General features: G+C 37.5%; 3 protein-coding genes across 5 annotated transcripts; 1 reads left to right on the top strand and 2 right to left on the bottom strand.

Moving 5' to 3' along the window:
- The first annotated feature begins 198,117 nt into the window (after positions 1–198,117).
- Positions 198,118–1,133,446, top strand: NAALADL2 (N-acetylated alpha-linked acidic dipeptidase like 2). 3 transcript variants are annotated; one of them, XM_036349786.1, is made up of 14 exons: positions 198,118–198,223; positions 499,373–499,874; positions 617,427–617,700; positions 631,503–631,622; positions 682,479–682,629; positions 805,260–805,403; positions 820,443–820,535; positions 823,277–823,482; positions 826,515–826,634; positions 914,495–914,641; positions 977,569–977,664; positions 1,076,716–1,076,809; positions 1,090,968–1,091,166; positions 1,126,539–1,133,446. In XM_036349786.1, exons 2-14 carry the CDS (start codon positions 499,381–499,383, stop codon positions 1,126,735–1,126,737), a joined length of 2,337 nt encoding a protein of 778 aa, XP_036205679.1. In that variant the 5' UTR covers positions 198,118–198,223; positions 499,373–499,380; the 3' UTR covers positions 1,126,738–1,133,446. The 3 variants fall into 3 exon arrangements, with proteins under 3 accessions (XP_036205679.1, XP_036205678.1, XP_036205680.1); XM_036349785.1 differs by lacking the exon at positions 198,118–198,223 and adding an exon at positions 307,055–307,550; XM_036349787.1 differs by lacking the exons at positions 198,118–198,223; positions 1,126,539–1,133,446 and adding exons at positions 307,055–307,550; positions 1,121,364–1,121,944.
- LOC118676221 lies at positions 293,155–298,251 on the bottom strand (the record flags this gene model as incomplete). Its single annotated transcript, XM_036349784.1, is given in 1 exon segment — positions 293,155–298,251. A coding segment is annotated over 1 exon segment (5,097 nt), but the record flags the coding sequence as incomplete, so codon positions are not given.
- On the bottom strand, positions 552,545–552,865 carry LOC118676223 (small ubiquitin-related modifier 1-like). The gene has a single exon (XM_036349788.1). It carries the CDS (start codon positions 552,848–552,850, stop codon positions 552,545–552,547), a length of 306 nt encoding a protein of 101 aa, XP_036205681.1. The 5' UTR covers positions 552,851–552,865.
- Positions 1,133,447–1,153,433: the final 19,987 nt, after the last annotated feature.

Genomic DNA, 1,153,433 nt, shown 5'->3' with positions numbered 1-1,153,433 from the left:
GCAGAAGGACACTATTTAGTAAGCCCGTAAGTAGTATTTTTGTACAAAACAAATTCCCAGTTTCCTAGAATTTTAGTCTGATAATTAAAAATAAATTCATCATAGATTGTGTTTTATATAAACACTAGAGGCCCAGTGCACAAATATGTGCCCGGGTGAGGTGGATTGGTGCCATCTTGCATAGTCCTGATCAGGGTTGTCTTACCCTGATCAGGGCCAGCCAGAATTTTTATACCAGATACTGTATTGACTGCGGGAGGTTGGCCGGCCACGGGAGGTTGGCCGGCCACGGGAGGTTGGCTGTGGGAGCACACTGATCACCTGCTGGCAGCTCCTGCATTGAGTGTCTGCCCCCTGGTGGTCAGTGTGAGTCATAGCGATCAGTCGACCAGTTGAGCGGTCAACCAGTTGTAACTGTCGCTTAGGCTATTTCATCTAGCAACTTGCCATAGACATCTTTCTATATCAGTAATTACTGGTTTACATTCTCATATGTAATGGCTTTAGATTGCACCCATAGAATCTGATATTGATGAACATTTAGAATAGTTTTTTACCATATAAATAGTTCTGAAATAAATAAAGCTTCCTAAATCAGATTATAAAATAAATTGAAAAGTAAAGATGAGTGAAATGTATATCCGACGGTGAAGAATGTAATTTACTAAAGCATAGGGGATGGTTTGATCACAGTAAAGGCAAAGGATGGCTCTTTTCTATTGGGCTTATACTTATCCTTCTTTTACAACCTGTGACCATTAAAAATGTAGATTTGAAGTCAAATATTGCTTCAAATTCTGTTCCACCACATACTGGCTCTGTGTCCTTGAACAAGCTTTGTTGTTCTCATCTTTAAAAAATGGCAGCCAATTTAACCTATCTGAGGATAAAATGAAATGATGCATCTAAACTAAAGTCTTTTGCCAGAGCTTGGCAAATAGTAATCACTAAGTTAATTACATTTTAACTCTTAGCATGTGTTTGCATTATGAACAGTACTTAGCATATTTTACAGTGCTTATTTGCCACTGTGGCAGGCTGTCATTCTTTGAAAGGGCAGTTTTTATATCAGGTACTGTATTGACAAATATTATAGGTATGTAACCATTTTTAAAACAAATAATTATTTGTCCAAAGTAGAAGAACCTTTAGGAGAAGTAGCTGGTTGAAGTCAGAGAAGAGATAGAGGAAAATGTTGAAGGCTTATAAGTAGGGAGAAGTAGCATCACCAAGATGGTGACAAAGGTCATTCCTGACTGTGCTGCCCATCACAGAAAGAACAACTAATGACTATTCATGAACAAGCCACCACTGAGAGAATCTTAGTACATGGAAGTGAGGTTGAAGCACCCTTATGCACCACAGAGACCAAAACAAGCTGCATTAGAAGGGTAGGAGGAAAGGCTGCACGCTAGCCCCATTGCTGTTCCCCAAGGCTGGTGTGGCACCGCGCTGAGTGGTCTACCCCAAATCTCTGGTTTCTCAGGTTGAGAGAGCCCGGGGGTGGCATCCAGCACCCTCTTCCCAGCATTGTGGTTTGCTTCACAAGAGCCATACTCTGGTTTAACTCTATAGGGACCACAGGGGTATTTGTGGAGCCCAACCACTGGGAATCTTACTGTGACAGAAGTGGGGAGAGGCCTGCCAAAACCAGCACTTGGGTCTTATCCTAGGATGAGACCTTTGCTTATCTGTAGAACCAAGTTGGTGGCAGTCTTACCAGGGAACTCAGTAGGATGCCGTTCTATCTAACTTGGGTCCCCAAATTAGTTTTGCTGGCTCTGGAGCCTAGTGTGTTCACACCCAGGCAAAAGGGCCTAGTCATAGCCCCACCCGCTGCTGATTATGGCATCCAGCCCCTTAGGACCAGAACATTTTCTCAGGAAAAATTGGGATTTTTCTTGAAGTGGGTTCCCCCAGTCCAGCCCAGGCAGGAGCCTGAGTCAGCCCCTCCTGCTTAGAGGTGTGGCCCTAGCATCATCTGACAAGAGAGGCTGGTAAGAACACCTAGAAGCTGCAAAACCCATCATCTCTTAAGAGGCAGGCAGACCGAGCTGATTACCCCCAGATCAAAGCCAGTGGCCGTATTTGTCAAGTGAATTCGGGACACAGGTCAGCATTCGTGAGCTTGGAGTTGCTTCTCCCACTGTGCCCAGGCAGGAACATTAATTCATAGTTCCACTTATTGCTGAATATAACCTCAGCTCCCCCAACCAAATAATCCTACCAGAGCACAGAGGAAGCATGTAGCCCATCCCACTTACATATGAACAAAGAATACTCCTTGTGGCTTTCCATACCTGCTGAGCAAACTGACGGCTTCACCCTGACCAGGATGTTGAGTGCACACATTCTTGCCTGATTAGGGTTCCCTAACAACATCTCATGCAGGTCTTGGGTCTCATCTTGCTGCTCCACCAGGATAAATTCATAGCCCACCCACTGCTGACTATAGTGTAGTACCCAGTCCTGATTATCTAGAAAGCCTGACCGGAGTATCCAAGCAACCATGAAGTTCATATTACAGCCATACCTGGGCAGGGAATCAAGCCAGCAGTCATATTCAGCTATTCTCAGACAGTGGCACGACCCCACCACAAACCTCAGTGCTTGATCTGTCACATCACCCCAAAATAGATTCTAATAGCAGTCCCCACATGCCCAAGGAGGGGGGCAGCAGACACATCCAGCAACCCAAATGAGTTGACTGGTGAAAATTTTATCTGCCAAAGTAAATCTGCAAAGTCTGGAAGAGGAGACAATTTAAGGAATCAAGCATAAAGAGAAATCAGGTAAATATCCTGACAAAGGAAACTAATAGAGCTGTAATAACTGATCTTAAAGAATGGAGATTTATTAACTGTCAGGTAGAGTGTTCAGTTCAGAATAACCCACTTAAATAAGTTTTTTAACTATAAGAACAGAAAGAAACCTAAACAAAACTAGGAAAACAATACATGAGCAAAATGAAAAGTGTGACACAGAATTGGAACTAGCAACCACCTCCCAGAAATCCTAGGGCCCAAAAATATATTAACTCAACCAAATAATTCGACACAGAAGAAAGAATAAGTTACATGGAAAATAAGACATTAGAAATTATTCAGGCAGAGGAAGAAAAAGAAAAAAATGAATAATATTTATATTATAGGAGTTCTAGAAGGAGAATGGAAAGACACAGACACAAAGTATACTGAAACCCATAATGGCTGAAAACATCCCAAACCTTGGGAGAGAGATTGACATCCAGACCCAAGGACCCCAATTAGTAGATCCTAAATAGGGCTAGAGAGACACGTTGCAATTGTCAAAAGTCAACGATAAAGTAAGAATTTTTTAAATATATTTTTCTTTATTTCAGAGAGGAAGGAAGAGGGAGAGAGAGACAGAAACATAAATGATGAGAGAGAATCATTGATTGGCTGCCTCCTGCATGCCCAACACTGGGGGTCAAGCCTGCAAGCTGGGCATGTGGCATGAGTGAGAATTGATTCTTGACCTCCCAGTTCACAGTTCGACACTCAACCACTGAGCCATACCGGGTGGACAAAGAAAGAATATTAAAAATAGCAAGAGAAAAGAGAGAAGTTATATACAAGGGAACCCACGGAATATTATGGTAGATTTTCAACAGAAACCTTTCAGGTCAGAAGAGAATTAAATGCCATATTCAAAATATTGAAAGAAAATTAGTGTCAACCAAGAACACTCTACCTGGTGAAGCTGTTTTCAGAAATGAAGGAGTGATACTTTCCAGAAGAAATTAAATTTAAAGGGATTCATCACCACTAGACCTGCCTTATAAGAAATGCTAAATACTCAAGGCAGTTCTTTGAATGAAAATAGAAGGATGGTAATTAATAACCTAATAACCTAAAAGGCAGTGTAAAAATCACCTATAATTGAAATTATGTTATAAAAGTCAGATTTTGTAATATGGTAATGGTTGAGCATTATTCATATACAATTCTAAGAGTTAATAAACAATTGTAGTAAAAATAAATATAACTATTGTAATCAGTTATTAGTTACATAAAATAAAAATGTAAATTTTAATTAGCATCAATAACCTAAACTGTGAGAAAGAAGTAAAAGTGTAAAGCTTAGGAATTCTATTGAAGTTTAACTGTTATTAGTTTATAATCAGGTGCTATAATTTTAAGCTATCTTTGTAAGCCTCATGGTACCACAATGGAAAATCCTATAGTAATTACACAAAAGATATGTATGATAAGGAAGCCAGCACACTGATGCCACAAGACAACAAAACACCAAAATAGCAGAATAAGAAACAAGAAACAATGGACCTACAAAACAACCAGGAAACAATCAACAAAAGGGAAATAGTTAAATCCTTATTTATTAATAACTAGGGGCCTGGTGCACAAAATTCATGCACAGAGGAGGGTCCCCTCAGCCCAGCCTGCACCCTCTCCAATCCAGGACCCCTCAGGGGATGTCCAATTTCTGGTTTCGGCCCGATCCCAAGGATCAGGTCTAAACCGGCAGTTGGACATCCCTCTCACAATCTGGGACTGCTGGCTCCTAACCACTCACCTGCCTGCCTGCTTGATCACCCCTAATGACTTCTGCCTGCCTGCCTGATTGCTCCTAACTTCCCCCTCTACCAGCCTGATCACCCCTAACTGCCTCTGCCTGCAGGCCTGATCAACCATAACTGCCCCCCCCCCCCTGCTGTCCTGATCACCCCTAACTGCCCCCCACTGCCAGCCTGGTCACCCCTCACTGTCCTCCTCTGCTGGCCTGGTCGCCCCTCACTTCCCCCCCGCCCCCCACTGGCCTGGTTGCCCCATGCAGACTGCTGTTTGGTTGTTGCGTGAGGGTGTCCCGACCAATTTGCATATTACCCTTTTATGAATATATATTACTTTAAGCATATGGATTAAATTCTGTAATCAGAAGACAGAGTAATGTAAAGAAGAAAAAATAACAAGGTTCAATCATTTGCTGCTTACAAGAGACTCACTTTAGCCTTAAAGAAACACAGAGACTGGAGGAACGGAAAATATGTTCAATAAATGTTAATTAAAAAAAAAAAAAACATACACAAAAAACCACACACAAAAAAACCCAAAGATAGATATATCACCTATTAATAGGCTTTTAACCCGAGATGTTAAGAAAGAGACAAAGAAGTTCATTGTAAAATGATTAAAAAGGCTAAGATGTCAAGAAGATATAACAATTGTTAATATGCACTCAATTTTGTAATACCTAAATACATAAAACTAGCAGGACTAAACGGAGAAATAAGACACAGTTCATTAATAATTGGGGGCTTTAATACTCCATTGTCAACAATGGATAAATCATCCAGACAGAGAATCAATATGGGAATAGTGAATTTCTATAAGACTAGAGATCAAATGGACCTAACATACATATGCAAAACATTCTCTCTGAGAATAGGGGGAATACACATTCTTTGCAAGTGCACATGGAATTTCTAGGATAGATTATAGGCCACAAAGGAAGTATTAACAAATTGAAGAATATTGAAATCATACCAAATATCTTCTCTGATTACAATGGTATGAAACTACAAATCAATATCAAGAAGAAAATTTGAAGATGCATCAATATATGGAAATTAAAACTCATCTGAACAAGCAATAAATCAAAGATCATAAAAGGAAAAAGTTTTAAGAGAAAAATGTATAGCAATAAATGCCTATGTTAAGAAGCAAAAATATCTCAAATAACAACTTTATGCCATAAGGAACTAGAGAAAGAACAAACAGCTCAAAGTTAGCAAAAGGAAGAATATAGCAAAAATTAGAGCAGAAGTAAGTGAAATAGAGAACAGGAAAACAATAGGAAAGATTAACTAAACTAAGAGTTGGTTCTTTGAGAAACTTTTAGCCAGACTAAGGAAAAAAGAGGACCCAGATCAACAAAATTATAAATGAAAACGGAGACATTAAACTGATACCACATAACTAAAAAGAATCATAACATGCTACTATGAAAAAGTATATACCATCAAACTGAAGATATGGAAAAATTCTTAGAAACATACAAACTACCAATAATGAGTAAAGAGAAAATAGAAAGTCTGAAGAGACCAATTACTAGCAATGACATTTAATCAGTAATCAAAACTTTCCCCAAGAAGAAAAGCTTGGGGCCAAATGGTTTCACTGTTGAATATTATCATCAAGAATTAACATCAATATTTCTCGAACTTTCTCACAACTGTAAACCTACTTTTGCCACACCTTGTGCATGAAAGAGAGTAAATCCTAAGAGTTTCTATTACAAGGAAAAATAAATATTTTTGTTTCCTGTTTCTATTGTGTCTATATGAGATGCTAATTAAAGTTATTGCAGTAATCATTTCAGGTTTACAATTGTGAGTACATGAAACACAGAGTTTATTCTTGCATTATAACTTATTAAGTATTGTATTATTTTCCATGTGAACAACTGTAATCCTACCTTATATATGTAAATAAAGCCATTATGCTGTACATCTTAAATTTATTCAGAGATGTATGTCAATTGAATCTCAAAAAAATTGGAAAAATAAGGGTGAAAGAACAGAATTTAGATTGCATAGAATTTTGATTATTGATGGAATTATGCTTGGGAAGCATCCTTGGCAGCAGTGGGTTAAGGTTGTCTGAGAATAGTTTGTAAACTGTCCAAATATGATGACTTAGAAAGAGGGAAGAACTCTCTTTAGATATGTTCTAATATTATCCTCTGACAACAATACATATTTAGCATGGACCAAAGAGATAAGAAGAAAGATGTAGAGTAGGAGAAGAGAGTAAAAAAAATAGGTTAAAATGTGTATATAGAGAAAAATGTAAGGTTGACCCAAGTATAATTTTTGATACCAGAATGCTTACAACATCAGCAAACAGTAACACATTTCGGTGATTTATGGGCTCTATACTGTATCTCTTTGTTTTCTCTTAGCGGAGCTGTAAATGTTGCATTCCAGGAGCAAGTACCTCTAAAATGTTGACCTATCCCCCATACCCTTCCCCTGTGGCAACCATTCCTTTGGTCTCTGTTTCTATGAGCCTGTTTTTATTTTGTTTTTAAAAATATATTTTTATTAATTTTAGAGAGGAAGGAAGAGGTAGGGAGAGAGGGAAACATAAACCATGAAAAAGAACCATTGATTGGCACACCTCCTACTGGGGATGGAGCCCGCAACCCGGGCAAGTGCCCTGACTGTGAATTGAACCATAACCTCCTGATTCTTGGGTAGATGCTCAACCACTGAGCCATTCCTGCTGGGAGAGTCTGTTTTTGTTTAGTTTTGTTTTTCATTTGCTTTGTTTTGTTAGATTCCTTATGTAAGTGAAAACATATATTTTTCTTTGTCTGATTTACTTCATTTAGCATAATACCTTCTAAGTCCATCATGTTGTAGCAAATGGAAAGATTTTAATCTTTGTTATTGCTGCATAATATTTCAGGGTGTGTGTGTGTGTGTGTGTGTGTGTGTGTGTGTGTACACACCACATCTTTTTCCCATTCACTTATCAATAGACAACTGGATTACTGCTATGTCTTGGGTTTGTAAATAATGCTGTGAGAACATAGGGGCACATGTATCTTATTTAATTACAGTTTTTATTTTCTTCAGATAAATACCCAGAAGTGGATATATAAAGTCCTGAAACCATAAAACTCCTAAAAGAAAACATAGGAAGTAAACTATTTGACATCAGTCTAAATAATATTATTTTGGATATGTCTTCTCAAGCGAGGCAAACAAAAGCAAAATAAACAAATGAGATTTAATCAAACTAAAAACTTCTGCACAGTGAAGGAAACCAACAAAACAAAAAGACAATCTACTAAATGAGTGAATATATTTGCAAATTATATATCTGATAAGTGGTTGATATCCAAAATATATAAAAAATGCATACAACTAGATACAAAAATATAAACTATCCAATCAAAATATAGGCAGAAGACATAGAAATGACTACTTTGATATCAGTCCATAGTAGCTCACTTCTCTTTGCAAACATTTAAATTCTACCTGATAATTTTACTTTATTAACCAAGACTTATTTTTGAAAGTGCACACAGGCCCTTTAAGAATTCCCTGGGGAACTGAAAACTCCTTTCTCATAGCTGCCTTAGGAAAACCTCCTCACTGAATATATATCTTAGCATAATTCATTTGGATAATTTGAAAAGCTATCTATGAAATTATTCATTGAACAAAGATGATAAAAATGTATACCATCCTATCTAATAATAGACAAACAGGGTAATTGACCATACCTTCGCTACGCCTCCCATGGGCTAATCAGCACAATATGCAAATAAACCAACAAAGGTGGCGGTTAATTTGCATACATAGGCTCCAAGCGGCAGAGCAAAGACTGAAGGCGAGCCTGAGCAGCGAAGACAGAAGATGGAAGGCAGCTCCGGTTGGGGCCGCGAAGACGGAGGACAGAGGCGGCTCCGGCCGGGGCCGCGAAGATGGAGGACGGAAGGCAGATCTGGCCTGGGCTGTGAAGACTGAGGACGGAAGGCAGCTCTGGCTGGGGCCGCAAAGATGGAAGACGGAAGGCGGCTCCAGCCAGAGTGAAGGCCTGGGTCCCGGGTGCCAGAGGAAAACTGGTGCCCCCAGCCAGGAGAAGGGAAGGCCTATTGCATGAATCTCTTCATGCAACAGGCCTCTGGTTGTCTAATAAAAAGTGGTTTATTTTTATATTATCTTTGTTTAAAACCATGGGAATGATTAGCTTGAAACAAGCTCTATGATATATATAGCTACATTTTTGTAAAACTTCTATTAATTTTTATTCAATGAAAGAAAGTTAAGAAATGCATGTTTTTGTTTGCTTAATGGGAGCAGTTGTCAAACTGAAGTCATTTTTAAATGCTGTTTATACACCCAAAAATAGTAATTTCTTTGTGAAATTTGAAACTAAGTCACAAAATTTGAATAAGGAAAAAATCAAGAAGTGTATAAATTTGAAAGCCTATTATATGAGAACCAGAGGCCTGGTGCATGAAAAATCATGCACTGGAGGAGGGGTCCCTCAGCCCGTCCTGCCCCCTCTCACAGTCCAGGAGCCCTCAGGGGCGGGAGGCGACCCAGTGATCAGGGGAAGGCGACGCCCCATCACACCTCTGCTGCTGCCACTGCTGGAAGCGCCAGCCTCAGCCGGCCCTGGTTACCTGAGCCTTGGGCGGCGGGGCGCTGAGGGGACTGGGTGCCACCACCTTGTGGCTGTAGGTGCCGCCATCTTTAAGGGCAGGGCAGTCAATTAGCATATCCCTTCCTTATTGGCTGTAGGAGCCTCCATCTTTGTGACAGCATGAGGGTCAATTAGCATATTCCCGCTTTATTAGATAGGATACTAGGGGCCCAGTGCACGAATTTGTGCATGGGTGGGGTCTGGCTGGCTCAACCCCAATTGGCAGATCGGAGCCGTGCCTGTTGGGAGGAGGAGATGGCAGGAGGTTGGCCAGTCAGCCCCACCTGCAATTGGTGTTGGGGGGGGGGGGCGATTGGGGGTAGAGCTGGCTGGAGGGAGGGGCTGTCGGTCGATCTGGGTGGTGGGGGCTAATCAGATGTGGGGTCAGCTGTGGGGAGGGGCTTTGTGTGGTGGGCCAGCTGGCCCCACCCCCGAATGGGGTAGGGGGCGATCTGGGGCCAGCGGCCTTGGGGAGGGGCCATGGGTGGTTGGCTGGCCAGCTCTGCCCCTGATTAGAGTGTGTGGGGGGGAGTCAGGAGCAGCGCTGCCTATGGGGAGGGGCCATGGGCTGATAGGGGTGGTTGGGGCCCCTTAGGTGTAGGGCTGACTGGGAGGAGGGGCTGCAGAAGGTTGGTCAGCCAGCCCCACCCCCTATTGAGGTGGGGGGGCACTCAGGGGCGGAGCTGGCTGGGGGAAGGGGCTGCAGGCTGATCAGGGTGGTGGGGGCCCATCTGGGGTGGGCCAGCCATGGGGGAGGGACTGCAGGAGGTTGGCTGGCCACCCCACTCTCGATCAGGGTGGGAGAGGCCTATTAGAGGTGGGGCCTGCTCCGGGAAGGGACCGTGGGAGGTTGGCCAGCCAGCCCCACCCCCTGATTGGCTGGTTTTCTGGCTGCAGTGGGCGTCATAGCAACCAGTCTTCCAGTTGTTAAGGCATTCCGGTCACTGGCTTTTTATATATATAGATTATTGCAACTCTTATATCATTTCTTGGGTAGTAAGACTATATTTTTAAAAATGTATGTACTAACTAGAAATTGTAGAACCTCTTTATTATAGTGACTTTTAAGATTAAGTTTTTAATGAATATGGTTTTCCTGTAGTAAAATACATGTTCTTTCAATGTAAATTGTGATGTGATTTTTTTTTTCAATGTGAAGAGTATTTTTTATTTTATTTTCTGTATTCTTATTAGAGAAAATATAGTTTTATACTCTAATGAAGACTTGGATTTATTGTTTTCTTAGAGGGTGACATTATAGCTATTTACCTATCATCTACTGATTATCAGATATTACATAGGGATTTTGTGCTAGTAAAACATTCTTTTGCCAAAAAAAAAGTATTTTTGTCTTTAATTGTAGTGCTTCTAAATTAATATCTTAGCAGTTTCTTTTTTCATTTTTGGAATTATATTTACTTGTTAGATTTAATTGAAAATGGTGTTGATACATATATTAGGACATTTTTATGATAATGTATATACATTTACAAGTGTTTCTGCTGTTACCTTGGGTATTATTTTTTTTTCTTAATCAATTCTGAAAAAAAATAATATCTGAAGAAAAGCTAGATGAAACATTTAGCTTATTTTGGGTAAGTTTTGAAAAATTTGAAAGTCAAGATTAACATTTAAAACTTTTCTGTTTTAGGGAGCATTTGAAATCTTGCTCCCTGGCACATGTCATTAGTTTGTCTCAAATAGACATAAAAATAAAATTAAAAAGCTTCTTTTTTGAAGAGAAAACATTAGGCTTAGTTATAAGACCAACATGGCACCAAGAGATATATGGTGCAAAGCTAAATGCACTGGCATTACACCTTAATTGGTGGCACAGTAGATTATTATTCTATTAACTTGCTCATATCCTTGTTCATGTTTTTATCAGAACTCCCAGGTGTTATGTTTTTTGTCACTCAGTAATTTCCTCCTGAAACCAAAATGTCATTTAAAAAATGATTGAAATGCAAATGTCTATAGAAACCATGTTGGTAAAATGGATAAGTGAAGTGTAAAGGTGATCTCTGGTAGCTAAACACAAGGCCTCTATGCTGGAGAAAAAGTAGGGGGTTACTCTCTAGAAAACTGGAGTACCTACTCTAACAAGCTTCAGCCAATCTTTACTGAGTGAGTGTTATGGGCCAGAGTTGCTAGATATTCCAGTTACATAGAGAAGTTAAAAATCTGTGTGTCTGTATTATAGAATTGTATGCTTCAAACATATAATTTTATTAATGAACTAGAGGCCTGATGCACGAAATTCTTGCAAGAGTAGGCCTTCCCTCACTCGGCTGCTAGCACCTGCTTCCCTCTGGCACCTGGGACCCGGGGTTCCCTTGCAGTCCCGGCTTTTTCAGGAAGGTCATCAGAAGCACATCTGGTCTAATTAGCATATTATGCTTTTATTATTATTGATATCACCCCAGTTAAGTCAATACATTTTTTTTTAATCCTCACCTGAGGATATGTTTTTATTGATTTTTGAGAGAGAGAGAGACAGAGAGAGAGAGAGAGAGAGAGAGAGAGAGAGAGAGAGAGAGAGAGAGAGAGAGAGAGAAAGAGAGAAACATCAGTTGGTTGCCTCCAAGTATGCACCCCAGCCAGGGATCAAACTGCAGCCTAAGTATTTGGCCTGACCCGAGAGTGAACCTGCAACCTTTCGGTATTTGGCAGGATGCTCCAACCAACTGAGCCATGTGTCCAGGGTGAGCCTGGTAAGCTTTTTAAGGAAGTAGAGATAGAAACTCCTAGCAGCTCTGTAGTCTGGGCTTTTTTTATTAAAATTTTTAAAAATTGATTTTAGAGAGGAAGGGAGAGGGAGAGAGAGATTGAAACATCAATGATGAGAATCATTGAATGGTTGCCTCTTGCACACCCCCTTACTGAGGATCACACCTACAACCCAGGCATGTGCTCTGAATGGAAATCCAACTGTGACCTCCTGGTTCATACTAGTAGGTCAATGCTCAACCAGTGAGCAACACCAGCCAGGCTGGACTTGTTTTAAGGCAAAGGCTCAGTTATTTGAATTTTCCAGAGTAGGAAAAGCTCTGACATTATAAAGATAATTTCTGTGAGTCAGCAAGGTATCTCTCTCCTTTCCCCCTTTGTATCTCTCTGTTCATCTTTCGGTTTCTTTTACACACACACTCACGCACACTCACAAACACACATCCTATCTACAAGACATCACAGCAAACCAAAATATTAATGATTGTTTTATTAGTGGTAATAATCATGGCTCAAAACACCACTTGGAGAGTGTTCAATATACAGATTTTATATTCTTAAACATGGGGATAGCATTTTCAAAGGAAATAATTTTATCATAGTTGGGTATTTTTTGAAATGCAAATAATTCAAAATCTTCAACATTAAGACCAAGGTTAGCCCTCAGCAAAGTTCTTGAAATGAGTGAATGAATGAAAGGCTTTGTTTTTTTGGGAGGGTGGGAGGTATGTATTTTCTGTCTTTCTTTCATTGCCCTTTTCTTACTCTTCTGTTTTCAATATTCCTTAAAAAAAATCCACATACAATGGCATTCTATACATCCCACAGAGGACACTGGAATCATTATTTTATGTGTCCTCTACTTTGTTCTAGGATTAATCTGGTTGAATGGACTATTTTTTGCCTTCATGTCACATTACCCTGAACTTTGAGACAACTAACTTTATTAGGTGATAATACTGCTGTTTAACAAACTCTCATTTGTTTTATTAAAATGCTTAGACAAAGGAATCCCAATTGAAATCCATGTAGAGTATCCCATGAGGAAAACACATCATTTGTGTACATAAATTCAGGTTATATCTAATAAATTCAAATTTTTATTTTCATAACTCATATTCTGTCATTTCAAACTAATTTTGGTTTAATTCACACAAAAAATAATCTCTGTAGAAACAGATCAATGATGGTAACCTAATGAAGAATTCTGAAATGTCTTTTACAAATGTTTCCTTTAAGCTTTCCTATAACAAAATATGTAATAGGTTGGTCTAAGTTTGAAAACAGAACTTAAAATAGGATGACAACAATGGAGTGACACAAAAATAGCTGCTTATTACCAGCTGAATGAATTGAAAACAGATGAAAGATAAGTTCTATCTCATAGAATTGCACTGCCTGCTGGGACTAATCCCATTTATTTTAACCCACCCAAGGCTTTATACTGCTTCTTTATCTCATCTGTGGGAAATGTCTTTCCTTATTTATGCCTTTGGTACTCTTATATTGCTAGGTCATTGCCAAATAGTGCGTAAACATCACTATATAATTATGTCATATTATTTTATTCATTATAATCCTATGATTTTGTAACATTATTTTGCTTTTTTATTCTTTATAAAATTCAGATTGTGAACAGAAGTACAATAGGTACGTCTCTCTCTTTTCATTGAGTAACTAGAGGCCCAGTGTACAAAATTTGTGCCTGTGCCCTCTCATAGTCTGGGAGCCCTCGGGGGATGTCCGACTGCTGTGGAGGTGGGAGAGGCTCCTGCCACCGCTGCTGCATTCACCGGCCATAAGCTTGGCTTCTGGCTGAGCGGCACTCCCCCTGTGTGAGCGCACTGACCACCGGGGGCAGCTCCTGCATTGAGCTCCTGCCCCCAGTGGTCATTGCACGTCATAGCGACCAGTCGTTTCACTGTCGGGCCAAAACTGGCTCTCCAATGTCCCCTGAGGGGCCCTAGATTGTGAGAGGGTGCAGGCCAGGCCAAGGGACCCCACTGGTGTCCTATTGGGGCCATGGAGGGACTCAGGAGGTTGGCCAGCCAGGAAGCGACCACAGGAGGGCTCCAGGGCATGTCTGGCCCATCTCACTCAGTCCTGATCTGCCAGACCCCAGCAGCAAGCTAACCTACCGGTCAGAGCGTCTATCCCCTGATGGTCAGTGCACATCATAGTGACTGGTTGACCAGTTGACTGTCTGCCCCCTGGTGGTCAGTGCATGTCATAGCAAGCAGTTGATCATCCTTAGCATATCATTAGCATATTATGCTTTGATTGGTTGAACAGCCAACCGGACGACCGGACACACTTAGCATATTAGGCTCTTTTTTATATAGGATAATTGCTCTAACATTACATATTTCATATATATGATGTAATGATTCAATGTGTGTATATATTGCAAAATGATTATCACAATAAATCCAGTTAACATTCGTCACCAGAGTTACAACTTTGTTTTTTCATGTGATGAGATCTTTAAGATCCACTTTCCTAGCTTCTTTCAAATATGTGATAAAGTATTATTTACTACTAGAGGCCCGGTGCACAAAAAATTGTGCACTCGGGGAGGAGGGTCCCCTCAGCCTGGCCTGTGCCCTCTCGCAGTCTGGGACCCCTTGGGGGATGGCCGCCTGCTGGCTTAGGCCTGCTCCCTGTGGGATTAGGCCTAAGCTGGCAACCAGACATCCCTCTGGCAGCCTGGCAGCCCTCAGGGGATGTCCACGTGCCAGCAGGGAGCAGACCTATGCTGCAGTCGGACATTGTTAGCACTGCTGAGGAGGCAGGAGAGGCTCCCACTACCAGCACTGTACTGACAGCCATCAGCCTGGCTTGTGGCTGAGCAGAGCTCCCCCATGTGAGAGTGACCTGACCACCAGAGGGCAGCTCCTGCATTGAGTGTCTGCCCCCTGGTGGTCAGTGTGTGTCATAGTGACCAGTCATTCCCAGTCTTTCTGCTGTTAGGGTCAGTTTGCATATTACCCTTTTACTATATAGGATAGAGGCCTGGTGCACGGGTGGGGGCTGGCTGGTTTGCCCTGAAGGGTGTCCCAGATCAGGGTAGGAGTCCCGCTTGGGTGCCTGGCCAGCCTGGGTGAGGGGCTGATGGCTGTTTGCAGCTGGTCACAACCCCTTCAGGGTGGGGGTCCCCACTGGGGTGCCTGGCCAGCCTGGATGAGGGGCTGAGGGCCGTTTTCAGGCTGGCCTGCGACTGGAGCTCACAGCCTCTCCTCTTTTCTTTTTTTTAATTCTGGGATTTATTTACCTTCTATAATTGAAACTCTGTTGCTGTCACTGGCGCTCCCAGCTCTGAGGCTGCGGCTGGCTGAAAGCAGGTATCTGGGGTTTGTTTAGCTTCTATAATTGAAACTTTGTTGCTTTTGGAGCTGTTGCTTTCGGAGCTCAGAGCCCGGCCGTGGCAGGCGGGGAACTTTGACTTCCTCCATCACTGGAGCAAGCAAACCTCCTGCTCACTTCAGCTGCGTGGCTGCTGGCTGCCATCTTTGTTGGCAGTTAATTTGCATATCTCGCCGATTAGTGAATGGGAAGCATAGCGGAGGTATGGTTAATTACCCTTTTGTCTTTTATTAGATAGGATTGTCATCATGCTATACTACATTCCCATGACCTAGTCATTAATAAGTGGAAATTTATACTTTTAACCTCTTTCACCCATGTCACTTACCCCTTCCTCAGGCAACCACCAGTCTTTTCTCTGTATTTATGAGCTCAGTTTTGTTTTTGTTTTTAGATTCCACACATAACTGAGATCATATGGTATTTACCTTTTTAAAAACATGTTTTTTTTTTATTGATTTCAGAGAGGAAAGAGGAGGGAGAGAGAGATAGAAATATCAATGATGAGAGAGAATCATTGATCAGCTGCCTCCTGCATGCCCCACACTGAGGATCGAGCCTGCAACCCGGGGAGTGTGACCTGACCAGGAATCGAACTGTGACTTCCTGGTTCATAGGTTGACTTTCAACCACTGAGCCATGCCAGCTGGACTGGTATTTGTCTTTTTCTGTCTGATTTATTTCACTTGGCACACTTCCCCCAAGGTTCATCCGTGTTGTTGCAAATGATAAGATATAATTCTTTTTTGTGGCTGATTAATATTCCATTTATGTAACCATTGATGGATATTTAGGTCATTTTCATGTCTTGACTATCCTATATAATAAAAGTGTAATATGCTAAGTGTCTGACTGATTGGTCAACCATTTGGTCAACCACTCAACCAGTCATTATGCCATGCACTGACCACTAGGGGGCAGATGCTCTGACCTGTAGGTTAGTTTGATGCTGGGGCCTGGCTGATCAGGACTGGGAAAGAGGGCCAGACACACCCTGGAGCCCTCCTGTGGTCCCTCCCTGGTCGGCCGGCCCCCATCAGCCCCAATTGGGACTGGGTGAGATGGCCCCAATCGGCCCTGATCACCCGCCAGGCCAAGGGACCCCACCCATGCATGAATTCGTGCACCAGGCCGCTATTTGTAAATAATATTTCTATGAAATGAACATTGTTATGCATATATCTTTTCAAATTAGTGTTTTTGTTTTTTTATCCTTTTTTTTTGGGGGGTGGGTAATTACCTAGAAGTGGAATCACTGAATCATATGGTAGTTCTATTTTTAAAATTTGAGGAGCCTATTTACTGTTATCTATAATGGATGCACCAATTTACATTCCCACCAACAGTGCACAGTAGTTCCCTTTTCCCCACATCTTTACTAACACTTGTTATCTCTTGTTTTTTTAGGTTATAGCTATTGAAACAGGTGTGAGGTGATATCTCATTATGGTTTTGATTTGCATTTCCCTGATGACTTGTAATGGTGTTGAACATCTTTTCATGTACCTCTTGGTCTTTTGTACTAGTATATCTTCTTTGGGAGATGTTTATTCAGACAATCAGAAAAAAAAATCTCTATTTAGACTATACTTTTAAGAGAAAATTGCAAAAAAAAAAAAAATTAATTCATGAGTATGAAGTTCTCTCTTTTTCCCCCCATATCTATTTTTTTCTATATAACCTTTCTCCTTTTTTTCATAAGAGAACATTTATCGGGTAAATTACAGAGGTAGATAATTTAATTTCTAGAAGAAATGGTCTTAGGAAACAAGTTATGGACTTAAAGGTAAGGCTCTTGGAGCTTAGGAGTGAGGAAGCTAATGGTAATGTGCCTGGGGCAGGGGAAGGGAGAGAGAAGGGAAAGGGAAAGGCAGCTCATTTTTCTCTTTTGAATTAAAAAATCTCCTTGTAATATGATCTGCTTCTTTATGATTATGCCCAATGTTATATGTTTAATATAATCACATATTAACATTCTACTGGAGTATGACATGAAAATATGATTGTCACTTCCTCCTTATTTAATGATGAATGTATCAGATGTATTCAGTAGTACAATTCTTTTCTATCTTTGGTGTATCAAGGCATGCTAGGACAGTGATGAAAGACTATTTCTATGGTATATTGTGGAAAATGGATGAAGGAAACTGCTTTAAACTTTAAGTGAGCAGATTAGGATGGAAGGGGGTGTTTAGCCTATCTCAGGCCACAGGTAAGGGGATTACCGAGGGCTGAAGGGATTGTCATAGAATACTATAGCCAGAGACAAGGTAGGAAGCTCTGTAAATTGAAATGGCTTAATAGTTGTATACATATCTCTTCAGATGAAAGTGAAAAAAATCAATGAATCTTCTAGAGAGTTTGTCTTTTTGACTGATTGAAATTCTTTTCCCCCCAAATGTTGTTTCTAACACATGATGAATAATCAGAAAAATTCAAGAAGCCCAAAGTTACATAGACAAGACATTCAAATGATTGGATATTTTTTCAATTTTTATCCAGAAATCTGGCATCTTTTAACTTGTTGCCATAGCCACTATTTACCACTTCTATAATTAAAAATAAAAATACAAAACCCTGAATAATAATAGCAGCTACCACTTGGGGGAACCCAATATTTATCAGGCCCACACAAGCTCATTTTATCCTCGTAACATCCCTACAAAATGACCCTGGTTGTTTTCCTTAATTTATATTAGAGGAGTCTGAGCTTCATACATTTTAAGTAATCAAAAAACTACCTTCTAAATAGTGGATCTAGGATTTTTAAAAGGCCCACATGATTCCACAGCCTGAAATAAATGTGTTTGCCATGTCTCTAAGGAAGATTACTGACCTGCAGCATTTTTTGAATAACTAGTTTTTGGATTCCCAGTTTTAAGCTTTCAGGAGTTTCCCTCTCTTTCTCCATCTTCCACTTTTGACTTGTACTTTCTGCATTCACCTCCAGCTCCTGTTTCCTGATCCTTTTTGCCAGCGATGTCTTATCCAGACAAAGTGTAGGGCATACTGGCTGTGTCAGCAGGCTGGTAGTTCTGTGCAGACACTAAATCATGGTCTTAGCCTAACTAGCATTTAGAACCTAGAAAACCTGCTTTTAAATCCCAGCTTTGCTGCTTAGTAACCCTATGACTTGGACAAGCATCTGTCTGAGGCACAGTGTCTTCATCATTATACAATGAAGGTAATAATAGTGCCTGCATTACATAGGGTTGCTTTGAATATTAAATGACATTTAATTAATTAATAGTTATTAGCTATTATTATTAACTAGAGGCCTGGTGCACGGATTGATGCACTGGTGGGGTCCCTCAGCCTGGCCTGCACCTTCTTGCAATCTGGGGATGTCAACTGCCCGTTTCTCCCTGATCCCCACAGGTCAAGGGACCCCACCAGTGCACAAATCCATGTACCAGGCCTCAAGTATGCACATAAGATCTTTGGTTAATCTCTTCCTGCCCTCCCCCTACCCCCTTCCCTCTGAGATTCATCAGTCTGTTCCATGTTTCCATGACTGTGCACTGAGCGTCTGCTCCCTGGTGGTCAGTGCACCTCATAGCTACTGGTCGGAAGGTTGAATGGTCGAATGGTCACTTAGGCTTTTATATATATAGATGCTAACATCATGATCACTTTTATAACTTTTCTATAGGAAACGATTACTTAAGAAAAGAAGTGTTAATAAGCTGAATTTTAACATTTTGTAACAGTGAAATTTTTATTAGTGGTTTATCACTGAAATAATTGAGAGCCATATTACAATTACTAACATTTTCTATTCAGAATTTTGAATGTGTTGTCTTATATTACATGATGGAGGGTAGAGTTCAAGGAGAAAGTTGTCATGATGCTTAAGGTTACTTGTAGTAATTTTGTTTTGTTCTACTTTCTCATGTAGTGAAATATTTGGATTTATAGGAAAGAGGTACAACATTGAAGCACATCTCAGTGATAGATAAAGGTCTTTTATTTTAATTTAAAAAATGTAATTAAGCTTTTAATTGTCAAAATTTGATGTGTATACTATTTTATCAAAGCTATCTTAAGTGCCAAGGAAATTCAATGACAGCAAACTTAGGAAGAGCTTTGCTTAGTTGGCAGATTTTAAATAATCTCAATGGAGAGAGGAATTTGCTTGGGTAATATAAAACAATAGCCAATAAAAACATCCATCACATTTTATTGAATTGTATTCAAATGTAAGTGTTTCTGGAGATCTGGGATTTCAGAGTATATCTATAAAAATTCCACTTGGCCTCAGTTCATTTCTTGCTCTCAGTTTCATATTGAAAATGGGATGCATTACTTCTCAAAATGATACACTGGACTGGGGACTGTCAAGTGATGTTCCTCCATGCCACATTTGTTCCTCACTCTATTTCCATAATCAAAGTTTTATTGGAATACACACCACTACGCTCAGTTGTTTACATATTGTCGATGGCTGCTTCACACTGTAACAGCAAACGGCATAGTTGTAACAGAGACTGTAGGGATAGCAGAGCCAAAAACATTTACTATCTGGACCTTTACAGGAAAAAAAAAAGTTTGCTAGTCCTGCAGTAAACAGATTTAAATACACATATGAGTGCTCATTTCAGCTTGATGCTTCATACTTTCTCTGCAGGGGAAATTAATTTTCCTCATAAGATTTTACTATGCATATTGATTAGAAACACTATTGTTTCATGTGTGCTGGTCTTTTCCTTTTCATTTAGATGATAAACTCCCAGAGGGTGATTAGCATTGTAGAAATATCCTTATAGAAAATATAAAAGATTGCAAACAAAAAGTAGGAAATGTGACTATGAAGATATTAAATGGGATGACAGATCCATCTTTTATATGATCACATTATTTTGTGAATCTCTTAACTAATTTGGTAAAGCAATTTATTGAGGTAAAAAATAGCACATTGACTTAATAGTTCATATGACTTGGAAAAAGGTATAAAATTATGGGTATCACAAAGCATTAAAGCAAGGTTTTTATGAGCATCATCTAGTTATTTCCCATTAGCATTATTAAACATAACCCTGTTTATTGATGTTTGAGTTCATTTAGCCCTGTTTTTGTATATATAGTGTGTTTCTCCTCAGCATTTTGTGCCAATATTCACATTTTCTTTCACTTTTGCTCATTTAGTTCTATCTTGGCTAGGTATTATTTTCATAACCTTCTACATATTTTATTGTATTCTATAAGTTCTCTCTTAGTTTGGAGTCCAGAATTGAGTGCACTCAGCTAGCGCTCTCAACAGTGCAAAAGTGATAGTGGGATTGGCCCCCAACCCCTGTCATCTTGTGAGTGGTATTATGCATCATAATCATCAACAAATAAAATCCATGTAAAAGCCATCTCCCTAAAGTCTCCTTTCTTTCTTTCTCTCTCTCTCTCTCTCTCTCTCTCTCTCTCTCTCTCCCTCTCTCTCTCTCTCTCTCTCCATTTGAATGAACACTGGGAGTGGACTTTACTAGAAGCAGAATCCAGTGAGAGTGAGCCCTCTGGAAGTATTTCAGCTCTTCCAGTAGTTCATTTGCACATAAGTATAGTTTACCTGCTCTCGGAGATGATGCTGATTATTTAAAAATCAGAGATGAAAAAAGAAACCCCAAAGCAAGGTGATTTATTTGCTTTCTGGCAAACTTGAGTCTGTTTTGTAACCTTTGAAACGGGTTTTATGAGTGATACTATTAAAATGTATACTCTAGAGTGTATTGTTAATCATTATTGCTCCACTGGGCCTCAGGATTACCTGTCTGCATTGTAATGCAACTTTTCTTAATATTTGCATTTGAAATACCAATGGATCTTAAGTCATCTCATATGTTTCTATGTATCAAATGGGATCCACAAGGAGTAAGGGCTTGCCTCTGAAATAAAAATATTAAATTCCTCTTAAATAGGTGTACAACTTTCACCCTGACCAGTAGCACAATGGTTAGAGCATTGACCCAAGCACTGAGGGGCCCTGGGTTGACTCTGGGTCAAGGGTACCTACCTGGGTTGCAGGTTTGATCCCGGGCCCCAGTGAGGGTATGTGCAAGAGGCAACCAATTCTTGTGTCTCTCACATCGAAGTTTCTCTCTCTCCCCCTTCCTCCTTCCCTTCCACACTCTCTAAAAAAAATTCAAAGGAAAAAATGTCCTCAGGTGAGGATTAACAACAATAATGAACAATATGTAGAATTTTTAAAATCAGTGTTGTTTTTGTACTTCTGAAATAAACTATGTGACCCTAATAGTTGTGTTTAAATGCTCTCCAGGGTAGATGAAATCCTTTTTCAAAGATAGTTCTACTATAAGTAGAAACAGAGTAAACAATTGGTACTTCATTTATAATATAGTTCAACGCACCAGCCATTTATTGTCTACTTTGTGAAATTCCCGTTCAGATTGTAGGGAATGCAGTGATGATGCCAGATCTCCGTGTGTGGATGAAGAGGATTGAAGACAGACATGAGCACATACAACTTTTAGAGTGTGTAGATCCATTACTATGACTTAAGCTCCCATCTTTCAAAGAATGAAAACAATACCAGAAACGGAACTTGAAGTTCCAGATGAACGCACCAACATTTAATTGTTATAACAAATACAAGCCACATTTTCCAGTAACCTAATATTTGTATGGAAATATCAGCAAATACAACTTAAGCTAATCTTTTAAAAATATATTTAAACAAACTCTGTAGATAAATAAGAACCTAGGGACTTCCTTACTTTATGGAGTTCTATAATCAGGTCATTTCTCTGGGATCTAGAATTTGAGCCCATAATGCTATGGTTGTGTTGGCATATAAAATGGCCAAAACGCATGTTCTTTTTATTTGCTATGCACACATTTTATTTTATGCAGTGTCCCAGTTCAGCAAATACCTATGACTAATAGGTGATAGGTACTGGGCTAGGTCTTAGATTGGACTGCATTTTCACTGAACATTATACTTTATGTGTGTTCTTTTTTCAGAAGTGGGTTTACAGTTGCTTTGCTACTGCACCAAGCACTTAGCATATGATCAAAGAACAATAGCATGAATAAATAAAGTGAAATATTTAGACTGCTTAATTTGGGATTTCTCAAGTTACAAAGTCTAGTGAAATTTTATCTTGCTGATAATTTCATTTTTCCTTGGGAATTTAAAATATCAAAGTCTTTTAAGATTAATTTAAATTGTGTTTGCTGATATTTCCATACAAATACTGAGTTACTGGACAGTGTGTCTTGAATCGGTCAGTCACACTCCATATTGCTGTTTTTAATAAACAGTGCTCTTTTAATAAAAAAAAGGTAATTGGTTTGTAAGGCTGACATTTATTTAGACACCTGCTTTAGAATGTTTTCTTTTAATTGAAAGACAAGAGGAAAATAAATTGGGCAATGACTATTGAGGACGGGCTATTTTAGTTTTTCATAGAGATCACCTTTTTTAAATTACTGAGTTATGATATTGAAAATGAAGGGCAAACTCCTTGTTGGGGGAAAGTGTTAGAGTAGCCCTAATGCAAAATCTTATTAAGCAACTGTCAGGATTCCTCTATTTTACCCTCCCCTCCCCTATTCTGTAAGAAGCAACTGTCGTTTTGAGTGAGTGTACTGCCAAAGAGACATTTACAAATAAATGAAAAATGTCACAATTGATTTCACTCCTTCCAGAATACCGTGTGTCAGCTTTGTCACGAACCATCTTTTTTACTCTCTGTTTTAGATCTTCCAGCTGGACACTGGAAATAGCTTTTGATGGTTTAGGGACTCTCTCACTTGACCCCAGGTAAGCCCTCTGTTGGTGACCTTTTACAAATGTTTGTAAAACCACCCACCAATTTGAGAATATAAAAACTTTATTTCCTACTTCTTTCTGTAACTGAAGTTTTTGTCAAAAAGCATTCAGATATTCATATCATTTACTTACATTTTGGACATTGGGAAAAATTATTTCATGCATTATAAAACATTGTCAAAGTATACAATTTTATTTCACATTATCTTTCCCAGTACAATGTTGTTGTTTTTTTTAAATTATCATCATGCTTAATCTAATAATAAAACTAGCAACAATGTTACTTATAAAGAGGATATCTAGGTATGCTTTTACTATATTTTCAAAGAACTCTATAGATGTCTAAATTTTTATCACTCTTTCAAAAATAACTTTATCTTGACTATATAAATCTGTCATACAATTTACATAAAAGATCATTGATTATTCATTCATTATTGCCATCACCTTAAATCAGTCTACCAGCAAAAGTGCTATCATGCTGACATTATTGAGGTCATTTACCATGTTAAGCAATTATATGAATTAGCTTATGTAAATGTTTCACAGTGGTATTTGAATTCTCAGTTAATATGGATTTGGAAAAAAACAAATTAGAAATTGCTAGCAGTAGTTTTTATTATGGATATTACATTAAAGGAAAGTAAATCTTCACATAAATATATTTTAAGAGATTTAAATCAATATAATTAGTTATAGATCATGCTATCATTTGAGATCATTTAGCTCTCTACTTGAAAGATCATGGAATGAACTAATTAGCTATATTCTGTTCCTCTTGGAAAATAGAAGTTGAAGTAATCACTCTTTGATTCAACTAATATTTATTGAGCATTCATTCAGTGCAGCTACTTTACATGAATGACATGATGGTGAAGAACCTGCATCTGCTTCTCAAGAGTTTGCAGATTAGTGCGAGTCAGTCAAGACAATCGGCAAGTACAACTTAGTGTGATGATTGAAAACAATAAGGATAAGCATGGGAAATGAGGTGAGCAGCTAGCCAGGCTGGGATAGATGTTCAGGGAGTGAGGTGGTAATGGAAGGTTAAAGAATATTTAGTTACAAAGTAGATTATGACAACTGAAGTATAGTATTTAAGGTAGAGAGATATGTCGAATTAAGGAAGGGACAGTTCATGAGCGTTCCCATGAGCTGTATTTAGGAATTCAGTTATAGTGTGAACAGTGGAAGTTAAACTGGAAAGACTTCATCTGGTATTGGACATTCCAAATCCAGTTGGCTGAATTCTCATAGTACCACTTGCTATATATAATAACCAGGAAGATGGGACAGTCTTCTTTATTTAAATTTTTTTTTAAGATGTTTTAATTGATTTTAAAGAGAGAGAAAGGGAGAGGGAGAGAGAGAGATAAACATCGATGAGAGAGAAACATCGACTGGCTGTCTCTGCACGTCCTCTACTGGGGATCAAGCTGGTAACCCAGGCATGTGCCCTGATCAGGAACTGAACCAGTGACCTCTTGGTGCATAGAATGACACTCAATCTACAGAAACTCACCGGCCAGGGCAGTCTTCCTCTTTTTCATCTATATAAAAAGAATATATTTCCTAGAATGTAAGGTCTTTGTGAGCAAGCACCTGGGCTAATTTGCTTTGTTTTCCCAAGATCTATTGCAGTACTTTGCACACAGCAGTCTCTCAATATTTATAGTGTGGGATTACAGAATGGAAAAATCTGGAAAATTGAGTAGATTGACTTTACAGAGGCTCCCCCCAAAGACTGAATATTTATGGTCATATATTCTTTGCCCTGATCAGTTGTCACAAATGACAAAATTCTTTTTGTAACATTTCCTCTTTACTGTTATATTCACAATAAGAGGTCTCATCAAAGAATATCAATATGAAATACCATTTTTTAAATAAACAGTGTGTCGATTGAAAAATAACAATTACATGTCAATACGTTCTCTTTAAACAACCTAAAACTAGTTGAGAGGAAACTAAGAATAGGTGAAGTAAATAATTTAGCAAAATATAAAATAGCCAAAATGTTAAATTTTTAGTTAACTATAGAAATATGTAGTCAAAATACATTATACATGTTTTATTTTGTAATGAGATAGAGATGAAATAATAAAAATCATTAAATTAATCTGATATTATAAGATAATGTATTTAATTTAATGAGGAGCCTTTAAAAATATGGTGGTTTATAAATTACCAAATTACTTTTATCTGCATATATAAAACCCTAATATGCAAATAGACCAAACGGCAGAACAACTGAACAACTGAACAACCGGTCACTATGACATTCACTGACCACCAGGGGGCATGTGTGGAGCATGGCAGGCGTCAGCTGCGGCAGGATGGCGAGGCACAGGTCACTGTCATGGGGCGAGCCTCTAGTGGTTACTGAAAATTCTTTGTTCCCATGCACCGTGGTCCCACCGGCACTCACACTTGCTGTCGGTGCTGGAGCCACTGCTCACAACCACTGACAGTGCTTGGCGCCAGCCCTGATTGCTCGGCACCATCGGTCAGCAGGTGCGAGCGGTGGCTGCTGGCCCTCAGCACCCCTTAGGGTTTCTCTACCTCCCCCTGCTCCTGAGGGGCGATCAGGGTCGGCAGCTACCTCTCGCATCTGCTGCTGGTTATGGCCCTGCTCGCACCCATTGCTGGTGCCGGGCCCGCTTGCACCCACAGCTGGTGCCGGAGCTGCTGCTCACACTCGCTGACGGCACCAGCCCTGCTCACACCTGCTGCTGGCACCAGCCCCAATCGCTCCACGCTGTCAGCGGGTGTGAGCGGAGCTGGCAACATCAGCACGTGGGAGCGGCGGTGGCAGGAGCAGGGCTGCCAGCAGACAGGGGACCAGGGTCCGTGGCAGGAGGGGCCGATACCTGCCCTCGTGCCCACCGCAGCGTCGCAGCTCCCAGTTCCTTCCAAGGTGCATGAATTTGTACACTGGGCCCCTAGTAATATATATTATTTTATAGTGTGGACATTTTGTATTTAGTTATAAAAGTAGATTTTGTGTTTCTTACCATTTTAAGGTTCTCCATTCTAGAGACTTTTCTTTGATTGGCCTTTCTGAGATTATTACTTTAAAATATGCTGTCAGTCACCTTGCTGCCCGATTATCTTTGAGACCAGTGGAGCATTTCTGTGACTTTTTTTGGTGTTACCACATGAAGTTCTACAAGGACTATAAAGATTCACCCAAGACTGCACAGAATAGGATATAAAAATATAAAACCTAACTATATATAATATTCAAGCATTCAAGAAAATATGAACAAGAATGTCAAGTTGCACACAGAATCAGTCCACCTTGTTGTCCATAGTCTAATGTTATCATTTTGCAAAATGAAGAGGAGTCAGTTCTCAAAGAAATGATTCCTGGTATTTTGGAAGAATTGGCATTTATCTGGGTTGCTATCAGTCAAAATGAAGGTCAAGAAAACTTGGCATGTTATGAAGGGGATCTGGATATGCCACCCCAAAATATGCCTCTTTGGAGTAAGACTTATTGGAGCTGAAGGCTGTTGCCTTATTTTCCTAAAAGCCGAAACTCCCAAAAGAATCCAGAAGTCATTACATCCTCTTCTGGGTAGCAACTCTAATCTCACTATGTTACAGGGTAGGAGCTCATCTCCCCCTGTTGCCAAAAGGGGAGGAGTTCTTGTGATATCCCAAGAAAAGGAATTATGCAAAACGCCATCTCTGTCCCCAGGTGTGATTGACAGACAAGTACCTTCCCTATGTCACCCCAACTTTACTGGGGATGTGTCTGTCTTCCCTTTGTTGGGTCTCTGGTGAGTGTGAAAATGCAGCTTTCTGGTGAAGCTGTCCAAATGACTTGCTTATAATATCTGGCCTTCCCCCTTTGCTCCTTTCCTATTATTGATAACTAGATAATTACAACAGTATCAACTAAACCCAGGCTTTGTCACAAGGCTATGCTATTCCCCATCTATTCTCCTAAGGGCCCTTTTATCTATATATATGAAAGTATAAGTGGCCTAATGACTGAATGACCAAATGACTTGTCGACCAGTCGCTACGACACACTGACCACCAGAGGGCAGACACTCAATGCAGGAGCTGCTCCCTGGTGGTCAGTAAGCTCCCACAGGCAACTTCCTGTGGCTGGCTAACCTCCCGTGGTCCCTCCCTCTGGCCAGCCAACCTCCCATGTCTGCTCCCCATGGTTGGCTGGCCCCAATGGCCCCAATTGGGCCAGCCAGCCAACTTCCTATGGCCCCTCCCCCAGGCTGCCCAACCTCCTGCCACCCCAAAATATGCCTCTTTGGAGTAAGACCTATTTGAGCTGATTGACCCAGATCTCCGGCCTGGCTGAGGGATCCCCCCCATGCATAAATTCATGCACCAGGCCTCTAGTCTTTCCTTAAAGTAATTTGCTTTTCTATAACTGCCCTTTCCCCCCCTTCTCTTCCCCTAATAAGTTAGGTGATAATAGTATGAGGTACAGGCTGTCTTGTCTGTTGGTTTTCTTCGTTTGCTTCTACCTCTGACTGTGACAGCAGCACCTCTTCTATACCATTACCTTGGCAGGCAGCCTTACCATTTGTCTTTAACAAATTTTCTTCTTAAGTTACCTAAGGCAATTAATTGTTAAAAACAAACAAATGAATGAACAAACAAGTACAAACAACAAAAAATCTTTCAGAGCAAGTGGGATAAGACCAAACAGCTTTCTATGAAAGCAATTATACTACTTTCAGAAGACGTCTTGTGAAATTTTACCCCCAGCATTAGAAGCTGGCTTCTTGACAAGGAAAACTTCCATTGTCTTGACAAAGGAGGGTAAATCTTCTCCATTCCATTACTATTGATTGAAAGACTGTTCATGCTAACGTGCTCCATGTGGCTTTTCTTTTTCTTTAATGTACCTATACCATTTCCAGGAACTGAGACAAAAAAGCAGTTCATTTACATTAGTTTAAAGCCTTTTCCCAGCAATACAGTGTGGCTCATGACAACTTGTTGCCTGGAGATGAGGGAATTTACAATTGGCTTTTTGTAATAATATGTATTTTGAATTCTTCTATAGAAATTTTCATAAAATTCTCTTCTCTTAGTAGTTGCCACCCACCCAAGTATATTTTGCCTTAAGGAAATGAAACGGGAGAATTAAAACATCCCTCAAAACTGGAATAACAGTTTTGGACATAATTGTCCTGCTGAAAATAAGGTTTTGCGTGTAGAACCACAACACTTCTCACATTTCTTTCTCTTACTACATTGCTTGCCTTTAACTCCAAATTCTTACTAGATATTTATTAAAATCCAGGTAACATGAATTTCCAAGGAAACTTTTCAGAAATTCTTTCATTTCTCTCAGTATCCATTACGTCACTGCATCTTACATTCCATTTTAATTAAAATTAACTTAATTTTAATTTGAAATGAAATAAGATAAAAATATGAAGATAATTTTATGAAGAATCCTGATAGAAATTATTTTTGATCACCATATAGCTGAATAATTGTTTGTAAAATTTTTACATACTGGTTTATTGTCTTCTAAAGTAGAAAATTGGAATGTGTGACAACATAGCTTGATATGTGCTAAATCACAAATTAAGGTCAGAAAGCTAAAAAGTTAAATTTAAAAAAAGGGTGTTTATGTAGATATTTGATGTATGTGAAAGTACAGTATGTTTACTTAGTAAATTTAAAGTGGGTTGAACAATCAACCATTCAGTGTATCCTGAATTGTGGCATGTGCATGAAAATGCACTGGATGCTATGAAACATTTTTTAAAACATTCAAGATGCATTAGTGGGCTCCATTTATGATTTTCATTATTATGAAGGTTCAGAGGAGTTCAGTGTGTTATCTGCTACAAAATTAATTACCATTATTGGAAAACAAAATAGACAGTGACAAAAATAGAGAATAGGAGTATATTTAAGTAGATGCTTTTTATGAGGTGAAGACATTAGTGAGAGTTATTAGAAAAGGGTTAGCTCTAGCTGGTTTGGCTCAGTGAATAGAGTGTAGGCCTGCGACTGAAGGGTCCTGGGTTCGATTCCGGTCAAGGGCACATGCCCGGGTTGTGGGCTCAATTCCCAGTAGGGGACATGCAGGAGGCAGTCGATCAATGATTCTCTCTCATCATTGCTGTTTCCATTTCTCTCTCCCTCACCCTTCCTCTCTCAAATCAATATATATATTGATTTCATATATATATATATATATATATATATATATATATATATATATATGAGAAAAGGGTTAAATCTGTTTTTTGTAGAATTTTCGGAAAAGGCATTTTAGACCACATGGCTTGAGCTATGTGTACTATGATAAATGGGGAGAATTTGGGTTGATGAGATAGGTAAATAGAAAAATTTATATTATTTTCCCCTTGGGTGACCAGACAGCATGAACCATAAAGGCAATGGTTTAGGAGGTTCTGAGGAGCAGAATGGCAGTGTAAGAAGGAGACGTTAATGACTGGAACAAAGGATTTGTCCTGGGAAGTTACTGAATGTGAGGAGCCAGGCAGAGTAGTTTAAATCTGGGCAAAGAACTGCTGTAAGAGCTTGAGCTGAGGTTGACATTATGAAGACAGGGTCTTCTGTGAAATGAACATGAGCTGGATTAGAGACAGCCTGGCGGGCTGGGAGGGACATCTATCTATGAACAGAGGAGTAAATTGAATTAGAGTACTGATGGGGGGAGTGAATGAAGCAATGCACTGTAAGCAATTAAGCTATATTTTACTGATACTTATTTCTTATTTACAAATTTAACACATTCCAGAGACAGTAATTAGCAATCAGGTTAAATTATTTTGATTACCTCTTTTACATTTAATGAAAAACATCTTTAAAAACTACTTTCTAAAATGTTTATTAGTCTACTCTTTCCATCATTTCTCTTTCCCTGTTGCTTCTTTCTCCCTCTTCCTCCCTTGGTCCTTTTTCTGTGTCCTTTCCTTTCCACTTTCTCATCTAAAAAGCAAACATTTAGGGTGGCTTTATTAAATTTCTAGTGGCCTGGTGCAAAAAATTCATGTACATTAAAAGGAAATTAATTAGAGGAAATATTTTAATATTGCTATTTGCCCTTTCTCTATAATAGAAGTGTTAGAGATGAAAAATTAGTAAAATGCATATTAAAATCCTCCTCCTGTCCGAGTCTAGGGTGCACCACAGGACCCAGAGTCAAGTGCCCACCCACCTGCACCTGCCTCAAAATCACACAAGACCCAGACCTGGCCGGCCCACCCCCATTAGCGAGATTCAGACCTGGCCGGCCCCAGCCCTGTCAAGCCCCACCAGGCAGGGGGTGCAGCCTCAGGTCCCCTGGCTTGGTGCCAGGTGGGGGTTGCAACCTCAGGCCCCCCAGTGCACACCGGGAAGGGGGGTTGCAGCCTCAGGTCCCCTGGCACACCCTCAGGTCCCCTGGACTGGCACCAGGGTGGGGGGCGTGGCTTGAGGTCCCCCAGGCTATCACCTGAGCCTGGGGATGCGGCCTCAGGTCCCCCCAGTCTGGGATGAAGGGCACCCCTTGAGGTCCCCTGTCAAGCCCTGCTGGGCAGGGGGCATGACCTGAGATCCCCCATTCCGGCACCATGGCAGGGTGTATGGCCTGAGGTTCTCTGGCCCAGTGCCAGGGTGGGGGGCGTGGCCTCAGGTCCCCAGCCCAGGGAGAAGGGCATGGCCTTAGGTCCCCCGCCTGGCCTGGTGCCACGCGACCTCAGGTCCCTGCTGATTGCTTGTTATGGGAACCCCGCCTCTGCTGTGGGCACAGCCATCTTGTCTTACGGGAACCTTGCATCTGCAGTGGGCACAGTCATCTTGTGACAGCGTGATGGCGTGAGGGTTAATTTTCATATTACTTCTTTATTATATAGGATTTATAGTAATCATTCATCATTTAACATATGTATTATCTAAACATTTTAAAATCATAGACTTAAAATGAAAGCATAGCAACCTTGTTATATATCTCCCCAGTTCTGCTCCTAAAAGACAACCATTTTCAACTGTTCTAATTTTTTCTTCTGCTAGCTGTATGCTTTTATAGTTATTTCTTAATTTATAAATTATTGATGTTATCATTGACTTCTTGTTTTTTTGGTGAGAATGCTTTTTAAGATCTCATACCCACTGATCCCAAATATCCTCTCTTCATTTTAATTAAAAAATTATATCACACTTTGTGAAATTAATGGTTTTCACATATATAATTACTAAATGAATATTTTTTACTTCTAAATTAGGGCATGTTCTATGAATGTTTCTCATATATTTTAAAACTTTTCTGAAATTAACATTTTCCATTCTTGTTTGCTTAGTTTTCTTTATATCTGTTCCTATTTGTTCCCCAAACGTTCTAGGATAGCAAATGACTATCAATAACATTTTAAAATGATTTTTGTTGTCATTGTTCTCAGAAAAATGACCTTCGTCACCTTTATTGTTAAAGACAGAAGTACAAGTAAAGTTCTTAGTCCTAATCTTAGGGAATGAAGAAAACAAAAGACTCCAAGATAAACTAGTAAAAGTGTTCTTCTGAAAACCAACAAGATAAAGTCCTCTTGAATTTGATGTGGGGATAAAGATTATGAAGAAGAAGGGAATGGATCCAGACAAAATAATCCATTAGCAATATTAAACATTTTTATGTTTATCCTGGAGATATGCTGTTGTGTCCCTTCATCCTCCTGTGTAAGTTTTAACTGTTGTTTCTAAACCTGGTACATCGGCCATTCTGGAACATCTCTGTTTTTTGTATTAGGATCCATGTTACCTGCATCTCATTTTTTCTCTCCAATGGCTTTCTAAGAAGGGGTGCCTGGGAAAGTTTTCTGACTCTTTAAGAGCTTGAAAGTCTTTATTTTACTCTCATGCTTAATAGGTAGCTTGCGTGAGCATAGGCAGCTTCCTCTCAGAATTTTGAGGCTTCTGTTATCTTGTAGTTCTTGTGCTGAGAAGCCTGAGGACACTGTGGTGGTTGATGCTTCTTTTATCAGGAAATTTTATGATCTCTTTGTTGAACAGCTGTGTGTCTTGCAAACTGCTCTTTCGGTTTCATAATGTTCCTGCTATCATTATTGTTATTGTTGTTATTATATTTTTATCGTGATTTTCTTATGATTTTGCTCTTTATTTCTGCAGCTCCTACTATAAAAAATGCTGGCTATCCTGGATTAATTTTTTGATTTTTTTTCTCTCTCCCCGCCCCCCCCCCCCCCACCTACTTCTCATTTCTTTTGTTTCTGGTGATTTCCTGATTTAATCTTTTATTATTATTTTTCTAATTTATAGGAACTTTTAATTCTGGGATTGTTCTTATTTTATGGTGTCCTGTCCTTGATTGGTACAGTGTAGTAACTATATTTTGTTGAAGTCTTTCTCATTTTGCATAGTCTTTTCCTCCTGGTTCCTTTTTTCTTGTTTGTTTGTTTGTTTTACTCTTTTTGTGTGTATGTGTGTTGGAAGCATTCCTCATATATTTACTAATTCTTAAATGCTTATTTAAAAAATGAAACAATAAAAGCTGGTAACTTATGTAGGATTTGTTTTCTGGTGAGCTGTACTACAGAGTGAGCCTTTTCATTTTAAGTACCTGATGGTATAGATATAACTGGAAGTTTTATAATAACTCAGAATAGATATTTCTCCCATTTTAGTGCTGAAGAAACAGGGTCAAATTGAAGTTACGTACTTTTTTTCAAAGTTATACATCTCATTAGGTGCAATACTCTGTTTTTCCATTAGCTCTAAATGACTCAAAGTTTACATTCCTCATAAGAAATAATTTATTTTTTCCTTTTGGAGATGCAGTTCTGAGTCGTGGCATTATGGTAAAGTTTGGTGAAAGAGTCACAGCTCTTTAAATTGAAAAGTAAAGGTAACTGAACATCATTACACATACATTGGCAATGCTGTCTGAAGACTTTCAGTTTGTGGGCTGGTGGGGTGGTTCAGTTGATTGGAGCCATCCTATATACCGAAAGGTTGCCGGTGCCATCCCAGGTCAGGAGACAACCAATTTCTCTCTCTCTCCTCTTCCTCGCTCTCTCTCTCCAAATCAGTAAAGCGATATCCTTGCTTAGGATTTAAAAAAAGATTACAGCATTTAAACTAAAGGTTGGAATAGTTAATTACAAAATAATTGAAAATGCTTCACCAGTTTCTCCTTTGCCGAGTCACCACATTCTTGCATAAAACTAGAAGTAGAAAAGGAAGCACCTTCATAAACTTGGTAATAAAATATCAATTTAAATGCAATCTTTTGAAGAGCAATTTGGTAATATACATCAACAGCCTTTAGAAGTTCATACCTATGACCTACATATTTACTTTTAGAAATGACTTCTAAAGAAGGAAGTCACAGGTATAAATAAAACTATGAATAAATCTTCAAAACTATGATGTTCATGATTAAATATGCAAACACAAAATTAGAAACAATCTGAATTCCTAAAATGGAAATATTTGAAAATAAGTTGTAGTAAAGCTATTATGATGAAGTATTCTGCAGCTCTTAGGCATGCTGTTTTTAAAGGGAACTTAAAATATCATAAGGACATGTCTGCTATGTAAAGTGAAAAAGCAGAATGCTAAATTGCACTCAGTACAGTGCAAAGTAGGTTAAAATTCATGTACATGTGCATAGAAAAGAAACTAGAAGAAAATACAGCAAATTGCAAATAGCACTTGTTTCTAGATTTTTGAATTATAGGAAGTTTAAGTATTCTCACTGATGCTATTCTTTAATTTCCAGATTTCCTAAAATAACTATATATTACTTTAATACTGAGAAAAGTCTTTTTAAATATATTTTTATTGATTTCAGAGAGGACGGGAGAGGGAGAGATAGAAACATCAATGATGAAAGAGAATCATTGATCGGCTGCTCAAGCCAGCAACCTAGGGATGTGCCCTTGACCGGAATCGAACCTGGGACCCTTCAGTCTGCAGGCCGACACTCTATCCACTAAGCCAAACCAGCTAGGTCGAGAAAAGTCTTTAAAAGCACTTAAAAGGAAAACAGAAAGTGTCTCACCAGTCTTTTCTACATCATATTCCCATGTAGGGATAGTGCTAATGGGACAGAGTTGGGCTCTTTCCTGCACTGGATTGTTATTAAGAATGTTCTAATTTAGGAAAAGGTGCGGACTCCAGTCATCTTTATTGCCCCCTTTCTTCCATTCCCTAACTCCATTGTCTCATTTTATCTACCTTAATTAACACTCATCATTGGATTGTCATAAATATGGTTTAGGTTGCTAATGTATATTTTAAATTTATTGTACACATTTATTTATAATGCAACTATAAATATGATTTACCAATTAGAACTGGTTTCTGAAATATTTTGTGAATATCTACCAAATTTTCTAGTGACAAATATTATATATAAGAGAAGTTAAAGATGTATAACTGGGTTTTATGAATAAAAAGTCAGGGGAAAAATGATCATGATTATCTGTACCTAATACTGGTCTAGCTTTTAGACATTTTTGCTATGTAAAGTCATTTTATGTAATTTAATTACCAATTACAGTGATTTTTAAACACCTGGGTTTCTTTTGCAAGCTCTATAAAAATCTTTAGGAAATAAGAATTAATGAATGCATGATCGTGAAATGAAGTGAAATGGATGGGAATATAGATACTACTTACACTTATATGAATCTCAGCTATACTGAATTCTTCTGGAATAGAAATTACATAAGCAAGCATTGCCAGAACTGTGGAAATAGTTTTAATGACAGAATGTTTTTTGAAATAGTATTTTAATATGTATGTATTATAAAATTCAAAGCATAATTAATTTGGTCAAATTAAATATTTAATTCATATATGGAAGGGCAGAATGTGTTCTTGAATATTTAAGAGAGATTGAAATGTGGGTTTTCTCTCTGATCAATGTGCAAACATTTATTTAGCATCCACGAACTGAAGCCCTGCTCACTTCATTGAAAATGGAATTATAAAACATACTGGCTGGTACTTTATATTACTATAATAAAATTTTGGCAGATTGCTGTTATTAAAGCAGAAACATAAAAACAGTGCTTAAGGTCAGAGGGAAAGAGCATTTTCAACACAGTTTCATTTACGAAATATGGTAAATTAAAAGACACAGATACTTCTAATTTTGACACCTCCTCCTGTAGGTTGAAGAATCTTATATTTGGCCTAACCGAATTCACAATTGATTATAAATTTGTTAGCTTACAAGTTTGGAAAGATGCTTTTTACTTTAATATTCTAGGTTTGATTTAGACAACTTGGCATTTTCATCCACCAAACTGAGGTGGACCAAATAAGTGGCCTTACTGGGGTGGTATATGGCTTTCTTAATTGGAGCTTCCAGTTGGCCTCAAAATTGTCACACACTGCAGGTCCTCCTGGCACAAGTCCTACATTCCACTCTATTTCCCCAGGTGACGACCTTCTCAAAGTTCTGCTCCTGCTCCCAGGTTCACTTGATTTACATTATCAAAAAAACATTCTAATGACCTCATTCTGCAATGCAGTTTAAAGAAAGACTTAAATTAAAGGCACTGACTTATTTTCCGTTGGCTACAATATTAAACACTTAGTGAAGCATGCAAACCCCGCCACCCCCTTTTTTAACACTGAAAGTACAGCTTCATTTATGAAATATGGTAAATTATGACCATTGATGTGTGTTATCCAGGATAAAGTCAGAGATTCAACTAAGTCTTTAATTCTGAGGTATAAGAAGTGTTTAGGGTATGCTTGTGATGTGTCCAATTAAAGTATTTTGTTTCAAAAAGTTTTACTTTGTTGTTCATCTTTCTGGGGCAGACATTCACTTTTTCCCTTATGTTAGCAGAGAATCCAATACAGATTTCACAATATTTTAAATAATAATAAAACATATGTGAAAAATAAATGTTTAGTTCTCTATATTTTTATTAATTAAATATGAATTGCCTATAAAAAACTGTAGCTTGAGTGATTTTAAAGCTTGGGGGTTGGGGGAGTAACAAAAGTGAATTTAAATGACCCTGTGGAAAGGGTAATATCCAAGTGTTATAATAATTGAGACCAGTGTGCTAGGACATAGAAGAAAACAAGACAAATCTGGATTGTGTATTTAGTCAGTGAAACTCCTAAAAGGTGTTATGATTTATGTGAAAAAAAAAAAAGAACTAAAAGTGGCCATTGTTTTCTTAGAGTCTAAAGTTTGTAGGAGTTTCATTTAGTAATTATCGTCTGTGCTAAAAACAGTTTGCCAAAATAATGCTTGGTATGAATTAATCCGGAGTGTTCAAATACTTCACTACAAGCTTTACACAATGTGCAGCTCATGGAAACATTAAAACTAGACTGTTCTAGATAGAGTTTGCTAGTAGCATTTACAAATGACAAACTACACTTTTGTTCTAAAGGGATTATGGACTTAATGAGAGCACTCTACAATGTGCCAAAATTTATGATAAGGAAAAAATAATTAAGCAAGACAATGTGTAACTACCTATTGATGCTTAATAGAAATGCTTATGTATTCATTAAGTTTAGAAGGTGGAAAACTGAGTTCCATGTCTTAACTCATTCCACTTATGTTTAGGTGGGAATTAGGTTTAATGAGTTTTAATAATATCCTTGAATTTGATGTATTTATCTTCATCTAGGACACTTAGCCCCAAACTACTTTAAATAGTACAGTAAGAAGAAGATAAATTCTTCCTTTGCTTTCATCTGTTCCTGAAAAAAATCATTGAGTATATAGGGTTTGGAATTAGCGTCATTTTCCATTTCTTGTTATTAATTCAGAAAATGGAACCTTCTTTTCAGTAATGGGTGGTTTCTCTTTCTTTCTTTCTTTCTTTCTTTCTTTCTTTCTTTCTTTCTTTCTTTCTTTCTTTTTCTTTCTTTCTTGTGTGTGCTTAGGTTGAACATGGGATAGCACTTTAGCACTCTATTTAGGGGCCAGTTTATTTTTTAAAATTATTTTTTAATTTAAATTCTTTATTGTTTAAAGTATTATATAAGTCTCCTTTTTCTCCCATTGACCTCTCCCCAGCCACCCCCACCTCCCAGCACAGGCCCTCACTTCCCTACTGTCTGTGTCCATTGGTTATGCTCATTTGCATGCATACAAGTCCTTTAGTTGATCTCTTACCCTCTTCCCCGCCAGCCCCCCCTCCCCACGAACCCTGCTGCCTTCCCCCATAGATTGGACACTCTGTTCTATGCTTCTATAACTCTGGTTCTATTTCTGATCATCAGTTTATGTTGTTCATTATATCCCACATATGAGTGAGATCATGTGATATATATCTTTCTCTGACTGGCTTATTTTGCTTAGCATAATGCTCTCCAGTTCCATCCATGCTGTTGTAAATGGTAAGAATTCCTTCTTTTTTACAACAGTGTAGTATTCCATTGTGTAGATGTACCCCAGTTTTTTAATCCACTCATCTGCTGATGGGCACTTAGGCTGTTCCCAAATCTTAGCTATGGTAAATTGTGCCACTATGAACATAGGGGTGCATATATCCTTTCTGATTGGTGTTTCTGTTTTCTTGGTATATATTTCTAAAAGTGGGAATCACTGGGTCTAATGGAAGTTCCATTTTTAATTTTTTGAGGAATCTCCAAACTGTTCTCCACAGTGGCTGCACCAGTCTGCATTTCCACTAGCAGTGCATGAGGGTTCCTCTTTCTCTGCATCCTCACCAGAGCTTGTCGTTTGTTGATTTTTGATGATAGCCATTTTGACAGGTGTGAGATGGTACCTCATTGTTGTTTTGATTTGTATCTCTCAGATGATTAGTGACTTTGAGCATGTTTCCATATGCCTCTTGGCCTTCTGTATGTCCTCATTTGAAAAGTGTCTATTTAGGTCCTTTGCCCATCTTTTGATTTCATTGTTTATCTTCCTTTTTTTTTAAGTTGTATGAGTTCCCTATAAATTTTGGAGATTAAACTCTTATCGGAGATAACATCGGCAAATATGTTCTTTCATGCCATGGGCTTTCTTGTTGTTTTATTGATGGTTTCTTTTGCTGTGCAGAAGCTTTTTATTTTAATGTACTCCCATTTGTTTAATAAATGGGTGGTTTCTAAATGGTCTTGCTATCAGATGAGTGTTAGGTAATTCTATGCTGTTAAATACAATAAATACTGTCTGCAGAATTTGCTCATTTTTTGACATAGTTTGTGAAGTTTTACAGTTGGATGGAGCTATCACATATTTTACAAATATATTTTTAAAAAATGATTATAGAGAAAGAGAAGAAGGGAGAGAGAGGAAGAAACATCCATTTGCTGTTCTACTCAACCATGCATTCCTGATTCCTTCTTGATTGTGCCCTGATCAAAGATTGAACCCACAACCTTGGAATATGGGGACGACTATCTAACTGAGCTACTAGGTCAGGGAAAAATATCCTTTAAAATATTTATGTTTTCTAGGAAACAAAAGAAAAACTAAATAAAAATTATACATTCTTCCATCACTCTTTATGCTTATTTCGCTTTTATCTCTACAAATATAAAAGCCTAAGCAACCGAACAACCAGTCTATTGGTTGCTGTGATGCACACTGGCCACCAGGGGGCAGATGCTCAACTCAGGAACTGCACACTGGTGGTCAGTGCGCTCCCACAGTGGGAGATGGCTCAGCTGACCAATGGGAGCCAGAAGCCGGGCTTATGGCTGGCAAGTGCAACTGTGGCAGCTCAAGCCTCTCCTGCTTCCATGGCAGTGCTAGTGGGCAGCAGCAGCAGGCGCAGCAGGACCAGGATTTGCAGGGGTAGTGCGGCACCTGACCCAGGCTCAGGCTCCTCCCTGGCTGCCTGCCACTTCATGCACTACTACATCCCTTGGGAGATGTCGGGCTGCCAGCCTGCGGGGAGTGGGCTGAAACTGGCTATCCAACATCCCCCAAGCGGTCCCGGATTGCGAGAGGGCACAGGCCTGGCTGAGGGACCTCACCAGTGCACGAATCCGTGCACAAGGCCTCTAGTCTATAAATAAAATGGTATCAGATATTTCATGGCTTTCTAAGGTGTCATTTTTAGGTAATATATTTTGAATATCTTTTAATATTATTAAATATTCTTCTACAACATAATATAATGGCTGCAATTTAATAGATATAGTATAGAACGGTGGTCACCAACCTTTCATTGGTTGGTGACTGCTGCTCCAAAGGTTTCCTTAAACCAGCAGTCGCCAACCTTTCAGACCTCATGGACCACCTGTGGTCCGCGGACCACAGGGTAGCGACCACTCCTATAGAATAAATTCTACCACAATTTATTTATCAAATATATTGTTCAACATTGAAGTAACTTACTCATTCCCTTCCTCCCTACCTTCCTCCCTCCCTCCCTCCCTGCCTTCCTTCCTTAAGACTACTGATGTGAGAATGTTAGTTAACTGAAGGCACATGGTTTACTATGTTCCAGCTAAGTGTTTTATAACATTAACTTATTTAACATCACCTATGGTTTAGATACTACAACCATTATCCTGTTTTACAGATAAAAAAAACTGAGACTTAGGGCAGTCTTTAAAGTCTCTATGGCTTTAAAGTTTATAATCTTAAGCAGTAGGCATACTGCCTGTCTTTAAAAAAAAAATAGAGCTATGCTGATTGAATGCTATGATTAGTATGGTTGAATAAGAGGTTTCTTGAGGAAGATAGTGACTTTGATGATTAATGAAGAAGCTCAAGAAGTAAAAAAGGAATCAGAGTTCCTGTCTTGGCTTACTTAAGCTCAAGCTACTGCAGGTTCCTACAATACACTATATAACTTCTTTCTCTGGCTCTCTCATTTCTTACTTTAATTCTAATAGTTTAACTTCTCTGTCATTAGGTAACCATAGTTCAATAAGGTTTTCCTTAATAAAATACAGATTTAAGATGGTAGGTAATTGCATCATGAAATTGTGAACAATTTTAGTGTAGGTGTCAGGAAAAGGAATACCTGTAGCAATTAAAGTTAAAGGGTCCACAGAACAAAGTGGAATGATTCACCACCTAAATGAGTCTTCTATCTGCTATGTTTTTATCCTTATATGAAAAAGATTTAGAATATTTTGGGCAACTGATGCTGAATTTTCTTATAATTTGAGCAGGTATACATCACAAGTGTGTTATTTTTCTTTACAGGTCAGTATTAAAATTTCTTATTTGAATATTTAATGTGATTGGAAAAACTAAATAACATTCTTCTTTCATTTGTCCCTTTTCACTGTAAAAAATATTTTCCTGTTTCTTAATTAAAAAATACATTTTCTTCTTTTTTAAAAAAAGCAATTTTAGAAAATATTGACCAGGTTTTCAAATCTGGTAGTTGTCTTTCTTAATATTTAATAAAACACTTATAGAATTGTTCAATTTTTTCTCAGTAAATAATTTATAATAAGGAGAGCATGATATCTGTGAAGCTCACTTTTTTAGAATGTGTTTTTGAAAAACAAAGATTCATATATTGAATGAAATTATAAAATTTATAGTGCATTTTTACAAAAATACATTTGGTTTCAATAACATTATAAAATTAAACTTTGAGGTCATATATATATTCATTTTGTTAAAATATTAATAATGATGTCCAAAACATGTTACAAATTACATTTTGTTTGGGCCTTTTTATCCTCCTGAAAAAAACTTAAGTTTCTTATTCATTGGCCAAAATGAGATTATAGACCAACAAGCATCACAAATTTGTGAATTGATTTTAAAAAAATACAACTTCACTTTTAGACTACTATGAATATTACTATTGTGAATATAAGAAATTTAACTTTCTTAGGAATTTAATCTCATGTATTATCTCTTGAGAAAGTTTAAAAAAAATATCTCAAGGGCCTGTTATACTGTTCCTGTGTTTGATTAACATCATAAGTAAGACTTTTCTGTGTTAAAATGTGAAGTCTTTAAAATTCAGGGGATCATTTCCTTGTGTGTGTGTGTGTTTTTTTTCACACTGTAATTTTTTAATTATAGAGGAATCCTTTAAGAGTTACTTCTTCATTAGGTTCTCAGTAAATATGCCCAGGAATTTTTCACATGTGCTCTTGGAGAAATGTTTTCATCTACTCGCTAGCCAGTTTCTAACATCATGGGGTAGGAATCTGGAAGGAGCCTGTACTACTGGTTGGTGGAGAGCTGGTATATAAAAAGTTGAACCATTTTTGTATTTCTTTTAAAAGTATCTCTTTCTCGGGAGAACCCCAATATCACCCCAAGTTTTATTGACTCACCAGGAGCACTCACAAGACTCAGCATTACAGTCATGGCAATGACCTATTACAGACAAAGGAGCGGGTGCACCCAGAGATATCTGGGAGGAACCAAGCACTAGCTTCCAGAGGCCCCTTCCAGTGCAGTCACACAGGAAGCCCTTGATTCCTACAGCATTGAGTTGAAACAGGCATGGAATGTTGCCAACCAAGGAACTTTCGTAGATGCTCAACTACCAGAGTTTTATAGGGTGATGGTCATGCAGACTCCTTCTGCCTGACCCATACAAAGTTATAGAAACCGGAAGAAAAGCAGGTGTTCAGCATAAACTAGATTATTTATACACAGAGTATAGGCACAGTGAGCCTTTCAACTGATTTGGAAATGGTGGAAACCCTCCTGAAATTCATGGTCTCTACCACAAACATATTATGTTTTTGAGAAAATCATTTTTACATTTTTCAAATCTAAATTTTCTTCTCTCTTAAGTAACAAGATATGTAGATAATATTATAAATAATTTCTGATTCTCTATAATTGAAATCTAAGTTTTATATAGATTTGTTTCTTGGTCTATGTAGGTTTTTAATTACTTTTTGCTCTAGCTCCCAATGGTGGCTTAATATGGGTGAGGATTAGAGGCTTCTATTGCACTTAAGTTATTCCTGTTTTGCTTTTTCCTACTTTAATAATTTTCATATCCATATACAAAGTATTTATCTTATCTTATATTTATCTTATATATATAAGTATTTATCTATATATTAAAAATCCAAATGGAGAAGTTACATTATTGACTGCATAGTCTTAAAGACAATAGGGCCCAGCCACTGTGGCTCAGGGGTTGAGTATCAACCTATGAACCAGGAGGTCACAGTTTGATTCCTACCTAGACAGGGCACATGCCTGGGTTGAAGGCTCGATCCCCAATGGGTGTATGCAGAAGGCAGCCAATCAATGATGCTATATTACCATTGACGTTTCTATCTCTCTCCCCCTCTCCCTTCTCTGAAAGCAATAAAAGTACATAAAAAAATAAAGACAATAGATATGAAAGGTGACAAGGCAAGTATTTAATTCCTATTTAACACAGGAGAGCGCAGTAACTTAGAATAATTAACTTGCAAATGTCTGCACAGGTAATACATCACACAGCCTAAATAGAATGTAGTTCTAACTAACTACCTGACAGTGCATTCTTAGAGACTTTTTTTTCATGTTGTGCTTTCAGTGACTGGGGCATAAGTGTGTCTCAATAAGTGTTAGATGGATAATAGTTGTATGAACTTGGAACAATTTATTCATTCATTCAACAAAACTTTTTGAGAACACAGTTACCAAAAAAATTCTTCATTCTAATATTCTGCTATGATCTGATTGATGATTTTTGTAATTACCTTTGGTGTTTTCAATTCTTCTTGGACCTGGCTTTTGCTGTTAGAAACTTCATCCCTTCTCCTTAGAACATTAATTGTGTGCCTTTTTCTACATTTCTCATTTATTCGCCTCACTTCTCCAAGGGAACTGGGGGGCTACCTGGTAAATTATAAATTTTATTTGGTCTCCTGGCTCACTTTTATGTACCTTTCTAGTTTAGAACAGAGATATCTTTCACTTTGTCCCTGCTCAAGCCATCTTTGAGATAGAAGCTCCCAAAAGCACCATTTCAAAGAAAACCCTATGATAGAATAAAAGAAAGCAATTTACCATTTTCAAATCAGTGGCCACTCTGGTGGAAAATGTGTTCAAGGGTTCTTGTAAGTGAAAGAGAATTATGGTGCTACTGTATTATTTCTTACAACACTTTAAATGTCCTGTACTGCCATTCCCCTTTTTAGCTGGACTTAAAAAAAAAAAAAGCTTTTCAGGTACAGTTAGGGAATTTTATTTTGCTTAAAAGTTCTTTGACAATATAGGAATAATTCTATTTTGAAAATATTTTTTGGAGTTACAAGGTAAATAATCACTGTAACTGATTTTTTTTATAATAAAATGTATCTATTAAGTTATTTCAAAAGATGCATATAATCTATATATATAAAGAGGTAATATGCTAATTGGTCCTAACGGTGTCCCAGTCACAACCAGTCAAGCGCACAGGAGGAGCTGGTGGGCGGGGATGGGGACAGGGACTTCAGCCCCCAGCGCTAACATCACGCTGCCTGTGTGCGTCCCTGCCCAGCTCTGAGGTGAAGCTGCCTGCCTGAGTCCCTGGCCAGGGACGTGACACTGCCTGCTGTGTGGTGGTACTGTTTTACCCACAGTGTCTACAGGAATTGCTGCACATTTACTTCTCGGTGGAAGCACCTTTCATTCCCAATATAAATTACTGATTCCATTAAATGAAACTTCAATTTCTAGACGATATAAACAGTGAAGTTGCTAAAACCATTAAAAAGCCAAACTTCTCATTATTGACAAATGCACCATGGCATCTAGTCATGCTAAAATGCCATAGACACATTACTAAGAGAAATTATGAATTTCACTGTTGCGTTTGGTGGGAAAGTTCTCCTTCTAGGAGGGGATTTTCCACAATGTCTCAGTATTGTACCTCATGCTATGGGATCAGCCATAGTACAAACCAGTTAAAAGTACTGTAATGTTTGGGGATGTTTCAGAAAGTTGTCTCTTAAAACAAATATGAGATCAGAGGATTCTGTTTATAGTGAATGGTTAGTAAAACTTGGAGATGGCAAACTTGATAGCAGTTTTCATTTAGGAATGGATATTATTGAAATCCCCTGTGAAATGATTTGTAATGGATCTATTATTGAAGCTACCTTTAGAAATAGTATATTTGTAGATAATATTACAAATATATCTAAATGTGCAATTTTTTGTCCAAAAATGAGCACATTCAAAAATTAAATGAAGAAATTTTGGATAAACTCGATGGAGATTTTCACACATATTTGAGTAATGATTCCATTGATTCAACAGATGATAGTGAAAAGGAAAATTTTCCCATCGAATTTCTTAATAGTATTACTCCTCAGGAATGCCGTGTCATAAATTAAAATTGAAAGTAGGTGAAATCATCATGCTATTGAGAAATCTTAATAGTAAATGGGGTCTTTGTAATGGTACTAGATTTATTATCAACATATTACGACCTAACATTATTGAATCTGAAGTATTAATGGGATCTGCAGAAGGAGTTTGTTCTGATTCCAAGAATTGATTTGCCCCCATAAGACACTGGCCTCCTATTTAAATTAATTAAACGACAGTTTCCCGTGATGCCAGCATTTGTGATGACTATTAATAAATCACAAAGACAGACTCTGGACAGAGTAGGAATATTCGTACCTGAACCCGTTTTCAGACATGGCCAGTTATATGTTGCTTTCTCTTGAGTTCAAAGAGCATGTGACGTTAAAGTTGTAAATACTTCATCACAAGGGAAATTAGTCAAGCACTCTTAAAGTGATTTCACTCTTAATGTGGTGTACAGGGAGATATTAGAATAAGTTTAATCACTTTATCAGTCATTGTTTGCATCACTATTGTTTTCATATCATGTTTTTGTTGTTTTTATGTCATGTCTTTGTTCTTGTTATATCATTTTGTTATTGTTTATTTATTAATAAATTTATATATTATTTTCATATACATTTTACTAATTTCCTTTAATCTCTGACACTTCTGTTATAAAGGGCAAATAGCAATATTAAAATATTTCCTCTAAGTCCCCTTTAACATGCACAAAATTCATGCACCAGACCACTAGTTGAATATAAAAAGTAATCCCAACATGAAAATATTATATGTTGACATCAAGAGTCTGTTTTGGAATTGTATCTTGTAATTTTAGTACCATATTTAACAAAGCAAATTTATAGTTCTGTACTTAACTATTAGGCATCATATGAAGGAGATATTTTTAAACATCAGTACTTTGAAGTTTTATTATTAAATACATTCATACAAATTCTATGCTTTGAGATGTTTTGCTCTCTCATTGATGTTTCTATCTTTCTCTCCCTCTCACTTCCATTCTCTCTAAAATCAATAAAACATATTTTTTTAAAATAGCGTTGCATAGTATGTGGTCCCCACCATTTTCCCAAGAAATGAAACTTGTGATGAATTTATTATTATTATTAATAGATACTTGCAAGTATTTTCATCCTTTGAATATTTTTCTTTGAAGTTACATAAACTTTACTACAAATGTGAAACCTAAAATAAAAATTACCTCTGCTGTGTTTGTTCAATATTATTTCTGTGTGTTTGGAGTGTTTATAGCTACAAAATAAATAAATAAATAAATCCATATAAAATTGAAATTATTGGGTAGGTAGTATCAACCTGTGAATGCATTTTAAATGTTCATGTCATTTTTGAGCTATGTCCTCTTTTGAAAAACAAACAGGTTCATTGATACAGTGTTCACAAATACACTAATCTCTGCTTTTTCTGTCCTCTGGTTTTGGTACAACAGGTTAATAATTTAATTATTGATATTCATGACTTAATATTGATTATATGTGTACTCTGTAAAGATCGCTGCCCAGGTCTTATGAATGATTCTAAGACTTTACTTTCGGAGGTACAGGGAAGTTTTATTAGTACAATAGCACAGATTAGAACTCAGTTTCTCTGAATCAGTTACATAGAATTTTGTTTTGCCACAGCACCCTTCTTTGCCATAAAACATGTTCTCTGACCTGAAGTTTCATACACATGTGAAAAGTTCACATGTAGTGAGTGATTGAGTGATTTAGTAACAGTTCAAAACAAAGGAGATAAGTGAAAAGGACTTATCCATTTAACAAGGCAATGCATGATTAAATGTCAAATTGTGCTTAGCAATGCAGAAGACACTATGACGTGTTTTGTGATTTTTATTAGCACTGTCATATGTTTATATCTCTGGGACATGTCTGCTTTGCGATGTCTTATTTCCTCATTTAGACTGTAAGCTCATGTTGGTAGGATTTTGGGGCTCTTGTCCCAGCATCAAGAAGCCTTCAGGAATCTGGAGAAGGCTGTGCGTAGATTAATTTTGAAAGGCATTTGGGGGTCAGAGGAGCCTAGTTTAAAGGAAACTAAGATCTAAGTTCTAAGGGCTAAGGTCTAAGGTCTCCTCATCCCAGGACCCCATGCTTTTTATTAACACAACTTGTCCTGAGGTGAGACAGAGATATACACTTCAAAGGGTATACACAAGCATTGTCAGAATGGGGGAATTAGCTTACGGCTGTTCAGGTGTTTGGCCAGTAGGAGGCAATAACACGTAGATTAAGATGCCTTTTAGCTGTCTGGCAGCAAAGCAATGATTTTAATGTATCCTATTCAGGTTTGGGAAAATGCCAGCAGCAATTCCCAGATTCAGCCCTGCTATCATGCTGGAATTGGTCTCCGGCAGTAGGAACTATTATTTTTAGTTTTTTTTATCCCCATGAGATATGACATAAGGCACAATTATTGAAAATTCTTGTGGATTAGTCCTTATTATCATTATCCCTTTTTTATAAAAAGTAAGCTATTTTCTAATATATAGTTGAATTAGTCTTTATACAGGATACTCTTTAAATTATACTATAATTAAATCTATATCGAAGTGTTTTCAACATCTTACATAAAAAGGAAGTCACCTCATTCATGCTATACCTTCTCAGCCAAAAAATATGCCACCAGTAATTGATAATATTATAACTTTAATGAATGTTATTATGTTAAAATGTAATATTTTCAAACAAAAATTGCAGAAGAAAGCATATTGCATGCACATTATATTTGTGAAAATCAGCCTTATTTGTATTTTGTATAAGAAATACCCCTTTCAATAAGGAAAAACTATTGATCCAAGCAGAACTCAAATGTGTAAAATTAATAATGTTGTAAGTGTAACATAGAAGTTAAAAATAGTGACATTTAAAAGAAATCCAACTATTTGAAGAATAATTTACATATAAAAACACTCATTCTAATTGTGAAGTTCAATGAATTTTGACAAATATAAAAAATCTTGTTACTGAACAAACTACTACGAGAACCCCTGTGCAGCTTCCTAGTGCTCTTACTCCATGTAGCTTTGTCAACTGTAATATCAGCCCTGCAAATTCCAGCTTCCCCATCATTCCCAAACACTAATGTCTGTTTCCTCAATTCAGTGATACATTTACTTTCTTGTTTCCTACATTATTGTGCTATAGTCTAGAAAGTGCTTTTGTAACATTTGTTGATTTCCATGGTGGGAATCATCCAGCCATTCTCAGTTGGTTAATTTCAAGCTCTCAGTATGACATTATTGACACAGGGTTGGGGAGAAAGTCACACAATCAGTTCTTTTGAGCAGTGCAAGCTGGCTCCAATATACCTCTAAGCTTAGAATTTATGACAGTTAAGTCCATTTTGAAATAAAGTGCCTCTTTAAAGAATGCATAATTACCTATGGATTTTAAATAATTTTTAGGTTTGCTCAGTAGTTTTTTTTTTTTTTTTTACAAAATATATATTCATCTTCTAACTAAATTGGACCAGTTGACATAGTTTTCTGACTTACATTAGATACCTGCTTAAAAGCTTTTTTTTTAAAAAAAAAATCCAAGAAGAGGCAAGTTTTAAATAATTTTATATAAATTTGATAAAAGTTTCCTTATATCCATAATGTTACATAAAATTTTATCTTACACAGTTCTTCCTATGAATTGTATTTTTTGAGCCTGTCTTGTAATGATGATTTTAACGTTGCTTCAGCTATCCTCTCTGGAAAATGATTAGATAGTTCCGTTTCTTTATGGCAGAGTGAGTAGTAATGAATGCTTTTTCTTTTCTATGTATAATGCAGATAAAAAGTATGTTACAAGTATTATCTTAAGCATTATAGTTTAGAATTGAATGTCATGATAAGAAAATCTGATCACAAAATAATAGTGTTCTATTATGCAATTATCTAAATAATGTTTTTTAATTTAGGTATAATTTATATGCAGTGCAGTATTCAGACATTAGGTATACCCATCAATCAGATTTGATGAATGCATATCAAGTTTATGAATATTTCCATCACTTCATTAAGTTTCCTTGCATCCCTTTCTAGTCAGCTATTTCCACAAAAGCAAATATCTTTCACAGGTTAGGTGGGCCTTGTATAGAATTTCAGATAAATGTACCCTTGGCAACTTTCACTCAGCATATATTTGAGGTCCATCTATGATGTACTAGTAGATTGCTTCATTTTATTTCCTAATATTTATGAAAGCAAAAAAAGTTTATTTAGCCATTCTCCTCTCGATGAATATCCAGGTTATTTCCAGTTGTGGGCTATTATGAATGAAGATTCTATAAACATGTAAGGGATTTCTTTGGACATATATTTTCATTTATTTTGGACAATTAATTAGGAATATAATTATTGTGTCCAAAGGTAGATGTATATTCAGTTTTTTAAGAAACTGACAAATGGTTTTCCAAATTGGTCATTCAATTTTAGTTAAGGCCTGGGGTGGGGGATGGTTGGAAGGGGTCAATGAAGAAAAAATGGGACATATGTAATACTTTCCACAATAAAGATTTAAAAAAAGATAACTTCTCTAAAAATGTTACTTAAGTAACTTAGTATTAGAAGTACTCACAGTTTTCTCAGTCAAATCCCAGACTTTAAAACATAATGAATAAATGAGATTTAAGTAGTATTTTATAGATAATTTGATATGAATTAAAAATACAACAATATTATATCATTGGAAAAATTATGAAAACTGTAAACACTGAAAGATTTCTACCTAAAATATACATATCTGGCTTTCTCCTTTCACTTCTACTTCTTCAGTGCCTTTGGGACCTTGTGGAAAATTCTTTGAATTATGCTATGTGACTATAGGTTTAAGTAAAGCCTAAGGTTTTTCTAATTAGGGGTAGATTTGCTTATCAGTGATTATTAGAAATATGTGATTTCTTGGTCTGATTTTTGATATCTTAACTTCATGAATATTGTAACCAGATGTTTAAACTGGTAATTTTGTGCAAAAATGGCCAGAAATTCCAGAGACGAATATGGTTAAATATCTTAAGAAAAGTGTATATGGTGAAACCTGTAAGTTTCGTGAAAGTATCTTACATATACTTTGTATAATCAAATTATTGTAGTAATTTCTATGTTTGTTTTGCAGATGGAATGAGCAAATATTTTTCATGTAAGCATTCACCCATCTATTCATCCACTTATTCAATTCATATTTATTAAATGGTTATAATGTGACAGACACTGTGCTACACAGTGGATATATTGTGCTGAATAAACTACATATAACCACTGAATTCTAGAAGGTTATTGTTTAGTAGAGTAGATGCAAATTAAAGAAACAGACATATATAGTGGGGATAAATGGTGATGGAAGGAAACTCAACATCGGGAGGTCAACACACAATACAGATGATGTGTTGGAAATTGTGCACCTGAAACCTGTATAATTTTGTTAACCAGTGTCACCCCAATAAACTCAATAAAAAGGAAAAAAAATAAAGAAGCAGATGCACAAAAATATAAAAACTTGAAATAAGTACTATAAAGGGAAATTATGTGAGAATACTGTGTGCAGAGATACTCTTGATTTTATGGTATATGTTCACCCGTGGGTTCGATCACTGCCTGGAGAGTGTGGAGTTATTTCCTTCACATCTGTACAACATCTGTGCTCTTCTAAATGATATAATTCTTCTGAGTTTCAAAAATTGAAAGAAGAGCAGATTCTCAGTAATCTACAAACAATATTGTGGGTCTAATGTATGTTTCTTTCTTGACACGAAAAACATTTAAGCATTTCTATTTAGATATTAACTATACACACAGTTTCAGATAGTTTTGTATTTATATATACTTATGGTTGAATGCTTAACAGGCTAAGAGTTCTTTACTTCATTGCATTATATTTCTTTAGTATTTTTACCCAATTCTAAACTTAAACATACTCTCAGGGAATATGGCCACTCTGTTTTGGCTGATCCCTTGATAGCTTGGCGGCCATCCTTTCTAGAGAACTTGTGAGATTTAACACATCTATTATAAGGTTTAAATGAAAGCTTGCCCCATATCCTAAGAAAAGTGCAAGTACTTCTGTTCTTATTTCGTTGGCATGCCAATGCCTTCCCTATGACAGTCAAAGCATTCTGCAGTGTAAACAGAATGAAATATGGTGCTTTTATTCTGAAGAGACAGGTATATTTTTTCAACTGGAGATATCTGAAATGCCTGTAATAAAGAAACTGTAAAAACACTTGAGCAGATATTAAACATTATTATACAGAGAGCTTGAGGATAAATGTCTAAATTTCTCTTGGTGACTCCTGCATAAATTAGCTCATGATTAGATAATCAGCTGTCCAGATTCAAAACAAAACAAAACAACAAATGTTAGAATTTTATTGATAGTGATATAAATGATCATTTACTAACCTGCCAGTAGATATCAAATATAAATAAAAGCAAGTATTGGAAAGACTGGATTAAAAGTTGGTAGAAAATAAAGGGGATACTTACATTTATAGAATTGGTCACTCAAGGGTATTTGTCAGTTTACCTCAGGCAAAGTGACTGGAATCTATGAAAATATTTGTCTGTGAATTCTGCCAAATCCTTGACCTCTCGACTATACATAGTATGCTGTGGTCCAGAGCTCTGACAGGAAGGAACAGCTAGAAGATTAAAGGGCTTTGCAGAGGATTCAGATGCTGACCAATGCAAGGAAGGTAAGAGTTTCCCATTCTAACGAAGTTAAGTATCTGCCAGCTAGAATATAAATCAACCTTTTTTAGAGAATAATTCTAGGCTTATGTTAGACATTAAAATTTTACTAGATATGTGAAGAAACAGGAAAATATTAGTCATAATCAAGAAAAACTAGAAATAGACACTAAGATGAACCAGATGTTGAAATTATCTGACAAGAGTTTTAAAGCAGCACTTACACTTATTCGTGTAAGGACTTAAACAGGCCCAGTGAGTGAAGACATGGAGAATCATAACAAATAAATAGAAACTGTATTTTTAAAATAGACATTTTAAAATTAGAAAGTACCATATATAAAATAAATAATTCATTGAGTTGGCCCAAAAGCAGTTACCAATGCAGAAGAATTGTGAAGATAATTAATGGATTATCTAATCTGAAGGACAGATAGTAAAAGATTAAATAAATAACATATTCTTGGTAATCTATAAACAATATTGAGGGCTTAATGTATGTGTATTTTACTGAGAAAAGAAGAAATAACTAATGTGGACTAATATGTATATGAAGATATACTGGCCAAAAAAGTCTCTGTTTTTGTGAAATTAATTTATATACATCCAAGTTCAGGGAACTGAAACAGTATAAATACAAGGTATATTACACATAGTTAACTCCAGAAAAACAAGTACAAAAAGAAAATATAGAAATTAGCTGTAGAAAAACAACAAATTACATACAGGGGAAATGTAACATAAGTTTTTGCTAACTTTTCTTGAGGAACAAAGGAGAACAGCAGATAGGAAAACAACTTACAATGCTAAAAGAAAAGAAAAACAACACAAAACTAACAAATTCAATTTTATATCTTATGAATATATTCCTCAACATGAAGATGAAACAAAGATATGTTCACTGAAAAAATTGAATGGATTTGTTAAGAGCATATCTGCACTCAACAAATTCTTCAGGATGTGGAATAATAGACTGTAACTTTGATATATAGGAAGAAATTAAGAGTAGCAGATGTAATTAATTCTGTAAATGAGATTTCAGCAAAAATAAAACTTTTGGTTATCTGTGACTCCATTTAAAAAGGAGGTACTAAGTAAGCATAATAAACTTGGTGAAATAATTTACAAAATATATATTTGACAAAGGACTTGTCATGAAACTAAAAAAAATAATTAAAATTAAAGAAAAGATTTGAACATATACTTCCTAAAGAAAAAATTTGCACATATAAGTAAATAAAATCTGTGATCTATAAGGGAAATACACACTCAAATCACAGCAATGAAAAGCAATAAAGACATTTGAAAAACAAAAAGAATGTTAAACAGCCTTCTAGATATGGCATAGGTAAAGTGTAATCCCTATAAAAAATCATCAGGATGACTGGGTATGAGTATTTTTAACACATTTGTATATTGGATGGTAGTCATAGCCGAGATCCTTGGATGCATGGCGTATTCTTATGTAGACATGATGTCTGTTGTGTGTGTGGCCTACAAAAACTATGTACCTTATTCTAATTTTTGATAATATATCCACTGAGAGGAAAAAAAACAAGTAATTCCTTTTTTCTCTTAAAGATAATCATCTGTTATTCTCAGACATTTTAAAGTCATTTTGTTTCAAAATACACATGTGTTCATCCCAAGTTGTAAATTAGCAGTCCCTCTGCTCACTTAACTTAAAAGGAACCAGTAAGATAGGCCAGCTTTGTGTGTCTTAGTAACGTCAGTGGGCCTGAGGACTGAGGACTGAGCACTGAAGAAGATGTTATTTATAAGTTGTCTCTGATTCCCACGTGGAGTTGCTGAAGTAGTTTAAGGAGCTAACCTGTGTGGAAGTCAATTTGCAAATCATACTAACTCTTAAAAAAACCACAAGTCAATTTACTTCACAACTAGCACCTGATTTAACCAATTTTCAGTGTTACTGCTGTGTTAATTTGAGACTAGAGTCATGCGTCAGAATTGCTTAGAAAATTAAGGTGATATAGCACCCGTTAATGTCTGTATTGGTGTTTGTTCTACAGACATATGTTACAATTAAAAACAAAACAAAACAAAACATGTTTTTATTGATTTCAGATACGGAAGGGAGAGGGAGAGAGAGAGAGAAATATCGATGATGAAAAAGAAACATTGATCGGCTCCCTTATGCACACCCTCTACTGGGGATCGTGTCTGCAGCCCGGGCATGGGCCCTGACCAGGAATTGATTTGTGACCTCCTGGTTCATGGGTGGACGCTCAACCACTGAGCCACCCGGGACGGGCCATACATTACAATTTTTACCTTAACCCAGGTTTTCTAATTGCATCTATAAAATTTGAAACATTAAAATGGTTACTTTTAAGTACATTTTACTCTTTTAGTATGCTAATGCCAAACTCTCAATAATTCAAATTAACTTTGATTTTACCATAGTAGTGATGCTCACTTTCTATTTTGATAAACATGATTAGTATGTTTATTTTTAGTTGCAAGGCACATTACCATTAAAAGATATTTCATTTTGGAGGGTGATTCTGACACAATAATTTATATATATATATATATATATATATATATATATATATATTTATATATATAATTTCCTCTTAAGCAAACAAAATTTAAAGATTCAAAAGTTAGATATTAAATATTAAATCTGCTGTTTGAACAAATTATTTCTTTATTTTTTCTGAAATAATGAATTATTTAGTTAGTACTAAATAAGACTTAACTTGTATATCACTGGACTTAATTTTTTTGTTTATTTTTAATCATTGATGGATCTTTAACATTATTTTATCTGCAAAATGAAATATGTGTTTTGTTTGTCCATTTATTTTGTTCATTAGATTTCACATATAAGTGAGATCATATTGTACTTATCTTTTTCTGACTGGCTTATTTCACTTACCATAATAATCTCCAGGTCCCTCCATGCTGTCACAAAAGTAAGATTTCCTTCTTTTTTATGGCGGCATAATATTCCATTGTGTAAATGTACCACAGCTTTTATAGCCGCTCATCTACTGATGGGCACTGGGGCTGTTTACAGATCTTGGCTATTGTACATAGAAACAGAGGCATGGATACATGGAACGGACTAACAGATGGCAGAGGGGAGACTGGATGGAAGAAGGTGAAGGAATGAGCCAAAGAACACATATGCATAACCTCTAGATACAGGCAGCAGTGTGGTAGTGGCCAGAGGAAAGGGGGCGGGGGCTGGACGGGTGGAGGTGGGCAAACAGGAAAATGAAGACATCTTTAACAGTGTCAACAATAAAAGAAGAGTTAAATAATATGTAAGGATATAAACACAAGTATCTGATCTTACAGAAATGTATAACAAAATAACCATTTAATTAAAAACATTCTGTGGAGCTACCACAGAATGTGAGAGTAGTCAGTCATGGTAACATAAGGTTACATTTGTTTTAAACATTTGTATATTTTATCATGTGGAAAGGCTTTTAGTTCTTAACAATTCCTGTATTCCTCTCAGAGTTCTGTCTAAAATATCTCCTAGATGAGAAACAAACGTAAGGCTTATTTTAATGGTTACATTAGAAAATCTACTTAACATTTTAAAAACAGATTTGTTTAAAAAAACAGAGTTACACAGGAATATTTAATATATAGTACAATACAGATAAAAAGTGTATAATTTATGAAATTTTGGCTCATGTATATACATGTGAGATCATCACTGCACTGAAGTTAATAAATCTGCCCATAATTCCTTTTAATCTTTCTCTCTCACTACTCCCTGCCCAATATTTGTCCTAGGCAGCCACTCATCTGCTTTATGTCACTATATTATTCCCATTCTCTCCTCTTTCCATCTCTCTCTCTCTCTCTCTCTCTCTCTCTCTCTCTCTCTCTCTCATATCTCTCTCTCTCCCCCACATAATTATTTTGATATTCATCCATGTTTTACTGTATTTGAGACTTCATTTCTGTTTATTTCTGAATACTATTACATGATGTGCATATTCTAAAATTTGTTTATCTATTTACATATTTAAGGATTTTGGGTTGTTTTCTAATTTGATCTGTGAACATTTGAGTACAAGATTTGTATGGGTAATATGCTTTCATTTCTCTTGGGGGAAAAGCTAATAGTGGAATGGTTGGATTTTATTGTAGGTATATTTGACTTTTAAAGAAACTGCCAATTCCAATCAGCAATGTATGTAAGTTCCATTTCCTTTATATCCTCACAACAGTGTTTTTAATTTTGTCTATTCTAATAGTGGCAGTGGTGTCTTGTAGCTTTAATTTGCATTATCCTAATGGTAATGTGGTCAAGCATCTCTCCATATGCTTATTTTCCACCTGTATATTTTCTTTGGTGAAGTCTGTATATAATTGTGTTCATTTTAAAATTATGTTGTTTTCTAATTATTGATCTTTGAGGATTCTTATATTCCGGATATAGGTTCTTTATCAGCAGTATGCTGTGCAAGTATTTTATGCTGGCCTGTGGCTTGTCTTTCTCATTCTCTTAGCAGTATTTATCAAAGACCATAAATCTTGTATTTTTTTTAATCATTTTTCTTCTCACTTTGAATCAGTCTTTTGAGGTACTATCTAGACAGTCTTTGCTGAACCCAAAAATAGCAAAGGTTTTTCTTTTGTGTTAAATTTAGTTCAAGGTCCCATTGTGAATTAATTTTGTATTTAGTGTAAGTTATAGATCAAAGTTCATTTGGGGGGATATCTATATATACCCATACATCCATATGATAAAATACACATTGCTCCAATGAATTGACATTACGTCTTTTTTCAAATTAAACATTAAATCCACTCATCTGCTGATGGGCACTTAGGCTGTTTCCAGATCTTAGCTATGGTGAATTGTGCCGCTATGAACATAGGGGTGCATATATCCTTTCTGATTGGTGTTTCTAGTTTCTTTGGATAAATTTCCAGAAGTGGGATCACTGGGTCAAATGGGAGTTCCATTTTTAGTTTTTTGAGGAAACTCCATACTGTTCTACACAGTGGCTGCACCAGTCTGCATTCCCACCAGCAGTTCACGAGTTTTCCTTTTTCTCCACATCCTCACTAGTACTTGTCCTTTGTTGACTTGTTGATGATAGCCATTCTGACAGGTGTGAGGTGGTACCTCATTGTCCTTTTGATTTTTATTTCTCGGTGACTAGTGACTTTGAGCATGTTTTCATGTGTCTTTTGGTCTTCCTTCAGTCTTCTTTCGAAAAGTATCTATTTAGGTCCTTTGCCCATTTTTTTGATTGGGTTGTCTATCTTCCTTTTGTTAAGTTGTATGAGTTCCCTGTAAATGTTGGAGATTAAACCCTTATCTGTGATAACATTGGCAAATATGTTCTCCCATACAGTGGGCTTTCTTGTTGTTTTGTTGATGGTTTCTTTTGCTGTACCAAAGCTTTTTATTTTGATGTAGTCCCATTTGTTTATTTTCTCTTTAGTTTCCATTGCCCTAGGAGCTGTATTGGTGAAGGAATTGCTTCGGCATATGTCTGAGATTTTACTGCCTCTGGATTCCTCTAGTATTTTTATGGTTTCCTATCTTATATTGAAGTCCTTTACCCATTTTGATTTTATTTTTGTGTATAGGGTAAGTTGGTGGTCTAGTTTCATTTTTTTGCATGTATCTGTCCAATTTTCCCAGCACCATTTATTGAAGAGACTGTCTTGACTCCATTGTATGTTCTTGCCTCCTTTGTCAAATATTAATTGAGCATATTGGTTCGGGCCGATTTCTGGGTTCTCTGTTCTGTTCCATTGGTCTATATGTCTGTTCTTGTGCCAGTACCAGGCAGTTTTTAGAACAGTGGCTTTGTAATACAGCTTGATATCTGGTATTGAGATCCCACCTACTTTGTTCTTCTTTCTCAGGATTGCTGCAGCTATTCGAGGTCTTTTTTTATTCCAGATGAATTTTTGCAGAGTTCGTTCTAGGTCTGTGAGATATGCTATTGTTATTTTAATGAGGAGTTGAATCTATAGATTGCTTTGGGTAGTATGGACATTTTAATGATGTTGATTCTACCAATCCATGAACACCATATGTTCTTTTATCTATTTATATCTCCCTCTATCTTTTTTTTCAATGACCTATAGTTTTCCAAGTACAGATCTTTTACCTCCTTAGTTAAGTTTATTCCTAGGTATCTTAATTTTTTTTGTATGATGGCCAATGGGATTGTTTTTAGTCTCTCTTTCTGTAAGTTCACTATTGGTATATAGAAATGCCATAGATTTATTTGGCATTAATTTTGTATCTTGCTACATTTCCGAATTCATTTATTAAGTCTACTAATTTTTTGATGGAGTCTTTAGGCTTTTCTATGTACAGTATCATGTCATCTGCGAATAAGGACAGCGGTACATCTACACAATGCAATACTACACTGTGGTAAAAAAGAAGGAATTCTTACTATTTGCAACAGCATGGATGGAACTGGAGAGCATTATGCTAAGAGAAATAAGCCAGTCAGAGAAAGATAAATATCACATAATCTCACTCATTTATGGAGTATAATGAACAACATAAACTGATGAACAAAAAGAGATCCAGAGAAAGAGAAGCATCAATCAGACAGTCAGACCTCAAAGGGAAGGTAGGGGAGGGTGGGGCTAAGGGGGAGAGATCAACCAAAGGACTTGTATGCATGCATATAAGCCTAACCAATGAACACAGACAACAGGGGGGTGAGGGCATGAGAGGGCGTTTTGGGGGGGCAATGGGGCAATAAGGACATATATGTAATACCTTAATTAATAAAGAAAAATCATTATAGAAAAAAATAAATGAACAAAAAAAACCAAAATAACAAATTAAATGTTCATATAATTGTGGGTTAACTTCTTACTCTTTATTCTCTTCTACGTATTTTTCAATCTTGATGCCATTACACAGCATATTGTGACTGTTTTTTGTACAATTTGTTTAAAAAACTTTAAAAGTTTACTGAATTTTAAAGTGATTACAGATATCATTTATATCTTTACTGTTTCTTAAAAATTGAACCTTATATTTTAGGAGGAAAATGGAATTGTTTTCACCTGAAGTAGATATATTTCAAATAAAAATTTTTTCTTCCCAGTAAGAAAATTTTACAATGTTCATAGAAGTTAATCTTATTTAAGTTGGGAATATTTTAATGAAAAATCAAGAATTAAAATTTAATTATGTATTGATCTTGATAGCACTATTTAGCTGGACATATAATAGGTAAGAACTACATATAGAAAAGTACAACAAATTATAATGCTTCTTATTTATTGCCATTTTTGTGTTTTTGAGATATTTTTGTTTGTATGTTGACTGTTTCACTCCCATTTTAGAGAATTGAGGGAAAGAGTGTTCATAGTTAAGAAGGCTTTTAGAATAGTGACTAACACGATTACCAAATAATAGGTGGTTTTCATCTCCACCTCTAGATCACATTTCTTTTTATATCATGCATAGATATTTGGGAATTGAGACAATGAGTAATAGCACAGCAAAATAAAGTAGACAAAGATAGATAGATAATAAAATATAAATAAAATTATAACCTCTTGTAATTTGGAATAATAAGAAAGTATTTATTATCTTTATTATGTTTGAGAATACATTTTAATACCCAAATTATTCATAAGAAATTATTTTTTTGTGGTAATTGCTAATTCTCTTTGGAAAATCTATGATTAAGTGACTTTTTATGGGAATTATGATGATCATAAATATGGGGTGTCTTGCCTTGGGTATGTGATATAAGTAAAAACTAAAGTTATATTCCACAATCTTTATCCTCTACTATTCAGCATAGGTGGGTAAATGAGCTAGATCAAATGCTATTTTAGTGGTGAAGGAGTGGTAGTAAAAATATGCTAATATAGCTGAGGGTCAAATCTTAAGGCACATGTTTATTCAGTTAAATGTAAGAAGTATAATAAATAAATCTTATATGAACTTAGTGTGGGCTTTGGATGGAAAAGATAATTTTGTTGCTTGATATGTTGAAAATGTTTATAATTTCTTCTACCAGTAAAGATACTAAACAATTTTATTATTATTTAACACTGTTAATTTTCCAATTAAACAGGACATTTACTAAAATGAAAAGTGAAATTTTGAAGTGATATAACTTTCCTCATTTTCATTTAACTTCATCTTTTATTAGAATTCCAAAGAGCCTAATTAATTTTCTTAGCTTTTCTCAACTTTTACCACAATGCTCTTTAGAAGGAATGCAGGCTTATTGTGGAAGCTCAGGCTTTTAAAATTCTGTTTATTGTTTTTCCTTCTTTCATTTATATCTGTTTTCTTAGATTTACAGACATACACAGAATAAGAGAGAGAGAGAGAGAGAGAGAGAGAGAGAGAGAGAGAGAGAGAGAGAGAGAGAGAGAGAAAGAGAGAGATTTAAGCAATTCTGTTTATACTAGGTGGACTCCATATATTTTAAGATACTAAAGGAAGAGTGCTTAAACAAAACAAACACAAAAATGGGAAATATTTTTAAGGGTGAAAGTATTAGTCATTTTAGGAAAAACTAGAACTTATTTGGACTTTACACAGTCAAATATTTTTTTTATGTTGAGTTATGTATGGAGAAGGCAGCCTATTCAGCTGATTGCTTAGGTGGGGGAGAAGATACCAGCCTTCCCCCCACTGTGGGGGACCAGATGGTTTGAGCAGCTTTCTGGCCCTTTTTCATGTTGGTAGATCATGGTGGTGTCCTCATGCATCAAAGCCAGGAGATAAGAGGGGAAGAATGCTTATGAAATGTTTGTTTTCCACACTGCTCTTATCCAAACATCTCATGTGTTAGAAGTCAAGGCTTTTCTTGCTAATTATTATGGGTCATTTATTTCTACCTTTTCTCTTCCACTAACTGATACTTAATAGTTTCCAAAGCTAAACTAATGCAATAGTAGTCCTCCCACTATATACATACATATTGCACAATAGTTTATAGCACTTACTGACATGTATTTGTAGTCTATTATGAACTCTGATGAATGCAAGGCAACTGAAGAGTAAAGAAATGGTGCTTCTAAGGCAAACATAAATAATTAAAACACTCCTCTGTGCCTGCAACTGAACACATTTATTAAACATGTTATTAAGCACATTTATTAAGTTATGTGCTAGGGACCATGCAAGGTGACATGAAACATTTACCAGTGCTAAATTAATCTCTCTGTCCCATAATCGTCCAGTTAATTACAGTCTTTGTCTCCAACCTTTCTCAGTCATACATATGTCCCTAGGGATTTGCATTCACCAATTAATTGGCCTTCCCTCATTTTACCTCATTTATCATGCATTTAACTTTTGTAAATATTAAAGTTTATGTTTTAAAAATTATTATATACCAATTAATACCCAAACAGATGTTTGCCGGGGCTGACTAGCAGACCCTGAGTGACAGATGAATGATTATTCTGACACATGTTTCAGTGAAAGAGAAGACTAAGGGACTGCCTGGCTAAAGGAACCAGGCTGCCCCATTTGCCTGCCTCCTTAGGCTTTTATTGTAGCAACAGCTTGAACTAAAGTTAACCTCTAGATCAGTGGTTCTCAACCTTCCTAATGCCGCGACCCTTTAATACAGTTCCTCATGTTGTGGTGACCCCCAACCATAAAATTATTTTCATTGCTACTTCATAACTGTAATTTTGCTACTGTTATGAATTGTAATGTAAATATCTGATATGCAGGATGTATTTTCATTGTTACAAATTGAACATAATTGAAGCATAGTGATTAATCACAAAAACAATATGTAATTATGTATGTGTTTTCCGATGGTCTTAGGCAACCCCTGTGAAAGGGTCGTTTGACCCCCAAAGGGGTTGCAACCCACAGGTTGAGAACCGCTGCTCTAGATACTATCAGCAGGATAAGTATCCTTGAGAAAGCACATGCTTCTATGAGGTTGGATGTAAAGACTAAACAGAGATTCCAGTAAAATACCCAGGGGCTCGGATTTGTTTGGAAAAGTCAAGGCAGGGGCTGCCACCTTTGGCAAGGTCCCCTAGACGCCCCCGAATATTCAGAGAATCCTTACAGACTTTCCAACCAAGTCCCGTGCTCCCCAATAGATATTGAGTATGCAAGAGTTTTCACCATCTTCAAGAGGAAAGACGGTGAAAACTCTTGCATACTCAATATCTATTGAGTATGCAAGAGTTTTCACCGTCTTTCCTCTTGAAGATGGTGAACTCTAAGTGATCAGCTAACCAATGTTTTGTAATGGGTCCGGCAATGTATTCCTTACAGTATAGAAGAAAAATGTCCTCTCTCTCATTGACGCCTATATTTTCTTCTGTTTGTCTTTGCACCATTTTCCTGCTCCTTGACTTTTCCCTCAGTGTCTGAAATTCAGGGAGAATGATTTCTAGGCGTCATTTCTCATGTGCAGTTTTTGGTATCACCCACATCACAGCTGCCCACTAAATGAATGTGATTTTCCCTGGCTCTGAAATGAAGCGCGGTTGTTTTCCAACATCTTGTTTGTCAGACGTTAAGACTGCTCACAGATGTGGCGCTCTTCCAGGCAGGGACTTTACAGGGATGGAATTAATAACTGAGTAGGTCATTAACAGGAGAGCACTCGTCCGATCAGTTTCTATTCATGATCTGTGAAATCTCTATGTCAGTCATGGACATTAAAGTCAATATATCTATTTGATTTTCACCATTTTTTCTTTATGTAAATACAGAAAAATGCATATGCATAATCTTTTCCATATTTATATACAAAAGGTTACATACTAGAGACTATTTCTTATATTTTTCTTTTAACAATAGATCTTGAAAATATTTTCATATTATCAATTATAAAGGTTCCTTTTTTCTTGAGGTATAATTTATAAACATTACATGTTTTGGGTGTACAGAATAAAGATTTGATATGTGTATATATTGCAGAATGATCACACAATAATTCTAGTTAACATCCGTTACTATACGTAGTTACAATTTTTTTTTTCTGGTGATAAGGACTTTTAAGATTCATTCCATTAGCAATGTTCAAATATGGGATATAATATTATTTACTATAGTCATCATGTTGTACATTACATTACCATAACTTATTTATTTCATAACCAGAAGTTGGTTCATTGAAAAATACATATTTTTATTGATTTTTAGAGACAGAGAAAGGGAGCGAGAGAGAGAAAGAGAAACATCCATGTGAGAGCAGCTGCCTCCTGCACACCCCCTACTGGTGTTGGAACCTGCAACCCAGGCATGTGCCCTGACCAAGAATTGGACCAGCAACCTTTTGGTGCAAGGGATGATGCTCAAACAACCGAGTCACACCAGCCAGGGAGTGTCCTCATGCATCCTCATGAAGTTGGTACATTTTGATTCCCTTCACCCATTTTTCCCACCCTCCACCTCCTGCCTCTGGCAATCACCATCTGTTCTCTATCTATGAGCTTGTTTTGTTTTGAATCTACACATATAAATGAGGTAATATAATATCTGTCTTTCTCTGTCTGACTTATTTTTCTTAGTATAATGCCCTCATTGTCCATCCTTGTTATGACAAATGGCAAGATTTTATTCTTTTCATGGCTGAATAAAATTCCATTGCATATATACACCACATCTTATTTATCCACTCATCTGTTGATGGACACTTAGGTTGTTTTTATATCTTGGCAGTTGAAAGTTATGCTCCAGTGAACATGAGGGTGCACATATATTTTTGAGTTAGTATTCTTATTTTCCTTCAGTGAATATTCAGACCACATGGTAGTTCTATTTTGAATTTTTTGAGAAAATGCCATACTGTTTTCTATAGTGGCTGCACCAATTTATATTCCAGTCAATCCAACAAGGATTCCTTTTCCTCCACACTCTTGCTGATAATTGTTATTTCTTTTATTTTTGATACTAGACAGTCTAACAAGTGTGAGCTGATATCTCATTGCCTTTGATTTGCATTTTATTGATGATTAGTGATGTTGAACTTTTTTATGAACCTGTTGGCCATCTGTATGTCTTCTTTGGAAAAAAAAATGTTTGTTCAAATTCTCTGTACATGTTTAAATAGGATTGTTTATTTTTTGCTTTTGAGTTCTATGAGTTATTCATATATTTCAGCTATTAACTAATTTTCAGAAATATAATTTGCAAATATTTTTTTCCCATTCAGTAGGTTGCCTTTTAATTTTGCTGATGGTTTCCTTTGTTGCACAAAAATGTTTTAATGTGATGTAGTCCCACTTATTAATTTTGCTTTTGTTGCCTTTGCTTTTGGTTTTTAAAAAATATCATTGTCAAGACCTGTGTGAAGGAGCTTATTGCTATATGTTCTAGAAGTTTTATGGCTTCAGGTCTTACATTCAAGTCTTTAATTCATTTCTAGTTAGTTGTTTTATATGGTGTAAGATAGTGGTTCAGTTTCATTCACTTGCAGGTGGCTCTCTACTTCCCCAGTATCGTTGTTGAAGAGATTCCCCTTTCCTAATTATATATTGTTGGCTCCTTTATCATAAGATAATGGGCCATGTATGTGTGGGTTTATTTCTGGGCCGTCTGTTCTGTTCCATTGATTTGTATGTCTGTCTTTATACCAAAACCATACTGTTTAAACATATATACACATACACATATTCTCTATCCATATGTATCTATATCTAATAGTTAATTTGATCAGTACCTCTAACTGGGGCATTTGCATTGTTTCTAACTTTTGTTATTACAAACTATATTGCAATTTTTTATATAATTTAGCACATGTCAATTAAATCAGTAACATAAATTCCCAGAGGATTGCTGCGCCACAGTATGTTACAGCTTTGAAAAAAAGTCACCTTACTGTCTCTCTGTGGTTGTTTCAGTTTATACTATTCCAAATAATACATGGGACTTTCATTTTCCCTTTTGCCAAACCATTAAAGTGTATTGCCAATTTTATACTTTTTCCAATCAGTGGATATGAAAACAATGTGTTAGTGTCTATTTCAACTGAATTTCTCTAAGTGAGCTTGAAGACCTTCTCATATGTTTTAGAGGCATTTGCCTCTCATTAAATTCTTTGGTAGAAAGTTTTATGGATATGGGTATTTCATACAGATTGAATGAGGCCTTGAAGAATCAGACAACTGAACAGACCTCTTCAGAAACATAAATATATTTTTTTCTAAGGACTTATTTTTATTTTCATTAGACAATGTTTGATATACATTCTTACCTCTGAGTCTTTGAACTTCTCACCTTTATGCTGTAGAGTAGCTGACTCTACATCTTTATGTTCACACTTAGTTTTCTTCAAACAGGGGCCAGTAGAAGATGTCCACTTTCTAGATTTAAATCCGGTTGATGTATCCAAGTGTCTTGTTCATTTTTCTTTCTTTCTAAATTCCTCGATGCTAATTTCATCATTATGTCTGGATTTTACTAGTTTTAATTCTGAAAGAGCAAATTCATTTTCTTAAATCTGAGGTATTGACAGAAAAGGGAACACTTCACTATTGTTCCCTCTACTGCCATTTTCATATTTAGATATAATATTATTCTTTAGTCTTTTAGATTTGATTAAGTTAGTTGTTTTTTATGTTTTTTTAAACTTTTTGTTTAACAACATATAGTAAAATAAAATGATACGTTTTGACTTCCATTATAATTACTAAGATCTTTTCTTTCCATCTTTCTCCTGATTTATTCCACTCATCTAACTGTCCTTGGATTAATCAACCAAGATCGAGAAAATGCCATGTAAAATTATCTTTAATGACTTCTTTATTATTTTTCCAGTTCCATGATCTGGCCAATAAATTGTGATGCTTGTCATCTGTGGACTTAAGCCTTAAAAGCTGATGCAAAATTTCTAGAGCTCTCTTTCCTTTTGGCCCAATGTTAGGCAGTACTAAGCATCATGGATACACCATTGCTTTGTTCTTTGAGTGACTACTATGAACAGTCTCCTGCCAACTCACAATAGAAGCAGGGTGCAAGTCACAAATATCCAGTGTGTTAAGCCATGGTGATTTGAAAGTTGTTTTTGAGCATGATTAAGTCTATTTTGACTGAGCAGGGTATGCTTTTTAAGATAGTAGGATGGTAGACTCAACAGGATTTATTAAAAGTACCAAGTGAAAAGGAGAAAGAGAAATATAAGCTAATGAGTTGTACAAAATAGTATCTATTGGTTTTAATAAGTTGCCGTTTGTGATCTTTAAGAGGATAGTTTTGATGATATGATGAGGAAGGAAAGTATACCAATGGACTACAGAGTAAATGGGGACATGGAAGTAGAGACAACTAGTATTGAAATAAACATCATGAATTACAGTACTAGACTAGCTAACTATGAAATATCTGAATGTGCAAAATAGAAACATATTTGCTTCAATTTTAAGAAAAATTTTCAAGCTATATTATCAGAAAGTGAAGTTAATCCTATATAATAAAAGGCTAATATGCAAATGGACCAAACAGCAGAACAACCAAACAACCAGTCACTATGACATGCGCTGACCACCAAGGGTCGCATGCAGAACATGGTGGGTGTTGGCAGCAGGCGGCAGAATATGGAACATGGCGGGTATCAGCCATCGGGGCGGTGGAGCAGGTGAGTGGGGGTGCCAGTCCAAGGTGGAGTGCCAGTCGCTGTCATTGGGGCAAGCCTCTGGTGGTTACTGAAAATTCTTTGCTCCTATGCAACCCGGTTCCAACTGCTGATGCCAGAGCTGCTGTTCACACCCACTGTGGGCGCTTGTGCCGGCCCCAATCACTCTCCGCTATCAGCAGGTGAGAGCGGGGCTGCTAGCAGACAGGGGACCAGGGGCCGTGGTGGGAGGAGCCAGGCGGGGGTGCAGAGGTTGGGCCAAGACCCACCCCTGTGCCCACTGCAGCCTCACAGCCCACAGTTCCTTTCAAGGTGCATGAATTCGTGCACTGGACCCCTAGTGTAGCATAAAAAACAAAACAAAAAAATTCTATGACTACATTTAATAGAATATACAAACAACCTCAGGAAATAAAATATTCTCATTGGATAATAGGACTAAAGCCATTTTTGCTTTCTTCTTAAAATTCTATCTGCAATTTATATGACAAATATGTGAAAACATTTATCATTTATTTCTAACACTTCAGTTCTTATTTGACTGCTTTTGAAAACATTAATTTTAGGTTTCTAAATTTGATATTTGAAGAAATGAAACAAGCAACATCTAGGTCTACTTAGCTAACAATTCAAATCTAATTTAAACTGTGAGGTAGACACATTGTCCATTGTGGTTGTTCTGCAAATGCAAGTAAAGCCAAATTTACAACTTTTTTCATTGTCACCTGTAAATGAAACATAATGACTTAATACAAGTTTATTAAATAGTAAGCAGCCAAGATAACACTAATGCAAAGTGATGGCAAAGTTCAGCTCAAATCTATAATATGTTAAGTGCTGCCAATTATATAATTTCATTCTGAGTTGTATATAATTTATTGAACAGTTAACACTTTTGAACATGCTGCTCCATGAAAAATTTTTTCTATTAAGTTTTTCAAATCTTGATTACTCACCAAAGTACCAGGCCATTCTTTAATACATATAGTATATGTATAATATTAATGCAGATACTGGAAAGTAATACACAATTGCAAGGAGAAAGCAAGATATATCAGATAACAAAAAAAGTAACATGGTATGATTCAATATGGCTTATTTATTAAATATATAGTGACAGTTGTCAAAATAGCTATTGTAGACTTGTATTAATATAGAATCTATTCCAGGTTGAGCATTTACAGTGTTTCCTTACAGCAAGTCCTGCATTATATTCCTTAGGGTCAAATTGCAGGCATTTAATTTCAGCAATTGCTATAATAGAGGCATTATGATAATGTCTCAGCCTCTTGGGCACACATTGAGGTTGGATGCTATTATATTTTTTTCTTTTCCTCTCTTTTAAAGCTTTTGTCTATAATCCACACATTACTTAGAAAAGTAAGGATTTATATCCTTCTTTACTTGAATGTTGGAACTTAGTTTTAAAGGTTGAAATGAACTTAGTCTAAAAGAAAAAAAATAATGCCATATCACAGAAAAGGGAATGATTTTCCAAATGTTTTAGATCTTTGAATCTGAGGGACTCATCACAAGGACCACATCTATTGTTTCAGAGTTCCACCTTCAAAATTAATGAGCAGCACAATATTTTATATTTCCCATAAATAAGTTTAAACCTAGTTATTCTGTCATACTTTTTTGTTCATTGATTTGTTATTATTTTAAAGGAGCATAATTTAATGAGGTGGTTGTCTTTTATCAACTAAGATATTAGGCATAATTACTGTCAGCAGGATTCTTACAGTCTAAGACATAAAGTAGAATTTAAGGATTTGGTATTTCTTGGTAGTTTCATGGAACTGTTTTAAATCATTTACTTACTGAAGTTACAGCAAGAGGAATGTGAATCTATTCTTTTCTTCACTCAGATATCTGGGAAATATGCAATCTTGCCAAATTCTTACAAATTTCACTCATCCAAGAAGATATTTTGATTTCATTATTTTGTATGTGTGTGAGAATCTGTAGTATCTGGCTCAGTCAGTAGATATATTATGGTTTGGGCGCTAGTTTGAATTTATTTGTTTGTTTGTTACATAGTTTGCATTTTAAAATAGTAATTGAACCCATGTACAGTAGTTGACCTGTGTTCTTAGTTATCTTTCATTTTGAAGGCTGGAAATTTAAAAATTTAAAGATATGTTCAAGAGGAATATCAGTTATATTTTGTCAGAGTGTATGTTAGATCACTCTAGTTTCAGGAAAAGAGCATTGGAATTTTATCATTCTCACCTTGTTTATATTTTTTAAAATTTTTCCTTAAATTAAGTATTTAATTAGACGCACAGTATAAGAAAAGGCATGATGAAGCCATTAATATAATTAAAAACCAAAATGGATCAAAGTTTTTATTTGTCATAAGTAATTTTATTATTATAGTTTGGAACAGTATAATTGAACAGGGACCTGGCTATTCTTATTCCTATTTTTTTTTTATTATTGCTTAAAGTAATACAAAGGGTATTACATATGTGTCATTTTTTCCCCCCCCCGCCCTAGACAGTCCCCTATCTTATTCCTATTTAAGTTTTCTGAAGGTTATCTATATACAATCTTTTGAAAATAAACAAATTTGAGTACTTTCCTGGACACAGTAATTAGTATGACACATGAATTGGAGGTGTTTCCCTGACTGCCTAGTTTTTGGTTACTTTTAGAAGGTATGCAATCTAAGATCATACATGTGTCATCTGTGTTCCTTAATTTACCTGTGCCCGAGGGTAATGGCAGCTTCTCGCCTCTGATCTTAGTAAAGTGTGAGCAAGTGGGATAATCTTTGGAGGCCTATTGCCTGTGCTGATCCCCAATGAAAACAATATCTATAAGGCATATATGACATCATCTGTGATTATTTATGATTAGTGAACCTAGACTGAGAGAGAAAAATGTGTGAGGATAGGGGACCTGTAGTCGTGGCCAGGTCTGCTTCTTGAGATAGTCTGGGTTTCACTGCAAAAATATACAAGTCAGTATAGGGCAGCAAATGGGAATTCATTCATTCATTCATTCATTCATTCATTCATTCATCCATCAAATATTTACTGAGAGCCTGCAATATTCCAGGCACTCTTCTCAGTACCAGGGGTGCTATGGTAAACAGGAAAGAGAGCAAGGTCCATACTTTCATGAATCATAATAGGAGGTGGGATATAGAAACAACAAAAATAGAAAAGTAACAGATAATAATGAGTAATATGCAGGGCATCAAAATGGGAGTGATATAATAATCAGCGACTTGAGAGATTCTATAGATTAAGTCATCAAGCGGAGCCTCTCTGAAGAGGTGACATGTATGGTTATCTAAAACATACATGAAGGATCCAATGGTATCATGAAGTCTCTGTGGGTGTGCCCATTAAAAAAACACACCTCTGCTATGGTCTATACTAATTCCCAATGTCATGCTTTTAGGAGGTAAGGCCATTGTGAGGTGATTAGGTCACAGTGCAGCCCTCCTAATTGGGATTGGTGCTCTTATAAAAGAGATCCCACATAGTTCCTAGCCCCTTCCACCATGTTAGATAGAATGGGAAGTCTGTGACCTGGAAGAGGGCCCTCACCTTACTGTGCTGGCACCCTCACCTTGGACTTTGGCCTCAAAAACTGTGATAAATATATTTCTGTTGTTTATAAGCTGGTCAGTAGCTGCTATTTTGTTGTGGCAGCCTGAATGGATTAAGACACCCCTTTTTATGCTGGTTTCTGAACAAATTGAAACATAAAATAGAATTAAATATGGAAATAGCACATTTTTCTAATGGGGGCGAGGTTGGAGGAGATAGCTTACTGTGACAGCTAAGTTTGCCAGACTCACACGCCTAGAATCTGACAGTTTCTTCAGGTGGGGAAGGCTTTACTACAGCGCATGCACTGTGCTCTACAGAGAGAGCTCATGTGCTCGGTGGGCAGGAGCGCTGCCCAGGGGAAGGCAGGTAGAGTGAAGCAGAGCATATCCGGGTATTCTTCTGAAACTTAAAAATCAGAAGAGAGAAAAGGGCTGATGAGGGACAAAACGCGCCATAGTAGTGGAGGTCACTTCACCTGTTCAGAAACATTAGGAAAGAGAAAGAAGCACTATCCTCCTCCTATACCCCCACCCCTGCAACCCTGCAATATTATATGAAGGTTGCCAAGAAGAGTGTGGAGACACAAACTTGGAAATGTATTTGGGATGTTTTTAAAATGGAAAGAAGGTCACTAGAAGACTGTAGTGAATAAGGGCAGAATAGAAGAAGAGGAGGTTTGGCAGGAGCAGGATTGTGTAGAGCTGTAGGCCAGACTTAGGTACTTCGATTTTTATTTTATCTGAAAGTGGAAATTATAAGAGGGTTTTAAACAGGCAAGTAAGATGGTCCGATTTACAGTTAAAAAATATCTCACCAGTTGTTTCAATAATATATTGTTAGAAGAGGAAGTGTAAGTCAGAAGACCATTGCAAACATCTAGTTTAGTGGAAATAGGGCTTGGAAAATTCTGAGTGATAGTAGTGAAGAGGTAGAAAGGTAGATGGGTTCTGGATTTAATGATAGGTTAAATTTGGGAGATGGGGGAAATCAAGGAATCAACTGTAGCATTTACATTTTTGTTTGTAAAATCTGGGTTCCATTTGCTGATGAGACAACTTGTAGAAGAATACATTGCATTGTGGGGGAAGGGATTATGAGTTGTAAGCTGAGAAGCCTATTAGATATACAGATAGAGCTGCCATGAGCACAGATGAGTCAGGGTTTTCTGGGAGAGTCCAGGGCTAGTGGCAAAAAGTTTGCTATCTTCTGCATATAGGTGGTATTTACCAGTAAAACCATGGTATTGAATGAGGTCATCCCCAACGAGTTTATAGATCAATAAGACTTCCATTTTTGTACTCTCTGAGAAAGAACAGCTGGTGAAGTAGTTGGAACACCAGGCTACAGATGCAAAAGAAGGATATGTTCAAGAAAAAGGCAATCAAGACAATTTTACTTTAACCCTGAACTAATGCCTAAGTGAAAGAAAGTAAACACACACACACACACACACACACACACACACACACACACACACCTATTAGAGCTGGGAATAGGGTGAAGAACAAATACGTGAGGATATTGTGTCTGTGTGTTTTAAAGATTTTGTATATAGTTCAACTTCCTACAAATCTACTCATAAAATTACTTTTAAGTTTTGTTATTGGTACTTTAAATATATTTTTGTTTTTATCTTTACTGGTTCAAAATGTGATGGTCAACTACTCTAGCATAGTTTTAAGTTCAAATTTGCATCCTGCATGATGTTTAAGTATCCTGGGGAAGAATATCATTAATTTTTATTTTGCACCACTCTCAGGTATTTGTTCTTGCTGCTCTGCATGTTGTTGGTCTTTTTTGAATTGTCAGTATATCTTAGACATCACTGTGTGCATATTAATGCTGTATTATTTATCTAGCCAACATGATTTCACTTAGAACTGTCTCAGTTGATCAACGAGTCTGAGATTATTCACTGGAAATGCGCTAACTTGGTCAACTTCAGAAATCCCTTTCTCCTGGTTTTCAGTTTTACATTTATACTTACTCTCACACTCTTTAATAAATTCTACATTTTAATCAGATATATTGATTTATATTTAATGAACAATTCTTCTATTCATATTTATTTTCCCATTCTAAGAGAAAATGTAAAGCTTTTTATTATTTGAACACATAACAATATGCATAATAACACATATTCTGAAATTGGCTGTTAGTTTCATTTGCTAATATTATGATTCTGACAACTAAAGTACCATAAATGGATTGATAAGTTATGCTATAACACATATTCTGGAGAAACTCTCAACCCAGGCTCTGCATCAGAATCACTTGTGGAGTTTTAAAAAAAATACAGTAGCTAGGGTCAAGAAGCACTATATGAGGCTATATTTTAAGAGTACCAGCTGAGCTCACTATATCACAGAAATATCTTAAAATATTGATTTCAATCTTCTGCCAGTGAAAGGCAGAGGACAGAAACATAAAAACTTTGTGCTAGTCTTAAAGAAGAAAATAGACACCAGGAACATGACTTTGAATGGGCAAGAGCAAGAGAACAACTTTGATGGATTAGGACAATATTGCTCTTCTACCCTATAAGATATCAAGGTTCAGAAGAAGTCATTGCCCAGATTCCTTGTAAATTCAGAGACATCTAAAGATGTAGAGTCCTGGGATATCAGAACTCCTACCTTGCGGCTGTGTTAGCTGTTCTCAGTCATAAGACCTCACAGTGTTCTTATCTCTAGCTCATTCTCATTCTGCAATCAAAAATTTTTTTTTCACTTAAAAAAGAATGACACAATGATTCACCGTTATTATAAAAATAATGATAATAATCTGATAAGCAGAAATAACCACTTTCACATTATTCAGACTTTTCAATAGATATAGTAGAATATTATATGAGGCAAGTATATTTTCTGGTTAAGAGCACAGACTCGAGCTAGATTTACTAGCTTTGAATCTTTGTCTTGTCACTGACTTAGCTCTAAGACTTTGGGCAAGGTACTTACTTTGCTTATGCTTCTGTTTTTTTTGTTTGTTTGTTTTTAGTCTATAGAGTGGGAATAATGATATTATTGTCTCTCATTGGGATGTTATGAAGAGTGAGTGCATTACTATATGTAAGGCATTTAGAATAGTGCCTCACCCATAACAAGGACTCTGGATGTGTTAACTATATTGTTAAATGTGTAAAAAAGAATTAACAAAGATTGGATAAGGCCATGTTGAGCAGCTTTGTCTAAAATTGCAAATCTCCTTGAATATTTATCTATAGATTAAGTAATTATTTATTGAGCACTGACTGTGTGCCAGGCAGTGTCCATCTAAGTTAACTTCTTTAGCAGTATTCTATTGTATAGATCAGTGGTCGGCAAACTGAGGCTCGCGAGCCACATGCGGCTCTTTGACCCCTTGATTGTGGCTCTTCCTAAGCCTTAGGAGTACCCTAATTAAGTTAATAACAATGTACCTACCTATATAGTTTAAGTTTAAAAATTTTGGCTCTCAAAAGGCATTTCAATTGTTGTACTGTTGATATTTGGCTCTGTTGACTAATGAGTTTGCTGACCGCTGGTATAGATCGTACTGCATTTTATTTATTCAGCTCCCTAGTAGTATTCATTAGAAATTATTTTAATTTTTAAATATTGCAAATACAACCATATTCCTTGTAACTAATTATGTGCACACATCCATGATGAATTTCTAGAAATTTCTGTGGCTAAAGATATGCAGATTTCAAAAGCTTTTGTTATTTTTTGACAAATTATAATTCAGGGAATTCTCACACCAGTGAATGAGAATCGAAGGCAAAGATCGTGAGCAAATGTAGTTGACTGAGGCATAAATCATTTCAGGAGGATAATTTGAGAATATCAAACCAACATGAGACATTAGAAATGTAGGAAGCTATTAAGAAAGCAATCAATAAATCAAAACAGTTTTGAAAATTTTTGTTAATCACTTTGGTAAACCTGAAGCAAGTGGAATACTATATTATTAAATATTAGGGTCCAAGATGTTTTTAAATCTTTGTATTGCCTGTTAGGATACTTTTAGAAGCTAAGCAATTATTTAAATATTAGTACTAGAGTCCCAGTGCACAAAATTTGGGCCCGGGTAGGGTCCCTAGCGGCTGATGGCTGACGGCTGCCAGCCGGGATCTCCCTTCCCCAGCTGCTGGCTGCCAGCCAGAGCCTTCCTTCATTCCACGCCACCCCCTGGTGGTCAGCACACATCATAGCAAGCAATCAAGCTTCCAGTCAAACTCCCAAGGGGACACTTTGAATATTAGGCTTTTATATATATAGATTTGAAAATGCCACAAATAAAAAAAAAATCCCTTTATTTCTTTCACATAGAAGTTATGGAATTATTTATATCTGTTTATATTAGTTGATAAGGCCCAAAACATCTTGTTACTTGGGGTTTGTGCTAAATATTCCCACTATGCCCCAAAGAGTAGCATTAGAAAAACAAAGAATAAAATTTCTTTCTTGGAATTTTCTTGGAAACTAGGCTTATTTCCTAAAGCTCCCTCCTGTCTACAAGAGTGATTCTATCTACTTCTCTCTTTGGATCCTTCTTAATCAATTAATGAGAGCCATAGACTTTTCTCCATGGAGATATGCAAATCTTTTAAAGGGTTGTCTTGATAATCAATCCGACTTGATCTTTTTTGTTTTATGTTGAATATGATAAAACAATGTAGTTAACTCATTATTTGCTCCATGTTGAAGTACATAGTTACAACATATTTACAACTCCAACTTTAAACCTGGTATTTAAAATTACTTAATATTTAGCAACTCTCTGGTAGGTAAGATTTAAAGGTTACTATATACTACTTTTATTGCTTGGATTTTAAAAATTGAAATAAAATTATGAATTGCTTATAGATATAAATTATCCAAATGTTTTAAAAGTCATTTTGAAAGAGAATTAAGTTTTATATTTTACTCATTGTGTCCATCTCAGTATTAAAAACAAACAAACAAACAAACAGACTAAAAAAAAGGAGTCTGGCTTATTGAATTTCAACAAAATAAAACGGACAATTACATAAATGAACAGAGCAGTAAGTATTTCCTTTTCAGTACGGATAACATACTTGTTAAGTTATTAGGTTCTGGTTTTAGTCTTCTGGGTGCATATTTGAACACCACTATTTCCTTGGATTAGTTGTATAACCCCTCTAAACCTTAATGACTTAATATGTAAAATGGACATAGTAACAGGACTGTTTTCATAGTTCTTTCGTTTTTTTGGTGGTGGAGTAGGGATTAATTGAGATAGTGCATGGGAACATTTAACACTATTTGGCAGGAAATAGATACATGCTAGCTATAGCCGTTTCAGTGAAATGCAAGGAAAAAACTTTAACAACAGGTTTCCATTAGTATCACATGTTTCCTTTCTCCACAGTTGCTGCTGGTACGGAAACCAGAGAGGTGAACAGATTTCCTCTTCCTAATAATACAACCACAGCAACAGCAGCTGTGACTGAGGAGAAGGGAGACCTAACATCTCTTCAAGAGGGAGCCCCTGATTCCACAGACATTGTTCATTATCTGAAGGCTATGAAAGAGGTTGATAGACTAAGAACCTTGGCTGGGCCTCTGGGGATAGAGAAACTGAAAGATACCCAAGAATCACTTTTCTTTTTAATTTTGAGATGGATAAGACACCATCAGCCTTCCAGAGTTCTTTTGAGAATAGGGCCACAAACTACGTTATTTTTCAACCTGCCCCTCTGGATGTATTTCTTAAGTCCCTAAGAGGTAGAAGGTGAAATAGGGAATTGCATTTATATTAGCTGGACAAGTAAAAAAGAACAGTCCAGGATAAGTAAGATCACAACAGATTATGAAATATTTCCTAATTCATAGTTCTATAGCAGTGTGTTAGTGTAAATATTCAGTATTAATCTGCCATAGTATAGTGGTTTCAGAGGATGCCTCTGTTGTATCAGGTGAGAGAAAACTTGCCATTGGAAGTTGGTAGTAAACCTGGTGGATGGAGCATGGAAATGAAAACTTCCTCTCATTTTTTCTACAGGGCACCTGATGCTGAGATGAGTAAATGGATTAAGACACGAGTGCAAACTTCACACACACACTTAAAGACCTTAGAACAGTTTTGGTTATTATCTCAGGATTGCTGTAGTAGAACACATTTTGTACTGTTTTTCCTCTTTCAGAAAGTTTAGTCTTTTTATAGTCATGAGTTTCAAATTCTTATGTTAGAATGCAATGTTAGAATAGAATATACAGACATCTTCAAAGAGCATATCTCTAGTTTTTTTATTTGTTTAGTTGGTGTATGAGTTTTGGTGTGAGTTTTTTTTTTTTTTTTGGGGGGGGGGGAGGTAAATTTGTTTTTCTTGGCCATAATATACCACTAAATAAGTCTGTACACTACTCAACAATTACCAAAATTTTTGTTCTCTCAGATGAAATGGTTTTTAAACATTGTACTGTTGCTTTAATACTATTCTTAAGGAAATGCCTTAAGTATTAAATAAGTGATATACCCACGTGAGTTATTTTTTAAAAGTGAGATTCAGCATAAAATAGGTATAGTAGTGAGTCATGTTCAAATTTTCATGGTATAAATTGCCTGATTGACAGGTGTTATTCAGCAATTTCTTTATGAAGAAAGATGGCCTAGAGTTTTATAAGATGTTTTATAGGCTAATGGCATTTTAATTTTGGAATGGCATATTTCTTTTTTAAAGATAGGGTAGTAGGCTATATTTTTAGGCTTTCCTGAGGGAGCAATCCAGGAGAAGTTAATTAGAATCAGCACTTAGGTAAGGATCTGGACCAGTGACCAGTGATGATCTACATAATTCTGATATCAGGGGATCTGCTCTTAGAGCCTTTTTCATCTATAGGTGATTAATCAGATATTTAAAGTTAATACATTTACTTGATCTCATCTAGAGAATGTATAAAATATAAGAAATTATTGCAGAATTGCGAAGTTTTCTAATGTGGCTCTTCACTAAAAGAGATCTTTGCTTCTGATAAATTCTTGTTCCTATTATTTATCTGGACAACAATGACCCTAAATAACAGTTTTCATAAGCTCTGAGAGTTAGGTCTAAATTCTTCCTGTAGGATCTAGTATGGCAAAATGTTTTTCTTGCTTTTCAAATTATTTAGCTAAAGATTTGAATTTGATGTGCTGAAATGTGTCTCCATTTGTTGTGTGTGTGAGGTGGTGTGTGTGTGTGTGTGTGTGTGTGTGTGTGTGTGTGTGTGTGTGTGTGTGAGAGAGAGAGAGAGAGAGAGAGAGAGAGAGAGAGAGAGAGAGAGAAATTTTAGCTTTCCCAGCTATTAGTTCCCCAGCTATTAGTTCCAACTAACCAAGTAAGATGGTTAGTAATTACAAATGATTAATAAGACTGACAGGAGCCCGACCAGTGTAGCTCAGTGGTTGAGTATTGGGCCATGGTTCAATTCTTGGTCAGGGCACATGCCTGGGTTGTGGGCTCAATCCCCAGTGTGGGGTGTGCAGGAGTGCAGGAGGCAGCCAATCAATGATTCTCTCTCATCATTGATGTGTTTTTTTTTTCTCTCCTTTCCTCTCTCTAAAACCAATAAAACTATATATTTTTTAAAAAGACTGACAGGAATATTTTTTCTTTAGCTACTTTAGAGTGTAGCTTAAAGGGAGAAAAAAGACTTGATTAGTTTTAGTATCTGTGTCAAATACAATACTTTGACATAATCATTGCCAGTATTGGTATTTGTTTTCTAAAACTGTAATCTATCAAAGGATAGAAAGGCAAACTGGCAAAGTGGCTGGAACATGGGACAATCCAGTTGTTTAAATTCTGTCTATCATTTTCCCCTGATGAGACCCTAAGCCAATTTCTTATTTCCACCCAAGTCGTTTCCTCCACTGTAAAATAGAAATTATTACATGGGCAATGTTGGGAGTATTTGCAAGGTCCTGATCATTGACGAAAGGATAATGCTGAGAATGGTCCTGAGTCTCTGCAACTTCTCTCTGACTTTTATAGGCCATTCCTATTTCATGTTACCAAAAACTATAATATATATTACTATATAGTATCAAGTTTTTATTCTTGAATTGCACTTATCTCTGGGTCTTCTTACACTAGTGATCCAGACTAGTAAACCAAAGAAGGGCCTGTGGAAACAGTGTGACCTGCTCTAGTATTTTCCAGATTTGCCTGCTGATAAGAATTATGTAGATTATATAGATTTCTATGTCCTTTCTTTAGAGATTCTGATTTACTAGCCCTGAAGTGAGACACAGGATATATACACCAATGAAACCAATCTTGACAATAAAACTGCCATGACGATATATGATAGATAGATAGATAGATAGATAGATAGATAGATAGATGATAGATAGATGATAGATAGATAGATAAATAGATAGATAGATAATAGATAGATATTAACCAGAGATCAAAATGATTTTGATGAACAAAAACAGATCCAGAGACAGACAATCATTGATCAGAACGTCAAACCTCAGAGGGAAGGAAGGGGAAGGTGGGGGTTAGAGGGAGAGAGCAACCAAAGGACTTGTATGCATGCATATAAGCCTAACCAATGGACACAGACAACAGGGGGCTGAGGGCATGAGTGGGGAGGGCAATGGAGGGATAAGGACACATATGTAATACCTTAATCAATAAAGAAATTAAAAAATGATTTTGATAAGGCAAGTATGGAAAACATAGGAATAAGTTAAAGAGTTCATAAATCCCTGTGCAACTGCACAGTGCTAAAAATACTTTCTGAGACCTAGTTTTTAGGTGCCTTATATGGGTGTTAGTTCTTCTTTTCTTAATTTTGCTGATGGAAGCCAGAGTAAGTAAACATTAATCAGCTAATTCCTTGCCTCATTGCTCTGCCACCTCTTAGCACTTCCTAGTGGTGTGCTGGTAACTTTTAACCACCGGCCCTCCAGAAAGGAAGCATTGATAAGAGAGGTACTTGTTCTGCCTTGGTGAGCTGGATGGAACTGTTTCAGCACCAGTCTCACATTTATCAGTTTTTCTCTCCTTGCTTTCCATCCCCTCCCCTTCTAATCCCCTCCCCCCCCCCCCCCCTCTCTCTCTCTCTCTCTCTCTCATCTCAGGGGAATGACTTATATCATTTCTTCATTATTTTATTTTACTTCTTGTTATACGGAACACAATATGAGATCTACCCTCTTAACTAATTTTTCTTTTATGCGATATTTATTGACTCTACTGTATTAGGTGCCAGGAACCATAATAAATTATTACAATTCAATCTATGCTTTATATCTGCCCAACCTGGAAGGAAAAATCATGCAATTTGGGAAAAACATATGGCTATGCTGTGAATGAGTGGTTTACACTTTACTTGAACTCCCCAGCACTTCCTGTTATTCCTCTCTTCACTTCACCTGTGTACATATTCTTTTTTGTGTATGTCCTGTACATTGCTCTACTGGTTACCTATTTTCTTTCCTCTATGTATTCTTAGCTTCTTTCTCTTTGTTGCTGTGACCACGTTTCTCATACCTTAAACATCAATGAAACCCATGTTGACAACAAAAACTACCATGATTGCATCAGATTACTATCCAATCCTGGTCTTTTAAACTTAAAATTTTTGAAAGAGAAGTAGGTTCTCTGTTTATCTCCTTATCTTCCATTCTTTTTTCTTCACCCTCTGTCATTTGATTTTGGCCCCTACCACTGTAGTGAGAGTATTCTTTGTAAAGCCACATTGCCAAGTGCAATGAGAACATCAGTGTCCCTGTCTTACTGGGCTTTTCTATTGCCATTGACATGGCTAATTCATCCCTTGGCTTCTTCTCTTATCCACTATTATGCACATTGTTGGCCTGGTTCTCTTCAGCTACCCAGCTGTTTATCTCGACTCTGACTTACCAGATTTCTACCCACTATTTCTGTGGTTCTGAAATGATAGCATGTCTCATAACCATCTGGAAGGTTTGTGACATCACAGATGACTGGGCCCAAGTTCTCTTATTCTGTAGGTCTTGGTGATGCATAAAAAATGCATATTTTAAATAATTTTCCAGGTGATGCGGATCCTATTGGTCTAGGAACCACACTTCAAAAATAACTGCTCTAATGCTATCTTGGGTTCCTTTTTTATTTCCTGCCCCTAAATGTTAATACGATCTGTGATTTAGATATTGGCTTACTCTTCTCACTTAAAAAATTATCTCTAGGTGGACTTTTACCTTTACATGGGCTCAATACTTATAATGTCTGATTGCAGAAATGTTAGTTTCTTACAGATCTCATGGCTAGCTTCAGGTTAGGACATCCAACTGTGTGCCAGACACCTATATATGTTCCGAAGGAAAACATGCCTTGCCCATGGCTAGTCAGTGGTGGAACTGAAATTTGCAGCTAAATCTGTTTGGATCAAATGCTCCTGCTTTTAGCCACTTTTATGAAATTCTTGTCCCTTTTATGATTGCATTAGTTCAGACCTCCTTCATCTCTGAGAAGATGAAGCCTTCTGTTTCAGGGTCCTCAAGACCATCCTCAAGTCTGAAGTTTATCTAGGAGGATTCACAACCTCACCATATAGGTACATTGATGGCCATGATTTATTACAGTGAAAAGATAGCAAACAAAATCAATAAAGGTGGAAGCATTGGCTAGACTCTGGAGGAAACCAAACACAGGATTCCAAGAGTCCTTCTCCAATGGAGTCACATTGGACATGTTTAAGTCCTCCAGCAATGAGTTGTAACAACATGGGTAAAATGTTGACCATGAGGGAAGCTCATTGGAGACTTAGTGCCCAGGGGTTTTGTTGGAGAGTGACCACACTGACACCTGCCTAAACGCATACCAAGATTCTCGTCTCCCAGAAGGAAATCAGGTGTTCAGCATAAACTTTACTGTTTGTGCAGTTTATACAGTTAGCTATTCTTACCAGAGAATGATGGGAACTATCCTGAAATCGAAATTCACAGACGCCAGCTAAGGGCCCACCTTGCAAACAGGCCCTTGTAAGGATAGTCGTCTCTGGCATGTTACATTAACCCTTCTCTGTACCTTCTAATGGGCCTTTCTGTATACAGTGTTGTTCTCTGTCATTTCCATCTCCACACTGCCTCAGAGAGGGCCATTTGAAACGCAAATATGATCTTATCCTTCCTTGGCTTAAAACTCTTTGCAGTGTATCTCCTATATCTCAATAAATGGGCAAAAGGGTATTCACTGGGAGACATCTTTGGGATCATAATTATTATCGAAATTAATGTGTTCAGATTTTGTAATATGAGCTATCCATTCACTTATTTTAACTTTAGGACTCATAAGAGGTTCCCAATGAATGCTGTGGTTAGGGATTCCCATTATGACCACTGCCCATTTTCTGGACAGAGTTGATCTCTCTTTGCTTTGAGTTGCCTTAACAATTTAAGTTTTCCTCTCATGGCACATCACTTTTTCTTCTATATTATATTTGTCTTAGTGTAGGTTTCTCCTCCATATGATAAGCTCTTTGAGGAAATGATGCATGTCTCTCTTTATTACTCAAATTAATCCTCATAGCTAAATATGTAGCACTTAGCTTTTAGTAAATATGTTGGAGGAGTGAATAAATGACTAAAAATTAAAAGTAATGGTCTGTATGTTATCCTGACTAGTTATTTATCTATTTTTATGGGTGGTCATTTGTAAATACTTTTCAGATTAAAATCCTAATAAACTAAAAGGAGATTAGTAATATATTTAATTGGAAATTAATTACAAGTCTCTAATTTTAAAAGATCTACTCATAGACTTTGATTTTTGTGAAACTATATTTAAGTGCATATTTTTTTTTCTCTGCGTCAATTTTTAAGTAGTTAGATGCTTTTATTTTCATTTTCTCCCTCTAAAACCACATTCCAGTGGAATTGTTATTTCATTAGAGCTTTGCTAAATTATATACACAGAACATATTTTTAAGATTAAGTGAAAATGTGAATTTTTACTCAGCTAGAAAACTATGTTATTTCTTCATATCAGAAACCTAATTAGTTCTCTCAAGTGACATTTTTATATATTTTAATCAGTTAGTGTCCTAATAAAGAGAAAAATCCTATCTAATAAAGAGGGAATATGCTAATTGAACCTCATGCCATCACAAAGATGGTGGCACCCACAGCCAATAATGAGGGAATATGCTAATTACTGCCCCACCCTCAAAGATGGCAGTGCCCACAGCCAATAAGGAGGGAATATGCTAATTGACTGCCATGCCCTCAAAAATGGTGGCGCCCACAGTACAAGATGGCCGGCAGGGGAGTGCAGTTGGGGGCTATTGGGCCAGCTGGGGAGCAGTTAGGTGTTGATCAGGCTGGCAGGGAAGTGGCAATCAGGCAGGTAGGCAGGCGAGCGGTTGGGAGCCAGCAGTCCCCACAGGGTGATCCAAGGTATTTAGGCGGTTGGGCCTAAACCGTCAGTCGGACATCGCCCGAGGGGTCCCAAATTGGAGAGGGTGCAGGCTGGGCTAAGGGAGACCTCCCCAGTGCACAAATTTTGTGCATGATGCCTCTAGTGCACTGATGGCGAACCTATGACACGCATGTCAGAGGTGACACGCGAACTCATTTTTTTGGTTGATTTTTCTTTGTTAAATGGCATTTAAATATATAAAATAAATATCAAAAATATAAGTCTTTGTTTTACTTTGGTTGCAAATATCAAAAAATTTCTGTATGTGACATGGCACCAGAGTTAAGTTAGGGTTTTTCAAAATGCTGACATGCCAAGCTCAAAAGGTTCGCCATCACTGCTCTAGTGAGACTATATAATTTGTTCATGCTAAACAATTTTTAATGTTTATCAGGTCTTCAGGAGTAACTTGTATAAATGTTCTTAGTAGTAAAATTAAGAGCACTTAGATTTGGATAGCAAAAGTTAACCAAAGAGAAGTCGACTCAGTGTGTATATATGCATATATAATTTCTCTATATAAATATAAAATAAATATATGGATTGTTAAGCAAATGTACATACTTAGAATGATATTATCAAGACTGTGTGCTGCTGTCTTTTTCGAAATGCTACAGGCAAAATGTTAAATTCTCTTATCTATTATGTGATAAAATATCTTTTGAGGACATGCCATTGTTATATGTCCGTGGCAACCATGAGCATGTTGTTCTGGCTTCAGTATGGAGACGTATGGTGGCAGACCCACGTGCCATTCTAATGGTGCCTTATCTAGTCTACTGTGACAAATAATTCTACTCAGCTTGTCAGTGGTGACAGCTGAGACTTTTTGCTTAGATGCCTTGACAGTGCTTGTATTAAACAGCGAGAGCCATACAGTCCATTAAGTTTTTGTAAAATGAACTGCCTGCTCCTTGCTGTTTTGCTGATAGTGGCAGCAGTTGTAAGCTAATCCTCTCCAGTTGTGGATTGCTCGACTGAGTGCCTTCACTCATCGACAGGTAGTAGATCTCTTAGTTTTAGTAGAGTGAGTACAAGGTTGATAGCTATGATAGGCTTGGCATAATTTATGTCATAACAGATTTTCTAGCAATCGTTTACTTTAAATTAGGCTGCAGATATGTTCCTAAATAGGGGAGCACTGACTTTCTTGATGGTGAAGTGGTTGATAGTTTTTTCTTCAAGATATAATTATTTATAATCTCTTGGTGTAAATGGCATAAGCATGAGAGGGACATGTCTCTACTAACTATATCTACATTTAAGTGTATGTGTGCATTAGTGAAAGCTAGATGTAGAGAACATGTGTTTAAATTTCAAGGAAAGTAAAAAAAAAAAGATTCTATATTTAGGCAAAATCAGATCATTGGAAATACGAATACCTGATTGTTTTCAAATATATGGGGAAAATATAATTATTTTTTTCTCCTTTAAATGGATAGGAATTCCTTTAAGCTGTTTCTTCATCTATTTATGTGTGTTAGGTGACATTGACTCAGCTCCAGATCCTGGTGACTCTATGAATGAGTGACGTTCACAATGTCCTGTCCTCACCAGCCCTGCTCAGCTGCTGTAACTCATGCCCATGGTTTCTTTTATGGAGTGAATCCATCTCATATTTGGTCTTTCTCTTTCCTGCTGCCTTTTACTTTTCCCCAGCATTATTTTTTTTTCCAAAGAACTCTGTTCTTATGATATGCCAGGAACAGGACAGCTTTAGTTTTGCCACTTTTGCCTCCAGCAATATAGGAGGCTTAATTTGCTTCTAGGATCCACTTATTCATCTTTCTGGTGATCCAAGGTATTTGTAGAGTGCTCCTCCAACACTGTATTTCAAATGAAGCCTTCCACATCATCCATATAGTTGCATTCATATAGTAACTGGGAATTCAAGGGTGTGGGTGACCTTAGCCATGGACTGCAATGACACATCTTTGCTCTTGGTAATCTTTCCTAATTCTATAGCCGCCCTCTGAGTCTCAGACTCCTTTGAATTTCTTGGTTGCAGTATCCACTTGAATTGATGACTGAGCCAAATAAGCAAAAACTTTAATAATTTCAGTGTCTTCATGGTCTACCTTCAAGTTATGTCTTCTGTAGTCATTAATTTTGTCTTCTCTGTGTTCAAATACAGTCCTGCTTTGGCACTTTCTTCTTTCATTTTCATCAAAACTTGTTTGAAAAAAGTTTCATTTCAATATTCTGCCAGTAAGATGGGATCATCTGCATATACCTTACATTATTGATATTTTAAAATAATTTTTACCCCTATTTCCTCTGAGACTGGCTCAGTTTATTTTTTACTGTTTTATTTCTTTCTTTTTTTTTTGGTATAATTTTTGGTGTACAGATTAAACAAATAGTAAGAAAAAAATGCACCTTTGTCTGACACGTTGGCCTATAGGAAACCATTTTGTTTTTCCGCATTATATCTCGACAGTGACTTCCTGTCCACAACACAGGTTACACATCAGAACAGTTAAGTGTTGAGTAAGCCACACCCATTTCTTTCAGGGTAACCCATGGGTTTTTTCATGATCCATGCAGCCAAAGGCTTTACCGTAGTCTGTAATACATAGACTAACCTTTTTTCTAAAAGTGTTTGGAGCACTCCAGTATCCAACCAATGCTTGCAATTAGGTCTGGAGTGCCCCTTATTTTTCTGAATCTAGTTTGAACATTTGGCCTTTCTTGCTCTGTATAAGGTAGACAACTCCATTGCATCACCCTTAGTGTCACTTTGTGTGGGAAATTAGAGCAATAGTCCTATAGTTACTACACTCCTTGGCATCTCCTTTCTTTTTCTTTTTTAATATATTTTATTGAATTTTTACAGAGAGGAAGGGAGAGAGAGAGTTAGAAACATCGATGAGAGAGAAACATCGATCAGCTGCCTCCTGCACATCTCCTACTGGGGATATGCCCGCAACCCAGGTACATGCCCTTGACCGGAATCGAACCTGGGACCTTTCAGTCCGCAGGCCGATGCTCTATCCACTGAGCCAAACCGGTTTCAGCAACATCTCCTTTCTTGAAGATCAGGATGTTTACCGAATGTTTCCAGTCTTCAGGTTACTGTTTTGTTTTCCATATTTATTGGCTTGTTCTTATTAGGATTTTGACAAATTCAGTCTCTGTGACTTGAAATATTTCTATTAGTATCCCATCTACTCCTTGTGATTTACTGCTTCCCAGCACTTTCAGGGCATCTTGCACTTTACTTTCTGGAATTATAGGTTCTTCCTTATAGAAATTGTCTTCAAAGGTATCTGTCATCCTTTAGACTCTTCTCTTTAGATTTTCACCTTCCCTTTATTTTCTCCTGGTCAGCTATTATGCTTCTTTGTTGGATGTTCAGCATTTGTACTCTAGGTTTGAATTTCCCTTTTATGTCTTGAATTTTGTCAAAGAGATCTCTTGTTGTTCCTTTTTGTTCCCTTCTGTCTCCTTACATTAACTATTGTAATAGTTCTCTTTATTTGTATGTTTTAGTCATTGTAAAGCTGTGTTCAGGTTTCTAAACTTGCTTTTTATCACCTTTAACTCTCATCTCTCACCTGTTTTTAACAATTTTTAGTGTTCTTCTATTATTCATCTCAATTTTTCTTGCCTTTTTACTTCTGGCATTGTCTTTTCACATTCTTCCCCAATACTATTTTTAATTTCAGTCCACAGTGATGCTTCTCAGTCAATTAAATTTACCAGTGCAAATCTGTTTTTTATGGAGTCGTTAAATCCATTAAGGATGCGATTTACATTACAGTTTGGCACTACAAATATTTTAGTGCCCTTCTTCAGCTTTACTCTAATGTTTGATATTAACAGTTCATGGTCAGTACTACAATCTGCTCCTGCTCTTGTTTTGGCAGCTTCTCCATCTCCTGCTTCCATTTACACAGCCTATATGATTTCTATATTGGCCATCTGGTGACGTCCATGTGTACCGTCATCTGTTCAGTTGTTTGAAGCATGTGTTCGTGATGGACAAGTTGTTGGCTTTGCAGAAACACACGAGGCAATTGACTGCTTAATTTCTGACCCTTAGTCCAAATTTCCCGACAACATTTGATTCTGCTTTATTTTCTACTTTTGCAGTTTAGTCACCTGTTTTTACCAGCATGTCTTGTTTTGGTGTGTGATTCATTTCTTAGATACTTGCATAAAAGCTCTCAACTTCATCTTTTTCAGTCTCTGTAGTTAGAGCATGGAGTTGAATAGTATTGTTAATAGGTTTTCCTAGAGGTCTAATTGATGTTATTTAGTCAGTCCTTGTGTTACAGTTTCTAATTGCCTGTACAATGCCTTGCCTCAGTATTAAAGCCTCTTTGTTTCTTCCAAGTTTGTCATTTCTAGAGTAGAACACTTTGAAATTGTCTGACTAGAAATGTTCGATTCCAGTCTGTGTTAGTTTTTTAACACCAAGCACTGCAATGCTTGGACATTCCATTTTTTTGCAGTTGACCTTGGTCTGTGCATCTTCCATTCCAAGATCTGATTGTGTGTGTTGTCTGGCATTGTACTTGCCTTTCACTGTGTGCACATCGGCTCGTCACTGTCCTTCCTGCTTTGTTCATTTTGTTGTTAGCGACAATGCTGTTCATACTTGTTCTTTGCACTTTCCCAGTAACTGTTTGAGTGCTTTCTGACCTGGGGGTTGCATGTTTCAGCACTAGCTTATATATATTTTGGACTGTCTCATCATAGAGTTTTCAAGGTAAAACATACAAACAAACAAACAAACAAACAAAAAGAATAAGAAAACATAGCAGTGGTTTACCATTAGCTTCTGCTGTTCAGTGTGTGAGTCCAAACCTTATGTTCTCAGGTCCATAGTATCTCAATCACCAAACACCTACACAATGTAAGGACCCCTGCAGAATAGCACTCATGCATTGTATTAAACTGTATTATGCTCTCATGTTCCTCTATTTTTTTTTAAATATATTTTATTGATTTTTTACAGAGAGGAAGGGAGAGAGATAGAGAGTTAGAAACATCGATGAGAGAGAAACATCGATCAGCTGCTTCCTGCACATCTCCTACTGGGGATGTGCCCGCAACCCAGGTACATGCCCTTGACCGGAATCGAACCTGGGACCTTTCAGTCCGCAGGCCGACGCTCTATCCACTGAGCCAAACCGGTTTCGGCTATTTTTTTTCCTTCACAGAAAGATGTGTGATAATTATTCTCTAGGTGTTGCAAATACCACTTTTCTAAACATATACCTTAAATTTGTCTTGAAAAGCCAATAAAAGCTGTGGTACTCCAAGTATAGGCAGTTTTAATATCCTACCTGGGCTCACTGGACATTAGAGTGATGGAAAGATAAGTTGTTTACAAGTTTGAAAATTAATTTTGATTGAAGTTTAGAAATCGAATTCTTTAAAGAAATTGCATATGGGGATAGCATATTCATTATAGTTTTCAGGTTATTTTTCAAAAAAAGTTAATGTAAGTTCTTATAATATACTGGTATAATATAATAACCCCTTATAATGCCTCATTGGGTATATTATGCATAACAGCACTTCGGTGAAATAGGAAAGTTTTGGTTTGGTTTTGAAACACACTTTTGCAGATGTTAGTAATTATATAGATTTAGAAATTAAGTTGCACCCTTGTCCCAAAGCTTTTCAATCTCTAGAATAGGATAAAATACATTTTGGTTGTATATGAGAAATTCTTAGAATATTGTTATTTTTGTTCCAGATTACATATATTCTTTCAGTTAATGTTCTAAAGATGGGGAAGAATTTTATTCAGCTGGGTGGGGGAGATTTTATGCTATAATAAAACTGTTCTACAGAATGGAATTAATTAACTCTTCAATGACATAACCAGCAATTAGAGACCTAAAAGCAGTAACCTTACAAATAACTTAGTGTTCTCTAATAGTGCATTTACCCCGGGCAGGTAACTATATCCTGCTGTAGCCCGTTTTGCAAGCAAGGTTTTCCTAGGGCAAGAAAAATAACTTTATTATTGTAGGAGAAGTGAATGTTTCTGTTGAATGAGAAAGTGACCCAGAAAAGGCTCACCCACAGGTCCACCTGCGTGTTAATTGGGAAGACGCTGTTAGGTGACTTTAAAGAATAAAATGTTTGCCCTTTCTTTTAAGAGAGACTGGAACTGTCCTCCTGTCAGTGACTAGAAAGCCATCTTCTAGTGAAGGGCAAGGCCACATCCCACAATCTTCCTGTCTCAGCCTTTTCTGCCGATGGTTCACTTGAAATGTTAGCGTGCCAGCAATTGACAGAGGTGCCTTTTCTCTCTCCACTCCTTCCATTAACAAAAATAGATTGGAAGACACAGGGAATTCAGGAAACAGTCGCAAAGAAGTAGTCCCACCACGGAAAGGATTTAGAAGAATGCCCTCTGGGGTATTAAAGAATAATTTTTTAACTTCGTATGAGCCCAAGGAAAAACTGTGGGAGGATTTGGTTTGCTCTTCTTGGGGATCTATATCACTGATTATATTAGCAAAGCTTGTGCCACTTATAACTGACATTTGACCTCAGTTTCTCTCTCCCATCCCTTCGTGACTCCTCCTGTCTCTCTTCCCCTCGAACTCTCTTTGTCTCTCTCTCCTACAATTAACCACGTCTGGGATCTGTGCTAGGATATTAAATAGACATTTGAAAGTAAGATTTATATCTAAAGTGTAGGAGGCACTTAAAATTGCTAGATAACTAAAATTGCTAGAGGCACTTAAAATTGCTAGAACACATGGAAGCATAATCTTATATAGTACATTGAAAATGTTCTGTGGAAGCTTAACCCCAAAGCACAGAAATAAATTGAAACGATATATGTTGCACTTATGTCAGTTGTTTAAGAAAATCATGTAAATCACATATTAGTACAAAGGAACTAGTTTCCACTCAAAGAGTACCTAATTTCACCTCCAGTGCACAGATGTGAGTCTCAGAGTATTTACAGAATGTCCTCAGGGTACATAACATAGTATTTGAGATTGCAAATGTAGGGAGCACATGTTTGTTAACCACATAATAAATCAGATGGGAAACCTGAAATGATCATTAACTTTAACACTGTTTTTTATTGAGGGATTTAACCCAATACTTTAGATTACACTTAAGAAAGCAACAGAATATATAAATATTTAAATATACAGTGGTTTAAAGTGAAGTTGGGAGTCGAGTGAAGATTGTAACATTGTACTTTATTGTTTTTAAATTAAGAATAGCAATGCCATTATTTACACAGGCTCTGAGTGATGGCTGATTGTTTATATATCACCTCAGAGTATTTCTGTGGAGTTTTGGGACAATTCATTCAGAGCCATGCTGAATTGAAGCTGGGAATTGCAATTACTGGTACCAAGGGGTGTGTGTAGACTCCCTCATAGTATGAAATAGGAAACTATCTCCTGTTCATGTCAGTCTCCACAGTTCACACTGGTTGGTTATTAAATCTGATGTCAGAAATAACACAAATTCCCTTCTCCACCGTTTAGCTGTTTGGGAACTGCCACAAAAGTAGTTACTGGCAAGTCTCCCCCTAGGAAAGCCTGTGAAGTCAGTGCCAGCTGCTCCTACGATGGAAAAGTGGATCCCAGGGACAGTCAGATGTTCCCCAGGATAGAAACATACCTGGCTTCTACTCTTGGTGTCTCGGCATTCTTGATTACTTATATAGAAAGTTAATATTCCAATATACACACATTTAGATTTTTGTGTGTTTAATTGTATATACTTATATCATATGCGATATAGTCTTAGTGTTCATTAAATATTAATACTCATTGTGAAAAAAGTAAGCATTAGTGGCCTCAATATCAAGGGTAAATGACTAAAATAATAAAATTTGAAGTTGTTACTTGACTTTAGACATTTAACTTCTTTGGGGGTACCAGACGTCCTGCAAAAACTGAGGATTACAAAGATAGTTTTTGCATTAAAGCAATAAATCTAATGGGGATGACTTTTAGTCAACCATTTAAACTCACGGAGAGGGTCAGCTTGGTTGACAAAATGTGGCCCACTTTTTCTTATCTAAATCATAATATTTTGGGATACTTATAAAATAATTTAGCATTTAAAAATAAATTATGTCTGCTAGGTGTCCAGCTCTGTGCTACTGTGTATCTTACAAGAAACACTAAAAACAAAAATAAATCATACATTTAGTCATTTAAACATTAAGTATTGTTTGAATTAAGGTTTTGTATGTAGATAGAAACATTTGGACATTTGCGTCGTACAATTCAATCTAAGAAATTGTGTAGTAGTAAAAATTCTTCTTTAATCCTCATGTGAGGATTATTTTTTCCACTGATTTTCTAGAGAGAGTGGAAGGGAGGAAGAGAGAGGGCGAGAGAGAGAAATATCTATGAGAGAGATGCATCAGTTGGTTGACTCCAGTATGTGTCCCCACTGGGGCCAGGGATAAAACCTGCAACCCAGGTATGTGCCCTTCATCAGGAATTGAACCCACAATCCTTTGGTGCCTGGGGCCTATGATCTAACCACTGACAGACACCAGCCAGGGCTGGAAAATACGTTTTAGCACAGGATTATTTGACCCTCAATCTGCCTTTGGGAAGTAATAAAAACAAACTGTACATAAATAATCAGAATCCAAAAGAGATCATCCTGACATTTTTAACTAGATCTACATCTACCCAGTAATTTTTCCTTCTGTGATAGATATCAATGAAGCCTGATGTTCCCTGGAAGGTTAGATGAAACAGGCACCTGAGATTCTGCATAAAAAGCTACTATTTAGCAGTTACAAGAATCTAGGCTGATTATCCAAGGAAAATTTATTAACTGGGCGGGGAATGGACCTATATTCTTTTTAATACAATTTAAATATCTGTTAGTGTAACTATGTTTATACACTTTAAATCTTGATGTAGCCTATAGAATATCTAAGAAGGAAGTTATCACATGTGAACTTGTCTTTTAAAATGGATCATAATGAGCTATTTTCCCTCTCCACTGAAGTTACGAGGAAAGCATCTTAAATTGTAGAGGAAGACACTTGTTTACTAGTTTAGACACAAAGAAGGAATCCTTGATAGCATTAAATCCAGAACTGGCTGGCTATCAAAGAGGTTTTACGTTTTTCTTTCTTTGTGCCTTTTAAGGATGCAATAGGTAGTAACTCAACATGGATGGTTTAGGTGTAGTCATTTCTTGAAGGGTATATACAAATGATTTCCTAAGGTCAGTACTGCTCCATAATTCTGTGCTTTCATTACCCGTTTTAAAATTTGTTCCATAAATTGCTTGTCCACTTTTAGTAAATAGCTATATTTCCTAGAGAGAAGGTTGAATGAAGGTTCTTATAAATTCAGTGATGCTATTGAATCACTGAAAGAGATGTGAGCTGAGTATCAAATTATTAAATTCTATGAACGCTCTATGATCTCCATCCATTGGGGCTTTATAAATTTTTATTCTCTCTGTTTAATTAGGTATCCTAGACATAAATTAGATTTTTGTTTACTATAACACAGCAGTACCCAAAGGGAAAGGGTTATGAGTTAAAGCAGTTATTTCCTGCCCTAAGGACTATATGAACCAACAATCTTAAGACTCAGCCTTGAGTTGATGTACTGAGAGATATCAAGAAACACATGGAAATTTTTGCAATATTATAGTCCAAAACAAACCCTTAATATCCCTTAATATCTTTCCATTTTTTATTGAGCCAAATATTTTTTTAATTTTTTAAAAAAAATATTGATTTGAGAGAGAGGGAAAGAGAGAGAGAGGGAGGGAGAGAGAGAGAGAGAGAGAGAGAGAGAGAGAGAGAGAGATTTGTTGTTCTACTTATTTATGCATTAGCTGATTGATTTTTGTATGTGCCCTGACTGGGGTTGAACCCACAACCTTGGTGTATCCACATGGTGTTCCAACCAACTGAGCTACCCTACCAGAGCCATGAGGAAAATCTTATCAAGTTTTTTAACAGCTTCCATTTTATTTGGTGATCACAACAGAATATAAATTCAAAAAAACCTTAAATGTTTTCATATAAATCTATAAAAATAGTGTTTATGTTCTAATCTACATTAAGACCTAATCCTTATAAGTGTTATCTCAGTTATCAGAACAACTGTTAAAAGAAAACTATACCTTGCTTTATGTAATTGTCACAACCTCTAGTACTAACTTCAGTTTCTAAAGCTAACAATTGTTAGTAAAACTAGTCACAGCAAAGGATATTTGAGAAACTAAAACAGTACCTTTGCCATTCAGTGCGTACCCCAGAACACTTACAAATAAATAATGGTGCCTTACTCTATTTAAAAAAAGTAATGCAGAGATGCTTCAAAACAAGAACAATTGCTACCTTTTCTGACACTCTGGCCAAGGTTGAAGCAGAAGCGGTCCCTCATAGATATTAAAATTAAATTTATGCCAGTGTTTACTAATGGGACACGGATGGGTAAATCACATTACATCTACCCTTTTGTTACAGATGTTTGGACATATTGTTTAAATTCAAATATGTATTTTCTCTTTAAGTGCTCTGAGCAGGATGTTCATTTATACATTATATTTGAAATTAGCTTGAATACGCTTTCCAATACCAGCCACCTGAGTTTTCTTGACTTTTCAATGTTGCCTTTCTATCTCTCTGTATTTACAGTTGAAAAGTTGATGCCAAATTTTTATAAAACCTGTTCTCCTCCATGCTGTGATCCTCTGTGCCAACAATCTCCCTGGAGCGGGTGCTTTTTAGTAATAAGCCCTGAAAATGGGAACCGATAATGGAAATACTGGCAGCCCCTGATACAAAGGGGTGCTAGCCTGTGTTTCTGTAATTAGGAATGTGATTAGAAATAAGAGATGCTTTTGGTCTTCAATTCCAGGCCATGAAATGAAGGGCTTTGAGTTTGTCTCCGTTTTGGCAGGCAGTGAATTTCAGTCACACTGCAGCTTTCTAAGTCTAGTCACAAAGCGCCTGCACTTTGAATTTGTTTTCCAAACAAATAATAACTGTGCTTTCTTATTCTGATTGTAACCAGAGCTTCATTTTTAAATATAGTTATTTCCCTGCTTGTCTTCTTCATGTTTGCAGCCTTTCTTCTCTAATCTCTCCCCACCATTTCCAGAGTAGAATTGTTTTTCCATCTATAAGTACAAAATGACAAAATAATAACAATAATATTTACCAAAATACTTATTGTATACTGTGTACTATACTTGGTGAATTACACGTATTTCTCATTTAATTCTCGTGTGAGTCTGATGACGTTCTTACTGCCATCATCCCCATTTTTATAAATGATGGAAGGAAACTTACATACTGAAAGAGTATTCTAGTTCATACTCTCTATCGCTGTGCTCTGTCACCACCCTTTATTACAAAGTGCCCATCTAAGGATAACTGTTTTAATTAACCCAACATTAGTCCCCTTTGTCATTCATCCATATTCTTCCTCTTTCTTTTGACAAATATTGACGCCTACTATGTGCTAGATATCCTGTTAAGTCTCTCAGGATGCAAACATGCGTGAGTCCAGTCCCTGCCCTTGAAATGCTTACAGATCAATGAAATAAATGTCAATAGTGCCTAAGACAGTGGATACCAACCTGTGCACCAGGTCATTCCAAGTGCTGCAGCAAATGCACAGGGTGCTGCAAAATATTACAATTCTTATGTCAAACACAGCAACATTTATTGTATATTACCATGAACTACTTTCAATGTATGTGCTTTTTTCAAATGGCTACTAAATTAACAAATACTTCTTGAGGTATTTAGAGATGACCTTTAAAAAATTAGAACTATTCAATATATTTCTTTTGGCTAGAATACTATGAAAAAAAAGAATGACGAAGAACACCAGGGACAGCGAGCGTTTGGGAATCTCTGGCCCAAGGAAAGCAGTTTGATATTTCCATCAGAAAAATATAAAGAGTCCAATAAACAAAACCGAACTAGGGAACAATTATAGAACCTTAAGATTCAGAAGAACAAACTGGGACTGTGAAATTGATTTTGAAAGTGATATCAAAATGGGTACACAGAAATACTTGTATGTTGTTATCACAAAGATATTTAAATACATCTAATTTAAATGAACTTGAGTGGCTTCTGGATAATAGTTAATGGGAAATCAAATTGTAAAAGTTTTTAAGACATAGGACAAAATGCTTTTCTTTTAGGGAGCTAATTATATGATTTGGCTTATGTCTAAATAATAAAAACATAATGGGCCATCAATCTTATTAATTTGAAGATGACATAGATGACATTTTTTGATGCTTTATTCCATTGCTTTTAACCTTAGGCAAACTGAATGTACTGAAAAGGAAGAGCATATTATGCTGTCAGTTTAAGAATATATGATTATAGCATCTCCGGGATGGGTAGACATCTCGTAGAAAAATAACTGTAAATCTGAGGGAGGGATGTGTTTGACAGTTCAATGTCTACACTCATCTAGTCTTCTATGGTTCAGAATTGCTGCAAGCTTCTCTAGTCATTTGAGGTCTGGAGCATGCTGAAATTGCTAGCAACGTTCCCCTTGTTACTTTTTTCATGAAAAGATGATTATGTGATGCTAAGAGGATTTGTTGACAAGAGGGAGAACTTTTATTGTGCAAGTTTGCTTTCAAGGAAAAAAATTAAAAGAATCAATGAAAAATAGCAGTTGGATCATTTTCTGGAAGATTAGAGAGATTACCACTGGGACTTGCTCCCATTATCTCAGAGCTAAGACTTAACTATACTTTTCATTTCACCATGTGAGGGAGTGAAGCATGGGAAAATATGAGTAATCCATTAAGTAGAACTGAGATAGGAGAAAATAATATTTATAAAATGTATGATTGCACACAGGGTGGCATTATAAACAGGCTGCTCTGATTAACCAAAGATCTGGACTCAAACATTGTTTCTGCCATTTATTTAGAAATATGACCTTTAGCTTAGTGCTTAACCTTTTGGGGCCTCAGTTTCCATACTATAAAACAACATTGTAGGATGGAGTAAATGAGACAACATAGGTAAAACATTTACAACAAAGCCTTGTATATAATAAACTTATCAGTCACATTTGAATGCTAGTAAAAGAGTGACTGATGAGATATACAAGTTATTTTTTTCTTGCATTATAAAAAAAAAAATACAGGAAGGTTGCAGTGCTTATCTGGTAAGGTAGCTTCATAATTTCATTAGCATTTTGCTTTCTGCTTCACTATCATTGACATAGAAATGTTAAGATCTCGTCCTGGCTCAAGATTGTACAGAAGGAGGGGAAAAGAAAAAAAAAAAAAACACAAACAACAACAACAACAAAAAACAACAGAAAAAAACATGTGACAGCTGTCTTTGCTCCTTTAGATGAAATTTTCTGGGATTTGGGGTCAAAAGCTAAAGTGAACTTTAAGTTTGTACCTACTACACAGTCTTCCAGGAAATGGCACCAACTGTGTATGATTTCTTTTATACCTTCAACAGTTTTGAATGTTATAATTGATTTCACCTTTATCTGCCTGATATGGAAACCATTATTCTAAGTTCCATTCTTTGGATATAATGAGATGAAGCTACATTCTATTAATTGACCAGCATTTTTATCAGTTACCTGTGTATAATTATATCTTTTGCCTGATTTTCTGTTAGTATGCTATGGTTTTATGGTTTGTAAAAGTTATTTGTGTATTATATCCTTTCTATCAATATTTCCTCCCTTTTTAGTTTTAAAGCCTTATTTGTACTAACCATTTTCCACACATCATAATGATTTTTTAAAAAATATGTTTTTATTAATTTTTAGAGAGAAAGGAAGGGAGAGGGATAGACAGATAGAAACATCTATGAGAGAGAGAAACATCAACAATGAGAGAGAATCATTAACCAGCAGCCTGCTGCACACCCCCTACTGGGGACCCAGCCTTCAACCTAGACATGTGCCCTGGCTAGGAATGGAACCAGCAACCTCTTGACTCATGGATTGATGCTCAGCCACTGAGCCCCAGCAGTTGGGCATTGGGATTTTTAAAAGTAGTTAAATATGTTATGGTTAAATATATCATAATAGTTAATACTTTCATGGTCGTGGAACAAGTTTAGAGGGGTCTATATCACCAAAGAGTATACAAAATATTTGCTAGCTTATTCTAGCATTTTAAGTTTGAATACCTCCAATGATATTTTTTATCTTCCTGGAATTTGTTTTGCTGAAATCAGTAAAGAAAGAAATGATAAGTGCCACTTTTGCTTTCATTTTTTCAACTAGAGACCTTGTGCACAAAATTCATGCATGTGTGTGTGTGTGTGTGTGTGTGTGTGTGTATGTGTTTGTGTGTTCCTCAACCTAGGCTGTGTCCTCTCCAGTCTGGGACCCCTCGAGGGATGTCTGACTGCCTGTTTAGGCCTGATCCCGGTGGGACTGGGCCTAAACGGGCAGTCAGACATCCCTCTCACAATTCAGGACTGCTGGCTCCCAACCACTCGCCTGCCTGCCTGATTGCCCCTAACCACTCCCCTGCCAGCCTAATTGATGCCTATCTGCTCTCCTGCCAGCTCGATCACCCCTAACTGCTCCCCTGATGGCCTGCTTGCCAAATCTGCCCTCCCCTGCAGGCCTGGGTCCCCCCAACTTTCCTCCCCTGCAGGCCTGATCTCCCCCAAATGCCCCCTCCCTTTCAGGCCTGGTCCCTCCCAACAGCCCTCCCCTGCCAGCCATCTTGTGTCCACATGGGGGTGGCCATCTTGTGTGTTGGAGTGATGGTCAATTTGCACATTGCCTCTTTATTAGATAGGATAAACATTCAGAATTCTTAATACTAATTTCTGAATAATGGTCTTATTCCAGATGATTTGAAGGACACATTTTATCAAATATAATTTACCTCTATACTTGATAAATAAAATAAATGCAGACTGTTAAAATGTGGATAATGGACAAAAGAGATTCATTCATTCACAGAACTATTAATCTCCCTCTTCTTTTACGCATTCTTTCATGAGTGCAGTGCTGATTTATTAAGAGCTGCTCAGTAATAGACAGTTATGGTTCAGGATCTCTGACCCCAGAAATCTCAAAATTGAGGCCACTTATATTTATATGCAAATTAAAAAATATAAATCTATTAGAGATCTATATTGTGATAGAATATTAGAATAATGAAGTGATGAATAAATTATTTCAAGAAGTTTGTAAAGAGAAGTTTTGTTCTTACATTCTTGTTAAAAAGAGACTTTCATTCCTCAAGTATTTAAATATACAGGTCATTGAGTATTGGTGTTAAAAATTATATTAACTCCAACACTTATTTTACATATCAGAAAACTGTGATACACAGAAATTAAATGGCTTAATCAAGGTCACATCTTGAGTTCACATTAAAACCTGGATTACCAAATGGTCCTTCCATTTAGGCTTATCAAGTTATTTCCATAATATGAAAAAAGATTCATGACACTAGAACTATTTTTGCTTCTTCATCTTCTAACATTTTGTAGCAAGATTACATTATTTTGAGAGCTTACCATGTTAAATGTGCATTATAGAACTCTCTGTTCTCCCATCTCCCATCTCTCTCCATTCTCATTAAAGGATTTTTCTTCATGTTTATCATTTCTCTTCACTGTCAGATTCTGCCTTTTATATACACTGATTATAGACTTTCTGTAGGGAAACCAATAGGGAGAGAAGAATCATTTTTTTTCTTTCTATGTGCATTTGTAAGAGTTCTGAAAGTTAGTCTTAAAATATCTGCATGGTTGATGTTGAAAAACAGAGACAAGACAGACAAGATTATAAGCGTAATAGTTTTAAAACATGTATTAAATCCTACTAAATAAAAATTAAAAAAACTCAATCACTAGTATCTTTCTTTAGTCAATCACTAGTATCTACTGCACTGCACACCATTATCCTTATCACAGAAATAAATGAACATGCAGATGAAGCTATAATGTTATGTTTATATTTAATAAGTTGGCCTTCTTTGTTGTGTTAACAAAGATTGGAAAAAGGGAAGCATTATTATTAAGGTCCTAAATGAGTCTGTAGTTGATTAATTAGTGAAGTAAGACTTTTAGTTGCCATGCCCTTAAGATGAGGGCCAAACCAGCACTAAGAGCCGTTTATCTCTTGAAGACAGCACCAGTGTTTCAGAATAGAGAAAAACAAATAGCTTGATCATTGACTTAAACATTTGACTTTTAAGGTTTATTCTATTTAATTCTGCTCAGTAATTCTTTAGTGACATTGACAAGCGCTCTTTTAATCCGCACATAATGTATAAAGAGTGTAAAACTGAATTTTATGATCAGAATACTCTTGAACTTAAATTTTATGCTGTGCTATATTCATAATACAATTTTAATAAAGGGTAGATTCTGAAAAAAAACAAAAAACCCAATAATCTTTCAGGAAGGTATATTCTCTTAGATCCTAAATCTGACACCATTCTGCCTTTTTGTATTCCATAGGGTACCTCTCTCTAGGGACTGTCCCTCATGTCCCTGTGGGCTGCTGCCCATGGGATTAGCATTCCCTTCTTATGCATTTATATATGCATATGTTATGGAGACTATGTGAATCCTGTGCACGTGAAGCCAAAGTTCACATAAGCATGTAGTTCTTGATAAGTGGGCAAGAAAATGAGCAATTTCACCCTGGACCACAAGTGACTGATTAGCTCTGGAATTCCGAACTTGAAAGGATAGTTATTAGCATAATGCTATGCATAATAAGTGTGGTGGATGTCACTCTACAACTTTCAATATGATATGCCATTTGGGGCACTTTTGAATATATTATGGTATAGTGGTTAGTTTTTAATTAGATTTTCCTATCGTATAAATGAAAAGTAATGCATTATGTGTATAATGCTTACTCATTTAAAAACCAAACTACATATTTCTGAAACACAAATATTATTGTAATTTTTCATTTTGTTGGTTAAAATAAAATATTATATAAAGCACCATTAAAGTATGACTTTCATTATTAATCATTTAGTGACTTGCCCTGAAGTCACTGCTTAGGAATTTAGTAGGTATTTTGCCTTTTCAGGAAGACATAAAGGATTGCTCTTTTATTAAAGTACATAACAGCTCTTGGATTATCCTTTTTGGAGAAAACCTGATACATATTTTACCATCACTCATAAAATGTTAAAATAAATTTTACAAAAATTGTGTCCCAAATTTCTAACTCATTTAAAAGCTAATATAATTCTGCATAAATCTGTAATACATGATGCTTATACAATTTATCCTCACTTTTCCTGATATTTTTCAAGTTCAAAACAACAGGAATGGAAGAAAATATTCAAACATTTTGATCATATTCACTTTCCTTTTCCAGCCTTTCTCTTTAATATTCTTCACCACTACCATTAGCAAGATTTTGACATATTCCAAATTTGGTGTAAAAGAAATAGATCAGTGGGAGGAGAGGAGGATAGACAAACATGATTACATTAATTTCTTCAGTGGCTCTGTCTGTTTACTAAATAATTTATTAACTGAAAATTGGAGGTGAATTGAAACCAATATTAGAAGCTGTAGCTTATCTCTAGAATAGTCTTATGTTGCCTGTTTTACAATCAGGTCCCTTGGACTTTAGGTGGGATGTACCAACTCATAAAGCTAAATGAGTCTTCCTAGAAGAACTTCTTTGGACTCAGTTATGTAATTTTCAGTTTTTCTGGGTAAAGACTCAGTTCATTCCACTTTTTTTCTTCTTCTTTTTTTTTTCCACTTTCATGAGGTTTGGGTTTATTTTGGCTCTGTTGTACACCCCCCGCCCCCACTCCAGAAGAGTTTACCTGACATGATAGTCTTTTGTGTGACTAATAAATTCTAGGGAGTAACCGTTCTCAGTTCCCAAAGATTCTCTACATATTGTTAACATCCTTTATTGGACAGATTCTTTGTTTCTCTTGGTTACATATTCTTTACTATATCTGGTCAATCTTCTACTTTATTTAATAGTGTCATAAAGAGTACAAGATGCATTTAGATACAAAAGAATAGACTGAATGGTTCAGGAAAACTCTTCCTAAAAAGTTGTTCAACTGTATTTTCTATAAAATTCTAGTTTTAAAGTCCCCACGAATGTTACCATAACTTTGTCACTCTAGTCCAGGGGAGTTATGAGAAGAAAACAGTCAGTAGGAAAAGTAGGAGCCTCTGGGTGATTATTGATTCTTTCACCCTCCTTTCGGCTAAAAGCTTTTCTTTGAAGTAGATCCTTTCTGAACTTAACCATCTCTCCCTGTTCTGGCAATGGCAAAATACGTTCTCCTCCTCAATTCCTCAAGTGCTGATTAGACATGTGGCTTTGATTGTTGTTTGAAAGCAGGACGGAGGGTGGGAGGGGAGAATAGCAGATATATATGTGCTGTGTGTCATGGGAAATTGAAATACTTGATTTTATTTTTAAAATGGGCCAGAGGTAGATCAATAAATAAAAAATAAAGGAAGTAAGACTTAGAGAATGAATGGGTGTGATATTAAGTCTGTATGATATGGAGTTTGAAGACTTAAAATAGTGGTTGTTTTTCAGTAGTTTTTCTTTTCAAATAAAGTCCTTACATAAGCTTAAATATTGTGTATAACTTACTTTCTTGTGTCAGCAATGTTTCATGACATTCAGGTTACTGGCTATGAGGGAAACTGGCTGCGACATCTGTCGGCAAGTTGATTCCCAGGGTTGACGCAGATGGTCTGCGCTGGTCCCTGGTCTCCCTCCCCACTCCGCTTGTGTCCCTTCCAAAGCTGCCTGACCTTCTAAAAGAAAACCAGTTGTGAAGGGTATTTAAAAGGTGTATTCGCCTGATATAATTTCTATATGGTCACAACTTACTCAAAGATATCTAAGTTTATAGAATAAATAGACAAACTTGGGTGGTGGGATGGCTCCTTTTCCACAAGTACAGTGAGTAGAGAGGATTGAACTTGAGTTCACAAACCTGCCTCAGTAGTGACTTATCATATGACTCAGTAAGTTACTTTATCTTTTCAGCCTTAGCTTCCCCCTCCCCAACAAAATGGGCTAATTAATATTAAAGTCACAAAGCCATTGTTTTGTAAAGACTAAACACCTACATTAAACTGATATTTTGGGGCCAGGCACTATTATAGGCATTGAGCCTACCCTACTGAAGAAAACAGGTATAAATAAATCATAAATTATCCATGCTCTTATGGTGATTACATTCAAGTTTGGAGAGATAGGCAATAAAAAAATATATCATTAAAATGCATTCTATGTATGATAGTGATAAATGCTTTGGAAAAAAATAAAAGCATTTTATAAAAATATACAACTCTGTATTCACTTGATGGTGTTAATCCTTCTTCAAGTACCCAAGGAAAGGTACTGGAAAAGAGAGGGTTCTAATTTCAAGTAAAGTGATAAGGAAAAGCTTAATTAAGGAGATGATTTTAAACAAAGACTTAAGGAGGTGAGAGAGAGGCACTAGATATCATGGGGAAGAACTATCACATTAAATGTGATAATTTATGTAAAAATAGTCTTAGTACAGTTGCTGGTTCAAAGTATAGTAAGTGTTGAATAAGTGCTAGCAAGTATTGTTATAAATAAATTAATTATTTTGTTATTAAGAAAAGAATTTTGATGTGAAATTTGTGGTTCCACTTTGTGATCATAGAAACAGTATGCCACTGAGTTGATAGTATCCGTGTTTCATTGATTCTTTCCTTGTTCTGTGAAAACATAATACAAAGACTAAGTTAGACTCAAATCTTGTCAGAAAGACATTTTTTACAGATATTTTTCCCCAAAAAACTTTAAAAAACTTAAAATATTATAATAAAAACTATTATTTTTAAAAATCCAAACAGAAACTGATCAAGCCAAGTTTTTTACTTGTTTGTTTTCTTACTAGAAGAGTCTTTTGACACAGTTAAAGCTTGTTTTTAGCTTATTATAGAAAGAAAGCATAAAATAGCTGAGCCTGAAACATTGACTTTTATCCATCTTGAATTTCATGGAGCATCCAGAATGATGCATCTTTCCTTTCAAATATTTATCCATCAATTCCAGACAAGTAGTGTATGAGGCTATAAATAACAGACAGCTAGAACAGGAGAAAACAGTTTTTCTATTGCCTTGTGCTTAAACTGTCACTATAGCAGGAAATAATAACTGAATGCTGCATTATTTAAGGCAAGGTAATAGACTACTTCCTTTTGGAAACAAATTGAGGATCAGCTGCCTTACCCTCAGAAACCAGAGTTTCCTCAGTGAAAGACCACAGTTATGAGTTTGATGTGAGGTGATTGCCCACTAGTTTTGTACACCAGCGAATGACTTCCAATGAGGATTCTGGTCATCATTCATCATTAAACAAAAGTGTTGCCAAGTGCATGCTTTTCCATATGGTAGGCAATGGGGCGCATTATAAAGCCTAGACTTGGAGCTAGAACAATCTCCATTTGACTCTACTACTTCTGAGTATGATTCTGGATAAATTACCTAATGTCCTGAGATTCATTTTTTTTTTTTGGCCTGTAAAATGCAAATAGTAACACTAACTTAACTGAGTTGCTGAGAAGATTAGGTTAAATCTATATACATAAAAGCTAATATGCAAAGTGTACCCTTGGGAGTTCGACCTGGCAATCAGGAGTTTGATCACTTGCTATGACGTGTGCTGACCACCAGGGGGTGGCGCACAATGAAGGAAGGCCCGGCCAGCAGCCAGGGAAGGAAGGCCCCAGTCGGCAGCCAGAAGACCCTACCCATGCATGAATTTCATGCATCAGGCCTCTAGTAATGTTTATAAAGATATGGACCTTATTTTTTAGTGTCAATAAGTAAGTACTACTTATGGATGATTTAAAGATCTCAAGTTACACAATAAATACATATGTGTTTAGTTGTCGAGTTTGAAGAACAAGTGTTGCAATTTCTATAACCTGTTGTAGAAGGTGCCAAGGAAATATTAGTGCTCTTTCCCCTTCCATCTCTTCCTCTGATTTTTTTTTTTTAACTCATAGTTTGTTGACCCAGAAGATCATGTCCTATTTGAAGGCTCTACATTAAGCCACAGCCTACACAACTCTTGTGTCTCAAATGTCTGTCTATTTTTAATAAATCATGTGGTAAATGTAAGACAGCAGAGCTGTAGACTAACAAGAGTGTGCACAGTAATAGTGCTGGTTGGCAGTATTTGGAGTTATTTGAGTGCCAGTGTATTTAAAATGCAACTTCTATTCAATTAAATCATTATAATCTAATATTCAGAAGTTCGCTATTGAATATGCCCTGTTCTCAAATACACTTATTTATAATATTGTTCATGATTTACTTGCTTTTGGATGGTAGCCAGGACAGTTTCCCCATCATAACTGCAAAATATAAGTCTCTCATCTTCCCTTCCTGGCAGCAGTCATTACTTTGGTCTGTAGGATAATAAGTGAAGGTGGGCCAATAAATAGAAAATGAAGTCCATTGCTGCGCTCTTCACTTTTAATCTTCTTTATTGTGGATAGATTAAGTTTTATAGGTGATTGAGTTTTACTTTTTTCAATTTTTACTCCATATTAAAATATTGTTATCACTTTCCTTGAGGTGCTGTGAACTTAAATATATAATAGTGTATTTATACTAGTGTTTTATATTGTTACAGGATCATACAGTATTATTTTTAATATTTACTTGGGATCTTAATCACTCTTCAAGTTCTAAATGGTCAGGGTTTTATAAAATTAAATTGTATTTGATTTCTCATTAACACTATTTTGACATTTTAAAAACTATTGACAAAAATATGGCAGTGCTATAAATTATTTGATATACATTTTTAAACTTTATTAATCTTTGAACATGTGAACATTTAAAAACTCCATATTATTATTAACGTACCATGGTCTCTGATTTTATGTTCAGTGACTGTTTCATTCCATGACAATCTATTTTGAAGATCAGCTGTAACATAATTGGTATCATGTGGAGATTGGGCTGCACTGCTCCTGTGCCAAGAAAATTAGCAGTTAGTTACCTAGATTGCAAGTGCGAAAAAGCAAGGTTCGTACTTGTTGCTTATATGTGGCCTTGACAGTGCCTAGTATTAAAATGCTTTTTGGTGCTATCTACTTATTTACTTTTATAATTCATTAGCTATTAATTAGCATTATTTTAAAGTAAGTAGGTATTTCCAAAATTAAGCAGTTTATTTGGAGCATTGTTATGTTTTGATGTTCACATTGCTATTGTTTATCAAGGAACATTACATTTTGCAATCTCTTTAGGATGTCTTTACCTGTTGATGACATTTTTACATGCGATCTGAAAGGATGAATATTCATATTCAGAATGATCTAATATAATGTCCTGAGAAACCTATTACTATTAAGTTTCTGTGATTTAACCGAAAAATTTTCAAATCATTCCATTTACCATCCACAAAATAAATACCATCAATAAAAACAGTCATCAAAATATTAATATGCAAGTGTTATTATTTTCATGTTGAAGGTACTTTGCTTTTACTTTAAAAAAAAATCTGAAAAAAAAATGCCCAAATGGTTATAAAAAGGAAAACCAGTTTCTCTTAGCCAGGTAATCAGAAATATATATAATGTTCACTGAAGAATATTTATATTTGTGAGGAGTAGCCAAGTATAAGGACAGTTAAATAATTTGTAGCATATATGTAGATTAGATATTATACAGCTTTTAAGACTATTTTATGATTAGTTTATGACAGAGGAAATGTTCACCAAAGAAAGCTATGTTAAAAATATACAACTGTATATTCACTTTGATCTCAGTTTTAATTTATAGAAATATGCACGTGCACACATACTTTCATATATATGCATATATTTCAGGGTTTAATAAAGCTGAATATCACTTAATTTCTTCTGATAATGTTATTTTTACTTTTTCAAATCATTATTAAAAATAATATGGCCTTGAAAATTACCTTATGTACATTCCCATAGAACAGTAATCTTTTGAATATATGGATGTTTGATCTTGGTGATTCTTTTATGAGTGCTGTTTCTGAAATAATCAAAGTGTGTAGTTTATTCTTAAAATTATAAACATTAAAAATGCTCATTTTTATGTAAAATAAAGAAATATATATCAATAAACACAATAATAGTCGTGTTTTTAAATAAAATTGCAGTAACAGGGTGATTATTGCATTTTACCCCTTCAAATAAGGCTTCCTTTTACTGCTATTTAGATGAAATATAAATAAAAATAATTGCTGTTGTTTTGGTTATTTAGATGCATAACACAAGTGTATTGTGTTATTTTTAAAATAATGGCAAGATTTTAGGGCTTTTCTGTATGGCCTTCATACAGTACTTAATTATGGCATGTCTAGATTGTATCAGGCTCTTTGGTAGATGTTAGGCTATTTGGTAGGTCCGGGAGAGAATAAAAGGAATAAGAAATGGGTTTTCTATTGTTCTTAAAGAAGAATTTACTGAAGAGCAATTTCACTAATATATTAGAAGTACATATCGGGAGTTATGGGACAAAGAAACCTAACTCTGGCTGCAGTTATTAAGGAAGGCTATAGTGATACATCTCACCCTGTTTGGAAACAGGTGTCAAGAATGAAGGAAGAGGGTGAAGGGCGTTTTCACGTGCAAGACCATATGAGCAGAAATATATCCATGACACTAGGAGAAATTACAGAGGGAAGATTATGCTATTGAGAGAAACTGATAATATTATGTTAACAGTATGAGCATAATCAATTAAGGAAACTGTATATGACTCTCATATTACAGTCATAAAAATGTAGGTATAAAATATGCTTCTGCATATTAACACCATATTCAGAAATAGTGAAGGAATTGTTCCACGTGAATGAATTTTCCAATAAATGTTTACGGAGGGACACTTTATTCATTCTTGAAAAATATATGTATTGCACTACTTTTTGCTTCATTAAACAAACATGTTTTTCCCCTGTGCCTGTTTTGCTTCTTTTGGAGTTTTTGGAGTTTATAAATAGTTGTGTCTTCCCAGACTATTTATTTGGATAGCTAGAACTATTTGTCCTTTGTTTAATGGCTTTATTTTTGTCATTCTCATGATTGCTCTTTTTACTCATCTTTCTTCTGGTAAGAAGCCCTGAACCTATTTCTACTAGTCCTTCTACGACTTATCTCCTTTGTCTTAATCAACTTTGGAGTTTATGATAACTCCTTTGTCTAGTTAAAAATCTTTGTCACTTATTTTCTGGGTTGCTAAATTCTAATGTAGAGGCTCAGTGCACGAAATTCGTGCAAGAGTAGGCCTTCCTTCCTCCAGCTGACGTCATCAGCTTCCCTCTGGTACCCGGGACCCGGGGTTCCCTGCAGCCCCAGCTTCATCAGGAAGGTTGTCCAGAAGGACATCGGGTCTAATTAGCATATTATGTTTTTATTATTATAGATAGATGATTCTAATGTTTTTTAAAACATTGTTCATATGCATTGTACAATAAGTTATATGTTATTGAGTTCTTTCATATGATGGAGCTTTTCATATCATGTAAAAAAAAAAAAGGAAAATTAAACAACCCAGGGGTTCTCCTAAAAGAATTTTGAAAATTATGTATCTTCTTGCATATTTTAAAAATACATATTGAGACTTTTCACTAGTTTTATTGTTGCAAAAGATGAAATTTCTTGTTAATATTGCCATTAATTGTATCCAGTGGAATCTAAGTATCATAATAATTTGACACCTATCATCATCTATGTAACAATACTTGAGCAAGCTCTTTGTTAACTAGAAAATATACGTAATTTATTTTTCCTCTTGAAATCATGGTAAGCAGCTGGTGTTTAGAAGTCCTGAAGCATGTGTATTTAACTTCCCTCCATTACCTCTCACACTATCCTTTTGTAACCTCTTGCCAGGGTTGGCTTGTTACTTGTAAATCTTTAAACATAGGTCTGGGGGCCCAGCCGGTGTAGCTAAGTGGTTGAGTGTTGAGCCAGGAACCAAGAGGCCACAGGTTTGATTCCCCATTAGGGCACATGCCCAGATTGTGGGCTAAATCCCCTGTGGGGTTCATGCAGGAGGCAGCTGATGATGTTTCTCTCTCATTGATGTTTCTATCTTTCTATCCCTCTCCTTTTCTCTCTAAAAAATGAATACAAATATTTTTTTTTAAATGGGTCAGGGGGAGGAGAGGTTGGCATACAATCTGATGTAGTCTAGAAATGCCAAAGATCCTGAAGGCTTCTTAATCACTGTTGCCCATCTGAATCACCTGAGCAGCAATTGGCTCCCAAACCCTGTTCTTAGTTCCTGTCCTTAACTGCCTTTCATGTGCCCTGACAAATGTGCTCTGCAAAGTGCCCAGTCAAAAAAGAGAGAACTGGTTCTCCTTTAGCCTTTCTTCACAGGAGATCTCCAGCCCTTGAAGGCCGTGTATCCCAGGAAGCCCTGGCAGATCGTGTCTGGGGAACTAGTTATTGGCTGTCTGAGATTTCTTTAAACAGACTAAGCACCCACGTCATTTTCATAAAGGCCTGACCAGAATGTGGGGAGAGGAAAGAGGAGGTCGGCCTCCACCCAGAGAAGCCTTGTTAGGTGGACCTCTGCTCTCCCTTCTCTCCTGAGCCTTGACAATGGGGATCAGCCAGCCAAGCCAGCAGGGGTGCTGGCCCCAGGGCTCCATTCAGGCCCATGAACTCTGGAGAGCAGGGCAAGAGTCCATGTAGCCAGAGTGTCTTGCCCTCAAGGCACCTGTTGCCTTTAGCATTCCTGATCTCAGGGCCAGGCTTGTGCCAGGCATAGGAAAGTCAATTAAGGTATTGGCCTTGCTTGTTGCCAGAGGGAGACTAAAGGCTTGGGTGATTCAGTGAATAGGGGAAGCCATTCAACTTTTGACAGCTTGATTCAAATTCTGGGGGGGAAATCACCTAAGGAAAAGCTGTTAAGAAATGTATGCTGACACATCCAGCCCACAAACTAAACTCCCTGAGTCAGGATCACCTGCAGTGTATACTCTAAGCTCCTTCTGATGCCGCCTCCCCATCTTTGGGTTAGGAACCATTGTCAGATTGCTTGTCATCTGGATGGCTTGTTTCCATTAAAAATTATATCCAGAATAAAAATATCATTTCATTGTATTGAAAATAAAATTCTAAGAATGCGAAGTGTTAATTAATGATACTATGCCCTCGTTCAAGATTTATGAAATGGTTCTTGTAATGACAGACACTGTTAAAGCCCAGGGAGTAGATTCCCTTTTCTCCTAAATATTATATTCTAGTGGCAATTGGGATGGCTGGGACAATATACAAGTAAACAAATAGGTAAATAAGATAATCATAGATACTGAAGTGACTTAAAGGGAAAACAGAATGCCCACAACATGTTGACCTTGGAACATTAGAAATTTCTATATGATGATTTAGTTTCCTTGCAGTAGTATCTGCTTTTGGAGATACTACTATTGTCGAGTGTGCATAGTCAAAATAAGAAGCCTATTTCAAGTGCTTGGTATCTAAGGGTTGCAATATCATATTGCTATTTAGATACAACAGTGAAGTCACAGAAGCCTGAATGATTGCTGACCTTGAACTTAACGGTAGTTAAAGCAAGCAGAATACATAATAAAGAATATACATGGAGCCCTAGCGGGTTTGGCTCAGTGGATAGAGCATCAGCTTGCAGACTGAAGGGTCCCAGGTTCGATTCTGGCCAAGCGCACATGCCCTGGTTGTGGCTCAATCCCCAGTGAGGGGCAAGGAGGCAGCTGATCAATGATTCTCTCTCGCTGATATTCCTCTCTCCCTCCCTTCCTCTCTGAAATCAACAAAGAAATATATATATATATATATATATATATTTTTTTTTAAAAAGAATACATGGAAAGAGGACAGGATGGAGGTTGAAAAGATTCTGTATTTCTTTTTTTCTGTTACAGACAGTAGAGATTTCCCTTTAGCTCAATTCATGAAAATGTATCAAATTTAAGGTTGCCGCCAAATTAGCTCATGATATAGTTTTGTTGTGTTTTTAATCAAAGAGATCCACTTAAAATGATCTTCATGAGAATAAGCTCCTTTGGTGGTAAATCATTTACTCATAATTATTTATTTATTGACTGAAATTATCAATGAAATATTAGTAAGGGCTGAACAAAGATAAATGATAGATTTCTGATTTTAGTAAGTTGATGGTCTGACAAAGGATATTCAAATTATATTCACATTTCTTTGATGCAAGAATATATTTATATGGTTTAAAGGGGGCATAAATAAAAAGAGATGAAATTCAAAATGAGGGAATTTATTTTCAGTAGAAAGGGCAAAGGAAAGTACCATGAATGGGAATGACGGAGGAAAACCTTAAAGGAGGGATGTATCACAAAGTGGGGAAAGCAATGAAGGGTGTCCAGGTAGGAAATGTAGAGTAAGTGTAAGCATGTACATAGGAAGGAATAATTATATGTTGATTTGAGAGTGAGAGAGAGGAAGGGAGAGGAAGAGAGAGACAGGAAGAGAGAGACAGAAACATTTATGAGGGAGAAACATTGATTGGCTGCTTCATGCACACCCCTACCGGGTACCAAGTCTGCAACCTGGGCATGGGTCCTGACCAGGATTCAAACTGGCGACCTCTTCTCAACCAACTGAGCCACACAGGCCGGGCAGGAAGGTATAAGATTGTTTAAGAAACATAGACCACAATTATTGGTGCTCAAGAGGAATGATATAAACAACTTTGGGGAAGGTTAACCAATACTGTGGGAGATCTCAGGAATATCTCCTGAGTGGACCTTGAGACTCTCTATATATGATTTTTCTTTCTTGGGAGATGCAGGTAGGATTTGTAAAAGCTATGAGTATTAGCTGTTGTTTTTAAACAGGGTTTGCTAAGAGATGTGTGCCTCTTCTTAAAAAATAAGTTGCAAACAGTGGAACACATGTCATCTGTAAATCCCTTATTGAAAGTACTTTTTAAAAAAAATTATGCCCCTTTGAAAATTATGTTTACAGATTGCACTTCTAAAAGAGATGGCAGGAGACATGAGTTGTGACCGAGATCCATGATGGGGGCCCTTTCTCTGAAAAGTAATGGAAGGACGGGAATGCCTTTTCTTTCATTCTGCCAGCTTCTCAGGCCGGCAGGGTTCCTAAGCAAGGGCAGTTCCTGGTCACTCACTGATTCCAGAGAGAGTGGCTCCAGCTCTGGGCCGAGTTCACACATATGAAGAACCCTAACAGTAGGTAGCAGGAAGGAAGCGCACAGGATAAGTGGGGGCATTACTGGGTACTACATAAAGGAAGAATGAGTGAAGAATGGAATCCATCTCAGCCTCTTGGTGTCTTGTAATTTCAACTTCGTTGTGATAAATATTAAATGTATTGTGCCCATAACAGTCCCTAAATATTTGGAGTCAGATTTTAGTGAATTAAGTGCTAAAGAGTTTGGGCTTTGTTTTAACAGGTAAAGAACTAGAAAAATTGGAACTTTTTTGTTCATATTGTTTTAATTACAAGAATTCCTTGCTCAGAGTTGTGTATTAAAAGCATCTATTTGATGTTTATGTGAAAAAATGATTTGGAGGAGAAGAAACCAGAATCTATGCCCACGTAATTGGTAATATTTTCCCCTTAGAAACACAGTTTTCTAATGTACTGTAAAACTTCTAAAGATAACTTGTTTCTTATAAGGTTTTTTCCTTGTTTCTTATAAGGTTTCTATATATATATATTAGAAATCTTGGGTCGATTTAAACATATTTTCTGGCAAGGCCATTATACATTTTATAGGTGTATTTTCCAATATTAGCCTGACTAAGAGAATTTCAAACTTATATACTATGTCTGAAGAATATAATTCATGCATATATTAAAGGGAATTATAGTTTAGGGTGGACTCATAATGATATTGCCATCAAATTTTATGGATCAATGGAGAGTATTAGACTTTCTGGAACCATGCTGTTTTTATAAAGGCCTAGGTGTAGAATGAATATATTTCTTTTTGCTAGCCACAAGAGTCGGATGGAAAAATAATGCAAGCAAGCTTTCACATTATGTTAATCAGTATGAAAAGGAATCTTAGAAGTTTCCTTTGTTTCTAAATGTACTTATTTCCTAATGAGTGAATTAGAAAATGGTGTTTCAACAACCCTGAAAAACCAGTTTATCCACTGGCATTCAGCTGAGACTATGCACCAAATAAAACACTAAAGTGGTTTCCAGTGAGGTTTCATAATCAGAACTAGAGGCCTGGTGCACGAAATTTGTGAACAGGTGGGGTCCCTAGACCTGGTCTGCGATCACAGCTGATCTTCCACGGCTGCTGGCAGCCGGCCCCACCCCCCACCACCGCTGCTGGTCACCCTCCGTGTGTGGGGCGATCGGCGGGGCTATTGGGGCCCCAGCGCAGCCCACGTTCACTGCCACCCATCCCTGGTTCACCATTCACCAACAGGCGATCGGAGACTACTGGCCAGGGGGAAGGACCGAGGGGTTGGCCAGTGAATGGGGCTTGTGGTCCGGGGGCAGCTCCTGCTTTGAGCATCTGTCTTCTGTGGTCAGTGTGCATCATAGCCAAGCGTCGTTCCGCTGTCCGGTCAATTTGCATATTATGCTTTTATATTTATATATATATTTCTAGGGAGTTTAAAAACAATTATTAAGCAGGACCCTTCAAAAATTCTGATTCTGTAATTCTGGTGTGGCCTTGGACTATGTAATTTTTAAATAAGGTTAGTTTGAGAAACACTGCTATATTAGGTGATGGGATAGTATACTGTAGAAATACAATAGGAAATAGAAGATAGAGACTTCCTCTTTCACATTACTCTCTGGTTTGGCCAAAGGAACACATCAAAAACCAAGTGATACTTTTAAAGCTAGAGACTGATGAATAAAATCAATATACTAGTACGCAAACAAAAATTGATTAAAGAGTGGACTAAGTTATTTTTTATTTTATTTTTGTTTTAATTGTAGTAAAATATAAATAACAAATTTGCCATTTTAACCATGTTTAAATGTGCAGTTCAGTGGCATTAAACACATTGACATTGTGGGGCAACCATCACCACCATTTGTTTCCAGAACTTACTCACTTTCTTTCCAACACTGAAATTCTGTATCCGTTAAACCCCATAAGTCCCTATTTCCTTCCACATCTTCTGGCAACTACTGTTCTATTTCCTGTCTTTGTGAACTTGCTCTAGGCTCATTATATAAGTACAATTATATAATAGTTGTTCTTTTGTGTCTGGAATGTTTCACTTAGCAGGTGTCAGTATTTTATATTCCTATTAACATTGCACCTGGTGAAACAAGTTTTTTCCAATAACTTATCAATTCTTTGGCTGAAACTACCAACTGATTCTCTTGTATTCCCCCCCCCCCCCCCCCGCTTAAAGCCCTTCTGTGGTGTTTACTACACACCTCACATATCACAAAGGCTAAAAGCTAGCAAGCAGTTATTGTTTGCTTAATTTAACTCAGACTCAGGATATGTGGTTTAAACTCAAAGTATAATAATTTAGCTTGAGAAGTCAAATATGATTCTGTAACAAATAGAAGTGAATATAATCCATCACTGTTAAATTAGAGCATTTCTATCATTAACATTTTTGTGGCAGCATTTTTGTGTCAATGTTGACTGCCTCTCCTAATAACTTACAAACATTATCTATGTATCATTACATATTATGTGTGTATTAGTATGTTTTGTTGTACATCCTTAGTAATCTTAAAAAAATGTTGTAATGTTTAAACATTTATAGAAATCTGAGAAATATTTTCAATTATGATGAAAGCTGAAGAGATATTTGTGGATGCATATGAGTAGGTGTTATTGCCTTTCTTTTGTTCTGTTGGCTATCAGGGCTCAAAGAAAATTTTAATATTCAATCTCAGTAACTACTTCTTAATTTTAGCAACCTGATTGTATGGATGCCTATTAACATGAGAAATCTGGACTCACAAATAATTTTTTTTGGTGGCAAATAGAGTACAAAAAATGAATGAATCAATAAACAGATATACTAGTAAGTAAACTGAATCATAGGGATAGGTATTTCTAAACTCTATATTTTAGCTTGTTACCAATTTAGGATTAAACTGGAACATGTAGGACTAAAAGGAGAATGAAGACTTCATGACCAACCTTATATGCCAGGCTTTGGGGTTTGGATTAGAATTTGTCCTCTTACAAAAAGTATACTCCTTAAAAATGTTACTACTTTACACTTTTATGTTAACCTTATATAGCTCATAAAAAGTGATATTCAGATGTTTTGTCCTTGAGTGAAGTGTTATTCTTTCTTAATTCATGAATAAAGTGACATACAAAAATGCATCTAAGAACAAATATAGTAAAGTAAATGCCGGGAGCCGGTCCATCCTTGCTGTTTCAAGGGACCTGGCATATATGGCATACTGTTCTTAATATGCTTGCTCACCTTCTTGGCACTATGTGTTTTAACCAAGGTCTCTGAGAAAGGTTGTTTCCCCAGGTAGGGATTTTCCCCTGAAGTTAGGGAGGGAATAAAACCTCTTAACTAAGTGCCAGGCGGGTAATTAATCACTTTAACTATGAACAATCATGCTTAAGCTACATAATCTTTACTCCCTGGAATGGAGATAAGAAACGCCCTAACCTTTGGAATAGAGATTGATAGGATTGGAATCAACTGGTATAAATACAGTTGTAACAAGACAACAGCAGACAGAACTAAGAAGACAGAACTTAGAACACAGAACTTAGAACACAGAACTTAGAAGACAGACCAGGAGGCACAGAACCTACACAGAACGTTCTCTAGAGACAGAAGACCTTCGCTGGAGAGAACATGGCAAAAGATCCTGGGCAGAAACTGGCCTCAGAACCTAGAGACAGAACCTAGCGAGAGAACATGGCAAAAGATCCTGGACTGAACCTGACTACAGAAATTGGCAAGAGAACCTGACTAGAAACTGGTGACTGAACCTGGCTGGAGAACCTGGACAGAACCTGGCTGGAGAACCTAGCGAGGGAACATGGCTACAGAACCTGGCTGGAGAACCTGGAGAACCTAGCAAGAGAACATGGACACAGAACCTGGCTGGAGATCCAGAGCAGAACTTCGCTGGAGATCCAGACCAGAACTTGGCTGGAGATCCTGGCTAGAGATCCTGGCTAGGCTGCTGATCAACTGAACGCTGTCTCTGTGTCATTCCTTCTTCGCCGACTCTATCCACACCTTTGGGGACCCCTGGACCTGCTGGGGTTGGACCCTGGCAAGTAAATATAATTTTTGGATTTACTTTTCAAAATGAGATTATATTGTCACTACAAGCATGTCATTGGTGAAGAAAAAATAATTAGGCTATAAAATGTATCTCTTTATAATAAAATCACTCCTCCTTATTTTTTGAACTTACTCCTTTCTGTTTTGGATTAAATATATGAATTGAAAGAAATTTATACATTAGGTGGTAGGATATCTTGTAAAGAATGATAATGAAACAAGTGTCAATCATTGAATCCAGCTATTTTTATGGGTATTATCTCAACTCACATAATTTATGCTGCCTTCAAAATGGGCTCATAAAACTGCAAATATTTTTTTCAGCTCCTTCTATTTATATAAGGATTTCTCTCTGTCCACTGTCAGTTTTATGGAGTTTATTCACCCTAAAGATGGTGAATATAGCTTGAAATCATTTTGGGCTTTGCTTGGAAGCATCTTTTGGAAAGAATTCTGGGCTTTGGGACCTGAAAGACTGGTTGTAATCCTGTCTCTGGCATGGGCTTATGAACGGTGAGGCAGTGACCAAGTTACTAAACCTTTATTGAACTTCATTTTTCTCATTTGTAAACTAATGTGATAACATTTATCTCATAGGGTTAGGGCACGGATTCAGTGACTTACTGTGTAAATCCCCTGCTCAAGATAAGCACTCAGTACATGGTAATTACTATGGCCAATAAAGATAAAACTAACAATGAGCTCCTTGTATTCTAACATTCAATACTAGAGGCCTGGTGCATGGATTTGTACACCTGTGGGGTCCCTCGGTGTGGCTTGCAGGGATTGGGGATTGGGCCAAAACCAGCAGTCCAACGCCGCCTGCCACTCCTGCCTGCCGCCCCTGCTTATCCGGGCCTTGCTGTGCCTGTGGCTGCTGCTCGGTCGGCTTGCTGCTGCTCTGCTGTGGGCTCTGGGCTGCGGCGGCCAGCCTTAAGCCCTGCATCTGGCACTGGCCTGTCGGTCAGCTGAGTGACTCTCCTGCTGTAGGAGTGCACTGACCACCAGTGGGCAGCTCCTGTGTTGAGCATCTGCCCCCTGGTGGTCAGTGCACGTCATAGTGACTGATCGACTGGTTGAATGGTTGGTCAGTTGAATGGTCTCTTAGGCTATTATATATATAGATAGATTGTTAATGGTACATCAAATAGGAATATATCATAGTAAATTATGGAGAATGTGAAAAACACATGTTTTTTTTTAAAATATCTTTATTGATTTTTTACAGAGAGGAAGGGAGAGGGACAGAGAGTTAGAAACATCGATTTAGCTGCCTTCTGCACACTCCCCACTGGGGACGTGCCCGCAACCAAGGTACATGCCCATGACCGGAATTGAACCTTTAGTCTGCAGGCCGACGCTCTATCCACTGAGCCAAACCGGTTAGGGCAAACACGTTTTTGTACAGTCACATATTGTTGAAGGTATGATCATTTTTTGCCAAAACTCAGCAAGAATCCAGAGAAAAAAGTCTAAGAGATTTGTTGTTATATAAATCTAAAGAGTTCACTCTAGCAATAGGTTTTTATCAAGTTAATGAAATCCATTAAGTAAATGAGAACCCAGTGACATTTATGTATTCAGTAATAAAAAAAAAAGTGGCCAAAGGGAAATCTTTTTTTTTTTTTTTTTTTTGCTTAGAAATATATTACTACATGACAGCATAGCATTTTTTGTTTTTGCATAATGTGGATGGAAACACCCCTGCAATATCAAACATATGTAAGTACCAGATACTAAGGATTTAAAGTTGGATAACCACTGTAGACAAGAAAACAAAGTGAATGAAAGAAAATGTAGCACTATGAAGAAGGAAAGCACAAAACTGTAATGTTCACCTGTATGCCATGAATAGGAAATAAGTTTTGAAATTTGTTCAAAGAGAGGGGTACTGTTTTTAATACTGAATGCACACATACACCCATACTCATTCAAGACAGAATTTAATTGAAACAAAAAGAATAGTAATAAAGAGTACAATAATACATTTAAAATTAAGACAATCGCATAAAATTTTAAGTAACTGATATTTAGATTTTAATTCTATAATTCTTTATTGTAGAGTTTTTTAAGCATAGTTGCTTTTGACACCTTAACTTAAATGTGTTCAAAATTTATTATTATTACTCTTTTATACTGAAAGCAAATGTTTATTTTGTAGATCAGCTGAGAATAATTAATGAAATTATTTATATATTCTGCCTATTTGTATATTTTATTTTAATAATTGGTATTCTTTCTTAAATATCAGTACATTTGATTAAATTATCTATAGCAAAAATGGATTAGACAAAAATAACCCCGACTCTGCTTTTGTTTTTTTCTGCTTGCATTCCAGTTTTAAATAGTACATCAGAATCACTGTTAACATTTGTAGTTTCTTTCCCAAGCTTTTCACTTAAGGACTTTAAACTTTGTTTAGGAATATATTATACTTTAAATATGATCACGTTTTTACTTACTAGCACTTTAATAGCAAAAATAATAACAGTGTAGGTATACATGGCCTTTATAGTTCGCCAGTGCTTTCTATGTATATCCTCATTTGCTTCTCACAGCCTCTCTGTGATGTGGCAGAGGGTTACTTGCACAGCTCATAGGTGATGAAATTGAGACTCCCTGAGGATAAATTACTTGCTCAGGGTTGCATTTCTAGTAATTATCAAAATTAAGATTTGGACTCACCATGAGCGCTTGTATGTGCATAGCAGAGTTTACAGAGTCACATGCATGCAGGTGTGAAAGCAAATGGTGAAGCAGATGAAGCACAAGACACGGAGAGGGGGGTGATGTGATTATCTGGATACCCGAAGCCCTGTCTGAAAGGAGCAACAGCATTTTGGGTGTAACCGTGTTGCTTTGAGCAACCCTGGGAACAGACTTGCCAGACTTTTAATTTTTTCAGAGAACCTCACAATCCAAATTTTATGTGAAATGCGTCTTTTTAAATGTTGGCAATTAATTCAAAAATTGGAAAAAATAATGGCCTAGGGAAGACAAGTCTGAGGGCTGATGCTGCTGTCAACTTACAACTTGTGGTAGATCTTCAGGCTTCAGTGGAGTGTGTGGGGGGTGCCTGGTTATTCATATCGCTAGTGAGAGGTGGTGGAGATATCACCCCGAATACCATTCTGTGGGGTGGACGCAGCATTTGTAACTACAGAGTAGTATTTAGTGACGGTCTTTATCGGGTGATTTCCGTGATGGAGTGTTTATTCTTTCATTTGTTTAACCCAAATATATCGCATGCCAGTCATGTACCTGGCACTGTGAGGCAAAGAATAGTATGTACCATCTGCCCCAAACATTCTAGTGGCCAATGCATCTCCATAAACAGGAGTTGTTGCAAGCAAAATGGAAGCTTCACGGTGAAGGTAGCATTTGCAAATATATGTTTCCAGTGTAAAAACACATTCCCTTGGACACAGAAGTTAAACGGTGCTCTTTGTATGTGTATGTCCACATGTGTGAGAAAATAAAAATTTGCTGGAAACATGTATTTCATGGTTTCATGCTACTCTCCCCTACATAGGCAACCTTACGACAAACATCTTACCTTATTTAAAAAAAATAAGGTAAGATTCTAGTCTAGTACTATCTTGTTTCTGTGCAAGTAGAATGATATGAGGTGGAATATTTAATACTTAATCACAACCTGGATTTTCTGTATCTTTGCATTTTCTAGCCATACTTTTAATATTTTTTTTCTTTTTTGATGCCACAGAAGGCTTTCACCCATATACCTTTACCAAAGATATATTAGCTCTTTGAAAATATTAAAGTATGAAATACACAATAGATTAAAAATTAAAATTGTGTATATTTAACTCTTGCTTGGATATATCTGTAGAAGTAATACATAAGAGTTGGTGTGTTTGTGTGTGTGTGTAAGTTGAGATTTAGAGAGAGAAGGGGGAAGGGAGTTAGGGAGAGATGCAGGGAGGGAAAGAGAGAAAGTGAGAGGTATTTTATAGCATTTGATGATTGCACTGAGTCCAGTGATGAATAACTGTGACTGTATTTCTCTACATATTTTCTGCTCACGTGTTATCAATGCTTGTAATTAAGCTTCTTGGTAACCAACACACAATTGCTATTTAATGCCTGCTTTAGCGTTATCTAGGCCAGTGGTCGGCAAACTGCGACCCCTTGAGTGTGGCTCTTCCACAAAATACCACGTGCGGGCGCGCACCTACAGTGTGATTGAAACTTCGTGGCCACACTCAAGTGGCCAAAGAGCCACATGTGGCTTGCGAGCCGCAGTTTGCCAACCACTGATTTAGGCTATTGGCCTTTGTAAAGTTGTAATTGAGGAGACAACTCTGTTATGTCATCTGTCTTAGGGGCAAGTTAAACTCTTGGATGGATATAATCTGTGCAACCTGTAGTGAAGTCCATATTGCCTAGGAACAAAAGGAAGGGTCATTAAAAGAAAGTTTAAAAAGTATCTTTTGAGCATCTTATACTTTGCATTTATATAGCATTCTTTAAAATCTTATTACATGAATGCTTTCTCTTTCTCTGTGTTTTTTTTTTTTAATTAAAGCAATAAATTAAGCATTATTATTCCCATTGTTTGAAAGGAAAAAACTGGGACACTGATAATATTTAGCAATTTACTAAATATTATGTGGTTATAAAGGAACAGAGCTAAGACTGAAACATTTTTTCTAACCCCCTGTTTATGCTTTTTCTAAAGTTAGACTTTCATGTTCTTCAATTCATATGCAAAAAAGTATATTCTATTTTATAATCTCTGTCTATTTAATGTTTGAATTGGTGGCTTCTGCCTCCTTTATTTTTAAATGATATTTTAAAGTAAAATTATTTAATGAATCATAACACACATAAGCAAGCAGATCATAGATTTACAACTTAATTAAATTTCAAAAAATGAGCACAAACATGTAATTCACCACCGAAATCAAGGAATGATACATTACCAGCATCCCAGAAGCCCCTTTCATACCCATCCCAGTTACTGGCTTTTCCTTCCTAAAAATAACCACTATGTTAAAATCTAACATCATAGACTAGTTTTGGTATCTAATATCTCATACAGTACTGATGGAAGTTTAAATTCATAAGACCATTTTGGAAAACTGTCACTATTTACTACAGATGAATGTATACATATCTTAATTTCCAACATACATATTTGCTTCAAAAGTCATATACAAGAATGCCAATAGCAACATTGTTTAAAATAGCCCTAAACTGCAAACAATCCACATGTTCACCCAAGGTAGAATGGATCAATCAATGATGGTACATTCATTCATACAATAGAATACTGTAAGTAATTGAAATAAGCAAGTGCTCCTTTCATTTTTCAGACTGTTTATCACTTTTGGGCTCTTCTCCATTTTCATACTTTTGTTGTTGTTTAACCCCTAGAGTGCCAGGGAACGAGATCGCGCTCCTCCTGTCTTTCGCCAAAAGTGCCGGGAGTGCTATCAAAGCTTCGAAATGGCGTCCAGTTCTAAGTCTGCTTTTATTAGTGATGATGATATTGCTAAATATGTCAATGTAGTAAAGGTTTCCTTAAGTTTTTGAATATGTAACTTCATTTACTTGCGATTCATAATTTTTTTCCTAAACTGCTGTAAAATCAGCAAAAATGCCTTGGCAATTTTAGCATAGTTCCTAGGATATTGGTTGGCACTCAAAGGGTTAAGTTGGTAGAGCTAGTATTGGGGTAGAATAAATTCAGGAATTTCTGTCCTTTGAGTGTTTACAATTTCATAGAAAAGAAAAAAATGTGAAGGAAATACTTTTATGTAAATACTAGAAGCCCAGCACGTGAAATTGTGTGGCCCCACCCACGTGCACCTAGCACACCCACTCACTGCCCGGTCATGCTTGCAGCCCCACCCAACTGCACCAGTCTTTGGTCATTAAGGAGTTAGGGCCACCGGATTTTTATAATATAGATAATTTGTTAAGTGTTGAAAGAGAAGCTAAAAACTAGTACCTGTGATTTCAGTACAAGAAGTGATTTTCTTAGTGATGTCAATAGATTTAAAAAACTTAAAAATAATTTATTGATTTCAGAGAGGAAGGGAGAAGAGAGAGAGAAACATCAATGATGAGAGAGAATCATTGATTGGCTGCCTACTGCATGCCCCCTGCTGGGGACTGAGCCCTCAACCTGGCATGTGCCCTTGGCTGGGAATCTAACTGTGACCTCCTCTTTCATAGGTTGACACTCAACCACTGAGCCATGTAGGCAAGCCAATGTCAGTACATTGATTTATAGCTTTATAGTCTATCAATAAACTTCATGTTCTTTTCCTCTTTCTTCTACTTAATGTCAATGATGCTTTAGAATTCTGAGCTTCTATGAGTCTGAGAAGTTCATTGAACACATTTTTTTTTCATTCACTTATTTCCAGGAAAGCAATCGCAGATTATCTGAAGAGTTATTTTTTTTTCTAGCCTTCCTCTCCTGGTATATCATAATATTTAGTAGTGGATGGTTTGCTTATTGTGTGGTAGGCATGTGGTTTATATCATTTATGTCCTTGGCTAAATTCCTCTTGGTATACAAAAGAGGAGAAAATGGTTAAACCCTTTTGTTTCATTCTACTCTGCCATGCTTTTGATTAACTAAATTTTACTAAAACTCTGTCAGGGTTTACCATATTTTCTATAAAATTAGTGAAGTATACATGTGTTCCCAGTAAATATTATAATAGTAAGAGTTAGAAACTACCACTATTAGGAAAAAAGTATAAAGAGCATTTAACTTTTCAAAGCTGGTTTTTTTTTATTATATTTCTGATTTTTTAAACAAACTTAATCTGAGATTATGATAATTAAATCAATGGCCATCCTAAAATTAATGAAGAATCTTGTTGTATTAGTAGTGAATTGGAAAGGGCTAACTTGGTATTACTATAGTTTTCTTTTTCTCAAGTGCTATAACTATTCCTAAGAAAATAATTATCTGCAACCTGCTAGATATATGAGATCTGGCAAAAAAGAAAAGAAAGAAGTGATTTTGTTATTTCAGTAAAAAATAGCAAAAAAAATGTATCTATGTGTCAGAAAAAATGGACCTAAACAATGACTTCCCTTTGGAAAAAATCTCAAATTGAGAAACTGCTTTTATGTTGCACATCTTTTTGATTGAACCATACTCTCTTTTTCAAAAATGTATCTATATTGTTGAAAGTATTATAGATGTCCCCATTGACCACATCTCCACAACCCCCCACAGCCTATGAACCATATACTCTTTTGCATTGATTCCAGGACAAGCCTTGTAATAAAGTTACTTATTTTAGGATTTTATTTCACTTTACTTTTTACCGATACTAGTATTATATTGATTGACAACATGTACTTGTATTTTTAAACCAAAATTGATTGAATATAAAAGAAATTCACCTTATATGTAAAGTCATAAAATAATGTTAACAAAAAGTTAAGTTTTTGCATATCTATGTTAATATTTAGAACAGTAACAACAATCATTTAAATTGTTTTGTTGTTGTTAGAAAATCACTATAATATTTTCTTTAGAATGCCAACTTAGACTAGGAAAATCTCAATAGGTATCCTCTCAATGATGATTTTGCACTTGACTCATGATACTTCATATTTTATAAATATTAAATGTAAAGAGTTAATGATGAAGTGCTTTGAACAATAGCAAATAATCAATGAGTGTTAACAATTGAGTTATAAGTCTATGAATACCTTTTCAAATTAAACTATTAAAATTGCAATAATTTTAATGTAATTAACTACAACATAACCTTGATGTAAAGTGAAAAATAGGAAAATTAAACTTTAATATAAGATTTATTTTATTTTTTGTTATTTTTTAAATTGTGAAATCAGTCATTTATTCTGGTCAAAGGAAACAGGTATAGAATAAAGTATTATTGCAAATTCATGTTGGCTCATAAGATTTACTTTATATTGAAAGGTATTTTATATTTTTAGCTACTGAACTTATACTTTATATGTTTGGCTACTTAACTAATAAAGAGGATTTAAACTATTGTATTTTACCAGTTTTAAAATGCAAATACTTTGTTTTATTATTTTAAAAATTAAAAATATTTTTTTATTTATTTCAGAAAAGAAGGGAGAGGGAGAGAGAGAGATATAAACATCAATGATGAGAGAGAATCATGGATTGGCTGCATCCTGCACACCCTCTACTGAGGATCAAGCCCCAAACCTGAGCATGTGCCCTGACAGGGAATCAAAACATGACCTCTGGTTCATGGGTATATACTCAACCACTGAGCTACACTGGCTGGGCTCAAATGCAAATATTTTAAAACACATTTTTAGATCTCTGAAATCAGGTCTTGCCTTATTACCAAAGGTGCTTTAAAACTGCCAGCATCCAGGCTGAAGGTGTGCATACACACTACCACCTGTGCATGTATAAACTTGTCATAGCTGTTCATATTAACAGTCAACTGAGCAATGTGTATTAATAGCACTTCACACACATTGGGTTTAATTGCTATTTAAAATGTCTTCAGAAACATAACACTGTGATTTGACATTGAAATGAAAAGTCATTGTGTATACAGAAAGGCAAGGCAAAACAGTTGAACATATATTTTATATCAATGGAGCAAATACCTGTCATTGAAGGAAGAACTACTACCTTGTATTTTCTTAGAAAGAAACCATAAAGTACTTTACATGGATGAAAGGAAAATACCCTGAAGTAGATGAAGGTCTATTACATTTTGTTACTAAGATTTATGTAAAAGGATAGCCCATCAAGCACAGAGAAATGGAACTGAAGGAAGGAAAGAAATTGCCACATCTCTCCGAAAAGGTAAAAGAAATTTTAAAGCAGAGAGACTAGTATAGCTGATTCATGTATTGTGCAAGTTGTTGAATTAGCAAACTTTCTACTGACTTTGAAGAGAAGCTGCTTAACTTCCAGCTAGATAAGATTTAGTTGTGAAAAAAAGAAAATATAAGTGACTAGGGTAACATCATCACCAAAACACACAGAATTAGTGTTCACCACTGGGAATAAAACTCCAGAGAGAAAAATGGAGCATTATTTTAAGAAATACTATGTCACCATTACTTTTGATAGGACAGACCATAGTGTGGGAAATTAGGAACGTTTATAACTCTGTGTCAAAAAGAAATTCAGAATATTTGGGCTCTAAAAGTGAGGTTTAGGAATATTTTAACAAATTTATTTAGTTTATATTTTATTTTTTATATATAGACATGTAATTATAAAATTACTTCTAAATGTTACAATTTAATAAGTAAAATAAAAATATTCTAAGTGATAAGAAAGCATTTTGTATGGTTTCATTGGTAGTCAGTTTTCATTTGTGTATTGGTACGTAAGAAATGGTTCATCCACAATGGATGGCATTGATACAATATAATGTAAACAACAACACAAATTGTAAATGTAGTTTTATAACACCATCCTGTAGTAAGCTCCATTATTATCTATTAGTAATAGTATGCTTTCAATTGTCTGCGTTCCTTTGTGTTGAAATTGCAGTAATTAAAGATCTCCTTTTTTTCATTCCATCAAACTTCATTATGTGTACTTATTTGTATTGCTTTCTCAAAAACTATAGTTAAAGGCTGCAATGAATTCCAGTATATTGCTTCTTTATGTCCTTAATCAGTCAATGTACTTTCCTTGCCAAATTTTGTGTGCATTTTTATGGACAAAGTTTTTATAATTTTAATCATACTCTCAAAGGAATTTGCTATCTAAAAAATACTAAGAATTATTGTTATAGCCCTGGTTGGGTAGCTCAGTTGGTTAAAGCATTGTCCTGGTTTAACAAGTTGTTGGTTAGATCTCCAATCAGGGCACATACAAAAACCTTCCCAAAATATGTAAAAAACTCATACAACTTAAAAAAAAAAAGACAAACAATCCAACTTAAAAGTGAGCAAAGGACCTAAATAGATACTTCACCAAAGCAGATATACAGATGACCAAGAAACATGAAAAAATGCTTAAAGTCGCTAATCATCGGAGAGATGAAATTAAAACCAGAATGAGGAATCACCTCACACCTGTCAGAATGGCTACCATCAATAAATCAATAAATGACAAAAGTGCTGGCGAGGCTGGGGAGTAAAGACAACCCTAGTACACTGTTGGTAAGAATGCAGGCCGGTGCAGCCATGACATGTGCTGACCACCAGGGGGCACGCCCAGAACATGGCAGGCTTCGGTAGCAGGTGGCAGAGTGTGGAACATGGCGGACATCGGCTGCAGGGAGATTGGTGGAGCAGGTGAGCAGGAGCCCCACACCAAGGCGGGTTGCTGGTCACTGTCATTGGGGCAAGCCTCTAGTTGCTACTGAAAATTCTTTGCTCCCATGAGCCACGGTCCCAACGGGCTCTCACACCCGCTGTTGGCACCAGAGCTGCTGCTCACACCCACTGCTGGCATTGTCAGCGGGTGTGAGCGTCAGCTGCCAGCCCTGATCACCTCTCAGGGCTTCTCCAACTTCTGCTCCTGAGAGGCGAGTGGGGCCAGCAGCTGCCTCTCGCACCCACTGCCAGTGACAGCCCCGCTCGCATCAGCTGCCAGCGCTGGAGCCACCACTCTAACCCACTGCTGGCGCCCAGCACTGGTCCTGGTCATTCAGCACTGTCAGTGTATGTGAGTGGCGGCTGCAGGCCCCAATTGCCCCTGAGGGCTTCTCCACCTCACCCTGCTCCTAAGGGGTGATGGGGGCAGCAGCTGCCACTCGTACCCACTGCTGGCGCTGCCCCCAATCGCTCCATGCTGTCAGTGCATGGGAGAGGTGGCAGCGGGAGTGGGGCTGCTGGCAGACAGGGGGCCATGGTGGGAGGGGCCAGGCAGGGGCACAGAGAATGGGCCGAGACTCACCCCTGAGCCCACCACAGCCTCGTGGCCCACAGTTCCTTTCAAGGTGCACGAATTCGTGTACTGGGCCCCTAGTTTGGTTTATGTTATCTGAGACAGAATTTTGAAATGAATGCAAGAATCAGAATATATGGAATATAATAAATATTTCATTAAAAATGATAGGATGCCTGTCATGCATTGTAGGCCATTAGAAATGTTATATGTGGTTACTTTTCTAGAATATTTTCCAGTTTTATATTATATATATATATATATATATATATATATATATATATATATATATATATTTCTAATAGAATAACGTTTTTATTATTTAAAAAAGATTAATAGGAGATGTTTATTTAAATGATTACATTTTAAATTCAGTTAAGCTCTTTGTGGGATGTCTCAAATTCCTCAATGTTTTCTGCTATCCTTTTTGAATGACAGAATGCAATTTTTACTGAATAAGATTATTTAATTTGGTGTTAATGTATACTTTTTTTTCACTTAGAGAGTTTTAAGATACTCTATGATTGGTCATTTTACATTGGAAAGTTATTATTTATATTGATTAAATATAAAAATTGTCACCAAGATATAAAGTGATTCAAAATCATAATATTTATACATTTTAAAATCATAGAATGTATTAACATTTTAGGTTGTTTTTGAATATTGATATAAAAGACCTCTTTTCCATTTTATTATGATAACAACATGTTGCATCTCTGAGGACATGAAAGAATGATTTATTAAAAATGTCATATCCAATATTAGAAGTTAATTATTGGACACTTTTTCATCTATCTACCTTTATCATCTGAAACAAATAGTCATTTTCCTCTGCACAGTTCTATTAAGAAGAAAGCACATTGTAATTTTTTTAATAAACAAGAGGAACATAAATTTTGTCTTATTATTAAAGCTAGTAAAGTATCTTCATTTTTGGAACCAGCGCATTAATATTCTGTATTAAATGAAAAGCCATTGACCCAGAGACCTTTTTTTAAGTACAATTAGTTTAACTTAAAAGTAATATGTGTTTGAGCCTATAATTTCTTTCAGGTTATTAATAGAAAAGCATTATTTAAAACTGTCAGGAAAATCAATATTGAAATACTTATGAACAGGATGAAAATGGTATATCATTCCTGATTGTAATTTGATAGGGAAAAGTGTGGCCTCTGCACGTATAGAGGTCTTACTCTCAATTAAATATGCTTAAAAGAAAAGATTCAGCTTCATTAAAGTCTTTGGCACCTAAATTGTTCGTTCATTTGTGGTTGAAACATACCTATAACTATTTTCTGAGGAGAATCTTGGCCTTGTCCACAGTTATTGCCTCAGGTGGCATCTAGTCAGAGTGGGTTTAGATTAAAAGACTTTAGTGTCAACCCCAGAGTCCACTGATCTAATTTTAATCAATAACAGAACATTACATTCAATTCTTAGAAAATATTAGAATTGAACTTGCAACTTCCCAACTTTTGTGATTAGGTTATTTCTATAAGTAACATTAAAGGATTACTCGAAGGACATGCAGTTTATCAATTCTTCTGCATTATTGGTGTTGGCTAAAACTTTGTTCTTGACTGGTACATGTGAGGGAAAGGGCATTTTCCAATTAGTAGGTCTTTACTCTAGTGACTTAGAACCAGGAGGAACCCTACCTACACAGGACGTATCTAAATGTTGGGAGCATGTGGACTTCCTGCAACTTGCCCTGATGCCTCTTGGTGACATTTGTACTTCTTCCACAAGTTGAGCAGTGGTGGAGATGTAGGGTTTAGGATGACAAAGGCTATTGCTCAATTTCAGAACACCTCTAGGAGTTTTCACCTCTAGGAGTGTTAAAAATACAACAAAAAACAGTTATTTTTATATTTTAAGAAATTATCTAAAATTTCTAGCATAGTGCCTTATATATGGTAAACAGTCAGTATTTGCTATTAATTGTGATTGTTAATTTATAGTTAACTAGAGGCCCGGTGCATGAAATTCATGCATGGGTAGGGTCCCTAGGTTGGAGCCTTCTGGCTGCCGGCTGGGGCCTTCCTTCCCTGGCTGCTGGCCAGGCTTCCTTCATTCCACACCACTCCCTGGTAGTCAGTGCAAGTCATAGCAAGCAATCAAACTCCCGATCGCCAGGTTGAACTCCCAAGGGGACACTTTGCATATTAGACTTTTATATATATAGACTAGAGGCCAGGTGCACAAAATTCGTGCACTGGGAGGGGGTGTCCTTCAGCCCAGCCTTCACCCTCTCCAATCTGGGACCCTTTGGGGGATGTCCGACTGACAGTTTAGACCCGATCCCTAAACTGGCAGTCAGACATCCCTCTCAATATCCAGGACTACTGGCTCCCACCTGCTCGCCTGCCTGCCAGCCAGATAACCCCCTAACCACTCCCCTGCCAGCCTGATCGATGCCTAACTGCTCCCCTTCCAACCCGATCACCCCCAGCTGCCCTCCCCTGCTGGCCTGGTTGCCCCCAACTGCCCCCCCCTGCAGGCCTGGTCACCCCTAACTGCCCTCTCCTGCTGGCCTGATTGCCCACACTGCCCTCCCCTGCCAGCCATCTTGTGCCCACATGGGGGAGGTCATCTTGTGCAAGGGTGTGATGGTCAATTTGCATATTACCTCTTTATTATATAGGATGTTATTTTAAGCTTTAGCTCAGAAAAAGCTTTGTTCTTTTAAAAACACTTTTACTGAATTCCTTGAACTTCTATCTATCCCAGCTTGAAATGAAAAAATACAAGCAGTATGAAATTTATTCCTAGATTTATTATAAAACATTATTAAGGATGTCATCAAAATTATATTTCCTTTATGAGGATTCATAGGAGAAACTTTAGACAGATTTATCACAGAATTGCTTTCCTTGTTAATCAAAAAACTTGAAACAAATTCTAACCTTTCTAGCTGACTCATGGTTATTAACAGTTTCAGTCTTTTTGCAGAAATATGATTGTGTCCTAAGGCTTAATGAGTTGCAAAGAAATATTTGGCTCAACAGTGAGGCAAGATTACTTCTGAAGTTAATAAAAGCATGTCTGTTGCGAGGAAAGCTGGGAATAGATAAATGAAAAATTTATTATGATGTGATGATCTGTAGGAAAACAGTCAGAAAAATCCTAATATTGTGGTAAGTATGCAGAAATTATCTTCATAGGAAGTTTAGCTAGGCTGTGCTAGTCCAATTACATTTGAAATATTTGCTATGGCACTTATTTGGGGCCATTGCATATGGCAGGTAGGGTGTGCTCTGTACTGTTGTAGCTGGTCCATTTTTAGGAGCCAAGGAATAGGTAGTGTCCCTTAAAATTGTGCAGGACAGTCTTCTTGACCTTATATGTGGCCTTTCGTTTATAATTTACTGAAATCCGTGTGTTTTACAAGATTACTGTCATATAAGAAAGGAAGAAAAGTTTGTGATGTAAAGCCCAATTGCTATTATGTAGCTGCTTTTTCATAGCACATTTTAGTATTAAATAATAACAGTTGCTTACAAAGTAAATTTTCTATACAAATTACTGTTGTTTAAAAGTGCATTCCATTGCCCTTTAAAAGAGCTAACATAAATTTATACGAAAAAGTGAAAATTAAACGTCCATCTAAATATAGTAGTTTATCACTGGAGAAAAACCACATTTTTGCCTTGAAGTTATTGTAATTCCTTTTCCACAATGAGTGAAGTACAAATAGATAAATTGGCTTCAAATCTTGATAGATACATGTCTTTGGAAGACAATATATTGAGTTGTGAAAATGACACTGAAAAGTGATAGAGACTTTTGTTTGTCATAGTTACCATGTTTCTTGGTCACCTGCAATTCACCAATCCCTCTAAAATGTGACAAGCAAAAAGTAGTAGTTGTAATTAAATGGAAAAGTACATGTAGAATACAAGTTTAAAGTGATGAATAAAGTGGCCCTTGCTTCTTCATAACCTCTAAAATAATTTATTTCCCCCAAATCATAAATCATAGTTTTCCATTACATATTCCTATAGCCACTTGACATATTGCACATAAAATCGCCAGCTTGAGGTTAAGCAAATAGTCTCACATTGACTCTAACAGTTTATCAATGCATAAATCATGAACTATGAGAATCTTTGTATTGGCTTTTTTAACATAGAGTCTCATACTGATAAGCAATTAATGAGTTTTTAATGACTAGTTTTAAATACTAATATCAGTTGATGTCTTTGTGGAGGCATCAGTGAAATACTGTATATATTTTAAAATGTATATACCAATATACGTTTGCATGTTATTTATTCATTGTATCACGGTGGGCAGTTTACTGGTCTGAATGTTTAGTTTCTGATGCTTAGGTTGAATGACAATTCTGCTTGGAGCTCTTATCTCTGGCAGGTGCTATGCTTGTTTGATAGTGGCTTTGTCTCATAATTTAAGGGAATATTGATTTACTATCTCACTGGGTTGAATATATCTGGCGTTATGCACGCCAAATGATGCAAATTTTTCAGCTCCTGAAGTTACTTGATAGATCACTGGAACTGAAAAAGTCCCCCAGGTCTTTCTTCTGTCTTTCAGAGCTTACGATGGAAAGAATTTACAGCATACCAAGCCACTTGTGCCATAGTGGAACATTTAGTTACTGAGCCACAAGGCTAGCTCGCTATTTTTCACTCTCTAAATATCGGCAACATTTTTCATTTCAAGGTGGACTCTAAACTTAGTCTTGTGGAAATTGTGTCCATGTCTTGAACATTTATGCAGCACTTCTCAGCAGGCTTGGGAAGAAAGAGGAAATTCAAACTTGTTTATCCACAAATTAAGGGAAAGATATTTTCCTTCAATTATCATGATAAATATGTAGAAAATTTTCTGCCAACAATTATGAAAAAAAAGAGAAAGAAATAGCCCTGTTGTTAAGAATAGAAAATCCTGGATTTCCAAGGTAGAGGGAAATCACTGCCCATGAGGTCAGGTACCTAAGTTCTGGGCCTGACTCTGTATCTAGCTATTAATTAATTTTAGGAAATATAGCCCCTTTGGCTATTAGTTTCTTTCCTATAGTTTTCTTCTAGCCCCCACCCTTCAATTTGGGAGATAATTTCTATGGCTCCTTCAGGTTCTGATATTCTAAATTCCTTTTTCTTTTTTTTATATATTTTATTGATTTTTTACAGAGAGGAAGAGAGAGGGATAGAGAGTTAGAAACATCGATCAGCTGCCTCTTGCACACCTCCTACTGGGGATGTGCACGCAACCAAGGTACATGCCCTTAGCCGGAATCAAACCTGGGACCTTTCAGTCCGCAGGCTGACGGTCTATCCACTGAGCCAAACCGGTTAGGGCTATATTTCTTTTTTTTTTTTAATTGTTGACAATATTACAGGTGCCCCTATTTTCTCCAAACCCCGCTTTGCCCACCTCCACCCAAGCCCCCTTCCCACTGCTAATATTCTGTATTTCTTTTTTTTTTTTAATTTGTTTTAGAGATTTATTTTCAATCAATGTTAATTTTCTACAGATAATTTTAGTGTCATATCCATTTCTGGATAATGTCATATCAGCACATACTTTCTATTTGGAAGCACATTGTCATCTAGTTAAGTTTATTTCTTTTTTATTTAAATTCTTTATTGTTTAAAGTATTACATGTCTCCTTTTTCCCCCATAGATCTCTCCCTGGCCGTCCCCACCCCTCAGCACATGTCCTCACTCCACAATAGTGTGTGTCCATGGGTTATGCTTATATGCATGCATACAAGTCCTTTGGTTGATAACCTCTTGCCTCCTCCCCTGCTTTCCCTCTGAGGTTGGACAGTTTGTTCAATGCTTCTCTGTCTCTGGATCTATTTGGTTCATCAGTTTATGTTGTTCATTATATTCCACAAATGAGGGAGATCATGTCATATTTATCTTTCTTCAACTGGCTTATTTTGCTTAGCATGATGTTCTCCAGGTCCATCCATGCTGTTGCAAATGGTAAGGAAGCCTTCTTTTTTAAAGCAGCATAGTATTCCACTGTGTAGATGTACCACAGTTTTTTAATCCACTCATCTGCTGATGGGCACTTGGGCTGTTTCCAAATCTTAGCTATGGTAAATTGTGCTGCTATGAACATAGGGGTGCATATATCCTTTCTGATTGGTGATTCTGATTTCTTGGGATATAGTCCTAGAAGTGGGATTACTGTGTCTAATGGCAGTTCCATTTTTAGTTTTTTGAGGAAATGCCATACTGTTTTCCACAGTGGCTGCACCAGCCTGCATTCCCCCCAGTAGTGCAAAAGGGTTCCTTTTTCTCCACATTCTCGTCAGCACATGTCCTTGGTTGATTTGTTGATGATAGCCAATCTGACAGGTGTGCGATGGTAACTCATTGTTGTTTTGATTTGCATCTCTTAGATGATTAGTGGCTTTGAGCATGTTTTCATGTGTCTCTTGGCCTTCTGTGTGTTCTCTTTCAAAAAGTGTCTAGTTCCTTTGCCCATTTTTTTATTGGGTTGTTTATCTTCCTTTGTTAAGTTGTAGGAGTTCCCTATGAATTTTGGATATTGAAAGTCTTAGTCTATATAATAAAAGTCTAAGTGTCCTGTCATCCAGTCATCTGTTCAACCAATCAAAGTGTAATATGCTAATGATATGCTAAGGCTGCTCAACTGCTCACTATGACATGCACCGACCACCAGGGGGCAGACACTCCCACCAGTAGATTAGCTTGCTGCTGGGGTCTGGTCCATCAGAACTGAACGAGATGGGCCAGACACACCCTGGAGCCCTCCTGCGGTCCCTCCCCAACTGGCTAACCTCCTGTGTCCCGCCCCAGCCCCAATCGTGCACCAGTGGTGTCCCTCAGTCTGGCCGGTGCCCTCTCACAATCTGGGCTGTGGGACGCCCCCCATCTGAGTGCACAAATTTCGTGCACCAGGACTCTAGTTGGATATAACATTGGCAAATTCGTATGTTCTCCCATGCAGTGGGCTCTCTTGTTTTATTGATGGTTTCTTTTTCTGTGCAGAAGCTTTTTATTTTGATGTAGTCCCATTTGTTTATTTTCTCCTTAGTTCCATTGCCCTAGGAGCTGTATTGGTAAAGATATTGCTATGACTTACGTCTGATATTTTGCTGCCTATGGATTCTTCTAAGATTTTTGTGGTATCCAGTCTTACATTTAAGTCCTTTATCCATTGTGAGTTTGTTTTTGTGTATGATGTAAGTTGGTGGTCTAGTTTCATTTTTTTGCATGTATCTGTCCAATTTTCCCAACATCATTTATTGAAGAGACTGTCTTAACTCCATTGTATACTCTTGCCTCCTTTGTCAAATATTAATTGAGCATAGTGGCTTGGGTCGATTTCTGGGTTCTCTGTTCTGTTCCGTTGATCTATGTGTCTGTTCTTGTGCCAGTACCAGGCAGTTTTGAGAACAGTGGCTTTGATTTATAGCTTGATATCTGGTAAGCAACATTTTTCAAGGAATTTAAATGTCTTTCCTAAATTCTCTTGGGATTAGATGAGACATATAGAAATTCTTTTTTGGATTTCCACATATATTCTTCTCATTTAATAGACAGCAAATTAACTTTAAAAAATTAAATATTATATTGAAACATAACATATATTAAATGTGCCAATTAAATGTGTTAAGCTTAAATTATTTTTTAGAGTAAAAAATTATAACATGAATTCTTCACCCATTACAAACTAGAAAATTATAATTACTCCAGAAACTCTCTTTCCACTCAAAGTTAGCCATCATCCTAAATTTTATCACTGTGGATTAAATTTATCTTTTCTTTAACTTTATCATGTGAAATCATACAGTATGTGTTTTTGTATGTTGGACTTTTTTCATTCAAAATTACATTTCTGAGATTTACCCATATTGCTGGTGGGTCAGCAGTCCATTTGTTTTTATCCTATACAATAAAAGGGTAATATGCATATTGACCCTAATGGCGGAATGACCAGGAATGACTGGTCGCTATGATGTGTACTGACCACCGGAGTTCAAACGCTTAATGCAAGAGCTGCCCCCTGGTGGTCATTGCGCTCCCACAGGGACATCTCTGCTTAGCCACAAGCCGGGCTGATGGCTGCTAGCACAGCTGCGGTGGCAGCAGCATCTCCCGCTTCCTTAGCAGCACTAAGGATGTCCAACTGCGGCTTATGGGGAGTGGGCCTAACCCATCATTCAGACATCCCCCAAGGGCTCCTGGGCTGCCAGAGGGATGCCTGACTGCCAGCTTAGGCCCAATACCCTGAGGAGTGGGCCTAAGCTGGCAGGTGGACATCCCCTGAGGGCTCCCAGGCTGACAGAGGAATGTCTGACTGCCAGCTTAGGCCTGATCTCCTGGGGAGCGGGCCTAAGCCAGCAGGTGGACATTGCTCGAGGGGTCCTGGACTGTGAGAGGGCACATGCCAGACTGATGGACCTCCCCCTGAGTGCACAAATTTTCATGCACCAGGCCTCTAGTTAATATATATTATTCTATTGAATGAATATATCAGTTTATTTATCTTATTGACAGGCATTGATTATTTCTATGAATATTATTGCTCTGAATATTTAGATACAGATATTTTAGTAAATATATGAATTTACAGGAGATATATACTTAGAGTATAATTTTTAGGTTATGTTATATTCATATTTTCAGCTTTACTAGACTTCAGTGAGTTTTCCAAAATAAGTGTTCTAGTTTACATACCCAGCAGCAATATATTATAGTTCTAGTAATAATACTTGTTTATAAAGGCTTGATATTGCCAGAATGTTTAATATTAGCCATTGTGGTGGGTGAATGGTGTTTTGTATTTTTTGTTTTTTTCTGGATGGCTAAGTTTGTCAACTTTTTATACATTTATTAGACATATTTTTAAATGTAACTTGTGAGTCAGGGAAGCCAAATTTTATCAATGGATTTGCAGTGTAATGGTTGGCTCTATGAAAGTTTATATTACTACAAGATAGCTGTCAAATAAGTTTCATTGCTCTTATTTAAAATGTCATGAAATCATGTGACTCAAAAGTTTCCCTAGCCCAATCATTCAATGTCCTCAACAGATGATGATGTCTGTACTGTTTTTGAAGCAGCCCATTCAATTTTGGGAGAGCTCAGATTGTTATAAAGCAATTTCTTATTGATTCAAAATCGGCATTCATATAATTTTGGTCTGATGACCCAAATGTTTTTGAGCAACACAGAATAAATTGACGCTCTTTCCCATCTGTCAAACCTTTATGTATTTGAGCAGCATTATTTCTCTTGTGCCCTTAGGCTCTATGTCTGAAGGGTAAATCTACTTTTCACAACCATTTCACATTTGTCTTGCTCGCTAGACCATTCAATCTTCTATACATATTTCTATGGACATACTTGAATTTGTCATTGACTTTCTAAATCTGTGATGTCTAAAATTGCAATTAGTTTCCTATGTATCATCCTGAAATGCTGAATTGCAACCACTATGATCTATAAACAATTATTAATTTTCAAGGTTGAATAAGTACTATAATTAATGGGAAGCAGCTCTGCTATCAAGGGAAAGTATTCTATAGAAATGCAAGTCATGATTTAATAAAGAGCCAAGGACATAGCCCATTTTTATAAGAAACAATAAAGCATATAAGTGAGTAGCAAATGAAGGTGGTCATGGAAAACACAATTATGTATTGGTATTTGCAATCATTCATTTTGCATTAGACAGTTTGCAGTCTTAAAATATGTAGATATTGATTTTTAGGTAAATGACCTTTTTCTTTTCCTTGAGAAACTAGTTTTATATATATAACATGAAGAAAACATGAATTTGAATAAAAATACTGGCTCATTTGAGTGTAATGTATGTGACCTAGCTCTAATTTTAGGTGTTATTACTTTTATTTGTTGAACTCATCCTGTAGCAGGTTCTAGTCATTACATATTATTTCAGTTAATCTTTACAATGCAATTAATGCAGTATTATAGGAGAGAATGGATGTCAGAGAGGATAAGTAACTTGCTCAAAATCACATTGAAAGTAATCAACATAACAAAGTTTGAATTAAGGATTTTAAAATTCTAATACCCATGCTCCTTCATGCAAATTTTGTTCTCTGGCCCATGCACTATTTATGCATTGTATTACTTTTCTAGAGATGCCATACAAATAACAAAAAATGGATGGCTTAACACAAGAGACACTTATTTTTTTCATAATCTGGAGGCTGGAAGTCCAAAATCAAGGTGTTTAGAATGTTGATTCCTATAGAAAGTTCTGAGATAGATTTTGTTCCATGCTTCTCTTCTATCTTCTGGTGGCTGTTGTAAATCTTTTATATTCCTGGCTTGTAGATGCATCAGCCTGTTCTCTGAGTCTGTCTTTACATGGCATTCTGTCTGTGTCTAACTTTCTCTCTTCTTATAAGAATACTAGAGGCCTGATGCACAACATTCATGCAAGAGGCTTGACCCCTTTTGTGGTGGTGGCCACCTCTGCCTCGGCCCCCGCTGTCGCAGCTTTGTCCAGAAGGTCATCCGGAAGGATGTCTGGTCTGATTAGCATAGTACGCTTTTATTATTATAGATTAGTCATGGCATTTAGGGTCCACCTTGATCCATTATGACTTTGATTTAACTTGATTACTTCTGTAAAGACCCTTTTCCAAATAAGTTCACATACACAGGTTTCAGGAGTTAGAACATCAACAGATCTATTTAGGTGATACAATTTACTAGAGGCACGGTGCATGAAATTCATGCACTGGGGGGGGGAGGGCGGGTATCCCTCAGCCCAACCCGCACCCTCTCCAATCTGGGACACCTCAGGGGATGTCCCAATGCTGATTTTGGCGCATTCTGATCGGGCCTAAACCGGAAGTCAGACATCCCTCTCACAGTCCAGGACTGCTGGCTCCCAACCACTCGCCTGCCTGCCTGCCTGCCTGCCTGATTGCCCCTAACCGCTTCTACCTGCCAGCCTGATCACCCCCTAACCACTCCCCTGCCAGCCTGATCGACGCCTAACTGCTCCCCTGCTGGCCCGGTCACCCCCAACTGCCCTCCCCTGCAGGCCTGGTTGCTCCCAACTGCCCTCCCCTGCATATTCCCTCTTTCTTAGATACGGTTTTTTCTTTAACATATTGGACACTGTACCTGCCATGGTCTTGACAAACCAGTAAAAATGTAAACCCAAACTAAAAGTGTCAAAAAATAAACTCCTTAAACAGGAATTTCATGAGACCTTGGAAAGGTGATATCATGTGGTTATTTCCTCCTTTTATCCTTCTCTTTCTTTTTCTTGATGTTTCATCTTTTGTCCTTTCTTTCTTTTCTCCTTACATTCCTTTTCTGTCCTTTCTCTTAACTTTCCCATTGGTAGAATCATCAGTATTTGAATCTGTCTTGCTTCCAGAAGATGAAGAAGAGGGAAACACACCGTCATCTGAAGAAAAAGATGATCTATGTTGGGATCAGTGGTGTTTCTGGTTGTGCTCTTTTCCCGTGTGTTTGTTATTTCTGCCAGCCCCAGCATCTTCAGGACTTGTACGGGGGCACTTCTTATTCATGACTACAAAACCTGCCTGCCTTGGTGAAAACTTTAGGGGAAAAGGCCTTCCTGGATGGGCTCAAGCCCAGCCCGAGGTGCTGAGGAACCAGGGCAGGGAGTGCCTGCCACCACCGCTGCGGTGCCCAGCCTCCGGACCACGGGGTACCCTCTAGTAATGAAACTGCAATGTAGCAGTTTGCCTTCAAAAATTAGTTGTAAGTTACTTCCGATGTTAAACCCTACCTCAGACATTTCCTTTGCAGTTTGTAAAAATTTTAAACAAAAACCATTTACCTCCCTAACCAGGTCACAAGTTTCCACCCAATGGGAGAGTTTTGCTGGGCAGTGTCGCCCAGATACCCCCAGCCCCCCCCCCCCCAATCACTCAGCTATGGGTGAGGGAAGTTCCAAGGCTGCCTTCCTGAGGCTGCCGGTGGGTCAGGATCACTCGCCTGGGGTGCGGATGCTCCCGAGGCTGAGACCCTGAGGCTGCAGGTGTGTGTGTGGGATCACTCACCGGGGACATGCAAGGTTCCGAGGCTGAGACCCCGAGGCTGCCGCTGGGAGGGGATTGCTCCATGGGGGTGTGGGCGCTTCCGAGGCTGAGACCCTGAGGCTGCAGGTGTGTGTGGGGGGGATCACTCTGTGGGGAGTGAATTTGTTTTTGTTTTTTTATAAAGGGTCAGGAGGGCCTCTGGGCAGCATTCTTCCAGGCCGCTCACGCTGCCCGCTCTCAGCGGCCGACCCCCTGGGACTGGGGGATTCTGGTGGGGGTGAGAGGACTGGGCGCCACCATCTTTGTTGCAGAGTGATGGCTAATTTGCATATTACTCTTTTATTAGATAGGATTTCAGTGAAAGAAAAGAAGATATTTTAACATATGACAATTAGGCCAACAGAATGCTTTCTGCTGGAGGAATTTCAACACATATCAATCACCAAATACATTTTATAACTTTATGTTGGAATTATTCAAGGTGTTGGTGCTAATATGTAAATGAAGTCATCCTCCTTCAAGAAGCAATTTAACTCTAATACAAATTCAGTTTCATAATAGAAGAATAAATAGTATGGGGATTTGAAAGAAGGAACATTTAATTTAGGCTGTGGGGTCTGGGGTAGCTTCATAGCTGGGAATACATTTGACTTAAACCCAGAAAGTATAGTAGAACATTGGCAGATTAAAAAGATGGAAAGACAGGCATTTCAAACCAAGGCACAGAAATGCCTTATTATTGAAGATGCTTAAAATGCACAAATACTGTAATATTGAGCTTCCTTGTTTCAGGGGACAGTGTTCTACTTTTTTACCCAAATGCCCTCCCACCCTGCCCATATATATTTCCACATAAAGGATTTCAACATAATACTGAAAAGGCAAGTGTTTGGGTTGATGAAGGAAAAGGGTTTATTTTTATACTATCACTAGAGACCATGCGATTGAAATTCATGGCCATCAGGGCCGACCAGGTTCCCCACCTCCAAACCTCCCTGCCTCCTACTTCCCTCACTCCCTCAGCTCCCCGCCACCGCTGCAAGTCACCTGCCATGTTCCGCTTCACCCCCTGGTGGTCAGCACACATCATAGTGAGCGATCGAACTCCCGTTCTCCTTTTCAAACTCCCAAGGGGACACTTTGCATATTAGCCTTTTATATATATATATGAGAGAAAGAAAGATTTTTCTCTCCTCTCTACTTCCTATCTCGCTCCACTGTCTTTCTTTGTCTCTAATATTTTGTTTGACTCTTTCTCCTCTTACACTGGAATTCAATGCATAATGTGAATGCAATACGTAAGTGTCTGCTATTATTTATAACTGATTTTATCCTTTTTTTAAAAAAGGTAAGCATTTTACAAATTCTCTAATTTTTGTTTCCTCTGACTTAGCAAACCCAGACGGGACAAGTTTCTCAATTTAGTTATATTTTAGGTGATATGCATTATTGAATTATTGATACTTGGCTGAATGCAGTTTGTTTTTCAGATGTGATTTAACTTTTGGTCTACCCCTTTCTTGTTTTAATGATTTCTGCTATAAATTAGTAAAAATGCTGTAAATTTCCCCTACCTTTATTAAACAGTTCTTGAATGTGTAAAGTAAACCTCAAGGATTGGTTTGTTCATTTGATGACTTTTGAAATAGGATACTTATTTTTTAATGGATCATTTAGTGGGAAAGGTACCTAAAGAAGCTGTGAGGTTATTTCTAGTTCCAAAAAGAGACTGTTCAGGGATGACGTGCTGTACAAATGGGTTCATGTAGTTAACCTTCATCCGAATTGACATCCTCTACTTTATCCTATGAAATAACTGGTGAAGGAGAAAATGTTAATTAGGAAGCTTTTCAAGATTAATTTTTTTTTTCATTTATAGAAAGTGAAGTGTTCACCACTTTCCATGTTAAATAAGATTCCTTGCTTGGCAAGATAGGCTTTGCTACAGTAATTGTGTGCTCCCAGCAAATACTTGATGGTGGAGAAGACAAGTGCAAAACGCAATTTTTGTAACAGCCAACCAGAACAGCCTGTTCTGTTCCCAACAAATTAATGGATTTAACCTTGCAGCTTTAGCAGCGTTATTATGCAAATATTCTCTGAGTGTTATGAAAGCCAACTGATTCTCTATAAAGTTGTTTCTTTCTTCCTGAGAATTCTAAGTTACTAGATAATTGACACATTGTATAACCATGTTAAGTGAAGAAAAAAATATTTTTAGTAAGTGTACAATTTTATGTTCCAATGTTTTCAGCAATTCACAGAGGCTTTTATTTAGAACAGTATTATTTAGCACAGTAAATTCAAATGTCCACAGACAACCTCCTAGAAAAGAAAGAAATAAAAAAGTATTGTACGACTCTTTATTATGTTGATTTTAGTTCTGGAAGAAATAAAAATTTCCTTCAGTATTGTTCAAGTGTAGTGGTCTGATCATGCCAAATGTCTTCGAAGCAATATATTTGCTTTCTGATCCACGATGGATTAGAGAATCGTGCACTGATTATTTGATCAGCTTGATAGCCACTTTGGTTTTTAAAGCTGATCTTAGATTGATACAACATATAAAACACTTACAGTTGAAAGTTCACTCTTGGTAATTGACCAATTATGAAGATCACTCAAAGTGCTCTTCACTGGATTGAAGTTCCATGGCTAGGGAAGTCTTTGATGATTTAAAAATGTTGAAAAAGAGAGAAAGTATAAGAGTGGGAACATTGACAAATTCATTGTGGTAAGACTCTAGTCCGTCGATGGGGAAAATGATGGTCTTGGAAATTAGTTCAACCATTTTATATGAACAATTTGCATATATATTTTTTTTGGTTTTATTATACCCAGTATTCACCATATGTGAGCTTTATATTATTAGGATATATATATATATATATATATATATATATATATATATATATATTTCATTTATAAAAAGGTACTCCAAAGTGTTTGTAAAATATTATGGAGAGTATTACATATGTAATACTCTTTGTAATACCTTAAGCAAAAAAAACCAAAATTTAAATTAAAAAATATATTATGGAGATATACATATATTAGGGATTATAAGAACTGCGCCAATATAATTGAAAGACCATTAGATTTGGAACCTGAAGTCCTAGATTTTTGTACTTTAATTTTTAATAAAACCTCTTAAAAATCTTTTCTTAACGTATAAATAACAATGTCAGAGACCAGGTTTATATTGGGCTTTCTATGTAGAAGAACATAAACATTAAATCACAAGAAAAAAATTATTCTTTGATGATATTGGTCTATGTTTATGGTCTTTAAGTATCAGTAAATAAATTTACACACCATTTCAAGTTAATAATTCCAAACAAAATTTGCATTTTGAACAAAATATTTTTACATTTTTGTATCTTTTAGACTTTTTATTAAGTATTAAGTCACTATAGAAATATATTTACAAACACTAATAATGAATAAAATTTAATAAGTATAGCATCATCATTGCTTTATAAAAGCTCTGGTATATATATATATATATATATATATATATATATATATATTTACATATATATATATATTTGTCAAAATTCTTGATTCATGGTTCAGTCATCATTTGTCATGCATACCCTTTATGCCAGCTATCCATATACCATTCTTTCTTTTCTATATTTTTAAAATATCCTGATTGCTTTGTATACACTTTTATCTATGTAAATGCCTCTCCTCTGTTATATCTCTCTGTCTTCCCCTAGTCTGCAGTGACTATACTAAATTTGACACATATGCTTGTATCTGTAAATATATATTGTTTAGCATGCTTTTGGACTCTATAATCATATTAAATTTTCTCTCTTGGGACTTACTTTTTAATTTAACATTATATCCCTTTGTCATTCATGTTATGATAAAATGATCTTATACATATGTAAATTATGCTGTGCATATTAATTAATGTTAATTAGTTTTCACAGCTGTATTATATTTCAGCATATGAATATACCATTATTGACTTACTTTTTTTCTCCTGTCAGTAGCATTTGGTTTCTTGTATTTTTTTTTTAAATTATCATTATTGTTGAAAGTATTACAGACATATCCTTCCCCCCTTCCCCCGCCCCATTGACCTCCTCCACCCCACTCCTGCTCCCTTCTCAGGCCAAAGAACCAAAGAACTTATATGCATATATGTATGCATAACCCATGAACACAGACAATAGTGTGGTGAAGGCCTGGGGAGGGGTTTCTTATCTTTTGCATTTTCTTTGGCTTATTTTCTTTTGTATTTCAAATATAGACATTGCTTATTTACAGTCCATTCTTATTCACAGAAGTTATTTTTTAAAATATATTTTTATTGATTTTAGAGAGAGGAAGGGAGAGGGATAGAGAGATAGAAACATTGATGAGAGAGAAATATCTATCAGCTGCCTTCTGTACATCCCTTACTTGGGAGTGAGCCCACAACCCTGGCATGGACCCTGACCAGGAATTTAACCATAACCTCCTGGTTCATGGGCTGATGCTCAACCACTGAGCCACACTGGCCAGACCAGGGTAGTTATTTTTATAAAGTTGACTAGAACACTGACTTAACCAATATTAAACCATTGCCCCTAGGTTAGATACAGGGTTAGGTTCCTGGGAGCCTCAGGTCCCATGTTCCTCAATCAATCAATGCTTAAACTTGCTTGATGTGCGTTTCTGTTTAAAGACAACTTATGTAATGTTTATTGTTGATTCATTAATGTTGAACTCATGATCTACAGCATTATAACTCATGCCTGAAGCTTAGGTAACATATGAATTTTCTCCATAAATACACTACAGTTTATTGCATTTAGGAATACCAGACAGCACTCTGGGCCATTATAAATAGTAAAATCACAAACACACAAAAGCACAAAACTGCAAAAAAGGTGGCGCAAAAAGAAAACTTGTTTAAGTATGAGAGCCGAAACAAGAAACAGAACGTTTCTTTGTTCACCTCAGCTGGGAATGTGCGCATAGGATGGTGGATAATTTACATCACTCTGCACATGCATGCATCTTCAAATGACAATGGAAGCACAGCAAGTTACAAGTAAATTTCAGAGAGTGGTGACTTCACAAACATGGAATCCACAATTAACGCAGTTAGATTGTATGTCTTTTACTGAAGGGCTTCTCAAACTCTAGATTGGTAAATGTTAGATCCCTGGGTTCACCCCTGAGCTTTTTATTTTGTAGGCCTGGAGCAGATGCTGAGAATGTATGTGCATTTTTAACCAGTTCATTATTATAGCTAGATATGAAAATATTTACAATTATAATTGAGAGGGCTAAGACACGAAGGCATCCATCAATATTTTTATTCAGCATTGCTTTTAGGTTGTTGCTAACGCAATTACCACATATACACACAAAATATGTAATTTTAATAATGAGAAAGAAGAGACAGAATTGTTATTTGCAAATGATCTAATAACATGCATGGAAAACTAAAACTAGGCTAGAACTAATAAACAAGTGAAATAAATAGATTAAAGAAGAATATTAAAAAATGTATATCTTTACAATCATGAGCTTTTAAAAATGGACATGGAAAATAAAAATTTTATTTATAATAAAGAAAAAAGTTACAAAGCACTTAAAAACAAATTACAAGTGGCCCAGAATCACGAAATTTGCCATATAATATTGTTAAAGGCTAGAAAATAATGTGAATACTTATAGATACTTGACTGGTATGAAAACATTTAGATATGGAGTGAATTAAAATTAGTCCAACATTATTTTAGTGATATATGATCCTATTTTTTGGAGTTTACAAAAATCATTGGAGGATACAGTGGACTGTACATGTCCATTGTTTAAAGCTGGTGGAAGTAGAAGGGGCTGGGAAATGCTACTTATGCTTTAAACATCCCTGTATTGAGTTCTGTAACCTTTTCACTATTGTCCGAATATAGTGGGGTTTTCGTTGTTGTTGTTAAGTGTAACTTGCCCATGCTTATTCTTTACTAGGTGTACCAGTTAATAATGCGGGTTTTTTTCACTAGATGGAGTTACACATATGTTGATATATATGTGATTTGATGTGTATGCTATTTTGTTGTATTGACAGCAAGCTTCAAAACTTCATATGTCAAATTTTCTGAAGGTATTAATATCATAGATATTTTTATGCTTAAAAATATTGAATTTCATGCCAAAAAAACGGCATTTGCGGGAAGTTTTAATTCATTACGTTATTTTGAAGAAAAGTGATGCTGAAAGTTATCGCATACTTCGGGAAACTTATGGTGAACATGCTTCATCTCAAGATACTTGTGAACGCTGGTTTAAATGCTTTAAAAGTGATGATTGCGAAGTGAAAGACAAAGAATGCCCAGGTCAAGACAATTACAAGTATTATTGGATTAAGATGCATATCAAACTCAAAAACAACTTGCAGAAATATTAAACATTGCTCAGCAAACAATTTCCGATTGTTTACAGCAAAGGGAAAGATTTTAAAGGAAGGAAAATGGGTGCCACATTCAACTGAATGAAAGACAAATGAAAAACCGAAAAGTCATCAGTAAAATGTTGCTTCAACGGCATGAAAGAAAGTCTTTTTTTGCATGGAATTGTGACTGGCGAGGAAAAGTGGATTTATTTTGAGAATCCCAAATGCACAAAATCATGGGATGATCCAGATCAACCATCAACATCGACTACAAGGCCAAATCGCTTCAAAAGAAGACAATGCTCTGCGTTTGGTGGGATCAGGAAGGTGTGGTGTATTATGAGCTTCTAAAAGCAGGTGAAACCGTTAATACTGATCGCTACCGACAACAAATAATCAATTTGAACCATGCTTTGATCGTGAAACGACCAAAATGGGCCAGAAGACAAGACAAAGTAATTTTGCTTCATGATGACGCACCATCACACACTTCAAAAACAGTTAAAGACATGTTAAAAGATCTTGCCTGGGAAGTATTAATCCACTCGCCGTATTCACCACACCTTGCTCCTACAGATGACCACTTGTTCCAATCGATGGCACAAGCACTTTCTGAGCAGCACTTCAAAACATACGAAGAAGTGGAAAATTGGTTTGCCTCAAAACAAGAAACATTCTATTGGGATGGTATCCACAAATTACCTGAAAGATAGGGGAAATGTGTAGCTAGCGATGGACATTACTTTGAATAAAGCACTTTTGATGTTTCTCTTGAAATTATCATGTTTTCTTTGATTACAAAATCCGCCATTATTAACCGGTACACCTAATGTTTACTAGCTACATTTCCATGGGAAAGTCCCTTTACCTAGCTAAGCCTCAATTTCTGCATCTTTAAAATGGGAATAATAATGGTTATGACCTCTTATGGTTGATGTAAGGATTAAATAAGCTGTATGAAAATCTAAGGGCATGAATACTTTCGCAGAATGTGCACTCTTAGTAAGTGGAAGTCATTTTTTCTTGTATAAATGGGGCCTTATTCGGATAGTGCTTCTTATCCAAACTTTGTTTAGCAGTTTCCCCTAGGAAACCATGGTATAGGGGAAAATGTGTCGTGTTTTAAATGCATGGAGCACTGCCCTTAGTAAGTTTAAGTTTGTATATTTCTGCATAAGTAATAATATTTTTAAAAAGAGTTAATGACCCAGCTATTATTTAGCTAATTTTCTTAAATTTTTATTATAGGCAGCCTGGCAAGTTTATATCTGTAACCACTTAAAAAATACTTGTTAAACACTGCAGGCTGTGAGAGTTGAAATTTTGCTATTTCTTGACTTACATGAGGACCTGTAATATTCCTGGCATGACTAGACATTTATTTAGGGAAAAGATACAATCTTACTACCTCCTGGTTGTCCAAAATGTTTTGATGAAATATGTACTTGGATTATGATTCTCATCTTTGTAATGCATGAAGATGGAAAGGGCTCATTCTTGAGAGCACTGGCTGGCATATCGTTTTACTGATAATATGTTTTAGTTCCTTTCCGAAGTGTTTTATTCTTGAACCACAGTAAAAAGCTAGGAAAATAACCAGATATTTTCCATTGAGGGATAACATGAAAAAGTTTAGTGAATGATTAAAAACCACTTCATGGCAATTTTTTAATAATTTTGAAAGCATTATGAAACTCATTTTTATTTCTTCTTAGTAGGTTTAAAAACACTTTGATTAAATCATGGGTAATATATTTTTAGCCTTAAAGTTTATTTACTATTTGAAAGAATCCCAGCATTTGAAAGGAAACATCTTTCCTATTAAATTCAAGTTCCGAAATGCTAGGTCAACTCGTGGATATCCAGTGAAAGATGGCATCACCATTTATGAGAAACTTTTGCCCTCTGCTCTCACTATTCCATTCCCCAGGCATTTGGAGTCTCCCTCGTCACCATGGTATTTCCTCCCACTCAGAAGGGCATTACTTTAAGTATATTCATGTTTTAATTTAATGGTTTTGTTTGTTTTGACAGTTGTCTGAAAATGAATATTCCAGAAAAGACTCTCGATTTTACCCAGTACCATGGTTTTACAGTTTGCTTGACTGCCATCCTATGAAGAAATGTGTCATTATTATAGTTTGTCTAAATTTATTTTTAATTTGAAAGCTTAAACTAACCCAGCTCTTACTGCTTTTGGATATGTTGTACCATACCCCCAATACTTAAAATGAACACAGTGACTGGGAGAGTAATATGATAAAATTACATGAATTTTGGTCATGAGATTTTTTTTAAAGTGGTATAAGTAGATTATTCATTCTCGAAGAAACTTTTGTTTTTTAAAATGCCAAAACTAGGTGCTGTGATTACACTAGTGAGGATGGACAGACTTAGCACACACAGATCCACCTTTGTATCCCTTGCATTCTAATGTGACTACTAACATTGATCAGGTGAAATCACACAAAAAAAATAAAGGGAAGGGACAGGTATTCTGTGGTCCAAAGTGTGGGTAGGACTTAACTGAGAAGAATCGGAACGTGTGTTACAGTAAAAGGGAACAGAATACGTAGGAGGCACTGCGTGACTGAAGGGATGCTGGCCCTGAGAGACAGGGGAAGCTCAGAGAGACGAGGGAGGAAAGCAGGGGCCAGACAACCTTGCAGAAAGATAGAGGTCAAGGAGAACCTGTGTTTGAGACAAAGAACTAAATCACTGTTAGATTCCTTTTTGTTGCCAATAGCTGCCCATAATAAATCATTATCTGGGTATTGTTTTTTATGTGCAACACACACACATATATTGCCATATAAAAAATTTTGAAACAGACTGGCTGATGATTAAGAAGGGTATAATCACTTTATGAGGTGTAAATTGAGATGTCCCTTAATTCATTTATTTTTTTTCCTCAGAAATTTAGCAAGACTTTTAGCTAACTAGTTCAAGATGAACACAAAGCTTACTTTTATATTAAAATTTAGCTATCTCTCCATGGTATCAACAATAGGATTATACATATTTTGGCTATCATAGTAGAATATTAAATTTAATTTCCTCATTTTAAAATTCATGACTAATTTAATTTTAAAGATCATCTATAGTTAATTTTCATAGCTCATAAAGAAATGCTGGACGTGCAGCCAACTTGCATTTGAATTCTCTCTCCTGTTGCTGAGCACAGAATTCCAGACATATTAGGAGCAAGACTTAGCAGGTAATGGGGCTTCAGAATGCTTTCCATCTATCATGCAATGGTTCCTCAGTTCCTTCTAAAAATAGCTCCTCCCTGTTGTTCTTCTCTTTGTTATTAGATGTAGCCTATATGGAGGATGTTGCAGTTCTGAAATTGAAGACAATTATTATCTTGATAATTTGGTATACTCCTGTGTGAGGATGTATACCATTTAAACCTCTCAGCATCAGTTTATTGATTTTGTTCAGGGTCAAAGTTAGAAGCATCATCAATAATCTTAATACAACATAATGCTATGCATGGTATTAAGTTTAAAAATTTATTCACTGAGTTGAATCTTACACTGTCAAGGGGAAAGCACAGTTAATAGGATAATAAGTACCTTATGGCTATAATTAAAGCAGATTTAACAAGTAGACTCATGGTATTTACATGTCTTAATCATATTTTTTGTTTCTTTTATTATGAGTAAGCATGAGACATTTTTTTCTGTTTTATTTTCATATATTTTTATTGATTTCAGAGATGAAGGGAGGAGAGAGTGATAGAAACATCAACGACAAGAAACAATAATTGATTGGTTGCCTCCCACATGCCCCACACAGAGGATGGAGCCCACAACCCGGGAAATTGCCCTGACTGGAAATTGGCCATGCTCCTGTTTCATAGATTATCGCTCAAGCACTGAACCACACTGACACAGGCTATTTTTTTTTGTTTTAAATTCTTTATTTTATCATTGTAACAACACATATTATAAAACAAATATTAAATTTTGATATTTTGTATGTCTTACTTATTGTGGCATGCTTACTTGGTGTTAGATTCAGAAAGAAGCCCAAATGTCCACTTAACTAAAAAAAAAATTCAAGGTAGCTAGAAATTTAACCAGAGGTCAGAGTGCCAAAATAAAACCTATTATAACCACCTTTTTTTCCCTTTGGTTTTTGTATGCTTTTTAAAAATTGTATATAATACAAATGTCAAGATAAGAAGGAAACAAATAATTTAAAATTGCAAAAGAGTAGCAAGTACTATATAAACTTTAATTCCCTAATACAATTATGATTTCTATACAGGCTGGGGCAAAAGAAGATTTATAGTTGTGAGTAGATGAAACACAGAATTTATCCTTGCATTATTATTTATTAATTATTGTATTACTTTCCATACAAACAACTGTAGACCCACTTTTGCCCTACCCTGTATATTGATAAATGCATAGAGCTGGGATAGATAGATAGATATATATAAAGATGCTTGTGTATGCATGTAATTAAGTATATTTATTTTTAGCATTTTTCAGCCATTTGGTATTTCCTGAACTTTGCCTTGGTAATATAAAAGAGAATAATAGAAAAAACATAAGTAACTTTTACAAAAGAAATGGTAGATCAACTTGACAAATTTTAATCTAGCTTTAACACTAGAAACTAATATTCATCATACTGTGTGTGCAATTTAAAGTGAAAATGAGAATCCATTTTTTTGAGCTATAGAGTGTTCAAAGCTTGGGTTATTTAAAGTAGCTTAGGTTTTTAATGTTGTATTAGGGAAGAGATTTTAAAGAAATATTTGTATTCATGTCAAATTTTAATTTAATTTTTGTTAGGTTTCAATGCATTCCCTTAGGGAATATATAGGCTTTAATTTTCTCTCTCTTATATGCAGGTCCTTATTAACAGAGGTTTGCCATTTCAGCCAATATTTTTACATGTTAAAATAATATACTCTCCTTATACATAAGCTTCTTTGTACATACTAGATTCATATATTTCTCTCCAATAATATCTTGAAATTAAAAATGATATTACTGCCAAAACCAGTTTGGCTCGGTGGATAGAGCGTCAGCCTGCAGACTGAAGGGTCCCAGGTTCGATTCCAGTCAAGGGCATGTACCTGGGTTACGGGCATATCCCCAGTAGGAGATGTGCAGGAGGCAGCTGGTCGATGTTTCTCTCTCATCGATGTTTCTGACTCTCTGTCCCTCTCCCTTCTTCTCTGTAAAAAATCCATAAAAATGTATTTGAAAAAAAAAATGGTATTACTGCCCTGACTGGTTTGGCTCAGTGGATAGAGCGTCGGCCTGCTGACTGAAGGGTCCCAGGTTTGATTCTGGTCAAGGGCATGTACCTTGGTTGCGGGCACATCCTGAGTAGGGGGTGTGCAGGAGGCGGCTGATTATTGTTTCTCTCTCATCAATGTTTCTAACTCTCCCTCTCCCTTCCTCTCTGTAAAAAAATCAATAAAATAAAAAAAATGGTATTACTTATACAGTTATAGAATCCATATTCTTCATGCTTTCAGTATTCATGTACATTCAGTTGGATTAACTAATAAATATTACCTTTATTAGATCAACAGAAATTACAGATTAACTATTTAAACAGTTATTCAAAATTCTTAAAGGAATAATAAGTAAGCATAAACCCTTGCAAAATATGTTTTTCAAATATATAAATGCCATTCATAAATTAAGTTCATATCATCATTGACATTTTTCCTACTGTATCTATTAATCTTATCTTAAAATTGAATTCTTCAAGTTTTGTACTTTGGGTAACTGCATGTAATCATCTATATATAGAAAAGACTAAGCGACCTTTACCACTGAACGACCAGAACGACCTGTCAACCATTCACTGTGATGCACACTGACCACCAGGGGGGAAACGTTCAATGCAGGAGCTGCACCCTGGTGGTCAGTGCACTTTCAGAGCCAACCTCCCATGAGCCCTCCCCCTGGCCGGCCCGATCTGCCCTGTTCAGGACTGGGTGAGACGTCCCAATCGTCCCAATTGCCAGCCAAGCCTAGGGACCCCACCCTTGCATGATTTCATGCACCAGGCCTCTAGTAATGAATATAATTGAATTTCTTTAAACTATTCAGTCTTTGCAATTATTCTTAAATATCCTCACCTAGATTAATGAGTTTTTATGAATTATTAAAATAAGCTCTAATCAAATTAAACAGTGTTTCATTTTCTATACTTTTCTAAGACTGACAGGGCAGCTTACTGAGGAGAGACCATCTTTTGTAATTGTATTCTATAATTTATAGATGGTACCTGGGCCTATGGCAGCTATGCATTGGTTAAATGTGTAGTTCTTTTAAAATTCAATACACATTCCTATGCAAAACTGTTGGAAGACTCTGAATGGGAGTTTATTTCCTTAGCCTTGTAAGGAACCTGACTCAAACCAACAAGCTGTATCATATTTAACATTGAGACATTAGGTGAATTCAAAAGTCAGAAAAAGAAGACAAGCATTTTCTTGTCTCCTGACCACTTTGAAAAAGTAGATTTTACCAAAAAAATCCCACATACTTTGCTTCCAGATTGTTAATCTAAGTTCAAATGTGTTGTTTTCTTCTTAGTTTACAATGGTTACTGGAGACATTGTCTTGTGGGGCAAAAAAATATATAATTTTGGAGTTTGGATCCAGCACTGACTGGCTGTTGAATCATCTTATTCAAGACAATTAACTTGTTATCTTCAGAATCTAAGGATTTATAACATCAACAACAAAAATCTGTTATGAAGTTGTTACACGAACACCCTGAGGATAATAGATATGAAAACACTTTATAAGGGCAATTATAGATTTGGGATGATTATTAACATGAACAGTGAAAATATAAGCATATTATTTCTATTTTGTTACTTTTGAACTTTTTTCATTTCCCCCTCATGAACTTTACATTCTGCTCACCCATATCTTTTATTTTTTATTGTTTAAAGTATTACAAATAGTACTTATGTCTCCCTTTTCCCCCATTTCCCTCTCCCCCGGCCTCCCTTACCCGCCCCTGCACATGCCCTCACATCCCCGCCCCCAAAGTCTGTGTCCATTGGTTATCCTTATATGCATGCATACAAGTCCTTCTGTCTCTTAACCCGCCCCCAACCCGCCCCTGCCTTCCTGCTGTAGTTTGACAGTGTTTGATGCTTCTTTGTCTCTGTATCTCTTTTTGTTCATCAGTTTATGATGTTCATGATATTCCACAAATGAGTGAGATCATGTGATATTTATCTTTCTCTGACTGGCTTAATAGCTTTCAGTTCAGTATTCTCTCCAAACATGCTGCACCACCTGATATTTTTACTAGTCTTTTCCATGTGCCTGGATTGCCCCTTTTCCATGATCTCTGTTCAATAAAGTAGTTTTCATTCTTCCAGATAACAAGAACTAGTCTTTACATTTCACACTCCCATCCTTTTTTGTTGTTGTTGTTGTTGTTAATCCTCACCCAAGGATATTTTTCCATTGATTTTTAGAGAGGATTGATTAGAAGGGAGGGGGAGAGACAGAGAGACAGAAACATAGATGTGAGAGAGACACATCGGTTGCCTCCCCCACACACCCCAGGGCCAGGTGCCAGGGACTGAGCCTGCACCTGAGGTATGTGCCTTTGAATGGAATCAAACCTGGGACCCTTATGTCTGCTGCAGGCCAAGCCTTTATCCACTGAGCAAAGTCGGCTAGGGCCACTCCCACCTTCTTTACCTTCCTCACTAGTTGGAACAAGCATTTCTTTTCTTTTCTTTTCTTTTTTTTTTTTTTTTTTGCCTTTCATGAAGCTTCTTCCATTCTTCCTAATTATAGCATTCTGTGTCTGAATCCCCTGCATCTCCAGATCTCCAGAGCAGTCTGAGTCAGCATTATGGACATCACCAGGGAGCTTGTTGAGAAAGGCATTATACTAGGCACCTGTAAACCCAGATCTCTGGGTGATTCTCATGGTAATTACAGTGTGAGAAGCACGGCCCTAATTAATTTTAAGCAATTTAGGAGTGGAAAGAAGATGGAGTTAGAGCTTCTCTCTCTTGCCTTAGTGCCCTCCACAAGGCTTTGCATCATCCAATACTTTGCACATAAATAGGTGCTCAATAAATACTTGTAGGTGTTGAGTTGAATTGAATTTTATTTTAATATTTTGAAGAAAAATGTTGTTTTAGAAAACTCAGATATTAGAAAAAGCTGTTTTAAAGTTAGAGCAAGAAAAAAGCTGTTCATTATTGATGCTACTCATGTCAGCTAATCAATATATCTTGATCATCAACTACTACTGTACTTTCTCATGCGTAATATATTAGTATAGATCTTTGATCGTATAAAAAGAAGGTCTTTAGTCTAACCTTCACCTTCAAAGAGTTCATTTAGATAACTGAGTCAAAATGTGGTTGCTTTGTCATTCTTCTAAATATTTAATATATGCTATTAGAAGTCATGGCAGAACTTTAAGTCATTGTGCATCCAAGTATTACTGGTAAATATCAAGATGTGACTTCATTAAATTATTTAAACAGATCAGTTAATCATTTGTCGTCTGTGTGCATGTGTGTGTTTCATAAAATGTTGAATAAACCCAGAAGCAACACTTTTTCATTGATAATTAAAGTTAGATTATTTCATACTTTAAGATATTTATTGCAGTGTATGATATTAAATCAATTGTAGCATTTTCCCCTTACATACTTACCATTTTTGTGTGTGTGTAGAATTCCATAAAAAATGTAAAAGAACTAGGAGTACCATTCATTCGCCTTTACTTCTCTTTGAATGCTAGTTTTTGTGACTTTAAATGAAGCTCATCTCTTAATTGTGGGTGGTTTCTGTCCATTGCCTAGAAAGTTGCAAGTCTGCTTATCCCTGCGATCAGCTGATATGTGCTTAGGGAACAGAAACTAATTTTAACATTAGCCCAAGCAAAATGTAATTAGACCAACTAATCTGATAAAATATACCCCCGGCAAAAATCCTTTTTTTTTTTTCAATGTAATGCTATTTTAATGGAAATAGCCTTTTTATGAAATGCAAGTGACAAAGACTTGAATAATGCCTGTGAGCTTTTTATTTAATTTTGTGTTCACTAATTTGTTAATAAAGGGAGAATAGGGGTACTTCATTCTTACAATTTTAGATATGGAATCGATTTTTAAAGTGGATTATTATTTTTTTTGTTAATCCTCACCCAAAGACAATTTTTCCATTGTTTTTGAGAGAGAGTAGAAGGGAGGGGGAGAGACAGAGAGAGAAACATCAATGTGCGAGAGAAACATTGATTGGATGCCTCTCGTAGGTGCTGGTGTATTGAGCCAGCAACCCAGGTACATGCCCTTGATCAGAATCGAACGCAAGACCCATCAGTCTAAAGGCTGATGCTCTAATCACTGAGACAAACCAGCTTGGGCTAAAGTAGAATTTTTAATGTAAATGTTCACTTTTACTTAAAATAACATACCTAGATCCTAACTGATCCTCTAAAAGGGCTGTGTGTGTGTGTGTGTGTGTGTGTGTGTGTGTGTGTGTGTGTGATGACAACCATATGTAGAAGAGCTTTGGGAATTATATCATGTTTTTAATGTTTGTCCTCACTGTTCCTTCCCATTAAGCAGTTTTACTATATTCACAGATTTTTGCAACCGTCATCAAAATTGATTTTAGAAGATTTAATCACCCCCTCTCAAAAGAGAAGTGCCATAAACATTAGCAGTCCTTCATTTCCCCCAGCTTCCAGCCCCAGGCAATTATTAATCTACTTTCTGTCTCTATAGATTTACCTGTTCTGGACTTTCCATCTAAATGGAATCATGCAGTATGTGGTCTTTTATGATTATCTTGTGACCAACTTCTTTCATTTAGTATGGTGTTTGCCAGGTTTACCCATGTTGTAGCATGTATCTATTTCATTATTTTTATTACTGAATGATATTCTGTAGTCATTGGTTATATTTAATTTATCCATTCATCATTTGCTGGTCATTTGGGTATTTCCACTTTCTGGGTATTATGAATAAAGCTGCTATGAACATTTGTGTGCCAATTTTTTTGTGAACATGTTTTCTTTCCTGTTAAACTTTATTCTTTTGCATATGAATATCCAGTTTGCCAACATTTGTTGAAACAAATTTTCTTTCTCTAATTATCTTGGCTTCCTTGTTAAAGTCAATTGACTAAAACTGTGAAGGTTTATTTCTGTACTTTCAATTCTATTCCACTGATCTATGTACTTATCCTTATGCCAATACCATGTAGTCCTAATTTATAAAGTCTGCGGTTCTGTAGTAAGTTTTGAAATCAGAAAGTATGAAACTTTGTCTTTTCTTCAAGATTGTTTTAGTTATTCTGGGTCCCATAAATTTTCATATGAATTTAGGATCAACTTGTCATTTGAACAAAGAAGTCAGCTGGGATTTTCATGGGGATTATACTGAATCTTTAAATAATTTGAGGAGTAATAACATCTTAATAGTCTTAAAAGTTTCAATTTATAAATATGGGGTATCTTTCCATTTATTTAGATGTTAAATTTATTTTAATAATTTTTGTTGTTTTCATATAAAAAATTTGTACTAGTTTTGTTAAAAGTTGTTCCCAAGTGTTTTGTTATTGATTTTTAAAACATTTAATATATATGCTCCATCTTTGCTGAGCACATTTTTTACTTTTTTTTATTGTGGTAAGACAATTTAATATCAGATCTAGTCTCAACAAATTTTTAAGTATACAATCCAGTATTTTTAACTATAAGCATCATGTTGTGCAGATCTCCAGAACTTCATAATCTTGTGTAATTGAATCTTTATATACATTGAATAACAACTCACCATTTCTCCCTCATCCCAGCCCCTAGAATCCACCATTCTATTCTCTGCTGCTATGTGTTTGACTATCATAGATGACTCATGTAAGTAGAATCATGCAATATGTTCCTTTAGTGACTGGTTTATTTCACATAGCATGCTATCCTCAAGGTTCATCCATTTTGTAGCATGTGTTAGAATTTTCTTCCTTCTTAGGCTGAAAAATATTCCACTGTATATGTTCCAAAAAATATATATATACTATTTTTATCCATTCCTCTGTTGATTGGACATTTCAGTTATTTTCTTATCTTGGCTATTGTGAATAATGCTGCAATGAATATGGAAAAGCAAAAATTTCTTAGAGATCTTAATTTCCATTCTTCTGAACAAATACCCTGAAGTGGGATTGCTGGATCATGAGGTTATTTCTGCTTTTATCTCTTGAAATGCCTCTCTACAAGTTTTCATAGTGACTGATCCATTCCACACTCCCATCAACAGTACACGGTGGTTCCAGTTTCTCCGTGTCTTTGCCAGAACTTGTTATTCTTTAAAAAAATTTATGATAGCCATTTTGAAAGTGTGAGGTGATATCTCATTGTAGTTTTAATTTGTATTTCCATGATGATTAGTGGTATTGAAAAATCAATGTAATCCCTATAAAAATCCCCATGGCACTTTTTATAAAAGTAGAAAATTATAACTTATTACAGATTTTACTTATTTCAGTTAGAAAAAATACTGCTATAAGCTGTATTTTGTTTTGTTGTATTTTATGATATTGCGGTTAATATATAAGCATATATACATCCTACAAATCCAACAATAGATTGTTATAATTATTACTCTGTATAATTGTTAGCTTTTAGGGATAATGAAAGTATGTATGGTTTTGTTATATTAACTTTCTTATCTAACATTTCTTATTTGTATTATTTGTTTCTGTGGATTCAAGTCACCAATGATGTGATTTCCCTGAGATGATAATGACTTTAGCAGGGACCTCTTTGACTGTCTCTCTCACCAGTTACTATGTCTACCTAACACACAGCTCTTAGGCGCCAGTGATTGCAGGTATAGTTTTGAGGCTGGTCTCTGAGTTTATTCCTATTCTGAGAAAAACTTGTGTTTTGTTTTGTTTTTTGCATATTCCTTTGCCTTTATTCTTTTTTAAAATTTTTATTTTCTTTATGACTACGGTATTACATATGTGTCCTTATCCCTCACTTGCCCCCACCGCCCCGCTCATGCCCTCACCCCCCTGGTGTCTGTGTCCATTGGTTAGGCTTATATGCATGCACACAAGTCCTTTGGTTGATCTCTCCTCCTTAGCCCCACACTCGCCTACCTTCCCTCTGAGGTTTGACAGTCTGATCCATGCTTCTCTGTCTCTGGATCTGTTTTTATTCATCAGTTTATGTTGTTCATTATATTCCACAAATGAGGGAGATCATGTGATATTTATCTTTCTCCGACTGGCTTATTTCACTTAGCATAACCCTCTCCAGTTCCAACCATGCTGTTGCAAATGGTAGGAGTTCTTTCCTATTTATAGCAATGTAGTGTTCCATTGTGTAGATGTACCACAGTTTTTTAATCCACTCATCTGCTGATGGGTACTTAGGCTGTTTTCAAATCTTAGCTATGGTAAATTGTGCCACTATGAACATAGGGGTGCATCTTCAACCTTTCTGATTGGTGTTTCCAATTTCTTGGGTTATATTCCTAGAAGTGGGATCACTGGGTCTAATGGCAGTTCCATTTTTAGTTTCTTGAGGAAATGCCATACTGTTCTCCACAGTGGCTGCACCAGTCTGCATTCCCACCAGCAGTGCACGAGGGTTCCTTTTTCTTCACATCCTTGCCAGCACATCTCCTTTGTTGATTTGTTGATCATAGCCATTCTGACAGGTGTGAGATGGTACCTCATTGACATTTTGATTTGCATCTCTCAGATGACTGGTGACTTTGAGCATGTTTTCATATGTCTCTTGCTTTCTGTATGTCCTCTTTCGAAAAGTACCTATTTAGGTCCATTGCCCATTTTCTGATTGGGTTATTTATATTCCGTTTTTTAAGTTGTATGAGTTCCCTGTAAATGTTGGAGATTAAACCCTTATCAGAGATAGCATTGGCAAATATGTTCTCCCATGTAGTGGGCTTTCTTGTTGTTTTGTTGATGGTTTCTTTTGCTGTGCAGAAGCTTTTTTATTTTGATGTAGTCCCATTTTGTTTATTTTTTCTTTAGTTTCCATTGCCCTAGGAGCTGTATCAGTGAGGATATTGCTTTGGTATATGTCTGAGATTTTGCTGCCTGTGGATTCCTCTAAGATTGTTATGGATTCCCATCTTACATTTAAGTACTTTATCCATTTTGAATTTATTTTTGTGTATGGTGTATATTGGTGGTCTAGTTTCATTTTTTTTGCTTGCATCTGTCCAATAAATGTATTCATGAGACTGTCTTGACTCCATTGTATGCTCCTGCCTCTTTGTCAAATTGAGGATAGTGGTTTGGGTCGATTTCTGGGTTCTCTATTCTATTCCATTGCTGAGAATAGCTTTTAACTTTTGCTTTCCCTGGTTCTTTCTAATACATTATTTGGCCTATGGTTTAGTTTGTTCCTTGCCACTAAATGTTCATTGTTTTAAGAGCATCCATTAGGTTTGAAATTCCCCACACTCTGATCAAAACAAACTCAACTTCCTTGGCAAAACTTCAGATCTCTCTGAAACTATGGTCTACCACTCCCACCAGGCAAAATCTCAGAACAACTGCTCAAGAACTAGGAGCCAGCAAAGTGGCCTGCTCCTCTTGGTGTGTTGTTCCTGCTTTACAAACAGGGTGCTGTCTGGGATAGTAGCCTTTGATCTTGTCTTACCTTTGCCAGCATAGAACATCACCTTCCACATGAGCCGGATCAAGGGCAATTGGGTTACAGTGGTCTTGGCCTGTCATAAATACTCTGTGTTATGAATGGGGACTGGGTGGAGAAGGTGAATCCATGCCTTCTTAGCTATACTTGCCTGGAATTTAGTCTCTACAATGCAGACCAGGAGGATGGTGATGAATGCTGGTGACCTGGCCTTCCTGTAGACATATGACAGCCTTTGGATGAGAGAGGGCGAGGGAGCCTTGTCTGCTTGTCCCCATCCACTTTGAGTGGGGATTCCATCACACTGAGCCGGGGAGAGGGAAGGGAGAAAGTAGGTCGTTGCTCAAGTGCAACAGGCTCTTGCTGTCTGTACAGAGATTTAGTAGATTTTCCTTTAAATTTTTTGTTTATTTCTGTGTACCCTTAGTAACATTTTCATGAAGCTTTTAAATGATTGTGTTTTATAATTTTCACCTCCTGTGGCTGTCTTGCTGGAGTGAGGCTTGGAGAGCTCCTCATGCTGCCATTCTGGAAGTTTCCCGTTACCTATGTCTTCTAGCATAGGATGCCATATAAAAAGCACTGAGGTGCAAAGGGTATCATGAACAGAAAACGTTTGGGAGACTTTATACTAGCACAAATAACTAAATTTAACTGTGTCCCAAAATTTACATCTTCAAAATAGAGATAATAACATATACCTCAAACAATTGTTTTAGGATTAAATGAAATACATCTATAAACATTCCTGACACATAAGAAACCAATAACAAATTTGACTATTTTTTTACTTATATCTTACTAGAGACCCGGTACATGAAATTTGTGCATGGGGGGTCCCCTCAGCCCAGCCTGCACCCTCTCCAATCCAGAACCCCTCAGGGGATGTCTGACTGTCGGTTTATGCCCGATCCCGGAGATCGGGTGTAAACCGGCAGTCGGGCATCACTCTCACAACCTGGGACTGCTGGCTCCTAACTGCTCACCTGCCTGTCTGCCTGATTGCCCTAACTGCTCCCCCCCGGCCAGCCTGATCACCTCTAACTGCCTCTGCCTGCCGGCCCGATCACCCCTAACTTCCCCCCTGCCGGCCTGGTCGCCCCCAACTGCCCCCCCCCACCACCAGTCTGGTCGCCCCATGCAGCCTGCTGTTCAATTATTTGGTCATCCCTCACAAATCCTCCTGCTGGCCTTGTTGCCCCACGCAGCCTGCTGTTTGGTTGTTACTGTTACTGTGACGGCATCCTGGACAATTTGCATATTTCTCCATTATTAGTATAGATATGTTTCTTATAAGTATACTCTATTTTAAAATGATATGTAAAATACTGTAATTATTATTATAGCATATATATATATATATATATACCCATTTTGTTCCTTAATTCAATCTGATGGGAGTTACTGATATAGAGTATCCTGTTTCTAGAGAGACAAGTGAACTCATGCTTTTCATGAAATTTATCAAGTAGATTATAAGTAGAAACCAGTAAAATAGATGAAAACCATGAAAACCAATAGCTCTGAATCCCTTTAAGTCTGTAATCAAAGTAAGAGCCTCATTTTATGATATCTCTTGGGCATTAAGACCCCATAGGAAATAATGGCCCAGTATGGCCCTTGAGACCTTCGGGTCTTCACATCTGGTCATTCTCACCAGGATTTTCTTGGCCTTGATATTATTGCCTAATGTGGGTACATTTAGAACTGAAAGCCAAAACCCATGCAGCTTGAATATATGAAAGCTTGTTGATTTACTGCTTTTCAGCTTCTTAATTTAGGTCAAATTTTCAAATATTTTTACTTAGTAGAAGAAGTCTATAGGGTCCTGAGTCTTTCTTAAAATACATTTTGTCTGAAAGCTCCAAGAATATTTTCTTAAATATTCTTTAAAAATTAATTGTTCCTCTTTTAGTCCTTATTTCACTACTAAGATATGTTCCAACTCTAGTATTCAGAATTTATATCCAGAAAAACTAATGCAACTTATATTTCTTACTGGCAAAAGTATAGATAAACAATGCAATTGAGATTATGTTGGAAAGATAAATTTGACATGATGTCTTCGAATTGCCTTTTAGTACTATAAACATAAATAGTTCCTATTTAAAATTAGGGAGTGCAATTGAAGCAGTAAGATCTCCCTCTCCTAGTCAGGAATCATTTAGCTAAAGAAAGAGGAACCCACATCCACTCAAAGTAACTACACAAAAAGGGGCTCATTATAAGGGTCCTAAGAATAGCATAGAATCCACTTGCTAGTAACATCATTGGGCCTCATGGGGTCTGGAAAACTATAGTTTCTTCTCTCTGTCTTTAGGGACATGTATCTCTCTCTCTCTCTTTGCACATTTCTTCCATTAAGGTCTGCAAACTAGTTCTCTTTGCAGGGCCCTCAGTTTGTGTTTCCTTATAAATTTAGTCCATATATGGCTTTATATTTTCCAAGCGCCAGCTTGGAACCCCTTTTGCTGTACATTTTCCCATCTCTTCTCCATCACTCCTTGACTCAGAATAGGTGACCTAATTCCAAATTCCAGGTAGAGAAAATATAATTGACTGAATTTGTATAAGTTGTCTGCTCTTGGTCTAATTACTATGACTGAAAGGATGAAGTCTGTGTTATATTGGGCTGTTCTTATGCAAGTTACAGGTAGAACTGGTTCACTAAGAGAAGAAAAGGCATCTTTGCAGGTCAATTATGTGCTGTAGTAAACTCCTTAAGGGGAGATATCATGTCCTATTAATTTCTTTCCCCAGCAACTTGAACAGTTTTAAAATGAATATTGAATAAAATAATTTACTTCATTACAAGGTCAATTTGCATTTCTGCCTCAAGGAGACATTGATGTTGACACAAATTAAAATATCCCAGTCCCTTTGTCTCTGTGTGTGTGTATTATTAAGGTAATTTAGATATTTTCCATACCTGGGAATGGAGCAATAATGACAGTGCCTCCATACCTATCCATTCTTATAGACCAGTGATTTCCACACTAGTTTTACTAGTGCATGTATACTAAAGTGTTACATAAAACACAAATATATAAAAATGGAATGCATGGTTAAAGCAGGTGTGAAAAGTCAAGCTCAGTCAATTAACATTCCTGCTCTGTTCATTCTCCCAAAGGCTCTCTCCCAGCCCTAAGGGCACTCTTGTAGGGCCCCCAGGGACCCAGAGACTATGATTTTTAAACAACAGCTTTTAGATAAAAAGCAAGAAACTTTTATGTAACTGCTAAATTTTTTTAATAAATGTATACTTTTATTTATACACTAGTGGCCACATGTATGGATTCATGCACATTGAAAAGAAATTAATTAGAAGAAATATTTTAATATTGCTATTCGCCCTTTCTCTGTAATAGAAGTGCCAGAGACGAAAGAAAATTAGTAAAATGTATATGAAAATAATATATAATTGATTAATAAATAAACAATAACATGATATAACAACAAAAAAGACATTATATAAAAACAAGAAAAACATGATAGAAAGCAACATTGTTAAAAACAATGACTGATAAATTGATTAAACTTATTCTAACATCTCCCTGTACACCACATTAAGAGTAAAAACAGTTTCAGAGTGATTGACTAATTTCCTTTGTGATGAAGTATTTACAACTTTAACTATAATGTCACATGCTCTTCGAACTCGAGAGAAACATATAATTGACAATGTCTGCAAAAGGGTTCAGGTAGGAATATTCCTACTCTGTCTAGAGTTTGTCCTTGTTATTTATTGATAGTCATCACAAATGCTGGCATCACGGGAAACTGTCTTCGAATTAATTTAAATGCGAGGCCAGTGTCAGATGGGGACAAATAAATTTTTGGGATCAGAACAACCTCTCCTTCTTCAGATTCTGTTGATACTTCAACTTCGATTGTGTTAGGTCATAATCTTTTGATAATAAATCTAGTACCATTACAAAGACCCCATTTACTATTAAGATTTCTCAGTAGCATGATGACTGCATCTACTTTCAATTTTAATTGATGACACGACATTCCCAAAGGAGTAATACTATTAAGAAATTCGATGGGAAAATTTTCCTTTTTGTCATCATCTCTTGAATGGATGGAATCATCACTCAAATGGTACATTGTACCAATAATTGGTCTTTAGACATATTCTGTCGATGATTACGCTTTCTTTCAGCTTCAGAATGTCAACAAAAACAACCAAATTCGTGATCAATGTTTATTTTTAAATTGCCAGTGTGTGTCATATGTACCGGCCGGTTAGTCAGTCGGATGGTCGGATGTACGTGTGGTCGGGTCGGTCACTTAGCCTTTTATATATACAGATGAGAATGTTATGCAAAAAGTTTTATGAAGATATAGGTTTGAAACGGGTTGATTGTCATTATGTTCCCGTTGCTGCAAGTTTCTCAGAGGCAAAATTCAAGGGCAGAAATTCTTTTGTTCAATGAACTGTTCCTGAGCATATGCTACACTTTGTACTTGGCATAAAAATATGAATGAAGGAACCTCTGTTATCAAGACATAATTGTATCCAATGAGAACACTTTTTTTATTTCTTTGTACTTAAGATAAAATAGACAGCATACTTAGAACCATCAGTGGAAAGGAAGTAGCAAATATTTCAGTGCACAGAATAAGCACGGTAGTCCCGTTTTGCTTGTTTGTTTCACTCTCCTCTTTTGCCTGAACGGTGCACATAAGATCATTATTGGCATAGCCACTAGATCTTTTGGTTTGTGTGGTGATTTTTATTTCTCTGCCAATCCTCAATATGACTTGAAATATTGATTTCCCAAAATGACAAAATGTTTGAAAAATTTTTAATTTACATCACGAGGTTAGTGTAGCAGTGTTGTATTGAAATGAAAAAAAAATGCTTATATTGAAAAAGTATAGATTATTTTTTGCTTATGAGAATAAATGTTGAAATAGCAAACTTTTATAAGCAAATGAGTATGTCTAATCCTAATGTATCTTCAGAGAACTGTAGACATTAGAACTGAAAGGGAACTTATAATTTATTGCAGGCCCTGTGATTGACAAACAAGTATCCATCCCCAGGGTTCCTAATAAGAAACACTGGTTTAACAAATCCTTCTAATCATGTTGTCCTTTTTGTCAAATTACTCTTTTAAAAACGTATTTTTACTGATTTCAGAGAGGAAGAGAAAGATAGACACATCAATGATGAGAAAGAATTATTTATTGGCTGCCTCCTGCACACACCACACTGGGGATTGAGCCCACAACCTGGGTATGTGCCCTGACCAGAAATTGAACCATGACCTTCTGGTTCATAAGTTGACACTCAATCACTGAGCCATGATAGCTAGGCTGTCCAATCACTTTTAATTAATATAATGTGTGACCCAGTTCTGGATAGTGAGATGCAAGGAGGAGTATCCTAGAGGGAGAGTATGATGAGAGACTTCAGGGATATAATTTTTCTGTTATAAAATAGCCATATATGACTTGCTATTTACCTAAGCCTATGTAATTTTTGGAGCTGTGGCAACAATCTTGCAACAGAGAAGACAAAAAGCCACTCACTAACTTTTAAAGAGTAGACATCTGGGTGTCTGTTGATCTGCATGACATTTCCAGTTGTATGAGTACTAGACTTCTTATTATATGGGAGGGGGGAAATAAACCCTTGGTTAAGCTATTATTAGTTGGATGTGTTTTTTATACCTACAGCTGAAAACACTCATGACAGATACAGCTATCACTTAGCAGACACATGATCTTTGCCCCTCCTACAATCCCTTTATTTTATCTTTGAAAAAAAAATTGGGTCAGGCAGGTATAGTTTACCTGAAAAAAATTTCATAGTTACTTCATGGCAGGTTTGAAGTTCAAACATTTTTTTCTTCAGTACTAATCTGCATTTCTAAAAGTATGGTATGTGAGGTCCCCCTGCCCATTTTCTTGAGAAAGAAAGTTTATTGTATAATTGATTGCATTTGAAGTCTCCATATACCTGATGAAAATTAATAAACATACCACGCCATTAAGAATATTTTGAGTGTGTTTTAAAATTAAAACTTTTACAGGGTTCACCCCCTGACTTATGAGGCTAAGACAGTCTTTCTTAGCAAGTCTTGCTAAATTTTCCTTCAGCAGATACAACAGAATTCAAAGCAGCTGGCTTTCAGAAAAAATAAAAGTCTTCTAATAAAGCAGACTCTTACAAAATGAAAATTATAAAATATTTTGCAATGTAAAAGCAATGATCATTTGTCAGTTGTCTACCAGATACATAATTGAACAAAATTCTAAAATAGTTTGATGATTATCAACTTCTAGGTGATAAGAAAGCTATTATTTTACTATGTAATACTTAAAAATTTATCCTTCCAGAGCAGTCATTGGATCTGTGAGGAGATAGGACAAAGAGAAAAATCAGAATATAATCTTCTGTTAGAAAGATGAGTAAACAAGCAAGCACTTATATAGAGATTTTAACTGTGTGTGCAACATAGAAGATACAATCACTTAAAATCTTTTCTGTGCCTGGAATTCTGTTGAAAAGTAAAATATCATTTTTGCAGAAGTATAATATCCATTAGAAGATCTGATAGAGATGAATTTGAAGGCTTCTAATAAGTCACTTCATCAGATTCCTGAAAGGTTCAAGCATGCCTCTTTTTTCACACCCACTAAACAGAATTAATGACAGCAAATTATAAGAGTAAGTTGAAACTGACTAGGTAGTGAGTCTTTATATAACTAATTCAGAAAGGAAATCATGCAATTTTAGAACTATAGATGATATTAAGGATTATTTATCATATTTAAATAGGTTCAAGTACTTATTTATTTATTTATTTATTTATTTTTAAATATATTTTATTGATTTTTTACAGAGAGGAAGGGAGAGAGATAGAGAGTTAGAAACATTGATGAGAGAGAAACATTGATCAGCTGCCTCCTGCACATCCCCTACTGGGGATATGCGCGCAACCCAGGTACATGCCCTTGACCGGAATTGAACCCGGGACCCTTCAGTCCGCAGGCCGATGCTCTATCCACTGAGCCAAACCGGTTTCAGCGGTTCAAGTACTTATTTAAATACAAACAATATATCATGACCCCTGAGGTTCACTTACATTATTCTTACTAAAAATGACTTAAATATGTATAAACTTGAAATTATGTCTACATTTTTGTAAGCTTACAGCTTTTCTATAATCATAATAATAGAAACAGAAGTCTCAACAAATGTAAGCCAATAACATTAAAATTAAATTTATTTCACATGATGTATAATATTTCATGAAAAGAAATGATTAATATTGAATTTAACCCTAAAAAATAAAGTCTCAGAGAGGGTTCTTATTAAAATCTACTTTTATATATTTTATCTCAAACAGCTTTGTTTGTAATCACATATTGGTGGTAAACTTTCGTAGAGTTTATCTAACATAGCTTTAATTTTACCTTAATCTTGGAAGAGAATTTTACTGCTTTGGTGATTCTAGATAGGTCAACTTTTTCTCCCAGGATTTTAAAGGTATTATTCTACAGTCTGCAGACTTTCATAGTTCCCTTTGAGAAGTGTACTATCTAAAAATGGTACTACTGTATATCTGTGTTAATGTGTTAAAATTATTTTTTGACATTCTTTAATGTGTTAAAATTATTTTTTGACATTCTTTAGTTTTCTAATTGTGTCTCTAGACTTTTATTTTTTATCATGTTTAGTAGCCATGGTGATTCCTGTGCATATAAATTCATTTCCTTTTATCATTTTTGGAAAATTCAATGCTGAATAACTCATTAAATATTACCTTTCCTTCATAATCTTTCCCTGTGACCACACTTAGATGAATATTAGCTTTTACATGTGACCTTTAAAACAGCTGAAACTCTCTAAATTCTTCATTACCTTTACCCTCTTTGATTCATAATAGATTATTTATTATTGTCCTTTTCTAAACATTATATTCCGTCGAGCCTAAGCTAGCATTTAACCATATAATTCTAATTAGAACAATATTTAATTTCTAAGATATAATTTGATATGCTTCAACTCTTTCTGGTAATTTTTGAAAAGAAAGTGTTGATTTGTTCTTTTTTATGTTGCCATAAGATATTTCTGTAAATATGTCACACAGAGTTGTTCTATTGTGTCTAGCTGTGAATTCTAATTTATAATTTCCTTCCTAGTGTAAAAATTTTTTTTGTTGTTTCTGCCAAATATTGTTCATAGACATTTGTTTTTAGTGTGTTTGTGAGCTTCATTTATAAACTCAAATGTGACTAATCTATGGAAAAAGCGAGGCCGTAATTTGAAGATGCCTTTCTTTAACATAGATTACACTTGATTCTGTGAAGAATTTGGGGGAGTTGTTGACCTTAGGAAAACGGAAGTGTCCCCCGCCGTAGGGTCCCTAGTGGAATCTGGGGGTGTCAAGTAAATTCTTTCTCTTGAATAGTCATTGCTGATAGTACCCATTTCAATTCCCTCTTTTATCTTCCGGACTGCTCACTGTAACTGTTTACTTAGTTGTTGTTGTTGTTGTTTTGGCTATTTGAAGTTTCTGTGACTTCTACTGAAACTTTAAATGTGACAAAAAGTATACTTGGTGCAAGATCTAGTTGTTTGGTTGTGAAAATGCCTCAGGTTGTCTAGTCCAGATGTCTCAAAATGAAAGTTTCTTTGGTTAGAGCATTTTTGATACAGTTTCTTTTTTAGCAAACAAATAGATGACTATAGAAGTAAATTGGTAAAGACTTCAATCTTTGAAGATAGCACCACTTTGAAAATAACGACTAAAATTTGATTTATTACTTTATATTCCTCATGGAATATGTTGACATCCAGTTGTTGTAATCTTAGATTCAATATATTTAATGGCCAAAGCTATTATATTTTCTTTTTTAAATATATTTTACTGATTTTTTTACAGAGAGGAAGGGAGAGGGATAGAGAATTAGAAACATCGATGAGAGAGAAATATCGATCAGCTGCCTACTGGGCCCAATGTGCCCACAACAAAGGTACATGCCCTTGACTGGAATTGAATCTGGGACCCTTCAGTCCACAGGCCGATGCTCTATCCGCTGAGCCAGACCGCTCAGGGCCAAAGCTATTATCTTAACATATTTCCTAAGCTAACCACCTAAAATCAGTCCATTGGTTTCCATTGGACAGCCACGAGAAAGTAACCTACCTATTAGCCATCAGGCTCGTTTGCCACACAGAAAACATGCTAAGTAATGACCCTTCATTTATTTTTAAGATTTTTGTTGAATTCCTACCTATTTTTCAGACATGCCCTAAGTTCTAGGGTTACAAAGACTAACAAAACGAAGTCCATTGCCACAGTGTATTGACATTTTAGTGAAGACAGGACAAATAAAAAATAAGTGCAATGCAGAAAATGAAACAGAGTGATGTGATAAAAAATGACCGAGAAGGAGTTATAATTGACTGTTTGGATTGTATTATGGTGATGACTTGCCTAGGAGGTAGGAGTTATGATGAAGACCTGGGGTGAGTATTTGTAACAGAGGCCTCAGTGCAATGGCCCTGAGGGAGAATGGAGCTTGGCATGAATCTAATGGAGAGGAACACAAAGAATGTCAGTATGATTGCAGCAGGGTGATCCATTCTTAAAAGGAGGGTGCAGGAGGCAGCCGATCAATATTTCTCACAGCCATGGTTCTCTCTCTAAAATCAATAAAAACCTATTCAAAAAAGGAAAATATCAGCAAATGAATAATATGAAGAGATGAGATCAATGAAGAGCAGCAAAATTATTTACATTTCTAAAGACCAAAGGATATGCTGAGTTAATTGGGCTGACGAGGTTCCTGGGGATCATGAGAGTTCAGGATACATGGTGTTATCCTGACCACAGGCATCTGATACTAAGTGAACAGTTTTTGATAGTTAAATAAGATTCTTAATTATACAAGATTATCCTGTAGACTTTATAACCTCTTAAACTGTGGTGCTCAGCAAGAAAGTAAAGAAGACAGAGGCTAAATATCCCATGGAAAAGTTTATTTATGTTTTACTTTATGGACATCTTTAAAGTATATTCTACCCTGCTCTGGGAGTTTCATTTTTCATTTGCTTCATCCTGTAACAGCTAAAACAACATTATGAAATCCTGGGGAAGTGTGTTCTTTGGCCTCATAGGGTAGAATAATTTTTTTAAGTCTGTGCATGCTCTGTGCTAGTTTGAACACTAAGTGTTTTAAATTAGAAACTCTTTGGAAAAGGAGAACCTGCTTTATTTATCTATCAGTTCAAAAAGTCGAAGGACATGAGCTATGGAATACTGACAATACTTATTCTAATGCAATTGACTGGAAGATGTGGAAGCTTCAAACTGAAGGTCATTCACTCACTAATAAATAGCTCTTTTGTTGTTGTTGTTTGTGATATGATAAAGTGTTCTAGTATTATCCACTTACTACAAAAGTGGGACCTTGGAAGAACAAACTACAGAAATAAATAATTGCCTTTTCTGGACTCCTGTGTTTTACATATAGAGCCTTAAAATTATAGTCAGAGATTATTCTATAGTATTAATATGACAAGGGTATTCTGTTATAATTAAAGAATATCCACTTGAAGCAAAAGAGAAGTAATTATTAGAAGTTATTTTAATGTTTTTGATTAGTATAGACATTTTTTAAAATTATTAATTGTAAATCCATACAAAATAGATTTGTTTATAATACCAAAACCAACCAGCCAGAGGACAAATGATAAAAGGTTAAAGACACAGACACACACAAACACATATACACACATACACAAACACATACACATTGTGATGAAAAGCAAATACAAGCTTCAGGAGATAGGGGGGATATAATCAATTGATGCTCGCCCTATAGATTAACAGGATAATATTAGACCCATTTATTTCATAGTAGTTATCTTTTGAAGAGCATAATTTATTCTGTGGCATATGAATCTAAATATATTTCCATAAACAGGATGGTGTGTCTATCCCCAATTTCCTATGTCAAACCTGATTCCTAATGTAATGGTACTTGGAGGTGTGGCCTTCGGAAGGCGATCAGGTCATGGGGGCTACCCCCTCATGAATAAGATTAGTAAGTGCACTTACAGAGGAGGCCCAGAGAGCTCCCTCTATCCCTTCTGTCCTGTGAGAACACATAGAAAGGATTGCCATATATGAACCAGGAAGCAGGCTCTACAGACACAGAATCTGCTGGAAGCTTTATCTTGGACTTCTCAGTTGGTCTCAAGTACCGTGAGAAATAAACTCATGTTATTGATATGCCACCTAGTCTATGATATTTTGTTAGAGCAGCCTAAACCAACTAAGACAATAACTGATTGTTATAGGTTGTTAATATATTTCAGAATAAACTTCTCATGAAAGAATAATTCTTTTTAAAATTTCAGTTCTGGGTCCATTATCACAATGTTGGTTAAGATGAGAGGTATGTATGTGACCCAACTTGAAAGGCCATTATTTTTTTTACACTTCAGACAAGTGAAGTATGTCCCCCAGTTAATTTTTGCATATAGCTATTGGCAAAAACAAAACTATCCCTCAGGTCTCAAGGTTCCCAATTTGGCATATTTTCCATTACAATACTCTTCTCCCTAACACCGATTTAACCCCCACTTTTACTTTTATAATTCCTCTCCACTTGTTCAACAAATACATTCAATAACTTCTTGTTGGAACTCAGTTCCTTTATCCTGCTCCACTACCCTCTGCCAGGGACTTCCAAAGTGGGACCTTGGAAGAACAAACTACAGAAATAAATAATTGCCTTTTCTGGACTCCTGTGTTTTACATATAGAGCCTTAAAATTATAGTCAGAGATTATTCTATAGTATTAATATGACAAGGGTATTCTGCTATAATTAAAGAATATCCACTTGAAGCAAAAGAGAAGTAATTATTAGAAGTTATTTTAATGTTTTTGATTAGTATAGGCATTTTTTAAATGATTAATTGTAAATCCATACCAAATAGATTTGTTTATAATACCGAAACCAACTAGCCAGAGGATAAATGAGAAAAGGTTAAAGACACAGACACACAATGCACACACACAAACACATATACACACATATACAAACACATACACATTGTGATGAAAAACAAATACAAGCTTCAGGATGGAGAAGCCATGAGAAGTTGCGGGTATTCATCTGTGGAAGAACAATGAGAAGATATGGAGATGTTTAGATGAAGTGGCCACTGTTGTATCTCATACCCATGAGGCTTGTATACTGGGAATTGTTCCTTTCTATAATAAATCAGTGTTCTCACAAATTGAATGTGATTAACCACAGTTTGCTTGTCCCTTCTTTCAAGGGGTATACTAGTATTAGTCACAATGCTTTTGCTTATCAGAAACAAAACATGTGATTTGGACTGGAATAATATTAAAGTGAATTTATTTGTAAGCAAGTTCTGTGGTAGGTGGAATTCTATGAAGTTATCCCAAGATTCACAGTTCCTGGCATACTAGTACACTCTCTCAGTAATTTAGTTAAACATAAATATAGGTACTTCTGTGAAGGGATTTTTGCAAATATAACTAAAGGTCTCAACCAAGGTCTAAAATAACTTGACGTTTTAATTGAGAGATTATCTGGGTGGTTCTGAACTAATCATATGAACCTTTTAAAATTAGAGAATGCTTTCCTGACTGGATGAGGAAATTGGAGATTTGAGGCACAAAACAGATTTGAGTACCATTGCCTGCTTGAAGATGAAAGAGGCCATTTGGCACAAAATTCAGGCTGCCTCCTACAGCGGTTCTCAACCTGTGGGTCTCGACCCCTTTGTCGGTCGAACGACCCTTTCTCAGGGGTCGCCTAAGACCATCCTGCATATCAGATATTTACATTACGATTCATAACAGTAGCAACATTACAGTTATGAAGTAGCAACGAAAATAATTTTATGGTTGGGTCACAGCATGAGGAACTGTATTTAAAGGGCCAGATGGTTGAGAACCACTGCTAGAAGCTGATAGAAATTCCTCCTTAATAGTCAGCAAGGAAACAGGGACCTTCGTCCTACAATCTCAATGAGCTGAATCCTACTGACAACAAGAATGAACTCATTGTTGATGAAATGGATTTCCTGGTCAAGTTTCTGGGGAATAACTCAGTCTGGCCAGACAACAGAAAATTGTTTTTAGCCTTGCTGTACCCTGAGCATGATGTCTATGCTGAATGTCTGAAATACAACACAGTGGGCTAACAAATGGGTGTTGTTTTAAGCTGCTGTTTGTGGCAATTTGTTATTCAGCAATAAAAACTAGTGAAGCTACATCACTGAAATTTCCGGTGGTAGAGTAGTGAGGTCTTCAGATATGGTTTACAAGAGCTCTGGCTCCATTCCCCTGAAATTCTCATGGCTTTGTCCCATGTTTTCCTCTTAGGGAAAAACTGACTGCAGCAGCTTGAGTTTCAAATCCATATACTGCCACCTTCCAGAAACAAAGAGATAACCTCTTCACACACTTCAGCATATAGCATTCCCCAATCCACCCTGAGGATTCAGTTTTTTTCAATCAGTGGGAATCTGGAATTGGGTTGATGAGGCAACACTGGAAGCCACATTTCAAAAAGGCCACTTGATTGAGATTATGTCAAATTTTATACAAAATTTCTCATCCCTCTATCCCCTCCATGCAGATAAAAGTAGTTCTTATGAGAGGTTTTTTCCACTAACTCCATGACACCAGTAAAACTATGCTTCCCATTTATACCTTCTTATATATTATGGCTAATTAAGTAAAATACCCAGTTTTTCTCTTACAGGTAGGGGCAAGTATATTTCTAATATCTGGTTTTTGTCTCTTCCAACTTGTTTACCCAGTAGTTGTAAACTTCCAAATATACTTATTTCTGTTTAAAATCAAACTGCAGCCCCTTTCCTTTCCCCCACCAGATCACGGTTTATCATAAAATAATATAACTGAGGAACAACAGATGGAAGGGATGCATAGGGCAAGTTTTGGGGAAAGGGCAGGGAACTTCCGTGTCCTCTCCAGGTGCCACTCTCCCCCAAATCTCCATGTAGTCCATTCTGATTTCAATGACAAAAACTCATTTTTTTCCAAATTATAGACCATTTAGCTTACTAGCTATTCTACTTAGATGCTGCAAATATTTGTTCTAGCTTGGTAAATCGGAAATCTGGGCTTCTTAGGTCAAAATTTTGCACAAGGATGTTGTATCAGTCTATTTTATCACAATGTGTAGAACATTTCAGGGTAAACATGAAAATATTTTACAGATCTGATTGACTTTTTTTCTTACCTTTATCCCCAGGCATAAATTATTAGCTAGGTAGTAAGAGGTATTGATTCTCAGATAACCTTTAAACCACTTTGAAAACTGGATTGATCAGAATGGTCTGTTGATGAAGTGCTTAATAATTTCTAATGGTATAAACAAGTTCATCTTCTCCTTAACATCATAATAATATTATGCTAAAACTTTCAAATGAACTCTAATCATATGTTCACTCTTACTCCAACTCATTTGTAATCCATGTAAAAGAGAAAGCTATGCATTTAGCTTCCTACTGGTAACAACTTTTTAAGGTCAAAAGCTGGAAATGGCTATTATTAGTCAAATGATTCTATCTGTTTACTATCCAGAAAGAATGATTAAAAGATAAATGCATCTCAAATCCAAGTCAATTTCAGAAGCTGTTCTTCAATGTTTCACAGAATTAAACCCACAAAGGTTCTGCAGCAAGCCATTTATTCTAGACACTTAGACATGCATTTTGCAATATGTTTATCTTAAGGGCTTCATTAGAAGTTATGTTGCATAAAGTGAGAAATTTCCCTGGGTGCAATGTTGAGATTATTTTATATATTTGCTAATTGTATGGTCTTTAAATGTTTTCAACCAGATTATAGTTATCATTATAATTGTTGGAAAAAGCCCAGAATTCTTTAAGAAAATACTGGTGATATTCTCACATATTTTATTAACTCATCCTTGTGTTGGGAAACTTGATGTGTAAGTATGAGGATGCAGTCTCAAATGTTATGAAGGAATAGTTTCCTACTGTCAGTCTGGCTGACAGTAAAACATATTAGATCTGTCTATTATTTATATATAAGAATCATCAAAAGCCTACTTTGAAGAAATACTGTGTATAATTTAGGATTAGGCTAGATGGTTACAGAAAACATTCTTGCATTGTATTGTTTTGGCTCCCCAATTCTTTTCTTATGTCTGTGTTACAAGGCATTGTAAAGGAGACTAATAAAACATGTTACAGACCTTTCTTACCATTTGGGGTTTGTGGGGAGGGTGGAGTATTATGGGTAAGGCTTACCACATTGCAGCGTCCACTCTATGAAGACCTATTGAAGGTCTCCTACATTTCAGTTCCACGGAGATCTGAAACATTCCTAAGCAACTGGTTTGATATATTTTTGAGGTGAATATAAATGGCATAATTCATGTTTATTTTTTCCATTGATTGCTAAAATGCTCAAATTCAGACATTTAGTTCTCCACTCACTGACATGTATCTAACTCCAAATATTTTGTTCACCAGTTTAAGTCCTAGCATTTGACTTTTCCTACCTTTATTCTCCATTTGACCTTATTTCCTCATTCACATTTTTTCTCATCATCTAGAATATTCTTAATCAATAAATAGCCTCCTATTTGGAAAGATCATTGTCTCTGACGGAAGGTATAGCTCTAGGAGGACAACAGAGACAAGTGAGCATGAAAGAGATCTCTATTTAGCCACCCAGATCAGCTAGCTAACCCTGGTGGTGAATCACTGAGCAGATCTCTAAGATAGACTACTGTCATCTATTATTTATTGTATTTGTTTTTCCCCCCAAAGGGGGATAACTTCACACCTTTTAAGAACTGAGACCTTTACACAGAGTTCCCAATATGATGGTACAGTGAGAGACAGATGTTCTAAATGAATACAGTATATATCAGTAAAAGTGAACGCCACATTTGTGTTATAATTTCTAGATAAATATAATATAAACTTTAGTAATTAAACCACCATATAAGTGCATTTACTCTTCATTGCATCAAAGTAATGCAGACTATGTTAATGTTGTGATTCTATTTGGAGATAAAGAAAAATATGTCAGGGCAATATTAATCTAACAAGAAAAATAGATGCTTCTCCCAGGACCAAATAAGCAGAATCTCTATGATTTAGTATGTACTAGTATTATATTTTTATAGTATATTTAAATCTCCAAGGATGATTCTGATGTGCAGGTATGTTTGAGAATAACTGTGTTCATAATGTAAATGTTATTAAAAATCTAGCTCTAGAGAACAACTCCATCTCGGAATTGTTGAAGAAAACAAAAGAAATGCTGGTAGAAGGTATATATATATATGGATACAGATATCAATATTTGAGACAATTTACTATTCCCTAAGACACAAATGAAATGAGTGTGAGATTTTGGATTTGTTTTTTCAAAGACCTTATTTTGTATAGAAACAGAGAAGACCATAGTACATTTGGTTTTGCAACATAGGAGTTGAAAATTACTTTTCTTCCCTAGTGGTCTGAAAATCTAGGCTGTTTAAAATAGAGACCATCCTTAGAAGTGATGTTTTACTTCCTGAATAGTAATATGAGTTTAATGGTAAAAAGGGAGGAAAGAGCGCAAGACTTAAAGCAGCATCTTCCCCCATCTTGCTGGTGACTCCCATTTTTTTTAATTGTTCCAATTCCCAGAGAGACTCATTATAAAGCTGAGATTGAAGGAAGTAATTAATTCTGGAAGGTTGATATTGGGTTTGATGCACCAGAGACTCTCAGTTTGTCTGCTGAAGTGTGAAAATAATGCTGTGGACTGCAGACAGAAGGAGGCAAAAGGGACATGCCAGTCCTTTTGTACACATCTACCAATATACGGGTCTTAAGATACCTTCCATTTGGAAGAAAAGATCTTAATTAGAAGAAAGCTGGGAAAAGTTCAACCATTTAATCTTTCTGATTAGTCGGGCAAATATATCATTTTCAGAGACCTATGATAAAAGTTGCCTTAGGTTATTTTTTCCACAATTCTAAGATATATTCTCAGTGTAGTAATTACTTAAGGATCTATATTTCATGTATTATTAGTAACTGCGTCTTCCAACTAGTTCAAATTCGTATACTTCCGCATGGATTATTAAAGATGTAATAAATGATGCTTTAAAACATTTCTTAAGAAATTTGGAAATACTAGAGCACTTTTTCTTCATGGCCCATCGATACACATGCAATTCAGTTTAAAAATATATATATATATATATTTACAAAAACACTTTGTTTTTATATACTATTTTTTCAGTTTTTTTTAATTCAAGAAAAATGACTTTAAATATAATAATGTTACATACAATAAATATTAACATTTTAAGAAAAACTACCTTAAATATAATAACGTCACATATTGCACATATTGGTGCAATAAACACCAATTATTCAAGAAAAATGATCTTACATATAATAACATTACATGCAATAAACATTAATATTTCAAGAATAAAAGGCTTTTAAGTATAATACTATTACCAAAACTGTACTAACATAGTATGATATCACAAAAGTTGTAGGAAATTTCAAAATCTGAAAATAACAGGATTACTTCTATTTTATTCTAGAATATTTTTTCCCTCTCTGGCTCTATTTTTTTCATCAGTTTATGTTGTTCATTATATTCCACAAATGAGTGAGATCATATGATATTTATCTTTCTCCAACTTGCTTATTTCACTTAGCATGATGCATTTAAATTCTGTTTTGTTAGATATGAATATTGCTACTCCAGCTTTTTTTTCTTTTCCATTTGCATGGAAAAATTTTTCCATCCCCTCACTTTCATCCTGTGTGTGCCTTTTATTTTGAGGTGGGTCTCTTGTAGTCAGCATATAGTTGGGTCGTGTTTTTGTATCCATTCAGCTACCCTACCCCTTTTTATTGGAGCATTTATTCCATTTACACTTAGGGTTATTATTGAGAAGTACTTATTTACTAGTATAGTCATTCTAATTCTGTACAGCTAAGTTTCTCTGTTTCTTCTTCTCAGCAATTCCTTACAGCAATCCCTTTAGCATTTCTTGTAATGCTGGCTTGGTGATGATGAACTCCTGTAGCTTTTTTTTTTTTTTTTTTTTTTTTTTGTCTGAGAAGCTCTTTATTTGACCATCTATTTTGAATGATAGTCTTGCTGGATATAGTATTCTTGGTCTCAGAACCTTGTTTTCCATTACCTTGAGTACTTCATGCCATTCTCTTCTGGCCTGTAGAGTTTCTGATGAGAAATCAGGTGTCAGCCTTATGAGAATTCCTTTGTAGGTAACAGTTTTCTTTTCTTTTGCTGCCTTTAAGATTCTCTCTTTGTCTTTAATTTTTGGGATATTAATTATGGTGTTTCTGGGCATGGATATGTTTGGGTTCTTCTTGTTTGGGGTTCTCTGTGCCTCCTGAACTTGTGTGACTTTCCTTTACCAGATTAGGGAAGTTTTCTACCATTATTTCTTCAAACACCTTCTCTATTCCTTTCTCTCTTTCTGCCTCTTCTGACACACCAACTATTCTAATATTGTTATGTTTCACATTGCCCCATAGCCCCCTTAAGCTGTTCTCCTGATTTTTAATTGTGTTTTTTTTTTTCTTTTTGGTTCTCTAATTGAGTGATATTTTCAACTCTGTCTTCTAATTCACTGATTCAATCCTCAGCTTCCCCTAATCTGCTGTGTATTCCTTCCAATGTGTTATTTGTGTTATATCATTCTTTATCTCAGACTGTTCTTTTTTCAGTTACTATATCTTTTTTCATACTGTTGAGCATTTTTAACATCATTAATCTGAACTCTATTTCAGATAAATGTCTTATCTCTGCTTCATTTATCTCTTCTTCTGGAGAATTTGCTAGTTCTTTCATTTGGGGGTTGTTTCTTTGTTTCCTCATTTTGGTTATCTGTTTGGGTTTGTGACTATGTTTTTAGGTAGATCCCCTATACCTCTCAATCTCTAGTGCAGGACAGTGTTAAAGGCTGTTTCTGACTAATTGGATCAGGCAAAGACTCAAAACCTCCAGAGAATGCTTCTGTCTACAGACTAATAGGATTCCAACTTGAATTCAGGCAATCATTCTCAGGTGTGGTGAGAGTTTTTTCAACAGGGTGGGGCAGTTGCTTCTATCTGGAGGCTAATTGTTACTTTTAGTCTCTTAAGTGGCCTCAGGGCAAGGTGTTTTCCAATAGGATGTGTCCAATGTCTTCTCCTCCCCCCACCCCCAGGCAAGGTAGATGTCTATGTGGGAAAGATGTCCTCAGCGATGTGAGGGAATGACTCAGCCCAGGAAACTTGGGGTACCTGCCTTCTGAGCTCTATCCCCCAAGTCCCCAGTCCTGGGTTCTGCTCTCAAGCTCTCGTCCACTCCACCTTCCTTCTGCCAGAGCACAACGTGGGTGGCTACACAGGGAATTTTTATGTATTGGCCCTTTAAGAGGGTGCCTGAACTTTCAGCTGCCACTCCCTGGCAGACAGCACCTCACTGCTTTTCACAACTAGATGTTATGTGGGTACCCTCTTTAGTTTGGTGCTCTCTGCTGGGGAGCCCAACTTCAGGATTAGTTCCCAGAGAACACTTCTTCTTTAGCTATAAGATATGCTATTGAAAAATTCTGCAAGTAAGCATTTTTTTGGGGGGAGGGGTGGGATTTCTCATTGCCTAACTGGATTTGAGATCACATATTGTTTAAATGTTTACAATTCTTTCATTTTAGTAATTTATATTATTAAAACTTTAGTAATTTTTGTCATTAATCCTTATTTAAGGACATCCAGTCATTAGATTCTTTGGAGTTATTTATTAACTGAAATAAGAAGTTAAATCTCTACTTTATGCAATTCAAAATGAAATCATAGAAATTTAGATCCAAAGAGTCAGTACCCTCATTATTTAATTGGTATAGAGCCTGAGAATCAGTGTTTAAATGATGCCAGTAGAGCAGTTAATAACAAAACAAGGATGAGAAACCATCTTCCAAAAATAGAAGAAAAGGACCTGACTTTTGTTGCCCAATTTTTGCTCTGGAAGACATATACTGTAATCCCTACTTAACAAGATAAGGAAATGGAGGTCTAGAAGAGTTAAGCAATTTAACTAAGTCCCCAGGATGATGGATTTCAGAATTCAGATTAGATCCCCTGTCTAAATCCAGGTGTCTCTCTTCCCAAAGCCCCTGTAATAGCAGTTATCTTTCAATGGCAAAATCCCTGCAATCAGCTCTAGTAGAAGAAAATAAGGATATTTGTTTAAGCTATAGTATTTAAATAAGACAGCAGATGATAGTAGGAAGGTCTGTGAGAGCTGGAAGAAGTGATAGGAGGGAAAGACTTTTTAAAATGGAGTCTTCTATGATAATTCTATTCTTAATTAATTGAGAAACCTTCATACTGTTTTCAATGGTGGCTGTACTTATTTACATTCTCACCAACAGTGAGTGAGGGTTCCTTTTACTCTCCAACAACTTATTGTTACTTGTCTTATTGATGACAGCTTTTCTAGCAGGTGTGAAGTGGTGTCTCATTGTAGTTTTGTTTTGCATTTTTCTAATAGCTAGTGAAGTTGAGCATATTTTCATATATCTGTTGGCCATTTGTATGTCTTCTTGGGAAAAGTGTTTGTTCAGGTCCTCTGCCCATTTTGCTTTAATTGGATTGTCTCTTTTGTTGTTGTTGAGTTGTATGACTTATTTACATATTTTAGGTATTAACCCCTCATTGGGGGTGTTGTTTGCAAATATCTTCTCCTATTAAGTTGATTGCCTTTTTGTTTTCTTGACAGTTTCTTTTGCTATTCAGAAGCTTTTTAATTTAAGATAGTACCATTCATTTATTTTTTTCTTTTGCTTTTTTGTCTTTGAGGTCAAATTCATAAAATTTTCTCTAAGACCACAAGTTTAGTGTCTATGTTTTCTATGTAATTCATTCTTTCATACCTTATATTTAGTTCTTTGATCAATTTTAAGTTAAATTTTGTGTATGATGACAAATAGCATCTAGTTTTATTATTTTGCATGTGGCTTTCTAATTTTATCAGGACCATTTATTGAAGAAGCTTTATTATCTCCATTGCATATTTTTGGCTTCTTTGTCAAAGATTTTTTGCCCATATACATGTGGGAACTCAATTATGTTCCATTATTCTGTATAAGACATATATTAAATATTCAGGTTATTTTAGAAAGTACTATTTGTGCTATTTCTTATACCACTGACATTAAATAATATTAATAGGCCATGATGTACATCAAACTTCTCTTGAAAATCCCCAATCTCTTTACACATTTATGTTGGAAATAAAGAGGTCAAAATATACATAAATGGCACTATGCAGTTTTTTGTTTTTCCTGACGCTATAAGTTTATTAGCACTGTGATTTTAAAAGTGGTTGATTTTCTTGATATAAAAAATATATATAACTTTAATGTCTATGTGCTACATATTCATGAGTTCTTTTGTTTTCCATGTTTTCTAAGTGAAGAACTTAGCAATCAAGGAGGCAAAGTAACTAATCTAAACATTCATAACAAAATATAACTCAGGTATTACTCTTAATATTATCTTGCCGCTATCTTGAGAGATAAAGTGATAGAGAAGCAACAATATCCTTATGAATGTGCTTTGTTTAAAAAATATTACATTTAGACAGTGGAGCGGTGTGGTAATATATTCTGTCATTAAAGCTGACTGAATTTGACAGTAATCTTATTAAAAGTATCCAGAAATAATTTGCTTTATGAAAGACAGTGTAATTTTTATTTTACTTTAAACAAAAGATTCCAGAGGATTCATTTCTACATAAACTTTTATTAAAGTAACTTTTGAAGTATAACTTTAAATTTTTAAAGGAATAGCATTTGTTTATTATCTTTTTTGAGAAGTAGGTTTCATCCCAGCCAGTATGGTTCAGTGGTTGAGCATCAACCTATGAACCAGGAGGTCATAGTTTGCTTCCTGGTCAGGGCACATGCCTAGGTTTTGGCCTCAATCCCCAGAAGGGGGCGGGGGGAGGGTGTGCAGGAGGGAGCTGATCAATGATTCTCTCTCATCATTGATGTTTCTATCTCTCACCCTCTCTCTTCCTCTCTGAAATCAATAAAAGTATGTTTAAAATATAAAGCTTATAATCTAGATTATTATTAATTTAAATTTATGAAACACCATTTTTTGAAAGCTTGAGGCAAAATAAATGTTTTTTAATTAAAGAGATGGAACTAAGGTGTTGGAATTCAACCATGAGCTGTTTATCAGAAGTGTGATAAATGAAAAAAAAAATCGTCATTATAAAAGTGGGTGTTGGGAATACAGATGGGACAGCTGTTGTTCTGTAACTGTGACTAGATTAATAAAATGCAGTTTTACAAGCCATTTAAAACATCACTGGGGAATACATTTTAGTACCAATTTGGGTGTCTTTTGCCTAATAAATTTTTGCCTTTTGAGTGTAAGTATTTGGCTTCAAATCCCAGATACAAGTTTATTAAAAATTGTAATGGTTCTTAGAGACTATAAAATGCAATGAAGTGCACAAAATGTGTGTTCCCAGTGATTGACTTTAAAATGATTTTTTACATCACTAATTTCAATATTTTCAACTTAAGCAGACTGTTGTTGAATTTCAATGATTTTTAAATATTTAACCAGAGTGAGAATAAGAGAGAACTATGGAGAGTGAAGAAGGGGTGTGTGGTGAGTTGGGGGGAGGGGGGAGATATGCTTGTGTAGCGTATCATTTTTTAGTAAATTTTTTTCAATTTCTTGGTAGTTTTTTAATTAAAAAATGTGTGCCCTACACTAACATGTTGTGCTAGTAATTATCAAACCAGTGATATTTATGTGAAACAATGTAACTTTAGATATGAATGGTAATAAAGCATAGTTAGTGGAGTTAGATGTGTGGAATATTCTGTCAAAGGATTTTTAATTTATGAATTATATATATATATATATATATATATATATATATATATATATATATATATATATATATATATATTAAACCAAAGCATTTGGAATATGAAATTGAGTATTTCTACATTTAGCACAATTCTACTGAATGTTTTCCTTCTTCAAATAAACAGATAAGAGAGAATACTTAAAATCTATGTAAATGGACAGGTCTCCTACTGAAAATTCAGTGTTTACTGCTAGTGAGGTGAACATTATGAGGCAGCGAGACAAGACTACAGTGGGAAAAAGGCCCTGGATTCCATAATTTTGCATGAGGACTGCCCTATAAAGAACATGTAGCTTCTTACTGGCATTTTCCCATAATAGAATCATCTTTATGCCTGGCTAAAAGAAGTTTGATTTTGTGGAGCAGAGCTCGAAGCAGTAGAAATCTGACTGAAATAACTCTATAGCTAACAAATGAGCCTACCACAGTTCTTCAGATGCTGAAAGAAGACACAAGACTCCTGGGTCACCAGAAAAGCAGAAGACAACATAGTTTTGCTCAGAGTCTTACAGATCATTCAGAGCACCAGCTGGGGCCCGTAGAAGCAGTGGTGTGCCACCCATGAAGAAACCTGAGGGCACAGGGCCCGCCACTTTTGCAGCAATCAGTGAGCAGCACTGCTTTTTGACGAGAAGGAGACCAGGTGCATCTCCGCACTACCTGATGAGTTCCTGTGACGTCATCTCACTTCTCAGAATTCCGGGTTCATAAACAGTCCCCAGAGGAGGCCTGCAGGAAAGAACAGTCAAGGCCACGGCCTCAGCAAAACTGTAAGACCCCAGGAAGCTTGTTCTGGAGGATGTGGCTGGAATGAGGTTTGAAGCAGATATTGTTCTAGGTAAGAAATGGGGAGGAACGCTGGGTAACAAAAGGAGGGAAAAAGTGTAGGGAAGCAGTCTGGTTCAAATAAAAGAAGCTTGATGTAAAGTTTTAATTAATAGCTATTAATTATCAAGTAATCTTTCAGAAATTCAGCTTTCTCATAGTTGCTGGGCAAGGTTGTATTTTTCACAGTGTGCTCAATGATGACTATTTCTAATGATAGGCTGTATGCAGACTACGGCTTACATGTGTTTATATTTTAAAATAGACTATTACAAGCAATTGGTAATTCTAAGAAAAATCTTTAAAAACCCTGTAAGCCCTTTGAGTATTTTAGTAAATAAATATTGATGTGCTGATATGGTAATCCCATGTTCATATTTAAATGTATTTTACTTTTTAAGGAGAGTATTGCTATTTCCGGAATAGGCAAATAAGAGATTGGAAAATATTTGAGTTCTGAAGTATTAAAAAGGGATTGAGAAAAGTCATATTTAATGCTCCCTAGAGATAGGGAGGTTTTACAAAATACATTAAATTTATTTATTGCATTTATTGTAAACATTGAACAAATACCTATGATGCTATTTTACTTAAAATATTTATGGATCTAATGTACTTTGTTATAAGAAACTTTACAAAATTTATGTGCTATTTTAATGGAATGGTAGACCTATTTTGCAATACACTTCCACTATTAAATCATTCATGAATAAATGGTAGAGTGTATACTATAAATGATAGCATTTATATCATATTCAGTGCTTCTGACAGCTAGCCACTCGTGAGAATCACTTGGGAAAGTTGCTTAGAAATGCAGATTCTGGGCACCTCCCATTTAGATTCTCATTCTGATGGGACCAGAAATCCGACTTTTCACAAACCCAGAGCTGATCCAGGGAGTAGTTTCAGCATGCATTGAGAAGTACTATTTTCCAATAACTGAAAATAGAGTCATTTACCAAACTGTAACATTTATTTTTTTCTAAGGAACACATATTCTGTTCATTTTATCTTTTAGACCAGTGATGGCGAAACTATAACACATGTGTCAGAGGTGACACTTGAACTCATTTTTTTGGTTGATTTTTCTTTGTTAAATGGCATTTAAATATATAAAATAAATATCAAAAATATAAGTCTCTGTTTTACTATGGTTGCAAATATCAAAAAAATTTCTATATGTGACACGGCACCAGAGTTAAGTTAGGGTTTTTCAAAATGCTGACACGCCGAGCTCAAAAGGTTCACCATTACCAAGACATTTCCTTTATAAATGCTTTTCCAGTTCTGCAAGTGTCTTCTGTATTTTTTTTCATTTAACCATTGGTGCAAATTTGTCCTAGGAGGGAAGCTTTTGGTTTGGCAAAACTGTAATCTAATTAATCAGACTTTAGCCTTGAGAATACTACCACAAAACAATTAAAAATATAGATTTCTTCTTGAAGTGTTTAATTCTGTTTTAATTAGCAACCTTCCACTTTTATTTACTTAGTCCTCCCTAACCTGCATTAACATTGATATAGTTTTCAGTGGATCCTTATAAATATGTCTGCATTTGCATATTCATTCTGGAAAATTTGAAGGGTAAAGACATTATTAAGCTTCAAGGATCCTTCTATACCTGAGGTCACATTTATAAACCAATTTGGAATTTCCCCCATGAGATGCCTGTGAGTCTAAAAGGTTAAAAGTGAAGATTTATTACATGCTTCATACTAAATCTAAATATTATTGCAAAATTGCATTTTTTTAAGTAACAATAACCAGTTTTCAAGGAAACAATTCTTTATAGAAATTATTCCTAGGGTATGGTATGTTTAGAAGAAAGGTATATGAACATACATATTATCAGACTACTAGAGGCCTGGTGCGTGAAAATTCATGCACTGGAGTGGGGAGTCCCTCAGCCTGGCCTGCCCCCTCTCACAATCTGGGAGCCCTCAGGGGTGAGAGGCGACCCGGTGATCAGGGGAAGGCGACGCCCCCATCACACCTCTGCTGCTGCCACTGCCAGCAGCGCAAGCCTTGGCCGGCCCTGGTTACCTGAGCCTTGGGCCGGCCCTGGGCGGCTGGGTGGCTGAGGGCGGGTCCAGCTGCACTGTGCATCTGCTGCCCTTCCAGTTGGGCTGAAAGGACTGGGGGACTCTGGCAGGGCTGAAGGGACTGGGCACTGCCATCTTTGTGATGGTGTGATTTTTAATTTGCATATTCCATCTTTATTAGGTAGGATGGGTGGTGAACACACAATACAATATACAGCTGATGTATTATAGAATTGTACACCTGAAACCTATATAGTTTTGTTAACCAATGTCACCAAGATATTCAATAAAAATGGGGAAAAAAGCACTTCAGAAATATTCTATTTCAAACCATGGTGATTGACACAGAGCTTCAGGCATAAGTAATCAATGTAATGCCATAATGAAGATGGTTGTCTCTAAAGCAGCACAGTTGAAATGATTGATTTTTTGCTCATTTCTCTGTGTGTTTTTTTTTTAAACTATATTTTTACCTCCCTGAAACCAGATTTGGGTGGATCCCTTTGGGAGTAGTTTCAGTGTGGTAGTGAAGGGAGAGGCCAGATTGCAGCAGATCAAAGAGAAAACAGGCTGAAGGCAGAGCCAGAAATGGAGATGTTTGAGGACACAGAGGGCAGATAATTCTTGAGACAATACAACTGCTATAATGCTCTATCCACTGAGCTCAGGCCACTCTATCCACTGAGCCAAACCGGCTTCGGCCTTAATTAATTTTGTGCACAAGATGAGTATGGTACTCAACTCACCCTGCTCACAGTTGACCTCACCCTGAATCCCAGCCCTGCTCACATTACTTGATCGGTTGGTGCACTGGCTACTATTTTTTCCTGTCTCTCAAACCTGTCCCCTCTGAACTTCTGTGACATTGTTGTCTTGTGATGTCTTTCCTTTATCACCAAATATTGCTTCTTAGTATCTTTCCTGGGCCCTTCTCTTCCAGCCCTTGGATTTTAGTGTTCTCAGAGGCTCATCCTCATTGCTGAGCATGCTGTTGTTGACATTCTTCCTGCACTGTCATTTCCACTGCCATTGCTTTCTTCCACGTTCTCGTTATTTCACAGTTGAACAGTTCTACAGGCTGCTAACAAATTCCTCTAATCTCCTTGTTGGCCTCTTTCTGATCCACAATGCAGACAGAATTATTTCATCCAAAGTGAATACCTAATTCATTTATTTGTTAACGAAATATTTATTTAGTGCTTTTTGTACCCATGTACTGTTTTAGGTCATAGGAATAAATCAGTAAATAAAATATAAAGTTCATACTCTCCTGAAACTTGCATCTTTATTGTATTTGAATATTGCTAAGGTCTTATTCTAGAAGTTATATATAATCTTTATCTAAATATATGTTTGCATGATGGATTCAGGTGATAGGAATATTACCTTGGAGGAACTCTGTCAAAATAACAGTATCAAAATTACTTAGTTTCCTAAAACATTATATCAATGAACAGCTAGCAGCTCATTTTCCGTAACAGAAAAATCTAAAGGAAATTCGCATCCAGAAAAAAAAATCTTCAGGTCATCATTAACTCAAATGGAAATAAAATGTATTTCAAACACGGTACACAAAAATCCAGATATATGGTGTAGTGCACATTGAAAAATGATTTTTTTTTCATTTTATAGAATGAACTCACCATTGATTTCCTCCCCCCAGTGAATCTAAAATAAGTCCTGATTTATTTTTCCCCTTTAATTCTTTATTTACTGTATTACATATGTCTCCTTTTTCCCCCATTGACCTCTCCCTGGCACTTCCACCCCCCAGCATATGCCCTCACCCCGCTAGTGTCTGTGTCCATTGGTTATGCTTATATGCATGCATGCAAGTCCTTTGGTTGATTTCTTACCCCCCCACCACCACCACCTTCCCCTGCCTTCCCTCTGTGGTTTGACAGTCTGTTCAATGCTTCTCTGTCTCAGGATCTATTTTTGTTCACCAGTTTTTCATCCTGATTTCTTCTGTAAAGTTTCAGAAGCAGCTACTATTTGAAGTAGGCAGCTTAATTATAGAAATATATTAAACTATCTAGGAAAGAGTTAGAAACTGTCCAAGTAAATGATCTACAAATATCTCTTTCTACAGAAAATCATAAGGTGACCTTTTTAGCTCTTCTGAAGAAACTAGAAGATATCCTGTATTATAGCAACCTATACCTTAAACTTACATTCTTTCTTCTAAAATTTAATTTCAACCTGACACTTCTCTGAATACCTGTTATTTGCTTTTCCTGCCATATTGCATTAGCCAGCTCTTTTAGTGCAATGTTGAAAAGGAGTGGTGAGAATGGATGTCTTTTCCTTGTTCCTGATTATAGAGGGAAAGCAGTTAGTTTCTCAACAATGATATGATGTTAATTGTAGGATTTTTAAAATGTATATCAAGTTGGCAAAGTTTTTCTCTATCTCGAATTTTACGGAGAGATTTATCATGAATAGGTGTTGGGCGTTGATAAATACTTTTTGGCATCTGTTGATATGACCACAAGACTTTTCTTGTGTAGACTGTTGATGTGATGGATTGCACTAATTGGTTCTTGAATGTTGTACCAGCTGTATGTGTCTGGTATAAATCCCCCTTGGTATAATTATTTATATACACATTGTGGGTTTCTTTAAAAAGATGTTAAAACATTTAAAATTTTAGACATTTTCTAAATTTAATTTAAGCTTCTTTAAAGGGCTGACACCCTGAGCTTATCATCTCTCATGGCAACGTTCTGCTGGAGCTGATAGCTGTTGCTACAACCTACTTCGCCATAATCCCTGCAGCTCTATTAGTTTACTAGTATGTGTAGTTGCTTTGTACATTTGCATTGCCTGCCTCAAATGTCTCAAGCCTATTTCTGCCTTGGAGCCAGCGGACATTCTCTAAGCACTGTCATTATTTGACCTCTGTGTTATCTAAACTTATGTACATTGTTGAGACTATTGACCTCTTTGCACTGTGACCCTATTTTCTTCTAATATTCTTCCCGCTCCTTTTACTTGCCTCCTTCAATTATCATATTTTAAAAGCAGAAGTTCCTTAGAATCCTGCTATTTTTTTTTTCTCTGCCCACCCAGCATAGGTGATCATCCACTCTCAATGTTTTACAGATCTTAGAATCCCTGATATTCCCCTCTGCCCATACTACTGGCTTACATTAATATTATTCAGATAGTTATGAGGAATATGAATTGTGCCAAGTGTACCAAGAAGCTATGGAAAACATCAAGGGAACAATGATTTGTGACAGGCCTTCAAAGGGAAGAGTGAGTCACAGATTTGAAATGTCAGTGATAGTTAGAGGGGATGTGGGACAAAAGGATCTACATCATGAAACATATTGATTACCTAGAAATGTGTTCAGTTTATTCTCACCAGTATAGTGAAAATTTCAATTGACAGGTGAACAGATGAAGCACCAAAATCTCTTATTTATTTAACAACTAACGACTGTTCTAAAATCAAACATAATCTTAGAGACCAGCCTGGAAAGGAAATAACCTTAAGGTCTTTCATTTTTGAAGGATGATGCTATATAGATTTTAAAATAACAAGATTAGCCATAGAGTAGAATATTATTGTCAATTAAAAATGGAGTATTGATACATACTATGAAGTGATGAACCTCAAAAATATTAGGCTAGCCCTAACTGGTTTGGCTCAGTGGATAGAGCATCGGCCTGCGGACTCAAGGTCCCAGGTTCGATTCTGGTCAAGGGCATGTACCTTGGTTGTGGGCACATCCCCAGTAAGGAGTGTGCAGGAGGCAGCTGATCAATGTTTCTCTCTCATCGATATTTCTAACTCTCTATCCCTCTCCCTTCCTCTCTGTAAAAAATCAATAAAATATATTTTAAAAATATTAGGCTAAGTAACAGATATCAGAAATAAAGTCCATATATTGTACAATTACAATATCACATATCCAAAAATGACTAGTCTATAGATACAAAAAGCCAATTAGCAGCTGCCTGAGGCTGGGATTAGGAGTAGGGGTTGACTACAAAAGGGAATAGGTAGCTTTTCGGATGAAAACATATTCTAAAACTGGATTATGGTGATGGTTGCATTATTGTATAAATTTACTAAAACTTGTGTTATATACAATGGATGTATTGCATAAATTATATCCAAATAAAGCTATTAAAAATAGCAATCGCTAGCATTTTTCTATGTACTTGTGAGGCACAGTGAGGCTAAATAAGTTACTTGAGAACACACAGCTAATACATATCAGGACTAGAATTTGAATCTGACAGTCCTCCCTACAGGGCAATTGTAAGCATTTTTTTCATGAATTAACTGAAACTTTATCCTTTATATAATACTATGACATGATATAATTTGTATAATTCTCTCATTTTACAGATGAGAACATAAGCCTGAAGATTAAGTAACTTGAAGTCATGGCTTAGCTAGAATTGAAACCCAGAAAGATTGACTTATACCTTACATCTGTTATCATTTGTAGTTGCTTGACCAAGCCGCAGCTATCCCTAAAGCCACAGATGCAAGTTTTTATTTATGAACAGCTGCCAGAGATGGTGGCCTTGTAAGTGTGAAATCCAGACAACCAAGCAGCCTAGACTTTTATTAATAACTTGCCTTGCTGAGATCCAGAACTTGACATTCAGCACAAAGCCTAGGAGGCTAAGGCCAAGTAACTGTCCATGAACTGACAGGTGGTCTGGGAAGGAAAGAGCAGGCTTCTTTTAACTTGGCTGAGAATCCCCACTTATTTCCATAATCAATCTTATGAAGGGACTGACTGATTTTTAGAAGTGCATTAGTAAATAGGTCATGTACTAAGAATCTGTGGCTTGTCACTCCAACTTTCTACCATTTTCTAATTTCCTAAAATCCTACCTTATTGACTACCATACATACTAGTAGCAGTTATTAATGATAGCTCACCATTACTGAGTGTTTATTATCTAACAGGTTTTCTGCTCTAATGCTTCTGGCTCATTAGTACTTAGAAAAACTCTAGGAGGCAGCTAGTATATTATAATCCCTCCTTATTTTTCAGATGAGAGAACCCGGGCATAGGAATGCTGAGTAACTTGCTCAAGGACACACAGTAGCAAAGCCAGCATTTGAGCCAGGCTGTCTGTCTTGAGTCTCAGTCTTAATGACTGTCTGTAGTCTTAATGACTACAATAAACCTGTATCTCAAGGATGTCAACCCCAGAGGGGAGATGTTCACTTATTCATTCATTTAGTGTTTATTGATTACCAACTCCGTGTTATGCATCATACTGGGACATTGCTGGTAATTAAATATGGTACTAACTAGGCAAATTTTATAAATTAAGGTGCTATCTTCTAATATATTTTTTCCTTGAATTTAATAATGAGTGGACTATTCAAGAGTAGTTTTTATCTCTTAATTATTTTTATCTCATTCATCTTCCTCTTGTTTTGAAAAAAATATATCTCTATACTAATAATAGGGTAATATGCAGATGGTCGGGATGCCCTCACGCATAACAACCAATCAGCTGGAGCGTGCGTGTGTAGCAGGCGTGGGTGGGTGGGTACTTGCAGCTTTGGGGATGATGGCAGGGCACAGTGGAGGCCTCTCCACGCGCCTGCGCTGGAGGTCTGCAGGCCTCCCCAGCTCTGGCCTACCTCTTTAAGGTAATCCATCAAGGAGTCCTGGATGGGTGGGCAGGGCCTACCTCTTTGGGGCGATGGATCGCAGGGCTCCCGCACCGTGACAGGGCGTAGGCCAGGCTGGGGGACACCCCCGTGAGTGCACAAATTTCATGCACCAGGCCACTAGTGTATATATGAATTGATGTGGCATAGTAATAGTATGAATAACCTCCAGAGCATTTGCACTTCTCACTACTTTTTTAAGGTGTGTGAAATCATGGCAGCTGGATATGTAAAAGATGAGTAAAAAAAATCATTCATTTTGTACATCTCACTAGTCCTTCCCTTGAATAATTCCCTATGGTATTTTGGCAAAGTCAGGTTCTTGTCTAATTTTAAATGACTCAATTGAAGAAGCTTCAGCTGGGGTTGATTCTAGAGGTGAATGGACTTGCTGTGAAAGGTTTTTAACATTTGGCCCGATTTTCCGCTTCTTAAAATGGTAGAGAATTACTCCTAATTACTTTCTCTAACACCCTCAGCTTCTGTTTCTTCCTGTTTTATGTCATTTGTGACTCACGGTCCTTCTAGATAAGTATCATATATCCTGTGAATGATTTCTGAATGCAGCATAGTTTTCATTTTTCCATGGGATGGTAGTTCTTATAAAGAGAGTTCATTGTATATTTTTTCTCTGGGGGGGGGAGGCATAATTTATTTCAGAGAGGAAGGAAGAGGGATAGAGAGATAGAAATATCAATGATGAAAGAGAATCATTGATTGGCTGCCTCCTGTATGCCCCAGTCCAGAACCCAGGCATTAAACCATGACCTCTGGTTCTTAGGTCAGTGCTCAACCACTGAGCCACTTCCTCTTTGAATGTGGGCTACGTTATGAATAAGAGTATCAAATATATATTCATTAATCTTTGATTTAAAGTTTAAAAATTTAATTCTGAATCAGAATTCAAACAAATCATCTGAACAGTAGTCAATCATTTACTAAATTCATAAGTGTGAAACCCAGGCCCATATTTCCCAGTTTTCTATCACACAGCATATATAAATACTTTTCCTATTTTCCACAGAGATATGTTAATATGAAAGCACTCATAAATGGATATTGAATAAAATGTTTATATACCTTTTAGGCATATTGAATCTATGTGCCATTTTCAAAAGGGAAATAATGGTTATACTGTTGGGTGGAAGCATTACGATTTTTTATGAGTAGGAAATAATGTGAACTTTCTAGAGGTTGCCAGTCAATAGTTTATTCTTATTGATTGACATATGTTTCTTTTAACCTTTACGTAGAGACTCTTCAATAGGTTAAATAATTTTACTGTTGTTTCCTGATACAGCTGCCTAGCTTTCAGTATTAAATATAATACACTGAGGCAAGGGTCTTTTCAGAAGAACTTTATCACATTTGTCTTTATATCAATACCTTGCAATATTGTTTTGTATATTCTAACTCTTTCATATCATACCTAGAGCTTCTGGTGATAGTCTGTATTTTAGAGAGAAACAATGAAGAAGCTAGATTTATTGTAAATTTTAAACATGTCAGTTTGTGAAAATTATCTATATTATATAATGTAATTATATATATATATATATATATACTAGAGGCACGGTGCACAAAAATTTGTGCACTCGGGGGGGCGGGGGGGGGGGTCCCGCAGCCCGGCCTGTGCTCTCTCGCAGTCTGGGAGATAACAACCTGCTGGCTTAGGCCTGCTCCCAGGTGGCAGAGGGCAGGCCTAATCCCTAGGTACAGCCCCTGGTTGGGCTCAGAGCAGGGCCGATTGGGGAGTTGGGGCGCCGCCCCCTGTCATGCACAGAGCAGGGCGGATTGGGAGGTTGCGATGCCACCCTCAGTCACGCTCAGGGTAGTGCCGATTGGGGGGTTGGGGCACTGCCCCCTGTCACACTCAAGGCAGAGTCGATGGGGAGGTTGTGGCGCCACCCCCTGTCACGCACAGAGCAGGGCCAATCGGGGTTGGGGCACTGCCCCCTGTCACTCACAGAGTAGGGCCGATAGGGGAGTTGGCACACCGCCCCCTGTCACCCACAGAGCAGGGCGGGTCAGGGGGTTGGGGCGCCACCACTGTCACACTCAGGGAAGGGCCGATGGGGAGGTTATGGCTCTACCCCATCACACACAGAGCAGGGCCCGTGGGGGGGGGTGGGGGTTGGGGTGCCGCCCTCTATCACCCACAGAGCAGGGCCGATCAGGGAGTTGGGGCGCCTTCACCTGTCACGAACAGAGCAGGGCCGATAGGGAGGTTGTGGCCCCGCCCCCTGTCACACACAGAGCCACAGGGCAATCAGGGGGTTTGGGCGCTGCCCCCTGTCACGCTGATCCCGGTGCCGGGAGGCCTCTCAAGCTCCACTGATCTGTGCCGGGAGGCATATTACCCTTTTACTATATAGAATAGAGGCCTGGTGCACAGGTGGGGGCCGGCTGGTTTGCCCTGAAGGGTGTCCTGGATCAGGGTGGGGGTCCCCACTATGGTGCCTGGTCAGCCTGGATGAGGGGATGGTGGCTGTTTGCAGCTGGTCACACAACCTTCAGGGTGGGGGTCCCCACTGGGGTGCCTGGCCAGTCTGGGTGAGGGGCTGAGGGCTGTTTTCAGGCTGGGACTGAAGCTCCCAACTGCTCCTTTTTTTCTTTTTTCTTTTTTGATTCTGGGCCAGCTTTAGCTCTGAGGCTCCAGCTCTTAGGCCTCCGCTCCTGAAAGCAGTTATCTGGTTTGTTTCGGTTCTTGAAACTCTGTATCAACTCCAGCTCTGGGATCCCAGCGGCTGAAAGCTGGTTTCTGGGGTTTTGTTTAGCGTCTATATTTGTTACAGTGTTTGAAACTGCAGGCTCAGAGGCCTGCAGCGGCCGGCAGGGAACATTGGTTTCCTCCATCACTGAAGCAAGCAAGCCTTATGTTAGTTTCAAGCTGCCTGGCTGCCAGCCGCCATCTTGGCTGACAGTTAATTTGCATATCTCGCTGATTAGCCAATGGGAAGGGTAGCGGTCATACGCCAATTACCATGTTTCTCTTTTATTAGTATATATATATATATATATATATATATATATATATATATATACTATTTTTTCCCCCACAAAGCTTTGTGGTGATTATTCCTTATTTCTACCCACACACTATCATAGAAAGTGCTACTTGGCCACATTGGAGACTTGGGGATGGAATATGCGTGTTGGAACAAATTCTTGATTAGCAGAGTCCCATACTGAGTGGCAGTTCACTTCACCCAGTCCCTGCTGAGAACCATTGTTCAAAGATTTGTCCTGACAGGCAGTCCTATAGCAGAGATGGCTTTGATATTTCAATCTATTTTTGATAGATTTTACACTTTGGTACTTGTTATGTTGTCTTTCTTTGGGATAGACAGCTGGTGGCTGTATTAGCATTTACTAAGAGTGTTACAGCAATTCTCACATCATAGTAATCCTGTTTCTTAGTGTACACCCAAGGCGTTACATTTCAGGGCAGGTAAAATATAATTGATATATTTTAATCATTTAAATTCTCTATACATACTAGTAGCAGTTGGAAAAACTGGATCTCCCTCACCCAGGCTAAATCATTATGGTCTAAGTCAGAAGTTCTTAGATTTTAGTGTAAATGAGAATCATTTGGAGAGTTGGGGGAAAAAAACAACAACACACCAACAGATTACTGGTTCCTATCTACAGAGTTTATGATCTGTAGTCTGGGATGGGGGCGCTGATACTTTGCATTTCTAACAACTTCCCAGATGATGCTGGTACTGTCCTTCCAGGTCCACATTTTAAGAACAACTTGATTATGGAGTATTGTCCAACCACAGTGTTTAAGGATGTGAATGGGTCAAATCTCATCTGAAGCCCACACTGGAGAACCACCGATCTAATATAGTGATACACAAACTTATTATGTAATGGACCTGATAATAAATGGTATAGGCTTGTGGGCCAGACAGTCTCTGTCATAACTGTTCAGCTTTGCTGTTATAGCAGGAAAGCAGCCATAGGCAATGCATAAACAAATGGACATGGCTGTGTTCCAGTAAAGTTTTATTTATCAAAACAGACAGCAGGCTGAATTTGGTCCATGGCCCATAGTTTGCCAATTCCTTATCTAAATCATCAAAAAGGGATGTGCATCTTTCCCTAGCTCACCAATCACCTGTATCCTCTATAGTAGCCAGCACCAATGTGTCCGATTTTGAGTTAGGAGCTGTGGGGGGTATATAAGAAGTATGACTATGATATTTCTACTCTTTGTCCTGAGATTAGAGTTAAGTAAATGGCTAGGGTCAAATAGATTTCATGATATAAGTGAATCTTGGAAAATAAGTAGAAATTAGACAAAAGAGCAGAATGAATGCATTATCTATGAAGACCAACTAGAGAAAAGGAATGGAGGAAACATTCAGTATGTTCTTCCAATGAGCAACGAGATCTGTGATAGGGAAAGGATTGGAAATGCTGAGTCACAGATGCCCTTTAACTCACATTTATGGAGCATACTCTAAATTTTGGCACAGTGATATGAGGACACCACAAACCAAGACACAGTCATTGCCTTCAAAAAATCCTAGAGGTAGATCAAGATATTAAAGAACCCCCAAAGCCATATATAATTATTTGGAGTTGATATGCTTAGCTCATGGTGGGCTTTCAATGGATGTTAAACTGAAAATGACACTTCTGTGATTGACAACAGGAAATTTTTGTTAGTTCTTGATCAGTAGAGTGGTGTCAAGAAAAACTGTTTTAAGAGAAATCATTCTCTATATGATAGAAAAATGGCAGTCATACAAAAGAATGTTTGTTAATAATATTACATTAACCCCATAGAAACTTTGCTAAATTGAAATATGTTATGTGTTGGGTTGTTCTTTTGCTTGTATGTCACTTTTTGTTTGTTTATTTGTTTGTTTGTTTTAAGATACTCTGCTTAAGAAAATTCAATCCTACTTGATCGTGATGTATTATTTTTTGGATGGATGTACTGTTGTATTGGATTAGCTAGTATTTTGTTGAGGATTTTTGCATCTGTATTCATCAGGGATATTGGTCTTTAGTTTTCTTTTTGTGTGTGTTATCTTTGCCAGGTTTTGGTATCAGGCTTATATTGACATCATAGAATGTGTTAGGAAGTATTGCCTCTTCTTCAACTTTTTGGAAGAGTTTGAAAAGAATAGGCTTTAATTCTTCCTTGAACGTTTGGTAGAATTCACTGGTGAAGCCATCTGATCCTGGACTTCTGTTCACGATCAAGTAGGATTCATTTCAGGGGCACAAGGATGGTTCAACATTCGCAAATCGATCAACATAATACACCACATTAACAAAAGACAGAATAAAAATAATATGACTTTGTCAATAGATGAAGAAAAAAGCATTTGATAAAATACAACATCCATTTATGATTAAAATGCTTAATAAAATAGTAATAGAAGGAAAGTACCTCAGCATAATAAAGGCCATCTATGATAAACCCTCAGCCAATAACATACTCAATGGTGAAAAGCTGAAGACTTTTCCCCTAAGATCAGGAATAAGACAAGGACGACCACGCTCACCACTCTTAATCAACATAGTACTGGGAGTACTAGCCAGAGCAATAAGGCAAGAGAAAGAAATAAAAGGTATCCAAATAGGTAAGAAGTCAAACTGTCACTTTTTGCAGATGGCATGATGCTGTATATAGAAAACCATAAAGACTCTACCAAAAAACTACTGGAAACAATAAACAAATACAGTCAAGTTGCAGATACAAAATCAACGTACAAAAATCCATTGCCTTCCTGTATACCAACAACAAAACTTCAGAAAAAGAAATGGAGAAAACAATTCATTTTGCAATTACAACCAAAAGAATAAAATAACTAGGAATAAACAAAGAATGTGAAAGACCTATATACTGAAAATTATAAAACATTATTAAAAGAGATTGAAAGACACAACAAAATGGAAAAAATATCCCGTGTTCATGAGTTGGAAGAATTAACATAGTTAAAATGGACATTTTACCCAAAGCAATATACAGATTTAATGCAATTCCCATCAAAATCCCGTCATTTTTTTTAAAGAAATAGAACGAGAAATCATCAGATTTGTATAGAACCACAAAATATCCAGAGTAGCCAAAGCAATCCTGAAAAAAAAAGAATAATGCTGGAGGTATCACACTACCTGATTTTAAAATATACGACAGAGCTACGATAATCAAAACAACATGGTATTGTCAAAGAAACAGATACACAGATCAATGGAACAGAATAGAGAGCCCAACTATAAAATCACATGTATATGGACAGCTAATTTCAACAAAGGAGCCAGAAATGCACATTGGAGTAAAGATAGTCTCTTTAATAAATGGTACTGGGAAAACTGGAAAGCCACATGCAAACGAATGAAACTGGATTGCAGTTTGTCCCCATGCACAAAAATTAATTTAAAATGGATCAAAGACTTAAACATAAGACCTGAAACTGTAAGTCACATAGAAAAAAACATAGGTACCAAGCTTATGGACCGGGGTGGTAGAGAACATTTTATGGACTTGACCCCAAAGGCAAGGGAGGTAAAGGCAAAAGTAAATGAATAGGACTACATCTAACTGAAGAGCTTCTGCGCAGCAAAAGAAATGGACAACAAAACAAACAGGCAGCCAACCAGATGGGAGATGATATTTGCAAACAGTAGCTCTGACAAAGGTTTAATCTCCAAAATACATAAAGAACTCATAAAACTCAACACCAAACAAAGAAATAATCCAATAAAAAAGTGAGCAGAGGACTTGAAAGTACACCTCTCCCAAGAAGACATACAAACAGCCAATGGATATATGAAAAGATGTTCAACCTCACTGGCAATCCAGGGAAGTGCAAATGAAAACTACGAGATACCACCTTATTCCAATTAGAGTGATACCAACAAGACAAGCAACAGCAAGTGTTGGGGAGGTTGTGGTGAAAAAAGGAACATCATTCACTGCTGGTGGGAGTGTAGACTGGTACACCACTATGGAAAGCAGTCTGGCGATTTCTCAAAAAATTAAAAATAGAGCTACCATACAACCCAACAACCCCACTCCTGGGTATATACCCAAAAAACTCAAAATCATTTATACGCAAAGATATATGCACCCCTATGTTCATTGCAGCATTATTCACGGTGGCCAAGAGTTGGAAATAGCCAAAGTGCCCTATGATAGAGGATTGGATAAAAAAAATGTGGTATATATACACCATGGAGTACTACATGGCCATAAGAAAGGCTGAAATAGTGTCATTTACAACAACATGGATGGACCTTGAGAACATTATTCGAAGTGAAATGAGTCAAACAGAAAAAGCTAAGAACTATATGATTTCACTTATATGTGGAATATAAAACTACCTTACGAACACAAAAAGCAGTGTGGTGGTTGCCAGAGGGAGGGGAGTTGGGGAAGAAAGGGGCCCTGATATGAGGTGATAGGAGAAGATTTGACTTTGGGTGGTGGGCACATGGTTCTATATACAGACTTTTTAAATTAGTAATCCACACATGAAACCTATATGTTCATGTTGACTAATGTCACCCCAATAAAATTTAAAAAATAAAATTCAAAATTTTTGTTTTAAGATGTTTGTATCAAGCCATCATCAGAACTAAAGACAATTTCCAAAGAGTTGTATGTACCATTTTGTCTTTCTGATACAAGTGTATACCACTTAAAAGACTGTATAGAGAATAATTCTCTAGACAAGTAGGGCTTTTCATTTCTGATATTTTATCCCTAGAATATTGGCTATAGGGCCTGGCTGAAATCTATTATCAACTAAAACAGTTAGTGGGATATCATGATAGAGAATTGTGTATTTGAAGGAGATAATCTCTAAGCTTCATTCTAGCTCTAGTATTCTGACTAGGTAATACCTGAATGGTCCATAAGAAACTCATTCAAGAAACTTTTTCTAAGAACCTGAAAAAAAAATCATATCCTGAATAATGTATCTCAATACTTGAAACTAGAGTTCATTTCATTTAGTAGATAGAATTTTGAATTAGGGGTTAGAATAGGTAAGGATTAATCAAAGGCACTTTGTTAGACAAACTGACATGTGACTTTTCAGCTCTCTAACCCAATCAATACAGTTTGGGTAGTTTTGGGGGGACTGGCTGGTGCTTCCTTTCAGTTTGATTTTTAATCATATATAGGATGCATATGGAAACATGCCATTTTTATCCAGTTAAAAGAGCAGGATTAGGATAAAAGTCCCATGTAACTTAAATTTCCATGTAACTTGATTTGTAGCTTGAAGACTTAAAAATCTTTGTGAGCATGCCTATAACCATTTTTGTTACAGTTCTCATTTTCAATGTTGAGGGAGAGGAGAAGCCTATATTTGTACTGAGACAGTAATTGATTTATTGAACAACCTTGTCCATAAATAGAATCTTGAGGCCCTTTTAAATAAAAGATGAAGATTGGGTCATGAACTTCAACCCTCCCCATTTCATATTGTTTTTATCCTCCACAAATGAAACATTTTAAAGTGTCCTGAACTGTGTGTATGGGTGCACATGTATATGTATCTATACTAATGATGTAATGTCAACAATCTTGAACGGAGGACTTTTACTTCATAATAGGTTAGTCCAGAAAGCTTATAATTCACATATTAACCAAATTAGGTTACTCTTACCAAGAAACACCGAAATTCATGAGGAAAGAAAGAAGAGTTGTTTGGGACTTCCAAACTGGATGAACCTACAGGATCTAACAGACATTCGTTTTCCTAAAAGCAGAAGAATTTAAGATTAAAATTCAGAAATATTATTTTATTATATATTTTGGTGGTTGATTACTCTATGACATATTATTATTTCTATTATATAAAGCTTAAGGAAGCCCGGACAGCATGGCTCAGTGGTTGAGCATCGACCTATGAACTAGGAGGTCACAGTTTGATTCCTGGTCATGGCATATGCCCGGGTTGCAGGCTCAATCCCCAGTGTGGGGCACAGTGTGGGGCATGCAGGAGGCAGCCAATCAATGATTCTCTCTCATCATTGATGTTTTTTTTTTTCTCTCTCTCTCCCCCTCTCTCTTCCACTCTGAAATCAATAACAATATATTTTAAAACTAAAGCTTAAGGAAGATGGGAAATTTTGAAATGTGGGAGAAAAAAATATAAATGCAAAGAAAAAAGAAGGCCAAGAATTCCACCCCCACCCCAATCACAAGCATGTGAAATACTGCATTATTGCTTATCACAGCCCACAAATGTGAAATATTGAATAACCAATCTTGGTACAGAGGATATAAAACAATAGGGGAAGATTGTCAATGTCCTAAAATACTATGTAATAATATCAATCAATTATTGAGTGCTTAGTACATGTTGGGCAATGAGCTAGGCACATTATATGCAATGTCTCTAATCACAATAGTTTAAACTAATTTTTATCTGTTAAACTGAAGAAATTTATATTTGAAGAGTTGCAGAAATTACTCAAGGTCACACAGTGTTCAACAGAATTGCCAAGTTCTGTCCCACAAGTGCTCTTTCTACTAAGCATCTCTTCCTTTGGTTGGCCCATTCTCCCCAAAGAGAAAATAAACTTTGTGTTCAGCTATGTGTCTTCTGCTTTACATTTTATTGTGTTAGTTGTGCATGTCACAAAGTATGTGTGCCATTTAGGCTAGCTAAATTAAAGTATATATGTACATATGTAGACATATGTACAAGTGAGAGCAAGAGAAGAAAGTATTTGTGTGTCTGTGTATACGTTTGTCCTCAGAATAAAATGCTGTGCTTAAAAAAAACAAAGTGTATTTATACATTCTTGACTTCTAAAAAAGAAAGAAGAAATAGAGATGCCAACAATAGAAAATAACTGATAAGGTAACTCTGAAAAGCATTAACTAAAGAATAAATTCAGGAGCCAACTTTAAATTAGCTAATATAGCTTCCAGTTTAAATTAATCATCTCTGTGTTCTTTATTTGTTTGTTTGTTTTGTTTTGTTTTTGTTTTTATGAACAGGAAATGGGCTTTGACTATTAGGCACCTGGATGAAGAGCCTTGGGTTCAGCTTGTCAGAGACCTGTAACCTGCAAAGACCCTCTGGTTGCCCTAGGATCTTTCAATTGAGGTAAGACCTAATTACTTTAATTAGAATGTTAGACTCTTACTCTTGAATGAACTTTTAATAAGGTAAGTTAGCATATCTCTATATTGTGCCAATAGCTGCTCATTTTGAAAAAAAAAAAAAAAAGGAAAATGCAAGCATTATTCTGTTGCAAAGGCTTATGTATTCCAAATTCTACTCAGCTTGTACTTCATGGATTTGAGCCCAGTCTCTTTGTAGAATATTATCTAAATATTTAAATTTTTGTGTGGCTGTTGCAGTTGGTAAAATTTCCTTGCTTTTGTGGTATCAATTTACTTTTATACAATTGTAAATTGTACTATACATGATCAAATTTGTCTCACTTTTTGGTTTAAGTTGTGCCAGTGATTTTACTTAAAAATGTCAACACCGTTGCTGTTTGTGCTATGATATACCATGACTTTGCATTGCTTATTTATTCCAAGTGAATACGGATTTGTTAACCTTTTGTAATATCTGTTTCTCTATGCCCACAGATAGACTGTGAACTTCCCTTTAGGCATTAGATTTTGAAGACGTGTTCTGAAAGGAGTTTATAACTCCTTGGAGCACCCAGCTTGGAGGGAGGGGGGTTAATGCCAATATGTGATTAGAGAATTCTATTCTGTGGCACCCTAGCTGCTGTCAATATTCAAATGCTGGTTCAGGCTTACTATGTATAACACTTTACCTGGCATGGATGATGCAAAGGCCCCGATGCAGCATGGAACCAGGATCTGAGATCTGAGCAGACCCAGCATGGCCACCCACACACGTTGGGAACTTGGGTGTACCATTTAACCTTCAGAGTTTTCCCTTGATTTTGAATTGAGGAGTTAGATTAAATCGTGGAAAGCTGACAAATGCATGTGAAGATCAGGTTGATAATTCAAATCTATGAAGTGGCTGGGAGTGTATGGTGGGCCTGTGTGCTCTGTCTGAAACCATTCAGATTCAAGCATTTTCAACCTGGATGAAAAAAGTAAATCATGTGGAGTGGGGGGTTGAACTTGGCCATTGGATTGAATGAATTCTAAGGTCATTTCCAATTCAGTAAATGGTTATAAAATTTTATAACTATGTAAAATACAATATTTCTTAGCATCTGTTGAGCTCCTGTGTCTTATCATGCTTATGTAATTAAAAATAAGTAAAATAAAAGTAAACTGTTTGCTTTGGGTTTCCCTTGGAATTATAAAATAGAATTAAGGGAAAAGTGATTTTTTTAGCGTAAAACAATTAGTTCATCTGTTTAATATTTTGTGAGTTCCTAAAAATTTTATTCTTTTATTAATTCACCTAGAATAAAAACTTTGAATCTAATACTATATTCCAAGAATAAAACCTATCGTGTAAATTACTGGTTGTTAGCAGTTTCTTAGTTTTTTTAAATTAATATTTTAACTAACAGTTTAATACAAATGTTATTTTATGTAGACAGAAATGAAAGTGGTAGTTTAAATAAGTATATTCTCTAACAGTTTTTAGCTCTATTCACTTTTGTTCTTTCTTTGTTTTTAATTTATAGTGATGACATATACATATCTCTTTTTTAAACAGATAGTTTAGCTGAGAAAATAAATGCATTTTATCAGAGGCTAATGGCAATTAGGCAACAAGCCTAGTAGAAGATGGGAAGTGGGCCAAGCCAATATACTCTAGGGGTCTTATCTATTCTCTTTGGCTCAATTTAAATCAGAATTTATGTCTACTAGAAAATTGAACTCATGACTGTAGAAAGCCCTGTGTGTTATCCAGTGGTAAACGGAAAATTAGAAGGACCCAGAATTTGCATACCTTTAGTTGGGCCCTTCCATTAGCTTCGTTCTTTATTACCTCTATAGGTTTTCACTTCATGATTATATGAAATTATAGACAAATTCAAGTTACTTCAGGTATGATAAATTTTGAGAATGAATGTATTGTATGATGCATGCTTTATTTATATCATTCAGGGAATTTTTCCATGTGTTAGTACAAACTGTTACTGCCTTAAGATGTATAATCAGACAAAATGTTTTAAGAGGCTTTTGCATTAGACTTCATAGTCCAGCCTTTTTGTAATGATTTTAAGTACTTTCTGTCTACTTCTTTGATAGCCAAGTTAGAAAAAATACTTGGCTGTTAATGCTCAAACTGACTAGACCCAGTTAGATCTGTTGTATTTTGTGTGTGTGTGTGTGTGTGTGTGTGTGTGTGTGTGTGTGTGTGTGTTTTAATTTACCCACAATATCTGACATTAACAACATGTCTCGGCTCTTTTTTTTTTTCCAAACAAAAAAAGTGATAATGTTAGAAGATATAATTTAAGTTAAACCAGACATGGAGGCTCTGTAATGATGCTTTTTATGTTTTATTGCCTTGTTTTACCAGTGTGAATAAGCATTTTTTAATTCTCTAGTCATATGCTTTGGTAACACACAATATATGGACAAAGTAGACATTTATACAATAAACTCAATTACTTATTATTTTTCTAGGCTTAGAGAATTAATGACAGGAATGTCTAATCCATTGCGTAGCTCACATTCCCAACATGAAAATAAGTAATGCAAGTTTCTAAATTGAGGTAGTTAATTGCCACCTTGCTTGTAAATACACCTCATAAGCAGTTCTGAAACTGAGAACTCTCAGACTTAAATTCCTTTTATTCTACAAAAGATGCTCTGATATGCACTTAACATAAAATCACCTTTAGCATTTGACATTTATTAGTCATGGCTTTCAAATGAAGTGTTTAATTGAAATCAAAGTGCCATTGTTTTTAATAACCCAGAAAGAATGTGTATGAATATTTTAAGAAGATATGACAGTGGAGTTAAGAATACTGTAGCTCCTACTTAAATATTGCAGTTGTTTGAACAATTCTATAAAATAGTCTTATTATCAAAATCTAATTTAAGGTTTAATGATGCAGTAAAGTGGGATGTTCACAAAGAAACCAGAATAATAACAGTAAAAATTTAGCCACAGCTTAGTACATTCTAACCAAAATTTTCTGGTCAATTAGATGTGACTGTGTTAAACAGAGACAAACTGCAAAAGTAATTAGAAATCACGTATCAGTGAATGGCTCGATGCTGGAGCCTGTTGAAGGCATTTTGTGCTGCCTAAGATTTGCTACCCCTTCCTGGGTCTCTTTAAACCAAAGTAAATGCAATTATTACAAATTTTATTTTTCTGGATGAAGTTCTCACTAAACTGTTTAACAAATGTGATTTGTCCCAGAATTTACTCTTCACAATTTTATTTTTCTTAAGCCTTCGCTTTGAGTACATGATTAATTTTTTTAAAGGCAGTTAAATGATCTAATAGCAGCAATTCAATGGAAAAATAAAACCTACTATCATAAACATCCTAGAGCACTCAGGAACTGTGCATTTCTCATTCACTGGATTACAGTAGAGTCTTGCTGATATTGTAAATCCCATGCAAGAAAAAATAGGGAAGAATACTGATGGCAAAATCAGTGAGGTACTTTTTGTCTGTCCTTACTTACCCCCGTACCCAGTGTAATGCCATCTAAACCAGTGGTTCTCAACCTTGGCTGCACATTAGAATCACCTGGGAATCTTTTTAAAATCCTGATTTCTCATCAGGCCCAGAAATCAGGATTTTAAAAAAATTCCCAGGTGATTCTAATGTGCAGCCAAGGTTGAGAACCACTGATCTAAACAATGATTTGTTTAGTTAGTATACTCAGCAAGACATTAGCTTTATTGATTCAATCTACAAGCATACCTTGTTTTATTGTGCCTTTAAGATATTGTAGCAACCCTGAGTCAAACAAGTCTATTGGAGTCATTTTCCAATAGTATTTGTCCACTTCAGATCTCTGTGTCACATTTTGATGATTCTCTCAATATTTCCAACTTTTCCATTATTATTATACTAGAGGCCCAGTGTATGGATTTGTGCATAGGTGGCGTCCCTGGCCGTGATTGGGGCTGATCTGGGCCAGCTGGCCACAGGGAGGGACCGCAGGAGGTTGGCTGTGGGAGCACACTGACCACCAGGGGGAAGTTCCTGCATTGAGCACCTGCCTCCTGGTGGTCAATACACATCATAGCCACCAGTTGACCTGTCGACGGGCTGTTCGGTTGTTCGGTTATTCGGTCGCTTAGATTTGTTATAGTGATCTTTGATGATAGTAGGGCAAGACCCTCCACCAGCAAACACATTACACTTCCTTGAAGGCTCAGAGCATGATTAGTACCTTTTAACAATAAAGTTTGTACATTATTTAGAAATAATGATATTGCATTTAAAAGACTATGGTAGACATAACTTTTGAATACATACATAATACATCTCTATATATAAAGAGCTAGGGGCCATCACATCCGAAAAAACCTAATGGATAACTGAACAGGCTGAGTGGGGTGACAAGGCCAGCAGGGGGCTTAGTGAGGGATGACCAAATGACTGAGCAGCAGGCTGCGTGGGGCGACCAGGCCAGCAGGGGTGGTTAGTGAGAGACGACCAAACAACTGAGTATCGGGCTGCATGGGGTGAATAGGCCGGCAGGGGGGCAGTGAGGGGCGACCAGGCTGGCAGAGGAAGCAGTGAGGGGCGACCAGGCTGGCAGAGGAAGCAGTGAGGGGCGACCAGGCTGGCATGGGTGGCAGTTGGGGACTACTAGGCCAGCAGGAGAGGGAGTTGGGGGTGACCCGGCTGGCAGGGGGGCCAGTGAGGGGCATCCAGGCCAGCAGGGGGGGCCATTAGGGGCAACCATGCTGGCCGGGGGGCAATTATGGGTGACCAGGTGAGCAGGGGGTGACCAGGTCGGCAGGGGGCAACCAGGTTGGCAGGGGGGAGCAATTAGGGGCAATCAGGTCGGCAGGCAGAGGCAGTTAGGGGTGATCAGGCTGGCAGGTGGGGGAAGTTAGGGGCGACCAGGTAGGCAGGCATGTGAGCAGTTAGGAGTCAGTGGTCCTGGATTATGAGAGGGATCCCGGATTGGAGAGGGTGCAGGCTGGGCTGAGGGGACCCCCCTCCCATGCACAAATTTCATGCACTGGGCCTCTAGTACATACATAACATACAGCGTAATTTTATATGCACTGGGAAACATTTGCAACTTGCTTTATTGTGATTTGGCTCTGTTGCAGTGGTCTTGAACTGAGCCCACAATATCTCCAGGGTATTTCTGTATTTTATTAAAATAAATTTTAATTAAATCATTGCCTTATTTTTTGGTTTGTACTATATCATGCAATTAACTAATAGAAAAATCCATAAAAAGAATTTAAATAGAATAAATATTTAAATTGTATTGTACTATTTCTGGTAGAAATGGTGATTTTTGTATCATTAGGATCTATCCTTGAAACTGAAATTATTTAAATTAGTTTTTATCTATTTTTAAGAATGTTTTAATTTAGTAGATACCTTGAAACAGTTTTCTTTTTAAGAAACAAAAGAAAATTATTTATGTAGGGAATTAAGAAAGTAATTAAGAGCTAAATAATATTTTAAAGGGAAAGAATTTGGAGTCATCAATGTTTTAACTTTTATAAATGCAAATTATTAGACATCTCCTGCATAATTTTATAGTTTTTTTTAAAGATTTTTAACCATAGTTTTTGATATAAATTTCAAATATATCAACTTTCAACCATATTAATCAGTTTGGCAACAATTTATTCAGAACTTTATGCTGAAAATTATCTTTACACAAGTGGCTTTATTTCCTTATACAACTGAAATAAATCTATAACATTTCCTTGCAAATTTGACATATGGTCCTTTGTTAACCTTACATGCTATGAATTTCATGCTTGTGTATTTATGAAGTGCTGTGTTGTCCTTGAAACATCTTTTTATATTTGTCTTTTCAAGATAACTATTTCTAAAATTGATTTTTTTCTAGCTGAATGTTCACCTTTTAAATCAAAGGTTTGCCTCTGCAAAACCCATTCTCCTATTGTTCTTTCTCTTTCATATATACAATATTCCCACCATATGCAGCATGTTAATATTTTTAAATGCTCTTTAAAATTTTGTAAAGACAATTTCATACATATATTTATGGTGAGCATATTATATGCCAGATACTATGTTAAGTGCTGGAGAAACAAAAGTAATTATGGAAGAGTTCCTTTCCTCAGGATGCTCACTGTATAGTGGGGATACAAATCATTACAATACAGTGTGACGTTGTAGTGTGAGCATTTAAAAAGTAGCACAAAGATGTATATGAATTTTTTAAACTCCCAAATACTTATCTTCAGCCCAGATCAATCTCTTTCACTTCACATCCAAATACTAGGGTGACCTGCTTTTAGAGAGCTAACCTAAAACATAGATCACAACAGCCCATAGAAATCAATGACATAATATCTTCTATAATAATAAAAGCATAATATGCAAATTGACCAAATGACTGAACAGCGGAACGACCATCCAGACGACCATGCTATGACACCCATTGGCACCAGGCCAGCCAAGGCGGGTGTGATGCAATTGGTCAGGGCCTGGCCATCACCCCATGATCGCCCTGCAGAGGGAGGCCCAGGCCACCAGCCGGCAGGGCGATCGATCAATCAGGGGGCTCCACAATCACCCCAAAGAGGGAGGCCCAGGCTATCTGGCAGTGCTGTGGCAGGTGGACGGGGCCTACCTTTTTGGGGCAATTGATCACAGAGCTCCCAGACTCTGAGAGAGCACAGGCTGAGCTGAGGGACCCCCTGCCCTGAGTGCACGAATTTTGTGCACCGGGACTGTAGTCCTATGTAATAAAGGACTGATATGCAAATCAACCGAATGGTGGAACGACCAGTCACTATGGTGCACACTGACCACCAGGGGGCAGACACTCAATGCAGGTGCTGCCCCCTGATAGTCAGTGCACTCCCACAGGGGAGCACCACTCAGCCAGAAGCCCTGAGCCAGGCTCCTGGCTGGTGAATGCAGCAGTGATGGTGGGAGCCTCTGTTGCATCTGCAGCAGCACTAAGGATGTCTGACTACAGGCTTAGCCCCGCTCACCCCGGGGATCCCTTGAGGGCTCCTGGACTGCAACAGGGCACAGGCCAGGCTGAGGGACCCCCCACGAGTACACAAATTTTGTGCACTGGGCCTCTAATAGTGTATAATTATTATATGCATGTGTGTTATTAATTTACATTACAGTATGAAAAATATGTCAAATTTATTTGAAGTTATATATTTCTTATTTATTTTTCTGTTACATTATTGCTATCCTTTAAATAAAATAGCAGTAGAGCAGTTAAAGGTAGCAATTAGTAGTAATTAACAAGACCAATTAAATAAGTAATATGTGTAAAACTATAATATTGTTATAACGCTTCTTTGTTCCGTTTTATCCTCTGATACATAACCTATTTCACCAATTTTTTGAACTTTTATTGCACATTTAAATTTTGTAAACTATGCACATTATTATGAATTTTTCAGATAAATGAATTTGAGATTATAAATGGAGAATTTAAATGCTAACGAACTAACTAAACTATATTTAATACAAATGACAATGGCGTATTTCTTCCTGTCCCATAATGCAGTAAGCTATTTGTATTCTTCATCCTTTTCAATAACACTTATTTGAACTGCATGCAGCCTTTGGGTCATCCTCCTTTTCTTTTAATAGTAAAAATGAATATAGTCACATGTAAAATTTCAAGTTCTGCTCTTATCAAGCTCCAATTACACTAATTCTTGGTAGTGCAATATGATAACATCAAGCTAAATATCCTCTCAACAAAAATATCTGCTTACTTATGACTTTACTTCTTAGGAGTCACAGGTGTTTAAATATCTGAGAATTCGATTCTAGGTCTGTCTATCCATTTTGTATCTACAGCCTTGTTTTGGTAGACCCGCTAATGTTATAGGCCCTTCTCTCCAACACCAGGGAGGTGTTACTGGACAGGACAGCCCCCATGTAAATTAATTAATACAAGAGACTTTGATTGCATTGTGAAAAGCCAATGTATTAAAGCATGCACCTTTATTGAAAAAAAAAAACAAGCAAACCTATACACCTGACTTCTGAAGCACAGATGGGCTCTCAGAGCTGTTTGTCAACCAGCTCTGTTACATTTATACATTTAACATATAGGCCATTCCTGTCTAATATGTCTATCATTTTTGGATACTTCAGTGTGCATTGCATGACATTATAGTTGAACCTCTACTCCCTAGGGATAATGGTTTTAAAATACAGGGATTTGAACTTATAAAAACAAATTGGATTCCAAATACATTGTGGTCTTAGGAAAGAATAGAGAAAGTCCTTTTAACTTGGCTTCCCTTTTCTGCTGATATGTATTGGAGTTTTGAAGTAGTGTGAGTTTTTCTCAACCTAAACATCAAACATCTCTGGTGCAGTCACTTCACTTTTTTTTAGATTCCTTAAGGCCACTCAGAGTTCATCAAACCGACTTAGAGAAACAGCACATAAATGTCTATTTTATTTTAATTTTTTCCTTCTCCTCTTCAATGTATTTCCAAATTAGAGAAGAACATTATTCTTGCCCCATACTTAGAAAAAAATAGGCACTTGTCTAACGAGGATATATTTTTCCATGTCTCTGAAGTCCCAAATCTCATTAAGTCCTTCTGCACTTTTTGAGAAAAAAAAATAAAAATGATCAATAGCTTTTATTATGAAATTCTCAATATCACCGGTGGGAAAAGTATGCTCTCTTTAGCAGTATCATATACAAGGTGTGCTGAGCATTTAGTGGGTAATATCTTTGCATTTTCTTTGGTCACAAGTTCACAGGCTGAGGGGGTCTGTCAAAATTTATATTCACATTGTCTGCTAGATATGCAGGTAGATGAGTATGGTAGGCAGACTAGCAGCCTCAGTAAATGTTCAAGACCTCATCCCTGAAATGTGTGAATATGCTATGTTACATGACAAAGGGGGGTTAAGGCAGCAGATAAAATCAAGGTTGACCATAAACTGACTATAAGATTAGAAAAATGCCCTTGTGATGACAAAAGCCCTTAAGTGTGGAAGGGAGAGGCAGAGGAGTCAGTGATAGGGTGATGTGTTGTATGAGAGTCAACCAGTCATTTGTTGCTTTGAAGATGAGAGTAGGCCTCCAGGGAAGGAATGGAGGTGACCTCCTAGAAGGGGAAAATCAAAACATTTTTCCCTAGAGCCTCCAAAAAGGAACTCAGTCTTGCCAGCACTCTGATTTTTAGCCTTTGCAACTTAATTTTTACCCATTCAGACCCTTTTCAGAATTTTGACTTCCAAAACTGTAAGATAATAGATTTGTGTTGTTTTAAGCCACTTTTTGTGGTAATCTGTTACAGCAGTAATAGGGAATTACTACAGTTGTCAAAGTCTAGTGTTTTTTTTGGACAAAAAGTCTGTGTTCCTTGTTTTATGTTTTCTGCAGTTTTGTAATATCCTCATTAAAATACCCTGGGGTGGGGCGGGGACTGGGTGGAGGGGGGCAGGGAGGGGACATCTGTAATACTCTCAGTAATAAATATTTTAAAAAATAAAATAAAATCTATAAGATGATTTGAAACTCCATTTTTTAAATAAAAATGCCCAAGAACTAAAGGAAACATTTTTTACGTTGTTGGCTCGATTCCATGCATCACTTGAGTTAAGGTGAAAACATGATTGTTGATAAGGTCTGACTAGATCAGGTCTTCACTGTAATAGAACAACACATGTATTTTAAAATTTTATATTTTCTGTTTGCCTACATGGTTGCAACCTTTGAGTCAGGAAATATAACTGTATTCATTTTTATAGCATAATCAAGTAGTGGTAGGAAACATGGTAATTCTTGTGGTGCGCCCACCAACTAATACAGTGACTATTTTCACTAAGCATTGCTGTCTTTTGAAGAGATGAAAAAGCATTTGGCAGATTTAGAAGTACTTGCCTGTTTCATCTAGGACTTGTAAAGTTTGACTTCTTATGGACTTTCATATTCCCTTTTCTACCATGCCCAATCCAAAATTCCTTTCTGCCGATTGAGTAGAGTGTTCTGTTTTGGTTAGTTACCTCCCCAATCCAATTGTATGTGTCCTGCTATCTGTCGTTAACATAATACAGCTGTCTGGTTTATGCTGACATTGATATTCTAATCATTCTCTGAACTCAGTGTTAAAATGAAATGAGCATTACTTCAATATAAAGCACATAGGTAAGCCACAGGCAAAATCAAAGACAGTTATTAATGCTCCTGATTACAATGAACTTTGGTTGCACACATAAGTCACATCACTCAGATTAATGCAACAATGGATGTTCCATTATTAGGAACTGAAAATCCTGCTTGCCAATGTCAGTGGTTGGGGAAAACACAGTGATAGAAACTTCCAAAAGTAGATAATCTATGCCACATCAATCCTATACAATAAAAGCCTAATATACTAAGTGTCCGGTCGTTCAACCAAACAAAGCGTAATATGCTAATAATATGCTAAAGCCGTTGAACTGCTTGCTATGACATACACTGACCACCAGCAGGCAGACAGTCGACTGGTCGACCAGTCGCTATGATGTGCACTGACCACCAGGGGGCAGTTGCTCCGACCAGTAGGTTAGCTTGCTGCTGGGGCCTGACAGTTCAGGACTGAATGAGATGGGCCGGACATGCCCTGGAGCCCTCCTGTGGTCCCTCCCAGGCTGGCCAAGCTCCCGTGTCCCTCCTGGGCCCCAATTGTGCACCTGTGGGGTCCCTCAGCCAGGCTTGCATCCTCTCACAATCCGGGACCCCTGAGGGGATGTCAGAGAGCCAGTTTCGGCCTGATCCTGCAGGCCAGGCTGAGGGACCTCACTGGTGCACGAAATCGTCATGATACCTCTAGCATGAATATAAATTGAGTGTTTTAGTCTCAGTTTTTTGGGCTATATGGGTTTTGTATTTTCCCTATAACCTTCTGTACCCATTGATGAAAATTGGGATGTTTTGCATCCCTAGGAAGGGTTTCTGGGATGTAGGAATTTTAAGGCTTAAACTTGAATAGTGCCAGGCAAATCTGAATTGTTTATTACCTTAAGACCAATGATAGCTTTTTATATAATTGGTAATCACATACCTAAAACAGTCTTATGTCCCATACATGCTTATATTTTCTAACTTGGTGTATTGCACTAAATTTATCAAACCAGAAACAAAGGAAGCATCATATTTAATATCCTTTTCTTAACCCCTTTTCTAGTAATTCACTAAGTCCTGATATTTTTTTTCCATAGTATTTGCCAACTATAGAATGTCTTCCCATGCTTACAAAAATGATAAGTACAAAAAGATGCACACAGAAAAATCTATGTCCTTTCTAACTTGTCCCCAGTCTTTCTAGTTTTCACCTAGGCTAAAGCAGTACTCACTTATTAGTTTCATATGCATCTTTATGAATGTAAATGCAAATGCAGATACAATGTTTTATTGTCTCATTCTGCAACAATCACTACAATTTGAAAAAAAGAAGAATGATTTACATATGGCAGTCAGAGGTCCTTAGCAATTCTGAAATGCACTAGGGTATATATTGTAGGCTGCTACCTGAGGGTAAAATAATAATCTTGAATTAAATCTTGGTTTTGCTCTTAGGATAAAGTTCCCCAGTCTTTGTGCTCCATGGATTTAGGCTGTATCTCTGGAAGGATCTTTTGTTTTTTTATCCTCCTTAGTTATAATGAGAGTATTGGAAAATTGGAAGCTTAAAGGTCTTTTAGATGTCTCATATAGTTACACTTTCTTTGTAAACACAACTCTCACAAAACCATTTTTTCCCTCAGTAAATCTGATGCTAGTCAAAAGCCACTTGACTTTCTTAGATATTCTACACATACTGATATATTTTTATGTTGACTGAAGTTAGTAGTGTCTTTAAATTAAATTATAATGTAATTTCCTTATTTAATTATTTTGGCTGGTATCTCTAGTAAAGTGTTAAATAATACTTTTGCTTCTCACTTAGTTGATAATGCTTCTAGTGTTGCCCCATTAAGCACAATAGTGGCTTTAGGTCTAAGCTCAATATAGCATATAGGAAATTGCCATCTAGTTTTATTTTACTGAGTATTTGAATCCAAAATGATTATTGAATTTTGACAATGGCTTTTTAGCATCAACAAAGAGAATAAAATATTTTCTAAGATATATCAATATTATTAGAAAAACATATTAATAGATATTCTAATATTGAAAATTCTTAAATTTTTGAAATAAACCTCACTTGGTTATGATGTTTAATTACTTTTGTGTACACCTGGTTTATATCTGATTTAGTATTTTTGCTTTGATATTTATAAATAATATTTACTTGAGTGTGCATGTGTGTGTGTGTGTGTGCAATTTTTGTGGACCAAGAAGTTTTCTTCTTTATAACTCTATAGACATTTTAGAACATTGAAATTGTCCATATTTTAAAGATTAAAAATAAATTTCCCTGTGAAACCATCTGAGACTGATACTTTTGAAAGTATCTAGTGATAAATTTTTCTATTTCTTCAATGTAAATCTGCTTTTAGGCTTTCTATTTCCTCTGAGGTCAGTTTTGTAAATTATATTTTCTTAGAAAATTATCAATTATATCTAGATTTCAAATTTATTTGCATACTGTTTAGCTATATAGTCTATTATGGTTATTTTACATATATTATAACTGCAGTTATTTTTCTTTTGTCATTTATAATTATCTTTGTGATTTCTATTTTATTCCTTTTTAATCAATATTAATTAAGCTTACCAGAGATTTTTTTCTTTTTAAATTTGTTTATTCTACTGTGTTTTCAGTTTTATTTTCTTTTTCTTTATTAATTTGTTCTTTTTTGCTTCAATATCATTTGCCACTCTTTTTCTAACTCTGGAAGTAGATTCTTAATTTACTTTTGTTGATTTTTTTATAGATAAACTACTTAAGAAGAATAATTACCTCATGAATAATGTGTTTAACTTTTATGAACTACATTTTCCAGGAAGAATGGGAGTTACATAGTTTATACACACAAACAGTATTTATACAGAGAGGCAGGAAACAGCATGCATATTTTGCTGAAGCAAAGCATTTGAGTGTGGTACTAAATTGAGCCAGATCAATTAAATATTACAGATTTAATAATGTGCATCTTGATATTGACTTTTCCAGGCATATAAGGTTTGTGGTGATGTGTAATTAATTTATGTATGTAATTAACTTATGTATGTAACTTATGTATGTTTTGTTTATATGTTAATCTCTACTATGTCTACAAATTTACTTTCTTATTGATTTCCTTTTTTCCTGGGATTTTATTATAAAATTAGTGGGGAGACTTAAATTACTACATAAGTTTGTAATTCCCCTCTCTTTATAATCTTTAAATTTATTTTCAAAATTTAGACTTATAGTTTTAATTCTTTTATTTATGGGGGGAGAGGCAAATATTGTATCTTAAGAGAATACTTTTTTTTTATAAGTAGCAGTTCTCTGAGGGAATGAATAGCTATGCAACTCCTGACAAATTAAGAACCCTCAGAAGGAATGTATGGCAGGATTGAAAGGTGTGTGTGTGTGTGTGTGTGTGTGTGTGTGTGTGTGTGTGTGAATGTTTAGAGCTGTTTGCATCCCCTAGCCATTGGTTATATTTTTTCTGTTCCAGCAAAGTGATCACTATGGACTGAATTGTGTTCCTCTAAAATCCATACATTGAAGCCTTTACTCTCAATTTAAGGCTATTTGGAGATGGGGCTTTGGGAAGATAATTAGGTTTAGATGAGGCCATGAGGGTGGGACCTTCATGATGGAATTAGTGTCCTCATAAGAAGAGACACTAGAAACTTGCTTCCTTTTTTTCTCTCTTTTTCTGTCTATACCCACATGCACCAAGGGAATGCTACGTGAGGACACAGCAAGGATATGGTCACCTGCAAATCAAGGAGAAAGCTCTAACCAAAGAGACCTGATTTCCAGAACAGTGAGGAGTAAGTTCTGTTTAAGCCACTTAGTCTGTGGTACTTTGTATGTCAGCCTGAGCTGAGTTAGGCAATGTCACTCCATTTCTTTTGTGGAAGCCTCTGCTAACTATTGTGTCTTTTTTTAAAAAAAATTGTATTATGGCTTTTTCAAAGTAGTAAAACTTTTTTTTACCATAGTAGTTATTATAATGGGGAATTGGAAATATTTGGAAAATGAAGGGTTTTTTTTTGAAATTTTCTTTAAAGATACATATATGTTTTTTTAAATGCGTGTGAAGCAGAATATACAGAGGTATAATAAAAATGTGTTTTTATTATGTATAATGAAAGTATTTTAAATTTCTAATTCTGAAAGTATTACTTATGCTTAAGTAAATTCTTAGAAATTCATGATTCCTGCATGAATGAAGATTGATAAAGTATGAAATGAGGACAGTATATTTCCACATATGCAAAATTACAGAACTATTTTTTTGTTGATGTTAATCCTTACCAGAGGGTATTTTTTCCATTGAATTTTAGAGAGACTGTAAGGAAGGGGGAAAGAGAGGTATAGAAACACTGATGTGAGAAACACATAGATTGGTTGTCTCCTGCACTCACCCCAGCTGGGCCAGAGATTGATCCTGCAACAGAGGTGCGTGCCCTTGACCAGAATCGAACCCATGCCCCTTCAGTCCACAGGCTGATGCTCTAATCACAGAGCCAAACTAGCTAGGACACAGCACTATTTTTTAAATGTATCTTTATTGTTGAAAGTATTATAGATGTCTCCTTTTGCCCCCATTGATTCCCTCCAACCCACACTCACCCCTATTGTTTTATTTTAAATATATTTTATTGATTTCTTTATAGAGAGGAAGGGAGAGGGATAGAGAGTTACAAGCATCAATGAGAGAGAAACATTGATCAGCTGCCTCCTACACACCTACTACTGGGGATGTGCCCGCAACCAAGGTACATGCCCTTGACCGGAATTGAACCTGGGACCTTTCAGTCCGCAGGCCAACGCTCTATCTACTGAGCCAAACCAGTTAGGGCCACCCCCTATTGTTTTAAGATTAGAAATTAAGATGTGCTTTAAAATGAAGTGGGTTAGATATGAATATCATTTCATCGAAGTGCTTGCTTTGGGATTCACTTACAACTGTGATTTTTAATCTTTCTTTCAGTCCTGGCCCATTCAATGAGTCTAACATTTTCATTAATAATGGGAGTTAAGGAAGCTTTTTATACATTACTAGAGGCCTGGTGCACGAAATTTGTGCATAAGTAGTGTGCTGGGCTGCATATCTGGCGCTTTGGCCAGATGGGTCATGCTATGCTGTCTGTTCCTAAAACACATAGATAGGAAGGTACTGACATCAGGCCAGGCCTTGAGATATGGTCTCATGGCCCTTTCCCAGCATGCAGGCCTTCTTTCTCAGAAGGCCCTGAAGTCTCATTCCAAATTTGGGAGACAAAGGACTGGAAAAAGTATAAATAAAGAAAAAAGTATAAATAAAAGTATAAAAAAAGTATAAATAAAGTTTCCTCCATATTGGGGGCCCAGAATTTGAAAGACACATTTTTCTATGGGCCTCCACAGAATTTAATAATAAAATGTAACTCTTGCAGTCAGCGCTGCAGTTCAGCCTCTGCTTCGGCAGGGTGCTGTAACTGTAGTCACTGGCCATGGAAGTTGGCACTGCAGTTCAGCCTCTGCTTTGACAGGGTGCTGTAACTGTAGTCAGTTGGCCAGCTTAATAAAGGCTCTTAAATTTAAATTCTGAGTCAGTGGTCTATCTCGCTGAGTGAACCCATAACAGTAGGATCCCTAAGCCTGGTTGGCAATCAGGGCTGATCTTCGGGAAACTGGTGGGGCGATCAGGGGGCCCACGCTGGCACCCGCCTTGGCTGGCCTGGGGCCTGCAGGCTGGGGCCAGCTCTTGCATTGACCATCTGTGCCCTGGTGGTCAGTGCATGTCATAGTGACCGGTCATTGTGGATTTGCATTTTAGGCTTTAATTATATAGGATATCACTTAGTTCTCACTACCATTCTTTGTGAAAGGTTTTGTTATTTTCATTGTACAATAAAGAGAGATTATATAAATCGATTGTGGCAAATCTAAGGTTTAAATTAAGTCATGCTCTTAACCATTGAATTATTTTCTTTCTTTCTAATACATTTTTTGTTGATTTTGGAGAGGAAGGGATAGGGAGAGGTAGGAACATCAGTGATGAGAGAGAATCATTGATTGGCTGCATTCACAACCTGGGCATGTGCCCTGACTGGGAATTGAATTGTGATCTCCAGGTTCATAGGTCAATGCACTGAGCCACGCTGGTGGAGCAGAATTAATTTTTTTTGAAAATGTAGCTAACGAGTGCCTCTATTAGATAAAAATTCTGCTCAAGTTAAATTCCAAAAAGTTTTTTTTTTTTCCTACTGATGATCACTTAGATACCTTTCAGTGAAATACCAAATATAATCTTTTTATAAAATTTTTAAATATATTTTATTGATCTTTTTACAGAGAGGTACGGAGAGGGATAGAGAGTTAGAAACACTGATGAGAGAGAAACATCAACCAGCTGCTTCCTTCACAGCCCCTACTGAGGATGTGCCCACAACCAAGGTACATGCCCTTGACCAGAATCGAACCTGGGACCCTTCAGTCCACAGACCAATGCTCTATCCACTGAGCCAAACTGGTTAGGGCCCAAATATAATCTTTAATAAAAAAAAATTTAGTGTTTCTACTTTGCTTGTGTCCTGAATACACACATAGTCTACCTTTGATTCATCCAATTCTACCAAAGAGTTTAACAGAACAAGACCCATGGTAGGCTCTTGAGAGAAACAGGACACATTTTCTATTTCTAATTACTATCAGAAATTATTTCCTTATCAAACTTATTTTATAAAACCATAAATTATATAGTTCATCCACAACTTCCATAATTCTTAAGGAATTTCATCAGATATAAGACATTTACCTGACATATAATCGTTAGAAGGTCTAATCAAAGTATCTGCTTTTCCACTGTTATTTTTAATGCCTGTAATTCCACTTACTGATATGTTCCCAAATATGATTCTGCATGGCCTACTCTCTATTTTCACAATTTCCAGAAAGTAACTTTTTCATAGCTCCATTGTGTAGGCAGAGATTTTAAGCCTGTAGCCTGTTGCGTTTATTCATCTATTTCTTAATTCCATATCAGGCAATCATGAATGGTCTAGGAGGGAAGAAACACATATTGCATCAGTGGGAGGTTGAAGTAGCCATGCATGTAGAGGCTCCACTAAGAATTTCAGCCTCATCTGTGTTACACAGAATGATTGACAAGCACCCCAGTGGGACTTTAAAACAAGCATTAAAGCTTCCTCATTCTAAAATATGAATGTTTCTTTAAAGAATTATTTTGATATTTGCCTAAGGTTGTTTTCCCTTCACTTTGAATAGGATGTGAAATTGTCTAAGTCCAAATTAGGTGATTAGCCAAGCAGCACACAGCAATGTGCAGTTGTTGCTCTCCAATACGCTTGTTCCATTTCACAGCTCTACTTAGTGTCTGGGCTTCTGCTGTGTGTTCTGGGCCAGGCAACGTGCAGCTCTTCTGATGTCACCTCTGCTCCATCTCCTGGAATAATGATTTTGACGACAACGTACACTCTTTAGCAAAATCACTATTTCTATAATGGCTTTTAAAGACAGTTTGTCCTAAGCATGGTGCCAGAGGGCATTAAAGTTACTTAGTTAAATTGAGAAAGCTCTGAGCAGAATTAAGATAAAACTATTAAATGGATCCTACTCAGCTGTGCTTGCATACATGCAGCCAACACTGTCTCTGTCATGAGGAGGTAGAGCACAGCTTTGCACTGAGGGAGGGGCTGGTGCAAGAGGGCAGGTGAATTTTGAAATGAAGCCACAGTGTTCGATTTGCTCCGATTGCTCATCTCACAGCCACCATGAGTTATTTGTTCTCAGACATGCCCTGACCTCTCATCTCTCTTTGCCTTTGTCCTTGCTCTTCTTTCCTCTTAGAGCCCCCTTTCCAACCTTGCTTACTTAGAAACTCCTATCTCCTATTTTCAAGTACCCTGACAGTTCCTTTTATGTGTTTCCTGATACTCCTAGCTAAAAGAAGAAGAAGAAGAAAAAAAAAGAGCTCTCGTCTCTATGTCCCTATGGTACCGCCAATGAATTTCTGTTTTAGCATTATTTTTCCACAAAATAATTGTCTCTGTACATACCCATCTTTCTTCATTAAACTCTGGACTCCTTTAAGGTAACAGAATGTTATTTTTATTATTTTTTAAGATCAGCTGCTTTTGCTAAGGAGGGGAAGTCCCAATACTTTGAGCCACTTTGCTTGCAAAATGCTGAGATTTAAGTACTCAAGTCCAGAGAAGTTATGGCAGAGCACCTTTGTTCTGCATAAAAATACCTGCAAGGTTTGGGGTAGGTGGTGGCAGGGAGACCACATGCAGGGACGCCATTGCTGGGGCAGCTGATGAGCAAGGCTGGACTTAATGGATGGGCGGGTCATGGTGAAGAGTATTCTGGTTAGATGCTTAAGCAGAGAGGCTTTGGCACATAGCATGCCTTAAGACAGCCGTGGGCAAACTACGGCCCGCGGGCTGGATCCAGCCCGTTTGAAATGAATAAAACTAAAAAAAAAAAAAAAAAAAAAAAAAAAGACCGTACCCTTTTATGTAATGATGTTTACTTTGAATTTATATTAGTTCACACAAACACTCTATCCATGCTTTTGTTCCGGCCCTCCAGTCCAATTTAAGAACCCATTGTGGCCCTCGAGTCAAAAAGTTTGCCCACCCCTGCCTTAGGAGCATTTTGGAAGTGGGAGTCTATGGCATGTGAGACGTTTACGTTCGTCTCTGACTTTTCTACAAAATATTTACTCTCTGTTTTTCACCAGTGGTTTTGCTGCTAGAGGTTATTTTGAGGAAATAAAAGTGATGCTATCATTTTCTCTCAAGGTTGGCCTGCGGTGAAACAGGGAACTCATCTGGGAATAGACATGTTAGTCGTTAGTCTGCTTCTAGTGAAAGCCTCAGTTGCAGCAGTATTCCTGGGGCATGATGGTCCTCAATGAAAGAATTAATAAAAGGATGAATAATTAATTCTTGGCAAAATGCAGGCAGAGCCAGTAAAGTAATTGATTCTAACTTTTTCTTTTCAGAAATTGAAACTTTTTAAAAATTAGCAAAGGAGGGCAAAGGCACATAGTGACCTGAAGAGATACTACCATTACTCTTTGCAGCTGCAGAAAGCAGAGGTCTACAGGTTGGAACTGAGGGTGTCAGCCACTTGCCTTAAGATCTCAACAACTCACAGTAGGGACCAGCAGGGGCCTCCTGTGTGGGCTCCTTTCAGTTCTCAAAAAGTAAGCCTACCCAACTGGCGTGGCTCAGTCATTGAGCATTGACCTATGATTCAGGAGGTCACAGTTCAATTCCTGATTAGGGCACAGGTCCAGGTTGCAGGCTTGATTCCCAGTGGGGGGCGTGCAGGAGGCAGCCAATCAATGATTCTCTGTCACCATTGATGTTTCTCTCTCTCTCTCCCTAACTCTCTGAAATCAATAAAAAATATATTTTAAAAATAAGGGAAAACCACATTGCCTCAGTTCCACATTTCAGAATCTTTCCTTTTTGTTGAAATACAAATCTCCTTAGGGCAGTGGTCGGCAAACTGTGGCTCACGAGCCAGATACGGCTATTTGGCCTGTTGAGTGTGGCCACACAAAGTTTCAATCGCACTGTACATGCACGCCTGCATGTGGTATTTTGTATAAGAGCCACACTCAAGGGGCTGCAGTTTGCTGACCACTGCCCTAGGGTGTATATAATGTATTTTATCTTTTCATGGAGGCAACATGGTTTAATGAAAGATGATGGAGGTCATATGTTTGAATCCTTGTGCTAACATTTTTCCGCCTTTATTAATTGCCTTCAGAGTAATCCTATCTAATAAAAGAGAAACATGCAAATTGACCATAACTCTGCTACACCTACCAGTCATGACCACCAGCCAATCAGGAGTGAATATGCAAATTAACCCAACTAAGATGGCCACGGCCATGGAGCTAGAACGAGCAGGAGGCTTGGGTTGCCCCCAGCAATGGAGGAAGCCAAGCTTCTCACCTGCCCTGCCGGCCCTGAGCTCCGCTCAAGGCTACGAAGTTTCAATTATAGAAGATAAATAAATCCCAGGTACCTGCTTCCAGCCGCAGTGGTCTCCACTCAAGGAGGGCCTGGGAGCCTGAGTTGCCAGGGGGCAACCCAGGCTTCAAGCCCAACCAAGGCTACAAAGTTTTGATTGTAGAAGATAAGTAAATCCCAGATACCTGCTTCCATCCCGTGGCCGTGGCCAGCCTGAAAACAGTCATCAGCTTCTTACCTAGGCTGGCCACACCCCCATAGGGTGAGGATCCCCACTGGGGAGCTTGACCAGCCTGCAATCAGCCATCAGCCCCTCACCCAGGCTGGCCAGGCACCCCAGCAGGGACCCCCACTCTGAAGGCAGATTCTCAATGCAGGAGCTGTCCCCTAGTGGTCAATGCACTCCCACAGGGGGAGCTCTGCTCAGCCACAAGCCAGGCTGCCAGCTGCCAGCACAGCAGTGATGGCGGGAGCTTCTCCTGCCTCCTCAGCAGCGCTAAGGATGTCCGACTGCAGCTTCGGCCTGCTCCCCACTGGCAAGTGGACATCTCTTGAGGGCTCCAGGGTGGCCAGAGGGATGTCTGACTGCCAGCTTAGGCCCATTCCCCCAGGGAGCGGGCCTAAGTCAGCCGGTGGACATCCCCCGAGGGGTCCCAGACTGTAAGAGGGCACAGGCTGGGCTGAGGGACCCCCCTGAGTGCATACATTTTTGTGCACCGGGCCTCTAGTTAATGGAATAGTAACATATGAAACTGAAACAGAGCAAAGACATATAGGAGGTGCTCAATGATATTCCTCTCTCCTCCCCCATATTCATCCAATACCCTTGAAATAAGAAGTCATCAGCAATATCCAAGGGTAAATATTGACAATATAGGTGAAGTGCATGTAGTAGGAGCACCTGAGGGTAGAATCCTGGACATAGAACGAGTACCCCAAAAAGAGAGCCTCAGACCCAGAAGACAAAAATTCCCCCTTTTTAAATTTTGTCTAAGGCTTGCCTTTAGGGTAGCCTTTTGCCTTATAATCAGCTGCTTGGTAGTAGAAGGAACCTATCCAGAAACAGCTTCATGCTCACCTAGATCGTGCCTAAACTATGGAGAAGGCTATGTAGTTTTAATGTTTGTGTCCTCCTAAAATTCATGTGTTGATATTCTAACCCCCAAGGTGATGGGGGTGGGGCCCATGGGTGTTGACTACATCAAGAGGGTAGAACCCACGTGACTGGGATTAGTGCTCTTAAAGAAGAGATCCCAGCAAGCTAGGTCACCCTTTCTGCCATGTGAAAGAACAGAGAAAAGTGCTGTCTGTGAACCGGAAAGAAACCAGACCCTGAATCTGCCTTGATCTTGAATGCCCAGCCCCTAGAACTACGAAAAACTTCTGTTGCCACCCAATCTGTGTTATTTTATTATAACAACCTGAACAGACTAAGGCAGAGATGTTTCCAGTGTATGGAATGGCTTAATGGCCTTGTAATATAGATGAACATACAGTCCGTTTAGGATAAACCTAACAACTTATTTTCATTTAGATCATGAAAAAGCAGATACTTTTTCATACTGCTGGATCTCATAGTCTAAAGAAAAAACATTTGAACAACATTTTGCAATGAGATTAATTATTTGTTTCTTACTAGGCCCTGTATAAACTGTTTTCTTTATAAAATGCTTATTTCTAAAATTCATAATGGACTTTAGAAAAATATGTGCATGAAAATAATTATGCCCAGCAAACATTCTCTCTAGTTACAACGGAAGTAGTTTCATCCACATTTTTTTTCTTTTGTTAGTAGAAAAAATAAGATTTGTTTCTCAAGATATTCAGAATTAACTAGAAAATCTGTTTTTCATTTACACTAACAAAATTATTTGTGTATTTGGCAGCTGGCATTAATCTATTTGTATTATTTTATAATGGCTATAATTCAAGGCTCTGGTGCTATTTTGTATTCAGTCAGTTTATCGGGAATGATTCAGATGTTTAAAATGTATCTGTTTTTAGATAAGGAATAAAAAGATCATTTTTCCTTTTAACAATTTGCTTGAAAGATCCAGATGCAAATTTGTTTGCCTGTGCAAGTCTTGCCATGCTTTTTAGGAGATGAAATTCTCGTTTTCCACACAGATTGATTTGAACATGGTGTGTTGCCTTATTAATTGGTGAAGATATAATTATAAAGATGCTGGTGTTTCCTGCTTAATGCTTTTTGTTAACTTTTGGAAAAGAGGAGTATATAAAAGGTAGAAGCAGGAATTGTATGTATTGCACACTTTGAAGCTTAGATGTTCATTGAGGATTACTTTTCAATTAAAGTACATTTTTATCATCAATGAACAGATCTGTTAGTAGAACTTTAGAAATAGGGCCAGACTAAACCTGGTAACATTTCTTCTGCTATACACTAATATAACTTTTATTTGACTAATGCTTTATGGTCTCCAAAACAGTTCAAGTGCATCTTATTTAGATCTCCAATCCCCTATACAGTAGATAGAATAGGCAATAATCTTCTACCCATTTTACACTCAAAGAATGTGATTCTCTGAAGAGTGAAGCTGCAGGAAAAAGTGGAAGGCCTGCAATTCGTCCTTCTCATCCTGATGTCTCAGAACATCCCCATGTTGGTGCAGCCTACGCCTGGCACCATATGGCCAGTGCGTTCCCAAAGAGGCCTTCCCACCCAGGAGCTGCACCAGGGTTTCTGCAGTAAATTATAAAGAGACGGTTGCATTTTCTAAGCTACTGGGAAACACATTGGCTAGCTTCAGTCTCACAGAGACATCATTCACTCATTAAGGTAGGGATTGTGTGTGACACAGATAAGTGAGCCCCAGTTTTAGTGTGATCCTTGATTCTTTTTTATTTTACTTTATTCATTTTTAGTGGAGAATTTAATTACTCAGTTGTGTATAGCATCACCAAGAGAGGTTACGGGGCATTGTCAGGAGACAGCTACATGTTTACCATGTGGACAGGCACTGGATGGTCTCTGCCAGGCTCTTGCTGTCGTTGCTGCTTCCTAGGTATGCAGCCATTTAGAGTGGATTTTTGGCTACAACTCAAAATTGGCTTTCATTCCTGTTTGATAAGAAACTCTCTCTTGTCATAGCTAGTTGATTTGACTTCTATTCAGTGTTTTATCTTTTAAAATGTATTTTAATTTGTGTGTGTTTTTATGATTGTTTGAGTCTAATAAACAGAGGTCAAAGAGAAAAGAAATGATTCCTTTCAGGGCAAACGTAGCATGTCATCATCTGTTATTTCCTAATGACTCCCATAAAGCTGATACAGTACCCAAGGGTCCTTCATGGGCCCTTTAAATATAATCTTCCCTTTCTAACCTCAGATCTGGAATTCTTTCCACAATAGTGTGCACTGAAGTCTGACACTCTAGTCTCGCATGTCAGATTGTCTTATATCCCTTCTGTTTGAAGGAAATAATTGTTCCAAGAGAATGGTGCTGTCCCAGAATTCATTTTCAAGAGGTTTGCCATATCTACCTAATAATGATAATTGAATTTGATTATTCTGATTGGAAAAATTTAATGGGGTCCCTGTTGATGATTATTTTATAAAAGCTCTTTGATATTTTTACATTGATAATAGTTGGAAAAACTAACACACCTGCAAGTTTTAATTGTAACCAAAAGCCAGTAGGCTCCTATTTTAAAATAAAACTTCCTAAATGTTCAGTAAAATGTATTTTTAATGTCTTATAATAGAAAAATAGCAAATAAAAACTTACTACATGATATGTAAAATGTATTATTCATATTGTTCTAGAAACAGCAATTCAATGGAAAGATAGATTGTGTGTGAATGGTTATAGTTATTATGATTTATCTAACAGAGAGACTATAAATCATTTAAAAATTCAATTGTATTTGAATTCTCTGTTCTATGTTACTCTTTTCAGGTAAACATTATGTTTCCTATTTTGGGAAGTTTCACATCACTGAGTCTGTGTGTTCAATGTTACACGTTCCAAATGTATAGACACATATCTAATGTATTTTTTAAACCAACCCCTATTGAATTTTTCTTATTTTTCAAATGAAGGAAAATAATGTATCTGGGGAAATAATCTTTCCATGAACACATCTTCTAATTAACGTGGGACCTCTTTGAAGATACTTGTTGAGTAATTTAGAGTGACTTTGATGTTATTTTGTTACATAAAAAGCATTTTTTATTTAAAAGTTTGAAATTAACATTTAGTAGTTTGGAAATAAATGATCTATAATGATACTGAGAAAGATAATTGGCTGGTACACATTTTCTAAAGAAAAAATTTTGTGTTTCTGTATATTGTGAAAATGTATCCTTGTGCCTTCCCCCTCCCTATTTTGTGGGAGATGGGAAATGAAGGAGAGGGTCATAAATTGGGAAGACAGAGGATAAGACTGACCAGTTGAAACAATCTTAAATTCGCCACGAATATAAAATGCCCTGCTAAAAGACATTAGGAGTGAAGTCATATTTTACCGGGGTCCAACCCCAGCAGGTCCAGGGGTTCCCAAAGGCGTAGACAGAGTCGGCGAAGAAGGAAGGTCACAGAGACAGTGTTCAGTTGATCAGCAGCCTAGCCAGGATCTCCAGCCAAATTCTGGTCTGGATCTCCAGAGAGGTTCTGCTGTTTATTGTCTTGTTACATCTGTATTTATACCAGTTGATTTTAATCCTGTCAATTTCTATTACAAAGGTTAGGGCGTTTCTTATCTCCATTCCAGGGAGTAAAGATTATGTAGCTTAAGCATGATTGTTTGTAGTTAAAGTGATTAACTACCCGCCTGGCACTTAGTTAAGGAGTTTCATCCCCTCCCTAACTTCAGGGAAAAATCCCTACCTGGGGAAACAACCTTTCTCGGAGGTGACCTTGGTTAAAACACACAGCGCTAAGGGGAGCAAACATATTAAGAACAGTATGCTATATACGCCAGGTCCCTTGAAACAGCAAGGATGGACCGGCTCCCGGCAATATTTCTCTCTTTTTTTAAAAAGAAAAAATTTTGCCCAGTATTTAGGTGCTGACAGAGGTCATTATTATGTGTTTGTAGTAATATTACCAGGGTAGTCTTTTTTTTTCCATTCAAATCTTAAAATGACTATTCCATTTTGTGTATTTTCATGGACAGATTATTGCCACTTGTCTTGTCTAGATGACCTGACAAAGTACAGTTTAAGCTTTTGATATTTGGCAAAATAAGACATTTGGCTTTTGTTCTTTTTTATAAACACCTGGAGAGTACAATTGAAAGATATTTTGAGATCTTTACATTACTTCACATAGCATATCACAGTCACTAAGTTATTTATGCTCTATTTACTTATGGTTGTAAACAAAGCATCATATGGCTGTGAGTCAGTTTGTCTTCCTGAACTTTTCAGCCAAATTTCTAAAGCGTGGCATGAAGTACACTTGAAATAAACATCACTTACATGTGCAAATCGGATAATTGCTCACACAGCTACCTACCAATTAGTCACTTATTAATGCAATTAGTTAGATTACCAGTAATTTTGGGTAAGGAAAAAAAATATGTCAGTTCAAAGTGAGGACAGCCTACAATCTTGCTTAGTGGTTAGTTCCACTTAGAATAAGAAATTCTTATTCTTTGGCAAATATTGGAGTTTGAGCATAATTTTAGGCATCAAGGGTCATGCACAAAAATATGGTCATTTGTACTGGCTGCACATAGCAGTATTCATGTCCCAGCTCTTGGAAGGAATGATTGCTTTGAGGAAATATGGGTCATTTTTATGCTGCCTCTCCCTCCCCCATTTAATTTATTTATGTGTGTTTATTTGTTTTTACTTACATCTATTGATAGGTGGTTACACATAAAATAGTAAGATGTTGAAAGTGTACATAGATGATTTGATTTACATTGTGAATCAATGTGATTTGATTCCCACATTAGTGAATTAATACATCTGTTACTTTATTTATTTTTTCATTCATTTATTCAGTCATTCATTTATTCTGGTGAGAACATTAATGCTCTGCTTTCTTAGCAAAAGTCAATCATATAATACAGTGTTATCAACCATGTTTTAATTAGAGCCTCAGAACTTATTTATCTCATAGTTGAAAGTTTGTACCCTTTTATCAACCTTTCTATTTCCTTAATACCCAGCCCCTGGCAACTACTTTTCTACTTTCTGTTTCTGAGTTGAACTCTATCGTTTTTTAGATTCCACATATAACTGATACCCTGCGGTACTGCTATATGTCTTGCTGTGTTTGGAATTATGCCCTCAAGTTTCATCCATGTTGTCTAAATGGCAAAATTTCCTTCTTTCTCATGGCAGCCTAGTGTTTTGTTGTGAAAATATATCTTTCTCACATCTTCTTTATCCTTTCACCTGTTGAACTTAGGTTGTTTCCATATCTTGACTTTTTATGTAAGGCTGCAAGAAACATGAAAGTTCAAATGATACTCTTCAGTATATTCCTTTGGATATATATCCAAAAGTGGAATTGCTGGATCATATTACTTTCCATAGTGGCTGCACCAATTTACTGCCATGAACAGTACACAAAGGTTCCCTTTTCTCCACATCCTCTCCAACACTTTTTATTTGTTGCCCTTTTATGATAGCAATATTAACAGGTGGGACCTAAGAACTCACTGTGATTCTGATTCACATTTCCCTGATGATTAGTGATATTGAACACCTTTTCATGTTCCTGTTGGCCATTTGAATATCTCCTTAGTAAAATGTCTACTAGTCAGTTTCTCTGAACAGTTTTTAGATGCATTGTTTGTTTTGGTATGGAGTTGTAGGACTTCTTTTTATATATTGGATATTAACCCCTTGTCAGATATATGACTTGCAATTAGTTTATCCCATTCTGTAAGTTGCTTTTTTATTTTGCTGATTATTTCTTTTGCTGTACAAAAGCTTCTTAGTTTGATGTAATCCCATTTATTTATTTATTTATTTATTTATTTATTTATTGCCTTTGCTTTTTTGTTTCAAATTAAAAAAAAATATTGCCAAGACCAATGTCAAGAAGCTGACCTCCTATGTTTTCATCTAGTGGTCATAGGGTTTTATGTAGATTAGTTTTAAAAATTCTTTACATGTTTGGTAGAATTTACCAGTGAAAACATTTGGTTTTTGACATCTTTGTTGGGAGGTTTTTTATTACTGTGAAGTTAGATTGCTTATTTGAGTTATTTCTTTGTTCTTAATGTAGCTGTTTATTGCTATAACCTTCCCTCTTCGAACTGCTTCTGCTGCATACCATAAGTTTTTGTATGTTGTATTTCCACTTCCATTTGTCTTCAGATTTCTTTCTCTTTTGGGTTCCTCTTTGAGCCATTGGTTGTTCAGTGGCATGTCATTTAAACACTACATTTTCTGAACTTTCTAATTATTGATTTCTAGTTTCATGCCACTGTAGTTAGCAAAACTGCTTGGTATTATTTCGATCTTCTTAAATTTATTAAGGCTTGATTTGTGGCCTAACATATGATCTATCCTAGGAAATGTTCCATGTACACTTCAGAAGAATATGAATTCTCCCACTTTTGTATGGAGTGCTCTGAATATATCTGTTAAGTGCATCTGGTTTAATATGTCATTGAAGTTCAAAGTTTCTTTATTGATATTCTGTTTGCATTATCTATCCAGTGTTGAAAATGGGGTACTAAAATGCCTACTATTTCTATTTTACTGTCTATTTCTCCCTCCAGTTCTATTAATATTTGCTTTACATAGGTGTTCCTATATTAGATACATAAATATTTTAAAATATTATAACCTTTGTTAGATTGACCCCTTCTTCTCTTACTTTCTACCTCCTTTGTTTTTATTTTTTTAAAAAATATATTTTATTGATTTTTTATAGAAAGGAAGGGAGAGAGATAGAGAGTTAGAAACATTGATGAGAGAGAAACATCGATCAGCTGCCTCCTGCACACCCCCTACTGAGGATGTGCCTGCAATCAAGGTACACACCCTTGACTGGAATCGAACCTGGGACCCTTCAGTCCACAGGCTGACGCTCTATCCACCGAGCCAAACCAGCTAGAGCTACCTTCTTTGTTTTTCTACCTTCTTTACAGTCCTTGGCTTAATGTCTATTTTGTCTGAAGTAAATACAGCTGTTCTAGCTTTCTTTTGGTTTCCATTTCCCTGGGATATCTTTTCCCATTCCTTCACTTTCAGTATATATGGGTCCTTACATCTGCAATGAGTCTCTTGTAGATAGCATATAGCTGATATGTTCTTATCCATTTTGTCACAGTGTCTTTTAATTGGAGAATGTAGTCTATTTACAAAGTAATCATTGTTAGGTATTGACTTACTATTGCCATTTTAGTAAATGATTTTGACTTTTATAATTCCTTTGTTTCTTTCTTCTCTTATTTTCTACTTTAGTGATCTGATGATTTTCTGTAGTGGTATGCTTCGGTTCCTTTCTCTTTTCTTTTGTGTATCTACTATTCGTTTTTGGTTGTAGTTATCATGAGGTTTACATAAAATATCTTATATAACAGTCTATTTTAATCTTACCCCTGTATCATTTCTGGTAAGGACATTTTAGTGGTGACAAATTCTTTTAGCTTTTGCTTGTCTGGAAAATGCTTTGTATCTCCTTCAATTATGGGTAGCTTTGCTGAGTAGAGTATACTTATTTGACTTTTTTTTTTCCTTTAAGCACTTTGAATATATAATGCCACACTCTTCTGAACTGTGCTGAAATTTCTGCTTATAGCCTTGTGGGGGTTGTCTTGTAAGAAACAAGCTGTTTTTTTATTTGCTGTGTTTAAGAGTCTCTCATTGTCTTTAATTACTGACAATTCATAATGTGTCATGGTGAGTATCTTCTTGAATTCTTTTTATTTGGAACTCTCTAAGCTTCCTGAATCTAGATGCCTGTTTATTCTCCCAAGTTAGGGAAGTTTTTAATCATTATTTCTTTGAATAAACTTTCTACCCTTTACTTCCTCTCTTCTCTTTTTGGAACCCTTATAATGCCATTATTGATCTACCTGATGGTATCCCATAAGTCCCATAAGCTATCTTTACTATTTGTCTTTCTTTTTTCCCCTTTGATTGGATGAATTTCACTGCCTTGTCTTTAAGTCCTTTGATTCTTTCCTCTATTTGATCTAGTCTGATGATAAACCCATCTAGTGTATTTTTTTAGTAGAGTTATTGTATTCTTCAGCTCTGTGATTTCTGTTTGGTACTTTCTTATATTTTCTTTCTCTTTTTTGTTTATTGGAATTTTCACTTGGTTCATGCATTGTTTTTCTGACCTAAGTGAGCATATTTATGACCATTATTTTGAACACTTTAGCAGGTAAATCACTATCTCCATTTCTTTAACTTATATTTCTGTATTTTTATTTTGCTCTTTTGTTTGAAACACAAAACACTTGTTTCTTCATTTTTCTTGACTGTCTGTAGTTTCTGTGCATTAGAAAAAGCAGCCACCTCTCATAGTCTCAATGGAGTAGTTTTATCTAGAACAGCGATTCTCAACCTGTGGGTTGCGACCCCTTTGGGGGTCGAATGACCCTTTCACAGGGGTTGCCTATGACCATCGGAAAACACATATATAATTACATATTGTTTTTGTGATTAATCACTATGCTTTAATTATGTTCAATTTGTAACAATGAAATTGGGGGTTGCCACAACATGAGGAACTGTATTAAAGGGTCGCGGCATTAGGAAGGTTGAGAACCACCTATTTAGAAGGTGACTATTATTGTTCATCCCTAGCTCTTTATTGTCCCTCAAATCTTTGTGATTGTCCAAACCACCTTTTTTATTCTTAGTGGCTCCCAGTAGGTAATGGTTTGTCAAAATCTATTTTGATATGGGCATTTTCTTACTTGTCCAATGTGTTTCTGGACTTTTTCCAGATGGAATTGCTTCATGTGTAGCTGTAGATTAGATGTGTCAATGGGAGGAGATGAATTCAGGAGCCTTCTATGTTGCCCTCTTGGGCCAGAATTGTATACTTTGCCTCAGAAGTTCTCAATAGTTTATAGCCAGTTTCTAGCTATGAAGCTTCATAAAATATGAAACTACATGTTCTAACAAGCCCCTGTGACCCAACTGTGCTTTTATGCTGCCTCGTAAGTTTTAATAAAAATTACATAAAATTTTGTACCTTCTTTCCTTATCTTTAAAAGAAAGACTCACAAAAAATTATTAAGAAATAACAGGCCAACTGAAGCATATAGTTATCATAATGGTAACTGTCATTTACTGACCTGATTACTGAGTTCTAGATACTTCACTAAGTAAATAGGGTGTGTTATCTCATTTTCATTATCTCTATAAACCTTTGGAAATATACTGCTTTGTTTCCATTTTATAGATTATAAGCTCATAGTTTATCTAATTTGCCTAAGATCATGCAGAGGTAGAAGTCAGATTTAACTCAAGGTTAGCCAACTCCTGAACTCAACATTTTTAACAGATACCTTCTACTATGTCACATTCTAAACTAGAAGTTAACACTAAAGAGCTGACTTCATTAAATATTAAGTGAGTAAAAGGAGGAACAAAAGAAACTTACAGAAATTTTTGAATTTCAAATTGTTATCAGTTAGAATTAGGGCCACCTGGTTGCTAGACGTTGCCATGAAAGTCATCCTGGGGCAGTCTTGCAGCATCATTCTTACAGCATCATTCTGTAACATACTAAAGCTTATTTAAAAAATCAGATTGACATATGCTGCTCATTAGAGACCAAATGTAGTAACTTTCAAATTTGCAATAATAAAATTCCATTAATAGAAACATATCTGCTGAATATTATAGTTTCAAAACCATTAATAATTTTAAAACATTATTTATTAATTATTGAGCTGTATTATTATAATATAGAATTTATAATAAATATGTGTCATTTACAGTGTAAGAGTTGAGACTCTGTCATATAAGAGGGAGATTCCAACTAATGATTGTGAATAAAGAGACATAGCCACAATTTCAGGAGAAATTACACAATAAACAGTTACTTTGTCCCTAAATGTGTTTCCAATTTTTAAAGTACAATATTTGATTTTATTATTAATAGTGCAGTAAAACACTGGATTGACCTCATTTTATTATTTTAAATGTTCTACATTAATTTATAAATTTGACTTTAACTTGAAAATGTACTGTGAATTTAAACTTCCAATTCTGTCCAGAGGAATATATGAATATAATAATTAATATAATTAAATCTTAGGATTTTGTGCACTAAAGCAGATTATTAGAAAAAAAATTGACATGTATCACAGGCTCATTCTTTGACTGTAGCAGAGCAGGTTCAATGAATTTGCAGTGTATTAAGTGTTAATGGGGTAAAAAATGAAATCTACCTATGAAAGTAGTTAAGTTGATGAAAATTGTAAGGTGAAAAATAATTTGAAGTTGGATTTTTTTAAAAATATATTTTTATTGATTTCAGAGAGGAATGGAGAGGGAGAGAGAGATAAAATCATCAATAATGAGAGAGAATCATTGATCAGCTGCCTCCTGTGCTGGGGATTGAGCCTGCAACCAGGGCACATACCTTAACTGGGAATTGAACTGTGACCTCCTGGCTCATAGGTCTACGCTCAACCACTGAGCCATGCTGGCCAGCCTGAAATTTGATTTTTAAAAGGCCTATACATCAGTTTTCTTATTTTCCCTTTTTGTTGGAAAACACACACACACAAACACACACACACACATGCGCACACACACACACAAAGATTAAAGTCCCAAACTGTTTTAGACCCATAACATTTTAGATATGATTGCGACTAAAGTTAATCAATCAACTTGTCCTCTCTCCTGATTTTAAATAAGAGGCTTAGAAAGAGAAAATTGAATAATAGTTTTTAAAGAAGAGACCTAGAAAACCATAAAATCTTATGTGCTCTTTGTGATCCAAAGAGATTGAAAATGTCCCCGGAACACAACGGTAATTACCGCCAGAGCCAGGGTTATCCACTGACCCCCTTCTTTCTATTATCTACTATTTTTAACAAAGTTTTTATTAAACATCATTATTCACTTACTGGATGAGTTCTAACTAGAATTCCCAAATAGTAATTATTGTGATTATATGTACTGTAGTTCATAACCTTTTGCTTTAATCCACAGATTTAATCTAGGCAACTTTTTTTTTTAATTTTTTTTAAATATATTTTATTGATTTTTTACAGAGAGGAAGGGAGAAAGATACAGAGCTAGAAACATCGATGAGAGAGAAACACCGATTAGCTGCCTCCTGCACATCCCCCACTGGGAATGTGCCCGCAACCCAGGTACATGCCCTTGACCAGAATCGAACCTGGGACCCCTCAGTCCACAGGCCGACACTCTATCCACTGAGCCAAACCGGTTTCGGCTAATCTAGGCAACTTTTGTGTACCATATGTGCAATTCCATTTCTTGAGACTTAGAAATAGAAAAAAAATAAAAACACATATAATAATGCTATTAGATCAAGGCCTATGGTTAGTTTTTAAGGACAAATTTGCAGAAACTTTGATCATTAATAAAATTAGTTACCAGTAACTTTTGGGATAGATAAGGGTAAAGGCTATGTACTCTGGCAGTAGTCCTGGGAATGGAGAGATGAGAAAAAATAAGACCAGTGATTAAAGCACTAGAAGTAGATGTGGTAATCTTTCCACAGTGTGAGTCTTGTAACTAGGAGCAATCAAGGGGAACTTATTTTTATGCTAAAGGATAACCTGAAGCAAATGTAGACCAAAATTGTTATGGAGATTTTGGAAGTTATACTTGTAAAATTACTTTCTACCTGCCTTTGTTTCTTTTCTGTTTCTGTGACAGCATGAAAAGAACACAAAGAAGCATTAAATGGCCAGGAAAATAAAAGTAAATCAAGTGACTTGATTTGGACTGGAGACACATGCACCGATGCGTGCACATGTGAACACACACATACATACACACACACACAAGGTTTGTCTATTCAAATTCCATATATTAAATACTAGTGGCCCGGTACACAAAATTCATGCACAGAGGAGGGGTTCCCTCAGCCCAGCCTGCACCCTCTCCAACTGGGGACCCCTTGGGGGATGCCTGAAAGGCAGTCGGGCATACCTTTCGCAATCTGGGAACACTGGCTCCTCACCGCTCACCTGCCTGTCTGCCTGATTGCCCCTAACCCCTCTGCCTGCCTGCCTGATAGCCCCTAACTGCCTCTGCCTGCCTGATCACCCCTAACTGCCCTTCCCTGCTGGCCTTATCTCACCCCCATCTGCCCTCCCCTGCTGGCCAATTTGGTTCTGATTGGTCGGTTTGTATACTAGTCAGTGTCAAAAGCTCCACCCTCTAGGCAGCCATTGGCACCTCACTGGGTCAAATGGGAGTTCTATTTTTAGTTTTTTGAAGAAACTCCATACTGTTCTCCACAGTGGCTGCACCAGTCTGCATTCCCACCAGCAGTGCAGGAGGGTTCCTTTTTCTCTGCATCCTTGCTAGCACTTGTCGTTTGTTAATTTGTTGGTGATAGCCATTCTGACACGTGTGAGATGGTACCTCATTGTCGTTTTGATGTGCATCTCTCGCATGATTAGTAACTTTGAACATGTTTTCATATGTCTCTTGGCCTTTCTTCTGTCTTCTTTTGAAAAGTATCTATTTAGGTCCGTTGCCCATTTTTTGATTGGATTGTTTATCTTCCTTTTGTTAAGTTGTATGAGTTCCCTATAAATTTTGGAGATTAAACCCTTATCAGAGATAACATTGGCAAATATGTTCCCCTCTGCAGTGGGCTTTCTTGTTGTTTTGTTGATGATTTCCTTTGCTGTGAAAAAGCTTTTTATTTTGATATAGTCCCATTTGTTTATTTTTTCTTTAGTTTCCATTGTCCTAGGAGCTGTATCAGTGAAGATATTGCTTTGGTATATGTCTGAGATTTTGCTGCCTGTGGATTCCTCTAAGATTGTTATGGTTTCCCATTACCTTTTGCCATTAAATAATATTGTGTTTTTCCTTAATATCACACTCCTCTCCCTCACTGTTCTCACTTCCCTGTACTTTGCCTTATATTAAAAGGTGAACAATTTCCTCTGGCTTTGAAACTTTGATAAACTTAACTGTTTTTTATTATAGAACCTAAAGGAGTGGGGTAGCAATGAATACCAGTCATATGTATTTTTTAGGTAAATTGACAACAATGTTGTTTGAGGTGAAGATTCTTGTGGGCGAATTCTTATTTATTTTTGAATGCAGGCTATAGGACAGTTTTGCAGATGACATAGGTTTTTATATTATTCAGAAGAATGCCATTTTTTGACAAAATAACAAGAAAAATTGTTTCTATTATTTTCTGTCACTTGAGTTTTCGCACCATACAAGACCTGCCTGCCAAAATGAATGTGATATCCTCACCTATCAGTGTGACAGTGACAGGAGAGATCAGAGGAGAGAGAGAGCCTTCCTGGTACTGTGCACCCATCTAAATGAGCAAATTACTGTTGCCACTTTGAATGATACTCACACAAGACACTTGAGGACAGCAACCTTACTTCCACTGCAGGGTCTCCTTCAGGATCATTACAGATAAGCATCCTTCAGTAGTTTTAATGGTTTGGGCATTTTGTCCTCAGTTTGTTACAGTGCTGATGTTATTTCAGAGGCAGCTTGAAAGCAAAGAGACTTCTGATTTCTCTGGGGAATGCGCCTTTATACCACCCTCTTTTCTCTTACCCTATTGGGCTGTTACTGTGCAAAGCTTACATTCAGTTTTGATATCATGGTACCTTTCTTGGCTCAGTTTTGTTTTCTAGAAGTTAATCACTATTCACTCCTTAGGTGTGGCTATTGGCCCACAAGGCCTGGATTTTGAGGAGCCATTCTGAAGCTATGGTTTTAATGTATCCTCAAAGCACTGGTATTGTTGATTTCACTTAATCTCTCACTGAATCCCTGAGGGCTGATGCTTTTTAAAATCTCTCCAGTTTATTCAGGCTCTCATAAGATGTGAGTCAGAAAGGTAAGGGATGGGTAAGGGTATCTTGTGTGCACAGGTCAATAAGCAAAGCTATGAACTTCAGTAGTTTCTTTTTTTATATAATACTAATAGCCCGGTGCACAAAATTTGTGCACAGGTGGAGGGGGGGAAGAGGGTGTGTCCCTCAGCCCAACCTTCACCCTCTCCAATCTGGGACCCCTCTCACAATTCAGGACTGCTGGTTCCCAACTGCTCGCCTGCCTGCCAGCCTGATCAGCCCCTAACCACTCCCCTGCCTGCCCAATCAATGCCTAACTGCTCCCCTGCAGGCCTGGTCACCCCCAACGGCCCTCCTCTGCCAATCATCTTGTGTCCACACTAGAGAAGCCATCTTTGACCATACGGGGGCGGCCATCTTGTGTGTTGGAGTGATGGTCAATTTGCATATAACCTCTTTATTATATAGGATATTCTTTTTAAAGATATATTTTATTGATTTTTTTACAGAGAGGAAGAGAGAAGGATAGAGAGTTAGAAACATCGATGAGAGAGAAACATTGATCAGCTGCCTCCTGCACACCCCCTACTGGGGATGTGCCCTCAATCAAGGTACATGCCCTTGACTGGAATCGAACCCAGGACCCTTATATCCACTGAGCCAAACCAGTTAAGGCCAGTAGTTTCTTTTTCAAGCAAAATTAAAAGGCACCCTCTTCAAAGAGCCTCAGCAAATGTCTATACCACTACAGCCACTATCATAGTTCCTTTATCATTATGATTTCTTTCTAGCATTATCATTATTTAGACACTAGCTGAATCTTTTTTACTTGTTCTAGATTTATACTCCTCCTTTAACTGATTCACTTAACAAGTATTGGCAATAGGCAATGTCCCAGGTACTTGTCATAGCATATCAGGAATGGAAAAGGGACAAAAAAATCCCTGCCCTCTGGGAGCTTACATCTAGCAGGGATTAGAGAACATAAAGTCCTATATTAAGGACAGAATGGGCTGAAATTACTTACTGTCTACGGATCTTAAGAGAGCCAGCACACACAACTTTGAATTTTGTACAATAGGCAACTCCTGAGAGGGCCACTCCCCTAACTGTGTATGTGAAAGATGCTCCCTGGAATTGTGTAGCACACATCCTACACATCCTGGTTCACAGCCCTACTGCTGGGCCAGACCTAGTTAGAGCAGCCGTGGGCAAACTACAGCCTGCGGGCCGGATCCGACCCGTTTGAAATGAATAAAACTAAAAAAAAAAAAAAAAGACCGTACCCTTTTATGTAATGATGTTTACTTTGAATTTATATTAGTTCACACAAACACTCCATCCATGCTTTTGTTTCGGCCCTCCGGTCCAGTTTAAGAACCCATTGTGGCCCTCGAGTCAAAAAGTTTGCCCACCCCTGAGTTAGAGGCAACAGCTTTTGGTTTAGTCCCACCTGTTCTCTTGAGAGAAGATAGGGCTGTGTTTTTTGAAGGAGTGGTTTTAAAGCTTGGTGAAAATAAGCACAAATTAGCCTTTAATGGCTGCAATTGATAGAAATTAGAATTGACTGCAATTAAACAGAAAGAATTGATTCAGTAGCAAAGGAAATCAGAGGACATCAGACTTTTCAAATCTTCCCAAACTCCAGAGAGAGACATGGTCAAGTTGTATCCAGGCTAATCTTCCTGTCTAGTGTGAGATCTTTCTAGTTGCTCACTAAACATATCGTTTGAAAGTTTAGCATAATTATCTTAAACTGCAAACAGTGCCTTTTGCAGGCCATTCCATGTGGATGTCACAATGTTCAAGTTCTGAGTACAACTCTTCATTGCCTATCACATGCCATCATGATACATTGCCCCAAAGTCACATGGTGTCAACTAGACACCATGCCAGTCACTGTCCACTGCTGGTGTAATGCTCAGAGGCAGACCACGCTCTGGCTTAAATACACCGGAAGGGCCAAGCCTGGCTGTCTTTGCCAGCTCTTACCCCACTTACCCTCAAGAGACAGCTCCTGACTCTGAAACAGGTTTATATAAGTGTCCAGAGGTTGACTCTCTCTTGGAGCTATTATTTTCTGAATCCTCCAAAAATAGATTATCAAGAATATCCTAACTAAGCGTAACTTCCTTATTCTCTTTTGCATACACATTTTTTTTTTTTCCCTGTGAAGTTCCTGATGTAGAGCTGAGTGAACGAGCAAAGAATGCATTGGCAATGAAGTGCAAAGGTTTTGGCTTTGATCAAATTGCAAAGTTTGTGTTTTTAATCTGGGCCAACAAATAAAATAGCTGCCAATAGAACAGAAATATAAAAGTACAGAGACATATTAGAAACCATTACCTAGACTCTAGTCTGGAATATTTTGCTATAGGTTTTGTAATGGTTCTCAGAGAAGCAAGTCACCTAAACAAGCTGGTGGAAGTGGAGGAAAGAGAAGTATCAGAATCTACAGAAAACCTTTCTGGTAAGTTACTGTTTAGTTAGCAGTTTCATTTTGCTTTCCTTGAGTCAGAAGATGATACATTTATTTGGAGAGGCTGTGTTTTTCCTGGCAGTTCATTCAGTGAGGAAATCATGGGATTCTTTTATAAGTACCCATAATTAGATAATATAATAAGGAAATAATAATGTGGTAGCTGGGAGGTAGTATAATTTAGTGGTTAGGAAAAAGAACTTTTGAGTGAGCTAGAACTAGGATTATGTTTTAGCCCTGCTAGTTACTGATGATGACCTTAGCATGTAATATTAACTCTGAACCCAGCCTCTTCGTTTAAAAGAGGAAATCATAACACTAACATAGGGATGTTGTGTGGATTAAATCAGATAATATAAAAAAAAAACCTTCTCTGGTGCTTGATTCAAACAAAGTACTTAACCAAATGTTCCTATTACCATTATTTAAATATTTGGAGATATATTTAGTAGTTTATGTTGTTGTTGCTTTTTATTTTTATTTTTTTTAAGAATCCTAATCATCTCATAGAATAAATTAGGGGGGTTACTACATTTTTGTCTATGACTTGAACATAGTATAGAATATGGTTAAAATGTTTTGTTGCTTAGTCCAAAAAGTCCTGCTTTCTATGGTGGAAAGAATTAATGTAATCTTAATTATTACATTATGCTATGATCAAAAATTATACATTTGATTGAAGTCATTTGTGTTATTGTCAGATAATTAAACTTTAAAAATGTTTTGGTTATTAAACCCCATTTTCATTTTTAATTTTGCTGGAATATTTTTTCTAAAAACTTTATTATTTACAATGTAATGATACCAATTTTTGAATGCAATTATATAGTATGCCTTTAATTTCATTAATTTATCCTACAGGTTGTTTGGTTTTATATATTGAAATTTGGGGTTGATGAACTAAAATGGGTTTATTTTATGTTTATTTTAAAATATAAGCAACCAAAGCTAGGAAATAGCATCTAACTACTATTTTGGCTCCTTGGATAAGTGTTCGGAAGATATTGTTTTAATAATCATTTTTTTCCTAAGTATTTTATATTATTTCTTCAGTGGCTTTTTGTGGTTGTTGTGTTTTGTTTTGTTTTTCTTTTTTTGTGGGGGGAGGGAGCCCCATGCCTTTATTGTTATTGTCATTGATATTTTGTTATTTCAATAAATTGTAAATTGTAGTTTTATTATACCGTTTTTGGAAAATGTTATTTATAACATTATTCATATATGTATATGTTTCATCTCCTTGGTGCGATAAAGTAGCCTTTATCTTGTAAATGTTTTAATATACTGGCGAAATAATTTCCTGCCACTACTGTTCAAGTGAAGTATGCATTAGTCAGGGTTCTCCAGAGAAACAAACCAATGGGATATATAGAAATATGTAGAAAGAGATTCATTATGAGAGATTGGCTCACAGAATTATGGAGGCTGATAAATCCTATAATCTGTCTGTGAACTGGAGGCCCAGGAAAGCCATGGTGTAGTTCTAGTCCAAACCCGAAGGCCCGAGAACGAGAGGAGCCATATAAGTCCCAGTCCAACGCTGCAGGCCTGAATACCTAAGGGCCAATGGTCTAAGTCCTCGTCAAAGTCCAAAGGTCAGAGGACCTAGAGCATTTATGTTCAAAGGCAGGAGATAGATGTTCCTCCTCCTCTTGCCTCTGCTTTTGTGTTCCATTTGGGTTTTAAAGGGACTAGGTGATGCCTTAGTGAAGAGGATCTTCCTTCCTCAGCCTTCCTTTCAAATGCTAATCTGTTCAAGAAACATCTTCACAGACACATCCAGAATAATGTTTTACCAGGTATCTGGGCATCCCTTCACTAAGTCTAGTTGACACACAAAATTAATCATCACATACACCTGAAAGTAATATAATATTATCTGTCAACTGTAATTGAAAATTTTAAAAGAAATTAAAAAACATTAACCATCACAAGCCATGAGTCCAATTACATATGTAAGCTTCTTTCTTTTATAGCGTATGCACTTAAGTATATTATTAGTATATCTATTCATTTATTTTCTTTAATATTCTGAATATTTTGAAGTGGGATCAAAGGTGGACTGTTAGCATATTCCAAATTATTTTTCTTTCCTTGTAATTATATCTTTCATTTTTACATTTTGCAAGATTTAGGCTCAACCATGAAGATACAGCAAGGAAAAGCACAGAAAGTGCAAATTGGATGATTTTGTATTACCAGTTTCTCTAGGACCTATTTTTCCCGTCTATGGAAGTCTTCATTTTACTCTTTTAAAAACAAGTGTAATTTCCCTCTGATATATTTTCTTAAATTTTATTTTATTTATTTCCTTGAAAAAATTATTTTAAAATTGCTAAAATCTTTATTTCAGATTTGACCCTATTGTCTATCTTCTCTTACAATTGAAATAAAAAATATTTTGCTTTTCCAATAACCAAATTTTAAGAAGTAGATGCCTCCACATTTTTTCCATAAGGCAAAAATTATGTATATTTTAAAATAAAAATTGCAATAAAAATATTAGATACCCATCTTTAGAAACTGCATGTCAGCAAAAACATTTTTTATTAATTCACATATAGGGCAGGAAGTAATCTGTTATGCTATAGCTATATGGACACTCAGCAAAATCACAGTGAATGTGTAACACATACTTATGCATGCAATAATTCACAAACTTGCCTCTGATAAATGATATCACTGAGTTCAAAGAAAGGAAAAGAAACTTAGATTTTATCTGTACTCACTGTGTCTGCCAGTTTGGAATAGGATCCAATATATGATGAAAGAATGATGTGTAATCATTAGTTGTGATCAGAGTTAACAAATGTTACACTATTGAGCTGGTAAAACAGCACTACATTGGAGGTCTGAAAGCCTGGAATTGAATTCTGTGTGAACCTGAGTGATTCCATTATTTCTCACCTGTGAATAGCAAAGGTTGTTTATATTTTATAAATTAATGGATTACATGTATTAGTGAAAAATCAATTCTAAATACTAGTTAATGTAATTCAGTAGACTATTTTCATTAAAGAATATATAAATTGTAATAGGAAATAAATAGGAGATTTTGCTGCCTATGGTTTCTTCTAGGATTTTTATGGCCTCACATTTAAGTCTTTTATCCATTTTGAATTTAATCTTGTCTATGGTGTAAGTTGGTGGTCTAGTTTCATTTTCTTGCACGTACCTGTCCAGTTTTCCCAGCACCATTTATTGAAGAGACTATCTTTACTCCATTGTATGCTCTTGCCTCCTTTGTCAAAAATTAATTGAACATAATGGCTTTCTATGTGGGCTTTGTCTAAACCAACATGAGTTTAGAACTTATATACTCTAAATTATTAAATTTATTTTGTTATTTAAATACTAGAGGCCCAGTGTATGAAATTTGTGCATGGGAGGTGGGGGAATCTCTCCTCAACCTGACCTGCACCCTTTCCAATTTAGGAGCCCACAGGGGATGTCCTACTGACAGCTTAGGCCTGCTCCCTGTGATTCTCTGCTCTCTGTGGAGCCTGCCTGTTTCACACCATGGAGATGGGCAAGCAAGCCCTGCTGGGTGCTGTATGCAGGTGCGCTTGCCTGCTCGTGGGTCGCTGTGGCGATGGCCAAGCAGGCCCTGCTGGGTGCTGCCTGTGGGCCGTGCTTGCCTGCTCCCGGGTTGTTGGGTGCTGCCTGCTGGGCTTGCATTGCCGGGGCGATGCCTCTGGGGCAATGCTGCCAATGTTCCACCCCAGCAGCTATGGGTGCTGCCATCTTTGTCGCAGAGTGACAGTTAATTTGCATATTACTCTTTTATTAGATAGGATATGTGTGGCTATTTGTATCACTTTGATGATTCATTCATTGTGTGTGTTTTGTTTTTTAAGTAATTGCATTTTACAAGCCCAGAAGTCCGTTGGGTATTAGGGATGTAGGTGAGAGGCAAAGCCTATGATTTCTAGTGAAAGATATATAAATATACACAAATAATTGAAATACAAAAATTAAAGTAAACCGAAGTATAATAAGAACACCTCTACCTCTGTCTGAGGAAGCTGTGTAAGGCTTAAGACAAAGGTAACATCAGAGATGTGTATTGATATAAAATAACAAATTACAACATAAGGTTCTACCCCAGTGGTTGGCAAACTGTGGCCCCTTGAGTATGGCTCTTCTACAAAATACCACGTGCGGGCAGGCACGTACAGTGCGATTGAAACTTCGTGGCCACACTCAAGGGGCCAAAGAGCCGCATGTGGCTCGCAAGCCGCAGTTTGCCGACCACTGTTCTACCCAACACCCAGTGTAGTACTAGGAACATGATTGTCACTTAATGAAGAAAAGATGGGGAGGGTACTATGCTGATGTACAATAGCCTGGATACAATAGCTAGCATGGCTACTTAGGGTGTAGGGAGACTCTGGGTATTGCATAGGTGCATGTGACTTGTTGACAGAATGACCAGAAATAGACATGAAGAAGTAACTTGGAGACTGATCCTAAGGGCTGTATATGTTTTACTAATATGTTTACTAAGATGTTTACATCTTACACACAAACCTGGGTCATTTGAGAGTCAGCAGTAGGAGAGTGATATCTATGGCTTGTTACTTAGATGGGTTCCTGCAATGATAGTACAAGATAAAACAAAACAAAACAACAAAAGTAAAACAATCAAACAAACAAAAAACTACTGGAGAGATTGTTGTAAGAACATAAGAGAGAACAGTTGTTGGAATTTTGGAGGGAGTTTTAATAGAAGTGGAAATCTCCAGAGCAATTTCTAGGGTAAAACTGACAACATTTCATGACTGACTGAGTTTAGAGAGTGAAGGAGAAATAAGGAAAAGATTAGTCAATCGTGAACACAATCGACCTTCCATCTACACTCTCATTAACTCTGCATGATTAGACATTGGTTTAGGTAGGGGGACACAGGCATGTATTGCATACAATTTTTGCCTTTATAAAGCTCATTGCTTGGCATTTCTCCTAGTGAGATTTCAGTTTTCATGATCATGATAATAATTTATGAATGCTCTTTGACATAGAATAAGAGTAAACTTTCCAAAAATATAAAAATTGATCAGTGGGTGAGGTCTGATTACTTTCTTGAAATCTTCAATCTTTTGTCTTCAATATTTTATTGTCCCTGAGCTGGTATGTTATGCTGTTTCTTTCTAAATGACTTAGATAATAAAAATGAAACTATGTGTGCAAGGCTTTTAAAAAATAATTTATTACTGCATTAGAGACAAATAGAAATGTATTACCCCCTAGATTTTCATTGCAGTTTTCTTTTGAATATTTGCAGATTCAAAATGAGTAGAGAGGATGCTAATTAGTGTGCAGATTTTTTAATTGTCTATAATAGGTAGCTAATTGGTGTTTTCCTTAAAGAATGAATTTAAGGAAATGTGATTTGAAACATGTAGTGTTGTTAGTCACACTGATCCAAGTAGTAGAGACTATTGACTGAGTGAAATAAACAGTTTTTATTGTTTAGCTGCAGATTTCATTCTGAGAAAAAAAACTCACAGAATGAAAGGTTGGTAATAATTTCAAAACTTAATACATAATAACTCTAACTGAACTCTGGGTGTACTTTTATAAAGAGTAACTCATTAATTTACATGCCTGGATGATGCATTCTGCCCCTTGATCATCTATCTACTGCACCCTTTCCGCTGTCCCACCTCCCTGTTCCCAACACTGTTCATCTAAACCACAGCTGCTTTTAGGTGGAATCCCTTTGCCCTGCATGTGGCCCTCTTTTATGGAATGCAACAATAAGAGTAAACAATAAGAATAAGAGTAAACAATAAGAATATACTTTCCAAAAATATAAAAATTCAACAGTGGGCGAGGTCTGATTACTTTCTTGAAATCTTCAATCTTTTGTCTTCAATATTTTATTGTTCCTGGGCTGGTATGCTACTCTGTTTCTTCCTAAATGGTTCAACTCTACCTACCTTCTGTGGCATCCATGTGGTCCATCAGAAATGCATATATCTTTGTCATGCTAAATGGTAGAAATATTGGCTAACCCACAGGTAGGACCTATCTTAGCTCTACTATCTCTCTCCAATGTCTTTTTTCCCACTGCTTAGGTAGGCTTTTAGATAGGTCTACTTCTTAGTTGCCCAAACAGACACCCAATCAGGACATGTAATGCCTGAATTCCTTGTTTTCAAGGGACCCCATAGAGTCCCTCAGCACTGCCTCCACGTCCTACTCTTGGCTTCAGGAAGAGACAGCAACTTCTCATTATGAGCATGGATTCCTCACAAGACAGAGTGTGTTGATGATAGCCCTGTTCTTTCACAGTTTCTACAGAGGAGATGACATGATGGTTAATGATAATCGGGACAGTTTTGCCTCCTTATAGTAAGCTCATGTCTTGCCCCTACTTTAGATGTCTCATAGACTGTTCTCTTTTAAAATTGTAGTATTTAGCATATTTGAAAAGTTCTCACATAGCATCTTGTTGCAAGTACATACTTATTACATACTACATACAAGTGGATTCTGGATACACTTTGCTATCCTAGCCACAAAAGTGATAGAAAGGTAAACTTCTAAAGGAGAGAACACTCTCTGAGAGAGCCTTGTGTTTCACTTTGTCCAAACTCAGGTTAAAACTTTTAAATTATATGCATATTTAGTTTAATGATTTTACAAATTTTGTTGTTTGCTTTTCATTTCAGTTCTTCCAAGTGGATGTCACTTAGGTAGGCCGCTCTATGTTCATGCATTGGGAAGTGACAAATGTCAGTAAAGAATAGACACACGCCCCCTCACAGTCCCCTGGTGCCACTGTTATGATTATGGACTTTTCAAGAAAACAGGCCCTGGCCGGTGTGGCTCAGTTGGTTGGAGCTTAGTCCCCTACATCAAAGGGTGGCAGGTTCGATTCCCAGTCAAGGCACATACCCACGATGCGGGTTTGATCCCCTGTTGAGGAATGTGCTGGAAGCAACTGATAGATATTTTGTTCTCACATAGATGTTCCTCTCTCTCTCTCTCTCTCTCTCTCTCTCTCTCTCTCTCTCTCTCTCTCTCTCTCCCTCTCCCTTACTTAATCACTAATAATAACAAATATTCCTTATAGCATATTCTTAAAAAATACACAGGAAAGCATATAATAATATTTTAATAGCATTATTGAGATCATTCATTAACATAAAGTTCATTTAACTAAAGTATACAGTTCAGTAGCTTTTACTGTATTCACATAGTTGTACAACCATTACCACACTCAATTTTAGGGTGGTTTTCAACCATCCAGAGTATCCCCATACCCATTCTCAGTCACCTTACACCTCCTCATCTTCCCAGCCCCTGTCATTACTAAATGACTATCTACTTCTACAGATTTGCCTATTTTGGACAAATAGTATGTGGGTCTTTTGTGACTGGCTTGTTTCATTTAACATCATGTTTCCAAGGTTATGCATGTGCATCATGTATCAGTATCTCATTCACTTTTTTTATTGCAGAATAAAATGATAAGCACATTAGAAAAACTCTCTGTTGCAAGTCAGGTTCTCCGGGAGAACCTTAGAGATGGAATTAGACGTGCAAAAGGCTTATTGGTGAGTAATACCTGTGAAAGGACATGAGCAGGAGCAAGAGTGTATGGGGGGCTGTCAGACCATGAGGCACGTTTCCCGACAGGGTCTGCATTAGAGGAAATGGCCAGGTTCTTGTACCACTGCCTTGTGTGGTGATTGGCCAGGAGCTGTCCTGAGAATAAGTGGAGATGCTGAGGCAAAGCCACAGCCTCTAGCTGTTGGCTAACCACACTCCTTGCAACTGGGCCGCAAGTTCTTCCTTTTTTTAAATTTTTATCCTCACCCAGAAATACATTTTAACTCAATTTAGAAAAATAGGAAGAGAGAGAAAGAGAGAGAGAAAGAGAGAGAGAGAGAGAGAGAGAGAGAGAGAGAGAGAGAGACATAGACATGAGAGAGAAATAGCTATTGGCTGCCTCCGGCAGGACCCCCAAATCAGGGATACAACCAGAAACTTGTTGGTACATGGAAGGACACTCCAACTAACTTAGCCACCTGGTTAGTTCAGCAAGTCTTTTCTTAAAGAGCAATCTGAGTGTCACATCTCCGTAGCTATTATGGCTAAAACAAACATCTGTTGAAAAGAAGTGCTTCATTATCTAGATGTGCACTCTGAAAGTGATGAATTAAAAATAAGCCTCTTGTCTGGCCAGCATGGCTCAGTGGTTGAGTGTCAATCTGTGAACGAGGAGGTCACAATTCGAATTGAACCCTGTCAGGGCACATGCCCTAGTTTAGGCTGGATCTCCAGCAGGGGGCGCGAAGGAGGCAGCCAATCAATGATTCTCACCATTAATGTTTCTCTCTCTCTCCCTCTCCCCTCCTCTCTGAAATCAATAAAAATATATTTTAAAAAATAAACACCCAAATCAGATTCATTTATTTCCTCCCCCCAGCAGTTGGAAGGCAGAAGCTCTCACCTTCTTCCTCTTTGAGTCAGCTTTCTTCAAGTAAGAATATTTACACACTGTGGCAGCTCAATAAATGCTGTTGATTGACAGACCTGGACAAGTAAGACAAAGTCTCTTTTTCTGTTAACACTGCAACTCCACAGCTCGGGAGCCCCTTGTTACTGAAACCTTCTTATGAATGACATTGAACCATATGCTCCATCCAGTCCTGAGGTGCCGGAAATCTTCCTGAATTCCTCAGACCTCATTGTGAACTGGGAAACTCATCTGTACACTCTGAGCTATGAAATTTGCCACTCAGAAAACTACATATGCATCATCTGAGAACCTGTAATGATGCACGGGAACTGACAGATGATCTAATCTCTAGGTGCATATTGCTTTTGATTTTACTTATTGAAGATGGGAGAGATTTTCCCCATTTCTATGATGGATCATTATATACTTCCTATGAATCATGGTGGCAGTGTCATAAAATTAAGAAATTCCACTGATTCAGTTATAAAGGGCTTCATTGCTCACCGCGCATGATAAACCTGCATTATTGTTTGCACACAATATACATATTTAAGGACATAATTCCTTTTAGAGTACACAGCACACTGTGTGATCATAGAAAAAGCCTTTAAAAAATTTTTCCTTCAGTTTCTTTGCTGCAAAAGCAATGGGGACAGCTTTGGAAAATAGTGGAAAGCCATGCATCATGGTGAATTAATTAACCAAAATTTATTGCTTCATCCACTTTAACTTCAATTACAGTAATAATAAGTAAAGTGATTATGTGCCTTTGTAAACTATCATAATCTTTTCAAGGGAGAGAATACTGCAGCCTCCTCTTTGATACCTTGGACATAAGCCCAGAAACCACTTTCTTATCTCTTTGTAAGGGATCTCTCTCTCTCTCTCTCTCTCTCTCTCTCTCTCTTTCTCTCTCTCTCACACTTTCTCTCTGAAATATACATTAATTTAAAGAATATTTTGATCACAACATACATGTATTTCATAGTTTATTTTAGCTAAAATATAGGTGGTACATAGAAAATCATGATCAAACCCTTTACCATCAACTGTCTTCCTTCCTTTATTCTGACACAAGGATGTGGTGGAAATAAATAAAACTGGAATTGAAGTCCCTAAAATGATTAAAGAGTTTGAAAATATTGAAAAAATATATTTTATACTTTAAAAATTGTCAATGTTAGAGGTATGAAAACAAAAGTACATTTCCTGGAGATGATGAAAGGGAAATGTACCTCATAATAGCTAATGTCGACCTGAGCAACACTATGTTCTCTTGGGAGAAAACAATAACTTAGCTGTTACATTGCGTTATTCTTTCTGTCTTGATGAGAGATTTGATTTCCTGAAAGATGGAAGGTTAAAGGAATGAAAAATAGAGCACAGTATCTCAATGCTAAACGTGCTCCATTGTGGAGCTTGGTCCATCTACTGTTCCTGCAATTTGAATCTCTCCCTTCCATACATGCAGGCATATGCACATCATTCTTCATTTTCTCTTCATGGTTCCACAGTTTTCATCTTCAATTTTCTTGTGAAATGTTGGCAACAGCTATAAGGGAAATCAAGGTGGTCATTTGAATGTCAGAAAGTGATCTTAAAAAAATGCACATGGACTACAGTATTTCTAGGAATGAATACATGTATCTTTCAGGGCTGCTATGGTACTGGCTGTCCAAGTCTGTGCCAATCACATAAACAGATTTTCAACCTGTATGGAGTAACACTTACTATTGGCATATTGGCACAGTGCTGGGTATTATACTGTGTCCCAGGTGGGGAGACAATTCATACTGCCTAGCATTCAGAGGAATATTGAACTCTATTCTCAACACCATAGACCAAGGTTTTTTGTTTTGGTTTTTTTTTTTTTGGCCCTAAGAAGAGAGGACCTAGAAATGATCTTAGATGATGAATGAGGAAATCCAACATGGTCACGATGAACCTCCTCATCATATAATCTGGCTTGAAGCATGTGATTTCTGTTGTGTATAGAAGCAGGCAGAACCTTAAAGTGATTGTCATGAGGTAAAATGACAGAGAGCCACATTTTAGCAAAGTGGGAGGAAGGACTGGTGTAAAGTTAGGGTTGTTCAATTTCAAAATAAAGTATTTTTATTCACTCAACAGACATTTATTGGGGCAGCACTGCACAAAGTTCTGTTCAGTATATTTATATTTAATGAAGAAAATGTGCACTTCCCATCCTTGGAAGCAGGAGGGAAGTGGGAGCTAAGTAAGTCCAGATGAGTGTCTGCTAGTGGTGTGGAGATTGTCCTGCACTGGTTAGCCTTTGGATCAGAAGTCCCCTGTAGTCCCTCCACGTGCTAAGTTTCAGTGACCCCCTATTATATAGACACCAGTTAGCAAGGCGGTATGTGGTAAGTGCCCGTAGATGATGTGTAAAAATAAGTTCTATAGGAGTTAACATAGGGGGGAGTACTTTTCTAGTCTTAGAAGGCTCTGTAGCAATAAACAGGAGATATGAAGTAAGTCTTAATGGGTGAATAAGATTTTGTGCAAAAGGAAATAAATGGTCTAGAAAGGGGAACAAAATGAGTGAAGTGTTGGAGACAAGTATTCACACTGTTCAGGAGGGATAGTGTTGAGCATCCCGGCCACAGTCATGATTTTTGTAGAGGAATTACTGGGATTTACGCTTGAGAAATAGGTGGGGAGGGGAGTCTTTTCATGGTGGAGAGTAAATGCTGCTCCTCTTCTTTCCTAATGGAACAACAGAAGAATACTCCATGATTTCATTTGTTACTGAATGCAAGTTATTAATGCCCTAGGAGACAGATCAGGGCCGCTATTTTCTTTCACAAACATCATTGAAAGTTTAGATATATCCCTGAGTCTTTTCTCCTTGGAGGGAAGTGTAAGAATAGATACACTTGTTTTTTAACTCTCAGCTGCTGTTTTTGGTTCTCTGCTGAGATAACAGTTGTTTTCTCTCCTTCCAGCTTTTAAATACTAGATCAAAAAATAGGGTTTAAATAGCAAATTGATGATCCAGAGAACAGCATTGCTCCTGAGTACAACATTACACTGCAACCAAGGGTATTCTCTAAGTGAAGCAGAGTTCAAATAGAAGCTAGAGAAGGAACTAGTACAGAAGTAGTGTGTCTCTCGCTAGTGGGTATGTTTCATAGATCACTTCTCTTGATTTTCAGTGGTACTTTTACTGCTCGGCTGGCTTTTACACAGTTGCCTAATATGCAAACATAATTCCAATGTTTGCAATGACAAAAGAAGATAATTTAGAAATCTCTGTGTTTATAATGTGCGTGTGTTAAATGCTTATGTGGTTAGTTTTTGTGAACTCCTCACCCAACTGAGCAATAATGAGGCTAAATTAAGCAATGACATAAACGCTTTCTGTCACATTGAAAGTGAAGATGCTGGTGTCCCATGACTGGTTTTCCTCTGTTTTATAGATTCCATCATGTTGTGTTTCCACGTAAAGATGAGCGGAACATATAGACGGCCAAAACCTTTTGTAATGGAGTCAGCATTTTCTTTTGCATCCATATTCTAAAAACAATTTTCATTATTTTAAACACATATGCCTTTTGCAACTTCCATATTTAAGTGTAAAATGGAAAATGTCATTTTTGTAATTTCTCATTTGAGGGTTTCGACTGGGTAGAGGTATTTGCCAGCCTTTATCTACTGGCTATAGTCTCCTTTCCTTTCCTGTCTTATCCCTTTCAGGCTTCTCTGAATTTCTGCTACAATTATATACCTGATAAACAGGAGAATTACTTCTTAGCATGAGCAGCCCAATGATGCTTCCCAGAGGTATTCTCTCTGCACTGAGAGGTATGGCTACATCCCGGCCAATGCTGACCCTTTGCAGAGCTCCTCACTAGGATTAAAGTCCTCTGCACTTGGTGCAATCAAATAGTGCATTTTGCCGCCGTGGCAAACTGCCATTCTCAAGGCCAAATCCAGCCCTCGGATGTTATTTTACATCTCCACGGGGCTTTGATATTTTTTATTTGGAATACCTTAATGAGTGCCACAACTCCAATGATTTTTAAAAAATCTTTACGGTTGTCCTCTTTTCCCCACTAACCCCTTCCAACCCATACCTGCCCCCGGCCCCAGGCTGCTTAATTGTGGGCATCAGCTTTATCTTTCTGGCTCTGAAAACATTGGTGTTTCAGTTTTCTGCAGTGGCAAAAGAAGGCTGTGGAAGTGACAACAGATCCTCAGTCCTAACCTCAAATTTCTATATTGGACATTTCAGAGGGTTTTCAGGGTATCTGTCTTTAAAAAAAATACTCCCTTGTGATTCTAATGTACAGGCAGGGGTGAAACCATTATGAGAGGACTTCCCTGGCTAAAAGGAGTCTGCCTCCCTAGATATATTAACTCAGTGGTTCTCAACCTCCCTAATGCCGCGACCCTTTAATACAGTTCCTCATGTTGTGGGGACCCCCAATTTCATTGTTACAAATTGAACATAATTAAAGCAGAGTGATTAATCACAGAAACAATATGTAATTATATATGTGTTTTCCAATGGTCTTAGGTGACCCTGTGAAAGGGTCGTTCTACCCCCAAAGGGGTCAGGACCCACAGGTTGAGCACCGCTGTAACTAGACAAACATACAGTAATTCAAGGTTTCGGCAGCTACAATAGTTATCAAGGAAAAAACAACCTTTAAAGATAAACAAAACCACAACCCCTCTATTGAATGGTTACTGTGTGCTGAGCATTCCATGGATGTTCTGCTATTGAGTCTTCACACTAATGGAGCCTTCCCTTGTTCTCCCCTTCTTGGTTTCTCCATCTTGAACTCTGTTATAGCCCTCTCCCAGCTGCACAGGCCACAGCCCTCCCTCTTTGTCTGCTTACCTGGTCTATTTACTTCATAGTCGTTTGTTTTTCAGCTGAAATTATTTTACTTGTTCCTTTTTTTTGTTGCCTTTCTCCTCTTCTGGAATGTAAGATCCTTGAAGGCAGGTCTTTATTTTGCTCATTTCTATATTCGATGAACCTAGAATAGTGGTTACTTTATCATCAGAACTAAGTAGATATTTCTATATTAATGAACTAGAGGCCCAGTGCATGACATTTGTGCACTCTGGGCGGGGGTGGGGGGTGGGGGAGGGAGTCTCTCAGTCTGGCCTGTACCCTTTCACAGTCTGGGAGCCCTTGGGGGATGGATGTCTGTCAGTCAGACATCCTTAGTGCTGCTGCGGAGGGGAGCCACTACACTCACCAGCTGTCAGCCCTGCTTGTGGCTGAGCAGTGCTCCCCCAGTGGGAGCGCACTGACCATCAGGAGGCAGCTCCTGTGTGGGGCATCTTTCCCCTGGTGGTCAGTGCACATCATAGCGACCTGTCTTCTGCTGTTCAGTCGATTTGTATATTAGCCTTTTATTATATAGGATGTCTACATAGTTATTGTTCTCTTTAACTTCCTATCTTCTTTGTGTCTCCTCTGTTTCCTTTCCTTTTGATTAGAAAATTTGAAGATTTTATCGAAGGCAGTTTTTTTTTTTTGTGTGTGTGTGTGTATGTTTTTAAAGAAAAAAAAATAAAACACCTGTATAATATCTTTATATTTCCAAAATAGTATCTCAGTATTACTGTAGATCTTATCACCCAACCTAGATTATCCTGCTGTATAGGTTGATTTTTAGGAAGAGTAAAATGCACAATAACATTTGTTCTTTGTTTTTAAACTTTAAACTTACCTAATGGTGGCTTTAAATACCTCACAGAGGTATTGTTATACTAGTAATTAATGTCTTTTTAGTGATTTCAAAATAGTAAGTCACCCTGAACCCCTAAGGGGGAAATAGTTTTATAAGCGTACATAATTAGCATTATACTTTTCTCATTTGTGGACCACAGAGAGAAAATATGTATTCACATTCACAAGGGTATTATTAGGATTAATTAATTAATGTTTACAAAGTAGTCGTGATACAGGGGAAAACACATTTTCTTTGTTATTTAAAGTGCATTTTAAAGGTGAAGAGACACATTGTATTTGCACTTTAGAGTTATTTACTTATTTATCTTGAATGTTCAGATAAATTGCTGGTTTTGCACATGTCTTCTTCAATCTCATATCAGATCCTAGCACCCTTTTCACTTCTGTCCTTGGGCAGATCCTATAGCCCTTTAATTTTTATCTCTATAATGTAAAAGTAAATGGTCAATGCATAATATATTATTTCTCCTTTCCAAAGCCAGCTCATTCTGAAAGACATAAAGGTTATTTTAGTCTTGTTTTATTTTTCCTTTGTCGACATGGTAGGCTTTATTTGGTCCTTTGAATATGACTTTATGCAAATCTACTGATTCTTGACATTTTCTACCCAGACAGATATGGATTTGATGCTATTGTTCAGGTCCTCTGCTGGGACTGTTACCCATGACTTCCTATTGCTGCATTTCAACTAAGTGGATATTAATATGTTGTCTCTAGAGAATAAGAAACAGATGGCAGTCATGTTCTCTTCCTGCTATCTCATTTATTTATTTTTTTCCTATGCTGTTTGAACTTTTTAAAATTAAAACTGAGTGTTTCTGATTTTTTAAATGAGTTCCACATGTGAATTTTGGCTCTAAAACTTGGCAGAGTCCTCTGCTTCCCTATTAAGCTTGCCTCCTCATTACCTCCTTTACCACCGTGTTTCCAGTGGGTTATGGCGGGCTCTTCTCAGCTGATATTGATGCTTTTCTCCAGCGATTGTGTAAAGGCACAGGGATTACACGATTAGCTGTGGTATCTTTATACTAATGTCTAGTTAGTTAACTGGTACCAAAAGGCCAGGGCACAGCCAGGAGCTCTAGTGAAATTAGCATCAAGCTGCCATTTTGCATGATCCCTTGCTTGGGTAAAAAATTTTATAGTAAAAAGTAAAATGATGCTTGTTATTCTTGTATAGAAGAATTATTAGTCCATTGTGTATTTCCCTCCCACACCTTTATTTAGTTCTCCTTCTATGACAAGTAGATGTAATAATTTTTTAAAAAAATGTTTTTATTGATTTTAGAGAGAGAGGAAGGGAGAGGGAGAGAGAAAGAGAGAAAGAGAAACATTAATGTGAGAGAGAAACATGGATGGGCCGCCTCCTACAAACACCCCAACCTGGGATCAAGTCCACAAGCAGGGCATGAGACCTGACCAGAAATCAAACTGGCGATCTTTCAATGCAGGGGATGATGCTCAACCAACTGAGCCATACTCGCCAGGGCCCTACGATTTTTTGTTGTTGCTGTTTTTATCTTTTGTTTAGGGAAATTTTGTTGCTAATATTGCATAGGAAATTTAGGGAAAGATACGCCATGTTGATGAGGAAAAAAAGATCAGGTATACAACTGAATTGTAAAGTTATATAAAGGGCATAGGTCCTTGGTGACTTGAGGTAAACAGGGTTTGTTTGAAGGTTAGATAAGGTTATGCCCTGCTATAGTAATACGTACTGAGGGACCATAACTCAGCTTCTCCCCTACCCTCAAGGTACAAAAGCTAGCATGCTTCTTGTTTCTTCTCTAGTGCATTATCGAATAACTATCGATATTCTGATATGAACTAGAACATCTGGCTAACCATCACAATGTGATAGCTACACATCGTATAAAATAATTTTACAAATCAGAAAAATAATACAGTTAAACTTTAATTAACTGGTTAATATAGTTGTCTCTATTCTGCTTTAAAGACTAATGAGGAGAGGAGATGACATCTTTGGGTTTAGAGTTGGATTTGAATTCTTTAGAATTGATGAAGTTTTTAGGTTTTTTATTCCTCTCTTCAAACTGACAAAATATTTCACAAGTGTAATGAAAACACCATACCCAAGACCGCATAAATGCATCTTGTTTTATTTACATTTCTGGGCTTTGCAAAGCTAAATTATTGAATTTCATTGTTGTTTTGACAGATCCATGCTAAATTAACTTAATGATTCTTTTAAGGTGCTTTTGACTTGAGCTTCAAAGACTAGAGAATTGAAATGTGCCTCATTTAACACGGGGTTTGCCAGGAGTGTGCTTTGCTCTCTTGACCTCAGGATTTATTAAATATTAGTTAATTTGTTATTTTTCACTTTTAAAATAGTTCAACATAAGATGAAAATACACCATGTAGATTTGGGTCCAATAGTTAAATCACTATGAGGCTATTGTCTTGTTGTGTGGCATACACAGTTATTTGCTTCGTTAGTTGGCGTGCGTGTAAAATAATATTGCCCACTTCTATTATTGTTCTATAATAAAAGGTTCTCTGCCTTAAATCAGATGGTGACTTTTTAAAAGTGTAAGATAGAAAAAGGTGTACCTATGAATATGAGCTTTGATGATGCTATCAGAGGGACTAGTGTATTTCTCTAAACAGCTCCCGTCATCTTCAATATATGAAGATGAGTCTTTGCAGTACAGCTCAACCTTTGGTTGAAGAGCCTATGTCAGCTTTTACTTTTTGTGTCACAAACCATATTAACTTAGAGTCACCTATAATCTGATTATTAGAGCCTGTGCACCCCAGTAGTTAGCACAGTACTAGATGAACTAAGGTAAGTATTTTTGAATAAATTAATTAAATATGTGATAGTAAATGTTGGAGGTTTTCTGGGAAGAAACCATGAATATTAATGTCATTGAGCAATTTTAGCAAATGTTCACAGGTTCAGTGTATTGAAGATTTCATAATATAGAATCATAAATTTCATTGAAATCTCTTTATTAACTGGACAAAATGTGATAAATTCTTTGTGCCCAGGCAGAAATTTCTCTATTCAACTTGGAGAATAATCCTTTGACTCAGAATTGCTAAATAATTAGTCTCTTGTTTACCATGAATCTTTTTGTCTATACCCCTTGTTCAAGCAATTAATCATGCACTACCTTGCAATGTTTCTTCTTGGGTTGTTGCCTTGTGTAGTATTTAACTCTTCTATTGTTTATGGGCTCAGGGATAGCGTATCTACAAGTTATTGAGCCAGGACACAAGGCATTCCTGTATTCGTGTGTGTGTGTGTGTGTGTGTGTGTGTGTGTGTGTGTGATGGTGTACTCTCAACTCAGTAAGCATTAAGAAATATTACCAATTTGATAGTATTTTGAAGAATTCCAGAAGGCCAAGTACTATGGATAAGGTAGGACTATATAATCTATAATAATAAAAGTGTAATATGCTAATTAGACTGGACATCCTTCCAGACAACCTTCCAGATGAAGCCGGGGCTGCGAAGCAAGCCCAGGTCTGGGGTGCCAGAGGGAAGCCAGTGCCGGAGGAAGCCAAGGGAAGGAAGGCCTATTTTTGCACGAATTTTGTGCATCTGGCCTCTAGTATCCAATGAAAGAGTGGCTATTGTATAATTATAAGAAAGGACATAGCAGATAAGAGTTGATCCCCACCCCTCACTTCCCTAAATAAAGGAACTGAAAACATGAAGGGAACCAAAAGTCAGTGAATATTGACCAGGAATGGGAGAGGGGTGTGGAGAGGGGTAGCTCAGTAATTTAAAGGACGTAATGACAGTGCATTGTATGCTAAATACCTAAAGTTTTCAAAGCCTTGGAATATATTAGCATATTAAGTAAGTCTGCTTATCTAGGCTTATCTATGATCAATCTGATTTCCTTCAACTGTTAAATTGACTTAGAGAAATGTGTATTATTTATAGTGATAAGTGAAGAATGGGTAAAATAAACAATACAGCAGGGGCATATTGCAATTGCAGATTTAAGAATAATTAAATTTAGCTTTAGACAACAACATAGAGAAAGGTGACTTATCATAGATTTCCATGAGCAAAAGTGTCTGGGAAGCCTCAAAAACAAAGGAAGTCAATGTACACATTAATGGGAGAAAATGGTTGCTATAGTAACAGATCTGTAGCATTGGAGGCAAACTCATACTGTGCATTAAAAGATGATCATTATGAATGAATTGAGAAGTTATATTAGAAAATCAGCAAAGACTAAATAATTTAAGAATTTGCCTCTTCTCAGCTCAGGTAATTCAGAAGTAGCTCACTGAGCAAAATTAAAGGCTAAGAATTGTTGGACAAGTGTAGTTGTTAATGTCCATTTATTTTTTAAATATGGCCTGGACATAGATTTATTAATAATAAGTAAGGAATGAATATTTATAGTGATGCTTTTTTTTTTCTTTTTACAAAATCAATGGTCAAATTTTTCTTATATAAGCTAAAATTTCATATGCTTTCTAATAACTTTTGCGTATTTTTCTGAAGAATTTGAAAAGAAGTTCAAAAATAGTTTAAAATCAGTTTTAGAGTTATTGTGATATGAAGATTAGATAATAGGTAAATAGATAGGTACCTATAGATAAACATTCCTGCTGCTCTCTAGGGTCAACTGAAAAAGAGGGACTTACATCTTTTGCTAAGTTCTTTGATATGAGTTCAGGCCCTCTCATGAAAAGCTGATAGGCTCTTTTTCTTCCTGGGGGAGAGAAAACAATTAGAGCTCCTAAAACTTTAACTTTAGCCGGAGGAGTCTCACTGAAATTTGGAATTTTAGATCCAGCAAAATACAGAAACAGGGCACCATGGATGGTAATATTATCGGGTGATATTGATGACCCAAATCTATTTTAGCAGAGGAAAGAAAAAGGCATGGGAATAAGGAAAAGGAGGCTGGAGAATCCTTACATTTTCAACACTAACACATGGAGGTGAACCAGATATAGAGTTCTATGAAGCTGAACAGAAGGCTGAAGGGAGACAAACCTGCATAGGCATCACTCCTGGTTACCTAGATTATAGGTTCCCCACCTCCAGCTCATTAATGTTTAATTAATGCAAAAAATCAAAAACAAAACAAACAACAGTAATTAGATAAAAAGAAACCAGGCTTTTGTTAAGCCCACCTCGGGGAGGAGTTAAAGAGTTTTGTGTTATAAGGAACAGAAAGGATCATAAAAAACAAACAAACAAAAAAAAAACCTAGGTCTTAAATAGAAAGATTGTAATGAGTCTCCTGAGATTTGGATCTCCTTGGGTCCTGGAGAATTATTGTATCTTCTGCCACTGAGATCACGGTCATTGTAAGAACACTCTATCATTAACCCATATGGCTTCATTTCTTCTGTCTGGTGGCCAATCATACATGAACAGAGCCCCGAGCCTGGAAGAGAGCACAGATTACAGTAACTGTGTGGTAGCTTCTAGGCATGTCTGCAATTGCTACCTGTTGTGGCAGATTGTATTATTTCATTTACTTGGTCTGCATTCAGCTGCCACCCAAGAATGTTAAATCACGGGAAGGGGTTGCATAAAGAGGGAAGGGAAGATCAACAGACCCTACAAAGTATTACTGAGTCAGTCAGCCCAATTGTGACTTGAGAATGATTGTCAGAAATGTATTTTAAAATGCAGTTACTTGAAAAAGTTGTGAAACATCCTAACTACATCTTTAACCCTCATCGGGGATCAAACCCATAACCCAGGTATGTGGGAATCAAACCCTGACAGGGAATCAAACCCACATGAGGCATCACTGCAAACAACTGAGCCACCCCGCCAGGGCTACAGTGGCTTTTAATTTTTAAAAATAGAAGCCAGTTAGATAATAGTCATGGTAAATAACAGCTAGGAAAAATTAGGTTACTTCAGATTATTTAACATGTGTTTATAGTATATTCTATGGTTGATTATTTTATTCATTTTAATTCAGAAAACAGTTATTTCCTGGGTAATAATATAGGGTATACACTTTTTAAAATATAATTTTATTGTGTTCAAAGAGGAAGGGAGGAGAGAGAGCTAGAAACATTAATGATGAGAGAGAATCATTTATCAGCTGCCTCCTACATGCCCCCTACTAGGGGCAGAGCCCATAACTTGGTTTATAGGTCAACACTCAATCACTGAGCCATCCCGGCAGGTTAGGGTATACATCTTGATAGGACGTTGAGAAATTCTGTAAATAAGATGCAATTACCACCAAAGCTATGGTCAAATTATTTGCCATTGGTAATTCTGGGTGTTTCTGGGTGAAGTCATCCAGAATCATTGGCTGTTTTGCATATTATTTTACCAATATGTGTAGATAGTTCTTTCTCCTAATTACAAAACAAAACAAAATACATAAAATCTAACTACTGTTGAAAATCGGTTATTTTATAAAGAACGTATTTATATGGCTAGTTCTCTCATAAAGAGAGCATGATTTAAATAATTATATAAACTAAGACTTTAGTTGTTTTGAAAAGGATTTTTATTAGTCCTGAGGTTTTTTTTTCAGATCTTAACACATAAGACACAAAAACACATAATATAACTGGGTGCTTTTATATCTGCATAGACGTGATTTGAGTTGTGCCAGTGCAAAGATACTCTTGAGCTCATTCAGATTCAAAACGCTGCTGCCTTTATCCTCAAAGAAATTATTTGGCTTAACAATAACTTTTTATATAAAAAAGAATAATAAAGCTCGGAAGCATCTAATGTCTAATATAAGTGATCTAATACAATTATAGTTGCTGAGCAACTAGAGAGAATGTGAGAAGTCCAAGTTTCAGAATAATAAAAAGACCCATTCATTTTTACTGTAGTTTCACATTCATTTTCATCATTTCCAAAGTGAAGTATATGGGAAAAGTTGATTTTGTGAAACTTTTAAATATATTTGATGAAAAACAGGTTAGAAACAGAGAGTGAAAACCCTCTACCATATGTGATTGCTCTAATATTTACTCAATAAGTCATGTCAATGACATTATTTAATTTATTTTTTTCTTTTGTTTTAGAAGTACTAGATGAACTTTTGGTTTTACAAAACAAATTAGTTGATTATGTATAACCAATATATGATTATAATCTTCTACCATATTTATCCTCTATTTTGTGGTCCCATTAAAGAAGAATAAGGGATGGAACATAATAGGGAAAATATAAGAATGAAATAAAATAAAAATGAGTAGTTTTCTACATCCATTGTTTTTAATTACTAGAGGCTGGTAACCATTCTCTTCCACAGTCATTGATTGGTTGCCAACCCACGGTATTTTTTTTTTTTTGTAGTGTTAGGTTTAACCATCACAGAAAAACATCCTTTGCATAGAGGCTAGCAAATGTTAGTATGGTCCTTCCCATGTGGAGCTTACCATCCAATTTAAAATTTTTATTTTAAAAGACTTTTATTTTTCATTACTTTTATTAACACATTAAATGCATATTTCTGTTGTTGAGAAATAAATTACTGTGAATATTTGAGAGAATTATAATTAATATATTACTGATCCTTTAATATTTTTTCACTCTTAATATGGAGATTTTTACTTATTTATTTATTTATTTATTTATTTATTTATTTATTTATTTTTATTTATTTTTTTATTGCTTAAAGTATTACAAAGGGTATTACATATGTGTCCCTTTTTTTCCCCTGCCCTTGACAGTCCCCTGGCCGCCCCTACCCCCCCAGTGTCTTATGTCCATTGGTTATGCTTATATGCATGCATACAAGTCCTTTGGTTGAATATTTTTTTTCACTCTTGATATGGAGATTTTTACTTTTTTAAAACCAAAATTAGGATTTATAAAAAAAACCTACAGTTCTCATGAGAAAATTTGCATCATGTAAAATCTAAACAATGGATTTATAATAAAGTGAATAACCAATTTTTCACAACATTGGGGAAAAACTTAATCTTATCATTTAATTTAAAAGTTGAAATTACTAGCCCAGCATTTATTAATATAATTATTCCAATGTGCTCTAATAGGGAGGCTAATTGTTTGAGTATAAGTGTATAATTTTCTTAAGTATTTTTATATGCTGCAAATAGTCTAATGCTAAAATTGGCATTTTTCCAATTTTTAATGGGGGAAAAACAACCATTCATGGGTAATCTGTGAGATGATTTCACTGCTTTCTCTCATTCTCTCTTTTAGGTTTTGGGTGTGTTATCTCACAAAAGTAATGGTAGAATGATTATAAAATATGGGACTAAGTGAAAGTGTTGAACAGTTATGGAGAAGCTTGCATTTCTAGATCTCAATTCTTGTCTAGACATAGTTCTTTAAGCAATTATTCTATTAATTAAATATTATGTGTTCAGTTTGGGAAGCAGGTAATGACTTGTAGAGATCCACTCAATTATGAGATTTTGTGGTGTCTTTGAACTAAAATTGTTTGCAGAAAAGAGACCAAGACTTATTGTATTAATTTTTGCTATTGATATATTTGTAGTTACTTAATATTTATAAAATAAGGAATAGAATTTGCTTTAGGAAATAGGAGAGTCCTTTAAGTCAAAATTTGAGAACAAAATAAAGACCAGTGGCTCTCCAGATGTTCTGTAATGCCATTATAAAAATGGACTGACAGTCTGAAAATAATTGCGTTATTAAGTGATTAATCCTTCAAATAAAATGTAAATATCTTAGAAATAGCATTAAGTAAGAGATATTCACTTAACATTTGAAAAACAATTAAATTACCTTAGCTGAAGAAATGTTTTTCCCGCACTTGTTTCACACACATTTTAAAAAATATTTGGTATTTCTTTATAAGTAGGCTAATAATTATGATTGAAAAGCCACATAGATATGTAGAAAATGATTTAATATAAATAAAAATATATTACCTAGCTTTATTACAGTGCTAGCATCCCGGTGCATGGATTTGTGCACATTGAAAGGAAATTAATTAGGAGAAATATTTTAATATCGCTATTCGTGTCTTACTAATGAAAATAAAATAGGATTCTATGGGGTCTCCTATCTACCTACTCCAGGACTTCTGTGAGATGAGGTACAGGAAAATGCTTCACAGACATTTGGTTAAAGTGTAACAGGTTTGCACTTGGCTATAACGCAAGTAATGTACCTGGGCTAAAGAAACTCCAAGGAGGCTAGTTGCTGGAGTTACTATGTGATTTCATTACCCATTGCCCACAGCGACCATTTCCGGGCTGCGCTGGGCTGTAGGCCGCATTTTGCACCATGGGGTCTTGGCAGCATTGGCTGCATTTGGTTGGGTATCACTCCAGGGTGGTGTCACTTGGGGGAAGCCGATTGTTGGTTTATTGGCGCCAGGTCCGTGGTGCCATTTATTTTTAAATGGCCAGTGCACATCATGGCAGCTCCTGCGTTGAGCGCCTGCCCCCTGGTGGTCAGTGCGCATCATAGCTACCGGTCGGTTGAATGGACACAGCGTTTTTTATATATAGATAGTTCACATATTATACATTTATCATGTGATGTGTGTAATTTAATGTTTTTTAGTACCTTCACTGAATTGTTCAACCATCTCCACAATCTAATTTAGCATATTAATCCTCCCTCAAAGAAATCCCTCAACTATTACTAACTGCTTCCCATTCTACCTCTCTCTGCATGTCCCCTACCCAGACCTAGTCCATTAATCTACTTTCTTTTTCTGTACATTTCACTTAAATGCTACCAAATAATGTTATTTTTTGTGACTGTTTTTTTTTTTTTTAACTTAGCATTGTACTTTCAAAGTTCATTCATGTGGCAGCATATATCAGTATTTCATTATTTTTTATTATTGATAAATATTACAGTTGTACCACATTTTATTTATCTATTCAGCAGAAGACATATATTTGGAAGGTTTCCTCTGTTTGGCTATCATGAACATTTAGGTACAGATTTTTGCATGGACATATGAACATTTGTGTATAGATTTTTGGTCAGACATATAATGTATTCTTTTTAAGTATATATCTAGCAGTGGACTTATTGGGTCCTATAATAATTTCTAAGTTTAATGTTTCAAGGAACTACCAAATCATTTTCAAAAGTGGTTGTACTATCTTTTATTCCTATTAGCAATATATGAGTTTCAATTTCTCGACATCCTCACTGACACTTATTGTATATCTTGTTTATTATAGTATCCTAGTGAGTATGAAGTGATATCTCATAGTGATTTTGATTTGCATTTTTTCAATAACTAAGGGTGTTGAGCTTTATTTTTTGTATGTTTATTGATATTTTGTATATCTTCTTTGGATAAATTCCCATTAAAATAATTTGCCTATTTTTTATAATTGGGTTCCATTTTTATTATTTAGCTGTAAGAGTTCTTTATGTATTCTGCATACATGTTCTTTGAGAAGGACTGAATTGTTTCCCCTCTAAAATGAATGTGTTGATCATGTAACCCACAATATTTCTCAAATAGGGTCTTTCTGAATCAGATGGGTGGGCCCTAATCCTGTGACTAATGTCTGTAAAAAAATGCTTGCCTCTTTTTATTCTCTTCACCTCTCCACTGTCATGCAACAAGGAAAGGTCATATGAGGACACAGAAAGAGGGTAGAAAGGCCATGGAAAGAGACCTAGGGAAAAAACAACCATGTTAGCACCTTCATTGGACTTCTAGCCTCCAGAACTGTGAGAAATAACTTTCTGTTTTTAAGCCAACAGTCTGTGGTATTTTGTTATAGCAAACCTAGCAGACTAATACATCTGCTATCAGATATATACTTTCCAATTTTTCTCCCCATTTTGTAAGTTTTATTTTAACTAGCCCCATTATGTTATTGTTTACAGCACATAAAGGTTTTACTTTCGAAATAACAAAATTTTTGTTCTTTCTTTTTTTTTTTTTGCCCCGTGTGCTTTTCGTGTTATATCTAAAACAAACAAACAGACAAAAATAAAACCACATTGCCTAATCCAAGATCATAAACATTTATTCTCATATTTCCTTCTAAGAGTTTTACAGTTTATCTCCGACAGTTAGGTCTGTAATCCATAATGAGCTAATTTTTGTATATATTGTGAGGTAGAGAGCCAACTTCATTCTTTTGCATTTGGATATCCAGTTGTCCCAGCATAATTTGTTGAAATGACTGTTTTTCCCTTATTGAATTATCTTGGCATCCCTAAATGGTCAGGGGTATGTGGGTGCAGCATAGGAAATTTAGTTTTGGTGGCTATGTTTGGTGCAGGTGGGTACCTGAGATATCAGAGATAATACTTTGTAAGGCGTATGCTTGTCTAGCCACTGTTCTGTTCACCTGAAACTAGTATAAAATAATACTGAATATAAACTGGAATTGAAGTGTTTTTATTTAAAAAAAGCAGTTAACCATAAATGTATAGGATTATTTCTGGACTTTCAATTCCTTTCCATTGATCCATATATCCTTATGTCAGTTCCAGTCAGTCTTGATTACTGTAGCTTTATAGTAAGTTTTGAAATTGGGAATTGTGAGTCTTACTAAATGTTTCCTACCACTCAAAATTCTTTTGTCTATTCTGAGTTTGTTGAATTTCCATATAAATTTTAGGATCATATAGTGGATTTCTGCAAAAATGACAACAGACATTTTGATAGGGGTTGCTTAGAACCTTTAGATAAATTTGGAGAGCGTTGTCTTAGCAATATTAAGATTTCCAATCAAAGAACATGGCATATATTTCTATTTATTTATAGTTCTTTAGCATTTTGTAGTTTTCAGTGTATAACACTTTTATTTCTTTTTTAAAAAAATATTCCTAAGGCTTTTATACTTTTGATACTATTTTAAATGGAACAATTTTTTAATTTTATTTTCAGTTACTTGTTAGTGCATTAAGATATAATTAAATTGTACATTTGATCCTGTATCCTGCCATCTTGGTGAGCTTGGTTAGTAGTTCTAACAGTTCTTTAGTGGATTCTTTAGCATTTTTTTGTAAAGAGAATTAGTTTTACTTCTACCTTCCCTAGATGGACACATTTTTTTTAATTGTCTAATTGCTATGGCTAGAACATCTACTAGAATGTTGAGTGCAAGTAGAAAGAGTAGACATCTTGTCTTGTTTCAGATTTTTTTTTGGGGGGGCATTAAGTTTATTTACCATTAATTATTATATTAGCTGTGTTTTAGTCATAAATGCCCTTTACCACATTAAGAAATTCCTTTGCATTCATTCCTAGTATTTTGAACAGTTTTCTATGAAAGTGTGCCAGATTCTGTTAAATACTTTTCCTATGTCTATTTAAATTATCATATAATTTTGTTTGCTTAAATTTCGTTTACATAGTATATTACATTAATTTATTTTTAAATTGTTATCATTTTTGAAGTAAATTTTAATGAGTTTTTTATCAAGGTGATTTAAGGGGCTCTCCAAAGAACTCATCTATACTATGGCATCTTTATTTTGGTTAATGAATTGTGACTGGTGTTACAGAAATTAATGCTGAAATTAATTTTATAAATTCCTATCTTTGCTACCAATTAATAATTTAGTCTGAAAACATTTTAACCACATTTACAATTATTTCAATTGGCATTTTCAAAGATGAGATCATACTTTTGTTAAAATTTTCTCTTGTGAGTTTTCAATATCAAAGTCTATATAGTATATATTCTTTTAAATTCATCATCATTATATTGATCTTTATCATGTATAAAGTGAATTCTCTATTATTATGGAGTGGGTTTTAACTGGCTTATGATGTAAACACCCTCCTTTCTTACTTTTACTCATACATTCAACAATAAGTATCATTCCTCTACTTGGTACAATTCCATACCAAATGTTAAGGAAACACTATAAACAAAATTAGCAGTATTTGTGCTTTTATGAAGTTTACAGTATAGAGCAGAGACAAACATTGAACAGATGGCACAAAACTGAATGTGAAATTACTGATTGTGATATGTGCTATAAATAAAACGTAAGATAGGAAACTGAAATTAAATATTATTGAATATGGGAGAGGGAGTGAAAATTGCTTATATCCATGACTACCCTTGAAAATCTCTTAGTGGTCTATAAATTATGGTATACATAAACTTCCTTATATAAGGCCCTACAGAAATTTTATGACATGGACTCTCAATTATAGTAAAGAATGAATTGGACATTTATATGATGATAGTTAAAGAAATAACTACAATTCATAGGATAAAATGAGAATAGAGAATTCTAAAATATCCTGTCTTCCTGAAAGATTTATTCTTTTTTCATTTGATTTTATTACTAAATCATGATAACATATTTAATTGATTTATGTATTGGGAAGACAACAAGATGCTATGCTCATCTAATTTGGTTTAGTTTTTAAAGTATCTAATCATATAAAAAGAGGTTCATTTGTGCAATTAATAAATCTTTCTATTTTTTTTTCTTTCCATAAAAAGGCAATAATCAGAGTTCCTTCCCAATAATTTATTTGTTAGGATTAAAAGTGAGTTAGTCCAAACAGATAATTAGTGTAGCATCTGACACTTATTAAGACTCAATAAATGTTAGTTACTTCTACCACTAATTAGTTTGTGAAATCTTTTGGCCATAAAAATGGGAAAATTTAGAAATGTAAAAACAAGTGTGATTGCTTCCTACCCCATTAATTAATCTTGTATTGGACAAAATGAGATCTAAGGAATGTCATGTATTTTATAGATTAGCATTCTTTCTGTGTTTAGTATCTTGGATATTGGTAAGAAAAATTATATATCTCAATGGTTCATTTATTGCTCTAAAATTATAGTGATGAACTGTTTTTTTGTTTGCTTATTTGCTTTGGTATGGCACTCCTAAATATTACTTGTTGATTGCTGTCCAGCATTGCCTAAAACAACTTAGCACAAAACCATAAAGTTTTAGTGCTATTTATGATATCTTATTAATAAATAATACCTATCGAGTCTGTTCTTGTTTTGGTAGTAAGACGTCATGTTAATGTTTCAGGAATTATTATATCTCAGCTTGAGTCTATTTTGTGAAGTCTCCATTGTGACATTTGTTAAATCTTTACTCACTAATCTGGCTTAGGCATTTTCTTACAAAATCATAATCGACTCACTGTGAAATAGAAACCACTGTCTAAAGGAGACCATTGGATAACCCAAATAATGATTTCATCAAAGTTTGACATCTTAGATTATATTCACAATTGAAAACAGATGAAAATGTGAGACATTCCATAACTAGCAAAGAAAAAAATTCTGCTTCAGTTATGTAGGCATTTTATATGAAAATATCTTTTGACCTAAAGTATCCATGTGAAAGCCCTAGTTCTCTATAATTATTCTATGAATCATCAAAGTACTTAAATTAACTTTGTTTCTGATCATATACCTGGACTTCTTTGCTTCTGTATCATTGATAATTATTAACCACTTGGTTTATAGTTTAAAATAATTGTTTTAGGCTAACCATAGTTACTTATTGAATAGTGAATTTGTTATAAGACTCTATGTACTATCACTAATCTCTTGTCACAGGTAAGCCTTCTCTCATAGTTGGAGCTAGCTACAGAATGGTTTGTACAAGTGCCCTTAGGATCAACATCTGTGGAAGGAAGGAAAGGAAAAGGTAGTGGGCCAAAGGAGAAGTCACACTTCTCCCCAGTCCCAGTGAAACCCTTAGCTAACACTAGTAAGATATGGCGCTAGGATGGTCCTTTAGAGTTATCCTACCTTTGGCCTAGAAGGACACAACTTTTAATTTCCATGTAAGTTAGTCATTCCAGGTGGAACACTCTGCCTATGTTTTTGTGTACCTGACTAACATTTGAAGGGACTGAAAGCTAAATCCTGACTTCTAACAGCTCTCCTAGGAATGGAGGCAGTAAGTCCTCTTTTGAGAAGGAATCAGAGATTTAACAATCTACAAATTCTGAATGGAAAATACAATTATCCCCATTTTACATAGAGAAAAACTGAGACTAGTCCAGCTGCATAGATAATTACCTGAAATGGGATTCAAACTAGGATTGCCTAACTACAGAACCCTGTACTTTATAATGTAATTCATTGTTTTTTCAGATTTTTGTATGGTGATAAAATTTTCAGAAAGACACCAGTTTTGTTTTGGTTTTCTGATGCTCATGAATGCCTAAATATCTTCCTACTGATGTGACTGTAACTAATGTACATAGCCCTTTTATTCTGCATTACATTTTATAGTACATTTTCTCTGACATAATATGATCAGATAAGGTTCTTACAGCCATTTGGTAAACAAGACAGGATAAGCATCATTATTTCCAATTATAGATTAGGGGGTAGACACAAAAGCGATTATGTAATTTTACTCAGTCACAAGGTAAATAAGAAAACTTGAAATTGAACCTGAGTTTTCTAAGTCCAGAGTACAGATACAGTACTCTTCATTAAGAATTCATTCATTGGGAAGGTACTTGTGTACTTTAGTGTTTCAGCTTTGAGACTTTGAAATTTTATTAGCTCTCAGGCCAGGTCTTTATGAAGTCCTACTTTAATTGATTGAGAATATATATCTTACATCAGCATTTTTACTACCTTACATTTTTTTTTTCTCACGAATACCATAATAGTCATCCTTTGTCATATTTAACTTCTGCTTCTAGTTAACAAAAATTTATACAGAAATTTCACAATGAAGTAAAAAAAACAAAACAAAAAACAGTTAACTCTACTGGAGAGTACTTCTATTTGTTATGAATAGGTTCTGGTTCTTGCCCATACAACACACTCAACTGTGTCTCAATTGAAGCATAAGGGCAATAGCCACCCCATGTTATTAGTTATGGAATTCACTGGATGCAGATTTAATTTGTGCCACAATATTCTTTTCTGTTTTGCTTTTTCCCTGAACATATTTTTCTTTTGTAATTGGCTCATTTGACATGTGGCCATGCTGCTAGCTTCACTAAGTCTTCTTTTTTATGAATTTGTGATTTTAAAGTATATTTAAGTAGTCCAAGTACTCGGAGTAGAAATGAGCAGAACAGACTTTAACAAGAAAAATCTTTATTTCTTTCTCTCATTCTTTTTGTATATTATTTTTAATATTGGGCCTTATCTTTTGGTTCCTTTTTAGCTGGATTATAGGTAATTGCTAAGATTTAAAACATTCACATAAAGATAACTTCAATTTAAAAGAAATCTAAAAAGAAAGGAGAGTTATATTTCTATATAACCTTAATATAAAAAATAAACTTTTGTTATGACTTCTATTTCCATTGTTTTATATATATTCCAAACTAAGTTACTATGTGGTCTTCTTTAAGGCATAGTATTATATTTTGTTCACTAAAGATACCTGGCCTTTGGGTTTTTATATTGTTGTATTATCCTTTAAAAAAAAAAAAGATTTACTTGAAACTTGCCTGGTGTTTTTAGAATTATAGAAACATTATTAATGGCAAATGGATAATTTGGTATTCTGACTCTCTTAATAACAAACATACAGATATCATTTGATATAACAAACTATGAAGAATTAATACTTATTACATAACATCTATTATGAATTTATTCCTTACAATACATATAATAAAGGTAAAATGATCAATAAACAAGGCCTGTCTATATCTGATTAATGCTGCCTCACATAGTGTCATATGATATTCAGGTCTATTAATGCAATATGCCCAGATGCAAAGGGTCAAATTAAACAAAACTGAAAAATAAGGCAAACACTGGGGAGTCTACTTTCTAGTGGAATTTAAAGAATTCTAGAATACCCACACTTATGAAAATATGCAAGCTATAAATTGTATTTAATATACATTTCATCACAGATTAGAGAAAATGTTGCAAAAGGGTCAGTAGAACTACCCTTATTAAACAGGCTTAATTAATAGTTGAGCTTGCTGAAATTCCCATCCTTCCAGGAACCTGGCCATCACTTTAATATCTTTATCATTACACATTTATGCTTGGTGAATTATTTTCTCCTACAGAGGAAGCTCCTCTGATTATTTAATGGAAGATGATGAAAAAACAGGATTTGCTTTAGAGAAAGCTTTAATAATCTACTTAATGGAACAATCAAAGGCCATTTCCTGAAGTGACATCAAAAGATGCTAGACATTAATATTGATTCCAGAACTCCCAGGACTGTACAGTTAATGTAAAATTCCCTGAGAGGGCATTACAGATACTTCAGTTGGAACCTCTATTTATCTTGCTTTCTCCTTGGAGCCTTGATTTAGATTGGGTGGCAATTCCAGCTTCATTTTGGGTTATAATATGAATGCTATTAAGATAACAGTATTTTCTTCTTCCGTAAATCAGTGAAAGATATGTGTCCTCCTTTACTCTGATGATATCGTGTGTGTGTGTGTGTGTGTGTGTGTGTGTGTGTGTGTGTGTGTAGGAGTTACCCTAATAATAATGTCCAGTTTAATTTTGTCCAGAAATATTTTTTTTTTTTTAAGATTTACTACTTGGAAACAAACGTTATGTTTGGCAGACATCTTCTAAAATGTAGCCGGCCAACTCTGTTCATTACTTAAAAGTATATTTTGCAATTAATTTATCCTGGAACTTTGACTGCAGAGTTGCTTCTCAGAAAGAGGTGGTCTGAGGGCACATTTTTCAAACACTTTTTAGCCTTAGATAAATGTCTGGTAAATCCAGCTTGATAAATGTCTGGGCCAAAACAATGCCACGCTTACCCTATGACATTTCATAACATATATGTCCATCACATGTTGGATATGCTTCATATAATTTGTTATTAATAGATTAAAAACAAAGAATTGAGTTTTTCTTTGCTTGTGCTGTAGGGGGACCAAGTTATTTTAAGAGTCCTGGCCCTAGTTTTACAACATTTTTGAGTTCACCTCTTTATAGAAGTGGCCATCCATGCAGCAGAGATGTCAATTTAGACAATGTATTAATTTGCTAGGGCTGCTATCACAAAATACCACAGATTTCATGGCTTAAACAACTGAACATTGTTTTCTCATGTTCTGTAGACTGGGAAGTCCAAGACCAACCTGATGCAGGGTTGGTTCCTGCTGAGGCCTGTTCCAGTTTCCGGCTTGTAGTCTGCCTTCATCGAATTGTGTCTTCACATTAGTCTTGCCTGTTTTTCCTCTTTTTATATGAATACCAGTCATATTGGATTAAAGTCCACCCCAATAATTCCAGTTTATCATCTCCGAAAATACCCTGTTTTCAAATAAGGTCACATTCTGAGATACTGGGAGTTGGGGCTTCAACATGAATTGTTTAGGATTCAGACCCAAAAACCCATGATCACTCATCTGAAAAAAGTTGTGGTATGGTTATATTTTTCAGTCTTTTCAGAACCTTTCTAAATAACAAAAAAGATTTTTCAGACTATTTTTCTATTACCTTTAAAACACTGTATAGAAATCCCTAAGGTCTCTAAAAGTGGTTTTGAAACCCAATCGCTTCATCAAAGTTAACACTGGAGCTGAAAAAAGGAATAAGTGATTGATGTCATCCTGGCTCAGCCATTAACCATTGAATATGCCCTGGGCACAGTATTTAAATAATATGAACAGTTCTTCATCTAAAAAGGGGACTCTGTGTCCAAATTTACTCTTCTTATAAGGACATCAATTATATTAGATTAGGGCCCACATTAATGACCTTATTTTAACTTAATTACCTCATAAAGACTCCATCTCCAAGTGTGTTCACATTCTGAGATAATGAGTGTTAGACTTTTAATATATGATTTGGGGGGAAGATATAATTGAACTTTAAACTTTTACAGAAATTTAGACCCCTACATTATTTAAAAAATCTAAACAAACATTAGGCCTATTAATTACCTCATCCATTGTCAAAATATATGCCCATAGATTATTATTATATATGCCTTTAAATTGTATATCATACTATATGTACCTCAGTGATATATAGATAAATTGTAGAGATAATTACATTGTCATCCTCTCCCCTCCACACACACAAGCATATACTCTCAATCGTTCTTTTGGTGGCCTGAAATATGATGTTACCAACAAGGACATTGAAGCTTAGGTTGAAGAATTAGCCTAAGATTACCCTGTGGTAACCCAAGCAGCAGAATTTGATTTCTAACTCATGTATGTTATTCCCCAAACTCTTGCTTTTAACCACTATTTATTAGAATCTTCATTTTTTTCTTATTTGAGCTGCTTTTCCCCTAGCCCTGACAGTTTTTTGCTTACATTTTATAGTATACTAGAGGCCTCATGCACGAAATTTGTGTGGCGGGGGGGGGGGGGGTGTCCCTTAGCCAGGCGTGCACCCTCTCCAATCTTGGACCCCTCAGGAGATATCTGACTGCCGGACATCCCTCTCACAATCCAGGCCCGCTGGCTCCTAACTGCTTGCCTGCCTGCCTGCCTGCCTGATGGCCCCTAACTTCCTCTGCCTGCTGGCCTGATCACCCCCAAATGCCATCTCCTGCTGGCCTGATCATCCCCAACTGCCTTCCCCTGCTGGCCTAATTGCCCCCAATTGCCCTCCCCTGCCAGCCTGATCTCACCCCCAACTGCCCTCCCTTGCCGACCTGATCACTCCTAACTGCATGCTCCCCTGCTGGCCTGAATGCCCCTAAACACCTCTGCCTCAGCCCCACCACCGTGGCTTTGTCTGGAAGGAAGTCGGACATCCGGAAGATGTTGTGTTGACCTGGTCTAATTAGCATATTACCCTTTATTAGTATAGATGTCTTGCAGGCCAGCACCAGAATTTCTGAAGCCAGCTCAGTGACTAGGAGTCATTGGCATGCTTAAGCCACAGTCCTTGTGACATTAACTGGCCTGGTAGCAAACCATACAGTGGAATATCCCAAAGTCTTGCATGTACTTGAGGAGAAAACCATACTTAAAGCTGAAGATGTAACTTCAGCTCTTTTTTTAGTTATCTTGGTGGCAGGGTTACAGATAGCAAACAGCTATCCAGAATAAAAGGAAACAAGTTGAGTGATTAGATAATCCACAGGAATCAAATAAAATGACAAAATCACCTGCAATCTTAATAATAAGTCTTAGAATTACATACCGAGTTGTTTATTTTGTTATAAAGTACTCGGCAAAATATCCTGGCAAACATCTTATATGAAAATATGAGAATGTGATTCTTATCAGAAGTTCCTTAAAGTAGAAAATGATAAAAATGCATAGTAACAAAAAAACACACAAATACTTTCCAAAGAAGATTAGAAATATTCTATCACCCTCTTTAGAGTAATGCACTTAGGATTTTAATTTTATAAGCATAGCTATTAGCATCTTATAAACCCTCACTTTGCCTTCATTATCAATCAGCATTTTAGAATTACTTTCTAGCTTTGATTCAGTTTATCTTTTTAAAATCGTCTTATCAGGAAACTTGTGCTCTTCAGATTGTGGATAGCTACATGCTCACTGCCAATAACAAAACCAGTTCTGAATATTTCTATAATAACTTTATTCCACAGAAAATTCGTGATTGCATTTTGCTCTTCAAAACTCAACTCCCTGGGCTTCCTTCATCTGATAACCATTCGAGATTAGTCATTGATTTGTCTCTGTTGTCGGTATCAGGTTGCAGGTTCCTAAAGGACACAGACTGTGCGCTCTGTTATACATCTTTACCCCGTAGCATTCTTTGAAATGCCAAGAACTCTGAAGTCGTTTAATAAAAATCACTTGGATTGATTTTTATCTTTGCAGCCAAGTAGGGGAGACAGGTGCCATTTCCTCTGACTTTTAGATGGTCAAACACTCTTGGAGCAGAGATTAGGAGTCATATCTCCAACTTCCAAACCAATTCTGAACCTATTAGCCTGATGCAGGGCTTCTCTTTGAAATACTCCTAACTGCAGACATCAATGAAGAACATATCTGTGTTCAGGGCCTGGGGTCCTAACAGCCACTATCTATAGCTAGCTAGAATTTGCTTTGAAATTATGTATTTGATCTTTAAAAAAAATCATTGCATTTGTTATTGAATTTATTTGAATATAACAATGTTGCATGTACTTAAAGTAAAACAGGCATACCAGGAAGCTATGTGGCCTTTATCTTGCAGGTCTTCCTGTAACTGTCACCGGGAATATTCAGGCCTCAGATTAAGAAACCCTCATGAGATATTTCACAAAAGTCTTTTTGCTTTAAGGTTTACTATAACAATGTTTCAGATGCAGAAATTCACATGGATAGTACAAATTCATGAGGAGGCCCTCAGTCTGTGGGATGGAACTTCGAACATTTATTTTCATGGGACCCTGAATTCTGTTGAAGTGTAGGAGGGTTACTGCAGGGTGAGGGGGAAGGAGCGGAGCAAAGACAGGCTTCTAGTCTTTGAACCTTTACTTCAAACTGAGCAGCCCCATTCTCATCTGGTTTGCTTTTAGCATTTTATTTTGTAAAAAGTTTTCTTTTTCTATCCTTTAAAAAAGAGACACTAAGTCAAATGAAAAATTGCAATTCAACATAGAAATTTGAATGTCTTTGAATAACTTAATTTCTTCATTCTATTATACATTTATTTTTATATTAGAAGCCCGATGCATGAAGATTTGTGCAAGAATAGGCCTTCCTCCCCGTGGCTGCCAACACACGGTGGGTTGGCTCCTGCAGCCTTTGCAGCAGCAGTGGAGGCAGGGAGGACTGGAGAGGTTGGGTACACTAGTGCGTTTCACTTTCCCATTGTGAAAGTGGGATGCAACTGGCCTCCTTCCTCATCCTCTTCCTCCTCCGCCCTCTGCCTCCTGCCCGCTCGCCCTCCCTCCATGCCAGTCGCCCCTCCCCTCTTGATTTGGCGATAGGGAGGAAGGAGATCTGATAATTTGGGTTAATGTATAGGTGGCCTCTTACATCTATTCAAAACAAAGCTGAGCCGCCTGCTGCTGCCGCCACGGCTGCTACCATTGCCCCTTGGCTGGCCCAGGGCTCCCGGGGCACACTAACTGTGCACCGAGTGAGCTCCCAAGCGTGTCCGTGCTTGGGTTTTGTTTACCAGAGCAGCAGGGCAGGGGTGGGGTAGAGGGAGACACCAGACCCCGGGAGCTATGACCTCAGGCACCAGAAGGTTGCCTCTGAGCCCATGGGCTGGGCCAAAGGGAGGCCACAAGGACAGTTGACAGGTGTGGAGCACGGCAGGGAGCCCCTGAGGGGCCAGGGTGGGCAATTCCATCTTTGTTGGCTTAATTTGCATACTCATTCCTGATTGGCTGTGGTCATTGCAAAGTGATGGTCAATTTACATATTTCTATTTTATTAGATAAGATTGACTTTCTTATTTTCAACCAGTATTCTTATAAACAACCAGAAAAAAAGGAATGAATATGTCAAAACTAAGCATCAAAATGACTTAGAGGTATTAAGTGTCATGCATGTATTGTATGCCTAATATTCAGAACCCTATCCTTTCCAGATGTTATAGAGTTTGTCTTTTCAACTACTTTCAGTAATGGGAGTTTGCAACTTTTTATGCAGCCCATTATATTGTTGGACATCTCTCTTTGCTGGTAAGTTCTTTTTTTAAGATAATCTTTATTTTATTGATGAGAGAGAGAGAGAGAGAGAGAGAGAGAGAGAGAGTCTTCAATTTTGTTGTTTCATGTATCTATGCATTCATTGGTTGCTTTTTGTTTGTGCCTTGATCATAAATCGAACCTGCAGTAGGGGGCATGAAAGAGGCATCTCATTGATGGTTCTCCCCCCTCTCCCTTCCTCTCTCTTTCATATCAATAAAAACATACTTTAAATAGATAAATAAATTTATTTTTTACTCTAAATATATTCACTTTAATAACTCATTTTTCACTTGTAATTGTCTATCTATTTTTATTAAAAGCTCCTCTTGAATGAACCTTAAGCCATCAAACAACTGATTCATCCTACAAATATTCAGAAACACCGGTTAGGTCTTTTGTCTTCTGTTTCCCAGGTAAAAATCCTCAGGTGCTTTCCAGTATGATTATGCTTTCCAGACTTGTCATCAACCACTGATTCATGACCCATTTGCTCATTAGCTAAGGCCCCACTCCTCTAAGAAGACTGGGAATGAGTAGACTTGAAAGCTTAGGAGAAGGCGAAGTATAGCTTAGTATAAAATAAGTACATGCTTGGCATCAAACTTAGATAAGCTTACAGCCTAAAATTTCAAGTTATTAATTCCATTACATTAGGAAATACCTCTCACCTTTCTTTTATAATGCAGATCCCTCATCTATAAAAATGGATGACAATACCTAGCTCAAGTTTGAGCAGTATGATGAAAATATATGTCTAAATCACCTACTTCATTACTTGGCATGTAGTAGATGATCAGATAATATTTGCTATTATTTTTATTAATGTTTAAACAGAAACCCATACTTTTTTCTGTACTTTTCACAGAGACTGGGCAAAGTTTGATTATTGTTGTTGTTTTTTTAAAAAAAGAAACACATAATGTTTCTCATTTTACAAGTAATGAAAAGCCTGTTTTCTCCTGGTGAGCTATCAGACAGATTGAGCAAATGAACCACTAGTCACTGCAATCAAGCCTAGCTAGGCCTGGAGGAGTTTCAGGCAATTACACAGAATTCTGACTCCCCTGAGGACCTGCAGTTGTCAGCTGATTCCGGAAGCTTATGGTAGAACTTCTGGTGCTTCTCTGGGCCGTCTGTGCTCAGTGCTGGGCAGGAAGCCAATCATCTGGAAGGGAAGTAAGAACATGGGGCATTGTTTAAACTAATATCTCTCTTTACGGATCAGTTATCCAGATTGAGAATCATCAATAGCTTTACCTTCTGACTGCCTCCCTTATGGTCATTACATGTTCAACACATTAAATTTTTAGAAAGAACATTTGAGGAAAGGGTTGATACGATAAGTAGGTATTTTTTGTAGCATTGGAAATGAATTTGAAGTGAGGGAATGAAGTTGTGGTTAAAATTAACTGAAATAAAAAAGATAACGGTAGTGATAAATGATGTGTGCATTTAAATTATCTGTGGTGTTCATGTTTCCACAGCCTAGAGGTCTCAGAGTCACATAACACACAGGCTAGAATGACAAAAATAATTGAGATGATTGAGAGAAAATAATTGAGCTAAGTAGAGAGAAATAGTTCATGTGATAAAAATGTGTGTGTGCACGCACACACACACACACACACACACACACACACACACTGCAAATAGTAAACTACATAACAGCTGACAGACCTGGAATGGGGAGACAAGAGGCAGGGTTTTGAGACTGATCGCTCCTGCCTGTGCATGAGAGCTGTACTGATCCAAAGAATTTTGCCCTGTGAAAATGTGGCAGATTTTTTGTTCTTCCCCAGCAAAGCTGGAAATCTGGAATTTTATGGCAAATTATGTAATATAAAAATATTGGACTAATTTAAAATGAAAAAAATACCTTCTGGGCCAAATATAAAGTTACTCATGGCTTATCTGACTCCTGCATAGATATTTGTAACCTCTGCCCACAAATGAGCTGCAGAACTGTTATAGGAACATATAGCCCCACACAGGGCTGTGATCAGGGACAAGGGTGGATGCTAGAGAGAGTCAGCTCAGAGGGCTGACGTATGGCCTGAAATAGGTCTTGAATGTTATGTGGTATCCTATATAATAAAGAAGTAATATGCAAATTGACAGTCATGCCCTCACAAGATGGTGGCGCCCACAGCAGCAGAGCTGGGCTGGCTGCTCCGCATGCCTGATGTTGGAGTTCCCTCAGCCTTGCTAGGGGCCTTGGGTCCTCCTGCACCCCCCACTGATTGAGGCTCAGGCAAGCAGGGCCAGCTGAGGTGCAGGCAAGTCTTGTATGGCAGCTTCCCAGCCACGCAGGGTCAGCCAGAGGCTCAGGTAATCAGGGCCAAACAAGGCTTGCAATGCTGGCAGTGGCAGCAGTAGGGGTGTGATCGGGGCATGGCCTTCCCCTTATTGCTGGGTCGCCTCCCACACCTGAGGGCTCCTGGATGTGAGAGGGGGCAGGCCGGGCTGAGGGACCCCCCTCCAGTGCATGAATTTTCATGCACCGGGCCTCTAGTATTATATATTGGAGGATATATTCATCTGTGGTGTATATGTGCATCTTTGGTACAGGAAAATGTATGTGAAAAGGCAGGGACATGGGACATGTGAATGGTGTGTCTTGTTCTCAGATGCTCAACCAAGATGTCACTGTGGGCATTTTTGAGTATCTAGGGCAGGGGTGGGCAAACTTTTTGACTCGAGGGCCACAATGGGTTCTTAAACTGGACCAGAGGGCCGGAACAAAAGCATGGATGGAGTGTTTGTGTGAACTAATATAAATTCAAAGTAAACATCATTACATAAAAGGGTATGGCCTTTTTTTTCAATAGTTTTATTCATTTCAAACGGGCTGGATCCGGCCCACGGGCCGTAGTTTGCCCACAGCTGGTCTAGGGCCTGCTTTGTTGGAGAATGTACAATGCGCACCCTTATTTTGTTTTGCCTTATACTGGCAATTTAATGTTAGTCTCTGTCTCTCTATCAAAGGAGTTAACTTTTTATTATATCAAGAAATATATTTATAGACTTGATATATTTATAGACTTTTCCTCAAATAAATAGGACAAAAAAAGAAAGTGAGAAACAAACAATTCCCATGTCCCTGTCTTTCCACATAACTATAATATTTAGATATACCATATGAAAGTAATTTATGCTAAAGCTATGAAGAGGATATAAAAGATGTAAGTAGTTTATATCTTTATACATGCGTGCTTTGGGAAAAAAATTTACTGCCATCAAAGTAGATATAACACCAGGTTTGCTCTTCTTCCCAAGTGTCTCTGTTTTTTTGTTTTGTTTTGTTTTGTCTCTTTTTATTTTTTTATAGACAGAGAAAATACAACTTCTTTCCTTTTAAAAAATATCTTTGTAATTTTTCTCATTGAGAGAGCCTAATTAAAATGTTCCATTCGAAGGATTTTTTTGCCAACACAAATTCTCATTAAGCAAGTGCTTTCTATTCCTTGCTGGAGTATAAGGCTGTAGTATTCCTAGAGGGCAACTTTGCAGCAACCAAAATATATAGCAACATATATTATTCCAATATCTTAAAACAGACTGTACCAGACATTTTTAATAGGAATGTATTGGTCAACAGATTTTATACTTACTGTTTTGGAAAAGTGAAATGATACTTTAACATCATCTTTAACAAAGAGTATGCCCATATAGTAGATATAAAAACAATCTCAGTCTCACATGCCTCTACTCTTCTTTGTCATAAGGGAAAGAAAATGTAAGAGATTTGCTCTTTAACACTAATTATTTTGTTTTGCAATATTACTTTATGATTTGCCTTTTTAGTGTTTTTATATTTTTAATCCCAGAGGATGCCAACAAATTTCAGTGATTTCTGTATAAAATAAACTTAAAGTTGTTTAAAAATATATCAATTCTGTAAGTCATTAATTTTTCCAAGTTTAACACTTCCTATTATTCTTGGGAAATGGAGTTAGAGGGGAATAATCTTTATGGAGTATGAGTCATAAACTAATTATGCATTACTCTTTTTTATTATTATAATTGCATATAATTTTGTTTAATAATTTAATTTATTTATAATATCTGTCACATTGAAATTATAACTAAACCATAGTTCGTATATATTGTTCAATATTTTAATGTATTAATCATTAGTAATTATAAGTATTTTATTTTATTTTTAAATAATTTAAGCAAGAAGACATTCTGAACGTGTACCCCTGTTAACAAAAGAATATTAATGTTAATTCATTCTTTTTCACACAATTTCTGATCAACATTCTGATTTTGACTATGAAATTAAGTACTAGGTTTAAACATAACTAAATAAGGCAAGTTTCTGAATTATGCAGTATATCTCATAATTGATTTTACTTATAACCAAAAATGAAAATATAAAGTTAATTTAGTTCATTTACCATGAGCTAAAACTGACCTGATAATCAGTAATTAGGAGTGAATTGACAGCATGAACTGCCTGGATGTAATTTATGCCGCAGAAGCCGTTGGTCCTGCACCTGGAATAGCTGCTGTTCAGTAGTGTTGTGCCTCGGTCCCGATTGGAAGCAAATGACAATGCTTCTAATATAGATGAAGAGAAGGGGCCAAAATGATTTATTTTATTAGAAATATATAATTCGCCCTAACCGGTTGGCTCAGTGGATAGAGCATCAGCCTGTGGACTGAAAGGTCCCAGGTTCGATTTCGGTCAAGGGCATGTACCTTGGTTGTGGGCACATCCCCACTAGGGGGTGTGCAGGAGGCAACTGACCCATGTTTCTCTCTCATCAATGTTTCTAACTCTCTATCCCTCCCCCTGCCTCTCTGTAAAAAATCAGTAAAATATATTAAAAAAAGAAATATATAATTCATTTTGAAAATGGGATTTAAAATTAATTCTTATTAATACTTTGAGAAAATGTTGTTTCAAGTGATAAAAAAAAACATTATAAAACCAATATTAAATCTGTCCATTTATTGCTGCAATTCTCATGGTTTAATCCTATTTAGCCAAACCTTTGCTTCAGGCATACTGATTTTTCTTCAATTGAAAGAAAGTACCAACTTGTTATCTACTTCTAGGCTTCTTCTCATGCTTCTCAGTATGCACCCCTCAGTACCTCTTGAATGTTTTATTCCTTACTAGAGGCCTGGTGCATGAAAATTCATGCACTGGAGTGGGGATCCCTCAGCCTGGCCTGCCCCCTCTCACAGTCTGGGAGCCCTTAGGGGTGTGAGGCAACCTGGCGATCAGGGGAAGGCGATGCCCCATCACACCTCTGCTGCTGCCACTGCTGGCAGTGCAAGCCTCGGCTGGCCCTGGTTACTTGAGCTTCGGGCGGCCCTGGGTGGCTGGGGGGCAGTGGGGAGTGGGGTCTCTGGAGGCAGGCACATGGAGCAGCCAGGCCCGCCTTGGGGAGGGCCTGGACTTTCCGCGCGCCTGCCACCCCAGAGAGGCTGAGGGGACTGGGCGCCACAATCTTGTTGCTGTTGGCACCGCCATCTTTGAGGGCAGGGCAGTCAAGTAGCATATTCCCTCCTTATTGGCTGTGGGCACCAACATCTTTGAGGTTGAGGCAGTAAGTTAGCATATTCCCTCCTTATTGGCTGTGGGCACCACCATCTTTGAGGGAGGGGCAGTCAATTGGCATATTCCCTCCTTATTGCCTGTGGGTGCCACCATCTTTGTTACAGCATGAGGTTCAATTAGCATATTCCTTCTTTATTAGATAGGATGGTTGGCTATTCAAATTTTATCTCTATGTTTTAAATGTTTCTTCCATAGAGTTATTTTGACATCTTGTAATCTTTTTATATCACATCCTGCTCTATTTTACATAACTCACTGACAATTAGCATTTATTTTATTTATTTGCTTTGTTATCATCTGGTTCTCCAACTATAATGAGAACAGAGACTATACAGCGTGTCCCCAAAAAATGTATACGCACTTTAACAGCTGATAGCTCAATTTTGAAAATGAAATGTATTTTAATAAACACTGCCTTTATAATTATTCAAAGTGTGTGTATACATTTTGGGGAACAACCCTATATTTGTCTATCAGCACCTAGGAAAAACAGCAATAGAGATAAGAACCAAAAGAACCACACTATCTGGTTTGAATTTTGGCTCTGTCACTTACAAGGCCTCAGGCAAGTTTCTTTTTTTTTTTTTTAATATATTTTATTGATTTTTTACAGAGAGGAAGGGAGAGAGATAGAGAGTTAGAAACATCGATGGGAGAGAAACATCGATCAGCCGCCTCCTGCACATCTCCCACTGGGGATGTGCCCGCAACCCAGGTACATGCCCTTGACCGGAATCGAACCTGGGACCCCTCAGTACGCAGGCCGACGCTCTATCCGCTGAGCCAAACCGGTTTCGGCCTCAGGCAAGTTTCTTATCCTTCTGTGTGTCATCTATAAAATGGATAATAATACAAGGATTACATGAATTAACATATGTAAATTATGTGGCATATAATGAGGCCTTATTTTACATAGTAAGTAATCAATAAACTGAATGAATAAATGAATGTCTGCATGCATGAATGAATGTTGTAATAGAGCTTTGTTGTCAGAAAGATCAGGATCTGATGCAAGTTCCATTATGACCTTGGCAAAGTTATTTAACTTTTTGAACCTTAGTTTCTCAGTATATAATATTGTATTGACATTCTTGAGGTTTTTGTAGGATTGAAATGAAGTGGTCTTTATAGCATATTTTATGACTTACTTTTGTTTGAAAAAAATTAGAAGCCCTAGATATTTTTCTCACTCTGGAACTAGGGAGTGTCCAACAGCCCTGCCTGACACCATATTTACCTGTCCTTGGGATGATTATCTCTAACAGTTCTAGTAATTAAAATCGTTTGGTTATAAATAACAAAAACAATTCAAGCTAACTTTAGCCTAAATGAATTAAGAAGTTAATGAAAGCACATTTATTTTAACAGATTGAACAAGAATCATCCATAACATGTTCATACCCTAATTTTATTGTTTTCCATTGACCTTTTAAACTGTCTGGATTCAGTCTTCCCCTTTCCTGGATGAAAACCCTAGCAATATCATTACTTTTTTTTTTAATTACTATGGAATAGAACAGTCTTACAGTCATTTTAAATTACAAACATAATTTCAATTCAGTATTTAGAACATACTAGTTTATTAGTTTTCTATTGTTGCTATAACAAATTAACACACACAATGGCTTAAAACAAAACAAAGTCATTGCTTAATAGTTCTAGAGATCAGCAGTCTAACATGGGTAAGATCAAGGGATCTACAAAACTGTGTCTCTTTCTAGAAACCTGGGAAGAATCTATTTTTTCCAGCCTCAAGAGCCTACTTGCAGTCATTGGGTTATGCCCTTTCTTCCATCTTTAAACAAACAGTAGCAGATCAAATCTTTTTTGCATCACATCTTTCTTTCTATTCCTCTTCCCCTTTTAAGGACTTGTGATATTATATCATTAAAATAATTCAGGGTCATCTCTCCATGGTTGCAACCTTAATTCCCTTTGTCATCCTATATAATAAAACCCTAATATGCAAATCGACTTAACAGCGGAATGACCAGTGGAACAACCGGTCACTATGACATGCACTGACAACCAGGAGGCAGATGCTCAATGCAGGAGCTGCCCCCTACTGGTCAGTTCTGGGCGAGTGAAGTGGCGGGGGCCTTTCCTGCCTCTGCTGCAGGTGATCGGTAAGAAGTGAGGGATCTCCAACTGTGAGAGTCCCGAACTGCGAGAGGGATGTCTGACTACCAGCTTAGACCCGATCCCCCTGCCAGGCGGACATCCCCTGAAGGGTCCCAGACTGCAAGAGGGCATAGGCTGGGCTGAGGGACCCCACCCCCCTGAGTGCATGAATTTCATGCACCGGGCCTCTAGTGTAACATAATAGATATATAGGTTTAAGAGATTAGGACATAGACATCTTTGGGGTCCATTATACTGTCTACCATATCTGGCCAAATATTAGTTAAGTCCTGACTTGTAGATTGGGATTTTTCTGTAGATTCAGCTTTATAAGGCATGGACCAAGACACTTCCTTTTTACTTTCTGGTGGTAGCAAACACATTTTTCATTCCAAAGCTTGTCATGTGGTTCCCCTGAAGTCCCTCTACTCTGGCTAATGACTCAAAGTTGCTACTCTCCCAGTTCCTTCCCCCATCCCTAAAAAATGAATTAGTCTCATGACACAGCAATTGATATCTACAAAGTAAGTTGTTCATCAATTCCTTCATCAAACTTTCTCTTATAATTTCTCAGGTCAATATAATATCTTTAGTCAGGCAAAGAGGTCTTGGGGTAACAGAAAAGGTTCTTGTAATAATTTTCTTGTTAATTCAGTTGGTGTAGGGTCAAAGAGGTGTTTTTCTCATATTCATGAAGATGAGAATGGTACCTAAAGTTGAACCACTGTACCATGAAATTCAAAGGCCAGGTCTTAGGAAAGACTAAAACTAATGAAAAAGCCATGAGTAATTCAAACTAATTTCTTATCTCTGTTTCTCGATACCAATGAGCTGTATTAATCTCCCTCATGAATAGCTGTTCTATGGTCCCCCGTCTCACATGGGTAAACATGGCTATGCATTTATCTCCTGATTTTGCATGTAACAAACCTGATTTTAATTCTCTTTCAGTCCCAAATTAAAATTCAAGGCGGCAAAATCTCTGATCTCCCTAGTTGGAATTTTATGTACATACTGATTCAATCAACATTAACCTATAGAATGAGCTATAGTACATAGAACAAAATGATTCATACCTGTGGGTTTGGAAAATACATAAGAGAGAATCATTGTGACTTGGCAAGAATTCCAAAAACTATGTATCATATTAATTTGTAAATCTTATAATAACAATAAAACAGAAATAATAATCATTATTATTCCATAAGTTTGTTAAGAGCTTATTATGATGAGGCCCTAAATTATTATATGGAACTATCACCTCCACCCTTTGTAGAAGTTCAGATGTTTTCTTTATTTTAATAAAATAAAATTGAAGCTCAGAGAAGTGAAATAATCTGTTTGAGATCACACTGGGAGTAAGTAGTGGCCATGACCTAAATCCACATTTCTCTGATTCCAAGGTCCATCAAAACTATGTCAACAGAATGATATCGACTGTATAATTTTAACCAAAAAACCTGTTTCAAAATGTGCACATTATTAGAATTTATATATCTATGCACGTCTATAACTGTGGCTCTATCTCTACATCTATATCATATTTATACCTATTTACCCTTATGCTTCCCCTTCCCTCTCTTTGTCCCTAAGAAATATATTTAAAAGCTAATACTGGCTAGCTCTGAGAATAGAATCATTTGTTATTAAATTCGATATTTTGGTTAATGATCCTATAGTGTTAATAATCCTATGAAGACAGTTTCATTTGTTTTATAAAGAACAAGAAATGTTGAGCTTATTTTTTATTTTATTTTGCTATGTTCCTGGAGAGTGAACGTGTTCCCTTAGGTGGCTTCTTGTCTGCTTTCTTCTAGAGCTCAGACAGAATTGTCCTGCTGTTTCCTTTTTCTAACATAAATCTTCCCAAACAACATGGTGGCTAAGACACTTGCATTACTTTCTGTGAAAGTATGGGTTTGTAAGAAACAAGCTGTGAAGTATTTGCTGAGTGACATTTATCTTCTCTCCATCCCCAAATGGTGTTGTAGGTTTTAAATTATCCTATAGGTTTCCCTCCTAGAATTTCCTATTAAAGTTTACAAAAATATATTTCCTTATCAACTAAATTCATTAAGTACTTACTGAATACCTCTTTATACACATACAATTATTTCTTTATATTAGCTATTTAATAAAACTAACAAGCTTAAGATTCCATATAGGAACATCAGAGACATAAATTATAGATAAATCGTGTGAATACCCTTGGCATTTTTTTGAAAGCACAGTTTAGATCCTCTTGTTTTTTTTATCTTGCTAACTTAATAGAAATAACAGTCAAGAAACATAAATAAGGCTTAATTTGTTTCTCAAAATAGTAAACAAATCTTTATTTTGATTCTAAAGTAATACATAACTTGCTTTAAATTGTCAAAACTTGAGAAAGATGCAAGTAAAAATTAGACAACAACCAATAATCCTATAATGTAGAAATAATTGTTTTTATCTTTTATCATATGTCATATGTCTTGATGAAACATAACACACATGTTGAACATTTTGCAGGTCAATAAATAGTTCTGCATTAATAGTTGCAGGTTATTCTTTTATTCTATCTATCGATCTATCATCTATCTATCTATCTATCTATCATCTATCTATCTATCTATCATCTATCATCTATCATCTATCTATGACTAATCTGCAAAATGTCCCCACGGGAGTTTGACTGGGAAACCAGAAATTAACCAGAAATTTGATCGCTCTCTATGATGAGTGCTGACCACCAGGTGGCGGTGTGGAACAAAGGAAGGCCCTGGCCAGCAGCCAGAAGGCCCCAATAGGTCCTGACTGCCTGCCAGGCCTAGGGACTGTACCCATGCACGGATTTCATGCACTGGGCCTCTAATTTATAATTGATTTTTTAAATCTCTTTTTGTTAGCATTTAATTGCCTATTTTTTTATGTTGTAAACAATACCAATGAATGTTGCATAACCTCATTTTCAGACTTCTGATTATTGTCTTGGAAAATCTTCTAGTTGTGAAATTTCAAATGGTATGACTTTTACTTAGTATTTTAGATATATTTGCTAAATTGTCCTCCAGAAAAGTTACATCATTTCTGCTCTGCCTATGGAGAAATAAATTCTATTTGACTTGCCTTCTGACATAAAGCTAGTATATAGGACAGAATATCTAAACAATTGTTTTCAGACATTAGAAATTGGGATCTCAGTTCTGTGATTCCTGAGAAAGGGGAATTAAATAAGGTGAGCCTTATAATTAGCCTGGCTTCTACTCAGAGGCAATTTAAAAATTATGATGATGGGAAAATACCCTGAGTTGAAGAGGTATAGATCAAACTTTGGGGAGAATGAGCCACCTGTTCTGTGTATATGGATATAATTTTAGAAAAAAAGAAAACTGCACAAAGTAAGAGCTTTAGACATCTACAAAGAACTTCAAAGTCTTTAACTTAATTAGTGGGAAATATGAAACTTCATGGTGTTGAACAAAGAACAACTGTTAAGAAAGAAGAATGACCAGAGAGCTCGAAATTGAACAATTCCAGAACTCACACTGGCTAGAAAGTATTCATGTTTCCACCAACGAGGGTGGAGAGACCTGTTGACTGGACAGATGCTCCAAAAGTATCATCCACCTTAATGGTAAAGCCTTTATCATTAAGGCTACTCTAGGCTTTCACTAAAAAATTACAAAAACAATTATCAAAATGATCAGGCTGCTCTACAAATACATCCTGCCCAAAGAAAGTATATCATCTGTAAAGGAATATTAAAACATTCATCACTCAAACAACACAAGTCATGGTGTTAAAATGTTCTGTGTCCAATCAGAAATTATCAGACATGCAATGAAGCAGAAAATTGAAACTCAGAATCAGGAGAAAATTAATTAACAGGAATATACCCATAATGATTAAATTAGCCCACAATTTTAAAGATACTATTATAAATATGTGCAATGATGTAAAGGCAAACTAAGACCTAGTGAGGAGAAAATAGAAGACATAAAGCAACTGTTCTCAAAACTGTTGGTACTGGCAAAGAACAGACATATAGACCAGTGGAATAGAAGAGAGAACCCAGAAATCAATCCAAGCCATTATGCTCAATTAATATTTGACAAAGGACGCAAGAGCATACAATGGAGTCAACACAGTCTCTTTAATAAATGGTGTTGGGAAAATTGGACAGATACATGCAAAATAATGAAACTAGACCACCAACTTACACCATACACAAAAATAAACTCAAAATGGATAAGGAGTTAAATATAAGATGGGAAACCATAAAAATCTTACAAGAATCCATAGGCAGCAAAATAGAAGACATATGCCATAGCAATATCTTTACCAATACAGCTCTTAGGACAATGGAAACTAAAGAGAAAATAAACAAATGGGGCTACATCAAAATAAAAAGCTTCTGCAAGGCAAAAGAAACCATCAACAAAACAACAAAAGAGCCCACTGCATGGGAGAACATATTTGCCAATGTTATCTCTGATAAGCGTTTAAGCTTCAAAATTTATAGGGAACTCATACAACTTAACAAAAGGAAAATAAAAAATCCGATAAAAAAGGGCCAAGCACTTTTGGAAAGAGGACTTACAGAAGGCAAGAGACATATGAAAACATGCTTAAAGTCACTAATCATCTGAGAGATGCAAATCAAAACGACAATGAGGTACCATCTCACACCTGTCAGAATGGCTATCATCAACAAATCATCAAAGGACAAGTGCTGGAGAGGATGTGGAGAAAAAGGAACCCTCCTTCACTGCTGGTGGGAATGCAGACTGGTGCAGCCACTGTGGAGAACAGTATGGTGTTTCCTCAAATAATTAAAAATGGAACTTCCATTTGACCCAGTAATCTTACTTCTAGGAATATATCCCAAGAAACCAGAAACACCAATCAGAAAAGATATATGCACCCCTATGTTCATAGCAGCACAATTTACAATAGCTAAAGTTTGGAAACAACCGAGTGCCCATCAGCAGATGAATGGATTAGCAAACTGTGGTACATCTACACAATGGAATACTAAGCAGCTGTAAAAAAGAAAGAATTCTTACCATTCACAACAGCATGGATGGACATGGAGAGCATTATATGAAGGGAAATAAGCTAGTCAGAGAAATATAAATATCACATGATCTCACTCATTTGTGGAATATAATGAACAACATAAACTGATGAACAAAATAGAACCAGAGACATAGAAGTGTCGACCAGACTGTGCAACCTAGGGAAGGTGGGGGGTGATGGGGTAAGAGATCAACCAAAGGACTTGTATGCATGCCTATGAGCATAACCAATGGACAAAAGAGACTCATGTAATACTTTAAACAATAAAGAATTTAAATTAATAAAAAAAATTTAGAATGTTAAAAATATTAGAAGTTCCAAATAGAACTTCTAGTAATGAAAAATAAAAAGTTAGAAATGAAAATTTTACTGGGTGAGATTTACATTAAAACAGATACTGCAGAACAAACCATTGGCTAACTGAAAGACATAGAAAGAAAAAATATACAACATAAAAGGGATTAAAAAAATTAACAGCTTTGGTGATCTGAATATATCTATATCTATATCTATATATCTATATCTAATCCATATCTATCTATATAATCATCTATATCTATCATATATCTCCATGAATATTTATGACATAAATGTAGAGTGCCAGAAGGAAAGAAGAGTGAAGGAAGGAGATACAAAAAATTTGAAGATAACAATTAATGGCAAATTGATTGTGTGTTTTTTTAGAATTTGGTGAATATTATAAACTGACAGATCCAAGAAATTCAACAAACGCCAAGCATAATAAACACAAACAATGTCACATAATAATCAAATTGATTAAATATGTGTTACCAATAGAATAAATAAAAACAGCAAGAGACAAAAGACACATGGCATATAGAAGATAAGGGATAAGAAAAGATATAATTTTCATGAGAGGTGACAAGAGAAAATATACTTAAAATGATGAAAGAGAAAGAAACACATTGACCTAATATTCTATGTATAAAAAAATATCTTTCGAGAATAAAAGCTAAATAAAGACTATTTCAAACAAAAAAATGAGGGAATTTATTGTTAGGAGACAAGAACCACAATGAAATGTTCAAGGGCACTTTTTAGTCCCTAGAAAAATTAAACTTGAATCTACACAAAGGTACAAAGAGCAAAAATGGTAAATGTGTAGGTTAATATAAGAAAGTATTTTTCATATTTAGTATAATTGAAAATGATTCATTGCTTAAAGCAAAAACAATAGCACTGTATTGTAATTTATAACATCCTATATAATAAAAGTGTAAGATGCTAAGTGTCTGGTCAGCCATTCGACCAATCAAAGCGTAATATGCTAATGATATGCTAAGGCCACTCCACCACTCACTATGACGTACACTGACCACCAGAGGGGAGATAGTCGACCGGTCAACCAGTCGCTATTATGTGCACTGACCAGCAGGGGACAGATGCTCCAACTGGTAGGTTAGCTTGCTGCTGGGGTATGGCTGATTGGGACTGAATAAGACAGGCTGGACACACCCTGGAGCCCTCCTGCAGTCCCCCCCTGGCCAATTGTGCTTCAGTGGGGTCCCTTGACTTAGCCTGCACCCTCTCGCAATCTGGGCTGAGGGACCCCCCCCCTCCCCAGTGCACAAATTTCATGCACCGGGCCTCTAGTGTGTAATAATAAATGTATGGTATCAGCATTACAAAGGACTGGAAGGAGGAAAGGTAGTATGCTGTTATAAATTTCTTATATGTGAAATTATATATTTGAAAGTACAGAGGATAAAGAAACTTTTTTCTTTACTCTCCTGGGTTCAGTAGCTGAGGATCCTGAGTATTAAACTGACAAAAGACAGTATAACAAGAGGAAAAAATACATTTGGATGTGTATACCTACATACATATGTCCATACAAAGGACTGTGCTTCCAGGAAGAAGTTAGAATTTGAGGCTTATATACCATCTTGGGCTGGACAAAGAAAAAGGGGTTTGAGATTTCAGGGGGGAGGGATGTAAATTATGGTAAGATGAGAGGACTCTATAATAAGAGTAATAAGCTAATTAGACCGGACAGCTGAACGTCCTTCTGGACATCCTTTCAGATGACCTTCCAGACAAAGCCGGGGCTGTGGGGACTGAGCCCCTTGCACAAATTTTGTGCAGTGGGCCATTATAAATTAAGGGTTACTTAGCATGTTCTTTATTCAGATATGTCATGTCAGGTACTAAGAGTTGTCTTTAAAGCTTTTTTTTTTTCCCTACTAAGGAAGAAGTAGACACTAGTACAAATGTTAACATGTCCTGCTTTTAAGCAGAAAGTGGAAAGGCATAGAACTAATTGCCTTCAGCTCAAAACAATCCTTTTATAGATTTCTCCCCATTCAGCTTATTATTCTGGCCTCTTCAGAGAAAGCAGGAATACTAGAAACATTCTAAATTAATAAGGTCCTGTATGCTCTTTAGTAATTTATTTTAAAGATTTTAGGAGAAAGATAAAGTATAAATATGTTATGTTTTTAATTAATCAGTCATCAAGTATTTATTAAACTAGAGGTCCGGTGCACAAAAATTCATGCACTTTGGGCGGGGGTCCCTCAGCCTGGCCTGCACCCTCTCGCAGTCCGGGACCCCGTGGGAGATGTCCACCTGTCTGCTTAGATCTGCTCCACAGGGGATCGGGTCTAAGCTCGCAGTCAGACATCCCTCTGGCAGCCTGGGAGCCCTCAGGGGATGTCTGACTGAAGGCTTAGCTTAAGCCACAGTCAGACATCCTTAGCACTGCTGAGGAAGTGGGAAAGGCTCTGGACACCGCCGCTGCGCTTGCAGCCATCAGCCCTGCTTCTGGCTGAGCAGTGCTCCCCATTTGGGAGTGCACTGACCACCAGGGGGCAGCTCCTGCATTAAGCGTCTGCCCCCTGGTGGTCAGTGCATGCCATAGCGACTGGTTGTTCCTGGTTGTTCCGCTGTTAGGGTCAATTTGCATATTACCCTTTTATTATATAGAATTCTATGAATCTGGCAGACCTGAAAGCAACACATGCTCTAAATGTGTGCCTCGAGAGTTGGAAGACAGGGCCATGTTTGCCTAGCATATTTCTTAAAATATTAAGGAAATATTAATCATATGTTAGTATTTAAGAAGACTAAAGGTTTTAGAAGAGAGGTGAGGGAAAAAATGAAATAAGTACTCAAAGGTAATTTTAGCAATGAATATCTATTTCAATTTTTATGTTTATTCATCCTTAAAATTGCTCACATATTTTGAGCCTTTCATTGCTTCAGATACCATATTTTCCAGTGTTACCCTGGGATTTTTAAAAATTATTTGTAATATGTTTTATTTATTATTTTAGAGAGAGAGGAAGAGAGAGACATAAACATTGATGAGAGAAGAATATCAATCTGCTGCCACCTACACTGCCCCTACAGGGGATTGAGCCTGCAACCCAGGCATGTGCCCTGACCAGGAATCAAACTGGTGGCCTCTTGGTTCATGGGTTGATGCTCAACCACTGAGCCACATCGGACTGGAATCCTGTTTGTTTGTTTGCTTTTTTCTTTCTTTCCTTATTTTCTACATTTCTCCCCATTAAGCTTATTATTTTGTAAAATCCATCCAGAAAAGTTTATCTAACTTCATTTGTTCTGTTTTTCCCCTTATTTTTGTAACTATAGAAAGAGAGCAGCTGTTCGTTTTAGAGAAAGTCTATTTTAGGTACTAGCTTCTTGTAGGGGAAGGTTGGAGACTTTAATCCTTTATCTCCTTCTCTGTAACAATGCTAGCCTAGGCAGGTAGTCAGCTGTGGAAGCAGAAGCGGAGCTTTCGGAAAGAAAACATTCTCAGTAGAAAGTAGTGACCCATTATGATGTTGAACAAAAGTAGTTTTCCTGGAATCATTTTTCTAGGAAACCATGTTATGCCATATTTTGACTTTATTTAAAGATGAAGAAGGAGGACAAAGAGGAAGAAGAGGAGGAGAAAGAGAAGGAGGAGGAAAGAGAAGAACAAGAAGGGAAATAAGGAAAGTTAAAGAATAAAGTGCATAGAAGAAATGAAAGAAAAATAAAAAGAACTACAAAATTAAAGATAGCAATGTGATATACTTCCTAAGTTGACCAAGGCACTCTGTTAATTTTAATAAGTGATCATTATAGTTACTGTGTTTATTTTGGATACATTCATCTATTATTAATGTTTTAAGATAAGTGAGAGGAATTGAATGTTTCTAAATACCATGAGAAACCTGCTCTTTTATCTCAGCTTCACCTTAGAAGAGAAAGCTTTTACCCCCTGAATAGCTGTTGATTGTTTTTTGTTTAGTGTTCAACAAGTTCCTGCAGCACATTTGGTGTTATTTATTTATTTATTTATTTATTTATTTATTTATTTATTTATTTATTTAATTTATTTATTTATTGAGTCTATAGTGAAGAGGCTGAATGACTGGGTTGTACTAGCAAAATATTATCAAATCTGTTTCTGTTTTAGATCATTCTTTGTCATGGAGATGAAACTTCTGTATCCTGAATTGGTCATTTCAGGGTGTTTGGAGGGAAAACATGTATCTCCAGGCTAATAATATCATGTAAGCATTTTCACTGCATTTTAAAAAGATGACATTCTATTATTATTCTGTTGTCTTCTTTCTATTAAACTTTGGTGTTCTTGAGTTTTAACTGTAGGTTTTTTTCCCAGCTTTATTGTACATTGTTAAATTGTCTTAAAATTCTCAAATGGAGGAGTTCACCATTCTATTATATATCAAGCTGTTAGCATGCATATTCCTTATATTCCTTTCCTTTAATGATGTCCTTAGGGTTTTTCTTGAGGGAGTTTTGCCAGAGTTTGTTGAACAATGGATTGCTATATGTAAATTAGTCAAGTGTATGTGTGTGTATATATGTGTGTATGTGTGTGTACACAGGCTCTTCATTTTATAGTTTCATGATGATGCCTGTGATAATAGGGTTCTTCCACTGAGTCTCAAGAAAAGCATTTTGGGGTCCCATGTATGGAAGGATGAGGTATAATCGCAAGATTTATTAGTGCGAAAACAAAGGACCACCCCCAGGTGCCTGCTGTCTCATCCAGGACCAGGTGGCTCAGTTCCATCTCTCTGTGGAAGGATTCCAGCTCCTGGGGCCTCAGACCTGCACTTGTTCTCATTAAGCCCAGAAGAAGGGCCAGGCCCCAGAGATGCTGGACATCAGAAGTTTCTACAGTTTAGTTCAGTCCATGCCAAAGTTTAGCCCACTCTCTGCCCACTGCCAGCTAGATTAGTCTCTGCTCCTGGCTATGCCCTGGCTGAGCTGCCAAACCCAGGCCCATACTTGACCCCCAGGGCTGATGCAGAGAGTGTCTATGAATAACGGGCAAATGAACGAACTAACCTGGAGCTTTTTGCTAAGCTTTTATTATATTGTTATCAGTGGAAGTGGGGGATCCTTTTCCCCACTAAGTTCTGAGGGTTGAGTCCTTATGATATCTTGAAAAAATTAATTTTCAAAGGCTCACACAGGAGAAAGTGATCTTTATTTGTGTGGAATTGCATCCCTTGATTTGTAAAGTCCCATTTCTCTTAATCTCATTCTGGAAGTTGTGCACTTGAGGTTCCAGCAGAGAAAAGCAAAGCCAGCTTGTAAAGTTTCCGTCCGATGGTGGAGTTGAGTCCTAAGTAGTGTTGGGCCCTAAGACCCCCGGAGAGTCCAGCAGAGGAGGCGACGACCCCAAGTCAAACGCAGAGACCGGGGCTTGATGCAAGAGCAAGAGGATTTTTATTACAAGCGCAGCGCAGGGGCTCTCAGGCAGGCAGGCAACAACACAAAGGAAGTGCTGCTGACTGGAGCCCCGAGCAATTGCAGAACACGGGTTTATAAAGGCAAAAACCACACGCAGGTGGCCGGAAAACAGGGAACTGGGTTACCAGTTAACTCATAACTCATCTTTTACAGGGACAGGTCTTTGTTATTAGTTGACTCATTTCCTAAGGGGCCAGGGTGGTCTGGTATGCGCAGGCCGATCCCGAGGAGTGATAAGATAACTATGCTATGACCAGATCAGGGTGCCAGAGCTTTACGGGAAAGGTCAGGAGGGGGAAGTTCTCTTTAATCTTTACATTAACCAGAGCTTACTGGAAAAGCTGGTCCAGGGGGAAGGGGGGGTTTTCAGCGGCCTTACATTCCCCCCTTTTCTTGTGGGAAGTTCCAATCATGGAACTACAGGCTAATGTCTGAGGGTACAGGCTGATACCGCTGTTGGAGGACCATTACCTGAACTGCACTAATCCGGTCCCGGATGAAGGCGATTAAGCGGTTTACTATGCATGGCCCGAATGTCAAAAGGAGGAGTAAAATGATCAGGGGTCCCACGAGAGAGGATATCAGGGTTGTGAACCACGGTGAGCTGTTAAACCAACTTTCAAACCAGCCTTGCTTGGCCTCTCGCTCTCTTTTGCGAGTTTCCAATCTCTCCCTAAGTTTTGACATGGAATCCTTTATCACCCCTGAATGATCAGCGTAGAAACAGCATTGTTCCCTGAGAGCTGCACACAGCCCTCCCTCCTTTAAGAATAGGAGATCTAGTCCTCTCCTATTTTGTAGGACTACTTCAGACAAAGAGGTTAGAGACTCCTCAAGTTTAGTTATGGAGTGCTCTATATGTTTGAGGTCTTCATCTATAGCAGCTCTGAGCTCCTCAGTATAGGTGGGGCCTTTAATGAGGGCTGTTGTCCCTGTTCCTACTCCTGCCGCGACCCCTAGACCTAGGAGAGCAGCCAAGGTCAGTGAAACAAGTTCCCGTTTATCCCGATGGGAAGGAGAATAGGAGTCAAATTCTTTTTCAAATGCATTAGCTTGATAATACATGATCCTGGGGACTAGTTGGACAAGGATACAATAATCTTGAGAACGGTTAAAGGCCTGGGCTGCTAAACATGGAGTAAGTCCCGTACTACAGGCCCACCATCCCCCTGTTGGGGGCACTAAGTAATAGCTTGCAGAGGAGGGATATGCCAGGTTCTCCTTGCAGAGATGCTGGCGGTCCTTTGGCACTTGTCCTATACATGTGCCTTGCCCTGAGACCTCAGTAAGGGTCAACTTCCCCTGCTGTCCCCACGAACAGTGGTCATGGCTGGTGGTGTTGGTATAGTTTCCCTGGAAGGCTATGCCCTCATAGTAGGGGGGCCCTGTAGTTAGGCAGAGCCAGCAAGACTCAGTTAGGTTAGACTTGGACATGTTTAAAGAACTAAAGGCCCCCTCTACCAAGCCTAATAGCCTCTGACCTGAGTTTGTCTCTAGTTCTATGGGGTTGGCCTGTTCCTCCCTGGAGGCTGGGCTAGTTCCTGCCACGGTGGTGGTGGCAAGAGGCCTTTCTTTCGTGGGGAGCTGCCGGCTGGACAAGACGGTGTTGGGTCCTACTGCAACTGGTGGCCTGTAATCCTGTACATCTAATCTTATCTTAAAAAGGAGGCCATCATCATGTTGGTCCTTATACAGCCGGATCCCCCATGTCACTCCCCAGCGCCACTTGTTTAGGTCGTATGACCGCCCAGCTGAGGTGAAGGAGATATTCAGGGCGTTAACCCAACCCCTATGTCCGGAGGTTTGGCTCTCATTTCTCCGAACCTGGATGAGGTCCCACTCGGGGGGCCCTCTGATCCAATATCCAGTACCAGTTGTCTCACATCCCCATTCTGCACAGAAATACTCTCGTTCAGATCCACAATTCTTTCTATGTCCCTGCCTGTCTTTGGGGCATACATAGAATTGGGTCATCGTAAGACGCTCACGGGCCCCCAGATAACTACAGTGAACTCCAAATTGCAAATCTCTTCCTTTTCCTATGTAAGCTCGGGTCTCTATACCTGCTTTAGTCTCTTCTACTGTTCTCTCGGGGAGGTCCCATAGTCTGTATCCTGCTGCCATAGCGCAGAGGTCTGGCGTTAAGTCTGGCCACCATGTCCCTTTAGGTGCTATATTGGTGACCGACCAGGCCGTCTGTCCGGTGTGGGGGGACATTACCCTCCAAGTTAGTCTCTTTGGGGCATGGGGGTTGCTACTTATCAGCGGCAGGCTCAGCAGGAAGAGGGCGGCGGCAAATCCGTAGCTTGAGAGGGTTGTCTGTCTTCTCCACAGTCCATCCATGATCGGTGTCGTCTGATGGGGGTGCCCGCTTGACGTGGGAGGCGTGGATCCAAGCAGCTACACCGTCTACCTTGACCGCTGTTGGGGTTGTCAGCAATACCAGGTGGGGTCCCTTCCACCTCGGCTCGAGATTAGCGGCCCGATGGCGTCTGATGTACACAAAGTCTCCGACCTGGAACTGGTGGGGGACTTGCAGTTCTCCTGGTTGGTAGAGGGCGGCCAGGGGAGTCCACACCTCCTTCTGGACAGTCTCGAGGGCCTTCAGCCTGGCAAGCAGGGATTGAGGGGTGTGAGTGTCTGTGGGCACGGACCAAGGGTCAGCGGCTAGGGGCGGAGGGGCCCCAAACAAAACCTCGAACGGTGTCACCCCCAAGGGGCCTGGGGTGTTTCGCGCGCGGAAAAGGGCAAAGGGAAGGAGGACCGTCCAGTCTGCCACGCCAGTCTCTAAGGACAATTTAGTCATAGCCTCTTTTAATGTTCTATTCATTCTTTCTACCTGACCTGAACTCTGGGGCCTGTAAGCACAATGCAATTTCCAATCCGCCCCTAGTATCTTGGCCATTCCCTGACTTACCTGGGCAACAAAAGCTGGACCGTTGTCTGATCCAATTACCTTAGGAATTCCAAACCGTGGAAAGATGTCTTCTAAGATCTTCTTGGCGACCACAGTTGCAGTTTCTCTTTTGGTAGGGAAGGCTTCTACCCAACCTGAGAAGGTATCTATGAAAACTAAAAGATATTTATAACCGTATCGGGCGGGCTTCACTTCTGTAAAATCCACCTCCCAGTAACTCCCGGGCCGGTCTCCCCTGAGCCTGTGTCCGGTCCCGACCTGGGATGAATGTACATTTACCAGCTGACACGCCTTGCATTGCTTAACTACTTCTTCTGAAAGGCGATCGAGTCCTTTGACATAGTGTCCCGTTGCCCGGCTGGTGGAGCTGAGGTGTTTGGCCCCCAGGTGGGTAAGGCGGTGCAGTTGTTGGAGGTAGGCAGTGGCTGCCGCCCTTGGTACTACCATTTTTTCCCCTGCAGTCCTCCACACTCCTAGTTTGTCCTTATGGTATTTTTCTGGCCTTTTAAGCAGGTCTTTTTCCTCCTCTAGGGTGTAGTGGAGGGTCTCTGGCTGTGGTGCTGCGGGGCCAACAGCGAGGGCGAGTAGCCGGGGCCCTAGAGCGGCCTGCCTTGCCTCGGCATCCGCTTTCCTGTTTCCTATAGCTGTTTCCGAGGTCCCTTTCTGGTGGCCGGGACAATGGATAATAGCTACCTCTTGGGGGGCATGAATGGCTTCTAGGAGGTCGAGGATTTCCTTTTTATTTTTAATTTCCTTTCCTGCTGAGGTGAGGAGACCTCTCTGACGGTATATAGCCCCGTGCACATGAGCAGTGGCAAAAGCATAACGACTGTCAGTATAAATATTAGCCCGGCTGTTCTCTGCCAGCCTGAGAGCCTGTGTCAGAGCAATTAATTCAGCCTTCTGGGCCGAAGTCCCTTCGGGCAAGCTACTAGCCCAGATAGTCCGGTCTTTGCTGACCACAGCCGCTCCCGCCACCCTCTTACCTTCATAGAGGTAGCTGCTTCCATCCGTGTACCAGGTGAGTTGAGGCTCTGGCAAGGGGGAATCTTTGAGGTCTCTCCTCGGCCCTGTTTCCTCTGCCAGAATGTCACGGCATGAGTGTAGGACTTCTTTGCTCTCAGGATTTACTTCCGGTAGTAAGGTTGCTGGGTTGAGAGCTACCGGAGCCCCGAAGCGGATTCGATCTTCACTTAGCAGGAGACTCTGGTAGTGAGTCATCCGGGCGTTGGATAGCCACCGGTCCGGTGGCTGCCGGATAACACTCTCGAGAGTGTGTGGGGCCACCACAGTTAGTTTCTGCCCCAAGGTAAGTTTGTCCGCATCTCTTACAAGCAGGGCAGTAGCTGCAATTGCTCTTAGACAGCCTGGCCACCCCCTAGCCACTGGGTCTAGTCTCTTGGATAAATAGGCTACCGGCCTCTTCCAGGGGCCTAAGGTTTGAGTTAGGACCCCCCTGGCTACTCCCTTTCTTTCATCTATGAACAGAGTGAAGGGCTTGGCCACATCTGGTAAGGCCAATGCTGGCGCCGAGAGAAGAGCCTTTTTAATGTCGTCAAAGGCTTTCTGATGAGTCTCCCCCCACTCGAAGGGGTTCCCTTGTTTTGTCAGCGGGTATAGGGGCTCCGCTAGGGTTGCAAAACCTGGAATCCAGAGGCGGCAGAATCCAGCTGTTCCCAGGAACTCGCGTACCTGCCGGGGGGTCTGTGGTCTGGGAATCTGGGTGACTGTGCTTTTTCGGGCTTCAGTGAGCCACCTCTTTCCCCCTTCTAGTGCGTATCCTAAATAGGTCACTCTCCGCTGACATATCTGGGCCTTCTTGGCCGAGACCCGGTATCCTAGGCGGGAGAGCTCTAAAAGCAAGGCCCCGGTACCTGTTTCACAGTCCTCCTTAGTAGCTCCGGCGAGGAGAAGGTCATCCACGTACTGGAGAAGGGTGACTTGCGGGTGGTCAGCACGGAAAGCAGCCAGGTCTTGATGAAGAGCCTCATCGAAGATAGTGGGGGAATTTTTGAATCCTTGCGGAAGTCGGGTCCAAGTCAGCTGCCCCGTTATTCCCGAATCTGGGTCTCTCCACTCGAAGGCGAAAATATTCTGGCTGGCAGGATGCAGTCTTAAGCAGAAGAAGGCATCTTTTAAGTCTAGGACTGAATACCACACATGGGACGGAGGGATAGAGCTTAAGAGATTGTAAGGATTGGGGACCGTGGGATGAATATCCTGTACCCTCTTGTTGACTTCTCTTAAATCCTGCACCGGTCGGTAGTCATCAGTTCCGGGCTTTTTTACCGGGAGGAGTGGGGTGTTCCACGGGGAGTGGCACTTAACGAGGACTCCAAGGCGTAGGAGGCGTTGGACATGAACCTTGATCCCCCTCCAGGCTTCTTTTGCCATGGGGTACTGTCGTACTGCAATCGGGGTTGCAGTGGACTTAAGCTCTACTATCACGGGGGGCCGTTCGGTAGCTAAGCCCATCCCCGCGGTTTCAGCCCAAGCTTTGGGGTATTGCTGTAACCATCCCGCTATCCTCTCGTCCTTTCGGACATTACTCTCAAACAGCCGATGCTCGTCTTCGAGCTGGAGTGTCAAGAGAGTAATTGGCTCTCCATGTTGGGTCAGGGTCGGCCCCCGTGGGGTGAAAGTGATCTGAGCCCCCATTTTAGTTAGCAAGTCTCTTCCCAGAAGGGGGGCTGGACACTCGGGTATTACTAAGAAGGAATGAGTCACTCTTCCCGTGCCTAGATCAACTGTCCGGGTGGTGGTCCAGGAATATTGCTCATTTCCCGTTGCCCCTATCACCCAGGAGGTCTTCTGGGAGACTGGTCCTAGTGGTTTCTTAAGAACTGAATATTGGGCCCCTGTGTCTACCAGAAAGTTAACAGGCTTCCCCTCCACCTTAAGAGTTACCCTAGGCTCGGGGAGGGGATCCGAGCCCCGACTTCTTCAATCACTATCTTCCTGGAGTGCCAGCGCCTTCTTTGCTAGTCTCTTTGGGCACTCCCGCTTCCAATGTCCTTCTTCCTTGCAATAAGCACATTGATTCTTCCTTAACGGTGGCCTGTTGCCCAGGGCCCCTATCTGTCTTCCTTTTCCTCTCTCCTGTGGCTTACTCCCTTCTATTGCTGCGGCCAAGATACGGGTTAGTCTCTGCTCTTCCCTTTTTTCCTTTTTCTCCTCCTTCTCCTCTCTCTCTCTCTCCTTCCGCTGCTCCTTTTCCTCCTCGGTCTCCCTCTTATGGTACACTTTCTCTGCTTCCTTAACTAAATCTTGGAGGGTAAAGTCCTGCAATCCCTCAAGTCTCTGCAGCTTTTTCTTAATATCTAATGCTGACTGCCCTATGAAAGCCATAGCTACTGAGGCCCTTTGCCCCTCCGAGGTGGGGTCAAACGGGGTGTACCGTCTGAACGCCTCCATTAATCGCTCGAGAAAAACAGAAGGCGGTTCAGTGGGCCCCTGTATGACCTCTCTTACCTTAGCCAAATTCGTGGGGCGCCGAGCTGCCCCTCTGAGGCCGGCCACTAGTGTCTGGCGGTAGACCTTCAGGTGCTCCCTACCTTCTGCCGTGTTGAAGTCCCAGTCCGGCCTGGCCAGAGGAAAGGCCGCATCCACCAAATGAGGGAGTAGAGTCGGCCGGCCGTCGGGGCCAGGGGCGTTCTTCCGGGCCTCCAAGAGGATCCGCTCCCTTTCCTCTGTAGTAAAGAGAGTCTGAAGAAGCTGTTGACAATCGTCCCAAGTGGGCTGGTGAGAGAACATAAGGGACTCAACCAGCCCCGTTAGACGCTGGGGATCCTCTGAAAAGGGAGGGTGGTTAGTTTTCCAGTTATAGAGGTCTGCCGAGGAGAAGGGCCAGTATTGGAGTGGCTGGAGCGGAGCCGTTTCATTATCGTCTCCGCGGGGGGGTGGAGGCCCGTATGGTCGGAGAGGGCAGGCTACGGTCGAATCTGGAGACGCGGGATGTCTCCTCTGACTCCGGGTTCCCTGGGCCGGTCCCTCTGTTGGAGGGGCGGGAGGAGGTGCTGAAGGCTCCGGTCTCCCCGGCGGCTCTGGCTGGAGAGGAGAGGGGTAAGGGGGTGGAGAGTCCAAGAGGAGAAGATCGGTTTGAGAATCTGCCAGGGGACGTTTCGTCTGATCTGCGGCGGGAGGGGCCTGGGCCACGAGAACCCGGGAGGTTCCGGATGGCAGCCAGGGTTTCAGCCAAGAGGGAGGGTTCTGGACCAGGTCCTGCCAGACGACAATATACGGCTGCTGGTCTGGATGGCCCGCCGGGCCTGATTGGAACACCTTATTCTTTACTGCAAAAATAATAGACAGGTCAAAAGTCCCGTCCGCTGGCCATCCCACGCCTAGGGCTGGCCAGTCGGATGAACAGAAAGTCTGCCAAGGACCCTTCTTGACACTGACGGAAAGATTGAGTCCCCGACTCCGGACGTCCGTCCAGTGTGCTACTGTAAGAGAAAGAGGGGTGCTGCTTCCGTGGCCCATGTTACCTGGATGGGAGAAGAGGAGTAAAAGACAAAAACAAAGAACAAACAATGACGCGACAAGACACCGGATCCACAAGAATTTACCCAGATACAGAACGGCCGCTGAGGGATGATATCCCTCCCTAATGCTAGTCCGGCCGGACACGCGAGTGCCCGTTGCCGGACAGCCAGAACCTGAAGTGACCAAGACCTCTTGGTCACCGCCCGATCCTGGGGCGTCCCCCAGGGTGACAGTTTTTCTGGCCGAAGCCCCTACGACCAGAGGAGCCGACTCCTTACGGAGCCGACACCCTGTCTTCCTGAAAAACCGAAACTAAGAACGAACAAAGGACAAGACAAACACTGAATGACTCCGGAGTCTGCTTACCTCCAAGACCGATCCCAGCGCTTGAAGGGGGTCGCCTCATCCCGGACGAGCCCCCAAATGTTGGGCCCTAAGACCCCCGGAGAGTCCAGCAGAGGAGGCGACGACCCCAAGTCAAACGCAGAGACCGGGGCTTGATGCAAGAGCAAGAGGATTTTTATTACAAGCGCAGCGCAGGGGCTCTCAGGCAGGCAGGCAACAACACAAAGGAAGTGCTGCTGACTGGAGCCCCGAGCAATTGCAGAACACGGGTTTATAAAGGCAAAAACCACACGCAGGTGGCCGGAAAACAGGGAACTGGGTTACCAGTTAACTCATAACTCATCTTTTACAGGGACAGGTCTTTGTTATTAGTTGACTCATTTCCTAAGGGGCCAGGGTGGTCTGGTATGCGCAGGCCGATCCCGAGGAGTGATAAGATAACTATGCTATGACCAGATCAGGGTGCCAGAGCTTTACGGGAAAGGTCAGGAGGGGGAAGTTCTCTTTAATCTTTACATTAACCAGAGCTTACTGGAAAAGCTGGTCCAGGGGGAAGGGGGGGTTTTCAGCGGCCTTACAGTAGCATCAGGCCAGTCGTAGTCCATTAGTTCATTGTGTGGGATCCACGTGGCTATGGGCCATGTGGGTAAATGCAGAGGAGCCAGGAGAGGAAGCTCCCTACAATCACAGTCCCAAGAGTCCCACAAACCAAGAGAAGGAGCTCCTTTGTTTAGTAATTTATGCATCTCAAATCTTCCACGCCTCGCAGTGGCCATGCCTACTTTGGCCAATGACCTGTTCCCAGGTATGACAGACAAATACCTTCCCTATGTTACCCAGATTTTCCTGGGCATGCATCTTTTCTTCCTCTGTCCAGTCCCTTCCCTGAGCTGGGGAGAGACTGGTGGTACCCAGGGGAGTGTTCAATTGCAGCTTCCTGGCTGCACAGATGTCATGTCTATAAATGCGGCCTTCCCTTTGCTCCTTTCCAGTTGTTAATAACTGGGTTCATTACAATGGTATCAATATTATGTTGGATTTGTGAAAGAATAGGCTTTCTTTCAAACTATCCAATCTCTTTCCTGGCTCTTTGTGGGCTTGCATTGGTCCCTCCCCGCTGCGCCAGCTTGGCTTCTACTGTGTATGTGCCCAGCAAAGGACTTTCCCTTTTGTTCCTTCTTCCTCCCCCTATAATCTGGGGAAATGGCCAGTTGTTCCCTGTGGAGATTGGAAAGCTAGTTCTTTCTTTCTCCTGGGGATTAGAGTCCCTTTGTCAAAGGAGGGGCTTTCCTCTGGGGTGTCTGAAAGCTCTAGCTTCCTAGTTAATTTGGCTTAATGAGATGTCTGCTCTCTTTTGCTAATATCTAACTAGCTGCCTCTGCCTACAATAATACTATTAAATATACATTTAAATTTTAACTACTTTTTCTTTTTCAAATTATACTTAGCTATCACAACTAATCTTTCCACTGTCAGTAGACTCACATTGATGAGGCTGAGTTTGCTAACAAGAGTTTATCAATTTGAAACGTTTTGGCATTTAAGCCAAGATTTCATGGGATCCTCATAAAAGTGCATAAGTCACTATATACTATGATTACAAGCTTGTATTTAATGTTTTGATACACAGCTCTGACACAATCTTAAATGGTATTGTTCCCAGCAGCAAATTAGAGTGCTTTAGTGGAAATAGGGGAGGAAACATTTTTCCTTCTAGGTTCTTTGCCTTTCCTAATATAAATTGACATAAGACAGATTAACAGGAGGAAATGAACTTAATTACAAGAGCCCCATAAGAATATGAGGCCTGAAGGGCAGCCAGGTAAGTGAGGCTTAGATAGCATCCTGAGCTATAAAAGGATGTAAGGGAATACAAAGGGGAAGAAGGTCATTTACAGGAGAACTAAGGAGGTGTGTGGGAAACAAAGGTTGCCCTGTAATGCAGATAAGTTTATTTGGTTAAAAGTTATCTCTGGTAATAGCTCTCTTTGTGGTACAAGCCCTCTTTCCAATATGAATTTCAGTTGTTGGGGGATGGGGGTGGGCGGGGGGAGGTGAAGAGCTTTTTCTGAATCTTCTGGGTTTTGATTGCATTTAGCTCAAAATAATCCTCATGACAAAGCAACACATTTTGGATAGCCTGTTCTGAACCCTATCAGTAGTATCACTCCTATCTGACTTCCAATTTGGCACCTCTGTGTCTGTTTTTAGATGAGTCATTGTCTATCTTAATTATGTGAAAGAATAACCCACAAAGCATCAGTAATTGTTAAGCAACTCTGCTGTGTGTGTATGTGTGTTAACATATAATTAAATAGTTTCTTGGCTTCTTTATTTAATAAAACTGCAGTGGAAAGATCATTAAAATGATAATACTCTTCCTACCATTAATTATGACTTATCTTTTTTTCCTTGTTAATGGATGCTTGTTACTACTGAAAGTTACTTTCTCCATCAATATTGACTTTCAAAAGATTCTGTATGCAATTTTATTGGGGGGGGGAGAGAGAGAATTAAAAGTTTAGTTAGTAGGATTGGAAGGATATTTTTGCCTTTCAATCAGTCAATCCTAATACAAAGCACTGAGTAGGCCTTAATTTTTTTATCCAAGTTTTTCTAGTATATTCACATGTATAGAAGAGTAAATACGATTATGTGCATTTTGGATTCAACTATTAGAATTATAATATCAATTGTGTTTGGGGATGTCAGAGAAGCTTGAGTAATTGAACTAGATGTTATTAGAGGATTAAGAGTCAGTGGGATGGAAAATTTGTGGTGATAGAGTAGTGACATTATTGAGTAGGTTGTGGAACAATGAACACAGGTGAGCATAGAAATAGTATGACTATGTTTTAGAAAGATCATGCTGGAAGATTTAGAGAGGATGGATTAGAGGAAAGAAACAATTCATTTACGGAGTTACTGTCTTGGCAACGGAGGATAATTGCCTCACCTATAGGAAATGGAAAGTTAAGGAGGTGGATTTCAATGACATTGATAGGACCTAGTGACTATTTGGGGAATGTGTGAGGGCATATTCAAGAATAAGTTTCTGTGTAAGGCAACTGGGTGGACAATAATACTCAGATCCAGAAGAGGGGGGATAGAATATTTTGGACCAGCATTTCCAAGCATGAGAGAATCTTCTTTAATTTAACCCTAACCATTCTTCTTGTGCAATGCATTTCCCCCTCTTTCCTAGCTAACCTAGCTATCTTGTTTAGCAGCCATAGGAACCAGAAAACCCCAGCCTAGGAATTCTGTCTATAGCCAACCAACAGTGAAGGATAATTAAAGGTTGTCTTTCACCAGGTGAGTTTCTCAGGTGATAAGAGGTGCCTTCAGGAATAATTATCTTCCTTGTAAGAAGACACTTTTCCCCCCCATTTTATTTATTTATTTATTTATTTATTTAATTAATTATTTAATCTTTATTGTTAAAAATATTAGAGATATCCCCTTTTCCCCCCATTGGCCCCCTCCATCAAGCTCCCACACCTTCTCTAGGACTTCACCACAATAGTTTCTGCCCATGGGTTATGCATATATACATCTAAGTTCTTTGGTTAATTTCTTCCCATACCCCAACCCCTGCCTTGACTCTTAAATTCCTTGGTCTGTTCCATGCTTCCATGTCTCTGGATCTATTTTGTTTGTCAGTTTATTTTGTTGATTAGATTACACATATTAGTGAGATCATGTGATACTTGTCTTTTTCTACCTGGCTTATTTCATTTAGCATAATACTCTCCAGGTCCCTCCAGGATGTCTCAAAGGGTAAGAGATCCTTCGATTTTACCGCTGCATAATATTCCATGGTGTAAATGTGCCAGAGCTTTTTTTATCCACTCATCTATTGATGAACACTTGGGCTGTTTCCAGAACTTAGCTATTGTAAATAGAGCTGCTATGAACATGGGGGTGCATATATTCTTTCTGATTGGTGTTTCAGGATTCTTAGGATATATTCCTGGAAGTAGGAAAGATATACTTTTAAATGGAAATTTCCTGTATGCATGTAAGTTTTCTTTACAAAAGGAGACATTTACATTTTACTTTTAGGCAGTAAAGTGGGGTAAGGAGAACCAGGTTCTCAATTACTCAAAATAATCCACATGTCCTAGAGGTATATTTTAGGGTGACATATTCTGGTACCCTTCAGGCACATCTACCTAATTCTTCAAACTATAATCAAAGATCCATCCTGGGTCCCAGAGTCTCATCTATATATATAAAACCCTAAGCGACTGGTTGACCATTCGACCAGATGACCGTTTGGTTGCTATGACATGCACTGACCACCAGGGGGCAGATGCTCAACACGGGAGCTGCCCCCTAGTGGTCAGTGCACTCCCACAGCGGGAGCACCACTCAGTTGACGGGCTCCAGACACCTGGCTCACGGCTGGCAAGTGCAGCTGCAGTGGCATGAGCCTCTCCTGCCTCCGCGGCAGCGCTACCCTGTGGCGGCGGCGGGCACAGCAGGGCCGAAAATGAGCGGGAGCGGTATGGTGCCTAGCCTGGGCTCGGGCTCCTCACCAGCAGCCTGCGGCATCACAACTACTACATCCTCCGAGAGTTATTAGATTGCGAGAGGGCGCAGGCCAGGCTGAGGGACCCCACCACTGCATGAATCTGTGCACCGGGCCTCTAGTGTTCTATAATCTATAATGCCAACATTCAGAATTTTAAATTATTACTCTTTTTTTTCAAATTTTCACATATATCTTTACTTCAAAATCAACTAAACATTTCAATAGCTACCCACAAGTTTAAACTGCAATACTGGTTTCTTCCTCTTGTGCAGTTTCGGTAGAACCCGCAAACTGAATGATAAAGGATGCATCTGGAACATCTTCCTTTGCCCACACTCTTCCTGGAGTTTGCTTTAGAAATAGAAGGTTGGAAACACAATAGGTGATGTGGTTAAACACTTTTTATTTTGTCATCTAAGTTGTTTTTAAAAAATATGCTCAGACTCGGCTGGCGTGGCTCAGTGGTTGAGCATAGACTTATGAACCAGGAGTTCACGGTTCGATTCCCGGTCAGGGCACATGCCTGGGTTGCAGGCTCAATCCCCAGTATGGAGTGTTCAGGAGGCCGCTGATCAATGATTCTCTCTCATTGTTGATGTTTCTATCGCTCTGTTCATTCCTCTCTGAAATCAATAAAATTATTTTTTAAAAAATGTGCTCAGTAATGTTATAGTAGCCTCAGAATATATTTAAAGACATATTCAGTCTCATAGACTTCCTTTCCATGATTCAGAAAATGTTGATAATTTTAATAATTATGTTAGTTTCCTTTTCACATTCAGTGAAGCTACTCTGCCTAATGCCACCCATGCCGTGTGTGTGTGTGTGTGTGTGTGTGTGTGTGTGTGTGTGTGTGTGTTGCTAAAAACAAAATCAACTAAATAAATCTAATGATCTAATTGGCAATATTAAGCATTTCATGAATGGGGCAGGGTCCTATCTAGCAACTAGAAGGGCTCTCTGCGGGGTTGTACACAATGAAAGGTTTTTGTAGGAAGAAGGGTGGAGCAAGGGAACTATTAACAGAAGAAGATAAATGATTATTTGTAGACCAGGACATCTTTTTTAGGGGTGGTTCCAGAGGAAAAGCAAAGGTTTTGTCATACAGATTGCTTCTTTCTATGGGGGCTAGAGAGGGCCCGTGGGACTGATTACCTCATTGGTATTGACCAGAAATTTTCAGACTGCTGGATTAAGATTATGTTTCTGGGAAGGACTGAAAGATCAGTTAAGGTTAAATATTAAAAATTTAGTGTTGGTATAATGGACTTTAGCCCAAGTGACTCCATTTTAGGCCAGTGGTTTTCTCTATCAGTGTATTTAAAGTAATGCATTTACTATTATTTTTTTCTTTCATTTACTTGTATCTTTGACTCTTTTTTGAAAACTTTCATAATTATCCTCATTCCTTTATCCCTGTAGCTCTTAATAATTTGCCCTGGCAGATGAACTTCTAAACTTTATCATTTTTCTTTCCTGGAATAGATTCTTTAATTCACCTTTTCTGATGATGGTAATTTTATGTATCTTTACAAAATATGTTGAAGGCACAGGATGTAGTAGTAAATGTACTAGGCGCTAGAGATAAAGTGATCGCCACAGAAATGGTCTCTGACATACAGATTCAAGGACAGAAGTAATTAAACACTGCATACAATACAGTGTGATAGTGAGAGGAGACATTCTGTGCTGTCAAGGGGCATCTGGAAAGTACAAAAAAGAGACTGTGGGAGGAGCTAACTTTCCCCTACCCTTAAGGTTCTTCTGGCTGGTCTAATACTCAAAGAGACATGAGACAGATTAGCAAGAGAAAATAACCAAATTTCATACATACATATGTATGGCAAACCCTCATACCTGAGACAGTCAAAGACCCCGCATGCAGGAGAGATTTAGTGATAAAAAGGGCTATCAGGTATATAAGATATTCTGAGCCAGGAATGAGGTAATGCATCTTGGGGGCTCAAAGGGTCATTGCAGGATGGTCAGGAGAACAGATGTTTAGTAAATAAAAGTTCGCCCTGCCATGTAGTTAGGTCAAAAGTTATCAGTGATCATCTCTGATGGCCAAGGGCTCTAATTCAAATTCTTCTAGGCAGTTAAGGGTGGGGGACATAAATTTCCCTTGATCCTGCAGCTCAAGTTGCCTTTAGCTCAAGACAATCTACATACCACAGCAGCACATCTTGGGGTGACTCATTCTAGGACTCACAAAACCTCAACCTAGAGTAGGATCAAGAAGATTCCTTGCATATGAATTAGGCAAAGGGCAAGTGATGAAGGAACCAGTTTTCCAGGCATTAAAGGCCAGAGAGATGTGGGGCGGGAGGCAATGACACAAGGGAACTGGAGGGGAAAGCAGGGGAGAGGAAGAGAGAGAGAGATGTGCTTTATTAGTATTGAAACTATTTCAGTATAGCTGAATGTCTGTTCAGCAACACAAACTTTTGAGGTTTCTGGTGTTTATATTTTTACATTTTTCTTTGGCTCAGATATAGAACTCTTCTACTTTCATAATGACTTCCTACATGCCATAATTCAGTTGTTAGATAATGGGAGCTTTATAGGTGTTACTTTATAGGTGCCCAGGGCAGATATGTAAATCCATTAGCAAGTTTGTCATAATGAGTGAGGATTGATATGTGTGTTTCTTCTCTTATGCGGAAGTCAAAATGTGTTTATTATAATGTTGTTTTGGCAAACATTCAATTTCAGGCTACTTTTGGTGACCCGTGTAGCATGGTATATATGTTACATCATGCAATTGTACTAGGCAAAGGAGTATACTAGCTTGAAATGAACCACAACTATCATTTTAAATCAGAGATTTGTGATACTAAAATTATTGAATGAACCTTAGATAATAAATGGTCCAGTTCCCTCATTGAACAGATGGGGAAACTGAGACAAAGAGAGGTAATGAAAGGAAGAACTCTAAATGAACTCTGATGAGAATCTGCTAATGTCATGTTTGTTTTCATTTCTTATACTTTTGAGAAAACTTGTCTAGGTGTTTGCCCTTTTTATTGTTGACATAACTTATGTAGTCAGCCTTTCATTAATAAGCGAGCAAATGTGGTATGCAGATTTTTTCCAAATTGAAAATAAAAGAACTATTAAAAGAGGAGATATTTGCGACTTGGATTTTATATAGATATATTTTTTTCTTTTTTTTTTTTTAACTAGTCTGACGAAAGCTAACAGTTAAGGAATTCTAGAGGGAGAAAGTAGAGGTGTTTTTTTTTTTGTTTGTTTGTTTTTAATTTTAGATGTCTAATGGGAGATAGAGCTTAAATATATTGCCTAATTTTTGTGGTCTACTTTCTCTCTCACTTACAAATGAATAAAGATAAATCTCTAATTTGTCCCTAATTTTTGCTAGAGATTATTATTTTTTTTTTAGGCACAATAGTTTGAGTCATGCTCACTATGTGCCTATGAAAAAAAGCAATGCAGATATTGGTATCCACTTATAAATGAGGACTTGTGACACACCAAGTCATTTCGTTAAGACTCTCTGTTAATAAGTAACACAGCTAATGTCAGAACATAGCGACATCAGACACCAGTGCTCTATTTCAGCCTTATTTCTACTGGCCAGAAAGGGGAGAAGGACAAGAGAAAGGAGACAAGAAAGAAGGTGATAGAAGAATAGGAAGAAGTGAAGGAGAGACGAAGAAGAGGAGGAGAAAATGTTGCTTGTTTGCTTATTAGCTGCCATGGACAATGTTTAGCAGTCATCCATTACTCTCTCAAGTTTTGTGATAATCCTCTGAAATAGATATTACCTATATTTTATAGTTGAGGAAGTCCAGTCTCAAAGATGTTGCATCCCTCAACTAGCTGAACAACTAGTAGTGGCCTGTCTTTCTACCACAGCACAATATTCATTCCCAGGCTCTTCCTTAGCTCTCTGTATTTTTAAATATGGACATTGCAAAATTCATGTTAAATTTTATTTGATTTCTGTAAGAGCAACAGATCAGAAACTCTAAAAAACAAATGAAACTCTGGCTCTGCACCGCGGTGGGTTGGTAGTATCCACACACTTTCAGGAGGAAAATGAAAATCGGTTTCGGGACTAAAGTGAAAGTAAGGAATTAAAAGTTAATATTAAAACGGAAACAAAGCCACGTTTTGTGAAGCTCACATTATAATAGCAGCACATTGGATCAAAGGATGTGATCTCACTTCATAGTAAAACAGGTCCTGCAAGCCCAGGTAACTCAGGAAGCAGAATGGTAATTATTCACAGAAGAAAGCAGGTAGTGTACTGTTACACTACTACAGCAGAAAGTCAGAAGGTCAGGGCGCTCGCAGGGTAACTGACACAACTTGGAACTGTTCGCCCCCTTTAAAAAGAGATAAAAAATGGGAGAGAATGAAGCAAGTTTACCTAACACATCCTTGCAAGGTAAGTGCCAAGAGCCGCGGGAATTTCTGCAGTCAGAAATTTAAGCAGTGTCCATTACAGTGTGTGTGTGTGTGTGTGTGTGTGTGTGTGTGTACTGGGTTAAGTTTCAATGTGTGTTTTGACAGTGGGGAGAAAACGTGGGAATTGTTTCAGAAGAAGCTGGCTGTCTCTGTTTTGCTCAGCAACTTGACTGACACAGACAGACACATTAAGGGAGCACAGGGAGATGCTTATGCTTATTACTGCCCAGCGTAGTGCTGGATCAATGGTGCAACCGACCTCTGGTTGGTTCATTATTCATTTTGGAGCGTTCCCAAGAGAGATGGAGCACGGATTTTTGTCTCTACCTGTACAATTTTTATTTGTAATCAAGTTTTTCCATCTCTGGGTTTTATCAGCGAAGTGCCCTTGTAATAATGGAACTATTTCTAAAAGGTGGGAACCAGGATCTCAGCAGAGAGCAAGTCAGTGGGGAGAGCGGTCTGTTTTACATGCCTTACTTAATCAGATACCTTTGTCCTTTGAAGGCACTGGCTCTGTTGACATTGGCTTGACACGGCTGCTATGGTTAGGCTTGTTGATAGAAACAAGTACAAGGTTCCTCACATGTTTCACTTTTCTGAGTGAGGAAAATCTTTTCCTAAAAAAAAAAAAAAAAAAAAAAAAGAAAGTGGGCCGAATGTTTATATGTTGCTTATATGCTTATATGATTTTTAGTAGTCTACTCTCTTATGATTTACCACTTTACAAGTAACACTTTAATCACGATTTAAAAAAAAATCTACTTATAATGCCATTTTTATTTTATTTTATTGTGTTCTTGTGAAGTTACCAAGGAAATCCCCAAGCCACTGAGTTTTCCACAAAGTGCATGTAATCAAACATATAAAACTACATCTGTGAAATATAACACATGCAAGAATACTAATGAGATGATCATAGACATGCCTGGTTATAAAAGTATAGAATCCAATTAATAGATTTAAATTATCTTCTTTATTCTCTTTAATAAATTCTCCACTTAACCGGCTTAAGAATCTCAGAAGCTTATTTTTAGTTCTGTATGTTTCCTAAAAACGTTTTTGAAACACTGCATAAAGTGCTATTGTAAAGCATTTTTAATTTAAAGATTACAAAAAAAAAGCCATTTAGTGCATTCCACTGAAGAAAAACTACGAGGTAAAAGACTCCTTTAGCATAATTCTATGAAATATTTTATTTTTATGTGTTTTATGGACAAAATATTATGCATATGATTCTTACTTGTATCTTACTAAATTGTGTCTGTAATATATTCCCTTGAAAAAGTATATGCTATTCATATAATAATGACTTTGTGTGAAACATACATGACTGCTAGGCAGCCATCTGCACAGCCTGTCCTAGAACTGTGTGGGCACATCACCTTTGTCTGCATTCAAGGGACCAAAATAAACTAAGGAAAATGGGCCTTTCCTCTGTCCCCTTATCATCCCTTTTTGTGTCAGAATCATGGGTAATATTTATTTCTTATTTTAGAGTCTTAAAATATGTATAGCTTTTCTGTTGTTGTTTTTTTCCTGATACTTCTATGTATGTTACATTTCTGTTACCATGTACCACTGTAAAAGGGTGATATATATATATTAGAATTAATAATCAGTATATATAAAAATGCACAAAGTTTGTAACAAAAGATATAGTAAATAATTTGAATGTCATGGTCTCAGTTAGAAAATGAGGTGCTTAGATCCATAAATCTCCTATAGTTGGGAAATGCGTGTGAGATCAGTTCTTTCCCAGGGTATTTTCCTGTATGCATTCTGTGAAAACCTTTCAATAGAGAATGTGTTCTCTTCTGATCTCATTTGAGTCAATGTATTCCTGGTAGATCTACAAAGAGCTCAGATATATCTTTTTGGGATATTGAAATGCTTCCATTCCAGTTGTATTTGTCTTAAGATTATTAAGTGAACCTATTAGTCAGGTGAGAGTTAATAAGAAACAACAGTACTTGGGTTGTTGGTTTTAAATTATTTCTGGATGCATTTCAAATTATAAATTAAAGCACTATGGGGATTATTTGCAGCTTTATTCATACATGTGAAGGTAAGAGGTTTTGATAAGTATGTTTAATATTTTATAAAAGAAATCAAGATTTATCCTGAAATCTTCATGTATGTAATGCTCTAACATTCTGTTTTCTGTGCAACACCCTGTCCTGTAACTGAGCTGGAGTTTAAAAAGTATCCAAGTGAATAAAAAGGCATTTTGCAATGTTGTTTAATTTTGCCTTGACTTGATAGCATTTACCAAAATACTCTGAAGTTCTCTGAAATAATATTAGTTATTATCAGCTCTACTTATGAATAAGGGTTCTCTAGTAGAAACGACTATATTCAAATACTGTTTTGTACAGTAAACAAGTGGATGGTTTAAGTGTTTTGGCTATAAGATAATAAATGACAGTAGATTATTATTCGATGTCCATCATATACTTTGAATAATGGTTTTCCAAGGCCATGCATCGTATGTAGATTTCTAGATTCATTGCACCATCTCTAGCCAGAAATTGTGGGGCTGGCCATAGACATTGTCAATGATTATTCATTTTAGGACTATTTTCCTGTAGGTCTCTGTCCTATTTTTACACCCCGAAGCTGGTTGAGTGAGTCCTGGTTAGTGGAGCCCATAAACTATCAACATTTAATATTTCCAATAGTATTGGGAACCTATTCTTTTCTAAAAGAAAATGCAGGTTATCTTCAGCTTACTGTGAACATATCTCAGTTATCTTTTCAAACATGAAAAGCAATCTCATCCTTTCAGTCCCAATGAAATGTAACCCTGCAGACAATTGTGTAAAGATTCCATACATGAAGGTTTACAATATTCTCAAGATTCACATAATAGAATTATATAGAGTAGGATAGAATGCCAGGATTTTCTTTCTAATTTTTTTAAAATATAAATTTATATATATATATATATATATATATATATATATATATATATATATATTATGACCAAAAATAGTACGGGTAAATGCTTTCTGAGCATTGTCATTTGCTGAGAAAATGAAGCATCATTTCCTTGCATAATATCTGCAAACTCACAGGTACCATCAAGTGGCACTTGGTCCATCCCTGACAGTAGTGAAAGGCCGTGGCTGGGATGAGAGAGGGTGTCAGTTTCCTTCTTGGCAAGCAACTCCCTGGAAAATTCCTTAGGCTAAGGTTTCTCCAGAGGCTACCCCCTTGACAAGGAAGGGCCACTAACCTTTCTTCCACTTCTCTCAAAATTTGTATTAACTGGTAGGGAAGACTCTAGTCCAGGTGTGGGCAAACTTTTTGACTCGAGGGCCACAATGGGTTCTTAAACTGGACCGGAGGGTCGAAACAAAAGCATGGATGGAGTGTTTGTGTGAACTAATATAAATTCAAAGTAAACATCATTACATAAAAGGGTACGGTCTTTTTTTTTTTTAGTTTTATTCATTTCAAATGGGCTGGATCCGGCCCACGGGCCATAGTTTGCCCATGGCTGGCCTAGGGCTACTCAGTACAGTCTTGTTCCTTAGGCTGCCTACTATCAGCTGCGTGGATGTGTTCGCGCATCTTCTAATTATAGCCTTCCTTCCTACCTCAGTTGCCCTTAGTTCTCTAGATCCAGGAAACCACTCAAGTCTAAAAAATCTAGAACTCAGAGGAAAATATTACAGAAGAGTTGGCTACATCCCATGGGATTTCAAGGCCAGCTTTAGACAGCAATCAGCAGAGAAGAGAAAATTCAGCTAACACACCGAAGGAGAATTTGGTTGTCAGAATTAGCTGGGGGGGGGGGGGGGGGGGGGCGGGAATCTGTAGATTGTTAAAATTTGCAAGTTAAGAGGGAGCTTAGAGGGCCTCCAGTCCAATATTTCCACTCTGTTTTTATGGTACCAAACAGAGATCCTATGAAGAAAAGTGTCCTTGATTTCTCAGAAGCAGTTGCCAGGTCTCCACCCTCGCTGTCCAGAGCCTATAATTCTATAGAGGAATTTGGCACGTTATTATCAGGACCCATTTACTTTCCTTTTTCAAAAGGGGAATCAGGCTCATAAATGCTTTCCACATTGCCATCTTTTAGTTTCTATAGTGATGACCTGGGAAGAGTTGTCCAGTATTCCCTCGGACTATTGAAAGCTGGCCCATGCAGGTTTGGGTTTTCTCTTGACTCTATAAAAGTTTCATTGATCTTTAAGACATTTACTTAACTCGCACTGCAACCAGGAGAAGTCAGCTTGAAAGTCCGTAGGCACATGTACTGAGTGTTGCTCATGATACAGCCATTTGGTAGAAGTGATACTCGTTTTGTTTGGCTAGGAGAAGAAAAAAAAGGCTAGGCAGAAGGTGCCTTAGTGTCTGTGCTCCTAAGTTGCAGCCGGAGGGCAGCAGTACTGTACACCCAACCTGTTATACTGGTTTGGTGTGCATGCTTGCTTTCTGTGGTGGAAAAATATTTCTGCATTCATTGTCCTAAACCATGCCTGTGAGTGCCTTGAAATCTTTCTAAAACTCCAAAGAGGACTAACCAGTTTGCGAGTCTCCCTTCCCAGCTATCACCCTTTAACAGCATTCTCAATTAAGAGACTTGCAAGGGTTCCTCTTTCGGGAGGAAGACTTTCACTGCTCATAGTGATAGTTGGAACACGAAGAACTCAGACATTTTGGAATTGATATTTGCCTATTGAGGAAGCAGGGCATTTTGGAGTTGACGCTCTGCTGGAGAGATCTTATCTAAGGACAGAGTCGAGCACATTTGGAGCACATAAGATGGCAGAGAATGTTAAGGCATGAAACCCAAGGTGAGTGTGACCTACACGGTAAAGGTGCAGGTGAGGAAAGCTTGGGGATGTCCCCAGGTGTAAGGCAGAATCCTTGGAGCAGGCAAATGAGAGTCAGAGATGAACTCTGACGTGATATGTAAGAAGTAGTTAATGGAAACAACATAACTGAGCTGAGGTGGTCTCTTTTTCCCGTCGTAATAGCAAGAAGACTTTCACATTATTCGAAATAAAATAGCAAGCCATATATTTGAATGGAACATGAGACACACAAGGTTAGAAACATGGTCCTTAGTTGAAACCTGCTGCTTAGGGAAAAGCCAGTTCTCAAACACTTTGAAATTTAGTTTGTTCCTATGCTTCTAACTGATCTGAAAAGCACAGTTTAATCTCCCTTTGATTTAAGTGATATTTTATGGCACTGAAATTGTTTCAAAGGGACACGTTTTAAGTATCAATTAAAGTCACAATAAAATCTTCTTGAAGAAAAGGTGATGTATACCTACAGGATGACTTGATTATTTAAACATTATTATTAATAATGCAATTAATATTTTTCATATATTTAAAAGGCTGGATCTGTCTTTGAATCTGCTTTCTTTTTCTTAAAGAAAAGAAACAAAGAGAGCGGTGATAATTTGACGATTATACATGTATAAACACCATATAATTGTTACATTGCACATGCCTGCTATCCAGATTTTGGAAAGAGTTTAAACAAATTTAGCTAATGCAGTAAGACTATAAGCCAACCTTTGAATTGCAGTTTTTTTGGGGGTAGGATTATTATCCAAGCATGTACTTAACTTATTACTGGAAGGTATTGCACTTGATACATGAAAGTGAAGGAAAAGTGAGCGACTGAAAAGATTGGAAAGAAAATGTGATTAGGATGAAAACACTTAAAAGGACATTGAGCTTCAGTTGATCCCTTGAGCTACTAGTCTCTCTTCAGGAAAACTGTATGTAAATAGTTTTATTTGACAGGGTTATTTTGTTGCTCTGTTAATAGATGTTTAACCATCTCCACAGTTGAATACTTAGGAATGTGCATTCGAAAATGCTTTGACAATATATATTGAAATGCAATCCACCAGTCCTCTTTAAACCTCTAATCATTGTATTGCAAGTTGTGTATTGTGTACTAAAAAAAATGAGTGTGACTTAGAGAGTAGGTATAAAATCCTACCTACTAAAATAAAATCCCAAAGAGAAATATTTTAGGAAAGTCAACTACTGAATTTAATTAATTGATATGAACATGCAAAAGATGTGCACATACACCTGCTAAACATCAAAGTCAATTTGCTGTGTGGCTTCAGACAGTTCTCATTTTGAGAACTGATTAAATTCATGTAACCTTTTCATCTCTGTGATTCTTTTGTTTTCTCCAAAGTGAGTTCTCGTGAAACAGGGCACGAGAAAGAGAGAATTGAAGGGTCACCTTGCTTTATTTTCCTCTTTGTTTATGGACTTTTAATGCAATCACAGACAAGTCCCATCTTCCCTTAAACTCTTAATAAATCTTGCAAAATTCTGCATCACATCCACATTTCTTGGTGACACAGTTCAGAGGTGGAGAAATGTACTCAGGTAAAAAAAGGGGGAAGTTGCTTCCACTCTTGCCAATTCTTGGTTATGTATATTGTTGTATTGATCTTGGCCATTGTTATAAATACAAACCATTTATAAAGAAACCTAGAAATTTATAGAGAGTTTATAGAGAAACCTAGAAATTTATGGAGAGTTTCATAGAGCAGATATGACGTAAACTGACTCTGGCAGATTTGGTAAACAGAATTAAGTGACCAGAATGAAGAAAGTCTTTCCCGACAAAATTAACAGTAGAGAAAAGGTCTAGAAACTGAATTTAATTCATGTAAACTGAAGGTTACATGAATTGAATCCAATTACTTGCTTTATTCTCCTCTTTTATTGAAAAAAAAAATATTTTCCAAGAATTCCTCCCTTGAAATAGACTACACATTAGTAAGCATAAAAGAAAATAAAGTTAAAATAACACAGTAGTTAAAATTTGTATAAAAATATATGCCAGAACATTGTAAACAGGTACCAAATGGATCACACATTTGCTTTCAAGCTTCATAGCAGCCAAAGGAGAGTAATAAATTGATTTTAAAATTGATGGTGTTCAAATGATATAAAAATGCATCAGTTATTAAATAGGTGAATAGATTTCTCCATTAGACATGGTGCTAGAAATCAGCATAATTTCTCTAGGTCCCAGGAAGCAGGCCTACCTAGAAGAGAGGGTTTTTATTAGGCAACACTAGGAAATAAAGTTTGAAAGATATAGAGGTAAGGAAAGTAGTAGTATTTAACTCATATCAGAATTTTGACATGGACAATTTTCTTTTGAATTCCATAAGTCACTGTACCATTTTACCAGACATTTATATAAAAGAGCAAACAAAAAAAAACAACAACTTTATATTGAAAAATGTTAAACATTATTTGAAAATAAAAGAAAGAAAAATAAAGTAATAAGAGCCCTGGCCAACGGTGGGAGATGTGTGTGTGGGGGGGCTCAGTTGGTTGGAGCATCATTCCATACACTAGAAGGTGGCAGGTTTGATCCTGGTCTGGGCCCATACAGGAGGAAACCAACGGGTGTTTCTCGCTCACATCGTTGTTTCTGTCTCTCTCTTTCTCCCTTCCTCTCTCTCTCCAATAGCAACAACGAAAAGAATAATTAAGAGATATAGGTAATAAAATACATAACTGAAATATTCACACTATTTCTATTTCAGAACATAAAATAGGTCATTTTTAAAATTAGGCAGCTATGCATATTTTATGATCATATGGAACTGCTCCATGCTCTCCTCTCCTCTGGAGTTTCTACTGGATTTTATATGGGTGTTTTATGTTCATTTTGGTTACTGAAGGGTTCAGTACAGTCACTGTGGCAGATGGGCTAGGGAAGGGGAATTAGGGAGGGTATGGACAAAGAGTAAGAATAGAGAAAATCACATTGGTTTTGATAATATCCATATTGCATTATAAACCTACTTTAGAGGCTTCACAAACTTCAGGTGCAGTGAGGTAATGATGCTGCCCTAAGTTTTCAATGTGGACAAAGGTAAATAGGAGTTTGGGAGAAAGAAAATAAAAATTTAATCAGAAAAAAGTTATGTTTTTATTCTTGAGTTTGAGTTCTCATCAGTTTTAGGTTTATATTTTATGTTCTTTTTAGTTTAGCATTGGATTTCTATGGCTTTCTTTTAGGCATCATCTTTTTTTTTCTATATTAGAAAACTTATAATATTACTTAATTTCCAGGAATTAGTAATTACTAAGTTGTATTCATCAAAACACTCTTATGTGACTGAATAATATAATTCACAGCGACGTTGGTATTTAGATAATAGAATCTTCTGGAAAAGTAGTCTTCACATGAAATGTGCATTTACCTACACTGATTAGTTAGTAAATAACTTATCTTCATAATCACATAGGTAAAAAGGAGAAATCACTAGCGCTAAGTTAAGGGAGAAACGTACTGAGCTTATATGGGCCTCACAACTCTCTTGGCTTTCTCTCTTCCTCCAACAAACACACCAACTGACCCCTTCCGAGTCCTCTCTGTACTGGTAGTTTCTGCTGAGCTTCCTGTGGTTTGTTCCTTTCTGTCATTCAGCCATCAGATCAAATATCATCTCAGTGAGACCTTCTCTAGTCTTTCAAACTAAGGCAGCCGGTCTCTATCTTAATGCCTGATTTTATTTCTTTTAATATCTCACCAAGTCATTTTTTGTATATCTGTTTACTGCTTATATCCCTACAGTAAAAATTTCTCTCTGAAATGAAAGACCATAGCTGACTTGTTTATTGCTGTATTTTCAGTGCCTAGAGCCATAGGCACTGTATATTTTCAAGTATAATTGTAATATATTCAGAAAAAAAAACACATAAAATGCAATTTACATTTATTCCAACATGAAAATTAGTTGAGCATAAAGTAGCAGTCAATTAACCTGGTAAGTACAAAACAAAATAAAACAAGATGCCTTAACTAAAAAAAGTTTTAAAAAATTGGTAAATAGAAATGTCTTAGAATTGAAGGAGACCTTTTTCTAGAAGAAGAACCACTGACGTGGCGTATGGTGGGGGATTGGGAACAATGCATCATCATTCACACTTAGGGAATGTGTTCTTCCTCATTTTTCCAGTTCTGTGTTGCAGTGGCTTTGGTTCTGGTTACCTAGGTGAGCTCTCAAGGAGTCTAAATATGTAATAATGATGCTGATGGTGGTGGTGGTGATAAGGGGAAACATTTATTAAGTGTATACCAGGTCCCAGGAACTGTTCTAAGTGTTCAACATATATTATTTTATTTAATATTCACAACCACCTAAGAGGAATAAATGCTCAAGAAATATAAATACAAATAATTATATGACTACATCTTCCTTATAGGAAGAAAGCTGTCCTTCTCTTCCACTTGAAATTTTTCTTCCTCCTTCCTCCTCATTCATTATCATATAGTGATGGAGACCAAGCTTATTTGTGAAAAAAAAAAAAAAAAAAAAAAAAATTTGAGAGATACTTGACATTAAATTTGTGTTTGTTTGTATTATTGGAGCAGGGTAAAAGGGATTATGAAAACTAGGTTTCTGGCTCATGTGACTGAGAGAATAGTATTTTTAACTGATTTGAGAAATGTGGGGTGGGCAACAGTTTCTGGACGAGAAATATAGTGGAACTGCTTTAAACAAGATTATTTTAAACTATAAGTGTTTATATTTATATATAACTGTGTCCAGGACTTACATTGCAAAAATGACACTAGAACTTGGGAGAAAGAGCGAGAATGAAATGAAAACATCGGCTATTATTAAAAGTTATGGCAAAGTCTAGAAAACACTAACATCTAAAGTCTGAACAGAAATGAAAGAAACTGAGATGGGGTCACGGGGGAGAGAGAGGACGCAGATGACAGAGTCTGTGGGGAAATGCATGCTGAGGATTCCTAACTGACAGAATAATGCAGTCACTAGGACTTGGTGATTCAAACTGGGAATAAAGGCAAAACCTGAGAAAGAAACAATTTGAGAATCATCAGGAATGAGTGAAAGGAGAAGACAAAATTATAAAATCACACTTTAGGAAGCCCAAAGTCATAGAAGTTCCATCACTGTGCATGGGCAATGACCACAGTCAGGGAGTGGGAGAAAGAAGAGTGAACAAAGGACGTAGATCCCACACAGCAGTACCACGAGGTTTGCATCGCTTCCTGTTTTCACAAATGAAGAAACGGTGTCAGTGAGGGAGAGAATGAAGATGCTAAAATAAAAGGAGAGTCTGATGAAGATGAGGACTTGGGTCATAAGAGTGATTTTCAAGAACATGAGGACAACTCCTTTTCTATAAGGAAGAATAAGCAGAGTGAGTATAATGACAGATTCACTCAGTTCCAGGAAAGAGTGGGTGACAGGGTGCATGCCAAATATACTGCATCTTTGCACTAAAGGGTGATTTCATCCAGCCAAGAGTTAGGGTGGGGCTGTGTGTGGGGGGTGTTGAATCCAGGAAAGATAAATGAAAGGATTGGCTAGAAGCAGCCTCAGTGAAGTTAGGAGATAGTGTCAGTGAATGTGAGAAAACGAATAGGAAAAAAATTGTAGGCTGATTATTAAGGCAGCTTTCATAGATACATAAGTAAGTTTGTATGTGAGTGAGTATGTATGTGTCCGTGTGTGTGTGTGTGTGTGTGTGTGTGTGTGTGTGTGTGTGTGGTTGGCTTGTCTGCAGATTTAGTTAGAGATTGTTATTCTGGAATATTTAGGCTTTACCATGTAGTGCCATACAATAAGCCTATTCCAGCTAGTTATCTTCAGAACTTATGCCACTGGACTATAGCCAAATTCTTCCATATATTAAAAAACAATGAAATACGCAGGCTTCTTCACTGCCACTAAGCTTGTATCCCTCCTCATCTATGTAATCTATATATATAAAGGGCTAAGTGTCCATCCTTCCCTCTGACCAGTAGCTATGATGCAGCACACTGACCACCAGGGGGCAGACAGTCAACGCAGGAGCTGCCATGACACCCACTGGCCATTTAAAAATAAACGGCACCAGGGACCTGGCGCTAATAAACCAACACTCAACTTCCCCCAAGTGGGACACAGGCCCCACCACCACCCCAGAGTGACACCCCACCAAATTTCAGCCTACACTGCCAAGACCCCATGGCACAAAATGCAGCCCACAGCCCAGCGCAGCCTGTAAACGGTCGCTGTGGGCACCGAGTAATGACATCACATAGCAACGCCTGGCTTTCTCTCTCTAGTGACTAGCCTCTTTGGAGTTTCTTCAGCCCAGAAACCCGACTTGCTTTATAGTTAAGTGCAAACATTTTACAGTTTAACCAAATGTTTGTGAAGCATTGGGAATTTTCCCATGCCTCATCTCATTTGATCCTCACAGAAATCCTGAAGTAGATAGATGGGAGACTCAGTGGAATCCTATTTTTTTTTTTTTTCATTAGCCAGAAAATGAAGATTTAGAAAGTTTAGAAACTTGACCTGACTGAAAAGAAGTAAGAAATGGTGGAACTTGAAAATGACTTCAGGTTTTCTCACTGCGCAGAATATAGTCAAACACTGCTGCAGTTAAATATTTTATCCTTTGTTCTCCCTGAGTGATCTATAATAATAATCTGCTTTGTGTTGATATTTACTGCTGTGTTGCTGACAACTACCTGAAAGAGAAGTTGGGGTGCTTCACTGGGCTGGAAAAAGTTTAGCTAAATCAGAAAGCAGGTCTAATTAAGCAAGTTTATATATATATATATATATATATATATATATATATATATATATATATATGGCTAAGTTGACTCGTGCATGTGCAATACATATAAATCTCTTGCTGGTGCCAATCACATCCGTGTGTTTTGATTTGTCATTGTCAATCATGAATTTGGTTGACACTTTTATTATAGAGAAAGGGTGAATAACAATATTAAAATATTTCTTCTAATTAATTTCCTTTCAACATGCACGAATCTGTGCACCGGAACACTAGTATTAGAATAATGCACATGTATACCACATGGCCATACATCATGCATGAAACAGACCTTTGAGACTTTGGAAGTGGGATTGCACATCAATTTGACTTTGCTTGAAGAAAGCAAAATAAGGTTGGGGTAAATATTTATTCATTCAAAAATGTCAAGACCTTATGATGATTAGTGATTCACATTAGAGTTTGGGTGATTATGTGATTAAGTTTTTGTTATTACTAATGAAAAGAACAAATAATACAATTAGGCATTTTAGTAAATACCAGTAAGGAGCAAAACTAGAATTTAAATGTAGACATATATGACTTTATTGTTTATTAACCTGTATTTCCCAAGTGTATTGAGCTACACACACACACACACACACACACACACACACACACACACACACACACAGACTCTTCAAAGAGAGTTTCAAATAGTTACCATTTATATGCAAAAATTAGTGACTATTATTTTTATTACTATAAAGAGTAATATTTTATTCATATTTCATTACATAGCTGCTATATCTGCTTTTCTTTGGATACTGGGTTTTAAAAAAACGGATATAACTTCATGTATGCACATAATGTTTTCTGTTTAGGTACATAATGAATTCTCTTGTCCTATCTCACATTTTAATGATATTTTCATCATACCTACATTCCTGGCATTTTTTATTGAAGGTGACGAAGCTCTCAAGGAATAGTTTGAAGTAAATGGGTTCTACTAAATCCAAGACTATTTTGATAATTAACCTTCAGTTTGAAGTTTTAGGTGATGCGCTGATATAAAGGAATATAGATTTACTGCTACAAAATACACCTTAAAGAGGTTTTTAAACAATAGATGTTTTGCTGATGCAGAGGATATTCTTCTTCAGTGTTTCTAACTTGACAAATTACATGTAAAAGCCCTAAACTCCTTTATATCATCCATAAACAAAATAAAAAATGTTACATCACGTAAGTTTGACTTAGTCAATAATTCTGAGCTTAGCCTTAGGGTTTAAAGAGAAAATTATTCCTGTTACACATTTTAATTATACTATAAACTTTGAGAAATAGCTATTGATCAGCATCTGGCATCAGAAAGTTGTTGCTTTCTTGTTTTGTAGCCAGTGAAAGTTTGCCATACAGACTAAAAATGAGGAATTTCAGAGGAATCAAAGGTAGCAGATGTATAGCAGAAAACATTTTTGTTGTTACTGTTGAAGTTGAGAAAGTTAAAACTTAGGAACTTAAAGATGATCTACTAGATGCAACTTTCTGCTGGAAAAAAAGAACTCTCATATAAGTAAAAAGAAAAAAAAATGTTACTCTGTTTTAAGGAAAAGCTATTATTTAATGATACTTTTGCTTATCTCCAACATTTTAATACAAAAATAGGGGGACCTAATTAGAAACCTTTTTAAACTTACATCTTGAAGTTCTCCAAAGTTTATATAGAGTGGTGAATATTGTGATTATTTTAGAAGTAATAATTTCACAATTTTTTTTTTTATCTTTGAATCAGTAAAATAGGTAAAAACCTCCATTCTGTTAAAATTAAACACATGTAACATCTATAATGATAATGATGATGATGTTGATGATGATGAAGATTAAGAAGGGGAATAGTTACTGGTGCCAATTCAATGCCAACAGGAATCCCCAATTCGGGGAGAGGTGAAGAAGGAAACTGGTCAGTGCAAAACAGCTCAATTGTGATACATCACAGCTGGGAAAATAGCTGGGCTGTGAGGTGGCCCTGTGGCCAGATGCCCCAGGGCCCTCTCCTCTTACACAGCTGTGCTCCTGCAGCAGTTCTCAGCCTGTGGGTCGCGACCCCTTTGGTGGTCGAAGGACCCTTTCACAGGGGTGCCTAAGACCACCCTGCATATCAGATATTTACATTATGATTCACAACAGTAGCAAAATTACAGTTATGAAGTAGCAACGAAAATAACTTTATGGTTGGGAGTCACAACATGAGGAACTGTTTTAAAGGGCCAGAAGGTAGCCCTGACTTGGTTTGGCTCAGTGGATGGAGCGTCGGCCTGTGGACTGAAAGGTGCCAGGTTCGATTCCGGTCAAGGGCATGTACCTGGGTTGCGGGCATATCCCCAGTGGGAGATGTGCAAGAGGCAGCTGATCGATGTTTCTCTCTCATCAATGTTTCTAACTCTCTATCCCTCTCCCTTCCTCTCTGTAAAAAATCAATAAAATATATTTAAAAAAAAAAAAGAAAAAAAAAGGGCCAGAAGGTTGAGAACCACTGTGACCTAGGGGGGTCTGCTTTGCCCTGTGTTGACCAGCTCCAGGCTGCTCTGGTCTGCTCTGTTCTCTGCCTGTTTTCTCTGGCCTCCGCTGGTCTGCTCCTCTAGGCTCCCTCAAGACTTCAGTATTCAGCTCCAGCCAGGGAAACACAGACTTAGGTGGGAAGGGAAAGTAGACCCTTAGAGCCAGAGGGAAGCTGACTTTTATAGACCAAATTCCCAGCCCCTGGTCTCTGATTGGTCCATGCTCATGCAATTGAAGGCTCTAAATATTCACAGTATGATTATTCCAAAGACACTGTCCTGATTGGTCAGATTGGAGCTGCTCTGATTAGTTGGTTAAGAAGCTGATATGGCTGCATAGCTCCAATTGGATGGGGCTTTAAGCCTTAGTCTTATTGGTTGGAAAAGGACCCAGAAATTCCTTTTTAAGGGCTGGCTGAGTGGCAGAAGCACAGTGCAGGCAGGTGATTCAGCATAAAGACAGGCAGCCCAGCACTGGCTTCTCCCTGAAGTGCAGTTTGTGTGTGAGGCCTCTGTGCAAAATTTGAGCCAATAGGAGCCCTTCTTAGTAGGTGTCTTCCACCCTCCTACCTCCTCAGGGTTCACAATATATAGGGCTTTCACAATTCTCTGGTTAAACATTCTATAATCATTTCCTCTTGAATTCCAGAATCTAATTCAAGGTATGGTCATTTAACTTTGATACTGTGTTGCCTTGTTTGGCCACTTTGGTGGCCTTAATATCTTTATGACACCAGCCATCAAAGATGCTATTTTGAAAGCATCAGCAGGGAATCAGTATTGCCTTTTCTTGCCACATGACACCTCCTACCTGCTCACAGTAGGAACTAGTGAATAGTAATCCTCACCCATTTCTTCCCAACCCCTTTCTTCTTAACCCACAATGTAATTACGATAAATCTACTGGCTGAAGAGTCTGGTAAGCTGTCTATGTATATAAAACCCGTAATAGTGGTTTTATATTACGATGCAGTAGCTTGCACTAATCAATTAAATTTAATTGTATGAAAAAAAAAACCTCAAAATATGATTTTTGAAACATAATATGCGAGTCTGTAGTTTTTATTCATAAAGAAAAATGCAACATTCTCCAATTGTGCTTTAATTTTGGGGCTGCCATCTACTTTTCTTTGTAACTTCTGGATTATCCTGGATATAATCTGGTAAAGATTGGTTATAGGCAGTTAAGTTTTAGAGATGTTAGGTATAAACACAGTTTTTAAACCTGGTTTAATTTTTTTTAATATTAAACGTTGAAAGAGAAGCTATTAATAGGTGCAGATGGCCTTTCATTCACATTATAACTTTCTCCAAGGATATATATTGTGAATTGTGTAAAATAAGGTGCCTTAGTCAGTGTAGTGCCTCTGAACAAACAGTCATGGGAGTTAGGCATTTTATAAAAGTTTATGTTTTTAAAAGGAAGTATAGGAAGGCACTGATCCTGAGAATTTTATTCATCACTTCATTTTATTCTCACAACAATATTTAAAGCTATTACCAGCTTTCAAGTGATCCTATGTGTTCAAGTCATGTTGCCAAGAAGCAAATGAATGGAAAGAGGGGAGTTTAAGCAGAGGTGATATTCGATTCCTCCTTAAAGAATGAAAAGTTCTCCAATTCAATAAATGGAAAGGTTATTTCTGAGATTTAAACACACACACATACACACACACACAACTGTACAAAGGCATGACTAGTGTGTTTGGGAAATTTCAAACATGTTTATACTAAGAGCCCAATAAACATGTTGCTGGAGTTATAACTTTGTTTTTCTGGGCTAATATAAAACATATTTCGAGCCCACTGACTACAGTTGAGGTTTAAGGCTAGTTAAATTTTAAGCCTAGTGAATGAGAGTATCCTGTTTTTACTTCGTCTTAGCACATGTGTAACTGTGTTGTCAAGGCATCCTAGAAGTGGAGCAGTTGGTACAGAGGGCTAAATATGTTCTTAAAATGAATTTGATTTTGTTTGATTTTTTTCCAATCATGAATTTTAACAAACCAAGCTCTCTGTCCTGCTGGCCACTGAATGAATTGTACATCAGTCAAAAACTCACATCACCCAAGATAGATGCTCATTGCATCCACCCATACCAGTAGGGCATTTGTAAAATATTTAAATAGCAAAAAATATACTTTCCATTGCGATGTACTTCATTTATGTAGACTCTGGTCAAAATTATTTTTCCCAGAGCAGTCACCTTCTCAATGATGCGTTTATATTCATATATATTATCCTCACACCCTTAGGAACCTTGGGAGAAAACCCCTGAAGGCCAATACTTGCCATGACATATCATTCACGTGAAATGCTTGCAGTTATATCACACCTTTCGTCAAGCTGTACATTCTAATTCGCTTGGTGGTGCACCTGCTGCAATGCAATGTGACAATTTGGCCAGGAATTCCCCATGCTACCTTCTTGTCCACCATGGAAGAATTTGGCACGTTAAGTATTAGCCTACACTGACATTAAGAGGCAGTGATATTCCTTTCGCAAGTAAGAGAGAATTCTTGAAGAAAACCTGGTCCTCTCCACACAAGCAGCTCACCTAAACTGTGGTTAACAGCGCTGAAATTTGCCCATGTGCTCATGTGAATCCTGGCAGCACCCTCTCCACTTCTAGGACACCTGACTTCTTTCATATGCAACAAAATAAACTTAGCACGGGTGTCATTCCCTTGATCACTGATGTTCAGAAATAATAAAAACCGAGAGTGAAAAAAGTAGATTTTTAAATTATACATAAAATAATTGTCCACCATGTACACACATGCAAACTTTTATGTAGAAGTTCAAGAGCGATATGAACCTTGACATGGACCACTTTGTCATGGAACACCAGTAGACAGATCCCCAATTATGGAGTTTTGTTTTTATGTACAATTTTTTAGAGATAGAATAAATAGATTTAATCAGCTTTTCAAAGGAATTCATAGTGCAAATAGCATTAAGATGCTTTCTAATTTTTTTTCTAATTAAAGATTATATAATTCATTTGCTATCCTAATGTATCCCTGTTAGGACTTCTTAAATTTTCTCCAGAGAAACAGAAATACGTTTTATTTTCTAAAAAAAGAACAACAACCCTAAGTCCCTTAATTTATAACTAGAGTAACTATAATTTGCAGTATAAAAATTGGAATAGCAAAGATTTTTCTATACTTCTGATCAGTATTTAAAAGCAATCTCAAATTAAAGTAATATATTGCCAATGAAGATTAACGTGAAGTGTTATTTGCCTATTTTTCATTTTGCATAGATCATTAAAACTAAAAATGAAAGTGCTATATATACTATTAATATAGAGATAAATACTAGGAAAAATTAAAAATACCTCTATAGTCCTTATATTAATACTTTGATTTTTTAAGTTCCTTGTTACTAATCTATTTTAAAAATAGATCAAAGTGAAATCCTGTGATCTTTTGGAAAAAATAATGTATATATTGTGAGACTTGTACAGAAACCTAATATTTCAACTGGATATGTTTTTATTTTATATGTTATTATGCATACTATACATTTTACTGTAATCAGATATTTATCAATAGAACAAATAATCTTAGACTTTATCAGAATGATACTATATATATATATATATATATATATATATATATATATATATATATTATTGTATGTGAAAAGATAGGGAAGAATAGTGATTAGTGTAGGGTTCATTGAAAACAATTGTGCAGTTTGCTTTTGGTTTTACTCTTCAACTTGTTAGCTGCCTGTTTTTTAGTAACATGGCTAACCACCCTCTAGTTCCTTTCCCCTTCTTATGATACTTGGGCCTATAAGGATCCAATAAAATTCTTCACAGTAAATTGTTCTATTTGTAATAGTGGGATTTCAAGCATAAGTGGGAGATACATCTTTGTGACCTTTAGTGACCTTCAAAAATATCACATAGGGGACATTTGTTGAGATTTTTAAGGTTGATGAGGTCTTATTCCAACTTCTTCCTTCATTTTTCCTGATTGGCTTAGTCATACCTAAAATTCCATAGCCTGAAAAACCTATATAGATAAAGATCCTATTGACTGTGTTAATGATTTATTGTCTTCCTCTGTCTTATTGCATTTAAGCAGCCATCATTTGTAGGATGGCCTGAAGGAGACGTATTTTGGACTAAAGTCTTCTTATAAGGACACTAATCGCATCCTGGGGTCCTACTCTCATGCCCTCACCTAAACTTAATTACCCCCCAAAGACCCCCACCTCCAAATTCCATCATAGTGGTGATTCAGGCTTCAAACGGGGAAATCTGAGGGGATGCAACTGTTCAGCCCATAACACGTGCCATGTCAACAAATGACTTAGACTTACCTGTGAGGTCCATTTTTATTTATTTTGCATCTACATAGACACCTCTTTCTCCACTTATGTATCTTCCACAAGCTTTGTGTCCTGGTAATTGAATGTAATAGCTTTACTTATGAAGTTGATCAATTTACTCTTAGAGCTAAATTACACTGAGGCCTCCTTTCACACATCAGCATGTGGGATAAATAGAGATTTCCTCAGTCTCTGCCAGTATTAGGAACCCAGAAAAAGCTCCCTCCCCCCGTCACACACACACAACCCCCCCCCCCCCAACTGCAACAACAAAAATAAATATCATTTTAATACAACCATTTAGTTTCAGGACTATTTATTACCTTTCAACTTTGTTTTTCTTTAGGGTTCATTTTATTATAAATACATTTTCCTTAGTTCAAAGAACCATAAATATTAATGTTTGCAGCTATCATAAGTGTTTAGAGATATGTAATGTAAAATATATATTAGAATTGTTATCTAGAATTGCAAGGGAGAACTACTAAGACCAATAAATAGCAAGAGATTTTAGCTGAATGTAAGGAAAGTCTTTTAAAAATGGTGTGATTTTTTTTTTTTCCTCAAAAGAAAAAACATTAGTATTATAAGATAGTGAATTCCTTACAAACAGATTTAGTCAAATTGCCCCTAGTTATGGACAATATGAAGGAGACTTATGGGGTCATATATGATGATATTTTAAGGCATTTCTAAACCTACAGTGTTCTATTCAAATGCCAGCTTTTATGTGTACATTCACCATAAATGAACCTATAAAAGAATACGGCATGATATACTGGACCCCTCAAATTTGGTCACTTAGCATCTGATTTTAAAACATCTTTGCAGTTAACACTGGGTACGTAAAGTGGTAATGGTGTAGACACAATTTCATAAGATCTTCAAAATAAACACATTTCATAAGGTACTGTGAGGAAAAACTGTTTAAACGACTAAATAACACTTAAACTGAGCATATAGTGAATTACTGATTGGCAAATTGAGAACTCAGATGAAATATTTATATATATTAGGTATATATTAGTTAATGCAAATATTTTTCCAAGTTAGTTTTTTTTTTTGTTTTGTTTTGTTTTTTTTTTGTTTTTTTTTTTTTTTTTTGCAGCTTTATGGAATCTGGCCAATCTCTTGAATTATTATCCTCTAATCTTTTAAGAATATTTATGACCTAACCAGTTAAAACTGCTTAATATTGTATGAGATAAAGTGTTCCTGGGGGAGGGTGGAGGAATAAACTAGAACATTGCAGAAAACTATATGTTCTGGATTAGGGTTTTAAAAACACGTTAATTTATAGGTTTTGCTTTTTGGGGTTGTCTCCTGTTATTCTACATCTAGGGTCTGTGATAATTGTTTATCCATATATGAGAAGGAAATGACTCTAGTCTTCTAGAAATTTTTCTTTCTGGCAGAAAACTGGATATATGCTCTGCTATTCTTTTCTGCTCCTGCACACTATGGCAAAATAAGGTTAATTCTGGTTTTTCCTCACCTCCCTCCACCCCTCTCCACTCTCCTGCTATTTACTGAAGATCACATATCTGATTTCCAACTCTCTCATAATTAGTGTGTCTCAGAAGACACACAAAATAAAAATGGCCAATTAGATGAAAGAGGAGCCATATGTTTATTCATTGTTATTAAAGAACACAAAACAGAAAACTCAATGTGCCAATGTATCCTAGGCCCCTAGAATAATTATTGAACTTTTAAAACTAATAATTTGCCACTAACTTTTGTAATGAAAACAATTTCTTTCTTTGTGTCGTTGTGGAGGGCTCTTAGTAAAAATGGAAAACTATGAAATTGCAGTAGAGAGCTTAAAAACTAGGTTTTAGTCACTGATTATATAGATGTTAGAATTTTTTTTTTTTTTTTGAGTAACAGTATTTTCATGAGACAATTATTAAAAACTAGAGGCCTGGTGTATGAAATTCGTGCATGGGGTGGAGGTCCTCAGCCTGACCTGTGCCCTCTTGCAGTCGGGAGCCCTTAGGGAATGTCCAACTGATGGATTAGCACCAGGGGTGGGCAAACTTTTTGACTCGAGGGCCACAATGGGTTCTTAAACTGGACTGGAGGGCCGGAACAAAAGCATGGATGTAGTGTTTGTGTGAACTAATATAAATTCAAAGTAAACATCATTACATAAAAGGGTACGGTCTTTTTTTTTTTAGTTTTATTCATTTCAAATGGGCCGGATCCGGCCCGAGGGCCGTAGTTTGCCCACGGCTGGATTAGCCTACAGTCAGACATCCTTAGCGCTGCCGCAGAGGTGGGAGAAGCTCCCGCCACCGCCACTGCGCCTGCCAGTCTTAAGCCTGGCCTCTGGCTGAGCGATGCTCCCCTGTGGGAGCGCACGGACTACCCGGGGGCAGCTCCTGCATTGAGCATCTGCCCCCTGGTGGTCAGTGCGCATCATAGCGACTGGTCATTCCGCCATCGGGCTGAAACCGGCTCTCCGACATCCCCCGAGGGGGTCTCAGATTGAGAGAGGGTGCAGGCCAGGCTGAGGGACCCCACCGGTGCACGATTGGGGCCTGGGAGGAACGTGGGAGGTTGGCCAGCCAGGGAGGACTGTGGGAGGGCTCCAGACCCCAGCAGCCAGACCCCAGCAGCAAGCTAACCTACTGGTCGGAGCATCTTCCCCCTGGTGGTCAGTGCACGTCATAGCGAGTGGTTGAGTGGCCTTAGCATATCATTAGCATATTGCACTTTGATTGGTTGAATGGATGACCGGATACTTAGCATATTAGGCTTTTATTATATAGGATAAAACCACACAAAATAATTAACTTTCTATGGATGTCTTTACATGTTGTAAATATTTGATAATGACCAAGGAGACCAATTGAGGATAACTAATTTTTTCCATATTTTTAGTGGAATAGCAGAGTCTACCATCATGATTTGAAATATAAATGTTCACTTGAAAACCATATTACTAGTATGTTTTTTCCCATGAAACTGGAGGACTGGAAAGATGAAAGCTTCTAAATGGTGTTGATACTAGTCTAATTGAGTGGTGCAAATCCAATCCTGCATTTCAGACATATCAGTTGTCAATGTCTTTAAAAAGTACTGCACTTCTTCTTCTTTACCTTCACAGATAAGCAGATAAATAAATTCACCAAACAAATGAACAACAAACACACATTTTTAACTAGACTTCCACTCTGATTATCAAACTATAACTTTGCCTTCAATTCAACCAAAGCCCTGATTCTGTACTTATGTCCAGACCTGACCTTTTCCTGAGCCCTCTGTAGTCTGCTTTCTTGCTACTGGTATTTTGATGCAGCCCTAGAAAATGTTACTAATTTAAAACTAGAGGTTTGTTTCAAGCATCTCTGTTTGGCTGCTCACCAGCACTGAACACATAAATGTCGAAGTCATTAAAATGATCTAGATGATCTTTGTTAATCTACTGATCAGTGCCATCATCACTTAGCTAAATACTAAAAGGATGCTGCCTGAGCTTATATAAGTATTGTTATATAAACTGAAGTGATTGATATCTTTATTAGTAGGATACTGTATACATTTCTCATATGTACCTTTGCCATTTGTTTTCTGGGCTTAAGTTAAAAGAGCAGAATGACTTCCACACTCATCTACTCAAATATTTTTGAGCACCTTGCATTGTTCTAGGTGTGGATATGGGGGGGGGGAGGGGATGGAGCAATACAAATAATGCCTCTCCTCTCCTGGGGCTTGCATTTTAATCCAATGTAACGGAAAGGAGACAGACACTTAACAAATGAAACTACTCAAGTATGAGGTTATATCAGCTGGTGATCAGTATTAAGAGAAAATATATAATAGAGTCCAGGACACAAAGGAAGGGGATGAGGGTCTGACCTCTTTAGAAACAATTGCCAGCATGGTTCTCTTAAAGGATGTCATGTTTGACCTGAACTGTAAATGATAGAAGTAATGGAGCAATGGGGGGATCATGGGGAAAAAATGTCCCCAGCAGAGAAAATTGCAAGACTTTAAGACACTCAAGCTTTTTGAGGAGGAAAAAGCATGTCAGGGAGTCTGGAAGGTTGTGAACAAGGACAAAGAACTGTGAGACAACGCGGTGAAAGAGTAGGCAGTGGCCAGGTAATAGAGGGCTCTGCAGCCGTGGCAGTTTGGACCAGATCCTAAGTATAATGGGAAGTCATTAGAAGGTTTAAAAAGGAGGCAGTGACATGAGCTGATTTATGTTTTGAAAAGATCACTCTGACTTCGTGTGGAGAATGGAATGAAAGGGCGGTTTCTTTTCCCAAAAAGTTTGCCGTGTTTGTAGTTTGCAGTGTGGTATGTTAGGAAGCACAGTGACCTGCTTTCATGGGGCCCGCTCATTAGCAGTCAGCCCTTCGCACTTGGCCTATCACTTGGACAACATTAATAAATGTAACTGATGGTCTATGAATACAACACAGAATTGACTTTTAAAAAATAGAATATGTGCCCAAACAAATGCCTGACCAAATAGTTTTTAAATGAATTTACATGTGATGCTTCTCAGATTATAGACTCACTTTTGCAAAGAAGTGCATGGAAATAAATTTAAGTGGTCATTAAAATGGATTTTAATTCAATCCTTCAAATACTTGAGTAGCTTAGCGTGTGCTACATACTTTCTGGCAAATTTCAAAGATAAATCAAATATGAACGTTTCCTTTGAGAAGCTTGTATTAAAACCTAAGGCTCCAAAAAAAAAAAAAGTCTAAATGTTTTATGACTGAAAAAAATATTTTTATCAATGTTAACAGTTAATTAGTCACAAAAATTTTGCTTTGAATTACATTTTAAGGCATGAGACATTTTATGTTTCCACAGTACTTCTTTGTCTCATATTTTCATTGGTAATTCTTTGACAGGTTCATATCCAAGGGAGAACCCAGGCCATTTCTACTATCTTTCCCTTAATTTCTTTAATCTCTTTTATTTTGTAACAAAATGTGATAATTTTTTCACTTTCTATATTTTAGTTCTTTGTGGTTATTTTTCTATGTACTGTTTATGTTTGAATTACAAAAGACTTAAAAGGATGCTCTCAGCTGTAGTTTCTCTGTTAGGACCATTGTTATTTTCTATATTGAATGAGTTGGTTATCCCTTATCTATGTAAAAGTATTTAGTTTCCTGTCCCTTCACTTCTTGTATTACTTTCCCTTTTATTTATGTACTCTTGATTGCTAAATCCATTTATTGTTGAATTATTATTTTTAATATTCACATCTATTCTTCCAAGATTATTTTTGGGATTTGCATAGCATGTATAACTAACAATAGTTATCTGCATTTTGTTTTATTCCATTTCAATATCAAGCAACTCACACTTTTATATCATGATGGTAATTTTCTTGTTTTTTTTTATTAGCTTCCAAATAGAGAGTGGTTTTAATTAATGATCCCCAATAGAAACATGTTTAACATATTCTGTATATATTACAAATATACTCCATTGGCTTCACACACATACACTTTGCCTGGGTAACAATCTTTTTCCTCCAAAAATTGTTAAAGACAATGCTCAGTAGCTTTGTGTTGTTTGCTAACATGGGAACAAAATTGGAGGTAACACTGCTTTTTGTTTTATGAATAGAAAATTGGAGGAATTTTTCTTCCATCTTGAAATTTTAAAAATCCACTATGCTATGTCTAGGTATTACCTTTCATTGTTATATTTTGGGAGAGGAGACTTGGCCATTTAAACCTATACATTCAGGTCTTTCTTAAATTTAGAGAGGGTGATTTCATTGATTTTGGCTTTTTGATTGTTTTTCTGAAATTATAAGTAGATTTGATCTTCTTGGATGCATACTGGGAATCTAAGTAATTTCTTATATCATTGTTCTTTACTGTTTTTTTTCTGTGAGCTCTGCAAGAATTTGTTGAGTTTGTCTTCTGGTTCACTTACATGATTTTCTGTAGCATCCAATTGGCTGTTTATTGTCCACTTTCCAATTTTGAATTTGAAAAGCATATTTGGCCAGCCAGAGTGTCTCAGTTGGTTGAGAGAGCATCATCCTGTACACTGAAATGTTGCCAGTTCAATTCCCAGTCAGGGCACATACCTGGGTTGCAGGCTTGGTCCCTGGTTGGTGCATGTATGGAAAACAACTGATCAATGTTTCTCTCTCACATATTTGTTTTTCTATCTATCTAACATCTATCTATCTATCTATCTATCTATCTATCTATCTATCTATCTATCTATCTATCTATCTATCTATCTATCTATCTATCTCCCTTTCTCTCTTCCTCTCCCTTCTTCTCTCTCTAAATAAAAAATATTTTTAAAAAGAAAAATCATATTTTTATCCCAAGCAATTATTTATGACCACATATTATTCTGATCATTTCTATTACTGCTTGTTTTAATTTTTTGATGCAATATTCTCTTAAATGTTATTTTAAAGGTGAATAAACATTTTAGTTTGTCCATATTTCTTGATATAAATGCTTCAGATGCATCCAGTAGCCCTGACTCAGCAGACTTTGTAATCTCTTACATTGCAGCTTCTTCTCAAACATCTGACTTGTGTCAGTAAGTTTGGTCAGAGATTGGAATGCTACTTGCCCCACTTTGCATGCTTTTATGCAAAGTGCAGAAAAAGGGTACAGAGGTGAAACTATGGCCAAACTCAGGAATATGAGTTTATTTTTCCAACTGTTTCTTTTAACTCTGACACATGTCCTGTGATGTTCATCCCTTCACATTATAACGAGTTTACCAGGCTAGAGACACCATGCTGTGGTGTCTGGTGTTTCTATCATACTGCCAGTGACTTTTTACTGCACTGTGACATGTTGCCAGCACTGTGACAGATTTGCTTGCTGTAGACACTGGCATTTGCAAAGCTCTTTGGTACTTCCCTGAATAGCTGCTTCCAAACAGAGCCAATCAGCACCAGTGAAAAATAATCCATGTGTGTGGGGTCTGGTTGATTCAGGCACTGGCGGTTCTCACCTGCTAGCTCTTTGAGTAAAGGGATTTTTGAGGGAATCAACCAGAGGGCACGCCACTTATTTTTCAGGCAGACTGACTTTGTTCAGAAGGGGCTCAGAAGATTTACTCTCAATATCTTGTTTAGCCTCGTTCCTCTACTTTTGAAAAGCTTTGATATTTCTGGCTTGGGAATAGTACTATTTCTTGGTTTTCAGCTCACATAGAAGATTTCTTTCATTTCTGTACACCATTCATTTTTAATAAACATATGGGGCAGGGGAGAGTAGGCACCTGTACAAATACAGCATCTGGAAGTCTCCAGTTGGACTAGTTTTAGCAATGTAAGCACTCATTTTCAAATTAAAAATCTGGCAAGAGGAACAATAGTAATGTTTGCATTAAAATTAGCATAGAGTCCAATTGAAATATTGAATTAATATGGATTACGTCTAGGAAATATTGTTTCTTTATGTTCAGAAATAGTTTCATGAAACCTAGCCATATCACACATTCTTTGTCTTCTGAATTGTCAGTTTGTTAATATTTAAATGATACCAAATGTAAAGAAAATGAGGTTGTTTAAGAATGTATTGATTACCTGTGAACATCTATTCTTAAAAGCATAATTTCAGGCAAGAGTAACTGATCTTGCAGGCACAGTGAGTATGGATGAATGTCTACAGTGCTTGGTGGTGAGGGTAATGCACCAAACTTGAATCATTTAGGTACCTGGCTGATTGCATTTAGTCTATCAGGACTCTGTACTATAGGCTGAATTATTAAAATTGTGTAGGAGTTATTTTTCCTTTTGGAATTTATGATAATTAAAAAATATATTTTAGCTCATATTGCATAGAAACAAGTTTGTTTTCATTGATACTTTATTATCAACTCACTGGATTTAAATCCAGGAGCATGATATTATGATGTAATGATGAGATTTGAAGTTCTAGTTGAAGCTGGACTGAGAAAAGTGATGGAGTCGAAAAAAGTAGAATGGTAAAATAGGAAATTGCTCAAATTACTACAGCAAAGTGGCGGCTGTTACCAGTGAGTGCATTAGTCTTATGTTCAAAGAGCAGACTTTCACTTGAAAGTTGATCAAATACCTTCCCTCTTTGCTTCTTCCAACGTTGCTTGTCTCATGGTTTTTATTCTAGCCAATGTTGTCAGTTTACATAGAGTAAAGGATGGGCTTCCTTCTCTTAGGATCTGATTCTAAGAGAAAACCTGGCATTTGAAGCATCTGAATTAATGACCCCTACCACTTGGGGTGTTTATTTTATTGAGTTTACCAACATTTTTATTCTGTGCCTATGTTCTATTGTCTAATGGTAACTAGCATAACTGTGTAATTATATGGTTTGTTTTATTGTAATAGATTTCAAAACACTCTATTATTATGGTGCTGTTTGCATTGTGCTTACTATATCATCACAAATATGTAAATTGAGTCAAATTATTTACTTGGTTAACTGCAAACCACAAGTTATTACAGTGTTGTCATTTTCAAAATGTTGCGTGACAATAAAACCATTTGATTTCCTTTGTTCAGGCTTGAACCTCAAAAACTTTGTAATTATTTCCTATAGTATACTAAGTACAGTGTTTGGAGCAGCAGTAGATATATCCTATAGACCCGTGGTCGGCAAACTGCGGCTCGCGAGCCACATGCGGCTCTTTGGCCCCTCGAGTGTGGCTCTTCCTAAGCCTTGGGAGTACCCTAATTAAGTTAATAACAATGTACCTACCTATATAGTTTAAGTTTAAAAAATTTGGCTCTCAAAAGAAATTTCAATCGTTGTACTGCTGATATTTGGCTCTGTTGACTAATGAGTTTGCTGACCACTGCTAGACCATGCAAGGGCCCCACATTACTATTTAAACATGCTTAATAATTCTCATAGCAGCTTGTGGCTTAGTTGTCATTGATAACTTTTATTAAATTCCAAAATATTTTTTCCCTTTGCCTAGACCTTATTCCAGGGTTCAGTAAAACAACTTTTCTAAGAAAATTTCAGGTATTTTTATTAAGAAGTTACCATTCAAGATGTTTCTTTACTATGAATTTTCAGTAGGCAATCTAATTATACTTTAAAGTACTGTTAGTCTATTCGGCAATAAAATTGTTTATAAACTTTGCTATTTTATATTCTCTTTAACTGCTTCTCTTTTCTTCTTCGAGGTTTTCAATACAGACAAACAAAAGGATGTGGGATTTACATTTAGCTTCTTCTAGCCATCTGATTCTACCACCTGCCTTTGACTTCCTGACTCCCCCCTTTGCTGGCCGCCTTTGTTTGCCCTGTGTGTGCCTTTATTTTTCTCATTCTCCATCCCAGTCGCTAGGCCTCTTTTGAATCTAAAGGGCAAATTTAAAATCAGATTTCCAACGTTCAGAGCCAGAAGACACACAATGCTTATTTTACAATTTATGCATTAAAAGAAACATTGCATTAATAGTCAATAAGACATGACTGAATTACCATGCATTTCTTTGAACAGAGAAAAGAAAGCTCCTAGAAATTCATTGATTCTTTTCATTGTTTTTTTTTGATATCACGATTCTTTTCCTCTTACAAACCTTCATTTAATTAAGAACAATTTCAGGGGCTTATAGGACAGGTCTCTGTCAAATGGGTAAAAGGACATTCTTCTTGATGCTAAAGCAACTGTGAATTGCAAATTCGAAAGCAGGTTTCTCTGGGGACCGGCAGCTCAGGTGTAGGTGTATGCAATTTTCCCCTAATGTTTCTGAAAAGAAGTGGATGAGAGACATTCACTGTAGCATTCTCCCTTTCAGTCCAGGCCATGGTTTCATATTTCAGGTGAGCTCGAAGTCATGAATGTCCTTTAAGATTTTATCTGTGTCATTACTCTATGGAACATTGTCTATGAAAACTAAGACAATGACACTAACATTCTATCGTAGTATACCAGTGAAACAGAACATATATAGGAGCAATGTTTTTCTTCCGTGTTAGACTTTTTTTAGTTGAAATTAGAATCCATTTAAAAATATGAGGGACATGTAGAACATATAGAAAGAACATATCAGAAGGTAGACATGATGTGAATAAAGACAGAGGAATGTGGAAGAGTACAGTGACTAAGGGAATGATGAATTGCCCAGTGTAGCTGAAACTAATTTGCCTGGGAGGGAGTGGCAAAGAAAAGAAAAACAAAGTTGTGAAAACCTTTATATGCTACAATATCATTGCTAGAATGTACATAACGTTTGTTTGCATATCATTCAGCAAGTAATATGTGGTTATATATTTACTAGCTCCTGCTTCATCTTGATTCTGTGAATAATAATTAAGTAAATATAAGAGAATCATACAAAGACGAATATGTTTATATGTAAAAATCAACCACTTGGGTAATTCAGATATTCAAAAGGTGTTCTCTTCTTACCACTATTTAACTTATACTATTTCTTGGAAAAAATAAGACATGAAATTTAAAATATATATATATATTTCTACTACCATACAAGAATGGATGTTTTAAGTATAAATATTAAACTGCTGGGGAAATATTAGTAAATAGAAACTAGAAATACTGTAAATGAATTCCATCATACAACAATTAGAATTTTGCCCAGAAATGCAAGGGCATCTTCAATATAAATAACTGTTCTAATGTAATAGTTCATTTTAAAAAAAAGTCACTAATGTTAATAACCATTCCTAATAAAATTGAGAATAGTAAAATAACTTTTTGGTATATTAAGATACACACTAAAGCCTCAGCCAATATTAAATCTATAAAGATATTACAATAAAAGGATGAGAACTAAACTAGGATGACCATTATCACTATTAATAATAAATGTTATTATTAAGAAAATAGCATATGAAAAAATTAATACTATATATTGAAATAGAAGACATAAAAGTATAATGTGCATGTAACATTTTTTTCTAAGAAGTCCCGATATATATGCTTAATTGGACAGAAAATAACAATATCCACAAGATATAAATTAAAAACCATTTTTTGTTTCTGCAATCTTTGTGTTAAAAAGCTCTATTTAAAAAACAACAGAAAAACTAATAATTTAGAAATAGACTTAGCAAGATATATATAAGTCCTTTAAGATTTTAGAAACCAATTTTGTATATTTAAATTCAATCAAAATGTCAATGGTTATTTAGAAGTTTGAAAAAAGGAACAAAAAATAAAACAAAAACAACACACAGGACTATTAAAGAAAATACTAAAGGAAAAAAATAATGTTGAGGACAGAACTAGTTCTAACAGATATTAAAGAATTTACAAAGCACCAACAATTAAAATATTATGTAACTGGCACAAAAACTGTGACAATATAAGTAGAACTTAATAAACTAGCCAGAATCAAATGCTATTATAGATCAAATGTACAAAAGGAGAATTACAAAATTGGTTAGCTATTTAATTCATAGTTTAATTCATAGTTTAATTCAGTTTTAATTCATAGTTTATCAAAATAATTTCAATTTTATTAAGTAATTAAGTATAGTTTTAATCTACAAGAAATATAACTAAATAGAAACTAAAATATAAATAAAGTAGCATATTTACTTATCAAATTACCAATTTAATACAATATAATACACCAGTCATATTAGGATAAATAAACCAGCACATATTTCTAGAAGGAATGTAAATTTATATATACATCTTAGAAGGCAGTTTTACAAGGTACATAAAAAACCCTTAAAGATATATGTTGAGTTAAGCAGAAATTTCTGATAATCTAACAAAAAATCCTGATTCAAAAATAAACTTTTATATATAGGATAATATTATTTTCATACCGTATAATTATATGTAATCTAATCTAAATATTGCATGCTAAATGCTTTGAAAAAGTTAAAAATCTTAGAAATTAAGCTGAAATGTAAATGACTAAATTTTTACAAGGGATTACATTTGTGTTGGAATCCTTGGCAATTTTTTTTAATAGCATAACATTTTTGTGTGTGTATAAATTTTGTCAGGGGAAATTTTACTAAAACTATAGAAAAAGTAAAATGCAATAGCAATCTACTTTGAATTTATGGAGTGGGTAGGGTGACTGAAGAAATGCCTTCTAAAGTCAGAAATAATATAAGAAGTCATTAGCAAAAGAAAAACAGACTATGAATAAATTTTGAATTCTGAGAATGTAAAAAGTAGCAGATAACCAAATGACTAAAACATTTAATGCATACCTATTACTAAAACTGGCAAGATTTTAACCTGCTTTTCTTATTTATTTGTGAAACAAGATTAAAAGAGCTATGTTTCTGTTTTGATTATGACAACTAATTCATAATCTTATGGCAGTATTAATATATTTCAAATAAAAATGTAAAGCAAAAGCCTCTGGTTGTCAAGAATAGAGGAATCACAAAAAGAAATGGCTACAGAAACCTTAATGGTATAAGAAAGCAGGAAAGCTCTGTAGAAAAGCCCAGAGTGAACCAGTTTCCTTAGAGTGAAGGCATGTCCTTAGGTCACACTTACCTTAAAAAAAAAAAAAAAAAAAAAAAAAGTATGCTTAACCTTTAGCTGCTCCAGCCTAACTAGATGAACACTAGCTAGTACATACAAGTAATGGTATTAGTATTATTCAGCATTTATAAAAAATGTTGTATTCACCAGGAACTCATATTAATCATGATTATATATTTATTTAATTTTTAAAACAGTGCTTTGAGGCAGATACTCATTATTCCTGTGAGGAAATGGGTATTACACAGCCTGTAAAATTCCCTCCGTCATTCCTGCCCCACAGAGATTTTTAATACTGTTGAAGTATGAAAATTGTTGATTAAATGGTAGCTCGGAGCACAGACTATGGGGTCACCTAGTTGGTTTCAAAGACTGGTTCTTTTACTTCTTAAATGTGAAACATTAGATAATTTATCTATCCTGACATTCGAGTTTCTTGGTACAGACATGAAAATTGTAAAAACATAATCCTGATGACTAAGTACCCATCAGTAGATGAGTGGATAAAAAAAAAAAGAGGTGGTTTATTGACACAATGGAATACTATGCAGTGTTAAAAAGAAGGATCTCTTACCCTTTGAGGCCACATGGAGGGACCGGGAGAGTATTATGCTAAGCTGAATGAGCCAGTCAGAGAAAGACAAGTTTATCACATGAACTCACTTATATGTGGAATTGAATGAACAAAATAAACTGATGAGCAAAATAGATACAGAGACAGAGGAGCAAGAACAGACTGATGAATTTCAGAGGGAAGAGGGGGTAGGAAGAGATTAACCAAAGAACTTAGATGAATATTTGTATAACCCATGAACGCAGACAAAAGTGATGTAGGCCTGGCAGTGGTGTGGGATGGAGGAGATGAAAGGGATCAGTGGAGAAAAAAAAGGGGACATCTGTAATACTTTCAACAATAAAGATACATTAAAAAAATAGAACATATAGAACTATCTAGAATAGAACCTAACACAGTGTTAACTCAATAGATAATAGCTGTATTTATTATTTGAATCTTTTTCAAGATTTACAAGCAATAAATGAACATTTTTATTTTTCTTATTTTTTTAAAATATATTTTTATTGGTTTCAGAGAGGAAAGGAGAGGGAGAGAGAGATAGAAACATCAATGATGAGAGAGAATCACTGATCAGCTGCCTCCTGCACACCCCCCATTGGGGACCAAGCCCGTAACCACATGTGCCCTTGACTGGAATGGAACCCAGGACCCTTCAGTCTGCAGGCCGTCGCTTTATCCACTGAGCCAAGCCAGCCAGGGCAGAACAATTTTTACTTTTTAATGATTATTCTTTTGGCATTCCTCACCTGATGATATTTTCCCACTAATTTTTAGAGATAGTGGAAGAAGGGGAAGAGATAGAGAGAAACATCTATGTGAGGAAGACAGATTGATAGGTTGCCTCCCACGAGTGCCCTGATCTGTACCAGGGATATAGCCTGCAACTGAGGTAATAGAATCTGTGACCCTTCAGTTCTCCACAGGCTGATGCTCTATCTACTGAGCCAAACCAGCTAGGGCAAGAAATGAACAATTTTTAAAGCCATTTGGTTAATTATTTTAACTTATCAAGTTAATTAACACAGGTTAAAAACACATTTCCTGCCTTTAAGTATATAATTTGTTAGAAATAATAATCACATATAGAATGTCTCTTAATATTGTCAATGTGCTACAATACCATAATGTAAATAAAGTAATAACATTTTATTTAATAGGGCTAATCAGGAAAGATTTTCATCAAGAGGTATTTTTAGAGCCTGGTTTTAAGGAAAAAACTTTATATCTAAAACATGCTAATTGTCACAAATTTACATAATATAAAAAAGAAGGCTAAAGTAAAAATTACCCTTAAATTGGTAACCCAGATTTTTTAAAAAAATATTAATATTTTGGCATATTATCTTATGGTCTTTGCATGTGTGTACAACATGTATTTTTAAAAATATTTGATCATTTCTTATGTAGAAATTTATTATTTTCCCCCCTCAACATCATTTTATAAAATTTTTGACAGTTTATTAAATGTGATTCTGATGAGTGAACTTACGATAGAAAGCACATTCCTTGGCTTTGGGGTGGGGACAGAAGGATAGCCAGTAAAGATAAGAAAAGAGCAAATTAGTTTTATTCAGTGAAAGATGGGGTAATTTACTTGGTTAAAAAACAGCAGGAAATAAAGTTCCACATTTGACAGGGAGAGTTCATATCTGGCTCTAGTCCTGGCACCATGACACGGGTGTAGAGGAGAATGTCTGAGAGGCCCAGTTCCTGCCACAGTGACTCTTCAACACCTCAGCAACATCAAGTTTGCACTTAACGGCCCCTTCGCCTTTGACGTGTGGCTTGACCCTCCCCTTGCCTTGCTGTTTCATGTTTAAAATGAGATATCTGAAAGTTAAGTCCAAAAGTCAATGATGTTCCATTCTAAGCTGAATCTGTCCCAGAGCCACTGTGTAGAGCAGCGGAAGCAGGGCCTGCGAGTGCTTCCACAAACTGGGAAGCTTTGGGCGAAGAAACACTCGGAATATGAGCTGTCTGGGCCACCCTCCCATCTTGTTCGTTTTATTGTTCCCATGGCAGCCACATCCCCATGCACACAGAAGATGCCCCAGGAATGCATGAGACAATAAACTGTGAATTAGATGGGAATATAATTAGCACCCCTAAAAGTCATTTTTTTAAAGATAAGGACGTGTTTTCTGAAATGAATTCTGATGGTTATTGGTTTTGGTTGTCTGGCAAATAGCTTTACTGTTTTCCTGAAACTGGCAAGGAAACAAATAGAATAAATGTGTCAAGGGTTGGATATGTGACTCCGTTCTCTCTAATCATGTTGTCCCCTCTGCTTGGACCTTGTGACTGTCCATGAGAGAACAGAGCACAGGCAGTGGCAACCATCAGAGCTTTCTGTAGAAGGAAATGTTAGGGGAAAGAAAAGACTTTTATTTCTGGTTAAGACAGAATCGCAGGGGCTAGCTAGATCTACCCTCCTGCTGGAAACAAATCAATATTGTACACAGCGTATGAAGAAGCAACAGCCTCAAGACACTGGGAGTCAGGCACGGAGAGAAGTTATCCATGAGAGATGGGAAACAGAAGAGGTGACTCCCAGGTTGCCAGGCTCACTGCCTAGATACAGACTCTAGACTTGGTGCCGGGGAAGGGAACGCAGGCAGGGCAGGGCTGTCTCCCAGCCTTGACGGAGGAGATGGAGCAGGGAGTCTGGAGAAGCCAAGGTCACAAGCTTCTCAGTTCCCTCTTACTGTTAAGCTACTTCAATTTGGATTTCAGTCATTTTAAGGAAAAGATACCTATTGCACCTTCTTATATGTCATTTTCCTGTCCATTTTCTTATCCCTGAGTTCTGTTTGAAGTCATTGGTACCGTGAGCCTGGCTGACAAGTGCCCCTTATGATGTTGCCTCAAGTCTATAAGTGGCAAGAACGGCAGCCTTTAGAGTGATCTTCGAATTAAATTGTTAAAATGTGTTTTTTAACTTAGTACTTTCTGAAAAAAATCTATTCTTCTGTGGACAGGCTTACAGCTATCTTCCATGAGGACTGGAAATTGACTTTCTCGCCACCGACACTTGACAGGATGTTTATTTTCCCCTTATAACAATTGCCAATTGTCCACCAATTTCTCTTCTCAGAGAAATAACAAAGGTCAGCTGTGATGAACTACACTCTCTGCAGCCTCTCTCGCTGACAATTTCTTTATATCCGTATTTGACATTGGTCATTCCCTCATTCCCATAAAAGGAAAAAGAAGTAAGACAATGCAAAATGCTGTCAGTGAGGGTGGGGCAGGGTGAAGACAAAGGCATTTGCATGGTATTCTCAACCTGACTGCTAAACCTGCTACCCAACGAGGACAGAATGTCAGTTCAGATATGCTTTTTTCCCCCTTATTTCAAAAAAGCTCTGCAGCTACCAGATAAAATGTAACCTTGCAGTTGCTAAGGTAACTGGCTTTTTTCTCCTCCTTAGGAATAGCAGACAAATTAGGTGAAGAAAACTTCTGTGAATTGTTGATACATGGATGCCCTAAGGCTGCAATAGCTAAATGGTTCATTGGAATCCTAGGTAACCCTATAGAAGCAAGTCACCTAAAAGATGTGTTTGATGTTGATCTGATTTGTTGCTTCAGCAATTTAATGCAAATGGATAAAATCATAGTCAGCACTCCTTTTCTAGTTTCCACAGCCTCTCTTCCCCTTGTTAATTTTAAGCAACTTAATGGCTATCAATGTTCATAAGAATGAGGCCCAGGAGAGAAAAAATATTAGCTACAATAAAATATGGTAAGGGTAATTGTTGGCAATGGTATGGATACTTTGTAATCAGCACAAATTTAGAATTATGTGTTTCTATTTCCCTTTGGCTGCTATTCCCTTGGGCTTCCTGGTGATGTAGCATCATTAATCTCTTGTCATTCTGTTGGAAGGATTATTTATGAAAATCTTTGGAATTAGAGACGTATAGTCTGTACAAGAAAATCAAGTCGTTGTGTTTGCTTTCAAAGCATCTCCAGTATTTTGATATTAACACACATTAATAATATCTATGCTTTTCATGGTTTCTAAGATGCATATTTTTCCATATTTTAATATTCCTGAAATTAGAATGGTACCTTAAAATTGCATTGGCCACTGCTTTCCTTTTTAAGTGTTTGTAATGCATATGATAATCAATGATGTCACAGGCTGGGTAAAATATAATATTGACTTATTGGTTTGAAGGACTTTTGGTAAAACTTTCCCCGTAAACTATTTTCACCTTGTCTTACTAACTAGCACTTTCCCAAGAAAACACCGTGAATTTCCAGACCCGCCTTGAGTGAAACCAGCTGTCACAGCAGGTAGCAGCGCTGTGGGTATCACTGCTTTCCTCTGCACGTGTTTGGTGGACTATTCTGGTATCGCGGGATCATCCTTGTCTTCCTGTGCAGACAATGCTTCAAAACAAACTAGTAAACAAAGCGGGTTCATTCTGAAGATCCTGCGAAGGAAGAGCGTTGTTTGCTAGTTAGTCGTGTTTCATTGATATTGTCTCCAGCCCATGCCTGGGCATGTGGTTCACAAGTAACACACACTCATAGGACACCTGCCCTGGGATAGAGGCTCTGGCTTGTGGTGGGCTTTGGAGGCAACTGACTCCAAGTCAAGTCACTCACTAGCTGTGCCACCTGGCAAGTCAGTTACTCTCTCTCAAACTTAGGTTCACACCTAAAAGGGCATAATTATATTACTGATTTGGTTATTATTAAAGAGCAAGCCAAATGAAATAATAGATTGCACTATAACTGGTACTCAATAAATGGCCTTCTCCTTTTTTCTTTTTTTTTCTCTATACCTACAACTGAATTACTTTTTCTTTTGTACCAAATTAATGGAAAACACCAACTTTTATGTGTCACCATTTTGAAGTTATGATTACAATCTTAATGTTTCTGATATAATAAAAAGTTATAACTAGGAAATGTTAGTGTTATCTAAGTTGTAAGATTTAAAGAACTAAAGCAGTTGACTCATAAAGCCCAAACTAAGCAAAGTAAAATCTACAATAATAAAAGCATAATATGCTAATTAGATCAGATGTCCTTCCAGACATCCTTCCGGATGAAGCCTGGGCTGCCAGGGAAGCCTGGATCCCAGGTGCCAGAGGGAAGCTGGTGCTGGCCGCCGGGGGGAAGGAAGGCCTACTCTTGCACACATTTTGTGCATCAGGCCTCTAGTTTTAGTATAAGTTTTAAAAATAATTGTATAATCTCTATAAGCTAGAGATTGCATATTTCATATGTATAGTACACTTTTTATAGTTTTATATTTTATTATATTAAAGTCATATTAAATAAGTAAAAGAAAGTTGCACTTCAGTCTCACATTTATATATTTACCTATATCATTTATTATATGTGCTATTTTTAGTATGATTTCTACTTGTTTGCCATCCCTGCTCCACCTGTGGTGGTCAAGTGTTTCAGGAAATTATTCTCACTTGAAACTTTACTTGTTCCATGCTGGGAATTCTTTTAAAATTAAGAATAATATTTAATTTTGTTTCAGCAATTACTTCCAATTTTCCAAATGTGTATTATTATTTATCCATATGAGGAGCAAAGAAAATTGCATTTTTATATGAACTATTTTTTTTATTTTTTATTTTTTGGCCTATTTTTTTAAAAAGCACTTAAATATTCTTCAAAAGATTGCTCATTCCCAGGTCTTAACTGGTCATGAATTTAATCAAGAGCCAGATACCCGTTGATGAAAAAAAAACATAACATCAATGTCAGCATATTTGCGTTAGACTTACTATGTTAAAGTACATTATACATTTCAAGGCAAAATGTATTTTAACAATGCTTGCTCACAACTTTAATTCAGTGGCATTGAAAAATGACCTGAAACTTAATGTAAATATAGTGCTAACCATAGCTTTGGTTGTTTAAGAAGTTCTTTAATTGTGGAAACATATGACCCAGAAAATATCCCTCGAGTTTCATTTCAGTCACTCCAAAATACTATTATTTAATTCATTTTAATAAGTCTAGCACAACAGAACCTTGGTTAGAGACAGTGTGTGTAGCTATCTTGTCCATTGAAAGTTGTTTAATAGATATTTGAAAGCCTTTTCTAAATCAGTTGAGATTAACTCTTTGGAACTTATACTTTATGGTTTAATTAAAAGAAAGTTATACCAGTCTTACTTTCATTGCTTTTAGATCTATTTATTACTGGGGTTTTATTGATCTTGTTTTCTTTTGCATGTGTATGTATATATATTTTTAGCCATTAACTTTAAGAAATTAAAAATAAGGAAAAACATCAATTGCCACCTGACTCAAAATCTATTTGTGCATAACAGATGCTTGCAATAAAGATCCTACAGAAATATTATCAAAATTTTCTCAGATCAATTGATAATTTACTTTGTATACTTTAAAATTGAAAATAAAATTGTGTCAAATGTTTTTAAGAATGTGTATATAATTATGCTGTAAAATCTATATTAAATACGTAATGTAAAAATAAAATATGCTCTTTAATCAAATAGAAAGGCATATTTTGAAAGCATCCATGTTGACATTTAATAATTATTAGAATGTAGCATACTTGATTTCATGTTAAAAATGAATGTGGGATGATTATGAAAGCATATCAAATATAATAATTATCTCTTTAATCAGAACAATATTTTGCATATGGCTTTTTGAAATAGATTATTCACTTGTAATTGGATATAATGATTTTATAAGTTGAGTCAACAGAAGGTGCTTAATATGCTTACAGAAATAATTAAAATAAGAACACACAACAGATTTGGGGAGACATACTGCATAATAGAAAACATATACTTTGAAGTCAGACAGATGTGGGATTATAACTCTGTACGTAATTTTGGTGTACACTTGAACAATTTAACTTTTCTGTGCATAATGGAGAAAAGATACTTATATCAGTTAGCTATTGCTGCATAAATATCCATTACAAAACAGTGAATTGAACTAGTAAGGACTTATTACGCCTCACTAGCCTATGGCTCACTAGCCTATGGCTCAACCAGGGTCCCTGTGCTTCCGCAGGTGGTTGTGTGGATCAAGTAGATGGTTCTACTGACCTTGGGTCTGTGGTTTACTGGCTGAAGTGTGGTCTAAGGCGGCCTCACGCTGAGACAACTGGGCCATGTTTCATGTGGCGGCACCTCCTCCAACAGGCTAGCTCCAGCTTGTTTTCCTGGCAGAGACAGAGATCCAAGAGAGTGAAAAGCACACAGGTATGTTGGGATTGGCATACTGTCAATTTTTTTGGTCAAAGGAAGTCACAAAACTAGGCCAGACTCAAGGAGTACAGAACAGGTTCCACTTCTTTTTCTTTATTGATTAAGGTATTATATATGTGTCCTTATCCCCCCATTGCCCCCCACCCTCCCTGGTGTCTGTGCCCATTGGTTAGGCTTATATGCATGCATACAAGTCCTTTGGTTGATCTCTTCCCCTTACCCTCGCTGTCCCCTACATTCTCTCTGAGGTTTCACGGTCTGATCGATGCTTCTCTGTCTCTGGATCTGTTTTTATTCATCAGTAGACACAGCTGGTGAGACAACTCATGCCCAGGAAGGTCAGAGGATGCTTAGAGAATGGTAAAATCAGGGATCTGGGCTGGAGAGAACTGCGAGACCTCCAAGCCCAGAGGGTCAGAGAGAAACTGCACGACACCGAGGCTGTGTCCCTTGGGACAGGCGTAGTGTCTGACTGTGGAAAGGAGGTCTGCAGGACTGCTGGCAGCAGGGGATTCTAGATCTGGGTCCACAGCCAAGAAAGAAGAGGGTAGGTTCCACTTCTTGATGGGAATACATTTGGAATAGCAAAGTGTGTGGATAAAGGATGGAGTACAGAATTTTGGTCATTTTGCAATATATGGTAGTCCCTATAAGAGTATTTGGCAGAAAATATATGCTCAATAAAGGTAATTGATTAAAGTTAATGTTTAGAACTAAAACATTTAATTTCTTATGTTCTTTTGTTTTTTGTACAAGGCTCACATATAATTAATCACTTAACTGCTTGCAAATTCTTCTAAAACTGCTTAAAATAATTTGTTTCAAATGTTAAAAAATTTAAATAGGAAGAAAATTTACTTTAAGACTTCATGGACAATAATATTACTTTTAGAAATTGTGTTCTCAGAATGTTTGTGCTCAAAACACATGTTTGGTGGTAAAAATACTTTTCTTCACAATGCCTGGACACAGAATAGTGCTTTCTATTGTTTTATTCATTTATTAGTGTACTAGAGGCCCAGTGCATGAAATTCGTGCATGGGGAGGGGGGTCGCCTCAGCCCAGCCTGCACCCTCTCTAATCCGGGACCCCTTGGGGAATGTCTGACTGTTGCAGTCAGACATCCCTCTCACAATCCTGGACTGCTGGCTCCTAATCGCTCACCTGCCTGCCTGCCTGGTCGCCCCTTACTGCCCACCCTGCTGGCCCGGTTGCCCCCAACTGCCCGCCCTGCCAGCCTGATCTCCCCCAAATCCCCCCCCCGATGCTGGCCTGGTTACCCCCAACAGCCCCCCTCCCCCTGCCGGCCTTGTTGCCCCACACAGCCTGCTTGTTCAGTTGTTTGGTCGTCCCTTACTAACCGCCCTGCCGGCCTGGTCATAGGCAGCCATCTTGTGAGGGTGGGAGGGTCAATTTGCATATTACCTCTTTATTATATAGGATTATTATATAGGATGATTTGTTCTTTTCATTGTGGTGGAAGAGAATATATCATAAAATAAAGTTTTATTTTATTAATGAGATAAATTATCTTGGTTTATTTAAAAAATATTTTGAAGTAATTATAGATGATGAAAAGTGGCAAAAAAGAAGACAAAGTTTTTGTGTACCTCCAAACCCCGTTTTGTCTAATATTAATAGTATACACAGCCACAGTACGACTTTTAAAACTTAAAATTAACATTAATAGCACTATTATCTAAGGTATAGATCTTATTTATGTTTCCCTAATGCTTTCTGTTTTCTGTTCCAAGATCCTATCTAGGATTCAACAATGCATTTGGTTATTTCTCCTTAGCCTCTCTAGTATATGATACTTCCTCACTCTTTCCTTTTCCTTCATGAACTTAAAACTTTTTGAGAAGTTCTTATCAGTTATTTTATAGAAAGTCGCTCAGTTTGGATTTGTTTGATTTTTCTCATGATTGGAATGAAGTGGTGCATTTTTTAAACCCCAATACCTCTGAGAGGATGCTGTGTTCTCCATGCATCATATAATTGTCTTCATATGGTTATGTTAACCTGCACACTTGTTAAAGCAGATGTGTGTGAGGATTCTTCACTGTAAAGTTAATATCTTTCCCTTTTTAATTAATAAATATCTTCAGGGAAATATTTTGAGATATGCAACCCCAACATCCTAGTGTCTAAACATCATTCTGCAATATAAGGAACAAGGACTCCTTGAAAATTGGTTGATTCCAGATGGGGCAGGATACATTCAAGATGAACCTGAAACACCTTGCAGTGAGAAAGTTAAAGAAAGAGCTGAAAAAAGATGGAGGTTGACAAAAAACAACAACACACATGAGACAAACAGAAGAAGCTCCTGATGGCTGAAGCTAAAACAATGTGAATGGAAACATAAATAATTTTGGATTTTCACCCACAGAACAATACACACCTTTAAGTCCATAGTGATACAAATATTTAATTGAGTACATAAATATTTTTCAGGGTGGAGGTCTTAGCTGGGACTACTATAACAAAATACCATAGACATGGTGGCTTAAATAAGAAACATGTTTCTCACAATTCTAGAGTCTGGGAAGTCCACGGTCAGGGTGCCAGCATGGCTGAGTACTGATGAGAGCTTCCTCTGGATGTGCTTTCAGCTTGCCATCTTCTTACATCAAGGACAGGGAGAGCAGCTCTGGCACCTCTTCTTCTTAAAGTCACTAATCCTCCCATGAGAGAACTGCTCTGATCATCTCATCTAAATCTAATCGCCTTCCCAAGTCCCTGCCTCCACATTCCATCGTATGGTGGGTTAGGACTTAGATTTTGGGGGACACAAGTATTTAATTTATAACATTGAATAAGATACAAGTATTCCTTACAGGAGAGTTCCGATGACTAAAACTACAAAGGTAGGGGAAAATAAGCGCTCACCACTAAGCAAATAATATACATAACAATGATGTTGGTCCACTGATGGATCTTAAAACTAGTAAGCAAAATTTGAGGAAAAACAGGATTTGCATACTATCTTTCATTTTAAAAAATTATTTTAAAAACCATACCAATGTTTCCTTCTCTACCTCTGCAGTTTGTGTTTTTTTTTTTGTTTTGTTTGTTTGTTTGATTTTGCCCGCTTATCTAGATGCATCATTTTTCAATACCTTATCCTCAAATAGAGAAAATTATTCAATTTTTAAAAATTGTAGTCTCTGGCTAGGCACTGAGTGACAGAACAAAAAAACAACAACCAGGTTCCTTGGTGCTTCTATAGTTTTATTAGCTTGGCACAGCAGGTGAAAAATACAAAACCTCAATTTGTGTTATCTTTTGGAACTTCCCCAGTTCACAAAGGCCCATGTCTTGTCCTCTAGCAGAGTGATTACTAGAAAACCAGGTGCTGTGAAGGTGTTCATAAATCTAACCAGCTGCATGTGGGATTGAAGCATGGGCTAGCTTTAAAAGCTGTTGAAATGGAGAAAAACACATACCTAAACGTACTTGTTTTCGAATATTCCATGCTTTGTTACATAATTTTTGTCTAGAGGAGGTGGCATATCCTAAAAATTAAAAGAGGCTAGACATCATCATCATTTTCCATGCAATTTTCCTTTGTTTTTATATGATTAACCGAATGTAAATGCAATTATAGAGGGAAAAATCAGATATGTAAGTCGAGACTCTGAGTCACAAAATGTAAGCCCTCAGAGGTTGCTAGAAGTCACTTAGTTTGATATGTTCATTTAACAGACATGGGAGTTATAACAGAGTTTATTTAGGGCACGTCTAAGATTTGCTATGGCCTCACCCTTTTATTAACTTGGTAGTGATTTGTTCATGATTAAAGAAGTTTGACTTATTTAGAAGAGATGCACAATTTTATTTCCAGAAGAAGTCATTAGCAAACAGAAATTAACAAGCAAACTAATGATAATTTTAAAATAGCCGATTTTCATATTTAGCTCATCAGATTATAAAGCATAGTTAAAATATTCATAGCTTACTATAAAATTATAATTATAATAAAAGGCTTATAGATAGTAAGCTGTGGGGGAGCTATGTATGTAATTACTGAGTGTAATAGTTTGGAATAATAATCCTTCAATCTAAATATCATTGTCTTGGATATTCCTTTATTTATGGATGATTCATTAATTAGTTCAAAGGTACAGTGGAAAATGAAACTCGTAAAGTCCCTGTCCATGAAGAACTTTTAGTCAAGTGGAGGAAAATTAATAAGAAACTGATCGTTAAATAGTTAGGCTTTTTTATGTTTAAAAGCTGTTAGATGGGAAAAATACATCCCTTAGGAGATGACATTGAAGTTGAGATTGACTGAAAAAATAAACGAACATGTCCTGGGAAGCTAGCGTCAGAACAATCGGGGAGGGCGGCTGGTTGTACTGAGGCACTATGATTGGAAAGAGGGCCGAACCAATGCTTTGCCTGTGAGATAAGATGACGTCTACTGCATAATGATTTCTGCTTGCATTTTGCATTTTGTAACTAAAAGGTTTAGACTTATGGTGTCATGGAGAGATGACTGAGTAAACTCAAAGAACTTCAACAAATTTGATGTGTTTTTAATAGGTGAGCTCAGTCCAGTGGTGACAGAGGTTTGTGTTGAGATGAGTTTTTTGTGTTGTTTTTTTGTGTGTTTTTTTTTCCTGGTGGTATTTTAGACATGTGCCAATGTCAGGTTTCACAATTTATTGGAAACTGTAAAATTATTTTTGTAATGTCAAACCCTGATGGAGGCAGGCAGTGCAGCTTAAAGTGTCTCTTTCACCAGAAATGCAGAGTAGAACGCTTCATTGCTTTCTCCCCAGGAGTTGCTGCATTACCAGTTAGGATATATCTAACAGCATATCATTAACCAGGCACTGTCAGATCATCAAAACAAAGAAACTGCTGAAGCTGAATTAGATGTTCTCATTCTACTAATGAACGTAGTGACACTATATAAAATCAAGACAGTGGCAACGACAGAGAAAGCCCAGGCTAATTTTCTGTATTTCCAAACACTAGATTATCACCTTCATCTGCTCATCCTGGCTTACTTTTTTGTATTTTTACAGGTCTGGGAAATATTAGCTAAGACACATATGAGCAGAGGTGATTGAAAGAAAAATTAAGTCTACGGAAATTTAATGATATTAAAATGAAAAATCATTGGCCATGAATTATTACTTCAGTATTGCTGGGCTCTCCTTAGCTTCCCACTTACTTAATCCTGCTGGATACTGGAGTGCCTTCAATGCTCCATTGGCATGGTTTGTAAGCAACAAAAACTGTAGTATTCTCTATTTTTGATAAATTTTTCATGAGCTGTAACACTGCTTAAAATTCCCAAGACTGAGTTTGATGACTATGACTTATAGCAATGTATTCAAGATCTCCGTTCGCAATGTGTTATTTAGAAAGCATTACTTCGAGATTTGTAATGGAAAAGAGTTTCTGTTGGCATTGCTGAACCTTGATGCCTTTTTGCTCTTCTAATTAAGGGCACTTCTGTTGAATAACAAAGTAGCTTTTCTTTGAAAAGGAAATTATTTGGAACTTTAGTTTTCTGAAACTGGCCTTTTTCTCCTATGGTGTGGATACACTTTTCCTTTCAAATCCTTGATAACTGAGGATAATTTTTCTCTACTTTGAATTATTCTTTCTTTCATGAGTTCCTGTTACAAATAGGTCTTACAGTTTCTTCTGGAAATCTCTTCATGGTCATGTGAGCATTCAATTATTTAAACTGCATCAAGTTTTTGAAAAGATGGATCATGTCTCCAAATTATACATCCTTGCACAGTTCATTTTTATAGGTTTTCAACCAACTATGGTGTTCTTTTTCAAATTTTATCACAGAGTTTCTCTCTTCAGGTAAAATAATCTATATAATGAAACCATACCAAAAATAACAACAATAATAATAATAAATTAGCCATTAAAATAGTTCAGTTAAAATATTGTTTATTACATATCTCCTCTAAGTAGGCAACCATTTTGCCCTATGAGTTAGAATAATGTTATTCAAAGATATCTTCTGTAGGGTATCTAGACATTTATACTACAACTAGAGGCCTGGTGCATGAATTTCATGCATGGGTAGGGTCCCTAGGCCTGGTGGGTGATCAGGGCTGATCTAGACCTTCAGGCTGCTGGTCAGGACTTTCCTTCCCTGGCTGCCAGCTGCCAGCTGGGGCCTTCCTTCTTTCCACACCGCCCCTTGGTGGTCAGTGCACCTCATAGCAAGTGATCGAACTCCTGGTCTCTCAGTTGAACTCCCAGGGGACACTTTGCATATTAGCCTTTTATATGTATAGATGTCTTTAATTTTTAAAGGGAGATGAACTCATAGATTCTATGAATAGGTTTTCTTTTAATGATAAATCCAGTGACTTGATGGTGTTCCTATTCTGATCTAAACTTTATTGAACCATATTTGGGCTTGGGAACTAGAAATAATTGGTTGCTATCATTTAAAAGGTTTTATAGCCTTAGCCATATTTTTAACCTCTTTATACTTCTATTAGAGGCCTGATGCACAAAAATTTGGGCAAGAATAGGCCTTCCTTCCTCTGGCTGCCGGCACTAGCTTCCTTCCAGCACCTGGTACCAGGCTGGCTTCCCTCCGGCCACCCACAGGCACCCGAGACCTGGGCTGACTTCCCTCTGACCCCAGCTTCGTCAGGAAGGACGTCCGGAATGATGCCTGGTCTAATTAGCATATTACCTTTTTATTACTATAGATGACATGTGAACTTAGGCAAGTTTCTTAACCATTCTGAATTTCATCTTCATAGTCCTTGATATTGTGATAAATACACATTACAGATGAAATAGAGATTAAGACATCATCTTAACAAAAATTGTAAACAACTTAGCATTGTGCCTGACACAAAAGCATTATTCATCCACTTCATTTATTTAAATGTTTAGTTAGTTCTACTACTATTTCTATTTCTAGTCTTGGTACTACTGAAAACAACAATACTGGTCATCTACCTCCTATTTTTAGCACCTACAGAAGGATTTCTTATTTCTCAGCCTTTGCTGTGCAATTGAATGTCTTGGGAGTTTGTTTTAAAGATTATACAACTACTAGAGGCCCGGTGCATGAAATTCATGCACGGAGGATGGGGGTCCCTCAGCCCGGCCTGCACCCTCTCCAATTGGGGACCCCTTGGGGGATGTCCAACTGCCACAGATATTGGGCCTAAACCAGCAGTCACACATCCCTCTCACAATCCGTGTCCACTGGCTCCTAACCGCTTGCCTGCCTGCCTTCCTGATCGCCCCTAACTGCCTCTGCCTGCTGGCCTGATGCCCCTAACTGCTCCCCTGCCTGCCTGATTGCCCCCTAACTGCTCTCTCCTGCTGGCCTGATTGCCCCTAACTGCTTTCCCCTGCAAGCCTGCTCTCCCCTAACTGCATCTGCCTCAGCCCCCAACACTGTGGCTTTGTTTGGAAGGACATTCGGAAGATGTCTGGTCTAATTAGTATATTACCCTTTTATTAGTATAGATATATATTGAGATCATAAGATAAACTTGAGATTCTCTCCTTAGCTTCCAACTTAATCTTGCAGGATACTGAAGTATTTTTGATCTTTCATTGGCATGGTTTGTAAGTAACAAGACACTGTAGTATTCTCTATTTTTGGTGAATTTTGCATGAACTTTAAGATTGCTTAAAATTCCCAAGACTTAATTTAGTGATAGAAACCAAATGGTTTAGATTGATTATTTATAAAATGGGTAAAGAAGTATCAATTTTTAACTATTAATCAATTAATACAGATGGCTTTATTGGTAACTCTCAAATCTCACTTTTAAAAACTCTGAATCTAAAGTAATAAATGAAACTTTCATTTCAATCTCTGATTTAATAACAATAGCATTGCAAAGCTTCAGTTATTATTCTATTGGTTACATGATATATTAAGTTTAGCCATTCAAAAATATTTATTTAAATACCAACCATGTGGCAATCATTATGGTAGGCACTAAGGAAATAATGCTGAACAAGAAAAACACCCTTATTCCAAAGATCATGGAATCTGGTGGGAAAACAAACAAAACAAAAACTAAAAGGCAATAAAAATGAAGTTTGTAGAATATTACAATAGGGAAGTATATAATATTATTTTATTATCTTAAGTCTTTTACCTGCCAACCCTTTTAGTAGAACATTGGTAGGATTTATGAAAAAGCATGCCATAGAAAGTCATGTAATCTATGCACTGTGCAGGCAAGCTAATTGGTATATTTTCTTAAATGAGTACTGCAAATGCACTGTCCTGCCTAGCATAAGATTAAGGTCTCTCTTTTCCATTTATAGGGTATTAGCTTATTCAACTTAAGACATTTCTAAAAATGAAAAGATTCCCACATTCAAAGGTTTTTCTGTAAAGTGAATTTTGATGTGATTGTTCATATACCGGTTGGAAATCAGCTGCAAAAAATGTTCACTTTCATGTATACTATTGTGCTAACTTAATAAATATTTATCCAGTGTTGTGGTTCTAAATCAGTATTAAGAATGGAGTATTGTTGCCTGGTGTTCTTTGTAGATGCTGGGAGCCTATGGCAGATGCATTAAACTTTCTCACATTCATGTAGAATGAAAATATGGCTCATAATAAAACATTCTGGTTCATGTGTCTTTCGTATAAACTGTTACCAATTAAGAAGAAAACAAAACTTCACAGATATACTGGCTATTTATATTGTCTTCTGTAGAATATTCTGATCTCTCATTTACCTTTTTAGTCCCCTACTTCAAAATTTGCTATTGATTGGTACTGGTGAAGATGATATGGGGCAATGGCCTGGGAAATTTTTGACTTTTGAAATAAAGCACACTAAAGTCAGTCTCTCTCTCTTTCTCTCTCTCTTTCTCTCTCTCCACACACACATTTGTTACTTGAAAACTTTGAGTAACAATAAATATTGGATTTCTAATTGCACATCTTTTGATATGTTATTGTGTTCTTTTAAGCTTTCTTCTCTAATGACTACATTATATAATACATTTCTTCTGCAGTATATGGTAAAGAATACTGCAGTGTAACTTAGGGGATGGTTTCCTACTTGAATCTCAAGTTTTATAATCACTTTTAACATTTTTTTTTCTGAAGTATAAAATTAATAGGGATCCAGAAAATGTGATAACTCAAGCAAATTTTCAAAAATAGAGATACAATACTTTGGATCATTGACATGTTATTGCTGTTTTTCATTTCCTATATTTCTGTTCTTATAATGATGGTAGGACAGTGATTACTCATTCTGCAAAAACAATATATAGAAAAGCAATGCTGCGTAACCTCATGTTGTTATGATAAATGAATTATATTATGGCGGTTGAAAATCTAATTAATACCTTGCTAACTTAGATTTCCTTTAAACTTAAGGGTGAGTATTCACTGTTCTCAATTTCAGACTATTTGGTGTCCTTCACTTATACTCCCAATAATTGAAGTAAACAAAAAGAGGTATAGAGATAGGAATCCAGCTTAATAATAAAACATACAGAATATACATCCAAAAATGTATCATTAAGTTCAACAAACAAGAAATTATTTGATCAGATTTTCACAAAAAAATTCTCTTAATATCTGTACCTATTTCACTAGGGGCTAGTAACAAGCTTTTCACTAATAATTACCATCCCACCAAACATTCTTTGAGTAGCACACTGTTCTAGGAAATACAAAAGAAAGCTGAGTTAGGGTCCCTATTCCTCATAGATATTACAATTTGTAGAAAAATGAAATAGTGCTCTAGCCATTTTGGCTCAGGGAATATAGTGTTGGTCTGCAGACCAAACGGTCCTGGGTTTGATTCTGGTCAAGGTGGTACCTTGCTTGCAGGCTCTTCCCTGGTCAGGACTCATGCAGGGGCAACCAATCAATGTGCTCACACTGATGTTTCTCTCTGTCTCTCCCTCTCTCTTCCACTCTCCCTAAAATCAATGGGAAATTATCCTTGGGTGAGGATTAAAAAAAAAAGAAAAAGAAATAGTTCCATAACTTTAAAACAGGGGATAGTGTGGTTCCAAAGACAGCAATTTAGGGTTTATCAATAAATAGAATGAAAATCAGCAAGGACTTTGGAAGCCATCATTCTGAGATTCAAACTAAGTTTGTTCATTTTCCTCCTCTTATACTTTAGGCAAGTTATGAAACTGCTTTGAGTCAGTTTTTTCTTAGGAGGAAATGAAACTGTATCTCTCCTTGGCAACATGCATGTAGTAGGTATTCAATAAATACTTGTTAGCTAAATAAAGAGCCTAAAAATGTCAATTCCAGGGTTGCTAAGCAACTTGCCAGAATATAGTAGTTTCTCGCTATTGCTAATCTCCTGCTGGTTTATGATTCCCATCTGATGGATTTCTAACATTTTAAAAGTATGAGTCATTTAATTAGAAAATGCTATGCTAGTATTATAGGCAGTATAATACTCAGAAGCAATTTATCTTCATATGAGTATTTTAATTTTCAGGTTACATGTATGTTAGAGAAAAACATTTGTTTTATAGACATATCCTACTTTTTGTGGAATAGGAAATACTTCTAAAAAGTATATACATTTCTTTAGCAATTAATTTGCTATGTTAAGTTCACGGAGTATATATCAAATGAATTTTTTCTGGGTAATATATTGTGTAAAGTAAAAACATATCCTGTAGTTTTGGGGAGTTTAAAACAGGGATCCGAAAAGATCACACAACACTTACCAATGTTAGGTGTAGTCTCCATTTCTCCATTTGTAAAACAGGATTAATGAGAATCTTACATATACTAAGACCTGGACCAAGCACTTTTTCCATCATAATCTCATTTAATGTGCACAATTAACCTTCCAGGTTAATACCACTATTATCACTTTACAGAAAAAGAAATAGGCTCACAAAGGCCGTTTTTCATGAGGGATGGTAAATGGAGAAACACCTGGATCTGCTCGATGCCACATTTTCTGGCTTTTCTTCCACACCGAACTGCCTATTTTCAGAGGTTGTTCCCATTTTTAAAATTCTAATCATGAATCTCTGAGACAAGAACCTGGCAGTAGAATGAGTTCCAACATCTTTGTAAAGCAAACGTCTGAGTTGCCCCAATTCCCCAAATTCACTGAAGTTTTCCAAATATATCCTTGAATAGAATTCTCAGACTTTTGGAGCACTCCTATCCCTCTATGTCCAAGGCTACAAAAATGGGATTTGCACATGGCTTGGATCTATGAATGATTGGGAGGCCTATCCATAAAATTCTTGAAATTTATAGTCAGTGAGAATTTTTTATTAGTTATAAAAATGGAATTGGAATAGTCCCTTGAGGACTTCCTCCTTACTCCAAATATTCTTGAGAATTAGATAGGAAAAAAAAAAAGAGTAGCGATTCCACAAATACTCTATGAATCCATCTTACATGAATTTATTTTTTTCTTTCCTCTTTTTTTTTGACTTTTCAACCCTATTATTTTATTTTTTTAATTTCTTTATTGACTAAGTTATTACATATGTGTCTTTATCCCCACATTACCCCCCATCCCCCCCACTCATGCCCTCACCCCGCTGTTGTCTATGTCCATTGGTTAGGCCTATATGCATGTGTACAAGTCCTTTGGTTGATCTCTCCCCCTTACCCCCACCCTCCCCTACCTTCCCTCTAAGGTTTGACAGTCAGATCAATGTTTCTCTGTCTCTGGATCTGTTTTTGTTCATCAGATTATGTTGTTCATTATATTCCATAAATGAGAGCGATCATGTGATATTTATCTTGAAATTTTTTTTAGATTTTCAAAGCTCAAATTACAAGAATTTGAGCCCCTTGGTACTTTATTGTTCATGTTATTGCTTATCAATTAAATGCCATTAAAATTATTTAAAATATTATAAAAACTAGTTAAATACTGTATGTTTGGCCTGTGTAAACCAAATCCTTGCCAAAAATCCCACAGTAGAACCAGTGGTAAAGAGGGCAGGATTTGGAGTCACACTGCCTACGTTTGAATCCTGTTTCCCTGATTCCTAGCTGTGTAATTTTGAGCAAACCTTCGTGTGCCTCAGTTTTCTTATATGTTGAATAGAATAATAATGGCACCTGCCTAATAGGGATAATTTTGAAGTTTAATTGAGGCACTATTTTTTATAGCACTTTGAACAGACAGTGCATAGTTTAGTATATAGTAAGTTCTGAATGTATTTACTTTTATTAATCAGTTTCATTTGTATGGATTTAAAACATTTTTGTGATTCTGTGTGTTTTTTTTTCCACCTTTGTTGAACAAAAGAATAAATAGTGAGTGAAGAAGAAAGGATATTAGGAAAGGAGTAAGAGAGGCAGAGAGAGGGAAGAAAGAAGGAAGATGGGAAGGAGATAGATGTGAAATAAGAGGGTCAATTAGAAATACACTTTCCTTCTAGTTCTAACATGCTTTGACATGCAATGAAAACTATATGCTCTTGCAATTTTATATTCATGGATATTGAATATATATGTATTTATAAGGCAGTTTGATTCGCTACTGAAACTTACAGATTTCATAAAGGAATCTATTACTTACAACCCTAACATATAACTGTGCTTAAATAGGGTAATTGCCTTGTATACAGTTAGAGCATTATAACTTACCTGTAGTACAATTATCTCCATAAGGTCAAAAGTATAATTTCTCTACCACATGATGCTGATTTTTCTATATTATAGTTATTTGGGTCAGGTTGTAGGTTAAAAGCAACTCTGAACATTTTCTTCTCTCAAATGCAGCATGAATGCTTTCTTTGCACATGATTATATGTTAAGGTAGCACAACTCTTGCAAAAGAAAATTTATAAGGCTTCCTGGAAAAGCAGAGTTAAAGATTTCTATTTTATGGTTTCACTTGGATCAAATTTACAGGCGTAATCTGAATAGGAACTTTTTCTAAGATTAACAGTTCCTTTCTTTTTTTAAACAAATATATTTTTATTGATTTCAGAAAGGAGGAGAGAGAGAGAGAGAGAGAGAGAGAGAAACATCAATAATGAGAGAGAATCATTGATTGGTTTCCTCCTGCATGCCCCACACTAGGGATTGAGCCTGCAACCCAATTATGTGCCCTGACTGGGAATCAAAGCATGACTTCCTGGTTCATAGGTTGATCCTCAACCACTGAGCCATGCTGGCTGGTAACAGTTCCTTTCTTAAATGCTGTTCATGGTAAAGAATTGATGTTGTGATTTGAATTTTTAAAAATTCCATGGGAGATACTATTTTTTAGTATCCATGGATGCGCTTTGTAGAATTATAATTTTTAAATGACCATTAAACTTATCAAAGTCACTGGGAATCATGTTGGATACCACTTGTTTTCTTTGCTGTTCCAGTTTTTATTACTGCTTAACAAATCATCTTAAGATTCAGAGGCAATTTATCTTGATTGTGTGGGCAAGGAGTTTGAACAGGGAACTATGAAAATGGCTTTCATTTCCTCCATGATGTCAGAGGTTTCAGGGGGGAAGATTTGATGCCCAGGGTGACTCAACGTCTGGAGGCTGGGATCATCGAGAGGCATCTTCACTGGCATGTTTGGCTTGGCAGGCTGTAAGCTGAGTCCTGACCTGGGCTGTCAGTTAGAAATTTTACCCATGGCCTCTTCATGTGGGCTTCCTCAAAGCATGGCCACGGGGTTCCAGAAGCAAGTGTTTCCAGAGAGCCAGTTAGAAACTTTATTGCCTTTTATAACCCAGCCTCAGAAGTTACATGATGTCACTTCCGCCATTATTATAAGTCTGCCTGGTTACAAAGGGTGGGGAGGGTTGCCATTAGCACCACCTCCAATGGGAGGAGTGGCAAAGCCACACTGTAAGAAGACCATGTGCCACGGAAGATACTGTTGCAGCCATTATTGGAAAATAGAGTCTTCTACATTGCTATAAAAAATAACAACATCCATAACCAGCCATTATTGGCCTTTCCTCTTGTATTTTTGCACTACATTGACTTTAATTCCATCAATAATCTCAAAATTTCACCAGGACCAGCATTTTAAATGAACCATAGTATCAACATAGAATGCCATTGCCCTGTATTTTTACAATGGAGGTCAGTGTGATCTTATATCATAGACAAATGGTCAGTGTTATGTCTTTTAGGATTTGGCCAACGAAAGCAAACAAAACCATCCTTAGTTATAGCAACTAAACATCCAACTGAAGAATATATCTTCATTGCTATCTAGAAGGAGAAGTGTGGAGCAACAGCAAAAATAATAGCATATCACACCACAGGATCCCTGGGCTCCTCCTTGTACACTGGTTTTGAGCAGCAATTCCCCAGTTATTACCTATTGACCACTTGCATCAAAATCATTGAAGGCAGGGTCAGTAAACTACAGACAATAGACTAAATCTGACCTGGAGTCTATATGGCTTAGTTTACTATGAATGATTTTTAAAGACTTGCATAAAACAAAATAACAAAAATAATAACAAAAACAATAGCAAACAAACAAAAACAATGTGACAGAGACCACCAAAGCTTAAAGTATTTACTATCTGGTTCCTTTATAGAGAAGGTTGGCTGGCCTGGCTTAATAAAAATGAAGATTCCTCTTTCATCATTGATTTACTAAATGTGTATTGTATGGCAGGGTGTCAGTGGGTGGGATAAGGGCAAGGTGGGGAGTAGATTCAGGGAACCTGTATCTCTGAGAAATTCCCAAAGGGATTTTTTTATGTCTGCTGAATTTTTAGAACTACTCCTTTTGGTTGCTGAGAAATACTTGGAGCCATGCTTGGTTTGGCTAATTTGGCCAGTTAACTGATTTTCATTATTATCTATTGCTGTGTGAAACATAGACACAATTCTGTTTATCACAGTGGATGTTGTTGTATCATAGCCAAGAAACATTGAGCTGAAAGTGAGCTTTATTTTCCTGAGAGCAAAGATCTTTCTTAAATTTGGACCTTAACACATTTTTGATATATTTTTTTTGTTTTGTTTTTGTTAGTTTGATTGTTTCTTTTACTTTGTTAATCCTCACCTAGGGATATTTTTTTCCATTGATTTTTAAAGAGAGTGGAAGGGAGGGAGGAGGGAAAAAGAGAGAGAGAAAGAAACATGGATGTGAGAGAAACACACCGATTTGTTGCCTTCCTCATAAGCCTTGAGTAGGCCCAGGCCTGGGGAATGAACCTGCAACCCAGTTATGTGCCCATGACCTGGGAATCGAACCCCAAACCCTTAATTGCACATGCCGATGCTCTACCACTGAGCAACACTGGCCAGGGCTGACATTTTCATGAGGTATTCGTTGTGTTTTTAAAGATTACAAAGCCTCTTTTTAAGCTAGTAGTAAATTCTACAAGGTAGTTCCCTAAAATATTAAGGTTGTGAACAACTTTGTTTTTGTCAACAATTTGAAATAATTTTAGCAACTATAAAGGATTAGTTAAATTATACTGTTTTCATAACATGGTATATTTCGCAGTCATTAAGTGATGCTATAGAAAAATCATTAATAAAATAGAAGAATGGTCATATTGAAAGTAAAATTTAAGTAGATTATAAAAAAACAAGCTGTAACAATTCCATTTGTGTCAAATAGCTATGTAAATCTATATGTCAGTATCTCTCTATCCACCAAATATATATCCATCTACCTATTTATCTACTTTTCTTTCCACCTATACGTTTAGATAAAGGCTAGAAGGATAGAGAAAAGGATATTAAGAGAACGGATAGGAGAATATACCAAAGCATTAATAGCAAATCTGCCAACTTCTACTACTGTAGTAAAGGAAAAGACTATTACATGAAAATGAATATAATGCTTAAAATCTCAAATTATATAATTTCCTAAATTGGAGACCAATAAACCTCTACTTTTGGTAGAAAGTATTAAAAATGAGTGAAAATATCTTCATGAGTCACGCTCAGCTGTGTTGCGAATTTTCAGGAGGCAAGACGAGACAAAAATGACTACATTAAAGTAGTAATGATTATATTTTTCAATTAAAATAGCAAACTAGGGACAGCTTTCTAAATAATATGGTAAGAATAAACCCCCAAGCTCATTATGAACCAAAATGCTAGCAAGCCCAACTCAACTGAGATGACAGCGAAGCGTTTTTATAAATACCTGTTGGTTAATTGTTATCTGTTATTCGATTTCCATTCTTACTGCCACAGTTTTTTCCTTCTTAAAACCACTAGTCTAATATCATTCAAGATTGATTCATAGCCTAGTCTGTCATTATTCGCTGCTATAAACCCTTTGTCCTAGGCATACCAAACTATTTTTAGTTTTTTGAATCTAAGATAATTTTTCACAACTTTATGCCTTTCACCTTGCTTTTACTCTTATCTTAAATGCCCTCTCCTACCTAATTCTTTTTAAAAAAGAATTACCTTTTTTTATAGTCCTCCATATCCTACTTTGTAATGTTATTGTAATCTTTTCCTCTCTCTAACATGGTCCTTATCACATTACATCGCACTAATTCTCTCTATAACATTTGCAAAGGCTCTTATCTTTTTTAAAAATTTGAATACTCAGCATTCAGCACCTAGTAAGCACCCAATAAATATTTGTCTCAGGAATAAATCAATATTCCCCTTCATAACTCATTTAACATTAAATATTCCGACCTGGTTACACAATTCGCAGACTACAAAGCCAGTTACTTGATCCTCACATTTTACACAGAAATTGCAATTGACAGCAATTTCCCTATCATCTCAGGGATCCTATATAATAAAAGCCTAATATACTAAGTGTCTGGTTGTCTGGTGACCAGTCAACTGTTCAATCAATCAAAAAGTAATATGCTGCCCTAACCGGTTTGGCTCAGTGGATAGAGCATTGGCATGTGGACTGAAAGGTCCCAGGTTTGATTCTGATCAAGGGCATGTACCTTAGTTGCAGGCACATCCCCAGTGGGGGGTGTGCAGGAGGCAGCTGATCTATGTTTCTCTCTCATCGATGTTCTAACTCTCTATCCTTCTCCCTTCCTCTCTGTAAAAAAACAATAAAATATATATATATTTTTAAAAAAGTAATATACTAATGATACGCTAAGGCCACTCAACCGCTGCTATGATGTTAACTGACCACCAGGGGGCAGACACTCTGACTGGTAGGTTAGCTTGCTGCTGGGGTCAAGCTGATCAGGACTGAGCAAGATGGGCCTGACACACCCTAGAGCCCTCCGAGGTCCCTTCCTGGCTGGCCAACCTCCCACATCCCTCCCCGGCAGGCTGGCCCAGATCAGCTCCAATTGGGACTGGGCGAGATGGGGCCAGACATGCCCTGGAGCCCTCCCGGGGTCACTCCCTGGCCTCGATCCTGCACCTGTGTGGTCCCTCGGCCTGGTCTGTGCCCTCTTGCAATCCGGGACCTCTCAGGGAATGCTGGAGAGCTGGTTTTGGTTCAAACCCACAGGCCACTCCCCTAGGGAGGGCGCCAGATGCAGGGCTCATGGCTGGCGAGCACTGGGACTGATTGGGCACGGCAGGTGCAGTGGGGTTGTGTTGAGCAGGAACGGCAGGTAGGAGCTGCTGGCGGTGTTGGACTATGGGGTTTCTCCCGATCCCCACAGGGCACACAGAGGGACCTCACCTGTGCACAAATTTATGCACAGGGCCTCTAGTAATGGAATAAAGAATAAAGCTAGGTGTGTTTGCACCTAAATGCTGACTTCGGTATGCCCATCCATTGTGACTGCTTTTACTATGAGCCACACATTATAGGAATGATGAGTGAAGAGAACATACATGCACGCACAGGTAACAGCGGGAAATATTTGGTTGAAACACAATAATGGGAAGATATTTAAGTAGGTTGCTGAATTGGTTATATTTGTCACCCACATAACTTAACGCTAGGAATTAGAGACTATGGTGTTACTTGTTAAAGTGATAACAACATAGTCTGGACTTACTATTTCTATTTAGGTTTGGGTATGAGGAAGCCTGCCAGACAGCAGGTTTGGCCAGTAAAAAGGGGAACCGTATGTCACTGATTGCTTGGTGCTGTCCAAGTTTACACTTGTCGTAGGTCAACTGATGATTTTTAATCATTTTAGTGCCTTCCCCTTTTACTTTCAGAAGTGTCCCAATGAGAATGATAAATAATACATCAAATAGAGCCCGGCCATCTCCTTACGGGATATTAATAACAGGAGCTCATAATGCTAGGAGGTATTATTCATTTGGGGCTGCTAAATATATTTTCATGCTTAATCCTCACAACAACCCTGTGGGGAGTTACCATTATTATAATAATACAAGTTTTATGGATAAGAAACTGAGGCATATAATAGTTCAGAAATATTCCCAAGTCATATGGCTAATGTGTATAGGAGACAAGATTCAAATTAGGTCTATTTTCAGAATTTATGACCTCAACTGTCATACCACACTGCCTTCTGGTTAAAACGATTTTATTCAAGAACCCCAAGTATATGGAGGCTGGGTTATTAGAATGCATTCATCATACATTCATTCATTCTGTCTTTCATTTATTTTATAACTGTTGACCGACTACTCTGTGTCAGGCACTGCCCTAGCCACTGGGAACACAACAGCAAACAAAGCAAAATCTCTACTCGGATGGAATTTGCACAAGTTTCCAGATTTGGATATGTGTGCTGTGTTTTTATGGTGCCACCTTGCATATTTTGTTATGAAAGTCAATGTTACCACTTGTGTACAACATAAAACAACAACAAAAACAAGTTTGGCTGAGTGAGCAGGAAGGGAGGACGCAGCCATGAATACACTCACATAGTTGATGCACAGAGTCCATGTCCCTGGACTTTGGCCCTGGATAGTCATTTAATTCAGGAAACATCAGTCAAGTGTTCACCATGTGCCAGGCTCCCTGTGAGCTTGCTTTAGAGCAGCTATCCCATCACTCTCAGAACAGCAAGCAGAGTGGGCCATCTCTACTTTGTGTTTCTATTATTTATAAGTGAAATTAATCACTTTTTAACTACTTTTTTTTCTTGACAAACACCAAATGCATACAGAAACACATCCTCTGCCCCCAGTGGTTAGGTTTCAGGGAAAGTAAGATACTTAAAGCTAAATTATTAACAAGTATTTTACTCTATATAAAATTGTGTTTAGAGAAAAGCTCTCAGGTAGATATTAATGTCACTGTTCCTTGGAGTCTATTTAGATATGGCCTTGGCATATTCCACCAGGGGTTTTGACCCTATTCAATGCGATCTCCTTAGCAGAATTCTTATTTGCAGCATCCCAGCTGCACTGAAGGGGATCAAGCAGTTTGAATACTGACAAAACATATGAAGACAGTGGAGAATTTTACTAAGCCTAACATGCCATATTTGGGGCATTTTAATTACCAAAAAAATTAGTTGTTTTTCATTCCCACTACTGTTAAAGCATTTGGGAAATGTTAAGCAGATGTAACTTGAATGCAACTATTTGTAGCTCCATTAAAGGTTAAATTTGCATAAAATTAATTTATTTAATGAAAACTGTACTATGTTGAGGGTACATCATATTGTGATTGACTAAAACTCAATTTCCTAGATTGACAATGAAATTCAGTTGCATTTAGATAATGCTGGTAAATAAATACCAGGAGACCTTATAAAAAAAAATATAAAAAGTTGAGAAGGTTAAGCCATCTGGATACTAACTTTTCGGTTAAGTTCAGCTGAGACAAAATATTGTATGTGTCTATAGTGAAACATATTCACTGGTCTATTTGTTCTTTTAGTCCCATGAGATATAATTCCATATACTCAGTAAACAAACCTCTGATTTGAACTAAGAACCATGAAAGTGAAGCTCCAAAAACACAGTAGATAATGTTACAATGATGGTTGGTTGGAGCATCGTCTTCTGCACCAAAAGGTTGCCAGTTGGATTCCCAGTCAAGGACACCTGCCCGGGTTGTGGTCCCAATCCCCTGTGGTGAGTACATAGGAGGAAGCCCATCAATGTTGTGTTCTCACATCAATGTGTCTCTCTCCCCCTCCCTCTACTTTCCTCTCTCTCTAAAACTCAATAAAACTCTTTGTTTAAAAAAATGATATGAACATGGAGACCAGCCTGATAAAATGTGGATGGGAAAATTTGATGACCTGAGTGGTTTGCTATGACTCTTCTGTCACAAGAACTGCTGACTTAAAAGACATAGTAAGAGATGTTCATAAAACATTTATACATGCAATTAAAGGCTCTCTAAGTTAAGAGCAGGGGTATGCATCTTCTAGATAATTCATTGAATTTGCAGATTTAATTGTGGTTAGTGTAGATTTCTGAAATTTCCACATTCATTAATAATAACATACTTTTTTTAAAGGTTCCTTATAAAAATGCTTGGAGAATCTAAATGTAATTCCAGGGGTAAAATTCATTGCCTTTACAAAATGTAATTGCAAACGCTTTTTCTTAGTCCTAGAAAGGATTTAAATGGTTATTCGAGTAATGAAAATGGCACAGTGAAAAATTATGGCCTCCTCAGACCATCAGTTATGCCATTGTCTTCTATTTATACATAACCTTTTTCTTGGAATAAAACTCTGAGGGGAAGCAGAGTTGGCCACCCCAAAATATGCCTTTTAGGATACTGATTATTTTAAGCTGGATTTTTTTTTTTTAAGAAAAGAAAGATTCAGGAAAACCCTTGAGCCTTCTCTCTAAATGCCTAAAAGTATTTAGACAGAGGACCTGCCCCAGGAAGGGAGGTATCAACAGAGATAATTGTAGTTTGATATAAACTAGTATCTGATAGGGAGGAACCTAGCAAGGCCCTTTTGTTTTCTCTGTGTCACGTTGTTAAAGATGACCCAGCAAACACTTACTTCCTTATCAAACATTTGTTTCCCATCTCCGTGTGCATTGCCTTCCTCCCTTAAGTCCCAAACCATACTCCTTCCCTACCTTCTCTTTAACTCAGAGGGCACGCAAACTTTAACTTGCCCCTCTGTCCTCTGTCTCATATTCTCATGGAAACCTCATCTGTACATAATAACTTGGTCATTTTCTCCTGTTAATATCTCATGTTAATTTGATTCTCGGTCCAACCAGAAGAACTTAGAAGGGTAGAAGGAAAATTATTTTTCCTCCCCCACAATATAAATACAATTCCCTACACATTTTAAAAGGTGTCAAGTGTACCATATCAGGAGATTCTACCAATGTCAAATTACTTTAAAAACAATGCCTTTCACAATCAGTGCCAAATAAAACAAGTTCAGAGAAGGTCCCCAGATGGATTTTTCTCTTTGAGGACCCTGAGGTTCCTCTGGGCTTCTCCTCATTCTAAAACAGCAGATGCCTACTTGGATATTCTCTTCAAGTTTTCTCTTAAAATTTGGAAAACAGTGAAGGATTTGAGAATTTAATAATAGGAATATACTTAGAGATCAGCCAACAAGTCTGATTCTTTGTCTTAAGTTCCTACAGAGAATGAATGATGACACCCCTCAAACACAGACAGACAGTGACTGAACAAAGCTTGTCTGGTTGACTCATACAGACCTTCTCAGGAGAGGGTGGTGTGTGTGGACAAGAGTGTTAAAGCTAAATAAAGAAAAATAGAGACATCAGAGATGGCGGTGACCAGATTCTGAGGCAGGTTGCCCATGAGGATAATAGTCCATTGGTTTTGTTCAGTGTTGCTCTAAGTTTAGTGAGGACCCCCATTGAAGTCCTTTTCCACTGGAGATTCTGACACGGTGTGGGGTGAGAGGAGCATCTCCAGACACAAGTTCACAGCAGAAAAGGATTCAAATGAAGATACTGAAGTGAAACAGAGTAATGTTTGGTAACGATTCTCTGGAATCAAAGAAAAAGATGAAGGGGAATTTACTCCTTTTCTGGACACAAGTCATTTCCCCTCTTTTAGGATTGAGCTCTCTCTCTCAGTACTCATCACTTTTATTCTTTCTTTCTTTCTGTAGCTTCAGTCACTCTCTGCTGTGGCTCTCTCTGCTCTGTTACTTTACATATAAAGGATGTTTAGTGATTTTTTTTTTCTCATAGCATCTCTTTAGGCCGAAAAACTGATAACAACAGAGGTGACAAGCACCATTTCCTCATTCTAACGTCATGTCCTACTATGAGGGGGCTAGTCCAGCAGGTGGAATACCTTGCAGCCAGGAGAGAAAGACACCAGCCTTTTTCTTTCTTTCCCTCTTCCATGCTCTGAGATCCAGAAATAGCACAGTGAGTCTGAAGGAGGTGAGGAAGGAGGCCAGAGAGAATAAGAAGAGATCAAACTCCTCTTTCTCCCTGCTAGCACCTAAGAAGACTGGGCCAGGCCTGAGCTAGGGAAGCGTAAGAAGCTTGTTATTGTTTTCAAGACACATGTCCTGGTTTTAATTAAACTGTATTTTAATGATTAAAAAGAGATGGTTACACAGCTCTAAAGCTATGAATTATGTCCAAGATAGCTTCTAGAGCAGGGGTGGGCAAACTTTTTGACTCGAGGGCCACAATAGGTTCTTAAACTGGACCGGAGGGCCGGAACAAAAACATGGATGGAGTGTTTGTGTGATCTAATATAAATTCAAAGTAAACATCATTACATAAAAGGGTACAGTCTTTTTTTTTTTTAGCTTTATTCATTTCAAACTGGCCGGATCTAGCCCGCGGGCCCTACTTTGCCCACGACTGTTCTAGAGGCTGAGGAGAAAGACCCAACAAGAAAAGTTTTAAACTGTGATGGGGAAAAAAAAAAAAAAAAAAAAAAACAGTTACCACTTGATTATAATTGTTGAGCATGTCCTAAGAAATAGGCCATTGGCAAGCATAATATGCATTATAACTTTTATTTTTAGGTTCACTTTGGAATCTGTAAATGACCAGCTTATTAACTTTAAGATGGGACAGGTTAATAGTTTCATCTCTTAGCTGTGTTCAAGGTGGAAAGAAGAATAAGGAAGTTCAGTGAATTGAATAAAGGAGGCTTTGAGGATCCGTGTGTCTAAATTAGATCAATGGGGGAGAATGAGTAAGGTCAGAGGACCAGAATTCTGCTTGTGTCTAATTAATGCATGCCCCAGCCTGCTTTGTCTGAATGAACCTTGACAAACTAATTTGTTCTCCATTGTCAATGTTTGCTAATAACGTTTCCTTTCTGTGGGACATCTTTGTCCCTGACATGAAAAACACCTTCTCTCCCTGTGTGTCACATCTTCCATGTAACCTTTCACCACACCATAGTCAGCCTTCGCCTCCAGATGGAACTGACTGCCTGTTTTTTGTTTCAACATTGAACAATATCCAGATTTCTTTCAAAGTCATTTTATTGCTTTATTGCAACTATTTATTTGCACATCTGTCTTTATCTAATTAATGTGTGACTTCCTTGAGGGCAGCGACCTGGTATTCCTAAAATACAAGCATGTATTCCTAAAACTTAGTATCGTGCTTAGAATACACTAAATGCTCAATCACTATTTATAGAATAAATGAAAGAATACAGTCAAAGACCGACTTTGTCCCCAAATTGAGTGGAGACCACATAGGTGGTCCAGAGTGTCAGGATACGAGGCAAAGATACAATTCAGATATGATTGCCAAAGGACTCCAGCATTTGTTACATAATTACCTTTTTCAGTCCCCTAGAGTTAAAGATTATATTACTTCATTGGTTATTGAAATTAAATAGTGATTCAGTTACTAATTACATGTGCATTTGAATTGATTCATCTTTAGTTTGTTTTTTCCTCAGTGAACCTTTTATGTGAAACAAATCCTAGCAAAATAGTTATGTAGTTGAAATTAAAAATTTTGCTACATTTGTATATTTCTTTCGTTCTTTGTTTCTTGCATTACAAATAGTGTAATGTGTTTGTTGAAACAGGGATACATTTTAATTCTTGATGAGTTTCTTCAATATTTAGACTACTTACGTTCAATCAGTGTGATGTTGGTAAAGGCTATCTTATACAATCATAGTAAATTTAATTATATTCGTTGTTGCTTGTGCATAATGTTATTGCTTATATTCAGTTTGTTATATGAGGCATTTATAAGCACTTAGCCATGCAATCAATTGTTTATGTAGTAACTATCTTTCAAAAAGTAATTATTTCCACAGTGTTGGTGTGTTCTCTTAAAATCTAACACACAGTATCCTTCTATCTGTGGTTTGATGGAGCGGGGGGGGGGGAGTCTAATTCAGGAAAATGGGAAATGAATTTGGTGGACATCTGCCTTGAGAGTAACTGTGACAACAGCTCCTTAAAATTGTTTCATGGTAGGGTAGTTGGTGATATTGAAATACAGCGAGTTTTAGTTTGTAGAAGCCATGCCAATTTTCAGCTGCTTTTGCAGTAGCATATGTGTTTGTTTGGGTCTTTTAGGGACTCAGCTGGCATGATGTTATTGGAAAACTGCTTGAGAGCTGTTCACAAGGCCATTAGGAGGCTAGACTACCTGGAAATAGACATTGTAAATGCGTTGAAATCAAGTGAAAACAGATTCTAATATTAAAGCTGATTTATTATTTAACTAGAGGCCCGGTGCACTAAATTCATGCACTTCAAGGGGTGGTCCCTCAGCATGGATTTCGAGAGGGTGCAGGCCAGGCCGAGGGACCCCATCGGTGCACAGTTGGGGTTGGGGAGGGATGTGGGAGGTTGGCCAGCTGGGGAAGGACTGTGGGAGGACTCCAGGGTGTGTCCGTCCCGGCTCCCTCAGTCCAGATCAGCCAGACCCCTGCAGCAAGCTAACCTACCAGTCAGAGCATCTGCCCTCTGGTGGTCAGTGCATGTCATAGTGAGTAGTTGAGCGGCCTTAGCATAACATCATATTATGCTTTGATTGGTTGAGTGGACGACCAGACACATCGCATATTAGGCTTTTATTATGTAGGATAGGTAAAGCAGAATCTGTTTGTGTATTGTCCTGCCTGCTACACACAGTTCCTAGGACTGAATAGTTGGCAATTGTTCTAAGAAATTACATCACAGAGGCTCATTACAAGGGTGGTTCCCCAAACTTTAACAAGATTGCTGGGCATGATACACTGGAGAGTTCCTCTGCTGAATGATTCATTTGGTCCTCAGCAAAGATACCAACATACAGTGTGGAAATGTTCATTAACAGGTTCGGTGGTTTCTTGATCTAGAGGGTATATTGTGCCCTGGGGGTCTGGAAGAAAGGGGGATTACTCTTTCATCCCAAACGGATGTAATCATAGATGGAAAAAGACAATAGACAGGCTCAGTAAAAATCAACCATTGTCAAGGAAGATACCAGCCTTGGACATGTCTACTGGCCGTAACTCACTTTTAGTTAAGAAGTTTTCATTTCAGCCCATCCTATGTGGTTACTTTAGGTCTCTGAGTTTGTAAGGCCTCCATGTGGGCCTCCCCTGAGCGTGTCAGGTTTAGTGCGCGGCCCCCTTCTTGTCCACACGTGCATACTCTCACGCTGTTTCTGTCTCTCTTGGATCATTCACTCTGGGGGAAGCCAGCTGCCACATCATGAGCAGCAAAGCACTTTGGAGAGGACCATGGAGTGAGGAGAAGGCCTCCTGCTAACAGCTGTGTGAGTGAGTTTAGAAGAGGATACTCAGGCCCCAGGTGAACCTTCTGATGACTGGAGCCTCAGCCAGTAGCTTGACTGACACTTCACCAGCCATTATGAGCCAGAGCCACCTGGCTGCTCAGCTCAGAGACCCCTGCATTGTAGCTGGGCCTCTCTTCCCAGGTGTGTTAACTCCAAATTGTTTTTGTCTGTAATGGCATTCACTGTTTCTAGTTACTAGTAAACATGGCTTTTAGGGGCTGCAGTTTAGAGTCTGCCTTCACTGTGGGAAAAGGTTTTCTATTGCTGTCATTCTAAATAGAGAAGTCTCACAAACAGACCAGAGAAAACATGAGGCAGAAGAGAGTTGTGATAAGTCCCTGATGCACAGAAGTTAAAGGAAGGTGAAGGAGTGGGATGCATTAGCTGAGAAGGTGCTGAGGATGGACTCTTACCTCAGACAGATAATTGCCTTCTGTCTGTTAAACTGGGAGTTGAAACCTGTTTCCTTGGTTACAGGGGACTTGATGCTCAACAGTCAAAAGTAAAATGGTTTCAAGTGTGTTTGTTTCATAGCTGAGTGGGCTAAGAGAAAAATATCAGCTTTCCTTGTCCTAATATATTCTCTTTATATGACTCTGGTGATGTCAAGCTTAGCATATTGTCTGGCTTGAATCACTGATACTCAACAGCTGAAGATATTGGAAAAGGTGGTGTGTTTCATGTGCCCTAGATATAAAAATTCAAAATGAATGACTGAGGAATAATTCATGGGGAACATTTATAGGATTAATACAAACACTTCAATCACATTTACCTATGGTGGTTTATAAAACATATTTAAAATTTACATCAAGGATATTGGCATGACACAAATGAGAAATTTATAGCTGAATTCAGTTTTTTACCTAAGTAGAAAAAGGGAGAAATTATTTTAAAAATATTATAAAATTAAGATAGATTAGATCAGGGGTCCTCAAACTTTTTAAATAGGGGGACAGTTCACTGTCCCTCAGACCGTTGGAGGGCCGGACTATAGTTTTAAAAAACAAAACAAAACTATGAACAAATTCTTATGCACACTGCACATATCTTATTTTGAAGTAAAAAAACAAAATGGGAACAAATACAATATTTGTATTAGCATGTGGCCCGCGGGCCGTAGTTTGAGGACCCCTGGATTAGATGCACTTTTTTTCTGTTGTGGCAGATTTTACAATAACTATTCCCTGTGAGACATTCTATATATTTAGGAAGTCTTCCCAGACTCCTTTGACACGATTATTGACCCATCACCTTTATTTCCATGTACATACTCTTAGACATTTTTGTGGCATTGTGATTTTGTATCTATCTCTGATCCTATCTGTCATGGTATTATTAGCCAGCAAAAACTAAGCATTATTTGTATTTTTAAAAAGGTATAGTTGACATATGAAATATTGTATTAGTTTTAAGTGTGATTAAAAGTTTATATCACTTATTAAGCAGTCACTACATAAGTCCAGTAACAATCTGTCACACTGCAAAGTTATCACAATATTATTGACTATATTCCCTATGCTGTACCCAACATCCCTGTGACATTTATTTCATAACTGGAAGTTTAAACTTATTATCCCTGTCATTGTTTTAACTATTTTCTACTCCCTCCCCTCTGTCTACCATCATTTGGTTCTCTGTATCTATGAGTCTGTTTCTCTTTTGTTTGTTTTTTAGATTATATATGTAAATGAAATTATATGGTATTTGTTTATCTTCATCTGACTTATTTCACTTAGCATAATACCCTCTATGTCTCTCCATGTTTCTGCAAATGGTAAAATTTCATTCTTTTCATGGCTGAGTAATATTCCATTGTACATATATCTGCCATATTTTCTTCATCCATTTATCTATTGATAGACACCCAGGTTATTTCCATATCTTGGTTATTATAAATAATGCTGCAGCAAACATATATCTTTTTGAATTATGGTTTTTGTTTCCTAGAAGTTGAATTGCTGGGTTGTATTGTACATCTATTTGTAATTTTTTGAGGGACCTCCATATTTTCCATAGTGGCGGTATTATCTTACAATCCCACAGCAGTGCAAGAGGTTTCTCTTTTCTCCAAATACTTGCCAATACTTATTGTTTGTTGATTTATTGACAGTAGCTGTTCTGACAAATGTGAGGTCATCATGATTTTGATTTGCATTTGCCTGATGATTAGTGATGTTAATCATTTTGGCATATGTCTCTTGGGCATCTGTACATCTTCTTTGGAGAAATGTCCATGCATGTCTTCCCAATTTTTAATTGAATTGTTTGTTTTTGATGTTGAGTTTTAGGAGTTCTTTATATTTTTGGATATTAACCCCTTATAAGATATATCACTTGCAAATACCTCCTCCCATTCAGTAGATTGCCTTTTTGTCTGTTGATGCATTTCTTCACTAGGCAAAAGCTTTTGGCTTTTTCTTGCATTGCTTGCTACATCTTAGGATATCAACAAAATATTATATGATTGAAAGGAATAAAAAGAGATAGTATTTAGAAAAGATAGTGATTAATCAATTTTTATTTCCAATATGCATCGCTGCTGTTTTAGAATGTAATGTCTGTTAGAAATCTACAATAGCAGGGAAGTAAATGCTTGATAATAATTTTTTTCATGTTTAAATGAAGAAAGGAGAGTATCATTTATCACATTTTTTAACAATACAAATAATTTCAAAGGTCAAAATTACCATAAGAAACTTAAATATGGAACATACCAAAATAATTTGATTCTACATATTGTTTTACAAGCCATTTAAATCTTTTGGTAAAAACAACAACACTATATTTATATTTTGAAGTAGAATTAAAAAATAGTGATTTTCATTTTTCAGCATGTTTTCAATTATTCATCCCATTCTTTCTTCATATATATTGAAATATTTATACTTGTATACACATTTCTAGCATACCTATTATGTGAGTGGCACTATTATAAGCACATAATCTTCAGAACATAGTGCCTGCTGTGGAATACTTTCTTTATTCATGGAGCTTACAGTTTAGTGGTGGGAGATATGAAGTTAAAGTGAGCAGGAAATCAGAGTTCTTGTTTGGACATACTATATTTAAGAAGCTTAATAGAATGTTGAAAAGACAATACATATATATATATTTTTTTAAAATATATTTTATTGATTTTTCACAGAGAGGAAGGGAGAGAGATAGAAAGTTAGAAACATCGATGAGAGAGAAACATCGATCAGCTGCCTCCTGCACATCTCGTACTGGGGATGTGCCCACAACCCAGGTACATGCCCTTGACCGGAATCGAACCTGGGACCTTTCAGTCCGCAGGCCGACGCTCTATCCACTGAGCCAAACCAGTTTCGGCGACAATACATATATTGAGAACCTCAGGGTGATATCAGGGATGGACATAAAGAATTGGTATGTAGAAAAACAATGGTACTTAAAGCCCTGGCACTGGATAAATTGCCTACAAAACTGTGTGAATGAAGAAGAATAAGAAAGAGAAGAGAGAAAAGGACCAATCCATGGAAACTTAAATACTTAAAGGTCTGACAGAGCAGATGCAGAATAGTCCATGCAAAAGACCAGGAGGTAGGATGATACCAAGAAAGACAAGGGGGTAAAAATATTTAAATAAGAAGAGAGTAGCTTGTTCTTTGAGAGGCAGAGAGCACAAGAACAGAGAATTAACCATAGGGTTTTACAAGAAAATGGTTGTCAGTGACCTATGCATTCTTCCTGATGTTTGTAATAACAGTAGTAATACCATTCTTTTTTAAATTTTTGAATTTTTTTTTTTTATTAATCCTCACCGGAGGACATTTTTTCCATTGATTTTTAGAGGAGGTGGTTAGGAGGGAGGGTGGATGAAGAAGAAGAAGAAGAGAGAGAGAGAGAGAGAGAGAGAGAGAGAGAGAGAGAGAGAGAGAGAGAGATGAGAGAGACACATTGATTGGTTGCCTCCCAAACACGCCCCTCCCCTGCCCCCATGAATCTATGGGCCTGGGCAATACCACTCTTAATAACAAACAGAGCACTTAGGCTCAGACACTGTTCTAACTGCTTAGCAGGTATTAAGCACTTTCATTTCATGTGGGAACACACTGACCACCAGGGGGCAGCTCCTCCTACATTGAGTGTCTTCCCCCTGGTGGTCAGTGAGCATCATAGTGATCGGTCATTCCTCCTTTCGGTCAATTTGCATATTAGCCTTTTATTACGTAGGATATTCACATAAACCTCACAGTCATCCTCCATGGTATGCATCATTTCTATTTTTATGGCATATAAAGCAGGAAGACAAATAATTTCCCAAAGGTTATATAACCTAGGAACTGGTAAGGCTGTACAACACTAACACAGGTCTGTGGGGCCCTAAACCTCAAAATCTTTCTATTATGCTACTTTGCCTTTTATAAAAAAAAAATGTATGTCTCTTAGTAATTCCACTTTATTTCCCAGAGTCCTAGTCCTTCCTCACAGTATAAACTGCTAGCAACTGTTGTAAATGTCATTTCTTCGGGGAGGCCTTTCCAGATCTCCGTATTAGCTTGGTTTTCCCTGTTACATGCTACCAAGGCTCTTGCCCTTTCCTTGATGTAGCCCTCCTCATGCTTAAAACTCTCTATTTCCGTCTCTCCCACTCAGCTAGCCTCGCCATGGAGACGGGGCATTTTGGCTTGTGCACTATGAAAACCTCAGTCCTAGAGAGAGCCCGGTGCAGAATAGTCACCTAATACATACTTTGTGAATTAATTTATGAACTTTTAGACTATGGGCAGGCCTGGTTAAATGACATTGGTGCCTTTAAATGGAATATAATTGACGATCTCATAGGATAGTAAGAACATCTTGGTAATAAGAGCAGAATAAATACAGATTTGAGATGGAACAACACTTTTAGGACATAAAAATCATGTAAATGTGAAATTCTGTTTCATTAAAAGCCTGTCAAGGAATTCACAGAAATATTATCTTTGATAATTTTTTTGTTTGTTGTGCTATCAGTGTGCACATCTTAGGCTGTTGTTCTCAAGGAATCTAGCATTGATTGCAGGTTTGTTTCCATGGACACCCAGCAATCGCAGAAGATAGAAAATAAAGTAGAAGAAAAAAACATAAGGCCTTGATATCATATTGTAGTCTTAATAAAGGCAGAATTAAGACAAAAGGCATAAAAACAGCTCACCTGTTTCAGTTAAGAAAAAGAAGTCTGATACTGAGATCATTAAAATAAACAAGTTATTTTATTACTTCTTTTTATTCCTTTAAATTATTTTTGCAGAATAACAATATTTAAATACACAAACAGGTAAGATTCATGTATGTTCATGTCCTAATAATTAATCCTGATGATTACTAAGATGCATAGTTTCTCTTTTGGAAGAGATAGCCCACAAACAGATGACTCAAAACCAGATAGAGAAAAAATATAGTGGTTTTATTATTCAGCTTCATACTGCAACATTAATACTGCATAAAGCCAATTATAAGACATTTTAATACACTTACAAGTAATTATTTCAAATAAATCCATAAATGTGAAAAACATAATCTATGCAAATCTATGTAAATGGATAGTTACAGTGAATTAGTATATAACATTACAGAGTGGAGTGCTCAGGGTTTCATTAGAAAGAAAGACTGAAGACCTGGGTTACCAAGAGAAAGCTCTTTTGCTCTATTTCAGTTACTTTAGGATGTTAATCTGGTCCAAGATGATCAACTTCTCATTAATCATAATAATTAGGGGTAGAGATACTGAGCATTAGTGTAATTTTCAATCATGCTAATAGTTGTGCAGTCCCCCATTCATTAATATAAATGAGGTAAATTAGAACCATGACATTATAAAGAAGAGGCAGAAGCTGCAGGAACTTTCCTGGGTCCTCCCTAAACCCCATTAATTTAATTGTAATATGTTGTTCCTCAATACTTATTTTCACTCTCTTTGTTTTCCGTTGCTAATGGTTCTTCAGATTGGTTAATAAGCATACTAATCTCTCATTTAAGTGACTGCTATAGTGTGGTCTAAATCATACATACTTATCTTGTCTCATTACCTTTAACTCTTTCTCACGTGTTCGGTCAACCAGCATTTATGGAGTAATCACTCAAGCAATTTGAAATTTGATATATCAGCACAATACACAGAACTGAGGCATCCCATCTTCCAGGAGTTCATAGTCCAGAGTCATTGTGGATTGACTTGACATTATTATTAAAAATATAAAGGCGATTTCAAAGTGAACATTTATCTCTTCATGGTGTCCTTAAAATTTTAATTCGCATCTGAAAGATGTCAAAATAGATTTCCTTCTTCATCTCTCATATTTTGACATTCCCAGAGAGGTCTTTCCTGAAAACACTGTCTAAATTAGGTCTCCCTTTAATAGCCTTTATCTCAGCTCTTAATTTTTTTCCCTCATAGCACTTACATTTTTGAGTTCATGTTTGTGTGTGTGTATGTGTGTGTGAGTGTGTGTGTGTGTGTGTGTGTGTGTGTGTGTGTGTGTGTGTGATTATTTCTTTACTTCTCTTCTAGACTGTCAGCAGGGGAGCAACCATAACTATCATATTGTTTGGTACATTGTGATACCCAATTAATATTTACTGCTGAATAGGTGAGTGATCCACTGTAGTTATTGTACGTATTCAAAGAATAAATTATGACAATATTTACTTGATCTTAGAAGATAAAGTATGACTACATTGTCCTTTGGTATACTAGTAAAGTCAAGTCTTGGGTTGGACCTTAGAAGGTTATTCATTTAGTTGAGAAATGTAATCATCCTCATTAGCAGATTTTATTTTTTCAAATATGTTTATTGGGGAGGAAATCTCACCTAATGGTAAATCATATATATATATATATATATATATATATATATATATATATATATATATATATATGTATGTATATATACTGCCTTCTTTGTGCTGGGTGCTAAGAATAACTCTAAGGATGTCACCCATGACAAAGTCCCTTTTTTATAAGAATGTAGTCTAGTTGGAGAAAGGGTAATATGGGATATTCATGCAACTAGCTAACAAAATAATTGGGATTGGATCTTATTGCAAAGGACTAAGGTCTGTGCTTTGTCCACCAAAACATGCAGCCGTTTCAGAAGAGTTTGTACTTCATTCAAAGAACAATAGCAATAGCATTATGAATCTATTGAAGTTTAAAAGGTGTCATACATTCAGCATTTTTGTTTTTTAATGTGGCCAGAAAATGGGGTATTAATTGGGAGGAGTAGGAGAGAGAGAGAGAGAGAGAGAGAGAGAGAGAGAGAGAGAGAGAGAGAGAGAGAGAGAGAGAGAGAGCAGGAAACCAACTAGGAAGCCATTGCTTACCTTGGCAAAAGATAATAAAGCAGTTACAGTAGAAATGAAGGGAGAAGGGAAAGGTTGGATTCCAGAGATGTTGAAAGGGAGAAATGCAATAGGTCTTGGTGATGAATAGATGTAGGAGTGAGGAGAGACGCACGTGGGAGTGAGGAAAAATGTGGGTGAGGGAGAGAGTGGTGTTACATAAGACCGTTTTGTGGTATGAGCACCTGGGTAGATGATGTTCCTGTTCACTGAAACAGGAATATGTGCGGAGAGGCACATTGAGGAAACCCCCAACATTTAGACTTTTGTTCAATAGTGTGGAGCAGATTGAAAGGGACCCCGAGTATTTCCTGAGATGTGATCAGCACGTCCCTGCCTAGTGTAGTTGCTATAGTTTGCTGCCTCTACAATTACTACTGTTGTTGCTGAATGTGTTCTTCTGAATGTTTCTTCTGAGCTATGTGCTGAGATAGGTTACTCTTTGTGAATTTTTTTTTTTTTTTGCAGTCCTTACAACAAACCTATGAGATAAATGTTCATCTTTACTTTATGTTGTGTAAACTAAGACTCAGTGAGGTTAATTACTGCTAAATGACATTACTAAATGTCATGAAACTAATGGATATCAGGTTGGGGGTTCAGCCTGACTCAGTGCATTCCATCTACTCAATTTCAAACCATTTGTCTCTGAAGCACCTGTGAGACATCCAGGTTCGCTAATTTGCAATGCATGGATAATATCAGCCTAAACACATCTGAAAGTGTGAAACTAAGGTATGCTATCAAGTGTGGAACACTGTTATGAAACAGCTCCTAATATTTCCATGCCATTCAATATTAATGAATTTCTAGAATAATTTGTTTAAACTGTAGATGAACAAGTGGTTTGCAAAACTAATCAAATCCAGGCTAAAATTTCAAAATAACCAATCCAGTTCCTAAGACTTTAGGTGCTTCTGATGGGTCCACCCCTAACCTATGATCCCTTTCTCAGGTTAGATGGGCAGGCTTCTTTGGTTGCCATTTTGGCTCCTATTGCACATGTGCTTACCTTCCCCTTTTTTTGTTCTGTCCCTTCCTGGAGTGATCTGATCTGCAGGGGAACAAACCAGTTGTTCCCTGGGGAATGTGTGAAGCTGTAATTTCCTGGTGAAGCAAACAGGCTCATGCTCCCCGGTTGATTATGCTTAATAATGTCTGGTTCCCTTTGCTTCCTTCCTCTATTACTATCTCGCTATCTACACTAACAATTGTATTCTTTTAACCTCTATTAGAGCACTGTCTTGTATCATGGTAATTTATATACTTGTTTTATCATCACTGTAAGGTTGTAAATATCTCGAGGGCAAAAGTCACAGCTCTATGTCCATTACAGAATAAATTTTTAAGAAGTAATTATTTGATTTAAAAAAGAATACTTTTGCCTGGCCAGTGTTGCTCAGTGGTTGAGTGTGGACTTATGAACCAGGAGGTCATGGTTCGATTCCTGGGCAGGGCACATGCCTGGGTTGGGGGCTCCATCCTCAGTAGGGGGCATGCAGGAGGCAGCCACTCAATGACTCTTTCTCATCCTTGATATTTCTATCTCGCTCTCCCTCTCCCTTCTTCTCTGAAGTCAATATATATATATATATATATATATATATATATATATATATATGCGCAATACTTTCTATCTCAATTTAAACTTTATGGTCAATTTTATTTGTTTCAAAATGGAAGAAGAATGAATTAAACAGTTATTTTAGAAGAAAGAATTATGATTATTTAAAGTATTGTGATAGAAACTGACAAAATGGTTTAGTCAGTCATTAAAATTGAGGATAATGTCTGGTTTCAATGAATTGCATGTGTTTATAGCAAATTTATTTTTATGTAAGATTTACATTATAGCTTCAATGGCTATTGTTACTAAGATATCTAAATTTTAAAAGTTTTATTTTATTTCATTTAATTGTGTTTGTAGGAAAAACATGTTAATATGTATCTCTCTTACCTAGTTAAATAACTTATTTCAGGTTTAATTTTGCATAATAGTAACCTAAAGAGGAACCGGCTCACCTGTATTCTAATAAATTGGAACACCCAGTGGATTTCTCTATAGTGACACATAGGAAAAAAAGTATTATAATATGTATGTATTATGATATATTAAATTTGCCATTGACCTAACTTTGTCATAGAGGTTTTCACAGAGCTTGTCAAATTGAATTAATCACAAAAAGAAGATAAAATGTGCGGAAGCATGGCTTATTTTTGTTTGTTGTCTATTTGCTGAAGCTTTGCTTTAAGAGCATAGCAATGACTATTGAATGTCAGGTCACCCAAGTCCATACTACTCCTTTTTGATATTTTGCCAGTGTGTTTATCAAATAACTTCATTGCAATAGCTGAAAATATGGGCTTTTGACTGTCCAGTTAAATTTCCAGCACTTGAAGGATGACTATTTAGAAACTTTCAGGCTTTGACTTTCCATTGCTTATTTGTTGATTCATTTGTTAATTTTGTCCATTGTTCCACAAACCTTTATCAAGAGCCTCCACGTAAAAACAATGCCCTTATTAGGTGTGTGACCTGAGTAAATCACTGAACCCTTAATCTGCCTTGTTTTTGTAACCTGGTAAAAAAGGGATGTTTGCTAGAGCTATGAGGGTCTTAAATGAGTTAGTGCTGTGAAACCTCCTGGAATGGGGCCAGGCACATAGTAGGGATCACCCCCATGTTAGTTTTCTTTCCTTTCAATCTGGCTCCCTGAATCAACTTTTTTTTATTTGCGGTTGTCTGAAATTTAAACGACAGCAATAGAATTATAGAACTTTGGAGGATATTTTAGCAATATTTTTGTTCTTCTTTCTCCTTTTTAGAGGATTTGAAAGGGGAACTGACCCACTCAAGAGATACAGTTGTTTAGTTGGAGAACATTTATTTAATTTTACCTCTGCATTTTCCATGATCATGACAACAATAGGATGGAGAGAAAGAGACATAAAGAGAAAATATAGGCAATATAGGCAAAATGTTTAAAGTATATTGGCATTTGTGACTTATGTTGTGTGGCAAATGTCTAATTATTCAGGCTTCAGGCTCCCTTTCTCTCTTAAAAAAAGACATTTTAATTTTGAAAATATACTTTATTTTTTAATATTTTTCTAATTTGGGGAATTATGAAAACTTGCTTTACAGTCCATTTGGTTTTAATTAATTAATTGCCCTTTAAAAGAAAAGTATTTGCCAGTTTTCGTCAGAACCAATGCCCTAGCATCAGGTTGCCATCTGCCTGACCTTAATATTGGAAATGTACCATAGGATACAGCTAAGGAAGCAGTACACATACCAGCATGTTGGGTCCGCTGCCACTGCCTTCCCCTAGGGACTGAACAGCTTTCTGAAGCTGACTTGGTATCAGTCTTTCTGCTTCTGTCACTGGCTTTGCTAGATGGGGTTAATAGTGATTGTTGACTGTGACAGTAACATTATCAGGAGTACTAATAATTTTTATAAAGTATTCATGGAAAACAGTTCTAAAAGGCCTCCATATTATGGACCACGTTATTGTCAATCATGTTGTAAATAAGACAGCCTTGTGGTAGGCGGAATCCTAAGGTGGCCCACCAGATTCCTGCTTCCTGATGTACGTACCTGGTATAATCTTCTTCACTTGAGTGGGCAGCACTTTCAAATATGCTGGGGTAGCTATTCCCTTGATCAGGTTACCTTGTATAACAAATTGTGATGAGATGGCCACTCTAATGATTATATTGTGTTATCTAGAAGGGGAATTAGAGTCAGACAGAGGCATTCCTGCTAACCTGGAAGGAAGCAGGCATTGTGTTGTGAGCTGCCTATGCCATAGGCCCTATGGGAACCATGTAGTAAGAAAATGGGGCAGTTTCTAGTTGCTGAGTCCAATCCCTGGCCAGCAGCTAACAAGAAATTGGGGACCTCAGTCCTACAACCACAAAGAACTAAATTCTGTCCACAAGGTGAATAAACTTGAATGAGAACCCCTAGCTCTACATGAGAACCTCAGTGCATCTAAACACCTTGATTGCTCGTTTGTGAGACCCTGAGGGGGAGGATCAAGCTAAGCAAGCTCAGATTTTTTTTTTCTCTGCTGACATGGAAAATGCTGTTTTTTGTTTCTTGTTTTGTTTTGTTTTTAATTTCTCTTTAATTTTGAAAGTATTACAGATGTCTCCCTTTTAACCCATTGAACCCTTCTGGTCTGCACCCATCCCCTGTCCCAGGCTTTTACCACTATTGTGTGCATCCATGAGTTATGCATATCTACATACATAAAAGAATAAGTGTCCGTCCGTCTGACCAGTAGCGCTGACCACCAGGGGGCAGACGCTCAACGCATGAGCTGCCATGACTCCCACTGGCCATTTAAAAATAAATGACACCATGGACCTGGCACCAACAAACCAACACTTGGTTTCCCCCAAGTGGGACACAGGCCCTGTCACCACCCCAGAGCGACACCCCACCAAATTGCAGCCAACGCTGCCAACACCATGGCACAAAATGTGGCTCACAGTCCATCCCAGCCTGGAAATGGTTGCTGTGGGCGCTGGGTAATGATGTCACATAGCAATGCCTGGCTTCCTCTCCCTAGCGACTAGCCTCCTTGGAGTTTCTTCAACCCAGGAACCTGACTTGCTTTATAGCCAGGTGCAAATATTTTACAGTTTAAACAAATGTTTGTGAAGCATTTTCACATGCCTCATCTCATTTTCCTAACAGAAGTCTTGGAGTAGGTAGATAGGAGACTCTGTAGAATCCTATTTTCTTTTCATTAGCCAGAAAACGGAGATTTAGAAAGTTTAGAAAGTTGTTCCGATTGAAAAGAAGTAAGAAATGGTGGAACTTGAAAATGACTTCAGGTTTTCTCACTGCACAGAATACAGTCAAACACTGCTGTAGTTAAATATTTTACCCTTTGTTCTCCCTGCGTGATCTATAATAATAATCTGCTTCATGTTGATATTTACTGCTGTGTTGCTGACAATTACCTGAAAGAGAAGTTGGGGTGCTTCACTGGGCTGGAAAAAGTTTAGCTAAATCAGAAAGTAGGTCTAATTAAGCAAGTTTATTCTATACTAGAGGTCAGGTGCACAAAAATTTGTGCACTCGGGGGAAAGGGGGGGGCCCTCATCCTGGCCTGTGCCCTCTCGCAGTCTGGAACCCATCGGGAGATAACGCCCTGCTGGCTTAGGCTAGCTCCCGGGTGGCAGAGGGCAGGCCCAATCCCTAGGTGCAGCCCCTGGTCGGTCTCAGAGCAGGGCCGATTGGGGAGTTGGGGCACCGCCCCCTGTCATGCACAGAGCAGGGTGGATTGGGAGGTTGCGATGCCAACCTGTCACGCTCAGGGTAGGGCCGATTAGGGGGTTGGGGCACTGCCCCCTGTCACACTCAAGGCAGGGTCGATGGGGAGGTTGCGGCGCCACCACCTGTCACGCACAGAGCAGGGCCAATCAGGGGGGTTGGGGCTCTGAACCCTGTCACGCACAGAGCAGGGTCGATCAGGGGGTTGGGGAGCTCCCCACTGTCACGCACAGAGCAGGGCCCATCAGGGGGGTTGGGGAGCTCCCCCCTGTCATGCACAGAGCAGGGTCGATCAGGGGGTTGGGGAGCTCCCCCCTGTCACGCACAGAGCAGGGCCCATCAGTTGGTTGAGGAGCTCCCCCCTGTCATGCACAGAGCAGGGTCGATCAGGGGGTTGGGGAGCTCCCCCCTGTCATGCACAGAGCATGGCCCATCAGGGGGTTGAGGAGCTCCCCCCTGTCACTCACAGAGTAGGGCCGATAGGGGAGTTGGGGCACCGCCCCCTGTCACACACAGAGCAGGGCGGATCAGGGGTTGGGGCCCCACCACTGTCACACTCAGGGCTGGGCCGATGGGGAGGTTATGGCTCTACCCCATCACACACAGAGCAGGGCCCGTGGGGGCGGGGGTGTTGGGGCACCGCCCTCTATCACCCACAGAGCAGGGCCGATCAGGGGGTTGAGGCACCGCATCCTGTCACACACAGAGCTGCAGGGCAATCAGGGGGTTGGGGAGCTCCCCTGTATGAGGCACAGAGCAGGGCTTATCAGGAGGTTGGGGCGCCTTCCCCTGTCACGAACAGAGCAGGGCGGATAGGGAGGTTGTGGCCCCACCCCTTGTCACACACAGAGTTGCAGGGCGATCAGGGGGTTTGGGCGCTGCCCCCTGTCACGCTGATCCCGGTGCCGGGAGGCCTCGCGGCTCCGCTGATCCCGGTGCTGGGAGGCATATTACCCTTTTACTATATAGGATAGAGGCCTGGTGCATGGGTGGGGCTGGCTGGTTTGCCCTGAAGGGTGTCCTGGATCAGGGTGGGGGTCCTGCTTGGGTGCCTGGCCAGCCTGGATGAGGGGATGATGGCTGTTTGCAGCTGGTCACACACCCTTCAGGGTGGGGGTCCCCACTGGGGTGCCTGGCCAGTCTGGGTGAGGGGCTGAGGGCTGAAGCTCCCAACTGCTCCTTTTTTTCTTTTTTTTTAATTCTTTGCCAGCTTTAGCTCTGAGGCTTGGCTCCATCTCTGAGGCCTCTGCTGCTGAAAGTAGCTATCTGGTTTTTTTCGGTTCTGTAATCGAAACTCTGTATCAACTCCAGCTCTGAGATCCCGGCTGGCTGAAAGCTGGTTTCTGGGGTTTTGTTTAGCTTCTATGTTTGTTACAATGTTTCTTAAACTGAAAGCTCAGAGGCCGGCAAGGCAGGCGGGGAACGTTGGTTTACTCCGTCACTGAAGCAAGCAAGCCTCATGTTCAGTTTAAGCTGCCTGGCTGCCGGCCGCCAAATTGGCTGGCAGTTAATTTGCATATCTTGCTGATTAGCCAATGGGAAGGGTAGTGGTCGTACACCAATTACCATGTTTCTCTTTTATTAGATAGGATACTGGAGGCCTGGTGCACAAAAATCTGTGCACTCGGGGGGGTGGGGGGGAGAGGGCGTCCCTCAGCCCGGCCTGTGCCCTCTCGCAGTCTGGGACCCCTCGGGAGATATTGACTTGCTGGCTTAGGCCTGCTTCCGGGTGGCAGAGGGCAGGCCCAATCCCTAGGTGCAGCCCCTGGTCGGGGTTGCAGGGCCGGTTGGGGAGTTGGGGTGCTGCCCCCTGTCATGCACAGAGCAGGACAGATCAGGGGGTTGGGGTGCCGCCCTCTATCACCAACAGAGCAGGGCCCATGGAGTGGGGGTTGGGGCACTACCACTGTCACACTCAGGTCAGGGCCGATCAGGGGGTTGGGGTGCCACACCCTGTTACACACAGAGCCACAGGGTGATCAGGGGGTTGGGGAGCTCCCTCCTATCAGGCACAGAGCAGGGCTGATCAGGGGGTAGGGGCGCCTTCCCCTGTCACGAACAGAGCAGGGCAGATAGGGAGGTTGTGGCCCCGCCCCTGTCACACACAGAGCCACAGGGTGATCATGCTGCTCCACGGGCCAAGAGGCATCGCAGCTCCGCTGATCCCAGTGCTGGGAGGCATATTACCCTTTTACTATATAGGATAGAGGCCTGGTGCATGGGTGGAGGCCAGCTGGTTTGCCCTGAATGGTGTCCTGGATCAGGGTGGGGGTCCCCACTGGGGTGCCTGGCCAGCCTGGGTGAGAGGATGATGGCTGTTTGCAGCTTGTCACACCCCCTTCAGGGTAGGTGTCCCCACTAGGGTGCCTGGCCAGTCTGGGTGAGGGGATGAGGGCTGTTTTCAGGCTGGGGGTGACTGAAGCTCCCAACCGCTCCTTTTTTTCTTTTTTTTTTTATTTATTCTGGGCCAGCTTTACCTCTGAGGCTTGGCTCCAGCTCTGAGGCCTCGGCTGCTGAAAGCAGGTATCTTGTTTGTTTGGGTCCTATAATCGAAACACTGTTTCAACTCCAGCTCTGAGATCCCGGCTGGCTGAAAGCAGGGATCTGTGTTTGTTCTATGATTGAAACAGTGTTGCGGTCCTGCTGGCTGAAGCCCGGCTGGCTGAAAGCAGGTTTCTGGAGTTTGTTTAGCTTCTATATTTGTAACAATGTTTCAAACTGCAAGCTCAGAGGCCGGCAGCGGCAGGCGGGGAACGTTAGCTTCCTCCGTCACTGAAGCAAGCAAGCCTCCTGTTCGCTTCAAGCTGCCTGGCTGCCGGCCGCCAACTTGGTCGGCAGTTAAGTTGCATATCCTGCTGATTAGCCAATGGGAAGGGCAGCGGAGGTACGGCTAATTACCATGTTTCTCTATTATTAGATAGGATATATAATAGGCTAAGTTGACTCCCGCATGTGCGATACATATAAAGCTCTCACTGGCGCCAGTTGCATGCGTGTGTTTCGATTTGTCATTGTCAATCGTGAATTTGGTTGACACTTCTATTATAGAGAAAGGGCAAATAGCAATATTAAAATATTTCTTCTAATTAATTTCCTTTTAATGTGCATGCATCCATGCACAAGGATGCTAGTATGAATATAAGTTCTTTGGTTGATCTCTTCCCACCCACCCCTATCTTCCCTCTGAGATTCAACAGTCTGTTCCATGTTTCTGTGTCTATGGATCTATTTTGTTTATTGGTTCATTTTGTTCTTTAGATTTCACATATGAGTGAGATCATGTGATAATTGTCTTTCTCCAACTGGCTTATTTCTCTCCACATAATACTCTCCAGATTTTTGACCCAAGGAAAGTTAGATACTAAATGTGTGTTGTTTTAAGCTGCTAAGTTTATGGTAATGTACAACAATAGAAAACTAATTCAATTGTGTAGTATAAACATGATGGACATAAGTAATTCTATATTTTTATATTTTGATTAGTAGGTTTGGTATTTTTGCAATTAGTATCTATAACGTATGAAATGAACTTTTACTTTGAAAGATGTGAAAGAGGTTTTGCAAAATGATAATTAGTGATGTTTAGTCATAATTTCTTAAAACTATCTTATAGATTTTGATAATAATTTATAGCAGGATATTCTTGTATTTTATGAAGTACAAGAAACAGTTGAACCTATACATTGTATTTTACTCATAATTCACAATTATTTATTTTAGTACAAATCTAGTATATTTAGGATGTCTTCTTGTATTCATTGTCTTCTATTTCTGGTAAAGAACTATGAGCAAGTGGCATTCCCAATATGTTTGCCTTAATTCAGTAACTGAACTACTGCTGACTATAAAAGCAACTGCTTAAGCTGTCAATGACGGTTTATCTTAACTTATTAAAATGTGATACTAATAAGACCAAGCTTTTATGTATGTGCCAATTAGACTTGCTTTACTCTATTGAATGCAAATTTGTGGATAACTACATTCAAACCCCACTCTTGGTCTCAGGGATATCACCAAAGGTGTGCACTTACCAAATGGCAGGTCAGTGGAATAGTCCTAAGTGAAGTGTAGCAAGTTACTGTTAGAGCCCACAGGCATTCACTGTGCCATACTGAAATGTTTTCATTATATTTTTGGTCCCAATGAAGATGTAAAAACAAGTAGATATTAAAACCCAGCTTTTAAATTTCTCACTTCATTTGAACTCCAGGATGTGGCAAAGGACCTTGGAGGGGGCTTGGCCAGCCTGCAAACTGCCCCCAAACGGCCCTCAGCCCCTCACACAGGCTGGCCACGACCCCAGCGGGGACCCTCACCCCGACAGGGGCATGGCCAGCCTGCAAACGGCCCTTAGCCCCTCACCCAGGCTGGCCACGCCCTCTATGGGGGACCCCCATCCCAAAGGGTGTGTGGCCAGCCTGAAAACTGGACTCAGCTCCTTGCCCAGACTGGCCACAGCCCCCAGAGGGAACCCCCACCCTGATGGGGGTGTGGCTGGCCTGCAAACCACCCCAGCCCCTTTCCCAGGCCAGCACTTCCCCCAGTGGGGACCCCCACCCTGATGGGGGTATGGCTGGCCTGCAAACCACCCAGGCCCCTAGCCCAGGCTGACCCTGCCCCCCAAGGGGACCCTCACCCTGATCTGGGACCCCCTTCAGGGCAGACTAGCTGGCCCCCACCCATGAAACAGACCTCTATCTATACTAATAAAAGGGTAATATGCTAATTAGACCAGGAGACCTTCCGGGAGACCTTCTGGACATCCTTATGGACGAAGCCATGGTGGTGGGACCAAGGCAGAGGCGGTTAGGGGTGATCAGGCCAGGAGGGGAGGGCAGTTGGAGGCGAGCAGGCCAGCAGGGGGGGAAGTTGGTGGCAAGCAGGCCAGCAGTGGGGGGCAGTTGGGGGCAATCAGGCCGGCAGAGGGGGCAGTTGGGGGCAATAGGCAGGTGGGGGGCAGTTGATGGCGAGCAGACCAGCAAGGGGGGCAGTTGGGGGCAAGAATGCCGGTGGGAGGGCAGTTGGGGGCAATCAGGCCAGCAGAGGGGGCAGTTGGGGGCAAGTACGCCAGTAGGGGGCGGCAGTTGAGGGCAATAGGCAGGTGGGGGGCAGTCGAGGGTGGGCAGACCAGCAAGGGGGGCAGTTGGGGGCAAGAATGCCGGTGGGAGGGTAGTTGGGGGCGAGCGGGCCAGCATGCAGAGTGGTTAGGGGTGATCAGGCAGGCAGGCAGGTGAGCAGTTAGAAGCCAGTAGTCCCGGATTGCGAGAGAGATGTCCCAGATTGGAGCGGGTGCAGGCTGTACTGAGGGACAACCCCCCCCACCCAGGGCATGAATTTCATGCACTAGGCCACTACTTTAAATGTAATTGAACATTTAATTATGCAGTGTTCTAGTATATTATGAAACCCCTTTATACCAATAATTCATGAAAGGAATCAATTACATTTTGGAACACAAAAGGCTTGCAAAGACCCCAAGAAATGATGCAACAGTTTCCTTGAAGGTTCCTGTATTTAATCTATTTTGTGTAGATAAATGTTTAATTTATTTTAAAAATACGTCAACCCAAAACTACCTGATGGTAAATAGTTTTACTTTCTCGATATCTGTGCAAGTCAGGAAATAATTCATATGGATGATTGGAATATATTTTTTTCTTTTTGTGTGAAGCAGACAGAGAAGGAGGGTGGATCTGTAATCTCTCAGACGAGATCTTACCTATTTAATACATAAAAGAAAAACTATGTCTTAAGACAGTTTCTAAGACATTCTTCAGAATCTCTCGGTAAATTGGTTTTGACTCTCTTGACCTTTTGTTGTAACTCTTATTTTCTTTCAAGAATTTTTATGCTCTCCTCTACATTTTTCTTATTTGTTCAGATCTGTATATTCTTCAACTGATCACACTTCTGCAATAAAAGTCTTACTAGGACCTACTATGATTGAAATTTTGCTTTTGTCTCATGCAAGCATTTAAAATATTATATAAATAGTATATAAAATACATAATGATATAGCAATATATTTTAGCTAATTTAAATATATTTGTCTTACCTAAAAAGGAAACAAGGAAAAATGTTGCAAACTTAATGGATAGGAATGATACACAGCATTATATATAGCATGTCATTGAAAAAATACTTATATTACTTTTGAACTGATACATTTGCAAGCTTTTGGGATTCTGTAAATCTTAATTAAGCAATGCTCTGCCTCTAACAATCTTTAAATGTCTCTCTATTACATTCAGGATAATGTCTCAACTCTTTTTAGCCCAAGAAGCCCTCTATGATTTGACTTCTTGTGACCAGTTAGACTTTATGTATGGTCACTATCGAGCTTCTTGGGGCAGGTTCATTCTCTCACCTCAGAGTGCACAGACTAGAATGGCTTTTCAACTCTAGTTTAGTTGTCTTCTTTTGGAAACCTCTGATGTCCTCAGGGTAACCTACCATATTCTATCACAGCACATGTCTGCACATTATAATTCCTGTTTGGTTATTTCACTCTTCATTGAATCTTTAAGATCCTTGAGGGCAGTGACTGTTTTATTTGTGGTTGTAATCCCAGAACCTAGTAAAACATGCCATATAAAAGGCATTTGTTGATTGGATGTGTGCATTAAAATGATGATTTATAATGATAACCTTAGAGATATTGAAATATTTTCCAAATTAATAATGACTTTTAAAATTATTCAATTATAATATTTGATTAGGGAAAGAAAAATGTTATAATTATGGTACTTAGGATTAACAAAAATATGTTTATATGGACACATTTTTATGCATATAGCCTTATTCTTTATGGTATAAATAATTTCTCCTCACTTGATTTTGGATTTCATGTGTGTTATGTGACCTATGTTTTCAAATTAATTATTTGCAATTTTAATTACATCTATTATATCTTCAAAATTGCATTTTTTAAAGCTAAAGCTCTCAAAAGTTAGTGCAAAATACAATGATATTAAACTGTATTTAAAACTGAATATTTATTTGCAACTTCTATTCATTAGTTCATGATAGATAAAAATAAAGCCCTAGGATAAATTCTAGATTTCGTAAAACAAGTTTTATGACAACAGAAAACTTACCTTTTCTCTTTAAAATTTCAAAGTGGTGAACAGTAATAGAATGTTAGCTTGGTTTTCCCCATACTCATAGAGACTACTGAACAGGAGGAAAAACCTTTCCCTTTACCCTTCTAGTTTCAATGGCTGGGGCCCTCAACTCAAAACAATAAAATACAGATTAACAACAAAAGAACCCCACAATTTAATGATATATATGGGGAAGTTTCACAATGAAATTAGACTCCAGGAGGCAGCCAGAGGATTGAGATTTATATGCTATTTTATGTTAAACCAAGGAAAAGCAGTTTGGGGCTTCTGAGGCAAGTTATGGGAGTGGTACTCAACATGTGGATCGCAACCCCTTTGGGGGTCTAACGACCTTTTCACAGAGGTCGCCTAAGACCATCAGAAAACACATATTGAATATATAATTACAATAGAGGCCCGGTGCACAAAACTTTGTGCACTCGGGGGGGGGGGTCCCCTCAGCCAAGCCTGTGCCCTCTCGCAGTCTGGGACCCCTCGGGAGATAACGTCCTGCTGGCTTAGGCCTGCTCCCGGGTGGCAAAGGGCAGGCCCAATCCCTAGGTGCAGCCCCTGGTCGGGCTCAGAGCAGGGCTGATTGGGGAGTTGGGGCACCGCCCCCTGTCATGCACAGAGCAGGGCGGATTGGGGGTTGCAATGCCACCCTCAGTCACACTCAGGGTAGGGCCAATTGGGGGCTTGGGCACTGCCCCCTGTCACACTCAAGGCAGGGTCGATGGGGAGGATGGGGCACCACCCCCTGACACGCACAGAGCAGGGCCCATCAGGGGGTTGGAGCACTGCCCCCTGTCACTCACAGAGCAGGGCCCATCAGGGGGGTTGGGACTCCATACCCTGCCACGCACAGAGCAGGGAAGATCAGGGGGTTGGGGAGCTCCCTGCTGTCATGCACAGAGCAGGGCCCATCAGGGGGTTGGGGAGCTCCCTGCTGTCATGCACAGAGCAGGGCCAATCAGGGGATTGAGGAGCTCCCCCCTGTCACAGAGTAGGGCTGATAGGGGAGTTGGGGCACCGCCCCCTGTCACACACAAAGCAGGGCCAATGGGGAGGTTATGGCTCTACCCCATCACACACAGAGCAGGGCCCTTGGGGGGGGAGGCTGGGGTGCCGCACCCTGTCACACACAGAGCCGCAGGGTGATCAGGGGGTTGGGGAGCTCCCCCCTATCAGGCACAGAGCAGGGCTGATCAGGGGGTTGGGGCGCCTTCCCCTATCACGAACAGAGCAGGGCGGATAGGGAGGTTGTGGCCCCGCCCCCTGTCACACACAGAGCCGCAGGGTGATCAGGGGGTTTGGGCGCTGCCCCCTGTTATGCTGATCCCAGTGCCGGGAGGCCTCGCGGCTCCGCTGATCCCAGTGCTGGGAGGCATATTACCCTTTTACTATATAGGATAGAGGCCTGGTGTACGGGTGGGGGCCAGCTGGTTTGCCCTGAAGGGTGTCCTGGATCAGGGTAAGTGTCCCGCTTGGGTGCCTGGCCAGCCTGGGTGAGGGGCTGATGGCTGTTTGCAGCTGGTCACACCCCCTTCAGGGTCGGGGTCCCCATTGTGGTGCCTGGCCAGTCTGGGTGAGGGGCTGAGGGCTGTTTTCAGGCTGGCGGGTGTCTGAAGCTCCCAACCGCTCCTTTTTTGCTTTTTTCTTTCTTTTTTTTTTTTTATTCTGGGCCAGCTTTAGCTCTGAGGCTTGGCTCCAGCTCTGAAGCCTTGGCTGCTGAAAGCAGGTATCTGGTTTGTTTGGGTTCTATAATTGAAACACTGTTTCAACTCCAGCTCTGAGATCCCGGCTGGCTGAAAACAGGTTTCTGGAGTTTGTTTAGATTCTATATTTGTAACATTGTTTCAAACTGCAAGCTCAGAGGCTGGCAGTGGCAGGCAGGGAACATTGGTTTCCTCCGTCACTGAAGCAAGCAAGCCTCATGTTCGCTTCAAGCTGCCTGGCTGTCGGCCGCCATCTTGGTTGGCAGTTAATTTGCATATCGCCCTGATTAGCCAATGGGAAGGGTAGCGGAGGTATGGCTAATTACCATGTTTCTCTTTTATTAGATAGGATATTGTTTTTGTGATTAATCACTATGCTTTAATTATGTTCTATTTATAACAATGAATATACATCCTGCATATCAGATATTTACATTATGATTCATAACAGTAGCAAAATTACAGTTATGAAGTAGCAATGAAAATAATATTATGGTTAGGTGTCACCAGAACATGAGGAACTGTATTAAGGGGTTGCAACATTAGGAAGGTTGAGAACCACTGAGTTATGGGAAGTTGGGGGAAGGAAATATACAGTAAACAAGGGTTGTCTTGTTGTGCTTATGAGTCTCTCAGATGCTAAGAATTATCTCTAGGAGTAGTTCTCTTCCTGGTTTGGATATAAGTTAGAGTTTGGACAAACTATAGAATTTAAACTCTATAATGACTTGATTTATTATTTGTTCATTTTAAAAATCAATACATGGCCCAGCTGGTATGGTTCAGTGGTTGACCATGGACCTATGAACCAAGAGGTCACGATTCGATTCCTGGTTGGGGCACGTGCCTGGGTTGTGGGCTAGATCCCCAGTAGGGGGTGTGCAGGAGGCAGCCAATGAATTATTCTCTCTCATTGATGTTTCTGTCTCTCACTCTCTCCCTTCCTCTCAGAAATCAATAAAAATATACTTAAAAAATAAAATAAAAATCAATACAAGGCTGCAATTATAGCCCTTTCAACATGAAAAAAAACTTTAGTTATAGTTCAAGATAAAATTATATTCTTAATTTATGGGCAACCTAGAATATTTTCACTGTCATCTGATCATGTTGGCACAATGGTGAGCTACTCTGCCCTCACACCATCTTGTCTGAACTAACAGATTATGTTATGTAGTGCACAGTTCACATGGTACTCACTACCAGTCCTGAATCAGAGAGAAGGGATGAGGAAAATGAAGCTTTGTGTCTCTAAGGAAATAAATACCATTTTCTAAATCAATTCAGAAGATTTCAGTTCCGAAAATACGAGATACAGTTGGAGGGTTTTTATAGAAGTTCTATAAAACAAATTAAAGTGAGCCATTGATTTTTGGAAGATGGTTTTAAATAATGATAGCATTTTAAAATTATATATATGGAAAGCCGAGAGGAACTTTTCAAAGTTGATAAAGCAGGGGAAAGTTGGGTTGTGTAAAGATAGGATAGAGTTTGGACAAACTGTGGAATTTAAATTCTATAATGACTTGATTTATTATTTGTTCATTGTAAAAATCAATATGCTCAAGACTGATATGGGGATCATCTTCCTCATAGACAAGTGGTTTTTCCCCTGTTGTCCTGCTCTATTATGGCTCTTAGCACTGCCTTCACATTTGAATCATTTGGGGAGCTTTTAAAAACAATGCTGATGACTGGGTCCTAGTAGATTCTGATTTTATTGGACCAGTTATGTGGAACCCAGGCATCCATGTTGTGTAAATTTCTTCAAGTGATACTGTTTGCAATCAGGAAGCACTGTCCTGGAGCTTTTGTCAACTTGGAAATTGCATTGCTGCACTTTATTCAAGAATAATATTATAACAATCAGACATTAAACAATAAGTAAGAATCCTGTTCACTATCAACAATTAACAAATTACTATGAATAAAAATAAGAGCACTTATGTACACAATTAAACACAAGTACTAGTTTCTATCATATGTTACAAGAGCTTCCTTTGCCTTGAGATGAACAAAAACTTTGTTGGGGAGAAACATAAAACCTTGATATTTAGGGAATTAGTTTCATGGAACAGAAAAGCACAAAACTGATTAATATTTTCAATTTACCTTCCAGTATATATATATTCTTTATTTATTTAACAAATTTTTTGTTGGGTAACAACTATGTAGAAAGTACTATTGTAAATGCTTGAGGGTAGAGCAGTGCGTGAAAGAGGAAAATTCTTGCCTTCATGGAGCTTATATTCTACTAGAGGCCCGGTGCATGAAATTCATGCATGGATAGGGTCCCTAGGCCTGGCTGGAGATCAGGACTGATCTGTGGAGCTACCAGTGGGGTTATCGGGGGGTGGGAGGGGCCCAAACCCCGCTGGCACCTGCCTTGGCCCGCCTGGGGCCTGCGGGCTAGGGGCAGCTCCTGCATTGAGTGTCTGCCCCCTGGTCGTCAGTGTGCGTCAAAGTGACCAGTCATTCCACCGTTCAGTCGATTTGCATATTAGGCTTTTATTACATAGGATCTGTGGGGATTTAAAATTCATTTGAAATTGAATATTATTATTTCATTTTCTTTTGTATTTCTTTTTAGGTTATCTAAAAATTTATATTTTGTAATACAAAGTACCACAAACTTTTACAAATAAATATTTAAATTTTAAAATTGAGTCTCATAAGATATTGAAATTTATTAATGATCCAGGTGGTACCTTGATATGTCAAAATTAAGAAAATATGCCATGAATGACAGTTACTTTACCACATTACTGGTATCCATATGTGAACCCTGAAATCACTTAATTGCTCAATGATGTAGGAAAAAAAATAGAGTAGGAAGCTTTACTTATATTTATGGAAGTATATTCTTTTGTGTCACTTCAATTTTATTCATTCAGCATTTGTTTTATTTAAACTTTGTGTAAGAACATTAGCTGCCATTTAGTATAATCAGATATGCCCTGAATCCTATTCTAAAACTCATCACCCTATATGCAAAATTATGAAAAGCTGGAAGACAGATGAAGGAGAAAGAAGGCAGAAGTGAATAAGCAATTAAAATACGCTTCTATACGGAGATAGCAGTGATAAAGGCTGTCCTTGAGAATACATTGATTTAAAATAGTGGAGCACAAGCCTTATTGTTCACTTGAGAGAATAGACACATAATGATCTTTACTATGAGCTAGTATTATGTTTGGAAACATTAGCATTCAAATTAAGTGCCATGTGTAAGATTACTGTGTGTGTTTGCACATGACTAAATAAAACCTCCAGGAAAGGGAACGTCTGTGTGAATGCAGTGCTTCTAGTCTTGTTTTTCTGTAATATCTTTACCTGATAGTAGATCTAAGTTAATAGAAAAGCAATAAATATTAATGCTAATTATAAAAGAAATGATCATTAACTAAGCAATACCTTTGCTTAAATGGCATAGTTTCCTAGAATTATCTCTTGGAACAATTAATTTTGATATCTAGTAACCTATTACAAATTAGTTCAAGGTTTAACAAAATAAACCTGAAGATATGGAAATGAATATGATGCAAATTAAGAACAATTAGGATTGCCCTAACCGGTTTGGCTCAGTGGATAGAGCATCGGCCTGCAGACTGAAGGGTCCCAGGTTCGATTCTGGTCAAGGGCATGTACCTTGTTTGTGGGCACATCCCCAGTAGGGGGTGTGCAGGAGGCAGATGATCGATGTTTCTCTCTCATCGATGTTTCTAACTCTTTATCCCTCTCCCTTCCTCTCTGTAAAAAAATCAATAATTTTTTTAAAAAAGAACAATCAATATAAATATTTTTAAAGAACAATTAGGATTTATGATTTTATCATTTATATATTTTGTGCTCTGATAATCACCTTTAAACTTGCTGAGTTTGACCTATAAACCTAATAGACAAACTTGAAGATTGAATTTTCTGTTACTGTGCAATAAGAGCTGCAAAAAAGTGAGGATCAGTTGTGATAAGATCATTGTTGATTTGAAGAAATGTAATTTCTTGGGTTTACTAACAATGAACTGCTCAGGAGAGTTTTCTTGTCTGTTTCCAAATCCAATAAATATTTTAAACTCACAAGGTAATGCATTTTTTCTTTGGTGCAGATAATATCTAGTATTGGGTAAGATGTTCTTCTTATGCATTTTTATTTACTATATCTCCATTCATACTAACTCAATGCACTTTACCCTTATTTTAACAAAAAAGGAATTTATTTTAGAGACCTAATTTTATCATTTCTTCCTTATTTCTTTCAGGTTATCCCTTAAATTTATAAATAGGTGCTTCAATTTTCTAATGGCTCTGAAATAATAATCAACTTCTTTCAGTTTTTCTTTTCTTAGGAGAAATTATATTCAAAGTATGGAAATTTATGATAATTTGCTTTTAGAAACTGAATAAAATATACTGATTGGAAAGAATATTAGCTCACTTTGGAATGACAGTAAAGATTATATCAAAATCTAGTCATGCATGCCTCTAAGTACCACCTAACAGAGAAATATTGCTTTGAAGATAGAATTGTGGGAATTGGAATGCTCTTTAGATGGACATACAGAGAAGTAGTAAACAACATATTCTGCCTTGTTTATTTGGCTAAAAAGCATTGGCGCTCTGGGGCTCTTTATTAGGCCTTGTGTTTTTTCTAGCCCAGTCTCCTTTGCCAGAGAGGAAGAGAATAGGGCATATAAAGGACATGAAGAAGCTTTGAAAACAGAAAAACAAAATCCCACACATCTGTAGTCTCTTCCCCTAGGAGAATCTAACTGGGTTGGGGGAGGAGATAAGTCCTATTTATTTTGTCAAAAACAAACCCTCCCTAACCATTCTTGTTAAGAACCGCTATGATGAAAAACAATAAAAGCTATAGAAAGAATATAAATAAACCAAGAGAAGATATAAAAAAAGTTATGAGGATTCAAAGGGAACAATGAGGGCTTGTGATTGGAGTTATCAGAAGATGTTAACATTCATTCAATGTTCAGCATTTTTTTCCCACTACTACAAGCCAGGAAGTATTTGACCAATAGCTTGCTATGATGCACACTGACCACCAGGGGGCAGTGCGAAACGAAGGAAGGCCCTGGTCGGCAGCCAGAAGGCCCTGATCAACCCTGATCGCAGGCCAGGCCCAGGGACCCTACCTGTGCATGAATTTTGTGCACCAGACCTCTAGTTTCTAAATAAGGTCACATTCACAGGCTGAGTGGACACAAATTAGAGTGTGTCTTAAAAACAATGGGAATCCCTGAAAATGGCTAAAATTAGCAGGTCCATGTTCAGAAATTTTTTTTAACTATTCTTGTAACTGGAAGTAGTATTTGGCTTGGTGTTTGTGAATACTTGATCCCAACCATGTATGTATTAATGGTTGGCCCAGTTCTATGAAGGCTCTTAGAAGAAGAGGGGGGAAATACCATGGGAATAAATCATATCCAACAGTTCACTTAGTATTCATCTTTCATTTAATAACTTAAAATGTTCTTAACACTTTAAAATGCAATAACTGAAAAAAAACTATTTTTATAGGTAGCAATGATAACTTTTAAAATAATTACCTCATACACATGTACACATATATCAAATTTTTCTTGACAGAGTTCTGAATTTTATTAACATTATGTTGTTGTTTTTAATCCTCACCCAAGGATATGTTTTTATTGATGTTAGAAAGAGAGGAAGGGAAAGAGAGAGAGCGATAAACATCAATAAGAGACAAAAACATAGATGTGAGAGAGAAACATCGATCAGTTGCCTCCCATATTGGCCCTGACGGAGGATCAAATCTGCAAGCTAGGTGTGTGCTGTGATCAGAATCAAATCTGCAACCTTTTGGTGTGCAGGATACCAACTAACTGAGCCACCCAGCCAGGGCAACATTGTATATTTTACTTCTTCTACAAATTATGCTTTTCCATTGTTTTAGGGATCCACAAAGCACAGTATATTAAATTCAAATGGCACAGACCAATGTATAAGAATATAGCAAGAATGGATAGTAATAGACACTAGTTAAGCTGGTGGGAAAAACATAAGATGTAGATATGCTCATTTGAAATTACAGGATTTCATCTTTACAGAAATTACCTGGCTGTTCTACGGTTAATACAAAAGAATGCAGTATGAATTTCCTTCACCAGATTGTGATTTCATTAACCTGAGTCAATTTCAGTTTAGACATTGTCAAAAATTTAATTTAAAGATAGATCTTATTTTTAATATATCTTATTTTAATACTATTTACATTATTTTTAATGTATATAGTATACAACATGTGTGTTTAATTAGCTGCTTAAGCTACTGAACTACTCTTTTCATGGTTTCTTTATAACATTCATTACTTGTCAATGGCAAGCACTATTTAAAAGTTGCTTTTGTGCCAAACCTATCAGAAGTGAAGAACCAGAATGATGTTTCTTTTCTTATTTATGCGTCAGGGTTTGCACTATCCTGTAACATTTACTGATTCTGGCAGTTTAGGGACAAAGTGAAAAGGCAAAGGAGAGGGGAAAACAAAGACAACAACACTAGAAAACAAATGGCAAAAAAGTATGATGATATGATAGTTGAGACTGCATAATTTTTTTGTGATGAATATTTCTCAGATAAGTCTTCCAGATGAATATACACAAATAAACAAATTGGTTGAAAGTAAAAACAGATTATCATTTTTCTATCCAATGTTGTAATGAAAATAATCACTTTAATTTCATAAATGCATTTATTTTATTAGTTTAGGAAGTTAAAAACTTATGGCATGAAAACCAAGCCTATTACTTTAAATAATTCAGCTTTTGTCTCTCAAAATAGAAAAACTTCCTCTAACCTTTTTATTTTTTTTCTAACAAACAAATACATCATTCATTTAGAGAGAGTTGTTTGTGTTGGCTTTTCTGTTCTTTTATGTTGATGAATTGCAGGTTTCTCAGACCTCGTGCTTTCATCACATAATTTTCTGACCTCAATTATACTTCTCAGAATACAACAGGTAATGATTAATGGAATTGTTCATGGGGCTTTTTAAAATGTTGCTCCTAAAGAATGAGATAAAATCATATTACAGAATTTTCTACAACAACAACTTGTATGCAGCAAGGTTGCACATGAAGTGGAATTTTTTCAATTCATGCTTTAAATCTTAACCTTTATTTTGTTCATATGCTATGAGTAAAAAAAAAGTGAAAATAGAGAGGTATAGTGATTTATTTCAAAATCTAATAATAAATCCTATCTGGATTGCTTGTGTAATCCTTAAAAGGGGCGGTATTACTTGATTATTAGTAACATATAAAGCTTTATATTGAACTAGAGACACTTACTACGTGTTCTGGGACAAGAGGGGTCAAGAGAATTGGGAAGGAAGAGAAAGCACAGAAGGTGCAGTTGTCCATCCCACTAGAACAGCGATTTTCAATCTTTTTCATCTCATGACACTCATAAGCTAATTACTAAAATTATGTGTCACACCAAAAAAGATATTATATTTTTTGCTGATCTGACAAAAAATAGGTATAATTTTCATTCATTCACACCAGATGGCTATTGTGTTGGCTGGTTGTCATTTTTTAATTTGACAATCTGGGAAAAGAGGTCAGTGCATCTGACTAAATAGACAGGAATTGCATATTTTAAGAATTCTTGCGGTAAAGCTGGTTGAGGATGCTCTAATATTATCCCATTTTGCAGGTGAGGAAACTGAGGCAGCCAAACACTGAGGCATATTCATTGGAATCCTGTATCCCTATCCCACCAACTACTCACAAAATTCAGGTTGTTTTGGATGCCTCAAATTGCAGACAACATGTTGTTTTAGATTTTGTTTTCTGGGTCAAACACCTCATTTTATATCTGAGGAAACTCACTTCAAAGAAGGAAAAAAGGCCTCTAAGGCCCACGAAGGTAGGCTTGCAGATTCATTAAATCTAAGGTTTAGTGTAGGTATCCTGATCTATAGTTCAGTGCCCTCTATCAGTGAATCTGGGGGCAGGTCAACAGAACCCTAAACAGAACCTTGATCTATTTTAACTTCATATTCAAATCAATGTAACTATTGTGCATTTTAGCTTACAACGTTTTATATTAATCCTTAAAATAATCTTTATATTGGACCAGAATCTGCTAAAATACCTAAAAGTGAAGCAACATTTTCAACACAGGGAAACTCATATTTGGCCAGAACACACAAATATATACCCATATAATCACATCCCCATTTCAGGCAAAGCCTTTATTTGAATCTATTTGTATATGTATGCTATGACTAGAACCCTGTCTGCAAAACTATCACCAAATTGTATCTGCTGATGTTAGCAGTGATGAAAAATAATAATCTATTAGAAGTAAAACCATTCATCATCCTGTAGAAATACTGAAAATCCTGCCTGATAAATATCAACTTAAAGATTATAACTTTATGAGTGTAAATAGGCAAACATTTTATTCAATTTAAAAAAAAATGTAAACACAATTGCTAATGATAAATTTACTACTAGTTTTACAGTGTTTTATGAGATCAGTCTCTATTTTTGAATTGGAGTAAAACAATATGGCTAGTAATGTATATACTCTATTTTGTATCTAGGAATTTCACATAAATGTAATATATTTTTCTTCACTCCACTTGTCTGATACTATAAAAGTTTTCCCAAAATAAGTTTACTTTATTAAAATTAAAAAGCAAACCAATGGCAGTAGCTTTTATGTTTAAAAAGTAAATATTTTCCAATTCCTTCTACAAAGATTTATTTGTAGAACTGTCTTATTTTATTGTACATGCTTTACTTAAGGAGTCTTGGCCTTGACATTCATTATATTTATTTGAAATGTTTTAGGTTTTGTGTACTGCAATTTACTGAAGAAAGCATACCCATTAAATGCATCAGTTATTCATAGAATGGGGCATTAATTAATGTCACTGACCGTAACATTCCCTGATAAAGGCAGAATGGCAGCTTTACATTTGGAAGTCAGCCTTCTGAATTGCACCTGATAAATACTTAGAGAACTATTGGCTGATTAGCTACAGAAAGTGCATGCCGAATGTTAACTAAGAAAGTTCAAGCTTTGGACACGAGACATTTTTTTAATTTTCAAGTTATCAAACTATGATTCTTATACATTATGTTTTGCTTCGTAGGCTTTGTCAGAGTTTTCTGAAGGATGAAAAAAATGCTTTCTCATACCAAATGGAGAACTTCTTGTTTTGAACTTAATTACCTTTCACTGATTGGTATGCCAGATAGGTATATTTGAAAAATATAAAAATAACAAATTAGCTGTTAGCTCAGAAGTCAGCTTTCACCATATGATCTAGTACCTAATGAAAGAAAAATAATCTTCCCGTTCACTGACCTCCCTACATCTTAAATAGCTCAGTTCCGTTCAGCATGCATTTGTTGACAACCTTTTATGAACCAGCTTCCTTGTTGGGGTCTGGAGACAAAAAGATAAATAAGACATGATTTCTGCCCTTGAGGGGCATTTAGTTCATCAGGGGAAGGCATCCATAAGCACATAATGTCAGGACTGGGTGGTGCTACAATAGAAATGTACTCAAGCCTGCGGTCAGCCTGGATATGTCATGTGATCTTTTTGAAAGTCTTGTTAAAATGATGTAGTTCAGGAGTTGGCAAACTTTTTCTGTGGAGGGCCAGATAGTGAATATTTTCAAGTGTGCGGGACATACAGTCTCTGTCACAGCGACTCAACTCTCCCACTGCAGCTCAAGAGCAGTTATGCAAAATATAAATGAAATGAGAAATGAACTACCTCTAAACCTTTGGTATAAATAACCAATTGGCATTACCTTTAAACTATTTATCCTTCCCATCACACACACTTTCTTCATTGTTTCCTCTACTCTCTGTTTTCTTCTCATTCTTTTTCTTTTCTCTGCTGAGTCAAAAGCCAGAAACCTAATTATAGTCAGTAACCCTGATAGCATGGTAAACAAAGAGATTTTAGTTTCTTGTTTTATGATAGAACTATCTTACCTAATAATAGACAAACAGGTAAATTAACCGCCCCTCTGCTATGCTCACCAGCCAATCAGGAGAGTATGTAAATTAACACAACAAAGATGGCGGTTAATATGCATACTTAGGGGCGAAGCAGCGGAGTGAAGACTGAAGGCTCCATCAGGAGTGAAGGCCTGGGTTCTGGGTGCTGGAGGAAAACTGGTGCCAGCAGCCAGGGGAAGGGAAGGCCTAGTGCATGAATCTCTTCGTGCAACGGGCCTCTGGTCCATAATAATAGCTAACATTTTAAAACTCTTTTTGCATGCAGAGCATGCTCAATTACAACGTATTAAATTCTTAAAACTACCCTGTGAGGTAGCTGTCATTTTCATTTCCCATGGAAGGAAAGCAGGCCTTTGAAAGGGACAGTGATTTGATGGAGATTATGCAGCTGGTGGAAGACATGAAGCAGTTATGCTAATTGTACTGTATCACAGCCATGACCTTTAAAACAGCATCGTGCACAGAAAACTTCATCTCATTCATGGGATTCATAGCTGGGGTGACCTGCCAACTGGAACAGAGAGGAGACTTCCAGGGCTAACCCTGGGAAAGTTCTGGGCCAACCAGGACAATCTGATTTTAGTGCTTCTTAAACTTGGAATCCCTTGGAAATCTTGTGAATCATATTCTGATTCGGATTCTGAGTGGAGCTGGATATGCCTGAGAACCTGCATTTCCAACAAGCCCTCCAGTGATGCTGATGCTGCACATCTAAGTTTCCACCATGAACCACAACCTGCCCTCGTCCAACCTCAATGCTCACCCAGGAATCAGGGATCAAAATCTGTGTTTGAACAAGATTCCCCAGGGGGTTCACACATCCAAGTTTAAAGAGCTCTGTTCTGGTCCCCATCTCATTAGAGTAAGATAATCTTTACCTATGCATTTTTTTTTTTTCTTTTCCTGGTGTACCTGAGCCTTCCTGAATATAGCCAAAGTGGTGCAACTCCTTTCACCAATCTGCCTTATTTTACCTTTCTGGGAGCCCAAATATCTCTTTTCTTATACATTTACCTATTGGCCCATTCCTTCTTTTTCCTAAAACCCTGCAACTTTCTTGAACCCACTTATTTAAGCTTACTGTTGAGTATTCATTTATGTGGCTATTATTCTACAAAAGAAAATTATTCCACTTGAAAAAAAAATGTTCAACTTTAAAGGAGGTCTTAAAGTTATTTACTTTCAACTGTAAAAAACTGTCCATCAGAATATAGTACATAAATTGTGACCGTAGAAGAGAGAAAGAATGTGTCAGCCTGGGGAGATGGGGAATCATTACTACCGAGAAATACTGTGACTTTGGACACTTGGTTGACACCTTCACAGCATGTATTGGTCAAACTTCCATCTGAGAAAATGATGTCACCATGTTAATAGTAAATTGGAAAGGGATTTTCATAAAGCCATATATTTAAAAAAAATATTTGGTATATATATATATATATATATATATATATATATATATATATATATATATGGTTTTATTTTAAGTTTAAGAAATCAAGGTAGTCATATTTGCTTCAATTTTAAATAAGTCTTGGGGCTTATTTTATATTAATACTAGAGGCCCGGTGCACAAAAATTTGTGCACTGGGTGGGGGGGAAGGGGGGGTTCCTCAGCCTGGCCTGTGCCCTCTCACAGTCTGGGACCCCTCAGGAGATAACGACCTGCTGGCTTAGGCCTGCTCCCGGGTGGCAGAGGGCAGGCCTAATCCCTAGGTGCAGCCCTGGGTTGGGCTCAGAGCAGGGCCGATTGGGGAATTGAGGCGCTGCCCCCTGTCATGCACAGAGCAGGGAAGATCGGGAGGTTGCGATGCCACCCTCAGTCACGCTCAGGGTAGGGCCAATTGGGGGGTTGGGGCACCGCCCCCTGTCACACTCAAGGCAGGGTCCATGGGGAGGTTGCGGCGCCACCCCCTGTCACACACAGACCAGGGCCAATCAGGGGGTTGGGTCGCTTCCCCCTGTCACGCACAGAGCAGGGCTGATCAGTGGGTTGGGGAGTTCCCTCCTGTCATGCACAGAGCAGGGCCCATCAGGGGGTTGGGGAGCTCCCCCCGTCACACACAGAGCAGGGTGGATCAGGGGGTTAGGGCGCCGCCCTCTATCACCCACAGAGCGGGGCCGATCAGGGGGTTGGGGCACTGCCACTCTCACACTCAGGGCAGGGCCGATGGGGAGGTTATGGCTCTACCCCATCACACACAGAGAAGGGCCCATGGGGGGGGGGGGTTGGGGCGCCACACCCTGTCACACACAGAGCCACAGGGCAATCAGGAGGTTGGGGAGCTCCCCCCTATGAGGCACAGAGCAGGGCCGATCAGGGGGTTGGGGCACCTTCCCCTGTCAGGAACAGAGCAGGGTGGATAGGGAGGTTGTGGTCCCGCCCTCTGTCACACACAGAACCACAAGGCGATCAGGGGGTTTGGGCGCTGCACCCTGTCATGCTGATCCCAGTGCCAGGAGACCTCGTGGCTCCGCTGATCCCGGTGCTGGGAGGCATATTACCCTTTTACTATATAGAATAGAGGCCTGGTGTATGGGTGGGGGCTGGCTGGTTTGCCCTGAAGGGTGTCCTGGATCAGGGTGGGGGTCCCCACTGGGGTGCCTGGCCAGCCTGGATGAGGGGATGATGGCTGTTTGCAAATGGTCACACACCCTTCAGGGTGGGGGTCCCCACTGGGGTGACTGGCCAGTCTGGGTGAGGGGCCGAGGGCTGTTTTCAGGCTGGGACTGAAGCTCCCAACTGCTCCTTTTTTTCTTTTTTTTCTTTTTTTATTCTGAGCCAGCTTTAGCTCTGAGGCTCCAGCTCTTAGGCCTCCGCTCCTGAAAGCAGGTATCTGGTTTGTTTAGGTTCTACAATCGAAACTCTGTATCAACTCCAGGTCTGAGATCCCGGCTAGCTGAAAGCTGGTTTCTGGGGTTTTGTTTAGCTTCTATTTTTGTAGCTATGTTTCAAACTGCCAGCTCAGAGGCCTGCAGCAGTAGGCGGGAACATTGGAGTCCTCAGTCACTGAAGCAAGCAAGCCTTATGTTAGTTTCAAGCTGCCTGGCTGCCAGCCACCATCTTGGCTGGCAGTTAATTTGCATATCTCGCTGATTAGCCAATGGGAAGGGTAGCGGTCGTATGCCAATTACCATGTTTCTCTTTTATTAGATAGGATTGCTGCCATAAGGCATCTTCAGAACATTTAAAAATCATGCTTCCTAAGTTAATTTATGAGATGTTCCAACAGCATTCAGCTAAGAGCAGGAAACTGAGTTTGCAATACAGTTAGAAATAGCTACTGTGGTTAAGATGCTCAAGGTGATAGCCTTAAATACTTCCTATTGCTTTGAAAATATAGCCTGTGCTGCTAGCTTGCTTGGCTCCTTGCTCAATAACACCTCTTATGTTTGTACATTATTGTTCCCACCTGAAATACCTTGCCCTTTGTAAATTTTTTTCAATTACAGTTTACATTCAATATTATTCTGTATTAGTTTCCAATGTACAGCATACTGGTTAGACCCATGGTCGGCAAACTTCAGCTCGAGAGTCACATGCGGCTCTTTGGCCCTTTGAGTGTGGTCTTAGGAGTACCCTAATTAAGTTAATAACAATGTACCTACCCATATAGTTTAAGTTTAAAAAATTTGGCTCTCAAAAGAAATTTCAATTGTCCTGTTGATATTTGGCTCTGTTGACTAATAAGTTTGCCAACCACTGGATCATATGCTCTACAGAGTGGTCCCCCCACCCCAATATTTCAAGTACCAACCAGGCCCCATACATAGTCATTACAGTGTTGTTGACTATACTCCCTGTGCTTTAATATACATATGACTATTCTGTAACTACCAAATTGTATTTCTTAATCCCTTCACCTTTTTCTCACAGCCCCCCAACCCCCTCCCTTCTATCAACCTTCAGTCTATTCTCTGTATCTATGAATCCATTTTTGTTATTGTGGTGGTTGTTTATTCTGTTCTCTAGATTCCACATGTAAGTGAAGCTATATGGTATTTGTCTTTTATTACTTACTTCACTTAGCAAAATATCCTCTAGGTCTATCCATGCTTTCACAAAAGTTTAAGATTTCATTCTTTTTTATGGCCAAGTAATATTCCATTGTGTATATGTACCACAGCTTTTTTACCCACTTGCCCACTGACAGGCACTTTGATTGCTTCCATATCTTGGCAATTATAAATAATGTTGCAGTGAACGGGGGTGGGGGGGTGCATATATTCTTTCAAATTAGTGTTTTATGTTTCTTTGGATATATTCCCAGAAGGGGACTCACTGGATCAGTGGTTCCCAAACTTATTTGGCCCACCTCCCCCTTTCCAGAAAAAATATTACTCAGCGCCCCCTAGAATTTTTTAAAATTATTTTTTTTTTAAATTTTAATAGCAATTAAACAGAAAGATATATGTATTAATGTTTCTACCTTTTTCGTAAAATATAGTAAAGAAAGGTGTAAATTAGAAACATTGAAGTTTGAAATTATGAAACTATTTATTGAACTCATAATAGAAAGGTAATACAAAAAAAGTTAAAACAAATGCACCTGTGGCCATCACCTCCCCCCTGGATCGCTGCAGCGCCCACCAGGGGGTGGTAGCGCCCACTTTGGGAATCACTGCACTGGATCATAGAGAAGTTCCATTTTTAATTTTTTGAGGAGCCCCCACATTCTTTTCCATAGTAGTTGCACCAATCTGCATTCCCACCAACAGTGCATCACATTGGGTAAGGGCTTAATATCCAAAATTTATAAAGAACTCCAACAAGTCAACACCAGCAAAACAACAACAACAACAAAGGAATTAAAAAGTGGGCAGAAGACCTGAATAGACATTTCTCCAAAGAGGACATGCAGTTGGGCAATAGACATAAGAAAAGCAGCTCAACATCACTAATCACTAGAGAAATGCCAATCAAAGCCACACGAGGTATCACCTCACACCTGCTAGAATGGCTGTCATCATTCACTCAATAAACAACAGGTGTCATTGAGATGCAGAGAAAAGGGAATTCCTTGTCCTTTGATTAGGTAGGCCTGTCTGAGACCTTTAAGCTCTGTAGGGCCTACCCATAATTCCCCAGTGCAATGGAGCTTTCTGAGCGGATGCCAGCCATCCTGACAACTGCGTCCTCTGCCCTCTGGTACTTTCTCCTCTACCACAACCTTGAGGCTCATTTTGCTTCCTAAGTTAATTTATGCGATGTCCCAACAGCGTTGGGTGAGTGGTCTTTCCTTACTTCCTTATTGTTTGTCTTGAGTAATTATTGTCTCCATAAATGGATAAGACTTTTCTGATTGCATGGACGGTATCTTTTGTATCTCTGAGACTTACCAAAACCAAGACCTGGACACACATTAGATGTGCAATAAATACTTGTTGAATGATTCATTTGACTTGCACATTATTTAAAGTCACATATGTCATTTCTACTGCTATTATGTGGAATGTTGTTTATCACGGGGCTTTTTAAAGCTATTTAAATCTACTTCCAAATCCAAATATAGCTGGTGGAAGGCAGTTTTGTTTCTCTGTTTTTATTTTTTTTCTCATAGAACATAGTTCTTTGTGATTGGGAGTCTGAGGTAGAAGGAAAGCCGAGAGCAACACCATTTTATCTTCTTGCTAAGTGTATAGGGCACCTGGGGCTTTTAACAGCCATGTCTACATCAATTGAACAGGTATGTTCACCAAAAGATGGAATGTAGTTTCTGAAATATGGAAAAGTTCAGCTGTTATCACTGTTTGCATTTTACAGTCAATAAAATATATTTTGGCATATTTTTATTAAGCCCTTATTTTTTGGATGCTGTGAACATATGACTTATGCATTCTTATGTGTGTATATACCTTTAAAAGGTATACACCTTATAGGTATTTATTTTTTTTTTATTTTTGGCATTATTTCATCAGTGTAAAAGTTCTGTTTCAATTGAATCACAATTACTGAGAAGATGTTTAATTTTATACATATCCCACTATGCTAGATAGAAAATTAGATTCCAAAGATAAATCAATAAACAGAGAATACAAATTAAGTATACTGTGACCTCTCTTCACTCTTTGGAGTCATATATGTCCCAAATTAATTTTTTTTATGGGGGTAAAAAAACGTGACCGAAGGGCAAGAAAAATATAGTGCTGTGTAGGTAACTGTTTGCACTGATAGTTAAATTTGGATCAACTTACAAGTTAATAAGGGTCAGATTGAGAGTTAAAAGTAGGCTGTCTTAGACCAGAAGTGTTGGGAGAAGTGAGGTGCTAAAAATGGATTTACCTACTAGGCTTGGAAAACTCTGGAAAAATCTGGAGGAAGAACAACCACACAGAATAGAGTTAGGGAGATGGAGGAAGAGGTTTGGGGTGAATATCCCAGTGCATTTATTGATGGCGCCAAGAAACATTATCCAGGTGCTCATCATAAGGAAGGTTCCTGGGGCTATGCTTTAGCTTATCTGAGAAATACTGATTCCTTGAGGTGTGATGTTAGATTGTTTATTTGAGAATTTTCTTGTTTATTGAGGTAGGTATTTATATGAACTTCCCTCTTAGACCTGCCGTGAATGCATCCTATAACTTTTGCTATATGTATTTCCATTTTCTCAAGGTATTTTTTGATTTGTCCTTTGGCTTCTTCATTGGCCCATTGTCTGTGTACTGGCATGATGTTTAATGTCCACATATTTGTGAATTTTCCACATTTCTTTTTGTAATTGATGTCTAGTATTATACTATTGTGGTTAGAAAATATGCTTGACATGATTTTAATCTTCTTAAATTTATTAAGACTTGATTTGGCTTAAGACGTAATCTATCCTGGAGAATGCTTCATGTGTACTTGAGAAGAAGGTATTGTGCTTTTGGATGGAATGTTTTATATGTCTTTTAAATCCATCTGTTCTAATGTGTCATTGAAGGTAATGTTTTCTTATTGATTTTCTGTCTGGATGACCTAGTCATTGATGTAAGTAGGATATTAGACTTCCCTACCATTATTGTATTGCTGTCTGTTTCTCCCTTGAGGTTTGATAATATTTGCCTCTATATTTAGGTGCTCCTAATAGTTGCTTTATATATTTGCAATGCATAAATATTTATAAATGTTACATCCTCTTTTTTGATTGACCCCTTTACTATTATGCAGTGCCCCGATTTTTCTCTTATTAGAGTCTGTGTTTTAGTTCTATTTTATCTGCTATAAACATAGGCTATATTTATATTGTTTTGATAAAATTTTCATAATGATAAACAAAAGGACTGAATTATCACTGGGTAGTTTCAAAATGCTTTCTCATCGATATATTGATACTGAGAATTCAACAGCAATATTAATTAGCTAATCCTTTCTTTTAAGTGCAAAATCTAGATTTTTTAAAAATTTGATATTTTTTTAAAAATATATTTTATTGATTTTTTACAGAGAGGAAGGGAGAGAGATAGAGAGTTAGAAAAATCAATCAGCTGCCTCCTGCACATCTCCCACTGGGGATGTGCCCGCAACCAAGGTACATGCCCTTGACCGGAATCGAATCTGGGACCTTTCAGTCCGCAGGCCGACGCTCTATCCACTGAGCCAAACCGGTTTCGGCAACAAATTTGATATTTTTATTAATTTTTATCTGTATCCCAAGTTTTTAATTGGTTTCATATTCAAATAATGTTTTTATAAACTATTATATATTAGAAAGAAGCAAAATAAATAAAATATTGATAAAATAGTGCTTAAGAAATCCATTTATTGGCTAAAATGTTTCTTGGCTGCCTTTGAGTTTAATCACAGGTGAACATATTTAATGAATAAGAGTTTAAATCTTCTAGAGGTAAAGGGTGATGATTAGAATTGGTGCATTTACAGTTAAGGGATAGATCTTGATGAACCCCATACTGAATATTATTGTAAACTAATCTCATGTAACACATGGTTTTAAGCTCACCGACAATGTTGCTTTTAAACTTTATTCCCTGAAGAAAACTAAGGGACTGAGGGAGGGATACTGTTGAACATTGGGGAGTATTTTGCGGAAATAACATTACTTTCTAAGAGCCTGAAAGCACTTGACCTTTTCTTGGCATCACCTGTCTGTTCCCATAATTTGTTCTGGCATCATCACCACATTGTTCCTGTTATTGCTTCAAAACGTTTGCTTTGGCAGCACATTTTTCTTAATATAGATAGCTTTTTTTTAAGTTGTGCCATTTTTCTATCTGAACTTAAATAATCCTTATCTCAAAGGATAAAAATGGAGAAGCTTTGTCTGTTTGAAGGCATTGACTGGCCAGCAGATGGGAAAGGTGCAACAAGTTTTGCTGTTGAGATGTTGCAGCCCAGTGGCCTTTGTGGAATTATTTGGTGCTTCCTTATCAGGCTTCACCCTGTTTATTCTACTCTCAGCACAACCTTGTCCACTGATAGTCTTGTATCATAAGGCAAGGCTGTTCTTTCAGTGCAGGATAATTCAGGGCTCTCAGATGTCAGTAGATAGTGCATCTTCCATGGGTATCTCTCATATAATACAAGTTCACACACTCTAAAAATTACATGTGCACAATTAGATTACTAGTAGTATATAATGTTTAGTATAAAGCAATAAAAAAATTGCCATATTTTAAAAATATACAGAAAGTATATAGAATTTCCAGATTTAACTTCCTACTAAAATATCTTGGCTCTTGAGATTTGCACTCTTTCTTGCTTTACTATGTAACACTATTCTTCCTGGAACTAACATTTCCCCTTTGATTAATAGAGGCCCCTTAACGAATGCCATATTTATACCTGGTCCTATTCTCTTGGTGATAGTTGATGGACCCAAAGGTGGACTTCTAACATAGCTTCACAGAATCAGCCACTATAGAGAACCTAACTCTAATTAGCCCAAGTTACATAGTCTGAGAAATTGTCTCACTGACCCAGGTCAGTGGACAACTTCATATATAAAACCTTGGGTACTCTCAACAAGTCTGTTTTTCATTGACTATAGAGAAATTTAATATGTAGATAAAGAGAAGAATAAAGCCACATTAAGGTAAGCTGAGGAGGAGTTGGAGAATCTTGATGGGGTTCTACTTTGCAGTTCTAACTGTGCCTGAAACCTTGGTGCGTTTTGGCCTATGGTTCAGTTGGTTACTCATAGAGATGCTCCAGTATTCTTCTGAAAGCTTTTCTATTGTGTTTTATCAAATCAGCATTGGTTGCTGCTAGTTATAGACAAGAAAGTCCTAACTAATACAGGAGGACAGCAGAAGTCCTGTGAAATATGAGCCAAGAGAAAGCGGTCTACCCCGCTTGGAGCACAATGCCCAGTTGTGTTTCTCTAGCATTCTACCAGAAGACTATTCTATTTGGATATTCTAAGACCATGCTTTGTGAATCAATTGTTCTAATAAGGATTATTTTAATAAAATTATATAATATCTTAGCTAGAAATAATAAGTTAAAAACATAGAAAATACTAAAAAAAAAACTATCGCTATTACAGTCAATATGAAGTTTAATAGCTACCTTATAAAAGACTACGCCTTTATAAAAACTGCCATAAAACAAGAATGTACAGCAATACCAGTAAGGTTAATGAATGTATTATGTCTGGAACATACTGAGTGTGTTCAAGCGTGAATCCTTATATAGGAGACAATGGAGAGGGTGTGCTAATATTCTTTGAGGCATCATGAGTTAATTCAGAAATAAAATATTTATTTCTGAATAAACAGTTTACATAGTTACTATCTTCCATAAACTACTTTTTTATTCATAGCTCTTATCTTTTTATCCCTCTAGTAAAAGATTGTCCCGGCCAGTGTGGCTGTGTTTGAGCATTGACCTATGAACCAGGAGGTCAGGGTTCTCTGCCCGGGCTTCAGGCTCAATCCGCAATGGGAGCCATGCAAGAGGCAGCTGATCAGTGTTTCTCTCTCATCCTTGATGTTTCTATTTTTCCTCTCCCTCTCCCTTCCTCTATGAAAGCAATAAAAAATATTTTTTTAAAAGAAAAATCTTGGAAAACCTTAGCTTCAAGCCAGATCTGGCCCACTGGAACAAAGCCATGCCCATTCATTCAGTACTGTCCCTGGCTGCTTTCACACGCTGGTAGCAGAGGTGAATAGTTGTGGCAGAGGACAGGTGCCCTGCCAAGCCTCAAATATACTACCTGGCTATTTCCAGAACAAATTTGCCAACCCCTATTCTAAAAACTCTTTTCCTGTTTCATGTAGGAAAACTGATTTTGATGCAAATATAGTTTTGAAATATATTAAAATTTTCAGGAACAAAACCACTGTGTCAATGAAAAAAAGAGTGCAAATATTTGTATTCCTTTTGTCCAGTACATCCCGTGTGTACAAAATCATTTGATGGATCAATTAATAAATTGCCTAATTCTTATGACACAAGTTCTGTTGATGAAGACTTCCATTTGGAAAAAACAAATCTTAGAATCAGAACCACATTCATGAATTTTTTTTTTTTTTTAACTTCAAAAATGGTCCTTCTTATGTACAATCCTCCCGGTTTCATATGGCTCTCCAGGACTAGTAGAGGTTTTCCTAAATTCCTTCCTCTTCCCTGTGCTGTTTCTACTCCTTGTTTTGGTCAGCCTTGAGAGTCAACCTGAGATTAAGAATTTCCCACAGCTTGATGCTAACAGGGTTTCGGCCTTAATCCCATGATATTGCAGGTTCACTCAGCTCTGGGTGGCACGCTCTAAGAAAATTGCATCAGAAACCGACTAAGTTAGAAGCTCACCTCTGTCATTTTGCTGAGTGCTGTTAGGTATGCTATTTAACTTTTACAATGGATCGCTAGGCTCTGAATGATCAGGAATGCACACATGCACAGGTGTGTAATAGTGGTCTCGCTGCTGCTCACACATGACAAGTGTGCTCTCACCTCTTGCTTTTTTCCTCTATGATGTCCTTTCTGTATGGAATGCATTCTCTAAGATATCTATGTAGTTTATTTTCATATTCTTGATGAGTTCTCTGACAACTATATTGAAAACTGTACAAGCCCCCATAATACACACCCTCCCTATTCAACGTTCCTCTTTATTCTTCTTTAGCATGTATCATCATCAGACACAAAATATATATGACTGTTCCATTTTATTGTCTACTAGAAGTTAGCATCTTTGATTTAAAATTTTGACTGTTTTGCTTAATTTCTAGTGCTTAGAATGAAAGGTTCTCATAAAATATAGGTTGAACAAATGAATAAATGATATGAACCATTTGGCAATAGTATGCGTCATTCATTCATTTGGAAAGGAGATATATAGTATACATTAAAAATACAGAAATCATGAAATAGCATATTTCTATTCCATTTTATTGAAAATATTTTAGAGTTACTGCTTGTTCTAGGATTAGAAACATTTTCAACTATTAGAGTAGCTCACTGAAATAAAAGTAGCAAACATCTCTTATTCCTTGGATATAGAGTTTAAATCCTGATTCTAACCATGAATATTTTTAGGGCACTGAAGTCTTATTTAATTAGATTTAAAATCCATAATACTCATAGTATTGGGCATATAAAACTCACTTTGCACATTTGTTGTCTCTTCTTCCCTCCTTCCAACAATCACCTTGCTTCCCTCCTACCTTCTTAACTTTCATAGATTCCTGGATTTCTTACATTCTTCATATAGCTTAGGAACGCTACCTTCAGATTTCAAAGACTTCTGTGTTTATTCATGCACTATTAGTTATGTGCATATTAAGAAACATGAATAAAGAAACACTATGTAGAATTATAAATAAATTGATTGTATATCATCTTAGAGAAGTACAGATGTAGGAAAGGTCATAATTTGACCCAAAGAAAACCGAATTAAGAAATTCTGTCATTATATTCTGAGACAAGGCTTAAAAACACACCATTTGGTGAACTTAACACTTCAGTATCATGTTGAGCTTCACGGTTTACTTTGGGAAATGAAACCATGACAACAACATACAAAGGCATTTTCCCGACTTTCTTATTAGTCAATGTATATGTGTGCATGCATTTTTGAAAAGCTTTTGAAAGAACATGAGAAGCATATTCTAAGTAAAACACTGGAACATTAGGGGAAAGCCTTTCCTGCCATTAGAGCAGTGCATTAAACAGCAGCTGCTGAGTGCTCGCTCTCCTGGCCCACTTAATGCCGATTTTTTGTTATCTTCTTTGTCTGAGAACTGGTAAAGCATAAAGATGCTTAATCTTAGGAAGCACGTATGGTGATATCTATACCTGACAGCTCAGGCGCTAAGAAATGTTTGTGTCTTTTCCTGCCTTACTGAAATCATAAAGTGGGATGTGTTTCAGTAAACAGGAGAAGGAAGATAATAAATCACTTAGTTGCACAGTGGCAGTTCAAAGTCAATTAGACCTAAATTTCCAAATCTCTGTTAAAATATGCTTAGCTATAATTTTAGTAATTAAATAGAGTAGTCAATTTATTTTTGAAGAAAACCTTATTTGTATTACTATAATGATTTATAAGGGTTAAAGTCTTTTAAAATTATTTCAATACCATATAGCAATGATAACATTTAAAAGATATATCATAAATCATGTATTCATTTTTAGTTTTGTTAGCATTTCCATTGAAATTAGTCTTCTAATCTCTCTCTCTCTCTCTCTCTCTCTCTCTCTCCCTCTCTCTCTCTCCGTCTTCTTAGAGAAAGGGTTTTTTCTTTACATTATAAATTCCTCCTTATCAAGAATTTATGTACACTTGGTGGGGGTGAGGCTGCTACTATGAATAGTATAATATTCAGTTGAAATTACTTTAATATTTCTCAATTAAGCAGAGCAAAGAATTACAATATTATACATTTTAATAAATAAAATGACCAAATTTTCTATTTTCCATTTATTTTTTTATTTACTAAAGTTATATTAGGTACCTTTCATATGTAAATTTAGTTTAGAAAAAGTTTAGTTTAGAAATATATCTGTGTGACATCTCCATAAATTTTTAGGAAAAAAAATCATAAATTTGATTCTTCTTTGAATTCCCCCCCCCAAGATATTATCAAGAAGACTTGATAAAGGTATAGTAATTTTTACTAACATTAATTGAAATAATTAACAGATGTCAAAATTTTTAAATATTCATTTTGTAATATATTTTCCATAGAAACTATAGAAAGAAAAGTTTAGTTATATGTTTTTCAGACAATCCAATTTTGGCTATATATCACATGCATTTGAAAATAAATTTCTTTAAAAAATACAAAATATTAGACGATTATAAAATATGTATTTTTTAAATGTAGCAAGGGCTATAAGTTGAATTGTGTCCTTCAAAAAGATACATTGAAATCCTAACCCCAGTACCTATGAATGGTAACTTTACTTGGAAATGAACTCTTTGCAGATGTAATCAAGTTAAAATAAAATAAACTGGATTAAAAATATTCCTTTAATCCTCACCCAATGATCTGTTTTCACTGCTTTTTAGAGAGATAGGAAGGGAGAGAAAGAGAGCAAGATGTGAGAGAGAGATGCAGTTGCCTCTGTATGCAACTGGACCTGGGATCGAACCTACAACCTGAGTATGTGCCCTGAGCAGGAACTGAACCTGCACCTTTGGGTGAACGGAACCATCTTCCAACCAACTGAGCCACCTGGCCACGGCAAAAATATTCTTTAATTCTGTAAGAAAACTACTCATAAATATTCCTAAATTCTACATTTGATCTCCTGGAAAAGTCAAATAGCTATTTCATATAAAGGGCTATGAATCATAATGGAGTTATATATCGTATATAGAGTATGTTAATTGAAGAGGTAGTATAACTACTTTCCTCATTGAATGGACATGGCAGAACTTAATCAAATGACTTTTAATAGTTTAGTCACATTAATTTATATAAACACATAACTTACACCCTGTATCCTATGGAACAGATTTGTGACACTGTGGGACTTAACTAGGCAAAATAGCTACCCTCTCTTTTCTATGCCTGCAAGCATCAAACTAAATACGAGTGTGTTCTATTGCTAATTCTCACAGCCATCCTGCAAGGTAGATGCAGGTAAGTTGCCCAGGGTTACTCACTAAGTGGCAGACCAGGGATTTGAATCTGTCCAACCAATTCAGGCATAGCATGGATGTCAGTGAGAACAGGGAGAGGTCAGGAAATTCTCTATATACAAGAAGCCCTGCTTTCTGGAATCTTATTGCATTGGTAGTGTGTCCAGTTTATCCTCCCAAGTTCTCTGGAGTCAGCAGGCCTCTTGCCATTTGATTGGCAATCTCTGTTTTTCTGAAAATGCCCCCACCTAAATAAAATGATTTTAAAGCCCTGAATGAAGACTCAGACTAAGACTAAAAATGCATCAGTCTCTTCCCAGAATAGTTTTATTTTTTAATGTTTTTATTTTCCCACCTTGGGTTATGTCCAAGTATCACTAAATAATCTTTCCAGTGGCTAATTATTTTTTGGTACTAATGCAGTTTTCTACTTAATTCTCTGCTTCAGAATGAAAACAAAATCAGTTCAGAGCATTTGCGATCCCCTTCTGTCTTCTCTGGGCTGTTTTTGAGACACATGTGCTTAGGTTTTCTAGCTTCTGCTGCTAAGCAGAGTTCCTGAAGTTCATTACTGCAAGAAATCAGAGTGGCAAGTCTATGAAAGGTGGTCCCGCAACGCCATCCCTCACTCGGCGAGGGTCTCATAAAACCTGTCAGAAATGATATCAGCACCCAGAGCAGTCATGCCACCTTTTGGATAAGAGGTCTCCATGTTTATATTCAAAAATATCAATCATTCTAAATACCAACTCCAGCTTGTCTTTTCGTAGCAATATTTCCATTTGCAGTAAAGATATACGGGGAGGACTCTTCCACGTTCACAGCTCTTCTATCAATGTCAGAATTAGTATATAAAGCATCCATCAAATATACACACAAGGTTAGCTGGGCATGTCTTTTACGAAGTCTCGTATATTTGGCTTTTACTGGGCTTTTTCACACAACCTTGGAAACAGGCAAATTGACAAGTGTCAGGCCACTTTTCATAAACAAAGTAGACAAAGTAACAGGATGTGGCCTAAGAATTCTACTAGTACATCTGTCCATAGGTTTGAGTTCGTAATTTTTGAATTACACTAGACATGTTTATAAAAAGCAGAAATACTTTTATTTTATTTTCAGTCATGGTAAACACAACAAACTGTTCATAAACAGATGTGCAATACTTATTGGTTGATGATGTGTTGAAAATGGGGAGTTAAAGAAGCTGAACTGTGGTTACCCCCAGCTCATTAAGTAAACAGATAAATTAATGATTATAAAATTAATTTATCAATGGGGTATATTTTTACTACCATAAATTGCAAGGCGTTCAACTTATTTTTTGTGTGTAAGAAAACCGATTCGTCACATTGAAGAGCCATGAAACTACAAAAGAAGATAATAAATTTACCCAGTACCCCCATTCTAGATAATGTATCAGTGTTTCACACCTGTTGGTACAGTTAGCGTTATACACCAATAATAACATAAAGGCTGGCACCTGAAACTTAGGAATCTTCACGGAGGTTTATCTCTTTTGAAAAGTTCAGATTGAAGTATTTAACATTTTTGGGGCCAATTCATCATGCTGAAGGAAGCAGTTTCATGATTTCCTCTGTACTTTGTGAAATAGCATAGTTTAATTAATGTACCATCATGCAGTCATTGCTGATGATCACTATTACTGTGTGACCGAATATTATGCAACTCCTGCTGTCATGATTTATATCTTTAAAATAACGTTTACATAAATTAGGTGTCCTATACTGCTATTTATTGAACTGCACCACATGGCCTGTCAAGGGCGTTCATGTAAAGAACCCTACAGGTCACCTTGTTTCGTTTACAGAGCTTAGCATGACATCTGTTTTGCATGTGGTATATGTTCAATGTATGAATGAATTGGTCTTTTCTTTTTTTTTGGTTGTCAGATGAACTGTGTGTTCATCTAACTACTCATAGTGAAACTACAAATATATAAAGTATTTTTGTTTGTTTGTTTCATTGCTCATAAGCTTCATCTAGACATGGCTTTGGCAGGTTTTAATCAGTAATATGATATGGAACATTGAACATGTACTTATCCTTCTTCCCAGGAAACTAATTGAATCATAAGTTATAGCCATTAGAAAACTGACCAAATGGTATAAACTTAAGTTATGAGCTTACCAATGATCTAATTTTAATTCACTGAGCATTTTTGGCTCCTTTCCTCCTTCCCTTTGCCCTGTGGAATTCTGTGAAGCAGTGGCAGAACATAACTACATCCTACTAAAGAATGACATTAATCTGAGTTCCCTAAATCTATGATTGGAAATACTTAAGAGCCTGTTCTGCTGCACAAATGGTATTACTCAGTATATTTATAACTGTCTTTTTCTTATGTGGCTTCAATTAGGTGCCTCCAAAATTTACATGCCTGACAAACATCTTTAGTGTCAGCCTGAGACCATGGGTACAACCTTTAAACTGAGTCACTGGGCTCTAGATGGTCACTCAATGGTCAGAGCATGGGCCCTTAGACTGAAGTGCACATACCTCAGTTGCAGGCTCAATCACCAGCTCCCATCAGGCATGTGTGGGAGGCAACCGATCAATGTGTCTCTCTCACATCGATGTTTCTCTCTCTCTGTTTCTACCCCTTCATTCAGATCTCTCTAAAATATCCTCAGGTGAGGATTAAAATAATAATAACAACAATAATAATAATAATAATAATAATAATAAATGGGAAGAAAGGAAGGGATGGATGGATGGAGGGAGGGAGGGAAGGAGAAAAGAAGGGAGAGAGAGAGAGAGAGAGAGAGAGAGAGAAGAGAGAGAGAGAGAGAGAGAGAAAGGAAGAAGGAGGAAGGAAGGAAGGAAGGAAGGAAGGAAGGAAGAGGAAGAAGGAAGGAAGAAAGAAAGAAAGGAAAGAAAGAGAAGGAGAGAAGGAAAGGAAGGAAGGAGGAAGGAAGGAAGGAAGGAAGGAGGAAGGAAGGAAGAAAGAAAGAAAGAAAGAAAGAAAGAAAGAAAGAAAGAAAGAAAGAAAGAAAGAAAGAGAAGGAGAGAAGAAGGAAGGAAGGAAGGAGGAAGGAAGGAAGGAGGAAGGAAGGAAGGAAGGAAGGAAGGAAGGAAGGGAGAAAGAAAGGGGACCATTGTAAATCAGAAGCGTGTTTTCCAGGCCTGAAGATATGTGACCTCCATGAGAAAAGGGACCAGAGCTCTCCGATATCTCCACTGAATCCCACACCCCATCAAAGCGCATTACACATAATTAGCACTCAATTAACACAGACAAGTGGAGAGATGGATGAATTAATGAATCAATGAATACATTTTGGAAATCCACACGCTCTCTTGGGGCTTGCCTGGTATTTAGAACTCAGAGCCACTATCTGCCTTGTGTGGCTTCTTGCATGCTGCATTGCTCTTCAATGGGGTTAGGTGGAAGGGGAATATGTATATTTCTGTATGTACGTCTCCTTTTTTAGCTTAAGTTGTAAATTATTTGCCATGATTTTTTGTATCTTTGGAGGCATGTTGAAGAGAGCCTTGCTCATAAAAAGTGTTTGATCATTGTTTTCTAACTGACAGACTAAATGCTGTAAAAGCTATAGATTATGAAGAGAACATTGCTCATAAATATGTTTGGTCATTGTTTTTTAATTAACAGACTAAATTCTGTAAAAGCCATAGATGACAATATAGTAAGCATTGCAATTAAAGAGTGTGGATATTATAAGGGTACTAATAAATACTTTGTAACTATTAATGGAATTATCCTGTAATGGGGGATACAACTTCTAATAGAGAAATTTCAAGAACCTTAATAGTCTACTTGATTTCAGAGAATAGAGCATTGGATACTTATAAAAAATCGGGTTCTGATTTTGGCTCAGGTTACAAACCTATAGTGTAGCATACGCTATACCACTAGTGTTTTCTCTAATGTGCCTCTCATGCAAGTCCATAATATTTAGATAGTTAGAGAGAATGGTGCAATTAAAAGTTATACATATTGTTGCTTTCCTATAACTATTGCTATTTAATTCAGTTGAAGCACAGAGTTAATAAGGCCAGGTTCAGGAGGTTAACACCTTTTGCAGTCCAGTTACCTTTTATTCTATTTCTGGCCAGAAACTAAATACCAAATTCTAGCCTGCCAACTCTCAGTGGCATACTTTGGCTGAAGGAGATTGGCTGGGAATTATTGGTGGATCAGTAGAAGTCAATGTTACTAGGGAAAAGCAGCTCACAATACATATTCCACCAGCATCATCTTAAACGATCCATTTGTGCATTCATTCAAAACCTGTGGAGTGCCTGCCTTGAATCCACCTCTCTACTAGACCCTGGGGATGTAACAAGGAGTGTGACAATATATCTGCTTTGGAAGGGCTCTCAGATTTATTTTAAGGACCTTGTCTTAGTCCGTTCAGGCTTTTATGGCAGAGTACCACAGTCTGGGTAGCTTGTAAACAGCAGAAATGTATTTCCCATGGTCCTGGATGCTAGATGTCTGAGATCATAGTGGTGCAGGGCTGAGAAAGAGCCTCCTCCAGGTTGCAGGCCTCTGGTTGTAATCGCGCAAGATGGAAAGGGCCATGGATCTCTATGGGGTCCCTTGCAAGAGCACTAATCCCATTCATGAGGCCTTCATTTTGTGACCTAATCACCCTCAAAATACCCACATGCTATTGCTAGGCCACTGGGCATCATGTTACTATACGTGAATTTGGGGGAGGGAGGGCACAAACTTTCAGACCATAGCAGACTTCAGATTTTCTAGAGTTGGTGGTTTCTAGAGGATGGTTGTGAAATTTTTCCCCTTTGGTTGGTTGGTTAAAAGATATTTAAACTTAAGCCACAATTTTTACCTGAAGTCTTCCAATATAATCTCTTGTCCTGTCAAAATGTTGGACATACATAAACATTAAATAAACATTTATTTTTAGATAAATATTCTTCATTATCTTTGTAAATTTACTGAAGCATTTAAGAAGGCTGACATAATAAGTCAAATTTGCTACTATCTTGAAACAAGTAGAATATTTTACTGCATGCTCACAAATAGATATTCAAAAAAGAGCAACAAAATATTCAACAGCAGTATTGTTTTGAATTCTGTCTGTGTATAAGACATCAGTCTGGGTGCTAGGAAAATATAGATTGGAAATATAGCTTCCCAACTTTAAGAAGCATACAAATTGCAAATCATACTGTTATATCCATTTGGACTGAATTATATAGGGTGGGGCAAAAGTAGGTTTACAGTGGTGAGTATGTGAAACACAGAGTTTATTCTTGTATTATTATTTATTATTGTATTATTTTCCGTAGGAACAACTGTAAACATATTTTGCCCCACCCTGTATGTATGCACAAAATACAAGAGATTTTTAAAACTTCAAACATATTAGTCTTTCCTTGATTATAGTTTAATAATATTTACATTAATGCCTAACTGTTTCTAAAAATTATTTGGAGTATCTTATAAATAGCATTCATCCAATACCAGAGAAAATAGTGGAAAAGGAACAAAAGATACTAGTTGAGAATGATATGAAGTTTAAGTCTCTCAAACTTCTTACCATTTCTGTGATTGAGAAACTAATCGAATTGGACCTCCTGTTAGCCATGAGAAAATAACCATCATTGGCCACAGAGCTTTCCTTATCAAAGAGTAAATTGATTATCAATTTCTTAGTCATTTCTGGCACAAAATCCTAGAAATACTTGAGACCTTATCATGCACAAATGTTGAATGACTTAATAGTCATTGTGAACTAAAAGAAGCTTATAACAAATGTGTCTGTTTCTTAACATCAGTAATAAAAATGAAAAGTCTCATATTGGAATGCAAGGTAACAAATGTGATTCTACAACAGATCAAGCCACTGTGGACAGAATATGGCACTTTCTGGTATTGCACTTTTATTGAGAAATGTAACTCAGATTTCTTAGGTGTGTGTTTGGGTTCCATATCCCTTTCTATTTTTCCTAAATATAATTTATCTCAGTTTATTGATATGTATCAGTAATAAAATGTTAGCTATATAAGGTTTACCTTGTAAAGGCAACACAGAGTGTGGAGGCTATACAGTCCAGTGGAACTATGTGATAGCAGTGGAAAGATTCTTTAATGGAAGAAAACACTTGCTTCCACCGTGTTTGGTCATATTCATATAAAGTACCATATTCTTCTCTTCTTCAGTTTCCATCTTTACAAACATGAGGATAATAATTTAAGCTTTCTCTGTCATACGAAGTTACAAATAAATAATATATATGTATGGGTTCTGTAAACCACACACTACTTTAAAATGTCTAATACATTTATTTATAACAAATATAATTTATATTATAAAAATTAAATATAAATACATACATATATTTATAGAACAAATATTGTTAAACTGGACCAATCTGTGTTAAAATTCAGATTGCCCAAATACTCCATAATGAGTGTCTACATATAATTATAAAAATCTGTGTGTGCTTTGTAGAGAGTCGAAAGCTCAAGTAATAGGAAAGAAAGTAGGAAAAAATAAAAAGGAACGAAATAAAAGAAGATAATAACTAAATAGCATTGAGGAGTGGACTACTAAAATGCCTAAGTAGATACTTAAAAAAATTTTTATTGATTTCAGAGAGGAAGCAAGAGGGAGAGAGAGAGATAGAAACATCAATGATGAGAGAGAATCATTGATTGGCTGCCTCCTGTGTGCCCCAAACTGGGGACTGAGCCCACAACCCAGGCATAAGCCCTGATAGGGAATTCAACCATGGCCTCCTGGTTCATAGGTCAACACTCAACCACTGAACCACACTGGCTGGGCCAACATGGATTTTTTTTTGCATATTAACATAAAATAGTAAATGTCTAATTGATGAATGATGTCTTAAAGCGAAAATGAAAAATTATTGTTTTTCTTGATAAGGGGTAAATTTTATTAGAATTTATAGGTAAGAGGGGATGTCAAAAAGTAAAAGGTTTTAGGTAAAAATTTTCACTTTTCTATGAATATTATCATATGTATTATATTGGAAAAGGACTAAGCTTTTTAAAAAATCTAAGACATTTTCTCTAGTAACCTAAGCGAACAAGATGTTAGAGTGAAAAAGGGCAGTAAACGTTTTTTGGAGTTTTACTTTTTAATCAGCTGAAGAAATTGACACCATTGCATACACTCTTACAGAGGGAAGCAGCTTTCAGTCATCAGAGCAACATGTACATTTTAGAGGACCAAGTGGTATAATTGAATCATGGAGGATCAAGTGATACACACACTAAGGAATATGAGTCTAAGAGTGTTATTGCCACCCATGCCAGCCATACAAATAGAATTTTATGCATAAAATGTTTATTAGGTATAAGAAATGAGAGAAAGTGTCTAAAAGCATCTGTTAACTTTTGAGGTGATTTAAGTTGTATAACTAAAATGCTGCATTTCAAAGACTGAATTTGGATCAAATTGTCACTTTTTCACTTTGGTTGGTAGTACTGATTGCTTTTGATTCTAGATATTCAATATATAATTGGGTGGTTCACTTTTATAATTATGTTAGCATATCCCCAATGGAGAGTAGCAAAATGTGTGCACCAGAATCTAGGTTGTGATGAGGGTTTTAATGTCTACAGTTGAGCAGGCAAATAGAAAATGTTTTCATGTGTATGCATTTTATCTTGTTTTTGATATATGAGATTGGCCAGTAATACCCACTGAAAACCTATTAAAAGAAACAGGAGCCCTAGCTGGTTTGGCTCAGTGGATAGAGCATTGGCCTGCAGACTGAAGGGTCCCGGGTTTGATTCAGGTCATGGGCACATGCCTGGGTTGCGGGCTTGAACCCCAGTAGAGGGAATGCAGGAGGCAGCAAATCAATGGTTCGCTCTCATCATTGATTTTTCTCTCTCCCTCTCCCTTCTTCTCTGAAATCAATTTAAAATTATAATTAAATGAAACAGGATAATGGGTGGTTGAACAAACACGTACAGATCCTAGCTCTACCGTATCCTAACCATGTGATCTTCACCACCTTTTATGTCCCCTCTGGTTCTATTTCCTCATCAGTCAGAAAGAGACAATGACATGTACCCCATAGCATCATAGTGTATGTTAAATTGTTTAAAATGTACAATTTTGGCAACTGCTATTATTGTGGACATTTTCAGAAAGATTTTGAATATATATTTCCAAACATTTTCAAATACACAAAGAAAGGAACTGTGAATGCAGAGTCCATAAAATTTCAAAAACATTTTAATAGAAAACTCTAGAAGTATTTTTTTAATAGGAAAAATGTAGAATCTGAAAAGTTTGGGAAAAATTCAAATCTGTGTTTACCCCTCACCCATATTTATTTCATCTCCCTTTAGCCATTCTAAAAAGTGAATTATTAAATTAAAAATAGAAGAAAATCATTGTTTTCTACTGAAGGGAGACTTGATTCTGCAGATAACGTGGGCTTATAAAGTCCCAGACAATATTGATGAGAAAATCCACACTTCTAGGTATATTCTGTTATATTCTCAAGTACTTTTGGAGGCCAGTGACTCTTTTGAAAAATAGGCAAGAGAGAAATATTTGAATACAAGTGGGAAGGAGTGTGTATATCCAAAAAAATTCAAATTGCTGACCCCATGGGAAGCAGTATCTTCCTGTTAAAGATGTAAAAGCATCAGTAGTTTAAACTCACCGGTAGTCTGTGAGGTCCAAAAGTTGGCGACCACTGGTTTAAAGTGAGGGGGGACGTTGCCTAGCAGGGGTAGCAAACTTCAATGTCTTCAGGCACAAGACAGCTCAAGTAAGGAGTGGGGCTGGGTATATGGCAATAAAGAGTGGGGACAGCTATGGGGCACTGGAGCACCCATCTAAATAGATCTCAATGGGTTATTTAGAAAACTTAGGAGCCAGCCTAACAAGGCTGAAGGCTGAATTTGGCCTTCCGTCTTCCCTCTCTGTCACTGGCTCAGGGGAGCCTCTGCATTCCGCAGCAATCCAAGAGGAGCTGCCACTCTTTAGCATTATCTCTGCCATCTATTTCAGCGAAGGATGAATGGATGGATTTGAATGGTTTGGGTTTGTGTATTCTTTCTTTCTTCAAGTGCTACCTACCCTTGGAAAAAATGTTAACATCTTGCCACTCCCTCATAAATATACACACGAATGCATGCACAGGCGCACACACACATCCTACTCCTCCACGAAACAAAATATTCACTTGTTCATTTATTGTGTGCTGCCACTGGAAATGGCAGATGCCAATATATTTAATAAAAAATAAAATTGTGCCAATGGATGAAAACTAAAGTTACATACCAGTACTTTCTTAAATGTTCCAAGATCCAAAGCAGCACAGGTGAAGACATGCTGCATGAAATGTGAAGTTGCATCCCAGTTACAGCTGCAAATCCATCTCCCACAATTTTTTTTTTTTTTTACCAAATTAAAACGCTTAAGGAAAAAAAACCACACCAATATATAGTTTTATATAATCCAATCAGATCAAGTAAAAAGGCCTATGTGACTAGAGGCTTAAATATAAATAAAATACTTAGCTCTGATAATACAGAGACTATGTTAATTCCAACTTAGAATAACTTGAGCATTCAGTAAGATTGTGTGTGTGTGTGCGTGTGTGTGTGTATTTTTTTCATTGATTTCAGAGAGGATGGACGAGGGAGAAAAAGATAGAAACATCAATGATAAGAGAACCATGGATTGGCAGCCTCCCGCATGCCCCACACTAGGGATCAAGCCTGCAACCCGGGCATGTGCCCTGACTGGGAATCCAATGGTGATCTCCTGGCTCATAGGTCGATGCTCAACCACTGAGCAACTCCAGCCAGGCTATCAAGTCTTCATATAGTATGTTTTCTAGGTTAAAAAAAATAATATGAGACAGATTTAAATCATAGTGGAGAGTAATTTGCTTGCCCTTACCTAGAATTTCATATTTTTGGCCATGACCCAGGTTATTATACAATATTTTGAAATGGAAAAAGGTTGCTTTTTAAGTTTTCAGGTCAAATCAGGCATTTATTTTGAACACCCAGGTAAAGAAAAATGGATTCTACTTGCTTGTTTTTAAACCCTTTATCTTGTATCTAGATGGAACTGACCTAAAACTGTATCTGGAATTATTCACCTGTAAGCAGGCAACACAAGTCAATACAAACAAGGTCACTTTAGTTGGAAGCTGAAATTAATCTTAAGAAATAGTGCAACCCAGGTGTGAGCTGCTCCTACCAGCAAATAGAGCAGCTATCACTTAGAGTAAAAGTTTTCTTCTGCCAATCAAAAGTAAACAGGGTTAGGTGGTCCTCACCTTCTTACTTGATGTGTTTGAGTCACTGATTCCTTCTGCTTCAACAAACCAAGACACTTTTAACAGCATATTTTACTCTGAGAGGGAGTTGGTCTGAAACATGTATCACACAGTAGAAACACTTATACCCCAAATAGCAGACATACTGCTATGATTTAATAGTTTCCCTGTTTTTTTTCCCCCCTTTGGTTATATTTTTACTCACTTTAAAATATAAAAATCTCTCTGTCCAGCTGGTGTGGCTCAATGGTTGAGCATCGACCCATGAACCAGGAGGTCACAGTTTAAAACCCAGTTGTGTCACATGGTGGGTTAGGGCTCGAGCCCTAGTCTGGGGTGTGCAGGAGGCAGCCCATCAATGATTCTCATCATTGATGTTTCTATGCCTCTCCCTTCCACTCTGAAATCAATTAAAAACAAATATATAAAATATGAAAATCTCTAAATACATGTGTGAGGATAGTTGTTACACCTTTGACATAGAATCAAAATAAGGATTAAGATTCCTAACATGTGCTTGACAGAACTGGGTTTGGAAGCTAATTTTGCATTATTTTCTCCTTGCCAGAAGTAATTATATGAGATACATTAACTCAAGCTTACGTTTCAGACATTTTAAATGAGTAAATAAATATTATTAAAGATCTTCAGGAAAATTCTACCTCAGAAATACAATGTTTCTCATAAGATCTGAAAAATTGATACATTTAAAACAGTTAGCATGTTATCTATATGACTAGGGGAATGTTAAGAAATCCCCTAGAGAGCATTAAAATTCATAAGATAAATATTCAAAAACACCTATAGTTAGAATATAAATCTAATAATTAAGTATTATACTAAACTATTATATATTATTGACTATTACCTACTTAACTATTCCAACTTTCAACATTTTTTTGTCAGGAAACAAAATTTTGAAAGTAAGAAAAATATTTAATTCTGTTATTTTAAAATTAAATTAAAAGTCTTAGTTTGGTTTTAAATGAGTCTTACATCAGTATACTTCTCTGTTCTCCATTTATAAATGGATAATTTTAGAAAATAAAATTTACCATAGCTAAGATCTGGAAACAGCCTAAGTGCCCATCAGCAGATGAGTGGATTAAAAACCTGTGGTACATCTACACAATGGAATACTCTGCTGCAGTAAAAAAAGAAGGAATTCTTACCATTTGCAACAGCATGGATGGACCTGGAGAGCATTATGCTAAGTGAAATAAGCCAGTCAGAGAAAGATAAATATCACATGATCTCACTCATTTATGGAATACTAGAGGCCCGGTGCATGGATTCCTGCACTGGTGGGGTCCCTCGGCCTGGCCTGCGGAGTTTGGGCTGAAACTGGGAGGGTCCTGGATTGCAAAAGGGCAGTTCTAAGGTGACACACCCTGAAATTGGGCTCCTTCCTCTCTGGTTCCAGGTGCATCACCCAAGAACTACAGCTGCCAAGTCACCACTGCTCAGCAGCTCCTGCATTGAGCATCTGCCCCCTGGTGGTCAGTGAGCATCATAGCTATCAGATGGTCAGACAGTCACTTAGGCTTTTATATATATAGATAATGAACAACATAAACTGATGAACAAAAACAGATCCAGAGACATAGAAGCATTGATCAGACCATCAAACCTCAGAGGGAAGGTAGGGGAGGGTGAGGATAAGGGGGGGAAAGATCAACCAAAGGACTTTTTTTGCATGCATATAAGCCTAACCAATGCACACAGATACCAGGAAGTGAGGGTATGAGTTGGGGTGGGGGGACAATGGGGAGATAAGGACACATATGTAATAATACCTTAATCAATAAAGAAAAAATCTGGGAAAAAAGTCCTATAGATTGTATATTTTAATGGCTTAAATTGTAAAGTTATAAATTCATTTAAGAAGTAGATGAACATTATACCCTCTTCCCAGAAAAAGAGACACATGTATATAAAATCAAAACTTACATGCAATTACAAACTGCCATCATTTTGTGAAGCCTACCAATGGTCCACAAAGCCATCACTGAGAACTTGAAGAATAACAGGTGTCTTGTGAAAAAGCTGCTAATCTTTTAAAACTCTTTAAAGCTGCTAAAGCTTTAAAACTCTTCTTTTGATAGTTCAGCCTTCCTGCAGCAGAGGTCATGGGTGGCCCATTCTCCCATGTCTCTCTCCTTTGGCCAACTGTTCCTTTAACAGTCTCGATTCAGGCAAAGCTAAAATTCCTACTAGAACTTAATCTCTTAGATGTATGATTTCATTTTAAATGTGGGGTCTAAGCTTGAACCTGAGAGAGACTTCTGGTTTCTTGTCAGAGGTTGAACCATGCAAGGTTCACTAAAACACAACTGACATGTGAGTGGGTCTGTGTAGTTTGTTAGGGGGCTTACAAATAAAAGAAAAACCAAAAGATTAGGTGTTAGAGAAGCAGAACCTGGGTTACAAATGTATGAAAACTGAAAGAAAAATGCCATCTTAGTAAAATGTAGGAAAAATGTAATTTGATAAAATGACACCAACTTATGAGTATAAATTTGTATTTTAATATGATTAATATGATGATCTTATTGATGGTCTTAAAAATGAAATAAATCTAACTTGAAATACCTTATAATAGGATAACTGTAGAGAATGAGAAAGAAATTCACACCCATTAAACTGCTCTGAGGCTTCCTTATGGTACAAATGCCCCCAAAATGATCATTAAAAAAGGAAATGCATGTTTGTTTTTGTTGTTTTGTTTTGTTTTCCCTAGAGAGGAGAAACACCCAAAATGTCTTTGTTCTAGCATCCCAAAGATTTCTTTAGCATCTTGCAATAGGTGCTTTAGAAACTTACTTTTGTAAAGTGCTTTTTGTCAGGCAACCTATATGTTAGAAATTAGCAGTTCCTCCATTGTAAAACCTTGACATTGACTATAATTGAGGAGGTGAGTGTCGTCGTGTTCGTAAGTATTACCTGTCATTTGAAATATGACAGTGCTGTAACTGCAAGGCCTTGGGGATGCTCGTGTGTTGACACCGCCATCTGACTGCCTTAGAAACTGCCAGACAGTCTTCTTAATGCCTCTGACCCTGAGATAATTAACATGGCCCTAGAGAGGCTTCTGCCTTTTGCATTTGCACACTTGTTGTTTAATAAGATGTTTGCTGCTAGCTGTGCTTTCCTCTGATTTAAAAATATATCTTTAAGGAGAGCAGTACTTCAGCCCATTAAGCTTCTGCGAGAGGTATGACAACCTTTGGGTACAAGTTGCTTACATACAAATTTTGTGACTTTTCTGAAAATTAAAATATATCCTAATACTGGATTTTAATGTTAAATTTGACTCCTATAAATGTATGTCACAATGAGGCAAACAACTGATCTGAAATGTAGGCACTAACTTTGACAGTTATGTTTCATGTGGACTAGCAAATAATAAAACAGGAGCCAAAAATAAAAGCAAGTTTACAACGCTTCCGGGCAGATTCGATGGGATTGTAGCTTCCATATTCCCAAGGGCAAAGAGTTAAAACAACCCACTTCTACTTCCTTTAAGATAAGAATTATTGATTTACAATTAGCACTGTGTAGAATTTGCAAACTTAGTTTGTAAATTCTTTTTTTTTTCCTTCAATATATTTTTATTGATTTCAGAGAGGAAAGGGGAGGGAGAGAGAATCATTGATTGGCTGCCTCCCACTGAACCCACAATCCAGGCATATGCCCTGACTGTGAATCGAACCATGACCTTCTGGTTCATAGGTCAACGCTCAACCACTAAACCATGACAACCGGGCAGTTTGTAAATTCAGAATAGCTCTTTGTTAATCAGGTTTAAGAAACTTAAAGGGAAATTTTAACTGCTCTAGTAAAAATATTTAATGTAAAAAAGCATAAAATTGCAGAATTTACTATTAGCAAGTTGCTATATTTAGTTATGCCAAATAATTAAGTGATTGTATGTGAATAGTTAATGGAATTGGGAATGTGTGTATGTATAAGTATATATAATGCTTCTCAGGTGCAAACTGTTAAGCATCCTTAATATCCAATCCATTGATTTTTTCTTTTCCAAATATATTTAGGATCTGATTCCATCTTACCACATCTACCTTTACCACCCTTAATAAGCTCTCCTCTTATTGAAATAATGACCTAATCTGTCTTCCACTTTTACCCTTGCTCCCCTATGGTTGGGATGTTCTCTTGAAAACTGAAGTTAGATCACATTATTCCTCTGCTGCTTCTCAGACCTGGACTTGATCTTCTACCAGCCTAACCCCTTCCCATTTCCTGCTCTAGCCACACAGCCTTTTAATGTACACCACATGTACATATTCACTGTTATAGCCAGATACAGATACACGTTCCTACAGTTAAGTCAAATGCAGCTCAATTATTTTTTGTTAGAATTGAAATAAGGTATACTTAGGAAAATGGTCATGATGCCAAACACAACCCCACTTCAGAAATTTCACACTTACTATTCTCCCTAATTAGAATCATTGGTCCCCATGGCCAGGTCCTAACTTTGTTCAAATGTTATCTCACCAGAGAGGCCTTTTCTGACCACTCTTTCTCCATTACTCTCTATCCCACTTACTGTCCTTCCTTCCTTCCTTCCTTCCTTCCTTCCTTCCTTCCTTCCTTCCTTCCTTCCTTCCTTCCTCCCTCCCTCCCTCCCTCCCTCCCTCCCTCCCTCCCTCCCTCCCTCCCTCCCTCCCTCCCTCCTCCCTTCTTTCTTTCTTTCTTTCTTTCTTTCTTTCTTTCTTTCTTTCTTTCTTTCTTTCTTTCTTTCTTTCTTTCTTTCATAGCATATATTTTCATTATTGATGGCAAGGCATAGTGTGGTCATAAGAGGGTAATGTTAGAGCCAGACTGCCTAGAATTAAAATTTTGGCTTCCACTTCTTGCTTCATGACTTTGGGCAGGTTTCTGAAACTTTCTGTGCCTGGGTTCCTTATCTGTAAATTGGGGATGATAATAATATTTACCTCATAAATTGCCATGAGTTAACACAAAGCACATGCAATATTACCTGGCATCAGTAAGCATTCAATAAATGTTGGCTATAATAATATGCATTATTATTATTGATTTTTATATATTTATTTAATATCTGTCACTCCCATTAGAATATAATCTCCTTGGATGTTTTTTTTTATTGTTGTATTCTCAGTACTTGGAAACATTCCTGGCAAGCTGTAGGGGCTTAAGAGAGAATTGTTAAGTAGTTGAATGAATAAATAATAAAAGTTACAATAAATGAATAAACAGTATGAGGGATGCATAATATCAAAAGTTGCTATTACACATAGTAAAGTTCAGATACAGGAGAAATAGGTTTGAGTTGGTAGATAGATAAGTTTTCAGAAAAAAAGTAGACCTTAAAATAGCTTTAAGTGGGGGTACAATTGAGATTGTACAAACCAGAACATGGGCCTTCTACACACAGGAGATTGCAGTGTGCTATCTAGACCAACCAACCAAACAAACAAACAAACAAATAAGTCTCTGTGAGAGGAATTTCTTCTCATTGTGAGATCACACGAACTTATGGGCTAGGAATAGTTCTTTTCCTGGCCAGGGAAAATACTGAACATTCTTTTTAAAGAAGGAAAAAATATGTCTGCTTTCCTTTACACAGATATCTTAGAATAGTATATTAGTATAAATTTTGAAAGGAATTACATAGAGTTCTTAGGTTTTTTTCGTTTTAAATGTGGCATATTTTTCATGTGGACTTTTTTATAGTTGAATGTCAGAATCATAAAAAAAAATAGGTAACATGCTGTTCTACTTTGTAGTCTTTGTGCTGGAGTAGTTTTATAATTTACCCTTGTTTTGCTAGTTTTAAATGCACTGGAGAGGTGAAGCAGAAGAAAACAGCTTATGGTGCACTAAACTCTAGGAAGGTCTATCCATGCAGTGCCTACTGAGTACCAAGAGCTTAGTGCAGAGCAGGAAAGTTTATTCCCTTTTCCAATAGCACTTTCATTTAAATAAACCTGGCTTTGGTATATATACATACCTTCTTGTTCATCCTTTTATTCATGCATTTCGTTCATTCCTTTAGTTGTATAGTTTCATAAATTTGTGCAAGATTATACCCAACACTTCCAACTAACAAACAGTACAGACTTTTTCATTTTGCTTTGCAAAGCTGTAGAGATTTTACACTTATGAAAATATGCACACTTGTGAATACACACGCACATTCAATCCCAGCCTAGACCCCTCTTTATGATTCTAGATCTATGGGCATCTGCTCATTTCACATTTTTATTTGGTTGTTTCAACGACTCCTAAATCAGCATGTGCAAGCCTCAATTTATACTCATTTATTACCAAGCTATTCCTCTTACAGTGTACCTTTTTTTTTTAAGTAAATTGGCCCCATTGTCCATCCAAACACCCAAACCTCAGAAACCCATTAATTAGCAGGATAATGTTACTGTTTCTCTCTCAACTCATCAGTTACCTTCATGAGAATAAGACCATGATTTTTGTGTTTTTTTCCTCATTATAGTTCCAGCATTTGGCAGAGTACTTAATGTAAAATAGGCACTCAACATTTGTGGAATAAAGGACTAGGCATGCAATTGCACCTATCCTAAAAAAACTTCCAGCCTTATGGCAGTACACTGACAAGGTGCCATTTCCTCAGGGTGTGAGCGTGCTGTCAAGGAAAATGCTACAGATTATAAGTCGAAAGACCTGGTTTGTTTCTCTCTATGCTTCATCTCAACCCCCACCTCTTAACGTAGTAGCATTTTATCTATCCTTTTACACCTCTAAAACAATAATAATCTTGTTTGCATCTTCCACAGTATATTATTTCAAGGATCAATTGTCATAGAAAACCTGGAACTGTTTTATAAACTGTGAAGTTATATATATATTTATTTATAAAACTAGAGGCCTGATGCATGAAAAATGTGCGAGGGACTCGCAACCCTGGCTGCCTTGCGGACCCGCCCACTGGTCGTTCCAGAAGGTCTTTCCGGAAGGTCATTCAGCTCTCTGGTCTAATTAGCATATTAGCTCTTTATTATATAGGATCCTTTACTGTACTTTTATGGGCAAGTCAACAACATAATATTCAGTCTCTGTGAAGGGTGTTCGTTCTCCTGTTTTTTTTATTCAAGATATACAGTATTAATTCTGCACTAAGATATGCAGAACCCCATGTGATAAAAGCATGCATCAACTCAGGGCCCAGAAAATGTTCATGCCTGGGCACACACCAAGTAACTGTAGATACAGTGTCTGCATGCTGCCGCATATTTACAATACATTTTTATTCATTCTCTCCTTTCCTGCCTTAATTTTTCTGTCAGCCTGAAAAGTTGCTTTTTATTCATGTCATGGCCTGATTTTCTGCAACTGCCTCTTGGAATACATTATTATTGATATTTTGCATATTGTGGATATAGCACTTTCAATGTGAAAATTCACTTTTCATGCTGATGTTATGCTTCCTAGGTCTAATGTGAGGAATACATTATGATCAACAACATTTTGGAGCCAATTGTTTTTCACTTGGTACGTCTTATCCTCAAGATTCTTCAATATATACAACATAATAATTTTGGCACCTCTAAGATGTTGGTGTGTAAGAAAATTTACATTTTATATGTAGAGGTTGAGGAAACCATGTTCAACGTTTGTTGTTTACAGGAATTAGTGTTTTTAAAATGACAAAGTTTTCATCAGAGAAGTCTTTCTATTCTTCTCTAAACCTTCTCTAAATAGCCATCAATGACACAAAGTTCAAGGTCTTTGGACTTTTAAGATCCTTTGAAGGCAATATCAGGGTCAGAGTTGTAACTCCTTTATTTAATAGTGAGTTTTAATAACCGTGTCAAGTATGACACTCAGGCAAGCGTCCCTTTAAAATGCAAAGAGATGTGTATCCCAAGACATATGGTTTCTATGCATGTTCTTAAAATGTTTACCGAGAGACCTTGTAGCTTCTCTTAGGTGCTCCCTTCATTTATTCTCAGCTTGTGTACACATGTAGGCTATACATGAACATATGAGTTGGTGGTAAGGAATTCACTCTCTTTTTATACTTGCTTCAAAAAGAGGCATTTATTATTATTATTATTATTATTATTATTATTCATTTTAGTTTTAACATGAGATCTTGAACAGGAATCAAATGCTTAGAGATGAGGAAGATGAGTAGAATGCAATTTGTCTCTCCCTCATCTTCAGTCTGAGACCATCTTGGCACGTGTGTAGTGCTTTTGTTGTCACCTCCTATTTGTTCAAATATTTAGCACATAAATGTACTTCGTATCTATCTTATTAAGTATCTTGTGTTTTGCGAGAAGACATGCAACTGTTATCTTCCTGGTAGCTCATTAATCATGAGAGTTTTGAGCTGACACAAAAAAAAAACCTCAAAACAGTCATCGACATCCATATAATACTTAAGCCTAGAAAATGAGCTGAGTGAGTTTGTCTCTGGTATCTTTTAGAACATAAAAGTTGGCATCATTAGGCATTTGTGAAGGGATGAAACTGGTTTTACTTGCATGTGTTTCAAGTGATAAACAGATAGTTTCTTGACAATTTTAAAGGCATTTATCTGCTATATAAATATTTATCTGCACTTATAATTTTAGATAGTTTGGGTTTCTAGTAATTCCCTAATGTAAAATTAGATGTCATACCTCTGTAATTTTAGATGTTTTTAATAGGTAAAATGAATAGGCTGCGTGTTCAATCATTGAAAACTAATAATTAAGAGATTTACAGTACTGTTTATATAATTATAGGACCATATGGCTTAGAACTAAATGTAAGACCAGGTAGGTTGATAGGATCCATTAAAAATATTGATAGAAAGAGAATCTTAAATGTATCAAAGTTGAGCCACTTCAATTTCTTTCTAGCATCTTTCACTCCTGAGTCTTGCTCAACTATTGACTGCTTATAGTCTAAATCAGCAGCAATTTTCAACCTTTTTAATCACATGGCACGCATAAACTAAACACTAAAATCCTGTGACACACCAAAAATATATTATATGTTTTGCCTATTTGATCAAAAAATAGGTATGATTTTGATTCATTCACACCGGATGGCTATTGTTGTTGGTTGTTGTCATGGTTTTGTTTGACAATCTAAAGGAAAAGAGGTCAGTGCCCCCGACTAAATAGTCAGTATTGCATGTTTAAAAATTCTTGCTGGGAAAAAAGAGGAACAATTGTAATAATCTGAACAATAAAGATTTAATAAAATAAATAAAAAATAAAGAATTCTTGCTGCACACTGGTTGAAAATCACTGGTCTAAATTATTCTCTTTTTTATAGTTATTTTTATTTTGGTGGACTTTTTTCTTGAGTGATTCTAATCACATAAGGTCAAGGGGCAAAAGTTCTAATTGTTGTTTAATGTTTGAAAATTATCTTTCCTTCATAACAGGGTAATGTTTTACATTTTTGTAGAATCCTCAGTTTACTAGTATATTTTAACTAGGGGCCCAGTGCACAAATTCATGCACCTTGAAAATAACTGTGGGCTGCAAGCCTGCAGTGGGCACAGGGGCGGATCTTGGCCCATCCTCTGCACCCCTGCCTGGCCTCTCCTGCTGCAGCCCCCAGGCCCCTGTCTGCCTGCAGTGCCACTCCCGGTTGCTGCTGCTCCCATGTGCTGATAGTGCCAGCCCTGCTTGCACCCACTGATAGTGCAGAGCGATTGGGGATGGTGCCGTCAGTGGGTGCAAGCGGAAGCTGCTGCCCCAATCGCCCCTCAGGAGCAGGGGGAAGTGGAGAAGCCATCAGGGGTGATCGGGGCCAGTAGCCACTGCTTGTACCTGCTGACAGCGCTGAGCAATCAGGACCAGCACCGGGCACCAGCAGCAGGTGGGAGCGGGGCCGTTGCCAGCAGAAGGTACAAGCAGCAGCTCAGGTGCCAGCAGCGGCTCAGGTGCCAGCAGCGGGTGCAAGCAGGGCAAGTGCCTGGTGGGACTGCAGTGCATGGGAGCAAAGAATTTTCAGTAACCACCAGAGGATTGCCCTGATGACAGCGACCAGCACCTCTCCTTGGTCTGCTGTCCCCGCTCACCTGTTCCATCATCCTGCCGCGGCCAACGCCTGCCATTTTCTGCGCTCTGCAACTTGTTGCTGATGCCCGCCATGTTCTCCACCACCCCCCCATCCCCCCCTGGTGGTCAGCACATGTCATAGAGACTCATTATTCAGTTGTTTGTTTGTTCCGCTGTTTCGGTCTATTTGCATATTAGGTTTTTATATGTATAGATTCCTCCATTGAACACCAATCCTGAAGACATTACCTTCTAACATAAAACTTTGCTGATAAGACTTCTAAAATTTGTTTGGTTCTTGTTCCTTTGTAGAAAATTTGTTTTTCTATAAAAGCCTTTAGAATTTCCTCTTTTCCTTTGATCTTATAAAACTCGTGAGTCTTATTTTCGTACTGCATAACACTCTCCAGGCATACTCCATCTGAAGACAAAAATGCCTTTCCAAGAAATTTTCTTTCTATTATTAATATGTTTTCTTCTCCATTGTCCTTGTGATCTCCTAGTATTCCTATCAGATCTTTGGAATCTTTTAACTTTATGTAGTCTTTTAATAATGATTTTTCCTAACACATGGAGAGATGGCCTTAATGATTTTTCTTTGGGTTACTATTTTGTTATTGTCAAAAACTGAGAAAGGTCGGATTTTAACCTCCTTGCAGACATGTTAGCCTGCCACAGTTCATGGGCACTATGGAATATATGAGGCTTTTGCATTAGTGACAAAGAAATGCATTACTCATAGCGTAGCAGGTAGCATGGGAATCACTATGTTTGTGTCAGTTCCCTTGCTTTTAAATCCCGTGGGTGACTGCTTAAACATTATAAGAAAGAGATTTTGAGCTTAGAGAACTGAAATCTTTTAAAGTATGCCTTCCTTCTGTTCCAGAGGTAAACACCATCTCTCTTTCAAAGCTATAAGCACACCTTAAGCACACCTGCCCTTTGCTACAGAGAGAAGCACTATAACTATTTCCAAGGCTTCTTATTTAAATGCCCTTGAAGACAGCAAAAAACAAAAGGCATTCAATGTCAGGATTCACAAAATGTGCAGAAACATGACAAATTCACACATCTCCATCCATTATTTTTTTATATTCTTTTTTATTTCAGTTTGAAAATATATATATATATTTTTTAATTTAATTTTTTTTATTATTAGTTAAGGTATTAAAAATGTGTCCTCTTCCCCACCATTAACCCCCAACCTCCCTCCCCCGCCCCTCACACTCATGCTCCCATCCCCCTGTTGTCCATGTCCATTGGTTTGGCTTATATACATGTATACAAGTCCTTCGGTTGACCTCTTCCCCTTACCCGCACCCTCCCCTACTTTCCTTCTGGGGATTGATAGCCTGATCGCTGTTTCTCAGTCTTTGGATCTGTCCCTTTTCATCAGTCTATGTTTTTCTCTATAATCCACAAATGAGTGAGATCATGTGGTATTTATCTTTCTCTGACTGGCTTATTTCACTTAGCATAATGCTCTCCAGTTCCATCCATGCTGTTGCAAAAGGCAAGAGTTCCTTTTTTTTTTTTTTTTTTTTAACCACAGCGTAGTATTCCATTGTGTATATGTACCACAGTTTTCTAATCCACTCATCTGCTGATGGGCACTTAGGCTGTTTCCAGATCTTAGCTATGGTGAATTGTGCTGCTATGAACATAGGGGTGCATATATCCTTTCTGATTGGCGTTTCTGGTTTCTTGGGATATATTCCTAGTAGTGGGATCACTGGGTCAAATGGGAGTTCCATTTTTAGTTTTTTGAGGTAGCTCCATACTGTTCTCCACAGTGGCTGCACCAGTCTGCATTCCCACAAAATACATATTTTTATAATTTTCAGAATCTATAGTTTAGTCTTTGCCTGATTCGTTGGTATAATCTTGCTCTTTTTAGGGGAGGAGGAATACAATATTGTTTAAAAACATGTTAAGGTAAATTTTAAGAGTTATCTTGGGTTCTCTAGGTCAGTGCTTCTTAAGTTTCCTTGTGCATATGTCACATAGGGAATTTGTTTAAATGCAGATTCTGGTTTAGTCAGTTTACCTATGCTAAATGAACTTTATAAAAATGAAAAAAGTTTGTATTTCCTTTAGCAGGGTAACAATGATTGTTGTTTAGCTAGGGGCTTTGATGAGTAGAGTTTCTGTTTCTTTCCTTCTCTGATTGTTTATAATCTACAATAATTTCATTCTGTAAATATTTATTTAGAGCGTACTTAAATGCATAAAATCACATGGGTGTCTTTTTATATTAAGAACTTACTTTCTATAAAAAAAAATACGTCTTTTAAAAGCTCTGATAATAGCTCTGGCCAGGTGGCTTAGCTGGTTGGAATGTCATCCTGTACACTAAAAGGCTGTGGGTTTGATGCCTGGTCAGGGTCTCTCTCTCTCTCTCTCTCTCTCTCTCTCTCTCTCTCTCTCTCTCTCTCTCTCTCTCCCCCCTCCCCCCTCTCTCCTTACCTTCCTCCTCTCTCTCTCAAATCAATAATAAAAACATATCCTCAGGTAAGGATTTATATACACAACTTCTGCCCTGAAAAAGTCTAAACTAAAAAGTCTAAACTAAAACAAAAATTATATAAACTGGGTCAATTTAACGAAACTGACTTTCAAATTTGAGTGCATCAGAGGTTTTAGATAAAATTTTATTAGAATCTTCAGCATAATTTTTTGTTTAATATTTTAATACAAATGATATAGATCAAAGAATAACACACCATTTTATATGACAAAAGCAGAGGTGAAAATCTCTGGCATTTTAAAGTCTATTCCAATTCCTGTATCTGATATTCACCTTTCATATATTCACAACGGGCAAATGCCTAGTTTTAAATAACACATTTGTGTGTGACCTTTTAAGAAAATTACCAATGTCTTTGTTTAGAGTGCAGAGGGCATGGATTTCACAGAGCATTTCTCACTAAATGGAGTATAGTACTCCAGAATCATGGCCACATTGTCAAGAAGTGGCACTTCATTAAGATAATGTGACCTTTAGAATATCCTTCCAACCTTTTAGTGTGTCTTTCCATGGTGGGATTTGTTCTTTAATTTCTGTGACTTTTTGATAAATTGGAAATAAAATGTAATTGAAGGCTATAGTCTTTATTTCCCCCTTCAGTTATATGTGTGTGTGTGTGTGTGTGCGCGCGCGCACACACGCGTGTGGGTGTGTGTGCACGTGTGTTTTCTAAAATGGCAAAAAATGTCAGGTAAAGGATATTTGCTGGAGATTGTCTGCCAGGAAAATGTCTTTTAGAGTTAAAATCAAATTGATGAGCTTATACCTATTTTAGAAAGGGAGAAAGGGAGAAAATGGCTATGTAGAAGAAAGCAAAATTGTTCTTTGTGCTACTGCATTCTCAAAAAAGTTAAGAAGAGACCCCAAAGTCTTTTCCTTGTTTTGTGATGACAGTGAGATAAAATTTTTAAGTGTGCTTGCGGCAGTAAATTAAAATTATTCATTCGTTCCACGCCATCATCAAAAGTAAAAAATTTAATTTCTAAAACCACTTGGATGGAGGAGTCAAAGCAGACAATTTAATGAAAAGAGGAAAGAGGATGACAGTTCTCGGTAGACCAGAAGTGCCATTTCTTAGAAATCATTTATGTGTCACTTGATTTATTTGAACTTTATAATCATAATTAAATCTTTCACTTGATTCTTGTATATCTTGAAATATATCTATGGCCTAGTATTGTTTTTATTTTAACTTATAGACATTTAGGTACCAGAGCATGTATTTTTTAATCATATCTTTGACAATTTAACATTGAGATTATCTTTGTGATATATTTAAAAAGGAATGTTCAGATTACATTCTGACAGTTGGAAGCATTATATAAAATGTCAAAATCATATGATGGCAAGAAAGATGAACAGGGAGTTTTTGTTTTTTCTGCTAGATATGTGGCCTTTGACAAACCATTTAGCTTTCAAAGTTTTAGTTTCTGTATTAGAAAAATAACTGTGTTAAATAAGAATGCATTCAGTTGCAAAGTAACGGAAAACCTAGCTATAGTGGTTTTAAAAGTAAAAGTTAATTTTTCTCAGTAGCTAGAAGACAGGAAGCAGGTAGTCCAGGGCTGATGTTAGCTGCTTGATGATGTCATCATGGATTTCCTTATCCTTCATAATAATAGAGGAATATGCAAATTATCCAGGATGCCCTCAGGGTTAACGACCAGCAGGAGTGGGTGGGCATGGCTGCCTGCTGCACGAGGTCATGGGACGTGAGGCTGCGGTCAAATAAAATAAAATGCATTCACATGCCCTAAAGCACAAACATCCCAGCAGATAACTCAATGCAGGTTATTGTGTAATCATAATGATTACACAATAAATCACAATGATTGTACAATATTGATTACACAATAAACTTATTTTCACCGAAAACAAATAACATCTGCACTTAAAGATGCCCCAGTAAGGCTGCGAGGCTTTCATCTGTCCCCTTCTACACCGAAGACGACAGGGTTCAAGGAGGAAGGGCTCCAGTTTCCTTTTCTCAGAACCCAGCTAGGAGGCGGCTCTCCCCTCTGAGCCCTGCGCAGGACAGGTGCTCCACTCTGGCCTGGGAGCCCTGAAGGGAGGCGGAGCGAAGTGCTTTCCCTCTGGGACCCCGCTGTCCCTGGGAGTCCAGTCCTGAGGGTGCTCTCCCTGGGAACCTGGAAATCTGCCTCCCAGGGCGACTGCGCAGCACCCAGGCCTGGAAAGCCGCGGGAGGGCCACCTTCCCATGCGGATGTGTATGCTGGCGAAGGCCATGCAGCTGCCATAGTGGAAGTCCTCCTCGATGGAGGACCGGGGGTAGTGGGGATCCGAGTTGGCCAGGTCGGCAATGGAACCCCAGCTCCCCGCGGAATGACTGGAGCACACGGACCTCAGCGTCCTGGGTCACTTCCTGAGCAGCAGTCAGCCCCGACAGGGGATCAAACCCTAAACCTAACTAAGTAGGTGCCCTGACAGAATGGAACCCAAACCTTTGCTGTGGCAGAGGAGCTCCGGCCCACAGCAGGGGTCAGGGCACCCAGAGGGGTTTTGTTGAGAGGCCCTGACAGGCAGCGCCCAGCGCAGTGGGTTAGAACCTCCCCCTGATACAGCCAGGTTGCGGGTTGGATCCCTGGTCCAGGCACAAAGAGAGCATAATAAGTGGAACAACACACTGGTGTTTCTCTCACTCCCTTCCTCCCTCTAAAATAATCAATCAATAAAAATTAAAATAAAAAATAAACCCTCTGGCTTGCAGAGTTGCTAACACAGTTAGAAAGTGAAGCCCCATCCCTTCCCATTCATTCAACAAATATTTCCTATGCTCCTTTAATAATCACACTGGGGATGGGTGATGGTTGGTTTGTTTTCGTTAATCCTCACCTGAGGACATTTTTGCATTGATTTTTTTTACAGAGAGTGGAAGGGAGGGAGAAAGACAGAAACTCATGTGAGAGACATCAATTGGTTGCCTCTTGCTGAATCCCCAACAAGGGCCCTGGATTGAGCCTGCAACCCAGGTATGTGCCCTTGATCAGAATCCAACCCGGTACCCTTCAGTCCTCCTGCAGAAGCACTATCCACTGAACCAAACCAGCATTTTTTTAAGTCCTCTAAGGATATGGTTTTTTCATCGATTTTAGAGAGAGTGGAAGGGAGAGGGAAAGAGAAAGAGAAACATTGGTCAGTTATCCAAGCAATCTGACAGGGATGGAACCCACAACCTGTGTGTGTCTCACTTGGAATGGAACCCATGACCCTTTGGTGCACAGGAGGACACTCTAACTACTGGTCCACACCGACCAGGGCCTGGAGGTACATTAAATTTATTTTTCAGATCTTCCCTGGCCACATGGCTCAATTGGTTGGAGTCTCAACCTGTACACCAAAGGATTTCCCGTTGGATTCTAGGTTAGGGCACATACTTGGGTTTAGGTTAGATCCTGGTGGATCAGCAGGTGCAGAAGCAGCCTATTGGTATTACTCTGTCACATGGATGATTATCTCTCTAAAAACCAATTTTAAAGACATCCTCAGGTGATATACATACATATATATATATATATATATATATATATCTCCTATGTAATAAAAGGGTAATATGCAAATCGACCAGTCGACAGAACAACCAGTCGCTATGATGTGCACTTACCACCAGGGGGCAGATGCTCAACACAGGAGCTGCCCCCAGCCCGTAGGCCTTATCTGGGCTGGCTGGCCACCCCCTCAGTCCTTTTCCCCAGCCAGCAGGCTTCAATCACCCGATGGCAGCTGGGGAACCAGGAGTGGACAGCGGCGGGGAGTGGGGCCAGCTGCCAGCAGCCTGGGAAGATGGCCCTGATCGCAGGCCAGGCCTAGGGGCTGTGCCCATGCATACATTTTGTGTGCCAGGCCTCTAGTATACATATATATATATACATAGACACATATATATGTATATATATACATACACACATATATATGTATATGTATATGTATATGTATATGTATATGTATATGTATACACACACATATATATATATAAATATATATATATAATTTTTCAGATCTAAAATTTTATTTGGTTCTTTTTTAAATTTTATTTTTCATTTACAGTTCACATTCAATATCTTATCCTATATAATAAAACCCTCATATGGAAATCGACCAAATGGTGGAATGACTGGTCGCTATGAACTGACCACCAGGGGGTAAATGCTCAATGTAGGAGCTTCCCCCTGGTGGTCAGTGTGTTCCTACAGGGGGAGCACCACTCAGCCAGAAGCCAGACTCATGGCTGGTGAGTGCAGCGGTGGTGGCGGGAGCCTCCATGGCAACACTAAGAAGCAGTGAGCGGAGTGGTAGGGAGCAGCAAGCAGGCGGGTGGTAAGGAGTGAGGGGTCCCAGGCTGGGAGAGGGCACAGGCTGGGAGAGGGCACAGGCTGGGCTGAAGGACTCCACCCCCACCCCTAGTGCACAAATTTCCCACACTGAGCCACTAGTTTCTATATATTTTTTTGTTTGTGGTTGTGGCCCCATTATCACAAGATGGCTGCTAAATTTTCATGTCTTCTATCTGCCTTTCCCAGGCAGACAGAAGAAAAAACAACTATTTTCTCTTAATGAGGTTTACTTTTTTATTGAGAAACTGGAGGCCCGGTGCATGAATTTGTACACAGGTGGGGTTCCTCAGCCTGGCTGGCGATTGAGGCCTATTGTGAGGATGGCCAGTTGGCCCCTGATTGGGGCCTATCAGGGGGGCTGGCTGGTAGGGGGAAGGGACTGCGGGACATTGGCCAGCTGGTCAGGTGGGCCAGCCTGCCGGGGGGAGTGGCCATAGGAGATTGGCTGGCTGGCTCCCTCGATTGGGGCCAATTGGGAGGGGGTAGGGCTGGCCAGCCAGGAGGAGGGGCTGTGGCAGGTTGGTCCGCTAACCCCCCCCCCCCCCCGATTGGGACTGTATGGAGTGGCTGGCCAGCCGGGGCAAGAGGCCACAGGAGGTTGGCCAGCTGCAGAAGGTTGTCTGTAGGAGTGCACTGACCAACGGGGGCAGCTCCTGCATTGAGCGACTGGTTGACCCATCATTCCCGTCATTCCCGTGGTTTGGTAGCAATGGTCACTTAGGCTTTTATATGTATAGATATGATTCATCCTTAGTAGACTTCTTCCTTATACCCCATTGGCCAAAATTGTGTTATTTAGTGTCTCCTAGCTGCAAGAGAGGCTGAGAAATCAAACATTTACCCTTCTGGGCTATAGTAGAGGAAAAAGTAAAAAGCTGTTGAAAAGAAGTATTGATTAAGCTAATTTATAAAATGTGCTACAATTAAATATTATGTAAAGTATATTTAACATACTGAGGCTCTAGAAATAGTATTAATTCAGTTGAAAGGAATTAATATTGCCATTATATTTATTATGGCCACATCTAATTGAAAATGTTATATTTAGTTCTGAGTACATATAAGAGTTAATGTACCTGCAAAAATACCTGCAATCTGCTTTACTCAAGGGGAGCATGTCAATTGTGTTGAAATTATGTCTTCTAAGGAAGAAGGGAAGGCAGTAAGGTTGCTTTATTTAGAGAAGATAAGGTTAAGTAGAGGCCTAAGAGCTATTCAAGTATTCAAAAGGGAAATATATGTACTTACTATGGATTAATAAACTAGCACCAGTGAGGAAGACCAATATTTGGGTCAGTATAAAAGAACTTATTTTAAGTAGGGCTGTAAATTTCAGCTCCTGTTGAATTAGAAATGATGTAACCATCTATTGAATCCCACAGATTGAGCATGGGAAAGTCTGATAAATGATGTTTACAGTCCCTCCAACCATAAAATTTGATGATTTTATTTCCATTTATGATTGTGGCCTGTATTGGTCAGGATTCTCCAGAGAAACAGAAAAAAAAATTGCCTCACGTGATTATGGACACCACCAAGTCCCAAGATATGCAGGGTGAATTGGCAACCAAAAGACCTAAGTAAGAGGACCAATGATGTAGTTTCTGTTCAAAGGCCAGCAGACTTGAGATCCATGAAGACCCATGTAGCTTTAGGTCAAGTCCAAAGGCAGAAAAAAAGCCAATGCCCCACATTGAAGACCATCAGGCAGGAAGAATCCTCTGTTATTTGAGGGAAGGTCAGCCTTTTCGTTCTATTTAGGCCTTCAACTGATTGTATGAGTCTCACTCATACTAGGGAGGGCAATCTGCTTTACTCAACCTACCTACCTAATATTAATCTCATCCAGAATCCTCCAGATTAAGGTTTAATCAAATATCTGGCTACTCTGTGGCTCAGTCAAGTTGACACATAAAATTAACCTTCACATGGCCCAAAATGGGTACTTTTTCTTTTTAATTTTTTTTAAAATATATTTTATTGATTTTTTACAGAGAGGAAGGGAGAAGGCTAGAGAGTTAGAAACATCGATGAGAGAGAAACATCCATCAGCTGCCTCCTGCACACCCCCACTGGGAATGTGCCTGCAACCAAGGTACATGCCCTTGACCGGAATTGAACCTGGGACCCTTCAGTCCTCAGGCCGATGCTCTATCCACTGAGCCAAACTGGTTAGGGCAAAATGGGTACTTTTTCAATGGTGTATTAGTTTCATATTGCTGCAAAACAAGTTACCACAAACTTAATGGCTTAAAACAATACAAATGTCTCACAATACAAATGTCTCTGTTTCTATAGTCAGGACTTCAGGCATAGCTTAGCAAATTCTACTGCTCTGGGTTTCACAAGGCTGCCATCAAGGTTAGCCAGACTGCATTTCTTTCTGGATCTGTGGTCTTCTAGAGGTGGTTGTTGGAGAAATCCATTTCCATGTGGTTACAGAACTGAAGTCCTCAGCTTCTAGAGGTCATTGTAGGTTCCTGCCTTCTGCCCTTTTCATAGACAGTTAACATCATAGCAGCTTGCTTCTTTATGGTCAGCAGGAGAGACTCACCTCGGTCACTAAGGTAGAGTCTTATAAAACATAACCTAATCTCAAGAGTGATATCCTTTGTGGTAGTCCATAATTTAGAAACTAGTCACACCAATGGAAACAAGATTGCACTAAGGTATGGAAACTAGGAGATGAAAATTATTGGGGTCACCCTAGATTCTGTCAACCACAGATGGTTCTTAGAATTGAATTTTGAAGCACACTGAAGATCAAACTTGACTGTGGCTTTCAAAGCTTAAGAATCAATTAAAGAGGACCCTTGACAGAAGCAGAAAAGGTGTTTTCATTCCTAATTATAGTTAATAGAGGTAGCTTTGGCACTGACTGCTTTGGAGATTGTTTCTCATCTGAACATTATTCATTAAAAAATGACCTAATAAGGCAAGAGCTCTCATGCTTCAGATCCCATCTATTAGAAAAAAAAGGCATATAATAGTAAATGCAAACTACAAACATAGTAGGCCTTTAATGGTGTCAATTTAATAATCATTACCAACCTGTCAAAAGTTCCTGAAATAACCATTCTGTCATTCAATGTATATAAATAAAGTGGTGTCCCTTTGAAAAGACAAAGTGATTCTAGATCTATTCCTACAGCTCAAAGTAAAGAAAATATGCTAGTACTTTTTGTATCCATGCCCTGGTTGCCAAATCTCCAAGTTCCTTTTCCTTTTCCTTTTTTTTTTTTTTTTTTAATGGTGGAGCCAGTATCTCAGAAATTTCCAGTAATGTAAGAGTCTTTCAGTATTTCCCCTGACTTCCTTCTCTACTCTTACCCTATTGACAATTTATAACCCCTGCACCATCTGGGGAACAGACTGTTGGCTGCCAAGGAGACTCATTAACATTCCCCTCTAGGAGCTCTTGCTGTTTAATTAGGCTGTCTGCTGGATTCAGGCAGTGAGAGCCTTAGGTGGCTATGTAACAAATCCATGAGCCCATGCATTTCAGATGTCAAGGTCACTAAGATTTCTACTTATGTGCAATAAAAAAAAGTGAATCCAGATTGCTGGTTGCCAAATCCAAATTATCAATGAGTTTATCTTAAAGAGAACTTTTCATAGTTAATTGGTGCACTAAAGTTATCCTCCCACTACATTCATAGCTGCCACTACTGTGTTGTTTGACAAAGCTCTAACCGTTACTTAGGTCACTAGGTCTGGCCTTCAGGCCAACCTTCTTGTCAAAACTAGTCAATAGTATTTGTAGAGTACTATCCAAACCCAATACTGAGATTACTATATGTGCCATAATTAAATACATCCAATTAACTGAATTCTCTGAGGACAGATTGTTGAAAGCGTTAGCATTCCAGACATACTTGATTTAAATGGAGTCCCTTTCAAATGCCAAATTGGTTAAATTCTGTTTTAAGAAAAATATCTCTCAATTGAATGGTTTGATTAATGTTGAATAAACATTTTCTAACCATCACTAGTTTGAAGAAAAGTGAAAACGGTTTTTGTGCAAAATGTGTCAAGTCATGCTTTTCCAAATTTATGGATGGAACCATCACAAGTATATGTCAACCAACTCTAGTACTTTTTGGCTGAGTTAAGTATTCATCAATCTACTGATTCATATCATTTATCAAATTTATATGATTGATTATCCACCTTTGGCTAGGACATTGGCTAGGTGCTATGAACATAATGGTGACTCAGAATAGACAAAGAACAAGTCTTTATTCTAGCAGAAGAAGCAGTTATTTATCAAATAATCATTAAATAGTATAATCACAATGATAAGTAAACATATATACTTTCATGAGATCTCATAACTCAAAGTGTTGACTTAATGTAGCGAACAGAGAAGTATTTTGAACTGATATCTGAACTGAAGAGATGGGGATGATAAATTGGGACTAGCAAGGTAACATTTTGGGAAAGGAGATGAAAAGAGCCACTGAAAAGAGAAAAAGCACATGCAGATGCCCTGTATTTGGGGAGCAGACACATCTGAAAGAAGGCTGGTAGAATTGGTTTTCAGAGAGGAGGGGGAATTGCAATGTATGAGGTCTAAGGAAAGGCTTCCTTAGTCTACCTAGACTGTTCGTTTTAAACTGTTTTACCTATTACAGCTAGAGAAACACTTTCCATGAGCGAGTATCCTTAACATTAGGACCTGTGCTATTTTCCTCAGGTTGTCTTAGCTTAATCGTAACTCTAACTAACAACAACAAAAATAAGTGACTAAATTAGTGGGCTCAGTTTTATTTTCCCTTCCCAGTCTTGATGAATAAACAATATGATAAATGTTTATAAATCTCAAGGTGAACTTAGCATTGTCAGTGGCATTACTATAAAATGGGTCTTTTCTGGCAGTGTATTTCAAAATGCTTGGGCCAAGAAATAATTTTTAGTATTAAACTTTATGTAAATAATACCTTGTGTAATGACAAAACTTTTCAACGCTATTTTACCTGCTTCTGCATTTACTTATTTTTTTCCTTCAACCATATTTTAGTAAGCTTTCTTTTTTTCCATATCTAGAGAAAGTGAAATATTGCATTTTTTGCATTATTATTATTTTTTTGATGATTGAATATGTCAATGGTAGACTCTGAACTGTGTTTAATGCTTTGGTTTGTTTAAACAGAACCCCCTCCCCTCATAGCATTAATCAGATACTCATAGGCTCTCTTTTCAGGAGAGAGAGAAGCTATGTAATATAATGAACCTCACGTGAAATACTTGGGGTTCATTTTATTAAACTCCCCTTTCCTCTTATTATTTTAGTTATAAAGATATATGTGGGGAGAAAAGTGAGAAAACTTTTAAAGTACAAATAGAATTTCACATATTCTCAAAATGCTGCCATATTAATCTGTTTTGTAGGCTTCACTTATCAAAAAGGTAGAATTCTGAGCAGTCTGTCAAAATCCCACAACTGGAAGATGCTAGATCTGACATATGGCATTGTTTAAAGGTTTCCAATCAATGTTTTTTCTATAGATATTTCTTAAAAATGAGTCAATCGTATTTTTAATGTTCTCTGCTTAACAATATTTAACATTGCTAATATTGATGTAGGTAATATAATTGAAAAATGATGCATATGTAGCTCAAAATTATCTTTAAAATATGGAAATTACAGTGGACAGTTTTATTACACTAGTCATTATATATATACTAGAGGCCCAATGCACAAAATTTGTGCAAGGGGCTCGGCCCTCCAGGTCACAGTGGCTTGCCTCAGCCCTCACTACCCCAGCTTCATACAGAAGGGCGTCTGGAAGGACATCCGGTCTAATTAGAATATTACACTTTTATTATTATAGATATTACAAGATATATGTAGTAGAATAAGATCTGGGAGCCAAGGTGGACCACAAGCTATCTGTGAGTTTATAAATAAATACTTTAAAAAAGCATAATATTTCTAAATTTTATAAATAGTTATGCAATCACCATCTATTTTTCTTTCTTGTATTTTTTAATTTAGGAGTGTGAGATATTAAGAAAAGAGTAGCACAGGGCAATAGTATTCATTAAAATGTCAGAAAATATTACCAATGGGAAAAGCTTAAATGAATGGTAATTAGTTCATGTGAAGATGAAAAAGCTAACGGTCTTTTCATAAGTCAATAATAATTTTTAACAGCAGGGAAATTTTTTTTTTTATGAGCAGGGTTATGATCAGCTGGTTTTATTATTCATTGGAAAAAAAGTATGAGAAAGCAAATCTAAATTGGAATTAATTTTAAACAGAAACAATCTGTCTACCACAGATGTTTATTGCTGTTATATATGTTTTCCTATTTAAAGTCTTCATTTATAAACACCTCAGATGCACAGCCTTATATTCTTTTCCAAAAAGAATTAGTTAGAGATTGTACCATATATGGGGAAAGAGAATATAAGAAAAAGAAGGATATTAGCAATGCTCACATTTGAATCAAGAGACATCTATGTAAATGTTAGAACTTTTTTCATCCTCAGGAAATTTAAATGATTTCTCTTGTCTTCTATTCATTGTCCATAGGTATGAAATATATCAGTATATGATGCAGTTTAATGTGCTGTTTAATATGACCAATAGTAGAAAAAATTTTTTTTGCAACCACGAAATTATATATTGTAGCCAATCCGTGCGCTAGTGCTTATGTAATTGGTCTGTTTCGTCCATCCTAAGTTGTTCTAATGAAAGCCTTGCATTAAGAGAGATATATAGATGCACTTGGGTAAATATAGAAGTCTCCAGCTGCATTCAAACAGATGGGCTTCCCCACAACTTGCCCTCCTACATCCCAATAGCGGATGAGCTCCAGCACAGGTGTGAGGGAGGCACAGAAGTTTCTTGGTAAGTTTAAGAAGAAGAAAAAAAAAAGCAGAAAAGTGATCTTTATTTTATTTAACATTTAAAAATTTTAATTATTGTTAGGGCAGTAGAAAGAGATGGCGTTGCATTAACTTCGAACGAAAAGAGGATCGAAGTCTAATGCTTGGAGTCTATTCTAACTTTTGAATGAGGTAATAGAAACAGCAACTTCATCTCAAGGAAAAGGGCAGGAGCTTGTTTTGGTTACAAAATGTGCTTTGCCATCCTGAAAGGACTATTGATAGAGAAAGAAACTCAAGGTCATAGGCCTTGATGTTTTGCTCATTCTATGGTAATCTTATTTCTAGAGATTGTTGGCTCAGCTAGTTCTTAGCTAGATGCTGGGAAGATAAATGTGAACTTGGGCTTGTGACACCACTTAACTTGTAATAATGATTGTTATCAGTTTCTCTCCATCCTGTTTGGAGGGCAGGATATTTGACTCTGTGTGTGTGTGTGTGTGAGTGTGTGTGTGTGTGTGTGTGTGTGTGCGCGCGTGTGCGTGTGTGTGTTTCTAACTCTAAATGACATTTGAAATGCCTAGCTATTTCTCCCAAACTGGTGGCTATGAATTCCTATTACTATAGAACTATATAGGCATTTTTAGGGTAAGAGAATGCTATCAAACCAACTATAATATTGCTAGTTTTAAAAATTTTATTGGCCTAATCTTAACCAATTATTTGGCAAAATGTATGTAGTTGTCACTTTTTTAAAAAATAAATCTAGGAAACTCACTTTATTTCCTAAAGAACTTTTTACTTGGTGATTAAAAGTGCATATATATATTTTAAATGCTTTTGTTCTATATGTATTTGAGAAATGGGGCAGGCTATGGTTGGTTTTTGTTTGTTGAAGCAGTGTGAATATTCGGTATTAAAAAAAGTCAAGCTAATAGGTAAGAATTCAGGGAAAGGAGATGATGAGTGGAGTAATAAAGTTAAAGTAAACTGAGGAGTGTGTTCCTCCAGCTCTTCTGCAGTTTAAAACAAACAACTCCAAAACAAGACTAGCTATATAACACAACTATAATCAGATTTATCAAAATCAGCAAATTTTATAATGACACCAATTTATAGAAGACTTTCACTTAGGAGTAATCCAAATGTTTTCTTAATCTTCTGAGTTACTCTGTGATAGCTCAGCAGCTCAGCTATTGCTTAATAGTGAAAGTTTCTTGGCTGCTAAAGCAGCATGAAGTTCAGAAATCCTGTGTGCCCAGGAACTAGAATCCCCTGAGAAATTTGTCTGGGGCATCTTCTCCCGGAAGTTGTCTGAATCTCACATGGACTTTCTCTAGAGAGACAGGAACCCATAACAAATCAGGTTATGGAGTTGTGTCGGGAAGATGGAATTGTTGTTGGGTTTGGGGTAGAGCTATGTCATGAGGGCAATAAACTTGAAGAAAATAAAAATATAAAAATTAAAACCAAGTTCAAATCATGTAGTTTCTGTTCCACAAAATAAAGAAATTAAATGATATTGATCATTTTCACTTCTCTAAGTGCCAAGTCCAGAATATGTTCTTTATTTTCAATTACATCCATCCAGAAACAGAGGTAAAGAGTTCAGCTGGTCTAGGGAAAATGTCCCAAGGCAAGGGATATGAGAGCCTTCACTGCCTGTTGCCTGGAGGGCAAAGGGAAAGTGGAAAAGTAGTAAGAAAGGAGAGAGTTGTGTGGAGGACATTATGGAAGGAGCTGTTAAAGGACAGAGCCAGCTAACTCCCAGTGACCTAGAAGGGAGGAAGCTGAGGGAGAAACATTCTATCACTCTCTTCCTGTCCAGTGATCTCCCATGGTTGCCTTGCATCCACCAAATACAACTGAAAGCCAAAGGTCAAGGAGGCTTGCAGCTCACTCAGGTTGCTTCTCTGGGCATAGAGTGAGAAGGACAAGAGTGGAATATTACTCTGGAGGGCCAATGAAAAGTTTGCATATGAATCCTTCATGGTATGTACTTGTGTTTGTAAAATTCAAACTAAATTGGCTCAGCTTTAAGTGTACAAAAAGGCCTTTGTGAATGTATGAATATAATTCATAATACACAGTTCAACAGTTATAATATATATTAACATTACATATCAGAGTAAGAAGTGACAATAACATTATAAATCAGCTAACCAGTTTTTCACATGAAGGGAGAACATTAGGAAGGCAGCTAGGAGACTTGGAAAATCAAGTGATTTAGATGTCAGAGCTGAGTTTGAATCCTGACTGGGGTATTACTATGGAGATCTTATGTAATGTACTTACTCACAGGGCACTGTACTGCCCTAGGGATTCACATGCAGGAGGTTCTGAATCACCTAGCACTATTGTTGTCAGGATTCACTTGCTAAAGTCTTACTATAAATCCCCCAGAATGCTAATAATATCAATTTCAGTATTCCACTGAGCCTTGTAATCTTGCTTTAAAAATGTTAATGCACGTCATTAGAGTAAAAAAAAAATCTGAGTGAATCTACATAGACTTTACAAGTGAATATACTTCAGTTCCATTTTTGTGATCAGATTCAATAATATTCATTAAAACATTCCAAAATGACGCATGAGGTATGGGTAATCCCAGTTCAAAGGAATGCTTGCCTACCAAATCCATCCCCGTCACTCGAGATGAGAACCAAGGCTGTGCAATTCAAATCATTTTAGACACATGTGCATATTTGAAACAAGGAATGTAAGAGAGCAGGTGTCAGAATACAGATTTGAACATATGGCAAGCTCTTCCAATGCAGCTGGCCGCAATCCTTGTCAAAGGTCATAGAGACAAAAAGACATAAAGTCAGAAGTGGCTAGGTGCTTCCAAAGCACATTCAGGAAATGCAGTTATAAACCATATTCCCTGAACCAGAGAAAAACTACCCTTTTTATCAATAATGTAAAGTGATTTGAAAGCTGAATGTAAATATAGTTATGCAAGTTTCTATATCAGAGAACAACAGAGAAATAGGGAGACGAATCAAGAAAGTCAGAAAGGCATATACAAAGGTAACGGTGTAATAGAACGTATTCAGAGATTCAACCAGTTAGCTCCTTGAACCTCTTATACTGCACTCAGTGAACAAGTGGAGATTCTAAAATGTGGCCACCTTTTAATGGCTGAAACGGGACGGCTATTCTACCACTGTCTAGCATTGGGCTTATGGGAGGAGAGGTTGATAAGAAGGTATTTCCAGTATAAGGAAAGACAATTTTCACAGAGAGTGACTTTGCAGCCACCATGAGGAGAGAAGCAGTTTGATTTAACTTTTACCTTCTCTGAGGAGTCTTTTCTGATCCTTTAAATGTGGGTTACACTGCTCTCCTGAGTTCTCTCACACCTCCCTGCACTACCATATCACCATCATGCTGTGCTATATGTAATTATTTCTCTAAATTCCACACTAGTTTGGAAGTCCCATGAGGGCAGAATTGTCTGTCTCTTCTGTGTTATATTTAGTGGCTTACATGGTCAGTAAGTGTGTGTTGAGCAATAGGAATAACCAATAGTAGTTATAACTGAAAACGAGAGAAAACTAATTGAGGTGGTTGTGTGATTTATAATGAAGAATATATTCTTGGTCCTTATTCATTTTTCCTGGCACAGTGCTTCTGAATTCCTTGAATTTCCTAAGTTATAAAGGTGTCTTTTGTTATGTTAATGAGATGACCTTTAGATCTCACCTAGGGAAGTGGGGGGGAGGGGGGCTGGTTGCTAGAAGACCCAGAGGTGTGTTTAGAAGGTGGCAACTTTCAGTCCCAGGGCCCTGAGCTCTGGGAGGGGAGAAAGGCTGGAAGTTGAGTTCAATCCACCAATAACCAATGAATTAATCAGTCCTGCCTATGTAGTGAGGCCTCCTTAAAAACAGATGAGGACGGGGTTTGAAGAGCTTCCAGGTAAGTGAACACGTGGAGATTTGGGGAGAGCTGCACTCCCTGGAGAGGGCATGGAAACTCCACCTTTTCCCCCCGTACTTTGCCCAATATGTCTCCTCCATCAGGCTGTTCCCTGAGATATATCCTTTCAAGCCAGTAATATAATGAGTAAAATGTTTCTCTGAGTTCTGTGAGCTGCTCTACCAAATTAAAGAGCTCAAGGAAGGGGTCCTTGGAGCCTCCAGTCTATAGTCAGTCCGATTCAAGATGATCAGTCTGAAGTGAGGGGCAGCCCTATAGTACCGAGCCCTTACCTGTGGGATCTGACACTATCTCTGGGTACATACTGTCATAATTGAGTTGAATTGTAGGGCACCCAGCTGGTTTCTGAGAATTGCTTGGTGATGCAGGGAAAAAATTCACACACTGGATTGATAGCCAGAATTGTAGCCTGATGTAAGACTATGCTTTTTACTCTGACTGGTTTTCAGTGAGGCAGAATTGTTCCTTGGTTAGTTTGGACATGCTTCCTGGAAGATATTGTTAATAAATGCTTGTTTAGAAAACAGACTCTTGAGTTTATAGTTTATTCTGACAGGAAGGGACTGTATCCATTCTAGTTTATTCTTAATGCATGACGCTGGTAAAGACTTAGTCAGGCTTTTCAGAACCTGGCTACTACATCTTTTAAGAATAAGTAAGAGATCTTGCCCAGCTGGTGTGGTTCAGTGGTTGAACAGCAACCTATGAACCAGGAGGTCATGGTTCAATTCCTGATCAGGGCACATGCTTGGGTTGCTGGCTTGATCCTTAATGGGCATTTGCAGGAGGTAGTCGAACAATGATTCTCTCTCATCATTGATGTTTCTGTCTCTCTCCTTCTCTCTTCCTCTCTGAAAGCAATCCTATATAATAAAAGCCTAATATGCAAATTGACCAAACAGTGGAACGCCAGGCCGGTAGGGGGCAGGGCTGATGAGCAGGTGGCACCAGGCCAGCCAATAAGGGTGCCAGCAGGCAGAGAGAGGGGATGGCAATCAGGAGGGGGATGGGGCAGTGGTGACTGGTGGTGGCGGAGGGGCAATGGGGGCTGGGGCCAGCCACTCGCCGACTGGTGCCATCCCCTGTTTGGCCCACTGGTTGCCTCCAGCAGAGTGAGGCCAGACTGTGGCTTAGGCCTGCTCCGTGTAGAACAGGCCTAAGACATCAGTTGAACATCCCCCGATGGTTCCTGGACTGCGAGAGGGTGTAGGCCAGATTGAGGCACTCCCCTTGTGCATGAATTTTAGTGCGCCAGGCCTCTAGTCCTATATAATAAAAATCTAATATTCAAATTGTCCCCTTGACCAGGAGTTTGAGAATTCAACTGCTCACTATGACATGCACTGACCACCAGGGGGTGGCGCAGAACATGGTGGGCGTCAGCGATGTGGTGATGGCAGTGGGCAGCAGTGGAGGCACTGCTGGCCCCAATAGGTCCCGACAAGAGCAGGACTTCAGTGGGATGGTAGAACAGGTGAGTGGGTGGCACCAGGCCAAGGCGGGTGAGAGTGGGACTCGATCACCTCACCTATTGCCCCACAGATGGCAACCAGCAGCAGTGGTGGGAGGCAGGGCCACTGCCCAGCTCCCAAGCAATGAGGGAGCTGTGCGGGGGCCCAATGACTCAGGAGGAGGGGGGCGTGTGTGGGCCCGGGGGCCCAGGTGCTGCCCAGGGCCCAGAGGTCAGCTGGGACCTGCTCTTCCATGCCAGATGCTAGTGCTTCGATCACTGGCCAAGCCCAGGGACTGCACTTGTGCAATAATTTCATGCACTGAGCCTCTAGTAGAAATATATTTTTATTTTTATTTATTTATTTTTTAATTTTGTAATTGATTTTTTTACAGAAAGAAAGGGAAAGGATAGAGAGTTAGAAACATCGATGAGAGAGAAACATCGATCAGCTGCCTCCTGCACACCCCCTATTGGGGTTGTGCCCACAACCAAGGTACATGCCCTTGACTGGAATCAAACCTGGGACCCTTCAGTCCACAGGTCAATGCTCTATCCACTGAGCCAAACCAGTTAGGGCTAGAAATATATTTTTAAAAAGAGCAAGTAAGATATCTCATGGGAGCATGTCTCTAGGCGACCTAGTGTTAACCCAAAACACAGCCAAAAGCCCTCCTGAATGAAACCTATGTTGTCATTTAACAAGGAATCAAAAACAATGTGGCTAGTATCATGCAAATTTTTGTGGATATCGAGGCCCATCTGATATATTTATCTTTCATTTTTAAACTCTGATAGCCTAAGCAACAATCAACACTGAATCCTCAGTTGTTAATGTCTGAAGTTAGGGCACAGTCTTATAGGACTGTTGTCTTGCTGACTGCTGTTATGGGAAAAAGTAAAATCTTGATAGAAGCGTGCTGACAGATCTTGATAAAAATGGGCTGATGTTTTCACCTTGTAAAATGCATACTTTCGCTCCTAACTCTCAAGGATTGATTTTTTTTAAAAGTTTGAAATGTGTAAACAATCACAGAAATAGAAAAGTGAGTGATATCATATTAAAAGAAAATTTAGAACTTACTCTTAAATAAGTAATATTCAAAACCATAAATGGAAGTAAGAACAAAACACCGAAGGTAGTGGTAGGACAACTCACAATACAGACATTTGGGAAGGTTGTGGGAGACTAAGATCTTCCTGTCAGTCTTACTGCTGCCAAACTTGGAAGAGGGTTCTCAATAGTTCTTTGTGACTGAGGGCAAACTCAATGTGTAATCCACTTGTTATCAAGTCTACTTGGTAATGAAGTGAAAATGTCGCATCAAAGAGAGGCAGCTCTAGTGCTTGAGCTGAAAAGGAATGCTCATGAAGAAAATAGTCTTGAAGGTGGAGTTATGATGTGTCGGTTTCTAAATATTATCCTAATTATATTTTAGTGCAATAAATAACCATTCACTGGGTACAGAACATTTCCATTAGAATGCCATTAGAAAAGGGTGCACTTGGTATCACCCATATAAAACTACAAGCGTGGGTCCCCCTATAATGTATCTGCCATTAAGAAAATTGCAAGCAAATTTTGTTGGCTAAATTTGCCATGTGCCACATATGCTTTAATTATTTGGAGGGGAGGAGAGCTATCAAAAACTTGATTATGACAAGACTTAAATCTATATGTTTTCAAAATATTATCTTAAGCATTTTATATAACCCTACCCAAATGAATAATTTAACATTAGAACCTGAACACAAAATTATTAGACCTCTGTGATGATTAGGTGAAATGAGGAATTTTAAAACACTATTAGGTTAGCTTTTATTGCACATAATGAGAATCTCCCAGATGGTATAGAAATCATTAAAAATTAATTTTATAGCCACTGGACTTGTCTTAAAGTGTCTTGAACTGATAAGCCTTCATAATTTTCTGCTGTTGCTTCAGTTCATTGATGAAGCAAAGTAGCTGGCTTTTTAAAATTGATGATCTTATTATAATTATTAAAGGGTACTACATTCATTTTGCCTAAGGTGTTTAAATTGAGTCCCCCCCCCCCAACATATGCTTTAGTACAGTAAATATCAAATATTTCAACAATGAAGACTCTTTTTAATATAAAATATTGGTTATAGGCCCATATTGTTAAAGGTGGCCTTTTAATATTTGCTGATTGAGAAGGTGTATGATAAAGAGCTACTATGAATTAAGTGTTGGTTTAAAGTAAATATGCATTTAGTAACCCAAATGTCACATATACTTATTTGAAATGTAACTATATACTATACATACTAATAGTATAATATATATTATACACAGGATTAAATAGTTATTCCTATAACCCTACTACTGTTAGGAGTGTGTGATTTGTGCTGAACCATTGTTCTAGACCTTGTTTAAGAAGGTATACAATGTCGGTGTCATGAAACAAAGGGCATCAAAGAAGATTGCTATATCAGTGGATAAAAAAAAAAAAAAAATGTGTCTAAAGTCTGAAACATGCCCATGCTGAGAACTTAGCTGGCTTCTTTTGATGTCACAACCATTTTAGGATGGAAACACCTCTTGGGTCACTGTGCTATTTATGCATCACAGCGACCAATACACAAATTACAATCTCTCATGTTCTAAATAAGTGTAAGTGCCTTTTAAAGTTCCTCCTTAATACCATGGTGATTTTCAACTGGTGTGTTGCAAGAATTTTTAAAACATGAAATCCTGACTACTTAGTCAGGGGCCCTGGCCTCTTTGCTCTCAGATGGTTAAGTAAAAAATAACAACCAACACAACAACAGCCATGTGGTATAAATGAATCAAAATTATACTATTATTTTTGTCAGATCAGCAAAAATATAATCTATTGTTTGGTGTGCTGCATAATTTTAGTAATGAGTTTATGTGCTCCATGAGATGAAAAAGGTTGAAAACACTGCCACAGACTAATTAATGCCATAGAGCGAGTCTGACATGTATTCGTGTTATTAGTGTTAATAATGCTCCCAACTCCATTTTAAATACCGCAAATTGGCTAAACCCTTACAAACACTTGCGTTATGTATCATAATTTCTACATTTTTTTTTTCAGAAATAAAATCTGATAGTTTGCTTTTCAAAGGCCACTTTAGTAATATTGTCTCCATCTTTGTCCAACTATCAATTAATAATAAAGTAATATTTTCTTTTCTCTTTTTGTATCTGTCATTTGTGCAATATAATTTTTCTTATAAAATCAATGTTCATATTTACATATATTATATAGACATGTATATATATATATTACATATTTATAAATATTTACATATTTTATACTTAATAGCTCTAGGGAATATTAACACATTTATCACACCCCTGCATACAATGATTAAAATATTTTAGCTATGTCTTATGCCAAACAGGCTTGTTAGGTTTGCTATGTGTGTGTACACATTTACTAATTAATTGGTTGTGTCTGGTGACTACAGTGTGTCATCAGGCCAACTGTATGTTCCTGATAGCAACATTTTGGCAAGAGCATATATTTGAAGAAATGAGATTAGCAAAACAGTTGGGAGAAAAAGAAGAGAAACAGAAAAAAACAAACCACTAAAAGGACAGGAAAATTTGAGCACTGCATAATATGAAAAAAGATGAAATAACTAGTTACTCAAGTCCAAGGTAATTTCTTGAGTCTGGTTCTCACAATGTTTCAGCAAAAACTTTCTGATATTTTTCATATCAGTGCTATGTTTTCAAGTGTTTGGTATTAACAGTTGTAAATTCTGTCTTTTCTAGGACTGTTTCTACTTCATGTATTCTATATTTGTGTCCCTATAAGAATACTTTAACTCGTCAGACCATGTAGGCACATAGATTCCAAAAATATATGGTCACAGTGTAAAAGCTACAACATCAATATAGGCTGTCGAGTTTGCCATGGAGAATTTACTTCAACTGCCAGTCAAGAAGAGTGTTCTAGAACCTTTACACCCATGATGACAGCTTAGCATTGTGGTTAGGAACTGGGAAATTATGTGAATCTGTGTTTTTTTCTGCCATTAACAAGTCTTGGTTTTCTCATTTGAAAATGAGGATCAGTGAAGAACCTATTTAAAAGGGTTTAACTGAGATTAAAGACATGGTATAAAAAGGTTCAGTAAATGCTAGCTGTTGTTATATTTATAGTTAACTTTATTAAATGGCAATAATTGGGTATCAACATTTGAGGCCATATCAGTTTATCTAGGCATGTCTAAAACCAAAATGGTCATGCTGAAAATCTTTGAAAAGAATCCTATGCCTTTTTTATTTTTTTAATTCTCCTTTACTGTCTCCTTTATTTAACTTTGCAACTTAAAAAGGAGGATGGTCTAATCATCTTGGACGGATATCACTACTTCAATGCTCATTGGTTCATGTATCATGGGAACATTCCCAATGGCCTTTCTTGGTACTGATTACAATTATAGCATGTCTGTTAGTTATTGAAAATTGAAAAGGTAAATAGAGGTTTAAAGAAGCAACAAAACAAGTCACTCTACTTCTTTATAAATAAGGCAATGGCAGTTTTTGTGTGTGTAAAGGTGGGCAAAAAGTAGATTTACAGTTGTTCCTATCCTATCTAATAAAAGAGAAACATGGTAATTAGCCATAACTTCGCGACCCTTCCCATTGGCTAATCAGGGCAATATGCAAATTAACTGCCAACCAAGATGGCAGCTGGCAGTCAGGCAGCTGACTTGAACATGGAGGCTTGCTTGCTCCAGTGACGGAGGAAGCCAGGTTCCCCGCCTGCCTGCTGGGCTCTAAGAAACATTGTTACAAATAGAGAAGCTAAACATTCCCCAGAAACCTGCTTTCAGCCAGCCGGAATCTCAGAGCTGGAGTCGCAACAAAGTTTCAAATACAGAAGGTAAACAAAGTCCAGAAACCTGCTTTCAGCAGCCAAGGTCTCAGAGCTGGAGCCAAGCCTCAAAGCTAAAGACGGCTCTCAGCTCCAGTGACAGCCATAGAAGGTAAATAAAATCCCAGAATAAAAAAGAAAAAAGAAAGAAAAGAGAGGGTGGGAGCTTCAGTCACCTGCCGGCCTGAAAACGGCCCTCAGCCCCTCACCCAGACTGGCCAGGCACCCCAGTGGGGAACCCCACCCTGAAGGGGGTGTGACCAGCTGCAAACAGCCATCATCCCCTCATCCAGGCTGGCCAGGCACCCAAGTGGGACCCCCACCCTGATCCAGGACACCCCTCAGGGCAAACCAGCCAGCCCCCACCCGTGCACCAGGCCTCTATCCTATATAGTAAAAGGGTAATATGCCTCCCAGCACTGGGATCAGTGGAGCCACGAGGCCTCCCGGCACTGGGATCAGCATGACAGGGGATAGCGCCCAAACCCCCTGATCGCCCTGAGGCTCTGTGTGTGACAGGGAGTGGCGCCCCAACCCCCCAATCGGCCCTACCCTGAGCATGACTTAGGGTGGCATTGCAACTTCCTGATCCTCCCTGCTCTGTGCATGGCAGGGGGATCTCCCCAAGCCCCTGATCGGCCCTGCTCTGTGGGTTACAGGGTGCGGCGCCCCAACCCCCTGATTGGCCGGCTCTGTATGTGACAGGGGTGGTGCCACAACCCCCTGATCTGCCCTGCTCTGTGCGTGACAGGGGGTGGCGCCGCAACCTCCCCATCGACCCTGCCTTGAGTATGACAGGGGGCGGTGCCCCAACCCCCCAATCGGCCCTACCCTGAGCATGACAGGGTGGCATCGCAACCTCCTGATCCGCCCTGCTCTGTGCATGACGGGGTGGCTCCCCAACTCCCCAATCAGCCCTGCTCTGAGCCCAACCAGGGGCTGCACCTAGGGATTGGGCCTGCCCTCTGCCACCCGGGAGCAGGCCTAAACCAGCAGGTCGTTATCTCCCGATGGGTCCCAGACTGCGAGAGGGCACAGGCCAGGCTGAGGGACACCCCCTCCCCCACCAGTGCACAAATTTTTGTGCACCAGGCCTCTAGTTCTATATAATGAATGCTTAATATGCAAATTGTCCCCTTAACCAGAGTTTTGCTGGGAGTTCCAATGCTGGACCGGTGGCTATGACGGCGTACTGACCACCAGGGGGCAGACGCTCCGACCTGTAGGTTAGCTTGCTGCAGGCGCTGGTGGGCTGAACTGGAAAGTGAGGTGTGAGGTGAGAGCCCTCAGGAAGCTCCCAGGGTTTGGCAAAACCCTCAGATGAAGGGGGGCGGGGGCAGGAGCCAGGAGGGACCTGGTGGCACCAGAGGCTGCTAGTGTGATCCGAGAACCTTGGACTGTGCAGCCCTCCACAGCCTGTGGCTTTCTCAGTGCGCAATTTATAATCTTCAAAGCTGCTTCTTTTTATTTAAGTTTCATTAACTACTCCAGGAGAGTGGGTAGCACCATTATGGGGGGGATGGGTCTGGCGTGCCTACCCGAGGCCATGGGGCGGCCTTGGGCTCTCTGGGACACAGTAGAAAGGAGGTGGGGCTGAATTGAAGTGGGAGGCAGTAAGGGGGTGGAGGGTGACAGCTGTGCAGTGGCCTAGAAAAACTGCTGGGTGGGGGCAGCTGAGGAGCCTGGTGCCTCCTCCCCATGACCCATCACCCCAGCTCTCCTCTGAGGCCCGCCTGGGCTCACCCCACACAGCTCAGCACCACCACACAGCCCTGCCCACGCTGCCTTAGGGGAGCTCTGCCCCAGGAGGAGAAAGGGGGAGACTGCAGACAGGAGGTCATAGGATGAGGGGGCAGAGCAGGGCCCACCAAGTTAGATGGAGAGGAGGGAGGGAGAGACCCCACAGGACTGGGGACAGAGATGGGAGGGGAAGGAGGGCCGTGTGGAAGCATTGCCCTCGGTTGAAGTAGAAATCCTGACCCTATTTTACAGACCCTGGCAGAGTGTGTGTGTGGGGGGGGTGGGGGGGGAGGGTGTGAAGACAAAAAAGGGTGTGAGGGGGTGAGGGGACAGGATGAATGGAGAACAGTGACATTTGATTCATGGCCTATTTATTTTTATTTTTGTTAATATATTTTTATTGATTTCAGAGAGGAAGGCAGAAGGAGAAAGAAATAGAAACATCAATGATGAGAATCTATCTACTGCCTCCTGCACGCCCCCTACTGGGGATTGATCCCACAACCCAGAAATGTGTCCTTGACTAGAATCGCGTCCAGGACCCTTCAGTCCGCAGACTGTGGCTCTATCCACTGAGCCAAGCCATCTAGGGTGACCCATGGCCTATTTAAAACCGCTGCAGTAGGCCTAGCAGCGGTCTTACCATGACAGTGTTACCTGATAATGAGGGTGTCTCTCCTTATATTGGGGTAATCGGGGCTGAAGTGAAATACAGACACCCATGGATTTCCACGCACGCAATGCAATTTACTTCGTGTGGCAGCTGAAGAGGGTGAACAGAGGCTTGGAAGGACATGAGGTCTTCAAGACCAGGGGCTGGGGGGAAAGTGCGTGTGGAGCATTTCACACCGTGAGTTACAATCCTATCTAATAAAAGAGTAATATGCAAATTAGCCATCAATAGGACATCTCCTGAGGGCTCCTGGATTGGAGAGGGTGCAGGTTGGGCTGAGGGACACCCCCTGCCCCCTGTGCACGAATATATATATATATATATATATATATATATATATATATATATATATATAATTTCTATATATGTAGTCTATATATTATATATATAATATATAACTTCTATATATAATATATAATTTCTATATATATAGTCTATATATATATAAAAGCCTAATGTACTAAGTGTCTGACCGAGTGGTTGACCCACCAGTTACTATGATGTACACTGACCACCAGGGGGCAGATGCTCTGACTGGTAGGTTAGCATGCTGCTGGGGTCTGGGCGATTAGGACCTGGCGAGATAGGGCCAGACATGCCCTGGAACCCTCCTGCAGCTCCTCCAGCCGCCCCTCCTTGGCCAACAGCCCCGATTGACCCTGATTGGGACTGGGTGAGACAGCCATGATTGGCCCCAATCACCGGCCAGGCAGAGGGACCCCCACCCATGCAGGAATTCCTGCACCGGGCCTCTAGTGGAAAATAATACAATAATTAAGAAATAATATTCACAGAATAAACTCTATGTTCCATGTACTCACAACTATAGATCTACTTTTGCCCACCTCCTGTATTTTTGTTTCATTTCCCTTTAATTCCTCAGGCTACATTATCAGAGGTAGACTGTGGATATAAACATTTTAAGACCTTTGATAAAACTATTTAAATTGTTTTCTAAAAGTGTTGTGCTCATTCGTATTCCTAGCAGCAGTGTTTTGAGACTGACAGCTTCTTCACATCCTTGTTGGCACTCAGTAATTTTTTCAGATACCACTGAAGACTTTTTTGAGGCCAAACTTGTCAAATGAATAGCAGAATTGCCTCTAATCCTCAGTTATTGAAGAGACACTATCTGATCAGTAATGTCTCCCTAGCCTAAATTAGCTCTGTATGTTTTATATTAGAAAGGGTTAAACAGGATCAAAGTTTATCATACATATTTGTAGAGTTGCCTTGAAAAAGACTTATTTGGTCCTGTAACAAAGAAGTGATTGCAAGAGTGGTGATCTTACAGCTTTAAGATCGGTCATGGGAATACAGAGCAGTTCTATATTTCCCTTCAAAATCATCATCCTAAGTCATGTCCAAGGTAGTCATACAGACAGTGTAATTCAATAGCTCTAAAGAGAGGCTACCACGGTTACCTGGAGCATCAGACAGGAGATTTTTTCCTAGGCTCATTGTTCTGACACAATTACTTGTCTGAATGGAAGTGAAAATATCTGAGTGCTTTTTTTTTTTTTTTTTTTTTACTTTGTTAGTGGCATGAATTTTATTCTTATTTATTCAAAAGCATTGTGAAGAATTTATTTGAAGTCAGTTCTACGATTTGATTTCAAATACATCCTGGATGGCTTGCTTGACCTACAACTAAATTTCAGTGTTTATGTTTATTGTTCCTCAAGGGGAGAATCGAATGGAAAACAGTGGTTATTATGCCATTGAATACTCATTATTAATAGACATCTTTCTCATATAAGATGGCGATTGGAATGATAGTTATGAAAAACAAACCTAAGTTAAGCCATCTTAAATCTGTAAGTCCTCTCCCTTTCCTCTATTTGCCCACTTTCTACCTCTGTGTAGGATTTTTTTCCCCACTGTATACCATCTCACATACTAGATACATTTATTTATTTTTTTATTGGTTATTGTTTTTCTCATTCCACTAGAAGTATGTTTCATGAAGGCAGAGATTTGGGCTGTTCTTTTCACTGCTCCATCCCCTGTGTCTAGAAGATTGCCTGGAAGCCCATGGTAGATGGATAATAACCATTTATGAAGTTAGTTAATAAACTTACAAAAATTAAATTTTTAGAAAATGCAATGAAAAACAAGATGAAATAGATATGACTAACTTTTTTATAATTAATGCTAAATTGTGTTTAAATTTTAGCTCACATCTCTCAAAGATAAAGCAATGTAGCATAATGCTAATCAAAACTTTTAAAATGCAAGCACATATCTGGTGATATGTAAGGTATATTTAGGGAGGTATATTCTTTATTGAATATAAATATTCTCAAAGCCAGATTTTCAGAATCTGTTAAATACCATCCATTTACACCCATTGAAGTTGGGGAAATCTGGCATTTGGGATAATGCTGTCATCTTTTCCTCTTTTTCACTCAATAAATTCAGTCTTTGTTACTGAAAATGTTTTTATCATTATTCTTTTGACTTCTTTATATATATATTCCATAATTGAAGAAAAACAAGAGGGAGACAAAGAAGAGGAAGGAAAGGAAGGAAGAGTATGAGAAGACAAAAGTAGTTATGATATGAATGAGTAGAGATATGTAAGCAAATATTTATAAAACAATTGATAAGACAGAGGTAAATAACATTACTGAGCATTTATTATATGTCAAGCTATGTTCTGAATCCATTATTATTATTATCCTCATGATAACCATATTAACTGAGTTCTATTATAATTACCAATTTTCAGATGAGGAAATTGAAATTCAAAGTGATTAAGAAACACATCCAAAACATAAATAGTGAAGCTATCAAACTGTTTATGTCACTGAAACATTGCAAGGTGCATTATTATTTCATCCTATATAATAAAAGCCTATGTGGTTGTGGCACTCTCACGCCGTGATGCCCCACACCTTAACAACCCATCATCAGGAGGCTGGGTGCACAGCAGGCGCGCATGAATGGGAGGGGCTGTGTGGGCGGTGAGGTGCATGCGGGTGCGTGGGGACTTGACTCTGTGTGTGCGGCGCGGAGGCGGGTCCCGTGGCTCCGCACGGGAAGGTCGGGGGTCCCGCGGGCACTGGCGGAGGCTTGACACTGTGAGACTGCCCCCCCCCCCGAGTGCACAAATTTTGTGCACCAGGCCTCTCATATATTTATAAAAAAGAAAAAATAGAATTGTAATTTTTAACATATTAAAAGAAGACTTTTATGCCTCTTTACATTAATTTTATATATCATTCTTCTTTTTTCTTTATTGATTAAGGTATTACATATGTGTCCTTATCCCACCTTTGCCCTCACCTCCTTGGTGTTTGTGTCCATTGGTTAGGCTTATATGCATGTACACAAGTCCTTTGGTTGATCTCTCCCCCTTACCCCTCCCCTCCCCTACCTTCCCTCTGAGATTTGATGGTCTGATGGATGCTTCTCTGTCTCTGGTTCTGTTTTTGTTCATCAGTTTATGTTCCTCATTATATTCCCCAAATGAGTGAGATCATGTGATATTTATCCTTCTCGGACTGGCTTATTTCGCTTAGCATAATGCTCTCCATTTCCATTCATGCTGTTACAAATGGTAAGAATTCCTTCTTTTTTTACTGCAGCATAGTATCCCAAAGTGTAGATGTACCACAGGATTTTAATCTACTCATCTACTGATGGGCACTTAGGCTGTTTCCAAATCTTAGCTATTGTAAATTGTGCTGCTATGAACATAGGGATGCATATATTCTTTCTGATTGGTGTTTCTAGTTTCTTGGGATATAATCCTACATCAAAAAGAAAATACAAACAAAATAAATAAGCTCTTTCTAAAATATTTTACATTCAGAAGATACTCATCAAATCTCTTTTGACTCTCCGTGACATTAAGGGAAGTGGTAATACTATATTAATTAAGTGAATGCTCCATTGTTGTCTCTGGGACTTTATTCCAAGCCATTGACACCCATTCTGCAACTTTTGATGCTGGCATATCCCAGAATACATGCAAAGGTATTAATGGAGGGTTTTTAGCAATGACCAGGACTTCAGGTTTTTTTCTAAAATGATCCTTAAAAGGCTCAATAAGTTGGAAGATAGAGGGTCTGCACTTGTCTAGTCAGATCTGGAATAATAATCAAGTTAGCACTTCATGAACAAGTACAAATATGTAACAAGTGCCACCTAGCCTAGGGTGATCATGAACACTTACTATGAATTTAAAGACATTAAAATGTGTGTGTGTGTGTGTGTATGTGTGTGTGTGTGTGTGTGTGTGTGTGTTTGTGTGTGTAGTAAATATTTCAGAATAAATAAAATAAATTTCTTAGCTGGGAAATGGGTGCACAGGTGCTCATTATATATATTCAAGGAGGTCTTTGAGAGAAACATGGGCCCGGGCAATTGGAAGCTTATTCCCTCCCCAGTCCTTGGAATGCATGTTCTGCCTACTGGTCCCACAGTGGGACCCATTTTCAAGGATGCCTTGAGAGAGCCGTGTGTTGTTGTGACTTGAGACCATCTGAATGGCATAAGTGACTGAACCCAGTTAAGGCCTCTAAATAAATATAAGGTTCTGGCAGGTGGATGGGGAGATCTACTCATTTTGCACTCACCCAAGTTTCCTTGCTTATTAAACCTGACATCTACCAATATGGAGTGGTCAGCCCCTTTTCCCCATCTTTCTTGCCCTTCACATACTGGGGCCAATTTATAAGACCACAATGTTAGAACAAATGATTAGATGAGACATGACAGTTATGTTGGGACCTACACATGCTGAATGTTCTATTTTATTCAAAAGAAAGTTTTACTAAAGGAAGTTCTCCAGAAGGGCAGTGAAAAAAAACAACAACAAACAAATATACTTAATTTCAAAAGAAAACTCTGATAGAAATGTAAAATATAAACTAATTATGGCTGGAAGCACCATTAAGGGGACTAAGAAACACGGGGGAAAGAGCAGAGTGAATCTGGGTTAGTGTCAAAAGTGGGACAAAGAACTGGGTGAATGACAAAAGTCCTCTGAAATTCCACAAGTAAATATCAGGCATATCCTGAATTTTTTGCCTCATCTTCATGAAAGTAAAATGTTAAAATGCATATTAAATACATTAAATAAAATATTAAAATGATTTACTTTAGACTCTGGATGTGTTTTGATGTCTAAATGCAGTAAGTTTGTTTGATTTAGAGGTTCTGGTTTTAAGTTGGAACATAGTCTAATATCTAGACATACTTAGGAAACAATTGTCACTGCATTACTTAATATAATATTTAGCTTAGATACCTATAAAGTCAGTGTCTCAAATGCAAATAACTTTTAAAAGCACTCTCTTTTTCAAAGATATTGTTCCAATGTAGCTCAATAATACAAGGGATATGTATGTGGTAATTATTCAGTATCTATTAAAGTCCTATGATAATTGGCATATGGTGTTATATAAGAGTACATAATAACATATGATGACTGTAATTAAGTGCATTGACTTAAGACTTTGTCTTTTAACTACCCTCAGTGGATACTGAATGGAGGTAAATTAAAGGTTCATTAAGCTGTGTTCAGACGAAAAAAAATGTTTTCAAATGGCAGATGTACTGTGGAGTTAAATGGAATTATTAAGATCTGCTCTTTAGTGTTTTCTCAAGTGCCAAGTCCAGACTCAACTCTTTGAAGTGTTTTTAAGAAATTAAAAAGAACATTAATGTTCACAGTTTATTTAACAGTTGAGTTTTAGATGTGTAAAACAATTGAGGAGAACATTGGAAATGTGGTTTTTTTCTACATCAAAATGACTTTTGGTGTGTTTTTTCTTTTGTGTGTTTGTTTAATGTCCTGTGTCTGAAAAGAAAAGCAAAGCAGAAAGGAAAACAATAATGTATGCTGTGGAGGTAGACAAAACATCTGCAGCACCCAACATTTTCTCACTTAGATGATCCAGAATTTACATTTCTAAAATAAGAATTGTCCTTTCTAATTTGAATAGGTAGTCACAGAAAAAAATCACAGACAATGGGATATTTTTAACTGATTACTATTCCTAAAGATGTCAAGAAGGCATTTAAAGCACTAAATGTAAAAAATGTAATGAATTTGAGCTTTCCTATATATTTATCACTCTAATAGCATTATTAAGCATGTGGATAAGGATTGTCCTTTATTTAGTAACTAGAGGCCTGGTGCATGAAATTTGTGCAGGGGGCGGGGGGCGATCCCCTCAGCCCAGCCTGCACCCTCTCCAATCCGGTACCCCTTGGGGGATATCCGACTGCTGGTTTAGTCCTGATCACAATCTAGGCTGGCTCCTAATTGCTAACCTGCCTGCCTACCTGATTGCCCCTACTGGCCCCCCTGACAGCCTGATCACCCCTGACCGCCTCTCCTTGCCAGCCTGCTTGCCCCCAACTGCTCCCCCACCAGCATGGTCACCCCTTACTGACCCCCCTGCAGCCTGGTTGCCCCTCACTACCCCCCTCTGCCAGCCTAGTTGTCCCCAACTGCCCCCCCTGCTGGCCTGATTGCTCCTCACTTCCTCCCCCTGCTTGCCTGGTCACCCCTAACTGCCCCCCTCTGCCAGCCTGGTCATCCCTCACTGCTCCCCACCCCCGCCGGCCTGGTTGCCACCAGTTGTGCCCCCTGCCAGCCTGGTTGCCCCTCACTGCCCCTCCCCCCCCCGCCTGCATGGTCACCCCACACAGCCTGCTGCTCAGTCATTTGGTCATCCCTCACTAACCCCCCTGCTGGCCTTGTTGCCCCACTCAGCCTGTTCGGTCATCCATTCGGTTTTGATGGCCCTTGACTCTCTCTATAGATATAGATATAGATATAGATATAGATATAGATATAGATATAGATATAGATATAGATATTACTATAAATGTACTTTTAGCTTTCCAATTCCCTGGCACACGAATATTTACTAATATTTGCTCTTTTTTTAAAAAAATGTTTCTGATGCTAACATCTTATAGTTACGAAGAGGCTTTAGTTTTCACAACAAATAAACAAATACCAGTATAGATGTGTATGTTTCTTTTATAAGCAAACATGAGTATGTGGATAGTAAAGGTTGTAATCCTGAACCTTAATAATGGACAACAAATCTTGAAAGCAAAACATTTCTTTCCCTGCAAGTTTCCCTAGTTCAAGTATGGAACATACAGTTTTACTTCTGTATACATTTTGGCTTCTTTTTGCCTCAGGCCTGTATAGAACACCTGCACTCTTACTGGGAATAATTTTATAAAATGAAGTCATTTTGGCTGGGGTTTATGAAAGAAAGTTGCAGCAAAAGGCAGAGGAAGAATGATAGGATTTTGTAATACTATTCTTTTAAATAGGTTTCATTGCAATAAAAATTATCCTATCTAATAAAAGACAAAAAAGGGTAATTGATTGTACCTTGGCTATGCTTCCCATTGGCTAATCAGGGTGATATGCAAATTAACCACCAACAAAGATGGCTGTTAATTTGCATACTAGGCTCCAAGCCGTGGAGCGAAGCCAAACGTACCCGAAGCCTGCCGAACAGCGAGGCCTCACGGCCCTGGGATCAGTGGAGCCATGAGGCCTCACGGCCCCAGGATCAGCAGAGCAGCGAAGCCTGATGGCTGGGCAGGGGGCTCTGGCCGGAGCCCAGCCAGAGCAAAGTCCTGGGTCCTGGGTGCCAGAGGAAAACTGGTGCCAGCAGCCAAGGGAAGGGAAGGCCTATTGCACGAATCTCTTCATGCAACAGGCCTCTAGTGTATCATAAAATGCACCCATTTGAATTATGCCATTTAATGGACTTTTTATAATCAAATTGTGTTCTTTATATATGCTGGCTAACGTCCCTTATCACATATGGCTTGCATCTATTTCCTTTCATTCTGTGGCTCAATTTTTTACTTTCTTGGAAGTACAAAGGTGATTTGATGAAGTACAATTTATCATTTTTCTTTTTGTACTTGTGCTTTTTGCAATTCAGTATTGAGATACAGAAATGTTGGGCAAAAATACACTGAGCCTTAAGTACATTTTTAAAAAGATGTTTTCTGAAGTGTTTTTGCATATAAGCATCCAGATTATGCTAAATATCTGAAGGGAGAGGTGGGAACTTGAAGTCAACAACTCCAAGTCAAAGAGAGATTTTGAAACTTTGGAACAAGGAACAGGCTAGGGAAAGTGACTTTTTACATGCATCTTTTCTGGAAAGAAAACTGAATAAGCAAGGTCTTTCCGAGTCTCTAGGGAAGAGATCCCTGATGAAACCAAGGAGGTAAAAGAGCCAACACCAAAATAACTTATTCTTTCCTTAAATGGTGTAGGATACTATTGATATTTTTCTTATTTAGCTTACTGTTTTTAAGGATTTGTTTTTAGTAAATATAGAGTTATTATATTCTGAAGGCAGTGTTTTGCATATCTTAAAAAATATAGACTCTTTTTATAATAATTATTAAGAGGCTATTTCTCTGTGTTTTATGGTTACTCTAATCCTGGTTTTTCTTTAAGGTCTTAAATTCTTAAAGTAGAACTTATTCCATCAAAATAGTTTTTAGCTTTCTATATGTACCTTAATTTAACTCTTAAGTTTCCAAGTTGGTGAGGGCCCACTGTACCAGTAAGATGACTAGAGTATCTACACTAATAAAAGAGAAACATGGTAATTGGCATATGACCGCTACCCTTCCCATTGGCTAATCAGCGAGATATGCAAATTAACTGTCAGCCAAGATGGCGGCCAGCAGCCAGGCAGCTGAGAACAGGAGGCTTGGTTGCCCCAGCGATGGAGGAAGCCAAGATTCCCCATCTGCAGCTGCGGGGCTCTGAGCTTCTGAAGTAACAACTCCAAAATATACAATGTTTCAATTATAGAAGCTAAAAGATGGCGGTTAATTTGCATACTCAGGCTCCAAGCAGAGCGAAGCCAAACAGCCCTGAAGTGGCAGGGCAGAGAGGCCTCAGGGACCTGGGATCAGCAGAGCCGAGAGGAGACCCAGCCCTGTGATCAGCAGAGCCTAGAGGCCTCCCAGCCCTGGGATCAGTGGAGCCGAGAGGTCTCCTGGCCCCTGGATCACCGGAGCCGTGAGGCCTAAGGACGCCGGGATCAGCAGAGCAGCGAGGCCTCCCAGCGCCGGGATCAGTGTGACAGGGGGCAGCGACCAAACCCCTGATCGCCCTGTGGGCTCTGGGTGTGACAGGGTGCGGAGCCCCAACCCCCTGATGGGCCCTGCTCTGTGTGTGACAGGGTACGGAGCTCCAACCCCCCTGATGGGCCCTGCTCTGTGCATGACAGGGGGTGGCGCCGCAACCTCCCCATCGACCCTGCCTTGAGTGTGACAGGGGGCAGTGCCCCAACCCCCCAATCGGCCCTACCCTGAGCGTGACTGAGGGTGGCCTCGCAACCTCCCGATCCGCCCTGCTATGTGCATGACAGGGGGCGGCGCCCCAACTCCCCAATCACCCCCGCTCTGAGCCCAACCAGGGGCTGCACCTAGGGATTGGGCCTGCCCTCTGCCACCAGGGAGCAGGCCTAAGACAGCAGGTCGTTATCTCCCAATGGGTCCCAGACTGCAAGAGGGCACAGGCCAGGCTGAGGGACCTCCTCTCCCCACCCTGAGTGCACAAATTTTTGTGCACCGGGCCTCTAGTCTATAATAAGAGCATAATATGCTAATTAGATCAGACAGCCAAACGACCTTCTAGACGTCATTCTGGATGGCCTTCTGGACCAACCTTCTGGACAAAGCCATGGTGGCAGGGGCTGAGGCAGAGGTGGCCATAGCAGTGTGCGGGGGCCTAGGCAGAGGTGGTTAGGGGTTGTCAGGCAGGCAGGTTCATGATTAGGGGCAATCAGGCAGGTAAGCAGAGGGGTTAGGTGTGATCAGGCAGGCAGGCAAGTGGTTAGGAGTCAGTGGTCCCAGATTGCGAGAGGGTGTAGGCTGGGCTGAGAGACCACACCCTCCCCCTCCCCGTGCACAAATTTTGTGCATTGGGCCTCTTCTTTATAAAGTCTTTACTCTCCCCAAGTAAGCAGCATCTGCTTAAGCAGTTCACTTTTGAACAACATTGGTTTGAACTGCACAGATCCACTTACATTAGTTTTGTTTTGTTTTGTTTTTCCAATAAACATGTAGAGCACTGGAAAGGTATTTTCTATTCCTTATGGTTTTTGTAATAACATTTTATTTTTTCTCAAGGTGTCTTTATACCAGAAGAACCTGCAGTTACTATATATATATATACCTTCCAATTCCATCCATCGATCTAAAAATATCATTTTTACCAGGCACTGGTATGTACCTTTGTCTCAATTAAGAGAGTAGCCTTGCTTTGACTCCTACATGCAGTACTAATTCCCAACATCCTGCTTCATTATTTCTTCAAGTGACTTCTTCATTCTTAAGCCCTATCCATTTTTTCAAGGCACAGTTTGAGTTCTCACTGAAACCCCTCCTTAATTTCACCTTTCCTAAATTCTTATCTTAAATCTCACACTTTACTTCTTGATTAAGCTTCAAGTGTATATATAAGTTAGTTTTATCATTGCTGATAGATTGCAAGTTACTTGAAGCACTTTCTTATACTGTATTTTGGTTTATATTTTCACTAGAGGCCCAGTGCACAGGCTTTGTGCACTGGTGGGGGGCGTGGCCTGCAAGGATTGGCCCACTGTGGGAGCGCTGCTCATCCCAGTTTGCCCAGCGGCTGTGGACCTACTCTCTGAGTGATTGCGCCTACTGTGGGAGCGCACTGACCACCAGGGGGCAGCTCCTGCAATGAACACCTGCCCCCTGGTGGTCAGTGTGCATCATAGTCATAGTGACTGGTCGACTGGTTGTTGTTCCACAATTCGGTCGCTGGTCTTTTATCATATAGGATAGTTCCAATACTTAAATTCTTGTTACTTAATTCATCTTAGAGATGATGATTGGCAGCATCTTATAGATGCTGGCTCTGTCTTAAGAACTGCACTAAGTGCCTATAATTTATTCATTGAAGTCTCACAGTGACCCCATAACTGTGTTCTGTGTGTGTCAATATCTACAGCCTAGGAAGCAGAATCTGAGAAAAATTAATATCCTATCCTAAAATCAGTAAGTGGCAGCGTTGGGATTCATGCTCGCTTTTCTTTTAAACCCAAGTAAATGATATTTTTTACTGTATTGTGTTGCAAAATTGTTATTTTTTTTTTTTACTATTATGACATGTTTAATTTATGTATCATAAAGGTTTTTATAAAGGGCCTCCTGGCTTTAACAGGAATGGAAAATTTGTTTTTAATTATTATAATCTGCATGTTAGATATATAGTTTACTATTTCTTTCCTGTTGAGTCCATAATGTGCATTATGCAACTTAATTTGAATATCAAAAAAATAGTCCAATTCCACCTTTATAAAAACATGTTTCATTTTTAGGTTGAACTTATGTCTCAGAGATGAAAAATGAAACCTAATGAACATCAATGTTATTTCTAGCAATTTTGATTGTAATTTAGGAGGGAGGGGGAAAGGGAGAGGTGCTTTGTTTTAAGAACAGACGATTTAAAAAACCCTAATTTTGTTGCATTAAAAAAGTCAAACTTGATGTAGTTTTTTATTCCCTCCCTATGTTTAAAGAATAAATAAAAATATTCCCCCCCCCTTCTTTTTTCTCAGTGGTTAGAGTGTACATGTGGACCAAAGGTTCTCAGGTTTGATTCCCAATCAAGAGTCTGTACCTCCCTTGATTGCAGGTTCAATCCCTGCCCCATTGGGGATGGAATGGAGGCAACCAATCAGATCTCTCTCTCTCTCTCTCTCTCTCTCTCTCTCTCTCTCTCTCTCTCTCTCTCTCTCTCTCTCTCTTCTCCCTTCCTTCCAGTCTCTCTAAAAATCAATGGAAAAAGTATCCTCACTCCTTTGGTGAGGATTAAACTTTTTTTTTTCTCTTTTCTTTGGAACAATTTGTTCATGCTTTAGGAGCCACTTAATTAAATAATTACCTGCTGGAGCACCATCTGTTTGTGCCCTATAAATAAGAAGGATGGCTTTCTTTTACAGAGGCTTCGAGAAGGTGCCAACAATAAATATCATCAGCAGATGGACTGAGGCACTTCAATCTCTTCACAGTCAGTCTTGACCATTCTGGGCATAGCTAAATGGATTTTTCTGGATAGGTTCCTTTCCAAACGCATTATGTGCAGGAGGGGAGTTGTATTGATCTCCCATAGATCTCTTTCCATTCTCCCCCTCAAGATGCAGAGCCTGATTTTGTTTTTAACTCTTCATATGTCCACGTAACACACTTTGGTTCTGAATGATATATGCAAATAACTTTATAATGTGTCTAAGGCAGCGATTCTCAACCTGTGGGTCGTGACCCCCTTGGGGGTCGAATGACCCTTTCATAGGGGTCGCCTAAGACCATCGGAAAACACATATATAATTCCATATTTTTTTGTGATTAATCACTATACTTTAATTATTTTCAATTTGTAACAATGAATATTGGGGGTCACCACAACATGAGGAACTTTATTAAAGGGTCACGGAATTAGGAAGGTTGAGAACCACTGGTCTAAGGGATTCGGATGGATGATTCTGGGATGGATTTTCCAGTGGTCACTGATCCAGAGGCTGCTTCCTTCCTTCTCCTGCTCCTGTGTGCCCCATTCCCCCGGACACAGTCTTCACATTTCACACACAGCTCAGCTTCACCCTTTCATTCCAACCTCTTGGGGGTGTAAATCCGCTTGTGGTTTTCCCTTTCTACATCAAGAATAGTCAGGATTTGAGGTGGCTGGGTATACATGTGAGAAATTAATATAATTAGTATTAATCACTTTATTTGTCATTTGTTTTTCATTAAATATATAGACTTAATCATTAGAACTTAAAACATACATTCTTGAATGATTTCATTTGTTTTTCACATACACACTTTTGGTTTTACCTGTGCAGAAAAGTTATTTGCCCTGGGGTTCATAGGTAGTAATTGGGCATTCAAACTTCACACCTACTTCTCTTGATTCCTAATAGTTTATAATTTTAATATAGTGGCCGTTATATTGGGTTTTATAGTTTATCAACTGTCTTCAGTTACAGTGTTTAACTCCATTCATCAACTAACTCTTAAAAGAACATAGAATAGACATACATCCTCTTTTAAAGTCTGAACAGGCTAAAGTAATTGCTATAATACACGTTGCTGATAAAATTGTAATTATTTTACCCTAAATTCTATACTCTTCAATATGCCATATCTACTTGGAGCCTATTATTATTTTTAATACATTTTTATTTATTTCAGAGAAGAAGGGAGAGAGAGAGAGAGAGAGAGAGAGAGAGAGAGAGAGAGAGAGAGAGAGAGAAACATCAGTGATGAGAGAGAATCATTTATCAGCTGCCTCCTACATGCCCCCCACTGGGGATCAAGCTTGCAACCTGGGCATGTGCCCTGACCTGACTGGGAATTGAACCTTGACCTCTTAATTCATAGGTGGACACTCAACCATTGAGTCACACTGGCTGGGCTGGAGCTATTATTTTGTGGAGCAGCTACAAGGTTCCAGATACTGTGCTAGACTACGAAGATGAAAGATAATGGAACAAATTAACTACAATCAGGAGTCTGAACCTGAGGACATACCAGGCAGAGGAGGAGCATGTGCTATGTGTGCTCAGCAGCAGGAAGTATAGCGAAGGGTCAGAATGGAAGTTCAGGCCAGGGCACCACGGTCCCATTTATAGCCTTAGAGATGAGACTGGGAGGTGCCATGTTAGTGCAGAATAAAACATCTCATAGGCTTTTAATCTGTCAAATGACAGTATTTTTGAAAAAACGGTATTCTGGTTATTTACTACCCACTTTTGTGGTTTTAAACAGCACCGTTTTATTAGGTTTCATTATCTAATCAGGAAAACGGGCAGGTATCAGCGGGCCAATTCTTTTGTTGCACACGCTGTCACTCAGTGGAAATCAGCTGGTGGCCTGTCTGGTCTCACATGATTGGCATTTGGGTTTAGATGACTGGGCTCAGCTTCTTCTCCATATGGTCTCAGTGCCTCTCCGCATGGTCTCTCCAACAGGGTAGTTGGACTTCATTGTGCTCAGGGCTCCAAGGATTATTTCTTTGTGAAAGTTATTCGTCCTTAGCTACAGTTCTCATAAGACACTTTAGGAAAGGAATGTTAATGTTAAGAGTTAGCACATTTAAGTTAAATGGTTGCTCCTGGGATATACACTGAGTGGTCAGATTATTATGACCACCTGATGTCTATAGGCAAATTAGCTATAATTTCCTGCTGAAGTTGCTAGAGGGCCAGATCATTATAAATGTCTGAATAGCACAACATACCTAAGTATCGTTGCTGATCAAGTTCATCCTATCATGTTGATGGCATATCCCACTGGAGATGACTTCTTCCAACAAGACAATGCGCCATGTCACGATGCTCATATTGTGCAGGAGTGCTTTCAAGAACATGAGGGAGACTTTACCTTGCTTAGGTGGCCCCCACAATCACCAGATCTCAATCCAATTGAGCATTTGTGGGACAAAGTTAAAAGAGCCATCAGGCAGTTGGTTCCACAACTATCAAATCTCACAGAACTGGACAGTGCTATCCATCAGGCATGATGTCAGATTCCTCACATCACCTTTCAACATCTCGTGGAGTCAATGCCAAGAAGAATCGTCGCAGTATTGTAGGCAAAAGGTGGCCCAGCGAGTACTGACGGGGTGGTCATATGTAGACCTGAAAAACCATAGATATAAATGTGAAGACATTGTTAATTATTTTTTTAATTAAATCTTTATTGTTCAGATTATTATAGTTGTTTCTCTTTTTTCCCCCATAGCTCCCCTCAACCTGGTTACCACCCCAGCCTCTGCCCTTACCCCCCTCCTCCCACTGTCCTCATCCATAGGTGTACAATTTTTGTCCAGGCTCTTCCTGCACCCTCCATACCCCTTTCCCCCTGAGAATTGTCAGTCCACTCCCTTTCTATTCCCCTGATTCTGTTCTATTCATCTGTTTATTCTGTTCATCAGATTTTTTATTCACTTGATTTTTAGATTCCCTTGTTGATAGATATGTACTTGTTCATAATTTTTATCTTTACCTTTTTCTTCTTCTTCCTCTTCTTGAAGAATACCTTTCAGTATTCCATGTAATACTGGTTTGGTGGTGATGAACTCATTTAGCTTTTTCTTATCTGTGAAGCTCTTTATCTGACCTTCAATTCTGAATGATAGCTTTGCTGGGTAAAGTAATCTTGGTTGTAGGTTATTGCTATTCATCACTTTGAATATTTCTTGCCACTCCCTTCTGGCCTGCATAGTTTCTGTTGAGAAATCAGATGAAAATCTTATGGATACTTTCTTGTAGGAAACTAACTGTTTTTCTCTTTCTGCTTTTAAGATTCTCTCTTTGTCTTTTGCCTTTGACATTTTAATTATGATGTGTCTTGGTGTGGTCCTCTTTGGATTCCATTTGTTTGGGATTCTCTGCACTTCCTGGACTTGTAAGTCTATTTCTTTCACCAGGTAGGGGAAGTTTTCTGTCATTATTTCTTCAAATAGGTTTTCAATATCTTGCTCTCTCTCTTCTTCTGGCACCCCTATAATTCAGATGTTGGTTCGCTTAAAGTTGTCACAGAGGCTCCTTACACCGTCTTCATATTGTTGGATTCTTTTTTCTCTTTGCTTTTCCAGCTGGGTATTTTTTACTTCTTTGTATTTCAAATCTTTGACTTGATTCTTTCGATCATCTAGTCTGCTGTTGGATCTCTGTATAATATTCTTTATTTCAGTCAGTATATGCTTAATTTCTAATTGGTCCTTTTCATATCCTTGAGGGTCTCACTAGATTTTTTGAAGGTCTCACTAGATTTATTGAGGGTCTCACTAAATTTATCGGCAGTTTCTAGAAAATTCTTGAAAAACCTTATAACCGTGGCTTTGAACTCTATATCTAGTAGTTTGCTTTCCTCAATTTCTGTCATTTGTGAGCTGTTTCTTTGTCTCCACATTTTGGCTGCTTCCCTGTGTTGATAGGGTGACTTTCTGTGCTAGGTGTCCTATAGGGTCCAGCAGCTCAGCCTCCCCAATTACCTGAGGTGGACACTCTTGGTGCACCCCTTTGTGGACTGTGTTTATAGTCTTGTTGTAGTTAAGCCTAGATTGTAGTTGGTATCACTGAGAGGAATTAACCTCCAGGCCAATTGGCTGTGAGAATCAGCTGTGTCTATGGTGGGAGAACTTCTGTGTTGGAAACACTTTTATGAGGCAAGACTTGCTTCAGTGGGGCTTTGGTGCTCACTGAGTCTGCCCCCTGAGTGTGTCCCTTATGGATCTGAGGAGTTGTAATCTGGATAGTCCCACTCTGAGCAATGGGTACACTGGCAATTGGATCTCTAAGGAGGTGCTAATTTAGCCTCTGCCTGTGGCTACCCAGCAGGAGCTACAGAGAGATCTGCAGATTCCTCTTCTTTGTTTGGGATTTGGAGGTGCCCAGATGAGGCCCAGCTGTGAAGCAATGCAAGCTGCTGTGGGGCCTTGGGCCTTCTTTTGGATGTTCTGGGTCTCTAGGGCCCAGCTGTAGTTTGTTAGATAATTTTAGATTGCCAAGGGCCAGGTCATTCATATGCAAAAGCCTCTGTCACAGCTTGGGTGGGGCGGGGTCTCAGGGAATCAACAGGGTGGGGCAAACAGCTGTGGCTGATCCTCAGCCCTGCCCTGGCGGGTCTCAGTGTCCTGAGGTAATCGCTGCAAACACCTCTGAGAGAAAGCCGCCCTCTAATTCTGCCTCCTGCCAGACAGTACAGTTTCTCCCCGTATGAGTCTGGGTCCCCAGAGACTAGCCTGGAACTGGAATTCAGAGTGGGAGCATGTGTCTCCTTCCTGATTGAAAAAGACAACCATGTCCTCAATTGCCATGCCAGCCCTTCCCATGTGGGCCTCCGTACCTCTGCACTTCCGCACCTCCTCTGAGTCTCAGTGTGCTTTTCTCTTTCCTTCTAGTAGTAGAATTTCCACTCAGCCAGCCTTCCTGTGCTTCTAGATGATGTCCGTTTTGTCTTTAAGTTGTATTTTTGAAGTAATTGTGCGAGGCAGCAATTTCCGGTGTTTACCTATGCCACCATCTTCGACATTGTTAATTATTAAGAGATTGTCAAAATTTGTTAGTCCAACAAACATTTGCATGGGCAAAGAAGTATTGTAAGCAATTGTGGTTAATAAAAATATGAATAATAATTCTTGGGAGCAGACCAAAGAGAAAAATTCTATTGAAAATTAAAAATTAAAAAATGTTTAAAATTACAAACAGGCAGCCAGTAGCTATCAGGCTGGATGTAAAGTATATTTGAGGAAGTCACAAAGGAGTTTATTGAGGCTAGAGAGTAGCGGCTTATATCTATGTGTGAATGTGTGAGGTATTCACTTCTGCTCCCTTTTCCTCTAAAAGACTCTAAGGAAGCTACATAGGGATAGAGATTACAGAAAAATTCATTTATTGTGGGAAAATCATATATAAATATATATATACTAGAGGCCCGGTGCACAAAAATTTGTGCTCTCGGGAGGGGGGGTCCCGCAGCCCGGCCTGTGCCCTCTCGCAGTCTGGGACCCCTTGGGAGATAACAACCTGCTGGCTTAGGCCTGCTCCCGGGTGGCAGAGGGCAGGCCCAATCCCTAGGTGCAGCCCCTGGTTGGGCTCAGAACAGGGCCGATTGGGGAGTTGGGGCGCCACCCCCTGTCATGCACAGAGCAGGGCAGATCGGGAGGTTGCGAGGCCACCCTCAGTCACACTAAGGGTAGGGCCGATTGGGGCGTTGGGGCACCGCCCCCTGTCACACTCAAGGCAGGGTTGATGGGGAGGTTGCGGTGCCACCCCCTGTCACGCACAGAGCAGGGCCAATCAGGGAGTTGGGGTGCTGCCCCCAGTCACTCACAGAGCAGGGCCCATCAGGGGGGTTGGGGCTCTATACCCTGTCACGCACAGAGCAGGTTCGATCAGGTGGTTGGGGAGCTCCACCCTGTCACGCACAGAGTAGGGCCGATAGGGGAGTTGGGGCACCGCCCTCTATCACCCACAGGGCAGGGCTGATCAGGGGGTTGGGGCACCACACCCTGTCACACACAGAGCCGCAGGGCGATCAGGGTTTGGGGAGCTTCCCCCTAAAAGGCACAGAGCAGGGGTGATCAAGGGGTTGGGGCGCCTTCCCCTGTCACAAACAGAGCAGGGCGGATAGGGAGGTTGTGGCCCTGCTCCCTGTCACACACAGAGCTGCAGGGCGATCAGGTTGTTTGGGCACCCCCCCGCCCCCCGTCACGCTGATCCTGGTGCCAGGAGGCCTCGTGGCTCTGCTGATCCCGGTGCTGGGAGGCATATTACCCTTTTGCTATATAGGATAGAGGCCTGGTGCATGGGTGGGGGCTGGCTGGTTTCCCCTGAAGGGTGTCCTGGATCAGGGTGGGGGTCCCCACTGGGGTGCCTGGCCAGCCTGGGTGAGGGGATGATGGCTGTTTGCAGCTGGTCACACACCCTTCAGGGTGGGGGTCCCCACTGGGGTGCCTGGCCAGTTTGGGTGAGGGGCTGAGGGCTGTTTTCAGGCTGGCAGGTGACTGAAGCTCCCAACTGCTCCTTTTTTTCTTTTTTTATTCTGGGCCAGCTTTAGCTCTGAGGCTTGGCTCCAGCTCTTAGGCCTCCGCTCCTGAAAGCAGGTATCTGGTTTGTTTGGGTTCTATAATCGAAACACTGTTTCAACACCAGCTCTGAGATCCCAGCTGGCTGAAAGCAGGTTTCTGGGGTTTTGTTTAGCTTCTATATTTATAACAATGTTTCAAACTGCAAGCTCAGAGGCCAGCAGCAGCAGGTGGGGAATGTTGGAATCCTCTGTCACTGAAGCAAACAGGCCTCATGTTTGCTTCAAGCTGTCTGGCTGCTGGCCGCCATCTTGGCTGACAGTTAATTTGCATATCACCCTGATTAACCAATGGGAAGGGTAGTCGACGTACGGCCAATTACCATGTTTCTCTTTTATTAGATAGGATATATATATATATATATAATCTCTATCTTTGGAGGAATTGAAAATATGCTGTCATGTGATAGTTTTCTTAGTTTTCCTCAACACAGCAGACTGGATAACAACACAAATTCTGGATCCACACTGTGTGGATTTAAACCCTGTGTGATCTAGAGCAAGGGCTTCCACTCTCTCTTCTTTGCCCTTCTCTATAAAACCAGGAGGACAAAATAGTAACTTGACGGTGTTGTTTCCATGATTAAATAAATTGACATAAGCAGAGGGCACATAGTGGTACATAAATGTGCTATTTTTCCCTAATACTATACACTTTAACTCAATTCAATGAGCCAAGGTTATCTATTATTTAAAACTTGTGTTGCAACTTATGTTCTTATTTCCTTAATTTTGGTTTTCTATATCATTAAAGATATGCTCCTTTTCAAGTGGAAACTATATAATATTTCTGTTATGTTGGGCTTTCAAGTGCTTTAAATTACCCAGGAAACCATGAGAGTATTCCACACTTCCCAGGATTGGAAATAATAATAAAGGAAGGAAAGTAAAAGAGTGCTTTGGTTTCTAAGGTATGACTGAGATGTATATATTTTGTTTGGGGACTATATACAGGTGATAGTTGTAGAAGATGATTGGAATGAAACATCTCACTGGTCACAATAGCTGAAGGGAGCCTTTGTAGAAATGTTAGGGAGAATGGTCTTTAGTTCTTCATACAGCGTGCCAGAGAAGAGAACTCACAGCAGCAGGTTAAGGATAAGTTGAATTTTACTATTATTTTGAAGACTCAAGATTTGTCATATTTGGAATGGGCAAACATAATCCTTGGTTTGGTCATTAGGTCATTTCAAATTTTAAAAATCCACTGATTCCTTACAGTTTAAGATATAGCATTCATTTCATATATATGTATATATGAAATGGATGCTTTTAGCCAGTTTTTTTTTCAATGAATTTATGAGACATCAATAATGAAATAGAGTAGAAAAGTAAAAATGAAATAATGGGAAAGCGTGAAGTGAGACCAAAAATATAAAGATAAGATAAAGAATGTATTATGGGAAGAAAAAAAATAAATGAGAAATGAAACTAAAATTCATGTGGGTAAAGTAATAATATTTGACATTAAAATTGAAATGATAGGTGAATTTAAACATTTTGAATGTATTATTATAAACTACCTTTCAATGGTGTCAATTATATAAAAGTTCTATTAAATGTTTTGCATTTAATGTCTTTGTGAATATTGCATTTTCTTGCCTTTTGCCTGACATTTAATTTCATGTCAGCACTACTTTTATGTGCCATTGGAGGTCTTTCATTTTTTATAATATTCCTGGTCATAAATAAAATATAAATGACATAAGCATTACCCAGTCTAGCTTTTGGTAAATTGTTTAGTTGCTTGAATTTACCCAAAACTATTAATATGCATGTATGTAAATTTTTAATAAAATTTAATGTCTTAATGTCAAACTGTCATACAAATGTAATATATTGCTATAGTATTTTCATCCTGTTTTTCTTATTTAATACATTCTCTTTTATTGAAAAGGTTAACAGTTTCTAGCACTATCATACATAAGGAAAGGTCACTTATGGAAATAACTTGAATTCCCTACTTCAAAATAATGGTTTGTCACTTTTATTTTTAGACATAATTTCATTTTTGTATCAGCAGGGAGCCTAGAAGAACATTTTTGTTTAGCTTCAAATATATGAATATTTTTAATATGGCATTTAAAAGTAAGAACGAATAGCAAAATCTTGGCCAATTTGTTTCTCTTTTTTGTTGTTGCTTGAGATAATTCTTAATAGTATTGCAATCTTGATTTTGTCATCAGTTTTCAATAGGAAGGTGCACAATTCTTAGTTTTCTTACCATTAATATATTCCTATTATTTAGGAAAACATAATAATTCACTTACACTAAGTTTTAGCCCCCAAATTAAGTCTATCTATCTATCTGTCTATCTATCTATCTATATTAAATATATATATTGTCTTATAAGGAGCATATCATACTATTAACTATAATGAATTTCTTTGTCTTTTGAGTTAAATTACCAATTCTAATTTTCTTCAGCTCATGGCCTAACAGTTTGAATGGTAAATTTTTAACATTTTGATCTTACCTTTGGACCTTTTGCCCAGTGTAAAATTGAGGTGGTTCCTGTGATACATATATTCTTCCTGACTAAATTCTGAATGAGCATAAACATATTGTACCAACATGTACTTCTGGGCTGCTTTCCTTCCCACCAGTTAATGTCAGTATCATGATATATCAACACTTCTCTGTAATAACACTCTAAAGTCAAATGGGGATTTATGAAAACGGGGATTTTGTAAGCTGAAAAACAGAGATCCGTTGCATTCATTGGGTTACCGCTCTGGGCCTGCAATAGTCTTCCTGTGTTAGTGTTTTAGTAAACACAGTGATGTGAATTTTAGAATAAAGCCCCTCCAGTTTGTAGAAACCTGTTGATACTACAAAGCATAAAGATATTTAAAAAGTAACTAATAACGGACCTTTGAAAAATGTGAAAGATGGAGTGCTTAGTAGATAAAAGCTTCATCTATTCCTGGAAATCCAAACGCCATAGTGAAAAAGCAGCAATTTAAGATCATTCATGCGGGCTGAAAGGATGGAAAATTGCAGTGTCTCTACTAAGCTAAGAGGTTTCTCCTGGCAGACAGCTCTCAAAGAGCCAAGTGGTGTTTGTATTGATGTGTTAACTCTTGACGCCCTCAAAGCCCTCTCAGGCCGGAGTAAACCACACATAGTAGGGAGTAGAACAGGATGGACCAAAGGGTTTTTATAGCTGAAGACAGGTCAGAAGCAGGTTGAATGTGAACAGTCGCTTTCAAGTTCTAAGCAGAGTTGTTTTGTTGTTTGTCCCCTTAGCAGTGGGAGGAAAGAGGAATGTTGCCAGTGTTGCTAAGAAGAGATCCAAAGTAGAGGCTGTGGTCTTTTCCTCACAGCAATGTTCTTGGAAGCAATTCGCCCTTATTCCACACCACAGTGCTGGGCAGCAGTGATGCCTGCCAGGACTCTGTGGAGAGCAAACAACAGGGTCCCCGAGGTCCTGGAGTCAGAGCAGCCCTTAGACATCTAAGCTTCAAGATAGGGACTTTCAGATTGAAAGGCAGAGACTTCCAGTGCTTGTGGTCACATTTGTGACATATAACTGGGGATAAATAAGCCAATAAGATCTCTGAATTTGTTAACATCCTGCCAGCTTGGGGACTTTTAAAGAGTCTGAGGGTTATAATTTTTAAAAGAATAGGTTTGGGAATTTGACAGGTCAGTTGTGATACTCCAGCGGCTTGCACTTACTAGCTGTGAAAACTCAGGGAAATGGCTTAACCTGTAAGCCTCAGATACCTCATCTGTAAAATGGGAATAATACTAGTAAGATTATTTGATTACTAGAGGCCCAGTGCACGAATTCATGCACTGATGGGGTCCCTCGGTGTGGCCTGTAGGGATCAGGCTGAAACCAGCAGTCCAGCACTGCCTGCCACTCCTGCTCATCCCAGCCCTGCTGCGCTTGCCACTCCGTAGGGTCGCTGCTGCTCTGCCGCAGTCTCCGGGCACAGCGGCCAGCCATGAGCCCTGTACCAGTCAGTCAGCTGAGCAGTGCTCTGGCTGTGGGAGCGCACTGACCACCAGGGGGCAGCTCCTGTGTTGAACGTCTGCCCCCTGGTGCTCCGTGTGCATCATAGCGATCAGTCAACTGGTCAAATGGTCGAATAGTCAAAGGGTCAACCAGTCGCTTAAGCTTTTATATATATAGATGTAACATAACGTAAGTAAAGCCCACGCATTATAGTGGATCCTGCCTCATTTTAAGGGCTCAATAAATTATCTATTAGCATGTAATTCTGGATAACATAGCATGGGAGTGCTGTTACTTTTATGTGTCCAAATCTCAGTGTAAGAAATAATAAGGGAGACTCATACATTTCTCTGACTGGATAGAGGAAAGTTTCTTCCCAACATGGAAATCTGGGACTACAAAGAAAGATAACTTAGAAAAAATAGAATTAAAGGCAAACTCTTCAGCTGAGACTAAGAGCCTTATACATAAGCAAGTGAGATCAGCCGAAGGCTGATGGGATTTGAGAAGACCCTGCAGATGCCTGTCTTTGCCTTGACTGCAGGGAAGACCAGAACGGCATGAAAACTCAGTTACAGTGGCTTCCTTTTTCTGCACTATCAGAATTGTTTCCTACTCTGCTCTTCTTTATTTTATTTTATTTTTTTTTTGTGGTTTCATTTATCTCGTGTGTGTGCATTTCTAACGTAAACCACTTCAGATACTCTGAAGGTGGAAAGGATGTAAATAATTGTAGAAGTAGATAAATATAGTACTTCTACCAATTTTACTATAAATGGAAATGATGACCACACACCCTCCCCACCCCCCAAAAAAGAGAGATATTCTAGGATCTAGGTAGAATCAAAACACCAAAAGGACCAGGAAAGGAGTCCATGCAGGAACCGGACCTGTTTGCACATCCCAAAGTAGATGTTGGGGAGACTTCAACTTGAATGATACATACTCTGAACAAAACTAAATGTTCAAACTACCTGATGAGGAAACACAGAGTATACTCTATTGTTTTAGTTCATTTAAATTAATTATTCTGTTTTCCAAATCATAAATTAAAATACATCATCTAATACTGAAAAACATTACCATAAATACAGGAACCCAGGTGGGCCCAATTAACGATTCACTTAGAGTGCGTTATACACAGTAATTGCAATTGCACACAGGTACCTAAAGAAAGGCGGCCCACTCAGGGAACTGGCCAGGTGGTCATACATATGCAAGCAATATAAAACAAATTTACACAAACCTGCTGGATTTCATCAAATAATTTTCCCTCAAATGGTTTTTGACTGCATTTTGCAATTTATAGCTCATTAATTTGGCATGCTATAAGGGTACCCTTTTACATATCATTTAGAATCAAGGTAACTCAGGCCCCAGAGTAAAGTGAGTTTTATACTCTCCAACTTTATTATCTGCTAAATTCAATGTGCTATTGAATTTAAGAGTAGGCTTTGTCTAATTTTTTCTAAAAATGAAACACAAATAATAGGTTCCCTTTACTTTATATACACTCTAATTTCAATTAGTGAAGCATGAACAACAAATAATTATTGTCATTTCTTGTATGCAGTTGACACACAGCATTGCAATTAAATAAGAAAGTCTTAATGCATTTACAGACACTATAGCAATTGCCAGGGCCATTTCACAAAACCAGATGGAAAAAAATCTCATTATACAGGAAAATTAAGTCAGGGAATAGAGTCTTCTGAATTACTGTTTTTATAGTTTTATCTTTTGCCCTGCTTTCAAATTGAGGCCATTAAAGCTTTCAACAACAGAAATGGATTCCACAAATATGGGCTTTATTTGTACAAACTAGGTTCATACTGAAAAATGTATGTCAACCCTTTTTAGGCTATAAGAAATAGTCAAATTTAGATTTAAAAATTCCTCTGGGCATTCATATAGTTCACTGGTACAGCATCTAAAGTACCGTGCACGAAGGTGCATAATGAATACCTTTCGATGATGCACTGACATTTCTAAGAAAGCATTTGCCTCAAATCAATCTGCTCAAACCAGCAAATGAGTTGACATTCAAAGCTTTAGGAAATGCTATATGAATATTTTTTCCCATAGTACAATAAAGATTCAATCATAGAACTGTCATAGGAAGTTGAGAACCTGCCTTCTGTTTTAAAGTTAATCTACCAGATCCATTTATTTATTTAACTTATAAAATGAATTGTTCTAGTAGGAAAGTCTTTAGATGTATTCCTAATTCTAATAAGATCTACACTGTTTGAGTTAAAATACTATTGGTATCATCATAGTCAATAAATCAAGTCAACCACTTATGACAAACATGTCTTTCTACAACAAACATTTATAACTCATAATTATCATTAATTCCTAGAACTATTAAACTGAACTCTTCAGCATTATGGAAAAGGGTTTTTTTTGTTATTGTTGTTTTGTTTTCTGGAATTAGACTAACAAGAAATTGAACTCTGCAACAAAAATATATAGAATTGGTGGTAGTAAGTCAAATGCAATAATAACATTGTATATAACACTAGAGGCCCGGTGCACAAAATTCATGCACGGGGGCGGGGATTACCTCAGCCCGGCCTGCATCCTCTTGCAATCCAGGAGCACTGTCTCCTAACTGCTTGCCTGCCTGCTCACCCCTAACCATTCACCTGTCTGCCTCATTGCCCCTAACCACTCTACCTGCCTGCTTGATCACCCCTAACCATTCACCTGCCTGCCTGATCACCCCTAACCACCTCTGCCTTGGCCCCCGCTGCCTCAGCTTCATCCAGAATGACATCTGGAAGGTCGTTCAGCTCTCTGGTCTAATTAGCATCTTATACTTTTATTATTATAGATTAGCCAGACTTTCCTTTTATCTATCTGAACCTTAGCTAATGATTAATAGATATTTCCCACTCTTAAAAGTGCTTGAGTACACCACTGCATTTCCCATTATCTCCAGGTCTTGTTACTGAAACTTAAGTCTCCTAGTCATAATTTGATTTATTCAAAGCTATACTTTAAAACTGTAAGCTCCAGCCTGTCTGGCATGGCTCGTTGAGCATTGACTTATGAACTGGGAGTTCACAGTTCGATTCCTGTCAGGGCATGTGACTGGGTTGCAGTCTTGATCCCCAGTGTATGGTGTTCAAGAGGCAGCCAATCAATGATTCTCTCTTAATCATGAATGTCTCTGTCTCTTTCTCCCTCTCCCTTCCTCTCTGAAATAAATAAAAATATATTTTAAAAAATAAAATAAAATTGTAAGCGCCATATATTTCCGATTTCTTAACCTCTATAAAATTCTGGAGTGATCCTTTATTAGTGAATCAATTAAATGTGTTAGATGCTGTTATAAGCACCTTCAATAATTTATGTCATTATTTCCATTTTACAAATGTGGAATCTAATCATAAAGATATTAAATAACAGGTATATATTCTATAGCAGAGCAAGAATTCCAATTAGGTAGTCTAACTATAGAGTCCACTAATTTAGAGATTGATAAGACCAGGTTATTACATAACAAACTTCCTTATTATAATTGCTGAGCAAGAAAATAATAGTACTATGATTATATTTTTAAATAGCATTAGTAATATATAACATGTTAAAATTTTTTTGTAAGATGTATTTACCATCTAAAATATTTGCTATCCATTGTGTTAGGCTGTTCTGCAGCAGCTAGAGATTGTACTTCACAAATTAAAATGTTAGCTTTTTTCAGTATTCATCTTTTGTTTTTGTATAATTTATATTGTTTCACCCAGTTAAAATAGTGAAAAAGGCATTCAAAGTATCAATTTATTTTTAAATGAATTATATGCTCAGTAAGAATACAAAGTTTTATTATTGATTTAAGCCTATAATAGCTTAGAAAAAAAAATGTCTTTTAGTTCAATTAGTATCTGTTTTTTCCTTATAAAGGGATAAGTGTAAGTAGTCTTTCCTTATTCATGGTTTTGCTTACCTGTCATCAACTGTGATCTGAAAATATTAAAAATTTCAGAAATAAACAATTCATGAGTTTTAAACTGTGTGGCTTTCTGAGTGGAGTGGTGAAATCTGATGGCTGTCTGTTTTTGTCCTTCCTGAGAGTGAATCTTCCCTTTGTCCAGGCTCCCCAAGCTGTAGGTGCTCCCCTCCTGTTAGTCACTTTGTAGCTGTCTAGTAATCAGATGGACTGTCCTGGCATTGCAGTGCTTGTGTTCAAGTAACCTTTATTTTCCATAGCAATGGCTCCAAAGTGCAAGAGTAGTGATGCAGCAAGTTGCATATACCAAATAGAAGGTGTCAACGGCTTCCTTTAAGTGAAATTATGAAAGTTCTTGACTTAAGGAAAGAAAAAAATTGAAACTGCTGAAGTTGCTAAAATCCACATTAAGAATGAATATTCTATTCGTGACATTGTGAAGAAGGAAAAAGAAATCTGTGCTAGTTTTTCCATTGTACCTCAAAACTGCAAAAGTAATGACCACAGTGAATGATAAGTACTTAGTTAAGATGGAAAAGGCACTAAATTTGTGGATGAAAATGTTTTGGGAAATTTGTCAGAAATTAAATTTTTGAGAGACAGATGACATTCACATATCTTTTATTACAGTATATTGTTATAATTATTCTGTAAGCATTAGTTGTTGTTAATCTCCTACTGTGGCAATTTATAAATCAAACTTTATCATAGGAATGAAGACTATATACACGCACACACCGAGTGGCCAGATTATTATGAACACCTGACGTTTGTAGGCAAGCTAGCTATAATTTTGTGCTGAAGTTGCTAGAGGGCCAGACCATTATAAACAGGGAAACAGGTTGTTTACTACGACAGTAGAGTGATTTTTTTCTGAAGATATGGGTAAACAATATGATTTAACAGCCTTTGAACGTGGGATATATATACTGATTGGCCAGGTTATTATGACCACCCCATTGTTACTTCCTTGGGCCTACTTTTGCCTTCAATATTGCGGTGATTCTTCTTGGCATTGACTCCACGAGATGTTGAAAGGTGATGTGAGGAATCGGACATCATGCCTGATGAATAGCACTGTCCAGTTCTGTGAGATTTGATGGTTGTGGAACCAGCTGCCTGATGGCTCTTTTAACTTCATTTCACAAATGCCCAATTGGATTGAGATCTGGTGATTGTGGGGGCCACCTAAGCAAGGTAAAGTCTCCCTCATGTTCTTAAAACCACTCCTGCACAATATGAGCACAGTGGCATGGTGCATTGTCTTGTTGGAAGAAGCCATCTCCATTGGGATACGCCAACAACATGATAGGATGAACTTGATCAGCAACGATACTTAGGTATGTTGTATTATTCAGACGTTATTCCTCATGAAGTAAAGGGCCCAAATCATGCCAGGGGAACATGCCCCAAACCATAACACTGCCCCCACCAGCTTGAAGGATTATACTCATGCATGTGGGGTGCATGCTTTCATGCTGTTTCTGCCAAGTTCTCACTCTGCCATCTGCATGATGCAACTGGAAACATGATTCATCGGATCACATGACTTTTTTCCAGTGCTTGACTGTCCAATCCTTGTGTTCCTGTGTGAATTGGAGACGTTTTATCTTGGTAACTGCAGACAACAAAGGTGTTCGAACAGGCCTTTGGCTGTTTTGCTGATACTCGCTCCATGGTTACAATCGCCAACAATCATCCCATGTTCAAAGGCTGTTAAATCACGTTGTTTACCCATATCTTCAAAAAAAAAGTCACTTCTACTGTCATGGTAAACAATCTTCTTCCCTATTTATAATGGTCTGGCCCTCTAGCAACTTCAGCGCAAAATTATGACTAATTTTCCTAAAAACGTTAGGTGGTCATAATAATCTGGCCACTTGCCGGGAGCCGGTCCATCCTTGCTGTTTCAAAGGACCTGGCATATATGGCATACTGTTCTTAATATGTTTGCTCACCTTCTTGGCACTATGTGTTTTAACCAAGGTCTCCTCTCTGAGAAAGGTTGTTTCCCCAGGTAGGGATTTTCCCCTGAAGTTAGGGAGGGAATAAAACCCCTCAACTAAGTGCCAGGCGGGTAATTAATCACTTTAACTATGAACAATCATGCTTAAGCTACATAATCTTTACTCCCTGGAATGAAGATAAGAAACGCCCTAACCTTTGTAATAGAGATTGATAGGATTGAATCAACTGGTATAAATACAGATGTAACAAGACAGCAAGAGTCAGAACTTAGAAGACAGAACTTAGAACACAGAACTTAGAATACAGAACCAAGAGAGACAGAACCTAGGCACAGAACCTACACAGAACGTTCTCTAGAGACAGAAGAACTTCGCTGGAGAGAACATGGCAAAAGATCCTGGACAGAAACTGGCCTCAGAACCTAGAGACAGAACCTAGCGAGAGAACATGGCAAAAGATCCTGGACTGAACCTGACTACAGAAATTGGCAAGAGAACCTGACTAGAACCTGGTAACTGAACCTGGCTGGAGAACCTGGACAGAACCTTGCTGGAGAACCTAGCGAGGGAACTTGGCTACAGAACCTGGCTGGAGAACCTGGAGAACCTGGCTGGAGAAGCTAGCAAGACAACATGGACACAGAACCTGGCTGGAGATCCTAAGCAGAACTTCGCTGGAGATCCAGACCAGAACTTGGCTGGAGATCCTGGCTAGAGATCCTGGCTAGACTGCTGATCAACTGAACGCTGTCTCTGTGTCATTCCTTCTTCGCCGACTCCATCCACACCTTTGGGGACCCCTGGACCTGCTGGGGTTGGACCCCGGCATCTGGCTCCTGAACAGGGACCCCTAGGTAAGCGCCCCACACTCGGGACGGATAGGACTCCACCGTAGGAAGAGGGTGGATAGTCTTCGCCGACTCCGTCCACACCTTTGAGAACCCCTGGAACAGGATTATCCTAGGTAAGCCCCCCCCCCATTGAGAACCCCCACACTCGGGACGGATAGGACTCCACCAGGGTACTGCAGACCCCCCTATAGAGGATAAGTAGGGTAAGAAGGTGGATAGTACAGAACTTAGATTGAGAAGATGTGCCATACTGAGCCTAAAGAAAAAAGACTCTGTATTGATCTTTTAACACATATGCTTGCTAGCAGAGGAATTAAGGTTACTCCCAGTCAGACAGAACGTTTTATACAAGAAGTATGTCCATGCTTTTCTGAGGAAGGAAAGGTAAATGTAATGGCATGGGAGAAGGTAGGCCCAAGGAGCCTTATCCTTAACCCCACTGCAGCCTTTCCACCCTGGGAAAGTGCAGGATTGGCAAGCTCTCCCTGGGGTGATAGATCAGGACTCAGGTAATAGCGGAAAGCGTCAATCCTACTCTTAAAATGGATACAAGAGAGCATTTGGGGTTTTTTCTTTTTAATGCCTGCTTTTAAAAAATAAAAAAGGGGGAATTTGCCGGGAGCCGGTCCATCCTTGCTGTTTCAAAGGACCTGGCATATATGGCATACTGTTCTTAATATGTTTGCTCACCTTCTTGGCACTATGTGTTTTAACCAAGGTCTCCTCTCTGAGAAAGGTTGTTTCCCCAGGTAGGGATTTTCCCCTGAAGTTAGGGAGGGAATAAAACCCCTCAACTAAGTGCCAGGCGGGTAATTAATCACTTTAACTATGAACAATCATGCTTAAGCTACATAATCTTTACTCCCTGGAATGAAGATAAGAAACGCCCTAACCTTTGTAATAGAGATTGATAGGATTGAATCAACTGGTATAAATACAGATGTAACAAGACAGCAAGAGTCAGAACTTAGAAGACAGAACTTAGAACACAGAACTTAGAAGACAGAACCTACACAGAACCTACAGACAGGAGAACTTCGCTGGAAAGAACATGACAAAAGATCCTGGACTGAACCTGACTACAGAAATTGGCAAAAGAACCTGACTAGAACCTGGTGACTGAACCTGGCTGGAGAACCTGGACAGAACCTGGCTGAAGAACCTAGCGAGGGAACATGGCTACAGAACCTGGCTGGAGAACCTGGAGAACCTAGCAAGAGAACATGGACACAGAACCTGGCTGGAGATCCAAAGCAGAACCTCTCTGGAAATCCAGACCAGAACTTGGCTGGAGATCCTGGCTGGAGATCCTGGCTGGAGATCCTGGCTAGGCTGCTGATCAACTGAACACTGTCTCCGTGTCATTCCTTCTTCGCCGACTCCGTCCTCACCTATGGGGAACCCCTGGACCTGCTGGGGCAGGACCCCGGCAGCCACTCAATGTATATATGGTATTATACTATCTGAGGTTTCAAGTATCCATGGGGTGTCTTGGAACTACTCTCTGTAAATAAGGGGGAACTATTCTCTATAAAAAGTAAATGTTTTAGTATATTGAATTTCAAAAACAATTCAGCCCTTGGCGTGGGTCTGGGTGGGAAGGAATCCAACCTAAATGAATAAGATGTGTTGAAAACATGGAGAATATATTCAACTTTTCCTAAAAATTGCTCTTTATAGAAAAGACCAGTGGCATAATATAGACTCTAAGGATGTTATGGATGTTCTTATTTAAAGAAATGCCACAAGTTTCTATGACCTGCCCTATGCCAAAGTACTTGTCTTTTAGAGAAAGATTCATGGGGTAGATTCAAAATCTTTTTTTAAATTACTCATGTGGAGTAGCTGTAAAGTACTATGACAGTATAAATTAAATGAATCTTGTGAGTCAGTAATAGAAAATATATGGTCAAATGGCATAATATATGATATTTAAGACATGCTGATTTTGCTGAAGATTTCTTTTTATAATATTTTCATTACAGTTGGGAATTAAAATGTTCTGGTAAAAGAAATGTGATATGTCCTTTACCATTCTCACAGGACATAGGTATTTTAAAGAACGCTACATTCTTTGTGGGACTTATGGAATAATTTGTTCTCACTCAAAATTGAATATGTTATCAAAGTTTTATTTGCTTAGTAGTTTATCACTCAGTTTTATTTTTAGATGGATTGATGGATTAAATGAAACAAAACTGTGAGGGCAGAGATTTATATTTTTGCAAGAGCTATCCTATTTTCCTTAAAAGCAAGACAATTTGAAACAAATGTGGATATGTATTTTTAAACTAATAAGTAGTTAAAATACTTTATTGTACATGTTATCACATACTTATTTCCTTGGTAATTTTCCTGAAATACTTGGATTTTGTTACATCAAGTGGCTCCATTCACCTTTGATTCAGATGCTGCTCTCCTGGAAGATAGAATTTAGTGAAAATTTACAAATGCATAATGAGTTCAAAGTGGTAGTAAGGATGTCAGGTAGATATCCATCATAATGAGGAGTTAATATCTGTATCTGCATTACATTCTAATTGATGGCTCTGTCTGATATTTGAAAAGCGTTAAATTGCTGATGTACATGTGATGGAATGCCTATTGTCAGGCTAGAAATGAAAACTCTGCCTCATCACTGCAGTTGTTTTCTGAGTAATTTGTAGAGAAGTGACTTTGAATGGTCATATTAGAGGTCAGAATTAGAGATCTCACATTTTAGTAGTAACTCCTATGTGTCAAGTCTTCCTTCAACATAAACTATGTTCTGTAATTCAATTTTTGAAAAAGCTTTAAGAGAAAGAGACTTGAGTCATTAAAGTTAGAGGAAAAAATCTAGAAAGCCACAGCGGGACTGTGTTTAAGTAAATTAATCAATAATACATGAACTGAGTGATTAAAGAAATAATATCATAATATCATGTCAAGATAACAGGAATTTATTGATGTTTAAGCCAAACAGGAAAAAAAAAAAAAAAGAATGACTAGTGCTAGGAAATTGCAGTATTTTATAATGTATGTTTAAATAAGTTGAATTGTGGAATATTCAAAAATTTACCACCAACTTTTTCATCTCACATTTTTATAAAACTGCAGTTACCTTAAGATTAATATATATATATATATATATATATATATATATATATATATATATACTATTATATATGTATGTGTGTGAGTGTACATGAATGTCATGCAACCTCTTCCTTTTCTCTACAATATCTTGCAGAATTATATAATTTCTTCTGCATTATTGTACTAATTTTTATTTCTTTCCAGCGATCTTTGGCAGTCCTCCCTTCTCTAATACTAGAAATGTCCCTTCTGACCCATGCAGCATTCAATGGATGTGTTAGGTTCACTGTCTCAATTAATTCTAATGACAACACATTGAGATTTATATTATTATCACATACATTTCACAAAGGAATACCCTGTGTTGCAAAGACGTTAAACCTTTTGGCCAAGATCACCTTCCCTAGCTTTTCTCTAAATGTCTGGCTCATGTGCTGCATCTTTAGCCACAGCATACTACTCTGGTCTTTTCAGGGGTTCCACACACTATGCATTCTCATTATTCTGCCTGCTTATAGATTTCCCTCTGCCAGAATGCCCTCCTCTCTTTTGTCACAAGTACCTTCGAGGTCACTTGGGAAATCCTTTCTCAGTTTCTCTGTAGAATCAATCACCCCTGATTCTCCCATTTTGCATATTTTGACTTATTTGTTTATGTATTTGTTTCTCTGGGTGTAGTGTTCCTTTCTTGAATAATAGGGACCTGTCACACTACCTGACATGCCTTAGATGTTCATCTTTATTGACTCAACTCTAGGTAAGTGGAAATCCTAGTTTATAGGATAGTAGAATGAGAATCTAGCCAGGATTACAATGTTTATTTTGTAAAGTTTAATATTTAATTATATTTGGATTTTTTTTAAACATTCAGGATATTTTAATTCATGAGCTCCTGCCAGCCAGGATTGGAGCTGTGTATACACATAATTCTGTGCATGATGCCACTCCCTTTTATATAAACCTTGTTTGTATCTTTTTCATTAGAGTTTATTTGTCAACCACTGGCTATTAGGCAATTGGATAATCAGTTGTCAGGTGAGCTCTGTTCTTTATCCACAGTGGAGCACATAGAATAATCGTAAAACATAGTGAGAGATCTTAGATTCCAGCTGGGATGACATACCTAATACACGGAAAATTTTGTTATAAATTCTCTTAATCTGCAACCATAACACACAAGTGGGTTACTGAATACAGACTGAAGACCACTTGTAGTTAATTAGCCTAGTTATCCTAATACCTCTCTGCAGGATACTACAAACTGTCATCCAAGACTGTGTAGGGAGGAAAACCTCCATCTGCCATTTCTGTAGCAAGGTTATGAAACCAAACTCTCCAAGGCTAGCAGAGGGTGTTCATTTGTTTGTTTTTTGGGGAATAGGTGCCATCCCAGACATTTATTTAAATTTCAATGAGTGAGGCCAATTCATGTCACTAATTACATAACTCCATGGAATACCATGATCTTCTGTAGTAACCTTAAAATTCTCTAATCCTTTTGATTACTCATGACTATGTGATGTACTGTATCTTGCTTCTTGTATTTCTATAGAGTTGCTATATAGGCAGAGCAATTTCATTTAATATTAGCTTTGTCAATGCAAATCATTCAGGAATCTTTTTTTTCTTTCCCCTTCACCTACCAAATAGCTTCTGCCCTTGTTTTTTTTATTCTTAATAATGATTTTGAAAATGAGTAAGCATAAATATTTCCTTCATTGAATACATTACCCTCATGCAACTGTGTTATTCTCTTGAGCTTCAAAGGTAAAATTGTGTGTGTGTGTGTGTGTGTGTGTGTATTTTGTGTTCTCGTAAGTTTTTCTACCAAGTACCATATACTTTTATTTTTAATAGTAGAGGCCCAGTGCACAAAAATTTGTGCACTCGGGGGGCATCCCTCAGCCCAGCCTGCCCCCTCTAATAGTCTGGGAGCCCTCACAGGATGTCTTACTGATGTCCCTGTGGGGAGCAGGCCTAAGCCACAGTCTGGCCTCCCTCTGTGGAAGACAACTGGCCAATCAGGTATATAGATACTTTCTGAAGGCAGCACAGACCCCTTCCTTATTTCTTTCCTCTGTGGTTGGGGGATAGGGGACTAGAAGGTGGAAACAGAACTGTGTCCAGGCCTGGGGCTCTTGTAGGCAGCAGAAAGAAGGAGAGGGCTGGGGAAAGTCTAGACATGGTTTTCTTCAATTGTCCTCCCTTCCTCCAGGCCCCTTACTCTGTTCTTTCCTTGTTGTGGTGGACGCTTGGGCCTCGGACTGACAGGAGCCCAGCGATGGTGGAGTTCAGCCCCCTCACTTCTCAGCTGAACATACAACCGCCTCACATTCCAAGTGGAGCTGTTTTCAAGTGACTAAAGTGCTGGCAATTCATGCCTCCCAGCCTTTCCCCTCTCAGGTTTCCTCCTTGGGTCAGTTGCAAATTTCTCTGAGATATGGAAGCAACTCTGCCCTGGTACTTCTGCACCAGCCCCTGCCTGGGCCTGGCCGGGCACTCTTCCTTGAGGTATCTGGGTCCACAGTCTGAGCTCAGGGAGGTCATCCAGAGCCCATTCCCCTGGACAGGTCGCACATGGGGGCCTGGATGGCCATTCGCACTGTTCCACCCTGCCTGCAGTATGCAAATTAGCCACCATCTTTGTTGGCAGTTAATTTTCATATCACTCTGATTTGCCAACGGTGGGCATAGTGAAGGTATGGTCAATTACCATGTTTGTCTATTATTAGTGTAGATAATATCTTCTTTTCCTATAGTAACATCAATAGCAAAACATAATTAACTTATATGTGATTTTTCCATGGGGACAATGCATAGTTCTATGGATAATCACTAAAATTTTATGGACACATAATACAGTTTATTGTTTTATTTTTACCATGGTGTTTTTCTTTATTGTTTATTTTAAGATGCAATACCTCTCTTGTTTCCACAGGTAAGAAGATGGCCTATCAAAAAGTCAATGCAGATCAAAGAGCTCCAGGACATTCACAGTACTTGGACAATGATGACCTTCAAGCCACTGCCCTTGACTTAGAGTGGGACATGGAAAAGGAACTGGAGGAGCCTGGTTTTGACCAGTTTCACCTAGATAGTGCAGAGAATCAGAATCTGGAGAGTTCAGAGACTGCAGACCTCAATCTTGATTCCATTCAACCAGCAACTTCACCCAAAGGCAGGTTTCAGCGACTTCAAGAAGATTCTGACTATGCTACCCGCTATACAAGATCTGCACCAAAGAGCAACCACTGCACCTTTTGCCGCCTTGTAAAAATACTTTGTACAGCCATCATTTTGTTTATTTTTGGAATTTTGATAGGCTATTATGCACATAAAAATTGCCCTTCAAATGCTACATCTTCAGGAACACTTGATCATCAGTTATATCAAGAGATTCTCAAGACAATCCAAGCAGAAGATATTAAGAAGACTTTCAGGTAGGAAAAAAGAAATGGATGTTGGTGGGGAGGCATTTTCTGGAAAGATGTTTTAGGGATTACTGAACAGGTGATTTTTCCGTGGTGTAAGATTAACCTTGTAAGCTGAGAGCTATAACTTACTGGCACATTTTTCACAGAAGGGGGGTGTCTACATTTTCAGACTTATGATATTGTAATATAAATTAATAATGCTGCTTTATGAATTGATAATAAGAATTGTGGGTACTATGAAGACTAACAGACTTGAGCTAGTGCATTTTTCCATCTTGGGAAGTCCAGGTATGCCAAATTGAGATGCAAAGACTGCTGGATGTACATGTAATAAGAACTAAGACATTAACCATATGATTGCATTTTAATGACCCCAGAATAAAATAAACCTGTTTTTTGGAGCAGAAGTAACTGACTCTTATGGTCAGGAGCACTGGCAGTATTTGGTCTTCTACGTGCCTGAGCTTTCCAATGAGCACATTTTTATTGAAACACATTGGGTTCAGGCAATTCCAAAAACTCATCTTCCTCTTTAAGGTAAGTTGCCATTTAACTTGTCTTGCATAATATGTTGATTATGGCTATGTTATCTCCATACTGGATCCTATCATAGGAATTAGTTTTATTTAAATTGTAGAGATGGATTTCTCCCCTCTGTAAGGGGGAAACCCCTATTTCCATCAGACCAACTAATGGCAATGAGAACCCTGTATTAATGGCTACCCAATCCTGCCAGAGTCCAAAATCTTTGCTACTTGTTATCATCTACTGTATTGTTATGATCCTTCTTAAACTGACCTAAAATGAGGAACTCTCTGTTTCAGCTATCTAGAAATAAAACAATAATTTGCTCTGTTTAATTAAATCTATGCTCACTTGCCCTACTTTAATATTCTTTGGCATAAGAAAGTAAACAGTCCTTCCCTAACCGGTTTGGCTCAGTGGATAGAGTGTCAGCCTGCGGACAGAATGGTCCCAGGTTCTATTCCAGTCAAGGGCATGTACCTTGGTTGCAGGCTCGATCCCCATTGGGGGTTGTGCAAGAGGCAGCTGATCGATGTTTCTCTCTCATCGATGTTTCTCATTCTCTATCCCTCTCCCTTCCTTGCTGTAAAAATCAATAATATATATTTTTTTTAAAAAGAAAGTAAACATTCCTATAGCTTCTCTGCCCTCTTCTTTGAAATCAGACATTAGATTTGTTTGCTTGTTATAGTATCATTGTCTATCCTGTGCTCACAGCATCTTTATTCTTTTCACCCCTCCCTTTCCACGTCTGTCACTCAAGTTTACTTCCTTCTATTCAGGAACCATGATACTCTTTTACCAAGGATTAAAAGTTCCTGTTCAAGAAAGCTGACAACTGCATGTTCTCTCCAGTCTTAATGAGAGAAAAGCCAGACTAAAGAAAAGCTAGCTGTGGAATTCATGGGAGACCCATGGACTGCTTTATGGTTATGAGAACACTAGAAAGACTCCTTTAAATAAGTGATTTTTCTTTCCTCAGATACCACAGCAATATATTTTTGCTGTTATTTTTTTGTGCAGATTCAAGTCTTGATGGTGATGCCATTGGCAACTGTTCTCCAGTCTCCAGCTATACTTTGTCACCATTTCTGTTCTTCCTCTGCCTTATATATTTATTTTTTATCTCCGTCTTCTTTTCCCTTCATTTTTTTTTTATTTCTCTTTGATTTCAGTAATAAAGGGATTGAGAGCAGGATGGTCAGGATAAATGAAGAGGGCAATGAAACAGCTGGCATTTTAATAGGAGAAAAAGATGTAAACATATAGCAAAACTGTACATAATTTGATACATGCAAATGATAACAGAATGAATTTAACAGTAGTGGTGTGATGGTTCCTATAGGAAGTTTTATCTATTCTATTATTCATCTATCCAGATAACAAGTGAACATTGTCATAAATTTAATCACAAAAGAAATACATAGGATAAGATTTATTTAATTATGCATAGTATTTTCTTGCTTTAGATTTTAGACACAGCAACTCCTTCACTTAGGATTTCTCAGTGTTATGCAGAATTACATTAATTCTCTCAACTGACTGGATCAACTCACTGATGAGAAGTTACACTCTTTCAATCCTTAAGCACTTGGTCAGAGCCATAGTAGCACCCACTAATAGGATGAATGATGATTGATTATAGGAGGATCTTTGAATATAATGACCTTCTCAATTCTGACATCCTATGTAATAAAGAGGTGATATGCAAATTGACCACCACACCCTCGCAAAAGATGGCCACCCCCATGTGGACACAAGATAGCCACCACAAGATGGCTGGCAGGGGAGGGCAGTTGGAAATGACCAGGCCGGCAGGGGAGGGCAGTTGGGGGTAATCAGGCTGGGAGGGGAGCAGGTAGGCATCGATCAGGCTGACAAGGGAGTGATTAAGGCAGTGGTTCTCAACTTTCTGGCCCTTTAAATACAGTTTCTCATGTTGTGACCCAACCATAAAATTATTTTCATTGCTACTTCATAACTGTAATGTTGCTACTGTTATGAATCATAATTTAAATATCTGATATGCAGGATGGTCTTAGGCGACCCCTATGAAAGGGTTGTTTGACTGCCAAAGGGGTCATGACTCACAGGTTGAGAACTGCTGGGTTAGGAGGTGATCAGGCTGGCAGGCAGGTGAGTGGTTGGGAGCCAGCAGTCCTGGATTGTGAGAGGGATGTCCGACTGCCGGTTTAGGCCCGAAACCAGCAGTCAGACATCCCCTGAGGGGTCCCAGATTGGAGAGGGTGCAGGCTGGGCTGAGGGACACTCCCCACCCAGGGCATGAATTTCATGTGCCAGGCCTCTAGTGTTCAGATACTATGCATCCTTTGAGGCCTGGTTCAAGTGCTAACTTCTTCATGATGCTCTCTGATCTCTCACCAGTTGAGTCCTCTCACTCTTAGCTTGCAACTCTCAGTACTTTGTTTTCTCTCTTTTTGTTGGCATGAGTCACTGTCTACTTTGCAGTAGAGAAAGAAGACTGTCAGTCTGACATTCTAGTAGTACTTGAGTATGGTATGCAGACACCCAGTAAATATTTACTGCAGGATAGAATGAGCCCAGAATACAGACCTTTTTGATAAAACCTTCACTTCCATGCACATTATCCTTTGTTTGTTTGTTTATTCTTATAGCAAAGGTGGAAATTTATTGTGAAACAAGCACAGACTCCCACGTGGGGAAGGGGAAAGAGTCCCTATTATTTATTTTAAAAGAATGTTCACATGGTCCCCAATTTACAATGGTCTGACTTAGAATTTTTTTTTGTCTTTGTGATGATACAAGTAGAAAGCGTGCTTTAAATTTTGAATATATAGCTAGCCTTTTCCCAGACTAGCTATAGATGGCACAGTACTCTTCCATGGTCCTGGGCAGTGACAGTAAGATGATTTTGCTCAACTGTAAGCTAATGTAAGTGTTCTTAGTGTGTTTAATGTAGGCTAAGCTAACCTATGATGCTCAGCAGGTTAGGTGTATTAAATGCATTTTATATTTACAATATTTTAACTATACAGTGGGTTTATCTGGATGTAACCCCATTGTTAATCTAGGAGCATCTGTATACTCTAGTTCTTAATCTATATTATTGAACTTTGAAATTAAAGTCATATATATGATTTTTGGAACATATTTTATTTACATTCTCATAGTGTGTACTAAAAAGTTGTTTTAAAAGGTAAAGGATTTTTTTTCTCTGTGTAAACATGGGCTGACTGTTTACTATATTCAGTTTTTAATAATATTCTGTATAATCTATATGGTATTCTCTTTCTATAAAGAAAAAATGGAAAGTAAAAAGGTATCTCCATGATCATAGGCATTTGGAGATACAAAGTAAATCCCCTCACAGTTCTGCTTAAGCCCTATCATTTCAGGAAGTTGTTTCAGTCTAGGTCTAGCTCTGCTGAAGGCTTGCTTTCTTCCTTCTCAATTTCAGGTAAATTCAAAGAATGCTCTATCTCTCTCTATCCTCTCCCTCCTTCCCGACCCCTCCACCCCCCACAGTCATACACGTACAAATTATTTTATCCTGAAGGTTACATGCTAATGTTAGGTTACATAATTTCCTAGTAAGCACATTTCTTTTCGTTGTTATAAAATCATTTTCACAGAATCTATCTGCTGTAAAGCATCAGGGTTAAGTTGTTAAGGATCAAAATGCAGGAATCTTTAGTTTTTCTAATTTGTTTTTTGTTGAATTCTTAGTGGGAGAAATATATTGTACATAATTAGAAGACTCCTTTGCAGTGACTATGTCCTATAGTCAATGAAATATTTCCATCAAATATACCAAGGTCATCTGTGCTTACCAGCTGCCTATCCTGAAAAAATATTCAACTTAAGGCTTGTCACATTTTTCTTACATCTTTTTCTGCATTGACTATAACATGCTTTTTCGTCCATTCATTTCTTGATCTTATTCATTCCAAAAAAGGAACAAGATCAGTCAGATATAGTACAAGATGAAAACAAACCTTTTTCTTTGAGCATCAAGTATGTCAGTTTCTTGTGGATTCACTTGACGTTCCAGCACTCTTCCTATAGAACAGTAGGTAATGCTCACATTAAGTAAAGTATAACTTAAACGTGGAAAGGTTGGGGCCTGATTACACGCTACTCTCATGCTTCTTTCAGTACCAATAAAATCAAGATTTAAATGGCTCACATGACCTTTTGAGATTTGCAATTTGAAAATCTCAACCCATATCTTAGACATTAAGCAAGATATTTGAATATTGCAGTTTAAAGTATTGACTTCATAATATCATACAGTAGTTTACAGGGGAAATTAAAATATATGTGGAAAATGATTAAGCGATATTTATCAAATAAAATTAAGTACTTTATTACAGTCACTTGAAATGGATGTTTTTAGGGGATGGGAGGGAAGTGAAATTGGCTGGTGAATCAGATTCCAAAAAATTGATGATGAATGCTTTCTCCCTACTGCCCCCATCCTGGGACACTATTATTAACTATTATTAACATGTCACAGCATACAGAGGTCATTTTATTTTCCAAATTTTAGATGCCTGTATATAGCCACAGTGTGATGGTTAATTCTATGTATCAACTTGGCTAGGTCACAATGCACAGATATTTGGTCAAATATTATTCTAGATGTTTCTGAGAAGGTACTTTTAAAATGAGATTAACATATAAATCAATAGACTTTTAGTAAAGCAAATTACCTTCTATAATGTGGGTGGGTTTGATCCAGTCGGTTGAAAGTTTAATAGTAAAAAGACTAACCTTTCAGGAAGAAGAAAGAATTCTACCAGCAGACTGCTTTTGAACTTGAACTGCAATTCTTCTCAGGGTCCACAGCCTACTGATCTAGCCTATAGATTTTGAACTTGCCAAGACTCCACAATTGTGTGAAGCTATTCCTTAAAATAAATTTTGCTCTCTCTCTACATATGCTTAAAGTTAGTTTTGTTTTTTTCTGGTGAACCCTAACTAAACCTACATGCAGTTTAGGGAACTTAAATAAACCAACATAATTTGGCTGTTGTTTTTGTTTTAATTATTATTTTTTTTACTGTAGAATAATTTATTCAGATGTTAGGATTCAATTTAATAAGAAGAAGCATATATACTGAAATTTTAAAAAAGCACAAAGCCTATCTTTAACCTTATTTTTTTAATTTTATTTTTTAAAGTATTACAAATAGTACATATGTCTCCTTTTTTCCCATTGACCTCCCCCTGGCCTCCCTTACCCCCCAGCACATGCCCCCCCCCCCGTAATGTCTTGTATCCATTGGTTATGCTTATATGCATGCATACAAGTCCTTTGGTTAATCTCTTACCCCACCCCACCCCCAAACCTCCCCTGCCTTCGCACTGTAGTTTGACAGTCTGTTCAATGCTTCTTTGCCTCTGTATCTATTTTTGTTCATCAGTTTATAATTTTATCTGTATTCCACAAATGAATGAAATCATTTGGTATGTATCTTACACTGACTGGCTTATTTCAGTTAGCATTGTGCTCTCCAGTTTCATCCATGCTGTTGCAAATGGTAATAATTCCTTCTTTTTTAAAGCAGCGTAGTAGATATACCACATTTTTCTAATCCATTCATCTGCTGATGGGCACTTAGGCTGTTTTCAAATCTTAGCTATAGTAAATTATGCTGCTATAAACATAAGGGTGCATATATCCTTTCTGATTGGTGTTTCTGGTTTCTTGGGATATATTTCTAGAAGTGGTATCACTGGGTCAAATGGCAGTTCCATTTTTAATTTTTTGAGTAAATGCGATACTGTCTTCCACAGTGACTGCACCAGTCTGCATTCCCACCAGCAGTGAAGGAAGGTTCCTTTTTCTCTGCATCCTTTCCAGCATTTGTCATTTGTTTATTTGTTGATGATAGCCATTCTGACAGGTGTGAGATGGTACCTCATTGTTGTTTTGATTTGCATCTCTCAGATGATTAGTGACTTTGAGCATGTTTTCATATGTCTCTTGGCTTTCTGAATGTCCTCTTTTGAAAAGTGTCTACTTAGGTCCTTTGACCATTTTTTGATTGGATTGTTTATCTTCCTTTTGTTAAGTTGTATGAGTTCCCTGTAAATTTTGGAGATTAAACGCTTATCGGAGATAACATTGGCAAATATGTTCTCCCATGCAGTGGGCTTTCTTGTTGTTTTGTTGATGGTTTGTTTTGCTGTGCAGAAGCTTTTTATTTTGATGCAGTCCCATTTGTTTGTTTTCTCCTTAGTTTCCATTGCCCTAGGAGCTGTAATGGTAAAGATATTGCTACGACAAATGTCTCCTATTTTGGTGCCTATGATTTCTTCTAAGACTTTTATGGTTTCCCACCTTACATTTAAGTCCTTTATCCATTTTGAGTTTATTTTTGTGTATGGTATAAGTTGGTTGTCTAGTTTCTTTACCCTTATTTTAATAATTCATGTATTTCCGATCTTATTTTAATGTAATAACATTACATTTATAGAAGGATAGAATTTGAAATTATATTCTATGTGTCCAACAAGTATTTCAAATAATTTTTTAAAGATGCTCAATCAATTTCTTCAACTTATTAGATTGTGGCATCAAAATGTAGTCAACTCCCCAAGCAAAAATGCACTTTCCAAATCTTACAAAGTGTCATTCTCATGGGGAGGAAATGGCATTGAAGTTCCCTTTTCTTTCATTATAACTGGAGCAAATATATTAAATTTTATATGCCTGATTTGGGAAATCAGTTTCTGTCTTCAATAACTGATTGTGTGTTATAGCTGGGTCCTTTACAAATGAAGTGCACTTCTATTGCTTAAAAATTGCTTTCCTGTGCAACATGATGTAGTAATGAATTAAATCCAAATGAGCCTTATATTCACAATGTCATAATATGTAACTCGTCCCCTGTGGAACTTCTTTATTATCTAATACAAGGCAAGCTAATGTCTTCCTCTCATGGCTCACTTCTCAGAAGGGTATGCAGCCTTCAATTTTAGAAATAAAAAAAGAAAACTATGGGTTGAGATCAAATTACCTTTTTAGAAACTCTCTAAATCACAGAGAGCACCTTAACATGTCCCACAATATGCAAATCAAATTCTGCTAGAACACGAAACAAAAGAAGCAGTTTTATTTCTGTGGAGTACATTTCTATCTGGGAGAGAAACATGAAACTGAATATTTTTCTTTGAGCAGAAATGTGTGCAGGTGGTTTTTACTTTCAATAAAAATAAAATAAGTGTGGGTGTTTGCTCTCTATTTCCTCACTTGGTTTCATCGTATTAACTCTATTCTGCAGGGAACAACTTGTAAGATCAGCCTGTACCAATATTGAAGTTCCAGCTTCTACACAGATTTAAAAACCCTAATTTATTAGCCTTATAATTTAGGAATTTGACAAACACATCAGCTATTCCCTTATTGTAGCTGCTTTCGTCTTGTCTGGGTGGCATAATGGAGTTTAACTGAGTTTTTAAAAATATGCCTTGTTATTTTATGTGGGCAAAGAGCAAAGGGAGAAAATGTTTATTTTAGTCAGTGGGGCAGCCAAGATAAATGTGCCAGGTTTTCATGGGCTGCTGCTATCTGTGGCTTCTTTTATATTCTGCGCTTGGCCCAGGCCTTTGTAGATTTTTTCTGCATCTCTGTCTCGCATACCACACCTAGATCTGCATCAGTTGCTGCTTGGAATACCACATGATCCAGATCCAAGCCTTTATCCACCTTATCTAATTTTAAGGAGAGAACCTAACTTCTATAAGATCTGTTTATCCTGCTTTAAAAAATTTAATTATATTATAATCAAATACAATATAAGCTTATATATATATGTTAGAGACTGTGCCAAAGCTATAACTGTTCTGGGGAAAGGAGACACCTCAACTTTCCCATATATAAGGGTTTTTATTGTTTTTAGTCAAATTAATATTCCAATTTAAAAATAATGCTAATAGCCTACCATCACAAGACGTATGCAAGGTGCCTTTTAAAGCCTGTGCACTTATTCATGCATTTATTTAGCTAATGAATATTTATTGCGGATCTACTGAGTACTGGGCTAGAGAAATCCAGTGAACAATACATATTACATTCTTGTACTTAGGGTGCTTATGTTCCCACTGGCCAGAGGTGATGGGAACAGACCCATTTATTTAAACTAAGTCTAATAACAAAAAAAAGTATACATTGTGGAGAGATGGAGGAGAGAGGGAGACACAGAGGTTGACTGCAAACTTCAAAACTCTCCAGGGGTTAATTGTGGATGAAGCAGGCAGTTCGATTTCAAATGGACACATACTGTTTTCCAGGAGGATGGACCAGCCCCTCTACATCTCTAACCCAGGCTGCCTGAGGAACTCAGCAGCTGTTAGGCAGAGCCTGTGCCTTCTCCTTGCTCTGGGAACTGCCAGAGAGTTATTTCCCTGCTAATTTATTTGCTTTTTACTACTACCTTTGCAAACAAACAAATAAAAGCAAACCCGCTTTTAAAGAGTGAGTTCAACAGGAAGTTATTGGCTAAAAGAGAGAAACCTGACCACTCTCCCATTTCTGTTCATTGGCAATATAAAACATGGAATTTCACTCTCCCAAATAAGAAGCACTATGCTTCGTTGAGAACTCCCTTTAAAATCATTCAATATACTGTAATTTAGAGTTTACAGTTTCTTCTCAAAATAGCTTCATTTCTAAGGATTGCCTCATCACCCCCAGTTGTTTTTTGTTGTTGTTAATGTTGTTGATTTCATAAATTTCACATACATGCAGAACTGGTATGGCACAAGTAATAAGAGAAAGAAATCTTTCTTATAGCTCAGTCTTATTCTCAAATAACCATTCTAAGAATGGTTATGTTAATCCTGGATTCCCGAATTCATATTTATTATGTAATCAGTTGCAATCTTTTGAAAGAGTTACTGTTTGCTAATTATATGCAATTATGGTCTGACACCCAGTGGTGTATGTTAACTTTTTAAGATTGCAGGCAATATCAGTGAGGTGAGTTGCTTTACAGACATGAAAGTTATACAAAAATTTCACATGGATTTTAACATCTTAACATCTTCTTATACTGCAATGTCAGTCCTTGAAATAGATAGGGGCTGGCGTTAGGAGGGGTCCTTGCTGTAGCCTATTTCAATTACCTTTTGAAAATAAATGTGTGAAGAGGAGGAAGAAGTTGGGACCAGAGGATTGGATAAGGCTCTAGAACTGGGTTCTCAGAACTGAGAAAGTAGCATCTCTGTGCGAATCATGAAGGTAGAGACAATAGTGATTGCTGCTAGCAATTTTCATTCTCTTCTTGTCCTGGAAATAGGGACAAACTGAGTGATAGACAGTATTTAAGTATCAGTGTAATAATTTTTAAGCAGGAAAAAGAAATTTGAGCATTGTGGGAAATGCCACTTGGAAAAGTAATTTGCTGATTGGTTGGAGGAGAAAGCTGTGAAAATGACACAGGGTGACAAAAAAATTAGGGAAGCTAGATAATAATTTGGGGTGAAAGAAACAAGATGACAAGCATCAACAAAATGAATGAAGTTTTCCTTCTGCCTAATGACTCAAGAGAGGGTTTCTGGAGTAGAAACCTGGGTTAGAAGGTCACCCAGAAAGGCAGTGCTACTGTGAGAATCTGGTCTAGGAAATTCTTAAAAGGAAAGAAAGAGGCTACAGCATAAGCTAATGGCAGAGAGTCAACAATGGAGAAAGCACCACAGCAGTTCTGATCTGAAAGGTCCCCCTCACATATCTTGGCTAGGCTGTGTACAAGCACAGGGAAGAAGGTGATGATTTGCTCTGGGGAATATTTATCCAGTCTGAGTCTGGGAAGTGAAATAAGCATGTGAAGGGGAATTCAGAGAAAGCTGCAATACTTAGCAGAAAACCAAACACATGTCTCTAAGTCTCATTTGACCTTGGAAAGTTGCCCAGGACTTTCCAGAATCTATAGTGAAATTGCATACTCAGTGTTTGATAGAGGTCACAGAGCATTTTTCTGTTGATTCAACTGCTTAATCTAATGGTCATAGGAGTACTTAGGTCTAGTATTCCTGATATCCCCCGGACTTCTGGGAAATAGGAATGTATACCTAGAGTTATTATTGAAGTTAAATACCAACTCAGGTGCTACAGCAGTAATCCAGGTATCAACCTGGTCGTTTGCAAGTAGCTGCTAATAGTATGTTTGGAAAAAGAATTTAGATGAAGAATTTCTATTTGCTCCTGAGTTAGTTCCATCCTGATGCTATTGCTCACTACTCAGCTGTGGCCCACAGATAACTTTAACAGGTCACTTCCTGGAGCATTTAGACTCATGTGTCTCATGATTCCGTGCTACTGCCATCGCGTCAAGCACCTAGGAAAGGGTAAATTAGGTTTTTTCCACACATATCATTATTGCCTGCAGTGCCAAAACTACATTTCTGTCTAGGCCTATCATGCTCTTTTGAAGACGTGAAGTCAGAGGGAATTTATATCGTAGCAACACAAACATTCTGGAAATAAACTTAAAATTGATCTGCCTGGGATCAAATCCCAGCTCCACTGTATTCAGCTGTATGGTCTTGAGCAATTTCTTGAACTTATGATGGCACAGTTTCCTCATTATAAAACATTACTACTGGCATATCAATGCACAGATAATATAAAAAGTGCTTAGACAAGGGCCGTGCATGTAGGAAAGAATATTATCTGCTATTTTTTTAAGAAAATATTTTTTTATTGATTTGAGAGAGAGAGAAAAAGGAGATGGAGAGAGAAACATCGATATGAGAGCAGAACATCCATTGGCTGCCCCTGAACAACCCCTACCGGGGATCGAGCCTGCAACTCCAGGTGTATGCCCTGAGCAGGAATTGAACTGGTGACCTCTTAGTGCACAGGAACCGTGCTCAATCAACTGAGCCACACCAGCCAGGGCACTATTTGTTTTTGTTTTTATTTGTGTTTTTGTTGTTGTTTTGTTAGTAAAGTCTTTAGCCACTCTCCGTTGGCACTTTCTCACTGGCCACCATTGCTCCTAGGCTGGCCTCTTGCAATGTGCCCTGGCTCATGTTTCTTCTCTACCTCTTCTCTCTCCTCTCAACTTATCTCTTCTCTTCCCACATTTATGGTATATTTTTGCTTGTCTTCTTCTAAATAATTCTATTTCAGTCTCGCCTTCCATATTATATGTACTTTCCTAAAACAGAGTTACTTCTCTGAGAATACATTTTGTACCAAATGCATGATAACATTTGTAAAATAAGCTTTATTCCACTTTACAAATAACATAAAATACCTTAGGTCTCAACATATGCTGAGGCAAAATTCAACTTCCCTACTGAAAGTCACAGTCCTTGTTCATGACATTTTATAGCAGCAGGCAGATGAGAAGCAGGAGTCCATTTTTCTAAAATCATAAAATACAGTCACATTAATGTCTATAAGTTGCCTAGAGATGGTAAGTTCCAGTTAAGGAATTATAAACAATTTGGTTTAATTAAAAATAGGTTGAGTACTTTGAGTACTTACTCCATACATGGCATTAGGTTAAATGTAAAGTGGTATGAAGATGAATAGATACTCTAGGTCCATACACTCTTATAGGGGAGATATATATATATATATATATATATATATATATATATCCTAGCTAATAAAAGAGAAACATGGTAATTGGCATACGACTGCTACCCTTCCCATTGGCTAATCAACGAGATATGCAAATTGACTGTCAGCCAAGATGGCGGCCGGCAGCCAGGCAGCTTGAAACTAACATGAGGCTTGCTTGCTTCAGTGACGGAGGACTCCAACGTTCTCCGCCTGCTGCTGCAGGCCTCTGAGCCTGCAGTTTAAGAAACTATGTAACAAACATAGAAGCTAAACAAAACCCCAGAAACCTGCTTTAGCCTGCGGGAATCGCAAGATTGTAAGCAAAGGCCAGAAACCTACTTTCAGCAGCGGAGGCCTAAGAGCTGGAGCCAAGCCTCAGAGCTAAAGCTGGCCCAGAATAAAAAAGAAAAAAGAAAAAAAGGAGCGGTTGGGAGCTTCAGTCACCCCCAGCCTGAAAACAGCCCTCAGCCCCTCACCCAGACTGGCCAGGCACCCCAGTGGGCACCCCCACCCTGAAGGGTGTGTGAGCAGCTGCAAACAGCCATCATCCCCTCATCCAGGCTGGCCAGGTACCCCAGTGGGGACCCCCACCCTGATCCAGGACACCCTTCAGGGCAAACCAGCCGGCACCCACCTGTGCACCAGGCCTCTATCCTATATAGTAAAAGGGTAATATGCCTCCCAGCACTGGGATCAGCGGAGCCATGAGGTCTCCCGGCACCGGGATCAGCGTGACAGGGGGCAGCGCCCAAACCCCCTGATCGCCCTGCAGCTCTGTGTGTGACAGGGGGCGGGGCCACAACCCCCTGATCAGCCCTGCTCTGTGCCTGATAGGGGGGAGTTCCCCAACCCCCTGATCACCCTGTGGCTCTGTGTGTGACAGGGTGCGGCGCCCCAAACCCTTGATCGGCCCTGCTCTGTGTGTGACAGGGTGTGGCGCACAAACCGCGCCCCCCCCCCCCCCGCCTCCACGGGCCCTGCTCTGTGTGTGACGGGGTAGAGCCATAACCTCCCCATCGGCCCTGCCCTGAGTGTGAGAGTGGCGGTGCCCCAACCCCCTGATCGGCCCTGCTCTGTGGGTGATAGAGGGTGGCGCCCCAACCCCCTGATGGGCCCTGCTCTGTGCATGACAGGGGGCAGCGCCCCAACCCTCTGATTGGCCCTGCTCTGTGCGTGACAGGGGGTGGCGCTGCAACCTCCCCATTGACCCTGCCTTGAGTGTGACAGGGGGTGGTGCCCCAACCCCCTAATCGGCCCTACCCTGAGCATGACTAAGGGTGGCATCACAACCTCCTGATCGCCCTGCTCTGTGCATGACAGGGGGCGGTGCCCCAACTCCCCAATCGGCCCTGTTCTGAGACCGACCAGGGGCTGCACCTAGGGATTGGGCCTGCCCTCTGCCACCCGGGAGCAGACCTAAGCCAGCAGGTCATTATCTCCTGAGGGGTCCCAGACTGCGAGAGGGCACAGGCCGGGCTGAGGGAACCCCCTCCCCCCCGAGTACACAAATTTTTGTGCACCGGGCCTCTAGTATATATATGTATACATGTATGTACATATATATACTAGAGGCCCGGTGCACAAAAATTTGTGCACTCGGGGGGGGTCCCTCAGCCGGCCTGTGTCCTCTCGCAGTCTGGGCCCCCTCAGGGGATGACCACCTGCTGGCTTAGGCCCTCTCCCTGGGGGATTGGGCCTAAGCTGGCAATCAGACATCCCTCTGGTAGCCCGGGAGCCCTTGGGGGATATGCACTTCCCAGCGGGGAGCAGGCCTAAGCTTCAGTCGGACATCCTTAGCACTGTTGAGGTGGCGGGAGAGGCGCCCACCACCACCGCTGTACTGGCAGCTGTCAGCCTGGCTTGTGGCTGAGCAGAGCTCCCCCTGTGGGAATGCACTGACCAAAAGGGGGCAGCTCCTGCATTGAGCGTCTGCCACCTGGTGGTCAGTGTGTGTCATAGGGACCAGTCATTCCCAGTTGTTCTGCTGTTAGGGCCAATTTGCATATTACCCTTTTATTATATAGGAGTGCCTGGCCAGCCTGGGTGAGGGGCTGATGGCTGTTTGCAGGCTGGCCACAGCCCCTTCAGGGTGGGGGTCCCTGATGGGGTGCCTGGCCAGCCTGGGTGAAGGGCTGATGGCTGTTTGCAGGCTGGCCAAGCCCCCCAGCAGGGACTCTCACCCTATGAGGGTGTGGCCAGCCTTGGTGAGTGGCTGATGGCTGTTTGAAGGCTTGCCAAAGCCTTTTCAGAGTGGGGATCCCTGCTGGGGTTCCTGGCCACCCTGGGTGAGTGGCTGATGGCTGTTTGCAGGCTGGCCATGGCCCTCAGCCACCCAAGCTCCCAGTGGAGGCTGGCTGGAAGCAGGTGCCTGGGATTTATTTAGCTTCTATAATTGAAACTTTGTTGCCATGAATGGAGGCCACAGCTGGCTCAGGGCAGGCAGGAAGCTTGGCTTCTTCCATGGCCCAGGCAACCAAGCTTCTTTCTTGCTCCAGCTCTGTGGCTGCTGGCTGCCATCTTGGTTCGTTTAATTTGCATATAGTTGCTCTGATTGGCTGGTGGGCATGGCTTGGGGTGTAGTGAAAGTATAGTCAATTAGCATCTTTGTCTTTTATTAGTGTGTGTGTGTGTATATATATATATATATATATATATATATATATACATATATATATATATATATAAAATAACATATATATATATATGTTATTATGCGATATGGTAAAATAAGTGTTGAGGGTGCAAATGCTGTGGGATAAGAAGAAATAAATTCTGGAGGAGGAGTGTCTATTAGGCCATCCCAGAAAAAAAAAAGGCATTGAAGGCTGGGGAGGGCTTAGATAAATTAATATATGGATATGAAACATGACTTCCAGAAAGCTTGCACATACACGTGGAGGTAGGTAAACACAGAGGTAAATGAGTATGGCTAGTGAGTGAGTACTGTTGACAAAGATTACCCTGTCAAAGATAAGACTTGAGAAGTAGTTAGGATGATTTTATGGAAGTCTGTGCCCCTGCTCACAAGATGTGCGGAAATATGAGAGGGAGTCTTATGAAGAATCAAGCTTCATCTTTGGCTCAGAATTGTCAGATCTTAGCCAATCACTTAAATATATGAAACACCTGTTTCATGAAGTAGGTAGGTAGTAGGAGTGCAGCTCTCAGAGGAGTATAGGGAAGACCGTGCTGTCAAAGAGCGTACAGTCTTTGTGAAAGCCAGAGAGAAATATGCGTCTAATGGACGTTGATGTCATATTTGTAGTAATGCAGACATTGACAAAATGCCATCAGCAAGGTAAGAGGGAGTCTCATGAAGAATCAAGCTTCATCTTTGGCTCAGAATTGTCAAGGCTTAGCAAATCCCATGGGTGTGGCAGTAGTGCTTTTCACACTTGGATTTAGCCCCACTGCAAATAAGCTCTTGTAAGTGAAACCTCAGCATAGAAAAATCTTGGGACAGTCTGAAGGGATGGGAATGCATGCTAATACTTGGAAGTAGGATATTTTTGGTGTTGTTAATCCTCACCCGAGGATATGTTCTCCGCTGATTTTAGACAGAGTGGAAGGATGGGGGTTGGGAGGTAGAGAGAGAGAGAGACATCGATGTGAGAGAGCTACATCAATTGGTTGTTTCCCCACACACATCTTGAATGGGGTGGGTGACCTGCAACCCCGGTACTTGCCCTTGACCAGGAATCGAACCAGGGCCTGTGCTCTAACCACTGAGACATGCTGGCCAGGAACTAGGATTTTGACACAGAGCACCCTTTTTAGTTTATAGGCTACAATAATATTATTAGGCCAAATTTATATACATATTTATTTTCTAAATGTATACTAAACATATTAGTATCATGCTCTTACTTTGCTTAGAGTTACTCTGGGCATTGAAAACTAACTAGCTATGATTTATTATACTCCAGTGAGCCATTACTAATCATTGAGTGGCAATTATGAACAGGACGGCAGAGTGTTAGCACTAAATAGAAATTCTGGGATATGCTCTAAAACCTAAACCTTTTAGCTATGGTTGAAAAGTCTCAATGATGCTTTGGGATTTAAATATTCTTACAGTGAAAAAAATATGCCTAAATTTTGAAAAGATTGAGTTGTTAATCACTATGTAGTGTTTCTTTTTGTGGTGTGAGAGGCTTACACCAATTATGACATATATTAGCAATGAGAAAGTTTCTAAAGCAAAATTTGATGGATGGCCATGGTTATTCATTTCAGCTTATTCCAACCAGAAAAAAAAACAAAAAAACAAAAAACTTTTTATAGCTGTGCTTTTTTAAAACAATTATTTTATGGGATTAACTGATCAGTGGTCCTTCCTAAATGTTTATTTTAAACTAAAATGAATTTTTGAAACTAAAGCATCTATTAACTCATTTTTTTAAAAAAATAAAGATGTTAAAATGCCATTCACAAAATAGTAAAATACTTCTATTTCTGTCAATTTACTTAGCCTGTCATCATATTTTCCACATTAGAATTATATATGAACTCTGATTTCTGGATACAGAGTTTAAGTTCTTCACAGAAGCACTTGCCTGATCTCTCACAGCTCCAGAAAAACAATGCAAATTTGTTTATTTGGTATTTGCATCTCATTTGTTATGCTTGTTTTTCCTTTTTAATTTTTTTAGTCACGCTTCATTATAAATGTGCTAAAGGTGTAGGTGTAGTTTCTTGACATATTCACATCCAAATCTCTTCAAGACATAAGGTGATTAGGATATATACTTGGCCTTGTTTTTATTTGTTCTAATACAGAATACTAATAAAAACATTTTTACAAGTTACAATTGCAAATAACAGATAACATGCTTATTCTATCAATACTCTCATACTGAATCTGCAAGTATAATGTTAGCATAGAAGAGAATCCTTTTAGTAGCAAATGGATTTAAAAATGATCCACTTAGAAAGTACTTGCCTGGCATTGTGTTGTGAGAATCTCTAGGTCTTTAAGTGAGGAAGTGATGATGATGATATTATTGCTTCCATAAGATATCTGCTTATTTTGCTTCTCTTAAGTCATAGTTAAGAATTTCAGCATTCTGGGTAGCTAAAAATGTCCTCCCAAATTTCAGCAGAGGCTATAAAGACATTATAGAACCAGAATGAATTGCCTGACTGTTCTGTGTATCAATGATGAGTATATTAGTGGAGCTTGAATCACCAAAAGCATAATTTCATAAAAATAAAAATTAATAAAACAAAAGTAGCCTTAGGAATCACAATGAATCATCACTTGGTAATCACCAAATGATACACTTTAATGACAAAAGCAGGCAGGAAGTGGCAAACAAACCATCGAGTTGTGAATAGACCAGTCAGCACAGGGCATAGTGGTGCCACACACAAGAGGACCATGACTTACTTGGTTGTCTGCTTTATTCAATACTCTATAATGTCTAAATCAAAGTTTCTAATGCATTTTAAAAAATGCAAGTTACAAAAATCTGCAATAGGGTTCTGGATCAGTGAGCACTGTGAGGATAGATTGCCGCCTGCCCTCTCTCTGCTGTAACAATATCATGATGAATGGAGAGTGACACCAGTTGCCCATTTATCTCAGAAGATTACTGCTTTGATGCTATTGATTCTTCCTGTGGCTTCTCAGACTGAAGATCATAGCTCAGGTACAGAGATATAATCAGTTTTTTAAAGTGTGGTGTTAATATAGTCCAATTTTCCCCTCCTTGGCCAAGATATGCTGGGCAGGAGCTATCGAGAAATTAAATCATTGCTTATAACATTTGAGGATTTTAATAAGTGAAAATATATTTATTTTGTGTCAATTAAATAATAAACCCAAATTCTTAAAGTGTATTCACACCTCTATTCAGTGGACATTAGTAAGCATATTTTTATAGTGCAGAAGATTTGGGGGCACAATTTAAAATATGGATATAAATTTGTATTCCTGGTTTTAAAAAACTTGGAGATTATTAGGATCTAGGAGATGGAAATGTTTGATGAAATGATACAATTTCACTAAAATGTGATGTAACCAAGCAGTATGGAAATATTTATATATAAGAACTAATAACCAGGTTTTAAATCATAGGGATAGCTTCCCCGAGGGGTGATATACACTGGAATGAGATTTTAAAGGAGCTTTCCAGACAGAGAAAGGAACAGAATGTATTCCAGTTATAAGACAAAGTTGCAGTTACTTGGAGTCTTTGGAAATGGCCTTTAGTTCTATGTGGTTGGAATGCAGGACTTGTAAAGATAAGGTGATTTGCCAAAGAGGGGAAGAGGAAGAGGGGGAAGCAGAGGAAAAAGAGGAAAAGATACATACATATGTAGAAACAGGTTGCAGTCAGATTGTGAGGGACCTTGTAAGCCTTCTTAAGATGATTTGGGTTTGTTTTGCTTTATTTTTAACCTGACAACTTGAGGAGTCATTTAATGAAACACATATTTTACAACAATACAGGAAACAATGTTGAGGATATAGATTATATGAAGAAAACATTAGACCAGGGTGAGGAAGTAAGGAGGCTGTTACAATAATGCAAAGTTTTGCTGGCACTGCTTTTGAAGGTTGAATCAAACAAAGTACATGGAAATTGCCTGGCCAGAGTGCCTCAGCTGGTTGAGCATCCTCATGTACACCAAAGGGTGCTGGTTTGATTCCCCATCAAGGTCCATGCCTGGGTTGCAAATTTGATCCCCAGATGGGGCATGTACAGAAGGCAATCAATCACTGTTTCTCATCTCTCTCTCTCTCTCTCTCTCTCTCTCTCTCTCTCTCTCTCTCTCTCTTTCTCTCTCTCTCTCTCTCTCCATGTCCTCAGGTAAGGATTAAAAAAATCAATGTGCATGGAAGTAGACTTAATAGATTTAGATAATATTATAGAGGTAGCATCAAAAGGGTTTGCTGCTTTAGCATTTGACAAAGAAGTAATAAGCTTGGTTCTCCAGGATTGTACTTTCCTGACTCTGAGGAAAATATGACTTAAGTGTAGATAATCTTTGTTTTCTAACTTTTCTTTCTTTCTTTTTTTTTTTTTTTAAATATATTCTATTGATTTTCCACAGAGAGGAAGGGAGAGAGACAGAGAGTCAGAAACATCGATGAGAGAGAAACACCGATCAGCTGCCTCCTGCACATCCCCCACTGGGGATGTGCCCGCAACCCAGGTACATGCCCTTGACCGGAATCGAACCTGGGACCTTTCAGTCCGCAGACCGACGCTCTATCCACTGAGCCAAACCGGCTTTGGCTGTTTTCTAACTTTTCCATGCAATCATTTAACAACCATTTCCTGGGAGCCTGCTTTAAACAAAGCCCAATGCTATGGGCTAAAATGCAATTACAACCCCTGTTTAATATGCAATTTTTGTGACATTGAAAGCATAAAATATAATCAAAACAAATCCTCTACAATATAAGGGTTTCTAAACAGTGTTTGCAGAAGCATCTGGTCTTTTGTATTTATAAGTTTATTTATTTGGGGCCTGTTATTAAAGCAGAGCGCTTAATCTCATGAAAAAGGACTATGTGTTGTTCCAATAAGCCAGTGTTCATGCAGTTCTAACTGAAATGACAAGAGTGAAGGCCATTAAAAAGTAATGCTTGAAATCGATCAGAGATAATGAAATTGCATTGGCCCAAGTATTAATCAATTTTAATAATTGTGTGTTACAATGATCTTGCAATAAAAAGGCTGTTATTTTCAATCCAGTTCATTTAAGCTATGTCTTCATGATTGTCACACAACTGGTGGAAAAGTGCAGCCATTTTAAACACCTGTGCTATAACCTGATCATTGCCTTCTTTGTTGTTTGCAAATTCCAAACAAAAACTGAAGTAGCTAATTAGCTGATAAAACTGTTCAAATCAACACGTGTTTTCTTGTCATATCTAGATATAACTTTAAAAAGATAGTCTTCAAATAGAGCAAGACTGATCGGGCTAATAAAAACATCAATAGTCCAACAAATTGTGTCTTGATTCATTAATCTCTCATAAAGCTTTAAATTAATTATCTTAAAAATATTGATGGCATTGTGGGCAGCCCTCTGCTTTCTCTAACAGTTCCCTTTTTTTTTGTAGAGTCAGCTTTGTATGTGGTATCCAACACTCTTGTGAATGCTTATTAAGAATTAATTTCTTCCAATTTAGGTTAATATTTTCTCTAATTCCAACTGAAGACAAGCAATAAGGTTGAACCTGTTCCCATAGCACAAGGAAGAGATATTTGCTAAGGCCGATCTTAAGGATCAGGCTAAATGCTCCTACAAATATGCAAGTGTGTTAGCGGGTGCTGGGTCATCACTCTAGTTACATGCTTGGCACCTAACTTGTCCTGGATTCTTTGACCCTGGATGTTAGCAAAGAATGAATGTGTGTGCGACTTTCTGATTGAATATCAAGGTCACTTTACTGCTGTCCCTGCTTTTCTTGTGGCCTAGAAGGTGAGTGGTAGGAAGGTTCATACCGGAGCCTGGGTAGAGTAGGGAGAAAAGCAGGAACTTACCTCGGCTATCTCATCAGGACAGGGAAGAGAGGACACTTTCATGAATGAGCTCCAGGGGCTGCTGCTGTACCTACAGACTGTTCCTTTTGGCTGAGGGACACCATCTTTTATGAGACTGCCTGGACAAAGTTGTTACTCCACGGGCAGGGTCCGCGTGGTTCCAACATCCAGTTAAAAATCAAACCTACATATCCACCTCTATTACAATTTTGTTTGTAGTTGAGGGGCTTTTCCTATTTTAATTAGTTACCTGCACACCGTCTCGATGCAGAGTCTCATACCACACAGCATTAAGTTAGGAGGAGCTTGGGCTCAGGATGGGTATATATAACAGGTTGGTTTGATTCTTCAGCTTAGAATGCACTCCTTTCCTTACTCTTCTCCAGAACAGAGCCCAATATTTGAGAGAGACTCTTAGTTACATAAGAGGCAGACAGGACAAACGCCTGCTACTTTTCATTGGTTTCATGTCCTTGTCTGTGATCTCTGAATTTCTTTTTTTTTTTTTCTGTCCTTTCCTTACCATCACAATGGTGATGCATTGTAATTATCGAAAAGATATAAGAATAAAAAATAATTATGCTGTCCTGAATTGGTGGTTGATTAAACTCAGCTTTGTATTGTTAGAAGAGTTAGAGAAGAGGTGAAACACACCTTGTAAATCCACATTTATAAAAGGATTTTTAAAATCATCTATACTGATATAAGCTTGTATTCATGATTGCCTCAGAACAGAAACTTATGCCCATTCTGCACCCTCTTTGATTGCTACTTGGCCACTGCAATCAACAGTGATAAGGATATGTGATGAGTGATTCATGCAGTGGGAAAATTTGATTGCATGGGTACCAGATGAGACTCCTGGATACCACTTGACTGTGAACCAAGCATTGAATTTTTTGCCTAGGCCTTATTTTTTTAAGTGCTTTTGAAAGGTGTTGGGGGACATCAAAATATTAAGTATATCTTTCTAAATGCTTACGAATACGTGCGGTGAGACATCAAATATTAAATGCCTTTAAAGATTGGCTTCAAGAAGAAAACTGGTTGGCATATCATTAAGAAGGAGCCTTGAGCAGCACTACTTGAGAACTGTTAGAAACTGTAATATGGTAATGACAGGTATAAATTGTACATTTTCTGTTTAATTTGGCTTTTTTCCTTATAGGATATGTGGTTTGGCACACAGCAGATTTCTCCTTATTATTCCCCTCCTCTGTGATCCTGAGCCCAACACAATCCACGCACACTTTTTACATTATCCAGTTAGAGATACATTTGCATGAACATTCTTAAAAATTGCTTTCTAAATGTTTAAAAGTCATTTGGAAAAGCCCTTCAACTAAGGGGAGAATCTAGAATATGGATATGTTTGTTGATTATGAGGTGCTCAGACTTTTGAGTTGTGCCAATGACTAATGCAGTTCAAGTATTAAAGCTTATAGGTGATGGTGCTAATAGATATTAAGGCAATGATCCCAAGTCTTGATTTCTGTCATGAAACCTCTTCAGGTTTTCATGTTTTGGCACAGTGCCTGTCCACACTAGTACTTTGATGATCTGCCCAAATAATTACATTTCTTGACACGTTCTTTGTAATATCACAGAGAAATGTCCAAATTTTTTATCACAGCCTCAGAGCATGGCCTGTTTTTTGTTATTTATTTATTTATTTATTTATTTATTTATTTATTTATTTTCTGAATCTGACTTTCTCTTTCTCCTGGGCCTCTCTGTTGGGCTACCTGTAGTTGTCCGGATCCTTGGCTGTCCAGGCCCATCCCTGTGTCCTTGGCTCGAGATGCTGCCTGTGCCTCAAATGCCCTTGTCTTTGTCTAGTGAATACTTACTCAGCTTTCAAGAATCAGCTCAAGCATTTCCTCCTCTGGGAACCCTTTTCAGCCCTTACCAATCTTCTATTAAACAAGATTGAAGGTATTGAATTGTGTGTTCTTACAGTATAACAGTACTGGGCACTTAAACATTCTTGATTATTGGTTTTGTTTTGTTCTACTAGATTGCAAGTTTTTTCAGAGTAAGGGCTATGTATTATCCAATTTTCTGTGTGTGTGTGTGTGTGTGTGTGTGTGTGTGTGTGTGTGTGTAACAGTACAATATTCTTTCTTATGTAAGGATACTTTTTCCTCTCAAAGAAAGTAAAAAGGACATGAGAGTAACCATCTAAGGTATTCTCTAGATCTGATTGCAGGTGCCAGTATTATTTTTGCCCGCCTCTTGTTTTTAGTGTGTTTGTGTGTTTAAGTGGACTGTCCAACTCAGTCCCACTCACTTTAAATATTTGACTTTCTTCTTTATGCAGGGGTCTCTGCCATGTTCAATAAAAATACAGAAATGATTAGGGCAAAATTCAATCTTATGATCTAGATGTTAGTTTTGTTTTTAGCTTTAAGTAACAGAAAATTCAGTTAGCAGTGGCTTAAGCAAACAAAGCAAGATGTTTGGAGCCAGGTGGTTGCTGTTGTTGGTTCAGCTGCTCCGTGATGACATCTGGGGCCCAAGTGCATTTTCACGTTCTGTATTTCAACCTCAGCGTCTTGGCTTTTGTCCTCCCATGCTTTTTATCACATGGTCACAGAAAAAGCTGCTGCATATCTATGCAGAAATAAGGGAGGGAAGGCAGCCCTAGCCTCATCAATCACTTTTATCAGGAAGAGGAATGCTTTCCTAGAATCCCTCAGTAAGACTTCATATTTGTCAAATTCTGTCACTTGCCTTACCTCCATCCCCAGCTTAAGAGAGATTTTCCCAGTCTCTTTCTAGAATTAGACAAGAAAAAAAAAAAAGAGGTGAGAAAGGCTGTTGTGTTAGTTAACCAAGAGTGTGTTCTATGTATTAGTAGGTGATTAAGACACATGTAGAATAAGAAGGTGTCATGTGACACATTCAGACAAGGCAATATGGATGTTCTGAGAATGATGAGATCATAACTGACTGGGGAGAAGGTTGTCTTCAGGAGCAGCTTTATGAAATGGTATTGTCTGATACAGACTTAAAGGTAATATAATTTTAACAGTCAGCAGTTATAACAGGCAATATATTGAAGTTGAGGGAGAAGTGGTAAAGCTTTGTATTTAGAGATCAATCAGTTTAGAGATCTATCTGCAGCTTTCAGAGCTGAGGTTAGTGAGTTAATGAGATAATGGGGCGTAGTAGATTATATAATCTGCACTCTCCGATAGAACTCTCTGTGGTGATAGAAATGTTCTGTGTCTGTGCTGTTTAATATGGTAGCCATTAGCCACAGGTGGCTGTTGACCACTTGAAATGGGCTACTGTGACTGAAGAACTAAATTTAAGTGGCTGGTAGTAACAATATTGTAGAGTACAGATGAGATCATTGTGGGCCATTCTAACTTGAATTTGGGTTTTACTCTGAGAAAGTTGGAGAAGCCATTGGAGAGAATTGAGGAAAGGAGTAAACATAATCCAAACTCTATTTTGATAGGATCACTTTATTACTTTGTTGAAAATAGCATGAATTTGGGGAGGGTAGAGGCTATTGCATTAACCCAAAGGGTAGATGGTAGTGGTGTGTCCTAGTATGGCATAAGTGGAAGTGGTTCAAAGAGGCTGGATTCTGCAAAGTCAATAAAATGGAATTCTCTACCGGGTTAGATGTGGGATGCAAGAATAAAGAATAATAGAAGATGAATCTACATTTTTTTTGGCCTAAGTGACTAGAAGAATAGCAATTATATGAACTGAGATGAGAGAAAACAAAGAAGGCTCAGCTTTTGTAGAAGATTAGAAGCTTAAATCTGGAACCTAGCTAATTTGAGATGCTTACAAAATATTCAAGAACATATGTTGAATGCACAATTCAGTAGAGTCTAGTTTGGAGATAAATTTTTTAGTTGTCTGCGCATTAGCAGCACTTAAAGTCATGAGACTGGTTGAAATCACTACAGGAGTGAGTGTAGGTTGAAGAGAGATGATGTGGTCACACTAAGTCTTGAGGCAGTCCATAGCATTCGATCAGGCAGAACTTGCAAAGGAGACTTGGAAGAAAATACTAGTGAGGAATAAAACCAGTACATTGAGAATGTTAGAAGTCAAGGAGAGTGGTGTGTTCAACTTTGTCAAAATGTCTTCACTATCCATAACAAATGAAGTTTGATTACTGACTTTTGGATTTAGCAATGCAGATGCATGTATGATGTGTGGAAGGATTATTGGTGATTGCAACAAGCATAGTTTCTGAGGGGTAGACAAGCAAAAGACTGATGGAAATGGATTCAAGAGAAACTGGAAGAAAGGAATTAGTGATAGGATAAATAAAGATGGTGATTGATTTAGAAGGAAATGATAGTTCTAATAAATACTGATTGTACAGGATATAGGCTTAATTTGATAGGGGTAAAAGGAGAAAGGTACATTTTAAAGCAAACATAAATCTTTTTATTGGTTCTTTAATTAGCTGAACTGTCTCAGTGCACACAATATTGACAATTTTACTGATTTCGAGCTGTCTTGTTATCAACTTATCAAACTGGCATTTCCAGGGTAACTAAATAATTCATTTTTTAATATTCTGTGTTAATTCAAAGACATATTAAAGGAAAATATTTTCATTTACAATTAAGAATTGTTGCTTATTTTCTGAGAAAATGTAAATAATTATATGTCATAATGGAGAGCTTTGTTGCAATTAAACAAAAACCATTTTTCCCTAAGGTTTTAAGCAGAGTAATTTATTAAGAAAAATGTATTTATTACATAAATTCATAAAGTTTCCTAAATTTTACACATAAAAACATATATGGTTGCAACCAAAACCTCATAGATAATCTAGATTTACCAGCGCTCAAAATGATTAAATACTTTGCACAAGGACATTCACCTTTGCTGGTCTTGTTAAAATATCATGGATAATGTAAACATTTAAGTTAGAATATCCTTCTGTTAATATTGGTCAAAAGGAAGAAGAAAGAGCATATTTAGGTGAAACTGCTAAAAGCAACCAGAGGAATCCTATGGCCAATACTTGGCCTGTTTTGAAGTAAATCTTGGCCTGTTTTGAAGTAAATCTCCAGAAATGTTGGTGTGTTGGCCATTGCTAAGGGACACATTGTATTCATAGGTATTCTTACCTTGTGAACACATTCCTGGATCTCATGGAATGTCATTCAGGAAAGGCAAATGTGATAAATACATTTTCTTTCACTCTATCACCCTCCCACACCCCCAAAAAGCACTTTGGTTAAGGTCACAGATTTCATCCCAGGCAGTGTTATCTCAAATGAGTTAGAACTGCTTTAGGAACTTGTCCTGCTTTTATAAAGTGCCACTGTGGTGATTTCCAAATATTCATGTTTACATACATAGTAAGTTCATGAATAGAAAGATTTCCATTCATGGCTGACATGGGAAACTTTTGAACATTATATACTGTGTTTCCTTGGTCTACAGAAGATCTGCAGATTTGCCAAGGACAGGCCTATTTCTATTATGTTGTTCACCATAGTATTAATAGACTCTGAAGAGGAAGAAATGTAATTTGCATTTCTTTCAGGTAGACTGTATCCTTAATTGGACTTTTCAGTGATTCTTAATCTGGAAATGCTACTATTAAGCTCCATTTACATTGTTACATTTATGCTGATGAAAGTCACTTAAATTTAATAATTTGAACTATTCTTGTGTAAACTTTTCAAACTATGTTTACACTACAAAATAAATATTATGAAAGATATGCTACATAAAAAGATGGATAAAATCACAATATTAATCATGAAAATAGTATGGCATAGTTATGGGTAATCAGTTTAATTTTTAATATTTTTATGTGCTTTTTCTTTTTATGCAGTGAGTTTGCATTTATAATTTAAAAATACATTAAAAGGAATAGATCTTTTGTGGGGTGTATGCATCTATGATTAAAAGGATCATTCTGCTAGGAAATATAGATGATTGTCAGGATTGCTTTTATGTATGATGATCTTACATTACTATTGGAGAACAAAACATAAATAAAGAACTGTCTTAGAAAATAGTTATAAAATTACTATAGTAACTATTATATGTAAAATATATTTTAATTGAAAAGGAAGTGTTTGCTAGTAAAATTAATTTCAATCTTTCTTTAAGAAGGAAATGTGTAGGGTTAACTTAAATGTTCCCAGGTTCTTAAATATATTAAGAGAATAGTTGTCTAATTTTTAAACCTTTGGAATAAGTGAAATAATGGTCAATATTAGAGATTGGCTACTTTAAAGAATCCTAGGGTCATTTGATTAGTATCATTTCCCCAATTTACCCTTTTTCTCCCTCTCTTGTGTTTTTAGTAGGTAATTCTAAAGCCTGCCAAGGTTTCTTCTCTTAGATTTTTTAAAATGTATTCTCTTCATTGCACAAATGATTGGAAAAATGTCATATTATACTGTTACGGTTCATTTGGATATTGAATAGCAGATATAGAGAAATACAAGGAGTAATGCAGTTTCAATATCAACATTTAGATATGGATGAATCTCACAAAAAGAAGTATGACAAGATTGACATTTTCTTCTTTGCTTATTGCTCTGACTGGTTAATATCTTTTTTTTTTTTATGCTCCTGAAAAGTCTTTCTTTCATTTGCCCAATTAGTGCTATGAAAATCCATTAAATGTCATTGTGAAGAGTGTCTCGATCTTCAGACGGCCACTCGCTATAAAAACCCAGCATATTCTTTCACTTTGGATTCTTTATGATTTCTGTAAGTTCATAGGCTCATAGGAAGTTAGAACTAGAAAAGACCTTAATGTCATCTAATCCAGTGTTTCACATGATGGAATCAACAGTCAGAAAGATTAAATTTGCTTAAGATCAAACAGCTAGTTGACATCATTTTTAGGCACATAATGCAAGTTGTTAATTCCTCAGATAATGACCTTTCTGGCATCTGCCTAGTGGTTTTCTGGGTGTTTATAGAGTTACTAGAGGCCCAGTGCACAAAAATTTGTGCACGGGGGCGGGGGATGTCCCTTAGCCAGGCCTGTGCCCTCTCGCAGTCTGGGACCCCTCGGGGGATGACCACCTGCTGTCTTAGGTCTTCTCCCCTGGAGTTTGGGCCTGAGCTGGCAATCAGACATCCCTCTGGCAGCCTGGGAGCCCTCAGGGGATGTCCATTTGCCAGTGGAGAGCAGACCTAAGCTGTAGTCGGACATCCTTAGTGCTGCTGAGGAGGCAGGAGAGGCTCCCACCACCACCGCTGTTCCGTCAGCCGTCAGCCTGGCTTGTGGCTGAGCAGAGCTCCCCCTGTGGGAGCGCACTGACCAAAAGGGGGCAGCTCCTGCATTGAGCGTCTGCCCCCTGGTGGTCAGTGTGTGTCATAGTGATCAGTCATTCTCAGTCTTTCTGCTGTTAGGGTCAGTTTGCATGTTACCCTTTTATTATATAGGATAGAGGTCTGGTGCATGGGTGGGGGACGGCTGGTTTGCCCTTCAGGGTGGGGGTCCCCACTGGGGTGCCACTGGGTGCCTGGCCAGCCTGGGTGAGGGGCTGATGGCTGTTTTCAGGCTGCCCAAGCCTCCCCAGCGACAGAATTCCTCAAGGTGGCTTATTACTATAACGATAATCCAGTCAGGGCATAGCCTTAAAGAGAAGCAAAAATTGAACTCTTTTAATATGCTTTTAGTCACTGACCCATATCTCTTTTCTAATCTGGCATGCATGCTTTTCTTTCTTCCTGCTAGGCTGATCCCAGGGTAGTTGACAAAAAAACAAATAAACAAACAAATACCCTATAGATTTCATCACAATAATAAAGCAGAAATCAATTTAATAAAAGTAATGATTGTATAGGTTTGAACCTATTAGAGTTGAAATTCTAAGACATAAAATATAAGGACATGGAGTAAAAATATGATATTTCACTTTAACTCATGGTTATTTTTGTCCTTTTCTCTTTTTATTTTATTTTCATACTAGGGACCCAATGTACGAATTCGTGCACCTTGAAAGAAACTGTGGGCCAAGAGGCTGTGGTGGGCACAGGGGTGGGTCTCAGCCCATCCTCCACGCCCCCACCTGACCCCTCCCTCCACAGACTCCAGTCCCCTGTCTGTTTGCATCCCTGCTTCTGCCACTGCTGCTCCCACGCACTGAAGCATAGGCCCCACTCTCACCTGCTGACAGCGTGGAGTGATTGGGGTCAGCGCCAGCAGTGGGTGCAAGCAGGGCCAGCACCGTCAGTAGGTGCAAGTGGTTGCTGCTGCCCTGATCGCCCCTCAGGGGCAATCGGGACCAGTACTGGGCACTGGTAGCGGGTGTGAGCGGCAGCTCTGGTGCTGACAGTGGGTGCGAGTGGGGCTATTGCCAGCAGCGGGTGTGAGAGGTGGCTGCCAGCCCCAATCATCCCTCAGGGGCAATCAGGGCCCACAGCCATTGTTCGCACCTGCTGATGGCACCAAGTGATCAGCGGCTCCAGCACCAGCAGTGGATGCAAGTGGGGCCGACAGCAGGTGTGAGCGCAGTGAAGGGACCACGTGTGTGGGAACAAAAAAATTTCAGTAACCACCAGAGATTCACCCTGATGACAGCAACCAGCTCCCTGCCTTGGTCTGGTGCCCCTGCTCATCTGCTCCACCATCCTGCCACGGCCGATGCCCATGTTCTGTGCGTGCCCCCTGGTGATCAGTGCACGTCATAGTGACCGGTTGTTTGGTTGTTCAAATGTTCGGTCTATTTGCATATTAGCCTTTTATTATATAGGATCATTGAAAAATAGAGTAATTGTTTCTGTATGTTGCCTGTGGCTCTTTTGTTAAGAAATAGTTTCTGTCCAACTACTAATGTAAATAATCAGTTTTGTTCAACAAATAATATATCTCATCAGTTTAAGCTCCTATGATTACAATCCTCATAAATGTTCTAGAGAGCAGATTTCCCCATTGGGAGGAATGAGTTAATTTTCAGTTAATGAGAAGAATTCTAATAGAGCATCTTCATTACCTGTGAGAGGTTTGTTTCAAAATCATTTCACACACTTGCCAAGAAAGTTGATAATTTATTGTGTTGGGAAGATGAATAAAGGTAAATATTTCTTTTTACAGAATAGGGGAAATCCTTGAATTTCCTTTGTTAATATCCCTAGGTTTCTCTCAAGAAAAATATGCACACTAACACATATAAACACAAATCAGCATAGTAAATACCAACACTATAAACCTTATAGGATGATATTTGTAGATATATGATAACTTAAAGTTAACAGCCACATTTTTAGCTAAATAAAGTAATTAGAAATTGTTGGTGAAAGGAATTTGCAAAAAAGGAAAAATATAGTTCTCGAAACCCAAATTCAACTGGTAACAAAAGGTCTATAGCAATAAAGTCCAGAACCCTGAGATGATAATATCTCTCAGAGCAGAGCAGGTAAGTCTTGGAAGTTCCCACTGTTACCAATTGGGTTTATCTGCTGGGACCTAAGTTCTTTTCTTCGATGCAGAAAATATTTTTAAGGTCAATGAACGTAAAAGTAAAGCAGAATGGGTTTATTGAAAATACATTCCAAGTGAGGCACAGCTACCAGTTGAGAGAGTGTGAGGCAAAATTGCTGGGCTGTTTACATTCCAACAGCAAGAGAGAGAGAGAGAGAGAGAGAGAGAGAGAGAGAGAGAGAGAGAGAGAGAGAGAGAGAGAGAGAGAGAAACACCAAATTCCTGAGTGTAAAGAGGGATTGGGTGGAGCCTTTCATTTGTATTCAGGGATAATTGACAGAAACTATCTTCTTCTGCATGCCCTTACTCATAATGTATATAGAAAAAAAGCATGGGGGCAGGGCCAAAACCAAAATGCAAATTTTATTATAAGTAGTCCAGGGACCTCGCAAGGTTGCATTGAGATTATACCATTCTCCTCTGATCTTGCTCCAAGAACTGGATGGCTCCGCACCTGCCTGCTGGAGTCTGCTGGGTGGCCCATAGAGAGGCAAAAGAAGGAAGGAAGGCACTATTTGTCCCACCCCTGTTTAGGACCCAGGGCAAGCCTCATTCCGGCCACTCAGGTCTAACTTCCCACCTAGCACCACCAACAGCAACAGGAAGACAGAGAAAGCAAATGCCCAGGAAAGGTAGATGTTTTAATTTTTTTAAAAATGGGTTAAGAAAGTAAGCACATATTTAGGCAATAAATAGCAGAAAACAATGGCAATTGGTCTAAGAATACAATTTTATGAACCAGTCAGACTTTGAGAAAATATTAATCATAAGTCATGAGAAACCCACCGTAGCAGTGTATTAAAGTGAAACATACCTGTAGACCCTAAGTTCACGTGTTATGGGAAGAAGGAATGGGGTACTAAGCAAAAGCAAGGTGTCTGGAGAGCTCATCTTTTAGTCTGGGTAACAATGTGAACCAACTCCTCGTGGTGGGGACAGGGCAGAAACGGTGAAGGGGAGAGTCAGAGTACCTGAGGGGTCAGAGCCTGAGGGTTTTGAAGGAGCCAAAGTAAGGCCAATTAAGTTAAAAAAAAAAAGGGAAGGCTGAGAAAATTTAAATGCAAAGCTGAGGCAGAGTGGGGAGCCAAGAGCTTAGATTTCACCTGAGGGGAGGCAGGCAGCCCTGAAACACTTATTAAAATCTCGAGAGTACTTGGTGTGTGTGTGTGTGTGTGTGTGTCTAGCTCAAATGGTCATTGGGCATTCTTCAATAATATGAATAAAGCTCCACCACCCCAGTGCCTTAAACTTTCCCCAAGTTGGTTGGGTTAGAGTGACACTGAGGCTGTAGGTGGCAGGTAAGTGGCCCTGGGTGTAGTTTGAAGGACCGATTGGGGACCTAAGGCCGGGCAGTCTGGTGAGAGAGGGTAAGAGAGAATTTTCCTTCTATATCTGTTTGTTCCTCTTTAAGCCATCTATTACAGACATTGTGATGCATATTTGTATAAGCATGGCTGAAGAGGAAAATCAAACCCCAGCCTTTTATTTGGTCTGGAGATGCTAAATGAGATTTTCATGGTAATGAAGCTGTTCTTCAAAAGTGACCTCATACTTTAAAATCTGCTACCAATTAAAGGCTTGATTGATGTAGGGCAACACTATTTAGCAGATTTCTGCTTTCTGAAGTGTTTGGTGTGAACACTAGATTTGGCAGTTAAGAGGTCATAGTGACCTTGTTTGCAGAAGTCAATAAAAGGTATGATGCTTACTTGAAATGATTCATCAAATAGGCTTTGGTTTCAAAAATAACTCTGGTAAGCTAATATTTTTTTAAAGGTAGCTACATCATTGGTAGGCAAAGATAAGCATTCATAAATCCCCAGGTAAGCTTTTGTCCTAGGAACATAACGATATTATTGACCAAATTTGACCCCTTACAAGGTGATAGACAATGATGGGCATTATAAAATTGATTCATCCTAAGCATATCTCTTTCCTTATATTAAAGAAAAATGTTTTATTACATATAATATTCTCCCATTATTAAAAGTTGGGAATGCATAAATATAGAAATAAAAGGTGTCTTCAGTAGTCCCACCATAGTTAGCATTTTGATGTTTCCATTGCACAATCATGCATATTTAAAGAAAAAAGTTCCATTCAAATTATATATTATTTTATCCGGTTTATTTAACCTAACTTTATATCAGTATATTTTCCGAACACATCCTTCCTAATGATGTTTTTATTGGTAATTATTCTTTATAATAACTGCATACTCTATTATAAAGTGACATGTCAACATTTATTTAACCACTCCTTTTGATTGTACTATATGCAAATTATCTCAATTTTTAACCCTATAAATAATAGATCTATAAAGGACCTTGTACATAAAATATATTCCATATTTAGAATTTTTTCTATAGACTGAATTCCCACAGTGGGATTAACATAATAAAAGGTTGACCCAATTTTAAAATCTCTTGATAAAAGTAATGTCAAATATCATCTTTCCAAAAGACCACTTCATTAATTTTGCTCAGTTAGAAAATATTGTTTTCTTCTTTCTCCTAATGCCTGCTCAAGGGGGTAAGGGACCATGCCTAGAGGATCAAGTTGGCTGGAGATAGTGGAAGTAGTCTCAAAGCAGAAGGATGGAGTAAGAAGCCTATGTCAGGAGAGAAAGTAAATCTGAGAGAAGCCTGAGGCACTGAGGTTCAAGTCAAAGGACAGCAGCAGATTGTCATAGTGTCTGTTCATATGACTGTATGATTTAGATTTACATATTATAATAATAGTCTGCATAACACTCCCACAGGGTTTTAGCTTACACGAATAATAAAAACATATCAATAGTTTTTCAGCCAAACATTTAATTTTGGATGGGACAACTTAAGATTCTAAGTAACCTAATGTGAGTAAAGATGAGGTTTTCCACCAGATGTGCTTGCTTCAAAGTTAAAAAAAAATGCTTTGTTTTTCAGAGCATTTTAGATTTAGGAAACATAAAAATTGTGGATATGTGTTACCATTGGTGGTTTGCTTTTCCAGCTCTGATGCCTAACTAAGTAGGTAAATTATACTATAAGATGTATATAATATTTTAAGCTTATTTTTTGAAGAAATAATGGAGATTTCATTAGTTTTTTATAAATAATTTTTCAAAGGTCATAAAAATTAAACATTTAAGTGTATTTTGTAAGAATTGAATTTTTTTTCTGAGTTTTTCTATTCAATGAGATATTGACAAAACAATACCAACCTTATCCTTTGACAATCAGGGTTTTTTTCTCTAGACTGTCTCCTGGGGGAAATTAAATTTTCCAAGCAAATATTTTGACTAAATATATGAATGATATAAATTATCATACTCAGGAAAGAGAGTTACCCTTGGATTTATTCACTTCCTTGACAATGACTGCTTTTCTCCTGTTTAAAATATATATTATTCTGATAATCATTAAATATAAAAAGGTGGCATTGGATATGTGTGTAATACCTGAAAAAGTGTGACTCAATGAGAGGAAAAGGTTTGGATTTTTTCTACATTGTGATTTATGTTGTGGAAGTGTTCTTTTTTTCCTTCTTTATACTCACAACTAGGTCTTTCTTAGAAATACAATAGTTATCATTATCAGACAAGAAGGATGGGAACATACATCCATAAGCCTAGAAGAGGTAATTTATTTCTTATATCCCCGCTGTTCAAATAGGTAGTTTGCTGTCTATATTATTTCAAATTCTACATAGTTATAATTCATACATCTTCTCTTGGTATCAGATTCTTATTTTATTATTCATATTCAGAGAATTTTGTTCAACTTCTAACCTAAATCATTCTTTATATAATTTAAAGTCATTACCTCTAACCTTATTTTCATTTGAAACAAAGAGTGGGACTTATCACCAAATTACATCTGTTTTCATGTTTGAAGATTATATTAGTCTTCAACTTTCCTTCCTCCACTGTAAAAACAAAACACACATCTCTTTAAAATATTATGCATTGACAATTACTTCTATGCCTTTGGTAGCTGGGTCAACAGCAAAACACAAAAATCTAATAAAGAAATAACAATGGCAGAAATGGTAGAAATGTACCTTTCAGTCAACTAGTATTTACCAAGGGCTATTTGGGTGATAAAACATAGTGTGGTGATGAGTAAACAAATGAATAAATTAAATAGCATGAACTGATCTGACATGAACCTGTCCCCTAGTGGCTTACAGTCTAGAAAAGGAGATAATATGGATCAACAAAGGGATTTAAAATCACACAATATTGGATTTGAATCTTAGCTCCATCTCTTGTCTATCTGCATTAGGATTTTCTGGCACAGGACTGAATCCCTCAGTGCCTCTTTTCTGATGGATAATAATAAAAATCCAGTAGGATCCTTGTGAAGATTAAATGAAATAATGCATTACAGGTACCTAACTCAGCTCTGGTCCTCGGTATCAAGCACAAGTTATAAAAGTAACTATTCATTTCTTGAAAGAAATATTAAAGCATCTATTATGTATTTGGAGTTCATGTGAGCCTGCAGGATGAACTATGCATAAATTCATGCCCTGTCCTCAGAGAGCTTATAGTCTGTGGGGAACATCAATTATGCAACAGGTAACTACTTCTTATCATAATAAGTGTATGACAGAGACAAGACAGAGTGCTATAGGTACAGATGAAAGGGATTCCTAACACCATCTGGAGGGGACAGGCTTAGGTGTCTGACAAATTGAAATCCAAAAAATAATTGTGCATTAATGAAGCAATGAAAGCAGATGAATAGTGTTTAGCACAGCGGGGGTGGGGAGACATATGCCAAAGGGAGATGTGCACAAGCACAATAATTTCTGAGCATTAAAGCATAAGCCTGACTGGAGCATGAGGCTAATTTATTTTTTTTTAAAGGAGTGATGTTAAGGAAGGTGGAGGGTCAGCCATGGGAAAAGGGTTGGCTTTTTGTGAAAGTTAATGAATAGTTATTGAAGTGTTTTAGCAGAAAAAACCACCAAGACCACCACCACCACCAAACAGAAGTGGGATCAGAGAAGCACACAGGTGTCCTGGCACAGTTGAGAAAGTTACTGGCTGATCTTTTACATTTTTCTCTTTGCAGTAAGTCACTTACTGAGAATGGGGCAGAAGGGGGGGGCGAGGAGTCATGGGGTAGGTAGGTTCGGAGGAGTGGAGAATTTTTCTAAATAGCTGCAATGGGTGAGAAATAAATGACTGTGAGATTGTAGAAGGGTTTCAGGTAACCATGGAGGATAAAGTTGAAAGTAGAATCCATAAATATGCGGTCTGGTGGTTATGGAGGAATACTTACCTGGATTCCCCTTCAGGAAGGATTACCACCCAACTACAGGGAGTGTGTTTAGCACATGGCCTCCAGTTGTCATCTCTGTCAGAGTGCAGAAAGCTACCTCCCCAAAAAACCATCCTGCTTCTCCTTGCTTCTGAAGAACCCACACTGCAAATGGTGCTATCAATCTGAGAATTTGAGTGACACTTTTTTCCCCAGAAGTTCTCAACTTGCCACATTCAGATACAAATTAGGTGGACCAATGCTGTAGTCTAGGGTCAGAGACCTATCAAACGGGTGAGGCACAGAAACAACTGAGAATATAGGTGCGTGATAGATTCAATTGATGACTATGTAGTCCACTTGGTCATAGAGAAGAATGTGAAGACAGGAGATAGAGATAGAGATAGATAGAGATAGAGATAGAGATAGAGATGAGATAGAGATAGAGATAGAGATAGAGATAGAGATAGAGATAGAGATAGAGATAGAGATAGAGATAGAGATAGAGATAGCAGTGATGGCGAACCTTTTGAGCTCAGCATGTCAGCATTTTGAAAAACCCTAACTTAACTCTGGTGCCATGTCACATATAGAAATTTTTTTGATATTTGCAACCATAGTAAAACAAAGACTTATATTTTTGATATTTATTTTATATATTTAAATGCCATTTAACAAAGAAAAATCAACCAAAAAAGTGAGTTCGCCTGTCGCCTCTTACACGCGTGTCATAGGTTCGCCATCACTGAGATAGAGATAGACATGGTAGAGATTCCAGATGATTCATGAACTAGAAGTAGCAGTAGGAGTAACAAAGATATCCAACATGAACTATTCTAAGAAATATTACACATTTATTGTAATGTAGACATGCATGCATTTGATAAGAAAGTATAGACAGAACTGCTAGGTACTTAAAGACTTGGGTGCTCAGGGTGGGTAACAGATGATAAATACTGATCTGAATCTACAGTTCTGGGAATTTTCATCCTGTTTCCCTCCACTCATAATTGTCAGAGCCTAGCCAAGCTGGAACTAAGTTTGAGCTAAGCATTTAATGGTTTGATATGCTCTGCTTCCAGAGTGTTTATTGTATAACAGGGGGTTTCACCTTTTTATTCAAAGGATCAAGGCATGCTAAGTAATCTTCATGCAAAAGAAACTCAGTTCCATTAAAATTTATTTTAGATAATTATTAGATAATGAAGAGAGCCTGTGGTTTAACCAGAGATGAAAGAGTATGAAAAACAATGTAAAATGCCTCCCACAACGTTGATAGTAAAACATTCATTTTCTGAATAAATATCAGTGTTGTGCCTATTGGAGCTTTTAGTCTGTGCTTTCCCTGTCTGCCCTCTGGTGGGACTACTAATACAGTAACTGACAAGCTAAAATAATTAGTTGTGAGAGAATTCAGAAAAAAAAAATATGCATAAATCAGAGATGAAGTGAGATTCATAGTTTTACTTATCTTTCTTTACAAAATCGGGCATACTACATGTACTCCTAACTGCATGCTGAATGCAGTAGATTCTGAAGAATGAATGACTTCAATCACATGAACTGAATAGAAAAAAAATAATGAAAAAGATTCAGAGCTACTATTTTCTTTCATTATGTGTATATGTTTCTTTGTGAGGACTTGATAAGAAAATAGTAGTAAGAAAACCAATTACTTAACTATTTTGCCTTTTGTATGCAAAGTGATAGTTTGATTTTGTCCTTTTACAAAAAGACCATTTTTCTATCTCTTTACTAAATTAAATCATGATTTACTGGCATCATATAGATACATACTGTTTTTCCAAGATCAGAAGTGAATCACACACTCACAAAAAGGCACATAAAGTAAGTGGCTTCATTTTAATGTAGTTCCCAAATTATCTGTATTTGAGCAGATCTTATTAGGTAGAAGCACTGATTTTCAGTGTGACATTATTTAGGAAAATGTCAACTAATATATTCTAAAGTAAATTTGGAGTTAAGAAAAGCACACTTGTCTTTAAATCTTAATGAAACATATTTTACAAATAATTTCTTCAAAAAATTGTTATGGTTATCAACTTTTAATTTACTCACATAAAGACAAAAACAATGAAACTATATAGGCTCTACTATCACTATTTCATAAACTGAATCCTATTTTAAATAAAAAAGAAAAGGTAGCCTCAAAATTTAAGAACTACATTTAATTTTATGAAATACTTTATTAAAACTCACTATATCTCCCAATCCAATCTTATTGCATAAGAAACTAACCTTCCACAATTTAGACTACCTAAATTAACATCAACTTTGCATTTTCTTCTATAAAAATATTTTTCCTATTCTTAGAAAGCCATATGGTTAGTTGCCATGACAGCAGGATGTCATTTATTTGAGAGAAAATGGTTGCATGTTTTGGTTTATAATTATGGTCCTTTTTTTCTATTAGTGAAACTAAATATTTGAGTTTTTATTTCCTCCATTTAAAAAAAATAATCATAAAACTATCTGTCATTAGCACCAAAGTAGTGGCTTGAAGTGGACCAGATTCAATCCATCATTAGAGAACACCATGTCTTCCTCATGGCACTGGATTCGTGTGTTATGGTACTTTAAATATTGGACTCCAGAGAGCCACCTGCTTCTGCTGAGGTATTCAGACAAAGGCTCTTGTACGCTGGCCAAGTTTGTGCACTGCTCAAACCCATTGCTTACATCTCTGACAGTAACATCTGGTAGCACAGATGCTGAATTCTAGAGAGCCATAATTATGTTGAAAGAAGGGAGAAGTTGTCTTGCACAGTTACTAGTATTACCATGCTCCAACCACAGGTATTAGAAAGAAGCAGTCATTTTGTACTAACCCAGCAGCATATGTTTTCTCAGTTTTAGAGATGAAGGTTCTAGATCACATACAATATTGAGATTAAGAAGCATGATGTGTTTTTAAGCAATAGAAAGGTTTCAAAAGAGCATAAAGGATGTGATGAAAATGTGTTGTTGTCTCCAAGTGCTTGTTCAAAGGCCATTGAGCAAGGTGCCAAAAATTCATAGGCTAGCCTATTCAAAGAAAAGTTGATGATAGTAACCTCTCCTGGTTTCACACTCAGTTCTGGTGCCAGTCATAAATAAGGCTGTCAGATTTTATATGAATGAAATGAGTTTGTCTGAGCTTTGTTTAGCTCAGCTGTTAAAGATTCCCTTTTCCCATTTCTCTCTCTCTCTCAGACAGATTATCATTAAAAAGGAGATGACAGGTGCCAGTGCAACTATATGTTGTTTGTCTTTAGAAGCAATATCTTATCTGCTGAGTGCACCCACAGAAATAATGGTCTGGAATCTCTTCATAACCTTCACCTCCAGGACTGAGAAATTGAGTTTTGTAATTTGGTAGCATAGTAACCTGTTTACATAGATTGATTTAATTTGCATCCATTTGACAGAGTTAATGGGACCAAGTAATGGTAATTTTTGAAGGAATATAAAGATGATCAAGGTAGGCATGTACAAATTTTATTTCTCTGCTGCCCATTCTGAACATCTGAATACATGGCTGTCATTTATCAATGTATATATTCTTTGCTTCATTAAATATTAATGATAGTCTACAGTGTGTCAGGAATTCTGGCACGTACCAAATACACATTAATGAATGAAACTGACATAACCTGTGCCCTCCTGTAGTTTACAGATTAGTCACAGAAGTTAACAAATGCAAATGCCTTCAGGAACAAGCAGATAGAGAAAGTGAGTAAAGCTTTGAATATAAGCCTATAATTAGTGGTGGAGGCTCTGACTAAAGAAGAGTGTCTAGTCTACTGGACAGAATTCAAATTCAGAATTTATTTAAGCAGTGAGTCATCCCTTGGAGAGGGTGGTAAGAGGCAACCTGGAGTCTGAGCACTTTATGTGGCTCTTGCTTATGAGTTGAGCTTCTAATAGTGAATCAAAGCAGGGATGGCTCAACTCTCATGAGAATGGTGTTTGCTTTTGTATCTCCCATTTACCACTTATCAATTATTCAACTATCTGCAGTTAGGGACCTGGGAGGAATCGGCAACAGGGGCTAGAATGAATGTTCAAGTTACTGTTCACAGAGCAACTGCATTTTGCCTTGCCCAGTAGGCAGCTTCCTTAGGCATTGCCGGCCTCCCACTGATTGGTGCCCAGGTTGGTCAGGCCAATTGCTGTTTGCTCAGGTGAGAGTCATCAGTTCTGGCCAATATGCTGAGTTGCTTTACTGGCAGTGTTTTTTTTTTTTTTTTTTTTTTTCTGTGAGCATCTTTTTTATCATTCTACAAACTGATAATAATATTTTTATTTATAGCAAATAGTTTCTCTGTTTTCTAAAGGGTGAACTATCATGAGGTGACTTTAATGTGAATGTAAGTTAGACTAACTTAAGACCAGAAATTACCATATGTTTTATTGCACATCAGAGCAAAACACAAAACAAAAAACACATGACACAAATAGAAATGATTTGACTATACATCCTATATATACGCATATCACTCTACCATATGTCATATGAGTAAAAAAATCTATGCACAAATATAAGATTTTAAAGGGATGAAATGTCTTAATATTTTATTTGCACACTTTAAAAGATAGTCATCCATATGCCACACATCAAAGGCTAAAAATCAAATAATGATAAATAATATGAACAACAATAAAATAACACACACTAACATTTATTGAGTGTTTATTACCTCCTAGGCATGGTTAACATCAGAGAAATGGAGTACTTACCAAGTATATTTTTATTTTAGTATAAAATAGAATTGTTGATGTTTACTATATTACTGCCGTTTTTCATTATTTAACAGCTTAAAAGTAATGTCCTCCTTAAGAAGCTTACTTAGCTTCTCCATGCCTTTCTTTTCTCATATGTAACATGGATGTAAAATATACCTTTATTATTATTGGGTTTTTATTAGTATTAAATGAATTAATATATGCAAAGTATTTGCAAGAGTCTTGTACAAGGTGCTATATAATAATAGCACGTGTGTGTGTGTGTGTGTGTGTGTGTGTGTGTGTGTGTGCTTTTGCTTTCATTATTATTAATAACATAAACTGAAAAAAAAAATAAAGCCATTTTGTATTTGGGTAGCTGAGAGAAAAAGGAAGAAGATTTTCAATTTGTCATCATGTTTCTTATATTTTTCTCACTTCTGAGGAACAATGTATGATATGTTTGGCACCTAAACTGTGAAGAATTTAATATAAAGATAAATTAAATAAAACATGAGAGAAGGATCAAAGTCCCAAATATCACTTCACCTCTGATGAAAACCACTCTGTGAGTTAGAGAATTCATAGCAAATTAGAGTACTAAGCTAACTTCAAATCTCTATGTTTGTTTGTTATTCATTTACAGAGTTAAAATAAGTTTAAAATTAATAGGAGTAACCTTTGAGTAACTCTAAAGCAGCGGTTCTCAACCTGTGGGTCGCGACTCCTTTGGGGGTCGAACGACCCTTTCACAGGGGTCACCTAAGTCCATCGGAAAACACATATATAATTACATAGTTTTTGTGATTAATCACTATGCTTTAATTATGTTCAATTTGTAACAATGAAATTGGGGGTCACCACAACTTGAGGAACTGTATTAAAGGGTCGCGGCATTAGGAAGGTTGAGAACCACTGCTCTAAAGGGATGGGTTGTCAGAAAGGGGAGTTGGAAGTGTATGAGGAAGTGAGCGGAGTTCTTTGGATTTTGTTATCATGGGGAAATTGGCCACATTCATGACCTTCATATTTATCAAACCCATCTGTGTCAGTTGTTCTCCACTCTGGCTACATGTAACGGACTCTTGGAGAGGTTTTAAAATGTAAGAGTACTGAGCCCCACCTTACATCTCTGGGCAGTGGGGTCTGGTATCAGCAGGTTTTCAAAGTTCCCCAGAAGAATACAGAGTGAAACCTGTAAGAAAACCACTGAAATGTCCTGCATGTTCCTTGGCTAGTGGGTGCCTGAGTCTTGAAACAGCCATGGCTATTGCCCTTTGACACTTGCTGTTTTATTAGGTATCAACCTGCTTCTCTGAAGTTCAGCATCTAATGCTCTATGGCTCAAAGTGATAGAAACAAATTGGCTAGTTATAGACAGAAGCTACAGAGTCTTGACTCCAGCAAATATAGTTTAGGAAGCTTCTGATAATAAAGGAAGAGGAGAGTAAAATTAATGATAGTATCTATATTGGGAATTATTTCATGGTACTTAGTGTATAAAAGGTTGTTTTTGGTTCTTTCTTCTTCATTTAAGTCTCTTTAAGAACTATGACACATATGTATGCATGTATCTCTCTCTCTCATACACACACACCCACACGCATGTACACACACACTCATACCTTATTGCTTCTGTTTCTCTGGTGAACTCTCACAAATATGTCAGGTTTACTACAAAATATAGAGAGAGTTGTTTTATTTTCAAAACATCTCAGAGGAATAATAAGTGAAGTAGAAATGGAGATGCTATATTGTCTTTATGAAAGTCAATAATTAGAATTGAGAGTGTCAAAGCGCAGTGAGAATGAGTAAGGCAGGTTCCACACTTAACGGTGTATCTGGAATCAGAAAACCCCGGGTAAGCAGCCTGATGCGGCTTCTTCATCACCTACTTCAAGGAACTATATGTTTCTTTATGTGTGTTTTCTCTTCTGGGAAATGAATGTTTGATACTACATCACTGTTCTCACTCATTATCTTCACCTGGGGAACTATTTTAAAACTAGAGGCCCTGTGCATGAAATTCTTGCAGCGGGGGGGTGGGGGGGGGGAGGTCCCTCAGTCCAGACTGCACCCTCTCCAATCCGGGACCCCTCGGGGTATGTCCGACTGCCAGTTTGATCGGGCCTAAACTGGCAGTCGGACATTCTTCTCGCAATCTGGGACTGCTGGCTCCTAACCTGCCTGCCTGCTTGATCACCCCAACCCCTCTGCCTGCCTGCCTAATTGCCCCTAACTGCCCTCCTCTGCTGGCCTGATTGTCCCTAACTGCCTCTGCCTCGGCCCTCGTCACTGTGGCTTTGTCTGGAAGGAGGACCAGGAGATAACGACCTGCTGGCTTAGGTCTGCTCCCGGGTGGCAGAGGGCAGGCATAATCCCTAGGTGCAGCCCCTGGTCGGGCTCAGAGTAGGGCCCATTGGGGAGTTGGGGCCCCGCCCCCTGTCACACACAGAGCCGCAGGGCGATCAGGGGGTTTGGGCGCTGCCCCCTGTCACGCTGATCCCGGTGCCTGGAGGCCTCGCGGCTCCGCTGATCCTGGTGCTGGGAGGTATATTACCCTTTTACTGTATAGAATAGAGGCCTGGTGCATGGGTGGGGGCTGGCTGGTTTGCCCTGAAGGGTGTCCTGGATCAGTGTGGGGGTCCCCACTGGGGTGCCTGGCCAGCCTGGATGAGGGGATAATGGCTGTTTGCAGCTGGTCACACACCCTTCAGGGTGGGGGTCCCCACTGGGGTGCCTGGCCAGTCTGGGTGAGGGGCTGAGGGCTGTTTTCAGGCTGGCGGGTGACAGAAGTTCCCAACCACTCCTTTTTTTTCTTTTTTTTTTATTCTGGGCCAGCTTTAGCTCTGAAGCTCCAGCTCTGAGGCCTCTGCTGCTGAAAGAAGGTATCTGGTTTGTTTAGGTTCTATAATCAAAACAATGTATAACTCCAGCTCTGAGATCCCCGCTCGCTGAGAGCTGGTTTCTGGGGTTTTGTTTAGCTTCTATATTTGTTACAATGTTTCTTTTTTTTTTTTTTTTAAATATATTTTATTGATTTTTTACAGAGAGGAAGAGAGAGAGATAGAGAGTTAGAAACATCGATGAGAGAGAAACATCGATCAGCTGCCTCCGGCACATCCCCCACTGGGGAAGTGCCCACAACCCAGGTACATGCCCTTGACTGGAATCGAACCCGGGACCTTTCAGTCCGCAGGCTGACGCTCTATCCACTGAGCCAAACCAGTTTCGGCTACAATGTTTCTTAAACTGCAGGCTCAGAGGCCAGCAAGGCAGACGGGGAATGTTGGAGTCCTCCATCACTGAAGCAAGCAAGCCTCATGTTAGTTTCAAGCTGCCTGGCTGCCGGCCGCCATCTTGGCTGGCAGTTAATTTGCATATCTCACTGATTAGCCAATGGGAAGTGTAGCAGTCATACGTCAATTACTATGTTTCTCTTTTATTAGATAGGATACTTAATTTTTGGCATATATAAACTTTTTTAAAAAATATATATTTCTATTGATTTCAGAGAAGCAGGGAGAGGGAGAGAGAGATAGAAACATCAGTGATGAGAGGAAATCATTGATTGGCTGCTTTCTGCATGCCCCCTACTGGGGATCAAGTTCACAACCTGGGTATGTGCTGTTGACTGGAATAGAACCTGGGACCCTTCAGTCTTCAGGCCAATGCTCTATCCACTGAGCAAAACTGGCTAAGGCCATATATAAACTTTTATTGTTACATCTTGTTGTTAGGCTTTGCATTGTTCAATTCACATATATGTTTGTCCTTTTCATATTTGCTATTTTAGTTCTCTTTCAGTGCATTAAAAAACAAAGAAATATAAAAATTATTTTTGAGTCGTCCCATCCCATGTTTATCTGTTATGGAATAATTGATGTTTTTCCTTATCCTTGGTGTTAAAGTAGTTTAGTCAAACATTATAAATGTGGAAAGCTTAACTAGCAATTCTGGTGTAAATTAATACGTGCATGCACTTTGAAAATTCAATTGATTATAAAAGATTTCATAAGCCCATGACAATAATTCCTCCATTTTCTTAAGTGTTCATAAATATACAAAAGCCAAATAAATCAAGTTCTTTTAAAAAATTAATTAATTAACCAAGAATAAAATATATGCAATATTTCACAAAAAAAGAAACAAACAGAGCATAGAAAATCAATTATAAACATTAACCATCAAATGGTTAATATTATCTATGATCATTTAATTTTAACATTGATTATAAGGTCCAAATAGTCAAACACATTTGGCAAAAAGTGTAAACTGAAGTTTCAGCAAAATGCTACCATTTTCCCTTTTTCTCTGTTCCTTCACCAAGGATTGGCACCATATTTTGTGTTCCCTAAATTAAATGACCTGACCTTTCTTTATCTTATGAGACCACATTTTATTTATCCAAAATGTATTGTGCTCCCTCCTTCCACCCCAGCATATTGAAAATTTACACAGCACTGAGCTGTGTGGGTCTGCATATATGCCCCAAAGAATGTAGACTCCAGATTGATAAGGCATCATAATGTAAATGGGCGGTGGAAGTATGGGGAGAACATTTTACCATGTTTATGATGGAATACCCAGGTTGCTATTTACTTCGGCTTTGATTGACTGCATCTCTTTCTCTTACACCGCTAATTCAAATTATTTGTGCCTCTTGAGTACATAATATGAGCCAAAAGTTGCACTACATCCTCATGCTGTTTGCAAACTCTCTAAGTGGTTCTTGCCAGGAACCAGCACTCAAGAGGAAAGTGAATATTCCATGATATTCAAATAGCTTGATTTGATTTCATTTTTAAAGAAAGTTTTGTCACGTTAAAGGTATAAGAGAGGTATATTTTGAAATTATTTGTTCATATTCATTTGTATATTTGCTTTTGCTGTCTTTCTTTAGGCAAGCTGACATAACTGTATATTTAAATAATTTAAATTTGAAAATATTATTTTTTATAAATAGTTTCTGACTATATAAATATATAAGATCTCACTCTTCCAGGATGCAAATTGTGTCTATGTTTGAAGAAAGCCTAGATGAAATTATATAGCTGGGAACTGACCATATCTTTCTATTCTCAGGGCTTGAGAATGGATAACTATTGCAAGTAACCTCTATCATATAATCATTATGAAATACTATATTGTTCTGAAAAGTATCTGAAGTGAACTACTCTGTTTACTTAGTTCAAAGAGGTTGATAAATCTTGTGTTATGGTTAAGATGCATAAGAAATGAAACTGATATTACGACTAGAGGATATAGCCGGACAGGTTTGAATGACTGAGAATCATTGACTAGTTTTCTACTTTAAACATTTATCTAATCATGCAGAGAAAGAAGTTCAGAATGTGTGCTCTTTTACCTCCAGATTACATGAACTTATTAAAAAAACAAAAAACAAAAAAAAAACTTCTGTACTCTTTTAAAATAATGAATGACTCATTATTTGTGTAAAGTTACAAAGTAGAACAGTTTCTCAAATAACATCATTTCATTCAAGGTCATCTATACTAATAAAAGGGTAATATGCTAATTAGACCAGGCATCTTCTGGACATCCTTCCGGACATCCTTCTGGCAGAGGCTGAGGCATAAGCAGTTAGGGGTGATCAGGCCGATAGGGGAGACCAGGTAGGGGCGATCAGGCAGGCAGGCAAGCAGAGTGGTTAGGGGTGATCAGGCAGGCAGTCAGGTGAGTGGTTAGGAGCCAGCGGGTCCCGGATTGCGAGAGGGATGTCTGGATTGGAGAGGGTGCAGGCTGGGCTGAGGGACCCCACCCATGCACTAATTCCATGCACCAGGCCTCTAGTTTTATTATAACACTAGTGGCCTGTTTCACAAAGATTTGCACAATAGGCCTTCCTTCCCCTGGTAGCCTGCACTGGTTTTCCTCTGGCACCCAGGACCCAGGCCTTTGGTCCAGCCATAGCAGCGAGGCTTAGCTTCTCCCCTGGTGACCCAGGCCCTCACCCCCTCCTTCAGCGGAGTCCAGGGCCAGCGGGAAGCTTGGCTTTCTCCGTCGCTGGGAGCAACCCAGGCCTCCTGCTCTCTCCAGCTCCGTGACCGCTGCTATCTTCAGTGGTCTTCAGTCTTCGCTCCACACCTATGTATACAAATTAACCACCATTTTTGTTGGGTTAATTTGCATAGTTGCTCTGATTGGCTGGTGGATATAGCGTAGTGGCGAAGTGATGGAATGATGGTTAATTTTCATGTTTCTCTTTTATTATATAGGATGACCAGATGCCTTAGGGACTTAACTCTTATTTATATCAATTAGCCGATGATAAAATTAGTTTTGTTATAGATCTTTTTGCTTTAAGTTGCAGAACTTATCTACAACCTTGAGGACTTTCTGTACTTGTTTGCAAATGTAGTTGCTGGTTATTTTTCTTAGTGGCTTCTTTCTGTGTGATAGTTTCTTTCATTGGAAGAGGGAGTGGGTATGTTAAGACTTTTAGTTAGCTTAATTGGGCAAATTTAGCATGAACTGAAATTGGTATAGCCAAACAATAACAAATAAATGTGAGGATGGAGGAGAGCGAGGATGAGGCTTAGTGCATAACAATGTTCAACCCATATAGTGAGAGCAGGGGAGATGCAAGAGTGTGTATTTTTTATTTGCTTATTACCATAACAGCTATCCACACTTGACTGGAATATAATGACCCATGGGTCCATGGGACTGATATTTTTTTTCACTTCCTATTATATTGTAATTTTTTTAATCCATCTATTTGGGCTTATGGTAGAGTTACATAGTTTGTTTTCATTCCTTTTTTGCATCTTTTGGTTTGTTCAAGCCTTGTATGAGTACTAGAGTAGCAGCTGCTCACACACTGGGGAAGGAAAGTCAATGATTCATGAATGTACACAGGGAAGAGCAAAGATTGTGTTTGTTCTTAAGAATAGTGCAAAGATTTTAATCTCAGTTACAGAAATTTGAATCTAAAACAGGGTCTCCTCTTGGGATTTTGACAGAAATCTCCAGTTTTATTGAAGTCCATAAAAAAATAGTATGCATATTCACATGCTTTCTCCAAATACTTGGCTCAACTATACAGATTTTAGTGATTTTGCCAATTTTCTTATTACTTTTAAAGTATATGTATCTATATTTTTGTTGTTTTGGAAATTGGCATACAAGAGCATTATTTCTGTTGTTAAAACAGCTGGCTTTGAATTCTAGTTCTGCTTTTTGCTAGCTGTCACCATGGCCAGGCAATTTAGTTTCTGTAAATTTCAGTATTTTAAGTAGAACAGCCCTAGAAGTTCATGGCTGCATAGCTGAAAGGGTGATTGTAAGAACCAAATAAGTTAATACACCTATCAACTCTTGTTATTTATATATGTTATTGCTACTGTTGATGGCAGTATCATGCCTAACGATTTTGTAAGACTCTGGGAACATGGCTGAAAAGTTTTATTGCTTTCAGTTCAATGTGATATTCTCATTTTGTAAGTATTTTCTTCCAATTCTGGGTTTTTATTTCTTTTTATTTGTTCTTTATTGCTTTTTGCATCCTATCTGTGATGTATCCCCTGTCATTTTCTGTACTACCAGTTTGGAAATATCCCAGAGTATATCATTCTATAGGTTCAACCAGACTTTGATGATAGCTATTTTGTTGGATGAGGGCTATTCCATTGATTTGTTACATGTTGCATAGGGATAGATACCTGGAGACACATATTTGTTAACTTACTGGATGCAGCTTGCAGTTGCAGGTGGTGGATCACACAGTGTAGCATCATTTTCAACTCTCTGGTTGGGAATATTTCAAAGCATTTCCTTGATATGAGTGACTTCTACACATTTTATTCCCTTATGTTTAACTTTTTACAACCTGGTTGGGTTTCACTTAACTCCATTTAGGTTTCATATTGAATTGCTCTGTTTTCCCTAAGTAGCTGCTAGGCAATTTTGTTATGTAATGTAACTTGAAATTAAGTCCCTTTCTCAAACTGTATTTCTCTTCTCCTCTTGAACCAAAAATAAATAAATAAAACAACAGAATAATAACTGGAAAATTATACTAGTTTTGGTTAATTTTCTATGTTTCTTCATTAGCACATGCAAATAAATTAGTGATTTTGCAAGAGGATTTTCTGTTGCAGTCTTTAATGATAAATTATGTCATTCACACAACGGGTTTGCATAGAAAAGAGATGAAAGGTACCATTTTCATATTTGTCACTTCAATAGTAAACCTATACACTTTGACTATGTAACTGCTATTATATAAATTTATTCTGAGAAAGTTAGAAAGGATTCACATGTAGATTCATGTATAAGTATGTCCATTGGAATAATTTTATAATAGGGGCAAATTGGAAACAAAGCTAATAGCCATATGTGGAAATTATTAATTTATTAAGGATTGATCATATAACTTAATGTAATATTTCCATTAAAACATATTCATTGGTACATGTTTAAAATATATTGTAAAGCCTATAAAGATATAAAATTATATATTCAGTATGATTCAAGTATGTAAAATATAATGTATACGAGAGACTGGATGGAAATAAAAAAAATGATAAATACCATCAGAGAGTGACAATGCAGATAATTTTACATACTTTCTTATTTATATTTTCCCCTATAGTCTCAATTTTTACAATAAATGTGTGAGAGTTTAAAACAGGACAATTATCAATAGCTAAAATGCAAAATGTAGTAGGATTGTTTTTTTCTTCTCTCGTATGTTATGATACCTTTTTCAAAGACAAAAATTCCTACAAAAATACAAAAATAATTTTTCTCTTGTATGTTCTGATAATTTTTTTCAAAGACAAAAATTATAATTAAGTTAGGTGCTGTTAACATGAATTTGTATACTCCTTATTATCTCATAAACATATATCACAGAGAAGTAGTTTGTACTAAAACCAAAAGACCAGTCAATTTGAGGCTATACCTGGTAATATAGATCATTAAGGAAATCATAATGATATTCATTGTAGAGTTCCACATTGCTATCCAAAGAGGTTGAGGTTTCTCATGACATATAACCAGTGAGTAGTAAAGCCTCTAAATATTCAAATAGAAGTGGTTTTGCATGACCTTCCAAATGCAGTTGCGTATATAATACATCAATTGTACTTTAGTCATATTAGACAAAATGTACACTTGGAAATGCTACAGTAGCAGTAGGAGGCATTGGAGGTATGGGAAGCTGTGTATTTCTTCACTTAATTTTTCACTTTTCTAAGAAACATATTCATAATCCTCTGTTCCAGCTACTGTGTTGTTGATTGGAACTGGAGTCCCTATTTCTTTTGTTGTTATTATTGTTGTTGTTAATTCTCCCCGGAGGATACTTTTCCATTATTTTTTTTTTTATATTTTTATTGATTTCAGAGAGGAAGGAAGAAGAAGAGAGAGACAGAAACATCAATGATCAGAGAGAATCATTGATTGGCTGCCTCCTGCAAAGCCCCCTACTGGGGATTCAGCCCACAACCCAGGCATGTGCCCTTGACTGGAATCAAACCCGGGACTCTTCAGTGTACAGGCTGATGCTCTATCCACTGAGCCAAACCAGCTAGGGCCATTAATTTATTTATTTTTTTTATTTTTTTTTTGGAGAGAGTGGAAGAGAGGGGAAGAGACAGAGAGATAGAAACATTGATGTGAGATAAACACATCAACTGCTTGCCTCTTACACACGCCCTGACTGGGGCCAGGTATTGAGCCTGCAATCCAGTAACACGCCCTTGACCGGAATCGAACTAGGACCCTTCAGTCCGTGTGCCTACACTCTATCCACTGAGACAAACCAGCTAGGGCTAGAGTCCTTATTTCTTCTGACTACCCTTATCTATAATAATAAATGCATAATATGCTAATTAGACTGGACATTCTTCCAGACCTCCTTCCATTCTTTCAGATGAAGCTGAGGCTGCGAGGGAAGCCCAGGTCCCAGGTGCCTGCCAGCAGTCAGAGGGAAGCCTGGGTCCCAGCAGCTGGGGAAAGAGGCCTACTCTTACACAAATTTTGTGCATCAGGCCTCTAGTTTTACTAATATATCAAAATGTTACTTAGTGGTTTTATTTTTCTCATATCCATATGAAACTTATTTAATATGGATGTTATTGTCATAGTTACATTTTAAAAGCAAGTGAGTTAAAACATGTAACCACATTTATTTAATTTGAATTTTTTATTGTTAATTTTTTTGTTAGAGATATTCTAAATAGTTGTGCCATCTGATTTTGAAAAAAATGATATTCATAGATAGTCACCTACATTACTGCATTTTTATTTTTTCATTTTATTTATTGAGAACCTATTATGTGTCTGGCACTATCACAGATGCTGAATGTATGGAAAATAAAAGTTATTTCTCTGCTCAAGGGTCTTCATAATGGAGATAAATCTGTTAATGAAATTTATAGTGCCATGTTCATTTCCCTTTGGATAATTACATTTAAAGAGATTTTATATTCATTTTAGATCAATACTGTAATATTCTGGGCTAAAAGGAAAAAAAAATAGGGTGATTCTACATGTCTAGAAAGGAATTCTTATGACCTCATTTGTCTTTTTGTATGACCACTATATTTCAAGACAGTATATGGTAAATAAAATATGAAAGTTCTTTATGTGGGTCCTAAGTAAATAGACACATGAAATTTATCATTTTAAACACATGAGAAAACGCCATAAAGAAGCCATAATTCCCACTCTTTTCCCACTATTGTGAATAAGCTGAGTCAAAGGTAGCATGTATGTGGTATTTGAAGATGCTGAGAGACACCACTAAACATTGCCTGATAAAAATTATTTGTATTTGGTGGGCAAAGGGCATATCCAGTGAGCATCTTAACAGAGAGGCTGACTAATATTTTGATAGCTACTCTGAGAGAACCAAGTGATTTGAATGACTTTAGAAGAGTAAAACTCACTTCATTTCTCCACTTTTTAGTCCTATAGAACTAATTGAGGGATTAATTAATTATATATCATATTGCAATACAGCCGGGGAAATGAGAGATTAATAAAGCCTCTCAAATGTATCTTTTTTTGAAAAAAAAAATCAAAACACCCACAAAACTCATTTGTTTGCTTATTTATATATTTATTATTTTTAGTCCTCACCTAAGGATATGTTTTTATTGGTTTTAGAAGAGAGGAAGAAAGAAGGAGAGAGGAAAACATTGTTGTGAAAAAGAAACATCGATTAGTTGCCTCCTGCACTCACCCTGACCAGGAATCAAATATCATCCACAACCCTTTGGTACATAGGACAATGCTTCAACCAAGTGAGCCACACCAGCCAGGGCTCCATTTATTGCATATTTATACATAGATTCTCTATATTTAGTCCAAGTTCAGCAAAAATGTATACCCACGCCAAGTTTGGCAAAGAATCCAATATTGTGAGTTTCAGAAATAATAAATAAGCAAATGCGCATATTTCCTTATCTGTGGCTTCCCTTTTAAGACCTCCAAGTCTCCGATTTGATTAAGAAATAGGAATATAAGATATATTGACAATGTAAGAATGTGCCACAATTTTTTTTTGCAGTATACTGAAGAAAAACTTTATTTGTTCCATATACAAACAATAATTTCCAGTATTATGCAAGAAAATCTTGTTTCGGCCATTTTTTTCTTTCTACACAATAAAAATAAAATGGAACATTAATAAGATTTTTACAAATTTTTGTTTATTTTAATGAAGCTGGTACAGACAATGTCCATTTAAAACCCAAATCCCAGGCCAAAAAGTACAAATAAAATAAAAAAGAGCAGTGTTCTGTTGCACACACTTCTGCATGAAGAACTTTATTAACTGATAATGAAAATTAAAACTTTTCTGGGATCTTCTGACAAGATTTTTCTTTACTCTTAAAATGCTTTCTCTTCAGTGAAGCCATCTTTGGCATTAGTCTTTACTCTCACCTCATCTGTCATCTTGACTCCAACCTGATATTCCTCTTCTTTTGGTCCAGATCTTCAGATTTTAAAAGTAGCTTCAAGCCCTAACCGGTTTGGCTCAGTGGAGAGAGCATTGGCCTGCAGACTGAAGGGTCCCAGGTTCGATTCCGGTCAAGGGCATGTACCTTGGTTGCGGGCACATCCCCAGTAGTTGTAAAGGAGGCAGCTGATCGATGTTTCTCTCTCATTGATGTTTCTCTCTATCCCTCTCCTTTCCTCTCTGTAAAAAATCAATAAAATATATTTGTTAAAAAAGTAGCTTCAAGCTGCGGAAAGGTCATTTTCCCACAGTTTAGTTCTATGAAAAACTTCCGCCTCCCACTGAAAGTCATAGTCCAGGAGTGAAGCAATCACATACTAGCACTTCAGGGCCAATTAGAAGTCATTATGAACACTTGCATTGGTCGACCTCATTTATCACAAGCCTGAAAATGCACAGTCCTGAAAAAGGTGGCCTCCCTGTGCACACACGCAATATTTCAAAAGGAGAGGGCAATATTAAGGAGGCGGATGTTTGATCACCAAAAATCAGCACAATGAAAACAAACAATAATGAATAACGGGCACTAGAATTCAAATTACCAGATGTTTTAAAGAGATGGGGGGGGGGGAGGGCGTCAGTTTTCAATTCCATTTTAACACCACATTACAAAATAAATATTTTTAAAAATAAAAAAGGATTGAGGGAAAATAAAATAAAATAAAAAGAATATCTAAACCATTAAATGATCCCCTGTTTGTTTCTGATAAACTTCAATCACAACCTCTTCCTCCATTCCCAGTTCTTTTGGGGTGTGATTATAAGCAATTCTCTGACCTTCAAAGAGAAACCTGAATGAATTCATTGGAACTCCCTGTCTTTGACAGTATGATTCTTTGAGTTTCTTGAGATGTGTTGTCATTTTCACTTTGAAGTGAATCTCACTGCTATCCTGTCCAATGACTTTGAGTTTAATGTATTCTCCTTCCTTCTTATCCCCCAAGTCCTCAGTTGAAGGTTTTACCTCCTGGTCAGACATGGTGACGGTGCTTCACCTGGGGTCACTGGCTCCAGAGTTTACAATTCCATCCCTCTTTCCCACAGCACAACCCACAATTTGTTTTTGATGAAAGAAAGAAAGAAAGAAAGAAAGAAAGAAAGAAAGAAAGAAAGAAAGAAAGAAAGAAAGAAAGAAAGAAAGAAAGAAAGAAAGAAAGAAAGAAAGAAAGAAAGAAAGAAAGAAAGAAAGAAAGAAAGAAAGAAAGGAAGAAGAAAAGAAAGAAAGAAAAAAATATATATATAATGTTTTGTCATTTGGACCACTAACTTTACTATTCAAATAGTAAGTTTAGTCCAGATCCAATAACTATTTTGATGATTGAATTATCTTTACAGCCAGTGATCCTAAAAAATTAGTTTTAGATAGAGCAAAGTGTACGTACAACTTAGTTAAGTAATCAATTTGTTAACCCTCAATCATTCTCCAAGTGATAACACTATTGTTCCTCAGTGCATAATGTCCTATATCAGTGTTCAAAAACAGTGTAAATTTTTAAATTTAATAATATAATAATTACACACTTTTACTATTCCTCAGTATTTTGTAAAGAGCTATCGAAGTTTGACAAATTGAAAAGTCCTAACCCTTCAAAAGCATTCAACCTTTCAGTAGAAATAAGAAAAGCATACATGAATAAAACTCAGTTTCCCTATGACTTGTAAATATGATAACATAGCAATTGGAATTGTCTGTAGAAAATGAAAAATTCAGAAGAGTAAAGAATTTAGTTGAAGGACTAAGACAATGAGTTTTAACTGACATTGAGGACATGGATGTTTGGAAAGGAGGCAGGAAACCATTTTCTGAATTTTCAAGGACTTGATACCAATTGTTTTCACTTAGGAACCTTGTTGCTCTAGATTCGGATTTATTTTTTGATGTTGTTTGTGGTGCTAATTAGAAAGTTTCAAGCAAAGGAGCCAAAACTGCTTTTAAGTCCTCTACTATTTTTTTTCATTCCTTTGTCAAATATAGCCATTCCACACTGGCATCCTTTAATAATATTTCAATAATATCTTTTAGAAGTTTGAGAAAAAAACATAGTGATTTTATTTCTGTTTTAACCTTTATTTATTCACCATATTATGTTTGGTGCACATGTTTTTAACTTTCTGGGCCATTTACTGATCTATATTATATATTAGCCAAAAAAAAAAAAAAAAGTGGCACACATAACACAGCTTCGTTTTTATGTTCTCTAGTGTTCTGTTTAGCTTTCTTCTTCTTCAGTGTATTCAGGCCTCCGAGGTGCAAACACACTGATCAATGAAAGTTGTATTCATCTTTCTGTTTTCTCAGCAGACTGTGTTCTGTATAGTTGTATGTGGTATATGGTATCAGCAAATGTGTTGAATTGTACAACTGTAACTGTAGTCTATGGATTTTTTTTTTTGAAGTTTGATTTTGACCCATGAAAGAATAATTTTCAATATTTAATAACAGACTTGTCAAATATAATATATTTTAAAAATGATTCCTCATTTCATTTATTTGTTTTTACCTCTAAACCTCCAGTTGCATGTAGTTATGATTTCCTAAAAGAAATTATTAAATCATTGATCTTAGTCATCTTAAAACACGATTTAGAACATAAATTTTAGATTTATAAGTTGCAATAATATAGCTCTCGTCCCAAATACATATTTTATATTTTAAAGTACCATAAAATGTGGGCACATTAAAATGCACTAATTTATTTTGTGCTTCAAATGATTGACAAATCCACATAACAAATATTTTTAAAATATTTCTTATAAGTTTACCAGTGTTTTATAGGCCTCCGCTTCATTCAACAAGTACATGTACTCACTACCATATACGTTGCCATCTAAATAACTTTTTATATACCACATTTGTTGTTTCAAACATTTCTAGCCATTGCATGTTAGCATATCTTAATGGATGGCAGTTAAGTTTTTGCAGCATTTTCATCTTATTTAAAAATAAATATTTATGCTGTTATTTGAATATCTAATTGCATTTTGACATTGTCCTCAGTATATTACATTAGAATATGAAAATTAAAAATTTATATTGTGATAAAAGTAATAAGCAATTTTCTTGTACTTACTAAAATAGAACAATGGTGAAAATAAATATCCCAAAGATGATATATTTTTTAGGCTCAATTGGATAGTTATTAAACTTATATAAATGACAGGAATTTTTAACTATGAAAAAAAATTAAAGATCATTCATAAAAATCTGGTAATCTATAATAACTAGAGGCCCAGTGCACAAAAGTTTGTGCACTCGGGGGGGTCCCTAAGCCCAGCCTGTGCCCTCTTGCAGTCTGGGACCCCTTGGAGGATGTCCACCTTCTGGCTTAGGCCTGCTCCCTGGGGGATCGGGCCCAAGCTGGCAGTCAGACATCCCTCTGGCAGCCCGGCAGCCCTCGGGGGATGTCCACTTACCAGTGGGGAGCAGGCGTAAGCTGCAGTCAGACATCCTTAGCGCTGCTGAAGAGGCGGGAGAGGCTCCCATCACCACCGCTGTACTGGCAGCCATCAGCCTGGCTTGTGGCTGAGCAGATCTCCTCCTGTGGGAGTGCACTGACCACCAGGGGACAGCTCCTGCATTGAGTGTCTGGCCCCTGGTGGTCAGTGTGTGTCATAGTGACCAATCATTCCCAGTCATTCTGCTGTTAGGGTCAGTTTGCATATTACCCTTTCATTATATAGGAGAGAGGCCTGGTGTATGGGTGGGGGCCGCTGGTTTGCCCTGAAGGGTGTCCTGGATCAAGGTGGGGGTCTCGCTGGAGTGCCTGGCCAGCCTGGGTGAGGGGCTGATGGTTGTTTTCAGGCTGGTCACACCCCCTTCATGGTGGGGGTCTCCACTGGGATGACTGACCATCCTGACTGAGGGGCTGATGGCTGTTTGCAGCTAGTCATACTCCCTTCAGGGTGGGGGTCCCCACTGGGGTGCCTGGCCAGCCTGGGTGAGGGGCTGATGGCTGGTTTCAGGCTGGCCACATCCCCTTTAGGGTGGGGGTCCCCACTGGGGTGCCTGGCCCATCTAGGTGAGGGGCTGAGTTCCGTTTTCAGGCTGGCCAAGCCCCCCCGGTGATGGAAGCTCCCAGCCTCTCCTTTTTTTTTTTTTTAATTCTGGGATTTATTTACCTTCTACAATTGAAACTTTGTTACTTTGAGTGGAGCTCAGAGCTGGCCAGGGCAGGCAAGAGGGAAGCCTCCTGCTCGCTCCAGCTCCATGGCCACGACTGGCTGAAAGCAGGTATCTGGGGTTTATTTACCTTCTATAATTGAAGCTTTGTTGCTTTGAGTAGAGCTCAGAGCCATCCGTGGGAAGCTTGGCTTCCTCCATCATTGGGGCAACCAAGCCTCCTGCTTGCTCCAGCGCCGTGGCTGCCAGCTGCTATCTTGGCTGGGTGAATTTGCATATAGTTGCTATGATTGGCTGGTGGGCATGGCTTAAGGTGTAGTGAAGGTATGGTCAATTTGCATGTTTGTCTTTTATTAGTGTAGATAAAAGCATAATATGCTAATTAGACTGGACAGCCGAATGACCTTCCAGACAACCTTCCAAACGAAGCCAGGGCTGCAAAGGCTGAGCCCCTTGCACGAATTTCATGCATTGGGCCTCTAGTATATTTATAGAGGTTATATTTAAAAATTGAAATATAACCCTGGAGTTTACATATACAATTATATATATGGGAATATATATATATATATATATATATATATATATATATATATATATATATATAACTTTGGAAATAGAACACCAAGTAGAGTTCTAAATCTCCTGTTCAAATTTTGCCCACTTGCTTTTTTGTACAATATTAGGACGATACTGTGGCATTAAGCAACTGAAAATTAATTAAGGTAATTTTAAAGCAGGGCTGAATTCTATTTTTTAAATGTATATATTTTCTTACTAACCTGTTTTTTATTGTTTTAGTGCAAATTTTGTGACCCAACATTATATAAATTAGTTTTATGAAATTTATAAAAAGTCCAAGAAAGTTTGTGGCTTTTGACTAGGTGGTAAATAGGATACAGTGCCATGTAAATGTGCAGAGCTAAAATAATGACCTTTTCTGAAGAAATAAGCATGCATAATTAGTACTTTGATAGGATACAGTGTCTAGCAGAGAAAACCCATCCACATCATTTTGCCTTTCATTTTGAGCCATGTTTTCCAACACCAGTGTTTTGTTTTTTAGTTCTCTGGATTAAACTTCAGGTCATTGACAATTTAATACATATTTTTATTATTTAATCTAGTCCCATGCAATCTAGTCAGTGATTACATTCTGTTTCAACTTTTGAAGATAGCTTTTTTATTCTTAATGACTTCATTTTTTGTATTTTCTTGTATTTCTTAACACTGTCCATTAATACCTGACAATTTAACTGCTTTGTTCTTTAGTTTTGAATACCTTAACCATCGAGTTTTTTTAATTTTCTGCTTTCTTTGTTAATGTCATGTAATTTTTTCTTCACACCACACCATATTGTGCTACATGCATGTAAGTTTTTAAAATTTGTTTAGTTTTCACTCAAAGTACTTTCTACCCTTCCTACTTGTTGTTTCAACAGTTAATCAAATGATATGCAGCAATTGAGTTGGCCTTTGTATTTCTACTTTAGTTTCAATAGTTGAATTATCTTTTCTGATTTTTAGCCAATGATATAAGTTGTTCATATGCTCACTCAATCTGTACTAGTGATCTATTATCTAATATCAGGTTCCAAATACTAGTATTACTATTATATGGGAATTACCATTTTAATATTCAGATGTTGTATTGGGAAGAATATATATACAAAATTAGATGTAGCAGTGAATCATAAAATATCTGCTTTGTTTGTATCACATATCTCCAAATTTTATCTATGCATGCCATCTTTTTGTATTCAGGCAGTTATTTATGTGCTAGCAAATATACATTATGATATTCTATTCATCTGGAAACTGTTTTGAAAAGACAACATTCTGTTTTGATGTTATAAAAGACAATTTTTATAAAGCCTGTTTTCATCAAGAACTGGCTTACTTGAATATGTGCATTTCATACTAATGATTTTTATGTCTGCATGTTTAAAATAATTGTAAATATATTTTTCTGTGTTCATAGAGTTGTAACTCTTTCTGCCCTGCTGCCTTGGAAAATACCTTTTAAAAAAACACTCCTACCCCCATTAAACACTTAGATTTCTCTTCATTTTAATAAATAATTTGTCAGACATAGTAATCAGTTATCTTACCTAATAATAGACAAACATGGTAATTGACCATACCTTCTCTATGCCTCCCATTGGCTAATCAGCAAGACATGCAAATTAACTGCCAACAAAGATGGTGGCTGGCAGCCACGGAGCTGGAACGAGCAGGAGGCTTGCTCGCTCCAGTGATGGAGGAAGCCAAGGTTCCCCGCCTGCCACGGCCTGCTCTGAGCTACACTCAAAGCAACAAAGTTTCAATTATAGAAGATAAATAAACCCCAGATACCTGCTTTCAGCCTGCTGTGGCCACAGAGCTGGAGCCTTGGGTTGCCCCTGGCGATGGAGGAAGCCAAGCCCTGGTCGGCTCTGAGCTCAACTCTACGCAACAAAGTTTCAATTATAGAAGGTAAATAAATCCCAGAAAAAAAAAAGAAAAAAGGAGAGGCTGAGAGCTTCTGTTGCTGGGGAGTCTTGGCCAGCCTGAAAACGGCCCTCAGCCCTTCATCCAGACTGGCCAGGCACCCCAGTGAGGACCTCCTACCCTAAAGGTGGTGTGACCGGCCTGAAAACAGCCATCAGCCCCTCACCCAGGCTGGCCAGGCACCCAAGTAGGGACCCCCACCCTGAAGCGCCAACCAGCCGGCCCCCACCCATGCACCAGACCTCTATCCTATATAACAGTGATGGTGAACCTATGACACGTGTGTCAGAGGTGCCACGCAAACTCCTTTTTTTGGTTGATTTTTCTTTGTTAAATGGCATTTAAATATATAAAATAAATATCAAAAATATAAGTCTTTGTTTTACTATGGTTGCAAATATCAAAAAATTTATATATGTGACACGGCACCAGAGTTAAGTTAGGGTTTTTCAAAATGCTGACACGCCGAGCTCAAAAGGTTCACCATCACTGCTATATAATAAAAGGGCAATATGCAAACTGACCCTAACAGCAGAAAGACTGGGAATGACTGGTCACTATGACACACACTGCCCACCAGGGGACAGACGCTCAATGTAGGAGCTGCCCCCTGGTGGTCAGTGCGCTCCCACAGGGGGAGCTCTACTCAGCCACAAGCCAGGCTGATGGCTGCCAGTACAGTGGTGGTGGTGGGAGCCTCTCCTGCCTCTTTAACAGCGCTAAGGATGTCTGACTGCAGCTTAGGCCTGCTCTCCACTGGCAAATGGACATCCCCCAAGGGCTCCTGGGCTGCCAGAGGGATGTCTGATTGCCAACTTAGCCCCTATCCCCCAGGGAGCATGCCTAAACCAGCAGGTGGTCGTCCCCCGAGGGGTCTCAGACTGCAAGAGGGCACAGGCTGGGCTGAGGGACACCCTCCCCCTCACTCCGTGCACAAATTTTTGTGCACCGGGCCTCTAGTTATGTGATAAAAGCAACATGCGTGTTTAGTAAATAAAAGAGAAATACTTTGTATAAACTTGACTAATAGTTCCTAAACCATGGTGCAGTCTTACGAAATGACATATTTTAAGCCTATCCCCTCTGGTAGTTTTGTTCTTAAATCAGGAATTATTTGAGAAGCTATTAGAAGCTGTGATTCTAGTAAAGGAATATACTGCCTCCCCAAATCCCTGTACTCTTTGAATATGTTAACTTACATGGCAAACAGGACTTTGTAAATGTGATTAAGTTAAAGATTTTGAGTTGAGGAGATTATTCTGGATTAATATATATTCTGGGTGGGCCTAATTATAACCACAGGGTTCTTATAGGAGAAAGAAGAAAGCAAAGAGCCAGAAAATGAAATGTGATGATAGAAGCAGAGGAGAGAGAGAGGAGGGTGGGAGGAAGAGAGAAAGAGGGAATGAATTTGAAGATGCCCCACTGCTGATTTTGAAAGGTCAGTGGGAAGCCATGAGCCAAGAAATGTAGGCAGCAAGTAGAATCTAGAAAAATCAAGGAACTGCATTTTTCCATTACCCCGCAGAAGAAACTCAGCCTTGTGGCCACCTCATTTTTAATTTTTATTTTTTTAGACCAGTAAAACCCCATTTTTGACTCTGACCTCTAGAACCGTGAGATAAGACATTTGCGCTTTTTTTTGTGTTTGTGTGTTGTTGTTGTTTTTCTTATTCCTCCTGAGGATATTTCCTCCATTGATCTTTAGAGAGATTGGAAAGGAGGGGTGGGGTATGGGAGAGAAAGAAACATCTATGTGAGAGAGACACATCAATTGATTGGCTCCCTGATCCTCCTTGACCCGGGGCCTGCCTGATCAAACCTGCAACCCAGGTACTTGCCCTTGACTGGAATCAAACCCTCTGACCCTTAGGTGCACAGGCTGATGCTTTAACCACTTAGTACACAGGCCAGAGCATTTTGTGCTCAGTTTGTGGTCCCTTGTTACAGCAGTGATAGGAGATTAATACAGCAATCATTCATATGCAGGAGGGAAAATGTAGGAAAGAAAGGCCGGCCAAAGTTTAGTCATAAAGTAGACAAAGTTCATTCCTGAGTATCTCCCTTCCTCTCTTGGGTCTTCTCTAAGGATAAATGAACTGTTTCTTTGGACCTTTCCTCCATGCCTCAACACAAGAATCTTATTCAAATCACGTCTCCCTTTCTGCTCCACTTCCCTTGTTTGTTTGTTTGTTTGTTTGTTTTTTAAATACCTTACTTTTCCTGACATCTCCATCGTACATATCCCCCACCCCCACCCCCATAAGGTTGTGTTTGATCTCTTTACCTGCAACACATTAAAGTAGCTATCTCATCTCTAATTTTTCATGAGAATGTCTCGGTTGTTATCAATCTCTTCAGACCTTTTCTCTAGCCTACTAATAAGATAGTTTAAACCTACTCATGGAGAAGACTGTAATTCAAATCTACATGTGAGGAGGACTCTAATGAAAGCCTACTTATAGAAAGGATCTTTAGTGCTGGGGTCCAACCCCAGCGGGTCCAGGGGTCCCCAAAGGTGTGGACGGAGTCGGTGAAGAAGGAATGACACTGAGGCAGCATTCAGTTGATCAGCAGCCTAGCCAGGATCTCTAGCCAGGATCTCCAGCCAAGCTCTGGTCTGGATCTCCAGAGAGGTTCTGCTTAGGATCTCCAACCAGGTTCTGTGTCCATGTTCTCTTGCTAGGTTCTCCAGGTTCTCCAGCCAGGTTCTGTAGCCATGTTCCCTTGCTAGGTTCTCCAGCCAGGTTCTCCAGGTTCTCCAGCCAGGTTCAGTCACCAGGTTCTAGTCAGGTTCTCTTGCCAATTTCTGTAGTCAGGTTCAGTCCAGGATCTTTTGCCATGTTCTCTCGCTAGGTTCTGTCTCTAGGTTCTGAGGCCAGTTTCTGTCCAGGATCTTTTGCCATGTTCTCTCCAGCGAAGTTCTTCTGTCTCTAGAGAACGTTCTGTGTAGGTTCTGTGCCTCCTGCTTCTGTCTTCTTCTGGTTCCGTATTCTAAGTTCTGTCTCTTGCTGTCTTATTACATCTGTATTTATACCAGTTGATTCAATCCTATCAATCTCTATTACAAAGGTTAGGGCGTTTCTTATCTCCATTCCAGGGAGTAAAGATTATGTAGCTTAAGCATGATTGTTCATAGTTAAAGTGATTAATTACCCGCCTGGCACTTAGTTGAGGGGTTTTATTCCCTCCCTAACTTCAGGGGAAAATCCCTACCTGGGGAAACAACCTTTCTCAGAGACCTTGGTTAAAACACATAGTGCCAAGAAGGTGAGCAGACATATTAAGAACAGTATGCCATATATGCCAGGTCCCTTGAAACAGCAAGCATGGACCGGCTCCCGGCACTTTAGAGTAAGTAGGCTTTTATACCCTAGTTATATCAGTTCCCAGCTCTCATTGCTGCTATAGACAAGTCATTTGATGATACCCTGCTTCAATTGCTTGAGACAATAAACTCATGTTTCAAAGGAGGATTGGGTGACTTAATCTACTAGTATGCAAAGGATTTTGGAACATTGTTTGACATAAGTGCTGTGACAGTGTTAGGTATTATAATGTTATTTTAATTAAATTTATCTAATCTACATGTGCGTTTTAATAGGAAAAAATACTTATACACATACTTCTAAAAAAATCATTTCTTTCATTTGTCCCAAATGTACCTTTTGGTCCCCATTATCATCAGTCAGTGTTAGAGAAAATAATCTAAAATAAATGAACCTAGTCAATTATGTATTCATGTGCAACAAAATTCAGACTGATTCAAAGTAGAAATGATCAAGTCAGGTTATTGTAGAGTTGAGTTTTCTTTCTCTCTGAATATAGCCAAGAGACTCCTACAAGAAATGAACATGTTAATGCTGAAATGAACGCTAAATCAATGATTCTTAAACTAAAGTATATCAGAATGGTCTGAGGGCTTGTTAAAACACAGAGTGCTAGCCTGCATCCCCATAGCATCTGATTCAGGGAGGGGCCTCATAATCTGCATTTCTAAAAGTTCCAGCCACTGGTGCTGCTGGCCCAGGGGTTCTACTTGGAGAAACACTGCTTTAAATCTGTAAGCCATATGAGAACCAATTCTGTGAAATACATCCGTCTTAAAATTTGTTTTCTTGGCTTCCATTTTAAATGACCATTTTGAATAAGAATAGCTAATGCTGTCTTAGGTTAGAAGATTTGGACACATTAATACCTATCCGAATATGAAGATTATGTATTTAATAGTAGATTTGATTTCCTATTGTGAGACATTAAGAGTTGCTTTTAAATGTCACTTGGTTAAGTGATTGATTGAAAAGAAAAGGGGTTATGAATTTTTATTAGGTACTCAACACTATACTACTCCTTTGTTCAGAAATATCTACTCTCCTTGATCTTCAGGCTAAACTCACTCTTTAATAATTACTTTTAATCTTATTTTTCTCTGGGGTGCCTTCTCTGATACATAGGAGTTTTTCTGCTTTTATGACTTCTAACATATAAAAAATACTTCCATGTATACAATGACCAACTTGTTGTTTAATTTACTATTTCTACATTTATTCCCCTTTATTTGTCTTTATAATTCCAGCAACTAGCTAAGTCCTGGAAATGTCAGACAGAATATGTGTTAGATGAATGATTAGGTAAATAACTGATACGTAGTGTGTTGTGATAACCTCTGACCTCTGTAAGATTAAAATATATATAAATCTCTATAGAGATTTTATATGTAGAGAGATAATGCATATAAATTAGAGATTATTTATATAAAATAGAGATTTTATATGTATAAAAAGAGAGATCACATAAATAGAGATTATATATGAAGACTAGAGGCCCATTGCATGAAGATTCGTGCGCTAGGCCTTCCTTCCCTTGGCTGTCGGTACCCAGGACCCAGGTTTTCCTCCAGCACCTGAGACCCAGGCCTTCACTCTGGCCACTGCCTTCGTCTTCACTCCCACTGGAGCGTCGCTCCTGTAGCTCCCTCCGCCACCCGCCCTCCCCCTCATAGAAGGAGTCCTGCCCCACTCTGCCACTCCACTCCTGCATGCGTGCTGCCCAGAGGCCCCAAGCGGGTGGGGGGTGGGGCCACCACCATCTTTATCAGGTTAAATTGCATACTCACTCCTGTTTGGCTGGTGGGCATCACAGAGGTACAGTCAATTTGCATCTTTCTCTTTTATTAGTGTAGATTATATATAAATAAGGATTATATATATAAATAAAGATTATATATGAATACATATATAAAATAGATTTATATGTAGAGATTATATATATACATTTATACATATAGATATAAAGAAAGAGTGATCTATCTATATATATAAAAAGCCAGTGACAAGGATGCCAGAACAACCAGAACAACCGGTTGCTATGATGCCCACTGTGGCCAGCAAACCTGCATGATCAGGGGGTGGATCCAGCTGGCCAAACTCCCACAGCCCCTCCCCCCAGCTGGCTGCCCCTGATCAGACTCTCCCACCCCGATCAAGGGTGGGGCCAGACAGCCAAATGCCCCAACTACAGCTTCCCAGCCCCCTCCCCTTCCCCCCAGACAGCCCTGCCCCCTTTTTGGCCTGCCCCACTACAATAGTTCTGGAGGCCCTTACCCTGCCCGGCCCCACCCCTCATTACCCCCCCCACCCCAATAAGGGGTGGGTTTGGCTGGCCAACCTGCTCAGCCCCTAACCCAAGCTGGCCCTGCCCCCTATGAGCCCCCACCACCCTGATCAGCCCACAGCCTCTCCCCTGGCTGGCATGCCCCTGATTGCCCCCCCACCCCAATAGGGAGTGGGGCTGGCTGGCCAACCTCCTGCAGCCCCTTTCCCAGGCCACTGGCCCACAATTGGCACCCCCACCTCTTTAGGGGGCAGGGACAGCCCCCAATCAGCCCCCCAACCCCAATCGGGGGCAGGGCCCACCAGTCAATTGTCCACCGCCCCTCCTCACAGCAGGCCCGGCCCTGATTGGGCCCCAATCAGGACAGGCTGGCCAGACAACGTCCCACCATCTCCTCCTCCCAACTGGCCTAGCCTCAATCCACCCAGATTGGGGCCGGGCAGCCGGACCCCACCTGTGCACTAATTTGTGCACTGGGCCTCCAGTATATCTATATCTATCTATCTATAAAGAAAGTGAGGGAGAGGTAGGTAGGTAGGTATGATGACTATTAGAGTTCTCTTTATCAATGCTAAGACCACTATTCAATATAATTTATTCAAGAAACATCTCACATTAATGTGGTTTCCATGATGAAATCAATATCCCAAAGTAATTCACAGGTTCTTCTTAGAAATTCAAAATACTTGCTTATTACCTTCTTTTGTATCATGAATAACTGTATAGTGCTCCTGGTGGCCTGGAAACCCTTAGATTCTTGTAAAACTTTGTAGCTATTTATATGTTCTATATATATGCATGGTGTACTTTGAGGGAGAACAAGCTTAACTACTGTCTGTTATATGATTTTGAGTGACTTGCTGGCATTTCAGAGAAATGGTCCACTGTACAAAATATATATATGTATGTATGTATGTATGTATGTATTTATATGTTTATTTTGTTGCATTTAGAATACTTTATGAGCTATTTTAGCTTGATAGAGGCTGAGCCTTGTAAAACTATTTTTGACAATGAGTATGTTGACACAGCATGGGTATGCAGAGATTTTTGTTTGCATTCAAACACATTCACTGACAGCAGTAACTCAGATTATAAGCACATTTTGATTTCTACAATTGTGTTGATTGTTTAGAACAGTCCTTTGAGGCACATTTAGTAGGCCATAAGTGTTTGTTTGTGCTACTGATGGAGTAAGTAGGAAAAGGTATCTGTAACCTACAAAATGTAAATGACCAGCCTATAGCTAACATGCACTGAATATATTAGAATAAAGTTGACTCTTGAACAATGTAGGGAGCTAGGGATGCCAACCCCTACCCCATAGGAAAATCTCTGTATATAACATTTGATATAAGTACAGTTGTCCCTCAGTACCCACAAGCGATTGGTTCCCCTTCCACCCTCCCAAAAACTCAAATCCATGATGCACCAGTTCCTTATATAAAACTAGAGGCTCAGTGCATGAATTCATGCACAGGTGGGGGTCCAACGGCCTGGACGGGGATTTAGGCCTATCAGGGGACGAGCTGGCTGGGGGGAGGGACCCCAGGAGGTTGGCCAGCCAACCGCCTGATTGGGGCCTATAGAGGAGGCAGGCTGGCAGGGGGAGGGACTGTGGGAGGTTGTCTGGCCGATTGATCTGTTGTTTGGTCACTCGGCCAATCCTCCGTGCCCCCACCTGGCCCCTCCCACCACAGCCCCCTGTACCCAGTCTGCCGGCAGGCCTATTCCTGCCACCATTGCTCCCACATGCTGACAGTGCCTGCCCTGCTCGTACCTACTGACAGCGTGGAACAATTGGGGCTGGTGCCAGCAGTGAGTGCAAACAGGGCTAGCATTGTCAGCAGATGTGAGCTGCAGCTGCTCCCCCATTGCCCCTCAGGAGCAGGGAGAGGTGGAGAAGCCCTCAGGGGTGATCGGGCCAGCAGCCACCACTCCCACCTGCTGATGGTGCGGAGTGATTGGGACCAGCACCGGGCACCAGCAGCAGGTGCGAGTGGCGGCTCCAGCACTGGCTGTGGTGTGAGCGGGGCTGTTGCTGGCAGCAGGTGTGAGCGCCTGGCAGGAGAGTGGCAAGCAGGAGCAAAGAATCCAGTAACCACCAGAGGCTCACCCAGATGACAGCGACCAGTGTTCCGCCTTGGTCTGTGCCCCCGCTCACATGCTCCACCATCCCGCCAGTGCCAATGCCCACCATGTTCCACACACGCCTCCTGGTGGTCAGCACTTGTCATAGCGACTGGTTGTTCAGTTGTTCAGTTGTTCCGTTTGTTCTGCCATTCGGTCTATTTGCATATTAGCCTTTTATTATATAGGAAAGATGGTATAGAACAATGCACGAAGTCAGCTCTCCACATCCACTTATTCTTAACTATGGATCAAAGGACTATTTTCAATCAATAGTTGGTTGAACCCCAGATGCAAAACCTGGGGATATGGAAGATTGGCTGTCTATTTATTGAAAAAAAAAATTGTACTTACAAATGGACCAGTGCATTTGAAACGTGAGTTGTTCAAGGGTCATCTGTACATTGATTAGATAACTGAATTTTACTGAATTATAGTTATACTCTGAAATGTATCTTTGTCAGCTCTGGCTCTGTAACAAAATGCCACAGACTAGGTGGCATTTTCCTTTTCCTTTTCTTAAGGCACTAATTCCATGGGGTGTGGGAGGAGCTTTATACTTACCACTTCATCTGAAAGGAATTTCTTTCCTAAGCCATCATGTTTGGGGGTTAGGGCTTCAATATAGCAATTTTGGGGAGAAAAATAAATGTTCAGTCCATAACAGTATGTGTTGATAATTTATTATTTAGATTTATTAAGATGAAGAAAGAGTGAAAAGAACATCGGACATTCCTTTTCTTGACATGTAAAAATGTCTAACACAATTAAACATCAAGACCTTGTAGCAGAGTCATCCATATAGTTATACCTCCAACCCTACCTTTTCATTGTTCTAGGTATTATTTGTAAATCTGTTACCATTAGATAAACCCAACAAAAAATGAGCATAAACATTAGAAGAGAATTTTCAGGTGTAATGGTTACTAATGAGATAGTAAAATTCAGCCCACAAGGGATCCTTCAGAGAAACTTCTCAGTTCAATGCCCATGCAGTGTATCTAATGGTAAATGTTTGGTAATGAGTAGAAAAGTGATTAAAAATTTAGTTTGCATCATTAATCCATGGAATGAGAAAGAGGACTTATGCCATTTTCCCCAACTACTATTTAGTCATCATCATTATGAATATTATTACTTTAATTATGATTTATAATATAATAATTATCAATATTATCATTGTTCCAAAAACATATTATTTCTTATGTGGCAGGCAGTTTTTATAAAAGCTTTAATCCTTACCATGAATCTATTAGGTAGATGCTTTTATTATCCTCATTTTACAGATGAGAAATATGAGGTATAAAAAGGTCAAATGATTTACCCAAAGTTACATAGAAGGAGATTGAGCTGAACATAGCCCAGTCCATTGAACTCTAAAGCTCTTTGAAGTACATTGGTGTGTAGTTGCCTGTGAGTGAAGTACCTGCCTGACCAAGTGAACGTTTCTGCTGTGTTTTACCCTCCCCTCCCCGCCAGGATATTTGGAAGCATCATTTTGTTGAGGGTATGGCACTGGACCAAAATATATCCTCCTGTAAGCTAGATCCATTGATCCTAGTTTTCCACATGATATAGTACCAAAATAAAACACAAATAAACAAATAAAAATTAAAATAAAAACTTATATGTTTAAAAATGGTGCCAGCTGGTGTGACTCAGTGGAGCATTGACCTATGAACCAGTAGGTCGCAGTTTGATTCCGGTTGGGGCACATAACTGGGTTGCGGGCTTGATCCCCAGTGTGGGGCATGCAGGAGGCAGCCAATCAATGATTCTCTTTCATCATTGATGTTTCTATCTCTCTCTCCCTTTCCCTTCCTCTCTGAAATCAATAAAAAATATATATTTATTAAAAATAAATAAATATAGTTAATTTCACATCTTTTGAATTTTTTGTTTTCCACCCTAAAAGTCATTTTACCTTAATACAATTCTGAGCCCTATTGATTCTTACTTTGTTAACAGAGTAGGGAGCTAAGCATATGTCAAACAATTACATTTTATCCATTATGTTGAAAAAGCTAACTTTGAGAGTGCTGCTCCTGTCACCAAGTGGCCATCTCTTTTTCACCCTCAAAATGAGAATATACATTTTTTTCATCCTTTTTTCAAACTATTCAGGTTTTTGCCTTTATACTGTCTTGCTATTAATTTTCTATTAAAATTAATAGAAATTAAACTTTATATTAAAAAATTCTCTGATTATCTAATTTCCTACCACTGTCACTTCTCAGAGAGCAGCATCTCCTGTACTGTACTTGGTGTTGCCTCTACATGTTCTTAAGAAGTTCCTTTCACCCCCTTTGCCCATAGTCTTTTGTCCACCCATTTCTTAAAATTATTATTATCAGACTGATGCCGTCTGGCTGAATAGAGTTTGCATGAGAATGACTTTCATCCTGTTAGATTACTTCTTCTTTAGAGCCTCAGAATTATTTTTCCTTTTAACATGAAGTAAGGCTTAAGGGGCTGAATGAGCAGGTGAGTCATCTAAATAAATGTGAGAGAGGAATGTTTTAAATAAGTTAAATCCACAGATCATGACCCATATTTATTTTAACTAATCATGAACTCAATGCTACAACTTTTAGCAATGCTGTGACTATTTATTACAACTGAGGGCTTTATTTTACTAAGTTATTTCATTATTCCCTTCTCTTCCTCTTCTGAAAGTCCTGAGGAGTACAAATTTTACTATCAAAAATAAAGCAACAGCAGGCAGTTGGAAAAATCCCATATGTGTGTGAACAATAGTCCCTAAATAAGTGAAGTGAATTAAAGGTATTGGCTCTTCACAGTGCTTAATAGATTGTTGTACTGCATGCTTTGGATTCTGTCCTGCAGCCTGCTGCTAGGGTAGAGTAGAAAATGCCCTGTCTTTGGAACATGATTAATTTAGTTGAATGTTGACTGTCATTTACTAGGTATGTTACTTTAAGCAAGTAACTGAACTTCTAATTTTACTTCTGATTGTTTTATCAGACAAAATAACAACAATAACATCTACATCGCCAGCCTTACTCTATGGACTGGCTAAGATAATGCACATTAGATAGCCATAATGCACTTAGCAAATAATTGCCCAATAGCTATTTTGATAGTTTATATATTGTGGTTGTTGTTTAGGAATCGTGTTCTTTTTGCCTCTGAGCATTTTATGAGTGAGGGATAGGAAAATTATTTGGTGTTTCTTGACTCTGGGGAGTTATGTTCAGTTTTTGAAGCATAATGTTATTACTTGTCATGTGTCATGTTTGGGAGAGGCTCTGAGGCAAAGAAGAATGAAAACCTATACAACAATTGAAATACATAAAGACCTACTAAATGGAATGCTGAAGATACCACAGAAACTCTACTGCTTTCTGGAAAATTGGGACAATGTTATAGATGATAGCTATAAAGCTCAAGATGTACATATTCTATAACCTAGCAATTCTACTAGTTGCGTACACTAGAGAGACTTGTCCACATATGCACAAAGAGATGTGTGCAAGAATGTTCTTAACACTTTAGTTTATAATAGGAACAAATGAAATATCTGTGTCCCTCTCTAGCTATGTAAGCACACTGTAGTATATTCATACATAACAGTGAAAATGTATGAAGTAAATTTTTTTTGGTATTAGCATTGATAAATTTTGCAAACATAAGACTGAATAAAAAACTATATGCAGAAGGATGCATGCAGCAGGATATATTTATGTTTAAATATGTCAAAACAGTATTACATAGGTACACATTATATATATGTATCACACATATATAAAAGCATAAATTCATACATGGGAATAGTTAATATCAAACTCAGGATAGTAATTTTCTTTGTGAAGGCAGGAGTGTGATTATAGAACTAGAAATGTCTTATCTCTTAAGCTAGAATTATATAACTAGTGGCCCGGTGCACGAAATTCATGCACATTAAAAGGGAATTAATTAGGGGAAATATTTTAATACTGCTATTTGCCCTTTTTCTATAATAAAAATGTCAGAGATGAAAGAAAATCAGTAAAATGTATATGAAAATCTTCCTTCTGTCAGAATCTGAGGTGCACCATGGGACCCAGAATCAAGTCCTGGCCCACCCACACGCGTCTCGAAATCATGCAAGACCCAGACTCAGCCAGCCCCACCCCCATTGGGCAAGATCCAGATGTGGCCGCCCCACCCTCATCAAACCCTGCTGGGCAGGGGGCATGGCCTCAGGTCCTGTCAAGCCACACTGGGTGGGGGGCATGGCCTGAGGTCCCCCGTCAAGCCCCACCAGGCGGAGGGCGTGGCCTGAGGTCCCTCGTCAAGCCCCACTGGGGAGGGTGCGTGACCTGAGGTCCCCCGTGAAGCCCCACCGGGCAGGGGGTGCAGCCTCAGGTCCCTCACCCTGGTGCCATGCAGCCTCAGGTTCCTGCTGATTGCTCATTACGGCTCGTTACGGGAATCCTGCATCCACTGTGGGCACAGCCATCTTGTGATGGTGTGAGAGATAATTTTCATATCACCTCTTTGTTATATAGGACTAGAGGCATGGTGCACGAAATTCGTGCACTGGCAGAGGTCCCTCAGCCCAGCCTGCCCCCTCTCACAGTCCAGGAGCCTTCAGGTATGTCCTAAGGGAGCGGGCCTAAGCCTCAGTCTGGCCTCCATCTGTGGGAGGCGACCAGCTGATCAAGAGAAGGCACCACCCCAGTCACTCTGCTGCTGCTGCCACTGCCGGCCACTGCAGCCGCCAAGGTGTTTTCATCAACATGGACTCCAGTCCCTTCACCACGAAAAAATGACAACTTTCTTTAGGCATTTTCAAGATGTCTCTTTCATAGGATATGACCTTTCTTTCTTTTTTTTTTTTATCCTTACCTGAGGATATTTTTCCATTGACTTTTAGAGAACATGGAAGAGAGAGGGAAAGACAGAGAAAAACATCAATGTGAGAGGCACACTTTGATTGGTTGCCTCCTGCATGATCCCTGACCTGGTCCCCGGCCAGGGAGGAGCCTGCAACCTAGGTACATGCCCTTGATCAGAATTGAACCTGGACCCTGCAGTCTGCAGGCTGAAGCTCTATCCACTGAGCCAAACCAGCTAGGGCAGGATATGACATTTCTTAGCCCCTCCAGCAGCGAACCTTCGTTTTTTCCTCTAGGAGTGAGGTGCAAAACCCTAGATCACCTTCTTGGGTTCCTATTACCCATGTTACCAAGAACACTGCAAGTGGCATACAGGGAGCTTAGCCAATGAGTGGTCAGAAAAGGTGTTTCCTCTGCAGCTCCCACGCAGAGGTGGGACTGCTGGCACACCACAGCCCCTGGGGCTGGGGGCAGGCTCCCCTGTGTGTTGTGTCTCTACTCTGGGCCACCCCCAGCCGCTCTTCCTGAGCCAATCATGACTGTTATGGCATCCCGGCTAATTTGCATATTACCTCTTCATATATATATATATATTATCTTAAGTCTTTTCTATATCTAAAATATTTAATGAAATAATGTAGTACATGTCAATTATAAATACAGTAAAAAATAAGCCTTTTTAACTTGCTCATTGTTATTTCTTTATTTTACTGTCATTTTCTTAGAATTTATGCTTTCAGAATCATATTATTTTTATTCTAAAAACATTTAAATTCTATTTTATACTTATTGGGTGATATTTTAGTATCAAATTTTAGAAGTCTTCCAATTTTCACTTCTAGTAACCTATCTCTGTACTTCTTTCAACCTAATTATTAAACAGTTGGAGGTGTCAGCCTGTGATATTGAATGGCATAACTTTCTAATGCATGAGTTTAAATATTTGACCATTTGAGTGATATATGACATATGGTAAATGTTGAAGAGCTGAACTTAGAGAACTAAAATGAGGAAAATTACTTTAATTCTAGTGTCAGTCTTCATTATATAGGACTCTTGCATATATATTGAGCAAATCCTCTTCCTGGTGTGGCATTCCAGCTGCAACTTTGACCTTCTCATTGTTACACAGGGCTCCCAGGTACCAGTCAATAACTTACTGCAATACCTTCATTACATGAACTTACCTTTTCCTACTACTTTTCCTTTGACTTAAAAATAATTATTGTTAGGCTGATTCAAACATAAAACCATTCAATTGTCCCCTTTCTTTAAATCTGTTAGAAAATAACCAAGACTATAAAATATTGAAGGCTTATTATTTTAAAAGGTTACCTTGCAGAAAGAGATAAAGAAATTGATATATAAAGTATTAAACTGTTTCTTTATTACACATACTTTCTGTATTTCAAAATACTGAGTTTTAGCACTATGTATGGAAACTATCTGGCAAAATCTGCTAACCTTTTGGTCATTTAAGGCCAAATTCCTTCAACTACTTATCTCTGAAGAGTTGGTTGTCTTTTATATCTCTCTTTTTGTTTGTCACAGATTCAAACTAATTAAAAACTTAGCCTCTTTCTAAGAGTCATAGGCCCGCAATGTAACACCTCATGCAATGGAAAAACAATGAGGGAAAATTCTCCAAGGTGGGAGGGTGGGGGGAAGGAAGCAAAAATGATACATTGATAAAAAAGATCACTTTGACAGTTCATTAAGCCATTGTTTTGTTTTCTGACTTTTCATTATATAATATATAAAATTTAAATTCACACTCCTTGCTAGCATCTAAGAACTGCTATTTCTGATATGTCACTCTGGCTGCTGCAGTTGGTAAGGCCCTAATGGCTGGATTGCACTCATCCAGAAGATATCTTTCTACATTTCACTGGCAGATATTCATCCATTCACACATTCATTCATTCATGCATTTGGCCATTCATTTTATTAACATTTTTATACATCTTCTCTGTATCCTGTAATTATTTTCATATAGAAGCTAGTAGGAATGGCAATAAATATAGATACAAACAACTTCATAACAATAGCAACTGCCTTAATTGATAAAATGATGTGAAGACTCAAGGTTGATTACTGCCTGTCTTTGTTTATAGATCCTAGAATTTACATTTTTTATGTAGCTTTTAATTGTATGATGTGTTTTGACCTTTCTTTTACTCACCAAGTATCATATGCTTTAGTTTTGAATCTCTTCTACTTTTTAACAAAAATTTTCCTGAGTCTTTGATTTGGCCTAGAACACTATAGATTGTAGAATGAAATTATAATAAATTATTATAATAAATTATTATTTTATTCTATATGTGTATATCACCACAATGATATAAAGTCTAAAATTTTTTACTACTTTAATTTAAATTTTTTAAATTTATTTTAAAAAATATTTTTATTGATTTCAGAGAGGAAGGGAGAGGGAGAGAGAGATAGAAACATCAATGATGAGAGAGAAACATTGATCAGCTGCCTCCTGCATGCTCCACTGCTGGGGTCCCACCCCAGCAGGTCCAGGGGTCCCCAAAGGTGTGGACGGAGTCGGCGAAGAAGGAATGACACAGAGGCAGCGTTCAGTTGATCAGCATGGTTGGGTTCTCTTGCCTGGTTCTCCAGCCAGGTTCTGTGTCCATGTTCTCTTGCTAGGTTCTCCAGGCAGGTTCAGTAGCCATGTTCCCTTGCTAGGTTCTCCAGCCAGGTTCTGTCCAGGTTCTCCAGCCAGGTTCAGTCACCAGGTTCTAGTCAGGTTCTCTTGCCAATTTCTGTAGTCAGGTTCAGTCCAGGATCTTTTGCCATGTTCTCTCGCTAGGTTCTGTCTCTAGGTTCTGAGGCCAGTTTCTGTCCAGGATCTTTTGCCATGTTCTCTCCAGCGAAGTTCTTCTGTCTCTAGAGAACGTTCTGTGTAGGTTCTGTGCCTAGGTTCTGTCTCTCCTGGTTCTGTCTTCTTACATCTGTATTTATACCAGTTGATTCCAATCCTATCAATCTCTATTTCAAAGGTTAGGGCGTTTCTTATCCCCATTTCAGGGAGTAAAGATTATGTAGCTTAAGCATGATTGTTCGTAGTTAAAGTGATTAATTACCCACCTGGCACTTAGTTAAGAGGTTTTATTCCCTCCCTAACTTCAGGGGAAAATCCCTACCTGGGGAAACAACCTTTCTCAGAGACCTTGGTTAAAACACATAGTGCCAAGAAGGTGAGCAAACATTAAGAACAGTATGCCATATATGCCAGGTCCTTTGAAACAGCAAGGATGGACCGGCTCCCGGCACTCCACAACCTGGGCATGTGCCCTGACGAGGAATTGAACTTTGACCTCCTGCTTCACAGGTCAATGCTCAACCACTGAGCCATGCCAGTCAGGCTAATTTAAAATTTTTACCTGTGAGTTTTATTCATGGTATGGCTATCCCATGAGGACACATGAGAATGATCTGATCAGTAGAGTATGCACACACTCAATAAGTACTGATTGCCTTTCATATTATGTGTCAAGTACCATTCTGGCCCTGAGTGAAGTTGAGGAGACTATAGAGAAAGTATATACATAGTCCTTGCCCTCAAGTAGAAGATAAATACATAAACACAATATTAATGTGAAATGTAAGTGCCTTAATTGCACACGTCTGCTTACAGGGCTAATCCATTTGTCTTTTAAATGTTTTTCTTAGTTAATGTTTATTTTTCCTCCGGCTGAGTATATTCATATGCTCTTACACCACATGGGTTAATGCATCAACCTGAACTTCCAATTCTAGGCCAGCAGGGATTAATGCTCCGCATATAAAAAAGCTCTCTTTATTCTGCAATACAGGTTGTTGACTCTGTGATGAACTCTCTTTCTGTCAGTAATTTTGTACTTGGGTAGGCAATTTTGATCCATGATACCTGACTACAATAATGCTGATGTTGGACCTAACACAAAGAAACAAAGGGAAAAATATTAGGCATGATATTAAAATGCAAACTTTGCCGAGGCCGGTTTGGCTCAGTGGATGGAGCGTCGGCCTGCGGACTGAGGGGTCCCGGGTTCGATTCCGGTCGGGGGCATGTGCCTGGGTTGCGAGCACATCCCCAGTGGGAGATGTGCAGGAGGCAGCTGATAGATGTTTCTCTCTCATCGATGTTTCTAGCTCTCTATCTCTCTCTCTTCCTCTCTGTAAAGAATCAATAAAATATATTTAAAAAAAAATGCAAACTTTATATCAATTCCAGGCACATTAGAACTGGTTAAGGAATCAAGTGTGGATATAGTCAAGTAATTCGGGAATGGTGAAAACCTTTTGCCTTTATGAAAGGGCATTGTAAATTCAGTGTAAGTGGGAGTATAATCAATAATTATATGAGTGGTAATCTAGGACATGCCAGGCATAAGAGTGCTCTGATTTGGGGGGTTTTGAAAGAACCCAGGGGCAATTTCAAAAAAAATGATGTCAGGGAGCCATCTCCATAATAACGTCAGCAAGCATGCCCTGAATCAAGTGTGTGTGGTAAAGTGCTCTCCAGGTACAGGAGAAGAGAGCCTAAGTGGGGAAGGAAGGAAAGGCTGCACTAAGGAATAAGTTTGGGATGAGTCCTAAAAAATAGCTGTACTCCGTGTGTGTGTGTTCTTTTTATTTTATTTTACTTTACAGTCAGCATTATTTTGAGGAGATGCTGGGTAAAGTTAAACCTTTTATGTAACAAATAGTCTCATTGATTTGTTGAAGAAGTGGGTGGAAAACACAAGGCTATTTTAATCCCTACTTATTAGAATCTGCTTGAAGTATATAACAGTTCTTATCCATTTCCAGGGAAAGGATGGGCCTCCGTGCACCCCAGTGGGCAGCTTCTTCTGTAACAGTGTAATTGAGGCGTTATATAATCAGTGGTGTCGCAAATAAATACATGTTTCCACAAGACAAAATAATCTTTAAAAATACATGTATTTTTTAAAATAAAGACTGAGCCCTGGCTGGTGTGGCTTAGTTGGTTGGATGTTGGTTGCCCTATGCAGTAAAAGGTTGCCAGTTCGATTTCTGGTCAGGCTCTTTCCAGGTAGGGGGCGAGCAGGAGGCAGCCAATCAATATTCCATTCTCACATTGGTGTTTCTCTCTCTCTCTTCCTCTCCCATCCTCACTGTTAGAAAATTAATTAAAATATCTTTAAAATACAAACAAACCAAAAGCACAAAAACTGAAAGTGGCAATTAATTATATAATTGGTTAATTTATTTAGTAATAAATCTCACTTCACTTTGTCATATTTTATTGCTTCTTTTAGTATCCCGAAAATAGGTAAAACAAATATTGCAAATACATCAGGCTTTACTGTACGGTGTTCTTAGAATTGCTTCAAGGGGTGGACTCCATCTTGTGGCAAGATGTCTTTCAATAAAAAAAAAAAATCTCAAAGCTAACATAATGTGTATTTATAAATTCATATAAAACTAGTTTCCAAAATAGTGGTTAAATGAACATACAACTACAGCTTCACCATCATTACATTAATTTTGCAGGTCTTTGGTTTTCAAGCTTCAGAGGAGTAATATTTTAAAATAATTAAAGTCATGATTTCTGTGTGCTGAGAAGTATTATAATTTCTTTCATAAATTCATTTGCTTATATCAGTAGAACAGAAGGTTGGTTTTTACCTGACCACATTTGAATAACTTGATGTGAGACTGCTTAATATACTTTGCCATCAGTTCCTAGATTAACAGCTAAAATTTGGTTCATAATAAGTGTAGAACATTCACTAATTTGCTTCTTGTGTTTCAAATGAATTGGCCATCAAAGTTCGATGACAAATAATTATTAATTCTTTTTCCAAGTTAAAAGATAATTGTATGCATTTTAGTTATAACAAAAGTGATTATTGTGTGTGTGTGTGTGTGTGTGTGTGTGTGTTTTCTGAATCATGGTTAAGATTGATATTAGTCAAACATTCTTGGCTCCATTTCTACTGACTCCTAACCAGTCTATATTCCCCAAGTAAGTAGTTTTTTGTTTACTGAAATAATCAGCATATTTATTTAATATTATCTAAGGCAATAAAGAATTCTCCCTGATGATATCAGTCAGTTTAAGATTTTGGTTATAACAAATGGAGAGCATTATGCTAAGTGCAATAAAGATAAATATCACATGATCTCACTCATTTATGGAATATAATGAAGAACATAATCTGATGAACAAAAACAGATCCAGAGACAGAGAAGCATCGATCAGACCGTCAAACCTCAGAGGGAAGCTAGGGGGTGGGGTGGGGGTAAGGGGGAAAGATCAACCAAAGGACTTGTATGCATGCATATAAGCCGAACCAATGGACACAGACACCAGGAGGGTGAGGGTATGAGAGAGGGGAGTGGGGGGGGGCAATGGGGGGATAAGGACACATATGTAATATCTTAATCAATAATGACATTTAAAAAAATAAAACTGTATCCTTTAGAGCTAGAAGAGATCTTGGAGATTACCTAGTTTATATATTTTACCTTTCATATAAAATGAAGAACCAGAGTCTTCTTCAAAGTCATGGATCTATCACAGGATTTAAAATAATATGAGAGTACTACCTACTTAGATTTTTAAAAAAATATATATTTCTTTATTGATTTCAGAGAGGAAGGGAGAAAGAGAGACAGATGGAAACATCAATGATGAGAGAGGATCATTGATTGGCTGCCTCCTGCATGCCCCCTATTGGGGATCAAGCCTGCAATCCAGGCATGTGCCCTTGGCCAGAATCGAACCCGGGACTCTTCAGTCCGCAGGCCGATGCTCTATCCACTGAGCCAAGCCAGCTAGGGCCCTACTTAGATTTTTGATGTTTTGAAAGTCACTTGACTTTTGTGAACTTTTTATTTTCCTTCTACAAAATGTCAGGGACACATGTTTATGCATATGCAATAGAACAACAATGGATTAAATGTCAGAAACTCTTATTAATGGGTCCCTTATCAATGTATATATCCTCTCCAAGCCTTGGTTTTCTTGTTGTAAAATGGGGCGTGTAGCTCACAGAACTATTTCAAGTGCATATGTAATGCTAGGTGTGAAAGTAGTGACTTTAGAGGTGCTTTTATTTTTCAATGACAACACAGCTATTCCTCTATATACGTCTCTATACTTGCATAATGGTCACAAGAGGGGGAAAAAGTAGCCACTCCAAAAAGGATGATGGACTCTATGAATGTCCCACACAGACATGGACTCATCCTATATTGGTAGTCTCTGTCCTCCCACACCGGGGGTAGATAAGAAACAATCTCACCATTATCCCCCTCTCTTCCCTCTCAGTATCTAGCTCTCCCATGTCTTTACTTCCTTCCACTTCACACCAGATATGTCAAGTATTGGGGGCACAATCTCCAAAAGTGCCTGCATTGGTTATTGCTTGGTTTGGGAAGAGTTTACAATTCTGCTATTTTGTGCATGTGTTGCTTTGAATCACAAATTGATCTGCTGTTTCTTGGTCCTGGTTTTATAAGTATCAAGTCACAGGGACATTGAACAAGAATTTACTTAGAATAGAAAAGATAAAAATATTAACTAAAACATTAATTACTATTTTATATCAACTGAATGTGGTAAACATGATACCATTAGGACTTTTTAAAAGACAGAAGTGGTTAATTGGTGTTTGAATGCTAATAGCCCTTTCTTGATGCATATATGTTAAATGGCTATCCTCATGTGACTGCAAAATATATTCTGTACATCCATGTGTGTTGGTGTGTATAAACTGAAGTGCACAGGAAGGTCAGTGTAAAGAACTTGTTAAAATATTGAGCATAAATGTCATTACCTCATTTTAGAAGCTGATGTTATTTTTAAAAGACGATATTTTAAAACTAAGTCTTTCAATTAAATGATTCTTATATTGGAACAAAGTTAACAGGTTGAATGAAATTTTGCTTATGGCATCTGTTGCCATTTTTAGTAGGTGATTAGTCATTTTCTTTTTCCTGCAAGTATCTGACAGAAACTCAAACAGAAATGAATCATAGTTTCAAGCTCTTGCTTACCTCATCACCACCAAAAGGAGAGCCTGGAAATCATCCCAACAAACCCAAGAACTAAATTCTGAAAATGCCTTAAGGGGCTTGACAGAAGTATTTAGCAATTTGAAAATTACAGCAATCTGTCAAATCAACTTTTAATGAAAGGTAAGCTACAGCAACTCAGAAATGATATAGAAAGGGAAAATCCAAGTGAACAACTCCCTTTGAATATTTTCAAACATATTTTCCCATATAAATACTGAGTTGTAATTGGGTTTGCCTTTATAAAAATGGGCTCATTATTAATCAGGTATTTATTATGCTGATGAGATGAGATATTTTAAAAGCCAGGGTGTTAAGAGGTATGGTTCAATCAATGTGTAGGAACAACATTGTTATTGTACTAGAGGCTTGGTGCATGAATTCATGCACCAGTGGGGTCGGGACTGGGGAGGGATGCAGGAGGCTGGCTAGCCAGGGAGGGAACATGGGAGGGCTCCAGGGTGTGTCTGGCCTGTCTCGCTCAGTCCCAATTGGCCAGACCCCAGCAGCACGCTAACCTACTGGTCAGAGTGTCTGCTCCCTGGTAGTCAGTGCATGTCATAGCAACTGGTCGACCAGTCAACTGTCTGCCCCCTGGGGGGCAGTGAGTGGCTGAACAGCCTTAGCACATGATTAGCATATTAAGCTTTGATTGGTTGAATGGCCAACTGGACAACTAGACACTTAGCATATTAGGCTTTTATTTTATAGGATATGCATTAAAAATATTTACTTTAAGTTGTTAAGAGACTTGTCTATTTAGGGAACCACATCCTTGCAACTCTGAAATAGTCCTAACATTAAGAGCATCAAATCATCCATTAATGAAGTTTTTTTTTTTTCTCTCAACCGTATTAATATGGGCAATAGATTTCAAATTTAAGCAGCTACTATTGTACAATAATAGAGTTTATCTGTAGCATTATTTCCTTAAAGCTTGAGCTAAATAAAACTTTGATTTGAAATTCTCTCAAAATTAGGTCTACTTATTCAATCAGTGGAAGTTCAGAACTGAGATTAATTGTTATTCAGTACCTGTTTACATCTGGACATTTCAGACTTATATTTTAAGGACTGTTTCAACACTTTTCGGTAAAGCATTCAGTTAGAGGCTAAGCAATCATTTTGCCTTTGAAAGGAGATTGTGTTAGCCAGCAGTTCAGTCTAATATGTGTTTTTGTAAGACTGGAGATAAAAGTGGAGGGGCCTGCTGCCAAAAGAGCACAGAGCTTTCTGGTAGACCTCTTTGAATGACATTGAAGGTGGAATAGTTCCAGGCTCGAGTGTGGCTTTTCTCTATGGGTTTATGCTTCATCTAACAGGAGACAAGTTGAGCTGCGGTTAGACATGTCTGAAGGTAGAAAGCAGGTTATATTCTCAACATCTTGTTTCTTTTCTGTCTTTAGGAGTCACATATGACTCTTGTTGGGCATTCTGATCTCAGTCTTATATTTAATATAAAGATGAGTGAAGTATTTTCTTTGTGGGGCTTGACAACGAAGCAAAAGAAATTGCTTTTTTAGTAGAGTGAGTAACTGTTAAGTGGAACAAAATCTCTTAATTGGCTAATGTATTCAAAGTTTGCATTTTGTGTTTTTGTTTGTTGTTATTTTTTTTAAGTATATTATTATTGATTTCAGAGAGGAAAGGAGAGAGAGAAATAGAAACATCAATGATGAGAGAGAACTTTTGATTGGTTGCCTCCTGCACACCCCCCACCGATATCAAGCCTGCAACCTGAAATTCCATGTGCCCTGACCTGGAATTGAACCATGACCTCCTAGTTCAGTGATGGCGAACCTATGACACGTGTGTCAGAGGTGACATGTGAACTCATTTTTTTGGTTGATTTTTCTTTGTTAATGGCATTTAAATATATAAAATAAATATCAAAAATATAAATCTTTGTTTTACTATGGTTGCAAATATCAAAAAATTTCTATATGTGACACAGCACCAGAGTTAAGTTAGGGTTTTTCAAAATGCTGACACACCAAGCTCAAAAGGTTCGTCATCACTGTCCTAGTTCATAGGTCAATGTTCAACTCCTGAGCCACACTGGCTGAGCCAAAGTTGGTATAGAATTTCTGTTTTTTGGTGATAAAATTGTTCAATAGTCTTTTCTTTTGGAATCCCTGTTCACCTCTCCACCCCTCCCCCAGTGGGAAGCCTATTGCTATGTCAATACCTGTAATATCCCATAAGCTTGTGTATTAATCTCTATTTTTCTATTTTTACCCCAAAGGCTTTCTGTCTTATGTCATTTAATGTCTGATATAGTTACTTAAAATGTATTTTAAAATCAAATTGTAATATATAATCAAATTTTCTAATATAAATTTATCGTATGCTCATTGCCAAAACTTTAGGCGTTACAAAAGAAAAGAAACAATAACTCATGATCCTTCAGCTCAGATCAGCCAATCCCAAATTAACATCTGAAGCATTTCCATTTATTGTTGCTCTATAAATGTGCTTATATACATATGTAGACTCATACATGAAGGAGATAGAGAAAATTAAGTTAAATAATTTCTGCTTAACATTTCACTGTTTTTCTGTGTTTTCAGTGTTTTCTATGGTGTTTCAAAATTTATAGGCATCAAACATCCATAGCACAGGATTCCATTACTTAATTACTTCCTTATTATTGGATATGCTAATTATAATATTACAGTGAACATCTTTGTCCACTTTTTGGAGTACAAATACAACAGCTGGGTCAAAAGATATACATATCTCTACTCACCTTATGAATAATGCAAAGTTTCTATCAAGATATACTACATTAATTTATACTGTCACTGATGGTGTATGAAGTTCCCAGTTCCACAAATTCTTTTTAAATGATTTTATGCAGCATCCTCCCACCTGGGTTTGACTACTTTCAGTTGCCATGCAGTTTATTCTTATAGTATTCTTGCAAGGTTGATATTGTTCATTTATATTTTATCTTAACTGTATATTTCCAAAAATAATGTGTATTTATACTGTATCCTCCCATGATTTTTGTCCTTCCTAATTACCATCTTGTACTTTTTTTTGCTCTCTGCTCTCTTGGGTGAGGTAGTTATTTTAGGTATTAGGAAGAAAATTTCGCATGCTGATTTTTATTTTTGGAATATTTGTATTATATCCTTCATCTTTTCCATTTTCTCACACTTTTAATTTCACAAATCTTGAAGTGATGTAGGAAATATGCTGTCAGTACATCTTGATAACACATTTTCTTCTATCTAAATTTTTTATACTGAGCTAGGTTGCAAAGTTCTCTTTACATATAATACATAAATGATGATTGAAACCTCCCCAGGTCAAGAGTATGTGCCACATTCATTATTGTAATACCCTTGCACAGTTGCAAGCACACTGTAACTGTTCAGTGGTTATAGCTCAAGTGAATGGATAAATTAATGAATACGTGTTTGGTAAAGGCTACCCCATACATGCATGGATCATTAACCACCTATGGCCCTCTCTACTAGGCTTTAGCTTTCCTCTCAATTTCTCTAAGAAATGTCCTAGTTCTCTGGCCAAGGTAGTTTGACTCACTGCTTTAGAACTGTAGTTTCTAGATTTCATTCTGTACGTGAAATAAAATCGCTTTTCCTCTTAGCTCATTTGAAGGAAAGTTGCTATTCCCAGGAGACCATGGGGAAAATCACACAGGTAATCCAAAAACAAACCTGTAAACATAGAAGCAGATAAGATTTTGTATCACAGCTTTCCAAAGTCCAGAGCATTTTGGCTTAGAGGGTTTGGCTTTTATCTTCTTGAAGGCTCTCTATTCCCTCCCCACCTTTCCCAAACCCTATCACCATCAACCTGCTTGCAACTACATACATTAAGCTGTTTCTAATTTTGCTTAAGTTTAGCTTTTTCATTTATTATGTTTAATGACTCAGTGGGCTTGGAAAGTTTGAAAATGTTCTGCTCCAAATGTGCCCAACCATGAACCTGATTTTAGCCTGAGGAATGCTGAAAGTTCCTAATTTCTGAACTATTATGATTGACACAGCAGGAGTCCAATAGAATGCATTCCTCTCTCATTTAGTTAACTAGTTTCTCTTTTTCCTTTAAACAACTCCATTCTCTCTTCAAGTGAAAAATGAAGAACATAATGTATTTGGTATAACAGCAATAAAATATAGAATAACAAGGAGATAATTTTCCTCTAATTTTTAAGAGGAGGGATTTTTCTTCCATAAATTAGAAGAGGAGAATAAAAGAAAACCCACTGCCTAAAACTGTATATTCCAAAATTATATATTAAAAGTATTTTCATAGATGTTTAGTGATTATCCCCAGCTCAATCAACTCCTTTTTAACACTCAGTAAAGCTACACAGATTTTAAATACTCAGTTCATGTTTAAAAGAGAAAAGGTGAGAACATATTGAAGTTACAGAGCACTTAAGCGCACACACGCGCACACACACACACATATGTGTGTATATATATATATATATATATATATATATATATATATATAGAAACAGAAGAGAAATATTAGACAATAAATGAGTATGTGTATAAACTAGTGAATGGGAGGTTTTCCTTGACATATGCAAGGGAGGGGTAGCAAAATATGTACAAAGAATAAATGAATAAGAATGTGAGAGGAGAAAGGAAAACTTCTGATATATAGGAAAGAAAACAATGAATAATGTATGATGAGAAGACTGGGGGAATATAGAAAATGAGGAAAACAACATAGGAAAATCACCATAGAAATAAAAAATAATAATGCAGTGATAAAAAAGAATGATGAAATATAAGGAAAAATTCAAAGGAGTAGAATAAAACAATTATTGGGATGGGCACTATTATTAAAAGTGCTGCATCACCATAACTGGTTTGGCTTAGTGGATAGAGCATGGGCCTGCAGACCGAAGGTCCTGGATTTGATTGTGGTCAAAGACACATGCCTGGGTTTCAGGCTCCATCCCCAGTAGGGGGCGTGTAGGAGGCAGCTAATCAATGATTCTTTCTCATCTTTGATGTTTCCCTCTCTCTCTCCCTCTCTCTTCCTCTCTGAAATCAATAAACATGTATTTTAAAATAGTGCAAACACAACACAATATATAATACTGAAGAGCTCAGTAAATATGATGAGTGAATTGTTGAGTAGCTAAATTAGTGGAGCAAGTCAATCCTACGTCTGGTTAACTCAAGGTATTTATATTAAGCTGAGCCTTAGTATTAGCTTGTTTTCAGAAACTACTACTGGAAACTTAAGGTTTGGAATTGACAGCAGGTTAATTATACAAGTGAATAAATTTATAAAATAGATAATTTGGATTTTGACCATAAGTGATTTTTGTTAAAAACAAACAAACAAATATAAAAACAGGTGGAGGGAAATACCAAACGTCATATTATAAGTTGGCTTTAGTTTCCAAAGATGTAACCCTGGATTTTCAGAGTCTTAGTTTATTCTTACTACCCAATGACAGCTCCCCACATCTGTTTTTCAGGATTAAACATTCATAAAGCAAAACATCCCATTTGTATATTTTGGTTGGCAATTCAGGTGATTGCACATTAGAACACATTGTAACTGGGGGGCATCGTTCTGCTTAATTGTGATTCCTCAACATCTGCATCTCCTAGTTGCTTACCCACACATTTCCTCTCTTTGCTGTCCTTTGAGTATTCCTTCATTTAATACTTTAAAGTGGGATTTGGAGGCAAGTGAAGCTGGATGAGACCTATTCCATCTTCCTGCTACCCAATGTTTAGACTTAAGTTCTGAAACATATCTGAAAAGGAGAAAAAACACAGAGAAAAATAAAAACGCGGCTGCTCTAAGGGGATCCAGAATCAAATACGGACAAAGCTGTGACATTTTGTCCCTCATTTGATAAAAGGATGGACTTGACTGCAAAGGCAAAGGAAACTGACGGTGCCACAGATATATATTAGAAACCACAGAATCAATTACTTGAGCAAAAGATTTACTTAAGGGGATATAACTGAATGAGGACACAAAAACTCTTATTGGAAAGAAATATAAAGTGCTCCAGAAGATAAAGGAAGGAAAAGGAAGCAAAACCAGACAACGTATCTCCTGAGAAACAAAATATCTACTGTTTCTTTTGTCTGGTCACTGTCTTCGATCTAACAGTTCTTTATGGCGGAATCACAAGTATTTAACCTGTCCTCAGGTGCAGTAAAACTAATCTCCCTATCTTAACAATACTTATTTCTTTCTATCTCAAGTTGCTTGTATAATTACTGCCATTAACTGGCTGTCTTTCTCCCCCATGTTCCACCAGTTTGGGTATGTTAATTCTTTGAAAGTCTCTAGGTGAAGGTTCATTGCTTCTGTTCAAACATCTCTTGTTTTGCCGGCTCCACTGCCATTGGATCTGCCAGGTTCAGGGGAGGAAAAACCATTTTGTCCTCTATCTATTTTAAGTCAGCAGCTGGGCCATGCAAATTGGACTGACAAAAGACAGATCCATAAGAGAAAGCTAACAGAAGTTTATTGGCACTTGCATCATGAATAAAAATGGGAGTATTCAGTGATGATTAAGTGAAAGGAGTGGTTGTAATTTGGGTTTACATAGCATCTTCACAAAAGAACCATATTTTTGTAGAGCAGTAGCATGAAAAAGGGAAAATGGTTTGAGTTTCTAGGAACTGAAAATTGTGGAAAATATACAATACGGGGACATTAATGCAGATAAGTGCTAGTTTTATCAAGCTTTGTAAAATTTCAAGATAAATGAGAACCAAAAGAAACTACTTAAATATAATAAGACTATTCAATATATAAATAAGAAACAAAAAATTATTTTAAACAAAATTTTAAAAATGAAAAAAACTAAAAACTACAAAATTTAATAATCACCATTTAAAAATACAATGAGCTTGATAAAGTAGCTGAATACACAATAGAGCAAAAACAGTTACATTTCTCCACGCAAGCAATTAAAACCAATACTGGGAATAATATTTAATTATCAAGAGTAACAAAAGCAAATAAAATACTTAATGATTTTAATATAAAAATGGCATATTTATTTTTTAAGTGTAAAATATTTTGAAGAATATACTTTAAGATTTGGTCAAATGGAAAGACTTTTGTCTTCATTTATGGGAAGATTTAATATCAAACAGATAAATTTTCCTAAATCAAATTTTTAAATTTAATGCTGCTTTCGTTAGAATCTTAACAGGTTTTCTAAAATTATTTTTTAAAAATTCTAAACTTTATATGAAAGAATAAATATCTGAACAGGCCAAGGAAATTATGAAGCAGAATAATAATTTTGGAGGTTTACTTACAGATACACATAAAAAAGGCACTCAAATGGAACCCTGATAAAAATAGTACATCAATCATAAAAATAATAATAAAAGATGCCGAGACCGGTTTGGCTCAGTGGCTAGAGCGTCGGCCTGTGGACTGAAGGGTCCCGGGTTCGATTCCGGTCAAGGGCATGTACCTGGGTTGCGAGCATATCCCCAGTGGGAGATGTGCAGGAGGCAGCTGATCGATGTTTCTCTCTCATCGATGTTTCTAACTCTCTATCTCTCTCCCTTCCTCTCTGTAAAAAATCAATAAAATATATTTAAAAAAATAATAATAATAAAAGAAACATTATGAATAGAATAGACCGTCTAGTAAATGATGATTATAAAAATAAGTATTTTTTCTAAAATAAAGGTAATATGTAAAATTGCTGGTGAATGGAAAAACTTCTTTATACATGACTATAAAGCAGGCAAGTTATCAGGAAATAATTTGGAATTTTAACAGAAAGCATATAAAATATATTTCTATAAGTGATTAACACATGTATATGTAAGGTATAAAAATAATTAGAAAAGTATTTAAAAAATAAACCTATCATTCTTTATTTTTACTGTAGTAGTTAGGAAATGAGTCTTAACCTATGAGGGAAACGGAAACTACTGAAGAAATAGTAACATACTTAATTCTATAAATGTAGTTAAAATAGATTCAATTTTATACAATATAATAAAATATATTTAAAATTGTAATACTAATGACAGAGATAGGGTAGATTTTTATAATGTACAGAGAGCTGTATCCAATTTTCAAGAAAAAGCCAAACAGGAAATTGGCCAAAAATTGAATAGGGCATTTTCAAAAGAGCAAATCTTAATTGCTGAACAAATGGAAGAAGATATTCCTTAAATTCTGTAGTTTTCAGGAAAATTCAGAGATAAATTTTGAGGACCCCTGGCCTATGGTATATCTTTTAAAATACCTTAAATTTCCTCAGTAATCCCACCTCAGGAAATGTATGTAAAATAAAATTAGTATATAAAAACATGTGTACAAGGATGTTAATTTCATATTTGTAGCAGCTAAAAATAAAGTTAATCAGTATCAATAGAAGAATAATTAAAGGTCTCTGGTATACCTCAAAGTATAAAATATTAGTTTGCAATCATGAAAAAAGTAGTAAGTAGAAACATTTCAGATGAGAGAGGAATTTCCAGATTAAATTAATTATAATTAGGATATTGAAAAGTGTGTATATTTTGATTTGATTTCTTTTGTTGTAAAACAATTTACACATAGGTTTGTGTGTGTGTGTGTGTGTGTGTGTGTGTGTGTGTATATATATATTTGTGTGTTCTAGGAAAAAATACTAGGTATACCTATTTGTGTAATTATATATTCATATTATGTATAAGGAATACATAGGTTGTTAACATGCAATATGAGATACTGTGATGTGAGTAAATAAGAAGAAGGCGAAATGGAAAGAATAAAATATGAAAAAAGGAAAAAGTAAACAATAAATCCCAATAAATTATGACCTATTGTACATGATTTTATGTACATATCTAAAATTAAATAATAAAGCTAATAAAATATTAGCTCCTATGTCATGGTTACTATTGGGTTTACTATCCAGTGTTCTATTTTGCTGTACTGCCTATGGCAGGGGTCCTCAAACTTTTTAAACAGGGGGCCAGTTTACTGTCCCTCAGACCGTTGGAGGGCCGGACTATAGTTTAAAAAAAAACAAAACTATGAACAAATTCCTATTCACACTGCACATATCTTATTTTTGAAGTAAAAAAACAAAACGGGAACAAATACAATATTTGTATTTGCATGTGGCCTGCGGGCCGTAGTTTGAGGACCCCTGGCCTGTGGTATATCTTTTAAAATACCTTAAAATTTCCAAATGTTGAAATATTGAAATATTTATTTTGCAACTTGCCTACCTTTAATATGACTCTAATTATAGAGACTGAGCTGGATTTATTTATTTATTGGCATTTTCCACAATTACCATATTTAACTAGTGTTTAAATAATAAGGCCTAATGTTTTCCATGTTATAAAATTTTATTCACAGTAAATTAAATCTAACATTTTAAACAAAAAGGCCCATTAGCTCTGAACATCCTTTATTTTCAAACCAGAATAGAAATCCCTTAATTAGGCCCAAGGATTAGATGTTTAAAATAGAGCAATTTATTTTAGTAAAGCTGGGGGTGAGAGAGAATGCTTTAATCCAAAGTGATACAGATTTTAATTTAATCTATTAAAACTGCCTTGGAAAAACACCAAATAAACTCGATTCTCCAGAGTCTTTATTATGTTTGATGCACATGCTCAAAGATGCTCTTGGGGAACAGGAACTTGAACGATGGGCAGAATTTCAATAGTGCAACTGTGGGGAAAAGGCATTCCAGATGGAAATAACTAATAAATCCGAGGAGAAGTATCTCAGTGATCATCTTTTTTATCTAAGCTGGCATTGCCTATTAAATCTAGCATATTCTATTTAGAGATATTTTATTTACCTTACTTTTAGAAAATCGTCTCTGTTTAATACTAACTTAATCCTGTGTTGAAAACATTTATATATTATCTTTATTACAAAATAATAGGTGTGTCATACTTTCCCTGAAATGACAGCATCATTAAAGTATATCCTAAGATATATTGCCTCATGGTTTCTGGTGCAGAGTGAACCCAGTGTGTTTGAATCTATGGGAGTTTCTTGATTAACAAACAATAATTAAATGTAAAATTAACACATTTTGATGTGCAATTATATTTCTTAATAGAAAACTTATGCACAAGGAAGCACTCTGAGTTTTCAAGTTTTGTTCTGAAAATAGTGTGTCCATTAACAAAAATATCTGCCCTATTCAAGAATAGCCAGGCCTACTCATTTTTTGATGCCAGACATACTGAGGCAAAGGGGAAATTCAATCACTCACCAAAACCTTTTGCTTAAATAATGAAATAGCCACATGTTGGCTTTTTTTTTATTAGTATATTTTACAGTATTCAGACACATCTGTGGGATAACTGTTTCAAAGCCCCCCCTTTTTTTTAACAGAGTAATTTAAAGGATATTTTATTATTACTCACCCTTGACAAATAATAGTAATTGGAGAGCAGATGAAACACATGAATCTATAATTGTATCTAATACTTTCAATAGTAAGATTCCTATCTGGTGTCTATGCTCATAAATATTAGTCTATTTCTAATATATTTTGTATAACATTTATGTATACACTAGGGAACTACTAACTGAAAAAATTACATTGTCTACAAGAGCTAATTAACCACGCCATAGTAAGATAAAGAGTTATATTCTATTAATGTGTAACATATAAAATAAAGCTAAAGTATCTATTATGTTTAAAAGGTGTTATAGTTTAATTCTAGAATAATGTCAAATCTTTTGAAATATGCAAAGTCTTCTCAGAGAAATCAAATGGAAAAACAGTATATATTTCCAGGTATAAGTAATGGCACACATCAGTAATCAGGAAAAACTCTCCATTGTAAATTAATTTCTTCCTTTCTTTCCTTCTCCTCCTCCCTTGTTTCCTTCTTCCTTCTTCTTTTTTCCCTCCTTCAGTTTACTCTCTTCCTTAACTCAGCATTGATTTATTGATCACCAACTATGAGGGTAATTTTAAGTCAGTTTTCCAAGAATGAGCTGCCATAGAAGAAATTTAGAAGCCTATCTATTTCTACACTTATGAAAATAGCAAAGGAGCTGCTGATCTTAAAAGTTATGTGAAATACTTAAATAACCGTAGAGGTCCATGGAATGCTTTACAAAGAGATGCCAAGCATTTGAAAGACATATTGCCTGGAGTTGGCTGGCCTGTGAAGCCATAGCTTCCTGGAGCCAGTGAGGGGAGGGGAGCAGGCAGTGGTAGTGGCAGGGAATGTGGCAGCCTCAGATGATGGGCAGGCCTGGGAGAAGTAAGTGCAAGCTTAACTAAGAAACTGCTTATCCAGTGCTGATAGTATGCCTGCTCTGTGTAAGCAGTTTACAAAACAGTACTTTTGATTTTAACAGCAGCTCAACGAAGTAGGAATCACTATGAGACATCTGAGGTTCGAAGAGGCTAGAATAACTTTCCCAAGGTCTCAAATCTGGACAGTAGAAGAAGTTATGCCAGGCTGGCTCCCAATTCCAATCCCTATTCTTTTTTTAAAAAATATATTTTTATTGATTTCAGAGAGGAAGGGAGAGGGAAAGAGCTATAAAAACATCAGTGATGAGAGAGAATCATGGATGGGCTATTTCTTGCATGCCCCACGCTGGAGATGAAGCCCGCAACCTGGGCATATGCCCTGACCTGGAATCCAACCATGACCTCCTGATTCATACGTTGATGCTCAACCACTGAGTCATGCTGGCTGGGCCCAATCCCTATCTATATAAATAAAAGGCTAATATGCTAAGTGTCTGACCATCAGGGTAATGATGTCATATAGCAACTCCCGGCTTCCTCTCTAGCCTCCTTGCAGTTTCTTCAGCCCAGGAACATGACTTGCTTTATAGCCAGGTGAAAACACTTTACACTATAACCAAATGTCTGTGAAATGTTTTCCTGTGCCTCAACTCATTTGATCCTCACAGAAGTCCTGGAGTAGGTAGATAGGAAACTCGGTGGAATCCTATTTTCTCTTAATTAGCTGGAAAATGGAGATTTAGAAAGCTTAGAAACTTGACCCGACTGAAAAGAAATAAGAAACGGTAGACCTTGAAAATGACTTCAGGTTTCCTCACTGCACAGAATATAGTCAAACACTGCTGCAGTTTAATATTTTACCCTTTTTTCTCCCTGTGTGATCTACAATAATAGTCTGCATCGTGTTGATATTTACTGCTCTGTTGCTGATAATTACCTGAAAGAGAAGTTGGGGTGCTTCACTGGGTTGGAAAAAGTTTAGCTACATCAGAAAGCAGGTCTAATTAAGCAAGTTTATTCTATATCTATAAAAGGCTAAGTTGACTTGCACATGTATGATACATATAAAGCTCTTGCTGGCGCCAATCACACGCATGTGTTTCCTTCTGTCATTGTCAATTGTGAATTTGGTTGACACTTCTATTACAGAGAAAGGGCAGCCCTAACCGGTTTGGCTCAGTGGATAGAGCGTCAGCCTGCGGACTCAAGGGTCCCAGGTTTGATTCCGGTCAAGGGCATGTTACCTTGGTTGTGGGCACATCCCCAGTAGGGAGTGTGCAGAAGGCAGCTGATCTATGTTTCTCTCTCATCAGTGTTTCTAACTCTCTATCCTTCTCCCTTCCTCTCTGTAAAAAATCAATAAAATTTATTAAAATTATAGAGAAAGGGCAAATAGCGATATTAAAATATTTCTTCTAATTAATTTCCTTTCAATGTGCATGAATTCGTGGACCAGGCCACTAGTTCTTAAATATTGTGGTTGCTGCTTCTGAATCATCTATTAGGTGGGAGTAGTGCAGTAGATCCAATTAGAAATGAAAGTAGCAACAAGGCTGTAAATGAACCTAAATACTGAAGAATAGGTTTGGGGCTTTGTCTTAGCCAGTGGTCAGCAAACTCATTAGTCAACAGAGCCAAATATCAACAGTACAACGATTGAGATTTCTTTTGAGAGCCAAATTTTTTAAACTTAAACTATATAGGTAGGTACATTGTTATTAACTTAATTAGGGTACTCCTAAGGCTTAGAAAGAGCCACACTCAAGGGGCCAAAGAGCCGCATGTGGCTCTTGAGCCACAGTTTGCCCACCACGGTCTTAGACAATAAGGGCAATAATATGTTATTATAGGGGATGTCATGTTATCAAAACAAAATACCTGCTTCTCATGTCTGGAATTTTTCCTCAGCTCCCAAGGGTTATAGGAGTCAGGTCACAAAAAAGCTGGTGATATCTGCTAGTCACTGATTAGATAATCACAGGAAACTGGCTAATCAAGTGGATATTCACAGCTATCGAAGGCATGGAGACCTATGCATGTTGTATATCTACTCATTACCTGAGCAAGAACAATCTAGACAGGTACTATGCATTTATGTAGTTTAGTAGGTACAGAGACCAAGAGTGATGGATAGTCACTGATATAAAGTCTTTATAGGGATTATTGAATTTAATTATAGCAACTTTTAATAATGTATGTACTGTTATCTCTATTTTTCAGTGAGGCAACTGAGGCTTAAAGAGCTTTAGTAACCTGTCCAAGGTCATTTAATTAGTAAGTGGAATAATAGAGATTTGAACACATTTTGTCTCTAGACCACGTTGTTAATTCCCATCACTGCATTGCCCCCTGCATTCCCTGTCTCATATGAAGTAGAATATCTACTTTACACCTTTATACCTAAGGACTATAAGAGGGAACTCTTAAGATTAAATCAAAGCGTTAAAAAGTAATGGGTTTTAAAAAGTAATGAGAAGAATGCCAATATAGAACTTTATTGTTAGACTTTACAAGACATACATACTCAATATGAGCCAGCATGTCTATTGTATATAAGTAACTAAAATTATTTTTTAAAACAATAATCAAGGTATTTTGGGAAGAAATACTGACATTACTCTTACGTATAGAGGTTATATTTATTCGTGTCATGTATCTGACAGCATTTTTGTCTAACAAACGATGTACTGAATTTATAGTTTTCATAAAAATCATAGAAATTAGACACACTTTTGGAAACCAGTCACTGCCGCCATTGTGCTAGCTATCACAGCAGAGCTGGGGAATGTTCTGTGCCTTTAAAACGAAACATTATTTTAGTAGACGTTGGTTTCTGACAGTTATTTATCTTGAAAGGCTATAAACCTTCAGATTAATTGCATGTTTTGTATAAGTGTCAGTTATAAATTTAGTTTTGGTAAATCGATTTCTGTCTCGTGAGAGCTTTGGGTGGGTGAAGGCATTGTTCATCAGTCAGTCTTCTTTGGCTGACCCCTGAAGACTAAACATCAGATGTCATGAGGAAACCATTTTTCTCTTACCCCGTCTTCAAGAGACAACAAACGTATTCTTGTTTGATAGGGAGGTAGTAGACTACTAAGAATAAAAATTGAGGCACTTTTGTTTATTCTTATTACTCTATCAACTTTAAACTATGTAGATATCAAAATTAAATGTAATTAAGGATGTAGGGTGGGGCAAAAGTAGGTTTAAAACTTGTAAGCACATGAAACAAAGTTTATTCTTGTATTTTGGTATATTAATTATTGCATTATTTTCTATATGAACAACTATAAACCCACTTTTGCTATACCCTGTATGATTTCATTTTGTGCACAATGCTTGCTAATTTAAGCATTAACTATTAGGACCTGCAATTCAGCAATATAGACTTTCTTGTGCCTTAATATGGATCCTTAAACATAAATGTGTGTGTGTTTTTGTGGTGGCTACTTTACATTGCACAAATAAGGCAATGTATTGCTGCCAATTAATGAGGTTTGGTCATGTTTACATGCTTATTGCTACTTTACATAACACAAGTTGCCTTCCTGTATATGACTCATTTAATGGCTCCCAGTGACCACAGTTCCCTTCTTTCCCAGCTGAAGTTCCTTGCCATCTACATGTAGTCAAATCACCATCACAGCCTCTGAAATTACTTATTATTAAGGAGAGAGTGGAGTGTCTCTAGGTTAGTTTTTCTGAACCTTTTCCCTCATCTCTAATGTTTCAGTGCAAATACGTTTCAGGGTTCATATGCATATTGATAAATCATCATTGTTATTAGTGCCAGGTCATCAATAATCAGAGAAGTGTCTCTAAAATTTTTTTTGCTGTGTTTCCATGTTAATATTAGGTTTCTTTTCCTCTAATAAATACCGATTCTTTGATGCATCTCTCAGCCCTTCTCATGGTACTTTGCCTTGCGTTTCTTATTCTTTGCCCAGCAAATGTAGATCTGCACCAGAATTATAAATCTTTGCAGGTGCCTTTCTTACCTGTTATCTACATAAGTATCTGACAATTGACTGCCTACCTGGAGTTTGCACATTGTCCAGTCTTAGGGTTCTCATTGCCAGAGTACTGCCACCCACCCCTCAGGCCACTTCTATGGCTTTCTTAATGCCCCTTTGAGAATCCTGGCTTTAGGAATTCTACAAATAATGCCCCTTAACTACTGGGTCAAAAGTCATCTCAGTCAATTCCCTCCCCCATTCTTGGAGATAATATTGTCTCTATCTCTTGATTTAGCTCTTGATTTCTTTCCATAGAGGCCAGCCAACACTCATTTTACTGAAAAATTTTAAAACAATATATCAATTCAGGGCTTGACTCTTTTTATGATTAAAATAACCCTTTTAGATGTGGTAGAAGTTATATTGTAAGGATTAGTTTAGTCAGGCAGACAGGCTGGGTGGTAATAAACATATTGCTGGAGAAAAATGTAGGACTAAAAGGAATTATCTCTAAATAGAATGATTTCTTTTCTATTAATTTATATGACATGATGACATGTCTGAATATCCTTAATGGATGAATAATTTTAGTGTCAATTTATAATCATCCTTTCCAAAGATAACTTAAATGCCTTTTCCAGCCTGCCAATAATATGTCACAATAGTACTGCCTGGATTCTGATTTGGTATGTGAAATTATTTTTTGATTTTTCATATGACAAGTAGTAGCATAAATGCAGGCATACAAAAAAAGATGACCAATTATGAATGTTATATACCCTGGTTTCCAATTTCATCATCTCTTAACATATACCAGTGTCATTAATATTAAACAAAATTAAATTTTACTGTGGTTATTTTCTTTAGCATAATTGCTTGTTCCATTAGCTTTTAGGAAATAAGTTGCATACCTCAGGCTTAATGAGACCTCAAGGGGGTATACACATATTCTTCATTTAAAGATAGATGCAAATAGATCCAACAGATTCATGGGAAGGTGAATATAACTTTCTACCTTTCTAGAGTACATATTGGAAGAATAGGGGTCAAATAACTAAAAAGCATACCTGGCCAGCCAGATAATGTAAAATAAGTAAAGGGAATTAAGTGCTAGACTACTGGGCATTGAGGTACCTAGTGAACTGCAGAGCGCATGTTCCGCCTGAAATGGGCAAGCCCTCTCTCATTCCAGCAGTGTTGAGAGGCAAGCGTTCCAGACCAGTGATCGTCAGGCCTTTCATTTAAACATGAGACCAGAAGAGAAATTGTAGGGGAAAGAAGCAGAAATTATAGATTTTTAAAAACTCCCAATTGCACATGTTAGCAAAACACAGGACATGGGAATACCAAATTCAGGTGGAAGGAAACAAGTTTCCAACCTCTGGAATCTATCAAAAATGCTGATTCACATATACTCTATCAGTGGTTCTCAACCCTCCTAATGCCACGACTCTTTAATACAGTTCCTCATGTTGTGGTGACCCCCAACCATAAAATTATTTTTGTTGCTACTTCATAACTGTAATTTTTCTACTGTTATGAATCGTAATGTAAATATCTGATATGCAGGATGTATTTTCAGGGGTCGCGACCCACAGGTTGAGAACCGCTGCCTAGATGTTTTGTATATTACTGTTTTCAGATTATATTGACAACATAATTGAATTTTAAAAATGAGAACAATTTTGTTGGCTTTATCTCTGGAAGACTCATGTTAAGTACAGCCCAGTTAGTCATATATACCCAAACCCTACAGAGCAGTGGTTCTCAACTTTCTGGCCCTTTAAATACAGTTCCTCATGTTGTGACCCAACCATAAAATTATTTTCATTGCTACTTCATAAATGTAATGTTGCTACTGTTATGAATCGTAATGTAAATATCTGATATGCAGGATGGTCTTAGGCGACCCCTTTGCAAGGGTCGTTTGACCACCAAAGGGGTCGCGGCCCACAGGTTGAGAACCGCTGCTACAGAGGCAGGTGTAGAAGAATATAAAAATAAGACTTACCAGTTCTTTGAATGAAATGTTGAGGAAAGTCTCTCCCAGCAATGGCATGTGCTCTTTCCCAGTGCAGTCCTCATGGCAGTTTGTTGTTTTTCCCCAGAAATAACAGGCAAAAAAGAAACTCTGCTTTGTGCCACTTTCTTGCTTCGGACTCAAATTAAATGTTTTATTCTGTAAATTTCACATGGACTAAAAATTATTTCAAGTATTCCCAAACAGCATGATCTAATTTGGAAATATGTACATATATTTTAAAGTCTCTATAAATAGTCAGCTGGCCATGATGGAAAGTAACACTAAAGGTGGCAATTAACAGAAGTTGCCTGGTTGGTATTTATTTCTCACAGTTAGCTTAACATTCAATATAATTATATAACATAACTATGGCTTTGAAAAGAGCAGTGACTGACTATAAGAAAAAAAAATAGGGCTCTAGTTTTAACTATGTACCGACTTAAATATTAGTGGTCTTGAGCAACCAAGAACCCATATGAGAATATGCTTGTGCCCATATTTCCAAGAATTAAAACAAGGATTTGGAGTAGCAAGCTCTAGAGAATCGGTTTATTTCCCTTACACTTTTTTTTCCTTATATTATCTCTTGGTTTTTATCATAATTGGAGTCTGTATTTGTTAGCAAAATCCAAACAAATTGGATAATGAGAGGAACTGAATTATAGTTTGTGTACATAGACCCATAGAAATGGTAGAGACTAAAGCAGGAAGCATAAATGAGTAATGTCTGTGTTAATTTAGCAACATTGAATGGGTAGTCTCACCAAATTTCTGGAAATCACTGTGGTATATTCCAGTTCTTTGCAAGTTAAATTTTTAGGATAAAGTGAAGCAAACTTTGTATTTATTTCATATATTATATAGTTCATATATTATATAAGTATAATCCATACATTTTGTTTAGTACATAATATTCATGGATTATGTAAATGCTACATAGTAAATAATTAAATAATATTTATTAAAACTCATGGGTTATATTTTAAAAATGTACATCATAGAGGCTATTGGACATTTTCTTCTGTACATTTCTTTTCTATTTCATTTGCTTTTGTTCTCAGTTTGTTTTCTTCTTTCAAGTTTCGTTTAACTTTATTTTGTTGTTATTTTCTAATTTCTTGAAAAAGAAGCTAAATTACTGAACTTTGGCCTTTCTTCTTATATGTTAGTTTAAGACAATATATTTTTCCTCTAAGCATTGCTTCAGCTACTTTCCCTAAGTACTGCTATGCCATATTTATATTATCATTCATTTAAAATGTTTTCTATTTCTATTTTATTTTTGACTTCTTACTTATTTAGAAGAAATGTTTAATTTCCCAGCAAGTTGGATTTTCTGCTCATATTTGTGTTATAGATTTCTAGCCTTATTCCTCTGTGTTCAAGAGCATACAGTCTATATGATTTTAATGTTTAAAGTTTGTTGAGACTTGCTTTCTATCCTACCATATGGGCAATTTTGGTAAATGTTCCATGTGCATATATAAAGTTGTTTGGTATATTTTTCCATATATGTTAAGTTGGCCAATTTTAAAAATTGTTATTCAAGCATCTATTTTCTTACTTTTCTTTTTCTACTTTCACTATTAGTTACTAAGAGGGGTTTGTTAAAATGTTTAACTGTGACTGTAAAATTGCATATTTATTTTGTACTTTTAATTTTTTCTATAAAAGTTTTGAAACCTATCTTCCTTAGCTAGAGATCAGGGTGGTTTTTTTGTTTTGTTTTGTTTTGTTTTAAATATATTTTATTGATTTAAGAGGGGGAGGGAGAAAGAGAGAGATAGAGAGATAGAGATAGAAACATCAATCATAATAGATAATCATTGATAAGCTGCCTCTTGCATGCCCCACACTGGAGACTGAGTCCACAACCCAAGAATCAAAACCATGGCCTTCTAGTTCATAGGTCAATGCTCAACCACCAAGCCACGATGGCCAGCCAAGATCAGGGTGTTTTGTTGTTTGGTTAAACGACTTATTCACAACAGCAACACAGTGACTGCTACAGTAGATATATGAGTGTGAGTGTGAGAATAGTTATCCAGTGGTAAGTTCCATAAAATATGAATGGGCAGGACAAAGTATAATTTGACCTTTTGACAAAGAGGTTAAGATAGGTTGGCCAGTTTCTGCCTAGATGAAAGGAAGCATTTACATTTCCTGTATATTGTTGATATTCAATGATAAGAGTACCAATATTTTTGTTTCTTCCTCAATCTCAGAACATATTAACTATCTGTTTGTGGTTTTATTAACTGGAATAGCATCACTGATATGCAGTCAATAATATGAACCTAAACACACACACACACACACACACACACACACACACACACACACACCTGCACACAAAAGACCTCATTGATCTAAATAATAATAATAATAATAAAATGTTTACCATCTCACTTTCTACTGGAAAACTAATAATTTTCTGGAACTTTGCTTACTGATCTAATTCCAGACTGTGCTGTCACCTTGCCTTGCCAGCCTCCATTAACTGGCATCTCTAGATTCACGACCTGAGAAATGCGTATTATTTAGTGCATTCACAGGTGCTTCTAGCCATCTCTCATTACTATCTGCATTTAAACATGGACCTGAGCAGAGGTTCTCAAATGTTTTGGTCTCAGAACTCTTTTACAATCTTCAACATTATTGGACTCCTCTAAGAGTTTAAGTTTATGAAGGATGTATATATTCCACTGATTATATTAAATTAAAATGAAAAAAATATAAAAAATTATTAATTTTTGTAAAAATAATAAAAACTTATAGCATATTAACCAAAATAAAATATTTTATTAAAATATGTTACAAAAAGTAAAAAAAAAAATAATGAGAAGAGTGCCATTGTGTCTATTTTGCACATCTCTTTAATGTCTGGCTTAGTAGAAGACTGGATTCTCAGACCTGCTTCTATGTTCAGAATATGTTACAATATGTTGTTTTAATTGAAGTGTACAAAGATAATTGGCCCTGGACATATATATAGCTGGAAAAGGGTAATGTATTTTAAAAGATTTTTCAAGTAATTATGGGTGATCAAAATACCAAAACTCTACAAGTGGTAGCTTCTTCTTTTTTTAAAAAATATATTTTATTGATTTTTTTACAGAGAGGAAGAGAGAGGGACAGAGAGTTAGAAACATTGACGAGAGAGAAACATCGATCAGCTGCCTCCTGCACACTCCCTACTGGGGATGTGCCCACAACCAAGGTACATGCCTTCGACTGGAATTGAACCTGGGACCCTTGAGTCCACAGGCCGATGCTCTATCCACTGAGCCAAACCAGTTAGGGCAAGTGATAGCTTTTTAATAGTTGTGATGTGGAATCTGAAGCCATGTCAATAAACTTTGCATACTTTATTATCCTATATAATAAAAGGTTAATATGCAAATTGACCAACAGGTGGAACGACCAGTTGCTATGATGCTCACTGACCACCAGGGGGAAGACACGCAATGCTGGAACTGTTCTCTGGTGGTCAGTGCGCTCCCACAGGGGGAACACCACTCAGCCAGAAGCCAAGCTCATGGTTGGCAAACACAGTGGCAGTGGCGGGAGCCTCTCCTGCCTCTGCTACAGGTGGGTGGTAAGGAGCAAGGGGTCTGGGACTGTGAGAGCCCTGGACTGCAAGAGGGATATCTGACTGCCAGCTTAGACCCTAAGTTGGCAGGTAGACATCCCCCTGAGAGGTCCCAGACTGCCAGAGAGTGAAGGCCAGGCTGAGAGACCCCCACCCAGTGCACGGATCTCATGCACCAGGACTCTAGTCTACATATATAAAACCCTAATATGCAAATAGAGTGAATGGCGGAACAACTGAACAACAGAACAACCAGTTGCTATGATGTGCGCTGACCACCAGGGGATGCATGGAACATTGTGGGAATTGGCAGCAGATTGTAGAACATGCCGGGCATCAGCTGCGGTGGGATGGTGGAGCAGGTGAGCGGGTGCGCCAGAACAAGGCAGGCCACCAGTTACTGTCATGGGGGAGAGCCTCTGGTGGTTACTGCAAATTATTTGCTCCCAGGCACCATGGTCCCACCAGGTGCTTGCATCTGCTGCCATCATTGGCCCTGCTTGCACCCACTGCCAGCACCAGAGACACAGCTTGCACCCACTGCCAGTGCCTGGCACCGGCCCCAAGCGCTCGGCACCATCAGCGGGTGTGAGCGGTGGCTGCCAGCCCCCATAGTCCCTGAGGGCTTCTCCACCTCCCCCTGCTTCTGAGGGGCGATTGGGGCAGCAGCCACTGCTTGCATCTGCTGCTGGCACTGGCCCCAGTTGATCTGCGCCATCAGCGGGTGCCAGCAGGGCCTGGACCATCAACACATGGGAGCAGCGGGAGTGGGGCTGCTGGCAGATAGGAGACAGGGAGCCGCAGTGGGAGTGGCCAGGCGGGGGCACAAAGGATGGGCCTAGACCTGTCCCTGTGCCCCCCAAAGCCTCGTGGCCCACAGTTCCTTTCAAAGTGCACAAATTCATGCACTGGGCCCCTAGTATTAAAATAAAATGGTCTATCTTACATTTTAAAAAATTGATTTTAGAGAGAGAGGAAAGGAGAGGGAAAGAGAGAGTGAGAAACATGGATGTGAAAGACAAACATTGATCAGCTGCCTCCTGTACGCACAAGACCAGGGATCACACCTCAATCTGAATATGTGCCTTGACCAAGAATCAAACCTGTGACCCTTTAGTGCACAAGTCTACCCTCCAACCAACTGGGCAACATTAGCCAGGGCACCAATCTTACATTTTAACTGGGTCTTTTTTCTGTGTATAATTTTGTACCACACATTGCTCGTTTGGAAAATACTGCTTCACTAATGTATATCTTCCCAATGTTGACATATTAAACTATATAATTTTTCTAAAGATCACATTTATTCATATTACTACTGATCTCATTAGAAACATTTTTTTTGAATTAGAAGCCTATATAGCTCATTATAATATATGTAAATTTTTCAAAATCCAAAAATTTACTCAAAAGCTTAAATATTTCATTATCATAAAAATGTCACATTATTTTCTTGAAGTCCTACTTTGCTTATTTTTGGAAAATGTCTCCTAAATACTAAAATCTGATCTATCATAATTTATATATCCATAATAATTTCAAGTAAAAATAGTGTCTCATGAAACTGATTTGGTGTTTCAAATTGAAATATCATCTGTCAATATATACAAATATCATGAACTCTTTCAAAAGAAAGTGGGAAAAGATGGCAAATAGGGCTTTATAATTCCAATCATGAATCAAGGTTAAGTTCATTTGTATATTTTGATGCAGTGTTTACTCATGACAAATCATTTAGGAGGTGCTAGAAACTGTTCTAAATATTATACATGTTATCTCATTTAATGCTTTAAAAAATTCATATGGATGGGGACAATAGTGGGATGAAGGTCAAGGGAGGGAGAGGCAGAGGATAGATGGAGGTGGGGGAAGGGAGAAATTGGGGGACATATGCAATAGTGTCAATATTAAACATATTTAATAAAAAAATTAAGAAACTAAACAAAACATAAAATCTTATTATTTAACATACACAGTGTTGTAACTGAGGCTCAAAAGATAGTGGTGTGCACAATGTCATCTAGCTTGTATTGCAGAACCAGAATTTAAGCCTATCTTTTGCTGAATCCAAAATCCAGAATCTTTTCACTCTCTTTGCTACTCTTCCCAAAGATCCAATTTCACCCCCACCCACCCACCTCCACCCTTTATCCCTTGCCAATCTTTTGCTGAACCTTAGCTATCCAAGTATCCTGGATTATTTATTAGGTTCAGTAGATTAGGTCCTGGCCCTCTAGGAATTGTATATTTCAGAAATATACCAACATCAAAGCTGCTCATTTCTTGTCTAGCAACAAGCCTCTTTTATTTTCTTGATGTATACAATAGTGATGAAGCATGTAAATGACAGCTTATTCAAATACCACAATGTGAAATATGTTTGCCTTGTCAAAATTCTGTTTTCTATCTTTATAGCATTTAGAGTTTTCATTTTGGTTTCCATGCTGTCATGACTTCCAATGCCCAGACATCTCTACAGATTGATTGCAATGAATTTCATAAAATTGGGTATATTCACAGTTGGTTTTCCCATGATTTATGCAACTTGAATGAATATGATTTAATAGAGATTTCATTCTTGGGTGCCGAAGTGAGTCTGCCCTTGAAGGAAAGTAGAGTTGACGAACAATGATGAGTAACATTTACTTTCTTACTGATGGTTATTATCCTGACAGATATTATCTCCATTGCTTTGAAAATAGCCTTAACCTCTTTTCAGTGTCACAGAAGGATGATATATTTATGTTTAAATATACTAATAATCCCAATTCTATATAATTACCTTCATTGTTTTAGTCAGTCTTATAATAGTACTCATTTAATTTGCTATATTTAAAAATAAACTAAAATAACTATGTATCATTTTAAAATTATATTTTAATATAGTCTTAATAGGATATTTATTTAATAAACAGTATTTGCTGAATATTTATTATGATTACCACTTAATAGGCACAAGACTCTGTAATCAGAGTTTCAGGATGTGTTAAAAGTGGTAAGACTTACTATTTGTCCTTTAAAAGTTTATTTTTTAAGATTAGTAAACTATACTGAAGTATGATGGAGATCTGTCATTTTTGTTACAACTTTATTGAAATAGAATATGTTTCTCCCAATATTTACCTAGTAATCTTTCAATTACCTGAAGGAACATTGGTTCATGGAGTAGTGACACTTATTGATGTCAGAAACATCCAAACCTGTAGAGAATTTTTGAGTTTATTTGAGCCAAACTGAGGACAGTTTCCAGGATGTAAAATCTCAAGGGATTTTGAAAATGCTCCAGAAAATGGCAGTATTACTACTTATTTTGCATATCAGAATCAAAGGAAAAGACATAGGGGGGGTTACAGTAAATCATTAGTGATTGATTAGGCAGGTAGGAGAAAGCGAAGTGGAGAAACCTCTGAGGCTGGATAAAAAGTAAAATGAATAGGCGTACTTTTCACATTGGTGGGTATAGAATAGTTAACAGTTAACATTTACAGCACATACAGGGGGTATCTGAGAGAACAAGGTAACAATGAGGGTTTCTGTGCTCTTGTGTTGTGATGGGTGATTGTGCCCTGAGGGGTTTAGAAAAAGGATTGTTCACACATCCCAAGTGTATGTTATGGTAGATGCAAAAAGGCCATAGACAGGCTCAGTTAAGGTAAAGATTGACCTTTCTTGAGGAAGACACTGGCCAGGGACAGGACTACCGCCATGACTTGCTTTTAGTTAGGAAGTTTTAATTTCAGACCATGCAGGCCTCCCCTGAGTTGGATAGGTTTAATATCTGGTCCCTTTTTGGTCCACATTCTTTAAGTCCCAACTCCCTGTAAATTTTGGTACCATCCAAACTTATGTCATTGCATTAGACAGCCAAACAGATGAAATAGAACACTTGCCATGTTTCACTGATCGGACTAAATGTCCTTGTGTAAGTCTGTTTTGAGATTTAGTTTAGATAAATTAAAGTGACTTAATAAAAAAAGTGACTTTTTACAACTACTCTTGAAAAACAGAGATACAGAGAGTCTCAAAAGCCAGATACTATTAACAGTAAGTGTAGCCTCTTGTGTAGGACTGGCACATTCTGTAAATCCATGCCTGGACAACCTGTATTTTATTCAGTCATATTTCTTCTTTCTAAAATATATTTTGTATTGTTTTGTTTTTTGGTTAATCCTCATCCAAGGATATTTTACTTTTGATTTTTAGAGAGAGTGGAAGAGAGAGGGAAAGTCAGAGAGAAACATTGATGTGAGAGAAACACACCGATCTGTTGCCTCCTGCACAAGTCCTGACCAGGACCTGGCCCCGGGAAGAGCCTGCAACCAAGATACGTGCCCCTGACCGGAATCGAACCCAGGACCAATCGGTCCACAGGATGATGCTCTATCCACTGAGCCAAACCATCTAGGGCTCTAAGATATATTTTTAATATTTTATCATGAGATACTACTATTTTTCCTTGCAATTCTGATATGCACTCAATATCAACCAGTGATGAAATTATGTCCTATACAAATATAAGGGTGAAACATACAGAGGTACCAGTGGACACTTTTTTTCTTGGCTTAGGTAGTCACAGATATGTTGACAATTTATTTTATTTTTGTGTGTCCTGGTTTTAATCAGGCTTATTTTGCTACTTATATAAAATGAGTTGAAAGAAATATCAAATAAATTAAAGTGTTTATTGAGTTTTATGCTTGGGACTTAGCTGGAGGTCACCAAGCCCATCAGCATGCCTTTCATAACTTGCAAAGCACACAGCTATGTACCATGTTGTCTTAATCACAGAGAGGGGGTATTAAGATCTCTTTCAGATAATCTACTTCTGTGCTAGTTTTTTTAAAAAATGAAATATACAATAAGCAGTTTTTTCTCTTTCTTGTTCAGATGGTTCCAAAATGTTAAAATTTGGGCGATTATATTTTTGAAATATTTACTTTGCTTTCCCTCTGCTTTATTTTTTCAAGAGCATGCAGATATCTTTCCCGCAACCTTATACCACTTGACTTAATTATTTTACCCTGATACTGTGCTTCCTACCATTCAACATTTATATTGCTTGTTGGGAAGCATCTAATTTTGGGAGCCTATCTATTCCTTCTAAACAGCAGTGTAGTATAGTTGAAATCTGACCTATTTAATCTGGGACATTTTACATTTTATTACATTATCTAACTTTCATTTTCATTATCTTTAAAATTGTAATAGTTAGATGAGTGGTTTTTTTTATGTGATGACCATGCACAATATTTTCAGTCCCTGTAGTACAATGTCAATATAAAACATACAGTTAGGATGTTATTTTAGAAGATAAGAAGTAGTTGATATAACTTGGCAATGGGCATTTGTGGTTGGCTGACAGGGAAGGGAGAGAATGCTGCCTTTCCCTCCTAATCTTTTGATTTCTTGCTATTCTTTGATTCCATTTTACCATGCATTTTAGTCTTAATCTTTCCAAAGCATAATTAAGAGGTAAAAATATAGTTCATGCTATAGAGGCTTTAAATTCACTACATACGCATAGTACATAGCTCACAATTTTACTACTTTAGACATCAACTCATATAGCAACCTTAAGGAAACTTTTGCCTTTTTAGTGTATGAGAAATATCAACCCATACAGTTTGTGTATGTGTGTGTGTGTGTCTGTGTGTGTATTATTGTATACACGCATAAGAAAATCTCAGTGGAGATCAGTGAATGTGCTATTGTTTTATCTGTGTAATGCTAGTATGTTTCTTTAGATGTGTTATTTTTCTAGTTATTTATGGAATAATCTTGGCATTCTCCTGGTACTAGGAATACAATATGCATCGCTCCCTTCATTCTAACATCAGTGTTGCACTGTGGCTCATCCAGGAGCAGGTGTTGAACATTGATATAGAAAGAATTTTCTGTTCCTGTCTACCAAAGCCCAAATCCTCCCATTTCCAGTATCACCTGGCCAACAGAATGCTAATGCCAAACTTCCTTCCAAATTCAAGTCTCCGGCGTGACTTCATTATGCTGCCTGCCAAAATCCTGGCTCATGGACACTCTGGTTTTAAAACTTAAGACAGAGTAAATTTTTTGTAAAATGAATACCTTGTGATTTTAGATGACACACTTCTAATTTTGCAGCTTTCTCTGAGATTAGTAATTTGAGATTACATTGTATTTAATTACTTAATAACATTTCTCTCTGAATATAGCAAAACTGCCTAATTAGAACAGAACTGTTGTTCACCATAAAGTCCCAAAGTATTTACTGTGGAGAAAATTTGTCAGAAAACTGGAAATTCTTAATAAAATCTAGGCATTTTAACATTCTAAGTTATTTGAAATAACTAATGAATAGAATTTCGTGACCAAACCCTTTGTAATAATGAGCCCTTTTTTAAATGACTGTTGATTTATTTAAAAACAATTTAGATGCTAAGGTTGCATAATTTCAGAACATAGAACTTTTTATTTTTTGCTGGGGTGTGGTGGAGCATTAAAATTGATATAAACGATTTGATAATTTAAAATACTGTTTTAAAGGCAGCAAAATTAAAAGGTAATCTTAGGAAGACTGGACTTGAACAGGTATTTATTTACTTATTATTTGGAATGTTAGGCAATTTTACTAAGAATAAATGTTTCCTCTATCATTTTGAGAGGCTAGTATTTTTATAATCATTTGTATATCAAACTTGAACATCTTTTAGAGTACATTTTTAGACTGTTAAAATTAATACCTTCAAATTACTAAAAAGGTGTTCTCATATTCCCTTAAATTTAGTCAAACCACCATAATATACATGATTTATATAATATCTCTCAGGTAGAGATACTGTGAAAAATGATATCAGATCAATGCATTTTGAACAAATTTCTGTATTACAAGTCTAGGGAGATGCAAGCACTTGGTTCATTATTCTTAGTTGCTTTTTCAGAGTTTTCCTTCTTGGATTTAGTGGCATTAAAATCAGTACTTACAAAGAAATCATGTCTTACACATGAGTTAGGTGCTCAAGATAGTGTATTTCTTTTCTGGTATTATTATTATTATTATTATTATTATTATTATTATTATTTTAAGTTTACCTGGTATTATTTTTAAATAAATATTCTGAAAAAAAGGAAGATGCTAGATGCATGATAGTAAATCTCCTTGAAAACACCACTATCCCTGGATGACAAGTTAGTAAAGAAATCTACAAGGGAACCAAAACTTAGAGAAGTGCTGTGGCAAGTGATGGAATCAGAGACCCACAACTCTGAGGATTAATAGCAGGTGGCACAGGGAGCAGTCAAAGAGCTGTGACTAAGAGAAGAAATAATGCAATTCTTATGGCATTGAATCATTGAATCAGCATTCATAGTTCTTCCATAAAAAGAACATGAGTATAAACAACTTTTAGTTTAAGAATAATTTCTATCTTTCAAAAATTGTAATCCTATTCAAGTTCCTTCAGAGAACAGATCAAGAGATGGAACACTCTATTTCATTTTATGAGGTTTGTATAACTTCAGACCAAATTAGACGGAAATGATGCCTGAAAAGCATTGCATACCAACTTTTCTTATAAAAATAGACATGAAAACAGCAAACAAAGTGTTGGCAACATAAATTACATAATAGATAAAATCATAATGCATTCTACTAACCAGAAATAATCTTAGGAACACAAGTCTGAGTGAATGTGAAATAAGTCGATTAATATAATCCATCATATTAAAGAAAAGGATAATGTGATTATCTGATTAAATGCATTAGAATTTCAGATAAAATTCAATACTCATTCATCATAAAAATTCTTATCAAAATAAGAATGAGAGGGACATCTTTAACCTGATATTTAAAATACAATGTGGATGCCCTCCATTATGCCCTATTAAATAATCTGAAACCTGGAAGACTCTCAGAAACCCAATACTGGATAAAAAAACACCCCAAACAGGTCACAAAGAATACATAGATTAATTATAACCACCATGCTACAAGTTGCTAAGAGAGTAGACCTTAAAGTTTTCACCACAAAAAAGAAATGATAGTTATATGATGTGTTGGAGATGTTCACGAACACTACGGTGGTAATCATTTTGCAGCATATAAGTGTATCAAGTCAACATGCTGTACACCTTAAAGGTACATGATGTTACATGTCAAATATATATCAATAAAGCTGAAAAAAAATACAATATAAACCCTGAAAGTGGCTTTTCTTTTTTGGGACCCAAGTGCCTGATTTAACCTTTGATTGCTGAGTCATCCATTTTAAAGAGGCATCTGCTTTAAAGAAGGCAATCTACACAAATAAAAGAGAAACATGGTAATTGGCGTACACTACCCTTCCCATTGGCTAATCCCCCTGTCACTCACAGAGTAGGGCCGAGATATGCAAATTAACTGGCAGCCAAGATGGCGGCCGGCAGCCAGGCAGCTGATGCGAACAGGGAGGCTTGCTTGCTTCAATGACGGAGAACTCCAACGTTCCCTGCCTGACTTGTCGGCCTCTCAGCTACAACTCTAAGCAACTATGTAGCGAATATAGAAGCTAAAAAAAACCCAGAAACCTGCTTTACTCAGCGGGGCTTCAGCCAGCCGGACCGCAACATTGTATCAAATACAGACAGTAAACAAAGGCCAGAAACCTGTTTTCAGCAGCCGAGGCCTCAGAGCTAAAGCTGACTCAGAATAAAAATAAAAAAATAAATAAAAAAAGGAGCGGTTGGGAGCTTCAGTCCCAGCCTGAAAACAGCCCTCAGCCCCTCAGCCAGACTGGCCAGGCACCCCAGTGGGGACCCCAACCCTGAAGGGTGTGTGACCAGATGCAAACAGCCATCATCCCCTCACCCAGGCTGGCCAGGCACATCAGTGGGGACCCCCACCCTGATCCAGGACACCCTTCAGGGCAAACCAGCCAGCCCCACCCATGCACCAGGCCTCTATCCTATATAGTAAAAGGGTAATATGCCTCCCTGCACCGGGATCAGCATGACAGGGGGCAGCGCCCAAACCCCCTTATCGCCCTGCGGCTCTGTGTGTGACAGGGGGCAGGGCCCCAACCCCCCCCACCCCCCCACGGGCCCTGCTCTGTGTGTGACGGGGTAGAGCCATAACCTCCCCATCGGCCCTGCCCTGAGTGTGACAGTGGCGGCACCCCAACCCCCTGATCGGCCCTGCTCTGTGGGTGATAGAGGGCGGCGCCCCAACCCCCCCCCCCACAGGCCCTGCTCTGTGTGTGATGGGGTAGAGTCATAACCTCCCCATCTGCCCTGCCCTGAGTGTGACAGTGGCGGCACCCCAACCCCCTGATCGGCCCTGCTCTGTGGGTGATAGAGGGCGGCGCCCCAACCCCCCCGCCCCCACAGGCCCTGCTCTGTGTGTGATGGGGTAGAGTCATAACCTCCCCATCTGCCCTGCCCTGAGTGTGAGAGTGGCGGCGCCCCAACCTCCTGATCGGCCCTGCTCTGTGGGTGATAGAGGGCGGCGCCCCAAACCCCTGATCCGCCCTGCCCTGAGTGTGACAGGGGGCGTTGCTCCAACTCCCCTATCGGCCCTACTCTGTGAGTGACAGGGGGTAGCTCCTCAACCCCCTGATCGGCCCTGCTCTGTGCATGACAGGGGGGAGCTCCCCAACCCCCTGATTGACCCTGCTCTGTGCATGACAGGGTACGGAGCCCCAACCCCCCTGATGGGCCCTGCTCTGTGCGTGACAGGGGGTGGCGCCGCAATCTCCCCATCGACCCTGCCTTGAGTGTGCCCCAACCCCCCAATCGGCCCTACCCTGAGCGTGACTGAGGGTGGCATCGCAACCTCCCAATCTGCCCTGCTCTGTGCATGACAGGGGAAGGCGCCCCAACTCCCCAATCGGCCCTGCTTTGAGCCTGACCAGGGCCTGCACCTAGGGATTGGGCCTGCCCTCTGCCACCCGGGAGCAGGCCTAAGCCAGCAGGTCGTTATCTCCTGAGGGGTCCCAGACTGCGAGAGGGCACAGGCCGGGCTGAGGGACCCCCTCCCCCCCGAGTGCACAAATTTTTGTGCACTGGGCCTCTAGTCTCTAATAAAAACACATCACCAGCCACACACTGGATAAAGAGCCAGGCAGCCTCCCCATTGGGCCTCCTTTGTTTTAGATACCTTGGTTAACTTTGATGACTGACCACTTGGGCTACTTGTTTTATCCCTTCCTGTACTTTCCATTCTTGCTGTTAAATTTTAAATTCAGCAATAAAGAGTGAGCCAGTAAAACCTGAGGTGCCCACCCTCAACCCCAATAAAAGCAGAACCTCAAGCCTGTTCATGTCTCTCTCTCTCTCTCTCTCTCTCTCTCTCATCTTCTCTAGCTCTTCTCCCCATGACTTCACCATGTGTCCCCCTATTACATCTTATATACTTTAGGGCCTGTAAGTGATAAACATGTTTCCTTCAAAGTGTCCCCATTGTTATGGCTGAAGGCTGTCTTGCAATCATAGTAAGTACCAAAAGAGTTGGTCCAGCCCTAACATTGGTTTGGAAAGGAGAGATGTCAGTGGGAAACTCTCGGGGCTCAGGTGAGTGCCCCCAGGCATTTCTAACAGATGACATTGCTATCATAGACTGAGACCTTCACATCTATAAAAATAAAAGTATAATATGCTAATTAGACCAGCCGTCATCCTGGACGTCCTTCTGGACCAAGTCACGGTGGGTGGGGGCAGAGACAGAGCACCCCCCAAGCCACCATGGTGGGTGGGGACCGAGGCAGAGGCAGAGGCAGAGTCCTGGGTCCTGAGTGCCGAAGGGAAGCCAGTGACTGCAGCCGGGGGAAGGAAGGCCCACTCTTGCACAAATTTTGTGCATCAGGCCTCTAGTATAATATAAGATATCAATTATATTAAGGTACAAACTCACTAAGTGAAGTAATGAATTGTTAAGGACATATACATACATGTACATTAAATCTACTTAAAAGGGGAGAGTGAGACCAGGTACCAAGAGGGATCCCCTAGGCTACAACATACCCTTTAAAGGAAAAAAGGCCGGATTTCTCCAGGAGCCTTTGCTACCAACAACCCCAGCAGTCCTGACCAGTACTGTGTGTACCCACAGCCTTTGCCACTGAGAAACCTAACAATCTTATAACAGACAAAATAGATTCATGTCAAAAACTGTTAAGAGACAAAAAGGGTTATTGTATACTTACCAAGGGGTCAATTCATCAAGAGATTATAATGATTGTAAATATATATATACACCCAACATTGAAGTCTCTGTATTAGGCAAACATTAACAGATCTGAAGGCAGAAACAGATATCAATGCAGTAACAGTATGTGATTTCAGTACCCCACTTTAAACAATGGATCTATCATCCAGACAGAAAATCAATGAGGGAATATTGGATGTGAACTACACTTTGGCCAAATGGACCTAAGAGACATATACAGGACATTCTGCCTAAGCACAGCAAGCACATTTTTCTCTGGCACACATGGAACACCTCCAGGATAGAGCAGGTGTTAGGTCACAAAGTAAGTCTTTACAAATTTAAGAATTTTTAAATTATATCAAACATCTTTTCTGACTGCAGTGTTTTGAAACTAGAAACTAATAGCCAAAAGACAGCTAGAAAACAATATGTAGAAATTAAAGTGCTGAACATCCAATATGTCATGAAAAAAATCATAAGGAAAATGAAAAGAAATACCTTGAGAAAAACAAAAAAAAAATGTAAACAGAACATATCAAAACTTATGAGATACAGCAAAAATAGTTTTAAGAAGAAGTTTATAAAAAATGTAGGAAAAAATAACTCAAATAAGAACCCTAACTGTACACTTCAAGGAACTAGAAAAAGAAGGGTAAAGTAAACCCAAAGTTAGCAAAAGTGAGGAAATAAATATCAGAGCAGAAATAAATAAAATAGACTAGAAAAACAATAGAAAAGATCAATGAAACTCAGAGCTTTTTTTTTTTTTAAAAAAAGATAAAATTGGCAAATCTTTAGATAGATGATGAAGAAAACAAAAACAAAAACAGAAGACTCAACATCAGAAATAAAGCAAGACATTACAACAAACACCACAAAAGTAAAAAGGAATGTAAGAGACTGCTATGTACAATTATGCCTACAAATTGGACAACCTAAAAGAAATGGGTACATTTTGAAAAACATGCAACCTACCACGGGTGAATCTGAAGAGACCTACAGCTAGAAAGAAGACTGCGTCAATAATAAAAAAAAAAAAAATTGCCAACAAAGAAAACCCAGGGCCCGATTGTTTTTACTGGTGAATTCCACCAAACATTTCTTCTCAAACTTTAAAAAAAATGAAAATAGTTTTATGAGACCTGCAACACCCTGATACCAAAGTCAGATAAGAATACTACAAGAAAGGGCCCTAGCCAGTTTGGGCTTGGTGGATAGAGCATGGGCCTACAGACTGAAGGGTCCCTGGTTCAATTCCAGTCAAGAGTACATACCTCAGTTGCAGGCTCCTTCTGGACCCAGGCCCTGGTCAGGGTGTGTGCAGGAGGGAACCCATATTGTGTTTCTCTCACATCAATATTTCTCTCTGTCTTTCCCTCTTTCTTCCACTCTCTCTAAAAATCCATGGTAAAATATCCTCCAGTGAAGATTTAAAAAAAAGAAAGGAAAATTAGAGTCCAGTATCTCTGATGAACATTGATGTAATCCTTCTCAATGAAATATTAAACAGAATTCAACATCATGTTAAAAAGGATCAATTATTATTTATCCCTGGTATACAAGGATGGTTAAAATATGCAAATCAATAAATGTTATACAACACATGAACACAATAAAGTGTAAACATCATCTCAGTAGATGAAGAAATATATATAGAATAAGTATTAATAATAAATGATATATCTTAAAAGCCAACAGCTCACATCATACTTAACAGCAAAGAGCTAAAAGCTTTTCCTCTAAGATCAAGAACAAGACATGGGATGCCCACTCTCTCTACACTTCCATTAACCTATTACTAGAAGTTCTAGCCAGAGGAATTAGTCAAGAAAGAGAAATAAAAGTGATCCATATCGGCTAGGAAGAAGGAAAATTTTTCAGTTTGCACATGACTGATCTTATATACAGAATACCATAAAGCTTCAATTTTAAAAAATATTAGAACTTTTAAATGAATTTAGTAAAGTTGCAAGATATAAAACCAACATAAAAATTAGTTGAGTTTCTATACACAGCTAACTATATTGATTTTTTTAAAAAAAATAGAATCCCATTTACAATGACATTAAAATAATAAAATTCTTAGAGATAAATTTAACCAAGGAAGTGGAAGACTTGTACACTTTTACCTTTCAGATACCCTAAAATGGTCTTAGGGATCGAGGGCTCCAGAGAACACACTTTGAGAACTACTATTCTAAATCAATGGTTCTTACCTTACCTTTTGTTTTTATAGTAAAAACAAACAATGTAATATTAATAAATTGATTAAAAAACTATAGTGATAATAATAGCTGTCACCTATCTAAAGCATCTAAGGTGGCAAGTGTACACTTTTATAACATTATTTTGTATAACCTGTACTGAGAAACAGTGAGAGATGTATTCTTGTACTCATTTTATAAATGAGGAAATTAATGAATCTGAAAATGTCGGACTAGTTTTCCAATTTAAAAAAGAAAAGAAAAGAAAACTGTAAACATTGATAGAAAAAATTTAAATATATATATATACCAGCAAATAAATAATATATCCTGCTTTGAATTAGAAGAATTAATATTGTTAAAATATTCATGTTATACAAAGTAATCTATAGATTCAACGGAATCCTTATAAGACTTCAAAACACATTTTTTATAGATACAGAACAAACAATCCTAAACTTTGTAAGAAACCACAAAGATCCTGAATAACCAATGCCATCATGAAATAAAAAAAAAAAGTTGAGAGCATCACACGTTTTGATTTCAAACTATATTAAAAGGCTATAGTAATAAAACATTTTGGTATTGACATAAAAACAGAATAATGATCTGTTTGATTTAAAGTTATCAATGAAACCAATCCAATGAGTGGTGAAACAGAATCAATGAAACAAAATAGAGGGCCCAGTAATAAGCCCATGCATATACGGTCTATCCCTTTTGACAAAGGTACCAAGAACACATAATTGTGGGAAAAACTGGATATCTACATGCAAAAGAATGGAATTGGACTCCTATTTTACACTGTTCAGAGAAAACCTCAAGATGAATTATAGACCTAAATATAAGACCTGAAACTGAAATACTTCTAAAAGAAAACAAAACAAAAGGGAATACTTCTTGACATTGGTCTTGCAATAGTTTTTTGGATATGACAACCAAAGCATATGGAACAAAACAACAATTACAATGGAGAAGATATTTACACACCATATATTTGACAAGGGCTTCAATATCTAAAATATATAAGGAACTCATACAATTCAATAGCAAAAAGACCAAAAATAGCCCAATTTAAAAATGGACAAAGACCTGAAGAGACATTTCTCCAATGAAGATGTACAAATGACCAACAGATACATGAAAGATGCTCAGTCTCATGAATCATCAGGGAATACAAAGCACAACTATGAGCTATCACCTCACATGGGTTACCAATTAAACAAGATATAGCAAAAGCCAGCAAGGATGTGAAGGAAAGGTAACATTTTCAAACTGTTGGTGGGGATGTAAACTGGTATAGCCTTTATGGAAAACAGTATGGAGTTTCCTCAATTAAAGAAACCACACAGAACTACCATATGATTTAGCAATACCACTTTTGGGTATATATCCAAAATGAATGAAATTGATACATAGAAGAGATACCATATTGTTGTATACATAATATCTATAATAATAAAAGTGTAATATACTAATTAGACTGAATAGCTGAATGACCTTCTGGACATCCTTCTGGATGACCTTCCAGACAAAGCAGGGGCTGCAAGGGCTGAGGCAAGCCGTCGCGGCTGCGAGGGCCAAGTCCCTTGCACGAATTCCATGCATCGGGCCTCTAGTATTAACTTTATACTATGTTATCTTTATACTGGGAATTACTAGCCAAAGTATGAAATCAAACTAAGTGTTTATAGTCTAAGTAGAGGCCTGGTGCACAAAATTCATGCACTCAGGGGTGTGGGATCCCTGGCCCAGCCTGCACCCTCTCACAGTCTGGGAACTCTCAGGCAATGTCAGACTGACAGCTTAGGCCTGCTCCCAGCAGGAAGTGAGCCTAAGCTGGCATTGGACATTCTTAGCACTGCTGCGGAGGTGGGAGAGGCTCCCACCACCACCCCTGCACTGGCCAGTCATGAGCCCAGCTTCTGGCTGAGTGGTGTTCCCCCTGTGGGAGTTCACAGACCACCAGGGAGCAGCCCCTGCATGAGTGTCTGCCTCCTGGTGGTCAGTGTGCGTCATAGAGACCGGTCATTCCGCCATTGGGTCAATTTACTTATTAGCCTTTTATTATATAAGATGAATGGATAAAGAAAAGTGGGGTATAAAACATGGAATATTTTTATTCAGTTTTAGTGAAGAGCATGCCATTTGCAACAATATAAATGAATTTTGAGGGCACTATGATAAGTGCATTGATTCATTAAGCCAGACCAATAAACACAGGTCCTGCATAATATCACGTATATGTGGAATCTAAAAAAAAAAAAAAAGAAAAAAAAAGAAAAGAAAAAAGTTAAACTCATAGAAACAGAGTAGAATCCTAGTTGCCAAGGATTGGGGGCTATAGGAAATGGAGTGATGTTGGTCAGAGGGTACAAATCTTCAGTTATAAGATGAATATCTTCTGAAGATCTAATGTACAGCATGGTGACTGTAGTTAATATACTGTGCTGTATACTTAAATTTTGCTGAGAGATTAGATATTATGTGTCCTCACACACACAACACACACACAAACATACACACAAAAGTAACTATGTGAGCTGATGGATGTGTTAATTTGATTGTGATAATCATTTTATAATATACATGTATATCAGGTTATTGTGTTGTATACTTTAAATATATACAATTTCATTTGTCTATTAACACCTCCAAATCCTCACCCTCCTCCCCTCCCCCCCAAAAACAAAAACAGAATAGAATACAGACCACTAGTCTTATTCAGAATAAAAATAAAAACAATAGAATTTTTTAATCACCTCTTCCATAAAGTTTACATGGTACTGATGATTGATCAAACTAGATATTTTTTAAAAAAGAATAGAAATAGCATTTAATAATATAAAAAACAGCAGGGGCATTGTATATTATTACATCTTCCTTTTAAGCTGTGTTAATAGACCTACTTTTTGTCTCCAGCAATGCCTTCCTTTACTATTGTATGCATTTTTTTTTCATTGTGTGTACTTTTATTCCATTTTTGGAAGTATTTCATTTTGGTTTTCTTGAATAAACAGGGTCCAAAAAGTAATAACTATGGATGAGAAAAAAATTATGTATGGGCAAAAATAACAACGATTATCAAATATTCACTTAGGTAATAGTTTGGATAGCAAAAAAATTCTCATAAGAGGATATATATATATTTTTTTTTTGGGGGGGGGGAATGGTGATCTTGTGAATTCCATCATAAAACAAAACAAAACTTTATTGGATTATAATCTTTTAATTTCCTTGTCAGATTCTGTTCTAGGTTCTACACATATTTTTAACAGATTCTTTTCTAGGATATCATAAGCAAAAATATGTAGTATCACTATGGATTATGGGATATGTATAGAAGTAAATATATATAGACTTCAGCATGCACTCACAAAAAAATTTCACATTGCTTTGAGAAGCTGTGGTTGGTTTTACCATGATATACTGATTTTATTGTATATCATTGTGGTCATAGCATCATGCAATTTGGCATATAATTTGTATCAGAACGGGTTCTGTCTCTATTATTTGCAATAGCAACAGCTATATATTAATCACATAGTTTTATCTATATATAAAAGCCTAATATGCAAATTGTCCCCACGAGAATTCGACCGGGAGACTGATTGCTCGCTATGACGTGCGCTGACCACCACGGGGTGGCACAGAACAAAAAAGGCCCCAGCCAGAAGCCAGAAGGAAGGCCCTGGCCGGCAGCTGGAAGGCCCCTATTGGCCCCATTGCCAGCCAGGCCTAGGGACCCTACCCATGCAGGGATTTCATGCACTGAGCCTCTAGTATGAAATAATAGTAACAGTAATACAGAACTGTCTCAACCAGTATGACTCCTAGTTTTTGAACTGAGTTTTAAATGGATTGTGTCCATAGAAGGATCAGAACAAATAAAAGAACTGATTGGAATTAATCACTCTGTTCTGTTCAGTCCCACAGTGCTTTGTTAATTCTTAAGAACTTAATTCATTCTGTTTTGATTTAGTGTGATTTCTGCGCAAGCTCATCACCTCTACCTAACCGGGAGTTTCTTGTGTAGTGGCCCATCTCATTCATCTTTCATATCCACAGCTATTAATAATTGTCCATATATGAAACAGTCACAACTAAAAAGAATAAAGATTTTCTTATCTTTTTATAATGTGCTTTTTAAATTTCTTTCAGAAATTTGATACCACTGTACAAAAGCGAAGATGACACAGAAATTTCAAAGACGATTAAGGCTCAGTGGACTTCTCTGGGCCTAGATGATGTGCAGTTTGTAAATTACTCTGTGCTGCTGAGTCTGCCAGGCCCTTCTCCCAGCTCTGTGACGCTGAGCAGCAGTGGCCAATGCTTTCATGTTAATGGCCAGCCTTGCGATGGAGAAGCCAGAACACACCGCAGCCAAGATCTACTCTCCTCATATGCAGCCTATTCTGCCAAAGGAACTCTCGAGGTAATATGACCATTTGTCTCTGTCAGTTACGGTGAAATAGGATTAGAAAACAGCAGCTTTCATCTAAAGTGAACTAACTGGCAAGATGCAACATACAAAAGTAACTGTTAAAAGTCCTCAGTGTGGAGATGCCAGGGAAGGAAAAGGAAGATTTGGATTGCCTGGCTCTTGACTTGTCGTATTTGGAAAGTGAAAACACGTTAGAAGAATTTAATTCAAAAGTGTTGAACATGTGACTGAGTCATTCACATTTCCCTAGTACACAGAGTACATGTTCATTTCATTCTTTTTTTTGAAAGGCAGATTTTAATAGATTGCTATGGACAGAAGGAATAGAGGTGAGGGCAGTGGAAAATTGATGTGATTATTCACACTTTTAAGATTTGAAATACAGTACTGCCACTTTCTTAATGGAAAACACCTTAGCTAGAAGGCCAGCTGTGGGTTATTGCTTTGTTATTTTCTGGGTTAGTTTTTGTTGTTTTTTGGTGTTGTGTTTTTTTGGCATTGAGGTTAAGTGCATGGCTTCTAGAGCCACATGGACTGGTTTCAATCTCAGCTCTCGGGCTGTTTCTTCAACTCTGTAATGTGGCTAATCATATTTCCAATATCATAAGGTTGTTTTGAGAATCAAATTGACTAATATATGTAAATCTTGGAGGACAGAGCCTAGGCCAGCCGTATGCAAACTACGGCCCGTGGGCCGGATCCGGCCCGTTTGAAATGAGTATACCTAAAAAAAAAAAAAAAAAGACCGTACCCTTTTATGTAATGATGTTTACTTTGAATTTATATTAGTTCACACAAACACTCCATCCATGCTTTTGTTCCGGCCCTCCGGTCCAGTTTAAGAATCCATTGTGGCCCTCGAGTCAAAAAGTTTGCCCACCCCTGGCCTAGGCTGTAGTAAAGACAATTTGCCAGTTAGATACAATATATAACTGGTCACTAGTTTTCTTAAATAACAAGTGGTCTGTTTCCTTGTAAAAATATGACTTAATGAGTACATTTAGTCTTTTATAAAACTGTAGATTGCTTTACTTAATACAAATGAAATAATGTTATGTTTCTGATTGTTGTTCATTATTGCCAGATTTTTAAGAATCTAACTTCTGATTAGCTCTGATTAATATATGAAATATTTAACCCGGATGGTATTGCTCAGTGGTTGAGCATCGACCTATGAATCAGGAGGTCTCTGTTCGATTCCCAACGGGGCACGTGTTTGGGTTGCAGGCTACATCCCCAGTAGGGGGCGTGCAGGAGGCAGCTGATCAATAATTATTTCTCATCATTAATGTTTCTATCGCTCCTCTCCCTCCCTCTTTCTGATATCAATTAAAAACATATTTAAATATCTATTCAATAAAGGATCTAATAAGGTATTTATATGGATTTTTAAAGCTCTAGTTGTATTATGATTTTCAAAAGCAAAGCAATTTGTAGGTGACTGTTTTACATGCATATGGAGTACTTGCATATTTTATGTACATGTTTTAGACAGATGTATTATTGATACTCACATATTCTAATTAATAGAACACTAGTAATTTTTCTGCATCCCTTCAGACCATTTCCTAATTCAAATCAAGCTTGAGAGGTTGCTGCTGCTGATTCAGGCATACCTAATTTTTTATTTTGAGTACATTGTGTTTGCATGAATTTCTATCAGGCAGAGCCATTAACAAGTTCCTAAATTATTCTAATTTGACTGCCAGCAAAGCTCCCCACTACTTTGCTTTTGACAAGGTTATTTGTAGAAGAGGAGTGCCCCTTTTCTTTGAAGAGCTGTCATGTCCATTCATCATGTGACTGTTTGGGATAAGCTTCCAATTTTTGCTTTTTGGTAACAGTCTAAACAGCATTTGTGATATCTGAGATCTACTTGGAAAACCGGCACAGTGCCAGCATGATGGATGGTGTACTTTGCAACTTCTTTGTAATTCATCGTGCACTGGAAAGGTGACATTGTTTACCCCATCATAATGACAGGTGGGTTAGTGAAAGGGTTCTAAGGAGAGTTGTCCTGTCAGATGCAAAATACATATTAAAATGGATACATACATAATTTAGCATGAGTGAGGTTAGCTTCGGGGAATAAACAGTAATTTATATTTTTATTAAAAGGCAAATACCCACTATAATATCATCATGTTGTTAAAGACATTGGTAGTGAGTGTTGGCAATGTCTAGTCAGTTTTACAAATAGAATATATGACTTCATGTAATGCCTGTGCAATTATGTCTTGTGTCCTTTGTGAAACCCACACAGATGCAGAAAGCAAAGGGAACAATTAATATTTAATATGGGTTGGTCAGGTTGGGACAGCCATGTTTTTAGTTTTGAACAGGGGATTTGTTTTTATTCCAATACATTTTATGGGTTTTAGAGTGTTCTTTCTATTAAGTATTCCTTTGTGTCTGAAAGACAAACCCAATAATGCAATTTTGTGTAGAAATTTATTTTCACCAACTCATTTACTGTGCTTAAAATATTGATATCAACACATTTATCACTGCCCCATTCCTCAGAGAACCCAGGCTAGCACCCTTCCTGATCAGGTGCACAACTGTGGGTTAGCCACTTCAATTCTGTAAGCGTTTATTTTTTTATTTTTATAAGAGGAAACATACTAGTATCCCAAGTGGTTGTGGGAAAGAAATTATAAAAATCACGTAAAGTGCCTGGCACTTGGAAAGCACTCTATAAATGTTATTATTATTATGTGGAATAAAGTAGACACATTCAAATGGGATAAATTAGGAAAATATCAGAACTATCTACCATAAGATTTGGAAGCACAAACTTTTTACCCTGCTGTCTGACTATAATGGTCCTGTATTCTGTATGTATATATATATATATATATATATATATATATATATATATATATATATATGGCTAAGTGACCATCTGACTGGCCAACCAGCCGGTAGGTATTATGCACACTGACCACCAGGGGCAGACAATCAATGCAGGAGCTTCTGAGCAGCAGTGACTTGGCAATGGCAGTTCTTGGGTGATGCACCTGGAACCAGAGAGGAGAGAGCCCAATTCCAGGGTGTGTCACCCAAGAACCATCCTCTTGCAATCCGGGACCCCTGAGGGGATGTCTGAGAGCCAGTTTCAGCCCGATCCCCACAGTCCAGGCTGGGGAACCCCACCTCCCAGAGGGACCCTGCTCACTCCAAAAACCACCTTTGAGCCATGGCTCCACCCCGGGTGCAGCGGCTGCGGGGGGACATCGGGAGGTTGACTCCAAGGCCTGTCAGGCCTGTTTCCCCCAGTTCCGCCCCATTGGCCACCTTCTAATTAATTTCCTTTCAATGTGCACTAATGTGAGTTAATAATAGACTATATATAAGTCCCTGATTATATTTTTAATTAAAAACTAAAAATCAAATAAACTAGGAATAAAGTATTTGTTTTTAATTTTTACATTATTATTTTTAAATCCTCACCTGAGGATATTTTTTCCATTGAACTTTTTTAGAGTAGAGAGGAGGGAGGTGGGTTGAGAGAATAGAGATAGAGATAGATAGAGATGAGAGAGAGAGAGAGAGAGAGAGAGAGAGAGAGAGAGAGAGAGAGAGAAAGAGAGAGAGAGAGAAACATCCATGTAAAAGAGACACATGACACATTGACTGGTTGCCTCCAGCATCAACCAGGGCCAGGGATGGAGCCTGCAACTGAGATACCTGCCCTTGACTTGGAACCAAACCCAAGACCCTTTGGTCTGTGGGCTGACACTCTATCCGCTGAGCCAATCCATCCAGGGCAGAAGTATTTCATTTTTGAATGCAGAATTACAAATTCTGTCAAGTTGGTCCTGAAGAGCAGTGTTATCTTTGTTATGTGAAACATCAAGACATAGTTTAACATATGAAATCTTAACACCATCAAATAATTTGTTAAAATGTCTTAAAATATAAAAATATAACCACTGCATGGAATCTTTGAATAACTTGCAAGTCAGATGTCTATTTTCGCATGGCTAGGAAAACATTGTCTTCCTGTTTTATTTTTAATATTCTTAAACAAAAACAGACTTATCAGTGTTATGACAAAAGGCAAAGCTATATGCATTTGGCTCTGAAGGATTCCTGTTATAGATAAAAATTTCAGAAGCTAAAGGAGTGGAATAGAATTGTATGAGTATGAAGATTAAGCTACTTTCTCACCAACAGAAAATGTAAGCTAGGAGCTGCTTTTCAATGTTGAAAATGATTTTGCTTTTTTTTTTTTGGTCTTTCTTTTCTTCTCTTGGGATCTATCTTTTGATCAACAATAAAAAATTGTGAGATAAATAGCTGTGACCACAATTGTATAAAAGTTATTAATTTTAAAAAATTACATATAATACCTTTGCCTAAATCCCATGTATTCCTGATATCATGAGCTTTGTACACTGAATTAACAAAATAATTTCATAACTTCTGCTAATTTGAGGATAATAACCATGGGACTAGTTACCACATATTATATATATATTTTTTTCCAGTATTTAAAATTTAGACAGAAACATTTACAAATAAAGAAGTGATCTATCACAACATATTGTCATAATTAAATATTTGTGAGAAAGTTTACATCTTTTATGTGGGAAAGAGGACAAAAACATATAAAATTAAAACAAATATGGACATTTTAGTGAGAAAGTGTTTTACTAGAGACTTCTAATTTGACTAAAGTTACCTGTAAAGTTTCTGAATCTCCATAATTAAGTGTAATTTGACAGAAAAGTCTAGGTCAGCCTTTTTATTTTTACTTTTGATATGATTTAAAGCATACTACTTATAAAACTAAGTGGTAATGTAACTTTTCCAGCAGATTTAATTTATATTTTAATTTCCATAAAATGCTAGCATTTAAATATGTAGTTTGCATGTAAGATTTACCTCCCTTCAGAACTAGAGAGATCTGTGCAAAAGTTGATCCTTAGGTTTATGCACTATTTTGATACATAAGATAAATTATTTTAAAAGGCAGAATTCTGTCATATTACTTTCACTGTCTCCGGGAAGAATTCTCTTGAATGAATTAGCAACTCCTTCAATATCCTTGCCTTAATAAGTTTAATGTCATTTATTAAATAAAGTTTCCTATGATTATTAATGTTTTCCTATATATTTTAATTTGATATGGAAAGAGTAACTGACTAATATAGCACTTAGCCAGCTGGGTCTCCCTAATAGAGCAGGAAGCCATCAACATTCAGCAAATACATGCTGAGCGCCTTTTGGATGCCAATCACGGGGGACAAAGTGGTTAAAAAGAAAGCTTTGGACATTGCTTATATGTAGTTGGAAAGACTGTAGTATGGAAGAAACTGGAAGTCAGGTAAACAATTATAAAACTCCATGGCTTGATACTGCTAACTTAAAACATGAGTAAGTTATTTAAACATCCTAAACTTTAGTTTCCTCATCTAAAAAATGGACAGATATGGCTACTGGATATGAATGTTCTAAAGATATACTGGAATGATTGATTCCATTATACAATCTCTATAGAAAATGGGTAGCAAAGAGGACATAAACAGTTTAGTATTATATTCTTTTTCTTTTATATCATGTCATAAATCTGGTCTAGTTTAATCATTCTCATAATACACATTTGCACATGTGCATTGACATACACATTCACATTCATAACTTCTGCTAATTTGAGGAGAATAATCATGGGACTAGTTGCCACATATTTTATATATTTACATGTACACTTTTTCCAATATTTAAAATTTAGACAGAAGCATTTACAAATAAAGAAGTGATCTATCACAACATATTGTTCATAATTAAATATTTGTAAGAAAGGTGACATTTTTTATGTGGGAAAGAGAACAAAAGCATATAAAATAAAAGTTTTAATGCAAAGATAGTTGAATTAAAACAAATATGGACTTTTTTTCACAGACTCAAAGGCTTTCTAGTCCATTTCCAATTCTCTAACAGCTGGGCTTTCCTGTGATCTTCCTCTTGCCTTTATCTCCTTCTGCAGTTGCTCACTTCTTACCCTCCTCGATTACTTCACTCTTTACACATTGTCAAGCCTAAGAAAAATCTTCAACCCATAGTCAAATCCATAACTATTTCAGTTTTTTTAAATAAATTTTTATTTATTTTAGAGAAGGGAGAGGGAGAGAGAGAGAAAGAAACATTGCACAAGACTTGTAGGCCAATTACAGCAAGGCTACAGTTTTAGGTGGGTTGGACAGCACCAAGAACAATGCCATTGGGTAGAAAGCGAGATTGCACTCAGATTCCACTTCAAATTTCATACAACTTTCATCCAAAGTCATAGAGACAACTGAAAAAATCAATGATTGTGCCCTGGCGGTGTGGCTCAGTTGGTTGGGCATCGTCCCAGGCACCACAAAGTTGCTGGTTTGATTCCTGGTCAGGGCACTTGGATTGCTGGTTGGATCCCCAGTAAGGGGGGGTGCAGGATGCAGTTCATCTATATTACACTCTTACATCGATGTTTCTCTCTTTTCCATTTCTCTCTCTCTCTAAAAATCATTAAACTATTATTTTTAAAAAAATCAATAATTGAATAGTGAGTGGCAGGAAATTGCCTTCTGTTTTTTTGTTGTTTATTTCCGGAAAGGGGAAGTTCAATGGTCAGATAGAGTTTACCTTCTAGACCAGCAGTTTTCAACCTGTGGGTCTCGACCCCTTTGGGGGTCCAACGACCCTTTCACAGGGGTCGCCTAAGACCATCGGAAAACACATATATAATTGCATATTGTTTTTGTGATTAATCACTCTGCTTTAATTATGTTCAATTTGTAACAATGAAATTGGGGGTCACCACAACATGAGGAACTGTATTAAAGGGTCGTGGCATTAGGAAGGTTGAGAATCACTGTTCTAGACAAATATAATGGAAGATAAAGAATTTCCTCAAATTACCATCATATCAGATACAGGGGTGGGCAAAAGTAGTTCCATAGTTGTTACAAATAAATAATATAATAATTAATAATAATTAAATAAAAAAACGTGTTTCATAGCCTCACAACTGTAAACCTACTTTTGCCAACCCATGCATATACTTTTCTGAGATACTTCTATCTCCTGGAACATTTTGCAGAAATTACCCGATGACCTTCCTTCTTTGTCCTCAAGCACCTGGAACTGGTCCATCAGCTCTCTTCCTAGACTTTCAAGACAATGACCCTATTTCCCCATTGCTCTCCAATCTCACTCAGGGAGATGATTGAGTTCTTTCAGAATGTTTAGTTCCGGAGCAATTTACCAGAGCTGCTGTTGTTATTATTTTTTTAAGAGTTTTATTCTTGGTTTACTATAGCAAAATAGAGTAAATAGGTTAAACATGGGAATGGCGGTAAATTTACAGACACTCTCATCATCACTTGTTGTTGGTGAAAATGTAAATGGAATAGGATTAATCACTTTTACACTAATTTATTTCATCCATTCTCACTTTGAGAAAGAATAATCTAGATCCAGTTTCTATATACTTCTTTTGTTTCTAGGATTTATAGAACAAATGAGGCTAAATCTTCTTTTTAGTCTACAAACCTTCTTATTGCATTTTTGGTAAAAACTGACTAACTAACCAACATACTATTACCTCTCTCAGCTGTACATCTCAACTGTTCCTTCTAACTGTTGAGTACCACCTGACAGTTGTTCCTTACTTCATTGATACATTCCTGAAAATCCATCCTTATCTAATGCCCACCCCCTATAAGAAAAACAATAACTTCCTCTTTCAAAATTCAGAAGTCATGTTTTCCACCTTAACATATTTGATGTCTTTGTTTCATTTGCAGAGGTCTTTATTCTCTCAGAGTTTGTACTTACCTCTGCCGAAAGGTTCACCTAGGTCAGTTCATGGCTTCTCATCATTTAGGTGTGATTTCTTTAGCAATGTCTTCCCTGACTTTCTTATCAAAATGATTCCCCATCCCTCTAAACTACTCTGTCCATATTTTCTTTAGGGCATAGCATAACTGGAATCTTCTGAACTGTCACTATCTTTATTGACTTTTTTATTGTTGATGTCTCATCAAGAGAAAGTAAACAGTATAAAGCCAGTTTTTGTAACTCATTTTCCTCCATACCTTCAGAAACTAAAATACAACCTGACCCATGTGGTTGGAAAATAACAAACTTTTCTCTTTAATACCCTCTCTTTCTTGGACTACCATAATTTTTGTTTTCTCCCGTTTATTTTCCTACTTCTATACATATATTTTATGATTTCCTTTTTAAGATATATAGTTTTAACTTTTAAAATGACTGTTTAATATAAGTGGGTAGAAGGGAAAGATATTCTGGCTGATTTTTATTTTGAATATGTTGGCCAAATAATGCAAATGAGTATCTAAATATTCTGTAAGGGCCTATTTGTTAAATCTGGGGCCACTTAAAATTATTTTTTCTTACTGATAATTTGTGTTTTCTAACTTACATGATTTTGTCTATTGACTTCGGAGACAATAGACTTAAAATATGGAAATGCAATCCTGACAGAACTGTGCTTCACTTTGGATAAATTTCTATATTACACTTTTAAGTTAATTTTATTATCTTTTAAATGGATGTGTGCATGTTATATTATTTTTAAAAAATGCAAATATCTTAAATAATTACTGAATGTCAAGATATTGTATTTAGTATATCATTTTAGCAAATATTTTTCAAGTGTTTATTAAAGGAAAAAAAGTGATAAGTATGACAAGTCACCCCTTTATCTGATTGCTTAAACCAAACATAGCAAAATGTATCATGTTTCTCATCCTTATTGTTGAATTCAGTTGTCATATACTAGTTTCCCATACTAGCTGATGTCCCTTCTGATTGCTTAAGAGTCCATTTTAACTGATAGTACTTGTGCTGCTTCAGTTATTAAATAATTTAAATAATTAAATATTAGTTATTCAAATGAACAATTATTTAATATTAAACTATTATATATTTTATATAGCACACTCCTTATGCCAATCTCTATTTAATTGACTTTGATTAGCTAGAATAATGTTTAGAGAAGCAGTTTGATTCATGGAAGAACTATGATTGATTAGTGATGTCTGCCATGGGGGCGGGGAAGGAAGCAGCAATCGTTTTTTATGATTCAATGCATTGTGGTTTTCCTAATAATGTCCATGATGAAAAGCACTTGCATGAACTTGAAAATGAAGTACTAATAAAATTCTAACAATCTCTGAATATTGAACTCTTCGTAAGTACTAAATACTCATGCTATTTAGAAAGGAGAAAGGTAAACATCAGAAATAATTTTGAATTTTCACATTTTTAATAAGCCTAAGCACTTTAATTTAAAGATTATTCAAAAGGTAAATTATATGAGATAGTAGTAAATTTCTAAAATAAAACTTATATTGAGATGAATGGTACTTCTGATAATGTATTTTGTCAGTAGGAGAACTGCTTGAGTTTACCATTTCTAATTTTGAGGAGAAAATTACTGTTTTAGTCAAAGCAGGCTTTTCAAACATTCTGTACATTCAGAATCTCTCTTAGAGAGGAGCTAGGAGGATTCAGAGTGATTGATTTGGTTGAAAATGTCAAATCTGAAAATTTCCAAAGCATATATCATTTCCTAAGCATGAATAAATTTTGCTACTTCAAGGTAGAAGAGAAAACGTGGCACTGGATTATTCCTCAGTGTGGAGCCCAGGCCACCCCACAGGTGGATGTCCCCAGAGACACTTCTCTGACCTGATTATTTTCTATGATTGTTCTTAGCTGATCACAGGAAATAATTTATTCATTTCTGTCTTCTATTACTTCTGCTTAGGGTGCTTCTCCATTTTTATATAGAACCATAGAAATGTTATAGGTGTGGTGTTTCCTGTGTCCCCACCTGTTCCTGGTAGAAGTGGGGCTCTTGGGATGCCACAAGAATAATAATTTCCTAAGCCTCCCCCCACCACCACCACCACACACACAGGAGGATGAAGTATGGTGGAAAGTTTTATTGATGATGTAATAGTAAGGGTTCATCTCCCTCTGTCTTGCCATGGAAAAAAAGTACCCTTTTGTCTTCAGCAGAGCTAGGATTATAACCACTCTCAAGAGTTTCTGCTCTATATTAAAGTCTAGTCACGTCCAGTGTCTGGCCAGGTGAGCTTGTGTTCCCAGCAGCAGCCCATTGCGTGTGGCATCTGCATAGCCAAGGACCATGCAGCTTCTAGGGCCACTTGGCAGGCTAGTGTGGGTCAAGGAGCAAGGGAGAAACAGGAGCACAAGAGGAACAAGAGAGAGAGAACTCCTTTGGGAATCTTAACTGGGAGCTTAACCAATGAATCCTTCTGGATTTCCTGTGCTTTCATTGACTCCACGCCTTAGCCAATTGTCTTTGTTCCCCAGGCTAGACTACATCACCCCACTTTACTGTACCTGTGTCCATCTCCCCACTTGTTCGGCCCCTTCCCCCAGTGATCTGCAGAGAATGGATCTGTGCTTCTCTGTGGGGAGTGTGAAACTGCAGCTTCCTGGTGAAGCTGCCCAGAGGACTGTGCTTATAATGTCTGGCCTCCCCTTTCCTCACTTCCTATTTTAATATTAACTAGCTAGTTACAATGGTAATAGGAGCACTGACATAGTAGAATCACTTTTTAATATTTTTATTTTTAGTCATGTTTATTTAATTGTCTGATTTATGATTCCTTCTATTTTACCATAGGTAGAAGATAATTTTATTTTATTTTATTTTATTTTTTAGATACATTTTTTAAAATTATTATTTCAGGGAGGAAGGGAGAGGGAGAGAGAGATGGAAACATCAATAAGAGAGAATCATTGACTGGCTGCCTCCTACTGGGGATTGAGCCCGCAACCCAGGCATGTACCCTTAACTGGAATCGAACCCAGGACCTTTCAGTCCACAGGCCAACGCTCTATCCACTGAGCCAAACCGGCTAGGGCAATATTTTAATGTTTAATATTTGTTCTAAAGTGTACCAATCTTCTTCTCTGTTGTCATCTCAATACGTGTTGCGTTGTTGTTGTTTTTTTGACAAGTATAAAATATTTGAATTTTTGTCTGAATTGTTTCTGTTGTTTTATTTGTTCTCAGTTTGAAATTTAACATATTATTTAAAAAAATTTAAAGTGGAAATTTTTTCATATTTTTCTTTGGTAAAAATAAGACAAACATTTAAAACAAAACAGAACTAGTTCCATTTTACTCTGTCTCTCTCAGTACTCTCTCCTATCTGTCAATGAAGTCCACAATAGAACAATGGGTGCACATGGAGTAAATAGTTAAACAGGTAATTAGGTTCCTGCTCATTTGACATTCCCCAAAGAGATTAGTTGGGTGTGACTCCATTCTTAATTTTTGCATGTAAATTAATCATAGTAGTCCAACCAGTTGAGTGAACAATTTTCTAGAGAGACACCATACATACAGTAAGAAGAGGTGCATTGCTACAACTTGAATGTGTGGAAAGAAATGGCTTGACATTTTATCATATCACTGTATATTGATTTGTGTCTAAGAAAAATTCAATGTGCTTTCTTGCAGCTGTGATTTTCAGCTTGCTTGAAGGTAAATAGGAAAGACATTTAGAAAGGACCTGGTTCTTTTGAAAGCAACAAATACATTTTTATTATCACCTGTCAAACCTTCAGAACATTGAGACTTTTGTAATTACTGATTTTTAATGAATAACCGCAAAGTGCATAAGCCAAAATCAACTAATATAATACTATAATATAATAATTCCTGTATTGAGGAATATTTTTGTGAAAAATAACAACCCTATTACTAGTATATTAAAATGCTTTAATGTGTTGACATGTGCTATTTGTAGAAGGTGAGTGGAAAAATTCTTTAATTGAAACTGCCATTGTTGATGCAAGTTATTGCTATTTTCCAATAATTACATATCTTTTACAGAATTTTTATTTTTGTAGCTGCAATACCTTTCTGGTATGTACACAACAAAACAACTCACAGACTGGTCTACATCCTCTCAGACCAGTATGATTTCCCCTCAAACTCTCTCAAATAAGAAAAATATGTTCTTTAATGTAACCAATTGAGTAATAGCCCTGTTTTAAGATTCTCTCAGTGAATCACAAATAATTAGTAGGTAGCTTAAAATTTTGAAGTGGAAACTATGAATTATCTCATTTTTCAATGTGAGTATTAGTATTATGTGATCAGTTATTTAATCAAGTCTTTAAATTCCTAAATCAACAAATATGCATATCATAATGGCATCAGCAAACTCAAAAGTGGTATTAATAAAGCACTGATTTAATCACGTTTTTATTGGAAGAAAATTATAATAAAAATATTCTGACAGAAGTTTGTTTAACAAATTAGGTTTTCTTGGCAAATCCATTTGAAAGTACAGCTTTACTTTTCAGAGATATTTTATAAGGTGTAATCATTTTAATTTAAGACAGATAAGTCAACAGTGTATGCGGGTACCGGGGTGAGAATGGGTACACAATGGACCCATCACTAAGAAAATTTCACTGTACTAGAAAATGAAACATAGATAAGTTTATGGGTCCTGGGGGGTTGTTAAGAGAGACAGAAACTTGGATTCAAATTAGAATTGAGCATCAGAAAGATAAAATTCAGCAGGCAGATAACATTTGAAATGAGTTTTAATGTATGTTGTAAAGTTCTTACAAATGAATATGAATTAATTGCTAAGGAAATACTCTCTATGCCAGAAATACTTCTTCTAACATACTTACCAATCTCTTGGTGGTATTCATATGTTCTTCTAAAAAACAGAATTCTTTCCTGAAGTGAGACCTGTATGGAAGCCCTTTTCAAATACTGGCTGAAGTGCATTAGCTCCAATTGACAACTGTGGGCATTTCAAGATCTGGATCCTCCTTCTTCATACTTTCACTGCTTGGCACCACTAAGTCCTTATCAACACTTCCTTGCAGATATGCTGGAGATTGAAACAGCACATTTTGTGTTGTAATATCATTTTTTTTTCCAGTTAAAAGCATAACGACTATTTTTATAATGGAAATTACAGAAAATAGGGTTGAAATATATCATCTTGGCTCATTGGAATATGTGTTTGAGAAAACCTTCAGTGCAGTACTTTTCAAGGAGTAAGAAAGGGCAACTATATCAGAGGATGCCCATTAGGATCTCCAGAAAGTCATGTCATTTTTATGTTAATAACAGGGGACTTTTAAACATTAGAAATATTGATGTAGAGTATAACTGTCTGGGATGGGGTGGTGGTGGGGAGGCTATGACAGAAATAGTGATAGTTTGGGACCATATTCTAAAGTCCTTGAACGCCAGATTGATGCAGGCGGGAGTATAAGTTTTGTCCTTCACAGCTCAAGGGGTTATCAATCACACATAGATACATGCACAACCTGAACAGCTTTGCATGATGGACTTTGCACTCAATTTGGATAACAGTACAGGGTCTTTGAATTGTTTTTAAGCCTGAGAATGGTATGACTGTAGTTGAACCTTAAGGGATTTAATCTTGCAGTGTTTTATAAAATGATTCAAATTCCAGAAATACGAATCTAGAATACAATAAACTTGGTGGTCTGTAACTTCGTGCGAAGGGAGATGACCAAGCAAACATGACTCTCAAACACCCTCTCAAGTGACCACAAGAGTCACTGTACCTGACAGAAGTAGAAAGGGAAGGTTTGTGGTTATCGGGACAAGGGAAGAGAATGAATTGATTCCCCTTGACCATTTCACATGCTAGGAATGATTTTGTCATACCAAATGGATTTGCTATCATTCTTCCAACAAGGCTTTATTTTCCTTTGTGTGTTTTTTTCTTCTCTTTCAGGCTGAAATCATTGATGTGAGTTATGGAAATGCAGATGATTTAAAAAGGATAAAAAATATGAGAAATATAACAAACCAGATTGCACTTCTGAAATTAGGAAAATTGCCACTACTTTATAAGGTTGGTCCAATGGTTATTTTTTGGTGGTGGGATGAATATATATATATTTTTTTGCTTTACTGCAGTTATATGCCTCTGTGAGTGTGAAGTGAGTGTGTTGCATGTGTGTGTGGGTGTGTGTGTGTGTGTGTAAGGGAGGCAGAGAGTGTCACAGCAAGATGGCTTTTCCAAAACAGAACATTTTAAATTAACATTTTTAAGAAAAAGAGGTTGTTATCCTTATAACTTAATACAGAAGATACTGTAAGCCAAGCATTAGTGAGTTTGTGAGACCTTGATAAAATTGGCATAAATTTCATAATGATACCTATCTGGAATACTAAAAATGAGAATAATGGTGTCCTCCTATTATGACATATGTGAAACTTTTAATCTATTGACAAAACTGACTAATTACTATATTCTTTATGTTAGACTAGTATCTGGCTGATTTATACTCCTTAGTGATTGGTTTTGTCAACTGTATAACTTCACAGTTACTGACTGTGCTAGGAATTTAATTGAACGGTAATATGCTTAGGAGAAGCAGATTCTTGATTTACTTATTTAAATAGAAGTTTATTAACACTTATCCATCAGATGCATTTACATAATTAAAGCAGTTTGATCTAAGTATCACATAATGAGCCACCATCATAGACAGCCACTATTGCTCATTTGTACTTAATTTTCTTTTACTATTAAAAATAATGGTCAGTATAGTTATATCACTGAAACTATCTGGTTCTGAAGATCTATTGGCTTTATCTTCATTCAACCCTAAATGAGCTGTGTTAATTGCCAGGTCTGAAAAAGTTTCAGAAATCTGTTGGCACACTCTGTAAGGAGACAAGAGAACATCCTGTGCCTGTTTTTTATTATTTTCCAAGGATGCCCTTACACCTAAATCAGTGTGTGATAATATATAACTGTCCAGAATTTTAAGATTGTCATGAAAATATAATATACACTGCTATGAATTTTTACAGGATACTTTGTCAGCATGTATTAAATGCTTTAAAATAATCACATTTTGATCCAGTAATTCCAGTTCAATCAATATATTCTAAAGGGGAATAAAACAGAGTTGATAAATACAATGATGACCAGTGATGTGACAGAATATCCAATTAAGTATTGAAATTTATGTTACATTTGTACAGCTGAATAGTGTACAATAATTACAATGCAAAGAAGAATAATGATGTGGAAATTCTCATAAATCAAACAAATAAGTTATAAAGAGGACATTTATAATAATAATAATAATAATATGTTATTCTTATTGTTAGTGTAATATTGTTAGTAATATGAGCTGCATATTATTCTAAGGACCTTTTATGTGTTATCACATTAATCTTCACAGTAACTCTATTTTTGAGATAGAATGGTAACTAAGGCAGAAAAAGAATAAGTGACTAGCTCAAAGGTGAACAGCTACTTACATGAATCAATAAAGATTTACATCCAGTCAGTGTCATTTCATATCCTGAATCTTTAATGTGTATGTATAGGTGTGTGTATGGTGTAGTTAGAGTAGACAGGTAAGTAGATATATGATGATATAGATAGATAGATAGATAGATAGATAGATAGATAGATAGATAGGCAGGCAGATAGATGATAGATAATGAAAGAAAGGAAGAAAGAAGAAAGAAAGGAAGAAAGAAGGAAGAAAGAAGAAAGAAGAAAGAAAGAAGAAAGAAGAAAGAAAGAAAGAAAGAAAGGAAGGAAGGAAGGAAGAAAGAAAGAAAGAAAGAAAGAAAGAAAGAAAGAAAGAGAAAGAAAGAAAGAAGGTGAAGATGCAAAATTGGAGTTTTTAACTGAGATTTTAATATATAAAAGAATAGATCTTTCAAAATGAGTTACCCAACACCAATATTTCAAACAAAACAGTTGAAAACATGTTAGACAATTATTAAACCCCTTACTTTTGTATGGGGTAGGAAAGGTTTGAAGACTTGGGGGAAAGCATTTTTTGAATAATAATTTTGGAGAAATATAAGTTCCACTGCAAACTTAGTGACTTGGGGCTTCCGTGGAACCACATGGAGGGTTTAATGAATATACTCTGCAGTATGAGAGGCATAGTAGACTGGTGTCTGCCTCACCTGAGAATCCTAAAGGTAAGAGATACGTTTGCTTAGCATCTAACAAATGGTGCATGTGTTGGGATTGGTCTGTGAGCCAGAGCTGAGAGCAGAAAATGCATGTTTGTTTCCCATGGTAACATTGTTAGTAATATGAGCTAGATATTTTGCTAAGTACTTTTTATGTATCATCACATTAATCCTTACAATAACAGTATTATTGATGTAGGGACTATGGTTATTTTTAATTTATAGATGAGTATCATTAGTCAGTGGTGAAGAAAATAAAACAGAGTTCACTCCTTCTCCAATAACAGACCTGATCTGGTGGAGGGGTAAGAAGATGAATTTCAAGAATAGAATTTTGATCATGGTATCAGAACTAGGCATTCTAATTAGTTACTTATGACAATTGGCTCAAATTAGACTTTTTATTACCAACTAGTGGCTCAGTGCATGAAAATTCGTGCACTTGCAGGGGTCCCTCAGCCCAGCCTGCATCCTCTCGCAGTCTGGGACCCCTCAGGGGCAGTCTGGGAGCCTTGCTCATTACCGCCCACCTGCTCGCTACTCCTTACTGCTCAGCTTGCTGCTCCCTAGTGCTGTCTTGTAGGCAGAAGAGGCTCCTGCCACCATCACTGCACTCACCATGCTTCTGGCTTCTAGTTGAGCGTCACTACCCCTGTGGAAGTGCACTGACCACCAGGAGGAAGCTCCAGCATTGAGCGTCTGCCTCCTGGTGGTCAGTGCACATCATAGCGACCAGTCATTCTGCCGTTTGGTCAATTTGCATATTACCCTTTTATTATATCGGGTAATCAGACGTTTTCCTCTAAGTGTTTAGGAAAGAATGTTCCTCTCTAGACATGGATTAAAAGGACTTAAAAGGATGCGGGAAACAAAGTAACACTGTCCTGAGTACATTCCATGAAGTTTGTTTAACCTACCAGAGATAATGGCTAATATGGTGTCAATGGGCAGGGGCCAATTATATAAATTGGGTCCATGAAAATATGAATAATTTCTACTGCTTTATATTTTCATGAAATTTTAAATGGTCAATAATAGTTTTGCATATACTATTTTGTAAAAAAAAAAATCTTCAAAAATTAAAGTAAACATAAGGCATTTAAAATTTTGTTCTAACAACACTTATGGGCTAAATAGTCAAAATTCTTACCAGTAGCTAATGGGTTAAGAAAAAAAAACAAATTTATTTTTATTTGTATTTGACTGATCCAGAGAATATTTTTTGAAAACCATGGCCATATCTATAAGGTAGTGAATTAGTGGTTTATCTAGACTAGGACACAGTTATTAAGAACCTGGTGTATTTTCCACGATTATCTTCGTTACAGGCCTATAAATAGATTTAACAAAGAGTTCTGTGCAGAATCCCCCCTCCAGACAGAGAGCCTTGTCACAAACTTGGCATTATTTTCTAGGCAGAGGAATCAAGGCATCCTTTCTTTAGCCTTCCATTCTGTTTTCTGTGGCTTCTCCCAGAGATTTGGAAGAATCACTGATATCATAGCTATTAATACATATTCACAAAGTAAAGAGAAATAAAGCATGGATTAGACAAGTTAGTTTATACAGCATGATTACAGCCAAGCTTACTTCACCTGTTCATCAAATATATTCTGGGACTGAAATTTGAAAGTGAGGGAGTTCAGTAACACAGTTAGTTGAAAAGGCAGAGGACGGATTGACTTCTATGTGAATCACAACTATGAATCATGATTCTAAATGAGCATCTGTACTGGGAACATGCAGCAAAATTAGTAAAGAGAACAGTTAATGTTATTTTAGCTGTACAGTAGTTTCTAAGTCATAGTTCAAAATTGAATTTGGTAGGGAATCTCTGAATCCCAGGCAAGAAGGGCAAAGGAGGAGCACAGTGGGATAGTAATGTCTCTCTGAAATAAGTAGAAAAATAGTCTACACCCAAGATGGAGGGGACCTCATTAGATCCCTTGTAACTACTGTGTACACGCTAACTTAGTCTCCAGGAAGGAGGTTCATGAGAAAGTCTCCACATTGTGTAGCAGGGACTGTGAAAGGCACATGGCTTTTAGATACATGCTGCAGAGAAGAGCCAAACCAAGTCTCCAGACCAGCTTGGACTAGTCCCCTTATGCTTAAACCTTAGAGGGAAGGCTTTATTTTAACTTTGTATTTATAGCAGTTTATTTTATGGGACGGTGCTTTAATTCTGTAAGCTTTAAGACAGAATATTCTCTTACATGTCATAATGGATTCAGGTAGGTTTCTCTCAGTGACAGTCTGAGACACAGTAAAACAGATTCTATAATCCTCATACATTCCCAAATTGCTGACTAGCACTCTAGTATGGGATTTATTTCATAAAATGCAATAAAAGCATTTGGCTTTCTTCTTAAAGCCATTTTCACATTCAAAAAAATCAATAATAACAAAAAATCACTGTGTACTCCATGACAGCTAGACATCAAGTAAATCCCAGTGAAATGTGAAGATTAGGCCATTGTCTGTGTCCACACTACTTATCAGTCCCCTATCTCATAGGAGTGGAATTTGTATGTATTGAAGTTATAGTGAATACATGTCTATGCCTTTGGGCATGGTGAAATTACAAAAATCCACAAATGCTACTGCCATTTTTATAAGTGAAATAACATAATCATCTTCCTAGTACTCACTGTTATATAGTAAGACATCAGTAAATATTAGCAGATTTTTGTATTTTCCTTAGATATATTTTATACTTATAACTTTAATGATCCAGGAACCCAAATATAGTTTTCTACTAATGAAATAGTTTTGCATACATTCATTAGATATTATTTATATTAAATATCTATTGCATATTATATGGGCAGTGTATAACTTACCTAACTACCACTTAAATCCATAGCATGCTTATATAGGTAGTCATTTTGAAAGAGCTTGGAGGAAAATGAGAGGTAGGAAACAACTGTTAGGCTTTTATACTTCTAAATAGATTGTTTCTCACAAATTAGGAATAAATGGTACTACTTAAAGAAAATAAATACCACACACTTTGAGTATACCTACATAATAATATAATTTAATAACATTTACTGACCATTTGAATGTTATGAAGTCATAACAAGTGACATCATCTATTAAAAAGGTTGATTTTTACATATACATAGTCAGCATAAGTAATCCCCATGTATTCATGCAATTTTGGCCCCAAAAACACTGCCAAGCCCTTTGTTTTTCCTAACTAAAGTTTATAGTACAAGTTAAGAAAGACAAAAAAGAAAGAGACAGAAGATAGAGCATGAGAGAAAAGGAGGAATAGAGGGAAGTAAAGAAGTATTTCAGTCAAGGGTTTGGATTATTTCAGGTGTGATATGGTGTTGAAATTTTAGTTTAAAATTTTCTTACATTTGAATTTAGAATATGCTATCTTAAAGATAACTATGAAATTTTGCATGATTCCTTTCACATCTGCACTAATATTATGTAGAGTGATGAATGTTAAAAAATAAATTAAAATAAAGAAGTCTGAGCTCTATATTAACACATTTTAAAAAGAATTCACTTGATGTCTAATTATTAATCACTAGCTATATGGCTCTAAGTTCTCTTCCTACTTTTCTATTCAGTGTCTTATGATAAAAATAGATTAATTATTATTATCTTGTTCAGGAGCACACTGACAAGGAGTGCTAAGCAGCAGCTTGTACTTTAGCAATCTGTTGTGGCTATAAAATATGTGGAGACAAGTTAAATTACTTCTGGAAAGAAACATCACTAAAAATTAATACTTGAAGAAAAATACCTCTCCCTACAATTTACGTAATTAAAATTGCAGCTACACGATATATTGTATCTGTTTTAAAATTCAATAGATTTTTAAAATTTTTATAACAAATTAATCTTTAATAAGCTATAAAATCTTATTATAGCTAAGTAAGCTTAAAATAGTCTCACTTGAATTTTGACAATAATATACACTCATCAAAGTATTATCCATTTTATAAAAAGCCTGTGGTCATCACACCATCATGTCATAACGACCGGTCAGTGGGTGGGCTGGGACTTGACTGGAAGATTTGACCAGAGGTGCAGGTGGGTTTTTGGGTCCTGCCTCCTGTGGTGGCAGAGGTGTCTGTGGGACTCTTTCTGGATCTCGCCTCCTGTGGTGGTGGCAGGGCAGCCGTGGGACTTTTCTGGGTCCCACCTCCTGCGGGGTCGGCAGCAGCAGCCGCGGGACTCTTTCTGGGTCCTGCTGAGCCACGGGACTCTGGGTCCTGGGTCACACGCAATTTTGCGCACTGGGCCCCTAGTTATACTAATAATTATTAACATACAAGTTTATCTATTCTCATAAATAGTCATTAAATTTCTTTTGAACTGAAAATATATATTTACTCTTTTATGCAAAAGAAATTAAAAAGGTTTTATAGCCTGTTATATAGTTCCAAATAAAGGCTTCATATTTTTAGTAATATATCACTTAAAAAAAAAAAAAAAAAGCTTTCTATTACAGGTAAAAAAAAAAGTTACTTTTATTTATTAGATTTACATTTCCAAATTTTATTAAATCTTTACCTTAATTTTGTATATTTTCTCTTGCATTGCATTTTAGATTATGACTAAAAATTTCATTTAAATATAACATATTTCTTTATTTTATTTTTTAAAATATATTTTATTTATTTTTTACAGAGAGGAAGGGAGAGTGATAGAGAGTTAGAAACATCAATGAGCGAGAAACATTGATCAGCTGCCTCCTGCACACCCCCTATTGGGGATGTGCTTGCAGTCAAGGTACATGCCCTTGACCGGAATCGAACCTGGGACCCCTCAGTCTGCAGGCCGACACTCTATCCACTGAGCCAAACCAGTTAGGGCTATAACATATTTCTTTAATAATGGATATATAATTTGAACATTACAGTTATCTAATCTCTAAATTTTAAAACTCTTACAACAAGAATAACTGCAATCATTATTGGAATAATTCTATATTTTAAATCAATTTTCTATTGGAAAATTTAGAAAGATTAAAGAGTATAATTCCAGAAATATACACAGTGTAATAGAAGACTTAAATTTTAACTATTATTCACAAGGAAAAACTACAACAGATTATTCAAAGAAAATCATGTTTATTCTTTAATTTTCAGTTATAATTTTCTTTTTATGTTAATCTAAATCTAGTAGGTTGTTAAAATTGCTGGCCCTGACTATTAGTAAAGAACATGATTGTTTTTCATAAGTACTTTGATTACCTATAGAAAACTTCTTTTGCAATTCTCATACAAAGACAATTTCAAGCAATCTCAGGATAAATGTTATCCTATCTAATAAAGACAGAATATGCAAATTGACCATCACTTCACAACAAAGATGGTGGCGCCCACAGCCAATAAGGAGGGAATATGCAAATATGCAACAAAGATGGCAGAAGCCGGCCCAGAGTGAAGGTGAGAGGCGGCTCTCAGCCCTGGAGCGAAGGCAGGAGGTGGTGCCTGGCCCCGGAACAAAGGCCTGGGTCCTGGGTGCTGGAGGGAAACTGGTGCTGGCAGCCAAGGGAAGGAAGGCCTATTCTTGCACGAATCTTCATGCATCAGGCCTCTAGTCTACATATATATAAAAGGCTAATATGCAAAGTGTCCCCTCAGGAGTTCGAACAGACCGGGAATTTTATTGCTTCCTATGACATGCGCTGACCACCAGGGGGTGGCGTGAAATGAAGGACAGCACCTGCCAGCAGCCAGCAGCCAGCAGCCAGGGAACAAAGGTCCTGGCTGACAGCTGGCAGCTGGGGAGCAGCTGGGGAAGGAAGGGCCCAGCTGGCAGCCAGAAGGCCCCAATAGGCCTAGGGACCCTACCTGTGCACGAATTTTGTGCACCAGGCCTCTAGTCATATATAAAATGAGTTATTGAATAAAATTCAGGAGGAGCCCTTACAGTTCTAGCATGCCTTGCTTACTTGCCATTGTTCCAATACATGCCTGTTCTAATACACTTGTTGGCCTTTAAATAACAACATATCTGTAATTAAGCAATAGTATAACTTGGTGATAGTATTATAGCTGTTGAAACATCTGTGATATAATATAAAATTTATTTTTGATTCTGTTAAGGACAATTTTAACATTTTATTAGAACTGGTAAATAAAAAAAATGTGATATTTAGCAGAGTAAATGAAATTGACCTGTCTTCCAAATTACTATTAAATTACAGATAATCAAGTGTTGTTCTATCCACTCCAGATCCTTTCTTCTGAGAAATGTTATGTGACTGCCATAGGGAGCTATCTGAACTTTTCACACATGTGTGGAATGCCTCGTTTAAATTTTTGTTTTGTTAAATTTATAATACATGGTGGAGCAGCAGGAGGTTTATAGTTGTGAGTATGAGAAACACAGCTTATTATTGTATTATTATTTGTTAAATATTCTATTTCTCGTATGAACAACTGTAAACCTATTTCCCCCCCACACACACACACCCTGTATTAAACACAATGAAGCAAATCAGCCCACATTGGCTTCCTGTGGTATGATATGTGCTGACATATTCTGCTTCAACATTTGTAGTAATTGCTTTCAGCATGTTTTGAAAACAACAGTCTATTTTGAAGTAAAACAGAGATAACTTGGTAATTTCAGGGTATGATTCTGAGTGGACCAAATGATTTATTGATAGGCTCACTAATGAAATAACTTAATTTATAATATTTTCAAAAATTGTCTGCAATATTCTGGATTCTTTATTGTTTGTCAGTTGTAGACAACAAAACTAAATCGCAGTGTTTTACTGTGTAATTAGAATCAAATAGGTAGAGCAACCTAAAGTGAAACATGGCTATCCATGGCATATTTCATATGATGATTTGCAAAACATATAAGAATGTTTTCCTTGGGATTAAAAATATTCCTAGTATGACTTAGTAAATATGTATTTTTTTTCCTTCTTTTTGCCTGACTTTATAATCTGTGTGCTTTGATTACAAAACAGGCAGATACAATCTATTTTCAAAATAAGTTATAATACAGATCAGGTAACTGATAAACCAGGAAACAATTTTGTTTTGCAATTAATTTGAGCTTCTTTAAAATTCTGATTGATTAGAAAGTACAGTTCTAAAGTCATTTGCCCTAAAACTGGGAAATGCATGCATGCAGATGACACTTCACAAGTTGCGTGTGAGACCATGTTTGGTGATTTAAGAGGTGCTGGCAATAGTCTCTCTAGCTTAAATTGTATTTATTAAATATTGGAAATTAAAAATTTGCTACTTTATGTATTCAGTGGGAAATTGTTAAAATGTCCCTATGTTATCTGTGGGAGTGGAGTTATTGTTTTATGTCGAGGGAATGAATATCCTGAGGCCGCCACGAGAAAAAGGAGTTTCATGGAAAGCTTTATTGATAGTGTGAATTAAGGGGGTTCCCCTCCAAGGATCCATTTCTGTCCCTCTCGCCATGGAAAAGCCCAATCTTGTCTCCAGCAGGGCCAGAATAAAGGCCACTGTCCATAGTTTTTGCTCCGTATCAAAGTCCAGTCCAGTCCAGCTTCCTACATGTGAAGTCTGCACAGCCATGGTCTACATGGCTATGGAACGAGAACTCGGGTACTATACATACTACAATTCATAAATATTTTATTGAAAGGTAATTGATAAAATAATAACAGTTTAGTATCTTTAACAGGAAAATCAATGGGCTGCAATGCTACTGAAAAGCAGATACTTTATGAATAGTTTACTTAAGTTGGCAAGTTGCCGAGCTGACAACATTTACTCTTACCTCACATCCCATGGCTCAAGTATAGAAACTGACCAGTTATATAGGGTTTGAATCCCAGCTCAACCACTTAATCACTAGGAGTCAGTCATCAAGCCTTTTAACCTCTATAAGACTTAATTTTCTTCCTTGTAAAACTAGTATGATAGTGTTGTTTTTATATCATCTCATTTTTCATAAATGCTCAGTAAATGTTCATTACTATTGTGTTATAACGATGATAAAGGAACTTTTTTTATTATCTGAAACACTGTAATTTACTTTCAGATACATAATTTCATATAAACACTCATAATCCTCACAAAACCACTGTGATGTAGGGATGGTCACTGATCTACAGGGAGTAGCTAAGTCTCTGAGAGTTTGTCTTACGCACGGTCATACATGTAATTCACAGGAGAGATAACACTGTTATTCTAAACCCTTTCTGATCCCCACAGCTCCTTAGTTTATCTGTGTTTATGAAGAAACTTTTACTTTCAGTGGCCTTTTCTTAAACATTAGTATGTGACTTCGATCATGGTTCTTAACAACTGAAAAAATAGTTTTTTCAGATTACTCTCAAATGTTTTAGAATGAAAAACCTACCCATGGAAGATAAAGCAAATGTGGAAAAAAAAATAACATCTGGAGAAGCCAGGTGATTAGCATATGAGTGTTAATCATACTATAATTTCAATTCTATTGACATCTTAAAAATAAAAAAAAAAAAAATTCAGTGCCTCAGTGCTTGAGTGTCAACCCAAGAATCAAGAGATCACGGTTCAATTCCTGGTCAGGGCACATGCCAGGGTTGGGGGCTCAGTCTTGGGTGGGGGTGTGCAGGAGGTAGGCAATCAATGATATTTTCTCCTCATTGATGTTCCTATCTCTCTGTCCCTCTCCCTTCCTCTCTGAAATCAATAAAAACATATTTTAAAAAATGAATAAAATAAAAAATTTCAAAATAAAATAAGTGTCCGTGGTGGAGGTGGAGGGGGGAGGAGAGTGAGGGTGGACTTATCAGGATTCTCAACAGGTGCCTGAAAATGCTTCTCAATATAATGTAGTCTGTCCTCCCTCCCATGGGAGCTGTTTGAGTGGTTACAAGACATGCTTTCCATTTGAACAAGATTTTCCATTTAGGGGGTCTTTCAGTAAGCTTCTGCCCTTAGTCAATTGAGCATACTAATAAGAGGATTCAGACTTACAAACAGCTGTCTAAATCTGACTTGATTTAAGGGTTAAAAAAATATTACATGTTATTTTCCATGCAAAGTATTTTTAAAAAAATCAACCAGTGGGCTTGATTCGGTCATTAGGGTTAAATTCATGCACATTGACTGAATTTTGATATTTTTATCAGATTATTGACTGTCAGGAAATCATAGCCTTAGGTGCCTAAGAAAAGAAAGAAAGGTAAACCTGAATTGGTGTTCAATTTGTTTCGGACCAGAGTACCTGGTGAAATCGTAGGGCGCTTGCATGTCTGAGCTCATTTGTTATGAGAGAAGCTTTCTCATTAACTTCTTCGGGAGAGTGTTGCCATTAAATCTGATCTTGAATGAGAAGAACTTGTAACTTGAAAATGTTTATGAATATTTCATAAGCATCGTCTTAGGGTGCATGCTTGTATGTGATAGCCTGGCAAAGGTTGACAGATATGTGGAATACTGTAATGAGTTGATGGATGCATATGGAATGTCTAATGGAAAAGTGAGAAATGCCCGCTGGGCTGCTGTGAACATCTTCCGGTGTTGAAAAGATTTTTGTTGGCTGTTAACAAAATCCTCACAGCAATGATAGTTTCTAATTAATGGGTTGAAAATGACCCACTTATTTTATTGCACTAACTAGGTCTATTAGAAATGTATCCAGAGGAAGCATCAGTGACTTTTTTTTTTTTTTTAAATAAAACACTGTAAAAAGACATATCTGAGAGAAGTAGATCTTACTGAGTAGGGGCGTACATTTTTTTTCCAGGTGGGGATCCTATTTAATTATATTCCCTTGCTGCTTTGATGTCTCAGAATCCCAAAGGAATTTCACAGTTACAGGGGAATATGAATAGTTTGGCCCAAAAGCAGCAAAACCAGGAGATATCAGGACACTATCATTAAAAACAAACAAGCAAAAACTCAGTGGGTTAATCTTTTCAAGAGAAAGATATGCAAAAGTGGAAAAATAGCATCATTAGTGGAATATCAGGTTCAGTTTGATTTGCATTAATTTAAAGTGGGTAGAGGAAATTGAGGAATATAATTAGCAGCATTTGGTGGATCAGGAAAATGTGGTGAGTCATTTAATTGGGAGTTACTTAATCTGAACAAAAGAAGGCTCAAGAGGAGAAGATTTAAAACAATTTTTAAGCACATGAAAGAGTTTGCATGTGTCATAAAATGAGGATCTGTTCCAGTCTTTCAGAGGTTAAGGATCTAAAACTTGGGCTTCAATTGTAGCAAAATATGTTTATGTTACACATAAATCATTTTTCAAAATAAAGCTCATTAAATACTAGGAAAGGCTTCCAAAGATGGTTGTCCCAGTTGGCTTCTAGAACTTTTGGAATGCTTAATGTTTTATATAATGCTTGTGATATGTATATGTATGCATTTTAATAATTAAAAAGATATCCATCTTAGACATTTCACTGAAGGTATGGAGCTATGTTTGATATATGTTGTTACACAAGCTATCTACCTTTCTCTTTAGACCCCGTTTAAAAAACAAAACAAAACAAAAAAAAAACCATAAAAACAAAACATAAGAAGGCCCAATGTCATTACACATTAGTAATGTGGTGTGCTATTTTTATTTCCATTTAAAAGACTAAGAAATGTCTCCTTTTGAAAACAGAGAACTTGGCATTTATGAGCTCATTTCATTCATTCTAATAAGAGATGGTTAAGTGGTTGGACCTTTTAATTCAATCTATGGCAAATTCTATACTTTTTTAAAAAGTCTATTCCAGGTTCACATGTGTCTTTATTAAAAAGAAAAATCAGCCCTGACTGTTTTTGCTCAGTGGATAGAGCGTTGGCCTGCAGACTGAGGGGTCCCAAGTTCGATTCTGGTCAAGGGCATGTACATTGGTTGCGGGCACATACCCAGTGGGGGGTGTGCAGGAGGCAGCTGATTGATGTTTCTCTCTCATCAATGTTTCTAACTCTCTATCCCTCTACCTTCCTCTCTGTAAAAATCAATAAAATATATTAAAAAAAGAAAAAAAAGAAAAATCAAAGGCCATTTTTGTGTACTTTATCAAGAAAATTAGTTAACATATTTCAATTAAATTTTGTAAAATATGAATGTTTAGTGTAAATAGAGGATTTTGAGAGTGGATGAATTCTTTCCATTTGCAAAGTTGACCAGTGTCTATACTAATCTGGCTAATAAAATCCTGACATGTTTGGACTCTGTTGGTATTATGGAAATAATGCTGCCACAGCTCACTGCTATAATCTTAGCACCATCTGCAAAGACTATTTTAATGAGGACCAGACTTGGATTTTGTTCTTGTTTTTGTGAAGTCATTTGCAACTTTAGTAGAGTCAAAATTGGTTATATTTAATTCTATAATAATAATGTTTTTTTGATAATTTCATGATTCTGATTGCCTGAAAAGGAAGTGGCCTAAGAATGCACTCCTGTGCAGATTCCCAGAATAGACTCTAAAAGGGAGAGAGGATTGAAGCCAGACACCATGGCCTTGTCCATCTTATGTTTACTATAGGATATGGGCGTCCAAGTCATTTGAAATGAGCTACTTAAGCTTTATGTTACTCCAGTTTCAAGTAATCTTGTGACAGAGCTAAGATTAATTAGCTTATTGAATCTGATTATCGTAGACCATGATTTCTGTTAATAACCATGTTTATCATCTTAATGTCAAATTTGCTTCTAGCAATTTACTTGATCACATAAATGTATGATGCATTGAACCTGCTGCACTTGACATCAGATACATATTGAGGGTTGAGAGGCTTACTTCTGTTATATCATCCCAGGTATTACCCTCTCTATTCCACAGAACAGTTAAGTATTCATTTTTAAATGTAGAGAATGTATTTGTGGAAAACTCAAAAATCATATTAACGTGCATTCCATTTCTCATATCAAATGGGATTATTTCATCTGTAATTCTAGGTCCATAAAAACCTAATGCTATAAATTACTTCATCAGTTCTCTTTGGTTATTTATCTGATTTAAGGTAAGAAACTGGTATTTTACTTTTAAGTATCTATAATAATAAAGGGTAATATGCTAATTAGACTGGACATCTTCCTGACGTCATTCCGGACGTCCTTTTGGACAAAGCCATGGTGGTGGGGGCCGAGGCAGTCAGGGGCAATCAGGCCGGCAGGGGAGGGCAGTTAGGGGGTGATCAGGCCATCAGGGGAGCAGTTAGGGGGTGATCAGGCAGGCAGAGGTGCAGTTAGGGGGCAATCAGGCCAGCAGGCAGAGGAGGTTAGAAGCTATCAGGTCAGCAGACCTGTGGTCCCTCCCCCCATCCCTCCCCCTGGCCAGCAGGCCCCAATTGGCCCACTGCCTGCCCATCAAGGTGGTGGCGCAGCAGCGAAGGGGGGAGGTGGGGAACTGTGCGGTGGTGGGACACCAAAGGTGGCTTTGGCATCTGGCGTCCATTTCTTTTGCACCCCATTAGCGACCTTTGCCTCCTCTCCCAACCCCGCCAGGGCCTTCGGGCCCCGGGCTGAGATGGGGAACCAGGGGTAAGTGGCGGCAGACGTGGCCCCTTTCCCAAGGGGGCTGAGGGCCGGCTCCCTCCTCCCGGACTGGGAGCCAACCCCCCTGCGCCCCATTCCTCACCCTGGCTGGCAGGTCCCTATTGGCCTGCCACCCGCCCGCTGTGGTGGCAGTGTAGCAGTGAGGGAAGGAGGAGGGGGGGAGACGGGGAACCACATCTGCATCCAATATCCATTCCTTCTGTGCCCAGCCTGGTGACCATTGGCCAGGCCAAAGTACCCCATCTGTGCACAAATTCATGCACTGGACCTCTAATATTTTTATAATAGGATTACAAAGTGTGAGAAATGTAAATATAGTCCTGGTAATATAGCAATAATTTAACAATAATAATGTGCAAATAACTTATGCATAAGAATAAGAAAAGGAACAATATTTGATTTACATTTTATATTGCCCCTATAGAGTAGGCATTTTTTTAAAGGTCTACCTCTAAACATTTACTCTAGTTAAAATCATGGCTTATGTAATTTAATATCAGATTCCTATAATGATTTTATTGTATTTTTCATTTTAATTGCAAAATATTAGGCTTCACATTGTTTACATTTTGCTTGTAAGTTCATGAATATGTAAAAACATGAATGCTTATTAGATTGCAACATATGTGTTTGATAGGATGCTGCAGTCATTGTGTTTGTGTTATCTTAGAATTTATCTCCACACTTTGTCTATAGACATGAAAAATTCAGTGTTATTATTCACCAAGTTTTAATTTGATAACATATTTGCAAGTAAGCAAATATCTTTGTATAAGTATTTTATTTTAAAGTAGTCAATTATAATATAAATTTCTATTTCAAACCAATGCCAAGGATTTTAATTACTACACTGGGTTATCTTCCATATTAGAATTTTACATTTTTAATTTATTTAGGAAACATTATCAATAAAACTTTTCTATAATAAATTCTCAATTTTAAGATGATTGACAAACAGGATAAGAAATTTGCATAGATCAAACAGTTGTTGCATAGATCAAGAAGAGACCAGTTATTTTCATTTTTAACAGTGATATGAGTATTTTGTAATGAATACTATGTATGTATTTATGCCTATGTACGGTAAAATATATTTTCATCAATTATTTGATATACATCTGTGAAGAACATCGAGGTGTTTTTTTATAATTTTTCGTATACACTTACGTTTATTCAAGTAATTTATTTATTCATTTAATATATTTTTATTGATTTCAGAGGGGTAGAAAGAGGGAGAGAGGGAAACTTCAATTATGAGAGAGACTCATTGATGGGCTGCCTCTTGCACTCCCCCTACTAGGGATCAAGCCCACAACTCAGGCATGTGCCCTTGTCTGGAATTAAACCCACACCCTTCAGTCCGCAGGCCAACACTATCCACTGAGCCAAACCCGCTAGGGCTATTCAAAGTAATTTATAATGAGCATGCATCTCTATTATATTTAAAAATTTTTCAACAAATTAAGCTATCTTAATTAATAGGCTGTTTTACAATCATCTGAATACTTTAGATAAACTGGCAGTAGGTAAATACAGTTTTGTTAACTATAAATGGGAATGTTTTGCAAAACATTCAAAATGGCACATTACAATAAAAGACAGTAAAATATAGATATATTACATGACCAGTATTTTGAATTTCAAGGTGGACGCTGTTCTGCTAGTCAGAGGTTACATGGTCAAATTTCTGAATATTAGTAAGCTATGTGAACCCCTTTGTTTTGTTTTAACATGGCACAGTTCCCTTTTCTCATGTAAGATAACATCAAAAAATTAACCAATGAGTCAGGGGAACTTAGTATTTGGGTTCTGGAAGCAGACATTTTGGGGCTTAAATCCTGTTTTGACCTATGACTGTGAGAAAACCCCATTACCTATAAGTTTATCAATTTGTCTGTAAAGTTAACATACATATTTACCACAATGTATTCACTAAGTGAACTTAAAGTGAACAAACTTGAAGATGATGCAAGCCCATTTCCTCAAGTGAGTATTAATAAATTGGACCTATAACTGTCCCATGGAGTTCTATTTTATTCTATTGGACATAATTATTCTTTTCATGCTCTTGTAGATGACTCACAAAAAGATATTGTTCACTTAGTTGAGAAAAATTTGCCCGAGTGACAAATACAAAGAAATAAACCCTCATGAAATTCTAAGGGCTATATCCTTCTATTTCTGAGCCTTTATTTCATTTTATTAGCCAAAAAACTTTTCAATGCTTATGTATATTTTAAAAGATATTTTAAAATTGATTGATATGAGAGAGAGAGAGAGAGAGAGAGAGAGAGAGAGAGAGAGAGAGAGGAAGAGAGAGGGAAAGAGAGAGAAACATCAATGTGAGAGCAGAACATCTATTGGTTGCCTCCTGTACACCCCCCTGCCTATTCAACCTAGGCATGTGCCTTGAATGGGAATTGAATTGGTAATCTTTCAGTGCCAGGGCAATGCTCATGTACTTTTTTTTATTTTTTTATTTAAATTCTTTATTGTTTAAAGTATTACATAAGTCTCCCTTTTCCCCCACTGACATCTCCCTGGCCACCTACAGCCCCCAGCTCATGCCCTCACCGCCCTACTGTCTGTGTCTATTGGCTATGTCATATGCATGCATACAAATCCTTTGGTTAATTTCTTACCCCTGCCCCTATCTTCCATCTTAGGTTGGACAGACTGTTCCATGCTACTATGTCTCTGGCTCTACTTTTGTTCATCAGTTTATGTTGTTCATTATATTCCACAAATGAGTGAGATCATGTGATATTTATCTTTCTCCAACTGGCTTATTTCGCTTAGCATAATGCTCTCCACGTCCATCCATGCTGTTGCGAATGGTGAGAGTTCCTTCATTTTTACAGCAGCATAGTATCCCATTGTGTACATGTACCACTGTTTTTAATCCACTCATGTGCTGATGGGCACTTAGGCTGTTTCCAAATCTTAGCTATTGTAAATTGTGCTGCTATGAACATATATCCTTTCTGATTGGTGTTTCTGTGTTCTTGGGTTATATTCCTAGAGTGGGATTACTGGATCAAATGGCAGTTCCCTTTTTAATTTTTGAGGAAAGGCCATACTGTTTTCCACAGTGGCTGCACCAGTCTGCATTCCCACCAGCAGTGCACAAGTGTTCCTTTTTCTCCACATCCTTGCCAGAACTTGTTGTTTATTGATTTGTTGATGATAGCTATTCTGACAGATGTGAGATGGTACCTCATTGTTGTTTTGATTTGCATCTTTCAGATGATTAGTGACTTTGAGCATGTTTTCATATGTCTCTTGGCCTTCTATATGTCCTCTTTAAAAGTGTCTATTTAGGTCTTGTGCCCATTTTTGACTGGATTGTTTATCTTCCTTTTGTTAAGTTGTATGTGTTCCCTATAAATTTTGGAGATTAAACCCTCATCGGAGATAACATTGGCAAATATATTCTCCCATGCAGTGGGCTTTCTTGTTGTTTTGTTGATGTTTTCTTTTGTTGTGCAGAAGCCTTTTATTTTGATGTAGTCCCAATTTGTTTATTTTCTCCTTAGTTTCCATTGTCCTAAGAGCTGTATCGGTAAAGATATTGCCATAACATATGTCTGATATTTGCTGCCATGGATTCTTCTAAGATTTTTATGATTTTCCGTCTTATGTTTCAGTCCCTTTTTCCATTTTGAGTATATTTTTGTGTATGGTGTAAGTTGGTGGTCTATTTTAATTTTTTTTTTCTTTTTGCATGTGTCTGTCCAATTTTCCCAACACCATTTATTGAAGAGACTATCTTGACTCCATTGTATGCTCTTGCCTCCTTTCTCAAATATTAATTGAGCATAATAGCTTTGGTTGATTTCTGGGTTCTCTGTTCTGTTCCATTGGTCTATATTTTTGTTCTTGTGCCAGTACCGGGCAGTTTTGAGAACAGTGGCTTTGTAATATAGTTTGATATCTGGTATTGTGATCCCTCCAAATTTGTTCTTCTTTCTCAGGATTTCTATGGCTATTTGGGGTATTTTTTATTCCATATTAATTTTTGAAGAATTTATTCTAGGTCTAAAATATGCTGTTGAAATTTTCATGGAGATTGCATTGAATCTATAGATTGCTTTGGGTAGTATGGACATTTTAATGATGTTGGTTCTACCAATCCATGAACACAGTATATTCTTCCATTTGTTTATGTCTTCCTCTATCTCCTTTTTCAAAGTCCTGTTGTTTTCCAAGTACAGGTCATTTACCTTCTTAGTTAAGTTTATTCCTAGGTATCTTAATTTTTTTGTGGAAATGGTAAAAGGGATTGTTTTATTTGTTGTTGCTGCTGTTTTTTTGTTTTGTTTTGTTTTGTTTTTAGTTTCTCTTTCTGTGAGTTCATAATCTATCCTAATATATAAAGAGCCAGGGTCTGTCACGACCAAAAACATCCAGACGGATGACTGAACACCAGGTAGGGTCCCGACCTGTGCGGCGGAAGTCAGTCCTGGTTCCTGGCAGCATGGTAGAAGTCAGTCCTAGGTCCCAGCAGCATGGCAGGAGTCACTCATGGGTCCCGGTGGCCCACAGCAGGAGTGGGTCCTGGGTCCTGGCGGCCTGCGGCTCGGCAGTGGGAGGGAGCTGTGGGCCCCCGCCGCCTGTGGCATGGCTGCAGGAGGGATCTGTGGGAACGGAGCCATGCTGCCATTGCACTGGCCTCTTGGTCCCTCCCTCCACCCACAGTCTCCGGGGAACCAGAGCCATGCTTCCATTGGACTGGCCTCTTTGTACCTACCACCAGCCCACAGGCTTCGGGAACCGGAGCCATGCTGTGATGAGACTGGATCCTACCTGAGGGGTCCCGGATTGTGAGAGCATGCAGGCTGGGCTGAGAGATGCCCCCCGAGTGCACAAATTTTCGTGCACCAGGCCTCTAGTCCTATCTAATAAAAGACAAAAAGGGTAATTGACCGTATCTTCGCTACGCTTCCCATTGACTAATAAGGGCAATATGCAAATTAACTAACAAGAAAGATGGCAGTTAACCACCAACAAAGATGGCAGTTAATTAGCATATGTAGGCGCCAAGCAACAGAGCTATGCCAGCTGGCCCCGGGCAGGAGCAGCAAGCGAAGGCCAGCGTGGGAAGCGAAGAGCAATGAGGGAAGCCCACTGTGCCGGCCTCCGCCATGCCCCCGGGGCCCGCGCGCTGTGAGCAGCGTGAAGCTAAGCCCCTCGACCGTCGTGCCGGCCCCTCCAACAAAGAGCGAAGGCCTGGGTTCTGGGCGCCAGTGGAAAACTGGTGCCAGCAGCCAGGGGAAGGGGACCCCGAGGGGCCCCAGACTGCTAGAGGGCACAGGCTGGGCTGAGGGACCCACCTGAGTGCACAACTTTTTGTGTACCAGGCCTCTAGTTTATATATATATATATATATAAAAGCCTAAGCAACCATTCAACCATTTGCCCGGTAGCTATGACATGCTCTAACCACCAGAGGGCAGATGCTCAACCCACAGGCATGGAAACATGGAACAGACTATTGAATCTCAGAGGAAATGGGGGGGAGGGAAGAGATTAATCAAAGATCTTATATGCATACTAGAGGCCCGGTGCATAGATTTATGCACCGCGGTGGTGTCCCTCAGCCTGGCCTGCAGGAATTGGGCCAAAACCGGCAATCCAACATCCCCTGAGGGGTCCCAGATTGTGAGAGGGTGCAGGCCAGTCCAAGCGACCCCACTGTTGCACTAATCCATGCACTGGGCCTCTAGTTGGTGTATAAAAAAGCCAGAGATTTCTGGGTGTTAATTTTGTACCCTGTTACATTGCAGAATTCATTTATTAAGTCTAGAAGTTTTTTGATAGAGTCTTTAGGGTTTTCTATGTACAATATTGTGGCATCTGTGAATAATGTCAGTTTTGCTTCTTCTTCTCCAACTTGGATGCCTTTTATTTTTTTTTTTCTTGTCTGATGGCTGCCCTTGTACTTTTTACTGGCTATAGATTACCTTTTGAAATGGTGGCAGTAAAGATATGTTAGCGCTGAAAGTTAATCTGGTATAAGAAAGCAGCCGGAGTGTCATGGTGGTAGAAATAAAGTGTGAAAATTAAAGGTCAGATTCCAATTTCATTATGTGCAAACATGTATTTACTGTTGAAGCTGTATATAGAGAAAACTCAGGCAATTTTCTGAGAATGTCATTCCAAATAGCTTGATAAAATATTTATATTTATATAGAAGAACTAGTTTACATTTTTCATCTTTATTAGGAAGATCTTAAAATTCTCAAAAATTAAATATATTTTTTCTTGTATATTCCCAAAAGTACTAGAATCCCCCATGACCTTTGCATTTATACACAATCGTGGAGTTCATTTTCCTGAGCCACTGTGTGCTGCTGTGACGGTCATGTGATTTATATCTCAGGTGTCAACATTTACTACATAGATATGAGAAATTTGTGCAGTTTTTACAACCACTTTCTGGCTGACAGAAGTAGAATGTATACTTTTAACAAAATCAATATATTATGACAAATTTTAGACAGATGGAAGTCAAGTGTCTAGAGGACACTTACCTTATATATGAACCTCTACCCATATGGCATCTTTATGCATATTAGTATAATCTCAAAATATAACCAATGCAAAATCATGGCATATTTTGTCCCTAAAATACAAAGATCAAATAGGGTAACACATGAAAATTCTAAGTACTATCTCTAGGTTTTCAAGAAAATATATTTGCATTCTTTTACTTATCATTAGTAATAATACTTATAAGAAAATTTAAGAGTATAATAATGATAATATGAAAACTCAGCCATTATTTTCTAAAATTTATACAACTCTAATGTCCAGTGGAGGAAGTTAGTATGCCACTTACATGATGTAAACATTTCAATGTGTGTGTGTGTGTTTCTGTTGTCAAAAGTAATGAATTTCTATAAAAATGCATCCACATGAAAAATTTACTTTTTTTTAAATATATTTTATTGATTTTTTACAGAGAGGAAGAGAGAGAGATAGAGAGAGTTAGAAACATCGATGAGAGAGAAACATAGATCAGCCGCCTCCTGCACATCTCCCACTGGGGATGTGCCCGCAACCCAGGTACATGCCCTTGACTGGAATCGAACCTGGGACCTTTCAGTCCGCAGGCCGACACTCCATCCACTGAGCCAAACCGGTTTCAGCGAAAAATTTACTTTTTTATGGCCATCATATGTTACAAATATTAGTATTTACTAGCTATTTTTATAAAATGAGTAAACATAAAGAACAACATAAAACAGATTTATCATGAAGTAATTTTTATCCATCATTTGAAAAAAAATGAATTAATTCATCATTGAGTTTATTTAACTAACAGGGTCTCCATTTCTCTTTGTGGTATAATTTAGAAAATTATTTCCCTAGTAAGGTTTCTGAGGTTCCCTTTGCATAGGCATACTTTAGCCCTATAGCTTTCAGCAGCTTTTGGCAAAAAGGCATTTGGGGCAAATCAGGTAAAAATGACTAAACAAATTTCAAATAGCACTACTATAATTGGAGTACATAAAAATAGAACTCTAAAAATAAAGATTACATATTAAGAGTAATGAGGAAATTAAGTTTACATTAACATAAATTTGACTTCTTTCATATTCCAACCTCAATAGTTCTTTCAAACAAAGTTGACTAAGCCTCTTACTTACCAACCTACCTCACCTTCCCATCCCATTCTCACCCTCAGTTCTGGAGGTGCTAAGGTACTCTAACTGCTAGTGGCTGGGCCTAATTCTAACCAACAGATGTTTGCATCCGTGGGCATTTCCACAAAAAAATATATATTTATGACTATGCAAAACAAGTCTTCCAGTATGCTCACTCAAAGACCAAGGGTATACAACTACTAAAGGCAATATATTCTCATATATTTGCCACATATTATACCACGCATTCAAATTTGTGTTTAATTTGATCATATCAAATAATATTTTAACTCTGCTGTGTCAAAATGTGCCTACATTTTGAGTGAAATATCTGACACAGATAATAAATTTTATTATGAGATGATCATCCACGATGAAGTTCCTCATTTATTCTCTCTCTTTTGAGATCCATAAGATTATGACAAGGCTGTGGATTTACAAACCAGTGCAGGAGAAAATTGAAGAATATTGTTTGACAGTTAAAATTCTTTATTTCAAAGCCACACATATTTTAAAATTAAAATAGAATATTTCAAGGAGAAAATAGAATATAACTGTTCACTTAGAAGATTAATATAATGCTCACAAAGATCTGAAACATTTAGTTTGATGATGATTCAGTTTGAGACAAGTTGCATCTCTTTCATTGCTGCTGAACATCTAAATATTCTGTGACTACAGAGAGGCCCCCCTTTCTTGGTGTGTTGCAACAAGTCTCATGTTCTTTACACTTGGCGGGATCTTTCGTGTAGGACCTGACCACTGTGTATGGCATGTAGAAGAGGAGCAGCCCCGACCCAAGGAGAGGCCTCTACTGCCTTCACTGGTCTCAGAGGTTTTCAGGTGGAGGTGAAAGTGCGCAATCAGGAAAGGCCTGAATGGAGAGGAGGGAATAGCACTGCTTTAATACCCAGTCCTCTCCTGAGGAGGGGGCCATCAGGGCCTGGCCTTTGGCTTCCCGGCAGGTTTGGAAAATCAGCTGTGAAGTGGAGATTTTCTCAACCTCTTCCAGGGACTTGAGCATCTTTAGCATCTCCGCCATCTCCACCTCTTGCCATGTGAGAGCTTAGATCTCTCTTTACCTTGAACAAGGCAAGTCATTTCCTGTCTCAGCATCTAGTAGGTCACAGTGACCTTTCTGTAAGCATTGCTAAGGCTGGATATATTTAATGACCCTTTCTCACACCTGGCATAGTCTAAGGATGACTTGCTCCCCACATACCCTTCTCTGGTTGCACTCAACTTGTCAGTGAGTTGGCATTTCTTCTCAATCTGTGCGGCCATTGTTTTAGGCAGGTGTGCTTTACAGCTTTCATAAAGCCTACTCTGATCAGATCAAACAAGTCTGACTATAAAGTTAAGACCCACCAAAAAGCTGATGATAGGTGGACAGGCCAATTTCTCCCACTGGAGGAGGAGATCAGGAAGGCATGAACTCAGGCCATTGGCCAGCAGCTCCACCACCACCTCACCCAGTTTCCCAAGGAGGGGTGCAAAGTTCACCTCCACAGAGGACCCCTCCATGGATTATCTGCACAGGGACTGCTTGGTCTCCATGGAGCGTCAGGACATAACAGACCCAGTAACACCCCGATATTCCACCTGGAACCATGCCAGCCTGGGCCACCCTGATTGGTCATCAGTAATATGGTTCGGGTGGGAGTGAGGGGAGATTTGTAGGTAAAAAGTCCTAGTCTCTGTGACTACCAAATGATCACTCTTCTTCATTTCTACCTGTATGTGTTTGTATCAGTGTGAAAATAGCAATCTTTAAGTGTAGGAGTTGATAACTTTTAAAAACTTTATACCTTCTTATGATATCAAACAACCCTATGTATGAAGGTATGCCTCAAAGATACTGTGAGTTCAGTTTCAGGCCACCTCAGTAAAGCCAGTATTGCAATCAATTAAGTTGTCACCTTTTTCCAGTGGAGGGTCTTGACTTCAATTGGTAAAAAACAAACAAACAAACAAACAAACAAAAAACAAAACAAAACAAAACAAAAACACACACACACACACAAAAAAAAAACACCACCTTTGAGATGATGTGAGATGACAAAATGCTGCTGTGATGAGATGAAGAGGGATGAAAGACACAGACATGATAATGTAGTATATACAAGCACTATGTTACAGTTCATCCTATCAAGAAATAAAGAATTAGAATCCAATATATTAATTTAGTAAAATGTCCATATTTCCAGATAAGAAGTATCTTTATCCAGTCTTCTTCCTTCTCAGTTTACCTTTCATTCAATAAAGTGATCTTTTTCTTGCTCAAATTAGATCATATAAATCCATGCTTAAAACTCTCCAAAGGATTCTCATTTACATAAAGACATTCTCCACTGACATAAAAACCAAAATGCTAAGTATTACAAATCCCTTAGTAATCTGACATTTGCATAACTTATCTTGTACTACTTTCTTAGCTATCACTTTTTTTTTTAGTTTCTAAAATAATGCCACTTATTTTTCTACCTAAGAACATTTATTCATTTGAGATTTTTCTACCTAAATCTTCTTCCTCCTACTCTTTTTTCTATACAAGTCTATTTAACCTTCAGATCACATAGTATTACTTTTTTTAGATAATGCTCCTCTGATCCCATAGAATATGTAAGGCCTTTTAGGTAAATAACCCCTTTGTTTTAAAAATATTGCTGTATAATTATATGTATTTGTATAATTTATTTAGAACATGACCTACGAGATAAAACACTCATAAGGAAAATATGTTTATTTTTTTCTGCTATTATATCTTCAACTTTTAACACTGAAAAGCTGAAGATGCAAATTTTTTTGTCCTTGATCAATGATGCTAGTTTTTTCTCAAAAATTATCTGTTGAATAACTTAATAACCAATGAATGCATCTGTTTAATATACTAGAGAGAGATTTCAAACCTGCCTCTATTTTCAGCTCTAAAACTGTCATATTGGCTGGATAAGTAGCTGGATCTAACTATCTTATGTATTTTGCTAAAGTTCAAGAAACAAGTGGAATCTCAGCTAGTGTATAACTAGCTAAACCCTGACCAGAGTCATTTTGAAAATAGAAACTTGTCCATAGTATGCCATTTTTTTAAAAAAAATTGCAGCCTGCCACCTCTCCTTTTTTTTGCTCAATAGTGTTGCTTTAAAAAAAATGTTTTAAATTGATTTCAGATAGGAAGGGAAAGGAAGAAAGAGAGAGAAACACCAATGATGAGAGAAAATCATTGATCGACTGCCTCCTGCATGCCCCACATGGGGGATATAGCCCATAACCCAGGCATGTGCCCTGACCAGGGGTCAAACTGTGACCTCCTGGTTCATAGGTCAACACTCAACCACTGAACCATGGGAGTCAGGCAAGTGTTTTTAAAAGTCTAATTTAAGTACCTGTTCTGGTGAGATGGCTTTGTGGTCTACCAAATGATATAGTTATTTGATTGCATTTAAATTCAATCATTTTCACAACCCATTTTTTAATGTATTATATTCACTGTACACATAGGCAAACTGAGGCCCTCAGTGATTAATTATTTTGCAATTATACAGTTTAACAGTTGGCAGAACTGTGACTAGAGGATTGGAATCCAGGACTGAAAAACTAATGCTTTCTTTCTATTCTAAGTTGCAACAATTCCATGACTATACCCAAGAAAACTTATAATAGTTCTCTATGAGGTAGTAGCTGTCATATTACAATGTCACTTCTCCAAAGGTAAGCCTCTATTTTTTGTTATGTTATTTGACGCAACAGTTCTACATTACAGATGAAATGAAGGTACATTTCCTTCCTGTTGCAGAAGTTCACACTGTGTGTCCTTCATCTCAGAAGGGTTCAACTCTTCAATAAGGAATAAATCTACCAGTTGCAACTAGAGCTTTATTTTGCTCATTCAAGTAGACAGATCACCAGACACAGTCCCTCCGAGTAATGCACATTGACAGTGACAAGTCATACACTAAAGGAACTCTCAAACTTGGATTCATTTTATATGACACCCTAGGGCAAGTGGATATTTTATTTTAGCTAACTGCAGAAATTTATCCTTATCATTGCCAATGTACTCACCAAAATTACTATAATATTCCAGCAACAGCTCTAGGAAAAGAAAGCCCATCTTACCATCTAAAAAATGTGCTGCTTATAATTCTGCCTGAAAGCTAAACCTCCTTGATGTGGGTTTTAATGTCAGTTTTTATTTTAGATTCATATGTAAAGTACTAATGTTTTTGATTGAAATTATACCTTTAATTAAAAGCATACGAGTTTTTTTAAAATTTAAATCTTCCCATTTGGGTTAAAACACATAGTAAATCTGTTACTTGAATATAGTCTATGCATAAAACCATATATTATGTCTCCTCAAAACCGCATACTTTAATTCCTAGTTCAAACCATCTGGGCTTTTTTTTATGGCAGAAGATATTGCATAATATTTTATTACTTCATAAGATTTGGAGGTAGAAAAGTGATCTAGAGTGATATTGTCAGGAAGACCAACCTGATAAAAAATGTTCCTGAAATTTACAATCTCTAAATAAGATCCTCTATATTTTAGTTTTATAAATAAATGTGTACACCACAAGCTGCACTCAAATATCAAAACCAGTGCTTATGGGAATTAATCTCTGAATAAATAAGCACTTTCCTAGAATTTTAGAAGCAAAAAAGCCATGCAAATTTATTAAGTAATTGTGGAGAATAAAATTTTTTCATGCCTTTGTCTTGATGGAATAAACTAGAAGGTTATCTTTGTTTTCACGCCTTCATTTTAGATACTTGTAAATGTTATCATTAGAGAGGTTCCTGGGAAACAGCACTTACAGTCATCAATTCATTTCTTGGCAGGCATCTGATCTTCCTGGAACAGGAAAATAAAGTAATCTTTGTTTCTTTTTAGTCTTCCACTAGCACTCCATTTTATTAATCCTTTCTAATTCTTCAATTTTATCTTGATTTTTCATTTTCTCCATTTAACCCTTACCTCCATTTACAACCTTGAAAATATTTTCTACTTTTTAATATCTACTTTAAAAAGAACAAGGTGAAGGACAGTGTCTCCCCCCATACCCCTCAGCTTACTGGAATACATAAAACTCTTTTTTTAAAAAAAATATATTTTATTGATTTTTTACAGAGAGGAAGGGAGAGAGATAGAGAGTTAGAAACATCGATGAGAGAGAAACATCGATCAGCTGCCTCCTGCACATCTCCTACTGGGGATATGCCCGCAACCCAGGTACATGCCCTTGACCGGAATCGAACCTGGGACCTTTCAGTCCTCAGGCCGACGCTCTATCCACTGAGCCAAACCGGTTTCGGCAAAACTCTTAAAGATGTTATGAAGAAATTTATATACTCAGGGAAAAAAGGCTAATGATTAATATCTTAATTCCTCTGCATTATACATTAATGGTAAGCTGAACTTGGAAAAAGGCATATGTACCCTGCTAAAAAGTAATGAGAGACTAAGATTAGGCAGGTTGTCACATTTCAGTGAAAAGTATGGGAGATGCTAGTTGCAATATATGTAAATTAGCACAAAATTCACTCCATAGGACAAAGTCTCACACATTTGATACAGAAGAGCACAAGAAAAAAAACAGTAACTTTTTGTATTTGCTTGAGAGAAACGGGTCTGCACCTTGTTAGGTTCTGGACATCTCATTAAAGACTCCTGAGCTAATTCTGAGAGTAGGTTTAACACATCTGATGCTTATTTGTTGTCACTTTGGACGTATTTCTACATTGTTCACTAAAGTCTAGGCTTAACCTCTAGAGAGATCTATCTCTATCTCAAAGGTTCTAATCTTTCTTAAGGGAGGACTCATATTGACTATGTTCTCAAGGAAACACACTTAAGAAAGAGAGACTAGCAAAATAGTTTACAAATATCCTTCAAAAACAGAAAAACAAATCATTTTAATTTATCTTTTTACTCAACTCATGTACATCCTGAAACAAAATGGATTTCTTCCCCCCAAATTAGTATCATTTGTAGAAGAAACAGAAGTAAACACAAGTAGAATGCCTTGAAAATGGGAAAGAAAGATTTCCCCCTCTTTTTACTATGATTTTTGTTTGTTTAACTCGTTTTTGTTCTGCTGTGCATATGTGTGTCAGAAGATATGTGTGTAAGGATAATGTGCACTGACTTTTGTGGTCCTGCTACTAGAATTTGAATAGAGATGGAGAATATAGTCATGAAACATGCAGCACCTGAAAGCTAAATCCTTCCAGGGATGGAAAGGGTAACTTTCAATCTACTTTTTATACTATTACATTCTGTTTCCACTTGGAAAGGAAAATATTCCTATATTTATTACGTGCATTAATTAGTGTATCACTTACAAGAACCCAAGGTTATTTGTGTGGGGACCCGATAAAAGAAGCTGACTCCTTAGTTAGTTTATCAACTCAACAAATTGCTTTCTTCTTCTCTTAAAATTTCTGTGATGTCTTAGAATTCACAACCATTTTGCAATGCCCATACTTGGAAGGTTTTAAGAATCAGATTCTTTCATCTGAGAGAATAAACAACTTTTGTTAACAGAAAAGGGGAATAAATCAACTAAATTAAAATAATAATGACACTGGTTCTACAAGAGGTCATGGGTCATATTTTAAAATCCTACAAAACATTCCAATTGTATAGTCAAGTCAAGTAAACAAGGACATTTTTTCCTAGGGTGATTGGTTATTGATTTAAAAACAAAAAAAAACAGTATAGTATGTCCTTACCATATGTTACAATAGGTACATTATACTTAATGCTTAGGAGTGCTGAAATAGGAAACTCATTCCTTGTCAAATTTAAAATGGCATAATCAAACCTTTTGAATTGTTAAAAAATAAAGACCAAAAGCTCATATTGTTTCTTTTTCTTTTTGTTTAAAAATAGAAAGTATTAGAGCTTCTTAAAGAATTAGCTTCTTATTTCTAGGGGAAAGCTTTGTGACTGGATTCATAGTCAATCTGATAGTGTGATTTACTCATGTGTCAGTATGAGGGGAGGAAATTGACTTAAAAAAAGCCAATAATTGATATAATTTTTTAAGCATTTTTTTGTGTTTTGTTTTCAACTTTGTTTTTTCCTTAAGGTTGGCATTTGCATATTTTACTTTACTATAAGTTTTACATTTAAATCAGTTATAATCTGTCATCATTTACAAACTACTCCTTGTATCTATAATCTTAGTAATAATTTGTTATTTTATGTGTTTAAAATGTGAAAAATTAAAATTTTGGTTATAGCATGTCAATATGTTATGAAGTATATTTCTTATATATTAAATCCCTACTATATAGTCATCATGCCAATTATTTCTACCCTTGAAGATGTTAAAATATATTGAGAAATAAGATCTATATATTCAGAGTGGCCATTAGACAAAATATACTTTGTCAAAGAGAACCAAAGACTAAAACTGCATGTTTTATTTGTAACTTTACTTTTTTCCAAATATGCTTTATAACAGTTCAAAAGAGTTTTGAGTTTCTTTATTCAGAAAGACAACCCAAGTATAGGTTTTGTTAAAATAAGTGAGTTTATGGAAAGTAATGCAGACATCTGTTGAGATTAAAAGGGAGGAATGATTTAATTATAAGCATTTTAGTTGCTGCAGGTTGCTGTGTTAAATGATACAAACTTTTGTCTTAAATGGTGGAAATTCTATAAAAGTAGGGCAAATTTATTCAAACCATGGGGACTAATAGTAGGAAAAGTAATAATAGTAGGAGGAGGCTGGCAGGGAGACTTTCTATGCAACTTCTTAGGCCTCACCTGACCACAGCTGGTTGAGATTATATATATATATATATATATATATATATATATATATATATATATGTATGTATTTATACTGAGTGGCCAGATTATTATGACCACCCAATCAGTATTTCGTTGGGCTACATTTTGCCTTCAAAACCGCGGTGATTCTTCTTGGCATTGACTCCACGAGATGTTGAAAGGTGATGCGAGGAATCTGACACCATGCCTGATGAATAGCACTGTCCAGTTCTGTGAGATTTGATGGTTATAGAACCAGCTACCTGATGGCTCTTTTAACTTCTTCCCACAAATGCTCATTTGGATTGAGATCTGGTGATTGTGGGGGCCACCTAAGCAAGGTAAAGTCTCCCTCATGTTCTTGAAAGCACTCCTGCACAATATGAGCACCATGGCATGGCACATTGTCTTATTGGAAGAAGCCATCTCCATTGGGATACGCCATTAACATGATAGGATGAACTTGATTAGCAATGATACTTAGGTATGTTGTGCTATTCAGATGTTGTTCCACATGAATTAAAGGGCCAAAATCATGCCAGGAAAACATGCCCCAAACCATAACACTGCCCCCACCAGCTTGAAGGATTGTACTCATGCATGTGGGGTGCATGCTTTCATGCTCTTTCCGCCAAATTCTCACTCTGTCATCTGCATGATGCAACTGGAAACGTGCTTCATCGGACCACATAACTTTTTTTCAATGCTCGATTGTCCAATCTTTGTGTTCCTGTGCTTGGGTAACTGTCGTGGTAAACAACTGCTTCCCTATTTATAATGGTCTGGCCCTCAAGCAACTTCAGCATGAAAGTAATCTAATTTGCCTACAAACATCAGGTGTTCATAATAATCTGGCCACTCAGTATATATATATAAATTCAAAAATATATATATATTTATTATAGCCTATATAATAAAAGCCTAATATTCTAAGTGTCCAGTCATCCAGTCGTCCGTTCAACCAATCAAAGTATAATATGCTAATGTATGCTAAGGCTCCTCAACCACTCGCTATGACATGCACTGATCACCAAGGGGGCAGTCGACCAGTCGACCAGTCGCTATGATGTGCACTGACCACCAGGGGCAGACAGTCGACCGGTCGACCAGTTGCTATTATGTGCACTGACCATCAAGGGGAAGACACTCCGACTGCTAGGTGAGCTTGCTGCTGGGGTCCGGCTGATCAGGACTGAACAAGATGGGCCAGACACAATCTTGAGCTGTCTCAAGGTCCCTCCCCAGCCGGCCAACTTTCTGCATCCATCCCCAGCCCTGATCATGCACTGGTGGGGTCCCTCAGTCTGGCCTGTGCCCTATCACAATCCGGGACCCCTTGGGGGATGTCAGAGAGCCAGTTTTGGCCCAATCCTGCAGGGCCCCCACTGGTGCACGAATTTGAGGTACATGATATTTGAGGCTGAAAAGTGTCAAGGTCCAAAGACCCAAAAGGTGAGTTGGCAAGCTGAAAACTCAGCAGAACAGACTGTATAGTTTTTTTCCCAACACTAGCTGGTTTGAGACCCAGGAAGAGTCAATGTCTCCACTGGAGTTTGAAGGCAGGAAAAAAATCTTATTTCAGCCAGGAGAAGTTCTTTTTTACAAGGAGGAAGGTCAGACTTTTAGTTCTATCAGGACTTCAGCTACTTATGAGCACAACCACATGGGGAAGGAAATCTGCTTTATTCACAAAAAAAGTTTCTAAATTCTTTCTAGTTTCTTATTAATCTCCAGTACAGTATTCTTTATATATCAGCCTTGTGATCGTTTTACAAAGTTACTCAAATAATGCTATTTGTACAATAGAATTAGCCTTGACTTAATTCACACATATTCCCCATTAGATAGCCTTTTTAAAATGCCTTGATCATTTGAATAAAAGCACCAGGCTTTTGTCCATTGGATATATATACTGAGTATGCCACCAGACACAAATCCCTGCATCTATTTAAATGAAAATGAACAAAAATGAAAAACAAAACCCAGCAAATGACTTTTAGGCATTATGAAGAATCCTACCCTAGGCTTCTTGCCTAGGACTACCCTGATTTATAGTTTCAGGTTATGGGAATATAAGTTAATATTTATCTTTCTGGCATCTTTTAAATATACCTGCACGTTAAATTATAGAAAACTGGTGTGTGTGTGTGTGTGTAGAGGTAGTGATTTCGTGGACTGTTATTTTTTATCTTGGTAAATTATAGTTCCAAAATTCTTAACTCTTTTGTTTGGCCCATGGATAATTATTTTCACTAATTGTCACTATCTGTCAGTGGCATGCAATAAATTGAGCCTCTACAAACGCATGGTCAGTCATCTGATTTTGAGTTGGGACTTAAGTAATCTTTTTTGACACCTGAGGGGATTCTAGGAAGATGTATTCTGGAGTCATTTCTGATAATTCAGCCATCCATTCAACAAATGTTCATTGATCATCAATGTGGTAGGCTGTGTGCAGGAGTCCAGAGATATAAAAATGAATAGCATTTGGTTACTGCTGTGAAAGAAGTTAGTCTAATTATGACTGTGTTCAGTCCAGTAAGGGAAGACATAATCCTCTTAATTCTCTTGGATTGGAGTTTGTTTAGAAAGTATGTGAGCAGTGCAGAGGAAGAGCTGCACGGCAGACATAAGCTAGTGATATCTCTCTAGACATGGCTCTAAACTTCTTCTGAATGGAGTGCATGAAAACTATTCCCACAAATTTATTTTGAAGTTTAAATAAGATATTTAGAGGACCTTGCCCACTGCATGTCACATAGAAAACAGTTCATAATTAGTAGCTATTGTTATCGATATTGATATAGAGGAAAAATATCCAATTTACTTTTTTATCCTGAGTACATAAACATTTTTCAGTGTAGAAAAATGTTTCTTGAATAACACAACATGTAGCCTCAGGTCTGATAGTTCAAGCAGTATACAGAGCTAGACTTGCTTGGCCTTTGGTCTTTAGGTCATGAATCATAAGGAGGTAAAAAGAAGGCCCCCTAGGGTAAAGCCAGACCATGCCAGGTAGAGGAATTTCAGCAGCTCAGACCAATGCATTGAGCAAGGAGGCTACAACAGGTACTAGGAAGGTAGAAAATATCCCAGGGAAATGAAATCATTTGGATGGGTGAGAGTAAGATTCTAGAAACATTCTCTGGAAACGTTCTGAACATAGGCAGAAGCTGTTAAAGGCACTGAGTTAGTTCAGACAAAAAAGAAAAATGTGGTGAATTTGTTGCTCACTACCTATTCTTTTTAGTCATTATGACTTTGAAGGACTGTGGCAATTTGTCTAAGATCAGATAGCTTGTGGGCTGGAGAGCCATAATTCAAACCCAAGTCTAACTCTAAAATTCATATTGATAACCACTATCTGTGGTTTCAAAAAGCCTAAACTCATTTCTTTCCCCATGCCCTTCTCACTTCTCTGTTTTCCTCAGTGAGTGGTACATCAGTATACTCCTTGCACAAGTTTTAGAAATTAAGAAGCCACCCTTGATTCTTCAAAATCCCTTCATGCCCCAGAACCAACACTTACAACTTTGAACCTTAGGTCTTTAATCCTTCCTGTCCTCTCCATCTGTGCTGCTTCACCGGGGCAGCTTTCCCTGACCCGAGTCTCTCATTTGCACATATCCTTCATACTTCTGTCAGAGTATTATCTAGAAATAGTTTGACAATGATGCTTCCCTGCTTATAATTCTTACAAGTTGTCAGTTGCAAACCCTCTCTCTCTCTCTCTCTCTCTCTCTCTCTCTCTCTCTCTCTCTCTCTCTCTCTCTCTTTCTCTCTCATGATTCTCAAACATCATCAGGTCAAATATCTGAAGTCCAAAAACAGTCATACAAAGGCTTCTGTAATCTGACCCTTTTGACCTAGTTAGCCCTAGAACTCATTTTTCCCAATTTCATACTTTTTCATCAACAAATATCTAACTGATTATAATCTTCAGACAAATCCAGGCTGGTCTCACCTTTGGGTCTTGCTAATGCTATATCCTCGACTTGGAATGTGCTTTCTCAGTGGCCAAAAGTTTTCAGAGTATTTTTGTGTCCGCTATCATAGGAAGCTTTTCTTAACCTGTCTCTTTATTCCCTTATAAAAAGCTTGATCATATCTATATCATTGCGTTATATATGATATTAAATCTACCACAAGGTCTGTGGGGACACAGTCCATAACTTAGCTCTCTTTGTATTCATTAGATCAATAGTCCATACCTGGTATCCCATTAGAAATATGTAGAAGCCTTTTTAATGTCATAATGATGAGGAGGCACTATAGGTATAAAATGCCCAGGGACAAAGATCCTATATTCCTCACTGGATGGGACAATTCTGAAGAGATGGTGTTGTCCTCCCTAAAATGGCAGTAATACTTCCTATAAGAAGGTCTGGATTAGACTACACACCATGAAGACAGTTTATCTCAAGGGCTCAAAACACAGTTGGGTCTCCCTACCAGCTTGCTGCATTGCTGCATGAGATTTCAGAAAAGTTAGTCTTAAGCATGTATATGTCTAAAGTTTCCTGGGTAACTCTGACTTACCCTCCTGTTTAAGTGATTAAGTGTATATGGTGGACAGGAAGCTCAGATCTAATGTCCAAGAAGACTAATACATCCACCCTATTTTTGGAGATTTATTTATTCCTCATGTACATTAGGGTTTCTTCTGTAAGTTTCCACAATATATATTGAATGTGATCATAGTATAAATGATAAATAATAAAAGTAATTTAATGTATTTTATTAAGAATGTGAATGAGGATGTACATTGGGCCCACTATTGCTTCTCAGAGGTTTACCAAGAGGAATGAAGTGACTTTATTCTGTACACTTTAGGAAAAATCGTCTTCCTTTTCTGATGGGTAGGGAGACTGATGCAGTGGGAGAAACAGGAGCAGATGATTCAGAATGGCCATCAGAACACTGGAATAATCCCCTAGTCAAGCTTATACAAAAGGCCGCCAATGGGCTCTAGGGCAAAAGTTGAAAAACTTTGGCCTTGGGCCACATCCAGCTCACAGCCTATTTTTCAAATAAGGTGTTACTGGAATACAGTCACTAGCCCATAGGTATTATCTATGGCACCTTTTGTGAAACCACAGCTGAGCAGAGTAGTTGCAGTGAAGACCATATGGTCTATAAAGCCTAAAATATTTACTACCTGGCTCTTTCCAGAAACTGTCTGTAGACTCCTACTCTAAAGTAATGGTTTTCAGTAAAATGAAACAAAAATTAAGGGTTCAAAAGAGTACTGCTGACTTTTTATGTAACCACTAAAGGCCCAGTGCATGAATTTGTGCACGGGTGGGGTCTGGCCAGCTCCAGTCGGGGCCAATCAGGCCAAGCCAGCCAAGGGGAGTGGCCCTGGTGGTTGGCAGACCAGCCCCGGGCCCTGGTTGAACTTCAGTCAAACTCCTTGTTGAGGGGACAATTTGCATATTACCCTTTAATTATATAGGATGTTAGTACATCAAAAAGTCATTAACTAAATCAGCAGAATAAAATCTCCAGATAAAAAATATTTTCCCCCAAGAATGTTGTATCTTAAGTTGCAATTTTTATCATGAACTGCTAAAAACTTCTTTATGTTGCTCATATGCTACTTTATAATACAGCATATATGAACCAGCTATTGGGTCACATTCTCTCCAAGTTTTAGTCATTTAGTCATTACATTTTTAGATATAACCTATTACTCATTCACTGTGGGTGATTCACATTTCAAAATTGCCTTGTATTGCTCATGGAATATCATATTCAGTCAAATTATTGAGTTCTGAAACTTGATGTTAACATCCACTTGTAGATTGGAATTTGTATTTTTGTCAGTGATACATACTCAGCAATCTAGGTTGGGTAACTTAGCTTGCAGAGAAGTAATGTGTGCATTTTCCATTTTACATAATAAATATTATTTTAATTTATTAGTAAAAATGTAGCATTGACACATATGATGAGTTCTGAAAATCTAATGCCAATGAATGCGGTGTTTGCCCTTGAAAAAGTAGCTGGAAATAGGTGTACATTAGTATTTCTAATCATATCCCAGAGCCTAGAATAGTGCCTAGTATATGGGGATCCCCCATGAGTACATGTTGAAAGGTAATTAAATTAATTAATACTGCATTTTTATTTTATAATTTTTACAAATAAGACTTGGGGGAACAAAACAGCAAAATACTTAGATCCACCCTTTGGTTTTCCACATTGTCTTGTTGGGCTTTAGGTAAGTGTCAAAAACCAAACTCTGCACACTAAATAAAACAGAGCAGAAAGATGCATTTATTTCAAGGCTTTCAAACTGCAAGCCAGGAAACTCAAGGCTATGGAAGCAATGAGCTCTGAATTGCTCACAACTAAGGGACTTCTATTGGTAAATGCTGAAGTTATTTGGCTTTGTATATGACTGGTTGCCTGGTGACCTTTCCTACTTGGATCAGGGCACCTGAGTCAGGGAAACAAGAAAGTCCATATGTCCTCTGCTGATTTCTGAGAAGAGCTGTAAATTCCTGTCATTTTAGGTTAAGTTTCCTTTTATGAGTCAACATTATTAGTTTCCATCTTGTCCCTGACATAAGTGACTCCATTTTAGTTTGGTTCTACATAGGTTGTTAAAGATATTCTTGCCCATTCTAAATCAACATGTGGTATAGCACATCTGTGTGTTCATCTCAATGAGTAATGAAATGGATTTAGCAGCTTATTTGTTTAATATAAATTCTTAGACTTGATATTCCTGAGAAAACACTTTCATTCATTTTATTGCTTTTGAGCTCAGATTATTGCATATTAGGTGTGGTTGTATGGATAATGCAGATCACTCTTTATGATCCTGATGAAACCCAATAAACAGACTTCTAAAATTAATTTTCTTTTTTTTAATATTTTATTGATTTTTTAATAGAGAAGAAAGGAGAGGGACAGAGAGTTAGAAACATCGATGAGAGAGATCGATCAGCTGCCTCCTGCACCCCCCCTACTGGGGATGTGCCCGCAACCAAGGTACATGCCCCTGACCGGAATCGAACCCGGGACCCTTCAGTCCGCAGGCCGACGCTCTATGCACTGAGCCAAACCAGTTCGGCTAAAATTAATTTTCTTTAAGTTTAATGTGAGAATCTCACAAACAAAAAGAATAAGAGAAATTCTCATAGTTCCTTTGAACTCCATATTTCTTAGGTTCATAGTGTCCCATCTTAAGACTTAGAAGACATTGAATTTTAAAATCTCTTTGCTAGCTCAACTTCCCCCCACCCCCAAATTCTCCTGGGACACACTGTTTCTCAGCCTAGCAATTCTGTTTTCTTTCCAAAGACCTGACCTTCGGTAAAGTTGATTCCTTTCTCTCACGTGTTGTGCATTTCTATATTGGGATCCTTTAAATCAGGATAAAGTTAAATAATTTTAACTAGGAAAACAGTTTTAGGACTTGAAAGGTTAACTTTCAAATATGTGGAAAATGCACCATTGCGGAATACCTTCTATCTTAAGGAGATGCAACCTGCAATTTATTCTTGTTCCTTTGTTAAATCTTTGCATTCCCCTTCAGCTACCTTTGGGCCGTATATTAGAATATTTATAAGTGCAAGTTCAATGCAGCACGTTATTATATATTTATTTATTGAGATTGTTTTAAGTCAATCCTATCAAAGTAATGAGAGCAACGTAAGCATCTGCAAAGTATGTGGAACAGCTTACATATCGCTACAAAAATGCTTGCAGCTGGCTTTCTGCTTTGCATTCTTAAAGCAGTTAATTCCAGTTTCTCTATTACGTATTTCTGATCCACTGAATATGAAAGCTTGTACTGAAGCACATTCAATTAGCTGTGATTTAGTCTATTGATGTAATAAGGATGGACAAAAAAAAGAGAGAAAATAGGAAGAGAATAATTGCTGAAATATAGAATTTGGGCAGGATTGATCATGACTAACATATATCAGAAAGTGAATGATGAAATTCAACTGGATCAAAATAATCCACCCCTATTGTTAAATGAAGAATGGTATCTAGCTCTAAATTAGAACTCCAGTTGCAGTGGATATTCATTGTGGACAACTCAATGATGTTGATGCTTTCACAGTCAGGATCCAAGGCTCTTTGCTTTGAATCTGAATTGAGACAAAATACAAGAAAGATGTGCAGACCCTGTAAATCCAGTTGCCCCTCAGGTGGGGACACTGTTAACTGATTAAATCTGCTCCTGTGACTGGATAGCTGCTAGCTGGAGGCATGAGCAATAGTTTAATTTACTTTAAGAAGATAAACTGTAGAATGAATTTGATCACGAGGATGCAGAAAGCAGTAATCAATCTTAAGGTAAGAGGAACAAGAAATGAATTCTCATTTTCTAATGTGGGTAATTATTTAAGCACCATGAGTTATCTAATTTATAATTCTCCTTTAATTTTTTCCCTGTGGAATCTAAGTTATTAACTACTACAAATTTCATTGTATTCAAGAAAATATATTATAAGAATTAAGTAATACTTAAAGAAGAAAGAATAAGTTAATGATTTCCTTAGGTAAATAATGGGCCAGAATGAATCAAAGGCAAATGTTTGTTTTACTGACATATGTATTTCAGTGGATTAACTTTTAGACCAATTTTATTTGTCCACCTTAATTAATAATAGCCCAACTGGGGCTTAAAGGGTTTTAAAATCATGATAGTGATTCAGTACTCATTCTTTAAGGTAGTAAACTTTTTCAGAAACTATTTTTTACTATTTAAAATATATAATATCAAATATATATTTGCTTTAAGAAAATAAAAATAATATGTAAATTAATCCCCGTATATAGGCTGAGTTAATAGAACATATATTGTAGAAAGACAAAAATATTTTAATGTATTGAATATATAGACTGAGTTAATAGAACATATATTGTAGAAAGACAAAAGTATTTTAATGTATTGAATATATTATAAAAAATATACCTGCACTTTAACATGATATTTTTTACACATAGTCTATTAGAAAAGATATGGCAGAGAGATGTTTTGTAAATACTGGGCAGTAGATCTAATACTCAGATTTAGTCATAATCTCTCTCTGTCTCTTTCTCTCTCTCTCAGACTTTCATAAAAATTTGTGAGTAAAGTTAAGAAACTAAATATCCTTTAAGAAAATTAAAGGATGCAGAAGAAAAGAATGCAATTTTAAAGATTAATTGAAAGGAAGTATTAAAAGCAATAAGGAAATTAATGAAAAGAAAATACATTGATAGGTACATAGCTTGAATAATCTATAGACTTAGCTTTAGGTAGAAATCATATTTTTTAGAATACTTTGTCAAAGGCTCTATGTTTTAGGCATGGGTTTTCAAGACAGAAAGATACAGATATTTTCTAAGTTTAACTACTTTGTGCTACGAAATTAGACAAGTTACTTAAACTCTGGCCTCAGTTGCCTCATTTTTAAAAGGAAATGGTAACACCCATCTTTCTGCATTCATGTGTAGATCAACCTACAAAATATATGTCAGGATATGGGCAAATAACAAATAGTGGTTTTTACTTTCTAAGGGTAAAATGTAGCCATCAACTTACTGAGTAAGTTATAAAACAATTATGTAATTTTGAGGCTGCTGGAACTGGTTTAGCTCCACACTTTAAGAAGCTTTTGAGATTTGCATAGTGTGAGCAAGGAACACCATCAAGAAAAATATGTCCCATATTTTAGATCCTAGCCATTTTTTTATGCTTTCTAACCCCCTAAAATGTATGCTGAAATCTGACATGAGTATCTTTATCTGATCATCTCATGATTATATGTTATTAATTTCCTGTTAACATTTTGTGTAGCAATCAGGTTGTCATAATTCCTCTTAAGTTGCTCCACACAGTGTTTCTACCACAGTGATCTGGCCCCCATTTCCACGTTTACCTTTAGTAATTTTCCTTGGGGACCACACTGCTGGAGAAGCGAGGAGAACTCAATGCTTCTGAGAGGCATTTGTTCCCAATTAGAAATGAAAAATGTTTTCATACCTAAAATGGTGTGGTTTCCCATCCATCTGGTTCTATGAAGTATCTATGACATTGCTTTACTATACTCCTGTCTAGATGTTCATTATGACGCCAAAGGGCCACAGTGGACAGCAGACTGTGGTTCCATAAGGGGCTCTTCATTCTCTTCCTGAAATATTAACGATGGCGATTTTCTCAGTCTTATTTTACTTTTAATAATTTAAGGATAAAGTTGAGTTTTATGAACTGTGAGTTCAATAAGAAAAAAAATTAAAAAGTTCATTTTTGTTCAAGAAGGGAGCGGAGGGGAAGGGCAAGAAAAACACTGCTCCATGTGAGTTATCACCTCTTGTCTGGTTCCTTTCCCATCCATGTCAGTCATAAAATCAAGAGTTATAAGCTGTTTGATTTGCAGAAATGAACTTGTTAGTGGGCTGTCTCTTCTCTGTAACTGCAGATATAGAAGAAACTGGCCCTCCTTTATTTCCCATTATCCCCTGTCCAGAGAGGTTACAAATATGCAAGTATGTCCAAATGTTTCTGAACTAAACATTCAACAATCGCAAAGCTCTATAAAAGTCTGATATGGCTTCCCTCTTCGCCAATTTGACTTTTGTAATTGAGACAAAATGACACGTGCCTGTGCTAATCTCTGTATTAATTTGGTATTGTTCCTGTCCACTGCCGGCTCTATCACAGGCCCTTCCCTTTGGCAGCCTGCTCTTTAGTGTCTGAGTGAAGCCAGTGCTCATTCCCGCTCACAGGCGTGCTCGGCAGCTGCCTGGCCAGATGCTCCACGGCTGGGTACTTTGTCTGATCTGAGTCTAGGGACATGATCAGGCTGCTTTCGAAATATTTAATTTATCCAGATGTCACAAATTTCAACTTGCTGTCAGTTGTGATGAATTTGTTTCATAATTAACATTTGCAGACATGACAATGTGAAAATAGTCTTTCAGATGCATACATCAAAAATTTATGTTTTTCTCCTTTGATGTTTTCTTTTTCATGATTTTCTTCTTTTATATTAAATAATTTCCTCTTCATATGTTATGTTTATGTTTTTAATTTATTAAAAGGAGAACTTGCCGAAACAGGTTTGGCTCAGTGGATAGAGCGTCGGCCTGTGGACTGAAAGGTCCCGGGTTCGATTCCGGTCAAGTGCATGTACCTGGGTTGCGAGCACATCCCCAGTGGGGGGTGTGCAGGAGGCAGCTGATCGATGTGTCTCTCTCATTGATGTTTCTAACTCTCTATCTTTCTCCCTTCCTCTCTGTAAAAAATCAATAAAATATATTAAAAAAAAGGAGAACTACATTTCTATGTAAACTATATGTGAACTACAACTGGTGTAAGTTTTTTAGCTGAACATAAGTTCCACTGTATTCTAAAAGTTTCACTGTTATATGTTCTACTATTCAATGCATTCCAGATTCTACTTCATTACTCTGTGATTCACAGTTATTTGGGAATAAATTAATTTGGCCCTATTATTAATTTCTAATTGATTGAATTAAGGTAAATAATATGCCCAAAAGAATTAATAGTTTTGAGAATTTTTTAAAGATTTTCTTTGCAGCGAATTTATGTCAAATGATTTTTCATGGGTATATGTGTGCTCAGTGAGAAATGTAACTCTTTATCTTAAGTTCATTTTTAATTTTTCTAAAAACCTGTATATCCTTATATATTTTTTTGCCTTTTAGAATGTATCCAATTCTGAAAGAAGATCTCCCACATAATTTTATTTCTAGACTTCTATCCTGTATTATGAATATGTTCTTACTTTGACCTTTGATTGTTTAGTGCATTCAGATTTATGGCACAGCCTTTACTTCTTTGATGCTTTCATCATCCTGCAGCATGTATCTTTCATCTTTGTTGCTTTTAACAATATACATATTTTTATTGATTTCAGAAAGGAAGGGGGAGTGAGAGAAAGAGAGATAGAAACATCAATAATGAGAGAGAATCATTGATTGGCTGCCTTCTGCACACCCCCCACTGGGGACCAAGCCAGCAACCTGGGCATGTGCTGGAATCCAACCTAGAAACCTTCAGTCCCCAGGCTAACACGCTATCCACTGAGCCAACCAGCTAGGGCCATCTTTGTTGCTTTTAATTTCAGATAGTTTTTTTGCATTTACTCTTTCTTTTTATTTTTATCAGTCAGGTATCTACCTGCTTATCATTTTATAGACTATTATTTTGTTTCTAGAAGGATTCTTCTAAAAAAACATATTACTAGGGTTTCATTCTATTTGATTCAATTAAAACATTTCTGACTTTAATAGGATAAGTTGTGTGTTCTTTCAGTGTAAAAATGTATATTCTTTATTTTTTCTTGTACTTTACTTGATGTTTATTATCTATCTTACTTTTTTGTAACCCAGCACATGTTCTGATTTGAAGTGTTCATCCAACTTTATTACCTGCACACTTTTTACTACCTTAACCATTTTATAGATCTTCTAATAAAAAGTATATTGCAAGACTAATAATGACAATGATAATATTTTACTTATCCATGTTTCAAAGTATTACCATATATTATTTAATTTATCTTATTTAATGGACCTGTATAAAACAAGTACTAGTAGAGAAGTGGATTTAGATAAAACTTCTGTCCTGTGCTAAGGTGATGTCTATGAATTTCTTGACAGATGGGCATATCTCATGCATGAACTCTATCTTCTGGAGAATATTCATATTTATTTTATTGCTGGGCAACTCCAATTATTACAATGTCTCTTCTTTTATAAAAGTCCAGAGCTCCATGGAGATACTGTTTAGGACTATTCTGGAGATAGTGCTTCTTAATTCAATTTCATATCTACATTTTCTGAAGACAAAGTCATTTCATTTTGAAACTTCTAGTGTTGGTCATGTTAGAACCGTTGTGATCTCAAATTGAATCTTTATAACACAATTAGAAACACAAAAGAATCATTTGCTCTGTTTATTTTTCCATTTTTCTATTGTTTTAACATCAGTGTTCATGTTTTCAGTATTACAAGCTACATAGCCATGGAAAATATCACAACACTTCATTGAGCCACAGTTTTCTTACATTGAAACCAAATATAAACAAGAAAATAATAAAATTAATCTTAAAAATCTCCTGGGGTGATTGTTGCACTAATGTTAGATATTAATCAAGCATTTGGGCAAGTCCTTTTTAAAGTAACTAATCTAATTTAAAAAGTTACATTAAAGAATACTGTTTTTATCTCTCTTAAAATTTAAGACATGTTCACATATGTAATTTATGATGCATCCCTAATAAGCTTGCATATAGAAGTTATGAATGATAAATGTCAAAGTATTTGGTATGTTCTTTAAATATTTTTAAACATATATATAGGATATGTAATCAAATGTGAACATTATAATAGCTATGAAATACAATAGAATTGCAAAATATTTGGAAGCATCTATTTCTTTACCAATGTAAGCTTTTTTTTTTTCTATGACCAACTCAATTATTTGCTTCTGAAATAAATTAAGTAAAGCTTATTGAGTCTGATCAGCCCTTGTTTTCAAGGGAATTGTAGTTCAATTTCATTTTTAATTAGAATTGAACATTGTGGATTTCTTAGCTCTGGTAAGCAAGATCCAGCAATAAAGTATGTACTTAATTTGTATTAAGTTTCTAAAATTTAGTGCAGAGAGTGAGCAATATGTCTGGTTAATATTTAAGCATCTCACAATGTTCCATTGTAGAAATTTCCATTTACAAAAGCTGCCATTCTGTAACAAATTATTTTCACTTTCAAATAAACCTGTTATCACAACATGAGCAAAACTTATTCAATTAAACAAGAAAACAAAGTAATTATTTACTCCGCTTTGATGTGCACAATACCTTATAAAATGTTTTTAGAAATGCTTAGGAGAGGTAGATATGTTGGCTTAACATCATATTTTCTTAAATATCATTTATTTAATAACATATAGGTGTATTCCCGTGGAAAGACATTTCTATATGGGAAGCCATTCTCTTATGAGAGAAAAGAAACTTATTTTCCATTGTGATAAACCCATGTGGGAAGAAGCCATGAAACATCAGATCAGTTGTGCTAAAGTTCTCTCCTCTTTCAATCTTTCACACCTGTTTCTATTCATGTGTGTTTGTTCATTGGTGCTCTATTGCTGTTCATCACATTGAGGCTAGTTGAGAACTATACATCCAAGGTATCTTTTCTCTTCATTTCTGTGCATTCAAGCATTAAACTGGATGTGTTCTCTGCCCAGTATATTCTCTTAATACAGTAGTGGAAAGGAGAGAAAGGAATGAGGGAAGTTTGCTCAGTCACCCTGGATACAATCCACTGAAATAATACTTTAACTATACTCCTAGACATCTGTAATGAGAACATGTAGCAGGTTGATTTAACAGTTAATATAGTGTTCCAAAGGTTAACTCAGAGTCAGAATGGACCTCTGCTATCTTATCTCTCTTAAAATTATCTAAAATATACTGAATGAAAATGTACATACAGGTATTTTAGTTCTTCAATTTTTGTTCTTGAGTCTCAAGAAAATCAAAAGCCTTTCTGGACCAAGGAAGTGGAAACTCTGACTGTGACATCAGATGTATTTGTGCTGTAAAAAGCCTTTGTCAAATTCTACCAGGCAGAAATGCAAAGATGATCTGTTAACCACACACGGACAAGATACGTGCACTCTGACTCTTGTTTGGCAACTATAAATCTTGCTAATTAGTGACATTAGAAAGGATAATATGGAAGCTATTTCTATTCTGATGGAATTTTCTGCCATATGTCTGCATTAGTTCCCTAAAATACAAAGCTATGAATACTTCATGTGCATGTATGTGCATGTAATCATTAAGCATGCCTGGAATGAAAACACCCTTTGGTATTCATATCTGTTTAGTTATCCTATGTCTCAGGTTTTATATCATTGAATAAATTAATTGTCAGAGGAGTTGAGAAATTATATCTCAGTGAAGTAGTTGCTTTATTTAATGAAGAAAAATGAATAATAAGGTAACAAAAATTTGTGTTTCCTTGATTGGTAAGTTAAATGTAATAATTATTCTAATTTTAAAATACTTAAAACTAATATTTTAAGTAATAGCATTGTAGACATTTAAAAACCCTAATGCAGTTTGGGAAAATACATGATTTGGTGTATTTTAGGATTTTTCTTTTATTGTACTACCTCCAATCTAACAAAAGGAAACAGAACCTGGCAAATTGTGAACAACAAAGGAAGAGTACCTTAGGTGACGTGAATGTTTACTTTTCGGAGGTAAACCATGAAGTTCCATGTTGATGTCAAGAAAAAATATTTTTAGGATAATTTGTTTTGTTTTTCTTTCCTGATACCACTCTACCCCAGATAAATGTAAAAAAAAAAACCAAAAAACAACAACAAAAAAAAAACCCGGAAAAAAAAAACACAAAACATATATCTCCTTAATTATTAAATTGATTATCCTCCTTCTCTTCCTTTTTTTTATCATCATCACCAGAGACAAAACAAAACAAAACACTTCACACACTATGTAGCATTTGACTCTTCTCAAAATGCTCTAGTCATTTTGTGTAACTGGCAGGGCAAATGCCATCTTTTTATGGATGAGAAAGTTGAACTGTATAGCTCTTCAGGGACATGCCCAGCACCCCTTGGCTAATGGCTGATTCAGTTCAAGACCTCTTACTCTTAATCCATGTTGGTTATAAGCCAAGCTACATAAAAACAATTACATAAGTTTGCATGTATTCCTAGCAGTTTTAAACATCATATAACATATGCAAGTAGTGCAGGATTTGAAGTTTTTCTAAGATGAAATTTTAAAGGTAAATTGACATATTCTTTCTTACGTTAATATCCACTTAAATTTTCTCATATCTCCCCTTAATAGCCACACACCTTGGGGAAGAGTTATGTATAAAAATTTCAGTTAAAAAAGAAACACTGTCAAAACTTGACTTTTTTAATGTTTATATCAGGATTTACAATGGTATAAATTAAGGAAACATTGAACATCAAATATACATCTAGTCACCAAGGTCTTTTTTGTCTTTATGTGCAAGAAAATTGGGAACTCTGTTTATTATTTCTGATATAGAAACAATTTTCATAGGCAGTAGAATTAGAAATAGTAATTTTTTTGTTATTAACACTATTACAGATGATTCCCATTTCCCCCCTCTTTGCCCACCTCCACCAAGTCCCTACAGCCCCTCCCCTGGCCTTCATCACACTGTTGCCTGTGTTCATGGGCTAGCCTATATAATAAAACCCTATTATGCAAATTGACTGAACAGCAGAACAACCACAGAACGACTGGTTGCTATGAGGTGCACAGACCATCAGGTGACAGAGGCTCAACGCAGGAGGGGGCAGCTTCTGCACTGAGCGTCTGCTCCCTGAGAGGGAGGTGCCCAGCGGTGGCAATCAGGGGGCAGAGCCAGCCAGCGGGTGGTACCAGGCTGTCAGCCAAGGCAGGTGCCAGGGGGGCCCCCAGATTGCCCCTCCTGCCGGTCGCTCCACAGATTGGCCCTGATCACCGGACAGGCCTAGGGACCCTACCCTATATATTGGGAACAGTCTCTTAGATTTAAAAATTGAAATCTGGCAAGGCTACTCTAACACTGAAAAAACAGGATGATGCAGCAATGACATGCATGGACTCTGTCTTGCATATTTTGTGTGGTCAGCCCTGATTCTAACACTTATAACTGTGTGACAAAGCCCATTACTTCTCCTGCTTCAGTTTTTCCATCCAGAAGATGGGGAAAATGGTACTACTGCCTCAGAAGGATCATGTTATGTACTACTTTTTATAATCAGGACAAAAAAAATGTAGCTGCCCATAAAACAGTAAGATGTCTTTCACTTGTATGAAAAGTATGGTCACTGATGCATGCAACATCCAGGATTGCGAGAGGGATGTCCAATTGCTGGTTTAGGCCTGATCCTTCGGGCCTAAACTGGCAGTCAGACATCCCCTGAGTGTTCAGGCCAAGCAGAGGAACTCCTCCCCCACCCCCTTACATGAATTTTGTACACCAGGCCTCTAGTGCATATATGTTCACCTTGTTTTACCCAGTCTCCTCTACACCCCTCCCCTCTGACATTAGTTAGTCTATTCCATGCATCCACGTCCCTGGTTCTGTTTTTTTCATCAGTTCATTTTGCTCATTAGATTCCACATATAAGTGAGATCACATGATATTTGTCTTTCTCTGACTGGCTTATTTAGCTTAGCATGATACTCTCCAGGTCCATCTGTCTCAAAGGATAAGAGATCCTTCTTTTTGTACTGCTGCATGGTATTCCATGGTGTAAATGTACCACAGCTTTTTCTCTCCACTCACCTACTGATGGCCACTTGGCTGTCTAGATCTTAGCTATTGTAAATAACACTGCTATGAACATAGGGGTGCATGTATTCTTTCTGATTGGTGTTTTGGAATTCTTAGATTATATTCCCAAAATTGGAATCAACATATAGAAAAATCAAAAAATGGCAAAAAAAACTAAACAACAGATAATTTGGGAGATACCTTTAGAGATATTTTGTTCTATTATTTATTATCTATTAGTCTTTCTCCATTCTTTATGGCTTCAATGAAATACATTCTTAGTTTAAAATATTGGTAACATTTAAATTTTTAAAATAGTAAATTTTTAAAGACTAAGGAATGTGGAAAACTCCCTGTTTTTTCTGTAATCTTGTTTATGCAATTAGAAAATTAAATGATCCCAGAGATGCACACATGGGGTTATGTGAAGCTGTGTTCTCTTTCTCCACCCCCTGTCTCTTCCTCGCACAGACACTCAAATATAAGCACAAAAAATAATAAGCTGTATGTAATTTCTAAGTGTATACGGTGGTCATATTGTTTCCTGTTCCTTTCTAACATGATATGTTTGGTTTAAAAGCAACAGAACGTCTACAGATTGAAAGACAAATGCAAGCACTTGATAATATTAGCAATATATTTACTAATAGAAATTATATATACTCCTCCCAATATTTGCTATAAAGTGATGAAATCATATTAGAGAAATTGTTAAAGATGAATAACCTTTAATGTTTACAATTCATGAAACATCTTGACAGAGGAACAGAGCCCAGACCACTGTGTGTGTGTTTTCTTCCTTTTTTAATCCCAATCTCAAAACCCTCTACCTGAAAATGAGAGGATTTAGGTTTATACTTTTTGTTCCCACTCTATCATTATGTTCTCAACCTAGAGCATAAAATAATAGATCCATACTACATAAGTGGATCCTTCATGCATAGTAAAGCTAAGAAGCAGAGATATAAAATATAGTGCTCTCAATATTTTGAAGCTACAGTTGCAAAAATAGCATCATATTTTTAAATATTTTTTCTTAAAGGTTAGGTTTCTTTTATGCACCAAACATTGCAAAGGTTGTTGAATAATATGAATTAAAAAAATAGAAGAAATGTGCAAAATCACAGTATTTCATTATTTCAAAGCAGCATGATTTAATGGGGAAAGCGCAAAAAAATAAATTATGAGGATATAATTTTTTAGTCTAAAATCTGCTATGAAGCCCTGGCTGGTGTGGTTCAGTTGGTTGGAGCATCATCCCATACACCAAAAGGTGGCAGGTTTGATTTCAGATCAGGGCACATACCAAAGTTACCAGTTCAATCCCTGATTAGGTGTCTATGGGAGTCAACCAATCAATGTTTCTCTCTCACATCAATGTTTATCTCTCTTTCTCTCTCTCCATCTCCCTTCCTTTATCTCTAAAAGAATAAATAAAAAGCTATTGTTTTTTTTAAAAAAAGAAGCAAGGTGGACAGAATCACTTTAAAAAAATGCATTGGTAAATAAAATAAACTATTAATTAGTGATGTGGTCTTTAGTCATCTTATGCCATGACTACTTCATCTGTGAAAACAGAATAACCCCACAGACCACAACGATAAATTGGCTTAAAGTACAATAAAAATATATCTACATTAAGCATACTTAATAAAATAAGAGATCTTCCCTCCTTATTCCTTCCTCCTTCTGTTCCTTCCTCCCTCTCCCCTTCCCTCCCTACTCCCTTCCATCTTTCCCTGCCTCTCTCCTCCCTGAATCATAATGATAAAAGTTGAGGGTAATTTCTAGAGCTCTGACAAGTTTAAATTTTGAATAAGTTTTTTTTCTTTACAAAAGCAGGGGATCATTGCTTCTTATTAATCTCAGTAGAGTTATTTAAATAACTTTGAATACATGAAGTTAAACAATTTGAAATCCAAGTAAAGATGTTCCATGAAATCAAAAAGAATGCTTTAATTATGCCTTGAATATACTCAGTCTGATTACAGTGAATATTCCTCACAAAAGTAGTCTTGTCATTTCATTAACAAAGGAAGGTGAGTTTATTTATGAGGCATAGCAAAGACAACTGGAATCTTACAGACTTCTTTAATGGCATCCTAACAATACAATGCCTAATAGTAGAGCCAAACAACAAAACGATTAATAGGCAAAAACAATCCCAAGAAGAAAGAATAACATAACATTTGAACTCGCAGGTCAAAATAATGTGCTTAAGAAATTATCACAGAGTGTCTGACTTTCATCTTTTATTTTTTACATACAACATAGCTATTTAAATGAGTGTGAATGTGCTATGAAATGCTAGATTCAAAATTTTAAAATTTATTTCTATTTTTCTGTTATTATAACCATGCATCTTGATTCTAAAATGTACACATTCTATTGTCTTAGTACAGGCATATAATTCACACAGTATTGATCTGAATGTCTTCTCAGGAAGCAGATCACAGCAAGAAGCATCTGATGTGCCTTATTAAAAAAAAAATCACCCTTTCACCAGTCTATTTGTCTTTGTAAAGGATGGCTGTATAATTGAAAGAAAAGGTGTGCTTTAGTGGAAATATCGCCAGACTGGAGTTCTGAAAACTTTACTTTGATCCCTGGCATTATCCGTTATTATCTCTGACCTTGGCTCGAGCTCTTAAACTTCCTGGATCACAGTTTTGGCAACTATATAACAGGAATTGAAATGACATATCAAGTGTTCTGGAAAAAAAATCAACAAATAACTTCTGAGACAGTATCTCACTCATAGCAGATATGCAATCATTACTTGGTGATTTGGCTTTAAGATGACCCAGAAGACCTAGGATATAATCACAATTCTTTTCTGAACCTTTGTATAAAGTTTGGCTGATATATACTTTATGTGAAAGTACTAGTTTGCTAGGGCTGCCCTAACAAAATACCACAGGGTGGCTTAAAGAGAAATTTATTTTCTCGCAGTTCTGGAGCCTGAAAATTTAAGATCAAGGTGTTGACAGGTTTGATTCCTCCTGAGGCCTTTCTTTTTGGCTTGCTGATTGCCATGTTCTTGCTGTGTCCTCACTTGCTTTCTTTCTGTGCACACATATCCCTACTATCTCTCCCCCTTCTTATAAGGACACTTTCCATACTGGACTAGAGTCTACCCATATATTGACATTATAGGAATGTTGCGTAAATATTGTTGAGATAGAGCAGTGGTCGGCAAACTGCGGCCCCTTGAGTGTGGCTCTTCCACAAAATACCACATGTGGGCACACACGTACAGTGCGATTGAAACTTCGTGGCCACACTCAAGGGGCCAAAGAGCCGCATGTGGGTCGTGCTCCGCAGTTTGCCAACCACTGAGATAGAGAAAAAAGAGGAGAGGCTGGTAGAACAACTCTCTGGCTGGGCTTGATAACTGGAAAGTCTGAAGCATCTGTTTATTTTAAAAGAGAAAAAAAAAAACAAACACAGAAAAGGGAGTCATCTCAGTCACATTCATGAAATGGCAGTATATGAACTTTTAATGCATAAGGTAATATTTTAATAGTTTATTCTCCTCTTTCAGCTTTCCCTACTGGAAAAGGCTGGATTTGGAGGTGTCCTTCTATATGTTGATCCTTGCGATTTACCAAAGACTGCAAATCTTGACGATGACACCTTCATGGTGTCACTGAATCCAGGAGGAGACCCTTCTACGCCTGGTTATCCAAGTGTTGGTAAGTTCCCTGATAATCTTCATTATTCTTGTGCGCATTACAAGACTGCAATGTATAAACACATGCTACCTAAACTAAGCAAGGGATAGTAAAGTCAAAGAATTCTTACCACTCCATATTTTAAAAAGTGAATTTTGTATTTTCTCAGACTACAAACTACTCATTTGCTTATATGTACTAGTATATATGAGGCCCGGTGCACAGATTGACTTCAGAGAGGTAGAGATAGAAACATCAATAATGAGGGGGTCATTGATCGGCTACCTCCTGCATGCCCCACACTAGGGATCAAGTCTGCAACCTGGGCATGTGCCCTTGACAGGAATTGAACCTGAGACCCTTCAGCCCGCAGGCCGATGCTCTATCCACTGAGCCAAACCAGCTAGGGCTGGAATAGATATTTTTAAAAGTCTTTAATAGATTATCTGTCTTCATAAATTACAGTACCATGAACAAAGAAAAACACATTTTATATGTTATTATTGATTGAGAAGAAAAATTAACACCATGTGTAATGGGCAATCCGTGTTGGTGGCAAACATGTGCACAAAATGCCTGCTGCTTTGGGATAGCTATAATAACTTTAAGTCCAGAGTCTGGGGATATATTTAGTTAACTTAGATGAATAAAGTAGTGAGAAATGATGTTGGAAAAGAGTGGAGTTAATATGATCAGTTTGTGTGGTTCCCTAAGAGAAAGGATCTCATTGGTTTGGCCAGTCTCTGGCAGTACAGAGGGCTCCTTCTTTGCATCAAACATCCTTCCCCTTCCCTGGAAGCTGTGTTCATGTAAAGGGGTCATGTGGCAGAGGAAAGATAACTGTGATTTTGGCAGGTGCTCATTCATCACTGAATTTTTGTCCCATGTGCCATTGACCGGTATTACATTTATACAGACTTGGCTGCGGAAAAAGCTCCTTGGACCTTCTTCCAGGGTGATACTAACCCATTAACCATGACATTTCAGCCAGTAATTAAACTACCAAAACTTTTATGCAATTATTTATGTGTTCTGCCAATTTTTTCCTTGTTCTCCACAAAATATCACGAAAGATTTTACTAATTATCTTACTCAAGTCCAGCTGGTGTGACTTTACCAATCAATCAATAAATTTCTCCAACAAAGAAATAAATTGAGGTAGGAGTTATAATTTGTGATTTGTGTGTGGGGGTGTCTACTGATTACAGCTCTGTTTTCTAAAATACTCCTTTAACTTAGGTAAGAATTTCCTTTGGGACCTCATTGATCTGTATTTTGTATGATCTACTATCTCAGTACAATTTTTAAATTAAAATTAGGAGGTGTTCATCTGTAATCTCTGTGCATCAGAAATATCTGTCCAGCTCTTTTATTTGGAGATTCTCTAGAATTCCCTGGTTTCAGCGCCTCAGTTTAGGGAGGTTACACCTGTCAGCTAAGTATTTGTGACAAATCAATGGGCTGCAATGCTATTGAAAAGTAGACACTTTATGGATACTCTGCTTAAGCTGGCAAGTTGCCCAGCTGACAACATTTACTCTAAACATTATTTTGACGCAGGTCATTTCATAAATGTGGAATGCAGTTAAGTCTAGTAAAATGCTGGCTAGTCTTGAGCAATCTCAGAATGCTTTCTTTTCTTTTCAAGTCATTTCTACTTACAGAAAAGTTGCAAATAAGTTACTATGTATACATTTATCCCAGAGTCTATACAATAAAACTATCAAAGTCATAAAATTAGCATTGATACAATGCTGTTAACTAATTATAGACTTTTTTCAGATTTCCTCAATTCTCTTACTATTTTCTTTTCTGCTGTCACATCCAATCCAGAATTCCATACTGTATTTAGTTTCCTAGTTTTCTTAATCCTCTCCAATCTGAAAGGCTTTCTTTCATTGCCTTGACCCTTTCAAGAATATTTGGTAGTTGATTTTGTAGAATGTCCCTCAACTGAGCTTGTCCAGTGTTTTCTGATGATCATATTGCGGTTCTGCATTTTTGGCAGGGATACTGGGGAAGGGATGATGTGCCCTTCTCAGTGCATCACATAAGGCAGTGCATACTGTGCATATGTCCCATGTCTCATGATGCTAACTTTAATCCCTTGTTCATGGTGATTTCTGACAGTTTGCTCCACTGTACAGTTACTATTTTTTATTTTATAATTAATCAAGGTCTTCTGGAAAGATGAGACTATGTAAACATCTTTTTTATCATACTTTTCCCATAAATGGTAGCATCCATCAGTGGTTCTTGTTTATTAAAATTTTTATCTGGTATTTGCCAAGTGATGATTTTCCATTTCCATTATTCCTTAGGAATACATTTTAAAGATATACTTTTACAATATCAGTGGTCTTACTTGCCACTTACATTCTTAAACAAAGATAAAATGACTAATCATTTTCTGCAAAATAGAAATCAGAATTTTTAAATTTAATGACAAAATAACAGTTTAATACATGATATTATCTACTATATTACTCATGTACTTATAGATTATTCACATGAATAATTCTTTTACAAATATAATGACAGAGTGAGGAAGGGTGAGGAAGGGAGAGGACCTCTTTTGTACCTATAACACACAGGAAAGGTACATATACAGCCCAATGTATTTATCTTTTTGCCTTGTATGCTAAGAATCTCTGATTAACTGCAATGATTTATACCCCTGTTTTATTTTTATTTATCCCTCTTTGTTGACATTTTCTTAATTGTCTGCATCTTATGGATTTACTCACATTAAAAAAATAATGCAACCCTCCTCAAAAAATTTTGGGGGAGAAAGAAGGTTGCGAATTGTAAATAAAAACTACAAATAATAATTTGTTCAAAGTGAACAATAGCATCTGAATAATTATTAGAGGAATTAATAAAAATCTATTTTGGGAGTAGTAGGAGGTCCTTAATATATGGTGACAGGAGAAGATTTGACTTTGGGTGGTGGGCACCTGGTGCAATATACAGATCTTATAACATAGAAACCCACACCTGAAACCTATATGTTCATGTTGACCAATGTCACCCCAATAAATTTAATAGAAACAAAAATACCTCTTTTTCCAGTTTTAGGAACTTTATTTTATTAACTAACCTAAGGATGTTTAAGTTCCAAAGAAGTAGTAGAGATTGACTAAAATCCAAAGAGGTGTTTGTGTTTGTTTGTTTGTTTTTAATATAAGCAAAGTAAACAAAATAGTATAATGAACTCTCTGTCTGCCTCTTTTGGCATCATCAACTACACACATTCTACCAGGATATGTTTTGTACATCCCCTTACATCCCACATCACTCCTTGCTATTTTTCCAGATAAACTTTACATATCTTGAAATGCACACATCTTAATTGACAAAAGGATACACCCATGTAATCTCTATGCCTCTTAACTGACCAAAGAATACACCCATGTACTCACCCATGTAATATCCATACACCATTTTTTTTAGGTTAAAAAACAAAACAAAACACTTTCATCACCTTTGAAAGTTCTTAGTGCTTTCAGAGTCACTCCACATCACTAGCCCCAGCTAACCACCCTCTCACTTTTCTCATGCTACAAAAATTTAGAACATCATAAAAGTGGAAACAAGCAATATGTATGCATTTTTGTGTGGGTTCTTTTGCTCAGTATGGGTGTTGTGTAGTCCACTCCCTTTGATTGCTGACAAGTATACTACAATTTTTGTATTGATTCAAGTAAATGTTTTTTAAACAGAGTGCTAATGCACTCTTCTATAACACATGATCCAAATGGACTGCCCAGACAAGACACAGGGACTTCCTATGTGGTAGTTCTGCTCAGTAAGTCTCATTGCATATCCAAATAGTTCTTGATTATTATAGAACTAGAGGCCCAGTGCACAAAAATTTGTGAACTCGGGGAGGGGCGGTCCCTCAGCCTGGCCTGTGCCCTCTCGCAGTCTGGGACCCCTCGGGGGATATCCACCTGCTGGCGTAGGCCCGCTCCCTAAGGGAATGGGCCTAAGCTGGCAGTCAGACATCCCTCTGGAAGTCCGAGAGCCCTCAGGGGATGTCCACTTGCCAGCGGGGAGCAGGCCTAAGCTGCGGTCGGACATCCTTACCACTGCTGAGGAGGCGGGAGAGGCTCCCACCACCACCGCTGTACTGGCAGCCATCAGCCTGGCTTGTGACTGATTAGAGCTCCCCCTGTGGAAGTGCACTGACCACCAGGGGGCAGCTCCTGCATTGAGCGTCTGTCCCCTGGTGGTCAGTGTGTGTCATAGTGACCAGTTATTCCCAGTTGTTCTGCTGTTAGGGTCAGTTTGTATATTACCCTTTTATTATATAGGATTAGAGCAAAGAGTAAAAAAAGTTTTTAAATAAATTTTGCTCATATTACACAAAAAAAGAATGCCTTATTTTTTAACAAAAGCAAGTCTTTAGCTTCAGTTTGCTTATTATCTTTTTTGAGCCTTATTTTATTCAAAATTAAGAAAGAGGAATATCTATACCTGTATCTATATCTGCAGCCTACAGATTGTTAATAAGGAAATGCAAAACCTCAAGCTCCACCCCAGATTGATATAGGAACTTTGAGGGAGAGGCCCACCTTCTTTGTCCTAACAGACTCTCCAGGAAATTCTGATACAATTGAATTTTGAGAACCACTAAACTTCAGAAGTATATTCTTTATCTACCACTGGGGCTACTTACCTACACTTTATGATCTCATCTTCTATTGCTGCCTTTAATTTTGTCGTCTCCACCTCAATCAGGACTTAGAAACATGTGTTTTGGATCCTCAACCCAATTTTTGTGTTTAGTGGGCTCTCAGTAAACATTTGTTAAGTGAATAACTTTTTCTGTTAACATGGCTAATTTTCTTCCATGATTCTTATCCTGGGCTATACGTTGATTTTAATGAACCTCATTAAAACTAATTTTTAAAAAAGTTTGTATAAGCACTTACACATGATAGGTTTGTTTACAAAATATATGATTTTTCTTTTCTCCTTAAAGGCTTCTCTCAATTCTCTCTCATCTCTTCTGCCAAACAAAATAGCAGACAATCTATTGATTCAAAAAGTTTTGAAATTCTAATTAAAGTGTTAGGATATCAAATGTCAAATCTATTATCTTAATATCTATGATATGTTATCAACTATGTCAAGGATTAAATGTCTAAAATAAAAAATGCATCATAACTGTTTTTACCAATTTGCTACAAGTTTTCAGCTACTTTAAATTATATCCCAAGCAAATCTTATCTAGAAACTTGTAATTTTAGAATACTAACTGACATGTAGCACAGTTCTATTCTCAGCTTGAAGCACAAGTAACTTGAAAATGTTACCTAGGGACGCAGGTAAATAAGTCCTAAAAACTGATATTTACAGTAACTGACTATAATTGTAACACAAGTGATCAGTTCTAATCCAAATGTACTTGGCTAAAATTATTAATCAAACAGCTACATAGGGTGAGGCTCAAAACAAAGAGGTAATCAGAAAGATATGGGGGAGCATAACAATAGGAAGTTAAGAAATGAATATCTTAAAAAGAAGAAGTATTCTACTTGGTCTATATTGAAAGTGGAAAAGAAAATTCTTTTCCAATTTCTAGCACTAAGATTGTCTTCTATCTGAAGGACTAAAAATAGTAATCGGAGTTATAAATGCTTTCCATGCACTTGCTTTAATAATTTACCTTCTGAAATTCTGTTGTCTACAGAGTTGATTTTAATGTTAGTACTGTCTCCGGACAATTGCCCGGCTAATCTATGGACTACTAGTTAATTGAAATTCAAGATAATTCATCTTGACTTAGACTTAATTCTCCAGATCCACTATTTCCTGAAATCCATCCCAATTTAATGCTTCATCTCTCTGTCTGTGTTTGTTATAATCCTGTTTGTTTGTACTTGTTGTTGTTGTTTTTCTTTGCTTTAAATTCTAGAGAGGAAAGTCAGAATTTTCAGTGGTTTTACTCTAGTGGAGGGTATCAAACAGCACAGCCTATTTAATATTCCCAGTGTTATAGTTCAATGGATCTGTGTTGTTTATGTACTGTCTGTTCAACATCCTCTCTGCCAACCAAGACCATTAAAGAATATCAGTGTAATTTCTGACAAGTCTTCACTAGGTGTTCTTGGTCCAGTTACCTTGACAAATGTCTAAAGGCTGACTGGAGTTGATATTAAATCAACTGAGACAATGTTAAACTATTCCCCGACTAGAACAGCAGAAAATATAAATATATGCCTAGTTGTCAAAGCAAATACTAGATATTCACAGCATGAAATGCCTCATCAATTGGTGAGGAAACAATAAAGTATCCATATTTTTACTACTTTAAGGTAACTGGTGGTTCTTGTATATGTCCTGAAGGCTTTAGATTTATATGCAATATTGTTCAGCTTCTTTCTTGGAGCCATTTAAAGAGATGCTCATTGTTAAGAAGTTTACATATTTTTTTTTCAGAAAGTTTAATTCACAACATATTAAGCAATGGGCTTATTTAAAATCACAGGGTTTCTTTCAAAATTCTAATTTGTAAAAAAATGTATCTTTATTGTTGAAAATATTTTTCCCCAGTGACCCTCTCTATGCTGCTCTATATGTGTGTGTGTGTGTGTGTGAGTGTGTGTGTGTGTGTGTGTGTTTTATCTCAAACAGGGAATTTTTCAATTGATTGTATCAATGTCTCCTTTTAAAGAACATTTTTTGAATGACTACTGTTCATATGAAATGTGTGTCAGTTAGTACATTAGTTACTCAGAATGTTCTTTAAATTAAACACACACTCTATCTGTTTAGGAATCAAGTTTCCACAGAGGTCCATGTTGATTCTAAGAGGATGCTAAAATCCACTGCTTAAAAAAGAAATGATTCTTCAATGCATTTTCATCACAATGAATAAAATGTTAATGAACAAAATCAATTAGTAAATTTAAAAATTGAATTGGCTTTATTGAATGATTCATGAACTGTAGTGTCCACAGTAAACAGAGAGGTGCTCTGAGAATTCAAAAAAATGGAAAGTTTTTTTAGGGGTAGAACCTGACCTGGGCAGGACAAGCTAGTTATTAGTAAAAGAAAAGAAAGGTGTTTTTATGTTTGTTTGTTTGTTTTTGTTGTTTAGTTTTGTTTTGTTTTTCAGGCAAGGCACCTTTCTTTGGGGGAAGGGAGGTAGGTTCTTATCAGGCAGATACCTCCTTGGTCTCCATCAGGGAATTCTAGACAGACTGGTTTAGGATCACATTCCTGGGAGGGGAGGAAGTGCAATGACAGTCAGTCTTGGTTTGCTCTCCTGGGTGCAAGTGACTCCACCTTGGAGCTGCAGCTTCTTTTTACTTTAATCTTTATTTTTCAACTTCAGTTGACATTCAATATCATATCAGTTTCAGGTATACAGCATAGTGGTTAGATATTCATACAACACATGAAACAATCTTATTTTGCATCTACCATGCATAACTGAGGTCATTGAGATTTATAAAAATAAGTTGCATTTGGTGTGATATCAGCAGGCAAATGATCCAAATCTAATGCTGAACAAAGTTTAGCTTCAGTTGTTTTTCTCCTACTTTCAATACATGCTCGAGGGTAACATTGAAGGTGAGATATAATGGTAAAATTATAAAGCTTGCCTACAGGTTTAGACTGTATCAATATGAAATCAGAACAAATTTAGATTGAATCACATGCAGTTTTCAATATTCTCTAAAAGTACTGTTTTGTACGTTTACCTATAGTAATGGAAATTGCATATAACAAAGTAAATTAATTGAACAATTATTTAACTAAATAAAAATGTAAGGGAAAACAGCAAGTACAAAAAGACTTTTTTTTTCAATCTCAAAATTATGAAGATTATTTTAGCGAAAAAGATTCAAAACTGTGTCATTTTCCCAACTTTATAAACCTTTTTATTTAAAAGCTTTAAACTTTGGAAAATATAATCATCTAATTGTCTTTTTCAAAGATTTAAATTATTGTTGCAATCATTAGCACAACCATCTTTTCAAGGAACTGACAATAGCTGAGCAGAAAATATCAGCTAAAGTAGCATAAAAGAACAGGAATGAACTTGAGAAATAATAAATCATGATGATGAATATAACTAATTTTACTTTCCCAGCCAGTTTTCATGCTTTCTTGTCTGCGAAGGTCAGGAACCATAAATAGCTCCAGTATCAGATACTATTGTTCACAAACTTTTCTTAGAGAAAAATATCATTAGTACAACTGTTGTCACATGTAAACTCAATAAAAGTCAATACAGCCTGTTTTTATATTCACTGTCAAATGATAATGGCAACCAAAAAATAGCAATCTTTTTTAAAAAATTATTTATTTATTATGAAGAATGGGTTTTCAGTATTAGAATGTGTTACATATAATTTTCATAATCTTATATATTATGAAAATTATGAAATTTCATAATCTTATATATTATGAAAATTAATCTTATATATTATGAAAATTATATATATATATATATAAAATACATTATTATATATAAGTATCAATGCCTTAAGAAGGTCATTTCCAAAAAATAGTGAACCCTCAAGTATTCTTTGTTGATGTCTTTCAGAAACTAGGATGTAATTTTCTAAAGTAAATTTTTATTTTCTAGCTAGTGGCAGAAAATAATCTGTATTATACCAAACCATTCTAAAAATTAGTACTTAGTTATACAGTGGATATATAAAAATTGTCCACATACATGTGGAAATGCCATGCTCTATTTATTGTTTAATTCTCCCTAAGTAAGTCAAGGTAATTAAGAGTTTCATTAACTACTTTTATTTTTTTTAAATTTTTAATGATTTTTCAGCTTTATTGAGTGATACTTGACAAATATAAGTGTAATATATTTTAAGTTACAACATTATGTTTTGATATATGTATAAATTGTGAAGACTTTCCACCACTGAGTTAACAAATCCATCATCTCACAGTATTATTTTGTATGTAGGAGAACACTTAAGTTCTACTCTCATAGAAAATTTCTACTATACCTTACAATATTCTCAACTATAGTCACCATGTTATACATTAGATCCTCAGATCTTACTCTTATTGTAAAGTAAAAGTTTGTTTCTTTTTGCCAGATTTTTCTTATCCCTCTTCCCCCAACTCTACTATGGCAACCACCATTACACTCTGTTTCTTTAAGTTCAACTTTTTCCTTTTTCTTTTTTTTTTAAATCCAAATATATGTGATACTTTGCAGTGTTTTTCTTCTCTGCCTGGCATATTTCACTTAGCTTCACTTAGCATAATGCCCTCCAGTTTCATCCACAGTGTTGCAAATAGCAGAATTTTTTCCGTGTTTTTTTTTTTTTTTTTTTTTTTTTTTTAGCTGAATACTTTTTGTATACGATATTTTTCTTATCCATTCCTCTGTTGACTGGCACATGGGAGCTTTTCATACTTTGGCTATTGGGAATAATGCTGCCATGAGTATAGGAGTACAGACATCTATTTGAAATAATAACTTCATTGCCTTTTGATATATATACACAGAAGTGGAATTGCTGGATCATATGGTAATTTGTTAAGGAATCTTCATAATGTTTTTCATAGGGACTGTACCAATTTACATGCCCACCAACAGTGTAAAGAATTCCTTTTGCTCCCCATCCTCATCAGCATGTGCTTCTTTTGAATTGTTGATAGTAGACATTTTAACAAGTGTTAGAATTTGCATATTTTGGATATTAAACCCTTATCAGATAGGGGTTTTGAATTTTTTATTTCCCATTCCACATGCTGCCTTTTCATTTTGTTGATTGTTTCCTTTGGTGTGCAGTAGAGTTTTAGTTTGACGTAATCTCACTGTTTACATTTGCTTTTGTTTCCTTTGTTTTTGGTGTGTCAAATCCACGCCCCCCTTAAATAGTTAAGACCTTTAACCTTAAATAGTTAAGACCAATGTAAAAGGGCTTACTTCCTATGTTCTCTGCTAGTAGTTGTATGGTTTCATGTGTTATCTTCACATCTTTAATCCATTTTGATTTCATATTTTGTTGGTTGGATTAGGTAGTAGTCCAGTTTTATTCTTCTGCATGTGAATATCGACTTTCTTACAACCATTTATTTATTTATTTTTATATTTGTTACAAATATTGTTGTTGCTAGAATTTGACTTGTTCTCAGGGAGACTTGAAGTTCTGGAGTCGGCATATCCATTTGCCAGATAAATCCATATCTCTCATTTTCTAAGAATTCCCACTAAGAATAAGTTTTGATTGAGCTGCCCCAGGTCAAATTGAATATCTGGAAAAGAACTTCCATGTCAGGTGAAGTTGTGCACCTTTAAATACCCTAGTGAACAAGTTCTAGGAGGAGGATTTGGGTAGGGTTTCGTTTTGTGCAAAATGTATGGATATATTTAAACATTTCATTATAGGGTCAAATTAGACTGTTTGTACATGAGCAGATGGTAAAGTAAAATTTGGCAATTATCTTGTTCATTATTGAAGAGGCTAACCTTTTTATTTCATAGCCCACACACTTTTGTCCTAAACTAATTTAACAAATATGCATGGTTTTATTTCTGGTCTCTCTTTGTGTGTTATTGATTTATGTGTCTGTTTTTTATCTAATAACTAGAGGCCCGGTGTACGAATTCATGCATGGGTGGGGTCCCTCAACCTGGTTGGCAATCAGGGCCAATCCGGGCTGGCTAGGGGGAGGGACTGCAGAAGGTTGGCTGGCTGCTGGAGCTTGTCTGTGGGAGAACACTAACCACCAGTGGGCAGCTCCTGTGTTGAGCATCTTCCCCCTGGTGGTCAGTGTGCGTCATAGCTACCAGATGGTAGTAATGGTCACTTAGGCTTTTATATATATACTAGAGGCCCGGTGCACAAAAATTTGTGCACTCGGGGGGGGGGGGTCCCTCAGCCCGGCCTGTGCCCTCTCGCAGTCTGGGACCCCTCGGGAGATATCGACCGGCTGGCTTAGGCCTGCTCCCAGGTGGCAGAGGGAAGGCCCAATCCCTAGGTGCAGCCCCTGGTCGAGTTCAGAAAAAGACTGATTGGGGAGTTGGGGCACCGCCCCGTCATGCACAGAGCAGGGCAGATTGGGAGGTTGTGATGCCACCCTCAGTCATGCTCAGGGTAGGGCCGATTGGGGGGTTGGGGCACCGTCCCCTGTCACACTCAAGGCAGGGTCGATGGGGAGGTTGCGGTGCCACCCCCTGTCAAGCACAGAGCAGGGCCAATCAGGGGGTTGGGGCACTGCCCCCTGTCACTCACAGAGCAGGGCCCATCAGGGGGTTGGGGCACTGCCCCCTGTCACTCGCAGAGCAGGGCCCATCAGGGGGTTGGGGAGCTCCCCCCTGTCACGCACAGAGCCGGGCCCATCAGGGGGTTGAGGAGCTGTCCCCTGTCACGCACAGAGCAGGGCAGATCAGGGGGTTGAGGAGCTCCCCCCTGTCACTCACAGAGTAGGACCAGTAGGGGAGTTGGGGCACCGCCCCCTGTCACACACAGAGCAGGGTCGATGGGGAGGTTGCAGCGCCACCCCCTGTAATGCACAGAGCAGGGCCAATCAGGGGGTTGGGGCACTGCCCCCTGTCACGCACAGAGCAGGGTCCATCAAGGGGTTGGGGTGCCGCCCTCTATCACCCACAGAGCAGGGCCGACCAGGGGGTTGGGGAAGTCCCCCCTATCAGGCACACAGCAGGGCTGATCAGGGGGTTGGGGCACCTTCCCCTGTCACGAACAGAGCAGGGCGGGTAGGGAGGTTGTGGCCCCGCCCTCTGTCACACACAGAGCTGCAGGGCGATCAGGGGGTTTGGGCGCTGCCCCCTGTCACGCTGATCCCAGTGCCGGGAGGCCTCGCGGCTCCGCTGATCCCGGTGCTGGGAGGCATATTACCCTTTTACTATATAGGGTAGAAGCCTGGTGCACGGGTGGGGGCCGGCTGGTTTGCCCTGAGGGGTGTCCTGGATCAGGGTGGAGGTCCCCACTGGGGTGCCTGGCCAGTCTGGGTGAGGGGATGATGGCTGTTTGCAGCTGGTCACACATCCTTCAGGGTGGGGGTCCCCACTGGGGTGCCTGGCCAGCCTGGATGAGGGGATGATGGCTGTTTGCAGCTGGTCACACACCCTTCAGGGTAGGGGTCCCCACTGGGGGGCCTGGCCAGTCTGGGTGAGGGGCTGAGGGCTGTTTTCAGGCTGGGGTTGACTGAAGCTCCCAACCGCTCCTTTTTTTCTTTTCTTTTTTTATTCTAGGCCAGCTTTAGCTTTGAGGCTTGGCTCCAGCTCTTAGGCCTCTGCTGCTGAAAGTAGGTTTCTGGACTTTCCTTACAATGTTGCGATCCTGCTGGCTGAAGCCCAGCGACTAAAGCAGGTTTCTGGGGTTTTGTTTAGCTTCCATATTTGTTACATAGTTGCTTAGAGTTGCAGCTCAGAGGCCTTCAGTAGCAGGTGGGGAACGTTGGAATCCTCCGTCACTGAAGCAAGCAAGCCTCATGTTAATTTCAAGCTGCCTGGCTGCTGGCCGCCATCTTGGCTGGCAGTTAATTTCCATATTGCCCTGATTAGCCAATGGGAAGGGTAGCGGTCGTACGCCAATTACCATGTTTCTCTTTTATTACATAGGATACTAGAGGCTCATTGCAGAAAGATACCTGCAATAATAGGGTTTCCTGCAGCTGGAGAGAAGCGGAGAAGGGAGCGAAGTCTGCTTCGCTCCCTTCTCTGCTGCCTCGCTCCCTCCCTTCTCCACTGCCTCAGTTCTGATCCCATGTCCGTTGCCTTGGCTGCCTCCCTTCTCCACCACTTTGCTCCCTTCTGCAGTGCTTGGCTTCCTTCTATGCTGTCTTCAGTCTTCGTTCCATGCCTGCATATGCAAATTAACCACCATCTTTGTTGGAGTAATGTGCATACTCGAGCTGATTGGCTGGTGGGCATAGTGGAGGGATGGTCAATTTGCATGTTTCTCTTTTATTAGTGTAGATAGAGTATAGGCCCAGTGCACAAAATTCATGCACAGTGTGGGGAGGTCCCTCAGCCTGGCCTACACCCTCTCCAATTCGGGACCCCTCGGGGGTTTTCCAACTGCCTCTTGCAATCCAGGACCACTGCCTGCCTGAATGATTATCCCTAACCCTTCTGCCTGCCTGCCTGATTGCCCCTATCCACCTCTGCCTGCCTGCCTGATTGCCCCTAACTGTTCCCCTACTGGCCTGATTGCCCCTAACTACTCCCCTGCTGGCCTGATTGCCCCGAACCACCTCTGCCTTGCCCCACACGCAGGACCCAGGATTCCCTCCACCAACTGGTCACTGGCACCCGGGACCTGGGCTTCCTTCTCTCTGGCTGGCCGCAGGCACCCAGGACTCAGGCAAGCTTTGCCCAGACTGGCTGTAGCTGCAGGGGACCATGGACGAGCGGCTTTATATAGGCCACAGCCACAGGTACCCGGGACCGCGGAGCAGGCGGCTTGTCCTTCTTCCAGGCCACAGGCGCAAATGCTGGTCCCAGGACCGCGGGGCGGGTGGTTTGTCCCTCTTCCAAGCCACAGCCTGGCTGGTCCCCATTCCTCTCTCCCCAGTGTTGAGTGTCTGAGCCGTTATGGCGTGAGGGCGTGAGGGTGTGATGCCCCTTTGCATATTAGCTCTTTATTATATAGAATATGCTATTTGGGTTGTTTGGAAATTTAATTTGTAATCAGGAAATGTAATGCCTTTATCTTTTTTTTTTTTCCTTCAAGGTTGCTTTGGCTCTTTGAGATATTTGTAATTCATTCTTCATTCTTTATTAATTTTAATGTTGTATTTTGTATTTCATTAGAAATTCTAATGCCATTAGAGTTTTTATAGGGATTTCATTGAATCTGTAAAGTGCTGTGGGTATTTTGGACATTTTAACAATATTAATTATTCTAATCCAAACACATGGGGCATTTATACATTTAGTTGTGTGTTTTTCAGTTTTTTCATCAACATTTTATAGTTTTCAATGTACAGACATTTCACCTCATTGGATAAATTTATTCCCAAATATTTTATTATTATTGATGCTATTGTAAATTGGATTGTTTTCTTAAATTCTCTTTCCAATAGTTTGTTCTTATATAGGAACACAACATATTTTTGTATATTAATTTTGTATTTCACAACTCTACTGAATTTGTTTATCATTTCTAATATTTTTGGGGAAGTGTTTTTTGGAAATACATATATGTCATCTGCAACAGAGACAATTTTTATTCTTTCATATTGATTTGAATGCCTTTTATTTTTCTTTCTTGCCTAATTGCTTAGGCCAGGATGTTCAGTGTTATGTTGAATAAAAGTGGTCAGAGTGGACATTCTTGTTTTTCCTGATCTTGGAGGAAAGGCTTTTAGCTTTCCAATAGTGATTATGTTAGCTAAGGCTAACATATGGTCATATTTAATATAGTGGGTTACATTGAGTCATGTTTCCTCTATACTCAATTTGTTTCAAATTTCTTTTATCGTAAAGGATGTTTAATTTTGAGAGTTATTATTATTATTTTTTAACTGTAATAAGATGTCTTTTTCGTATCTATTGAGGTGATCATGTGATTTTATCTTTCATTCTGTTAATGTAGTGAATCACATTGCTTTGCATATGTTGAACCATCCTTGAATCCATGAATTAATCTAACTTGCTCATGGTGTATTTTCCTCAATGTACTTCTGAATTCTGTTTACTATTATTTTGTTGAGGATTTTTGCATCTATGTCAATCAGGGATATTGGCCCGTGATTTCCTTTCCTTTTTTTCCTTCTTTTTTTTTCTTTTTTTTTTCAGTGTAATGTTGACATTATGAGTTTGGAAGTTTCTGTCCTCTTTTTTGTTTTGAAAAAGTTTGAGAAGGATTGTTACTACTTCTTTAAAGGTTTGTTAGAATTAAGTCATCTGGTCCTTCACTTTCATTGTTGGGAGGTTTCTGATTACTGATTTAATCTCTTTACTAGCAATTTCTCAGTTCAGATTTCCCATTTCTTCATGACTCAGTCCTAGTAGGTTGCACGTGTCTAAGAATGTATCTATTTCTTTTAGATTGTCCAATTTGTTGGCATAAAATTGCCTATATTAGTCTCTTGGTCCCTTCAACAATCTTGCTTTGATTCCCTAAATTAATAGCATCCAATAATATACTATTAAATTTTATTAATGATCATTTGCTTCTTAAATAGTTTTCAATCATTCACATATAACTAATTTATTTTAGGTAACTATAAAAATTCTAAAATGTGTTATCCAATGTCAACTAAGGTGTGCTCATCACCTATATAGAAGTTTTCTATTAATTTTAATATAAACTTAATTATATATATGATTATATAGTCATATATATTTGAAATACAGCATTTCACCTTTATGTATTCTGTTTTTCCTTTTGCAAAACCTATTATAGTAAAAATGTTTTGTTTCTTTATATTTTACTTCAAATTTACTATAAAATAGATCTAAACTTTAACTGGAAAATAGCTAAATAAATCAAGATATGGATATATACTTTTCAGCTCTCCATTGAGAGAATGGAGAATCTAGACAGGACATCAGTATGTCTACTACCAAAACTGGCTTTAACTCCATTCTTGGTTGTAAATTAGGTCTAGAATTGCACTATACCTTGAAGTAGTCACTGGCCAGACGTGGCTATTTAATTTTAAATAAAATTAATTAAAATAAAAAAAAAATCATTTATACTAGCCACATTAAAAGTGTTCAGTAGCCACTCGTGGTTACTTTAGTGCATTTTCATCATTAAAGGAAGTTCTATTGGATGAGAGCTGCAGAGTAAGTTCCTAAAACAAAGTGATTTTATAAAATTTTGGTGGGTATCTACTGTTTTAGATCATCCATCAGACCCTTTTTGTTCATAATCTTGGATAATTAAAGACTGTTTTCCTTTTTCTACCACTTGAATTATTTAAAATCTATTTAAAAGCAGACTAAGAACCACATGTTGGGTATGCTTCATGAATTCTTTTACGGTTTAGTGTTGAACCAAAACATAGTCGAGTGCTTCTAAAGTAAACATTTTCCATTTCCAGTATCCTCTGAAGAGTTTTTGAATTTTAAGTATGTAAAAATAAATCTTGTAATGCTACTTTAAAGTGTTATTGCATTTGCTTCAAGCTGCTGGCATTGTAAATTTCAGTCTCATACAATTTCATTTGAGAGATGCATCCTGGATGAAAAAATGTGTTCTTTTGTTTTGGTTACCCACAGCCACTCAGCCCTAAATTTTCCAGTGAGAATTGAAAAATTAAATCTTTGTAATATTATGCGTGTGTGTGTTTTGTATTGTTTTTTAGATATAACCATCTCAGTGTTAGACATTTAAGAAGTGTGAACGTGGACTGCTTTTGTAAGAAGCCAAACTACAGGCTTTAGTATCATTTTTGCATGTAAAATTAGCTCTGTCTAGTGAAAATAAGCAAGGTAATAAACTCTTTCCATGACACCTCAACATAAAATGATGCCACCTGTATATTCACAAAGATTGTGACTTACATGTATATACCCCATATGATTATTGAATACCCTATGGCTTTGTATTGGTCACAGGACTCCTAAAAACCTTCTTTCTTTCTTTTTTCTTTCTCCTTAACTTTCTGATTAATTCCTCAGACTTTTGAGTAACACTTGCAAAATTATATTCAGCAAATTTATTAAGAAATGGAGGGTTAAACTATAGAATTTTTCAACCTATTATTATTGTGATGTGTTTTAAAAATTCCCAAAGCACTGTCATTTGGAAAATTTCCCAAATGCATTTACCATGAGCTCATTTTTAGAGGAGCTAAAGGACTATTATTCTGTCAAGCACACTGTAGGATTGCTGGCCTGCCACCCCTGCCCCTTTCCCTTCTACCCTCTAATCCTTTCTTACGTTTATGCCACTACATCGAGATGTATGGTTTGTGCCTCAGCTCTCGCACATTTTTAGCTGTTTGTGATGTAAAAAGCTCTAATAGAAAAAGTAGAAAAGAGCAAGGCTGTTAGGTCACATGGTGATGGCAAAGTTAACACCTGCAGATGCACCTGCTTGTGAGTCAGCAGGAAGCAAAACACCCAGCAACTAAAAAGTAGTCCGGCTGATTGTTTAACAATTAAAGTTGTAATTAGATTTATAATTGAATTTTTGGTGTCGTCTACAGTCTAGAAAATCAGTGTATTTCAGCTAATCTTTTCCTCAGCATGATCTGTTCCAGTTCATTGCTAACCATCTTCAAAATCTGTGTGTTTTTTTGAAACTCAAATTTGAACGGAACTCTTAAACAGCCTTCTCTAACTAGTCCCTCAGGTAGTTTTCCCCATTTTAGTGACAGAATGAAAATGCCATTTTATCCTGTGAAAAATGATAAAGTGACAGTGTTTACGATAATACAGATATTTACATTTTCAAGCAGTAAGTTAAAAAGATAATGTGCTTTAGGCAATCATTTCTGGAGTACAGATCACTGAAATTTCCGTCTGCTCCACAGCACACTTAAGTTGTTACTATGGTATCTCTATAAAAGTCTCCGTTATTTTAATATTCCAAGAAAACTTGGAATCCATGATGAATATTAAACTGATAAATATTATTTAATAGATCAGTAAATTTAAGCTTAATATTAAAATAACTATTAAGCACAGGCCAGTTTACAATTCAGTAACCTGACTCAGAGTGATGTCTGATGTTCCTGGGTTGGCTTTTGCTATACTAGGAAAAAGGTGGACAAAACCAAGAATATTTCTTTAGGCTTAGGGTATTTATATAATACACAGACCAGCCAGGACACTTGTGAGAATAAATGGGGTAGATATGAATAACTATGTAAAGTAACGGGCATTTGGATGATCTGGCAAAACTAAGCTTCTCCAGTAGACTTGACCATGGAATCTAGTTTATATTTTGACAGGAGGTGTTATGGGCTGAATTGTATCTCCCACCTCCAATTCATATATTTAAGTATTAAGCCTCAGGCCATGTTTAGAGACAGGGTCTTTAAAGAGGTACTTAAGTTAAAATGAGTGCTTTGGTCTGGACCCCAATCAATATAATGCATGTCCTTCTAAGAAGAAGAAATTAGGACACAGGGGAAGATGTCCATCTACAAGCCAAGGAGAGAGTCCTCAGAAGAAACCAACCCTACAGACATCTTGATCTTGGACTCCTAGTCTCCAGAATTAAGAGATAATAAATTTATTTCGTTTAATCCACCCAGTCTATAGGACTCTGTTATAGCAGCCCTAGCAAGTTCATACAAGAGAGGAAATTACAAAAACAGCTTCTTTGACTTTATTGTCATTATATATATATATATATATATATATATATATATATATATATATATATATATATATAATCTCAGAAAGGGATCAACTACAGCATGCCTCTATTTTCACCATTATCAAGAAGAAAAATATAAAATGCTAAGTACAGCAACTATTTTGGTAGCTCACTAGTCTCTGTTCCTGATAAGGTTTAACTAATTTTTTTTGGCTTTTGACTTGATAATGTTATCCCTTGCCCACACAGGTATAATTGGGAAGAACCTGACACCCTAGCCCTGGTATCAGCTCTGTGAGAGAAAGGTATAGAATCTTGCCTAATAAATTCATCCTTGCACTTCATAGCAGAAACTGGGCCTTCACAATGTCTGCATGGTAAAGCTTGTAGATAGATTCTGAAATACACAAAACTATATGAGGAGTGTGATTCTGTGGTAGAAGCTAGAGAAGGAAGAAAGCTTCTGAAAATTGCAGAATGGTTAGAGCAGGTTAAGGGAGGACATGACTTGAAAAAAGTCCCTGTAACGGGAAAGATATGATCTATTTTTAAGGATAGTGATGAATATTTAACTTTAAATTGTTGCCTTTTTTTGTCTGTTATTCTATATCATCTGTGAACACCGACTAAAGGCATTGGCTTTCTGTTTATCTGCTGTGGGATAGAACAGGAAAGGACAGCAGCTGCAGATGGAAAGAAGCCAGGAGTTTGGGACAAACCCAGGATTGGGATTCTGCAGCAGCACCCAGTTCCCATGAGGACATTATAAAAAGTATAACAGGGACCTGGATTTATAGTAACAGAGGTGCTGGGCAGGTCACCAGTTTAGGAGAGACAGAAAAACCAAGGGGAAAAAAAGAAAGAAAAAAGAAAAACAAAACAAACAAACAAAAAAAACCAGCAAGTGAGTCCCTGGAACTGGTACAAAGGGTTCCAGGTACCAGGCAAGTCCCTGTCACTGCCATGTGGGCAGAAGCGTGTGGGAGCTGAAAAATAATACCTTTACTCCCATAATCCAAATGGCATACAATAGATTAACAGGAGAAAATGACATTTTAATACGTGTGCCCAGGTAATTCATATAAGATGAAAACTCCAAAGACAGTGAAATAAATGTGTATAGGTCATTTTGGACATGGGGAAAAATGGAGAAACAGGGTCTGAGATTTCAAAGGAAGTAGGCAATTTAGAGATAGTTGAAGAGCCGAACAAACATGGTAGGTCAGTTTTTGCCTCAATGGGACACAGGGGGTGATCTAGCTAACAGATCCCTGTTAGCTGCCATATTTAATTCAAATCAGCCTAAGATGAATAACCTAAGATTTCTTCCCTGGGACAGGTCTTTTCATCTGAATCTCTTGGGCAGAGGGGGAGGGGGGGGTCAAACATTCTTTTTGAGTCTTCTGTTTCTTAATAAAAAGATTAAAATAAATCTCCCAAAGGCAAAACTTTGACCCCCTTCAAGTACAAAACTTCCCTGGGTTCCCCTCAAACAAAGTTTGGATTGGTCCTACACCTGTTCTCAGAATGAGCCTTGGCACTGCCAAGTCAACTGAGGTGAAGAGGGAGGTAAGCTCAAGGAAGTTAGTGAGTCATTACCCTGATTGGATTAGATGAGATGCTACAGAGAAAGGAGGGAAGGAAGCAGGGTAACCACCTTGGTGTTGTACAGAGTTCAAGGGTGGCAATTAGAAATAGGGCAGGAGGTGTTTGAAACAGTCCCTGAAGCACCCTCTGGCAGTATAGTGGAACCAACAACTGTACTAGTATGATGAGCTGGCATGTAGTTCAAAGCCATTTTCCAGCAGACTTTAGGAGGATAAGGTAAATCTCAGAGTCAGAGCAGGAAACAGTGGCAGTCACATGACACATTGACTGCAACCACTAATCAAAAGATAGAGAGCCTGTAGGAAATGAGGGGGTTGGGCTGGTGATCCTGCTTTAAGTCTCTTTCAGCTTGGAGTTGTGAGGTTCTGTTGGCTGGGTGCAGTGTGAAAGGTTCCCAAAGGCCCTATGTTGTTTATTTTCTCTCTCTTTAACTTCCCTGCTGTATGTGACTAATGATTTATGGGTTTAGAGTTCTGGCACTAGAAGGGATCCTGGAGGTCATGACTGCACTCTACTCTGTTGTGTATAAAAATGAAGAAGTAGAAGACTTATCTACTCAATTGACAATTAAAGACCCGAGTCTCTGAATGATGCCTTCTATCTGTCTTGAATTTGTTATGGTGTCTAGCTTGGCACTACGACCACACTACTCTGCACAAAAGCGTGGCTGTTATTAATGATGATGGGCAGAAAAAATAAGTGGCAATCATTACCTGAGGTGCTGACAGCTTTGAGAAATGTATCTTCTTTCCAAAGAACTGGACAAAAAATCTTCAAAAAATTGCCTATAATTTCAGAGGCTTCATGGATCCCCTAGAAGAAATGTCTTTAAATAAACTCCCCTGTGGGCCTATGGAAACCAGATTAAGAATTCCTGCCCTAGCTGGTTTGGCTCAGTGGATAGAGCGTCAGCCTGTGGACTGAAGGGTCCCGGGTTCAATTCCAGTCAAGGGCATATGCCTGGGTTGCAGGCTCAATCCCCAGTAGGGGGCGTGCAGGAGGCAGCCAGTCAATGATTCACTCTCATCATTGATGTTTCTATCTCTCTCACCCCTCTCTTCCTCTCTGAAATCAATAAAAATATATTTAAAGAAATGAAAAATGAATTCCTTTCCTTGAGTACCCATTGCCCATCTGGATAGACCCTATATTCAGAGGTAAAAGAAGGAGAATGTCATTTTTGGGATAATATTGTCTTGGAAGAAAAATGATTAAAGCTAATAAGGAAATATGTTAAAATGTAAACACTGAGGTTTTCTGAAAGCAAGGTAACCTCAACACATCACTATTGAACAGTCTATAATTAACTAACAAAGAGAATTGGTTTTCGCCTTTTAAGAGTTTTAAATGTGTAGCATGATATTCACAATTATTACTAAATATCTAATCATTTTATTTTCTCTTCATTAAACCAGGAGTAACACATAGGATAGGAATCACTTTGGTAAATATAATTCAAAATGCATATTGCCAATTAGTAAGGGCTTTGCTTCATTTGGAATTAATTTATAGAAATAGTGTGATTTAGGAATCCAACTTCATTTTTTTGCTTGTGGATATCAAGTGTTTTAGTACAATCTGTTGAAAAGATTATTGTTTTTCCATAGAGTGCCTTGTCATCCTTTATAAAAATCAATTATGCATAGCTGTATACAATTATTTCTTAATTCTCAATTTTATTCATATTGATTTATGTGTCTGTTCTTATGCTAATACCACACTGCATTGATTACTGTAACTTTGTAGTGAGTGTTGTACTTTGTGGAAGTTGTCAGTTCTTAAATTTTGCTCTTCTTATTTCAATTATTTTGGGTACCTTGTATTTGCATGTGAAGCTTGGACTAAATTTTGAAAGGTGAGTGGCAGATGGCCAAATTTCTTAGATGAAATGCTTTTGGAAACAGAAGCATCTGAGGGGAAAACAAAAAGTTTATATCTAAAGCCTAAAAGTATGAGATGGGTTTCAGGAACAGAGCTAACAATCACAAGCACCAAGAAAGAGAGAAATAGGTACTTTGAGATTGTGTGTGGCTGGAGCAGAGGATAGGGAGTTATGTGAGTTGAGGATGGGACATTAGGTGGGGTCAGACCATAAAGCAATAAAATTAAAAAGTATTTGATTTTTTTAAAATATACTTTTATTGGTTTTTAGAAAGAGGGGAAGGGAGAAGGAGAGATGGAAACATAGATGAGAGAGAAAAATTGATCAGCTGCCTCCTGCACTCCCCATACAGAGCCTACAACCTAGGCATGTGCCCTGACAGGGGATCAAGGGACTCAAATTGGTGACCTCTTGGTGCATGGGTTGATGCTTGACCACTGAGCTACACTGGCCAGGCAAAGCATTTGATTTTATACGCAGTCTTTTATCTTGAATATAGTGTAGAGTCATTAAAGTTGATGGCAAACCTTCTATGTTGTTCTAGTGGAGAAAGTAAATACTCCCTTCTTTTATTTGTAAAACATTGGCTTTCTCCTTGGAGATATCTCTCTCTCTCTCTCTCTCTCTCTCTCTCTCTCTCTCTCTCTCTCTATATATATATATATATATATATATATATATATATATATATATAATTTAAACTAACGTCACTTTCCCAAATAATACAAAGTTCTGCTTATACAAAGCAAGTCTCAGGAGGTAGTCTGGATACTTTATAGTTAATTCCTAAAGATAGACATTCAAAACAAATATTGATCCTGACATATACATTTTGCACACTGGCAGAAGACAAATAATGCTGTATATAAAAATCCCCCATTATTTCTCTTTCTATCTTCAAACATCCCTTTATTTTATTTGTTCTTTTTGTTTTGTTTTGTTTTGTTTTGTTTTGTTTTGGTGCTCAATCCTAACTTCACAACTGGGATTGTCATTAAATACAGCTTTTCATCATGCCTGAAATTTAATCACCCAGGATGCGTGCAGCTGGCCTTGTGTTTTTTTCCCTACACAAAAGTCCAATGCAATATGGTAGCAATCAGTTACATGTGTGTTTTTAGTGCAAGAAAATTCAGCACAATATTTTTTCAATGTCCCAGATTTAACAACTTCATAATTTTAAGTATATATTTTCTATAAAATGCATGAATATCTCTGAGTGGTAGAATTGTATTAATAATAAATAGCAACCAGTATTCATTCTCTAAGTGTTCTCATGTGAAATAACATTCAGAGCAATAAATGCCCTGAGGTGTATAGAGTTTCTCCATTGCACAGATGAAAAAATTGAGGTTGACTGAATTAGAGCACTGCTTCTCTCCACCTACAAGCCATTTTCATCCATTTCCATGTTATTTCTGTAACAAATTCTACAGCTATTTTAAAAAAATGGCCCTAGCTTGTTTGGCCCAATGGATAGAGCGTCGGCCTGCGGACTGAAGGGTTCCAGGTTCGATTCCAGCCAAGGACACATGCCTGGGTTGCAGGCTCCATCCCCAGTAGGGGGCATGCAGGAGGCAGCCAATCAATGATTCTCTCTCATCATTGATGTTTCCATCTCTCTCCCTCTCCCTTCCTCTCTAACATCAATAAAAATATATTTTAAAAAATAAAATTAAATTAAATTAAAAATGGCTTTGCTATAAATTATAATAGCATAAGTAACTTTCTGAAATCTTGATGATCCAATTTGATAGCCAAGAAACCAATAAAAGATTATATTATGGAAATTGAGCAAGGAAACTAAGATAGACCCTTTGCAACCTCAGTTTCTTTGGTGCTGTTGAGTTCACTGAATCACCTGGTCTTTCGTGCAACCTGTGTGCATCTTTTCCATGCCTGCCAGAAGGCTGAGTGTGTGGTTATGTTCTTTTGTGTGTCCAGTGATCAAACTAGATGCGTTAATGTGGGGGGAGATTGATAAGGAAGAGCTTACAGTGAAAATACTCAGAGTATGCAGGGCAATATTAAAAAAAAATGATTAGAAAGTATTAAGAGTGAAAGAGGGCAGTAAAAGGAAAAGAAAGAGATGGAATAACAAATTGAATGAGAAGGCATCATGAATGGAAACAATATTAGAGTGACCTACATTTTAATCTGTAAAAGGAAAATCGAAGGCAATTGAACCATTTTTTGGTTAAGAAAAAAGGAGACCTTCCTCCTTCCTTGCTGCAAGATTCTAGAGTTCATCTCAAGTCTGAAGTAACGTCATTTTTCTGTCATAAACCCAGTTCTGCCAAAACAGCGGTTTAATAGTGACAAGCTATCTGTTATTTTCTCAGCCAAGGTCATGCATAATCATGAACTGATTTTATAAAATCCAGACAAGTTCTACTAGTGCTGAAGAAAGGTCAGAGTGTGTTTGTGTTGGCATCCAGGTAGATCCCATTACATTTGGTGGTCTCTTTAGCAGGTGCATAAAACTCAGCAGTTCTGTTGGGCCACAACCTCCTTGGGAGCTTTCCAGGTTCAATCCAAAACAGGCTTAGAGGCCCGGTGCACAAAAATTTGTGCACTTGGCCGGGGGCGAGGGGGGTCCCCTCAGCCCAGCCTGTGCCCTCTCGCAGTCTGGGACCCCTCCAGAGATAATGACCTACTGGCTTAGGCCTGCTCCCGGGTGGCAGAGGGCTGGCCCAATCCCTAGGTGCAGCCCCTGGTTGGGCTCAGAGCAGGGCCGATTGGGGAGTTGGGGCGCCACCCCCATCATGCACAGAGCAGGGCAGATTGGGAGGTTGTGATGCCACCCTCAGTCACGCTCAGGGTAGGGCCGATTGGGGTGTTGGGGCACCGCCCCCTGTCACACTCAAGGTAGGGTCGATGGGGAGGTTGCGGCACCACCCGCTGTCACGCACAGAGCAGGGCCAATCAGGGGGTTGGGGCGCTGCCCCCTGTCACACTGATCCCGGTGCTGGGAGGCCTTGCGGCTCCGCTGATCCTGGTGCTGGGAGGCATATTACCCTTTTACTATATAGGATAGAGGCCTGGTGCATGGGTGGGGGCTTGCTGGTTTGCCCTGAATGGTTTCCTGGATCAGGGTGGGGGTCCCCACTGGGGTGCCTGGCCAGCCTGGATGAGGGGATGATGGCTGTTTGCAGCTGATCACACACCCTTCAGAATGGGGTCCCCACTGGGGTGCCTGGCCAGCCTGGGTGAGGGGATGATGACTGTTTGTAGCTGGTCACACACCCTTCAGGGTGGTGGTCCCCACTGGGGTTCCTGGCCAGTCTGGGTGAGGGGCTGAGGGCTGTTTTCAGGCTGGTGGGTGACTGAAGCTCCCAACTGCTCCTTTTTTTCTTTTTTTTTTTTTTTTTTATTCTGTTCCAGCTTTAGCTCTGACTCCAGCTCTGAGGCTTCTGCTGCTGAAAGCATGTATCTGGTTTCTTTGTGTTCTATAATCGAAACACTGTATCAACTCCAGCTCTGAGATCCCAGCTCACTGAAAGCAGGTTTCTGGGGTTTTGTTTAGCTTCTATATTTGTAACAATGTTTCAAACTGCAAGCTCAGAGGCTGGCAAGGCAGGCTGGGAACATTGGTTTCCTCCATCACTGAAGCAAGCAAGCCTCATGTTAGGTTCAGCAGACAATTTTAGATTGGAAGTTGGCAGGTATAATAAGCAAAGGGGACTTTTGACACTTGTCTTGGGCAGCCAAAAGACAAGTAGATCTCTGCACCTGCCTGCTTAATCTTCATAGTTAATATGCCAGAGTTTTAACTCGGTTTAGTTATGTAGCCAGTCCAGATAGTCTCAATATCACATTACTCTCTCAAGAGTGTATCCCTGGGATAGCTTTCTGGAGTGGATAACGCAAGAGAAAGCACATTCCAAAACCAGGGAGGGGGTGAGGCGCCTCCAATTGGCCAGATCAAGCTCAGGAATCAAAAAGGCAGATTCTTGATGACCTTCCCCAACAACTCCTCTTCCACAACACTTCCTTCATTGAGCTTATCTGCTTCAACTTCACAGCATGCCTGGAATTCAGGAGTGGAAAGGGCAGGAAGCCAATCCCAATATATTCCACAAAATGGGGCATTCAGATGGTCACATATGCTTATTCTGCCAAAGGGACTCTTTAGTTGGGCTTCTGAGAAAGATGTCTTCTGCCAAAAAACATTTTTTCCTCCTTGTCTACTTTAGTGAGTTATTGGAACTATGAAAATAATTTGGATATGAGTTTAAATTTTTGGTAATGCTTATGTGTTTGCGTTTTTGTTTGTATGAATTCCGTGATGATTATGGGTTATCGCCACATAAATCTATTGTGAAAATAAATTTTCAATACCTTTCTTTGCTTAATGAGAATTATTGGAGAAGTTGATGTGGATAGTTTATTATTAATATTGGCAGCATAATAAACTAGATTTAGAAAATGTAGTGATTACTACATTCTTTCTTGCTCACTTGTGTCATTTAATACTTGACAAATCATTTATTGAACCCTTACATATCAATCACTTTAGTAAACATTGTGCAAGTATTTACTTTCTGAATGTCACAGCAATATATGAGTTAGGTGTTTTCATTGCTGTTTCTATTATTAATCCTCACTTTACAGAAGAGAAAACTGAAGACAAAAGAGATTAAGTAGGCTCCCCCAAAATTACACAGGTAATAAGTGGAACAACTGAGATTGGATTCTAATATTTGGATTCTAAAAACTATGCCCTGATTCACCACATTGTTCAGCCTAAGTAAACTAGTTAGCCAGATAATATTGTCGCAGTTTTGTAAAAGTAATAATGGTATTGATGCTTCGGTACATTGAGTAACTTTTCTAAAGTTACTGTATATATTCTATTAATCAGTATTACACTGAGTCATTATTAATATTAGTTGCTTAATCCTACAGCTGACCATTAGAAAGTACTCAGTGAATGTGTGTTTAATCAAATAATATTAATGTGACACATTAACAGGGCAATATTTTAAAAATACCTTCTGATATATCTTCCTTTTGAGATCCATTTCTCTCCCACTAACCTCCCTATCATGTTAGACCCAGGAAATAAGATTGCCAAATGTCACTTCTTAGAGAACAAGCATATCATGTAAAGAAAGTTCCTTCCGATAGCAAAGGCCTTTCAAGGTTAGGGAGAAAAATGAGGGAGGGAGAAAGTGAGAGCAAGTCCTAGAATGGTGTTTCTGGTTTCCTGGATTCTAGAATGAAATCACATGGCAAATACCATCCTAACTTGATTCCACATGGTGATCAGAGTTGAAGAGAAATGTTCTGTGCTGTGTTTGGCAAAGTGTTGTCCCACTGTGGCCCTGGGAAGTCTTCCTCAGCGTTGGTGCAGCCTGGGATGGAAGCCATGTGAACCGTGGCATGTGAGAGCTCTGGAATGTGAGGGCCTGTTGAGCTGGTGTGGGACACTGAGCCAACCGAAAGCACCACAGTAGGGAACCTTGAATGGGCAGCCCAGCCGTGTGACTGGGGCCTAGAAAGTCCACAGTAGTAGAGCAGAGGTGAGCTCAATTCTTAGGAGAAATGAGAGATTTCACAGGAGAGTTGGAAAAGAGTTTATACACATTTATTACATCCCCAGACTCGCAGGCCAGTTCAAAAGGACATTTAATAACCAGATGACACAAGCAAAATTGCCACTGAGTTTTTAAAAATGCTAGAAAACCCCAACATAATCTGGTATGGATACCAGATCCACTTTCCTACAAGGGCAATAAAAAGCCTCTGATGGAATCAAATACCATCTTCAGAAATGTGCCCTCCCTACAATAGCATGAAGGAGACAGACTGATGTTTCTTTAATTGGCAAATGTGTTCTTCCAATTATCCGGGGACAAAGGAGATTCATTAAAAAGTGTATATCAGCTACAATAAAATTTAAAATCAAGCCTCCCATTTTTTCATATCTCAGTATAGTATGTAAATCTTTTTCTATGTCAAGGATATAATTGTGTTGCATTTTACTGAATATATAAATCAAGTATATTCATTATAGAAATTCAAACAGTATGTAAAAATATGAAAAAGAAAGTGATAGCCTTCTGCAATTCTGCCACCCTGAGATCGTCTCCACTGATACTTAATGGTCACTTTTATGCATCTTTATAGTATACTTATGATGCATATAAATATATGTCTATACATACATACATATACATATATGTATTACTTTACTGAATGGGATCATATATATTCAATATTCTGTCTATTCTGCCCAACTACCCCAAAACTCTTTACTCTCACCTCCTTATAGATAATGAGAATTTTTTTATTTCAATCAAAATGCATATGCACCTCACAAAAGATGCATAGTGAAAATTAAAGGTTTATTCTCACCACTCTGGTGAAGTAAACAATATGTATATTATATATGTGAGTGGTTAAAAAAAATTCTGTCAAGATGGTTCAATGACTCTAAGACAGAGTGATGGAAAGAAAAGTGGTATTTTTTTCTGTTCCTGTGCCCTCTGGTTAAAATCATCCACTGTGAGGGCTGTCAGGAACCTGCTTCCAATCTCTCATTTCACAGATGAAGAAACTGAGGCACATTTAAATAGCTTGTTAGAGGAGGAAGCATGCTACCCCATTTGGATCCACGCAGAAACTAAGCATGTTTTATGAGTTGAACAACCACCTTGCAAAACACAATAAAAACAATAGCAATGGTCACCATTTCTTGAGCATCTATTAAGTGTTAGAGACTGTGTTGGGTCTTTACACACATTTAGCCCTGCTAAAATTTAACACATGACTCATTAATCATTAACAAGAAATAATTACTTGTAAGTAATGTTAACACAGCATTATGTTTAAAATTTTATAGAAGAGGAAAATAAGGAGCATCGAGGGCATCCCTTTTGCTCAATGTCAAGTAGCTCCTGACTCCGAAGTCTGCCTCTGCTGTTACACTGGGCTGCCTTCCAACAGCAGCAGCAGCCCGGAACTGGAGCTGGTGACTCAGGGCTTGTTAAGCTACCCTCAGCATTCATTTTCAGCTTTCAACTGATACCGCTGACATCTCTCCCCTTTGTCAAGTAATGAATTCAGCCAAATAGGCCTTGGATTGTCTAACCTCTTTCCAGTTGGCTAGCCCAGGATCCGCTAACTGGTAAAACGAGTTTATGCTTTGCATTTTATAAGCAGAATTGATGCGATGTAAATTGATTATTGACTATGCACTTAAGTGGAGTATTTATAGCTAAATATACTAGGTCTACCCCTAAGGCTTCATATTATACTCAGCACAGAGAAGGGAAACAGTGATAGAATTAGCTACTCTTAGTTTTTACAAGGGTATATACCACACAACCACACAGTTTTCTTCAGGAGGTGTAATAATATTGATATGATGATAATGATAAGGAGCCTGGCTGGTGTTGCTCAGTGGTTGAGCATCGACCTGTGAACCAGGAGGTCACATGTTCAATTCCCAGTCAAGGTGCATGTCTGGGTTGCAGGCTCGAACCCCAGTGGGGAGCCTGCGAGGGGCGGCTGATCAATGGTTCTCTCTCATCATTGATGTTTCTGTTTCTCTCTCCCTCTCCCTTTCTCTCTGAAATCAATACAAATATTTAAAAAAATCATGATAATGATGTTGTTTTAGTCTGTGTGCTTGCTTGATCATGGCATTATGTCAAGGTTTCATTGAAGAGATGAAATAAATTTAGGTTAACACACAGAATAAACACAGTAAGACTTGATGGCATAAAGAGACCAATGCAGATTTCAAAAGGCCAGTTCTATATACAAAATCCATATCCTTAACTCACTCACTCAGCAGTGCTCCTAATTTTAAAAACAGTATTTGTAGAGGATTATCATAGATCCTTGTAATAGTTTCCTAAAAAAGTACCACAAACTGGGTGCCTTAAAAGAACAGGCATTTATTTTTATCACAGTTCTGGAGGCCAGAAGCTCAAAACCAAGGAGTCTTGGGGTCATGCTTCCTCTCAAGGCTCTAGGGAAGCGGTTCTCAACCTGTGGGTCGCGACCCCTTTGGGGGTCGAACGATCCTTTCACAGGGGTCGCCTAAGACCACCGGAAAACACATATTTAATTACATATTGTTTTTGTGATTAATCACTATGCTTTAATTATGTTCAATTTGTAACAATGAAAAGACATCCTGCATATCAGATATTTACATTACGATTCATAACAGTAGCAAAATTACAGTTATGAAGTAGCAACGAAAATAATGTTATGGTTGGGGGTCACCCCAACATGAGGAACTGTATTAAAGGGTCGCGGCATTAGGAAGGTTGAGAACCACTGCTCTAGGGGGACACTTGCTGTAGCTTCCGAGCTCCTGGTGGTGGCCAGTAGTCCTTTTGTTCTTTTGCTTTTAAGTGCATCGCTCCAGTGTCTGCCTTCATCTCTTCATGGCGGTCTTCCTTTTGTATGTGACTGTGTCTCCCTAGCTGTCTCTATAGTGACTGGATTTAGGACCCATACTAGGCTAGTATGACCTCATCTTAACTTAAATCGCAATTACATCTGCAAAGACAGTATTTTTAAGTAAGGTCCCATTCAGAGGTACTGGAGGTTGGGAAATAAACCTATTATATCTTTCTGGGGGATACAAATAAACTCATTATAACCTTTATTTTGCTTTTTATTAACTTTTAAATGCTACTACATAATAACTGTTTATAATATTTAGAGAATACAAAAGCAAAAACAAAGGCACACTTTAATATTACCAAATAGATAATTTCTCTTAATCATATCTATATATACATAAATATATGATCTTGAAATATATATTTTTATTGATTTATTGATTTTTTAGAGAGAGATGAAGGGAGTGAGAGAGAAAGAAAGAAACATCAATGTGACAGTGATGCTCTCACATAGGCTGCCTCCGGCATGCCCCCTACCTGGGATGGAGCCTGCAGCTGGGCATGTGCCCTGACCAGGAATCAAACTGGTAACCTCTCTGTGCACCAGATGATGCCCAACCAACTGAGCCACACTCACCAGGGCAATACTTACATTTTTTATGCATATATTTAGAGGGACTTACATACATAGTTTAAAAAAGTGGGGTCCTTCCCTTTCAGTTGGTTGGCCATTGTCCTGTACACTGAAATATTATGGGTTTGATCCAGGTGAGGGCGCTTACAGGAGGCAACTGATCACTATTTCTCTCTCACAAAGATATCTCTCTCTTCCTTATTCTATCTCTAAAAAATATCAATGAAACATATCCTTGGGTGAGGATTATAAAAATAGAATCTTTTGTTACAGACATGTTGTGCTCTGATACCATAGGAATAATAAAAAACAAACATGGTCGCATCCTTAGAGAGAAAGAATGAGAGATAATATTAATCACACAAATTAATCAATCAATCTCCTGGGCAAGGGCAGCAGAAGAAATGCCCAGTACATCAGAGTCTATAATAGGAGATCCAGGGTAGGAGTTGATGCTGGATCTGAAGAACGTTTAGAGGTGACTGTGTGAATAAGGAAGAACAAGTCCTGTCAGGTAGGGGAAGAGCATGTGCCAAGGCCCTGAGGCAGGAGGTAGTCTGACAAAGTAACCAAATCAGAGGGCCACTAAGACTGCAGTGTGCTGAGATGGCAGTGAGGCGCATGCTATGATGAAGATGTAAGTGGTTTGTAGACCATCTTGGTATGAGTATTTTCTTTATCCCAAGAGCTGTGGCAAGTCACTGAAGGTGTCTATGCAGAGTTTGCTTCTATAAAATATGGGTCTTACTTTGAGAAAATGAACAGCACCTGTCCTAACTTCTTTTCTCTTGTTCTTTCCCTGTACATTGTTTATGAACGTGAACTAAACAAATATTGTTGGAGACAGAGGTTTACGATTTCCGTGCTTGGATCAAGAAGGCTAGAGAGCCCAAACCCCACTCTCTTTGTTCTCCTACCATAGTCACCATGTACTCCCTTATTTTAAACTATGTTAAGAATCTGAAGAGTCCTAAAATCAAGATAAGTAATTGGGGACTTCCTATCTACTCATTTGCTTTCATTTCAGATTAGGGATTTGTTAGCATGGGACCAAGGGGAAGAGGAAGCTCCTGGTTGAACTTCCCAGGCACTTGAGGGCATGGATTGAATTTTGTTTTCCATCTTCGTGTTCCCTGTGCATGGTGCAGTATCTGACATAATAATTGGGCGGATGAAAATATGGATCACCCATATTCTTCTCTCAGAAAGACTGATCACTGTCATTAATCATTTGGCCATTTTCCATATCTTTTACTTCCTAAGAAGCATTTAAGTCATCCTTATAATTTCTCATAATTCCTACTTACAAATCCAGGACTTGATTGGAAAAAAAGGAGGGGAAAAAACCAAACATTATTAGTTCTTAACAAAATCTTTCATTCAGGAAAGAATATTCTTGATAATACCTTTTCCCCTTATTTTAATAGGTTGGTTTACTTGCTTTTCTTATTTGTTTTTCTTTTTCTTTGCTACTCCTTGCCCTCTATTTTGCTTCATCATTTATTAAAATTTTAGGAAGATAAACCAGTAAATTCAAGAAAAAAAATACCTTCATGTTTTTAACAAATCATTCTTATAAGCCAGTGAAGATTAAGTCCCCACCCAATTAAGCCCTTCCTGTGTAGGGAAGGTGCAGAGAGAGCAGCTAAGGCAGTGGTTCTCAACCTTGGCTGCACATTAGAATCACCTGCTTGTTTGGATGATGTGCTGAGAATTCACTTGAAACTTTGAAACCCTAATGAGCAAAGTTCTTTAAATGGTTGATATTGCCAAGCTGGTGTGGTTCAGTGGTTGAGCATCAACCTAGGAATCAGGGGTCACGGTGTCCCAGTTCGGGCACATGCCTGGGTTGTGGGTTCAATCCCCAGTGTGGAGTGTGCAGGGGGCAGCCTATCAACAGTTCTCCCTCAACATTGATTTTCTATCTCTCCCTCTCTGAAGTCAATAAAAAATACCTATTTAAAAAAAGTCAAAATAAATAAAGGGCTCATATGCAGTCAAAGCAGTAATTCCACAGGGATCTTGATAGGCATTAGGAAGGGAGAGTCTAGAACAGGGGTGGGCAACCCTGGTACGCATGCCAAACATGGCACGCCAGTAACTTTTGCGGGCATGCGAAACCCTCTCTTATAAGCTTCCATTTACAATTTTTTTCTTAATATCGACTTTTTTATTTTTCAGATAAATTCAGTGTAGGTGCATCTTAGATAAATAAATAATTTTACATAACAAGTTATCTTAAAGACCAAAGACATGGATTGACGAGAGAGGGGAAGAACAATTTCTATGCCTCTGCCTTAACTCTCCCTGCCTTCCTAGATCCGACCAGTGTTTTGGTTCCATCCACATACGCTTGTGAATCTTTGTTCTCAGTGATGAATTTTGTTAAGTCTCGTAATAGGAGTAGCCTGGTGGATGAAAGTAGTAGCTCGTGCATATCTCTGAAGGTCACGAAGTATAAACCTGATGTAAAATCTCTGTCATCAGTGATGCAGCAGCAAAAGTCCCACTGATAATATCAAAGGGAGTCATAAAGTTTTCTGTCAGACTATCAGTGTACATGTACACATTAAAAAATAAATGTATTTTTCATCATCATATACTGTTTTTGTTGCTCGAATGAATTTTATTTCTTTTTTTTAAAAAATATATTTTATTGATTTTTCACAGAGAGGAAAGGAGAGAGATAGAGAGAGTTAGAAACATCGATGAGAGAGAAACATCGATCAGCTGCCTCTTGCACATCCCCCACTGGGGGATGTGCCCGCAACCCAGGTACATGCCCTTGACCGGAATCGAACCCGGGACCTCTCAGTCCGCAGGCTGACGCTCTATCCACTGAGCCAAACCGGTTTCAGCTGAATTTTATTTCTTCAAGGTTCTTCACATACATATCCTTAAGAAATATCAAGTAGGCGTAACATGTTATCAAAAAATTAGGGTTGGCACGCAGAAGAATTTTGAGTCAGAGTTTTTCCTGGTTTTGGCACGCACTCACAAAAAGGTTGCCCACCCTAGTCTAGAATCTGGACATTGATGTTACCACGTCATCCTCTGTGCATTGTACCCACATCATGAATCCCTTTTTCTCCTGCCTACGTTTCTGGTGAGGGTTATGGATGATAACTGGTAAAGGAAAGGGGTGGGAAGATGATGATATCAGGAGTTTCTTCTAGAGGAGAGAGTCTCCCAATTTAAGGCATCTGTGAGGGAGAACCAAGGATTAGCTTAGACTGTGTCATCTACCCTTTATTCCTCTTGTTAACTCAATGGCAACTGAAACAAGATATTACCTATTTTCAAAGATAACATGTCTATTATTGAAACTCTTAACTCCTAAAATAAAGTTAACTTAAATAAAATTATACTTGCTATAAATTCAATCTTCTTTTTTTATCATGAGTAATTTCACACAAGTACAAATGGCCTTGCTACTCTTTTCCTTATTAAAAATAGAAAGAGATAACCTTAGAAAAACTAACTTAGCATGTAAATAGTTATCCTGAGGAGAGGAAAAGTAGCTTTGAAACAATAAAGTGTGAATTACACATACCTTTCAGTGTGATTTAATATGTTCAGTAAATGTGCTATAAACCTATAAATTGTATAGCTTGCCTCATGTAATGACTTCAGTAAACCTTACTTTTCAAGGCCATGTAGGTGAAATGTAATAAGTGTTAGATTCTATTTGGCAAAACTCCATTTATTTTATTAATGTTATCTATGATATCTTTCTCTTTAAAAATAGCAGTACATTTTTCTCAATTAGAAGATAAATATTCATAACCATATAAATTAGCAAGCAAGGTATGTATATGCTCCTGTGCATAGTGTAGAATCAAAAATACGTATATGTATGTGTAATTGTATACATGTACATACATACTCAACACCAAAACAGGTATTTTCCATACTTAAGTATTTTCTCATATATGTTAACTAGTACTAAAGATTAAAAATTATGAATAAATCAAAATTATCTTTTTTTGGACAATAGGAGAATATAAGGTCTGAGGAAGGAGGGTATAGAAAACATTAGCAGCAATAGTATTTCCCCATGTTGGACTGGCCGAAATGCTGGTGAATTCACAAATATGCAGAGACATCAGGAAGGTCACAATAGGAGTTGGCATGTCTTCAGAGTGTTAATGATTCTGGGACAACTTATTTAAAGAAACATTCAAATTTGGGGAATGATGACAATGTGCTAAATGGTGATGAAGGGAGAGGAAAGTGGACAGGAAATAAACAATTTGTTTTTTTTAAATGGAAATTCACAGTCACCAACTTCAGCTGGTGAATGTGTTTACCTAATCTTAATGATACTACATTATAGAAATAAACAAATATTCTACTAAAGCTCCATCAATTTTTTAAATATATATATATATATATATATATATATATATATATATATATATATATTATCAGTTTCAGAGAGGAAGGGAGATGGAAAGAGCGATAGAAACATCAATGATGAGAGAGAATCATTGATTGGCTGCCTCCTGCACACCCCGCACTGGGAATTGAGCCCACAACCCAGGCATGTGCCCTGACCAGGAATTGAATCGTGATCTCCTGGTTTATAGGTCTATGCTCAACCCCTGAGCAACACCGTCCAGATAAACTTCCATCAATTTTATCAGAACTAGAAGGTGTGGTGGACACTGCAGTAAAAGAACAAAGTCCCCCACCCCCTTTCAAATTTGGCCCAGAGACTAATTATGTCATGCATGCACCACGAGGTTCTTCCTCACGTAATGAGGCTTTTTGCAGAAAGTAGGGAGCTCTGAAGCAGGTCTGAAATGGCTTAATAAGTAGGGAAAGGAAACTGGCTTGGGAGATTTTTGTTGATATTTTTAGAAATGGAGCCAGGCTGAGGGTTCCTGCACATGGTCTGAACTATAGGCACCAAAGGAGAAAGCACCAGCTTTTAATTATTTTATTTTTATTATTAGCTTGCCTATATATAGGAGCTGAAGGGAAGAAGAGGTAAGGTTTAAAGGCCATCAGCAAACACCAAAAACTAGAGTCAGATTCTTTATTACACAAAGGGATCCTTAGTGTACAGTCTACCGAGACAAGACCTCATCGTACAAATTCACTACTGCAAAATTCTGCTTGCGGGAAATCTAGCCCGGAGTTGAGGTAGGTGTAAAGCATTCCCTCAAGGTTCTCATCTTGTTAACTGAGGTGTACCAAATCCTCAAGTATTTTCCTTTCTGCCAGTGGTAGGATATAGAGTGCTTCCATTCAAGATCTATCCCTGGTGCCTTTAGACTCTTGAGAGAAAGAAATAAGCACAATTCTCAGTAAATGATAGCTCAATAGGGACCATTTTAACAAAGGAATGAAGCTCAAGCTTTGTTTTTGCACTAAGACGGATCTCAGAGATTTGAACAGCAGCCTTTAAAGAAGAGGCACGAGGACACAATAAGAAGAGTCAAAAGAAAAGTAAATGTTTTATCTTTGCCAGCATTTTGCTGAATTACGTTTGTGTGTGTATGTGTTTGTTGGAAAACAAAAAGGCAAGCAGACGTTTTAGTCCAATGTAAGGTCTCACAGATAACTCAGTCTGCCACTTACTCTTGGCATGCCTGGACTCAAGGAGATATGCATAACTTCTCCAGCTATTGTTTTCTTGAAATCAATAAACTCAGAAAGGTAGGGCATATTCACTCATTCATAATGGTATGGGGTTTTGTTATTCTAAGACATTCTCCCTCTCTCTCTCTCTCTCTCTCTCTCTCTCTCTCTCTCTCTCTCTCTCTCTCTCTCTCTCCTGTGTGTGTGTGTGTTTGGTTTTGTACTCTTATTCATTTGCAATCCTGATGTATTCCATTTCCTAATTAAATAATCTCATTATGTTTTGTTTGTTTTTTTTTGCTATCAAAAATTTAAATAAGAATGTAAGTATTCATTGTAGAATCACTTCCGGTTTGGGGTATTCCCTGATCCTCTAATTATTAAAAATCCCTCAAAAACCTAAATGTAAAACAGCATGGTTTTCTATATAAATGACTTATAGATTGCTATTACTTAAAGTGATTTACTCAAGGTCACCAGGCAACACAGCAATAAAGCTGGTTTCTTGCTTTTCAATCAGTTGTTGTTCTACTTTTACTTTCAGAGTCATAGAAACTTAAAATATTTCCAAGTAAATTTAGGCTTTGTTGATTTGCAAGCTGGCTTGAAAGAAAAAGAATTGAAATCTAACAGTGACTTATTTTGAAACATCTAATTCCCTCCAACCTACTTTTCAAATACAGCAGGTTTTTCACTCAACATTTTTTCTCAAACTGGTTAGCATATAAAAATAACTTCTGTGTCTGTGAAACAGCTAAATGAAAACAAAACTACCAAAGATGTGCCTTCATGATAACCAAGAATCATGGAAATTCTATCACTGAGAACTGCTCAACAGCTGGGAGGTGGGCATCATACATATAAAATATTAGTTGTGTGAATACCTGTACATTGTGGCCAGAATTAAAATTAGGGGGAATTTCATGCTCAAAACTTTGTACATTGTTATAGTTCTTTCTAGACCCATGCTCATCTTCATTTTCCAGTCTTCCTTTCTTTTGGTGCATTAAAAGTCTAATAAATCATTTTTGAAGAAAACTATCCAACAAAGGAAATAACAGCCATGTATCTTGTCAATGACACCTTGATAACGAATGATACTTTGATATTGGAAAGGACTAGTTATGGACTATAACCCGATCTTAAATTTAAAGTATGAAGAAATCTATATATATATATATATAGTATATATATAGTATATAATCTATATATATATATATATAGTATATAAGAGAGATATGAGAGGGATATGCTAATTAGCCCAGATACTCTAACTAGTCATGACCAGTATGCAAATTGACCATAACTTAAACACACAAGATGGCTGCCCCCATGTGGCCACAAGATAGCCACCACAAGATGGCCGGCTGGGGAGGGCAGTTGTGGGGGACCAGGCCAGCAGGGGAGGGCCATTGACGACCAGGCCTGCAGGAGAGGGCAGTTTTGGGGGACCAGACCTGCAGGGGAGGACAGTAGGGGGTGACCAGGCCAGCAGGAGAGGGCATTTGGGGGCGATCGGGCTGGCAGGAAAACAGTTAGGCATCAATCAGGCTGGCAGGGGAGTGCTTAGGGAGTGATCAGGCAGGCAGACAGGTGAGTGGTTGGGAGCCAGCAGTCCTGGATTGTAAGAGGGATGTTGACTGCCTGTTTAGGCCCAGTCCCAAAAGGATCCTATAGGGATCGGGCCTAAACGGGCAGTTGGACATCCCTCGAGGGGTTCCAGATTGGAAAGGGTGTAGGCGGGGCTGAGGGACAATCCCCCCAGAGCACAAATTTTTGTGCACTTGGGGGGGTCCCTCAGCCCGGCCTGTGCCCTCTTGTAGTCTGGGACCCCTTGGGGGATGTCCACCTGCTGGCTTAGGCCCATTCCCCGGGGGATCAGGCCTAAGCTGGCAGTCAGACATCCCTCTGGCAGCCCAGGAGCCCTTGAGGGATGTCCACTTACCAGCAGGGACCAGGCCTAAGCTGCAGTTAGACATCCTTAGCACTGCTGAGGAGGCGGGAGAGGCTCTTGCCATCATTGCTGTGCTGGCAGCCATCAGCCTGGCTTGTGGCTGAGCAGAGCTCCCCCCGTGGGATCGCACTGACCACCAGAGGGCAGCTCCTGCATTGATCATCTGCCCCCTGGTGGTCAGTGTGTGTCATAGTGACCAATCATTCTGCTGTTAGGGTCAATTTGCATATTACCCTTTTATTATATGCCTAGTGCATGGGTGGGGGCTGGCTGGTTTGCTCTGAAGGGTGTCCCGGATCAGGGTGGGGGTCTGGCTGGGGTGTCTGGCCAGCCTCGGTGAGGGGCTGAGGGCCATTTTCAGGTTGACCACACCCCCTTTCAGGGAGGGCGGTCCTGCTGGGGTGCCTGGCCAGCCTAAGTGAGTGGCTAATAGCTGTTTGCAGGCTGGTCAAGCCCTGCAGCAGGGACCCTCACCCCTTGAGGATGTGGCCAGCCTGGGTGAGGGGTTGATGGCTGTTTGCCGGCTGGCCACAGCCCCCAGCCACCCAGGCTCCCAGTGGAGACTGGCTGGAAGCAGGTATCTGGGATTTATTTATCTTCTATAATTGAAACTTTGTTACCTTTAGCGGAGGCCACAGCCAGCAAGGGCAGGCAGGAAGCTTGGCCTCCTCCATCACTGGGTCAACCAAGCCTCCTGCTTGCTCCAGCTCAGTTGCCGGCCGCCATCTTGGTTGGGTTAATTTGCATATAGTCACTCTGATTGGCTGGTGAGCATGGCTTGGGGTGTAGCAAAAGTACGGTCAATTTGCATGTTTCTCTTTTATTAGATTATATATATATATATATATATATATATATATATATATATATACACACACATATATATAGTTGATAGTATTACAGATGTCTCCCACTTTCCCCACTTTTACCCCCCTCCACCAAGCCCCTCCCTACACCCCCTCACCAGGTTTTTACCCCTTTTTGCCTGTGTCCATGGACTATGCATAAAGTATATAAGTTATTTGGTTTATCTACTCTCATCCCCCCCATCCCCACATCGAGTTATGTCAGTCTGCCCCATGCTTCCATGCTTAAGGAGTAGGTAGAAATCATTAATGCTTAACAAACTAATGCATATTTTGAAATTTATTGTAGATTTTCTAAAAATGCAGGTGAAAAATTAAATGCATGAAACAGAATTAACTTATAAATTAAGACTGATATTAGAAAATGATTGCACATTAATAATATTAGTAATAATCAGGGATTAGGATGAAGAAAATATTTATTTTCAGAGTCTAATTTTATTAAAGAGTTATTGACACCTTCTAAAAAATACTAATTCTATCATATTTATATATTGGCTGTTTCCAAATCTTGAGTATTGTAAATATTAATGCAATGAACATAGGGGTACATATATCTTTTGAGTTAGTCTTTTGTGTTTCTTTGGATATATTTCCAGAAATGAAATCTCGGGGTCATAAGGCAGTTTCATTTTTAATTTTTTGAGCAAACTCCATACTGTTTTCCTCAGTGCTGCACGAGTCTTCATTCCCACCATCAGTACATGAGGGTTCTCTTTTCACCACATCCTCACCAAAACTTGTTGTTTTGTTGATTTATTGATGAGAACCATTCTGAAATGTATAAGATGATATCTCACTGTGGTTGAAATTTGCATATCTCTGATGTATTAGTGACCTTGAGCATCTTTGTATATGTCTATTGACCATCTATAGGTAAACTTTGGAGAAGTGTCTATTCAGGTCCTTTGTCCATTTTTTTTTTAATTGGATTGCTTGCTTTTTTGATATTGAGTTGCATAACTTCTTTATAAATTTTGGATATTAACCCCTTATCAAATGTATCATTGGCAAATTTGTTCTCCCATTGAATGGGTTGTCTTTTCATTTTGTTGATGGTTTCCTTTGTTGTGCAAAAGCTTTTCAGTTTGATGTAGTCCCATTTGTTTTTTCCCCCCTTTTATTTCCCTTGTCCAATGATATATATGAGAAAAATATTGCTATGAGAGATGTCAGCTATTTTACAGCCTATGTTTTTCTCTAGGATTTTTATAGTTTCAAGTCTTACATTTAAGTCTTTAGTCCATTTTTAGTTTATTCTTGTATATGGTGTAAGAAAGTGGTCTAGTTTCATTTTTTTGCCTGTATCTGTACAATTATCCCAACCCCATTCACTGAATAGACTATACTTACCCCATTGTATGTTCTTGCCTCCTTTGTCAAACATTAATTGGCCATAAATGTGTGGGTTTGTTTGTGGGCTCTCTATTATGTTCTATTGATCTAGATGTCTGTTTTTATGCCAATACTAGGTTGTTTTGAAATTCTTAAGAGCCACAGTTTAGACACTGAAAAGCTAGGATTATAGTCTATTTATGCTACTTACTATGACATTAGGAATCTTTTTAACACAATAATCCTGGGTTTTGCACCTCTAAAGTGGTGGTAATAACAAAAGCAACTTCTCCAGAAGGTACTCAGGAGGATACAATGTAAACACGGCTTTAACAATGCCTTGTTTAACCTTGTTGAATCTCAGTGCAGGTTCAGTAAATAGTAGCTCTTGTTGTTCTTACCAGAAATGGAATAGAGAACAATTAGGAGTTTAATTTTGATGAGAACAGTAATTACTAGATGCGTTACCTAATGTGACAAGTGAAATTTGAACAAGAGTGTGACAAATGGCTGGGGAGATCATGAAAAGATCGTTCACATGATGGAAATAATAAGTAGAAGTAGGGAGAGCATGACATTTTTGATCATAGAGAGAACAGACTGGCTGGAGTAGAGTGAAAACTCCGTATTTTGGAAAGCAAAAATAGTTCTAATAGGGACCTTGAATACTAACAAAGAAACTAAATAGTATTTACCAAGTGACTTCCATCCCCACACTAAGTTGGTGGTAGGAGGAGTGGGTTGTAAAGCACAGAGAAAAGAACAGTCTTTAGGACCCTTAATGAGACAGAAATCCTTAGAATGATGGCTAATAGAATTGTAAGGAATGTCAATGTCATGTATAACCTTCTGCCCCAAAAGGAGAAAATATCATTTCATTCACATTGAGGTTGGGAACATCAGGACCCATGAAGCAGCTATAATTGGTGTTACAGTAAGACACACTGGGCAGCAGAGTGCATGATGGAGGGAAGGGGAGAAGAGAGTAGAGTCATGAAGAATTTGAAGCCACAAGGAAAAAGTGACATGTGGAGATCAAAGTAAAAGCCCGTGACAGGGTAAGATCTTGGTCAGGTATGATGGTGGAACCACTAACTCCATTTCTAGCATGGCCCCTGCTGCTGAAATGCTCTGACAACTGGAAGAACTGTGAGCATGCTCCTATTAGTAGTCTTCCTGTTGTTATTCTTCCTATCAGATCCCCTAGGCTGTGGTCAGCAAACTGCGGCTCGTGAGCCACATGCGACTCTTTGGCCCCTTGAGTGGGGGTCTTCCTAAGCCTTAGGAGTACCCTAATGAAGTTAATAGCAATGTACCTATCTATATAGTTTAAGTTTAAAAAATTTGGCTCTCAAAAGAAATTTCAATCGTTGTACTATTGATATTTGGCTCTGTTGACGAATGAGTTTGCCGACCACTGCCCTAGGGGAGCTGGATGGTCCCAATACCTCAGAACCCTCAAGTTCCCTGTGGAGTATTCTGCTTACAATGTTTTCAAACCATGCTGCTTTCCCAGTCAATCGTTTCTCACTACTCTCAGTGAGTGATAGATTCTTCTCTTTTTAAAGTGAAAAATAATCCTTTAATTTTTTTTATATCTTCCTCTTCCTATTTTTTTATTCCACTCAGCTTGCTTTAATGGACACATTCCATCCACATGGGATCCATTTTCTCTGTACTCTTTGAAAAATGAGAAAAGTAACCTGCACTAAAGAATAGGTCATGAAGATCAATTGAGGGAAAGTGACAGGCTATGCTGCTGCATTATTTAGGCTTGACTCATCTTAACTTGGTTACATTTATCATGGGCAACTAAGAATTTATTGGCGAAAAGGATTTTTCATACAGAAATCAAACTTAAACTTCTGTCAACATTTTTACTTCATTATGTTTCTTTCTTAGTTCCCTACTAACCATAAGGGTCATTCCTATCTTTATGTTGAAATCTAGAAATTCAGATATGTTAGAAATTATAATTAAAAAGAAAATTATTTCTTTCGTGTAAGAACTAACTTCCCACAAAATTTCCCCTTTTCCCTGTTGGACATCATATTTTGATGTGAACTCTTTTCCTCATGGTCAGCAGCCACCTTACAAACATCCCATAGCCTCCCACCCGGCTAGTACATACCATTTGTAATGGGCACCTAGATATTGAGGGGTTCATAGGTCTGAGCCTAACTTTAGATTCTGGCAGAAGTACAGCAATATAAATAATGATGCATTTTCTGTCCTATTCACATTAAAAAAAAAAAAAAAAAAAAAAAAAAAAAAAAAAAAAAAAGATAACTTTGTGGCTTTATCAGTCAAGGTCTAATGGTGGTGGGTGAGGAGGTTCTACAAAGAGACTATAATGCTGGATTTACAGAGGCCAGCACTGGTGAAAAGCCAAATAGAAGATGGTGAGGAAATCCAGGGGTTAGCAACATAAGGAAGCCATTAATGCCAGTAACCACCTGACATCAAAGCCTGGGAAATGCTAGAGAGAGTCTGGGACCTCTAACAACACTGCACAGAACCTGTAAAAATGGGAGTGCATCTAAGGGCAAAACTGTCCCTGCACCAGCAGAGGGGCTTAGCTTATGGATTTTCAAGGGAAGAAGAACTTCAACATTGAAATGCATGCCATTGATGTGAAGACCACAATATTCCCAAGCGAAGTAAATTGAAAATTTGATTTTACTAAAGTTTTAGAACTAAGCCATAGAAGCAAAGGATCATTGATTTTGTTTATTATAAGACTAGAGGCCTGGTGCATGAAATTCATAAACAGGGGTGGCGGGGGCGGGGTGTCTTTCAGACTGACCTGCACCCTCTCCAATCCAGGACCCCTCGGGGGATGTCCGACTGCTGGTAGGTAGTCAGACATCCCTCTCGCAATTTGGGACAGCTGGCTCCTAACCACTTACCTGCCTGCTTGCCTGATCATCCCTAACCCTTCTGCCTGCCTGCCTGATTGCCCCTAACCACTCTGCCTGCCTGATTGATCACTCCTCACCACCTTTGCCTGCCTTCCAGATGACCCCTAATTGCTTGCTGGGGGGCGGGACCAGCCCTGCGAGGGACCGTCTGTCTACCTGATCACCCCTAACCACTCTGCATGCCTGCCTGATTGCCCCTAACCACTGGTCTGCCTGCCTGCCTGCCTGATCACCCCTAACCACTTGCTGGGGGGCAGGGCGAGCCCGGCGAGGGGCTGTGGTGGTTCTGGTCTAGCAGTCATTATGGTCAGGACACCTTTACTGTCTCTGGCCTTTTATTATATAGGATTCTTAGTTGTATGCTCACTCTCTGTCTCCGTTTCTGGATCCATATACATATGTATATTGTTTTGTTTTGTTTTTTTTCTTTCTGGTTTTTAGTTTGCAATCATTTTCTCTTTACCTCTCTAACCTTATTACCTTGACTCAGAATATCCAATTTATCTTTTTATGTAATTTTGATAGCATTTTGGATTTTCTATTCATCTTTATAGAAATGAATAGAGGCCCAGTGCACAAAAATTTGTGCACTTGGCGGGGAGGGGGGTCCCTCAGCCCGGCCTGTGCCCTCTCACAGTCTGGGACCCCTCCGGAGATAACGACTTGCTGGCTTAGGCCTGCTCCCGGGTGGCAGAGGGCAGGCCCAATCCCTAGGTGCAGCCCCTGGTTGGGCTCAGAGCAGGGCTGATTGGGGAGTTGGGGTGCCGCCCCCTGTCATATACAGAGCAGGGCAGATTGGGAGGTTGCGATGCCACCCTTAGTCACGCTCAGGGTAGGGCCGATTGGGGGGTTGGGACACCATCCCCTATCACACTCAAGGCAGGGTCAATGGGGAGGTTGTGGCGCCACCCCCTGTCATGCACAGAGCAGGGCCAATCAGGGGGTTGGGGCATTTCACCCTGTCACTCACAGAGCAGGGCCCATCAGGGGGGTTGGGGCTCTGTACCCTGTCACGCACAGAGCAGGGCCCATCAGGGGGTTGGGGCACCGCCCTCTATCACCCACAGAGCAGGGTCGATCAGGGGTTTGGGGTGCCGCCACTCTCACACTCAGGGCAGGGCCGATGGGGAGGTTATGGCTCTACCCCGTCACACACAGAGCAGGGCCCGTGGGGGGGGGGGGTTGGGGCGCCGCACCCTGTCACACACAGAGCCGCAGGGCGATCATGGGGTTTGGGCGCTGCCCCCTGTCACGCTGATTCCGGTGCCGGGAGGCCTTGCGGCTCCGCTGATCCCGGTGCTGGGAGGCATATTACCCTTTTACTATATATGGTAGAGGCCTGGTGCATGGGTGGGTGCTGGCTGGCTTGCCCTGAAGGGTGTCCTGGATCAGGGTGGGGGTCCCCACTGGGGTGCCTGGCCAGCCTGGATGAGGGGATGATGGCTGTTTGCAGCTGGTCACACATCCTTCAGGGTGGGGGTCCCCACTGGGGTGCCTGGCCAGCCTGGGTGAGGGGATGATGGCTGTTTGCAGCTGGTCACACACCCTTCAGGGTGGTGGTCCCCACTGGGGGGCCTGGCCAGTCTGGGTGAGGGGCTGAGGGCTGTTTTCAGGCTGGGGGTGACTGAAGCTCCCAACTGCTCCTTTTTTTTTTTCTTTTTTTTAATTCCAGGCCAGCTTTAGCTTTGAGGCTTGACTCCAGCTCTTAGGCCTCTGCTGCTGAAAGTAGGTTTCTGGCTTTGCTTACAATGTTGTGATCCTGCTGGCTGAAGCCTGGCAGGTTTCTGGGGTTTTGTTTAGCTTCTATGTTTGTTACATAGTTGCTTGCAGCTCAGAGGCCTGCAGGGGCAGGTGGGGAACGTTGGAGTCCTCCGTCACTGAAGCAAGCAAGCCTCATGTTAGGTTCAAGCTGCCTCGCTGCCGGCCGCCATCTTGGCTGACAGTTAATTTGCATATTGCCCTGATTAGCCAATGGGAAGGGTAGCGGTCATACTCCAATTACCATGTTTCTCTTTTATTAGATAGGATTACTGCCTTATGGAATATGATTAAGCCACTGGATTGGAAAGTCAGTTTATTTTTATTTTATTTTGTAAATCAACAAGATACAATATCTTAAGAAAGCTCGAGAAAATCACCCCCACAATAGATTCATGAGATTCAGAGCTGAGCTACTGTCTAGTGAATATTATTTTTTGACACGAATTTGGGTGTAACAATATTTTAGGATTTTTCCAAAGGTGGGAGGTGATCTAAATTTTCCATATGATTTACTATATTCTGCTACCCTACTCTTATGTGCTGCTAACACAGTGAAATAGTTCACAGATTAGAGAAAGAGATAGTCCAGCAAACATTTTAAATTGCTGATAGCCACTACCCTAATGCCCACACTTTGAAGAGATAAGTAGAAAATTTGAGCAAAACCCCAAACACATATTTTCTCCTAAATTTGGGGCACAATGGTTTAAAAATGTATAGAACTATGCCTTTGGGATAACCAGCTGTGGGAGAGAAAGAGCCTCACCAGCCATCAAATACTATGAGGAAACCAATGGTCGACAATCCATGGGACTCTACAACAGCCAAACACCAGGTCTCCTGTAGGGTCCCAAATGCTGGCTCATCACTTCCCATTGGAGGAAGCAACCACTTTTAAACATATTGAAAATGCAAGTTTAATTCCTGTCCACCAGTACTTACTGCAAGCAGTAAATGTGCACCAGCAGTTTTTGTATAACCTCCAAAGTAGCAATCTCATAGTATTAGTTAAACTTATTACCTGTAAATATTCAATTCTTGTCAGTATACAATCATCATTTAAAATAATTAGTCAATGATCATCTTGCTTACTAAAATTGCCCCCTAAAAAATTACATGCTTACATTGCTTGATTTTTTTGCCAAGGGAAAATTAGCCACTTGAATTAATGATTTTTCCAAGACCATCTTAGAAAAATATGCCATGATTATCCAGTTTAATTTAAAGGACAACAACAAACCACTTCATTATGCTATGTGTAATTGGGTAAACAATACTGAGTGATGATAATTAAAATGCAATGTATGTCTTCCATGTGTTAACTACCTAATCAAAATAGAGAAACATATGAAACTATTAATTCAATTTGATCATATCAATAAATATTTATTTGCACACACTATGTAACTTAATTAATATCCTAAAAGTGAAAGCATTCATTAAGGCCTATTATATAATAACCATTTTCTGTTTCCTTTGTATCATCACTATGCAACAGTACTGAGCTAGATCCTCAAAAAAATTAACAGTAAATTATATGAAATAGAGATATATCATTAAATTATATGTTGTATGAATTTATCTTTGGTTTATATTTTTAATTCAAGGAATAGGTGTACGTAGTTAAAACTGGGTTGGAATTATAAAACCTAGGAATAGAAAGGAAAGGGGTGATGAAGGAGGAGGAAGGAAGAAGTGAGGGAGAGGAAGAAAGGGAGAAATTTCTCATCTTCATTTCTTTTGAACTTCCCAGCCCACTCCCTACAGGACTACTTTAAATTAGTTAGATTTTATCACATTTTATCACTTGACATTGAGCTCTGTTTGCAAACACTGTGTTTATACTCCTATGTTGTGAATATTGAATTAATGTCTTAAGAAAGAAGATGGTCCCAGCTGGTTTTCCTCAGTGGTAAGAGCATACGTCCATGGACTGAAGGTATGAGGGTTCAATTCCTATCAAGGGCATGTACCTCAGTTGTGGGTTTGATCCCTGGTTTCAGTCAGGGCATGTGTAGGAGACAACCAATTGATGTGTCTCTCTCACAATGCTGTTTTTCTCTCTCTGTTTCTTCCCCTCTCTTCCATTCTCTCTGAAAATCAATGGGGTAAATTAAAATGTCCTTGGGTGAGGATTAACAAAAAATAAATAAAAAAGAGGATGACTGGGCTTCTTTACATGACTAACAATCAAGACACTGCATCCTTCACATCCTATCTTCCCATTTTATTACTTCTCAATTTTTAAATGAATCAATATTTAGTTTTTGTTTTATGGCCATGAAAACATTGTTCACAGATAAGCCACATGGTATAATCTATTTATGTTAATTTCTTGTGTGACTTTTCAGTTGCTTTGTTTCTTAATTTGTTTAGTTTTCGAGGTAGCTGTCATAAATTCTTTCCCAAACGCTTCCACCCAACTGTGAAATCTCTAAATATGTACAGATATAGTAGATCATTTCTCAAGTCCATTATTTTCTCATGGAGATATGGTTTTGGTATATGACACCTGGTTTTCTCTTTGTCTTCATTATTATTTTTACAGACAGCCTATTAAATTATTTTGCCTCTCTCTCTTTTCTTCCTCTTCCCCTTCCTCTTCCTCTTCCTCTTCCCTTCCCTTTCCCCTTCCCCTCCCCCTTCCCCTTCCCCTTCCCCTTCCTCCTCCTCCTCCTCCTCCTCTTCCTCCTCCTCCTCCTCCTCCTCCTCCTCCTCCTCCTCCTCCTCCTCCTCCTCCTCCTCCCCTTCTTCTTCTTCTTCTTCTTCTTCTTCTTCTTCTTCTTCTTCTTCTTCTTCTTCTTCTTCTTCTTCTTCATATTGTTCTTTCTTATTTACTTCTTCATTTTAGAGGAAAATATTCTCCAGTAAATTCTGAGAAATAGTGGGTAGGAAGTAAAAGTGTTGAGGCATTGTATAATTTAAAATGTCTTTATTCAGCCATATACTTGGTGATATTTGCCTAAGTATAAAATTTTAGGTTAGAAATAATTTTCCTTCAGAATTTTATAATATTTTTATTTACAATGTTACTATTAAAGATTCAGTACTATTATAATTACCCATCCTTTTTATGGAATAACCTATTTTGCCACTTCTTATCCCAGAAGACTTTTAAGGATCTTTTTTTCCTCTATATGATGATGTGCATTGATATAAAGCTTCTTTCCATTAACTTTCCTATATCCCTCAGTGGGTGTTTTCAATTTGAATACACATGACCTTTAGCTTGGGGACATGTTCTTAAATATTTATTTGATAAAATTCTTCCCCTTATTCCCTTTGCTCCAATTTCCTTTGGGTATTTGATCTCTTGTACTGACTTTCTTTTCTCTCCTATGATCTGTCTCTGTTTGTTTGCTTCTACTTCTAAAATATGCCTCAACTTTGCCTCTCAACTTGTTTCTGCTGCCATATCTTTAATTTCCAGGAAATTTCCTTTTGTAAAAATGCTGATGCATCCTTTCTTAAATATACCATGTATTTTAATTGGCATAGAAGTTTTCCTATAATATAAGTTATAACTGTTTTTTCCAGTTATTTTAAAGCAATTTCTGTTTTTATTAATATTTTATGTTTGTTGGCTTTGTTTCATGTATATTGTTGTTTATCTTCAAATATGTACTGACTTTATGGTGACCTGTATATTTAAAAATAAATTACTAAAAATAAAATTGGAATCTGTGCATAGCCATAGGAGAATTAGTACCTATTAAGTGTTTTTTATTTGTTTGTTTGTTTGTTCTATTGTGTGTGTGTGTGTGTGTGTGTGTGTGCGTGTGTGTGTGTGTGTTTTAAGGTAAGATAGTCTCTCTCTCCCTCTTCTCATTTATTATCTCTATGTAATCCTTATTTTTGTCTGTAAAAATCTAACTTATTTTCTCATATAATTAACATATCATTTGCTGCTATTTTAAGATACCTATGTAGTGAGAGCACTAGAGAAGCTACACCATAAACTAGAAAATCTGTAACAAGTTTCTCAGGCAAAAACTAGACTATTGGTGTAATTTCAGTTTTCTTGAGCTTTTAATCCTTCAAATATATTCAGAAAATAAAACTCTAGCTATGGGAAATAATGCATAAGGAAATGTCCTGTCTATTAAAAATCAGTTCCTCAGTTAGGAAGCTGCTTTGAGGACTGATTTAACATTTGACTTGAGTCTTTGGGGCATGAATCATTTTCATGACTTCCTTGTAATTTTAAGTAGTTATAAGTGTCTTGTTTTGCTCAGTGTATTTCAAGAGAAAGTGGCTAAGTGTTAGATCAGCAGTAACAAGCTTCTTCCTTGCCACTCTATGTAATGACTTTTCTGATTCAAACAGAGAGAGGGAAAGAAAATCAATGGTCTCTCTCTCTCTCTTTCTCTCCCTCTCCCTCTCCCTCTCCCTATCTCTCACTCCTGCTTTTCTTCTTAGAAAATCATAAAAATCTTTCTCATCTCTTTTTTGTTAAGATACACATCTTAATGCCCATGCATAAGAAAAAAAAAAAGTGTTTCATTTTAACACTACTGTAGGTGAAGATTGAAATAAGAGGCAAATGTGACAGTGGGTGAAGGGAAGAGAAGACAAAAGGAAACAACAAGAGAAGTGAAGCAGATCTAGGATCTGAGAAATTGATTAGAAGTCTCATAATGGTGTAATTCCCTTGGGTTGTAGGTGTGGGGGTTATATCTCCAGTTATCCACTTCCCTTTAAATGTTTATTATTCAATTTTGTTTTTATATTTCTCTGAGTCAAATTACACACAGCCTATAGGAAAGGAAATTATTTTGGAATGCAGCAGCTGAAATCCATGCTTGATGTACCCAAAGCCTATGTACCCCTTCCAGTTACTTCTTACCCTACATAATATAGTCCCAATCTCCACCTGTGAAACCAAAGAGGCTCTTCTTTTGAGCCAAGTGTAAGATGGTAGATGAGTCTAGTATCCTACATTTTGGGGCAAATTGTTAATTTATATGTGTATCATTATAATTAAAATATTTATGACAATAAAATGTGTGTAAAGATATAAAGGGCATGTCACACATTAGCTTGGAAAAAAAAGAAAGAGAAATCTTAGAGGGGAGAAAGTTCAAACTGACACTTTTTACCAACTATTGTTGACATATATTCCTTAGGATTCCATCTGATAAAATGGAGAAATGCATATCTGATATGTATTTTCAGATATGTATTTTCTCCATGAAAATCTGATATTTTCAGTGCAATGAAATAATCTTTCTCTAAAACTGATTCAGGAGAAATATGTGTCATAGAACACCACCTTTCCTATGATCTAGTCCATTCACTACCAGAAATTCATTCTTGGATAATTGGATGGATGATATAATTGATTAAATATCGTTATGACTGTTTTTAAGAAGAAAAGCAAGGAAAGTATGTCTGAAAATTATGCAGTGAATGTTTGGTTTGCAAAAATTACTCTAGATTTTATCTAGAACACATGGGGAAAGGTGTATTTGTGAGAGCTAATTTCAGTGATGAGTTACTGTGTGGATTTGCTTTTCAATATTATAGTAGGTCTTTGAGTAATGTCACTTCAACAACATATATATATATATATATATATATATATAGAGAGAGAGAGAGAGAGAGAGAGAGAGAGAGAGAGAGAGAGAGCCTAAGTGACTGGTCGGCTGTCACTATGACACACACTGACTACCAGGGGGAAGATACTCAATGCACGGGATTGGGCTCCCTCCTATCTGGATTGGGCCTGTGGGAATTAGGCCGAAACCGGCTCTCTAACATCCCCCAAAGGGTCCTGTATTGTGAGAGGGCACAGGCCAGGCCGGTGCACAAATCCATGCATTGGGCCTCCAGTTTCATTATTAAGTTAATGATAAAAAATATATATTAATTCCCAACTAGGGCCACTGAGTGCTATTTGCAAGTTCTTGCAAAGTCCGCATGGTCTTTCTCTGGGTATTCTGATTTCCTCCCACATCCCAAATATGTACACGTTAGGTGAATTGGTGTGCCTCAATTGTCCTTTGTGAGTGACTGGGTGTGTGATGTGACAGGATAGAAGGGTATCCTGTCCAGGGCTGGTTCCCACCTTGTGACCTGAGCTGCCAGGATAGGCTGAAATAAGTAGATTGGAAAATCATTATCTTACGTTTTTAAAACAATTTTTAAAGTTGATTTGGAGAGAGGAAGGAAGAGAAAGAGAAAGACATTGATGTGAGAGAAGAACATAGATCAACTATCTCCTGAATGCCTCCTACTGGAGATCGAGCCTGCAATCCCAACATGTACCTTGACCAGGAATCATCTTTTGGTGCATGGGATGATGCTCAACCAATTGAGCCACATCTACTAGGGCTATCTTACTTATTTTTATTAACCTTTCTTAACTATATGCATAAGTCACTTTTATTTCAATGTTTAATATTAGAAGTGCTTTGGGTCTCTATTTAGAAGTTTAGTGATTTTTTTGTGACCAGAAATATCCTATATAATAAAAGGCTAATATGCAAATGGACTGAATGACAGAATGACCGGTCGCTATGATGCACACTGACCACCTGGGGGCAGATGCTCAATGCAGGAGCTGCCCCCTGATGGTCAGTGTACTCCCACAGGGGGAATTAGCCACAAGCTGGGTTCATGGCTGGTGAGTGCAGCGGTGGTGGTGGGAGCCTCTCCTGCCTCTGTGGCAGTGCTAAGGATGTCTGCCTGCTGGCTTTGGCCCACTCCCCCAAGGCCGGCAGTCAGACATCCCCTGAGGACTCCCAGACTGCAAGAGGGTACAGGCCGGGCTGAGAAACCCCTCCCCTTTCCGAGTGCACAGATTTTGTGCACTGGGCATTTAGTTCCATAATAAATTAACTCTTATTTATATCGATTAGTGTATGGTAAAATTGGTTTTCTTGTATGTCATTTTGCTTAAAATCAGAGATTCCAAGAACTTGTGTTTGAGGACTTGCTGTAATATAAAATAAATATTGAAATGGCATTCTTACAGATGATATTATTATACTTTAAAAAAAAATTTCAAAAATCCCATTTAAAAATATTATTATTCCCATTTTATAGAACAAAAAACATCCTGATTCACAGAGATTTAGTAAATTGTCTTAGGTCACTCCAGTAGTCAATGGTAGAGTCAGAATAGAAGTAATGTGCTCCCCAATTCTGTTTTTATAAAGATTAAATCATTCACAACCTACACCATCTCTTATCCCTGATACATTATGTAAAGTTAGATTTTGAGAATTTTCCTTATTTTATCAAGTTAAAATAAGATGTTTTATGTTTTTTTTTTTCTTATACAAAAAAAAAAAAGGAAATTTGAAGGCCCAAACATTTCTGAGATATAAAAGATAAAGATATGTTTAACATCAGTCATAAGGCTGTAATGCATTTTAAATATAATTTATTATGTTTTGGTTTAGTTCTTTGTACACTTTCTAAGGACAATAGGAGCTATGCACATCTTTTCTTTGCTAGAACCAAGAGCCTGGAACTGGTACGCTGGAAATATTTTACCTGACAGGTGTGCTAAATTAAAGTTCTAAGGTTCAGACATTTCTGAGGATCAAAGTGAAGAATTTAGAGAGCATTATTAGGAAATCCTACCAACTTCCTTCAAAACCTTTTATCTGATTATGTGCTAAAATGTAATAACTAACTAACTGATCCTTTAGCCTCCATAAGAGATAACAAAATCCCCTCTCTTGGCCTCTGAAGGATGGTGTTCTGTAAATGTAAAGTCTCCCTTAACCTCTAAAATATAACTGGGTTAATCCAGCCACCACAAGTGTGAAACTGCAGAGCTCGTCGCTAAGGTTGAATTTAATGTCACATGTCATCCAAAAGCAACTTTTGTGATCATGTTGCCACTGCACAAAGTAAGCCTGACTACAAAGGATAAAATAATGACTATTCCAAAATAGTTCATTGTGAATCCTGAACCAAATGGAAAAACGATGTTTTATTATTATATTAATTTATCCATTTTTCTGGGAAATCATTTACTTGGGTACTCTGTTAGTAGGAGAGCAAAGATAATTGGAGAAATCTTCCATTATTCTTACTTATTATTTTAAATATAAAATTATAATAAAGTGATTTTTAATTTTAATTTCTTTTTAAAGCATCCAATATAAGAAAATGAAATATTAGAAACTTATTTTATAATCCTATCTGTGAGTCATAAACTGCATAAAATTGCAATTGTCATTATTAACTACTGCTGCTTCTAACCTTATGCTCTGAAGGTTACAAAAAATGGCTACAATTTATAATTATTTCCAGTAAATAAGAGGGGCTTGTATATAAAACACTAGAGGCCCAGTGCGTGAAAATCCGTGCACTTGATAGGGGGGTCCCTCAGGCTGTCCTGCAACCTCTTGCAGTACAGGAGTCCTCAGGGGATGTCCAACTGACTTTAGGCATGAGGAGTGGGCCTAAGCCACACTCTGGCCTCCCTCTGTGGGAGGCGACCAGTGGGCCCATCAGGGACGAAGCCAGATGGCGAGCGCCCGGCCATGCCCTCCGCCCCCAATCACCCCTCCACCACCACTGGTTGCCGCCGCCACCCCTACTGATTGCTGTCCCCTCACTCACCCACTGGCATGTGCCTTAGCTGGTCTGCTGCTGCCTATTCACCGGCCCTGCCCCCCGACAACTGGTTGTTCCGCTGTTTGGTCAATTTGCTTATTATGATTTTATTATATAGGATAGCTTTATCTATTTGCATGTGAAGAACAAGATGACCAGTGGCTCTGAGAGTCACATGCTATTTTTAAAAAATATATTTTTATTAATTTCAGAGAGGAAGGGAGAGAGATAGAAACATCAATAATGAAAGAGAATCATTGATCGGCTGCCTGCTGCATGCCCCCTACTGAGGATCTAGCCAGCAACCTGGGCATGTGCCCTGACCAGGAATCCAACTGTGACCTCCTGGTTCATTGGTTGACACTCAACCACTGAGCCAGGGTGGCTGGGGTAGAGTCACATGCTACTTTTAGATTGGCCCTGCCACTGACTGCCCTTGTGGCTCTGAAAGGTCCTCTCCAGCTTTCCTCATAAGTGGAATGGGGCTACTGGATTTAAGGATGTCCAAATACTCTTTCCATCTCAACATTCTATGGTCTGTTGACATCTTCTACTTTATTACAGAATAAATGCAGTAGGTTCTTGGGTTACAGCAGAGATCCGTTCCTACTGCACGATCCATGTAATGCGATTTTCGCTGTAAGTCGGACCCACCTACATAAGGACCTACATCACTCACATGGCGCACATACACAGCAGTAATGAAGTGAAACAATAAAAAAGAAAACAAATTAAAAGAAAGTTAACAATTCCTGACCTTGTGGTAAATAAATAATAAAAAACATAAAGCACATATATACATATGTCAAAATGATGGAACTTTTTTTTATAAATACTGTCAATGGGAGATGGCGACATAACCACGAAACGACGTACATCAAGTCCGATGTAACCCGAGGATTGCCTGCACAATTTAAATGTGTGACTGCTATAATAACATTTTTATTGCACTATTTCAATAAAAATCCAGTGCAAGCAAACTGACAAGTTCAGGCAGCTTTCAGAACATAAGGGAAAGGCTGACAGCTTTCGTGAATCTCTTTCCTTTTAACTGAAATCAAGAAGAGAACCCTTGCTTTCTGCTCTGAATATCCTAATACTGTTATGTATAGAGTCATTGACATGTCTGACATGACTGTCAATTAAATAATGAGAATCATTGAGCCATATTTGCTGTTACAAGGTGAAGGGTAGTTTGAAAAGTGTGGCATGAAGTATTCCAAAGGATGATTTTGGCTTAGATGGTATTAACACAATTTCAAATGATAATAGGTGCAGCTATTGGGGGTAATTCACTTCTTACTTTTTTTCTGGATTTAGCTTCATTTAAAAAAATTCCCCTTCATTTGTAATGAAGCTTCATACTATGTTAAATTTGGATTTCTGAAGGGACTACCAACTGATATTATGGATAACATTATTTAGAAACCATTCTCTGTACTACACAAGTCCTTTGAAAAGGATTTGATAACTACTAAAATGGCTATCATTCATCTTTCAAAATCTGTAATAGCTGGGAGTTCTATGTGACCTTTAGAAAAACCACATCCACAAACACACACAAAAAAAATGTTACTTCTAGTTTCCTAATAATATTTAGAGGAAATATGACCATACTGAGATAAAATAGTTTTACTTCCTTAGGTCAAATTCCTATTACAAGATGAAATAGGCAAATGCAATTAGTCTAAAAAATCTCAGCTGTGGTATCTTAGAGTTTAAATGAATGACCCTTAGGAATTCACTCACATAATTTTGTATCCACTGCTTTATAGGCAGGCCTCATTTAATATGGCTCACATGTTACCCTACAAATTCTGTTGAAGTGGAGTCACTGTATTGCCATCAATCCCATTCAGTTGCTGTAGAGCTCCATTATTAATTTTTTCTTTATATTGCACAAATGTCAATTTATCTATAACTCACTCATTCACACCATGCCTCTGAAGTCAAAGTAAATATATCTGTGCATTTGTCATATCTACCTATAATAGCATGGATTTTGTGTTTTCCAGGATATAACAAAAAACAAAAAAAACAAAAAAAAACATCAACAGTATATTATTCAAATAGCAAATGGTCCTCACAAAATAAGTCTAATATAAGGCATGGTATTATCTCAGTGTCTCAAAGACATTAGCCCTGATGTCTCTGACTTTTCTGCATAGTTGCTGATGGAGCCTCAAGCTACAGCTTTTACCTCATTATTCCATTTGGAGGGAGGAAAAAAAAAGACTTCTATCTATAATGTTTGCATGATCTTCTAAGTATTTTTCTGTGAAGTCCTGCCTAACAATGTTTGCTTATATCTCATTGACCTTAGTATTTGAGAGAGATAATTTTTGCACCTGTGCACATTGCCATACCCAGTGCAATTGAGATTCTGTTAAGAAAGCAGTAGGAAACAATAGATGTAGCATCAAACAGTCTTTGCCACTATAAACTTCAAGTATTTTAGGACAGCTGCAAGATCTCAAGTTTTCTCTTTTCCAAGCTGTAAGCAATTTGAGCAACCTTGAGCATTATTTTGACCTCCCTCATTAAGAGCATCGTCATCTTCGCTAAGTGAAGTGCCTTCTTAAAATATGGCACATAGAACTGGACATAATATTATACTTGTGTGCAGACAGTGGCAAATTAACTTTTGCTCTGCAGTTACTGAATTTCTATTCGGGCTGCCTCATACTGAGAAATCTTTTTATTAATTTGGTAACTGCTTGGCTCAAATGGAATATGCAGCCAACCAATGCCATCTGAATTTTTTCACAAGGAATAAACCAAAGCTAGGATTATCCTATATTTATTTTCTAATCAAATTTATTGGGGTATAATTTATGTATGATAATATGCACCCATTTTAAATGTAAAATTTGTTGAGCTTTGATAAATGCAAACAATTGTGTAACCACCACCTCAAACAAGACATAAAACATTTTCATCACTCCAAAAGCTTTCTCATGTTCCTTTCTTATACATCCCACCACTAACTGAACCAGGAAACCGCTGATCAAAATTTCAAGACTACAGATTTATTTTATCCAGTCTAGAACTTCATATACATGGAATCATATTATATTCTTTTTGTGTCTGGCCTCTTTTGCACAGTGTGTTTTTAAAATCCACTTGTGTTGACATGTATAGCATTAACTTGTTTTTTATCATTACTGAGTATATGCAACATACCACAGTTTGCTTACTCATTCTCTTGATGACTAACATCTTTATTATTCCTACTTGGAGCTATTATGCATCAACCTGATGTGAGTGTTCATGTATGAATCATTTTATAATCACAGGTTTTCATTTATCTTAGGAAACATTTGCGTATGAGATTGCTGAGTTATATAAGTGCATGCTTAACTTTATAAGAAAACTAGAAACACCGGTGCATGGATTCATGCACTGGTGGGGTCCCTCTGCCTGGCCTGCGGGGATCAGTGGACCTCTGTGCCGCTGCAGCCCAGCCTCCAGTCCACTGTCCGTGCCTAGCTCCCACACAGACGAAGTAGTGCGTGAAACGGCAGGTGGCCAGGGAAGAGCCCAAGCCTGGGCTGAGCGCTGCACCGCTCCCGCTCATCTGGGCCCCGCTGTGCCTGCCACAGCGCAGCTAGGGCATGCAGGGGCAGTGTCCATGGCAGAGACTCGCACTACCACAGCTGTGCTCGCCAGCCAGCAGCTCGGTGTCTGGCGGCTGTCTGTCAGCCAAGTGGCGCTCCCACTGTGGGAGTGCACTGACCCCAGGGGGCAGCTCCTGCATTGAGCATCCGCCCCCTGGTGGTCAGTGTGCATCATAGCTACTGTCCAGTCGTCTGGTCACTTAGGCTTTTATATATATAAGTGTCAATCTACTTTTCAAAGTGGTTGTATCATAATATACTCCCACTAGTAATGTAGGAGAGCCCCCTTACTCCACATCATTAAAACCTACATGACCAATCTTGATTTATTTTAATATTCTAGTATATGTATCTCATTGTAGTTTTAATTTTCAATTCCCTGATCATTTTTTTTTTTTTTTAGAATATTTTTATGGGCTTGTTGGCACAATAAGTATAATTTAAAATTTATTTATTTTGTTTGTTTTTGTATTTGATTTCTTTCCTTGTGGACATTAAGTTGCCTAACAGGATTTGGTGAAAGATTTTATTTTCTTTCTTTATTCCCCTTGGCAACATTGTTAAAAATTAATTGATTATATAAAGTTGAATCTATTAACTGAACTTCATTCTATTAGTGATCTGTTTGTCTCTTCTTACCGCAATATAACCATTGTGATTACACTGGCTTTGTACTAAGTCTTGAAATCAAGAAATGTTAATACTCTAAAATGTCTATTCCTCTTTCAAAAGCATGTTGGATTTTTTAATGCCTTTGAAAATTCAATATAAATTCTAGTGTAAACTTGCCAACTTCTACAACAGAGCCAATTATAATTTTGACTGCGATTGTTTAAAATCTATAAAGTAATTTGGGAAGATGTGAAATCTTAACAATGTTGTGTTTGTCAACTCATCAACCTGGTAAATCTCTTCATTTATTTCTGTCTTTTTTTAATTTTTCAACGTCATAAATGTACTGCTCTGTTATTAAGCGTGTACACATTTAAAATATTTCTGTTTTAGCTTCTTGACTATTATAGCTTCTTGATAAATTACCCCCTTTATCGTGACAAAATTTTCTTTTTTATATTTCTGTTAATATTTCCTGTTCCGAAGCTTTTTTGTCTAATAATAGTATAGTCACCCCAGCTTTTCCATGCTTTTACCTTTAACCACTCTGTCTTTATATTTAAAGCGTGTTCTAGATAATATATAATGGGTTCTGCTTCTTTATCCCCTCTAACTTTTTATCTATATGTTGTTTTTAATTTATATTTAACCTGACTATTGATATGTTTGGTATACAAGTTGCGATATTCCTATTTTCTATTTTTCCCCATTTGTTTTCTGTTCTCTTTCCCCTTTTAGTGTTTATTTTGTGTCCTCTTTTAACTTACTAGCTATACATTGTTATGTGGCCCTCTCTCCCACATGAGTCGTTACTCTCCAGTTTACATCATACATTTTTTAAGTTATGTTAGGCTGCATTAAAGTAAAATTGAGCCACTTTATACATAGTGTAGGAACTTTACAACAATATACTTTAATTTCCTCCTCCCATCCTTTGCCTTACTATAAAATACTTAATTCTGCAATTGCTATAGACGAGGCAATATGTTATTATTTTTATTTTACATACCCATCTCTCTTTAAAAATGTTGAAAAAGTAATATATATAATACTAGTGGCCTAGTGCGCGAATTCGTGCACACTGAAAGTGAATTAATTACAGTGGGGCCTTGACTTACGAGTTTTAATTTGTTCTATGACGGAGTTCATAACTCAAATTACTCATATGTCAAATCAAAAAGTGAACGAGTGAGACATGTGACGCTGGGCTGATGTTGTGGCGTTCACTGTGACGTTCACTACACCAACTAACGGTGGGGTATCTGAAGCTGGCTCATAACCTAAATTTTAGCTCGCAACTCAAAGCAAAAAATCGGCCGAGAGATGACTCGTATCTCAAAAACCTCGTTAGTAGGGATACTCGTAAGTCAAGGCCCCACTCTAGAAAAAATATTTTAATATTGTTATTTGCCCCACTACCTGATCGCCATCCCCTCCCTCCACCTGCTGCCACCTGCCTTGGCAGACCTGGTGCCACCCACTCACTAGCCTCTCCCCCTGCCGACTGGTCACTCAGCTGTTCAGTCAATTTGCATATTACCCATTTATTGTATAGGATATATATATATATATTAGTATACTCACATATTTATCAATTTTAGTTCTCCTCATTCCCCCTTTTGTGTGTGTGCATGTGTGTGTGTGTGTGTGTGTGTGTGTGTGTGTGTATCTGAGTTTGAACCTCATCACTTTTCCCTTTAGCCTAAGGATGTGTTTTAACATTTCTTACAAGCATAAGTCTATTGGTAACTATTTTCCCCTTTTTTATTCTTGCTTTATTTTTCCTTCATTTTGAAGGATGTTTTTACTACACAGTGCTTTTTTTCCTCTCTTACTTGTCTTTCATCTCTTTAATGGTGCAATTCTATAGACTTGTGGCTCACATTGTTTCTGGTAAGTCATTCTTATATTTATTTTCCTGTATGGATAATTTTTTCCCCTCAGAGAGCTTTTAAGAGTTTTTCTTTACCATTAATTTTAAGCAATTTGATTATGACATGCCTAAGTAGAATTGTCTTTGTGTTTATTCTACTTGTGTTGCTTAAGTTTTTTGTATTTGTAGACAGTTATTTCTCATCAAATCTGGACATTTTTCTAACATTTTAAAAATTAAAATATTTTCCTCCTTCCCTACCTCAACACAAAACAAAACAAAACAAAAACTGGGACTTCAATTTACATATGTTAGATAGCATGATATTATTTCACAAGTCATTGAGTCTTTGGTCTTTTGTTTTATTTAACCTGTCTTTTCTTGCTGTCATTTGGGTTGTTCCTAATAATTTGATTTTAAATTTACTGATGATTACTTCTGCAGTTTCTAATCTATTATTAATCCCTCCCAGTAAGTTTTCCATGGTGGGTATTTGCTTTTTTTTGGTTTTAAAAAAGTTGTTTGAATATATCTATAATAATAAAAGCATAATATGCTAATTAGACCAGACATCCTTCCAGACGACCTTCCAGATGAAGCTGGTGCTGCAAGGGAAGCCTGGGTCCTGGGTCCCAGGCTTCCAGAAGGAAGCCTGGATTCCAGGTACCTGCTGGCAGCCGGAGGGAAGCCCGGGTCCCAGGTGCCAGAGGGAAGCCAGTGCTGGCAGCAAGGGGAAGGAAGGCCTACTCTTGCATGAATTTTGTGTACTGGGCCTCTAGTGTATATATATACACACTAGAGACCCGGTGAATGAAATTAGTGCATGGGTAGGGGGGTAGTGTCCATTAGCCTGGCTGGTGATCAGGGCCAATCAGGGCCTTCCGGCTGCTGGCTGGGGCCTTCCTTCCCTGGCTGCAGGCTGCCAGCCTGGGGCCTTCCTTCATTCTGCACAGCCCCCTGGTGGTAAGTGCACATCATAGTGAGCAAGAAAACTCCCAGTCTTATGGTCGAATTCCCAAGGGGACACTGCATATTAGCCTTTTCTATATATATATATATATATATATATATATATATATATATATATATATATATATATTTCTGCTGATTTTGTCCATTTTAACTTAAAATCCTTAAATTTATATATAATATTTCAAAAGTCTTTTTCAACTAATATCTTTTTTTCTTTTTTTATTATTTATTGAATTTCTTGGGGAGACATTGGTTAATATAAGTATATAGGTTTCAGGTGTACAGTTCTATAATACATCATTTGTATATTATGTATACCACCCCAAGTCGAGTCTCTTTCCATCACCATTGATTTTATCGTCTTTCTCATTTGGAGTTTGTTTCTTATTTATCTCCTGTCTATGTGTTCAATTTTATGCTTCTTCACATTTTAAGATTTTTTTTATTAGGGGCCAATCCTTGTGACTGTTACATGGCTGCACATTTGGACTTTTGGGGAGTATTTCTTTAAAGTATATTGTGCTTTTTACTGGTAGGAAGTAAATGTATTCATGAATACCAGCAGTCCTTCTATTTGTTATTTCCTAATAATATTTCTTTACCTGGCCTTATTGAGTTTCACCCTGTGCACACACAGCTTAGTATACATCTGAAATCTCAATGGGACTTTTGTGTAGATACCTTGAGCTTTTTCTGTGTGAAGTCCCTCCTCTCCTGTACTCTGCCCTGCAAACACCAGCACCCGTAGTCTCCTCAAACTCTGATATCTGGCTTTTCAGCTGAGCACACCTAGGATGTTCCTTTATCTCCTGGAAAGTGTTTCTAGGCAGAAAGTTTGGTCAATCTTAAGACTCATCTTTTTTGTTTTCTTACTTCAGGTTTCACAACATTACACCTCCTCGAAAGAACAAGTCGGAGAGATAATCCTGTACGTGTAACTCCATCATGGCTGAAAGTGTATATTGTCTAGGCAGCTAAATGCAGGACTTCACATTTAATCCTAGTAATTTTCAACCTCACACTTTGATATTCATCTTTTCAACAAGTCCACATTAGTTGACTGTTGATGATGTCATTTGTTAACTCTAAGCTCTTTATTGGCTACATATTTTCAAGTGTCCACCTTGTTTCTTCCAATTAAAAACAGCCCCATGAACAGTGGCCACGCTAGTACTCAAGTAAATGCGCCAACTTCTTGTGATTGAGTGTGTGGATTTTGTGGACCAATTGCCTAAGTCTAAATTTTGGACCCTGCCTAATAGTTTATGGCCTTGGATTTTTTAACCTAACTTTATTCTCTGTAAAAAGGGAATACTTTAACACCCAGCTCATGTGAGGAATAAAATAGTTGATATATATGCTATATATACACTACATATGATAAAGTGCATGAAAGAGTGTCTGCTATACACACTTTATTGCTATTGTTAATTCTGACCCAAACTATAACCTAGCCATATTTTGACCTCTTATCTACCTGTCCAATTTTGACTTAATTTGTTTTTTTGCATATCCATATGTTTTACAGAAACAGTTCTTTACAACTTAGGTCTTAAGTCCCTATTTTTATGAATCTTCCTCACAAGTGTATCTGATGCATGACCTCATCAAGGCTGTAGTCCAGAGGGCTTTATATTTCTCTTCCAAGTTATTTATTAGCATACTAGAGGCCCACTGCATGAAATTTGTGCACGGGGGGTCACCACAGCCCAGCCTGCACCCTCTCACAATCCTGGACCGCTGGCTTCTAATTGCTCACCTGCCCGCCTGCCGGGTCACCCCTAACTGCCCCCCCCCCCCCGCCAGCCTGGTCAACCCTTACTGCCCTCCCCTACCAGACTGGTCGCCCCTAGCTGCCCCTCATTGCCAGCCAGGTCACCCCCAACCGCCCGCTCCCTACCTGGTTGCTCCTAACTGCCCCTTGGCCTGTAGACCCCTTACTGCCCCTCTCTGCTGGCCTGGTTGACCCTAACTGCCCCCCCTGCAGGCCTGATTTCCCCCAACTGCTCCACCCGCTCCCGCTGGCCTAGCCACCCCTCACTGCCCCCCCTGCCAGACCAATTGTCCCCAACATCCCCCCTGCTGTCCTGGTTGCCCCATGCAGCCTGCTTGTTCAGTCATTTGGTCATCCCTCACTAACCTCCCTGCTGGCCTGGTCATAGGCAGCCATCTTGTGAGGGTGTGATGATCAAATTTCATATTACCTCTTTATTATATACGGTTATATAGGATGTAATCAAAGAGGATCAGGAATTTAACTTTGTGGAACGCCATAATAAGCTAGCACATTGGTCATTGGAAGGTTTTATGTATTTACTTGGAAAGGTTTTGCAAAATAACTCTGTCCATATCCTTTCTTATTCTTTCATCATCATACTCCTCATCCACCTCCCAAAGTGGCCCTAGGATGTGTGATTTTGGAAAGTATGCTATGTGCTCCTGACATGCATTCCCTTTCTCCACTGTGTAAGAACTACAGCAGCAGAGGTCTTTCTCCAGCTTGACATTTGTCAGTACTAGGACTCAATATGTTTATTCACCTCTCTGTTTTTTCACTTAGGTCTCATTTTTCCCCCCATTTTTGTCTGCAAAGATATCACATGACAAAAATGTTAAATTTCTTGCTGATACACAGTATACAATATCTGTAGCATCATTTCTGTCTACCAACTGACTAGGCTTATGACAATGGAGAATAATAGGACATTTAGATTCTTTGATAGTGAGTTCATTCTGTATTTTAGACATCAGCCCCTTCTTTCTAGGTATTCAGAAATCATACTATATTTTAACAATACAGTATAGATTTCTGTGTAAAGTTTTACCTGCTTATGAAACTGCTGGATGCATATTGTCTGTGGTTATTCAGACCTGCTTTAGTTATGCTCTTTGCTTACCATGCTTTCTCTTTTACAGAGTATAGCAACTCTGTATCAGGAAACTGAATATAATAACATATTAATATTGTTAAATTATGAAATATTAAGCAGTGTTGATTTCTAAATCTTCAACATTTTTTTATGCAGATATTTCTTATTTATGAGAGGAAACTGATATGGAGAATCAGTAAATGGCACACTTAACCATATAAGGCATTAATTATGATAGCATATCTTATTTATAACATTACATATAATGTTAACATAACCAATAGATTTTATACTAAACAACTTAAAAACATGTTTTATTGTAGAGTTGAAGTACTTTACATCTTATACTTTAGGTCAATATAATTTAGTATCTATTATTATATGCTTAATATTTTTATAATTCTATTTTACAATTCACATTTTATTTGGATATAAAATGCAGAGAGATGCAAGATACAGTTCTCCCTTATAAATAAATTTAGTGACAAATAGGTTTCAAATGTTTTTATTTTTTAAAAATATTTTCTGCATTTGATAATTTCTCAAGTATGTGAATCTTTATACTTATCTTCTAAAATAACAAAAGGTACTAATTTTTAATAACTAGTTTAATCAGTGTGTATGAGTGCTTTTTAAAATACAAAATATATTTTAATTTCTTGGTATATTTGTGGGACGTCTAAAGGATAACATTCTAGAGCTTTAAGTAGTATAGATAGTGTTTTAATTCTCTTAAATAAGAGCTTCCCAAAATATAAAAGGTCTAATTTAAATTATTAGAATTTTTTAACATAAAAGGTAATTGATTTGTGAAATTTATGTAAATAACACTCAAGGAATAGCAGAGTATAAGTTTCTGTTTGAGACATCTTATTTGTGGAGCATCAGCTGACAGCAGATTTGGGACAGTGAGACCAGCAGCAGGCACTGGCAGCAACAGCCCATTGTCAGAATTTTGATGCCACCTCTCAGTGTGATGTGATTGCCCTATTTTGAAGGATGATCCTCAGTGCCCCGGTTTTCCTATTAACCCACTTAGTACCACACTGCTCACTTGTCCATATTTGGGGCTAACTGCTGTGTCTTGTCCTCTTTCAGATAGAATCTTACAGGCTTTCAATGGAATCTCTTCATTTAGGATATCGGTACCTTAGGAGGGGAGCGCCTTAGAAAACTGAAGTACTGTTATGTTTTCCCACCTTCCCAGATAAAACATGCTGTTTGGATAAAAGCTGGAAATGTTTCAAGGAAACAGTCCTAGATAAAAATAGATAAATGCCTGAAGTCAACGTGAAGAAACCTTTTCAAATGGTTCATAAAACCACATGACATTATTTCGTACTTTAAAAATGGAACATTTTGAAGGGTAAACACATGCTAGGCGATATAGGGCAAAAATCCTCATGCTTGTGAAATGAACACTTGTAGACAAGTATCTTCTTTATAAATACAATGTTTTGCAAACATAAAGGGAATCCGTATAGCTAGTGTACATCAGACTTAGACTATATTAACATTTAACATAGGACTTCGCCAACTGTTTTTCTGCTAGATTTAGAAATGAACACTAGTCCAGTAACACAGTGATCCATGTCTATAAGAAAATATTAGTATTTGAGCAAAACACTACAAAATTAAGATTGATAGATTTAGAAATATATTTTAAGGCCAGAAATCTGAATTGAACACAACCAAAATTAGTGTATACTTAACCATCAGCATATAGTTTAATGTAGTTTCTCATAACAGCTCTAAACTTCTCTTTTATTGTGAAGTCAATTTCCCCTCTCTAAAACAGAAATTGGCAAACACGCCCATTGCTTGCTTTTGAAAATGTTTTATTTGAACATAACCATGCCCTTATTTACTTATCGTCTCTGACTGCTTTCATGATGCAACAACTGAATTGAATAGCTGTACCAGAGACCATATGTCCCACAAGAATATGTACTATCTGCCTTTACAGTACAATTTATATAACTTCTGGTCTAAATCATAAAACCTTGAAGCTTAAATTTATTGTAATCTACAGAGAATTAATATAATAAAAGATTTATGTTCAATATTGCAGAAAGATAATGTACCTGAGTTTTATAAAAAACTTGTGGTATTGTTTGGGGGAAAAAAGAATACTATAGTTGAATAGGAATTAAATATTCCTTTCTCCTCTTCTTAATAATTAGTAATATTTCAGAATATTTCCAATCTGAATATTTATTCAATAAACTGACCACTTAAATATTTTTAAATCTAATATTTACTAAATTTTTGTGATCTCTCCTCCCACCAAAAACCACTTTTAAAATATTTAGTAGGTTATTAGTATTCTCCAGAAGAAAGTGATAAAAATGCTACTCTAAAAAATATGTAATTCTACAGAGAATATACTGATAGCTATCAGAGGGGAGAGAGGGTAGTGGGCTGGGTAAAAAAAAAACCCAAGAAAACAAAAAACAAACAAAAAAAACAACCAACTAAAGGGATTAAGCAAAACAACAACAACAGAAAACACAACAAAAACAAAACCTCATAGATAATAATATGATGATTACCAGTGGGAAAAGGGTGGGGGGAAGGGGAGATAAATGGTGGTGGAAGGAAGTTTGACTTGGGATGGTGAACACACAATACAATATAAAGATGATGTATTATAGAATTGTACACCTGAAATCTATATAATTAACCAATGTCACCCCAATAAATTCAATTACAAATATGTAATTTTAAAACGTGAAGACATAAAAATTAAAGTAGCTTGAATGAATTCATAGAATCATATATTGTAGATTTTAAAGAGCCATCTAGTTTATTTAATACAATTGCCAATCTTAGCAGAAGATTACAAAACAATAAACTCAATAATTCAAGTGTGCTGATCTATTTTACTGTACAGGTGATGGCTAATTATGAGTACCTCAAAGTTTAACAAAATGCATTTAGTAGACTGTGCATGGGTACTGGTGTCACTCACTGTAGGTGAGAGGAAGCATTATACCATGATAAATAATGAAATAATTTGATTCTTCACATTGCATTAAATCAGTTAGTGCTATAATTAATTTTAATAGAATATCTATGGTTCCCTAACTACCTCCAGATTACTTTAGGACTAAGCATTGAATGCATTCTCTGTATGATTTGTTATTTTAGAAGTAATATAAGTTTAATTATGCAGATAATCCAAGTAGATTTTTATTTTTCCTCTGGGATATCACTTTCATTTTAATGATTTTAATGCTTCTTATCATTATTTGTGTATATAATTAATTGAATCTAGAATGATGCTTTTAATAATGTGTGATGGAATACATTTAGTAAGAGAGTTGGCATCCATGTATTGGTCAAAATTATTATTGAATCTGATAATCCCTGCTGAGTATACATTAAAAAAAGGCAAAGCTTTTACTTCCATTTAGCATTTTATTTTAAATGTAGCCACTCTTTTATGGATTGACAGTTATTTAAAACTTTTTTTTCAAATTAATTAATTCATTCAATAAACAAATTTTTATTGAGAATTTACTATGTATTCTTTTAGAATATAAATTCTACAGGGCAAAGATCTTGCTTTGTGTCCCTACTGCCTGGCATAGAGAAGCTATCCAAAACTATACATGAAATCAATAACTGGTTCTAAACACTGGAGATTCATCAGCATTACATGAAACAGCCTCCGTATGCTCACTGCTTAGAGAGTAAAGGCTTTTGTCGCACTGTATAGGAAACTCACAATCGAGGTAAATATGAGGTCAATTAGGATGAAAAACAACATTTTAGGAGCAAGGGCAGGCAAGGCTACCTAGCAACCACTTACTTTCTAATTCTATTGATTTCTCTATTTCTGACATGTTTTATAAATCAAGTAATATATTTTATATAAATAATATAATATGTTGTCTTGTATGACTAGTTTCTTTCACTTAATATAATATTTTCAAGATTTCTTGTGGTGGCATGTATCCGTGCTTCATTCCTTTTTACGGCCAAAAAATTTTCCATAAGTGGCTATTTGTGTTATCACCCATTACTTACATCTTCCACGTCTTCTGTAAAAGTTATGATTTTTGTGTTTCATATTCTATATTTTGGCCTCAAAAAGCTCTGAACCCAATGTCTATTTCCTCAATACCTTACTAACTTGAGAGTTACTAAGAATGATTAGTAACCACTTCTGTTCTGCTTTCTCTATAGGTCTGAGTTTACCATTAAATATCAAAGTTTCATTCTTTTTTAGAATTCAGTTAAAGCCTTTAGACTTTAGCTTCAGACAAATATATTCTTCCTTTTGTTTTGTAGGAAACAGTTTGTTCTTCCCTAGAACCAGTGTTTGAGATCACAGAGTATGATCCTGACAAGCAAAGCCTGCTCTCTACCTGACCGCTGGGCCCTCCATAGCCCTTTTCCTAGCCTCCTATTTTTTAAAGAGTTAAAGTTCAGTTTCCAGCCTAAGACTTAGTACATTCTAGAATCACATTCTCAAGATACAATACAAAGTTTTAGTCACAGTTATCTTATTTACACTAATATAAATAGATAAAAATTCATTCACTTCCTCAGGTCACCCTTCACTCTGGATGTTAGAAAGGACCTAGTAGCTATATCTTTTTGGACCTAAATATTAGCTCTACCAAGTGTGGTCTTTGCCAGTAATTAGAGGATTTAAAAAATAAAATAAAATTCCTTTGACACAAATGCAACCCATATTATCTTGAAGTCAGTGTAAAAAGACCTAATATAGCCTAGTAAAATTTCAACTAGCACACTATCTTTATTTCAGTAATTTATATTTCATAGTTCCTATATTATGCTTAAAATGTTCTTACTCTAATTAGTTTATGGCCAACAGTATCTTTCATTAAAATATTGACAATCTGTCTCTTGCAGCATTTCATTTAGTGTGTTTATGGTTCTAAGATAATTTTCCTAATGAACACAGTGATGAAAACTATTATTAAGCATAAATAAAATAGAATAAGCATGAGGGCAGAAAGGTTATGTTTTTTTAAAGAATAATCTGTGATTAGAATACAGCATTAAAACTATCAATAAGTTGCCCTAGCCAGTTTGGCTCACTGGATAGAGCATTGGCCTGGGGACTGAGGGGTCCCAGGTTTGATTCTGGTCAAGGGCATGTACCTTGGTTGCGGGCACATCCCCTGTGGAGGGTGTGCAGGAGGCAGCTGGTCGATGCTTCTCTCTCATTGATGTTTCTAACTCTCTATCCCTCTCCCTTCCTCTCTGTAAAAAATCAATAACATATATATTTAAAAAGATAAAACTATCAATAAGTTAAGGAGTATATCTTTGAAATTCTATCAACAGCAAATACCTGATCTTGTGATTTAGAGGTCGACAATAAAGGACATACAGTTACCCTAGAAAATGACCAACCCATTAATAAACAGTTCATGTTGCACCAATAATAGTGATAACATCAAATAAAATAGATATGAATAATGTAGAAAATTATCTGAGTAAAACATACTGTCATTTTTGTGTGTCTGCAATGGTTATGAAATTCATTTTTAAGGGTAGGAGAATAAATCAGTCAGGTTCATTCCTCATAGTCTTGCCTTTTGCATATGTTTAAACGAATGGCACTTACCTACAAATGAGGAAACTGAGGTCTGCAGAGTTTTTAATGAACTTGTCCAAGAAGACAATTTCTAAGTGACAGATCTGTCATTGAACCCATGTATTCCGAACCCAGAACATACTGCTTTTAGCTACCACAGTTTGTTACTTCTATGTGAATCAATAGAACTTTCTCAATGAAAGAATCAATCACCTCATCATATATAACATTTACACTTACATATTTAATATTTAATTTTTAGTGTCTTTTATTTCCCTTTAATATACATAGTCAGCACTACTTAGGAACACTAAAACTGTGATCTCCATACTGCTTTTGTGATTATACCATTTGTTTAAAAATATTTGACCAAGTATCCTCAATATATGTATATTTATTAACCTAAATAAATAAATAAAAATATTATATTCTAGCCCTGACTGGTTTGGCTCCATGGATAGAGCATTGGCCTGCGGACTGTAGGGTCCCAGATTCAATTCCAGTCAAGGGCATGTACCATGGTTGCGGGCACATCCCCAGTAGGGGGTGTGCAAGAGGCAGCTGATTGATGTTTCTCTCACATCAATGTTTCTAACTCTCTCTCCCTCTCCCTTCCTCTCTGTAAAAAATCAATAAAATATGTTTTTTAAAAAATATTATAATCTATAACATTAATGTGTAATTCCTATGAGTGTTATTTTCCTATTGTACTAACCTATTATATAAACACAAACTCTACCAGTTTGATTATTTATTTTTTATTTTATTTTTTTAGCCAGAATCTAATGGAGCATCTTATATAACCATTGAGTTGCATTCAACTTTGGAGATTACTTAATAGAATTTAATAGCCTTTAATAAAAGCTGTTAACCTAGATAACTTTATTCTCTCACATCATCTCCCCACACACACACAAAGTCAGAGACAAATTAGGTAATATTAAATAAAGAAAATTATTCTAAATTTAGAATATAAGACCTATATTCTCATAAAATAAGAATTTTGAAAATATGAATTTCTAAACACTCCTTTGCTCTTGCTTTCTCTCCCCACAGAACACCTACACATTTTCAAATAAAACATGTACTCTTTGATGTAATTCTCAAAAGCATGAATATAAAATTTATTTACCTAATGATTTTCTCAATTCCATTGTCTAACATTGATCCCCACCTCCTATTTGTGATGCAACATCAACCAACAGGGTTTCCTATTGTTTCTTTGCTAAAACTGTGCACCTGCATTATCGATCATGCCTGGAAGAGCTAACTCAGCTTTGGAATAAAAACCAATAACATGCCATGAAAATAGAGACAAGACAGCTTAGAAGACTGATTCTAAATTATAGAGCTGTTTACTGATCTGCAGCCACCCAAATTCTTACAGATTGACAGCTGGTTAGTGAGTACAGGACAGACCACAGGCTCGCCTTCCAGACATAAAGGAGGGCAATTTGCACAGTGTGTGGTATAGTTACCTTGAAAAGGACTGCAAATCATAGTCTTTCAAACTAATGGATCAAAGTAGTTCTGTTTCCAAGTTTCTCCATTTTTAATATGGGAATAAGAACATCTCCTATCTTAGATTTGTTCCAATGAAAGTGTCAAATAAATTAGCTTATTTTGGCATTTTATTAGTGGCTAATTAACATGGAAATATAAAAATATTACCTTAATCACTATAATTTTTGAGAACTACTATTTACAACTTTTCTGCTATAAATTTGTCTCTTGAAGTTTTTAAATATAATTTTCAATTCACCAGAGTTGGCAATGATATCACAAAAACACTCCATACACTATTTCAGGCATACATTTTCTGTGAATTATTTGAGAGTTAATTGCCTTAATCTGACAGTAAATTAAAAACTTCAGCATTTTATCCTACATACTTCAGTGTGTATTTACTAAAATCAAGGACATCATTTTATATAACCACAGTTCAGTGATTAAAATGAGTAAGTTTTATATTGATAATATATTCTTGTTCCAACCCACTGACCATATTCAAATTTTGACAACTGTCCTAAAAACGTCTTTTGTAGCTAACTCTCCATTGCAAATAAACTTTTGGAGGGGAATGTCAGCCTTTTAAAAATGTTTTTGTTTTTTCATGAGCTTGAGATTTTTTAAGAGTACAAGCTGATGCTTCTGTAAAATAATCCATCAATTTGTCTTTCTGTATAGTGTCTTAATTTACATATATGCAGGGAAGTTATTAGGGTAGAATTCTAAAGCTATTTTTTAAGATACCCAAGAAGTAGACAGGCAGTATGTTCTTGGCTATTCCTGATGAAAAGAAACAAAAATAGTGTATATATGGTGTTATTAACAACTCCATTTTACTTTGGTTCTTACTAAAAGCTGTTAGATATTTTACAAAAAAAAAACACACACAACAACAACAAAAAAACACAAAACAATAGACTATGATAACTCTTTGAGATCCATTGTGTTTTACTCAATGTGTTAAGAAACAGAAACTAGATTTTTGAACATATCTATGAACTGTTAGTAGTATTACCTAATGCTTTCATAGCCTTGAGATCTGTATTGTAAGGTTCTCATTCATCTCTTTCATCAAGCACTGAAGAGATGTTCATTTTCACAAAGTGCCATACTGTAGATAAATGCAGCCAGATTTCTCAGTAGCTTTCCTTTGGCAAATTGAAAGAGAGTAATTGAAAGAGAGGGTGATATATTAAGGGTGTGTTCCCTAGGGAGTCCCAGATCCAAACAATAGCCCTGAATCTATAGGAAACTGTTTCATTTTTGTGAGTTAAAAATTTAAGATGACTACATGCCTGGGATGAAATTCTGCAAAGATCAAGAATGAACCTCAGATGCCTCCTCCACTGAATCTTGTTTGGTATAAATTACTGATTTCTGCATAATCTTTGGTTGACCATCATGATAATCACTGCTAAATCCATCTCTAAAAAAACAGGCCACTGTTTCCATATATTGTAAGTTGCACAATAATAATACCTATTAGCCTCATACCAAAATTTTCTGTGTTATACTATATTTTATGGGCAACGAAATGGCAGTTTGAATCAATCCTTGACCCCTGACCCCTAAGAAGTATGTGAACAGTTTCTGTTCTAGTTCTTTTTTTTTTTTACTTTGCATATTACCAAGCATTGGAACAAAGTATGCATGGTTTTAATTTTCACCTGCCAAAATGGCTAAAATCAATCTTGCTGTATTCAATAAACAACTCTGCATAGATGGGGTAAATCTTGTGTGTTGATGAATAGCAATGGATTCTTGCAGTCAAATCATAACATACAACCCATATATCTGACAAATATCTTTCCTTTCATGACCATCTTCCTAGGCAATTACACATAATACGAAGATGAATATTTCTTATGACCTTATGTGCACAGAGTAAGACACAATGGTGATGCAATGTAGTTTATCTTCAGTAAAGTGTAAGAAAACACTTCCTAGAATAGACTACTTTCCAGGACAGATGTGATCTATTAGTTAATCAAAGACACACTCTCTTTGGCCATTTATTCAGTCAACAAACTCTTATTTATTACGTACACTGTACAAGATATGATCCAAGACACCAGAAAAATAAAGATGGATTAAGACATATTGGTGCCTTCAGGGGACTGACAGTTTAATTAGGAAGGATGACATATCAGTCGACTATCAGAACACAGTGTGATAAATGCACAGATTCCTCGATTTGGGAAGTAATATCCTCTTTATAACTTTCTCCTCCTCCCCGTCTAGGTTAGAGGGTCTTTCTTTGTATGACCATATGATTGTGTGCATATTTACATCATGGTGTTTACCACACTACATTAAAGCTTGAAGACTTGCTAGTCAGGTGACTTTGAAAGAGAGAGACCACTGTGTCATTTTTCTCTTTTTTAAAATGAAGATAATTTATCCATTCATTATTAAATGTAAAAAAAAAATATCTGTAATACATAATGTTTTAGTTGCAATATTGTATAATATTGTATTTTTAACAGCACCCTACTCAAAGGGTTGATGTGGTGATTAAATGAGATAAATTGTGTGTAGCAGACATAAACTCTTAATAAATATTGGCAATAGAATCATTATTACTGATAATTTCAGTGGCAACTGTATCTTTAGTGGTTTCTTATATTTTTCAAGTCGATTCTAAGTATGTTTTTTTCAAATCTATGTAATATTTTTTTTCTTTTCTTTCTTATGAAAACCTTGCTATCTTAAAGAGGCCCAGACAAAGCTCCGGTAGATGAAGAGGTCTACTTACGTCAAAAGTTTAAAAATATTTAACTATTTAAAAATATTTAACCTTTGACCATTTTAGACTGAAACTTAGCTCATCACCTGATACACAGTAGGAGGTCAATACATACTTTTCAAATGGATTTGACTTGATTTAGTGTGAAGGTCAACATTTTCAAGTTAAGGAACATTAAACCATGCATTTAATAATGCTTTTTTGATGTATGATTTTCTCTCTGTCATCTACAGGAATATCCCCTTCTGAAGGGAGAAGCAGCCACTAAATTCTTGGCCTCCCCAAAATTGGATAAAGGGAATTCAGTTTTTACCCCCAAATAGGAAGTTAAGGAAGACTTTCATTTTGGAAGTTCACTCGTTTGGGCTACTGCCTATCTTAAGTCCCTGAATTTTGAAGTGTCCATATAAGTTTGTAAGTGCATATTAAGAAAAGAACACCTGAGCCCTAACCGGTTTGGCTCAGATAGAGTGTCAGCCTGTGGACTGAAGAGTCCCAGGTTCGATCCTGGTCAAGGGGATGCACCTTGGTTGCTGGCACATCCCCAGTAGGGGGTGTTCATGAGGCAGCTGATTGATGTTTCTCTATCATCTATGTTTCTAACTCTCTATCCCTCTCCTTTCCTCTCTGTAAAAAATCAATAAAATATATTTTTTTAAAAAAAAAAGAACACCTGAAATAAATATTTTAAAATAAACTTATTTATTTCAAAGTATTGGGTTGAAGCAATTGCCTTATATATACCAAGTTATACCTCATAATACCATTTTCAGAACTTTGACTTAAGAAGTATTTCAGTGTCTGAGTCTTACTCTCTTAATAGATTCACATATCTTAGGTATTGCAATTTTGATTAAAAAATACAACATTTGATAAGTGATGTTTAATACATTAAAAAAAGACACTGTGTAAATGCTATATCTTTTTTTTTATTGAGAGATGCATCACTAACCTTTTATTACCTTCTTTTCTTCTGGATAATACTTCTTCAGTAGGAATTTCCACTGGGACCTACAGTTATTAGACCAGGTAGAATGAAGCAAGCACCACCAAATAGATTTTTTTTCTTGCACTAAGTCCTAAAACAACTGTTGTCATGCACCAGAGGAGCAGAAATCCAGGCCCGTGATTACATTTATTGACTGCATTTGAGACCTGCCTTGCATTAAAAAAAAAGAAAGAAAAATATAATACAATGCCATCCATTGTCATTTTCATATCACTGTGTTATTAATGAGTCGTCTCCACTTTCTGGAGAAACCTCAAATGTTTATTTAGTCCAGTTTAGCATTTTTATTGTATTTGAGCCACTTCTGACTTGCAGTCCTGCCAGACTTAACTCCCTGGACGTTGAAGTGCTCATATACATTTGTAAGTGCCTAGAAAAACGGAAAAGAAATCATGGAACTTGATGAGGTTAAACCAAAATATGAAAATACCATGGACTCCTCGAACTTCAGAGAAGGTTTATACGTAGCATCCAAGCTTCATCTGAACTAACTATATTTTGAATTGTTTTTCCAAACTTTATTGACCCAAACACATCATAAATATCCAGGGGAATAGGTCTGTTTTGAATCCTTCTGGTAAGCACTGAGATATAAGTTTTGAGAAACAAGAGATAGGTCACAGTCAAATGATTATTCTGTATTATTTTCTCTTTATCTTAAACAGTGCTAAGCTATAGTCCTTGCTCATCCTAATTTTAATTCTCTGTTGGTGAGATGCTTTTATCCCTCCTTCTTCCCTGCCTTTTCTGAACAGTTCTAATTTCTCTCTTGTTTTGGAGAGATATTGTAGGGGCTGTGGGGCATAGCTGTAAAAGAGGGATTTGCCTACAATCCACAGCCAGTCTTGGAATTCACACTGTGGGTCACAGTTTCATGGGATGCCTGTCTATTTCTGATCCCACTGATTTCCCCTAGGATCAGAAATGCTGAACAGCAATGACATTCATTTCAAAGTAGGTCCAGTGGGTAGAAGAAGTTCCTCCTTATTCTCTAACAACAACATAAAAACATGAAGCAAGTATAATTCCTGGATAGAGAGATCCTCATGAGAATTCTGCGGGTATCACATGTTCCCGTTGTTATAATATGTGCTCTTTAACATTCTGGGCAAGATGCACACATATCTTCATGTGACTTCTGTAGTGTACAAGAGACAAGGGTCACATTTTTTATTTATAGTCTCACAACCTCTGAGAACGGGGCAATGCATTAATTTTATGTTGAAGGTTAGAGGTCTTTGCTCTTTACAGAGGGATTTGTCTAAGACTTTCCCTAAACCCTCAGGCTATAGTCCATACCATATTATTAACAACAGTCTGCATAACCAGTCAAGCAAGCTTATCTCTTTACTCTTGTTTCTTCACTTGGAAGATTGAAGTGTTGAACTGGATGTCCCTAAAAGTATTGCCCCACAAACTAACAAACAGAACTATGATATGTCTTGTTAAATATTTTAGCCGGAGAGTTTGTTCAATTGGAATGGGCAATATATTTTGTATGTAAATATATACCAATGGGTATGTAAATATATAACTAAAGATGTTTGTGGCATAGACAAAGCTGAGGGCCACTTGTCTGTGCAGCAGGTTTGATTTCCAGGCGCCTGACAAGAAAAAAGACACTAATTAGTGACAAAAAAGAGCATACAAATATAGTCCAGAGCTGCACTTCAACAATAATGTGAAGTTGATGTCCTGGACACCTTCGTTCTTAATTCTTTTAAACTTTTTTTTTTCAATATACTTTTATTATTGACTAGAGGCCCAATGCATGAAATTCGTGCAAGGGGCTCAGCCCCCCCGCCCCGACCCCCCCACAAGCTGCGGTGGTTTGCCTCAGCCCTCGCAGCCCTAGCTTCAACCAGAAGGTTATCCAGAAGGTCGTTCGGCTGTACAGTCTAATTAGCATATTACTCTTTTATTATTAGAGATTTCAGAAAGGAAGGGAGAGGGAGAGATAGAAACATCAATGATGAGAGCAAATACTTGGTTGGCTGCCTCCTGCACATCCCACACTGGGGATAGAGCCTGTAACCTGGATATGTGACATGATCTGACCAGGAATCTAACTGTGAGCTCTGGTTCATAATACAAGCTCAACCACCGAGCCACTCCAGCCAAGCTCCTTCTTAATTCTCAATGCTTCTACCACTTTCTTGGTTTCTATCCTTTCCAAGCGCTCATTGCCCCTATCCTCCATAATCCCCCAACTTCCCTTCTCAGCTAGAGTACCCTCATGACGAAAGCAGTGGATAGTTCATATTGCATTATTTGCAACCTTTACTATCTGGTTTCAAAATAAGATAGAACTAAGAAAATCACAAGCAAAGCCTTTGCAGAAAGTTTTCTTAGGGTGCATTTTCAGTGAAGAAACTTCCATATTGAAGTATATGACTCTTACAGGCATTAGTAGATGTTGCAAAATTAGCTTCCAGGAAGATTATACCTTTGTGGGAGAGGGCCTGCTTCTCTGAATCCCAGCACTCTTATCTTTTAAATCTTTCTAAAGAAGTTTCATTGGCATTTCTTTGATCTATCAAGGTGGAATGTTTAAATTTATTGTACATTTATATTTCTCATTCTATGACTAGACTGTTCATATCTTTGCCCATTTTTCAACCAGCATATCCATTTTTTTTTTGTACTGTTTCCTCTGGCTCTTTACAGTAATGCCCTAGCAGATATTCCAGCATAGAAAGAGTTGTCTCTATAGTGAAGGTATTCTGTGCTGCCAATGATATGTTCCAGGTATCAAGCATGTAAGAAGCAAAGTTATTTTAATTTTATTATTTCATTTTTTAATATATTTTATTGATTTTTTTACAGAGAGGAAGGGAGAGGGATAGAGTTAGAAACATCGATGAGAGAGAAACATCGATCAGCTGCCTCCTTCACATCCCCTACTGGGGATGCCCACAATCAAGGTACATGCCCTTGATCAGAATCAAACCTGGGACCCTTCAGTCTGCAGGCCGATGCTCTATCCACTGAGCCAAACTGGTTAGGGCTATTTTTATTTTAAAAGATAAAGGGGCTGATGTTTTTTACAATATTGAAAAAAATTATTTTTTTTTTCCTTTCTCTACATGAAAGGGTAGTGAACTGAGCATTAAATAAATACTTGAGAGAAAAGTACATAGGTGAACTTGGAAAAACAATCTGACTAATTTGCATTACTTCCACAGTATTCTTGGACTGCATTTTTTCTTGGATAATTTGATTTCTTTCTCCTAAAGTCTTACTGTCCATCTTTCTGAGTTCATGAGCAAACATACGGACCAAGCGCTTCATGACTAGATCACAGATCAGCAGGAGGGTGGACCAGCGAAGCAGCAGCATAGCAGACTGTCAATCTACAGCAGGAAGGCCGGGGAGGGTTTGTGTGTGTGGGGGGGTAAGAGATCAACCAAAGGACTTTTATGCATGCATATAAGCATAACCAATGGACACAAGACACTGGGGACTAGGGGAGGCAGGGGGAAGGTCAAGGGGGAAAAAAAGGAGACATATGCACCACTCTTTGTAATATTTTTAGCAATAAAACAAAATTAAAAAACAACAACAACAAGCAAGCTGTGGAGAGTTACAGGAGGGGGCAGGGCAGTAAGCTCTGAGGGAGAGTAGGGGAAGGGGGGAGGGGGGAGCTAAAGGAGGGCGGGGCAGCGAGTGGAGAGCTACAATAGGGCTGCAGTGACCTACTGGCGCAAGTATTCATGTGCAGGGCTACTACTTTATAAAAAAAAAACCAATATAACAAATGTAAAGCCTGCTTTTCAAATCCAACATGCTTTTAAAGAAAGGGTTGCAAAGTATATATTCATGTTGTACAATCAACCTCATGGTATAGGTCAGCTAATAATGCTACTCTCTCCTACCATACCTTTTTTAGATGTCATTAGTCAACCCAGCATTATTTCTGCCTGAACTAGACAAAACCTTAGAGTGTTTTTCAACAAGGTTCTCCAAATAGCTGTTATCAATCAGGCAGTTGGCATTTAAATGGAAAATTATTGTCCTCTTAGTGCTTGGCACATCTGCTAGAGGCATGTGCAATTTTATCAACTCAGAGTCAGACACACCAACTTTCTTGTATTCAACATATTGACCCATTTTTTAAAGTCAGCAGCTTCCTGGCATGGCAACCTTCCTCAGCTCTTGAGTGTCCCTAAAGATGGAACTTCCTAACTGAAATGCCAAGTCAACACCAGTAGGTCAAAATGGAAACATTTGTAAAAGTTACTGATGTCTCAATACAAACTTTTGGAACCTAAAATGTCAGAAATCCTCCATTGCTCTAAGTAGCCACTTCTGTGTACCAGTATTAAAATGTTGTATATATTCTATGAAAAAGATGAAAAGTTTTCTTTAAATTGTGGACCAATGAATCCTGTCCTAGTCAGATGCATTTTTGGTTTCTTTCTTAAAAATATTTCCTCACTATGCTAGTTATTTTTTAAATTATCATAATAAAGCAATCAATTTTATAGATTTATATTTAAAAATAGAATATATACATTTACAAATACATAAGTAAAGAACTATATCTTATACATATCTCATTCTGAGATTGAACTGGTTTGACTTGGAGCAGAAATACATTATGTGTAACACTTCTTTAGGGCATAGCTATTTTAGCTATTTCTTATTATAGTTTATGACATTCTAAGTATAAAGGTCCTAGTAGAAAATTATGAGTATTTAAAGCATATCATTTGATAATGTAGTTTATTTGGTGGCAGATATTAAAAAACCTAATTGAAATATGCAAATATGCTTCTCTTTCTTATTTAAATATACCTAATATGTATCCTATGATTTCTGAACATGTGTAATCATATTGCTACATTTATTTGAATTAATATATTGATAGAAAATATATTTTTTATTTTTTAATCTTTATTGTGGAAACTATTACACATGTGCCCTTCTCCCCTCTCTCCATTGACCTCTTATAGCCCTCCCACACCCCAAGCCCCAGGTCTTCACCATACTATTGTCTGTGTCCATGAGTTATGCATATATGCATACAAGTTCTTTAGTTGATCTCTTCCCACCCACCCTTGCCTTCCCTCTGAGGATTCGATAGTCTATTTTACGCTTCTATGCTTTGGGACCTATTTTGTTCTTTAGATTCCACATATTAGTAAGATCATGTGATACTTGTCTTTCTCTGACTGATATTGTATCTTTGTAAGCGCTGGCTTGGCATTGATTTGGCTATGTGACTGACGTCCATGTGCAGTTACACTGCATGTAAAATTTTCAGGTATTAATTTTTAACCCACGTGTGTGTGTGTGTGTGTGTGTGTGTGTGTGTGTGTGTGTGTGTAAGGCACTGAATGAAAGCCAGTTGGGAAACGTAAAACAATGTAATTTACATATTAAATGAAACAAAACTATAAAGCCATAAAAAACAAATTGACGAAATTAATTTAATGTGACAGATGATTACTTTTTAAGAAAGCAAATCATGCTTACATCATAAAAATGAGCTTATTCTTTAGTCAAGCAAGCCAATATTTCTTCCTGCCTCCTGTCTTGTCTCCATCAATCCTTTGTTGGAAACTGTCTTGGAGTGAGTGATCATTACAAATGATCTGCTTTCAATCTTTGAATGGTTCCCCACTGCTTACTAGAATGGCTCACACTTCTGAGATTAGTAAACAAGGTCTTTCTTAGTTGAGTCCTGCTTACCTAAATCTTCGTCTATATGATAATAGTTCATAATTATACAGGCAAGTCTCTATTATTTGATCCAGCCATACCATGCTTGGTACTTACAGTCCTCAAAAATGTCATCCTGTTTCTCTCTCTTTAGTGCCCTTCCAACATGCAGTTCCCATCACTTGAGTTTATACCAGCTAATGGCCACTTCTACAGTATCCAATTAGAACACCTGAGAAACCCTTTGTATTATGCTACTCCCCCTCATTCCCCAGCTCTGAGTAAATGGGCTCCTTCAGAATCCTGTTTGTTCCTCTTTGATGGGACTTACTGCCTTGTGGTATAAATGGTTGGTTTACTCTCTCCTATCCTATATAATAAAGAGGTAGTATGTAAATTGACCATCACTCCAACACACAAGATGGCTGCCCCCATGTGGACACAAGATGGCCTGCAGGGGAGGGCAGTTGTGGGCAATCAGGCCTGCAGAGGAGGACTGTTGGGGGGGGGCAGCCCTATAGGGGAGGGCAGTTGGGGGGAACCAGGCCTTCAGGGGAGGGAAGTTGGGGGGAACCAGGCCTGCAGGGAAGGGCAGTTTGGGGTGACCAGGCCTGAAGGGGAGGGCAGTTGGGGGGAACCAGGCCTGCAGGGGAAGGCAGCTGGGGATGACCAGGCCTGTAGGGGTGGACAGTTAGGGGTGACTAGGCCAGCAGGGACGGGCAGTTAGGGATGACCAGGCTGGCAGGGGAGGGCAGTTAGAGATGACCAAGCCAGCAGGGGAGGGAAGTTAGAGGTGACCGGGCCAGCAGGGGAGGGCATTAGGGGGCAACCAGGCCTGCAGGGGAGGCCAGTTAGGGCCAGCCAAGCCTGCAGGGAAGGCCAGTTGGGGTGACCAGGCTGGCAGAGGAGGGCAGTTGGGGGCGATCAGGCCAGCAGGGGAGCAGTTAGGCATTGATAAAGCTGGCAGGGGAATGGTTAGGGGGTGATCAGGCTGGCAGGCAGAAGCAATTAAGGGCAATCAGGCAGGCAGGCAAGCAATTAGGAGCCAGCAGTCCTGGATTCTGAGAGGGATTCCATATTGGAGAGGGTGCAGGCTGGGCTGAGGGACACACACCCACCCCCGTGCACAAATTTTGTGCACCAGGCTTCTAGTCCTATATAATAAAAGCCCAGAGACCATAATGGCAGAACAACCAGGACAACCAATTGACCAGTCACTATGATGGACACTGACGACCAGGGGCCATATGTTCAACACAGGAGGAGGGAGAGGGGGGTGCAGTGAGGCCTGGAGGCACATGCTATGGCCCCCAAATCCCAGGAAGCCCAAGCCCAGTGCTTGCTTTCCAATAAAAAATAAATAAATTGAAAAAAAAAGTGGTCGACACTGCCACCCTGCGAAGATCAGCTTCAGGAGGGAAAGGCCTCCCCAAACCCTTCCTGGCCCAGCTGGCATGCCACGGGCTCACAGGGACTCACTGGTGATGTGCAGGAAGCACAGCCCCTCCAACTCCAAAGCCAGTCGCACTGACAGCTGCTCCCCGTCCAGCTCCATGGCGGACATAGAGCTGCCGGGCCGCCTCAGCTTTAGCTTCCAGCTTCTGGCCTCCTGTCAGTCCCTTCGCATACTACCTGCACTTGGGGACATGGCTTCAGCCCCCCAGGCAATAGCACCACAGCACAGCCAGAGAGTGGCAGGACATAGCCATCAGCGCTGGCTGGGCATTGATTTGGCTGTGTGCCTGACATCCATGTGCAGTTACACTGCATGTTTACATTTGTAGGGAAGCAGGGCAGCCCACTCCTGCTGCCTGCATCACCTTCTAGGCTAAGAAAGGCCTGCTGATCTCCGTGTTTCTCCTCCCATCTGGAATCAAAACTGCTCGGGGATGAATGATCCCAGCAATGGCCCCAACACAGGCTCAGTGTCACTGTCACAGACATTGCCAGTCATTACAGCCTGTTCCTCAGCCCCCAGTGCCCTGCTCCACCCACTGCCGCTCCTCACCTTTCACCCCCTGAGGACCACCTTATGTTATCATCTGAAATGAGAGCAAGATCTCAAATGCCCCCCTGTTAATAACTCCCTTGCCCTACCTTTCTTCCTCTAAAAACCTTGCATTTTAAAAATATATATTTGATTGATTTTGGAGAAGGAAATTAAGATAGAAACATCAATGATGATAGAAAATCATTGATTGGCTGCCTCCAGCACGTTCCAAACTGGGGATCAAAACCTCCCTTGACCCCTTCCTCCATCACTCCCCCTGCAGGCAGGCCCCTAGTGGCAGTACAGCACCGAGGGAAGGAAGGGGGTAGATGGGGAACCATGGAGTGGTGGGGTGCCGAGGGCAGCATCAGCGTCTGGCGTCTGTTCCTTCCGCACCCAGCCTGGCCACTGTCACCGACTCTCCCACACCCTGCTGGGGCCTTCAGGCCCTAATTGGCCTGGCCCTGATCATCTGCTAGGTCTAGGGACCCCACCTGTGCATGAATTCCATGTACCTGGCCTCTAGTTTGTCTATAAGCATGTTGAGAGAAGGGCAACATCATATTTATATCCATAGCACCTAGTCAAGAGCCTGATGCTTGTAAATCCTTCCTCAATATTTTTGAAATTAACAAATGAATGAGCTCAGGTTCATATAGACTTACCTTGTGTGCTATTTTCTGGTTTGGTCTTTAATTTTAGTTTAGTTATGTCTGCAGTCATATGTGCTGTGTGGTGTCCTCATGACACTCAGTGGGAAAGCAGGATGAAAAGTGGTTTGGTGTAAATGAGTTACTCTCCTCAGCGGGTTTCTGTGAGGTTTTCTTTGCCTTTGTTTGTTTGTTAGTTTGTTAATGTGCTTGTCTTAGTCTCACTCAGTCTTTTGTGCATGTTCCTCACCTCTCTCCATCCTGCCTGATCTATGCTAGACCTTTTATAATCTCAGTCTTTCTTTTGAAGATGTGCAGTAGAGGCATCCTGAATGAATTGCCCTTGGAGCTAGGTGAACTATTTGTTTTTGTAGAAGACCAGAAGATGCTTTCATTTTGTTGCCACAAAATGTCAGGTCATCCCAATTTGTGAGCATACATTTAATCCTCTGAATGGGTAATAGGTAGATATGCCAATAAGTAAAAAACAACAACATTAAAACTTTTGGAACTAAAGTTGATGCCTCATTAGTAAATGAACATTGTATCGTTGAGAAAATATAAAGCTTTATATTTTAAATTTTATTTTATTGGTCAATGGACTTTCTTTAAGAATTCTGAGAGTCATTAGTATAGTTAAATAAAAGAATAGGAAATATATCAGTTATGTTTTACAAAAGAGTAATAAATGCCTACTCAAATAACTAATGATGAGGAATATATTATTTTGTTTGACCTTTTACAAAATTTGGTGAAGAGTAAATTTTAAAGAACTCATCAGACATCAGCATGAATTCATTAACTCTTAAATTTCCCTTATATGTTTATGCAGTGAATGCTTGTAAAGTGTCAACCTTGTGCCATATATTCGTTTAGGCCTGGGAATAGCAGTAACAGAAGAGCCTATTGTTTTACTAAGTACAGGCTCCCTTAGCCTTGTTGGTCATGCATTTAATTATATGTTCTGTACGGTCATGCATTTAATTGTTTATATATTCTCACATCATTTTGGGGAATTGATGACATACATCAAAATATCTTAATTTGATTTCTGGATCCAGTCTGAATGACATAACATCGCAATTCCTCACGTAGTTATCTGTGAGCCATTTTCTGGCAATACTTGAAGTAACACATTATAGTGGAAACAGTAAGCATTGGCTTTGGAGCAGATGCCTATGCTCTGGTCCTCGTCAATTCTGCTCTGCTGGAAACTGGTTGTGAGATTCTGGATTGGTGTCTGGACCTCCCACTTCTTCAGGGAATGAATTTAGTTTTTCTCTAAATGTGCTCCCATAGGACTCTGCTTACAGAATCTAAAAATTTGATCATGAAAAGACATGTGACCCTAGCTGTCCTCCATACAAGAGCACAGCTAAGTCAAAGTAATGTAAAGAGTCAAAAAGTGTGTATGTTGACTGAGTCATATAATGTGGTCGTGGTTGTGTATGTAAGATAGTAACTAGATTTAAATACTTAACAGATGGCATGAACTTTAATATAGAAAGAAGGGCAATAAATAATGGTGAGTTAAAGAAATGTATAAGACAAAACCTTTTGTCCCTGCTTCTGTAAAAGGCTGATGAAATCTAAGTTTATACTTCTACATGGAATTTCCTTCCAAGCTACATGTCAACTAAGTAGAAATGGCCTCATATATCAAGGACCATCAGCATTTCACTACTATCCATAGGGTGGGATAAATTACTCTGACAACACACATTTCTGGGAACATCATATTTACTGAGAATAGCAATTAATCACTTAAATTTATATTTGAATAAAATCTGTTTCCAGGAAAATATTTTAATTTTATTGTGCCTTTTATAATTCCACTAGGCAAATTAGATGACTTGCACAAGAAAATGGATATTTAAAAAAGTTATTACTTAAGATTGCAATCTGCACAATCACCTAAATCCAACTTTCTACTTTGAGGCTTAAATTTACTGTAACTCATGCATATATAGCTGCACACATTTTGATTCATTTTAAGCTTGTACAACATGTCTGAATTAGCAATATGAAGTAGTAATCTTCAAGATTTAAAATGCAAGTTTAAGTACCTTTTAAAAATAAAATCCATTTAGAGATCAGTGTTTTGTGTGATCATTTCCTGTGCTTTGATTTATAATTTTATTTCTGTAAGACCTTATTGTTATAAGATCCTTTATCATTTAATGTAATAAATAATTATTAGGTGATGCTGAAGGACATGCATAATTTTAAACTGAAAAAAAAATGGGGACCATACATACTTTATTGAGCTCATTTTGAGTAAGATATATAATAATACTCTAACGCTCCTCATCATTAGTAAGAATGCCAAAGTGTTAAGTTACTGAGATGAATTTAAGTTTTACATAACATAAAGATTTGCAAATATGGAACTTTGCCATAAATTATTAATGTTATTTAAAAACTGTGGGCTTTCATCATGATAATTTCTTATACATAATTAAATGTGCTAATATTTTCTTTCTAATTTGTTTTGCATACATTAAACTTTTTCAATCCTAATACTTTAGTAATTTCTTTACACACAGTTTGTTGGGAAAATAACTGACAATAATAAACCTTCATGGAACACATTCTACATGCTAGCCTATCAGCTAAATCACTATACTATACTAAATCACTTGTGATCTTTGTCTCATTTAATCTGCCAATAATCTTCTGACAAAAGTATTATACTGTAATTAACATTATTTTAATATTTTAGTGATTTTAAACCTGAGTACTTGGGGTATATTACTTATAGGTGGTTACTGATGCTAGAGATTGTTTGCATATTTCTTTATTTATTGACATGTATTTTTTTTTTTTTTTTAGTAAATACCTGCTAAGGGCCAGACAGTATTATAAGTGCTGCAAATATAGCATGTGCTGAGGAATATTAATGAATAGGACAGACACCAGTTGTTGCTTACAGTCACCGAGTTTATATATTAGTATTGAAGGTAAGGCACCAAATACATGAAAATATAATATGATGATGTCAGGTAGTATAACTAACCATGAAGAAAATCAAGCCAAGTGATAGTTGGAAAATAACATAGAAAAGTACCAGGGTGAGGGGAGAGTTATTTGGATGGGTGATGAGGGATAGATATTCTGGAGAAGTAGCATTAAGGCACACACAGCAAGGGTGCCCAAGGGCTGAGCATTGGAAAAGAATCTGAGTCGGAATGAACTGCCTATTGTCAACAACAAACCAAAACATTGGCACTGTGACTTAAACTCAGTGAATGAGAGAATTATATGAAATGAGGTCAGAGAGTTTGGCCGGAAGCGAATCAGTCAGCAACTTGTAAATTTTAGCTTTACAGTTTGGATTTAATTTGTTAAGGACAATTATCTAAAACTTGAATTTAGATATAAAACCACTGTGACTTCTAGGATAGAGTGTCCTTATTTGATTATTTTTACTCCTGACTGAAGCACAATGTTTAAGAACTCTGTAAAGTGAGAGGTTAACTTAGAGAAAAGTGATAACATGAGAGTATTTTCTATGCTGTGTAATAAAAACATGAGACCACTTAGGTAGCTACTTAAGTTAGTTCTCTCTTGCAGAAGATCTTAAAAGGGTGAAATTCTCCAAATTTTATTGTTCAAAGTATTACATATAACCCTTTTCCCCCCCTTTGACTCCTTCTCCTTACACCCCTCTCCCAGGCCTACTGTGTGGGTTATGCATAGCTATATATATAAAAAGCCAATGACCAGAATGCTATAACAACCATAACAACAGGTCGCTATGATGCCCGCTGAGGCCAGTGAACCAGTCGGATCCGGAGGTGGGGCCAGCTGGCCAAACTTCCATGGTCCCTTCCCCCAGTGAGCCCCGCCCCTGATTGGCCTCTCCCATCCTGATTGAGGGTGGGGCGGCTGGCCAACCCTGCTCCTAATCACTCCCCCCATCCCAATAGGTGGCAGGGCCAGCCAGCCAACCTCTTGTATTCCCTCCCCCCAACCAGCCCCACCCCAGATTGGCCCCACCACCCCGATCAGGGGCAGGGCCGGCCAGGCAACCACCTGCAGCCCCTCCCCCAGACAGGCCCCACCCCTGATGGGCCCCACACCCCAATAGTGATAAGGGCCAACCGGCCAACCTCCTGTAACCCCTCCCCCTGCCCGACCCCACACTAGATCAGCACCCCCCACCCCAATCAGGGGCAGGGCTGGCCGACCAACCACCTGCGGCCCCTCCTCCTGGCCGGCCACACCCCCGATGGGCCCCCACCACCCTGATGGGCCCACAGCCCCTCCCCCCATCAGCTCAGCCCCTGATCAGCCCCCCCCCACCCCATCCGGAGGCAGGGCCAGCTGGCCTACTGCCCACAGCCCCTCCCCATGGCTGACCTCACCCCTGATCAACCCCCACCACCCCGATCAGCTCATGGCCCCTTTACCCAGCCAGCTCTGCTCCTAATCAGCTCCCCCTCACCATTTAGGAGTGGGTCTGGCTAGCCAACCTCCCATGGCCCCTCCCCTTGCCACTGACCCCCAATTGCCCTCCCCTCCATTTAGATGCAGGGTTGGCCAGCTCACAGCTCCTCCCCATGGCCAGTCCTGCCCCCAATTGGCCCCCTCACCCCAATCAGGGGCAGGCCCACTGGCCAATTGCCCGCAGCCCCTCCCCCCAGCCAGCCCAGCCCTGATCGGCCCAATTGGGGCAGGCCAGCCAGCCAACCTCCCGTCATCTCCTCCTCCTGACAGACCCGACCCCCCGATCTGCCAATTGGGGCTGGGCTAGCCGGATCCCACCATGCACGAATTCGGTGCATGGTTAATCTCTTTGGTTAATCTCTTCTTGCTCCCCTTCCTCTGAGATCCCTTAGGCTGTTCCATGCTTCCATGTCTCTGTATCCATTTTTTTCATTAGATTCCACATAAGAGTTAGATCATGTGATACTTGTCTTTCTCTGACTGGCTTATTTTGCTTAGCATAATACTCTCCAGGTCCCTCCATGCTGTGTCAAGGGTAAGAGATCCTTGTTTTTTTACAGCTGCATAGTATTTCATTGTGTAAATGTACCACAGGGTTTTCTTTTAACCTACTCATCTGCTAAAAGCACTTGGGCTAACCTCCATTACTTTTTTTTTGGCACAGAAAACACATGTAAATATTCAGCTTTCATTCTCTATCCTCTATTATATATATGATCTAACCCAACTCCTTGTTTTTTTCTATTCAAAGCTAATTACCTATTGGTTTTTGGAAATACTTGCCACTTTTTTTTTTCCTATCCACCTTTTTCACACTTTTTTGTCCTTTTTCTATTCTTTTATTATGCCTTACTGTTTTTGTGTGTGTGTCTGATTTAAAAAAATAAAAAGAATGTTTTTGGGTTTTTTACATTCTATTTAAGATGGAAACTAATTCTATGAACTTTTTCCTGATTTCTACATTAAATCCTTTTCCTCATGTTCACTTACACTGGGAAAAAAAAAAAAAAAAGCTGGATTATGTGATTGGTAACTGATGCCCAGTCCCTATCCATATTCTTAGCAACAATATTCATATAGTATAGCTCTGTTCTCTTTGAAGACTAATCTCATTACATTCTATTTACTTGGCTTTTACAAAAAATGACGCCAAGAAAAGCACTCTTTATGTTTTATATATGGATCTCTAAATTACAAACTTCAATATGTAATGCTTCTGTGAGTCGTTCTTATATTTTCTATGTATGTGCCTTGTAAAATATATTTTCATAAGGCACTATGATTCCCCCTTCCTTTTAATCTACTCATTTTCTAGAAATTATGTTCTCTAAAAAGAAAAAGATGCAGAGTAGAAGGAGAAAGTGAAAAAAGCACCCTATTTTCATTAGAAGGCAGTAGTCAAGAGGCATGCAACTGAAGCATAGTTTCTGGGAGTTATAGAGTTTATTTATAGCCTCCAATGCATAAAAGTGAGCAATATTGTTTATTTTATTTTATGCCAATAAATCCTAGTGAAGACTCCAACTGATTTCATGATTGTTCTATTGGTCTTATCTTTAGAGCCTAGTAATCAGTTGTCTCCCAGTCCTAGTTTTAGTATTATAATGGGTATCTAAAAGAGGTGTATCTGAACTTGTCATAACATGGTGCTTTCACAATGCATTGCCAAGAATTTTCATTTACTTCATAGTGATTTGATTATTGAACATTATTTTAATAATATCTAATTTATGACTTTTTTTTCCTCATTGTGCAGTCAAACATAAAATCTTAAGAGGTATAAAACCTAACAAAGATTTGAGCCCTAGATAGTTTGGCTCAGTAGATAGAGTGTTGGCCTGTGGGCTGAAGGGTCCCAGCTTCTATTCTGGTCAAGGGCACATGCCAGGGTTGCGGGCTCAATCCCCAGTGTGGGGCAGGCAGCCAATCAATGATTCTCTTTCATCATTGATCTCTCTCTCTCTCTCTCTCTCTCTCTCTCTCTCTCTCTCTCTCTCTCTCTCTCTCTCCCCCTTCCTCTCTGAAATCAATAAAAATGTATTTTAAAAAAATTTGAAATCTCACAACCAGGATGGCATTCTTATTACTACAGGGTCACCACTTTTTTTGACTTATCTATAAAACCCTAAGTGACTGTTCGACCTTTTGACCATTCGACCATTAAACCGGTAACTATGATGCACACTGACCACCAGGGGGCACTCAATGCCCAGATATGGAAACACGGAACAGATTGATGAATTCATGGACTGGTGGGGTCCCTCGGCCTGGCCTGTGAAGATCGGGCTAATACCAGCAGTCTGAGATCCCCCGAAGAGCTCCAGATTGCAAGAGGGTGCAGGCCAGGCTGAGGGACCCCACCCACCAGTGCAAGAATCCATGCACTGCACCTCTAGTTTGAAATAACAAAGAATCCAGATGCTACTTGAAACCCATTCTAATAGACTTCAAAAGATTAAGGAAAATGAAAATATGCAGAATATTCCAGAATGAATAGGACAATAATAGTATTTGAATAATATTAGAGGCTGCCTTGTGGTGAATGAATGGTCCGTCTTATGTATTTTAATATAAAAGATTTCATTATCTTCCCAGGGATCTTATATTATATTTATGAAAGTTTTAAAATGTGCTTCTGTATTTTTGTTGCTCCTACTTGAGTAAATAACTATCAATAGAGACTTTATATTTGGTAGCAAGTAATTATATAGTAGAATGAATAGTAAAACAGATTAAAAGAATTTGGAAAACTGAGGTAATAGATTGCTGAATTTTTATACAAGCTTAATACATTTGTTCTTAAATTAAAATTAAGCTTTGTTTTCTCAGATGTTGTTTATAGATATTTTCAGCATACTTATATATTTTTGTCAACAAAACTTAGTTTTTTATCGTTTACATTAGATTTCTTATTTTAAAATGCATATGTCTAACATTTTATTTTCTTAAATAATTTTGATACACATGGAGATATTTTTTCCACATGAATTCTACATTGTTTTATCTTCTGTATATTCTGAATATCAACTTAAGATGATTAATTTTAAATGCAGAATATTTTTGAAGCCTAAATTTTATAGTTGTGGAGGTATTGTTGGAGAAGTTTTCAAAAGTCATTACAGATTTTCTTTTCCATTCTGTTACTTCATAGAAAAAAAGAAAAGAAAAGAGAGAAAGGGAGATAGCAAGAGAGCATGTGAACTGAGCTAAGTACCTATCTACTTCCTGTAAAGTTATATAAATTCCATTTATTTATAAATATCATCTATCTTTACTTCTAAAATTATTTGTAACTATTATTTTGAGTATTTTGCCTCAATAAATTCTTAGGTTGAGTTAATGTCACCTAAATATTGTTGACTATTTTTGCACGTGAAAAATAATATGTCTATGTTAAATTTACATTCAAGTAGGATTTATTAATAATTAATTATTTGGAGTATAATGTATTAATATGAAACTATAACAAACCAAGGTGCAATTTAGCTTTATTTGATCAAGATAGAAGTTTTTTTCTTTTTTTCTTTTTAATTTCAACCTCCCTGCCCTGAGACACTACTAAATCATTTCAGATGACTTGTAAATTCATTAATTTGCATAGTTAAACATTTTCCATAGAAAAAAGACGTAAATATGCATGAGACATTGAATACATTTTAACCAATTTACTTTGGAAGCAATTCTTCTTGTTTGTAGGCATATTTTAATGTGTAAATTTGCAGAAGGAATACCATGACTTAATCAGATTATTAATTTGTTAACATGGCCCTTTTTGAGGAAAATGAAAGATACAAGAGTAAAATGATAAATTGCAAAGTTTTAAAAATAAAACATCTTTCAAAGGGAAAATTCTGAGCATAGTGATGAAATGTGAATGCCCAGATTTTATTATAAAGTAGAAAAATGACCAACTAAAAAATTAAACATAATTGTATAAGTGTTAAGCTTTGGAAAGATATAGAGAAGAGTTGTGCAAGTTATGTTCTCATTTTCTTATATCCATGAATCAATTTTTATTATCAAAACGTTTCATAAATCTAGAAGCAGTGCTATGAAAGTAAGTACTAGATTCATTAAAGGGAGGCATGCTTATCTCTGGGAGAGGGTGCCTAGGGTGCAAAGGGGAGAGATGGGAGTCAATTACTTTTCATCTTTTTTTTTTAAATATATTTTATTGATTTTTTACAGAGAGGAAGGGAGAGAGATAGAGAGCCAGAAACATCAATGAGAGAGAAACATCGACCAGCCGCCTCCTGCACATCCCCCACCGGGGATGTGCCCGCAACCCAGGTACATGCCCTTGACCGGAATCGAACCTGGGACCTTTCAGTCCGCAGGCCGACGCTCTATCCACTGAGCCAAACCGGTTTCGGCTACTTTTCATCTTAAGCTCAACTGTACTTTCCATTTGCTGCCATGAACATGCATGACTATGATGATAACATACTTTTTTAATTAGGCATCTTTAAAATCATCTATCAAGTTTTATTTAGAAGATCCTAGATGTGACCAGGAAAAAAACACAGAGAAACCCTATATATCCACAACTTCATGTGGAACCAAGTACTACAAAAAAATTCAGGAAACTTTCAGCAGAAAGTCTTTAGCTGCACTCATTTACTGGTTAATCAACAAATATTTATGCAGCACCTTTTCATGTCAGGCATAAATATTATGGGAAAAATGTATAACATCCCTGCTTCATGGAGCTTCCAGTCCATAGAAAGAGACTGACACTCAAATAAAGTCCCAAATAAATGTATGCATTGGAGGTAAAATTTTGAGTCAACTCCATCCATACTCAAATGAAAGGACTGGGTATGGAAGAGATTTCTTAAGGGTAAAATTGAAGTCAAATGTAACATGGACATTGACATGGAATTGGGGGTCTCCAACATGTCAGAGAAATGTATAAGGTAGAAGCTCAATAAAGCAAACCAGAAGGAGAAATGCTCAGGATCAGGGAACAATTTATGGAAAGCAGTTTCATTTGATCAGAAAAAGGGGTTTGTGTGGCAAATGACTGTATCCATTTGAAAAGCTGTGACAAGCTAAGATGCCCCAATATCGGAAACAAACGTGGTTACATTTTCTTTGTTAGTGTGTTATTTTTAAAACAACTATGTAAAATCACGAATTGGTTAGTGTTTTTGTTCAAGAGTAAGACAGTAAGTTGTCAGGGCCACTGGGAGGTTGACAGATAGGAGGCTCTGAGAAGACTGTGGGCCAGTAGCCAGAGCTTGATCTGCAAACCCCACATGCAGGAAAGATGCCAGCCAAATAATGGCCAGTTTCTTGAAGCCCAGATACATTCTGTAAACAGTGGTTTGTGATAGCTTCTTCTACATGCCAAAGGCTGCCTAACATCTATCTGAGTCCTGATGCCAGTAAAAGGCATTTCACTCTCTGAATCCAACATTTACTTGGATTTAAACCAGATTCAACTTGTGCTTTAAGTTGGTGTCTGAACAAGTGTTAGAACACACTTTACTAGTCTTTAGTCATTTTTACCCCCTTTTCATGCTAAGGATGACACAAAGAATAGTGTGTGTGTGTGTGTGTGTGTGTGTGTGTGTGTGTGTTCATGTAATTTTTTGTTGGAATTTACAGTGTTCTAAATAAGCAAAACATTCAGTGAGTAAATGAATGTTGCACATTTTTTAATAATTGGGCTATTAAAAGGACACTGGAGACCCGATGCATGAAATTCTGCAAGGGGCTCAGCCCTCGCAGCCCCAGTCACTGCCTCGGACCTCACATCTCCAGCTTCGGCTGGAAGGTCGTCTGGACAGGTGTTCCACTGTTTGGCCCTCATTCTAATTAGCATATTACACTTTCATTTTTATAGATATTTTAGTGTATGTTCTATGATAAAGCTGGCAAAAATAAACCTTTAGTTTTTGGATAGCTATTCACTAAAGAGCAATGCAGCCTAGCAGAGTGGTAGTTTTGCTTGTTATTTTTAGTATGGGGAGGTTATCTTTTAGACTTTAATTATTCTTTTTCTTTCAAGTACCTCATTGGTTGGCATTATCATTATTAAATATCAAAATGTGACGAAAAATATCCCCAGATAGTTTCATGAACATTCCCATTGATGAATCTATTTATTCACCATTTAAGACTCAAAAAAGTGTTTATCTCAAAAATAGAAGAAAGGAACAAAATTAATTCATGAAAATTAGATGCAATCTTTATTTTTCTTTTGTCAAATTCTTTATAAATTATAGCCATTCCTGCTATTTTCCATCTGATCACTTTAAGCAGCGGGGCATTTTGGGTCACAACTGAATTCCTGATACATATAGTAACCAAGCAATTTATTTTGAATTAAAAACTCAAAATATAGTGTTTATGCTAATTTTAGGGTATGCTCAATAGTTGAAATGCAATTGGGAAAATTACCTTGATGCAAAGGTAGCCTCCAATTACACCACCAGCCTAATTATCCCAGATGTCATAAAACAGAGAACCTCACAAACAAAATTAAATTGTTCAATCACATGATTTATTAAATCAACTTAAAACACATAGCAAGGAGGAAAGAGATGGGAGAGGTTAGTGTACTTAGGATAAGGTGCAGGCAGGTTGGAAAGACCATAATACCTGAATCGTGAATGCTGAGGTGTGCAGTGTTTATATGTTCTATCCCATTGCCACATTATTTTCCCCAATGCTTGTATAGTTATGAGGTCCAGAATTATGATTTTAGGAAGGGACTCATAGAGGGTATATATGCTCTCCCAATTACATTTGTCTGTGTGGACCACACGGGGACAAGCATGCCTGGCCAATAGCAGTAGATTGCCAATTAACCTGCTGAACAGCCATAGGTTTTATATGTGTCTCTTGGGCAGAAGACATCTAGAACCAGAATCCTTATCAGCAATGACTAGCAGAATTAGGCCTTGGTACATATATGTTTTTTGTTTGTGTGTTTGTTTGTTTGTTTTTGTATATGAGTGTGTAGTGCACAGGTGCCTATATATCTTTAATACTTCTTTAAATGTCAGTATCTTTTGGTGCCTCCATATTTTTTATTTATGCTTAACACGCATGGCCTGCTATTAACTGCTTATCTATAGAGACTTAGCATGCCTTGAAACATGTTGCATATGTTCCTGAACCACAAGCTCTTTCATCATTTTAAATAAAGTTGAACATTCTTTAAAGCAAAGACTTTTCCAAAATTTAAAGCCAAAAGTTTTTTCCCCCCTTTATTATAACATCTCAGAAAAAAAGTTTAAAATTTCGGTGCAGGTTTTAGTTAAAAGTACATTATTCAAAAAGTGACTTGGAAATGTACTGAAGTAATGATTCCTCAATTCTGGTAATGAAGGGGTCGATAGATGCAGATATATCAAACGAGTAAACATTAAAGCAGTCTAAACTAAAGATTTTAGTTTTGATCCAAGTTCAAAATTGGTTAAGGTGAGGGATCTGTAGAGTTACAAGTTTTAAAAAAAAAGGTTGTGAAGTTATGCAGGAAAAAATGCTTACAGTTCACTTGGCTAAGAAAAAAGGTGTGAGAAAAGTTTTAGATTTGAATATTGATGTATTCTCCTTTGGGGATACCCAGCAGAGTAAACTTAGAATAACGATTAACATCACTATGGATCAAAAGGAAGCAGTTATAAGTAGAAAAGTTTTCTTATGAGATTATAACTACAGAAAAAAACTTTTCTTTCTTGACTTTCCTTTTTTTTACTTTCCTCTCTAGGAACCTTTATAAATGTAGACCTACGTACCCATGTTTACCCACACATATAATTTTAATAAGATAAAATTGAATAGCACATAACATGGCTAACGGAATAAAAGAGCACAACCACAATTTATGCAGAAGACATAGAATGTGAAAAATTAACGTAATGAGAAATACTAAGACCTAAGCAATGTAGCACTCTCATAAGGCATTAGCCCATAATTTTACTCAGCCTTGAAATATCATCTTAAAACTACCAAGTTACCAAACACAATACCAAACAAAACTAAAGAAAATACCTGTACGCCAAATTCTAGTAAAGTTGTATTAAAATGTGCATGCAAAAACATTGTTGGTATTTTAAGTAAATGCAACATTCTTCTAGAAGGCTAGAGGACTAGAAGCAAGGTGACACATAAACAGAGACATAAAGATATTTATACCCTTAGCAAAACAATGCCAATCAGAACTATATTTCAAATAAAGTCATCAATAAATGCAGAGAAATTGTATAAAAGTATTCTGTCAATAAGTTTCTAAATTAGCAATAAATTGGAATAAAAGTGTTTAGTGCTTTAGCAATGGAGTATTACGTACAATGGAGTGTTGTGATAAAAATTAAATGGTGAGGACTCACTTTTTAAAAAGTGTATCTCTATGAACTCTTTTCTAAGCACTTGTTTTCAAAATTAGTATAGTAAAATTAATTTTGATGCATAGATTGCACCTGAAGACTGTATTTACTTGTAATTGAATCAGCATTTCAGTTACTAGAAACATCTTAACTTTGGACTTTATCATGACAAAAAATGACAAAGGTTATGTAAAAAGTATTGTGCTAGGGACAAGACCGTTGGTATTAAGGAGAAAGATGGCCTTATATACTTAAAAAATTAGGTATAATAAAATGCTGAATTTTCACAATGACATGAAGGTTTTATAAAACTAGACGGCTTTAAAACTCATGAATAAACCCCACAAAATTATTGCTATCTTGAAAACTAGCTACTAAGTCTTTTTTCCTTATTCAAGCAATTCTTATTACATGATTTTTAATGTTATTTATGCAGCGGAAGATGTATTAAATGAGATGACTGCAAAAAAAGTGTAAAAGCTGCGGTTGTGTCTTGATACATAAATTCATGTGGACGATAATGTGTAAAAACAAATAAGGATATGAGGCTGAGTGGCTTAAATTGCTGCATTAAATGACTGTATAATATTACCTTGGAAATATAAAAAGATATAAAATATAAAACGGAGGGGTAAATCAATGTTAAGTTGGACTTTACAGAGTGCTAAGCAATTTTTTCAGGATACATTAAGTAATGAAAACCTTCATAAATTTTGTTACAATTGGAACATAGCTGAACAATGGATATAGTTAAGAATTCGAGTTAGAAAAGTAGCAGCTAACCTGTAGAGGAAAACAATTAGCCATAACTGTCCAAAACAACGGCTTCTTACGTTCAACAGACCAGGCCATCTTCTTTTAATGAGACAAAGCAATGTGAACTAAGACGCATCTATGCCAATCAATTACTCAGGGGCAGAAGAGAATAAATAATTATTGAAGTAATTCTGAAAGTGGATAGAATTAGCACCATTAATCATCAGCCATAAATCAGTTAATTGAATAATAATCCTAGAAGAAAAATTAGCATTATAGTCACTTTTGCATTTAAAATTTATCATCCGATTGCTTTCAACTGAAATATATAATGTCTTCAAATATTTTTAATTGTTTTGGCTCAACTAATATTGTGAGGTTACATTAGCTTTCACTGAATAAGATAATGAGTTTAAGAAAGTCAACTCAGTAATTATTTCAGTTCTAGAATTTCTATCAGATAGAAACCCATTAGCTTTCCACATCCCCCCAGAAACTCTAACTTAGTGGAACTAATTTAAAAAATTCTAAATAGAATATTGAAATAGGGAAGAGGAAACATATATAAAATTAGGTTATGATATCAGTTATTTATAAAGGCACTTTAGAGCTGTCTGACTGGAAAAAATTAAATGTTTAGTGTGTAATGCTAGTTTTATCTATTGTGAAAAATCCTGATGTTTAGTAATAAGAGTCTATAAATATTGTGACTGTACACAGCAGAGGAGTAGTCAAAGCTAGTGTAGGAGAGGAAACATTTTTCTATTCTATCTTCTTAGATTTACTTGGGGTCCTGCAGATTAGACTGACAGATGGATTATAAAAAGCAAAACAGAGACTTAACACACACGCACACACACGCACACACACACACACATCTAATGAAGGACTTACAGTTGTCTGAGGCTATTAACTTCTGTCCTTTCTGATAAAGAGAGGAGGGAGGACACCTTTATAAATGTATGTCCTACCTTTAGGCAAGTAGGGGGAGGGCAGAGAGCTTTTCTTATATTTCTTTCTTATCAATTGCATTGAGTTCAACATAAATATCATGTGGAAATGGCATAGTTTAAGGTAGCATATTTTGCTACCCTTCATCATGTATGGAACATGTTTATTGCCTGATGGCTCCTGAGCCTTTTTACGCAGATCTGATTAATAGATAAACTGAGTACTTGGAAAACCTCCGGATCTTTCCTGATTTACATTGGAAATAGTGGGAATTATGCTGAAAGGAACTGAAATTGATGGGAAGGGTAAGAGGAGAGGTGAGGAAAGTTAATTGGAGTTCTGCATTGATTGTATTTGGGGAGACTTGGGGGAAATCAGGAGAGGTGGAGAGCTGAAGTTTATGAGACAAGAAAGCAGAAGTAAAATGTATTAAGAAGCATTTTTGTGATTATGGATTACATCATTTTGAATTTCAGAAAGACTTTAGTAAAGATTAATTTGTGTGTATTTTGTATTATTTATTGAATATCAACTTCAAGTATCAAGGCAGGAGCAAGAATCATTTACTGGTTAACACACATTTTGTAAGTTGTGGAAAAGGCTGAATTATTCAGAGTAAAGAGTTTTTTAAGTTTCACTGTTTTTAGATTGTAGTGAATCATTTTTGCATTACATTTAAATTCTTGTATAAGTAATATGTGATTGGATTGTATATGTAAAGTGTGTTGTGTTTATATTCTTCACTAATGTCCTGAGAAGCAGAAACTTTATGAAACTGAATGGCAAGCATTATTTTTCTCCCTGTGAGCAATGCAGCATATAAAAGAAAAGTGTATAAAATATGAATGTTGCTTAGGTTGTTTATTGTCCCATTACTCATGGAAGATAGTGTGCCAGCCTTTATTTTTAATTTAGAAATTGGTACATAATAGTATAATTGGTATTAGCTGGTAAAACAACAACACAACAGTGGGATCAATGACATGTTCATAGAGGAGTGGGCATGTAATTGGAATTAAAGAGAAAAGTAGTTCAGAGTAGTTTGTTTTTTCCACTTAGTTGGATACTACTTTGAAAAAGGAAATACTTCACTAGTTCAGCTTCAGGCACTACAATTAAATTGTTATAGTTATGTAGCTTGTGCTAAGACCAAAGACACCTCTTTTTTCTCAAGTTGAACATTAAGTGGTTGGACAATATGATCTCCTAAAATTCCTTATTATTCTCACAATTATCTTTTTGAGGAAGGAATTAAAAAGCAAGAATCAGGGGTTGACTCTGACTGGCAATATAATTAATGAACAACCTGGAGGTGGTGGACATGTGGAGATGATGGACATGTTTAATACCTTGATTAGGGTGTTAGAATCACAAGCATATACATATGTCCAAACTCATGTTTTTATGTATCAATCATACCTCAGTTTAAAAAAATAAATGAATGACCTTTATTAAGACACCGATTATTACCTTTCATTTCTAATATATTTGCTTACCTGCATCCCACATGAAAAGGTGATTCATTCTTTTCTTCACACAAACTTTAAGAGTATACATTTTCTAATTGTATTTAAGGTTAGAAGTATTTAATAAGAAAATATTTATAGTACTAGAGGCTCAGTGCACATATTCGTGCACGGGTAGGGTCCTTAGGCCTGGCCGGCAATCAGGACTGATTGGGGCCTTCTGGCTGCCAGCAGGAGCCTTCCTTACTTAACTGCTGCCAACCGGCTGGGGCCTTCCTTCATTCCATGCCACCCCCTGGTGGTCAGCACAAATCATAGCGAGTGATCAAATTCCCAGTCTCTTGGTTGAGTTCCCAAGGGGACACTTTGCATATTAGGCTTTTACATATATAGATATTTAGGAACAAATATGGAATATATTTTGCCTCATTGCTTCATTTTAGCATTTAGTTATTGCTTTAATATTATTTGTGTAATAAAACAAGTAAATTTTTAAAATAACAAGAATGTATCCTTAAATCATTATAAATATTCTCATTGCTTGAATCCATATACAATTTAGACCAAGACATTAATTTCACATGAGACTCATCTCCTAGGATGAATAAAGTGGACATAAATACTAAATACCAAGTTACAGGTGCTTTATCTTTAAAATGGTTCTCAATTTATAGTTCATAAAGTAGCCACATCAACATTACCTGGGAACTTAGTAAAAATGTAAATTGTTAGTTTTATTGAATGATATCTCTAGTGGTAGGGACTAGATATCAGTATTTTAATATACCCTCAAGATAGATATTATTCACAAAATGCCTGACACCAACTTGGGTAGATTATTAGGGAAAAAAGAATGAACTGAGTCTCTTTCCTGGTATCTATTATCCATTAGAATTTATTTGAAGCCAATGCAATTTGAGTGGTTTTAGTGGAGAGCATTGATTATCTTTCATATCCTTACTTGTAATGTGAGGATGTGACTTTTATTGTCTCTTGGATTAACTTTTTTTACTCTTGATTTTATTTGAAAGAATATATGTTAGGAAGGAATGTGCAAAAGTGCAAACCAATGAAAATACAGGATGAAAACAAACTTTGAAAGTAACTGATATAGTCACACCTGATAGTTCATCTTATTCATTTGCAAAAAAAGTACTAGTTAGGATCAGGATAAGTACAACGTAAAAAACTAAAGTAGAATAAGGTGACAGAGTGTTTTTGTGGGTAGTATTGTATATGTCTTTTGGTTGCATTATTGAGGAGGCTTTTGATGGAAATGATAATATTAGGGGGGAAATTGAGGGAAATGAATAATACATATTTGAACAAAAGCATTTCTGGGCCTGAGGATGGAAATGCAAACACTTTGGGGCAGGAGCTTGTCTCAGGAATGGAGGAATAGCAAGAAGTCAAGCAAGGATTGAGGAAAGTGAAAAAGCAGTGGGAAATAAGGTCAAAGATGGAAGAATATACCGCATCATGGGCCATAGTGAAACATTGGATTTTACTGTAGGCCATTTGACCTCTGTAAAATGAAGGGTTTCTATAGGTGATTTTTAACATTTCTCTAAGTCTCAAATAAAGATTTGAAATCTTAGTTGAATATACCAACAAGCTAGGAATTAATAAAAAGTGAGCAAATCATGTTATTGACTTTATGGAGTAACTAGAGGCCCAATGCATGAAAATACATGCAAGAGTAGGCCTTCCTTCCCTCGGCTGCCAACACCGGCTTCCCGCCAGCACCTGGGGCCCAGGCTGCTTCCCTCCATCCCCAGCTTTGTCCAGAAGGTCGTCCAATCTAATTAGCATATTACCCTTTTATTATTATAGATGAGGACAAAAAAACCTTCAAAATATCCTCTATAATAAAGGGTAATATGCAAATTGACCCTAATGGTAGAGTGACCAGGAATGACCAGTTGCTATGATGCACACTGACCACCAGGGAGCAGATGCTCATTACAGGAGCTGCCCCCCGTGATCAGTGCACTCCCACAGGGGGAGCTCAGGTCAGCCACAAGCCGAACTGACCGCCACGAGTGCAGTGGCAGTGGTGGGAGCCTCTCCCGCCTCCTCGACAGCACTAAGGATGTCTAACTGTGGGGATGTCCCGAGTGGGCCTAAGCTGGCAGGCGGACATCCCTCGAGGGTTCGAGGGCTGCCAGAGGGAGGTCTGTCTGCCAGCTTAGACCTGATCCCTGGGGGAGTGGGGAGAGGACCTAAGCTGGCAGGTGGACATCCCCTGAGGGGTCCCAGACTGCGAGAGGGATTCAAGCCAGGCTGAGGGACCCCCTCCAAGTGCACAAATTTTCATGCACCGGGCCTCTAGTTTTGTAGTAAAATTATATAAATCTATACTAAGATATACTAAGGGTGGGAAAAATTGGGGATGGAAAGGGTTATTAATTGAGTTTCAAACCTTAAAACTTGTTCTTCTTCCAGGCATGTACTATGTATGGAATGAATAATCTTAAAACAGATCCAGTATTCCTACATTAAAGTATGGTGTCCTTCTGCTCTAATTAATACCTCTACCCTTTAGTTAATGTACCTAATAGAAGTGGCAAAACAGCTCTACATAATATTGTCTCTTCTAGGGGAAATATAGTTGAAAACAGAGTACTTTGCCAGCTTAGAAATACTCTCCACAAATGTAAAATGGAAAGAAAACAGTTGTATTATCAAATAAGCAGTAAGGCAGAATGTGATGTGCATCACAGGCAATCTGCTAAAGAGATTACAAAGACAGAAAGACATTTTAATCTTTTATATAGTTAAACAGGTACAACCCAATTGCAGACATTTGCACAAGATAAATAATAACTACCCAAGTAAGAGGACTTGACAGCACCATTTGTCAGGCATAGTTACCTTAAATTCACCTGGTAATGGGGTGGCCACCTGTGTTTGCTAATTGTCTTTATCCAAATGAAAAATAAATGTCATGAATGTCTCAGATCTTTGTGACAGAGGGGAGGTTTGCAGCTTGGAGCCAGCTGCCCATTGAAGTTAGTCTTTTATCCCCTAATAGAAACTTGGAGAGGGAGGCACAATCTTCCTTGATCAAGGCATTTCAAAGAGAGGTTCCCAAATCTGTGAAGAAAAAAAAAATGTTCCAGGTCTGTAAGACTGGCAAGAGGAGTATTTAGCTTTTTTTTTTAACCCTTACCCAAGGATATGTATGTATGTATGTATGTATGTATGTACGTGTGTATGTATTTATTTAGAGCAGAAGAGAGAGGGAGAGAAATTTTGATTTGAGAGAAACATTGGTCGGTTGCCTCCCATACACACCCTGACCGGGGCTCGAAACTATAGCCTAAGTATGTGCCCTGACCTGGAATCAAACCCACAACCTTTGGTGTAGAGGACAATGCTGCAGCCAACTGAGCCAACCCTACCAGGACATATTTAGCTTTTTAAAAGATTTACATAGTATCAAGGTAAAGAGAAAAAATTCAAATTACAAGTTTTATAAGGTAAATACTCTGAGAAAAGGAAGGGGAGTCTCTTTTCCTTTTTGCACTAGAGAAAATTACTTTTTCTCATTTAAATTGTATTTGTGCTTACACTCTTAATTTCATAAAACGTTGAAAGGTCTGGCACTGCCACTTAAAAATCTGGGTGTTTATGAAATCATCTTCCTTTACTTATGGATTTAGGAGAATGCTTGTGATTTTAAATAGACACTGAGGAGATTGTTTTGCAACCTAAAGTTTAGAGGTTGATACATGGTGGTGGACTAATCACAGTAGAGAGGTATGGATGGAGAAGAGTAAATAGTTTTAAGAGATATTTAGAAGATGGAATCTATTAGACTTGGGAATTAATTGGATATATAGGGTAAGAAAAAACCATTGATCAAATGATGATATAGACATTTTTGGTTTAGATCCTGAGCACTGTGGAGCCATTCACTGATATGGAAGCCATTCCCTGATAGAGGATAAGGGGCAGACTTAATATAGGGAGGATTTAAGCAATGAAATAAGACAAGCTTAAATATGATGATAAGACTTTCTATAGAACACACAAATAAATGTACAGATGTGAAAATAGTGTACTCTGATTTCTATCTACCCCAAATGGTCTATACCTTAAACAGGCTATTTCCTTAACCTGTCTTTATCATTTTCCTCCTGGCCCCTCCCTCATTCTGCTACAGCAAGTAGTACTACTTTTTGGAGTTATATTATTGAAGTACAATTGTAAATGAGATAGTTTATTCATAATGACAATACAATATATTCCTATTTAAGAAAAAAAATAAGTTTACCTAGAACAAACATCTGCCTTCATTTTTTTCCTCTCAAAGTACAGCTGAGATAAACATGAAAATAAATCCCATTGGTATTCAGGGATGGTGACCCCCATGGTTGAATGTGCAGTGAAATTTTGAATAATGAGAAAATTAATAAGTCTTGGAAACTGCACTTATCCAACAATCTGCTTTGTGGCACCCTTTCTTCACGATCCGTTGCCTGAGAGTGATGACAGTGATTGTAACAGCTTGGCTAAAAATTCCTATTGGTAAATACCATCAACTCAGGTACAGAAATTGCAAACCCAGGAACAATATCTAATCACTTGTGTGATAAAGGAACTGGCTCACAGTCGTGACTTCTACAGAGCAATGTAAATGACCTGTTCCTTGGAGCTTTATTTATTTTTTTTTTGTAATTTTCATTTGAGTGTTTAGTTTTCATAAGAGAACTGTAAACAACACATTTATTAGAAAAATATGTTAAATGCAAATCTAATTCATAGATGTTTTCGGGTTGACTGTTAATATGTTGTTATTGTTGTTGTTGCTGTTGTTTTGAAATTGAACTTGAATGCTTTAGTGGGGTCTTTGGACTTGAGTTGCCACAGGCCCCACCTTAGTTCATAGTCTTATACAGGCCCCAATTTACACATTTTTTAAAATACATTTTTGTTGATTTCAGAGAGGAAGGGAGGAGAGATAGAAACTGCAATGATGAGAGAGAATAATTGATTGGTTGCCTCCTACACGCCCCCTACTGGGGATTGAGACTGCAATCAGGGCACATGCCCTGACCAGGAATCCAACCTTGACCTCCTGGTTCATAGGTCAATACTCAACCACCAAGCTACACTGGCTGAGATAAAACTTAAAAAAAAAAAAATCATTTGGCCTTATAGGCCTATAAATCTATGGCTTCTAATCCCTCTGTTTGTAGCTATGATTTTAGGATTACTGGTTACAAGAATTCAGATAAAATCTTGTAAAATTGCATCATGCAACATAGCATGGCTTGTATTTTGTTAAGAGTAATAATGTTTTTCAGTGTTTTTTAGATAATCTGTCTGTACATTGAAAACAAGAGTAGATCCAGGATCATCTATATAGTGGCTAAATAATTAGAGAGACTCATGATTCTGTTTGTTAGAATAGAAATGCATTGAAGTCACTCTCTGACCAAAATCCTTGTTTTGCAGCTGAGGAGAGAAGAGTCCTGGTGGGAATGAATTCTGAGACAAATTCAATTGACCAAAAAGTATTGGGGGTTGGCAACCTCACATTTTGTTTTTTGGAATGTAAGAGAGCCTAGGGTCTGTGATAAGGAACTAAAATGCTACTTCTGATATTCAACAGCCAGGTGACAAATATTGTGGATAGGCAATGACTTATGTTTCATCTTTTTTTGCATCTATAAAATTAGACCCACTTAAAGACTGAGTTGTTAATTTCTTCTCATGTTCTTTTTCTTTAAATATAGATTCAAACACACACACACTGACTATAAATGAATATTCATGCAAATACATAGGTATTTAATGTTATAATATTTATGGCAATTGGTCTTAGGGTAATTAAGATTTGAATCTACCATTGCAATGACAAAGTAAACCAACTTTTGCTACAATAAAACTATATGCCTACCTCTCTACACACAGAGCTCAGTATATAAAATTTCTGATCTAATGAACACATAGTTATCATTTCTACTGACAAATATCATTTTTTTTTACTCAACTTCATATCTTTATACACATTTGCTCCTTTAAAAATAAAGGATTAGCTCATCAGCAGTTGAATATTTCTAATAGCACCTGAGCCACTGACAGGGTGTCAGAGAAAGTGCCTATAGGAGACATAAGTCTGTCCTTGGTTTTATGTTGAGTAGAAAAAAAATGTGCTGACTAAGTGACCTGAGCAACCTCATGATGGCATGATGTCTTGTTCAGACTTGTGATAAGTTTTAGTAGGCAATTAGTTTTGAAAGATTGCCAGATTGGTTTTGAACTATATCAGACATTTGAGGCCCAAAAACTTCACTTCTGGTAGTCCAGGGCTTAATGACAGAAGGAAAAGTGCGACTGGATAGGTTATTTCTTGAATATATGCTGCTCTCCAGGAAGAATCAACTTGCTAAAGCCATTTTCTGGAATCGTTTCCTCACATAACATATTGCTAAGTTATTTGTGCTTCCAATACTTAAGAACACTGAATACCCTACAGTTATGGACATAAAAAGTGAAAAAATATCTAAACATTAATGAGTTTCTTTTCTTACACTCTTTCTGAAACAAGGATACACTTATTAAATGATTTGCTACCCTTCCTTCATATATTGTTGTAATTGCTGATCTAAGGCAGATACACTCCTGTACTATGTACATATTTAAAAAATTATCCTCAGACAAGAAAATTATAAAACATGTTGTCAAGCTTTCAGGGCAACACCAATACAATTTCACAACACTGCCTGTTGACAAGGAGAACATGCTAAGATGCCCTAAATTAATTACAGCAGGCTAGAGGGTGGAAGGAAGAGACAAGAGAGGTTAATCAGTTAACAACAGCTTGGCAAAACCAACAAAGGACTGCTTACATTCCTGAATGTATGTCAAAACTTTGAGTTAATTTCCTTGATTACCTAAAAAAAAATAGCCAGGCATCACTGACCATCAGGTCCCACTGCTTCTTGCTTACACATAAACTTTACAGACCGTTGCCCATGACTGATCCAAAGCAGCAAACACTTCTTTATGGCTTAATGCACCTATCTCAGAACTACTCCCACTTCACCTTCTCCCACCCCCTTTGTCTGTAGCCAGTGTAAATTCTTTCAAAGCAACTTACATCTTTCTTCCCAACTGTTTCCATACATGAAAGATCCAGCCAACACCAAGACCTCAGTTGTGTGTGTGTTTTCCATCCAGCCCTGTAGCTACCTGGGGTTCAGACTGCATGCCCCTGGGCCTGGTCTTTTTCTGGCTAGCATTTGACTCAATCAACCCTTTCTTTCAGAAAGGCTGTGGTCATGAAAGTATTTTGTTTAACATAGCTAAGGCTTTACTTAATATCCGTAACTTGAAATAATTTTGTATCTGTCTTTGAATAGCTCTTCACTCTATTGGTGGACATTTCATGCCCTTAAAAATGTTAGATTTTTTTTCCAGACTAAGTAAACAAAACTTCTTTAGTCTTTTTCATTATACATATTTTTTTCTAACTTTATTTACTTTCCTGCCTCTTGTTCTCATGAAGGGAAACTTTCAAGTAATTCAGTTTACTTCCATCTTTACCCCAGTATTGCTTAGTGCTCTTCATGCTATTAGATTCATACTCTTATATAACACTAGGGGCCCAGTGCACAAATTTGTATACCTTGAAAGGAACTGTGGGCCATGGTGGGCACAAGGGCAGGTCTCAGCCCATCCTCTGCACTCCCACCCAGCCCCTCCCGCAATGACTCCCGGCCCTGTCTGCCAGCAGCCCCGCTCCTCCCACCGTTGCTCCCAAGTGCTCATGGTGCCAGCCCTGTTCACACCTGCTGACAGTGCAAAGCAGTTGGGGCCAGAGCAAGCATCAGATGCAAGTGGGGCTGGTGCTGTCAGTGGGTGCGAGCAGTGGCTGCTGTCCCGATTGCCCCTCAGTAGCTCCGGGAGGTGGAGAAGCCCTCAGGGGCAATCAGGGCCTATAGCCTCTGCTTGCACCTGCTGAGGGCACCAAGTGATCAGGACCAGTGCCGGCTGCCAACAGCTGGTGCGAGCACCAGACAGGACCATGGCGCGTGGGAGCAAAGAATTTTCAGTAACCCCCAGAGGCTTAACCTGATGACAGCGACCAGCACCCCGTCTTGGTCTGGCGCCCCTGGCTCACCTGTTCCATCATCCTACCGTGGCCAATGCCCGCCATGTTCCATGCTCTGCCGCCTGCTGCCAACACCCACCATGTTCTGCACACGCTCCCTGGTGGTCAGTGCATGTCATAGTGACCGGTTGTTCTGTTGTTTGGTTGTTCTGCTGATAGGTCTATTTGCATATTAGGGTTTTATATATATACTAGAGGCCCGGTGCACAAAAATTTGTGCACTCGGGGGGAGGGGAGTCCCTCAGCCCGGCCTGTGCCCTCTCACAGTCTGGGACCCCTCGGGAGATAACGACCTGCTGGCTTAGGCCTGCTCCCGGGTGGCAGAGGGCAGGCCCAATCCCTAGGTGCAGCCCCTGGTTGGGCTCAGAGCAGGGCCGATTGGGGAGTTGTGATGCCACCCTCAGTCACGCTCAGGGTAGGGCCAATTGGGGGGTTGGGGCACTGCCCCCTGTCACACTCAAGGCAGGGTCGATGGGGAGGTTGCGGCGCCACCCCCTATCATGCACAGAGCAGGGTCAATCAGGGGGTTGGGGCACTGCCCCCATCACACACAGACCAGGGCCGATCAGCGGGTTGGGGTGCCGCCACTCTCACACTCAGGGCAGGGCAGATGGGGAGGTTATGGCTCTACCCCATCACACACAGAGCAGGGCCCGTGGGGGAGGAGGGGTTGGAGAGCTCCCCCCTATCAGGCACAGAGCAGGGCTGCTCAGGGGGTTGGGGCCCCTCCCCCTGTCACACACAGAGCCGCAGGGCGATCAGGGGATTTGGGCGCTGCCCCCGTCTCGCTGATCCCGGTGCCGGGAGGCATATTACCCTTTTACTATATAGGGTAGAGGCCTGGTGCATGGGTGGGGCTTGCTGGTTTGCCCTGAAGGGTGTCCTGGCTCAGGGTGGGCGTCCCCACTGGGGTGCCTGGCCAGTCTGGGTGAGGGGCTGAGGGCTGTTTTCAGGCTGGGAGTGACTGAAGTTCCCAACCGCTCCTGTTTTTCTTTTTTTCTTTTTTTTTTAATTCTGGGCCAGCTTTACCTTGAGGCTTGGCTCCAGCTCTTAGGCCTCCATGGCTTAAAGTAGGTTTCTGGCCTTTGCTTACAATGTTGCGAATCTGCTGGCTGAAGTCCGGCGGTATTTGTTACAATGTTTCTTAAACTGCCCGCTCAGAGGCCTGCAGCCGCAGGCAGGGAAAGTTGGTTTCCTCCAACAATCCTCTGTCACTGAGGCAAGCAAGCCTCATGTTAGTTTCAAGCTGCCTGGCTGCCGGCCGCCATCTTGGCTGACAGTTAATTTGCATATCTCGCTGATTAGCCAATGAATAGGGTAGCGATCATACGCCAATTACCATGTTTCTCTTTTATTAGTGTAGATATACTAGAGGCCCGGTGCACAAAAATTTGTGCACTCGGGGGGGGGGGGGGTCGCTCAGCCCGGCCTGTACCCTCTCGCAGTCTGGGACCCCTCAGGGGATGAACACCTGCTGGCTTAGGCCTGCTCCCCGGGGGAATTGGGCCTAAGATGGCAATTAGACATCCCTCTGGCAGCCTGGCAGCTGTCGGTGGATGTCCACTTGCCAGCGGGGAGCATGCCTAAACTGCAGTCGGACATCCTTAGCGCTGCTGAGGAGGCAGGAGAGGCTCCCACCACCACTGCTGTACTGGCAGCCATCAGCCTGGCTTGTGGCTGAGCAGAGCTCCTCCCATGTGAGAGCGACCTGACCACCAGAGGGCAGCTTCTGCATTGGGCGTCTGCCCCCTGGTGGTCAGTGTGTATCATAGTGACCAGTCATTCCCAGTCATTCTTCTGTTAGGGTCAGTTTGCATATTGCCCTTTTACTATGTAGGATAGAGGCCTGGTGCACGGGTGGGGGCCGGCTGGTTTGCCCTAAAGGGTGTCCCGGATCAGGGTGGGGGTCCCGCTTGGGTGCCTGGCTAGCCTGGATGAGGGGATGATGGCTGTTTGCAGCTGGTCACACCCCCTTCATGGTGGAGGTCCTCACTGGGGTGCCTGGCCAGTCTGGGTGAGGGGCTGAGGGCCATTTTCAGGCTGGCAGGTGACTAAAGCTCCCAACCTCTCCTTTTTTTCTTTTCTTTTTTTTATTTTGGGATTTATTTACCTTTTATAGCTGTCACTGGAGCTGAGAGCCAGCTTTAACTCTGTGGCTCGGCTCCAGCTCTGAGACCTCGGCTGCTGAAAGCAGGTATCTGGGTTTGTTTGGGTCCTATAATTGTAACACTGTTGCAGTCCTGCTCTCTCCAGCTCTGACGGCTGAAAGCAGGTTTCTGGAGTTTGTTTAGCTTCTATATTTGCAACATTGTTTCTTAGAGTGCAAGCTCAGAGTCTGGCAGTGGCGGGGGGGGAACGTTGGCTTTCTTCATCACTGGAGCAAGCAAACCTCCTGTTTGCTTCAAGCTGCCTGGCTGCCGGCCGCCATCTTGGTTGGCAGTTAATTTGCATATCTCGCTGATTAACCAATGGGAAGGGTAGCGAAGTTACAGTTAATTACCATGTTTCTCTATTATTAGATAGGATAGATTTTGTAAATACTTGCAGTTGTTGGGTGGAGGTTGTAGAAACATGGACAAGTAATCTCTTTTTGACTCACATGTTAACTGCTCCTCTGTGTTTATATGGATCATTTATTTTCTGACTCAATCTTTTTCAAATTTTTTGGATAACATATATACAATGAAGATCATAAAAGGCACTAATATGAAGTGCAGGTGTCACTAAGTGCTGTCTATTCATCACCCAGGTTTAAGTGTAGAACATTTCTAGCCTCCCCCTCTTTTCTCCCAGGTACACACACTCAACAAACACACCTGTGACACTGCACCCCGTCTGAGAGCACTCTCCCAGGGATACCATCAACTCCTCCCCCTAAGGTGGGGGGATCCCAGGAATGACACCTGCATGGCAGAAGGCTGGTTCATAGGGCACAGTCAGAAGATGCCAACCGGGGGTGCGCACATTGGCAGTGACCCCATGGAGGGCTAATGCACGCAAATCGAGATGGTGAGGACCCAACACCATGAGGGAAGGGCCAGGGCGCAACAACAGAGTGTGCACAGGTGACCCTCACACCACAGGGAAGCCACCACGACTTTCTTCAGCTGTCCATTCATTCATCTGCCGGGTCCGACCCAGACAAGGGCTCCCATCCTGGGCAGAACATCCCGCCCCTGCCCCAGGACAAGCTGTGCCTGGCCGTTTTAGGATTTTTTAAAATTGAATTTACTGGGTAACATTGGTTAATAAAATTATATAGATTTCTATGATACATCATCTGAATATTATATTGTGCATTGGCCATTTAAAGTCAAGTGTCTCTTCATCACTATTTATCTGCCCCTCCCTTTACCCTATTCTGCCTTCCCCCTCACCCCTCCCTCCCTCTGGTAATCACCATACTAGTACTCTCTCTATGGTATTATTTTGAAACATGGGCTATTGAAAGTATTTCATATAGAAATTAGGTATTTCAATCTCACTACTAAAGGGAATCTTTAATATTTCTATTATAATTCCTACTCATATTTTTAACTGGATAACATATAACTATAGTTTGAATTTTTGCTAAAATCCATATGATGAATCTCACTTGTATGTTATGTCTCTACACATTATTATTTCCCTACTGAATTTTTCTCATTTTAAAATTATATAAATCTTTCCAAAACTGGTTTGGCTCAGTGGATAGAGCGTCGGCCTGCAGACTGAAGGGTCCCGGGTTCGATTCCGGTCAAGGGCATATACCTGGGTTGCGGGCACATCCCCAGTGGGAGATGTGCAGGAGGCAGCTGATCGATGTTTCTCTCTTGTAGATGTTTCTAACTCTCTATCTCTCTCCCTTCCTCTCTGTAAAAAATCAATAAAATATATTTTAAAAAAATTATGTAAATCTCTAAACATGTAAGATTAGCATGGAAGTAGATTCATGAAAGTTTGTTGTAACGATATTTTAAAATTCTATGAATTTTCTGTTGATAATTAAAACGCAGATGTAGACTGTTGAATCTGATATGACATTAGTGTGACATTAATGCTTTCAGACTTTCTTATTGCTTTTGGAGAAATATTCAATGTTAATATCAGCATTGAATCACAATAGGTTGTACAACTGTAACATGGACTCTTATAAATCTAACAGGTTATTGATATTTTCATTGAAACTTGAAATAATGTTGAAATTTTGAATAGTTCAAATAAATTCTGAGCACCTGCAGAGAGTAGTTAATGTCTTCTTTTGTATTAAAAAATGAATTCGACTTAACATAACACATTCTAAAAATAGCCATCTTGCTTTCAAATGATTTATATTTTCTTTGAAGCAACCTTGCAAGTGTGTTGCTCTTTTTTAGTTCATTTATACAAAAGGCTTTATGAGAAAGTGGATATAGATTGTCCTATTATCTTTGATTTGTGTATCTCAGTACACTCCATAAGTGGGACATGAAGCAGAAATGCTTATTTTTCCTCATGGGAACCTCAAAAGAATGAAAAGAGGTGACAGCAAGACAATTTTCACTATCAGAAGGAGCAACAGGAAACTGCATTTGTTTCAGTTCTGTTGGACAGTGTATAGATAGGATTTGTCAGTGAAATAATGTGGCTCATTTATATTGGATGTATTCTGTGGAGCTCAAACCACCATATGGGTGCTCTCATTAATCCTAAAGCCTTGCTATCAGCTAGGTTTTTAGCAGCTTTTGTCCTCACTTTATGGCCTGGAAGACTGCAGTTTAAAGGAAGTCACTTGTGCAGGCATTGGCAATGTTCATAAACCAACCAGTCGGTTTAACTGTAGTTTAAACAGGAGAGAAACATTTTTTTGCTTTATTCATAAAAGCTTTATAGTAATAATTGTCCAGTACAACCAATTGCTAAATGTAATGTTTTAAAATACTCTGACTCCTCTTTATCTCCAAAATAGTTTTCCTATCAAATCTGTGTTATTAGTAGGACTTTCATTTTCTACACATCCTGGATTCAAAGCAGCTTGCTTACTCTACTACCTCATTGCCACTACTTGGTTCAATGGGTTGTTTAGTCTTAACAATTCTCCTTTTCCAGGCTTTCACGTGGATCTTTGCCTCTTTTCTTCCAAGTCAGAATTCTATGTGTGATTGATCATAAAAAATAACTGAATGATATTGTAAGGAAAATTATAATCCATAAGGGGAATTTATTGAAAATGTTCATATTATCCACTCCAAATATGAAGGATTTTTTCTGGAATTACAGTGGGATAGTCACCTCAAATTTAGATATAACCATACAAACAGCCTTTTTCAATATCAAGATGAGAAAGATTTCTATTAAATCCTTGTGTGGTATTTGGAAACACATTTTAGGGAAACTAGGAGTTTATTTAAATGATTACTCATGGACAAATTTAGAAACAAAATCTTGGAAATGGAACTCCTTGGACATTGCATATATGATCATTTTAAGGCTATAAAATAGGTGAAAACTTTCCCCGAGTTACTTGCCAGTGAAAAGCAGAGTAAGGACCAGATATTGGTCTCTGAACTCCAGGCTAGTGTGCCTTCCTTAGGTCAGTGTTTCTGAAACCAGAATGTGGTGTTCTGTCTGAGTTCTTTGTCTTGCAAAAATCAAAGAATGAGTTCAGGGACAAAGACAGCATGTAGAAGCAAAGCTTATTGAGAGACTGGCAGACACCCTGCAGCAAGAGGAAGCAGGAAGGGGGCCCATAGAGGGGTACTGCTGAAGCTCTTTGTCTATGGACATACTTATACCTTCATAGCTTTTGATGGGTCTTTTCAAGGTATTCCATGTAATATCCAATCATTTTAGAATGTGAGTCCAGCTGGCGGGTGGGATCTGATTTGGGACTGGCACTTCAGGTCTGAGGTTACTGTCCCTTCCCAGCTGGGCTCAGCCCTCCCCACCCCACCAGGTTCAACCCTAGGTCATCTTGTTCCAGCGGTTTTTTGTGTGTGTTTTTGTTTGTTTGTTTTACTGGAACCAGGAACGGCCAGCAGTAGCCAGCAAACTGCATCATGTTGCTGCTAGACTTCTCTATTCAGCTTCCCCTCTTCGGTCCAGTCCTAGCTGCCTAGGTTCTATCGCCTCATTTCCATGTCAGAAACAGAAAATACACAAGAAACCATGAAAAGGTGGGAAGCACTCCATATGTGATAGCTCATGTGACCTAACATCTAAGTCAGGAGAGCAAGTGTTAACAATTTCCCAATTTTATTATTAGAAAAACAACTGAAAAATGAGTAAATCCAGAAATAAAGCACTGGTCTTCTGCCTATTTGTCTAATTAGCCTCATAAAATAACATGATCTCATTGCAATCTGGCATGAAGACTTTTATTGTAAATTAATGGTCGCATATTTTCACAACAACCACCAAACAGATAAGACACATCCACACAGTCACACAGTTTATTTGCTATCTTATAACACACACACACACACACACACACACACACACACACACACTGCAAATCATTCCAATGTTCATTCCCTTCAAGTATAAGATGGAAAATTTCTCGGGGGAATGCCTCTCAGGAGGATTGCGTTGCTGCTATATGATGTGCAGATGGCCAATTATTCCAGTTATGAATCCATACTAGTCTCCTGGAAGTAAAGCACAAATAGATATTTTATCTGTCTCTTAGTTTGTTTCTCTTATGATATAGCTTAAGGTTTATTTCAAAATGTCCATGTTCTTGAAATGCTTTGGGAATTAAATAGTCTCATTATAGATAAATGGAGAATACAAAAGAATAGAAATATTTAAAATTATGTGAAACGGGGGGGGGGGTAGGGGAAGCAGGAGGAAGGTCAAGGGGGGAAATAAAAAGGAGACATATGTACTACTCTTTGTAATATTTTAAGCATTAAAACAAAATTAAAAAATAAAATTACGTGAAACAGGAAATTAGTTCTCATATAACCAATTATTCTTTGAAAATAGAATTAAGAAAATAGTTGTCAATATCTGAATATTACCACTGTTGTTGTACATTTCATTTTTTACTTAAAATGACAAATTTATAAATATAAACTCAGTGAGATAAACCTGTGCCAAAGAAAGTCCTGTCTCTTGAGAAGAAAGGATCAGACTACAAAAATGTCTTTAGAGAAGATGTTGTAATGATGCCATCGTCTACCTGAAACATAGGAATGGGTTTTGTCTTCAGAAGTAAGTATATCAATGTGTTTTAAAAACAAAAGAAATATTTATGAAAATATATCCTCATAATTCTGTAAATAACAATCAACTCAATTATAAGACTCACCACATTTCAGTGAATAATATAATTAAATGTTATGCTCATGTGAAGGTAAATATGACTATTTGTACAATGCCTTAACTAATAATTAAAATAATGATTACTAGGGAACATGGCAGGTTGCTTTAGCTGAAGAGAGGACCAATGAAATAAAATGAGACCATCTGTGTTTTCATTCTTAAGATGTTTGTGATTACAAGTTTCAGATCATGAATGTCAGGCTTATGATGAAACAAAAGAAAATTATTCACTTCAACATTGGGATGATCATTCATTCCAAAACAGTCACTGAGCCTCTCCTTTTTTACTATGCAGTGTGCTAAACCATGGGGACACAAAAGTGAATTGTCCCTCAAGAAGTTTACATTCTGTTCAATGAGCTGGAAATAAATAAGGAAATTAGAACAGAGCAGTGTCTGCTAAATGTGTAAACAAGGGTTTATGTTGGGGCACATACAAGGACTAAGCTTCCCAGAGTACCTGACATCTAAGAGTTGAGGAAAATGGCATCAGTCAGTTTTTATGCCTACAATTTATATTGGTTTAAGAGGAGGTAAGAAATATGATATAATTTTTAAAAATAGTAACTTTCATTTTAACTATAAGAATAACTATCACCAATAAAAATCCTATTTGTGTATATGCATTTATGTATGTGTGTGTATATGTTTATGTACAGAGATAGATAGAGTGCCAAGGAGCTCTGAGAAGATTGCATGGCTCAAAGCACATGTAAGTGTTAAGTGTTTCCTTTTTAATAACAACCTAAACCACATAGCACTGAACTTGACTAGTTTGAGGGAAGATAGTGATATTTGTAACCAGCAGTCTATGAGATACTGAAATATTAAAGGATCAGTTAGCTATATTTACAAGGACAACAAAATCACGATAGCCAATTTAGTGCACTGGTCAGTTCAGGGAAATAACTATAAATTTAGTGAACTAAAATAAAAGTGAAACATCTGTTCCAGTTATTTAATGGTCTGATTTCTGTCAAACTGGCAGTCCTCTGGAGAAAATCAAACACAATACATAATCTGGGATAACATCACTGATCGCAACTTGTTCATTAGGTATTTGGGTCTTCTTCATAAAATGCAACACAAAATGTGTTTTAAAATCTCGGCTTTTTAAGGTCTCTGATTGCTTGGTTCTCTAGAAAATGGATGTATTTGCACTTTATATTTGTCAATCATTTGCTGTAATCTATATATCTATAATAATAAAAGTGTAATATGCTAATTAGACTGGACATCCCTCTGGACGTCCTTCCAGAGGACCTTCCGGACAAAGCCAGGGCTGCGAGCGAAGCCCAGGCCCCAGGTCCTGGGTGTTAGAAGGAAGCCAGTGCTGGCAGCCAGGGGAAGGAAGGCCTACTCTTGCACAAATTTTGTGCATCAGGCCTCTAGTCTATAATAAAAAAAAGGGTAATATGCTAATTAGACCGGACGTCATTCAGGACATCCTTCCTGATGAAGCTGGGGCGAGAGGGAAGCCATCTAGGTCCCGGGTGCCTGTGGGTGGCCCAAGGGAAGCCAACCCAGGTCCCAGGTGCCTGCCATTGCCTGAGGAGGGACGCCTGGGTCCTGGGTGCCAAAGGGAAGCCAATGCTGGCAGCTGGGGGAAGGAAGGCTTATTCTTGCATGAATTTCCGTGCATCAGGCCTCTAGCATATATAAAAACCTAATATGCTAAGTGTCCATACGACCATTCAACCAGTCGCTATAATGTGCACTGACCACCAGGGGACAGACCCTCTGACTCGTAGATTAGCTTGCTGCTGGGGTCCAGCCAATCGGGACTTGGCGAGATGGGCCAGACACACCCTAAAGGCCCCCTGTGGTCCCTCCCTAGCTCCCATCTGCACTAGTGGGGTCCCTTGGCCTGGCCTGCAACCTCTCTCAATCTGGAGAGCCAGTTTCGGCCCGATCCCCACAGGCCAGGTCAAGGGACCCCACCAGTGCACGAATCTGAGCACTGAGCCTCTAGTTATTTATAATAGTTGAAAACCTAGAAAAAAAAAGAAGTCAAATCAGTTAGCGATTAAAGTATTTATCTGTTGTTGAAATAAAATGTTGTCAATGTAATTTTGATCATTAAAACACCAGATTTATTTTTGAGGAAAAGACAAAAGCAAAAAGAAACGCTCTCAATCCAATTTAAAAACTTGCTGTATAGTGTCTTCATATGCATAGACTGGTTACCCTCTTTGAAGAAAACTATTGATTTTGGGTTTATTGATATAGTCAAAGGCTCTGACACCTTTAATTCTGGGAAAAAGTGCTTGCTACATCTTGTTAGCTACAAAAATTATGTAAAAGATATAATGATTTATACCAGTTGCTTATGTGATACTCAAATGAGTCACCTTGGGGTTCTAGACTACAGATACTGATTCAGAAGGTCTGGGATGGGACTTGAGATTCTGCATTTGCAATGAGTTCCCAGGTCATGCTGATGCTATTTGTCCAGGGATTACACATTGAAGAGAAGTGATCTATAGGATCTTTGCTCACACTACTATGTCTCATGGATCTCATGCTAACACACACACACACACACACACACACACACACACACACACACACACACACACAGAGTCAGTTGCTGAGGGTTGAGTTATACAGAAATTATGCTATCCTTGCCAATGGAGACATATTCTCATCAGTGATTCACAAAAGACTTTTTTACCAGAACATTTTTCTACATTATCTCATCTTAATGATGCCTTAATTCTGCAGATCCCAGTATCTAAGATATCTAGTTTCTGAAGGTAAATGGCATTTGCTGTGTACACTAATTTTTCAGTTGAGTTTAAAATAATTCAATCTTGCCACACACAAAAAGTGCTTGCAGCTAAGAGTGAATGCTTTCTTTACACACAACCAGATGTGATTGAAGTGGGCATCAACAGTTTGAAAAGCATAATGCAAAAGCTGTTAAATATGTCCAATTAGAAAGCATTTTACTTATTTTTATCCTCATTACTTCTAAGTTTCACCAACTGTGGTTCAGGCTCTGGGCCTCTTGAGCTAATGTACTCTTTATTTCAGTAAATTAGCATAATGAAGACCCTTCAGTGTCACCTTGGTTGTTCCAGTATTTTAGATGGGATGACAACATTATTATAATGAAATCATTTATATGTAACATTTCAAACAGTGAGGCAGTGATGGAGTCAAACTTGAGACTCTCCAGCCAATTTTGTCTTTCTTTTTTTAATATATTTTTATTGATTTCAGAGAGGATGGGAGAGGGAGAGAAAGATAGATGCATCAATGGTGAGAGAGAATCATTGATCAACTGCCTCCTGTATACACCACACCCCCCCCACACCCCCACCCCCGACTAGGGATCAAGCCTGCAACCTGGGCCTGTGCCCTGACTGGAAATCAAACTGTGATACTCAGCCACTGAGCCATATCAACCCTGCCAATTGCATCTTTCTATAGATGCATATGACATTATATCAGGGACAGGATTATTGAAGAGATGGATCAATTTGGATCTTTATCTGAGTTACAAAGAGTGTGTAAGGTGAAGAGAGAACTACCTATCTGCTGAAATAAAAGTTAGTGTCAGTCAGTCTTTATTGAGCATACATAGCGTGCAGGGTATGCTATAATTGCTGCAACCTGCAAGTCAGAGTGCTAGAATGTAAGGTCCAAATCTTTTCTATATGTACACTTTTCATCAAGGCATATAATCTTCCTGATTTTCATCGCATATCCAATGGATTCTTAAAGTTAATTAATGTGTCTTAAAATATAACAAAAATTGCACCTGTGTTTGATTTAATATAAGAAAATATAATCATTCTCTAAGCTTTTCTTCAGTAAACAAGTTTTTAAGAAAAAACAACACCCTCTGTCTATAATTTAATCTTAGTGCTCTATAAAGTCCTGCTTTTAGTATCAGCTCTCAGAAGTGAATTGTTTGTCAAATTTCTATTAAGCTGAAGGTGAAAAATTAATGAGCCATTTAAGATATTTCAAAATGAATGCAAGTCTGTTAGTTATGCAGCACAACAAATCAAGATTTGTCTGTGTTTGAGTATGGTCTAAGGTTCCCTGATATTTAACTTTTGAATGCATTGTTTCTTATGTTTAATGGAGCATTTTAGAGGGAAAAAGAATGCAGTTATTGAGTTTTTACTAACAGATAAATATATCTCAAAGATGGTTTTAGTATTCGAAATACTTTTTTTACCCACAAAACATAATTTCAGAGCAAGGATAATCAGTGAGAGTTGCTGGAGACACCTGGGTTTTGGAAATCTATGTAATGTGTCTGCTGTGGGAGAGCAATTAGCTGGGGAGAAAGCATCCACATATAGCAAGCATGAGGTTAATAAAATTATAATTTATTCTTGGTTGTACCTGTGATCCATTTTCTAGGCATTCAGTAAAATAAAGGCATTGAAACTACCTTTCAAAGAATTATTGATTCCTTCTTTTGTTTTCCCAGTAATTATTGAGCTCCTCTTATGTTCCTCACAATCTCCTTGGCTTTGAGTATCATACAATGAGGAAGAAGACTTGATTCTTTGCCTTCAAGGAATTTAGCCTTTAGAGGGAAAACCGAAGTGTTTATTATGAAATGTTATTGTTAATTAGAAATGGTGAGCACTACAAGAAAGGTACAGATATATCACATAAATAGGAGGGTGTCAGAGAAAGCTTACAGAAGGTGACTTGTAAGTTAGAGTCTGACATGTGTGATGCAGGAGAAAAGCAGGTGAAGTGGATGGATGGGCTTACACAACAACATGGAAGATGTAAATCACAGAATATGTAGGGGGACAACTAGTTTTAGGATAAGATGCATGAAGAGGAATGAAGGGAAATAATGTTGGAAATATAGGTCAGAGATTGTGAAGGGCCTTGAATGGCAAGGTAGAGTTCTGTATTTGAACTGGAGAGAGGTGAATCATGCAGCTTCCCAAGAACTTTCATTTTGTGTTGGTAATGTGTCAGCACCTAACATCTATGAAACCTTCAAAATAACAGGTTGTCCATTTCTCATAAATGCTACAGTAGTCACCTCATTCCCAGGGGTGATGTTCCAAAATCCCCAGTGGATTCCCCAAACTGCAGATACTACCAAACCCTATATAGAATTGTTTTTTTTTCCTATACCTACATGCCTATGATAAAGTTTAATGTATAACTTCACAATAGTAAGAGATTAATAACAATAACAATCATGTAATAGAGCCATTATAACAATATACTGTACGAAAAGTTATGTGAATGTGGTCTCTCTCTCTGTGATGCCTGAGATAGCTGGGAGGTTACTAAAAGGCGGTTTGCATACAAGTGTGGAGATGCTGGCCAAAGTGATGATGTACTTCTCAGGCCGAATGGAGCAGAATGGAGAGAGATTTCATTATGCTACTCTGAATGATGCTCAATTTAAAAATTATGAATTTTTATTTCTGGAATTTTATTTTTTTAAATGTTATTGATGTCAGAGAGGAAGGGAGAGGGACTGAGAGAGAATCATTGGGATCAGAGACTGCGACCCTGGCATGTTCCCTGACCGGGAATTCAACTGTGACCTCCTGGTTCATAGGTCAATGCTTAACCACCAAGCCACGCCAGCCAGGCATGGATTTTTTCATTTAATATTTTCAGACCTCAGCTAACTGTGGGTAACTGAAACCCTGAAAAGTAAATCTGCAGATAAGGAGGGGCTACAGTATTTCATTGTCTGGTGTACACTAAAAGTTTCAAAGGCAATGGCTGAGGGAGAAAATACATGCTGGGCGAAGCAGAGGAGGTAGCTATCAAAGGCTTTCCACTCTGTGCACACTGTTGATGCCTTGAGATTTTTATCACTGTAACTCCAGGTACAGCCTAGAGCAGCAGACATAGGGCTGCTCACTTGTGGCTGAGAGCAATTTCCTTGTGGTCTGAAAATCCCCTTTCGTTTATCTCAGCAAGCTATATTGCTGCTAGCATCTTCTGTGTGAACCAGGACCTGGCTTATGGCCATGCAACCTGTACAGTCTCCAGGACCCCCACTTAGAAGGACCCACACCTAATTTAATGCTCTGCTATTGCCATATTGAAACTCTCCATACTTTTTGAACAAGTAAATGGTTAGGAAGCAGTGAGCTACACTGTGATCAAAATGCACTGCCATACATCCATATAAAAGGGGTTACTGAATTATGAGAGCAGCAGAGCGCTTATATAACAAAACTGATTCGAAGCTTGAATCTTCATTATTTTTCTTCTTCAAAGCCATGGCTTCTATGGTTGCCACAGGGCTAAGCTAAATATCATTTCTTAGCCTTGTGGTTTTGCAGTTGATAAATTAAGGAAAAACTTCTGTAACATATTTTCTCATTTATAATCTGCCTCCCGGAGCCTGGGTACCAGTATGGTTGAGTTCTGCACCCCCTGCAGTCCTTTCAAATTAAATTCTGAGAAAAACTTTAGCAATTATTTTCCCTAATAAAAGTTCTGAAAAATGGAGCCCTCTGTTCGCAAACATTATTGGCTCCCTGGTAAAATCATTCTGTTGTGTATTTTATTTTCTGAGTCAAGATAATATATAAACTGAATAAGGTATCTTTTAATTCTATCATTACACACAGTTTAGTTTATTCTCTCTATTCTCTTTACCTGAGTACTTGTGTGTTTTTTCCCTTATTTGTGCTATCATGGCTGTTTTTCCTTTTTATTTGTGTTTAATTTTTGTTCTCTCAAACTTAGAGATGAATATAGTAAAATATTCCTGCAAAGCTTAATTCATAAAAATATGTCACCTTCTCCCATACTTCCTTGTGTCCTTTCCTATCTCCCAAAGGTAAACACTCAATAGCTTTCAACATTTTTAGATATTATTATTTTTTTTTATATTTGCCTCTCGGTCTGAAGAGCATTTTAAAGAGTTGAATTCATGTTTCAATTTCATCTATTATATTGACTTACCACTACGGATGAAAATTTTTAATTTTCTTTCACAAGTACCTTCACCCTTGACTTTTTTCATCTATTTTTCCTATAGAATGTTGCTTTTGTGTTACAAGGTCATAGTTTATATTGTTATGACTATGTCAATACTGTTCACATCGTATGATGATTATATTTCTTTCTTGAAAATCTTTTTACTCCCTTTGCAGCTAATAGTTGCCTCATTTCATAGATTTTTTAAATTTTTCTTTGTATTTAGAAACTCTTCACATGCTAACTCTGATCTTACTGTACGTGTTCTCCCAATAGAGCAACACATACCTAGTATTTCCATTGTTTTCATCTTCTTGGAGAACCCCCCTCCTGAGCCTCTGGACTCCTACTCCTCTCCTCACTAGGTCTGCTGTCCCTGTTCCATTTTAGCATTGTTCTTGGATGAGAGTGCCTTTAGAGTGGCAGAATTAATTAAGTTGATTTGAAGTTCTTTGTATGGGTGGAATTTATTGATGGCTGGGTTTTAACATAGGGTGTCTTGGATGAGTGGCTTTATTGGTAGACTTCAGATTTTAAGTATTTTTATATATTCTCTGTTGACCTAGTCATATTTACCAGAAGTGAATTTTCTGTTGTCCTAACTGGAAGGAAAGGTTCTGGGTGTCAAGAGAGTAAAACATCTGAGAGCCTCAGCAATAGTAACGTCATCCCATCAAAGTATTCGGCTCACCATTCTCTTTATCTGGTGTCTCTCTGCTTGGCATCCCACCTTCCGTTTTCTGCTGAAGTGAAGGAGGGAGGAACAGGCACTGTTCACATCCACAGGGTGACTGAGGGGGCAGTAGGAGAGACCCCCCCAATGAGAATTTCATCAAGTCTTCCTTTGCTCCTACTTAACTAGGTAGCAGGTATTGTCAATCCCTACACCTTTCTGGGTTCTGTGGTACAAACTGCATTGCTTTTCAGCATCCCCCCTCTGCTGGCTTAGGTTTTGGTCTCCTTGGTCTGTTATCAACTATTCATCTGCTTTACAGCTTGTAGAATCTTATTGTTATTGTCTTTGTTAGTCTCTTAGACCATGTGGATTAGTGCTTCTTAAATTCCTTTGTTGTCATTTCCGAATGGAGGTATGTGTCTCTGTGTGTGTGTGTGTGTGTGTGTGTGTGTGTGTGTGTGTGTGTATACAATCTGCTATCATTTACTAACATGCATAATAGTATTTGGACTGAATTTTTATTAAGTACTGCAAATCATTTTTAATAAGTAGAGTGTAAATAATGAATAAGCAAATGAACAAAATAAACCTGCCACTCATAGTTTAAATACTTATTACAGAAAATTTTTCTTCCAGTGTTTTTTTTTCCTGATTTTTTATTTTAAATCTTTATACATAGGTCCTCCTTTTTGCCCCATTAACCTCTTCCAGCCCTTTCCTACCCACCCAAGGCCCTCACCACCCCATTGTCTGTGTCCATGGGTTATGCATATATACATAGAAGTTCATTGGTTGATCTCTTCCCATTTCTCTTGACAAAGGATTCTGTATCTTTCTCTCTTGAATACAGTTGGAAGCTTTAGGCAAAACCGATGGAACCTCACCTCTCTACTAGTGCAGCCCATCTCAGCGGCACTCGTGGCAAAACTGATCTCTTCGTCCAAAGATGGGACCAAAAATGGTGTCTGTCGCCCTCTAGAACTTCCACCTAGTGGTAATGTATTTATAATGTCTGTCTGTGTGTCTTATAATTTTATAAGTACTATGTTCATTTTTAATCTCTTAAATTTATGTGATTAGGATTGTGCTTTAAAAAAAAAAAACACACATTTATTTTTTTATGAGGTGCAGCCTTTACCTTCTCTGTCTCTTTAAGGGATATTTTTGGAAGGTAATTTTGATAAAGACTGAGAGTTGACCAAACTCAGAGACTGAAAAAAAAGAAGGAACACATTTTGGACTGCAATAAAGAAAAGCAGCTTTGCACATAAAGCATTTTGTAAGTTTCATGAAAATCTGCTTAACATAGCTTCCCGGTTTCAGCTTCATCAGGCTTGTTGCCTGCCAAGATTCAGAGGATAGCAGTCAGCTATCTGGGGTATGAAGTCCTTTAGTAGAAAGCATTAAAGCCTAATTCCTGCAATTGACTAAAAAATCCCTCTGTCTTTACACATCATTGCCCGAGAGATGCTTCTTGTACTGCAGTGCAGTTTGTCAGGCCTTGTTGGACCACATAGGATAAAACTGAAGAAATTAAACTACCTGTAGTGGAGAAAGCGCTGCTGCCTCTTGTTTCTGCCTCCAGCCTCAGCATTAGAATTCTAGAGAGGAGGTTCTCTTTACATATCATTAAATTTGTATCTAGTCGCTGTGAAATTCAACTTGTGGGCTCTGATTTTGTGTCCAGACCTGAAGGCTTAACTACCCTTGTTTTATTTCATCTGTTTATCACTTGGCAACAAAAGCATTAAAAATATGTTTCAAAGAAGCCTAAAAAAATCTGAATACATTCAGAATTGCCCTCTGGTAGAGATATAGCTTTTCAAAGTCCTATAGATTGAGAGCCTCCTAAACTGGTTATTGATTGAGCAAAGTGGGAAATATAGACAACAATGATAAGCCTATGTCTTCAAAGTGGAATGAAGAAGCCCTTAAATTGTTTGTTTTTTTCTTTCTGTGTGTGTGTGTGTGTGTGTGTGTGTGTGTGTGTGTGTTTCTGTTTTCTATTCTGAGCCCACAAATTCATTATGGGTTCAATTTGTTAAAATCTATAAATAGCAATGTAATAATAGTTTAGTTGTAAGGAAAGCACTGGGCTTCATAAAAGAGTAGATTGAAGCCCAGATTTAATTAATTGATTAATTCAACAAATATTCAGACCCCCTATATGTTCCTGCCATGCTCTGTCCTCGGTGAAGTGTTAGCCCCCTTGCCAGCACCCTGCACCAGCTCCCTACCAAGAGCCTCTGTGTCTGCACCTACAGAAAGATATCTAAGATTCTAGTATCTCACGTTGTTCTGTGAATTAAATCATGACGGACATCTGAGTACTTTTGTATACTGTAAAATGTTATGTTAGCAGCTGTCTTCCTCATCAAATAACCATATCAATGTGCTCCACAATATGTCAAATGTCTGCATAATGATGGCACAGCTAAGCAAAATAGCAATCTCCAGTTTTATCTCTGCAATAATTTAGCCACATACATGGCTAAGAAGACATAGTGAAGCTTAGAAGACATAGTGAGATGTATACTGAAACCTGCTTATCACTCTAGCGTTAAAGAAGCAACGAGCTAGGCCTGCTTTAGAGCTATAACTCCTTTGGGTCATTGAGAAGTTTACCAGTTAAAGCCTGTGGCAGAAACCACCACACTGTCCTTCTTCATGAAGGTAGAGAGCAGTTTGCTACAGCCAGATAATAAAGGGAGGAAGACTCATCCTCTTCAAATCTTTCTCAGAAGGAAAAGCAAAATCTCGGAAGAGCAAACATCAGAATACTTTCTTAGCATATTCTTTTAAAAAAATCCGTCATTACCTAGGAAACAGTAAGCATATTTATAATTATCTATTTTTTTCAGGGATCCTCTGGACCTGTTAGGCCAAATATTGATTGTCTTGATATTTCATTTCAGCCACAATAGTACATAATGTCCCCCTTCACAGTGCCTTTTTAAGTTGTAAGGCAATAATGAAAATTAAATTATAAGAGCATTTTATAAATCTCTTTTGAATCAGAATGCAGATTCTCTATAACTAGAAATATTAAGGCCACCTGGGTTTAAATAGTCTACAGATTAACTTGACATTTCATTCCTTGGCATTTTACAGATCCCAACCAGGTATCTGTGACCCTTCAAACTTTCAGAGCTTTCTGTCTATACTACATAAGCTGTTCTTTCTTTGTTTTTTTTTTTAAGATTTTTAAATTCACATTTAGAAAGAGAAGAGAGAGGGGGAGAAATACTAATGTGAGAGAGAAACATAGATGTGAGAGTTAAACATCAATCAGCTGCCTCCTGCACACCCCTTACCGGGGATCTAGCCAAAACTTGGGCATGTGCCCTGACTGGGAAAATATTTTATGAATCACTTTTGGTGAATATAAGAATGACTATTTCTAAGTTGCATAAAACTTAATGTCACCAATGATGATGTGATAAGTTTTACATAAGTAAATTTGGGTCATTTCTCCTCATAGGGATGGATGTAAATATAATGTATATACATATATACCTACATATATATGTAGTTACTATTTTACTATTCAAAATTTTATATATATACATATATATATATTACTGAAAATTCTATTTATTACACTATAATATCTATAGATAATATTATTTATAATTTTTACATATTTCAAAGATTTATATTTCTAATTTCTGAAAAGCTACTGGAAAGTACATATTATCATTTCTTGAGCAGAGATTTAAAATGCTGTATTGAACATATTATCCATAAATTGTTGCTATACTAAAATTTATTGGCAAGTAGTACATTTTAGCTTTTCAGGAAGTATCCGTTAACTAAAAATGTTAATACAGTTGAATCCAGCATTGTTGTCGTGTTTTTTTGTTTGCTTGTTTGTTTTTGTTTGGTTTTTGGTTATATATGAGACCAATCAATCTGTCCAGAGTAGCCTCAAGAGAAAATTCCTCAGGAGATATAAAAAAAATAAGCTAAAAAAATAGAAAACTTGTTTTAGAGAAGGGTTGGCTTTAATAGATTTTGGCCGTCAACAGGTAAGAAAATATCCAGAACATGACATGCAAATTTAATTTGTTCAGACAGCTTGTATATAGCATGCATTTGGATATGGTGGCCACTCTTTATACAAACAATTTCAGTGAATGACGGTGTTGTGACAAATACGAGCGAGGTGCTAGGAGTCACTGAACTCTGTGGTGGTGACACCCCATCGTATGGCTCTTCAAGCAGTCAGCTGCACAGTGAGCCTAGGAGTCTGAGCTGGAAGCTGATAACAGAGTATTCGTGGAACTAAAGATCAGCCTTCATGAGCTGCCAGCCTGAAGTCCTTGGACAAAAGCTAAAAAAAGCTTCAGAAATCACTTTGAAGGACTGTTCATCAAGGCTCTTAAACAGAGTGAGCATAGGTGGGAAACCTATTGTCCAAAGTCAACAGAAAGTACAGTCAACTCTCTGTATCCTGGGGAGTGCAGGTTGGGTTTACTGAGGGGGACATAGAGCTGTCACTCACCCAGAGCTTTTCCAGCTTCCAGCTTTCTGTCTCTACAGGTCTGATTTTAGGAAATGATTCAGCTTTGTTTCAGTTTAGAGTTTTGTTTGTGTGTTTGCTAAAAGACCTAAAGACAACCAGAGATGTATACTCTGAAGACAAATTATTTTAACAAGTGCTACCCAATTTTCAATGTTTCTCAGCAATTTTTATAGTGTCTTACATTCTTCTCTCATTATTTCTCAAACACCTGTCACTCCTTTCAAATTACAGTAGCTCCGACTACACTTTACAGTATATAAATGTGACAAAAACCCCTTAGAGTACAACCCTATCTTTATATTTTGATGATTTTTTTATTCCCCTCACAATGGATTGGCATTGCCATTTACTAACCTAGAAACTTCCAGAGATTCCTCAAGGACTTTCTGGTTCTATATTCTTTTTTTTTTTTTTTTTTTTTTTTTTTTTTTTTTTATTGCTTAAAGTATTACAAAGGGTATTACATATGTGTCCATTTTATCCCCCCGCCCTAGACAGTCCCCTAGCCTCCCCTATCCCCAATGTCTTATGTCCACTGGTTATGCTTATATGCATGCATACAAGTCCTTTAGTCGCTCTCTTACCTCCCTACCTCCTGCCCCGCAACCCTCCCCGGCCTTCCTGCTGCAGTTTGACAATCTGTTTGAGGCAGCTCTGCCTCTGTATCTATTATTGTTCAAAAGTTTATAATGGTCTCTATTATCCATGAATGAGTGAGATCATGTGGTATTTTTCCTTCATTGACTGGCTTATTTCACTTAGCATACTGCTCTCCAGTTCCATCCATGACGTTGCAAATGGCAAGAGTTCCTTCCTTTTTAGAGCAGCATAGTATTCCATCGTGTAGATGTACCACAGTTTTCTAATCCATTCATCTACTGATGGGCACTTAGGCTGTTTCCAGATCTTAGCTATGGTGAATTGTGCTGCTATGAACATAGGGGTGCATATATCCTTTCTGATTGGTGTTTCTGGTTTCTTGGGATATATTCCTAGAAGTGGATCACAGGGTCAAATGGGAGTTCCATTTTCAGTTTTTTAAGGAAACTCCATACTGTCTTCCATAGTGGCTGCACCAGTCTGCATTCCCACCAGCAGTGCACAAGTGTTCCTTTTTCTCCACATCCTCTCCAGCACTTGTCGTTTGTTGATTTGTGGATGCTTAAAGAAAACTAGAAGAATTCAGGATCCAGTTCAATTTCTAGTTGAAAGACAAAAATTTGAAGACAATGAACTTAACTAGAGCCTAAAATCCACAACTAGACATTATGATTTAAAACAATTTCTCCCCTTAAAATTAACCTTATTTTTATTAAAGAGCTAAATTAAGATCAATTTATTGACTGCATTAAGTCCAGTTTCAATTCAGTCAGATTATTTGCATAAACACAACAAGGATAGCAATTGATCATATCAATTCTTTTAATTCTGTTTTGCTGGGATTGCATAAGGAATCTCCAGATTGAGTTTTAATTACCCTCTCAGGAAGTGACTATGAAGTTTCCCCTTCCTAGTTACTCCAGCTTAATGTCTGATTCCATTTGTTCCCTTCCTTTGTTAATAACTACCTATGCTAACATTACCATCTCTCTCTACTCATTCCATTTATTGGCATATTTATTTTCATATTCTATTTTTCATACCTATTAATTATTTTCACTTTTTAAAAATGTTGTCTGGTTATTTGTTTATTGCTAATACATTTCCTTCCCATGTTGAGTTTAATTACAATGCTTACTTTTAAATTAACATGCTGTTTCAATATATTTAGTTGGGTAGTTTATGTGTTCATTGTACTAACTTTCTTTCATGTGGGTTGTGGACCTCAGGTAAGTTGGCATTTTAGTGGGAGATCACGTTTCCCGGACGTATCAGCTACAACTCCTGTGACTTACAGGAGGACAGAGTGACGTTAGGCCCCTGTTTATATCTTCCTTGATGTGTGCAGTGAGAGAGAGTCTATGTGTTCTCAGGTACTGTGCAACTATTCTACACCACCCCCAGTTTTTGCCAGTTCACTAGGCACCCTTAATTTTCAGGGATCCAATGTTATGCAATGAAGCGACAGTCTCCTTAGGTTTTAATTTCACCAGCTTTGGGAAGGTGGAGGAGAGAAGGAAATACCCAAGAGTTCAGGTTTGCTCAAGCCTCTTCACAACAGCATTTCATCCCAGCAGATGTGAGGAGGCTTTTCTACACCAATTTTGATTTCATTTATTAATCTTTCCTTTTGGATATTTTGTCCACAAATACACACATTTTACCAAGTTTGATTATCATATGTACCTCTTTGTATGTTGTTCTTGTCATTTATAACATACCATGGTCGTAAATATTGTTTTACATTTTAACAGCCACACATTTTATTATACTTGTCTAAGTAATTTCCATGTTTGGGATACTTAGCTTGTTTTTTGTAATTTATATTATAAACTATACTGCAAAGAGTTTAATTATTCTTGTAGGATAAGTTCCAAAGCACAGGATTGCTATTGTTATTTCTATGAAAAGTAATATTGCTTTACCAATAGATTGTTCACATTAGCAATGCCAGTAGCAGTAGATGCGTTATGAGAGTGAAAGTTTATTCAAGAATTTACTGACATTCATTATTAACACTGAAAATGTGATCATGGTGCTGCTTCTATTGAAAGAAAAAGGACTCTGCAATTTTGTTTACAATTATGGATATGGAATAATAGAAAACAATACTTATTAGAATCAACATGATATATTTAGATGTAAATAAAATTTGGATAAAATCTGTTTTTTGCTATGTTATAAGTCATTATGTAAAGCTGGGCTTTGCCCAGTGATACATAAGGAAGTCCTATCAGTAAGAAAGATCCCATGTAAATACAGCATCTTCCTCAGAACAACATGTCGTCTTCTCTTTCTCACGACTCCAGAATGTAGCAGAGGGCAGGATAATATGAAATCATCCATATAAATGTTTCAGAACTCCTTATGATATAGAAGGGAACATTTTTTCAAAACCAAATATTAAAAGAGATTTTCAAATACCCAGAAGCAAAAATGAAGCCAGAACAAAGAACCAAAGAAATAATCAAAAGAGCTGACCCTGTTATTGCCTGGTGTTGGGAGGTTATGGATCCTGATTAATTAGGGTGTGGATGTAGTAATCACATTGGGACAAAAAGCATGATTGTGTTTCCATAAGGAAGTTGTAATAACATTCCTATATAAAATCAAGACCATGGGGTGAAAGTGGGAAGGCTAGAAAGAAATCTACCCACTTTTGGAGAAATGCTTTCTTCTGTCTGAGTTCTGGGTGGAAAAAAAATAAATCTGCATTTAGAAATCAAACTCCCTGGCTCACAATTTGAATTGCCATTGTAGTATAGAAAATCCAAGCCAAGAAATTCTCATAAAAATTGTCTCTAATCCAGATATGTTCCTGGGATGCCTGGCAAAAGTAAATGTAATGCTGGGAAAATATGTATCAGAGAAACACTAAGCCAAAGAAAAGCTGAGTAATTATATTATTATCAAAGGGCGGGGGAGGACTGTAGAGAAATATTGGGATAGAGAAGATATGAAGAAAAAAAATTATGTATTTTTATAGAAATAAGAAAACCATAGCAATTCCAACTTGTATACAAGAAATTAGTGTAAAATATACAAAGAAAAATTTTATAGTATGGCTAGGATAAATTGACAACATTACATGGGAAATTTTAACATCCTATATAATAAAGATGTAATATGCAAATGGACTGCGTAAAGACCAGATCATGGATCAGCAGGAGGGTGGGGCAGTACAGGAAGGGTGGGAGGGGGACAGGGGGGAGCTACAGGAGGGCAGGGCAGTGGGCGGAGAGCTACTGGAGGGCAGCAGTGAGCTACTGGTGCACGGATTCATGTGCAGAGCTACTAGTCTATAATAAAGTGTAATATGCAAAATGACCAAATGACCGAACAGCAGAACACCTGGACAACCTTTCGGATGAACACTCTATGACATGCACTGGTGCCAGACCAGCCAAGGCAGGTGTGATACGATTACACACCCCATGCCATCACCCCATGATTGGGGGGCCCTGCCATCACCCCATGATTTCCATGCAGAGGGAGGCCCAGGGAACCCTCTTCAGGACAATTGATGAGGGGGCTCCACGATTCATCACCCCCGCAGAGGGAAGCCCAGGCCACCAGCCGGCAGGGTGATCGATGGAGGATGGGTGGGGGCTCTGCAATAGCCCCAAAGAGGGAGGCCCAGGCCACCCTCTGCACGGCGGTCCATCGCGGCACCCTGGCCAGGTGGGTGGGGCCTCCCTCTGCTGGGCGATAGATTGGACAGCCCTGTGATCCATTGCCCCACAGAAGGAGGTCCCGGCCACCTGCCTGGCAGCCACAGAGGGAGGTCCAAGCCAACCAGTTGTCAGTGCTGTGGTGCGTGGGCAGGGCCTTCCTCTGCTGGAGGATCAATCTAGGGGCCCTGTGATTAATTGCCCCACAGAGGGAGGCCCAGGACACTGGCCAGCGATGTTGTGCTGGTTGTATGGGGCCAGCCAGCAATTGCCCAGCAGAGGGAGGCTCAGGCCAGCCAAGTGATGGAACCCCATGCCTGTCACCAGCACAGGGAGGCTACTGGTGGTGGGGGGAGTAGAGGGGAGCGCAGCAAAGAGGGCAAGCTGTGGCAGCATGGCAGTGGCAGGGGCAGGGCCAGCTGCCAGCAGCCTGGGGAAGGAAAGCACTGATAGGCTCCGATTGCCAGCCAGGCCTAGAGACCCTACCTGAGGGGTCCCGGATTGCGAGAGGGCGCAGGCTGGCCTAAGGGACACCTCTCCTGTGCATGCATTTCATGCACCAGGCTTCTAGTATATCAATAATCTAACAGGGAAAATACATAGAACAGTAAAGTTATAGCCACACATTTTTTCAAGCTTGGACATATACATGGAATGCCTCATCCATATCATAGGGAACACACATTAATGATATGGACATTTATAAAAAATATTTATTTCCTACTTATCAGATATAATTACCCATAAAGTCACAAAACAAATTTCACCTAATATCAAAGTATCAGTAGCATACATACCTTGTTTTTATACATAATTAAGTTAGACATCAATATCCAAACAGTAAGATACATCTCATATTTGAATATTTTAAAAATTACCTTAATACATATGTAGAAAGAATTTCAATAGAAATTTAAATGTTGGAATCATAAGATAATACCATACATCAAAATTAATGACTATTGCTACATAGAAAATTTGTAGCCTTAAATGCATATATATGCGAATATATATATATATATATATATATATATATATATACACACACTAGAGGCCCAGCACACGAAATTCATGCATGGGTATGGTCCCTAGGCCTGGCCTGCAATCTGGGCTGAGCCATCTTCCCCAGCTGCCCGCAGCCAGTCCTACTCCCCACTGCCACCCACCTTGGTTCCCCATCTGTCATCAGGTGATTGGTGCCTAACAGCCAGGAGAAGGGACCAAGAGGTGGTCACTGGGCCTCATAGTGACTTGTCCAACGGTTGTTCTGGTCATTATGCCATTAGGGTCAATTTGCATATGACCCTTTTATTATATAGGAGATATATATATATATATATATATAGAGAGAGAGAGAGAGAGAGAGAGAGATAGAGAGAGAGAGAGATGAAAGGTAATGAGGTAATCATTTAACTTAAGAAGTTAAGTAAAAAATAAGAGAATATATTGAAGTAAAATTTAGCAAAGCCAACAAGTATAAAACAAAATTGATGTGAAAAAATAATAATTGCCGGGGTCCAACCCCAGCGGGTCCAGGGGTCCCCAAAGGTGTGGATGGAGTCGGCGAAGAAGGAATGACACGGAGACAGCGTTCAGTTGATCAGCAGCCTAGCCAGGATCTCCAGCCAAGTTCTGGTCAGGCTCTCCAGCCAAGTTCTGGTTAGGATCTCCAGCCAGGTTCTGTGTCCATGTTCTCTTGCTAGGTTCTCCAGGTTCTCCAGCCAGGTTCTGTAGCCATGTTCCCTCGCTAGGTTCTCCAGGCAGGTTCAGTCCAGGTTCTCCAGCCAGGTTCAGTCACCAGGTTCTAGTCAGGTTCTCTTGCCAATTTCTGTAGTCAGGTTCAGTCCAGGATCTTTTGCCATGTTCTCTCCAGCGAAGTTCTTCTGTCTCTAGTTCTGTGTAGGTTCTGTCTTCTTAGTTCTGTGTTCTAAGCTCTGTATTCTAAGTTCTGACTCTTGCTGTCTTGTTACATCTGTATTTATACCAGTTGATTCAATACTATCAATCTCTATTACAAAGGCTAGGGCGTTTCTTATCTCCATTCCAGGGAGTAAAGATTATGTAGTTTAAGCACGATTATTCGTAGTTAAAGTGATTAATTACCCACCTGGCACTAGTTAAGAGGTTTTATTCCCTCCCTAACTTCAGGGGAAAATCCCTACCTGGGGAAACAACCTTTCTCAGAGACCTTGGTTAAAACACATAGTGCCAAGAAGGTGAGCAAACATGTTAAGAACAGTATGCCATATATGCCAGGTCCTTTGAAACAGCACGGATGGACCGGCTCCCGGCAAATAATGATTAGTTATGAACTCCAAAATGTGTTCTTTGGGAATATCAATAAATTAACTTATTTTTAGCTAAAGTGATGAAGGATAAAAGGCATAAGTAAGTTAATTTTAGAAATAGAAAAGAAGACAAAATGGCATTAAATGGCAGTTATTTTTTTAAAACATAAGAATAGAATGAACAACTAAATGCAAATAGGAATATAAATATGAATAAATATGAATAAAAATATGAATATACTTATAACCATTTTAATAATATTTATTTGCAAATATTAATGAAATGAAATGAAATTAAAATATAAAAATATATATCATTCCTCTCCACCCCTCTTCACAGAAGGTATCAGGATCAAATAGGTTTATGCATGAATCCTATCACTCCTTTGTAAAATGGATGATCGCTCATGCTATATAAACTTTTACAGAATCTATGGAAAGGAACAAAGATTTCTAAATATTTGTGAGATTGCCCTAGCCAGTTTGGCTCAGTGGATAGGCCTCGGCCTGCAGACCAAAGGGTCTCAGTATTCAATTCAGGTCAGTTACCTTAGTGGCAGTCTCTTCCCTGCACAGGCCCTGGTCAGGACTCATGCAGGGGCAACCAATCAATGTGTTTCTCTCTGTCTTTCCCTCTCTCTTCCACTCTCCTTAAAAATCAATAGAAAAATATCCTCAAGTGAGGATTAACAACAACAAGAAATTGTGAAATTGTATAATACAGATATCAAAGTAAGAAAAGAACAAATGAGAAGTGAAATGATCAGTCACATAAATATATATGCAAATATCCAAAAGTAGTAATAACATAATACAGAATACAGATGACCAAACAGAGTTCATTCCAGGAATATATGCATTTTATTTCACAATATAAAGTGAAAAATCTTATACAATTATTTCAAAACATTATTCAACAATTCTTTATAATAAAACCTCTTAGCAAAGTAAGAATAGAAATGATCTTTCTCATCTAATAAAGGAACATTTCCAGAAAAGTATAGAAAACATCTTTTTTTAAAATACTAAAATCGTGGAAACATATTTAAAGTGAAAAACACAAAGCAAAGACCAAAGAATGCTGTTCTCACTGTCCCTGTTCCACACTGCACTGGCAGTCCTAGGCAAGATGATGTGAACAGTCAATCAAAGCTATGGAAATGTGAAAGGAATAAACAAAATTATCCTTTTTCAATAAGTAATTGTTTACATTGAAACTAAGAAAATAAAAACCCTATAATCAAGTATTAGAATATACAGGAGATTAATAAAAAGGCTCATTGTAAGACCAGGATGCAAAATTAAATAGCATGCTTTTACACAATAGAATACGTTATACATGTTATAATTTGTTAACAGAGAAACTAAAAATAAATGTATTAACAGTTGTATAAAACCTTTATGAAGAAAAAAACAAACTTTATTAAAAGCAACTGAAATAAATTGAGAGACATAAGATGTTCATTGATGGAAGACTCTGTATAATTTCCTCAAAGGGGTATATTAATTTAATGCATTCCTAATAAAACCCTGAAATGACTTTTCATGATACATGCCAAACTAATATATAAGTTCATATGAAAATAATGGTCCGTAAGTATCCCCAAAATTGAGTAATAATAATTACATGAGTATAATGATGATGATTATAGAAGACCCATCATTTCATTCATTATAAAGTTATATTAATTTAAAAAGTATGGCACTGCTTAAAATCAAATGTAATAGCAAGGCTATAAACAAATCCATATATGAATTAGATCTCATTATATGACAGCAGCTTAATTAATACTTCAATAAATTAAGTGAGAATAATTGGCTATCCATAGGGCAGAGGTAAAGTTAAGTTTCTACTTCATAACAGATTCTGTCTGGATTAAATACACAAAGTTGAAAAGTCATCTTTAAAATATTTGAGGAACATCTTCCTGACATCAGAATAAGGAAGTTTCCTGCATAACACAAAACAAAACAAACAACCCCCTTAATACTCAGTATTGACAAATTTGAATATATTAATATTTTAAAATATAATAATTAGCAAGAAAATGAAAATCACAGGTTGAAAAATATTTTTAATACATATAATGAACAAGTGCATAATATTACAATTAAAAACTGTACAAAAATACCTAAATGATAAACAAGTTAAGGAAAAATGGTTGAAGAATAAACTGGAATTATGAATATACATACAAAAATTGTTCAACTTCACTAGTAATCAAGGAAATGCAAAATAAGACAATAATGAAATTTTTGTACACATCAAAATGTCAAAATTTAAAAGTCTGTGGAGCAATTTCTACATAGCTAATAAAGTTGTAGTTACCCACACTATATAATAATTCAGAAATTCTACTTCTAGTTATCTATTTGAGAATGCGTGGCACACATATACAAAAAGTGTAAAATGTTTTTTGCCACAATGTAATGCTGAAAATTTGTAAATGACCTCACTAATCCTCAGTAATAGAATTGTAGCATAAACTGAGTTGATTCTACAACCAAATACTTCTTAGCAGTTAAAATGGACGCTATAGATCTCCATTTACTTTTATGAAAATGTAATGCTAAGTGAAAAAAAACAACATCATTTGTATAAAATGGAATAGCCTGTAAAATAATTGAATCTTTATGTCTGTTTGTGCCTATGCCCATATATACCTACATCTGATCTGTCTGCTTATAAATCTATCCACCTATCTATTCTATATAACCCAAAACTGGAAATGATTAACAACCTTAAAGAACTAAATCTATAAGACTGTAGTTATTTGTCCATTGGGAAAAGGTATGATGAAGGACCTATAGTAAAATAAAATGTTAAAAGTAGATGTGGATCATCATCATATGTTATATTATTTTTATTTGTTTATATATGATGAAGTTCTCATATTAAAAACAAGGAGTCTTACAGTGAGATGCTTTATTTTTCAGATAAAAAAATGTTGTTTATATAAAGACCTGGGTTTGAGTCCCAGTTTTGTCCCTATGTGCTTCATTCTGTAAATGAGGACAATAGAAGATATTTAACTTGGTGGTTTAGAAAATTATTGAGATTTAATGAAAATTAGCATATGTGTGTGAAAGTGGCTATTATAAATTTTGAAGCACTCTATTAATATAAGGAAGATTTGCAAGCAGTATATTGCACATGTGTATTAATTGTACATGCACATTTGTATATATTATAAGGTTTTCTTATTGTTGAATTACCCCCCCAAAAAAGAATATTCGATCTTAGAACAGACAAAAGTCTTCATCCATATCTAACTAAAGAATAATCTGGAAAGATTTTTAAGAAACTGTATGATAATGATTCTTTTATCTAATGTTCACTTACCTGGACTATTTGGAACAGATTTAGAAAAGGGAATTAAACCCATATTAAAAACAAACATATGAGTCCAACTATATGACATTTTTGAAAAGGCAAAAAATTGGAGACATTTAAAAGATCAGTGGTTGCCAGGAACTCAGGAGAGAGGGAGGAGGGGAAAGATGAATAGGTAAAGCACAGGAGATATTTTGGGCAATGAATCTATTCTGTATGATGTGTATGATTACTATTCTGTAATGTTGGATGCATGTCATTATGCATTTGTCAAAACCCATAGGGTGCACAAAACGAAGTGTGATCTTCAGTAAAAACATATTAATATTGCCTTATCAATGCAATAAATGTATCACACTAATGGAAGATGTTAATAATTGGGGAAAGGGAAAGGATATTTAGAACTGTACTTTGTTAAGTTTTCTGTAGACCTGAAGCTATTCCAAACAACGAAGCTATATAAATGTAAAGCAAACAAAGATGCCTAGCATTCAAATTAAAACCACCATCCTCAGGCTCTAAGCGGATTTCCTTTCTTCTGAGTGGGGCACTCAGGTATTCTCTCAGGAGCTCTTTACTTAGTTATAATTTTAACAGATTCGGTGTATGGATTTTCCATTTAACTTGTTAGTATGGTGCGATCAAGGAAGAATCAACTTGTTTTTCCTAACAATTTTCAGCTAGCCGTCGGAAGGGCCATTGGAAGGCCTGTCAGAACTAGAGCATGTCTATTTTAAATTAGCTGTTTGGTTATTGCCTCCCACCCCACCTCAACACTACCATCTGGCTGCCCTAGAGCCTCCCCTAGAAACCCCCTGACTTACAGATTCCTTTAAATACAGGATTAACATGTTAACACCTAAAGCCTTCAGAGATCACATTAGAACTGTGACTGGAGTTCCTCCTGATGGGTGTCTTTGCCTTATTTGTTATATAAAAATAATAATAATAATAATAATAATAATAATAATAATAATAATAATAAACAAGCATGAATAGAACTCAAAGAGGCAGGGCGATTGGTGGAGATTTAGACTACAGGAGAGAGACCTACAAACACAGGTGGAAATGAGGAATCTAATATTTGAAAATATGTATCCCTAAGGTGTTAATTCTTTTAATGTGTGTAATGCTTTACAGTTTCAAAGTGATAATGTAACAATGCACCATACAGGAACATTTGAATTATATTCCGCATGTTCTTTTTCTGATGTTAGAAAAAATCCTAAAATTCTTTGGAATGGTTTATCTTCATATGTATTTTTCTTTCTTTAAAAAATATGAGTTGTCCACATCTCCCCGAGGCCGTCTTCTATGTGCCCTCATGTTGAACTCCATTATACGTATCTCTAAATGTGAACGTTAGAATTGCCTATGTTCGGCTCTGTAGTTCTATGAGGCTAGCAATTGTATATTAGTCATCATTGCATAGCAGATACCTAAAATAGAGTCTATACAAAGTGTTGAATAAATATTTGTCAAAAAGGTGTAACTTCAGTTATCTTTAAAGCTTACTTATTCAGAATTATTTTGCTGATGATACTGGGTAAATAAATTTGAATGTTTAAAGAAAAGACATAAAATATAGAGAACAATCATCTTTAATTTTTTTCAGAAAAAGTAATTGTCAACATGCAAGTTCAGACAGTCACAACATTCAAAACAATTACTAATGTTGTTGGATATTTAAAGGGCTTGGCTTCTCCAGGTAAGTATGGTAAAGTATTTTTAATCTACATTTTACACAAAACATCACAAAGAATTGCTCTATAATAATTTAATAGCATAGTTAAATATGCTATCTTACGTGTAACCAGAAGTTTACACCACTCTAAGAGGGGCACGATATGAAACCATGAAGTGGATCTTTATTTTCTTTCTTACAACATCTCTTCAAAAGTAAATCATAGTAGTGAAGAAATCAAAACAAAATTAATCTGGCTGGCATGCGCCTGGTGAAGATAAGCTGTACAAGCCAATGTCTTTTCTCTCTTTGTTTTTCTTTTATTCACTGTAACAGTGTCAGAGGTATTTTTATTTAAAAAAATACATTTTAAAAAATAAAATGTTTACATTTTAATGACATGTGGGTTTTTTTGTTCATTTGATTTTTCTTAAAATCTAATCAATGTATCTATGTCCTGTCTCTGACCCGTGGTCCACTGACAATTCTGCCAAAGGTTTGCATGGCTTTAGGTTTCGAAGATGCTTATGAAAATGATCACCTGGTTACATTTTAAATAATTTAACCTTTGTTACAGGATGCCGACTGAATCTTGGGCTAATGTTATACAGGCCAAAAAAGTAAAAATAACTGACACATATATTAAGAGATTAATAGCAATACTTTCAAATACATTGTGAGGTTGAATCACATATTCCTGTCTGGTGCGCTTGGTACACAGTGTAGAATGCAACAAACTTTTGAGTACACTTGTGCCACTTCTATTAATTTGTTTGGGACATTTACTCTAGTTCTCCTTGGACAAGTATTCTCTATGACTTTAGTCAAATTGACCCTACAGTTTCTAACCCAGAGATTTCTGAGATCAAGTTTTATATCCCCTTAGTTTCTTGCCAGCCGACTCTTACAAAATTAATGGGAGGTATATATTTCCTCTGATTTACTTATACTAGACATGTTGAACAATTTCTGCTCAATAACAGAAGGTATACACACATTTCAAAATTCTTACCACTGAATTTTAACAAATTCCCATAATAAGGATATCTAATTGAAGCACTAGAAATACAAGGGTTGGAAAAAGATGGTTTATAGTTGTGACTATGCAAAACAGAGAGTTAATAAAGCTATTGTAATAATCATAACCTGCATGTTTTTTCCATACAAACATTTGTAGACCTATTTTTGCCCACCTCTGTATTTATCAACATCGCTGCATTTACAAGTTATTATTGAAAAACCAAATTGTACAATATTATATTAGCCTTAGGGTAAAAACTTTCCTTATAAAGATTCAATATAGAAAAATTATTTAATCAATTTACCAGTAGTATACTTCCGTGCATATCAGCAAAGCTTCTAATATCTTCTTTAAATCCTAAACAAAAACATCACATAATTTTAATGACTCTGAACATTAGAAACTATCATCAAACATTATTAAGATTTTTAGATTCTTGTTTACAATATACAATTCAAACAGAACTTTCACACATATCTGGAAAATGAGTGAATAAATTCCCAGGGTTCCAACATTTGCAGACACACTATGTATACTATTAATTAAATGTTGATGACATGTTGGCAGATCAAAGACATCGCTGGCTCCAATATCAGTGTGGAAATCTAAAATAGCTTCACACAGTGATGTTTCCCATGAGGTAGCCTTTTTATACCATGAGTCAACTGATGATTAATTTATTCTACACATATGTAGTACTTATTATGTATCAGGCACTGTTCAAAGTGCTTTACAAATAATAGTTCACTTAAACTTAAAAACAACTAAATTATGTATGTCCTATTTGTATTCCCATTTTATGGTTGAAGAAATTAATACATAGAATGATAAAATAAACTTCCCACAGTCACACAACTAGTAAGTTGAATAGCCTAGCTTCAAACCCATGCAGGCAGGCCTCAGAGTCTGCACACTTAAGCATCAAGATATGAGACATTCTCCTAATGCGATGATACTCAATGGAGAAATCATTTACACAAATGTGTAGGCCCACTAAGCAAATACATTTAGCTCTGTACCAATAATAGTCACTGACAAGAAAATCAGAGAAAACTCTGGAAGCATGTCTTTAGCCTAATTATTGATGACAATAATCAGTAATGTACATAGAGTAGGCATTCCATGTGTCATTGAGACCTTGCTAAGAGCATATCTAATGGATTTTGTATGATTATATAAAACAAAATATGTGAAAAGGAAACTTTTACAGTAATTGGATGCCTTTTGCTGTTGTTGATTTTTTATTCTTGAGAGAAAGAAGTGAGGTTAAAACTATAATTAATTCCCTAAATACTTATTGCAAAAATCCATATATAACTACCACATTTTTAATATTTAAAGCTACTAAATAACTGCTCCCTCAATGTATTAATAGTTCATTAATATTTACTGAGCATACAGACATTGTTTACAGGGCACTTCCCACTATAATTCTGGGAAAATGTTAGATAAAGGTTTCATTGTGGCATATTTGTATACCTCACTAATTAATATGCATGTCACAGAGGACAGTAATATGAATCTAAGCTTTGGGTTCATAATTGGGTTCAGCAGCTGCCTCTGCTTTGATATACACAGATGTGTGAATCAAGACAGGGGTGAAAAAATGTAAAGTAGTCTTAATTATTAGAACAATTTTGCATAATTGTTTCTCAGTTGTGCAAAAGGATTATGTAAATGTCATTAAGTTTATTGTTAGGATTTATATTTTGTTTTAATGGCTCTTGTTTCTTTCTATTTCCAGACCGGTATATCATAGTTGGCAGCCACCATCATACTACATCCAGTTACAGGGGACAAGAATGGGCCAGCAGCACTGCCATAATCACAGCCTTCATCCAGGCCTTGATGTTAAGAGTGAAGAGAGGGTGGAGACCAGACCGCAGTATTGTTTTCTGTTCCTGGGGAGGAACAGAGTTTGGCAATATTGGCTCATATGAATGGGGAGAGGTAAGTGTGCATGTGTGCATTCATTAGTATTTTATCTCTCTCTCTCTCTCTCTCTCTCTCTCTCTCTCTCTCTCAGACAAAGTAAAACTGTCAAAGCCGCCGAAACCGGTTTGGCTCAGTGGATAGAGCGTCGGCCTGCGGACTGAAAGGTCCCAGGTTCGATTCCGGTCAAGGGCATGTACCTGGGTTGCGGGCACATCCCCAGTGCGGGGTGTGCAGGAGGCGGCTGATCGATGTTTCTCTCTCATCGATGTTTCTGACTCTCTATCTCTCTCCCTTCCTCTCTGTAAAAAAATCAATAAAATATATTAAGAAAAAAAAGGAAGAAAAAAAAAAGCCAAGGACAAGAATGTGCATTTCAACCAGGATGTCATATCTGCTAGGTTGCTGAAATCACTCAGAAGAATGAAGGGGGATTAGAGTTGGACCACAGTGAATTGTGTATGATCTGCCACTATTCGTATTGCTTCCAGATCTACAGAATCTAATATGCCCACAATAGTGTTTACCTGGTTATTGCATATCTCTGTAGACAGGTTGACAGGAACAGGGTAAGAAAGGATTAAATGATACATACCATTAACCTTTCTTTTAAAACTTTCTAGCCGTTATCTAGAATAAGGGAACTATCTCCTATGTTAAATGTTTATAACCTTAGTATTATAATTTAGAGATGTAATATGGAGACTAGACTCAAAATAGTATGTGTGTGTTTTTTTTTCTTCCATCCTCTTCTCCTCCCTTCCTCTACTCTTTCTTCTGTCTATCCTTCCAAACCTATATCCCTGCTTCTTTCCTACCTACAGAAATACTTACCTACCTACCTTAAGAAGCCTTTGTCCAAATGAATGGGTCATGGTTAGAAAACAACTGGAATATTTAGTATCAAATGCTTCTATATCTGTGTCTTCCAGATGCACTGTTTTTAATGGGATATGACAGCTGATACTGGGATTGATGCCCGTCTCGCTCAGTCCCAATTGGCCAGACCCCAACAGCAAGCTAACCTACCAGTCAGAATGTCTGCCCCCTGGTTGTCAATGCACATCATAGTGAGCAGTTGAGCAGCCTTAGCATATCATTAGCATATTATGCTTTGATTGGTTGAATGGACGACTGGACACTTAGCATATTAGGCTTTTATTATATAGGATGAGAGTCCATAGGAAAAAATGTTTAAGTTAGAAAAGGCTCTTCTTCAAAAAGATTAAGAATCCATATCCTAGAATATATATGTACGTATATATATTTGACAACTAATTATGCACTTAGTCAATTTCTGTTTTTGTTATGTTGGTTTTTTTTTCCATGATGTTTTGGGCAAAGATATTGAGTAAAGAAAATGTCGAATAAAATATATAGATTTGATTATTAGCTTTAAAAATATCCTCTTGCAAATAACTATGACTTAGAAAATTACTTCAGTACAGTTTATGAAGCCATTTTGCAACTATCTAGTTGAGAAGGAATTTAGAAACTATTAGTTTTCCTGTTCAGAATTCACTCTTATGAAAATGAAACCTTTTCTTTTAAACTGCATCCAATTTATGCTCTAAATACACCCCCTAGGGAAGATGAGTGATGAAAAAATGTGTTGACACGTCCTATTGTTCTATTTAATTTCTTTTGCACAGGAACCTCTTGAAGTCCACACATGTAATTAAAATGATTAGGCGGTTTTGGTCAATAAACTCAAAAATAAATTTTATAGTTATAGAGTTATTAGAGGATTGACTCAATACTGATCTTGATCCTTGGGAAGGCTGATATCATTTTACTAGATATGTTCTTCAAGAACTACCATTTATTCTGTGAAGAATCTATTATTTACAGGATACCATGGAAATACTACAAATTTTACAATCAAAAAAGTCCAAGTTCAAGTCCTTTCTGCCACAAACCATGTGGACTTTTACAAGACTACCCTACCCAAGACTTGATTTATCAAATGAGTATACAGATGCCTATATCATGAGTGTCTCCTGAGAATTAAATGGACTAACATATAATGTCTATGGGCTAGTGTGCAAACAGCTGTTTTTCTGTAGTACTTTGCAACACTGGGCTTTTAAAAAAAATGTTATGTATAAAGCTGAATACCTGAGTTAAAATTTACCATTTATTTTTTTTTAAAATACTTATTTATTTTAAATTAATTGTCTTCTCACCTCTCTTACAGAGGTATAGCTGAATTTTCAACATAAAATAGGAGTAACACTGATTCCATAAGGATTTCAAGTCCTTGCAGTCTTTTATCTGATAGTGTTGGAAGAAGAAATATATGTTCCTGAGACATGAAACAGTACACTTTTTAGGATGTTTTTTAGTATGTTTCTATATAACTGCCACCACGGTAATTATCCATTAAATATTTGTTCAAGAAGATGAGAAAAGTATCAGAGGGACTTTTTACCTATCTAGTAAAAGAGAATCATTGGTCATCAAATTTTGGGATTTAGCAGAGAAATGAGAAAGCTATTCTATTTGAATCATTTTATGCTACTAATGTGCGTGAAATGTATCAGGTTTTATTTAATATGTTTAGTTAATATGTTCAGGGATACAATTGTATTATGCTCCATTTTGCTCAAAATAAAAACCAGTTTGTGCAAAAAGTAACTCATTGCTTCACAGAAAAGGTTGGTTTATTAATCACTGAAGTAGTTTTCCCTTGTCTACTCTCTAATTCAAACACTATAAAATTAAGTGCCCTCACTTGACCAAAAATGTCATCCTGTATTTTGGAGGTGAATCTCATAATATGTTAACCATTTAAAAACATATTACCTTAAAATTTGCCTCCAGAACATATTTAAAATATTTTATCAAAATGTTATGTTAAATCCATCGCATTTGTTCAAAATCATTTATGACTTTGTGTACTCTTACTAAATAGTATGAAATTGCCGACAATGTACTGGTACAATGTAATGCTTTTAAGTAGAAAGTGTTTAGTATTTAATAAGTAACTGATTAAAAATCTGTTATTGTTATTTATGTTAGAGACAGAATTTTTTTTTTTTTCATTTCAGGATTTCAGGAAGGTTCTGCAGAAAAATGTTGTGGCTTATGTTAGTCTTCATAGTCCCATAAGGGGTAACTCAAGTCTATATTCTGTAGCTTCACCATCTCTTCAGCAACTGGTAGCAGAGGTAAGATGAACCGCTTGTTACAAAGTGATTAGGCAAAACTGCTGTTTTCTCTATAATTGGAGATTTCTTGATATTTTTTTTTAATTTAAATTTTTCATTGTTGACACTATTGCAGATGTCTCCTATTCTCCCCCTTGTACCTACCTCCACCCAGCCTCACCCCCTCCCTTATTCTTGTGCATTGGTAAAATAGGTGTACTAATTTTTCTTCGATATTTATCTAGTTGTGGAATTGCTAGATCATAGGGTAGGCACATATTTAACTTTTATAGATACTGTCAAAGATTCTCCAAAGTGCTTGTACCAATTGCACTATCACCATCAATGTATATTTCCTGTCATCACCGACATTTAGTATGACTATTCTTATATGTATATGGTGGTATCATTTGGGTATTTGGTTTTAATTTCTCTGTTGATTAATAATATTAAGTACCTGCTTTCATATTCATATACTCATTGGCCATTTGGGTATCTTCTGTGAAGGCTTATTTAAACCTTTTGCCTGTTCTTAAAAGAGAGTTGTTCATATTTTTCTTATCTGTATATCAGAGTTCTTTATATATTCTCTGTACAAGACTTGTGTTGGTTAAATATTGTGAATTACTCTCCCAGTCTGTGGCTTGACTTTTCACTCACTGGTAGCAACGTAATCTTTAATTATTAATCTTTTCTTGTGGAAGTCTTCTAAACAGCATTTTTGGTTCTAGTATCTTATTACAAAGAACATGTTGAACTTAATTTATTTAGTGTTTATGTTGAAGGAGCATTATAAACCTTTGTTATGCATTCTAATTCATGCACGTTTGAGTGGTTATTGTATATATGCTTTGAATTCTATTGGGGACTATGAGATGTTCTATAGAAATGAATGGTGTGCGCAGGTTGCTTAAATGGGTAGTGAATAAAGATTCTTTGTAATTGGAAAAAAGCTCTTTCCTAAAAAATAATTTTCATTTGCTTCTTAATTGTAGAATAAGGGACATACTGATCGGTGGCCTCTTAGTTAATAAAATGCAACTGCCTTTGAGCAAAATAAGTTATGAAATGAAAGATAAAATAAGATTTATCCCCCAAAATAATTTTAAACATTAGGATGCAATACAAACACATACATCCCTCTATATATATTGCCATTCCACCTTTATTTTTTGAAATCATCTTTCATACATCACAGAATGTATTGATTTTGCCCTTGGAGAAACAGAATTTGATCATCCATATATTAGTCAGTGCTCTGTACATCTCAAATAAATAGTGATGAAATTTCTAAGAGGTTATTTTAGGGAAGCCTGAAGCATCCGTACCTATGAAAGTAGTCAATCTAACTATAGTCTCCTTAAGTGTTGCTTTTGCATCACCTGCCAGAAGCTGGCAAACCTGATCAAAACTGAACAATTGCATCAATATTGTAAAACTGTCTACAGGATAAACAGTGTTTTCTTTTTAAACTCTAAAAAGTTAGCAAAGATATATTTGTTTTATATGGCGTCTAAAAAAACCAAACACGTTTTATTTTTCCATATACCAGGAACTCTTCACCAGAAAATATAGTACATATATCTCATTTCTACTACATGAGTTAGAGTATTGAGCCCATAATCCTACTACAGTATCCCTTCATTGTGAATACCCCAACTGTTGCAGAGCTCTATTGTATAATAAATTTTTATAGACAATCCAACTCTGTATAACATTATTTTAAGTATGTAAGCACACAATAAGCATGTGAAATGCCTTGGGACTTATATTTTACCATGAACATAAGACATGCATAAAGAGCTCAAATATAGGGGCAAGTATGATAAGTGCTATACAGGAATTGATAGGAAAGAGACAGTGTGATTGGTTTAACTTAGAATTCTTCATTGTAGAACATTGACAAAAAGCTTGAATGTAATGATGATCTTGAAGAAATTTAACTACCAGTCTTTTCAAAACAGAATTCTTCAGTCATGTAAACCAGCTCCTCTTATTTATAGTGATCTACCAAAGCATCTTTTCAAATCACATAAACTGATCTCCATTTTCTTATTCAAATCAAGGACACCAGTATATGCTTCTGATCCCTTCCAAACTCCCACAGCTATAGCTGTCACAGTACTTGTACAGCTGCTACTGACTGCCTGCTATAGTGCTGGTTTTTATTCTGCCGGACCATGACTTTATTTTATAGGAGATACACAGAACACATGTGAGATATTTTAGCCCTAGAAGCTCATTAGTTTAAATTCTCGAGTTACCAGAAGCCTGAATTTCAAATAACAGAGTTATTAATTAACATGTTAACAGTTTTTCTTGATCTTATATTTATACACTATGGAATTTAAAAAAAAAAAAAGATATCGCTAGTCATCTAAGACATCCATAACAAAATACTGAGTGACTTAAAGACTGAGTGACTTAAAGAACAAAACTTGATTTTCTCACAATTCTGGAAGCTAGAAGTTGACGATAAGATGCAGGTGGCATAGATTTCTCTTGAGGCCTGACTGGCAGATGGCCACCTTCTCACTGTGTCCTCACATGGCCTTTTTCTCTGTGCATACTCATTCTTGGTATGTCCTCCTCCTGTAAGAAAATCAGTTGTTTTAAATTAGGGTCCTAACCTAATCTCATTTAAATATATTTTACTTTATTTTAAAATATATTTTTTATTGATTTTATAGAGAGGAAGGGAGAGGAACAGAGAGATAGAAACATTAATGATGAAAGAGAATCATTGAATGACTGCCTCCTACCCACCCCGTACTGGGGAATGAGCCCACAACCTGGCATGTGCCCTTGACTGGAATTGAACCCGAGACCCTTCAGACCCCAGGCCGATTCTCTATCCACTGCGCCAAACCAGCTAAGGCAACCTATTTTACCTTTTTAAAGGCCCTATTTGCAAATATAGTCACTTTGGTCGTTAGGCTTCAACCCATGAATTTTGGGAGGATATTTAGTCCATAGTATTATTCAAAATGCACAGTGATAGAATATAGAAGATAGGGTTGTAGAAAGAAAATAGTTATCTTTTCTTTCTCTTTATAGTTGATCATTTTAATGCAGAGAACCAAAACAAAGTTCAAATTCTATTCTGCTTGGTATAAAATAGAAAAGTAAAGTTGGCTTTGAAACATTCTTCTACTCATTTGCCTTTCATGATATATGATACAGTTTTTTTTAAATATATTTTATTGATTTTTTACAGAGAGGAAGGGAGGGAGATAGAGAGTCAGAAACATTGATGAGAGAGAAACATCGACCAGCCGCCTCCTGCACAGTCCCCACCGGGGATGTGCCCGCAACCCAGGTACATGCCCTTGACCAGAATCGAACCTGGGACCTCTCAGTCCGCAGGCCGACGCTCTATCCACTGAGCCAAACCGGTTTCGGCATATGATACAGTTTTGTTTTGATCTTTTGCTTTGTTAAATGTTTTTCAGATGAGAAATTCTCTGTAGTTTCTGTTCACTATGATTTTTTTCATAGTGCATTATTTTCAGTGCATTTTACTTAATCTTCCTTTCTGCTGTATCAATTGATAGTAGTCAACTAAAGTGAACATAAAGACTAATACACTTATTTAAAGCCCTTTTCTCCACTAATTTGCCACCTCAATAAAGTCCCACATTTAAACTTGTTATTCTATTGGCAGGTTTATCTATCTCTTAGGTTTATAGGGCTTTGCTTTGTCTTAAAAACTAAGCAATCCCTCTAGTTTATTAATGTTTTACAAAGTTTCCTATTCAGTATACACTGATAACTTATAAATTTCTTTATATTTAAATCTAGATATTAAGGGAAGTTTTTGTGAGCATCTGGCTAAAACCCTAAATTTCAGAAGGCAGCTGACTTAAATATTTGAACTATATAGTCAAAGAGCAATTTAAACAATTTGAGATATTAATTTAGTTGGACTAATACACATAATCAAAATCAATGTTAATTTCTTAAAATAGCTTTATCTAATTTAGTTTTTGTCTCTGAGATTTAAAAAATAATAATTTTATTGATTTCAGAGAGGAAGTTGAGAGGGAGAGAGACATAGAAACATCAATGATAAGAAAGAATCATCGGAACTGTGACCTCCTGGTTCATAGGTGGATGCTCAACCACTGAGCACACAATTGGGCTTGTCTGTGGCATTTTGACTAGTATATCAGACACCATTCCTCTATAGAATTCAAAAAAATGACCATTTACTCAGGACTAGTATTAGTAAATCATCATTGTTGGCAGGTAAGATAAAATTGTTTCACCTACACAGCATTGTTAATGTAGTATAATTTATTTAGCCATTAAAAAAATTAAACATAGCTGGTTTAGCTCAGTAGATAGAGTATTGGCCTGTGAATCAAAAGGTCCTGGGTTCGATTCCAGTCAAGGACAGGTACCTCAATTGCAAGCTCCTCTCCAGCCCAGGCCCTAGTCAAGGCATGTGCAGAAGGCAAGCGATGGATATGTTTCTCTCACATCAATATTTCTCTCAGTCCTTCTCTCTCTCCCCCACTATCTCTAAAATCAATGGAAAAATATCCTCAGGTGAGGATTATAAAACAAACAAAAAATAACAACAACAACAACAAAAAAACAGTTAAATCTATTCTAATGAGTTGTCATTTTTTTATCCTACCTGATTTTTAATATGTTTTGGTTAAAAACCTACCATTAATGTAATTAGTTAATCATGTACATAGAAACTACAATAGTAAAGTTTTGCCCTTATGACATACGACATTTTTTTTAGAACTTTTATGAGTAATGAAATTAGGTTAAATAGATATAATTTTATGCTTAACAAAAAGGAATCGCTGATTTCAAGTTACTTGTGGTATTCAAGTTACTTGGGGTAATTGTAGTATTTATTTCCCCATGCTTAATTTATAAATTATGGCTTCTTTGTTTATTTTAAAGTGGTATCCTAATCAAACCATTTTGTATTTGTGTTCATATTTTGGATTTGTATAGTTTACTTGGTTCTCTAACAAAATAATTTATGTTTATACCTTAATGTATTATCAGAAAGATAAATTTAAAAAGCAATGCCATTTTCAAAAGCATAAAAAACAATAAAATACTTAAGAATAAATTTAACCAAAAAGGTGAAAGGCCTGTACACATAAAAGTATAAGACATTGGTTTAAGAAATGGAAGTAGACACAAATAAATTATAAGATATTCTGTGTTCTTTTATTGGAAGAACTAGAGGCATGGTGCATAAAAATTTGTGCACTCAGGGGGGTTCCCTTAGCCCGGCCTGTGTCTTCTTGCAGTCTGGGGCCCCTCAGGGGATGTCCACCTGCCAGCTTAGGCCTACTCCTCGGGGGATCAGGCCTAAGCTGGCAGTCAGACATCACTCTGGCAGCCTGGAGCCCTAGGAAGATGTCCACTTGCAAGCAGGGAGCAGGCCTAAGCTGCAGTTGGACATCCTTAGTGCTGCTGAAGAGGCAGGAGAGGCTCCTGACACCACCGCTGTGGTGGCAGCCATCAGCCTTGCTTGTGGCTCAGCAGAGCTCCCCCTGTGGGAGCACACTGACCACCAGGGAGCAGCTCCTGCATTGAGCGTCTGGTGGTCAGTGTGCGTCATAGTGACCAGTCATTCCCAGTGGTTCTGCTGTTAGGGTCAATTTGCATATTACCCTTTTATTATATAGGATAGAGGCCTATATAATAGGCAACTGAGGGCTGTTTTCAGGCTGGCCACACCCCTTTTATGGTGGGGCTCCCCACTGGGGTGCCTGGCCAGCCTGGATGAGGAGCTGATGGCTGTTTACAGGCTGGTCAAGCCCCCCAGCGGGGACCTTCACCCCATGGGGGTGTGGCCAGCCTGGGTGAAGTTCTGAGGGCCATTTTCAGGCTGGCCACGCCCCCTGGCAACCGAAGCTCCCAGCCTCTCCTTTTTTTTTTTTTTTCAGGGCCTCCTTGAGTGGAGGCTATGGCCGGCTGGAAGCAAGTATCTGAGATTTATTTATCTTCTATAATTGAAACTTTGTAGTCTTGATCAGAGCCAAGTGCCGGCCAGGGCAGGTGGGAAGCTTGGCTTCCTCCATCACCAGGGGCAACCCAAGCCTCCTGCTCGCTCCAGCTCTGTGGCCAATACCATCTTAGTTGGGTTAATTTGCATACTCACTCCTGATTGGCCGATGGATGTAGTGGAGTGGCAGAGTGATGGAGTGATGGTTAATTTGCATGTTTCTCTTTTATTAGTGTAGATTAAGATTGCTAAAATAGACATAAAACCCAAAGCAATAAACTAATTCAATACACTCTCAATCAAAACCCCAATGTCATTTTTCACAGAAATAGAAAAACATCCTAAAATTTATATGGAACCACAAAAGACCCTGAATTGCCAATGCAATTCTAAGAAAGAAGAATAAGACTGAGACCTCAGACTACCTGATTTTAAGATGTATTACAAAGCTATAGTAATCAAAATAGCATAGTACTAACATTAAAAAAAAATGTAGTCACAGAGACCAGTGGAACTGAATAAAGAAGCCAGACATAAACCCATTTATAGACTGACAACAAATTTTTGACCAGGGTGCCACGGGTGTAAATGGGAAAGGATAGTCTCCTTAATATAGATTGTTGGGAAAATTAGATGAACAAATGTAAAATTCACAAAAATTAACTTAAAATAGATTAAAGACTTAAATGTGAAACCTAAAACCATAAAAGTCTTAGAAAAAAATAACACAGGGGAAAGATCCTTTATATTGATTGGGGCAATGATTGCTTGCTTAAGATATCAAAAGCACAAACAACAAGAACTAAAATAAATGAATGGGACCCCATTGAAATAAAGAGCTTCTACACAGCAAAAGAAACAATTAGTAAATTTGAAGTGGCAATCTATGGAATGGGAGAAAATATTTGTAAAAAATATAAAGATACTTTTCGACTTATTATGAGGTTATGTCACAATAAACCCATTATAAGTTTAAAATATTGTAAGTCAAACATGAATTTAATTCATCTAACCTACCAAAAAATCATAGCTTAGCTAGGCTACCTTAAACATGCTCTGAACATTTATAAAAACCTACATTTAGGCGGCAAAATCATCCAACACAATGAATACACTATAGACTATCAGTTGTTTACTCTTACAAGTGAATGGCTGACTGGGAGCTCAAAAGATAAAAGATAACAAATGTTGGCAAGGTTGTAGAAGAAAGGGAACCCATATACACTGTTGATGGAAATGTAAAATGGTACAGCCATTATGAAAAACAGTATGGCAGTCCCTGAAAAAATTAAAAATTGTATCACCATATAATCCAGCAATCTCACTCCTGAGTATATATCTGAAGGAAATGAAACAAGTATCTTGAGATATGTGCACCCCCATATTCATTGCAACATTATTCATAATAGCCAAAACATGGAAACAAAGGTCCATCAACAAATGAACAGATAAATAAAATGTGATCACACACACACACACACACACACACACACACACACACACACACACTTATGTACCTATATAAAATGAATTATTATTCAGTCACAGGAAAAGAAATCCTGACATCTGTGACAACATGGATCAATCTAAAGGGCATTATGCTAAGTGAAAACACAAACATAAATACTGTTTGATATCAGCTATACTTAGAATCTGAAAAGAAAAGTCAACTTTATAAAAATCAAAATTGTGGTGGCCAGGGATTGGGAAGTGGGGGTGAGGGGGGTGAAAATGGTATGACATAGGTAGATTTTCAGTTATAAAAAGAATAAGTTCTAAGGATCTAATGTGCATCATGGTGACTACATATATATAAACCAAGCAACAGAACGACGGAACAACCAGAATGACTGGTCACTATGATATGCACTGCAGCAGGCAACCAGCCCAATTGGGGCCCTGATCGTTCTCACCCAACCTCCCGTGGCCCCTCCCTCTGGCCGGCCTTGCTCCTGAACGGGGATGGCCAACCTCCTGCATCCCCTACCCCCCCATTGGCCCAGCCTGATCGGCCTCCATTGGAGCAGCCAACCGGAACCAACCCATACATGAATTTGTGCACCAGGCCTCTAACCTTATCTAATAAAAGACAAAAAGGGTAATTAACCATACCTCCGCTACGTTTCCCATTGACTAATCAGTGATATGCAAATTAATTGCCAACAAATATGGCGGCTGGCAGCCACGCAGCTGAAGCGAGCAGGAGGCTTGCTTGCTCCAGTGATGGAGGAAGCCAAGGTTCCATGCCTGCCGTGGCCCGGCTCTGAGCTCCGAAAGCAACAGCTCCAAAAGCAACAAAGTTTCAATTATACAAGCTAAACAAACCCCAGATACCTGCTTTCAGCCAGCCACGGCCTCAGAGCTGGGAGCACCAGTGAAAGCAACAGAGTTTCAATTATAGAAGGTAAATAAATCCCAGAACAAAAAAAAAAAAGAAAGGAGAGGCTGGGAGCTTCAGTTGCAGGCCAGACTGAACGTGGCCTTCAGCCCCTCACCCAGGCTGGCCAGGCACCCAAGTGAGACCCCTACCCTGATCCAGGACACCCATCAGGGCAAACCAGCTGGCCCTCACCCGAGCACTAGGCCTCCATCCTTTGTAGTAAAAGGGTTATATGGAAACTGACCCTAACAGCAGAAAGACTGGGAATGACTGGTCACTATGATACACACTGACCACCAGGGGGCAGACACTCAATGAAGGAGCTGCCCTCTGGTGGTCAGTGCTCCCACATGGGGGAGCTCTGCTCAGCCACAAGCCAGGCTGATGGCTGCCAGTACAACGGTGGTGGTGGGAGCCTCTCCTGCCTCCTCAGCAGCGCTAAGGATGTCCGACTGCAGCTTAGGTCTGCTCCCTGCTGGCAAGTGGACATCCCCCGAGGGCTGCCGGGCTGCCAGAGGGATGTCTGATTGCCAGCTTAGGCCCAATCCCCCGGGGAGCAGGCCTAAGCCAGCAGGTGGTCATCCCCCGAGGGGTCCCAGACTGCAAGCGGACACAGGCCGGGCTGAGGGACCCTCCCCTCGAGTGCACAAATTTTTGTGCACCGGGCCTCTAGTAGTTAATAATATAGTATTGTATACTGGAAAGTTGTTGAGAATAGACCTTAAGCATTCTCACCACACATATGCATACACACACACACACACACATACATATACAAAGTGACATGTTAACTATGTGATTATGGATACGTTACTCTTAATTTTGGTAAACATTCCCCAGTGTATATGTATATCAAATCATAATTTTTTTTTACATTTTAAATATATGCAATAAAAATTAAATATAAATTGAAATATCTAAAAATACTTGGAAAAAGTAAAAATAAATGCTTTAACTAAAAAACAAAACAAAACACCTGGTTCTCTGAATCAAAAAGACTTGGTATAACACTGCTAAATAAATGGTTAAATATATGTATATGTAAATGAATCTTGCTTTGAGTTGGTATTTTACAGTGTGTGATGTGAAATGTATCTGTACTAAGCAGAATCTCCAGTATGTTACCATGTGTGGCAAACACCCAGAGGTAAATAGAATATGCAGTCTTTCCCAAACTAGTTGTATTCTAGAACCTTTTCCTATAGCTATCTTATAAGAATGGCAGCAGAAATGCTGCTTTAATGTAAAAGTTGGAAATTTTATGGAAACATAAATAGGTGTTTAATTTCTTCACTTGGAAAATGAATTTCCCTAAATGGCAAGATCTCCAATTTGCATACTTTGTCAGAAACACACCTCTCTCTACATATGGAGTGCTGATAAGACTAAGGTACTGGTTATCCCTTCTCTTTGATCTGGAATTTCACCTGCAAATGTATAGTCCTCAGTATTCTACCACTTGACACTAATCTCTCCACAGTTACTACTGTTAACTATATTTTTAGTTGTGAAATTATAATTTTAAGACCAGGATGGTAAAAAGAAATTGAATAGCAGAAGAAATTAAGCTATGTTAACCCTGAAACAACAATCCTCCTGAAGGCCATGAGGCAATTTTCTGTATGTCTGCAAGGAATAGAAAATTCATTTCAATTCAGCCTTAAAAAGAATTCTTAATTAGGAAGGATTATCTGAAGGAGCTTAAATTCTGTACAGATGTTGTGAATTGGGATCAAACTTTTTTCATGGATGGTTGCTTCAGACTATCTTTATTTATATAACAATTTACTCCTGAATTCATCCTTTATATATGTGTATGTTTATTCATTGTTTTTGTTTGTTTAGCTTCATAATGTATAAGAGAGCTTGCAATTGGTTTTCTAAACTCTTCTGATTTCTAGGCTGTTAGCTTTCATATTTGTTGTTTATCTGTGTTGTGCTTTACAATTCCAGGCTCTGAATCTATAAGCCATTATAATAACAGTTGGTGAATATGAGACCCTGACAATTTTAGGTTCAGTGTTGATGTTATTAAACTTTTTTCCAAGACAGTGTAACTACATAAACATAGTGGTAGTTATAGACTTTCAGATATGATAACCACTTTCAGATATGATAACCCTGAATCCAGCTCATTTATCTGTGACAGTCAATGCTAACTATAGAAAAGGTGGCAACAGCCTAGATGTAAAACTGAAATCGACATGAAACTAGATCAGAGGTCCAGGAAATAGTAAGATATTGCAGGATCCCCAAATGAGGTGTCATATTCCAGCTTGAAAAAGATCCATGAGGATAACTGACATTTTCACTTTATCCTATAAATAGTAATTTAGATAAAAGAATTATGTGCATTACCAATGGTTCCCCGAGAACTAATCAGGCTTTGTTTATTATTATATTGTTCTATTTGTAGAACAGTTATAAACTATACATGGCCAAAAAAGACACAATCATCTGTAATTTTACTATCCAAAAAATGAGATTTTTTTGTATGATGCATATAAGTATATTGTTACTAAAAGGAAATAGTGATCTGCATTTCCCCCTCTTAACATATTATAAAGAGTTTACATTTTAAAAAATATATATTACAATATTATTGGCACATTAGTAAATCTAGACAAAATCTAGACAAAATAATATACTTACAATATTTCTGTAGGTTTGAATTTTTTTCTAAATAAATAATGTATATGATTTCATTATTTAGCTACACTGAGTGGCCAGATTATTATGACCGACTGACATTGCAGGCAAATTAGCTATAATTTCATGCTAGAAGTTTCTAGAGGACCAGATCATTATAAACGTCTGAATAGCACAACATACCTAAGTATCGTTGCTGATCAAGTTCATCCTATCATGTTGATGGCATATCCCAATGGAGATGGCTTCTTCCAACAAGACAGTGCGCCATGCCATGGTGCTCGTATTATGCAGGAGTGGTTTCAAGAACACGAGGGAGACTTTACCTTGCTTAGGTGGCCCCCACAATCGCCAGATCTTAATCCAATTGAGCATTTGTGGGACAAAGTTAAAACAGCCATAAGGCAGCCTGTTCCACAACCATCAAATTTCCCAGAACTGGACAGTGCTATTCATCAGGCCTGGTGTCAGACTCCTCGCATCACCTGTCAACATCTCATGGAGTCAATGCCAAGAAGAATCGCCGCAGTATTGAAGGCAAAAGGTGGCCCAACAAAATACTTTATGGTGTGGTCATAATAATCTGGCCGGTCATAATAATCTGGCCACTCAGTGTATATTACCATTTCTTAACAAGTCCCCTTTTTTGAACATTTACTAGTGTATACTGTTTAAAGTTTTTACCTTGCTGCTAACAGTGCCTATGCATATTTGTACATAAACATCGTATCTGTATTTGTACACATCTCTTTGCCTTTTCCAACTAGGTCGGTACCTGTCATTAGAGAGCTGCAGGTAACAGAAGGTACTCTCTTTAATAAGTGAATTTTTGCTATGAAATTAGTTGTTACAAAGTCTTAGAAAGGGCTGCAAGAGCCACTTCTAGGTCTTCCAGGCATGACTCATAGAACAGCATGAACACAGAGGCCTTCCACAGTGACTGCTTCCTTGAGATCAGAAAGCTTGGGAATCAAGCAGCTCCTGCCCTGACTGTGGACTCTGGATCCCTCTCACTGCCATGAGACCTAGTGAGCCCAAAGCTATCACCACGGTTACTGCCTGTAGGGCAACATTGCCTCGGTGATGATAGGCAGGGAAATGTTGCGCCTCACAACCTGCATCTTGAAGGCCACAAAGCCACCGAGCGTGGCTCCTCTCCCAGGAGGCAGTGCCAGCCAACACCTCTGTGACTGTCCTATCAGAGCACAAGCAGCAGGTGCCGCCTCACTTTCACCTCACTCATCTCACACAGGTGCGTGCACTTGGTGCCAGCTAGATCTCACTCAGCTAGTTGTAAAGTGATCATTAGCTTTCCAGGGTAAATCCTAAAAAACATCACCCTTAAAAGTTTCCTTCTCATGGTTTAGAGAAGTACAATCTCTAATATAGTTCTGAGGCTAATACCATTGGGGAAAACTTTTTAAAAGTTATTCACTTTTCAATAAGGAAGAATTACAGAAACTAAAATAGACTTATCTAAAGACACATATTAGCCAATATCTATAAAGTCTCAGCATGAATGTTAAAGCAATCATTAGATCCTAAGTCTGTTAAAATTGCAATAATTTTATATTCAGTGAATTCTTCAGTTTGCTCAGGAGGCTCCTTAAATCTGAAGTTTTCAAGAGCCTGCTGTTCAGTATTAAATTTCCAGTCACCAAATGTATCTCAAAAGATAAAATCATAAAAAAAAATACCTTCAAATATGTAACCATAGTCTTCAGATAAAGAGTATATTTAGCCATAAACTTTTTTTTTGAGTAACTCAGGCAATCTGTGCAGTTGGCAAAGAAGGCCGTGGTCTGGTATGGTCTTTTAACCTGTCAGTGCCTTGAAGAGTCCTAATTATAGCAATACTTTCAGCTCCATTTGAGAAAATCTCTTAGAGTGCTATGTAAGTTATCATGTGATGTGTTGGAAAATTCTCAAAAGATCTTTTCATCATATTCAAAAGGATGGTTCTTCTTTATAGATTCACTACTTCCTAAAAAATAAGCTATTCATGTCTACATTTTCACTAGCTTATTAGAATTTTGGAGATTACTGATTCCTTTCAGACTAAAAATTAAACAGTATATGTAGATCAGACTCATCATTTATCTGGATGAGATTCTGGTGTGGCTCTTAGAGAATTTCATGAGGAAAGCCTAAGTAGAGATCGAACATCACTTTTTGAGACTGACACATGATACTTTTAGTTATTTTCTGAACCATTTTTAATTTTCAAAAGCATGTTACCACATGTAAGGGATTGAATTTTATTTATAAATGTCTCTGTTCATTCTGATGACGTCTTTTGGATATGGACCCACAGGTTGGGTGAGTTCACTGCATTCAAGCATTATTCTTTAAAATAAAGATACCTGGCAAGAAATCAGATTTTTATAAGTACACAAAATAATTCCTTGAGAAATAAACCTCCCTAGGAAGAGATACTAGCTTAGAAAAATATTTATAGATCAAGTTACTGTGCTATTTAGATATGTATTCCCAACTTCAGTATCATAATAATTGTATCTTATTCTATTGAAAATACATATGGAAAATGTTTAGAGACATGCTGAAGATAGTCAGTCATTCTTTGAAAAGCATTGTCAGACATAAAACAAATTTAATTGGGATTAATTTCTCTTTTGGCTTTTTTCCTTTCACTTACTTTATTTTCTTCTAGTTGCTTTTAAAATCTCTTCTTTCCAGACTTCTTCATTAATTCTCTTTCCTTATTTTTTTTAATCTCTTGCTTTCAAGGAATTCAATAATCAAATGCCTAATGTGTCTTTTAATCTATCATTTAAAAATGTCCTTATTTATATCACTTTCATTTTATAACTTCAATTACTCTCAACTCAGTTATCTTCAAGGTTAGTATTTCAGTGCTGTTTATCTTTTAAAATCATCTCAAAGGGATGCATTAGGTCTTTCAAGACTAGGTTGCTATTGATCATTAATTCAAATACTGGTATCCTATGTTGAGAGGAACAGGCCAGTATACATAGGAAGGCATAATTGAATGTGTGTTTGGGTGACTGGAAGTCAGTGGTGAGACCTGAAAGCAGTGCAGACTTCTTTTGCTGAGAGGAATAGAAATAAAAATAAAAATAGAAATAAAAATATTGAACATGTATGTGCTAGTTTTTATACTAAGTGTGTGTTTACATTTTATTGATTATTTCATTGTGTCCTAAAAATCCTACAAGCTGGAAATTTCACATAGAGGAGATACAATTTGTTTACTTTTTCAGCAAAGAGTTGCTGTTAATGAGATTAGAGTGACAGACATAAATTGCGGTCAGACTTATTTCATACTTTTGGAGCAGTTAGTCCTGGAAGCAAAGTAAATTGATGGCCAAATGGGTTTCTCAGTCAAACAGATGTATTTATAAGTGAGGTAGTTTCACAGAAGGACCACTTCCCAGCCAAATGCTTTATTTTTGCAAGTGTGCAATTAAAAAGAAAACACAATATAGATAAATGTCCTTTAATCGAGAATAGTGTACACAGATTCACAAAGAGTAAAATGTTTCTTACTAGTTTAAAATTTCATCTGCTGGGAAAATCCAGTTATAAAAAAATAATCATTACATTCATGAAATATACATATTTATGAAAGGAGTTTACAGTTTATTTGAGCAACATGGTAATAGTCCATATTTTCAAATCACAAAGTGTCTCTTAAAAGACATAATTATTTGCACATCCTATGCGAGTAACATAAATTACAAGATATAAATTAAGCATGTTACAAAATTGTTGTCATCACAGCTAAAATGCCACTGTATTGACATTTGTATGCTCAAAATTAAGGATCTTATTTACACTATTACTGTGGCTATTAACTCCAAGAAAAGTGGGGACATAATTAAACTCAATTCAGTACAGAACACAAATTATATTTTAATGTAAACATTATTCTTAAAATATATACTAATGCATAATATCATACATCTAGTAAAAACAAAAATGTGTAGTGATTTAGGTTATTTTTGCAAGCACTGTGTGTGTGTGTGTGTGTGTGTGTGTGTGTGTGTGTTTGTATTAGGTATTGATAAAAACCAAAGTTAATGAGGCCAAGGATTGGTAAGAGCTGTAGTTAAGAACTAAATTATGAAAACCAAATTACATTGTTTAAATTAACCAGCAACATAAAAAGTTAATTTTTTTCTTCTTTTTTGGGGGGGTCATATGTAAAGAGGAGGTATAAGGATTGGCTGTTAAGATAATAGAACTGTTAATTTCTGTTCTTATCAGTGGTGCTCTTTGCCTATATAGACTAGTTCTAAATTGAACTAAGCATATGCTTATATTTTATTAGTTATTTCATTGTGTCCTCTAAACAATTTTGTAACATGCTTGTAACAAATACCAGTTGCCTTGATGATTCTTGGTTTTACCAAGTGTATTAGTTAAGAATGGAGAGCAATTAGCAATGTAGGAATCACAAGACTGATGTATAAATGCATGTTTAGAAAGAATGATTTCTGCTTGACGTTGTTGTTTGATCAACTGCTTAACTTCTCTCAGCCTCAGTTTAGTTTGTTTAGTCTTATCTGTAAAACAGGTACAATAATATAATACTCTCTTATCTACTTCAAAAAGTTTTTGTGGGTATCAAAAGATAGTGTGTCTGCTAAAAAATAACTATGGCATATTAAAAATTTTACAAGTATTTTTAAACAAAAATTGATGTGAATCAAGCGTCATCAAACCAGAATTGGTTAGGAGCATTCCACCAAGACTTTCATACAGGAGAGGCAGAAGCAAAACAAGGAAATTATTTGATCGTCTGTGGCTTCAGTGGTTGCATTCTTTGGAAAAGTCTAGTTGTCTGGCTATGCTTGGTTTTCCTTACATTTGGATTTCTTAACATTGAGGCATTACAAGCTTAGATTTGGGGTTGCTTCTGTAGAGGACTAAAGCCATCTCAGTCCAATGGCCTCCTTGTTTAATTAACATGTGAAAAACACCTTTAAACATCACAAAACAGCCCTAGCTTGTTTGGCTCAGTGGATAGAGTGTTGGCCTGTGGACTGAAGGGTCCCAGGTTCAATTCCGGTCAAAGACACATGCCTGGGTTGTGGGCTTGATCCCCCATACGGGGGTGTGCAGGAGGCAGCCAGTCAATGATTCTCTCATTATTGATGTTTCTCTCTCTCTTTCACTCTTCCTTCTTCTCTGAAATCAATAAAAATACATTTAAAAAAAAAATCACAGAACATATACAAAACCATTTTTGATCAGATTATTGTTCAATCAAAGGTAATATATTAGCTTTACTCTGCTCCTCAAAACAAGGTGCCAGAATCTTAGTGATTTGGGTTTTTTCTCTGGTGAGCAGCGTGAAGGATAATTTCTTTTCTGGGTTCTTGTCTAGATGGATTCCAAGAATGAAGCCATGGACAAAGGTAGTAGGTGACAAGTACAGAAACTTTATTGCAAGCAGATTCTACCTCTAAGTATAATTTAAGCTTCTAATTCTAAGACTCTGCTTCTCCTGGCACAGAGTGACAGAGGGGTCCCCTAAAGAGGGTGGCCACTACTCTCTCTGTTTGAGGCATTGTATACCCTGGAGATTCTTTCCCTGAATCTAGGATCCCCCTGCTTTCCTCATCGGTCTCTCTGCTACATAGTGCCAGTTTCAAAGGCCAAAGCCCACATGGTGCCCCCCCTCTTTCTTCCTCCTTATTTTTTTAAAATATATTTTATTGATTTTTTACAGAGAGGAAGGGAGAGGGATAGAGAGTTAGAAACACCGACAAGAAAGAAACATCGATCAGCTGCCTCCTGCACCCCTCCTGCTTGGGATGTGCCCACAACCAAGGTACATGCCCTTGACTGGAATTGAACCTGGGACTCTTCAGTCCGCAGGCCGACGCTCTATCCGCTGAGCCAAACTGGTCAGGGCTCTTCCTCCTTATTTTGCAACATTCCTCTATCCTCTGTGAGAATATGTTTCCTTTTCTCCAATATCCTGTATCGTTTCTTTGTCCTTCACATAGCTATCTTATCTGTTCAAGTGGGAATTACTTTTTATCTACCTTATGGTACCTAGCAACCGTATCCTGCCGAGCCTTGACACTGAAACCATTGGCTTCTCAGCTCAAAGAGTAAAACGGCCTCTTTTTTCCTGGCCAGAGATGTTTTCTTACCCCTATGGCTCTCCCAGCTGGTCAGGCCAGAGATACCTCTGTCCTTGGTTTATGGCTGTTTTAATTGTTCAGGCCAAGATGCATGTATCCTCTCTGGATCCCATTCCTTAATCTGTTCATTAAGCTAGCTATCTACCCTTATCATTAGCCTCATAGGTCTCCTTCTTCTTGGAGAGCAGAGCTAAGGAGAAGATTCCTCTGCGAGGCTCATCGAGCCTGCAGTCCCACCATGCACACTCCAGTTCTACCCTTCCTCACTCAGGCTCACACGTCAGTGACTGGGAGGACCTGTGCGGCTCCGATGGCATCTCTCCTCTATTCTTCACCATCACTGGCTACTGAGTAATAAAGTTGCTGTGGTTTTCAAAGTCCACATTCATCCTTCTGGTCTCTGTCTTTGGCAACTTTGGGCTATATGTGCAATGATACCTCCCATCTCTGGAGCTACAATTCGTAGTTTTCCAACAATGAGGTGTCACTGGAACTCTCTATTGAATGGAAATGTTTAGATGTGGCAGAGTTCTCTTGGGGTCTGGTTTACAAATAATGCAAGTGTCATAATACATGGTTACTTCACCAAACTCGTTTTACTTGTCAATAGTTACCTATTGTATCTCTTGTCTGACCGTGGGTGTCTTACCTCCCACCCAGTTGTTTAGGCCAAAAATGCATGAGTCATCCTTTATTCCTCTCTTTGTCTCATACTGCTCATACACTTCATTAGGAAACCCTGTTGGCTCTACTGCCAAGAGATAGCCAGAATCCAACCCTATATCACTCTTTTCTGTCTCCACTCTTCCCCATCGAAGTTGTTTCAATAGCCTCCTACCTGCTCCACTGCTGCCCTCTCACCCCCACGGTCTGTTCTCAGAATAACAACCACATTTTTCCTTAAATTCCAACTCAGAAATACTGTTCTCTGCATCTTATTTTACTCTGTGTAAAAGCCAAATTCCTTAGAATGGTCTAAAAGGCCCTATGGCATCTAATCTTCTAACTAACTGACCCCATCTCCTACTACTCTCCCCTTTGCTCCCTCTGCTGCAGTCAAGGTCATTCACAGTGCGAACTTCTTTGTGTAGCTTATTTAAACTTCTAACCCCCCAGCCCTCCCATGTACTACCACCCAGGCCTTACCCTGCACTACCATAGCACTTACGGCATTCTATATAATGGATTTATTGACCATCAGTACTGTCCGTCTCTCCCTCTAGAAGGTAAGGCACATGAGGACTTGGAGGGATCCTTGTTTGTTTTGTTCACTGATGATTTCCTGGAATCTAAATCAGCGCCTGGTGCATTGCAGGTTCTCCAATAGCTGCTCTATGAATTAATGAAGCAAAAATGTTTGCCTATCCAGGGTACCACCTAGGTAATTAAAGGCAAATTTTTGTCCTTGCTCCTCCAAGTGCCTCACTACCAGGTTTGATTATTAGTCCTCAGTAGATTGACAAGCCTTTATATCTAGAGAGTGAATGGCAGCTGCCTTCTCTGAGATGCACAGTAGTCCACGAAGACAATAAAGATTAAGGCCTTTCTGGAGTCTACATTAAATCACATTACTACTTTACAGAATTAGTTGCCCAACATCCTAAATTAAACAGTTTATATGCAATTTAGTTAATCAAAAGGTGCATTTTAATATCAATGTTTGCTTGGGAGTTTGTGTGCATGTAGCAGAAAATGTGTCTGATCCAGATACGGTAAATATTTTTTAGCATGTTATGGAAAGGCTGGCATTCCCAGGATTGTTAGAAATATACAGGAGTGGGGGAAAGTGGGTTTACAGTATAGTTGAGAGTACGCAAAACAATTTATACTTGTATTATTATTTATTTATGATGGTATTATTTTCCATACAAACAACTGTAAAACTACTTTTGCCCACACCTGTATATTTTAAAATTATGCCCTTTTTTTATTTTACCCTTTATCATGATACTAGAGGCCCAGTGCACAAAAATTTGTATACTCGGGGGGGTGGTCCCTCACCCGCTTGTGCCCTCTCACAGTCTGGGACCCCTTGGGGGATGTCCACTTGCTGGCTTAGGCCTGCTCCCCTAGGAACTGGGCCTAAACTGGCAGGCAGAAATCCCTCTGGCAGCCTAGAAGCCCTCGGGGGATGTCCACTTGCCAGCGGGGAGCAGGCCTAAGCTGCAATTGGACATCCTTAGCGCTGCTGAGGAGGCAGGAGAGGCTCCCACCACCACCGCTGTACTGGCAGCCATCAGCCTGGCTTGTGGCTGAGCAGAGCTCCCGCTGTGGGAGCGTACTGACCACCAGGGGGCAGCTCCTGCATTGAGCGTCTGCCTCCTGGTGGTCAGTGTGTGTCATAGTGAACAGTCATTCCCAGTTGTTCTGCTGTTAGGGTCAATTTGCATATTACCCTTTTATTATATAGGATAGAGGTCTGGTGCACTGGTGGGGGCCAGCTGGTTTGCCCTGAAGGGTGTCCTGGATTATGGTGGGGCTCCTACTTGGGTGCCTGGCCAGCCTGGGTGAGGGGCTGAGGGCCGTTTTCAGGCTGCCCACACCCCCTTCAGGGTGGAGTTCCCCACTGGGGTGCCAGGCCAGCCTGGGTGAGGGGCTGATGGCTGTTTGCAGGCTGGCCAAGCCTCCCAGTGGGGACCTTCACCCCATGGTGGTGTGGCCAGCCTGGGTGAGGGACTGAGGGCCATTTTCAGGCTGGCCACGCCCCCCGGTGACCCAAGCTCCCAGCCTCTCCTTTATTTCTTTCTTTTTTTTTCTGGGATTTATTTATCTTCTATAATTGAAACTTTGTAGCCTTGAGTGGAGCCCAGTGCAGGTGGGAAGCTTGGCTTCCTCCATCACCGGGGGCAACCCAAGCCTCCTGCTTGCTACAGCTATGAGGCCACCACCATCTTAGTTGGGTTAATTTTCATACTCGCTCCTGATTGGCTGGTGGGTGTGGCTTATGGGCGTGGTCTGAGTGTAGTGCCGCGATGGTTAATTTGCATGTTTCTCTTTTATTATATATGATTCTATCAAATACCATTGCAATCTGGGAAGGATTGGCACCAATTTAAGTGAAAGTGTTAATAGGCCAAAGCAAAGCAAACAGTACTGAAACAGACATGCCAAGAAAAAAGTGACATGATAAAACCAATGTTATGGAAATGAAAAATGGCATAATGTTTAATAGCATGAATAGCTGAGCTATTCACTTGTCAGAGAAATATTGCTCTTCTCTGAAATACTTCAATTTTTGTTTAATTCTACATCAAAGATGTTTCCTTGAACACTTAACATGATTAGTGATTTTTTTTTGTTATTCTTTCCAATGAATTGAACAAAGATTGTGGGCAGGCATAATATTAACTAGAGAATAAGATGAATTAGTTTGAAGTTGTAGGCCTTTCTTGCACTGGGGTTTATTCAGGCTATGATCTAGAATATACAGACAATATGAGATAAACTAGCATTCTAGTATTTGACCAATCTTTGTAGAATATGTTAAATATTACTTAGAAATCATTTGCATGCTAGATTTGTCATTTTATTGGTGTATATGTGTTTGTTCGTATATGTGTGTGTGTGTGTGTGTGTGTGTGTGTTATGTGCACATTCACCTTTGTGTAAATATAACATTCATTAAAAATATTTTTTCTTGAGTGTGAACTGAAAAGTTTCTCACACAACATCAAATTAATAACTAGTAAAGTTTTTTCTTTGTCACATGTTCTAATTTTTACTTTCAAAGATATATTAGGCCAGAGAATCTGGACACATTATAAAATTTAATATTTACCTAAGCAATTGCACTTAAGGCCCCACTTGCCATGTTGACTCTATGGAATTACATTTTTCCTGTTACTAATGCACTGGGAAAAGTTGCAAAAAGCATAAATTTTGTAACTACTTTACCATACTCCCTGCCAGGACACCTCTTGCTTGAATGGACAGAGCTAGATGACTTAATTATTGTGGAATAACACTGCAGTTGGCTATGAGCAGATATATAATAAAGGACCAATCTGAATTGCTGGTTTCAATAGCTATTGGTGTGGGAATAAAATGACAGGGGTTTCTCTGTAGATATCTCTATGGCCACAGTGGATGGGGATTTACAAATCACGATACTCATTATCACATCTAAAAGTAAAGTAAAAACTCGTATCTTTGAATCTTCATTAAGAAAGAACGAAAAATTATATTTATTAAAATGTTTGGATGTTGTAGGTAAATTTTTAACTTAACTTTAAAAATTCTAATAAACCTAAGGGTGATATAAAAATATATTATGTCAAAAGCTTAGAAAAAATACTTTAAAGGAATATTTTGACAAATTAATCAAGTAGTGGTATTACAAAAATAATGCTAGCCCTCTTATCTAAATGAAGAATGAGAACAGTTAGAACAGAATAATGGAAATAAAGCCACATGTTTTATATTTGTGTATGTAGACTGATGAAGTGAAAATAATTTGGCACAGAGAGGTCACACACATGTGCGGATATGGAACCTGCTTTTTATTATCTATTTTTCTAAAAGATTAGAAAGGGGGGGGGTCAAAGAGGAACACAGACAGAAGTTATCTTAAATATTCTAATTTAAAAGAGAAAGACCTAAATTAGTTGTTGGCATATGAAATTTTAAAGGCTGGACAATCTTAGCTAGAAATTTTCATTTCTGGATCACTGATCTGAATCCAGCAGATGTCATGTCATCAGGAACTAAGAGCCATTACCATAGTGTCTTATGTGAAATAGGGTAATTATCACAGTTCTTTTCCAAGAGTAGAAATGGTTATGCATACTATAAATTATTAGAAGTAAGCTAGCTATGGATCTTCATTGAGGCAAAAGAATGAAGTGAGGTGCTATAAACCAGCCTCCTAATCCTTTACAAAATCAAATATAATTCTCATTTCAGATATGGGACATTGTTCTTTATGAAACTGGTATAAGAAGATATGATAGTGTTCAATTTCATATATAATAGACAGTTGTCATTTTGCTTTCCATCCATCCCCTCTCTTTTAGGGAAATAGCATCTTCCTCCATTCTCAGTCACACGGTGTGGGTAGGCTTGTCCTGATGGTTACCTGTAGAGGAGGTCCCCGAGTGACTTCATCAGTCATCCCAATCCCTATAACAACAGCGGTCAGTTTATGGAAGGGCACGTTATACAAACAGATGCAGTGGGCAGTGAGATGTTGACTGTCTTTAAGGAAACAAGCTTTTTTACTTTCCTTTGTAAGCTGCTTGGAAAAATCACCTTTCTTTCCGTTGATGGTTGAAACTGTGACAGTCATTTTACTACCACAGCAGGGAAGCCAGGAGTTGTTAATGGCAACACTGTGGAGTCCAAGGGTAAGACCAGATCATGGAAGAGAGATCAGGGAGACAGAGGGGAATCAGGTCCTTGGTGATGATATTTAAGCTGATGAATTAATTATTGCCTTGTTTTTAGACTTTGAGTGAAGAAAGTGATACATTTGTCTTATTGTGTTAATTGGATCTTTTTGCTCATTTGAAACATAAATAATTCTTTATATGGAAAGTGCTATCAGAAGCAGAGCCATAGGCCAGCCAGCATGGCTTGGTGATTGAGCATCTACTATGAACCAAGAGGTCATGGTTCAACTTCTGGTCAGGGCATATGCCTGGGTTTCAGGCTAGATGCCCAGTGGGAGGATGTAGGAGGCAGCCTATCAGAGATTCTCTCTCATCATTGATGTCTCTATTTCTTCTTCTCCCTTCCTATGAAACCAATAAAAACATATTTTAAAAACAGAAGCAGGGTGATAACGAAAATAGACCCTGAATGTGGCAGTGGATGAACTGGAAAGGTATGAAGGAGGATAGTGAAGACCCCTCCTTCCCCACCAATCAGGGAGGTAGGCAATCCTTGTTCCATCAAAGCTGAATAGGTGGCTGAATTATCATCTTGTATTTAGGAATTCAAACCTAGACTACAGAGTTAATGTGTTGGGTAGAATATTTTCAATACATTGGTTGATGATGGCTATATTTTATAGCCTTCACAAATTTATATGGCATAAAGTTACTTTGAAAGTACAATTGAACCTAAAAAGGAACAGATACTTTTGGAAACAATGGAATTATTTTGCTGCAGCAGCAGCAGCAGCATTTAGAACAATCTGTCCAACTTTGAGAACGTTCTGTAGCAGCCAGTCCTGACACTCCAGATGCACATCAGTTATTTTTTTTCTCTCCAAACTTTGTTATCAGTCCTTCCCATTTATTCTCAAAGCTCCAGGTAATCTTCCAATCAGTTTCCTTTTGCTGAAGTTAACCAGAGTAGGTTTCTGTTACTTGTGAGCTGAGAAACCTAATGGAATAAACACATTTCACACAATAATGTTCTATGTCTTTGTTAATTATTTTTAAATTATCTTTCAAAATTCCCTTACATATACACAATCAAATAAGTTCTTATTTTAAAATTACTTATTTAAAAATAATATTTTTCTGATTTTAATAGATTATTTTCCCCAACCCATCTTCATCTTATTACCTGTGATTATCACGGACTTTTACATTCAAAACCCATGGTATTTCTACTTGCCCACACTCTTTGTAGGAATAATAATCTCCCTGAGCTCAATTATTTTCTTAACAAAGGAAGAAATACTGAACAGAGAAGTAAATTTCTACTTCAGTTCAGTAGGATATTGTTAGATATGTTGAAACCAAAAAATTATTAAATGCTATTACATTCCAAGGAAAAAAAGTTAAATTTGTCTCTGAAAATGTTTCTTTAAAAGACTATGCTTATATAAAAAATCAATGAGCAAGTCAAACACTCACCATGTGCCAAGTGAATAAGTTGCAGTTTCTGTTCCAAAGTGGAGAAAATGAGTTGATTTTATTTAACAGAAATGGAAATTCCAGAAAGAAGAACAAAAAAATGGCCTTTAATTCAAATCTGCATATTCTTTCTGAATAAAATAAGAGAGAATGGTATTGGAAAAATAACAATTTCTCCTTCTAATATCAAATTGGTCCTCTTCCCTGTATAAAGAAAAAAAAAAAAAAAAAAAGGTTAACATCACCAAGTGAATTCCACTAGTGGAACTTTGAGAAGATTTAAAAGGAAAAAAATAAATTTACTCAATATTTTAACTCTCCTATTGTAACTTCAACCTTATTACTTCTTTGTAGAAAGTCCTGCTCCGTGCTCTTCAGTGACTCCTGTGATTCATGTAATGTTGATGATTTATTTGAGAAATTAATCATCTCAATTTTAAATGTTTTTTTTCCTCTTGCTAATAACCTATATGGGGAAATCTATATGGTATGCTTATTATCCTTTTAATACCCTATATAATAAAGGGGCAATATGCAAATTGACCGTCACTCCAGCACACAAGGTTGCTGTCCCCATGTCATCACAAGATGACAGCCACAAGATGGCCAGCAGGGGAGGGAAATTAGGGGTAACCAGGCCGACAGGGGAGGGCAGTTGGGGGTAACCAGGCCGACAGGGGAGGGAGGTTGGGGGGACCAGGCCAGCAGGAGAGGACAGTTAGGGGCAATCAGGTCAGCAGCCGAGCAATTAGGCATCGATCGGGCTGGCAGGAGAGCGGTTAGGGGGTGATCAGGCTGGCAGGCAGAAGCAGTTAGGGGCAATCAGGCAGACATTTAGGCAAGCGGTTGGAAGCCAGCAGTTCTGGATTGTGAGAGGGATGTCTGACTGCCTGTTTAGGCCCCATCCTGGTGGGCAGTCGGACATCCCTCAAGGGGTCCCAGATTGGAGAGGATACAGGCTGGCTGAGGGACACCACCCCGCCCTGCCCCGCGTGCACAAATTTCGCACACTAGGCTTCTAGTATCTATATAAACATACAGGAAAAATATTTCTGTGAAATAATACTCAGAGTGGTCTGTATCTCATCATTCATTTATTTCCTCATATATTTAATAAAAAGATATTCCAAAAAGTCTTTAAAGCAAAATGAAAAGTATATAATCCCCCATTGAATTTTAGAGATTCTCAATAATCAACAATTTAACAAAGTAATCCCTAACTGATAATACTATATGATACTATTTGATAAACTCTACCAATTTTAACTCAGTCACTTCTTTTGTATTGATCATACTTCAATATATATAAACATATATTGCTATTATGCATTTATTAATTTAATACTTCCTGAGAAAGAAATAAAGAGTTGGTACAAGTTTTCTACATGGATCTTAAAACAGTGATCTGACTGTGGAGTAGGCATCAGAAAACTTTCGGTAAAGAAACAGATAGTAAATATTTAAGGCTTTGTAAGCCACATGGTCTCTGGTGCTTCTACTCTGGAAACCAGCCATAGAAAATAATAAAGGAATGGGAACGACTGTGTTCAAAATATACTGCGTTTACAAAAATAGACAGTGGGCTATTTGGCTTACTGGCTGTAGTTTGTTAAATCCTGCTTCAGAAAACGAAGAACATTTCCTGAAAGAATCAATTCACACTAGAGCAGAAATAATAACCAAAAACTGAACACAAGGTTGCAAGTATTATTTTAAAATTCCTGAAACAGAAGCCAATCCTTAAATGTAGGTTTTCAGTCTAGGTGTTCCATTCGATAAAGTAAGGACCTTTCCTACCGGGATTTTTGAGTGTCTAAAGAGACTGCTGCCTGCCAGTGCTGGACACCAATCTCTGTCTGAGATAATAGTGATTATACATCCTACCAATGTCTACCTACTAAAGAATGCAGTAGAAAAGTTCAAAAGAAGCAATTTTACCATATGCCTCATTAAGGAAGAAAAATAACCCCTGTAGAGTATGCATGTAATGATCTAGGAAGATGATTGCAGAAAAAAAAAATAAATGAAAGCTATTCCATAGTCTTTTTGTTTATATATCACCTACTCAAAGTAGAAATAGCTTTACACTGGAAATAGAACAAATATTGTCTCTTACATAATGAGAATACCTAGAAAAGAAAATAATTCACTTAGAACCTGGAATTCATCTTGGTGAATAACAGCATTCTTTTTTAAAAAATGAATTTCTTTATATGCTTTGAATCTATTAAGTTACTTTTCAGTGCCTGATTCAGAATTTATCAGAGTGTTTATCATCCAACAAAAAGGTGGTCAGAGACATTTCTCTATTGAATGAGAAGTTGGTGATTTTCTGAAGTCTCTTCTATTCCTAAGATTTCAGACTTGACAAAAAATCTTGCTAATAGCATCCTCAAGCACTGAGGAAATGTTAGCACTAGCATATATTTGGCTCTTAATTTTCATGGGGGTAGAAGAGTAAGAGATTCACATTTAAAACAAACTGTATCTGAATAACGTGAGGTTTTTATACCTAAATTACCACCAGTAATTGAAAAAAAAAAAAAAAAACAAGTTGGTGCACTCTTTGTCAAAATTTTAGTTTGTTTTGTTGCTTCTATTAGTGTTTTAGCTATTATATCCTTCACCATGTTACAAATTTGTTTTTTGGTTTTGAAGGAGAAATTTTGCCTGCTCAAAAGAGGTAGTTCACAGAGAAGTAGTTCATAGAACTAACACATTCTCTCTCTCTGTCTCTCTGTCTCTCTCTCTCTCTCTCTCTCTCTCTCTCTCTCTCTCTCTCTCTATCTCTATCTCTATCTCTCTCTCTCCCCCCCCCTCTCTCTCCTCTCACAGAATAAAATATATTTTTAATTATAAAGATGATGCTTGAGTTTTTCCATAGTTATATTTAATCTGATTTGGATGATATGTTTAGACAAATGAATATTGGGGAAAAGTATTAACAATCTCTTTATGTGACACTAACAGTTTATAGTTTTATTTTTATATAGAAATAATATGATAAAATCAAAGAATTGGAAAACATTTTATTTAGTCTATATAGAATTAATCACAAAGTACACTATTAATTCATCTTGATCTAGATAATGAGATGAAATTAAGAATAATAAAATGAATTGTAGTGATGCAGAAAATATTTTCCTATGCCCCCAGAAATAAAGCCTTAATTACTGAAATTTTGGAGAATGAAGTGTTCTAATAATTTAATTTTATGAATGATGGAAGGTAAACAAAAAAAATCTTTAGTATATAGTATATATCCATTTTGTTTTAGAGTTCCTAACATGACTAAGTATTATCTCTTGCCTTAGTAAATAGTAAAAATGATTAAAATTTTATGATTGTTGAAGGTCACTTCAGAAAATTCTCTCTCCCTTCTGTGATCTCATTTTTTTTTTTTTTAAACTCATACAGGGCACTTATCACAATCTGCCTTGTGATGTGTGTATTATTTCTTCTGCCAGTCCATAAATGCCTTGAGGCTAGGGACCATGTCTATATCTTCATTTTGCCCTGTAATGGATGATACAGTACCTCATATGTAATACATGCTCAATCAATATTGAATGGGATGCTTATGAATTTCAATTATGACTTTGCAATATTGTTGACTCAGAAATTACTTCTTGCTTATAAGAACATGTCAGAAGTAATGATGGTTAAATTATAGATTCCATCTAATCAAAATCTGATTTTTTGAACTGCTTGATTAAGTCATGGGCAAAAGGTAAGTATGGAGGCAACTAAAAAAATAACATGGGCGATATCCAGGAGCCTATAAAAAATCATCTGCTACTCTGCCATCAGAAACTACTCAAGAAGAAAGAAACAGCTCTTATTTGTATATTTTACACAAGATGTATTTGTTCCAAATATACATTAGGAACTCATATAATGTAATGGATAAAATAATTTTACCACCCAAGCTATTAAAATATTGGTATATATTGCCCTGACCGGTTTGGCTCAGTGGATAGAGCATCAGCCTGCGACTGAAGGGTCCCAGGTTTGATTCTTTTTTTTTTTTTTAATACATTTTATTGATTTTCTTACAGAGAGGAAGAGAGATAGAGATAGAGAGTTAGAAACATCGATGAGAGAGACACATCGATCAGCTGCTTCCTGCACACCCACTACTGGGATGTGCCTGCAACCAAGGTACATGCCCTTGACCAGAATCGAACTTGGGACCTTTCAGTCCGCAGGCCAATACTCTCCCCAGTGAGTCAAACCGGTTAGGGCACTTCCCCTCTCTTTAAAAAAAAAAAAAAATCAATAAAATATATTTAAAAAAAATATTGGTATATAAACTTTTAGATTATGTATTAACATATTTATATCTCTTTGTATTTACATTTATCTCTCTATAATTATATAAAACATTCTCATACAAAAGATAGATTTTTAACTTTAAATGCATAAAATGGTTTTTAGTATGTATAAATACAATTTTATATAATCATTTTCAATAAGTGAAGTATATTCCAATGTATAGCTATAGTATATATTGTTTAACAAATTTTCTATTTTTTATATCTTAATTGTTTCAGTATTTCATTTTCATAAGCATCCTCATTGATAAATGACTATATATACACATATATTATATATATACATATAGATATATAGATATATATATACATAATTCCCCCACCTAGAGTAAAAATCTTACAAGAAAAATGGCTAGTCAAAGGGTATGCAGCTATTGAAGATTTTTGTTGTCATCTGAAGACAGAGTGATTTATAATTTTACCAACAAAAATGAATGCATATATTTACTGAATGCTTGATTATATTGAATAGTATCCCATTTGATCAATTGCTGGTAGAAAGTAGCATATTGTTCTATGTGTTCCTCTTGGATCATTAATTAATATGAACTTGTTTTCATTTCTATTATATATTACTAGAGGCCCGGTGCACAAAAATTTGTGCACTCTGGGGGGGGAGGGGTTCCCTCAGCCTGGCCTGTGCCCTCTCGCAGTCTGGGACCCCTCGGGAGATAACGACCTGCTGGCTTAGGCCTGCTCCCGGGTGGCAGAGGGCAGGCCCAATCCCTAGGTGCAGCCCCTGGTCGGGCTCAGAGCAGGGCCGATTGTGGAGTTGGGGCACCGCCCCCTGTCACACTCAAGGCAGGGTCTATGGGGAAGTTGCGGCGCCACCCCTGTCACACACAGAGCAGGGCCCATCAGGGTGGTCGGGGAGCTCCCCCCTTTCACGCACAGAGCAGGGCCGATCAGGGGGTTGGGAGCTCCCCCCTGTCACGCACAGAGCAGGGCCCATCAGGGGGTTGAGGCGCTCCCCCCTGTCACCCACAGAGCAGGGCCGATCAGGGAGTTTGGGCACTGCCCCCTGCCACACACAGAGCCGCAGGGCGATCATGGGGTTGGGGAGCTCCCCCCCATATCAGGCACAGAGCAGGGCTGATCAGGAGGTTGGGGCGCCTTCCCCTGTCACGAACAGAGCAGGGAGGATAGGGAGGTTGTGGCCCCGCCCCATGTCAAACACAGAGCCGCAGGGCGATAAGGGGGTTTGGGCGCTGCCCCCTGTTACACTGATCCCAGTGCCGGGAGGCCTCTCGGCTCCACTGATCCCGGTGCTGGGAGGCATATTACCCTTTTACTATATAGGATAGAGGCCTGGTGCATGGGTGGGGCTGGCTGGTTTGCCCTGAAGGGTGTCCTGGATCAGGGTGGGGGTCCCCACTGGGGTGCCTGGCCAGTCTGGGTGAGGGGCTGAGAGCTGAAGCTCCCAACTGCTCCTTTTTTTCTTTTTTCTTTTTTTTTTTAATTTTGGGCCAGCTTTAGCTCTGGCCCCAGCTCTGAGGCCTCTGCTGCTGAAAGCAGGCATCTGGTTTGTTTGCGTTCTATAATCAAAACAATGTATAACTCCAGCTCTGAGATCCCAGCTTGCTGAAAGCAGGTTTCTGGGGTTTTGTTTAGCTTCTATATTTGTTACAATGTTTCAAACTGCATGCTCAGAGGCCGGCAAGGCAGGCGGGGAACGTTGGTTTCCTCCGTCACTGAAGCAAGCAAGCCTCATGTTAGTTTCAAGCTGCCTGGCTGCAGGCTGCCATTTTGGCTGGCAGTTAATTTGCATATCACCCTGATTAGCCAATGGGAAGGGTAGCGGTCATATGCTAATTACCATGTTTCTCTTTTATTAGATAGGACTAGAGGCCCAGTGCATGAATTCGTGCATGAGTGGGGTCCAGCTGTCCCATCCGGTTAAGGGCCAGCCTGGCAGGGGGCTGAGCAAGCTTGCTGAGCAAGCAGGAGCTTGCTGAGGTCAGGAGCAGCTGTCCCATCCGGTTAAGGGCTGGCCTGGCAGGGGGGCCTGCAGGCGTTTGGCTGGCCTTACCCACAATTGGGGTGGGAGGGCCAATTAGGAGTGGAGCTTGCTGAGGTCAGGAGCCGCAGAAGGTTGGGGTGGGTGGGCGCTTGGGGCCCCAGTTGGGCTGGTTGGCCATCACAGTGCGCGTCATAGTGACCGGTCGCTCAGTCGGTCTGGTCATTCCAGCATTTAGGTCACTTGGCTTTTATATATGTAGATTTGTATTTCATTTCTGCTACACTTGATTTTTCCTTTCTTTTTATTAGTGACTTTGTATTACAAGCTTATATAGAAAGTTATTTTTTTAAAAATTTTTGTACGCTATTTTTTCTCCATTTGAAGTACATAAATTTTAAATTTTTATGTAGTTGAGCTTTGTAACTTTTGCCTTTATAAGATTCTAACTTTAGATTTAAGCTTTGTAAAACTTTTTTTTCACAGTCGGAAGTTTAAAAATTATTGCAAACATTATTTTGGTTACTTAATGCTCTTCTTTATATGAAATATATATATTCTGGTTATTTAATGCTTTTCTTTATATGAAATTTGTTATGTTGAATAATGTCATTCCTATCCACATTGCTGGTATGCTGATTAGCTGTGCAGAGGCACTGCAGTACATTCCTCACTGCAACGTACAGATCCAGTAGAGCAAAATTCCCTGTCTGTTGGGCCATGCCTTTTGCCATGCTTCATACGGCTTACCTGCATGGCCAGGGAGAACCTGCAGCTGCCAGTACCTATAGTCTACTCTCCAACTGTGCATAACCAACAATGCGTATGGCTCATATCGAGATATCATCATTTACAAATATGTGTTATAATGTAAAAATGGTTAGGAATCACCTTGACAAAACTATAGTCAGAGTAATGTCTAAGTGAGACTTCTATCAGAAAACTCAGAAATGATAGCTTTGATGTTTTCTGACCTTAGCAAGGTTATCCATTGCCCAGAATGGGTCCACCATTCAGCCCCTATTTCCACCTCTGAATAAAGCTATGACTGGCTACAAAATTATCAAGGGTTAGACTTACATAACTTGTTTAATGCAGATAGTATAACAAGAATTTTTCAAAGGATATTCTAGGGTAAAATCTTCTTTTGAGCTTTTGATGAAAAAAAAATGCTTTTTCTTAATGGAGAATAATAATGTTTATCTCTTACAGTTGAACTCTACTTAAAAAATGTTTCCTTCTACACTCCTTTCAGTTCAGCATGATTGGTCTCAGTTGCCGTTCATTCTTCAGTCTATGGTGTAGTCAATCAGGAGCTCTGAAATGTGCTAAAATAAAGCCTTTGCAGTTGAATTTTCAGTTTTGAGAGACAGAATACTTTTCATTTGCACTCCTACTTTTTATCATTGTCCTTAAAATGTCTTAGAAAGAAAAGACATTAAGACATATGGAGTATAAAACGCTAAACAGGTAAGGTGGTAAATGCCACTCAAAGGGAGAGATGATGCCCACGTAATGGGTTATGACTGTGAATGTTTAATAGTTGTACCAACACACCAGTGCCCTTGGCAGCAAGGAGTATTCTGAGGGAAACCTGTGTGCCAATATTTCCATGATTATTCCAAACATTAAAATAATGGTCACATGAATTTAAGCAAAAATGTCAACTGTAAAACACACATATCAATATGCACACATATTCATACACAGATGTAAATTAAATATGTCCATTCATATCTAATTATCTGTACAGATATATTCCTATAAATATATTGATGCATAAAATGTTATGACACTATTTCTAAATAATTCCTTTAAAGAGAATTATTGTATGGTAAGACCATTTAGTCGCTCTTATTTTCATCAATTTTTTAAGACTAAAATGTGGAGCATATGGACTTTTCTTTAACTGAAAACATATTCTAGCTCTTCTTACCATTAAATACATTATATAAGGGTAGGACAAAATTAGATTTATAGTTGTTTGTATGGAAAATAACATAATTAATAAATAATCTAAGAATAAACTCTGTCTCGCCAACTTTTGCTACACCCTGCATATACTTTTTATTTGTATGGAAAACCAGAAATTTATTATTTATATTTAAGTACAAATTATTTCCACAACATATTATGTTATCATGTTGTGTAAGTCTAGGTTAATACATATAACTTATACACATTCATATTTTAAGCATATTTATATTCATATGGATATTTATATGTGTATAGACATAAATGTAAATACTAAGTGTCATGTGCAAATGATAACACTAGCACCATGGAATTATTGGTAGTTTACTTTCTACTTCACACTTTCTTCTACTTCTGAATTTCAGTATTAAAGACATTAATTTAATGATCAGAAAACATAATAAAGCTATTTCTATTTTATACCAGGAAAAGAAGAGCTGTCCTTTCTATCAACATCACATTTGTAATATCTGAATTCAGCTTCCCTTGAAAACAAGAGGAAAGTAGTCAGGATTGTGATAAACCAGGAATCATCCAATGCTGTCAGAATGTAGTCCACCCTTAAGAAACATACTGTGTGAAACATTCATCTACAGGACATGTTGACCATTTACTGCTCAAGATCAACAAGCTCAGTTCCCACATTATGCCAGCTCACCAGGAAGCAACAAGGCAACTTCACCATTTACTTTGCCCTCCGCAATAATTTTTATATATTTCAGTTTAACACTATGCCCAGCTTAATCCAAGGAAGCTGCATAGCTTAACCAAGAGAGAGCACAGGGCACTTAAACCTCTCTAGCTTTTTCTTTACAAAACATGTCTGTGTCTTTTCCAAAGGCCAATATATTTAATAATCACCAGTATTACCAGTGAAATTGTTTTTCACTCTACTAGTATATATATTTCAGTATGTTGCTTTGCATCTATTCTTGAAAGCTTCATAACAAATTAATTTCAAGGCTTTCAAATTATTTGTGATACTGACAGATAAAAAGATGATAGATATATTGTAGCTAGATAGGTAGGTAGATAGATGATAGATGATAGATAGATAGATAGATAGATAGATAGATAGATAGATAGATAGACACAGAGTGAAAGATGTACAGTCTATTGAATTTTCCTGTTTTCTAGGAACTAGGAAGGTCAGATATAAATTTTGGAATAAGTATAACTAGAATGAGTCTTAATGTAAAAGCATTATTTATTTCTTATACTAGTAGACAAAATTAAAAAATACTTAGAAACTCACAAAAATAAAAATTATTTATAATTCCACTATTTTGGAAATTATCAGTGTTTAAGCAAATGTATACTTATATGAATATTTTGCTTTTTATAAATATTATTTAATAATATGATTTTTCACTTAATATTAATAGAGTAAATGTTTTCCATGTTATCAATCTGTTCTCAGTTATTGGTAACATGTTTTATTGTATTTAGATGTGAAAGCATTCAAACTATTTCCATTTTATTACTATGTGGTAAACATTTGTATATATGTGTTTTTGTGCATGCATCAGCTGATGTCTTTCCATTAGAATGGCAGAGTAATTCTGCCTTTTCATTTTTAAGCACTGAATACATTGTAAGCTTTTGAAATAAGCCTGTGGCTTAAGAAGATCAAGGAGATTGTAAATTCCTCCTATGACTCAGATTCTTAGTAAGATGTACTGAATTCCAACAGCTCTGTTTTCAGTCAGAAGCCAGAGATGAATGGAAGGTAATTTCTTCATTTCCAGGTACCAGTGTTGCCTCAGAGTACAGCATAGGCCCAGTACCTTCCAACTCAAAGAAACTAAGCTTGTTTTTCATTATGGAAAAAACACAGGAAGCATATTCCACATTGATATTACTGAGAGCAGAGAAGTGCACTCAGCCATACCCACAAGGCTTGGAGAAAGAGTTTTAAGCAAAATTACCCTGAACATTTCCAGTCATTTATGACAACAGTCATGCAGCTGACTGACAGTTGAAAGGCAGCTAGGTGGATGCTCATGGTATAGAAGATCAAAAACTTTCAATTTTAACACATTTTTATAAACCATTAAAAAGAAAATCAGGCCTGGCCGGTGTTGCCCAGTGGTTGAGCATCAACCTATAAACCAGGAGGTCATGGTTTGATTCCTGGTCAGTGCACATGTCCAGGTTGCACTGGACCATTGTGGGCTAGGTCCTCAGTAGGAGGTATGCAGGAGGCAGCCAATCAATGATCCTCTTTCATCATTGATGTTTCTATCTCTCTCTCCCTCTCCCTTCCTCTCTGAAATCAATAGATAGATAGATAGATAGATAGATAGATAGATAGATAGATATATCAAAGAAAATAATATACCTGCAAACCACTTAAAAAAACAACAGTATTCTTAGATAGCAGTCATTCATATAAAATTCCATTTTATATTATCTTTGAAGGGTTTCCTTTTGCAAATAGTAAATGCTTATGAAATATTTTCATGATAGACAATAGTCATTAATGGTTAGATCAAGTGGCTGATAATGAATGGTTTATCCAAATGCTTAATCTAAATTCCTAAGAGCAGTACTGGTTTTCTTTTTCTTTTTTTTTTACATATGATAAGGATGATGCTAAAAATATTATTTTAATTAGAAAGTCTAGTCTTATATTTTAAAGTGTATAGGCAGTATAGATGAGTGTTACTTACAACCATAGGCCCTAGAGCAGTGATGGCGAACCTTTTGAGCTCAGCGTGTCAGCATTTTGAAAAACCCTAACTTAACTCTGGTGCCGTGTCACATAAGAATTTTTTTGATATTTGCAACCATAGTAAAACAAAGACTTATATTTTTGATATTTATTTTATATATTTAAATGCCATTTAACAAAGAAAAATCAACCAAAAAAATGAGTTCGTGTGTCACCTCTGACACACATGTCATAGGTTCGCCATCACTGCCCTAGTCAGTCATCCTGAGTACAAACTACTTGAGTTTACTCCTATGTAAGTTGGAGATACATTATTTATTTTGTTATCAAACACAATATTGCAAATACTTGGAAAGCATTGGTAGAGTGCCTCTGATGCATTCAATTCAGGTTGGTGTGCATATGATACTGAGAAAGGTAAGAAGAGGGGCTTTATTTTTCAAAGAGCAGATTGGTCTTTCTTAGGATTTATGTGAAACTGCTGCTCAGCCCTAACTGGTTTGGCTCAGTGGATAGAGAGTTGGCCTGTGGACTGAAGGGTCCCAGGTTTGATTCCAGTCAAGGGCACGTACCTTGGGGGCACATCCCCAGTGGGGAGTATGCAGGAGGCAGATGAATCGATGTTCTCTCTCATTGATGTTTCTAACTCTCTATCCCTTTCCCTTCCTCTGCAAAAAAATCAATAAAATATATTTTAAAGAAAAGAAACTGCTGCTCAAACAGGAAGTTTGTCATAGCTGGCAATCTATCCTCCTCTGCACATGTTACATTAGTTATACACATATATTCTCTTGAAAATTTACTTATTTACACTGTTAAATTCTTTACATATTGTGTATAAATCATTTTCTAGATGCTAGGGATTTGGAAGTACCAAGAAAGTGAAAATCTTTTTATTTCAAGTCTGATAAAATTATAGTGACCAATGCATGCTGAAAAGCATGATAAAGTACTAGAGGCCCAATGCATGAAATTCGTGCAAGGGGCTCAGCCTTCACAGCTGCAGCAGCTTGCTTCAACCCTTACAGCCCCAGCTTTGTCTGGAAAGTAATCTGGAAGGTCTTTCAGCTGTCCAGTCTAATTAACATATTATGTTTTTATTATTATAGATGAGGGGAAAAACAATGTTAGTCTTTACCATGACTTTGTTTCCTTGAAATTATATCAGAACCCTACATAGAATCTCTAGGTTCTGGAATTCTCCATTCTTACAGGGAAAATATGGACTGAGTATTCAATGATTTGGTATCAATTTCTAATTATTGCTACTAATTGGCTATATAATTTTTTTCTTAATTAAATCTTTATTGTTCAGATTATTACATTTGTTCCTCTTTTTTCCCCCCATAACTCCCCTCCTCCCCATTCCCGCCCCACCATCCGCCCTCACTCCCACCCACTGTCCTCATCCATAGGTGCACGATTTTTGTCCAGTCTCTTCCCGCATCTCCCACACCCCTTTCCCCCCCAAGAATAGTCAGTCCATTCCCTTTCTATGTCCCTGATTCTATTATTATCACAAGATTATTTATTCACTTGATTCTTAGATTCACTTGTTAATAGATGCATGTTTGTTGCTCATAATTTGTATCTTTACCTTTTTCTTCTTCTTCCTCTTCTTGAAGGATACCTTTCAGCATTTCATATAATCCTGGTTTGGTGGTGATGAACTCCTTTAGCTTTTCCTTATCTGTGAAGCTCTTTATCTGACCTTCAGTTCTGAATGATAGCTTTGCTGGGTAAAGTAATCTTGGTTGTAGGTTCTTGGTATTCATCACTTTGAATATTTCTTGCCACTCCCTCCTGGCCTGCAAAGTTTCTGTTGAGAAATCAGCTGACAGTCGTATGGGTATTCCCTTGTAGGTAACTGAGTTTCTTTCTCTTGCTGCTCTTAAGAGTCTCTCTTTGTCTTTTGCTCTTGGCATTTTAATTATGATGTGTCTTGGTGTGGTCCTCTTTGGATTCCTTTTGTTTGGGGATCTCCGTGCTTCCTGGACTTGTAAGTCTATTTCTTTCAGCAGGTAGGGGAAGTTTTCTGTCATTATTTCTTCAAATAGGTTTTCAATATCTTGCTCTCTCTCATCTTCTGGCACCCCTATAATTCTGATGTTGGTACGCTTGAAGCTGTCCCAGAGGCTCCTTACACTATCTTCGTATTTTTGGATTCTTTTTTCATTTTGCTTTTCCGGTTGGGTGTTTTTAGCTTCTTCACATTTTAAATCTTTGCCTTGATTCTTGCAGTCCTCTGGTCTGCTGTTGGGAGTCTGTATAATATTTGTTATTTCAGTCCGTGTATGTTTAATTTCTAGTTGGTTCTTTATCATAACATCAAGGGTCTCATTAGATTTGTTGAGGATCTCATTAAGTTTATCAGCGGCTTCTAGACAGTTCTTGAGAGACCTTAAAAGTGTGGTTCTGAACTGAATATCCTCCATTGACAGTTTTGTCCTGTTTCTTTGTCTCCGCATTTTTTATGCTTTCTTGGTGCACCCCCTAGTGGTCTTTGTGTGCAGCCCTCCTGTAGTTAAGCCTTGATTGTTGTAGTTAATACTAGGGGGATTTGACCTCCAGGCCAGCTGGCTGTGAGAATCAGCTCTGTCTGTAGTGGGAAAACTTCTGTCCTCTAGGGAGGTGCTAATCTAGCCTTTGCCTGAGGCTATCTGGCAAATGGCTCTGCGCAGGGCTTGGGTGGGGCGGGTGGGTCGCTCCGGCTTGGGATCAACAGGGTGGGCTGGAGAGAGCAGTTATGGCGGCTCTCAGTTCCGTCCCTAGGGGCTCTGCCTCACAGAGTCCCAGCAACCACTGCAAACCTCGGAGAGAAAGCTGCCTTCGAGTTCCAACTGAAGCCAGACAGTCCCGCTTCTCCCGTTTGAGTCTGGGTCCCTAGAGACTCACCTGGATCTGGAACTCAGAATCTGAGACTCGCTCCCGATTGAAAGCACCAACCGCGCCCTCCGCCGCCAGCCCGCTCCGTGCGCACTCCCTACCTGAGTATTTCATTTCAGCACTGCGCCTCCTCTGAGTCTGGGTATGATATTCTCTTTCCTCCTAGTTGTAGAATTTCCACTCAGCCAGCCTTCCTGTGGTTCTGGATGATGTCTGTTCCATCTTTTAGGTGTGTTTTGATTTGGTTGTTCAAGGCAGCAATCTCCGGCGTTAACCTATGCCGCCATCTTGGTTCTCCCCCTTTTATTAGATGACTAATTGGCTATATAAATTTAAGAGTGCTTTTTTTGCATTCAGTTTCTTAACATCTATAAAATAAAAGCGGCCATTATGGCAGAAGAACCAGAACGACTGGTCACTATGATGCACACTGACCACCAGGCTGCTGATGCTCAACATGGGAGCGGCCCCCTGGTGGTCAGTGCGCTCCCACAGGGGGAGTGCCGCTCAGCCAGAAGCCAGGCTCATGCTGGCAAGTTCAGCAGCGGTGACAGGAGCCTTTCCATGTCTGCAGCAGTGCTAAGGAGCAGCAAGCCAAGCGGTAAGGAGCAGCGAGCCAAGCAGTGAGCAGGTGGGCAGTAAGGAGCGAGGGATCCCAGACTGTGAGAGGGTGCAGGCCAGGCTGAGGAACTCCCCCTCTAGTGCACGAATTTCATGCACTGAGCCTCTAGTTTAAAATAAGGTTTGTGTGCTATGGTTTCTAACAATATTTCCTGATTTAAATTAAATAGGTCATAAGAATAACCTCTAGTGGAACTATTTCTTTTATATATATTATATTTTTATTGATTTCAAAGAAGAAGGAGAGGTAGAGAGAGAGAGATAGAAACATCAATGATCAAAGAGAATCATTGATCGGCTGCCTCCTGCACATCCTCTACTGGGGATCGAGCCTGCAGGCTGGGCATGTACCCTTGACTGGAATTGAATCTGGGACCCTTCAGTATATAAGCCAACTTTTTATCCACTGAGATAAACGAGCTAGGGCTAGTAGAACTATTTCTGCTTTATTGTTTTTGTCTATCCAAACCATGTTCATACACTCTCACTTAAAGTTCTACTCACTAAAAACTGACAACTCCAAATATTCTCCCCTAGTAGCCTCAAACATTATTTTAGATCCCCAGAAGAACATTTATGTTCTTTAGATCAAAAAGCTAAAACTTTCATTTGTTTTTTACATAAATATTTTATCATTCATATCAAGTTAGCCTTTAGCTGAAATTAGATATCATTAAGAAAGAAAGAAAGAAAGAAAGAAAGAAAGAAAGAAAGAAAGAAAGAAAGAAAGAAAGGAAAGAAGGAAGGAAGGAAGGAAGGAAGGAAGGAAGAAGAAAGAAAGAAAGAAAGAAAGAAAGAAAGAAATAAAGAAAGAAAGAAAGAAAGAAAACTAACCTGCTACTTTTTCTTCAAATCTAAATTTCATGAGAATTGTGGTTTAAAAAAATAAAATGGGTTTCCCAGAACATTACGGTAATTGTGAAAACAGCTTTTATTTATTCTATAAAACATAACAAAACTGGTGGTTTGCCTTCCTAGTACAAATGCAAGCTTACTTTGGCTTTAGTTTAATTTTAATAACTCTGAGGTTTTTCCAGATATTCAAGACTAGAAAATTTTATTTTTAAAAAGATGAAGCTTCTGGCCTGGATGACTTTAACTATGAATAAAAATGAATTCTTCATTCTTTTTTTTTTTTCTCAGCTGTATAGTATTCCAGTGTGGCTGTAACATGGTTATTTAGTTGTTCCCTTATTGGTAGACTGTTAGGTCATCTCAGTTTTGCTACTATAAAAATGCTGCAAAAAGCTCTGTGGTGGCATCGTTTCATTGAATGGTAAGTATATCAATAACAGGTTCTCAGAAGTAGGATATCTGAGTCAACTTAATGTTGATAAATATGGCCAGATACTTCTAGAGATGCCGTGCTGAATTTCTGTTGCTAAAAGTGTGAGAGTAAACTGTGAGAGTTTTGATAAGGACTTAATTCTCTGTCCAAGATGGCTTTTTAAATGAAAAGTGAAAAGTGATAAAAGTAACATTTTGATATTTCACAATTTTGCCTGTGACTGATCCAGGTTCTCATTCTTTTAAGAACACTATTTTGCTTGGTGATATATTAAATGATTTTGGGATTCATTTGTAGTGCAGTTTGGGATATAAAATCTGAGGTCTATCTTAAGTTAGGTTCTTCATGGTATTTATATAGGATTTTGCTCTCCCATCGTTATATGACTATTATGAACAGATATGCATAAGGTATGGACTCTTTCTTCTAAAAAGTGTATAAAATTATCTTTACAACTTGTTTAAATTTTATTAACATTATAAAAAGTGATTTTACACCAAAAAGATAAAATATGTCATTGTTCATGGGCTGAATCCCCTCCCACCCTTCCTGATTCGTATATTGAAGTTCTAACTCACAGTACATCAGAATGTGACTGTATTTGGAGACAGGGTCTATAAAGAGGTAGTCAGGTTAATATGAGGTTCTTAGGGTGGTAGCCCCAGCAAACTAATACATTCATAGCAAAGTATATCTTAGAGGTGTTCTGTGAATTATATTCTTACTGGTTTTCTTTAAGGACTTTCTTTTCAGTGATCATGCAACTTAAATTTACAGTCCTAAGAATTTTAGGTCACTTGCTCTTCTTGACAAAAGTTTTCCATTTAGAGGACTACTCTAAATAGTTATGATGTATGTTCTTCACATTTCACTATAGGGTTTATTCATATCATTATTAAGTATTTGAGCTTGATTTATTATTGGCAAATCTACACTTCAGTTTGTGGTAGATTCATTAATAATCAAGCAGACTTAGTGAAAAGACAAATGTGCTTATTTCTATTTATACTTTGTCTAATTTACAATGTAGTTTGTCATTTTCTAATTATTAATATGCTACTAATAAAACTAATAAAATGTGCATATAGCTAATAAGAGTTCACCAAACATTTAAACTTTAAAATTACAATCATAAACAATGAAATGTCTTAACAATTCTAATATGAGTTTCTAGAGTCACTTAATGCTTTAATTCAACCTAAACATTAAGCAAATAAGATTCTAATCATTGCAATCTGGTCATTACTCTTTTGTTGAAGTTGAATACAGAATGCTAAATCTACGGATTTAAATTTGTTTCTAAATTCCATCCCTATATCTATTTTAACTACCCTTTTTTCAGCTTTACTGAGGTCTAGTTGACAAATAAAACCACAAGATTTTAAAGTGTACAATGTGATGATTGATATCCTATATAATAAAAGACTAATATGAAAATTGTCCCCATGATTGGGAGTTCAACTGGGAGTTTGACCAGGGGACGGGGCGGGGTGGGCAACTGCCCCTGGCCCCTCGCCCCTGGCTGGCCGGGCCTGATCAGCCCCTATTGGAGTGGGCTGGCCAGACCGCACCTGTGCATGAATTCATGTACTGGGCCTCTAGTATGTATATATCGTGAAAGGAGTTCCAAAATAACACATTCATCACCTAACACGCTTGTTATAGTAAATTTCAATCATAGTATTAGCAACTATCGTCACAATATTATATATCATAGCCTCAGGTCTTATTTACCTTACAACAAACTGTTTCTCTTTTCAACTCTTTCCTTATTTCCCCCACCTCCTAGCCCCTAGCAACCATCATTCTACTCTGCCTGTATGAATTTGACTTATTTAACTTCTTAGTTTTTTAGATATACTTGGTAATTTTTTGCATCTAACTAGACAGTTAGGTTTATAGACCTGGATCTAGCAATTGATATAATAAATCAATGACTGAGAACCTGAGGAGCTTTAAGTGCACATTCCAAGATGATTCTTGAGTCTATTTCCAGATGATCTGATCTCATTATTATTTAAATTTGTCCATTTCATCAGTTAAGCATCCAGATTATTTCCTTTCATATATCTGCTATTTTTTATTGTAACATTATTCATTTTCTCAAAATGATGTTTAATTTTATTTTATTATAATATATTATACTTGCAGTAAGTCTACTATGTGATTTTCTTTATTATAAACAGATAAAGCTAATTTTTCAGCTTTGGTCTACGTGTGGTCTGATCTGGTTTAGTTAAATATAAAGTCTTCAGCCTTATTTAGCTCACTACTATTGCAACATTTCTTTTTCATAGTCTAATTAGAGCCTCAATATTGACATATCCTTACTTTATTTCTACTGGCAATAAATCACTTGTTTGTATGTGCATTATAATCATACACAGTAACAAAATAATATTGAATGTCTACAATATGCAAAACCCTGTGCTGGGTGTCATGAGATACTACAAAGATAATTCTTCTTCTTCCACCTTCTATAATCATTATTCTTTAGAAAGAAGGTAATGCACATACATAAATCACTCTAATGCAAGGCAGGGAAAAATATGTGCCATTAGAGAAGTCTGGATAAATCAGAATGAGTTTTTTTGGAGAGGTTTCATTTAAATCTGGCTAGAGGGGTCTAAAGCAATTATTCAAGAAGGCAGCATTAGAGTAAGGTATTGAAGTAGAAGTAGCATTCATATATATATTAGAGAAAAATAATTTTCCAGACCAAACTCACAGTATATATAAAGGCACAAAAGTACAAACATGCGCTAGCAGGTTTGGCTCAGTGGGTAGAACATCAGCATGCAGAACAAAGGGTCCCAGTTTTGATTCCAGTCAAGGGCACATACCTTGGCTGCAGGCTCGTCTCCAGGGGTCCTCATCAGGACTTATGAAGGAGGCAACCAATCCTTGTGTTCCTCTCACATTGATGTTTCTCTCTGTCTTACCCTGTCTCTTCTACTCTCCCTAAAAATCAATGTAAAAATATCCTCAAATGAGTAGTAACAGCAACAACAAAAATAGTAGAAACATAAAGGTTGACTTTCTTGGGGAGCAAGGAGCTTTGTTTGGAGAGAGCAGAGGCTGTTCTCATTCATTCATTCATCTCCTAATCTGGGTGTCCCATAAATCAGAATGTGTTAGGCACAAGGACCACAATAAAAAAAGAGAAAATGAAACTCCTGCTCTCCAGCATTTTAATTAGCAATTACTATGTGCCAGATATTTGCAAAGTGCTTTACTAATATTAATTAATTTAATTCTCATAATAGCATCGAGGTAGGTACTGTTATTTCCATTTCATAAATGGAGAGACTGATGCATTTAGAAGAAACTTAACCAATTTACATAGTTAAATTGCAGATCCAGGATTTAAACTCAAGAATCTGACTCCAGAGTTTGTGCTCTTAAGCACTGCATTCTTCTACATGATTTGGTGAATTGGAAGATAAGTTTCTATGGATAAATACAGACAGATTGTGAATGGCCTTGAATGACAAGCTAAGAAGTTTGATAAAATAAAAACTGTGATTTAAAAGATCATTCTGACGGCAGTGAAAAAGATTTATTGGAACAGTGAAGTTCTACAACAGGCAGATGGCTATTGCTTTACCCTAGATGATAGATGATGACGTTTTGAGTAAGGGTGGTAGCTGTGATAATACATGGAAGAGACTGTATAGGAGTAGAATTAACAGGAACTGGATAAGACACCAGGAGTCAAATACAATGGCAGTGGCATCAGTCAGGATTTTGTAGATTATAAGTGACAGGAAGCCATCTCAAACTTGCTTTAACAAAAGTGAGAATTTCTTGGTTCATATATTTGAATCAAGACATTCTGCCTTTTACTGTTTCTCAGATCTGCTTTCCGTTGCTAGCTTCATCTTCAGGCAAATTCCATACATGTGGTTGTGAAGATGGTTCCTGGTTTCCAGAATTACAGTATCCTAGAGGCTAGACAATCTTCATCTAGCAGTGGTTCTCAACCTTCTGGCCTTTTAAATACAGTTCCTCATGTTGTGACCCAACCATAAAATTATTTTCGTTGCTACTTCATAACTGTAATGTTGCTACTGTTATGAATCGTAATGTAAATATCTGATATGCAGGATGGTCTTAGGCGACCCCTGTGAGAGGGTCGTTCGACCGCCAAAGAGGTTGCGACCCACAGGTTGAGAATCGCTGAAGGGGAGCATTTTCCACGTCTTTGAGCCACAAAGCAGGATATGACTCTCAATGGCTCAGTATAAATCAAATGTTCAAATCAGGAGCTGAAGTTGGATCAACCTTTTGTCAATACCAAGAAATGAGAGACAGAGAAGAAGGGTTTTCCAAAAGGAGGAGACATAAGATAGATAAAAATTAAGTATTCACTTCAGCAACATTTTGAACCTTAGTGAACAAGAGTGTGATGGTTCTCCTTATCAGAAATAAGTTACATGAGAAAAAGGTCAATAACAAGTTTGAGAAGACAAGAGACATGTTGAGTTTAAATACTGGCAGAGCACTTGGGTAGAAATGACTAGTAAAGATTTTAAAACTATAAAACTTGAATTTAGGAGCATGATGAATACTAAATATAAAATATTTGGAGTCAGGTGAGTAGTGAAATGGTTGTTGAATCTGTAAACTTTAATGGGATTAAGAAAAATGATTTTCATAGATGTAAAAAGAGGCCTGAAGTCAAATGCTATCATTGAAATCAAGAGATAATCATCCCAAGAAGATAGATTAGTCCCCAGGATCAAAAGTCACAGCTAGATCAAGGAATATCTGATAAAAAGTCATTTTGTCTAGATAAAAAGAAAATCAATAGTGCTCTTGAAGAAAAGTTCAAGTACATAAAAAGCACATTGTGTGGAATTAAAGAATAAATGAGATAGAACAAAGTGGCCTTAAATTTCTAGCCAGCTAAGTAGCTAGCTATGTGACCCTGGGCAAGAAACTTTAAAATCTCTATGGCTCTGTTTGCTCATATTTAAAACACAGATTATACTCTTGACCCCTGTTGCTCAATGGTTGAGCATCAACCCATGGACCAGCAGGTCATGGTTCAATTCCTAGTCAGGGCACATGCCAGGGTTGTGGGCTCCATCCCCAGTAGGGTGCGTGCAGGAGGCAGCCTATTAATAATTATCTCTCATCGTTGATGTTTCTATCTCTATCTCTATCTCATCTCTATCTCTATCTATATCTCTCCCTTCCTCTCTCTAAAATAAATAAAAATGTATTGAAATACAGATTACAATAGTAATTGTATCTGGTTTATAGGTTTTACTTGAGGTTATATTTAAAAAGTACTGACATAATGCCTGGCAAATTATAAGCTCTCAATAATAGCTATAAGTGTGTGGTTGACATAATGAGTAGGGAGGGCATGACAGAAGCAAAAGTGTAGGCTAATTACATGACATTTTGCAGTGAAGGTAAGTAAAGAGACATATGTGACAGATTTAATGTGACCCCAGATTCTTTGACATTCCACCAATTAAGAGAGGGATCCTGATGGTGACCAATTCCTAGCTCTCAGGATGTTTGCCCAGAAGAAAGCAGGCCACCATGTAAAAAGTCAGTGTATCTCAAGACTGCCATCTATGAAGAAACCCTAGCTAGCTATGACAAGAACCTGCGCACACACACAGAGAGAGAGATGCCAGACTAGCAATGTATATGAAGATGACTCCCCATAACTATGAGAGAGTCTGAGTGAAAGTTGCCCACTAGAAATCAGTCAACCCACAGAACCATGAGTGATAACCACAAATTATTGTTTAAGAAAACTATGGTTTGTTTCATAGCAAAATATAAAAAGAACAGACATTTATTTGTGAGAATGACAAAGTCTAAGGTGTAGACTTATTTTTGTTGTTGTATTTTGGTTTATTTTATTTAGAACAGGGGTGGAGAACATCAAGCCCACAGGCCTTTCAAGGCCCACAAAATCATTTTGTCTGGCCCTGCCAAGGCATTAAGAATGAGTCAATTAAATGTTTCACCAACTATAGCAGGCTAATTGTTAAGGTGATAATTTTATATGGCCCGAGAATGATGTTATAAATATCCAAATGGCCGTTGACAGAAAAAGGTTCCCAGCCCCTGACTTAGAAATTAGAATCTAGATTTATGTGGGCTGTGGATTTATCTTAAGAAAGAAAGTGAAGCTTCAGGAAAGGCATCATATAATGAATGTAGTAGGGACTTGAAGAGACATTAGAAAATATATTCAAACTCTTAGGGAGAGGAGTTTATCTTTCCCAGCAGGATAAAAAACTCTTCCTCTGAGAAAGAGTAAATGAGAAGTGGTAAGAGATATAGAGTAAGAAATATGAAAGATGTCTATGTAAGAAGCAAATTTTCTTCATTCATCTTAGACTTTACTCCCAAAAATTTGCATCATGAAATTTTTAAAGTTGTGGGACCTCCCGAAGACTGCTGCCTCCTCCTTCTGGGTGCTGGTGATTGGGATGACTCCAAGGCCAATCAGGGAACATGAAAAACAAAAGTCTTAAATAGGCCACAGCAGGATTTAGGCCATTTACTACCAGGCTTCCTTTGACCTTATAATTCTGGTTACTGCTATCATTACCTTATTTTACCTCCAGGCACAAAAAATTATAAGCTGTAGTGCTTAACGATTCCTCTAAATCAGATATTTCATTGCTTTCGCTTAGGTGAAATGGAAAAAAAAATAAAAAGTAGATATGGAGTGGTGCTTTTTTGGATCTGCCAATTTATCTTTTGCAGTATGTGTCATGTAAACACTTCTAACTTAATGTATTGCACATGCATCATCCTTGAATGTTTAGTTTTATTGCTGCAGAAGTAATTTCCAAGGTCATCTTACAATGGGTAAAAACTTGAAGGTTCATGCAATTTATGTTCATTATAGGTAATATTGTACCACATTTTGGAACTATCAACTTTTATTCTCTAAATGTTTGATCCAGTAATTTTAAGGATAAAATATGGTTATCCGGTTTTTGAAAGTATACACCCTTGCTGTGAAAACTCATATTCAAATATGGGTTGACAATGTAAACTCTTCTATGTTATTTTTTCTTAACAGATTTTAATTCATCTCAGTCACACTTCACTAGACTTAAGATAGGTATCTCATTCATGACTAGTCTCACAGTGATAACACAGAATAAATCTGCCAGCCTCACAATAAGAATGCCATCACCGGCTGGCTTAGTTGTATCAATTATTGGGAAATAATGAAAGAAAGATAACTGACATTTGTAATGTGCTTTGTAGTTTTTAAAGTGCTTCCTTAAATATTAATTCGCTTTTGCAACAACTCTGTAAAACAGCACTGGGAGGCATTCAGAAAATTAAAGGGAATTTTTCAAGGGCCAGAAAGTAACAGAACTAAGAAACCACCCTGATTTTCATACTAAATCCTAGAATTTGAAAATCAGTTTCCCCACTTAGTAGCCCTGTGCTCCCTTTCTTCATGCCCCAAATCATGATCGTATCGTTACCTACCTAATAAGGTCCTGTGACAGGTAAAATGAAGTATTTTCGTGAGCAACTCTTAGCACAGTGTCTGCCACTTAGTATTCTACAAATGTTAGATATTATTGTGCTAGAGATCTTCTCTGGTAAAAAGGGACTAAACTGACATCATGGCTAGAATCTCTCTCTCTCTCTCTCTCTCTCTCTCTCTCTCTCTCTCTCTCTCTCTCTCTCTCTCTCTCTCTCTCTCTCCCTCTCTCTTCATCTACTTCTCAACAATTAAAGACTTTAAATTCAAAAGAGCATGGGAGTTTAGCAATACCACAGAAGATAATAAAATAATGTAAGTCATGTGGACATATTCTTAGAAGATCAATCACTCCTGCATTGGTGGTTTCTGGTGACCTGACCCAAGCTAAGCATAATCTAGTCTCGTGAAACTCTCAGGATAGACTATTAGGGGTAGTAATGGGCTGAATGGTGCCTCCCCAAAAAAATTAATGTTTTGAAGCCTAGCCCCAAGTAACTAGAAATAGTTGTATTTGAAAATAGGGCCTTTAAAAAAGTAACTCAGTTACAATGAAGCCATTAGAGTGGGTCCTAATCCAATCTAACTGGGGTCTTTATAGGAGGAAATTTGAACACACAAAGAAACTCCAGGATGTTCACGACAGAGGAATGCCCAGGTGAAGACACAGGTAGAAGCCTAGAAGAGAGGCCTCAGAAGAAACCAAACGTGCTGACACCCTGATTTTACACTTCTAGTGTCCAGAACTATAAGAAAATAAATTATTTTGTTTAGACTACCTAGGTCCTAGTCTGTGCTTTTGTTATTGCAGCCCTAGCAAACTAATATAGGGTCTGTTGCTCATTATCATCCCACAGGTTAAGCAGATAGAACTAAGGCCTGAGAGACTTAGTGACTTGCTTCAGATCCCACAGATTCTGCCCAAACCATAAATGTGGTTAATGTTACCCCAAGGATTGAATTTGAGATGCATTAAATTAATTCAAATACAGTAGGAAATTTAAATGTCAAGAACTTATGTGCAAAGAGCTAGTTCTTGTTGCAAGCATGTTCCAACCCAGGATATGTCCAAATTTTTTCTGGATTAAGCTTCGATCAATGGGTTTCTGTCTAATAATTGGCTAAAGAAAGAGTTTCCTTAAATTTCCGGGACATTTTCATGAGCCCTTTAATAAATGTTAATGATTCTGGGTCAAGACTATGGAAGCTATGACAGGGTCAATGATAACAACTTATAAAAAGATAGCTTAACTTTTAAATAGTTATAATTATTAATATAGTGCATCAATGTGGCATTGTTAACTTCCACAAAGCCCTTTAATTTATTCTAGTTCAAATTTTATGAGAAAAAACTAATCCTATGAAAACTAGGACAGAGCCCCAGCTGGTGTGGCTCAGGTGATTGGAGCTTTGCCCAGTATACCAGAGGTTGCTGGTTTGATCCCCAGTCTGGGTGCGTATACACAAGATAACCTGTAGATGTTTCTCTCTCACATCAATGTTTTTGTCTTTCCCTTCCGCTCTCTCTAAAATCAATGCATGTCCGCCAGAAAGGATTTAAAAACGAGAGAGAGAGAGAGAGAGAGATTGAGAGAGAGAGAGAGAGAGAGAGAGAGAGAGAGAGAGAGAGAGAGAGAGAGAAAGGAAGGAGGAAGGAAGGAAGGAAGGAAGGAAGAAGAAAGGAAAGGAAAGGAAAGGAAAGGAAAGGAAAGGAAAGGAAAGGAAAGGAAAGGAAAGGAAAGGAAAGGAAAGGAAAGGAAAGGAAAGGAAAGGAAAGGAAAGGAAAGGAAAGGAAAGGAAAGGAAAGGAAAGGAAAGAAAGGGAGGGAGGAAGGAAGGAAAGGGAAGGGAGGAAGGAAGGAAAGGGAAGGGAAGCTAAGATAGAATTCAACTCTTTTTAGTGCTTTCAAGAGAGAGAAACAACCTGGCTGAGCATCAACCTATGAACCAGGAGGTCTAGGTTTGATTCCCGGTTAGGGGGCACATGCAGGCTCTATCCCCAGTAGGGGCTGTGCAGAAGGCAGCTGATCAATGAATCTCTCTCATCATTAATGTTTCTCTCTCTCCCTCTCCCTTCCTCTCTGAAATCAACAAAACTATATTTTAAAAAGAGAGAGAAACAAAAACTTCAGATAACAAATCTGCTTTTCTGCAATTATTTTTATCATATGAAACACAGAAGACAAAGATAAAGCAAGAATTGATGGCGGTGTCAATATAGTAAAAAAAAAAAAAAATGCTCTTGAGATGGGCTGAACTACTGTACTGTTTTCTTGAAAGGACCAGTCGTCTTCCAAATGAGATGTTATCTGTTGTCACTTCTGTGAAAAATAAAGCACCTGCCTCTGCATCTTTCTTCTACTTTGAACAGTTTTCCGGGGTGAGACCTGAAAGGTTGGCTAACAGAGGCAAACTGTTTGCCTTTGTTTCCTTGGATCAGTAGCCCCTGAACTCACATTCTTTCAAATTCAAAGTTGAAGTGCTATTGTCTAGTTTTCTGAGTTCATCTGTTGTTCAGACTTCCCTGTTTGCTTTGCAGAGTGAAGGAACATATTCAGAAGCAACTTTACAAGAAGCTACTCTAAAATATACATGGAGCTATTACTTATTGAACAAACTATTCTGAGCTCAGTGCTCTGTCCTAGTTTCTGCATGCTTATTATTTCAGTTTTTCTGAAAGTCAGAAACTAATCTCATAGTACACAATTGACTCACTTATTAATTCAATAAACATTATTAATGAAACCTGTTTATTTTACACTGAGTGGCCAGGTTATTATGACCGGCCAGATTATTATGACCACCCCATCAGTACAATGAAGTCAATTAGTTATGCAAATGATAATAATAATAAAACCTTGAGAGTATTTGCTTAGGAAGTTTTCAATATTCAGTATTTTTGGAAGTGTCAATGAAGTACTGATGGATGGTCATAATAATCTGGCTGGTCATAATAATCTGGCCACTCAGTGTGGCCATTCCAGGCATAATCCTAGATACAAATAGATGAAGACAAAAGCCCTAAAAGAAACCACAGTCTAGAGCTGAACTGTTTAATGGTGTAGCCACTAGCCACATGTGAATTTTTAAAAAATATATTTTATTGATTTTTTACAGAGAGGAAGGGAGAGGGATAGAGAGTTAGAAACATCAATGAGAGAGAAACATTGATCAGCTGCCTCCTTCACACCCCTTACTGGGGATGTGCCCATAACCAAGGTACATGCCCTTGATCAGAATCAAACCTGGGACCCTTCAGTCCGCAGGCCTACGCTCTATCCACTAAGCCAAACTGCTTAGGGCCACATGTGAATTTTTAAGTTTATATTTTAATTAATTAAAATTAAGTGAAACGAAGGATCCGTTCCTCAGCCATACTAGCCATTTTTGGGGTGCTTAATAGTTATATGTGACAATGGGTACTCTACTGGACAATGCTGGGGAACATTTTCATCATTGCTGAACATCTGCTCTGGTCTAGACATTAGCATATTCCAATCATTTACATAGTCTGATAAAGCATCATTTAATTCTGTTCAGAATGGGCAATAAATACTACAAAATAATCCAACCCATTTTAGATATGGGGGGAGGTACAGAGAATAATTGAGGAACATATACTAGTATAAAAAACAAGCATTTTTATTACTCATTCTTTTCAACAAGGAAAATCTGATTTACAGTTGGCATCTAAAGATGTCAATGTTGTACTATAAAAGACAGCACATTGTAGCATCCTAGATCCCCAGGGCTTCAGAGAAATGAACGCTAGTGGTGAACTCAGTTACAGAATTACACACAGTGTTGTTTTTTTCCAAGGTCAAGGAGTCCTCGCCAGGTTAGCAAAGAAATTTACACAATTCACATGGAGGTTCACCATTCTAACATGTGAAAATAACAGTAAGCCAAATTTAGGAGACACAGCTAAGATGAAGAACAAGATGAGACCAATGTATCAACCACAGGGCAATCCAGGTGGATTTCATTGAATGGATACCCTGCTGCCTCCACTAAATACATTGATTATGAAATGTAGAAGCGACTTCCATGCTATTCTTTTTAAGAAATAATTCAGGCGACTTTGGGTTGTGTAGGGTCATAGTTTAAGATTAATGTAATAACTGAAACATAATCATTGAAAGCTTCTATAACACTGTTGTAATCAAAATTAGCCTCCCATAATTTTCTGATTGTACAATTATGAATTCATTTCTTCAGGATTTAAATGGAAAGTTATGTTGTTCAGAAAATGACAGAACATTATCACTATTTTTGGGAGATGTACAAGTTCATTAGCATTCATAAGCTATTAACTATAATGTATGAAAGAAAAAAATGTTATTTCACTCTAAGAATGTAAGTTTTTTAATCATATTTTCAAAATGATTTTTCTGATCTGTATAAGTACAAACACAATTTAGGGGACACTACATATGAACATATTAGTATTAAATACTGATGTGGTATTTTGGCAAGTCTCATGAAGTTATCAAATTTTGATTTTCAATCTTGCTCCTTTACCTGGTTGTTTTTGTGGAATCTCATGTTTGGTTGGGAATGTGTGCAGTGTGCAGAGTACAGGTATAGGGGAAGGAGCTGTAAATGGAGCAGAGTTCAGGGTGGCTTTTTGTTAAAAAACAATTAGGGCTGTGTCTTCTGTGTGAAAGAACTGATGTTGATAAATAAGAAAATGAATGAAAAATTGGTCACAAAAGCAACCAGAGACAGTGGCAATTACTGTGAAGCAAGATACAAATCAGCAAAAGGAAAAAAAATCAGACAAAAATGAGAGTACAGTTAATACTGAAAGGAATGAAAAATATCATAAGTATTTTTATGTTAATAGATGTCAGGGGCTGGGATTTTGACATTTTATAAGCATGTTTTCCCTAAATATGTAGTTTCTATAAAACAGAGGTTCTTCTGTGGGGATAAATATCAGGATTACTTGTAGAACTATTAGAAGATATAAAACATATGTAGTCTATATAGGCCTATGCCCCACCTCTAAGAGATTCTGATATGACATCTTGTATCCTGTTTAGGCCTATAGAGCTATCTCCATTGAAAAACAAGGGTTTCTTTATCTATCTCTTGCATAACTATCAAGGGATTCTATTCTTGTCATAGTATTTGACCTATTTTCTCTTCAAATCACGTGAGCTCACTTTTCTCTTTGTGGGTTTACAGAAAGCAAGAGTAGCATTGCCAACAACTTTTTGCATAAAATATATAGACTATAAATTATGTAAAAGAGCTCTATCACAGCAGGAATAGCTAATATCAAACAGAGTTGCTATCTCTGCTTGTGAGCGTCCCAATAAGATAGCCAATGGGGAATAGAAGGAAACATATGTAATACTTTCAACAATAAAGATAAAAAAGAGAGTTCTGCTAACGAATACTCTGCTTTTTGCCATTTCTCCACAACTTTTGAGAGGCTAGTATTCTAAATGTGGAATGTATCCTAGAAAGACAGTTCAGAGGTTGGTGCTTTGCTAATAAATGCTATGGTTCTTGATCCTAGCAATTATGTAATTAGATTAGATCATTATTATTTGTGAAACTGGAAGAGTGTTCTATTATTCGTGGTTTTATTTGCAAACAACAAAAGACAATTCTGGCTAATTTAAGCAAAAGTGAACCTACAGGATAATATACAACTGATATCATTAATAACCTGGTTATTATTAACAGGAAAGGAGTAAAGGGAAGACTAGATAACATAGGCATGCCATCTGTACAGCTTTGCCAGGAAGCTGCAGGTTCTCTGCAGATCGCTGGGGGAAGGGACTGGACAATATACACATGCCAAGTAAGGTCTGGGTGATGTCAGGAAAATGCTCACCTGTCAGTCACACCTGGGGACAAGTCAGTGGCCAGAATAGGTGTGGTCACTGCACACACAGGAAGATTTGATATTGAAATTCCTGAACAAAGGGGGCTCTCTCTCCTACTCTCTTGGGCTCTTGGCCCTCTTGATCTCTTCAGACTCCTGTTGCAGGGAGCATGCTCCCCTGCATTCACCCACACGGCCACAGCCATGTGGACTCCACACAAGGATCCATGAACTAAATCCCGCCTAATGCTACATCAGACTCAGTTCCATCATGGAAGGGAAGCTCTTGACACTGGCTCTGCTTTTGACTCTGCTGGAGCCCCAGGACGGGTTTCAGAACAATGGCACTTTACAAACTGAAGGGTGTAACTCATTCTTCAGTGTGAGTCTTAGAACATTCATTTTCTGATGATATTGCAAGAGCCACCCCACTCCCACTAGCAACGGAGGGTATCACCACCAATTCAAACCTCCAGCAAGACAAGTACTAAAATAATACATTTGAAAGCTGTCAGATCCAGAAATCAAAAAAAGTTGGGCATCACATAAGCATGCTAGATAACATTCCCTGAAACATCCCCTGCTGATCTTCTGTCACTGATAATGGTACTCCTGGATCTCACCCACATCTTCCCATCACTGCTGTGAATGATTTCCCAACTGACCCTGCTTTTTTGTGTTCTCCCTTAAGACACATAGTTATCGGTGGAACCCTCTGTTCACTGAGCCTCAGTCATATATATGCCTGTGCCTTGGGTACAAAAGCAAATGGAAATATCTTTACTCACTGCAATGTTCATGGGGGAAGGTTAAAATCTGAAAAACATCTTCCACATCAAAATTATTTTAAAATAAGACAAAAGTTTAGGTGAAATATAGCCTAAAGTGAAAAGTGTTTATGCCAGACCACTCATAAGCCACCCTGGCTATTAATTTATGAGCTAAATTGAGCATGGGACACATTTGCTTTTTTGATCGTTAGGAAATGAAGTCTTTAGAGCACCATGGAGTGTCTGGTATTTGTTGAGACTGATTATAACATTGATCATTGTCACTGACAGGCATTAGAGTTGAGAGTAAGGAAAGTAAATACCAGCAAACAGAAAGGTCTCTAGGGCAACAAGATATTCCTATAGCAAATCTTTTGTTCAGATGTTGGCCCATATTTCTTCAGGCTAATAAACAAGGCTGTTTCCTTGGTTACATAGATAAGGAGGAGGTGGTGCCTTAGGAGTACAGAAGGGCCAACATCAACCTTTTGTGTAAATGTATGGGAACATTTGAGATAAGTGTTTATGATAAGCTATGCAGAGTACTGCATGGTGCCAACATAATTCAAATATGCAGTCTTTGTTGAGAACTTCTAACTTAAAGATCTGGGAGTGGATGATCAAATCCTCTTCCTGAGATTGTGGCCATGAGCCTGAAATTCTCAAATAATAAAGGAAAACTATTATTTGAGCAATTTATTTGCCAATTATTGTTTTGAAGAGCAATAAGGAGAAAGCAAAAAGACCTTGAGGATTAACTTTATATCTTAAAATTCACAAAGCCTGAACACTGGGTGGTTCTAAGTTATGATCACTTTGTTTAATTCTTCCTCTGTATTGTGGGATTCTAGTCAATTTTGATATTTTCAAATACTATGACAATTGGACTCAATGTGTCCAAATCTGGACATCTGCTTGCTATTATCACTTCTGTTGACTCTAAGTTTTTTTTAAGTAATTTTTCATCAAGTCTGTGACTTTATCATGCAAATACTAGTCTTTCTCACTCTGTATAAGACACTTTGGGAGATAATACAAATGTTTAGCTAACTCTTATATTCATATAATATCCTGCAGCTATTTCTCTTTTTCAACAGTATTTAAGAACAACTCTTTTTGAGCACAATGGAACAGTCTTTCAAGTGTATTTATATCAATATTCTTTTTCATGATACTGTATTGAAAGCAATCTCATGTCCTTCATGTTTCTTCTAAAGTTTCCACTCTCAATCCATAACCTTAATAAGATTTATAATGTCTCATATTGTTATCAGTATGGTGCCCTCTGTGTCCCCACCTGTTACCAGTGGAAGTGGAGTTCTTGGGGTGCCACTGAGAAAAGAATTTCCTGAGACCCCCACAAGAGGATTGAACTTTGTGGGAAACTTTAATGATGTTGTAAAATTAAGGTGGTTGCCTTCCAAGGTCCCCTCTCCCTCCTTCTAGCCCTGGAAAAAGTCCAATATTGTGTTCAATGGGACTAGGATTAAGGCCACTGTCCAGAGCCTTCACTCCATATTAAATCACAGTATAGCCCAGCCTCTGGCAACCGATCGATGTTTCTCTCTCTCTGTCTCTCCCTCTCCCTTCTACTCTCTCTAACAATCAATGGAAAAATATTCTCTGGTGAGGACTAACAAACAAAAGTTTGTTAGACTTTCTTAAATCTAATGTTTTTCAAACTTTATTCCTTAATGATTATAACAAAAGGATAATGTTGATCAATGCATTTGAGAATCAATCAAAATTGAGTTTTGTTTTGTTTTTTATTGATGACGGACATTCCAGTGCCTTCATTGTGCCAATGAACAGTCCTCAGAAATTTTTCCTATAACAAATGTTTATAGGACACTGAGTAGAAATGATTTTAACCATTAAAAACTTGCTACTTAAGGACTTGCAACCAAAGGACTTGGATGCAAGCAAATAAGCCTAACCAATGGACACAGACACCAGGGGTGTGAGGGCATGAGTGAGTGGGGGGGAGGGGGGGGCGGCCAATGGGAGGATAAGGACACAACATATGTGATACCTTAATTAATTAAGAAAAAAAAACTTGCTACTTATATTTGGTGGTTTTAAAACTTATTATGGCAATAACATGGTCATTATTAATCATCATTCCTTAGAATTACATTTAATATTAGTATTTCTCTATAGAGATATCAAAGCTAACCCTGATGCAATTTCTGTTGAGAGTGGAGAAAATATGCCAATAAACCTAATAGGTATTAATATTGATCAGGACTATGGTGTGATAACAACCAAGAGCCTTTAAAAAGAATATTCTACAATTCATAGCTGAATCTTTAAAATGTAAAGTTTCAGTCTTTTTAAAAATGAGGACACTCTTGTTAAATGCTAATTTTGGAAGTACTTAACTGCTATCTTTTTTTTGCAGCAACTAGTGTTAGTACAGGGTGAAAAAAACATAAAAGTGCTTTATGCAATTTTTAGTAAACTTTATTTTATCTTTGCATATTAAAAGAAAGTACCCTTATTCATTTGCAATTGGTACAGCTATATTTTTAAGTATCTGTGGATATGTATATAAATGGCTATAATTTATCCTTATTTTACAGTCAAATAATTAGAAGGAAAAATTGGCAGTCATTATTCTCTCTGCTTGTTCTTTCAATGTGTTTGGCATTCTAAAAATAGTTGACAAATTTGTACAGATTAAATCATGTAGGCTTTTTCTTAAAATTAGAGCTAAAATTAAAGTAAAATATGAATTGTACTGTTAAGAAATGTTTTTCTTTTCATAGCATCTGCAGGCCAAAGTGTGTCTATATGTTTAATGTTTTTGTTCAGATCATCCAAGTGAGCAAATGGATGCTTAAAATATAGAATGTATCAAAATGGGAAATTTGATTCAGTACCGGCCAGAGAGGACATCATTCCTTGCCTAGACAGAGTCCTAATGAAATAAAACTCCAAATAGAGGGCTTTGGAATTGGAAAAAACAAACAAACATACAAACCTAAAAACAATAACATTAGTATTCTTTTGTCTTAATTGTTTTTGGAGGCCCACCAGCAGACATGAGGAACCATTTTTTCAGAGAAAGCATAAGTACTATGACTTTCAGTTTCAAAAACTAAAGCATTTAGCCAAGACCATTTGTTTTTTTTTCTATTATGATAGCAAATAGCACACTTTCTAAGCTTGGCCCATTTTGAAAGGTTTATGATTACTTTTTTTGGGCCGTTCTCTCTCTCTCTCTCTCTCTCTCTCTCTCTCTCTCTCTCTCTCTCTCTCTCTCTCTTAAAATATATTTTATTGATTTTTTACAGAGAGGAAGGGAGAAGGATAGAGAGTTAGAAACATTGATGAGAGAGAAACATCAATCAGCTGCCTCCTGCACACTCCCTACTGGGGATGTGCCCACAACCAAGGTACATGCCCTTGACCAGAATCGAACCAGGGACCCTTCAGTCCGCAGGCCGACGCTCTATCCACTGAGCCAAACCGGTTAGTGCTTGCTCTCTTTTTTTAATGATAGTAGTATAAACTTTAAAATGAAAAGAGCTTGTGGGACTTGTCATCTGAGCTGCCCAAGATAGAGAATCCCAAGGAACATGTTGCAAGAAAGAAAAGACAGGCAAACAGCGAACCTAGGTGCAAGGAGCTCTGGGCTTAGCTTGATGTTCGTGTGGACCCTGAAATGAAATCGTGGTTCGGGCTTTGCTGTTACATTCTCTTGAAGACTGCATAGGCCTGATTTTACTGGAGCATATTTTCCTGTCCTTACAGCTGATGAAGTCCACCAACCAGTATTGTAGGTACCGATGGGTAGTTAATTACCTGATTATAATCTAGGTTACTGATGGATAGGAAATACCTTCTTGGAAGCTAGATAGCCCACCAAATTTTTCTTATAATAAAACTCTATTAGTTACATAGCTAGCCAAAATGCACTTGAGAATTTAAAGAGTAGATCAGAAATATTAGTTTGGCTAGTCTCTAATCTCCTTCCACCTTCCTCTAAAATTCTGATTTCACCAATAAAAAAGATGTTCTAACCAAAGAACTTATGTGCATGAATATAAGCCTAACCAACGGACACAGACACCAGGGGGGTGAGAGCATGAGTGGGGAGGGGGGTAATGCGAGGATAAAGACACACATGTAATACCTTAATCAATAAAGAAAAAAATTTAAAAAAATGTTCTAAGATAGTATATAAATAATAGTCCAATGGGTGATTTAGTCAATTAGTTCCAAATCATTGTGTTAGAAGAGGTATTTTAATATCTCCTTGCCATGGTGTATGATATATACTAAATCCAATAACATTTTGAAAATAAACATAAATTTGTAAATCCCACCAGCATTTTATAATATCCTGCATGTAATATATTATGTGTTTGTTACTTAATACATGCAGTATACATACTGCATATCATATTACACACACATGACACATTTGAAAAATAGTAATACACATGACTAATTCTACAGACAAATCTTTGTGCTCATAATCTAGGACTAGTTATAATTATCACATGGTCTCCCTTAGGAGTTGAAGACCCACAGGTTCAGAGTCTGGTTGATTATAAACAGACATAGGAAATGGCCTTTTGTACAAGGATGGGTGTATAGTTTGAAGAAGTATACCCACATTTTTATAAGGCATATTTGATTGGTGAGAGTATGGGAGAATGAGAGTGAGAAAAGATGCAGAGTAAGTTATTTTTTTGAGTTTTTTTTAATTTCTTTATTGATTAAGGTATTACATATGTGTCCTTATCTCCGCATTGCCCCCCACCCCCCATTCATGCCTTGGGGTGAGGGCATCAGAGTAAGTTCTTCAGAAAGGAGAGTGTTGAGACCTAGGAGAATAAACAAGAGATGCAGTGGTACAGTGGGGAGATCTTAGAAGCAGATATGGTTGTAAGGAGGCAGTGGTACATGTGCTAAATGGAAAAAAAAGGAAAACCGCATCAGAATTTAGATGACAGGAAGATGTGCAAACAGGAAAATGTACAGACTGGAAGCCACCTTTAGAACCAAGCCGGGAAGAGATTCTGATGGGTTTCCCCTTGGAATCATTGCTCCCACACATTCCTTCTCCATCTGGTAGTCACTAATTGCAAAACATAGTATATTTTCAAAAATAATGTTGCTGAGCTATGGATCCTATAGGTTGTAATATGAAAGTGTCAGTGTTTTCTTTTCCAAAATTCTAATTGTATTTTAATATTATGTATGGATTTCTCAAAGAACTGCACCCATCTATTTATCTCTATTTATCTCTGATTTTCAAAAGGCAGGGGCTCCTCAAATAAGAATTATTTGTCTAATTCCCTCTTTTTACTAAATAGAAAATTGAAACTTTGAGATTTAATTATTTTCCCAAAGACCTGGATCACATAACTAGAACTCCAAGCGGAGCTTATAGTAAAAACAAAAACATAACAATCAAATCAGTAAAGCTATATTTATTGGGGGAGAACATAACATTTTTTAGAATTCCCGCATAGGGGACACACTATCAATTTAGACAAGTTTTAAGTTGATAACAAGATGCCTGAGGACAGGTATGAGGACATTCAAGCAGATGACTCAAAATGTGGATTTTCTGTATCAAAGTGAAGATCTGCACAAAACAGATGGTTATTTTTAGAGTTGAGTACATTGATTTTCTCCGTCAGCAGAATGCCTTTGTTTTTGTTTTTATCATAAAGGTATAGACTTAAATTCCTGTTATGAGAAAGTAATTATATTTCTTATAAACTGTTTTCTTCTCATATTTTATTTTTAATCCTTTCTCCATCTCATCTTCCAGTGTTTTGTTTTGTTTCTTCAATTTCTTCTCTACTGTTTGTACTTATTTATCCCCTGCCTCTGATGTAGCTCTCATACTAGCAATAAAAAAAAAAAATATCTGGGTTCTTTCAGTCAAATATATTTTTCTGATACACATTTGGGGATAATAAGAACCAAGCAGAAATTAACCTCTCTTCCAAACTAAGTACTATAAAAACAACTTTATTTTTATACACATATGTATATATGTGTATAAAATATGTATATATATATATATATATATATATATATATGCGTGTACATATCAAAATTGTCAGTGGAATTAATAAACTTACATGTGCTATTTATTTATCATAAAATTCAGAATTGATTGAATTAGAAAAAATGTATGCCAGGCAGAGGTTATATCTTAAGTAGTACTTCTGATATATAGTAATAGAAAATCTAATGCTTATTCTTTCTGCCAAAATTCTTAACTTTATATCCATAAGAGAAGATCCTTAGCATTGAATATTGTTGGTAGCATTTGCAGACACTTTGCAGCTATTCAAATATTGCTGGTTCTCTGGTGGCTTAATAAGGGATAAAGTGCTGAAAGCTTGTATCTGAAATGTGAAGTACCCTGCATTACTGTAATGTCAGATATTAATTGCCATGCTGTCCTGATGCCAGAAAACCTCAGTCCATAGTGCTTGTTAGTTCAATAGAAGATAAACCAAACTGTTAAAAGCCAACTTACTCAAATAAGAATACCAGTTCTCTGAATATGCCAAAGTTTTGAAAGATGTGGACATAAAAAAACATTTACTTTGATATTTAAGTACTGTAATATAGGTTGTGTATTTCCATCCCTTAATTTATGTATTAACTATTATATAGCACCACATATTAAATGGTGAATTTTACAAAATCTGTGCTATTCACCTCCTGTCTGTAAGGATACTGCATAGGATATAAATAGAAATATCACAGGCCTCTGTTCTCAAGTGGCCACTGCTTTGGTGAGGCAGATAAAGCATCCATGTAGCACTGCAATGCAGCATAGGAGACTTCAATGAGAGAGGAAGCAGTGGAATGGCGGCTGGTAGACTAAGTCCTAAGACACTGAGATCTGATGAGCATTGCTTTCCTCCAGATGGACAAGAGGAGGCTTCACAAATGCCATTGGAATATTTGAACGGCATGATAAATGATGGTTTTAAGTGCCTACTAAAGAGAGTGCACAGTGCTAGACATTGGAGATTCATATAAAACTAGTGCTTGTTATGGCTTTCAAGATCCAAACTCTATAGTGATTTGGTATATGGTACACTGAGGTAAGTCTAATTGAACATTGAATGTGCAGGGGAAGTTATCCTTAATGCTGCCTGAGGGAATGATATTTTATTAGAGTTTTAAAGGGTGAATGTGTGACTCATAGATGGGAATTAATAGAATCAAAGGCCCCATAGGATGATTCTAATGTCTCTATTGCTTATTGCTCCCCAAACATCCAGACAAGGGAATGTCTGCATTGTATTCCCAAAGAGTTCTAGCTACCTGAATAATCTTGCAGTGTGAGAAAATTTAGCTCTCTTTCTGAATGTGCCATTTTGTTTTTAAGTTTTTTTTTTTCCTATTTTATTCATTATATAGTTTACAATGGCTTTTCAATCCTCTACACATGAAATTTCTTTGGAGATAATCATTTTTCTTTACACACTAATTTGGTCATATATTTCTATGCTGTGATTCTTACACCCATTTTCATTATTCTATAAATACACTAATTCCTCCTTTTCTGTCAAGATTTGAAATGCCAAAGTCAAAACCTTAAGTAAAGTTGAATGTGGTATTTTATTTATACATCTAACCATTGTGTTATTTCTCTTTAACTGACATTACAACTCACTCATATTTGATTTGTGCACTACTCAGTGTGAACTCTGTCCTTAAAATTATCTTAGCATTGTAAATATACTATGTATATGCTATTTCTATAATCTAATTATAAATATGTATTTATGTAATTTGTGTTCACTATGACAGTCCATCTGATTTGTCGTTATAGTAGTGAATTTTATCCTGTCTTGTGTGACAGTAAAGTTTTTTGGAGAGAATATGAATTTGAAATCCCTGATCTATTATTAGCCATAAGACAGAGAGTATTCAATTTCTAACTGTTCTAATTTAAACTAATTAGAACTAATTATTTTTCACATGTGTATTGAATACCTATTACATGTAAAATATAGGTTGCGCAAAGACAGTCATCAAAGAACTTAAGCCTTCAAGACAGTTTGTATGTTATCATAATACTCAATGGAGATAACAAACATGAAAAATAGGAGTTCTAAGTAAGCTATTGTCTTTATTTTAGGAAAAGTAACTGGCTCTCTAATATGTCTGAACACTTGAATGTAATTTAAAGAAATCCATTCATTGCTATTACTCTGTGAATCATCCTTTCCTTGCCCAGCACCTTTTTATATGTAAATAATTTCTCTAGGACAAGTTGTTTAATGCAATGGGATGTTTATACAGAGCTTTGTGAACTACAATGTTTTATTTGAAATTCTGAGTCATGATTTTTGTCTCTGTGGCAGAAATGTAGATTATTTCTCATGAGAGGAATTCTGTATCAGGTATTTAATTTTACTTTTGTTCATAAGAATAATTACAATAGGTAACATTTGGGGAGAAAAATTTTTTGATGTTATAAATTATAAGATATTTTATTATTAGGCATTTTAATCCTAAAATTAACCTCAGGAAGTAAGTACAATTATTAATCCAATTTGGTTATTGGGTAACAGAGTTTTAGTATTCCATCCAAAGTTGCAGAGCTAGCAAACAATAAAGGCACCTTTAATTGGAAAAGTCATTTAAGAACACTCCCTAATGATCTAAACACAACCCTGCTGCCAAAATTAAATATGTAATTCTCTTTCAATGAAACATGACGTTATATACAGTTCTTTGGGTAAATGAGATAAAAATAATTATGTTTCTAGTAGCTATTGAAATTTTAGAAATGTCACCTGTAATAAAAATTCCTTTTACACTGTGGGGTTTTCTAAGGTAAATGGTATTAGCTTCTATAGGAAAAAGAATGACAGAAATTAGAGTATAACTTTCTTCTTGATAGAGTATAGCTATATTTTATTCCTATTTTAGATAATATTTATTTTACATAACTAAATGTCTAATGTGAAGAAGATTTTCTGGTTGAACACACTTGGTTTTTATTAAGTCTTTGACAGGTGATTAATACAGCTCTTTATCATCTAAATATATCCCAGCATTTCCTAACCTCACACTTCCATTATAGTGTGGATCTCTCTTTTGAATACTCTTTGTCTTCTCTCTTCCTCCATAATTATTATTTGGGGCTTATTATTCCAGTTGGATTGATCAGCCATCGTTAAAGGTAGAAATCATTAAATATGAGTTTTCCCATTAGCTACAGTACTCTGTTTCTAACTATATTTTCCACAGCTCTGGGGTATAGACCAGTAATTTTCAACTGGAAGCTATATGCCAGCTTTAAAGGGTTTAATTAAAAGTGTAACTGAATGGATATTTTCAAGTCCATCTATACTGTTTCTGCTCATTCCCTCTGCAGATTCTACTATGCATAGTGAGTCCTTGTTGCTAATAAGTATATTGGGGTCTGAAAATTAATTGAAAACCACTGGTCTAAACCCAAGGCACTCTGGCACTTGTGACCCCAGAAAATCCAGCCACACTGCTCTACATTGTTTCTGTAAGAGTATTTTCCTGCTCTGACAGTGTAGCTCCAAGTAATTGAAGGTATTCTGGAGATTTCTCTTCCTCTTAAATCTAGGCCCAGATTGGGCCTGGTCTCTCTGTGTTGCTGGAGAAAATCAGATTCTTCCATGGTATCATAGGAAATGCAATTCAGGGATACACGCACAGGAGGATTTGAGGTACAGTGGCACATTCATTGGAGTAAAATAAAAAGCCTTAGGTGGTGTCTCATTCGGGACCAGGTGGCTCAGCTCCAGCTCAATGTGGAAGAAGTCCAGCTCTGGGGTGGCAGGCCAGCACTTGTCCCCACCAAGCCCAGGAGAAGGGCCGGGACCCAGAGCTGCCATGCCATTAGCCTGCATTCCCAGGCTCTAGGAGTCCAGTACCATCTCTGCTCGTATATGGCTCTCAATCAGTGCTGTGCTTCAGCCTGTGCAGCTGCTGAAGAGAGCCCTAGTTGGCACCTGAGGCCGTTGTTAAGTTTCCCTGTATTCTTTGAATTTTTGAAGAGGTGAACTTTTTTTCAAACTATCCAATCTCTTGACTGGATCTTTCCAGGGCTATGCAGGTACCCCCCTATATCCAATCCCTTTTCCCCAGGTTTTTCTCCTCCCCTTTATGGTTGTCATTTTTGCTCCTACTGCACATTAGTAAAAGAAACTAACCCTGTGCCATCCTGGCTTCTACTGCACATGTCTCATCAGAGGAATTTCTCCTCACTGTTTATTCCTCCCCTTGTTAATCTGGGGGAGTGGGAATGCACCAGTTGTTCCCTGGGAAGATTGGAAAGTTGGTCTGTCCTGTCTGCTCCGGAATGAGCCTGTATGGTGGAAGATGTGGCTGTTCCCTACAGTGTTTGTGAAGCTTACCCTTCGTCGCCATCCTGCTTAACTTGATGTCTGACTCCCTTCTTTTCTGTGAACATCTAACTAGCTGCCTACTGTAACACCTGTTCATTTTGCGTGTTAGAGACTGAACCATATGTTACACACTATACATTTATTGCTTATAGGGCCTATAAAAGACAAATATATATATGGTCGAGTTCCCTTACTGATAAGATAAAGATATTTTTAAGGCTATTGATTGTTATTGCTAATTATAAGAAATATGTGATGGTTGGCTCTATATTGGGACAGTTTAGAAAGGATCTTAATAATGTTCTTAATTTGCCAGGACAGAATAAATTGTTCTGACTTCAATAACATATTTAGAATAAAAAATGAGAGCCAAAGAAGTAAGAATCTCTAGTTGTGCAGTGATTTTTAATTAAGTGTTTCTGGAGTGGGAACTTCAGAATATAGCAACAAATAAAGAAATTTTCTGTAAAGCAGGAATCTCTCCATATATGCCATTCTAGGAGGAGCTCACACATTTCTAAAATATTTGACTGGTGCCATCTTATCTGGAAGAAACATGGCCATCGCATTGGCTGAATGACAGTAGCATGTCTCAGAAAAGATGATATTAAAGAATTCCAGGCTGTCCTAAAATGGATTTTTCAGTGGAGGTTACAGTTACAATAATTAGGAATTGGATCTGAAAAAACACTTTTGATATGGAATCCATTTGGAGATTGTGTGTGTGTGTGCGTGTGTGTGTGTGTGTGTGTCCTTGTCTCTGAATTATGGTACATTTAGTGAGGTGATGGCAAATGGGCTTAGCTGCAGACCATACTTACTTGAAAGTGTAATGATCTGAATGGGCAAACCAGAAAAAGGTAATAATGATGAGACCCTTTATTGGGGGAAGAGACAGACACTTCAGGAGTGATTGTACTTGAAACAGAGGCCAAGGACTCCCTAGAAACTCAGGCTCTTACAGGAGTGTCAGCCTTGTTAGTGTCGAGAACAATAACAGCAACCACAGAAATACACTCTCTGTCATCTCCTGGTCAGGTCCCTTATTTTGGGTCATTTGGAAATAGAAAGGAGCTACTGAGTGACATTTTCTGGCTTCACATTTTTCTTTAACAATTTATAGCCTTTAAATCTTACTTTATACAATTAAACTAAGGCTCATTAAAAGTGGGAAGTGTCATCCTTCTTAAAGTGTGAATTACTCTCTGCTGTACCACTTTGTATATGGCAAAATCTATACAGGAGCAAATTCTTTTCCTAGTTATCTCCTGGTATAATTCTTTTTTTGTGTGTGGTAAATGTGAAATTTATGTCCATATATCATTTCACTAGTGATTTATATTGTATCATTGGCTTAAAACCATGTGTTTATGTAAACTGTAAATTTGCAAAATTATGTAAAATGGGTTATATTTTGTTTATAAAGAACTGCTTATAAGCAAACTTTTTGTAGGTGTAAGACACAAAGCTAGTATCAGAATGAAAGTTAAGAAAAGATTACATAGAAAAATGAAGTCTGTTGGAAATACAATGGGATGAAGTGTTGACATTCCTTTATTTGAAGTTTCTGGAAGAATATTGTATTCACCAATACATGATTACTTCATATTTGCTCTTTTTCCCTCTCTTCAATACGACCTCTTGTTAAAAAAGAAAATAGAGTATTAAATTATACATGTGAATTTTCAGTAGTTTGCAAATGACTAGGGCAATTCTGCCTATTGAATTACTTTATTTCCACTACCAGTATTTTAAAATCTTGAACATTCCATTTATGTTGAAATTTACAGCTCTACTTTCATATTACTGAGATTTACCATATTATGTGCTTGTCAAAATCTTCATGTTTCCTTTTTATAAGTTGTTACAGAAATGTTCTAATATTATGTGTGCTCTTGCTGCACAGTGTTATAGCTATGTTAGCAACTGAATATTTAATAAAAGCATAACAAGATGTGAAGCATGCATTATATGATGTATTAAAAATTCCTTTTTGCTTACATTGCATTTTATACCATTGTATTGGTGAAACATACACTGATGAACACAATTACTTGCAACATTTTTTACAGGTGAGGACTCAAGGATATATCTATGGATGTCCAAAATTTCTGAATTAATTGCTTAATTCAGTGGGGAAAATAAAATTCAAAGTAATCTCAATTAATTTTAGATATTGTACTTTAAAAGATACTGCTGATGACAAATTGGTTATTATACATTTATCAATACTTTTCAATTTAATGGTCTGAATCAAATGCCAGAAAATTATATCCACTCTTAAATATTTAAGCTTTTATTTTACTTTCTTTCCTTCCCAACCACTAATGTACAAAAAGGATTAAGTAAAAACAACAACAACTCACAGACACAGACAACAGTATGGTGATTATCTGAGGGAAAGGGTGATGCGGGAGGTAGAGGAGGGTCAAGGGAAAAATGGTGATGGAAGGAGATTTGCCTCTGGCTAATAAACACACAATACAATATGCAGATGATGAATTACAGAATTGTACCCCTAATATCTATATAATTTTATTAACCAATGTCACCTCAATAAATTCAATGAAACAGAAGTGATAGGCAGCCTTTTAAATATTTATGTCGTATCTGAATATTTATCTTTTCTTTATACTGATAGCTCAGTTTTGTTTATATCTGCTAAGCATATTAAGGCCCCAGAAAGTAAACAAAGTAACATGTCAAGATACTTAATGTTGTAGATGCTGAATAAATATGTTTAAAAGTTAAGAACGGTCTATAAATTCTAGTTATCTCCTGACCAATGACTCACCAGTTGGAGCTCTTTGGACTTCTAAAATGAATAACACATTATATATGACCTGAGAATTCAAAAGCTTGGAATTTCCTAGTGGTCCTCTATTGTCTTGGCTCTAAACCAAACGATTGAATTTAGGATTAGGATGTTCGAAAGAGTAAATCATAAGGAATGAGAATAGTTTAAAGTTCTCTGAAAAAAGTTTCCGCAAATGTTTTTGCAATACTCCAACCTCTCTTTCAAGTAGCAGGAGGCACATATTATTACATTATTTGCTAACCTCTATGCTGTTGCCAAAGATTTCTTACAATAGAGTCTATTCAATACTAGTATAGTAACTTCAAAAAGTGGTTTTTAAACCAGTGTACTGTGCCCTTTAAAGTACCCTTTAGAAACAATATTTTCTTTGTGTCATCTAAGCATTTGTACAGGGAAGCATTTCCTACCAACTATATCACAAGCTTTTCAAAGATATAAATTATGTATTTTCTTCATAATTTGTGTTTTCTGGCAGATGTCATCCTAACTAGGTATTTGGAAAATAGTTGTGTATTGTTCAATATTTATAAAATATGATAAGAATACATATTACTAACTTCTGTGATTACTTAATGGCATTCATATTGTAGACAACCCTGGGAGATTAAAACTATTCATTCTTATTATTCGAGAGAGGAGCACACCCTAGCCCTCTTATTATTGTCATGCTAGTTTATTGTCTCTGACATCCATGACGCTTAATGGAAATTTTCTTGAATGTTTGAGATCTGAACTGAAGTGGCTTAAAAAAATCCTCTTAATTTTTGTCTACATTTAACTTCTGAGCAGTCATCTTTAAGTATTGTTTTCTTGATGCAACCAAGGTAGAGGGTAGTAAACTCCAGAGCTCAGAACATGGGCTCAGGTTAGCCATTCCCCTTGGCTTTTATTAATGTGACCAACACAGAACAGCATAAGGGTAGGTAGTGATAGCAGTTCATCTCCTGCTTCCTTCTTGATACACATTTACAAAAAAAAAACACAAAAAACAAAAAAAAAAACATTCCAATAAGGGGAGAAGATTTTCAAGTATCAACTGAGGGTTAAAATCTTTTGACCAGGCATATGTATGTGTGTGTATATATATATATATATATATATATATATATATATATATATATATATATATATATATATATATATATATTAGAGGCCCGGTGCACAAAAATTTATGCACTGGCAGGGGGGTGGTGTCCCTCAGCCCCACTTGTGCCGTCTCACATTCGGAACCCCTCGGGAGATAATGACCTGCTGACTTAGGCCTGCTCCCAGGTGGAAGAGGGCAGGCCCAATCCCTAGGTGCAGCCCCTGGTCGGGCTCAGAGCAGGGCTGATTGGGGAGTTGGGGCACCACTCCCTGTCATGCACAGAGCAGGGCAGATTGGGAGGTTGTGATGCCACCCCTAGTCACGCTCAGGGTAGGGCCGATTGGGGGGTTGGGGCTCCATACGCTGTCACGCACAGAGCAGGGCAGATCAGGGGGTTGGGGCGCTGCCCCCTGTCACACACAGAGCAGGGCCCATCGGGGGTTTGGGGGTCCATACGCTGTCAGGCACAGAGCAGGGTGGATCAGGGGGTTGTGGCCCCGCCCCCTGTCACACACAGAGCCGCAGGGCGATCAGGGGGTTTGGGCGCTGCCCCCTGTCATGCTGCTCCAGGCGCACGAGGCCTTGCGGCTCTGCTGATCCCGGGTTCGGGAGGCATATTACCCTTTTACTATATAGGATAGAGGCCTGGTGCAGGGGTGGGGGCTGGCTGGTTTGCCCTGAAGGGTGTCCCGGATCAGGGTGGGGGTCCCAACTGGGGTGCCTGGCTAGCCTAGATTAGGGGATATGGCTGTTTGCAGCTGGTCACACCCCCTTCAGGGTGGGGGTCCCCACTAGGGTGCCTGGCCAGTCTGAGTGAGGGGCTGAGGGCAATTTTCAGGGTGGCGGGTGACTGAAGCTCCCAACCTCTCCTTTTTTCCTTTTTTTTTTTTTTAATTCTGGGATTTATTTACCTTCTATGGCTGTCACTGGAACTGAGAGCCAGCTGTAGCTCTGAGGCCCAGCTCCAGCTCTGAGACCTCGGCTGCGGATCTGGGTTTGTTTGGGTTTTATAATTGTAACACTGTTGCAACTCCAGCTCTGAGATCCCAGTTGGCTGAAAGCAGGTTTCTGGGATGGTTTAGCTTCTATAATTGCAACATTGTTTCTTAGAGTTGCAGCTCAGAGGCCGGCAGCGGCAGGCGGGGAACCTTGGCTTCCTCCTTCACTGGAGCAAGCAAGCCTCCTGTTCGCTTCAGCTGCCTGGATGCCAGCCGCCATCTTGGTTGGCAGTTAATTTGCATATCTTGCTGATTAGCCAATACAAAGGGTAGCGAATTTACGGTTAATTACCATGTTTCTCTATTATTAGATAGGACTAGAAGCCCAGTGCACAAAAATTTGTGCACTCAGGGGCGGGGGCGGTCCCTCAGCCCGGCCTGTGCCCTCTCACAGTCTGGGACCCCTCGGGGGATGACCATCTGCTGGCTGAGGCCTGCTCCCCAGGGTATTGGGCCTAAGCTGGCAACCAGACATCCCTCTGGCAGCCCGGCAGCCATCAGGAGATGTCCACTTGCAAGCAGGGAGAGGACCTAAGCTGCAGTTGGACATCCTTAGCACTGCTGAGGAGGCAGGAGAGGCTCCCATCACCACCGCTGTACTGGCAGCCATCAGCCTGGCTTGTGGCTAAGCAGAGCTCCCCCATGTGGGAGCGCACTGACCACTAGAGGGCAGCTCCTGTATTGAGCATCTGCCCCCTGGTGGTCAGTGTGTGTCATAGTGACCAGTCATTCCCAGTCATTCTGCTGTTAGGGTCAGTTTGCATATTACCCTTTTACTATGTAGGATAGAGGCCTGGTGCACGGGGGGGTGGGGGGGAATCTGGTTTGCCCTGAATGGTGTCCCAGATCAGGGTGGGGGTCCCACTTGGGTGCCTGGCCAGCCTGGGTGAGTGGCTGATGACTGTTTTCAGGCTGCCCACACCCCCTTCAGGGTGGAGGTACCCACTGGGTGTCCTGGCCAGCCTGGATGAGGGGCTGATGGCTGTTTTTAGGCTGCCCGCACCCCCTTAGGGTGGGCGTCCCCACTGGGGTTCCTGGCCAGCCTGGATGAGGGGCTGATGGCTGTTTTCAGGCTGCCTGCACCCCCTTCAGCGTGGGGGTCCCCACTGGGGTGCCTGGCCAGTCAGGATGAGGGGCTGAGGGCTGTTTTCAGACGGACTAAGCCGGCAACTGAAGCTCCCAGTCTCTCCTTTTATTCTTTTTTTTTTTTTTTTTTTTTTTTTTTTTAATTCTGGGATTTATTTACCTTCTGTAATTGAAACTTTGTTACGGCTCCAGCTCCAAGGCCGGCTGGCTGAAAGCAGGTACCTGGTGTTTGTTTAGCTTCTATAATTGCAACATTGTTGCATCTGGAGCTCAGAGCTGGGCCGTGGCAGGCGTGGAACCTTGGCTTCTTCCATCAAGGAGCAACCAAGCCTCATGTTCACTTCAGCTGCCTGGCTGCCGGCTGCCATCTTGGTTTGCAGTTAATTTGCATATTACCCTGATTAGCCAATGGAAAGCATAGCAGAGGTATGGTTAATTACCATGTTTATCTATTATTAGATAGGAGATATATATAATTTGAAAGACAACCCTGGAGTAGGAATCAAATCTACTCGAGTCTCTGTTATTCATTGTTTATATGATTATGGGCAATTTCTTACTTTTCTGTATCTCTATTTTCTCATCTGTCAGGTATCTGTAATAGCTTATTTATCTCAAATTGCTATGAATATATCAAAAGAGTTTATAGGTCAAAATCCTGTATGAAATACAAAGCACTTAAAAAAATAAGTAACATACTTTTTGAAACCTAGCTATCAGAACCAATCATTTTTTAAAAAAGCAAAAGAGCTGCCCAACTGGCATGGCTCAGTGTTTGAGCTATGAACCAGGATGTCACCGTTCAATTCCATGTCAGGGCACATGCCCAGGCTGTGGGCTCAATCCCCAGTGTCAGACTTGCAGGAAGCAGAAGATCAATGATTCTCTTTCATCATTAGTCTTTCTATCTCTCTCTCCCTTTCTCTCTGAAATCAATACAAATATATTAAAAAATAAATAAAAAGAAAGAAAAGAAAAGAGCTTCAAATTGGGGCCTTCAGTGTGCTGGTGACCGGCTATGGCCTCTGTTCTGATGGATCCTCGCAGGCCTGGCCCTGAGCAGCTAGGCTCAGCCTGCAGATCACAGGTTCAGGAAAGTGGTGGTGTCCAAGAAGAGAAGACATCTATAATTGAAGGCCTACCACTCCCCAGTAAAGTCCAAATCCCCCTAATCCCTCTGGCCAGTGGAACCTGAAGCACAAATATGGCTCTGAGGATGTTCTGCTGCTCAGTTAGTTTATCTGGCCTCACAGAGGCATGCTGCCCCAAAGGTTGCAGGCCTGTGCAGGAAATGCAATGCCAGATGGAGGAGTGTGAGAAGATGGCCCACCGAAAAGGTCTGTTGCCAAATCACAGGTCTTGACTTCCTAAAGAATTTGTACCTGACCAGCTGGCTCCTCCACTACATCAGGCCTATCTACACTAAAGACCACACCTGGAATAAGGTGGGCATGGCCTCAGGATCACACTTCCTGAAAGGCAGCTTCTCCTACTCAAGAAGGCCTTTGGTGCTGTATCTCTGAGCAGAGGGCTTCCTGAGTTCCTGGCCATCACTCTTCCTGCACTCCCGCCCCATCCTACCAGGGTGGCCAGGCTCGTCCAACATGAACTCAGGAGTAGCAGTGGGACCACCTTCACTGGCCTTAGCTTGACAGCAGCAATGCTGAGAGCTGGGGTCAGGCAGGGCTGTTGGGTTTCTTGGCAGCTCCAGTAAACTCATGACTGGTTGGGGCTGTACTCTACTGTAGGGGATAGGAGTTTTGCTCAAAGGATTGCCATAAACCAGGCTCATGCTTCCATTCCACCCCCTCCCCGCAAAAATAAATAAAAGATACACTTTTATTTTCAAATGACAGAAGTTGAATGCTATTATCAATTTATGAAATTATTTCATTTAGTTTATTTAAAATTGCCATTATTTCAATGAATGCCAAACATACAAAAAAAAAAATGTAGGCAGACAGACTCTGGACTCTGGGTAGTAAAGTTATTATTTATGAAAAATATCTTATTTCTCTGAACTTTACAAACTATCTTATAAACTTTGCCTATACTTTTTAAGGTGTACTTTGTAATAGTAGTAGTTCCTTTTAATTCTTAATTTCTTACTGTATACTTTTTATTTATACTAGTACACATGTGTCTTGACCCTACCCCAGGCCCACACAGTCAGAAGTCCGGGGCTAGGGCTCAGCAATCTCTGTTGTAACAAGCCCTCCAGGTGATCCCTCAAAAGCTGAAGTTTTGGAAACCCTAGATATATGTAAGGGCCAAAAGAAAGTAAAAAGTAAAAGGTGACCATTAAAAATCTGATGTGAGCAACTGGATGAATGTTGGGACCATATTTGTAGGTAATGAACACTGGGGATAGGGCTGATCGGAGAGCAAAAAACAAGAATTTTTTTATATTTTTAAAGTTTTAATTGTGGTAAAATATACTTAACATTTACCATATTAACTATTTCTTAATGTATAGCTCAGTAGTGCTAACTATTTTCACACTATTGTGCACCCAATTTCCACAACTTTTTCATTGTGCGTAACTGAAACCCAATAAACTGCCCAATCCTTCCTCCCCCTAATCCCTGGCAACCACAACATTCCTTTTCAACTCTGTGAATTTGACTAGTCTAGATACTTCATTGTATTAAACCAGTTGGGCGGCTTAAGCAACATACATTTACTTCTCACAGTCCCATAGACTGGGGAGTATAGGATCAAAGTGCTGGTTCCTGGTGAGAGCTCTCTTCCGTCTGAGGACAGCAGCCTTCTTGCTGTGCCGTTACCTGGAAAAGAGAAAAGACTCGGCTGTCTTTCTCTTCTCCTAAGGGCACCAGCCCTGTCAGATGAGGACTCCACCTTTGTGACCTTATTTAAACTTTATCACTCTTCACCAGCTCTATCTTCTAATGCAGTCACATTGGGAGGGTTAATGTTTCAACTTATGAATTTTAGGGGGACACATCCAATCCATAGCACTCATATAAGTGGAAACATACAGTATTGCCGGGGTCCAACCCCAGCAGGTCCAGGGGTCCCCAAAGGTGTGGATGGAGTCGGCAAAGAAGGAATGACACAGAGACAGCGTTCAGTTGATCAGCAGCCTAGCCAGGATCTCTAGCCAGGATCTCCAGCCAAGTTCTGGTCTGGATCTCCAGCGAAGTTCTGCTGTTTATTGTCTTGTTACATCCGTATTTATACCAGTTGATTTTAATCCTGTCAATTTCTATTACAAAGGTTAGGGCGTTTCTTATCTCCATTCCAGGGAGTAAAGATTATGTAGCTTAAGCATGATTGTTTGTAGTTAAAGTGATTAACTACCCGCCTGGCACTTAGTTAAGGAGTTTCATCCCCTCCCTAACTTCAGGGAAAAATCCCTACCTGGGGAAACAACCTTTCTCAGAGAGGTGATCTTGGTTAAAACACACAGCGCTAAGGGGAGCAAACATATTAAGAACAGTATGCTATATACGCCAGGTCCCTTGAAACATATGCTGTGCAGATGTTTCTTTCCTGCAGCGACTGTGTCAAGCAGCAAGGATGGACCAGCTTCCGGCACAGTATTGGTAGTTTTGTTACTGGCTTATTTCATTTAGCATAATATAGAATTTAACCTTTGATAAAGTATACATTTCACATCCGAAGAAGATGTCAAGGTGGCAGAAGGCAAGAGGACAATGGTCACTGGTGTGCTTTTTGTGTCTGTGCAAAGTGTCAAACCTAACACTAAGTCTTATATCAAAATAGTCTCCATTTTCAAGTGCTCTTAGTTCCAGATGTGTGAAAGAGGGAATTTTTATAGTGAATTTTGAAAGGTTTTTTTGTTTGTTTGTTTGTTTTTAGAATCCCAGTTTTGGGGTTAAATAATTGAGACTACTGGACTTGGGAACAGAATTTGATGGTCCAAATTCTGGCCTTATCACTAACTGAGTGACTTGCAGATGATTTGCTTAATTTATCTTAGCAGTGGCAGCTTAGGAGTAATTATTTCCTCCCCAAAGTGTTGTAATGAAGAAAAACTAGGCTATCTGAAAGGAATTGGCACATAGTAGATAGATATGAATAGGTACGATGTATTTCTTAAAATGTTAGAATACTACGACTGTTTTGGTCTATTTTACTTTTTGTCATTATATTATTTTAAAAATATTTTTCTTGTGTTTTCCCATCACAGATTTATTTTATCAATCTATCCTATCTAATAAAATATTAATATGCAAATTTACCATCACTCCAACACACAAGATGGCCACCCCCATGTGGACACAAGATGGCCAGCAGGGGAGGGCAGTTGTGGGGAATCAGGACTGAAAGGGAGGGCAGCTGGGGACGACCAGGCTGGCAAGAGAGGGAAGTTAGGGGCAACCAGGCTGGCAGGGTAGCAGTTAGGCATCAAAAAGGCTGGCAGGGGAGTTGTTAGGGGCAATCAGGCCGGCAGGTGAGCAGTTGGGAGCCAGCAGTCCTAGATTGTGAGAGGGATATCGACTGCTGATTTAGGCCTGATCCCAGTGGGCAGTCAGACATCCCTCAAGGGTTCCCAGATTGAAGAGGGTGCAGGCTGGGCTGAGGTTTACCGCCCCTCCCCCCCATGCACAAATTCCGTGCACTGGGCCTCTAGTATTTTAATAAAAATGTTATAAGTTTATTTAGTAAAAATGCTATAATAACAATTTTGTAAGCACATATTGTTAAGATTTATTTTTACAAGAATACTTTTATTAAGGAATATTTAATTTAAAAAAAATTAAAAATTGCTTAATAAAAATCTGATAACAAATGAAAAATATGTAATAATATCCTATCATTTCTCAGGTGTATATAATCATCTTTTATGTAGCCTTACCCCAATGTTTAAAAAAGCTATTTTATGAGAAATCAAAAGGGGATACATTTTACAATATTTAAATTTGTATAGCATTTAAAAAATATTTTAATCCATTTAGCAAGAGCATTTAAGCAAAACAAAAATAGTATTATGGTACATGAATCCAAAGAGATTAGATTAATAAGGGAAAAAACAAAACAGTATATTATAAAACCTCTTTTAAAACAAAAGTTCATTAGGGAAAACTACATAAATTAACCAAGAAAAATTTAGTTTTCTAAAGATGAACATTGGACATCCTAGAAGGCAGGAAAATATACAGTTTTAATTACAATTGGTAGGAAGGCAGACATTACAAAAAATATTGAAGAGGGGTGTGTGTGTGTGTGTGTGTGTGTGTGTGTGTGTGTGTGTGTGTGTGTGTGTTGGTTATTTTACAAGAACGACGATTCATAATAATAACACTTTTATGTAAAACACTTTTGATGGGCTTGTGCTGAGTGCTTTGCATGCATTATTTAATTTATTCCTTTCAACCTCCTCATATTGTACACACATTCACCTTTTAAGAAATTCAAGACTTCAGGAAGTTAAGTGATTGCTCCAAATCCAAACTGCTGAAAAGAAACATCAATGGTTTTGTAGGGAGAATGAAAAATCATCTATTTCATTTTCAGTCTATTTGTGGGTCATGCTTTGATTGTTCTTTAATATTTATCTCAATCACCTACTTATCACAATGCACTTTGTGATGCCAGCACTTACTTATTGACTTCCTGCAGGTGCCTAATGAGATACTTCGTTTACATGAAAACAGATGTTGCTCAGCAAGAAAGTAAGGAGGAAAATGCTTTCCAGAATAGTTATGACTTATGGAATTACCTGAACCAGACCTCAACTTTCTGTGGCGTATTTGGCACTCTGGATCCAGTGCTTTTCAGTTGTAAACCTAGACTAAACCAGATGGTGTTTGTGTAGCTCAGTGGTTCTCAACCTTCTGGCCCTTTAAATACAGTTGCTCGTGTTGTGACCCAACCATAAAATTATTTTCATTGCTACTTCATAACTGTAATGTTGCTACTGTTATGAATCATAATGTAAATATCTGATATACAGGATGGTCTTAGGCGACCCCTGTGAAAGGGTCGTTCAACCGCCAAAGGGGTCGCGACCTACAGGTTGAGAACCACTGGTGTAGCTCTTTTCTTCTCTCCCTACCATTTCCTCTTATTGGAAAAAAAATCATGTGATTGGGTTGACTTCATTTCCACAAACTTTTATGGTACCCATTTTACGGTGCTGATCAATATGGGGTCCATAGAAGGATGAATAAGACATATTCTCTGCCCTCAAAAAATGAAGGAGACTTAAATTAAAGCAAGTGATGTAAGACTTATTCTGACCAAAAAAACGACCCTAGTTCTGGTACAAAAAAATCCTAATATGTGGGGCTTTTCATTGGGGTGCTAGTCATGGGTGCCACGTCTCTCTGCACGGTGTTCCTGAGATGCAAGAGTGGTCTACCAAGCTCTGAGGGACTCATTCCAGTAAAGCTGTCCCTGGGCTAGCAGTTATTTTGGCCCAGGACTTTCAGGCTATGCGACGATGCTGTCATTTGTCAGAGTTAGACACAGTACTGCTGATGGTGTTATTTCCTCTGCCTGGTTCCTCACTCTCAGCACTTAACTTGCTTGAAATGGTAATGTGTGATCGTATGCCATCCACATCCTTTTGCCCTCATGCTTGCCAAGTCTGCATTTTCCAGCTTTTTCTCCCCATGCCCTCCTAAAATTAAATAAATTACCTCTAAGAAAATCTGAAAACCCCACCTGATTTACAACTGCCCTGTAACCCTGATCAAAGAGAGGATAGCAAACTTTTGCCGGCTATCTACCCAACGATGCTTAATATGTGCAAAGTAACTCCAATTGTTCCCTTGCTTCTGGGTTGACTTTTTTTTAAAAAAATGTCTGATTTTTTTTTTAAGGGAACTTACTAAACTGTTTCATCTACAGAAGATTTTGTTTAAATATTTCATTAAACATATTCACAGTATGAGAGAGTGAATGTTGAATTGAAAACCAGTTTGGTTTTCAGATAATTTTTTTTAAATGCCTGGCAGCTGGAATACAATGCTGGAACGCTGACACCGTATTATTTAAAATAGCATTGCCTGTGAGGCTAGGGGAAGCTATTTAAGACAAACCTCAAAAAAGCCAGTGAAATAATAGCTGAAGTTATGTTATGTCAGCCAGTTCCTCAGCATGGAGCAGCATTGTGAAGCCAGAGTTGTTATCCTTCATTGAGACATAAAATCTATATCTTGATCCCATGGTACAGGAATTGTACCCACGGGCAGTGTGCTTTAATCCAGTGTGTTGACCTGAGGTCAGTTTGGATGGTTCTGCTTTACCTTTTCAATATGCTCACAGTTTCATTTCGATATAATCAGAGTCCAGTTTTTGAAAGGGCTCTGGGGTCGTCCTTCTATATATAGTTTACGCATCACGAAGAAATAGGTTTAGTTATTAGAGTGACCACAGAAAACCTAGTAAAGAAGTGGCAAAGGGATCCATGGAAGTCTTTTTATCTGGTAAATTATTTGTAAGTCACCGTTTGTCTTAAACTGAAAGGTAACTTTCATTTAGGTAATTATTCAGCAACCTACCAGCTCTTTCTGCACAAATGGAGGGACCCCTTCCTCATTTCCTTAGTTACATGTTGGGGTGTGGGGGAATCATTAGACCAGGTGTGAAGGAGGTTGAAGTGTGGGGAAATCAATGTAACAATTAAGTTAGAATTCCCACCTGCCATTCCATGGCCATGGTCATGTCTCTAGAGGAGCTTTGAATCTTTCAAATGGAATGATAATACTTGTTTTACTCATCTCACAGGGTTGCATTATGATCCAATAAAATGTCTGTTTGTAAGTGGTAAATCCTTATGTAAGTGTCTCCTTTGTAGCAAGTGAGGTGACCCATATTTAGCATATCTATAATAATTCTATAATAATAAAAGCATAACATGCTAATTAGACCGGATAGCCGAATGACCTTCTGGACATCATTCCAGATGTCCTTCCGGACAAAACCGTGGCAGCGGGGGCTGAGGCAGAGGCAGTTAGGGGCAATCAGGCAGGCAGGCAGAGCGGCTAGGGGTGATCAGGCAGGCAGTCCAGTGGTTAGGGGCCAAAGGTCCCAGATTGTGAGAGGGATGTCTTGACTGCCAATTTAGGCCTGATCCTCCTGGCAGTCGGCCATCCCCAGAGGGGTCCCAGATTGCAAGAGGGTGCAGGCTGGGCTGAGGGACCTCAAACCCCGCCCCCCCACCCCCCACCCCCCGCTCCAGCCAGTGTACTAGTGCATGAATTTTGTGCACTGGGCCTCTAGTTTTGTTAATAATTTGATATGTACCTAGAAAATACAAACACACACAAACTATATAAAAAGGAATGGAACTCAAGGATGTCATGATTATGAAATGGAGTTTTCTTTTCAGTTTTCCCCACCACCTTTTGGCTCCCTCTTCTTGGCTGTTATCCTCCTGGTTATGTGAAATGCATACTTCAGTGAGCCCTACCCCAGCAGGACCTCATGCTGCTGTATCCATTCCCAAATTCTGTATAAGAGGACCTTCTCTTCCCTAATAAACTCAAGAGGCAATTACTTTCATCCTTCCCCTCCCTAACCCATACATATTTTTGGTGGTCCCAGATCAACCTTAGATTAAAAGGTTGTCGCAACACAACTCTAACTGCCCTGTTTCTCTACTCTTAAGACGTTTTGTAAAATGTTAACTTTTCTGAAATGGAGAGATATCTGTTAGTTTGTTTCTCTCCTACCATCCAACAAAAGCAGTTTTAAAATTGATACTCTTGCTTAAAATCAAGGGAATCTTGGAATTGGAAACACAGTACATATAGTTCAAAGAGAATTTGGAAAGTATAGCATTTATTTTTGGCAGGTGATACAATCACAAATTTAAATAGAAAGTAATAAACAAGTAGAAAATGAAATATCTTTCTTCTCAACCTATTCCTCCCACTGGTACCTCTCCCCAGAGGCACGTACCATTTGCATATGGGTTGGCAAAATAGGCTTCTAGTTCCTTTGGAAAACAATATAATAACTGAAAAATAATAATATAAAAATAAACTCACAACTATAAACCTAATTTTGCCCATCCCTACTTTAGACTGTATATCCTTTTTATTCTTTTCATTTTTCTTTCTTTCCTTTTTTTTTTTTTTAACTTTTTAAAACACAAATAACATAGAATATTTCTACACTTTTTTTTTGTGTGTAGACTGTATCTTGGAAGTTTTTATTACTGCATATATGGTATCATTGCTCTTTCTATAGACTGTATATTATTCCAGTTTATGAATATAATAAATTTTATATAAACTTCACAGAATTTGTGCGTTTTTTCCTTCAGCTACATATGAGGCCTCAGAATACTACATCCACAGTGTAGTCTACCAAACTTGCCAAAGTTTTTTTGTAAAGTAAATATAAAGACACTTTTTATGTGTCTAATTGTGTGTGTGTGTGTGTGTGTGTGTGCGTGTGTGTGTGAAATGCCTGGTCATATTCTTTGACTAATTTTTATTGACTTGTCAATATTTTTTATTTATATATTATAAGAATTAGCCATTTGTCTGTGAAATGAGTTGTTTTTAATTATCCTTCTATATGGTAATTTTTGTCATGCAGAAACATTGTATATTAGGTATTTGTATTAATTAATCTTTCCACTTGGGAGTTTGTTGTGATAATAAAAAATGAATTTTTCACTTTTAGTTTATCTATATTTTTTATACCTAAAAGATACATTCCTCTGGAATGTGGTATCTTATAAGATACCCTATGGTATCTTAATTAGTGGAGATTTTCATTTAAACCCAACAATTTGGTTGAAATGTGAATATTTTTAGTTTTAAAATACCACACCTGTTTCTAATTTCACACAAGCCTTAAGTCAGTGGTTCTCAACCTTGGCTGCATGTTAGAATCACCTGGGAATCTTTTTAAATCCAGATTTCTGGGCCTCATCCTCCGAAAATTCTGTTTCTTTGTTATGGGGTGGGGCCACAACATTAGTAACAAAGAAACAGAATTTCCGGAGGATGAGGCCCAGAAATCAGGATTTTAAAAAGATTCCCAGGTGATTCTAATGTGCAGCCAAGGTTGAGAACCACTGCCTTAAGTGAATAGAAGTAAAAAAGAATGGGCCATCTGCCATCATGTGCCTCTTGGTCTTGGCCTTAAGTTGGTCAGGGAAGAGGAAGGGCAAACTAAGTAGAATTGAAGGGAAGGAGACATCATTTAGAAGATAGAATAAAAACAAGGGCAAATGTTTTCTTTTGTCTCCATTTTTACCCCTATAGAGTGATCTTTAAAGCATTGATTAGTTACAATCTAATTTGAAGTGTTTCAAATATAAAGTAACATTTCTCCACATCCCAGAGCAAGATTAAAGTTTTAAAAACGAATATAATGAGAAGAAAATTAGAGTTTGTTTTTCAGTTTGGTAATTCTACTTGTATATATTAGAGGAATAATAACCCTTCACTGTTTAAACCTGAAAATACTTTGTAAACACTCACACCTTGAGATACTGGAGATTTTAAAAATCCCTTTTCAGGGGTTGAACATTTTCAATTTTAAAGTAAGATAAAAGCTGATTTTCTTCCCCTACTCAAGTTTATCTTTAATAAAGTCATTGCAATATATTTATTAATTTTTCTTTAAATTTTTACAATTTTGAAATATATTCTAATATATAAAGACCCTGGGTCTGTCAGGACCAGAGGCGCCAAGTCAGTCCTGCAGTCAGCACTGGGTTGTTGTTGACCCAGCACTGACTGCTGAGGGGGCTGCGAATCAGGCCTGGAGAGAGGCCTGAAGAGAGAAGCAGGGTCTTATCTGTAGCCTGTGTGGCAGCTGTTGATCAGCACTTGCCTCTCTTTTTCTCTCCTGTCCATGCCAGCAGCCATGCCTCCATTTTACCAGGCCTCCACCTTTCTGATCAGGCCACATTGATAGGCCCAGAGATGCTGACTGGCATAGAAACCAACTAATCAGAACCAAATGTGAGTGAAGTGTGAGGAGCCAATGGCTGCCTAGGAGGCAGAGCTTTTAAGGCTGACTGGGATAGAAATTGACCAATCAACACCAAATCCGGGTCAACTGTGAGGAGGCAATGGCTGCCTAGGAGCTGTGGCTTTTGACATGACTAACACAGAAACCGACCAATCAAAAACAAATTGGCCAGCAGAGGAGGGCACTTGGGGGCGAGATCAAGCCTGCAGGGAAGGGCCATTGGGGGGCAGATCAGGCTGGCAGGGGAGGGCAGTTAGGGGTGATCAGGTAGGCAGAGGCAGTTAGAGGTAATCAGGCTGAAAGAGTAGGGCTGCTGGGGGCGAGACCAGGCCAGCAGGGGAAGGCCATTGGGGACAACCAGGCCTAAGGGGAGGGCAGTTGGGGGCAACCAGGCTGGCAGTGGAGGGCAGTTGGGGGTGAGATCAGGCCAGCAGGGGAGGGCAGTTAGTGGTGATCAGGCAGGCAGAGGTCGTTGGGGGTGAGATCAGGCAGGCGGGCAGAGGCAGGTAGGGGCAATTAGGCAGGCAGGCAAGTGAGCGGTTAGGAGCCAGCAGTCCCAGATTGTGAAAGGGATGTCTGACTGCTGGTTTAAGCCTGATCCCTAAACTGGCAGTCGGACATCCCTTAAGGGGTTCCCGTTTAGAGAGGGTGCAGACTGGGCTAAGGGAAAGCCCCGTCCATGCACAAATTTCATGCACCGGGCCACTAGTTTTATGTATAAGAAACTCATTATCAATGCTGGCATAAATGATAACTTAAATAAGTTTCTACTTTAGAATATTAAAGAAAGTCAGTATAGTTCTCCTATTATATCAAGATCAAGATCCCCAGTGGATGCCTGAAACCACAGAGAAATACCAAACCATATATATATATATATATATATATATATATATATATATATATATATATATATGGTATATATACACATACATATACATATACATATATTGAATGCGGACATACTTTTTCACTTAAAGAAAGCACTTTAGGACTTATCTTTGGCATATCTGAATTGCCAGCATCACTATTCTTGTTCTTCGGGGCCATTGTTAAGTAAAATAAAAAAAGCACTGTGATAGCTCCACAGTCAATCTGGTAATGGAATGGGTACTAAGTGACTCATGAATATTGGGCCAGTGTCATATACAGTGTGAATATGCTGAACAAAAGGATGATTCAAGTCCTGGGCAGGACAAAGCAGACAGCATATGATTTCATCATGCTTCTCAGATGGCGTGTAATTTAAAACTTATAAATTGTTTATTTCTGGAATTTTTTATTTAATATTTTCAGACCAAAGTTAATCATAGGTAACTGAAACCACAGAAAGCAAACCACAGATGAGGGGGACTACTGTACATATAATATCTTATTTTTAAACATCATTAGAGGAGATCTGCAATGTATTATTAAGTATTGGGTATTAGACGGCAACCTGACATGCTGCCATAAAAAATATAAGCTAACTAAATGAAAAACACATGATAGTGACTAAGTAAATTGGAGAAATGCCACAGATAGTTTGTTACAACCATATCCAGTGATCGAATGTAATTAAAAAAAAAGGAAAAGACCCACAGAATTTCAGAAAGGATAACTATTAAGATGAGTTTGTTCAACTGTATTAATGTGATTAGCATGCTGGGTATGTCAGCATAGGAGAAAGAAAAGAACATTGTATTCCAGGTGAAAAGATCCAGGAGATCCCAAATCTATTGATTTTCAGCTTCAGTTTCCTAGAGAACCCCCTCTGGACCATTTTGGCTGGTTGATAAATCCTATATAAACCCAGAAATAATGTCATAAATGCTTAAATTAAAACACACAGGTTTACAAGGGAAACTGATTATATCAAATTGCAGTTATGTAAGTATTAAAGCACACACATTTTCATTTTAGCAGTATGTAAGCTTTCTAAAACTAAAACATTAAACAACAAAATTCAGCAAAGTATCTCATAACTGTCATCTTTTCAAATTAGGGATGAGTTATTCACAATAACTGAAATATGATTTTCAAATACTTGAGAAACTTGTCAATGTGTCTTGGTATTGCTCTTCAACCAGTGCAAATTTAATTTCGTTTCTTTATATTAACTCATATGACCATTTAATATCAGGTTTTCCTTTTAGCCAAAAAGGCAGTCTTAGGATGGTGATTTCATTTCAGGTTTTCAAGACACATATGATAGAAAATTAAACAAGGAACATAACTACAATCTTTGCCTGAACTTGCTTATTTTATGAACTGGAATAAAAATGCTTATTATCAAACATTAAGTATGGAGCATCTGAACTCCTTGGATGGAATACTTAATTTGAATGTACCCAGCCTTGTAAATAGATTTTAAAAATTAATTGACTCATACAAATTTGTTACTAACCTTCTCTTTCCCGTGGCGACTAACTTCTAGTAAAGTGGATGAAATGGATATTTATTTCTACTTCCATCTCAGATATTCGTGCTTACAGAGGTTGAGCAGATCACTGTCTATTAACTGATCTAGATCTATTATAATTCACTGAAGTGCTGTGGGAAAACAATTCCCATTAGGATAGAATATAGATTTAGGATCATTTGAGGCTCGTGAATTTGGCCTAAGTTTTAAAGCAAGAAATAATAAAAAGATTTAGAGGACAAGGTTTCTGTATCAGGAATGTTATTCTCTTAAGGGAAATCCCTAGATATAATGATGGTCGGGGGCTAGGGGGCAATTCCAGTCTACAAACTGGGTTCTTTTTATTCTGACTATTTTACTCTGAAGCTAGATAGAAACAAAAGCACAAAAGAATAAAATAAACACAGGGTTGAGGGTCACATGTGTCCTCTCCTCATCACTGGTTAAATAAGAAGAGTAGGCAATAGAAAATGAGGTGGAGAAAGGAGGGAGGGAGGGAGAAAGAGAGAGAGAGAGAGAGAGAGAGAGAGAGACGCTGATGCAGTAAGTCCTCTCTGCATGACTTTACAGAGATACTCTGGCCTCAGTTGATAGGGAACAGGGCCCAGGAAGATTTTTCAGGGAACCCTGTGGTGTTCCTGAAGGTTCCAACGTTGAATATTTTCTTGAAGCTTATACCTTTCATGAGGGCTTAACTCTGTCATGAGGCTCAATATCCAACTGTATCCAGTTATAGCTTCAGTTATCCCTTGAGCCACACAACCCTGTTTTTCATGCTCTATTCTCTCTCAGTAAATAGTACACATGTAGCACCACAGACGTGGTTTAACAGCCTGAACCCTCAACATATAATTTGAAAACAATTCTAGATAATGCTCACTCTGTTGCTGTCTTACTGGGTTTATCAAAGGAGCTTATGTAAGAACTAGAGGCCCGGTGAACGAATTCATGCACAGGTGGGATCCCTCTGGGTAGCCTGCAGGGGTCAGGCTGAAACCTGCAGTCCAATGCCACCTTCAGCTGCTACCTGTCGCTCCTGCTCATCCTGGCCCCACTGTGCGTGCCTCAGATTCACGCCCAATCAGCCCCGATCAGGAGAGGCTTGTGTTGCCACAGCAGCACTCGCCAGCCATAAGCCCTGTGTCTGGCACCCTCCCAAGGGGAGTGGCCTGGGGCATTGGGCTGAAACCAGCTCTCTGACATCCCCCAAGGGGTCCCAGATTGAAAGAGGGCGCAGGCAAGGCTGAGGGACCCCAACGGTTCACCATCAGGCCTGAGAGGGACCGTGGACGGATTCCAAAGCATGTCCAACCCATTTTGCTCAGTCCTGATTGGCTGGACCCCAGCAGCAAGTTAACCTACTGATTGGATCATCTGCCCCTTCATGGTCAGTGCAGGTCATAGAAAGCAGTTGAGCAGCCTTTGCATATTATTAGCATATTACACTTTGATTGGTTGTTTGTTTGTTCTGATGTTCAGTCTATTTGCATATTACCCTTTTATTATATAGGACAAGGTGGCAATATAAAACTTCAGAGACAAGACTTTTCAATAAATGAGTTAATAAAAGCAAGCCAGATTAGAGAAAAGAATGCAGAAGTATTTTAGGGTATATCATCTTAAAGGTTGGATATTGCCTATTTGGCTTGTCTAAAAATCATAAAACATGGAAGAAATAATGCACTAATCATTACATCAAGGTGTCAGAAATCATGGCATGCAATGAAAATATTAAAGGTGTATAATGGGAGTAGCCATGGCAAGCAGAGAGAATAGAAGAGAATTTGTACTGGCTTCAGATAGAATGCCCTGAACCAATTCCAAGATGAGGGTGAATAAGAACTGATCTTTGTGTAACTACTACATCAGACAAAGAACACAAGGGTTGATTGGAATGGGGTCACTGTGCCCTTTTAGGAACTTGCATATATGGAAAGCTAATACCTTTTGTCAGAGGGAAGCTATAATAGTTATGACTGAATAAAAATAATATAAAATACTATATTTATATAAAAATATGTATGTTATTTTTAAAATTTTAATTCTTTCACAGAAACATATTGTAGAATTTAAAATTGTCAGTTTTTGAGCCATGTAATTCTTCTGTGAAAAAAAAAATTATTTGTAAGGAATGTGGTTGACATTTGCAATGGGTATTTAAAATGATGTAGGCAAAATTACATTAAAAACAAACCTGTATTTTTATTGAGGTTGAATAGAATATATAAGATGTCTCAAAAAGATATAGATGTGGCTGCAGTAAAGGCAAAGTAGATCACTTAAAGTATTATTAATTTCATTGGATAGACATCTGGGGAAAGAAAAGACTAGATTCTATGAAATCTTTATTAATAACATTGAGGAGTACAACTGTTTAGGTTTCACAAACGCAAATGCTTCTGGCCACGATTTGAATGAGTGAAGCAGGCTGAGTGTGACACTAGTGATGGGACATTGGTCAAAAACTTGCCTGACCAAGACATTTAAGTTAAATTTAAAAATATTCATTCTGGCTAAAGAAATTCCTTCCCAGGAGCCAGTTTGTTTAACACCTGGATCTCTCAATACTACTTGGTATTTTTAAAATACTATACTAGTAAAGTAGTTTGTTTGTTTGTTTTTCATTTCATTATCTAGTACTAAGGGTAGCTCTTCTTTGGGAATATTTAATATCTTACCTAAACATTTCCAGGTATAAGAACTCTAGGAATCTTCACCCCAGTAGACTATCAGGAAGTGAAAAAGGATTAACTCTATTTTCCGAAAACTGGGCTTTCAAAAGAAGCAAATTGGTGAGATTAACCATAAAAAGCATTAGGTTGCTACTGATTAGTCTATATGGTAGGACTCTCTTTTTACTTTCTTTTCACAAAGTGCTTAATTATCCAAGTTATTTGTAAATAACTTAAGCTGATGCCTTGCCTTGTTTATAAATACTCAGGGTCTCCATTTTAATTGATTTTAATTTGTTACAAAGATCTTTCTATTAGACTCTCAAAGAATATTGAATAGATCTTGAAACATTATGGGTTTGAAAAATCGCATTTTACTTGAAAAGTGGAAAAAATTTGCTCTATGAATATTCAACTTCATATTTAAAATATTTGTATATATTATATTTAAAAGTATTTTTGAAATTGTATTATGCCTAAGAAAGATGGGGAGGGAGGTTGAGGCATCCATTGATTTTTGATTCAATAGCAAATGTGTATGGAGGACATTCAGGTTGGGGCAAAAGTTACACTTGTGACCACATAAAACAGTTTATTCTTGTAGTACTATTTATTAATTACTAGAGGCCTGATTCGTGAACTTCGTGCAAGAGTAGGCCTTCCTTCCCCTGGCTGCTGGCACTGTTTTCCCTCTGCAACCCAGGACCTGGGCTTCCCTAGCAGCCTGGCTTAGTCCGGAAGGTCGTCTGAAGGACGTCCGGTCTAATTAGCATATTATGCTTTTATTATTATAGATTGTATTATTTTCCATACAAACAACTGTACTATCTGCCTATTAGACATGGTATTCTCGTGTTATTGCTCACTCATATTTGTTCATAATGTTGTGCATTCTAGACAACTCTTAGTGTAAGAAATAATATCCTATCTCCTTATATATTTCCCTAGAGTTTCTTAATGTCCCACAGAGTTGATGTTATATATTCCTCAAATGTGTGGGAATATGCTTTTAAGAAAAAATGGAAAAAATTCCTTCTGTGTTTTTTTAAAAAAACCATATTTAGAAAAGTGGAATTGTGTCCTATCAAACCATCCTTTAGATTTAAATTCATGGAAAAACAAAAAGAACAGTAAAACTAGACCTTTTTAAAGGACTCAACCTTCTTTTTTTTTTACATTTCTTTATTGATTAAGGTATTATATATGTGTCCTTATCCCCCCATTTTTCCCCAACCCCCCACTCATGCCCTCACCCCCTTGTTGTCTGTGCCCATTGGTTATATGCATGCATACTAGTCCTTTGGTTGATCTCTCCCCCTTACCCCACCCTCCTCTACCTTCCCTCTGAGGTTTGATGGTCTGATCAATGTTTCTCTGTCTCTGGATCTGTTTTTGTTCATCAAATTAAAGTTATGGTGGTTTATAATAATTCCATGATAAAAAATGCTTTTGAAGCAACAAAAACAAGCAGTTAGATTTAGGCCAGCACTAGTCACACTTGGTGAGCATCAGAATCCAGAATCATAGAAGAGGGTTACAACACCGATTCCTGGCTCCATCCTGGAGGTTCCCATTCAGAAGGGCATGGGTGGAGCCTGAGCATCTGTATTTTGAATAAGTTCCCGGGTGACATCCATGCTGCTGACCTATGGACCACACTTGGAGTGGCATTCATTTAGAGATGCCCTGAGAAGCTGAGTTCGTGCTAACCATGTAAATTATGTTTTTCAGAAAAATATTCTCAACTGTTTCAGAAGAGCACAGTGTCCAGAATCCAATGTCAGTTCCGTACAGATACAAGGTGATGCGGATTATTTCATCAACTACCTTGGAGTTCCCAGTGTGCAATTTGCTTATGAGGACATCAAGTCACTACAGGTAATTATTTCTAAAATATGTAACCCCCCCCCCACACACACACACACACAATATAGCAGACATGCAGAATTTGATTTTATCCTGGCTATTTGTCTTTCTTATCAACTAGGTCACTATAGGAAGCTGCTTCATTTAGAGAGTTATTCTTATTGTTCAGAGGCTTTGTAACAGTATTTGAAAACATCAGTTCTTTTCAATAGTGTTGAATTCAATTTAAAAAGATTTATATTGTCACTCACATTTTCACAGTGTGCTTTGCAACAAGAAATTTGCAGTAGTTGGATTAACATCAAAACATAATTGTAATCTTCAGTATTCACAGAAACAGATGACATATGAAATAGATTCTCTTCTCCTTGCCCAAGGGAAAATGCATTTCATATACTGTATACTAATGTGTCTTGCGGATTAGCTACCCAAAGTATGTCAATAGTTTGCCTTCCTAAAAAGATACAACTTTTTTTGTGGAGATAGGTCCTCCCCCCACCCCCGCAAAGAATATCACATAGGCATGATTCACCATAATTAAGTCTGTGTTCATCCATCTATTGGACTGCGAGAATATTCATCTGTCTCAAAATTGTGTCACTGGAAATTGTTCTCTGTAGATATAAACCAGTTGAGATCTTTTATTTTCTTTTAACAAATTGTGCTTGCCTTTTGGGGAGTTCTTTAAAAGCCTCTGGGGTAGCCTGGTTGAGGTAATTTTTACATTAACTAAATAGTGGCTGGAAATAGAGTAAACCCTGCTTTGTTCCATAATCATGGATGTCCTTGAAAATTTCTATTTAAATTGTATTTATAGACTAAACTTTTGGTATTTAATGTCTTAATATCTATTAGCTTTTAGCAATTCTTAGTTTCTCTGCACATACCTTAGCTCCTTTGTAAACAGCTGATATATCTAACATCTTAAATTCATAGAGGGAGAAATTCTGGGTGAATCCTATTGTGATGAGATAAATTCTTAGGCAATACAAAAATAATATTTATGACTTATCTGTTTTTATAATTTTGGATTTTCATATGCTATTGTTGTTTGAACATGAGGTACATGTGTAGCGGTATCTTTTCTTTTAGGCAAATCCACGGTCTATACTTTAATAAAATCTATGTCTTAAAATATAACTCATTTTTTATTTTTCTGCTTGATATTTTATAATATCTCTTTATCATTTTCCCATCTCAACTCCTCCAACTCCTGTCATACCAACACATTGAATGATAGCTTTTATTCAATATAGGTCTGATTCATCTTGGTTGAGTTTTAAGCCAAGAATTTAGAGAAGCAATATAGTATAGCCTTAAGAATGGGACTAATAGTTGATTCCCTACTCTGATACTTACTTGATACTTATTAGATACCTGATTTAACTTCTTTCAATATTATTTTAGAAATGAGGAACCATATCATAGTTATGCATAGGATAAATGACACTATGCCTATAAAAAACATAGCTAATATTGAACATGCAATAAAGCCTCTATCAATCATAGCTATCACAATTGTTATTGCCCAATTTTAGTTCCAAAATATTAGTGGGAGAATTTCTAAAAACAATTAGGTAAGAACATATTAGTAGAAGGGAAGAGAGAGCTTGTAAACTGTTAAGGACAACAAACTTCTGAGGTAGAATAGGTAGCATTTGATTAGGCTCAGCTGGAGGACCTGAGGTGTCAATAGAAAGAAGATTTGGAAACCAGTATTAATGAAGTTCTCAGAAGGTACTATTATCACTGAAATACTTTAGGCTAAAGTATACCTACTGGCTTAGTCTAAACATCAAGTAGTTTTTCAAATTTTACACAGACTATTTAACTTTCATCAACAAAATCATAATCCTATTAAATAAAAGAGAAACATAGTAATTAGCATACGTCCGCTACCCTTCCCTTTGGCTAATCAGCGAGATATGCAAATTAACTGCCAGCCAAGATGGCGGCCGGCAGCCAGGCAGCTTGAAGCTAACATGAGGCTTGCTTGCTTCAGTGATGGAGGACTCCAATGTTCCCCGCCTGCCTTGCTAGCCTCTGAGCTTGCAGTTTGAAACATTGTTACAAATATAGAAGCTAAACAAAACCCCAGAAACCTGCTTTCAGCCCGCAGGGATCTCAGAGCTAGAGTTGATACAGTGTTTTGATTATAGAACCCAAACAAACCAGATACCTGCTTTCAGCAGCAGAGGCCTCAGAGCTGGAGCCAGAGCTAAAGCTGGCCCAGAATAAAAAAAGAAAAGAAAAAAAGGAGCAATTGGGAGCTTCAGTCACCCGCCAGCCTGAAAACAGCCATCATCCCCTCACCCAGGCTGACCAGGCACCCCAGTGGGGACCCCCACCCTGAAGGGTGTGTGACCAGCTGCAAACAGCTATCATCCCCTCACCCAGGCTGGCCAGGAACCCCAGTGGGGATGCCCACCCTGATCCGGGACACCCTTCAGTGCAAACAACCCAGCCCCCACCCATGTACCAGGCCTCTATCCTATATAGTAAAAGGGTAATATGCCTCCCAGCACTGGGATCAGCGGAGATGGGAGGCCTCCCAGCACCGGGATCAGTGGAGCTGAGAGGCCTCCCGGCACCAGGATCAGTGTGACAGGGGGCAGCGCCCAAACCCCCTGATTGTCCTGTGGCTCTGTGTGTGACAGGGGGCAGGGCCACAACCTCCCTATCTGCCCTGCTCTGTTTGTGACAGGGGAAGGCGCCCCAACCCCCTGATCAGGCCTGCTTTGTGCCTGATAGGGGGAGCTCCCCAACCCCCTGATCGCCCTGCGGCTCTGTGTGTGACAGGGTGTGGCACCCCAACCCACTGATCAGCCCTGCTCTGTGTGTGACAGGGTGCGGCGCCCCTCCCCCCCCCCCACACGGGTCCTGCTCTGTGTGTGACGGGATAGAGCCATAACCTCCCCATCGGCCCTGTGTGAGAGTGGCAGTGCCCCAAACCCCTGATCTGCCCTGCTCTGTGCGTGACAGGGGGGAGCTCCCCAACCCCCTGATGGGCCCTGCTCTGTGTGTGACATGGGGCAGCGCCCCAACCCCCTGATGGGCCCTGCTCTGTGCATGACAGGGGTTGGCGCCGCAACCTTCCCATCGACCCTGCCTTGAGTGTGACAGGGGGTGGTGTCCCAATCCCCCAATCGGCCCTACCCTGAGTGTGACTGAGGGTGGCATCGCAACCTCCTGATCCGCCCTGCTCTGTGCATGGCAGGGGGCGGTGCCCCAACTCCCCAATCTGCCCTGCTCTGAGCCCGACCAGGGTCTGCACCTAGGGATTGGGCCTGCCCTCTGCCACCCGGGAGCAGGCCTAAGCCAGCAGGTCGTTATCTCCCAAGGGGTCCCAGACTGTGAGGGGGCAAAGGCCGGGGTGAGGGACCCACCGTCCCCCTGAGTGCACAAATTTTTGTGCACCGGGCTTCTAGTATATAATGAAAGGCTAATATCCAAATAGACCGAACGGCAGAACGACTGGTCACTATGATCCGCCCTGACCACCTGGGGGCAGATGCTCAACACAGGAGCTGCCCATTCGTGGTCAGTGCACTCCCACAGGGGGAGCGCCACTCAGCCAGAAGCCAGGCTCACGGCCTCTGTGGCAGTACTAAGGATGCCCGGCTGCCGGCTTAGGCCTGCTCCCCCAGGCCTGTCAATCAGCTGGGCATCCCGCGAAGGCTCCTCGACTGTGACAGGGCACAGGCCAGGCTGAGGGACCCCCCCTCAGTGCACAAATTTTGTGCACCAGACCTTAGTCTGTCTATATATGTCTACACTAATAAAAGACAGAGATGCTAATTGACCATACCTTCGCTATGCCCTAAGCCATGTCCACCAGCCGATCAGAGCGACTCTATGCAAATTAACCCAACCAATATGGCAGCTGGCAGCCACAGAGCTGGAGCAAGCGGGAGGCTTGGTTGCCCGGGTAATGGATAAAGCCAAGCTTCCCTCCAGCCCTGAGCCGGCTGAGGACTCTGCTCATGGCAACAAAGTTTCTATTATAGAAGACAAATAAATCCCAGATACGTGCTTCCAGCCAGCCTCCACTGGGAGCTTGGTTGGCTTGGGGTTATGGCCAGCCTGCAAACAGCCATCAGCCCCTCACCCAGGCTGGTCAAACCCTCATGCGGTGAGGGTCACTGTGGGGGGCTTAGCCAGCCCGAAAATGGCCCTTAGCCCCTCACCCAGACTGGCCAGGCACCCTAGCAGGACCCCCCACCCTGAAGGGGCTGTGGCCAGCCTCCAAACAGCCATAAGCCCTTCACCCAGGCTGGCCCGGCACCCCAGGGAGGACCCCTACCCTGAAGGGGCTGTGGCCAGCCTCCAAACAGCCTTCAGCCACTCACCCAGGCTGGCCACACCCTCATGGGGTGTGGGTCCCTGCTGTGGGCCTTGTCCAGCCTGCAAATAGCCATCAGCCCCTCACCCAGGATGTCCAGGCACCCCAATGGGGCCCCCCACCCTGAAGTGGCCGTGGCCAGCCTTCAAACAGCCATCAGCCACTCACCCAGGCTGGCCACATCCTCATGGGGTGAGGATCTCTGCTGGGGGGCTTGGCCAGTCTGAAAACAGCCATAAGCCCCTCACCCAGGCTGGCTAGGCACCCCAGGGGGGACCCCCACCTTGAAGGGGCTGTGGCCAGCCTTCAAACAGCCATCAGCCCCTCACCCAGGTTGGCCAGGCACTCCTATATAATAAAAGGGTAATATGCAAATTAACCCTAACAGCAGAATGACTGGGAATGACTGGTCCCTATGACACACACTGACCACCAGGGGGCAGATGCTTAATGCAGGAGCTGCCCCCTGGTGGTCAGTGCGCTCCCACAGGGCTCTGCTCAGCCACAAGCCAGCCACCGTACAGCGGTGGTGGTGGGAGCCTCTCCCGCCTCCTCAGCAGCAATAAGGATGTCCGACTGCAGCTTAGGTCTGCTCCCCGCTGGCAAGTGGACATCCCCTGAGGGCTCCCGGGCTGCCAGAGGGATGTCTGACTGCCAGCTTAGGCCTGTTCCCCCAGAGAGCGGGCCTAAGCCAGCAGGTGATCATCCCCCAAGGGGTCCCAGACTGCGAGAAGTCACAGGCCGGGCTGAGGGACCCCCCACCCCGAGTATACAAATAGTTGTGTACCAGGCCTCTAGTATATATATATATATATATATATATATATATATATATATATATATATACTGAAAGGAACCCTGCCTGGACCCTGTAAAAACTGAGTTCATTATGTCTACATTCAACTCAAGTAAAATAGTTGAAATGGATAATTATACAGTTTCTTTCAGTTTAAAAATTGTATATGTATTCTAAGTGAAGCTAATTTTATGATTTTGGTTATATTTTTGAGAGAGTATTTAAAAAATATTAGGTTGATTAATATATATATATACATATATATATATATATATATATATGTATATATATAGCAAATATGCAAAGTACCATCTGGAGAATTTGACTGGGAGACCGGAAGTAGTTTGATCGCTTGCTATGAGGTGTGCTCACCACTAGGAGGTGGTACGGAATGAAGGAAGACCCCCTCTGGCAGCCGGCAGCCAGGGAAGGGAGGCCCCAGCCAGCAGCTGGAAGGCCCCAAATGGCCCTGATTGCCAGCCAGGCCTATGAACCCTACACATGCACAAATTTCATGCACTGGGCCTCTAGTTTTTATTATATTTCTCCAATACGTAACTAAAAGCGAATCCCCTATGCTTTATATTTTAACAGATGACATTGTTTCTATTTCTTTAGCATGGGGCATTTTTAAAAATGGATTTGTCCCTTAAAAATATGAATGTTCAAAATGAGATAATTTTGTGTGGTGAACTCTCCAAAAGACACATAACCTTTGCTTTCAGTATTAACCAATAATAATTATTTCTATATGTTAAGAGGAGTTATGAACACTGAGAGACTTTATCCATGATATAAAGATTTATCCTATTTAAATTAATAAAGTAGATAAAAATTTAGAGGTTTTTCATGAGTTTGAAAGTAGATTCAAAAATATAATGTATACTATTTATGTATTATATACTATGTTATACACATAATATAATATCTAAGATAATATCTACCACCTATTGAGTACTTACTGTGCTATGTCTTTTTATGTCATCTCATTTAATACAGTATCTTTATCAGTCAGCTATTATTAGTAACACTTTTTTGTTGATGTTGTAGATGAAATTAAGTTTAAAATCTAATTGCTTTTCAAGGTCATAAAACTAATAAATGGCCAAGACAGAAGTTGACCTCAGATCTATTTAACCATAAGCTCATGTTCTCAAAGATTACACTAAAGATCATGTGTTAGAAGCCCAAGGGCAAGATCCAGTCTGCAGATATATTTTATTTGCTCTGCACTTTATTGAAAAATTAGATTCTGGAAACATTGGTTCTTTTTCCCATGGACACAATCGGCTAAATTGTGCAATACTCTCTGGTTTGCCATTTTCTTTATTAAAGAATCTGCCATATTGTTTGTTCTAGAATGAAGTTAAGAATAATATTGCTTCAACACCTGTTTCTTTAAAAAATTGGGACATGAATGGTCAACCTAAAGGGCCACATTGTTTACCAGACTCGTGTAAGCCATATTACCTGCCTGGACCCTGTAAAAACTGAGTTCATTATGTCTACATTCAACTTAAGTAAAATAGTTGAAATGGATAATTATACAGTTCCTTTCAGTTTAAAAATTGTATATGTATTCTAAGTGAAGCTAATTTTATGATTTTGGTTATATTTTTGAGAGAGTATTTAAAAAATGTTTAGGTGATTATAATGCAAACCTTCATATATCTGCCATTTTTTAATCCAGCAAAACTAATTATGAATCTCTTAAATTCAATTTTAAAAAGTGAATAATGATTACAGAAAAATATTTAACTGTAGGAAAATAAACTAGTGCCATAATTACCACTTTTTATGGAAATAAGGGCCATTATTAGTTCTAAAATTATATTTTGATTAAACATGACATTTTATAATCACTATCCCAAATAGCTCATATTTTCCATATTCTCTTTAAAAAAAAAATATATATATATATATATATATATATATATTGACTTTTTACAGAGAGGAAGAGAGTTAGAGTTAGAAACATCGATGAGAGAGAAACATCAATCAGCTGCCTCCTGCACACCCCCCCACTGGGGATGTGCCCGCAACCAAGGCACATGCCCTTGACCGGAATCAAACCTGGGACCCTTCAATCCACAGGCCGATGCTCTATCCACTGAGCCAAACCGGTTAGGGCTCCATATTCTCATCAGTGCCTTTTACCTATAGCTTCTCTGGGTGCTAATATATTGCATAAGATTGCTTGAAGCACCTTTCACCTATAGATTTTCTTGGTGTCTTTCCTCTAGTTTTCCAATAACTGAATTTCACAAATGCAAAGAAATCTATGGATTTTCCAAATATTAAAATTATTCCTTCTCATAAAATATTGTCCTGTTAATTGAAAAGTCTCTAGTTGTAAGCTTCATTTAAATATAGTTTTCAATTTGTAAACATTGTTGCACCTGTTAGGAGAGGCATTCTGTGCAGACTAAATACAATGCAGAGATTGTTGAAAGGAAATGAAAAGACAGATGCTTTCTGATTAAAAGTGCAATTTATGACAGGCTGATGGTCCAATGCACATTTCTTCTGTCACTTAACAGCTGTTTCACATAAGTTTTGTTCCAGATCAGTATATTTACTCTATAGGGCATGTCAGAGGTTCTGCCTTTTTCAGTTTATCAAAATATCAGTCCATGTACCAGCAAGCTGTATACCATAAATTCAAGCTCTGGTTCCTCACTCTGTTTAACTTCATATTGCTTGCTCTTCTGCTTGAAACATTCTATTTTAAACCCAATTTACCTCTATAATGGAGGCTTTAACATTTAAATGATAATGAGACAAAGGAGTATTATAATATTTATATGGCATGATGTCTTACATGATTGTTTCAATATCATTTAGTAACCCAGCAACTGAGGACAAAGTAGCATAGGTGTTTTAAAACTCTTATTAATTCTTAAGTTAGATAATGTTGACTCAATTTTGATTCTTATGCAGCAGCATGAGTGTGTATGAATGTTTGTATGTGTTTAATTTTTTTTCTTTATTGATTAAGGTATTACATATGTGTCATAACTTCATTGCCCTCCACCCTCCCCACTCATGCCGTCACCCCCCTGGTGTCTGTGTCCATTGGTTGGGCTTATATGCATGCATACAAGTTCTTTGGTTGCTCTCTCCCCTTTATCCCCTCCTCCCTACCTTCCCTCTGAGGTTTGATGGTCTGATGGATGCTTCTCTGACTCTGGATCTGTTTTTGTCCATCAGTTTATGTTGTTCATTATATTCCACAAATGAGTGAGATAATGTGATATTTATCTTTCTCTAACTGGCTTATTTTGTTTAGCATAATGCTCTCTAGTTCCATCCATGTTGTTGCAAATTACAAGAATTCCTTTGTTTTTTACCACAGCATAGTATTCCATTGTGTAGATGTACCACAGTGTTTTAATCCACTCATCTGCTGATGGGCACTTAGGCTATTTCCACATCTTAACTATGGTAAATCATGCTGCTGTGAACATAGGGGTATATATATCCTTTCTGACTGGTGTTTCCAGTTTTTTGGGATATATTCCTAGAAGTGGGACCACTAGGTCAAATGGGAGTTCCATTTTTAGTTTTCTGAGGAAACTCCACACTGTCTTCCACAGTGGCTTCACAGTCTGCATTCCCAGCAGCAGTGCACGAGGGTTCCTTTTTCTCCACATCCTCGTCAGCACTTGTCATTTGTTCATTTGTTAATGATAGCCATTCTGACAGGTGTGAGATCTAGACCAACTTACACCATACACAAAAATAAACTCAACATGGATAAAGGACTCAAACATAAGATGGGAAACCATAAAAATATTAAAGGAAACCACAGGCAGCAAAATCTCAGACATATGCTGAAGGAATGATCTTCACTGATACAGCTCTTAGGGCAATGGAAACTAAAGATAAAATAAACAAATGGTACTACATCAAAAAATGTATGTGTGTAATTTAAAAATAATTAATTTTCAGATATAATACAACAATGTACATGTACAGACTTTAGAGAAAAATAACATAGTTTACATGTTAATTATTCATATTTTATTCCACTGCATTAAAAAAGTTAGCATACTTGAATTAGAGATTATTCTTTTATTACTTTTCCATTTTGAGCTTGATAATTGTCATTGCTAATAGGTAATAACAGTTCAAAAGTCGGTTAAAAACTCTTGACTTAAGGAACCAAATATATGTGACTTTGCTTAATTGCACTGATATTTTGCAGTATCTGATAGAATCTGCTTCATACTGATAACTATGAAAATTAATGTCAGTTAAAAATAAGAAAAATGTGCCAATGAGAAATAGGTCAGAAAAGGATTCTTTTGTCTTCTCTCTAGTTCCCTCTTTTAGTTTCCTAAAACTTATTAGGAAAAGTACTTTCAATATCAATCAAAATATTATATTATTATTTTCAGGCTTCATTTAAGCCAGAGGTTCTTGAACATTTTGTTCTAAAAACCAATTTATCCTCTAAGATTATCAAAGATTCTAAATAAAAGAGCTTTGTTTACATGGCTAATATGTACAAATATTTATTATATTAGGAATTAAAACTGAGAAAATATATTTATTAATTAATTCATTTAAAATATCAATAGTAAAGTTGTTATAAATTAGTATAATTTACTTTTATGACAGCAAATTATATTTCCCAAGACAAGAATATGTAAATCAGAAGAGTGGCATCATTATCGGTATAATCTTTTGTTATAGGTTGTTTTGATTGAAACATATAAAGCACTATGTCTTACAGTCTTTTCATATAATGAAAAATATTTTTCTTTGTTCCTACCCTGAAACTTGACAAGTATTCATTTCTTAAAGGTTGGTTTCAATGTGGAATCTGAAACCATATTCATGAGCTTTTTGTACCCTCTGCACTTGTGAATGCAGAGTGATAATAAGAGTGTAAAGGCATATAATGTCACTATTATCCTTTTATAAAAATAATTTTGATCTTAGGGACCTTTGAAGTTTTCTGGACCATACTTGCTGAAATGCTGATTTGCAGAAATGAACGACCTTGGTTAAAATAGTCCACTTCATTCTTCATAATATCTGACAAGGTGTTCAACTTTGCTCTTTTTTAAAGATTTGAACTGTGATTCTCTATTCACCCGTGTATGTCTTTTCTGGTCACCACTGTGTATGGCCAACCCATTCACCTGACAAACAGCATGAAGTAGGGAATATAACACTCTCATAAACTGTGATTCTACAAAGAATTCCACTTCTTAGAAGCCTTCCTTTAGAGGAGAAGGTTAAACCCCAATCAACAAATCAACAGTTACAGAGCAGCCTTGAAAAGCTTTGATTGCATGGTATAGGAAATGCCTGTCACAGAGGGAGTGCTATTAAAGTTGCTGTGTGCTTCCAAGAGCCTGAGGAGTAAACACAAGAAATTGAATATGAGACAGATATTGAAAAAACAAAGAATGGAGAAACTCTTAAGACTCAAATGGATAATTCAAAAGATCATACTTCAAATTGCCTAATATTTTGAAATGGCTGCAAGGAGGACATAATTCCCGTAGCTGTTGCCCTCACTTAGAATTCTAAAGAAGAACATTTATTCCAAATGCCTATCATCGTTGGGTCAAAATATATAGCACATGCATTATACCTACCTCTAGTGCTATTTTCAAGGATTATCTTGTGACCATCCCTTTTATGAGGCAACTTTTTTTTTTATAATGAAGTTTTTGATAATTTCAGCAATAATTTACAGGTGGGTTTAGTGATAGACAATGTTGTAAATTTGGCAGCATTTAAGTTAGGGAAATAGGGTGATTCTGATGTGATTTATTCAGATATTTGTTAGAAACACATGCATTTGGTTAGCCAGCATTTATTAAGTACATGATATAACCCAGCACATATTAGAAATGCGAACCTGAGTAAAACATGTCCCCCTTCTCTCAAAGTGGTCACAGTCCAGATTGGGACTCAGACATGGAAACAATCAAATAAAGAAAGTGTAGCTGAAGTTCTCTTAACTGATTTCCACTTAACTGACCTGTGGGATTCATTGACAGTTTTCGTTTCTTTAAAACACAATAATCAATGATCAAGACTCTTTGAAATTCATCAGAATAAGATCTGTCTTTGAATTTGTACATATTTGTGTTCTTGCAGGTTCAGTGGTATGCTCTCTCAGAGTCAGCTATACAGGGTAGGGCAAAAGTAGATTACAGTTGTGAAGCAGTATTCTTTATTGTATTATTTTCCAAGTAAACAACTGTAAACCTACTTTCCCCATCCTGTATTCTCAGATCTATGTATGCCCTTTGTATTTGTTATTAATAACTAGGTAATTTAATTGCTTCATAAACTTATTAATAATGAGAATAAAATAAAATTACTTATAAGAAATCTATAATGATAACACTCTAAAAGGTGCATTGCTAATAAAGAATTGATGTGTAGTGGGTCAGGCCTCTCATAAAGACTGGGAGAAATTGTAGTAATCAAGAAGCATTCTGCACTCAGTTTGCTTCACAAATATCTATAATAATTCAACTTTATATAAAAGGTGACTTGAAATTTAGATTCTGACTAAGATAAGAAAGAAATAATAGAACTTTATTCAACAGGCCAGTGTTCAGTGAAAAGGCTTTGGTTTTACATCAAAATATTGGCCAACACACACACATGCACTCACAGGTTTTAAATTAACATATAATAATTTACATATGTATTAGTACTTTTTCATGATTATTTAATTGAACCAGCTTCTCAATAATTAACCAGCCAACCTGTGGGACAAATTATATTGGCTAAGAAAGCTCTTGTACAAAGTGATAGAGGCAGGGTAGTACAAATGGAAATTATATTTAGCAAATATCTTATCTACTAAAATAGAAATATGCAAATTGACCATACTTCCACTACACTCACAAGCCACACCCACAAGCCATGCCCACAAGCCAATCAGGAGTGAGTATGCAAATAAACCCAACCAAGATGGCAGCAGCCACAGAGCTGGTTGCCCCTGGCGATGGAGGAAGCCAAGCTTCCCACCTGCCCTGGCCAGCCCTAAGCTCCACTCAAGGCTACAAAGTTTCAATTATAGAAGATAAATAAATCCCAGATACCTGCTTCCAGCTGCTGTGGCCTCCACTCAAGGAAGGTCTGGGAGCCTGGGTTGCTGGGGCTGTGGCCAGCCAGCAAACAGCCATCAGCCACTCACCCAGGCTGAACAGGCACCCCAGTGTGTACTCCCACCCTGAAGGGGGTGTGGCCAGCCTGCAAACAGCCCTCAGCCCCTCACCCAGGCTGGCCACACCCCCGTAGCGGGGACCCTCACCCCATGGGGCATGGCTGGCCTGAAAACCACCACAGGCCCCTTGCCCAGGCCATCCCATGCCCCAAGGGAACCCCAACCCTCATTCGGGACATCCTACAGGGCAAACCAGCCGGCCCCCACCCATGCACCAGGCCTCTATCTATACTAATAAAAGAGTAATATGCTAATTAGACTGGGATACCTTCCTAGAGACCTTCCGGATGTTCTTCTGGACAAAGCTATGGTGGTGGGGCTGAGGTAGAGGTGGTTAGAGGCCAAGCGGGGAGGGCAGTTGTGGGTGATCAGGCTAGTGGTAGGCAGGGCCATTGGAGATAAGCAGACCAGCAGGCGGACCAGTTGGGGGCAAGCAGGCCATCAGTTGGGGTCAGTTGGAGGTAATCAGGACAGTGGGGGGGGCGAAGTTTGGAGTGAGAAGGCCAGCAGGGGGGCAGTTGGGGACAAGCAGGCCAGTGCGGAGGGGAGGTGGGGGCGAGAAGGCCAGCAGGGAGGGCAGTTGGGGGTGAGCAGGCTGGCAGGCAGAGTGGTTAAGGGCAATCAGGCAGGCAGGGAGGCATGTGAGCGGTTAGGAGCCTGCAGTCCTGGATTGCGAAAGGGATGTCCAACTGCCGGTTCAGGCCCAATCACTGTAAACCAGAAGTAGGACATCCTTCAAGGGGTCCCAGATTGGAGAGGGTGCAGGCCGGGCTGAGGAACACTCCTCCATGCATGAATTTCATGCACCTGGTCACTAGTTCATATAATATTTTGGTAGGTATTTTTGTTCTAAGTCCTTTAATCATATTAATTTATTTAATTTATTTTTTGTACTTATAATTAATACTTCTGTGGAAGGTACTGGTATTACCACTTTTGTTAAAGATGAACCTGCAGTACAAAGCAGTCAAATAACGTGGCTATCATCACACATCTTTTAAGTGGTAAAATCACTTAAAACCTAGCTCTCTAGCTCTGGTCCCTGGAATCTTGACCCTTGTCTTATGTTGTTTCTTAAAGCTTTCTACATGAAATGAAGAGGTTCTAAAATTCTTTCCATCTCCCACTACTTTTGTAGTGCAGTATAACGCTATGGTACTTAATTTTTATTATTTTTAGTTTCCCATACAAAGGTTCTAAACATTCCAGTTTTGACCATTCTTAAAGTTAAGCAACAGTTGGAAGAGAATAATATTTCTTAGCTGAATTTAATATGAAGTCATAATTTATGATTATGGTAAAACTGGTATTAATGTTTTTATAGTAACTTATATTATTTTATAAAGCAAATAGGATACATAATTTTATTTCCAAATTTAGTTTGAAAGATGAGGGGATAGATAAGTTTGTTTCTTCTAATTATAATGACAATGGCCCATTTTTTAAAGTAGAATATCTTTACATCTAAAACCATTTTGGGAACAGTTTAGATGACATTTTCAAATGGTCAATTCAAATGTTAAGAGCAGTTTTGGTGCCCATAGGCTCTTGCTATGAACTCCAAAAGGAAATTGCATATCTGTAGACAATACAGCTATGGATAATGACTATGCATAAATTTCTTGTCCATTCTCGTATCTCCACAACTTCTTCATACTATTTTATTTGCTTCTGGAATTACAGGTCTCAGCATCTGTTTCATAACTTATAGTGTTTCACACAGAAGCTTATAGTTTTGCTTTTATAAAATAAGCCAATGTTTCTATAAATGTGTAGATAAAGACACAACAGTGGCCTTGAAGTTTCATAAATATAACAAGCAAACAAACAAAAATAATTGAAGCGTGGCCACTTGGCTTATACAGATTGCTATTGCTTCCTTGTGAAAGTCCTGGCTTTTTTTATTAGTCTCAAGAGAACTGCAATTGTCTTCAGTTACCTTTCATGATGTCCTGTCTCTGTGATTTTAAATGAATGGAGATAATTCTGAAAAAGAGCAAAGTATTTATCAGTTTTTTGATTTCTACTGTGGCTTGTCAATAGCTTTAGCATTGAAATTATTCTGACCCAATTTTCTCTTATCAGTGAAAACATTTAGGGCAAAATAGTGTAGTATTTATGCAGTACTGGTAAGTATGTAAAAGCAGGAAAAAATAACCTGTAGCTTTATGCACAAGGTCATTTTCAGTTTTGTAAATTAGCATTTTGTAATTTGAGTTTTATTTATCTATAATTTTTATCAGAGCATTAGACATTTTATACATATTCCATGTTTAAAAATGATTTCTAATTTACAATTCAGAAATATATACATGAAATTTGAATTAAAAAGAAATTTTGTATGAAGATTACTGGGAACTATTCTTTGACATAATAAAATCACATTGATACATTGCTCATGAAAAATATTTGTGGTTATATTCAGGACATTTTTTCCTCTCTGTACTGGTCACATGGCCTAAGTTAGGAATGATAGCTCATTGGGTATCATTGGTTTGCAAACTCCTACCAGTTCAGGGCTGATTTTGGACCATCCAAGTGGTCAAAGTAAGGTCAGAGGCTTTTGTGGTAAGAGGGTCCTAAGAATGATGTGTCCATAGATATGCCTGGATGGACTCTCTCTGATGTGCTAATTGAAAAGAAGCACTCATAGACTCATTGACCTTTAGAGCAACATTGATCATTGAACCTGGGTACTTTAATCCATTCCTCTGTAGTAAAAGGAAATAGTAGGTTAGAGAGATTCAGAAACTTAGGAGTTAAGAAGATTAAGTAGACTTAATTCTCCTTACTCTCAGCTCAGTGCTTCTATTTATAGCTGCTATCTTCTAAACTCCAATTCTCTATGCTTTATTCATTCTCTTCCTTCTTTTCTCAACTTTCTTCTTTCTCTCTCCTCTTTAGTATGACTTACTTCACCTTTTCCTGTACCTATGGCCTTGTTTTTCATATCCTTTCTTTTTTTTTAATCACCCCCCTTCTTTTTCTATATAAATTTCTACTCCATATCTTTTTCCACACCATTCTTTCTATTTTTAATATTTTAGTTGACTTAGGAATTTACTCTATTTCAACTGACTTAATGTATTTAATTTGCTCACAGATGAAGCCATAGTCTGGCTTCTCCCTAACATTTCAGGGTATAGGCTATAGATAATACAAATGGAGGTCATTATATCATATATGGCTAAATTCTAAATATTTAAATGTTATAAATCAAACTTAAAGAAAGTGTTCAATTAAAAAAAAATGTTCTTCACCCCTGATTTGACAAATACATGTTGAAAATTATCAGGAAGGAAGATTTGAATTTAATGTTCTCAGGCTCCTGAGAATCCTATGTCAAAATATGGTAACAATGGAAGAACTGAACCCGCAGTCCCTGACTTTTGCTCCTTGACCTATCTTCCTTTTTATGCCCTCCCTATTCTGGTCCCATACTATGCAGGGCCTTGTGTACATATATGTGGACACTCTGGTTTGCACTTTTAAGTACAGTCAATAGCACCCTAAAACAGCTACTTGTAGCCCACTAGCTGGAACTTGGGTTGCACATTGGAGACAGTCTTTGCTGGAGATGATGGGCCAAGAGAAGAAGGCTGCTCAATCACTGGAAGCAGATATGGGGCCATTTGAGCAGATAATTCTGAGATTCTAGAACTCAGCTAACTAGAACTTTATCTATTAAAGGAATTATGGACTATAAACACATTTGTCTGTGTTGATTTAATATCTAAAGACCATGGAAATGAAGAAAAAAATAAAAAAGACTGAATTCTAGAACCTGAACTTTAGGTATGATAAACTAGAAAGTCCTGTTATAGGACATATAAATATTCTTTAGTAAACCTGCTCAAATGCCTTTACTTTATTACCTAAAACTTGAGGCTGAATCAATTTTCATAGATCTTTGGGAATATCAGCTGATAGTTGGCCTAACCTAAAAGGTGTGGTTCTATTCATGGTTGTCCTAGTCAATGAGTTCTAAAAAATGTGGCTATTTAATGGTTGTCATCTTGAAGCTATAAGGCACTCAGATTAGCAAATCACTTCTAGGATGTGTTTGAAAACATGATTCAAAATTTTAAGCTTAAAGAGGTATAAAAAGTTTTCAAAAGGGAGAATCTTCAATTAAGGATACAGTCTTGGGAGGTGTGTTTTAAAGAAAGAGTTAATTTTAGTGTACTTTCTATGCAAAAGAATGCATCATGGAACCTTGGACAAACTCTGGGAAAGCTACAAGTGCTAGTCTATTCCATTTTTAAAACTTTGTGTGTATGTGAGTGTGTATGTGATGAGTCACAAATGGTATTTGTATGTATACTAAAAATTTTGAGCAAAGAAACATCTTTGGAATTTTTGTTATCAGAGAATCATTCAAATTTCTTTGTTAGAATTTTAATAAGAATATTTATCTAAAATACAAGTCAGAAATCTAAAAAGAAACTAGGGAGTGCTGGTTTAGAATTTAGTCATAATTAATTTTGTTTGCTTATATGCTACTAGAGGCCTGGTGCACGAAATTCATGCAAGGGGGTCCCCTCAGTCCAGCTTGCACCCTTCTAATCTAGGACCCCTTGGGGGATGTCCAACTGCGGGTTAAGGTTCAATCCCGGGGATCAGGCCTAAACTGGCAGTCGGACATCCCTTTCACAATTCAGAACTTGCTGGCTGCTAATCACTCACCTGCCTGACTGCCTGGTCTCCCCTAACTGCCCCCTGCTGCTGGCCAGATCGATCCCAACTGCTCCCTCCCTGCTGGCCTGGTCGCTCCTTACTGCATCCCCTGCTGGCCTGGTGGCCCCCAACTGCCCCCCCCCTTTGCCAACCTGTTACCCCTAACTGCCCCTCTTGCTGGCCTGGTCACCCCCAAATGCCCCCCCCGCTGGCCTTGTTGCCCCCAAGTACCCCCGCCAACACTGGCCTGGTTGCCCCATGCAGTGTGCTGTTCAGTCATTTGGTCATCCCTCACTAACTCCCTTGCCGGCCTGGTCGTAGACAGCCATCTTGTGAGGGCATGAGAATTAATTTGCATATTGCCTCTTTATTATATAGGATTGGCAGCCACAGTACTTTCAGTTATATATTATAAAAAGTACCAGACTATGTAGCATAATATAGATAAAATATTTTATTGGAAATAAAAATAAGTTTACTTTTTGTTGAACATAGTTAATGGTGATTTTATATGTGTTGAGGAGATGGATACATTTTTAAACTACTATTTTTATCATAGTTACTGTACTCTTAAAATGTTAATTTTCTCTCTCCTCCTTGAGGGGTCCCTCAGCCCAGCCCGTGCCCTCTTGCAGTCTGGAAGACCTCGGGGGTTGTCTGACTGCTGGCTTAGGCCTGCTTCCTGTGGGGAGCGAGCCTAAGCCAACAGTCAGACATCCTTAACATGGCTGCAAAGGCGGGAGAGGCTCCTGCCATAGCTGCAGTGTTTGTCAGCAATGAGCCCTGCTTCTGGCTGAGTGGCGCTCCCCCTGTGAGAGTTCACTGACCACCAGAGGGCAGCTCTTGCATTGAGTGGCTGACCCCTGGTGATCAGTGTGTGTCATAGCGACCAGTCATTCTGCCGTTTGGTCAATTTGCATATTAGCCTTTTATTATATAAGATAATTAATACTCAGTACCAGGGTGACATTCTTAAAGGAGTCTATGTTCAGTTTTACCAAGGCACAAATCTTTCTGCAAATCAACATACATTTTAAAGACTAAACATCAAGAAACTTTAAAGCATTTGAAGCTGGAAAGTAGAAAATGTGTGACAACCAGGTTGACAGGTGTCAGAGATTGCCTTATGAAAGTCCCAATATAGTTTTTTTTCCCCCAAACAACTGTAAGTAGGCAGTATATAGGATTGCTTCAACAAGGTCATAGTATTTTCTAAGAAGATAGAAGAGAGGGGAATCTAAAAAAAAAAAAAAAAAAAATGGAGGTAAACATGTATATAAATCAGCATTTAATGACTCTGAGGTCATACTTTTGAAATTATAGGTATTGGCTTTTAGTATTGAATAAAAGGTATATGTGTGTGCTCAGGGATGGGGAGGGGGTGCAGGTTGTTAAGAGACCCAGGTCATGATTAATGTCTCTGTCTGGTGGGCATGCCACCCTTTCAAAATAGCTGATGCTGTTACCACACTATGATTAACCTGCAAGGCTTCAGAAAATAGACTTGTACCTCATTGCACTCTATCATTCCCTGATGTCATTTTTCAGCAGGTGCCATAGGAAAAATGACAGTGTGTCATGGGTGGGTGGGTGGATGGGGGTTAGTATAGAGGTGGAAGGAATAGATTCCTAAATATCATTTCTATTCAAGATATCTATTTTATCTGTCTTATTTATTATTGGATTATATCTATGTGGTTTATATAATGTAAAGCTTTTTTTTAAAAAATAAAGAATGGAATTTACCTTATTTTATTTTATTTATTTATTTTTTTAATATATTTTATTGATTCTTCACAGAGAGGAAGGGAGAGAGATAGAGAGTCAGAAACATCAATGAGAGAGAAACATCGATCAGCTGCCTCCTGCACATCTCCCACTGGGGATGTGCCCGCAACCCAGGAACATGCCCTTGACCGGAATCGAACCCGGGACCCTTCAGTCCCCAGGCCGACGCTCCATCCACTGAGCCAAACCAGCTTTGGCAAGGAATTTACCTTATTTTAAACAGAAGATTTAACTCTGGTGCTAAAAGAAATACCAGACTTATAAGCCTATAGGTGTTCTAAAACCATTTGTTAGACTTTTTATGTTTGTGAAAAATATTCCAGAGAGGGGGAATAATGGAAAGGAACAAATATATTATGGTAACAGGAAAGGAATTTAATATTTTTCTTCCTCAAAAATATTAATAATCACCATCAATTAAGTTTAATTGAGCATAAACCCTGTGCAGAACACTTTGCTAAGAATTAAGAACAGATAAAGCAATGATACAATACATGGTGCTCAAAGAATTTATAATATCTTTAGAGCACCCAGGCATGACTATAAATAAATAAATGGCAATAAAAGAAATCTAAGGCTCAGTGCCAAGTGATTTCTATAGACAAATAAGATATCTGTCCCAGAGCCAACAGAATGATTCATGAAAAATTTTAATTATTTTTATTTTCCTAGAATTTACATATAAATTTAAAAATTTTAATGTTGCAATAGATTATTGGATGCTTTAGGAAATATAGATCCACATGCCATAGATAAAATAAATCTCTAGAGTACTGTAAAGGAAAAATAAAATCTAAGACTGTACTTACCAGAGCATAAATCAGAGAGAGAAATTTTAGCACTGTGTAGATCTTACAAATCTATAAACCCCTGTTCCCCTCTGGGGGTCAAAGTAACACATAGCACCATGACTGCTATTCTTCTATAGTAATATGTAGGGTTAGTTCTTGGAATCATTCAGGGATTGGCTACTATTAGTTTATTTATATATAATAATGTCCTTTCAATTCAGAACCCAGACTTCAGCTAACACCACCAATCCAGAACATTTCCATAAACCCATCTATCCGAGCTCTAATTCTTTTATTAAACATATTTTTATTGATTTCAGAGAAGAAGGGAGAGGGAGAGAGAGCTAGAAACATCAGTGATGAGAGAGAATCATTGATTGGCTGCTTCCTGCACGCCCCCTCCTGGGGATCAAGTGAGCAACCAGACTGTGTGCCCTTGATGGAAATTGAACCAGGGATCCTTTGGTCCGCAGACCAATGTCCAAGCTCTAATTCTTGATATTATTGTGGACTATTTTCTTCTTCACTACCTAATCAATACTTCTAACCTCTATTTTTGTCAATCACTTTATTGCTAGGTTCATTTTATTTTATCTTATAGTGGATCTCACTGCTATCACTTAATCTCTAACAATTGTTTAATTCAGACCATTCATTATTCCCTCACATCCAGACTTTGGTCTCTTAATTTGGTAGTTTTTTGCCCACCACTTCATCTAGCAAAATGCTTGAAGACTAAACTATTTAAAAACTGCTTTAATTATGCCCCTCCTTCCCTTTCTTTTTCTGGCTGAACAACCTTCTACATTTTGCCGTGATCAATTTTTAACGGTTCCATAAATAATGTAATTTTTTCCTCCACTAAAGTATTATTGTTATAATTCTCATGACTTTGAACAGGGTGGGGATTTGAAAATATTTGTATTCACTTTTTCTTCTAATAGTGTAATTGCTAGTTGAGGCTGCTGATTTCATCATTTTTGCATATTTTATTTTTGTAGAACCACAAAACAGTACAGTACACTGAAATAGATTAACCCATACTTACATCATGCAATCGTTTCTTGGGGCTGCCATATCAAAGTCGCACCAACTGGGTAGCTTAAACATTAGAAAATTTCTGTTGCACAGTTCTGTCGGCTGGACATTCAAGATCACGGTGTTGGTTGGCAGGCTTGGTTCCTTCTAAGGTCTGTGAAGAAAAATCTGTTCTTTTTTTTTCTGTCTCTTAGCTTCTGGTGGTTTGCCCGGCAATTTTTGACAATTCTTATCTTGTTTCAGCATAATTCCAGTCTTCACATGGCATTCTCCCTAGTTCTGTCTTTGTGTCCAAATCCCCCTGTTTTTATAAGCACATAGTCATATTGGATTAGGGTTCACCCTAATGTTGTTCTCATAATTTGATCATCTTCAAAGACCCTATTCCCCCGTAAGGTCACTTTCAAAGGTATGGAGATTAAGACTCAACATTTTTTTAGGAGATAGAATCCAACCCATAACAAATAGTAATGTATCGCCTTAATCTGGACTGTAGAGGATTTTTTTTAGAAAATTGGTTTTTAGGTTCTTACTTGATTATATTAATATTCTTATATACCTAAAAGTGTTCATTTCATCCTATAAACTGCATATAAAATATATAACTTCTTGGTTCCTTCAATTTCCCACTTTAATACCTTTTGTATAGATTCAGAACACTTGTTAGTAAATTTCAATTTTGTTCCTTTAAAATTAGGTCAAGAGATCCTGTACAATACTGAAGTGTTTCCAAGTGACACCCTTTACATTTGTTTATGTTTCATCTAGCTGAGTTCATTGGTCTGCATGATTATCTAATCACATTACTATACAATACTGCAAAGTAGAAGTCTGCATAATATTTCCATAGAAAATAGAATCTTGATTTGCTGTGGTTCCAGATGGTGGTTTGCTTATAATAGTTTAGATTTAATCATGATCATTATAAACCCAATGAAGTTAAATTATACTATCTTACAATTTTCACATTGTTTGTAACAATAGGCTCTTGCAGAAAGCATATCCTTATCCATTGTAGAGTCAGGAATATAGTATTATAATGATGACAATTTTTGAATGTTGTCATTCTTTTAACCCTAAAAATTAATTACTTTATATTAGTGCTTCTCAACTTTGTATGTTATTGTTTTGTTATTCATTTTTAATATATGCAAGTAGAATACTTTTTCAATGTTGAAAAGCCTGCTTTCCAGTAACATGATAAGTATGTTGGGATTATTATTAACACCATCAATTAGTTTTGAGAAAATGTTTTAGTGTACATTAGTATAAAATGTCCCTAGTTTTAAAAAAATATTTATTGGCAAATGTAAATTCAATATCCAATATTTTATGCTAGCTGTCAGAACCTAGCTCTGTGTGGCTTACAGAACATTTATTTTTACCATCTAAGTAATAAAAGTTGTTTTCCATTTCTTCAGTCAAACTTAACTACACGCAAAAAGAAGTGGGAAAATAACCTGTCACATTATTCACAAGCCAGACCAAGATACTGTAATACCATGGCCCACTAAGCTAATTTAGAAAAAGAAAAAATGAAAAGAAGTTTTTAAAAGATGGCATATATATGTAGAAAATTTTAGGATTTTGACAGTTTGAGATTGTATCTTTTTTAGAAGGAATGCATAATGACTTTTATTTCATTTGAAATATGCATAACTTCTTGAAGGTAACTTTCAACTCTCATTAACATTTTTCAAAGCAAGTTTCCCATCTATATGAAAGCAAAGGGTACTGCAAACCTGAACTTCAAATAGATTGACTCTTTACTTATCAACAAATCATTCATTTCCCCCCTTGCTTGTGACTTTTACTCTATTAATTAGTGAGGGAAAAACCCTAGTATGGGCAACTATCAAGTCTCATACCTAATCAGCATTGCCAGAATATATCTTATTCTAGCTAAACAATGGAATGCTGGTAGGACCTGTTAGTGGGAACGAGTTTGTCTGTAACAGTGGAGTTTTGGATTCAGGCTCTCTGGATTTGAACCCTAGCTTGGTTTCTTCTTGGCTTGTAACCTTTTTAAAGTTACATTCTTCTTATATATAAAGTGAGAGCTATAATAATACTTGCTTCATCATTACACTTTTATATCAAGCTTTTCAACCTCAGCACTGTGACATTTTATGTTGGAGATAATTCTTGTGAAGGGCTGTCCTGTGCTTTGGGGGATATTGACCCACATCTCTGGCCTCTGTTTACTAGATGCCAGTATAGTGCTCCTTTCCCTCAGTTGTGGCAACCAAAATCATCTCTATATATTGCTAAATGCCACCTAGAGGGCAAAAGCACCTCCAGTTGAAAATCACTAAATTACATGATAATCAATACCTACATTTACAGAGAGAAAGATTTGCACAGTTCTTGTCATGTAATAAGAACTCAGTAGACTTGAGCTATGATTATTATATAACAAGTGGGCATTTAAAACACTCTTTCTGAAGAGCCATACTCTTAAAGAACTTGGGCATTATGTTCATTCTTTCTGTACATATGCATATGTGTATATGTGCATATATGTGTACATGTATATTATCAATGTTCTAACTATTCAAAGTAATGATGGCCATAGCATATTAGCTATTATCTACACATAACCATTTAGGCTCATTCATTTATAATTTTTGAGACTCATGACCAAAACTTTGCAGAAACGATGGACTTAAATTTATCTTTCTTCTATTTGATCCTATTAGAATAAAATACATGCATAAGAAATGGCATACAGTAGAGTGAAGATTGTTATGTGTTACACAACATTATAAGGATTTTAACCAGTAAGATTTTTTTTAAACACCACAGATGAGTCCACAAAATATCCTAAGGTAAAATTTTAAATGCTATTTGATTCCTAAAGGCCTAAAATGGGAAGCAGTATATGAAAATATAAAAACTGGATTATATAATTCCATTTTCTTAATGTCAATAATAATATTGGATTTGTTTTGTTTTGTATATATCTCAAGCTCTTTTTTTTTTGTCATATGATTATCTCAGCTGTGTGATTTAGATAGGGATTATTTTTACCTTGTTATTTAGAAGAGGAGGTTGGGACAAAAGTCATACTCCTGTGAAGTGACAGATATAGGACAAATAATATGACTCAAAGTATAAAAGTCTCCCCATTACCCCACACATCTTCAAATGTTTAATCACAATTTCTACCACAATAGCCAATTGCTATTCTGAGAAACACAGATGATGTTCTCACTGGTGGAGCCCTTTTCATGTATGTAAATATCTTCCTCACTGTTTCAAGTTAAGGATTCTTCACAGTGCACTCAAGGGTTATTCCACCTAATAGGCTTTGGTGATGCTTTTAGTACATTGCTCTACATGAATTGTACTCTTAAATATTCCCCTGGACACTCATTTAGTAGAGTTTTGTAGTAAGAGCTCAATGACATTGTTAAGGTTAATGACTCTATGTTTTACAAGTTGAAACACATTTGAGGTTAAATTGATTGCTTGGATCATTTTATTCAACAATGTGAAGGCCTTGAGTGCAGGTGTTACTTAATGCCTTGAAGGAATAACTTTGTTATACCCTTAATGGTGTGGTATTGATAGCAATAATGTATTGGAAAGCCTAGGACTACTCTAATAGTGTTTCTCAAATGTGGGCCATAAAAGTTACTGCTCATGAATTTACATTGGCATATTGGTTTTCTATGATAACAAACATTTATAAAGAATTTTATGTATTACATGGTATGCTCACTTGCAATCCTGTCACACAGAAATCTTTGTTAATTTAATTATCCCAATGAGAGTACTAATGATCAGAGGTTCAGTCTTTAAAGCCAAGGTAGTATAATTACTAACTGGCAATCTACTGGTATAACAATAAAAGGGTAATATGCTAATTAGACCAGACATCTTCCAGAAGTCATTCCTGATGCCCTTCCTGATGAAGCCAAGGCCAGAGGGAAGCCAACCTGGGTCCTGGGTGCCTGTAGGCAGCCTGAGGGAAGCCCAGATCCTGATTGCCAGAGGGAAGCCAGTGCCAGACAGAAGCTGATGCTAGCAGCCTGGGTCCTGGATGCTGGAGGGAAACCGGTGCCAGCAGCTAGGGGAAGGAAGGCCTACTCTTGCCAAAATTTTCATGCACTGGGCCTCCAGTAAATAATAATAATGATCCTATATAATAAAAGAGAAACATGGTAATTAGCATACGACCGCTACCCTTCCCATTGGCTAATCGGGGCAATATGCAAATTAACTGCCAGCCAAGATGGCGGCCGGCAGCCAGGCAGCTTAAAGCGAACATGAGGCTTGCTTGCTTCAGTGACAGAGGACTCCAGCCTTCCCCACCTGCCGCTGCAGGCCTCTGAGCTGCAACTCTAAGCAACTATGTTACAAATATAGAAGCTAAACAAAACCCCAGAAACCTGCTTTAGTCCGTTGGGCTTCAGCCAGCAGGATTTTAACATTGTTTCAAATACAGAAGGTAAACAAAGGCCAGAAACCTGCTTTCAGCAGTGGAGGCCTAAGAGCTGGCGCTTCAGAGCTAAAGCAGGCCCAGAATAAAAAAAAAAAAGAAAAAAAGGAGCGGTTGGGAGCTTCAGTCACCCGCCAGCCTGAAAACAGCCCTCAGCCCCTCACCCAGACTGGCCAGGCACCCCAGTGGGGACCCCCACCCTGATCCAGGATACCCTTCAGGGCAAACCAGCCGGCCCCCACCCGTGCACCAGGCCTCTATCTTATATAGTAAAAGGGTAATAATCCTCCCAGCACTGGGATCAGCGGAGCCGAGAGGCCTCCTGGTACTGGGATCAGTGTGACAGGGGGCAGCGCCCAAACCCCTGATAGCCCTGTGGCTCTGTGTGTGACAGGGGGCGGGGCCACAACCTCCCTATTGGCCCTGCTCTGTTCCTGACAGGGGAAGGCGCCCCAACCCCCTGATCAGCCCTGCTCTGTGCCTGATACGGGGGAGCTCCCCAACCCCATGATCGCCCTGCGGCTCTGTGTGTGACAGGGTGCAGCACCTCAACCTCCTGATCGGCACTGCTCTGTGTGTCACAGGGGGCAGCGCCCCAACCCCCTGATCGGCCCTGCTCTGTGTGTGACGGGGTAGAGCCATAACCTCCCCATCGGCCCTGCCCTGAGTGTCACAGTGGCAGCGCCCCAACCCCCTGATCGGCCCTGCTCTGTTGGTGATAGAGGGTGGCACCCCAACCCCCTGATGCGCCCTGCTCTGTGTGTGACAGGGGGCGGTGCTCCAACTCCCCTATTGGCCCTACTCTGTGAGTGACAGGGGGGAGCTCCCCAACCCCCTGATTGGCCCTGCTCTGTGCATGACAGGGGGTGGCGCTGCAACCTCCCCATCGACCCTGCCTTGAGTGTGACAGGGGGCGGTGCCCCAACCCCCCAATCGACCCTACCCTGAGTGTGACTGAGGGTGGCATCGCAACCTCCCAATCCGCCCTGCTCTGTGCATGACAGGGGGCGGCGCCCCAACTCCCCTATCCGCCCTGCTCTAAGCCCAACCAGGGGCTGCACCTAGGGATTGGGCCTGACCTCTGCCACCCGGGAGCAGGCCTAAGCCAGCAAGTGGTTTATCCCGAGGGGTCCCAGACTGCGAGATGGCACAGGCCGGGCTGATGGACCCCCTCCATCCCCCCCCTCCCGAGTGCACAAATTTTTGTGCACCGGGCTTCTAGTAATAATAATAATAGCTAATATTTATAGAGTGGCTACTATGTACTAGGCATTATGTTAAACATTTTTATGTCCATCTAAATACTTACATGGACATAAAAATCAGGCAGTCTGATTTCAGAGTTTACCCCCTTAACTTCCATCCTATACTTCAAGTCCTCCATTTCCTCTGTGACCAGGTTGTTCACTTGTCTGAAATAGTTTCACAGGACCTTGATGGGTAAAAACTAATAAATATAAATGTTCTAGATTGCTTCCCAGTGGGAAATAAAATTATTTATTTATATTTATCTGTGCATCTCCAGTGCTTAATGCATTGGCTAAGGCACTTGACAGATGCTGATAAATTAAATTACTTTTTCTCATCTTTATATTAACAGGAAATGAAAATATCTGTGTCTTATTTCAAATAAGTAAAGCTTAGTTATGGGCATTTTTATACCAAGATATTACAGAATTGGAGATTTTTTAAAAGTGGAGGAGCATGCAGATCTTAGGCACACTTAAAAATTCACAATATAGTTTTTGTTTTTGTTTTGTTTATTTTAATTTTAATTTTAAAACATGTAAGGCTGGTCCTTCTTTAGTAATCCTAGTCTACCAAATTATTCTCAACATGTCATGTTATTATCACAAGAAACAAAGAATTCAAGAACTTCCAAAGATTAAATATCAACAAAGTAATTAAAAGCATAATATCTACAAAAGGATGATACTAAGACTAATCTCAGAATTCTCATCAGGAACTCAAGCTAGTAGCAGAAAATGGGAAAGTGCCTTTAACATTTTCAGAGAAAATTATTTTTAACCTGGAATTCTAAACTCAATCTATCAGTGAATTGTGCAAACAGTATTGCTTGGGCTCACAAAGCTTACCTGTCATGTATGTTTTCTTAGAAAACTACTCTGTTACTAAGCAAAATAAGGAGCCGGGTGGGGGTGGGGGCATGAAAAAGATATGAAATCCAGGAAAACAGTGACTCTGATTCAAAATAGCCAAATAATTTAACTGTACAAATAATTTGATTATGGTCATACAATAGAATGTAAATAGATTCTTGTCAATATAAAAGTAACATATGTGACAAATTCAGACATGAAGAGAACATAGATGCATTCATTTATTAATTTTACATGGGGAGAAAATATAATTAATAGCTGATGGCACTAAAGAGGATATTTATGTATTTAAAAAAGTTTGCCAGTCTTGCATCCCTATAATAAATCTCACTTGGTCATGGTGTATGATCTTTTCAATGTATTGCTTAGATGTGATTTGCTAATATTTTGTTGAAGATTTTAGTATCCATGTACATTAGGGATATTGGCTTGTAATTCTCTTTCTTTGTAGTGTCTTTATCTGATTTTGGGATTAGGGTAATGCTGGCTTCATAGAAAGAGCTTGGAAGTGTTCCTTCCTCTTGTTTTGTTTTTTTGTTTGTTTGTTTGTTTTTGTTTTGTTGTGTTTTTTTTGTTTTGTTTTGTTTTTTGGGGTTTTTTTTTTGAATAGTCTAAGGAGGATCAGTGTTAGTCCTTCTTTGAGTATTTGGTAAAACTTCCCTGTGAAGGCATTCCAACCAGGAATTTTATTTTCTGGAAATATTTTTTATTACTGTTTCAATATCATCAATAGTTATTGGCCTATTCAGGTTTTTTGATTCTTCCTGATTGAGTTTTGGAAGATTGTATTTTTCTAGGAATATGTCCATTTCATGTAATTTGTCTAGTTTGTTGGAATATAGTTGTTCATAGTATTTTTTTTACAAATCTTGGTATTTCTGTGGGGTCAGTTGTTACTTCTCTTCTTTCATTTCTGATTTTGATTATTTGAGTCCTCTCTCATTGTTTCTTGGTGAGCCTGGCTAGAGGTTCATCAATCTTATTTATCCTTTCAAAGAACCAGCTCTTGGTTCTATTGATCTTTTGTAACGTTTTTGATCTCTGTGTCATTCATTTCTGCTCTGATTTTTATTATTTCCTTTCTTCTATTTGTTCTGGGCTATTCTTGTATCTCTCTTTCCAATTCTTTAAATTGTAGGTTTAGATAATTTATTACCAGTTTTTTCTTGTTTTTTTGAGGTAGGCCTACAATGTTATGAACTTCCCTCACAGGACTGCTTTCATTATGTCCCATAGTTTTTGGATTGTTGTGTTTTCATTTTCATTTGTCAACAAATGGCAAATGCTGGCAAGGGTATGGAAAAAAAGGAACCCTCATGCACTGCTGGTGGGAATGCAGACTGGTGCAGCCACTGTGGAAAATATTATGGAGTTTCCTCAAAAAACTTAAAATAGAACTCCCATTTGACCCCATAATCCCACTTCTAGACATATATCCCAAGAAATAAGAAACATCAATCAGAAAGAAGATATGTACCCCTATGTTCATAGAAGCACAATTTATAATAGCTAATATTTGGAAACAGCCCAAGTGCCCATCAGCAGATGAGTGGGTTAAAAAATGGTGGTATATCTATACAATGAAATACTAAGCAGCTGTAAAAAAAAAAAGAGCTCCTAATATTTGCAACAGCATGGATGGACCTGGAGAGCATTAGGCTAAACATAATAAGCCAGTCAGAGAAAGATAAATATCACATGAACTCACTCATTTGTGGAATATAATGAGCACCATAAACTGATGAAGAAAAATAGATCCAGAGACATAGAGGTATTGAATAGACAGTCAAACCTCAGACGGAAGGCAGGGGAGGTGGAGGGAGGTGTAAGAGATCAACAAAAGGACTTGTAAGCATGCATCTAAGCATGCATAATAGACACAAACAGTAGGGGAATGAGGGCCTGTGCTGAGTGGGGGAGTGGGGAGGGAGAGGTCAATGGGGGTAAAGGGAGACATATGTAATACTTTTAACAATAAACATTTTAAATATAAAAAATAAAAACTCTCAAAGATAAACATTATAAGCTATGCAGGAACTAAGAATAGTGTATAAACTATGTTTGTGGTAAAGGAGTAGGAAGTTGATAGCTGCTTATGAACCAAATCTATATCCTATATAATAAAAGGGTAATATGCAAATTGACCCTAACAGGGGAAAAACCAGAACGATCCCTTGACCAGTCACTATGAGGTACACTGACCACTTCTCGGTTCCTTGCCCTGGCCAGCAGGCTTTGATCACCCGATGGTGAACAGGGAACTGGGGTTGGTGGTGGCAGGGGGTGGGGCTGGCTGCAGGCAGCAGGGGAAGATGGCCTTGATCGCAAGGCAGGCCTAGGGACCAGACCCCTGCAAGAATTTCATGCTGCAGGCCTCTAGTATATATATATATATATATATATATAACAAAAAGTTAGTGGATTATTTTTAGTTTATAATTTAATAAAGAATAGTATTAGCATGTGATTCAGAAAAATGGTTAAAACCATCAGGATAACTAAAAACAGAAGCTCATTCAGGTAGTAAATAAAGCTAATTACTATTCTGATGGAATATAAGTAAATAAAATATTAGGATTATAAGGAAGGAAGGGAAAGAGGGAGGGAGGGAGGAAGGAAGGGAGAGAGGGAGGGAGGGAGGGAGGGAGGAAGGAAGGGAGGGAGGAGACAAGAGAAGAAAGTTATTTAGTAATTGAGAGAGGAGAAATTATTAGTTAAGTCACAAAGCAGAAATTAGAAACCATAGAATAATTAACTCAAGACCACATTTTGAACAAAGCTACTACTCTAGATTTGTCTGGTTCCTGTATGTTTATCTTGTCACTGAGCAAAATCAGGAGTTGAGAAGCTCTGTGAAGTATCATATTGCATCTTATTGCATAACAGATGTTTTTTATTTTTAAGGTGAAAACTATCACAGAGAAATATTATATGAGCTCCTGGAGAGATTCTGAAAACTTTAATACATTAGTTATGGAAACTTAAAGCCAATTTCTATTTTTTTTAGCATCCTTTACCCAGTGTCTGTTCTTTAGTTGCCTTTGTCCTATGAATGTATTTTAGTCTTAACCAAACTTGAGCCAACTAACCAGACCTTTGCCATTGGATTATATTCTATGACAAATGGACTTGTTTCATTTCAGAGGATTTGAACTTGAAATAACTTCCAATTGCTTTAAAGCAAATGATTTTCCTCCCGTCTAATTTAAACATCCCAACTGCATATCTAATTATGATACAGAGAAATCTGTGTTAAACAAAGAGTTGCTATTTATTTATTTACTCATTTATTTTCCTCTCAGAAAGGACAGTTTCAGGCATATGGCTAAATGAGGGACAGCATTTTCATTTCACACATAAAAATGCCTTCTAATAATTGTGCATTAATATTTTAAGTACCTGAAGTTTACTTTTAAACCACATGTTAGCATTCTTATGAAAGTTTACATAACCATGTATTTAAAATGTTTTAAAATAATTAAATTGGAAAGAATTAACAACAACATATTACTTAATATCAAAACTATAAAATATATGTGTATACATCCAAAAGTATTTCTAAAGTGTTATTTATTTACTTGGCAAAGTGGATGTTTTCCTTCATTGCTTTCTTATAACAAACAGTAAATTGGTTTTTATTATTTTTAGCTCTGTGTTGTTGGACACAATATGAAAAGTCCCACTTTATTTTGATAGAGTGATAAATATAATGCATGTGTCAGGAGCAGATAATATCTAGTGATTTGGGGCAAGTTATAGGTTTATAGCAATATATGGACATGAAGAGTATCAGAATCTGGCACTTTAGACTTGTTTACTATTAAAATACTTTGAATAGATTGAACACAGTGAATAAATCATGCTATCATCCATAGAGATATTTATTGTTTTGAGGAACATTTTTAGTTAATTGTTAACATGGCTAGGTATACACCCACATAGTGACTGATCCATGGATAGACAAAGGATTTAATTCTTTAATAGAAAAATTCAATACTTTCCAGAAATAACAAACACCAGAACTAAAAATCAGATCATTGACTTTGATTGTGACTTTATAATTTTTTTAGCTATAAAACATGCATTTAGTGAAGATATATAGCCATATATATAGCCATACTTATATTGTAAAGTATTTATCAGAAATAATTACAGAAATAGCATTTTCACTTTAACAGAATTAAACTCTGTGATCCTTAGAACTTGTCAGCATTTATTTGAATTTCCATCAATTGTAAATAAAATGAAGGTGTAATTTTGTAAGTGATGTTGTGCGTGTGTGTTAATGTGTACTCATGTCGACCTGAACTTTATTAATGTGTCCATAAGGATTTTTCTCAATTCATTTTATTTTTTCTCCTTGATTATGTTCCCATTTTTCTTCAGTCTACATTGCTTTTAAGGCTCAAATGGGGGTATATTCACTTGAAGTAAATCTTGTTATATGAAACTTCAAATACAGATGCAAGTTAAAATGCAGAAGAGAGTTGCTACCTTCAAACACAGACATCTAGGAGCAAAGGGCCAGTGGTGGAGAGGCATTAGGACAGGGGAGGATGGAGAACAACAACATGACTTTCCTCCTGTCTAATTTCAACTGGAGGTCTGTTGTCCTCCAGACCTTTGTTTTCTTTCCTCAAAGACTACTCTCTCACTCTCCTTTACTGACATGGCCTCTTCTATCTGACCCTTAACAGTTGGAGTGCCCTGAGCTTGGCTCTAGGATTTCTTTTCATCTCTTGCTCTACTTTTTCCTAAGGCATGTCATTCAGTCCTAGGGATTTACATTATATATATATTTTTTTTTTTTTCATGATTTCCCTCTTAACTCCAAACTCATATGTTAATCTGCCAGCCTGGTAACCATTTAAATGTGTAGGTCCCCCCTCACCTCAACCTGCTTCTTCCCAGCCTCCTTGTGTCAGTAAATTACTCATTTAAATCCTCTGGTTTGACCTAAGGCATCATTCTCTTTCCCTCTTTCCCTTTCCTTTTCCTCCTAATTCATTCCCCCAGCAATTTTCTCAATTTTAATAGCCTATAAGCATCCTTCAAAAAATATTGATTTGTAAGGCTTCATGTCTACACAAAGTAACTCTTGAGAAAAAAGTAGATGGGATTTTCTTCAGCAATAAAAAACAAGGCAGAAACTTAATCTGGTTTAACACACAGGCATATATATTTATATCTGTTTCTATATGAATTCCTTAAGGAACCATACTCACTTAGCATTAATTAATGATGAACACTTTGTTATGATTAATTAATGATGAACTATTAATTATGAGTGATTGCAAACCTTCATTGAATGCATAATGTGGACATAATATAGGCAGAGTGCTATATTCTGAATTTATAAACATGGTGACAAGTATTTATATTATCTTTATATCTGAGTAGGGACATTTAATTCTGACTGGGAAACCTGGATATGATCATTGAGCTGGCTGTACAGAATCAGTAGATAAAAATTAGGAAAAATAATAGCAAAGTTATGAGGCTTGAACAAAAACCTATGTTGTGATTGAGACACTATCTGTTTCAGTACAATGACTGGGAAAGTTAAAGAGTCTGAAAAGATAAACTAAGCCAAATTCTGAAGGGCCTCAAATTCCATACTCAGGATTTGGGTCTTAATTTTGTTTTTAACATTTGTAAGGAAACAATTTTAAAAATAAAGTTGAAAGAATAAGACCTGAAGAATGGAAATAATGATACAAAATCTTTTATATCCTTTACTCAGAATCACAAATTGCCAAGACTTTTCCCCATTTATCAATCATTTGTTCATTCTCTCTCTCTCTCTCTCTCTCTCTCTCTCTCTCTCTCTCTCTCTCTCTCTCTCCTGCTCTCAACTCTTGTTATAAGAATTAGTAACAGATCAGGGGTTGCATTTCATTATGCCTTTTAGTCTCATTAATCTGGGTCATTTACAAAGCCCTTCATTGTTAGTTATTTTTTTACATTAAAATATTTATTGTGGTAAAGACACACATAACATGAAATTTACCAACTTAACTATTTTTAAGTGTATATAGTTCAGTGATATTAAATACATTTGTATTATTGTGCAACCACATTATCATTCATCTCCATAACTCTTCACCATTTAAAATTAACATTTTATGCACATTAAACAATAACTCCCTATTCTGCTTTCTCCCCCTGGCTCCCCTAAAACCACCATTTTGCTTTCTGTCTCTCTGATTTTGACACTCTCTGGGAACCTCATATAAGTGGAATCCTGTAGTTGTTTTTTGGGGCTCTGGTGTGTGTGTGTGTGTGTGTGTGTGTGTGTGTGTGTGTATGTGTGATTAGCTTGTTTCACTTAACATGATGCCCTCAAAGGCTATTCATGTTGTAGCATATGTCAGAATTTCTTGCCATTTTAAAGCTGAATAACATTTTATTATATGTACATATTACATTTTGCTTTTCATCTATCTATGGACATGTCTTTGCTATCTATCTATCTATCTATCTATCTATCTATCTATCTATCTATCTATCTATCTATCTATCATCTATCTATAGATATATGTAAAAGCCTAAGCCACTATTATGACCAGACAACCAGACTACTGGATCACTGGTCAGTAACTATGATGCGCACTGACCACCAGGGGGCAGACACTCAATGCAGGAGCTGCCCCCTGGTGGTCAGTGCACTCCCACAGCCAACCTCCCGCAGTCCCTCTCCCCAGCCAGCTGGCCTGATCAGTCCCAATTGCCAGAGAGGCCAAGGGACCCCATCCATGCATGAATTCATGCACAGGGCCTCTAGTTGTAAATAATGTTGCTGGGAATATAAGTATATCTCTTTGAGACCTTCCTTTCAATTCTTTTTTATCTATACCTGGAAATGGAATTGCTGGTCATAGAGTAATTCGATTTTTAACTTTTTGGGGGGAACCTCCATACTGTTTACCACTATACCTGTACCATCTCACCTTCCTACAAACAGTGAACAGGGTTTATTTTCTCCATATTTTCACCAACACTTAAAAAAAAAATAGTACACATCCCATTAGGTAGAAGGTGGTAGTTAATTGCAATTTCTCTTTTTAACTTTTATGAGATTGAAATTTTTGAAATAATTCAGTCCTGCTTTCCCTCCACACCACTGTTTTAAAGAAAATGTTCTCATTCTGAGTTTGTCTGACATTTCTTTAAGAATAAGTTTAAGTTAAATATTCCTGGCTCAGCCTTTATATAAAATATCCTTGGCGTTTGATTCTTTATATAATAAGACAAAGTTAAAAGATTTTAAGCATGAAAACCTCTTCATCAGATCTGCATTTTTGAAAGATGACTTCAGTTGTGAAATAGAAGATAGATAAAAATCATTGAGAGCTACTATAATGATGCAGACAAAGGAGAATGAAGGTAGACCTAAAATAATAATGGGAACATGGTGCCAACATTGGTGAGCACGAGTCAAGCTTACAGCTACTGCTTATGCATGCTGAACTGGAGCTAAGTAAAATATCTCTAAATCATGAATTGGTTTTTTTTTTTCTAGTTAAAGAGATAGCACTTTTAAAGAGATAGCACTTCCCTTTTACGCGGGAAGTGTAAAAACCTGTATCAGAACCCCCAGAGATGATTTCAGTCATCTACTTGTGACTCTGGTGCCACAAGATCCTTTGTTCTTTGCTTCTTCCTCCCTCAATTAAGATACTTTAGTGTCTTACATTCTGAGTTCTGGTTCAGGTATCATCAGGTAAGTCATTTGTGCTACTCTATAGGAATTCTGTGAAAACTTTTTTTAGTTTTAAGCCTTCACTTTTAGGTATGGATAGGGAAGATGTTTTTTCCTCTATTAAAAAGAAATTGGATACATCTATAGGAAGTCGAAAACTTTTTTTTTGCAGAAATCATTTTATGTGTGTATAAAGCCTATTAAAACTTTGCTACCGTAAATGGGTTGATCAGGAAAAAAGATAACTCAGATTTGGGGGGAATGCAAAAGACAAGCTCATTTGCTTTCTTTTAAAATCTAATCATAAATCTGATCACTTCTTCACTCACCCTGCTTTCTATAACCTTTACTTGCTCTTCAGCCTGAAAACACCTAAAATATATATTGCTTGATTTTCACCCACTTTAACCAACACTTGGTTATACTTGTATAACATAGCATCCCATTTTGAGGTCGTGGAACAATGGATTGCAGATTATCTCTGTGTTTCATAATAAATTATTCAACTACAAATTTCTTCAATAGAATGTATCCTCGGGGTGAATAAAAGCATTGCTCTGTTCACAGAGACGCCCTGTAACTCAGCATCTCTTGGTGGGAGAGGACCCAAAGGATACATGTTTCCTCCCAAGGCTGGCAAGGAAGAGAGCTTAAACCCAGGACTATACTCTTTAAGCCAGGAATGTAGCCATCTGATCCTCTCCACAAGTTTCAGCCACTGTTTTTATATCACCACTGTATTTTATGTCTCCTGAAGGAGCAGAGGGAAAGGGTTGAAGAGGAACAGAACAGAAAACAAAACAAAAAAAAAATAATAAAATAAAAATAAAACAAAACAAAAAAAAACCTTGCAGCTCCAGAAGGAGTGGAGCTACTTCTTTTTAAAGAGCCAAAGGATTTAAGTCTGATGAAGAACTCCCCCAAGCCGGAGCCGGTTTGGCTCAGTGGATGGAGCGTCGGCCTGCGGACTGAGGGGTCCCAGGTTCGATTCCGGTCAAGGGCATGTGCCTGGGTTGCGGGCGCATCCCCAGTGGGAGATGTGCGGGAGGCAGCTGATCGATGTTTCTCTCTCATCGATGTTTCTGGCTCTCTATCTCTCTCCCTTCTTCTCTGTAAAAATCAATAAAATATATTTAAAAAAAGGAAAAAAAAAAAGAACTCCCCCAAATACCAATGAATATTTCATACGCCAGCACATTGGTTAGAAGCAGGTACAATATCTAGGAATTTGGTGAGGGTTGTTTGATAGAAAAGCAAGGCAACTGAAGGAGAAATCCTAATGTCTAGAGGACAAGGGAGTATTGGCTTCCCTTTTCTGATGGTCCAAGCAAGGTCAGAAAAACTGGAAAATGCCTTTGTTCTTGCACACACAAGAACAAAACAGAGCAAGCAAACAAACAAACAAAAAACCCCCACATATTTGCTGCTGGGATGTCAGAAAAGAACTGAGGGAGACAGGGAATAGTAAATGATGGAGACGTTTTTTGTCACATTTAGGACAAAGATAATTTCCTTCAATGTAAATTCAGCTGAAGTATTCTTGAGGAGTAACATTGCAAACTGCCTTATTGCTGAAACCACTGCCTGTTGACTGAAGGGAAGGGTCTATAGTAGGGCAAGGCATTGTGACACAACAGGTCTGGTTTCTACCATCTTTGAATCCCAGCTCTGCTTTCAGATACATGAATGGACCGTGTTGAATTTGTTCTTAATCTTTATTACAAATCGCCTCTACTTAAGACAAAGAGAATAGTGCAAGGAAAACCTAACATACTTCCAATTCCTTTTTCTTGGTTTGACTTTTCTAGCTGAAATGTCAGAGCAGAGCAAAGCAATTGCAGGTCACTACTTGCTTTCTCTGTAAACAACAAGTAGGTGAGCAGGGATGCTTGAATTTCAGCAGCGCGTCTGGCTGTCTGTGGTGATTTTGCTGGGTCAGTGCATATCCTTAACATAAATTTAACAAGCAATTGAGTTGTTTATGTTGTTTTTTTTTTGAAATGTCTTTCATGCCGCACCAAATGAGGAGAAAAGAGAAGAAGACCACAAAAGCGATTGAATTGCAGCTCACTCAGTGAATATAAAAAGAAATTACACAGAGGAGAGGAAGCAGGTGTATTGTGAAGTTTGGCTTCTTTTGTGAGCATGAAGAAAATTCTGACTCAAAGCCAAATGTTTTTCAGATGAGAGTTCCACAAAAACATAGGCTATATATTTTCTCAAGTCAAGTGTTTTTATTCATAAAAATAAAACATGCACATTGTTGAGAAAATGGAACGCAAATAATGGTATAAAGTGAAAAAGACATGTATAATCCCATATCCATTATTGAATGTTATAGTATTGTTCTCAGTATTTTACATGGATGATACTTGTATGTATTCATTTCTAAGTATACTTTTCCCTCCAGTCTGCTAGATGAAAGCATTTTGGTTGTCGTTGAAAATTGTCTTCCACTCACAATTTGAGATGGAATCATATTTGTGTACTTCTTTTTTTTTTTTAAAATATATTTTATTGATTTTTTAGAGAGGAAGGGAGAGAGATAGAGAGTCAGAAACATCGATGGGAGAGAAACATCGATCAGCTGCCTCCTGCGCATCCCCCACTGGGGATGTGCCCGCAACCCAGGTACATGCCCTTGACCGGAATCGAACCCGGGACCCCCCAGTCCGCAGGCCAACGCTCTATCCACTGAGCCAAACCGGTTTCGGCAAGAAGTTGTGTACTTCTTGACAGATTCACATATATACACCAAATATAACCTCATCTCTATTCTGTTGGTAAAAGCAGTAGAGTCTATAGAAATAAAAGCAGGATAAGGGGTTCAATATATTTACTAGTTTGTATTATGTGTTTACTTACCACTGTTTCCAGGTTAAGTAAAGGTAGTTTGAAATGCTATAAAATCAGGTAACAGCTACCATATTGTTCAAATTTGTTACAAGCATCTATTAGAAGCCTATGATTGTGCCTTTCTTCTCTATCACACTCCTAAAAGAGGGAAGATGTTGACCGCCAATAACAGGGATTTTGTTAAAAGGTATCTTTTAAGGTCAATCTTATGATTCTAATTTAATGGTTCTGGATGAGGCCCAGGGTCAGCCATTTTCAAAACAGCCATCTGGGTGATTCTGATGTGGAGCCAGGATTGAGAAACAGTGATTAGAAATAGAGGCACAGGTGATTTGGATGTGTGTAGGGGTGGGGGTAGGAGGGATACCAAATCCAAAAAACTGAGAACTTTAGAAGGTAAAGGAAGATAGGTACCCCACTTTAATTGAAAACTAAAGTGCAATAATGTTAAGAATTTTGCTAAGGTCACCATGTAAGTGGCAAAGCCTGGATTAGAATCCTACCTCTTGATTCCCATTGCTGCCAGAATTTAGTCTCTTTTATGTCATGTTCTGTCAGGGGTTATTTTTTTTATTGTTTTTCCTTTAATGCAGTGGTTCTCAACCTTCTGGCCCTTTAAATACAGTTCCTCATGTTGTGACCCAACCATAAAATTATTTTCGTTGCTACTTCATAACTGCAATGTTGCTACTGTTATGAATCATAATGTAAATATCTGATATGCAGGATGGTCTTAGGCGACCCCTGTGAAAGGGTTGTTCCACCGCCAAAGGAGTCGCGACCCACAGGTTGAGAACCACTGCTTTAATGGGAGATACTACTTTGCAATTTCAGATTGTGGGCTATGAGCTAATTAATTTAAAATACCTGTTCGATTAAAATATTTCCTTCTTAATCTCTTAAATAAAAATTTAGTTTCATTTTCCTAAATCTATGTTACTTATATATTTTTTAATGGCCAGATTTTATAATTTGTTACAAGCATTTTATTTGCAACATGAGTCCCCTTGGCCAGTGCTTTATTTATTGAAAAGAAAATCCATTCTATAAAGAGACAGAGAGCCTGCAGTGCAGGCACAAAAAGTGTTTTTGTTCTGCTTTTCTTTTTATCTTCACTCCCCGTGTTTCTTTCTCCTTCATGCTTCCACAGACTTTGGCACGCCCCTTGAATGCAAAATCAGACAATTCTTTCAGCATTTTGATAGCAGTTGTGTAGGGGTGTGAAATTTGCCTTTAAAATAAATCTTTTAAAGACAGGTTGATTTGATAATAATATAGGTTTTATAATGGATTGGATTGATGGGAATTATAATTATCTTTTATTTTTCCATCATAATTTAATGAATGTCTATTTTATGCAAGTTGTAAATTACTTCCAGGGTGGTATCATTGTAAAAATAGTAAATATTAACACTTTGCCCCTTTGCATAACTTAGATTTAATTTATGTCATTGACTCATTATTTCTAAGATACTTATAAATCAAAATAAATGCTGGCATACACCGCTATCCTCTGACATCACCATAATGCATACCCCCACAAAGATAATCCAGTGGCCACCCTGGTGACTTGGTTCTTCTTACTAGTGACCACTGTTTGTACCAAGCTATTTTTCTGTGTTGAGCTAGTTCACCCTTGGACACCAGTGCATACTTTCAAGACCACTAACCAGGCTAAAAATGAAGACCCAGAAAGGAAATACATTGTGAGAAGTGAAAAGTGAAAAAAAAAAAGTTTCAAGGATTTTCATATAGTTAAACACCTCTATTTAAAAATTAGATGATTCCAAAGGGTTTATTTGAAAGATTTTTCACTGAAGAAAGTTAAAATCTATAGATACTACATTAACTTTATTAAAGAAAAGGAGTGCAATTATATGGTTTCCTTTTTTTAAATCTTTGTACTTTACACACATGTGAGTAGGGGGATTTGTTATTGTGTATATACTTCTTCCACTTGAATGCTTACTGTTAACAATGAATACATTGCTGAAGTTTGTGCTATTCTCAGTCTTTTTAAAATCTCATTAAAGTGTGTGAATTTAGCAATGGACAGAAATGTAGACACTAGGAAGCACAGCTGAGAGAAAATGTACTTAAAAATCCTTTCCCTCTCCGACCTCCCATTCTACCGCAAGCAAGTTCTTAGGCATTTCCTGTTATGAATGACTCGTTTTGATGGGCAGTTTAGAAAAGTTACCCAAAGATATAGAAGAGCACCACGGTGATTGGAACAAGCGGTGTTCTCCAAACAGGGGCCTTCCAGCCTGTCCCTAGGTACCCCACTAACAAGTTCATTTATACCAGGGAATCAGTCATCTTCCTGAGGCTACACTTTCTTCCCTTGTAAAAAGAGGCATTCGCATCATTCATATTTGCCAGTTCTGAAACATAAATTCTAAGTGTGAGGTGGGGAACTGAAAAATAATTTATAAGTATTGCTAATAAATTTATATTTGTTGAGATTTTTACTATTATTCATTTATTCATGTAAGAACATAACCACACATTATCTCATTCTTAGTAAATTAGACAGTGAGAGTAGCTCTGCAAGCAACATAGAATGTGATGGCATGTCATTGTAGAAGAGGGGTAATGGCATGGATAAAGCCTATAATAATCATTTTGAACTAGATTCCATACTTTGGACTTTAGTGAAGGCAACTATAAAAAGAAAATTCTGTTACTGCAGTTAGGCCAATGTAGGAAAAGAGCTTTATTTTGTACACAATGATCTATGATGACTTGCTGCAAATAGATTTTATCTTCACATCCTATTGGTAATAGTTTGCATTATTGAACTGTAATCATAGAAACATTTTGACAATTTCAAAATCAAACATGGTGTCTTTCATAGTTGTAACTGCTTTGTTTAGCAAGTATCTTTTCCAGTATACACTCATAAAAACTGTAAAAATAATACTTATTTTTCCACTTTATAACCACACTGTGGCCAACACAGAATTTATAAAAGTAATAAATATGTATGCCTATAAGATTCTGTTATATATTTTAGAGTGAGTTTATATACACAAACTATTTTGGGGAAAAAAAAATCTTTCAGGTACTATATCCATGATAAAATCATAGAATGTTAGAATTTAGGTGCCACTGAAGTAATCTTATCAAACTTCCTCACTCACTGTTTAAAACCTTAAAGATGTCTTCTGATTATCTTCCAAGTAAAGTCCAAATCTCTTGATGGTGTGTTAAAATGATAAGTCCCTTTTCATTACTTTATTTGCTTGCCATGGTTCAACATTTTAGCTTATTGACACCAAATTCTGAGAGTATCCAGCTCAGCTACAGAGCAAGTTCTTCATCTGTGTACTTTTGTTGTTGCTGTTAATCCCAATGCTTTTCAGAGAGTAGAAGGGAGGTGGGAATGGGAGAGAGAGGGAGAGGAAAACATCAATGTGAGAGAAACTCATCTACTGGTTGCCTCCAGGACAAGCCCTGATTTGACCAGAATGGGAACACACAACCTAGGAGTGAACCCATATCCAAAGTGCATCCCCTTGACTAGGAATCAAAACCGTTACCCTTCCATGTGCAGGCCAATACTCTAACCACTTAGCAACACTGGCCTGGGCCTTCTGTGTGCTTTTTAGCATGCTTTTTCTTTCACTTGAAATATGCTAACCCCTTTTCTTCCTGACAACATCTTATCTTTCAAGACTACCAGTAAGTTCAGAAAGTATTCTTTACAGCATGAAAAATTTCAGGATTCTTCCCTATTTGGGATTAGCATCCTGTGATTGTCTCTATTTTATCATATGTACATATGTACATATTTATGCAACATATGAACATTTACATGCAAATATACTGTTACTGCATATGTGTGTGTGTGTGTGTGTGTGTGTGTGTGCATATATCTTTCTAGAATATGCATTTAGGTAAATTTTGTTTTTATTTCTGTCTCTACACACAAACATGAACACATACTTATACACATTTTCATGTATTTATAGCTTCATGTTTTTCTTCTCTTGCTTATCTGCTCCTCAGTGTCAATCACTATTTTCAAATAAAATGTATTTATTAATATATTTAAAATCATACTAAGCAGTGGAAATAAAGTTTTGTAAAACCCACCCAGTAATATAAAGTAATAAGTTTTAGCATTTATTGTGTAGCTGCTATGTGTCAGCTGCCATTCTGTTTTGATTAGTGAATTATCTCATTTAATTGTACTGAATAATAACATAACTATTATTTCTATGGGTGTTATTAAGATATGTCATTAATGCATAAATCTACATTAATAAAAGAGAAAGATGCAAATTTACCATAACTTTGTGACACCCACCAGCCAATCAGGAGTGAGTATGCAAATTAACCTAACAAAGATGGCAGGTCAATTTGCATACACAGGTGACAATGGCCAGGGGAGGGGCAGGACACACATCATTCTGCACTGCCCTGGCCGCTCAGGGCATCTGGGCAGCGTGGGAAGGCATAAAGGTGTCTCAGCGTGGAAGGCGGTGCTGGCAGCCAGGGGAAGGAAGACCCATTCTTGTATGAATCTTCATGCGTCAGGCCTCTAGTATAGTAATAATACACAATAATACTTTTAGTGCATGATATCAAGATTCCAATAACATGAGAAAGATGTCAGAGAGCTAATGTACATGTTAAAGGTCACTATAGTAAATAGAGTCAGAGTTCAAACTCAGCTTCAAAAATCCTATTTAACTGAGTGTACCATGCTGCCTGTATTGAGAGATTGGTGATAATTACTGCCACTCTTCAGATTTGGATAGTCTAGCAAATCACAATGGAATAACAATAATTGTAGATTGTGGTGTGGCAATTTTGATTAGAACTCTTACCCAAAGGCAAATGATAAATAACCTAAAATGAAATTAAATTTGAGGATTTCTAAAAATATCATATAAATGTGAAGTTTGCTAAATTAACAATATATATATATGCATATATATTTGAGCGAGATTGAGTCATTTCTAAAATGTTAATCATAACTTAAAAAAATCAGTCCCCTCTGTGTTTTTTTTTTTTTCAATTTGCACCTTCTTTTAGCTGATTCATAAATCAATTGATTACCATCTAGTGACCTGAGAGCAGCAGGAAATTAGGTCCAGATTAAAATGAAAAAGGAGGCAATTTGTTTTAAGTCTGAAAGTTAGTGTTCAATCGACGTTTAATCAGAAGTGACCCATTGTTTGAAAAGTAGAACATCAATGTCTCTTTAATTTCACTGTCTTTAAATGAGAACTTGGGAAAATGGTGGTAACTGATTATTCTCAAATGAAAATTAAGACACCCTCAGAAATCAACTAAAGGCATGGTTTTTATATGTGTAATTCACAAAGAAAATAGTCTATTCTGTATCAGAGCCTGGATAATTTTATGAAGGAGAGCTTAGTATAGTCTCTAGAGACTTCTATCAAGAGGCAAATGTATCCATACATGTTTTATCCACTGGGGCTCTTTACTTTAACACCTACTTATTCAATTAAATGGAAATTTTACTTTAGTGAATTGCAGAATTAGTTTTGTTTCTTTATTGATTTCCAAATGAATAAATAGAATGAATGATTAAAATGAATGCATTTAATCTAAAGGAAAACATTGCCCCTAATTTAAGATATTCCATAAATTATTTCCTGTGTTCCCTGGGATGCAAAGAGAAATAAATATTTTCATTTAGCTCTTAGTAAGTAATAACAGGAATAGGAATACAAAATTTGCCTTGGGATACCTGACTGTGTTAGTGTGAAGTCATTCATATGTTGTTAAATGAAATGTCAATGGGGTGGGCTATAGGAAAGGAAATGGGAAGGGGGGTTGGGAAAGATTTAAATGAACCATTTACAAAACTACGCTCCTCTGATTTCTCCACAATTTTTTCTACTTTGGGCTTAGAATTTGACCAATAAAGTATTTTCAAATAATAGTAAAAGTAACACAATGATTGGTAAAATTTCAGAAAGGTTTAATTTCCCTGGGTGTTTTCACCCAGATTATGAAGCATGAGGTCATGACTGTGAAGGTAATCTCTTCCTATTTCCAGCAGAAGGACTTTGAAGGACTACATCTCTCTAAGGATTTGAATAATGTGTTTGTTTCTTCTTAACCTGATGTTTAGATTCTTTTGCCCTTAACTTCAAGACCTCTGAATCCCTCATTTCTTTCACACTTGATTAAATACGGCCCTGAGAAAAGCACTGGCTGACTGGGCCATAGAAAGCTTTTCTGAGGCTAACAGGCTCTGACCTCAAAGAAATGCTGTTGCTAAATTGACTGGATGCCTAACCAGAGAGACCATGTTTTACTAAAGACCATATCAAAGTTTGAATTTCCTCACTTTCTGAGAAAACTTCTTTCCTTCCAAGATATGAGAAGACTCCCCCCCCCTTTTTTTTTTCTACCTGGCACACTTATTTATGTAATTCCTGCATTTTCAGTGACATATCCTAGAATGTCAATTGTGTTAGGATTTCCTACCATGCGTAGCCAGTATGCACCACTAGAGCTGAACAGTTTGCAACTGAAATGTGTTAATCCAGTTAGTAAATAGCTGCTGCTTGAACCCATGTGTGCCTTCCCTCATCCATTATGGCTCCTCCATGAACCACTTCCAGGATTCCAGCTAACTGACTGTGACATAATTTATAATAACTTATGTGGCATCTGATATTTAAGAGAAATCTATCTGTCAAAAGAAAGGAGGCAAGCCCAGCCAGAGTGGCTCATCTCTCTCCCTCCTCCCTCCTCCCTCCTCCCTCCTCCCTCCTCCCTCCTCCCTCCTCCCTCCTAACTCCTCCCTCCTCCCTCCTCCCTCCTCCCTCCTCCCTCCTCTCTCCCTTCCTGTCTTCCTCTCTCTAAGCATGCTCACGGGTGAAGATTTAAAAAAAGAAGGCAAGTTGTAAAGAGCTAAACATTCAATGGCTTAAGGTTATGGTTTTGCCTCCCTTATTTCATGGTTATTTAAACTTCACATGGTGGTAACATTTCTATTGGCTAACTCAATTAATATAAGGATCCAAATATTTGGGGGGATTTTAGTTTCATATATTCTGCTTTAAAAACTAAAATATGATAGAATAGCACATAGATTTAAACTATTAAAGAAGGGATGAATTTTCAGGCTAAGAAATTCAGGCAAGCAAAGATTTTAAAGTATAACATTAAACACAGTTGTGTATTTCATTCATACCTGAAATGTACATGAGGTGAATATGGATTTCATTTTTTTCTCACCTGAAAAGAATCTCAAAACTGTATAAGTCAATACTATACTACATTATAATGTTTAGCAGTATGTTATAGACAGTGTATTTTATAATAGTGAAGAATACTGATACAACCAGTATTCCGGCTTTACTTCTTGGGCAAGAAACTTAAGCTCTTTATGCCTTAGTTTCTTGGTCTATAAAGTAGGATAATAATAGTATCCACTGCATATGGTTTTTATAAAGATTATATGAGCTAAGGTTTGCAGTGTGCTTTTATTAGCATTTGATGTTATTTTTCATAATACATAAATTATGTTTTCCAATGTATATTACAGAATACAAGGATTGACTTTATCTCCTATACTGGGGTATAAATACAGATATTTTCTTTACTTTGGGGAAAATCTATGCATATCTAAATGTTCCTTGCTCATCAGTAAATCTTAAGGGGAGTATAATATCCCTGCATCCCTCCCTAATAATTTACCTACACAGAGTAGGCATGAGAGACTCTCTAGATAATTAATATTTATTTTAAATGTACTTAGGTTAGCAATATTTGGGACTCTGGCTTAAGTTACAAAACATCTTTTATGATCAGATTATATTTAATTGTTGGGAGTGTTATGTTCTCCTACTAAGTAATGTTTAGTGAATAGCTTGAAAATTCAGCTTCACCTCCTACCAACCAGACATTATGTTGACATTTTGCTGTGTAGGTATTACTTCAGTAGAAAAGTGTTTCAGGTAAGTAGTTTAATTATTTTTTATTGTTATGAAGTCATGAAAGTGCTTACTAACCTTCTTAGGATGTAGTGTTGAAGTACAGTCATGTGCAGCTTAAGGATGGGGACACTTTCCGAGAAATGCGTCTTTAGGCAGCTTTATCCTATGAACCTCATACAGTGCCTTTGCACAATCTTAGGTGGTATAGCCTACAACACACATAGTCTGTATGGTATAGCCCCGTGGTCGGCAAACTGCGGCTCATGAGCCACATGCGGCTTTTTGGCCCTTGAGTATGGCTCTTCCTAAGCCTTAGGAGTACCCTGATTAAGTTAATAACAATGTACCTACATATATAGTTTAAGTTTAAAAAATTTGGCTCTCAAAAGAAATTTCAATCATTGTACTGTTCATATTTGGCTCTGTTGACTAATGAGTTTGTCGACCACTGGTATAGCCTATTGCTCCTAGGAATATAATTTTATATGTTACTAGAGGCTCAGTGCACAAAAATTTGTGCACACAGGGGAGGTCCCTCAGCCCGGCCTGTGCCCTCTTCCAGTCTGGGACCCCTCGGAGGATGTCCACCTGCTGGCTTAGGCCCACTCCCTGGAGGATCGGGCCCAAGCTGGCAGTTAGACATCCCTCTGGAAGCCCGGCAGCCCTCGGGGGATGTCCACTTGCCAGCGGGGACCAGGCCTAAACTGCAGTCGGACATCCTTAGCACTGCTGAGGAGGTGGAAGAGGCTCCCACCAGCACCGCTGTGCTGGCAGCCATCAGCCTGTCTTTTGGCTGAACAGAGCTCCCCCTGTGGAAGCGCACTGACCACCAGGGGAGCAGCTCCTACATTGAGCATCTGCCCCCTGGTGGTCAGTGTGTGTCATAGTGACCAGTCATTCCCAGTTGTTCTGCTGTTAGGGTCAATTTGCATATTATCTTTTTATTATATAGGGTAGAGTCCTGGTGCACGGGTGGGGGCTGGCTGGTTTGCCTTGAAGGGTGTCCCGAATCAGGGTGGGGGTCCTGCCGGGGTGCCTGGCCAGACTGAGTGAGGGGCTGTTTGCAAGCTGTTCACACCCCATTCAGTGTGGGGGTCCCCAATGGGGTGCCTGACAAGCCTGGGTGAGGGGCTGATGGCTGTTTGCAGGCTGGTCAATCCCCCCCCCCCAGTGGGGACCCTCACCCCATGGAGGTTTGGCCAGCTTGGGTGAGGGGCTGATGGCTGTTTTCAGGCTGGCCCCACCTCCTTTAGGGTGGGAGGTCCCCACTGGGGTGCCTGGCCAGTCTGGGTGAGGGGCTGAGGGCCATTTTCAGGCTGGCCAACCCCCCCAGCGATGGAAGCTCCCAGCCTCTCCTTTTTTCCTTTTTCTTTTTTTTTTTTTTATTTGGGGATTTATTTAGCTTCTATAATTGAAACTTTGTTGCCTTGAGTGGAGCTCAGAGCCGGCTGTGGCAGGCGGGAATCTTGGCTTCCTCCATCACTGGGGCAACCAAGCCTCCTTCTTCCTCCAGCTCTGTGGCTGTCGGCCACCATCTTGTTTGGGTTAATTTGTATATAGTTGCTCTGATTCGATGGTGGGTGTGGCTTAAGGCATAGCGAAGGTACGGTCAGTTTGCATGTTTGTCTTTTTTTTTTTTTTTTTTTTTAAACATATTCCATTGATTCCCCACAGAGAGGAAGGGAGAGAGATAGTTAGAAACATCGATGAGAGAGAAACATCGATCAGCTGCCTCCTGCACATCTCCCACTGGGGATGTGCCCGCAACCAAGGCACACACCCCTGACCGGAATCGAACCTGGGACCCTTCAGTCCGCAGGCAGACCCTCTATCCACTGAGCCAAACCGGCCTCGGCTGCATGTTTGTCTTTTATTAGTGTTGATACTAGAGGCCTGGTGCATGAAATTTGTGCATGGGGGTGTGTCCCTCAGTCCAACCTGCACCCTCTCCAATCTGGGACCCTCGAGGGCTATCCAACTGCCCATTGAGGCCCATTGGACATCCCTCTCACAATCCAGGACTGCTGGCTCCCAACTGCTTGCCTGCCTGCCCGTCTGATTGCTCCTAACCATTTCTGCTTGCCAGCCTGATCACCCCCTGACCCAGGGGTGGACAAACTTTTTGACTTGAGGGCCACAATGGGTTCTTAACCTGGACCAGAGGGCTGGAACAAAAGCATGGATGGAGTGTTTGTGTGAACTAATATAAATTCAAAGTAAACATCATTACATAAAAGGGTACAGTCTTTTTTTTTTTTTTTTAGTTTTATTCATTTCAAACGGGCCGGATCCGGCCCACGGGCCGTAGTTTGCCCACGGCTGCCCTAACCACTCCCCTGCCAGCCTGATCGATGCCTAACTGCTTCCTTACTGGCCCGATTGCCCCTAACTGCCCTCCCCTTCAGACCTGGTCACCCCCAACTGCCCTCCCCTGTTGGCCCGGTCACCCCTAACTTCTCTCCCTTGCCAGCCTGGTCAACCCTAACTGTCCTTCCCTGCTGGCCTGATTACCTACAACTGCCCTCCCCTGCTTGCCATCCTGCTGGCCATCCTGTGTCCACATGGGGTTGGCCATCTTTGACTACTTGGGGGCGGCCATCTTGTGTATTGGAGTGATTGTCAATTTGCATATCACCTGTTTATTATATAGGATAATATTCTGAATGCAATGTAATCGTATGTTTCTAGTGTTCTGGGTTTTGTGTCCCTCTTAAGTAAAAATACCTTTAGGGAGGTAAATCTCTTCATGTTTCTATGACTATTTAGTCATCATTTAATTTCCAAGGTGATTTTTTATTCAAGTTCCACTAAAATTTTCTCAGAAAATCCTAACCATGCATAAGTACATAGATATTCCTTCCAGACAGTATAGCACATAGTAGGCCTTCTGTAAATGACAGCTACAAATGTCATTATTATTGAACTCCCAGTTCTTTAGATAAACTTTGTTTTAGTTTTTGATATTCCTCCCACAGACCAAAGCTTTCAGGTTTTATTTTAATTTGTAGTTTCAGGAGAATTAAAGGATGAGACAATTATATATAATGCATTCAATTTATAAATACTTGATATTTTTTTGATATTATTTAGTAATTAACACTAGTTGAATTGGTAAATTTTATTATTTGGGATTACTCATATCCTTTATCTCCCTTTCCTGTGCTTACCAAGAACAACTTCATTGAGTTCATTAATAAATGTTATTTATATATAATGAACACTTAGCTAAGCCTTCGAAAGTTTAGATATCAGAAAGGGAAGTAAAATAATTTCTCTATGGCTCCATGTATTCCGCAATTATCACAAAACAGCTTATCAGTCAGTGACTTATGTGTAGAACGTTATCATGGTTTTTCTAAACCTTACAACAATCTTGATTTTATCCAGCTTAGTTTCACAAGCTTGAACACTTCTTATTTTTGTCTTGCTATTTTTACAGTGTCCTCTATGGTATGTGGGTCTGGCTGCCAATCTGGGCATTTGAGATGCAGGGTAATGGAGTGTAAGTAACAGCAGGTTGGAAATGAAGATCTGAATTCTAACCCAGGCTATGCTACTTACTAGCAGAATCTAGTTAGATAATGTCTCTGAATCTTAGCCTATTCATCCACAAAATGAGGATAATAATACCACTTTATTGATCTTAAACAGCCATGGATATCATAAAATAGTGTATGTAAAGCAACACAGAAAATTTAAAAACATCGAATAAATGTGCAGTGGAACTTACCAAACCTCACACTGAAAGAAGGGTAAGAGGAATCTCTTTGAGACAAAAAGAATGTCCCTTATCTACAAAGGTTAGTTTTTTCCTTTAAGATATAATTTATATACAATAAAATGCATAAATGTTAAGTTAGATAGGTTTTGAAAATTGTATACCTGTGTAAGCACCTTCCAAAACTAGAAAATACTTTTAATTCATAGCTAATCTATAATTACTTAAGAACAGCTTTTATTTGTTTCAACTAAAGATTACTTTACAAATGTAAAATCCCCCATTTTATAGTTATTCTTGAAAAGAAGAGAAATAAGAATAAACTCTGAATTATAATGAAATCTTGATGTCTGTGGCTAGAAACAACTTTCTCAAGCTTTAGTATAGAGAGCCCATTGAAGGCATGCTGATTGTACTGTGTGGAGGAGTGGTCCCTCAAGGATATGCCCCATGAAACATAAATGTGATCTTTTATGGAAAAATGATCTTTCCAGGTGTAAATTATGGGTTTTAAATATATCATTCTGGGTTACCTGGATGGTCCCTAAGTCCAGTAAGTATATCAATACAGAAGAGGAGGAAACACGGAGGACAAGAGTATGCACCAATTATCTCTTTATAACTGATTTGTGGACTTAATAACAATTCTTTATAGAGTAATTGCTATGAGATCAAAGAAGTTATGAGGCCGATAAGTGGGACTGTGGATCCAGTAATTTCTTAAGTCATCCTATTAATACAACTAACCTTTCTGTGGTTCCTCCACATGATCCTGTCCTTTATGCCAGGCATTGTCAGATGCTACTAGTGTTATTCTTCTATTCATAGTGGTGGCAAAGATGTGGGGGTATTGACAAACACTTCTCATTCATTTTACTGGATAGAAGAATTAATCTTCATTAAGAAAGCTTAATAATCTATCATCTTTTATTGTTTGTTTCTTTGTTGCTATACATTAGCTTCTCTGATCTGTCTGGAAAGTGTGTTGAAAACAAAAAACCAGAGGGGAAGAGGGTTAGGGAATTGGGTGAAAAAGGTGAAGATAGTAAGCAAAAACAAACACAAACAAACAAAAAGAAACACTATAAAACTTTTATTATGTAAGCTATCTCTAAGTGCTAGGAAATAGAGGAAAATAAGTCAAAGGCAGCCTCTATAATCCCAGTGTGACTGTAGGATTTGGTAGAAGCTTAAAGAGCCCCTAGTTCAGCTTCCTTACTTTAGGTATAACAAACCTTGGCCCAGTGAACTCAGCCCAAGAAAGAGCCAAGATAAGCAGCCTGCTGGGCTCCAGAGGACATAAGGATGATGCTCTGAACCAACCATAACAGAAGTTTTCTGAAGCAACCACTGCTGGACAGGCTGAGTTATAATTTGGAGTTGGTAGGTTAGCCACCCCTCAAATCTCAAAACTCAGGATGAAAATCAGAGGCATCAGCTGGTGAGGAACTCCTGCAAATAAGCACCATAAGAGAGATTTTTGTATCAAGGTAGAAATAAGCCTATAGTCTTAATTACATTTTTTTCAATCTGTAGGATTTATTTTTTGTGTTGGGAATATGAATACATTGCCAAAAGCTGCTGCTGTGCACATTAATGTAAAACTAACTAAATAAAACCATTAGTTCTGAAGGAGAGACATAAAAATACACACACATAAATACAAACTAGTTAACAAGTGATGCATGCTGTGTATTAATAGGTAAGACAGACACGCATTCAATGATTATGAGATGCAAGAAGGAAAAATGTGAAGGAGATTAATTTGAATAAAATCTAAAGTATGAAGACTGGATTCTATGTGCTATGGAAGTATTTTGTTTGTGTGCAAGTATGTCAAGACCAAAAATATATCATAATTATTGGAATGATTCGCATTTTTAAGGCTTGTATTATAGTTATTATCTTCATCTAAAAAATACTTGACTAAAAAGATAATTTTTAAAGAAATGTATACATACACAGAGCTTCTTATTAGTATTGGCTTTCCAATAACTATTTTGTGATATTGTTAAAATCATTTGAATTTGCCATGTTTTATTTTGCATATTTGGGTTGAATTAGATTTCTAATATATTATTCAGGTCTAAATTTAGGGTAGAAGATTAATATGAGTAGAATGATAAAGGTGTTGTGAATATTTTTAATAAAGCCAATGCTGTGGACTTTCCTAGAACTTGAACAAATAATTTAAATGACCATAATGAGTGAATTTAGAAAATAATGTCATAATACTGTCTCACATTTGACCCTTTGATTATTTTACTTCATTCAAACTCCACATTATCTCAGGTCCTTTTCACTTTGAATAGTGATGAGAATGTTATGTTTCAAATACTATGGCTGTAATTGCTTTTTTCCTTAGCCCAGCACATTATGAATGTCAGTGCCATTCAAAATCTGAAAGTGTTTTAATTTTATATATTAAACTAGAGGCCTGATGCACGAAGATTCATGCATGGGAGGGGGTCCCTCAGACTGGCCTGCGCCCTCTTGCAATCTGGGACTCCTCAGGGGATGTCCGACTGCAGGTTTAGAGGTTAGAAAGAAACTTTGTGAGAGAAAAAAAAAACAAACGAAACAAAACAGAGGCTACTCCAGCAAGGGTGGGTTCTGAGGAGCTAGGATTAAATTTCTGCGTGAAGATTTGCCAGGCCAGGGAAGAGGGAAGGAAGGAGTGAGTGTGTGTGTTTGTGTGTGTGTGTGTGTGTGTGTGTGTGTGTGTGTGTGTGTGAGAGAGAGAGAGAGAGAGAGAGAGAGAGAGAGAGAGAGAGAGACCCCCAAAAGACTCCAGACTCTTATGTTTTAAAGCACTTTGCTTTCCCCATGTTTATCGCATGTCTAAGCACAAACCATTGTGTACTTCAAGCAACATGTATTAGGGAAGAAGAATGCAGGCTTAAAGCAAAGGGTGGGGGTGTCAGAAGTGAGTATCTACCCTCATTTGCTCAGCTAAAGCTCCTCGGGGCCTATCTCTTTGCAAATCCACATTTCTCTCTTGGCATGAGGGAGGTTAGGGAGTGCAGCATTGTCCTGGGAGGGGAAGGTCATGGGGACTGCACCCATGGTGCTCGCCCCAAGTTTCATTTCCTCACCCTCCCAGGTCACTTTCCACCCCACCACTGATCCAGTTAATGGGGTCGGAGGTCTGCAGCTTGATGCCTCCAGGCAGAGAGCACACTGGGGGCTGGGTGGTACAGCTCTGAGGCCCCTGCATCCATACCCCACCCCCACCAGCTTCCACCCTGTGGCACAATGGACTCCATCTGACTGGGTGTGGGGAAAGATTGGGTGGCTCCACGGCCCGCTCTCCCCTCTCCAGCCAGGCTTGGCTTCCTGGGTCGCTGGGGTGACCCAGGATGCCAAGCCTTCCTGCCAGCTCTCCAGCGGGCTCGATGGCTCCGGTCCACCCTGCCATCTTTGCCGTGTCAATTTGCATATTCCCTCCTTATTGGTTTTGGGTGCTGCCATCTTTATCGCAAAGTGACAGTTAATTTGCATATTACTCTTTTATTATATAGGATTTAAGTATTGATGTGTATATTCTCTGATTGCATATAGGTGAATATTGCAATGAGGGAAGTGCACATGGGGCTTTTCAGATTCTATTTTATTTAGTCTAAGCAGGGAGTCTTTGATTATATCTTTTAAAGTGTACATAGCATTTATGCTGCTTATGTAGAGTAAACTAAGGCTTGGAGGGAATTGGAACAAGAGGTGGGGGACTAATCCTTTCTTTCTTAAATTTAAAAGCTATGAGGAACTTGGGCAGTAAGGAGGAGGGATTGCATAAGAATACAAGTATAGGCTATGGAGTAAAATAAACCTAGGTTTTAATCCATGTTCTAGCACTTATTCATAGAATGTTCTTGAGCTGGTGTCTGGAACTCATTGTTTCCCCATTCCCGATTTGTAGAGAAGGTAAAAATAGTTCCTACTAAATTAGGTGCTACATGTAGAACACATAGCCAATTGCTGGTATATGGAAAGTACTATTCTATTTATTTCAGGTTATGCACATACATTGAGTGCCAACTATAAAGAGAAGGGATGCATAGAATGTTTTTGATACTTCAATGCCCACTAAGCCTACATGAACTAAATATTATAAATGATTATTTCTGAAAAAAGGTAAAGGGTATATTTTGATAGGGTAATGAGTTGAAGTTTAATCAATTCAGTGTAGTCTAGAACTGAATTAAACATGACCTTTGAGGTGTTTTGATTCTTTTCTTCACCTCTATCTATGTACTAGCACTTTCTTCAATCACACCCTACCCTCATTTCAGCACCTTTTTATTCAACAACTTACCTACTTATAATTCTGTTTCTTGGGTAAGTTATGAGCTATGGTCCATTTATTTTCCCCAAAAATTATTCTGTGTGTGTTTTTTTTAATTCTTTATCTTCTGGATGCTTTATCTCACTTAAAGTTATATCTACATCAATCCTGTCTAATACAAGACAAATAAGCTGTTCCTTGATTCTTTCACTTTTTTAAGCTAGTGTTCACCTTTTATAACTCCTCAACCTAGTCTTAATTTCTAGAGAGAATAATATAGTTCACAGTTGATGCTTCACTTCTCCTCACATTTACTCCTCAACTGATTGCGTTTTGTCTACTGTGCTCATGAATCCATAGAAACTCTCTGATGAAAGACACCAGGAATCTCTGAAATGTAATTTCCAATGAATAATTTTTATTTTTTGGTCGTTCTTCACGTGCTTTGAAGCATTGATTATTCATTCCCAGATATTCCCTATCTTTTTGATTCCCATGAAATCACACTCACATGATTATGATTCTATTTCTTTTTCTCTGATCTCATCTGTAAGTGCTTCATGGGTTTTGTTTTTATTCTTACCTCCTTAGTTAAGTCTATTCCTAACTATCTTAATTTTTTTGTTGCAGTGGTAAATGGGATTGTGTGTTCTAGTTTCCCTTTCTGAGAATTCATTATTGGAGTAAAAAAAAAAATGCCATTGATTTCTGAGTGTTAAATTTGTATCCTGCTACATTGCTGAATTCATTTATTAACTTTAATAGGTTTTTGGTGGAGTCTTTAGGGTTTTCTATATATAATATTGTGTCATCTGCAAATAATGACAATTTAACTTCTTTATTTCTAACGTGAATGTCTTCTATGTTTTCTTATTCACTGAAGACTTCTAGTACTATGTAGAATAAGAGTGGTGAAAGCGGACAAACCTGTCTTGTTCCTCTTTATAGGGGAAATTGTTTTATTTTTTTTTTCCCTCTGAGTATGATGTTTGTGAAATTTTGTTATATATGGCCTTTATTATGGAGAGGAATGATCCCTCTATCCAACTTTGCTGAGAGTTTTTATCAAAAATGGTTGTTAGATTTTGTCAAATGCTTTTTCTATGTTTATTAATGTGATCATGTGATTTTTTGTCTTTCAACTTGTGAATGTGATGTATCACATTTATTGATTTTTGAATATTGTACCAGCCTTGCATCCCTGGAATAAATCCCACTTCATTATGGTGTATGATCTTAACAAAAGCCTGGGTCCAGATGACTTTACAGGATGTTTTACCAAACATTCAAAGAAAATTAACACCTATCCTCTCAAACTATTCAAAAAAATCCACGAGTAAGGAATACTTCCAATCTCTTTATAGGAGGCCAACATTATCCAAATTCCAAAACTAGATAAAGACACTAAAAAGAGAGAAAATTACAGGCCAATATCCCAAATGAACATAGATGCTAAAATCTTCAACAAAATATTAGCAAATGAGATCCAGCAATAGTTAAAAAGATCGTACACCATGACCAAATAGGATTTATTCTGGGGATGCAAGGCTAATATGATGTTTTTATTCTTCAAGCTTAAATATCAGTGCCATTAAGAGATCTTGTTGTCATTCAGATATCTGTACTGCACACACACAAAAAATATATAAGTCTGCAAATACCTAAGTTCACTTTACATTTTAACTACCATGTATACAGTTCTGAGATTATTGTTATATCTTCAGTCCAGAATTTGGTCTTGAACAATATAGGCATTCACCTTCAGAGAAAACTTCATGCAGGTGTCCCAAAAACATCTCACCTCAAATGTTTAAAATTTAATTTTTTTTTCTGAACCTTCATGGGCTCCTACATTTTTTAAATTAATTAAATTTGTATCCACTTAGTTTATCAAATCTAGAAATACTTTCAATCTTGACTCCTCTTTAAGACTTCACATCCAATTAATCACCAATGTCTTCTTATGCTATCTCTTAAGCATGTATCAAACTTTTCTCCTCCTATCTATTTCTCCTACCACAGCACTAGTTTAATCTCTCACTCTTTCTTATGGTAATATTGCAATAGCCTTCTGTCTAAACATTCTGCTCTCCATCACATATCTTTTAAATTTATTTCCACAAATGTGTCAGTGTGTGCTCTACTCAATACATACTTGAAAATATCACTCACTCTGTACAAAAGCCTCCAAAGATTTCCTGCCACCTACAGCAATGATTTCAATACTTTGAATAGTTGTAGATTTTAAAAGAGAAATATCCTATAGTGTTTGATATACAAACACATATTTCTAGTAATTTAAAATTTAAAACTATAACTCTTGGTTTACATAGAAAAGCAATTCCTGACAAGTGTGATAAAAATCAAACACCATCCAGTAGTTCTTTCCTCTTTACTGAGAACTTGTATATGCTTTGCTTCTTTGCTTGATTCTGACATGAACTCTATGAAGTGAGAAGGGCAAATATATTTACAATTCAACTTTGTGGGTGATGATACTAATGAGAGATTAATCACTCACTCAACTTTGTCTGACAATATTAGACTATTTTGATAAGAAAAATACCAGTCTTAAAAGGCTAATAGTGTAGTTAGAAAAACAGAAATTTAACAAAAATGCATTGTTGTAAATGATGACTAAAAGTAAATATAAAGTGGTACAGAAACTCTGATAATGGAACACTAAACCCTAATGGGTTGGTGAGAATCAAGAAAAGCAATTATAGAAAGTAGCCTGGCAAACAAATCAGGAATAACATTCCAGATAGAAGAAATGGCAAAAATAAAGATGCAGAATTAGTAAAAGTAAGGGTGGATTCAAGATTTAGTGAAAAGCCTGCTGTGAAATAAGCAAAAAAATATGTGGAAATTGTTTAAATTACTTTACAGGAAAGAAAGAATTGTATAAAGGTAACAGGTAGGTTGGGACTTGTTTGGAAATGCCATACTGAGTTTGGACTTTGGACTATAGATATTAGGGAACATAGCTTGGACAAAAGTAATACCAGTAAGTAACTGGACTATGGGAATTGATATAACTTGTATAGAATTGTAGATTCAATAGTTGTAGATTCAATGGAAATCGGCTAGTACAGTTTGTTAGCACACATGGTGAGAGAAATTCGAGTCAAGAATTACATAAAATTTCATATTTGGACAAATACAGATATTAGACTATCATCCAAGTTAGAAATGAACTTGTCAATGGAGAACAAATGATTAAGATTTGGAATGTAAGTGGATATGTTTGAAGGATCTGGTAGAGAAATAGAAATGATGAACTAAAAACAGAATCAAGCCTAGAATTAAAGATTTGGAAACAATCAAATTTGAAGTTTGTAGTTAAAGCCAAAGAAGTAGATAAAACCACATAGTTAACTTGTGAAAAGAAGACTGAGGGTAAGTCTAGAAACAATAAAAAGCTTTAAAACAGAAAATAAATCCATTTACAGCTGGAGAATAATATACAAATGGAAAATCAGGTGAGTCAAATAATGGACTTGAGGTAAAAAGTTGAAAGAAGGAAGGTGTGCTAAATATTAAAGAAATGACATAAATTAGGGACTAGGGAAACAAATTTTACACTATATCCTTGATAGACTTTTCTTATCAATGTTTCTTTTTCTATAATGTGCTTACTGTTATTGCCAATTGGCAGACACACAATATTGTTTACAATATATTAAATTATTCAAGAATGCTTTGTTTCAATCTATCAATGAATTATTTTAAACAAAAGCACTGTAATATGGTTAATGGTGCTTTATTTCACTTTCTTCATCTACAGATAGGAGCTATTATTAAGATTCTACAGCGGGAAGGCCGGGGAGGGTTGGGTGCGGGGGGTGCGTAAGAGATCAACCAAAGGACTTGTATGCATGCATATGAGCATAACCAATGGACACAAGGCACTGAGGGGCATGGGAGTCTAGGGAAAGGTCAAGGGGAGAAAGAAAAAGAGACATATATAATACTCTTTGTAATACTTTAAGCAACTAAACAATTTAAAAAAAGAATCTATCACTCATAGTTAATGTAATAGCAGCAAAAACTTTTTAACGTTTAATTCCATTAGATTAAACTTCATGAGATTAAGGACTCTGTTGCATTAATGCAGCACCTATCATGTGGTAGATGTTAAATTAGGATTTTTGTAAATGTTTTAAACAAACAAGGTACTAAAAATGAAAGAATGATATGGTAAGAGATAGCTGAAGAAATAAGATAAAGATGGGGATTACACTAGAGAATAAGGCATATATGGATAATTTAATATTGGTTTGCTACTGAATAATTGAAATTTCAATAAAAACCTCACTAATTATAACTTCCAATTTATGTTTTTATGGGATCACTTAATTTGGGGCTGGCTGATATTTTACCTTTGCACTAATTATGAAGTTTTGTTTTGCTAAGTAAACTAATAAATTTATTTTAAGACGTTTGTTTAAAACGATTTGTGAAGCAAACTTTTTAAGCACTTCAAACTTAATCATTAAATAGCAATGAATGCCACAAATTATTCATGTCATATTTTCATTAAGGTTAGTTTAAAGATATCACTATTTTGAAAAATAAACATATTTAAATGCAATCTGTGCACTATTTCTCATAGGATAATAAATAAGGTTTTTTTTTAATTCTTTATTGATTAAGGTATTACATATGTGTCCTTATTCCCCCCATTACCCCCCACCTCCCCCAATCATGCCCTCACCCCCCTGTTGTCTGTGTCCATTGGTTAGGCTTATATGCATGCATACACGTCTTTTGGTTGACCTCTCCTCCTTATCCCCCACCCTCCCCTACCTTCCCTCTGAGGTTGTCCCGTCTGATCAATGTTTCTCTGTCTCTGGATCTGTTTTTATAATAATGAACATAAACTGAGAAACAAAAAAAGATAAATAAGGTTTTTGAATTTCCTTTATTTCAGCATCTCACCTACCATAATCACCATCCTCATCATCATCATTAAAAAATTTATTGTTTTTAGCAACATCACAAGTGCTGGTAACATAATATCTCCCATGTTTCAGGCATGGATAGTTGAGCACATCTCTGTGAAATATATATTATCATTCAAATTTCTTAGATTCAGTAACTAATCATTTGAAGATTAAGATGACAATTATTAAGTGGCAAAACAAAAATTTTAACCTGTTTATGTTGATTGATCAAAACACTTCCAAAAATCCAGTTGCTAAACAAAATGAAGTTTATTAGACCTATTGCAGTAAGGAAGAATACCACCTGTACTAAGTGCATTGGTTTACAAGCGTTGCCATAAAAAGTCCCCATAGATTGAATGACTCTTACACAGAAATGTATCATTTTAATACAGTGGGGCCTTGACTTACGAGTGTCCTGACTAAAGAGTTTTTCAAGATACGAGCAGTCTCTCGGCTGATTTTTTGCTTTGAGTTGCGAGCTAAAATTTGGGTTACGAGCCAGCTTCAGATACCCCATTGCTAGTTGACGCAGCGAACGTCACAGTGAACGCCACAACATCAGCCCAGCATCACATGTCTCACTCGTTCACTTTATGATTTGACATACGAGTAATTTGAGTTATGAGCTCCATCACGGAATGAATTAAACTCATAAGTCAAGGCCCCACTGTATTTCAAAGTGTTATCAGGGTTGGTTCCTTTTGAGGGTTAGGAAAGGAAATCTGTTCCAAGCTTCTTGCCTAGCTTTCATGGTAAATATTAAAAAGTGAAATACTCGTTGGAACTAGATGAAGTTTTTGAAAAAATAGTTTTAGATTGCCAGGTAAAATGAGGAAAAAAAACCCATAACACAATTTTGACAAATAAGATGTTAGTTATTATAGGTAAGCTGTTTGGTTGATTTATGGTCTTATCCTCACAAAGTGAATATATGCTGGAGCAAATAGCTGAATTACTCTTGTTTTATTTCAGTACTGCTCAAAACAGGGGGTGAAGAGTATGCCTGATCACAGAATTATTTAATATATAGGATTTGCAGTTATGTTCTCAACTGTATGACTTCAGAGCTTATAAACTACATCATCCCAACTTTCTTTTCCACCATTGTTATACCCCAAAGCAGTCTGTTCTGCTATAGGGTTGCTCTAATAAATAGCTCCTACAGAATTCAGCTTAATTTGTTATACTGTTGTAGTCATTGTTGGTGTTGACTATATTTAATGTTTCTTCTTCATGTTAGCCATCAGAAAGATCATCTATCTATCTATCATCTATCTATCATCTATCTATCTAATCTATCATCTATCTATTAATCAGATCATATATACATACATATATCCTTTCTTAAGTTTTCTATTTTTTAGACAAATAACCCTAATTACTTCAGGTTTTTAAGTAAGAGCTATATTTATATCTTAGTCTATTTGGCTTGCTATAACAAAATATCACAGACTGAGTGGTTTATAAACAACATAAGTTTATTTCTCACAGTCCTAGAGACTGGAAGTCTAAGATCATAGTGCCAACATGGTCAGGTGAGGGCCCTGTTTCAGGTTACAGATTTCTTATTATATCTGTACTAGAGGCCCAGTGCATGAAAATTCGTGTACTCAGAGGTGTCCCTCAGCCTGGCCTGCACCCTCTTGCAGTCTGGGAGCCCTCCAGAGATGTTCACCTGCCAGATTAGGCCTGCTCCTGCGGGGATCGAGCCTAAACTGACAGTCAGACATCCCGCTAAGGGTCCCTTGGGGGATTTCCTACTAACCATTAGTAGGACATCTTTAGTGCTGCTGCAGAGGCAGGAGAGGCTCCCACCAACCACTGCTGCCCTGGCCAGCCATGAGCTGGCTTCTGGATGAGCACTGCTCCCCCTGTGGAAGTGCGCTGACAGCCAGGGGTCAGCTCCTGCATTGAGCATCTGCCCCTGGTGGTTAGTGAGCATCATAGTGACCAGTTGTTTCTGGTCATTCTGCTGTTAGGGTCAATTTACATATTACTCTTTTATTATATAGGACTAGAGGCCCGGTGCACAAAAATTTGTGGACTGGCGGGTGGGCGGGTGTCCCTCTACCCCACTTGTGCCCTCTCACGGTCTGGGGATAACAACCTGCTGACTTAGACCCGCTTCTGGGTGGCAGAGGGCAGGCCCAATCCCTAAGTGCCTGCCCCGCAGCCCCTGGTTGGGCTCAGAGCAGGGCCGATTAGGGAGTTGGGGCACCGCCCCCTGTCATGCACAGAGCAGGGCGGATTGGGAGGTTGCGATGCCACCCCCAGCCACGCTCAGGGTAGGGCCAATGGGGAGGTTGTGGTGCCATCCCCTGCCATGCACAGAGCAGGGCAGATCAGGGGGTTGGGGCACCTTCCCCTGTCACACACAGAGCAGGGCGGATCGGGAGGTTGTGGCGCCACCCCCTGTCACACACAGACCTGGCTGATCAGGGGGTTGGGCAGCTGCCCCCGTCAGGAACAGAGCAGGGCTGATGGGGGGTGTTGCGGCACAGCCCCCTGTCACACTCAGGGCAGTGCCGATCAGGAGGTTGTGGTGCCCCCAACCTGTCACGCATAGAGCAGGGCCGATTGTGGGGGTGGTCGGGCACCGCCTCTTGTCACTCACAGAGCAGGACCAATTGGAGGGTTGGGGTACTGCCCTCTGTCACACACAGAGCAGGGCCCATGGGGAGTTGGGGTGCCACACCCTGTCACACACAGAGCAGGGCCGATCAGGGGATTGGGGAGCTCCCCCCTGTCATGCACAGAGCAGGGCCGATCCAGTAGTTGGGGCACCGCCCCCTGACATGCACAGAGCAGGGTCGATCAGGGGGTTGGGGCACTGCCCCTGTCACGCAGAGCAGGGCTGATCAGGGGTTGGGGTGCCGCCCCCTGTCACCCACAGAGCAGGGCCTATTGGGGGTTGAGGTGCTGCTCCCTGTCACCCACAGAGCAGGGCCAATCAGGGGGTTGGGGTGCCACCCCCTGTCACCCACAGAGCAGGGCCAATCAGGGGTTGTGGCGCCGCCCCCATGATGCTGATCCCGGGACCAGGAGGCCTCTCCTCTCCGCTGATCTGGGGGCTGGGAGGCCTCTCCGCTCAGCTGATCACGGGGCCAGGAGGTCTGTGGTTCTGCTGATCCTGGGGCTGTGAGGCCTCGCTGCTCTGCGGCTTTGGGGCTGTTTGGCTTTGCCTCAATGCTTGGAGCCTGCGTATGCAAATTAACCGCCATCTTTTGGCTTCTATAATTGAAACATTTTATCTTTTGGAGCTGTTGCTTCAGGAGATCAGAGCCGGGCAGGGGGGGTACCTTGGCTTCCTCCATCGCCGGGGCAACCAAGCCTCCTGTTCACTTCAGCTGCCTGGCTGCCAGCCACCATCTTGGTTGGCAGGTAATTTGCATATTGCCCTGATTAGCCAATGGGAAGCGTGTCAGAGGTACGGTTAATTACCATGCTTGTCTATTATTAGATTAGACAAGGATCAAGGGGCTAGGGAGCTCTGTGGGGCCTCTTGTAGAAGGGCACTAATCCCAATAGTAAGGCAAAAACACTCATGTCCCAATCACCACCCAAAGGTCCCCATCTCTTAATATCATTACTTTGGAAATTAGGTTTTCAGCATATGAATTTTTTTCTGGGGGGGCATACATATTCATGCCACATAGATCTCCTTGCATCTTGAAATTTGTCTACATCTGCAAGTATAAAATGACTAATTACTGTTTTCCTGATTCATTTAAACCATATACCACTAAGGTTCTGATATCACGTTAGCACTTTACTGATAGTCTATAAAGCCATAAGACCATTCTACCAAAAATATATCTTATTAAGTCTTTTGAAGTGAGTTTTTAAATGTTTAAAATATCATGTATACTTTTGTGGCCTTTCTTTTTGATAATCATGTTGATTAAAAACATCCCATTATACCACACTTAAAACAAAATTTAATGTATTAAAATAAAAAAAATGATTTCAGACTTGGATCTTATAGTCAACGTATTGTGTTCTATATATGTCTGTATGAAAAAAACAAAAACAAAAAACAGGAAAAACTTCAAAGAATTATCTCATATGAGTAAAATTAAGCATTATTTTATAGATACAAATAATGTCAAATGTCATAGGGTTCTACTCATTTTAATTTAAAAAAATTCTGTGATTGATTAATCAGATACGTAGAATGAAGTCCAACAATCAACTGAAACCTTAAAGCAATTTAGAGTCCTTTTGAATCTTTAAAGAAAATCCAATAAGCACTTGAAAAACAAAATCAATGAAGAGTTTTAAATGTTTTATTCTGCTTTCCACAGGATCCCAGTTTTCTCTCCGAGGCCCTTTTCCCTAAAGGTGCAACAAAAATTGAAGAAATGGATCCTTTTTTCAAACTTCATGAAACAATTACCAAGGTAGGGGAGGAATGCATTCATGAGCAGGTTGGGAAAGCTTTGTTCTTCTTTTTTTTTTTTTTTTTTTTTTTTTTTTTTTTTTTTTTTTTTTTGGTAGATGGAGGAAGGGAAAATAACAAATCCAGAGAAAGCTATATACTTTTTATTTGTAGTATGTACTGGAAAGGATTTCAAGTGTCTCCTATTATTTTACTAACATGATAAGCAAAATCAAGATCATACAACCAATAACTGAAGATTTGTTTATCAAATCAATCTTTAACATAATAATTAGGTTTTATCTTTAATTTGATAGTAGATTTGTGGTATATTCTCAAGCATAGCTCTGCATTTTAGATTAAGAAAAATACAAAATGAATCTTTGAATTTCTCTATCTTCAAAGTTTTGTTTCAATATTTAAGGAAATTCATTGTTTGAGGTAATTCTTAGATGCAGTAAGAATTTTTAAAAAGGCTCCTTTCTTTAATAATAAAGATAGATTGTGTTTATAATGAATTTAATTACTGTAAGGTTATCATTACCAGTTTTTCCTGTATAATAGTTTATAGATAGGAGAAAGTATATAATATGGAGAAAATTAAATTCTGTAGTATGAAGTAAATACATTTTTTATTGTGATGAAAAACATATAACATACAATTTTCCATCTTTTTAAAAAAATTATAGTTCACATTCAATATTATTCTGTATTAGTTTCAGGAGCACAACATAGTGGTTAGACAATCATATACTTTACAGAGTAATCCTCCTGATATTTCAAGTACCGCCCCCCCACAGCCCATACATAGCTATTACAATATTATCTCCCCCCTGCCCCATTGACCGCTCCCTTACCACTCCCATCTTCCAGCACATGCCCTCACCACCCCGCCCTAGTGTCTGTGGCCATTAGTAATGCTTATATGCATGCGTACAAGTCCTTTGGTTGATCTCTTACCCCTTCCCCCCCCTGTCTTCCCTTAAATTCTACAGTATGGAGCAAATAAATTTAATGCCTGACATCATATAACATAATAAGAATTTTACATCAATTATTTGTTTAACCTTTCATTTACCAACTGTTTAACCTATCATAATCTGTCTTTTGGGGATAAAGTTTGTAGAGGATATTGGAATTTAGAACTTTTAAAATAATCTATATTTATATATGCTCACTTGAAAGATTGATGACTCATTCTTAAATCTTCTTAGTAAGATTTTTCAAGACTGTCTTCCTTCTTTAGAAAAAAAAGGAAAAAAGTAGATATGATGAACTAAACTCAGAGTGGCAACAGAATGAGTTCCAATGTCAAGGATAGCATTCTAGATCTATCCCTAACATTTAAAAGCTGTGCACACTGCCCTAACCGGTTTGGCTCAGTGGATAGAGCATCAGCCTGTGGACTGAAGGGTCCCAGGTTCGATTCCGGTCAAGGGCATGTACCTTGGTTGCGGGCACATCCTCAGTAGGAGGTGTGCAGGAGGCAGCTGATCAATGTTTCTAACTCTCTATCTTCTCTCCCTTCCTCTCTGTAAAAAATCAATAAAATATATTTAAAAAATAATAAAAATAAAATAAAAGCTGTGCACATTCATTTTTTTTTCTCAACTTTTGTAATAAGAGGTCTTTGGATCACATTTTACTTAAAAATTTCCCATGTTCAAAATAATTGCATCTTAACTACACTTTATTTGGATTATAGCAAGATATAAGAGTCAGGAGAGATGATAGATAGGTAGAAAGGTAGATAGATGATAGATAGATGATAGAGTATATATATCTATGTTTATTTTGATAAGCATGTTTATATATACTTATATATACACATTAAATGGTAATTGTATCTATACTAAAACAATATATTAAATAGATGTTGGAAGACTTCTATGTCTATGAAAAATTAAAACCTGTTCAGGTGCAGAAGTAGGAATTCAGGGACATTTTTGATGACCATTTATAATTTTCCAAAGTTGATTCTGTGTCCCCAGTCATCATGTATTCCTTTGGCAACTCATGTTGCAGACACAGGCTAATAGAAAATATTGTGCTTCAGAATTTTAATCTTACTTCACCAATAAGAAAACATGTGGAACCATAAAAAGGTCTATTTAATAGATACTTCATTTTAAAGTGAAAATTTCTTTGATCATGAACAAGACAAAAGTATAAACATAGAGGGGTTGAATAGAACATGTATTAGGTAATATGGAACATGGATTTCAGTTCTATCTTGACTACCAACTAGCTATATTATTTAGTATAAATTTATTTTATTTTTTTATATAAAAAAGGAGTATAAGTCATAATGGTTTTCCTTTCTAGGATTCTGTGAGGTTGGAAATATTATGTATAGATTTTCTCTAGAAATGCAATATGTATTAATTAGGTATAATTATTAATATATTAAAAATGCTAGGCCCTGCCTGGTGTGGTTCAGTGGTTGAGCATCATCCTATGCATCAAAAGATTGCCAGTTTGATTCTCAGTTAGGGCCCATGCCCGGTTATGAGTTTGATCCCCAGTAAGTGGCAGGCAGAAGGCAGCCAATCAGTGCTTCTTTCTCACATCTATATTTCTCTCTCTCTCCCTCTCCCTTTCTCTCTATTTAAAAAAAAATCAATAAAAATAGTAAAAAAGGCTAGTTTTATAGAGATCATGTATCATAGAAATGTGTAGTTGAAACCTGTGTAATCTTATTAACCAATGATACCCCAATAAATTTAATTAAAAAGAAAGAAAATAGAGGGAAAAAAAACTCTAAAACTTACCTCCAGAAAAAAATGCTAGTTCTAAAGTCTTCTGATTTTCAAATTAGGCCCTTGCCTACATTTTCAGAATTTTGGTTTTACTTTAAAGAAGAAAAAATAAAAAGAATAACAAAATAATTTAGACAAGAAATCACTAAGCTAATTAAAGGCTGAGAATTTACTGATAAATTAATGTGTACAAATGGAGCATAAAATTTAATTTGTGAAGGTCTTTAGAATATTTCTTTCAATAAGGATAATAGTGGTATTATTACAGTCTATCACCTGTTTAGTACACTTCTGAGCCACCTAGTATTCTATTATGCAAATAATACTGGACTTTGAATAACAAGTCCCATCTAGTACAACTTCTGCCACTGTCAACTATTTTAAAATGTTTTGGAACATGAAAAACACTTTGTAAAATGATAAAGCACAAATATTATTGATATTATACCAATATGCTAATATTGAAAAATTAGAATTATACCAATACTAAAATATTTCAATAAATCAGAAATATTTTAATTAATTTTATAATTCTTTCAGTAGATGTTATAATTGGATACACAACACCATAAAACTATTACATATTTTATATAATCTAATTAAATAAATACAACAAATACATACATGTAATATAAATATGTATTTATGTAATACAATCTACTATCTTTCCCAACTAACTTTACATTCTAGACCTTTTGTTATAGTTCACAAATATGATTAATGCTAAATTAAATTATAACTTCAAAGTATTAGAAAGTTAATAATTTGTCATTGGTACCTTTCTGAAGTAAAAAATAAACAGATACATCATACTGATACATGGAATGTGAGCTATGAGTTCTTGTCCTTGAAATTTGTTTTCCAATGTTGTCCTGAAGTTCTTTTAAAAAATATTTTTTACAAAGTGTAAATTTATCTTGGCATTTGTCTTTTTGATATAAAGCATGGAACCTAAGAAAGTAATGAATGAGACTCAATATTGATTTCAAAAGGCAATTTATCATGGCTTCAATGACAGTCAGATGGTACAATATGAAGTTGCCAGAGGGCGCCACATGCAGCATCAATGTTGAAGTGCCTCCTTATCCTCTATAATTACCTTAAGAAATAGCATTTGTTTTTTTAATTATCATAGAAGCCAACCTAATTCCTTTAAAGGTTAAACATGAATAAAATACCAATATAAATCTTAGATGCTTAATCCTTTAATAAGTGAGTAAGAATCACCATGGATTTATGTTTTGAAATAGGCTTATTTCTCCTTCTATACTAAGGAATTTTCTAGTGATGTTTTAAAATCTTCAACATTTAGATCATAAATTGTTATTAGTTATCTAATCATCCTGATAGCCTACCATAAGCCAAGGATAATTCAAAACACTTGAAATACAAAAACAATTAATACACAGGAGTAGGCTCATGCCAGTAAACAGGTGAGCAAATCATTTCACTATAATGTGCTAAAAATGTCATAGTAATGTGGATAAAGTGTGGGAGGAAAGAAGATGGAGCTTTTGCCTATGCCTAGGGGAATTGAAGAATTTATGAGAGGTGACATTTGAGAAATATAAGCAATTTTAACTTTATTTTAATGTCAATGAGTTTTCTTGGAGAAATCTTTAAAGAGCTTGTTGGTGGTAGTGTGTGAAAAATGATGATGTGTGTTTTGGAAAATATATGACAGGTTTCAGGGATGTTTTTTAAGATTGAATGACAGAATATGGGATTTACTGGGTAGAGACTATAAAGCAGACTGAAGAATAAAGGATAGTTTCAATAATTCTATCTTGAGCATAGTTTGTATTATTTATAAATATATTTTTACTAGAAGCCCAATGCATGAAACTCATGCACTTGGCGGGGAGGGGTGGTCCCTCAGCCTAGCCTGCACCCTCTCACAGTCAGGGACCACTCAGGGGATGTCCGACTGCAGACTAAGGCCAGATCCCCTTGGGCCTAAGCGTGCAGTCAGACATCCCTCTCACAATCCAGGATCCCTGGCTCCTTACCACCTGCTCCTCCTTCCTTACCACTTGACTTGCTGCTCTTTAGCACTGCCACCGCTGCTGAGCTTGCCATCTGTGAGCCCAGCTTCTGGCTGAGCGGCCACTCCCCCTGTGGGAATGCACTGACCACCAGGAGGTAGCTCCTGCATTGAGCATCTGCCCCAGGTGGTTGGTGCACATCATAGCGACCAGTCATTCTGGTCATTCCACCATAATGGTCCCTTAGGCTTTTATTATTATAAATTGATTTCAGAGAGGAAGGGAGAGGGAGAGAGAGAGATAGAAACATCAACAATGAGAGAGAATTATTGATTGGCTGCCTCCTGCATGGGGATTGATCATGTACCCTGATTGGGAATAGAACTGTGACCTCCTGGTTCATAGGTCGACACTCAACACTGAGCCACTCTGGCTGGAGAGAGTTGATATTTTTGAATTAACCAAATTAGGGGCTGCTTGGAGAAAGTGTTAAAGAGTTTGACATTGAACATGTAGATTTTTGGATGCTACAGAGCATCTAAGCAGATACGTCAAGGAGATGGTTGGATACAGGAGGTTAGCACTTAGAAAGAAGTAGGGCCTAGAAATGCATTATCTGATATAATAACACTTGTCACATGTGGATTTAAATTACGTTTAAAAAAATAAATACACTTAAAATTTTATTTCCCTATTCTCATTAGCCACAATTTATATGCTTAGTCACAACATATGGCTAGTGGCTACTGCATTGGATGACACAAATTATAGAACATTTTCATCATCAGTGATGGAGATAATGTTACCCTGGCAACACTTATGCACAAGAGGACGAGCTAAAAGAAAGGGGAATACCCAGATCAAAGTGATTCAGGTTATACGCAGGAAAAGAATATTATCAAAAGAAGAAAATGTTCAAAAATATATTCACTCACCACTTTGCACCCATTTGTTTGTCTATCAATAAAAAAACAAAACAAAACAAAAAAAACAACAGAAAATAGCAAGTGCTGGCAGAGTATGGAAAAATTGGAACACTTGTGTACTATTGGAGGGAATGAAAAATGGTATAGCTACTGTGGAAAAAGGTATAGAGGTTCCTAAAAATAATAAACAGAGAATTACCATATAATAGACCAATTCTATTTCTGAGTATATACCCCATAAAATTGAAAACGGGGTTTCAAAGATATATTGGTATACACATGTTGATAGCAGCATTATTCATAACAGCTAAAATGTGGCAGCAACCCAACATGGGTGAATGGAATAGCCAAATATGGTATATCTGAACAATGGAATATTATTACTCAGCCTTAAAACGAAAATTCTGACATATGTACAACATGATGAAACTTGAAGACACAATGCTAAGTGAAATAAGTCAACTATAAAAAGACATACGCTGTAGAATTCCACATATATGAAGTACTTAGAGTAATAAAAATCATGCAGACAGAAGATAGAATTGTGGTTGCCAGGTGTTATGGGGTGGGTAGACTGGGGATTTATTGTTAAATGGGCATAGAGATTCTGTTTTAAAATGAGAAAAATGTTATGAAGATCAATGATGGTGGTGATGGTTATCATTATGAATGTATTTAGTACCATTGAACTGTATACATAGCAGTGGTTAAGATGGTAAATTTTACATTATGTGCATTTGATGAAAATAAAATATTGGGGGAAAAGTATATTCACCCAATCAACAGCTCTTTTACTGTAAGTTTTGAGCCAATTATTTTGAATTGTAAAATTATTTTTATCTTTATCCCTGATCCTGTTTTTTGCTGTTCTATACAGTATAAGTGGCTTCATATGGCTTATTACCCAGTTCTTTGTTCCATTTTTATAGATATGTTATCCTGTGTTTATTTTATATGTTTTTGAATTTAATATATTTTATTAGCATTTTCGAGCTAAAATTTTGCCATAATAGACATTCAACTAATGAGGACTGATAAGTTGTATTTTAAACAAAACAAAACACTAAAGCTATATTTAGAAGGATAGGACTTTAAAATTAAAAGTGAATATGAAAGGCTTGGGTGGCAGAGGAAAGAAACTATCATATAGCTAGAGGCCTGGTGCATGAATTCATGCACCGGTGGGGTCCCTTGGCCTGGCCTGTGGGGATCCGGCCAAACCTGGCTCTCTGACATCCCACGAGGGGTCCCAGATTGCAAGAGGGCACAGGCCAGACTGAGGGACGGCACCAGTGCAGGATTAGGGTTGGGGAGGGATGGCGGGAGTGCTCCAGGGCAGGGCCAAGGAGGGATTGCTGGAGGGCTCCAGGGTATATCTGGCCCATCTCACCCAGTCCCAATCAGCCAGACTCCAACAGCAAGCTAACCTACCAGTTGGAGTGTCTACCCCTGGTGGTCAGTGTGCATCATAGCAACTGGTTGAATGGTTGAATGGATGGTTGTACACTTAGCATATTAGGCTTTTATTATATAGAATTGGTAAATAGTTACTTTTTTTCTGAAAGCCCTATATTGTATATTGTATTTTTAAATCTGAGTATGAATGGTGCATCCAGTAAAACAAAATGTTCCTTATACATGTGGTACCATGGAAACCAGCAAATTACTTAATTCTGCTTGTGCGCTTGCTCAAAAAATATCAGTTTATTAATTCTTTCATTGTTTTTCCCACCTTAAGAAAAATTTTTTTTTAATTTAATTAGTATAAGATATACAATATTAATATGTTTATTTTATGTTAGTGTTCTGGATATTGGCAATTCTAATGGGTGTATAATGGTATCATTGTTGTTTTAGTTTGCAGTTCCCTAATAACATATGATGTGGAGCTACTTTTCATCCTTGCCATCTGTATATCTTTTTGGCGAGGTGTCTCTTATCCATTTTTTAAAATTGGGTTGTGTGTTTTCTTACATTGAGTTTCAGAAGTTCTTTGTGTATTTTGAATAACAATTCTTTATCAGATGTGCATTTTTAAGATATTTTCTTTCATTTTATGTCTTGCCTCTTTATTTCCTTAACAGTGTCTTTTGTAGAGAAGAATAAATTTAAATTTTAACAAAGGTCAGTTTATTAATTTTTTCTTTCATGGATTGTGTCTTTGGTGTTGTACTAAAACATCACCAAACCTAAGGTCACCTAAATTTTCATACATGTACTTTTTCTTACAATGCCCATCTGTTCTTGCATGCTTGTCTGCTTTATCCATTAGAGCCAATAGCCTATTAATCATAGTTGTTTTAAATTCCCAGTCTGGTAATTCCAACATCCCTGTCATGTCTGGTCCGATGCTTGCGATGCTTGTTCAGTGTCTTGAATTTGTGTGTTTTTTTTTTGCCCTTTATATGCCTTGTGTTTTTTTTGTTTGTTTTGTTTTATTTTGCTTTGGTTTTTGATAGCCAGATATATTATATGGGTAAAAGAATCTGCTGTAAATTGGCCTTTGGTAATGTTATGGTAAGGTGTGGCAGTGGGGAAGTATTTTATAGTTCTATGATTAGGTCTCAGCCTTTTGGTGAGCCTATGCCCTATGCTATGAATTTCACTAATGCTTCTCAGTTCTTGTGGTTTTTGTTTTTATTATATCTTGGGTAGAGGATGGCTGGAGGGAGCTGGAAGTTGTGCATTTCTCTTTCCTTGCCCATGTTGGAGTTGGGTACTTCCCTTTAATTAGGTCAAGTAGACTGATGAAAACCCAGCTGTTTAGGCTCTATTAAATAATGCCTCCAGGCTTTGTTAAGAACAGAATGCTCTGGAATATGTAAAATGGCTCCTTTTTTTCCTCCTCTGTACAGGGAGCACAAGAAGGCTTTTTCTCTGATACTCACTGTGAGAACCTGGTAGAGCTCCTGGAGATTAAGCTCACAAAAGTGTGGGGTTCCTCAGATGATTGGATCCCCTGGAGATTTTAATTCTCAGAGTTGTCCCAGTCAGCCTCCAGTAATTCATCAGTTACAGTTCAGCTTTTCTTACCCTGGCATTGGTTCCTGCAGAGGTTACTCTGATAAACTGTGATGCTCTCTATCTACCTGTCTATCCATTTTGGGGGGTAGTAGTTTGCCCTGTGACCTCACTTCTCTGATGGACCTAAGAAGAATGGTTGATTTTCTTTTAGATTGTGCTTCTTTTTATTCTCTGTGACTTCTAAGCTCCTTACCTGCTGTACTGGAAAGAGGAAATCTTCAGTAATCATTTGATGACATGATTTCTTGCAAATCGATTTTTAAAATTCTTATATATTTCAGAACCAATATTAAACATTTTACAACATATTCTTTCAAAAAGCAAAAAATAAATTACATTAAAATGATTGCTCCAATTACTTGTATCTCTTACATAGTATCTTTACTATCCATAGAAAGCTTTCTTTTGACTGTTTTCTACAAGAAAAAAAGAAAAAGCATTAGAGTCTGTCAGTTCTGAGTCAGCATTAAATGCTAAAGCATGAATTTTCTACAGGGTTAACATTAGTCACTTGTGTTTAATGACTCAAAAAATATTCTTCCTTTTTAAATGTATTATTAAAGAAATATAGGAGATGGTACTCGTTTTCCACCTCCTTACATCCAATCTCTGAAATGCTTAGTATGCAAAAGATTCATAACAACAGATCATATTGTAATTGATGAATTCGTTAATCCAATATTCTATTATTCCTGCACAATTCTCTATATTGCATTTCTGATGTTCACTGAGACACTTGTTCCATTGTTTGAAGCAATCTGAGGAACATTTTTCTTTCTAGTAATATTAAAACTCCGAGTGGCAGTTAAATTATTATTAACACAACAGTGAAATTGAGTCTGTCAGAAACCTACCATTATTTTTCCCCTTTGGGAAAAAATGTGACTAGTAGGCATTGTTCATGGTGTCTTGTCCCTGTGTAACCATCTTCTATGGGTACACAATTCCCAAGACAAAGTGTACCTGTTCTAGTAAGATATCAGTAAAAGTAATTAAAGAAAGTCTCAGCCCAATATAGGATCTCTGTGAATTTTATGTTATATTAATATATTTCTTAAAATATGTTTTTATGATTTCAGAGAAAGGAAGGGATATGGAGAGAGGAATAGAAACATCAATGATGAGAGATGGGGATAGAGTCCCCAGTCTGGGCATGTGCCCTGACTGGGAATCAAATAGTGACCTCCTGGTTCGTGGGTCGATGCTCAACCACTGAACAACATGGGTCAGGAAATATGCTTTTATTTAGTATAGGATTTTTGGAGAACATTATTCTTAAATTGATATAAATGTCTTCCTTTTTTATGTAATGTCATAATAGAGGTACTTTACTAAAATTATTTGGATATTACACTATCCCATAGAGAAAATAGTAAGAATAACATGGTATTTATTCCCATTATATATGTGGAGAAAGTGTCACAATGAGATCAAGTTGCAGAAAACAGTATTTGTGTATGTCAAAACCGGTTTGGCTCAGTGGATAGAGCGTCGGCCTGCGGATCGAAAGGTCCCGGGTTCGATTCCGGTCAAGGGCATGTACCTGGCTTGCGGGCACATCCCCAGTAGGAGATGTGCAGGAGGCAGCTGATCGATGTTTCTCTCTCATCGATGTTTCTAACTCTCTATCTCTCTCCCTTCCTCTCTGTAAAAAATCAATAAAATATATTAAAAAAAAAAAGAAGATATTTAAAAAAAAAAAAAAAAAACAGTATTTGTGTAAACCTAGAAATCAAGGTTAGTAATTCTTATATAGTTTGTACTTAACAATGTAGTTATAACTCCTCTTACTTACAGCTACAAATGTTAACTTAATTATGGAGTGGTTTAAATAGAGACCGATGGTAGTGTCTTCAAAGATGAAAAACATTTAAATAATTCTAATTTTAACCATTTCAGTTAATATTAATTGCATTTGACTCACAGTCATTCTTTAGAGATGATTAACCAGGATCACTTTGATTAATAGAGTCATATTCTGCTATAATACTATTTTAAACACATGACTTGTGAAATATGAATCTGAAATTGTTTTAAATGTCATTATTAAAATATGTTTGTACTAGTTGTTGTAATATTAAGATTCCTAGAGCATAGTAACTGAAAAAAAATCATTGTACTCATTCTATAACTACAGAATAAAGAGGCAACTAAAATGTAGAATAATTTTATTTTCTTAAGATATCATTCTCAGCTATAGCTTAGAAATACAGCTCAGAAGCCTTATATAAGTAAAGAACAAAAGAGAAAAAACCAAATATATTTTATTAAGTTTTCTGAATTTCAAAGGCATGTTGTATTATGAGCTAATAGAATTTCTTGTGCAGTCTTTACATGCTTAGAAAAACTGGCTATAATTTCTATTGTGAGTGAGCAAATAGGAGTGTCTTCCAAGCATCTCTATTTAGCAAAGCAATTGCAATGATATTCTTTTATCTTATGTATGTGTACATTTGAGGTTATTCTCAAACTCTGGATTTAAAACTTTTTATTGTTAAAAACACTCTTGAATTTTCTTTTGCTATATCAAATTATTGTTACTCAATGCAAAATGTCTCCCTAGAGATCTACATTTTATGTGTTCATGACACTAGTTAAACCAGAAAATATCCCAAAGATGTACTTGCAATGCAGAGGATGTACTTTGTAATAAAGAAGGTTGGTTAAAACTACTCAGGGGAGATGATGGGATATTAAAACCAACCTCTAAACTTTAAAAAGAAAATATTATAGGTGTGTATTTTCTTCATAAATGTATAATTAAACTCAATATCTTCATTTACTAAAATTGGAGATAGTGCTGACTATATTTTCTGTTGCCTGGAGAGATTTGGTTTATTGTTTTTCATTATACTACACAAATGTAGTTTTTAAAGGCATGCCTTACACTACCAGTTTCTTTTGTTACTGCTTGTGTTTTTATTACTCAAAAGTGGATTATTACACAATATAAGATTGTCCAAATTTGAGACTCGGTTTTAGAGAAGTTAATCATCACAGTAGCCAGTTTGCTACAACATGCTAAAACAGTTATTACTGCAGATTTAGATAGGAATACATAGAAAGGTTGTTATTCTCTGAGCATACATTTTTCTTTTATATTTGATAAAGACATTTTAACATGCATGTGTTACAGAATATAAATATTATCTATATAGAGAGAGAGGTAATATGCTAATTGGTCCTAATGGTGTCACAGTCACCAACGCTAAGGAGGAGGCTGCCTGTGCATGCAAGGTGGGGCATTGCTCCCAGAGACCTGGTGGAAGCCGGGAGGTGCCTGGATGAGGCCTGTGCCCAGGAAGGCGGGGGTGAAAGTCCATAGTGCCCCCCTCACCAGTCCTTCGCCACTCACTGGTCGCACTCAGAGCACCCTGATGCTGCTCACCTGCCTGAGGAAGGAGCACAGCACAGTAGGCGGGAGGTTTCCATGCTCTCCTCTGGCACCATAATGGGCGGAGCTGCCAGACAGGGCAGAAGTGGGGAGGCACCCGGAGGAGACAGGGCCATACTGAGGCGACTTGAGGGGCTGAGGGCGGGGCTGGAAGCGGCCAGAGAAGGCCAGAGGGTTGGGGGTGTTGCTGGGCCAGACACACTGGAGCTCTGCATGGAGAGGTTCGGGTGCCAAGGCAGGGCAGCAGGTGGGTGGGCAGGCCACGCGATTTCGCGCGCTGGGTTCCTAGTATTATATACTAGAATTGGAAGCTCTAGGATCACCTGTATCTATAATATGACAATCTTTTACAAACAGTCAACCTGCTTCAGGAAGTATTCATATCTAATTCACAAAGCAGTCACCTCATCCCATAAAAAACATTTTTGGTGCTAAGTGAGATTTTTGTGCTATAAATATAAGTCATTTTTTTTTTCTTATTTCAGGGATCTTTCAAAATTTTGAAATTTAATTTAAATGTTAACCCCTATTTTTTTTCTCATTTCAAACAAGAGATTCTTTGTCTTTTCAGACCATTCTCAGATATTCTCAGGTGCTACAGAAGAATGGAGTCAAAGAGCAGAATAGTTAATCGATAACAGATTAGCTCCAGGTAGGCAGGTCAAATGTTTTTCCAAAAACATGCTCTTCTAACAAAGCCTCTGAATAATAAAAAATATTTAAAAGCCCCAGGCAATATCCAGTTATTTAAAAATATCTACTATAACACAACAAACCAGAAAAATCCAGTCAGTCTTTTGGAGACTGTGGTAATGGACTTTGATCATGCTGCTTGAATGCCCTATGGACTGTATGCACTGCCCTCATGGGTGAATATAAGTGAATATAAAAATAGTTCCCCTTAAACACACAAACATACACACACACACACACACACACACACACACATGTCATGTGGCATAAACTAATCCACAATATAAAATTTCAGTGTTAATCACTCTCAGAATTATTTATTCCTTGGAAAGCCCTGAATAATAGATGATATAGATAGATGATATAGATAGATATAGATATAGATATAGATATAGATATAGATATAGATATAGATATGTAGATAGGTGTGTATGTGTGTCTGTGTGTGTGTGTGTGTGTATGTATTCTTTTCCAGAAAAACCTGAATGTCAATGCTTTAAAAAAATCTTTGGACCTGTATATTTTGCTGCTGTCAGAGTGACATAAAAACTATTCAAAACTGTATATTTTTAAAAACATTCTATTATAGTCAACATTTGAATTATGCAATGTCTCTCTTGAAAAGTTCACATAAAAAAATGGTATTTTAGGATAGAATCAATGTATTCCAAAAATCTGAATAGTTTTATGATGTTAAATTGATTTTTAATAACTGATAAAGAATTAGATTTGAAGAAATCAAACAAAAAATTGTTTAAAATGTACTATGTACTAGAAAAGCAATATTTATTTGCACTAAATTAAGATTTATTTATTAATGTCTACTTAACCTCATTACATTTGAAATTAAAGTGTCCTAAAACCATTTAGTGAAGGTTCAAATAGTAACATTTTTGCATTTTGAAATAAAACAGTAATGAGCAATCATAATCATGAAACCGGATAAAATGGGTCCGAGGTCGCCTGTCATTACTTGAGCCAAATTAAGCAGAGATAGGGTTAAGTCATGTATGAGTGTTTATTCAAAAAATGCAGGCTGTATAGGGAGAGCAGTAGGTCACCCTGAAAAGATGATCTCCCACCTCCTACTAGCCTGCTGATTATAGGGAGATAAGGAAGAAAGGATGCATGAAGTGGGGAAGGCAGGCCAGGAAAATGGCAGCAGGGTCCATGGTCTGTGTGTCTCCTTCCAAGATCTTGAAATCCACTAACAAGTTAGTTAATTTTCAATGATGTTAAAACCCAGCTCTGTCCAGTTCAATGGGCAGCATTACTGAGACAAACTCCCAGAGGGGGCTCAGGGTCCAGGCACAGCAACCAAATCAAAATGCATAATGCCCTTTGTCTCATCTCAAAATATATTTTATTTTCTGAGCAATGGACCCATCTGCCCTCAGTCTCTCATCTTTTTACAGCTCTGTTTTTCTTCTTGTAGCATATCCTCCAGTTTCCCAGAGTCTGTAAGAAAAACTCTTATCTATAGTTAGTAGGGTGAATAATCATTAAACAATTATGGTCCTATTCCTATGAGGTACCCCCTCCTTTCAATTATGTTACCCAATTCATCAAGAGAGAGAGTTATAAAGGGTGCCAAAATTCATGCAAGAAGTAATTTTGATAGAAAACACAGGTTTATAATTAAAAAATGTAAATATTTTATTGATTCATAAAGTATACAGTATAGGGTTATGTATGGAATAGCATATTGGGTAAATGGCCTCCATGGCTTTGCTGGCATATACACACGCTTTTGTTGAAATTTTTCCATGACCATTTTGCATAAATGTGGCTGAATTTCAATGAGGCTCATTTTCATCTTGATGGCTTGGTTAATCGACAAAATTGTCACATTTGGGGTTCAGAAAATCCACGAGTGACTGTTGAGATTCAAATGCATCTGCAACGTGTTACTGTTTGGTGGGGATTTTGGGCTGGAGGCATCATTGGACCATTCTTCTTCAAAAATGTGGCTGCTCAGGCAATAACAGTTAATGGTGCTCGCTATCTCGACATGACAATCCATTTACCTGATATGCTATTCCATACATAACCCTATATTATATACTTTATGAATCAATAAGAATTTTACAATTTTTAATTATAAACCTGTGTTTTCTATCAAAATTACTTCTTGCGTGAATTTTGGGACCCAATTTACTTGGCCAGTGTGTCTCAGTGGCTGAGCATTGACCTATGAAGCAGGAGGTTGCAGTTCCATTCCCAGTCAGGGTTGTGGGCTCAACCTTCAATGTAGGGTGTGCAAGAGGCAGCTGATCAGTGATTCTCTCTCATCATTTTCTCTCTTTCTCTCTCTTTCTCTTTCTCCTTCTCCCTTCCTCTCTGAAATCAATAAAAATATATCATTTTTTAGAAAGCAAGGAAGGAGGTAAACTGTTTTAAAGATATTTCCTTCAAACATGAAATAACTGCAAATTAGTTGGAATGCTTTTGTTTGCTGTTTATTAGAGACCAACATGCAAACTTGTTTAATAAAAACTAAGGAATTCTATGTCACTCATGTAACTGAAAACTCTAGAAGAGGCGTTCTCCAGGAGTGGCTCAAACACAGCCCAGGGCTCCATACCTGTAATCCCCTCAGTTCTGTCCTCCTCCCAGTTGGACTTGTAACCAGTGGAATGCCTCCACAATGGAAAAATGCTGCCAGAGGATCCTGGAAGGACATCTGTGTATAGTTCTGTCAAAGCAAAGAGATTTGATGCTGAAATCTAGAAAACCCCAGCAAAATGAGCACCCCTTCTTATTATTCTGAATTGGTCTCAAGCTTAATTGGTATCATTCTTGTGACCAGGGAAATAGCCGTGTTAATTAGATTACACCTGGTTTACCTAAACTGATCACTATGGAAAAGGAGTTAAAGTTAGTCTAATTAACTTAGTTCGATCTTTCTTTCCCTTGGAACTGGAGTCAATCCCATTCATAATATGTGGCTGGTGCAAAATAGTATAAATTTTGGAGTAGCAGTGTTTCAGAGACAACCACCATACCTGCTAGCAATTATACCAATGTTTTTGTCCACAAATAAGAATCAGTATTTTGGAAAAGGCAAAACCAGCGCTAACAATGGAGGAATTTCTGTTCATACGTTGCTATGTACCATGCTATGTCCAGTCATTACACCCACCTGAAAGGGAACAGGAGATGGGGAAAAAAGAGTGAAATACAGATAGGAAGTATTTATAACATGAGTTTGATTACTGTATTTACTCCCAATATCACTTCATCCTATAAGCATTAAACGGATTTAAGATTAGACCACTCACTGAATTCAGGAATAAAATATTTCCCTCCCCCTTAGGTAGGTATCCAGAGGTGATGACCATATTCACAATGAGAGTCAGGCTCATTCTCCATCTGTCACCTTAGACAGCCACAAAGAATTGATTGGATTTGACATTCAATAAACCTGTTGCCCAATCTGGGTCTAAAATGCTCATCAGTTATAAGCCTCTACTTTTAAGGCGGTGGTTGACCCTTAAAACTTCAAGGAATCACTGATTTAAGAAAGCCCACTGTGAGGAGCTCTGTAAGCTCGACTGAAGTCACTAAAAATATCTAATATTTTGGATGATTACTTACGTTCAAAATATGAGACACTGTTAAAAATACAAACTATTTTAAAACATACATATGTCCTTCCCACCCTTAAAGGGATGATATTCTTGTCAATGTGAGAGACATCTAAATGCATGCCTCTCTGTGTAGAAAGATATTTAAATGTTTTATTTTATCACTTATCCAAGGACTTCATGCTTAAATGATTTTGTTTACTGAACAAGTGGTAATTATATAATTTAGACTTATCACTATTTCTCTATTTTAAACGTTGATCTACAGTATTTTAACCAATACTACATGATTGCCCTTGAAATAAAATAAGCATACAGATATTGAGACATTATGTACTCTAAATAGCTTTCATTTTGGCTATCAGCATTTATTCATGCTCCAATTTGATTTCTCATCTCTCAGTCTGAAAGTTGTTTGTATTTGATACATGATCAGTCTATCAAATATAACTCTATAAACCTTATTTCAGCAATAGTTTATAAGAGCTTCCATAAAGCCTAAAATTTATTCTTGTCATATGTAGGCCAAAGCAAAAATATCAGAATTCAATTAGTGATTAAAAATACATTTTCATTTAAGTTCTTCAAATATTAGTAACAATACATCATGGACTCAGGGATTGAAATATTAGATATGGGTATTTAGGAACCTATAATGATATTACATTTTTATTTGTTTAAAAGAAATGTGTCACATTGGAATAATATGTGACATTGAGAAAACAGTGATATGTGTCAAAGAACACATGGCAAACATGAAAATAAGTTTGTAAAATATATAACTGAACAAAGCATTTGTACAATTAGAATATATTTCATTATCACCTTAAATCATAAGAAATTTTATCTAAATATAGGAAATCTATTTAAAAATATTAGTCAAAACTCCTAAATGTCAATCGATTTATATTGCATAGGGACATGTAGCTGATTCAAGTAATGAATTTCAGGGCAATGGAAAGGAAAGATATATTCTGTGATTCCTTTGTACCTTTTCTTACCATTTACTTCTACAGCAAAGAGCCCAATAAAAGACTCGGGTACTCCTCCAGTTCATTCATATCAGTCAGAGTCACCTGGGGACAATCAAACTGTCACTGCCAGGAGATTATCCTGATTTCAGTGAGTTGGTTATGAAATCAACAGGTTTTGGATCCAAGTTTGTTTGGCAAATGTAGTCGCCATGCCGAGGGACCATGTGTCTGAAGTTTTAAGAGCTGCCACAAGATGGCTATATTCTCTCAACTGGCAACATGTTCAACTCCTCTAGAAACTGGTTATTAGAATCCAAGTTTTTTATATAGTTGCTTTTACATATAAATCAAAGTATTTTACTTTCAAACTAAAGTATGTGACTATTTTTAAGAAACACAAGTAGATAAAAGATATATCATTTGGGGAAACTGAACAAGAGTAAGAATATAAGCAGATTTATGGCTTTTAATTATTTAGTTCATCACAACATATACCCTAACTAAAATGTAAAATATGCACTGTCAGTCTCCAAGATTTAGATAGCTTTGTGACAAATAAATACAAGTTTAATTATGAAAAGTACACTTCTTTCTCATGATTCAAATGCCAGATTACTTGTTACCAATACATGCCATTAAAAATGAAACAAGACAGCTTTGGCCTGTTTTCTCAGTGGTTAGAGCATCAGTCATGATTCAGGTCAAGGGCAGATACGTTGGCCTCAGGTAAGGTGCTTGCGGGAGGCAACCAATAGTTGTATCTCTCTCAAATAGACGTTTCTCTCTCTCTCTCTTCCTTCTCCCTCCCCTCTACTCTCTCTAAAAATTATCAGTGGGAGATATTTATTTATCCTGGCTATGAACTTGTGAATTATATGTGTTTCAAATACCTTCTTCCAGATTTTGAATTTTTTTTCACTTTTTATTGTATTTTTTTTATGAACTGTTCTTCATTTCAGTGCAATCTAGGTTAGTAATTCCTGCCTTTTTCTTTAGTGATTTTAAGGTTTTAAGAAATTATTTCATACCCTGAAAAGATATTATTGTATTACTTTATAAATATTTACATTTTCCTTTTAACATTTAAATCTTTAATATACCATGATGATTATGATCATGATTATGATGGCGATTTAGTTAGAGGTGAAGTTTCTAGGTTTCTACCTAATTTATTGAGAAATCCAGTCTTCCCAATGACATAAAATAAAAATCTGTCATATATCTATATATGTATGGGTTTGTTTCTAGGTTTTCAATTTTATTCTTCAGTCAGTTTATACATCAGTATACAAACAGAATACTGTTTTAGTATACGTATTTTAAATAAGACCTCTTATATGGTAGTTCATGGTCCCTACTCAATTCCCCTCTAAGTCAATCTTGAATGTTCTCCTTGCCCTTAATTCCTTCATATAAATGTAAAAAATTAGTTAGTCAAATTACACAAAAGCCTTGTTGAGATATTGATTGGAATTAAAAGCAATATATATTTGTCGAATAAATATTTGCTTCATCCAATACTGTTAACTTGTTCTCAGAATGATATTCTATCATTAGCATCAAATGTAATGGCAATAATTGACTATCCTCATTTTAAAGTTGTTGTTGTTTTTTGCTGAAAGTATTTTTAAAAGTCATTGTTTAAACAACTAATTTTATAGATAATTACTTGCTGTCCACAGAAGTGAAGATCAAGATTACAGCAGGTACGTAGCTGAAATAGGGCTCAAAGTTCCAACCCCATTCATTTTTACCAAAATTTCTATTCGGTATCTATATATATCCAGAAATATAGAAGTGAACAAAATAAGAACTTGTACTTGCCTATTGTTTTACTTTATCATACTGCCTTACATGTCAAACCTCAAAATACCCATTAGGCAAATCTTAATAACATTCTAGGTGTCTGGCACTGTTTTAGTTGGAAAGATGCAGCAGTAAACAAAAGAATAATGATCCTCAGGGAATGGAGAGTCTATGAGAGGTAGATACCATAAAAATATAGTTGTAAACACAAACTATGCTAATTCTCTTAGAGAAAATATAGAGCACTATTAGAATGCAACTATAGGTGTGGGGAGCACTCACCTAGTTGGGGGTGTCTAGGACATTTTTCCTGGAAAAGTGAGGTTTGGTGTTTTTTATCTAATGTGTAAGAATTATCTAGTTAAATAGGGAGAAGATTTAACTAAAGTCTCTAAGGAAAGTGGGAGCACAACTTGATTTAGAAAAAGGGAGGAGGTTATGTCACTGAAAATCAGAAAGCAAGACTAATGATGGTATAAATCATACTGAAGGGTAGCGTTAGTTGATTAAACAGGACCTCATGATGCATCATATTGTTTGTAAAAGAAAGGAAGTACCCAAGGCAGTATGAGAAGCATTCCAAAACCAATGAAATGGGAAATTTCAAAATCAATGCTTACTCTATTTGGAATAATAATGGGTAATCATATTGATTTTCATTTGGCAGTAAACAGCATCAGACAGTAGAGCTGACTAGCAAATGGCTCAATGGTCTGACAATGCTTAAAGAAAGAAAATAGGAGAAGGATGTGAGACAGAGAAACCACTGTAAAATAACATTTGTTAAATTTATAGAACCTTACACTAGAAGTCTAATTTGAAATTAATTCATATATCATTAAAATATAAGTGTAAATTATGTTTTAATCTTTTCAACTTTGTTTTACTTCATTTCACATTTTTACTTTCAAAATTTTAAAATGATACTGTTGCCATGTATCGAACTTGTGTGAGACACTTATAGAATTATTTTTCATGTGTTTACATATTTATAAGTAAGAGACTTCTAAGTACTTCAGAGTTCATAATTTAAAAAAAAATAAATAAAAACTTGTTCCTGCCCAGCCAGCATGGTTCAGTGGTTGAGCATGGACCTATGAACCAGGAGGCCATAGCTTCTTTCCCATTCAGGGCATATGTCTGGGTTGTGGGCTTGATCCCCAGTGTGGCATGCAGGAGGCAGCCAATCAGTAATTCTCTGTCATCATTAATGTTTCTATCTCTCTCCCTCTTCCTTTCTCTCTGAAATCAATCAAAATATATTTAAAACAAACCAAAAAAGCAACTTGTTTCTAATTACTCAAAATAATATTACATATAACAAGGTTCCTAACAACCTTTAATATTAGCTGATGTCCAGTTCATGTTCAGATGTTCCTAATTATCTTACATATACCCTCTGCAGCTGCTTTGTGTAAAGCTGGATTTAATATGGGACTACACATTGCATTTGGTTAAGCCTCTTCATGTTTTTTTGTTTTTGTTTTTGTTTTTTTTCCCACACAGCACTGATCTGGTGGGAAGAATAGGTTACTGTCTGGTCATTAGTTTTTCCTTCTGGATTTGTCATTTAGCATATTCCTCTATCCCCTGGTTATCCTGTCAACTGGAAATTAAATTTAAAGGCCTGATAACCCCTTAAGAGTAAGCTGCTTTTTTTTTTTTTTTTTTTTTTTTTTTTGGCTAGAATACAACATGTAAATATCATATTGCATTCCGTCAGATGCATGTCTTACCTAGTTGCAACATCACTAGTACTTCCAAGATTGATTACTTGATGAGAATAATAATGATCTCTCCATTGTACAGTTACATTTTCCCTCATTGCCAGAAAATCTTATCTATGATGTTACTTTTACCATAATCAAGTGCTCAATTCCACATTATAATAATCATGAAAAGAGAGGTTACACTGCAGTAACAAGAATTTCAAAATCACCGTGGCTTAAAATGACAAAAAGTATGTCTTATTAATTTAAAGCCTGCATTTTCCCAATGTATACTCACTCAGCATTACATCTCCATATCAGTGCACCCTTTACAATCACCAAAGTGGGGGAAGAGTGAAATGGGCAAATATGCAGTGGCTCCTAGAGCTTTGTGCCTGGAAGTGACACATCTTGCTTCTATTCATATATTGTTGGATAAAGCAGGTCACAAAGCTATGCCTAACTGCAAGGTGACAGGGAAAAGCATTGCTGCTATTTAAGCACAGCATAAACAGAAATAGTGGCGACCAGCACAAATTATATTCATTAACCCTTCACAGTGCTTTTAACGATAATTGATGCTTCTTGTCTGAATCACAAGTTTTGCTAGAGATTGTAGAATGATGGCTTTCTGATTCTATGTTGTATTTTGCCCTTATTAGCTGATATTCACATATAAAATCAAGCTATTTTGTTATTCTAAACTATAGTTTTTAATGAAAAGCACTTATAACATTTTTTTCTGACACACATTTTGAAGGAGTTGATGTGATAGCTGCCTTCAATGATAGTAATAGATGTCTTCAGTTTTCTCCCTTTTAAGTGTTTTTCATATATTAATTAATTTTTATAGAATCAATATATTTCCATCAATTAAAACAATTTGTATTAGAGGTTCAAATTGTCACAACTTTGACAGTACAAACTCTTTCAAACTTTGTCCTAAGATTTTTTGGACATCACTTAATTGGTCTTTGACAACTTCTTTGCTTTTTGGCACAATTTTCCAGACTTACTTTCCATCCCCAAGATTTGGAATGAGCCATTTATCTAAGGATCTGGTTTCTTCTAGTGAAGAATGGTAGAAGAGAGTAATACCTGGCCACCAAGGTGCTCATTATTGATGGGGTGACATTACTTTTAGAATTTAAAGGGGCAGAATGAGAAAATATGCACTTGGAAAATTCATATAACCACCTTGATTTAAACATCACAATGTTTTACTTTTTAAATAACATTTCTTTGTATTTTTTTACACCGAAAATTGTCATGGCAATGTTATGACAATCACTTCTAAACTTCCAGTCATGAAAGACTAGTTACATTCACAAAGTGGTTTCTCGCACAATAATCACTTCAGATTCTTTGGGCAAAAAAAGAAAAAAAATCAGGAGTCAATTAATTTTTTATAAGGTTGCATATCATATACCACACTATTGGATATTCACAAAGCATATTATTAAATCAGACACATTGAAAATCTGTGATGTAAGATGCCTATCTAACTTTGTTGAGACCGCTATGTACAAAATGACACTAGTTTTTCATGGAACATATTTTGGGAAATACTGGTGTAAAGTAAGTTTTAAGAATAAGGTTCTCCTTTGAAATTCAGTCTAAACACTGAAGTTAAGACCTTCTGTTATTATACTTAATTTCAGATGACTTATAAACACATAAAAAAGAAACCACTTCACCTTAATGATTTTCAGGATTTTTTTTTTATTCCAGAGGGAAAAAATGCAATAAAAATTCTATTAGATTGAATGAACTAATATAAAATAAGGCTTTTTGAGCTCTGCAGAAAAAGGATACTATAAATAGATGTTAATGTTGTTTTCTGTGTCTTTGATCAGACTTTTTTTTTTTTTTTTTTAAATATATTTTATTGATTTTTTACAGAGAGGAAGGGAGAGAGATAGAGAGTTAGAAACATCGATGAGAGAGAAACATCGATCAGCTGCCTCCTGCACATCCCCCACTGGGGAAGTGCCTGCAATCCAGGTACATGCCCTTGACCGGAATCGAACCTGGGACCTTTCAGTCCGCAGGCCGACGCTCTATCCGCTGAGCCAAACCGGCTTTGGCTGATCAGACTTTTTTAAAGATAGCTGAAAGCATATAATTTGTAATATTTTTTCTGTAGAAAAACTCTTACAATGCAATAAACTTCTAATCCATAGCTATGGATTAATTTTTATATGAAATAATTTAGTTTCCTATATTGGCAATATTGTGTGATTCTATTCTCTCATTAAAGACATATTTTCTAAAAAAGGACGTAAATATAGTTGTACACATAAACACACATTGGAGACTTAGCATATTTGCTTTAGGTACTTTTCTGAGAGAGAGAAAAATTAAAAGCATGTGGATGGAAGATAAGTGGAGTACAGAAGTTTATAATAGGCCCCATCTTATCTTTATTCCACTTCTATTGTTTTTATATAGAGATTGGGGCAGTCTCTCCCTTTTCACTATTTCCTTTGGCTTTCTCATCTGGAGAAATGAGAAATGGCCATAAAAGGCAGACATAGCGAAGTGCTTTATTTGACAAATAAATCTGCATAGAAGTTCTCAACATGAACATGTCTGATCTGTAAAAGCTATTTCAAAAAACTAGATATTATTCTTATTTAAAATACACAGCTGAACGAGAGTTTTGAACCTGTTGGCAATGATTCCAAAGAAGCATTCTAAAACTCAGATAATTTTCTTGTCTCTATATTCTTGCATATTTTAATCATTGTTGAATTATAATGAATACTTTACTTTTGAATGTGTGTTAATGTTACATACATTTTAAACTTCCACAGTTTGCCAGAAAATGATTCCAAACAGTATTATTCATTTCAGCTGACTCCTTTAATTTTACTCCTGGATGTCTAGTCCAACCCATGTGTACTCTAGAGAAATTCCTTATATCTGAACACTTTCTATTTTAAAAACATCATTACTAAGCCTCTTTGCATCTCATGGAAGCAATGCAGCTTTAAAAAACTATTTTTTTTTTTTTTTTTTTTTTTTTTTTTTTACAAATTTCAACTCCTAAAATAAGACTTTTTTTACTTTTCCACTGAGAAGGATCAAGTAATTTGCTTAGGGTCACTGGTCTTCTCTCTTTATCTCTTCAGTTGTCCCTTTGGGAAACTAGTTATGCATATTTAATTCAGGAAAATAAATATACTTAAGTGTTTTGAACACTAGTGAATACATTTGTCCTGCTGAAGTAAGTTGCTATGGGCTACTGGAGCTAATTCTTTTGGCAGAAGCTTGATTCTTATTGTTTGCCTATAATTAGTTAGTTGGATGCATGTAAGAACAAGATAATTTCTTTTAAAATATATACAAATGGACCACAACTACAGATAGGACATCAGCAATTTATTTCATAGTCTAACTCGTGGTATGCTGTTCTCTGACCTCAGTACCATCATCTCTTAATCCAAGACTGTTTATTATTCTTCTTTATGGTTAAGAAATCATGTGAAAGAAACATGACAAAGGAAACATATGAAATAGTCTAGTTACTCAGAGGAAGTTCCAGACTCCAAACCTCCGCTGAGAATCTCAGTGAAGAAATATTTTTCCCTGGAACCCTGACACCTGCCACGCTCTCAGCTGCCCCCTTAGTGGCCCTGAATGCATTGGTGTGTGTGGTAGTCTGCTCTAGTTGCCATAACGAAATACCAGGGACTGGCTTAAAAAACAGAAATTTGAAAGACAAGATGGCAGCAGAATAGGCAGATGTGTCCCAAGGCTTGTCCCAGAGCAAATAGAATGAGCAGCTGAAATGAATAACACCCACCCCGAATTGGCGAAGCAGACTCAGCTGGTGAGACAGTTTGCAGTCGGGAAGGGCAGAGTTCCCCTGGAAAAGTAAAAACCAGGGATCTGGGCAGGAAAGTTTGCCAGACCTCTGAACCCAGCGGGTCAGAGGGAAACCAGGAGGCACCCAGCTTCGTCCCTTGGGACAGGCACAGCCCCTGACTGGGGAAAGGAGATCCACGGGACTGTTGGTGCCTGGGGATTTGAGATCTGGATGCCATAATTACCAAAGAATAAGCCCAGAGGGGGCAGCCTGAAGCTCTGACCAGACCATGCAGTGCCCATAAGAGAGGAGCTCCCAGAGACTCAGTCTTCCCCGTTTCTGCAGCAAGCGTTTGTTTGTTTGTTTTCACTGAACCCTGTTCATAGGACATTTCAGATACAGACACTCACCCGTGCTGAGGAGCGGGAGAAGGTGCAGACAAGCAGAATCTGGGGAGAGGCTGGAGAGAGAAGGGGGTCCAAGTTGAGTGCTGAGTCATGCCTGAGCCCAGGACCTGGGCAACCATTTTCTCCTAAAGTTATAACCCCTCCCTCCAGCCCCCAGGCAAGGAATACAGCCACACCCAGGTTCCGCCCTGAATGGTACAAAGGATTAAAATAATCCAATCAGTCCTTGGGAGTTAACAGGATCTGGCCTTCAGTCCCAGAAACAGAAAAAAAAAAAAAAAAATCACAGACATTCCAGAAAACTGGGATCTTAAGTCAGACAAAGGATTGACATTTCAATTTTCCATTTTTATTTTTATATTATTATTTTGTTAGCTTTTTTAAATTTTTTCTTTGTTTTCCTTTTTTGTTTGTTGCTTTATTTTCTACTTCTTTTCACATTATTTTTTCATCATTCAATTTTACTTTATTTTTACTTGCTATTTTCTATTTTTATACCATTTTTTAAATCAATTTTTTCGTAAATATATTATTTTGTTCCCCTTCTTTCTCTTCTTATCCACTCATCCCTTTCCTACTTTCTCTATACTGAATTGAGGTCCTCCCCATATTTATCCAATTCTTAACCTTATTTCCTGTATATCAGCTCAGCCTCTACAGATTTTGCCCCCACCCTATTTAATGAGTGTTTGATGTTTGTATTTGTTTGGTTTATCTATTGGCTCTGTGGTATTTTCTCCATAAATATATATTTTCCTTTTTCTTTTCTCTCCTATCTTTTTTTTTCTAACTTAGATATCACTTGTTCTCTCTTTACTCTCCCCTAATTATCTTTTCTCAGGTGGTTGCTTATACTGGGGTTATCGGTGCCGTGAGTACATTCACGCTTTGTTCCCTTTGGGTCATGTCTTGTTAAGGTAATATTTTGGGATTAGTGTTCTACATTTTATATTCATCATTCCTTTAGCATCCTTTTACTGTACCTCAACTTTATCTTTATGCCAAAACTCTTTTCCTCACTTTTCCCCTTTGGTTGTCCTGTTTCTCTTACCCTACCCCTGCATTAGATTTTCCCTATTCCTTATTTTTAAATCCTGTTAAAATTTCACCCTACTTATATATCTAATTACCAATCTCCTGCTCTAAATCCATGTACACCTCTCTCTTCTCTTTCTTCACAATCCAAAGTTTTTTTGTGTGTGTGTGTTTTTTTTTTTTATCTCTGTCATTTTATTGTTGTTTGCTTGATTGCTGAGTATATTGGGGTTTTTTTTTAATGCTTGTTTGTGAGACTGTTTTTCTTTTTCTCTTTCTGTTGTTGTTGTGTTTTTTTTTTTGTTTGTTTGTTTTTGTTTGTTTGTTTTTTTTTCCTGGTTATTTTTTGGCTTCTGTTTTCCCTTGCCTCACTTGATATTAGTTGTTGTTTGTAGTTTGCATTCATCTCCAGGCATCTGTTGCTGGAATTTGTTGAGATTAGTGGCTGTTCTATTGGAGTTTTCTCCCCATATAAATAGTTTTTTCCCCTCTTCTATTTCATTCTGTTTCTTTTCTCCCTTACTTTTTTTTTCCTTTTCCCAATTTCATTTTTGCACTCCTTTTATTTTCTTTTTCTCTTTTTTCTTTTTCTCTTCTTTCTTCTTTATCCCCTAATTCTCTTTGATCTGGTGGTCACCTTTATTTGGGGATATTAGTATCATGAATACATTTGTGTTCAGTGCCTTTTGTGCTGTGCCTTGTTGTGTTGTATTTTGTGCCTTTAATTCAACACAGCAGAGAGAAACTACATAACCAAACACCTGGAGAAGAGAGATCATGGGGAGACAAAGAAACAGCCTGCATATGAAAGAAAAACAGCCATCACCAGAAAAAGAAGTAAATGAAATGGAGGCAATGGAGGCAAGCAACCTGTCAGAGAAAGAATTCAGCGAAATGGTCATAAGGTGGATGAAAAAAATGGAAGACAAATTCAACAATATGTGTAAGAACCAAGAGGAAATGAAGAAGCACCAAGAAGAAATGAAAAATGACATCACTGCTATAAAGAACTCAATAGAAAGTATCAACAGTAGACTAGAAGAAGCAGAGGACTGCATCAGCAAGCTAGAAGAGAAGGTAGGAAAAAATACCCAAGCAGAGCAGCTTCTAGAAAAAAAAAAAAAAATTAAAAAGCAGGAGGAGAGCCTAAGAGAACTCTGGGACAACATGAAATGAAACAACATCCGCATAATAGGGGTGCCAGAAGGAGAGGAAACTGAGCAAGGAATAGAAAACATGTTTGAAAAAATAATGACAGAAAACTTCCCTGATATAGGGAAGAAAAAAGTCACACAAATCCAAGAAGCTCACAGAGTCCCAAACAAAATGAACCCCAGAAGACCGACCCAAGGCACATTATAATTAAATTGGCAAACAACAACGACAAAGCAAGAATCTTAAAAGCAGCCAGAGAGAGACAGAAAAAGTTACTTACAAAGGATCCCCCATCAGACTAGTGAAGGATTTCTCAACAGAAACACATCAGGCAAGAAGGGAATGGACTGAATATACAAAGTCATGCAAAGGAAGGGTCTGAATCCAAGAATACTGTACTCAGCAAGGCTATCAATCAAAATTGAGGGTGAAATCAAGAGCTTCACAGACAAAAAAGGACTACGGGATTTTATTACCACCAAACCAGCAATGCAAGAAATGCTAAAGGGTCTGCTATAAAAATATAGCAAAACAAAAGAAAACAAAGAAGGAACACAGGGGTAAAGAATAAAAATGGCGACAAACAAGTATCTATCAATAGTAACTTTAAATGTAAATGGATTAAATGCCCCAATCAAAATACATAGGGTAACTGAGTGGATAAGAAAACATGACCCATATACTGCAAAAAAAAAGAAACAATGATAATAAATTACCTAACCCTACAACTCAAAGAGTTAGAAAGAGAGCAACAAGAAAAGTCCAGTGTAAGCAGAAGGAAGGCAATAATAAAGATCAGAGTGGAGATAAATGACATAGAGACCAAAAAAAAAAAAAAAAAAAAAAAATAAAAAAAATAAAACCAAGAGCTGGTTCTTTGAAAGGATAAACAAGATTGATGAACCTCTAGCCAGGCTCACTAAGGAACAAAGAGAAAGGACCCAAATATGAAAATCAGAAATGAAAGAGGAGAAATAACAACAGACCCCACAGAAATACAAAGGATTGTTAAAAAATGCTATGAACAATTCTACTCCAACAAACTAGACAACCTGGAGGAAATGGACATATTCCTAGAAAAATACAACCTTCCAAAACTTAATCAGGAAGAATCTAAAAATCTCAATAGGCCAATAACTATGGAAGAAATTGAAGCAGTCATCAAAAAGTTTCCAGCAAACAAAAGCCCGGGGCCAGACGGCTTCACAGGGGAGTTTTAGCAAACATTCAAGGAAGAACTAAAACCTATCCTCCTCAGACTATTCCAAAAAATTCAAGAAGGAACACGTCCAAGCTCATTCTATGAAGCCAGCATCACCCTAATACCAAAACCAGATAAAGACAGCACAATGAAAGAGAATTACAGGCCAATATCCCTCATGAATATAGATGCCAAAATCCTCAACAAAATCCTAGCAAATCGGATCCAGCAGTACATCAGAAAGATCATACACCATGACCAAGAAGGTTTTATTCCAGGGATACAAGGATGGTATAATATCCACAAATCAATAAAAGTAATACATCACATAAACAAATTGAGAGATAAAAACCACATAGTCATATCAATTGATGCAGAAAAAGCATTTGACAAAATCCAACACCCTTTCTTGATAAAAACTCTCAGCAAGGTAGGAATAGAAGGATCATACCTCAAAATAATAAAAGCCATATATGACAAACCCACAGCCAACATAATAATCAATGGGCAAAAACTAAAACCATTTCCCCTAAGAACAGAAATAAGACAGGAAATGCCCTCTCTCACCACTCCTGTTCAACATAGTACTGGAAGTACTAGCCGTTTAGATCAGAAAAGAAGAAGAAATAAAAGGCATCCAAATTGGAAAAGAAGAAGTAAAACTGTCCTTATTTGCAGATGACATGATACTGTACATAGAGAACCCTAAAGACTCCATCAAAAAATTATTAGACCTAATAAATGAATTCAGCAATGTAGCAGGATACAAAATTAATGCCAAGAAATCTATGGCATTTCTTTATACCAATAGTGAACTTACAGAAAGTGAGACTAAAAAGCAATCCCATTTACCATCACACCAAAAAACCTAAGATACCTAGGAATAAACTTAGAAGGTAAAAGACTTATATGCAAAAAACTACAGGACACTGAAAAAAGAGATAGAGGAAGACATAAACAGATGGAAGAACATACCGTGTTCATGGATTGGTAGAATCAACATCATCAAAATGTCCATACTACCTGAAGCAATCTATAGATTCAATGCAATCCCCAATGAATTACCAACGGCATACTTCATAGATCTAGAACGAACTCTCCAAAAATTCATCTGGAATAAAAAAAGACCTCAAATAGCTGCTGCAATCCTGAGAAAGAAGAACAAAGTAGGTGGGATCTCAATACCAGATATCAAGCTGTATTACAAAGCCACTGTTCTTAAAACAGCTTGGCAATGGCACAAGAACACACATATAGACCAATGGAATATAATAGAGAACCCAGAAATCGACCCAAACCACTATGCCCAATTAATATTCAACAAAGGAGGCACGAGCATACAATGGAGTCAAGACAGTCTCTTCAATAAATGGTGTTGGGAAAATTGGACAGATACATGCAAAACGATGAAACTAGACCACCAACTCACACCATACACAAAAATAAACTCAAAATGGATAAAGGGCTTAAACATAAGACGGAAAACCATAAAAATACTAGAGGAATCCACAGGCAGCGATATTGCAAGCATATGTCGAAGGAATTTCTTCTCTGATACTGCTCCTAGGGCAATGGAAACTAAAGAGAAAATAAACAAATGGGACTACATCAAAATAAAAAGCTTTTGCACAGCAAAGGAAACCATCAACAAAACAACAAGAAGGCCCACTGCATGGGAGAACATATTTGCCAATGATATCACCGATAAGGGTTTAATCTCCAACATTTACAGTAAAACTCATGCAACTTAACAATAGGAAGATAAACAATTCAATCAAAAAAATGGGCAATGGACCTAGATAGACACTTTCCGAAAGAGGACATACAGAAGGCCGAAAGACATATGAAAACATGCTCAAAGTCACTAATTACATGAGAGATGCAAATCAAAACAACAATGCGGTATCATCTCACACCTGCCAGAATGGCTATCATCAACAAATCAACAAACAACAAGTGCTGGAGAGGATGTGGAGAAAAAGGAACCCTTCTGCACTGCTGGTGGGAATGCAGACTGGTTCAGCCACTGTGGAGAACAGTATGGCGTTTCCTCAAAAAACTAAAAATGGAATTCCCATTTGACCCAGTGATCCCACTGCTAGGAATATATCCCAAGAAGCCAGAAACACCAAACAGAAAGGATATATTCACCCCTATGTTCATAGCAAGTCAATTCACCATAGCTAAGATTTGGAAACAGCCTAAGTGCCCATAAGCAGATGAGTGGATTAAAAAACTGTGGTACATCTACACAATGGAATACTATGTTGTGGTAAAAAAGAAGGAACTCTTGTCATTTGCAACAGCATGGATGAAACTGGAGAACATTATGCTAACTGAAATAAGCCAGTCAGACAAAGATAAATACCACATGATCTCACTCATTTGTGGAATATAGAGAACAACATAGACTGATGAACAAGGACAAATCCAAAGACAGAAAAACAGCTATCAGACTATCAATCCCCAGAGGAAAAATAGGGGAGGGTGGGGGTAAGGGGAAGAGATCAACTAAAGGACTTGTATGCATGCATATAAGTCAAATCAATGGACATGGACAACAGGGGGATGAGAGCATGAGTGTGTGTGGGGGGGAGGTTGGGGGTTAATGGGGGGATGAGAACACATTTGTAGTACCTTAACCAATAAAGAAATTAAAGATTAAAAAAAAAAGAAAAACAGAAATTTATTTTCTCATAGTTTTGGTGACTGGAAAGTCCCAAATCAAAGAGTCAGTGATTAATGTCTGCTGAGAGCCACTTAAAATATTACTTTACCATAAAGGACTTAAATGTCTCAGTGTTTTTTGTTGTTGTTTTTTTTTGTTGTTTGTTTGTTTGTTTATTTTTATGTGAAATACTTTTCTCTTACAAAAGATCCTTGATATTCAGATCACCTGACAGATGACCTATTAAAGGGAACATTTATGAGAGTCTGGATGTTGCAACATGGGATATAGAACAGAATGTCTGGTCTATTGGAAATAAAATCCTTGATACAAATTCTGATCCCACTCCATGCTAGCTGAGTGATCTTATCTAAATTATGTAACTTCTCTGAGTTCATCCCCTCATCTCTAAACTATGGATGACATCAGCAGGATTGTTGAAAATACACATTAAAAATGATGGGTACAAGTTTTTATTATAATGTCTGTAGTGTTGTTTAAGTAGCCTTTGAATAGTAAATGTGTTTTCTTCTTTCATTCCTGGAAAATATTTCTTTAATATACTGTGTAATTCATACAGTTACTAATTCAAAATTGTACCGCTTTTAGCTAAATAGCATTTCACTTGATAATTAAAGAAAAGTATTGAGTCAGTGACAAAGTATAGTGACAAAATCAATAACGAAACCTTCACATTTTGTATAATGAACATATCAAATCTTTTCAGGGCAATATAAGTAGGTAGCTCATGTCAAATATTTGTCATATGATTTAAGTTGTTTTATTCAACATTATGGGATTGGATGTATATAGAGAATATAATGATTAAACGATGCAATCTACTTACATGAACATTTGTGGAAAGTGACTGGTTGGTTTCGCTCTAATTCATTTTAGAAAGATTCTTATCACAGCTAACCTAGAGAGAGAAAAAAAAAAAGAGTTCAGAGGATTTTTATTATTAAAAGACTAGAGGCCCAGTGCACAGATTCATGCACCAGTGGGGTCCCTCAGCCTGGCCTGCGCCCTCTCACAATCCAGGACCCCTCAGAGGATGTGGGACTGCTGGTGTCAGCAAGATCCCCACAGGCCAGGTTGAGGGACACCACCAGTGCATGAATCTGTGCACCTGACCTTTAATATGCATATAAGATCTTTAATTTCTTCCCCCCTCCCGCCTCCTCCCTTCCCTCTGAGATTCAACAGTCTGTTCCATGTTTCCATGCCTGTGCATTGAGCATTTGCCCCCTGGTGCATGTCATAGCTACTGGTGGAACGGTCGAAAGGTGGAACAGTTGGATGGTCACTTAGGCTTTTATATAATTAGACTAGAGGCCCAGTGCACAAAAATTTGTGCACTCGGGGGGGAGAGGGGGTCCCTCAGCCCGGCCTGTGCCCTCTCGCAGTCTGGGACCCCTTGGGAGATAATGATCTGCTGGCTTAGGCCTGCACCTGGGTGGCAGAGGGCAGGCCCAATCCCTAGGTGCAGCCCCTGGTCGGGCTCAGAGCAGGGCTGATTGGGGAGTTGGGGCGCCACCCCTGTCATGCACAGAGCAGGGTGGATCTGGAGGTTCCGGTGCCACCCCCTGTCACACACAGAGCAGGGCCCATCAGGGGGTTTGGAGCGCTGCCCCCTGTCACGCACAGAGCAGGGCCCATCAGGGGGTTTGGAGCGCTCCCCCCTGTCATGCACAGAACAGGGCCGATCAGGGGGTTGAAGAGCTCCCCCCTGTCACTCACAGACTAGGGCCGATAGGGGAGTTGGGGCACCGCCCCCTGTCACCCACAGAGCAGGGCCGATCAGGGGGTTGGGGCACCGCCACTCTCACACTAAGGGCAGGGCGGATGGGGAGGTTATGGCTCTACCCCGTCACACACAGAGCAGGAACAATCAGGGGGTTGGGGCGATGCAGCCTGTCACACACAGAGCTGCAGGGCGATCAGAGGGTTGGGGCCCCTTCCCCTGTCACAAACAGAGCAGGGCAGATAGGGAGGTTGTGGCCTCGTCCCCTGTCACACACAGAGCCGCAGGGTGATCAGGGGGTTTGGGCGCTGCCCCCTGTCACACTGATCCCGGTGCCGGGAGGCCTCTCAGCTCCGCTGATCCCTGTGCTGGGAGGCCTTGCGGCTCCGCTGATCCTGGTCCTGGGAGGCATATTACCCTTTTACTATATAGGATAGAGGCCTGGTGCATGGGTGGGGGTCAGATGGTTTGCCCTGAAGGGTGTCCTGGATCAGGGTGGGGGTCCCCACTGGGGTGCCTGGCCAGCCTGGGTGAGGGGCTGAGGGCTGTTTTCAGGCTGGCGGGTGACTGAAGCTCCCAACTGCTCCTTTTTTTTCTTTTTTTTTTTATTCTGGTCCAACTTTAGCTCTGGCTCCAGCTCTGAGGCCTCTGCTGCTGAAAGCAGGTATCTGGTTTGTTTGGGTTCTATAATTGAAACACTGTTTCAACTCCAGCTCTGAGATCCCAGCTGGCTGAAAGCAGGTTTCTGGGGTTTTGTTTAGCTTCTATATTTGTAACAATGTTTCAAACTACAAGCTCAGAGGCCGGCAAGGCAGGTGGGGGACGTTGGAGTCCTCCGTCACTGAAGCAAGCAAGCCTCCTGTTTGCTTCAAGCTGCCTGGCTGCCGGCCGCCATCTTGGCTGGCAGTTAATTTGCATATCGCCCTGATTAGCCAATGGGAAGGGTAGCGGACGTATGGCTAAATACCATGTTTCTCTTTTATTAGATAGGATAGGACAATAGTTACTTGGGATACATAGGAACAACATAACAGAAAAAGGGGTTCAAATATTGTAGAGTTTATATAAAGTCCTTCCCCATAGTCCAAAATATCTTTTAAGATCTGACTATGTTTTTATCCCCCCAAAAATGGAGACTCAGCATGCCATTATGCATATATTTTAACTCCAATCGATTTCTTAGCATTCTGATAAGATGTTCAGGTTCTTGCTTACTGCATTTTAAAATGTTTACCAAATATTAAATATGAGTCCTTTAATAAGTATAAGGTCATATGATTCTGCACAACCAATGTATGCAATTTATTTTCTATTCTGTTGATTTTTAAATGCCTCGTACAGAAACAAAAGCCTAGTTCAAGCAACGCAAACAAAAACAAAGAGAAACTTGCTTTTGAGTAGCAAAACTCCCTTCTGGATTCTGACTGCCATAATTACTCATGACATGAAGTCCTTATTTCTATCAAGTTCATGGTTCCTGAACAGAAACAATGAAATGAAGTGCTGTACCTCAAATTTCATTGTGATGCTAGAATGTTTGTATGTTTTTTATTTTAATAATCTATAATAATAAAAGCATAACATGCTAATTAGGTCAGACAGCTGAATGACCTTCTGGTTGTCCTACTGGATGACCTTCTGGACAAAGTCGAGGCAAGCCACTGTGGCTGCAATGGCCGAGCCCCTTGCAAGAATTTCGTGCATTGGGCCTCTAGCCTAATAATAAAATAAAGATAATTATATAACTTCTCTTGTGTTTATTAGCTTTTTCTTTTTTTAATTTAAATTCTTTATTGTTTAAAGTATTACATATGTCTCTTTTTTCCCCCATTGACCTCTCCCTGGCTTCTACCAACCCCCCAGCACATGCCCTCACCCACCTACTGTCTGTGTCCATTAGTTATACTTATATGCATGCATACAAGTCCTTTGGTTGATCTCTTACACTCCCCCCTCCTAAATTCCCCTGCCTTCCATCTGAGGTTTGACAGTCTGATTGATGCTTGTATGTCTTTGAACCTATTTTTGTTCATTGATTTATGTTCTTCATTATATTCCACAAATGAGTGAGATCATGTGATATTTATCTTTCTCTGACTGGCTTATTCCACTTAGCATAATGATCTCCAGGTCCATCTATGCTGTTGCAAATGGTAAGAGTTCTTTCTTTTTTATAGCAGTGCAGTATTCTCTTATGTGGATGTACCACTGCTTTTTAATCCACTCATCTGCTGATGGGCATTTAGGCTGTTTCCAAATCTTACCTATGGTAAATTGTGCTGCTATGAACATGGGGGTGCATATATCCTTTCTGATTGGTGTTTCTGTTTTCTTGGGATATATTCCTAGCAGTGGGATCACAGGGTCAAATGGGAGTTCCATTTTTAATTTTTTGAGGAAGCTCCATACTGTTCTCCACAGTGGCTGCCCCAGTCTGCATTCCCACCAGTGCACGAGGGTTTCTTTTTCTCCACATCCGCACCAGCACTTGTCATTTGTTGAACTGTTGATGATAGCCATTCTGACAGGTGTGAGATAATACCTTATTGTCATTTTGATTTGCAACTCTTGGATGATTAGTGACTTTGAGCATGTTTTCATATGTCTCTTGACCTGTATTTATACTTTCAAAAAGCATCTATTTAGGTCCTTTGCTCATTTTTGATTGGATTGTTTATCTTCCTTTTGTTAAGTTGTGTGAATTTAATTTTGGAGATTAAACCCTAATAGCTTTTTGAAGGACTAAACAATCTTCAAGGAGTTCTCACAATCATGAAGAGTACAACCTGGTTTCTGTACTAACCCTTTTCCAGACATTATCATGGCCTTTAATTATTTGAGGGAAATAGTGAAGGACAAAGCACATGTCAGGTTGGGTGAAATGTTTAAGACAGTGTTCTTTATTTTACATATGAGCATAAATTAAGGAGTATTTTTAAAATTTGTTGGCAACAACCTCCCCCGCCAACCCCACAGAAACACATATTCCATATGGGAGTTTTGAACTTCACAGTTGAAATGAACTGTTAAAATGTACCATAGTAATAATATATCATTGCTCACATTTTTTTCATCTTTGAAATAAAAAAAATCATATCTTGACTATGACTTTGTAGGTGATTGTAAAAGCGTGATATATATGCTATAAATATATATGATTTTTATGGTGTTATATGCTTTAAAATGTGAATAATTTTTATTCCAGGAATATCTGTCAGTAGTAGATATGTGAAAAATATTTTTGCCACAAACTTTAAGACTTGTAATCTTAGCTCTAGAGGACATGGAGAATTATAGTCTTGCATCAAGTACATTAACATCAGTATCAAAACTGGTGTGGAAATGTATAGTAATACTCATACCATTTTTACTATTGGGAAATGGAAGAAAAGAAAAAAGAAGAAGAAAAACCATTTAATTGAAAGATAGGTCATCACTTTAATGTATGATGCTACTTTTCAGTATTTCATCGACTATATATATATATATATATATATATATATATATATATATAATGCATAATATTTGGATATTACATATGTAAATAATACATGTAAATATCTAAATGTCTTTATATCAAGCCAAATAATGCAAAATTATTATAATGTTTATGTGTGTATTTATTCCTAAATAAGGAAGAACACATCTGCTCTTCTTATCTTGGATAACCTGGTATGTTCTTTATGATTGCTGAAAAAAGGATGTTTTAAAAATTAACTTTGAAAATCACAGAGCCATTCATTAGCAAAGAGACATTTTCTCTTATCCCACCAACACTTAAGAGTTTAGTATTATAAAACAAATGGCACTGGAGTTGTATTAAAAATAACAATAAGCCTTTTTAAAGTACTTCAGAGTGTCAGGTCAGGTGGCCATGTTGCTTTAGATTGCCATTATTTTCCTATTTTCTACTTTCAGGGTTTTTCTGATGATTGCTATAGATGCTGGAATTTGCAGTTGGTTCCCTGTAGAAGGAAAATTAATGTGAAAAGGAAAGCAAATAATATGTTTCTTTGTGTATCTTAAATGGCTTGCTACTGGCATTCTTATGTCCATTGAAAGTGGCTTTAGAAATTGTCCATTCCAATCCCTTAATTTTACATTAAAAGGTGTCTGAGACATAGTTTGCAATGGCTTGTCTAAAGTCATCTGGCTAAAGTCGCAAAGCTAGTTAATACTATAGCTGTGTCAACTCCCAATTGTTTTGTAGTCTAGCATACTATTAACCACTCCTATGCTTCACCTTCTCAGCCTAAATATTAAATAGTTTCCTTTAGAGGAAATAACCATCCGAGTGTATGACCACCATCTCTTTCGTTTCTGCCAAAATTGTGAGTCAAAGACAGGCTTTGTCCCACTTTTCTAAGACATAGGAGTGGAAGTTCAGAGACATCTATTTCACAATGGCAGGTTTTTTTGGTTTTTTTCCTGGTGGGAATCAGGCCCTCTTTTGTTTGTTTCCTCATTCTTAGTCTCACTAGAATTCTAGGATTCTGAGTAATTGTTAAAGAATGATGTCTTTATGAACACATTATTCATATAATTAAGTGAATTAATAATGAATTTCTAAAACAACTAATTTGAGACTTAATCACTGTATATTGGCTACTAAAATCAACTGTAGTTCCCCAAATATAAGATAAATATCAGGTAAATAAAAGTTAAACATAGCATTTCATTTTTGTAAAATAATTTTACTATTGTTTGTTATAATATTTACCTAGTTTTCAGAATGAAGATAGTAAAATGCATTGTCATGATATCCTGTAAACAGAATAAAGCTTTCTAAATGGTAACTGATTGAGGTTTGGTTAAGAAGAGAACCTGATGAACAAATCAGAAAGGAATGCACATTTACTGGTTTCAATTAGTGCTTTAGAACACTCTTTACCACTGTTGCAAGGTTACAATCTCTGCCAAAGAACTCAATCAAATAAGTATCTGAGGAGGACAGATATATTTTTACTCATGCCTTGAAGGCAAAAATTGTGATGCTTTGGAGGAAATAGACTGATTATAAACATTTCATAAGCATTTTAGATTCTGAGATTACTCTCTGCAGTTGGACTGCTAGATTGAATGAAATCACCTTTGATCATGTGTCCATAAACTCAGAGATGTTTCTCATGTATGCATTCTACACTCGCTGCAGTTGTTTATGCAACCCAAATTACAGGACCCACAATATGCTCTCTTCAGATTTTCACAGGGCTTCTTCAACTGTAGCTTATCACTCTATAGATAACTATCTGACTTTAGGAAAAAATAATCTGGTAAATTTATTTAATGGTTATTAAGAGAGATATGTTATCTAATAAAGAGGTACTATGGAATTGACCATCACTCCAACACACAAGAGGGCTGCCCCCATGTGGACACAAGATGGCCGGCAGGGATAGGCAGTTGTGAGCGATCAGGCCAGCAGGGGAGGGCAGTTTGGAGGGACCAGGCCTGAAAGGGAGGGCAGTTGGGGGTGATCAGGCCTGCAGGGGAGGATAGTTGAGGAGAGACCCAGGCCTTCAGGGGAGGGCAGTTGCGGGGGGACCAGCCCTGCGGGGGAGGGCAGTTAGGGGCAATAGGGCCTGCAGGGGAGCAGTTAGGCATTGATCAAACTAGCAGGGAGTGATGAGGGACTGATCAGGCTGGCAGGCAGAATCGGTTAGGGGCAATCAGGCAGGCAGGCAGGCAAATGGTTGGGAGCCAGCAGTCCTGGATTGTGAGAGGGATGTCCAACTGCCCATTTAGGAATGATCGCAGTGGGTCCAAATTGGAGAGGGTGCAGGCTGGGCTGAGGGATGCCCCCCACACCCATGCACGAGTTTCCTGCACTTGTCCTCTAGTTTTTTATATTGAAACTGTGATGCTCACTTGCCTTGCTCTTTCCTGTTCAAGTAGAGATTGTGGTTAGGTGGTATAGAAGAATATATAAAGATTTAATAGATGGACAAGTAAAGCATGCAACAGTGTAGGACATGAATATGATAGCTTTGCTTTTTCTTGCAAAGCAGAAATAAGATACAATATTTTATCTGAAGTCAGAAATGCTTTTTTATGGTTTCATAATTGATTTACATATATATATATATATATATATATATATATATATATATATATATATATAATTCTAGTATGCAAAAATAAGAAAAATAGACTTTGGAAAATGTATGGATACACCCATACAATTTTTATTTTGAAAATTCATTGCTATTTGAATTGAACATATTATTTTTTAAATAAAGTTGTACATCTGTCTTCATTTAACTTCAGAATTATCAAAGCAATGCTTCACAGAGCATCCCACAAATAATTATCTTTCATAGAGTTTATCATTTTCCTTATTCTATTTAACCAAAGACACTAGGTCAATACACAGTACACGCACACATTTATGTTTGTTATATTCTAGGTTTACAAATTCTAAGGCTGAAGAGTGTCAGGGTTAAGGCTCTGGGCACAGATGTGATTTTTTTAATACTGACTCTATTGTTCAGTTACCATGTCAACTTTCAGAATTTTAAACTCTCAATGTCTCATCTGCAAATTGTTGATAATAGTTTCTACCAAATAGAGTTGTGGTGAAGATCATATATCTCAAACATAATAAACAATAAATACTAGGTAATATTATATACTTATTGAGAGACTCTTTAATCATTTCCCAGTGATTATAGCATGATTTTTCACAGTAGAATATAAGTTTCATTTCATCACAGCAGTTTAACAAAAAATTAAAATTTTGATTAGATTTTTAAACCAGGCCATTTCACCTGTTGCATGTTAAAGGTGTATTCCAAATAAAGTCTTTATTATTTGTTGATAATTAGCAACATAAGGGCCATGCATATTTCCTCAAATTTATCTGACTTCCTATTACTTACATTTCCAGTTATTGGAATGTTAGATCACTATCTAGCAAATAGTATAGATATCAGTAGGTCTCATTGATAAATTCAGTATTTTATAGTTTTCTTAAAAAAAAAACCACATTTACCTTTACCTAATAGAATTTAGTGCAGTATTGAATTTAATTAATAAAGTCTTTATTAGAAGCTTAAGACATTCTTAAAATAAATTTATTATTATATAAAATTTAATTTGACTTGAGATTGCAATATTCCATTCAACTAGCTAGACAAAGAGAAGCTTCGTTTCTGTATGTATCATTTGTGTTCTTTGTCTTTTAATGCTGCGTTAGTCAGCATGTTTCCAAGGAAACTAAATTCAGTTTTCAGCTGGGTACTGCCAAATACAAATTCTGGCTATGTATAGGGTCTGCTTGAATAAAGATAATATGCAATACTAACCTTCTAATGACTGAAAAAAATATCCCATCATGATGCAATATTAGACCCTTTTAAAACACTTTGAAATTTTTGGTTGCTTTGTTTGACTGAAATAGCTATATTATTTTTTTTACTACCACCAACACAAATAATGCCAAGTAATATGAAAGGTTTCTATAACCTTTGTGATGTAAGAAGTTTACAGGAGAATTAGAACAAGATACTTTTTCATTTTGTCTGTCTATGTATCTATCTATAATCATTTATCTATATGATAAGAGCATGTATTACCAGGGATAGTAATAAGGATATATATCTTCTTCTAATATTTGTGTTATGCTAGAATCAATCTTCTTCATGCTGTAAGGTAAATTATTATCCTCAAGGAAAGTCATTTTTATGGAATATCAGATACTCTTATAATTTTAAAGCATTACTCTTTGCTAAACCTTTATACTAATTAGAAAAAGAAACATTATTATTTTATTATTTGTGATGAAGAGTAGTTATATAGTATTAAAGTAAAATTCTTCTTATAAAAATATTTTGTGATTTTTATGAAGGATCAAATGCATTAGAAATAGACATAATTAAGATAAGGTCCAACTTTTTCTTCAAATTAAGCAGATTTACTTTATATTTACTACAACAAATAATTTTATATATGAAACTTTTGATTCTAAAATTTGTTGATTTGGGGTGGTAGTATTTGTAATATTAAAAATATCCAATGTGAGAAAAAATATGAAAAAATACCTTATTTTTGAATTGAGTATCAGACCTAAGGAATATACATAGATAAGTAAAGTTATATTTGTACTATAGATTTTTGTGGGATAGTGAGTCTTCTTTTGAGATAATATTATTCACCAGTGGTTAGGAATAAGGTCTATCTGGGAAAAACAAAATAGAAAATAAGGAAGTACACAATCTGTTAAGCAATAACAATGAGCAATTCTTTGAGAAAATTTTAAATATTTTTCAACTATTTAGTGTGTTATAGAATATTCTGGTAGCTTCTCATTCCTTCTCCTGAACATGTGTTCTCCTAACTAATCATGTCTTTGTGCACCCATATCAGTCCACTAGCCTGAAATATCCTAGTAAAATGAAGGGTCAGGATAACCCTTTTAGGCTTTAGGAAGTACAGTAATATCAGGAGTTAGTTTGGTGAAACACAACATTATTGGAAATCATTTGGCTTCCTCCTGATTTTTGCTTAGTTTTTTTTTTTTTTTTTAAACCTCACCTGAGGATATGTTTTCATTGATTTTAGAGAGAGAAGAAGGGAGAGAGAGAGAAACACTGATGTTGGTTGCCTCTTATATGTGCCTCGACCGAGAATCAAACCCACAACATTTTGGTGTATGGGACAATGTTCCAACCCACTGAGCAACCCGGCCATGGTCTTAGTTTGCATTTCTCTTAGATTGTAGATATAGCTTGAGTATGGCATGTCTAATATTTTATGATTGGATCCAAGACTAATTCATATTTTCATTAAGGAACCAAACCTTTTTATAAAGTATTTTATTAAAAATATAATTACTTCATTAGGGAAGACCATTTTTGTCTTTTTCTTTTTTTTTAATCTCCTATTTTAATCCTCATTGTTTGGAGCAATGCCTTTTCCTGAGCACATTATGGAACATATGCTGAAAGGGCTATGAACAAAATGTTCATATATTTTAAAGATCTCTTAATAGAGTTAATGAATCAATGTTTCCTTTTTTTTTTCAGTAGATGAAAAACAATAACAAAGCAGTTCTTAATCCAAATGAGTTGTCAAAATTTGTTAAATTGAAATGATAAGCCTTTTTACCATTTCCTTCCCATTTAAAATATTCTAAATTATTGTCATGTTTACTTTCATTTGTATTAAGTAAAACTAATTAGGAATGAAGATGAAAAGATATAATTATTTAAATTTCACTAAGCTTTTTGAATTTTTTCCCCATCAACACCTACCAAAGGTTTTACCTCATATATTTCCAGCTTACGGTGATGGTTCCTGTACTAATTTCCTACGACACTGTGAATTTCTCCCTCTTCATTTTGATGGTCCCTTAACTTGCATTTTCATCACCTGGGTAATGCAACTGACAAGTGTGTATATGAACACTGACACATTTCATCGATATATATTGTAGTCAAGGAGAGTAATTTGCCCAAAGATCATAGCCTGCCCAGCAATTTATCTCACACCTGCCTAGACAGACACAACAGTCTAGCTCATCCATCAAAGTTCATGATGTAAGCTCAGTGGATTTCAAAACTTACAATAAGAAAATGAAATTGGTGTAATCAAGATTATATGCAAGGTGATATTGGATATACAGTTATGAGGACATATTTTAAACCAGTTATTTGTGTCAACATATAAACAAGTTAATTTGAACATGGATAGCCTTGTAAATATATTTTTCATTTTATGACTTCAAAATAATTTTTATAGACTTCAGATATAATAATTTCCCAACATAAAAACATGAATTTGTAGTCGAAACCGGTTTGGCTCAGTGGATAGAGCGTCGGTCTGAGGACCGAAAGGTCCCGGGTTCAATTCTGGTCAAGGGCATGTACCTGGGTTTTGGGCACATCCCCAGTGGGAGATGTGCAGGAGGCGGCTGATTGATGTTTCTCTCTCATCGATGTTTCTAACTATCTATCTCTCTCCCTTCCTCTCTGTAAAAAATCAATAAAATATATTTAAAAAAAACAAACAAACATGAATTTGTAGAAACACTTAAAAATCTTTGTATACATTCAACTTTGGATTATAAGCTAGGCTGTTAAATCCTAAATACATGGGAAGTCAGATTGTAAATATAAATATTTGTTTTGTTTCTGTATTTCAATCACATTTTCTTATTCTCGATGTACTAGTATCTTAATGCTAGAATAAATTCTAACATTATTTCATCATTAATATCTTTACTGTTCATTATGGTAGCATCTTAGCATTTTAGAAATGTTTTAATACATTATCTTGTTTACAAATATTTGTTGCCCAGAATGAGCAGTTGAAGTAAGCAGATAATGGTACCCCTATTTTACAGATGAGGAAAACTGAAATTTGGATAGATTAAGAAAATCTTAGGCAAAGTAACAAAACTGACTACTGATAGTACCAAGAATAGAATCTAAATTTTATGAAACCAGGATTTTTATTTGACAATGCAAGACTGTTTTTGATGGTACTTAAGTGTTTTGGAAAAAGCTGAAAATGACCTTAGAGGCCATCTGGCCTACCCTACCTGATAGTCAGTTAAAAAAAAAAAAAAAAAGTGCGAAGTGAGGGGATAGAACTAAAAAGAGAACTGAGATTCCCCAATTCATCCACAAGATACTCTTTCTAGAAGAACCTTCTCCAAATACTTGGTATGGTAGTTGCAATATGAATTCATTATCTCTATTTTAGCACTGATAATATAGAGGCAACATTTTCCAAATAAACTATTCTAACCAGAAGATGATATAGGGTTTTTTAAATGCCTATTCTCAAAACTTGTGCATCTCCAGGCACCAATTTAACAAGAAAAACTTCTGATTTGAAATTTAAATGAAAAACATCACTCTTAGGTACCATGAGCCCACTGAACAAGTTCAGATTTTCTTTTACACTTTATCTTAGTTTTGCAGATAGCAGAGCTAGTCCCTGAAACATAAGTATACAGCCATAGCAATATTACTCCAGGGAACATAAAATCCTTAAATATTGGTTTCAGCTTATAGTTGGAAGTTTTAACACCTTGGTAGTGTAAATTACATTTTCATATAAATAAGTAAGTGGATATAAAACCAAATCCTATTTTTAGGTAGGTTTAGGAAATTAAAATTTAAATAATCTATAATAATAAAAGGGTAATATGCTAATTAGATCGGGCAGCCGAACGACCTTCTGGATGTCATTCCAGATGTCCTTCCAGACAAAGTCACCATGGGGGGCTGAAGCAGAGGCAGTTAGGGGCAATCAGGCAGGCAGGCCAGTGGTTAGGGGCAATCAGGCAGGCAGGTGAACAGTTGGAGCAATCAGGCAGGCAGGTGAGCAGTTAGGGGCATCAGGAAGGTGGGCAGATTGGTTAGGGATGATCAGGCAGGCAGGCCAGTCGTTAGGGGTTATCAGGCAGGCAGGCAAGTGGTTAGGAGCCAGCAGTCCTGGATTGTGAGAGTGTGCAGGACAGGCTGAGGGACCCACCAGTGCACGAATCTGTGCACCAGGCCTCTAGTATAATATAATTTTTGACAAATGAATTACATGGTGTACCTACTCTCAGTTTTTAAATGTTCCTGTTTATGTAAAAAATTGAGGAACTGAAGGTTGTGCTTAAGAAGGGGGAAAATTGAAGGGATTAAATTGATTAATTTCTCTGAGTCAGATACTTCAAACTGTAATGTTTCAAAGAATGAAAAGATGAACAAAGATTCAAATCATCATGCATTTTAACAGTTCAATATATCACCTTGTCTGTGAGCTATAAAATGGCTTATTATCTGCCTGGGTTTGGAGATGAGCAAATGGAAAGGATGGCTGAAATTCCATGACCGGGTTGTGTTCTATTGCTAAGGTGTTGTTTTCTTTGTTTCTTAGAGTACTATTTTACCGATTCTCGCATAGAAAAGTAGGTCACAAGATCTAATAGCATAAATTTGGACTAAATAATACTAGATTTAACAGCCTGAAGAACACTGAACTGGAAATTAGGAAATGTACAGTTTAGTTTGCACTTGTCTATAAGATTCTTTGGTGTCTTTGGGAGTTCACATAACCTCTGATGTCTATTTTTGGTTGTTTTTTTTTTTTTTTTTTCAGTTACAAAATGATGAAGTTAGACTTAAGGATGTGTTTCTCCTTCTACCTGTGATTCTATTGTGGAGGGACACTCAGAATGTCTGAAGTATTGTACAGTGGGGCCTTGACTTACGAGTTTAATTTGTTCCGTGACGTAGCTAGTAATTCAAATTACTCATATGTCAAATCAACAGTGAACGAGTGAGACACGTGATGCTGGGCTGATGTTGTGGCTTTCAATGTGACGTTCGCTGTGCCAACTAGCAGTGGGGTATCTGAAGCTGGCTCGTAACCCGAATTTTAGCTCGCAACTCAAAACAAAAAATCGGCCGAGAGACGGCTCGTATCTCAAAAACTCTTTAGTGGGGACACTCGTAAGTCAAGGCCCCACTGTATTTATTGGCTGTGATACCCTTGAAATCTACCATGGTTTCTATTCAAAGATGATTTGTGTTAATATAGATCATGTATCTTTTGATTAATTGTTGGGCATTCACTGGATACTGAACTGTCCAGCCTGCACTGTGGAAAGCGCACCCACATTATACAGCACACTATGAGGTTTCAATAATTACACTGGTTTAATATCACACTCTCTTTCCACTGGTAAGAATTAGAGTACCCTCTCTTCAGATGGACTATTTCATTAGGCAATAGGTGACCTCTGGTTGGAGCTTATTATTCTAATAATTACCCAGAGAGATAGAGAAAAATGATTACCTTAGTCTTTTTAGCACCTTTCTTTTTCACAAAGAACTTTTGCTGCTGCTCAAGTTATTGAAATGTCATAATATCCCTTAAAATTTGGCCTATGTATCTATCAGACAGAGAGCCATTGTGGCATTTGATAAGTTTCATGCCATCACCACAAATCTTTTTTATGAGGTATTGTTTGCTCTATTATGATAACCTTAAGAATAGCATTATAATTTTACTTTAGTATTACAGACTGCTTTTACTGCATTTTCAGATATTTTCATTTTTCAACTGCAAAAATGAGCCTGTCTCAAAACTGTGGTTGTAATAAATATAAATTAGTTTTGGTCTTATTTAAGTGACCACAGAATAAATAACACCAATCACACAATACAAGGAAACATTAAGGAAAGGGAAGAAAATGATATTTCAAGCCATTTTTGTAGCTTTATGTCAACTTTTTTCTGTGTGCAAATCTTAATAAGGTTTCTAGTCCTCTCTCACCATAGCTGTCTCCTTTATAACAACAAATTTATCCTCATCAGGTATTGCCTTGATAGCAATGTCTGTGGTGTCTGTACATAATTTTTTTGACAAAATGACCATATTGCCTTAGTGTTTCATTTAATATAATAAATAGTTAAAGACCAAGAAAGACTTGAAAACAGTAAAACAAAAGAAAGCAGTCTTACATCTCTGTATTGTGATATTCTTTTTCAGAAGCAAATTTTGTGACTGTTAATAGCCAACATTTATTAATAAGAGCTATTATTATTAAGTATTTACTAAGTGCCAAGCACTGTATTAGATGTTTTATGTTAATTATTTTTTTGTGGTTATCATTCCCATATAACCAATGGAAAACAGGTTTAAAAAGTCTTTAGGGGACTTAACCAAACTTTTAGAGAACAAATTATCCTATTATAGTTTATTAAAAGTAATTAGGACCAAAGCATTTCTTATTGTTATATATTCTTATTGTCATGGACTTCTAACTTCATGAAGCAAGTAAATGACAGCCTAAACTAAGCATGGGCTATTTTAGTGTTTTATTCATTGTTAGTTATGAATTTCATGTGAATTAAAGTTAATTAATAACTTATTACTTTGACATCATAAGACAATCTATTTTAACCAAAATACAATAATATACAAAATCCTGAGAATTGTGTCTTTCTTAGTCCCGGTATCACTTGTGACATAAGTTGTATCATAATGCAAGACTGTTTATAGCCACTTATGTTGGAATCACCTCCAAAGCTTTCATGATTTTTTTAGAATGTCCCCAGTGATATGCATCTTTACTCACTGAATATGGAGACATTTTTCAAACTGGTTAAAATTAATCAAATGAGATTATAATGATAAAATTCTTAATGCTTCGTGTGGAATATAAAATAGCCAATGCATTTAAGTTTTGTTATCATCGTTAATGTTAATATTTTAAGGCCAAATCTGATAATCACATTGAATGGCCAAATTGGGAAATATTGTTTGCACTTGGAGTAATGTGATTGATTTTCGTATTTGCCTTAGATTGACTCTAATGGCAGCTCCAAAGGAGGAAATCCTAAATATTTTTTATTAGTAGCAGTATGAGGTAATTGTACAAGGAAAGGCACCATTCGTTTAAAACATTAGGCATAGTCTATTGTATCAAACACCCATCTCAGAGCTTGACAATATTTTGCAATCAATAATATAAAATGAAATCCTCATAATATCAAACACTTATATAAAGCTTACTAGTGCTCTACCTAAGTGTACCAGGCACTGTTCACTTTACATCAATCGATTTCCTCAATTTCATGCAGTAAGTTCTATTATTATCACTCCCATTTTACAGATGAAGAAAGAGAGGCACATAGCTGAATAGTAACTTGATCAAGGTGGTAGAGGCATCAAGTGGCAAAGCTAGGATTAGAACCCAGGCGGTCTGGCTACAAAGTCTATGCCCACAACCCAAACTGGGGAAAGTCAGTAACAACAACTTTAAGGTAAAACAGGAATTCATCAGCTGACTTATAAAGATTATTAAATAAAGTTTAAGAATCTATATCCTATCTAATAAAAGAGAAACATGGTAATTAGCATATGACCGCTACCCTTCCCATTGGCTAATCAGGGCGATATGTGCCGGGGTCCCACCCCAGAAGGTCCAGGGATTCCCAAAGGCATAGACGGAGTCGGCGAAGAAGGAAGGACATGGAGACAATGTTCAGTTGATCAGCAGCCTAGCCAGGATCTCCAGCCAGGATCTCCAGCCAAGTTCTGGTCTGGATCTCCAGAGAGGTTCTGCTCTGGATCTCCAGCCAGGTTCTGTCCAGGTTCTCCAGCCAGGTTCAGTCACCAGGCTCTAGTCAGGTTCTCTTGCCAATTTCTGTAGTCAGGTTCAGTCCAGGATCTTTTGCCATGTTCTCTCGCTAGTTTCTGTCTCTAGGTTCTGAGGCCAGTTTCTGTCCAGGATCTTTTGCCATGTTCTCTCCAGCGAAGTTCTTCTGTCTCTAGGTTCTGTGTAGGTTCTGTCTTCTAAGTTCTGTCTTGTTACATCTGTATTTATACCAGTTGATTCCAATCCTATCAATCTCTATTCCAAAGGTTAGGGCGTTTCTTATCTCCATTCCAGGGAGTAAAGATTATGTAGCTTAAGCATGATTGTTAGTAGTTAAAGTGATTAATTACCCACCTGGCACTTAGTTAAGAGGTTTTATTCCCTCCCCAACTTCAGGGGAAAATCCCTACCTGGGGAATCAACCTTTCTCAGAGAGGTGACCTTGGTTAAAACACATAGTGCCAAGAAGGTGAGCAAACATATTAAGAACAGTATGCCATATATGCCAGGTCCCTTGAAACAGCAAGGATGGACCAGCTCCCAGCAAATTCCCCCTTTTTTATTTTTTAAAAGCAGGCATTAAAAATAAAAACCCCAAATGCTCTCTTGTATCCATTTTAAGAGTTGGATTGGCGTTTTCCACTATTACCTGAGTCCTGATCTATCACCCCAGGGAGAGCTTGCCAATCCTGCACTTTCCCAGGGTGGAAAGGCTGCAGTGGGGTTAAGGATAAGGCTCCTTGGGCCTACCTCCTCCCATGTCTTTACATTTACCTTTCCGGCACCTTTCCTTCCTCAGAAAAGCATGGATGTATTTCTTGTATAAAATGTTCCATCTGACTGGGAGTAACCTTAACTTCTCTGCTAGCAAGCATATGTGTTAAAAGATCAATATGGAGTCTTTTTTCTTTAGACTCAGTATGGCACATCTTCTTAATCTAAAGATCAATACAGAGTCTTCTTTCTTTGGACTCAGTATGGCACATCTTCTCAATCTAAGTTCTGTACTATCCACCTTCTTACCCTACTTATCCTCTATAGGGGGGTCTGCAGTACCCTGGTGGAGTCCTATCCGTCCCGAGTGTTGGGTTCTCAATGGGGAGGGGGGCTTACCTAGGGGAATCCTGTTTCAGGAGTTCCCAAAGGTGTGAACGGAGTCGGCGAAGACTATCCACCCTCTTCCTACGGTGGAGTCCTATCCGTCCCGAGTGTGGGGCGCTTACCTAGGGGTCCCTGTTCGGGTGCCAGATGCTGGGGTCCAACCCCAGCAGGTCCAGGGGTCCCCAAAGGTGTGGACGGAGTCGGCGAAGAAGGAATGACACGGAGGCAGCGTTCAGTTGATCAGCATGGTTGGGTTCTCTTGCCTGGTTCTATTGCCAGGTTCTGTAGGTTCTCCAGCCAAGTTCTGTAGCCATGTTCCCTTGCTAGGTTCTCCAGCCAGGTTCAGTCACCAGGTTCTAGTCAGGTTCTCTTGCCATGTTCTATCCAGGTTCTGTAGCCAGGTTCTGTCTCTAGGTTCTTCAGCCAGGTTTCGTTTAGTTTCTCCAGCCAAGTTCTGTAGCCAGTTTCTGTCCAGGATCTTTTGCCATGTTCTCTCCAGCGAAGTTCTTCTGTCTCTAGGTTCTGTGTAGGTTCTGTCTTCTAAGTTCTGTCTTGTTACATCCGTATTTATACCAGTTGATTCCAATCCTATCAATCTCTATTCCAAAGGTTAGGGCGTTTCTTATCTCCATTCCAGGGAGTAAAGATTATGTAGCTTAAGCATAATTGTTCATAGTTAAAGTGATTAATTACCCACCTGGCACTTAGTTAAGAGGTTTTATTCCGTCCCTAACTTCAGGGGAAAATCCCTACCTGGGGAAACAACCTTTCTCAGAGAGGTGACCTTGGTTAAAACACATAGTGCCAAGAAGGTGAGCAAACATATTAAGAACAGTATGCCATATATGCCAGGTCCCTTGAAACAGCAAGGATGGACCGGCTCCCGGCAGATATGCAAATTAACTGCCAGCCAAGATGGCGGCCGGCAGCCAGGCAGCTGGAAGCAAACATGAGGCTTGCTTGCTTCAGTGACGGAGGACTCCAACGTTCCCTGCCTGCCTTGCCGACCTCTGAGCTTGCAGTTTGAAACATTGTAACAAATATAGAAGCTAAACAAAACACCAGAAATCTGCTTTCAGCAGGCCGGGATCTCAGAGCTGGAGTTATACATTGTTTCAATTATAGAACCCAAACAAACCAGATACCTGCTTTCAGCGTCAGAGGCCTCAGAGCTGGAGCCAGAGCTAAAGATGGCCCAGAATAAAAAAAAAAAAAGAAAAAAAGGAACAGTTGGGAGCTTCAGTCACCCGCCAGCCTGAAAACAGCCCTCAGCCCCTCACCCAGACTGGCCAGACACCCCAGTGGGGACCCCCATCCTGAAGGGTGTGTGACCAGCTGCAAACAGCCATCCTCCCCTCATCCAGGCTGGCCAGGCACCCCAGTGGGGACCCCCACCCTGATCCAGGACACCCTTCAGGGCAAACCAGCCAGCCCCACCCATGCACCTGGCCTCTATCCTATGTTAAAAGGGTAATATGCCTCCCAGCACCAGGATCAGCGGAGCCGCGAGGCCTCCTGGCACTGGGATCAGCATGACGGGGGCAGCGCCCAAACCCCCTGATCGCCCTGCGGCTCTGTGTGTGACAGGGGATGAGGCCACAACCTCCCTATCCGCCGTGCTCTGTTTGTGACAGGGGAAGGCACCCCAACCTCCTGATCAGCCCTGCTCTGTGCCTGGTACGGGGGAGCTCCCCAACCCCTGATCGCCCTGCGGCTCTGTGTGTGACAGGGTGCAGCACCTCAACCCCCTGATCAGCCCTGCTCTGTGTGTGACAAGGTGTGGTGCCCCAACCGCGCCCCCCCCCCCCATGGGCCCTGCTCTGTGTGTGACTGGGTAGAGCCATAACCTCCCCATTGGACCTGCCATGAGTGTGACAGTGGCAGCTCCTCAACCCCCTGATGAGCCCTGCTCTGTGCATAACAGGGGGGAGTTCCCCAACCCCCTGATCGACCCTGCTCTGTGCGTGACAGTGTACGGAGCCCCAACCCCCCTGATGAGCCTTGCTCTGTGCGTGACGGGGTGGTGCCGCAACTTCCCTATCGACCCTGCCTTGAGTGTGACAGGGGGCGGTGCCCCAACCCCCCAATCAGCCCTACCCTGAGCGTGACTGAGGGTGGCATCGCAACTCCCGATCCGCCCTGCTCTGTGCATGACAGGGGCGACGCCCCAACTCCCCAATAGGCCCTGCTCTGAGCCCGACCAGGGGCTGCACCTAGGGATTGGGCCTGCCCTCTGCCACCCGGGAGCAGGCCTAAGCCAGCCGGTCGTTATCTCCCGAGGGGTCCCAGACTGCAAGAGGGCACAAGCCGGGCTGAGGCACCCCCCCCCGCCCCCCCGAGTGCACAAATTTTTGTGCATCGGGCCTCTAGTATATATCTAAAAGCCTAAGCGACTGGCCTACCAGCCACCCAGCCAGTAGCTATGACGTGCACTGTCCACCAGTTGGCAGATGCTCAAAGCAGGAGCTGCTGAGCTGTGGTGTCTTGGCAGCCGCAGTTCTCGGGTGACACACCCGGAACCAGAGAGGAGGGAGCCCGATTCTGGGGTGCATCGCCTGAGAACCACCTTCTTGCAATCTGGGATCCCCTCATGGGAGGTCAGAGAACCAGATTCAGCCCAATCCCTGCAGGCCAGGTCGAGGGACCCCACCGGTGCGTGAATCTGTGCACTGGGCCTCTAGTAATTAAATAAATTACAATGACTTTTAATATTGTGTTTTTACATCTTAATCAAAATTACTAACATGTTTAGTTAGATTTTATATTTATATAATTTATATAATATTCTTGTTTCTCACTAACAGGAATTTTAAAAGTCCTATAAGACATACATTTTGTTTAAATGGAATAATGAAAAAATTTGCTTATTTTTGACTCATGGCACTTTAAAACACTCATACAAAATTGTTCAGAGTTTTGAAATGCTATGTTTCTTTACAGACATTGTTATTTTAAAGTGCAACATACATGAAGAATGTTATAAATAAAAAAGGTTATTTGTCCAATTTTCAAAAACTGCACTTGAGATACATAAATTTTCAGGTCACTGGAGGAATTTAATGCAATACAAGAACAATTTTGAATATTCCCTAATGTAAATACAAACTTATTTTGATCTCTTGAGTAATGAATGGTGTCTAGTTGTAAAAAATAAAAAACAAAAACCAAATAAAAATAAAATTTGAATCCTAAATGATAGAAAGATTTTTTAAATGTGTCTCCCAATAAAGCATTATTTTACTTTTGTCTTAAAGAAATAAATTAATTTATAATGCTCACCCATGATTTAGGACTTGTAAATTTGAAAGTTTTACTGAGTAAGTTAAAATAATAATTTTAGCATTTCCCCCTTACTTCATGTCTTCTATAAGTTTCTACAAAATGTTGATTCCATTTTGTCAGGGAGAGGGGAAAAAATTAAAAGAACCTCTGAACTATTTTGAATATATATATATATATATATATATATATATATATATATATATATATAAATTTGGGTACATGGAAAGCTAAATTATTTGAAGAAAAAGGTTATATTTGTCCAGCAGTAGTATTTGTCTGTATGAATCTAACACAGTGCTTTTCACTTTAAATTGCTAGCATCTGCTATCTTCCCTCTTAATTATAATTTCTGAAATGTGTTATTAATGTTAACATGAAATAGCTATTATTATGTGTTGAGATGATAAAATTAATAACACTTACATATATAGATATCCTTATAAGTGAGTCTTTAGCTGTTTTGACTTGGTTTTTTATTTGTCCCAAAGAGTTAATCACTTGATATCTTTTACATGAAACTTTCCCTGGAGATATGTGTCTCAGTTTTACAAATCCTTTAGAGAAGCCTCTAAAACAGGGGTGGGCAAACTTTTTGACTCGAGGGCCACAATGGGTTCTTAAACTGGACTCAGAAGAAGGAGCTGCGGCAGTGTTTCCTGATGTTGCCATGTTAACACTGCTGCTGGTGAAGGAGCAGAGGGGAGAGCAAGAGAACCCTCCGCTCTTTCGGCTCCGCGGGCCGGATAGAACAGCCGAACGGGCCGGATCTGGCCTGCGGGACATAGTTTGCCCATGGCTGCTCTAAAAGGTTGGCAGCTTGGAAAAAAATAATAGTTAACTTCTTTACAATTACTTGGATATAAAATGAATATCTCATTGGAAGAAATCAAATTATGTACAGTAAATTACTATTTTCTATTTTTTAAAATAGTTAATTACTATTATCTATTTTGTGCCTCCAAAATTCAAACTACTTTAGGCTCTCATCTAAAATGGGGGCAATGATACCATTTTAGAAAATGTTTTTTCCCCTCATTTTTGGGAATAAATTATTGAAAACTAATGATTGTTTAATGAGCTTAAGTTATTTCAATTCTATATGTTGCAATATCGTTATAATACCAAAAAAATGTCCTTAGATAATTTCTCATGAAATTACTTTAAAAAAAATAAGATGCTGAGCTCTTAATATATGATTTCTTTTATTAAAATGTTACCAAAGGAGATAATTGTGTTCCACCTTTGAAGCTCTGCTGTTTCAGTATTTAAACATACATTTAATTACCGAAGCCTGGTGGAACAGGAGTTGCTGAGAGAGGAAAAAGTTGCTGAATTAAAACTTGAACTAGAGTCAAGAGTTAATCATTTTTAGAAATTGTACTGGCTTCCTAATAGTGCTTGGATAAAACTGCCAGGAATACATTTTCATGTTACCTCCATCTAGGAACATTGGTTTATTACTAAATCCTAAGAGCCGGGTAGTGGGTAATGTGCATAAATACCAACTCTGGCTTTATTTTGCGTCTCTTTTATAGAGAGAGCTTTCTAATAATGGGGAGTTGATCCTCTTATTCTGTGGGTTCTATGGAGAAAAGAATGTTAGTGCCTTTAAACTGCAATCCTGCTGAACATGATTGCTTCCATTTGGCACCTAGGCAAAGAAAATACGGTGGATTTGTTTTTTGTTTTTGTTTTTTAGCTTCAGAAAAAGACATGAAAAATATTGTATAACCTCTTATGGAGCTCATTACAAAATGTGAACTTCAAAAGACTGAACTGGCAATAGAAGAAAAAGCCAGTTAGGATTTATAAGTCAGAACTTTGAACTGAAACAAAAGAGCAGGACTTAAAACTCAATCAAAAGGGCATGTATCCAGAAACACTGGCCTATACATCTGTCATTTCTATCCTCAAGCTTCACAGGAAATATTTAAAAATCAAGAATACTTTTCATTTAGATTATATTGGCAGGTATGTGACTCTGAGATTTTATAAATCTGCTGATGGTCTTGCAAATATGGCAAAATTTGAAAATTTATTTAAAGTGTATTTTGTAAAGCTACTTGGAGGTGTATAAGCTACTTTATTTTTCAAAAATTTTCTTAAAATACTGAGATTCAAACTGGTGAGTCATCTTCCTTATATCTCAGTTATATTTGCTATTTCAACCCATAGTTATTTCATGAGGAATGTTAATGAAGTTTGTGGGACTATGTATTTTTTTTTATTATTCTGAGCTGGATCCGGTTTTGTCAGATTGTTTTCCTTTTAATACCCCTGAATTGTCTACTCTGTGCCCAGTTGACGCATTCCTGTCATAAAATTTTAAGTTTATCCTACCCATACTAAGTGCCCCTTTAGGAGGCAGGCTCATTTATATTCTCTGTTCCAAGAATAAGACTTTTGCATGATTCTTTAAATAATTCCATCTCCATTTTTCAAAACCATCTTATTTTGAACTAGATATTGTTTTGCCTGCTGAGTAGAGGGGAGATCAGAGCAGCATCTTCAAACTAAATTAAAATGGATAATGATATATTACTCATAGAAAAACAATGTGCACTTTCATCAATCAAGAGAATTTATTTTATAAAAAACTCTGCCAAGAACTTTATATTGACATATCCATATAACAATACAACTATAGAGTTTGGGGAGTAGAGTTGGATCTCAAATTTAACTGGTTTTAAATATTAATGACTTTAATTCTTAAATCTCTTTGTGTGTTTATAATACTGCTACACTGCAATTATTTCTGCTATTTAAAACAGACAAACAAACAAACAAAAAAAACTATTGATACTTCCTAAACCTTACTGAGAATATCCCATTGCTCCTGGATATTAATCACAAGTGCAGCCACAGTTAGTTAGCATATGTCTGTTGGCTCATACTAGGTACATATTTGGAACATTAATTTCATATTGCTGAGTGCTATCATAACCATTCTGGTAATTCTCTGTTGAATTACTAGTCCTAAAACCAGTCTGTATACCAACAGACACAAAATGACTTTCAAAGCACAGATGTAATTTACACTACTGTAAACAACATTTTGCATTTTTGCCCTCAAATTTCTCTGAAGCAGACTAAAGTAACCTCTGTTATGATTTTCCCTGTATACAAAAGTACTAATTCCACCCCTTTTTATATGAACAATGTTGTGGTCATCCTTCATGCCTCCTCTACTACTAGAATGACCAGAATCTCTGTCTTTGACCAACTAAAGCAATTTGGGATTAATTATTTGATTAGCTTCAGAAAGTAAAGTCTCTTACTTGCTTTATGTTAATAGGTGTGAAGAAAGTATTTTAGTACTGTGAGCAGTTCTTCCAATTAGATGAATATAACTTTCTGAGTAGTAATAAATGATGAAAAAATTTACATCTTCCAGAGGTATCCGTCTGAAATCATATCTGTAGCACTCATAATAGGAACTTTTCCATGTTGGAAATAATTTAGAACTCGTCAAGTTTGTCTTAACTCCTGTCACCATGGATGCCTATGAAAGGCCACTCTCTTCTCATTTGTCTGATAAGCTCATCACATTTTTTTGGTTTCACAAAACAATGATTTTATTTCCTTTTTACGCAGCTCTATTTCATTAGTCTCCATTAAGTTTATCTTTCTTGTTTATGTCATTACATGCACCCACAATCTGAAAAATAATAATGTTTTTTTGTTTTGTTTTGTTTTTGTTTTTTTTTGTTTTTTTTTGCTTTAGTGTGCTACAGTTTATCCTATATAATAAAAGGCTAATAGGCAAATTGTCCCCTGGGAGTTTGACCAGGGGGTGGTCAAGTTGCACTCTACATTAAGGTTTGTCTATCAGGTCTAAACTAATGCATGGTCTTGTATGGAGTGTATTCCATATCAGGCATTTCATATAATTTATCAAAGGAAACGTAGGTCTTTTTCCTTAGGTTGATTTTCTCCCATACTACAAGTCAGTCTTCCTGGTGTTGCAATACAAATTTACTAATCTCTCTCCAAATTATACTTGTGGTGTCTTGGAAGCAGCATCACCATAGACACAAGTAGACTGCAAGCTGAATGTTTTATAGTATTCAGCAACTACTTGCTTTACCTGTTGGTAAGTTCCTCAGTTGGCACCAGCACCAAGAAACCAGGACCATTCTGTCTCTCTTACTTTTCTCTCTCTCTCTCTCTCTCTCTTTCTCTTTCTCGTCTAGAAATGGCTAATGATCGAATCCATCTGAGCTACTCCAATTGTATCCGAATGGTTTGGAGCAATTGGAGAGCCCTGAGCTTGAGTGACAATGAGTTCAGTAAAGTTATATATTGCAGATACATCCATGACATTTATAATTTAGTTTGCTTCATAGAAATGCAGAATTGGCTTTGGGCATTTATGGCCTCTAACTGAAATGTCCTTGCTTCTTTGGTGTGCTTTCACTTCTGTGCTATTTCTAGCCAATCTAGTGTGATCTTGATAGAAATTCTTCTCAAATTTGGGAGTCTCATCAAAATTCCTCCTCTTTTTAACTAGTTTCTCCCCACTGGGCCCGTACTTATTTCCAGATCGGGGTTCCTTCTGACCTCCTCCTAATTAAGTTGCATCAAATCTTTTTTTCTTTGGTTCAATCTTGGTTATCCAAGTAAGCGAATGTTATGTTAATGGTTTGGTTGGTGCGGAAACATTTGGGAGCGTCTATGATGAATCCCTGGAGGTGGCTTTAGCAAGAGTGAAGCCTTCAGGGGATGGGGGTGGTGATAGCTAAACAGCAGTGAAAAGAATTGGAACCACAAACTAGAAAAATACATGTGATTATTATTTTTTTATTGATTTCAGAAAGAGAGGAAGGGAGAGAGACAGAGAGAGAAAAACATCAATTGGCTGCCTACCTCCCACACCCCAACTGGATATCAGACCTACAACCTGGACATGTGCCCTGAACAGGATTTGAACCTGGCAGCCTTTTGGTACACGGGAAAAACTCACCCAACTGATCCACACCAGCCAGGGTGGTTATTGTATTTTTCTTTAAAAGGATTTGTAAGTACTTTGTTGGTCTTTGAATTATTGTATACTTCACGAAGTTTGCCTGTTGCCTTTAAGGTTGAAGGATCACTGGCTTTCTTATTATCATAATTATTATCAAATCATTAAATTTATTAGAATTTTAATATGGATTTCTGGTGGCTGATAAATGGTATAATGGTGTGTGTGTGTGTGTGTGTGTGTGTGTGTGTGTGTGTATACAAGATTCACCCAGAGTAGGGTCATTTGGGTGAGCATAGATCTTAGAGCATCAGATATACCTTATTGTTATGGTTTAGCCTTCTTTTATGTCTTTATAACCTCTTCCCCCCACAGGGAAGCCCTCTTCTAACTCTTTGAAAACTACAGTTTGTTAAACCTGTGAACTTATTTTACAAGTAATCAACAGAGTATTTTCTTAAGTCACAAATAAATATTTGAGATGCTTTGTGTGTGTATTTTTAATAGCAACAAGGCTGTGTCTTCCTTTGCAAAGTTAAGTGAAGGGAGGGTGAATGAATTTAATTGTTACAGATGGCCAATCTGAATAGTTCAAGCAAACATTATCTCTTCTTCAGTAGGAAATGTTTCTGCTTGAATTACTCTGGTAATTGCCTCAGAGCTGTACTTTACCTGAGTAGGCGGTCTTCAGCTGTCTCCATATATTCACAGTTAAATTAGACCTGACTGTAAGACTCAGCCTCTCAAGGATTTCATGAGGAATTTGGAAGGTTCAAAGGGTTAGATAGAGCCTGGTTGCTTGGTCATTAAATGATAAAATGACAACATTGTAGTTTTAAATAAGGTATGTGCTCCTGTTGCTGGTGAAAATAAGGTTCTTCCAGAGTTACAAGAAAAGCATTTCGGGGACCCAGGGATAGAAGTGTATGGTGTGGTGGCAAGATTTATTGAAGGATAAATAAACTTAGAGTAACTAGACTTTTGCCCCCAGGTACCTGGTGACTACTACCAGATGGCTCAGCTCAGTTCTGCTTTGGAATAAGTCCAGTCTCTGGGGCCAGAAGCCTACACTTGTCTTCACCTAGCCCAGGGGGACCAGGGCCCAGAGATTCTGCACCATTGGTCTGTCATTGGCAGGGCATCCAAAGCTGCCCTAGTTCAGTTTAGTCCATGCCAAAGCTTAGTGTCTGTCCCTGTCTTGCTCACTTAGTCTCTTCCTGGGCTGCACTCCACAGAAGCTTGGGCCCACGTGGCTCCCAGCCCACTGTGCTGCTAGGGGTCCATGCTTGAAGCCACGTGGCTACAGTGGAGAGAGAATGTGCCTGAACAGGCTAATGAATGGGCAAAGGTGTGCTTCCCAGATGGGCCTTTGTTAAGCTTTGATTATATTAGCTTGGGCTTGAGAAAGAGTAAGCTTTCTTTCAAAGTAACCAACCTCTTTCCTGATCCTTCCCTGGCTTGTGTTGGGTCCTCTGCCTATTGGGATAGGCCCTATCCAATCCCATCTTGCTCCCAGGTTTCCCAGGATAGACTCTGCCTATTTATGTCATCATTTTGGTGCCTATTGCACATGTCTCAAAGTTTTGCCTCCTCATCTGGTTTCTACTGTACATGCATCCAGCAGAGGAATGTCCTCTTTATTGTTTACTCCTCCCCACTATAGTCCAGTTGTGCGTCAGGGAGATTGGAAAGCCAGTCCTTCCTCCCTACCTGAGAGGAGAGGGCTGTTAGTCCCTTTGGCAAAGATTCAGCTATCCCCTGGGGAGTCTGAAGCTGTAAACCAGACTAAAGCCTGATTAAGTGTAACTTCCAGACTCAACCAAGCCCAGCCAGGGTAGCTAGCTCCCTTCTCTTGTTAACTCCTAGCTGCCTACCTTACCACTCCCATCTAGGTTTTCTGTTTGTTAGTTTTGCATTTTCCAGTCTCTTGAAATGTATTGTTTTATCATTAGAAGTATAAAAAATAGTATTTTTTTTAGCAGGCGACACAATATTCTGCTAAAGCTTTGTATTTGACAAAATTTAAATAAGTGAAGAGAGTGGTGACCCTGAATTCCAGTCTGTGTACTTTTGAACCTGTGATATCATTTAGCAGCGGAAAACACCCCAGGAGCTCAGAAGCAGAACTTCAGAACCAGCTCTAAGAGAGTTTGTGCTGAAGGTTTGCTACTATGAATATTAGTTGTTGTTTTTGAAAGACAATACTTCATAAAACACAGTTTCTTTTAAAAAAGAGATTTGAAGTGCAGGCTAATGGCTGATATATGGATGATGCTAAAATAAGAAAGAATATTATAGCAGTCAAATGTAATTTTTCCTATTCTAAATTGCACTTTCACTCCTCTGTGTAGTCTCCTTGGGGATTGAACTTGAACATCATCTATAATATGGAATTACTTGTGAATTGTAGCAGAGTGTTAGTGTCTGTAAGCCATTGTATCACCGCATCTTTTAACTTGAGGGTTTAGATGTTAACCTCAAAATAAAAGTCCAAAGTGAGAGAAAACAAGTGTTTATTTGAGATCCAAAAGAATAGCTTCTCAGGAAGCATTCATTCAGAGAGAAACCCAAATAGTGTTCTGATTTGGAGGTTAAGCAAAGGGTATTTATGAGAAAGGGAAGGAGAATACTTACATAAATAGAAGAGAGAAATTTATGTGGGTACAGATAAGCTAAAAGGGTGATGCTAATTCTAAAGAACATCCTTAATTTTCAATCTGGTTGCTTTAATGTCTGCTTTCCTGTTATCTTTGTAAACAATTGTTTGTAATACAGTGGTGCTATAAGCTCAGTTCAAAGGTCATTTTGCCCAATTTTAACATTCAAAGGTTTGAGGAGTAAAACAGTGCAAGGCAGTTATATTGGAGGGCAGCCCAGACTCCATTTTGAAGTAGCTCCATTTACATTATTATTATTTTTTTTACAATTCTGTAGTTCTTTTTAGCAATCTTAATCGGAATACCATAGTCCTGAGTCAAACCAATCAATATGAAATCTATTTCACCCATGATAAGCAAATGACTAGCTCCATTAACATCAGCAAGTGCTGTGCTGGAGAAATAAGGGAAGGCTGTATTTGCTAGTGATTTTCTTACCATGAAAATTGCCTATGTCATGCATTTCAGAAACTCAATTTGAGCAAAGATTTCTCAGGGAAGAATATAATAAATAAGCAGAAACAGAATTTGGAACTTGAACCCAGACAACTCCAGATACTACAGTCTATAGAATCAAGTTGATAAGAGGGAAAAGGTGAGAAAAATAGGGATGACTTCACACACATTTTCACCTGCCTGAAAAAGTAAAGAAAAAAAATGGTGAGGAAAAAAGATTCTCCTTACCTTTGGATGAAATTATAATCACTGGTAGCAAATCTTGGAGAGCTTTGAAGACCTCAGAAGTGCCCTGAGGTTTACAGCAATTGCTTTGCGATGTTATAAGTTCAGAGGTATTTTAACCTTAACATCACATTTTAGGAAAGCCTTGTTCTTTTGATAGTTTAGTATCTTTAAAATGGTTTTCATTGTTACAGTAAAAATATACTGTGGTGATTTGTACTGCATAGGAAAATCTAATGTTTCAGTAAGTAGGTTTTGTTTTCTGTTTGAAAGCTCTAAAAAAGAATGTGCCTGGGCTTTCTATTTATTTATTTATCTCTTGAGGGAGGAAGAAAATTTCCTCTACCCTTCAAGTTTCTTTAAGCTGTTCTAATAAGTAAGTCTATAAGAGACACTAACAAGAGACTATAACCCGAATTAAATTACGTGCATGTGTATGGGAACTCCACATGCATGAAAGAGTCAGAGACACCCCCCACCCCCATGGATGAGAGGTTCAGAGACAGAAAAAGAAATGAGGTACATATGACATTCTGAGGTAAGGATGAGCTAAGGCAACTTGGGGCTTCAAGGGGGAGAAAGATTATTCACAGGACAATAAAAAGAGCAGATTTTCAATAATTGGAAAGTTTGCCTTATCCTATACATAGGCCATGAAAATTATTTTTGGCGATAACTCTTATTACAGGCAGGTTGAGGGTGGGGTAGGGGGTCAATGTGGAAAAAACGGGGGCATCTGTAATACTTTCAACAATAAAGATAAATTTGAAAATATATATGTAAATTATGTAACTTTATAATACATATGTTTATTGTAAATTGAAAATAAATGGGTCAAAAGTAGACAAATGCAAAAAAATAATTGTGACAGTAATAAAAATATAGTCATTGACATATAAGAAGTACAAAAGATTTTCCATTTGACAAGAAACCATTGCAGAAAGAATTAGTGAATTGCAGGTTAGCACTCAGGAATGAATCCAGAGCATAGCACTGAGAGATAAAGACAAAATAAATATAATGGTGCAGTTATAATAGCTTATGAAATCAATTGCAAAATTCTAATATCTACCTAAAACATGTTCCAGAGAAAATGGGAAAAGTAACAGAAATTGAGTTTGTTAAAATATAACACAAAAATAAGGGGATGAGGACACATTTGTAATACCTTAACTAATAAAGAATTTAAAAAAATATAACACAAAAATAAAGAAATAACAGTTTAAAAATTAATGTGATGGTGGGAGGGAGGGAGGTGGGTGTAGGTGGAAGAGGAAATAAGGGAGACAAATGGTGATTAAAAAAACAGAATAAAAGAAATTAAAAATAAACTCATAGAATTTCATTTAAAATAAGAATTTATTATATTTACTTCATTATTTTTTCATTTTATAGGCATATTTATATCTATCTATGAACCAGAGAGTTAGAATTAGAAATACATTGATTCATATTTCTGTAATCTTTCAATTCCTTGTTATAACTCTTATCCTTAAAATTACAGGATTCATCCCTTATTCTATTATGAGAAAAAATTACACAGTTTATTTAGTCTTTGTGATATTACTGTATGACCTGAATATGTAGTGCCCTTATAGAAACATGTAATAAATTCAAAAGGAGAGATATTAAGGTAAATCAACATACAAATCAAAAGCTGAGTATTATGTCCCAGTATTTGCTGGAATACAGCTAGATAGAATGTTGATAGGTGTCCCAGAGAATTATGAAAAGTTACTATGTCTCCAGAAAGCAAAATTTAAAACAAAAAGTAAAACCAGTGACTATATCTGCATAACCTAATATTTTCAAAGGGAATTTAATAATCTAATAACTTATCAATGGTTCACATTGAATGCTTGTTTAGTGAGAAAGAATATAAAGATATTCACATATCTAAATATGTATATATCTATATCTAGGGATAGCTATGTTTATATATCTCTTTCTATATATACGATAGATATATTAATATGTTTATATATCTATATAGAAAGAGAGTTATTATAAGCAATTGGCCCTCACTGGGGATTGAACCCACAACCTAGGTATGTGCTCTGATTGTGAATTGAACCCCCAACCTTTTGGTGTATGGGACAACGCACCAACCAACTGAGCAACCCAGTCAGGGCAAAAGTGTGCCAAGTTTTATACCAGTAACCAGACTCCTCACATGCAACTTTAAGTATATGGTGGTCAAGCCTTAACCAGTCTGGTTCAGTGGATACAGCATTGGCCTGCAGACTGAAGGGCCCCAAGTTCGATTCTGGTCAAGGGCATTTACCTTGGTTGCTGGCACATCCCCAGTGGGGAGTATGAAGAAGGCAGCTGATCGATGTTTCTCTTTCATCGATGTTTCTAACTCTCTATCCCTCTCCCCTCCTCTCTGTAAAAAATCAATAAAATATATTTTAAAAAAGTATATAGTGGTCAAACCATAACTATCACATGGTTATCTGTTAAATGCAGAATTATTCTTCTCAGCCACTTCAAACCTTCACCAGGAAACCCTTGCAACTTAATGCAATTAGCAGAATGAATTGATTTAAATGATTCCTTTCTTTTTGAAAAGGGAAGTTGTTTTGTGAATTGCCATTCTGACATTCATATTCCTTACTCTGGCCTTTTTGAAAATCTCCACGAGCTTCAGCTGTGACTTTGAAATGCTCCTTTACCCAATGGGCATTATTAGCTACATTCCAAGAGTATTTGCATCTTTTCCTATCACCTTTAGCTCTCTTTTTCTTGCCAATTCTCAATTCCATTTTTGGAATTATTGCCAACCAAAATTAATTGCATTACTAAATAAATATATTGAAATGCCTTTCAAAACACCTTTGGGACTTTAGTAATATTCCTGCACTGAGAATTAGGTTTAGAAGGAAGTTTAGTTTATACACAAAATGTGTAAGTAGAGAATATAGACATTGTGACTATATAAATACACACAGAAGGATTGATTCTGTAGTCCTTCACGTTACCTTGGAGTATTTTTATCCCAGAACCCCTACTATGACTTGTGGTTCACTCATATCTGGACAAAATAAAAATGTGGCTGTGACTATAAAAGGTAAATCACAGACAGATCAGGAGTACTGTGCCTTTGCAGCAGTTCTCAACCTGTGGGTCACGACCTCTTTGGCGGTTGAACGATCCTTTCACAGGGTCACCTAAGACCATCCTGCATATCAGATATTTACATTATGATTCATAACAGTAGCAACATTACAGTTATGAAGTAGCAACAAAAATAATTTTATGGTTGGGTCACAATATGAGGAACTGTATTTAAAGGGCCAGAAGGTTGAGAACCACTGTTTAGAGGAATAGAGGAAGTGGGAGAAAAATATCCAGGGCATTCAAACCATAGTCCCACATCTATTAAGAGTTGACTTGGAGCCCAGCTGGTGTTGCTCAATAGTTGAGCCTCCACCTATGAACCAGGAGGTCACGGTTTGATTCCCAGGTCAGGGCACATGCCCAGGTTGTGGGCTAGCTCCTCAGTGTGATGAGTGCAGGGGGCAGCCGATCAATAATTCTCTTTCATCATTGATGTTTCTATCGCTCTCTCCCTCTCCCTTCCTCTATGAAATCAATAAAATATAGTTTTAAAAAATAGTTGAGAGGCATAAATTAAGTTGCAAGAGGGTCAAAAGACGTACTGTGTCTCTATAACTTTACTATTATATAGCAAACTTGAGGAAAATTTATTGGTTATACCAAACATCCTAAATAAAAATCACTCCAAATTGTTGCGGTTTTTGTATTTTATTTTATTTCAACCATTCAAAGCACATTGCTTTCTGGACTGTGATGGACCTAGAGCCCTAAATCATAAAATCAGAAAGGTAGTGAACATTTAGATAAAGAGCCAAATATGGGTAGGAGAAATCACTTAATATGCACACTCTCTGAAACTTCACAAAATAGATGTTTAAAAATCTCTGGAATTAAAGAAAGAGGTGATTAAGAAAAGTTTCTAGTAATTGAGAGATGAGAAATGGAAATTACTTACATAAATAATTTAGTGTATATAAAAGTATCATTTGTAGCATTTTATTTAACAAGCTTCCTTTATTGTTTTATTTCAGTGTGAAAATAGTGATATTTTTGTGTGTGTATTTTCCATTATCATAGTTCTCAAACTCTTTTTATCTACAAGATCTTAAATACCTCCTCCGTCAGTTCACTTATGTTAGTAATTTTTCAAGATCCTAACTGTTATGCTGAAATATGCCTTTATACTTGTGCTTGAATGTCTTTGTAATAATTACATTTATTGAGTTATGGAAATAAGTTATGCACTTTACACACATTTTATTTAATCTTTAAAACAATCTGTAATAACTGTTATTTTCAAGTGAGGAAATTAAGGATCAGAAAAATTAAGGTATTTGCCACCTGAAGTACTTCATAGGATTGGTACTTCAGCCAACTTTACTCCAAAACTTACTGATATTACTACTTCCCTTCTCTTGACTACAATCCATAAAATATATAAGGAATATGAAGGGGATAAAAATACATATCCTGGACTCAAATTACATAGTTTATTTGGAAAATTTCTACCTCATGGAAAGTGTGCAATGAAGAAATCCCAAGAATGTATTTGCTCTCAGTGTGCTTCTCTGTTCTCTTTCTTAGCTTTGAGATTTTAATGTTGCCCTTCTTCCTCCCAATTGTTGCAGTAAGAATGGCAAGTGGTGGGAGGAAATGATCTAATAAGTTGGAGGCAAACACCAGATAGAGGAGCTGAATATTTTAACTTGTTAACAATGCGAAATGGAAAATACTACATGAGGTCCTCAGATGGTTAAGACTTTACAGCTGCATATCTTTATGGATCCTAACCTACAATATGAATTGGGTCAGAGATACAGAACTCACAATAAAAAAGCATTATTTCTATCAGAATCATTTAGATATACAGCTTAGTGTCTGTATCCCTTTCATCAACTCCATGAAAGATGCAGCTTCTATGGGGAGACTTTCAATTTAGCTTCCCAGGTCACAAGTCAAACCTACCCCAATGTGTTGGAAGTGTTTATCTTTCTTTCTTAATTTCCAGATTATTTTAAAATGCTACCAGATCTAGAAACTCTCACTTGTCTAGAGTATATATAATTTCTGTCTCTGTAGATTTTCTTATTTTATGAAATTATTAATTTCGGTAATTAAAGGTGTTACCAAAATTCCCATTTTTATGTTGTTGTTTTTATTCAATTGATATACATTTTTTTAATTCTACAATCTTTCTATTTCCATCTTTCTAGTCAATTTTTATGTAACTAATGTGTATCCCTTTCGTAATTGTATAGGCTGAGTCCTATAGGACATATAAAAATAATAGTGCTGGTATAAACATGATGACCTACTTCTGTTTTCAGACTGAATACCTTCAGTGCACCCTTATTATATATTTTACTGTTTGCCCATATGTTAGTGGGGATTTTTGCGACAACATTCATAAGTTAGAATGGCTTGCATTTTTATAGTGTCATCTTTTTTTAAGGTTTAAGTCAATGTTAAACATGTATCAAAAAGAATTGAGAAGTTTTCCTTTTTCATATATGCCCTAAATCAAGTTTATAAATACTGGAATTTTCTGTTATTTAAAGAATACAGCTTGTGCATTTCAAGGCCTTCACCTCTAGGAATTATATTTTGCTGCTACTTTCTGAGACCTGGTGTTCTCGGATCTTTCACTGCTCCTATTCTTTCTCTTCCCATTTATTTATGTGTCTCTTCTGTCTGATCTCAAGTTAGGTAGCCAGTCTATGAATTTTTAAAATCTGCAATTCTATCTTCCTCTAGGAGTCTCTGAAAAGGATGTTTGTAGGGCTTTTTTGTTTGTTTTTTTCTTCTTATTATTATATTTCTGTGATATGCAGAACTTACTTTTGTGACAATTTGCCATGTTCATATGGGAATTCCCTTGTTTGCATACTTGTTAACTCTCTTAAAACTATAAATCATTCTGAATTGCATCTTGAATTACATAGAAATAGGGCCTAGAAGTGGATGTTTGCTAGAGTAAAACCTAACTAACTTTGTTCATAAATGAATTTTTGATAAACTATAGAATTCTATAGTGGGCATTGTAGTCATCTTTCCAAAATTCATTGCAGTCCTAACCTATTGTGTGGCAATCCTGAGGATTCCATAGGATTTATCTCACAATTTATTTTTGCTACAGATCTAATTGGTCTCAACTAGTGAAGGTATTGGGTCCATAGTAGCTTTTCTTTTCCATAAAAGATATGTGTTCCAAGTAGGTATAATCAGATTTTTATTTGTGGTTAAGAAACCTGTGGTAGGAAGAGAAGACACTTCCTCTGCTGGATTTCTATTATTTAGCCACCTTATACTCACAAAGTCAAGAGGAAACTGAGAAATTGGAGAAAAAAGTAGACATATTGGGGAAAAAAAGTCTTTGGTGCTATCATTGAACTATGGGAAAAATAAACTTAAATTCCCTTTACTCTTGAGTTTTCCATTAATATTTGCTAATAACTGTTGTTTAAATTAGTTATTTTGGGGGGGAGTACAAAATTATGGAGCAGTCCAAAAGACTCACTTCTGATACCAGTTACAAATTAGGAGTCTCAAGATTCCCTTTACCACCATTATTAATTACAGGTTTGGGGGTCCCCAAGACCAATCGCAGGATTAATAATTTATTAAAAGACTCGTGTAACTTCCAAAGTGGTTTTACTGAAAGATATTTTATTACAGTGAAAGGTTATAGATTAGAATCAGCCAAAGGAACAGAGGTATCAGCGGTGATCAAGGGGGTCTCTGACCAGAGATAACCTCTGGCCAGAGAGAGCACTTTGTGCTCCCAGTTTTTGTCTTCCTTGTAGTAATAAATTAAAATGAGAGACAAAGAATAACAGCAAAAACGGGCAAGAATTTAGTTCTGGAAAGAAATACACTCAGATAGGACCTGAGCAAGCAACTCATCTGGCCAAGACTTAACCAAATGCCCCGATATTTGGGAGTTTAGAGGATTTACACCCTTAAGCTTGAATGTTCTTAGGCAAGGAACAAGTCACCCTCTCCATTATGTCTCAAAAAATGCATCTTTAAGCTATAATGCTCCTTCGCTTAGGTGCTATGTTACCAGGTAGACCACATCCTGGAGGGCTCTGAATCTTTCCTGTTCACATAGGGGCCTGCCTGCCATGTCCACTGTCTATTTTTAATTTGTCACATCTTACATATAATCCCTCCAAGACCTCACTGCCTTTCCCAAATCATATCTTTCTAGCTGCCTACTCTAACAAAGGCATGGAGCAGAATCCAGGAAACTTCTATGTATGAATATTCCTGTTTTTCTCTTCCACAGGAATCATGAAAAGTGCTACTTTCTCCATCAATAATGTGTGAGGACATGCATAAACTATTGCCAGTCAGGGAGGCTCCCCTGTGCCTTGGTGTCCAGAAATTTTATTGAGGCTCCATTGTGTAGACATGGCTGACTACCCATGTGGTATATATCTATCTCCAGCTTCTCCAGAGGTTAAGCTGTGTGGGGCCCTGTCTAGAGTACATTGAATGCTCAAGGCCAATTAGAGTATAGAGGCCTTGTTCAGAGTATGCCGGATGTCCAAGGCCACTCTGAGCATGGGAATCCTACTCAGGGTGTCCAAGGACTATGCAGGTGCAAGGACACAGGAACCTATGCACTGTGCAAGCATGCCCTTCTATAACCCAAATGATTGATGTCACTATTTGGAAAGAAGCCTCAGTAGTCTAAGTAGCATAAAGTTGTTACTAATCAGTTCAGATGTGGCTGCTTGGTGGGGCTGCTCCTATATAAGGCAGGCTGTTGTTATGCAAGGCTGCACTATGGGGAAGATGCATCACTGACCAGCAGGTGTGGCTGTTTGGTGAGGCTGTAGCTCTGAAGATCCAGCCCCTGGCAGAGGGTCTCAGACCCAACAGTTGGCTTAGTGGAGCAGGATAAAGGAACAGAGTGACTAACAATTGGCACTATGAGCAGGATTCAGGAGTATGTGGGGGTTTTAGGAATGAGTGCTCCCACAAGCTGATACCACAGACTTATCACATTTTAGACTATTCAGTATGCCCACCCCTACCCTAACTCACATTGTTAGATTATATGGCAGGACCAAAGGTGCTCAGGCAAATGAAGATATTCCTAAAAGTCATGGATTTCCAGGGACTTAGATATTACCTGTCAGGAGCCAAGGTAAAAGCCATACCTCTCTTTAGGCAAAGTCTAATTCTTTACTACATGGTGGACAGAGGTGGGATTCTGGTTCATGAAACATAAGAATATTACATATATTACCTTTTTATCCTCTGTTTCTTTTTATAAAACAATCTTTTGTCCATGACATAAGCTACTTTAAAAATTTCAACTGTTTTGGGAAGCACTAATAATATCAATGATTTGATATTTGTGTGGTAACAGCCAGTTCTTTAATCTGGTATTTTGCTTTTAGAAAAACTTCTGATACCATAAGAAAAAATAAATTCAGGGCAAAAACATTGCTGTGAAGAAATGTTTTATATAGTGGTTTGTAGGAATTTTTAAAAAGTAAAACAAAGCCTATAAGAGAGATATGTCTAGAAGTTCTCTTGCTGAGTTAGAGAAAATAATTTTAAATTAATTAATTCAAACAAACATTCCATGATTTATTTATAATTTTTTAGATCATAGTTAATGAGCTTTCAGTTGTTTCAATAGACATAATAAACATGACCCGATATAAAGTTACAAATTAATTCACTTTTAGTTTATCTACTTCTTTATTTTAAAAACTAGAGCCTGGTGCACAAAATTTGTGCACAGGGCAGGAGTGGGGAGTGTCCCTCAGCCCAGCCTGCACCCTCTCCAATCTGGGATCCCTCTCACAATCTGGGACCGCTGGCTCCTAACCACTCGCCTGCCTGCCAGCCTGATCACCCCCTAACCACACCCCTGATGGCCCGATTGATGCCGAACTGCTCCCCTGCCAGCCCAATTGTCCCCAACTCCCCTCCCCTAACAGCCATCATGTGGCATCCATCTTGTGACAACATGGGGGAGGCTATCTTGTGATGACATGGGGGGGCCATCTTGTGATGATGTGGGGGCAGCCATCTTGTGATGACGTGGGGGAAGCCATCGAAGGTATTGCGTGAGGGCCACCTAGGCTTTTATTAGTATAGATATCAGTTCCTTGTTTCAATATGGAGATTAGTTTATTTCTATTGATAGACATGCCTAAGAAGTCAAAACATAAAATAAATAAAATAAAATAAAATAAAATAAAATAGTATATATGGCACATGTTCTTGAGAGCAGTAGTGAAACTTTGGTGTGAACATGTTGACTGGGAGGGTAAATGAATGTCAGTGGGCATTCATAGTCAATGAGTTGTTGAGGAACTCCCTACTTGTCTCTATGTGTCTGTTTCATATGCCATAGTGGTTTCCTGGAAGTAAGAATGAAATTAACATTGAAGATGAAGGGGAAAGAACTTGTAGGACACCTCTGTGAAACGTCTATAGTAAAAAGGAAAAGTACAATTCTGACATTAGGGGTTATCTTTTGGTATCTGAGTTCTTTGTCAGTATTTAGTAAAATAATTAGTACTCTTCAATATTTTATTTCATCTATCATATTTGGAAGGAAATAGAAATTCTTCAAGTAAATAATTTAATTAATGATAGGTCTTCCCCAGATAAATAATTAATTAGTGATAGGTCTTTCCCAGTAGTGTGTCAGTAAAGGTTTTACTGGATTTTCACCAGTGTAATTGGTAAACAAAATTAGATTTGATGTTCTATTGTTAATGAAATGTTTAACTTCAATGATATTAGGCTCTCTGGAGCTTGCCATTTGTGTTTGAGTTGCCTAATGTGGTTTCCAACAAGACCCCTTCAGGTTTTGAATAGGGACTTTTCTGTTTTCCACTTCTTCCTTCAAAATACTCTCAAATTATAGACTCCACCTTGTAATTTCATTGTTGAAGTTTACTTTCGAGCATCTGTTGTGATTATCATAATGATGTTTAAATAGATACCTGTTGAAAAGTGCATTGCATTCTTAGTCTAGTGACATACCCTGAGCGTTAGTAGGCACAGTTATCACCCTCTTTGATCTGTGCAGGTGCAATTAGTGCTATTTGTTCTTTATTTGTATCAAAGCTTCTATACTGAGCAGGTACCATCCTTTTCAGCACAGGTACTGAAAAAAAATGATAAAATAATTTTTTTAAATGTTTCCTTATACTGGCATGATACTTCCAAAATAGATTTAAATGTGCAGGAGATATTGTTAGAGTATCCTTTAGGAATAAACAATTACAATTACATATGTTTCTATTTGTAATCATTACATATAATACTATCTAGTACTCAAGACACCATAGATGCTGATACATTTTATTAGTAATAATTAGCCCAGTGGTCCCTGTTGAAATTAAAATGATAATACAATGTCCTGTGTTCTTTTTTTTTTGTGTGTGTGTGTGTGTGTGTGTGTGTGTGTGTGTTTTAATGAAACAAAGGATGAAGCTAATAATGGGCCATCCACTAGTTATGTAAAATAGAAAATAAATGACACTACTCTTAGTATTGTCTGATCTTGATATTTGCAATTCTGCCTCTGAAAGAAGAGTATGTTGGGACATTTTTTAGATTGGCCATAGTTTTACAGCAAGAGTAACAAATATTTAAATTAATTCCAACAGGAAACTTGTCTGGTCCACAGTGTTCTCAGGGAACAATTCTTATCCTAAAACATTTATTTAATAGGTTTTACGGAGCATCTTTATGAAGTACTTTGCTAGATACTGTGAAGGTAAAAATGAGCAAGGTATAGGTCTTCCCTCGACAAGGTTTGTATTCTCAAAGAGAGCTGAGGCATACACAGTTGGAATATGTGAAAAATGATTCAGTATTATAAGGAAATATAAATAAATGAGACTTCAGGAGGGGAAGTCTTTTCTTTTTCTTCTCAGCTTAGGGGATCATTTAGGGGTATCATTTAGTTAGGGCTTGAGAGAAAAGATTTATGGAACAATTGAGGTAATTGGCACTCCACACAGAGAACAGAGATATGAATACACAGGATGTGTTCTGGGGGCACACACACGAATTGTTTAATTGCAGTGTAAGGGACATAAAAGGGAAAACTAGGGGATAATATTGAAAAGATGTGTTGGCTTAGGTCAGATTATGGGCTTGAGATCCTACTTGTCACTCATGAATGGGTTCCACCCTGCCTGGGAGCATTTTGAATGTGTCAGTCAATCTGAAGCCAATGCCAGACAGGAAAGCCTCAGAATGTAGATCTCAGTGAGGCTCTGGCTAGGTCTCTGGAGTGTGTAGCTGTGCCTGCCCTGTTGGCTTGTGCAGCTGGAATGCAGAAGCAGTAGAATGCCAATAGATGTAATTTCTCCCAAGCCTTAGAGGAGGATATTGAGAATTCTGTTTTCATGCACAAAAAATGGATAGGGTTTACTAGCCACTTTCTTTTGAACAACTACTGACAATGTGCTAGTATTAAAATTGTATAAAACATGACTGTGAAAGCATGTTGTTATTTCTCAGATGTAGAAAAGGAGTTAGACTTATGGGTTTAGTCTGGAATTGAAAGTAAGATTTGGCTCCCAAACTCACCTGTCCACCATTCTAATTTCATAATCCTGTAAATCTTAACTGCCCATGGCCAAGTTCTCAACTGCATTTTAAAAATGATGGCAAATCTCACTGATGGAATAAGACGAGGCATACAGAGGTTAGATAGGTAGTCCAAGCAAAATTCTATGAAGACAGATGGCAGGGAGATTGATTCTGATGATGAGTACCTAGAAAGAGTATTAAGATTCACATATCCTTTAAGAATTAGAGAGAGCCAGCCTTTTCGATATTACATATTGAATAGACAAATTCATTAAAAATAAAAATACATGGACATTTGATTATTTTGTGGCACATTTCATGAGTTACAGTTATTGAGGATACAACATTATAATCATTTGTCCACATGAATATGAGGATCTCTAGCTTCATAACCTTCATGAGAACAGAAAATTAAGTCAAATAATATTTGGTCTCAAACACCATGAAGCACTAGACTCCTGTTAATTCAAATATTACTTCAAATATATACTTACAATCCTGCAGCAAGATAGAAATCAAAATGCTAAAAGAATATGAAGCACAGAAAATTACCTGACAGCATTCAATAATGACAGTACTTGAAGCACCAACTTTTGTTAGGCTCTAAAGTCTATGACTTGTAAAGCTCAACACTATTCTGTAGAGAACCACTCCATAAAGACACCCGAAAGCATAATTTTTCTTTACATTTACTGCTTTGGTTTATGTCATATCATTTAGTTATGTGATGAATAAGAAGGGTCATTTTAAGGGAGGAATGTGACAACCTGTCCAGACTCCAGCTTTGCTAAATTTTTGTGAGAAAGATCTGTCTTCAATCCAGTAGTTACAAATTCAGGAAATTAGAGGATCCACAAAAACAACAATGAGGATAATAAATGCTAACATAAGGCAATATATACAATTGTTCTTAACTGAGTCTTTGTGCGTGTGTTTTCCTACTATCTATGTAGATGACAGGCAACAAGGTGTAAGAGTGTTTTCTCAAGAAGTTCTCTGCCTTGGTTGCTAAGATCCATGAGGCTCACTCACTAGCTTTTGTTTTGAACTCTTTTCAGGAGCAGTGTAGGATGTTAGCTCTACATTCAGGATATGTCTGTAGTCTCCCGCTGAGATTCCATAAGACATTCCTGCTCCACGAGCCTTCTAATATTCCTAAACTCTAATCTTTCAGAAGTAAATTCCATTTAAATACATTATAAATAAACCCTTTGCCCTCTCTGGAGCTAGACTAATTAAATATAGGCTTATGATAACACACACACACACACACACACACACACACACACACACACACACACACACACACACACACACACACAAGCAAATAAGTGTTTTCACTGAGTGCCACTGAGTGACAATTAAAATATATTTTACATGTGATAATACATATCATAAGCTTTTTCTCAGCCTCATTATTATTGTAATAGGTCCTTTTAAATAATTGATAAATGCCAAGTCCTTTAATACTTAGTTTCAAGACATTTTAAACAATGTTGCACTTGTTATGTCAAAGGATAGGAGATTCAAAGATGACAGAATATCTAAAAATTTTTCTATAGTCAGAATAATAGAGATATCAAACTTTTGTGATTTTCAAGTTATATTTTGGGATTTTCTTTTAAAAAATATATTTTTATTGATTTCACAGAGGAAGGGTGAGGGAGAGAGAAATAGAAACATCAATAATGAGAGAATCTTTAATCGGCTACCTCCTGCACACCCCACACTGGGAATTGTGCCTGCAACCCAGGCATGTGCCTTGACTGGGAATAGAACCATGATCTCCTGGTTCATATGTCAATGTTCAACCACTGAGCCATGCTTGCAGGGCAGGATTTTGCTTTAAAGATAAAATTTGTCATATTGATTTTCCATATCTAAAATAGTTTATGTCCCTTATATTTGTAATCAGTTATGTCTACAGAGCTCTTTTGAGAGAAATAATAGTATCAGTGAAGACTTTATTTAATTATAAATGTAGTATTTTATTTTGGATAATATCTATTCAAACATATTTTAGTGTGATAAAGGTCTAGGGTGGGGACTGGGGGCAGGCTAGAAGGGGTCAATGGGGGAAAATGGGGCATATGTAATACTTTTAACAACAAAGATTTTTAAGAAATAGATATTTTGAACTAAATTGAGAAAGATCAACAGTGTCATAAGGCCAATAGAATATTAGTTCAGAAAGCTCAGAAAACTTCCATGAATGAGATTTAATAAAATTGTGTGTGTTCAGAGGAAAAGGCTATCACAGAAAATTTAACTGAAAGGCAGAGGTTTTGCTTTAGGAAAAGAGTTACAGAAAGCTGTTCTGGCAAAAGTAACTGACTGTTCTGAAAGTTATGGAAGGGTAAGATAAGTATTAAAGATTTTGTTGCTCTTTGCAATGAATATGAAATTTGCAATATACAGGGAAGTTTAAAAGTCAAAACGCTTACTACCTAGAATTGCTTACAGGATGCTATATAAAAAGAAAGTATAGTTTTAAGAGCAATCTTTTTTTAAGTATTTTTATTGATTTTAGAGAGAAGAATGGAGAGGAGAGGAGAGGAAGAGAGGAGAGGAGAGGAGCGGAGAGGCGAGGAGAGGAGAGGAGAGGAAAGTTGCCTCCCATGTGTGCTCCAACTGGGGATCAAACCTGCCACCTTTCAATGTATAGGAGAATGCTTCAGCCAATGGAACCACACCAGTCAGGGCATTTAGAGCGATCTTAAAATTCTAGTCAACTTTCCTGACTTCCTGGATGAAAAAATTATTACAAATGATATAAAATAACCTCCAATCTGTATTTCAACATCCTTTCTAAACTCATCCTTGTTTGTATTTTTGCATTAAACTCAGCTCAGGTTGACTAATATTTTTAAATTTTTATATCAAATGCATATTTATTGTAAAAATACATAAGATCAGTGTTTGAGTCTTAAATTGTGGTGCTGGCTCTATCGGTCTAACAAGCAGTATTGTTTTTCTTGTCAGCAAGGGAATGGCAAAAAGGAACGTGAAGGAGGAGCCATCTTGAAGGTTTTAGGGCTCACAATAACAAGGGAGCCACCCACCATCACTTGCCTTTGACAGAGGCTCAAAGACCAGCAGAGGAATGGGAAAGATTTACATTAGAGAAAAGGAATGCTTCAGGTCTGTCCGGATTGAAGGCTGAAGGCATGGAGGGGGGCCAACTAGAAGCATGGCATTCCATGTAGATTAGTAGAGCAGAGTTGACTTTTTCTGGTAGGTCTTACATCGGAAGCGGGGAAAATTAGACTAGTTGCCAGTTATTGATTAAACTAGAGGCCCGATGCAAAAAATTCATGCAAGGGGCTCAGCACTCGCAGCTGCAGTGGCTTGCCTAAGCCCTCACATCCCCAGGCTTGTCTGGTAGGTCATCCGGAATGACATCTGGAAGGTCGTTGGGCTGTCCAGTCTAATTAGCATATTACACTTTTATTATTATAGATATGGCTGTTTTGGGGTTGATTACTATAGAAGTTGTAATTTGGCTTCCTGGACGATTTGGTGTGTCCGTGCTTTATTTTTATACTAGAGGCCCAATGCACAAAAATTCATGCAAATGTAAGCCTGCCTTCCTCTGGCTGCCGGCACTGGCTTCCCTCCAGCACCCAGGACCCGGGCTTCCCTCCTCTGTCCACTGGCAGGCACTGGGACCTGGGCTGGCTTCCCTCCGGTCCTGGCTTTACCAGGAAGGACATCTGGAATGGTGTCCGGAATGATGTCCAGAAGATGTCTGGTCTAATTAGCATATTACCCTTTAATTATTATAGATATGGTCTGGACATTATCTGTATATTCAGTCTCTCACTACAGACATGTATCTCTTATGCCCCATGTGTACATGGAATTAGATGCTGATTTCACACATGTGTTTACCAGAAATCTTCCATTGAAGAACTGCACTTGTAGAAATAGGAGAAAAAACTGCACCAGCTGGCTAATTGACTGGTTCTACCATGTTAGTTGTATAACACTGCATTGACCAGCTGCAGAATCCAACACCATGTAACTCTATAAATAAAAATGACTATATTAATATAATAACTGTATTTGTTTGCAGAAGAAGAAATAAAGAAAAATTATTTCTGAAGCCTAATTTTTCTTATAGTGTTTCCATTTGCATTTTATATACCAAAAAAATGTACTTACCATGATGGGATTATTGTAATTGTGTCAACCTCTACGTTTAGGTAATATTAATTACACATTTAATTTTTCTATCTTTTTTTTCAAATTGCATATTTTTTTCAATTTCATCTTATGCTTATTAAAAACTAGATGAGTACCACACTAATTTATCTAAATTTCAATTTCCTAAATAATGGACTTCGGCTGTCATCAAAGCTAATGTATTCAGCTAAATTTATTAGACCCTCCAAATCTCCGATATTTATTTAGAGTTTCCTCCGAGGTTCTTTCCCTTGAGAAAATAAATTATGAATATGTCAAACATGCTAGTTCTAACATTTAACAAGATAATAAATTGTCTTATAAAACTTCACTAAGAAAAAGAAATACAAAGCTAATCTTCTAATTCTGTTCTAACAGTAGTCTACAGAGGTCTGGAGTCAAAGTTTGTATTTCTCTCTGCAGGTTACAAAGCACAAAGGACACTGTTATTCAAAGCTGACAATCTGTCCATATATCTTTAAAAGGAATCCTCACTGAAGAATCTGGAAGATGAGATCAATGTTAGGGTTTCCTTCCAAATACCTTAGGTTATGAGTGCTCATTTTACTTTTGTTACCAAAACACTCAATCAAAATACCTTTACAAAGGACCTACTGTGTCTAAGGTTTACTAGGCTTTACTGAAGATAAGAAAATACCTAGTCTGTTTGGCTCAGGGGATAGAGCTCAGATTGAAGGGTCCTAGGTTTGATTCCAGTTAAGGGCACATACATCAGTTGCAAGCTCATTGGATCATAGTCAGGGTGAGTGTGGGAGGCAACCAATTGATGTGTCTCTCTCACATTGATGCTTCTCTCTTTTTGTCTCTCCTCTTCCCTTCCCCTCTCCCTAAAAGTCAATGGGAAAATATCCTCTCAAATAAAATACCTAAAACAGAATTACTGCCTGCAAAAATACAGAGTAACAAAGACTATTTGAATAAAAAGAAAAGTTGCTGAGTATTAAAAATATCAAATAAATAAATCGTATTTATTGTCCAGTGCATGCAGGACCCTAATAGAAGTTATCAAAATGTTCCTAATTTTAAAACCCAAAACTACCAAGAAAAAAACTTTTCTCATGTCTGAAAAAATAAATTTAAGTAAAGAAAAACAGCAATTGCCCAGCTGATGTTGCTCAGTGGTTGACCTATGAACCAGGAGGTCATGGTTTCATTCCTGGTTAAGGCACATGCCTGGTTGTGGACTTTGTCCCCAGTAGGGGCCTTCAGGAATTCTCTCTCATCATTGGTGTTTCTATCTCTCTCCCTCTCCCTTCCTCTCTCTAAAATCAATAAAAACATAATTTTAAAATATTTTTTAAAAAGGAAAGCAGCGATTTCTTTCCTATCTTGTGTACTTTCCCTCCACAACTTGCTAAATATGTGTTGTGAATTAAATTATCAGCAAAACTACATATATATTATTGGCACAGACCAGAAGAATAGAATAGATTCTGTATATAAATATGAAAAGAACACATTGAAGAAAATAAAATAAAATAGAAGCAGATTAGAAATGTTTCACATAATTAGAATAAGGTGAGATTTCCAACAAGTGCCACAAAGTATACTGTGTAATATGCTTGCTATGTTTTTTCTGGTATATACGTTATTTTAATTAAATTTAGCTTCATCATTGACCTGTCTTCTGAAAGCTTAGAAAATGTTCCACCAGAGATCTATCTATCTAATCTAGGGTTAAAATAATAATTGAAATGATCTAGCACTCAAAGCATTATTTTTGTAAATAACCCTAAATAAGAAGCATTCTTGGAATCTTGAATCTTGTTTTCTCAATTTATGAACAGCTTGCTTTTTTTTTAAATATAGACAATGTGTGTGTGTGTGTGTGTGTGTGTGTGTGTGTGTGTGTGTGTGTAAATCATTAAAACTTGAGAACAAGCAGAGTAATTATAAAATACTTCAGGAGGTCTATCAAGCTGTCTAGAGATTCCCCAAGGTGAGATAAATCTGACAGTTTTGGCATTTTTGCCTGGTCTAAGGAGAAACTGGACTATACATGTACTATAATTAGTGTTTTATTTAAGTACCTTTTTTTTTTCTTTATTATTCAACATACATTGCTAACTGGGAGTTAAATAAATCAACTGCCATGTATTTTTCCCATATTTATTTTACATCTCTCCCTTGACATGATGAATACATTTATTTTTTATATCAGTTTTCTTAAAATGTGTCCATTCATATTAAGTATTATGACATTAGTTGATCAAAATATTTAATTGACTCTTGAGTTCCCTTTGGAAGTTCAGGCCTAGGATTGAATGAGATTCTGAGTCTGTTAGCACTGAAAAGTAAAACAAAATAATAGACTTGGACTCTTGAAGAAAATAATTTTGATGACTAGTGGCTCTATGAGGAACAAATTGCTTTTATTTTATTCATTTTCCAAATCTTTTCTCCCTAAGACTCTCTAGAATTATTTCTGCTTTTTTATGAAATAGTATCCTGCTCCAGTTTTAGCCCCTAATCATGTGATTGATTTCAAGCAAGTATTTTATCTTCAAGGGGCCCAGGAAAAGTTTATGGAGGGTTCACTCTGGGTTATACAGTATGTGCTGAGAGTGTTATATCATAACAGAGTATGTGTTTTTTAATATTTTCCATGTACTATGTGCTTGCTATACACACATATTGTTTAACTTATTCAACACAGTAAACATATGAAGTGGGTGCTGTGTTAGCCATTTGATAGATGTGGAAACTGAGGCTTAGGTGACAACATTCATGAGTTACAGAATGGGGAAGTGTCCCCACAGCCCATTTTCTTACAGTATGTTCTGTGACCTCTTTTTCCTCATACCTAAGGTATGAAAGTCAGAATGTATGAGATTCAAAAACAAACAAGGGTTTCATAATGGTGAGCTAGAATGGAGCAGTGGTCTCAAGGGTCTCAAAGTATGGCCAGAGAACCAGCAGAATCAGCATCACCAAGGACCATCTTAGAAATGCAAATTATTTGACTGCATCTAAAACTCTGGGTGTGGGACCAGCAGTGTGAGCTTTAACAAAACCTCTAGGGAATTCCGCTGGTATGGAGTTTAAAAGCAATGACTTCACCCAAATTGTCTTTGTGTCAATCATGCCTTGAACCTGTCTTAACTATGCAAATTAAGTAAGATAATTTATCTTTCCGCATTTATCTCTCCTTAAAATGGGAATAAGCCGAAACGAAACCGGTTTGGTTCAGTAGATAGAGCGTCAGCCTGCAGATTGAAAGGTCCCAGGTTCGATTCCGGTCAAGGGCATGTACCTGGGTTGCGGGCACATCCCCAGTGGGAGATGTGCAGGAGGCGGCTGATCGATGTTTCTCTCTCATCGATGTTTCTAACTCTCTATCTCTCTCCCTTCCTCTCTGTAAAAAATCAATAAAAAATATATTTAAAAATATATTTAAAAATATATTTAAAATATATTTAAAATATATTTAAAAAATATAATAAAAAATATATACTAAAAAAATCAATAAAAATATATGGGAATAAAATTATATTTGCCTCATAGACTAATTGTGAAAATTAAAATTATATATATGTGTGTGTGTATATATATATATATATACACACACACATATATATATATAGTTTAGTAGAATGTGTACAGTAAACTAAATACTCCATAATTATTAGCCTATTATTATTCAAAAATGAGTATCTATGCTGTGGGAGGAAAGGTTTCCTCTGTCCTAGATCATTAGGTGAAAACATTTGAAAGTCCCTAGAAGATAAAATCTGTAAAGTTTTTCCTATTCTATGATTTTTAATAATGGCAACTTCTAGGCCATGCTTATAAGAGTTCTTTTGACCAAACCTGTTTATTAGAGCCATTTAACTTACCTTCATAACATACAAATAGGCTTAAAATTATTTTTCAGAGTCTTTCAGAATCTAATAAAAAATATGAACCAGACAGCTCTGTAAAGTTTTTTATTTATTTTTGTTTTGTTGTTTTTGTTTGTTTGTTTTCACTCTAATTTTTTTTTACTTCCTCCTAGTTCTGTCCTTCATCTACAACCCAGATATGTCCTAAATACCCACAGACTCTTGATACAAAATATTTCCTCAGACAACCATTTGTTCTGCACTGATCTATACTTTTGTTCCCTTAAATCTTTAAAATTGGTATAGTTTGATAACTTTAAAGATTACTAAGCATGCTCATATTTTCCTTATTTTATTTGAAAAGATATTTATGTGCTAACACTCTCCTAGATATGGAGTTAGTTATCAAAGCTCAATGAACTCTAGAATCCATCAAAGTCTGAGCTCCATTGGTAACTATGAAATTCATCTGACTATGAGGAAACATGCAAGAATATTAGGTATGGGAACAAAGAAAGAAGGAGCTCCTCTAACTCAAAGAATGAGAGCTATAACCATCTTCCAGGTGAGGAATATTTGAAAGATGAATCAGAGTCTAGGGTGGAAAGCCATTCAGTGGAGGAAACAAAAGTTGCAGAGGCATTGGCTCAGGGACCTTACTAATCTGGAGAACTGTGTCTAGCATAGCTGGAGAGGAGAAGCAGTGGAACAGAGTGGGAAGGAAGAAAGAGAGGGGATTATGGAAGGATGTCTTTTCAACCTACCAGGCCTGTATGGTTGATTTTATCTTTATTTTGCAGAAGAGGAAAATGAGTGAGGCGTATTGAGCAAAAATGACATAGAAAATAAACAACAGAACACAAATTCAAGACCAGGTCATATTCCAACTCTTATTTTGCACTCTTTCAGCTGAATTATATGCCTAGTTAGAATTTTCGTAATTAAGTATCATTTCCCTTATTTATATACACAGTTTAGATACTCTGGTCTGACATTTACCGAAAGAATATTTTTGACAGAGCTTTTACAAATGACCCAATTTTTTACTTACTTAGAAATAAGTGTTTTCCTGAATGTATCCAGTGCTTTAGGCAACTAGAAATAAGAAGAGAAGGAAGAATGGAAAGAAATTAATGCTGCTTGATTGCCTGCTGTGAACCAGGGACTATGCTAGATATTATATATAGTATGTTATTTGAGTACTCACAACAGTTGTTTAAGTTATATATTATTAACTTCTTACAAATGAAGACACTGAGATTGAGATAAAAAAAAAAAATTGTCCAAGGTCATGCAGCCAGTTAAGTGGAAAGTAAAGCTAGAATCTGGGTCGGCTTGACCCAGGACAAAATCATCTCAAAATCAACTCTGTTCCTCATGAATGTGTTTAACAATAAGCTCAAAACAAAACCACTAGGTAATCTAAAAAAAATGGATTGAGAAAAGGTTTTAGGATAGTGTCTTGAAGAAAGGACATACTTATGCAAAGAAATTATCAGGGCATTTTAACCTAATTACATAAATAATCCTGCATTTTATATAGCTTTTGGATTTAAAATTTATAGAAAGAATGATGAAGTCATGGGAACATGAATGATGATAGATCATGAAGCAGCATGAAGAAATAATGCGTAAAAAGGGGGTATAAAAGGGGTCTTCAAGGGCTTCATTTGTCAACTCATTTATATTTCATTTGTGAAGGTTCTCAACACCCATTATTCCATATTTCCCAAAGAATCGGTTTTCTGTATGATCAGATTTTGGCCAAGCTAAGTTTTAGAACACAATGATATTTCATCAGAGGAGGGTATTAATTCAAGCTCTAGGCTGGAATCCATTAGTGTCTGAGAGACTACTCACCATCCAAGGAAGAGTGGCTTCAATCCCTGTTTGAGCTCAGTCTAGCCTTTTCCACAAATCTTGATTACTCAAGTTAGTTCTTCAGTTTTTGGCTTCCTTTCTCAGGATCCTGATCTTCCAGGAATATCTTTGAATGATAAGTATTCGTTGTTCAGACATGGAAAGTAAGTTCAAAACAAAACAAAACAAAATAACAACAACAAAAAAACAATAACAACAACAAAAAAACATGAGTAACATCTCCAGAGCACTCATAAGTATTATATAAAATTCTCTATATTTCTAAGTAGTTTATCTTTTAAAGGCAAAAATATTGATTACTTTACCATCTGCATATAATGTATTACTTAAAATAAGAACAAAGGCAGTTATCATAATTTTGTATTGACCCAACATTTTTCTAATACATGAGCTATAAGTCACATAGACTAGGGAGACACTTGTAATTATTTTTATTATTAAAAACAATTCTAAAAATTATAAGTATAACCCACTGAGTGCCTACAAGCATTTTTCTAGACCAGGGGCTAAAAGTAAATATTTTGGCTATGTGAGCTATAGAAGATCTGTTGCAATTACTCAACTCACCTGACAAAACAGCAAACAGACAATATGTAAGTGAATATATGTGATTTGTTTCAATGAAACTTTATGGATAGTGACATTTAAATGTCATGTAACTTTTATATATCATGAAATATTCTTCTTTTGGTTTTTTCAACTATTAAAAATTTAGAAACCATTCTGAGCTCATGATCCATACAAAAAAAAGGGCTAGGGATTCACCTGTGGGCCATTGTTTGCCCATCACAGTTCTAGACATTTACCTTTTCACCTCAGTCACTGTCATCCATCTCAAGATAAGATTTATTATCTCTATTGCATAGATGATGAAACTAAGTATTAAGAAGTAGTTAAAAGACTTGAACATCACATAGCAATTGAGTTTAGCAAACCTTTAATAATTTTCTTGACCTAAGTTTTAGATTCTTTATATGTAAACTTAGAGGAATTACTCACATTTATAGTAGTATAACAGGGATTAAATTAAATGATTTATTTATTCAAATTATTTAATTCTTCTTAGTTGTAGACTCTTCCTTGAAATACTAAAATTCAAAAGATATGTGTGTAAAGCAGACCTTGCCTTTGCCTACATGAAGCTTATAATTGCATTTATAAAATATAAACATAAATTAAAAATTAGAACACATGTGATTGATGCTTTGATAGAAAAAAAAAAATGAAGGCCTAAGGGAAAATACAGCAGAGGTGCCTATTCCAATTTTCAGGAAAAGCCTATTGGAAAACAATGGTGTCAAATGAATCTGTGAAATTATTTACTGAAATGACGAAAAAAGAAAATATTTCAGGCAAGGGCAATGTGAAGATGAGAGAGAATCAGTCCTTTAGGAAAATAAGTCCTGGCCATTGTGTCTCTGCTGGTGGGAGCATCATCCCATACACAGAAAGGTTGGAGGTTCAATTCTCAGTGGGGCACATACCTAGGTTGTGGGTTCACATCTGTCTCAGGCGCTTACAAGAGGCAATTGATCAATGTTAGAAACATAGATGTTTCTCTCTCTCTCTCTCTCTCTCTCTTCCTTCCTCTCTCTAAAATAATTAAACATATCCCAGGGGAAGGATTAAAAAAATGAAAGAAGTTCAATATGACTAGAACATATACATCAAGACATAAACAAAATTGAGTTCAAGACCTAATGTTAGAGAAATAAGACATATAAAGGCATGCTAATAAGTTTACACATTAACCTAAGAACAAAGGAAGTCCTGGAGTTTAAACAATGAAAATATAGTATTAGACTTGTATTTTGAAAAGTTTATTCTATTTCACTATGAGAAATGGGCTAGAAATTGTCAAGAATGGGTCCAGGGAGACCAGTTCAAAAGAAGATGCTATGGTCCAGATGAATGATGATGGTGATTTGAATTAGAGTAATGGTAGAATAAATTAAGAGGAAGAATCAGATTCAAGAAATGTTAAATAATTTTATTCATTTAAAAATATTTATTGCCTATCTACTTATCGTATCCACTGTTTGAGGTGCTAGGGTTAGAACAATAAAATAGGCTGACAACTCTGTCATATTGTAAGAATAATGGACAATGTAGAGTCACAAGTTATTTCTAGGATTTTACTTATTGAAGCTGGATGGATGGTGGTAATGTGAACTGAGATAAGGAAAAATAGGAGGAGAAACAGCATTGGTGTGTAGTGATTTAAAAACCTGACTAAAATCTTTTACAGTTCTTCCTTAGCTCATATTTCCTTCTGAAGCTAAGTAGGACCAGAACCAAAAATAAAGACATAGTAGGTTTATGGCTCTTTAAAAACAGTTTTATTAATTTAGCTTTCTCCTACCTTTTATAACCAGAAAATAAAAATAAAAAATCAGAGAGGAAGGAAAATATGACTGGAGTTACAGAACAAGAGCAGACATGTCTCATATAAACAGATGTCAGAGAAAAACTTATGTGCATGCCTCCTTCCCCACCCCTCAAAATAGACATTTTTTTCAAGGCAGCATCTGCTCTACTTTAAAGTGGCTTATCTAGAGCTTTCATACACTAAGTGAGTACAGCCTTGACAGAGCTTGGATTTTTCAGGTGACATATCTGAGGTGGTTCCTACCAATTTCTCCAACAGCCATACAAAGGACCAGCCTATCATTTTTCCCCTATATTCTGGGATTCCTTAAAAATAGCTAGTATTACAGATAATTTCCTTACCATGATATTTTACTCATAAATATAGTTCTAATTCATAATATTTGTTACCTAATAATTGTTCCCTCTGTGTGTGTAGTTAGACTAACACAAATATTTTTTATGATTTTTACATACAATAAAACCATATTCATGGATAGTATTTTCCAAATACACCAGAGCTGGAGTCATTATAAAGTATCCTAGTTAAATGAACACAGAAACTTAGCAAATAGAGATCATCCTTTAAAAAAAAAGTAACATGATGAGTTTATTTCTTGATATATTATTGAAAGTGCCTCTGAAGTCAGAAGTAGGTGTTCACTAGGGGAGTTTTATTTTATTTGAACCTCAAGACTAAACTTTAGGCAGGAGATAATAGACTTGGCAATTGTTCTCCTTGTGTATAATATTAGAAACAATGACAGTGAATAAAATCACCTAGTGCAAATGTATGGAAAAGTAGTATTGGAGAGATTTAAAAATAAAATAAAATAAGCAGAGGAATTAAGGAAGAGCAGCAATAATTCCAGAATTTATTTAAAAAAAATATGTTTCAAGAAGGTATATTTTGGCAAAGGCTCCACAAAGGGTCATTAGATTTATCAAAACTGAGTTTATAGTAACTTTGATCAAAATGGTGCCAAAAGAATGCTGGGAAGTCTGATGCAGTGACTGAAGGAATAATTATGAAAGGAGAAAATCAAGGCTGTGAGTATAATAATTATTTCAAATAGTTGGGCCCACTAGGGAATAAGGAAGGGAAAAATGAATTATTGCTTATTTTTCTGTATTATATTTTTTTAAGTTGGGAGAGATCTGAACATGCTCTAATAATGATTTAAAAATAATAGTCTGGTCCTTGCTGGTTTGGCTTAGCGGATAGAGCGTCAGCCTGTGACCTGAAGGGTCCCAGGTTCAATTCCAGTCAAGGGCACATACCTGGGTTGGGGGCTTGGGACCCGGTAGAGGCCATGCAGGAGGCAGCTGATCAATGATTCTCTCCCTACATTGATGTTTCTATCTCTCTCCCTCTCCCTTCCTCTCTGAAATCAATAAAAAAATATATTTAAAAAATAGTCTGTAGGAAGAGTTGGAAGATTCTGTGAGAAATCGCTGGTAAAGCAAGGAGGGAAGGAATCTAGGAAAGTGATAACAGGTATATTTTCAGAATGATAACCTTTGCTTATATTGAAATAACATGAAAGTAGAAAAGATGTGGTGTGATAGATATACTTAGGTTAGGTTTCAGGCAGTTAAGATATTTTCCTTTGAAGATTGCATATAAATTAGGTAATATAAAAATGTATTACGCTTAGATAAAGTAGGAGGAATGAAATAGGATGATCAAAATTTTAATATTTAGATAATTTTCATAGAGAAGGATAGTATGATGTTGAATAGTAGAAAAGTCTAGACAGACATTGGTAACCATGAAGTAAGAGTGACATTGAGCCCTAGCCTGTTTGGCTCAGTGGATAGAGCGTCAGCATGCGGACTGAAGGGTCACGGGTTCGATTCTGGTCAAAGGCATGTACCTTGGTTGCTGGAACATCCCCAGTGGGGAGTGTGCAGGAGGCAGCTGATCAATGTTTCTCTTTCATGGTTGTTTCTGGCTCTCTATCTTTCTCCCTTCCACTCTGGAGAAGGATCAATAAAATATATTTTTTTAAAAAAAGAGTGACATTGATAATTTATTAAGATAATAAAGTTCCTAGCACAAGTGTCAGGAAAGTAATATTTTCTCTGTAAATAATTCTATGGGATGAGTAAGTGGTTTCTATATATGTGCCAGTGTCTATATATTTACATCTAGGTTTACATTTACATTTATATGCACAAATATATATGAAAATAGTGAAATACATACATATATATTTTTGTACTCTCACCATTCTTGTAAAGTATATTTTGTTGTCTTCTTTATATACTTATACTTATACTCTTTTTTAAAAAGATTTGATTTACATTAAATCAGGGAAATAAGTTGATCAGGGAAAATTTTCTCATGATTCTGTTGTTTTCATTGTTGAAAATGAACACAGCTCAGAATTATTCTTGATATTTCTATAAATTTATACACCTAATAACAATACTGGATTTTTCCTTTAACATATAGGAATGTCAGTCAAGTGGTTAACAGGGTAGGTTTTAGTGAATAATTTTTAATTTCTTTTTGTTTGATGCTAAAAAGAAAATATTGACTATGCATTGCACAGAATAAGGAAGACATAAAAATGATAGAAAAACCAGAATCACTTGGTAACTACCAAGGGAAAATATATCTAAGATCATATTCATCATTTTAATTAAGGGTACTTGAAACTACATATGGCCTCCTTTGAATAATAAGCATTTACAGAAGAGGTATGATTAGAAATTGCAATCTCTTTTACAGGTCCAATTAAATCAACTTCATTTCAATAATGGTGAGTGATTAGAGAATCATAGTTTGAGTCATCATTCAAATAATCTATTTTGTTTTTTAAAGTTCTGCAATTTGGTTTACTAGATGATGACTACAGCTACAGGGTTTTAAATTAATGGAAGAAGTTTAAGAATGATTAAATTATATGTGTTAATCAGGCTATGATTTAGTACCCATGTCATATTCAGAGAACTTATCCATATCATCTATAACCCATTGATCTTAATTTTTTTTCCTTTCTCATAAAATTTATTTTTGGTTTAAGGTTTTTGGCTGGGTAATTTTTTAATGAGATTATTGTTGCGCCTGTGTGCTGTTCCAGACAAAACCAGGATTATTAGATTTTAAGAAGAGAAACAGTGTTGCAGGATAACATGACATACCCTTATTTATCATCAAGAACACAAGTCTCTCAGTAAATTCTATTTCAAGTGTAATTTCAATATGCATTTATCTTTAGATCTAGTATTCAACCTAGATATCCAGGTATCTTTTATTATAAAGAAATGTGCATTCACAAAAAAATTTACTTTGTAAAAAGGTATACTATATATTTTTCAAGAGAAACATACACTATGATATATTTTTTATAATTGTTGGTACACAGAATATTATATTGAGACATTATTTGAATTATAAATAAATGCTGATTTTTACTAGGATAAATATAAAAATGTATTATGCTTAGATCAAAAGTTATAGTTAAAAATAAAAACATAGTTACAGATGTTATCAGATCATTTCTATTATAAATATGTAAAGCTATTTTAAAGGTTTAGCTTAAATGGTTTCCTTCCTTCCATGTTGATTGACAGTTCATTAAGATCAATAAGCTGCATTTGTGTCATCAGTCTGCAAGGCAGTATTGAAATACATTTTCTGCTTCTCACATAATCCAAGTAAAAAGGATACATAAAACATTAAGCTGTAATTCCTGTCTTTGTTTGCTGTGATGAAGTCAGAGTTTAAAAGAAGAAAATTTCAAAATGAGGCAAGGAGATAAAATTAAAAGAGATGGTAAGCCAAGGACCCCTATTTTGCTTCTATACAGATGACACAAAAGTCAATATGAGTTTTGAAATATATGAGTCTAGTACAGTGGTTCTCAACCTTCCTAATGCTGCAACCCTTTAATATAGTTCCTCATGTTGTGGTGACCCCCAACCATAAAATTATTTTCGTTGCTACTTCATAACTGTAATTTTGCTACTGTTATAATCGTAATGTAAATATCTGATATGCAGGATGTATTTTCATTGTTACAAATTGAACATAATTAAAGCATAGTGATTAATCGCAAAAACAATATGTAATTATATATGTGTTTTCTGATGGTCTTAGGTCACCCCTGTGAAAGGGTCGTTCGACCCCCAAAGGGGTCTCGACCCACAGGTTGAGAACCGCTGGTCTAGTAGCTTTAATAAATAAAAAAAGTACAGTTGGATTCTGGGCACAGTAGGAAAAAATCTGGCCAAAGATGTAATTATTATTTTTCTACTGTAGTTTTATAGATATGTATATAAGTGCCATCGATTCTTACTTTGCATAACTGACACTTATCTGTCATAAGGTACAAAGCTTTAAGTTCAAGAAAAATGAGCTGAAAAGTCATATGTTAAGAAATGTGCTGACTTCTGAGAAGACAATATAGAAACAACTTAATGTTTATATAAAATATGGGACAATGTATATATGTTGCTTTGTTAAAGTTACTACACAGTTCCAAATCAATATTGACACTTTAGTCGCCTGTATGAAAGAAAAAAAGTTCATTCCTTACCATAGCTTTTAAATAGTATAAAAATTGATAAAAGATATATTAATATGCATGTATAATAGATGCACAATAACAGATATATCTATTTTTTCTACTTTGTACTATTTTAGTAAAAGCATATATTGCATTTCCCCAAAATATTAACATACCCGGTACTAAATAGTTTGCGTATATTGTCTCATTTAAAGTTTTTTAAATACATATAGTCTAGTCATTACTAACAATGTGGGAATGATGAGGTAATGTGATTTGCTGAAAGTTACTGACTGGTAACTTGGACATTGCTGATAATTAGTATAGCTGGTGCAAAACAGGCCTGCCTGGTAGAAACATTTACATGTAACACTCAGTAACAGTTGTTTGATAATAATATTAAGAACTTTTGATTTCATTGGTCAGTGCTGCTCTGTGGGATTTGCTGCGATGTTTGAGAAGCAAGGAGCTATAAGAAGGTTGTCTATTGCCAAGCAGCATGTGAAGAACAAAAGAGAAATCATGAAAATTCAGAGCTAGACAGCTGTGCTTTGTTTGTACAATTCCATATGTACATAACATTTTACCAGATAGCCAAATCTGTAGAGATTGCATTTATTTTTTGTTGGTTTTTCAACTAGTATACACAGGAAGAAATAATTACATTGACAATTAACATCAAAATGATAATATTGATCTATTAAATAAATAATTGACTTACACAATTGAATTCATTGTTACCAATATACCCTTTGCTTAACGGGTGCAATCTTTATTCTTTCGTAAAGCATTGTCTTATCAAATTTCTGAAGAGCAAACTAAAACCACATTATTTTGTGTGTACCAATATCCAGTGTTATGCTCTGAAAATACAATATCTAAAAATAAGCTACACATATAACATCATTGAACTCTTCTGTCTTCCCGCATTTTGCATATTCGATGTATGTGTCTGTAGCATTATTATATACTTTGCTAAATCCATCCTCTAACTTTCTATGATTAATCACTTTGGATAATTTACCAAGTACATGATTTAATGTACAATTACCCTTATAAAAATAAACCGCGCCTCCCCTCTTTGCCACACCAGACCTACAGTGGTATCTGCAATGACAGAAATCTCAGTTTCTGTTGTGGTAGTTGGGGGAGGAGGGGGACAGCCAGCTCTTTCCACCCAAAGACACCAAAGTTTTTTGGAAGAGACTTTAATGAAATAGATGTAAGATAATAAAATGCATTTTCAATATTTTAAATTTATTGTTGTATAAAAGTATGCAAAATCCAACTAAGCAACCTTGTGTCAACGGATGTAAGAGCATGTGCTTGGCACCAAATATGCTGCTGCTTCCGATTCTTTCCTGGATGATATACAGCCTACCCAGTGCCTTCCTTACAGAGGGAGATTTTTCCCAGAAGCCTTTTCCGAACCCTCAGATTTATTAGGATACCTGTACACCTCCTGATAGCATCCTCTAGCATATAACTACTTAATAATTATAGTCAATACCTGGCTCTGCTCTTGAGAAAAGCCTTGTATGGACAGGTCTGTTTTGGGGGGTGCACAAGAAATTTACTTGAAATAAGTAAATGTGTTACAGTTTGGCTATAAAGTGGATAATGGGTTAGAGGCAGACATTTAGATCAATTGGGGAATTTGGGGAATATTCCAGATGAAAGATAATGAGAATCTTAATACTGGATTTTAGCCATGTTAGGGGTACATACATTTTATGTATTTAGGGGTATATTCCATTTTGCTCTGCAACATTTCATTTCTGTTTTTGCTGGGAAAATGGGCTGGGTATGTCAGGAGTATGTCCTTGCTGCCTGTCCTCTGTTGATGTCACAGCTTTGGAAAGCAATCCTGAGGTCTGGGAGGGCGCTCTTGCTCTGCTCATCTCTGAGATCCCTGAGTCCCCTTGCCCATGGCTGGCTGCCCTGAGGTTTGTCATCCACAGGGCATTTGTTTCTAAATTGGGAGTTTTCTACTATAAAGTGACATAAATCAGAGTCAGGTCACATCAGGATGAACATAATAGCCTGAAGGGCACCAGGCGCCATAAAACCATGCTGTGAAGGCTCTCACCAGACCACAATTTGTCAATGATGCCTCAGTTCTGAAAGCTAAGGGAAGTGAGAAGGACTCCCTACAGATCACTGAATCTTGCCCATATGCCTTGGTTGTGTTTGAGGGTTTTCTGACTCCCTACCCCACAGACCACATACAAACGTACTTCCCATGTCAAGAACTCCACTTTAGTTATACTGGTTTATTCTTGTTTCTCTAGAAAGTCTATACTTCTTTCTGCCCCAAGATTTTAGCACAGTTTATTCTCATCTGGAATATTTCGCCCTTTTAACATTCTAGATTCTTAAGCCCAAAATATATACATGTGAAATAGTTGCATAATGTGTTTAATGTGGACTAAAAAAAAATGGTGCTTACTGATTTTCTACTGTTAACTTCCTTCTTTAATTGTGCAAAAGTGGTAGGACTTGTCTCTATCAGGAAAATAAGTCCTAAGGAAAGAAACTGTTTTATATTTCTCTTTTCTCCTCATATCACAGTGATGATCACATAATAAAGGCTCAATAGACACTGGTGGTATGGTTCCCGATTCATCTACTACCTGTCAGATTATGTTACACCAAGCCATAGCAACCCAGTCTCTTTCAATTTCTTTCTCACACTAACCCATAAACAGGTGTCATGATTATCTCACAGAACTACCTCCAAGAGTAGGACATACTGCATTTTAAGTCTGACTGATGACATGAAAACAATCTCACTGTGATAATTTAACTTACAGCTTAGGTTTGAGGTATACACTATGGTTACTTTAATTTTGAATTATAAAATGGAAGAAATCACAAGTTTACTGAGTGTTTCTGACTGTAACTAAAAAAGAAATTACATTGTAGAACCATGGCAGTGCTATTGCTTTAGTGAACCTATTTATGTCTAACCACATTGTTCATGCATTAAATAGTCAATTCATTCAAAGCCTTATGGCAGATAATGTCACCGTACTGGTCAATGAAATAGAGTAATTGAAGGGGGACAATAACTATCCGCTAGATCAGCTGTGGGCAAACTACGGCCCGCGGGCCAGATCCGGCCCGTTTGAAATGAATAAAACTAAAAAAAAAAAAAAGACTGTACCCTTTTATGTAATGATGTTTACTTTGAATTTATATTAGTTCACACAAACACTCCATCCATGCTTTTGTTCCGGCCCTCCGGTTCAGTTTAAGAACCCACTGTGGCCCTTAAGTCAAAAAGTTTGCCCACCCCTGCTCTAGATACTCACAGTTTAATAAATAAATATACATACTTTTCTCTCTGGACTAGTAAGGGAAAGATTGTGACAAAGTCAGAAAGTATAAAAATACCTCCATGTAAAGCAACAAGGCAACGGAATATGATGCATAAGGTTTAAGAAAAATGTATTTGTGTATATATTTTCCTTTATCACATTCCTAAAAACACTCTTTAAACATTTAAATACAACACATAACAGTAGAGGCTGGGGACAGGTGCCTATCACACTGCTGGCCCTGACTTCTGTCTCCAGCCTCTACTATTGTGTGTGTGCCCATGGCTAGCCCCTGTAACCACATGAGTACGAGCTGACAGCCAAGGCACCCACAGCTGTTTGTGTACTTGGATCCAGTCCTGACTGCTGTCACAGGCCTGTGCTGCTGCGTGCACCTGCAGATTGGCCCTGTAGTGCAAACCTGCATGCTGCTGGCACTGACTCCTCTCATTGGACCTTAGTGAAATGCGTGGTTGTGCAACTAGTCCTTACGAATGGACAAGTGCACACTGACAGTCTAGATTCCATAGCTGCTCATACATCCACAGTTGGCCCTAACCCTTGCCACTGGCTGAGGCCCTTGCCAATGTGTGTGTGTATCTTCAGCCAAAACCCTGCCATCATGCAGGCACCTGCAGCCAGCTGCATAGCCATGAGCATACCGTCAGCTCTGGCACCACCACCACCACCACCCTGGTCACTTGCCTCTGAGGACCACAATAGCTCTTAAAGCCACTCAGAACCTCACACAGCTCTTGTTATCAAGGATAACACAATTGTCAATGATATACAGTTGAGCTGCCTGAGCCAATGAGACCTGCATCACTCCAAATCTCAAAATATTTGTGAATTTTCCAATTCTTGTTATCAGTTTCTAGATTTATACCCTTGTGGTCAGAAAAGATGCTGGATGTGATTGGGACCTTCTTAATTTAACACTTTTATTGTGTGGCCTAGCATAGGATAGATCATGTGACCTAAGTATGATCTATCCTGGAGAATGTTCCATGTGCATTTGAGAAAAAAAAATATTTATTCTTCTCTGTTGGATGGAATGTTTTGTACATGTCTAAGTCCATCTGGTCTAATATCTTATTTAAGTGCAATGTTTCCCTATGGATTTACAGTCTGGATGATCTGTTGATTTTTGAAAGAGGGATATTATTGTTTTGCTGTCTATTTTCTCCCTTCAGGGCTATTAATACTTGCTGTATAGATGCTCCTATGTTTGCTCATAAACATTTATAAATGCTATATCCTCTTGTTGGATTGACCCCTTTATCATTATATTGTGCTCTTCTTTGTCTATTAGTACAATTGTCATCTTATATAAATATAGCAGCCTCTCCTATCTTTGTGTCTTCATTTGTATGAAATCTTTTTTCATCCCTTTATATTCAGTCTGGATTTGTCCTTAAAGATGAAGTATCTGGTATGCGGGATATAGTTGGGTCCTGTATTTTTATTCATTCAGCAACTCTATATCTTTTTTAATGGGGAATTTAGTCCATTTACATTTAAGGTAATTATTGATAGTTATGGACCTACTATTGCCATTTGGTTAATTGTTTTATGGCTGTTGTAATTCCTCTGTGTCTTTATACTTCTCTTGCTCTCTTCCTTTGTGATTTTAATAATTTTCTGTAGTGGTATATTTCGAATTCTTTTTGTTTATTTTTATATATCTTTTATAGGTTTGTAATTTTGTGATTACCATGAGGGTTTTATAAAATATCTTATATTTATAATTGTCCATTTTAAGCTGAAGTCAACTTGAGTTCCAATGCATACTAAAGCTCTCTCCATTTTAACTCTCCTACATCTTCTATACTTTATGTTTTGATGTCCCAATGTGCCTCTTTAATCTTGAATAGTCAGTAAAATATTATTGTGGTTATAGTTATTTTAATACTTTTGTTATATAACCTTTATACTATATTTATAAGAAATTTATCACCAACAAAGATTAGGATATTCTGGAGTTTACTACTGACCTGTGGGTGAGCTGCATGGAAGCCTACAAGCAGGTCCAAAAGGGGCCTATGAAGCTGAGAGGCTTACAGAACTTGGTATGACCAAGAGGAAGAAGATAAAGAGGGATGGGTGAAACTCATGGGAGCCATGAGAACGAGCAAAAAGAACAAGGAGAAGAAGTGGCAAGGCCAGGACAAGCAGACCCCAGCCTAGGCAACCTTCAAAAAGATTCAGGAAAGCGGCGGCAGCCTGAAAGGAGGTTGTGTGCTTGCTTGGTACCTAGATGTGCAGCTACCACTCAGGAAATGCATCCCTTGATCTCCTGACTATGATAGTCACTTGGGGCTTGCATTCATGGTCCCGCAGAATGGAGCAAAAAGCAAACAAAAAACACTTCTCTTTTTTTTAATGTATTTTTAATTGATTTTGGAGAGGAAGGGAGAGGGAGAGAAAGAGATAGAGACATCAACGATGAGAGAGAATCATTGATCATTTGCCTCTGGCACATCCCCCACTGCAACCCTGGCATCTGCCTTGAGCGGGAATTGAACCATGACTTCCTGGTTCATAGGTCAATGCTCAATTACTGAGCCATGCCAGCCAAAAAACAAACAAACAAAAAAAAAAAAACCCAAACACTTAACTGGCTAATGCTCCAGGGCTCAGTATAAAGGTGAGGTAGCAGAGTGAAATATGCATCTCCCAACTTTTCCCTGAAAGAACTTTATTACATGTGTCAAAAAAATTGGTGCCTGAGCACTTGGCTTTCAGTCAGCCTGCATCTAGGTGCTGAGATCCTCCCTTTGGGACACTGACAGATCTTGGCACATCCTCAACTACTGGGAGCCACTAAAAACAAAGAATTCAGCTTGGTCAAGCACAAAGATTTGAGAGACAAGCAAGAGCTAGAGCCAGGTTGAATGATAAGGTTCATCTCCTACAGGAGACCATTTCATCAAGAATAGGAGAGGTAACTAGTTTATCAAATGAACAGAAACAAACACAGAGTCAAGGAAAAAGAAGAAACAAAGAAATATGCTTCAAAGAACAAAATAAAATTCCAGAAACAAGAGTTCAATAACATGAAGATAAGTGATTTACTTAATAAAGAGTTCAAAATAATATCTGCCATGGCAATACCCACTTGACATGAATGAAATGGGGACGTTGGGGAAACAGGCTGCCACCAGCTCAACTCAGAAAGGGGCAAGGCATTCATTCCATCCTTGTCTTAGGTGGCTATTCTCCCTGGCCAGGCGGGCTGAGGAGGCAGTCTCAAAGCCACAAAGCTGCAAGTGGCTTCCCCAGGCCCTGGGTGCAACAGCATAAGCCCCAAGCTTGAGGGGCTGGAAAGGACAGCACATAGAGGACCCCAGAGGGTCTGCATGTAGCAGCTCCCCCTCTGGAAGCAGTTTATTCAGGCAGAGACAGCTGGCTGGCTGTCAGCATGATTTAGAGGCAACATGGGTGTAAAATTATTTTCATGGAACTTACACAGAAATCACCTTAATCTATGGTTAAACTCTCAATAGTTTCCAGTCCAAACTAAAAAGCTTCATCTTCAATGTGCTACTGAGAAACTAAAATAGAGTAAAAGGATAGTCTTTAATCAAGTTCCAGAATGAGGGCACGCTGCTTTGAAAAGCACTGTCTCAGAAGAAGACACAAGGGTGTGTGTAAAGAATGTTTCTAGAAAATACCACAGGCACCAAACATAACCCCAAGCTGGCCTTCTAGTTCCCCTCGGTGCCAACTCATACTCTGGGTGGGAAGGCTACTTCGCCCAGCTGACTTTGGGAATGCCACAGTGCTCAGCGAGGATATCCAAGTGTCTGTTGAAGTCCTCCACTCTGCTTGTGGGTTTTGGAGGCTTTCTTCAAGATCCTTTCCAGTGACTTGCAACAGAGCAGAGGGAGTACACAAAGATGACGCTTGTCATTCTCTCCAGTCTCCAAAGGGGATTTCATTTGGCCCATAGATGTGTGTTAAATTAGAAACCTGACACTCAGGCTATAGATTTTTATATATGCAGCTAGCACTTTTTTCAAGGAAAGACTAGGACATGGTCTTGGTTTTTTTTTGTTTGTTTGTTTGTTTGGTTGTTTTGTTTTTTTGGGTTTTTTTTTGCCTGCAACCTCTGCACTGAACCTTAGCCACAGCGAGTCCTCCCAAGATGTTTAAGAACTGTTTTTTGTTTGTTTGTTTGTTTGTTTGTTTGCTATAGCGTTTTGGGTCTTGTGGACACAAGCCCCAATGGCTTTCAGTGCTAGGTATTTTGGGCTTTTATTCCTCAAACATAAATCTTAAAAGTTAGGACACTAGATGGTGTATCCAAACACTTCTCTCCTCAGAGAAAAGCTAAGAGTTATGAGCTCCTACCTCATTGTAGGTCCCTGGGATGCAGTGGGTTTTAGGGCCAGAGTATGTCTCAGACTTTCTTATCATTTTTATGTGTGTGTGTGTCGGGGGGGGGGGTGGTGTTTTTGTTTTTGTTTTGTTTTTCCTTTAGCCTAGGAATCACTCAGCTAGTTTCTGGAGTTTTTCAGAGGAATTATTTTATGTGTAGCTGTAGACTTGGAATGTTCATGGGAGGAGCTAAATTACGAGTCTCCTATGTCATCATCTTAGACTGGAACCCAGTAAGGCTTGTACTCAATGTTTTTAGCACAGGTTTAATGACCCCACTACCTGACTCTAGCCTTGTCAAGATAATGAAATGAGATATTTGGGTATAAAGCACTTAAAAAATGGTGGGGCCTTGCATAAATATAGAAGAAGGTTGTCTGGCATGACTGAAAAAGGTTAAATTCCGAAGCGGGTGAGACGTGTATGCATATGTCTCATCTCCTCTCACTTCATGGCAAGGCACACATAGATATATCCCTCTTGTTTACGCAGCTGCAAATAAAGCCGATTTAGTCTAAGCAGTCTACCATGGGCCAGGTGACTTAGAAATCCCAAAATTTGTTGCCAGGTTCTTTCTGAAAGGAAAAAAAAAACAAGGTGACTGGCTTATATTCCAGTTGTTTGAGCTGCCAAATGACTCTTACGAAACCAAAACAAAACAACTCCAGCAGCACACAGAGAAGTTGCCTTTCTCCTCCCTCCCCATTCTTTCATTTTAATCTTTTGTGTGGTTTCCAGATTCCAAAAGTGTAAATAAAATATGTATGTTCTGTAGTTTCAATTATCCAGTGCAAATTGGAAAAAGAAATGATAGTGCTTCTTAATCTTCTTTAAAATTTTCTTTTTGCAAATAATTTATTTCCAAATATCAGTGTCCTTGCATGAGTTGGATGGGGTGTGATGGAACAGAAGCAGGATTCATATCAATCTATTGCAGACAGCCTAATCAGAATAGGCACTTTCCCAGGATTTTTGTGATCACTAAGCTGGTGATAAAACTCTGAAAAGATACCTTAGGCATTGGGGAAGAAGTGCTTGCTACATTTGGGAGAAACATATCTCAAAGAAATAAAGGGATGTTAAAGTTTCTTTTTCCTTCTTTACTTCTAAGAAATATGTTTCTCCAAGCATATAGAATATCAAATTGAATTGTATTTTTATCATGATATAAATTGTGTAAACAATTGAGAAATATAACTTCGAAATGTCAAATGGAATCTGACCATTGTTGAATATGTGGATTTTAATATTTAACATCATATTTTTCTTATATGTTATATCTCTTATGTGTTTTGTACTGTTTCAATTTAGTGTACCAATTTCCCTTCTGTGGTTTTACAAAACAGTATTTTCACTGACTAACAACATTTCATAGTTTATTAATAACATTAACTCAGCCACATTTTACTGTATGCCAGCTTTAGGTCTATAAAACAATGTGGGACATTTATATAGACCCAGTAAATACTCAATATCAGTTGAGAGAAAGAGGGAGAGTAACAATAGCATTTGCCACCCATCTGAAGTTTCTTTGAGATGTATGTGAATGCATATGACTTCTTCAGTCTATTAAGAGATGCTAGTTCAGCTATAGTGAATATATTGGCTTTCAAAAACAGTTTTGGAGTCTTGTGATGGGGAATACACATGTATAAAAACTCCAAGTATGAGTTTTGGGGATGCCATTTAGAATTTTATATTTTAAAATTTAATTTAAACATTGATCTTGAAGTGGTATAAACATTATTAGTTTTGATAAATTTTAGAAAACTAATTAGGGACATAGTAAAGCATAAAAGAAAAGAATACCTAAGATTTTAAAGGCATTTTTTGATTGAATTATATTTTAAATGAAATCAATTCATCATTAATTTTATCTGAAGTATTACTTAGTTCAATGACCAGATATTGATTTCCAGTCCCTCTCTAGTTTATTATGTGACATTCTGAACTGTCTTATAAGGGATTGTTTAAAAGTTTAAATATTACAACCCAAAGTACGAAAACACCTTTTAATATTTAGCTCCAAAAAAAGAGAAACAAATTTATATTTCCTTATACTAGCCCAAGACATGAAATAGATACTGGGATTTCTTTTTTCTTTATAGAAAAATAAAATAAAAAGAGGTGTAAAAGGGGAAAAAAAAGATTGTGTAAAAGTATATTTTATCTCCTGTGTTTGTGCTACTATAAATGTATAAGAGTGTATAGAATAATTAAAAACAAACAAACAAAAACCCTTAATATGAATACTAGCATTTTTTTTTCTCTTTCAGCTCTCAGGAGAAGTGATTTTACAGATTGCCAACGAACCAGTTCTGCCCTTTAATGCTCTTGACATAGCTTTGGAAGTTCAAAATAGCCTTAAAGGTAATTTTTCTTTAAATTATAGTAATTTTAGAAAATGAAAAACTGTTCAACTAATTTTCAACTAGAAATGGATAAAATTATGTAGTATACTAACTATGGTCATGCAGAGCCTCCCTTCCTATAGAGGATTATCATGGGAAAGGATGAAGAATTTTGGCTGCCATGTCAACAGGAATGAGGTATATTTATGAATAAGTGTAAGGCAACATGTAAATTTTACCATGTTCTATTACCATCTTTTATCCAAATGACTTATAGTTTCAAGCCCTAGTTATTATTTATAGCTTCCATATGGAAAAGTATAGTTTAGGGATTTTTTTTTAAAACATTGTACCTAACATTTAGTCAGTTCTAGTACGACTGGCCCAGAAGTTTCTCCTTGGGAATTGGTTTCTATAAGATATGGGCTCCATCCCATTTGGCTCATCCTAGATTAAGGATAAGAAGAAGATAATTTCCATAGTCTCCACTGCAATTCTTTCACATTCAAATATAGCTCTTTCTACAGAATCTGACACTACCCTAATAATTACCTTCATTTTACTTTATCTACATACTAGAGGCCCTGTGCATGAATTTGTGCACAGGTGGGGTCCGGTTGGCCCGGCCCCAATCAGGGTGGATCAGGGCAGGCCTATCAGGAGGAGGAGATGGTGGGAGGTTGGCCTGCTGGCCCATTCTGATTGAGGCTGATTGGGTCTGGGCCAGCTGGGGGGAGGGGCCTACAGCGATTGGTGGGCAGGCCCCACCCCTGATTGAGGTGGGGAGCCCTTTGGGGATGGGGTGGTCGTGGGGAGGGGCTGTGGGCAGTTGGCTGGTCGGCCCTGCCCCCAAATGGGGTGGAGGGGGCCAATTGTGGGTCAGTGGCCAGGAGAGTGGTCGTGGAAGGTTAGCCGGCCAGCCCCACCCACGATTGGTGTGGCTGGGGCTGATTGGTGGTGAAGCTGGCTGAGGGGAGGGGCCATGGGCCAAATGGGGTGGTGGGGGCCGATCTTGGGTGGGGTCGGGTGGGAGGAGGGGCTGCAGGATGTTAGCTGGCTGGCCCTGCTCCCTATTGGTGTAAGGAGGAATAATCAGGGGCAGGGCTGGATGGGGAAAGGGGCTGCAGGCTTATTGGGGTGGTGTGGGCTCACTGGGGGTGGGGCCAGCTGTAGGGAGGGGTATAGGGGTGGGGTAAATCAGGGGCGGGGCTGGCCAGGAGGAGTGTCTGCAGGCGGATCCGGGTGGTGGGGGCCCATTGGGAGTAGGGCTGGCCTGAGGAGGTGCTGCAGGTGGTTGGCCAGTGCCGCCCCCCCCCCCCCCCCCCCCCCCCGCCAATCATGCTGGTTTCTTGGCCACAGTGGGCATGCAACCAGTCATTCTGGTCATTACAGAGTTCTGGTCGTTGACTTTTTATATATATAGATAAACCTTTAAATCAGGGTTAATATTATCTTTATTAACCAAATACTGAGGTTAGTATTGTCATTAAAGAAGGAACCCTCTTTCTCTTTGAGTCATACATTTTATTATCTGATCTTTAATGAGTCATTTGTAGACATGTGCTTCTCAATACCCAAACTGATATTCTAACTCTAGGAAACCTTGAAAGTAGATCATTCTAAAGAGCCAAATATTTTCAGTATCTCAAAATGTAATACCTTTTTTTTGATAACCTGGCTTGTTTCATAACTGAGAAAATACTACAATCCTACCCACTCCCCCATTATTCTTATGACTTTTATTACAGTGGCTGTAAAACTATGACCTGAGGAACAACTGAGCAGTTGTGTACAGTGGTTTGCTTCCATACTAAATGGCCTCATTGCTCTGCTTTGGACTATTTCTCAGTCTCTATATAGTTGTCTTTTTGCTGTTAGTGTGACTCCTGTAACAGTCAGCCTGCCCTCAATTTCTAATTCACTATTTTAAGAATATTTTGGCTTATACACTGACTTACCAAGTATATGGCATTTTGCAAATTAATAACAAAACTTGTATAAATAAAGGACAAAATGTTCTATGAATATTAGTAGTACCATTTCTGCAACAATGTATTTTAAGCATATATTTAACTTGTACTGTAGACTCTACTAATTTTTAGACTTAAGAAAATATAGTTGATACTATGTATAATAATTAAAAATTTTAGAGAACAAAAGATTATTTGTGTAACATAAAGATTTTCATCTGTAAAGGAACAACTGTCATTCATAGAAGGAACTGCAAAAGGTATACTGTGACCCAAAGAAATTATATGCATAATAGTGGCCCAGTGTACAGATTTGTGCACATTGAAAGAAAATTAATTAGAAGAAATATTTTAAAATTGTTATTTGCCCTTTCTCTACAATAAGAAGTGTCAACCAAATTCATGATCAACAATGATGGATTGAAACACATGCGTGCAATTGGTGCCAGCAAGAGCTTTATATGTATCATGCACGTGCAAGTCAACTTAGCCTTTTATATATATAGAATAAACTTGCTTAATTAGACCTGCTTTCTGATGTAGCTAAACTTTTTCCAGCCCAGTGAAGCACCTCAACTTCTCTTTCAGGTAATTGTCAGCAACACAGCAGTAAATATCAACATGAAACAGATTATTATTGTAGATCATGCAGGGAGAAAACAGGGTAAAATATTTAACTGCAGCAGTGTTTGACCATATTCTGTGCAGTGAGAAAGCCTGAAGTCATTTTCAAGGTTCACCATTTCTTCTTTTCAGTTGAAACAAGTTTCTATACATTCTAAATCTCCATTTTCCACCTAATGAAAAAAAAAAAAATAGGATTCTACCGAGTCTCCTATCTAACTACTCCAGGACTTCTGTGAGGATCAAATGAGATGAGGCACCCGAAAAAGCTTCACAGACATTTACAAAGTGTAAAATGTTTCCACCTGGCTATAAAGCAAGTGTGTTCCTGGGCTAAAGAAACTGCAAGGAGGCTAGTTGCTAGGGATAGGAAATCAGGCATTGCTACATGATGTCATTACCTGGTGCCCACAGTGACCGTTTCTGGGCTGGGCTGGGCTGTGGGCCGCATTTTGCACCAGGGGATCTCAGCAGCATTGGCTGCAATTTGGTGGAGTGTTGCTCTGGGGTGGTGATGGTGCCTGTGTCCCCCTTGGGGGAAGCCAAGTGTTGCTTTGTTGGCGCCAGGTCCATGGTGCTATTACTTTTTAAATGGCCAGTGCATGTCATGGCAGCTCCTGTGTTGAGTGTCTGTCCCCTGGTGGTCAGTGTGTATCATAGCATCCGATCAGACGTTTGGATGGACACTTAGCATATTAGCTTTTTATATATAGATATTCATAACTCATGGACATGGACAATACTATGGTGAAGGTCTGGGGGGGGGATAGGAGCAGGTTGGAGAGGGGGTAAATGAGAAAAAAAGGGCTACATCTATAATACTTTAACGATAAAGATACATTTTTAAAAATTTTTAAAAATATTCTGTGCAATACTGGTATCACATGATAGAGTTATAAATGATTTACAAATTGATTTTCTAAGAAAAATATTTGATGATAAACGTATATTGCATTTGTAATAAAGACACAAAGAGTTTTATTTTAATTCAAATAAATAAAATCAGTAAAATCCTAAAAGTATTATCATTATTGTAATTTTAAATTTTAAGCTCTATTATATTTTGAACAATTGAGTTTATTTTTAAAAATCCATAAGGAAACACAATATTTTAATATATTAGCATTATAATTAATATATGAGCATTTCAAATAACATAGGTTACTTCTGAAAGTCAAATAATATCCTAATGACTCATTGTTAGAATTATATTATTACTTTTGTTTTTTAAAGTAGTTAACGATCCCTTTCAAAATCTAAAAAAAAAATATGTTTTCTCTACCCCCAAAATTTCACATATACAAAAAGTCTGCTACAAAGATTTCACTGCAGGCCAGATACCACTAAGTCTATGTGAACCTCTCCCTCAAACCCAGGGTTGTCAGTGTATGAGCCAGGAGCATTTTGTCTCCTTGCTGTTATAGTGGACTGCTTCAGCTTTGGTGGAGAATTTTTTCTTGATTGTTGGTTATTTTTGAGTTTTGTTTTCTTTTTATGTGAAAATCCTTGGGTCTCACTGTCACTTTCACTCAGAAACATGCAGCCAGACTTGAAATGTACCTGATATTAGAAATAAAAACAAGGCAAAGCAAAACAAAATGTAAAAAAAAAAAAATAGGAAAAACATTTTTTTAACATGACCTGGGTATAAATATTTGATCACAGGGAAATGACAGGTCACATTTAATCCATGCATTTTTGTATTTTAGTAATCATGATTCAAACTTATTTGCTCTGTGATATAGTCAAAATGTTATTCATATGTTTGCTAAATTGTACGCAACTTGATGTACCTGGTTTATTTTGACAACTTTGGTTATAACCTTATTTCTAAAAGATAATAATTGAATATAATAATTGGTGAATAATGGACATCACTTAACAACAACTAAATTAATCTTTCCGTTTTAATTTTGGCTGTAATGCTAGATGATTTCATTAGCTAAACAGAATTCCTGTAGCCAAATGAAACATATAATTTTACTGCTAATACAAGCTTAAATTGTTGATATGTTTTTTATTTTGTTATGACAGTTAACAGTGATTAGTCTTCAGTTCTCAATTATAGTGTTTTTTTGAAAAGTGACCTTTAGGTCTGAGCTATAAAAGGCTATGACTCCTTTCCACAAAGAGTTTAAATATGAAGGTCTCTGAAACCCAATTGCATTTTCAACAGTGTAATTTTTACCCCTTGACAACCAGCCATCTTGTTTATTTATTATACTGGTTTATGGTAGCAGCAGACCATTCTCTTTCGTTCTCACAACCACTGGAAAGAAGGGTAATTTTCCAGTGAATAATTGTTTGAGTTGATTTATTGGATGGTACTTTGAAGCTTCTTTTGACTGAGTGACCTTGGCTCTTAATATGTAGTTAATGCTAAATGCATAATAGTTAGAGAATGAATATGTATATGTAGTGCATGCAGATGTAGTATAAATGGTGACTGATAAGATAGGAGCTTCAGATGTATTTGTGAAAAAAGTTATATCCAAAAAATTTACATATAAGGCATTGGTACTAGTTTGCATGGGCAGGAGAAAGTGTGAAGAATAAAGTACCACCACTGACCCTGGAATGAGACTAAGGAATGAGCAGTTAATAACCTTATTAAATTTATTGTTTCTCACTTTAACCATTTTTTTTAATGTAAAAGAACTTCAAAATCATTAATGACTATATAATTTTGCCACCTTTTTATTTTTGTCAGGCTTCTGGTTGTTCATTATTTAGCACTAGATGCTGAGTGCACAAATTTGTACATGGGAGGGGTCTGGCCGGCCCACCCCAATGGGGATTGGCTGGGGGCTGGGCCGGCTGGGGGTAGGGGCTGTAGGCAGTTGGCCAGTAGACCCTTCCCCCGATTGGGGTGTGGGGGATGATCGGGGGCAGAGTTGGCGGGGGGAGGGGGCGCAGGAGGTTGGGGGAGCTGATTGGGGCCCCAATTGGGCCAGTTGGCCACCACAATACGCGTCATAGCGACCAGATGTTCTGGTCGTTCTGGTTGTTCCATCGTTCTGGTCGCTTGGCTTTTATATAGAGAGAGATTATTGTAAAAACTACAAATGACCAAATAAAGTAAAAGTCACTTTCATTGCACTAGCCTGTTTGGCTCAGTGGATATAATATCGACCCATAGATTGAAGGGTCCTGGGTTCAATTCTGGTCAAAGGCACATACCTCAGTTGCAGGCTTGTTCCTAGCCCCAATTGGAGCACAAGTGGAAGGCAACCAATGGATGTGTCTCTTTCACATTGATGTTTCTCTTTCTGTCTCTCCCCCTCCCCTCCACTCTCTCTAAAAATCAATGGGAAAATATTCTTGGGTGAGGATTAACCAAAAGAAACCCACAAAAAAAGTCACTTTCATTTGGTCTGCCAATGTATACATTTATTTAGTGCAAGCCAGATTCAGGAGGAAATTATTTCAAACACCGTGGCTTGTTGCCACCTCCCAATTATCTCACTAAATGTGAAATGGTTATTGGCAGCATTTCCTCCTGTTCTTTGAAAAACTAACAATACTTATTTGATATGGCATTTTTTTATTAGCTCTGATAATTCGTTAGTGTCAAGCACTTCATTTTAGAAGGGGGGGGGATAGTATTTCAAGGTGATGATGCCAAGGAGGCAGGCACTATGTGTTGTTAGAGATGTAGCTTCATATTTTCAAGTGTCACTTTGTGTTTTTCCTATAATCACAAGTGATTCAGACTCACCTAACATCCTTTTTATTTCTTTCTGATAAATGTAAAATGAATTTACTGATTGGTAAAATTAAATATGTGCTGTATACATTGCATGATTCTAGACCTTAACCCATCTGTTTCTAGTCTTGGTGTTACTTACCTCCAAGGCCAACTCTGAACTGGCCTATAGATAGTTAAGGATGGGCATACTAGGTACCTGGCCCTACATCCAACATGAGAAATCCAATGCAATCCACCCAAAATCCAAACAGTTCTGAACTTGCTAGATTTCTAATGGTTTGACATGAACTGACCTTTTCGTGTGACCAGGACTTCAACGCAAAAGCATTCTCTGAGAAGTATCTTACTATGATTGCTTAGAGAACATTGATGAGATTGGCCCCCATTGGACACAGTTTCCTAAAAATATGTTTAGTACCAATCCTCAGTATATTTTTGTAAGGATCCTTATTATATGTAACCATATTAAAGACTGTGTTTTGAACTGGCCAATGTGGCTCTTTTGGTTGCAGGATCATCCCATACACCAAAGTTTTCAGGTTCAATTCCAAGTTAAGGCACATACCTAAGTTGTGGGTTCTCAATGTTTCTCTCTCTGTTCCCCTCTCTCTAAAATCAATAAACATGTCCTTGGATGAGGATAAAAATGAGATTGTATGTTATTTATTGATATTCCATACCTGGTTTCAAGAAAGGTTTGAGACAACTGGGTCTGTAACAAAATCTAATTGTCCCATATCCTCAGTGCTTGTCTCCCCAAACTAATTTTGCTTTCCCCCCATTTCTTTTTTAACTCATATGTGTATCACATAATGTCCCTTAATTATTATCTTGAGCACATTGTCCCTTTGTATTCCTCAGAATTATTCTTTCTTTAGTTTCATTTATTCTCTCTCTTCACACTTTGTTGCTATTTATACAGATTCCCTTTATTTCCTTCCTTATTCTGAGTACATTACTCACATTCTTTTAAAGTTTTCTTTTCAGTACTTACATGTCATATGTGTCACTACATTAATTTAAATGCAACATTTGTCCTACTTTCACATAATAGGGATGGTCTATTTTATTGTGATTTCTCCCCCCTACATGTTATTTTTAGGATAAAACTCTGTGTCCATGACAGTATAGTACTACAGTTCATTATTCTGAGTGTTGCCTCACTGGCAAGACTTTTTAAAGTTTTTGCATGTTTTTTAAGATACATCTAATATTTGCTTGTAATAGACATAGAGTTTCCTCGTCCTCGTGTTAATTCATTTTTATCTAAACATTTTTATTTTATTTTTTCATGTTTTGATTTAGCCAAAGCATAATTAAACTCACATGTGTTATTAAAAATACAACTCCAACATTCTGCCTCACCAGGGGGGTAATAAAAAATGAACCATGCATGAATTTAATGTATTCAAGAAAACTTTTGCTCACTTTTCCAAAGCAGCCAATAACCAGATCATGTAGTTGCAAATATAACTCAGTGGGAGCATCTGTGGGCCATAAAAAAGAGCTCCTAGTTTAATTTCCGCCACACTCAGGTGAAACCATTCCACACAATATGTTAAAAGTCTTGCTAGATTTTCATCTGACTTGGCTACCTGGTTCATTGGATAACCTTTAAAATGCAGAATAATCTTTAGAATATGTTGCCTAATATTTTTAAAAAGTGGCAAACCTAATTCTTCTAAATATGCCACTTTGACATCCTTGCAAAAATATTTCCCTGTTGTATTCAATTTAGACATAATTATCCACTGTCTTCTATCATATTTTATCTTTAAATAATATCCTTTTATTGTGCATTGTACAATCAATGTTGCATTATTTGATTATCAATAGAGCACTAGTTTCTACATTTCTTTCTCTATGTGGGTCTTTGCTGATTTAATTTTTTAAAAAATAACCAGCTGAGGTGATTCATTGTGATTCATACTAAAGAAGGCAGCATGACCAATAGAAAATGTTGTTTTCCCTGGCTGAAATTATATTGGCAATTTATTTTCTTCTCTGTAGTGATACCATAAGATATTTTAAAGATGACATTAAGTAACATATATTTTCTCCCTGAATAATCTTCCATTCTGATTTTAACCAGTGTGTTCTCCAGAACCTAAATTATACTTTTTGTTGTCACTATAAATCTGTGACGACTAAGCTATGATTGTACAATTGTTAGCACCTTTAAAGCTGTGATAAGCTTATCTATAGAGGAATAGTTCTGTGAAATACTATTAAAGTAAAAGGCTATATTGTTTGATAGAAAAATGTAGCTTTTGACTATAACCAGTATCTTTCAGTCTTAATTTAAAATGAAATTGAGTGAGTCTTTAACAATACATCCAGAAAATAGAAACTAAAGATAGAAAACTGGAAATAAACTAAAGTTTAAAACTTTTTGGAACCTGAAACTCTGAAGAGAGACCACAATAGAAGGCACTAAAATCATTCTTTAAAATAGGGCAGTTACAAATTTACCCACAAGGCTGTATCATGGACTTAACGCACAAAGGTTTATACTAAGCAGAAACTCATCAATTTATGAAGTGCCTAAGGAAAAGGGATAGTTTGTGCAGATCCCAGGCTCCTGCAGATTAGAACATGAGTAGATCTACTGGGTGCAGATAGCACTGTAGTTACTAGTCTTATCCAGAACTCTTAGAGGCCTTGTGGATAGGTTTTGTCTGAAGTACCCTTGAGCTTCTGATCTGTTGGAATGTGTTTTGGGATCCTGGATCAAGGGTCCTTAGGAGGAACAAGTTTTCAGGGAAGCCCTTGGCACTTTGGAAGTCTCCATAAACACCCAAGCATTGTGCTAAGTGTCTCACATTCCTTGTGACATTTAATCTTACTCTAACATTATGAGTTTAGCTGGTTTTCATTAAAACTGATTTTAGAGATTACAAGAAACCAGGCCTCAGTGTGGGAGTGGAGGGGGGGGGGGGACGGGTTGTGTGCTCTGTGTGTGTGTGAGTGTGTGTGTGTGTCTTACTCAAGTGTATACATTTAAGGGGTAGGTTTAGGACTTGAGTATAGGTCTGCGAGATTCCAAAGCCCTTGCCCTTTCCACGACAGCATGCTGCCTCTCAAACTGCCTTCCCGGAAGGATGCTATCTGTTGCTGGTTGGCTAGAAGGCAGGAGATTCCCTGAGTAGTATGAATATTTCCTACAGTATATTTTAAAGCCTCTCCTGAATTGGCTTGCTTAGATGCCAATGTGCATCTCAACATCTGCTGACTAGTCATTCTTCCTTCCCACCATCCCTCTCTCCCTCCCTTCCATCCTCCCTTTCTCCCTCCATGCTCTTCAATGACTATTGATACTGCTTATAATGTCCATCTCTGTCCTATCCAGAAAAAGCCAGAAAGATGACAGGGTTTACGTTTGAGGTAGATTAAAACTCTAAACAGGTGAGGACTTAGGGAACACTAATCATATTGTTTACAGATGAAACATTTCCCTCAACCATTTTAACATCTATCAAGTCCCAGAACTTTCAAGAGTTCCATTTGAGATGCCCTTAATTTCTGGGCAATTTTATTTTTTCTCTCTCAAGTATTATTTCTCCCCTGGGACCTGCTAAGCATACTCTTGTACACAATGAACTATTCAGTCATCCTCATAAGCATTAATTTCATCTGACACTATTTATTCTCAGTTTGTGGATTATTTATAACTAGATTAGAAACCTATTAAGGTTCCAGATTTAATCTTATGTCTTTGCCCCTCTCCCAACACTTCCAGAATAGCACACAAAAGAGGACTCAGTAAGTACTTACTGAGAATACATTTGTTATTTTCCTTGGAGATGAAAGAGGAAAAAAGCACATATATATATACTAGAGGCCCGATGCATGAAAATTCATGCACTGAAAGGGGGGTCCCTCAGCCCGGCCTGCACCCTCTCACAGTCCAGGAGCCCTCAGGGGTGGGAGGTAACTGGCGATCAGGGGAAGGCGATGCCCCATCACACCTCTGCTGCTGCCACTGCTGGCAGCACAAGCCTCAGTTGGCCCTGGTTACCTGAGTCTTGGGTAGCCCTGTGTGGCTGGGCAGCCTCCATCCGAGGCTTGCCTGCATCTCAGGCCAGCCCTGGGCAGCTGGGCAGCCATCATCAGAGGCTTGCCTGTGCCTCAGCCGGCCCTGGTTAACTGAGCCTCGGGCGGCCCTGGGCAGCTGGGCAGTCACCATTCGAGGCTTGCCTGTGCCTCGGGCCAGCCCTGGGTGGCTGGGGGGGCTGAGGGGACTGGGGGACTCTGGAGGAAGGTACACAGAGCCCTGGTGGGACTGAGGGGATTGGACACCGCCATCTTGTGGCTGTAGGAGCCACCATCTTTGAGGGCAGGGCAGTCAATTAGCATATCCCTCCTTATTGGCTGTGGGTGCTGCCATCTTTGCGATGGTGTGAGGGTCAATTAGCATATTCCCTCTTTATTAGATAGGAATATATATATATATATATATATATATATATATATATATATATATTTCAGAAAGGAACGGAGAGGGAGAGAGAGATAGAAATATCAAAGATGAGAGAGAACCATTGAACAGCTTCCTCTTGCATGCCCCCTACTGGGGATTGAGCTCACAACCCAGGCATGTGCCCTTTACCAGAATGGAACTTGGGACCCTTCAGTCTGCAGGTTGACGCTCTATCCACTGATCCAAACCAACTAGGACACAAACTTTTTGTTTGAAATCTAGGAGTACATCTTAGTTATCTCTTCAGTAACATCAAGAGAATCTCTATTATTTTGTATTTTTAATGTTTATGTTTAATATATTTTACAAATCAGTTTGTTCTGCCATGCTATGAAAACTTATTAATAGTTGGCTTTTCACTTGAAGCAACGATATAGAAGAATCATTTTTAGAGAGTGGATGTTTAATTCCTTTACCCTTTGTATTATTTCTTCCCTTATTCTCCAGAGATTTGATATGCTAGCCCATGGAAAGAAAAAAAATGGTGCTAAATTCATAGAGAATGCTGATTAAAGTGTGTAGGAAAGTGACACAATATGTTTGCTGGAGAGGCCACGGATTGAAGAAAGTAATGAGCAATAACATTTCTGAGAATAAAAGCAATATTAAAGCTGTTACAATATTTTTTGCATGCCTGTAGAAAATGAGTTGGTAATAATTTGTGTTTAGTTTGTGTACTTTGTTAACAATAACCTGCCTTAACATAGTGATCTTTATGCTTAAAGAGTGAAATAAACATGTTCTCCATTTTCCACAAGGAAATTGAAGGACACTAGTATTAAGTAACCTGTTCAAGACCGCATTGATGGTAATTAAGTAGATCAGGCTCTTCTCTGTTTTTTATATCAAGTCCTTGGCTTTCCAGTCCATATACATATTACTTTAGGATAATTACATTAATTCTCCTTGAGTGAAATCTCTAGCTCCTACTTCATGTTCTTGGTGTACTTATTAAACCTGAACTATTGCCCTGGCTCAGTTGGTTGAGTGTTCTCTCATGCACCAAAATATCACTGGTGTGATTACTGTTCAGAGCATATGCTGTGGTTGTGGACTGGATCCTCAGTGGGGGCATGCAGGAGGCAGAAATCTAAGTTTCTCTCTCTCCTTCCCCCTTCCTCTCTCTCTGAAATCAATAAGAACACATTTAAAAAAAATATTACCAAAAAACACCTCAAACCCTTGATTTTAATTCAATTTAGTTTAACTTATCATTACCCTTAGATAGCCTCTTCTATTTTTAAATTTTTTCTTTGCAACTGTTATTGATTTCAGCAAGAAAGTAAAGAAAATAAGATTTTTTTAGTATGTTCTAAACATCATCCTGGGTAATTTTTAGGCATTATTTAATATACTAATATATTTCAAATAAGACATTTTCCTATAATTCAACATTCACCCAACAAAATTTTTTATTAAGTGACAATCATGTGTAAGGTATTATGCTAGAATTTGGAGATGCAAAGAGAGATAAAACATATCTATGGATCTTGTGGGGTTCTTTTCAGCCAGGGAAAGGAGAGAGACAAGACAAATAAATATTAAAATGTGACAGATGTCGTGATGCTATGATCGAAGTCCAAATGTGCATGTTCAGTCATCAACAAAATACAGGCACAGTTTCAGGTGCTGCCAAATGGTAGTGAACAAAACCACTACCAATTTTTTTTTTCCCTCACAGAACTGACATTTTAGTATGGATCCTAAGGATCATAAAAGAGCAAACATTTGGAGTAACAAAAACCTACATAAAAAGACGACATTACTTTCTCAGTCTTATTTAAAGGGACAAATAAGCTCTAATTAGCACAGAAATGACCATTAGGAGTCTTTAGAACATCAGTTATATAGCAAGATGATTCATGAACATTGGAAGTGAAGCTACTTTTCCATTTGTAGCCTCATACCCTTGAGGTAATGCATAGGTGTGTGCCATGGATGGCAGATTTCTACTACCAGGAATCCTTCTGGATCTAGCTAGTTCCTAAAACCATCAAAGCTCTGTGTCTGCACCACCATGAAAGATCAATTCATTTAAAGCTAAATAAGGTAGAATGGTACAATTTGTCTCACTTGATTCAGTAGTAATGTCTTCAATTTTGTAGTGTATGTTACATCAGAACAGATTTTTCTTTCTTAAATGGAAGACTCTCAAGGATGTCGAACTTGTTTTTACTGTTGCTCAGTCTTTCAATTCCAGCATAAACTAAATGTTTCCTATCTATTTTGTTCATTTGCCAAGATGTCCCTGTAAGTTCTCCATATATTAACTTTGGCAAATTATAATAATTCAAGATAAATCATATCTTTATCGAATTACATTAGTAGGTCTTGTGGGGGGGGTTGGGGGGATTAAGCAAATGAGATAAAAAAGAGAAAGAACTCATGGACAAGAACAACAATGTAGTGATTGTGGGGAGTGCAGTGGATGGAGGTGGAGGGGGGCATAAATAGTGATGAAAAACGTAAAATAAGGAAAAACAACATGATATTATTGTTATTTATAGGGGTAGATTTTCTAAATGAGCAAAAATATGTCTTCTCGCAACATCAAGTTTTGTTGTGAAATCAAACAAGGTAATTAATGAATGTGAAATGTACTATAAAAACATCAAAATGCCAAAATCTGTAAACATTTGATTTTATTTATGTTGTTAATTTCAGTGACTAAAGAGTTACAAAGAGTGTTATCTTTTTATATCCCTTAGGAAAACCACTTAACTTTACATGTTTTCTTTCCTTATTGTATTTTTTTAAAAAAATAATGTATTAAATGGATTTTGTTTATGCAGTAAACAACTGTTGAGTGTTAGCACTATGCTGGACTCTAGAGAAACTGACATGTAAAATGATCCCCATCTAGTAAAGGTGAGAGACAAAAAAGATCATTGTATTAGTGGTTGGTAATTCCACAACAGATATATTTTATACATCGGCCTTAATTCTAACCTAGTTTTCTTTTTCTGAGCAGATCACCTCTCCACAGTGCTCCTTAAACTTGAAAATGTGTGGACTAATCTGAATATTTGTGTCAGAAAGATCCATCTTCTGATTGTAGCCTGTCATTTATGTAGCTTGATGATCTATGGCAATTTGCTTACTTTAATTAATTCTCACCCTCTATGAGATAGACATGACAATACAAGGTTTGGTGAATATTAAATGAGATAAATATATATTGTGCTCAACCCAGTACCTGGAATATAGTCTCTCAACTATCAGTACCTATTTATTGATGGTATTATTATTATTAGTGGCAATTATGATTAGTACTAGTAGTAGCAGTGGTAAATTTAATAAGCTTAGTAGAGTACAATGCATTTAGACAATACATCATAATCATTTGCTCCCTTGAGAATGTCTCTTCTGAGATGAGCTCATTTATCTTCACCAGGTGATCAACCCAACACTCATCAACTGCTAGCCCTGGCCTCACGCCTGCGGGACAGTGCTGAACTCTTTCAGTCAGATGAGATGCGTCCTGCTAATGATCCCAGGGAGAGAGTTCCGGTGCGTGTCCGAATGCTGAATGACATTCTCCAAGACATGGAGAAGAACTTCCTGGCTCAGCAAGTACCACCAGGTTTTTACAGGTAGGATATATGTTTCAAAATTTATATTTTATATCCCTCAATAAAATTTCTATCTTTAATTTTTCAGAATATGTATATCCTGTGAACAAAACATTTTTTTTTAAATGCAAAACGTATTATATCTCCAAGTTGAAAACCATTCTCCTCTCCCAAAGAACAGTTCAGCTGCATAAATATAGAATAAAGAAAACTTGGTTTAGCAGTACTTTATAGAAAATGATTAAGAATTTTTTTGACATTAGGTCAGTATGAGTTAAACATGATGTGGATATCAAAAAAAACACAGGTGGAATTAATAGGTTGTATTGGGAAAAATAAACTTTCATGAAAGAATCAGAAGATAAACATATGTTATTCTGCCCTCATATGAACAAATCTAGAGTACTGTGTTTAATTCTAAAAACTATGTTTTTAAATTTAATTTTTTATTGTTGACACTATTGCGGATGTCCGCCCCCCTGGTTGCCCACTCCTTCCAGCCTCTGGCCCCCTCCCTTAGCCCTCCCCAAACTATTGTCTGTGTTCATGGACTATGCATATATATGTTCTTTAGCTAACTCTTCACCTTCCTTTATCCATTCCCCCAACACCCTGCTGTCTGACGTTAGTCAGTCTGTTCTGTGTATCCATGCCTCTGGTTCTATTTTGTCAATTTATTGTGTTCATTAGATTCCACATATAAGTGAGCTCATGTGCTATTTGTCTTGCTCTAACTGACTTATTTCACTTAGCATAGTACTCTCCATGTCCATCCATGCTGTTGCAAAGGGTTAGAGTTCCTTCTTATTTACATCTACATATTACAGAAACTCTATTTTTAAGGGAGTAAAAGAAGTTTAATATTCAGAGGAGAGTGAGATTTAAAAATAACTAGGGAAATAGAGATACTTGGTTAAAGGGTCACAATAGAGTGATTTCTGAAAACATTTAAACAATTTTAACATATATTTTAGTAAAATAACTTTTACAAGGAAAGTGACTCAATTTAGGCTCTTAGAGGATAATGTGAGTACAACCTATTTTGGTTTTTGAGTTCCTGGTACAGGAGAAATTAAACTAAGAGGGAAAATGTAGTTTAAAAGAATATTACATATTCTAAATGTTTGAATTTTCTATAACACTTTTCTATACCTTTCTGTGTGATGATTCTAATATAATGTGTGTATGTGTACAACAATTTTATATATATATATATATATATATATATATATATATATATATATATATATATATATACTAGGGGCCCGGTGCACGAAATTCGTGCACTGGGTTGGGGGGGGGAGTGTCCCTCAGCCCAGCCTGCCCCCTCTCACATACTGGGAGCCCTCAGGCGTTGATCCTCATCACCCTCCTATCACCTGATCAGCCCCTTGCCCAGGCCTGACACCTCCGCCAGAGGTGTCAGGCTTGGACAGGGGACCCCCATCTCCCCCCGATCACTGGCTCTGACCCCCGCCCATGCCTGAGGCCTCTGGCCCAGGAATCATGCCTGGGCAGGGGACCCCCATCTCCCTCTGATCGCTTGCTCCACCCCCCGCCCAAGCCTGATGCCTCTGACCCAGGCTTCAGGCCTGGGCAAGGGGACCATCATATCCCCCCAATCCCCGGCTCCGCCCCCCCCCAGCTCCCCGCGGTTGCAGGCTCCGCCCATGCCCAGGCCTAACGCCTCTGGCCTGGGCGTCGGGCCCAGGCAGCAGGGACCCGCAGCTGCAGTGGCCCTGCGATCGTGGGCTCTGCTTTAGGCCCAGGCAAGGGACCCCTAGCTCCTGGGACTGCCAGCTTCGACCGTGCCCAGCTCCCATCGCTGGCTCCACCCCTACTTCCTGCTATCACTGGCCAGGGCGGCAAAGGCACCTGATTCTCTGATCATGGCTGGGGGCAGGGCAAAGGCGGCCCCAGGGCCGCCTTTGCCCTGCTCCCCAGCTCTTAGCTCCCCCCTGGGTTTCCGATCACTGTCAGTGGCAGGGGGCTTCTTCCTGCTTTCCCTTTCGCCTCCCTGCATTGTGCCTACATATGCAAATTAACCGCCATCTTGTTGGCAGTTAACTGCCAATCTTAGTTGGCAGTTAACTGCCAATCTTAGTTGGCAGTTAATTTGCATATAGCCCTGATTAGCCAATGAAAACGGTAGCGCCGTACGCCAATTGCCATTGCCATTTTTCTCTTTTATTAGTGTAGATATATATATATATGTGTGTGTGTGTGTGTGTGTGTGTGTGTATGTGAGTAGGTATTTATATATATGTATGTGACAGGAGGCAAAGGTAGGAGACAAAGAAGTGTTAGAGCAGTTGTTCTCAACCTTCCTAATGCCGAGACCCTTTAATACAGTTCCTGATGTTGTGGTGGCCCCCAATTTCATTGTTACAAATTGATCATAATTAAAGCATAGTGATTAATCACAAAAACAATATGTAATTATATATGTGTGTTCTGATGACCTTATCATCTTCATGCAATGCCAATATTTTCTCCCAGGGTGTCTTGTATTTTCACTCTCTTACCAGGGTCTTTCACAGAGCAGAAGTTTTTAATTGTAATGAAATCGAATTTAACAAGTTTTCTTTCATGAACTGTGTTTTTGATTTTGATTTTGTATCTGAAAATTCATCATCACTGCAGGAGCACTTAGATTTTCTCCTATGTTGTCTTCTAGGTGTTTTATAGGTTTGTGTTTTACATTTAGATTGTTGATCCATTTTGAGTTAATTTTGTGAAAGGTGTAAGATCTTGTCTAGCTTCACTATTGTTGACTTTGGGTATTTAGTTGTTGAAAAGTCTATCTTTTCCATTGAATTGCGTTTCCTCTTTTGCCATATAATATACTTTTAATATTGCCTTTTATAGTCAACTAGAGGCCTGGTGCACAAAAATTTGTGCACTCGGTGGGAGGGGGGTCCCTCAGCCCGGCCTGTGCCCTCTCGCAGTCTGGGAACCCTCAGGGGATGACCACCTGCTGGCTTAGGCCCGCTCCCTGGGGGACATCCCTCTGGCAGCCCGGCAGCCCTCAGGGGATGCCCACTTGCCAGCGGGGAGCAGGCCTAAACTGCAGTCGGATATCCTTAGCGCTGCTGAGGAGGCAGGAGAGGCACCCACCACCGCCGCTATACTGGCAGCCATCAGCCTGGCTTGTGGCTGAGCAGAGCTCCTCCCATGTGAGAGCGACCTGACCACCAGAGGGCAGCTCCTTCATTGAGAGTCTACCCCCGGGTGGTCAGTGTGTGTCATAGTGACCAGTAATTCCAAGTCTTTCTGCTGTTAGGGTCAGTTTTCGTATTACCCTTTTACTATATAGGATAGAGGCTTGGTGCACTGGTGGGGGCCGGCTGGTTTGCCCTGAAGGGTGTCCCAGATCAGGGTGGGGGTCCCCACTGGGGTGCCTGGCCAGCCTGGATGAGGGGATGATGGCTGTTTGCAGCTGGTCACAACCCCTCAGGGTGGGGGTCCCCACTGGGGTGCCTGGCCAGTCTGGATGAGGGGCTGAGGGCAGTGTTCAAGCTGGCAGGTGACTAAAGCTCCCAACCTCTCCTTTTTTTATTTATTTTTTATTCTGGGATTTATTTACCTTCTATGGCTGTCATTGGAACCGAGAGCTAGCTTTAGCTCTGAGACCTTGGCTGCTGAAAGCAGGGATCTGGGTTTGTTTGGGTTCTATAATTGTAACACTGTTGCAGTCCTGCTCGCTCCAGCTCTGAAGGCTGAAAGCAGGTTTCTGGGGTTTGTTTAGGTTCTATAATCGCAACATTGTTTCTTAGAGTGCAAGCTCAGAGGCCGGCAGCGGCAGGCGGGGAACCTTGGCTTCCTCTGTCACTGGAGCAAGCAAGCCTCCTGTTCGCTTCAGCTGCCTGGCTGTCGGCCGCCATCTTGGTTGGCAGTTAATTTGCATATCTTGCTGATTAGCCAATGGGAAGGGTAGCGAAGTTATGGTTAATTACCATGTTTCTCTATTATTAGATAGGATAGCTCCCCTGTCCACAGTGGAATAACTTTTAGAATTAAGAACACCATGGAACAATGATATTGTAGGAAGACTACTGATTTTGGGAGTTACAAAAGTAGGAAGGGATCTGAATGGAAAAATTCCTCTTTTACCACTTGCATGATTTATACAAGCTAATTAGCTACTCAACTTCTCATCTCTAAAAATGAAAATCTCAAAGAATATTAATATGAGAATAAATTTAGATAAATATGAGGCTAAATTAGATAAAATGAGGATAAAATATGATATGATAAGATAATTTATAAACTATGGAATCTTATACAAATATTATAAAAATAAAAGTATTTTTTTATATCATTCTGCTATTTGTTACTTCAGAATCTGAGAGTATTCTGGGTTCCAAAGCTTCTTCCCCATATTTCTCTTACCAATGAAGAAATACTTACCCTGGCCAGTGTTGCTAAGTCGTTAGAGCATCAGCCCAAGCACAGAAGTGTCATTGGTTCAATTTCTGCTCAAGGTCACATACCTTGGTTGCAGATTCGATCCCTAGCTCCAGTTGGGGTGCATGTGGGAGGGAACCAATTGATGTGTCTTTCTTTATCTATCATCTATCTATCTATCTATCTATCTATCTATCTATCTATCTATCATCTATCATCTATCATCTATCTAATCTATCTATCTATATATCATCTATCTATCTATCTATCTATCTATCTATCTATCTATCTATCTATCATCTATCTATCTATCTATCATCTCCCCCTCCTCCTATGCCCCCATCCCTCCCTTCCATGCTCTCAAAAAAAAAAAAAAAGAGCTATGAAAAAATATATTCTCCTGTGAGGATTAAAATTTTTTTCTAAAAAGAAGTACTAAAAAATATTGATGTAAGTTCTCTTACCCCAGGGTCACTGCAGTCCTGTCTCTAAAACACTTGTTGGAAGCTTGTATGTTGAGAGGTTGAAACATCCCATAGAAAATAAAGAGTGTTGTGCAGTTTTCAAAAAGAGTAAATATAATATTTAAATAGCATTAGCTTCTAAAATAAATGTGGGCTTTCAAAATAACAAACCTTATCCATTAGGGAGGCCTTCTATCACACTGCATTCTTTAGGTGTCCAGGAAACACTATTTAAAAAAAAGCATCATGGGGGGGCGGGGGGCGTGCTATAAGAGATCAACCAAAGAACTTTTATGCATGTACTACTAGTAAGCATAACCCATGGACACAGACAATAGGGGGTGGCGGGGTGTGAAGTCCTGGGCCATGGGGCAGGGGCAAGGGGTAGGCTGGGAGAGGTTAATGGGGGGAAAAGGGGAAATATGTAACACTTTCGACACTAAAGAATTTTTTTTAAATAAATTAATTAAATTAAATTTAAACAAAGCATCATAGTCTTCTGGGGCAGATGCTCCCAAGTTTTCAATTTTACAGTTTGAAACACATTTTTAGATTTTGGTACCAACCGTTTCATGCTTGAAATTTAATATCTTATGAGTATGCATTCTCCCTAGCTAATTTTAGCAAATTTCAGCAAAATCCCTGGCCTTGTCAAAAATTGTTGCAGTGCTTAAGGACATGAGTTCTTGAGGCCGTTGTTGTGTCTTAGTATCTCCTCTCTTCACTTGCCTCCCATACCCCAGCCTAAATAGTCTTAAAAATGGGTGCATACTAACAATTACCATCTCCTTTATTTAAGTGGCTCAACTAAACTCACAGACGTAGAAAGATCTTTGATGTAAAACACTTAGCGTGCAAATAGAAAACAAAACTGCTTTCAGCAAAAATATGATTGGCAAAGGTTTACTCTTAATAGGCAACTCTAATATATGAGTACAAAATGTATCAAGATGACCTTACAGTCATACATTGGGAATGAATACTTGCATAAAATCTCCCCTTTAGTCTTTCTACACATTGAAAGAGGCAGCAGTTAAACAATGAAAACTAATAAAATTTTCCTACATTACTATTGCATTGTTAACTATGATTAGCTGGGATTGTGGGGTAATTTTACCAAAGGATAGTATTGCTTGGGGAGGAGAATCAGAGATCCACCCATTACATGTGCATTCCAATTGTTTTGATTTGAGGATGTGAGGAATTGAGAAGGAAACAAACAGTCAGTGTTTTGTGCTGCTAGCGTAGACATGGACTCTAGGAAAGTGAACACCCTCAAGCACCACCACTCAGAATAAATTAGAGATTACTTGTTTTCTTTAAAACAAAACTATTGGTTATGCTGTAATATTGTCCTATAGTTCTTTCTAATATGATATTTCATCTACATAGTGGTTAAGTAATCTGTTAGAGACTAAGTAAATACATTTATAATATTTTTTCTTTGGAAAGATACTTCTGAGTGCCAAACAACGCTTTAATCAGAACTTTAGGGGCACAATTCATGTGAAAGCTGAGTGGGAACATGTGAATGTGGCTGTACCGACGTGTGCATCTCTGCCTTTGTGTCCTTATAAAAGCTGCAGGAGAGGGTTTATAATGAAGGAAGTCCTTTCCAACATAGCTGGAATGGCCTGAGGAATTTCAGAGGACAATTTCATGCCAGTCCGAGCCAAAACAATTTTTTTTTTTTTTTTAGCGTTCTTGAAAGCAGGGAAATAGCAATGTAAATGTCAGGATGTTTCTGCCTTGAGCCAAGAATAAACAAAGCAAACAATCCATTAAAAGAACTTTTCAAACACATAAGCTCCCAAAACTTTGCGTTTGAAAGATGTTAGAACTAGTTTACACTTAAGAGAGCAATGACATTAGACAGAACTATTAAAAAACACATGTCTCAGTACTCATGGTCAGGTTTCCCACTGATCATACATTTGATTCCAATACATACATTTGATATTAAGAACTGTAAGGAACTACCCCCCCAAACCATTTCAGATGAACAGCAATCTCATTATATAGTTTTCATGGTGTTTTAATTAGAGTTAGTTATATAAGTACTAACAGAATCTCATGTTCAGTATTTGACTGGGATAATAACTACTTTGTTCGGGTTGTCCTTTTTCTTTTTGTGAGGTGTGGGTGGTCTGAATGGAGCTAAAATCCCACCATTGTTTCTCTTGTCATTAATTCTATCAGCAATGCCTCTGATTTCTTTAGTATGAAAGAGTAACTTGTGATTAAGAATTACCATAATGCTTTTAAAATATTTTAATAGAGGCCATTTGCACAAAAGAATCTGTATATGAATACAGAGTGTAATAATCTATACAATATAAAATGTCCAAAAGAGGGTTGAGGAACTGGCTCCCATACAAAATCTTTATAATGCTGATCATTATATACACTTCCTTTTATGTTTTTTTATGAATAAACATATATATTAGCTTTATAATTACAAATTCCTTTCATATTTTTAAAGCTTCTACTTCATTAAGGAACAAAAAAAAACTACCAAATTTTAAAGGAAACCAAATTAATACACTGAAATCCAAGCTCTTTTTTTTAGCTCATTTTCTTAATATTAAAACAAAGAGTGTATCTCCTTGTGACAGATAATGATCACTGCAATTTGATTAGACATTGAAAAACTTGTTTAAGATATTTTAGTTGAAAACAACTCTTTCTCCAGGTAATTAGTCTGAGATCCAGTGTGCTAGCATCAAAATAGCAATCCACGTGTGCACACTGTTTGGATTTTATAAAAATACTAGAGTCCCTGTGCACAGAATTTGTGCACAGGTAGGGTCTCTAGGCCGGGCTGGCTATCAGGGCCGATTGGGGCCTTCTGGCTGCTGGCCAGGGCCTTCCTTCCCAGCTGCCAACTGCCAGTCAGGGCCTTCCTTCCCTGGCTGCCTGCTGCCAGATGGAGCCTTCTTTCCTCAGCTGCCAGCTGCCAGCTGCCAGCTACCAGCTCCTGGCTGGGGCCTTCCTTCATTCCATGCCGCCCCCTGGTGGTCAGCGCACATCATAGAGAGTGATTGAACTCCTGGTCTCTTGGATACTTTGCATATTAGCATTTTATATATATAGATCTCTTTTGGGTTTGAGGTTTCTTTCCATCTAAAGTGAGAAAAAAAAATTACTGTTGTTATATTTCAAGTCAAGACACATTGCCAGTCTGTAGTGAGTAACAAGGCTAGTAATAACAGTACTATCACAGCAGAAGATTTACTTTGTTTCAGGCACTATGTTGTATACTTTCATATACTATCTGCGACTCTTCTAACACTAATGCAAGATTGCCTTTATTATTCCTTTTATACAGATAAGAAAACTGAGGCTTAGGAAACATTTATAGGGGGCACAGAAGGGATTTGAAATGATCCTGTTTTCTCCAAAACCACTGTTCTTTCTACTAGACAGTGCTACATACATTTGATCCAGTTTATGGTAGTTTGCTTAGAAGTCACTAATAAATTTAGTTAGATTTTGATACAAATACAGACAAATATGAAATAGGTAAATTTTCACAAAGGTTGGTTAAATATTATTTGTCCTACAGTTGAATGATTATATCTCCTAACCCTAATTTTTACAAAAGTACATCTGTGAGACATCAAATATATCTATACTTCTAGAAAAAATAATATATGCCCTATTGTGCTGACTCAATAAAAGTCTCCCAAAATATTGCCTACCCTTTAAAGTTTCTATAAATCTTAGATGCAATTAAAATGGGAGGGACATTTATCTGATAAATCTCATATATCATAGTTAGAAATATTTTCCCATAAATAATAGAGTGATTTAGAGGAGGCATTATTGGACTTGGAATTTAGAGATGTGGGCTTAAGACCTAAAAGGGACACCAATCAGGTAATCCTATAAATTAATTAACTTCCATGACATTCATTCTTTTAATTAAAATAAACTAACAGATCTCTAAGACAATGGACATATTAGTTGAGGAAATATATGTAGCTACTGTTAAATATCTTCTGATTTCTTTGAAAAATAATTATTTCAATGAGAAGAAAAATAATAAAAATCTAGGTTCTCCATTATAACCTGTTAAACATTTTAGCACTTGTTTCTCTCTCCTTTATCTAATTGCCTATTTTATCTATCATCAGTACAACAGAATTTCCATGTGTATAAATATCTTACTAAAGAGAATTAAAATACAGGATCATGCTCTATATTTTTTGTACCCACTGAAGCAACTGACATTTTAATTTGTTACATAATTAAAGTAAAGTACTTGATTGCTATATAGATCATATATTTAGTAGTTCATATGCTCAGATATCAATTTATATCTGCCAATATCTAGATTATTAGTAGGAACAATTTATTCTTATATAAAGAAAGTAGATCTTTATATTAAACATGCACACATACTCAAAATATGAAGCAGGTAGAATATATTTAGAAGACACACATGGAAAGGACTGAAAACTGACAGACATGTTCTGTAAAGCACATGTTTATCCATGCACTCTATCCCAGTAAAGCATTTTGTTCAAATGAAAGCTTACATGAGTTACTCTAGTTGAGGAGAAAAAGGGACACAAATGTCCCCCTTTTACCTCATCACCTCAAGGGTTTGCCAACCCCTATTTTTGATTGTACTCTTATCTAATCTGCTCTCTGAGGTCCTAAGATAATACCATTTTCAACTGATGAGAAAAAGGAAAAGGAAGCTATTCACCATACAGAGATGACATCAACTTGGAACTTTATAAGAACAATGGATGAAATGGGAATTGCTCACCCCATAGTCCATCGTTAAAACTAAATGTAATATACAATTTGATATATAGTTGATATAATCCTAATAACAATATAATAAATTCTCAAATTGCATATGGCGGGATTCAAGTATTTCCTTTTACCCTATCTTTATGAGACACGGTTTCATGAGAAAACTAGGAAGCAATTTAGTTTATTCAAAGTAAGAATAGTTTTCATAAAACTGTGGTACATCTACACGATGGAATACTATGCTGCTATAAAAAAGAAGGAACTCTTACCATTTGCAACAGCATGGATGGAACTGGAGAGCATTATGCTAAGTGAAATAAGCCAGTCAATGAAGGAAAAATACCACATGATGTCACTCATTTCTGGATAATAAAGACCATTATAAACTTTTGAACAAAAATAGATACAGAGGCAGAGCTGCCTCGAATAGACTGTCAAGCTACAGCAGGAAGGCCGGGGAGGGTGGGAGGGCAGGAGGGGGGTGGGTAAGAGATCAATCAAAGGACTTGTATACATGCATATAAGCATAACCAATGGACATAAGACACTGGGGGGTAGGGGAGGCCAGGGGGTTGTCAAGGGCGGGGGAAAAAAAAAAAGGAGACATATGTCATACTTTTTGTAATACTTTAAGCAATAAAAAAAACCCAAAAAACAAAAACCAAACAAACAAAAAGAATAGTTTTCATAGAGAAAATTAGAAGTTTATGTGTTCATTGGAAGTGTTGGAGATATAAAGGTCAAAGAAGCTCCCATGAAGATTGATGGAATAAGAGCTAACAGAACTGAAAGAAAAGACATCCCTTTAAGTGACAGAATCAGGTGCCTGCCCATCTCAAGTGGGCAATTTCCAGGAGCTGTAAGAAACTCGGAGTCTCATTTCTGCCATCTTGGAGCTGTTGCTGAAGAGTCTGCTTTCATTTCCTCCTCTGCCTTCCAAAGTCTAAATGATTATTAAGTTGTGTATCCTTTTCTGTGCTTTGATAACAGTTGTTGACAACTTTATTCATAAATAACAACTCAGTCTTTTATCCCTGGATCTTTAAGGAATTTGGGATCTGCCTTGTGCTGTAGTTGGTGGTGGTAGTGGTGGTGGTATGGAGGAGGATGTATATCCCATGCCAGGTTTTATTAGGAATGTTGAATTTCTATAGTACATTTCTCTGTCAAGCAGAGATTAGGGACTCAAGGGTCCTGCCTTTAAAATTTTTAGGAAATGAAATACTAGTCGCATGCCAAGCATTTTATATACTTGGTGCTTATATCTAATCTTCACAACAACATGCACAGTAATTGTTGGAGCCAGTAGTTGCACCCCGGGCTTTCTTGCTTCAAAGTACTTTTCTCTCTTTTATTTGACTATACTCTTCAAGAGCATTTACGGAAGATTTCTTTCTTTTTTTTTGTTTTTGCCTTGATGATTTATATATACGTTTTCTAACCTGTCAACCACTCATCCGATAGATATTTCCCCACTTTTGCAGATAACTCTGAAATTCAGAAAAAAAATCACCCTCCCACAAGTTATCAGAGATAGTAAATGACATAAATTAGTAAGCAATGAAACCTACTTTCAGCCATTCTGAGTCTATTTTTAAACAAATTCAAAGCCATTTTTTTAAGTAGCTTCACAGACAGGCATAAAATAAAAACAAAAATATTTTTTTTAAAGTTGAGGTAAATACAATGATTCTATTTTGAGCTAGAAGAAGCAGCAGAAATAGAATATATTTTATCTGACACAAAAAATGACCATTTAATCCTTTGCCATTACTCAGTCCTGGGCTGCAGGAGGAATGTCCATGGTTGGGGACACTGTCTCCTGCATTTGCTCTGATTCTTGTGTTAATCTTACTGTCTTATCTGTGAGTTAGAATTCACTGCCACTTCTTCAAAGTACTTGTCTAGGATTACTACTGATTCCATTACTACTGATTCTATTTATTAATTTAGCAAATACTCAGTGTCCACTAAATGGCAGTGGTCAAAAGTATAGATATCAATCCTACCCTGTAGACTTTATCTTGAGTGGGAATAAAGAGGCAAACAACCAAACAAATGTGTAATTATAAACATTAAAAGTGACTAGATATAAAGACACAGGATTTTTTTCTAAGGTTGCCAAATTGATTGAGGGAGAGCAACTTGGGTGGATATTGGAGAATTAGGCAAGGGATTAGAGGCCATAAAGAGGGGCTCAGACATTATTTTAAGTGCATTTAATACTTGGTTTTAAGCAGAAGATATCCTAATTTATCTTACCATCTATCTATATGTCTGTCTGCTATGTGGAGAAGGCATTATAAAAGTAATGAAAAAATGGAGAGATTAAAAACGATGTGATATCTTCAAATATATTTTTATTGATTTCAGAGAGGAAAGGAGAGGTAGAGAGAGATAGAAACATCGAGTCCACAACCTGGGCATGTGCCCTGACCAGGAATCGAACTGTGACCTCATGGTTCATAGGTTGATGGTCAACCACTGAGCCAAACTAGCGGGGGCTGATGTAATATTTTAATGATCTAAGTGTGCCAGTCAGAATTCTCCAGAGAAACAAAACCAATAAGATAGATGATAGACATGTAGACTTTTAATATTTTTTTTTATTAATTTCAGAGAGAGGATAGGTGAGGGAAAGAGAAATAGAAACATCGGTCGCTGCCTCCTGCATGGGAATTGAGCCTGCAACCCAGGCATGTAAAACCTCCTGGGGCATGGGAGGATGCTTCCCTAGGCTAGTTAGGTAGATTTTAAAGAATTGGTTCATATACTTGTGGAGACTGCCAAGTCTGAAATCTATATGGCAAACAGCTTTAGGCAAGAGTTGAGGTTTTAGTTTTAAATATGAAACATGTAGTGCAGGCTGCCTGCAGGCTGAAAATTAGGAAGGATATCTGTTTTGTAGTATTGAGGCATAATTCCTTTTCTCTAGGAAACCTCAGTGTTTACTCTCACAAACTTCAACTTGATTGAACGTAGTCTAAACTCATTATCAAAGCTAACCTCCTTTACTTAAAGTCAACTAATTTTAAATGTAAATTACATCTATAAAGTACCTTCACAGATTAGTGTTTGACTGAACAACTGAGTGGCATAGCCTAACCAAAATGACACATAAAATTAACCATCACCATAGATCAAGTTGCTGTAAGTAAAAAGGGAGAGAAGATGAATTTGTAAAATTTCAAAGTAGAATCTATAGACTCTATAGAACTTGGTGGTGGGTAGATGTGAGAATGAAAAAAAAAAAAAAAGGAGAAATCAAGAATTACAGATTTATCTCCTGAGCAATGAATTTTAACAGCTGTGATGTGGACCAAATTAGTTTATTTTATTTCTAACAGGGGTTCTGTTTATTTCTGCTTAAGTAATATGACTTACATGGTAAGATTACTTTTCATAAGCATTTTAAACAGTTAGATAGGCTTGGGAAGAAATTTTGTTTCTATCTGTCTAGTTATAATTGGCTAATCCAACTGTAGACTAAAAAGTCACCTTGCCTTCTCCTTCTCATACAGAAATAATTACATGCAAATAGTAATCAGCTCTTTATACAATAATGTGAAACAGGAGGAAATATAGCCAAATATTTTTGGAAGAAATAGCTCTCAAATGTGTCAATTAAAGTGTCTCTGATATTTATGTATATATATTTTTGCTGTTAATCATAGTAGGTCTGATTTTATAATCAGAGTTTACATATACTCCACTAGGAACTTGAGAAGATATGCTAACTCAATCAAATTTTACTGAATATCATTCAAAAGCCAATAAAATAAATCCTTGTCAGATATAAAGTTTAGAAAGGAAGAATATATGCACCAAATATTAAGTATTCTCTCTGCAAGTTGTTGCAAATTCCTCATGTTCCCAATTCTGTCATTTTCCTAACTATGAAGTTAAATAGCTTTGAAAAAAAATAAGAGCAGAGATTTCTCAAAGCTGATTCATTGTGTCAGTTTTCTTTGTAAAATAGAATATCAAATGGATAAAGAGAAAAGAATTCTGGACATTGAAAAATAAGAATTAATAATATAGGAAAACAATTTTCTAGATTATTTTCTAGAGGTTGATGAGTACTTTGTTTCATTTTATTTCAGACAATGCTTGTTTTGCTATTTTATAAATATCTATATATATAAAAGCCTAAGCAACCGGCCAACCAGCCAACTGGCCGGTAGCTATGATGCTCAATGACAACCAGGGGACAGATGCTCAACACAGGAGCAGCCGAGTGACAGCAACTTTGCAGAGTGCCCTCTCACACTCCGGGACCCCTTGGGGGATGTTAGACTGCCAGTTTCATCTGGATCCCTGCAGACCAGGCCAAGGAGCCACACTGGTACACAAGTCCATGCACTAGGCCTCTAGTGTTCTCTAAGTCCCAAATGAAAAGTTTGATAATCCATAAAGTCATATTTTTCAAACTTTTAAATGATTTCTTTGCCTTCAATTTAAATAAGGTTTAGCCAAATTTCATTGATTTCAGCTCATTAGTATTACTTTATATTTGTAAATTTTCTAAATAAATGAGACTTCCTCTAATTAAGTAAATCAACAGTTTTATGATTACCATTTTTTATTTCATCATATTTTAGTATCTCATATACAAGGCATACTCTGAGTTGTAACAAATTACTACCGCAGAAATGTATTCTCTTACAGACCTGGAGGTCAAAAGTCTGAACTCAATATGGCAGCAGGATCATGCTCTCTCCAGAGGCTCTAGGAGGGAATCCATTGTTTGCCTCTTGCAGTTTCTGGTGGCTGCTGGCATTCTCCTGCTTGTGGCTGCATCATTCCAATCTCTACCTCATTTTCTATATTGCCTTCTTGTCTTCTTTTGTATCAATGTAGTCTTCTTTTATAAGGACACTTGTATTTGGATTTATGGCCCATCCAAATAATACAGGATGATCTCCTCATATCCAGATCCTTAATCATACCTCCAAAGATGTTTTGTCCAAGTTAGGTAACTTTTATAGGTTCCAGCGATTAGGACATGGACGTATTTTGGAGGCCCCATTCAGCCTACTAAACTAGATAATGTAAGGAATATGAATATGGGTTAGACAGCAGCATTATTTCCGTAAATGGGCCAGTTATTAAGCGTTCTTCTTCCAGTATCAATCCTATACTGTATGTAATGCTGTGAACCTGGGCTGGGACCCTACAAACTATGTACTTCCTGCTTGACCTGCTGGCTCCCCAGGGACTCTCTCAGAGGAGGCAGAAAGGAAACCTGGAAGCCTGGAGGAGGAGGAGATGCTCTTTTTCCTGTTTGCACTTTGATCCTATTTTTGCTTCCCTTTGTTGTTGTTGTTGTCACTCTGGCAATGAATGCTTTTTCACCCAGGGAGTGACAGTTCACTTTGGTAGCAGCACTTAATTCTGATTTATACTTTTTTTCCAACATTAGCTAAACCGACCTCACAATGCTCATCAGAGACGTTACCACCAACTGGCTGGAGCTCCTCCCTCAGAGTCTGGGTCCCACTTTCACACGTTTCCAATTCTGACCCCAAGACATTCATCATAGGAGGGCAGTGACTCCTATTCAGATCTGAGTTTCAGTTTCAGAGGACACCTTCTTCAAACTTCTAAGTTGTAATTATACCAACCTAGGAATAGTAATATCTTCAAATGTAACTGTGGAATAAGGTTAAATGTAATATAGTCTAAGAAAGAAGCAGAGTAACAGTCATTCAGAGAAGTAAAAGGGTTTTTTTGTTATTTATTTTTTAGTTTGTCTTCTTCATCTGGGCAGGATCCAAGCAGGCTTCATGAGGGAAGTGATACTTCAGTAGGGCCTTCTAAATCAGTAGATGTTGGTCTGTAAGAGATGGGAATGGGGGAATGGAAGAGCATTTCTCAAGAAAAGTTTTCTAAAAGGTGTCACATTTCTCAAAATATATTTAATAATATGTAACATTCTCTTGTTGATTGAAAGTCATCAAGTTTGTACATTCTCTTGTCATACAACAAAGCCCTCAAAGACTAATGAGTCATTTGCGTCTGTGGTTAATAACTATGCATAAGATGCTACTGAAAACTAGGAAACTGAGTTCTTTCTCTGATTTATTCCTGTTTTTATTGTTTACTTCTCATTGGTGTCATTTTGTCTAGCAGCTAGAATCTGCTGGTGTCTGCCCCAGTTATTCAGTATTTCTCTACTTCCCATCATAAACAGTCTCTTGGGCTTTGTGACAGGTTTTTTTTTTTTTTTTTTTTTTACCCATCCAGATGCTATTTTAAATTATTTTAATTCAATTGCTGTTTTTTAGAAGCATTGCCTCAGAGTAAGTAGGAATGTTACTACCCATAAATAAGCTCATGCCTGTCTCATCTCAGCTTTCCTTTTCTGGAACAGAAGAGTACAAGTTTTACTTTTATATAGTTCGGTGGTATTCATCTTATAATGATAATCAGAAAAAAAAAAAGTGTGCTGAGAGACTTTTGTGACCCAATATAGTTAACTCACTAGGCCAAAATATGTGGTTCTCTAAAAGGAACCTGCTTTATAAGTTCATAAATAAAAGGATTGAGGACAAACATTAGCTTTTTGACACTGACTGAAAAGTGATGTTAACACAAGTGAATTTTATCAGTAAGGCTGAGTGAATTTGAGGCTATGAGGCCAACTATCTATCTCCCTTTCCTTCCTGTAATGTATGTGGTTTATTGTGTCCACATAGTCTCTTTTCAGAGTTATAAATTATATTATTGATGGAGTCTTGATGATGAAAACCCAGTTGGAGCTTGAAGGTCAAGGCAGAAAACTGCATCCTAAATTTCTGTTTATTGATGATGTACAGTACATATAGCAGCACAAAATATGCTGCTACAATTAAAAATCTGTCAACATTTCTAACATACACCATTATTTCAGGGTTTGGTAATGTAGTCATTTATCCTTACTCTTCCTTGAATTATGTGATGCAAGGCCTCAGCTGTGGGAGGAAGCCTTTAAGTTCTTTCAACAAGATTATAAGAGATTTATTTGTTTTTCATTCTTTCTTTCTTCTTTTAGCTACTAAGTGATAAACAATAAAAGTTAGTGTAAGCTAGTTTTCAGCAGTCTTATAACTAAAAAATAGCACCACTATGTAGGCCATATATTTTTTAGCCCCAAATGTTTAACTCCCATGAATGTTAAAAAATAAACTGTTTTATGTTAACTTGTATTTATGTTAAAAGAAAAGCTTAGAAATATTTTTAAAAACTGTCTGGCATCTTTCTACTCTCTTATCAGATGCCTGAAAGTACAGCCAAATATAAATAAGTTTGATTCATTGGTGTTTTTAATAGGAAAACAAAAATACGATAAATGAAGTTTTTAAAAATTTAATTAGCTCTTTAATTTAGAAATAGTTTGTTATTATGTGACCTGAACCTATAAATTGATGTTGTTTAGTATTGTAGCTGCCAGCAACATGTGGCTATTGATAACCTAAAATGTAGTTAGTTCAATTTGAGTTATTGAATGTATAAAATATACATTAGATTTTAAGACTTGCTACAAAAAATAAAGTGAAAATTATTACATGAATAATTTTATTGATTGTTATATTTATATTTACAACAATTACAGTATTAAGTTAAATATAATATAATTAATTCACCTGTTTTCTTTTACTTAGTGTAGTGTAGCAAAATTACATATGTGACTTGTTATAATTCTGTTGAACAATGTCACTCTAGATGTATCCAAGGATCCTATTTTCTTATAGCTGAAATAACCAATTCATCCTATTTTCCCGTAAATGAAATAACCAATTGATTTGAATTGACTCACTGCAGGATAGTCTTATCACATTTTCAAAATAGTACAAGATAGTAATAAAACCTTTACAAAATATTTCCCTCCCCAAACCATGGTGGTGATGATGCTGTTGGTGTTTGCAATAGTGGATGACAAGTAAACCAGGAAAAGTTTAAAAGAAAAGTTAAATTATGTATACCATAGGAGTGTATGAGGTATTAAGCAAAACAAAACTCAGAAAAAACTCAACAAAATTTAGTTGAATATAAATGTATTCATCTATGATGCTTAATAAGATAGAATGGAAGAATATTTTATTTGTCCTTGAGTAACATAAATTGTTTTCAGGTGAAATTACTCATAGTAATAATAATAATATGTAGAATATTACTTGAAATTCACCTTGTAGATACTTAACTTTTGAAACAGTAACCTGGTCTTTCTAGAGTTTCACTGGCTATTTGCTTAATTATTTTATTCATTAATTCAGTTATGTGCCTATTCTGTTTGAGGCATTATTCTTGGAACTCGAAAATCCAAAGACAAAATAATTTTTCTTTCACCCCTTTTTGGAAGGTTCTTTTACATTCTTCTGGTAATTTGCAATATTTCCTAGCCTGAATTCATTCAACTCTGTAATCATGAATGAAATTGTTTTGGACATCCTATCAAAAAGAATCACATTATCTAACCCCCATGTGTTTTCATACAACAATGTCGCAATGGTCAAATGAAAAACAAAAACAAAAACAAAAAACAAAAAGTCAGCCTCATGGGAGGCCATGTGGGCTAAAAGAGTTACACCAGTGGTTGGGCAGGGCATGACCACACATGAAGTTTTAGTGAACTGTTGCTAGCCTGAAGGAGGAAGAAATTCCACCTTTTGCTCCTCTTGAGTTCCTATAGCTAAACTAATATTACAATAGACACAAAAACAGATGAACAGCAGAAACACCAATTTAATGGTAATCATAAATGATGCTCCCAGAAATGATCAACTAGCCAGCTCTTTATACTTTTTAGACACACAAAAAAGCAATGCATTTGTGACAGACACAGGTTTAGGTGCTTATTAGTGAAGAATCTAAACAGAAAGTGGACTGGTGATACTAAAGAAATTCAGAGGATTGTTTATACAGGCTTGTTGGCCCTGGATTCCTTGACGCTAGTGATAAGGGTGCCTGACTTAGCCCCCTGGAGCAAGAAGGCACCTTTCAAGGGAGAGATTTGTTATCTACACGGAAGGAGACAAGGAAAGGTTCCAAGTGCCCTTCTCGCATTGGCTGTTTGTCAAGTAACTTTTATTCAAACTAATCACTATGCCACGGTGGGATATTTTGGAGCAAACTTCCTTGGGCCCCGACAAACATAAGTGCTAAAATTGAATACTATGGTATTTTAACTGAACTAGCACAGCTGCTTCCACCGCTTTTGTTCATCCCTTATTTCTTACCACAGGCATCTTTTTCACCCTCTCTCCTGTCTGAAATAAAGAGATGACCTTTTCAAGCCTTTCCAAAACTAGCCTGCTCACCTCTTTTTTTGTTTTGTTTTTTGGTTTATTTCCCGCCTCCTGTCCTTACTCCATCAATTTTCACAAATCTTCTCAGTCTCATATTTTACACAATTCTAATTAGTCTTGACTGTGGCATTGACTTCTACCTTCTGCTTTGAAAAAATACTCCCAAGACATATCTTAAAACAAATTTAAAAACACCTCCCTCAACTCTTCTTCACTACCATGCCCTCCTCCATGCATTTGACAACCACTGACTAAGCATTTACATGTTTTAGCTAATTCTATTGATATAAAAATTCTAAATTGTAAGTATAGTCCTGTGCTGCATAATGGCATTTTGGACAATGAGGAACCACATATACAACAGTGGCCCCATCTATACTAATAAAAGGGTAATATGCTAATTAGACTGGACATCTTCAGGATGACCTTCCAGGCATCCTTCCGGACAAAGCCATGGTGGCAGGGCCAAAGCAGAGGCAGTTAGGGGTGATCAGGCTGGCAGGGGAGAGCAGTTAGGGTGATCAGGTCAGCAGGGGAGAACAGTTAGGGGGATCAGGCAGGCAGTTGGACATCCCCCGAGGGATCCCAGATTGGAGAGGGTGCAGGCAGGCTGAGGGACCCCCCTCTCTCCAGTGCATGAATTTTGTGCACTGGGCCTCTAGTAAGATTATAATGGGGCTGAATTTCCTGTAAGAAACGGAGGAGTATGTGATTCAGGAGGAATATATTTTCTCTGATGGAAATAATATCTGTGGGGCTTGGCAATAGAGTGCCTCTCACTCAGGGCACCTCAGTTTTAAGTGTACAGAGGATATCCAGTGAGTCAGCCACTGAGGGCACTATGGCCTCCCAGATATTACTTGATGCTCTTCAGAGTACATTGCTGTAATACTTTGTTGAGGACCTAAGATCCTGTAAAAGGACACAGATTCACAAGAGCTACCTTAACAAATATTAAGTGCCCACTGGCACTTTAGTAAATGTTTGATGTGGCAGTATGGGGCCAGGCTTTCTGCACTTCAGAAATATGTTCAAGTTGTAATGATAAAACATCATAAGTTTTATTTCTTCTATCATTTCAGTGCCAGCAAGAGTTCTTTTTGCCAGGTAGAATCAATAGAACCAAAAACAAATTTTCAAGTTTAAAACAATTGAGTCCTCAGTTCTGCATCTGATGTTAAATACCCTCTTGTTTTTATTGAATACCACAAAATTCCTTAATCTGACCCCTGCTCCAAAATGTAATAGTAAAAGGTCACATTGCCATGATAATTCCCTAAGTTCCTTTATTTCTCCATCTTGGTCTTTTACTCTGGCTGATCCTCAGACCATCTTTCACCCCCTTCTGAAAGTAATTTTTTTTTTGGTGACCTATGCCTTATCCAGCCAGTTTCTCCTCAATATTTCCTGTCAATTCAGCCCATAACCCCGTTCATGGAGTAGCACTGACAATTTCCATGTTTCTTTTCTGAACCTGTTGAAAGGAAGCAGGGGAGGGCTTGAGGGACAGTGTTTATAAAGTCTACAAGAGTGTACAGTACTGTCCTAAGCCTTCACATTCCCTCATCACTCACTTTCCTACTTACTCAAAACAACCTCCAGTCCTACAAACTCCCTTCATGATCAGTGTCTTATACAGGTATGCCATTTTTTCTTTATCTTTTACATTGTATTTTTACTGTAACTTTCCTATGGCTTATATAGATTAAAGGTCACAGTGGGTCCTGTACAACTTTAAGCATAAAAATTTAGATATCCAGATGAACCTCACACAATACAATCAAGTAGGATGATTAAGGGCATATTAAAATTTCTGTAAAGAAAATCATATTTTGATAAAGCAAGTATAATAAGAGTTAAATTTGGGGATTATTTTTAAAATGGAAAGAAGTGTGTGGTGATTTGAGAATAGATAAGACAGGCTTCTGTGGATATGTTCCACAGCCTGTACGTTCAGCAGTCTCCCTTATCCATGGGACATACTGTGGGCATCAATTCAGCATCAACAGGAATTCCCAATTTGGAGTGCAGTGAAGAAGGAAACTTTATTCAGTTCAAAACAACTCAGTCGTGATATATTGTGGCTGTAAAATAGCACAACTGTGAGGCAGCCCAGGGACCAGGTAACCCTGGGACCAGACCCCTCTCTGCTCCTCGATGGTCTGCTCTGTTGGTGCTGGTCTTTTTTGCGCTATGCTGTCCCTACTCTATTCTAGTCTGTTCTGTTCTGTGCCAGTCACCTCTAGTCTGCTCCACTCTGCTCTAAGGAAAGGGCTTTCATGTTTTAGCTGAGCTGGGGAAAGGCAGTCTTTGGTCTTCCCTGGAAAGGGACTGTGCACACTCAGTCAGAGGGGAGCTGGCTTATATAGATTAAAGTCCCCATTCCTGGTCTTTGATTGTCTGCCTTCATACAAATGAGGACTCCAAATCCTTGCAGTTTGATTGTTCCAAAGGGCACTTTCCTGATTGGTCAGAACAGAGCCGCTCTGATTGGTGGATGATGATGTTGGTGATGATATAGTTGCACAGCTCTAATTGGATGGGGAAAGCCTCAGTTTTATTCATTGAAATAGGATTCCAGGAACTCCTTTATGAGGGCTGGCTCAGAAGGCAGAAACAATGCAGGCAGGCAGTTTTCTGCAGAGGCAGGTAGTTCAGTGCAGGCTTCTCCATGAAGTGCGTTCACATAAGAAGTCCCTGTGTAGAAATGGCTGCTAGACTCTGATTTTTAAAAATTTGAGCCCAATTAGCCACCAGGAGCCCTTTTTATGAGGCATCTTCTACCTCAGCGTCTGCAATATGGTTCAAGACCCCAGTGGATACCTAAAACCATAAATAATGCTGAACTCCACATAGATGATGTTTTTTCCTATACATGCATAGTTATGATAAAGTGTAATTCATAATGTAAGTTCAGTAATATTGTTAACAATAACTATTGATCAAATAGGATATTTATAACACAACACTGTAATAAAAACTATGTGAATGGCTCTGGGCTCATTATTAAGTAAAATAAATGTTGCTTGAACACTAGTACTATGCTACCATGACTGTCTAACGGATAAATGGATGACTACTAATTGACTAATAGGAGGATAGTGTGCACAGTGTGGGTACGCTGGCCAGAGGGGTGATGCATATTCTGGGCAGGACAACAGAATAGTGGGAGATTTTATTATGCTACACAGAATGGCACGTGATTTAAAACATAAGTTGTTTATTTTTCTGGAATTTTCCATTTAATATTCTTGGACCTACTTAACCACAGGTTAGTGAAAACGCAGACAGTGAAACCGCCGATAAGGGAGGAAACTGTAATGAAGGGTTTTCTATCTTGACCACAAAATAAAATAATTAGCCCTTATTGTAATACTTTCAATACATTTGTTTAGTTTTCACTGTCTTTTATTCTTATCAATTTGTATTACTAATACATGTAGTGTTTGACAGTATAACAAGCAGATTCCTGCTCAGTTATATGATTTAGAAGGAGAACATTAGACATTTTCTTTCATAGTCCAGTGTGGGACAGATTCTCTCTCTCTCTCTCTCTCTCTCTCTCTCTCTCTCTCTCTCTCTCTCAACATTTATTCTTACACACAAGTGATAAATACATAAATAGCAAGAATGAAAAACAAATGGTTCCAAAATACCATCAGAGGTAATTTTCTCTGAGCTGATGTTTTATGTGTTAGTAAAACCACAGGAGGAAAAAGCTGGCATGTTTTATCTTCAACATCTTCATTTATTCACAGCTGTTCAATAGTAAAATAACAATTGCTATCACTGTACCTCATCTCCATTTGGAAAATAAATAGCAATTTTCAAATTCATTAGAAAAAAGAAGCAAAGTTTGCCTGGCTATGTGGGGGTTGGCAGAGAGGTTCAATGAAGTCTTTGTAAATAATGTATCAAGTCAAATTTTTACAAAATTAAGACTAGACAGCATAGACCCAGAAACATAGAAACATGAACAGACTATTGAAACTCAGAGCAAAAGCAGAGGAGGGTGGGTGGGAAGAGATCGACCAATGAACTTGTATGAATATATGCATAACCTAAGGACACATACAATGGGTGGTGAGGACCTGGGCGGGCAGGGAACAGGAACAGGCTGGGAGAGGTTAATGGGGGGAAAAGGAGAACCTATGTAATACTTTTAACAATAAAGATTTTAAAAAAAAAGACTAGACATCATTAAAAATGTTTCATGATGAGTGCATCTGTATCACAGTTATTTGATTTATTTTAGTGATTTAAATATCATTATTTTTTCTTTTTCCTTTTCATGTATTTGCTGGCCTTTGGGTTCACATGATCAATTATCTTCATTGTTTTTAGATACATGAGTTTAGTGTTGAAGTTAATTACTGACTGCAAATTCCCAGCATGATTCTTCTGAATTTTTTAAATTTGAAATATGTTATTTGAATTTTATAGTCAATACCAATTTTTAAAGGATGAAATATCTGAAAATTCATTTAAAAATGAAAACCTAAATAATATGAATGTTTTGTAATTTGATTCTATATCCTCCTACTTTCCAGTTATTCTCAAATTACCAGAAATCAAATTAGCACAACTATATACATATATTTTAATATATAAATTATTTCTATTTGATTTTATTTGGATTTTATGAGTGTTTCTAAAATAATGGAAAAATACAAATCTCTATTATAGCTTAATATTAAGCTTGTAGTCATTAGTATTAATAACTATTGCAAATAAATCAAAGATATTTTTGGAAAAATATTTGTATCTCACATAATTATATAAAGATGAAGAATTGTCTAATGTAATAGTGGAAAATAAAATAATATAAAATTACATAATTTTCTATGATGTCCCTTCAAATCCTTATCAGTCTATCACTTTTGAGTTTCTTCATATTTTAGACAAATGAATTATCTTCACCATCTTCTGAAGAAAGGAAGTTATAACAAAATTATTTGAAAGTTATTCTCCATTTTGGAGTCCTTAAGAAAAAAATGCTATAACTCTTTAACTTCAGGGTTTTGTTTTATTTTAAGATGTTAGCCACATACACAGAAAAGAGCTCAAAATGACTCTTTTCATTTAATGTGAAACTCAAAATTATCGTTTGAACTGAGGCTGCTTTTCTAATTCTTTTGTACCCCAGGTAGTACTTTTAATAAATACTTTAGGAAGAAGTTCCCACGATAATTGCATTTCCTTGATTTCTATCAACTTCTTTCAATTTCTTCCTAGCTTTTCTAGATATAATTAAATTAATGTAGTCATTACCGTGTGCTTTCTTCCATTTCAATCCCAACCTCCAACCTGTTTTCTGTAAGATTTTTTTTTAATATTCCACTTATAAGTGAGATAATTTAGTGTATGCACTTTCAATAAATTTATTTATTCTTAAGTGAGACATGATTAGTTTAACCAAATCATTCCTTCTTTGAATTGGGTACCTCAGGATTCAACCCTCTGTCACCCATGGCTTAGAGTGAGAATGAATGTATTTTCATTTAGAATTACCAAAGCAAAGGATTGACATTTCCACTATTTGCTTACAATATGGACTTTAAAAAGATTCAATTTATTGAAACTAATATATATATATACATGTATATATATGTATATGTATATATAATCTTTCTCTCATCCCCTGTCCCTTGACTCTTGCAACCAACAACATGTTCTCTGTGTCTAAGACATTACTGGTATAATTTTTGTATGTGTTTTTTTTTTTTACATTCCACATATAAGAAAAAATAAAACAGTATTTGTCTTTTTCTGTCAGATTTATTCCATGTAGCGTAATGACCTTGACATTCATCCATGGTGTTTCAAAGGTCAACATTTCATCCTTATGGCTAAATAATTATATTTATGGAATTTGTTACATACAATGTATAAGATAAATGTAGTATAAATAATATAACAGATTTCATAATCAATATACAATATTCCACATATGTGTGGTGTATATTTCACAACTTTACTGAATTTGTTAGTTCTATCAGTTTTTTTTTTAATGTAGTCTTTAATGTTTGTGTATACTATAATGGTATGTAATCTGCAAATAGTGACAGTTTTATTTCTTCCTTCCCAATTTGAACGTCTTTTTTTTCTTCTTACCCAATTGTTTGGTTAGGCTTCCAATATTAGGTTGAATAAAAGTTTCCAGAGTCAACACCTTGTCATGCTCATAATCTTAAAGAAAACACTTTAGTCTTCCACCATTAAGTATGTTAGCTTGGCCTTTTCAGGGGTTTTCTCTATTATATTGAGTTACGTTCCCTCTCTACACACTTTTTTGAGAGTTTTTATTATAAACGGATATTGAATGTTGTCAAATGCTTGTTCTGAATTTTGTTTACAATCAACTTCAACATAATCAATAGGAATTTACCTACACAGTACTTATATTTGGATAAAATTAATAAGACTTCAAAATGAGATGCTTTTAGTTTTTTAATTTGTATAGTAAATTGTATATGGATCCATTTGCTTACAGGTATAAACCACAGCATTTTATTTCCTTGTGCTGGCAAAGGCAATTACAGATAGAAATGCTACAAAGAGTTCTGAGAGTATTTACTCAGCTGAGAGAACAGCTCGAGAGCATTCCCTTAAAATATTATTCTTGTCTCATTTTCAAAGTAAATATTTAGTAAGGTAACATGTGTGACAATTGTATAAAATGGGAACGGTAATTTTTCTAGTGAGTAACTTTACCTTTTAAGACCAATGCTCATAGCTCCGATAGGTCAATCACTCCGCTTTGTACTGATGCTTTCTTCCAGCTAAAATTAAACAGACATTATAATGTCCTGTTGGTCTTAAGTTTTCAAGTTATCCTGAATAATACACTTGCTATTCAATAGAAATCATGCAGTTTTTACCTCAATGCAGTCATTTTAAAATGTCAATTATATGAATTACTTAAATTCTTCTGGTGAAAAAACACCTTTAGTTATTAAGGAAACTATATGCTGTTAATAACTATAAATTCAACAAGAAATGTCTATGTAGATACATTTTATTGAAAATTGCATAAAACCATACTCAAAGTAGCTTAAATAGTGAAATAGTCTGACGCATAATTGAGTCAAGAAGAACAGATTTTCAATTGTTTGATTCAGCATCTCTATGATATGATTAAGCAATAAGGTTACTTTTTTGTTTCTCTTTTCTGCCTTCTATGAAGGCTGATTTTTCTTCTGTTGGAATTTAAAGATTTTATATCCATACCCTTAGTATTGTAAGGGATAAAATGGATTACCTTTTTAGCTATCTCAGAAAAACAACTACTGCTTTTAGAATCCTGCAGAAAGTCTCTCTTCAAACTTCATTTCCAAGATTTGGTCTTATAACCATTGCTGAAATAATCCATTTGGTTAAAGAATTACCTATGCCGACTTAATTAAGACTGTGTTATCTGAATCAATATTATGGCAATTGGAATCAGAGGAACCAGGTTATCCTATTAGGATCTACCCCTGGAGCTTTACCCACAAAACATACCATATATAGTAACTATTGCCTAGAATATTTATAGAGTTTTCACTATATGCCCATAAAAAGTATATGAAATAGAGGGACAAGGTACACAAAGACATTTATTACAAATCAGTGTTTCTAACTAATATATACATAGAATAATAGTTATATAGTCTAATATAGACATAAGATAAAGTAAAAACTCGTATAAAATATAAAAATAAATCATTGCATACTATGTAGTATTCTAAATGCATTATATGGGCGTTACACTAAAATAACATTTTAATTTATTCATTATGTGCTTGTCTTTCGACATAAACTAAACTTTTCTTTTCTGTCCCTGAGCACCTAACACAGTGACTTACTTATATTAGATTATTAATAAGGGCTGTTAGTTATAATAAAGTAAAAAAAAAATCAATATTGGCTCAATTACTCACTTTGTTTAAATAGACACAGCCTAAATTATAAACTTTTGGCTTTGGAGTGAACTTTTCGAAACAAATAGCTCACATCCTTTACATCAGTGGAATCAAAAAATAAATGAAAAAAAAAAAAGCTGAATTACCTATTTTGTTTCATTGTATGTCCTCAGCACTACTGTTTACTAAAGGTAATGAAGATAAAGAAAGAATAAAGAAGAAAGGTCAAATGCAAATATTTGGTACATAGATTAAAGGATATTATGTTAATTGTCAGCAGTTAAGAGGCAGCGGTTCTCAACCTGTGGGTCGCGACCATCGGAAAACACATATAGCATATCAGATATTTACATTACGATTCATAACAGTAGCAAAATTACAGTTATGAAGTAGCAATGAAAATAATTTTATGGTTGGGGGTCACCACAACATAAGGAACTGTATTAAAGTGTCGCGACATTAGGAAGGTTGAACCACTGGACTAGAGCATTCAAATGAAGTTGTCCTTGGAGGGAGACAGATCTTACTTCCTGATGAGTATAAGCTGAAATACTAAAGAAAAGGAGTTCCTAATAAGTTAAGAAAAAAATTCATCTAGATATTAAGATTTAGGTCACACATGTAATTAGAAATAAATTAAAAACCAGCAGTGATGAAATGACAATAAAAACAAGAAAACAATTACATGAGGGTGAATAAGAAGTGGTCAAATGTATCACCATCTTCTCCAGATTCTGGAAGGTGCTAAAGATTGAGTTAATCTTTGTCTGATTTCTATGTCCTCTTGATATAATTGGCAGTTTTGAGTGCAGAAATAGAATTTTTCTTTGTTGATAAATCATCCAGCACTGTACCATTCAAGAAGTCTATGCTTTGAATGTTGTCTGAAGAGATATTCTCTTTCTCAAAAACCTTCTCTTGAGAAATAATTGTAGTTAGGTGGACTGAGAAGTCTTGAGACACTGACTATACAATACAGTTGTTTACTGTTCTCTGTTATATTTTATATGTAATATTAATAGAAATAGACAGAAACTTTTTTGTTCATTTCTTGAGCTGTAATTCAACAATTTATCCATGTTTTGTTTTTTAAAAACAAAAACAGTATGATGTTGTGATGGTTAACTTATTTTTTTGTTTAGTGAAAAAAAAAATCCCCCAAAATCAGATTTTAAAACTTCTAATGAATCGACACAGATATGCTAACTTTGTAATGCATACCTCATGTAGACTATTTGGCACAATTTTCCAAAAGGGTCTTCTGAATTTAGCCAGTCATTTAAAATATTGTTGAATCCACATCATATATTGTGCTCTAACAATGATATCAATAGAGAATAGAGAACAGATGCCTACAGCAACATAAGTCCTTCCTCTCCCACAGGGAAGAAAAAGACTACCAAATTATATCAATTATCCATAATTCCATTGAAAATCATCCCAAAATTTAGTGGTTTAAAACAACTATATATTTTGTCCATAATTCTTTAATATGGCCATTTAGGCTGGGCTCAGCTGGGCAATTCTTCTGGTCCAGTGGATATGTCTTGGCTGATTTTATGTCTATAACCAGTGCCTCTTGCTAGGACAGGAAGGCCTTATCAGAAGAGCTCCTCTCTGTTCCTTATGTTCTCTCTTTTTCTAGCACACTAACCCAGGATGTTTACATAGTGCCTTGGCAGGATCCCGGAGAAAGAGAGGAAACACGCAAGACCTTTTGAGGCATAGACTTACCACATATGCCACATTCTATTGTCAAAGCAAATATTAAGGTCAAACCAGATTCAAGAGGTAGGGAAATACACCCCACCTCTTGACAAAAAGATCTGCAGAGTCACATTTTGAAGTGGCCTGCAAACAGGAAGGAGAGCCATTATAGCCATTATTGCAAATAATCTATCACAGGTGTATTTCTGCCTAGGTTGTCTGCATAGTTTATGGCTTGACCATATCAACAATAGTCTTAATTCTCATTTTGCATTTGCTAGTATAGACCAAGTTCAAATGAGTACTGTATAGAGTATAGTCATGTCTTTTGTGAATTCTCACGGACATACTATCAAATAATATTTTCTAATGTTGATATAAATATAGCAATCCACTATTACCTATGGAGTACAGTCAGTATAATCCCTGAAAAGAGTTAGCAACAATTGCAAGAAATTGAGTTTGCCTTTCCTCTCTGCATTCAGCATGTATATCCAGTCAGTTTGGAAGACATGACTTATTATTTAGTGTGGTTTTATTTAGGAGTTTCTCAAACATGGGATATAATGAACGTTAATTCAAGTTTAGGTTGGGTGGCATCCTGTGCCCATATCTTACTAATAAAAGCCTAGGTGGTCCTCACGCTGTCACACTGTGATGTCCTCATGCTGTCACAAGATGGCTGTGCACACAGCGGGTGTGTGGAGCAGGGACAGGGCTTGGCTGCTGCTCCATGTGGCTTCTGCTGGGGTTTCTGCAGCCCCATGCATGCCGCAGCCCTGTACACGCTGTGGGGGTGGGTCCGGGTTCCCGGGACCCCGCGCACTCCGTGGGCGCAGGTCCCAGTGGCTGCTCCGTGCAGCTTCTGTAGGGGTTCCTGTGGCCCCATGCCCATCACGGAGGCAGGACCCCTAGCTCTGGCCTACCTCTTTGGGGCAACCCATCCATGAGCCCCGGATGGGTGGGCAGGGCCTACCTCTTTGGGGTAATCAATCATGGGGCTCCCACACTGTGAGAGGGCACAGGCCAGGCTGGGGGAGACCCCCCAAGTGCACAAATTTCATGCACCAGGCCTCTAGTACAAATATAAGCAGAGACATTTGAAAGAGGTTATCATTTCCATCATTAATCTGCTAATTTGCATTCAAGGAAATGACTCATGAAGACTTCAGATACCTTTATTTCAAAATTCATTCTCTTCAGTTTCCCTTTGCATTGCTGAGTGGAAAAGATTTGTCAGTTGAGTAAAGATGCTTCATCTCCTTCACTGATTATTAATTAGGTTTCTGAATTTGGTGCTGCTCTTTCCTGGTCACCGTGATGTGTCATTGAAACAGACCCATTAAAATGAATGATGTGTGTTGTAATTTCATTAGTGTCATCAATAATGTATTACACTTTCCTTTTAGTAGCCTCTTTGTGTGTGTGTGTTGGGGGGGGGGGGTCAGGATGACTGTATATGAATTACATTTATAAGATTCAAATTGTTACAGATGAGGGAAGATAGGCATGAGGGTGGAATTAATGTTATTTTAAACAGGATAACTCCTAAAATGATTTCAATTAAATAATATTTTAATTAAGTCTGATGTCTCTACATACCATACTGAGAAACATGTTGTGTGTATGCAAATAGGATGGTGATTTATTGACTAAATAACACAGCCCATTCTTTCTCCAAGGAAACTTTTCTGAACTGGACTAAAGCAGGTATGTATAAGACCAGGAGTGGTTCACTGAGGAATACAATTCTTATGGATGGAAAGGACAGACACTCGACATGGAAACTCTTCAAATGTATTTTTTCTCTTGTCACTCTTTTTTTCCCCTTCCAGATATGTGCCTTTTGACTATCTAATCTGAAAAATATGGGTCCATAAATGAGAAACAGAGACATGTCTGGTACTCTGATATAATATATATTGTTGAAATCGTATCTCCTTTTAAGTGAGGTTTAATTTTGGTGACATTACATGGGAATAAAAAGAATTTTGACTTAGAAACTTTTACTGGAAGCATTGATCTAACTAAAATATTTTAAAAGGCAGGAAGTATTTGCATATCAAAAAATTGCACAATGGTAGTTTTGCTTCCCAGGAATGATCCTGGAGTATTTAGGGTTAATTATTGATCCTGTAAGAAAGTTCTCAGAACTAAGAAATATATAAGAATATATGTGATTAAATGTAAAAACATGGCTGAGTTTTGGTTTGTTTTTTCTTTTCCCATTTAAATATTAAAATTAAAGTAACGTGAAGGTACATTTTTGGAAAAGGGCTTCAATACAGAAATTTATTTTATACTAGAGGCCGGGTGCATGAAAATTCATGCACTGGAGGGGTGTCCCTCAGCCCGGCCTGCCCTCTCTCACAGTCCAGGAGCCTTCAGGGGCGGGAGGCTACCTGGCAATCAGGGGAAGGCAACGACCCATCACACCTCTGCTGCTGCCACTTCCATCAGTGCAAGCCTCGGACAGCCCTGGTTACCTGAGCCTCGGGCAGCTGGGCAGCCGCCGTCTGAGGCTTGCCTGCATCTCAGGCCGGCCCTGGGCAGCTGGGGGGCTAAGGGGACTGGGGGATTTGGAGGCAGGTGTGCCTGCTGCCCCAGCAGGGTTGAGGGGACTAGGTACCTCCATCTTGTGGCAATGGGCACTGCCATCTTTGAGGGCATGGCAGTCAATTAGCACATTCCCTCCGTATTGGCTGTGGGCACTGCCATCTTTGCAGCCTGCTGCTCAGTTGTTTGGTCGACCCTCACTAACCCCCTGCTGGCCTGGTCACCCCACGCAGCCTATTTGGTCGTCCGTTCATTTGTGACAGTTGCTTAGGCTTTTATATATTTAGATAAACAGTAAGCTAAGCGGGCTTCAGTACACAAAGAGAAATAGGAAAAGATGAGCTACTTCTGAAAATCAGTAGGAGAAACTATCTTTCTCATAAAAATTTAAAGAACATATCTTTGGTATCCTCAATTTATTTTAAGGTAAAGCAATCTATAAAGGTGAAAAGCTTCTATTATAATAAAGATCAACTAACTCTAGTTATATCAGCAGCTACCCAAAATGAAAGTTTTTTTCTTATGATGAAAAACTCAGGTTATTTTTTTTTCCCTACTAAAATATCAGTATCTGTAGTTTTATGCTGATTTGTACCCAGTTTGGATAGAAATGGATATGAGTATTTATCTTACATAATAGCTTGCACAGCCTACTACTTGATGCATGTAGCATATGGAAAATGTGTTTAGCTCCTTGTAGAATTTCACCAGCCAAAAAAGGATCCATTTCTATTTGCATGGTCTGTTTACAGTCATTTTAAAAATATGTTACTGTGTTGCTTCCTAGTTAGAAAAAGCAAATGTTGGCACATTACAGACTCCATTACTTTGGTCTTTAGGAAATATATGTATTGCTTTCCAGTTAATAAAAAAATCAACAATAATCACACTTCTTGTGCTTTCAACCCAAACATTCTCTTTAGGATGTATTTTTATTCCTCCACATTATCTCTCTCCTAGATATTTTATAGGAGTATGGTTGAAATTTTTCATACTATATTAGAGCCTATGCTTATGCTTAAATGAATTGTCATGGAAGGATTAATCCTGCAACCTTTATAAGCATATTTTATTAATATCATCTTATCCTTAAATAGAATATTAATAATATTAATGATATTTAACATTTAATAACCATAGAATGTTAGGTAGAAATGTGTTCCATGCCAGTGACTTTCAAAAACGTACAAAAGTCACTGTAACAGCATGATAATCATTAAACATGCTCTACATAATATATTAATTGCACTAGTACAATTCATTTAGGAGGCATTTCTGGATAACAAGGGTGATAATATTTTTGACTCTCAGCATGCTGAGCCCTCAAGGAATGGAAGTATTTGGTAGATCTTTTGAAAATATATATTACATTCGTAAGTTCTGGAAATATATTTTCCATGAAATGATTTACAGTTGAGCATGGATAAAGGGGAGAGAATTCAAAATATAAATATTATGAAAACTGATTAAATATAGTTATTATATTGATTTATTTTTATTAGTAAGTCAGTATAAAAATAATTAGTATAATAACTGTGATAAGGAGTTCTTGTTAAAAGATTAAATAATTGCAATACATTTTAAACTTTTTATCCTTGAAATACCTTAACTATTAAATCATTTGTGTTACTATATATGTTTGTTTATTTTTTAATATATTTTATTGAATTTATTATGGTTACATTGGTTAAAAAATTGGTTTCAAGTGTATCATTGTATAATACATCATCTGTATATTGTATTGTTTGTTCATCACCATAGTCTTGGCTCCTTTCATCACCATTTATACCCCTTTACCCTCTTGTGCCTGCCCCATTCCCCTTCCCTCTGATAATCAAATGCTGATGTCTATGTCTGAGTTGTGGGGTTTTGTTTTGTTTTGTTTTGTTTCGTTGTTTTACTTAATCCCTTCACTTATTTCACCCAGCCTCCCAACCCCTCTCCCATCTAACAGCTCTCAGTCTGTTCTCTGTATCTATGAGTCAGTTTCTATTTTGTTCATTAGATTCCACATATAAATGAAATCATATGATATTTGTCTTTCTCTGACTGGCTTTTTTCAGTTAACATAATACCTTCTAGGTTCATCCATGCTGTCTCGAAAGGTAAGATTGTTCTTCCTTTTTATGGCTGAGTAGTATCCCATTGTATAACTGTTCCACTGCTTTTCTATCCACTTATCGACTGATGGGCACTTGGGACGCTTCCAAATCTTAGTTATTATAAATAGTTCTTCAATGAAAATAGGGGTAGAAATATTATTTAGAACCCATGCTTTGGGTATTTTCACATATATTCTGAGAAGTTGAATCACCAGCATCATAAGGTAGCTTCATTTTTAATATTTTGAGGAAACCCCACACTGTTTTTCACAGCGGCTACACCAGTCTGCATTCCCACCAACAGTGAACAAGGGTTTCCTCTTCTCCACATACTGGTTAATACTTGTTGTTGGTTGATTTGTTGATGATAGCGATTCAGACAGCTGTGAGGTGATACCTTATTGTAGTTTTAATTTGCATTTCTCTGATGATTTGATATTGAGCATCTTTCATATGTTTACTGGCCATCTATATGTCCTCTTTGGAAGGGTGTCTATTCAGGTCCTTTGCCTATTTTTTTAAATTGGATTGTTTGGTTCTTTGTGGTTTTGAGTTGCATAAATTCTTTAAAATTTTGGATATTAATAAAGAAATAATTACCAGGTATATCATTGGCAAATATATTCACCCATTCAGTGGGTTGTCTTTTCATTTTGTGGATGACTTACTTTGCTCTGCAAAAACTTTTTAGTTTGATGTAGTCCCATTTGTTTATTTTTTCTTTTGTTTCCCTTGACTGAGGAGATGTATCAGAAAAATTATGAGAAATGTCTGAGATTTACTGCCTATGTTTTCTTCTGGGATGTTTATAGTTTTGAGTCTTACATTAAAGTCTTTAGAATAGTATATTGGATTCTATTACCCAATTTCAACAATCACTTAATGGTCAATCTTGTTCTGCCTATACTGTCCATAGCTCCACCCTCCTTTTCATCTAAAATATTTTGAAGCAAATCCAATACATGATAACCTTTCCCTTACAAACATCACTGTGTGTATGTCTAAAAGGTAAGGACACTTTTAATAAACATATTGATACCATCATCACACCGAAAATACAAACAATTTCTTAGTATTAACGAATCTCAGTATTCAATTTCACATTACTATTTATTTTTTATTTTGTTTGAATAAAGACCTACTTTGTCACTGGTTGACATGTTTATTTTAGTCTAAATCAGGGAGCAATTTGGGCCTGTAGGGGACACTTTTAGCAGTCTGGAGACATTTATAATTTTAACAATTGCTGTGGACTAAATTTTTGTGTTTTCCCAAAATGCTTATGTTAAGATCCTTACCCCAATGTGACGATGTTTGAAGGTGGGGCCTTGGGTAGTAATTAGGTTAGGTTAGGTTATATGTGTGGGGCCTTCGTGATGGGATGAATGCCCTTATAAAAAGAGAAGACAGAGGGATCTCTCTCTGTGTGCACCACCAAGGAGGCCATGTGAGACTATAACCAGGAAGAGTCCTCTTACCAAAAACCCTGGTGGTCCGAACTAAGCTGGCATTCTGATCTCAGGCTTCTAGCATTCAGAACTGTGAGAAGTCTATGGTATTCTGTTATAGCAGCCCAAACTGACTAAGACAACTAGTGGTATGTAGTAAGTGGAGGCCAGGGACACTGCTAAACATCCTACAGGGCATAGGACAACTGCCACAATAAAGAATTATCCAGCATCAGATGTCCACAGCACAAGGTCACATAACCATGGTCTAAAGGTTCCTCCTTCACCTATTTTTTATTATAGTGTATTTGTTAATAAGCTGGATCATTTGTCTTTTAGAGTTTCCCACACTCTGTATTTTGCTAATGACACACCATGATATCACTTAACACATTTCTGTGTCCCTCATATACATTAGCAATTGGATTCAGAATCTCCATCAGATTCAGATGCAGTATTTTTAGCAAAATACTTTATTTTGTTTTATCAATAGTATGGTGTACTTCCATCAGGAGATACATAATGCCTGGGTCGCTCTCTCTCTCATCACTATGGGAAACTTTTGATGATCTGTATTTATATCCCTTAATTCATTAGAGGTTGAAAAAATGATATTTTATAATTTCTTTACCTATCACAAATATCACTATGTCTTAAATATTTGTTACAATGTTTGATATACAAATAGCACTGCACATGAATCACATGAATCACTTACACGTTTGTTTGTTTTTTTTGTTTTTTTTTTTAGAAACATCCTGTACCACCTTGATGAGAAGACAAGCCAGTTTTCAATCCTCCTGGAGGCTTGGGAGCGCTGCAAGTCTCTTGCATCCAATGAGACCTTTCAAGAAGCCCTGTCAAAGGTGTTGCACAGCATTAATTCAGCTCAGGTTTACTTCAAAGCAGGACTTGATGTGTTCGACAGTGTCTTGGATGGGAAGAACTGAGAAAACTCTCAGCATTTTAAAAAGTTTGTTTACAATTCCTTAAGCAAAAGCTCCAATCTGATAGACTTGCTGACATTGAAGACTCCCCACCCCCACCCCCGCCACCAATGGCTTTTTATACAAATCTAAAGCTATTATTAGATTGTATTTTTAATAGACATATATAAAAAGAGCATTTGCACAATTAATATTTTTCATATATCTGCATTTCTGAATATGCAAAAGCAAGTTATTGAAATAATACTTAAGATTTATCTATTAAAAGAAATCTACTGTATTTTTATATATATATATAAAATATTTTGGGGGAAGCGTTACAAGAAGTTTTGGACAATCTTTGCTCCTATGGATAGAGCACATAGGAACAGAAGTTGTTCCTTATGTTAGAGCATTTAATGACCTACTTTCTGCAATAGAAATGGAGGGTTGATATGGTTGCAGATTAATTCACTATTAAGTATTCGTTATGAAGAATTCAAGTATTCTGACTGAGTGATTGGTTGACCAAACCCACTTTGAATGTTTCTATTTTATGAAATGAAGTGCCTGTTCATAACACAACTAGATGTAGTAATACACTGGTTATGAAATTGTATTTTTGTAAGTATTAATGAAAAAAAGAGCCATAAACATTCCAGGGAAAAATCTCCAGGTAGCTGCACAGATCAATTTAAATGCAAATTTTTTCTAACAACTCATAAGGTGACAAGCTTTGAAACCCTTAATTTGCCTCAGTTGATTTTGTAAAAATCCAGGGGTGATATATGTCTTATGAGGGTGACAATATTTCTAATTTCTTCTTGTGTTGTTTCTGTTGGAAGCCCAGAAACAGAGCTATTTTAAAATGAAAGCATCTCACATTCTTTGAAAACCCCAAGTATCTTAAAAAGCATTAAATTGCTATTTTTGCCACTGACATGAAGGACTTACTATGAAAGAAATAGTTGTTTTGATCAATGGGAAAAAAAGCTCCTGAAATCTATGAGGAAACGTTCAACATATTTTTCTTTTTTATCCTTAGTTGTGACTAAAAGTGAACATAGATAATAGTCATAATCCTAATTTTATGCAGAAAAAACAGTGCTTCTGTATGAATATGTCTTTCCCACACTTCAATTATTTTCTCTTGTGGAAAATGAAACTCTTAATAGTGACATTGTCATTGACTGGCCCTGACATCTAAGATTCCCCAACACCTTAGAATTCTGCTAGGTGACAGTTTAAACTTTCAGCTTGCTCTTGGGAATTGATTTAAGTCTTTTTCTTCTGATACTGGATAAAGGAAATCCCCTGAGGAAACATATTTTCAGAATATTTCATGTGACTTTTTTCTCTATCCCAGCACAGTAAACACACTTCCCCATTATACACAGCCAGAGCAACATTGCAGACAGCACCTGTGTGTCTAAATCTTTGCTTTTTGTAGATGAGCATAAACCTAATCTTAGTTTAAAGGAAACCTAAAGTTGAGGGGAAAGAATTAATCAGTATTGATTAATTGATTTATAAGGCTCAGCTCTTCCTACCCTAAGTAATGTTTATATGCTCAAGGCAAAGAAGAGAATTGAGGCAATTAGCTAGATAATTCAAGCAGAAATCCATTTTCATCTGAATTGCCTGTGTGCACATAGTTTTACATGAGAAATGAAACTGCTTGATTTTTTTTTTAAACCAATATACTTGTTTGTTTGAAAATATTTGCCATATTCAGGAAAGGACTGAAGGACCAGGCTGCTGCACACCTCAACATCAATGTCCCTTGCTCCACCGAAATCAACATCAAAGATAAAATGAGAATATACATATGGACATGGTTAGGGCCAAATAATAGAATGCCTTATACTCAAGGATCTTAAATATTTAACCAAGCTTTAATGCATTCATTCCAGTTCTTAATTTGGGGTTGAATTTAAAGCAAAGCCAAATAATGATCAATTTTATAGTTTATCAGTTTAGAACAAAATCCTGAGTAAATTCACTCAGTCTGTAAGAGCATTGAAAGCACAAAATTTTTTGTTTGTACATTTTTGTTTAATGATAGTGTACTTGGGTAAACCACACTGCACAGATAAAAATCTCAATATTATGTATTCTTCACTTTGAAATTATATGATATTTGATATATCATATAATATATAGAGAACTGAAGTTAACTGTGGAATAACACATTTTATTAGTCTACTTAAGAGATGTGAAGAAACTAAATTATAATTAAAATATATGTCCACCAGTTTTATACATGCTGCTCTACATATTTGACTGCAACAAGCTTCTTAACCAAGAACATTATTGTTATGGTCTGATTACCTCAGGGTTCCACCAAATTTATATTATTCTAATTTTTCCCCAATAGATCCAAGTAAATAAAATCCTATGCAAGTTAATAGCAAGTGCTTTTGGTGAATTGGTAATAGGCTTCAATTCTTACTGAGATATCTGGGTGCCTGCTAATTCTCACACTCCTTCATACATAGAATTGTGCCTAGATGTAATAAACCATAAATGGTTATTCTGCTAAGAAAATGTGCCAAATCTGCATCACTGGAACTTGGGCTCAAGAAGGGTACACGCTGCCCTTTGTGGAAGAGCATGTATTCTGGAGTCAAAAGGAAGCCTAAAGAGACATTTTAGTCTAAGCCCTAAGATTTTATCTTCAGCCAGGAAAAGCATTATCACCCCATGGGCTTCAATACCTGAAGCCAAAGCAATTAAAGAACTTGGATAGAGTCACATAGCTAGCTAGTAGCAAAAGCACCACTGGAATTTACACTCCTCTGCTTTGAAATGCACTAAATCTAGCTCCCTCTTTGAGATGCTAGGGGTTATGAACAATCTTTCCAGTGCATCCTCAGAAAGCAGCCATTTTTCCAAATGCTGCATATACTGGAGTTACTGCTCTAATTAAGGACTAGCTTATTCTCTGACTATACCTGACAAATAAAACCTTCCTAGGCAAAGGATTGGGTACTCAGGAGGAAGTGGGGAGAGTTTCCACAGGACAAAAGAAGTAGGAAGGAGGGCATTGAGTCAAATGCTTTTATGAGAACATATTTTAGCTCTGTATTAAATCAGGAAGCTAAATTGCTATTTCTCAAAAATGTGGATTTTAGGGTATGAGGCCTAGCCATCTTCATCTTCAGCAGGTGTTCCCAGATGATCATTATGAACTCTGAAGTTTAAGAATTTCTAATCCACATCAATCCTGGCTCCTGAGAAAGCATTACTTGGCAACATATCTAAAGCAAACAACAACAAAAGCAAAACACAACTGAGAGTCACAACAACAGGAAGCTTTGCTATTAAAGGGAGAGAGTAAAAGTAGCCATTGTATTTCTCAAAAAAGGATGCAGACACAGCTAACACCTGTGCCTGCCACTTTTGTCCATTGAGTCCTCACAACAACCTATTTTATTTTTTTAATGAGGAAAGTTAACTGAATGACTGCTCGAATGCTCCTTATGATGGTGGCCCACCAACCTAACTCTATGTGGGTAGGTTAGAAAATATCTCTAAGAGTATTAAAAATTAATACACCATTGGAGACAATCATGGCAACTAGATGTAAAATAAAAATATAAAAATAACAGAAGCCTTACATTACACAATTTTCTCCTCAAAATGCCTATATAATTTCATAGGGGGGAAATAAAGCAAGTGCTTGAATTTACAAACAAAGTTTTATATTATCCTTAAGAGCTTAGAATAACTAATTGACATTTTTAACTTAAATAAATATAAGCATGAGGTAGGTTTCCCTATTGCAAAGATAAATGTTATAAAACTGAAATAAATGATGATTTATTGCCAACTGCCTAATGATGAATCAGCATCTGTGCCTCAAATGAAAAACTGTAATTATTTACACAACAAATTGGTAGACCTAGCCAAAAATGCTCTAAGATGCACTGTGTGGTATGCGTGATTAATTACTGCAAGAAGTAAGCTTTCTCTGAGGGTAGCACATCGTCATCTCTTTGATGTAATAGGCTATTTAACTGTGTCTTAGTCATATTTTCTTAATAGAAAGGAATTACTTTAAACTGTCAATCCATGTGTTGAACAGAAATGAAATGGTCCACATATTCCAATAAACATAATAACATAATCATTTCATCATAGGAGCACAGAGGAAACCCGGGGGGGGGGGGGGAGACAAAGAATGTGATAATTATGAAAAATATTCTGCCTAACTGCACTAGTGAGTCTTTATTTCTTCCATATGCTTACATTTTGAGCTTAAAAAAAAAACTATTCTGAAAGATCTTAAGAAACTTCAGAGTTCTAAGCACTCCATTGAGTGCAAATATTTTTTGGTTAAGTGGGTTTGTTTATGAAATTCGAAATTTCAGGTGATATGAATTTAAAAGAAGAGTTGCAAAGAATTTTTTTAAAAATCTAACCTTTCGTGATCATCACCATGTCCACTCAATTGTGTGTTTCCTCTTTCTAGATATACTTCAGCAATTAGATTAGGCTCTTTTTCCCCCGAGAGAGTAATGTTAATATCTACTGGACTCAATATGCATTTATCTGTAAATCAGCCAGAGTCTTATTTCCATAACATCGTTTCATTATCCTCTGAAGATGTGCACTGAAGAGCCTTTAGCACACTTGGGGCTGTTGAGAATCTTGAGGCCTTGCTTGTTGTAAAATGACATATTTCTTAAAGACATTTATAATCTCATATTCAGATTGTATCTGAATTTACAAAGTGAAGGATTAAACTGAGGCACTTTCAAGTAGCACTCAAGAAAAAGAAGCTGCTTCAAATTTTAATGTTTCTGGTTAGATTACTTTTGGTTTGAAGCATATAGTTATATAGTTTTCTGTAACCAAACTGATAATTTTGATGTTTTCAGCCAAACTCCAATCATTGAAGCCAAAGAAATGCATGACTACTCTAATTTCTTAAGTAGGATGCTATCAAGAATTAACTCAGGATCAGCTAATTCTAGACAAAGATTTGATGAGTGTAGACAGAGCCTAACAGTATTCCAATTCCTTTGATGTCTTAAGCCAGTAAGTACTGAGGTAGGTTTTCTCAGAGGGAGGCAGATTTTGTTTTCCAGGGGCTAATTAATATGCACAACCTCAGTCCCCAAAGGACCTGTACTATACCATATGTCATGTGCAAGCTCAAGAGATTAATATACAACCATTATCATGAATTATTATGTTGCATTGAAGTTAATGTCAGGCTTTTGTTCTAATTAAAGTATAAACTTGGCATCTGAAAGAAGTTTAGCTAGAGAAGTGCAGTTAGAGTCTCTATTTTAATAAATTACACATATTTTCAATCAAAATGTGTAATTATTTAATTGTCTAGACTGCTCAATAAGCAAAATTCTCCAACTCCTTCAAGAATCTTTATTCATATGCTAAAAGCAGGTGAACACTACTTGGAGTGTATTTTATCATTTTAAATTCTTAACCATTGTTGAATCATGCGTTCAGTAGATGTGATAGTGTTTTCTTAATATTAATGACAATTATTTGTTTTCCTTTATATCAAGCTGCTACAAATGGACTACCTTGTTTTGAAAATTAGAAAAAGACTATTACTCTATAAAGACAATTTTATCATGTCTGTTTAACAAGAAAAAAAAAATGTTTTACTCCACCATTGCAAATTATTTGTAGGAAACAAAATGTCCAGATGGTTATGTGTAGTTCACTTGATTATATTCCAAAGATATTATAAATAATTCTGTTCAGAAGTTGAGATAGGACTCTATTAAGTGATTTAGTATTTAGATTTCACACAGAAAGGTTTAATGGCAAATATATCTCACACATTCTAACATGCTACTTAAAAAATATGAATAGAATTTGTATTCTGAAAAAATATTCTCTAGAACATTTTGAAGGGCTAATTTTTTTTGTAGACATCTAGAAAAACAACATCATTTAAATAATAGTTTCATATATGTGTTTGGGATGTTAATATATATCATGCAGTTTTTCAATCATGTCTACAGTGTAGCAATATTTAATTCCATAAAATTATATAATAAATAAAATTTCTCAGTTGTATAAGAATAAAAAAGAAAGCCATAAAATAAATAACGTGATATTTAGGAGAAGATTTATAAATGAATTTGGGATAGAATTTGGAGGGCAATCTCTCCAATTAAATTATCTTTGGTTAAAAACAAATATCTCTGAAAGGTGTCTCAATTGCTAAATTTCACTGTGTTGAATATTGTTCAAGATAATTTTATTATTATCTGTGATTCAGAAATATTTCTATTGTAAAGAAATGTTCATGGTCATTGTCTTTGTTGTGATTCATTGTTAATGGCATTGATTGAGAGGCATGTGTCTGTAGTTCTGTAATTACTATATAGAAATGAAAGTCTACTCTCTATCATGTGTGGTGTCTGTTGGGAATTTAGTGTGTTCTATTTTTAGCCCAAGTGTGATCTCAATTTATTTTACAACTTTTTATATATTACTAAAATGACTCAAATTGCAGCTGATTTAGGAAAGTATTATGATTTGGAGTGACAAAAATTGGATTGGAATACCACATACATTAAGAATGAGTGAATATTTTATTCACTTGTTTAAATATTTGCACATCATTAAAAACATAGTACTATGAAATGAAGGCATCTTTTAAGAAGTATGTTCTAATTCATAAATGTAATGAGTATGTACAATGAAATGGTAATATTTAAAACACTCATTTAAAATATTAAATGCAGATCAAAACAACTGCTATGCTGTGTTTTGTTATAAGATATATGCAAAAATAATTATTAGTGTGTATTATTACTGAATTATTTTTATGTAACATCTATTTACACCCAAACAAGAGTAAGCCTTGTTCAGGAAATATCCTATGAGATTTATCATATTTTTCTTCTTTGTCTTCCATTCTTCTCTCAAACATGCACTTTTCATTTCTTTCTTCTATTATTCTCATTTCTTTATGTCCTCCCTTGCCAGTTTTGGGGGTGGATACCTGTGTGTTCATTGTGCAATTCTTACTAGTTTTCTGGATTAAAAATAAAATCCTCAAAGTACCATAAAATCCTCAAAATACTATAAAATCCTAATAAGCTGGTCTTATCCTGCAGCCCAGTTATAACCACTAACCTAATCTGACTTTTAAATGACATAATTGTGTAAGCACAGTCTCTTTCTTCTCTCCTACTTCAACTAAACTAATCTTATAGAGGTAGAGACATTCTTACAAGGCACCGGGCATTCTCTGACATCCGAATTCCCACAGATACAATTCAGTGCAGTTTTATTTCTTGCCCAATTTGCTCCCCTTGATTTCTTCCCTATCTCAGTAGATACACCAGATTCTCTAACCAAAAACAAGAATCATCTTTGATCCTTTCATTTTTCTCACTCCCACATCTAATGTATCAGCAAGTTGGGTTGGCTCTGCTGCACATTTCTCCATCTCCACTGGTACCATCCTACTCAATGCCCACATCTTCTCATCCCTGCATTGCATGCAGCATTATAACTACTTCAAGCAAAGGCTATTTTAATCCATTCATCTACTGATGGGCACTTAGGCTGTTTCCAGATCTTAGCTATGGTGAATTGTGCTGCTATGAACATATGGGTGCACATATCCTTTCTGATTGGTGTTTCTGGTTTCTTGGGATATATTCCTAGAAGTGGGATCACAGGGTCAAATGAGAGTTCCATTTTTAGTTTTTTTGAGGAAACGCCATACTGTCTTCCATAGCGGCTGCACCAATCTGCATTCCCACCAGCAGTGCACGAGTGTTCCTTTTTCTCCACATCCTCTCCAGCACTTGTCGTTTGTTGATTTGTTGATGATAGCCAGTCTGACAGGTGTGAGATGGCACCTCATTGTTGTTTTGTTAGAAAACTGTGGTACATCTACACAGTGGAATACTATGCTGCTGTAAAAAAGAAGGAACTCTTACCATTTGCAACGGCATGGATGGAACTGGAGCATTATGCTAAGTGAAATAAGCCAGTCAATGAAGGAAAAATACCACATGATCTCACTCATTCATGGATAATAAAGACCATTATAAACTTATGAACAATAATAGATACAGAGGCAGAGCTGCCTCAAACTGATTGTCAAACTGCAGCGGGAAGGCCAGGGAGGGTTGGGGGGCAGAAGGGAGGGGGGTAAGAGATCAACCGAAGGACTTGTATGCATGCATATAAGCATAACCAACAGACATAAGACACTGGGGGGTAGGGGAGGCCAGGGGATTGTCAAGGATGGGGGGGGAAAGGGACACATATGTAATACCCTTTGTAATACTTTAAGCAATAAAACAATAATAAATGAATAAATGCTGGGGGGAAAAAAGGCTATTTTAAAACAGGAAAATGAGTACACAAGTATTCAAAGGGCTGGTATAACAAGAAAGTATAACAAGAAGGTACTGTTTCTCAGAGATCAGTCACTGCAGGAGGCAGCTACTGTCCTTAGGGCTAGAGAAGCACAAGAAGGACAGCTGTGGTAACCCCAGGAGCCAATATTCTACTGACACTCCTAGAACCGTGTTGCTGTTGCTGATGCTAGTGGAAGCGCTGCTCACGAGGCTGAAAGAATGAGGACAAGGTTGATGAGAAGCCTGGGAGCCTGCAGTCCCTCTGCTTCCCATACAAGAAGCAGAAACAACAATCAAACCCCAAAAAACTTCTGTGAATGCGAAGACAAGAAAAATGCCTCGTTTTCCTTGCTGTAACCTTCCACAAGTTATGAGAAGCACCCAGGAAGTAAACCCCAAGGTTTTCAGTTTCTCTGATTCAAACAGCACCTCTGTTCAAACTGCAAGACAAGCTTCTTTCAAGGCTACATTCTTGTAGACACCTCCATTCTCAGCGGTGGAAGCATCTGTACCTTTTCCTTAGAAATCACTACATTTTCTACTTTAAGAAGTGTGAAAAACACTTGCCCAAGAATAATCATTCCTCTGCTACATATAGCCCCAGTGGGGTATCTGCCTCCATGTTTAAGCAGTGAGTGCAGGAACTTGGATCAGAGAGATAGAAGAGCATTCTAGACCAGTGATGGCGAACCTACGACACGCGTGTCAGAGGTGACACGTGAACTCATTTTTTTGTTGTTGATTTTTCTTTGTTAAATGGCATTTAAGTATATAAAATAATTGTCAAAAATATAAATCTTTGTTTTGCTATGGTTGCAAATATCAAAAAATTTCTATATGTGACACGGCACCTGAGTTAAGTTAGGGTTTTCCAAAATGCTGACACGCCGAGCTCTAAAGGTTCGCCATCACTGCTCTAGAGCATCGCCCATACCTGGAACATGTGGAGAGTATCTGTGCTCAGAAGACGAATGTGGTCAACCTGAACACCAAGGCATTTTCCATTCTCCAAACTCGCCTTTGTGTCCACCCCTGTGACCCCAGTCTGCACAAATTAGAGGCTGTAGGGTCTAAACAGAAAAGTTCAAATACCAAAAGAAAGCAGATTAGAGTGTTATGTGAAGTATATTTAAAAACTTGAGAGAAACATTTGGATACTGCAGTCATAAAATTCAATTTAGAATGTGCTTCCCATAGGAACATGGCAGGAGTTTCAATTACAATATTTCCATATTTTCTGAAAAAAAAAAAGAAAAGAAAAGGAGAAACCACACACAAATTGTATGTTTATTTAAATGTGAAGAAAACTTACAAGCTCCAAATTTCACATAAATGAACAAAGTCAGAATTTAGCAGAAACCCATACAGGAAGTTGAAATGATACTGTGAGGAAAGAGGGACTGTGAAGGGGTGTAATCAAACCATTCACATGATCTCATTTGATTTTCACAGCATATATACAGGCTTTAATATTTTCCCCGTTTTCTGGTCAAAACTCCTGGGCTCAGAAAAGTTAAGCTTGATCATAAATAAACTAGTCGATACAGTAAATCCTCGATTTTGCAAATCACAGTTTAAGAGACTAATGATTTAATGGTCAAAATTTCTGGTTGGCATGTCATATGTGAAAATTAACACCCTGTTAATTCGTTTTTATTTTAAAAAAATATTTTCAAGATTTTAGAGAGGAAGGGATAGGGAGACAGAACAATAGAAACATCAAAGATGGGAGAGAATCGTTGATCAGCTGCCTCCTGCACACCCCCCAATGGGGACACTCAACCTGAGCATGTGCCCTGACCTGGAACCAAACCCCAAACCTCTTGATTCATGGGCCAATGTTCAACCACTGAGCAACACGAGCCAGGCAGCACCTTCTTAAATTTAAGATGCTTTTAATCAAGATTTGCATATAATTAAATTAACAGGTGATTTTTTTTAAATTAGTTTTAGGGAATAGGCCAATGTTGGAAAAAACACTGTAGTAATTTTGCCAACATAAATAAATATTTCATATCTACAACTATAGTCTACACATTTAAATCCAAGAGTCACTGCTCAAAAACAATCTTCTGTGAATGACTAACACGTGATCACACTGCACCTCGAGCATGGTAACTGGGTACTTGGTTCTATTGTCCATTGGCTTGACTTTCTGCAGCAGTTTTTTGTTAAATAAATCTTTATTGTTGAAAATATTACATATGTCCCTTTTTTCCTCCCATTGCCCTCCCCCACCCCCTAACTCCCAAACTTTCACCACCTACTGTCTGTGTTCTTGGGTTATGCATATATGCATATGAGTTCATTGGTTGATCACTTTCCCCCCACCACCCTCCCCCGCCTTCTCTCTGAGGTGTGATAGTCTGTTCGATGTTTCTACGTCTCTTGGTCTATTTTTGTTTATCAGTTTATGTTGGTCATTAGATTCCACAAATGAGTAAGATCATGTGATACTTGTCTTTCTCTGACTGGCTTATTTTGCTTAGCATAATGCTCTCTAGGTCCGTCCATGCTGTTGCAAATGTAAGAGTTCTTTCTTTTTTATAGCAGTGTAGTATTCCATTGTATAGATGTACCACCATTTTTTAATACACTCATCTGCTGATGGCACTTAGGCTGTTTCCAAATCTTAGCTATTGTAAATTGTGCTGCTATGAACATAGGGATGCATATATCCGTTCTGATTGGTGTTTCTGAGTTCTTGGGATATATTCCTAGAAGTAGCATCACTGGGTCAAATGGGAGTTCCATTTTTTATTTTTTAAGGAAACTCCATACTGTTTTCCACAGAGGCTGCACCAGTCTGCATTCCCACCAGCAGTGCATGAGGGTTCCTTTTTCTCCACATCCTCACCAGCACTTGTCATTTGTTGATTTGTTGATGATAGCCATTCTGACAGGTGTGAGGTGGTACCTCATTGTTGTTTTGATTTGCATCTCTCAGATGATCAGTGACTTTGAGCATGTTTTCCTAGATCTCTTGACCTTCTGTATGTCCTTTCAAAAAGTATCTATTTAAGTCCTTTGCTCATTTTTTTGTTTGATTGTTTATCTTCCTTTTGTTAAGTTGCATAAGTTCCCTGTAGATTTTGGAGGTTAACCCCTTATCAGATGTATCATTGACAAATATGTTCTCCCATGAGTGGGTTCTCTCGTTATTTTATTGATGGTTTCTTTTGCTGTGCAGAAGCTTTTTTATGTAGCATCATTTATTTATTTTCTTCTTAATTTCCATTGTCCTAGGAGATGTATTCGTAAACATGTTGCTATGAGAGATGTCTGAGATTTTGCTGCCAAAGGTTTCTTCTAAAATTTCTATGGTTTCACATTTTATGTTTAAGTCCTTATCCATTTTCAGATTACTTTTGTGTATGTTGTAAGTTGGTGGTCTAGTTTCATATTTTTGCACGTGCTATTTTCCCAACACCATTTATTGAAGAGACTCTCTTAACTCCATCGTATGCTCTTGCCTCCTTTGTTAAATATTAGGTGAACATAATGACTTGGGTTGATTTCCAGTTCTCTATTCTGTTCCATTGGTCTGTATGCCTCCTCTTGTGCCAGTACCAGGATGTTTTGAGTGCAGTGGCTTTGTAGTATAACTTGAAATCTGATATTGTGATTCCTCCAAGTTTATTTTTCTTTCTCAAGATTGCTGCAGCTATTCGGGATCTTTTTTGATTCCATATAAATTTTTGGAGATTTTTTTCTAGCTCTGTGAAATATGCTGCTGGTATTTTAATAGGGATTGCATTGAATCTGTAAATTGCCTTGGGTAGTATGAACAGTTTAATGATGTTGATTCTACCAATCCATGAACACAGTGATATGCCGGGCTGGGGTCTCTTCTCCGCGTCCAGCATGGAGAGAGAGAGAGACGTCTTTTAAGTTGGAGGTGCTTTGGGGATTAGAGAAAAATGAAAAGACAGACACAAAAATAGAATAAAAGCTTGGGCTGGGTGTGGCGTCTGCCCTCTGACTCAAGGGACAGATGCAGAGAGCACCAGCACTGGAAAAAGTTTATTAAATACTCGAATAACAGGAAGTTATATCACATCTGGATGGGCCTTGAGTTCCTGGTGACATCATGAGATCCATCCCCTTAACACTGGGCGGAAAAGTCAGACTGAGTGGTGTCCCAATCTCTTGATTAGGTCCGCCCCCAGGGCGTGGCTCTGCCTTAGCTATGAGTTTCAGTGGACATGTTTAAGCCGAGTGTTTTTGTAAGCGGCCCTTAACAGGTATATTCTTCCATTTGCATATATCTTCCTCTATCTTTTTTTTCAATGTCTTGTAGTTTTCCAAATACAGGTCTCTTGCCTCCTAGGTTAACTTTATTCCTAAGTATCTAAATTTTTTGTTGTTGTTGCAATGATAAATGGGGTTGTTTGTTTGGTTTCCCTTTCTGAGAGTTCATTATTGGTGTATAAAATGCCATAGATTTCTGGTTAATTTTATATCCTGCTATGCTGCCAAATTCATTTATTAAATCTAGTAGTTTTCTGATGGCGTCTTTAGGGCAGTGATTCTCAACCTTCTGGCCCTTTGAATACAGTTCCTCATGTTGTGACCCAACCATAAAATTATTTTCATTGCTACTTCATAACTGTAATGTTGCTACTGTTATGAATTGTCATGTAAATATCCAATATGCAGGATGGTCTTAGGCGACCCCTGTGAAAGGGTCATTCGACCGCCAAAGGGGTCGCGACCCACAGGTTAAGAACCGCTGCTTTAGGGTTTTCTATGTACAGTATCATGTAATTTGAGAATAGTGACAGTTTTACTTCATCCTTTCCAATTTGGATCCCTTTCATTTCTTCTTCTTGTCTGATTGCAATGGCTAGCACTTCCAGTACTATGTCAAACAAGAGTGCTGAAAGTGGGCATCCCTATCTTGTTCCTGTTCTTATGGGAAATGGTTTTAGCTTTTGTCCATTGAGTATGATGTTGGCTGTAGGTTTGTCATATAAGGCTTTTATTATGTTGAGGTATGATCCCTCTATTCCCACTTTGTTAAGAGTTTTTATCAAAAAAGGGTGTTGGATTTTGTTGAATGCTTTTTCTGCATCTATTGAAATGATTATGTGGTTTTTATTTTTCAGTTATGGGATGCATCACATTTGTTGATTTTTGGATATTGTACCAGCCTTGCATCCCTGGAATAAATTTCACTTGGTCATGGTGTATAATTTTCTAATGCATTGCTGGATGTTGTCTCTGTAGCAGTTTTAACACATGCTTTTCTACAAGTCCCTCTGAGTCTTCCTTTTCCTGGATATTTTTCAACACCTTAGGATGTATGGTACAAAATACATTTTACATGCCATGTCAATTAATTCAACCCCCTTAAAACTAAAGGTGTGGTTAAGACATTAAAAACACATTTATTCTTTTGTTCTTTATAAATTTTAATGAACAGAAATTGTGTAGTATATAGATTTTTTATCTCATGTTGAACATTGTCATATATTTTTTATGAACAGGAAAAATTACTTTTCAGGGTCCTCAGATTACCAAGCATGTAATTCAAACTGTTTCCCCAATTTCTCTTGGTTGATGATAGCAACTTTTATGACATGTAGTGCTTTTCATTATATAATAATTTTATGAGGAACTGTAGTTATTTCAATTTCTAAGGTAAGCAAAATATTTTTCATTCTAATCTCTGCTTCCAACATATCATGTGTGATATACATTCCCAAATTCCAGAGTAAGATAATTATTTGTCAATGATCTCTCAATTTATTCTTTTAAAAGGCTCATGTGAAAACTAGGCACAGCAAGTTAGTGAGTTTATTGAATTACCTCCAAGAGGTGTTAGTCTGAAAAACTGAATTAGCTTTGCTTTCTTGGGCTGCCATATTGTTTTTAGCTCCCTCTTCTATCCCAGAAACATATGTCATATGAGAGTTTATCCAGAGGAAATTTCATTTAGCTTTTAGTTCATCTCTAATGGCATCTCTTACTACAGTGAATTTCCTCTTAGTTCATTACTGGTAGAAAACTATGGAGAATTTTCCAGGATTTTCAGTGAGTAGATCAATAAGAAAGACCCATCACTAAGTGGATTTTGAATTGATGATTATGTATAGAATTTAGGTGTGACTGCTGAAAAAGAAAAAAAAAAGATGGAAAAGGAAAGGAAAAAAGTGGAAGAATGTATTAATTATTTTTTAAATTATATTGAATTGCTTATGTAGCCATTATTCTATCAAGGACTAAGTCACTAGAAATAACATTTCCAGAGTTACATAGGACTACTTCCTTAAAGAAAACTCTCAATTTTTTTTTCTCCAAGCCATAGTCACTTGTATATTACAAAAATTTTTATATACAGTAATAGTCAGGGACCCAGGCAATCTATCATCTTTGATCAAGAGAAGTATAAATCATTTATTCGTGATTTACCATTCCTAACTTGATTCATTGATTCATCTTCAGACAAGACAAGGTCAGTACAAAAAAAAAAAATGATTAAGCTTCTTGCCCTCAGGGGAGAACAGCTTAACCAACAAATTCATCTTCACATCTGACCTCATGAATCTTGACACTGAGAGTTCTGTAAGAATAGAAATAGCCCTTAATGGAAGATGTCCATTCAAATGGAAATGTCTGTATAAGTGTGAAAATAATGAAAAGATTAACAATGAAAATATGATAGGTGTGTCACCAGCTATCTTAGTCCTCACTATGAAACAATCTGATTCACCTAACATGCAATAATCTATTCTGATCAATATTTCTTCCACTTTAAGTGATTATTTTTTTTTAGTTTTACTTCTCACCAATTCCCTACACTGTGACACCCTAATATTTCACATATTTCTTTATCTCATTCATGTAATGCTGTTAAACTGTGATTAGTCAAGGTGAAGGGTAGGGGAATGATAGCATCTTTAGATCTCCCAATATGATACCACAGCAATCTATAATTAAAAAAAAGGATGCAACAATAGGCTTTAAATGATGTCTTAGAGGGCCAGGGCACTCTTTGGCTTTGTTAATTCTTCCTCTCATTCCCCACTGACCTTTTGCTCAGAAATATAAGCAGAACAAGCTTGTACATTATCTTATTCAACTCAAGCTGCTATAACAAAACCATAGACTGGGTGGCTTAAACAATTGATATTTCTCACAGTTCTGGAGGCTGGAAGTCCAAAATCAAGGTGCCAGCAGATTTGGCTCCTGATGAACATTCTTTTCCTGACAGGTAGGTGTCTATCTTCTTGCGGTGCCCTCACATGGTGGTGAGGCAGGGAGCTGGTCTCAAGTCCTCTTTCTACTCTTGTCATAGGGGCACACTCTCATCTAAACCTAATTACCTCTCAAAGGCTCCACTTTCAAATACCATCCCATTGGGGTTAGAGCTTCAACATATGAATGTGGAGGGCACACTTCAATCTGTAGCATATAGTCAGGTCATACATATGCTGAATATATTGCATTAAAAGTAAAATATATTTTGGAATATAAAACTGACAATTATTTTTCTTTTAAAATATGCCTATCTGGCTGAATCAGTTCTTCATAGAGTTCTCGATAGTTTCCAAGTTTCTTAGCATAAGATAACGAAATACTTTTACCACCCAATTTACTTGGTGTCTATACTCCCCTATCCTCTGGCATTCTACTCTCTAGGTACAATGTGGTTTTTAACCCTTCCCTCAATATATGTGATTCTTTCAATGCTTCTCCACATACTGTCCCTTTACCTGATATGTCCTTCATCCCCTGTGCATTATAATAAACCATTATTCATACATAAGATCAGTCCCACTGATTTATTTTCTGACCTGTCCTTTCTCCTAATAGAGTTAATTACTCCTTTTTCTACTTTTATCTCATTTTGTTTATACTTTGCTTATAACACCAAAACCATGAGTTTATCAATTACTTGGTTATGTTTCTCTCTCACCTATTAGACTGCGGCACCCTTGAGGACTGGGGGCATTTTATACAACCTTTTAAGTAGACCAACCCAGATCTGTTCTTGATCCACAGTAATATTCAGTATATGAACAATGAATAAATGAATGAATGAATCATTAATGTAGGCCACACAGAGCAGTATGAGACCTATTGTTTCTCAGTAATTGTTGGTCTGGAAATACAGGCCCCTTGTTTCACACAGTGCCTTCTCTGTTCAGTTTTGCCTGTAGTTGTACTGCTTCAGCCTTACAAATGTGCTACATACTTTGGTCTTTCCTTGCTGCCCCGGAAAGAGATCTTGGTGCTCTAACTCCTTTGTCACCTAAACAGTTTTTCCCCCCCAAATTTGCTTTCCTAAAGCTCAATGAAGATGCTTAGAGATCAACCAAAGAACTTGTATGCATATATGCATAACCTAGGGACACAGACAATAGGATGGTGAAGGCATGGGGCAAGAGGTGGGGGAGGGCCAGAAGGGGACAATGGGGGAAAAAAGAGAACATATGTAATGCTTTCAACAATAAGATTTTTTAAAGCAAATTATTGAGCCCTGGTTTGGCTCAGTGGATAGAGCATCAGCCTGTGGACTGAAAGGTCCCAGGTTCGATTCCAGTCAAGGGCATATACTTTGGTTGCAGGCACATCCCCAGTGGGGGGTGTGCAGGGGGCAGCTGATCAATGTTTCTCTCTCATCGATGTTTCTGACTCTCTATCCCTCTCCCTTCCTCTCTGTAAAAAATCAATAAAATATATTTTAAAAAATTATTGAGCCCTGAATATAAATATGTTTATACTGAATATAAAACGGTAAGTAATGGTTTTAGTAATTTATATTTTTAAATATCTTCCCAGATAATTATAAAAAATGTATATAAGAACACCAGTAATAGAGGGTAAAATCAGTCAGTTCCACCTGTTTTGGATCAATGGATTCCTCCAGTGACCACCTGCCTTAGCTTGGAACTTCATTAAGCAATAGTTAGCTTCCTTAGACCTAGAAAGAAGACTCACACTTGAATTTCTTTTCTGAATCTGGTTCCTTAGGCTTTTAAGGGAAACTGGAAACCCCTGCAATGGACCTCAGACATCTCCATTTTTTTCATGCCCAAGTCACTGTAGAAACTTGATCCTGTTGACTCTATGCTTAGATGCTGTCTGAATTTCTGTTTCCCAGGTGCTGCCACAGTTGTTTCTGTCAAATCTTAGAATAGCTATGGGTATTGGCAGTCTGCAAACTGACTCTGATGAGATGTGACAGCTTATGTTCTGTGGGTTTATCCTTAATCAGACTAGACCTGAGAATGTATGGATTCCCTATAGAAAGTACAGATTGGGTGTCACCCAGGGTTAAAAAGAAGAATGAAGACTAAATACTAAACATAGAGACTAGTGCAGAGTAAGCACTCAATAAATACTGCCAGTTATTATTTCTACTGTTAGGTGGACTGCATATATTCTTCTTCCTTGAATCCCAACCCAAGGAAATCTATACTGTAATAATTGTTAACCTAATTTTTGAAAATATGTTGTCTAAACTAGTTAGATTATTTAGATTAGTTTTTTTGTTAGTCACAATATTATGAAAATGTAGTTATTTTTCATAGAATGCCAAAACCCCATGTTTAGTTAACAACATTCAGGTTGCAGAGGCCATTAACTTGTTTTGATGATTCAAAACTGTTTAAAGAACACTTTTATGATAACCAATAAATTGCTTATAATAGTTTTAACTATTAATGTGTAACAAATTACTCTAAAACGTAATGGCTTAAAACAACCACCATTTATTATCCCACGTGAATCTGGGTGATAATGGTGTCAAGAGCATGATTTTGACCTTAGCCCAGAATCTAAATTTTAAAAACATTTTAAAAATGTGTGCTCACTAGATGATGTGATTCAGGCTGAACATGGTTCTGTCTATGCTGGATTCACGCTTCCACTTGTGGTCAGCTGGCAGGTTGCTGGGAGACAGTCCAGCTGTTCTAGTTCTGCCTCAGCTGGGCCAGCTTGTCTCAAGGACAAGGAGATATCCCAAGTTTATTCAAATAGTGGTCACATGGGTCCAAAGGAGGAAAGATACATGCAAGTTATCTTGACCGAGGGTTGTTCAAGAATGACTTGACAGCAATGATTAATGACTTGGCTAAAATGACTAATACAATGTAATTTTTGCCATATAGAATAGACCTCACCTTTTGATAGAAGTTGCTGAACAGCATTATTTCAAAGGGAGAATATTATTTGGGATAATCGATGAAATCAGTCTGCCACATTAGTCATTGTGGTAAAATACATATCTCATTTTTGGAGTTTTCTACAATTAAAAAAAAAAAAAGTTAGATTCTGGGGGAGAGGGGCAAGAAGAGATTAACCAAAGAACTCATATGCATGTATGCATAACCCATGGACGCAGACAATAGTGTGGTGAAGCTCTGGGGGGAGGCGGGAGCAAAGTGGAGGGGGTCAATAGCAGAAAAGGGGGACATCTGTAATACTTTCAACAATTAAAATAAATAAATGTTTTAAAAATTTAGATTCAGGACTAAGGTCAAAATCATGCTCTTGATTCCATTATCACCCAGATGGTTATGAAGCCACAAAAACTATCAGAAGCATATGTTTTATCTTTAACATAGTGTTATCACAAACCTCATATGGTTATTAAGACTATTATATAAGGCTAGAGGCCTGGTGCATGAAATTCGTGCATGAGTGTGCTCTTTAGACCTGGCTGTCGATCGAAGCCCAAGCGTCTGGCATGTAAGGGCAGGTCCCAGCTGATCTCTGGGCCCTGGGCAGCACATGGAGCACCTAGGCCAACAGGCCCCCGGGCCCCAGTGAGCCCCCCTCCACCTGAGTCACGGTGCCCGAGTCCCCATGCGGAGATGTGGAGAATGTGGCTGGATGCTATGGGTCAGGGTGCAGTTTGGCCCAGAGGTACCACACAGAAGCCATGTGGGCAGCACATTCTCTCCCGGCCAGCCGGGGCCTGCTGGCTGGGAGGAAAGACCCAGAAGGTTAGCAGCTGGCCCTGAGGAGGGAGCCAGTCTTCAGCCCCCTGGGAAAGGGGCTGCACCTGCCACCACCCACCTTTGGTTCCCTGTCCCAGCGCTGGGTTTGGCCCCAATCAGGCAATGGGGGCCTTCCGGCAAGGGGGAGGAACAGGAGGTTGGCTGGCAGGCCCCATCATGCAACTGGGGCCTGTGGCCAGGGGCAGCTCCTGTGTTGAGCATCTGACCCCTGGTGGTCAGTGCACATCATAGTGACCAGTTGTTCTGGTTGTTCTGGTCATTCTGTCGTAATAGTTGCTTAGGCTTTTATATATATATACTAGTTTCCCGGTGCATGAAATCCATGCATGGGAGTGGGGGAAGCTCCTTCATCCCAGCCTGCACCCTCTCCAATCGGGGACACCTTGGGGGAGTCCGACTGCCGGCAGTCTGAAATTTCTCTCGCAATCTGGGACCGCAGGTTCCTAACTGCTCACCTGCTTGTCTGTCTGATAGCCCCTAACCTCTCTGCCTACCTGCCTGATTGCCCCTAACTTTTCTGCCTGCCTGCCTGATCTCCCCTAACTGCCTCTGCCTGCCTGCCTGATTGCCCCTAACCTCTCTGCCTGCCTGCCTGATCGCCCCTAACTGCCCTCCCCTGCTGACCTGATCTTGCCCCTGACTGCCCTCCCCTGCCAGTCTGATGTCACCCCCACATGCCCTCTCCTGCAGGCCTGATCACCCCTAACTGCCTCTGCCTGACTTAACCCCCCTAAGTGCCCTCCCCTACTGGCCTGATCTCACCCCTAACTGCCCTTCCCTGCTGGCCTGATTGCCCCCAACTGCCATCCCCTACCGGCCTGATCTTGCCCCCAACTGCCCTCCTCTGCCATCCTGATCTCACCCCCAACTGCCAGCCCAGCACTGACTGATGGACTGACTTCCGCTTCCTTGGCCAGGTCCTTAGCCTGGTGTTTGGTCGTCCATTTGGTCATTTTGGATGTTATTGACCCTAGCTCTTTATATATAGAGATATATAGCATATCAGTAAGTACGTAGCAGTGTGCCTGAAAAAAGGTAGCTGTGTACATATTTTGAGCTAAGTAAAAATAATGAATTGTTTCCATTTGCTTTTTTCATAATCCTTATTAACTAGCATCTCAATTTTTGTTCTTTAATATGCTCCATATATTATCGTTATGCTTTTTTTTTTTTTTTAAAGATAGTGAAGTCATTTGGTAATCTTCTTTAGCAACCATCACCCTTCTCAAATATAAGTTATCCAATTGATCCTCTCATTCTAACTAATGGATAAGCATCTTTGTTTTTTTGTTTTGTTTTTTTTTTTTTCTTTTTAAATCAATGGAGCTTTGTATTTGTAAAAAATAATAATAGTAATTTAAAAAATAAAACAACAATAACAACAACAACAACAAAAAATAACCACACATAGAAACTATATCTGGCCAATTTAAACAAACAAAAAAATGTATTTAAGGAATATCAAAACACTCACAGAATTGAAAGTGTGGGCAAACCAAAGTCAGAAAATAAGGGCAGACATGCACAGCAAAATCATGGCAGAAATAGTCTCTAATAATTCTAGCAAAACTCACAATACCATGTGTGCTCAAGCCCCCTTATTTCAAACCCCCAAGATTCAAAGTCCTTTACTAGAGCCTCTGATCATCTGAGCCTCGGTCACCTAGCCCCACCACAGCACCTAGAGAACTGAAGAGATTGTCTGTGCCTTCTGTCTTCCATTGTGGAAAGCAGATCCATGCCATGAAACTGTCTTAGGGTCCTGTCAGTTGAGAAAGATATTTGGATGCTGGACAGACTAAAATTCATGGCCACTATAATAGACTACATTTGTTGCTTGATATCTACAATATCATTCTTCTCACATTGTATTCCATAAAATAAGTCTAGACCCTAGTATAAAGCAACTATGTGTTATATATACTCACACTCTTCCCAAAGAGAGTTATACAATAGTTCACCTCTGACTAAAATCATTTTCTTTTTCCCTGTGTCTGTCATGATTCCATTGAATATTCCAAAACTTGAGGAGGGAAAAACTGTAAAGGTCACCATTGCCAACTTTCTATGGTGGTAGAGAGGAAGAAAAGTAAAATTATATAAAATATGTACATATGCATATTTTAGTAAGAAAAACTATTAGATGCTATAGTTTTATTCTATAGTTTTATTTAATCATAATACAATTAATTGCAAATCATAATTAGTATTTATGATTTTGTTTCTCCATCACCAATTTCATATTCATATAATTCCAGTCAAAAATCTAACATTTTGGAGTTTTCCAAATTCAAAATGGTGCTTAATAACCACTTTTATGTGTCTTAGTGAAAGCATTTCTTTTTAAGATACTACATTAGTTAATTGTTGTTACATAAAAATTTATACCAGAATTTAGCAACTTAAAAAAGTAATATTCATTATTTCAACTTTCATAAGAATTCAGGTACAACTTAGTTGGGTCCTTTGACTCCAGGTAGCTCAGAAGGCTGCAATCAAGGTTTGGGTTGGATTGTGGGTTGTCTGAAGTCTTTAGTGGAAGAAGATCCACTTTTAAGTTAATTCATGTGGTTGTTGGCAGAATTCAATTTGTCATGGGATGCTAGACTGAGGGCCTCAATTCCTCACAACTTTATGTCCACCTTTTATCAGATAGAAGGGAGGCAGCAAGAAAAGTTGGCAATATTTAAGCCAGAGATTTTTTTATAATTTAAGCTGGATATTGACATCCCATCATTTGTTTTTCTGTAGTCTCTTTATTACAAGCAAGGCATTAGGTCTAGAAAACACTCAAAGGAAAGGATTAAGATCCAGAGACATTGGTCTTAGGGAGTCATCTTAGCAGCTGAATACCAATTGTCCTTAGCCTATAACCAGCAGAACACAGACTTTGGTACAGAATGCAAAATTTGGTAAAGTAGAAAATTAGTTATAATCATGACAGATAACATTCCTACATCCATCGTTTGGTTTCTAGACATAGGTATTTTGACTGTGGAAGAAATAGCATATATTATTTCCTGGCTAAGACCATACATTTTATTCATCTTGAAGATAATTCAAATGAGTACTTCAAAGCTAGTTACAGGACTGCAATAAACTATTCTATCATTCTGTATGTCTAATATTTCTAGGAAATGTGATATAAGAGAAGACCAGGACTTTAATCAGACCTACACCATATCTTTTTATTTCATGGTTAAAACTAATTTCTTAGAGGAAATATGTTGTGGTACACTGGATGATGTAGAGCGGCATTCAATGAGCCCACATATTGTGGGTCTGACAGAAGCCTGCTAGGCAGGGAGAGAAAATTTAAATCCACTGTCTATCTCATAGAGAAAAGAAAAATGTTTCATTGCCCCAAGTGTCCAAGAATCAAATGATCACATCCTCATCACCCGGCTGGTCTCCATGGGAAACAGCACTGCCCCGGAGAATCAGAGTTGTTTCCTGCTGCTGTCAACCTGAGAACATGTTGTTAGTGGTGACAATGCCATCTCTGAACTTGTTGCCTCTGGTATCTCTGGCCATTAGTTCATGAGCTTATTGAGTGAGCATAGGAGCTCAGGTGGAGGCTAGACAAGGAAGCCTGTCCACAAAATTATCATTCCAGTCTGATTATGAATGAGATCTTTTGAAGTTCAGGTATTTTTTTAAAAATGGAATATTTACATGGCCCTTAAATATTCTTACAGTCTGGGCCTGTTCTGAAAGTTAAAGCCATATATGTATCAATAGACTCACTTGTAAATGATTCATCTATATTAAAAATAAAGCTAATTTCACATCAAAATTCAAATTTATAAATGATTCATCAATAATCTTTCTAAGACTCTTGACTTTGGATGAACAATCAATCCTTGTTTGTAAATGACTCATCTATCACCTGCCTGCCATGGTCATACCAAGTCATTCAGGATATTTCTAAGACCTGCTTTGCTCTTCCTATCACAATGATGGCATTAATTATAGGAACCAGTTTATTCTACTGGGAAATTATTAGAGGTTACATTTTCTCCAGAGCTAAGGATTTGAATTGTGTTCAGACAAGATGGTGGAGGTATAAGGAACTTCTTTAGGCAAAAGCTAGAGCTTCTGGTATTTTTCATTTAATGGGATAGGATAAAACTAATCTCAATAAAAGAACTGGATAATATTTGCATAGTTTTATCAATTAGGAAACTAACTATGGAGTAGTAGCTATAGTCAGATTCACTTTCTAATTAAGTAGTTCTCTCCTAGTGTTATATTTCATGATATATCTAAATTTGGACTCAGTGCAAAGTTTGAGTAAGGTGGAGCTGTGATAAGAATCATTATTTTATCTCTATAAGTCACTAATGATGGTATTACAACTGCTTTTGATTTACTACTTTTTATAAAGAGGGTCTCCACTTGATAATTTTTACCAATTACTCCCACTTTATCTTTTCTACCAGAATAACCTTCCCTTATCACATACCTGAAGGATCCAAAGTGTGTATTCTCCTAAGTCCCCAAAAGACATCTCCTCAAGATAGCTATTTTGGCTCTCTACTCTGGGAACATATTAAAAAGAAAATTCCGCTGAGACAAAATTCCATTAATCACTTAACTTTTATGAGCCCCCCCCCCCCACCTCCATTGTGAGGTATCACCATAGAATCCCATATCCCCAGGAAAATGCTGTTAGTTCCCAGCTAGTAATCAATAATTTTCAAAATGTTTGAATATTTTCTATTTCCCAGTACAGAGTTTCCTTTGTAAATGCTTACCAATCTCTAAGGCAGGATAGGAGGAAAATTGATCAAGCATAAGTTTGATGTGGTTTCACAATATTTTCCAAAGGACGTGGCTTCTTCACCACATAACCGACTCCAGGTTTGAGAACTTCTTCAGATGTGAGAATTGGGAGGAAGGGCTGCAACACTCTGACATGGCTATTCAAGTCAGGCTTCTCTCATTCAACTTTTATTTTATTTTTAATTACTAACTGTTCACCTAAATAGACTCCTTCTTTTCTTTTGGACCTCAGCAAAGTTATAGTCCCAGCACTCCCTTAAACTACATGAGGCCAGACGACTGAACTCTAGACAATTGCATGTTTCCTTAAGTGATGCCCACCACTCTACCAGTAGGCCATGGCAATGGACTCCTTCATGTTCTTTTTCCTTCCAGAGTAACCCAGAATCCCATGAAAGCTTCAAGTTGAGGTTGGCAGAGGCCTAAACCGGCAGTGGACGTCCCCCTCACAATCCGGGACTGCTGGCTCCTAACTGCTCAGGCCTGCCTGCCTGATCACTCCTAACCATTCTGCCTACCTGCCTGATCGGCCCTAACCACTCCACTGCCTGCCTGATCTCCCCTAACGGCCTCAGCCTCACCCTGCCACCGCAGCTTTGTCCGGAAGGATGTCTGAAATGACGTCCAGAAGGTCCCTTGGCTGTCTGGTCTAATTAGCATATTATGCTTTTTTTAGTATAGACTAGAGGCCGGCTGCACGGATTCATGCACCAGTGGGGTCCCTCGGCCTGGCCTGTGGGGATCGGGCCAAAACATGCTCTCCGACATCCCCCAAGGGGTTCCAGATTGCTAGAGGGTGTAGGCCAGGCCGAGGGACCCTACCAGTGCACGATAGGGGCCAAGGAAGAACCGTGGGTGGGCTTTCAGGGTGTGTCTGGCCTCTCTCGCCCAATCCCAATCAGCCGGACCCCACCAGCAAGCTAACCTACCAGTCAGAGTGTCTGGCCCCTGGTGGTTAGTGTGCATCATAGCAACTGGTCCAAATGTCGAACAAATGTTCTGGCACTTAGCATTTTAGTCTTTTATTACATAGGATGTATATATGTGAGGTGTATAAATGCATTTGATATTTTTTTTCACAGTTTGATCTACTCTAAGTAATGCAAGCTTTACTATCCATGTGCTATCATCCTATGAAATTTCATGACCAAATAGCTACTATCAAGCTCCAAGATCATTCTAGTGATCACAATTGCTTTCTTCATCTCTGATTTCTATCGGGAAGCCCATTTCAATGGCATCTTCTACCACTAATGTACAGTGCAGTAAAAATAAAACAACATAATGAAGGAGAAGGAAAAAAAGCTATGAAGCCCTGGCCTGTGTGGCTTATTTGGTTGAGCATCATCTCATATACCAAAAGGTTGCAGGTTTGATTCCTGGTCAGGAAACATGCACAGGTTTCTGGTTTGATCCCAGTAGTGGGCATGCAGGAGGCAGCCAGTCAATGTTTCTCTCATCTATGTTTCTCCCTCCCCTCTCCTTCCTCTCTCTCTAAAATTAATAAAAACATATTTTTTAAAAAGCTATGAAAGCACTTTGCAAATATTTTTTCATGTACCTCATTATCTTTTGTGGGCCATCTTAAGGAACATAGTAAAAAATAATTCACAAGTGATAAAATGTTCTCTAGCATTTATAACTACTAAATCTTTTCATTCTAAGAAAAATATCTTATTTTAACTTCATTTAGTGTGCATTATCATCGAGTACAGGTTTTAGTCAGCTCTTATAATTAAAATATTTCTAACTGTTGGAACTAGCACAATTATTCCTGAATATGTTATGTCCTATTGTGTCTATGAACTCAGTAGATGAAATTGAAAAATATAAAGATAATGAAATGTGAGAGATAGGGAATCAAGATGATGTTTTTGTTGTTTTGTTTTTAAAAAAATAATTTCTTCAGGTTAGGGGGTGCACCATTTATAGTCATAACTGAGGGAAGATGGAATGTTTCAAGTAACAAGGGAAGTCTGTGTTGTTTAGGATTCAGAATATACAATGTTCCCTGAATTTTTCCACATAGGCCCAACACCAGCTCTTGGATTCATGCTGTACTTTAATCAAAGATCTAACTTTCCCAGAAGAGATCTGGTGAGTCAGTTGAATTCAACTGGTGTTATAATTTGGCAGATTGTAGGTTCAAATTTTGCATTTGATTCTTGGTTCCTGCAGGCCTACATCTATAGATGTAACATGATCATAGAAAATTTGGGGAGGGAAGGGAGGGAGGGAGGGGAGGAGGGAGCGTGGAGGGAGGGAGCTGGAGTGAGGGTATGAAGGGCGGGAGGAATGGAGGGAGGAGGAGGGAGGCGAGGGAGGAAGGGGAGGGTAGGGCGAAGGTAGGGATGTGAGGGAGGGAGGGAGGCGAGGGAGTGGTAGGAGGGAGGGAGGAGGGAGGGTAGGAAGGGGAGGGAGGAAGGGAGGGAGGGAAGGAGCGGGAGGGAGGGAGGTGGAGGTAGGGAAGGGAGGGACGGGAGGGAGTGAGGTCGGGAGGAAGGTAGGGATGGGGAGGTGAGGAGGTAGGGAGGGAGGGCGGAAGGCATGGATGGAGGGAGGGCGGGGAGTCGATGGAGGGAGGTGAGGGCGCGGGGTG

The sequence above is a fragment of the Myotis myotis genome, unplaced genomic scaffold, assembly GCF_014108235.1.
Source record: "Myotis myotis isolate mMyoMyo1 unplaced genomic scaffold, mMyoMyo1.p scaffold_m19_p_2, whole genome shotgun sequence".
In the NCBI taxonomy this organism is placed as follows: Eukaryota; Metazoa; Chordata; class Mammalia; order Chiroptera; family Vespertilionidae; genus Myotis; species Myotis myotis.
This window is presented reverse-complemented; position numbering and strand designations above follow the sequence as displayed.

Bases quoted from the DNA above. Each gene is read 5' to 3' on its own strand.
- LOC118676223 (XM_036349788.1), bottom strand. From the start codon at position 552,850: ATGTCTGACCAGGAGGTAAAACCTTCAACTGAGGACTTGGGGGATAAG.
- NAALADL2 (XM_036349785.1), top strand. From the start codon at position 307,508: ATGGGAGAGAATGAAGCAAGTTTACCTAACACATCCTTGCAAG. The intron at 307,551-499,372 runs GTAAGTGCCAAG...TTGTTTCCACAG, and splicing joins ACCTAACACATCCTTGCAAG to GTAAGAAGATGGCCTATCAA. The intron at 826,635-914,494 runs GTAAGATGAACC...TATGTTTTTCAG, and splicing joins TTCAGCAACTGGTAGCAGAG to AAAAATATTCTCAACTGTTT.